A 1,153,433-nucleotide genomic window follows, 5' to 3' on the forward strand; every position below is an offset into this window, starting at 1 on the left:
AGAGCGTGGGTACGAGTCGTACCACGCCCACACCTACATCATCCCAACAATGGCGGGAAGGCTGTACCCACGTGGCAAAGGCCTGGGTACGGCCCGCACAAGCATCACATAGCGTGGGTACGGATATGTACGGACCGTACCCCCACCCCCGTATGCATGGAGCGTACCCCCAACCCCAACAGTGTAAGTACGACCCGTACCCTCACCCGCGTACGTATGGAGCGTACCCCCACCCCAACAGTGTAAGTACGACCCGTACCCTCACCCGCATACGTATGGAGCGTACCCCCACCCCAACAGTGTAAGTATGACCCGTACCCTCACCCGCGTACGTATGGAGCGTACCCCCCACCCCAACAGTGTAAGTACGACCCGTACCCTCACACGTGTATGTGTGGAGCGTACTCCCACTGCAACAGTGTATGTACGACCCGTACCCTCACCCGCGTACGAATGGAGCGTACCCCCACCCCAACCATGTATGTACGGACCGTACCCCCACCCCTACAGTGTAACTACGACCCGTACCCTCACCCGCATACGTATGGAGCATACCCCCACCCCAACCGTGTATGTACGGACCGTACCCCCACCCCAACAGTGTAAGTACGACTCGTACCCTCACCCGCGGACGTACGGACCGTACCCCCACCCCAACAGTGTAAGTATGACCCGTACCCTCACCCGCGTACGTATGGAGCGTACCCCCACCCCAACCACGTATGTATGACCCGTACCCTCACCCACGTACGTATGGAGCGTACCCCCACCGCAACAGTGTATGTACGACCCGTACCCTCACCCCCGTACGTATGGAGCATACCCCCCACCCCAACAGTGTAAGTACGACCCGTACCCTCACCCGCATACGTATGGAGCGTACCCCCACCCCAACCGTGTATGTACGACGCGTACCCTCACCCGCGTACGTATGGAGCGTACCCCCACCCCAACAGTGTAAGTACGACGCGTACCCTCACCCGCGTACGTATGGAGCGTACCCCCCACCCCAACAGTGTAAGTACGACCCGTACCCTCACCCGCGTATACGTCCCACCCCAACAGTGTAAGTACGACCCGTACCCTCACCCGCGTATGCATGGAGCGTACCCCCACCGCAACAGTGTAAGTACGACACGTACCCCCACCTCGTATGCATGAAGCTAACCCACACCCGTGTATGTCCTAAGCGTACATATCGTGAAATAGGAGGGGTGGGTGCAGAGTCCACCCAGCAGTGCCCAGAGACAGGAGGGGTGGGTGCAGAGTCCTCCCAGCAGTGCCCAGACATAGGAGGGGTGGGTGCAGAGTCCCCCCAGCAGTGCACAGACATAGGAGGGGTGGGTGCAGAGTCCACCCAGCAGTGCCCAGACACAGGAGGGGTGGGTGCAGAGTCCTCCCAGCAGTGCCCAGACACAGGAGGGGTGGGTGCCTAACACTCCCAGCAGTGCCCAGACACAGGAGGGGTGGGTGCAGAGTCCTCCCAGCAGTGCCCAGACACAGGAGGGGTGGGTGCAGAGTCCTCCCAGCAGTGCCCAGACATAGGAGGGGTGGGTGCAGAGTCCACCCAGCAGTGCCCAGACATAGGAGGGGTGGGTGCAGAGTCCTCCCAGCAGTGCCCAGACACAGGAGGGGTGGGTGCCTATCACTCCCAGCAGTGCCCAGACACAGGAGGGGTGTGTGCAGAGTCCACCCAGCAGTGCCCAGACATATGAGGGGTGGGTGCCTAACACTCCCAGCAGTGCCCAGACATATGAGGGGTGGGTGCAGAGGCCTCCCAGCAGTGCCCAGACATATGAGGGGTGGGTGCATATCACTCCCAGCAGTGCCCAGACATCTGAGGGGTGGGTGCAGAGTCCACCCAGCAGTGCCCAGACACAGGAGGGGTGGGTGCAGAGTCCTCCCAGCAGTGCCCAGACACAGGAGGGGTGAGTGCAGAGTCCTCCCAGCAGTGCCCAGACATATGAGGGGTGGGTGCAGAGTCCACCCAGCAGTGCCCAGACACAGGAGGGGTGGGTGCAGAGTCCTCCCAGCAGTGCCCAGACACAGGAGGGGTGGGTGCAGAGTCCTCCCAGCAGTGCCCAGACATAGGAGGGGTGGGTGCAGAGTCCCCCCAGCAGTGCCCAGTCACAAGAGTGGTGGGTGCCTAACACTCACAGCAGTGCCCCTGCAAAGAAAAGGGTGGAGCACCCACAGATCCAATGCCCACAAATGTCAGTCAGGTGCACAAAGATCCTGCAGTACATGTACCACATGTGTGTGAGGCTGGGAGTATACACATGCATAGCGCCGAAAAGAAAACATGTCCACATGAAGTCATGTCAACTGTCTACATACACAAGTACAGTGACCACCAAGGATGCCACGAATGATGCAGGTGGAGACATCGCTCTGCATGCCTGTACAAAGTTGAAGGAGTCCGTCACACCCCCAGCTGATGTAGACACAGCTCTGCACCACATAGTGGAAACACCCTGCAGGGAAGATGTCAGGGTACACAGAGGAAGGAACACAGCTTGGGACAATTTCACCATGCAGTAACTGCTTACATGAGCAAAGACACTTAGCTAACACCTTGTGATGGCACACAGATACCAGGGTCCCCACTATGACCCGCACACTACTAAATTTCCCACACACCCAACACATGTTCACCACCCAAAATCATGTAGCAGCCCCACCAACAGCAATACCACAAAAGCAGTAGTGATCTAAGGAAAAAAAATTTGGCTTTATTCAGCATTACGAAAAAATTTGTGAGTGGATAAAGTTCAATATTTACAAAGCCCATAGGGCAGTCCATGAGTCACAGCTGGATGGGGGACACAGTGGGACGCGTGTCCCCTAGCTTGCCTGCACAGTCAGACTCCTTCGTCTTCCACAGCGGGGAGGGCATCATGTGGGGGGGAAGTACCGCAGGGACATGAGGGCGAAGGGTAGGTGTCGTGGGTGCAGGGATGGAGGACTCCACCACAGGGGGTGGGGCAGGGCCAAAGGCGGAGGCCAGGATCTCGCTGCACACCTTAGCAAGGTCCTCCAGCGTCTCCCCTGCACCCGATGGAACCACAGGCCCCAAGGAGGGAGGGGGGCGGAGGGATGGGTCGCAGCGCCACTGGGGGAGGGTGTGGACAGGGGGGGGGACACAACCACCCTGACCGGGGACTCCCTTGACCGCTTGCGGGATGGTGTCACAGTGGGGCTCAGGGACAGAGCGGCCATGAAGGAGTCCTTGCCAGATATGTGGCCAGGAGAGCTGAGGGGAGGGGATTTGGAGGGAGTGGATTGGGTGGAATGCGGACTTCCACTCTGGCTGCATGACTTGCATTTGCCCCCCGACCCAGTGGGTGTGCCTACCTCACCCTGTGTGTGCGTGCCAGGAGGTGTGCGTATGACCTTCCCTGCTGGTGTGGTGCCTGTGTCTGCTGTGGTGTGTGCATGCGTACGTCTGGGTGTACGTGGGACAGGCATGGGAGTGGGAAGTGTGGATGGGGCAGGGGTAGGGGGAGGGACGTAGTGCTGCAGGAGACCCACTGCTGCAGTCAATGTTGAGTCTATGGACCTCAGCAACTGGCGTTGGTCAGCCTGCGATGAAAAAATGCCCTCCAAGTATGCCTCCATGTTGTGCAGCACTTGGCTGAGTTCATGGCGGACATTAAGGATCGCAGCATGACCAACCCACAACTGGCGCTGGATGTCCACAGACTCAGCATTGGCGGCAGCAGTGGAGACAGGGGCAGGGGGTGCGGTGCCTGGCAGGAAGGAGACATGTGGTGACCGGGCACGCTGGGAAGGGACACGAGCAAGTGGGAGGCGGCTGATGGCAATGGAGGAGGCGGGGTGCGATGTTGTGCCGCTGTCAGCTGGTGGTGCAGCCTCCGCCCACTCGATCATCCTCGGACCCGTCAGCTTCATATTCAGTCGTGCCAGTGGACAGGTCCTCGGCCTCACTCTCCTCCGCCTCAGTACCACTCAATGTGCCAGGCACGAAGTCAACGCTGGCACTGGTGCTCGGTCCCTCCGCTCCGTCTGTGCTCATGTCTCCCTCCGTGTCCCCCGACGATGCTGTGGGCAAGGTGAAGAGACAGCAATTAATCACACACCTGTATACATATGTCACATGAGTCCAATCTACATAGGTTACAGTGCATAGCCTGAAAAGAAAGATCAGTAACATCTACAAAACAAGGTACAGATGTAGGGCATGCAACACACAGTTGGTAGACCCACCATGCCACTGAAAATCCATGGAGAGCATGACACAATTGCAAATGACATGAAATGGAGTCTGACATAGGAGCCAGGCCCTGGGGACAATCCAGCACTGCATCTGCACCACACAGCGTTGCCGAAAATAGGGATGAGCAGGGACCATATCCATGAACTTGAGGCGCATGCAGCATAGGTAATACTGAAAACATGGCCAACATGACTGTCTCACTGCACCTTGAGTGTATGTCCAGACAAATATCACACACTGGCCAGACCTAGCAAGGAGATTTCAGGTTTTGACATGTAGGCCTTGCCCGCACCAACCACCCCCTACATGAGACAATTTGTTGAGACACAGGAAGCACTTACATCTCTTAGTCTGGGTGAAATACACAGGGGCAGCATAAATGCAAGATTGGACGCCAAATTCCCAAGGTGCGCCTGTCCTAAGAATCATGTACTAATGGCCATCATCAGATGATTGTAACAAGACACACAGGCACTGGCCACTGTGACTATGAACAAGGGAAATCAGGTCAGGCTGTCCAGTGGACACTTGTACTACATTTCACGTCAATATACATGGTGCCAGGGGACAATGGCACAGAGCACAACCTATGCTGTGGACACTGAGAGTGTCCACGTTTTGTGATGACACACATGACACCTAGGAAAATATGCTGCCCCAGGGGACAGTAGTGGCCACACAACTCCATGGTCCTGATTGGGAATGACTGCAACACACGCCACCATCCCTGCACTATGCGTATCGCACACTCATGCACATCATTCATGTCACAGGCCACAACATAGGACATGCGCGCTGTAAGGCATGACACTTGAGAGACTAACTCCCATGTCTGGACTCAGCATCAGTGCCAACTGACATGGAACCCACATGTACTGAACTGGACAGGGCACAGGCAAGGTCCCAAAACCTGTTACACACCACCCCCACACATGATGCTACAGGCATAGTTCACGTGGAGAAAGTGCCAGCCTAGATAACCTTGTGAAGGAGTGACTACACACAGACCAGGGAACACATTGCAAGGAGGGGAAGGGAGGCAGGAGAGCACAGCTATACTGTGGGTAACTGGATCTGCACAGCACCTTTAAAACCTGGCAGTGAATCCATGCAACTGTGCACTTACAAATGCTGGTGACACACAACAAACACACATGTACCTACCCCCTTCCTGCTGCTGCTTCTCCTGTAAGCGCCTCTCCAAGTCTGGAAATACCACCGCCAGCACACGCTTGTGGATGGGGGTCAGACGGCGGCGCCCCCGGTTCTTATGGATCTCAGGTGAGTCCCCCAGCAGGACCCGTGCGATCCTCCGCGTCCTGCACCGGATATCCTGCCAGCGTTTCCTCACCTGGGACAGGTGCCGCTTCCGACCATCCGCACTCCTCACGGCACTGACGGCGGTCAGCCATATCTGCTCCTTGGCAGAGACGCCCACCTGTGAGGATGAACAAGTGACACTACATCAATACACCAGGCACATGTCACAGAGAGACATATTAGAACAAATGCGCTGTGTACAACAAGGCATAGTATGCATCCAACACATTGCACCTTTGTCATAGGGACATCATCCTCTGGGGAAGGGCAAAAGCAGTACGTGCCATTGAAAGTACACTGGTGGAATGAGGGCAACTACACAATCAATGATCCAGGCTCACACTGTGCATCACAAGCTACACCATGATAATGTGCAGCACCTCTAAGCAGTCACATGCCACAGGCCACAGACGCTACTGCAGCAGAGTACACAGACACACACAGGCACAGGACATTCACCTTCCATTGCCACATGCTGCGACAAAACTCACTCTGCACATGTGCCACTAGACGGGGGGGGCTCACAGGTGTGGGGCTGGCTCTGCACGTCAGACATACAGCACTGCTCCCTGCTCACATCACATGGGCAGGGTATATCCATCCCTCATGCAGCCCGGGTGCCACACCCCACATATGCACCCACCCACATGACAGGGGACTTACACACACACCGATGTCCAGGGTACGAACACATCATGTGGACACTCTCAGCACAGGTAAAAAAGAACTAACACACATCTGTGGGTATAGTCACCTGTCACACTGGGCTGACCACATAATCACATGAGGACTGTAGAGGCTACATTCCCAGGAGGGTAAGACAGGCAGAATGTGGCATGCACCATGCAGTGATTGCCACAGTAAACACAATGCAAGTGAGGATGGCAGACATGCACCACAGCATGCTCTGGCTGGGAGACATCAGGCATTCCCCCCCGGGACCCCCCCTACAGTACATAGCATGTGTGCCACACCTGGACACAATGCCAGAAGTCACAGTCACAAAAAAGGGACACAGTCTGTGCCAGTGGACTCTGCACTCACCTGATACCCTGGTCACCCATACAGCATGGGGTACTGTGGGAGGATCACATCCAGCAAAGCCAGGTTCTCCTCCAGGGTGAAGGGCTGTGACCTCTCCACAGACCTTGACATGGTTCCAGGGAATCAGTAGCAGCAGCTGGGTCGTGGAATCCAGAGATGTGCAGGCAAGTGCTCCCTCATGGGACCTGGCTGCCTTATATCTGCCTTGCTGGCCTGTTTCATGCACAGGAGTACAGAGTGATTGGTCCCTCACATTTGCATCCTATGTTTCCTCCAATCCCTTCAAACCTAGCACAGTCAGTGGGTTCTCATTGTGGTTTTTTTCTTCAGCATGATGTCAACTCCTGAAGCACATTGCAACAAAGTGGATTCATTCAAACTGACTACTGCTGTGCACCTGCTTCCAAATATTCAAACTTTAAACTTGGTCTCCATGACAACCAGCATGCATGTAGGCCTGCATACTTGTCCCTCATGTGTCCCCTATGTAATTTTGAGCTTCACACACAGGTACGGTGCGGTCCGGGGCCCTAGGGCACCCCAAATGCATAGCAACGGCCCGCACAGGCGTGTGTACGTTCCGTATCACTATGGGTGTCCTCGCGTATGCGTACTCGTAGTGTTACGGCCTGTACACACGCCTGTACACTCACTATCACTATGAGTATGCATATGCGAGAACACCCATAGTGAAAGTGAGCGTACAGGCGTGTGTACGGGCCGTACCACTATGGGTGTTCTCGCGTATGCGTACTCGTAGTGGTACGGCCCGTACACACGCCTGTACGCTCACTATCACTATGAGTACGCATACGCGAGAACACCCATAGTGAAAGTGAGCGTACAGGCGTGTGTACGGGCCGTACCACTATGGGTGTTCTCGCATATGCGTACTCGTAGTGGTACGGCCCATACACACGCCTGTACGCTCACTATCACTATGAGTACGCATACGCGAGAACACCCATAGTGAAAATGAGGGTACAGGCGTGTGTACGGGCCGTACCACTATGGGTGTTCTCGCGTATGCGTACTCGTAGTGGTACGGCCCGTACACACGCCTGTACGCTCACTATCACTATGAGTACGCATACGCGAGAACACCCATAGTGATAGTGAGCATACAGGCGTGTGTATGGGCCGTACCACTACGAGTACGCATACGCGAGAACACCCATAGTGGTATGGCCCGTACACACGCCGGTATGCTCACTTTCACTATGGGTGTTCTCGCGTATGTGTACTCATAGTGGTACGGACCGTACACCCGTGCGTACGCTCACTTTCACTATGGGTGTCCTCGCGTATGCGTACTCATAGTGGTACGGACCGTACACCCGTGCGTACGCTCACTTTCACTATGGGTGTCCTCGCGTATGCGTACTCATAGTGGTACGGACCGTACACCCGTGCGTACGCTCACTTTCACTATGGGTGTCCTCGCGTATGCGTACTCATAGTGGTACGGCAGCACTCCCATAGTGATAGGGAACGGACACAGGCCCTCTTAGCGAAAGTACGGTGCCTTTCACACATCACAGTGGTGACAGGCAGCTCACAGGAGGAATAGGGCTGACATACTTGTCCATGGATGGACATCAAGGCATTGTCTGGCCAGTACTACATGTGTGGGGCACAGGTGTGAAAGGCTGTGATGTGGCACATTACTCCTGAGTGGAGAAGGCACCAGATGTATAATGAGATGTGTACAGATGTTATGTGTGACGGTGCAATGTGTGCCAGGCATGCCCTTAACTCCTTTGACATCTGTGCATGTCGTACTGCACACTTGGGATGAGCGTCACTGGCATGGCACGGTCCACAACACACGCAAGTGTCCCCTGATGCCCAGTACAGGGGTTACCACACCAGACATGTCACTACCCACGGTGCACGATGTGTCTATGTCATGTATGTGTGGTGTGTTCCCATTAGCTTGATGTTGGAGCTCCCTCAAAAGCATCAGCTGTTGCAGCAACCAACATGTGTCTGTGTGTAGATGGACATGGCACACAGTTACGCACACCAGGCCACATGTGGTATCGGATGTGAGGTGCGTATGTATGCATGGGACACGGAGTAGCGTAACAAGGACATGTCTGCATCCTCTCTATGAATGTGTGGTGAGTCATCACATGTACACCTTATTGGCAAGGTGTGTGGGCTGTCCTAGTGTAATGTCATGTGACCTGTGGCTCCAGTGTTCCGCTACCAGTCTCTGCAATCGACATCCTACTTCTACTGATGTGTGGATGTATGTTACTCCTGTGTTGCGTCTGGCTGTTCACTTACACTGGGACACAGCTAATCCAATGCCATGGCATGTGGAGGTTCACAATCTCCGTGTGTAGCTGGGTCGTGGTAGGAGTGTCACCTGGCAGCCATACGTGTCCAGGGCATGTGGCACATACCTGACTCCGTATGTCGCATATGTGTAGTGACAGATTAACATGTGCTCAGTACCAAAACATTGTTGTTGTAGTGCACTCACTCTTCCTTGTCACTTCCAAATTACTGCAGAGCGCCGCCTCTTCCCCGACCAATTCCGGACTTGGCTGCCATGCGGGAAAATGACTGGATCCGGTGCTACCGCTTCCCCCAACGGTTGATTCTGGAGTTGACGGCGAGACTGGCACCACACCTGCAACCGCTGCACAGGTATCCTACGGCACTGACACCCAAGCTGAAGGTAATGGCAGCCCTACATTTTCTGGCCACGGGTACCTTCCAAAATACCATAGCTCATGTTGGTGGCATGTCCCAGAGCATGTTCTGCCGTGTGCTGCATGATTTCTTAGAGGCCATGTTGCTTCACCTGGATGACTTCATCCATTTCCCAACCCATGAAATGTTGACTGGGGTCAAGCGTGGATTCTATGCCCTGGGAGGGATGCCCCATGTCATTGGGTCCATAGATGGGACACATGTGGCTTTGGTACCACCACAGGCACAGGAGGTAGCGTACAGGAATCGCAAGCACTACCACTCCATCAATGCCCTTGTGGTGTGTCTATCCAACATGGTGATTTCACATGTCTGTGCTCGTTTTCCAGGATCAGCACACGATGCCTACATCATGAGGCGTAGCAGGGTGCCTGAAATGATGACGCAGCTGCGCAACGAACGAGCATGTGTTGTTGGTGGGTACACTCTGTCTGTCCTGCATTTTGCGTAGACTTCCAGCACGACCGCTTCTCCTGTCCTACTTATGTCCATGTGCTTTCCATGTAGGGGACGCTGGCTATCCAAACATGCCATGGCTGATCACACCTCTCCGCAACCCCATCACGCCAGCCCACCTCCGCTACAACACCGCCCATGGCCGGACAAGGCGAGTGATAGAGAGGACATTTGGCCTCCTGAAGAGCCGATTCCGATGCCTCCACAAGACCGGCGGCGCCCTCCCATATGCCCCGGCGAAGGTCTGCAAAATCTTCATGGTCTGCTGCATGCTGCACAACATGGCGGTTGAGAAAGCTGTGCCACTCATCCTGGATCAAGATGATCAGGACCATCCACCCATGGAGGACGAAGGGCTTGGCAATGGGGCTAGTGATGTGGAGGATGTGGAGCCGCAAGAGGACATCCGGACTCGGCTCATACGCGACTTCTTTGCTTAGTGGTGAGTACCAGTGTCTGAGTGTGCACGCATTGGTCCCCGTGTGGCATGTGTTGCGATGTGTGTGTCCATCTGCATGTATGCCACGTGAGTCAGAGGTGTGTGTGGATGTGTCACTGGAGTGATGGTGCCAGTGATGAGTGTATTTCCCCAGTCATAATTGTGACCTAGCATGTTGTCATCCATACATGTGTCGAGTACATGCACATGCAAGTGGCTGTGCTTTTTGTGGCTGACTTCTTGTGTGTCTCTCTTCCCCAGGTACTTGCGCATGCCGTCTGCTGGTTGCATTGTTGTGGCACTGCTATTCCTCATGGACACGTCATCGTGTGCTGACGCACGGACAAGTTTGGAAGTCTCCTTAGGGTAAGGGATGCATCAGGGGTGTATTGGGTGTGGCAGTTGTTCACGATGTATGCAAACTGCCCCTGTCGATGTTTGGTTCCTCTGCAGACATGTCGCATCACCATGGTACACATGACATGCAGATGGGTACACCTGAATAGATGGTCAGACTTGTTGTCAGTCATCAGTGATGGGATTGTGGAATGTGATGATGGCATCAATGTGTGTTACACTCCCCCCGGACACATACGGTTTGCATTGCCTTGACATGGTGTGGGACTTCCACATCAGCGGTTCAATGGTGTATGGCAGGCTCTCCGTGAGCAGCAGGGGGTGTTTAGCTGTTAGCCGACACTTGTGTGCCAGTTCCATGGATATCACGCATTTGTGGTGCAGAAGGGGGGTGCCAGTGTTGGACCCACATGTTACTCCACATGACCTGTTCATGTGTACTCCGAGTTGCCTCTGCAATCCCAAATACATGACTAATAAAGGTGTCCCTATGCCTCCAAGGTGCCTCTTCTCAGTCAATGCTGGTGTGTTGCCATGGGGCATACGCCATGTCTGGCATGGTTTACCGTGATAGTGGCTATGTGTCTATGTGTAGAGTAGCAAGATGCAAGCTGTTTGTGTGGGATTAGACTCTGTATTGTGCATTATGTCCATGACTGTGTGGGTATTGTGACATGTGCCATCCCCATGCATCCAACGTTGGCCAGGCCACCATTCTCTGCATCCACCTGACTCAAGCTTGCAGGACATGGTTCTGCCACCTGTCCACACATACCTGGGTGCCCCCCAGGACACTCCACATGATCCCTGACCTCTGCGCATGGCTGTCGCTGTACTCAATATGTCTGTCGGCACGGTTGTGCGGCCCCCCCCTCAGCTGGTTGGGCCCATCACGGGTGTGTATGGTGCTCCATGTCTGTCTTGCCTAATACACTGTGACCCGTGTGTCCTGTGCCAGACTCAGGCCCCAGGGTGTGGATGGTTGCAGTCAAATGAGAACTCAGGCATGGTTAGACTTTACAAGACACATGTAAGGTAATAATGCAACCAGTAGGCATCTTCTCTTCATGGTGTGACTTTTTATTTTAGTGGGGGGGGGGGGGTTGACATGAGGGGCTTTCCGGGTGTGTGGAATCCAAAGTTCACTAGGGGAGTTGGTGTCCTTGCCATTTGAAATCCTCAGAGTCCATGCCACAGTCTTTGTCAACATTGGTCAGACAGTGACCAGCAAGGCCATGTGGCAGAGAATGTCTTTTGATGCTGTGCTGCTGTTGCTCCAGTGGGCCAGGTGCCAGGCCAGGTGTCCTGGGAGATGGTGCTGTAGCGCCGACCCTCACGGTCTTTTACGTGGACGACCCGCTCTCCTGCGGGGACCCTCAGAAGCAGGCCTTGACGATGTTTGGGATGCTCCATCGGATGTTTCCTCCTCCTCCTCCTGTTCCCTCCCTGTGGGTGGTGATGTTCTACGCCTGATGGCACAGGGAGGGTTGCCCATGTTGTCGGCCATCCGACGGAGGGTACTGTGAATTCCCGTGAACACCGTCACGAGCTCAGCCTGTCTGTCCTCCATCCGCCGTTGGTGTTGCTGTAGACAGGCCTTTTGCTCCGCATGTTGCTGGGCCTGCTGGGTCTTGATCTCCTCGAGGATGGACACAACCTGGGCCATGCCCGTGGTGTCCTGCCGGTATGTGTCCAGGATGTTTCGGACATGGGAATATACCGGTTCCCCAGCCAACTGGTCAGGCTGGCGCCTCCGCCGTCCTCCACTCCCACCACCCCTGCCCACTTGCACCTGGCCTGCCCTTGTGGGCACATCGGGTCTCCGGGACCCCTGAGGGGTGGCATTGGCGTTGTCGCCTGCCTCCTCCTTGGTGCCCGGGACACCGTGTCCCTCCTGGCCGGCCTGGCTGCTTTGTGGTGGTGGGGCAGGGCTCCTGGGTGTCTCCTGGGATGTGGCAGGAGTGGGGGTGGTGGTTGGCCCGGTTGTACCTGACGCAGGTGCTGCAGGTCGTTGGACACCAGAGGGGCCAGGTTGGTCGGGATCGGGTTCGTCCACAGAGTGGCGAGAGTCATCGTTGCCGGTGGCTCCTTCATCCCGCCGAGCCGGGTCCTGTGAATCTTCCCCCCCAGTGTTGGGGGGTGATCCACGACGTTGACCTGTGTGTGAGAGAGACAATGTTAATTTTGTTCCATGCAACATCCATGTTTTATTCGTTTCAAAGTTGGAACATTTCCTCTGGGAATTTGGTTATGTCTTGCATTCCACTCACAGTGCACTTGTGCATGGGTATGTCCCTTGGGCACAGCTTTGGCGACTTTACCTATGTGTGGCACAGTCTTACTTGCTGCGTCAAGTGTGACTGCAGTCAGCAGTGGAGTGGGCAGGTGTGGCGAGCCGTGCATTGGCGCCTTCCGTGTAGCACTGTACGTGGGCACATGGAGTTGTTCCACACACTTATATGATGCAGGTAGCTGTCGTTGTGCTCGTGCACAGGTTGTGACATGGCCCTGTGTTTTGCCATGGAGGAGAGGGGGGGTTCTGGCACTGGCCACCCTTGTCTACATGCATGCAGTCCACCTGCTGATGAGCAGACATTCCGACACCCCCCAAGGCTGAATTGGGCTCCCTGTGTGTCCCTTTCTCACTCCCTCTCTGTCCCCCTCTCCCTCCCTCTGTGTGTCAGCCTCCTCCCTCTGTCCGTCTCCCTGTGTCTCCCTCCCTCTCTGTCCCCCTCTCCCTCCCTCTGTGTGTCAGCCTCCTCCCTCTGTCCGTCTCCCTGTGTCTCCCTCCCTCTCTGTCCCCCTCTCCCTCCCTCTGTGTGTCACCCTCTGTCACCTCAGCCCAGCTTCCTGGGCACACACTTTTAGCAGATCTTTGAATGGCCCTTGGATTGTTGATGTGAGTTTGTTTCTGATCTCCAGGCACCCATTGGGTGTAGTGTCTGTGTCTGCGCTGCTGCTGTGGTGGTGTGTGCAGCCACTCTTTCACAGTGTTGGCTGTTCATTAGCTGCTGTCATGTGCAAGAACGTGCCGTCACCCCCATGTGTTGATGCAAGGCGTCCGCCATTTGCTGGCATGTCTTTCCTGTGTTGGGACACACTGTTTGTCTGGCTGTGAACTAGGCCATATGGGCAGGGGGCATTGTTGTCTGCTTCTGAGTTGCACTATGTGATTTTTTGGGCCCACCCTCCCGCCATCCGGCTTACCGTGTCATGTGTTGGTGTCTTCTGTGGCCTGTGACTTGACATTGTCCAGCTGGGTGCATGGGGCATGGTGGCGCCAGTGGCATGTGCGTGTTCATGGAGTGTGGTTGAGTCATGCGATAGCTTGGGGTGGTTGCATGCCTGTTTGTGAGTTTGGTTGTGGATGACGTTCCCCCCATGTGAGGTGAGTTGTTTGTGTACTCACCCGGCTCTCGGAGTCCATCTACTCCGTCCACTGCCACCACCGGCAGTATGGCCATCACCCTCTCCTCCCAGGGATGGTAGTGTACGGGTCTGCGGGCCGGCCCTCCTCCAGTGATGTTGGCCTGGTTGTGTATATCGGTCATCTTGGCTCAGACCCTCCTCCGCAGATCGTACCACCTGGCTTGGCATTCCTGCTTGTTCCTTCTGGTGTCCGCTACAGCATTCACAGCATCGACGATCGTCTGCCACATGGCTGTTTTTGCTGAAGTGCTGGTCTGTCTCACCAATGTTCCAAAGAGGTGTGGCTCGACTCTGAGGATTTCATCGACAAGGACCTCCAACTCTCGGCTAGTGAACTTTGGATTCTTGTTAGTGGGCATGGTGAGGGGTGTGGGTGTGGATGGTGGGGGGGTGGATGGTTGTGGGTGTGTGGGTATGGTTGTGCAGGTGTGTGTGAATGTGATGAGGGGGTGTTTGTGAAGGTGTGTGTGTGAAGGTGTGCAAGTGTAAGGTGTGGTAAAGCTTCTAGTATGGTGCTGTAGGTTGTCTGTGGGGTCTGGCAGCAGTGTGTCTGTTGCAAAGGCTCATGGTTTGTGTGTGTGGGCCCTTTTTATTGGTCCATTGGTGGGTGTGGCTGTGTTTGAACTTTGGACTTTGGGTGGGTGTGTATAAAGAGTGGTTGTGTTTTTGGCCTCTGTTTTTGTTTTTGGCAGTTGCAGGTCAGTGAATGTGTTGTTTTAGTGGTTGTTGGACATGTTTTGTGGCTTTGTGCCATTCGATGGTGTATTCTTGTGTCGTTTTGGTTTGTCCTGGTTGTGTACATGCGTTTTTGGCGTGTGTACGGTGTGTACATGGGCCATTTTGTTGTACAGTGCTGTCCTTGTGTGTGGCTTGGTACGACTCGTACATGCGCAATGTTGTGTGAAGGTGGTGATGTTGGGGCCTGGGGTGCGCTCCGTACTTAGAATGTTGGGGTGGGGGTACGCTCCATGCATACGCGGGTGGGGGTACGACTCTAACGTAAACGGGTGTACATGCACGGGGGGTACGACACGTACACGGGTGTACATACACGGGGGGTACGACACGTACACGGGTGTACATACAGGGGGGTACGACACGAACGTACACGGGTGTAAATACCGGGGGGGTAGGACACGAACGTACACGGGGGGTACGACACGTACACGGGTGTACATAGAGGGGGGGTACGACACGTACACAGGTGTACATACAGGGGGGGTACGACACGTACATGGGTGTACATACACGGGGGTACAACACGTACACTGGTGTACATACACGGGGGTACGACACGTACACGGGTGTACATACAGGGGGGGTACGACACGTACACAGGTGTACATACACGGGGGTACGACACGTACAAGGGTGTACATACACGGGGGTACGACACGTACACGGGTGTACATACACGGGGGTACGACACGAACGTACATGGGTGTAAATACCGGGGGGGTACGACACGAACGTACACGGGGGGGTACGACACGTACACGGGTGTACATACAGGGGTGGGTATGACACGTGCACGGGTGTACATACGGGGGGGGTACGACACGTACACGGGTGTACATACACGGGGGTACGACACGTACATGGGTGTACATACACGGGGGGTACGACACGTACACGGGTGTACATACAGGGGGGGTACGACCCGTACACGGGTGTACATACACGGGGGTACGACACGTACATGGGTGTACCTACACGGGGGGTACGACACGTACATGGGTGTACATACAGGGGGGGGTATGACACGTACACGGGTGTACATACACGGGGGGTACGACACGTACACGGGTGTACATACACGGGGGGTACGACGCGTACACGGGTGTACATACACGGGGGTACGACACGTACACGGGTGTACATACAGGGGGGTACGACACGAACGTACACGGGTGTAAATACCGGGGGGGTAGGACACGAACGTACACGGGGGGGTACGACACGTACACGGGTGTACATAGTGGGGGGGGGTATGACACGTACACGGGTGTACATACAGGGGGGGTACGACACGTACACGGGTGTACATACACGGGGGTACAACACGTACACGGGTGTACATACACGGGGGTATGACACGTACACGGGTGTACATACAGGGGGGTACGACACGTACATGGGTGTACATACACGGGGGGTACGACACGTACAAGGGTGTACATACACGGGGGGTACGACACGTACACGGTGTACATACACGGGGGTACGACATGAACGTACATGGGTGTAAATACCGGGGGGGGTTCGACACGAACGTACACGGGGGGTACGACACGTACACGGGTGTACATACAGGGGGGTACGACACGTGCACGGGTGTACATACGGGGGGGTACGACACGTACACGGGTGTACATACACGGGGGTACGACACGTACATGGGTGTACATACACGGGGGTACGACACGTACACGGGTGTACATACAGGGGGGGTACGACACGTACACGGGTGTACATACACGGGGGGTACGACACGTACACGGGTGTACATACACGGGGGTACGACATGTACACGGGTGTACATACACGGGGGTATGACACGAACGTACACGGGTGTAAATACCGGGGGGGGTACGACACGAACGTACACGGGGGGGGTACGACACGTACACGGGTGTACATACAGGGGGGGGTATGACACGTACACGGGTGTACATATAGGGGGGGGTACGACACGTACACGGGAGTACATACACGGGGGTACGACACATACACGGGTGTACAAACACGGGGGGTACAACACGAACGTACACGGGTGTACATACACGGGGGGTATGACACGTACACGGGTGTACATACATGGGGGATACGACACGTACACGGGTGTACATACATGGGGGTACGACATGTACACGGGTGTACATACACGGGGGTACGACACGAACGTACACGGGTGTAAATACCGGGGGGGTACGACACGAACGTACACGGGGGGGTACGACACGTACACGGGTGTACATACAGGGGGGGTACGACACGTACACGGGTGTACATACAGGGGGGGGTACGACACGTACACGGGGGGTACGACACATACACGGGTGTACATACACGGAGGGTACAACACGAACGTACACGGGTGTACATACACGGGGGGTACGACAAGTACACGGGTGTACATACACGGGGGTACGACACGTACACGGGTGTACATACAGGGGGGGTACGACACGTACACGGGTGTGCATACACGGGGGGTACGACACGTACACAGGTGTACATACACGGGGTACGACACGTACACGGGTGTACATACACGGGGGTACGACACGAACGTACACGGGTGTAAATTCCGGGGGGGTACGACACAAACGTACACGGGGGGTACGACACGGACACGGGTATACATACAGGGGGGGTATGACACGTACACGGGTGTACATACACGGGTGGTATGACACGTACACGGGTGTACATACACCGGGGGTACGACACGTACACGGGTGTACATACAGGGGGGGTACGACACGTACACGGGTGTACATACACGGGGGGTACGACACGTACAAGGGTGTACATACACGGGGGGTACGACACGTACACGGGTGTACATACACAGGGGTACGACACATACGTACATGGGTGTAAATACCGGGGGGGTACGACACGAACGTACACGGAGGGGTACGACACGTACACGGGTGTACATACAGGGGTGGGTACGACACGTGCACGGGTGTACATACGGGGGGGGTACGACACGTACACGGGTGTACATACACGGGGGTACGACACGTACATGGGTGTACATACACGGGGGTACGACACGTACACGGGTGTACATACACGGGGGGTACGACACGTACACGGGTGTACATACACGGGGGGTACGACACGTACACGGGTGTACATACAGGGGGGTACGACACGAACGTACACGGGTGTAAATACCGGGGGGGTAGGACACGAACGTACACGGGGGGGTACGACACGTACACGGGTGTACATAGTGGGGGGGGTATGACACGTACACGGGTGTACATACAGGGGGGGTACGACACGTACACGGGTGTAAATACCGGGGGGGTAGGACACGAACGTACACGGGGGGTACGACACGTACACGGGTGTAAATACCGGGGGGGTAGGACACGAACGTACACGGGGGGGTACGACACGTACACGGGTGTACATAGTGGGGGGGTATGACACGTACACGGGTGTACATACAGGGGGGGTACGACACGTACACGGGTGTACATACACGGGGGGTATGACACGTACACGGGTGTACATACAGGGGGGGTACGACACGTACACGGGTGTACATACACGGGGGGTACGACACGTACACGGGTGTACATACACGGGGGGTACAACACGAACGTACACGGGTGTACATACACGGGGGGTACGACACGTACACGGGTGTACATACACGGGGGATACGACACGTACACGGGTGTACATACACGGGGGTACGACATGTACACGGGTGTACATACACGGGGGTACGACACGAACGTACACGGGTGTAAATACCGGGGGGGTACGACACGAACGTACACGGGGGGTACGACACGTACACGGGTGTACATACAGGGGGGGTACGACACGTACACGGGGGGTACGACACATACACGGGTGTACATACACGGGGGTACAACACGAACGTACACGGGTGTACATACACGGGGGGTACGACACATACACGGGTGTACATACACGGGGGTACGACACGTACACGGGTGTACATACAGGGGGGGTACGACACGTACTCGGGTGTGCATACACGGGGGGTACAACACGTACACGGGTGTACATACACGGGGGTACGACATGTACACGGGTGTACATACACGGGGGTACGACACGAACGTACACGGGTGTAAATACCGGGGGGGTACGACACGAACGTACACGGGGGGGTACGACACGTACACGGGTATACATACAGGGGGGGTACGACATGTACACAGGTGTACATACAAGGGTGGTACGACACGTACACGGGTGTACATACACCGGGGGTACGACACGTACACGGGTGTACATACAGGGGGGGTACGACACGAACGTACACGGGTGTAAATACCGGGGGGGTACGACACGAACGTACACGGGGGGGGTACGACACGTACACGGGTGTACATACAGGGGGGATACGACACGTATACGGGTGTACATACACGGGGGGTACGACACGTACATGGGTGTACATACACGGGGGGTACGACACGTACACGGGTGTACATACACGGGGGGTACGACACGTACACGGGTGTACATACACGGGGGGTACGACACAAACGTACACGGGTGTAAATACCGGGGGGTACGACACGAACGTACACGGGGGGTACGACACGTACACGGGTGTACATACAGGGGGGGTACGACACGTACACGGGTGTACATACAGGGGGGTACGACACGTACACGGGTGTACATACAGGGGGGGTACGACACGGGTACGACACGTACACGGGTGTACATACAGGGGGGGTACGACACGTACACGGGTGTACATACAGGGGGGTACGACAAGTACACGGGTGTACATACACGGGGGTACAACATGTACACCACGGGTGTACATACACGGGTGGGGGTGTACATACACGGGGGTACGACTCGAACGTACGGGGGCTGGGGGGGTCAGCGCGTATGCGGGCACATGTCTCCATGGTAGCTATGGGAGTTCGGTGCGGACGGTGTTTTTTCCATACGGTTGTAACATCGGACGCACGGGATGGATCGTGATTCCGCGGTCGGACTTCACTTTTCACATTTGTACGGTAAATCGTCCGAGGACGTGTCGGACACATTTTCCGACCCGAGGACGTGTGGGGAATAATTCCCAATGCGATTCGTATGGTCTTTTTCCCATGCGAATCGTAATTGGCAGTTTGTACGGCACTTGTACGATTCGTACGGTAAAAAGACCGGATTCGAGTCGTACGGGGAATTTTTTTACCGGATCGTAATCGGCACCATAGTGTATGATTCGTATTACTGTGTGCAGTCCTTTAATGATAATTTACATTATTGGCATCATAATGGATTCAAAGATTCAAAAGGCAACTCATTCAAACATACAACGCTTTGGGTTAAAGGGGCAGAACTCAAAGATAGGTTGCCACAGGCTTATGTTATTCATACCTTGAGTCAACGGCGTGTGGGAGCACATGTTGTAGGGAATTCTCTTGCTCGTGAAACTGCCAAATCTGCAGATATCTTGGCTGCCATTAATGCTAACAAGGAAGGCATCTCTTTTCCTAAGAGCTTCCCCTCAAGATACACCTACCACTTAAGTGAACAAAACATTATTTGTGTAACTATTACACTAGTTGGTGATTATTTGATTCCCAACTAAGACCGCAGACAAGCTACAGTGATAGCTGTTCATGAAGGTGTTGCTTCTGCACATGCCGGTGTGGTGGCCACAATTTCCCTGCTACAGGAACGTTATTGGTGGCATGGCTTAAATCAACAGGGCAAGAAATATATCCTTTGTTGGGATATTTTACAACAAATTAAGGCTTACACTGTGGCTCATCTGCCGCAGACACACCTCTTAATTTCCAACAAGCCTTTCAGCTACATTTGTTTGGACCACTGTGGTCCTCCTATTTTGGATACTGCCTTTAAATTTTTTTGTTGCAGTTGATTCTTACACAGCAACAAATATGGGACCCCCTTAAGATTTACTTCAGGTCAGGGAAAAAGGGGAAGAAAAACAATCATATCAGAGAATTTCCCTCACGACCTCTATTAATGGAAAACAAATTAATTGTGAAAGGGAAACACAAGGGCCTACACGGTAGTGATACAAAACACAAAAAATTTACAATTTTTTACTTTTTTATTTTTTATCAATTACCATTTTATATTTTTCATGAGAAAGTTCAATATATTTCTTTTTCTTGTCACAAAAATAGGATTTAAACTTTTAAGTTTCACTGACTAAATGCATTACAGTGAATGTACATCATATTGATTAATAACAAGCAGTAGTCCCTGGGACAACCTAATATATATCACAAAGGATCTGTATCATCCCACAATCACATCTACACACATACCACATCGTTCCACATTCATACACATTTCATAAAAGCATAGAAAACAAGGCATAATTTTTTAATATCGTCTATTGAATATTGGAGGTACAAGATACATAATAACCTCCTGTGACTAACAAAACAACTGCAGGAGCAGAATAGTAATGTCAGGTCAATGGTCGACGCGTTTCGATGGCGTAGGTGCCACCTTCATCAGGACCACAGATGTATTCAGAAACGATAAAGCCCAGGGAATACCTGAAACAACATATACATAAAAAAGATTTTTTTATTTGGTGGCCCAAAATTCCCTATAAATTTAAGAAATCCTCACAAGTTAGGTGATCACTAAGTGTGAAAATAGAAGAAGAATTTTTACAAACAAGAAAAAAAGCGGAAAAGGGAAAGTATACAACAGAGAGAGTCTTATTAGGGTGAAATAACTATCACCACTACAACGTTGGACACTCTACTTTTTAAGCCCATATGTTTAGACTACGTAGAGGTAACAGTTTGTTCAAGGACATGTCTCCAAAGGAGAACAACTCATCTCAGAGCAGGATACAATACCACCACCAATAGGAACGTGAAACACCACGTGCACCACCAGCATGACAGTCCTCTGTGCAATACCTAAACTCCACTTTTACAAATAAAAGCAGGGGAACAGGAAGCTTACTTGTTTTTAAAAGATATTCTGTTCAAGATGCCTCGTCTTTTACTCGATAGGAGGAGTTCATAAGTCTGTCAACAAAGTACATAAACTCATAACTTGACAATTTTTGGCAAGGTCGCAGTCTCTAAAAGTGTATATCCAGATATGATTCTCTGGAAGGCCAGGGGAACTAAATGTAGTATTATTTTTCTACTTGCACTAAAAGGTGGCAAACACTATCAAAATTAGAGAATCTGCCATTCCGTTAATGTAATACCACTTCTAAATTAATTTCTACAGGATTTGTGTTTCCGGTGGAAACACAACTAACGTATTTAGCAAGTGAGTATATCACAAATAGTATTCCTGTAGAAGTATGTCCACACTTTAATAACCTTGCCACCATCTACTATTTCTGTCTAAACAGATTTATTGATATAGATCAATATGTACATATCCAACCTAATAAGGGAACTAACTGTATTCCCAATCGTATGTTCGATGGTTAATACTTTTATCCTACTCTAAGAAACGGTACTGTAGATAGGGCGGTGTTTATTCTAAAGAATTTATCTAATGATTAGATGCTGACCTTTTAATCAAGGTTCGGTCCCGGAGTCGTATTCATGACCAATTATTCACCAGAATTTGTGGCCGTTATCCTGTCACATCTAGCAACACCTGAACATTAGATAGAATTAAAAGTGAAGTAACCATTTATTTGTCGGAACGAATTGCAAAAAGAATTTGCAGGGATGTAATGAATACTACCACCTCGTCATAGGCAGAATAGGCGCCAAAAAGGCTTACCTTTTATACTAAAAATCCTTTTCATCCAAAAACCGTATAGGTATACCAGAAATAGCGGTGCGGTGATACGCCCTCAAGTCGCCAGTCCCAGCCAAATGTATTCGGAACTATGTTGTTAAACTTTCACTCGGGGACACGTTACATCTAAAAAATGTCCCAACATAAAAGGGATTAATTACAGTGATCTAGTTTACTTTGTGCCAAATAATATTAACTAATCAAAAATACAAAGAGATGTGGTGACACGAGCACCTCCCTGTCGGTAGGTTATATGTCTAACGGCTTACCTTCTCTTTGGAATCCCTTCACCGTCAAGTATTTCTCAGCCCCGTGGCCTTCCGGGTAGACCACCGATAGCAGTACGGCAATACGCGATGACGTCGAGGACTCCAAGCTAATATATTCATTGCTGGCCAATCACAACGGCACAGCCAACGAGTAGGCGGAGTATGATTAGAACATCAAGTAGAAGAAAGAGGACTGTCTTACATCGTATGTCAGCACCATTTTGGAACGGGTGTTATGTGACCATTCATTGGCGCTTGTTAAAGCACAACTTTATTGTACCATACTGGTTGACAAGAGACATATTAGTATTTATGAGTTTAATTTGAATCGGATTGGTACGTATCACACATACGACTCGTACGAAGTGGGCATGTGGTATATAATACCAATGCAGAGAGGTTATATACTTTGCAATGTTACGAGGGACAAGAGAGCGGGTTAAGAAGGACCCGCATAGTGCACAATAGTGTCAGTAATTATTCACAAAAAGGAGAGTTCTACTAGAGAGACACTCATAAAAGAGGAGAAGGTCAGACAGTGTTACAACACTGCAAAATCAACGTGTAACACCGTGGAAATAACTATCTCATAAAGGGTCATTGCTGATTTAAAAGTTAGAGTCATAAGGGAGTAGCGAAGGAGCTTATTTACGCTACCTAAATAATTTTACTAGGACAAGAATTGGTGGATAAGAGATAGTCCATACTACTTATCATTATCTTCATATCACTACCATACTTGTAAGATACAAGTTCTCCCAGTATACTGTACAGAGCCTATCAGAGTTGACTGAACATCTTCAGTGAAAGTGGACCAGCGAGCCAAGTAACACGTACGCTTCTGATATATTAACAACCTCACCAAGAGTGAGTCACAAGCCATTGTATATCCAGGTTCAAACCTTTTCTAACACTATTAAAAGTAAAGATCCAGAAAGTTTCACGTTGTTTGCGGATAGTCTCCATTGGTATCCCTGCTTTACTCTGTATTTTTTCCAGAATCAGCCATTTAAATTCACTTTCTGAATGGTCTTTGTCGATACAGTGTTGTACAAGCGGAGCTGTGGTTTTCTTCGTACGTATAGCCGATTTGTGCTCACTATATCGGATACGAAATTCTCGTGCGGTTTCTCCGATATATGCTAAGCCGCAGGGGCAGAATAGCATATATACAATGTTGTGACTTCTACAGTTGGTTAAGCATCGCAACTTGACACATTTTCCTTCATATTGTATGGTGTCTGTGACCATAGCACTATCGCAAGCATGACAAGAGCCACACTTGTGATTTCCTAGAATCAAAGGCAGGCCTGTTATGGTTAGTTGACGTGCTGCGATCGGTTGGATTGGTCTAGTGTGCACTAGAAGATCGCGTAGGTTGCGGTTTCTGCGATACGCTACCAATGGTGGTTCCAGCTGGGTTTCATTTTCATCACTGTTTAAAATTTTCCAATTTTTCATAATGATGTTTCTGATCTTATAATTCAATGAAGAATGGTTGATGACACATACCACTTGATCTTTAGATGTACGAGCAGTGCCTGCTAATAACGCCTCTCTGTCATAATATTTAGCCCTTTTATAGGCATGTCTTATCAACCTATGTGGGTAGCCTCTAGCCAGAAGTCGTACCCGAAGGGCATCTCCATGTCTATGGAACTCACGCATGTCAGTGCAGTTACGCCTGATGCGCAGAAATTCTCCAAAAGGGATTGCATCTCTTTGGCTCGTTGGGTGAAAACTATGGTAGTGTAATATGGTGTTCTTTGCAGTCGGCTTTCTATATAGACTTACCTCAATGATGTTGTTTGACCCTGAAATGAGAATGTCCAAAAATTCCACTTGGTAGGCACTACTTTTAGCTGTAAACTTTAGATTACAGTCACTTGCGTTAAGCCAAAGTATAAATTCATTCAGGGATTCATTTGTGCCCGACCAGATGAAAAAAATATCATCGATGAAACGTCTCCAGCCGATGACATTATCAGAGAAGGGAGCAGCCTCATTAAAGATGTTCTTAAGTTCCCATTCTCCCATGTAAATGTTGGCCACACTTGGAGCACAAGATGCTCCCATGCTGGTGCCCTTGATTTGTTTGTATGTGGAACCTTCAAACTCAAAGAAATTGTTCATGAGCACCACTTCCAAGCATTCCAAAATGAACGCATCTGGTCTTACACCTGGTGTTCTAAGTAGCAGGGCTGCAACAGATTGTAGCGCTTGATACTGAGGGATGTTGGTATACAAAGCCTCAATATCAAGCGTCACTAATATATGTTGATTGCAATTAAATGGCATGCCCTCAATCTTGTTGATCATGTCCCCTGTATCGCGAATAAATGAGGCATAGTTCTGTGTAAGGGGACAGAGATAAGAATCCACAAATTTGGATAAGGGCTCAGTACTGGAGCCAATGGTGGAAAAATTGGGGCGCATGGGCGGATCCACTATATTCTTATGGGTTTTAGGTAATCCATACAAAGCTGGGGTTTTAGGGCAAGATTTATTCAGAAAGTTATACTCCTCTTGGCATATATCACCACGGTTCAAAGCTTTGCTCGTGATGTCTAAGATGATCCCCTTAAGTTTAGATAATTCCTTGGGGTGAGATTTAGTATAGTGCTCGGGTACAGCCAACATATTGGATATTTTTTCACAATATTGATTTTTGTTCATAATTACTATACCACCACCTTTATCGCAAGGCTTTATTACTAGATCTTTATTCGACTTAATACCACATAATGCGGTATTTTCTGAAGGGGTGAGATTGTTGTATGCAAACGGTGGCTTTTTAGTAACACGTTCTATTTCTTTAAGGACATTCTGTTCAAAGATGTTGACCTCAGGGCCTACCATATCAAGGGTGGGGGGAAACTGTGATGGAGGTTTACATCTAGATTGATTATCAGTGTCTTCGGTAGGAGGACGGTCTAGAAAAAACTTTTTTAACCTAACTTTTCTGAAAAAAGAGAATAGGTCTTCATGCAATTTGAACAAATTCGGGCGAGTGTAGGGAACAAAGGATAAACCCTTACTCAGCACAGCGCGTTCGTCATCTTCGAGGGTGGTAGAAGAGAGGTTAAAGATAGGCATGGTGTCATCACCTCCCAGTCCCACCTTTTCACCTCCTAGCGCCAGTACTGTTGGTTGCGAGTCTTTAAGTAGGGTTGTTGATTTTGATGTTGAGGGGCCATCGATTGAGAATCCTCTCTGTTCGGTGCCCACCTCCTGTTCCTGCCTCTGAATCGGCCTCTCGATAAAAAAGGGGACTGGCCACGGAATGATTGTTGTGCCATCCGTCTGCCTCTATATGAGCCATACTGTCCACCTGGTGTCTCCTGTCCATTATCAATATCCGAGTCTGAGGAATATGTGTCCGAAAAGTTCACTATTCTTCTTCTAGGGTTGTAGTTATTATACCCTTGGCGATCTTGATTTTGGTTCCAATCTTTGTAGTATGTTGCATTGAGGTAGGGGTATGCTTTTTCCTCTGTATACCATCTGATGTCCTTTTTTAATTTTTCTGTTTTTTTATTTGTAAGGTAGATGTCAAAATCTTTCAGTTCGGAGTCTACCTTTTCAAGTTTTGCCTTGGCATCATCCAATGCAGTAGAGGTTTTTAGTTTGTCTTCTAAGGTTAGTATTTCTTGATTTAACACGGCCATAACCTCTCTGGCGGTCTCTATTATAAGGATCATCCAGTCCCTGGAGCAGCGGTTAGCAATAAGTGACCACCGCTCCAGGAACTTACGGATTTCTACAAAGAGGGCTGGAATATTGCGTACCCTTAAACCTGATGGTATAACGCCTGCACGGAGATATTCAAGCATATAGTTTGCGTGGGATTCCATACGCTTGAATTTCTTTTTTAAATTCAATAGATTGTTCCATTCCGCATTATCATGCAGTTGTAGGGAAGTTGGATTATCACTTGATGTTATTTGTCCTAAAAGGGTATTAAAGTCATCGTCAGTAAAGCCAAAAGTTTTAAGTCCCTCCATCTCTGGTACCAAGTCAAAAATACGATTATATTATCGTGTGTCAACCAAGTCTATGTAGCAGTTCTATTTATCCCAGTGCTATTACTCTCATACGGTCCACAGCATGCACCCAAATGTAAGACAGCAGAAGATTGACAGAAAGGCGTGTCAGTCATAAATGTAGCAAGCAGAGTCACATAAGATGCAAATAGTTGATTCTTACTCAAGGTTCCTCTGGGTTTGGCCACAGCATTCGGCTGATACTCACACTGTTATTAAAGACATGCAAATCTTTATCGGGACAGATACAGGCAGTACATTCCACACAAACCAAGGCCTGGCCTTCACTTCTAAAGCGTACATATACTATGGCTTCCTTGGGTATACAGGTGCATTATTCCTCTCCATATCGGCCCGAAGCAAGTCTGTTGTGGAGAGAATGAACAATGACTTAAAGCAGTCCTTTACAGCTAGAGTATTAGGCACATGACCCAGTTGGATCCACAACCTATATGGGGTTCAACAAGCACTTATCAATCTTCCTAAAAGATTTCTGGGTGGCCACACCCCATACAAAGTACTCTTTGACATCAAAATGTACATTCCCGACCGTGATGGTCCAGATACTGTGGCAGTAGCCACGCCCTTTGACGTAGATGATCGCTGTGCTGTCTTACAGGATCAACAAAACTTTTGTGACACTCAATTCAATGACCAGTTGAAGACGTATGCCTCTGCTTGAATCAAGGAGAAACCAGAACTTTCCGGCTGGAATCCACAAATTGGGGATCTTGTTCGTGAGAAGGTGGCAGTAAAGAAGGAGTATGACCCATCATATTGAGCACCAGTGCCAGCCCTTGGCATTCAAGGTACAAAAACAGTAATCTTCCCACCACTTCCTGGTTCTAAAGACAATCATTTTGTCTCTATTGATGACATCAAAATACATGTGGTTGATTCTAAACAGTCGGCCATAAGGAGTCCTCGGTAGTTCACTAACTCCTCTTGCTCCCACACAGGGAATTCCTCTACAGCTCATGAGCACCACTGAAGCTGTTTCTCCCCAGTTGGGGCAGTATGCACCACAGTTAATTCCTGCATCCGCTACAACTTCCAGCAACACAACTGAAGTGAATATTGTTCTTACTACTTCATCTTCTGCAGTTGGTGTGATTTATACAAACACCTTTTATGGATCCACTTCTGGATTTTTCTGGTCCTGTTGCAGTACCTGAGGCACCAGTTTTTTGACGAACTGCTTCTTGGTATTATGTTAGACGAGATGCTTTTTCTTCTGACTCTTTGAACAGTTCATCTGTTTTTCACACTCCTCCTACATTGATCAGTGTTTTCTTTTCATGGCAGAAGCGCACTAATCTGGTCCCACCTTGGCTATATGTTTGGATAACACTTTTCTTGGTTTTCTATTCCTTTGGATTGGATTTGTGACTTTTTACTTGCTGATTAATGGGCATTATCGTCCAGAATGCTCTGCTACAGAACTGTCGATGAGGTGTTGACTCCTCACTCATCTTCACATAAGCTAAAAAGAGACTTGTCCCTCATGAACATTTCAACTGTTCCAGTAACTGAACCATTGAAATTCACTGAAAAACCCAAGGGTTACAGGGATATTATAGTTAGACTCACGTTTCAATCGTTCATTTGAGATGTCATCAGTGATGTCATAGGACCATGTCAGGAGCGATGTAATATGTGAGGGCATTGCGGAGCATAAGATATAGTTAGCTCAGCAAAATATAACTGCTGCATTTCTCTGGCTCTGTATGAGTGAAACATGAGCCTAATTATAACGCCCCTGTAATCTTAGTTTTTTTCTGCGAATAGTAAAGTAAGGCAAAGTTCTTCTATTCCAGCAGGTACCGGCAGAAGCATTACACATTTCGACCGCATGGTCTTAATCATATGCAAAAATGAGGAACAGTTGCTCGTTAGTTTAAATACTTAAATGCCAAAAACAGAGAGGAAGGAGTGACATGCTCGTTCACAGTGAATGTATAGTTCAACACAATCCATTTTATATATGTGGGTAATCAGTTGTGGTATGAAATCTCTACTCTTAAACAATATGTCCTGAATGCTATTAATAATGAAATGTTCGAGTTGGTCACTGATCACATTCTTTACACCTTCTTGGAACTACTCAGTCCACAATGCATTGCAATGGATTCTTAAGCACTGTCATGTCCTTCCATTTTTCCAGCCATATATAATGTGTCTTCATCACAAAAATCACTCACACTGCCGTACTGTTGTAGCCTCAAAAGGAATAATTCCATGTAGGGCTTTAGTAACATTTCAAATGCGTGTTTTTGTAAAAAATGTTTGTCCTCATATTTTTGGAAGCAAATCCATTATGAGGGTACCTGCGAGTAATGAATCTTCACTCCTCCATCCAGTCATATATATTGACTAAAAAAAACAAAGGTTACAGGGGCATTATACTTAGCCTCATGTTTCACTCGTATAAAACCAGAGAAATGAAGCATGTTATATCCATTTTAACCTAAGGGACTGTTCCTTTGGAACCCCCCCACCACGGGTTTTGGGTTTAGGTCTGCTCAACCTTGCCCTAGATGTGCCCTTTCTTATTTTTTCCTCTTTCATTATCCAATTGCCGTCTTCCTCTCTCCTGCTCTCTCTCAAAGTCCAATGATAAAAAATGTGTCCAAGTCCCCAAAAATGAATGCCGGTTTCCACCATCTCCCCAAATTCAGCACTGCACATTTCCCTTTGAGAATTTGCAATAAATGCCATATATTCTTCACACATTTATTGGTAGCGCTTTGCCCGGTTGCCATGTATCACTGATACAAACAATAAAAATGCTCTGAACATCTCTTTACGTCTGGAAAATACTGATAGATTTCAAGTAAACCTTGTGTATTAACAGAGGCATCACTGTCTGACCTTTACATTTATTTATGACAGTTTATGTTTCTTTTGTTGAAGATAGTAATGGCCTCTAGAGGGATTTCTGTTTTTTCTTCTACTAGACCTGCCTCACCTCACACACAAGCAAAATACCAAAGGCAAAATGGACCTGCTGACTCCAGCATCATGCCTGTCAAACGCTCGTTCATGCAGCTTTGTGCTCCACAGTTCAGAATTACTAAAACAAATAACCTCTTTAACGTAAGGCTCATTGTATACTGTGTGAACATTAGGTTTTCAAAAAGTAGATCTCAAGATCAATTCCATAATTATACAAGGTAGATGATATTCTGTCTCCAGAGGTCAAAATAAAATATTGTACATGTGCAAGTGCACATTTTACACACCGAAAAGGAGTGACTGTATAGTTCAGTGAAGATCTCCATGAATGGGAACATTGCAAGCCAAATAGCTCAACAATGTACATTTCAGCTGACTTTTCAATATCAGTGAAGAGGCTATCACTAAAATATATTTTGAAATAAATTAACAATGTTTTTGTTTTTTGCTGAATAATATTAATAATTTATGTCCACATTTTGTTTAAAAGCACACGTTTTAATATCAATCATTTCTGTATTTCTGACCTACAGTTCAGCTTTGTAATCATCTTTCCCAGCTTTTCCTATCCCTTGTTTGTTTGCGATCCACAATGATGTCCTCATAACTTACCAGTAATCTTCATTACTCTGTATTGAGGTCTTCCTTGTCACAGTTCTCAGATACCCTGAGCTTCCTAAAAGACAGTTGTAGCCTCTCACACATTAGATAATGATTGATAGTGATCAGGATGTCTGATTTGTCCTGGCAGCCTTTACAAGAACAAGAAGCAGAGGAACCAATTTGTAAGAAAAAAATCATTTTTGGTAGAGCATTTTCCTTCTTGTGCTCTGAATTTACTGCACATCTGTTGCCAGACAATTATGTGAGCATCTCCGGAGATGGGATTTAGCTCTGCCCACATGTTGGGAGACAGGGCTACTTGTTTTGACAGGCCAGAAGTTGTGTGCTTCCGCGAAATAGTGCTTGCCCTCCACACAGCTGGGATCATTTGGTTTAATTATCCAGCTGCCTGAGCTTGAACTTTCAGGGACACACACATAACATTGTAATACTATTAAAGTGTGTTAGATAACTCGATCATTTATGCTGTTTTTCTCTGGCAGCAGCACAGATGAGAGGAGGGCTGTCATTAACCTACATGGATGTTTAGGTCTTGCTTGACCGTGTAACTGTCACTTGACCTTTTATCCTTCACCAATAGTATTCTACAGTTCTTTGCTTCCACACAAATGCATATTCATTCTTATGCTAGTTACTAGTAATGCTTCACATTACCATTCAACATTCTTGTGAAGCCAGACCTATTGGCATTGCCAATGTTTGTTTTTAAGAAGGGAAGAAGGCTGCCTGTCTTCTGGATAAGGGCTCACCTTATTAAGTACAGAGTGTAACACAGAGGATCACTGAGGATGCAATGGATATTGCAATATATACTCATTTACTCATTAGTAATTCTGATTTTTATTTCCTTTCTGTTTCCTTCATCAGGGGTTTTGGACTGCTAATAGGTAGGAAAGAGCTTGCTTGTTATTGATTCTTTCCTGCTTCTTTCCTAGAAATGCTTCTTGTGCTCCATGGAGTTTACCATTGAATATTTCAGAGCTGACTCCCAAACATATGTTTGACGCCTCTGTGAAAAGTACTTGACTCTCATTTAAAGGTGGCTGTAAATTATAAAATTTCATACAAACCGGATGTACATACAGGTTGCCATTTGCACTCCTCACATCTTTAGTGGTAGAACTGTTGAGTGTCTTGGGTGATGACATGGGCATGAGGTAAAATAGCTCTACGCAGCACAAAAATGATGTCCATTACCACCAGCAAAAAGATCTGTGAAACTGTACTTTGAAAAATGCTCAAAAAATGGATCGAATCTCAATTAACGTCTGTTATGTTTCATTTTTAAGGCAAAATGATAAATTAGAAGAGACATCACAGTACAATCTGAAATTAGGCTGGGGTTCAATGGCTCCTAATTTAGCAATCAGCTCTAAACAAGGGGCTATAAATGAATTTGGGGTTTCAAGAAGTTGCAATTTCCCTTACCCTGCATAATCTACCGGCACCTCTACTCACCTCCTTTTGTGCCTAAATGCCTTAACTCCAATCCAAATGAGGACAAAAACTGGCCAGATCTCCTTCATTTTCTGCAGAAAATTTAAAGGTGTCTACAAAGACTCTTCCCTGATTTCTTTTAGAGTTGACTTCATCTTAATTTTTATTTTATTACTTTGAGACCATTGAGCTTCCTCTCAGTGATAACCAACACTGCTGACATTGCTTTCAATTCCCTCATTGTATTGTGACCCAAGATGGCAGTGAAACTATCTTGTAAACTCTGCTGGTCTCTCTTCAGAAGAAGAAGCACATAGTAATAATTGGTTTGGGGTTGGAAGGCTGAGCTATACTTGTAGGTTTTCAAACTCAAAACCAGCAGTTCATAGCAGAGCTTGGCAGTAATCACTTAAGTCGCTGAGCCATCCACTTTCCTAACCTCTGTGTGCTCTATTCAGCTTCAACCCCATGTTACAAACCACGCTCGAGGTGTAGGGCAGCCCTTACTTAGTATAAGATCTAAACAGGAACAAACAATGTCTAAAAATTACCAACAAGTTGACATTTATTAATATTGTTTATTAACACATACAATTATTGAAGAAGCAGTTCAGTTTACTTTAGCAAATAAAATATATCCACTCCTGAACATGATTTAGTACATTTTGAATGACAATATTTTTTTTAATCAAAACACGAGGCAAGGTGGCATCAAATGATTGCCCTGGCTCCATGTTTACCAACATCCAAATTACCGAATTTGTGATTTATTCAATGGAAAATAGTATAAGAATGTCACTAAATAACTCTGCAGATAAAGAAAATGTATCCCTGCAAAATGTAATGTAAAAGAGGTTCTATGTTATGATATTACACATGAAAAGTACTAAACATAGGCCAGATGTACAAGCCTTTTTTGCGGCTGCAAACAGAGATCCTCCCGTTTGCGGCCGCAAAAAAGGGTAATAGCATGTACAAATGCTATTTTGCGAGTCACTGACTCGCAAATTAGCATTTGCGAGTCACTGACTTGCAAACTAGCATTTGCGACTCCCGCTATTAGAAAGGGGCGTCCCTTCCTAATAGTGCATCAACATGCTATGTACTGATGTTTTACGACCGCATTTGCGGCCGCAAAACTCTCACAGTTTACCACCTACTTCAAGTTAGTGGTAAACCACTCACAAAGAGCAAGGGGTCCCCAGGGGACCCCTTCCTCTTTTGAGTATGTGGGGAAATATTTTTAAGAGTAGGCAGTGGTCCCAGAGACCACTGCCTGCCCTTCAAAAAAATCAACCTGAAAAGTTTCATCTTTCTTTTTCACATGCATCCCGTTTTCCTTTGAGGAAAATGGGCTGCAATAAAAAAAACTGCTTTATTAAAAAAGCCCTCACAGACATGGTGGTCTGCTGACGCCAGCAGGCCACCATCCCTGTGAATGCTAGCCATTCCTAAAGGGGTCACAAATTGCACCTGCCTCATTAATATTAATGAGGCATGAAATTAGCAACCCCATTAGGAATCGCAAACAGTGTCTGAGACACTGTTGTGCATTCCAATTAGCGAGTCGCAAATTGCGAGTCGCAATTTGCGAGTCACAAAAGCGACGCAATTTGCAACTTGCTAATTGGCGGGTCGTACATCTGGCCCATAGAATGTTAATTAAACCATATTGTCCTTAACCATATTTAAAAAAAATACAAAAAGTGATTGTTACCAGAGCAGTGGACTGCAACCTTTTCTATAACAAGAGCTACCTCTGATCAATGATAACAGTCTCAAGCGATTAATGACTTGGACAATTGTTGCAGTAGTGAATACATTGGACACGACCACTATAGTGACCATACATTGCAGGATTACTTGTAGTGACCACCCAGATGTATGTCACAATACTGAGTAATGCTAAAATATCATATGCCAAATACTGACTAATACAAAGACATAAAGGTACATATATATAATGAAGTATAGATGTACTAGTATAAACTGCACATCTACATATCTTGGAGATAAAAAAAAGCATAAAAATAAATTGTTGCGCAATTAAGAATGTAAATAAAACTACACTTACCTTTATATACTTAACATCATGATGTTGTAGTAATTTATATTCTGGATACAATAGTTTGGCTGGGCTATATTTAAAGTCTGAGACTGTGGTAGAACACCAACCAACCCAATACATAAGACAGAGTTACTAACAGCACTGTCAGGAAAAGCTTTACCGTAATAAAATACATCCACATGACTAATTAAAAAACAGCCAAAGCAGAAACTATCCTCTGGCACAAAGGAAATATTAAACGCTGTAAATGTCCCTTACCTGGAATGAACTATTGCCCAAAGAGCAACTTAAATATGTTTTGGATTTTCAAACATCAGCATGTAGTTTCTCAAAATATATGATATTCTATCAAATATGCGCTTTCCTGTTTAACATTACACAAACAAAATCTTTGCTTTTTCTGAAAAAGGTATGGTCTTTAAGCATCAGCTTGTGGTTTCCCTTGAACAAATGCATCACAGATTCAGCCCCCACCTACCCAGGTTCTACCCTCACGTGCCAGGGATGTGCCACCATATTGCCAAAGCTACCTTCATTATGCCAAGGATGCCCATCCTTATGTCACGGCCACAACTGAGCCCTTGTTACACACCATAATGCTAAGAACCTCCACATCATGTCAGACATGGACATTATTATTCCTAGGATGGGCACAATTATGGGACAGATGGCCAAAATTAGACCAAGCATACTCACAAGATGGCAAGGACAGCTGTCATTATGCTATGATTAGTCCAAAGATGCTCAGCATATATGTTAAGATTTAACTTTTTGCCACTTCTGCATTATGACAGAAAATAAATTATTCTTCCAGAAATTAACCCTTTAGATTGGGGGTGACGAGATATATTTGGGTTCCCTGACACCACAAAAGGCTTCAAGGAAGAGGCAATGTCTTTCAAGGCTGTACACAATGCCAGACACATAGACAACACATGCATAAATGTACACAGATGAATACAAATTCACACAGAAACATTTAAACAAATACACATACATACCTGCACACACCACTCCGACTGTCTAAAAAATGACATTCATTACCTGTCTCCACTCTCAATTTAACCTTTTCTTTCTTTGGCTACAGGGTTACTAACTTAAGGTTCTCAAACATTTCAACTTTTTTCTTGCAGTCCCACATCGTTGCAACTCCTCTCTGGCTATTGGTGTCATTTTTTTTCTGGCCCAGTTTTCACACTCACTGTATGTCTAATACAATGGGGCTTGCAAAATGACAATTTTTCATGAGTCTTTGCTCAATTAAAAGTGGAGATATGTGGGCACATTGCAGGCTATATGCTGTCAAAGTGTTTGTTTTTGTGTAAGCATGTCACCCGATTATTGGGTTGGGTGAATGCCACTCCAATAATATAAAGATGTGTAGAGCTACTGCTTCAGTATGGCTTGACCCTCTAAATGTACTATGCCACTCTGCACTTCAAGGATCTACTTCCAGGGTACTGGAGAGCTACCATTAGCTACACAGCTACCCATTGGTGACCCCTGCAGCACTGTAACTAGACCAATCCATAGTACAGAAATCTTCTGCACTCACAAACTTTCAATATTGCAAATTATCTAGGTGATGGCATTGTGATTAGTTTTGTTCAAATTTATTAACTCCAGCATTTAAAATGTAAACTATGTTCATAAAAGAAGTGCAAAACCTCCTAAGGAAGACCGCATATCTACAAATACAACTCAAAAGAATTACCACTGAGCTAGAAAAGTCTTATAATTCTATGCAATCTTGCTCTTCGTTTAGCATTTCCCTTTAGCTTGCCTAGTCATATCACTTGTCTTCTACATCCTCCAATATTACATCACTAATGAGAATCAGGAATGACCCCTTAAAAACCTATCAAAAAAAGAACTACAATCCGCTATACCGTTCAATCATTGCCCTATAAGCAATTTCTTAGCAAAAAATGAATTGCGTATGTTAATAGCATCTTAATATTGGGAATATTATTGTATCCACGTTCTAATATCTAATTTCCTTACCAACTGGAATGCCCAGTTCACTGAAATGCTTGCAAAAGAAAAAATTTAATTAGAGAAATGGAAATATTTGGAGAGAGGATAAATAACTGACGAATATGACTCAATAAAATGTGAGTCTTCACAACGCGTGCCATTACAACGCAGTTGTTACAACGACCGCGTTGTTACCACACAAAGCCATTACTATGCAAGTCATTACATCGACTTGCAGTAGATGGCGCGCTGACATTAGAAATGTTTAATTTACTATTTCAACTCCAGCCTACGTAACAGTAGGGAAGGTGTAGGAATAGTAAACTATACTATTTCTAATGTTAGCACTCCATCTACTGCAAGTCAATGACTTTTATGACTTGCGTAGTAATGGCATCGCGTGGTAACAATGCGGTCATTGTAATGACCGCGTTGCAATGGCATCGCGATGTGATGCCGGCATTGTTAAGGTTGTTTCCCCTAACTGACTTTCTTTTGTCCCTTCATGCGGCCAGGATGACATACATGAACACAGTGTGCCTGACTCACAGAGACTCTACTGCGAGTAGGTGTGAGTTAATTTTGAAGTACTAGTGGCTAAATACTGAATTTTAGTAGTTGGGCAGGAGTACTCAAAAGTCACAACAAATTCTTTGTAAATCGGATCCAGTTTGTCAAATTAAAGAATCCTTACTTCACACAGGAAGTATGAAGGCCAATGTCTGTATTAGAATGTTGTTCCATTTGGTATAAGAAGACACACACCCATAATTTCACCCTTCTGCTCTCCCATCCTCTGTACAAAAATCTACTGAACTACAGAATAACATGCCAACTGGTCTCTACTGAGTTCAACGGGAACTATACTTTCTACCAGTCTGTCTGTAACAACTTAAGAATAGTAAGAGTAAGCTTAGATGCACCTGCTATTAAAGTGCCGTTCTTCTGGCCAAATCTTACTGCGGCTTCCGCATCTTTATATGTCCCTATTATCAAACAGCTTTTCCATGCTATAGCTTTCTGGGATGTGCTTAAAATCTACTATATTATTCCCTGCTTAAGGAAATTCTGTTTGGACATTGACTCTCTCAATAAGTGCTGGCATATCATATGTCTATCACTTTTGTGCACACCTCATCATTGACAATAATCTTCTGACTTCACATCATTTACTTTTCAGGTATGATACGTTTACATATTTATACTGGGGATAGAAAAGTGCATCTTGGAAAGGAATGTTATATTGGCTGGGTTTAAACTGGAATGGCATGGAGAGCAAAACAAACATGGATTTAGGCCTAGATCTCTGTACTGGGGTGAATGTTTCACATTGTTCAGGATTCTGTCCATCAATTATTCTTTTTGCATTTGTCACCCCAAGTGGGACGGGTATGCCTAGATGTGGGTCCCGTGCTCTCCATGCCACTGAGCCAAGCTAGCTTGGTTGATGTGGGGGTAATACCCCAAAACCGGTATCAGGATGCTTGTTTCCGGTCCAGGGAGGACCTGGCCTGGCAGTTCGGGCTGGACTATTCCCATGGGGAGCAGGGTGAAGACGGATTTTCATATGGCTGGGCTTAAATTGGAATGGCATGGAGAGAACAAAAACGATGGACTTAGGCCGAGATCTCATTACTGGGGTAGATGTTTGACATCGTTCAGTATTATGTCCATCAATTGTTCTTTTTGCATTTGTCACTCCATGTGGGGCGGGTATGCCTAGATGTAAGTCCCATGCTCTCCATGCCACTGGAGTCAAGCTATCCTGGCTGATGTGGGGTGATACTCGAAACCGGTCCCAGCATGCTTGTTTCTGATCCAGGGAGGACCTAGCCTGGCAGTTCAGGCTGGACTGTTCCCATGGGGAGCAGGGTCAAGGCTGATTTGCACATGGCTGGGTTTAAACTAGTATGGCATGTAGAGCAAAACAAATGATGGATCTAGGCCCAGATCTTTGTTCTGCTGTGAATGTTTGACATTGTTCAGCATTCTGTCCATCAATTGTTAGTTTTTGCATTTGTCACCTCAAGTGGGATGGGTATGCCTTGACGTGGGTCCCGTGCTCTCCATGCCATTGGAGTCAAGCTAGCCTGGCTAATGTGGGGTAATACCCTGATATCTGTCTCAGGATGCTTGTTTCCGGTCCAGGGAGGACTTGGCCTGGTAGTTTGGGCTGGACTGTTCCCATGGAGATCAGGGTCCAGACTGATTTGCATATGGCTGGGTTTAAACTAGAATGGCATGGGGAACAAAACAATGATGGATTTAGGTCCAGATCTCTGTACTTGGGTGAATGTTTGACATTGTTCAGCACTCTGTCCATCAATTGTTCTTTTTGCATATTCTTTAATATATCATAGCAGGCAATAAGGTATTAGCAGATAAATAGTAACATAAAAAATGGTGACAAAATTGATTAATTATGAATGCGACATGATACTAATATTATAACATATATAATATTGTAGATTGCAAAGTTACATTATATTGCAAGAACTGTGAGTCGAGGGGAAGGGGGTCGTGTTTAGGCATAAATCCATCTGAGTGGAAACTCAAAAAAGATGAGATGGTATTTCATAGTTAAGTCCTAGAAGGGAGCTTTGGTCTCAAAGTTCACTGTGTAGGGACTTTTAATGGAAGGGTCCAAGTAGATCAAAGGATGGAACCCGTATGAGCTGAAGATTTGTTACGGAACACATAGGTGTGGCTGAGGTTAGCAGGTCTCTGTGCTTGTGCTGAGATATATCAAGAGAGTTTTGAGGGAGTTTATAAAGTGACATGCTGTGTGCATCCTGAAATACCAAAGTGAGAAATGTAAATAGACCCCTGTATGTCAATTAGATCCAGCCTGTAAGGAGTCATTAGGCGATTGTGGTGAGTGCTCGAAAAGGGTTTATTAGTGCTAAGGTAGCAACACTGTTGATTTTGTCAAGACAAAAGGACTACTGAGTAAGATCATCTAGGAGCCAGTCCAATAATTGCATGGCTTGATGAGCACTGATTTTGCCAGGGACTAAAAATAATAGAGCAGCACATAAGAGTAGTTCTAGGTGAATTTCTCAAACAAATAGCTGTATCCTGACTGCAATAGTGATGGAGTTGAAGAAGGACACCTCTTGTATGCTGAAGTGGAACAGCAAAGGAAGGTGTTTTGGTGTCACTGGGAGATGTGTGTTATTAGGGATATATAGTCAGTGGGGGCTTACGGGTGTAAGAGTATAACTGTGACAGAGATCAGAGAGACACCCAAAGTCTTATGGCCTTGTGCCACATAGAAATGCATTTGTCGAGCTGTAAAATGAGGGATGGGAAGGAGATGAATATAGGAGAAGAAAAGGAAAGGTGATACAGAGGAATGGATCATGAGAGTTTTCAACTATATTAAATAGGGCAGACAGCTTGAAGACTATAAAGTAGAGGTGGTTATGGTGGGCAGAGGTGAGAAAGATGAACATGTGTAAGAGGGAGCCCTCTGTGGAACACAGTTGGTAGAAACCTGAATGTAGGGGACTAACTAGGTAGTAGGAGTAAAGGAAGTGGGTGAGCTGAAACACCACCAGAAACATTAGGGTGGTGGAATAAAAATTAGATTGAGAGACAAGGCAATAGTTACACAGTGAGGATGGCCCGGTTTCTTGAGCACAGGCATGACCACATTGAATATGAGGAGTCAATATATCCCTGTGCACACAGTGTAAACAATGTTCAAACATTCATTTCGGCGCCCCTTGTGACACACGGAGTCCGACCGTGACGAGAAATTGTAGAGAATGTGGTGGGGAGTGTCACCTTCCCACTGAAACAAGTGCGCTCTGTAAACAATGAAACACTACGGTTTCTTCTCAGTTCGATAAATTTATTTGAGCAAGGAGATTTGATCAATGAATTATGTTTCAAATACTCATTAAACACTTCGAAATCGTGTCCATAATCCACTTAGTGTAGAACAAGCGTTATATTCAAATTAATATATCCACCCAATGCATTTCGGGTCACATAACTGACCCTTCTTTAGGGGTCTAAAATGAAATGAAAAAGGGACCATTAAGTTCACAGCACTTAATAGAACTGAATTACCAATAAACGCACAAGTAGAATACAAGATCGAAAATCATCAAAGGAAGAATGCTAAACAGATATATACATCACGTGATGTGTGAAAATACAGTTCATGCACATTTAAGTTGAAGAAAATGGAAGAAAATACCAGAAAATGCAAAAACGGAATCGAAAAGGAATGATAATGTCAGGCAGTACATGATTGCGTGTGGGGGAAACAACCTCGGATAACTAAAAGCAAGCAGCGCAAAATGAGCGCGGGGTAATACATTGTCTAAACTATGAAAGATGAAATTGATGTCATGCGCTTATAGGCAAAACGTTACACTTACTACGGACCGGCGGGTCTCGTTTGCCGTTGAAGTTCTGCGGTCAAAGTTGAATTTCGCGCTAGCGGTTGTAGCGAAGGATATGACAGGTCTAATAGTTTCGTGAGATCATGATCACCTGATGTAGGAGGAGGAACGTAATCATGACGTGTGGATGGAAGACCAATGAAAGTGTATCCTATGTGAACGTGAGAGTCACATGATCGGGAAGAGAAGAGCTACGAGAAATGTTACCGTGGTGAATTAAATAAAGAGTTGAAAAAAGGGTTGAAAGAATAAAGGGTAGGAACGAAAGTGAGAAAGTTGAATGGTGCATGCTGTGGTGCGAAGTCAAGGAAAAATACAAAACATTATAATAACAACAGGTTAAATTTGAATGTTCAGGCCAGAATATTCCTCATTACCAATGTCATATTATAAAAAACATGATAACTCTATACGATCATTCATCCCATACGGATGGGAACTGTTCAGTTTTTTAATCCAAAAGTATTCCGCTCTCAGTCTTTGTTTAAGGGGATCCAAGTCTCGGCGTTGTGTGATCGTTTCAATGATGGTAAAACGAAGTTGGGAAATTTGATGTTTGGCCTCAATCCAGTGGTTTGCTACAGAAGACTTCGAGTTCATAAGTCTGATGTTACTCTTATGTTCTGTAATACGGATTTTAATTTTTCTTTCTGTTTGACCCACATATACTTTGCCACATGGGCATTTGATGACGTAAATACAATTGGCCGTGTCACAAGTGCTGGTATGATTGAGAGTTATGGGGTAGCCTTTGGTTGGATGATTGAGTTTATTACCAACGATGACATTACTGCAGTGTATACAGTTATGGCACTGTAACATCCCATGCCATTGCTTCATGATTTTTTGTGGAGAATTCAATATTTCTTTCAAGTTTTTGGATCTTTGGAATGCGAAGGTGACACTCTCTTGATATAGATCTTTCAGATCAGGTTCCAATTGTATCATCCGCCAATGCTTGTTGATTATCTTTTTGATCTTAGATGACTCCGTTGCGTATTTCAGAACACATACAGTTTTGTTCTTAGGATTGGTCGTTTTTCCTTTTAGTAGATCATCTCGTGCAAGTCTTGACACTTTGTCTAGAGACGTCTTTAATACATTCTCAGGGTAGCCTCTTTGGCGATACTTCTCAGTTTGTTCGTCGAGAGTTCTCTGTAAATCTTCTTGCTTAGATGAAATGCGTTTCATTCTGATGTATTGAGACGTTGGTAGGTGTTTCTTCAAAGCCTCAGGATGAAAACTTTGGAATAACAGGCAAGAATTTTTATCAGTTTTTTTGGTGTAGACTTGAGTGATGATTTGATTATGATCAAATTTCACTTTCACATCTAGAAAAGCAATGGATTTCTCTTCAATTGTATGGGTAAATTTTATGCGGTCATTGTAAGTGTTTAAAGTGCAAATGTTATTTTCAAGTTCTTGACGAGATCCTTTCCATATTACAAATAGATCATCAATGTATCGTTTGTACATAACAATTATTTTTGTCCATATAGGATTCTCAAGGATATGGTCCATCTCAAATTTGTTCATGAAAATATTAGCGTACGAAGGAGCTCCTCCGAATCCCATGGATGTACCACTAGCTTGGTTGTAGAACTTTCCTTGCCACTCAAAGTAGCTGTGGTATAATGCGAATTGCATGAGTTCCATGATGAGTCTTTTTTGTGACTCCTCCAAGTCGCTTTTCAGTAGGATCCATTCAAGTGCTTCCAACCCCTCGTTATGGGGGATCGATGTATATAACGCTGTTACATCTATGGTGCACAGCGTATAGGTCTCATCCGTTTCAAGTGCAATCAATTTCAATGAGTTCAAAAATGCAGTTGTGTCTTTGATGTATGTTACGGTTTGTTGAACAATAGGTTGTAAAAATGTATCCACAAATTGTCCGATGGGTTCAGAAATCGACCCACAGGCCGACACAATGGGTCTGAATGGAGGGTTGGTGATGTTTTTGTGAATTTTTGGCAGCATGTATAGCTGCGGTCTTCTGGGAAATTTAGTAACGAAAAACTGTTTGGTTTTGTCATCAATCCAGTTCATTTCAAATGCATGTTCAATGATTTTATGTAAAATTTCTTGATATGCATGAGTTGGATCAGAATCCAGGGGAAGATAAATATCTTGGTTCGAGACGTGATCGTTCACACACTTTACATAGAATTCAGTATCCATCACAATGAGAGCTCCACCTTTATCTGCTTTTTGAAAGGTGAGCTGTTTGTTGTTGCTTAAATTTTTCAAAGTATGCCATTCTTTAACTGATAAGTTCATCTTCTTTGGTTTAATGAACGGAATTTCATGGACATCAGCTAGCACTGATCTTTCGAAGGCTTCAATGGTCTTATGTGAAAATGGCGCACAGAAGGTGCTCTTCGGTTTGAAAACTTTATCCCAAGTTTCCTCGCAATGAGGTTTTTGTATGTCTTTGAAGAAGAATTTAAGTTTTAACGATCTGAAAAATTTAAAGAGCGCAATCTCAGTTTCAGCCAAGTGCGAGTGATAAGTCGGGACAAAGGTGGTACCTTTACTTAATAAGTTGATTTCGGATTTGGTGAGAGTCTTAGATGAAATGTTAACTATGAGGTCACTTTCGACAGTTGGCTCCTGGTCCTTACCGCTATGTTTTGGTCGGTTTCTTTTACCCCTTCTTGTTGCTCTGCTGCGCTTGGTGGAGAGTTTGCTGCCGGACTGATATCTAAAAAAGCAGATTGTTGAGTAGTGCTTGTAGATGGTTTGGCAGTGGGTATGGTGGTCTTGTTTATGGGGCCTCTTGATGCGGAAATATCCGAATCGGATACAATGCTTTCTTGAGATGAAGATGACGGTGCCTTTTGTGACTGTTGTTGTGGTTGCCATTTTCTTTGGTTGTAGACTTCTGCCCAAGAGTACACTTCTTCCAATTTATAATCCAATGTGTCTCTTCGATATTTGCGGACTTTTCTCTCATTGAAACCGTAGTGTTTCATTGTTTACAGAGCGCACTTGTTTCAGTGGGAAGGTGACACTCCCCACCACATTCTCTACACATTGAATATGAAGCACTGGGCTTAGTTGGAGGGTAAGAGCCAAGACATATGGATTATTAAATAAGTGAGGAATAGGGTATCAAGTTGGTGAGACTCAATTGAGTACAAGGATGTTCCTGATGAGCCTACTGTAAAAGCAAAGCTAGAAACTAAAATTAGATTGTGTTATAATCATGTGTTTGTAGGGAAAAGAGTTTAGTGTGAAGGACACTTGTTAGGAGAGGGGCTGAATTATCACTTGCAATATAAGCCTTTTATAAACTTTGTGAAACTTGCATCCCAAGGGATACTTCAGGGTTTTGCAGCATAGTCCCAGCACACTGATCGAATACTTCATCAAAACCTGTCTACATAGAAGGCTAATCTGGTGCCTAAAGCTCCCTAGAAGGTAAGGGCTTCGGTTCCTTTACGGCTATGAAATAGTGCTTATCTGTCTAAGCCAATCACCTAGTTCATTCCAGAGTTTAGCAACATAAAGCCTCAAGGTTTGTCTCTTGCCAGAAATGACTTTCTTATATGTTCATCGGCGGATCATAGATGTGCATTTTGACCTCTGACATCGTACAAAGTTATGTTGTGGTAAAATAATCTTAAAATACTTGTATCCACGGCTCTGGGTGGCTTAATAATGTCTTGAAAAATGAGCACAGTTACAAGATTGAGGGGCAAAGTGCTAATAACCTGATTACTGACTGGTAATTTTCATTACAATGGGCATTACATACCTTCAACACAGTCTGTCTTCATTCCTTTCCACCAGTCAGTGAGCGGCATTGATGTGCTTTTTGGCCTGCCATTCAGGATTAGTACTTGATGGTGACCTAACATAATATTTAAGAAAACAGAGAAAATGAGATATGAAGCAATAAATGACCTATCTCTAGAGGTTGGTCAGTCTCAAAGATAAGGACTGTGATGAGAACGGCCAGGCCTCTGTGTAATGAAAACCTCTTACTGATCAGGCTGGTGTTACCTGTGTGTTAGTTAGAAGAATGCTTTGTTCTGTTTTTGGGGATGCATTTATTTGGCTATAAGGTGTATTGTTGCATATGTGGTGTGATAATTTTGTGGATTAGGGGGCATATTATCAAGAAACGGCGTTAAAATGAGAATTCCCATAGAAGCCCATGTTCTGGTGTCAAAATGGGCTTCTATTGGAATTCTCTGCGGCATATTATTAAGCCCATTATCGCCGCCTTAGGGGCAGTTTTCTGCCGCTAAAGCGAAGATAATTTTAACGCTGTGCTTGATAATATGCCCCTTGGTTAGTTGTGGTTGTTTCTGTGAAACGCTATTCCGCTCAGTGAGTGGTGCAGCTGTCTTGGCAGATATACCCTGGCAGAAGATAGCCCTATGTAGTTTTTTGGTGTGTATGGTTACATAACATACAAACTGCATGCATTTGTTTCCTGCTGTTGTGCAGCGTTATCGCTCATGATTTATTGGAGACGACCATTTGCATAATGTGCCTAAGCTGTCTGTGCATATATGTCACAAGGCAAATTGTGCTATGCTGTTTTAATGCATTTGAGTGTTTTTTTGTGCAGGCACTTGGATTGTGAACACAGTGTGCATGTGTTGTTTTGCCCATATTAGTAATTGTGATTTTGTATTGCATATGTAAAACCATTCTGTGTTTTACGTGTTGTTTGCAAGTTTTTTAAACCAACTTAATTTTTGTCATTTAAATAGGAAATTTCGAACCAATTATTTAAAATGTTTATTGGTCAATGATTAAATTGTAATTCAACTATCCCAATCATTTTTTTGAAAGTGGATAACATATAAGGCCAAAATCTCAGTTTGTCTTGCCACAGAGCTCCCGTAATTTTTTCTTATTTTGATACGAGTGACTTCAGCAATGAACAAATAATTTAATTTCTGATTATAATGAGCGCTCCCCATTTTATGGTATTCATTTTGATGTTATTTCCGTCTGTATATATCCATATTTATTTTTTGTCAACTTTATCTGTATTTATCCATATTTATTATGGGTTTTGTGAAAAAAGTAAACCTGATACTGGTATATTTCCACATTTATTCAACCAATAAATATGCAGTCATGCTTGAATGCCTACTGGGTTTCAGTAATATGAACACCCGCTGAAGATAAATCAACCCACTTATATGAAAATATGCACACTTCAGTATCAGCATTGTGCATAGCTACTGCTTTTTAAGCCTCTTTACTAAAATTCCTTTCTTTTTTAACCCCCTTACGTATCAAACCACACAGTTATTGGCCTGGCAGTCATGGCAAAGTGTATTTATAATCACTCAAAAAGCACCCAATTGCTGTTTTTATCCACATTTAAAAATAAATACAGAGAAGAAAGTAAATGGTTTTCTGTCTGTATTTATCTGTAAAAATCAGTAAAAACAGAAAACAGGGAGGCTTAATTATAATACTGATTCCTCATCTGAGATCTTTAGTTCCGAACATAACATCAGCAGTTTCGGAACATTGCCTCTGTGGGTGTGAAGGGTTCAGGTGAATTTCTGGAACAGTGGGCTTGTGTGTGGTGCTTTACCTCCAACTCTTCACCAGGATATAGGTGGAATCGTTTACTGCCACATTACTGCCACCCACTTATCTGTACTACAGTCTCATAATCTGAACCAGTTGTACGTGGAGAGCGATAGTGCCTGGCAGAGAAATAGCGTGTTGATGTAGCTTCTTTAGAACAGGGATGCTATATAATCTTAAGGTAATTTACATGTTCACATAAGAAAGCAGTAAAGCTTCCCTTAGGCTGTGATCACTATTTCTTTTCCAAGGTCTACTTTCCCTGTGGTTTGACAGGAAGAAAATGGACCAATGAGATTTGTGTGATATTAATGTGAAAATAAATGATATGTACCATTTGGTTTCATCGACACAAAAAATGAGTAAGAATAATAATAAACAATGTCACACCAAAATCTGTCATGCAATGATTTAGTGAAGAACAGATGAAATCTGAGCTGCTCATGAACGTTCAGTAAGATATAGACTGAACCATACTCATTACCATACTGATCTTTGGCAACAGCATCAACACATGGAATGACTCCTGATGGCCATCAGACATAGGACCCGCACCGCTCACTCCAGCCACGCCAGTAACCTCAGAATCATCACTGGCCGGTGTGTGCTTTGGCACACTGAAACGCCTTAAAAAGTTTCTTCCACTTTTGCCTAGAATGGCTAAAGAAATGGTGACCCGTGCCCTCATTCTCTCACGCCTGGACTACGCTAATGCCTTATACATCGGTCTACCGGCATATCAGTTAAGAAAACTGCAGATTGTCCAGAATGCGGTGGCCAGAGCCTTACTGGTTATGCCGGGAAGGTCCAGTGCGAGCCAGCTTCTTCAGGATCTGCACTGGCTTCCGGTCGACCAATGCATACTGTTTAAGGCTCTCACATTGGTCCAGGGTGCACTTTACAAGTCTGGACCTCAGTATCTTAGAAGTCGGTTCACGTTTTATGTGCCGCCCCGACTGCTACGTTCTACTGGCCAATGCCTTGCCCTGGTTCCCAGGTATCGCCTGGCTAGAATGGGAGGCAGCTGCCTCTCTGTTAGAGCAGCTGTGGCCTGGAATGCACTGCCCTTTGAACTGCGGAACACCAGCGACCTCAGGCTGTTCAAAAAACACTTGAAAACGTTGCTGTTCAAGTAAGCTCCCAGTCTGGTCTGTCCATCCCTCCCTCTTCCATTTGGCTTCTGCGCCGGGACACTTCAGAGTAGCCGTGCGCGCTATAAATGGTGGATAACATAACATAACATAACATTGAAAACAAGATCACCATGAAAAATCACAGATCAAAGCCGTCTCCTTCACCTGCTTCCTCACTCTGCACATGCTGCATGAGATCTTCAAGTGGCTACCCATACACACGAGATGCACCATGACACAAGCCCTCATCACCAGCAGTCTGGACTACAGCAATGCCCTCTACATAGGAATCACTGCACACCTTCTACAGAGACTTCAGACCATACAGAAAACCACAGCCAATGTCATCATCGGCCTTCCCCAACGAACCCACATCACAGCCCAACTCAGGAAAATCCACTGGCTCCCCACACAGAAGAGATATCAATTCAAGCTGCTGACCCACCCACACAAGGCTCTTCACAACCAAGGACCTGCCTACATTAACCACCACTTGAACTGCCACCAACTATCGAGAAGACTACACTCCGCCCCCCCTTTCACTTGCCCATTCTCTCCGCATCTACCGAAGCAGAAGTGGAGGTCACTCCTCCCACATCGCAACAAAGACCTGAAACAGCCTCCCCACGCACCTCCAGACCATCACCTCACTTCCAGAATTCTGAATGGCTCTCAACACCTGGCTGTTTGAATTAGCCTTCGGGGCCTGCAAGCACCTGGATACCGTATCGGGAGGTTAGCTACACTTTATAAATCCTGATTGATTGATTAACTGATTAAGGCTGCAAGGACACAGAAAAAGTTTTGGAAACAGAAGGTTCTGGTATGAAAGGATCACCATCATCAAACGGTAAACGATTTATTTATGCGAAATCAGAAGAAACATTTTAAATGTTCCACATCCTTATGGCTGGGCAGGCATTTTATTCCACCTGGGACTAGTGGAGGTCAGTATTGAACGCCTCAGGGCACCCCTTCTGCCTCTGTCACTTTCCCGGGCTGCCCAACGTTAAATGCACCAGGCACAGCTTCAAGAGAGAGAAGAGGGGTCGGAGGTAGATAGAAAGTGAACAGAGAGGGAGAAGAGTGAGAGCAGAGAAGGAGAGATAAAACGAATGGATGGAAAGAGAGGGATTTCACGATGGGTCCGAAGGGAGCGGGGCAGGTTCGACCATTTTCGTAAGGGCTGCTTTTAGTTTCTCAATCCAGCCCTGCACATGCATTGATTGGCATGAATTCAAGAAATAGAAAAGACATCAAACAAAAACATATAAAACAACTACGAGAAAGGAAGGAGAGTAGGCAAATACGTAGTACGTATATCATACAACATAGGGGATTTCGAAGATGTGTGGATGAGGGACTTCGCAAAGGGGTCGGAATTAATACTGACGCAACGTGTATTTTACTCCATAGGAGAGAAATAATGATCCCGTACAAAATTTCGACGGGTAGTTGCTTGGAATTTGAATTTGCTACGAATATTAATAGGGTCATTGCTATTGCTGTACTGTTCTCACAGTGCCCTTCTTCTGTATTTCGAGGAGTGTCTTGATATTTCTTGCAGCTACATACACACACTTTGTGCTTCTAACTCCTCATTCCTGCTTCTATTTATTTCGCAGTCATCGCTGCTCAATAGTGACCTCTTATTTTGAAGGGATTACAGATTCTCGGGCTGAGCTTCAAATCGAGGGACGCAAGCAATTCATACAGTGGAATCCAGAGGGCAGCCATGGCGCGCAAATCAACAACACCAACCCCGTCCAGCTGCTCGAAGAAGCACGCGGACGATCAGCAAGCACTGAACTGCGCAGTGGGTTTAATATGCGCGAGGACTCTGCCAGGGATAGCTTGTACTGCGCATTTTTTGACTGGGTTAATACTGACGCAACTGCAGGTGATTACATTTGCTTCAATACGTGCTGAGCCAGGTATATAATGCATCTGCTTTTCAGAAGAGAGGCGCGTTTTTGACCAAATGGTCTGTTTCTCTGTGGGGGTAGCGTGATTGGTAATATAATACATACAAATATTTGAACAGTACTTCCTGCAGTGCAAGAGCACTGGTGACCTGACGACATATATATTTTGGAGAGAGAAAAAGAGGTCGTCATAAAGGGCAAGCGTGTAATATGGTCCTATTATTTCGGATAAAAAAGATATTCATAAAACGTACATAATAAAAAGCATATTTAAAATATCTCATATTCATTTCCCAAATGTCTCCCACCAAGTAGACAATGATTTAAAAAAAAAATTTTAAAGTGATAAAATGTTCTAAAATATTTTTTTTACCACAAGGGCCTACCTCTCCTATTATGCTATTTGCTTCCTCTTCACTTAAGACCACTAGTTATTCAAGGACTAATATCCTAGGGGCCTAAATACAGGACTCATTAGTAAGAGCTACCTCCTAATCCTTACCCTTAGGGCCATTAAATATTTGTTCAGAGTTTACATAAACCCCAAATACATTCTTAGGTTCTAGCTCCTCGTCTTTACAGTTAAGGGGCCGCCATGCATTTTTCATGGATTCACCATGCAGACTGCAAACATGTTGCTATGCTAACCACTATCACCTCCCTCATGTCAGATTTCAGGATGCGAAGCGCAATTTCGTATCTTCTCACCTCAATGTGATGGCAAACTGGAATTATCCATCCTTTGCGAGGGACCCTTTAGGATATGCAAAGAAAAAGAAGTGAGAGATTGGTTCAGATGATTGAAAGCATAACGGTCATGTATCATTGGAACTGTTCCCCACGCTCCATCTTGAGGTAAACCCAAGGATCGGAAGAATGCAACACCTACATTTCAAATAAAGCTGTCTGCCTTGAGAACCTTGAATAGCTTCAAGGGATTTTTCATACAATGGAAAATTTTTGTGATCTAAGAACTGATCACTCAGACTACCTGGATTACAATTCTTAATCATCCCCCACCCCCAAAACAATCTTTGCACTTCTCTTTTATCTGTTGTCTTGATAGCTTAATGGCTGCATCCACATTGGCCCAAAGAAAGTCAAGATAAAGATAGCGGATCATGTTCTTTATGTTAGCTAGCCATGAAATTCTTAAATGATCCCTCTGACCTAATAGTTCTTTAATAGGACATCTATAGGGTTACAGCTCGGGAATGGACCAAAGCCTTCACCAACACAGCTAGGGTCTCATTGAGGCTGTAATTATGGTGATGAAACCTATATTTCAAAGGGATGCTAGAAATGTTCCCATGGGTCCCTGTGAAATGGGGGTGATTATACCTCTTTGGATATCGTGCAACAAAAGCACCCAAACATTTAATGTGTCTATTGAATTATAGATGGTTATGTGTGAATAACTGGGATGTTTAGCACTGAGGGTTCTTAGTGACATCAAATAGATAATAACAAAGAAGCAAAAGTTGCCAATGATATCTCATAGAACCCCCAAGGCTAAAAATGCCCCCATTATTCACAGTTACCCGACTATAATTCTATGTAAATCCAGTTACCCAGCTACAATTGTAGGTTATGTAGAGCCTCCCCACACCCTCTTCAGCTGCCCAGAATCGCAGTGGAGAGATAGAGAAGTAATTTAGATTCTATGCAAAATCTAGTGTTTCAGCCACTTACGCCATCCTCTAAATCAGTCTTCCCTCCCCTAAGAGATGACCTGGTGTCTTGGCACCCTTTCTCACAACCCTATGCATTACCCTTCCTTCCTGCACTCAAATATTAAAAAGGTGCCTTGTGTGCTACCATCAACCCCCACTGCATTCTGCATTAATCCCCACCTCACCAAAAAAAAAAAAAAATCTGGTGCCCAGGCCTGGGTAAAATTAAAATTAAGCGGTTTGTAATTTTCATAATTTGGGAAATTTGGCATTAAACCTGTTATGTAAAAGTCCTGAAACTTGACCATTATGCCACGTCTCATAACTAAGCCATCATTTGCAGAAAAACTATAATGCAGGAGCACAGGATTGATAAGAATAATCAGAATGTGAGCAGCTGTTGTCCATGGTAATTGTGTTTTTGCACAATTTATTTTTATACAAAATGTACCCTTGCATCAAATATAGAGGAAAGGATACATTTCAAGCTAAACTATAGTGCTTTATGGCAATTTTTTTCTTCTTCATAGTTGTATATAATTTTGCTAAAAAAATGTCCTATAAGTGTTCATAATTATGCAAAAGCACAGCACGTGAATTTTGCACACCCTTACTGGTTATCTGCCACCCAACCCCACCGAGCTTTGATGTACCCCCAAATATGTGTCAAAATGCCACTACCTGGCATTATAGCACCTTCCATTAACTCTCCACAATCCCCTCTGCACAATCCATCCACCTACCATACCGAAGCTGCACCCTCTGTTCTCCCATTGGAGCAGAGAGCAAGAGCCATGCTAGCAGCAACTCTATGAGAGTTGCTGATCAAAGCAGCCTTTTCTGTCTATATAATATACAAATACACAGCACAGTGGCCTAAAGATTAAGCCGATTTTAGAAATACACACATAGAAATAAACTGAGGTATGATTAAACAGAATATTTGCAGTATATATTCAAACTTTGTTCAAAAGCCAATTAAGATATAAAAAATCTGAGATGTTAGAGTTGAGTGGGTGTGGCCTAGTGGCTAGAGCTGCTGACTTTAGAACTGTGAAATCGAGTGCAAATTCCAACTTTGACTCCACGTTCTGTGATTCGGGGCAAGCCATACCTCTAACAGCTCATATTATCACTATCTTAATTACTTTTCTAACAAAGTTCGAATATGTGCTGCAAATATTACGTATACTCACACCTCAATTTATTTCTTATTCTCCCTCTGCCTGAGAAACAAAAACGTAATGTGTAGCTCAATCTGTTTTTCTTGTAAAGGGCACTAATGCCATCAGGACAAGTTCACGTTATAGAAATATGCAAAAAAGAGTGGTCCATAAATACTTTTCATTAGTTTATTGAGCACTTCTATAAAATAGCCAGCTGTTTCATTAAAATGCAGCAGTGGCCTGTCCTTAAGGGTGGGGGGCATGCCCCCGCTCCTTTTTGTACATAAAGAGTGTCTGTCAGCCTGAGCAAAGGTCAGCCTGACAGACACTGTTTATTTTCAGGTCAGGCAGCCTGAAGCTAGACATTGCCTAACTGTGCAGGTTTCCTGGCTGCCTGAGCTGAACTTTGCTGGGCTGAGGATGTCACATCTCCTGTGGGCGTGAGCTCCTCAGCATGGCAAAGGGCCTCAAAGCCCTCCCCCTTGTGACGATGGGAGTGTCAGTGATAGCCTCGTATCTGGGTGCTTCACTTTTAAGCCCTGAAGTGCCCAGGACTGAGTGTCTATCACTGACACCTTGTCACAGAGTGAGTGGGGTCAGCAGTCTCTCTGACCCCATCCTTCGCTTTGACGAGGGGAGGCAGCAGTCCCAACCCATCTGGCACCTCCGAGGCTTCCCTCCCCGGGACCTGCAGCAGGTAAGTGTTGTGTTTCTATTGACTGTACGGTGAGTGCATGTATGTATGAATGTATGTGTATTTGTGAATGGGTGTGTGCGCGCCTGCATATGAATACATGGGTGTGAGTGTGAATGTGTGTGTGTGGGGGGGCCCCCAACCCCTCTAAGTTGTACTTATCAGCCACCACTTTTGAAGTGTAGCGCAAGAAGGAAGCCGACCCAACCTCCTGAAGAAATCTTCATTCACTCAAATGTGCATGTCACTGGTACCAATAATGTGAGCATGGTTTGCATTCGATATCTGTGTGGAAAGATGGCAACTGGACTTTGCAGAAACACTTGAATATATTCAGTGATTTTTCACGCTGATTGAGAATGAGTCCTTCCACATGCGATGATCAGTCCTTCGTCCAGATGAGAACCTGAAAATAACGTTTGGAAGAAAGGCGTCAACTATTTGGGTTTTAGGTTGAAGCACATAAAAGCTTAATTGGAGGACTTGCCCAGGGGTCTTTTAAAGACAAAGTTACACAGTGCTTCATTTATCATTAGTGCCCCATCCAATTGGATTCTATCAACTCGACCCTATAATCCTGATAGCACTTGAAATGACTCCACTGAATTACCCCTAGTGCTCATTGAAATGGACTGACTTTAAAATGAGATATTTTGCATACTTCAGTGTGCTGTTGTTGCGTAATTACTTATGGTGTTTAATCTCGTGTAGTGTTGGAACCATGCACAATGCACAACGCATGCCATGTTTTAATGAAACAGTTGGATGTAATATAGAAGATGAAAAGTATTCATAAACCTCTTGAAGCTCATGGTTTTTCATATCATATTTGCTTTATGAGCACAGTTTGACTATGTACTGTAATATTCTGTTTCATCACACCTAAATGTATTTATTTTTCTACATATTTAAAATCGGCTGTGGATTACTGATGGGTGTTCCGAAGGAATTATTAATGCTAAATGGAACCCCTCGTCGGCCCAGTGTGTGTGTTCTCAGGAAGGTGTACAACAAATTAAAAACATTAGAAAAAAAGGGAAGGTGCACTTTATCAATAGTCAAAAGCAACCCACACTTGTATTTCAGAAAGTTTTTCTTCTTTTTATTTGAAGACGCTTGATAAAACACAGGCACACAGCCAACGCGTTTCGTTCCCTAGTGCCTTGGGAACTTCGTCAGGGGAATACAGTTTCAAATAGTATTCGTAGAAAAGAACCCTCAGAACATATAATGAAGATCCCAGCCGGTACAATCGCTGTTTTCAAAATTAAATATCGGTGAAAACAGCGATTGTACCGGCTGGGTGACACGTGTCTAAATATAGATACCTATTGGGGACGGTTCCCATACGCTCGGGACTACCAAATCACCGAAGTGTTTATACATTGGATGTTTGCTTTTATACCTATTAAGGTCTTGATTGTGGGTTCGAACTATACCCCAGAACTTTGGAATATAAGGATCTTCATTATATGTTCTGAGTGTTCTTTTATACGAATACTATTTGAAACTGTATTGCCCTGACGAAGTTCCCAAGGCACTAGGGAATGAAACGCGTTGGCTGTGTGCCTGTGTTTTATCAAGCGTCTTCAAATTAAAAGAAGAAAAACTTTCTGAAATACAAGTGTGGGTTGCTTTTGACTATTGATAGAGTGCACCTTCCCTTTTTTTCTTATGGATCTTTATGTTTAATTAGCATCTTTCAACAGCAGATGCTGGAAAACGTTGCACTCATCCTAAAACGTATGATTAATGGAATTTAAGTGCTTGACCAAGGTTGGCTGTTGGTTGCTTTATTGTCAAATTAAAAACATTGTTAGGTGATCCCTCACACTCCAAACTAGACTCATGCTTCATCAAGATTGAAGTATAACTGATGTGTGAGTGGGAATGAATGTTAAATCACAGAAGGCTCCTGGTTCTAATGTAAGTCAGGGACTGCATTGGGGCCAATCCATGGCAGAAATATGTCGACCTTTTGATGCAGGAGGAATTGCACTCCTGGGCATCGCACCATTGATTATAACCACCTCCTGGTTTCTCAATTATTAAAGCAGTTCTCTTCAGAAACGCCTGGATATTTTAAGCCCAATATTTTCGATCCCCACACGATCACCACTTCCAGAAGTACTCCCTACAATCACAGAGAGCCCATTCATTACCATGATCATTTCTGATGAATGAGGGAACCCCATGATGAAGCATGACACCTAGATTGGCATGTGAGGGCTTGCCTAACATTTATTTTTAATTTGTTGTGCACCTTCACGAGAACACACGTACCAGGCAGGTGATGGATTCCATGTACCATGGATACATTTCTTTTGAACACCTACTAGTAGACTGGGATTGTTTGTGCTGAATAGCATAGTTACTTGGAGCTGCATGCTGACGTAGTTGTTACACTTCTTTCTCCATCTCTCATATTTCTCTGGTATGGCAACTGTGGTGTGGCAATGGTGAGTTTCCAACTTGCTGCTGCAGGAGAGTGTCTATTATTAACCAGCCAAACAACATGGACGCTGGTGTGTATTTGGTGGATGAATGCGCAGTGCTCAGATGCTTCCTCAAAAGGTAAGAATGGCAACTCAATTTTGATACCCTGTGCTGCACATATGATCTATTCTTTTGTGTTCCCATTAAGCATACCAAGGCTTGAAGAATTTGGAGTGTGAAGTCCTGTGCTTGACATTTAGCTTGTAAAGAAAGCACTGAAATATTTAGCACCTTGAAATAGGACTTGATTGTCAGTTTAGATCTCCTCCAGCAATCAATATTTTTAACATAAAGTCAGCCACTGGATACTAAGTATGGGCATCAATGTGTGCCAAAGGATTCTGGACTTACAATTCATGCTAAAGAAAATGGAACTTACTTTTGATCAGGGAATCTTTCTTGTCTCTTCTATTAGAGCAAGAGGTTCTGCATTTATTGATGAGCGACAGATTTGACATCCAGGCAGGACATCATTTAGAAGACTGACTAGGTTGGGAAATTAAATAATTTTAATCGCAAGCCATTGTGACCCATATGAACGAGATTCGTTGCTCCCGTGATTAGTGTGGTCAATAGGATGTTTCTGTAACCCAGCAGTGCATCTTCCCAATTCATGTTCAGGCGAAAGGGAATGATAAGACATGCATTGTTGTCCTGGTGGCTGACTGTCAGTGTTGTTGCCCTTGTAGGAATGTCTTCCATTTGTTATACTTTGTTTCTGCAATGGCAGCCTGTAAGCGTTTAATTGTTCTTGTAGTGTCATATATATTTATCAGTAAGATGTGTGTGGGCCATGCTGCTTGTGCTACTTGTGTCATCTGAGCCTCTGTATTGTCTTCCTGAGGCAGTCCCGTTTTCCTCTGCTGGTTTGGATGTCTCGAGAGGTGGACATCAGGCTTGTTGACTCCAGTCTGTAACTCAAACTCATTTTCTGGTAAATGCAATGCACATTTTATGAACTGAGAAAGTGGTTGGGTGGCTAACCCCTAAATCATCGGATTCAGTGGCTTTAGAAACACTATTTCCATGAATCATTGTCGAAAATATTAGAGACAAAACTAGCCACAGCCCCATTGATGGCTGTCTCCTCAGTTTGTGAACAGCGTTTGTCCCTCTCAGTCAAAAGTCTTCTGGGAAGCAGAGTACGGCACACATGTGCTTTCTTTCAAAGCAGGGCAGCTCTCGGCCTACAGGAGTGGTGTCCGCTACCAGCCCCTGTGGCAGTGGAGTGTACAAATGTATTTGCTTCATTCGTGGCTTATTGTGTAGCAAATCTGTAGTAAAGTCCAGTAGAGTGGCCAGATAGTCTTTAAATTCGAATGTAAGGATTTAATTTTAGAATTACTAATTTTAGGCACATCATGTATTCATGTATTTACATTTTATTGCAATGGTTTTAACTTAGCAATTATTTAAATAAAATTCGAAATTCTTTAAAGATAGAGCATTCTATGTTACAAATCAGGCTGAACTGGGACTATGTCTTTGTAGCAGGAAGTGAATCGTCATAGTGAGAGTCTCTGCGGTGGCCAGGCAAGGGGCACTCATCAAGGTTCTGCACAGGCTCTCTGAGCAGTCACCTGTTAAATCCAAGTGAGAACTGAGAACACAGACGGACAGGCGCCATCTCCTCTACAGGAAATAGGCTTTTTCTTATATTGACTCGTATGGTCTAATCTACTTGGATATTTGACGGCCTTCCTCCACAGCTCCAAACCTCATGGCTGTGTACTTTTTCCACTGTAACTCTGCTTCTCACAGTTGCATGCAATGGAGTCTGTCGCTCCCTTCAGTTTTTCACATTGACTCTCCAAGTGGACATAGAAATACAGGGAAATACAGGCTGTATACTCTGAGGCAATACAAACACAAGGAGGTGATGGACAGAGCACTGAAACTTTTCAGACACTCACCCACAGTCACTATTTGATCTGAGTTGAATCCATCATCGTTCTTTAGATCACTTCGCCACCCCAGTTCAGACCCAGCCATATGCAAATCAGTCTTGACCCTGTTCCTCGTGGGAACTCTTCGGCAATAGCCAGTCCCTTCATACCGCTGCTATTGTACTATAAAACATACATACCGTTTGATCACAATGTATCTTGCACCCTTGCCAATATCCATCAAAGCTACAATACAACATTACCTACATGAACTCTGGGAGTTTAGGGATCCTGTCTTCCAAACATGAATCCACATTGACATTACTACTCTTGGGATAGTCCAGCAAAATTATTTTTCCCTTTATTTGTTGTACTTGTGCTTCATAATCTCTTTAAATATAATATTCCTCAATGTTTCATCGTTGTTACAAAGATAATCCAAAGTGTATCAATTTATCTTTTGTATTTTCTGATGCTTTTCAAAGTTTCCTCTTCTTCATTGAGGAATGTCCTTTTTTTTTTTTTTTTTAAACCTTTATTACAATTTCAGAGAAATACAAGTATGGGCCTACAACCAACAGGCCGGCCGCTAAAATGTAGTGTAACCCTAGGCACAGCTGAACATTCACATCGATGAAGCAACAAAAAAAGGGGTCACTGGAGAGTTAATCATCGCAGTCGGCTGCAACCGCAGTCCATAAACAAACAAGAAAGGTTTCATATTTTTAGGAAACGAAAAACAACAAACACACAAGGCAGAGGAAATTAATAGCAGTAGCATGTGCCCCTCGTATCGAGGGAGTAATCCAACCCGGGTAGACAGAGGGGGGGGGGCAAGGCCGAAGAAACCAAATTTGCATGTCGCAGGAGCATACAGGAATGCGCGGGCTAGGGAGACAGAGCGGCATCTATCTCACACATCTGAGGCGGGGCGCATATACCTCCACGATAGGAGTTCCAGGGACCCCACACCTTAATCCACTTCCCAGGCTTGCCTCTCGCCACATACACCGTTTTCTCTCTGAACATACACCAGTCCATGTGTTCTTTCCACTCGGAGACCGTGGGTGGCCTCTGGGAGCCCCACAATTGTGCAATGTCACGCTTCGCTACCATATAGCCCAGAGTCACCCATTGATTCTGCGTCACATTGTAATCAGTCGGCTCCCAAACATTCAGCAAACATCTTCGTGCCTCCGGCAACAAGGCAACATGCGTGACTTCTTCTAACACCGCATGCACTCTGCACCAAAACCGAGTCACCTCCGGACACTCCCACAGGATATGGAGGAAACTCCCCAGGAGTCCACAGCCTCGCTTACACAAACCATCCACCGAATACCCCATACGCATTCGAGCAGGCCCCGTGACGTACACTCTATGGAGTATTTTAAGCTGGACGAACCGCAACCGGGCCGGGATAGCAACCTCTTTCGGGGAGGCCACCGCCGACACCCAATCCTCGTCGTCCAGTTCTAAACCGTCGGCAATCCATGTCTCCCGCAATGAAGCCAGCAAACCCATCCGATCATTAATAAGCTTCTTATAAATCAGCGAAATGGTGCTATCCGGCACATAGCCGTCCAATATCCTGTCCTCCAACGGGGAATGCTCCGGAATAGCCGCCACGTCCGAAAACACGGAACACAAGGCATGATGGATCTGAGCATACCGATAGTATTCCCTATCATTCAACTGGTATTCAGTTTTCAGCATGTCGAACGTCTTAAATTTCCCTTTCGTCCAGAGATCCCCTACCGTGCTGATACCGATCGTATCCCACTTATCAAAGCCTTTTGTAGTATACAGATAACCCAAACGCTGGGACGCATACAATGGCGTAGCCCGAGTCAAACGATCCCTCCACCCCATCGCCGCATTTGCTGCATGCCACACCTGTACCGCGACCCGCGTCGGGCCCGTCAACCGCGCATCAAGGGACCCCGAGTATAGCGCTCGATTATAGTCTCCGCCCGGCAATAGCAATTTGTCCATCTCAAAGGCCGGGTTCAAAGCAGGGCCATACATCCCGTGATTGACGGCAGCCAACTGGGAGGCCCAGTAGTATCGCTTAAGAGGAATGTCTTTTAATGCCTTAATAATTATTAAAGCTAAAGGTCAACGGAAAACAAACAATTAATCAATAAAAACGAATCAGCATTAGTAAATACTTTGATAAATAATTAGACCAGCAGAGAATACATGTAATTGTATTTACCGAAACATTTTTAAGTCATGAATGCGCACCTCTCTCTATTCTGTATCGTCATGGAGTCCGAAACAACCCTCCCATTTTTGCTTACGACTCTCAAACATATCCATGGCATTATTTCCTAGCCAGTAGTATATCCCAGAGATTCTGCCTCGGTCCGGGTTCCCCATCAATAACTTGGCCTCCAGTGAATTATAATTTATATTCTGGCAGGTCAGAGAGCTCAGAGCAGTGACTTGATAGTGTATGTCGGGGATGTAAATATATGTTGACTTGTGTGTGTGACAGGTTAAAGACAAGTTTTAAATTGTGGAATGATTTCATACATGATCATTGAAAATGTCCCCAAGGGTAGTGATCCCTATTTTGTTCCATCTTCCTAATCCTTCCAGTTGAGTTGTGTGGCTAAGCTATTGTCCGTGCCACAGAGGAGTATGTTGGGTCAGTTTTTTATCCCACCTTATGAATCTGTGTGTGCTGTGCCAGTTTAACAAAACGGTGTTTGTAATTTCTGGGTAATGAACTGGAATGGGTCTACCATTTATAAGCCTCTTCACATTTTCTGGATCCATCACGGTCAATTCTGATCAATAGGCTGGGTCACTCCAGCCCCCTGTCAGCCAATCGTAAATAACTATGAGTTGTGAGGCCAAGTAACAGATCCTGACATCCGCCATGCCCATCCCACCCTCATATACCGAGTGTCGGCACATGTCAAGGGCAATGCTTAGGAGACGACCCTCCCCCCATAAGAGGGAGCGAATTAGGGCTGTGACACCAGCAAACCAAATAATTGGAATCAGCAGTGGGAAATTTTGGAGCATGCACAAATAACATAGGATTACCATCATTTTGAAGAGGGCTGCTCCTTCAAGTATATGAAGCGGACATTTAACCCATTAGTGGATAACTGTTTTTTTTTTTTAGTTACCAGGGGAATGAAGTTCAAAACTCTGATATGCAAATACCTAAAAATGTGAAACTTAATTGCTATACCACTATGTTTGCTTGCCAAATCACAGTACCACTATCTCCCAGCAGTGAGACCAAGAGAACCAAAGGCAACTTTGTTTTTTTGTATGCAATATCTGTTTCCATGTGATTTTAGGGTTAATTTCCGCTCATTGGAAGCTGTTGATTTCTCCTGCTGAGGTTCCCTAATAAATGTACATGGTTTTACATAAATAAAGAAGCATAAATATAATACATTTTTTGACTATGCTGACTAGGTTTATTCTACCCATAATGGAAACTGAAAAAATATGCCACCAAGCAATTTTGCTTTTAGCGCATTGAGAAAAGGACAGAAATTTCCTTTGAACATGCTTTCCTCTTTCAACCAGTAATCATACCCAGATATCTGGACAATAGAGTGGGATATGCTACAGCCCCACAATTCCCAAATCAATTTTATATTCAACCACCAGCTCAAAAACCTGAAATATTCCCTTGGATGTCTGATGGTTCTAAGTAGAAAAATAATATCAGTTGCAAAAAGCACACTATGCACCCGTGGTCTCCATATGTAATTCACCTTAGGCAGTTATGGTTGTGATATGCAGCTACTCACGGTTCTATGCCCAACACACAAAGGAAGTCCTATTTGAAAAAACTTTAATAGCACCCCATTACTAAATATCTTAGCATGAGGAGATATATACAGGTTTCTTCGAGTTTTTTAAAGTTTTGTTTGAAATTAGTATTTTGACAGGGTCCACTGAACAATCCCCAGCAGCTTCTGTCAAATTCTTTCTGAGAAACAATACTAGATATATTAGGGGTAGATTGTCATATTATGTTACATTTGCCACTATGTATTTGTAAGCCGTTAAGTTGAAGTTGTGTTTTTTATCGATCAAAGCAAGATGTATACATAGTTACAAGTGCTGCTATATTTTTAGAATTATAATGATGTATTGAGGGACCTGCTATTTTCACAAGCCACCCAGTCAAAAATACAATATGAAAACTACAAAAGATTACAAGGGTGTGTCACTACTCTTTCAATACTCACGATGGTAAAAATTGGAAACTGTTATACACTAACCCAGGATACCAGGGGCTTGCGTAGGGAGATTCTTTGTGAAGCAATCTGCTATTTCACTCACAACCTTTTTGGTGGAGATTTTAATATTTTTTTATTCACAAATGCAATCAATATCCTACAAGGAAATTTATTTATTTATTTATTTATTCATTTATAGAGGGCATGCTTACACCTATCGGTGTGTCCCCGCGCTGAGACATTCAAAGGGTAGACCATATAGTGCTATGCGCCGATCAAAGATCTGTTTTAAGAAATAGCCATGTCTTCAGTGATCTGCGAAAGGTATTTTCGCTAGGTTCGGTTCTCATGGTCATTGGCAGAGTGTTCCATAATTTGGCCGCCATGTACCTAAAGGAGCGAGCTCCCATTCTGGCTCTAAATATTCTAGGGACAGTCAGTAAGGCCATATCTCTGGACCGTAGATTACAACCAGGGATGTATCTTGACAAAAGTGATTGAATATAGAGGGGGCTTTTGTCTGTCAGTATGCGATGAGCATAGCACATTGCTTTAAATAGAATCCTCTTTTCTATGGGCAGCCAATGAAGGGTAACCAGGGCCCTTCTAGTATTCGCTCTCCTAGGGAGACTGGGGACTAGGCGGGCAGCAGCATTCTGCACTCTTTGCAGTTTGATAAGTCCTCTCTTAGAGGCACCCAGATACAAAACGTTGCCATAGTCGAGTTGAGATGTGATTATTGCATGGACTATGGTTCTCCTGGCCTTTAGTGGAAGCAGGTCTATAACCTTCCTCAAGGTTTTCATTGCTCCATAGCACTTTCCTGCAACCTTGCGTATCTGGCTGTCGAAAGACAGTTTGGAATCAACCCAGATCCCCAAATTCTTTACTTCAGTTTTAGGGAGGGGGACTTGTCCTAGTGTTTCAGGCCACCATGCAGAAGACCAGATGGTAGGTGTTTTTCCTACTACCAATACCTCTGTCTTATTTCCATTAAGTTTAAGACAGTGGTCAGACATCCAACCTGCCACTTCTTCAAGGCATTTTGTAAAGCGGATCGCAGCCTGTTCTCTCTTTTGGGATAGCATAACGATTAGTTGGGTATCGTCAGCATATGATACGATCGATATCTCATGCTTTTGTACACATTCAGCTAGTGGTCCCACATATATGTTAAATAGGGTGGGGCTTAGAGTAGATCCCTGAGGGACTCCCTGCATTAATGGGTGACTGTCTGATAAATGTGAGAGTTGGGCTACTTGAAAGCTCCGTTGGGATAGAAAAGAGGTCAGCCATTTGAGGGCATTGTTCCGGATGCCACAAACTTCTAATCTCTGTAGTAGTAGGGGGGGTGATACCGTGTCAAAAGCTGCGCTCAGATCTAAAAGGATCAGCGCAGCTGTCATCCCTTCATCTGCATATTTCCTTAATGTCTCAGTTGCCATTAGTAAGGCTGATTCCGTGGAGTGCGCTTTCCTGAAACCTGATTGAGAGGGATGAAGGATATTATTAGCGTTGATGTGTTCCACTAATTGTTTATTGGTGATTTTTTCTGCAATCTTTGCCATCAAAGGTAGTAATGAGATGGGACGTAAGTTCTATAGTACAGTAAAATCCAGAGAAAGTTTCTTCCTCAGAGGTTTTACAATGGCCTGTTTCCAACTTATAGGAACTATCCCAGACCTAAAAGAACGTTGGACAAGTTCAAATACGTATGGTAGGATTATGTTAATCCCCACCAGTACTCTTTCAGGTCGTGCTGGGTCGCGGGGAGATCCCGATTTTATTACCTTAATAGTGACTATAAGTTCCTCCCTCTCCTGTATTATGAATTCATTTAATGTCACTCCAGTAAACTCCCCCTGACTGCCTGTGGGCTGATTGCAGCCCAGTTGGGCCTCTGTCGCAAAAGACGAGTAAATCTTCGTGACTTTGTTGGCAAAGAAATCCGCCACTTCATTGCAGATCTCTTTGGAGGAGGTAGTAACTCTTTCCTCTTCATTGTTTTTGAGGAATTTTAGAATAGTAAATAGCTTCTTGTGGGAATTATCGGCCTTATCAATTTTATCCGTGTAGAAATCCCGTCTCGTTTTTTTTATCAACGCATGATAAGCTTTTAAATCCCTATTGTATTTTTCTTTGGATCTGGTACAATAGGTTTTCCTCCAAGTTCGCTCTGCTTTTTTACATCCTTTTTTGCCATACGTAGTTCCTCGTTGAACCATTGTGCTGTAACTTTTTCTCTCTGCGGGATTCTAGTGCACCAAGGTGCAACTTTATCTAAAGCCTTGGAGATCCAGGCCTCGAACTGCTTATTCGCTATGTCAATGTTGTTATCTAGCGTAGGTTTCTGCTCCCTCAATGCATGTTCGAAGGAAGAGGTGTTAAATTTGTTCCACTTTCTTTTTTTTTTTAAAACCTTTATTTTTGTGCAGGCATGGAACAAAATTACGAATGTGGCACTACCATATCATCATGTCAAACTTACATCCTGTTATAGGTGTACCACCGACATGCCCGCCACCCTGCGGCCGGGCCGCACACCTAGGGATGTCCAATAGCGTGCAAGTGTGTCCAGCGTTGCGCGTTGCACATGGAACCCCGCGAACCTGCTTTTATATGTTTTCTCCCACAACACCCCCCCCCGTCCCCTCCCACTCCCTACAAAACTAATAGCACGTCTCCCTCCAGGTTCGACAGACAGCTCCCATGCCCAGCCAGCTATGTGCCCCCCAGTCCGCCGGTGGTATTCGGGTATAGTGCAATCGTGTCTGTCCCCCCTCCCATAACACAGTATCGCATCTCGCCTGTGCAGCGTGTCTAAATGAATCAGTGTCACTTGCTTGTACAAGTACTCATCGTATTCAGGTGATCCCTCCCGCTCGTCCCCGCCATCTACCCCTCTATGGGCGACCTCCTATGGTCCCACCTCTAGGCCATGGTATTGTCTCCATTTGCTCCATATCTTTCGGAATTTTTTGGGACAGCCTCTCGCTTTGTATGTCACTCGCTCTGCTGCCATATAAAGGTCCAGTCCTCTCCTCCATTCCTCTATCCCCGGCCGCTCCGCCACCCCCCAATATTTCGCAATGTCCCTTTTTGCCACTACCAGCGCTAACCCCAGGAAAATAATCTGTGGGCGTGGCAGGTCTACTTCGGTCACCATTCCCAGTAGTGCCAGTTTCGGGTCTAGTGCGAGCTCCATTCCCAGGACCTCCCCCAGTTCTGTGAAAATGTGAGACCAATATGTTTGAATTTCCTCGCAGGACCAGAGAGTGTGATAGAAATCTCCCTGTTCAGTTTTGCATCGGAGACATGTGGCGTCTGCTATCCTACCCATCTTGTGGAGACGTCTCCGGTCAAAGTATGTCCTGTGTAATATATTTAATTGGATCAACCTCAGCCGTGATTTAATGGCGACTTCTCGGGGGTGCATCAATATCAGCTCCCAATCTAAGTCCTCTAGCTGCCCTACTTCTGCCTCCCATGTGCCTCTGAGTTTCGCCAGATTTCCCAACATGTTGTTTGTGAGGGTTTTGTATGTAAGTGAAACCGCCTGGTGTACCATCTGCCCCTGCAGGAGTCTCCCCTCCAACGGGGAATATTCCGGTATGCCCTGCAGTGATATCTGCTGTGCCTTCCAAGCATGTACTAGCTGCAGGTGCTTGTATCGTTGTGTATGGTGTAATCCGAACTCTGCCTGCAGCATCGTGAATGTCTTCAACTCCCCTTTACTAATCACGTCCCCGATGGTGGAGATCCCTATGTCATCCCACCTTTGGAAGCCTTTCAGGTTATGTAGCTCCTTTAACCATTTGCAATGCCACAGTGGCGTCTGACGTGTTGGCTTCTCCTCCCATCCCGTGGATCTGGAGGCTCGGGACCATGCTCTAATCGAAATCAAAGTCGCTGGCAGGAGCGTTCTCTCCGCCTTCCCCCCATACAGGTAGTGGAGTATATTGTGTGTGGACAGTTTATACCTCTCTAAAGCGTATGTTGGGTGGTCCGCTGGAGCATGCAGCCAGTCATTTATGGGGGTCAGGTGTTCCGCCCAGTAGTATGCCTCTAGGTTTGGTAATGAGATCCCTCCACTATATTGATGGCGTTGGAGTGTCTGGAGCGCAATGCGTGGTTGTTTGTCCAGCCATATGAATGCCCGCAGGTCAGCGTGTATTCTGGTAAGGGTGTTAGGCGGAAGCGGATAGTACTCATTTTGAAGCGCGTAGAGGAATTTGGGTAGGCTAATCATTTTATACATCGCCGCCCTCCCCAAGAGGGTGAGCGGCAACTGTCTCCATCTTGTCATATCCTCTACGGCCTCCTTCAATATTCGTTCCACGTTTCTCCGGAACGAGAGCCTTTTGTCCAGGGTGACATATACCCCAAGGTACTGGAACCCCTCCGCGGTAGTGAGTAGACGGTCCGGTAACGTTACTCCCTGTACCGCTCCTCGTGGCATGTATAAGACCGATTTATGCCAGTTGATGGTGTGGCCTGCCATTCCCCCAAAATCTTCCAGCTCTCTAAACAACTGCCCTATGGACACCTCGGGGTGCGTGATATACAGCAGTACATCGTCAGCATATAACGAAACCTTCTCCTGGGTATCCCCCGACTCTGAACACCTGAAGCCATGGATCTCTGAGTTCTGCCGAATTTTGGCCGCCAGTATTTCTATGGTGAGAGTGAAAAGGAGAGGTGACAGCGGGCATCCTTGTCTGGTGCCCCGCTCAACCCGGAAATCGCGCGACAGGCACCCATTCACTCGCACCCTTGCCTTCGGCGCCGCGTATAGCAGCGCTACCCATTTCTGAAAACAGGGGCCAAAGCCGAACCGACTCAATACTGCCCTGAGAAAGGGCCAGTGGACCGCATCGAACGCTTTTTCCGCGTCCAAGGACAGGAACCAGTGCGGCTCCGTTCTATCTTGTATTTCTTGGAGCCAGTTGTGGGTCCGGCGGAGGTTGTGTTTTGTCGCCCTATCCGGCAAAAAGCCGGATTGGTCTGCGTGTATCAGGTCTGGGATCACCGTCCGCATGCGCGCCGCTAAAATTGTAGCCAATACTTTGACCTCTATATTCAGGAGGGAGATGGGGCGGTATGATGCACATTCCTCCCTCGGCTTGTCCTGTTTGTATATCGGCACTATGGTTGCTAATTCTAGATCTCGTGGGAGTCTCCCTATTCCGTATGCTTCTATATAGAGCGCCAACAGGTGAGGCGTCAATAGGTCAGCTGTCTTTTTAAAGAATTCCGCCGGGAACCCGTTTGGCCCCGGTGTCTTCCCCGGTTTTAATTTATTGATGGCTACGGAGATCTCTTCCAGTGTGATCGCCGCCTCCAAAGGAGCGCTAAGTTCCTCATCCAATACCGGGATAGCCAGGGTATCCATATAAAGTAGGGCCTCGTCTACGGACCCGAGGTCCCGGCCCCTATAAAAGTTTTCATAGTGCCGTGCGAAGGCTTCTGCTATGTCCCTGTCCGTAGTTTCCAGACCTCCCCCATCTTCTCTGATACGATCCACCCACCTCGCGGCTTGTTCTTTCCTGCTGAGCCAGGCCATGAGTTTGCCCGACTTGTCCCCTACATCGTACAGGCGGTGTAGCGTTGCCAGCGCTTGCGTCTTAGCCTCATTAGAGACCAGTTCCCTATACTCCTTCTGCTTGTCTTGCAGTTGCCGTAGTGTCCCTTCCCCTCGGTTTATAAGGTATTGTCTTTCTAGGGTCAGGATTCCGGCTTCTAACTCTGTTGCCTCCCTGTGCTGTTTGCTGCGCTCATCCCGTAGTCTCCCTCGGAGTCTATCTCGCACCACAGGCTTCATGGCTTCCCAGAATACAATGTTAGATTCCACTGAGCCCTTGTTTTCCGCTACATACACTTTTATATCTGCTCTCAGACCCCTCACTATTTCAGGGGATTGCAGATCCCAGGCTGCCAAACGCCACTCCGTCTCGCGTCTTTCGGTGCTTTTCCCTAGGAGCGCAAATAGGGGAGAGTGGTCTGAAATTCCCCGAGCCTTGTACATGATCTCATCTCCCGCTGACAAATACTGTCTCGCAACAAAAATATAATCCAGCCTGGAGAAGGTTTTGTGGGCCCCGGAGTAAAAGGAGAACGCCTCTCGTGTCGGGTGTCGCCAGCGCCATGCGTCGGTGAGTCCCATCTCCGCCACATATTTCGCAAGAGCTGTTTGTGTCCCCCCTCCACGTGTTGCCCCCGAGCGGTCTAATTCTTCCGACATGACAGCATTGAAATCCCCCCCCACTATTTGCATCGTATCCGCCGTTTCCAGCAAGATGGCCGCTACCTCCCTGAGCGTGCGTGGTTGGAGTTTCGGTGGGGCATATACGGAGATGACTGTAATGCGTTGTCTGTGCCACACTCCCTGTACTCCCACATATGTACCCTGTGGATCGCACCACGCGCGCGCTACGGTAAAGGGGTGTGTTTTGTTCACTAGTATTGCGGCTCCCCTGGCGCCAGACGTGTAGCCCGCATGGTGCAGAACTGTGTATCTCCCCCTCGCTATAAACGTGCATTTCCCCGCCCTAAGGTGAGTCTCCTGCAGGAGGACGAAGTCCGGGGCGGTCCTCTTTATGTAGGAATTCACTAAGCCCCTCTTTATTTTGGAGCCCAGACCATTAACATTCCAAGTCATGATGGAGATCCCCTTGTGTGGACCGTCTGTGTTTGTTAGTGTACCTGCCATACTGCGTAGGTCTTCTGGAGGTCGTTAGGCGACCATAGTGGCTGCGTGTGACTGTGTTGACTCCCCCTCCTCAGCTAGCGACTCCTCGTGCTACCCCTTGTCCAACTCCCTTCCCTACTACCCCAACTTGTTAACGGTCCCCTGTGCCCTCTCCCGCCCCCCACCCCACCTCTCTCCCCTTCCAGCTTCGTCCCCATCACGGTCTAAGCTGTTAGTAGAAGTCGGTCTGTCACCCCCCTCTCACCCTCCCTCTACAGAACTGTTGCCCCTACCAAATAAACCGTAACTGTAAACACAAAAAGGGGATTTAACAGAAGGAATCAAAAGAGGAGAAAGAAGAAACAGAAACAACAACTGAAAGGGTGTTGGCCACTTGCGTGTCCTGGCCGCGTCCCGGCCGACAGTCCAATCATTCCCATCCTCCAGGGTCACGATTGTGAGTCTTGCGTTGTCGGTACTGTGCTGCAGTGTTTGTCGGAAACGTCCTGCTCCAGCATCCGGATCTCTGTTTCCAGTGGGTGTAAGGAGTGCTGGTCTATGTCTGACACCTCACCCTCCGCATCTGAGTCCCCGCGGCGTTCTCCTTCTCCTTCTGAGCCTGCCGGGCCCCGTGTCCCTTCCTGCGGTCTGTGTGCCGTCCTCGACGTTCCGGGTGATTCCGATCTCCCCCTCCTGGAGCCTGCCGATGTACGGGGATGGTATGGGGTGCCTGTGTACCTCGAGTAAAGTCTCCGTGATCTCCTCCTCTGCTGTTTTGGCGTGCCCCCCCGCGTCTCGACCTGCGCCGCCCTCGCCATTTCCTCTCTCCCCGCCGTTTCCCGACCATTGAAGATCGGTCTCTCCTCCAGCCAGTGCCATGCATCCTCCGGATGGCTGAAGAAGTGCGCCTTATCCATGTAGATGACTTTAAGTTTTGCTGGGAAGAGCAGCATGTACGTAATGTTCAGCGATCTCAATTTCACTTTCACCGAGTCAAAGGAGTGCCGCTGCTTCTGGACCTCCTGACTATAGTCCGGAAAAATCATTATATGGGTGTTCTCAACTCGAATTTCGCCCATTTTCCTCGCTTCCCGCAATATTAAGTCTCTATCAGCGAAGTTAAGGAATCTTGCGATCACTGGCCGGGGTCTCGCACCCTCTGGAGGTTTCGCCAGGAGCGCCCTGTGTGCTCTTTCGACCACGAAGCAAGAGGAGAAACGGGCCCCAGGGAAGGTGTCCATAAGCCATTTGTGCAGGAAGGCTGCCATATTGTTCCCCTCGATTCCTTCTCTAAAACCTACGAACCGAAGGTTGTTCCTTCGTGCCCTATTTTCGGCGTCATCCACCTTCCACAGCAACTGTCTGTGCGACGCCTGGAGCTCCGCCATGTCTCTTCGAAGGGTAGTTATCGAGTCCTCAGCCTCTCCAATGCGTGTTTCGGTCTCAGACACCCTGGCGGAGAGGTTCTTGAAATCTTGTTGCAGGAGCGTGACCTCAGCGCCCACTTCCCCAATTTTGCCCTCCAGTGCGGATCGGGATTCCTGGATATCCGCTCTCGATGCCTGGATTGCCGCCAGTAACCTGTCCGTGTCAGTAGCCCCCTCCAACGCCGCGCCCGCGGTGTCTTTAGAGGACCTCGACGCCGCGAAGAGATCCAGGGTGCCCTGTTTGGGGGGCCTGGGTGGGGGGTCCCTCTTCCCCATCCTGACTGATTCCGTGGTGAGCCCAGCTGGGGGGGATCTGGGTGGTGTGGGTCAGCGGTTCCCTCGTCGTGTGTCCCACCGGGATCCAGGGTGCGCCTGCACGGCCCGTCGCACGTCAAAGATCCAGCGCCAAACCTGTACGAGACGGACCCCCCGGCACTACCCCACACAGATCGACCACGGTGGTGTACCGGGGCCGGCGCTCCACCGCCTCCCCGCCGATCTACTTGCGGGTATTCCGGCCGTGGGTCCCCCGGCGACTCTCAGCTCCGTCCGGCCCACCACACCACCGCGTCCCACAGTGCGGTATCAGCTGCGCCCTTCCGCGGTTTCTGTGGTGGGCCCACCTCATGCAGCGGCACGTCTCGCAGGATACGGACTGGCCCCCAGTCTACGCCGCCGCTGGTGCGAATCTCAGTCCTCCCTCAGGGCCCTTCGACAGTGTGGCTATCCGACCCCCCGCAGCACTACTCCTGTTTCACAACACGGCCACTGGGCTCCACCGTAGTGCCTCCCCGGGGCGGCCAGGGGGGGGCTGTTAGCGCAGGGTTAGCCGTCACAGAAATTCCACGCGTCCAGAGACCCCCACTACCGGCCGCCGTGTGGCAAGGCGCGCAGGGCCGCCTTCTCCCGCTCTGCTCCCCCACCTGGGGCATCCGAGGTCGTGGCCGCCATCTTGGTAAAGGTGTGCTCCCGGCGTCTGCTGCTCCCCTGCGCTTAGCCTTGCCCCACGTACCTCCTCCTCCTCCGTGTCCTCGCTACCGCCGGTATGGGCAGAGGGGTCCCAATCTCCTGCCGCGGAGACCGCAGGGTTCTTCGCTGGTCCTCAGGCCGGTGTAGTGGCCGCCATGTTGGGTCGGTGTGCCTCACGCCTCCGTGTCTCCCGCTGCCCCCGGTCCGCTCGGCGTATGGCCCGGTGTCCCCCCTCTGGCCCCGGCGAGGAAGCCGAACTGCATGCCCCTCTAGGTTCCGGCTCCTCCGCAATCAGCTCTCGTGCGGGTTCCGTCCCCTGGGCGCCTTCGCTATGCACCGGCTCTTCGCCCGGCGGGCAGACCTGCAGGCCCCCGGGCTCGTACAGCACTCCGGGCGCGGCTGATGTCCGTGGTCGATAGCGCTTCGTCGCTCACAGGCATCTCCTGTCCCTGATGGGCTGCGGCGCTCTGCCCCGGGCTGTCCGCCGCGCCGCCATCTTGTCCGGCCGTTACCCCTCCATCACGGGCGCCGCGTCAAGGCCGGCCAAACTCCCTCTGGAGGCGTCAGTTTTGGGTTGTATCTCTCTCGCCCCTCTCCAAGCAGCCACCGATAGCCAGTGTGTGGTTTGTGTCGAGTGGAGATGAGTAGTTAGTCGGATTTTTAGACGTCGGCCGGGAGCTCCCGGGAGACACGTCTAGCCCTGCATGCTGCTGGCCACGCCCCCCAAAATTTGTTCCACTTTCTAGTGGTAATTACCTCCTTGGAGGGTGGCACCCTCCTTCTGTGTGCTGGGACTGTAAACGGGACTAAAAAATGATCTGACCATGGGACTGGCCAGGGGGGTCCTATTTCCACCTCCTCTGAGTTGGCAAAGTTGGGATCTAATATGTGCCCTCCTTGGTGCGTTTGCGTTTCTACTCTCTGTGTTAAATTGAGTGAGAGCATATCTTTGCAAATAGCATCTACTTCTAGATGGTCAGTATCATCAAAGTGTATGTTTAGATCTCCTAGTATCAGCAGTTTATTGTGTCTCAGAGCTGGGAGTACTATTTTATCCTCAAAACTGGCCACAAACCGAGCTATCTGGCCCAGAGGGCGGTATATGAGGAATCCGGTCATGGTATTGCCCTCTACCGTAGACAGGGTGAAAAAGAAAGCCTCACACTTCTCCAAACCTGCTTGTTTGATCTCACATGACATGTCCTCTTTATAGATTATAGCGATACCCCCGCCTCTTTGGCCCTCTCTATCCTGCCGTACTATACGGTATTGCTTCGGAACTGCGTTTTTTATATCAGGTGTTGAGTGTTCGTTGAGCCATGTCCCTGTCAGAAAAAGGACATCAATACGTTTTTCAATAACAATATCACATATCTCATGTTTGTGTTTGGCCAATGACCTACGGTTTAAAAGAGCGAGTTGAGTTTTTGATTCCGTCAGAGTAGGCGCTCTATGTAACAGTACAGTTTTACAGTATACGCATGCAGGCTCCATGTTCTCCACATTCGTATTATGTCTGCAAACAGTGCTGACAGCTGTCCGTAGGTCCAGTAATGCATTTTTAGAGTAGTGGATCCTTGTGTCCGGCCTTAAGGTTCCAAGGTCACTGGCCCTAGGTCCCAGTCGGGCGCGGACGGGCGCAGACGGGCTTGCCTCAGGCGCGCCTTTGGCGCGCCCGCAGCGCGCGTCCGCTGCACGGTCGCAAGCACATTGGTTATTTGTAGGCAGTCCGGCGGAAACTCCGCCTCTGCCGACCAGACCGGAAGTGGTGTGTCCTAACATGCTCTGCCCCGCCCTCCACACAAACGGCACACAGCCGGGATGGACCGGGGCGGGCAGAAAGAACGGTAAGCTTGCTAATTCCACATAAAAAGCTCAACTGTGCAAATCACGCAAGGTTTAAATGAACACAATATTTTAAAAACACTTAAAAAATGTAAAAACAGTATGCTCGCTTCTTTGTAGTATTTTCTAAAATCACGCAGATCAAAATAACATTTCGCTATCAAGCGCACACTCTGTGGTCTCACCTAGAGTGTCTCTAGAAATCTAATATGAAAGGAACATTAAAGGGACGTAAACATTGTATGGGTTAGTAAATGACTAGTGTGTGGCTAAAACTTACCTATTTTAAAACGATACATCTGATATAAATTGTTACATTTTTCAAAGTTTAGAATAGAGATTGAAATCTTGTTTGAAATAGATCATTCACCTGTGATCACCAAATTCAATTAATGTCTATATCTGAATGTGCAGTTGTGAGAAGATGGATGGTAGCTTAGTCTTTGTCCAATTACTTGATTTTCATTGACTATGGCCCAAAAAATGTAGGGATTAGAGCAAGGAATTATAAAAGCCTAGACAGCTGTCCAATAATTTACAGATCTTAAAGACAGGTGTAAGACAGGACTAAGGCCAACCAAACAACCCGATAAGACTTTCTAGAGGAAGCGGTTGTGAATGTAATAGCGATAAGTTAGAATTAACTATAATATAGCCCAATAGCCAACTGCAAAGGGCTATACTGGTTGTTAAAGACCCTGAACCCGAATTGGACCAGAGCTGCAGGAGAGGGCATATAAAAAAGGAGACACCCTTTAACAATGGTATAGCCGGAGGCAGACGGGCAAATCAGGCTATAGAACATTCCACTCACTAAGGGTAGAATGTTCTAAATTAAAAAAGCCAAAACATAAAGACAAACATTTTAATGTTGGAGCAGAAGGCTTATTTCAGCCATTATAAACCGGAGCTAATCCAGTGTCTTCAATGGAGATCTCAACATTCCAATGTTCTAATAAAGCCTTATAGCCCGCCGTAGTGGGCTATACAGGACTTTAATAGCCGGTATAGCCCAGCTACGATGGGCTATAAGGCTATTAGAAAATTCTGCCACTAGAGGGCAGAATGTTCTAACAAATAAAACAAAGGCTTCAGGGAACACGGGGGGATTGAAATCCCCTCCAACTCCCTGAAGCCTTTGTTCACAGCTACAGCTGTAAACAAAGAAACATTGGAATGTTGGAGCTCCGGGCTTATACCAGCCATTAATAAGGCAGGAGCACTCCATTGTTTTCAATGGAGTTCCCAATATTCAAAATTGAAATACGATGGTTAAATTCCTTGCACAGCGTGCAAAAGAGAAATAAATTACGAGCTGGTAGCAGACATTATTTCCTAAGGCAGGAGAATATTAAAGATAGATGAAGAAGCACAAGGTAAATTTGCAGATTTTTATAGGCAGGAACCAATCTATAGAGGCTGAGACATTTACACAGTATTTACATGCTTTTTAACAGCAAATAGAAAATTTAAGGTGCAGAGCTTAATTTGTGCCAGTGTTGCAGGTGATTGGTACCTGCCCCCATGTTTGAGGATCAGGATGTATTTTTCATCATCAGGCTTTTACCCAGAGTCAGAGAGAGAAAGTTAAATAAAGATATGAAAACAGTGTTAGAGGGAGAAAGCACAGACGAGAAAAGAACCAGCATGACTGAGACAAGTGAGGAAAACAGTGTTAGAGAGAGAAAGCACAGACGAAAAAAGAACCAGCATGACTGACACTAGTGTAGGGTGGTGGAAGAGAGAGCCAAAGTGAATCAAGACTAGGCAGTCTTCAGCCTGAGCAACCCCAGCATCCGTCAACATCAGCAGCTAGCACCTAAGAGAAATTTTAGGCCCCTGCACCTAATTGTTCCAAATTAAAACTGGAAATGGAGCAAACAATGTTTCTGCGTTTAACTATGCATTTTTTGTGTGCATTCTTCCACTGTGTCAGTCTAAAAGAGAACTGTGTATGTTGTGTGGAATCTTTGTGTTACGATTGTGAGAAGATCAAAAATTTTGTTTGACAATTTCTATCAGAGCATTGACTGTTGTTAGGGGCGGTGTGGAGAGAATGAGTCACTTTGGTTAACTTGTATGAAGGATGATGGCTTAAAGACATATTGTTGGATGGGTAAGTGTTTATTATTCATGATTTTCGATTTGTCCACTTCATGTGATTTTAAATGCTCCAGATCCTTAGAATAGCTTATTTTGTTACATAAAGGAGTAATATTTGAATAATCTAAACTGTGGTCTACCTGTGTTAAAACATTCAGCAATATTTGGTTTGTTGACCTGTAGAACTCCAATTTCCCATGCTGTCAGTTATTTCTTCCTTGCCCAAGTTTTATTTGAACAAAGTGCATTTGCCTACAATGTACAATTGGTTTATTTATTAGAATTAGTTCATGATGGAATTTTACATTAAGTAGCTCACTCAACTTAATGTTATTTAACTCAGGGAAGTGTCACAGTAGCTTTAATATATTATGCCAATTTAGGACATTATGCCTTCTTTCAGACTGACACATTGGGCCAAAGTCCAGTTTAGTAGTTTGGACATCAGTGTTGGTTGTTGTGAAGTCATTATTGATATTGAACCTAAGCTTTAAGGAGATGAATTGCTCACTTCATTATGTTCCCTTGGAAGTCCAGGTATAATATTGATTCTGGCAAGAAATCCGTTGTCATGACCCGTGATTTCAATATGGTCATTATGATAATTTATGGCAGCAACTGGTTGTAGCATAAATGTTTCACTTGAAACAAGTGGTCAACTTTAGTTCGAAGTCGAAAGAATTTCAACGAGTAAAGAAAATCCTTTAGTTATTTTGTTTATAATTTGAGTTGGAGAAGATGGAGAATATTCAGGTATGTCTTTGATGGGGTGTTGTACATCAACAATAATTGGAATACATGGTTCATTAAGGACCACTTGACTATAAGTGTGCGCCTGCTTATATAAGGTGATACCAGAATTGTGGTGGAGGAATTGCCTCCTTCTATCCCTCCATTACGAGTTATGGTTAAGAGTAACATGCTTTAATGGTAGTTCATTCAACTCACATGGTTCATTATGATTAGATATGAGGGAGAGTTTGTGGGTGTTTATTTTTTTTGCACATGGTGTTTCAATTGCTCTACTTGATGCAAGATTTTTATTAAAGCTCCTAAGTTTGCTCTACTGACAGATACATATATGAGGTTGGAATCCTTAATTAATTTCCTAATTTTCTATGTCAGATGTGGTACAGCCTTTTGTTTTTGTGCTAATTGCCAGTTCTGCTTGTAGACAGAAGACCCCTTTGTGAGAAATAATCAATGAATATTGAAAACTCCTCATTAATTATTTTCACTTCTGATATGTTAGTGGGTTCACTAATAAGTTGATGAATAATATCTGAATTAACATTAACGATATCCATAGTGTTTTGTTTTGGGATCAAAGCCTTTGATCTCATTATAATTGTGGTAAATTTATTTGGAAGTAGCTGTACCAGGTCAATGCTGTCATCAATCCAAGATACATTAGTAAATCTGGGTGTAAGTGTTTTTAGAACTTGTTCAATTGTTATTATTGATTTTGAATTTTTATGAAGTGTTTTCAGTTCTGGATTTATATTTTTTAAGTGATACTTGTTCCAATAACTGTACAGATTGATTTACCAATGTGTTTCTGACATTTTTTGTTAATGATGAGCTTTGTGTTTAGAACTGAATATTTAGAGGGCGTATGATATTTTACACATTTGGTCCATACTGCATCGCTCCTTACAAGATGTGGAAATATTAGTTCCAAATAATGATGGAAAATGTTCTAGGATTTTTGGTGTGGAGAGCATATCCAGTTCTGCCAACAAATCTGAGTAATCAGGAGATTTGGAAAGAACAATTTTTTTTACTTCAGTCACAATTGTCGCAGTCATTGTGGTAATGTTTATGATATTGCTGTTTCCTAACCCCAACATTATTTGGATAATTTGGAACACACTTGAAGTATTTGTGTTGAATACCCTTGTGTGAAGACAAATGAAAAATAACTTTCCCAGAGGCTCCTGCTGATTGAAAGCATTCCATTATTGACTATTGTTTTGCAGATTTATAGGTTTTTAACAAGATTTCTTATTTGTAACAACAGGCTCATCTTTGGTTTTACTTATGGGCTCTCTGAGACCCCAGATATAGTATTTAAGGGAGTCAATTCACTGCTGTCCTTAGATGGTGAGGGGTTTTGTGCTGCAATTGTGTGTCTCGTAGGTAAAGCTGGTTTCTTTGAACAAGTCTTCATTTTTATAGGCTCTTTGATGGTTACTTAATGGTATTTGCAATCTACTTTTCTTTTATTAGTAAGCTTATTTCAAGAGTAGAGTTAGGCCTGAAAAAAACGGTTGGTGTGGTTGAGTCCCGGTAATCCCTCTGATAATTGTATATGGTCCATATAAGTAATTACAAACAAATCATCAAGGCCTTGCTTACTTCTCGGGTACAGGTATCAAAACAAGAATTAAAGGCAGTTTAAGTGCATAAAAGTCTAAAAACTACTATGAGGTTTTACACCCTTGAGTGCTAGATTAGAGTAAGGCAGTATCTACGTGGGCCTTATATCATGGTTTCAAGGCCAATGGAGGGTCGAAGCCTGGATAAAACAACATGCACAGAACGTTTCACCAGTTGACCGGAGCCACATCATGCAGGCTCTTTAAATGCCATAGATTGCCTTTATATTACTCCAGGGTTACACTGAACCTTGTATTAAAATGTCAACAATTCTGCCTTATTGCTATGTGCTGAATGTTACTGTCTCTTTGCAAAAAAGCAAACTCTGCCAGCAATCCTTGGCCCTTCTGCTGTATTCAACAGGCTCCTGGTTCTTTGGCAAATTTAAATGGCAAACCTTGGTCCTTACTCCACCGCTTAGTCTACCCCACTCAATCTGTAGGTTGCAACTTCAGTGTCAATTTCAGTGTTGGCCCTGTGCTAGGCCCCGTTTATGTAGGGCAGAGCTTGGGGTTTCCAATGTATCTAAAGTACTGTTACTTTGTTTTAGGTGTTGCAGTATGTTTCTGGTTTGAGGCCACACAGTTTTGCGTGGTGTGTGTCCTGGGCAAGTTTGCTGCCTGATGACAGTGTTTCAGTAGTATTTCCCAATGGTTGGTGTTTCTTGCAGTGTCTCTGTAACACTGCAGTGATTGAAGATTAGAGTTTAATAATTTAGAAATCCATGCCAGATTTTCTTCTTTTAGTTAAAGTCTCTTCTTAGAAGTATTTAGTATTTGAATTGCCAAAGGTAAGCTGGCTGCATGCATTTCCTGTTTCTTTCCACAGATTACTTTCTGTTTAAGGCTATAAAAAGGTTGCTTCAGGAAGTGTTCAGCCCTTTTTTCACCTCAAGAAGAAGATTCAGACATCGCCTAAGAGATCTGCCCTTGACAAGGCCTTGAAAAGGGAGCACGTTGAACAACGGTTGGCAGTGGTCAATAGTTTAAATTTACAAGTTTAGACCTCAAGTAATGAAAATGCCTCCCTTCATCAGTCACTGGCAGGTCTAGAGCCAGGTTTTCTTGATCCACCTTTAGTGGGACCGGCGAAACAGACACTTGATGGACACCCATATAAGCCAAAGAAGTTTTTTAGCGATCAAGCAAAGATGGGATTCATCATTAGCAATATTGCTGGTATTTAGGGGAGGGTGTAAGTCGCATAATTACGTGCAGTGTAATCATGTGGATTTACCTAAGATTCCAGTGAGATTATGCTTGAATTTATGCGTGAAGAGTAATTCTGTATTTAGCACAATTTCTCAGTGCAAAAATGCCCCCTTGCATTCAAAATGAATGGAAGGATGCATTTCGTACTAAAAAATAGCGCAATAGTGCTAAATGCAAAAGGAATAGCACAAAGGAGCATTGCTCGCACAAGTTAAATGTTGTCTTGAGTTAAGATTTTACCCCAATTTACTACCAGCATTTAGTGCTATTCAGTGAGATTATGCTTGAATTACACAAGAAGAGTAATTTGTCATTTAGAGCTATTTCTTAGCCCAAATTAGGGCCATATTATCAAGGAGCGGCGATAACATTATCACTGCTTTAGCGGCAGAAAACTGCAGCTAAAGCGGCGATAATGGGTTTGATAATATGCCCTTGTGAATTCCCATAAAAGCCCAGGTTCTGGTGTGACCTGGGCTTTTATGGCAATTCACAAGGGCAATATAATACTCTTTTTTATGGGAGCAGAAGTAATCATGTAATTATCAGTGATTCTGTGTCAAGAAGTAATCAAAAATTACCAAAGTTACTCCAATTACGCTGCTATAATTGAAGTTCTGCTCAGGCTTACTGGTAACACCTTAGCTTGGGTTATACCCTTGAATATTTAAGCCTAACCACTCCTGAATACCCTTTCAGTCTTTCTTACTGAATTTATGAAAACATTTATTCATCAAGACAATCAGTACTTGGCACAAAAAGAAATTCTAAATTAATCAAGGTAACTTATATTTCCATTTTTAAAGCTGTTTCCAGGGACGTTCAGTGGCCAGATTCAGATTTTTTTTTTCCTCATTTGCAAAGGAGTGAAGTAAGAATTAAAAGATGAGTGTGAGATATTGGGTCATTGGCTGACTTGGGTGTGAGCCCTAGTCAAGCCAAAACCACAATCATTGTCAGGGTAAATCACACGCAAACCCCAAATTATCCTGTGCTCAATCCCCTGGTAGCTTGGCACAGAGAGGTCAGGCTTAATGAAGAGGCAATGTGTAAAATATTTGTACATCACTTCAAACAGTAAAACAGTGTAAAGATCACACAAACAGATCCCACATCAAGTTAGAAAAATAGATATGAAATTAAAAAATAAAACAAGATACAAATGACAGAAATCCAATCAGTAGAACCTGATTTTTTAAAAATGCAGTTTAAAATAGCACCTAAAACCAGAATGCCCTAACTGAAACTATCTGGTCACACTGAACCTTGTCAAAGTCAAAAGTTCATGCCAACTGCGCTAGAGCTCAGGTTGGCCAGAGTCCCAAATTAGTCTTGTTGCAGGTTTACCTCCTCAAGTTTTGTGCCAAGAATCCCATTTGCATTGGAGAGAGCAGTGAGTAACAAGGAGAGTGTCACAGGAGACTGTCGGCGCGGCGTGAAGAGTAGGCAGGGCATTGTCTGTGGGCAGGCTGGAGCTTTCCGTTGGTGATCCCTTGCGGGTGATCTATGCTGCTGTGCAAAGAGACAGGCTGATGGCGCTTTACACTGGATTACGGTGCAAACGGTCTGGTCTCAGTGCATTCGGGACACTTCACAAAGTTTGATTCAAGAGAGCTTGAGTCACACCAACGGTCCGGGGCCTGAGAGGCACAATATGGGGGTCAGTAACTTGCTGCAGCTGTGTCCAGGAGCTCCTTAGGAAGCCTTTTATGTTCTGGAGGCTCTGATCAAGAGGCCAGCATACTACCCTTGGATTAATTCAGGGGCCCAGGCTTCAAGGTGAAGTTGCAGTCCAGTTCTTCTTCCCCAGGTAGGGCAGCAGCACAGCAGTCCTTCTTCTTGGCAGAGTATCCACAGGTCAAGAAGTGTAATGTAGTGTTTATGTTTATGTTTTGGCATTTATTGAGCGTGCAGCTACTCAAAGAGTGTCCCAGTGCTATGCAGTACTGAGCACATGAGAAAGAGTGGAAGCTGGCTACTGAACAAAAAGCCAAGTCTTAAATTTTTCCTAAAAGGTCCATCAAAATCTATCCGGCACAGTTCCAAAGGAAGATTGTTCCAACCCACGGGCCCCAAAAATGAAAAGGAACATCCACCTGCTTTAACAAGATGAATCCTTGGGATCGTGGTAAAATGTTTATTGGCAGACACAAAGCTCTCGCCGGATTGTAAAAAGAGATCCCGGGGGATAATTTGGGCCAGAGTTATGCAAAGCTCTGTGCATTAACAGAGAAGTCTTGAATAAAATCTGATTGTTTACGGGAAGCCAGTGTAAAGTGTCCAGAAAGACTGATGGCAAGCCTGGTGGCAGCATTTTGATCCATCTGCAAGCACCTCAACAGATAGACCCACCAGTAGAATTTAAATTACAGGCCCTTGGCACATGTAGTGCCACATTACTAGGGACTTACAAGTAAATTAAGTATGCCAATTCAGTATAAGCCCATCTAACATGTTTAAATATGTTATGTTATGTTAATTTAACTTATAATGTGCACAAATCACCCCGGGAGGAGTATCTCAGTGCAGCATTGCGGCAAAGTTGGAACACTTAGACGAGATACAGCTTAGTCTTCAGATATTTTCTGAATTTAAGGTTAACAGTACATTCGCAAATGTGTGTGGGCAACTGGTTCCAATACAAGGGGGCAAGGTATGAGAAGGATCTACCTCTTGAGTGAGATTTCCTGATCCGAGGGACTGTAAGTAGTGCTTTGTCAGCAAATCTTAAGGTTCTTCCTTGCTGGTAAAGTGTAAGCTTCACGGAAAGATAACTTTTGCCATTCAGAGATTTGTGGGGTAAACAGCAGATTTTAAAAGTAATACTTTTGTGGACAGGAAGCCAGTAAAGCGAGCGCAGAAGGGGAAAAGAGACAGTCCCGGGTGGGAGATTTTAAATGAGGTGAGATGCTGTACTTTTGACCACTTGAAGTTTAGTTAGAAGCATCTCATTGGTAGCGGCTATTAGAGCATTAAAGTAATTCAGGTGGCTGATAACCAATGCTTGGACCTCTGCAGTAGTCGCATCATATAAAAGCAGGTGCCAGTCGTAACCACAACCTGTTCTTTCATGGTCAGCAACTGATCAAGGCGAACACCCAAGTTTTAAACTGCCACTTTCGGAATTGGCACTGAGCTTCATTCAGGGGTCCAGAACTGTTGGGCACTGACAAATAGCATAATCTCTGTTTTGATGGTAATCAGCTAGAGACAGTTTTCTGTCATCTGAGTTGTGATGGCTTTCATCCTGGCTGCTCATCGTGCTTTCTCATTATTCAGATCTTTATCAAAAATGATTATAAGCTGGGTATCATCAGCATACCGGAGAGATTCAAATCCAAATGCTCTGATGGTCTTGGCAAGGGGGCAACATAGATATTAAATGGTGGTGTGGGGCTAAGGCAAGAGCCCTGGGGCACCCGCTTGTCAAACTATTTTGTGAACATTTGAAAAGGGCCCAAGTTGATAGTCTGGGTCCTGTTAGACGGAAAATCAGCAAACCACTGTAGAGCCGTACCATGGATTCCTATGGTCTGCAGCCTCTGAAGCAACCTAGGATGAGACACAGTATCAAATGCTGTGGACAAGTCCAACAGCACAAGCAGTGATGGCTTATCATCATCTTGAGAGCATCGTATATGGTCAGTGCCTGCAATAAGAGTTCTTTCAGTGCTATGCATGGGGCTGAACTCATATTGGGATAGTGTTGGCTGTTTATTTGCTCTACCAACAGCATACTCAATAAGGGAAGCACAGAGATTGGATGATAGTTGGAAAGGTCCATGGATGGAATATTAGCTTTCTTTTGAATGGGTATGACCTGGACTGCTTTCCAAGCTAAGGGGATTTTACTAGAACTTACTGGTGATAAGTTAAGTAAAGAGCGAGCTGCTTTGACAATTTTGCTGAGATCCTGGCAGGAGCAATGTCCGAGGGAGATCCTGATTTGGCAGATGTCAATCCTTTCTGAATGGATTCCAGTCTAAATGGTTTGAAATTGCCTAAGGCGCAAGCACAGTTGGCTGCAGGGCTGAACTGGAACCCAAGGCAGCCCTGGCAATTTTGTCAGACTGGCCACCTAAGCCTGGGAGGGGGGCGCAAGCGTGAAGCACTGCTGCTTAACAAACTTAACAAAACTGGCCCCTAGGACTGCTGCTTTTGTTACTGGGGGGCTGATATTGCAACATCCCTGAAAAACCAGCCCCTACCGCTCCAGCCTCCCAGACAAATGCCCAATACCTGCTACGGCCATTCCTGCGGTGGTTGGCAGAGGCCAGACTGACATAAGACTCTGACCACATTTGGTCATCTGCTCTGGGAAAGGTTTTGTAAATCATTTTTATTTTCACTTGAAAGTGATTTGCAATGGAATCACACAGAGCTTGTGATGGCTGAATGTCAGAGGAGCAGGCACAGGTACGTTAGCACTGGTTTGCAGGGATAAGGAGTCATAAAGCCAACAAAAACAAATGCAATACAAAATGGAGGGCAAAGTCAAAACGTTTGAGGATGACCCTGCAGAAATGGTCAACTCCAAGAATGAGACAGGTTATATCTTTATACCTGAACGTGTGTGTGATCTAATTCATCTTACTATTTAAATAGATCACTGAATTCAAGTATGGTGTCTTAAGAGTAAGAAACAAATAGAAACTAGATTTATTTATAAGCCTCAGTCTAATCCTACTGTGTACCTCAGGATTTAAATAAAGAACCCATGCAGGTGGACTCTACTCATGGTCCTTTGACAGAGAAAAAAGATTCAGAAGAAGGAAATTAAGTATCTTCTTTTATTTGTGTGCTTCATGGACACCTGATCAGGGACTGACCAACTCATCCAAGACAATCTTACAAACCATCAGAAAACTTGGAAACTTTCCTCTTTAGTAGGGATTAGTGGCAAGTTCTAAGGATGTTTTGGATTTAGACTTTTTGAAGAGAGGTTTTTCATGTCTTCCATCTTTCATTTAGTTCCTGTGCTTATGGATCTTTCAATAATTATATGGACAGCCATTGGACTAATGAACATTCTGTTCCACATAGAACTAAGGACATTCCAGTTTAAGTTGAAACTATATATGGAACTTTGGTTACATCTGGTCTCTTAACTGATAAAACTGAACCCTTGGTCTTCTAACGTGTAGCTTTGATCTTATTCCAACATCCATCATCCTTTAGTTTTAGGTACCAGTTGGTTAATTAAATGCAATCCATTTATCGATTGGACTGGAAGGACTTTATTTCTTGGTTCAGAGTTTGTGTGAATTACTGCAGGATTTCCTAGCCCATGACAGTCTAGTTCTTAAGAAGATTCTCATGTTCAGTGTAAGTCAAATTGTCATGAACATCCAGACGGACAGGGAAGAAGCAGCGCGCAATCTAGCAACGGACGTAGAACAAACACTACATTGCCCAGAAAGCAACGCGCCAAGTTCCCGCCAGGTACAAGGGAGCAAACAACATAAAAGACGACCGTCTGCAACGGGGCGGTGCCAATGATTCCGAAAACTACCTGAGTTTCCAGTCAACGGCCGGTGGCAGCTCCGTGTTCGTCTCTGCTACGAAAACCCCAGCGTTCCTCTGCCCGAGCTTCTGTCCGGGAAATCTGCACGCCAACCTTCCGAACCCCTCCCAGATCGTCGTCGAAGGCAGCGGTCCGGGTGAGTGAAACGTCACGCCCTCCTTCCTCAAGACCCGCTGGTTTACAGGTGATAAGTCCCTGGAGGGTCTCTCCCTTTCATCACCTTCTACCTCCGTTATACTTGCTCCTTCGGAACCGGTACCGCAGCGCTCCCCAGCCCCAAGGATTCCTGGGCTTGGAGTAGAAGCGCGGGCACCGGTTACTCTCCTTCCGTTACTGTGCTACAAAAACCGCCTTCCCGCGCTCCCCAGCCCCACGGATACCTGGGCTCGGAGTCGAAGCGCTGGTGGTTATTCTTTGCTATCAGTACCAGTTCTTCCAGATCTCATCCCTACGTGGTGCGCCCAGGCCCCAAGGATTCCTGGGTCTGGAGCGTTCTACCATTCCGACTAGGGCGCAGCTTCAATAAACTCATTGGGCTGGAAGCGCTCGTAGCCGGTGTTCGCGGCCCCATCAATCTCTCTGGCCAAGAAGGAGATCGGACTTCGCGGCCCTGCCAGGCAACGAAGAAACAGACACCCCCTACCTCGTCTAGGGAGGAGAAAGAGACAGGTGATTAGAGGAAGCTCCGTGGAACGTATTCCAGCTCAGAGAGAGACAGTATCGTTCCTAACCCTCTCCTTCTCTCGTTTCAGGACCCTTTCCCTGCGGTCTCCTCCCTTCCTTCCCTCACCCACCTGTCTCCCAAACCCGAGGGTCTGTTATACGAAACCGGGTTGGGGACGGATGGGAGGGGGACCCCCTATAGCATCAGCGTCATCCTGAGGAGCAGTCTCGAGGAGCCACGCGACAGAATCATTGGCCCACGAATTACTCTCCTCCTGATCACGCTGATACAGAAATGACCACGTTAGAGGACGTGATGGCCGCCCTAGCCCAGATGCAGGTAGAACTGGCCGCGTCTAGGGCAGAAACAGCGGCCTTGCACACCCGCATGGACCGCCTCCAGAAAAATCCCTTTGATGCCGGGAGTGTATTCCCATCAACCTCCCCTCAAGTGGTAGTGGAGATGCCATCCCACGTACCTTTAGCCCCTCCGGAAAGATACCATGGGGAGATCCAAAAAGTGCAGGTATTTATGACGCAAATATTGTTGCACTTCCAATGCAAACCCAAATTGTTTACAACCAACCAAGCCAGGGTCGCGTTCCTCATTTCCTACCTGGCGGGAGAAGCCGCACAATGGGCTGTCCCCATCATCAGGAGAGACGATGCCCTCCTATATGACTGGGACTCCTTTAGGGTGGAGTTTGAAAAAACCTTTGATCGCCGTGCGGAAACCTTCTCAGCCGACAGCGACCTCCTTGACCTTCGCCAAAACTCCAACGACTTCATTGGGTACATCAACAGTTTCCGACGGTTGGTGGCCGAAACCGACTGGCCGGAATCTAAGCAGACGGCGATATTCTATCGAGGACTAACGGACGACCTCAAAGACGTTATCGCCCAAATAGACCCACAACCCCGTACCTGTACGGCGATGATTGAATTGGCGTCCCGTCTCGAGTACCGCTTGAGGGACCGTAAAGGAGATCACAAGCGAAAAGAAAAGACCTCGGGTTCATTCGAAACCCCCCGCACCGTGGAGCCCAGGCCATCCCACGCCGAACCCATGGAAATAGGAACTGTCAGAGCATCGCTGACACTCAGTGAACGTGACCACCGATGGAAGCAGGGTCTCTGCCTTTACTGTGGTAAGAAGGGCCACTTCCTCCGAGAATGCCCGGTACGTCCCAAGACCGGCCGCAACCGCGGCGGACAAGCCGCAGTGGTGTCGCAAGATGAACCGGCGGGAAACCCACGAGCTTGAGGGTCCAGGAAGGGGCATCCCCAAGCTACCACTCCATCCCTTCGACCGAAGCCAACCTCACCACGGAACCCAAACACTTCTTCATTTCCGTTTCTGTGATTGTAAACCATCGTCCCCAACCCGTTCGCGCCATGATCGACTCCGGCGCCACTGGGTGTTTTATTGACAAACAGGAGGCCGAGCGACTTCAAGTTCCACTACGACTCATGGACAAACCTGAACTCGTCTACGCAGTGGATGGGAAAGAGCTGGACTCCGGTCCCATTACTCATCAAACCCCTCCCCTATGGGTTACCATCGGGGAAGACCATGGCGAGTGGCTCACGTTGAATGTCATCAAGGCTCCAAGATGTAACCTCATATTGGGGTTACCCTGGCTGAGAATGCACGAACCTCACATAACGTGGGCGAACAATACGATAAAGTTCAACTCCGCGTTCTGCCACCTACGGTGCCATCAGCCATCTTGGCCAAGGGACACTAACCAACCCCCACATCAGCACGTGGCCACGGCAGCCGAGAAGGAGGTCGCACTCCCGCCCTGGTACTCCGCTTACTCTGAAGTCTTCGATAAACAACGAGCCGAAGAACTACCACCACACCGGCAGTACGATTGCCGTATAGACTTGATCCCGGGAGCCACCGTTCCATGTAGCAGGATTTATGCCCTCACGGGTCCCGAAACCCAGCATCTTCGGGAGTACTTAGACGAATTTCTGAAATTAGGCTTCATTCGTCCATCCAGGTCTCCAGCGGCTTCACCCCTTTTTTTTGTTCCGAAGGCCAACGGCGAGCTCCGTTGCTGCATTGACTACCGGGCACTGAACGCCCTAACCATAAAAAACCAATACCCGCTTCCACTGATCCCGGTGCTCCTGGAACAGGTACGGGAAGCCAACATTTACACCAGGTTGGATCTTCGGGGGGCATACCACTTGGTTCGCATAAGACAAGGGGACGAATGGAAAACCGCTTTCAAAACTAGGTTTGGTTTATTCGAGTACCTGGTCATGCCCTTCGGGCTTTGTAATGCCCCGGCCTCATTCCAGTTTTTCCTCAACGAGGTGTTGAGGGACTTCCTAGACAAATACGTCGTGGTGTATATTGATGACATTTTAATCTTTTCATCAACTGTACAGGACCATATACACCACGTGCAAAACGTGCTGCAAGCCCTGAAAAACCATCAGTTGTTTTGTAAACTCACGAAATGTGAATTCCATGTCACAACCGTGGAGTTCCTAGGGGTCCTATTAACACCCACAGGGCAGATCATGGCCAACAGGAAGGTACAAGCAGTGGTGGAGTGGCCCCAACCTAGAACAGTGAAAGAGGTCCAGAGCTTCCTAGGTTTCTCGAACTTTTATAGGAGGTTCATCCACCACTTTTCACAACTGGTAACCCCTCTCACCAGGCTAACAAGAAAAGGGGTTCCTTTCGTCTGGTCTCCTGAGGCCCAAACGGCTTTCGACCAACTTAAGAAAGCATTTACCACCGCGCCCATCCTACGCCACGCCAAACCCGACCTACCATTCATCGTAGAAGCCGACGCCTCCGATGTGGCGGTTGGGGCCGTCTTGTCCCAAAAACAACCTGAGACCGGACTACTTCACCCAGTCGCCTTCATGTCCAGGAAGCTGTGCCCGGCCGAACAGAATTACACCATCTCAGAAAAAGAGCTGCTGGCCATCAAGGAAGCCTTCCTGGAGTGGCGACACTGGCTAATGGGCGCGCAACACCAGGTGACGGTGTTTACCGACCACCGCAACCTTCAGTTCCTCCGCTCGGCTAGACACCTCTCGCCCCGTCAAAAAAGATGGATGCTCTTTTTTGCGGAGTACCATTTCTTAGTCACCTATCGACCAGGAGCCCAAAACAAGAAGGCAGATGCCTTATCCCGTCAGGACCTTCGAGACACTCCAGCACAGTCCATCGACCAACCCATCCTGTCGCCCAGTCAAGTAGTGGGTGGCCTCCAAACCACAACGTTCTTGCAGGAGATAAAGAAGGGGATACGCACGTTTGCCTGGGCAGCTTGGCTGAAGAGGCACAAAGAATGGCGAATGCGCAGCGGCCTTCCCATGTGCGGTTCTCGAGTGTTGCTCCCTACTCAGCGGCTCCGCAAACTCGTATTCACCTGGTGTCACAAGGCACCGAGTGCAGGGCATATGGGAGGGACGAAAACCCTAGAACTAGTGTTGAGACAATGCTGGTGGCCCACGGTCCGTCCCGATATACTGCTTTGGGTGAAAAGCTGTCCAGTATGTGCCCAAATGAAAGCAGATCGCCAAAAAGAACAAGGCCTCCTCATGCCTTTGCCGACCCCGACGCAACCGTGGGAAAAAATCTCTGTTGATTTCATCGTCGGTCTACCTACGGACCAGGGCTGCTCCGCGATAATCGTAGTCGTCGACTACTTAACGAAAATGGCCCATTTTATCCCGTGCAAACAGGTGCCCACAGCAGGGGCCCTGGCGAAAGAACTTCTGATACACATCGTGAGGCTCCATGGGCTCCCCCTAGGAATCGTATCAGACAGGGGATCACAATTCACTGCACGCTTTTGGAAGGTTTGGTGTGAAGAACTCGGCATCCAATCCTCACTCTCAACCAGCTTTCACCCACAAACGGACGGTCAGACAGAAAGACTGAACCAGACCCTGAAACAATACCTCCGTTGTTACGTTGATCAAGCCGCAGGTACTTGGGTGCATTGGCTCTGGATAGCCGAAATCGCCTACAACAACTCCGTGCACTCCTCCACGCGCTTCTCGCCCTTCTTTCTTGCTTACGGGCATCACCCCCGATTCCTCCCGTTTTTCTTACCGCTCGCAGAGAATAAACTGCCCGAGGTACAAGACAGAATAAGGCACATTCGCGTTGCAATCAAAAAGGCCAGGGACAATCTGAACCGTGCTAAAGCACGCTACAAAGACCAAGCCGACAAACACCGGCGAGCCCCTCCAGTATACCACAAAGGCGACAAGGTGTGGTTATCAACGAAGCACATCCGGTTCCGTAAACCTAGCATTTTCAACCCGAAGTTCATCGGACCTTATCCGGTAGTTCGACACGTGAACCCGGTGGCGGTGCAGCTGCGACTGCCCAAAATGATGAGGATTCACCCTGTGTTCCACGTCTCCCTGCTGAAACCCTCCTTCTGTCCGGTTCGGAAGGTTACGGCCCCTGTCTGGGTCCATCATGAACAGGAGTACGTGGTTCACCGAGTGCTTGACTCCAAGTGGTCTCGCGGCAAGCTGTGGTACCTTCTGGCCTGGAAAGGCTATGGTCCAGAGGAAAACTCCTGGGAGCCCGCTTCGGCGGTGCATGCTGACCGTCTGGTGGCTGCCTTCCACCGTCGCTGTCCGGATAAGCCCTCTCCTTCTCTCGCCGCGGGACGCGGTGTGAAGGGGGATGTGCTGTCATGAACATCCAAACGGACAGGGAAGAAGCAGCGCGCAATCTAGCAACGGACGTAGAACAAACACTACATTGCCCAGAAAGCAACGCGCCAAGTTCCCGCCAGGTACAAGGGAGCAAACAACATAAAAGACGACCGTCTGCAACGGGGCGGTGCCAATGATTCCGAAAACTACCTGAGTTTCCAGTCAACGGCCGGCGGCAGCTCCGTGTTCGTCTCTGCTACGAAAACCCCAGCGTTCCTCTGCCCGAGCTTCTGTCCGGGAAATCTGCACGCCAACCTTCCGAACCCCTCCCAGATCGTCGTCGAAGGCAGCGGTCCGGGTGAGTGAAACGTCACGCCCTCCTTCCTCAAGACCCGCTGGTTTACAGGTGATAAGTCCCTGGAGGGTCTCTCCCTTTCATCACCTTCTACCTCCGTTATACTTGCTCCTTCGGAACCGGTACCGCAGCGCTCCCCAGCCCCAAGGATTCCTGGGCTTGGAGTAGAAGCGCGGGCACCGGTTACTCTCCTTCCGTTACTGTGCTACAAAAACCGCCTTCCCGCGCTCCCCAGCCCCACGGATACCTGGGCTCGGAGTCGAAGCGCTGGTGGTTATTCTTTGCTATCAGTACCAGTTCTTCCAGATCTCATCCCTACGTGGTGCGCCCAGGCCCCAAGGATTCCTGGGTCTGGAGCGTTCTACCATTCCGACTAGGGCGCAGCTTCAATAAACTCATTGGGCTGGAAGCGCTCGTAGCCGGTGTTCGCGGCCCCATCAATCTCTCTGGCCAAGAAGGAGATCGGACTTCGCGGCCCTGCCAGGCAACGAAGAAACAGACACCCCCTACCTCGTCTAGGGAGGAGAAAGAGACAGGTGATTAGAGGAAGCTCCGTGGAACGTATTCCAGCTCAGAGAGAGACAGTATCGTTCCTAACCCTCTCCTTCTCTCGTTTCAGGACCCTTTCCCTGCGGTCTCCTCCCTTCCTTCCCTCACCCACCTGTCTCCCAAACCCGAGGGTCTGTTATACGAAACCGGGTTGGGGACGGATGGGAGGGGGACCCCCTATAGCATCAGCGTCATCCTGAGGAGCAGTCTCGAGGAGCCACGCGACACAAATTGACTTCTATTAATGAAGTTTTTCAACATTATCTGCATGTATTTTGTTTTTTTAAATCAAGGCCAAGGAATTACATTCTCATAGCTCTTTTGCTTAACTGATTTATTAGTAGATGCTGTGGTTTCTTTTGGTCAAATAGTTTCTCTTTTGCCTCTTGAAGAGGTTGCCCTTAAGGAATAAATTGATGACAATCAGAAGAATGCTTTGATTGCTCATCCAAGTTCCATGCTGAAGCCCCTTTGTATTTTGTTTCTAAAAATGATTCAAAGGAGCTTAGGTGCTGTATTGATTATCGAACCTTGATCAAGTCACTGTAAAAGATAATTACCCCTTACCTTTAATTTCAGATTTCTAAAGCGGTATAAGGGGAACATTTTCATTAAAATGGTTCTTAGATGGGCCTACCATCTTATCAGGATTAAAGCCAGGGATTAATAGAAGACTGCATTTAGTACCAGTTTTGGACATTATGAATATCTTGTAATGCCCGTTGGGCTTTGCAATGCACCTGCTGTCTTTCAGCATTTCATTAATTTTATATTTTCAGATGTAATTCTCTATTCGGTAGTTGCCCTTTTAGATGACATACTGTTATATTGCAAGAATCCCCAAAAATGTTTAAGCATGTTAAAGAGGTTTTGAAGCTCTTGAATCAACAGAACGTATTGGCCATACTTGAGAACTGTGTCTTTGATACTGATTCTGTGCAATATCTGGGATACATAATTTTCACAGAAGGTTTGAGCCTGGATAATTGGAATGTGAAAGCAATTTTACTGTTGCCTTTTCCAACTTCAGTAAAAGGGACTCAAAGCTTGCTAATCCTATAAATTATCATATTAAAATGAGTAACAATTTGGAACCAGGAGGCCACACAGGCATCTAACAAGCTAACTGAAAAATTCATAAAGGTTCCTACCCTTCAACAGCCAGATATTGCCACAGCAGAACTCCGCAAACACCTCCCAGGCTTAGTCATCAATTATTAATCTCTGGCCAGTGGGGAATAAAAACCACAGAAGAGCTGCTAAAGAGGAAAATCCAGTGGCCTAGTCTCTGACAAAATGGGTACAAGTATATCACCTCATGTGAAACTTGCTTTCAGAGTAATACAGACAACCAGAAGAAGGCTGGCTTCCTTTTAAACTCTGAGATAATATTTAAATATTTTATTGTGGACTTACCAAGATTAGAAGGTTGTACCACTAGAATGGTAATGGTTAATTCATTTACCAAGATAGGAAATAGCTTTGCTGAGAATTTTTTCTGCATTGGAAGTGGCTAACTCATTTTACGTGGATATTTTTAAGCTTCATGGTCTTCCTCTTAAGATCACGTCTGATCACAGATCTAAAAACGTTTCCAAATTTTTAATGTCACTTTTGTAAAAGGCTTGACTTGAAACCCATAGAGCTTTTACATCTGTATATCATCCACATGCAAATGGACAGACTGAAAGAATGAACAGAAGTTAAAATATTTCTGCTTCTCAGAATGATTGGAAATCCTTGCTTCTTGTTGCAGCATTCGTTAACATAATTCATCAAAATGTTCTCTGTTTTTTAAGTTTTTTAAGTTTTTGGCCACACTAAACGTGGGGTCTGAAGACTTGAGGTTTATGTAGGAGTGCCATAGGGAAATCATCAGTGCCCTCCCACATCTACCACTAGAATCCAATTTGAAGTAGGCAATGGACCCACAACAAACTAGGAGACAGATGTCTAGTGAAACAAAGCAGAGCCCTTCAGTGCCTAGACAGAAGATACACAATAACTGTTCTCTTGTCCTGCTTGATCACTTTCAGAGCACAGTGTTTTACATTTGCCTTAGACAGACATGTCTGACAAGATTTGACATGTTTCTGCCAACTGGATGCCAACTGCCCCAACCTTGAATGTTCTGCTGTGCTCAGAGGAGTCATCCCTGCCCATTCAGTTTGACCTATCAATCAAGCCCATCTATTGTGTAGCTCCTGGGGGGAATTTTACACCTCATTCACACCTCATTTAGGCCTTATACAGGCAGGGATGTGCTGGAGAGTTAATGCAGATTAGCCTCCAGGAGCTTCATGTAGGTTAAAGGTACCTTTCTAAAGCCACTTTTTCTTAATATTTATAAAAAATCAGACTTTATCATAGAATCGAATCTTTAATAACTATTATAAATATTGCTTTAATTATTTGTCTAGCAGGTCACATTCCTGAAAGATAGAATTATTATTTTAATGTGTGCTCTGGTTTATTACATAGGAGAGCTAAAACTGAGCGCCAAGAAGAGTTCAGCTCCTTAAATTCAGATTATAATAAACAAGACTCACTCCATTTATTAGTCTCATTGAAAAGCATATGAGGGATGGTGGGTATGGATAGAATACCCAGAGTGAGTCAAGTTGGCTAACGTGTTCTTGCAGAACAAATTAATATCTAAATGACAACAATATCATAAACTAAAATAAAGAAATTACAAATATTGCCTACACAAAAAATGTAATGGAACATATCAACAATCATGAAAAACAAAATATCAAACACCGAAAATCACATAATTTTAAATAAAGCACATAATGTAATATTAAACTTGTGCATTATTTAAACTATGTCAAAATATAATTATATACTTTAAATAAATAACAAAAACACTAATTCATGTTTAACATGTTTGGTACAAAAAAGATTTCAAACTAGTCTCCAATCAACAAACCAGTTAAACTTAAAAAAAGTTAACACATAGAAACAATTTCCAATTAACAAACAGTGTAAAAAGATCACAAAAGCACACAACAAAAATGCTTACTAAACAGAATTCCAGCAGGGCAGCTTTACTCTGCCGGGTTGGAAAAATTAGAAGGAAGATTGCAACATTTCAATGAACCTCTAAATACTACAATCAAAGCAAGTTTGACAATCAATGAAAGTTAACACAATTAGTAAATACCTATAAGTATGTTAAGATAACAAAAAATTAAAACAGTGCTGCATGTTTAGTTTTCAAACTAAGCAAACACAAGGAGATGATGGACGGAGTGCTGAAACTTTTCAAACACTCACTCCCAGATCTGGGTTGAATCAATCATCATTCTTTAGCTCAATTTGCCACTCCAGTTCAAACACCGCTATATGCAAATCAGTCTTGACCCTGTGCCTCATGGGAACAGTCCAGCCCGAACTGCCAAGCTATGTCTTCCCTGGACCGGAAACAAGCATCCTGCCAACTTAGGGCGAACAAAGCAAACACAAGAAGATGATGGACGGGGTGATATTGATTGATTTGAGATTTATAAAGTGCAGCAGTCACCCAAAGGCATCAAGGCGCTAGAAACCAGACGTCCATATTGCGGAACATAGAAAGAGACAGATGCCCCAGCTAGATGCTAGAGATAATAGGACGTCCATGCAATTCACCCGTAATGGGGCTACAGAAGCAGAGTGGCAAATATCGCATAGTTCAAGATTTGAGGAAAATTAATGCGATTGGGATTCCAAGTAATTTGAATTTTTCAATAATTCGTTCTCAATTCACTTTATTGAGTCCATGCGGTATTCATTTGGTTAATATCAACCATGATACAAACAATAGAGTGATCCTCACTTAGGGGCAGATTCACAGAACTAACTTAAGATAAAATCCTAAGCTTACTACTTTTGGTATTCACAGAAGTTAGGATTTTTTCTTAAGTTTGTCTTAAGACAAACTTAAGACAGACTTAAGAAAGACTTAAGACAGACTTAAGACAAAATCCTAACTTAAGTCTGTCTTAAGTCTGTCTTAAGTCTTTCTTAAGTTTGTCCTAAGTCTGTCTTAAGTTTGTCTTAAGACAAACTTAAGACAAAATCCTAACTTCTGTGAATACCAAAAGTAGTAAGTTTAGGATTTTGTCTTAAGTTAGTTCTGTGAATCGGGCCCTTAGTATCAAACATTTCATTGAACAAATTTTCGAGTGTGCCCAATGTATTTCGGGCAATGGCCCTTCGTCAGGGGCTTCACTCTGCAATATAGAAGAAACTCAAGCTCAGTACCCAAAATTAGCATGCATGTCATTATGTGAAATATGACAAAGATACGATAGGAGTCGTATGCGACAGTAAAGTGTGAACATATAACATTTGATAGTCACTGATAATAGTGAACAGTAGTCGAGTGATGGGCTGGACCAAAGTATAGAAAAAAGTTCCCTCAGGAGTGCAAGAGAACAAATTACGGCATGCCCGAAATTCGAAATTCCAACAAGTGATATGGTGCTCGTGCATTAATAAAGTTTAATTGAAAAGTGCGATCAAGCCAAAGGAGAATAGCTATGGAGTTAAGTAGGTATGATACGTGACAATGGTGGAGTAAATACGAGTGTCAAGAAGCAGTACCTGAAATTCCTTGTTCCGCAGGAGCCGTACAGCTGAGGATCGACCTAGAAGATAATTTCCCAGCTCCCCTACACCTCTAACCCCAGTCTAAGCTGGCCTCAGAGATGAGGGGGAAAGGGGAATGGGATGAAAAACAAGAGAGACTGCCACACTGGTGTCCTCCTTCTACTCGTTGGGGATGAAGGGAACCAACTGTAACAGAGAGCAAAGATTATCACCTTTCTATCTTCCCAGAATTCAAAATACCATCCCGCCTCCCTTCCAGACTCTGTGTTACCAGTAAGTGTGTGGATTGAGCCTCTCTCTATAAATACAATGTGTGTGGACTAGCTACTCCTTTACATTGAACTTGGAGGGTAACTAGTAATTGAAGAGTCAAAGTACTCCTGCTCTTCCTGCTGTAGTACTACTTGTAAATTGGAGCGAGGATGCAGATACGTTGGTAAGTACGAATATATATGCATATATATCTATATCTACATGAACATGAAACTGTAGTCTCTTCAATTTATCTCGTTCAATTCTGCGCCATAGAAAAGTGGAGATCCGCTCAGTACAGCATCTACTGAAGAGTTTCCACAGTCTGAGCTGAACAGTCAAATCAACAAGGCAGGAATAATCCCAATAGGAAAAAAAAACTCCTCTCTCACACTGCATGATAGATTAAGAGTTTGTCCCCAACACTGGAGACAAAAGTTTGTTCGCTGCTGTAAAAACTGGCTGGTTCAGATATCACATGAAAGTCTTTAAATACACTGCAACCCAGGAACCATGAAGAGCAAAAATGAGCTTACCCAAACTGAAGTAACTGGTAGCCTGGGAACTCAAAAAGGGGACTGGAGGACATGAAGAGGAAAAAATCAATACCTGACCCCAGGTATACAAACGGAGCTCTTCCTCGCACAAACTAGACTCTGTATGCGAGCGAAGGAACTCGGCAAGCGAATGCGGGTGACTGAAAATAATTCTGTAGATCTCTGTAGAGTCCCTGAGGAGCTGACAGGAAACGCTGCTGATTCCGCTGAAGCGACGGTTAAAATGCGCAGCATTCAAATTGCTCGCGCACGATGTAGCGGAACCCTCAGGATGGGAAAAAAGACTAGAACGCTAACCTGAAATGGAGCGCTCTTCCCGATGGAAGTCTTCAGTCAGGAAATGGTAATGGAAGTACTTGGCCACCCTTTGCGACCAACCCAGGGGGGAATGTAGGACAGTGTAGCCTCTATTAATCTTGAAGGTGGGGGCAGGAGATTGTACCTTAGCACCTATCTGACCAGCCCTGACAGTACCCCCCACCAAAACCCCCTCTCTAGGTCTCAGTGGATGTGTCTTGTGAAATTCTTTCACCAATCTAGGAGCATGAACCTTAGAGCTGGGTTCCCAGGACCTTTCTTCCGGACCAAAACCCTTCCAATCAATCAAATAGAACAACCTCCCACCCTTCTTCTTGGAATCTAAAATTCTTTTAACTTCAAACTCTTCTTCTGAATGAACTTGAATGGGTGCTGGAGGCAAAACTCGTCTGAGATTGGGAGGGTTACGTTTTACCAAAGAGACATGGAATGTAGGATGGATTCTACATTTCTTTGGAAGATCCACTCTGACTGTCACCGGATTCACAATCCTAACCACTGAATAGGGAGCCACAAATTTAGGTTGAAACTTTTGATTCCCTTTCAATCGCATGAAATGAGTCGAAAGCCAGACTTGATCTCCGGGCTCAAAGACTGGACTAGCTCTACGACTCTTGTCAGCTTGAATCTTGTACATTTCTTTAGCTTTAGTGAGATTCTCTGTGGCTAACTGATAAGTCTTTTGCAAATTCTGTATTACTTCCTCAGCCGCAGGAACCTCTACCTCAACCTGACCGAAAATCATATTTGGGTGCCTACCTGAATTCAAATAGAAAGGTGAAAACCCAGTGGCAGAATGAACTGAATTATTATAAGCAAACTCTGCGGTACTGAGCAAGGAATACCACTCTCCCTCTTTATCCATTAAGTATAAGCGCAGATACTGTTCCAAATCCTGATTCACTCTTTCGGTCTGCCCATCAGTCTCAGGATGATAACTGGTGGACAAACGGGAATCTACTCCTAACCCCTTCAAAAATGATCTCCAAAAACGAGACACGAATTGCGGGCCTCGGTCTGAAATCACCACCTTTGGTATTGCATGTAATTTCACAATATTCTGGATGAACAATGTAGCCAATTGAGTTGCATTTGGGAGGCTCTTTAAAGGGATAAAATGACTCATCTTAGTGAATTGATCTACCACCACCCAAATTACTGAATACCCCTGACTAGAAGGCATTTCTACAATGAAGTCCATGGACACAGTGTGCCAAGGATAAGGGCTCCCGGAAGGGGCATCAGGAGACCCTGTGGTGACTGCCGAACGACTTTCCCTTTAACACATTGTTCACAAGTGGCTACATACTGCCTCACCTGAGTTTCCATGCCCGGCCAGCAACATTTTCTCTTCAGAAGGTTTAGTGTCTTCATCACACCTTTGTGTCCAGCCAAATAATTGTCATGAAATAAATGAATGACTTCTTTTCTCAGTTCCTCACTTGACAAAAAAAGTTTTCCTTGAAAATAAGGCAACCCATCTTGTATTACCCGATCTGGGCCTTCTGCATACCATTCCAGAAATGTTTCTTTCTGGAACTCTTCTCTGATCTTATCTTCCACTTCATTTATAACTGCAGTCCCAATGATCTTTTCTTCAGGAATGATATGCCCTAAGATTGGTGATTCTTGATTTGTACCAGATGTCAAACGAGAAAGAGCATCGGCCTTCCCATTAGCTGAACCTGGCTTGTAGGTCAAAACAAAATCATAATCTGCAAAAAACAGTGACCACCTAAGCTGTCTGGGCGTAAGAGTTCGAGCAGATTTCAAGAACTGCTAATTTCGATGATCTGTAAAGACTGTGATGACATGCTTCGCCCCAATCAGATAATGCCTCCACTCTTGAAAGGCATCTTTAACGGCTAACAATTCTTTGTCGGCAATGGAATAATTGATCTCGGCAGCCGATAATTTTCTGGAACGATAAGCCACCGGATGAAGCTGACCTGTGTCCTTGTGCCGTTGGGAAAGGATCCCTCCAATTGCCAAATTTGAAGCATCCGCTTCAACATAAAAAGGTTCCCTAGGATCTGGGTGCTGCAGTACTGGAGCTGTCATGAACGTTTCCTTTAGTTGTTGAAAGGCTTCTTCAGTTACTTTGTTCCAATCGAATTTTTCATTCTTCTTGAGCAAGCGTGTGATGGGGCTCACCTTTTCCGAAAAATGTTGGATGAAACGTCTGTAAAAATTGGCAAAGCCCAAAAAACTTTGAATTTCCTTTACAGATTTTGGAGCTGGCCATTCCTTGATCGCTCTCACCTTGGAATCATCCATCGCCACTCCGTCACGGGAGAGTATAAAACCCAGAAATTCAACTTGTGTCGAATGAAACACACATTTTTCAAGCTTGACATACAGCTGATTTTCAAGTAAACGTTCCAGTATCATTCTGACATGTTGAATATGCTCTTCCTTATTCTGAGAAAAAATAAGAATGTCGTCGATGTATACGACAGCAAAACGATCCAAAAATTCACGAAGAATGTAATTCACAAAGTGCTGAAATGCTGCCGGGGCATTACATAAGCCAAAGGGCATGACTTGATATTCGAACAGGCCGAACCTAGTTCGAAACGCCGTCTTCCACTCATCTCCTTCGGCCATGCGCACCAGATGATAGGCCCCTCTCAAATCCAATTTTGTGTAAATACTAGCATCTTTGACTTGATCCAAAAGTTCAGAAATGAGTGGCAACGGATATCAATTTTTCTTTGTGACTTGGTTCAAGGCTCGATAATCAATGCACGTTCTCAGACTCCCATCCTTCTTGGAAATAAAAAAAAGAGGAGAGGAGACGGGGGACTGGGAAGGACGAATAAACCCATTAGCCAAATGTAAATCCAGGTATTCCTTCAAATGCTGATTCTCTGATTCTGAGAGGGCATAAATGCGACTGCACGGTAATGAAGCTCCAGGTTCCAATTCGATTTTACAGTCGTATTCACGATGAGGAGGAAGTCTCTGAGCTTCTCTTTCATTGAATACTGATTCCAAATCCTTGTACTCTTCCGGTATACTTGGAACTTCCATGGTGCAAATACTCCGGGACTGTTCTGCCAGACAAGAAGATGGAGATAACTGTTTCTCCTTCTGGTCACAATGAAAACAGTGCTCCTGGCAATAGATGGAATTCATTTCTACGGATCGTCTTGCCCAATCGATTCTTGGGTTATGTTCCAAGAGCCAGGGCAATCCCAGGATTAATTGAAACTGCGGGGCATCGATTAAACTGAAACTTACGTAGCTACGATGTTTCCCAGGACCCAACAGAGTAATTACTTCTGTGTCATAGGTGATGGGGCCAGAAGATAGATTAGTACCATCCACAGCTCGCACTGGTTCAGGTCTTTCCTTCTTGATGAATTGCACCCCCAAGTTCTTGGCAAACTGAATGTCACAAAAATTCCCAGTCGCCCCGGAATCAATCATGACCGCGACTTCTTCCAATCTGTCCTTTCCAAAAGACATCAGACAAAAAATATTTAGATGCGGGGCTGAAGATTGTAAAGTGTTTGCCAACATTTGAGGATTTGGAGTTGTCTCCTTAGCAGCTCCCACCAGGGCAACTCCGTCTACTGGTGGAGCTTGTCTTTTACCCACTGATTGGTCTTTGGCTTCTTTGGGCATTCTTTTACGAAATGTCCGGAACCTCCGCAGCACATACACAATTTGCCGGAACGTCTTCTTTCTCTTTCTTCTTTACTAAGAGGTCCCCGAACTGTGCCAATTTGCATGGGTTCTTCATTGCTGAGTCCTTCAATACTCTTCCCTACTTCTGTTCGGATCCGGTCAAATCTAGGTGGAATTTGCCTTGTTTCCTTTCGACGCTCGCTTCTTCTTTCCGATTGACGCTGGTCAATTTGAAGAGCTAAATCAATTAATTCTGAAACATCGGTGGGTCTTTTAGGAATCTGAGCCAGGCCATCTTTCAATTCATCCCTCAGGCCTCTGTAAAAAAGTGCTGCTCTCTTTGCCTCTGGCCATTTAGTTTCCACTATTAATTTATTGAATTGCGCTAAATAAGCCACCAACTCTCTGTTCCCCTGTTTCAGATCGAGTAACTCATTATCAGTGGTTTGAGAAACGGTTCTTCGATCGAAGATTCGCAAAAACTCTGTCTTGAACTCCTCAAAATTGTATAATACTGGATCATTGGTAGAAACTAATGGCATCGACCAAGCCGCTGCATCTCCACTCAGGTAAGACAGCATGAAAGCCACTTTAAATTGATCTTCCTTAAAAATAATGGGTTTGCACAAAAAATGCAACAAACACTGTGTAATAAAGACCTGAGCCTTATGCGGGTCTCCCTGAAATCTCTCTGGGGGGGCCAAAGGAATAGTGGGAGACATGGCATGAACAACTTGAGTTGTCATTGCAGTTGAAGATGGTGAGGGAGTGAATGTTTGGGTTTTCTGTTCCCCAAAATTGGGACTAGGACTAACTGAGAGTTCATCTAACCTGCTTCGCAAATAACTGGCCTCCTGGTTTGACTTCCTAACCTCCTCCCTAGTCTCACTTAATTGCTTTTTTAAACCTTCCAAAATAGCTGCCAAAGCCTTTACATCAAAACCCTCAGCCATACTGCCCAGGCGGAAATAATTGAAGGCACTTCAATCTGTCAAGAAGCTGCACCTGAAATTCCTTGTTCCGCAGGAGCCGTACAGCTGAGGATCGACCTAGAAGATAATTTCCCAGCTCCCCTACACCTCTAACCCCAGTCTAAGCTGGCCTCAGAGATGAGGGGGAAAGGGGAATGGGATGACAAACAAGAGAGACTGCCACACTGGTGTCCTCCTTCTACTCGTTGGGGATGAAGGGAACCACCTGTAACAGAGAGCAAAGATTATCACCTTTCTATCTTCCCAGAATTCAAAATACCATCCCGCCTCCCTTCCAGACTCTGTGTTACCTGTAAGTGTGCGGATTGAGCCTCTCTCTATAAATACACTGTGTGTGGACTAGCTACTCCTTTACATTGAACTTGGAGGGTAACTAGTAATTGAAGAGTCAAAGTACTCCTGCTCTTCCTGCTGTAGTACTACTTGTAAATTGGAGTGAGGATGCAGATACGTTGGTAAGTACAAATATATATGCATATATATCTATATCTACATGAACATGAAACTGTAGTCTCTTCAATTTATCTCGTTCAATTCTGCGCCATAGAAATGTGGAGATCCGCTCAGTACAGCATCTACTGAAGAGTTTCCACAGTCTGAGCTGAACAGTCAAATCAACAAGGCAGGAATAATCCCAATAGGAAAAAAAACTCCTCTCTCACACTGCCTGATAGATTAAGAGTTTGTCCCCAACACTGGAGACAAAAGTTTGTTCGCTGCTGTAAAAACTGGCTGGTTCAGATATCACATGAAAGTCTTTAAATACACTGCAACCCAGGAACCATGAAGAGCAAAAATGAGCTTACCCAAACTGAAGTAACTGGTAGCCTGGGAACTCAAAAAGGGGACTGGAGGACATGAAGAGGAACAAATCAATACCTGACCCCAGGTATACAAACGGAGCTCTTCCTCGCACAAAGTAGACTCTGTATGCGAGCGAAGGAACTCGGCAAGCGAATGCGGGTGACTGAAAAGAATTCTGTAGATCTCTGTAGAGTCCCTGAGGAGCTGACAGGAAACGCTGCTGATTCCGCTGAAGCGACGGTTGAAGTGCGCAGCATTCAAATTGCTCGCGCACGATGTAGCGGAACCCTCAGGATGGGAAAAAAGACTAGAACGCTAACCTGAAATGGAGCGCTCTTCCCGATGGAAGTCTTCAGTCAGGAAATGGTAATGGAAGTACTTGGCCACCCTTTGCGACCAACCCAGGGGGGAATGTAGGACAGTGTAGCCTCTATTAATCTTGAAGGTGGGGGCAGGAGATTGTACCTTAGCACCTATCTGACCAGCCCTGACAACGAGTACGAAACCCTGAGAAGTAAAACCCAGAACATGATAAAATTAAGCAGTATACGTGACCCATGCAAACTTACAAAACACCGTTTATTCACTGGTGTTCTATTTTACGGTATGTCATTCACTGTAGGTATAGCTGGAAAAGATAGAAAAATTATTCAGACATGCGTGTTTAAACACATTTGAATCTGAGTACTCAATGTTAAAGAGACAAAAACTTACCAGAGCTGAAATCATATCGTGGTGAACGGCCATTCCCTGTGTAAACGCGAGTGAAAAACGGAAGTCGCGTAAGCTTTACAAGGGTAAAACCCAGAAGAGAAAGGTGAAAGAGTGAGTGCCCGTAGTACCAAACTACCGTGGTGAAAAAAACAGAAAATGGACGTCAGACAGAATTCCGAGTAAATAGGAAAGTAAAAAAATGCAATGAAACAAGGGGAAATATGAAATAAACGGAAAGTGAAATGACATCAATCAGAAAGTTAGAGAATATATGTTCACAAAACAGTGAAGGTCATTAAAGATTTGAATAAAATAACTAGTTACACTGAGAAATGTGTTGTGCTAGTTATATGACCAGTATCAGTAGATCTGATACGATATTCAAGCATTTAAACCTTTTAGGGACTGATAGAACAGTGGTCATCTTGACCCATATTAAAAGTATACAAAAAGTATATGAAGACTGAAATGAGCACGCAAGGTGTGAGTTATATGACAAGTATCAGTATATCTGGAACAATACCCAAGTATTTAACCACCCTTTAGGGACTGGTATCACAGTGGTCGTCTTGACCCATATTAGAAAATAGACAACAAAGTACATAAAAACTAGAATGGACAAGCAAGGTATAATTTTTTCAAAGGCATCCTGCATAATTTTCAAGAAAATATTTTGTAAACAATTTAAGTACCCCATTGAAATAAAGATCAATCGACTAAAAGCAACTAAGGTCCATCCGTTCATTTAGCCCTTTCGGGTGCACAGAGTCCAAAAAGCTTATCCAGTATGTTTCTCTCTGTAAAAGAAATTGCGTGTTGTCTCTACCTTGACTGATTGGTACCTGTTCAAGAACTAAAAATCTCAATTAGCTGATGTTATGGTGCGTGAGGGTAGCGCTTTCAGATTATACCACCAGATATAGCCACAGTGTATTGAAAGGAACCTGTGGCCAGAAAATGCAAAACTGACATAGTGTTGCAGGGATTCTGCTCATGCACAGAACTATGCGCAGGAAACAAGGACCTCAGTGAATTGCGGTCTACCAAAAACTCACCTCAGTACCCAGAACCCCTATCCGACCAGCATCAGCGTCTCATTCGCACTTCATACCATATAGAAGCTACCAATGATTAGACAACCCAGAACATGCGACTTAGTGTACTCTCAGGAATGGTGGGAATCAGAGATACCTGTTCGTTATTATTCTCATATCAGTCCACAACAAGAGTATTCAGAGACACAGTAAAGTTTAAATGTTTATTTTATAAACTACGTGTCCGAAGATGCAGTACTTTGGCTAACATAAGCAGACAAATGATTAAAATTAAAACCATCAGCATTGTTACAATACCATAGAAAATGAAGGGAGAAATCATATTACAAATGACAGTGGAATACAACCACCCTCCCTTCGCTAGTAAACTAGTATTATTATACTGATTGAAGGTCTCTAGGTTTGAATGGGGAACCCCATACCATAAATATCAGCTTAGGTGAATCACATCACAGGATCAGCTTTGCTCTGCACCTGGAAAAGTTCTTCTCCAGAATGTTTGTCTAGTGCATGCAAACCGCAATATTAAAAGCTCTCGACTTTCAGATATTTGCAGCTGTGTGCGTGTTATGGCTAGAGTGTGGGCTGATCAACCTGAACTTAAAAACATACATTGTTTGGTGCCTCAGACTGTTTCTGCACACAATGTTCTCATGTGAAGAAAAAGCAAGCGTTCTGTTTTCAAATAATAACATCTATCTGCAGTGTCGTGTGCAAAAGCAGCAAAAGTAGCAAGATGGCGTTTCTAACATCTAAGACGCTTATGCTAACATAGCAATGTGTGTCATCTAAAATTCCGCCTCCACTACACCCTCCCTTGATCGGACAACAAACCATTAGTGATACAATTAAGGAACGCAGAGTTCAAGTTCGACAGAGCAGAACCAAGTGCGTGTATTGGAAATCCATATAAAGGGGAGTGAATGAAGAAGAAAAAAGCGAAGAAAAAAAAAACGCGTACAAAATGAAGGAAATGGAGGGAAAAAAAATGTGTAGTTCGTATAAGGAAAGTTGGATGACATCCAAGTTAATCCATCAACGTGTAAGCACAGTAAGTAGCGACAGCCTCCAAGAGGAAGTCATTAGAATGTTCTGCAAAAGTTTCCACCATCCAGTCTAATTAGGTAAACGAACATACATGTTCCTCGACAACTGGAGCCTCTAGCACAATCAGAGGACAACTGGCGTGTTCTTCAAGATAACTTCTTGCCAAGAAGTCATACGTGGCTGTACCGATGTCTCAATTCCCCAGGACTCCATGTGCCGCTCCACAGGCCATAATCCTGACACCAGAACAGTCCAACTCATGAGCCACTAAGGGACTCATCAGTCGATCATAATCCGGGGCAGGAGACGCCGAGTTTGACAAGCACAAATCCAGAGCCCATTCGAAAGGACAATCTAGGCAATGAAAAACAGGTTGTACGCAAGTAAAGTATGAAAACCGGAAGGACAATCCATAGGCTATGCTTAAGGTGGCCAGTGGCAATGTTCCATAATATTCAAGCATCCGGTTACGAATATGGAGCAACCGTGACAGGCTGTCGTGTGAGACAAATTGTGCAGCCATTGCGCAGTAAGCAGACCGACAGCAGCACACCAGCCATGAGGGCGAGAATCAACGGGAGCCCGCCAAAGACGCTGGAAAAAATAGAATGAAAAAATGCCGGTATCACACCAAAGATAGTTTGGAAAGAGGACACGAGGCCGGAGCCCACAACTTTAAAAAAATGTACCAAGCCAGTTGTTGACGAGGCATTGAATATAGTGTGAATCAGAGCACCGAAATGAAGGGGCAGATCAGTATTTAAAAGCGCATGCACCTCGGTGCGGGTGTTAGCCACGTGAAGGACAAATGTTTCACGGGAGGAAGTCAGAGCGACTTCTTTTTGAGACAATAGAGCCCTTATTCTGCTCATCTTGTTGAACATTGCTTTCAAGGTTGGGATGGAAGGCCAGATGGAGACATTCAGCCGCCCATGCGGGGGTGGGAAAAGGAAATTTTTACAGCTAACTGCTCGTTGTGATACAGTCAGAATGTAGGGAATTCCAACTAGCATCCCGCAGCAAGCCTCATTATTTAAAAGCAAATAACTACAGTTAGCTAATAATGTAAAAGAGGGCGTAATAGCTGGCACTGGAACCCCTTTCAGGACGCAAGCTAAATTCGGTGCCTGAATGTTACATGCACCATGCAATTGGATGTGCCTACAGACTACTGAGTGATCAGGTGTGGAAGTGCATTCCTCACCCTTCAAATAAACTTCTTTTCCTTCTCTCATGCATCTGTATGTAAATGGGAGTGACCAAACTTCATGCAATAAAGCCGTACCCAACGGTTCATATCTGCCTAGGGCATAATGTTTCATGCACAAACTGAACTTAAACAAAGGGAATGGCAATGCGATTAACCCGTGGATAAGCCACACAGCGGAGTTCAATTCGGCCACAGAGAAAGGCAAAGGTTCTAACTTTTCAATATGTAGTAATGAGTATGTTGCATCTTTCATGGACATGAATTGTTGTTTCGCGGTCAGATTAAATGTAAGGAATAAAGACGATGTATTCATGTAGTCCCAGGGAACTTTCCCAGCCTTCAACGTTTGCAAAGTCCATGCAAACTGCATTATAGAACGCAACTGATTTTGACCATGATATAAAACAGACATATCATCCTGCACAATATCAACAACAGATGAAACAATATTATCTAATGTGTAAATTCTAGAAGAAAGGGTGTTAATGCTATTATCGATAACAGCTAGTACTTTTTCCAAATTGGCTTGATCAATTGCTCGCAATCTGGAAGGCGCTTCAATTTGCGATAATATCCAAACTTCGTTATAAACAGCACACACCCATCTTTTGGACCTGTCACCTACAGAACCCTTAACAAAATCATTCAAGTCTATTTTGTCATGTAATTTAGATAAATGAAGTTTAACAGATGCCAAGGTGGAATGTTGCAGCCAAGATTGGCATAACTTCCCCAAAGAGTAGGTAGTAACAGAATGAGAAGATTCAAAGCGTGGGTCTACGCAAACCTGCGTATACCCAGGTTGCAGACCCAGAAAACGATGTTGACAGGAATCGGGGCTCGTCTGCCAATTTAACCATCCTTCCGGATTTAATTTGGAAATATTGAAGGATGCATTAGTAATGTATGATTGCAACGCATCAAGGGACAGATCTGTATGATTATCCCAATTAGGATAAGAATCCAGATCAGGAATAGAGTGGGAATTTAGCTTTTTAGAAGTAGCCAATCCAAAGCAGGTGGTTTGATAAACAGTAGAATCCAAAACCAACATGTGGTTTGGGATGAGGCAGGCACGATGCAGAGCTTCTGTTCCCCGTACCTGCCACGTCTTAGAACCCCAAACAGATTTAAGATCAATAGTAGCTTTCCACAGGTCATAACCCCCGATAGCCAATTCATCCATAAAGGATTTGGAATACAATAATTTAGTGTGTGTCAGCCTAACCTTCGAGGCAGACTCAGCTGCCATTTTAAAATAAAAGGTGGCAGGGTTTGAGACACTAAAATCAGTAAAATATGCTAATTTGTTCACCAGTATTTTGGAGCTGCCTGGTAGGGGCGTTGGACAATGTTCCCATTGTGTATAATTCATAAAATTTCGAAAAGTATTGGCTTTATGTAGGAAATGATTGCTATAATGTTGATAGCAAAACGTTCCCCATAATTAGCAGTGTCTAAATACAAATCTTCAGCAGAAAACAGTGCTTCTATGGCCTGAACGTCCCAATCATCAGAGTGGACGTTTTGTTTCACAACGTCACCCATAGAAACACGAAGAACATTCGGAACATTAATAACCTCAGTGGGTCCATGAATTTGAAATTTAACAGCATCCCACACAATCCCATCTAACACAGGCCAGGCAGTAATATTCACAAAAGTCTGGTCCCTCTTCATGATGTGTGATGAGGAGTGGGGGGGCCAAAGTACCATCAATTAGTCTAATTGTAGATCTTTCCTTCAGGTAGTGTCCATTTACAAGACGAAAAAATACTACCACAAATCCAATCGACATAAACAAAAATATACATATGAGCACCTGCCAAATGTAAGTCCAAGGGGGAATTAAAAAATGTCTTTTAAACCAGACAGCAAAAATAGAAATCTTCGATGGAGCACTGGAAGTCATAGAATTAGTGTCAAAGGAGAAACGTGACTGGTTAACTGCGGTTGATTGTAAAACAGGCAATGAAACATCTGTGGGATAAGCATACTCAGTATCTTCAAGCGGACCACCAGCCGGTGGTGTCAACAAAGGATTAGTAACTGTATGCATCTCGATGGCAATATCAGGCATGTTGGTAGAAGCCGGAGCCAAAACAGAATTTCTCAGCATCGCAGGGCAAGAGACCGCTGGAGTCATACTAAGAAGAATCGGCCACTCACTGTAGTTTGACATTGTCAATCGAGATGTACCTGTTATCCTTGTGACCAGGAAGTGGAGGCAAAATTACTGTTCTTGTACCCTGCATGCCAAGCACTGGAACCGGTGCACGATAAGAGGGGCCAAACTCCTTCTTGTTCTCCACCTTCTCACGGACCAGGTCACCAACTCGAGGTAGCCAGCCGACTACCAGAATCTGAAGCACAGCATCAGATGTGGAGGGCAAGTGTTCCTTTGCAAGACTGTCTCTAGTATCTTGTAGATTCTGTAATACAGCACAGTGATCATCTACGTCAAAGGGAGCGGCTGACGCCGCCATGTCTGGACCAACAAGGTCCGGGAAAACCATTTTTATGCCAAAGAGCATCATGTATGGGGTCCGCCCACCCAGAGACCTTCTAGGGAGATTATTAAGTGCACGTTGTACGTTATACAGATGGGCTAACCAATTCCTGCCAGTGCCTAAAACCGTTGCTGTCAGTGATTGCTTTAAGTCACGGTTCGTTCGCTCCACCACACTATTACCCTCAGGTCGGTATGGAGACGAAAATTTGACTTGGACCCCCAAAGATCTCATGGCTTCTTTGTACGCCTTAGAGGTGAACGCAGGGCCCTGATCAGAATGAAGGGTACCACATGCAAAAATTCCCAACAAAGACACGCAAATCCCTTATGACTGTTCGAGCATCAGCACTCCTTTGTGGCCATACCCATAGAAAACGTGTGCACGAATCCACTGCAACTAAGATATACTTGTACGCAGTATCAGAGGAGAAAGGACCGCAGTGATCTAAATAAATGCACCCAAGTGGTTTATTAGATATGTACAACTGAGTTTGTGGTGGGCGCGCAGCAGTTGAAGGTTTAATCTGCTGGCAAATGTCACAATCAAGAACATAAGTGTGAGTCTGTTTATACTACAAGCGCCACCAGAAACGGTGTTGTAACAGAGTAACAGTAGCTGAAACGCCGGCGTGGGCAGAGGCCATACCTTCGTGAGCTGCTGTTATCAAAGAAGGTCTGCAGTCCGCGTTGGGAATCAATCTGTCACCAACGTCGTTAATTCTCACATAGGGGACTTTATCAGGACTTAAATGATAAGAGTACAGAGAAGGGAAACCTCTCGGGTAATTACTTCCCTTCTCTGTTGCAGCAATAGCTGCCAAGATGTCATCATCGATTTTACTTTTGGATCTTGTAACTGCTGCCACTAGATATGTTGCCACTGCTGTTTTCGCTGCTTCGTCAGCTAAGCTGTTGCCGACAGCGTGGACACCAAATCGTTGGTGACCAAGAGTGTGAATTACATTCACGAGAGGCAGATTCTGTTTAAGTTCTGCCACCCGAACCCAAAGCATTTTATGCTTGATTGTGCTACATTTGGAATCGCGATATTCATTCTGAGACCAAAAGAACAGATGGTCGTTAAAGGACTGAACACAGTAAAACAAGTCACTCACTATAAGAGTAGTAACCCGAGGATCAGTAAACTCCAGTGCAAGTACCATAGCACGGAGCTCTGCCAACTGTGCGGTACAATCACCCAATGACTGCGTATGCACGACATCAGAGTTGAATTCGCCATTTACGACAGTACCCGCTACAATTGCGCAGGCCGCTGAATAGGCATGCTTCGATTCCGTCGCCGGTTGCGACGAACCGCCAGTGTAAATGACACAATGGTAATCTTCAAGTGGGCGTAAAGACAGAGGAGCTGGATGAACGAATTCATACTGCAAGAACTCCTGAGTCTGCAATGATGCATCAAAGATATAGGTGACATCTGGCGATGTCAAAGAAGTAGCCCATTGTATCCAACGTGGATGCAAAGCTTTAGAATTTAGTCACAGCCTCTAGAGCAGGATATGGTGTAACCACCAACATGCGTTTTCCTTGTGACAGCGCTCGTTCTTTAAGAATCGCCATCAGCACCGCAGTCAAAACTTTCTCAAGTGTGGAAAAGCACAGTTCAGCCGAAGTGTACAGGTGTGATTTGTAGGCAATGGGGACTGTATCGCCCTCATTGAACATTAAGTACGTGAAACCCACTGCGCCCGGCACAATTCTTATTACCAGTTTAGTGTGGTTATCACGTGTCAGTAAGTATTTCGAAGCAAGAAGATCAGCCTGCAAAGATTGCAAGATAGCTGAATGCTCTGGCAGCCAGCTCGATTTGGAAAAAGTTGGTTGTACCAAGGCATATAGCGGCTTGATACGCTGGGCATAATCGGGAATATAGGTATTCCCGAAATTTAGAAAACCCAGCAAAGACTGTAATTTTTTCAGCGTTGTCAGAGCATGCAAACATGCGCACTTCTCCAGGAAGTGAGGAGCTAATCCTCGACCTTCATTGTTGAGCTCGTAGCCCAAAAACAACACTGTATACTCTGCAATGTGGGACTTTGCAAAGTTGAATTTGTAACCGAAGTCCGCAAACATAACAATGATGCGATCAACGTGACACAGATGCGGCCATAATTCGTCGGCTGTGAGATAGATATCATCAACATACGAGTACGCATCAGGGTCAATTCTCTCCAATAGAGAGACAACACGTGCGGCAAAGATGCTAGGGCTGTTTTTATAGCCCATGGCTAATCTCTTAAACTGTTTTTGTTTGCTGCCAGAAGTAAACACTGTCCACTGACTACTAATAGAGGACAGGTTATGGCTGTAAAAGCCATTTGGATATGTCAAGTGTGGTCTTAAACCTTTTTCTCACGAGACTATCAACAAGGGCAGAACTGTGGGTATTCTGTACAGCACACGTCCGACAAGGAGAGTTCAAATGCCGGTAATCCAAAACTAGGTGGTACGACCCATCAGGCTTCGTTACAGTGAATAAAGGATTATTCATTGGTGACACACATGTTTCAGTAACACCCTGATATTCCAATTGCTCAAGGATTTCCGCAACGTGAGATCTAGCTTCGCTGCGCATGGGATATTGGGGCTGCGGCTGGGGTATAGACCGTAAAGGAATCTCATGGCTTGGAGACAATTTATCCCACCCAACCTGAGTACAGTACAATGCCGGAGCAAGCACCTGAGCCCACTCTTCGGCAAACCTTTCAGCGTGCTCCTTTGGCACTGTGTGCACAAAGGACAGGAGGATTACCTCCTCCCCTCTAGGAGCATCCAAAATGAAAGCCAGGGGCCACTCCGCCTCCGCTAAGAGAATATCATATGAAGAGGTCAGATTATCCCCAAAAATCCCTTGTATTGTACGCTGTATGTCACCTTCAATTAAGAGGACTATGTCATATAGTCTGTCAGGGGAGCCACTCTAGTATCAGCAGTTTCTACAGTTATGAATGTATCAGTTGCTGTCGCCTCCAGATATGGACGCAGTGCTTGCCGCACTACTGTAACCTCCGCTGCGCTGTCGAGCAGTGTTAGCGCTCGACAGCTGCGTTCTCCCTAACTGTGGCATACCTCGCTGTTAGTGCAGCAACGTTCTTCTTCTGAAACGAGGGACGTTGACGTGCAAACTCGTCCTGCTTGCCTTTACCATCAGACTGACGGGGTTGCTCACGTCCTTGTTGGGCACCCCGACCTTTGCCACGTTCTCCGCCACCGGACTGTGAGGCCGATGTTTCCTGTGAAGAACGAGGAGAACGTTGTTCAGTAACCTGAAATCTATCAGGTGACCTAATACTAGTGCGATCATGCAAATCATATGTGCGTTCACCAGTCGCCTGTACCGGTGATGCAGGATGAGACCCCTGTTTCTGTTGCTGCTTTCCCTGTTTCTTTGTTCTCCAATTTTGTTTAGGAAAACTTGGACGATCGTCTTTGACAGACGAACTCACCTTAGTTTGCTGTTGTACATCAGGAATGACAATAGTAGGCTTAATCCCCAAACTACTGCGGCCAATAGTTCTATAAGCCTCCGCAATAATTTTAGGCAACTCTCGGGGCTTATCGAGTTCGTCGATGGGGGCTAAACCATTCGCCACTAGAAAGTGTACCGCATCTCAATTGAGGTTACCAAGGATGAGGGAGGCCACTATGTCGAACACAGCAACAAGCCGCATCCCCAACTCGACCGCCGCCTCCGGACCGTGTTGATCTTGAACACGCTTGATGACGGAGGGAAGCACTGCCATTGATGGGGTGCCGAAGCACTTCGAGTAGACCGCTGCAAAAACCTTACCCCAGTTGTCACAGTCTGACACCTCTGGGACTAAGTCCTTCTGCAAACTAATGGTGAGGATCCTGTGTTTCTCCACAGGAGTAGAGTGCGGAAATACTGCGTCCAGCTGGTCAAATTTCTCAGCAAGCCAATAAGGTAAATCATCCTTATTCTGGGGGCATTTGCCCATTACTGAATTAACCATGATGGGACTAATGACAATCCCGGCCGGGCCAGCTGGCTGTCCCGCAACAACAGGTGCCCCCACCTGCACGTTGCGTGAGACGTATTGCACTAAAGCCCGATATACAGTAATCAGGGCTGTGTGGAGGACACGCAACTCATCCACCGCAACATTCAAATAACGAGGATGAGGTGTAAATCCGGCTAGTACCGGCCAAGTGGCCCCTGGAATTGATAAAGGGCCCATTCGAACCGGTGTAACCGTATGGGGAAGGGCGCTCACCACATAAATAACAGCCATCCCATCGTCCGGCACCCCAAACTGCGTCAAATGACGTCGCAGAGGTGCCCGACTATGTGCTGCAATATCGACTGCCATATGGACACAGAGAATGACAACAATATGTAGTAGCACAAGGGTTCAAAAAAATATAAAACCTTTTTAATTAACAAGCTTGATTGAACCTATCGGACTAATAGGTAGGTTAAAACCGTCACTCCCGCTATCCAGAAACAAGAGTGAGAGTGTTAAGGACCAATAGAAGCACTACTAAGGCGTCTCAAATCAGAAGACCAAATGTTAGGTGCGCCATGTTGCAGGGATTCTGCTCATGCACAGGACTATGCGCAGCAAACCAGGACCTCAGTGAATTGCGGTGTACCAAAAACTCACCTCAGTACCCAGAACCCCTATCCGACCAGCTTCAGTGTCTCATTCGCTCTTCATACCATATAGAAGCTACCAATGATTAGACAACCCAGAACATGCAACTTAGTGTACTCTCAGGAATGGTGGGAATCAGAGATACCTGTTCGTTATTATTCTCATATCAGTCCACAACAAGAGTAGTCAGAGACACAGTAAAGTTTAAAATGTTTATTTTATAAACTACGTGTCCGAAGATGCAGTACTTTGGCTAACATAAGCAGACAAATGATTACATTTAAAACCATCAGCATTGTTACAATACCATAGAAAATGAAGGGAGAAATCATATTACAAATGACAGTGGAATACAACTACCCTCCCTTCGCTAGTAAACTAGTATTATTATACTAATAGAAGGTCTCTAGGTTTTAATGGGGAACCCCATACCGTAAAGATCAGCTTAGGTGAATCAGTATTGCTCTGCGCCTGGAAAAGTTCTTCTCCAGAATGTGTGTCTAGTGCATGCAAACAGCAATATTAAAAGCTCTCGACTTTCAGATATTTGCAGCTGTGTGCGTGTTATGGCTAGAGCGTGGGCCGATCAACGTGAACTTAAAAACATACCTTGTTTGGTGGCTCTGACTGTTTCTGCACACAGTGTTCAGACCAAGGTTGCAATGCACGTCTAGGGATGGGAACAACAGACAGTTCTCATGTGAAGAAAAGGCAAGCAAGCAGTTTTCAAATAATAACATCTATCTGCAGTATCGTGTGCAAAAGCAGCAAAAGTGGCAAGATGGCGTTTCTAACATTTAACTCGCTTATGCTAACATAGCAATGTGTGCCATCTAAAACTCCGCCTCCACTACAATAGGTTTTACAATTGGTGGGATACATGTAGGATAAGTGATTTGAGGAAGAAAATCAGGATCCAACTTATGACATAAATCCTGTATTGTTTGTCTATTTAAACAAAATTTCTTGATGAGATACCTTTCTTCCATTGGCTGATGGTCTGGAAATGGGCGGTACACTGAAGGCTGTCATCTCCTGTCCCTCCCACGGAACCTATGTGAGGAGTGAAAACAATTTTGAACATTGGTCACAGTGTCCAGAATAACATATATGAAGAGCAAGTCAAACGTCATGTGACAAAACATAACTGCTTCATAAAGCATTACACATAATTCACATAATCATTGACTACTGTCCAGCATCCACCAATAATCCCCATTGTGGCCTTCACGTGTGTCTGTAACAGAAATGTGCACATTATCCATTCAGAAGTGTTACATTTACACTACAATGATACATTTATGAAATTTCTGGACAAAAACGGTGAACCTTGGTGTACAGTGCACTGCACACATTTTACCTTTTGGCACATTAATGCTCTACACAGATGCTTTGTGTGTTTGAAATTATATGGCAATGGAGTACTTCAAATGTAAACATGTTAGCTCTCATTTGTAGTGGTGGTTGCACACTTAACAGTACCCAATACTGTAGTTCAAATAGTTAAAATGGTGGTTGCCTGACCTCGCATATAGGACATTTGGGGCGACCGCCTGCAGCTAAAGTTGGACGTGTGGTGGGCAGTTTCATCCATGGCAGACACAGCCATAGGCTAACACTGGTGACTGTGATGGTCGCAGCGTAATGACTATGTCCGTCTATGCTGATGACCGTGCATGTGATGTACATGTATGCTGTGGTTTGAAAAATACTTACTTGCCTTTTGGCATTGTTGCTATCCACGCCTCCTCCACTTTAGCTGCTGTTTGCCACCTCTGGGCGCAATCATGCCAGGCCAAGCAGATGAGAGGACTTGTCTCTTCTCTCCAGAGGAGCTGAAGACCCAGGTTGGAAAGGTCCTTCCTCTTTATGGCCAGCTCTATGGCTCATCAGAGGAACAGGTAACTATCTCAAATATTTTTTTTATTCTATTCAACTTCATCCTTTCCATAGGCTACAATGTGCCACTGAATCCCAGAGTGAAATCAGAATTGTTATTGTGAAAGTGTGAGGTCCCTACTTAGGACTATCTTGTAATAGATTATGGGACACTGTATTTTGTGGACTCAACATCACCATTGTGGTGTGTGATAAGCCCTATATCCTATTTGTGTTGCATGCACACATCTATGCATGTATACATTTCATGGTACCTATGATATATTTGCTAATCAGATCAAGGTAAGTGTGGAGATACATGTATAGGCTTTACAGCATGAGCTGTGTCTGTAAACTGTAAGAAGCGGTTGAGGATGATGTTAGTAATGTGTACAGTCCAACATATCACTCAGCTCACATCAAGCTTCTCCAAACTGTTGTCTAGAAGCTAGCCATACCTCACAGACCCCTTCAGAGTAGAGTACCACACAACATTGAGGTCACATATTTGATGACCAGATAATTTACATTTATATATTGAATTGGTGGAAATAAGATGTTCATGTGGAATCAGCATGTTTAGCCTGCAGAGATCAAGGCCTGAAAATGAGTTGTGCCCATTATGGGCCAAGGCCCAGTATGGGGCAGAATTACTTCGACAATACAACTGATGTACAGAGCAATCTCCCTGTAGACCTGCAGATCCTTGGATGTTCCCAAAATGAGTTTTCTGAACCAATAGTGGTCCTGATTGCTTTTACATGAACTACATGTGGAATGGTGACTGAGGTAACCCCCTGACCTGATGCTTTTTTCCACTTACCCACATTGTCAATGTGTGTCATTTACTTATGACAGGCCCCTTACTCCCACAGGTCTGTTGTCACTTTTCCTTCGGCCATGCTTGCACTGCATAGGCCTGTTGCACATTTAACACATTACCAGTGTATATAGTTGGTTACTTTCGAAGAGATTTTGATATGTGAATCACCAACTTTGTTACATTCAATCCATTCATGCAAGACATACAATGTTATGTTAATTGTTATCCCTGTAACATAGCCACATATGGCAAAAGGGGTCTCCTTTGATGGCAGTACATACCACACAAACTCAATCAGATGCAGTATGATATCCATATAAGTAGACCACATGCCCTCACATCACCAGAGAGGAAGCTCTCAGTGACACACATACCAGCCCTTTCATTGTGACCGTAGTCACATGATGTACCCTATTCTGTGGTACCAGGCTCGATGGACCGTATGCATCCAGTCAATCAGCCTGGATGTAAAAGTGTCTGTACAGTCATGCACAAGTAGCTTACCCTTCAGAAGGTCAAAATGGTGTGTTGTGTGTCACAGTATTTCATATCACTGTACTTGTAGGATGGCCCTGGGCTACATGATGTTAGTGGGCTGGCATAGTCAGTGTAGGTCATAACCAGGGTTGAGGATAGTCAGCAGATGACAATAAAAGTGTGTATTCATGTTTTTGTGGTGTTAGCATGTGATATTTACACATGTAGTTTGGTGCCTATTGATTAATGCTTGTGCTAGGTGTAAATAAAATGTGTATCAACCAAACAGATTTCCCAAAAACTTGCAGTTATAATCTGTTTCTTCTTCTATTGTATCCATACAGGTCAACGCCCATCAAAAGAAAGCCATTTGGAGAGCCATCGCCCGGAAGGTGCGGACCTTGAGCGTCTTTCAGCATCGCAGCGTCAATTGCAGAAAGAGGTGGGAGGACCCGAGGCGCTGGGCCAGGAAGATCGTGGAGTTCCAGTTGATGAAGTCCTCCAAATATGGATGGGGTGAGCACGGACTCTGACCCCGCCAATGACCCATATACTGGGGGTGGCCTCTCGGGAGCTTGATGGGAAGTTGAGAGCCCGACAGCAGCTACAAGAGGGGGAGCCCTGGCCAGAGTCATACATTTTTACATTGCCAACTTTTTGGGTTACAAGCTGGCATTTCCCCATCATGATTGGGGTGGCCCTTGTGCAACGCACAAGAAGAGCTACTGTTTGTGTGGGGCTGGTAGTAGGTGCATGCTGATGCGCTGTGCCTATTATTTTTATGACGAGGTGTACCCATATATAGCTCTCTCACTGCTCATGATATGATGTACAGCAATAAACAAGATGGTGGTACTGCGGAAGAGGCGGATGCACAATGAATCAGTTCGCAAATAGTGGTAGAAAAATGTGGATCCACATTTTGCAATCTAACCTATGTGCTAATAGGTCACCTTGCGAAATCACCGTTCAGAGTGGGCTGCAATTTGGCCTATCTTATCAATATTCATGAAGAAGGTCACAAATAGTGAATCACTTCATGATTGCATTTTAATAGGCTATATTTATTTTGAAATGCAACTCATTTTCCTTTGAGGAAACGTGGCTGCATTTAAAAACCAATGTTCATCTCTTGTGTGTTTTGTGGTAAATATTTTAATTACCTGTACTATTTTTGATGCGGTAAAATACAATAAGAATAACTCAGTAAAATAAGAGGCAGAATCCGTGGTATTAGAGGTTCTGAAAGGACTTTATTCCTTACAAAGGAATTATGATTCGAATCATGGCAATCTAATTCCATCACCACGAAGGTTCAGGAAGGATAGGCAATACATTATTGACAAGTAACAATATATATATGAAAATCATTTACATTAAGACAGATGCAGGAGGCGTAACAGCTGATAATACAGATAAGAATACACATACGTAATGAAAAGAGGCGTAAATACAGGCGTATACTAGAAACGTCATTAAACATGATGTCACAAGTGGGTGGATCCATAAGAGAATCCTGCAATGTCAGCAGAAATACTTGGCAGAGATGCGCACGCAGCCGCATGACGTGTGATTGACGTGCAACTAGAGGGTGAAGGGGACTTGACATTTAGCTCTACATGTGGAGACAGAAGTCTGGGGGGTCAGGTCAACCTAATCCCAAATCATATCTAATATCTTATGTTTTAGGAACTGTATTATCCAAAAGGAAAGGTCTCTCGGGTAGAATCTATTCTATACTGACTGTTAGTGCATGTACAAGCGTCTAAGTGTCTACGTGAGATGCGAGGGGGCAGGAATCTTCCATGGTAACAAGGGCTATGAATTACTTGCATGGAGACAGCAAGGCCGGGCCCTTCGCTCGGTAGCTGGAAGAATGTTTACCTAAACTACTAGACAGGAATGCATTGGATGAGGAGCGGAGCAGATAACTTGAAGGTGAAATACAGTTTTTTGGCAGGCAACAGGCCGAGTCAGGCACCGTTAGCCGTGCAGGGAGTAGGACAAAGTTCATGGATACAGATGCAAGCTCAGACTGGAGCTTTCAGAGACAGAAGGCAGAAAAAGGCTTGATGACAGGATTCAGGGCCTACTCGCCTGAACTGTAAAACGTGGAAAGTGAACCACATAAAGTCGGTGGCCTTTCATACTTAGGAACGGAATATCTGACCCATTCATGGCGGATCTGAAAGAGGACATGTTGACGTTGGACGCACATGTATTTGCGTCTTCATAGCTAGAACTGGAGGGAACATACATGTACTTGTAGCCAGTACATGGAGCCGTTGGGGTCTAAGATAGGGGACATAACTGATCATAAAATTCATATTTCCTCATTCCCTCCTTGTCCCCTACGGACCCTTCATGAAATATCGATCTTCAGTAATCCATCAATCTGTTCATATAACATCATCTGTTCTTCTTTCTTCTTCCGGGATTTTGAATGAAAACTTGAACGTGGAATACACGATGTGGCACACAGGCCGCAAATCGCTGGTCCACATTGTAGACATAAGCAGCAACTGAATAGTATGAGAAAGCCAATATCTAGGAAGGATAGTATTCTCCATCCCCAGGCTGACAACACGCTCCAGAACCAACCGGACCATGTCCAGGTGCCTGGATTCTGGTGTATCTGGCTTACAATTTTATGAAGGCGAGTTATGGCTTTATATACTGACGGCGCGTTTTCTGGAATGAAAACACAGCAACTTGATCCGATGACCCTACAAGCTCCGCCCCTATCGGCCAGGATGACGTCAAGGACAAGACGATTTTGGAGAACAACAATCTGCATCGCAGACTGCTCCTCTGTTAAGTTGCCTAGGGCAGAGGTAGTTTCATTCACTACTGCTTCAAGTGTTCTGGTTAATCTACGTATCAGCTTACTATTAGTGACAACACCTAAGTAGGGGAAGAAACCTTTGTTGAAATCTGTGTATTGTTCCCATGCCGTTTCAGTGTAGTCGACAATCGGGATATCCCTTTGGGGTCTATTGTGTACTAGATGGATATTCCTATGATAATCAGGAGGGGCTAGGAAAACAGGTGGCAGAAGGAATGCAATGTAACAGGTACCATCCCAATCTAGAGGTAAACGTATATATGCGGTATGACCACATATGAAGTAGGAATGACGAGAAGCTCTAAATGTCGACTTGCTTTGATCACTGAATTCTATTACAGTGGTACATTTACTATGGCCCATGTGTATTGAACCATTCTTTCTTACACATAATTCACCTTTAACTGGAAATACTGACATGGCAGGCAAGACTAGTGTAGCTTCGGATTCAACATTCAGAATCATGAGATTAATGGTAAAGTTACCTAATCCATATACTTCATTTTCTAGATCAGTTCCTGTTCTTCTGGGAAGTCCCTCCTTGTTAGGGTAGCAGACTTTAAGCAAAACTAAGTTCAGGTTTCCCCATACCCAGTTGTCTTGATAAACTACTGAATTTGAATCTAGGGAATTGATCAAACTAAACCATGCTCCACAGGAGCCATTGTGTGTGAATGGATACGGAAAAAGAGGCAAAACTCCCTTGTATTTCTGATAGGGAGGGAGTCGGCCACATATCCAACAATTTGTAGCATTGCTGGTCTGATGGGAATGATGTAACATACTAATGAAAGTGTTGTTGCGCAGCGCAAATCTATAGGACAATTCATGCGGGGGTAATTCGCTAAAAGAGTGTTCAGCAGTAACATTGGAAGCACGCTTGGAAATAGGATAGTATATGTGTAACAGTATACTTGCGGAAATAATCAGAATATATAGAAAATACATAATCAATAACGTCACTATACAGTGACTACGAAGTGATTTACAGTACGCATGTTGTTTAAGCTGTCTCTGTCTACTTCTCTCTCTATTTCGGTCCAGAGGATACATGTCAGAGACAAATTCAACCGATTCACCTTGGAGAGGACTTAAACAATCAAATTGTCTGACTTGCTAGACCTTAGTTTCAGTTTATAGTTCTCCTTTTCTGATTTTTCAACCAGGGGGAGTTTTGAATCAGTCTGTGAGGGAATACAGGGCTGAAAGTTCACGTCGGCTGGTAGTCCATGAAATTTTTTGATATGGCTCGAGTGCAACCATCCTTTACGTCCCTCAATCTTCACGGCTGTCCTTGTTGTCAATAAGACGAGTTTAGGCGACTGCCAGCGAGGCTCCAGCGGACTCCTCCTGTCGAAGTTTCTCACAAGTACCAGGTCACCTGGAACCACTTCATGGGGCTTCACCTCAGTGTTATCGGGAAAAGCTGCAGCTACCTGTGAACGACAAGATTGTAGTGCAGACATCAAGGAAGCCAGGTAATCTGTCAGCATATTACAATCAACATCAGTGATTTTACGAGGTATAGGCGTCCCCCACATATTTGGTGGTCTACCGAAGATCACCTCATACGGGGATAGCCCTGTTCGAGAATGTGCTACCATTCTCATGTAAAAGAGCGCAACTGGTAAAGCTACTATCCAGTCGACACCTTTTTCTCTACATACTTTGGACAATCTAATTTTCAGAGTTTGATTATGGCGTTCCACGAGACCTGCTGCCTCGGGATGTCGGACACAGTGAAATTTCCATTGATAGCCTAATAAGAGTGAAACGTGTTTCATTAGCTCAGATGAGAATGGCTGGCCGTTATCTGAGTACACAACACGTGGCAAGCCATACCGTGGGAAGAATTCTCGAACTAACTGTTTGGCAGTAGTCGGGGCAGTGTAATCTGAGACGGGATATGCCTCTGTCCAACGGGAAAGAGCGCATACAACTACGAGGACATATTTGAATCCTCGACAACGTTCCATCTGGATATAATCCATCTGGAGGACTTCAAAAGGGTGATCGGGAGGTTGAAATCCACCTTGCTCTACGGGAATGCTTTTACCTGGATTAAACTGACAACAAATCATACAGGTACGTACTTTTTGTTTAGCTGCTGCTCGCAAGTGTTTGTTGAACCAAATGTGTTGAATGCTATCTAGCATAGCTTTCTCTCCTAGGTGCGCTGGACTATGTATTGCGTTAATGATGACTTGAACCATGGAGTCGGGGAGAAACCATATAGATTTTCCCTTCGTCATCCATCCTTGATCCGTTTGGATCCCTCCTAATTCAGTCCATTTCTTTATTTCATCTGGTGTAGCATGTGTCTGTATGTCAATTACATCAAGAGCGGGATCCTTAATTGTCATGCAATGTGTTAATATCGGAACTATTGTCTTTGTCGTGTCAGTTGCATGAGTCTGATTCTGAGCAGTCTGTTTAGCTGTTCTGTCAGCTAGGTCGTTACCCTGAGAAATGATATCGGTGACTTTTGTATGGGCCTTGCACTTCATGATAGATATTGCAGTAGGCAGATGTATTGCATCTAATAGAGCTTGAATGAGGGGACCGTGTTGAATGTTAGCACCATGAGAAGTTAAATAACCTCTCTCTTGCCAAAGGACTCCGAAGTCGTGTACAACTCCGAATGCATAACGTGAATCTGTGTATATGTTAACTTTCTTATGTTTGGCTTGAATACAGGCTTGTGTCAGAGCGATGAGCTCTGCTGCTTGAGCTGACAAAGTGTTAATACAATTTGTTTCAATGACTTCAGTGTCTGTTGTGACTGCATAAGCGGCCACTAACTCTCCTGTACTTGTTCTCATGCATGAACCATCTACATACAATGTCATGTCTGGATCTAGTAATGGAATATCTGTCAAGTCTTGTCTGGGTTTCGTCGTGATAGTAATGACTTCAATACAATCATGTGCTAATGGGTCTGTTCCACTTACTGGCAAAAGTGTGGCAGGATTTAATGTACTACAACGTCTGATTTCTATGTGTGGCTGGAACAGCGTCAATTCATAACCCGTCAGTCTTGCTATAGTCAAGTGTTGTGTTTGTGTTCGGTTCAAGAGAACCTCTACTGCGTGTGGTACTTGTACTGTCAATTGATGTCCTAATACTATGGCATCGCTTTGTCTGATTGCTAAAGCTGTCGCTGCCACTGATTTCAGGCACGCAGGAAGAGCTTGAGCTACGGGATCTAATGTGCTAGAAAAATAGGCACATGGTTTGTGTGATCCTGCTTGTTCCTGGGTGAGTACTGACAAGGCAGTACCTTCACGTTCTGTAACAAAAAGTGTAAAAGGCTTACTATAACATGGTGTCGCTAAAACAGGTGCTTGACATAAAGCTTTCTTTAGGTCTTCAAAAGCTTGTGTATGTTCTTGAGTCCAAGGGAGGACAGTCGATGTCGCTGCCTCCTGGGTTGTCAACTGAATGAGTGGTTTTGCTAGAAATGCGTATTGAGGGATCCACTGTCTACAGTATGAAGTGAGACCTATGAAGGTCCGTACCTCCTTTTGTGTCTTGGGTGGTGGCATGTTAGCAATTAACTGGATGCGGTCGGGTGTAAGCTGTCTTCCCTCCTTGGACAGCAAGTGCCCAAGGTAAACAACTTGCTGGACACAGAATTGCAGCTTAGAAGGGGACACTTTGTGCCCCTTGTCGGCTAGAAATTGTAAAACCGTCAGTGATGCTTTTTCACATTCAGGTTCGCTTCGGGCGGTGATCAGCAGATCATCGACATACTGAAGCAGGGCAGTGTTAACAGGCATGTGGATACTGTCAAGTTGTCTTTTCAGTGCTTGGCTATAGATGCTGGGGCTTTCTGTGAATCCTTGAGGTGCGCGTGCGAATTTAAAGCTTCGTCCGTTTAAACTAAATCCGAACAAATATTGGCTTTCCGGATCTATTGGAACGCTAAAGAAGGCGTTCTTGAATCAATGGCTGTTAGTAATGAAGAGATATCTGGGACCACGGGATATTGTGGTACAATGCATTTATTTAATTCGCGCAGATCAATAACTAATCGATAAACTGGAGGTGCTTTTGGATCCGTTCTTTTAAGAATTGGAATGATCGGAGAGTTACATATATTGGAGTCAGTTTCCACAACCACTCCTTGTGCAATGAGCTCGTCAATGATTTGCAGCAAAGCCACTACAGCATCTGGAGGTAACTTGTATTGTCGTATTCGTGGTAATACCACTCCTGTTTTAAGTGTGACTCGATATGGTGTAATGTGCATACAACCTACATCAGTGGGGCCTTGTGCCCATAACTGTGTCGGTAAATTCTGTAACCGGTGATCCATGTCTCTGGACACGTAGTGACCTTTAAAGTCACGTAAAAATAATCGTACTCCTTCCGGAGAACAACATATTATAGCTCCTAGAGCTTTCAATGTTTTTATACCTAACAAGTTTTCTGTAGTGATTCTATCCTATCAAAAAAGTGTAAAAAAAGTGATACTAAATAGTTAGTTAATTACTTGATTTTATATATTTTTTGTTTTACATTAATTAGTACAGTGAGATAGAAGTGATCCGTGGAGTGCCACGGAAAGCACTAAGTGTTTTTAAAATACCCCTCACACACTATGAGTCCCATAGTGTCATGCTTCATCATGGGGGTCTTCCCGTCCCTCTACGGGGCGGGGCGTGCTACTACCAACGACTGCGGGGGAGCACTGTTGTTGTGATAGTAAGGCTTATGTGTAGTGCAAGGGATGTGAGTGATTAGGGATACGTGAAAATAAAAGTAAAATTAAAAAGACCCTGGCTAGTAGAAAAAACAATTTTATTCTGTTCTCTAGCTGGGACCATTAAAAATGGGGAAAAGGAGTAGGAAATCTCAATTTTGTGGTTACCTACTGGGTCGACATGTTTCGTGAGCAGTCCCCACTGCTATACTCATCAGGACCAGAAAATAATAATCCCTTAAGCACTAGAGAAAATTTCTAGAGTCATATGCCTATTCGTCTCTGTTGGCAGACTTAAATGAAAGCTGCATCATAGGGTACACTGACCCTAATTGAAAAATAGGACCAAATTGGTATCCGAAAAAAAGAAAAGAGGATGAAGATAACACCAGAAATACATGGCTGTTTTGTCATTTGTCGGGTATGAGCACATCACCGTACTTATAATATATCTTGCTGCAATTGATCTGTGATATATTTTTCTCGATATATATATTTTTCATTCTATATCTATGCGGGTATGGTAAATTGTACACAGCACCCGTTTTTTAGGAAGGCTGGAAAAGAAAGTTGGACATAGAAAACAGACTATACGAAACGTTACTACACAAAGGCACACAATAGTATATACATATACGAAATACGAAAATTAGACATAATGGTACACAATCATACATACAAAAAGACGTAGTGTACATACTTTGGTTAGTTGTACTGTTCAGGCTTCATGAGCACGCACTGGAGGGGAGGACGCCTGGTAATAGTCACTACAGAATAGTAAGTATCGTAATAGTTAGTGAAGCGGTAGCTGTTGGTGATAAGCGAGCTTACCAAACTCCTGACCTGTTTTTAAGGACCTGGCCCGGTCACAACTTACAGTTTTCAGGATCATGCCTCGCTTCCGTCTGCCTCCGTGCCGCTCCGTCGATGTAAACACTGAGGTGTACAGCAGTGTTTTTATTGGCCGGGAGCACGTAGGAAGCGAGCGCGCTGCTAGAGCGTGAAAGGCTAAAAAATGGCCGCCCAGCATGGACTTATTGAGACACCAATCCCTCACTTCCTGGTTGTTATGGTAACGTCTGGATTTAAGGAAGCAAGCGCGCTATTGGCGCGTGACAAGCTAAAGATGCCCCACATGGATTCTTTGTCAAATAACACTCCCTCACTTCCTTGTTGCGGCATTAGAATTGCGATTTTCTGCAGAACACCAGATAAAATCATCGATCGATCGCGTTGTTCATTGGTCGTTAGTTTCAAGAAACATTTATTCATAGTCTGACTTCATCTAATGACTCCCCGTCGTTTATATGGAAATTGAAGCACGAAAGACACAAAAGAGCACACTGTTCCGTGGCGCGTGCTCCTAGAACGGAATCAGATTGGTCATTTCATTCATTATTACTCATTGGAGGCGCTGCGTGCTGTACAGATGAAATGACAGAACCATCTACTACAGTGTATATAACAAAATGTGAGGCGCTCCTCAAGGTATGTCAAAGGTTTCACAGTCTGCCCGAAGGTGAGTTAGATAGATAGAATGCAGCGGGCGTTTGAGGAGTAAAGTAATTATAGCTGACTCCAAGGAATATCATCGTTCAGACCTTTGATATTGGTCTTAATGCGATGGACCCATCTTTGTTCTTTTTCGAACAGGTGTTTGTCATTAGGTACATGTTCTATGACTGTCCATGATATTTCTTCTGGTGAGTGTGCGAAGTCAATGAAATGTGCTGCCATTTTCGTTGCTCCTTTTTTGCACTTGATGTTGCTTTTGTGCTCGCCGATTCTCACTTTTACACATCTCGTGGTCATTCCTATATATTCCAATTGGCAGGGGCATCTGATCAAGTACACAACGTTCTGGCTGTTGCAGGTGGTGAATCTTCTCTGTTCCCATTCTGTGCCATCAGAAAAAGTGATACTTGTAGTTTTTTTGGTAAGACTGCAGACTTTGCATCTTCCACAAGGATGGTGTCCCTGGATTTTGGCCATGGCGGTTGATAAACCTGTGGGATCCTTGTTGCTGGGTCTAGTATGGACCAACATATCACGTATGCTTTTGCCTCTTCTGTGTGCGAAGATGGGTTTTGGGAGGTTGAGTCCACCACTGTTCAAAATGCGCCAATGTTTATTTACGATTTTCGTAATTCTATTGGAGTTGGTGTTATAAGTGGTAATGCAAAAAGGACGTTCTTCCTTTACTTTTGGTGTGGTTGGTTCAAGAAGGCTTTCTCTGCAATTGTTGCGTGCTCTTTTGTATGCTTTCTCAATAATACGTTTGGGAAATTGTCTTTTTGCTAATTTCACTTTTAGTTCTTCTGATTGGTTTTTGAAATCTGCAACCTCGGTGCAGTTGCGTCGTAGGCGCAAAAATTGACCATAGGGAAGGTTATCCCGTAAGTGTTTTGGGTGGAAACTTTGATACAATAAAAGGCAATTTTTCGCTGTGGTTTTAAAGTGAGTGGTAGTCACAAGTCTGCCATCTTTAGGTGATATGTTTAGGTCGAGAAAGGTCAGCTCCTTATTGGATATTGTGCTGGTGAACCTCAGAAACTCATCTTGATAGTTTAGCCAGGTCATAAAGTGATTGGCAGTGGTTTCATCGCCATTCCATATGATCAAAATGTCATCAATGTATCTTTTCCAGATACCAATGTGGCCCTGGAAAGGATTATTTGGATGTAATATCCTCGTAGTCTCTAGATGGTGCACGTAGAGACCAGCTACACTAGGAGCGAAGGTGCTCCCCATGCTGGTCCCGTGCTTCTGAAGGTAAATGGTATCTTCGTATTTAAAGAAATTTTCCTTCAATGCTAAGCTGCAGCATTCCATGATGACGTTTCTGGGGGTTTGGTACACCCAGTCAATACTGAATAGAACCTCCTCAATTATGTTGAGAGTCTCTGTGTGTGGTAAGCTGGTATAAAGACTCTCAACATCACAGCTAATGAGCAGTTGGTGTCTAGGATCGAAAGGAAGGTCTTCTAGTAGTACGAGGACATCTTTGGTGTCTCGCAAGTACGTGGATGTTTTTTGAACCATGGGTTTTAAAAAGGCGTCTGCAAATTTAGAAATTGGTTCTAAAATTGAGCCTATGCCAGACACAATAGGACGACCTGGAGGATCTTTTAGTTTTTTATGTATCTTCGGGAGTGTGTATAGATACGGTGTTCTCGGTGATTCTTGGATAAGAAAGTCTCCTTCTTTCTTAGTTATCCATCCATGTGTGAGGGCCTCTTCCACCATGCTCATAATCTTGATCATTACCCTTTCAGTTGGGTCATTCTCCAGAATTTCGTAGTTTCTAGGGTCTTGGAGTAGACGCTTACATTCCTTGTCATACTGTTCTTTTGATTGTATGACTATGGCCCCTCCTTTATCGGCTGGTTTTATTACCAAGTTTTGATTGCTATTCAGTTCTTGTATTGCTTGTTTTTCGCTTCTCGTTAGATTTTGAAAGACATGGTTGGTAGTAGGGTGGAGATTCTCCAGATCCTTCATCACAGCCTTCTCAAAGGTAAGTAGCTCTATGGGGAGGGTGATGTCAGGTGGAATGAAGGTGGATTTTGGTTTCAGACCGGAGTCTCCCTCTTGTGTTTCCACAGGTTCTTTGTCTGTAAAAAAGACTTGTAGCTTCAGTCTCCTCATGAAGTCTTGAATTTCTTTGCATAACAGGAACCTATCCATGTTTGCTGTAGGTACAAAACCTAGTCCTTTCTCCAGGACTGAAACCTGTGCAGTGGACAGTGGTTCATCAGTTAGGTTGACTACTAGACTCATTTCTTGCTGGTCGATGCCTTCGTCATGCTCCTGGTCGATATTCTCTCCTGTTCTTCTTCTCTCGGTGTCCAATGGACGTTGGTGCCCCTTCGATTCCTTCCCCTGTTTCTTCCTTGGCGCGTCCCTAAAAAAGGAGTTTGGTCAAAATATGAGTATTCTTGGGGTGGGTACTGCCATGGTGGATATGCTCCTTGAGGGTGTGGGAATGGGGGTGGACCATAGAATTGTGGAGGATACATAGGGGGTCCCTGAAAATTGCCCCATCCTCTCGGTCTTTGTTGACTTGGGCGTCTGTAGTTGTTCCTCATGTTGGAATATCTTGGACTTTTCCCATAGTTGGATCCTGAGCTGTTTGAACCAGTGTCAGATGAATCATCGTCTGTTGTCGCTTCTTGTTGTGGTTTGTAATCCTCTCTGATATAAGGATATACCCTCTCATGGCTGAATTTGCTGGTATCCTTTTTAAGTTTATTGTATTTACTCTGTTTAAGAGTAGCTTCAAAGTCATTCAGTGTCTTGTTAAGTTCCTCTAGATGTTTCTTCAAACTACTGGTCATCTCATAACTTTTCAGTCGTATTTCGATGGTTTGGATTTCAGTTTTTAGTTCAGATGCCAATCTACTTGCTGTTTTTATGATTAGAACTATCCAATCCCTCGTGCAATGCCACGATATCTGTGACCAATCTTTTTTGAACCTCATATCGTGTAAAAATATATATGGTTCGTTGCGAACGATCAAACCCTGTGGTGCAGCGTTCGCTTTCAGGTATTCTGACATAAGTAACCCATGAAGGGCTGTTCTTATTTGGGTACGTCTTAGTTCCTCTAACTCATCCCAGTCGTTATTTCCAATTGAGGATTCTGTAGTGTTAAGTCCTTCAAAAGTGCCCAGTGACGACAGGATGTTCTCTATTTCTTCGTCAGTGAACGTTAGGCCTGTGTTTTCTGCCATCGTATGTATAGTGATAACCGAATGATGTTGCAAAAGTATCGTCCAAAAACTACTCCAACTAACAGATAGAACTCAGAAAAGTGACTGAGAACAAAAGGAGACCAAATAATGGTCAGATATAGGGAAAATAAACTCCCACAGCTGCACGCTGTCTAGATGCAAAGAGGTAATCAAAGAGAGGGAGGGAAGAGGTATAAGGATAGAACCTACCTCCTATCTGATATTTAATAAACAAAAGTGATTCTATCCTATCAAAAAAGTGTAAAAAAAGTAATACTAAATAGTTAGTTAATTACTTGATTTTATATATTTTTTGTTTTACATTAATTAGTACAGTGAGATAGAAGTGATCCGTGGAGTGCCACGGAAAGCACTAAGTGTTTTTAAAATACCCCTCACACACTATGAGTCCCATAGTGTCATGCTTCATCATGGGGGTCTTCCCGTCCCTCTACGGGGCGGGGCGTGCTACTACCAACGACTGCGCGGGAGCACTGTTGTTGTGATAGTAAGGCTTATGTGTAGTGCAAGGGATGTGAGTGATTAGGGATACGTGAAAATAAAAGTAAAATTAAAAAGACCCTGGCTAGTAGAAAAAACAATTTTATTCTGTTCTCTAGCTGGGACCATTAAAAATGGGGAAAAGGAGTAGGAAATCTCAATTTTGTGGTTACCTACTGGGTCGACATGTTTCGTGAGCAGTCCCCACTGCTATACTCATCAGGACCAGAAAATAATAATCCCTTAAGCACTAGAGAAAATTTCTAGAGTCATATGCCTATTCGTCTCTGTTGGCAGACTTAAATGAAAGCTGCATCATAGGGTACACTGACCCTAATTGAAAAATAGGACCAAATTGGTATCTGAAAAAAAGAAAAGAGGATGAAGATAACACCAGAAATACATGGCTGTTTTGTCATTTGTCGGGTATGAGCACATCACCGTACTTATAATATATCTTGCTGCAATTGATCTGTGATATATTTTTCTCGATATATATATTTTTCATTCTATATCTATGCGGGTATGGTAAATTGTACACAGCACCCGTTTTTTAGGAAGGCTGGAAAAGAAAGTTGGACATAGAAAACAGACTATACGAAACGTTACTACACAAAGGCACACAATAGTATATACATATACGAAATACGAAAATTAGACATAATGGTACACAATCATACATACAAAAAGACGTAGTGTACATACTTTGGTTAGTTGTACTGTTCAGGCTTCATGAGCACGCACTGGAGGGGAGGACGCCTGGTAATAGTCACTACAGAATAGTAAGTATCGTAATAGTTAGTGAAGCGGTAGCTGTTGGTGATAAGCGAGCTTACCAAACTCCTGACCTGTTTTTAAGGACCTGGCCCGGTCACAACTTACAGTTTTCAGGATCATGCCTCGCTTCCGTCTGCCTCCGTGCCGCTCCGTCGATGTAAACACTGAGGTGTACAGCAGTGTTTTTATTGGCCGGGAGCACGTAGGAAGCGAGCGCGCTGCTAGAGCGTGAAAGGCTAAAAAATGGCCGCCCAGCATGGACTTATTGAGACACCAATCCCTCACTTCCTGGTTGTTATGGTAACGTCTGGATTTAAGGAAGCAAGCGCGCTATTGGCGCGTGACAAGCTAAAGATGCCCCACATGGATTCTTTGTCAAATAACACTCCCTCACTTCCTTGTTGCGGCATTAGAATTGCGATTTTCTGCAGAACACCAGATAAAATCATCGATCGATCGCGTTGTTCATTGGTCGTTAGTTTCAAGAAACATTTATTCATAGTCTGACTTCATCTAATGACTCCCCGTCGTTTATATGGAAATTGAAGCACGAAAGACACAAAAGAGCACACTGTTCCGTGGCGCGTGCTCCTAGAACGGAATCAGATTGGTCATTTCATTCATTATTACTCATTGGAGGCGCTGCGTGCTGTACAGATGAAATGACAGAACCATCTACTACAGTGTATATAACAAAATGTGAGGCGCTCCTCAAGGTATGTCAAAGGTTTCACAGTCTGCCCGGTTTCAGTCCTGGAGAAAGGACTAGGTTTTGTACCTACAGCAAACATGGATAGGTTCCTGTTATGCAAAGAAATTCAAGACTTCATGAGGAGACTGAAGCTACAAGTCTTTTTTACAGACAAAGAACCTGTGGAAACACAAGAGGGAGACTCCGGTCTGAAACCAAAATCCACCTTCATTCCACCTGACATCACCCTCCCCATAGAGCTACTTACCTTTGAGAAGGCTGTGATGAAGGATCTGGAGAATCTCCACCCTACTACCAACCATGTCTTTCAAAATCTAACGAGAAGCGAAAAACAAGCAATACAAGAACTGAATAGCAATCAAAACTTGGTAATAAAACCAGCCGATAAAGGAGGGGCCATAGTCATACAATCAAAAGAACAGTATGACAAGGAATGTAAGCGTCTACTCCAAGACCCTAGAAACTACGAAATTCTGGAGAATGACCCAACTGAAAGGGTAATGATCAAGATTATGAGCATGGTGGAAGAGGCCCTCACACATGGATGGATAACTAAGAAAGAAGGAGACTTTCTTATCCAAGAATCACCGAGAACACCGTATCTATACACACTCCCGAAGATACATAAAAAACTAAAAGATCCTCCAGGTCGTCCTATTGTGTCTGGCATAGGCTCAATTTTAGAACCAATTTCTAAATTTGCAGACGCCTTTTTAAAACCCATGGTTCAAAAAACATCCACGTACTTGCGAGACACCAAAGATGTCCTCGTACTACTAGAAGACCTTCCTTTCGATCCTAGACACCAACTGCTCATTAGCTGTGATGTTGAGAGTCTTTATACCAGCTTACCACACACAGAGACTCTCAACATAATTGAGGAGGTTCTATTCAGTATTGACTGGGTGTACCAAACCCCCAGAAACGTCATCATGGAATGCTGCAGCTTAGCATTGAAGGAAAATTTCTTTAAATACGAAGATACCATTTACCTTCAGAAGCACGGGACCAGCATGGGGAGCACCTTCGCTCCTAGTGTAGCTGGTCTCTACGTGCACCATCTAGAGACTACGAGGATATTACATCCAAATAATCCTTTCCAGGGCCACATTGGTATCTGGAAAAGATACATTGATGACATTTTGATCATATGGAATGGCGATGAAACCACTGCCAATCACTTTATGACCTGGCTAAACTATCAAGATGAGTTTCTGAGGTTCACCAGCACAATATCCAATAAGGAGCTGACCTTTCTCGACCTAAACATATCACCTAAAGATGGCAGACTTGTGACTACCACTCACTTTAAAACCACAGCGAAAAATTGCCTTTTATTGTATCAAAGTTTCCACCCAAAACACTTACGGGATAACCTTCCCTATGGTCAATTTTTGCGCCTACGACGCAACTGCACCGAGGTTGCAGATTTCAAAAACCAATCAGAAGAACTAAAAGTGAAATTAGCAAAAAGACAATATCCCAAACGTATTATTGAGAAAGCATACAAAAGAGCACGCAACAATTGCAGAGAAAGCCTTCTTGAACCAACCACACCAAAAGTAAAGGAAGAACGTCCTTTTTGCATTACCACTTATAACACCAACTCCAATAGAATTACGAAAATCGTAAATAAACATTGGCGCATTTTGAACAGTGGTGGACTCAACCTCCCAAAACCCATCTTCGCACACAGAAGAGGCAAAAGCATACGTGATATGTTGGTCCATACTAGACCCAGCAACAAGGATCCCACAGGTTTATCAACCGCCATGGCCAAAATCCAGGGACACCATCCTTGTGGAAGATGCAAAGTCTGCAGTCTTACCAAAAAAACTACAAGTATCACTTTTTCTGATGGCACAGAATGGGAACAGAGAAGATTCACCACCTGCAACAGCCAGAACGTTGTGTACTTGATCAGATGCCCCTGCCAATTGGAATATATAGGAATGACCACGAGATGTGTAAAAGTGAGAATCGGCGAGCACAAAAGCAACATCAAGTCCAAAAAAGGAGCAACGAAAATGGCAGCACATTTCATTGACTTCGCACACTCACCAGAAGAAATATCATGGACAGTCATAGAACATGTACCTAATGACAAACACCTGTTCGAAAAAGAACAAAGATGGGTCCATCGCATTAAGACCAATATCAAAGGTCTGAACGATGATATTCCTTGGAGTCAGCTATAATTACTTTACTCCTCAAACGCCCGCTGCATTCTATCTATCTAACTCACCTTCGGGCAGACTGTGAAACCTTTGACATACCTTGAGGAGCGCCTCACATTTTGTTATATACACTGTAGTAGATGGTTCTGTCATTTCATCTGTACAGCACGCAGCGCCTCCAATGAGTAATAATGAATGAAATGACCAATCTGATTCCGTTCTAGGAGCACGCGCCACGGAACAGTGTGCTCTTTTGTGTCTTTCGTGCTTCAATTTCCATATAAACGACGGGGAGTCATTAGATGAAGTCAGACTATGAATAAATGTTTCTTGAAACTAACGACCAATGAACAACGCGATCGATCGATGATTTTATCTGGTGTTCTGCAGAAAATCGCAATTCTAATGCCGCAACAAGGAAGTGAGGGAGTGTTATTTGACAAAGAATCCATGTGGGGCATCTTTAGCTTGTCACGCGCCAATAGCGCGCTTGCTTCCTTAAATCCAGACGTTACCATAACAACCAGGAAGTGAGGGATTGGTGTCTCAATAAGTCCATGCTGGGCGGCCATTTTTTAGCCTTTCACGCTCTAGCAGCGCGCTCGCTTCCTACGTGCTCCCGGCCAATAAAAACACTGCTGTACACCTCAGTGTTTACATCGACGGAGCGGCACGGAGGCAGACGGAAGCGAGGCATGATCCTGAAAACTGTAAGTTGTGACCGGGCCAGGTCCTTAAAAACAGGTCAGGAGTTTGGTAAGCTCGCTTATCACCAACAGCTACCGCTTCACTAATTATTACGATACTTACTATTCTGTAGTGACTATTACCAGGCGTCCTCCCCTCCAGTGCGTGCTCATGAAGCCTGAACAGTACAACTAACCAAAGTATGTACACTACGTCTTTTTGTATGTATGATTGTGTACCATTATGTCTAATTTTCGTATTTCGTATATGTATATACTATTGTGTGCCTTTGTGTAGTAACGTTTCGTATAGTCTGTTTTCTATGTCCAACTTTCTTTTCCAGCCTTCCTAAAAAACGGGTGCTGTGTACAATTTACCATACCCGCATAGATATAGAATGAAAAATATATATATCGAGAAAAATATATCACAGATCAATTGCAGCAAGATATATTATAAGTACGGTGATGTGCTCATACCCGACAAATGACAAAACAGCCATGTATTTCTGGTGTTATCTTCATCCTCTTTTCTTTTTTTCAGATACCAATTTGGTCCTATTTTTCAATTAGGGTCAGTGTACCCTATGATGCAGCTTTCATTTAAGTCTGCCAACAGAGACGAATAGGCATATGACTCTAGAAATTTTCTCTAGTGCTTAAGGGATTATTATTTTCTGGTCCTGATGAGTATAGCAGTGGGGACTGCTCACGAAACATGTCGACCCAGTAGGTAACCACAAAATTGAGATTTCCTACTCCTTTTCCCCATTTTTAATGGTCCCAGCTAGAGAACAGAATAAAATTGTTTTTTCTACTAGCCAGGGTCTTTTTAATTTTACTTTTATTTTCACGTATCCCTAATCACTCACATCCCTTGCACTACACATAAGCCTTACTATCACAACAACAGTGCTCCCGCGCAGTCGTTGGTAGTAGCACGCCCCGCCCCGTAGAGGGACGGGAAGACCCCCATGATGAAGCATGACACTATGGGACTCATAGTGTGTGAGGGGTATTTTAAAAACACTTAGTGCTTTCCGTGGCACTCCACGGATCACTTCTATCTCACTGTACTAATTAATGTAAAACAAAAAATATATAAAATCAAGTAATTAACTAACTATTTAGTATCACTTTTTTTACACTTTTTTGATAGGATAGAATCACTTTTGTTTATTAAATATCAGATAGGAGGTAGGTTCTATCCTTATACCTCTTCCCTCCCTCTCTTTGATTACCTCTTTGCATCTAGACAGCGTGCAGCTGTGGGAGTTTATTTTCCCTATATCTGACCATTATTTGGTCTCCTTTTGTTCTCAGTCACTTTTCTGAGTTCTATCTGTTAGTTGGAGTAGTTTTTGGACGATACTTTTGCAACATCATTCGGTTATCACTATACATACGATGGCAGAAAACACAGGCCTAACGTTCACTGACGAAGAAATAGAGAACATCCTGTCGTCACTGGGCACTTTTGAAGGACTTAACACTACAGAATCCTCAATTGGAAATAACGACTGGGATGAGTTAGAGGAACTAAGACGTACCCAAATAAGAACAGCCCTTCATGGGTTACTTATGTCAGAATACCTGAAAGCGAACGCTGCACCACAGGGTTTGATCGTTCGCAACGAACCATATATATTTTTACACGATATGAGGTTCAAAAAAGATTGGTCACAGATATCGTGGCATTGCACGAGGGATTGGATAGTTCTAATCATAAAAACAGCAAGTAGATTGGCATCTGAACTAAAAACTGAAATCCAAACCATCGAAATACGACTGAAAAGTTATGAGACGACCAGTAGTTTGAAGAAACATCTAGAGGAACTTAACAAGACACTGAATGACTTTGAAGCTACTCTTAAACAGAGTAAATACAATAAACTTAAAAAGGATACCAGCAAATTCAGCCATGAGAGGGTATATCCTTATATCAGAGAGGATTACAAACCACAACAAGAAGCGACAACAGACGATGATTCATCTGACACTGGTTCAAACAGCTCAGGATCCAACTATGGGAAAAGTCCAAGATATTCCAACATGAGGAACAACTACAGACGCCCAAGTCAACAAAGACCGAGAGGATGGGGCAATTTTCAGGGACCCCCTATGTATCCTCCACAATTCTATGGTCCACCCCCATTCCCACACCCTCAAGGAGCATATCCACCATGGCAGTACCCACCCCAAGAATACTCATATTTTGACCAAACTCCTTTTTTAGGGACGCGCCAAGGAAGAAACAGGGGAAGGAATCGAAGGGGCACCAACGTCCATTGGACACCGAGAGAAGAAGAACAGGAGAGAATATCGACCAGGAGCATGACGAAGGCATCGACCAGCAAGAAATGAGTCTAGTAGTCAACCTAACTGATGAACCACTGTCCACTGCACAGGTTTCAGTCCTGGAGAAAGGACTAGGTTTTGTACCTACAGCAAACATGGATAGGTTCCTGTTATGCAAAGAAATTCAAGACTTCATGAGGAGACTGAAGCTACAAGTCTTTTTTACAGACAAAGAACCTGTGGAAACACAAGAGGGAGACTCCGGTCTGAAACCAAAATCCACCTTCATTCCACCTGACATCACCCTCCCCATAGAGCTACTTACCTTTGAGAAGGCTGTGATGAAGGATCTGGAGAATCTCCACCCTACTACCAACCATGTCTTTCAAAATCTAACGAGAAGCGAAAAACAAGCAATACAAGAACTGAATAGCAATCAAAACTTGGTAATAAAACCAGCCGATAAAGGAGGGGCCATAGTCATACAATCAAAAGAACAGTATGACAAGGAATGTAAGCGTCTACTCCAAGACCCTAGAAACTACGAAATTCTGGAGAATGACCCAACTGAAAGGGTAATGATCAAGATTATGAGCATGGTGGAAGAGGCCCTCACACATGGATGGATAACTAAGAAAGAAGGAGACTTTCTTATCCAAGAATCACCGAGAACACCGTATCTATACACACTCCCGAAGATACATAAAAAACTAAAAGATCCTCCAGGTCGTCCTATTGTGTCTGGCATAGGCTCAATTTTAGAACCAATTTCTAAATTTGCAGACGCCTTTTTAAAACCCATGGTTCAAAAAACATCCACGTACTTGCGAGACACCAAAGATGTCCTCGTACTACTAGAAGACCTTCCTTTCGATCCTAGACACCAACTGCTCATTAGCTGTGATGTTGAGAGTCTTTATACCAGCTTACCACACACAGAGACTCTCAACATAATTGAGGAGGTTTTATTCAGTATTGACTGGGTGTACCAAACCCCCAGAAACGTCATCATGGAATGCTGCAGCTTAGCATTGAAGGAAAATTTCTTTAAATACGAAGATACCATTTACCTTCAGAAGCACGGGACCAGCATGGGGAGCACCTTCGCTCCTAGTGTAGCTGGTCTCTACGTGCACCATCTAGAGACTACGAGGATATTACATCCAAATAATCCTTTCCAGGGCCACATTGGTATCTGGAAAAGATACATTGATGACATTTTGATCATATGGAATGGCGATGAAACCACTGCCAATCACTTTATGACCTGGCTAAACTATCAAGATGAGTTTCTGAGGTTCACCAGCACAATATCCAATAAGGAGCTGACCTTTCTCGACCTAAACATATCACCTAAAGATGGCAGACTTGTGACTACCACTCACTTTAAAACCACAGCGAAAAATTGCCTTTTATTGTATCAAAGTTTCCACCCAAAACACTTACGGGATAACCTTCCCTATGGTCAATTTTTGCGCCTACGACGCAACTGCACCGAGGTTGCAGATTTCAAAAACCAATCAGAAGAACTAAAAGTGAAATTAGCAAAAAGACAATATCCCAAACGTATTATTGAGAAAGCATACAAAAGAGCACGCAACAATTGCAGAGAAAGCCTTCTTGAACCAACCACACCAAAAGTAAAGGAAGAACGTCCTTTTTGCATTACCACTTATAACACCAACTCCAATAGAATTACGAAAATCGTAAATAAACATTGGCGCATTTTGAACAGTGGTGGACTCAACCTCCCAAAACCCATCTTCGCACACAGAAGAGGCAAAAGCATACGTGATATGTTGGTCCATACTAGACCCAGCAACAAGGATCCCACAGGTTTATCAACCGCCATGGCCAAAATCCAGGGACACCATCCTTGTGGAAGATGCAAAGTCTGCAGTCTTACCAAAAAAACTACAAGTATCACTTTTTCTGATGGCACAGAATGGGAACAGAGAAGATTCACCACCTGCAACAGCCAGAACGTTGTGTACTTGATCAGATGCCCCTGCCAATTGGAATATATAGGAATGACCACGAGATGTGTAAAAGTGAGAATCGGCGAGCACAAAAGCAACATCAAGTGCAAAAAAGGAGCAACGAAAATGGCAGCACATTTCATTGACTTCGCACACTCACCAGAAGAAATATCATGGACAGTCATAGAACATGTACCTAATGACAAACACCTGTTCGAAAAAGAACAAAGATGGGTCCATCGCATTAAGACCAATATCAAAGGTCTGAACGATGATATTCCTTGGAGTCAGCTATAATTACTTTACTCCTCAAACGCCCGCTGCATTCTATCTATCTAACTCACCTTCGGGCAGACTGTGAAACCTTTGACATACCTTGAGGAGCGCCTCACATTTTGTTATATACACTGTAGTAGATGGTTCTGTCATTTCATCTGTACAGCACGCAGCGCCTCCAATGAGTAATAATGAATGAAATGACCAATCTGATTCCGTTCTAGGAGCACGCGCCACGGAACAGTGTGCTCTTTTGTGTCTTTCGTGCTTCAATTTCCATATAAACGACGGGGAGTCATTAGATGAAGTCAGACTATGAATAAATGTTTCTTGAAACTAACGACCAATGAACAACGCGATCGATCGATGATTTTATCTGGTGTTCTGCAGAAAATCGCAATTCTAATGCCGCAACAAGGAAGTGAGGGAGTGTTATTTGACAAAGAATCCATGTGGGGCATCTTTAGCTTGTCACGCGCCAATAGCGCGCTTGCTTCCTTAAATCCAGACGTTACCATAACAACCAGGAAGTGAGGGATTGGTGTCTCAATAAGTCCATGCTGGGCGGCCATTTTTTAGCCTTTCACGCTCTAGCAGCGCGCTCGCTTCCTACGTGCTCCCGGCCAATAAAAACACTGCTGTACACCTCAGTGTTTACATCGACGGAGCGGCACGGAGGCAGACGGAAGCGAGGCATGATCCTGAAAACTGTAAGTTGTGACCGGGCCAGGTCCTTAAAAACAGGTCAGGAGTTTGGTAAGCTCGCTTATCACCAACAGCTACCGCTTCACTAACTATTACGATACTTACTATTCTGTAGTGACTATTACCAGGCGTCCTCCCCTCCAGTGCGTGCTCATGAAGCCTGAACAGTACAACTAACCAAAGTATGTACACTACGTCTTTTTGTATGTATGATTGTGTACCATTATGTCTAATTTTCGTATTTCGTATATGTATATACTATTGTGTGCCTTTGTGTAGTAACGTTTCGTATAGTCTGTTTTCTATGTCCAACTTTCTTTTCCAGCCTTCCTAAAAAACGGGTGCTGTGTACAATTTACCATACCCGCATAGATATAGAATGAAAAATATATATATCGAGAAAAATATATCACAGATCAATTGCAGCAAGATATATTATAAGTACGGTGATGTGCTCATACCCGACAAATGACAAAACAGCCATGTATTTCTGGTGTTATCTTCATCCTCTTTTCTTTTTTTCAGATACCAATTTGGTCCTATTTTTCAATTAGGGTCAGTGTACCCTATGATGCAGCTTTCATTTAAGTCTGCCAACAGAGACGAATAGGCATATGACTCTAGAAATTTTCTCTAGTGCTTAAGGGATTATTATTTTCTGGTCCTGATGAGTATAGCAGTGGGGACTGCTCACGAAACATGTCGACCCAGTAGGTAACCACAAAATTGAGATTTCCTACTCCTTTTCCCCATTTTTAATGGTCCCAGCTAGAGAACAGAATAAAATTGTTTTTTCTACTAGCCAGGGTCTTTTTAATTTTACTTTTATTTTCACGTATCCCTAATCACTCACATCCCTTGCACTACACATAAGCCTTACTATCACAACAACAGTGCTCCCGCGCAGTCGTTGGTAGTAGCACGCCCCGCCCCGTAGAGGGACGGGAAGACCCCCATGATGAAGCATGACACTATGGGACTCATAGTGTGTGAGGGGTATTTTAAAAACACTTAGTGCTTTCCGTGGCACTCCACGGATCACTTCTATCTCACTGTACTAATTAATGTAAAACAAAAAATATATAAAATCAAGTAATTAACTAACTATTTAGTATCACTTTTTTTACACTTTTTTGATAGGATAGAATCACTTTTGTTTATTAAATATCAGATAGGAGGTAGGTTCTATCCTTATACCTCTTCCCTCCCTCTCTTTGATTACCTCTTAACAAGTTTTCTGGACAGGATTTAGTAAGCAATAAATCTGTAGTTCGTGTCAATGGACCAACCGTAAGTGGAAGAGGTAGTGATACTTCATTAATAATAGGCTTTCCTGAGAATCCAAGGGAAATATTCTGTGAGCCTGAGAGGGGTGCCCCTGGAACTTCGCTGTGACTTATAGTTGTTCTGCTTGCCCCTGTATCAAGTAAAAACTTTCTGTCTTTCCCTAATATTTCACTATGTACATAAGGACCTTCCTGATCTACAGGAACCTCAATAAGGGGTAAGCCAACTTCCCTCTCTAGGCTATTTCATGTGTATCGCTGATAATCGGGATAGTCAGCTTGTGCATACTGGTACATCTGTTGTGTCGTTGCTTGTGTTGCAGCAATAGGCTGCGCCTGTGAAGTTGCTACGGTCTGTTGTGGAGCTGGCATAGGCTGTACATTCTGAGGTACTTGTGGTTGGATCTGATCCTGTCTAGGTGGACGTGGTCTCTCCTGAGTTTTTCCAATAGAGATATTATATTTCAGGACTGCACAATCATGTATATAATGACCTGGCTTTTTACAATAGTTGCATGTCCCTTTAACAGGAATCGCTGAGTTACTGGACTGCGTCGCACCCTTTTTATGGCTGTCAGCTGGAACTGACTGGGCAACGAGCATTTTCATTTTCGTGTCTTTCATACGTCTATGTTCATGTTCTTGTTCCTCTCTAATTCTATTGTGGTGATATTGTAACATTTGTAACATCTGTGACGGGGTGTTACCTTGCCAGGTACTCTCGAATTTCAATACTCGATTCTTAACTTGGGGCAGGGAATTTTCAACTAATTTTGTCACAAACAGATGTGGATACGACTCGCTATTTGCTTTTATGCCACTATTAATACCAAAACATTTTTCAAATCGAGAATAAAAATCACTAGTGTCTTCATCTGGCTTTTGTTTACAGGCTGAAATTGCACCCCAGTCTTCCTTTTTCGTAGTTAATAAACGTGGCAGTACTTGCACTAGTAATCCTGGTAGTGCTGTAGTCTTTTCCCCGAGCCCTGATCCTGCAGCCCGGGCCTTTTCTTCGTTTTCTAACGCTGTCCAATCTATCTTTTGGTCTCCCACCTCCCATTCCTTTTCTTTGAGTTTCTCGTAAATACCGGCAGGCATTAATACTTTCAATATTTTCATAATGTCAGGGTAGGTGTACTCTCCCATGAGTAACATGTCTTTTATCTCACGGTGGAAACCTGCTGGGTCTTTGTCATGGCTAGGTACTACTTTCTTCATTTCTAATAATTCAATTTTAGTTATGGGCGTGTACACAAACACGCGTTTAAAATTATTGTCATCTCCTTTAATTGGGTGCACTTCGCGTAAGGGATTCTGTCTATCTATGTGATACATTTTTCTTCCCATAGTGGGAACTGAGACATGTTCTGGGTATACGAAAACAATGTACTGGTTCCGATATTCTAGAATTTCTTTAATTAAATCAGTACCTGAACCTCTCCATTTATTCGTGAGTAATTCTATTAATATGTCTGGGAGGGGTCCAGGATCGGAATGTTGGCTTTTATATAATATAAGGAGATGTTGAATCATGTATATACCAGCTAATCGCTGTTCGTCTGGGTTGAGTTCATAAACGTGTGTGCTAGCGCATCATCACTGTATTTTTCAGAACTGTCAGCCCATTGTACTGCTGACCTGGCTAATTCTTGTTCATCCATAGAATCGAGCATATGATACCCCCTTCGGTCTCGGAGTAATTTATCAGCAGCTTGGAATAGGTGTTCAGGAGACCTTGTATTTAACATAGGGGCTTGAAAATTTCTGTTACATTCTGGGCGTATCGGACGTATTGGATCATTAAAGCATCTGGTATTATTAAAAGATCTTCCCTTACCTACATAAGCCATCGTTTCTAATTGTTCTGTGGGCATTTCTGATTCTTCCTCCTCCTCTCCCTCTGATTCAGTTTTGTCTGCCTCTAATCTTTCTTTATGTATCCGTTCTACTTCTTTGCGGATCTTTCGGCACATAACTACTATACACTTCTGTTTATCATGTTTTTCTTCTGATATATTCTGACCCCATCGGGTAAGTACTTGCATTTCATCCTGATCTACCCCAGGCCGATCTCTGTTTCTGATCACGCAGTTTATGAGGAAGCGTAGCAGTTGTCTCTGTATATCTACTTTCTGGTATTCCATGGCTTCGTCAATACTTTCAGGGCCTCGCCCTGATTGGACAAAGTGATATATTTTGTCTAAATGTGCCATCATTCCTGGTAGCGTCGTTAAATATATTGAAGCTCGTCGTATACGTAGTGATGACAGCAGCATTCTGTCCTGTTTACCGGGCACTGGATCATATCTACAATCCACTAGATGTTCCTTGAACATGTCGGAAGTTGCTAGTTGGGGTGTACGTTGGTATGCTAAATCTCTGAAAGATAATTTATTTCCTCGCGGTGGCGTGGCAAAAATTTCTGTAGTACCTCCTGTAGCACCGTCTGAGGTGCTGGGTACAAAAGGATTTGTTGGATGTAAGGTAGAAACTGCAGATGCAGGAAAAGCGGTAGAAACAGACGGGCCTATTGGAATGTGCGTAGGAGTTTGTTGTTGCGGAGGTGGGGGCGGATAATCTTGGCGTTGAGCCCCATCGACAGGCGGTGTGTGTGGCGGGGCATTAACATATTCGGGAGCTACATCGTCTAAATAGGAGGAAAGAAAAATATCTTTAGCGGTCTTGGGATGTGCTTTAATCGGGAGTAATGAAGGTGTCAAGTCTTTCGGTATTTCCGGGGTAGCCTTGGGTAAACCCTCGGCCAGAAGAGGATACATACCATTCATAAGAGCGTTTCTTTGTCTGTCTACTTGTTCTGTTTTTACTCGGGTACCTTCCTCAATTAATATACTTTCTCGGGCTTTATTTGAATTCTCCCTACTTTTCTCTTCTTGTCTGAGCGCTTTCTCTGTGCGCCTATGCGATTCTTTACGCCATAATTCAATGGCATCTTTCTGTGACTGTCTGGCTTTCCTTTTCCATAATTCTTCTTCTACTCTCATGATGCAATCAGCATCCCATGTCCCAGCTGCGGGCCATCTCTGACTTTCTGCTAAATCCTTGGTGTAGTCTACCCATAAATCAAGATATAATACGGCATCTAGGCCATGCTTATGGTACATAAAGTACCCTGGAGTGTCCCTAGGTGGAATGGGAACAGCTTCTTCGAGTACCCCCTTTCTAGTTTTTATCTGTCTTAATTTTGAAAAGAGCGGCATCTTTAAACCTTGCTACTTGATTCTTACTCTTGATACCTAGACTTGAACACAATTAAATACGATAAACATAATAATGAACACTCATTCATACCACAATTTTTAAAACATATTAAAACATTTAACATTTAACATTTAACGAACAATGATGATTAGAAGAAAACCAGTTACTGACATAATACTTAATACTAGATAATACTGGATTATATACGAGACATACTAGATATACTGCTAAACAGTACAGATACACTGCTGAAACAGTGCAGACCGGATCTGTGTACCCAAACCCGTCTTGACCGGCACGAACTATGTGCACGTCTAAACGCCTCCCCGGCAACGGTACTCACCGGGTAGCTCGGAACGGAACAGAAGGCCTCGGAACTGAACTGGACTGGACCGGACTGGACTCGACTCGACTTGGAACTTCGGAACCTGGTGGGCCTCTGTATACCTCGGATCTTGCTCTCTCAGCTAGGCTCTGGTCGGGATACTTCGCACTTCTCACCGCCTCGTCTGGGTGTTGATCGCAGCCTCAGTCACCCCCGCTTGGCCGGAGGGAGATACAGGAAATCCTGCGGGTACGCGTAGTTGTCCGTCCAGCTGTGGCAGGAGGCCGGGTCTGCAACGCACCTCCGGCGCGTGAGATGAGAAAGTGTCCCTATTCGGGCGCCAATTTATGTGGTAAATATTTTAATTACCTGTACTATTTTTGATGCGGTAAAATACAATAAGAATAACTCAGTAAAATAAGAGGCAGAATCCGTGGTATTAGAGGTTCTGAAAGGACTTTATTCCTTACAAAGGAATTATGATTCGAATCATGGCAATCTAATTCCATCACCACGAAGGTTCAGGAAGGATAGGCAATACATTATTGACAAGTAACAATATATATATGAAAAGCATTTACATTAAGACAGATGCAGGAGGCGTAACAGCTGATAATACAGATAAGAATACACATACGTAATGAAAAGAGGTGTAAATACAGGCGTATACTAGAAACGTCATTAAACATGATGTCACAAGTGGGTGGATCCATAAGAGAATCCTGCAATGTCAGCAGAAATACTTGGCAGAGATGCGCACGCAGCCGCATGACGTGTGATTGACGTGCAACTAGAGGGTGAAGGGGACTTGACATTTAGCTCTACATGTGGAGACAGAAGTCTGGGGGGTCAGGTCAACCTAATCCCAAATCATATCTAATATCTTATGTTTTAGGAACTGTATTATCCAAAAGGAAAGGTCTCTCGGGTAGAATCTATTCTATACTGACTGTTAGTGCATGTACAAGCGTCTAAGTGTCTACGTGAGATGCGAGGGGGCAGGAATCTTCCATGGTAACAAGGGCTATGAATTACTTGCATGGAGACAGCAAGGCCGGGCCCTTCGCTCGGTAGCTGGAAGAATGTTTACCTAAACTACTAGACAGGAATGCATTGGATGAGGAGCGGAGCAGATAACTTGAAGGTGAAATACAGTTTTTTGGCAGGCAACAGGCCGAGTCAGGCACCGTTAGCCGTGCAGGGAGTAGGACAAAGTTCATGGATACAGATGCAAGCTCAGACTGGAGCTTTCAGAGACAGAAGGCAGAAAAAGGCTTGATGACAGGATTCAGGGCCTACTCGCCTGAACTGTAAAACGTGGAAAGTGAACCACATAAAGTCGGTGGCCTTTCATACTTAGGAACGGAATATCTGACCCATTCATGGCGGATCTGAAAGAGGACATGTTGACGTTGGACGCACATGTATTTGCGTCTTCATAGCTAGAACTGGAGGGAACATACATGTACTTGTAGCCAGTACATGGAGCCGTTGGGGTCTAAGATAGGGGACATAACTGATCATAAAATTCATATTTCCTCAGTTTGATAGTTCGCACTGGCCCAAGGTCCACTGCCTACTCCCTCACAAACAAACCCAGGGAAATCCCTTCCTGTTGTGTTTGAGATGTCAGTAAAATTTCAATGTTTTATGACCTGAATCTGGTTACAATACATTGATCTATACCTTAATAAATCGCTATTTGGAAGGGATACCCTAACTGCGAGCCTTTGTGTCTCCTATGTTCCTTTGCCTATGTGTCTGCAAAGTTCCTTTGCCTGTTCATCAACATACTGATACATCTGAGCCACCAATTTAATGCAACCATAAAACCATGTTATTGAAGCTAATATGGGCAGAGCGACTGGTTAGGTCACAATGGGAAATACTCACAATCTCCCCATGCAAGAGAGAACTTGGGATAGCATACTTTGATACATATTCTATTTCTTCACAGCACAAGTGCAATATACTATTCTTTGGTTCCATTCAGATCCACATTTTATAACACTTGATGACAGAGAGAAGACTGCCACTGATACACGTTACCAAATATCACTCATCCAATCTGACCTTGTTTGAATTTGCTACAGTGAACTTGCTGAATCGCAGCTGGTGCAAACCCCGAATATGAGGAAAGAGGGGGTAGCAAGAGGGTGAACTAGCACCTGAGTGTGCTCTGCCCAGTGATGCATCTCCTATTAACTTCCACCTCCAGCCCCCAACGTATGTGCAGTGTAGCTGCTGCAGCAGCAGAAAGTTGTGTTTGCAAATAGGAGAGGGAATCAATTATGGGTGGTGTGCACAACACTGCCAGCGCCCCTTGATCCTAGCATCTTAGCATGCTGCCAAACCGATGACCCTTGATCTACCCATATTAGCATGCTGCCACACTGATGACCCTTGATGGCTTCCCATCTTAACATGCTGCCCTAGCACATTTGTCTTTTGCTTCTGCAGTTGGTGCATTGAGCCAGCATGCACTGTTTTCATGCTGGAACTTGTCTCAATGAGTTTATCTTTATCCTGAACTGACAATATGTTACACAGCTTTTCTCCAAATTGGACAGAGGTTAAAGTCTAAGGTCCTTAATATGAGAGCCCCAGGGTTATATCTGATAATCTCTTTGTTATGGCGTTACCGATACTGGTGGCATTGTAAACTCTGTGAGTGGTCAAGCTTCCAGATAAAGGATCACCTTAGAAATGAGGAACTTCCAGAGAATCAATAATGCAGGTCCTGAGTCCCCTGAATGTTCGTCATTATACACCGGATATTTCATACAAGGAGTCCACATGCTTTCAAGAAGCATGTGGATGTTAGCATCTTCAAGGAGGATACCTTGTTCAAAGTGCAACATCTTGCAGCATATGATATTTCCTACCCTCAAATACCCACATATTAGTCATGAGCACACCCATCATCTCAAAGCTTCATTCCAGAGTGCTTTCTTAGTTGGCCTTCTGGCATCACAGCTATTGCGAATATGGAAGTTACTGAAAAGAGATTAATGTAAATATCAGGATGAACATTGATTTTCAGTACTTGGCCCCAAGCTCTGAATAACACGGTTTTCCATCCAGGTGGAGGGCTCTTTATTAACCCTACAGAAAGTTAAGAACTAGCTTTTCAGATGACCATTTGTAATGGCTGCTCCCAATTTAACTGATTAAAACAAGTTAGATGCGGCTATGTTTGGTGTCTGCATATCCATCAATTGTATTTGGCGGTGATATCTATAACTAAGGGGCATATTATCAGGAAACTGCGTTAAAATTATCGCCGCTTTAGCGGCAGAAAAGTGCAGCTAAAGCGGTAATAATGGGCTTGATAATATGCCCTTGAGAATTCCAATAGAAGCCCATGTTCTGGTGTCAACATGGGCTTCTATTGGAATTCTCTGCGGCATATTATCAAGCCCATTATCGCCGCATTAGCGGCAGTTTTCTGCCGCTAAAGCGGCGATAATTTTAACCCCGTGCTTGATAATATGCCCCTGATTTCATAAACAAGGCAAACATAAGTTCTTTATAGTGGTGCTGATGTGGTGACAGCACCCAGCATCCTTGGGTGCACTTCGCTGTACTGCAGAGCAGCCTGGACTGTTTATAGACAAGCAACGGCACGAAAGCACACTCACTGTTCCTCTATGATCCTTGATATTAAAGTCCAATTTAGCCGTTGATGATGATAAATTTTTCCTTTTTAATTCATAGACAGTCTCGGTACATGTTATACTCCAACAAGAAGCAGCTGACACGTGTTTCGTCCACCCTGACTTTTTCCCGGCAAAATGTGTATCCGATCAGTAGTATGCAACTCGAAAGTCGTCAACCTGATAAGTTCAGTTCCCACTGCGTAAGCGCTTGGTAAAATGTAGTATGTCTGTGCGAAATTTTACTGATTATACTTCCTAGATGCAGGTTTTTCTGCAGTAAGCAATCTTTATAGATATAAATAAATAAATAAATAAATAAATAAATAATTGTAATTTGCTTGCATGGCACACTTTGAGACATGGACAATATTTTCTCCTGTGACCCTATTTGTTTTATGCTGTGCATGGATTACTTCATAATTTTGATTAGCACATACATGCATTTCATTTTGCAGAGGAATAATAGTCCATGCTGTAGCAGATCTTGAAGAACAGGATCGTTTTATTAACACCCCTTAAAATGATCTGTACAATGTAAGTTCAAAGTTTGTTCTGATTACACGATTATTTAAATTCAAGATATAGGAGCACAACAATATAAAAGAACTGGACCATACAAATAAAAAAAAAACACAAGGAATAAAAGGCCTTCTTTCGAAAGGTATAAGCATTGTCTCATGATTAAAAGTGAAAGCATAGCAGCAAAGAACACCCATTCATTCTAACAGCAACTAAAAAGTCACAAGCTTAAACAACTAAAATAAAGTGCAAAGCATATCAGTGCCTTCCACAAAAAGAACAGACCCTTGTCCTACATTTAACATAATCAGTGCAAAAAGTACTAATAACAATTAGCCACAGGATCAATCCCTAGTATTAAAAATGTAAATATTGAATTTTACATTTTTCATTCCAAGGCTCATGTTTGAAGCATTGATGAAGCAATGCCTCAAACTTTATAAATCTTGCAGTCAATTGGCACGAGTGACCTTTCAAATATTCTATACCAGCAATGTTACAGGCCCTGATGCTCAATTGCCTGAAAATTGGAAAGAGATAATAGCGTCTAAGCAGAGATAAAAAAAGGCCACAGACATACAATGTTTGGAAGTTATTCCTGACTAAAACCACAGCTCCTGCATGAAACATGCTGGGTACCAGTCAGATGACCATACTTATATGTTGTGAGTGGTATTAAGCCGAATCTCAAGAGGAACAGTTGAAGCTATACTTTCAAATGTATAGGAATAATACACTGGATGTGTCACTGGTTGTTATAAAGGAATTTTCAAATCAGCTGTCTTTTTCGAGTGAATTATGCTTAAATCCTCTTGAGCTGACAAAAACCTTGATTGTTTCATCAATAACTTAGAGACACATGTTCTGGGGGCAGTGCAGATTGCAACAGGTCTCTGACATCCAGTCAATCAGTGGCTACTTGGAGGAGCTTGTAGACATCTGATTTGTCCCACAAGAGTCTTTTTTAACAAACCCTTTTCGGCTGTGGCAAGTTTGGAGTAAAACGTGTTTGACAAGCCAGATTAAACTCCAAATGTATCTGTGCCTGTACTGTACAGGCCGGTAGCTTAAATAACCACCTGTAGCATTGACATTGGGCCTGATCATGCTTGTTATATGGTTTAAGGAAACAAATGCTCCTTATGCAAGTGTGGGCATCAATTTGCTTTTGATGACTTTGCGAATTGCTGTCAGGTCCGAACCACAATGATTCTTAAGAAGGCGCTGGAACGTAAAGGTAAGGGCCTTGTTCGATGTAGCCAAGGCCTCAATATGTGTAGTTCTTTTATCCAGACTCCTAAGTCCTTGATACTAGGTGCTCTTTCAGCCTTCTGGCCGTTTACAAACCATGCTCCTTTTTTGATTCTCTTATTACTGAAAAATACGATCTTAGTTTTGTTGTATTTATTACTGAGGGGCTTATTTACATGCATCTTGCGACACCGGTGTGTCACTTTTGATGGCACTCCAGCAGCGCAGACCCATATCTACAAGGCTACGCAAAGCCACTTTGCGTGGCTTTTCATGGTTTCGTAGATATGGTGTAAAACAATGCATCGCAAGTCACTGTGTTGTCTTACATTGCGTCAGGGGGGAGTTCTATGGGCATTGCAGTGGGTTTTAGAATACAACACCCATGGGTTTTGTCATATTCACAGATTTACAAGGATCTGTAAACCTGGGCATGCGCCAAAACTGTACACCTCCCCAGGGGAGATATAACAAGGAGAAATATCTTTATTTCTCCCCATTTTTTCCTCTTTCTATGTGTGCTGCATAGAAAGAGGAAAAAGCCTCTATGGATTGTTTTTGTGCAGGAAGGTGCCTCTTCCTGCACACAAACAATCCTGCCAACAATGCAGACACCCTTGCTGCATGCTGCAAGAGTGCATGTGTTGGCGCTAGGCACCAAATTGTGCACCGACGCAGGCAGAAAGGTCAGAAATACAGTGCATTCCTGCCCAAAAAGACTTGCGGTTCTGCCCTACACCAATTCATTGTAAATGAGGCCTCAGGTTTATTAATGTTGCAATATTCGGCTAGGCTTGCCAGGGCTCTTTTGAGACCAATTGCAGTTTGATCCAAAAGTATTGTGCCATCAGCATATTGAAGTAAATGCATCTTCTCTCCCAAGGCTGTTATTCACGTCCATGAGGTACAAATTAAAGATTAGATGGGCTAAAATATAGCCTTGCTTAAGGTCTTAGTTGGTATGAATCTTAACTGATTAGGCCCATTTACCGAACATTCGTACTTTGACCCATGTATTTGTATAAAGACTCATAATAGCTATCAGTAGATGTGATAGAATAACCCATGCTGTCAGTTTGACCCACAGCAAGTTTCTGCCTACTTTTTCAAAGGCCGTTAAAAATCAACAAATACACTATAGAGCTGTTCAAACCCTCTTTTTGTTGCATTATTGATTAAGACTGGTATACATGATAGATTAATTTTAGTGTCCTGCCCCTTTTGAAATCCAGACTGTGAAGCAAGAATATTTTATTGTGTTGTGCCAGGCCTCCAATTCCTTATTGAGATTTTTTGCATTCAAAACGACTCTGAGTTTGAAATTTTCCAGCTTATCCAGGTCCCCCTTCTTATGAATCAGGACTAGGAGGGATCAATGCTACGTCTCTGGTACCAAATCGTTCTGTAAACAGATGTTAAACAGGGAGGTCAAATAGGTAGCGCAATTGTAAATTGATACCTTAAAAATGTGTGCCGGAAGGCCGTGGAACCCGGGCACCTGCAGTGTGGATCATTGCCAATTCATTCTGGACTGCGAGCAGTGGAATTTCAGCATGTCGTGCTGCTCGGGCTAATTTTTTTAGGCCCAAGCTTGTTCTGTTTTATAAAATCAGCACAAACATGACCAGGAACCGCACCAGAGGGTGCTGCTTCTTTTTTCTGCTCGAATACATTTTCTACTTGGCCCGCAGCATTCTCAATGCGAATGGTAGTGATCTTTCGTGACCACTCGCGTTGAGAAATCGTGCCAGGGCTTGTCTGAGAGCTCAATTTTTCTCGCTCATGCTCACCAACTTGGGGGGCCATTAGGATGGAGAGCGGATATCATCCGCCGGGTGGGCGGTAGCAACCGCCGGACCGGCGGCGGACATCTGCCCGCCATCGAAGTCCTGAACACCGCCAGTCCGATTAGCATTGCGGTCGTGACCGCAGTGGTGTGATTTTCCGCCTGCCACTTTTACGCCGGTTGCAGTCCGCCCGTTTGCCTGGCGTGCGGAGCTGGACCCCTACAATTGTGGCGGATCAGGGCCAAGCATCGACTGCACGATTATGATGCAGGCGGTAGCCAGCTTTCCGCGGCGTTGGAACCGCCATGGAAAGGCATGCAGAGAATGTCTCCGGGAGTCCATTGCGGACCCCAATGTGTTGAGGGGGTGTGTGGGTGCACTGGGGGGTACCCATGTACCCCCCATGTATACCTAGGTACGACAGAAAATAACTCAATTTGAAGCATTGTTAAACTGCCTCTATAGTATTATACAGCGTCTACTCAGGAGTGACAGAGAAGAAATCCATTGAAGGCACTGTCAAACGACCACAGATTCTTAATATGGAGTATATGCAGAAACGACAGAGGAGAAATTTATTGGGACCATTGTTAAACCACCAAGGAGCATTGTAGAGTCTACCCAGGAGATGTAAAGTGTGGTAAATAAAATATTACGCTCTCATAATTTCATAATATCAATAAGATCATGCATAAAGCAAGAGGCTGAGTCTGTGGTATCAGGTTCATAAAGGGCTTTATTCCAATAACTCGAGTCAAAGGGAGAATATTACCATCACCAAAAAGGATCTGGAAGGGACTCAAAAGTATTCTCAATATTCTCAAAACATTATTCACAGAGTACAGTATATATACATTTCTCAATTGTACGTAAGCAAAAGAGCAAGAGAGAATGAGATAAGAGCATGTGGGCGTGTAAGTAGGCGTGAAGGTGGGCGTCCATGTGGGCGTCCACTTGATGATAATAGGTAATTTGTCATAGGTGGGTGGATACCTGGAGGGGGTTGTGTGATCAGCTGGAATTGTACTGGAACTTTGCCTTACTTGTGCTCAACTCGAGCATGACGTGTAACTGACGTGGGGAGGGTTGCTATGCAACCTGACAAGTCTGGAAGTGAGGCCTTCAGTGAGTGAGGCCTTCAGTGTCAGAACGACCAGCACATCTTGTATTATCTGATATCCGATGTCTGGAGCAGGGACTGATTTGTGACATAGGTTGCTCATCACCAAGAGCCAATGTGGCATTTATTTCTTCGTTTACTGCTGAAGTCTTGCACGGGGGCTATGGGCTTTTCACTGACGTGAGCTTTGTAATCACACAAAAAGAGACAGAAAGGCTAGGCTTTCTCCTTTGCAGATGGGTCATGTTTAAATTCCTCCTTCTCCAGGCAGGAATGTATTTCTCGAGGAGCGGAACAGATAACTTGAAGGCTGAATACAGTTTTGGCAGGCAACAAGCCGGGCCAGGCACCGTTAGCCGCGCAGGAAGTAAGACAAAGGTCATGGATACAGATGCAGGTCCAGGCTGGAGCATTCAGAGGCAGAAGGCAGGAAAAGGCTCGATGGCAGAATTCAGGGCCTAACTTGCCAGAGCTGAAAAACGTGAAAAGTACACCATATAAAGACGGTGGCAAGGCATACTTAGGAACGGAATATTCGACCCATTCAGGGCGGATCTGAAAGAGGACATGTTGACGTTGGACACAATTGTATTTGCGTCTTCATAGCTTGAAGTGGAGGGAACATACATGTACTTGTAGCATGTACATGGAGCCGTTGGGGTCTAAGATAGGGGACACAATTGATCATAAAAATTCATATTTCCTCATTCCCTCCTTGTCCCCTACGGACCCTTCATGAGATATCGATCCTCAGGAATCCATCAATCTGTTCATGTAACATCATTTGCTCTTCTTTCTTCTTCCGGGATTTTGAATGAGAACTTGAACGTGGAATACATGATGTGGCACACAGGCCGCAAATCGCTGGCCCACATTGTAGACACAGGCAGCAACTGAATATTATTAATAGTATCAACCCACAGACGGTCAACACTTTCCATCCCCAAGCCGATATTAATCCCCAGAGCCAACCGGACCATGTCCACGTGCCTGGGTCTTGATGTATGCTTTGGGTAATCTTGTGGAGCCTTGTTATTGCTTTGTATACAGACGGTGCGTTATTAGGAATGAAAGAAATGATATGTAGCACGTCCCACCCCAGTCTAAGGGCAGTTGCACATAGGCTGTCTGGCCACAAATAAAGTAGGTGTGTCGTGATGCTCTGAAATAGGACTTTCCTTTGTCTTTGAATACTATTATAGTATCACACTCACTGTGCCCCAAATGTACTGAGCCTTCTTTTCTGACACACAAGTTCCCTTTTACTGGCAGAACAGTAATTGAAGGCAGACCTGACATGTGTTGGGGCTTTACGTTCAACACTATAAAATCGAGGGTCACATTTCCTTGCAGATACTCTTCATTTTCTAGATCTGTACCTTTCATTTGGGGAAGACCCTCTTCATCTGGGAAACATGCTTTGTTCATGACTTTATTCAAGTTACCCCATACCCACTCGCCCCTACACTCCTTGTCTTGACATTCTTTGGCATCACCGTTGATGGATGTCATTAAGGCAAACCATGCTCCGCAAGAACCATTATGGGAGAACGGAAAAGGAAAAAGAGGCAACACTCCCTTTACCTTCTGATACGGGGGAAATCGGCCACGGACCCAGCAGTCTGTAGCATTGCTAACCTGATGTGAATGGTGCAGCATCTGAATAAAGGTATTGCTGCGTAAGGCAAGTCGATATGATAACTCATGGGATGGCAGATCACTAAATGTGTGCTTTATGGTATCATTAGTGGAGGAGTATAAGAGTGAGGCAGTAGGAGGAAAAATAGCATGTAGTATTAAGCTGATACATATTATCGTGATGCACAGAAGAGATAGAAAAATCACAGTCACTATACATCTACCACGTAATATTTTACAGTATTTGCTTCTTATCTTGCTCTTTTTTTTTTATGTTATTGTCCAAGATCTTATGCAAGCCAGAATACATGTTCAACCGCTTCACCACCTAGTGGACTTAATTGATCAAACGGGTTCTGACTTTTTAGATCTAAGTTTAGCCTTGAGGAAACTGCTGTGGAGTCTCCTCTAGAAAATGGTGTTCAAAGTCCAAGCAGTCAGTGTTCTTTTGGAAAGTACAGTTATTCCCAAAGTAACGTTTGCAATGATGTATCCATCCTTTCCGTCCCTCGACTTTAACGGCGGTCCTTGTGGTTAGCAACACCAATTTCGGCGTCTTCCACCTCGGCTCAAGAGGGCTTGATCTATCAAAGTTCCGGATCAGCGATGGAGTGTCCCTTGACCTGGGTGTTGTCAGGGAAGGCGGCAGCAACCTGCGAACAACAAGAGAGTAGCGCAGACATCAAGGAAGCCAGGTAATCTGTCAGCATGTTACTATCAACATCAGTAATCTTTTTAGGCATTGGAGTGCCCCACATATTCGGTGGTCTACCAAAGACCACTTCATAGGGAGATAAGCCTGTTCTAGAATGGGCTATCATTTGCATGTAAAAGAGGGCAACCGGTAGGGCTACCATCCAATCTACACCTTTGTCTGCGCAAATCTTTGCTAGTCTAATTTTCAATGTCTGATTATGTCTTTCTACAAGGCCTGCTGCTTCAGGATGTCGCACACAATGGAATTTCCAGGTATACCCTAACAGAAGGGACACCTGCTTCATTAGTACCAGGACATATTTGTAACCTCTACATCTGTTTATTTGGATATAATCCATTTGGAGCACTTCAAAAGGGTGGTCAGGTGGATGGAATCCACCTTGTTCCATCGGAATGCCTTTACCTGGATTGAATTGGCAACAGATCATACATGTTCTGACCTTTTGTTTCGCTGCTGCACGCAGGTGCTTGTTTAACCATATATTCTGTAAGCTGTCTAGCATTGCTTTCTCTCCTAAGTGTGCAGGACTATGTGCGGAATTTATAATCACTTGTACCATCGAATCAGGAAGAAACCATGTGGATTTGCCCTTATTCATCCAACCCTGATCAGTCAGTACCCCTCCTTGTTCCCACCATTTCTTTAATTCGTCCATAGTAGCATGTGTCTGTATGTCTTGTACATCCTTGGAATGATCCCTAACTGTCATGGCGTTGGACACTGATTGAACCTGTAACTTTGTCATGTCTAGTGGGGTCTGAGCTGTCTGTTTAGCAGTTCGGTCTGCCAGATCATTGCCTTGGGAAATGGTATCTGTGGCTCTAGTATGTGCTTTACATTTTAGGATAGCTATGGCTGTTGGTAAATGTATTGCTTCCAGTAGGGCTTGAATAAGGGGGCCATGCTGTATCTTGGCCCCATGAGAGGTCAAGAAACCTCTTTCTCGCCACAGAATCGGTGTAAATGTTTACTCTCAGGTGCTTAGCTCTTATGCACGCTTGTGTCAGGGCGATGAGCTCTGCTGCTTGTGCTGACAATATGTCTATTCTTTTAGTCTCTATTATTACAGTATCAGTAGTCACTGCATATGCTGCCACTAATTCTCCCGCCCCTGTCCTCATGCATGAGCCGTCAACATATAGTGTTAGGTCGGGGTCTGGGAGTGCAACGTCTGTCAAGTCTTGTCTTGGTTTAGTCACAGTCGTGTGGTGAAACGCTTTCTGTACTGGAGGGCAAAAGGGTAGCGGGATTCAGTATGTTGCATCGTCTGATCTCTATGTGTGGTTGAAATAACGTTAGCTCATAGCCTGTCAGTCTAGCTACAGTCAGGTGTTGTGTTTGTGTCCTGTTCAAGAGAACCTCTACTGCGTGTGGTACTTGTACTGTCAGAGGGTGTCCCAGCACTATTGAGTCACTTTGTCTTATGGCTAAGGCTGTTGCTGCAACTGATTTTAGGCATGCAGACAAAGCCTGTGCTACTGGGTCTAATGTACTAGAAAAATAAGCACAGGGCTTGTGTTTTCCTGCATGATCTTGTGTTAGGACAGATAGTGCTGTTCCATCCCGCTCTGTCACAAAAAGCATAAACGATTTGTTGTAATCAGGGTTTGCTAAAACTGGTGCTTGACATAAAGCTCTCTTTAATTCTTCAAATGCCACAGTGTGTTCTTGTGTCCAAGGGAGGACTTTAGTAGAAACTGCCTCCTGTGTCGTCAACTGTATTAGGGGCTTGGCTATGTAAGCATACTGGGGAATCCACTGCCTGCAATATGAAGTGAGGCCAATGAATGCACGTACCTCCTTTTGTGTCTTGGGCTGTGAAAAACCAGAAATCAATTGAATACGTTCCGGTGCCCACAACTAATTCCCCTGAAAGATCACAATAAAACATGAGAAAAAGGGGAAAGCACCATACCTATTTCCTTGGCTTAATTTCTAAGGGGGCTAATTTCTAAGGGGCTTAATTTCTTAAGGGGCTAGCGGGAAGCGAACCTCCTCAGGGTCCAGCAGGAAGCCAATAGTCTCCTCCTTACCCCCTTTTTGACAGGAGGAAATCTGAAACAGATTCCACTGCTGTCAAACACTATCAAACCCTGTGTGTAGCAACTGGGCGTAAGCAAAATTATAGGAGATGCACAGCGTATTTGAAATGGCGAGAAATCCTTCAAATTAATGTACAAACCACATTGTGTTAGCTCATAAGCTGGCCAAATGACATCTCATATGCAAATGTCCCTATTACATGAACCTACACCAACCTGAAGTCAATATTAATGCTAGGAGGCCCTAATAGGAATGCTAAATTACCTAAATATTCGGAAAACCAAGTTTAAGAACAGTTGTTAATGTTGATAATTAATAATTTATCTGCTAAAGAAATCAGTCATTTTGCAATAATTTCCACCTATACAATAAATAGCCTAATTTAAAAACAAGTCAACTTTTGGGGCCACCACTTACAAGAATGAGCTTACTAAAGCAAACTTTAAAAAGGAAATCCTGTCAGATATTTTCTCATTACCCTAAATACCGAGCCTCATTTGTCACTCTGGGGTGGCAGTCCTTATTTAAAACAGGCTCTTCAAGAGCTAAGATGCGAGTGTACAGATCATAATTGTTCCTTAACGTCCAATCTGGAAACATATGACCGAGGCTGCCTGTCTATAAGAGAAAGGCAGTCATGTGAAAAATATTTTAGTCTTGCATAACTTTTTCTTTTATTTCATTCATCTCCAACACCAATTAGACATACACTGATAACGTGTTGTCTGCTATTTTGACAGCATGATAAAGGTAATATCATGTCTGTGAAATTTAGTAATTGTGAACAAGTTCCAGCCAAGCGCTGTGCAAAGATCGCCGTCGTCACGACTATCTCCGTACTGCACAGGAGAACTTTGTATTAAACGCTAAACAGACTGGTCAATACAACACAAAAACAAAACATATACAAAATACATATGCCAAGCCATCAGTATACCAAGCACAGAAAGCATAAACAAATTGCGTTAACATATATAAATGAGCAGTGACGCCCAATTTCTGTACCTACAGCTCAGAGGCGAACATTCTGGCCTGCTTAATTTGTCAGGCTTATAATCAATAACTGATTTACCTGCCCTATACACCCCCATCTGAAATCACCGTGTCAAGTCTGACACACAGAATCAGCAAGAATAATCAAAAACGAAGAACACACGAACCTGTTTGTTTTTTCATAAAAATGAGCTATGCATCTTCGTCAACACAATGTACCCTAATGTCCCAGATGAAGACGCACCTCTCATCTCTCCTCACAGACTTTTAACCACCGGATCATTTATCCAATGCAACTGGTGGCAGCTTGTGGCCACAATTCAAAAATGTCTGAATTTGAAAATCGTTTTTATATAGGCATATAGCCCTTAAAATTCCAAGCAAGAGTAACATTTTACTTTCTGGCCAGAAGCAATGTAACATTTGCTAAAAAATAAAACAAATCTTCACCATAGACATTTCCTCGGGGCACTGGTTTTGCACAGAATAGAACAAGGGAATCTTTCTCGACTTACATTTCTCAGCTGCCCTGTCTTATCAGAGAAGCTAAAAATAGCCCCTCAGCGCGGCTTGAGCCTGGGCTGCCAGCCATCTTTTTTGTTTTTCCTACTCCTGGCCCCCAAGGCTCTCCGGCTGCAGGCATTACACAGATGCGATGTCAGAGAAGCTTTCTAAGCAGTGCCTCTGTTCTGCTCCTCTCACCGGCCCCCACCTACACTGGCTACAAGGTCAGAATCTGTCTCCGATTTCTGTATCACATTCTGCTCTACACAGCCCCCACCTTCTCCTCACTCTGAAGCTGTCAAAGACAAAAAGACTACTCAATTCCATAAAAACTGCAATAATTCGCCCAATTGAAAAATTATTTTTACATACAATTTGCACTCAGGGGGTCATAATCTTACCGACTTGACCCAGCACATTGGCTCACTGGACCACCAAGAACACAAACCTGTATTCTTGAACAATTTGCAAAACCGAAATACCCACAATTCTTTTTTCAAGCTAAACTTTTCACTAATTATTTTTCGTTAACACTTTGTACATTAGGGGTGTCATCAAATCACAGGTGTTGCTCCTTCTCTAGCTACACCCCTCTCAATTTCCTATCGACAACGTAGTCAAATGTTGGACCATGTAAACACCAGCTATGCGCTGTTCGTTTGGTGGGAGGCTCAAGAACCTTTGGGCTACTATATCATTATTATATGTATCGGGGTACTTGCGGTGGCACTCCAACTGGTCTTTCTACTGGGGCCACTCTTGCTAGGTCCTCTGAAAGGACGGGATAAATGCCAGCAACGTCAGTATTTCTTTCTCTGTCAGCCTGCGCTCATTTTACCTGCTCCACTTCCTCCTGTAACATCTTTTCCTTGGCTTTTCCAGACTCCAGTCTACTTCTCTCTGCTTCGTGAAACACTTACTCTGTCCTCCTATGTGACTCCTTGCGCCAAAACTCAATGGCATCCTTCCAAGCTGGTCTACATTTTCTCTTTCATAAGAGTGTTTCGTTGTCTGTCTACTTGTTCTGCTTTTACTCGGATACCTTCCTCAACTAATACGTTTTCTCGGGCTTTGTCTGAATCCTCCCTACTTTTCTCTTCTTTTCTGAGCGCTTTCTCTGTGCGTCTATGCCATTCTTTACGCCATAATTCAATGGCATTTTTCTGTGACTGTCTGGCTTTCTTTTTCCATAATGCTTCTTCTACTCTCATGATGCAACTGCATCCCATGTCCCAACAGCGGGCCATCTCTGACTCTCTGCTAAATCCTTGGTGTAGTCCACCCATAAATCAAGATATAATACGGCATCTAGGCCATGTTTGTGGTACATAAAGTACCCTGGAGTGTCCCTAGGTGGAATGGGAACAGCTTCTTCGAGTACCCCCTTTCTAGTTTTGATCTGTCTTAATTTTGAAAAGAGCGGCATCTTTAAACCTTGCTACTTGATTCTTACTCTTAATACCTGGACTTGAACACAATTAAATACGATAAACATAATTATGAACACTCATTCATACCACAATTTTTAAAACATATTAAAACATTTAACATTTAACATTTAACGAACAATGATGATTAGAAGAAAACCAGTTACTGACATAATACTTAATACTAGATAATACTGGATTATATACAAGACATACTAGATATACTGCTAAACAGTACAGATACACTGCTGAAACAGTGCAGACCGGATCTGTGTACCCAAACCCGTCTTGACCGGCATGAACTAATGTGCACGTCTAAACGCCTCCCCGGCAACGGTACTCACCGGGTAGCACGGAACGGAAGGCCTCGGAACTGAACTGGACTGGACCGGACTGGACTCGACTCGACTTGGAACTTCGGGACTTCGGAATCTGGTGGGCCTCTGTATACCTCGGACACAGCTCTCTCGCAGGTGGGCTCTGGGTAGGACAATCTGCGTTCCTCACCGCCTCGTCTGGATGCCTGGTCGCAGTCCGTCCCCTTCGTTGGCCTGAGGGAGTTGGCGGGAAGACCCGCGACGTGCGCGCTTGAAGTCCGTCACGGCTATGGAAGGGGGCAAAACTGGACCTTCATCTCCGGCGTGTGGGGAAAGAGATGAAACTGTTCGGGCGCCATTATGTGGTAAATAAAATATTACGCTCTCATAATTTCATAATATCAATAAGATCATGCATAAAGCAAGAGGCTGAGTCTGTGGTATCAGGTTCATAAAGGGCTTTATTCCAATAACTCGAGTCAAAGGGAGAATATTACCATCACCAAAAAGGATCTGGAAGGGACTCAAAAGTATTCTCAATATTCTCAAAACATTATTCACAGAGTACAGTATATATACATTTCTCAATTGTACGTAAGCAAAAGAGCAAGAGAGAATGAGATAAGAGCATGTGGGCGTGTAAGTAGGCGTGAAGGTGGGCGTCCATGTGGGCGTCCACTTGATGATAATAGGTAATTTGTCATAGGTGGGTGGATACCTGGAGGGGGTTGCGTGATCAGCTGGAATTGTACTGGAACTTTGCCTTACTTGTGCTCAACTCGAGCATGACGTGTAACTGACGTGGGGAGGGTTGCTATGCAACCTGACAAGTCTGGAAGTGAGGCCTTCAGTGAGTGAGGCCTTCAGTGTCAGAACGACCAGCACATCTTGTATTATCTGATATCCGATGTCTGGAGCAGGGACTGATTTGTGACATAGGTTGCTCATCACCAAGAGCCAATGTGGCATTTATTTCTTCGTTTACTGCTGAAGTCTTGCACGGGGGCTATGGGCTTTTCACTGACGTGAGCTTTGTAATCACACAAAAAGAGACAGAAAGGCTAGGCTTTCTCCTTTGCAGATGGGTCATGTTTAAATTCCTCCTTCTCCAGGCAGGAATGTATTTCTCGAGGAGCGGAACAGATAACTTGAAGGCTGAATACAGTTTTGGCAGGCAACAAGCCGGGCCAGGCACCGTTAGCCGCGCAGGAAGTAAGTCAAAGGTCATGGATACAGATGTAGGTCCAGGCTGGAGCATTCAGAGGCAGAAGGCAGGAAAAGGCTCGATGGCAGAATTCAGGGCCTAACTTGCCAGAGCTGAAAAACGTGAAAAGTACACCATATAAAGACGGTGGCAAGGCATACTTAGGAACGGAATATTCGACCCATTCAGGGCGGATCTGAAAGAGGACATGTTGACGTTGGACACAATTGTATTTGCGTCTTCATAGCTTGAAGTGGAGGGAACATACATGTACTTGTAGCATGTACATGGAGCCGTTGGGGTCTAAGATAGGGGACACAATTGATCATAAAAATTCATATTTCCTCAAAAGGAGCAACCAATGTTAAACCAGTATAGAGAATGATATTCAGTATATTCTGGGGCAGCAGAGGAGAAATCCATTAGAGACTTTGTTAAACCATCTCTATAGTATTATTCAGAGTGTACCCTAGAGTGACAGAGTAGAAATCCATTGGAGCTACTGTTAAACCTCCAAGGATAATTACATAAATTATCACTAGGAGCTACAGATGAGCAACCTGTTGGAGGCACTGTTAAACTACCAAGGAGTATTATATAAGTTCTACTCAGGAATGAGAGAGAAGTCATCCAGTGGTGGCACTATCAAACCACCAAAGAGCATTGTAGAGACTCGAGCCATGAGAGAGAGATGAGCCTCCCTTTGGAGTCACTGTTAAACCACCATGATGCATTATATGGAATTTAGAGGGGAACAAAAGAGGAGAAATGTGTTGGGGGAATCGTGGATTCACAACAGGGCAATACATGGAGTCTACCCTGGAGCAACTCATTGAAGGCACTGTTAAACTACCATAGAGCATTATATGGAGTGTTCCGAGGTGCGACGGATGCACAATCCATTGGATGCCTTGCTAAACCACCATAGCATATGTAGTGTCCTCCTCAGCCCGGTAGCATGCATTTCACTACGACACACATGGAGCTCTGTGGTGCACGTCTTTATTCTTCAGAGCACAACTGTTAACTGATTCGTAATACAACACCAACTTCATTTAACCAGACCTACACACACCCCAATGCTTACGTCATTCCTACAGAGTCCTTCAGGGGTCCCGCAATGCAACTATATACAGGACAATACAGCATAGTATATGGAATCTACCCAAGCGTGACAGAGGAACCATCCATTCAAGGCAATGTTCAGTCACAGAGGAGCTTTACATAGTGTTTATCCAGGAGCCAAGGAGAGCAGCAGAGCATCAACCTATTAAAGGCATTGTTTAGCGACCAGGTGAAAACAACTCCACCATTTTCTTACCCAGAACAATTGTGTGCCTAAAATAATGGAGGAGGGCTTCCTTAAACAGTAAAACTGTGTATTAAATAAAGGAAGCTTGCTAAAAGATCTATGTATTTTTTTTTTTTTAAAGATGTTCATTTTGAAGCCTCACAGTCAAGCGCTTGTCGATGAAAAACCACCAATTTCAATTACAGTCAACGTGCATGTCACAAACACCACCACATCCTCTCCTCTGACCTTAGACCTGCGAATTTGCTGAGCTGGTGGTCTAGCAAGGGTTAATATTTATATTTCTCTATCGTGCCCCCGAAAGTAGCTGGATTACGAATGCCTGTAATTACATAGCCATAAGAAAAACATGGAGTATGGAATGAAAGTTATTTTTCTCTTCCTGCGTGGCGGATATTTCAAACTGTCACCAGGAAGCCCGTCAGCCGGGTGATTTCTACTCATTAAAAGTGCCGGTTTCCCCGCCTTCGGATGCGTCTGCAGTATGTCACTGACACGTATTTGTTCTGCAGCCATCAGAGAAGATTAAAATTAACAGCACTCATCACATGAGGGGAGAATGACCGTTCTCAGACACCAAGATAGTTATACACTCACAGCAGGAAACTTGCAATCAAATTCTAACTAAAGGTCACATTTGCAATGAGTAACGGGAAATGCGGGTAATTGGTCGTGGAGACTGGCTAATACCTTTGCGAGCTTTGAAAAGGCGTCTGATGGATGGGAAACTGTTTGTTCTTCAGGTAATTAAAGATGAAATTTCATCATATTATTAAAGCAAAAAAAGAGGAAAGTGCTTTAATAGGGCTCTGCTCACCTAATGTGCTAATGCACGCCAGGAGAAAGGCTAAACAAAATAATTCTGTAATAGACGAGGATCTGGGCAAACTATTTGAAGGGCATGTTCTAGGCAATAAAACAAGATGGGAAAAAAGGATTGGGGGTTGCTAGATTGGGATAAAAAAAAACCTGGGGGCATATTTACAAGCTCTTTGCAACACTTTTGCATCGCCGTTGCGTCACTTTTGTGATGGAGCGATGGCGTAAACAATGCGGCCAATTTACAACATGACGCATCTAGGGAGATGCGTCACGTTGTAAAGCCCTGCATCACATTAAACCTGCGTCAGATATAATGTGTGCAGGGTGGGTGTTCCCACGCAGGAAAGCCTCGTAAAAGTGACGCAGTGAAATCTACAAGATTTTCCTGCGTCACTTCGCGGACGCCACTGCGTCAAAACCTTATGCCTGCTTGAAGCACGCGTAAGGAGTGACACAGTGTAGTAGGAATAGGCCTCAAAATGCATTGCTGGAGTTGCGTTGTGCTTGTGACACGACTGCAGCAATGCATGACTTTTGTCCCAACAGATGCTTCAGAATTTCTGACGCATCTGACAATCCTTGCGCCATGGTATGCCGTATTGTAAATACGGCGTATCCATGGTGGTGCAAGGGTTTCTCAGAATGGCGCAGGAAAAGTGACGCATCTCTACAGATGAGTCACTTTCTTGTAAATCTGCCCCGTGTTCTAATCCCGTTTTGATCTCTTGGTGGATTTAATTGCACTTGTAGGAATCCATAACACATGAAAATTCCAGATGATCAGTTGCAAGTGGCTTCTGCGCACTTCTACTATACATTATAATAGTGGCATCCCGGTTCTTTGATATTTGTTGAACAGTTTTGAAGAACCTATCCATCATTTCAGTTTCCGCCTTGCTTCTCATAATGTATAACCAAATTGGTGCATAGCAAGTCTCTGGTCTCACATTGAACTGTGTATTTATAGAACTTAACCTCCATAACCACTTGCTACAGGTTTTCCATAAGTTCAGGAGACATGTGAACGTTGCTATTTGAGGTGGGTCTCTCCTGCTGCCTTTTTCACTCTTTTCGCTCCTCTTCCTCCCTCTCCCTTGCTCCTTCTTTCTTTCAACTTTCTCTTTTTGCTGTATCACTTTCTCAGTTTCATTCTCCTCATTTTCATCTCTCCTAATCATTTTTGTCCTTACTTCTCGGCCCCCAGTTCTATGCCTTTTCTATTTTCTGTCTCAGGAGGCCTCTCAGGCCTTTCTCTTTTTCTTCCTCTCTGTCTGCAACTTTCACGTACTCTTGTTCTCTTTTGAGTCTTTTTACTGCAAGCTATCTCCAGCATATTTCCACTCACCAGTTCTTCACCCTTTCTATTTCTGAATCACTAAGAATTTCTGCCCTTTCTCTTAGCCATCCTCCTCTTTCTCATAACCCATTCTGCTCAATTGTTGTCTCTGATTCTTCATTTCTGCTTCTTTCCTATCTTTGTAACTTTGATAATGTGCTATCTCACATTTTGCAACCTCTATTAGGTAATGCAGCTGCAGAGGTCTGCAACCAGAAAGCCAAATAATTGAATCCTGGTTGGTGGAGTGGAAAACAGTGATTTGTGTATGCATAGGGCTGTGAGGGCCCATTACGCGACAGAAAGCACTGTGACTATGTAGGGCATTATTTTAAACTTGCATAAAACACAGAATAAGATTGGCTGCTACAAAATGCGCAAAAAAGTTTAAGATAAAAAAGGGCCTTCAAAATATAGGATCCAATTGACAAAGGGCCTCTGTGCTTGTGACGGAGGACACTCAGTCGTGGGGCTGTCTTTGCACTTGGGCAGAATGTCCACGAGGAGAATTCTCATTGCACATATTACCCCACCTCCCCAAAGTGGGGAGACTCCCCCACGACTGCGGGTCCTCCGCCGTGAGTGCGGAGGCCCTTTGTGAATCAAGTATGGCTTGATAAATCTCACTTAGGTAGCGTCAATGCAGGAACTCTTTTGTCATGGTGCATGGATTCCTGCGTTGTAGGCAGGATTATCCTTTGTGGTCCCCTCCATATCATCAACACATTGTCGATGCATCTTTACCATCTGCACAAAAGCAATCCTGGCTACAACACAGGCACCCATGCACCATGACACAAGAGTGCCTGCATTGGCTAGAGGCAGCCAAAAGTGTGCTAGCACAAGAAAAAGACAAGAATGCACTGTTTAATGGTAAATATGGCGCATCCCTGCCCTTTCACACAGCACAACCAGGCAATGTGGCTTGCTGTAGTGCGCTGAGTGAATGAATGATAAATCTGGCCCATACTTTATACACACAATGATTATGAATAGAATATTACCACGCATTGGCAAAGATAATTGGTTGCGTCTATGGGCAAGCTATTGGCTTTGGCTAACGGGTGGGGGTGATGAACCAGAGGGTGGGAGAGGGTGGTAAACGGGAACGCGGGTGGGTAGGATAACAGGACTGGTAAAAAATCATTCATAACGCTTTTTTCATTTTGTCTGTTGGGGTATAGAAGAAACAGGGACAGGAGTAAGAGGGGAGAAAGAAACTGTTGGACTTGGCCCTTTTTGCAGGTTTATCACCAGACATGTTGCCTTTTACCTCCAATTTTTCTGACACTCTTTGCGTTGGCTTAGGACTCTGGGCACTTTACCACTGCTGATCAGTGCTAGAGTGCATATGTTCTCTGTATAATTTGCATTGGTGATTGGTTTATTCATGATTGGCATATTTGATTTACTCGCAAGACCTTAGTAAAGTGATCTGTGTGTGCCTACGGCCTATAAATCAAATGCTACTAGTGGGCCTGCAGCACTGGTTGTGTCACCCACATGAGTAGCCCTGTAAACTTTTCCGTGTCCTGCCATTGCAGTGTCTGTGTGTCCAGTTTAAAATGCCATGTCAACATGACAAGTGCACCCACTTGCTAGACCCAAACCATCCCTTTACATGTAAGGCACCCCTAAGGTATGCCCAAGATAGCCTCATGGGCAGTGTGCAGTGTGTGTGAAAGGTAGGACATATGCTGGTGTGTATTACATATCTTGCTAGTGAAATACTGCCAATTTCGTTTTTCACTGTAGAGAGGCCTGTCTCCCCCATAGGTTATCATTGGAGCTGCCATGTAACATCTTACAAGTGTAACTTACAATTGGGAAGAGTTAGGGATTTGGAGTTTGGGCTCCCTGAGCAAAAAATTTAAAAATATATATTTTAGTGAAGTTGGTTTTTAAATTGTGTGATTGAAAATGGCACTTTTAGGATGCATGCATTTTCTTGCCTTATCATTCTGTGTCTCTGTCTTCCTATGGAATCAAAGTCTGGTTCAGACTGACAGGGCTGTTTGTGCATTCCCTCTAGACACTCACACAAAGGGAGCTAAGGTGCGCTCCCCATATCCTGATGGCCTATCACCAGGTTGATTGGTCCTCCTGAGCTAGAGTGGTGGGAGAAGTTGTCACTGACACCTGTATAGGACTGTGCCTTTCCTCTCACCATGCTGTCTCTACCCTCCTGGAGTGTATTTGGAGCCAAGGCAGGGCAAGGCAGGTACTTGTGAACTACAAAGACTTTTCTTTGCAAGATGTCTACTTCAATGGCCAAATTGGGTATAAGTATAGGACCTGTAACCCCACATTTTTAGAACACTTCTGGATCAAGAGGAGACTCTGCCAAGGAGAAGAGCTGAATAGCTGCAAGGAGGAGTACTGTCCCTTTGCTGCATGTTGCTTTACTGGGTTGGCCTGCAGCTGATGCTTCTGCTTTGGGAAGGAAAGGGGCTGGACTTTGCTGTGTATCCCTCTTCAGAAGTTTCTCCAAGGGCTTATGTGTGCTTTCCTCCTGTTAAGAAGTATCAGGGCCCTCAAAGACTTCATCTTCAGCATCCCTGAACTCCACTGCTGGGAGTTCTGGACTGCCTTGTGATGGCAATTCCAGATCAGGGCCCTTGGAGGCTGTTTTGCAGCTTGAAACCGTCCAAATCGACACATTGCCCTTCCAGCAACTGTTTTTCCACTGCAGCACTGCTGTGTGTGAGAAGTTTCCATGCACCGCCGCCGTGCTGCCGAAGATATGGACGCAGTGCCTGCCTGTAGCCAAAGAAACTGCCACGGTCCAAGTTCAGTGTACCGTATCCCTGAAGTCCGAGACCACCACACTGACTCCGACGCAGGCCCTGCTGTGTGGGTGAAATAATTGATGAATCATTGGACTGAGGCCGAAGAAATCGACGTAGCGCCTGTTCACCACCGCCACATCGACCTTCAGCACACCCAAATTTCCACGCATCGCACTTGTGTGCCAAGTTTTGCAACGCATCACCAGCAGACCAGAACTGTCTTGAATTTACATTCATCGCTTCTCCTTACAGTCCAGATTCGACACAACACTACTAAGTGCAGCAGAACGCATCACCTCCGCAGGGGCTCTGGAACAGAAGCATCTCTGCGTTTTCTGAAGCTTCCCTCCTCTGTGGCTGCTTCCATGTGAATTTTGAGGCAACTAAAGGTACTTTGTGTAAAATCACTGCATCCATAGGATTCTATGCACAGAATAGCTAAAACCTAAAAGTGATATTTTGAGTTGTGTATGTTGGATATTTGTCCTTTTGGTGTTGTTTGGTTTCGATAAAGATACTTTCTTTTATCTAAACTGGTGTGGTGTCCATTTGTACTGTTTTCACTGTGTTACTGTGTGTGTTATGTACAAATACTTTACACATTGCCTCTGAGATAGGCCTGACTACTCCTGCCATGCTACCATGGGAGTGAGCTGGGGTTATTGTGGGGGTGTAATCCCTTACCCTGACTAGAAGGAAGTGCCCCTACTTGGAGAGGGTGCAAGCCACTGCCAACTAAAGACCCCCAATTCTTTCAGAAACATGGATAGGACATGGATGGGAGGAGAGAGAAGAAACAGGGGTTGGAGGGGAATAAAAAACAGGGACGGAGTGACTGGAGGGAGAAGAAGAAAGAGAGGGATGGGAATAGATTCACATTCAAGCGTTCCAGTGCAAAAATAGATTACGTTTCTTGGAGTGAGACTCGTGAAATTAGACTTCACCAGCACAGGGCTGCATTAATCAGTGTAAACACGGTTTTTGCATCTGATCCCTACAAGCAATCCCGGGGAAAGGATGTGGCCTAACGGCCAAAGTAGTGCTTTGGTAGTCACACCTCATTAGCAATAATAATATTTTTACATAGTGCTACTGCCCTTTGCAAATTCTGTAAAAAGTAGGTGTTATTACCTAATTTATTGGTCCTCAATTTGTCATTCTAGGATAGAAACTGGTGAACACAAAATCACCCAATTTTTTGGGGTGAGCTTTCAGCTCACTGAGCTACTGTGACAGAGACAAGAGCGCCTCTCAGACCCGAATGACCAGCTTGCTTTAGATTTACTTTGAGCCATTTCACACTAGTCCCAGGGTATTTGAATAGGACAAAAGCACTCCGTGATCACGGTGACTTTTCACATCTGAACAAACGCAGAGATGCCTGAGGCGATTCAGGAGAGGTGCAGAGCTTCTTCAGAGAACACTTGAGTAGACCAGCCTGCAAGGTGAAGTCACTTGAGCATGTGTAAAACGCTGCAGGCATCTCCAGGGTGCACCAGGAAAAACCTTTGAGAGTGTTAATTGCTAAAACCCTCAAGAAAACTGTGCTTCCTTGGGTCTTTTTAGGTACGAGGTGCCAGATTTTCAAAAACAGATTTTTAAAAGCAAAGAAACGGACATGCCAAAATCACAAAAATAGGACTACAATTTGAAGGGCACAGGATTAAAACTCAAAAGCGCCTATCAACATAGAAAACAAACAGGATGAGGTATTAAGAGGAAATAAATGCTACGTTTGCACATTACATCATTTGTTTTAAATAAACTGATTTTGATAAGGGCTTCTCACTAATCCTGCACTTTGAGCACATAAAAACTCACGTCTTTGTGTTCAGTTGGCCTTCTCTGAAAGCCAGGTTATTTTGTTTGTTTTTCTGAAATTTGCCAGGACAGAAACGTTTTTGTACCCGCAAATTCCGGAGGTCTAGTCATAGACACCCTACTTTTAAGGTAGCATTTGGAACAAGATCTGTATGAACACCCCCACCTCCACCTTATCACATTCAAAGGGCCTCATTTTTTTTTTTTGCCATAGGGTAGCACAGCGGGCCTTAGTGCTGCGCTGCACTACAGCAACAGAAAAGGGCAGGATGGCACCATATCTTTTAGATACGGCGCATTCCTGTCCTTTTCCCCTGCACCAGCACACAATGGGCTGCCGTGCCAACAAAGCCGGAGATGTTGCTGGGAACGCCCTCAGCAACACCCATGGAAGCCCGTTTCACACAATCTTCTGTATGAAAGGGGCACATATTTATAAGGCCATGAAAATCCATGTAACGTGGCTTTGTGCGGCCTTTATGTGTTGGCGGTGCAATTGTGCCGGTAGGCTCATAAATGAGGCCCAGAGTATTTAGCGGAACAAATCGCTAGCTTGTTTCTGATCGAAGACCCCGTTCTGACTCTGCATTTGTACACACAGTATAGGCTGGAGCACAGGAAATCACACACCTATGCCCCACAGCGCTAATCAGATATATTGGGGATACATTCCCCCATACCATGCCAGACACCCTGCACTGGGATCATATGCACCATAGCCTCATTTTGGAGCCGCACAAATGTCTGTGCCATGTGATGGGGATGATGTGCAGGAGTCTCTGCTATGTGACTGCCTAAAACTAAAGTTCTCTCACTTCAGATCTCTGACAAAAACCATCTACAGTGCAAAGTAAATCCAGTTTCTGCATGGGTGGTAGGTGGGGGTCTCTCGAACCAAGTGCTTGGCAAACTGTGGACCTGGATTCTCTTGTGACAGATGTCTGAAAGGCGGTATGACAAATAGTAATTCATCATTGTCTGGTGTCCTGCATTGACAGCACTGACAGGGGCTGCACACCAGGCTTTGTTATGCTTAGTGTCTGGTGGTCTGTGAATTACTGGTGCCATGAATCAGTCTCCCTTTCGCCCAGTGTCTTGCAGGGGCTGTGGACAGTTCTCACTGAATGCTTGTGTCCAAAAGGGACTGTGCTCTGCTTTATTCACATGCTGTGTCGTGCCTGAACCAGATGTGACTAGCTGTCCTCGTGTTTCATGTCTGACTGATTGTGAATCGAGCTCTTTCGTGGTCAGTGTCTGAAGGAGGCTGTGCTAACTTCTGGATCTGTCATCTGTTTGTAAGGTTCTCTGCCTGACGCTCATACATGCCGGGTGTCTGGTAGAAGCAGTGCGCAACTCTACTCATTCATGCTCAATGTCTGACAGTGAATGGCCAGTGCCGCCAACTTTGGATCTTGAGCAACCAGGTTCAAGTCTCAGTGATGGGCTCAACATCCTGTGATTCTGGGTAAATCCCGTATTCCTCCTGTGCCAACAAAAAATGAATGTGTCCCTGTGGAATGTAACTGGTGCTCGTGTAAAGAGCTACAATACCTTCAAGTTGAGTCGGGCTATGGAAAACCAGCAGCAATCTCAGCTTTCATGAAACACGATGGGACAAAGCATGTAGACTCCAAATTCATTTATTGTGCCTCTCTATTTACTTTGTGTTATGTTACCATCTCTCACCCACAGACCACGCAACAGGATTTAGAAAAAACAGTACAGAGGGAACAAGTTGGTGGGAGGGAGCTGACTACAGAGCCTGCTACAAAAGATGCACTCTATTGAGTGGCTCAAAAAGAAAAAGAAAAAAATGGTCGCCAAAAGCATGAGCAGTGTAAGGATCCATGGAAGGGTCACACGCAGGAAGTGCTGGCTGCGGAGCTGATCAGCAGGAAGCAAGCAATTGGGAGTAGCTTTGAAGCTAACCAATGGTAAGTAATGGGCAGCCTCCAAGCCGAGTAACAGTATATGAAATGTCTTGAAGGTGAGTCCTAAAAAGGATAAAGAAAGGAAAAAAACATTGGCAAATCATTATGCTAGCATTCTTGGCACTGAAGTGTACTTCTTTTGGGTGGATGTGCATTTGATGAGGCAACATGCTGTCACTCACATTGCAACAGATCCAGGGACAGAAGTGAGTTGATCCATTGCCCCGTGACCCATGCTGTATGCAACCCTAAGTGGAAGCAAAATGTGAATGATAGTTGACCAGGCCAATGGATGAAGAGAGCTGACATGTTTTTTAATACATCCGAAGAGAAAACAGATAAAGGTGCTTCTAGGCCAGATTTAAAAATGATGAGCATGCACCAGCAGGATGTATGTCGTTACAACGCACACTTTTACAACGCATGCACTTACAACGCATTTTTTACAACGCATAATCCATTACAACGCATGACATTACAACGCATGACACTACAACGCATTTTTAAAAACTACCTTTACAACGCATTTCCATTACAACGCATACTACCTTTACAACGCATACCATTACAACGCATAATATTAAATTGCATTTAAGGTAAGTATTAGATAGTATAGGGGTAAAAGTTACTTTTCTAACTCCAGGGGGTGCAACAGTAGGGTAAGTGTTGGATAGTATAGGGGTAAAAATTACTATTCTAACTCCAGGGGGTGCAACAGTAGGGTAAGTGTTGGATAGTATAGGGGTTAAAATTACTATTCTAACTCCAGGGGGTGCAACAGTAGGGTAAGTGTTGGATAGTATAGGGGTAAAAATTACTATTCTAACTCCAGGGGGTGCAACAGTAGGGTAAGTGTTGGATAGTATAGGGGTAAAAATTACTATTCTAACTCCAGGGGGTGCAACAGTAGGGTAAGTGTTGGATAGTATAGGGGTAAAAATTACTATTCTAACTCCAGGGGGTGCAACAGTAGGGTGAGTGTTGGATAGTATAGGGGTAAAAATTACTATTCTAACTCCAGGGGGTGCAACAGTAGGGTAAGTGTTGGATAGTATAGGGGTAAAAATTACTATTCTAACTCCAGGGGGTGCAACAGTAGGGTAAGTGTTGGATAGTATAGGGGTAAAAATTACTATTCTAACTCCAGGGGGTGCAACAGTAGGGTAAGTGTTGGATAGTATAGGGGTAAAAATTACTATTCTAACTCCAGGGGGTGCAACAGTAGGGTAAGTGTTGGATAGTATAGGGGTTAAAATTACTATTCTAACTCCAGGGGGTGCAACAGTAGGGTAAGTGTTGGATAGTGTAGTGTAATATTATGCGTTGTAATGGTATGCGTTGTAATGGTAGTATGCGTTGTAATGGAATGCGTTGTAAAGGTAGTTTTTAAAAATGCGTTGTAGTGTCATGCGTTGTAATGTCATGCGTTGTAATGGATTATGCGTTGTAAAAAATGCGTTGTAAAGGTAGTGCGTTGTAAAAGTTGCGTTGTAAAGGTTGTTCCCCGCACCAGCAATGTCAATTTGGGTACTTCACTGGTATCTCAGGTGTCAGATTAGAAATAGGTGGAATAAAGGAAGCCTGCTACATTTTATTATTTTTAAAGCTAGAATTATGCAAGAGAGCATCAAAATTGTGCTTGCTCCTGTTTCTAGCAAACCAACCCACTCTGTTGTTGTCTTGGTCAATTCATTTTCCTGTCCTCTAAATATAACACATTAAGGGTTATTTGGACATAGTCACAAATAAATAAGGGTGCTCAAGAAATACACAGGACAAATTAGAGCATTTACATATAAAGTGTAAAGAATCCCTTGCTCTTCACCAATTTTAAACAATTATCATAGCGCTATCTCTTCAAGTGATGAAAAATTGTCATTAGTCTGAATAAATAGGTTTATTTGAGACAAAGTCCCTTAAACTGCAAATCAATTCAACATAAGGTTAAAATACCTTTAGAAATAAAAATGTTAATACATTATAAAATCTGCAAATAGTTATGAATCACCGATTACAGGCATTACATTTTTTAAAACCATTAGGAATCTAGCCAAAGCATAAGTTGTATCCAACTGTTGCATATAAAACTAAAAAATCTCTTGCTGTCGATCTTAACCTTATATTATATTTTAAAAGTACCAGTTTTAAAATTTTCCAACGCAGATTTAAAAACTAAAGAGAATCCTATACACTATGTAGGATCATTAGAAATATTTAACCCACAACTACACAAACCATTAGAATTTTTAAAAGAGGCTATCCTGGCCGGGTGAGAATGGAGCGGGTGAAAACCAACTCTAAACCGATAGATTGCATTACGCATTGCATGGTTGGGCAACTTGCGCAGATAGGCCAAGGAAATCAACCTAAGTCATAAGTCACCAGGGTGTTGTGGAACTGACAGTGAAGATACCAAGAGCTTTCCTGTGGCTTCTAGTGCCATAGCCACCTTTGTCCATGCATGTGATACAAATCTACATTAGTGTTAATGTTTATCCAAGTTCCAGAAACTTGTTTTACGAACTCAGCCGTGGACAGGGGCATTAGCCACATGACCTCCCCATTGAACCATTCAAGTGGGTGAGTTGCTGCTTGGCAATAGGACATGTCTCAGCTAATTCGTTCTGCCTCCTTGTGGCTACCTATGAATGACAATTCACCATTAGGCCAGGGGTAGTGAAAGTGACATCATACAACCTTTGACCTCCTCTTTTGCTCACTCACACACATGCTTACACATGCACACACTTACACGCACACTCTCACATAAACACTCACTCACCCGCAATCACGCACACAACATACATTTAACAGCATTTTTTACTTACCTCAGCTGCCAGGTAGGATCGTATTTCCATTAATTGAACTCAATTTTTATGACACTAATAGTAAGAAAGAAAACAAAAATACATATATATGTGTGTGTATATATATATATATATATATATTACCTACTGGCGTAGTCAGTAGGTAGTTATAGTTAGGACCCTGTTTCCATAGGAAAACCGCAACATTCTATTTTGAATAACTTTGGCGCCGGTCGACGAATCCTCGCGAAATTTTCAAAACTAATGGGGCGCTACGCTCCGCTCCTACCCTGAAAGTCTCGGGGGGATTCGTCAAGCGGGGGCTGAGAAAAAAGGGGGGTCCCAAAACGCGTTTTCCCCATGCATTTTTCCATAGGACCTTTAGACACAGCTACAGCCCGAACGGCTGAACAGAGTTACTTGAAATTTGGCAGAGAGGTAGTCTACAGGTCAAGGAAGTGCCTTTTGTAGGTCTGGTGTAAATCTGTTCAGTAGTTCCTGAGAAAATAGCATTTAAATCAATATATATATCTGTGGCAGCTTACCGTGCGCTTACCGTGCGCTTCCGGTAAGCTTACCGTACGCGTACGGTGCCGTGCGCGAGCGCGATTCTGATTGGCTGTTAGATCTTAGTAAACATTCGAATCGGTCGAAACCAGGAAGTGTCGGCCGCCATTTTCTCTCTCGCACTCTGAGGGGGTGGAGGAAAAACAAAGTCGGATAACATGAAAAGGGGCAGGCTAGACAGCTCCTAAGCACCTAGTCATGGTTAGGGTGTCCCAAAAGAACCCACAAGACCAAAAATTTTAATTTTTTTTTTTTCGAAAAATCGCCGATTGCGCTTACCGTACGCGTACGGTACAAAAAAAATTAAAAATAAAAATAATATCCACGTTTTCCAGACCCCGTGTCCAAAAGGTGCCCGATGGGCCCCTTTTGTGCATGGCATATATACAAACTGAACAATTAATAGATAACCTTTCACAACGAAGCGCATAATATGTCCTCCGTGTGCGGACGGTGCGCGAAGCGCATCGTGCGTACATGGCCCATCCAGCGTAACGTGCACCGCGCACCGCGTAACGTGCACCGCGCACCGCGTGCCCACCGTGCGTGCACGGCACTAACTGCGTAAAGTGGGCGCGCGGTGCGCGAAGCGCACCGCGTGCTCACTGTGCGCGCACGGTGCGAACTGCGTGAAGTGGGCGCGCACGCCACGAACGGCGTAAAGTAACTTAGCATTTAAAAAACCGTACAAATTCACTGAAAAAACCATAGGTTTCACACACGTTATAGTTAGGAATTAGCATTTAAAAAACCTTGCAAATTCACTGAAAAAACCATAGGTTTCACACATGTTATACTTAGCTGGACATTTCACTCGTAAAAAACCATTGAAATTCCCCCGTTATAGTTAGTGCAGGCAACTACAACTCACGCGAACGCAATCCTCTGCTGATGACATATGTGTCTTTATGAAAAAAAAATATTTGTAATATATGTATAGCTAAAATTTAATGGAAGAAGACATGGGCAAATAAGTGTCTAAATACAGTATTAGCATCAGCAGAGGATTGCGGTCGCGTGAGTTATAGTTGCCTGCACTAACTATAACGGGGGAATTTCAATGGTTTTTTACAACTACCCCTCCTATTACCTTCATTAAGTCCCACACAGAAGCATTGGTAAGTACTCGTAGCAGGCCACGTCCCCTTTGCCCACCACTCTCCAAACACACTCCCTGGGTGCTCTTGGATGGGGATTCAAGTCCCCTTTTCTGCTGGGGGTCCTTTAGGGGCCAACTAGCCTACCTCTTACCTCCAGTAAGCCCCGCACAGTGGGATTGCTGGGAGGTAGAAAAAGGCCACTCTCCCTTTCTCCACCACTCTGCAAACGCGCCCCCTGGCGCATTGTTAGCTGGGGAATTAATTCCCCTTGAATACTTTGGGGCCCTGGGGGCAAACTAGCCCACCAGGTAGCTCCAGTAAACTCCACACAGCTGGATTGCAGAGAGGTGGTCTGAGGCCACGCCCCTTTTTACACCACGCTACAAACGCGGCTTCTGGCGCACTGCTGCTTGGAGGATGAAGTACACTTGTGTCCTGAGGTGCTCAGGACAAAAGAGGACCTCATCGCCCCACCAGCAGTGCACCAGAAGCAGTGTTTGCAGAGTGGTGAAAAAGGGGTGTGGCCTTGGACAACTTCTCTGCAATACAGCTCTGTGGCGCTTACTGGTGGTACTTGGTGGGCTAGCTGGCCCCCAGGAACCCTCGGGATTGAAGGGGACTTAATCCCCCAATTTACAACGTGCAAGGGGGTGCGTGACTTACAGTATAAGTGAGTGATTAAATGTGTCTTACTGAATACATGGGTTAGTGACTAAACTGTGTGAATGTCTTTATTAGTCTGTTAGTTGGTGCATAAGTGGCTGCAAGGCTTGGTGAGTAGCTACATGAGTGTCTATATGGGTTATTTATTGCTTGTCTGAATATCTTTATGGGTGCCTGAGTGTCTTTGTGGGTGGGTGGGGGTGTGTGTGACTCCGTACATAGATATGTGAGTGGTTGTTTCACTGTGTGTATGGGTTCAAGAGTGCATATGGAAACAGCTGTATGGGTGGGTGAGTGTGTGTATGGGTGTGTTGGTGAGTGAATGGATGTCTCAGTGGTGCATGTGTGAGTAACTACATATGTTTGAAAGCAGTATATGTGAATGTTGGAGTATATAAATGACTATATGTGAGAGTTAGTAATTGCAAGTGTATCTGTATGGATGAGTGTGTGTTTCTATGAGTGATTGTTTAAGAGAGTAAGTATGTGTTAGTATCTGTATAAATAAGTGTGGTTGTTAGAACCGGCCCTCGTAACATAGCTAGACCTGGACCCTGCACCTCACACCAGCCCCCAAACCCACGGCCTAGCCGATCCTTCCCACCAGAACTCACACACACCCAACCCGGACTTCCCCGTCCGTGGCCTTCCTCCCTTCGGCCACACCGGGCCCGCATGCCCACTTCATGCACCAAGATGGCCGCCCGGCCCCAGCGCGACCCTGGCCTAGAGGCGCCACTCCGGCTGGAGGACATCACGCTCCCCTTGGGATGAGAGAGGGAGGACCAGTTTCTATCACACCTCTGCGCTTCCCTGGGACGGTGGGTTTCGATCGACCTGCCGGCCTCCCCGAGGGCTGGCTCCACGCCTGCTGGGTGTCTGGGACTCCTCCCGACCCAGCCCTGAAAGGATCAAAAGACAATGGCAGGAAACCCCAACAAGCGACCCCCAGGTGACAAGACCCCTGCCTGCACAGACTCCGGACATCAAAGAGGAGTCGCCCTATAACAAGGGGTGCTCTGGGACTGTCCGGCAGATTCGCCTTGGAACACCTGAGCCCTGCTGAGTGACTCGCGGCTCCCTGAAAATCGTAAGACCTCCGAACTTGTACCTGAGCCCTGCTGAGTGACTCGCGGCTCCCTGAAGATCGTAAGACCTCCGAACTTGTGCTTGAGCCCTGCTGAGTGACTCGCGGCTTCCTGAAGATCGTAAGACCTCCGAACTTGTGCTTGAGCCCTGCTGAGTGACTCGCGGCTCCCTGAAGATCGTAAGACCTCCGAACTTGTGCTTGAGCCCTGCTGAGTGACTCGCGGCTCCTCGAAGATCGTAAGACCACCGAACTTGTAACCGAGCCCTGCTGAGTGACTCGCGGCTCCCACCGACTCCCTTGGTCCCGCCGGACCCCACGACGACAAGCGTATCCCCCAGCTCGAGGATTGTGAGCTGTGCGCCGGGTACGCTCCTGCATTTGATCCATATCCCCAAAGACTGTCCCGCTACCTCCTAACCCCCTCCAAGACTCTGTGAGCCCACGCTCTGCTTGTATATATTTGCCTGGCTGATCATAAAGATCCTACCACTTCGATCTGATAAAGATTTGCTCTTAAGAACTCCTCGTGTGGTGTCTCTCTGTCGTGTGGTGCCGAGTGTGCGATCCTAGATACGAGGTTCCTCCCCTGAGGAGTCTCCCGCCAGTGCCCGGCTACGATACCTCGAGGGTGGGTCTCAGGGCAGTCAGGGCCCCCTCCGGGCCCCTCTGAGGCGGCCTTCTAACATTGGTGGCAAGCGACGGGATTCGGGCCCATAATCTAGAGATCGTACCGTGAACGGCTGACGCACTACCGACAAAGATGGCAGAAGGAAACGCCGTGGTTCTCATAGAAAACGACGCCAGTACCGTGTTCCAGGTGGAACAGCTGGAAGAGTACACTCACAAGGAACTAAAACAATTCTGTAAGGAACTCAGAATCGCTACCACTGGTCTCAACACCAAAGAAGATATGCAAAAGGCACTGAAAGCTTGGGTGGATTCTGGAGCCTCCCGCCCAGAAGGAGCGGGGGAGCCCCACGACGAAGCGGGACCCTCCCAAGGAGAACGCAGCAGCAACCAGGTGCGAGGCTTCGTACCAGACGGGGGCCTATCCCCGGAGGAACTCGCAGACAGAGAAAAAAGTCGCCATCACAAGCTCGAATTAGCCAAACTCAAAATTGAGGGCGAGTTGAAATTAGCCGAGAAAAAGCTAGCAGTAGAACAGTTGCGAGTACAAGGAGAACTAGAAGAGAAGAAACTCCAACGAGAACACGAGGGAAGGAGACTTCAACTGGAACATGAACGCAGCATGAAGGAAATAGAATTGAAAGCAAGAAGCGAAGAAACGCGGCCCCCGGGGAACCGGGAGGCGGCCGCCCCGACGGAGCAGAAGGTCCACATCCCCAAGGATGTGGTCAAAGAATATTACAAAAATGATGACATTCAGCAGTGGTTCCGGGCCTACGAGGTCGCCATGACCTCCCATCGGGTCCCGCAGAAGGATTGGGGGGCTGGGTTATGGGGACGATTCTTGAGCGAAGGAAGAGACACCCTGCTCGACCTACCCACCTCCATGCAAACCTCCTATGAACACATGAAAGCGGCCCTCCTCACAAGGTACGGCCTCACCCCGGAGATGTACCGCCAGCGGTTCCGGGACTGCAGGAAGATCCTGGGTACCACCTGGGTGGAATATGTGAATTTCTTCAGCCGCGCCTTCGATGGGTGGATCAAGGGCAGCAAGGTAACCACCATGGAAGAACTAACCGACCTTATGTTGTGGGGACACCTGGCGGCCAACTGCTTTGTGGAACTACGCCAGCATCTGCTCGACAGCAAGCTCACGGACCCAAGAAAGCTGGCTGTCGAGGCGGATCGCTGGACCAACACCCGGGTCTCCCTGGGCCCTGTAGGAGAGTACCCCCGAGCCAGTCAGGGACCACCCCGCCAGAGAGGGGGGGAAACCAGGGAGGGCAGAGAGAGTCCCAAGCTAGTCCACTGAAGTCCCAACCTCCACCTTTCCCGGCGACCCCACCAGCTGTATCCGGCCCCCCCTTAGACGGGGGTACCGGGTAACCATCACTTGTTTCCGTTGCCAGAAGCCCGGGCATTACGCCAACAACTCTGAATGCCCCATGGACCCACGCACCACGCAGGCAGCACTCCCTGCTAGACAGATAGCCAATGTAGCCCTGGGGGAGGAGGTTGAGGAGGCCGAGGAGTGGGAACCCGCAGCTATGGCCCTAGTATCCTTAGGAGATAGGGAGATGGTCCCTGGGAGCCTCCTGCCCTCTAACACAAAGAAATATGGGCAGCTCGTAACGATCAATGGCCACCAAGTAGAAGCCCTCCGTGACACCGGGGCCAGCATCACCGGTGTCCTCAGCCATTTAGTACACGAAGACCAGGTCCTCCCCAACGTCTTTTGACCTGACAACACAGAAAGCCTATGTAAGGTAGCCCTGGTGCCCTTTGAGTGGGGAGGGGTGGTCGGTAAACTAAAGGTTGCAGTGAGAACCTCCCAGCCCGTCGACTGTCTCCTGGGGAACGACCTGGAAAGTTCCCCCTGGGGACAAGTTGAGCGCAAGACCCACCTAGGGATGATGGGCCTCCCTGAGTGGGTGTGCGCCACCACTCGATCCATGGCGGCTCGACTGACCCCCCTGAGGGAAGTCGACGACGCCCCGATCCCTGAAGATAGGATGGTCCCAGCCGAGGGTCCCCCCATTCCCCCACCAGAAGAGCCGATCGCCAGTGACGAACCCCCGCCTTCCGACTCCACCCCAGTCACCGAGGTAGGCGACCTGCCCGAATTAGCCCATTGGCGCCATGAGGGGTGCCCCTCCCGAGAAGAGTTCTGCCGAGAATAGGCTACCTGTCCCTCCCTGGTCGGGCCCCGGCAACAGGCAGAGGCCCAGGCCGCAGGCGACCAGACGGGGACGCACCGGGTGTATTGGGAGAATGACCTTCTGTACAGCGAACAGAAGTCGGTGGAGCTAGGGTCCGGCCGGGTGCTGGTGGTACCCCTACGCTTCCGAAACCTCGTCCTGGGCTTGGCCCACGATGTTCCCCTCGCAGGCCACTTGGGCCAGGACAAAACGTACAGTCGCCTCGTGACCCACTTCTACTGGCCCAGAATGAAAGCAGATGTAGGAGCCCACTGCAAGTCCTGTCCCACGTGCCAGGCCAGTGGGAAGAGCGGAGGGAAGAGCAAGGCTCCCCTCGAACCCTTCCCTGTCGTCAGTACCCCTTTTGAGCGGGTCGGGATCGACATTGTAGGGCCTCTGGACCCCCCAACTTCCCAAGGGCACCGGTTCATCCTCGTCCTGGTGGACCATGCCACCCGTTACCCTGAGGCCATCCCCCTGTGCACCGTCACGGCCCCCGTGGTGGGCCGGGCGTTGATGGGAATCTTCTCCCGCATGGGTTTCCCCCGCGAGGTCGTGAGCGATCGCGGTCCCAACTTTATCTCCCGATACATGAAGTCCTTATGGCAACAATGCGGGGTGTCCTATAAGTTCACCACCCCGTACCACCCCCAAGGAAACGGCCTGGTAGAGCGGTTTAACCGGACTCTGAAGGGGATGATCGCGGGCCTGGAAGAGCCCCTCCGGCGTAAGTGGGACATCCTGCTCCCCTGCCTCCTATTCGCATACCGCGAAGTTCCCCAGAAATTCTTGGGGTTCAGCCCCTTTGAGTTACTCTACGGGCACCCCGTCAGGGGGCCCCTCAGCCTGGTCAAGGAAGGCTGGGAGGCGGCACCCCAAGGCCCCCCCCGAGATGTGTTCCGTTACGTCCTGACCCTCCGAAACCAGACTAGAAGGTTCCGAGAGATGGCCGAGGCCAACCTGGAGGCGAGTCAGGAGGAGATGAAGCGCTGGTATGACCAGAACGCCACTCTGGTCGAGTTTCAGCCGGGCCAGCAGGTATGGGTCATGGCCCCCGTGAAACCCTGCGCCCTCCAGGATAAATGGACCGGGCCCTTCAAGGTGGTTGAGCGGAAGAGCCAGGTCACGTACTTGGTGGACGTCCAGTCCCCCCGGGACCCCCTCCGGGTCCTCCACGTGAACCGCCTCAAGCCCCACTTTGTGCGAACGGAGCTGAGCCTCCTCCTGGCCACTGATGATGGGTCCGAGGAGGAGTCAGATCCTCTCCTGGATCACCTGTGCACCAAAGAGAAGGACGGCTCCGTAGAGGGAGTGAACCTCTCCCCGTCTCTCACTCCCCAGCAACGTGAAGATTGCCGCTAGCTCCTAGGGCAGTTTTCGGACCTCTTCTCCCTGGTCCCTAAGGTCACCGACTGGTGTGTCCATGACGTGGATACCGGGGACAGTCCGCCAGTGAGACACCGGGCCTACCGAGTCCCTGATCGGGTCCGTTCCTGCATCCAAGCCGAAGTCTCGAAAATGTTGACCCTAGGCGTGATCGAACCCTCAGACAGCCCCTGGGCCAGCCCCGTGGTCCTGGTCCCAAAAGCAGCTGCCCCCGGGGTCGCACCAGAACTCCGCTTCTGCGTGGACTACCGGGGACTCAATGAAGTCACCCGAGCCGATGCCCACCCCATTCCCCGAGCCGACGAGCTCATTGACCGGCTCAGGGCTGCTCGGTTCCTCAGCACCTTCGATCTCACCTGCGGCTACTGGCAAATTGCGCTCACAGAAGGAGCCAAGGAGCGGTCCGCCTTCTCCACCCCGGATGGGCACTATCGCTTTCGCGTGATGCCCTTCGGGATGAAAAATGCCCCGGCCACCTTCCAGCGACTGGTAAATAGAGTCCTGGCCGGGCTGGAAAAATTCAGTGCCGCATATCTCGACGATATCGCAGTTTTTAGCTCCGAGTGGAGTGAGCACCTCCAGCACCTTCGGAGGGTGCTGACTGCCCTGCGCCAGGCAGGCCTCACCGTGAAAGCCAGTAAGTGCCAGATTGGGCAAGGTTCGGTAACCTACCTGGGGCACCAGGTCGGAAGCGGGCAGGTCGCCCCTCTACAGCCCAAAATTGACGCCATCCTAGCCTGGGAACACCCCACTACCCAAACGGAGGTCCGAGCCTTTCTGGGCCTCACGGGCTACTACCGGAGATTCATCCGGAATTACGGCAGCCTGGTCGGTCCCCTCACGGGACTCACGTCCAAAAAGCAGCCCAAGAAGGTGCAATGGTCCCCTGCCTGCCAAGAGGCGTTCGAGGCCCTGAAAGCGGCCATGTGTACTGCCCCCGTCCTCCAGGCCCCCGACTACTCCAAAGAGTTTGTGGTACAAACTGATGCTTCCGAGCATGGTATCGGGGCAGTCCTCTCCCAGGTAAATGACCAAGGCCTAGACCAGCCCGTAGCCTTCCTCAGCCGAAGACTATTGCCCAGGGAACAGAGATGGAGCACCATCGAGCGAGAGGCATTCGCCGTAGTCTGGGCCCTCAAGAAACTACGCCCTTACCTGTTCGGCACCCATTTCAAGGTCCAAACCGACCATCGCCCCTTGCGGTGGCTCATGCAGATGCAAGGGGAAAACCCCAAGCTACTGTGGTGGTCAATCTCCCTCCAGGGGATGGATTTCACCGTGGAGCATCGCCCTGGGGCTGACCACGCCAACGCCGATGGCCTCTCCCGGTTCTTCCGCCTCAGCGAAGAGAACTCCCAAGAAGATGGGTAGTTCTCTCCGGCTTTCAGCTGGGGGGGACGCGTGTTAGACCCAGCCCTCGTAACATAGCTAGACCTGGCCCCTGCACCTCACACCAGCCCCCAAACCCACGGCCTAGCCGATCCTTCCCACCAGAACTCACACGCACCCAACCCGGACTTCCCCGTCCGTGGCCTTCCTCCCTTCGGCCACACCGGGCCCGCGTGCCCACTTCATGCACCAAGATGGCCGCCCGGCCCCAGCCCGACCCTGGCCTAGAGGCGCCACTCCGGCTGGAGGACATCACGCTCCCCTTGGGATGAGAGAGGGAGGAGCAGTTTCTATCACACCTCTGCGCTTCCCTGGGACGGTGGGTTTCGATCGACCTGCCGGCCTCCCCGAGGGCTGGCTCCACGCCTGCTGGGTGTCTGGGACTCCTCCCGACCCAGCCCTGAAAGGATCAAAAGTCAATGGCAGGAAACCCCAACAAGCGACCCCCAGGTGACAAGACCCCTGCCTGCACAGACTCCGGACATCAAAGAGGAGTCGCCCTATAACAAGGGGTGCTCTGGGACTGTCCGGCAGATTCGCCTTGGAACATCTGAGCCCTGCAGAGTGACTCGCGGCTCCCTGAAAATCGTAAGACCTCCGAACTTGTACCTGAGCCCTGCTGAGTGACTCGCGGCTCCCTGAAGATCGTAAGACCTCCGAACTTGTGCTTGAGCCCTGCTGAGTGACTCGCGGCTTCCTGAAGATCGTAAGACCTCCGAACTTGTGCTTGAGCCCTGCTGAGTGACTCGCGGCTCCCTGAAGATCGTAAGACCTCCGAACTTGTGCTTGAGCCCTGCTGAGTGACTCGCGGCTCCTCGAAGATCGTAAGACCACCGAACTTGTAACCGAGCCCTGCTGAGTGACTCGCGGCTCCCACCGACTCTCTTGGTCCCGCCGGACCCCATGACGTTAAGCGTATCCCCCAGCTCGAGGATTGTGAGCTGTGCGCCGGGTACGCTCCTGCATTTGATCCATATCCCCAAAGACTGTCCCGCTACCTCCTAACCCCCTCCAAGACTCTGTGAGCCCACGCTCTGCTTGTATATATTTGCCTGGCTGATCATAAAGATCCTACCACTTCGATCTGATAAAGATTTGCTCTTAAGAACTCCTCGTGTGGTGTCTCTCTGTCGTGTGGTGCCGAGTGTGCGATCCTAGATACGAGGTTCCTCCCCTGAGGAGTCTCCCGACAGTGCCCGGCTACGATACCTCGAGGGTGGGTCTCAGGGCAGTCAGGGCCCCCTCCGGGCCCCTCTGAGGCGGCCTTCTAACAGTGGTGGTGTGTGTATGACTGTATGAGCAAGGAAATGGATGTGTGATAGTTTCTTTGCATGACTGACCAGGTGTATGAGTAACTCTTTGGGTGAGTGGCAGTGTGTGAGTGTCTATATGTGTGTATGAGTGGATATATCAGTGGCTGTATAGATGAATGACTGTGTGTATGAGTGACTGTATGGGTTAGTCGGTGGATGTGTGTGTAGACATATGAATCACTGAGCTGGTATGTACTAACTGCAATTGGTCTGTCTATGTTTTCGATTTTGGTGGTCTGTATTTTAGAGTGGGTGTATGAAAGGTCTTATTAGAGTATGAGGAGGTGCATCAGATGATCACGTGGATGATGTCATCAGTGATGTCATGAGTGATGCCATTTGAGATGTCATCAGTGATGTCACTGAGCATGTCATTAGTGATGTAATATGTGACGTCATCAGCAGTGCATTGCGGGGGGGGTGCGAGTTATGGTTAGGTCTACTAACTATGCCGGCCTAATTTCTATGGTTTTGTATGGGTGACATCTCCAACTAACTATAACGTCCCTGAAACCTATGGTTTTTTCAGTGAATTTCTAAGGTTTTTTAAATGCTAATTTATAACTATAATGTCCCTGAAACCTATGGTTTTTTCAGTGAATTTCAAAGGTTTTTTAAATGAAAATTTCTAACTATAACGTCCTTGAAACCTATGTTTTTTTTCAGTGAATTTCAAAGGTTTTTTAATGGTAATTTCTAACTTTGCCTACAAAGGTAGGACATGTGAAGAAAGAGGAAGAAAAGCGCAGAAAGAAGCAAGACAAATGCAGAAAGTGGCAACAGAAGGCCAGAAAGATGAAGAAAATTGCAGGAAGAAGAAGAGATGTACAGAAAGAACCAACAGAGGAGCAGACAGTCCTCCTGTGCCCCCAACATTTTTCTGATGGGTACTGGTGGTAACTGACTCAGACTAACCAGGTCTAGAGCCAGTGCTATGCTAAAAGACACTTAGAATAGAGTGAAGAATAGAGTGAAAACACCTACATACACTAGGGAACACTATGCGTTGGGGTACCCCTGTGATTAGCATGATCTCCTCTGTATTTGCAATGAGATAATTCCTGGGTCATTGCATGAGTACATGAGTAGTGACTGGAGGATTAGAGTGCTGCAAAGACAGTGCCTGGTTATTTTATAACTGCTTGGGTTTTGGCGGAGTGATTGGATAAGTACATAGTGCTGGCTGGGTGATTGGAGGAGTGCATGGGTAGTGACAGAGGGATTTCTGAAGTGCATGGGTACTACCTGGGTAAATGGAGGAGTGAATCAGTAGTGTGTAGGTGGTTAGACGTCTGCATGGGAAGTGCTTAGGGGATTGTAGCAGTGCATGTGTTAGTGCCTGGGCCATTCCATAAGTACATAGGTACTGACTGGAAGATTAGAGTACTGCAAGGAGAGTGCATGGCGAATTTATAAGTGCTTGGGTTTTGGTGGAGTGATTGGATAAGTACATGGTGCTGGCTGGGTGATTGAGGAGTGCATGGGTACTGACAGGGCGATGGCTGAACTGCATGGGCAGTGCTCAGGGTATTGTAGCAGGGCATGTGTTAGTGCATGGGTCATTGCATGAGTACATGGGTACTGACTGGATGAATAGAGTACTGCAAGGAGAGTGCATGGTGAATTTATAAGTGCTTGGGTTTTGGCGGAGTGATTGGATAAGTACACACATGTCACATCAGTCCTGCCCCCTCCCTTCACCACTGTTCAAACGCGCCACGTGGCTCGTTTTAGGTTGGGGATTAAGTCCCCTTAAATCCTGAAGGTTCCTTGGGTCCAACTAGCCCACCAGGTACCTCCAGTAATCGCCACAGAGCTATGTTGCAGAGAGGTGTAAAAAGGGGCATGGCCTCGGACCACCCCTCTGCAACGCAGCCCTGTGGTGCTTACTGGAGGTACCTGGTGGGCTAGTTGGCCCCCACTGACCCTCAGGATTGAAGGGGAGTTAATTCCCCAACTTAAAACGCACCACAGGGCATGTTTGCACACATGTCACATCAGGCTCTGTCCCCTCCCTTCCCCACTATGCAAAGGCGCCACATGACTCGGTTTATGTTGGGGGATTAGGTCCCCTTGAGTCCTGAGGGTCCCTGCGGGCCAACTAGCCCAACAGCTACCTCCAGTTGGCGCCACAGAGCTGCCTTGCAGAGTGGTGTAAAAAGAGGGCGTGGCCTTGGACCACCTCTCTGCAACGCAGCTCCCTGGCACTTACTGGAGGTACCTGGTGGGCTAGTTGGCCCCCAGGGACCCCCAGTATTTAAGGAGAATTAATTTCCCAACTTACAACACGCCACGGGAGCGTTTGCAGAGTGATGCAGGAAGGGGGCGGGGCCTCCAGCGCGATGCCTTTTTTTTTTTTTCAGAAGGGGGACTGTGTGGCCCCCCTTCTTTTCCCATTTTTGAGGCCCTGGGGAGCCCATCCCCCAGGGCCTGACCCCTATTTTTTCTTAAATAAACAGGAAGGGGGTCGCGTGGCCCTCCTCCCGAGGCCAATTTTGGCCCCGGGTACCCCATCCCCCTGGGCACGGCCATACATTTATTTTTTTATATAAAAAAATTAGGTGGGGGGCTGCGTGGCCCCCCTCCTGAGGCCTCTATTGGCCCCGGGGGCCCCATCCCCTGGGGCTGTGCCTCTTTTTTAAATTTTTTGTTATTGAGGGAGGGGGGCTGCATGGCCCCCCTCCTGTGCCACTTCTGGCCCCAGGGACCCCATCCCCTGGGGCCGGCCCTTTCCATTGGGGATTGTCGGGGAAGCCCCAATGCCCCCACGGTCCCACCGGCTCCTCGCCTCCTGCGGGAGCTGGCATTGCTTTTCCGCGAGGGGAGCTGTTAACATGCAGCTCCTCTTGTGGAAAAGCAATCTGGTTTGGATTTTGTAAGTGAGAGCAGGAAGCCTGCTCTCACTTACAAAATCCAAACCAGTGTTTGCTATGACAGGGCAGGAGCCGCCCAGCTCCCGCCCTGACAAAGCAAACAGCAGTGTCCCGGGGGTGAGCACCCTGGGACACTGCAGGAGCTGGCCCTGGGGGGTGGCGGTCCCCAGGGCCATAAAGGGCTCCTACGAGTGCAAAGCCCCAGGGAGGTGGTGGTCCCCGGGGTTTGGGGTCCATAATGGACCCCCAAATTTAAATATACCGTGCCCTGGGGTGATGGTGGTTCCCGGGGCATGTGGGGGGGCTCGTGCCCTCCCCACACATTTTTTTTAAAAATTATTAAATTGAGCCCCGGGGAGGTGGTGGTCCCCGGGGCTGTGTGCCCCCCACAATTTATAAATCTTGCCCCGGGAGGGGGTGTGCCCGGGGCAGCGTGGGGGGAATTGGAGCCCCCACCATTTTTTTTATTATTATTAAACTGAGCCCCGGGGAGGTGGGGGTCCTCGGGGCTGCGGGGGGGCTCCTTGCCCCCTGCAAATCATAAATCTTGCCCCGGGGAGGTGGCGGTCTCCAGGGCAGCGCGGGTGGATTGGGGCCCCCCACTCATTTTTATTTATTTATTATTAAACTGAGCCCCAGGGAGGTGGCGGTCCCCGGGCTGCGTGGCCCCCCGAAACTCATACATTTTGCCCCAGGAGGTGGCAGTCCCCGGGGAAGCATGGGGGAATTGGGCCCCCCACGCATTTTTTTCAGTGCCCCCAGGACCTGGCCCACCCAGGGGCTTAAATACAATGAAGCGCGGGAGGCCGCGCTTCTTTTTTTTATTTTCACGCTGGATTCGCAACCCCAGCGCAAATTCAGCGGATTATTTTTATAAAAAATGCTTTTTTTGGCCCTGGGGTCCTTGTGGGACTCTGAGCAGTCCTAGGGGTTCTACTGAGTCACAAGATGGCTGCCAACACTTCCTGGTTTGGAGTGTTGACAGCCAATTTGAATAAAGCTCATGGTCGGGAGGGTTTGCGAACCCTCCTCGGCCATAGATATCGAACCAAGCACTACCTTTTTGCCAAATTTGGGGTAATTCTGTTCAGCAGTTCGGGCTGTAGCCTGTCTCAAAATTTCCTATGGAAATTAACACATGAAAAACGCGTTTTGGGACCCCCCTTTTTTCTCAGCCCCCGCTTGACAAATCACTCCCAAACTTTCATGATAGGAGCTGACCTGGATAGACTTTGTTTTGGCAAAATTTCGCGAGAATTCGTCAAACGACGCCAAAGTTATTAGCAAATCAAAAAACGCTTTTCCTATTGAAAGTAGGTTCTAACTATAACGACCTCCTGGCAACCGCCAGTAGGTAATTATCTACTGGCGGTCGCCAGTAAATAGTTATAGTTAGGACCGATTTTCCATAGGAAATCTGCAACATTCTATTCCCAATAAGTCTGGCGCCGGTTGACGAATCTTCTCAAAATTTTCCAAACTTTTGGCCAGCTCCGCTCCGCTCCTACCCTGAAAGGTTCGTGGTGATTCATCAAGCGGGCACCGAGAAAAAAGGGGGGTCCCAAAATGCGTTTTCCCCATGCAATTTCCCATAGGATCTGTTGTTGCAGCTACAGCCAGAACCGCTGAACGGAATGGCACCAGATTTGGCAAAGACGTAGTCCTCAGTTCAGACTTGTGCCTTTTGCATAAATGGTGTGAATCCGTTCAGTAGTTCCTGAGAAAATTAGAGTTAAAAGTACATATATATCTATGGCTGGGGAGGATCTGCGCACCCTACATGCACCGTCATCGCACCTTCCCCGAACCGAGCGCGCACCCTCCCGATCGCGTGCTGAATGCTAATTGGCTGTCGAGTGTCTGTCTACATTCGAAACCAGGAACTGTTGGTGGCCATTTTCTGCCTCGGTAGAAGCGAAGCTGAAGAAGCAAGGGGAATAAGTGTGTAAAACATATAAAGGGGGCAGAGTGGAAATACTCTGACCCTCTAGAGGTGCTTAGGGGGTCCCAGAAGGACCCCCTGGGGCCCCCTTTTTAAAAAAAAATAAAACTGCGAAATGCGCGCAGGGTGTACGCATCCTATCTTGTTTGGTGCACGGATCCTCTCGCGTTGGGTGCGCGGATCCAAGGAAAAAAAATTGAAAAAAGACAAGAATTCATTGGTTGTATGAAAACTTTCTACACTGAAAGGTAGGGTGTATATTTCTGTTTTTTAAATGCATGATTCTTATTGGTTAACAAAAACTGATTGTAAGGAACATTATAAATGATAAGCTGATATGTTGAAAAGTCAAGCACACTTGCTGTCTTGTTTAGCAACATTGTGTGCTAAACTTGTGACCTGTGTGCTCAGTACAGTGTTCCATGACCTGTTTCTATGGTAACAGGCAGAAGGCAGATTGGGGGAAGGGTTGAAATGTATTTCATTTGGAAAGGGTTGAAATGTTTAACCAATAGAAATGTGTGTTTGCTTTTGAATTTATGTGTGAAGGATTGTGATTTGATGTATACATGTATATGTGTGGAAAATGAAAGGGAAACTTTGCCATTCTTTGTTTTTGCTGAGAGGTGCACAGTGCAGAGATTCTGTATAAGAAAATCTGGTGTGTGACTGATATCTGGTGTGTGACTGATATACTTCTTAATCTACAAAATAACTTGAAAGGTGAGTTATTTAATTGTGAGGGGATGTATGTAGACTATTTTGATTTTAATCAGACTAATGTATTTCTCCTGCTAAAGTGTAGGGAGTACTTTTTTTCTCTACAATCTTATTGACAGTGTGTGTGCATGTAGAAACCATTCTGTGATAAGCATTTGTGTTTTTAATGTGTTTGCAGACAGATAACTGTGCTGTTTTTATATTTTGGTAGAATTAGAAACCAGTCATTGTTTATGAATTTGTGAAATGAGTTATGTTTCTATACGAAAATGTAGTCTTCCTTCTAGATGAAGAAATGTGTTTTGGTATAGTGCAAGGGATAGTGTTGTTTGTCTAGAATCACACAGTGAGTATGTGTGCATTTGGGAACCACTGTGAGAGAAGCATTTGGTAACATCGTGTATTTGCTGACAGATAACTGTTTTAAAACCTGTCTTGTTGTCAGGTTTTAGTAGCTTTAGAAGCCAGTCTTTGCTTATGCATTGATAAACTAAGTCATGCTTTGACAGTAATGTGCTGTACTTTAATAGATTGTGTGTAGTCTCCTTACCACTTGCACAGTAGTGAATGAGTTTTTGTAAGCTGCTAGGGATAGTGTTGCTGGTCTAGAGTCACACTGTGAGTCTGTGTGCATTTGGGAACCACTGTGAGAGAAGTATTTGGTGACATTGTGTATTTGCTGACAGATAACTGTTTTAAAACCTGTCTTGTTGTCAAGTTTTAGTAGCATTAGAAGGCAGTTTTTGCTTATGCTTTGATTAAATGAGTCAGGCTTTGACACAAAAGTGCAGTCCTGAAATATTTAGATTGTGTGCAGTTCCATTATCACTTCCACTGTAGTGAATGAATTTTGGTAAACTCCTAGGGATAGTGGTGCATGTCTAGAATCACACGGTGAGTCTGTGTGCATTTGGGAACCACTGTGAGAGAAGCATTTGGTAACATCGTGTATTTTCTGACAGATACCTTTTTTAAAACCTGTCATGTTGTCAAGTTTTAGTAGCATTAGAAGCCAGTCTTTGCTTATGCGTTGAATAGATGAGTTAGGCTTTGAAACAAAAGTGCAGTCCTGAAATATGTAGATTGTGTGCAGTTCCCTTACCACTGCCACAGTAGTGAATGATTTTTGGTAAACTCCTAGGTATAGTGGTTGTTGTCTAGAATCACACTGTGAGTCTGTGTGCATTTGGGAACCACTGTGAGAGAAGCATTTGGTAACATCGTGTATTTTCTGGCAGATAACTCTTTTAAAACCTGTCATGTTGTCAAGTTTTAGTAGCATTAGAAGCCAGTCTTTGCTTATGCGTTGATTAAATGAGTCATGCTTTGACACTAATGTGCTGTACTTAAATATGTAGATTGTGTGCAGTACCCTTACCTCTTCTAGACTAGTGAATGAGTTTTGGTAAACTCCTAGGATAGTGTTGCTTGTCTAAAATCACACTGTGAGTCTGTGTGCATTTGGGTAAGGATTGTGATAGAAGCATTTGGTAACATTGTGTATTTGCTGACAGATAACTGTTTTAAAACCGGTCATGTTGTCAAGTTTTAGTAGCTTTAGAAGCTATTCTTTGCTTATGCATTGATAAAACGAGTCAGGGTTTGACACTAAAGTGCAGTACCATGTACTATTCTCTTCACTGTGCCAGAACTGAAAATTTAAAAGTTTTACCCAGGCACTGTCCTAGCAGTAGTCTGATGATTTAGTCAGTTTCCAAGTACTCATGTTGTGAACCATACATTACCACATAGACTGCTTCAAATGTCTATGCAGTATGCATGCAGTCTTCTAACATACTATACACTTGTCTTTCATACCTTCAATTCCCTAGTCAGTATCCATACAGTCCAGCAAACATCCTGTCACTCCCTTTGCTCTCCTCTATTGACCCATTCAGTACCAAGTACTAATCCATTCACTGTGTTAAAAGCCAACCACTTATAAATTCACCCAGGCATTCTCCTTGCTGTACTCTAATCATTCCGTCAGTACCCAAGTACTCATGCAGTGAGCCAGGCCTTAGCACATAGACTGCTTCAAGTGCCTATTCACTATGGATGCAGTCCTCTAATCACCTACATAGTTGTCTTTCACACCTTCAATTCCCCAATCAGTATTCATACACTTCTAGCAAACACCCTGTCACTCACCCAGTGTGTCTCCCTATAGTACTGTAATCATTCAGTCAGTTAGCATGTAGTCTTTTAGTGAGGTAGGCTTTAGGGCATGAACTGCTTCAAAGTAGTATGCACTATGCATGTAGTGTTTTAACCATCGTCACACTTGTGGTTCAGGGCTATAGTTTCTTAGTCAGTTTTTATATAAAATGTGTTTGTACAGTAATGGAATAGTATAAATTTGAAAGTTATTAATATACATTTATTTGTGATTCTTTTTTACAGATACTGTTTTTCAACGTAAAAATAAAGAAATCATGCCAGAAAAAAAAAGAAACTCAGAAAGGTGCAGCAGCAGGAGTGTTTCTCATCCGTTTGCACTCTCTCATGCAAGATTGTTTGGATGAAGGCTCCTTAGGTGTTTCATCATACTTGCCGTGCCGTACGAGTATTTCTTGTTAGGATCCCCTCGTGACAGAACTCTTTTGCAAATCTTGCACGTGACCAAGGTGGCATTGGTCTTTGTTTGCCCCTCGGGAAAAGTATAAAATGTCCACACCACTGAAGAAAAACGTTGTGGGCGTGGTGCCATCTCCAAAAATGTATCCTCAGATTCGGTGAATATTTTAAAGCGGCAACATTTACAATTTTTGTAAGTTAAACTTTTAAAATTTTGTTAGCCGTAAGCATTTTATATATCTGTGATTTGTATCTTGTGGTATTTTGATGAGAATAGCATGTTGGGTTTTTTTAACAATCTTTCTGATTGTTTTTTTTTGCCCACTGTTAAGTGATGAGTATGATTGAAATCACTATTTTTAGTGAAATTCAATATATTCTGAGAACAGCAAAAAAGGCAAACAAATTACTTTGTGGAAATTATGCTGTGTTGCAAAAAATGTATCATTACATGTTATAATTTTCTTTTTTTTTCTTTAACAGATCCAAATTTTAAAATAAGCAATTTATATGAATTTAGATTGCAATGAAAATCTGAAAAAAATGCATACCATTTTTTATTCCTATTACTGTGAAGGTAAGTTTAACTAAGTCTCAATATGCAGAATGAGGAGGTCTGCAAGAAGCTACAAAGTTGAAACACGTTTCTAAAAACACTCTGTTTATACCTATGTAGTTTTGAAATCTGACCATAATCAGATATCATGTGACCTGCAAAAAAAGACATTTGAGGGGTTCATAATATTTCCCATTGTACCTATTGAAGGACCACAATCATTTCAATCATTCTTCTTTGAACATCTTTGCAGACAAAACTCTCTGCTTACCTTCTATCATTCGCAAGGAATTTTAAAACCGGAAATATGTCACTTTTTGTAACATAGTTATTGTGCAAGACACTCTTTCATATTTACAAAGAGAGGATAAGGCACTCTGTGTACTTTTTATACTCCATGTAAATACAACCTCATTATGCAGAACACTTTGCGTTGAAAGGGTGTTCTATAAGTGTTGTTGTGCATGATTGCACTGAATACTCATAGAACAAGACATGTCTAGATTTATCAGAAATCATAAATCTCGATATGTGTGTGAATGCTGCACCATTCTAAAATTGGTGTAGGAAAGCACAACAAGGAGAATTGTTTTCATTTCTCCACATTTTTATATCTTCAGTGCATGCTACAATGCTCAGCATACATTGAAGGAGAAAAATGCCTTTACTGATTGTTTTTGTGCAGGAAGGTGTGTCTTCCTGCACAAAACCAAACAGCACATGACACAGATATCCTTGCACTATGGTGCAAGGGTGCCTGTGTCACCACATGGCTGCAGTTTAAGCAGCCGTGCAGAGAGAAGCATAGATTTGCAACATATTTATGTACATATGTTGCATCCATGTGCTTTGGAAGTACTACAGCACACTGCAGTTAAATAGGTTACTGTGTGATGCTGCAGCACTTCCTCATAGTTCTGCACTTATACATTCACCATACGCTACTAATGCATTCATTCAGTCAATTACATACTACACATACATTCATCTAAACTTTCACACACTAACAAAGAAATGTAGCTCTTTTTTTAAACCAGGAAAGTTAGTTCTTAGAAGAACTTTTTTTTTCTTCTTTTATATTTTTTTTTTTGGTTTTTCTAACAATTTTGTGATTTTTTTGGTTTTTCTGGAAAAAAAACCCAAAAAACAGAACAGGAGGAACCAAACAATGAACTTCAGGGAACAAAAAAACTAAACAAAAAAAACTAGAAAATGTGACTTTCTTGCCGGCGGCAGATCAGATCGATCGACTGCTCACCGTAGCACAAAGTCGCATTGCACTTAGTGCAGAACACTTTTAAATATTGAAATTGAGGACGGATGTCCAAGTTTTTGGCTAATGGATGCACTCTTGAAGTGCTCGGCTGCGATGAGGTGGAAGGTGCAGGAGCAGGAGTGTTTCTCATCTGTTTGCACTCTTCTCGTGCAAGATTGTTCGGATGAAGGGTCCTTAGGTGCTTCATCATACTAGCCGTGCTGCACAAGTATTTCTTGTTAGGATCCCCTCGCGACAGCACTCTTTTGCAAATCTTGCATGTGACCAAGGTGGCATTGGTCTTATTCTGCCCCTCGGGAAAAGTAAAAAATTTCCACACCACTGAAGAAAAACGTGGTGTGGGTGAAGCCTCCTCCAAAAATTCATCCTCAGGTGTATGAGGAGATGCAGGTGATGCCTGCTGCCCTAAAGCCATTGTTAGGACAAAAAAGTTAGAGCTAAGTGTCATCTTAGTCCCAAAAATCTTCTTGTCTGCAAAGAGATGCTCCTCCAAAGAAGGTGAATGAAGAATGATTGAATTGGGTGGGGTCTTTCAATAGTTAGAACAGGAAGTGTAATGAACCAATCAAATCTCTTTTTTTGCAGGTCACATGGGATCCGCGCACCCTGTGTTTACGCAGCACGCACCCAGCGCGCATCCGTGAAATTGAATTAAAAAGAAATATAGGATTAGATGTAAAAATATATTACTTTTAAGACTAGTTTAGAGTTTGTCTTCAATTAATATTCACATGAAATACATATTTATGTTTTTTTAAATGTTAAATATTTCGCGGGATCCGCGCACCTACCGCGTCATAGACGCAGATGACGCATCGCAGAAGCGCGTAAACATCGCATTACGTACATCGAATGTGTCGCGTATAGGCTGGGAATCGCGTACCGGTCGCATTGCGATCGCGCCCTAAACACGTACCCAATGCATACCATGTGCGGATGCTATCGCGTAGGAATCGAGAATGGTGCACATAGGGTGCGCGGATCCAAAAACATGGGAAAAAATATATAAAATAAAGTTTTGAACATATAGTTAAAAAAATATCTTTAAAAATATAAAAAAATAGGTTTGAAAAACTCAATAAAAACAAATATTATTTTTTAATTTTGAAAAAATTTAAATGAACAAATAGGTTAAAATAATAGTGTTAAAAAAGAATTTCAAAAAAACATAATTAATATAATTGACACACTGAATTTAAAAAATATAGAAATCCCATGAAAATCATTAAACATGATATCTTTAGAGATAAGTTATAGATAGGAATTAGCATTTAAAAAACCTTTGAAATTCACTGAAAAAACCATAGGTTTCATGCACGTTATAGTTAGGAATTGGCATTTAAAAAACCTTTGAAATTCACTGAAAAAACCAAAGGTTTCAGGGGCGTTATAGTTAGGAATTGGCAATTAAAAACTTTAGAAATTCACTGAAAAAACCAAAGGTTTCAGGGGCGTTGTAGTTAGCTGGACATTTCCCTCGTACAAAACCCTATAAATTCCCCTGTTATAGTTAGTTCAGCTAACTATAACTCGCGCCCCCGCAATGCACTGCTGATGACGTCACATATTACATCACTCATGACATGGTCAGTGACATCACTGATGACATCACTGATGACATCTCAAATGACATCACTGATGACATCACTCATGACATCATCCAGTGAGTATGTGTTTCTGTAAATTTTAAATATGTTTAATATATATATAGGGAAAAACCTATGGAAGAATGAGTGGGTGTATAAGTGTGTGAAAGGATGATTTAGTAGGTGGGTGACTGACTCTATAAGTGAGTCATTAAATGTATCTTACTGCAGACTAGTGACTAAACTGTGTGAATGTCTGTATGTGTCTGTGTGTTGGTGTATAAGTGGCTGCATGGTTTTGTGAATAGCTATATGAGTGTCTATATGGGTTATTGATTGGTTGTCTGAGTATCTGTATGGGTGCCTGAGTGTTTGTGTGAGTAGGGTGTGTGTGACTCTGTGCATAGATGTGTGAGTGGGCCATTCTATGGGTGCATGGTTTTAAGAGTGCAACTGTGATGGACTGTATGGTTGGGTGAGTGTATGTATGGGTGTGTTAGTGATTGAATGTATATCTCAGTTGTACATGTATCATTAACTACATATGTGAAACGCAGTATATATATGTGTAAGAGTATATAACTATCTATATGTGAGAGTGTGTGATTGTGGGAGTGGCTGTATGGATGAGTGTGTGCTTGTATTAGTAATTGTATAAGAGCGTCACAATTTGTTAGTATTTTTATGAGTAAATGAACTTGAGTGTGTTTAACTGTATAGGTGAGTAAATTGGACTGTGTTTAATTATTTGCACGACTGACTAGGTGTGTCAGTACCTCAATGGATGATTGGCAGTGTATGAGTGTCTATATAGGTGTATAAATGCATATGACAGTCTTGTACGGAGTGACTGTAAGTATGAGTGACTGTACAGGTGAGTGAGTGGAGGTGTATGTAGACCTAAGAGTTAATGAGTGGGTATGTAGTTATTGGTATTGGAGAAGATGCACTAATTGATCACATGGATGACGTCATCAGAGATGTCGTCAGTGGTGTCATTTGAGATGTCATCAGTGATGTCATGAGTGATGTCACTGACCATGTCATGAGTGATGTAATATGTGACGTCATCAGCAGTGCATTGCGGGGGTGCGAGTTATAGTTAGCTGAACTAACTATAACAGGGGAATTTCTAGGGTTTTGTATGAGGGAAATGTCCAGCTAACTATAACGCCCCTGAAACCTATGGTTTTTTGAATCTATATATATATGTAGGTGTTTGTGGTGTGATTAAAAAGCTTTGAAGACCAATCTTCTGGAGTGCGACATAATTCTTTGGTGATGTTTATATATATATACATATATATATATATGTTTTTTCCCCGATAAATCCAAGTAAGCGCATACTCAGGGGATCGTTTCTTTAGCCCAAGATTTTAATTTCCACTATGTATATGTATATAGATATATATTATCCACTACTAGTGTAATAAAATAATTGATACAATACAAAGAGAGTGCAGCCCCAACTGACGTCCATAAGGATGAGCTGCCACTGTGTTCCTGGCACTGATTTTGCCACCTCTGAGAGCAGGGGTCGCAAAGGCAGTGTCAGGGGCTGCAGGGGGCAAGCGAGGGGTTGCAGCTACAATCCCTGGTGATCCCTAAATGACATCCATGTCCCTACCTGGTACCTACCCATCTAGGGCTTGTGACTTTGCAAATCCGGCAGATAACACTGAATGCTAGGGACTTTTTGCTTAGGTCATGGAAACCATGGAGCCTGATTTGGAGTTCGATGGACGGAATACTCGCCACAAACGTGAGGGATATCCCATCTGCTATGTTCCAAGTGCCTATGGGATATAATGCACTTGTAATATGGAGGAAAGGCTATATGTCTCATTTGTGAAAGAGTAATCCGTCTGCCGAACTCTAAATCAGTCCCCTGTGTTCTAGGGCATCCTGTGGTACAAAGGTGAAAGGAATTATGCAACACTTTCACTAACCAAGTGAAGAAATTAAGTAACATTTTGGCTAAGTCCCTAAAGCATCCCCCAGGAGCCAAAATATTAAATACAGAAGCCACTGATCTACGAAAAGCAGAAATCCTTCCACATTTTTGTGTATCAATATAAAATGTCATTCAAAATGTAAAGTTCAAATATGAGGAATACAATGTGCAAGCTAAGCAAAGCAAAAAGTAATCTTGTGTAATAGATTTTCTTTCTATATCCAAGGAGGCAAGAAAGCTCTTGTTATGGTTATCTCACCATGACATATTTTTTTTTAATGCTGTTAAAGTTCAGATTAAGTTGTACAAACAGATGAAAATATGCGGAAAGTGAGCCAGTGTCAATAGATGATTATTACAAACTATATCAGTATAGAATTTGAAAGGAATGATTGCATGAACAATGCCTCCTCTGCGGAGAGCCTCCTTACATGATGGCACTCCCTGTAAAAGATATTTACTCTATCAGAACAAGGTGGCTTATCAGATCCAGTGGAAAATATGTTCACTAACACATTTGACCTGAATTTCTTCTGAACCTTAAAAAAAACTCAATTTCACGATGTCTGATGTGATGCAAATTATTTGTGAACTGCGGATGATCCCATGACAGAACCAGGTTTGGCCCCGCCATAAACCAAGTCAGGTTGCTGAAATTAGGGAACCATACATAGGCAGTGTCAAACTACAGTAAAAAGGAATCAACAATTGCCTCTTTTGTCCATGGACGGGGTATGCTGTAGCAGCAAAATGATATTTTCCTTGCAGTGCCAAATAACCTGACTGGACATCAGCAAGAAAAAAGGCCAAAGTCTGCAATGCCAATGAGATGGACAACTGCACTTGCATCCCAAAAATAGCTGACAGTTCTTTTATTCTATTAGGACTACACATACCATTATTCCATCCTATCAAACCCAGTCTCAGAAATCGACTTCTTCCTGTTATCATATGTACATAAAATGATATCCAACTTGGAGTTGCTAACACTGAAAGCCAAAGATGGGGCTTATCTAATTTATTTAAGATTGGGGGAACAGGAGTGGGATGGGGGTGAATCTGGGATTTTATAATGGTCATGATGATTGTAATGATGCCATTATTGTACTTCATGAAAGCTTTATAGCTGACAGTCACAAGCATGAAGCTCCCTCGCCTGCTCTTTCCCAATTGTCAACCTAGGCTTCCTGGAATCTCATTCAACACCAATATTCCACTATGCACTACTGCAACTGCATAGGGCATGATGGCCAGCCATCAAGATTACAACATATCTCCTTTCGTTACCCACACAAACAACGTTTGCATTTGTAACTAAGGCAGAGTATGCCAACATACATATTATTACACCTATATACAACTGCCTAGATACTGGTGCTTTTCATTCAGTGCCCTATAAAACGTTTTGCTGAACCCAAGCCTCCTTCAGACTGGAAATGTATTATTAATGACAGCTGAGTTTAACACTTCCTTAAAGCACCTTAAGGCGAACACATAATTCATTTAAATACATAATCATGAAACCTAACCGGCATACAATGTTGTCTACTCGTTGCTTGAATACACTCCATCCCCCTTCAGCCTCGTCTTCCTCATGACTCACCTCTCGCTCTGCTTTAACATCTTCTTTCCACTCCTCTTCTCCTTCTCATCTCCACATCATCCATCATCATATATTCACTACCACTCTGCTCAATTCCTTCATTGCCTTCCCATTACCTGCTGCATTGTTCACCCGTCTTGCATTACAATGCAACCCTTCTTTTGTTCCACCTCTGCCCATTTGTCCAAATAATGTGCCAATCACATGCATCTTGCGCTTTACAAAATCCCCTCAATCAATTCTCCTACTATTCACTTCTCTTCTCTCTTCTCTCACTGTTCCACTCTCCCTCAACCACTGAGGTGATAACTTTGTCTTCACTTCTCTTCCTTTCATTCTCTTGAAGGGCGTGTCCCCTGTAGCCCCGTTATCTGTGACATTGTACGCCCACACCAAAGTCTCCACCACTCTTCTCACATCCTTCCCACCACTCACTGCCATCTGTATGGTTCCCTTGACCATGCAAATTCACCAACTCAACCATAACATTCTCTTTGGGATTGTACAATGATCTGTGTACATGTTTTATTCCATGTTTTTACAAAACTATTTGCATAACATTAGATGTAAGTTGTGTCCCATTGTCCATAACCAATATACCAGGACACCCATCTCTCATGAACATTCATTCCAGTAATCTAATGGCACTTTCCATTGTTCTATTTCTCATGAATTCCTCCATCAATCACCTTGGAAAAACATTCACCACCACCATGGCAAATGTATTACACCTGCCTAAATGCTCCATAGGACCTATGAAATCCAAATGCACCTTAGACCACATACCACTTGCCTCACTCACTGAACCCATACCTTCCACTCCCACCTTCAAACGCTTCTAACTTTCTTTTATCAACATGCACTCTTCCACTCAAGCCTTTACATCATTATCCATTCCGGGCCACCAAAATTTCTCCTTCAAACTTTTTTTGTCAGTGACTGTCCCAAATGGCATTCATGCGCTAGCATGATCAACTTCTTTCTTACATCCTACAGAGGCACATACTTCTCCATTCTCAATACCAAAGTCTCAGTCGCCCCACTACTCAATTCTTCTTGTTTTTTCACAAAACATCTCAAAGAAGGTATTACATCCCCTTCACGTTTCCAACCCTCTCAAATGTTTCTCACCAACTCTTTGAAAATCCCATCCTTTTGTGCAGCTGCTTCCCACTCTTCTTGGCTGGTTGACTCAAATTCTCCTTCTAACACATCTTCCACATTTGCTATCACACAAATCATCTCTTCCTCCATCCTGTTTTCATCCAGAACTCCCAACAGCAACCTAGATAAACAATCAGCCTGCACGTTTTTCCACCCAGCCACATACTCTAGATCATATCTATATTCTTGCAACCTTGATGCAAAGCATGCTAACCTGATCGAAACTTTATTTGCACCTCCTGGTCTCAATACCCTCACTAATGGTGTATGATCAGTCTGTAACGTAAAATGCAGACCCTACAAATATGTGCATAAGCACTCAACTCTCCATGCGGCTGCCAGAGCTTCTTTCTCAATTGCAGCATAGTTTTTCAGTTTGAGTAAGAGACCTTGATGCAAAAGCCACAGCTTTGTCCACACCGTTCTTTATCTTAGTTAAAACAGCCCAATCCTGTGAGCACTGGCATCAACGGTCAAAATGTTTTTGTTCTTTGGTTCAAATGGGGTTAAAATTTCCACATTGGCTATTTTATTTTTTATTTTCACAAATACTTTCTCATGCCTCTCTTGCCATTCAAACTCTCTGCCTTTCCTCAACAGTTCCCTCAAAACTTCTGTTGACTCTGCAAAATCCTCTAAACATTTTGCATAGTACTCTATGAACCCCATGAATGCACGAAATTGACCTTTTCCTTCAGGGGTAGGAGCCAGTTGTATGGACTTCACCAAATCTTCCTTGGGCTTAACCCCATGCTCTGAAATGGTATATCCTAAATACTCCATTTCTTTCAACATGAACTGACAATTTTTCTTATGCATTGTTAATCCAGCTTCACTCAAAACTTTAAATGCTTTTACTAATGCTCTATAGTGATCCTCTTTCGATTCTCTGGTTGATAGAATGTCGACATGAAAGAAACAAACATTAGGAACTTCACCAAAAAATGTATGCATCATACGTTGAAAAACACATGTAGCTGATGCCAGGCCAAACATAAGTCTCTTAAATTGAAGCACCCTCTTCATTGAAATAAATGCTGTGAATGCTTTGGATATGGAATGTAGTTTGATTTGGTGGTAAGCTGAATTTAAATCCAGTCTTGTGAAGAATTGTGCATTATTCAGCATTAACACCATTTCTGAATTATTCAGTAAAGGAAAACTATCCATCAAAATGCACTGATTTAAAGACCTTAAATCTATGCAAAATCTCAATCTACCATCCCTTTTTTTTGTAATTGCCACTGAAGATAGCCATTCTGATGCTTCCACCATTTCGATGACACCCTCTCTTTGCATGTCTTTCATCATTTGTTTTACCTCCCCTCGTACAGCAACGGGGATTCCTCTGACTCCATCTCTAACAGGTTCTGCACCCTGTTTCAATTTTATTTAGTGAACATAACCCTTTAACATGCCTATCGGATCCCTGAATACATGTGAACGTTTCTCTAGAATCACATCCAAACCTTCATGGGCTTGTACGTCCAACACCTGTTCATTTGATCTGGATTCTAAAACGATATGCAAATCATATTGCTGTACCCAGCCTAAGATAGCTGGCCCCCTCTTAACACATACAGTCTACCTGACACTCTCCTACCCTTGAATTCGAAATCAGTCTGCATGCATCCTTCAATGTTTATGCTCTCTCCACTATAGACTTTTGGATGGACTGCACTCTGTTGTTATTCTGCACCAGGCCTCTTTTTTTCAAAAGGTTTTCTAGATACAATAGTGTACATTGATCCTGGATCAACCATCAAAACTGTCTGAACACCATTCCCCATAAATTCTGCCTTGGTTTATGCATCCTAACTCCTTCTTTCTCCTCAATACAAAGTACAATATCCTGTGTACTGTCATCCTCCACAAGACACGCCACACAATTCCTGGATAAATCCTTACATACTCTTGGCTAGATGACCCTTCCTCCCACACTTCCAACAATCTTTGTCCCGGGCGAAACAGCCTTTAAAATCTGCAGCATGGCCAAGATTCCACATCTGTAACACCCTCTAAATCCTGTTCTTACACCACTATTCACCTTTTCCCTAGGCTTCGCCACCAACTGTCTACCATCCAGAGCCTATTTGCATTTGACATAACCCTTTGTAGAACCCTCCTTCTTATTCACTAAATGAACTCCTTCATCCCATTTAGTTTCCCACTATTGCATTTCGTTCATTCACATATCAGACTCCTTCATATTTTTACAATCTTTTTTGCTTCCTGTAACGTTGGATTCCTTGCCGCCCACAATCTTTCTAGCATCCTCTTGTTTTTGCATGGCACTATCAATTGATGTCAATCATCTGATCAGTAATTGTGGCAAAATCACACTTTATTGCTAACTCTCTCAACCTTGATACTAATTGTTCTACTGACTCCTGTGCTTTTTGTGGTTGAGAATAATATGTATGGCGCTGCAACACTATATTCACCTGTTTCCCATAGTATTTCCCTAATCTTAATTTTGCTTCCATATAAGTGTTTTCCATTGCCGCCTCATCAGGACACATCATTTCTGGCAAAAACTAAAAAACATGCTGTGCCTCCTTACCTAATACGTGGAGCAATAATGCCTTTTTTCTAGTTGCTAAGAACCTTAGACCATCAATAACCTCACCCTGCTTGAGATAAAAAACATTGGGGGAGCAGCTACCATTTGGCTGCTTGCCATGGCCACAATGAGTGTATCCTAAATTCATCAGGATGCCCTGTAAATGTATGCTTATGGATTCTTCCTGCAATGTCACTTTCTTGAATGAAACAAATTCACCCTATTGAACGAATTCTAAATTCACAATAACTCACTGTAAATATATGCTTATGGATTCTAACTTTAATATCACTTCCTAAAATGAAATAAATTACACTAATGCCCTGAATGAACATATGCACTAATAGTTTTTTCTTATATTTATTTAGATGCTGCATTTCTTTACTCCTTCCTCTGTGTTAGTCGCTTAGGTTCCTTCTTGCCAAGTTCAAGAGGCATTCAGTTGCTGTATTATTTGGTCACTCCTTTGTGGTCACAAATCACGCTCCTCCTGCCGATAGCAGTTTGCAGCAGATCTCCCCCTCGACTGAAGAAATCGGAGAGCCCAGTTGGACCATCTCTGAGCTGCCTCCACCCAGCAAATACAAGCCACACTCCCTCAGACACAACGCGCAGGCGGAAGGTTCATGTGTAGGAGATACAACACCTGAGCAAATGCTGACTCGCAATACACTGACTAAATTGAATAACATACGTGTGGCGCTTGAATAAATGCTGGCTCGAGCAGCACCTTTAGGCCACACTGACAGAATATAGGGTCACTCGCTGGGACCTTTGATGCTGTATCAGGCTGCTCAAAATGACACAAACTGCCACTCGCACAGGACCTTTAGGCCATCCTGACACAATACAGGGTCACACACCGGGATCTTAGATGGTGTATCATGAGGGTCAAAATGGCACACACTGCCCCTCAAAAGTGATGATGCCGACGTTAAATCACCACACAGCTTGGTGCATATGCTTTACAACAGTACTCACACATGGCTCGGACCAATGCCTCTCGACTGTTGTAGCTCCTGCTGCTCTCGCTCCCATTCCCTCATATATGTTGGAGGAGACGTTTCCTTATTGCCGGTCACCGGCTCCGGATACAGTTCTTCTTTGATATCCTCGCACAGCATCGAGGGGCGGATGGTTCCAGTAATTCCACACTGGATCCAACCTCATTGTGGCTGAAATAGGTCAGAACAGGTGTTCATTGCCAAACTCCATTTATGTTGTTATTGTACTTCATGAAAGCTTTATTGCTGACAGCCACAAGCGTGAGGCTCCCTTGCCTTCTCATGCCTGTCACCCTAAGCTTCCTGGAATCTCATTCAACACCAGGATTCCACCGGGCAATACAGCAACCTCATTTGGCATGGCAGCCAACCATCAATATTAGAACAATGATCATCAGACCAAACAAGCATTGGCAAAGGTTACAGGTCTGACTTTGTCAGGGGAAGTAGTGTCTGTTACTACTTGACCAACTTTGCTTATGTCTAAGAAAGCAAATCACATAGTGAAGCAACATCTCAGGCTTCAATAGTATGGAAGCTTAGATTAGGGCCCCTTTGCTGAGCAGAGTGTAATAGCAGAGTTAGAATATGCCTTCAATGAAGGGCATTATGAAAAGGGGAGGAGGAGGTTTCCTTAGTAAATGATAAACTGAAAAGGAAAAAACAGCTAAATATTGCATACTTATGACAATGGGCCAGTATTTTTGTTGCGTCTATAAGAAAGCCTAAGTGAGTCCATGTCTTTACTTTGTGAACTAAAAAGGAGCAAATCCAAGATCACGTTATCAAGACAGAGTAAAACTAACATTGGCAAAGCTATTAGATCTTTCTAACATTTTAGTTATGACTAGATCATTAAAGACAGCCTGTTGCAGTAAAAAGACAACAAAAGTGATTTCATTTTGCTGTACTCTGCATCTATGAGATAAATAATTCAATTTGAGATGGTTCAGAGCACTTTTAAAGTATAAAATTTTCACTCAAGAATTGTAATGGAAGCGCTGCGTAGGAGTAAGTATGATGGGGCATATCATCAAGGCGAGGCGATAGAATTATTGCCGCTTTAGCGTCCGTTTTCGGATGAAAAGCAGAGATAATTTTATCACTTTATTAGCAAGGTCACGCTATCGTGTGAATCCTTGCCTTAGGGCCCACCTTTGCATCTCTAATGAGATGCAAAGTGGGCGTTCCTTCCCAAAATAACTGGAGAAATGTCGCTAACCGACGTTTCTCCAATTATCAATGGGCACGCTAACAAGCATAGCGATAAGAAAAGTAGCGCTAACCTTGGTTATCGCTACTTTCCTTACGCCTGCTTTTAGTTTGACTTAGCCATGATATCCAATGGAAGGTGGATATCATGGTTAAGTATGTCCTGCCCTATCAACAAGCTATCGCCAAACGTTGTGCGATTATTGCTGGATTTCCAGTGATAATCGCACATTTGGCAGCATGCGCCTGCAATTTTATCGCTATTGAGATAAGCGTTGCTGATAGCACGCTATCTCAGTGATTGCCGGCGATAATTATTCTAGCGCTAAGTGCGCTTAGCGATAATTATCGCTGGTTGTTGCTGATATGCCCCGATATTTTAAACTGCCAATAGCATATGGCGAGAGTGGAATACTTCTCCAGGAGGAGCCAGAGCCCTAAGTGTTTCGAACAATTGGTAATAAGAGATTGTGCATACAGCTGTGCTGTTAAGCCAGACCTTACACATGAACAGGCAAAGACAAATAATGAATAACTGTATAATATACTATGAAAACTAAACTTTAAGCACTATGTAAATAGAAAAGCCATAAATAAGCAATTAATGTTTTGTGAACTCAGTAAATACAACAAAGAGAACACGTGTTCTAGTCTAACAAATGGACTGTTTGAGCCTAAACACCAAAACCTAATGGAAACACAAATGGGACAATGCAGCCATCTATGAAATGATATGACCTTAGTTGGCAGCCTATCCAAGAAAAGGCAAAGCATGAAAAGCAAATGAAAAACAATGACTGAATGGGGCTGACTGAAAGCCCACCTTCTCGCTGTGCTTCTTATTGTCCGTTTTGAAGACTTGATTACATGAGGTTTCCAGAGCAACTGTTATCTGTTCTAAACAATTGGTGCGACAAGTGCTGTGGGGAGGGAGGGTGTTCACTGAGGTGTAAACGAAGTTAGGTATTTTAGGGACGAAGCCAGCGGGAGAAAGAATGATACTGGGAAAAGTAAGAAACAATTTTGTTTGATGGCCTTCAGATCTATCCACACATAGAGACGTGTTGTAGCAAAGACTTTGACACAAGCTGCAAACAGACAGGTGAGTTTAGCACATTCCTAAAAGTGTCACCCCCAATTTTCGAGCTGCAATCCCAATGAGAGGCTTAGAAGCTTCAGTGTCAGCTGCTAGATGGTCGTACAACAAACAGTTCACAGGCCCCAGTTAAAAAATATTGCTTAGTGGGTTGATGTTGCGGCTGCACAAATATATGTCTGTGTGTTTGTTTGTTTGTGCATAACCACAAGATCATTTTTATTTAGATCAGGCATTTGATACAGTGGGAACTAAACTCCAAGGAATAGCAAAATACTTTATAGGTAACGCTTTAAGGTCAGAGGGAACATCTCAAACTTGAGGCCCTGCACATAAAATAGTATTGTGCATGTCAGGCCCACTTGAAAACAGATTCCAAACCTCAGCATTAGGGGATAGGACACAGAATCCTCTTGGCACTTCACCATGCTACCTGCCCCACTCCATCACTCTCCAACAGTAGAAAAGGGTGGCTTCAATATATGTAGAATGGTCATTTTAGAAGAAAAAAGAACTAAGATATATACACATTTGGAAACACAGATTTAAATGTCAGGACCGTTTTGTTAAAAAGGGGCAGTTGGAATGCAGGTAATGAGATATACAGTATGAAGGGTCCTAGTACATTCCTGACCACTCTCCAAATAAACCATAAAAATACAAGGGTTGATGTTATGTATTTTGTCCTGTTCTCCCTTCCTTCCAACTTCTAAAAACAGGAGGTATACTGAACAAGGGACCATTAGCATTTGACACTGCTCCGAGTCTATCCATCATAGCAAAGATATGTTGATATTGTTTGCCTGTGTTTCCCCAATCACCTGATTAAAAACAGTCATGAAAATTCTCTTATGGCAGAAAGAGAAAGAAGCATTGTTTTAAGGTGAACGGCCTCTCATCATCAATTATTGACCAGAGATTAAAATGGAACCAAGCTATGCCTGATGAGCCCTAATAAGGGTAAAAGTGGTCATGGGGGGGCTTGTGTTTCGGTTCAGGGAGGACTTAGCCTGGCAGTTTTAACTGGACGTTTGCCAGTGGAGTAGGATCAAGACTGATTTGCATATGGCTGGGTCCAAACTGAAGTGTCATGGTGTGCAAAATAACAATGCTCTAGGATGTGGCCCAAGTAATTATCAGTGGCTGAGATATTCAAGCATTCCATTCAATACTTTTATTATGCTTCAGTTCCACACCCTAAATGGAACAGGTCTGCCTAGATGTGGTCCCGTGCAGGCTGTGCCACTGGAACCAAGCAATACTTGACTGACGAGCCCTGATTGGGTTGCTTGTGTTCCTGTTCAGGTAGAACCTGGCCTGGCAGTTCGAGCTAAACTGTTCATGGTGAAGACTGATGTGCATACGGCTGGTTCAGAACTGAGGTGGCATGGTGTGGAAAATAGCGATGGACTGAGATGCGGCCGCGAGTAATTACCACTGGCTGAGATTATTTCAAGCATTCCATCCATCACTTTTTTTAAACTTCAAGATCATTAGGTTGGCAGAAGCACAAAGGCTTTACTCAGATACATTGAATGTGTTATATGTAACAATTAACAAAGACAAATATAAGGAGTATAAGCAAATAAAGTTAAGAAAACTGGATGTAGGTTTAAAGAATTTCAGTAAAAACAAAAAAGTCCACAAAAGTAAATAGGAAACCAAAAATATAATGTTGGTCTGTGGAGTTACAATATTCTAGGTCTAGGTATCTTTTACAAGAGATCAATATTTGGCATGGCAAAAGCAGGTAATTTGTTGAAGCCAAACATTTTATCTTCAGATATAGACGTTTTTTCTGAAATTGGAAATCTTCAATGGTGCAAGGATGTAGATGGTGAAGCTGCAGTGCTTTGATGCATTTCTTTTGGAGTAGTGTGGTAGCATCAAACCTCAGCCAAAAGCTGTTAAAATACAGGGGTTTGGTGGTGGCTGTATCCTTTGAAGTACATTAGGAGCAACTGGTCAATCATAGAGAGAAGTTAGGCGATTGAGAGAGCTCAGCATAAGGGAACAAAGGGCACATCATTTTAGATTACTTTTATGCTTGCAACCTCGGAATAGCTTTTTGCCTCAAGGCATATTCCTAAATCAGAAACTTGGATCATACTACTGCAAATGGTGAGAGTAGCAAGCCAAGGAATGTTAGACCTATTTAGCGAATGGTCAGCACAATAGCTAATGGATTCTACCCTTTTATATGCATTGCTTGAACCACTCCCAGGAGAGAAATGCCAAGACTAGGTGACGATAAGAAAACATCCCTCATTTCAGTGAGCCAGAGAGAGTACTGTGAAATGAATTGTATCCAGCACTGACTTGAATTTCTTGTTTTTATTTTTACTCCGATCATTAGTGGAAGCCATTGCTTGCTGGCTCACAAAGATATACATGTCCAGGTCCTGCCAGAATAGCCCGTTTTTCCATATGAAAATTCTGTCCTGAGGGTGAAAAGATCACTAGATTCTGGAGAGGGGAAAGCTGTATGAATATCTGTGAAAGTGAGTCCAGAATAAATATGTTCTACTTTGTGTACTATGTACATATAAAAAGAGGATACGTTAATACAGAACAGTTTCAAATGGACACCATCTGGTATGGTGTGAAAAGCGGCAGTCAGATGAACAAAGAACTCTCCAAAAGGAATTTACAGCAGCATTTGCAGAAGACAGAAACTGATCAAGCTGGAATGTGCACTAAGCAGGAACAGATGTTAGAAATAGCTTTGCTATCACATCAGCACTAAATTAATAAAGTAAAAACAAAAACATTGGCACTGAAGAGAACTACCTTGTGTGCAGATGTGCTCCTTGTGAGACAGCAGAATGCAGTCAGTCAAAGTGAAGTTGACCAGTGCTAAATAGGCGGACCCATTGCTTCAGCCTGTATGCTGCAGTAGGCAAAAGCAAAATATAAATGACATAACGACAGACCAATGGATGCCCTATTAAGTAAGTATATTATACGTATAACATTAGTAAAATCAAAAGGTCTTGGCTAATGCCAGACCTAAAAATGCTGTCCTTGTAAATGCAGCGCAAGTGGTAAAACAACTCCAGATGTCCAGAGCAAAACAGGTAGAGGGATTTGGTAAACAAAAAAAATGTTCTCACAGCCATTGTACCACCACATCTAAAAAACAGTAATTGCTAATCAGACCAATAACCTTCCTGCCAACCAGTGTAAAAATCCTCAAAACTATGAGCAATTCTCAATTATCTGCCTATTTATAATAAAACTCTCTCCTGAGTGATTTTCTGTCCAAATGCACATTATCTAGAATGAAAAGTTCTGATTAGTAATAGGAATAAACTACCCACTGCTAGCTATCAGGTCCACGTCTGTGCACTAAGCTGCCTCAACTTCTCCTTGTCTTTTGATACAGTGGATCAAAATACACACCTCACATGGTATTAGGCAACCTGCACTATTGAGGTTTCAGCTCTTGACAGGTTCTGATCATTCCTATCAAATCATACACAACAGGTTATGCTAGGGTTATTCTGTTTGAATCACAGTGGTTAATTTTAGCACCCCAACCAGAGGTGTTCCCCTGCGCAAAGTTTTTTGGTATATAAATGCACCAAATACCATCCTGAACACTCACATCAGCTTTTATTGTTACCACAACGATGCACAAATTCATGTCAAGCTACTGAATGGCCAAATAAACTGATGTGCCTTTATTAGCTGCATCTTACATGCATAATGATAGATCAGCCAGAACTGTCTTTGGCTCAGAGATGCAAAAACTGTGAACCAGTTATTCCCTGCAGTAGATACTACATTTAGCTAGTATTAGTATTAGTTTAGCTAGTATTAGTGTAATTTTGAAATTTTCACGTAACAAATTGTACACAAAATTACTGAATTACGCCATTATGCCACATCGCATTATTTTGGGGGGATATTTTAACACAAAACCCCTTTACCCTGCTGCTGCCACTGCTGGCAGGACTCCCAGTCCCAGGCACCATTGTGGCTCACTGACACCACCACCGATGCCCGCATTCCATGCCAGGAGGCACAATAAAAACAACAGTGGTCTCCCGCAGTGCGAGAAGCCCGTTACCCTGCTGCTGCCATTGCTGACAGGACTACCAGTCCCAGGCACCATTGAGGCTCACTGACGCCTCCACAGATGCCCGCATTCTGCTCCATGAGGCGCAATAAAAACAACAGCAGGCTCACGCAGCACAGGACATGTGTGGGCATGCCCGGGCCACGCCTGGGTCAAGGGCGGGCCCATTCATGCCAGTCGGAGTCCAAAGGAGGCTGGGTTGGGCAATCCCTAACAACGGAAGTACGGGATACCAGATCTTGATTCCACAATCTTCAGGTACTGTGGTGTTTCACGTCACTTGCTATTTTTTAATTGTGCTTCGTGGCGCTGTCCATCTTTGATTTTACAATGAACAAACGCAAGGGAGTTGTGGGCACTTTGGACGTTTTTATTGTCAGGGCTGAATCAATACTTAGCAATGAGATCGAACTGATGGAGAAGCGACTTTCTTTTGAACCTCCATCCCTGCAGAGGCGCTCTTCCTTAGGTTCCTTAGGTCCTATCGCCCTGGGCGATGCCCCCCCAACTTGTTCATCTCCTACCACACAAGGCCAGCCTCGGTCCTCCCCCGTAATTTACTTGGAAGTATCCTCCATGGACACTTTAAACGGGCCAAGCATAGCCACAAGGTCTCGGATTTTTAAACCTCACACCGAGGATAAGCTGAGAGAGCCACCAGGGAAGTGGAGGAGTGGTGCCGGCACCCAAAAACCTAAACAATAGAAATGGCCTTGGCGAGTCAATCTTGAGGTGTCACAAACCTGCACCATCAGTACACAAACCGACACTGCTCCACCTGTATCCACATGTAGTGCTCCTGGGTATGCTGCGCCGGATATTGCTCGGGAGACTGCTTTGGACATTGTCTTTGCATGACTTAAAGAACTTATTGACAGCAGCTGTGCCTTACTCCGGGGTCATCCAGAACACCTGGACACTGTAATAAGTAAAATGATCAGCCAAAATGGGTCATCCCAGACCGCTGCTACTACAGGGGAGGGTTTGGGTTTAGAAGCGCCTCATAATTTAGTCACAGCCCCTTTATAAAAAGTGTTGGCTAAATTAACAGTTATTGAGGATCTATTAAGAAAAGGCTATGGAGCATGTTCCACCAAACCCTCATATTACCCCTGAGAATTTGTATTGGATGATGGTATTGTGGTTCCTTCTTCCCAGGTTAATTCCTTGCACACTTTAGACAAAGCTTCTGTAGGGCCCAAGAGTACTATTAGCTTAAAACATAACGATGCTTTAGTCCATAATAACCCTAGAGAAAACCAACCTCAATTTATTCCCTGTGCAATTCCCATGGACAGGGAGGAGGCGAGACTGAATCCAGGTCTAGCCTAACAAATATTCTTTTTTGGAATGTGGCAGATTTAACTACTAAATTGTCTAACCCTGCTTGGCTTGAATTTATTTATGACTTTGATATATTATGGATTCAAGAAACCTGGGTAGATGCTATACAACATATCAATGGGTTTAAAACATTTATTACCCCGGCCGTTTCCTCCAGTCATGGGAGGAAAAAGGGTGGTCCATGTACCTACATATCCCATATGATGACTGTAAGAAGGGTGGCCCTACTGGAATCTAACACCTATTATCAGGTCTTAAAAATGCATATTGATAAATCCCATTGTACCGTTCTTCTAAACTTTTACAATAATATTCCCGCCCTGCAAACGGAGGAAGTTTCGAGGCAGCTTCAGAAGGACTTGGATAATATCCATGGGAATACAAACAAAAATCTTTGTATAATTTGGGGAGGGGACTTCAACACGGTACCTTGTATTCACATTGAAGGAGGAAATTGCGGTTTGTTATCTGATGACAAGATAGATATCTCTCATTTTTCTCATTCCCCCTTCGGGAATCAATTAAACCTGCTAAATTACACCATGGACTTGAGATTCTCCAATGACCATTGCTCACCACCCATACCATTTAGTACTACTTTTAACGGTCGTGGGTTGTGCTCAACCAAAGACTTTCTTTTAATATCAAATAGATACGCGGATAGAATATCTAATTTTAAAACTCACACTGTCGCCTTTAGTGATCACTTTTCCATTTGTATTACCCTAGATCTGCCGACCACAGTGTTATCCAAAAGACATATGGCCACCGAGCCTTTACAAGATATTGCCATCAATAGATCCAACGGATACACGATTAGATGGGCTGGAGTAGATACTTTACAATTAACCAAGTCACTCTTAACCAGTTACAAAACAGACTTCTCGGTCTGTCTTGATGAGACTGCTGCGGATCCTAATGTTTTTAACTCTTTTTGTAAAATCTCACAGATCATTCAAAATAATTCAATAACAGAATCCAAAAAAACCATAATAGCAAGCCAGTCTGGTTTGACTCCAAGTGTAGCAAATCGCATGCAGCCTTGAAAACCGCCCTACACAAGCCTTCAGTGAGATCAGGAAGCTACAAAAAGGGCTAGGGCAGCGTACAAAACATCCCTTAAAGAACGAAAAGAGGCCATAAGATCTGAACTGTGGCTGGCCCTTAAGCAAGCGTCTGTTTCAAAGGACATAAAGGGCTTTTGGAAGGCTGTGAACGCCCCGTTCTTGGCCCCTAAAAGCTCACCCAGCATTGAAATCACGGTCGGGGAGTATCAATGGGTGACCCGCTTTTCCAGATTATATTGTAACAACGTAGACTCCCACATTGGTGAGTATCTTAACTTAGGCTCCTTAAGTTACCTTCCAATCGGCATTGATTTTAAAGGGGATGAGGTGATCTTGGCCATTAACGCAAGCATAGGTGGAAAAGCACCTTGACCAGACAGCATACCAGTAGATCTATATAAATCCTGTACTCTGCTCTGGGGCCCACTTCTAACTTTGGTTTTAAGGGCCTTTTGTACACGAGGTTTCACTCCGACTTGGACGGAGTCCATTCTTGTCCCCATTTTTAAGAAAGGCGACCGCAACGACCCGGCCTGCTGCAGACCTATATCACTACTGGACTCCTTTGTGAAAGTGGCCGGGCGCGTTATTTTAAATAGACTGCAGTTGTGGGCAGAGGATACATATGTCATCTCTGTGTTACAGTATGGATTCCGTCAAGGTTTAGGTACTGTGGAACAGAGTTTGAACCTGAGTCTTTTACTGGGAAAATATACTCAGGCAAAAAAGGGGAGCCTTTATTTGTGTTTCGTCGACCTGAGCTCGGCTTTTGACTGTGTCAACCACCAGAAGCTGTGGCGAATTATGGGGGTCATGGGAGTGGAAATGCAACTTATCAGTTTTTTAAAACAGTCTTACCTAGATGCTCGGACTAGGGTCCGCTATGGGAGAACTGGTGAATATAGTCACAACTTTCCTGTCAAGAAGGGGGTAAGGCAGAGGTGTGTGCTAGCTCCACTCCTCTTTACCCTCTACATAAATAGTTTGGGTGACACTTTATCGAGGGAATGCCAAGATCTACCTAGTATAGGCAACCGGCCAATTGGTGCACTGTTATACGCCGATGATGCGGTCTTGTTAGCCCACACTCCGATTGGCTCGCAGAAAATTGAGTCGAGCTTTGCATCTTACATGTCAAACTTAGACCCTAATGTAAATATTACCAAAATATTCACCATGAAATGTAGCAAGCCCAGCGTCAAGTGCCCTAACATCTTTATAAACAAAAAAACCTTGAATTTGCTAACTACTTTTCATATTTGCGAATTGTTTTCGATATAAGGGGTTCATGGGTAAAAGCCATCAATTCTAGAAAATTGCTGTTTGCCAAAGCCAATAAGAGCCTTGATCAACTTTGCCAGGAAGTTAGGAAAGCGTCCTATTAACGATTTGCTGACAATTTACAAAGCAAAATGTACTTCATTTGCTCTGTATGGAGCTGGTATTTGGGGTCATGCAAACGTAGAGCAAGTTGAGAATAGGTTTTTAAAATATCTTCTAGCTTTCCCGAAGAGTACGGCTACGTATATTTGTCAAACCGAACTGGGACTGTCATACCTGTCCGATGTAATTAAAATCCAGCCGATTCTATTTTGGCATAAGGTTTGGACTGGTGTAACTACTGGTCTCAATCGGGACGTGATAAAAGACTGCTTGAACTTGCAACGGGTACAATGTATTCCTTGGCTCGCATATGTTAAAAACTTTATGCATGGGGAGACGCACGAGCACACGATCCAAGATGGCTGCCGCCTGAGGGTCTTTGCCTGTTTTTAGCCCGTTTTTTATCTACAAATGCTGAATTTCATCAGATAAATGCCCTGGAGGAGGTCGCTGCATTTTTAAAACACTTACCAGCATTGTGGTGCAATTTCACTGGATTCTACATAGTGGAAGTGGGTTATTTCTCCGCCTGGTTCCTGCTCCCTGCCCAGCATTCAGGTACAGCCAGCCTTTCTGTCAAGGGGGCGGAGCGAACTTTCAGGAAAGGGCCTGACTTGGGGCTAGCCACTCCCCCAGCCCATTTTAGCTGCAGCACCAATCATTTCTTGGTAATTTTCACAGCTTTCACTTTTTCATGCATTATTTTGCTTCTGCAATTATAATTCTGACTCTTTTCACTTGAAAATGGAAAATAAAAGTGCTATTAATAAAAGGAGGCAACAAGTTTCTCCTCCTCCTGCTAAATCTAAAGTAGTGGAGTCTTCTGAAGCCTCGCTATCTTTAATATTGAAGGAAATTCAAGCACTTCGTGTCAATACAGACACTATTGCATCTGAAGTAAATAATGTACGTAAAGATATGGCTAGCCTGTCAATGAAAATATCGGATAATTCCATCAAAATACAGGATAACAAGGTCAAAATTGACGGATTTAACAGACAATATAATCTACACATATTTAATTTACCTGAAAATGTTGAGGGAAATAACTGTAGATTATATTTGGAAAATGTATTACCTGGTCTTTTACAAATTACATTTTCAGAAAAGTTTGAAATTGATAAGGCTCATAGGACTCCTTCACATAGGAACCCTCAACACACAAAACCGCGACAAATGATTTTTAAAGTTCTTCGACATCACCATTTGGTTCTAATCAGAAAAGCAACAAGAGAAATACCTTCATTGATGGTAAATGGAAATAGAATATTTATTCATCAAGACTTCGCCAAAGAAACTGTCTCAATTCACAAAGATTTCACTGCTCTTCATCGATGCGCATTTCGAGGATAATTTCTCGAAATCTTTTCAGCATCCAGATGATTTGAGAAATTTTTTGGATCATCAATCACAGCACTCTATGGATACCAATGATTCTGCTACTTGATTTTTGCCAGTTATGCCTTTTCTGACATAGTACTGAAATTTCTCTATAATGGGCTCCAGCAGTTCCGGTCATGCTTGTACAGCGTGTGTGCGTTTCACATGTTATATTTATGTCTTCTGTTTATCATTTTTTCCATGTTTTTTCATTTTTCCTCTCCTTCTTCCTTATCTGGAGCTACCTTTTTCTCAATCTTTTGATCTTCCTTTATCTTCCTCTTCTTTAACTCTTTTCTCTTTTCTTCTATTATGGCTAATATACATAATATTAAAGTAGTTTCATTAAATGTTAAAGGATTGCGCCATCCAGTTAAACGTACAAAAATTCTAGATTATCTAAGCAGTTGCAAAGCTGATGTTTGTTTTATACAAGGCACTCATATAGATAATAAAATTTTAGATCATATGAAGAAGAAGTGGGTAGATGCTATTGTCTCTTCTCCTGCTAAAGGTAAAAAAATGGTGGTAGCTGTTTTCTTTGCGAAAAAATTACACTGTCAAATTTTGAGTAAAACTTCTGATAAGGATGGTAGATATATACTTTTTTTAAATTAAAGTTCATGACTCATTTCTATTTTTATTAAATGTTTATGGTCCTACAGCAGATGACCCAGTTTTTTGGAGTAATCTTACAACAGAGGTTCTACAGGTTGGTAATGCCCCCTTAATTGTTGGGGGTGATTTTAATGTTATCTTTGACCCTTTTCTAGATAGATTATCTCATACTAAGTTTCAGCCTTCTAAAGTTTATTCTGCTTACAAATCATTTCTTCAAGCCACTAAATTAGTTGATATTTGGAGATTACATTTTCCTACAGAAAAATGTTTTACATTCTTCTCAAATCCTCATAATTCCCATTCTAGAATTGATTGTTTATTGGTCTCTAGGCAACTAATTAGTTCAATAACTGCTCCTAATATTGGTAACATTGACATTTCAGATCATGCTATGATTTCTTTAGTTTTGAATTTGGAATCAACTTATTCTAAACAATCTAGATGGCGAATGAATTCTGGTATAATTTTAAATGAGCATAACAAGCCTAAACTTTTAGCCGCCATTCAAGACTATTTTATACTCAATCCTGAAGGTTCTACTTCTATGATTAATAGATGGGATGCTTTCAAAGCTTATGTTAGGGGTGTAACGATATCTATTATGGCTCACAAAAATAAAACCTTTCATGCTAATGCTAAAAACCTACAAAAACAGATTGCGAAATTTGAGTGACTTTTTATTACATCCAACAATCCTCAATATAAATTTAAACTGCAAAAATTACGTTATGAATTTAAATTCAATCCTTAGTAAAAGAGCAGGTATTCAAATCTCTAATGCAAAAGCCAGATTTAGTTTCAATGCTAATAGATCCGGAAGACTATTAGCTAATTATTTACGCATAAAAAAAAGATAAAACTCAAATCAATTCAATTTGTGGTCCACATGGTAAAATCGCTCTCTCTCACAATGAAATTCTTAATGCATTTTTGAATTATGTAATAAACCTAATTTTCAGGATGTTTCCTTAGTTGATTCCTTTTTAATCTCCTGTAAGTTACCCAAGATATCTCAATCAGATAAAATTAGTCTTGATGCACCTATTACTAAAGATGAAATCTTATCAGCTATAAAATCTCTTAAAAAGAACAAAGCTCCTGGTCCTGATGGGATTCCAGCAGAATTCTACAAAGAATTTCAGTCACACCTTTTGCCTTTTTTACACTATTTACGTTTTTTGGATCCACAGGATCTACTTCTGGTTCTTTTACAGAAGCTTTAATTATTGTACTTCCGAAACCAGATAAAGATCCCTCCCTTGTGTCTAATTATCGTCCTATATCCTTAATTAATCAAGATTGTAAATTATATGCTAAAATATTTGCTACTTGATTGGGCCCCATATTAGATTCTATTATACACCCGGACCAATCTGGTTTTAAGAAGAATAGATATTCTGCTAATAATACAAGAACTTTGCTACATATTATTGAACAAAGTCCTACTTTAACGGTGCCACCTGGTATTTTAGCCTTAGATGCTGAAAAGGCATTTGATAAAATTCCTTGGCAATTTTTATTTCATACATTATCCTCATTTAATTTTGGTGATACTTTTATTCGCATGATTTCAGCTCTATATTTTGCCTCTACTGCTTGTTTATTTATTAATGGCCAAGTCTCAACTCAATTTTCGCTTTTTAGAGGTACAAGACAAGGATGTCCTCTTTCACCTCTCTTATTTTTAATTGGCATTGAACCTTTTCTTACCTTAATCAGAAAATGTGATAATATATGGGGAATCATTATTAAGGATGTTACTGTTAAAACCCTTGCTTAGGCGGATGATGTGCTTTTATTTATTAGTGACCCTATATCTTCGTTCCCCTCATTAATGGATATTATAACAAAGTATTCTACAGCTTCTGGATACACTTTAAATACCAACAAAACTGAATTTTTCCCCTTAAATGTATATTGCACTCCTGATATGCTTCCCATGCATGAAAATATTTGGCAAAAGAATAAGTTAAAATATCTTGGAATTTTATTTTCCTCATCTATAAAATCGACAATAAATTTAAATTGTGATTTCATCCTAAATTATGTTAAAGATAAAATATCTAAAAGGTGATCATTACATCTTTCATGGTGGGGTAGGATGGATTCTATTAAAATGACTATAGCTCCCAAAATCTTTTATACCCTTGCCATGGTTCCTACTCAATTTCCATTAAAGTTGTAGAAAGATGTTGATACATTTTTGTCAAAGTTTTTATGGAAAAACAAATCTCCTCGTATTAATTATAAAAAATGTAAAGTTCCTAAAAGTAATGCTGGATTCGGTATCCCAGACTTTTTTCTTTTTCATAAACCTTTTATTTTAAAACAAAGTTCATTATGGTTTGATCGCTCCTTTTTAAATAATCATCCTGCATGACTCTGTATTGAGAAATCAATAGTAAGTCCATTTCCATTACCTACTTTGGTGTCCATGCATAACAATGCTCCATTTAAAAAAAAAATCTGTGATTATTAAATCTACTAAAATGTTATTTAATGATCTTGACTTAATTTTTTTTTTCCCCTTGAACAATAATGATGAGTTATCACTATGGTATAGTAATGTTATTAAATTAAACAGAAATATTAATTTCTGGTTTTCATGGATTAAGGCAGGTATTTTTTATCTCAAAGATGTTTATTCCAATAAAACTTTTATTTCTTTTGAATTGTTGCAAGCAAGATTTGGTTTAATTAAATCTGACCTTATTAAGTATCAATATTTGTGCAATTCAATTTTAGACTCCTTCCCCACTGCCATTCCTTCTAATGTTACAGCTGATTTATCAATTTATATTCTAACAGTTTTTAAACCATCCCATGGGGTTTCTATTTTATATAAAAAATTATCAGATACTCTAGGTAGCAATATAGAGATGATCTCCACCTTCTGGAACAATGAACTTTCACTTTCTTTATCTAATGACAAGTGGAAAGATATTTGGCTTAGTAGTATATCTGGGTGGCTACCGATTTCAATCTACCAAACTAATTATTTTATCCTCTACAATCGTTTATGGACCCCATCACGTTTATTCCAAGCTAAACTTCTTCCCTCTGCAGATTGTTGGCATTGTAAATTACATCCAGGTACATTACAGCATATGCTTTTTGATTGTCCTTTGGTTTTTAAGTTTTGGTCTGAAGTCTGGGATATCATTAAAAAAAAAAATCAAACTTCAAATTGATGTTTCCTATCAATTAATAATATGTAAATCTGCTATTATATCACAAAATTTACCTGATTTAGAGAGCAAACTTTTCAATTTCCTAATCTCAGCAGCTTTAAAATCCATTACATTTTGTTGGAAAGATATTTCTATATTATCTGTTAATGCTTGGTGGTCATGGGTTATTTTTTCTAAAAGAGGTGCTCAATTATCCATCAATGGGATTAGTCACACTTCATTCTCTTATCATTCTTTTTGGTTACCTGTTGATGTATATTTATCCGTTTAATACTGTATTAATAATTTTAATTTAGATTTTTACCCAACTAGACTATTCTTATTAGGAAATATAGTAGCTATGTGTGTATCTTATACATTACTTGTTATATTTGTCCCCTCTCTTTCCCTCCTTCCTTTTTCCCCTTTTATGTATCTTTTGAATTTGTAATATCTCATCACCTATTGTAATTTTTTAATGACTTTAGTACAGTATGCATTGTTATTTAAGTATTTTTGCTAAATATTAATATTTTTTGTATTGTCTTTATTAGTTGTATATTAACAAAATTCAATAAAATAGTTTGAACTCAACACTTTATGCATGATTTAGATCATTACGAATACTTTGTCAACCCCAACAGTTTGTCTCTTATTAAGAGGAAGGAATTAAAGTTATTATGTATCAACCACTTGGAGATGATTAGATTGTCCTCTAACATTATGAAAACATCAGTCAGAGCCAATAAATTGTTCTTGACCTAACTGGGGATACAACCTTATCTATTATTCACTCCAGGAGACTATGACAGGTTGTTATTGACGCGCATACATTTCAGGTAGATTTATTTAATCGAGCAGACCAAATTCTGAACATGAGTGGCAGAGTTTTGAATGCGAACACCTGGAAATCAATTCCAAATTACATTTTTGAGTTTAATTTTTAACCAAGCGGACTGTTTAGGTAATTTTTTGAGTGTGAGATGCATTTCACATAATTATGCATAATCTGGTGTAAATAAGCTGCAGCAAATTACTCAAGTTTCACACTCCGATGATGGTCCCCCACTAAACATCCCAATGACATTTGCTACTTTTGTCAAATCTAGCTGCCAATAAATCTCATCCTAGCAGTGGCAATATAAATCATTGATAACACCAATGATACCCTTGCAATTGTTTGTGCGAAATCGATTTTTCAGGGTCAAAGAACCCAATCCTATGCTACCTGTTTGAACCTAGGTCTGTAAGAGATCGAATTATATCCCTCCTGCATTGATGTCACTGTTTGGGTGCCAAATAAGGAGAGGATTGCCATTAAAGCCCTTTTCCTCATTCATAAATCCCACCCAAATGCTGATTCCCTACCCTCCAACCTGATGACATAGATAGGGCTAGAACATGGGTTTACTACACTTTAAATTTACAACGTGGCCATTACCACACAGCTAAATACCACTCATGCCATTTTCTGGCAATTTGCAACACATGACTTTACCAAACAGCAAACAGTTTTTCCAATTATATAAAATAGGGAAATTAATTATAATTTTAATTGTAATTGTATATATTAAGTACTTACTACCCCTGACGAGGCATTGAAGTACTTTTTGGCAGTGGTGTAGCAAGGGGGGGGGGGGGCGTGCCCTCTTACCTGCGGCCATCACGGGGTGGCAAACGCAGGGACCGTCACCCACCCCTGCTCTCACCTGCGGCTGTCGTGGGACGGCAAACACCCTGACCACCACGGGCAGCAACAGGTCTAGCTACCCCACTGCTTTTTGGCAAGTAGCATGCTACTCTGGATCCCAAAGGCAGATTAGTGGTGAATTAGTAGAGGGGATTATAAATTGTTATTGGGATTGGTGGAAATGGTAGACATGTGAGTCTGTTAGTTGGATGAATAGGTTAAAGGATGGCTAGAGGAGGGAAGAATTCAGAAAGGATTATTCGGGAGTTCATAGTAGTAAGAGAGGTTTGGGATAAGTCAGAGAGTGGACGTAGAGGATATTTTGGAAGAGCAACAGGATGAGTCATAGAGTGGTGGTTTGATGAGGTTTGGGGAGATTAGTTAACTTTATATTTCTCTGCACTGGGAGGAAAATATATAAATATGTGGATACATAGATACATAACCACACATAAGAGATATGCATGCATAGAGATTTTAACATGATACGCATATGGAAAATAATCGGGAGATATAAAATTGTACTAGGTAAAGTCCATAAGTATATTTATGGATAAATATTTGCAAACTCAGTCTTTTCCGTATTGTTTGTAAATTAAGGTTCATTTTACTTGTATTCATTGTCATGTGTTTTTAAAAAAAATATATATTTGTCCCCCAATATTGAAATAGTCAACTATTTACAGAAAGAATTGTTATAATCATATTTACATATTGCGACAGATATGTATATAAACCCATAAGCATACACTCATCATCTTATATGTTATTGATGTGTTGATTCACTTATATATGGATATAAAGACAAAGATATATATATATATATATATTTATATATTTATATTTATTTATGTTCTTTGAAATATATGTTCTTTAAAATATGTTTGTTTGTCATTCCTCTAATGATTATAAATATACACACACACACACACACAGATACATACCCCTATTATTTTTTTTTTTTTTTTTTCCCATTAATTAATTAATTAATTAGTATAATTTGTTTTCATTATTTGATTTGTTGATTTTTTTTTTAAAGTAATACGTGTATTGAATTGTTAACTTTTCAACATATTTTCTGTATAATCATGTTTAAATGTTGTGATATGAGTGATCATAATAAATAGAGATCCATAAACGTGTAGTCAAATACTTCTATGTTATTTTTCTATTGATCCATATACATGTTAAGCGTAAATATAAAGAGCACATATATTTTAGCCATGTGATATATACTTTGTATATGTGTTATATAAGAAAGAATCTATATTTTTATTCATAAGTATTATGTGCATTTGTATAAAGAGATGGCTATATCTGAATATTTACATGGGCCTATATCCATTGTTTTTTTGCTCACCACAGCATTACAGTTTATTCCCAGTCATATGCAAATCAGTCTTCACCCTGCTCCCTATGGGAATAGTCCAGCCTGAAGTGCCAGGCCAGGTCCTCCCCGGATCGGAAACAAGCATCTTAGGACCCATTTCAGGATATCACCCCTCATCAGCCAGGATAGCTTGACTCCAGTGGCATGGTGAGCACGGGACCCACGTCTTGTCATACCTGTCCAGGGAGGACCCAGCCTGGCATTTCGGGCTGGACTGTTCCCATTGGGCACAGGGTCAAGACTGATTTGCATATGGCGGGGTTCAAACTGGAATGGCATGGTGAGCAAAAAACGATGTATTGAGGCCCAGATCTCTGTACTGGGGTGAATCAGTAATCGAAGTGGGCAGGATCAGCAGGGCACGGCGTGCCCCTACTTCTTTTATTGAAAAGATTCTGTTCCTTTTCAATACCGTGTCCCAGGATGGCAGTAATAGACAAGGCCTTCAGATAAGGCTCGGCTTTCATGGCCGTTCGGGGACAGGCGGGACTGGCAGAGAAGGAAAAGCACTCTGTCTCCTTCCTGCCCAGAGAAGACACTGACAATATCCACTTCTGCTCTGCGCTGGCAGCTGCCCTCCTCCCCATCTCTCGTCCTCTTATCCCTTCTCTTTCTGTCTAGCAGCCCCTCTTCACTTACTGAAAACCGTGACTTGAAGAAACGGTTCACAACCTCTCTTTCCATCTTTCATTTATTTGCCTCCTTGTGAAATGGATCCCAGAAAGAAAAAACACTTTTGATGGAAATGCCTTCTTTTTCTCACATTTTACTATTCCAAAGTGCAGCCTTGGGACGGAGAGAAATAAAAGGTTTAAAATATGAAAATAAATACATGACTAAAGAAATCAAGACAGAGTGGTTGCGAAGTGCCCAGATTAATTTTATTCATGCCCAAACACATCAGCCATACTTTTAAGAGCTTGCCAGTGAAGCGCTACTTTTGTTTTCTTTTTGTCTTTCTTTGAAAAACATTGTTTTCCCCGGGTGGGGAAGTGCACCATTACTGGAGGTACTGCAATACCTGGTTGATGGGTGGATTGGAAAACAAAATGTGTACCACAGCTCTGTGTTTATAGAAGTGGTCTTTTAAAACCAGACTGTTTACGTTTTGTAGGATATAAGCAATGGACATTGAAACGCGTCCTTTCTGGGCCCTGTTGTCATGTCCTTATCTTTTCAGGTAAACGCACTCACTGATTTCTAAATAGTGAGTGAGAAAGCGTTAAGGTAACCATGTTGTTTCTGCTTACATTTCACATGCTTTACTTAATCTTGCATTCCCTATGAGTGTTTGCATTTTACAGGATGTTTTCTTTTTTTTGGCAGCATATTACTCTTGTCTAGTGCGTAATTTGAATTGAGCCATATCCAGGTGTTTATAGCGGTTGCAATTGGGTTGTAGCTGAAGGCAGTGCGAGTTTCTCTCAGTGGGGCAGTATGGTGTTCAGTGGGGGAGAGAATGTGGCACTATGGCCAGAGCTGCTGAATTTGGAACTGGGGACCCAGGCTCACCCTTCATGACAAGTTCACCAGACCACTGTCCTGAAGGAGCACTTTCCCATGCTAGACCTTAGAAGGCCCTGCTAGACCTTAGAAGCCCTGGTGTCTTAGCACCAGCAAGTGGACACTCGTGGTGGCAATTGTGGGTTAACCTTGAAGGCTTGTCCACCACAATCAATACTGAAGTTCATCTCCTGTCTTGCGGGCAGGCCTACGAAGCAGCACACCTTAGAGCAACAGTGATTCAATCACTGTGACTCTGTCACTGAGGTCACAGGAACCTTGAGTAGGCTAGGGCGGTGCGAACGGTATGACTGCACCCAGCACCTTTTTCGGGTGGGGGCGTAGAGTTTGCAAGTATATTTTGGTTTTAAAAGGACTTGCTGCCTCCTTCCTGGCCTCCAGCAATTTTCATCAACAATAAAAATGTCATGATAACTCCGGTGATTAATGTTCTTCCTAGAGAGAGATCGGAGTTTAGTCTAGTGGAAGGGTTGACTCCTGGAAAGGTAGCACAGAGGGTTAATGTGCCTGCTGTAAAGAACATGTACCATGCAGATCACAAAGTGCTCATAATGTTTACTAGGTGAGTGGGTGCTTTTGTCAGAGATCCTTTTGTTACTTGCAGTTTATAAGTTAAAATCCTAACATAGAACAGTGAGCTATTAAACTATACTGCCTACTAGTATGGTTGTCATGTGACTTCTACACCTTGTAGTTCTTTGTCTCATGTAACATTTCATATACAGGGATTTGCACATGTATAAATGATTGTCTCTGTGTAGTGTGTGTGATGTAAAGTGCTCTGGCACCGTACACTGGTAGGAGTGGTGCTGTAAATCAAATTAAATGCATTTGAGAAAGAGTCTGGTTATGGAGACTTGAGGGGAACTCTTAAAGCATGGCAGTGAGGGAGTCTGAGGTTTAGGTGGTCATTGGGGGGCAACAACAAACATTGTTGCACAGGGCGCCACCAGCACTAAAGCCGGCACTGCCCTCTAGGCCATTCCGTCTCACCCACTGGTACCTCCATTGGCCTTATTTCAGCAGTAGTAGCTGCAACTCACCATTGATCGGCAATGCAGGATTTGCACGGACACCAAACTAAGTTTGCAAACTTCACAGTCTCTCTGCTTCATGCACAAGCGCTTTTAACATGTGCTACCTGCACTGGGGCCACTGGAATTATGCAGCAGTGTTGACTAAATTATGCAGCAAAAAAAGGCTGCAGCATAATGCAATATATTTTCTTATACTTTATTATTTTGACATTTTTACACATGTTAAGTCTCTGCAAAGATTCTGCCTCATTAGTACCAGTGTAATATACAAATGCTGCAGTGAGAAAGGTGATCAGTCAACCTTTGCAAAGGCCCGTCCACTTTGCAGCACCACAAGTCACATTTTTAGTAACTTTTTATCCGTTTGAGCTACCAAAATGATTAGTTAAAACTATAGGATTATGCAGTGGATAGAAAACATTTGCAAACTAGGATATTTTACCATTCATGTTTGAACTGCTCTTGTGGAAGAAGGGAGGAGAAGTGCTGATGACAGAAACTGTATGGCTCGGATACAAATGGCCTGTGATTCCACTTTTAAGCGTATTTGGGACATTGTGTGATTGGAAATATATCACACTTTGTGAATGTATTTAAATGCCAATAACTCATGACTGTATGACATTGTTCTGCATTCTGTACATCAATTGTTCTTTTTGCAATGAAGCATGTACTGCATGCCAAAAACGTGCAATTTTAAGGCAGGACCCGAGCATGTGCCGGACATCAGCAACCTGGGTGAAACATCTAGGACAAGACAAATTGGCTGCGGGTGAACATATGATTTAGTCATAAGGGTATAAGATAAGTCCTGTGATAGAACATATATTGGATTTTTTTTAAAGAATCCTTCTCGGAAACAGACTTAGGAGACCCCAGATTTCTAAATCACTCAGGTGCCGATCACGATCCGGTAAAAAAATTCCCCGTACGACTCGTATCCGGTCTTTTTACCGTACGAATCGTACAAGTGCCGCACAAACTGCCAATTAGAATTCGCATGGGAAAAAGACCATACGAATCGCATTGGGAATTATTCCCCACATGTCCTCGGGTCGGAAAATGTGTCCGACACGTCCTCGGACGATTTACCGTACAAATGTGAAAAGTGAAGTCCGACCGAGGAATCACGATCCATCCCGTGCGTCCGATGTTACAACCGTATGGAAAAAACACCGTCCGCACCGAACACCCATAGCAACCGTGTCGTACCCCCCGTGTATGTACACCCCTGTACGTGTTGTACCCCCCATGTATGTACACCCGTGTACGTGTCCTACCCCCCGTGTATGTACACCCCTGTACGTGTCGTACCCCTGTGTATGTACACCCCTGTACGTGTCGTACCCCCGTGTATGTACACCCGTGTACGTGTCCTACCCCCGTGTATGTACACCCCCACCCGTGTATGTACACCCGTGTACGTGTCGTACCCCCGTGTATGTACACCCGTGTATGTGTCCTACACCCGTGTATGTACACCCCCACCCGTGTATGTACACCCGTGTACGTGTCGTACCCCCCGTGTATGTACACCCCTGTACGTGTCGTACCCCCCGTGTATGTACACCCGTGTACGTGTCCTACCCCCGTGTATGTACACCCCTGTACGTGTCGTACCCCCCGTGTATGTACACCCCTGTACGTGTCGTACCCCCCGTGTATGTACACCCGTGTACGTGTCCTACCCCCCGTGTATGTACACCCGTGTATGTGTCCTACCCCCGTGTATGTACACCCCTGTACGTGTCGTACCCCCGTGTATGTACACCCCTGTATGTGTCGTACCCCCCGTGTATGTACACCCGTGTACGTGTCCTACCCCCGTGTATGTACACCCCTGTACGTGTCGTACCCCCCATGTATGTACACCCCTGTACGTGTCGTACCCCCCCCTGTATGTACACCCCTGTACGTGTCGTACCCCCCCCTGTATGTACACCTGTGTACGTGTCGTACCCCCCGTGTATGTACACCCGTGTACGTGTCGTACCCCCCGTGTATGTACACCCCTGTACATGTCATACCCCCCGTGTATGTACACCCCTGTACGTGCCATACCCCCCGTGTATGTACACCCCTGTACGTGTCGTACCCCCGTGTATGTACACCCCTGTACGTGTCGTACCCCCGTGTATGTACACCCCTGTACGTGTCGTACCCCCCCTGTATGTACACCCGTGTACGTGTCGTACCCCCGTGTATGTACACTCGTGTACGTGTCGTACCCCCCGTGTATGTACACCCCTGTACGTGTCGTACCCCCATGTATGTACACCCCTGTACGTGTCGTACCCCCCCTGTATGTACACCCGTGTACGTGTCGTACCCCCGTGTATGTACACCCGTGTACGTGTCGTACCCCCCGTGTATGTACACCCCTGTACGTGTCATACCCCCGTGTATGTACACCCCTGTACGTGTCGTACCCCCGTGTATGTACACCCCTGTACGTGTCATACCCCCCCTGTATGTACACCCGTGTACGTGTCCTACCCCCCGTGTATGTACACCCGTGTACGTGTCATACCCCCCGTGTATGTACACCCCTGTACGTGTCATACCCCCGTGTATGTACACCCCTGTACGTGTCGTACCTCCCGTGTATGTACACCCCTGTACGTGTCGTACCCCCGTGTATGTACAACCCTGTACGTGTCGTACCCCCACCCGTGTATGTGCACCCGTGTACATTAAAGTCGTACCCCCACCCGTGTATGTACACCCGTGTACGTCAGAGTCGCACCCCCACCACAACCTCCTAAGTACGGAGCGCACCCCAGGCCCCAACATCACAACTGCATGTACGAGTCGTACCAAGCCACACACAAGGACAGCACTGTACAACAAAATGGCCCATGTACACCCCGTACACACGCTAAAAACGCGCATACACAACCAGAACAAAACAAAACAACACAAGAATACACCATTCGAATGGCACAAAGCCACTAAACATGTCCAACAACCACTAAAACAACACATTCACTGACCTGCAACTGCCAAAAACAAACAGAGGGCCCAAACACCACCACTCCTTATAACACACCCACCCAAACTTCAAACACAGCCACACCCACCAATGGACCAATAAAAAGGGCCCACACACACAAACCATGAGCCTTTGCAACAGACTCACTGCTGCCAGACCCCAAAGACAACCTACAGCACCAAACTTGAAGCTTTACCACACCTTACACTTGCACACCTTCACACAACCACCTTCACAAACACCCCCTCATCACATTCACACACACACCTGCACAACCACACCCACACCCACACACCCACAACCATCCACACCCCCCCCACCATCCAAACCCACACCCCTCACCATGCCCACTAACAAGAATCCAAAGTTCAGTAACCGAGAGTTGGAGGTCCTTGTCGATGAAATCCTCAGAGTCGAGCCACACCTCTTTGGAACATTGGTCAGACAGACCAGCATGTCAGAAAAAACAGCCATGTGGCAGACCATCGTCGATGCTGTGAATGCTGTTGCGGACACCAGAAGGAACAAGCAGGAATGCCAAGCCAGGTGGTACGATCTGCGGAGGAGGGTCCGAGCCAAGATGACGGATGAACACAACCAGGCCAACGTCACTGGAGGAGGGCCATCCCGCAGACCCGTACACTACCATCCCTGGGAGGAGAGGGTGATGGCCATACTGCCGGTGGAGACAGTGGAGGGATTAGGAGGACTCCGAGACCCGGGTGAGTACACAAACAACGCACCTCACATGGGGGGAACGTCATCCACAACCAAACTCACAAACAGGCACGCAACCACCCCAAGCTATCGCATGACTCAACCACACTCCATGAACACGCACATGCCACTGGCACCACCATGCCCCATGCACCCAGCTGGACAATGTCAAGTCACAGGCCACAGAAGACACCAACACATGACACGGTAACCCGGATGGCGGGAGGGTGGGCCCCAAAAATCACATAGTGCAACTCAGAAGCAGACAACAATGCCCTCTGCCCATATGGCCTAGGTCACAGCCAGACAAACAGTGTGTTCCCACACAGGAAAGACTTGCCAGCAAATGGCGGATGCCTTGCATTAACACATGGGGGTGAAGGCACGTTTTTGCACATGACAGCAGCTAATGAACAGCCAACACTGTGAAAGAGTGGCAGCACACACCACCACAGCAGCAGCGCAGACACAGACACTACACCCAATGGGTGCCTGGAGATCAGAAACAAACTCACAGCAACAATCCAAGGGCCATTCAAAAAACTGCTAACAGTGTGTGCCCAGGAAGCTGGGCTGAGGTGACAGAGGGTGACACACAGAGGGAGGGAGAGGGGGACAGAGAGGGAGGGAGACACAGGGAGACGGACAGAGGGAGGAGGCCGACACACAGAGGGAGGGAGAGGGGGACACAGAGGGAGGGAGAGGGGGACACAGAGGGAGGGAGACACAGGAAGACAGACAGAAGGAGGAGGCTGACACACAGAGGGAGGGAGAGGGGGACACAGAGGGAGGGAGAGGGGGACACAGAGGGAGGGAGATACAGGGAGACGGACAGAGGGAGGAGACTGACACACAGAGGGAGGGAGAGGGGGACACAGAGGGAGGGAGAGGGGGACACAGAGGGAGGGAGAGGGGGACAGAGAGGGAGGGAGACACAGGGAGAGCAAATCAGCCTTGTGGTGTGTGGGAATGTCAGCTCGTCAGCAGGTGGACTGCGTGCATGTAGACAAGGGTGGCCAGTGCCAGCACCCCCCCTCTCCTCCATGGCAAGACACAGGGCCATGTCACAACCTGTGCACGAGCACAACGACAGCTACCTGCATCATTGAAGTGTGTGGAACAACTTTATGTGCCCACGTACAGTGCAACACGGAAGGTGCCAATGCACGGCTCGCCACACCTGCCCACTCCACTGCTGACTGCAGTCACACTTGATGCAGCAAGTAAGACTGTGCCACACATAGTTAAAGGCGCCAAAGTGGTGCCCAAGGGACACACCCATGCACAAGTGCACTGTGAGTGGAATGCAAGACAGATCCAAATTCCCAGAGGAAATGTTCCAACTTTGAAACTGATGAAACATGGATGTTGCATGGACCAAAATTAACATTGTCTCTCTCACACACAGGTCAACCTCGTGGTTCACCCCCCAACACTGGGGGGGAAGACTCACAGGACCCGGCTCTGCGGGAGGCCGATCCCACCGGCAGCGACGACTCTCACCACTCTGTGGACGACCCCGACCAACCTGGCCCCTCTGGTGTCCAATGACCTGCAGCACCTGCGTCAGGTACAACGGGGCCAACCACCACCCCCACTCCTGCCACATCCCAGGAGACACCCAGGATCCCTGCCCCACCACCACAAAGCAGCCAGGCTGGCCAGGAGGGACACGGTGTCCCGGGCACCCAGGAGGAGGCAGGCGACAACGCCAATGCCACCCCTCAGGGGTCCCGGAGACCCGATGTGCCCACAAGGGCAGGCCAGGTGCAAGTGGGCAGGGGTGGTGGGAGTGGAGGACGGCGGAGGCGCCAGCCTGACCAGTTGGCTGGGGATCCGGTATATTCCCATGTCCGAAACATCCTGGACACATACCGGCAGGACACCACGGGCATGGCCCAGGTTGTGTCCGTCCTCGAGGGGATCAAGACCCAGCAACATGCGGAGCTACATGCCTGTCTACTGCAACACCAACGGAGGATGGAGGACGGACAGGCTGAGCTCGTGACGGTGTACACGGGAATTCACAATACACTCCGTCGGATGGCCGACAACATGGGCAACCCTCCCTGTGCCAGAAGGCGTAGAAAATCACCACCCACAGGGAGGGATCAGGAGGAGGAGGATGAAACATCCGATGGAGCATCCCAAACATCGTCATGGCCTGCTTCTGAGGGTCCCCACAGGAGGCCGGGTTGTCCACGGAAAGGACCGTGAGGGTCGGCGCTACAGCACCATCTCCCAGGACACCTGGCCTGGCACCTGGCCCACTGGAGCAACAGCAGCACAGCATCAAAAGACATTCTCTGCCACATGGCCTTGCTGGTCACTGTCTGACCAATGTTGACAAAGACTGTGGCATGGACTCTGAGGATTTCAAATGGCAACTCCCCTACTGAACTTTGGATTCCAAGCACCCGGAAAGCCCCTCATGTCATACCCCCCCCCCCCCACACTGAAATAAAAAGTCACACCATGAAGAGAAGATGCCTGCTGGTTGCATTATTACCTTACATGTGTCTTGTAAAGTCTAAACATGCCTGAGTTCTCTTTTGACTTCAACCATCCACACCTTGGGGCCTGAGTCTGGCACAGGACACACGGGTCACAGTGTATTAGGCAAGACAGACATGGAGCACCATACACACCCGTGATGGGCCCAACCAGCTGAGGGGGTGGCCGCACAACCGTGCTGACAGACATATTGAGTACAGCAACAGTCATGCGCAGAGGTCAGGGATCCTGTCCAGTGTCCTGGGGGGCACCCAGGTATGTGTAGACAGGTGGCAGAACCATGTCCTGCAAGCATGAGTCCGGTGGATGCAGATAATGGGGGCCTGGCCAACGTTGGATGCATGGGGATGGCACATGTCACAATACCCACACAGTCATGGACATCATGCACAATACACACTCTCATCCCACACACACAGCTTGCATCTTGCTACTCGACACATAGACACATAGCCACTATCAGGGAAAACCATGCCAGACATGCTGGATGCACCGTGGCAACACACCAGCATTGACTGAGAAGAGGCACCTTGGAGGCATAGGGACACCTTTATTAGTCATGTTTTCGGGATTGCAGAGGCAACTTGAAGTACACATGAACACTTCATGTGGAGTAACATGTGGGTCCAACACTGGCACCCCCCTTCTGCAGCACAAATGCGTGATAGCCATGGAAGTGGCACACAAGTGTCGGCTAACAGCTAAACACCCACAGCTGCTCACGGAGAGACTGCCATACACCATTGATCCGCTGATGTGGAAGTCCCACACCATGTCAAGCCAATGCAAACCGTATGTGTCCGAGGGCAGTGTTACACACATTGATGCCATCATCACAATCCACTATCCCATCACTGATGACTGTCAACAAGTCTGACCATCTATTCAGGTGTACCCAGCTGCATGTCATGTGTACCATGGTGATTCAACATGGCTGCAGAGGAACCAAACATTGACAGGGGCAGTGTGCATACATCGTGAACAACTGCCACACCCAATACACCCCTGATGCATCCCTTACCCCAAGGAGACTTCCAAACATGTCCGTGCCTGTAACGCTGAGTCAGCACACGATGACGTGTCCATGAGGAATAGCAGTGCCACAACAATGCAAGCAGCAGACGGCATGCGCAAGTACCTGGGGAAGAGAGACACACAAGAAGTCAGCCACAAAAAGCACAGCCACTTGCATGTGCATTTACTCGACACATGTATGGATGACAACATGCTAGGTCACAATTATGACTGGGGAAATACAACCATCACTGGCACCATCACTCCAGTGACACACCCACACACACCTCTGACTCACGTGCCATACATGCAGGTGGAGACACACATCACAACACATGCCACACGGGGACCAATGCGTGCACACTCAGACACTGGTACTCACCACTAAGCAAAGAAGTCGCGTATGAGCCGACTCTGGATGTCCTCTTGCAGCTCCACATCCTCCACATCACTAGCCCCATTGCCAAGCCCTTCGTCCTCCACGGGTGGATGGTCCTCGTCATCTTGATCCAGGATGAGTGGCACAGCTTTCTCAACTGCCATGTTGTGCAGCATGCAGCAGACCATGAAGATTTTGCAGACCTTCGCCGGGGCATATGGGAGCGCGCCGCCGGTCTTGTGTAGGCACCTGAATCGGCTCTTCAGCAGGCCAAACGTCCTCTCTATCACTCGCCTTGTCCGGCCATGGGCGGTGTTGTAGCGGAGCTGGGCCAGCGTGATGGGGTTGTGGAGAGGTGTGATCAGCCATGGCATGTTGGGATAGCCAGCGTCCCCTACATGGGAAGCACATGGACATCGTTAGAACAGGAGAAGCGGTCGTGCTGGTAGTCTATGCAAAATACAGGACAGACAGACTGTACCCACCAACAACACATGCTCGTTCGTTGCGCAGCTGCGTCATCATTTCAGGCACCCTGCTACGCCTCATGATGTAGGCATCGTGTGCTGATCCTGGAAAACGAGCACAGACATGTGAAATCACCATGTTGGACAGACACACCACAAGGGCATTGATGGAGTGGTAGTGCTTGCGATTCCGGTACGCTACCTCCTGTGCCTGTGGTGGTACCAAAGCAACATGTGTCCCATCTATGGACCCAATGACATGGGGCATCCCTCCCAGGGCATAGAATCCACGCTTGACCCCAGTCAACATTTCTGGGGTAGGAAAATGTATGAAGTCATCCAGGTGAATCAACATGGCCTCTAAGAAATCATGCAGCACACGGCAGAACATGCTCTGCGACATGCCACCAACATGAGCTATGGTATTTTGAAAGGTACCCGTGGCTAGAAAATGTAGGGCTGCCATTACCTTCAGCTTGGGTGTCAGTGCCGTAGGATACCTGTGCAGCAGTTGCAGGTGTGGTGCCAGTCTCGCCGTCAACTCCAGAATCAACCGTTGGGGAAAGCGGTAGCACCGGATACGATCATTCTCCCGCATGGCAGCCAAGTCCGGAATTGCTCGGGGAAGAGGCGGCGCTCTGCAGTAATTTGGAAGAGACAAGGAAGAGTGAGTGCACCACAACAACAAATAATTTGTACTGAGCACATGTTAATCTGTCTATACACATATGCTACATACGGAGTCAGGTATGTGCCACATGCCCTGGACACGTATGGCTGGCAGGTGACACTCCTACCAAGACCCAGCTACACACGGAGATTGAGAACCTCCACATGCCATGGCATGGGATTAGCTGTGTCCCAGTGCAATTGAACAGCCAGACGCAAGACAGGAGTGACATACACCCACACATCAGCAGAAGTAGGATGTCCATTGCAGAGACTGGTAGCAGAACACTCGAGCCACAGGTCACATGACATTACACTAGGACAGCCCACACACCTTGCCATGAAGGTGCACATGTCATGACTCACCATACATTCATAGAGAGGATGCAGACATGTCCTTGTTACGCTACTCCGTGTCCCATGCATACATATGCACCTCACATCCGATACCACATGTGGCATGGTGTGCGGAACAGTGTGCAATGTCAATCTACACACAGACACATGTTGGTTGCTGCAACAGCTGCAGCTTTTGAGGGTGCTCCAACATCAACCTAATGGGAAACCCCCACACATACATGACATAGTCACATCATGCACCGTGGGTAGTGACAAGTCAGGTGTGGTAACCCCTGTACCGGGCATCAGGGGACACTTCCGTGTGTTGGTGTCCGTGTCATGCCAGTGTCGGTCATCCCAAGTGTGCAGTACGACATGCACACATGTCAAAGGAGTCAAGGGCATGCCTGGCACACATTGCACTGTCACACATTACATCTGTACACATCTCATCATACATCTGGTGCCTTCTCGACTCAGGAGTAATGTGCCACATCACAGCCTGTCACACCTGTGCCCCACACATGTAGTACTGCCCAGACAATGCCTTGATGTCCATCCATGGACAAGTATGTCCGCCCTATTCCTTCCTGTGTGCTGCCTGTCACCACTGTGATGTGTGAAAACCGCCGTACTGCTGCTAAGAGGGCCTGTGTACTTTCCCATATCACTATGGGAGTGCTGCCGTATGTGTACCCATAGTGATGGTGAGCGTACAGGCATGTGTACGGTCAGTAAGTACGCATACGCGAGAACACCCATAGTGGTACGGCCCGTACACACGCCTGTACGTTCACTATCACTATGGGTGCCCTCGCGTATGCGTACTCGTACTGGTACGGCCCGTACACACGCCTGTACGCTCACTATCACTACGAGTACGCATACGTGAGGACACCCATAGTGATAGTGAACGTACAGGCGTGTGTACGGGCCGTACCAGTACGAGTACGCATACGCGAGAACACCCATAGTGGTACGGCCCGTACACACGCCGGTACGTTCACTATCACTATGGGTGTACTCGTAGTGATAGTGAGCGTACAGGCGTGTGTACGGGCCGTACCAGTACGAGTACGCATACGCGAGGACACCCATGGTGATAGTGAACGTACGCACGCGTGTACGGGCCGTTGCTATGCATTTGGGGTGCCCTAGGGGCCCGGAACGCACCGTACCTGTGGGTGAAGCTCTAGTTTACATAGGGGACACATGAGGGACAAGTATTAAGGCCTACATGCATGCTGGTTGTCATGGAGACCAAGTTAAAAGTTTGAATTTGTTCTGGAAGGTGCACAGCAGAAGTCAGTTGGAATGAATCTACTTTGTTGCAATGTGTTTGTGGGGTTGACATCATGCTGAAGAAAAAAACACAATGAGAACCCACTGACTGTGCTAGGTTTGAAGGGATTGGAGGAAACATAGGATGCAAATGTGAGTGACCAATCACTCTGTACTCCTGTGCATGAAACAGGACAGCAAGGCAGATATAAGACAGCCAGGTCCCATGAGGGAGCACTTGCCTGCACATATTTCCAATCTACCACACTGCTGCTGCTCGTGATTCCCTGGAACCATGTCAAGGTCTGTGGAGAGGTCACAGCCATTCACCCTGGAGGAGAACCTGGCATTGCTGGATGTGATCCTCCCACAGTACCCCCTGCTGTATGGGCGACCAGGGTATCAGGTGAGTGCAGAGCTACTAGCACAGACTGTGTCCCTTTTTTTGTGACTGTGACTTCTGCCATTGTGTCCAGGTGTGACACACATGCTATGTACTGTAGGGGGGGTCCCGGGGGGGATGCCTGATGTCTGCCAGCAGTGCCCAGAGACAGGAGGGGTGTGTGCAGAGGCCTCCCAGCAGTGCCCAGAGACAGGAGGGGTGGGTGCCTATCACTCCCAGCAGTGCCCAGAGACAGGAGGGGTGGGTGCCTATCACTCCCAGCAGTGCCCAGAGACTGGAGGGGTGGGTGCCTATCACTCCCAGCAGTGCCCAGAGGCAGGAGGGGTGGGTGCAGAGGCCTCCCAGCAGTGCCCAGAGACAGGAGGGGTGGGTGCCTATCACTCCCAGCAGTGCCCAGAGGCAGGAGGGGTGTGTGCAGAGGCCTCCCAGCAGTGCCCAGAGTCAGGAGGGGTGTGTGCAGAGTCCTCCCAGCAGTGCCCAGAGACAGGAGGGGTGGGTGTGATGCACAGTGTGAGCCTTGATAATTGATTGTGTCTTTGCCCTCATTCCACCTGTGTACTTTCACTGGCACGTACTGCTTTTGCCCTTCCCCAGAGGAGTGTGTCCCTATGGCAAAGGTGCAATGCGTTGGCTGCATGACATGCCTTGTTGTAACCAGCTAATTTGTTCCCATATGTGTCTCTGTGACATGTTGCAGGTGTATTGATGTAGTGTCACTTGTTCATCCTCACAGGTAGGCGCCTCTGCCAAGGAGCAGATCTGGCTGACCGCCGTCAGTGCCGTGAGGAGTGCGGATAGTCGGAGGCGGAGCCTGTCCCAGGTGAGGAAACGCTGGCAGGATATCCGGTGCTGGACGCGGAGGATCGCACGGGTCCTGCTGGGGGACTCACCTGAGAGCCATAAGAACCGCGGGCGCCTCCGTCTCTCCCACATCCACAAGCGTGTGCTGGCGGTGGTATTTCCAGACTTGGACAGGCGCTTACAGGAGATGCAGCAGCAGGAAGGGGGTAGGTACATGTGTGTTTGTTGTGTTTCACCAGCATTTGTAAGTGCACTGTTCCATGGATGCACTGCCAGGGTTTAATGGTGCTGTGCAGATCCTGTTACCCACAGTATTGCAGTGCTCTCCTGCCTCCCTTTCCCTCCTTGCAATGTGTTCCCTGGTCTGTGTGAAGTCACTCTGTCACAAGGTTATGTAGCCTGGCACCTTCTCCACGTGTACAATGCCTGCAGCATCATGTGTGGGGGTGGTGTGTAACATGTTTTGGGACCTTGCCTGTGCCCTGTCCAGTTCTGGTCTTGTGGATTCAATGTCAGTTGGCACTAATGCTGAGTCCAGACATGGGAGTTAGTCTCTCAAGTGTGAGGCCTTACAGCACGCATGTCCTATGTGGTGGCCTGTGACATGATGTGCATGAGTGTGCGGTACGCATAGTGCGGGGATGGTAGCGTGTGTTGGAGTCATTCCCATTCAGGAGCATGGAGTTGTGTGGCCACCACTGTCCCCAGGGGCATATTTTCCTAGGTATCATGTGTGTAATCTGAATATGTTGACAATCTCTGTGTCTACAGCATAGGTTGTGCTCTGTGCCATTGTCCCCTGGCCAAATGTATATTGACGTGAAATGTAGTACAAGTGTCCACTGTACAGACTGACCTGATTTTCCTTGTTCATACTCACGGTGGAGATTGCCTGTGTGTCTTGTTACAATCATCTGATGATGCCCATTTGTACATGATTATTTGGACAGGCGCACCTTGGGTATTTTGTGTGCAACCTTGATTTGTTGCATCCCATGTGTATTTCACCCAGACTAAGGGATGTAAGTGCTTTCTGTGTCTCCAAATAATAATCTCATGTAGGGGGTGGGTGGTGCGGCCATGGCCTTCATGTCACAACCTGATATCTCCTTGCTAGGACTGGCCAGTGTGTGATGTTTGTCTGGACATGCACTCAAGGTGCAGTGGGCCAGTCATGGTGGGCATGTTTTCAGTTTAACCTATGCTGCATGTGCCTCTTGTTCCTGGATCTGGTCCCTGCTCATCCCTATTTCCTGCCATGCTGTGTGGTGCAGATGCAGTGCTGGATTGTCCCCAGGGCCGTGCTCCTCAGTCAAGAATTCCATTCCATCTCCTTTGCTATTGTGTCATGCTCTCCATAGTTTTTCGGTGGCATGGTGGGTCAAAAAACTGTGTATTGCATGCCCTACATATGTACCTTGTTTTGTAGATGTAACTCTTCTTTTGTTTCAGGCTATGCACTGTGACCTATGTAGATTGGACTCATGTGACATATGTATACAGGTGTATGATTAATTTCTGTCTCTTCACCCTGCCCACAGCATCGTCGGGGGACACGGAGGGAGACATGGGCACAGACGGAGCAGAGGGACCGAGCACCAGTGCCAGCGGTGACATCGGGGCTGGCACATCAAGTGGGACTGAGGCGGAGGAGAGTGAAGCCGGGGACCTGTCGACTGGCACAACAGAGTATGAAGCTGACGGGTCCGAGGATGATCTCTCCGAGTGGGCGGCGGCTGCACCAGCAGCTGACAGCGGCACTACATCTCGCCCCGCCCACTCCATTGCCATCAGCCGCCTCCCACTTGCTCGTGTCCCTTCCCAACGTCCCCAGTCACCACATGTCTCCTTCCTGCCAGGCACCGCACCCCCTGCCCCTGTCTCCACTGCTGCCGCCAATACCGAGTCTGTGGACATCCAGCGGCAGTTGCAGGTTGGTCAGGCTGCGATCCTTAATGTCCTCCATGGCCACAGCCAGGTCCTCAACAACATGGAGGCATACTTGGAGGGCATTCATTCATCGCAGGCTGACCAACGCAGCTTGCTGAGGTCGATAGACTCGACACTGACTGCAGCAGTGGGTCTCCTGCAGCGCTACGTCCCACCCCCTACCCCTGCCCCATCCACACTTCCCACTCCCATGCCTGTCCCACGTACACCCAGACATCAGCATGCGCCCACCACAACACACACAGGCACCACACCAGCAGGGAAGGTCCACCGCACACCTCCTGACACGCACACACAGGGTGAAGTAGGCACACCAACTGGGTCGGGGGGCAAACGTGTGACACGCAGCCAGAGTGGGAGTCCACATTCCACCCAATCCACTCCCTCCAAATCCCCTCCCCTCAGCTCTCCTGGCCACATCTCCCCCAAAGACTCCTTCATGGCCACTCTGTCCCTGAGCCCCACAGTGACGCCACCACGCAAGCGGTCAAGGAAGTCCTCGGTCAGGGTGGTTGATTCCCCCCCCCTGTCTACACCCTCCCCCAGTGGCGCTGCGACCTATCCCTCTGACCCCCCCCCCTCCTTGGGGCCTGTGGTTCGTTCGGGTGCAGGGGATTCCCTGGCGGACCTGGCTGAGGTGTGCAGCGAGCTCCTGGCCTCCACCTTTGGCCCTGCCCCACCCCCTGTGGTGGAGTCCTCCATCCCTGCACCCACGACGCCTACCCTTCACCCTCCTGTCCCTGCGGTGCCTGTTTCTCCCCCCCCACATGATGCCCTCACCCCTGTGGAAGACAACGGAATGTAACTGTGCAGGCAAGCTAGGGGACACGCATCCCACTGTGTCCCCCATCCAGCTGTGACTTCTGGACTGCCCTATGGGCTTTGTAAATATTGAACTTTCTACGAACATACAATTTTTGATCTTGCTGATTAAAGCCATTTTTGTTTCCTTTGAACACTACTGCTTTTCTGATATTGCTGTTGGTGGGGCTGCTACATGATTTTGGGTGGTGATCATGTGTTGGTTGTGTGGGAAATGTAGTAGTGTGCTGGTCATAGGGGGGACCCTGGGATCTGTGTGCCATCACACGGTGTTAGCTAGGTTTCTGTGTTCATGTAAGCAGTTGCTGCATGATGAAATTGTCCAAAGGTGTATTCCTTCCTCTGTGTACCCTGCCATCTTCCCTGCAGGGTGTTCCCAATATTTAGCGCAGAGCTGTGTGTACATTAGCTGGGTGTGTGACGGACTCCTTCTACTTTGCACATGCATGCTGAGCGATGTCTCCACCTGCATCATTCGTGGCATTCTTGGTAGTCATTGTACTTGTGTATGTGGACTATTGACATGACTTCATGTGTACATGTTTACTTTTCTGCGCTATGCATGCGTATACTCCCAGCCTCGCACACATGTGGTACATGTACTGCAGGGTCTTTGTGCACCTGACTGAAATTTGTGGGCATGGTATCTGTGGCTACTCCACCCTTTGCGTTTCGTGGGCACTGCTGTGTGTGTTCGGCACACACCCCTCCTGTCTCTGGGCATTGCTGGGAGGACTCTGCACACACCCCTCCTGACTCTGGGCACTGGTGGGAGGACTCTGCACACACCCCTCCTGACTCTGGGCACTGCTGGGCGGCCTCTGCACCCACCCCTCCTGTCTCTGGGCACTGCTGGGAGGACTCTGCACACACCCCTCCTGACTCTGGGCACTGGTGGGAGGACTCTGCACACACCCCTCCTGACTCTGGGCACTGCTGGGCGGCCTCTCCACCCACCCCTCCTGTCTCTAGGCACTTCTGGGAGGACTCTGCACACACCCCTCCTGACTCTGGGCACTGCTGGGAGGCCTCTGCACACACCCCTCCTGCCTCTGGGCACTGCTGGGAGTGATAGGCACACACCCCTCCTGTCTCTGGGCACTGCTGGGAGGACTCTGCACACACCCCTCCTGACTCTGGGCACTGCTGGGAGGCCTCTGCACACACCCCTCCTGTCTCTGGGCACTGCTGGGAGGACTCTGCACCCACCCCTCCTGACTCTGGGCACTGCTGGGAGGCCTCTGCACACACCCCTCATGCCTCTGGGCACTGCTGGGAGTGATAGGCACACACCCCTCCTGTCTCTGGGCACTGCTGGGAGGACTCTGCACACACCCCTCCTGACTCTGGGCACTGCTGGGAGGCCTCTGCACACACCCCTCCTGACTCTGGGCACTGCTGGGAGTGATTGGCACACACCCCTCCTATTTAACAATATGTACGCTTAGTCCATACACGTGTGTGGGTTCGCTCCATGGGGGTACGGGTCGTACTTACACTGTTGGGGTGGGGGGTACGCTCCATACGTCTGCGGGTGAGGGTACGGGTCGTACTTACACTGTTGGGGTGGGGGTACGCTCCATACGTACGCGGGTGAGGGTATGGGTCGTACTTACACTGTTGGGGTGGGGGGTACGCTCCATGCATACGCGGGTGGGGGGACGCGTCGTACGTACAATGTTGGCATGGGGGGTACGCTCCTTGCATACGCGGGTGGGGGTACGTGTCGTACTTACACTGTTGGGGTGGGGGTACGCTCCATACGTATGCGGGTGAGGGTACGGGTCATACATACACGGTTGGGGTGGGGGTACGATCCGTACATACACTGTTGGGGTGGGGGTACGCTCCATACGTACGCGGGTGAGGGTACGGGTCGTACATACATGGTTGGGGTGGGGGTACGGTCCGTACATACACTGTTGGGGTGGGGGTACGCTCCATACGTACGCGGGTGAGGGTACGGGTCGTACATACACGGTTGGGGTGGGGGTACGGTCCGTACATACACTGTTGGGGTGGGGGGTACGCTCCTTGCATACGCGGGTGGGGGTACGTGTCGTACTTACACTGTTGGCATGGGGGGTACGCTCCTTGCATACGCGGGTGGGGGTACGTGTCGTACTTACACTGTTGGGGTGGGGGGTACGCTCCTTGCATACGCGGGTGGGGGTACGTGTCGTGCGTACAATGTTGGCATGGGGGGTACGCTCCTTGCATACGCGGGTGGGGGCACGGGTCATACTTACACTGTTGGGGTGGGGGGTATGCTCCATACGTACGCGGGTGGGAGTACGTGTCGTACTTACACTGTTGGCATGGGGGGTACGCTCCTTGCATACGCGGGTGGGGGTACGTGTCGTACTTACACTGTTGGGGTGGGGGGTACGCTCCTTGCATACGCGGGTGGGGGTACGTGTCGTACTTACACTGTTGGGGTGGGGGGTACGCTCCTTGCATACGCGGGTGGGGGTACGTGTCGTACTTACACTGTTGGGGTTGGGGGTATGCTCCATGCATACGGGGTGGGGGTACGGTCCGTACATATCCGTCCCCACGCTATGTGATGCTTGTGCGGGCCGTACCCAGGCCTTTGCCACGTGGGTACGAGCCGTCCCGCCATTGTTGGGGTGACGTAGGTGTGGGCGTGGTACGACTCGTACCCACGCTCTTAAGGCGTGGGTACGGGACGTACCTGTCTGGTTGTGTTGCCGGTTTGCGTCGTCAAGAACTTCCGTTGTGGCGGTCGCTGGCTTAGCTGCACACGCCCCCACCTCCTCGTTGTGACCAGGGCCTGAGGGTCAGGTATGTCCAGGGCATGTGTGCTGTGTGACTTTGGTGGGGGTTTTGTGGCCTGCCCTGGTCCTGCCACCCCCCCCCCTTTCCCCCCTCCCTTTGTTGTTCTGACCTTCTGCGGCGTCTGCGTCGGAACCTGTAGAGGAGGTCGACTGCTATGAGGGCCGGGATGACACGTAGGTTCGGGTTCATGTCTGTCCGTCGCGTACGGGTACTCCTTGTTCGCATCGTCCTGTCTGTCCGTCGCGTACCGGTACTCCTTATTCGCGTCGTCCTGATTTCCCGGCAGTTTTTGGCAGCCGGAAAATATTCACCGTGCGGGATGACGTCGGTGCGAATCGTAATTCCTGGTTCGTGAATGGCAGGCTGCGTGCATCCCGACGTCACGTCGGCGCTTTCCCGGATCGCATTTGTACGTTTATTTTCGTCGGTCGGGGTTTTGTATGATTCGTACGGAAATGGTGTTTCCGTGCGAATCGTAATTCCATGTTTGTATATTTTGACGACTGGGGACGCGTCGGACGGAGAATATGCTCCGTCCGACGGTTCGTACCCGGTTTTTACAGGATCGTGATCGGCACCTCAGTGTTGTGACGAGGTCTTGCTAAGTCATCCTCCCAGAGGTGGCAAAGATGAACCAAAGAGATGTCTGCCTGTTCCCTAATAGCTTTGTATAGCCATGTGATGAGATTTCGACCTCCCCCCATGAAGTATAGAGTATGTATCACTGCATGGGTAGGCAGGTCTTCATCCAGTGCTCCCCATAATGATCTGAGTGCCACCGGCAATTGCCCATATGATTTGACTTTATAAACTGCAACAGTACTTCATAGTACTGAATGTACTGCTATAGTACGTACAGCAGGTGTTATTTCTAGGTTTGCAAGTACACATCCACAGTGGGGTGATGTGCACACGACCTTTTTCAATGGTGTTGTGAAATGGTAATTACAGGTATTGGGATGTCCTTAAATGTTGCAGTGCTCCAAAGGCTGCTTGTAAAGGAGTCCCAATAAGCAGCCGGATTTATTTTTTGGTGAGGCAAGTATCTGCCACATCTTAAGTATCTGCAATCACTTTGAAAGTTAAAGTGCTCTAGAAAAACTTTAATGCCACATTCCTTTAGAGTACAACTGAAAACTTGTTTCTTTCTACAGGTTTACATCCACAGATTGCATGCTAATGCAAAAAAGAAATTTTCACCTCCTATATTCCAAAAACGTTACATGAAAAATTGATATTGACTTAAACTTTCACATTTTTCTTCCCTTATTTATTTTGAATCCTTCTACCTTCTGCATGCCTCTTCTGTATATAGACTACTCTAAATCACATGCCTGTCTTATTCTCTCTTTTTTGAAATCATATCCCTGCAACCTAACAAGATATATTAATTCCATCAACCATTTCCTTCTCACACAACTCCATCAAATGATCAGACCTAAATCATTAATGTAAAAAAAGGAAACTAGAGTTAATGCATGGAATGTTTGTTTTGAGGGCACAAGACTAATTCCAATAACCAATGGATTAACCACTAACTTTGGGCTCCTGGGTAGTGCTCTACTCACTGTAAAGTTCTTCAATGTCTTGTCAGGAGTAGCAAGTGCTATATAAATACAATTTCAATTCAATTCAATTTCAATACAACAACATGCTACAGTACAGAGAGCCTCTCTTTAAACACAAAGCATCTATAATCAATATGCAAAGAATCCCTTTTTAATTGTTTTCATAGTATGCAGATATCTTTCCATTCCATGCAGAGGTCGCCTCTTTGAAAAGAGTACTTCTCTTTTGTAATAAATGTAGCTCGCCTCTTTTTACCTGAGACTGTTTATTTAGAAACGCCTCTGAACTTGATAGTGGGGCTCTTATGGTGATGATCTAACCCCCTGTGCATGGCCAGCTCTTTCCTCCTGATTTACGGATTGTGGGTGGCCCACCGCTCTGCAGAAGCTTTGTACTGGAAAGATGGGTTCACAGGTGGGATGGGAACAAGCTGATGAAACGTGTTTGTTGGGAATAGGAAGGGCACCAGTGCCATGAGTTGGGATTTGTCTTATGGCAAAGCATGTTGTGCCTCTCTATTTATACTAAGATCTGAAGGAAGTAAAGATTATAATTTGACTTAATTTAAACTGTTTATTAGAGCTGTGAAAAGCACAAACTACATGTAATCAAAGGCATATCTCTCCACAGCCCCCACATCTCCCCACTATCCCATTTCTCCTTTCTCTCAAAATGTTTTGATAGTTCCTATTTATTTTTCCACATCTGTTGCCGTATCTAATGTCATAGATGTCACAAATGTGCACAGCCCCTCTCTCAACAGCAGCCTGAGTATCTCTCCAAAGTCCCTGCATCTCTTCACTTCCCCATCGCTCCTCAACTCTTTCATCTCTTCACTGTCTCCTTTCTCCACATCTCTTCTCTGCCCCATGTCATCTCTTCACTGCCTTCTCTCGTACTGGCATCTCTTCACTTCCCAATCCCTCCACAACCCCTGCATCACTTTGCTGCCTTGATTCTGCACGGCAATTGCAACTTTACACTGTTTTGTCCCTCTGCAGCCTCTGCACCTCTTCACTGCATACTGCCTCCATAACTACTGCAATCCTTGCTGTCCCATCTCTCCATAGGCTCTACATCTCTTTGTACCCTGATTTCTCTACAGGCCCTGCATCTCTTCACTTACATATTCTGCACAACCTCTCCAGATCGTGGCTGTCCTTTCTATCCTCATCTTCTTCTTCTCTTCACTGCCATATCTCTCCGCTGCCCCAGCTTCTTTCTATAAGACCCATTAATTGCTCCACAGTCTACCCATCTCTTCACTTGCCTATTGCTACCAAAGACCCTGCTTCTCTTCACTGATTCTTTTCACCATAGCCCTTGCATCTCTACACTGTCACATCTCTCTACAACATAACAACAATTCACTGCCTTGTCTCTCCATAGCTTATGCATCGCTGTTGGAAACAGGGTTACTGGTTGAGGGGGTTGAAACCCTACTCAAGCAGCAACCACAATTTCTGTTAGGTTGAAGTTACAAGCACAAATTAACCTGTGCTTAACCCTGTGATAATGTGGCATGAAGCTGTTAGGCTTAACTTAAAGACAATGTGTAAAGTCAGGTATTTGTCACGCTGCAGCGGTTCAGAAGTGGATATGCGAGGAGCTGCATCTCCCTGTGTTGGTTTTGCCCACAAGACCACAGCTGTGGTGGCACAGCACCTTCTGGCCCACTTCCAAGAGTCTGGTACTGGGGTGGCACAGCAGACAGAGTCCAGGTGGTTGGAGCCTTTTCTGTCCCTGAGGCTCTGATCATGAGGCCAGCCAGCTAGCCCCCGGAGTCACGCCAGTGGTCCTGGAATCAAGATGGAGGTCCAGTCCTTACACTCAGACAGCAGGGCACTGGGGCAACAGAGTAGCAGTCCTTCTTGCAGAGCAGCACAGCAGTCATTCTGAGTCTTCCACAGGTTCAGAGGTGTACTGAGGAGTTGGGTCTGAAGGTCCTCTATTTATACCTGGTGCCCACTTTGAAGTAGGAGGAAGTTTCTGAGGTTTTCAACCCCAGATGGTTTGGAAATTCCTGCTACTGTGCCTTGGCCCCAGCATGTCTTGTGTCAAACTCTTTGTGAGTGTGCTCAGGCAGAGCCTTTGTGATGTGCATGTGGGGTAGGGGACAGCTCCTCCCCCTCACCAAGCCAGGGATGGCCCATCCTGCCGACACCTAGGCTCCTTTGGCTTACTGTGTTGGAGCAATACACAAAGACCAACTACCATCTACACCAAGTCATGTGACCCAGGATACAGGCTGCAGATACTAAATGGGTGGGCCAAAAAAAATGGCATATTTCTAAAAATGCCATTTTCAGATGTGTGACTTAAAATTCAACTTTACCATTAAAGAAGATTTTAACTTACATTTCTTTAGACACCAAACTCAACTGTCCTACCTGCTTGAAAGTTATCACTTATTAAATGTAATGAGCTAAGCCAATGTTATCCTATGGGAGAGGCAGGCCTTGCAGTAGTGAAAAACGAATTTTAAAGTTTTTCACTACCATAACACATAAAAGTTAAAAGTACATGTCCAGCTTTTTAAATACACTGTGCCGTGTCCTATGAACTATTTATTGTAGGCCATGGTGGAAATTTCACTCCACTTGTGGAACTGGTGGAATCTGGTGTCTCCACATTACTCTTTTAATACAGAGTTCTAGCCAAATTCTGCCAATTGCCGTGTGGAGGATATGATTCCTACTGCAAGACTGCAGAAATGTGAGCTGGAGAGAGTGAGTGTTATTTGGCATCCCCTAGCTCAATTTCCGGTTGCTAGAAGAACTTCCAGTGAGATTTTCTGATGCGAGCCGTCACAGGTGTGGCCGGAGGGCTGCTTATCGAGTACATTTTTTTTACGTGAGCGGCAGCATAATCATCTCAAATAGACGCACACTCTTGAGCACCGTATGGTTCAGTTTCCACTGATTTTCAGCAGGAACGCCATACCAGCATAAATTGCACACACAGGCTGACATAGCAGGCCTGTGACACATTTAAAAGGCTACTTAAATGGGTGGCACGATGAGTGCTGGAGGTCCACTGGTAGCATGTTCGTTTACTGGCCCTAGGCACTGGTAGCACCACTTTACTAGAGACTTACAAGTAAATTAAATATGCCAATTGGGTGTAGACCAATTTTACCATGTTTAAAGGAGAGGTCATATGCATGTTAGCACTGATTAGCAGTCTACAGTACATATAGTCCTAAGGCAAACAAAAACGGGTTCAGAAAACAGGAGGGTGAAGGCCAAAAAAATGAGGATGACCCTGCAAAAGGGCCAAGTCCAACATGCGCTTATGCATTTCTATACAAAATCTGAAACTCTTAACTGTCTTATCTCTCCACAGCTCCTACATCTGTTAACTACCCCATCGTTCTACAACAGTCTCTGTATCACATTGCTACCCCATTTCTCCACACTCCAAGCATATCTCCATAGTCCCCATAACTTTCTCAGAGCCCCTGCCTCCTTCACTGTCACATCCCTCCACAGCCCCTGCATCTCTTCACTGCTCCGTCTCATGGGTCATCAGCTGTAGTATTAGTATTCGAATAAGGTGGTGCGGTGCAGTTATCAACATGCTTAAAATATGTAAACAATATCACTAATATGTTTATTCATTGTATTTCTAAAGCATTACATAGGTGGGGCATCTCTCTCTCTATATATATATATATATTTTTTATTAGGAATTTAATATAATTCCTAATAAAAATAGAAACAGATGAAGCGTCTTCATCAATTCCTTCGAAAATCACCCGTAAACGTACTATGATGACAAGATCATGTTTAACATGGGTGCTACTTTTCATAGTATTTGTCAATGATTACTTAAATATATGAAAACAAATAATCTATACAAATCTGATATAAAATGTCAAAAAAAGGCAAATTCAATTGTAAATTTAAGTTTATCACCAAATGTGCATATTTGAATCCTGCCAGATATTCAAGGGCGTGGTTTGCCTTAAAGGTATTGGAATGCCAAAAAAGCGCATGTTGATCAGCACTCCCAACCTCCTCTTTATCCCTTTTCCACCGCGGAAAGGGTAGGAGATAGATACCTTGCAGGGTGGAAAGGGGAATAGACCACTCACAGATATGGTGGGGCTGCCAGAAATGGGCTTCCTCAATTACGTAAATATGTTCGCCCAGCAGAGAAAAAAAGTGCACTTGCACAAGATACTCAATTCCCCCTCTGCTGAGTTCTTGTCTAAGGAAGTCACATGGCATGCCCAGAAGTGTGCCTGGAAACCTGCGCCTGGTGCAGATTTACTGCTGGGAATGTTTGTCACTTTGGGGGGGGGCGGGGGAGGGGGGGGGGAGAAAACTATAAATACACTCCAATGGAGCCATAGGTCTCCGTCCTCATTTTTACAACACAAGAACTAGTTGGAGCAAAAGGATGGTATCAGCATCAAGGGAACAGGTACTTCCGGTGTCAATGCAATGTTAACAACTACTAATGAAATGCAATAAGTACTACATATATTATTCAACCTCAACGATGGTGAAAATTGTACATAGATCAGTTCACAAAATAAAATAGTGGTCATAACAAGCTGGCACTCAATGTGCGACCACTTGTTGGGACCACTATTATACTATGAACTGGCCTTCAGACTTTCAGTTTTCCCTGTCTCTTCCTCCTTTATTCTTCCTCCTTTGGAGTTACTCCCCTACTCCGTTAGCAGGATGTAGCATCTTTTTATTCTACTGCCTTATCCAGAAGCAGAGTTCAAAGGACAAATTATTGAATTCAGTGTCTCTCCTCTGGCCCTCAGCCTGACCAAACGTCTTGACCCCACATCAGAGAAGATATGGTATATTGCACAATGCACATGTGTGTGTTGGGCCTAACAATGACAAACTGTGCCTTTCACAAACATAAAAAATGGTTCTGCAATGGCAATGGGCTCAGATTGGCTTAAAGTTGTACCCGCCATCACATTTCCATGTTGAGAAGAAACCGGGAAACATCATTTACAACGCGGGGATTATATCGCGATGCCATTACATCGCGGTTTTTACAACGCAAGTCGCTACAACGACTTGCGCTAGATGGCGCTCTAGGACAAGGAATAGTATAATTTACTATCCAACACCTTCCCTACTGTATGTAGACTGGAGTTGGAATAGTAAATTATACTACTCCTTGTCCTATTCCTTGTCCTAGAGCGCCATCTAGCGCAAGTCGTTGTAACGACTTGCGTTGTCAAAACCGCGATGTAATGTACCGCGATGTAAATGTATGCGTTGTAACGTCATACATCCAAACCCTTAGCAAGCACCATTCTGACAGCCTTGCTTCTTGAGTCTTCAAAATATTCGATTGGATATCAATCTTCCTGACTCTGATTTTGACAGATCGTTACTGAAACGAGGATAATCATAGCACACTTCCCCCAAAATATATGAACAGCCATACATTTCTAGGAAAATGTAAAAATACAGTTAAAGGCGAATTTAATGTAATCCAAATGAGCGAAATAGAAAATAAGAATGAAAAAGCCAAAATGGTTTCGGTTTTGTAGCAATTATATTTCTCTTCTCCCTGCATTTGCGGCAAGATTTGTTTTTTTTCTCCCTAAATATCCTTTTCCTTTCAATCAATCATAAATGAATTTGGTTAAATTAAAATGGAACTAGAGAAAGTTACTCTTGCCTGGTTAAATTGTCTAAAATTTTCTGCGCTACTGTCCCTAAGATAATATTTCCAAACTTAGGCGGTATGGGCACCCCAGTGTTTCGTTTTAATGGTTGAACATTCCTCTCTGTGTACATTAGGCAATTCCCCTCGGTTCAATTTGTGCTGGAAAGGTTTTGCGAGAACGATTCCACACAAGCCCTGAGCGGGAAGCGTCAAGGGGGGAGGTTAAATAGATGCCACAGAAATGACAGTCAGCTATTAATATTATGGCATCAACGTCAACTCTCTCATTTAGCAACTGTTTTCTGAGGGAGCACAGTGAAGAGGCCGCATATATCCATGGGACCAGTGCATACGCATCACGCGGTTCAGAGCTTCCTAAACTGGGACTGCTCATTTCAGGATTTCAAGACATTTCGCAGAGTATGCAAATATAGCCAGGGCTTTCATGATGCTTATTTTTCATCCTGATCCTGCATATGTTTACTAACGGGATATCAAGCCTACCGAACATCAGCTGCAGACATGCATGATTCCATGGGGCTGTGACCTCGCTAGCAGCCATTACAGAACCAGGCGCACCTTTTTTAAGGGGTAAACACTTGTGCATGTGACCTGAAATTTCAGCTAAAGCTAACTTGCCAATTTTTCCATTTCCGCACTGGTATCAGACTGGGTGCTGCATTTCTTATTATGGTTTCATAGAGTGAACTGCGATCAGGAGGTATTATTTATGAGCCCTTGCGTCACATTTACACCACCGTTGCGTCACTTTTTGTGACACTGCTGCGGCGTAACTAAGGCGCCGCATTGCTCCATATTTACGAAGTGATGCATCTAGGTAGATGTGCCACCTTGTAAAGCCCTGAGCTACATTATAACTGCGTCAGGTATAATGTATGCAGGGGCTTATTTATGAGCCCTTGCGTCACATTTACACCACAGTTGCGTCACTTTTTGTGACACTGCTGCGGCGTAACTAATGCGCCACCTTGCTCCATATTTACGAAGTGACGCATCTAGGTAGATGTGACACTTTGTAAAGCCCTGCGCTACATTATACCTGCGTCAGGTATTATGTATGCAGGGGCTTATTTATGAGCACTTGCGTCACATTTACGCCTCCGTTGCGTCACTTTTTGTGATGATGCGGCAGCGTAAATAATGCACCAAGTTGCTCCCTATTTATGAAGTGACACATCTAGGCAGTAACGTCACTTTGTATAGGCCTGCGCTACATTAGACCTGTGTCAGGTATAATGTATGCAGGGTGGGCGTACCCCGCATAAAAGCCTTGTAAAAGTCACGCATTGAAATCTGTTAGATTTCAGTGCGCCAAATCCTTACACCTGCCGCATAGCAGCTGTGAGGGTGATGCAGTGCTATAATCATAGCCCTTGCCCCTGCATTGCTAGAGCTGCGTCATGCTTTCGACACAATTCCAGCAATGCATCAGTTTTGCGCCGACAGGTATCTGTCATTCCTTGCGACATGATGCGTCATACAGTAAATATGACGCATCAATGGTGTTGCAAGGAGGGCGCATTGAGAAGTGCCACATTGCTGCTTTGTCGCAGCGATGCAACACTTCTCATAAATAAGGTCCATAAGATTTAGTACATATATGTCCTGCATAATTCGCAAGAGCCGAAACCATGCCAAAACTTCAAACTATTTTCATGAGATAAATATATATACAATTCATCTAAAACTCATTTACAGGTTACCCTCATAATCTGGCAAAGATCCAGTCCAACTGGACCAACATTGGACACCCGTGCATGTAATGCAATCCTTGTCCAAGCCTTTGTGCGCAGATCACAGAATCTAATGCAAAAATCTAAATTTTGAATGGGACTGGATGGTCGATCCAAATTTATGAAATATAGAAAATGTGAATTCTAGAAATTTCTAGATTAGGATGTTTTTAATCACACAAGTGCTATATTCAAAATAGTCTGATCAAATCACCTTCTGTTCTTTTCAGTATCTAGAACAAACTACATGAAGTTGGGATGATGCATACCACAAATTTGCTAGGGCAGTTTCTGCGGTCAACTCATTTTCACGCTTAGTTACTCATTACGAGTTTGCTGGATATATTGTCCGAAAATGTTGCCCTGGGTTTGGTCGGAAATCCCACTATTTGGTTTTATCTGGCAACATTACAGTGCTGTTACATTTTAATGAAGTTTGAATGAGTTTGCACACCAGATTTCCATAGATTTTTATAGTTGTCTCCTTGTAAAATCTGCATGAGGAAACACCTTAAAATGCAGAATAGATGCAAATCTTTTAATATTGTGATAGTGCACAAACAGTGTTTGCGCCAGATCCCGGTATTTCCTGCTAATTCTTTCATTTAGTAAGTGTACACGCACTCGTCTTGCAAGCGAATCACATTTTTCCCCCAAAACCTATCAACAGGATTGACTTTTGTTGTTGCTTTTGAGGCAATAAAGTGTATTGTATGCATAAGGCAAGGTAAACAAATTATCCTCCAACTATTGGTGATCAAAAAGGTATGTAGAAGTTAAAATGTGAGTAGTAAGGCAATTCTTTTCCCATACTCCTCATTGGAGTAGACTGAAACCTTGGGCTATGTTTTCCAAGTAATTGGCCCACGCAGTGAAACTTAGGGCCAGATTTACTAACATTTTGTGCAATGGTTGCACCATTTTTGTGATGCATCGATGATGCAAAATGCTAGTAGATATTTGCAAAGTCACACAAGGGGCAGTTTGCTCTTTGTAAAAAAAATAAGGCAATGCTGTGATTTGAGCTGCATTGCTTTACATTTCACTCTGGGAAGCATTCCATGGGTAGAACATGGGCGTTTCCATGCATCCACCCATGGATTTCACATGAACCCCAATTTACAAAGGTTTGTAAACATGAGATTGTGTAAAATTGCAAGATCTCCCAGAGTATGGCGCAACAAGGAAACAAATATTTTTTTCTCCTCGTTATTTCCTCTTTCTGTGTGTGATGCAATCTGCAGCACACATAGAGGAAAATGCTTGAGAGATTGTTCCTGTGCGGGAAGGTATCCCTTCCTGCACAGAAACAATTCTGCTTGTAAACTAGGCACCCTTGACCTGTGGTGCAACGGGGCCTGCGTTGGCACTAGGTTGCCTAAGAGAGAGCAAACATGCACCATATTTTAGTAGATATGGCACATTTTTGCTTTCTCCCTTCCACGCAACGCAGCACAGCAGGTTGCCTTTCTGCACTGTGTTGCGTGAAAGGTTGATAAATCTGACCCTTAATATTGGGGCCCAGCTGCTCTGCACCATTGTTTGGCCCACCTAAAGTGCCTTTGGCCACAGAAATGGTTGGTAGCTCAGGAGTGTGCTTTTTAAATAACTTTTCAGTCTTTATTCTATTGCCATTCATCTCGTTGAGAATACGGCATGCAGCCAAAGTGCTAGACCTGTTCTACACTGTAAACAATTCCGAAAACATTTGTTTTATTGTAAAGCTTCCCTGGAGTCAGAAGAGCTGCTTATACATGGCTACCTGTCAAAATAAGGACCTATGGAGAGATGGACATGAACGACAATAATAATGCGGCATCAAACAGAGCAATGACGCATCAGTGAATAGTATGTCACTGGTGACCTCTCCGTTTTAGGTCTGGAATAGGGCAAGACCTTTCGTTGTTCTAAAAATATAATAGATGGATAGTGGGGTTTGGGTCATGCTCCTTCATCAACTTGCTATCTTTGGTTCAGAACCTTTCAGCTGTTAGCTTGAGACATTGTCAATCACATCTTTGATCAACCCACATCCGTCTTTTGCTATCACCAGTTTACTATTGAATGTTTGGTTGTATAAAGATGCATTTTATATCTAATAATAACAGTCAGTGCCTGATTACAATCTGCGCGGATGGTATACTCCATCATAAACGTGACGGATATCCGGTCCTCTGTATTACAAGTGCCATAGGATATAATGGAATTGTAATGCGGCGGACGGGATATCCGTCACGTTTATAAAAGACTATCCAATTCACCACAATCGTAATCAGGCCCTCAGTCACCACACATTCAATTATTTTTATAAAACAGGCCTTGGGTACAGATAATATTTTTATTTAGCTACAATAGACTATTTTTAATATTGTAGTCAGAACCAGTGTGCAAGCCTGACTTTGAAATGGCAACCCTTTACAATTGTTACTTTTGACTGGCTATCTTGAGGTCAACTGTCTGAGCTTCATAGTTTCTGTTCTAGGTAGGCACACTTTTGCTTGCTTATGAGGTATTATACTGGAATTTTGAGTCTTGAACTATTGTGATAAAACAAAGATCATAGCAAAAAATATTGATGGGTCAAAATGTCAACAAGGTAAGTATGCGTTCACTATACTTAACACCACATTTATGAACCATAACAATGTGTATACATCTTTAAGATACATAGGTGTGAAGTTAGAAATCATAACTCTAACATTTGTGACGGCTGTATTATGACTGTTTAATGATGTGCTTTATTTTATATAAAAGTGGCAGGATCACATATAATTTTTGACTGAACTATTAAGGTATTTGTTGCAAATGGGTTCCGCCTTTCCAGTTCTCTAGAATATTTGCTTTTGGTCATCTGGTTTTTGGACCTTTGATGTGGGTGAGTCTTCCTACCTGAGTCTCACTCACGGTAATTGAATGAAAATTGGACTGTGCGTGTTTACCGCAGTGTCTGCCTTTTAAGGTAAGGTCGTAGTGACATGGCTTGAGTAGCCTGGTAGCTGCACACAGGTAATACGCCTGCGACAGTTTTAAACTGTAAATTCCACCTTTCATAATAACCCAATTTCATAGGCCTAAACCTTGCTTTTAAGTATTAATAAGCCACTCCTAGGCAGGTCCTATTGCCCATAAAGGCAAGATGCACTATATTTAAAAGTAGGACATGTACAATATAGACACGTCCTTAGAGTGAAATATCCCCAAAAGCTATTATCACTGTAGCAAGGCTGGCTGCTTCCATAGGGAAACACTGGGCCACGTTGTTACATTTATTAAATGCTAAATTCGGATTGGTAACAGCTAGGGAAACAATTCAAGAACTCATTTTAATAGAAACTTAAAATCCAACCAATTGGTTAAAACAGATTTTAATCTACTATTTTGGAAGTTACACTTTGAGAGAGTCGTCATTTTCCTGTACAAAAACAAAAGCCCTTTCTGCCAGTGTTCAGTGTCACATGAGTGCTGATGGCTTCCCTGTAGTGAGATGTGTGCTGCTCTCAGACAGTGGACAAAGGGCCGTGGGTGGTGGGACAGGAGTTTTCCTTGACCGGATGGCCTGGGGTTGTGCTCAGTAATTTGATTAACTTCAATGGAACCTACCTGTCACAGGTAGATGTAGCTGACACCTGTGAATGCCCCTCTCTCCCACTCTATTGTTCTGCTAGTCAGCTTGGCACCAAACCCATTGTGAGGGGGAGTAGCCCCATTGCTGGTTTAGAGTGACCAAAGAAGATGGTTTCTCATTTCCTTGGCCACAGGTCTAGTTGGGCAGATACACTCTCACAGGGGGATGATGTGTTTTGCCATACTGTAATGTCCCAGAATCCTGTGCAAGAACATTTGGACAGGAGTGGAGGGATGAGGTGTCATCCTAGGATTGGCCAGGGTTGCCTAGCATCTAGAACTTTCTAACCATCCCTGAACAAGGGAGAGACAGAGAGCAAGACTCTTGACGTGGACGGCAATGACACCAGAATCATTGACAGCTGGACATAGAAGCCACCTGATACTCCTGATGGACTAGGGACTGTGCCTATAACTGATCTCCAGGTCCACATCTGTCTCTCCAAGGCTTGTGGTGCTGGCCCTCTTATGCCCCCTAAAGAACCAGATGGGAGAAGACCTGGACTCCACTTCCACTCTTGGTGCCCTGCAAGACAGCTGGGAGGCCATGGGAACTGGGGAGCGCAAGTAGTGGGGAGTCAGGCGCAGAGAGCTATTAAAGCCAGCTCCCCACAAAGTGTGCCCTTTGGAGGACAAGGGGCATGCTAAAATGCTCCTGGTACTAAAGCTAACCAACAGGAGAACAATGAGCCTATGATGGTCAGAATTGGCCCAATGGGGCCTGAGATATTCATTGTTAAAGATTATGAGCTTTGACCCCTGCTTGAGAAAACGAGCGCTGGAGTGCATGGAGCGCCACAGCAATTTTGAAGGATACATCTGTGATGGGCCACAGTCTGGGATTTGATGCATCTTTATTGACCATTTAGTTAGGGGGAGAGGATATTCCTGGTGTCCCTCCCCCAAATTTGGAGTTGCCCCCAGGGGACTTATTTCCCTGGTGGCTGATGCAACATTGGAGATGGCCCGATGCCTGAATGAGGTGCCACCTCTCTGCTCCCGTGCCTATCACTATGGGGTGCGGGGGTGGCCCTGCGCTGCAGAGACCTACCCATGTAATAGAGCTCACTCACTACCATGCTGACATTAGAAAATGGTGGCCTGACGGATAGCTAGCTGCTGTAGCAAAAAGTGGGCTTCTTGTGCTGTCCCACTGCCTTACCTTGCACCTGGGTGCCTGGTGGCCAATGGCAACCGGGAGTTTAAAAGGGAATCAGATACAAAGACACAGGCTGCAAGGACACCTTGAAAGAGAAGGTAGCGGGAGACCTGCTACTAACATATTCACTACTCAGGCAGAAGGAGCACTGCATAATCCCCTGCAAGGGATTTGTTTGTGTTGCCTGTTTCTTCGTGATGCTCTAAGTAGAGGAAGGGGCACAACCAACATATTTTTAAAGGGCTGTGGTAGACTGCGGGAGATGTTGCAGCCCTCCACAACTGATTTAGGAAATGAATCCTATGTCTTTCAGGTCCTGGGACGCATGACCTGAGAAGTTTCACCATATTTTAGGTATTCATACAGTTGGTGCTTGGTGCCCCTCAGCTGGGCATTGCAGGGACCTCTAGTGGTTGGTTCTATGGTTGGATTATGTGGTCTGGATTGGTAACAAATATGATTCTAACACTTCTTTAATGTTATTTTAATTGTAAATACTTTATTGACAATTTCGGTAATGAACATTACAACACATATATTTTTAATGCTGCATTGAAATGTCATTATTCAGTCCATTGGGTAAATTGGCAATTCCTAATATGTGATTATTGTTTTCATTGATGTGGTGACCCCTTGCCAAAGTTAATAGGCTTGCCTTACATATTGCTGTGGTGACCCCTTGGCAAAGCCAATAGGCCTACTTTATTTAAAATGACACCCTTTTATATTGTGATGTTGCATCTGGCATAGGTGGAGGGGTATTGTGATTATGTGGGTCATGACTCACTAGGGGTCAAATGTGGTTTGAGAATGTCACCCAAGGTATTGCCTTCTTCCTGATGTATACATTTGTAAATTAATGTGTGGTGTTTAATAGCATGTGTAATAACAATAATTTTCCCTTTCAAAGAAAAGGAATGACTGTTAATTTATTGACTGTTTTTGTGTGCCAGTGAATTGGAATTACTCACCCACACCACCTCCCCTGAGTAGGCCCTGGACTGGTCTGCTTTGCTACCCTGAGAAGTCAAGTGCTACAACAAGGTACGTGGTTCCCAATACAGAGACAATTATGGGAATGCTACTTGTGCAGACCTCACATACTGCCGAACTAATAACCCAAATTTCAACAGTAGTGCTAGCTTCATAAAATCCTATTTTGAAAACATGATTCTGGAGGTGGTAATGTGTGAAAAGAATGTTTGTGCATTTTTGTTGAGAGGCATTTTGTAGTGATGATGTGCTGCATTGTTGCAATGTGATTTTGGTTTTCTTGTACTGCAGTTGTGTTGTGTTTTTGACTCTCTTGTTATTTTGTGTTTTTTTATACTGTAATTTGTAATTTCTTTATTTTTATTTATTTGGAAAGTTTTATATAGCGCTGGCTAGTCCTGGAGGTATCAGAGCGCTTTACATGAGGATCAGCGAGTTACAGGTTACAAAATTACATAGCCAAGTGTGGACATAGGAGAAAAACATGAGATTACACAATAATATGAGTTATTAGCGCGTACACACTTCTTAAGGAGAGTGAAAGGTAGAGGCGGAATGGTAAGCAGGGGTAAGGAATGCAGGAGGAAGACACAACGGGGAGACAAGGAAGACTATGTCTGATGTCAGGCTGGGTAGGTGTTGGCCAAGGTAAGAACCAGAGCCAATCTCCTCTAAAGCTGCATAGGGCAGCTCCACAGGGCATCAGCCAAAGTTGCCCGGCACCGCGGCAAGTACAGACAGTGTTGAATTCCGCCCAGGGGGCATTGTCAAAGTTCCATCGAGAGCGCTGTTCACTGTGTTACTGGGAAGCGCCGTCTGCCTCATCCTCCAGCTCACACCAGGTCAGGAGTGGTGAAAAGGAGAGGTGGAAGGAACAGTTCCAAAGTCTGCAGATCTTCCCCATTCCCAGTAGCAGTAGTGAGTGTTGGGTATTAGAGTAGGATACCAGTGGTAACATTTTATGCTCATCTCTAGTAGCGCTGATGGTTATAACAATTGGTGAATGGTGACAAATTGGTATTTTTCACTGTGGAATGGTAATAAGTAATTTTCAGAAGGCACCACGATTTTAGTTTTATGAAAGGTGGAACTGCAGATTTTTCTCACGGAGCTCCTGCATACACGATGGTCCGACTGAGTATTCTTTCTCATCTCATGGCTTCCCCATTCCCCACTTCCCCTCAGGTTGTTTTCCCACCGAGAGTGTTGCTGTGAGCACAGAAGTGGAGGTAGGCAGAGACACGGGCTGGAGGATGGTTACAGGAGGCAAAAGAAGAAACCAGCCTTAATCAAACTACTTAAAAAATCCCTCGACTGATAAGCAGCGGGCGCCATATTGAGGCCAGGCAAGTCCTGCCTGGGCACACACGTTGAGATCAGGCAGTTCTTATCTGGGTGCCCCTGCTGCACATCTCAGCCCCCCAGTCCCCTAAGCTTCATTTATAAGCTTTATTGCCCCGCAGGCTGACCTCTTCGCTGAAAGGGGGCCGCTCGTGCTGGCAATCTGTGAATTTTTGCTGACAGTGATCACGAGGCTTCAGGCGGCCGCAAACCGCAGCACAGTTAATCTGCCTCTTGCTCTCCCAGTTCCTCAATTTCTCCTTGCAGTTCACCTCCGCTATTCTCGATCAGCAGGGGAGGTCCATATTGCAGGTTGGGGGAAACTGCGGGTGCCACGGCAAATAACAAAGGGCGTCACAGGCTCCGCCGCCATTTGGTAGGTCGCGCAGCTCCTCTGCTTGCGCTCCAGGTTTGCTGGATGACCTAATTCTGGCACCGCTCGCCTTCCCCAACTGGTACCTCTTTCGCCGCATGGTTCCCCTCAAATTACGCTCCCATTTGGAGACGATAACTATCAATATAAGCACTACAAGCAGCTCTTGGGCTCCGGAACCGAGGTGACTACCGTCCACCGGCTGTCTGGCCCGCTCTTTTTGACGCACCCAGGCTGTCGCTGCTCAACTGCGGACGTTCGTGTTAGAAATGTAGTTCCCCATTGAACTTGAAAAAGGCACCAGATTGAAAACTATTTTGGAGCGCCACAACGAGCAGTTAGCAGCGAGCACCGCAGCCTGCCAGCGAGCATGCAGTGGATCCGCGAGTGAGGGCCATGTGCGAGGGCGGGGGCACATGGTAATGTTATTTTGCTGTGTGTGTCTTATTGTGTTATATTCTGTTGATTAATTTAAAAATGTCAATAAATGCTACTACATTTCCAGCAAAAAACACCCAATGTCTGGAAAATTTCTGTGACAAGCAACCATGTGACACGATCTAAGGTTGTAAAATAGTGCTTCTCCAGCTCTTCAATTATTTGGCACACAGGTAAGCACAATACTGTGGCAGAAATGCAGTCTTAATTTAGGCCTCCCAGTACTTGCTTTATTCGCTATGGCCCTACAAGTGTAACTTCATTCTTCATATTGATTTTGCTCTGAATATGCCATTCCATTAGTCCTTAATGTTTTGCCTGCAGGCTGTACTCAGTTACTGCCCAAGCATATTCCACCATTTATTTCCATTTCTACGTGTCACATCTGTCCTTGATAACAAAGTTGGCTTACTGGGACTGTAAAAAGCCTGAGTCTGTTTTATATGGCTACGCATAACTTGCATAATTCGGTGTAACTTAATCACATGAAATTGCCCAAACATTTAGTGAGATTACACAGAATTGCATGAGAAGAGTGATTCTGTATTTGGTGTTATTTTCTTAGTTCACTAATACCCCCAACGCCCTAAATGGATGCAAAGATTCATTTCATTTTGGTACAAGAAATAGATGTAAATGCAACAGAACCTGATTAGCAGGTGCGAGAAGCTGCTCACACTCAATAAATGTGCACTTGGGGTAGGATTTTCCACAAAATTATTTTCATCATTTAGTGCTAACTTCCTAGCACAACATGCATTCTTGTGTCCACAGTGGACACGAGTATGCATTTTGCACTAAGAAAATAATGCTAAATGCAACAGAACATAAACAACAACGCTCGCTAAATGAGCTCTTGAGGTATGATTTTTTTTCCTGCAAAATTACTTTTAATTATGTGAGTGGTTTTAATCACATTATTATTGACATTTCTGCATCAAAGAATAATGCAGGGTTACCAAAATTACTCAAACTATTCCAGCATTATTGAAGTTGTGCCCTGGCCTACTATTTTCCTAGAATACTGTCATCCCTTGTCATTTGTCTCCACCCATTTGGATGTGTATTGTTGTTTACATTGGTTGTTCTCAGTACCCCAACATCAGTCATTATGTTGTTACTCTGAGTTAGCTCACCACAAAGACATTTTAAGACCCATCCCATCACCAATTTTAGATCTGGAGACAATTTTTGATAGATGGCAAGGATACCTTCGTTAAAGTTCACTGTTTGTTTAGATGTGATTAAAACACACAAGAGAGCTCCTTTGCCATTTAAAATCTTTTTTCTCATAAAAACAAAATCAAGAATATATTTTCATATTTGTCCTGTTTTGTTTTCTTTAGGAAATGGAGATCAGTTGCAAAAACATATTCATTATAGTCTTGTGTATTTTTCTATTCAATAGAATTAATCACAACATTTTAAAGAAGTCTCAGCATGCATATTACTGTGCTAGTCCAATGCTTAAAGACTTTGTGTGGAAATGGCGAAAGACTTTGTCCCTTTCTATCTCCGCGTGGATGACACTGTGCTAATCCTATGCTTAAAGACTTTGATAGAAAAGCAGACATTTGAAGTGAGCAGATTTAGAGTGTTGCTGGTGTTGATTGAGAGTACTCTATACAGGAGCTGCTTTCAACCTAAGCTTGAGAACTACCCACAGTTCCCTGCTTCTTTTTGCATAATTTATGCGTCACTTTATGCCTGAAATGGTATTATTTTGACTTATATTGGGTGCTCCCTTGTGTCTGGACAACGCTATACCTCTCTGAAGTGCTTTAAGTGGAGCAAAACATGTATCAGGGTTTGCTTTTATTCATTTCAGGTTGGCTTGGTTGGTATTTTACCAATTCAAAGCTGTAATACTGTGCCTGGAGTGGTAAAAGAATTTTGTCATTTCACAGCTCTGCATGGACAGCACTGTGCTAGTCCTATGCTTTAAGACTTTGCTGTGGAAATGGCAAAAGACTTTGCCCCTTTCTATCTTGGCATGGATGGCACTGTGCTAATCCTATGCTTAAAGACTTTGATAGAAAAGCAGACATTTGAGGTGAGCGGATCTAGAGTGTCGCCGGTGTTGAGAGTGCTCTATACAGGAGCTACTTTTCACTTAAATTTAAGAACTGCCCAGAGTTCGAAGCAGAGAATTCTGGGTAGATATATATATATATATATATACACACACACGCACACACACACACACACTTGCCAGAGTAATACCCAAGTCTCCTACCACTTTGTTATGGTGTTCGTGGCTCGGGGTGTGAACCCGATTATAATCCCATCAAAAGGTCTTTAACACAAATGTGTTGCCAAGCACTTGCAGAGGAAAGAGGGATTTTCTTGTCCAACTGAACTTAAGAAGTACAGTATTTAAGCCATGTTAGCAAAACTTGGGACTGTAGAAAGACAATATGTTTAAGATTATGCTTCAGCGGTGCTTGGAATATGAAACCTTGTTTAAAAGCCCACCGGGGCACACCAAGTATGAATGGATATGATTTAAGAGTCATAAGGAGAGCAACGTTATCTGTGTACAGTACCTTAACTCTTTCCTTATTTATATTATAATTATTATTACATTATATTCAATTTAATCTAATTTGTTTATTTGAACTGCAAAATCATATTTGCCTTATCAGCACAATGCATTTTTCGAATGTATATTAGTATCACATAGCCTTTAAGTCAAAGCAATTTGAGTTTAATAGTATAACACAGCCATTAATTGACTGAGATTGAATGAGAGTGGATGCGGGCAGCATGCTATTTATTTTATTACCAGTTCTTATGAAGCCCACTGCCTAACATGAAATAGTGAAATGCGTCATGATCATGTATACTTGTAAATGGAAAACGTATTGAATGTGGTAAACCCATACAATATAGAATATCCTCTCCCCAATATAGAAAGGGGAGAGGATGTAGCCTTAGGGCTAGAGCAGTCAACCTCAAAGCTGGGGAACCGGGTTCGAGTCTCGGCAACAACGCTCAACATCCTGTGATTCTGGGCAAATCACTGTTTCTGTTCATATTGCGCTTTCCACTTAGTCCTTCTTGGACTGGGTTCCAGACCTTTCAGGGTCAAAACAGGTAACATCAATTACTGTCCCTATATAACCATGCAATATCAACATACAAGTCCATATCGACAATAGTTTATCTTACACATATTGAGGCAGCCTTTTTGGATAACAGCATGTCAGTTGGAACTAAATCAATTGTCATCCACATATTATCATGCAATGTACCAGTGCAGATCAATTTAGATAATGGTCATGTATATACATCACAAAGTGGCTGGTTATAATAGCAACATTTCAATTCAAATATTCACTTGCCTATTTTCACAGCAGCAATTAGCAGCAATTGAGTGCTATAAAGTGTCATGGTGCAAAATACATTATTAGTCACAATTCTTCATGCACAATTCAGATTCCATAATTTTATAAAGTGTCAGATTGCAATGTAATTCCAGCTACATTTTACTTCAGAATCCTCATGCCACAGATTGTATAATGTTCTGAAGAACAAGGGAACCCAAATAAGGTTGGTCAGGGACATTGGGTAATCAATTATTTCTAAAGACAGTGGTCCCTAGACAAGGATTAATGAGAGCAAACAATAAATATAGACCCAATCAGTACTATATTTTACAGCTGTCCAGCCGGACATGTGTTTTTAATATAGAGTTGCTTAAATATACACAAAATTCAGCAAGAAACAAATAAAGTGGGACACAAGCCTGTATCCAACTTAGTGGGAAGGACGTACAACATGAAACAAAATGGCTCAGGCAGAGTAAATTGTTTGTATGAGACACATTTTGGTACGACAAACAAATTATAGTGGAGACACCATTACACATAACAAGTATTAAATAAAGAGGTGTATATGGCGTACAACAAGTCAACAGCATTTGATCCTTACAAAAGATATAGGATCATCATCAGGACATTAGCAGTGGTATGCCTGTAATAAATAAAACCATAGGAGGGAATAAAGGATGAAAAAACAAAAAGAGACATATGAAAGTTCAGGCAGAAAACAATTTTAAAACAATTTGGGTGCTGGTGAGGGCAGTGTATGTCAGACCAAAATAAGAAGATCGCATGTGAGTACAATGATACCGGAGCAGAACGTATAAAATCGCTAAGGAAGACTAAAAGAATTACACAATAACGAGCAATGTATGCTAAAAGTCATAGTCATACGCGTGCGGTGATAAAACGCACAATGCAGTAGACACACACAGCTCCTCAACAAGGAGGAACTCTAGTGGATTTTACGAACTTGCAGCATACACACTGGCCTCAATAGTCTTGAGGATTGGACTAAGTTAATTTAACCTGTCATACTGTGCCGATATTTCACCTCTCTCTGATAACTCCAAACTCTCTGTATAATGTCAGTAATTGTTCTGTAACCCCCTGGTGATTAATTATTTTTCCTCTATCTTTCTTACATCTCTTTCTGACTGTTTTATGTAGTGTCTCTCAGAAATCTAAGCGTAATTATCACTTCCTTAACATTCACGCTATACTAGTTCCTTCTTTCATTCACCACTACAAAATGGCTGCCTCCTTTATGTAACCTTGTCTGTCCTTTATTTTCCTTATTTTCTTGATTCTGTCACATGACCTCATCATCCAATTAGCTCCCTGCCCATTTAAACTGCCTCCTCACCGGCACCTAGTTCCTTCATATCCCCAATCCAAACAGGCAGGACATGCACTAACAGAGGTTGTTCACAGGTAAGCGCGCCCTGCCCCCAATTCCCCTTGCTTCACCTCCTTACTACCTTAATACTAAATCTCCACAAACTTTTATTTAGATAGGCCTCGACCCCATTCCTTGTCACTAGAGCCCGCAGCACACAGCTTACTGGCTTGTTGTCCCTGATATACAGCAGCCCACTGCAATAGGTTAGCCCGGCTGCGCCTACATTTGCTACTGTCCCGCCCACCTTTATATAAACCTTCTTAATTGGCCACTCTCCTTCATTTAGGCCACTCCTATTTCGAGACCGCTCTGCGGCACGAACATTTCAAATGTCTCCTTTAAGCTGTTAAGCTGTTACAGCCTTTATTAGGTAAGCTCCTTTCCTCCTTCGGCGCCCCACCAATATCTACGATCTTCTCTTAGATCTACATCATTTGTCATTTTTCATGTAGAACGACTCTGACCTAACATTCAAGTGCACAGACCGCAGCCGCGACTGTCTGCATCCTTTACTCTCCTTGTACTTGGCCTGGACTTCCATCTCTTGACTGGGGGAGAATGTATGCATTGTCAGCATTCCGTCCATCATTTGTTTGTTGTAACGCTTTTCGCCCTAAGTGGGATGGGTATTCCCAGACGTGGGACCCGTGCTCACTACGCCACTGGAGTCAAGCTATCCTGGCTGATGACGGCTGATAGCCAGAAACCGGTCCTAGGATGCTTGATTCCGGTCCAGGGAAGACATGGCTTGGCAGTTCGGGCTGGACTGTTCCCATGAGGCACAGGGTCAAGACTGATTTGCATATGGCCATGTCTAAACTGGGGTGGTGTAGTGGGCAAAAGAACGATGGATTTAACCCAGATCTCTTGACTGGGGGAGAATGTATGCATTGTCAGCATTCCGTCCATCATTTGTTTGTTGTAACGCTTTTCGCCCTAAGTGGGATGGGTATTCCCAGACGTGGGACCCGTGCTCACTACGCCACTGGAGTCAAGCTATCCTGGCTGATGACGGCTGATAGCCAGAAACCGGTCCTAGGATGCTTGATTCCGGTCCAGGGAAGACATGGCTTGGCAGTTCGGGCTGGACTGTTCCCATGAGGCACAGGGTCAAGACTGATTTGCATATGGCCATGTCTAAACTGGGGTGGTGTAGTGGGCAAAAGAACGATGGATTTAACCCAGATCTCTTGACTGGGGGAGAATGTATGCATTGTCAGCATTCCGTCCATCATTTGTTTGTTGTAACGCTTTTCGCCCTAAGTGGGATGGGTATTCCCAGACGTGGGACCCGTGCTCACTACGCCACTGGAGTCAAGCTATCCTGGCTGATGATGGCTGATAGCCAGAAACCGGTCCTAGGATGCTTGATTCCGGTCCAGGGAAGACATGGCTTGGCAGTTCGGGCTGGACTGTTCCCATGAGGCACAGGGTCAAGACTGATTTGCATATGGCCATGTCTAAACTGGGGTGGTGTAGTGGGCAAAAGAACGATGGATTTAACCCAGATCTCTTGACTGGGGGAGAATGTATGCATTGTCAGCATTCCGTCCATCATTTGTTTGTTGTAACGCTTTTCGCCCTAAGTGGGATGGGTATTCCCAGACGTGGGACCCGTGCTCACTACGCCACTGGAGTCAAGCTATCCTGGCTGATGACGGCTGATAGCCAGAAACCGGTCCTAGGATGCTTGATTCCGGTCCAGGGAAGACATGGCTTGGCAGTTCGGGCTGGACTGTTCCCATGAGGCACAGGGTCAAGACTGATTTGCATATGGCCATGTCTAAACTGGGGTGGTGTAGTGGGCAAAAGAACGATGGATTTAACCCAGATCTCTTGACTGGGGGAGAATGTATGCATTGTCAGCATTCCGTCCATCATTTGTTTGTTGTAACGCTTTTCGCCCTAAGTGGGATGGGTATTCCCAGACGTGGGACCCGTGCTCACTACGCCACTGGAGTCAAGCTATCCTGGCTGATGACGGCTGATAGCCAGAAACCGGTCCTAGGATGCTTGATTCCGGTCCAGGGAAGACATGGCTTGGCAGTTCGGGCTGGACTGTTCCCATGAGGCACAGGGTCAAGACTGATTTGCATATGGCCATGTCTAAACTGGGGTGGTGTAGTGGGCAAAAGAACGATGGATTTAACCCAGATCTCTTGACTGGGGGAGAATGTATGCATTGTCAGCATTCCGTCCATCATTTGTTTGTTGTAACGCTGGACTTCCACTCGGCCTTTGCCTGAAGCAAACCTCCTCCAAGTCACTCTGACCTGGATCTAGGTATTACTTTAACTATCTTTCACCACTCACCAAGCTCTCTACCATATTGCGTGTTTTATCACTAGGACTTTTAGCAAACATTGCTTGTTATTGCGTAATTCTTTAACTCTTGCTTAGCAATTTTATACATTCTGCTCACTTCTCTGGTATCATTGTACTCACGTGCGATCCTCTTATGTTGGTCTGACATACACTGCCCTCACCAGCACCCAAGTTGTTTTCAAATTGTTTTCCGCCTGAGCTAACTTTCATATGTCTCTTTTTCTTTTTTCATCCCTTATTCCTTCCTACTGTTTTATTTATTACAGGCAAAATGTATACAGGCATACCATTGTTAATGTCCTGATGATAATCCTATATCTTTTGTAAGGATCGAAACGCTGTCAACTTGTTTTACGCCATATACACCTCTTTATTTTTAACTTATTATGTGTAATGATGTCTCCACTATAATTTGTTTGTCCTACCAAAATGTGTCTCATACAAACAGTATACTCTGCCCGAGCCTTTTTGTTTCATGTTGTACGTCCTTCCCACTAAGTTGGATACAGGCTTGTGTCCCACTTCATTTGTTTCTTGCTGAATTTTGTGTATATTTAAGCAACTATATATTAAAAACACCTGTCCGGCTGGACAGCTGTAAGTGTAAAATATAGTACTGATTGGGTTCTACATTTACTGTTTGCACTCATTAATCCTTGTCTAGGGACCACTGTCTTTAGAAATAACAGATTGTATAATGGCACATAAAGTTGTACAGGAATGGCTTTTTATGTGGTCTCTTCTCCTCAATTTCCTTATGTAGTCCAATAGCAATTGCCCACAGTACACAAATGTCAATGTTCTCGCCTGTTTCGTTCTTATTCATTGGTCTATATTCACGGCAACAATTATCAGCAATTGAGTTATATAAAGTGTTGTAGTGCAAAATGCTTGCTAGTCACAATAATTCATACACATTCCATAATGTTATAAGTGTCATAGTGCAATATAATTCCAGCCACATTTATACAGAATTTTCATGCCTACTGATTGTATAATGGCACATAAAGCTATGTAGGATCGGCTTTGTATGTGGCCCCTTCTTGTGTGGAATATAGTCATTATCAGAACACATTTACAGATTGATACTGTCTCACGATGGATGTGTAGTAGTATATGTATTGTCAAAAACTCTAACATTGCTACTTGCCCTGCTGAGGATATGGTTTATCCCAAGGTATTGTATATATATGGACCAATCTATTCACATATAGATGACAATAACCCTGTTGTGTCTTGAGCTGTTGTGTTTTTCAACATGAGATGAATATAGTACGAGGGGTCATTACGTGCATGTTCATCAAAAATTTATTTATTCTCTAATTGATGTTTGGCATTATTATGTAGTTGTGTAAATAGCTATCTAAAGTTTCATTGTGGGCTAGAAAGTAAAATTCATGGTGGTAGTAGCCAATCTGTCACTGACGGACTGCCAAACTCAAGTATTTCTTAGAAACTCATCAACGTATGGACATTCAAAATGGTACTTCTAAAGTACAGAAATGTGTTCAGTCCTTCAAGCATTTTAATTCATTCACATATTGATTGAATGATGATAGGGCACCTCTGATGTTCATATATATGTCCCTATTATGTGTCACATGGCCATTAAGCTTTTATGTCCCCCATGGAGTTCATTCAGGGCCCTCTCTCACCAATGGCCCTGTAAGACCGTTACTGGTAGGGGCGGGCAAGTCAGTGTTACGTATTTAAAAATAACACACTGGGGAGATTTCTTTCTTGCGGTCTCCTATGAGGAGGCTTTTTTGTTTTATTTTAAGGTGATATAAGTAATACAAATGTAAGTAATACAAAAAGAAACAATAGCATCCTGCTTAGTGCCCTCCTGGTCCGGGGACAGGGCTGAATTGGGGCATAGTGTAAAGTATAGGGTAAAGCACAGTTCAAGTCCTGTTGGGATTTTTTTTCTTCTCTTGTTACAGAGACGTTGTCTGGTTTCACTGGGCATCCTCGGGAGGTGCCAGGAGACGGGGCTTGTCAGTGGATGTCACGGGGATGATGTGGAGAGAAACAAAGAAAGAAAGAAAACAAGAATCAGATCTCTGATCTAGGGTTTACAAAAACATTGGGGGGGAAAGTGCACCCTTCACCGTTGTCCCTGTCGTGCTGTGCCTAAGTGCAAGGGGGAGGCTTAGTGTAGGAAGGGGTTGTGAGCCTTAACTCCTGCCCACCAGCAACGCAGAGAAAAGAACCCAACCTCGAGTACTTGCCTTAACCCACGACCCTCCTGGGCCGTGGGGGAGGGAGTCACAGCTTCTTCTCCAACCATTGGAGGGCTGGACTCAAGCGTGTTGCTCCTGGAGCGGCCGTCGGTGTACTGCTTCTCCTTGTTTGGGTGCTGTTCGTCCCCGGATACCGTCTCCTTCGTCGCCTCTTCCTCGTTGGTTCCTTTGATGTTCGTCTCTCTCTCCGTGTTCGCGTCTTCTTCTTTTGCTTCGCTTCCTGGTGTTCCCCGCTCCACCTTCATATCCCCCATATCTCTGCCCGGGTCGATTCCGATTGGTGCCTCGTCAGGTTGGTCTACAAGACTGCTAACCCGACTTCCTGTTTGCCGTATCGCGGCCACCATCATATACTCCTCGGGTGCTGCGGTGTGTAGAGGAGACTCCTCAGAGGCCCCTTACTTTGCATTATTCCATAGGACACCTATTGTCCAGGCAGCCATTGATTCGCAATTATATATGTACATGGGGTTCCACATCTAAATTGTGAACCCATGGTCTTTCAGAGCCCAACAGAATGATCATCCTGGATTCACATCTCCGTATTTCTAATTCACGGTCTTCATTCCATGGAAGTGCCTTAATACGTTTGATCCCATAGTATTGGAGGCTGCTTGGATTTCCATTGTGAACCTCCCAAAAGTGCTTTGCCACTGGGTAGTTTATATCTTGAATTCTAATGGCTCTCATATGTTATAGGATGTGGACTCTCCTTCATCGATATTGCTGCCTATGTATTTCATTTGACAGCCATATTCTGGCACATAGACCACAAACTCAGTATTACATGTGATCCTTTCATTATTCTTCTGTGGTCTTCCTTCAAATGTCTCATACTCCCTTTTTTTGATTCCATGTGAGCATGCTTTACACCTTCCAGACTTCCAGAAACCCAGGTTTTTGTTTGCCAACTAGTTTCAATTTTATACACTGATATACATACTTCTTGTGAGTATGTCATCCAATTACCTGGCATTTCGATATGTAATTCGTGGGTGCTAGTCCACTTTCTCTTGTATATGCTCATCATGTTGGAGAATGTGTCAATTTTGTTTCAGTATGGATTTAATGTATACTCATTGTACTCCATGAAGAACCTAATATGGGATTCAATCTGAACTGTTCTTCCCATTGGATGAGTTTCGTTATGATCACTCTGCTTCCTGTTACACAGTATCTCCTCTCTTTTCCGTATACATACTCGCTAGTATGCTTCAGCCAGGATTTTCTTTGAGTATCTTCATTCCAGGAACCACCCGATCATCATGTTCACTTCCTGCCGGAAGACATTGTCAGAAGAGCAGATTCTACAAGCTCTCAACAGTTGGTTGTAAGGGATGCTCCCCTTTAGTGCCTTGGGGTGCCCACTGTTTCCATGTAAAATAGAAGTACACACAGTCTCCTTACAATAGATGTAAGAGTTCAACTTATCATCATTGACATCCAGTAGAACATCCAGGACTTCTATGCTGGTTTTGCTCCATGTGGTGGTCATGTATGTTGAAGATGTTCTGGTTTAACCTTTTGAGGTATTCTAATTAGAGTTATTCCTCTCTGTGCCATATTGTGAACAGGTCATTGATAAAGTGCACCCACAGTATGACTCTCTCCATGAATATTGGGCTGTCATCCGACCATGTGACCTCCTTTTCCTACCACCCCATGTATAGATTAGTGTATATGGACGTACAGGAGGTCTCCATGCTGGTTCCTTGCTTCTGCAGATAGATCCTGTTATCAAATAGTAACACATTATGGGTGAGGCAATATCAAAGCATCGTCATGATCATCAGTGTGTAATTTATTGGGCAGGCTCTCAGAAAGTAGTTCCATGCATCTATTCCACATTCGTTTTTTATGGTCGTGTAGAAGGAAGTCACATCCATCGCCACCATTATGTATGTCTCCTTCCAGGGGATATCATTGATTTTGCACAGGAAATCATTAGTGTCCTTAACATAAGAGAACAGTCTGGTGACATATTCACAGAGAAATATGTCCAAGTACCCAGACATGTTCTCCAGAAGTGATCGAATAATACTGACAATAGGTCCACCTGGAGGATTTTCTTTATCCTTGTGGATTTTTGGTAAGAAGTATATGATGACATTCTTTGGGTAGTCGAATCAGAGGTTACATGTACCTCTGATTCGACTACCCAAAGAATGTCCTCAAATTGTAGAAGCCCCTGATCCAGCCATTCCTTTGACATCTCATGATATTCCTGTTGGTGTTCCATGGTTGGATTACTTCTCAGATTCTCATAATGACCCCTTCTGTTTAACTGTCTGTACGCTGCTGTTAATTATTTGTTTTTGTCCATAAGAATTCTGTTACCACAAATATCTGAGGATTTAATAATGACAGATTCATTATCCCTGAGTTGATTTTGTTCCTTCCAAACTTTGGGTGAGAAGTTACTGTTTCTCTGATGTCTGGATATTTTCCTTAGTACGTTAATGTTGTCCACCACCAGTAGTGGCCCGTGGAGGGAGTGCTGTGGGGGGGGCGGGGGGGGCGGGGGGGGGGGATGTAAACTCCGGCTCACGGCCGACCTGAGTAATGTAATTAAATAAATCAATAAAACGAATTTCATTGCGCGCTGAAACGCATTTGGCGTTTCCGCGCACGCAATGACATTCATTTTATTTATTTGTTCACTTACATTACTCCGGTTGACCTTGAGCCAGAGTTTACTACCCCCCCACCCGACCCTCCCCCGCCCTACTGTCCCACCGCCCCGTGGCACTCCCTCCACGGGCTGCTACTGTCCACCACTAATACAAAGAAGACATCAATTATATTGCTAGGCAGTTGAGGACAGAACTCACTTTGTGGTTTTAAGCCACTTTCAAAGTGTGCGTCAGTCTGAAATCCAATCCTTTCCAGGTGATCAATGTATGTATTCCCTTCACTCAGTGTCATGGATGTTGTGCCTTTATTTTCCATTTCTACTTCACTCAGTGACACTAATTCAGACTTGCGTGTTGTATATCCCTCACCACTCCTTAATGGATGTGAGGTTTCATTACATAGTATTTACATAGCTTCAATATCCTTATGAATTCATAGGTTTGAATGCGTAGGTTTACAAAGACAGGGCTGGAGGTAGGACAAAAGCTTAATCCATATTTTGAGCTCGTCTCTTGAGTTGGTATTAAAATTGTGTCAGAAATATTGATGACTCGTGAATTCATCTTGGATTCCATTCTTGCATTGCGGTTATTACCTATGTGTTGTCAGTTCTTCCTCTTGTCCTTCTCGTCCTGTGCCACGTGTGCCCGGCCTCTTCCTCTGCCTCTTCCTTGTTGTGGCGTTGCCATTCTCAACAGCCTGATCTCCACATAAAAACTCATTGTTTCTTTTTAGGTCTACATCAGCAGAGGAGCCCACATCTGAGCTCACTTCCATTTCACTAGCTCTAATATTTTCAGATCCAGATTAATTTATCCTCTCGTTGGCTCTCAAGTGTTCAAATTTTTTTCTATAGGTATACGTCCAACTTGCCTCTATTGAATTTATGTGCTTTCCTCATTCTTGTTTCTTCCTAATTTCTGGCAATTAGTTCTTCCATTTACCACAACCTAATTTTCATGTCATTTTCATAAATTAAACAAAAACAATATTACCAAATCCACTGCAAAACATTAAATAGATTACCATATTAATTAAATATAAAAAAGAACTATAAAATCCCCCAAAAATCTTCTACAAAAAATGACATAACATAAAAAAATATATGTATATATAAACAAATAATATCAAATTAAAAAATAACAAATAATTATCATAGATATATATTTAAACAATATTCCCATTCCTGTATATGTAACAGTAGTCAAAGCTTAGGCTTTCAGAGGGGTTACAGTTACTATTCCCACTCCAAACAGGTCAAAAGTAGGGAACGTATTGGACTTAGGAGCAGCAAGACTTACTATTCGACCTCCAGTCTCTGCAACAGTAGGGAAAGCATTGAACATCAGAGGGGTAAGATTTACTATTCCCACTCCAGTCTGTGCAACAGTAGGAAAAGCGTTGGACTTTGGAGGGGTTACATTTATTATCCCCACTTCAGTCTGTTCAACAGTAGGGAAAGCGCTGGACTTCCCAGGGGTAAAATTTACTATTCCCACTAAAGTCTGTGCAACAGTAGGGAAAGCGTTAGACTTTGGATTGGTTAATTTCCCATTCTCACTCCAGTCTGTGCAACAGTATGGAAATAAGGAAAGCGTTGGACTTCAGAAGGGTAAGATTTTTTATTCCCACTCCAGTCTGTGCAACAGTGGGGAAATTAAGTCACCTCAAACTAATTGCATATTTGCATAACCCTATTACTTTAAAACAAATATAACAATCTTAATATGAACATTATTAATTAACCTCCAAAAACTATTTATAAAAAATTACAAACTTTGCATGATTATTGAACAATGTAATAATTAATCATCAGTGTATTTTTAAAAATGTATTTATTACTTAATTAACTGCCAACACTATTCCTCAAAACCTAACACCTCAAATTTAAAATATAACTAATATAAATAAGTATAACTCAATTTATTTAATTGATAATCAATTAAATAATTAAGTAACATTTAAAAATTATTTGTTAATTCAACATTACTTAATTAACATCCCACCGTATACCCCTACAAACTGAGCAACCCCCAACTAGAATATAACTAAAACAAATCAATATTACATAATTTATATAATGAAGTATTAATTAAATAATTAATAAACAAAAATTGATAATTAACTATTACTTAATTACCTTCCCACCCTATAGCCCTACAAACCCAACAGCCCAGACCTAAAAAATAATGCATAAATAAAGTTATTACGCAATTTACATAATGAATAATCAATTAAATAATTAATAATCAAATAATAATTAATTGTTACTAGAATAACTTTACACCCTATGCCCCTACAAACCTAGAAACTTGCAATGACACTGTAAAATACTATTAGCAATTACATTAAAAATTATAAATCACTTAAAATTACAAATATTTTAAAATATTATTAACAATTGTACAAACAATAACACATAAAATTAATGTGTGAACTAAAACACATTAACATACTTAAAAACAATATTTGTACAACTATATTATTAAAATCGATATTAACAACAATGATATTCTTAACAAGTATATTACTGAGCTATAGAAATCGATGTCCTTGCATCACACTATTTTTGTTTCTCAATATTTTTTTCCAATATTTTTGTTTCCTGATATTTACAACTCAATATTTTGTCCTCCTGATATTTACAACTCAATATTTTGACTTAATGCCGCACTGACTCTAGGACATTGAATTTGAGACTTTGACGACTTAGATGCTGACTCAGGGCCACTGAATTTTACTGGGGATCATTAACAAAATGAATTAGAACCTGATATTAGAACATTGACTCTGAGGCACAGGGAAAGGTTACATGCGTTCACTGAAACCTACCACAAAGGCAAAAAAACAGGAATGCAGACACAAAAACGTTTAAAAATGATATGGGAACCCGACATGAAAAAACACCAACAAAGACAATGAAAAACTGACAGTAGGATACTGTCAAACTTACAAGCCGACAAAGAAACAGATATGGGGATACTGACATTGAAAGTGGGACACTACTGCAAGGTCACAGATAGTTGAAGATTGACATACAAGAATGGACACAGGGACACTGACCTGAGGAACTTGACACTGAGATAATGACTTACAATGGGACACTGATGTAGGTGCACTGACATAAATGTACTGATATTGGGGCACTGACATTAGGGTTCTGACCCTGGGAAACTGGCATGGGGACACTGATACTACGATACCAATATTGATGCACTAGAACTGAGACATGGTGACACAATGACATTGCTAATAAGACACAAAAAGTAGGGTATTGCTACTGGAACATAGGAGAACAATCTGACATGTGGACACAGGCATTGATACATTCACCTTCAGTGACAAGTGGCGGACTGCGATAGCTACCGTGACCCTGGGATATCGACAGTAGCTCAAGCGGCCATGGGGGTCTGAGGGCACTGACACAGGACAATAGCATAGTCCACAGAGACTGACATGCATATGCTGTGACAAAGTGAGGCTCACACTAACAGGCAGACACTAATGCAGGGCCACTGACAAGGGATGGTGTCACTAGACACTGGTGCTGTGCAGTTGACATGGGGAAACTGAGTGGGTGTCTAATGTATGCATTGCTCAGCTCAAACAATATATGCCCTTCTACAGGCTCTTTTACGCAAGTGGAAAACATTTGCTGAATATAGGCTGAGCTTTCAAAATTGCGACTGCTGCCCTAGAGCGAATAAGCAGCCACTCCATTTCACCCTCAACAGCCAACTGACCCCATGTCTGGAGGATATTGTCATGTCCTTTTGGATAGGCCTGTCAGGTATACCTAATTTTCATACATTGTCACATCCACACGACAATAACAATTCTAAACAGGTGACCTTTTACCTAGTAGCCTGCTCCTGTCTCTTCAACACCAGGCTCTCAGTACTCTATCATAATCCCTATACCTGATGTACATAAACATGTCCCCAGGCACAGCAGAATTATTCTGGATAAGGGTCACCACTTTTTTTATCCTTGGCTAACAGCCAGCTGTGAATGATCACATTTGTTTAGAAAAGCATTGGTGATTGTTTTCAAAACATTTATGATTATTTTCAAAGCATCCATAAAACAAATTAATTTGAGAAAAAACCCTGGAGTTACCACTTTCGTATAAAAGACCCTCTTTCCCCCCTACAAATCAGAGGAGAGTTCCTTCCAAGCTGACATGGGGTCCTGCATACTAAATCTTCGACACGCAGAGGTCTGACATCCCTTGCGGTGTGTCATCCTCGACGCAGAGACAGGGTCCTTCCTTCTAAACCATCAAGTGAGGGGGCTGGTTCTTCCCTAGGAGATTCTTGGCTACATACATGCATATACATGCTACACACCCATATCTAGGCTATGTACATTTAGGCAAATTTCTTAGGGCGCACATTTTAGGAATATGCAAGTGCTACTGTTTGTGTCTGAACTACTTATGTTCATTTTATTAGCATTATGGTAGATATGTATCTACTATTTACTATATTGGTATTAGCAATCTCTTTCATGTGCTTCTGTCTCCTGATTGTCGCAGCACATATGTTTTATACCAGATTGTCGCAGGACCAATAAATACTTTTTGAAATGTCCTAATCGACATCCTGTGTGTTTTCTGAGAATAAGTAAGCACGAGTAACTGAGCGCAAAGTACTGTACTGTTTTCCACGATCCCTAAGGAATCAGGGTTGTCATGTTCAGTGGTTGCCAGAAACTACCTGCACCACTGTAGTATACAGAGGGGTGGTAGTGGCACTGTAGAGCTAGCTGGTCTAACGGCTGACATATCCTGTGGGGGTTTCCAGAAGTGGTTGGGACACCAAGCCCTCGGTTTAGGTCATCCAAAATGCGCAGGCCCTGGAGGACTCCTAGGAACTACACAAAAGTATATTTCACCATGTCTAGTTTCTTAGCCAATAGCCCTGTAAATGCTATGACGTAGGCTGACAAAATAAAACAAAAATGTCAAGGATATGGCCCACAATCCCATGTATTGGTGGCTCAAAAGTCCACTATTGCCTAAAGGGAACCTCGTGATATAGCCTTAGCTGGCGCAGCAGCAGCTGCTGCCTGAGAGTGTTGGGGTCCCGCCCACCCACTTTGTGGGCCTTTTACTTCATGTATTCTGTGATAAATAAAGTCAAACATTGTAAATGTACCTCATGTCTGACTGCTTTGCTTTAAGATAGACAGACAGGTCTTAGTCTCTGCCTAATGCATGTGGTAGCATGCTGCTTCGGATCCCATATGAGGTTGCTCCACATTATCTTCCTCTTTCTGGCAGTTCCGTAGAATTAACCTCAGGTGTTTCACTCTTCAGCTCAGTCTGTAGGAGGATGAACATCATTCAAGAACAATTTCCCCACCCTTTCCCATTTTGTCTCAGGGTGGATTAGGATTAGGAATCACAGTCAACTGCATCCTACCCTGGTATCAATGGAAAGGGAAGAGTTTAGTAGAGTGCAAAATGCTGCTACTCCTTGTTCTCTGATGCCAGGTGGTATCCAGTTTCAGTTTCTCATGTAAGCATACCTGTTTTTCTCCCAAAATGTTGCTCCTTTTTCTGTGGCTTTTGTTTGGTAAAACAATCAGCTTTTTTCTCTTATTTCAAGTGGGTGTTTGGAAAGGCAGCCAGCCAAGATTGCATTTGAAAAGTAGAAACTATTTGTGTTCATGGTAAGAATTGTTCAGCTATGGAAATATTATATATGCACTTGTCACATTGTTTTATGTCCTTGGATCACCCTTTTCAGCCCTGAAGTTTCCTTTAACAAAATCATTGTTATCATGAGTATAAGAAGAATAATGCATAGACTACAAATCCCAAAATGCACTTTTTTGTTAAATTAAAGCCTATATTATGTCCTGTTTCCATGAGTGTGCAGATAACCTTGAAAGTGTGCAGCACTCTCACGTTTCCCAGTATCATTTCTTTTGTGTTTGTATTTTGGGACTTGTCATCCTGGATCACATGTATGAACCTTTTTGGGTGAATGTTTTGTTACTGAAATGCGGTTGCAAAAGATTCAAATACACTGCCAATTTCAAATTGGTAGGAACCCATTTGCAAATAGGAAGGGGTCCATAAGAGACCCCTACCCCTTTGTGAATGTTTGCTAAAGCATTTTTTAAGCACGGGCAGTGGTTTCGCCAATGCCTACTATTAAAAAATTAAAAGAAAACTTTTCGTTATTTTTCTTTGAAAGCATCCTGTTTTCCTTTAAGGAAAACGGGCTGCATTTAAAAAAAAGATTGCTTTATTTAAAAGCAATCACAGACATAGTGGTCTGCTGACCCCTGCAGGCCACCATCCGTGTGATTTTAGCGATTCCCAAAGGGTCGAAAACCAAGACCTACCTCATTAATACTCACCTAATGAAGAGTGCCAGTGGTTTAATCACCAGGGTGAATGATAAAACAGATAAAGGGAAACCCTATTGGGTGCCCTTACGGATAGAAAATGAAGGTGATAAAAAAAAGGCATTAACTCAGACTTAAACCATCGAGTGAGCATAGAGTAAACCGGTGAGAGCGAGAAGGCAGGGTCCCAACCCAGTCTTCTCCAGTACCACATTTAAGAAGGACCAGTCCACGGTGTCAAAAGCCTTCTCAAAGTCAACCAAAAGCAATGCTGCGCACCCATGAAGGCGATGAGCCCGGGAGAGAGCTACCTGGGATTTACAAACACAATCTCTCATACTGCAGGCTGGTATGAAGCCACATTGGTCCAGGTGAACCAAAACGGGAAGGGCAGGATGCATCCGGTTAGCCAAAACTTTGGCAAATACTTTCACTTCAGAATTGATGAGAGAAATTGGCCAGTATGAGGGACACCTATCTAGAGGCTGGCCTGGTTTAAGGAGAACCACAATTGTGGCTGTGTCTAGTCCTTTAGGAAATGTCCCTTGTGCCACAGCCTTGTTATACAATGCTAACAGGTGGTGGAGTAGGAGATTCCAAAAACTCTGCTAGTACTCCATGGGGAACCCATCGGGCCCAGAGTCTTGCCCGTCGGCAAATCCGAGAATGCCCCTCTGATCTTCTCCACCATAAGCGATTGATCCAGGTCCTTAACCAGTGACTGAGGGATCCAGGGCAGCAGAATGTCCCTAAGCACCAGGAGTTTGATTTTGTGAGTGGACCGTGGTGCCTCCACATACAAGGCATGATAATAGTCTGCAAACCCCTGTGCTACAGCTAGAACCTCCAATCACAGTTGCCCAATGCCCGTAGACCCTTTGTGACAATGCCTTTCTACTTTTTTGAGCTTCCTCCAGCAAGACCTGTTGTAGGAGAAAGCCAAGCCCAAACCAGTTGGTGATAGAGGGCTGCAGAAGGTCACCCCTTTACCCTCCTCTCTAAGGAGAATATCTGGCCTCCAGAGACTTTGTCTGCTCCAGTTGTTGTGCATCCTTGATCCGCACATATCCTTTAACCCCTTCTGTGCCCATGACGAGCTGGACTCGTCATGGGCCGCGGTTGCGCTGTGCCCATGACGAGTCCAGCTCGTCATGAACCCCGCCCGCTAATGCAACACCCGGCACAGGGCGGGGAAAGGGCGTGGCACACAAGGGGTTAATCAAACCATGAAGGGGAGGTTTACTGGCCACCCACAGTTTACCCACCGACTCCACAGAGCCCTCATTCACCACAACGTGAGAATGGAGCTTGATTTCAATAGAACACTACTGATCCGTAAGGTGCCACGCATTAATCCGCCACATGGGTCTTGGTGCCCCGCCTGGGGGCGCAATCTGGAAAATAAGGAGGGCATGATCTGAGATCCCTCTAGAGAGGGCCTCAATCTCCAGGAGCTGGAGAGCATCCACAGCCAAGAGCCAGACCAGGTCAATGGGAGATGAGGTGTTATGAGCCACTGATATATGGGGGGAGGTGTGGTTATTGGGTGCCATGTTATCCAAGCATCCCACAAACCCAGGGAGTCTGTCTCAACCAAAAGGTGGGAGGACCTTGTCCGATGTTACGGCGACATGTAGTACTAGGTCAGGGACTGCATTAAAGTCTTACCCCACCACTGGGGTACCCGGTGAGAGAAACAGCAGGAGGGCGCCCAGAGAGTACAAAGTGGCCTGGCACAGGTTCTGCAGGACATAGACCAATAGAAAGTTATAGTCATATACCTCCAACTGGCCTTCAATCCCCACATAGAACTCTTGGGAATCCACGTGGGAAACAGACACTGCAAGCGGGAGCCCCCTGTGCAGCAATATGGCAACCCCTCTGGAGCCACGGGAAAACCCTGCATGGTAAACCCTATCATAGCCAAAGTGTCTGAGAAAGAGCAAAGTACGACTAGCAAGTGAGTTTCTTAGAACTTAAGAACAGTCGGCTGGAATTGTTTAGCCTATCAGAGGAACGTAGATCTTTCAATACGATCCAGCAGGCTGTTCATGTTCCAGGACAATATCTTTCCTGCCACCTTCTAAGTGGGGTGTTACTTTAATCAGATCCAGATACCACCCAATGTAGGTGCATGTAAGGGCTGGGACAATAACATCTTCAATGTGGACAGTACATACTAGAGAGTGACTAAGAATTTGTGTGGACTGCAAAATTAAACAACTCAAAACAGACATGACAGGACCTCCTCCCAATTCTCTGCCACCCCATACTTCTATCCAGAAGCATCTGTAGTCCCAACTCCACACATAACAGTCTCAAACAGTGCCATTGGCTAACATTCCCCACCCCTCCATGAGCACCCGTTGTCCTGAGGATCACAGCACCTCACAACAACACAAACATATCTGCACAGCACTCCCATTTGGGGCAGCCCAGATATTGGGCACAATCATCACTCAGCCAAGGTCCCATGTACCCTCCCACTCCAAAACATACAATACCAGGAGTAGTCCAATTGTTCGGTAAGGGCCTCATGATTGCCCACCAGGAACCTGCTCCTCAGACCTGAAGAGGTCTGGCATGCCCCTCTGTATTATATCTTGAACAGCGTCTTCAATCCCCTCAGTCACCTAATCTGAGTTGGGAGAACCGCAGGTGAGTTCCCCCGGGATCGAGTCCACTTTCATCCTGGCTGACTTGGGGGAAGATAAGAAGAAGAAGTGCCCCCCTCTGATGGGGGGGGCAGATCCTCCAAGCTCCCCTGTACGTCAAAGTTCTCTCCGCTCTGTTGCCCACTCCCAGGCCTGTTCTGGAGTGTCAAAGAAGCAGGAGATGCAGTTGAAAATCACCTTCAGCCGAGCCTGGAAAAGGAAAATGTTGTGCAGGTTGAGGGCCCAGAGCTTCTGCTTGACCTCCTCATAGGTATGTGGACGCTGTTGTATCATCCAGGTGTAATCAGGGAAAACCAAGATCTTCACGTTCTGAAAGCGGAGGTCCTGGTGTGCCCTGGCCACCTGGAGGATGGCATCCCTGTCACAGTGGTTAAGGATGCAGGTTATCAAGGGGATAGGTTAGGGCCCTGACAGGGGCCCCTGGGCCAAAGACCTGTGTGTGCGTTCCACCAAAAAACAAGCTGATATTTTGTCGGCATGGACCCTGGACTGCAACCAGTCCTCCAGGAGCCGCTCCTCTCCAGAGGTCTCAACCACCTCCAGAAAGCCAATAAAATAGTGGTTTCTCCTATAGGAATGGTTTTTGTCTCATCCTTCGAGCACCACCATTGTAGAGAGCAACTTGGAGACCTGGAACTTAAGGTTGGCCACCTCGTCCACAACCGATGACACCCTAGTCTCTGCCCAGGTCACCCGACTAACAACATTCCAAAGGTCTTGATGCAACAGAGAAATATCCACCTGCACTTCGCCCACCTTTGTCTCAACTACCTCCCTCGAGTCCTGGATCGCCTTCAGAACAGTAGGAAGGTCTGAATGTGCAGAGGGCTGCTGTGGAACTTGAGAGCCACTAGCCGCCCCTGATGCTGGCATGGCAAACTAGTCAATCTTTGTCTGGGCACGTGCTGAGCGGCATTATGTGACACCCCATGTTCATTGCCCAGTGAGGGAGGGGGGCCTCCATTGCGCTAAAACCTATGGGCTGCTTTCCCCAGGTAGGGCAGCACAAGCAACTAGGGCCACAGCAACCCCATGGAAATGTCTGACACCACTAGTCTCTGCAATCCAAGCAGGTTGTAAGCTTCCACCAGTCAGTATGGGCTCTCCGTTCTGGGCAGTTCTCCGAAGCAGGGTTCACTGACAAAATATCAAAACCACAAATATTGTGGGACATAAATATTGTGACAAAATTATTGAGTAGAAAAATATTGTCATCTCATACTTATACTATCAATAACAAAAATATCGAACCAAATATCGTTATACACTAATATCGAAAACAAAAATATCTTTTTTTAATATAAACATAGTTAAACATAGTAAACATTAAAAATATTAACATTACACAGTAATATAATGTACATTAAATATATTTAAATAATGTAACATTATATATAAATGTTATACTTATTTAAAACAAACTCATTTATCTGTGTATGTTTATTTAAACATATATGATTGAAAAGAATTATTAAAATAATAATTAAAATGTATGTTACATTTCACTAATTTTTTTTAAACTTTCAAAAAATAACAAACCTATATGTGTACATACATATACACAATAAATCACAAACTGTAACAAAAACATTGAAAATAATTATAAAAAAATATACCAATTTAATTACGAACAAAAAAGGAAACACAAAAGAAAATTACATTTTACTAAAAAGATATTACATATTACAAACATTAATAAATAAATAAATATAATGTTAAATACACAGAAACATCATTATGATATAAATTCAAACAATATAAACAAAACCATAAAATTGTAGGAATAATACCATTCCCACTTAAATTTCTTCAACAGTAGTGAAACTGTTGGACTCAGGAGGGGTAAAATTTACTATTCCCACTCCACTCTGTGCAATAGTAGGGAAAGCTTAGGACTCAGGAGGGGTACAAATTACTTTTCCCACTCCAGTCACTGCAACGGTAGTGAAAGTGTTGAATTGCGGAGGGGTAATATTTACTATTCCCACCCTAGTCACTGCAACAGCAGGGAAAGTCTTAGACTTAGGAGGGGTACAAATTACTATTGCCACTTCAGTCAGTGCAACTGTAGGGAAAGTGTTGGACTCAGGAGGGGTAAAATGTACTATTTCCACTCTACTCTGATCAACAGTAGGGAAATTCTTGGATTGCTGAAGGGTAAAATTTACTATTCCTACTCCAGTCAGTACAGCAATAGGGAAAGCATTGGACTCAGGAGGAGTAATAATGTACTATTCCCACTCCAGTCGGTGCAACAGTAGGGAAAGTGCTGGATTGGAGAGGGGTAAAATCTTCTATTCCCAATTCAGTCTGCGCAACAGTAAATTAAGTGTTGGATTGCAGAGGGGCAAAATGCACTGTTCCCACTCCAGTCTGTGCAACTGAGAAAGAGTAGTTCACTTCAAACAAATTCAATATTTTAACAACTATATTAAATAATAACACATATAGATATATAAATGTAAAATATACAAATACATTTTTGAATTAAAAAAGTACATATTTATTACAATATTTAATAAATATTTTAAATTATAGCAAATAATAATAATAATATAGTTAAAATACCACATTATATTTCACAATTATAACAACCCAAAAATATAATGTTTTAAAATGTTTAAAAAGCATAATACAAATAAAACATAACATAATAAACATTTATTAAACAATAAATAACAATGTTTACATTTATTATTACTTAAATACCTTCCTACCCTATACCGCCACAAAGTAAAAAACACACCAAAAATATATCCTGAAATAATATTAATTAACAAAACTACATAATTATCAATTAAATAATTAACTAATAATATATATATAAACAGATATCTCAATACATAATTTACATAATTAATTATCAACTAAACAACTATTAACAATTAACCCTCTTAGTGGACATTGAAAATCCTTCATTGCCAAACCATTTCATGACTCTTTTGAGTGCTTTGCTTTAAGATGCTGTAGTTTGTCTAATTATGATTATAATGTTGGGAAACTATATATTTTTGGTTTCAGTTCTTCTTGTACTATCAATTGATATATAAAACATACATTTATGAAACACCCTGAAGTGACATGACACAATTCAAGATGCACGACAGGTGACAGTGAGAATGAAAAGTGTAAATGACCGCGCTAGTAGGGTAATAAAAGAGAGTGCTTTCCAAATTCAGATGCACGAAACTATGTATTATTCTTTTAGCTCACCAGGTAAAAATGCAGGTTTTGATTTTCTTTTAGTTTTTTGTGTTTTTTATGGCTATCTATCATACTATGACATAGATATAAGGCACGTACATTTTTCACATGTTTCTATTGTTGAGCAGAATCTAAAGCTCTAAACCTAGCAGATTTGGTTCACAGTGGTAAAATTGATGTTTCAGAGATGCCTGTTAATAAAGACATGAAAATTCATATTTTTCTGCTTTGGACAGCACTTTACATACTACGAAATGGCCGACATGCTGTTTCGTCTGTTGTTGTTTTTCATATAATGGTCTCAATCTTGTTATTGGTGATGTGTTCAACATCTCAAAATGTATTTTCTGATGTTTATGCAAAGCAGTGATGCAAATTTTGTGAATAGGAGGCATATGATTTCATGCATAGTCTGTTGAAGGTCACACTCCTTGACCTGTGACCCCAAATGGTAGCTCCTGGAAGTGTGCGAAGGATGTATCTTTGTAACAGTGAAATTGTTTATGCAAAGTGAGGTATCATTGGAAAGGTCATTGTCTGATCTCAAAGGTCAACTAGTCAAATTTTTTATGAGGTTAAAAAACCGTGACCTTGGACCCCTAAATACACATTTTTTAATCTTTTTTAGTTTTTACTCTGTTACACTTGGATCAATTTCAGCAAATGTGGTATTATAGGGCTTGGCAAGAAAAGTAAAAAAAACATTTGTTCATATTGTTGGAGAGGTCATAATATTTGACCTTTGACCTCTATTTGCGCCTATTGTAAGTGTTTCAAGGTGTTTATTCCATTATGGCTAGATAATTGTTTATAAGTATTGAAGTGTTTGAATTGTCATGATAAAGACTTACATTTTTCTTGGTTAAATTGGTATGGGGGTATGGATCTCTATTTCACTGTTCTAAGTGTTTCATGGTCATTAATCCAATACTGTTAGATCATTTGTTACAAGTGAGTCATTATTGGAATTGTCATGACAAGTACTTAATTCCTATTTAGTTACTGTTTTGGAGGTGGTTATGCTTTTTGATCTTTGGCCTCTAATTATACTTGTTTAGGTGTTTCAAGGTCATTTTTGCACTACCCTTGGATCATTTGTTAATAGTGTTGCATTGTAATTGTCTTAAAAAATGCTTGCATTTTCATTGGTTTAATTGGTGTTGAAGGGGTCATGAGTGTTGACTTTTGACCTCAACTTTCACTATTTTAAGTCTGTTAAGGTTATTAATCCATTACGGTTGGATCTTTCCTGCCCCTACGGCTCCCTACACCTCTACTTACCTCTGCTGTCATTGGTCTCCCTCCTGCAACCTCGGAACGATGCCTGCAGCCGGTTTGTCAAAAGAAGAAACTCCATTGAGAAGCATTAGGTGTCCTATGCTGAAGTGGTACCCTGTGCTGCTGGGGGGGGGGTGTTTGGTGCTGCTTTGTTCCCCCATGCTAACCCCCAAAGTTAGGCTCCTGCAATGGGTCTACTTACCTGTAAGCAGTGTGGCACCAGGCACCATTTAAACGCATTGGGCCAAAGTCCAACTTTGACCTCTGCACCCAGCTGTCCATGTGCCGCTGGTGGTGCAGTTTGGGCACTCTCCTGATTCATTGGCCTTGCTGACCTTTGGCCCGAAGACTAGAACTGTAAGTGTGGTACTTATCTGTTTAACCGCCATATTGTTTTCCCTATAGGATAACACTGAACTGTTGTGAAAATATTCTAAGTGTCGACTTTTGAAAGTGAAAAGTATTTTTATTTATAAAATCTGATTGTGAAGATCTAAGTCTTAAAATAAAATACAAACAATGTGTATGTTTCTAAATTGGTGTGGATCTCCTTTTTGAGTCATATGTCTATTATTGATCAAGGTTGAGCAATAAATGTCCAACACTCCTCTGTGTTAGGCCTAAGGCTCCTCACCCACACTACCACTAATAGAGCATTTTGGGATTTACATTGAGCCCTGTACACTTTTGGGGAACCCCTGGACTTTGTGTACGGTATTACCACCTAGTGGCAATATCATATACAGAGCCAGCTTCCTACCCTTTTTCACATTATTCACTTTAAAAACTCCTCTTACTTTGCAGTTAGAGAAAGAAAAGTGAACACCAATGCTGCAGCTATTTGTCAGAAGACATAGCCAGATATTTGACCTCGGTCTGTGAAGCACCTTCAAATGTGAAAAGTTAAACACAGAACTTAAAGCCATCTTTATTTTTTTTTAGGACTTTCCCAACCCACAAAAAAGGTCACAAAGTGTGATTGAGGATGCCACCTTTTCATTGCGCCATTCACCTATGCCTACAATCAAACACCAATGTGCACAGACACCCATAGATCCCACTGCTTTAGACATACCTACAAGTTGATTATTGTTGACAAATGGATTGCTTGATTTATTCCTACAGAAAACCCTTTCTTTGTGATACTGTTAAATGCCCAGGTTTTAGACAGGTTATTCACCCTCCCCCCCTTATTTGGTTACTAGCAACCATTGTAGTCGTCAGGTATGCAACTCCCTGCAGGTGTCAAAAGGCACTCCCACCAGGCAACATGCAACAATTCCCATAAAAACATGACACAGACAGATTAAACATTACCCTGGGTATGCTTGGTACCGTAGTTTGCTTCTGGTACATAAGAGTTCACAGGTGACTCGATCGCCTGACATAGCCTTCAGGTGCAGAGACAGGAATAGTCTTGCTTTCTGAAGGAAGGGCGTTGTAGTTTGTACAACACAATCCCTATGTCCTTTCAATACTACCTGTCTACAAGGCATGTGATGACGAGTTTCAAACATTGTCAGTCATGTCCAGATACGAATCAAGCAAAGGTAGCTATAGTGTTTCCAAAAATACCTTTCAAGCATTCTTAACACAACAAGTCACAAAAAATCTTTTCACAATTGCTTCAGGTTTTCTACATCTTCTGAAGGCTGCAGAACAGAGTTCAAAAAGTACTTGTGCCAGGATCATGTTTATTTAGGTCAGGTAAAGCTGAGTGCACTAACTCAGAGCACGGAACCATGATTGACTCTTTACTCCACTAGATACCACTCTGTCATGCGATCTTGTTCAAACATGTCTCCCTTCATGACCTACTCTCCACTTTCAAACCTGTCTCTTTTAGCACACACCATATTTGCCTCCACCTTTAACTCATCTCTCCTGCAGCTCCACCTTGTCTTTTTGTACTCACACTCTACAATTTCACCTCTCATGCAGCTCTTTATACAATCTCCTGTATCTCTTCGACTCTCCTTTTCCTGCACATATCTTCACATTCTAACCTCTCCTACAACTCAGTTATGTCTACTCTTTCAACACTTTAAAGTATCTAACCCTTTGTAAAGCTTTTTCTCATTTGTCCTGTGTGTTAGTGAGCAAGGATGCCATAAGCCCTGGTGCAAACAAGGAAATGGCTCCTTTGACTACTGTTGGGGGGGGGTAGTAAAATCAGCATAGTCAGGGTTCACTTGGCTGGGTGCCACTGCACTTACTGCACTAGTGCATTTTTTTTCGGCCTCTCACCTCTCAAGTAGCCGACTCTCTGTATCCACTCTCTTTAATTTCTTTTTTTTTTAGTATTACAATATCTCTTTGCGGTACATTGTTTTTCTTAGTGATTGGCCTCAATCTTATTATTACAAAACATTAAACTTTGCAAAGAATATTGAAATGATGGAATAGCGTCAAAAACAGTTATATTTAGATGACTTAAGATTCTCTACATTTGTCAATTTAGCATCCCGAAGCTGTATTTTATGGAGTCTAGATTAAATTATGAGATGGACAGAGTACTGTAATTTGGTGAATTAAAATTGCTTCCTGAATCTTTAGACACTGTCATAATAAGGGAAGGACACTCTATTTCAATATACAGTACAAGGCCAACCCCTTCGGCTTGGATATACACCCATCATAGGGAACTCCCTGCTGATAATGTTGTCGATTAAGACTCCCACTGCTTTGTGCAGAAAGAGCTCAATCCAGGCCACATTGGATTTTGTTCAGCCAGTGGTAATGTAGATTTTTCTTTGGACACTTGACAGAAAAAAGTCATGGATGATATTATATACTTAGACACTGGTATCTCCTTCGAGGCACTGATGGAAAAGGGGGGCCAAGTAAGGCCTCCTCCAGCCTCTGGTGTGTCACAGACAGCTCAACCTTGGTCTGATCTTTGCTCAGGCGTGGCCTTAGTCTCAAAAGAAAAGCCCTGCCTATTTCTAGTATGAAGATGTGAGGGGAGCTAATGACTGTGGCAGTAGTGGCACCCCATCATTATAGTCCCAAACATCCTGTGACTGGAACCCTCTTCCTATTCATCCACTATATCAAACACATGATAAGAGTGAGTGGGAAGGGACATGGGGGGATGAAACAGCAGGTCTCCAGAAGATCAAGACATGACAAAGTGTGCCAGCAGCCTGTCTAGGTTTGAAAAACTAAGTACTGCCCTAGCTGGAATTAGAGCGTGGGGCAGGAGCCCGGGTTCCTGGACATTGTAGTTCCAACCCATTTTTGACAGCAAGCTCTCTAGCCATGCACCTCCAGCACACAGCAAGTGGTAAGCATGAAGGGCATGGGTTGGGACAAAGGAGTACACATTAAAGGGTCTCTTATTGACAAAGGGAGATAATACCTGTGCCTATTCTTTTAAAGAGCTTACATATGTTTTGGCTTTAGAAGCAAGCAGTAGTCAGATGTCTAGGTCAAAAAAGGGGAAATAGATGAAAAGGGACAGGTTTACTTACACTTAGGGGCTTATTTCCATATCAAACAGACTAGCGTCCCCCCATCGCGAAAATGGGACCGACCAGCCTCTGGTCAGCGGTCCCAACTGCCTAATCATGATGCGACCACACCTGTGGGGTCACATACTCCCATTCCTCTATAGGAGCTCATGTTACGGTCATAAACCGGTTGCAACACATGCGCCCATAGAGGAATGGGAGTCTGTGTTCATCCCTGCTCCACTTGGCAGGCACCTCAAGGTGCCTACCACAAGGTGCAGGGATCAACAAGGGGCACCTATGTCAACCTCTCGGCCCTCAACTGGAGGCCAGAAACAGAAGGGGGCCCTGATAGAGGCCCCCAAACACACTTTCCGACCGACAGGGTTTCCATGTCAGAAAGGCTGGCATAGAAACCCTGACGGAAACAGTGCATCATAATCCAGAAGGCAGAAAAACCTTCCATTTGGATTACGGGCCAGTTTCTGACTGGCAGACAGGCTTCTGGAGCCCATCGGAAACCAGCTGGAAAGACTAGCCGGTTTCAATTTCGATGGGCTGTATCCTAATCAGCCGATCAGAATTGAAACCAACAATGGGGCCCGTAAAGCCTCCAACCGCAGGTCGAAGGCTTTATGGGCCTCATCGTAATTGGCCCCTTAGTCTTGCTGTCACAGAACCAGAAGCTTAATTTAATTATTGCTTTTGTGCAGCTGGGGCAAATCTTAGGATGAATTTGGATGTAGGACTTGATTGAAGCTAATGTTAGCACTATACAAAGCCTTATTTCTTTGAGAGCTCAGTTACCATTCTCATACTTGTTTACTACAGATTAAAAAGAATGTCAGTTGGCAACATTTCTTTCAGCTTTATCATTCAATTTTCTGATGATGCAACAATTATAATGGTAAATGCAAATGTCTCTGAAGGTTTGAGAGAGTGTGGGCTGCTCATTGCATCAAATGTCTCTACTCCCCTCTCAAACAAGCTTTGTCAAGGAGACAAATGACATAAGGGTCAGGAAGAGGAAGTGCTTCTGCAGAGCGAATAGCCAGCTCATCTACAGAATATTGCAGATGAACGAGTTAAGGGTGTAATGAAAAGTAATCCCATGAATGAGAAAACAAAAATTCAGTGACGTTTATGGCAATATTAACATCTGTAATGTATCCTGGTGTTTAATAACTTCTGAATAAGCTTGAGCACTCTAACATGTGTGACAGATTTTGGGAGGACATGCAGTGAATAAATCTAAATTGCGCCAAAATTAAACAACCATTGGCAAAGTCGATCAGTCTGGAGTTGACACCCTGCTTTTAGGCTTTGTCAATGCTTGTTTTGGCATGGTTTTTATAATTCATTATTGTGGCTCTTTCCAATATTAATTTTTTTGTAAACGTAATCATAACTGACACAATGCCACCATGTCACACATGGTTTTATCACTTATGAAGTGAAGAGCCACTGTCTGGAAACAGATGAGCTGAAAACCCTTGCACGGAATACATTTCCAGCTCAGGTGCGAATGCCATACACAGCTGGGCTCCATTAGTAGATCTCTAGGGCAGTGGTAGCTGATGAGTTTCCTCTTGCTGTAGCCGAGGGCAGGTGTGGGGTGTTTATGTACTACATGGGATCTAAAGCCCAACTCTCCATTGCCCCATCCCTACTCCAAGGCCCCACACCCTTCACCCTGTACAATCACAAAGTGGAAATGATTCCCAGGTTGGCAGCTCTGTCAGTGGTCAGTGTATGTGATAGAGCCCTGAGGGCCGGATCAAGAGTTTTGTGGATGAGATACTCCTTCACAAAAGCCATGAATGTATCTCCGCTATATTACAAGCGGCATTATATCCTATGACACATGTAATACGGTGATGGATGTCATGGAGTATCCCACCCGCCAAAGTCTAAATCAGGCCCTTAATCTTAGGCTCATACACTTAATGATTTATGACACAAACTATTCCATAGGAAATATCATCACAGAGTCCACACTGCCACTGGATGACTTGATGCTGCACTACACTCTTCCCAACCTTCTAACAGAAAACACAAATCTGTTGTTAAAATAAGCTTAAAAGTGCAAACTTTAAAATGTATCAAAATAAATCAAAATCGAAGTAATGAACTCATGACATTAGATCCTGTAGAAATGTAAACTGTACATTTTTGAGGAAATACTATACATATGCTGTAAGCAGGACTGTGAATTATATTTCAAAAGGTTCCGCGCATAGGTTTGTACAGCTCAATAAAAACCACTGGTTTATGCAACAGCTTTATAAAACAATAACATTAAAAGTATTAGCTTTTGCAATATAGTTTCTAATTTTAATTTGTAATCAATGAAGTATCATCAGTCTTTAAAGCTGTTTGAATAAACTGGGCATTTCCCAATACATATAAAGTGAAATGTACCTTTCTGCTAAAAGAATAATCATGTTTTCTCTTCCTTTAGATTTGTTCACAGTACATGGCCCTTAGTTCTCCTGAATCTCACATACAATATATCATTCCCTTTAATCAGTCTGACACTGTAACACCAGAGGGAGAGCTTGTCTGTGATTCTTTGACCTTTAGAAATCTGTGGTAACCTATCAGCAAACATTGCATAACCCCAGCAAGGGCACAGGGGAACAAGCAAGCTTTTGTTTTTAAACCTGGCTCACCCACTTTGCTCACTTTAAGGGTCTCAATGGCTCTGATTGTCTTTTAAAACATTTTGGGAGCTTAATTGTAGCTTTGGCATACCCTGTGGGTTTTGTTAACCTGATCAAAATGTGAACAAGGATGACCCTTCACGTGGTTTGTAGCAAAAATTAATTTGTATTCAGTTCTTCAGTTATTTCACTTTCCCGTTTTAAGGGACAGTATTGGAGATGTGTTTTTTAACAACTAAGTACACCGGCGGATTTTGACACTTTTGTTATGCATTAAAATGGAGAATGCGGTTTTCTTTAGCATTATAGGCCACTACTGAGGCTTATACCAGTTGTAAAGGCCTTCTGTTTAAGTGACAGGCCCATGCTGCATGCTATAAGCACAGGTAAAAGTACATAGAAGAGGAGATAATGTGCCACTACATTTCCATTCAGAACAAATAGGTCGGGAAAATGTAGGTGCCTCTTAAAATAACCGCTAAAGCTTAAAAACGGTAAAGAGAATACGCAAGGTAAGGAGTGGCTGTTACAGCTACTCGAACCACAGCGACAAGATCATCATCACCTAGGTCAACCAGTTGTCTTACAATGCAGCGTTTACCACACAGGAACTTTACCATGCAGGTAAGAACCACACAGGAAGTATTTTTAACTTTTACCATCTGGTAATTTACAGTGCAAGTAAGGTTTTTTCTTTTAAATAACATAATTTTGATGCAATTTTCTTTTTAAACGGGTAAAGATCTGGTAGAGGTAAAGGGACGTATTGGTGATTTTTAGGGTTTAGGGGTGGGTAGTGGTTAACAGCAGTTATGGGTTTAGGGTTTAGGGGCGGAGTAGAGATAAAGGGAAGTAAGTGTGATTTTTGTGTTTAGAGGTAGTTAGAGGCAAAAGGAGGTAAGTGCAATATTTAGGTTCAGGTAATGGGTGATAAGGGTAATTTTAGGGTTAAGGTGGCAGTAGAAGTGAAGGGTGGCAAGGGTAATTTTAGTGTTTAGGGGTGGCTAGTAGTAAAGGGAGGTAAGGGTAATTTTAAGGTTTGGGGGTAGATCGAGGTAAAAGGAGGTTAGGGTAATTTTATGGTTAAGGGAAATAAGTGTGATTTTAGGGTCTGGGGTAGTTAGAGGGAAAGGAAGGTTAGAGTAATTTTAGGGTTTGTGGGGGAAGAGGTCAAGGGAGGCTAGGAGAAAAAAGGGGTGGTTTAGGGTGGGTTTCCTCAAAAATTAAATATTTTTTTTTACATATAAGTGTGTATGCCCAATCACGTAAACACATATTTATGTGTATACACATATATGTGTGTGTGTGTGCATATACCTACACATGTGTGTGTGTGTGTGTGTGTGTGTGTGTGTGTATATATATATATATATATATATATATATATATATATATATATATATATTCACTGAAAAAACCATAGGTTTCACACATGTTATAGTTAGCTGGACATTTTACTGATAAAAAACCAATGAAATTCCCCCGTTATAGTTACTGTAGGCAACTATAACTCACGCGACCGTAATCCTCTGCTGATGCTAATACTGTATTTAGACACTTATTTGCCCATGTCTTCTTCCATTAAATTTTAGCTATACATATATTACAAATATTTTTTTTTCATAAAGACACATATGTCATCAGCAGAGGATTACGGTCGCGTGAGTTATAGTTGCCTACAGTAACTATAACGGGGGAATTTCATTGGTTTTTTATCAGTAAAATGTCCAGCTAACTATAACATGTGTGAAACCTATGGTTTTTTCAGTGAATTTGCAAGGTTTTTTAAATGCTAATTCCTAACTATAACGTGTGTGAAACCTTGTAGGTACCACTAAAAAAATGACTTCATAAACACAACAGCTCTTTTTAGAGCTCCCTAATATCTAAACTCTTAAATCTGCTTTTCATTTTTTTTTTTTTTTTTTTTTTACCGTACGCTTACCGCAAGCTTACCGTACGCGTACCCCGTGATTTTTTTAAAAATCAATAAATGTTTTTTTTGTACTTTTCTGTCCTTCTTTGACCCCCTTACAAATGTTAGGGGCTCTGTAACTCTCCTCATTGCCCCCTTTCCTTGTTTTCACTCTTTTTTTTCAGAGTGAAATACACAAAATGGCGGCCGCCGCTTCCTGGTTTCGACCGATTCGAATGTTTACTAAGATCTAAGAGCCAATCAGAATCGCGCTCGCGCACGCCACCGTACGCTTACCGTAAGCGTACGGTAAGCGTACCGTAAGCGGGCTCAGATATATATATTGATTTAAAGGCTATTTTCTCAGAATCTACTGAACAGATTTACACCAAACCTACAAAAGGCACTTCCTTGACCTAGGGACTACCTCTCTGACAAATTTTGAGTAATTCTGTTCAGCCGTTCGGGCTGTAGCTCGTTCTAAAGGTCCTATGGAAAAATGCATGGGAAAAACGCGTTTTGGGACCCCCCTTTTATCTCAGCCCCTGCTTGACGGATCCCCCCGAGACTTTCAGGGTAGGAGCGGAGCGTAGCGCCCCACCTATTTTGAGAAATTCGCGAGGATTCGTCGACCGGCGCCAAAGTTATTCAAAATAGAATGTTGAGGTTTTCCTATGGAAACGTGGTCCTAACTATAACTACCTACTGGCGACCGCCAGTAGGTAATATATATATATATACAGCCATTTTAAGACTCCCAGGGGATTATTTACCAACCACTTGCACCGCTGGTATGTTATTTTTCCCATGTTGAGATGTATAAAAAAATATAGGTCATCAGAGATACCCTGACCACTAGGCCTGGTGGGTGTGTGCCAGAGGGACCCTCACCCCCCCGGCCAAAATCTGGTTTCGACCATGGTAGTACCACAGTATCACAATATTCTTTTTTTTTAAAAGGCTGGCCACCGCCCATTTCAATTGGAATCCCCAGGGTTGACTAGGGACCAGGAAGCCGTGCATTGTTTTATTTTTTTTAAATATGGGAGTGTGGTGTTCATGAGCCCCCTTCCCGAGCCTGTTACTGGCCCCAGGAACCCCATTCCACAGAGCCCTGAGCATATATATATTTTTAATTTATATATATTTTGAGAAGGGGGACCTCAATGTGGCCCCCCTCTCTGAGCCAGATATTGGTCCAGGGACCCCATTTACAGGGCTGAGGCAGCAAACATTGAGAAAACAAAGGCTTCCACTAGATGGGAACAGAAATCAACATGGCTTCCTGCCAGAATACAGGCAGTGAACAGTGTATGTGCTCCTGCCACACATGCAGAAGTTAAGCAAATTTAGTATTGCCGACTCACATCAGCACTCATGATGGGTTCTGGCTGGGGAGCCCCAGGTGGCTGCAGGGTCCGTGGTTATCTCCCCTCCCCACCAATGTTTACAGGAGTTATGGGTGCCCAAAATTGGGCCTGGGCACCAAACAAAAAATAGCGAGTGAGCAAGGAGATGACAGGGCCTTAGGTGCCTTGGATGTCCCCCATAGCCCCCAACATGCCAGATACTTGCTGGCTGCCCCAGGAGGGACCGGGGGGGCCCACTCGCAGCCCAGAAAGGGTGTCCAAGTGAGTGGGGATCCAGTGGGCCTGAGGGGGCCTAGGGCCTCCTCCCTGCAAGGCCCACAATATGGTATATACCTGCTGGGAAACCCAGGTGGGATTCAGTCATCCACATATAAACATTAAAACAAATGGGAGAAATATGAAATGAGTGGAGTAACCGCTCATTTCATATTTACTGCTCCTACTGGGAGCACCCCATAATCCCCTGCGAGGGCTTTTGAAAGTATTTTTTTATTCCTCATGGTGCGCCAAGAAGGGACGTGGCACCACCCCTCTAAAAGCATGTTGAGAAACTCCCAGTAAGTCTCCTGGGTCAATGAATACATGACCCCAGGAGAGTGTACCATCTTTTTTAAAGCACTCTGAGTTTGAGTTGAATGGTCTTGAGCTTGACTGCGGTAACCCCTTCTGGTAAATCCTGGGGCTGCATTTTGTGGCTTGAAGAATTTCAAAGATAGACTCAAAGATATGTTTGTGGGTGTTTTGATTACAAATGTTTTGTGACAATGATTATTTTTAACCATTGTCACATATGTACATGGGAATACATTAGATTATAGTTAGTGATAATTTATGTTGGTGGTTTATTGACAAAGCCAATAGGTCTGCTTTATATATGATGAGTTGCAGATCCCCTAGTAAAGCCAATAGGCTTATCTTTTATAGTTTAGTGTTCTGAACATTTGACAAAGCCAGTAATTCTGACATGCATAAAATGAAACCCCTTTATATTGCTACTTTATGTTTATATGAACTTTAGAAAGTGACTGAAAATGACAAAAGTTAAGGTGATGTTATAGCTAGGTGAACATGTCAGTTAAATTGTAACATTGTGAACTAAAAAAAACACTGAAATTTATCATTGATAGTTTACTGAAGTAACTATAACTCACACCCTCACCATGTACTGCTTATGACCTCACATTTTACATCACTCATGACATGTTCTATGACATAATTGATAATCTCAGTGCAACATCTGAAATTACATAATTGATGACAACACTGTGTGTGGTGATGATAGTCAATATTCCGGAGTCAATATTTTACCAAGATGATACAAAAAGCGAGTATTGTATTAGAAAACATGCATTAAGACATTGCTGTGAAATAATTGAGTCAAGTGTGGAAGTGGGGTAGGACCCTATGAGAAAAGCGGTTTAATACATGGTTGTGTGGTCTCACCATGTAGTGAACTCACAAGCCAATCATGGCTCTAGTCAGGTTTGTTTGAAAAACCTTAGCTCAACCCTGGGTAGCTGTGTCTCTGAGCAGAAATGAACAAGTGCACAGCATTTAAAAACAACAAAACAGTTGCATACGCAGAAAATGCAACACAATAAACATCCAACACTAATTTATAAAAATAAGTTGTGCTTTCATCTTTGGATAGAGGGGGTTAGTGGTGGTCAGGCATTCTTGCCTACTAAATCACCAAGGAAGGCTTGGTCTGCATTTGTGGCCCATAGCTGTAACAGGAAGTCAACCAACTGACTCTTGGAGTCACCTACTCTGTCTGTGGCTCCTAACAAGTTTTCCTCAAGCAGAAAACTGCCTTTTCCTTTGCTAGCCCAAGGTGCAGCAGATGCAGTCCAGCCCTTGGTGCAGCCTCTTTTTGTCGGTCCTGGGAACAGCAGAACAGACCTTCTTCAGTCCCCTCACTAGTATAGATGTAATCTGAGGTCTGAGTGTCAGGGATGCCACCTTTATGAATCCAAAGAATGGGTTACTGTTACTATGAGGACACGACTAGCGTCCAGAGAGAAGTAAAGAAAAGTGGGGAAAGGAGTTTCTAGGTTCTATTCTCTCCAAATGAGACAATCACAGAATTTGTCTCTTCTTACCCTCACACATCCCAAAGGATGTCATGCTTCATCATTGGGCATTGCTCCTAGTAGGGCCGGTACTGCAATGCTCTATGGATCCCCCGAAGGGTCTCTTTAGTGGAGATCTTTTTATTACGATGATGAGTGAGGGTGCAATATTTATTTGAAGAAGGGTTGTGAAAGGTGAGTAAGTGAGTGAGTATATTAGAACTTAGCAATGCTGCTGTGTGGGACTTACTGGAGGTAATAGGAAGGGTAGTTGGCCCTCAAGGTCGTCCTTGGGGGCCAACAACCTCTCCTGTTACTTCCACTAAGTCCCACAAAGTGGGATTGCTAAGAGGTCTTCGGCGGCACACCCCTTTCTCCACTACTGAGCAAACGTGCCTCCTGGCAGAGTACTGGTTGGGGGATGAAGTGCACTTTACTCCTGAGAGACTTTGAGGCCAAGAAGCCCTCCTGGTACCTCCTATTAGTCCTACGCAGTGTAATTCCTGAGTGCTGGTTGGAGGCCCAGCCCCCTTATTCCACCACTCTGCAAACGCGACTCCCAGTTAAAGAAGCATTTGTAATGTAATAGGCCTCGCATTTGCAAGAGTTAGAGCTATTGGCGTTGTAAATCGAAAAGTTTTTTACTAATGTTTGTGAAGTGGATGTACTTTGTGTGTAGTGGAATTATGTGGTATGTTGTGCAGTGAAATTATGTGGATAGAAAGTATGTGGTATTTAGTGTATAGGAATTATGTAGAGTGGGATTATGTGTTATGTAGAGTAATTATGTGGTATGCTAGTCCGTGTTGTGGAGTGGTACCCTCAGGTTTAGTCTTCCTCGTTTCCATTGAAGCTAAATTATGAACTCAATGAGACAAAAAAAAAATAAGGAATCACTGAGGAGCACTTCTGGACCTAGTCAGAGGTTTGAGCAGGGCCACTGGAATTTTGCGACTGTTTAGCTGCACCAACTTTCACACAATTAACAATTTTCTTCATTAGCCACATAATCAATCATCTGCTGCCTAATCTGCAGATTTGAAAAAAAAAGCCTTGTTTCTAGCTCAAACAGCTCAAACATTACCAAAAATGCAGCGACAAGTGTTACAGCTTGGTGGAAGGTCCTTTGCAAACCTAGGATGGTCACCTGTTACTTATTGCTAAATGTGGGTGTTAAATTGGTACTAATAGGGTGCAAGCCAACCTTTCTTCTTTCTGCGCCTCACTTGCCTCTTTCTGCATTTCTGTTGCTTCTTTCTGCACCTTTCTTTCTTTTTCTGCACTTCTCTTGCCTCTTTCTGAAAATCATATCTACTTTCTGAACCTCTTTTGCCTTTTTCTGCACCTCTGTTGCCTCTTTCTGCAGCTCACTTGCTTCTTTGGTACGGGCTGCATAGCCCATTGACTGCTCCTGAGGCATCTTACTTACGGTTTTTGCCAGGTGTGCGAGTCTGATACACCTACCCCCGCATGCGTATCTGGATGTTGGCTGGGAGGTTTGCCGGTTCCCATAAAATAGTGTTTCTCTTGTTGCCTGACGTCTGGCTGCCTGGCTGCCAGTGGGCATTCCCCTGCTCCAAAGCGATGCGCCGGCGCAATCTTGGAGTGTGATAATTTGCAGAGTGCTTTATGAGGCATGCATTCAAGCTTTGAAGCTTTTGGGGAGACATCTTGGAGTGTGATATAGTGCAGGGTGCCTTATTGAGCCTGCATCTAAGCTTGTTATGTTGATGGGGACAAGTATGCTAATACTGTTGCGCATATGTGGGCATCTAAAAGGAGTGTAATACATACCGGGAGGAGTCATGAAGTGCACAGTTTATAACACTAAATGTGTATCAACATGCAGAGCAGTGGCAGACTGCGGACTGTTGGAGCATATTTAGACATATCATGTCAAATGCATTTTCAAACAAAAGCACAGGTGCACCACATAACATGATTTAATCAATAAGGATAGATATAAAGTTCATTTCCAGAGCAGAAAGTTCTTCAATTTTTTCTTTTTATTCCAATTTCATTTTGCATAGATAAAAAAACGAGTCCAGTTCTAATAACTCAACACACAGTACAGCCGACTCATTTCGTCCTAGTGCAGGACTTCTTCAGGGCACTAGATGAAGGTGGAGTCAAATACTTCCATGAACTGCAAGGACATCGGAGTCTCTGCTAGTAATCTGTTTCCCTTCCGGTACGTATAAGCATATATCTTCAAAGTGTGAAGCGAAGGTCTAGAAAGCAGAGGAGAGAGCGAGATGACACCACATGATAAGGGGTAGACCTATGCAGTAACAAGCACAACTAGACCTTTAACGCGTCCAAGTAAAGTGGACGTGCCAGCGCCCAAGGATTTTTAGATAGCAAATCAATTAGGCAGAAAAACGGCGACCGCAATACAATGGTTGCAGTTAAAGGGCGCGCTGGGAAACGTAACTTCAGGGGAAGTCCGTGTGGTTTTTCTGCTTTCTAGACCTTCGCGTCACATTTTGAAGATATATGCTTATAGGATTTGTTCTGCAATCCATCGCAACACAACCTGGCGTTTTTGGGAATTCCTCATTGTGGAACATGCCGTGTAGTTATCTTTTGGTCGTGGCCTCTATATAGACGGCTCCAAATTTTTGATACAATAACGCACCTGTGCATTTGTTTGAAATTGTTAGGTTCCTGATGGAACAAGCACTGTGACTGTGGGTGCTATTCGGTGTGCACACAGACCCCTGGAATTATAGAAGGGACAATACTGTTGGAGTGACATTAGGTTAGGTGCTGGCAGCTAGAAGGTCCGACTGTTAGGTCTCATTGTTTATGCATATCATGTCAAATGATGTTGTTAAGAGTGGAGAGTAATGAGTATTGAGTCAGGTGCCCCTGTCAGACAGACAAGCATGGTGTGAGTGCACATGTCTCTGTGCTAGTCACATGTGTGCTCACCCTTTGGTGGTGAATAGAGACAGATGAATATCTTATATTCTGTGTCCCACAGGGCACATGGGGGAAAAACTCATGTTTTTTCTGGTTTTCTGACGTTAGAGAGATACTAAGACATATATCTAGAGGAAACTGAAAATCATGCTTCACAAGGTCTGGTAGGGATGGGCCCTGAGCCCAGGGTCCTAATGGGTGAGTCATAGTTTGATCCACAGGATGTTCTCATTTAGTCCCTTTTTGTGAGTTTGAAGATGACACCTTTATGCCCAGTTCTTGCCCTCAAGGGAAGCAGTGACTACTAATCAATGGGCTACCAGGTCCCCTCCTGACTTGTGACACTTCCTGCGAAGTGTGGCATCTAGTTAGCCCAAAATGCACCATTCTGCGCACTTCCAACATGACCGAACCCCTCTCTTGGCATGTGGAGGTGTGGCTACCTATGGGGCTACATGCCTGTGGAAAAGCTGCTTTGGCACCAGCTTCCCCCTCTCTGTCCCCAATGCCAGCCTGTCTGCAAAAACAGAAGACCAGCCCCTATTGTGTGTAACCACCATTTGCCCTTCAATAAAGGCTTCCCCTTTGAAGCTCAACTTCCGGGCTCACACCCTGTTTGGCCTACCTGCTAGGGAGAGATTATACCTCTTCCAATGACACACACTTTGTGCCCCTTCCTCAAAGTCGTTCACACCTCCCCCCAGTAGGCCAGAAGGCTGTCTTGTAGCCAGCAACTGTGAACGGGCACTGGAAAACTTTGGACAACAATGTGTACATTTTCTAAAGTTTCCATTCCTGCATGAGTTACATTAAATTCGAAGTAAGCATCATGTCGGGTTTAATGCAATTATTCTTTTGAAACCTTGAATTATCATATTTAATATGCAGAGTTATCAGAATATAACTAATGAAGGTTTGGGCTTTGCCATTACTTAAAATGGCAAAGCCGAAGTAGCAGTTTGAAAACTGCTCTGCCAGCCAGCTGTGAGTGATTCTTTGACTTGCCACACTCGTGATACATTAAGTGCTGTGGTCCACGTGGAACACTTTAACTTACCAGCACTGGGGAATCCTGGTACCTTATACTAGGGACTTGTAGTAAGTTAGCTAATGCCAATTATGGGTGAGCCAGTCAGGCATATATTTTGTAAGGGTCATCGCAATGCCATTGAAACCCGTTTGGCAGAACTCAGTGCACCTATAGAGTCGAAAAACCAGCCACATCAATCCAAAAGGTAGGTGATCATGCAAAAAGAGCCATTCCCTTAAAGAGCTCCAGTCCAATCTTTCCATAGTCCAAACTCATTGTGCGTTATTGCATTTCAAAGCATTGTTTGAATATATGAGATTTCTGAAGTTTCTGGAGAATTTAGTTCTGGGGAATGTAGTTAGGTTGTGCCCCCAAAGATGGGTCAATAGCTTAGCAAATGTGGTGATCTGACACTCAACCACTTGAACGATGCTGAGCATTTTTTCAATATGTGACTAGATCTGAGTCTCCTAGTCAAAATGTAGTGGGCTGAGGAGAAGATATTTAGTTAGCTCTCACACTACTCCAGAATGAAACATGCATAGAACATATTGTTTTTATGTTCATCCTCTACTCCAGTGGGAATCAATTAAGTCATGAATGCGCATTCTGACTGTCTGAATTTGTACCCTTTGTAGTTTCTAAATTAGTTTTGTTAGAATGGTATATATTATAATGCACTAATCCAATTGTACTAAGCTTAGATTTCTGGTCTGCTCTTCCCTCTGGTAGTTTGAAAGAGAAGGTGTATTTTGAAGTGTGAATAGTTTAAAGTCTCTTTCCTTGACAACAGTGTTCGCTCACTACCAGGGTATTAGATTGAAAATCGATAGCACCCAGAAAGTTTTTAAACACGTTTTCATCTGATATTCTCACCTGGATTGGCCAGCACTGGAAACTCTACTTTAGCTGCATTGGGACACTGCCCACTTTTTGTCTTCTCAAAGAAGACATACTACAGCCATTTTGTGATCCAACTTGTATAGGCTAACTGGTTTAGAGGAGGCCCTGTGTGTCACCGGTGCCACTTTGTATTGCAAATGGCGCAATTAGACCACCTACACCAGGTAGCATATGCATGCAGTGACAATAAATGTTGAAAACAGCAATTCCTTTGGTGCCTCATAAACTATTCCATCAGAGAACTGAAAGGTTCTATTACTGATTGGTTGACTGTATTTTTATTAAAAGACTGGATCTACTTTCTGGTGAGTCTTCTTATTCCCATCCACAATCAACAGAGTTTAAGGATGTTATTAACCATTATTTCATAAGTTGGGCAATGCTTGACGTGAAGAATATCAATGGTTTAAGAGGTTCCTCCTCTGTGATAATGCTGCAGCCCTCTTTGCCTTTCAGGTCCATTTATGTGTCTCCAGTCGGATGTGTAATGTTACACATAACTAAAACTATTATTAAACATTATTCTCCATGCTGTTTGTTTGATATTGTTGATTTTTGATGGAGCATTTGTAATGTTAAGTTCTTTGGACCTCTTAGGATAGTAGTAAAATCTGGCCATTCCATGTATTTTGATTAAGGAGCCTTAAAGAAGGAAACATTGAAAAATTCTTAAATAAGCAAGTGTCAGGAAGAATTATTTGATGCATGCTGCTGGGCAAGGGTCTGCCAGACGTCTGGAGGTTTTTGTTTGCAGTGCTCAGGAATTTTCTTGGGTCCATAGGTAAGAAGGTCGGCAGAAAGGAATTCAGAAACTTGGGTAAAAAAAGTACAGCAGCCGATGTGACCACAGACATTTAGTTCACTGATTTCTATATTTTTGATTTTTATATTTTCACTCCAACAATTTGTATCATGGCTCCTCAGTATTCTCACAAGACATAAACAGGGTATCAGGTCTTTATTTTAAACTACTTTTGTGATTTCCTGAAAAATAATAAATACTAATTTAAATTGTTATACATCGAAATAACCAATGAAGCATAAGGCCTTGTAATTGCTTACCCTTAAACAGTTTCTGCAGAATATCTCATGCTCATTACAGTTGTGTCATGTTATTGGTATTCCATGTGATAATCTTTGTAAATTGACTGTAACATTACTTGGATGCATTAATATCTGATATTTGCTTTTTCTATTGGAAAGGTACTACCATATCTAAAGAATTTCAGTTTGAATGCGCAGTAGCCAGAAAACCTTCTAAAAAGTTTGGGAATTGGTATTATTTGCATTTTTGAGAAGATGCACAAATATTGATCTAATATCGGACTTGGTGTGAGAGGTTGGACAGTATTTTATTCTGGGGTGCTGGACATTATCATTACCATTATCCTTGCAAATCGTATAAATTGATTGCTTACGTTTTAGTGGAGAAGATTGGGTTAATGGTACAGTTGACTTTATGAATGGTTAATGCTACTAGCTGCTTGAATCTTAGTGTGTGGTACCTTTGTTCTCTGTTGTAATAAGTTAATATTCCTGCCTTGCAAGTCAGAATTTCATAGTTTATTGTTTGGAACCAGATAACTCTATGAAAGGTTTCTTTAAGAAAAGTAATGTCATAACATTGGTTACAGCAAATAATCACTGTGATAAAACATTTATTTGCATCGAAGTGAATAGTCTGTCCATACATTTAAATAAATTGGTAGTAGTGTTGAATATTTAGCTGTATATAAACTTTTAAGAGTAGATTACCAGCTCTCTGCTACCATTCCTGGTTTCTCTGTCTTAACTGATGTTTTTAATAATCAACAAAGATATTTTTTGAAATGATGAAACAGGTTTCCTGGAAAACCTTATATCAGTGACGTCCAGAATATCACATTTTATTTGTGGAGTAACTCAAGAGCTTTGAAGGCGTTAAGGGTAGCAAAGCCATTCATGTTTATGACAGAGGGTTGGTTTCAAACTGCTGCACTAGCATGAAGTGAAAAATGTCTTCATCAAGTTACAAGGAATGATTACATTGATGCTGATGTGCACCGTTTTGCTAAAAAGCATTATAGACACAATCTGCTCCTTTGTGATTCGCAAAGAAAAGCAATACAGCCATTACAATGTTCCATTTTTGAGGGGGCAGATCAAGTCCCTTTGTGTAGTGCAAGATTTTTGCACAAAAGCCACATATGCCTGTGGCATTAGATCCAAATGTACCATAAAAGTCCTTAAAAGTGCTCCAAATTACTGCAGTCCCTATTTTTTGTGTGTTACAATAAGTGGAAGCACGTTTGGTAATTGTGAATAGCATGCCAGTCCAGCATCTTCAAGGCACCCATTAATTTGAAAATACACTTTAGGTCTCATTGAACTACGATGCAAATAAAATGCCAGGAGTGACTCTTGCCCATCACTTTTGAGTTTTTGCTTTTGTAGTGTATTTTGATTTCACAGCACATAATGGTAGCAACCTTCTTTTTAAACAAAATCCAATACAACTGAATCCTGATCAGAAAAGCAAGTGAACCAGTCTACCTCGTAGCTGGGATGAAGTTTAATTTCAATTTAGTGCTACAAAAAGACCAAATTTAGTGGGGAACAGTTTATGAGTTTGACAATAGCAGCTAAGAACATATGGGTACTGTTCTTTGTCATAAAGATGGTGCAAGGATCACCTCTACATTGCTTGGAGTTTATACTTATTATAATAGCCATGACCTCTGCAGGTGCAACTGTTACTGAAATTCTGATGATGTTTGACAACCCTCTTTGTCACTTCCATGGATGCTTACAAACCAGAAGTGCAACTAACCCTGGGAGGAGTTCGCGTAGTCGCGCTACGCGGACTTCCACGAAGTGGTAAAAAAACTCTGTGAGCTACGCGGTATTCCGCAAGCACACGGAGCTGCTTGTTCCGCCTGTTCGCGATGCGTTTTTCCTGTTCGGGAACCCGTATTGCTTGTTTGGGACGGTGTTTGCGTGTTCAGGGGGAAATATCTCACAAACTTGCCCATGTGGTCGCCAATGGACACGGCCATCTTGTTTTTCACTTGTCCGATGGCGCGTCCGAATGACGTGTTCGCAATCGCACACTCTCGCATGGTCGCGCGGCCGGCTACCAAAATCTTGTGACGCATGCGAACGGATAGGAAAACTCGTCGACGAATGCAGGTATCCCGGTAAGTCGCTACCGCACGTGCGAAAACACATTTTTAAAGTGAGAACAAGGGAAAAACTCCACTACGCCGCGGATAACAGAGTTTTCGGTAACTCCGCATTCTACGCGGAATGCGGAGCTGCCAAAAATCCGCAAACTCCGCGAGCGGAACAGATTTTACCGCCCAGGGTTAAGTACAACACGCAGAAAATGGTTGACTGTTCTCGAAGATAGAATTATTTAGCTTCTTAATTTTATTGTAAAACATTGTTTAAATGAATACGGTTCTCTTTAGAAGACTCCCAAGGGTTTTGGGAAATTTACTAGATAAACATTAGTTACGATTCTGAGGAGCCGAATCGTATAATCCTCAGCTTTTGATATACTATTGACTGCATATTGGTTTTTTAAATTCAAAAGCCTGCCATTTTCTGTTTCTTATCCCAGTCACCTCTTCTTTGCCAGCTCATTTTCCAGATTTATGTCATTCCAATCTAGCAGTATGGAGATTGGCATTGAGATTATTGGTCTCTATAGTAGTATATCATTTCTGTGGTGTTCTTGCATTCTCCAAGACCAAACATTTGCCAAAAGTGGCTTTCATGATTTCAATCAGGTAGTCATTATGAAACTTGGCCAGCCCTTTCACTCCATTAAAGTGTGTTAAATTGTTTCTAGCAATGATGTTACTTTCAAATACTCAAGTCTCCAGTTATCATATTTATCTAGTAATGTGAGAGGTGGCCCATGCTTACACAGGGATTCTTTGCAAACTGCAATGCTAGTTAACAAGCATGGTAAGATTATGGGGCCTGTATAATTTTAACTCCCTCAGTTCTCAGTGCAACTGAGCTGAGTTCCAAACTTGAGCAAGTTCATATGTTCTAGAAGTAATCTATTTTCAGAAGCTGAAGTCACAACAAAATGCTTCCTGAATAACAACTACAACAGGACACCATCATCTGTTGGACGGCAACTTTACAAAAGCAATTATTAACACCTCAAAGAACCACAAAAACTAAACTAAAATTGCTATAAATACTAAAATGCTAAAACTATTTAGAAATAACTAATAAATAAAGCTATACTATATATATTATTCCCTCAACATACTGTTGCATTCACTAAAGGAGAAAAAACACTGAAAGGAAATGAAATAAAAGCGCAGACACCAAAATAACAAGAATTGTAAAAAGACCACCTCGAAAGTAAGTTTTGGAACTAAAGCTAGAAACTGCCATTTAAAGTTTAAAAAAACACTCAGACTTAACATAATTTTAAAAAGAATAAAAACTAACCAATTCTAAAATACCATTTAAAAATAAATTCACTCAACTAACAAATCTTTGCAAAAAATGTAAAATGTGTCAAAAACAACATCAAACAGGCCAACAAAACAACAGTCTACAAATATAACGAAGGAAAGACAACATCCAAAACATGCGTACAAATGTTCAGCTGAATGTAAAAAATTAAAAATAAATAAAATAACATATTATATGTTTAAATAATTAATATTGATTTTTATACTCTAAAACTCAAAGATAAATTGCCAGCAACAACAAAATACACCAGCTCCCAAAAAAGAAAGCTGTTATTTAGCTATACAATATATAATTTTAGAACGGAGAGCCCCACCAGTGGAGAAACACACTAGAAATGCACATTTTATTATGCTTACTCATGCTATGGGAGGGCAAATATTGAAACTGAAACAGTCAAAAGTGTTAGGGAACATAACCATTCCCCTAATATTATAGAAATAGAAGTGAGAGATATTTTACAAGACTTAAAAGACTTAAAAGAGGCCAATATGAGCTCAGAGAGCCAACAGAAACAAGATTTGAAAGTATTATACCTGACGTTCCTCAACAGGCCGACTCTCTGGCCTGCAAACACAAAAACATGAATTGCCAGAATGTGTAAATAGTGACGGGAGCACCGGTAGCACCTAAAAATATGAATAAATAGACATACCCCAACAATTACTAACTACACATAAAGAAGAAACCTTTTCATCACATGACAACCACAGTAATAATAACAAATATGTAATTTATACTACAAACAACAAATTAATATCCTAATGCAATGTACCACAATGATTGTGGATGGCTCATGCCTTCCACTATTCAATCAAATATACACAAAACATGGTCAGTATCAAAATACAGACATCCCGTTAATATCTGCACTGTTACCTAGCATAGAAAGTGCATCTTATAATTTATTTTTTCATTTATTTTGAAAGTCTTATATAGTGCGAACAAGATCCTTGCGGATATCAGAGCGCTTTACATAACGACAACTGTTAGTTGGAACAAACAATAGTGTGCAGATAACAGTCATATAAAAACAACATTGGGAGCAGGAAATAGTAGGAGGATTAGTCAAGTAGTGTATTTTAACCAGGCTCTAAAGAGCTCGGGCATGGATGGCAATTGTTCATGTAAATTTTTGACATGAGCAAAGCTTTAACTTCTTTTTTGAACGATGCGGAAGAGTCATTCAGTCTGGTTACAGGGGGAAGAGAGTTCCATATTTTGGGCGCCATCCCTGAGAGGGATAGTTTATAGGTTTTCTTCTTGTTGAACCTTTGTGGTTTCAGTAGGAGTTTTCCAGCATTTCTAGAGGACCACCAGAGATAGTAAGTTTCTTCGTGAAATAGCTGGGAGTGTTGTGATGTAGGGCTTTATGAGTCATGATGGATTCTAGCTTCAAATGGTAACCAGTTCAGGGCTTTAAGGTCCGGGGAAATGTGAGCACTTCTTTTCGAGCCAGTGATGAGTCTAGCTGCCGCGTTGATAGTTGCTCGTAGTGGGGCTGTAGCAACTTTTGGGAGGCCACATAAGGAGACACTTCCGTACTCGACATGAGGGATAACTAGAGCTTGAACTGCCAGTTTGAAGTCCTCAAAAGGCAGGAAGGGTTTCAGCTTCCTCAATGTGTTTATCTGGAAGTTAGCTCCCTTTGTAGCGTTACTGATGTGTTTTTGCATCAAAAGGTTGCTGTTGAGGGTAATTCCCAAGGATTTTGCAGAATCCACGATGGTTGGTTGTACGTTGAAGGCGGTAAGCTGTTTGATCAGGTCGTGCATTAAAGGGACTTTGACCTGTGGTGCAATGAGGAGGAATTCTGTTTTTAGCTCGTTCAGTTTGAGATGATTATCTGAAAGCCAGGACTGGGTGGTCCTGAGAGTGGAGTTAAGCATATTAATGTCTTCTAGGGAGTTAATCTTGAGATATAGTTGTGTGTCATCCGCGTACATATGGAATTGTACGTTAGATGCCTGCAGAATTTTGGTGAGAGGTTCCATGAACAAGTTGAATAAGGTCGGCGAGAGTGAGGACCCTTGCGGAACCCCAAGTGTTACAGGAGAGGAATTGGAGAGCGTGTTGTTAACCTTGAATTTTTGTGTGCGGTTATGTAGGAAGGAGGTAAACCAGTTTAACACTGTGCCTGACATACCCATTCTATGCTCCAGAAGATCAATTAGTTTCTTGTGTTTGACCGTGTCAAAGGCTGAGGACAGGTCTAGCAGGATGAGTAGGCACGAACCGTTCTGGTCCAGGATTTGTAGCGCGTCATCAATAATGTGTGTCATGGCTGATTCTGTGCTGTGACCTGCTCTGAAACCTGATTGGTGTATATTTAGGAGATCAAAGTGAACTATGTGGTTAGTTAGTTGTCGGTGAACACATTTTTCCAGCAGTTTGGCGAGAGTGGGAATATTGGATATGGGTCGGTAGTTGTTAAGGTCTGTAGGGTCAGCAGTGGGTTTCTTTAGAATAGGTGAGACTTGACCTACTTTGAGGGAGTCCGGGATGCAGCCTTGTTGAAGTGAGCTGTTAATGATTTTGGTACAAAGTGGAAGAAGCCAGGGGGCAAGGTCTTTGACTGCATTGGCAGGGAGGGGGTCAATGATGTGATTGGCCGGTTTCAGGGAACTTAGGATTTTGCCTAGGGCGTGTTCAGTATACAAGTCAAAGGAGGACCATGCTGCCTCGTTTTTAGGGCCCGGCTTATGGTGGAGTTGGCCAGACGTGGTTGGAAAAGAGGTGGGGATTTCTGTATTAGGAGCAGAGTGTGGTGGTTGGTTATTGAGGAGATCCTTAGAGATGTTGTGGGACTTTAGATTAAAGAAGGTAGAGAATTCTTCACAGTTAGGTAGAGGGCGAGCTAGGTCTTGTATCCGATGGGGTGCATCCTTAGATTGATTTTTGATTAATTCAAAAAGTTTTTTGGGGCGTTTTTTTGCTTGGTTTAGTTGATGGCTGAAGAAATCCGCTTTAGTGCGCTTAATCTTTTTGTAGTAAGCATTTCTTTTTTTCCTTAGAAGTTTAAGGTGGATAGCTGAAGGGACTGATCTCCAGTTGCGTTCAAAGGACATGAGGGCCCGTCTGTCCTCATTAAGCAACGTGTTATACTAAGGCTTGGAATCGTTAATGGGAGCTCTCTTAAGTTGCAGAGGGGCTACCTCATTAATTATCGTAGTCATAGCATTGAGATAATGGTTGGTGAGAGAATGAACATCAGAGGTGGCTGAAGGGGCCTGGAGCAGATTGTAGCTAGAAGGGGGTAGTGAGTTGGGATTGAGTTTTTTCAGGTCTCTTTTCCAGATCTTTGGTTTTGTGGATTGCGCTGAACTGGGTTTGGTGGTTCCCTTGATATAGAATGCAATGATATGATGGTCCGACCAGTCACAAGGTTGGATCGAATCCAACTGGATGATGTCAGATTTGGCGATTATAAGATCAATGGTTGAGCCTTTGTTGTGTGTGGGGCCGTTGCAAGATTGGATGAGGGTAAGATCCTCCAAGAAGTTTTTGAAGCTCTTGACCACTGAGTCATTGTTGTCGTTCCAGTGGAGATTGAAGTCGCCAAGGAATATTTGGGTATTCGGCAGACCCGTGTTGGAGGCGATCAAGTCCATGAGGTGTTCAATGAAGAGGAGGTTGTCTCCTGGGGGATGATACATGATGTGGGATGAACATACTGGTTTGCCATTGCAACTAATGTCCAAACACAAGTATTCGCATGATGTGAAAGTCGGTGATAAGGCTCTGTTTATGGTGATGCTGCTGCGATGTATACAGGCTATGCCACCCCCTATTTTGTCCGTTCTGTCTAGTCTCATGATGTCCTAGTCAGATGGAACAAGGATGTCGAGGAGAGGGGTGGATGATTCTGTTAACCAGGTTTCAGTTAGAAATAAAATGTCCAGCTCTTGTGAGATGATGAGGTCAGCTATGTCGGCTGCGTGTCTGGTGGCTGATCAACAGTTTAGCAAAGTGCATTTCAGATGGGGTGAAATGAGGGAAGAGGATGGATCCTGAGTGATAGAGATTCTTCTTAGGTTGTTATCAATGACTCCTGCTCAATGAAAAGCTAAATTATATTTAACAGCAATGTAACAACCATATTAGATTTTGAACAGGTAATGATTTCCACTATACTTAAAATCACACTCACTGAAATTCAGGCATGCTGCTGATCCAGCGGAAAGGGCCAGGATGAATATTTCACAATCAACAAATCTTCAAAATAGGCCCATATACACACTCACATTTTCCTGGCCGACTTCCGCTGGGTGGTCAAGTTTTATATTCACTTTTATCTTGATTAGTCAATGCCTAACTAATCTTCACAGATCAACACTCTTCCTTTGGTCAATGGACCATTAGTCGAGTAGTTGATGGTGATATTAACAAATTAAATAATTTAACTTATAACTCTCAATTAAAATAATCACAGACTCTGGGCTAGATTCATTAAATTTTTTCTAACTACTCAGTCAGGAATGAACGCTCATTTGTACAGATTCACAGTGCAAACTCCATCAACTTTCATGGGAGATAAAAATTCATTTATCAAATACATTTAATTCATAGACTCATTCAACTTATTCAATGCATTAGGAGTGGATAGATGAAGAGACAAAAGACATAATAAATCATACATTTACAAAAGATATGCAAATTTAAGACAGAAATATATTTACCCGATGGTGAAATGGGAAAACACAACCCTCTGGCCTAAGGACTGGTGGAGGTCACCTGATTAGGAGTCAGGAGACAAAGACTATAGGACAGGATCAGGACAGGAAAATGCTTACTACACTTCTCTAGAACCCCGACGCACCAGAATGCATCCCTTCTGCCGCCATCTTTATCTTTGGCTTAGCACATTAGGCCCAATCATACACTATTAATAAAGGAAACATAAATAGATGTTATTTTCTCAAATATGTCATTGCCACTGTTCACCACCCTCTATGCCATGTTAAATTCTCTTTCTTTAAGAAAAAACATTAGCATCAACATCTTCTTTAAAGTTCAGGCAAGCATATGCCAGGCACACGGTGCCTCGAGACTAAGGTTAGTAATCCTTATGCATGCTTGAGAGTTTTCCCTCTCAATCAAGTTAGTCACATGGTTATTTGCATAGGTTCTGGTTTGCACATGCGCAGAAGCATTTTTCGGTTTTAAGCGGGATTTTATCGCAATGCAAATTATTCTTTGTTATTTCACTTGCATAAAGCTATCTTTCCCATATGTAAGTTTTGTGCGCATTCTAATTTCGTTTTTAATTTCTATTTCTAGTGATTAGTACTTGTTAATGATGAATTGGTCCGAGCATGTTTCGTTTTCTTGAATCCTTACTTCATCACTACTATAATTTTAACCAGAATATATGGAGGCACACCTAAAAATGCTCCCTGAGTAAAGGAAACACTACTAACCTACAATTTGTACACCAGATTTAAAAAAAACTAATAGCTTTATTATTATTATTATAAATATTATTATTAATAACAGATTTATACAGCACACAGCTGCCCTAACGACGGGGCGTCCCAGTGCTACCAAGAGTGCCCGTAAGTAAAGACATTAGCATATGCCCCTGTAACAGTAGTCACTTTGGACCTTTTTTTGACTTTGGTGTATTTACAAGGAAGTCTATAATTTATCCTGTATAGCTCCCGTTGATTTGCGTATTTTGCACATCTATTATGTACTGTTAGTAACTTTTCATGTACTACAAACCCTGAGCTCTTTTCTAGATGCATATTGCACTTTAATATCATTTCTTTCTGCCTCTTTGCACTTTACATGTACAGTTTTTTGCACACTTGTCACTTTATGCGAAATTTGCACTTTATCTCTGAAGGCTTTTTTGCTATGTATGGAAAATGGTTAAATCCATATATAAAAATATAGTGTGCATTTTGAAGAAGGCTTTCTCACATGCTATGTAATTCTATTTAATGTTTTTTATTGTTTGTTTGCTTATATGGTTGTATTTTACCAACCGAATAAAAGCTTTTGAATTTGATTTGACTTTGGTGGTCTCGGAGCGGGGCTGCCACACATTCGCCCATGCTCCGAGACGCCAAAGCCAAAATACACTGCCCGCCAGAGTACAGCTTTTAAAGTCTCTAGCGGGCAATTCTTTGCCAATCCCACAATGGTGCCTTTGAAACAGGCACCGCAATGGGAGCGTCTAAGGCAGTTCCTGTGGGGCATGGACTGTTAGGTCCATGCCCTACAGGAACTGGGGTGCATGCATACAGGGGGGGCATTACATGTAGGGCCCCCTTTGTTTCCTCGCCGCCACATTTTTTTATGGTGAGCTCACCGCCATGAAAACTGTAGTGGTGAGGAAACCAGTAATATGCACTAGCATATTACCAGCGTTGCACTGATGATAGACCGCCAGGGATCACTGATCCCTGGTGGCAGCAGTTGGTCTGTTGCAGTCCGACCACCATAGTCAGAATATGCCGAGTGGATGTCCAGTCTGGTGGTCCACGGAATGCCACCACAACTCCAATGGACCTCTGTAGTTATAATAAGGCCCTAGGGGGGGAGATAACTTGTTTAGAGCTGGAAATAACGTAAAAGTAATGCAAAGCAGTGCGCTTCTTTGCGCCATGGGAGCATAACAAGGGTGGTGCATGGGCATTCCCATGCAACCACCCAAGGTTTCTCACGCTAAACCCAATTTACTAAATATAGTAGATTCGGTTTAGCGTGAGAAAACTGCACACTTTTCATCTAGGCGTAAGGAAGGAGAAATGCTTTCATTTCTCCTTCCTTTTCTGACTTTGCATGCATGCTGCACTGTGCAGCACACATACACAGTGGGAAAAGCTTTCCCTTGTGTCTGGTATAGTATTTTGTACAGGAAGGGTACCCTTCCTGTACAGAACCTATGCTGGACTCATGCACACACCCTAGCGCTGCGGCGCTAAGGTGTGTACATGGTGCAGCTGTAATCAGTGCCAGTGCAAGGAAAAGGAGAGTAGATAGCCATATCTTTGAAGATAGGGCGCTCTCCTGCTCCCTCCCGGTCACTCAGCGCAGCGCAGCCTCGTGGGGGCTGCGATGCGTGACTTTTTCTTAAATCTCCCCCTAAGTATTGTCATACTATTGAAACGCCCTATTAACAAAAAAAATGAAAACAAACCAGCCCAAGTTATTTTGAAGATACTGGGGCTGGTTACCTGCATTGATTCGTCCAACCATGGTTGAATGTCTACAACAGCACCATGCCCCAAGAAGCAAAGACAAATATTGCTATGGAAGGGTCCCACATTTCCTTCCTACTCTTAAAAGAAGCCACTCTATGCTCTACCAATCTTTAAAAATATTTTAAAAAGAACATAGCTAGTAGGAAGTAAAAATTAAACAATCCCAACTCAAGCAAAACAAACTAAAGAAATGCATGAAATCATATCATGGAAAATAAACCTCTTTTGCTAACAAGCAAGGACTAAAATATCTAGGCTCAATAGCAAGAACTCAACTTTAAAAACACCAAGCTAAACAACAACACTTTTTATCCTCCTGAAAGCCAAACACTAAAACTTTAGAAATATTCATTTCTACCAATTTCAATAAATAAATAAATGAATTAATAGGCAAATATTCAGATTGCTAATTACAAAATGCAAAAATATAATTAAAATACATAACTATACAAGCCAAAATAAACTACATTATTTTAAATAACCAAACATTGTTCTATCATCTATAGATATATTCTAATACTATAAACAGTCATAGATATACATAATAAATCAACATACATAACATCAATAAAATAACATTGCCCACCCGATAACAAAAAATGAATTACAAATATTTAACATTTGATGGTAAGTTAAAGGACGACCCAAAAAATAAAAGCCTGAAAATGTATTGCTAAAAAAGAACACAAAAAAATGAAAAAATAAATCAGACAAAAATAGAGCATGCAACACAACTCTGATAATCAATTGAATCCACCCATGAGACAAAAATGCTCCAGGAAAACCTAAAAAATTGCGGAAAAAGTAAAAAATAACTTTGATTAAAAAAGTCCAACATCTGAAAACAAACCTGCAAAGTAAAACTGTATAAACCCATCCAAACAACATTTAGAACCCTCATATTAAACTCATCGCAGAACCATTAAAGCATTAAAAAAATATTAAATAAATATATAACACATATAAAATTACATCTGCACATTGCATTTTACAATGAGGCCTACCTCGCTACCCTAAACTAACACATGCTAAACAAACAAACTACAAATTACAAAAGCATTCACTAGCAAACACTAGCCCAACTCTCAACACTCTTCCCCACTACGAACTAATAAAATAAGTCTTATGTAAACCAGAGACCAGCAATGAGAAACCTCAACTGCAAACTCTATGAACAGTCCAAAATGACAAAGAAGGACTACAAAATCTTAGACTAGACACATGGCAGAAATTAAAATAAAAACAAAAAATGTGTTTTCCATAGGAATCAATACAATTAAAAATGTTTTTTTTGTATAAGCACATTTTTATTGATTTTAACATATTGAAAGAATACACCAGCCATACAGTATGAGGCCATGAAAATCTGTTACCAAGAAAAGGAGTTGGCACCACCCGATTCACAGACATTGATAAAGACATAAGAATATGAAATTGGACATTCCCTTCATAACTAAACCACACCCCCCAACCATTTCCCCCAGACCCTACCGTATTTCTTGGCACATCCACGTGCCTCATCCATATCCTTCTCTTGCGTGGCGCACCAGTCCACCCCAGCCCTCCATCGTCCAACACTTGGAGGTTCAAAGAGCTTCCAGGAGGCCGCAATGTCTCTTTTGGCAACCACCATTGCTGTAGTAAAAACAACTTCTCATTCCGAGACCCATCCAACCCATCAGTGATGCCCAGGATAGTGTGCTTTGGGTCATGAGGGACCTCCCACCCCAAAACCTCAGTGAGTTCCTCCTCAATCTCCCCCCAGTACCGCTCCAGGCGGGGACACGCCCACACCACGTGAAGGAAGTCAGCGGGGTCGTGGCCACATCTAATACAAGTGGAGGTTGGACTTAGTCCAGCTCGGTGAAGGCACATAGGGGTGAGATATGAAGCATGTAGATAATATAGTTGCACCAAACATAATCTACTGGATGCGGTGACCGTCCTAGGAGCCATAAAGGCGTCGCGCCAGTCCTCCTCATCCAAGGTGCCCAACCAACCCTCCCACTGAGCCCGCAATCAGTCCAGAGAGGTGGGGGTGTTGTTGATCAGTAAGCGGTAAATGCGGGAAATGCCACCCTTCCCCAGGCCTCCAATCATAGTCTGGGCTTCAGGCGGGCTGTGGTCAGGAAGACGTGTACCTGTTGCAAGGTGTGTGTGGAGTGCGTGGGGAAGCTACAAGTACCTATGGAATTGTGATTAATGCAAGGAATATCTGTTTTGAAGGTCTTCAAAGGACCACATGTGATCCCCCACCCACTCATCGCCCAGCTGTGAAATGCCTATAAGATCCCAAGCCCTGAAACCCTGCAATACGTTAACTTTTTTGAGCCTGGTCCCCTGCCACAGGGGTGTGCATTGGGTCAGTGTGTGTGTGTCCATTTGGTGTGCCGCAATGCAGCCCACCAGGCCAGCAACACAGAGCGCGTCACCTCCGGTAGGCGTGAAGGAATAGGGCCCCCGTACAACATAGCTTGAATCCCGGCGAGCCCAACTCCCGGACCTCAAGCCTATAAGCCGGGCCTGACCATCCCCCATTGAACCAATCATGTATGGAGAGAAGTCGCGTGGCCAGGTAATACAAGTAGAGGTGGGTCATCCCCAGGCCTCCCATCAAATGAGTGGATCCTACAGACATTGAGTGGCAGTTGGGCCCTACCTTTCCGCCACAAAAACCTGTTGGCCATGCTGTCCAGTTCACGAAACCAAGCCCTGGGAAAGCTCACGGGGCTGTTTTGCAGAACGTACAGGAAGCGGGGGAGCACCATCATTTTGAATAGGGCGACCCTCCCCATAGGGTTCAAGGGCAATGATTGCCACTTCTGAAGGTCCACCTTGACCCGTTTCATCAGGGGAGAGACATTGAGGGCCCAGCTGAGCTCAGGGTCATCCATATCCCCAGATATTTGAAGGATTGATGGTGAAGAGGAATATTGGATTGCCAATCGAAACATTCCCGGGACAGGTGGAGGGGAACCAGAAACGACTTGTCAGGGTTCAGCCAGAGGCCGGAGGCCTGTTCAAAGGAATGCAGAATGTGGAGACAGTGGGGGCCTGACTGGGCGGGATCTGCGAAGTAGATAAGGACATCATCTGCATAGAGCGCAATTTTGCCTGGTTCAGTGCTGAACCACTCCCAACCCCGCACGACCGCACCATGGATGCCAAGGGCTCCATTACGAAGGCAAAGAGCCCCTGCAAACCGAGAAGGGCTCTGAGAGAACCCCGTTTTCCAGGACACGAGCCCGAGGGAAAGCATAGAGAACCTTAACCATGGCACGAAAGCGGGGACCGAGTCCCATCTTGTCAAGGACATCCTCCAAAAACCTCCAATCCACCGACTCAAAGGCCTTCTCAAAATCCACCAGGAGAATCGGCAGATAGAGTGAGGAGGTGTCTGTGCGCCAAGGCTGTTTGCAATCTACGGAGGCAGTGCCTAGTGCCACGTGAGGGCATGAACCTGCACTGGTCGGGATGGACCAGCGTGGCCAAGTGGGGTATGAGTCGTTGGGCGAGGATCGTGGTGAACAATTTGACCTCGGTATTAATGAGGGAGATAGGGCAGTAGTCTGCACATTGCGGCAAGGGTGGCTGGGACTTAGGAAGAACCACAATGGTGGCCATGTCAGTCTCCCGCGGGAAGGAGCCCTTTTCAACAGCCTCCCGAAACAGCTCTGCCAAATGGGGGGTGAGAATATCCCGATACGGCATGTAGTAGTCTTGAAGAAGGCCGTCCGGGCCCAGTGTCTTGCCAGAGGAAACAAGGGCAATTGCTCCCTCTATCTCCTCACGTGTGATGGGGCGATCAAGATCCCCTTGACTAACGTGATCCAAGCTGGGGAGGAGGCCGCCCCGACCTCCAGCATGTCTGCGAGAGAAAGGGATGGAGGTCTGGCCTCATATAGTTGACGATAATAGGAGGCGAAGACGCGGGTCATCTCCTCTGGGGAACGGTACATCGAGCCATCCTGCGCCATGATCTCGGCAATTATACGGTTCGCCCTAGGGTATGTGGCAAGGCGATGAAGGAGCGAGCCATTTTTGTCACCCCAGCAATACACCCTGGCCACGGATGAACGCCAAAGGAGTTTGGCCACCTCCAGCGACAACTGCTTGATTTCTGACCGGAGCTGGGCAAGAAGCCTGGAATCAGGGGCCTCTGAGGATTGGGCAGAAGCACGCTCGAGGCGCAGAGCCTGCGCCTCCCGAGTGGTGATTTGTTCTAGTTGGGCTTGCCGCTGGAGCTTAAGTTGGCCCTTGGCAACCCCCCTAATCGTGGCCTTGCCGCCTCCCACAGAACGCCCGGAGAGGAGACAGATCCATCGTTAGAGAGGAAATATTGTCTAAGTTCCCATCCCACCACATTTCGAAACTCCTTGTCTTGAAGGAACCAGGCATTGAATCTCCATGTTTGCCGCATAGAGGCGGGGGGTGCCCGTGTGAATCGTTACCAGGGAGTGGTCCGAGATACCGTGGAGAAGGATAGCAACATCTTGAATCACGAGGCAGTCTGTTGAAGGAACAAAAATGGCATCAATGCGCGCCTGCGTGTGATGTGCCGCCGAAGTGTGTGTAAACTGTTTAGAGTGTGGGTGCCATATGCGCCATGCATAACACAGACCCAGCGACTCGGACCAGGTCCTCAGCTGCTTCGCCTGCGTGATTCTACTAGGGGAAGGGGGACCGGTTGTGTCAAGGTCAGTTGAGGAGACTGCATTAAAATTGCCCCCAAGGAAGGGGGGACCCAGAAGTAGAGATGCCAAGTGGTCTACGGATTTGACTAGTGTCACCGTTAACATTGAGGGAAGAGAGTAGAGCGACACGAGATTGATGGGGCATCCGTTTAGTTTGCCACTGAGGGCCACAAATGTGCCCTTAGCATCAAGGGCTGTCTGCACAGGTACGAGAGGAAGGGAGCATTTCACCAGGATCGCCACCCCTCGGGATTCCTGAGTGAATCCCGAATGCCAAATTCTATCGTATCTGTAGCGCGCTAGAAAAGGGCAGTGCTCACCCACCAGATGTGTCTCTTGTAACAGCAGTATGTCCGCCCCAAGGCATTGTGCGTGGCGCAAGACAGCCATACGCTTAAAACGGTCCAGGAGGCCATTAATGTTCCAGGACATAATGCACAGAGAAGTGTTTAGTAGAGGTGTGTCAGGCATGGTGACATGGTGGGATGGCGTGACAATAGAGTCCCGTAGGGGGGCCCTGCATCAAGAAGGGGTGCCAGAGGGCATTGTACAGTGTCCCGAAGGAAGTCTATGTTTCCCGCTGGGTACAAATCTTGGTGCCATGTGAGTGCTGGTGTGACAAAACTAAGGAATAACAAAAACACACTAAACACGAAACAACGGTCCAAAACCCCCGTCCCCACCCTACACTTCAGGAACTGAAGAATCTATTGCCCTAACAATAAACAATTGAAACAGGACCAAGCTAAAATGATTGGGATAGTGGAAGCGTGGAGGACCCCTCCTCATGACAGGATGTACATAACATAAACAAGTCCATCAGGAAGAAGAAAATAATGTGAATCTGAACGCAGTCTCTGGCTGCGGAGCCAGGCCCGGCAGGCAGGGATGGGATCAAGCAGGGTCTCTCAGGAGCGTCGGGCTACGCGAGAGGTCCGTATCTGGAAGATCAATAAGAGAAGGGCAAAGCACCTCAGCATTCCAGGTGTCCGGAAGAGTCAGAGAGCCTCTCGGCCGAAGACTCCCCAGAGAGTAGTATTGGTTGTCGGGAGTGGCTAGGCAGGGAGCCCGACCGGGCCCGTCTCGGCCCACGGCACCTGCGGGAGGGGTTGCGCGGTGGCTGGGGGGTGAATGGCGTGGGAAGAATGGACCCACAGCTCGCCCCCCTGGAGGCGAAGTCTGACCACGGGTCCGCAGGGGGCGGTCCTCTTTTGCCCAGGCCCAGGCCTCAGTAGGAGAATCAAAAAACAAGGTTTTGTTAGCGCACACCACTCTCAAGCGTGCCGGAAAGAGGAGCCGATATTGAATGTTGAGCGCCCTCAGTTTTTGCTTAATCTCGCCAAAGGATCGGCGTTGACCCTGGACCTCACGGGTATAGTCGGGAAGATCATGATTGCATGGTTTTCATAGTGGAGCCGCTGCTGCTTGTGAGCTTCAGCTAAGATGACGTCACGATCTAAGAATCCGTTTTATGACTGGTTGGGGAGGAGCACCCGGCAGTGGTTTAGGGGCAAGGGATCTGTGGGCCCGCTCAATCATGAACCATGGGGAGAGGGAGCCCTCAGAGATCGATGATTGTATCCACTTGTCCAGGAAGTCTTCCGTGCGGCCCCGCTGCGCTCCCTCCGGAAAGCCCACCAGGCGGAGATTGTTGCGCCGGGACCTGTTTTCGGCATCCTCCTCACGGCGATATAACTCTTGGGTATGCGACTGGAGATGGGCCACCTGTCCCTTAAGTTGCTGGACGTCGTCCTCTACAGTGGAGATTTGGGTCTTAGTCTCCTTGATCCGATCTGTGGCATTTCGGAGGTCCTGTCAGATGAGAGTCATGCCCACTCGCACCTCCGCGATCTTGCCCTCCACCGAGGTTTGCAAGGCATGGATGGCTTGTAGAATAGTGGTTAAATCTGTGGACGGTGGAGGCTCTTGTTCAGTGGGACCTCCAGTCGCCCCCACATCCGAGGTGGTGAAACGGTTCATTTTGGTTTGGATGGCAGGGGCCTTCGCCGACCTGTCAGTTCTGCCCCTGTTAACACTCCCTGGAGATGCAGGATCCCAGCCTCCTCGCCAATAGTCCTTGCAGCAGGGTGTATTTGTCCCTCACAGATAGGCAAAAGTCAGGTGGAGGAAATAGCCAAAACAAAGGAGAGGCACAATTAGACCCGCCGCCACTCAACTCGGCCCCAGAATGCCAGGATAAGCCAGGAGCAGAGAAGCCAACAGCCGACCCCGCTCCCACGGATTGCAGTTTCAGTGAGCGATGATGTGGGGAGGGGGGACGTTCCTGAACCCCAGCCTCAGAACGATAACCAGGAGACCCAGGGCACACAGTGTGGAGGCCCCCTGTTGGAGGCCCTCATTCTTTGTCGGGCGCCGCTCGATGAGCGCGGCCGAGTGCCCATAATGTCAAGGTCGTGGCCATAAAAAGATCGAAGTTGCGGTCTCAGATAGGGGCGGAGCAGCATCCAGATGTGGGGCGAGACCGGAAGTGGCTCCCCCCTCCACCCATGCCGTAGAAGCAGCGGTAAGCCAGGGGGCCAGGCAAATGGTTGACAGGCCCAATCACGGGCCCTCCGCCGCTTGAGTTAAGCGGCTGATGCCCTCCCCAGAGCCGGCCCCAGCCCAGTGATCGCTGCGTGGCACGATGCGTCCCCAGGGATTGTCTATGGGGCCAGGGGGAGCCGATTTAAATAATGCGCAGTCCAGAGGGGGGAAGGGAAGGATCCAGACTGGCCATACGGTGAGCAGGGCAGCTCCAAACTGGCCCCCACCTCAGCCTGCCAGCCACGTGCATGGGGGGCCCCCCAGCAAATGTCCCCGGACACCCTCCATCGCTGGGATTCACCCACCCGCAGATCCGCCGCTCTTCAATCCCGGGGTCATTGGGCACCTCGTGTATGTGGCAGACGCTGTCCGTCAGTCCCTGCTGCCTGAAGCGACAGCCAATTTCGCAGCCGCGTGGCCAGGAGAGATCGGGGCGTAAACGGGAACCAGGCCAGAGGGCTGGCCGCCAGAGAGGCCAGGGGGCAGGAGGAGGGAGGCAAAAGATCTCCACAGGCTGCCAATCCCTGGGCAAATCCCCCGCCAGGAGGCCTCTTCCTCGGCCTTGATTTCCGATATCAGGCTCCCTGCTGTTCGCGGGCTGCGCGTCATGCAGGGGGTGACAAGCACCATCCTTCAGCCTCCCAAGGGAGGCAAGGGCACAAAGGGAAACCACAACCTGGCAGAAGGCTGCGGCCCTCCGACACACCGGGCCCGCTCCTCCCAGCGCCAACAGAGAGGACCAGGGGGCAAGAATAAGGGAGATGTGCACCGTCGCGGGCCAAGTCTACGGATCCTCAAAGGCCGCACAGTACATATGAGATGGCGGCCGCCCCCCTCCAGCCCCCTCCGCTGTCTGACACGACAGCCGCAGCCGCACCACAGGGGAACGGCCAGGACACAGGCGGGGAACACTATCCTCGGAACAGGCCGCCAGGACACCTCACACCAGATCTGCCTACTTCTGCACCAGCCGGGAGACCAGGAGACATGAAGGAAGAGGCGAAAACTCGAGGTCCTGGACATTCAAAATACAGCCGGAGATGCAGCGCTGAGTGGACAGCAGCATTCAGACCTAGATGGCTTGTTTAGGAGTAGGATTACGGGCAGATGGCGGAGGGGTCCGGGAGCACTCTTAAAGTGCGTCCACCATCTTAGCTCGCCAGACCACGCCCCCTCAATTAAAAATGTATTTAATATAATAATGTTTAGAAACCAACAAATTACACCTTAATTTATTTATTTTTTAATCTATGCTCAAAACAAAATTATCAAAAATGTTATTTATGCATATAAATGAAAAAAATACTGCTAAATAAATACCATGTTTTTTGTCTTTTTAAATATATTTTAATGTTTAGAAACATTAATGAGGTGAAAACATTATTTTGTGTTAAAATTACTATAAAGTGTATAACTACAAAGAAATATGTATATAAACTACAACTATATCATATGTGTAATGTTAATTATTTTGAATTTAATCATTTTTGATGTTAATAAAAATATTACCGAAAATGTGTTGCAATTATTGCAAAATAGTGTACAATACAAAATGGTATGTATTAAAAGACGTTTAAAAACATACAAAATAAAAATATTAAAAACTTATACTAAGCAAAAAATATTTATAAAAGAACAAACAATTTATACTTTAAATTACTGAAACTTTTAAGGTATCAATGAAGAAATACAAACAAATGCTAACAAGTTACTGATAACACTAACTATTCCCACTAAAAACGTAGCAGCATTGAAGAAGAAAGGGATGCACATTGGAGATGGTTCAATGTACTATTCCCACCCAACATATAAACACATTGGGGCAAGCGCTGGACTTGGGGGGGCAGATTTATTATTCCTACCCCAAATGCCCCTGAGTCTTCCAGCTAGTGATATGGTGGAATAAAATGTGTCCAGTTGCTCAATGCATTATTATAGGTCACACAGCCATGTTTTGATAGTGAGTGTTCGGTTGCTGCCCCAGATACAAGCAATACACCTTTTTACTAGCAGTAATGCCAGTGACGTATACTTAAGTACAGCACTAAGAATGTTTACTATTGCACCCTGAGGGAGCTATTTTCGGATTGTGCTCCATGTCAAAGTCAGTAATGTTTGATTGTATTCTAAATACTTTACACCAGTAGTCTGCCACCGGTGCACATCACAATGCTGTGTGAATGAAGTGTGCATCAGAGGCAAATGATCATGTAATTTCCATTTATGTAGTTTGATGGGGGTGTGATAGATTTGATGCAAAAACTTGAAGTGGATGTGCCACAATTGACTGTTTGGCGCTGGAGCTCGTGGTTGCTGGCAGCAATATGTCCTCTCCTTATCGGTCATTGAGCCTCCCAGGTCTTCCTCCCTTTGCGCTCTCACTTTAGTCCTCACGCTTGGGACCTCTGCTTGCATTGTCAGGTACAGTATAGCTGTCAGTCTCCTACTTGTCAGGGCTGTGATGAGAACTGTCAATGTTTAAGATGTGGTAGTTTCCTGGAAGAAGGCCGGATATGTAGCGTTGCATAGTGCTCATATCCGATAAAAGAGGAACATATTGAGCACAGAGGTGTTTGAGTTATCTGTGACCGGCATGGCAGACCCGAACTTGGAGCTCAGAGATAATATTCCACACTCTTGATCCCCCATCTTGCAAGGCAACAGTACACCTGCCTCGTGGATAAGGTGTACCAGAGGGAAGTGTGTCAGAGATTGTTCAGGGGAGTATATCATAGGGTGCCCCTATCGGCGTCAAATGCCTTCCCAGGCACTCTGTATGCAGATGACTGTGTTGAGTTCTGTTCTATGATGAGTGGGGCTGGAGGCACAGCCAATAGTGCTTAAAATGTGCCTTTGTGCAATAATAGAGATGGAGTCAAAAGCCCTGGATTTGTCTAGGAAGATGGCTGCTGCTGCTTGGTCTGGTTGTAGCTAATGAAGAAGTGGAAAAAGCATCTTCATGTTATGGAATGCTGATCTTTCTGGAATAAAGCCCAACTGGTCTGGAAGGTCCAGCTTGGGAAGTAGCAGTAGTAGTCTATTATCTAGTACTTTGGCGAAAATATCGGTGTCAGTGTTTATTAAAGAAAGCGGCCAGTAGGAGTTGGGCTGGGTGGGTGGCTTGCCAGGTTTCAGGAGTGTGACTATTATTGCCTCCCTGAAAGATGGAGCAAGAGAGCCCTGTTGCAGGGCTGCTTCATAAACCTTCTTTTGTTATATTCCATATAGGTACACTGATATAGGCCTGGGTAACATCCCAACCTTTTACCTATATTCGTCCCTAAATTAAATACATACCAGGCATTTAGGGCTGACCCTCTGCCTAGTTATGGTACTGCTTACAGAACGTGGGGTTTTTCCTGAACAATGGCCTCATACATTATGCATGAGGATTCTTGGGAACTCAGCAGGAGTTTGTCGGGCGCCGCTCGATGAGCGCGGCCGAGTGCCCATAATGTCAAGGTCGTGGCCATAAAAAGATCGAAGTTGCGGTCTCAGATAGGGGCGGAGCAGCATCCAGATGTGGGGCGAGACCGGAAGTGGCTCCCCCCTCCACCCATGCCGAAGAAGCAGCGGTAAGCCAGGGGGCCAGGCAAATGGTTGACAGGCCCAATCACGGGCCCTCCGCCGCTTGAGTTAAGCGGCTGATGCCCTCCCCAGAGCCGGCCCCAGCCCAGTGATCGCTGCGTGGCACGATGCGTCCCCAGGGATTGTCTATGGGGCCAGGGGGAGCCGATTTAAATAATGCGCAGTCCAGAGGGGGGAAATGAAGGATCCAGACTGGCCATACGGTGAGCAGGGCAGCTCCAAACTGGCCCCCACCTCAGCCTGCCAGCCACGTGCATGGGGGGCCCCCCAGCAAATGTCCCCGGACACCCTCCATCGCTGGGATTCACCCACCCGCAGATCCGCCGCTCTTCAATCCCGGGGTCATTGGGCACCTCGTGTATGTGGCAGACGCTGTCCGTCAGTCCCTGCTGCCTGAAGCGACAGCCAATTTCGCAGCCGCGTGGCCAGGAGAGATCGGGGCGTAAACGGGAACCAGGCCAGAGGGCTGGCCGCCAGAGAGGCCAGGGGGCAGGAGGAGGGAGGCAAAAGATCTCCACAGGCTGCCAATCCCTGGGCAAATCCCCCGCCAGGAGGCCCCTTCCTCGGCCTTGATTTCCGATATCAGGCTCCCTGCTGTTCGCGGGCTGCGCGTCATGCAGGGGGTGACAAGCACCATCCTTCAGCCTCCCAAGGGAGGCAAGGGCACAAAGGGAAACCACAACCTGGCAGAAGGCTGCGGCCCTCCGACACACCGGGCCCGCTCCTCCCAGCGCCAACAGAGAGGACCAGGGGGCAAGAATAAGGGAGATGTGCACCGTCGCGGGCCAAGTCTACGGATCCTCAAAGGCCGCACAGTACATATGAGACGGCGGCCGCCCCCCTCCAGCCCCCTCCGCTGTCTGACACGACAGCCGCAGCCGCACCACAGGGGAACGGCCAGGACACAGGCGGGGAACACTATCCTCGGAACAGGCCGCCAGGACACCTCACACCAGATCTGCCTACTTCTGCACCAGCCGGGAGACCAGGAGACATGAAGGAAGAGGCGAAAACTCGAGGTCCTGGACATTCAAAATACAGCCGGAGATGCAGCGCTGAGTGGACAGCAGCATTCAGACCTAGATGGCTTGTTTAGGAGTAGGATTACGGGCAGATGGCGGAGGGGTCCGGGAGCACTCTTAAAGTGCGTCCACCATCTTAGCTCGCCAGACCACGCCCCCTCAATTAAAAATGTATTTAATATAATAATGTTTAGAAACCAACAAATTACACCTTAATTTATTTATTTTTTAATCTATGCTCAAAACAAAATTATCAAAAATGTTATTTATGCATATAAATGAAAAAAATACTGCTAAATAAATACCATGTTTTTTGTCTTTTTAAATATATTTTAATGTTTAGAAACATTAATGAGGTGAAAACATTATTTTGTGTTAAAATTACTATAAAGTGTATAACTACAAAGAAATATGTATATAAACTACAACTATATCATATGTGTAATGTTAATTATTTTGAATTTAATCATTTTTGATGTTAATAAAAATATTACCGAAAATGTGTTGCAATTATTGCAAAATAGTGTACAATACAAAATGGTATGTATTAAAAGACGTTTAAAAACATACAAAATAAAAATATTAAAAACTTATACTAAGCAAAAAATATTTATAAAAGAACAAACAATTTATACTTTAAATTACTGAAACTTTTAAGGTATCAATGAAGAAATACAAACAAATGCTAACAAGTTACTGATAACACTAACTATTCCCACTAAAAACGTAGCAGCATTGAAGAAGAAAGGGATGCACATTGGAGATGGTTCAATGTACTATTCCCACCCAACATATAAACACATTGGGGCAAGCGCTGGACTTGGGGGGGCAGATTTATTATTCCTACCCCAAATGCCCCTGAGTCTTCCAGCTAGTGATATGGTGGAATAAAATGTGTCCAGTTGCTCAATGCATTATTATAGGTCACACAGCCATGTTTTGATAGTGAGTGTTCGGTTGCTGCCCCAGATACAAGCAATACACCTTTTTACTAGCAGTAATGCCAGTGACGTATACTTAAGTACAGCACTAAGAATGTTTACTATTGCACCCTGAGGGAGCTATTTTCGGATTGTGCTCCATGTCAAAGTCAGTAATGTTTGATTGTATTCTAAATACTTTACACCAGTAGTCTGCCACCGGTGCACATCACAATGCTGTGTGAATGAAGTGTGCATCAGAGGCAAATGATCATGTAATTTCCATTTATGTAGTTTGATGGGGGTGTGATAGATTTGATGCAAAAACTTGAAGTGGATGTGCCACAATTGACTGTTTGGCGCTGGAGCTCGTGGTTGCTGGCAGCAATATGTCCTCTCCTTATCGGTCATTGAGCCTCCCAGGTCTTCCTCCCTTTGCGCTCTCACTTTAGTCCTCACGCTTGGGACCTCTGCTTGCATTGTCAGGTACAGTATAGCTGTCAGTCTCCTACTTGTCAGGGCTGTGATGAGAACTGTCAATGTTTAAGATGTGGTAGTTTCCTGGAAGAAGGCCGGATATGTAGCGTTGCATAGTGCTCATATCCGATAAAAGAGGAACATATTGAGCACAGAGGTGTTTGAGTTATCTGTGACCGGCATGGCAGACCCGAACTTGGAGCTCAGAGATAATATTCCACACTCTTGATCCCCCATCTTGCAAGGCAACAGTACACCTGCCTCGTGGATAAGGTGTACCAGAGGGAAGTGTGTCAGAGATTGTTCAGGGGAGTATATCATAGGGTGCCCCTATCGCCGTCAAATGCCTTCCCAGGCACTCTGTATGCAGATGACTGTGTTGAGTTCTGTTCTATGATGAGTGGGGCTGGAGGCGCAGCCAATAGTGCTTAAAATGTGCCTTTGTGCAATAATAGAGATGGAGTCAAAAGCCCTGGATTTGTCTAGGAAGATGGCTGCTGCTGCTTGGTCTGGTTGTAGCTAATGAAGAAGTGGAAAAAGCATCTTCATGTTATGGAATGCTGATCTTTCTGGAATAAAGCCCAACTGGTCTGGAAGGTCCAGCTTGGGAAGTAGCAGTAGTAGTCTATTATCTAGTACTTTGGCGAAAATATCGGTGTCAGTGTTTATTAAAGAAAGCGGCCAGTAGGAGTTGGGCTGGGTGGGTGGCTTGCCAGGTTTCAGGAGTGTGACTATTATTGCCTCCCTGAAAGATGGAGCAAGAGAGCCCTGTTGCAGGGCTGCTTCATAAACCTTCTTTTGTTATATTCCATATAGGTACACTGATATAGGCCTGGGTAACATCCCAACCTTTTACCTATATTCGTCCCTAAATTAAATACATACCAGGCATTTAGGGCTGACCCTCTGCCTAGTTATGGTACTGCTTACAGAACGTGGGGTTTTTCCTGAACAATGGCCTCATACATTATGCATGAGGATTCTTGGGAACTCAGCAGGAGTTTGTCGGGCGCCGCTCGATGAGCGCGGCCGAGTGCCCATAATGTCAAGGTCGTGGCCATAAAAAGATCGAAGTTGCGGTCTCAGATAGGGGCGGAGCAGCATCCAGATGTGGGGCGAGACCGGAAGTGGCTCCCCCCTCCACCCATGCCGAAGAAGCAGCGGTAAGCCAGGGGGCCAGGCAAATGGTTGACAGGCCCAATCACGGGCCCTCCGCCGCTTGAGTTAAGCGGCTGATGCCCTCCCCAGAGCCGGCCCCAGCCCAGTGATCGCTGCGTGGCACGATGCGTCCCCAGGGATTGTCTATGGGGCCAGGGGGAGCCGATTTAAATAATGCGCAGTCCAGAGGGGGGAAGGGAAGGATCCAGACTGGCCATACGGTGAGCAGGGCAGCTCCAAACTGGCCCCCACCTCAGCCTGCCAGCCACGTGCATGGGGGGCCCCCCAGCAAATGTCCCCGGACACCCTCCATCGCTGGGATTCACCCACCCGCAGATCCGCCGCTCTTCAATCCCGGGGTCATTGGGCACCTCGTGTATGTGGCAGACGCTGTCCGTCAGTCCCTGCTGCCTGAAGCGACAGCCAATTTCGCAGCCGCGTGGCCAGGAGAGATCGGGGCGTAAACGGGAACCAGGCCAGAGGGCTGGCCGCCAGAGAGGCCAGGGGGCAGGAGGAGGGAGGCAAAAGATCTCCACAGGCTGCCAATCCCTGGGCAAATCCCCCGCCAGGAGGCCCCTTCCTCGGCCTTGATTTCCGATATCAGGCTCCCTGCTGTTCGCGGGCTGCGCGTCATGCAGGGGGTGACAAGCACCATCCTTCAGCCTCCCAAGGGAGGCAAGGGCACAAAGGGAAACCACAACCTGGCAGAAGGCTGCGGCCCTCCGACACACCGGGCCCGCTCCTCCCAGCGCCAACAGAGAGGACCAGGGGGCAAGAATAAGGGAGATGTGCACCGTCGCGGGCCAAGTCTACGGATCCTCAAAGGCCGCACAGTACATATGAGACGGCGGCCGCCCCCCTCCAGCCCCCTCCGCTGTCTGACACGACAGCCGCAGCCGCACCACAGGGGAACGGCCAGGACACAGGCGGGGAACACTATCCTCGGAACAGGCCGCCAGGACACCTCACACCAGATCTGCCTACTTCTGCACCAGCCGGGAGACCAGGAGACATGAAGGAAGAGGCGAAAACTCGAGGTCCTGGACATTCAAAATACAGCCGGAGATGCAGCGCTGAGTGGACAGCAGCATTCAGACCTAGATGGCTTGTTTAGGAGTAGGATTACGGGCAGATGGCGGAGGGGTCCGGGAGCACTCTTAAAGTGCGTCCACCATCTTAGCTCGCCAGACCACGCCCCCTCAATTAAAAATGTATTTAATATAATAATGTTTAGAAACCAACAAATTACACCTTAATTTATTTATTTTTTAATCTATGCTCAAAACAAAATTATCAAAAATGTTATTTATGCATATAAATGAAAAAAATACTGCTAAATAAATACCATGTTTTTTGTCTTTTTAAATATATTTTAATGTTTAGAAACATTAATGAGGTGAAAACATTATTTTGTGTTAAAATTACTATAAAGTGTATAACTACAAAGAAATATGTATATAAACTACAACTATATCATATGTGTAATGTTAATTATTTTGAATTTAATCATTTTTGATGTTAATAAAAATATTACCGAAAATGTGTTGCAATTATTGCAAAATAGTGTACAATACAAAATGGTATGTATTAAAAGACGTTTAAAAACATACAAAATAAAAATATTAAAAACTTATACTAAGCAAAAAATATTTATAAAAGAACAAACAATTTATACTTTAAATTACTGAAACTTTTAAGGTATCAATGAAGAAATACAAACAAATGCTAACAAGTTACTGATAACACTAACTATTCCCACTAAAAACGTAGCAGCATTGAAGAAGAAAGGGATGCACATTGGAGATGGTTCAATGTACTATTCCCACCCAACATATAAACACATTGGGGCAAGCACTGGACTTGGGGGGGCAGATTTATTATTCCTACCCCAAATGCCCCTGAGTCTTCCAGCTAGTGATATGGTGGAATAAAATGTGTCCAGTTGCTCAATGCATTATTATAGGTCACACAGCCATGTTTTGATAGTGAGTGTTCGGTTGCTGCCCCAGATACAAGCAATACACCTTTTTACTAGCAGTAATGCCAGTGACGTATACTTAAGTACAGCACTAAGAATGTTTACTATTGCACCCTGAGGGAGCTATTTTCGGATTGTGCTCCATGTCAAAGTCAGTAATGTTTGATTGTATTCTAAATACTTTACACCAGTAGTCTGCCACCGGTGCACATCACAATGCTGTGTGAATGAAGTGTGCATCAGAGGCAAATGATCATGTAATTTCCATTTATGTAGTTTGATGGGGGTGTGATAGATTTGATGCAAAAACTTGAAGTGGATGTGCCACAATTGACTGTTTGGCGCTGGAGCTCGTGGTTGCTGGCAGCAATATGTCCTCTCCTTATCGGTCATTGAGCCTCCCAGGTCTTCCTCCCTTTGCGCTCTCACTTTAGTCCTCACGCTTGGGACCTCTGCTTGCATTGTCAGGTACAGTATAGCTGTCAGTCTCCTACTTGTCAGGGCTGTGATGAGAACTGTCAATGTTTAAGATGTGGTAGTTTCCTGGAAGAAGGCCGGATATGTAGCGTTGCATAGTGCTCATATCCGATAAAAGAGGAACATATTGAGCACAGAGGTGTTTGAGTTATCTGTGACCGGCATGGCAGACCCGAACTTGGAGCTCAGAGATAATATTCCACACTCTTGATCCCCCATCTTGCAAGGCAACAGTACACCTGCCTCGTGGATAAGGTGTACCAGAGGGAAGTGTGTCAGAGATTGTTCAGGGGAGTATATCATAGGGTGCCCCTATCGCCGTCAAATGCCTTCCCAGGCACTCTGTATGCAGATGACTGTGTTGAGTTCTGTTCTATGATGAGTGGGGCTGGAGGCGCAGCCAATAGTGCTTAAAATGTGCCTTTGTGCAATAATAGAGATGGAGTCAAAAGCCCTGGATTTGTCTAGGAAGATGGCTGCTGCTGCTTGGTCTGGTTGTAGCTAATGAAGAAGTGGAAAAAGCATCTTCATGTTATGGAATGCTGATCTTTCTGGAATAAAGCCCAACTGGTCTGGAAGGTCCAGCTTGGGAAGTAGCAGTAGTAGTCTATTATCTAGTACTTTGGCGAAAATATCGGTGTCAGTGTTTATTAAAGAAAGCGGCCAGTAGGAGTTGGGCTGGGTGGGTGGCTTGCCAGGTTTCAGGAGTGTGACTATTATTGCCTCCCTGAAAGATGGAGCAAGAGAGCCCTGTTGCAGGGCTGCTTCATAAACCTTCTTTTGTTATATTCCATATAGGTACACTGATATAGGCCTGGGTAACATCCCAACCTTTTACCTATATTCGTCCCTAAATTAAATACATACCAGGCATTTAGGGCTGACCCTCTGCCTAGTTATGGTACTGCTTACAGAACGTGGGGTTTTTCCTGAACAATGGCCTCATACATTATGCATGAGGATTCTTGGGAACTCAGCAGGACTACCATTTCCTGCATAATAACTAGGTTCAAGGTTCATTCCTGTCGTCATCCTAAGTCCGACAATGGCACAGCAAGGTAGAACCCTTGAGGTTACCTTTTGGTATCACATCTTGCTGAGATAGTCTGAGGAGAACTAGGACTTCCATGCCGACACACTGACGTGAGACACTGAGGCTCCTGCATGCAGATACTCCAGCTCGCAGTGGTCTAACATCCCTTGCGGGGTGTCTAACTCGCAACGAAGATGGAGTCCCACAGTCTCTCACTTGAGGTAATGGGGTTGACTTTCCCCTAGAGGGATTCTTGGCTTAACACCTACACACATGCTAGATACACTTAGGTACATCTAGTTAGGGTTGCATTGTAGGAGTACACATTTTTATTGTCATGTATTTTATATACTTGCCTGTATTTATGGTTTTGGCAAGATGGTAGAAATCTACCATCCTTTTACATTTTTAGTGCTTCTAATCATTTATATCTGTTTCTCTCTAATGGTTGTTTCAGCACACCTACTTTACACTAGAATAACAACTGTTCAATAAATACGTATTGCAACTACCGTTTATTCTGTGTATCTCTCTGAGACAAAGTGAGGATGAGTGGCTGAATGAAAAGTATTGCACTTTTTCCACAGTCCTGAGGGATCAGGGTTGGCATGTTCGATAGTTGCCAAGACCTATTCTCTCCTTGGTAAGAGGGGTTTCTAGTGGCACTGCGAGTTGGCTGGTATACAGACTAACATACCCGGTGGGGGTGTCTAGAAACAGTCTGGACAGCAATCCTGCAGTGTATGTTGTCTAAATGCGCAGATCCTATATAGGTTTTATAGGAACTACACAACCCTTTTCATGAATCTTCAAAGATACATGAATATCGAATTACAGATAGCAAAAAATTCAGAATGTCGATTTACTTAGTTTTTGTGAGTTGTGCTCACCTTGCGTCACTATAACCTTTGTCGTTCATTGTGGGGCCTATTCACAAACTGCATTTTGTAGTACTTTTTGTAATACTACAAAATGTGCTACACATTGCTATTCACAAACATACATGTCAAGTTTATGCTTCTCCCTCTCCTATCTTTTACTTTGCAGAGCTCTCCACTCTAAGTGCAGAGTCTGCGAACAAATAATTACCCTTTTTAATAGTAATGTGGGAGTGACAGAGGGAACTGTCTTGAAAATGGGGAATCCTTACTACTAAAAGGGATGGGAATAGGGAGAAGTAAAGAGAGATTGAGGTGTAAAGTGGTTTAGGAAGGGCATGTACCCGCCCACAAAAAAGTAAGCTCATTGCAATTCACAAACTGCACTTCTAAAATTACTTCAGCCAAATACTGACTCAAAACGGTAGTAAACTACTTCAGGGCAGAGAGCTCCACATGGCAAAGTATAAGGAAAAGTAAATGAGTTTATTAGACTTGGAAACATTTCATAAAAATGTGTTTATGTTAAATATTATTTAAATTATTTGCATTCATTTATTCTACATGTAGAACTAAAGAAAAAAATGTTACAGCACTATTATGAAATACATCTTTAATTAGTGTAAATATAGTAAATTACATTAAAATGATTTTCCTCAAGCTCAAATTAAGAGATCCCAACTAACCAAAATGTATTATTATACAATAATAATGATTAAATGTGTTGTATAGAAATAATTACGTAATTTAAGTATATTTAATAAAGCCTAATGGTATTTTAATTTTACAATGCAAAAAAAATTCATTAACATATTTTATAATTAAATAAAAAACATGTACTAATTATATGTATGTTTTAACACCACATTACATGTATTTATATTTGTTACTATTTTAAATAATGTAATTTTAAATAATTCCTTATTGGGGTTACATTTACAACCCTGCCTCAATTATTTTATTTAGAAGGCATTGTGGTACCAGGGGTTGGCCATGTGTAGTGCTAGAATAAATGCTTAGTAGTAACTTACACTTGTAAGATAGACTCTACCCTTTTTTAAGGGGGTGGAGATACATAAGTTTACACTTTTGAGTAACTTTAGCCTCTGATCTTCTGAATAGCCGTAAGTAATAAAGTCACTCAAAAGTGTACTTCTAAACATACACGTGTAAATTGCTCACAAGTGTAACTTATCTTTCTGAATAGCCCCATCAGTAATTTAGCTCTCTTCTGATCTGTTGGGAAACCAATAATGTTTAAAAATACTGACAGGCTTCATAAGCAGCTTGTAGTGTTAGACTTCCCCTTGAACTGTAGGCTGGCGGATTAGAGGGAAATCAAGACATACCTACCCTGTTTTTTTAGGACTGCCTTGCGGTGCACACATGGAAGCAGCCATACAGGGGCAGGTACACAGCCAGCTTCAGGTCTGTGTGTGTGTGCTGAGATTTGTTGAGGTCAGTCCCACAAGCTCTGCAGTCTCTTGCCCTTGTTCCTGAAGGGTTTTGATCCCTTAAATTAACAACCATTATTTCCTTCTCAGAACCAGCTCCTGACTGGGAAGTGCAGGACGCCTGTGATGCCCAAGATGGCAGAGTAGGAATAGCACAGAGCAACAGCAATAGCTGGCTATTACTGAATGCGGCTAGCCATGGTTTGGGGGTAAGACTGTGTGCGAGTATAGAGGTGCAGTAAGGTCACTGTTGCTTTTATTGCTGACTGTTGATGCATATATTCAATTGCAGTGGTGATTTACTGGTGTTGTTCACACAGTGGCCAAGGTATCCCTGTTAATCCTGTGAGTGAGCTCAGCAAGCATTTAAAACTGTTTGACTGTTGCATATTGAATGCCAATAACAGTGGACCTGCCTCAGGAAATTGCAAACTGTAAACCATGCCTCTCCTACCTTTTGTTCTGTCTTCCTTTGCCTTTTATCCTGCCACCAGCCCACCCCTTCCAGACCTCCACAAAGCAGCAGTGATGGCCGGCTGAGTGAGACAAACTGTAAAGTTTTGTAAAGACTCATCCTTTATAATTTATCATCTGTCCTTTATCCCTTGCTCTCTTCCCTGACCCTACCCTCTTTTTGTCAAACAACATATGCAATCCTCTATGCAATTGCCCAACATCTCGATACCCTCAGGGGTGACAAGCCGCTCTCTAAAAAATCCACCTTACATTTCTTACACAATTACTTTGGCTCTGCTGGGTACTGTTCTAGTCAGCTAGTCATCTTTACGCTTTGTAACATCCTGTTTTGCTGCCAATAGATTTGCATATGAGCCAACAGGCCCCTGGTACTGCCTCTTCGTCCTCTACATTGTGTGTTACTCTCATGTAGACTTTTCTCAGATCATGTGCCTTGTTGTGAGCTGCGCTTACAGTCTAACATATCTTAGTCACTGCAGCTGCTACAGCTATTATTGTGGCTACTTCTGCATAACTGCCTTACTGCACAAAGCAAGAAAAGATCTGAGGTGGCAAACTCCATTGAAATCCCTCCCAACCTATTTGATCCCAACTAAAATGCTGATGAAAAGTAGGGGCCCTAAGATTCAGAGAGATTCTGAAGAACAATAGAGGGGGTCTAAAAGACTGACGATCTGATAAGAACTATAGAGGGGTCCTATTAGTGTCATGTACTTGGAGAGGGGCCCTCTCCCAGCGGACAGAGTGTGGTAGATGCGATGGAGGGGGAGAATCCTGTGGTAGTAAATGGCTTATAGGGCAAGGAGTCCTGTCACAACCTATGCCACAAACCCTGCACCAGCCCGCATCAGAGGTCCCTAAACTGAGCTGAGCCTAGGTCCGCGCACAGAGAGGCCCCCCCTCAACCTGGAGGCATTACTGTGTTTAATTATGTTTATGCTAACACACTGTCTAGATGCCATGGAGAGGCACAACACAGGAAAATGTCTACAAAACTACTACAGACAAACACCAGTAAGAAAGGGGTTAACATTGGAGACCCTAAGTGAAATAGAAGACGAGACAAATGGTTCTCTCGCCCAAGTGCCTACTCATTGACCCCACTTATGTGCTCAGCCATATGTCCATGAAATAACAGGAATAGTTTCAGAATATGCCCCCACACGTGAATTAGAGACCTCATATGTCAGGCATCCGATAGGGCCAAACAGTGAAAGAAGTGGCAAGAAGTAGAGTGGAACTACCATCTGTGGTTGACTACCCATTAGATCATTGAATCTCCCAATTTCAACCATTTGAGGCCATTACTTCTAACTTACAGCTTGAAAAGAGAAGCTCTATTATTCTATGGTGCTATCAAGACTATACAGAACTGGATTGCTAACCTCGAGATGTGATTAGAGATGAAAGAAAAGACTACAAATTCAAATAAGGCAAATCAAAACGATATTTCTAACTGTGCTAGATCACAAAAGGGACAGGAGGATGAAGCTACCTCCATAGCAAATATTCTACGGGAACATAGGAAAACCACCCCTCTTGTTGGGTAGTGGAAAAGGAAAAATCTGATACAATTACCCTGCTGCAGGAGATCCTGACACATCCACAAATAATGAAAAACATACCCCACAGTCAAGAGGTACTCCACGTGCTGGAAATGTTCCCTCTTATGCATCCATCAACAAGCCAAATCAACAGCAATAAACAAGGAGAACGGGAAAATAAACAAGTGTCAACACTTTTACTGGAATAAGCAAGGTATTTAACCATGAAACGGTCAGCACAGTGGAAATACAACTTAATTAACAGAACAAACCAGGAAAAAGGGGAAGGAGGGTGACTCCCTCCATGACATAGATGGCAGCAACAAGGATATGCTAGCGTAGAAGAAACACAACAGTTCTTTCATACCTCTGTAAACTGAAACTTCTATTTACAAGACTGCGTAAAACTAACTCCTTAGGAGGCCATGTTCTTCAACTAAAAGAAGACATTTTAGCAATGAAAGTTGCAGTAAACACTTAAATGTCTAAACAGATTCAGAATAAAGGTAGCAAAAGCCAAATCCGTAAGAGGATAAAAAATCAGGAGAACCAACAGCCACTTAAACTTTTTTCAAGAAATTCATTCTCCCCATCCAAGGCAGGAGAAAAATAACAAAGAAAAACGCACTCAAAAAGAAATAGAGGGAAGAGGGAGATTGCAAATTCCAAAGTGGCCACCCAGTAGCCAATAGTGAAACACTACTAATTAGCGAAAAGGCAAGAAACAGCAAATGAAAGCCTACTGTAACAACGCCAACTGATGCAAAATTCAAAGGGCAATAACTTTTAACATTAGACTTGTGTAGAGAATTAGGCTGGGGTGGAGAGTTAGTAAATAAAGACTTACAATGTGGCAGGCCAGAACTAGGAAAAGAAGCAGAGTCAACAAAATGATGTGCTAAATGTAAGGACCTAAAGAAATTAAGCCCGAAAACCGCAGAAACATCTTCATGAGCAATGCAGTGATGACTTCTGAGCCAAGAACCATTTGCTTTCCTCAGAAACAAAATGTTATGCTAACTGTCAAGAAAAAAGGTATACGGAAAGTCAAAAGCAATGACCTGAAATTGTTTAAAATAATTAACTTGTAAAGAAAGGTCCAAATATGTGAAGTCCTTTGTGGGAATAGTAGGAAGCTTTCATAAATGTCATCCTTAAATGAAATCCACTGCCAGCTTAGGAGAACAACTTAAAATGATTTTACCTCCACTTGAACGTGCAATGCAAGAGCTAGGAAATAGACATTTCCTGTCAGACAGGGAAGACCCAAGGTTAGGAACAGGAATAACCAAATCTGCCAGAGAAAACATTAGAAAACGGCTCAACCTCCATGTGCCCTACCAGAAGAAGAAGCAAATGCAATATTTGTTAATACAGCTGAAACTAAATTGATTCCAAGACAAGATCACATCTTTTTTTTTATTTTTTTAAATTTTTTTTAAGTCCTCATCTCACCAATAAACACCTGTGGGTCTTATGAAGCCGCTTGAACGATCTGTGGGGGGTAACACACCCGGCTTACCACATATGTTTCCGTTGGCCGACCAGTCCCTTGTTTAGTATGGGTATCTGGTGTAATCATTGGACCAAAGTATTCAATCGTAAGTTGTGGCCCCAGCTCATGAAAGGATGCCAAAGATTGGTAGATTTTTCCTCTACTCCATCATATTCCAGATGGGCCATAGCAAAGGAAACCTTGAGCCAGTCTTCTCTGTTAGGTGGTTGGGGGTCCTTCCACCTCTTACATATCTCTCTTCGTGCAAGCAGAACCAAGTATAACAAAAGACCTCTATGCTGTTGTAATGCCTTCATACAAAATAATCCATCATCTCCAAAGAAAATCAGTGACATATTAACCTCGATGTTAGATTTAAACACATCTTTGAGGATGTCTCCGATTTCTTTCCAGAAGATCTTGATTTCTGGGCACTCAAAGAAAATGTGGAGGTCATTGGCTAGAGGAAGCTTGCATCTTGGACATTTCGGGGTTGGTGCTGAGGCGAATTTTGCAATTCTTGCTGGGGTGTAGTAAAGCCTATTAATGATGAAGAAATGATTCTTTTTTAAGGCCGCAGATTTAATATATTTGTACAGCAGCTTCAGTGAAGGCTCAAACAGTGCTTCTATTGTAGGTCCAAGGGGGGACTGTTCCCAAATTTTAATCGATGGGGGGGTCATCGGATCTACAGCTTCTAAAGCTAGATTGTACCACACCGATACCTCTTTTTTTATACCCAGGGTGGAGTGACACAGCCTTTCTATCTCCCAGTTTCCTCTTGTTTGCTCTTTCTCTGCCTCAAACCACGAAGTCAGCTGTAGAAATTTAAACCTGGAGAATCCGGTACCTATCCTGGACCTCAAAACCTCCCAGGGCAGGATCCCCTCTGAGTCTACCAATTCTGACCAGATTTTGATTCCAGCCCTCTTGATGGGTAAAGCCAGCCCGTCCTTTAGACAATGAGGTGTCCCGGGGGAATCCCAAATGGGAGCATAGTGTGAATAATACCCTATCCCCCATGTAGTTCTAACTTTATGCCAAAGAGCTAGGGCTGCCCTTAGGACCTTTAGGCAAACTTTTTTGAAGTACTTAGGAGCGCCAAACTTGTGGAGAAAAGCCTCTTCACTTCCTCCCCCTCCTTCCTCTCTTGCCATTTCACCCAGCAGCCTCCCCCAGGCCGATTCTTCAGGTCTCATCAACAGTGTGCGGATAGCTTTAAACTGAAAGGCTACTGCGTACCAGCTGATGTCCGGGAGTGCCAATCCCCCCTTGAGAAGTCTACGCCTCAGTTTTTTCCAAGACAATCTGGTACCCTTATCTCCCCAAATGAAACTCCCAATTTTACTCTGGATTTTGCTTATTAGATTTTGGGGAAATGAGAGAGGGATAGCAGAGAAAACGTAAGAGAGCTTAGGGAGAATGATCATCTTTACCAGATTTACTTTCCCGTATATAGTCAGAGGGAGGTTCCTCCATCTAGAGAAAAGGCGCTCAATTTCCTTGGTTACTCTGGTCAGATTTATGAGGGGAACTTGTGCCAAGTCTTTAACTATATAGATACCCAAGTATCTTAATTCTAAAGAATCGGCTCCTCCCCATTGCTCAACATTCCAGCCCATCACCTCCGTCTTAGATTTATTTACCAAATACCCTGACAGTGCCCCAAATTCCTCCGTAATTGACTCTAAACAGGAAAGAGCCTCTCTAGGATTACTTGTGTATACAGTCAGGTCATCAGCATACAGAGCTAATTTGCTACTGTAGAGTTGAGATTTAAAGGGATAAATGTCGTTGTTTAATCTGATGGCTTGAGCTAGTGGTTCAATGTAGATATTGAACAAGAGTGGAGAGATCGGGCAACCCTGCCGGGTTCCTCTCTGGATGCTGAAGCTTGAGGTGAGCATCCCATTCAGTAGGATACGAGCCGATGCACCTTGATAGCAGTTTTTCAGGGTTTGGATAAAAATTGGGCCAAACCCTAGTGCTGTCAATACCTCCCATAGGTAGACCCAGCAAACTCTATCAAATGCCTTGGCCGCGTCCAAGGCTATTATAGCCAAGGGGTCAGATCTCGTAATGGCCAGGTCGATGTTCCCTATCATTAGCTGAGTTTGCTCTTGAATCTGCCTGCCTTCAACAAAGCCCTTTTGGTCACAATGCACCAACTTAGGGACCAACTTCGCCAATCTCCCTGCCAATATGCCCATAAAGATCTTGTAGTCAGCATTAAGCAGGGAGATTGGACGATATGAATCAGCTCGTAGTGGGTCTTTACCAGGTTTAAGAATCAAGACTATGGTTGCCTCTTTCCAAGACTCCGGTACCTTACCAGCAAGACAATAGACCGAATTAAACAGAGAAGTCAAGGCGGGGGTCAGTTCTTCGGCCAGAAGTTTATATACTTCATTAGGGAGTGAGTCCATGCCGGCTGCCTTTTTGTTCTTACAATTTTTAATTTGTGCACTTATCTCTTCCATGGTGATAGGGGCCTCTAATCTATTTCTGCATTCCTCTGTAATAGAGGAAAGAGACTTTGTGCTTAGCCAAGCTTGAACTGAGCAGAGGGAGGGCTCCAAGTCCTCTTTATATAGATCTGAAAAAAGGGAAAGTAGACAGGTTTGCAGATCTTCAAATCTACTTGAAGTCTCCCCCGTGGTGTTTATTATCAGTCTATTAATGTTATTTTTCGCTCTATCTACTCTAGATTTCCAGGCAAGGAGAGCCCCTGCTTTCTCCCCATACTCAAAATTCTGCATGTTTTTTGCGTGCCACTGTGCTCTGCATTTTGCTTCTAGCTTTCCTCTAAACTCCCGTCTTACATCTTCTAGGTCTTTTAGAATTTGTGGTAGCTGATCTAAGTCTCCTGGGGGTAGTCTGTTCCTTTCCCACTCCAACTGTCTTATATTCTCCTCAGCGGCTTTTAAGGCGCTTGCTTCAAATCTGTTTTTAAAACAGATGAGGCTATGGAAACTGCCTCTCAAATTAGCCTTATAGGCGTCCCATATGTAGTCCATTGACGTGGATCCCTTATTTGACTCAAAGAATTCAATAGAGGAAAGCTTAACAGCCTTGATAATCTCGGGGGCGGCTAGCATTGTTCTGTTTAATGTCCATCTTCCTTGTAGTGCCGATCTCTTGGCCCTATATACAAACTGAATTGGCGCGTGGTCTGAAAGATGACTAGGCTTAACTAATATTTCCTCGATGTCATTAAGGGATGGTGTATCTGTTAAAACATAATCAATCCGGGAGGAATGGCCATACTTTTTACTATAAAACGTAAATTCCTGTATCTCTCCTTTCTTTGCCCTCCAGACATCTGCCAAATCTAAGTCCTGCAGCATATTAATAAGGGCTCTACGGGATTTTGGAGCGCCAATATGGTAACTCAGGTTAGATCTATCTCTAACCGGATCAAGGAGAAGATTAAAATCACCTCCGATAACAAATGGGGGAATTGCCAATGTTAAAATCGACTGAAGTTTACAAATATATGTAGGGTCGTCTATATTTGGGCCATAATATGACACACAGGTTAAGTTGGTACAATCAACCGTCAAGTTTGCCACTAACCACCTCCCGGAGGTGTCTGTCAGGCAGTTTTTTATAGAGCAATGTAAACCTTTTTTCACCAAAATCGCTACCCCTCTATTATGGGATGACTGCTGGGAGATACAAAAGCAATCTATCCAGGGGACCTTGGAGAAAAGGAGGGAACTTTCTATTTGACTCAAATGGGTCTCCTGTAATATACAAACCTGGGCCGAGGAGAGCTCAAGGTATTTCAGAATCAACCTTTGTCTGCGGGGGCACCTTAGCCCGTTGACGTTCCAGGAGGTGAAAACAATCCTCCTACCCCCCATATTTTGGTTTAAGGCCATTTACTTTGTACCCAACCCCCAGATCGGAGACTCCCAGAGCTTGTACTTAATGTGAGATGAGGTTCATTTTTTTGTTTTTTTACCCATTGCTCCCCACCCGTGCCCTCCCCCCCACCCTCACCCCACCCTCCCAAGTGCCCCCTTCTACCGTAAGGAACCCTCCCTTCCAATAGGCATGCCTATTCGACCCCCCCCCCTGGACTAATAAATCAAAAAAAAAAAAAAAAACATATATCAGCTGATTGGTTCTGGCTTAGAATCCCTTACAGATAATTATTAACTTTCATACCCTACTCCTTCTGAAGTTACTCTAGATTGGACTCCGAACCTATTTCTCTTTGCTACTTTGCTGAGGGAGGAACATGGCGGCCGCTAGCTAAACGGTCGTGGCTCCTCTCCTCCTCCTGGACAGCGTAGACGTAGACGCTATGCTAAGATGAGTATATCGGCAATATCGGCAATACTGGGAACATCGTAGTTTTTCGGTAGTACTTCCCCTGGCCGAGTTAAAAACGCCGTTAAAACCGGACCCCTTAACCCTCCCTGATTACATCTTGGAATGCCCCCGGAACTTACTTGGATCAAAGACGCGGGTCACTCCGGGCTTCCCGGGCTCGCGCAGAATACACGGACAGAGCCTCGACAGAAGAAGGCATGGGTGCTGGAGCCATGGCTTAGAGCTCAGCAACACTGGCGCTGGGAGGAGGCCGCCCGATCGTGCCGGAGAAGGGATCTCGTCAGTTTCCAGTTCCGGGTTGCAGGAGGCAGAGACAGCGGAGGCATCATCCCAAACAGCAGCGCCCCTGTCCTCCGTCAGGTCTCCTCCGAGTCAGGGACTGGTGGGAATCTTGGACGTAAAATTTCTGCACAGGTAGGAAGTCGGCGCTTTTCTCTCTTCTCCATCCGAGGTAAGGTTTGCGCCAAGCTCCATAAAGTGGTTATTAATTCCCTCGATCATAACTCAAGCAAGGCTACTCTCTTAAACCAAAACTCTATTGACGATTGTATGGAAGCAGGACTAAAGTCTGTGTCAGGCTCAGGGGAAATTAAGAAGCTTGAGGCTAGAAAAGGGGACATACCCAAAGCAAACAGGTACACCCTTCGGACAAGAGTAATTAGCGCCTCCAATATTGACAAACCTGGGTATCCCTCCCGCACCCCCCCAGTAGTATCTGAAGTGAAACGGAGGGGGGCTACGGAGGGGGGAGCGGAGATTAAAAATAAAGGGGCAGACAACAGTAAGAGAGGAGCAAAAGGCAAAAAGAGTTCTTCCTCAAGGATTAAAATCACCCCCTCCCTTAAAACTTTTTACAAGGTTATGTCTTCTTCTTCAAGTGCGAGTACCTCAGCCTATGTACCTTCCCCTCATGCAACTCTAACTAGCACCTGCCCAGACACGATTAAATCTGCCTCTGCATCAGCTGCTCAATTGTCAATAGCTTCAGCGCCAGTGTCAGTTGAGGTGTGCTCCGCCATACCTCTATCCAACAGATATTCCCCCCTAGCCTCATGCGGAGGTCGGTCAGGGGGTGAAGAGTCATCCCGAACTGGGGATAATAGCGCCGCGGCCTCTACCTTGATAGGTATGAAACCCTTACCAGACAGTCTAGATAGCTTGGGTATGGCCATTGGCGCTGCAACAGTGACTGCCGATTCAGCTCCAAACTTAGCAACTTTAGGAGCAGAGCCACATTCCCTGGCTGACATTCTGTTTGGAATTAAAGAGGAATTGTCTAATAGGTTCAAGGTGTCGGAGCTGAACCAAGCAGAACTATCAAAAAGATTTACCATCTCCGAGACAAACCAGGCGGCCATCCAAGCTTCTTGTGAGGTTCTTTCTAATAGACTGGATGAGGTTTCCCTAAGGACAGACGCAATAGAGGCAGAGATCCCAAAAATCAAGGATACTATTAATTCAACAGCAGGGGAGCTCGCCAAGATATCAGCCCAAAATGAGGACCTTAGGGATGATGTAGAACGCCTGGAAAATTATTCTCGTCGGAACAATTTAAGATTCCTGAATGTTCCAGAAGCTCTGGAGGGCGCGGACTTAAAGGGTTTTATCATCTCCCTCTTAAAGGAAACTGTCCTGACGGGTGCTTCAGAGATCGACCTTGATCACGATATCCAGAGAGTCCATCGAGACCCTTTCAGGAGAAACCCAGCTAAATCAAAGCCGAGGAAAATACTGGTTAATTTTTTGACATACTCAGTAAAAGAATTGGTTCTATCCTCCGCTCTCAAACAGGGCTCCATCAATTTCAGAGGTTCTACCCCCTTTTCCTTCCAAATTAGATCTGACATTTCCCATGTGACCGCTTCAAGGCAATGGGAGCTGGGGAAAAGATTGGAAGAGTTAAAAAGTATAGGAGCTAAAGCCCAGTTGAAGTTTCCCGCTATTCTCCGAGTGATGTGGAACAACCAAATGTACCAAATAAAAACTGGGGAAGAAGCGGACGCCCTAATAGAGAGGATTAAAAGTAGCAAAGAGAAATAAGATCACATCTTTTGTAACCTTACTTGAGCAAAAACAAAATACAGACAGACTATGCCTTATCTCCCCAGGGCATCCTCAGTTGAAACTTTTGAATCTGAGGCAAGCAGCTAGCAGAGTTCAAACGAAGCACAACACAGTAAAGTCAATCAGAATGCCTATTCATGCCAAGATGACCAGATTACCAGCGGAGATGTTAGGTCTTAAAGTAGAATATTGATTAGGACATCACATAAACCACACAATACACATAAACTCTAGGAATATAGCTTGGCTTGGGGAGAAAGACTCAGGCCCTGAATAAATAATGAATCCTTGATGATAGTGATATCATCTTACTACAGGAAAATTCTTGTATAATCCATGGGAGTTAAAAGGATGTAAATCAACTGAGCTTCCAGTGCCAAGCCATTATAGCAGTGCACTGCATTGCCAAGCTGTGAAAATGGGGGAGGAGGGGGGTGAAGAAGAACTCATGAAAGCTAGACAAGCTTTTGGAACTCCAGTTCTCAGCACTCCTTTTTCATGAAAAGATCAACAAGTAATTGCATTGAAAACTTCTACTCTGGAACAAGCATGATTTCTGCCCCTCACACAGTAGCTCAGTAGGTTTCGACCACACCCTCATTTTGTAATGGTTAAGCACCCTCCCTCATTGACTACCTCCTAATCCCATTGGCTGACTGAACTCAGTTGCATGATGCAAGACTGAAAGGGAAAAGTCAAAAGTGATCACAATCCTAATATAATGATGGGTTAAAAGTTCCTACACAAAGAATCCATATTGGATAACTGCAAGGGAGAAATTCAAGAGAGGACAAAACTAAAATGGGGAAGCGTTGGAACAGAAACCTTAGAGGAGTAACTAAACTTACCAGACACTGTACTTCTGAGACAAAGGGCCGGATGTACTAATATTAGGAATACCGATTTCCTAATTGTGATTAACACCGAATCGCAGTTATGAAATTGGTATTCCTAATGTATGAAACTCTTCTGAGTTTCATTAGAAATTCCTAGTGGGTCGTAAAAAAACCTGCCTCATGCGTTTTAATTTGGTAGGTCGTATTTGCGACCCAATAGGAATCGCAGCCATTTCAGGGATGGTTGCTTGCTGCGGTCAGTAGACCACCATGCCTGATTCCTTATTTATAAAATAATCTTTTTGTTTAAATGCAGCCTGTTTTCCTTAATGGAAAACGAGATGTATTTAAAAAGAAAAAAATTTAACTTTTAAGCATCCTTTTTTAGGAGTAGGCAGTGGTTCATGGGACCTTTGCCTGCACTTAAAAAGTATTTTTTCAACATTCTCTAAGACGAAGGGCTCCCAAGGTGACCCCTTCCCATTTGCAAATAGGTTACCACTACTTTTTGAATGGTGGTAAAATATTACTGTTTTGAGATCATAATTCGGTCACACAACAGTAATACATACCATACCGAGTCGGTATTTGGAAAGGGCGCCCAAAGCGCACCCCATCCAAATACAGAATTACAAATGAAAATTGGGATTTGGTAACAAGTTACTTTATCCCATTTTGCATTTTATAGATCAGAAAAAAAAAATCTGGTTACAAAAGGCTCAATTCTGTGATTCAGACCATTTGCGACTGGAAAAATGATTAGTACATCTAGCCCAAAAAGTCCTAATAGAACCCGAAGGCATCAAACTCTTGCTAGCCTCTCCTAGCGTCGTCCTCCTGGGTGCCCAGTATATCTTCCGCTGCTAGGGGTTCAAAGGTACAATTGAAATCCCCAGCAAGCATGACAAACGAGTCAGCACCACAAGATCTAAGTTCGTCATCAACGCCCGTAAGGGACAATGTCGGCATACCACTCCTAGTTCCTCTAACATAAATGCAAATCCAGGGACTTAGTATCTATGCACCGAATGGAATAGCCTAAGGAAATGTTTACCCAGATTAGTAGGCCACCGGAGGGATGACCTCTCCCTCCGGGCGAAGGGATAGCCGGTACAAAATAACTAGTATAGCCCACTTTATGTCGGGGCTCCAAGCACCAGGTTTCCTGGAACACACATATCCCGAATGATTCAATAAATGAGTTCCATTCCGGTATGTCGATGTTATGTGCCAAACCAGCTATGTTCCAGCTAACAACCTTCAAGGCCCAGTTGCCATCTACGGCCTGCTCCGGTGAAGACCCTTTTACAAAAGAGCTATCCCGAGGGCCAGAGTTAGATATCACTCCTGTAACTAGGCCCTCCACTGCTAGGGACCACCGGGATGGGCGTAGCAGGCTCAGGATGTTCAGTACACTCCCATTCTGAAAGGCCAACATTAATATCAGGAGGTGAAAGATGGTAAGTAAATGGCCTCACTACTTCCATTCTTGTGGCTAGACTGGTGCAATCGTCCTCCCCAAGCGCTGAGATTGGCTTCGCTATTGACTGGCAGACAGTGTGTCAGTAGCCATGCCATGACCAAATGGGCGGTGGACATGGATATTCACGAAACAGGCTAAATTGTGACAGGTTTTGGTGGGCTTGTCTGCCGGCCCGACCCTCCCAAATGGGGGTTTTGGCTGGCCTAGCAAAGGTTTTTCGGGGATTAAAGTAGCTGAGGTCATACATGCCAATACCTCCGTTACCTCCAGTTAAACTGCCCTCTCTAGTAGAAAAACTACACACATAGCTGGCAACCCTAGGATCATCAAAGTTAATTATAATACAATCCCCCCTTATATCTTTCGGCCTAGTGCCAATCCAACTGACCCTCCTTACGTGAATGACCCGGCCACTTATTGAGCTAGGCAAGGGTCTATTTTCCTTTAGCCAGAAAACTGTTTTGTTCTTAAGTTCGGCATAGGTCTCATATTTACCTGGCTTAAGGACTGGCACACCAGTAAGAACTGCCACAAAAGGCTGTCAGTCAGGGGGTAAATTGACAGTAAGGGCCGGCCCTGCGTCAGAATCCATTCCTGGCTGTAGGGTAGGGACTATCATCGGATTGTCTATACTAGCGTTATCCGTCTCAGGGCCATTGCTATTCTTTAAATTGGCTGGACAACTGCTACCAGAGTCCTTTGGCCGTGCGGTCCTTTTAGTAGGGATGGTACTGGCCTTAGGTGTCTTGGATCGCACTGTGCCATCCGTTTTGGCCAACCCTGACTTCCGGGCAACCCCAGAGGAAGCCACAGGATGTACAACGGGAGCATTTACCACGACCACCCTGGGTGCTGATACGGCTACAGTGGTGGGGCCTTGTGGGGTTGTAGGAGTCACCCGGGGTACAGGTTCCCCCCCTAGACCTTCTTCCCTGATTCTTGAATGTAATTTAATAAGGGATTTTATGGAGAAAAAATTGTCCAGGGTTGCCTGTTCAAACCTATCGAACCGATCTGTGAGCCCCTTAACTCTCTCCAGAACCGGAATCAATAATGAATTCATCATTTTCTCTAAGTTGGCAATCGGGAGAGATTCGTAACATGGAGCCTCAGCAGAACCAGCCGTCAGGTCAACGCAGGCATTTTCTGCTATGACACCTTGGGGTTCCTCCCCCTTCTCCCCCTGGGGGCAACTAACACCCTGCCCTACTCTCCTATGGGTCCCTCCCCCCTAGCACCTGACCTCCTAGGCTTCTTGCAGGGTTTGGCATGACTCCCTTTGCGTGGGCTAGCAGTTCTTTTTCTTTTGCTAAAGGCTAAATTGTTGACTGCCAGCGATGCCAATACTGTCTGAGGGAGGGAAATCCCTTTGCTGGAAGGGATAACAAGAGGGAGCATGGGAACTAGGGTCTCACTAGGGAGTGGATCTGATGCAACATTATCATCGTTGTGCTGTACTATAGCTGTTAAATTCTCCAACCTGTCCAAACTGGCCCTTAGGGCTGCAACCCGTGGATGATCTAAAGGGGGTGAAGCAGCCACCAAGGGATCAAGTGGACGTACTGGGGATGGCACTAGAGCCAGCGGACCCAGCGATGACCGTTTGTCGACAAGATGTTCCCGAGAAAGACGCCGCTCTGTCATTGCGATTTCCTTCTCGATAACTGTGACAACACGGGTAATAAACTGGTCCATGGTACCCGTTACAGAACCTGGGCCTCCCCCACCACCCCCTCTCAAACTCTTACCCGAGCGGGTAGACATTGGCTTGGCACTCTGAGCAGTATGTATGGAATGTGCCTATAGTAAGGACCTCCTGGCTAGAAGACAACAAAGCACGGGAAATCACTAACTGAACATACAGCTGCTGACAACTTATCAGGGGGGAGGCCCAGCCCAGCCTTGGCCAGCCCCGGACGGCCACAGATGGCCCGCCCTTTGCCCGGGCTTAGCCCGGCGCGTCCCGCACGCGTCCTCGCGGGACGAGGGACCGAGTCCGCCTTTAAGCACCTCCTGGCGTGTGACTGTGAGGCGTCCTGCCCCTAAGGATGATGGGGGTTGTGGTCTGGCGGAGCCAAGCCCGGCCGACCAAGTCCGATAATCGAGGAAGCCCCGGTAAGTTCAGAGCAGCGAGTGTAAGGGGCGGAGCCAAGCCCGGCCCCGGGAGAACAGGGACACCAAGTTCAATGCCGGCAACAGGAAACCAACAGCACACCGAGGGACTCAGCACCGAGCCCGCCTTTAAGCGCCACCTGGCGCGTGACTGTGAGGCGTCCTGCCCCTAAGGATGATGGGGTTGTGGTCCGGCGGAGCCAAGCCCGGCCGACCAAGTCCGATAATCGAGGAAGCCCCGGTAAGTTCAGAGCAGCAAGTGTAAGGGGCGGAGCCAAGCCCGGCCCCGGGAGAACAGGGACACCAAGTTCAATGCCGGCAACAGGAAACCAACAGCACACCGAGGGACTCAGCACCGAGCCCGCCTTTAAGCGCCTCCTGGTGCGTGACTGTGAGGCGTCCTGCCCCTAAGGATGATGGGGGTTGTGGTCTGGCGGAGCCAAGCCCGGCCGACCAAGTCCGATAATCGAGGAAGCCCCGGTAAGTTCAGAGCAGCGAGTGTAAGGGGCGGAGCCAAGCCCGGCCCCGGGAGAACAGGGACACTAAGTTCAATGCCACCAACAGGAAACCAACAGCACCCAAGTTACATGTCTCCACCCCTGAAGTATAGCAATTGTCTTACTCTTGTGTGGGTGGGTTGCGTCCCTCACATACACCTCCCTGGCACACCTTAGACCTATCTATCTCCTCCCTAATCCCTTCCCATTATGGAGTAAGTCTGCCTCATTTAAAAGTCACTCCCCTGAATCCAGCCACATTTACTTCTAAAACATATACTTAAGTTTACGGAGACTCCACAGTCGGGAAGGAGAACTCTGCACACATAAGTATAAGTAATTGAAGAGGTATAAACTCCACACGTAGTTTGTGAATAGCACTTTGTAGTACATTTTGTAGTAATACAAAACGTACTACAAAGTGAAGTTTGTGAATCAGGCACTTGGTGACAAAAAATGTGAAACAAAAAAATAGAATGCCTATATATAAGTTTATTCTACTCATCCATATTTGTATTGATCAAAACAAACTATGGACAAATCAGGAAAAAACATCCCTGAACCCATGCCTGATCTTAATGATCAAGTAGCTTCATACAAACACAAGTGCGCTGGAAGGGTATGGAGCAAAGGGAGATCTGACAACTAAATTCAGTGCAAAAACTGGAGTATAGCTAGGATGCTTGACAGACCTCTTTCTCTTTGGCATCTATATGAATGGCTCTGCAGAGGAACTTTCAAGACATGCCTCTGTGGCACCGAAAATCCAAAACATCCCAGTCCCTATGCTACTTTCTGATTCTGAGCTACTGTCCTGAACGCTGACACCATCCAGCAATTGCTCTTGAATACTAAAAACCGGTGTAAGGAGTTCAACATTTTAATCAATAAAGGAAATAGGAAGATCGTCATGTGGAGCTTAGAAATAAACAAATCAAGATCAAAACAGTTTTACCTTGATGGGAAGGTACTAGAAAAAGTTGTGGGGGCATATTATCAAGGGCATTATCACCGCTTTAGCGGCAATTTTTACCTATAAAGCGGCAATATTTCTATCGCCCTATTAGCAAGCCTGCGCTAACATGCGTTAGCCCAAACTTTCCGGCGTTAGCTGACGCTTTTTTAATCACTTTGCATGCCAGCGATATGTATCGCTAATGACATGCAATGTAGGCGTTACTTACCTAAATTTCACGGTAAAAATCGCGAACAGCACTTCGCTGTATTATCAAAGATGACCAAAGATTTTTTAAAAACGATGTACGCAGGTTTTTACCACCTGAAAAAAACCTGACTAAACATGGTCATACAAGGGAGACTAGCCCTGATCTCCGCCACAGACAGCAAAGAGGTAGACCTCATGCTGCATTATTAGCTCTTACCATGTACAGAGGTGCCGTTGTCTTGTAAAGGGGGTACATTGCAGTTCATCACATCATCATCCGGCCTGTCACCTAACATTAAGAATATTGATTATAAATTATCAATGATTAGTTCTATATTAATACCTTTGATGTTAGCATTCACTGTTACCCAATTCATAGTTTGTCAACCTTCATGCTGCAGAGTGCGAGGCGCCTGTCAAACCGGGTTTTCAGGCTGCATGGCACGTTAGCTGAAATATTATTTCCGCTAACTCACCGCTAACGTGCTGACTACATGCTATCGCGTGTTTGTCTATCGCGTGCTACCGGGAGTTTTCGCTTCCTTTCCCGTACACCATCGCATGTTATCGACGTCTTAATAATACGTCAATAAAAATGAGGAATGTGTCCAGGAAAGGAAGCGATAAATAAAATGTCGATGACTTTCACTGGCGATCATTATCGCCTTTTCTAGATAATATGCCCCGTGACCTTTACTTATCTGAGTTAACCTTTGCTGCATCAACCTCCTGGATGCCACATATTGCAAAATCCTTGAAAAGGATGGAAGCCATTGCACAGGGAATTTTCTGTTTTAAATTACACTTCAGAGGAAGAATTTGTTACATTCCATCAATATCAAAAGCAATATTAGACTCAGTCACCACCAGTGGTGCAGAGGTATGGTCAGATATGAAGAAAAACTCAAGTCAGCAATTGTCACAAAGGAAGTTGTTGAATTATTTCCTAGAGATGCTGCGGTGAACACAAACTCCTGCCACCGACACCTACTCCTTAAACTGGCTGTGCTTATACTTTGGTCGAACTGCAATGTTAGATAACGGTAACAAAATATTCTGCCAAACACAGCACAGCATATACATCTGGTCTGATTGCTGGGAAAAATTAATTAACCCTGATAATAAAGATATCAAGAAAGGCCAGGTGATGCATGAAGTAAGAAAACTGAAATTACCTCCACAGACGTTCCTTTGTCTCCTCAAAACTGTACTTAAGAAGGGATCTACCCTACGTAACCTTAAAGAATTGGAGGAGAATGTAAAAATTATTAAATATATTCTATGGATAGAGAATTGTGAGCTGCATCGCCAACATCAACCCTATCTCTCAACTCTCCAAGACACAGATGATAGCAGGAACATCACCCTGGCAAGAGGTAACCTGCTTGACTCCTATGAATGGAGCCATAAATAGAACAAGATGTCTCAACCGAAATGCCTTTGTAATGGGAATTATATCGAAATGCCTCTCACATTCTTGTTCACTGTGAAGTTTTTTTGTTTTTGTTAATGAAATCCTGAATTCCGATCAATCCACAGATCTCTCCAGGACACTTCAACTACTTTTGCAAGACTATTTTCCATAAAATCGGACAGAAAGTAGCATATTTTCTAAATTAAGCCAGGAAAACAGTGCAAAAATCACTGCCTGGCTGCAACTCCAAACACTCTATATAGATGCAATAATCCTAAATTGGCACTTCAGAGACTAGCTGACCAAATGAAGCACTTTTAGAGCAGCCCTTAAAATGAGCACACGACAACCTTTTATTAGGGCTGTGGTTACTCTTCGTTCGTTTTCCTTTTCCTAGGCACTCATCCTCAGTTGGGATTAATCATTACATTCAAATTCCTGAAGTATAGTTTAATCCATTAATGCTCATGAACTGAAACGATTCGACAGTCAGGAAGGCAATGGCACAAAAATCTGAATTCTAAAACGACTATTGGCATTATTTGAATTTTTGACAGAGAGTTCTCACATCCCCTTAAGTCACACCCGCTTTCTATACCACATCCTACTTATTACAGATTGTTTGGCATCTGGTGCCCCCAATTTTTCTTTTTATCTAATTTATTTGGCTCTGATAGAAATGTAATGAGTTGTGTATGCAAAGGGTTGAAAAACAAAATGTCTCATAAGGTAAAGCGAATGTCCCTGGATCATCCAGAAGCGTGCGGGCACTCTTGGCTTTTATGCATTACTTTTGCAAATAAAGGTATTTGAGATTATATTATATCCCGAAAACAACACAAAGTAATGACGCATCCACATGAGTACGCCATTTTGATCTTAGTGTGTGCTTAAAACAGTGGGCTCGCGCTCCCAGGTTTGAGAGGCTGCGTTTAGTGCAACAAAGAATACAATTTCCATTTCCAGTTCAAACGTCCTGGAACCTATAACCCTAATGAGCCACTGCAGTTAGTTTGTATCAGAATAACTTCTGATTTCTGTGGTAAAAAAATAACATTTACTGACATGTTCTCCCCTGAAGCAAACGCAACCTTGAAAAAAAGGTAACTCGGAACATTTTGTCACACCAACAAATGTAATAAAAGGAAAATGTAATACGATACCATGGTCCACAGCACTTGGAGGAGAAAACATCAGCCAGAGGCAAAGCTGTCTATAAAATAAACCTTTATTGTGACATTAACATTGCCCGCGCAGGACCAAAATGCTTTAGCTGAGACCGGCCTCGAATACTTATCTCTGTGTGACTGACTCACCGCTGGGAATTACCACAGACCCGAAATATGGTGACTAATGCACAAATGATACACATTATCACTAGGGAAATAAAATGATTGGCATACCGATATGTGGAAAATAATTGATGGTTGTCAGTGAAATATGACATTCGTATGCGCGGCTGACTGAGGCGCAGATGAGAGACAGAGCTCGGCCTGAATTCCCACCTGTCCCGTCACAGTGGACGTGACTAACAAACGTCATCGCCCGCTCACACGTTACGTCCAACAATGGCGGACATTTACAGCATTCATAAAAAAAGTAATATATCCGGTCGTAGGCTTGCATTCTCCAAAAAGAATGCACTGTTTTTGTACTGTGCCCTACTCTTGTGTGTATTTGAATGTATTTTCCAACATTTGTGCGCGGACGAACTGACAAGCTTCCATTTGATTGTATCTTTGTCTTTGACGCTGTACAGCATTCTGCTACCTTTTGGCCAGGTTTGCACTATACAGATACCACATACATTCACACATACGTCCATTCACTAATTAACTTTTGTAGAGAAAAAAGCATTTTTGGTAGGAAAACGGGTTATTTAAGGGATCTGTGAATTTACATAAGTAAATCTCTCTTGACCAGGAGAAAGAGTTGCCAAGAAGGTAATTAAAACATTACAGTAGATATTTCGGTACAATGTAGGGCAGAGGTCTTCAAACTTTTTTAGGTTGTGCCCCCCCAGCTCAATATTTTTTAGATGTCGGGCCCCCCACCACCTGATAGAAATTTCTGGAATCTGGTGTACATAATTGACCGCCATCCGCATATCCCAGGCCATATCCAACAATTTATGTCACCCCGCCTGCTACAGCACAAGCACTGTCCCCAGCCGTAATGCTGCCAATGCCTGTGAGACGTGAGTATGGCTGTTGCCACTACTGAACTCACGTACACTCAGCAATTAGCATGCTGGGAGGCAGAGCACTGATACTGCAGGTGGCTCCATAGCGCACAAAAGTTGCGGTGGCCACAGCTGCACCGGGCAGATTGAGTATCTTACCAATGCACGGCTGCAGGCTATACTACTCTGGCTATGCAGCATGTGGAAAGTTCACACTTACTTTTGTTTATTCTTCCGCACGAGCCCTCACTCCCAAGCTCGAAATGCACTCTTGCAGCTTCCTTGCCTTAACTCGGTCATAAGCCAGCCCCCAGCTACAATTATCCAATGGGAGGCTTAGGCTCAGGCAATGGCAGGGTGCAGCAGACTTGGAGAATAGAATGCAAGCCATTCATTGATGATGACTTCTTGGATTCAGGACAGGTGTGATGACATCATCACTAACGTGGTAATATACAAGCATGCCTGCCTGGACAGACCTACGTCTGCCTATGAAAACATACCACAAAAAGTACAATGGTTCTGTCGGGTATGAACACAATATTTCTTATAAATACAATTCAATTTGGCCCCAGACCGACGGAATGCTGTTGACCGGCAGGAGTCATTACTGCCAGCACGCCTAAATCACACACTTGGAATTGACTCTTCAGACGTTTACATGCAAATCCAACCGGTTTTGGCTCTCTGATCAGCACGAGTGCCCTGACCCACGATCGACCTCGCAATCAATATGATGGGCCTTCCTCAACATTGACTTGAGCTTAACCAGGAGTCTCTCTGGTTATTGTTAGTCTGCCATTCCTTGCCCCCACTTCAGTCCTGATGAAGACCCGCTTTGACCATTAACTATCGCGCATATAGGGTTGAAACGTCGACGATACCTCCCGGTCCAGTACAAGGCCCGCTTTCAAAAATACTGAAAGTGAATAGTGCAGCAAGGCCATTGTGTATCTGTTTACCCTGGCTTCTTCCATATCTGTATATATGTAATTTTCACCTTGCACATATCACGCACTTGTTGAGTCACTAAGCACAAGATGTCGCTTTATCACAATTCACCTTGATTCTCACCCAGTTGGCAGCCGTGTATATAACAACATTTCTCATATGTGGGTATATATAAATGATTTAATTTACATAAAATACCGTAATACCCAGAAATTCTCTTTTGTGTTTATTGTGTGTTCCTTGGAAAACGCTTCCACTTCTGACAGGTGCATAAAATGATTTGTCCCCAAATTGAACTGTATTTATAAGAAATATTGTGTTCATACCCGACAGAACCATTGTACTTTTTGCATTACGATACCCAGGTTCTGAGGGACACAGGGTCACCCCATTGTTTATTGAATATGAAAACATACCAGCCCGTCACCATGCAAGGTACGTTGTTCTTTTTATTTTGAAGTTGAGCAATTACTATTGAGACCACCACGTGCAGGGTCAGAAATCGTAGCCCCGGTCCTGTAAAATAAGTGCCGGTGCTGAGTACCGGAACCACTGGCTCAAATTAAGCACTGCTTGAACCGTATCCACACCCCATCTTGCCAAACACAGAACTGCTAATGTACTATTAAACGACCGTGAGTATCCCCAAAGTATTTGACTCATCCTACATGACATGAAACTAAACAGAATACGATACCGCATTACGTGCCCCTTCTCAAACCCATAAAACATATAAATATGCAAACATTTCTCCTCACCAAGGGCCATATGTAGCTGGGCTAATACCGGTCGGTAACGGCCGAAAATCGGTACATTTTCCGTTACCGACCGGTATTTAGCCCTTTGAGATGTAGGAGGCTGGATTGAAGGATTCGGTAATTTACCGATTCGGTATTTTAAGAAATCGTTAAAATACAGAATCGGTAAATTACTGAATCCTTAAATCCTATGTAGGGGGTGAGTGAGTGCATTTTTGGTTTAAGGATTCGTTATTTACCACCAACTACAAGTTGATGGTAAATACCGAATACCTTTTCAAAAGCAAGTTTGTGCTTTTTTAAAAGTGCCATGTGGCAGACATACATGGCCTTAGGGCATGTATGTGCCCCACATGTGCACACATGCACGATTCAGGGGTGCAACAGGGTGTCAATGTGACACCCTGCCACCCTTGAATATGCTCCCCCTATTACCGATTCGGTATTTACCGAATCGGTAATAGTGAATGGCTTCCCATTCATTCCTATGGGCCTCCAGGCCCATAGGAATGAATGGGAAGGTATGCCTAATTACCGATTCGGTAAATACCGAATCGGTAATAACGAATATTACCGAATCGATACAATTTACCGATTTTTTACCTACATTCTATTTACCGATTCTTAAATACCGAATCGGTAAAATTTGGTATTTAGGAATCAGTAAATAGAAATTACCTACATATGGCCCCAAACGTTTTGTTTAAAAAACAATCATTGACACAGAATCAAAATTGCTTTAAAACTCAAACTAATGATAAATTTGTCAGTGTACAATGTGTCTTTATGTTGCCAACTCAGTAAATGTCCACACTATCTTCATGAAATCGTTGCATAATTGAAACTGCAGGGAAAGCCAGCTGAAGGTTTTTAGCACAGTCAATTAGGTGCGCATTCTACAATTTATGAAGAATTGACATGCCCATACTTATGTAATTTAAAGAGAAACTTTTCCTCCTTCCTGTGAAGAACTAACCTTCCCGGGACGGTTCATTCCGAGAGCTGAAAAGCTTCAGCTGCAGTGGGAGGCAGTCTCCTGTGCTGTGAAACCGAAAGCGGACTGCTTTCACGGTTTGCTTTCAAAATGACAAAAGTATTGGCAGGTCGTGCCCCATCGATTAGGAAAGTGGGGAACAATGAGATGCTAGGGTGGAGTGCGCGCACCCCCTAAGATGGTGTCGCGCCCCACAGTTTGAAGAACTGTGATGTAGGGTGACCAGAATTTTGAAGCCAAAAACCGGGACATTTCTCAAAAATAGAAGAAGGACTACAATTTTATTTCAACTCAGTGCAAAGAATGACAATGCTCCTTAGCAGAGAATTACAGAAAAGGCAGTAAGAACATATATACAATGCCGTTTTTTAAAGCCAGTAACATGCCTGTTAATTAAATTGCTTTCTTATGACAGCTGCTAACTATCCCTTCTTTGCAAAACATAAAAAGATACCTCTTAGCATTTTCAGCCCACCCTCTGTAAAAACCGAGACATGGGCTTAATTTCCTGTAATCTGCCCGGACAGCTGGCGAAAAACTGGGACTGTCCGGGCAAATCCAGGACACCTGGTCACCCTAGTAAAATGGGCATCTTTCACACTAAATGTAATGTTTTAAACTACATGTTCACCGCTTTTTTACTCAAATGCTGTGGCCAACAGCCATATCCACCCTCTATCCCAAATAAAGGAAGCCATTAGTCATTAACCTCCCCCTCACAATGTGAACACACAAAAGGACTTGTCTGACCTACAACCACACTGCTTCCTCTTCTACTCAAAGACATAGATCTCACTCAGTCAACTATTTACTAGGTACAAAATAACGTGCACCTACTTATGTAAATGGTTTGAAAGGATGAACAATTCCAGTTGCCACGTTTTCGTGCTCATTCTGACCGTGTTCTAGCCACCGGGAGCACTGCAGAGAGCGAGAGAGCGGGAGGCGCACTGCTGTGGCGAGCTTTTATCGGCACCTGACGATTCTGGTGCTTTTGTCATTCGTCTCCCCGTCTCCTTGCGTCCTTGCGGACCACCCTTCTTAACATCTTCATTGGGGATCGATCGCCGCCGATTTGCCTGACTGCATCCTCCCACATCTATCCGCCCGCGTCCAGCCACACTTAGCAGCAGCGGGCGGATTAAAGCACCACTGGTTTAAAGCACCAGCGGTGAGCCTAAAGGCAAAAGGCAAAGGAAACGGGGGAAGGGGTGCAGAGATGCTGTGCTGAGCTGTGAGAAACGCCTGCCCGCTGTGACTGCCCGCTGAGATTGCTTTCGGGCCGGCCAGCGGTCTGTGAGAGTGCAGACTGCCTGCCTGCTGCCTGCTGAGCCAGCGCCGGTCCCTGAGGGGTGCTGGAGGCTGGTGTGCGGTGCGCGGTGGGTGGCTTGCCGGAGGCCAAAACATTCTAGGTGAAGCAAGGCTTTCCGAGTGTGCAGGCTGATGGCGTAGTGGAGCTGCGGGACCTGCAGAGCAAGCGGGGACCTGCAGAATGGAGTGGACAGTGAAGGTGAACGGCGATCGGCGGGACAGAAACTGAGCGGTGAGGTGGATAAAGTGGCAGAGAGGCGGAGAGGGGCTGGCGTACCCGGGCAGGCACAGGGCATAGGCGAGGAGGACCTGCGGAGCTTGCTGCCCCATTCCCCTCCTCAAGGCTCGACTCTGTTCTGCTCTAAGCCACCAAGTCCCTGCCAGGATCCTGCTTAACCCTGCCAAAACCCCGTCAAAATCACAACCGCAAATCTGTCCTTAGCCGTCCAGCCTGAAGAGAGAAAGATCTGTTAGAGGTTTGCTGGAGACAGAGGGTGTCGGTAGTGCCTATAGTGAATACTGGAGACAAGCGCGGCTGCCCTTCAGCACCCTTGGAGTCTAGCGGAGGCGGCCTGTAACACAGCCTCGTGAGCCTTGGGAGCCCCGCTCGTTCTCATCCAAGTCCTCACTCCTGCTTCAGCCCCTCACCATCTTACCATAAAACAAAATATCCACCATTTGCCCAGTTGTATTTCCACTGCCACTGATCCGGACCTACTCTAGCTTTAACTCTGCTGTCTTACAGCCCATAGCCTATGATCACCAGTACTAATTTTTCTATAGCTGCCCGAGCCGGTGAGACTGCGAGCGAAGCTGTACGTTGGAGTGTGGAAAGCTTGGTGCTCGGTTTTGCATGAGTGGCACACCAGTGCATTGGCGCATTGGAGCTATACCTCTCTGGTTGTGCTGGCTGGCCTGCTAAGGGTTCTTCTGCATAAGGACTAAGATATGACCGCAAAGAAATTGTGCTCTGGTAGATTAGTGTATACAAGAGCATGCAAAAAAACATGAGCTAATCCTTTAAGGAACAACTCACTACAATTAAACATCTTGAAAAGTTTCAATACCATCAGTTCCTTCTTTTCAAAAAAAGAACTAAGCTTAAATTCAGCAGGAACATGGGAGTCCACTCGAATGTAGAGGCTAAAGTAGTCCCTGGAAAATCATTGTAAGTAGCACCCACTAAATTATCTCCCAAAACTGGAGGAACTTGGTCTATAGATCCCCAACACTTGGAATCTAGGGTGGCTGACTATTTGCTGGCAAACTTAACCATCCACCCCCTAGCAAATGGAGTCTCCGAACTCGAGGGGGTATCTCATCTAGTGCCAAAAGAGGGGGAACCCATAATGGAAGACTTTACTCTCCCTGACATTAATTTAAATCAGTCTCCTAAGATTTTTCACGCACCTAATATAGAGTCGTCCAGGATACATGTTCGTGCTACTTAACTTTCCTCCAAGAATCGTCCAGTTAAAATGCAGCTGTTCAGTAGTACACCCAGCGGAATAAGCATATTAGATTCACGGGGCTCATCTACTCCTGATCTATCCCCGAATTTTCTTCCCTTAATTAATAATCCAGAGCCAAAAATACTGATGTAGGAATCATTACTTTGGCTGGAAAGAGTGCTGTCTTCTATCTTAGCCTTAATGGAGAAATCAGTAAGTAACTCCGACTATATTCAGGATTCTCTTTTGGCCCTGACTAAGTTCATAGCCTCTGAGCAAAGACTATTGCCCGGTAAAGCCGGCCTACTTCCTTCCCGTAAGCCTAATCCAGGGAAGAGGTCCTCTTCTCCTCTATTTTTGGAGGATAATCCCAATCAGCTCTATCCTACTCAAACAGGGTCTCTTCCCCATGCTAAAGGGTGGGAATTTGGCATTCATGCTGGTAAGCCTTTTTCTAGAAGGAAAAACAAAATCAAATTGAAAGAAAATGAAGATATACTTGATAAATTACACTGCTCCGCTTTACAGCAGCTCTTTGATCCCAAGACTTTAGCTTCAGTGGCTGTATCTACGTCCCGCCTACAAGCTAAGAAGGAAAATTCAAATTCAAGTACAATTCAAAAGGTTTTTCCCATCTTCCTAAAAACAGGTTCAAAATCTCCTTAGCATCCTATAGAGGAGGGACTAAAAGTTGGTTGCTCACCCACTAAGGAAAAGTATACTAAGAATAAAAGTAACAGCGGTTGTAAGAAGAAGAAGAAGGAGAAAAGGGAAAAATGTTGCATGGATAAATAAAAAAATGATAAAATGGCTACGCTTCGACCCTAACCTAATCAGCAATATACCATCAATTCCCGAATCAAACGTTTTGAAGAAGGAAGATGGTCAAGCAGAATTCAATCTATCGGGACCTTGTTCTTCTTTTTTGAACCCAAGTGCCCAATTCAATCCACCCAAGATGCATGTGTATTAGATATAAGCGTTCCCCCTACTGCTCAGAGTATCTTGAACCCTAATGCGTCTCTATTTGCTTCCTCCTTTGGCAATATTGTCATTTATAATCCTACTGAAAATATTCCTGAGGTAACCCGCCTAGTCAACCATTCACCTTTTGCCCCTTTCACACTGGATTTCTCGTTTATTTTTTACCATGAACCATTTATGAATAGGACTTTTCTGTTAGGTTGCTTTGCTGAAATCCCAGGTCTTCAAATGATTCGAAGCAATGACATTGCTCTGGTTGAGGTTCAAAAGTATAATAACCCTAGGGGAGCAAGAGTAACGTTTGCATCCAAAGCTAACTCCCAACTGATAATGTCACACAGTGATAAATTGCGTTGTTGTGGCATTGACTTTCTAATACCTGAAGAGGAGCTAGCCTTAAAAAGGTGGTCCAAATAAGCAGTCTTAACACCTATCCAGAAATCGTCACAAGGGGTAAACCCTTCTCGGAGAAAGAGAGTATATTGCAGGTCTTCCTTGGTATTGAAGGCAGGAGGGTTTCGTTTCTCACAGAGAAAAATACCCAATAATAATTTCTGCAGATGAGGAAGATAAGAAATGGAGTTGGGTAGCAGGCGCTCTTAATACAAATAGATCCTTAGGATTAAAATGTGAGAATTCTTCCTAGCAAGGATATTAATGTGATACATTGGAACACAGCCGGCTTAAGCACTAACAAAAACAAACTCTTATTATTGAAATAGCAGAGTGCTGATATAATATATCTACAAGAGACTTGGATCACAAAGGACTGCCGGTCTTTGCTCCCTGAGAATAGAGGACATGCTAAAGGAGGTATTGCTGTTATGCTAAGTACAAGTCAAACTGGCACATGCATCAACAATGCTATTTGCGATTCCTTATTAGCGAAAAATAAGGATTCGCTAATAAGAAATAGCAAAAGGCTATGCATGTAGAAATCGCTTACAAAATAGCGATTTCTAAACATTCTTTAATTGCGACTCGCAAATTGCGAGTCACAATTAAGGAAAACCTCCCCATTTATTCCTATGGGCCTAGAGGCCCATAGGAATGAATGGGAAGACTTTCTCAATTTGCGATTCTCGATTAGAGAATTGCAAATTGCTCATACAATTTAAGGGGGCCAGGGTGTCAAAAGGACACCCTGTTGCACCCCTGAAATCTGCATATGAGTACATCTTGCACACACACATGACCCAAGGGCATGTGTGTGTGTGAAATGGAACTTTGAAAAATGCACTTTAGTGCATTTTTCAAAGTTTTAGCAAATTACCATGAAGTTCAACTTCATGGTAATTTGCTCCCCCTATTAGCGAAATCGCTAATATTTTTACTTTAATGCATTGCATTTAAGGAATCTCAATTTGAGATTCCTTAAATGCAATCGCAATTTAAGTAATCGCAATTTAGAGATTACTTAAATTGCGATTTTTGCATTTGGGATGATGCATCCCAAATGCAAAAATACCGGTCGTAAAGGGGCAGATTCTGAGAATCTGCCCGTTTGCGACCGGTTTTGGCTTTGATGCATGTGGGCCTTAGTTGGTTATATAAAGCATTTTTTCATGCCTCTAAATTAATTCAGGTGATTAAGCTAGATCGCAAGGATGCCCAGGATTATTTGAATTCCCTGTTGATCGTAAATGCATATTTACCTCCGAATGCATCTTACTCTCACCTATTAAAAGACCTATTTGTTTTGATCTCCTCTACCTTGGAAAGTGAAGACTGCAGGTTCCTAATGTTAGTTGGAGATTTGGGGCCATATCTATAAAAATCCTTTTTTGCGATTCTCAAAATGCGATTTTTCGCGAATCACATTTTGAGAATCGGAAAATCCGATGTAAATAAAATATCGCAAATTTTTAGCGATTCCCCAAAATTTGCAGAATATAAATGCAAATACCTATAATTCCTTATTTGTGAATTCGCAAATAAGGAATCGCTAATCTGAGAATCGGCAATTCAGGTGCAGAATGATGACATCACAACCAGGAAGTGTGACTGCCCATGTTGCACCTGATTGCCAGAAGCTGAGTGAGAGGCTGTGAGGAGAGCTGAGACACTTGTGCTCTGCAACTGAGAGAGGGAGAAATGGAGTCCCAGGGAGCAGAGAAGCAGCAGGAGGAAAATATCAGAAAGAGGAAACAGAAATTCAGTGAGAGGGAGCTGCAGGTCCTCATCCAGGAAATGTCCATCAGTCATGAGCTCCTGTTTGGGAAAAAATCCCTATGTGTCCCAGAGGCATGCAAAAGGAAGATATGGAGTGACATACAAGAGAAAGTTAATGCCATCGGCGTCACCCACCGCACTGTTGAAGACCTCAGGAAAAGGTAGTATGACATGCGGCAAAGATCCACGGAGAAGGTGGCATTAAGATTGGCAGAGGCAAAGAAGACAGGTGGTGGGACGTCCACTGCAAGTGATTCGAAACCCCTGGAGGAGTTGGTGGAGGGCATCCTTCTGTCCGAGAGTGTGAGTGGCGTGGCTGACCTGGACAACTCCGAACCCCCAGACCCTAGACAAGGTAAGATGCATGCCATAACCCCCCTAATACATCCCCAACCCACTCACACACTCAGGAAACCCCCTGAAACCAAACATGATTGCAACTCCAGCACATGTTAACAAGCACACCCAGCAATGCATTATGGGAGATGTAGTCACATGCACCAAAACCTGGAGCATTGAGACACAGCAAGGTGGAAAAGGGATAAGTCATCCAGGAAAGGCAAAAAACAGACAGTTACATGACAGTTACTCATGTAACTCAAAATATGTCAACTGTATTGCATTACCAGTGCGAGGCAGGACACAACATTTATGTGTGCATTTACATTCACAGCACCACCTGAAACACAGGAATCCATTGCAGGAGGGGATGACACATCAGAAAATGAGTATGAGGCAGGGCAGGAGGAGCAAGGTGAAGTCAGACTAGAAATTTCTGTGCCTGGCAGACAGTGCCTCATAGTGCCACCACTACCACTGCTGGAGGCAGGGCCAACAGACACAGCAGGAGAGGCACAGCAAGTCCCGAGCCAGCGTGCAGGTCAGCACACACCACAGTCCCTTGTCTACACCGGTGAAGGGAGTGGGTCGAGACGCAGGGCACGGCCGTCCACCAGCACTGCTTCTGTCAGCGAAGACACAGTTTTCTCCGGGCTTGAAGGCAGCATGCTCAAAGTCCAGCACCTGCAAGTGAAGGCAATGAAGTCAATCAAGCGCCAGTTTGCTGCACACAATAATAACATGACTGAGATGCGGGATGGTGTAATGGGCATGACAGGTTTACTGGAAGGACTGTGCAGTGAGATATGGAGAGACCGGGCAGTCAGGCGCAGGGAGAGACAGCGTCTCCACTGCAGGCTGGACGTGTACACAAGAGCTGTTAACCACCTGTCGACTGCCACGTCCCTGCTGGCACGTCGGTGTGTGGGTATGCAGAATGAAATGACCCACTGCTGCTAGGATGTGGTAAGGGGCCTGGTGCAGGTCACTCATGCCATGGACCAGATGCAGCCATCTGCCACAGGTGGCATAGGAAATCTGAGCACCTTGGACACTGATGAGCAGTCCAGCAGGAGCAGCATCACTCCACCAATTCCAGCGGACAGACGCCGGAGTGCGTGGCAGGGGAGACTAGCTGATGATTCCATGTAGGGCAGTGGGCACCCTGAGCGAGGGGCAACAGGCCATGCTCGCATGAGGTAAAGTGACTTCAGGGGCATGTGACAATGTGTGAAGCAACACATTGCATCTTGACTGAGTGGATGATGCCCATCCTTGCACTGTGGCATGAACATGTGCAAGCAATTGTAATAAATTCAGGCTGTGTGACAGTTATATTCTTGCACCAAAGGAAGTAAATAACACAGTTTAGCACCAATCTGTAGCATTGTGTCCTCATTACTCACCTAGAAATAGTTCTGTGTGATCTCATCTCGTCTCTGGCGCCCGGCAGCCACCCTGGCACCACCTGATGTTCTGCGACATTGCTCTGTATCTGTGAGCTCCATTGGGGTGCCTTTCTCGGTAGCGATGTTGTGTAGCATGGCACAGGCGACCACGATTTTGCAGCATGTCTCGGGGCTGTACTGTAGCACTCCTCCACTCTTATGGAGGCAGCGGGAATGGCTCTTAAGGATTCCAAATGTTCTCTCAATGGTACAGCGTGTGGCTCTGTGGGCGCTGTTGTACCTCCGCTCCCCTGCAGTGGCTGGATTCTGGTACAGAATCAGGATGTAGTCACATACAACAAATGCACTGTCACCTGCAGGTGGACAAGAATTGTGTTACACGCTCTCCAGACACTCCTGGCCTTTACTGAATGTGTGTTTGGAAGCCATGCATTTACCTAGCAGGTAGCCCTCACCAAACTCGACAGCTGTGAGTCGGCGGTTTATTCCACGGTAGCGAAAGATGCATGAGTCGTGTGTACTGCCTGGGTATTTTGTCAGTAACTATGTCAGTGATGATATGTTTGGCATTGACCACTATCTGTATGTTCAGGGAATAATAGGACTTGCGGTTCCTGAACACATACTCATTCTGTAAGGGTGGGGATACTGCGACATGGGTCCCATCTATGCAGCCGATTACCTGAGGGAATTGGGCTATCTGGTAGAATTCCTGTTTGGTCTGATCTAGTACCTGTTGTGTGCTGGGGAATTGGATGTGGTGATGCATCCTCTGTACCATTGGATCAAGAAAAGCGTGGAAGAAGCGCGACAGTGCACTCTGTGAGACCCCTCCTGCTGTGGCTATCACCCCCTCAAAACTCCCTGATGCCAGTAAGTGCAGTGAGCACAGAACCTGTACATGGGTGGGAATGATGTGTGCCCTGCGTGTGGGGTGTTCTAGTAAGGGTTTGAGCTCCTCTATTAAGTCTAGGATGCTGTCTGCGTCCAGCCTGTAGTTCACATGGGTCTACTCCTCGGTCCACTGGAACAGTGTAATGCACGCTCCGAAGATCCTTTCCTGGCATCTCCTTCTCTGTGCAGCAGTTCTGATTCATAGCCTCCTGGCTATCACATTGTGGAACACCCTGTGGCATTGTGGGCCAGTTTTAATGGGTTGCATCTGGTTACCACCTGCTCTGATTTGGTGGTAATTGCGATGAGCAAAATAGCTAATTTTGCAAAATCGCAAATTGTGATTTTTTTGTCCATTTCGTTTTGCGAATTAGCAAATTGCGAGAAGGTTATTTGCAATTATCGCAAATAACATCTCGCAGATTGCGGGTTCGCATTTTTATTCGCAGAATCCTTGAATCACAGAATTGGTACTCGCAAAATTTGCGATTCCCATATTTGCGCGATGGATCCCCTTCTTACATGGGGAGACTGTTTTGCAATCACAAAGGCTGTTTTTTTGCGATTTGCAGTGTTTGTGTTCGCAAAACAGCTTCATACATATGGCCCTTGAGCTCTAAAGTCTCTTCTCATAGTATAAGGGTATTCTCTAACACTGCAAAAAACGAAGCCCTAAACATCCCCAATGCCCAATTTCCGAGTAAAAGCAGACAAAGAGGAGCCTCATTACTCGAAGGTCTGAGAAGCTTAGACCTCATAATTGCTAATGGGAGGTTAGAAAAGGATATTCCAGCAAATGATACTCCTAAAGCGCCAACTTTGAGATCTATTATAGATTATCTAATTGTATCTGAAGAGTACTGTCAATTTTGAGAATGTGCCAATTTTTATGAAACATCTGCACTATTTTTAAGGATTGTGTATTGTAGCGTGTAATCATGGGTACTGATTATGTTTTTTCAGATGTAACTTTTCCTGTGATAGCTTTAGGAACTAAAAGCTCTGCTCTAGGAATCTTTTTCACTTTCTCTTCTGCTGTACGGAGGAAATTACTGGAATAACCACTAACTTTGAATCGATTACACGCTTCATTCTTGGCTTTAATATAATCCCTTACAGTGGCGCAGTTTCGCCTCATGCGCAGAAGTTCCCCATAGGGGATGTTATGGATCATACTTCTGGGATGAAAACTTTTAGCATGAAGCAAAGCGTTACCTGCTGTGGGTTTTCTGTATAATCGAGTTAGGATCTCAGTGCCCTCCACATAGACCTCCAGATCTAAATAGAAGACCTGAGTACTGCTTATATGTCCGCTGAATACAAGTTTAAGGTTCATTACAATTGAGAAATTTTATATAGTCTTCAGCCGAGGAGTATGAACCCTTCCATACGGCGAAGAGGTCATCAATGTAACGGGTCCATAATAGGACCTTATCCAACCACATTTCAGGCACCTCCCTCCAGGCCACGTGCTCCTCCCACCAGCCAATGAAAAGATTTGCGTAGCTGGGGCGAAGCACGTGCCCATGGGGGTACCACGTTGTTGCCTGTATAACTGAGCTGCAAAGATAAATATGTTATTTTCTAAGCAGAAAGATAACATTGTGACAAGCATCTCATTGTGTTTTTAAAATTTAAGTGAATGCTTATCTAAAAACCATTTAACAGAAGAAATCCCCTGATTATGGTTAATACAAGTGTACATGCTAGAAATATCCAGCGTGGTAAGCAGCAAGTCAGGTTCCCAATTAACTCCTTCGAACAGCCTCAAACAATCTTGTGTATCTCGAATATAACACTTAAGGATTTTTACCCAGGGTGCCAAGAAAAAATCCAAGTAAGTAGAACAATTTTCAAGAAGACTGTTTATAGAGGCAACTATTGGTCTTCCTGGAGGCCAGTGGATGTCCTTATGCACCTTGGGGAGGTGATAGAAGGTTGGCAACATGGGGTACTCACATAACAGAAAATTGAATTCATCATTGTCCAACATTCCTTCATCTCTCCAGTTCTGCAAGTTTTGATGAAAAGTCTCAATACATTTAGAGTATTCTTTCCTCGTTGTAGGTAGATAGCAGGTTCGATCTTCAAGCTGATTCTAAGCCTCTCTCAGGTATTGCTCTTTTGGAAAGACCACAATATTTCCCCCTGTATCGGAGGGCTTCACTACTATCGAGTCATCCTGTTTGAGACTTAAAATTGCCTGCCATTGCTTCTTTGGGATATTAAAATTTTTAACAGAATTTGTTTTATGTTGGAGATTCTTTAGATCTTGAATCACAGAATCATTAAAGACGTCTATGGCATCATACGGCATCTGAGGGCAAGTTCTTGATTTCCTTTTGAAACCGCTGTTTCCACTCTCTTGCTCAATTCCAGCATACTGAGGGCTCGATGCAGCTCCTTCGGTGTGATTAAAATCATTCAAATGTCCAGATGTTTCTAAATTCTGCAGTGTCATTAAAGTGTCTCAATCATTGCCAGTAAGGATATCTGTATCACTGATTGTCCTAGTCGTCTCAATGTTTCTGCCTTTTTCTGGATGCATAAGGTGTACCTTCTGAAGCTTTAGCTTTCGGATAAATTTGAACAGGTCTTCCCTTGTTTTCACTTAATTGAAATCTGTTGTTGGACAAAAAGTAAGTCCCAATTGGAGTACTTTCAGTTCATTATCATTCAAGCTCCTGTTAGATAAGTTGATGAAATTTTTCTCGCTCATCGTTTGCCTTTGTTGCCCTTGCTGCGTGTCACCCTGGGTGTAGGTGTTTCGTCGCCATCTTTTGCCGCGTCTTGTCTTGCGTATCTTCTTTTTTGATTCAGAGGGTGTGTTCTTTGCGCTGCTCTCTGGCGGTTCTCGCGGATCAACTTGAATTCTTGAAAAAATGTGGGTTCCACGTCATTGTCTCTTATCTCCTCCCCTGTTGCTTGCTCACTTCCAGAGGTTTCCACTTCAGATTCAGAGGTCTCTTTGCTGAAGGACATGCCTGTCCTCTTTTGCTTCATTTGTTTTATTGGCAAACCATATTTCAGAGCGAAGGTTAAAATATGCCCTGATAAATAGTCTTGTTCGTCACATTGGAATTTGGTATGTTTGCGACGTCGTATTCCATTCTCATATTCCTTAAGCCTGTTTTTCATTGCTAGTCTAAGTTCCTCACTTTGCTTAACATCTTTGTCTTTACTTATTAGTTCCTCCAAGTTCTGTATCTCCTCCAGGAGCTTATTTTGATCGCTCCATGCATATTTAACAAGAATTCTCACCATCCCTCTTGCTGACTCTGTCATAAAGTCAGACCAGTCTTGCAATAACTGGGGGTCAGGATTCTCGTAAGAGGGCACGGTGAAAATGCGAAGATCCCGTGGGATATGTCCCACCTCCAGGTATTTCTCCAATTATGTTCCTTGCCACCATTTTCAAATTTCATTTTCCATCGATTTTTACAGAGTCTGATAGAGGATTTTCAGATTTTATATATATATATATATTCACTGAAAAAACCATAGGTTTCACACACGTTATAGTTAGAATTTAGCATTTAAAAAACCTTGCAAATTCAGAGAAAAAAACCATAGGTTTCACACACGTTATAGTTAGCGGACATTTTAATCATAAAAAACCATTGAAATTCCCCCGTTATAGTTAGTTAAGCTAACTATAACTCGCGCACCCGCAATCCACTGCTGATGACGTCACATATTACATCACTCATGACATGGTCAGTGACATCACTCATGACATCACTGATGACATCTCAAATGACATCACTGATAACATCATCCTGTGAATGTGTGTTTTTTTGAAAATTAAATATGTTTTATATATGTATATCTCAAGGTCGATGGAAGAATAAATGGGTATATAAGTGTCTAAAAGGATGATTTGTTTTTGAAAAATTGATTGTGTAACTGACTGATTAAGTGTTTCTTAGTGAATACATGGCTTAATGAGTAATGTTTAAATATGTAATTTTCTGTATCAGTCTCTCACTTTGTGTATAAGTGTCTGCATGGGTTGGTAAGTAGCTATATGGGTGTTTATATTGGATTTTAGGTTGTTTTTTGAGTATCATTCTGAGTGTCTGCATGGTTCGGTGGGGGGTATTACGTAGTGCATAGGTGCATGAATGATTGTCTGTCTGGTTGTATGTTTGGAAGACAGCATGTGTGCATGACTGTATGGTTTGATGAGTGTGTGTATGGGTGTGTTAGTGAGTGAATGACTGTCTCAATAGTGTCTATATGAGTTACTACATAGGTTTATAAGAAGTATATTTGACTATTGTTGTAGTATATAAGTGAGTATTTGTGAGAGTGAGAGATTGAAATAGTTCCTGTATGAATAAGTATGTGTTTTTATTAGTGATTATTTAAAAGAGTAAGTATGTTTAAGTTTCTGTAGAAGTACGTGTTAAGGTGTGTGTATAACTGAATATGCAAGCAAATGGATGTTTGATTCTTTATTGGCATGAGTGACTATGTGTATGAGTAACTCTATGGATGAGTGGCAATGTGTAACAGGATGTTTTGTTGTATGAGTACATATGATGAGTGAGTACATGTATGACTGACTGTACAGGACTGTTGGTGAATGAGTGGATGTGTATGTGGATCTAAGAATTACTGAATAGGTTAAAGTAACTGGTATTGGTATGTCCTTTGTTCTGATCTTTGCAGTCTTTATTTTTGAATGTGTGTATCAAAGGTTATATTAGGGTGAGAGGAGGTCTACCACTCTGTCACAAGGATGATGTTATCAGTGATGTCATTTGAGATGTCATCAGTGATGTCATGAGTGATGTCACTGACCATGTCATGAGTGATGTAATATGTGACGTCATCAGCAGTGGATTGCGGGTGCGCGAGTTATAGTTAGCTTAACTAACTATAACGGGGGAATTTCAATGGTTTTTTATGATTAAAATGTCCGCAAACTATAACGTGTGTGAAACCTATGGTTTTTTCTCTGAATTTGCAAGGTTTTTTAAATGCTAAATTCTAACTATAACGTGTGTGAAACCTATGTTTTTTTCAGTGAATTTGTACGGGTTTTTAAATGCTAATTCCTAACTATAATGTGTGTGAAACCTTTGGTTTTTTCAGTGAATTTGCAAGGTTTTTTAAATGCTAATTCCTAACTGTAACGTTTTTTAAACCCATGGTTTTTTCAGTGAATTTTTTATGGTTTTTTAAATGCTAATTCTTACCTATAACATGTGTGATTTCCATGGTTTTTTCTTTGTTTTTGTATGATTTTTTAATTATAAATTCTTTTATTAAATGTGTTTTTTTAAAAAAAAAATCACGTTTTTTTTTTTTTAACTTTATATTCTCTTAAAACACTATGTTTTTTTGTTAAAAAAAAATCTGCAATATATCAATTTTTCTCTTTTTTTTTTTTAACAAACAGGTAAGATATATTAGTATAACATAGAAAATCTTTTTTTTTTTTTTTTTTTTTTTAGTGCGCGTACGGTAAGCGTACGGTGTACGTAATGTTCGTAATTTATCTACTCTTTTTGCGTATAGTTACGCAATTTGCGTAGCCGTCCGTACTACGCATGGGGCGCGTAAGCGTGTGCGCCACACGCGCACGTTACGCGGAAGTGTTGGGGAGTGACTGTTAAGCGCATGCGCGCGAGCGCGTGTCTTATTTACGCGCATGCGTACTTTTACCGTAAGCGCACCGTAAGCGCTCCGTAAGCGTAACGTAAGCGTAACGTACGCGCACGGTGGGTCATGTGATCATCAAACACAACTTTTGATTGGTTGAAACTACTTTCAGTTCTAGAACTCTCCTACACCACACCCATTCCCCTCATTTCTGCTTGTGATCCCTTAGGAGAAGGAGCTGACTTGTCTTTGTGATACGATGGCAGACCAGCACTCTTCTGCTGAGAGTGAGGCTAGCAGCACCACCATCAGGCAGAGAAAGAGGAAACAGAAGAGCTCTTTTATATGGGAGTATTTTACGTTTCCAGAGGGTGAGAAAAAAGTCAATGCTGCTTTGGTGACTTGCAAGCTGTGCCAGCGTGTACTTTCAAGAGGAAATCCCAACAAGAAGTATTCCTTCGGGAATCACACTATGTTGAGACACCTTGAGGATGTGCATCCTAGGACACATGCACGACATACTAGAGGCAACCCTTCAGTAAGTCGAGCAAGCACATCCACAGCAGCTCAGCCGAGTCCTTCTTCGGAAGCTCAGCAGAGCCCTTCATCTGTGGGGGCAGAATCACCTTTTTCTAATCCTGTGGAAACGAACCATCGGTTTGCGAGGGTTACTATGCGGTGTTCATTTTGCTATGGTCTAATTGTTCATAGGGAGACCAGTCTTCCTCTCATTAACAACAAAATAGACCAGCACATTTGTCCTACCAGCTAATGTTCCCATTCTTCCTTTCCTCTGTCCCTGCATGAACACAACGGCTCTTTTAAGAGCCAACCTTACCTTTCAACTTTTTTTTTTTTTTTTTCTTTAAAACTTTTTTTTTTTTTTTTTACCGTACGCGTACGGTAAGCGTATTTTTTTTTTTTTTTTTAAAAACAGTAAAAATCAATTACCACATCTCAAGATCCTTGAGGAATTAATAACTAAATACTAAAAATCTGTTTGAGGAGAAGTGGAAGAAAGGGACCATCTAATTTCTGACTTACCTGACCCACCCAACATTTTAATTTTAATTAAAATTTAATTGAAATTACTTGAAAAAATGGTTGGTTTTTTTCGACAATTTTCTTTTACAATCTGAAAAAAAAGAAAAAAGTATTAATATTTAATAAATCATTATAATACACAGTACACGTATTTACATATTTTTTTCCAAAAAATGTTTTGCCTTTTTTTTGCTGTTTTCAGAATATATTGCATTTCACTATAAATCGTGAAAGCAATTGCATTCATCACTTAACAGCGGGCAAAAAAAAATTAACAATCCCAAAGATTGTTTTAAAAAAGCCCAGAATCTCTTCTCTCTTAAACATAACATTATAGAAATGCATAATATTCTAAAAAAATATTATCTAATAACATTAACTATTTCTAAAAAATACCGTCTGACAATTTTGTTACAGAAGCATAATCTCAAAAATAATATATCTCAAATAACTCCACAATACATCTGGTTACATTTCCTTTAGGCCAAATATTAATTTTAAAATTCTTTTTTGATTAAATTTCCAATGGTAATCTATTTAAATTCCCAAATTTAAATTGTACAGATGTTACCGATTCTCTCTAAAATTTTGGTTTCTGAAAGATTAATTAATAATTAAATAAGTCCACAATACAATTGGTTACCTTTCCTTATGGCCAAATAGTAATTTTAAAAATCTTTTTTGAAGAAATTTCAAATGGTAATCCAATAAAATTCCAAAATTTAAATTGTACAGATGTTACCGATTTTCTCTAAATTTTTGGTTTCCGAAAGATTCAATAGGAATTAAATAAGTCCACATTGCAATTGTTTACCTTTCCATTAGGCCAAATGGTAATTTGAAAAATCTTTTTTGATGAAAATTCCAATGGTAATCCAATAAAATGGAAAAAAAGATTTTGTACAGATCTTGCCAAGTCTCTCTAAAATTTTGGTTTCAGGAAGATTAGATATGAATTTGTTAAATCAAAAGGCAAACGTTGCTTGAAAATCAATTGGGAATCATTACACAGTGTCCAGCCTTTTTCACATTTAAGATAAACTGTGTAATGTCCAGAAGTTACAGTAGGTCCTTCATGGAAAATTATTGCAACTGTGACAAAAGTTTTTCCTGAAATTGATAATTGCTGTCCTGTAAACTTCTTTATTAAAGTATCCAATTTTGTTCCATCGGCTCTACAACGTTGCATCATTAAAATTACATACTGTCCATATTTCTTTAAAAGTAAGGTTGAAAACATGTCAGATTTACATTCACAACATTCCATGCTATGATTAGCATCTTTCACTAATTTAGCAAAAGTGACTGTTTTACTGTCTGGCATTGTTAAATAAATAAACCTTTCAGAATCAACATTAGAGCCACATGTATTGTAACAGTTTTCACAACTATGTTCCCATTTATAAGAGACACCAAACATATTTTCAATTGGCACCCCTTCTTCTTCCAGTACCTGAAGAAAATACATCAAGAATTCCTGTGCGTCTTGCTGTACATTTTGAGAAAACTGTGTTCGTCCTGAACATACATCTAAAAGTTTTCTAATTTCAGTTGCACTTTCTATTTGAGTTTTATCATTACTCAGCTTTTGAAAAAGGAGACTCAACTCAGAACAGAATCTTTTTCTCTGATTTACTATTATCTGCTCTTGCAAACTTTCCAGATAAAATGCAACATTCAGCACTACATTAGCGTAGCAGTTGACACCAGAGCTATTTTCAAAATGACATCCTACAACCTCTTCTTCATTTTCCTTTTTCTTTTTGCTTGCAATTACATCACTCCTCTTTTTTTTCCTCCTCTCTACATCCTTATTACAGATATTCTCAATACTCCTTTTACGAGAAACTGCACGTTTCTCTAACACAGGATACTGACCTAAATGAGGAGCATAGGTTCTTCTTAATCTATTATACTCCTTTACACATTTTGTATCAGCACTAACTTTTGATTCATCAAAGTCTATCATGAATAAACCAGATAATGTTTTCACTCGTGACAAAGCAACATAAGCCATACCTTCTTTGAACACAGTTGAACCAATGTTTACAAATGCACAATCTACAGTTAATCCTTGAGACTTGTGAATAGTTACAGCATATGCTAGAGAAAACGGAAACTGTTTCCTTTGTACATATAAGTCTTTCACAAGCATGAAACGAACTGTACAACGACAAATGTCTATAACTTCTTCTATCTGATCAAATTTTATTTTTAAACATTCAATACCATCTTTTTTCTGATAATTAATAAAACCCACAACTCTTCCCATAGCTCCATTAACTAAACCTTTTTCAACATCCAAATTTCTCCTTAAAAATACTCTACAATTCATGCAAACAAATAGATTTTTTTCTAATCCAGCAGTTTTAGAAATGTTCTTCTCTAGTGAATCCAATTTATTTTTCAGTTTGCCTGTTAATGTGATAGTAATTCTTCCATCCTGTATTTTGTCCACTGCTTCCAATTTCCTGATCTCTTCCTTTTCCAATTTCAAAAGCTCCTCATTGAATATTGAGCATTCACGTAGAGTTGGCATTAAGCAGATGACACTTTTCTTTTCTGCAATGTTCTTGTATATCTTCTCTGCAACTATTTCTTCCTTTGGGAATAAATTATGTAGCAACCGACTCTGTAATGCTTTCGTGCCAGCTTCAGTGAGTAGTCCAATTCTGATATCTTTCAGAATACTTCCATATTCTTCATCGTTTGCTTGCCTCATATTAGTAGTAAGTTCCTTGTACTCAAAGAAGAACCAAATATTTGCATTACCAATGCTTCCCAATGACTTCTTTGTGTATTCATGTGTCACAGTATTAAACACTGGTTGTCCTTTAACTGGAGTAAGCTGGAGAAGATCCCCAAAAACTATGACATGTTTTCCACCAAATAACACGTCATAGTCTGTCCTTAGAATTTGCTGCATTCGTAAATGCACAAAGGCAAGCATTAAGTTTGATACCATGCTCACCTCATCAATAATGAGAACTTGCATCTTCTTCAATACTCTTGAAACTTCCAAGCATGCTTCTCCAGTTAGCTTGTGGTATTGTATTTTGTTGTCATGCTCCACTGGTAACATTAGCAAACGATGTAAGGTGATTCCTTTTATGTTATATGCTGCTAACCCAGTTGGAGCAGTAACCACACAAGACAAAGTTGATTCCGTTTTTTGCTGTAGGTAGCTTCTGATGACTTTTATTAAGAAACTTTTTCCAGTTCCAGCTTGTCCGCTTACATACATCCTGATTGGAAGAAATGATGTGCATGAGCACTCTTTTTTTTCATGTAGTAATCCGTGATCAATTTTGTTTCTGATCTCTTCATAAATTTGTTGCTGCTCTTCATTCAGTTGTCTTTCCAAATTTGGTAAGTCTATAAATTCTTCTTGAGCTTGATTCATAGCCGTTTCCACTTCATTCATGGCTATTGCAGCTTCATTTTCAACGATTGGTTGTCCTAGGGGATCTTGACTGAGTGTTCCAGAACTTTGGCTGTCTTGAGAACTGTCTCTAGCTACTTCAGCTGCAATTGTAGTTTCCTGTTCAATTTCTTCATTTAACATTTGCACATAATTTGTGAAAGTACTGCATTGTATGGTGTCTTTGCAAGCATTAAATGAATCTTCATAGCTTTGAAATTCTCCCAGTAGTTCATCCTCTGTACGCCATGGTTTAAACAGCTGTAAAAGAGCCAAGTAGTAAAATTCCTTTTTGTCAGTAGTGTCGCAACTCAGCTTCCTGTGATTTATCAAACTTCCTTTTGTTTGCTTCACCAAACATCCTTCCTCTTCAATGACTTTATATTTTCCACTGTTGATGTCTTCTGTGGCTTTCCGTGAATAAATGTAGTTCTGCAGCACTTCATAGAGACACATGTTCTCTAGATGATGACTTCTCTTGGGATAATATGTGTCCAACATGTTTGATTTCAAAATATCTGTACTTTCAGGGTCATTCTCGGCCAAATATTCAATTTCTCCACCAGATTTCAGTACCCGATTTCTCATTGCTGCAAGGCCTAAACTTGCCCAAATTATTCTTCTTGATTTCGAGTAGAGACTTGCAGAAGATAACCTATCTGCACATTCGTAGGATCCAATTTCTCGATGCGATAACATCTTTAAACTGAAACTGTACAGCTTCTTACTGACAGTCTTTTCGTGAGAAATCTCTTCCCACATTTCTTTCAATTCAGTTTTTTCTGATTTAGTGATGTAAGACGTTACATATCGAGCAACAGCAATGGAATTGTCAGCTACATACTGTATATCCATGTTAGCATTCCACATGGATAAAATGACTGGGTTGTAGTCATTTATATTTTTAGATTCTTCTTTTCTTTTAAGGTTGTAGGTATTCTTAGGTGATTTTCTTGTAATAGTATGTCTCACAGCTGACATAAAACTGTTTACTCTTCCATTTGAAAGAACAGGTCTAGGAAATCCAAATCGACATTTAGTGTAGTATTTATCTTTGCTCTTGTATTTCCGTCGACAGTATTTTCCACACCGATGACTTTGGAAACGTAAAACTTGCTCCTTTAACTTTTTCTCTTCTGTGCTTTTTGGTATAGCACATGTAGCATATTCTTCAATGAAAGATAACACTGCTTCATCAGTATCTGTTCCAAACTTTGGGCCATCCTTGATCCACAACAGCATATGAATATGAGGAGCACCTCTTGCCTGGTACTCTTTTCTCCAAAAGAAATCCACTACTTCTTCAAGAGGTGGATTTTTTTTATTGCAGATGAAGGACATCATAGCCTCAAATCTATGATTGAAATATCTGCAAACATTAACCGGATCCAATGAGCACAGTTCTCCTGCTGTCTTGTATTCGATGTTTTTAATGTTTGAATTTGCCTCTCGTAGAAAATCCAGTAAATCATCCCAAGCGTACTCAGCACAGCTTAGGGTAAGGAACCATGTGGGTGTTCCTAAATTCCGTAACATGCATTTTAATTCACCATGGCGTCGGTACCAATATTCATTTGTCCCATGCTGACAAGCCATCAGATTGATCAGTTGTGTTTCCAAATGATCATCTCGGTGCTGCACTTTCTCCATAAAATCCTTAGCAGACACATTTTGTAAATGTACTCCACTTTTTAAAATGTGATTTACTGCATATGATAATGCAGACAAGTCGCTTTCAAATAAAAGATGGAACAAATAAGAAATACTTTGTCGCAATCTGGGATCTTCTGCATATAGTCTTGTAGTTCGATACTCAGAAGCTGGAATCTGTTCTGGGTGTTCATCGTATCGTCCTCCTTTTCCAGTAGGAAACAGCTGGGGAAAACATCGAGCTTCCAAGCTCTCCTCCCATACACTCACAGGAGTTCCTTTTGCTTTCTTCATCTGAAACAGATCAATATTGTCTCCCATAACTTCTTTTTAATGAAGAGGATGTATGCTAAAATGTTCATAAATTTCTTCTTCCTTTGACTTGTCCACTTTTTCAATTTGTCCAGTTGGTGTTTCTGTGTCTTCTTGTAAATCTTCTTCTTCTTCTTCTATATAAATTGATTCATACCATTTGTTATTCCTTTTCAAATACAAATTTGCTCTTTGTACTTTCCGTACATCTACCAGCTCCTGCCAAATCTTCTTATTCTTTGTAGGTACACCATTAACCAGAATAACTAATGGTTCAGTTTCCAAAGTATCTGCATCAATAGTTTCCATATTTTTCTTCAAATCCAATGGCAAATACACCACTCTTCCTTTTAAACCTCTCAGTAAATCTGAAGGAGGTAATTTTCCAGTTTTGGGCTCCATACGTACTATGGTCTGGAACGGATGAACACATTGAATAAGTATAGACTCATATGTATTTAATTCAGAAAGTTCTGCAGGAATAGCATCCAATTCTAAATTATTATGTACAGCTCTGGTCGGCATTCTATTTTCCTCTAACTTATTGTAACAGTATTTACAAATACGCTGATCTTCACCCAATTCAAAACAATTTTCTAGAAATATATAAGTGGCAAAATCCTTCCACTTATAATTATCTTCATTTTCACTTTTTCTGTAGAGATCTACATTCCTTGTTTGTTTTCTATAATGAGTTCTGCGGCAACAAATACAAGTAATATTTGGTCTTTCATTAGAGATTATTGCAAATTTTGTTATGTGATCATTAAATGCCTTACTTACAGAGGGTTCTACATTCTCTTCCACTTCTTCCTCATTTACTGTGTCCTTTTCTGCACTTTCTTGTTCTGGACCAAAGTAACAAAACTGAATTTCATCAGTAACCTTCTCTAAATCTGATACCGATCCACGGAACAGAGCCCTATTTAATTCATCTAACTTTATTGCTGGACTTTTTGCAAAATACAACCGTCTCACAAATTTTCTCATTTCAGTATGATGAACAGCCAGCATCCTAAAATGATGAAAAACACTTTTACACACTTTTCTAGATAGACAAGCCAGAGAATGTCCCTGCAAACCAGTATTCTCTCTCACTCTACATGGATCTAGACTTTGAAGCACCTTAATCTTCTGTTTAACACTTTTTTTACTATATTCTCTAATAAACTCACGAAATTTATCAATAGATTCCTGACGCACAGTGCAAATACTACTACAATTCCAAGTGTACACTGGGGCTTTAGGACGTCTCCCCATAGCCTCATCCGCCATCACTTGTACCTCATCTCTTGGAACCATTTTCTCCTTCTCCATCATACAACCATTTTTCACTTCATAAGCACGACCTCTGGTGTCAACTGCATGCAGCAAACTATTACTTTGAAAATAACTCTCTTCATTAAAAAAAGGTTCACTACTTGAACTATGCATCCATTCTCCTAAAAACACTTTACAAAAGTTTGTTCTTTTCACTACTCTTTTCCTTTTGCTTTGTGATTTCAGTACATTAACCATTTTATCTAATGTACGCATCCTATTCAAAATTAAAATGAATAGTTTCCTTTTTAATTCTAAAGCCTTTGCTGCAATGGCTTCAATTTCTTTTTTTCTCTTATAAAATTTTGCTTTTTTCTTATATTTCTTCACATCCTTTATCAAATTGGACATAACTCTTCTCTGAAACATTTTTCTACGTATCTCTTTAAACGCTGTTTTTCTTTTTAAGTTAATCTTTATTGTTTCTGAAGGTATATTTGCATTAACTAAATGCTCAATTTTTTCCTGTTGTTTTTTATTTAAAACATTCTTTCCAGTACAGACATTTTGTACATTTTTCCTTTTTTTGAAGATGTTCTTTAAAAAATATTTTGTCTGCTTACCAGAGGACTTTCTCTTTTTCCCAACATGAGCATCTCCAACTATCTTAGGTCCTCCAGTTGTCTTCAAATATAGTTTTTTTTGTGGTTTTTCCTTAGTCTGGATTTTGTAGGCATCTTAAATTTTGTTCACTGCTCTTCAGCAATACCTGAAAAAAACTAAAAAAAAAATCCTTTATTTTATTTAAATATATTACTACATTTTTTATGATCTTTTCAAATCTTAAAATACTATGTACCCCTTTCCAGCAAGTGAAAAACACCATTTCACCTTCACAAATTAAATATGTAAAAACAATTCCTGTGTGCACACAGAGTCATGGTTTGAAATTAGGCAGAAGACTAAATTTCTTTGCCAATTTGAAAGCACACTTACAACTGCTTTTTTGGACAAGTGATAAGTACTTTTACAGTCTGACACATTTTGAATCCTCTTTTCAGATTCTTTTAAAAGCACATGTCCAAACAGCTTTTTGAGACCAGCAACATGTGTAACCTGGATGACTGACTACACTCCAGCAAGGGCAACCAGCCTTAGTGATGCTGAATGTATTTGCATTACTGACTGCAACCTCAAACCCCACTCGGTTGTGAATACTGTGCATGATTCCACAGGATAAGCAGCTGGGTGTTTGCTAAGAGTCTGGTTCTGCAGAAAAAAATAGCTCCCCCTTTCCATCTAATGCAACTGTAAAATTACCATAGTTATACGCAATAAATCTCTGTCTATAATTCCTCTTTGCACACAGAGTCATGGTTTCATATTAGTCAGAAAATGAAATTTCTTTGCCAATTTGAAAGCACACTTACAACTGCTTTTTTGGACAAGTGATAAGTACTTTTACAGTCTGACACATTTTGAATCCTCTTTTCAGATTCTTTTAAAAGCACATGTCCAAACAGCTTTTTGAGACCAGCAACATGTGTAACCTGGATGACTGACTACACTCCAGCAAGGGCAACCAGCCTTAGTGATGCTGAATGTATTTCCATTACTGACTGCAACCTCAAACCCCACTCGGTTGTGAATACTGTGCATGATTCCACAGGATAAGCGGCTGGGTGTGTGCTAAGAGTCTGCTTCTGTAGAAAAAATAGCTCCCCCTTTCCATCTAATTCAACTGTAAAATTACCAGAGTAATACGCAATAAATCTCTGTCTATAATTCCTCTTTGCACACAGAGTCATGGTTTCATATTAGTCAGAAAACGAAATTTCTTTGCCAATTTGAAAGCACACTTACAACTGCTTTTTTGCAAGTGATAAGTACTTTTACAGTCTGACACATTTTGAATCCACTTTTCAGATTCTTTTAAAAGCACATGTCCAAACAGCTTTTTCAGACCAGCAACATGTGTAACCTGGGTGACTGACTACACTCCAGCAAGGGCAACCAGCCTTAGTGATACTGAATGTATTTGCATTACTGACTGCAACCTCAAACCCCACTCGGTTGTGAATACTGTGCATGATTCCACAGGATAAGCAGCTGGGTGTTTGCTAAGAGTCTGGTTCTGCAGAAAAAAATAGCTCCCCCTTTCCATCTAATGCAACTGTAAAATTACCATAGTTATACGCAATAAATCTCTGTCTATAATTCCTCTTTGCACACAGAGTCATGGTTTCATATTAGTCAGAAAATGAAATTTCTTTGCCAATTTGAAAGCACACTTACAACTGCTTTTTTGGACAAGTGATAAGTACTTTTACAGTCTGACACATTTTGAATCCACTTTTCAGATTCTTTTAAAAGCACATGTCCAAACAGCTTTTTGAGACCAGCAACATGTGTAACCTGGATGACTAACTACACTCCAGCAAGGGCAACCAGCCTTAGTGATGCTGAATGTATTTCCATTACTGACTGCAACCTCAAACCCCACTCGGTTGTGGAAACTGTGCATGATTCCACAGGATAAGCAGCTGGGTGTGTGCTAAGAGTCTGCTTCTGCTGAAAAAATAGATCCCCCTTTCCATCTAATGCAACTGTAAAATTACCAGAGTAATACCCAATAAATCTCTGTCTATAATTCCTCTTTGCACACAGAGTCATGGTTTCATATTAGTCAGAAAACGAAATTTCTTTGCCAATTTGAAAGCACACTTACAACTGCTTTTTTTGACAAGTGATAAGTACTTTTACAGTCTGACACATTTTGAATCCACTTTTCTGATTCTTTTAAAAGCACATGTCCAAACAGCTTTTTCAGACCAGCAACATGTGTAACCTGGGTGACTGACTACACTCCAGCAAGGGCAACCAGCCTTAGTGATGCTGAATGTATTTGCATTACTGACTGCAACCACAAACCCCACTCGGTTGTGAATACTGTGAATGATTCCACAGGATAAGCAGCTGGGTGTGTGCTAAGAGTCTGCTTCTGCAGAAAAAAAAGCTCCCCCTTTCCATCTAATGCAACTGTAAAATTACCAGAGTAATACGCAATAAATCTCTGTCTATAATTCCTCTTTGCACACAGAGTCATGGTTTCATATTAGTCAGAAAACGAAATTTCTTTGCCAATTTGAAAGCACACTTACTACTCTTTTTTTTTGCAAGTGAAAAGTACTTTTACAGTCTGACACATTTTGAATCCACTTTTCAGATTCTTTTAAAAGCACATGTCCAAACAACTTTTTGAGACTAGCAACATGTGTAACCTGGATGACTGACTACACTCCAGCAAGGGCAACCAGCCTTAGTGATGCTGAATGTATTTCCATTACTGACTGCAACCTCAAACCCCACTCGGTTGTGAATACTGTGCATGATTCCACAGGATAAGCAGCTAGGTGTGTGCTAAGAGTCTGCTTCTGCTGAAAAAATAGCTCCCCCTTTTCAACTAATGCACCTGTAAAATTACCAGAGTAATACGCAATAAATCTCTGTCTATAATTCCTCTTTGCACACAGAATCATGGTTTCATATTAGTCAGAAAACGAAATTTCTTTGCCAATTTGAAAGCACACTTACTACTCTTTTTTTTTGCAAGTGATAAGTACTTTTACAATCTGACACATTTTTAATCCACTTTTCAGATTCTTTTAAAAGCACATGTCCAAACAGCTTTTTCAGACCAGCAACATGTGTAACTTGGGTGACTGACTACACTCCAGCAAGGGCAACCAGCCTTAGTGATGCAGAATGTATTTCCATTACTGACTGCAACCTCAAACCCCACTCGGTTGTGAATACTGTGCATGATTCCACAGGATAAGCAGCCGGGTGTGTGCTAAGAGTCTGCTTCTGCTGAAAAAATAGCTCCCCCTTTCCAACTAATGCAACTGTAAAATTACCAGAGTAATACGCAATAAATCTCTGTCTATAATTCCTCTTTGCACACAGAATCATGGTTTCATATTAGTCAGAAAACGAAATTTCTTTGCCAATTTGAAAGCACACTTACTACTCTTTTTTTTTGCAAGTGATAAGTACTTTTACAATCTGACACATTTTTAATCCACTTTTCAGATTCTTTTAAAAGCACATGTCCAAACAGCTTTTTCAGGCCAGCAACATGTGTAACCTGGGTGACTGACTACACTCCAGCAAGGGCAACCAGCCTTAGTGATGCTGAATGTATTTCCATTACTGACTGCAACCTCAAACCCCACTCGGTTGTGAATACTGTGCATGATTCCACAGGATAAGCAGCTGGGTGTGTGCTAAGAGTCTGCTTCTGCTGAAAAAATAGCTCCCCCTTTTCAACTAATGCAACTGTAAAATTACCAGAGTAAAACGCAATAAATCTCTGTCTATAATTCCTCTTTGCACACAGAATCATGGTTTCATATTAGTCAGAAAACGAAATTTCTTTGCCAATTTGAAAGCACACTTACTACTCTTTTTTTTTGCAAGTGATAAGTACTTTTACAATCTGACACATTTTTAATCCACTTTTCAGATTCTTTTAAAAGCACATGTCCAAACAGCTTTTTCAGACCAGCAACATGTGTAACCTGGGTGACTGACTACACTCCAGCAAGGGCAACCAGCCTTAGTGAGGCTGAATGTATTTCCATTACTGACTGCAACCTCAAACCCCGCTCGCTTGTGAATACTGTGCATGATTCCACAGGATAAGCAGCTGGGTGTGTGCTAAGAGTCTGCTTCTGCTGAAAAAATAGCTCCCCCTTTCCAACTAATGCAACTGTAAAATTACCAGAGTAATACGCAATAAATCTCTGTCTATAATTCCTCTTTGCACACAGAATCATGGTTTCATATTAGTCAGAAAACGAAATTTCTTTGCCAATTTGAAAGCACACTTACTACTCTTTTTTTTTGCAAGTGATAAGTACTTTTACAATCTGACACATTTTTAATCCACTTTTCAGATTCTTTTAAAAGCACATGTCCAAACAGCTTTTTCAGACCAGCAACATGTGTAACCTGGGTGACTGACTACACTCCAGCAAGGGCAACCAGCCTTAGTGATGCTGAATGTATTTGCATTACTGACTGCAACCACAAACCCCACTCGGTTGTGAATACTGTGCATGATTCCACAGGATAAGCGGCTGGGTGTGTGCTAAGAGTCTGCTTCTGCAGAAAAAATAGCTCCCCCTTTCCATCTAATGCAACTGTAAAATTACCAGAGTAATACGCAATAAATCTCTGTCTATAATTCCTCTTTGCACACAGAGTCATGGTTTCATATTAGTCAGAAAACGAAATTTCTTTGCCAATTTGAAAGCACACTTACAACTGCTTTTTTGCAAGTGATAAGTACTTTTACAGTCTGACACATTTTGAATCCACTTTTCAGATTCTTTTAAAAGCACATGTCCAAACAGCTTTTTCAGACCAGCAACATGTGTAACCTGGGTGACTGACTACACTCCAGCAAGGGCAACCAGCCTTAGTGATACTGAATGTATTTGCATTACTGACTGCAACCTCAAACCCCACTCGGTTGTGAATACTGTGCATGATTGCACAGGATAAGCAGCTGGGTGTTTGCTAAGAGTCTGGTTCTGCAGAAAAAAATAGCTCCCCCTTTCCATCTAATGCAACTGTAAAATTACCATAGTTATACGCAATAAATCTCTGTCTATAATTCCTCTTTGCACACAGAGTCATGGTTTCATATTATTCAGAAAATGAAATTTCTTTGCCAATTTGAAAGCACACTTACAACTGCTTTTTTGGACAAGTGATAAGTACTTTTACAGTCTGACACATTTTGAATCCACTTTTCAGATTCTTTTAAAAGCACATGTCCAAACAGCTTTTTGAGACCAGCAACATGTGTAACCTGGATGACTAACTACACTCCAGCAAGGGCAACCAGCCTTAGTGATGCTGAATGTATTTCCATTACTGACTGCAACCTCAAACCCCACTCGGTTGTGAATACTGTGCATGATTCCACAGGATAAGCAGCTGGGTGTGTGCTAAGAGTCTGCTTCTGCTGAAAAAATAGATCCCCCTTTCCATCTAATGCAACTGTAAAATTACCAGAGTAATACGCAATAAATCTCTGTCTATAATTCCTCTTTGCACACAGAGTCATGGTTTCATATTAGTCAGAAAACGAAATTTCTTTGCCAATTTGAAAGCACACTTACAACTGCTTTTTTTGACAAATGATAAGTACTTTTACAGTCTGACACATTTTGAATCCACTTTTCTGATTCTTTTAAAAGCACATGTCCAAACAGCTTTTTCAGACCAGCAACATGTGTAACCTGGATGACTGACTACACTCCAGCAAGGGCAACCAGCCTTAGTGATGCTGAATGTATTTGCATTACTGACTGCAACCACAAACCCCACTCGGTTGTGAATACTGTGCATGATTCCACAGGATAAGCAGCTGGGTGTGTGCTAAGAGTCTGCTTCTGCAGAAAAAATAGCTCCCCCTTTCCATCTAATGCAACTGTAAAATTACCAGAGTAATACGCAATAAATCTCTGTCTATAATTCCTCTTTGCACACAGAGTCATGGTTTCATATTAGTCAGAAAACGAAATTTCTTTGCCAATTTGAAAGCACACTTACTACTCTTTTTTTTTGCAAGTGATAAGTACTTTTACAATCTGACACATTTTTAATCCACTTTTCAGATTCTTTTAAAAGCACATGTCCAAACAGCTTTTTCAGACCAGCAACATGTGTAACCTGGGTGACTGACTACACTCCAGCAAGGGCAACCAGCCTTAGTGATGCTGAATGTATTTCCATTACTGACTGCAACCTCAAACCCCACTCGGTTGTGAATACTGTGCATGATTCCACAGGATAAGCAGCTGGGTGTGTGCTAAGAGTCTGCTTCTGCTGAAAAAATAGCTCCCCCTTTTCAACTAATGCAACTGTAAAATTACCAGAGTAATACGCAATAAATCTCTGTCTATAATTCCTCTTTGCACACAGAATCATGGTTTCATATTAGTCAGAAAACGAAATTTCTTTGCCAATTTGAAAGCACACTTACTACTCTTTTTTTTTGCAAGTGATAAGTACTTTTACAATCTGACACATTTTTAATCCACTTTTCAGATTCTTTTAAAAGCACATGTCCAAAAAGCTTTTTCAGACCAGCAACATGTGTAACCTGGGTGACTGACTACACTCCAGCAAGGGCAACCAGCCTTAGTGATGCAGAATGTATTTCCATTACTGACTGCAATCTCAAACCCCACTCGGTTGTGAATACTGTGCATGATTCCACAGGATAAGCAGCTGGGTGTGTGCTAAGAGTCTGCTTCTGCTGAAAAAATAGCTCCCCCTTTCCAACTAATGCAACTGTAAAATTACCAGAGTAATACGCAATAAATCTCTGTCTATAATTCCTCTTTGCACACAGAATCATGGTTTCATATTAGTCAGAAAACGAAATTTCTTTGCCAATTTGAAAGCACACTTACTACTCTTTTTTTTGCAAGTGATAAGTACTTTTACAATCTGACACATTTTTAATCCACTTTTCAGATTCTTTTAAAAGCACATGTCCAAACAGCTTTTTCAGACCAGCAACATGTGTAACCTGGGTGACTGACTACACTCCAGCAAGGGCAACCAGCCTTAGTGATGCTGAATGTATTTGCATTACTGACTGCAACCACAAACCCCACTCGGTTGTGAATACTGTGCATGATTCCACAGGATAAGCGGCTGGGTGTGTGCTAAGAGTCTGCTTCTGCAGAAAAAATAGCTCCCCCTTTCCATCTAATGCAACTGTAAAATTACCAGAGTAATACGCAATAAATCTCTGTCTATAATTCCTCTTTGCACACAGAGTCATGGTTTCATATTAGTCAGAAAACGAAATTTCTTTGCCAATTTGAAAGCACACTTACAACTGCTTTTTTGCAAGTGATAAGTACTTTTACAGTCTGACACATTTTGAATCCACTTTTCAGATTCTTTTAAAAGCACATGTCCAAACAGCTTTTTCAGACCAGCAACATGTGTAACCTGGGTGACTGACTACACTCCAGCAAGGGCAACCAGCCTTAGTGATACTGAATGTATTTGCATTACTGACTGCAACCTCAAACCCCACTCGGTTGTGAATACTGTGCATGATTCCACAGGATAAGCAGCTGGGTGTTTGCTAAGAGTCTGGTTCTGCAGAAAAAAATAGCTCCCCCTTTCCATCTAATGCAACTGTAAAATTACCATAGTTATACGCAATAAATCTCTGTCTATAATTCCTCTTTGCACACAGAGTCATGGTTTCATATTAGTCAGAAAATGAAATTTCTTTGCCAATTTGAAAGCACACTTACAACTGCTTTTTTGGACAAGTGATAAGTACTTTTACAGTCTGACACATTTTGAATCCACTTTTCAGATTCTTTTAAAAGCACATGTCCAAACAGCTTTTTGAGACCAGCAACATGTGTAACCTGGATGACTAACTACACTCCAGCAAGGGCAACCAGCCTTAGTGATGCTGAATGTATTTCCATTACTGACTGCAACCTCAAACCCCACTCGGTTGTGGAAACTGTGCATGATTCCACAGGATAAGCAGCTGGGTGTGTGCTAAGAGTCTGCTTCTGCTGAAAAAATAGATCCCCCTTTCCATCTAATGCAACTGTAAAATTACCAGAGTAATACCCAATAAATCTCTGTCTATAATTCCTCTTTGCACACAGAGTCATGGTTTCATATTAGTCAGAAAACGAAATTTCTTTGCCAATTTGAAAGCACACTTACAACTGCTTTTTTTGACAAGTGATAAGTACTTTTACAGTCTGACACATTTTGAATCCACTTTTCTGATTCTTTTAAAAGCACATGTCCAAACAGCTTTTTCAGACCAGCAACATGTGTAACCTGGGTGACTGACTACACTCCAGCAAGGGCAACCAGCCTTAGTGATGCTGAATGTATTTGCATTACTGACTGCAACCACAAACCCCACTCGGTTGTGAATACTGTGAATGATTCCACAGGATAAGCAGCTGGGTGTGTGCTAAGAGTCTGCTTCTGCAGAAAAAAAAGCTCCCCCTTTCCATCTAATGCAACTGTAAAATTACCAGAGTAATACGCAATAAATCTCTGTCTATAATTCCTCTTTGCACACAGAGTCATGGTTTCATATTAGTCAGAAAACGAAATTTCTTTGCCAATTTGAAAGCACACTTACTACTCTTTTTTTTTGCAAGTGAAAAGTACTTTTACAGTCTGACACATTTTGAATCCACTTTTCAGATTCTTTTAAAAGCACATGTCCAAACAACTTTTTGAGACTAGCAACATGTGTAACCTGGATGACTGACTACACTCCAGCAAGGGCAACCAGCCTTAGTGATGCTGAATGTATTTCCATTACTGACTGCAACCTCAAACCCCACTCGGTTGTGAATACTGTGCATGATTCCACAGGATAAGCAGCTGGGTGTGTGCTAAGAGTCTGCTTCTGCTGAAAAAATAGCTCCCCCTTTTCAACTAATGCACCTGTAAAATTACCAGAGTAATACGCAATAAATCTCTGTCTATAATTCCTCTTTGCACACAGAATCATGGTTTCATATTAGTCAGAAAACGAAATTTCTTTGCCAATTTGAAAGCACACTTACTACTCTTTTTTTTTGCAAGTGATAAGTACTTTTACAATCTGACACATTTTTAATCCACTTTTCAGATTCTTTTAAAAGCACATGTCCAAACAGCTTTTTCAGACCAGCAACATGTGTAACTTGGGTGACTGACTACACTCCAGCAAGGGCAACCAGCCTTAGTGATGCAGAATGTATTTCCATTACTGACTGCAACCTCAAACCCCACTCGGTTGTGAATACTGTGCATGATTCCACAGGATAAGCAGCCGGGTGTGTGCTAAGAGTCTGCTTCTGCTGAAAAAATAGCTCCCCCTTTCCAACTAATGCAACTGTAAAATTACCAGAGTAATACGCAATAAATCTCTGTCTATAATTCCTCTTTGCACACAGAATCATGGTTTCATATTAGTCAGAAAACGAAATTTCTTTGCCAATTTGAAAGCACACTTACTACTCTTTTTTTTTGCAAGTGATAAGTACTTTTACAATCTGACACATTTTTAATCCACTTTTCAGATTCTTTTAAAAGCACATGTCCAAACAGCTTTTTCAGGCCAGCAACATGTGTAACCTGGGTGACTGACTACACTCCAGCAAGGGCAACCAGCCTTAGTGATGCTGAATGTATTTCCATTACTGACTGCAACCTCAAACCCCACTCGGTTGTGAATACTGTGCATGATTCCACAGGATAAGCAGCTGGGTGTGTGCTAAGAGTCTGCTTCTGCTGAAAAAATAGCTCCCCCTTTTCAACTAATGCAACTGTAAAATTACCAGAGTAAAACGCAATAAATCTCTGTCTATAATTCCTCTTTGCACACAGAATCATGGTTTCATATTAGTCAGAAAACGAAATTTCTTTGCCAATTTGAAAGCACACTTACTACTCTTTTTTTTTGCAAGTGATAAGTACTTTTACAATCTGACACATTTTTAATCCACTTTTCAGATTCTTTTAAAAGCACATGTCCAAACAGCTTTTTCAGACCAGCAACATGTGTAACCTGGGTGACTGACTACACTCCAGCAAGGGCAACCAGCCTTAGTGAGGCTGAATGTATTTCCATTACTGACTGCAACCTCAAACCCCGCTCGCTTGTGAATACTGTGCATGATTCCACAGGATAAGCAGCTGGGTGTGTGCTAAGAGTCTGCTTCTGCTGAAAAAATAGCTCCCCCTTTCCAACTAATGCAACTGTAAAATTACCAGAGTAATACGCAATAAATCTCTGTCTATAATTCCTCTTTGCACACAGAATCATGGTTTCATATTAGTCAGAAAACGAAATTTCTTTGCCAATTTGAAAGCACACTTACTACTCTTTTTTTTTGCAAGTGATAAGTACTTTTACAATCTGACACATTTTTAATCCACTTTTCAGATTCTTTTAAAAGCACATGTCCAAACAGCTTTTTCAGACCAGCAACATGTGTAACCTGGGTGACTGACTACACTCCAGCAAGGGCAACCAGCCTTAGTGATGCTGAATGTATTTGCATTACTGACTGCAACCACAAACCCCACTCGGTTGTGAATACTGTGCATGATTCCACAGGATAAGCGGCTGGGTGTGTGCTAAGAGTCTGCTTCTGCAGAAAAAATAGCTCCCCCTTTCCATCTAATGCAACTGTAAAATTACCAGAGTAATACGCAATAAATCTCTGTCTATAATTCCTCTTTGCACACAGAGTCATGGTTTCATATTAGTCAGAAAACGAAATTTCTTTGCCAATTTGAAAGCACACTTACAACTGCTTTTTTGCAAGTGATAAGTACTTTTACAGTCTGACACATTTTGAATCCACTTTTCAGATTCTTTTAAAAGCACATGTCCAAACAGCTTTTTCAGACCAGCAACATGTGTAACCTGGGTGACTGACTACACTCCAGCAAGGGCAACCAGCCTTAGTGATACTGAATGTATTTGCATTACTGACTGCAACCTCAAACCCCACTCGGTTGTGAATACTGTGCATGATTGCACAGGATAAGCAGCTGGGTGTTTGCTAAGAGTCTGGTTCTGCAGAAAAAAATAGCTCCCCCTTTCCATCTAATGCAACTGTAAAATTACCATAGTTATACGCAATAAATCTCTGTCTATAATTCCTCTTTGCACACAGAGTCATGGTTTCATATTATTCAGAAAATGAAATTTCTTTGCCAATTTGAAAGCACACTTACAACTGCTTTTTTGGACAAGTGATAAGTACTTTTACAGTCTGACACATTTTGAATCCACTTTTCAGATTCTTTTAAAAGCACATGTCCAAACAGCTTTTTGAGACCAGCAACATGTGTAACCTGGATGACTAACTACACTCCAGCAAGGGCAACCAGCCTTAGTGATGCTGAATGTATTTCCATTACTGACTGCAACCTCAAACCCCACTCGGTTGTGAATACTGTGCATGATTCCACAGGATAAGCAGCTGGGTGTGTGCTAAGAGTCTGCTTCTGCTGAAAAAATAGATCCCCCTTTCCATCTAATGCAACTGTAAAATTACCAGAGTAATACGCAATAAATCTCTGTCTATAATTCCTCTTTGCACACAGAGTCATGGTTTCATATTAGTCAGAAAACGAAATTTCTTTGCCAATTTGAAAGCACACTTACAACTGCTTTTTTTGACAAATGATAAGTACTTTTACAGTCTGACACATTTTGAATCCACTTTTCTGATTCTTTTAAAAGCACATGTCCAAACAGCTTTTTCAGACCAGCAACATGTGTAACCTGGATGACTGACTACACTCCAGCAAGGGCAACCAGCCTTAGTGATGCTGAATGTATTTGCATTACTGACTGCAACCACAAACCCCACTCGGTTGTGAATACTGTGCATGATTCCACAGGATAAGCAGCTGGGTGTGTGCTAAGAGTCTGCTTCTGCAGAAAAAATAGCTCCCCCTTTCCATCTAATGCAACTGTAAAATTACCAGAGTAATACGCAATAAATCTCTGTCTATAATTCCTCTTTGCACACAGAGTCATGGTTTCATATTAGTCAGAAAACGAAATTTCTTTGCCAATTTGAAAGCACACTTACTACTCTTTTTTTTTGCAAGTGATAAGTACTTTTACAATCTGACACATTTTTAATCCACTTTTCAGATTCTTTTAAAAGCACATGTCCAAACAGCTTTTTCAGACCAGCAACATGTGTAACCTGGGTGACTGACTACACTCCAGCAAGGGCAACCAGCCTTAGTGATGCTGAATGTATTTCCATTACTGACTGCAACCTCAAACCCCACTCGGTTGTGAATACTGTGCATGATTCCACAGGATAAGCAGCTGGGTGTGTGCTAAGAGTCTGCTTCTGCTGAAAAAATAGCTCCCCCTTTTCAACTAATGCAACTGTAAAATTACCAGAGTAATACGCAATAAATCTCTGTCTATAATTCCTCTTTGCACACAGAATCATGGTTTCATATTAGTCAGAAAACGAAATTTCTTTGCCAATTTGAAAGCACACTTACTACTCTTTTTTTTTGCAAGTGATAAGTACTTTTACAATCTGACACATTTTTAATCCACTTTTCAGATTCTTTTAAAAGCACATGTCCAAAAAGCTTTTTCAGACCAGCAACATGTGTAACCTGGGTGACTGACTACACTCCAGCAAGGGCAACCAGCCTTAGTGATGCAGAATGTATTTCCATTACTGACTGCAATCTCAAACCCCACTCGGTTGTGAATACTGTGCATGATTCCACAGGATAAGCAGCTGGGTGTGTGCTAAGAGTCTGCTTCTGCTGAAAAAATAGCTCCCCCTTTCCAACTAATGCAACTGTAAAATTACCAGAGTAATACGCAATAAATCTCTGTCTATAATTCCTCTTTGCACACAGAATCATGGTTTCATATTAGTCAGAAAACGAAATTTCTTTGCCAATTTGAAAGCACACTTACTACTCTTTTTTTTGCAAGTGATAAGTACTTTTACAATCTGACACATTTTTAATCCACTTTTCAGATTCTTTTAAAAGCACATGTCCAAACAGCTTTTTCAGACCAGCAACATGTGTAACCTGGGTGACTGACTACACTCCAGCAAGGGCAACCAGCCTTAGTGATGCTGAATGTATTTGCATTACTGACTGCAACCACAAACCCCACTCGGTTGTGAATACTGTGCATGATTCCACAGGATAAGCGGCTGGGTGTGTGCTAAGAGTCTGCTTCTGCAGAAAAAATAGCTCCCCCTTTCCATCTAATGCAACTGTAAAATTACCAGAGTAATACGCAATAAATCTCTGTCTATAATTCCTCTTTGCACACAGAGTCATGGTTTCATATTAGTCAGAAAACGAAATTTCTTTGCCAATTTGAAAGCACACTTACAACTGCTTTTTTGCAAGTGATAAGTACTTTTACAGTCTGACACATTTTGAATCCACTTTTCAGATTCTTTTAAAAGCACATGTCCAAACAGCTTTTTCAGACCAGCAACATGTGTAACCTGGGTGACTGACTACACTCCAGCAAGGGCAACCAGCCTTAGTGATACTGAATGTATTTGCATTACTGACTGCAACCTCAAACCCCACTCGGTTGTGAATACTGTGCATGATTCCACAGGATAAGCAGCTGGGTGTTTGCTAAGAGTCTGGTTCTGCAGAAAAAAATAGCTCCCCCTTTCCATCTAATGCAACTGTAAAATTACCATAGTTATACGCAATAAATCTCTGTCTATAATTCCTCTTTGCACACAGAGTCATGGTTTCATATTAGTCAGAAAATGAAATTTCTTTGCCAATTTGAAAGCACACTTACAACTGCTTTTTTGGACAAGTGATAAGTACTTTTACAGTCTGACACATTTTGAATCCACTTTTCAGATTATTTTAAAAGCACATGTCCAAACAGCTTTTTGAGACCAGCAACATGTGTAACCTGGATGACTAACTACACTCCAGCAAGGGCAACCAGCCTTAGTGATGCTGAATGTATTTCCATTACTGACTGCAACCTCAAACCCCACTCGGTTGTGAATACTGTGCATGATTCCACAGGATAAGCAGCTGGGTGTGTGCTAAGAGTCTGCTTCTGCTGAAAAAATAGATCCCCCTTTCCATCTAATGAAACTGTAAAATTACCAGAGTAATAAGCAATAAATCTCTGTCTATAATTCCTCTTTGCACACAGAGTCATGGTTTCATATTAGTCAGAAAACGAAATTTCTTTGCCAATTTGAAAGCACACTTACAACTGCTTTTTTTGACAAGTGATAAGTACTTTTACAGTCTGACACATTTTGAATCCACTTTTCTGATTCTTTTAAAAGCACATGTCCAAACAGCTTTTTCAGACCAGCAACATGTGTAACCTGGGTGACTGACTACACTCCAGCAAGGGCAACCAGCCTTAGTGATGCTGAATGTATTTGCATTACTGACTGCAACCACAAACCCAACTCGGTTGTGAATACTGTGCATGATTCCACAGGATAAGCAGCTGGGTGTGTGCTAAGAGTCTGCTTCTGCAGAAAAAATAGCTCCCCCTTTCCATCTAATGCAACTGTAAAATTACCAGAGTAATACGCAATAAATCTCTGTCTATAATTCCTCTTTGCACACAGAGTCATGGTTTCATATTAGTCAGAAAACGAAATTTCTTTGCCAATTTGAAAGCACACTTACAACTGCTTTTTTTGACAAGTGATAAGTACTTTTACAGTCTGACACATTTTGAATCCACTTTTCAGATTCTTTTAAAAGCACATGTCCAAACAACTTTTTGAGACCAGCAACATGTGTAACCTGGATGACTGACTACACTCCAGCAAGGGCAACCAGCCTTAGTGATGCTGAATGTATTTCCATTACTGACTGCAACCTCAAACCCCACTCGGTTGTGAATACTGTGCATGATTCCACAGGATAAGCAGCTGGGTGTGTGCTAAGAGTCTGCTTCTGCTGAAAAAATAGCTCCCCCTTTTCAACTAATGCAACTGTAAAATTACCAGAGTAATACGCAATAAATCTCTGTCTATAATTCCTCTTTGCACACAGAATCATGGTTTCATATTAGTCAGAAAACGAAATTTCTTTGCCAATTTGAAAGCACACTTACTACTCTTTTTTTTTTGCAAGTGATAAGTACTTTTACAATCTGACACATTTTTAATCCACTTTTCAGATTCTTTTAAAAGCACATGTCCAAACAGCTTTTTCAGACCAGCAACATGTGTAACCTGGGTGACTGACTACACTCCAGCAAGGGCAACCAGCCTTAGTGATGCAGAATGTATTTCCTTTACTGACTGCAACCTCAAACCCCACTCGGTTGTGAATACTGTGCATGATTCCACAGGATAAGCAGCCGGGTGTGTGCTAAGAGTCTGCTTCTGCTGAAAAAATAGCTCCCCCTTTCCAACTAATGCAACTGTAAAATTACCAGAGTAATACGCAATAAATCTCTGTCTATAATTCCTCTTTGCACACAGAATCATGGTTTCATATTAGTCAGAAAACGAAATTTCTTTGCCAATTTGAAAGCACACTTACTACTCTTTTTTTTTGCAAGTGATAAGTACTTTTACAATCTGACACATTTTTAATCCACTTTTCAGATTCTTTTAAAAGCACATGTCCAAACAGCTTTTTCAGACCAGCAACATGTGTAACCTGGGTGACTGACTACACTCCAGCAAGGGCAATCAGCCTTAGTGATGCTGAATGTATTTCCATTACTGACTGCAACCTCAAACCCCACTCGGTTGTGAATACTGTGCATGATTCCACAGGATAAGCAGCTGGGTGTGTGCTAAGAGTCTGCTTCTGCTGAAAAAATAGCTCCCCCTTTTCAACTAATGCAACTGTAAAATTACCAGAGTAATACGCAATAAATCTCTGTCTATAATTCCTCTTTGCACACAGAATCATGGTTTCATATTAGTCAGAAAACGAAATTTCTTTGCCAATTTGAAAGCACACTTACTACTCTTTTTTTTTTGCAAGTGATAAGTACTTTTACAATCTGACACATTTTTAATCCACTTTTCAGATTCTTTTAAAAGCACATGTCCAAACAGCTTTTTCAGACCAGCAACATGTGTAACCTGGGTGACTGACTACACTCCAGCAAGGGCAACCAGCCTTAGTGATGCAGAATGTATTTCCTTTACTGACTGCAACCTCAAACCCCACTCGGTTGTGAATACTGTGCATGATTCCACAGGATAAGCAGCCGGGTGTGTGCTAAGAGTCTGCTTCTGCTGAAAAAATAGCTCCCCCTTTCCAACTAATGCAACTGTAAAATTACCAGAGTAATACGCAATAAATCTCTGTCTATAATTCCTCTTTGCACACAGAATCATGGTTTCATATTAGTCAGAAAACGAAATTTCTTTGCCAATTTGAAAGCACACTTACTACTCTTTTTTTTTGCAAGTGATAAGTACTTTTACAATCTGACACATTTTAATCCACTTTTCAGATTCTTTTAAAAGCACATGTCCAAACAGCTTTTTCAGACCAGCAACATGTGTAACCTGGGTGACTGACTACACTCCAGCAAGGGCAACCAGCCTTAGTGATGCAGAATGTATTTCCATTACTGACTGCAACCTCAAACCCCACTCGGTTGTGAATACTGTGCATGATTCCACAGGATAAGCAGCTGGGTGTGTGCTAAGAGGCTGCTTCTGCTGAAAAAATAGCTCCCCCTTTCCAACTAATGCAACTGTAAAATTACCAGAGTAATACGCAATAAATCTCTGTCTATAATTCCTCTTTGCACACAGAATCATGGTTTCATATTAGTCAGAAAACGAAATTTCTTTGCCAATTTGAAAGCACACTTACTACTCTTTTTTTTGCAAGTGATAAGTACTTTTACAATCTGACACATTTTTAATCCACTTTTCAGATTCTTTTAAAAGCACATGTCCAAACAGCTTTTTCAGACCAGCAACATGTGTAACCTGGGTGACTGACTACACTCCAGCAAGGGCAACCAGCCTTAGTGATGCTGAATGTATTTGCATTACTGACTGCAACCACAAACCCCACTCGGTTGTGAATACTGTGCATGATTCCACAGGATAAGCGGCTGGGTGTGTGCTAAGAGTCTGCTTCTGCAGAAAAAATAGCTCCCCCTTTCCATCTAATGCAACTGTAAAATTACCAGAGTAATACGCAATAAATCTCTGTCTATAATTCCTCTTTGCACACAGAGTCATGGTTTCATATTAGTCAGAAAACGAAATTTCTTTGCCAATTTGAAAGCACACTTACTACTCTTTTTTTTTGCAAGTGATAAGTACTTTTACAATCTGACACATTTTTAATCCACTTTTCAGATTCTTTTAAAAGCACATGTCCAAACAGCTTTTTCAGACCAGCAACATGTGTAACCTGGGTGACTGACTACACTCCAGCAAGGGCAATCAGCCTTAGTGATGCTGAATGTATTTCCATTACTGACTGCAACCTCAAACCCCACTCGGTTGTGAATACTGTGCATGATTCCACAGGATAAGCAGCTGGGTGTGTGCTAAGAGTCTGCTTCTGCTGAAAAAATAGCTCCCCCTTTTCAACTAATGCAACTGTAAAATTACCAGAGTAATACGCAATAAATCTCTGTCTATAATTCCTCTTTGCACACAGAATCATGGTTTCATATTAGTCAGAAAACGAAATTTCTTTGCCAATTTGAAAGCACACTTACTACTCTTTTTTTTTTGCAAGTGATAAGTACTTTTACAATCTGACACATTTTAATCCACTTTTCAGATTCTTTTAAAAGCACATGTCCAAACAGCTTTTTCAGACCAGCAACATGTGTAACCTGGGTGACTGACTACACTCCAGCAAGGGCAACCAGCCTTAGTGATGCAGAATGTATTTCCATTACTGACTGCAACCTCAAACCCCACTCGGTTGTGAATACTGTGCATGATTCCACAGGATAAGCAGCTGGGTGTGTGCTAAGAGGCTGCTTCTGCTGAAAAAATAGCTCCCCCTTTCCAACTAATGCAACTGTAAAATTACCAGAGTAATACGCAATAAATCTCTGTCTATAATTCCTCTTTGCACACAGAATCATGGTTTCATATTAGTCAGAAAACGAAATTTCTTTGCCAATTTGAAAGCACACTTACTACTCTTTTTTTTGCAAGTGATAAGTACTTTTACAATCTGACACATTTTTAATCCACTTTTCAGATTCTTTTAAAAGCACATGTCCAAACAGCTTTTTCAGACCAGCAACATGTGTAACCTGGGTGACTGACTACACTCCAGCAAGGGCAACCAGCCTTAGTGATGCTGAATGTATTTGCATTACTGACTGCAACCACAAACCCCACTCGGTTGTGAATACTGTGCATGATTCCACAGGATAAGCGGCTGGGTGTGTGCTAAGAGTCTGCTTCTGCAGAAAAAATAGCTCCCCCTTTCCATCTAATGCAACTGTAAAATTACCAGAGTAATACGCAATAAATCTCTGTCTATAATTCCTCTTTGCACACAGAGTCATGGTTTCATATTAGTCAGAAAACGAAATTTCTTTGCCAATTTGAAAGCACACTTACAACTGCTTTTTTGCAAGTGATAAGTACTTTTACAGTCTGACACATTTTGAATCCACTTTTCAGATTCTTTTAAAAGCACATGTCCAAACAGCTTTTTCAGACCAGCAACATGTGTAACCTGGGTGACTGACTACACTCCAGCAAGGGCAACCAGCCTTAGTGATACTGAATGTATTTGCATTACTGACTGCAACCTCAAACCCCACTCGGTTGTGAATACTGTGCATGATTCCACAGGATAAGCAGCTGGGTGTTTGCTAAGAGTCTGGTTCTGCAGAAAAAAATAGCTCCCCCTTTCCATCTAATGCAACTGTAAAATTACCATAGTTATACGCAATAAATCTCTGTCTATAATTCCTCTTTGCACACAGAGTCATGGTTTCATATTAGTCAGAAAATGAAATTTCTTTGCCAATTTGAAAGCACACTTACAACTGCTTTTTTGGACAAGTGATAAGTACTTTTACAGTCTGACACATTTTGAATCCACTTTTCTGATTCTTTTAAAAGCACATGTCCAAACAGCTTTTTCAGACCAGCAACATGTGTAACCTGGGTGACTGACTACACTCCAGCAAGGGCAACCAGCCTTAGTGATGCTGAATGTATTTGCATTACTGACTGCAACCACAAACCCCACTCGGTTGTGAATACTGTGCATGATTCCACAGGATAAGCAGCTGGGTGTGTGCTAAGAGTCTGCTTCTGCAGAAAAAATAGCTCCCCCTTTCCATCTAATGCAACTGTAAAATTACCAGAGTAATACGCAATAAATCTCTGTCTATAATTCCTCTTTGCACACAGAGTCATGGTTTCATATTAGTCAGAAAACGAAATTTCTTTGCCAATTTGAAAGCACACTTACAACTGCTTTTTTTGACAAGTGATAAGTACTTTTACAGTCTGACACATTTTGAATCCACTTTTCAGATTCTTTTAAAAGCACATGTCCAAACAACTTTTTGAGACCAGCAACATGTGTAACCTGGATGACTGACTACACTCCAGCAAGGGCAACCAGCCTTAGTGATGCTGAATGTATTTGCATTACTGACTGCAACCACAAACCCCACTCGGTTGTGAATACTGTGCATGATTCCACAGGATAAGCAGCTGGGTGTGTGCTAAGAGTCTGCTTCTGCAGAAAAAATAGCTCCCCCTTTCCATCTAATGCAACTGTAAAATTACCAGAGTAATACGCAATAAATCTCTGTCTATAATTCCTCTTTGCACACAGAGTCGTGGTTTCATATTAGTCAGAAAACAAAATTTCTTTGCCAATTTGAAAGCACACTTACAACTGCTTTTTTTGACAAGTGATAAGTACTTTTACAGTCTGACACATTTTGAATCCACTTTTCAGATTCTTTTAAAAGCACATGTCCAAACAACTTTTTGAGACCAGCAACATGTGTAACCTGGATGACTGACTACACTCCAGCAAGGGCAACCAGCCTTAGTGATGCTGAATGTATTTCCATTACTGACTGCAACCTCAAACCCCACTCGGTTGTGAATACTGTGCATGATTCCACAGGATAAGCAGCCGGGTGTGTGCTAAGAGTCTGCTTCTGCTGAAAAAATAGCTCCCCCTTTCCAACTAATGCAACTGTAAAATTACCAGAGAAATACGCAATAAATCTCTGTCTATAATTCCTCTTTGCACACAGAATCATGGTTTCATATTAGTCAGAAAACGAAATTTCTTTGCCAATTTGAAAGCACACTTACTACTCTTTTTTTTTGCAAGTGATAAGTACTTTTACAATCTGACACATTTTTAATCCACTTTTCAGATTCTTTTAAAAGCACATGTCCAAACAGCTTTTTCAGACCAGCAACATGTGTAACCTGGGTGACTGACTACACTCCAGCAAGGGCAACCAGCCTTAGTGATGCTGAATGTATTTCCATTACTGACTGCAACCTCAAACCCCACTCGGTTGTGAATACTGTGCATGATTCCACAGGATAAGCAGCTGGGTGTGTGCTAAGAGTCTGCTTCTGCTGAAAAAATAGCTCCCCCTTTTCAACTAATGCAACTGTAAAATTACCAGAGTAATACACAATAAATCTCTGTCTATAATTCCTCTTTGCACACAGAATCATGGTTTCATATTAGTCAGAAAACGAAATTTCTTTGCCAATTTGAAAGCACACTTACTACTCTTTTTTTTTGCAAGTGATAAGTACTTTTACAATCTGACACATTTTAATCCACTTTTCAGATTCTTTTAAAAGCACATGTCCAAACAGCTTTTTCAGACCAGCAACATGTGTAACCTGGGTGACTGACTACACTCCAGCAAGGGCAACCAGCCTTAGTGATGCAGAATGTATTTCCATTACTGACTGCAACCTCAAACCCCACTCGGTTGTGAATACTGTGCATGATTCCACAGGATAAGCAGCTGGGTGTGTGCTAAGAGTCTGCTTCTGCTGAAAAAATAGCTCCCCCTTTCCAACTAATGCAACTGTAAAATTACCAGAGTAATACGCAATAAATCTCTGTCTATAATTCCTCTTTGCACACAGAATCATGGTTTCATATTAGTCAGAAAACGAAATTTCTTTGCCAATTTGAAAGCACACTTACTACTCTTTTTTTTGCAAGTGATAAGTACTTTTACAATCTGACACATTTTTAATCCACTTTTCAGATTCTTTTAAAAGCACATGTCCAAACAGCTTTTTCAGACCAGCAACATGTGTAACCTGGGTGACTGACTACACTCCAGCAAGGGCAACCAGCCTTAGTGATACTGAATGTATTTGCATTACTGACTGCAACCTCAAACCCCACTCGGTTGTGAATACTGTGCATGATTCCACAGGATAAGCAGCTGGGTGTTTGCTAAGAGTCTGGTTCTGCAGAAAAAAATAGCTCCCCCTTTCCATCTAATGCAACTGTAAAATTACCATAGTTATACGCAATAAATCTCTGTCTATAATTCCTCTTTGCACACAGAGTCATGGTTTCATATTAGTCAGAAAATGAAATTTCTTTGCCAATTTGAAAGCACACTTACAACTGCTTTTTTGGACAAGTGATAAGTACTTTTACAGTCTGACACATTTTGAATCCACTTTTCAGATTCTTTTAAAAGCACATGTCCAAACAGCTTTTTGAGACCAGCAACATGTGTAACCTGGATTTCTAACTACACTCCAGCAAGGGCAACCAGCCTTAGTGATGCTGAATGTATTTCCATTACTGACTGCAACCTCAAACCCCACTCGGTTGTGAATACTGTGCATGATTCCACAGGATAAGCAGCTGGGTGTGTGCTAAGAGTCTGCTTCTGCTGAAAAAATAGATCCCCCTTTCCATCTAATGCAACTGTAAAATTACCAGAGTAATAAGCAATAAATCTCTGTCTATAATTCCTCTTTGCACACAGAGTCATGGTTTCATATTAGTCAGAAAACGAAATTTCTTTGTCAATTTGAAAGCACACTTACAACTGCTTTTTTTGACAAGTGATAAGTACTTTTACAGTCTGACACATTTTGAATCCACTTTTCTGATTCTTTTAAAAGCACATGTCCAAACAGCTTTTTGAGACCAGCAACATGTGTAACCTGGATGACTAACTACACTCCAGCAAGGGCAACCAGCCTTAGTGATGCTGAATGTATTTCCATTACTGACTGCAACCTCAAACCCCACTCGGTTGTGAATACTGTGCATGATTCCACAGGATAAGCAGCTGGGTGTGTGCTAAGAGTCTGCTTCTGCTGAAAAAATAGATCCCCCTTTCCATCTAATGCAACTGTAAAATTACCAGAGTAATACGCAATAAATCTCTGTCTATAATTCCTCTTTGCACACAGAATCATGGTTTCATATTAGTCAGAAAACGAAATTTCTTTGCCAATTTGAAAGCACACTTACTACTCTTTTTTTTTGCAAGTGATAAGTACTTTTACAATCTGACACATTTTTAATCCACTTTTCAGATTCTTTTAAAAGCACATGTCCAAACAGCTTTTTCAGACCAGCAACATGTGTAACCTGGGTGACTGACTACACTCCAGCAAGGGCAATCAGCCTTAGTGATGCTGAATGTATTTCCATTACTGACTGCAACCTCAAACCCCACTCGGTTGTGAATACTGTGCATGATTCCACAGGATAAGCAGCTGGGTGTGTGCTAAGAGTCTGCTTCTGCAGAAAAAATAGCTCCCCCTTTCCATCTAATGCAACTGTAAAATTACCAGAGTAATACGCAATAAATCTCTGTCTATAATTCCTCTTTGCACACAGAGTCATGGTTTCATATTAGTCAGAAAACAAAATTTCTTTGCCAATTTGAAAGCACACTTACTACTCTTTTTTTTTGCAAGTGATAAGTACTTTTACAATCTGACACATTTTTAATCCACTTTTCAGATTCTTTTAAAAGCACATGTCCAAACAGCTTTTTCAGACCAGCAACATGTGTAACCTGGGTGACTGACTACACTCCAGCAAGGGCAACCAGCCTTAGTGATGCTGAATGTATTTCCATTACTGACTGCAACCTCAAACCCCACTCGGTTGTGAATACTGTGCATGATTCCACAGGATAAGCAGCTGGGTGTGTGCTAAGAGTCTGCTTCTGCTGAAAAAATAGCCCCCCCTTTTCAACTAATGCAACTGTAAAATTACCAGAGTAATACGCAATAAATCTCTGTCTATAATTCCTCTTTGCACACAGAATCATGGTTTCATATTAGTCAGAAAACGAAATTTCTTTGCCAATTTGAAAGCACACTTACTACTCTTTTTTTTTGCAAGTGATAAGTACTTTTACAATCTGACACATTTTTAATCCACTTTTCAGATTCTTTTAAAAGCACATGTCCAAAAAGCTTTTTCAGACCAGCAACATGTGTAACCTGGGTGACTGACTACACTCCAGCAAGGGCAACCAGCCTTAGTGATGCAGAATGTATTTCCATTACTGACTGCAATCTCAAACCCCACTCGGTTGTGAATACTGTGCATGATTCCACAGGATAAGCAGCTGGGTGTGTGCTAAGAGTCTGCTTCTGCTGAAAAAATAGCTCCCCCTTTCCAACTAATGCAACTGTAAAATTACCAGAGTAATACGCAATAAATCACTGACTGTAATTCCTCTTTGCACACAGAATCATGGTTTCATATTAGTCAGAAAACGAAATTTCTTTGCCAATTTGAAAGCACACTTACTACTCTTTTTTTTGCAAGTGATAAGTACTTTTACAATCTGACACATTTTTAATCCACTTTTCAGATTCTTTTAAAAGCACATGTCCAAACAGCTTTTTCAGACCAGCAACATGTGTAACCTGGGTGACTGACTACACTCCAGCAAGGGCAACCAGCCTTAGTGATGCTGAATGTATTTGCATTACTGACTGCAACCACAAACCCCACTCGGTTGTGAATACTGTGCATGATTCCACAGGATAAGCGGCTGGGTGTGTGCTAAGAGTCTGCTTCTGCAGAAAAAATAGCTCCCCCTTTCCATCTAATGCAACTGTAAAATTACCAGAGTAATACGCAATAAATCTCTGTCTATAATTCCTCTTTGCACACAGAGTCATGGTTTCATATTAGTCAGAAAACGAAATTTCTTTGCCAATTTGAAAGCACACTTACAACTGCTTTTTTGCAAGTGATAAGTACTTTTACAGTCTGACACATTTTGAATCCACTTTTCAGATTCTTTTAAAAGCACATGTCCAAACAGCTTTTTCAGACCAGCAACATGTGTAACCTGGGTGACTGACTACACTCCAGCAAGGGCAACCAGCCTTAGTGATACTGAATGTATTTGCATTACTGACTGCAACCTCAAACCCCACTCGGTTGTGAATACTGTGCATGATTCCACAGGATAAGCAGCTGGGTGTTTGCTAAGAGTCTGGTTCTGCAGAAAAAAATAGCTCCCCCTTTCCATCTAATGCAACTGTAAAATTACCATAGTTATACGCAATAAATCTCTGTCTATAATTCCTCTTTGCACACAGAGTCATGGTTTCATATTAGTCAGAAAATGAAATTTCTTTGCCAATTTGAAAGCACACTTACAACTGCTTTTTTGGACAAGTGATAAGTACTTTTACAGTCTGACACATTTTGAATCCACTTTTCAGATTCTTTTAAAAGCACATGTCCAAACAGCTTTTTGAGACCAGCAACATGTGTAACCTGGATGACTAACTACACTCCAGCAAGGGCAACCAGCCTTAGTGATGCTGAATGTATTTCCATTACTGACTGCAACCTCAAACCCCACTCGGTTGTGAATACTGTGCATGATTCCACAGGATAAGCAGCTGGGTGTGTGCTAAGAGTCTGCTTCTGCTGAAAAAATAGATCCCCCTTTCCATCTAATGAAACTGTAAAATTACCAGAGTAATAAGCAATAAATCTCTGTCTATAATTCCTCTTTGCACACAGAGTCATGGTTTCATATTAGTCAGAAAACGAAATTTCTTTGCCAATTTGAAAGCACACTTACAACTGCTTTTTTTGACAAGTGATAAGTACTTTTACAGTCTGACACATTTTGAATCCACTTTTCTGATTCTTTTAAAAGCACATGTCCAAACAGCTTTTTCAGACCAGCAACATGTGTAACCTGGGTGACTGACTACACTCCAGCAAGGGCAACCAGCCTTAGTGATGCTGAATGTATTTGCATTACTGACTGCAACCACAAACCCAACTCGGTTGTGAATACTGTGCATGATTCCACAGGATAAGCAGCTGGGTGTGTGCTAAGAGTCTGCTTCTGCAGAAAAAATAGCTCCCCCTTTCCATCTAATGCAACTGTAAAATTACCAGAGTAATACGCAATAAATCTCTGTCTATAATTCCTCTTTGCACACAGAGTCATGGTTTCATATTAGTCAGAAAACGAAATTTCTTTGCCAATTTGAAAGCACACTTACAACTGCTTTTTTTGACAAGTGATAAGTACTTTTACAGTCTGACACATTTTGAATCCACTTTTCAGATTCTTTTAAAAGCACATGTCCAAACAACTTTTTGAGACCAGCAACATGTGTAACCTGGATGACTGACTACACTCCAGCAAGGGCAACCAGCCTTAGTGATGCTGAATGTATTTCCATTACTGACTGCAACCTCAAACCCCACTCGGTTGTGAATACTGTGCATGATTCCACAGGATAAGCAGCTGGGTGTGTGCTAAGAGTCTGCTTCTGCTGAAAAAATAGCTCCCCCTTTTCAACTAATGCAACTGTAAAATTACCAGAGTAATACGCAATAAATCTCTGTCTATAATTCCTCTTTGCACACAGAATCATGGTTTCATATTAGTCAGAAAACGAAATTTCTTTGCCAATTTGAAAGCACACTTACTACTCTTTTTTTTTTGCAAGTGATAAGTACTTTTACAATCTGACACATTTTTAATCCACTTTTCAGATTCTTTTAAAAGCACATGTCCAAACAGCTTTTTCAGACCAGCAACATGTGTAACCTGGGTGACTGACTACACTCCAGCAAGGGCAACCAGCCTTAGTGATGCAGAATGTATTTCCTTTACTGACTGCAACCTCAAACCCCACTCGGTTGTGAATACTGTGCATGATTCCACAGGATAAGCAGCCGGGTGTGTGCTAAGAGTCTGCTTCTGCTGAAAAAATAGCTCCCCCTTTCCAACTAATGCAACTGTAAAATTACCAGAGTAATACGCAATAAATCTCTGTCTATAATTCCTCTTTGCACACAGAATCATGGTTTCATATTAGTCAGAAAACGAAATTTCTTTGCCAATTTGAAAGCACACTTACTACTCTTTTTTTTTGCAAGTGATAAGTACTTTTACAATCTGACACATTTTTAATCCACTTTTCAGATTCTTTTAAAAGCACATGTCCAAACAGCTTTTTCAGACCAGCAACATGTGTAACCTGGGTGACTGACTACACTCCAGCAAGGGCAATCAGCCTTAGTGATGCTGAATGTATTTCCATTACTGACTGCAACCTCAAACCCCACTCGGTTGTGAATACTGTGCATGATTCCACAGGATAAGCAGCTGGGTGTGTGCTAAGAGTCTGCTTCTGCTGAAAAAATAGCTCCCCCTTTTCAACTAATGCAACTGTAAAATTACCAGAGTAATACGCAATAAATCTCTGTCTATAATTCCTCTTTGCACACAGAATCATGGTTTCATATTAGTCAGAAAACGAAATTTCTTTGCCAATTTGAAAGCACACTTACTACTCTTTTTTTTTTGCAAGTGATAAGTACTTTTACAATCTGACACATTTTTAATCCACTTTTCAGATTCTTTTAAAAGCACATGTCCAAACAGCTTTTTCAGACCAGCAACATGTGTAACCTGGGTGACTGACTACACTCCAGCAAGGGCAACCAGCCTTAGTGATGCAGAATGTATTTCCTTTACTGACTGCAACCTCAAACCCCACTCGGTTGTGAATACTGTGCATGATTCCACAGGATAAGCAGCCGGGTGTGTGCTAAGAGTCTGCTTCTGCTGAAAAAATAGCTCCCCCTTTCCAACTAATGCAACTGTAAAATTACCAGAGTAATACGCAATAAATCTCTGTCTATAATTCCTCTTTGCACACAGAATCATGGTTTCATATTAGTCAGAAAACGAAATTTCTTTGCCAATTTGAAAGCACACTTACTACTCTTTTTTTTTGCAAGTGATAAGTACTTTTACAATCTGACACATTTTAATCCACTTTTCAGATTCTTTTAAAAGCACATGTCCAAACAGCTTTTTCAGACCAGCAACATGTGTAACCTGGGTGACTGACTACACTCCAGCAAGGGCAACCAGCCTTAGTGATGCAGAATGTATTTCCATTACTGACTGCAACCTCAAACCCCACTCGGTTGTGAATACTGTGCATGATTCCACAGGATAAGCAGCTGGGTGTATGCTAAGAGGCTGCTTCTGCTGAAAAAATAGCTCCCCCTTTCCAACTAATGCAACTGTAAAATTACCAGAGTAATACGCAATAAATCTCTGTCTATAATTCCTCTTTGCACACAGAATCATGGTTTCATATTAGTCAGAAAACGAAATTTCTTTGCCAATTTGAAAGCACACTTACTACTCTTTTTTTTGCAAGTGATAAGTACTTTTACAATCTGACACATTTTTAATCCACTTTTCAGATTCTTTTAAAAGCACATGTCCAAACAGCTTTTTCAGACCAGCAACATGTGTAACCTGGGTGACTGACTACACTCCAGCAAGGGCAACCAGCCTTAGTGATGCTGAATGTATTTGCATTACTGACTGCAACCACAAACCCCACTCGGTTGTGAATACTGTGCATGATTCCACAGGATAAGCGGCTGGGTGTGTGCTAAGAGTCTGCTTCTGCAGAAAAAATAGCTCCCCCTTTCCATCTAATGCAACTGTAAAATTACCAGAGTAATACGCAATAAATCTCTGTCTATAATTCCTCTTTGCACACAGAGTCATGGTTTCATATTAGTCAGAAAACGAAATTTCTTTGCCAATTTGAAAGCACACTTACAACTGCTTTTTTGCAAGTGATAAGTACTTTTACAGTCTGACACATTTTGAATCCACTTTTCAGATTCTTTTAAAAGCACATGTCCAAACAGCTTTTTCAGACCAGCAACATGTGTAACCTGGGTGACTGACTACACTCCAGCAAAGGCAACCAGCCTTAGTGATACTGAATGTATTGGCATTACTGACTGCAACCTCAAACCCCACTCGGTTGTGAATACTGTGCATGATTCCACAGGATAAGCAGCTGGGTGTTTGCTAAGAGTCTGGTTCTGCAGAAAAAAATAGCTCCCCCTTTCCATCTAATGCAACTGTAAAATTACCATAGTTATACGCAATAAATCTCTGTCTATAATTCCTCTTTGCACACAGAGTCATGGTTTCATATTAGTCAGAAAATGAAATTTCTTTGCCAATTTGAAAGCACACTTACAACTGCTTTTTTGGACAAGTGATAAGTACTTTTACAGTCTGACACATTTTGAATCCACTTTTCAGATTCTTTTAAAAGCACATGTCCAAACAGCTTTTTGAGACCAGCAACATGTGTAACCTGGATTTCTAACTACACTCCAGCAAGGGCAACCAGCCTTAGTGATGCTGAATGTATTTCCATTACTGACTGCAACCTCAAACCCCACTCGGTTGTGAATACTGTGCATGATTCCACAGGATAAGCAGCTGGGTGTGTGCTAAGAGTCTGCTTCTGCTGAAAAAATAGATCCCCCTTTCCATCTAATGCAACTGTAAAATTACCAGAGTAATAAGCAATAAATCTCTGTCTATAATTCCTCTTTGCACACAGAGTCATGGTTTCATATTAGTCAGAAAACGAAATTTCTTTGTCAATTTGAAAGCACACTTACAACTGCTTTTTTTGACAAGTGATAAGTACTTTTACAGTCTGACACATTTTGAATCCACTTTTCTGATTCTTTTAAAAGCACATGTCCAAACAGCTTTTTCAGACCAGCAACATGTGTAACCTGGGTGACTGACTACACTCCAGCAAGGGCAACCAGCCTTAGTGATGCTGAATGTATTTGCATTACTGACTGCAACCACAAACCCCACTCGGTTGTGAATACTGTGCATGATTCCACAGGATAAGCAGCTGGGTGTGTGCTAAGAGTCTGCTTCTGCAGAAAAAATAGCTCCCCCTTTCCATCTAATGCAACTGTAAAATTACCAGAGTAATACGCAATAAATCTCTGTCTATAATTCCTCTTTGCACACAGAGTCATGGTTTCATATTAGTCAGAAAACGAAATTTCTTTGCCAATTTGAAAGCACACTTACAACTGCTTTTTTTGACAAGTGATAAGTACTTTTACAGTCTGACACATTTTGAATCCACTTTTCAGATTCTTTTAAAAGCACATGTCCAAACAACTTTTTGAGACCAGCAACATGTGTAACCTGGATGACTGACTACACTCCAGCAAGGGCAACCAGCCTTAGTGATGCTGAATGTATTTGCATTACTGACTGCAACCACAAACCCCACTCGGTTGTGAATACTGTGCATGATTCCACAGGATAAGCAGCTGGGTGTGTGCTAAGAGTCTGCTTCTGCAGAAAAAATAGCTCCCCCTTTCCATCTAATGCAACTGTAAAATTACCAGAGTAATACGCAATAAATCTCTGTCTATAATTCCTCTTTGCACACAGAGTCGTGGTTTCATATTAGTCAGAAAACGAAATTTCTTTGCCAATTTGAAAGCACACTTACAACTGCTTTTTTTGACAAGTGATAAGTACTTTTACAGTCTGACACATTTTGAATCCACTTTTCAGATTCTTTTAAAAGCACATGTCCAAACAACTTTTTGAGACCAGCAACATGTGTAACCTGGATGACTGACTACACTCCAGCAAGGGCAACCAGCCTTAGTGATGCTGAATGTATTTCCATTACTGACTGCAACCTCAAACCCCACTCGGTTGTGAATACTGTGCATGATTCCACAGGATAAGCAGCCGGGTGTGTGCTAAGAGTCTGCTTCTGCTGAAAAAATAGCTCCCCCTTTCCAACTAATGCAACTGTAAAATTACCAGAGAAATACGCAATAAATCTCTGTCTATAATTCCTCTTTGCACACAGAATCATGGTTTCATATTAGTCAGAAAACGAAATTTCTTTGCCAATTTGAAAGCACACTTACTACTCTTTTTTTTTGCAAGTGATAAGTACTTTTACAATCTGACACATTTTTAATCCACTTTTCAGATTCTTTTAAAAGCACATGTCCAAACAGCTTTTTCAGACCAGCAACATGTGTAACCTGGGTGACTGACTACACTCCAGCAAGGGCAACCAGCCTTAGTGATGCTGAATGTATTTCCATTACTGACTGCAACCTCAAACCCCACTCGGTTGTGAATACTGTGCATGATTCCACAGGATAAGCAGCTGGGTGTGTGCTAAGAGTCTGCTTCTGCTGAAAAAATAGCTCCCCCTTTTCAACTAATGCAACTGTAAAATTACCAGAGTAATACACAATAAATCTCTGTCTATAATTCCTCTTTGCACACAGAATCATGGTTTCATATTAGTCAGAAAACGAAATTTCTTTGCCAATTTGAAAGCACACTTACTACTCTTTTTTTTTGCAAGTGATAAGTACTTTTACAATCTGACACATTTTAATCCACTTTTCAGATTCTTTTAAAAGCACATGTCCAAACAGCTTTTTCAGACCAGCAACATGTGTAACCTGGGTGACTGACTACACTCCAGCAAGGGCAACCAGCCTTAGTGATGCAGAATGTATTTCCATTACTGACTGCAACCTCAAACCCCACTCGGTTGTGAATACTGTGCATGATTCCACAGGATAAGCAGCTGGGTGTGTGCTAAGAGTCTGCTTCTGCTGAAAAAATAGCTCCCCCTTTCCAACTAATGCAACTGTAAAATTACCAGAGTAATACGCAATAAATCTCTGTCTATAATTCCTCTTTGCACACAGAATCATGGTTTCATATTAGTCAGAAAACGAAATTTCTTTGCCAATTTGAAAGCACACTTACTACTCTTTTTTTTGCAAGTGATAAGTACTTTTACAATCTGACACATTTTTAATCCACTTTTCAGATTCTTTTAAAAGCACATGTCCAAACAGCTTTTTCAGACCAGCAACATGTGTAACCTGGGTGACTGACTACACTCCAGCAAGGGCAACCAGCCTTAGTGATACTGAATGTATTTGCATTACTGACTGCAACCTCAAACCCCACTCGGTTGTGAATACTGTGCATGATTCCACAGGATAAGCAGCTGGGTGTTTGCTAAGAGTCTGGTTCTGCAGAAAAAAATAGCTCCCCCTTTCCATCTAATGCAACTGTAAAATTACCATAGTTATACGCAATAAATCTCTGTCTATAATTCCTCTTTGCACACAGAGTCATGGTTTCATATTAGTCAGAAAATGAAATTTCTTTGCCAATTTGAAAGCACACTTACAACTGCTTTTTTGGACAAGTGATAAGTACTTTTACAGTCTGACACATTTTGAATCCACTTTTCAGATTCTTTTAAAAGCACATGTCCAAACAGCTTTTTGAGACCAGCAACATGTGTAACCTGGATTTCTAACTACACTCCAGCAAGGGCAACCAGCCTTAGTGATGCTGAATGTATTTCCATTACTGACTGCAACCTCAAACCCCACTCGGTTGTGAATACTGTGCATGATTCCACAGGATAAGCAGCTGGGTGTGTGCTAAGAGTCTGCTTCTGCTGAAAAAATAGATCCCCCTTTCCATCTAATGCAACTGTAAAATTACCAGAGTAATAAGCAATAAATCTCTGTCTATAATTCCTCTTTGCACACAGAGTCATGGTTTCATATTAGTCAGAAAACGAAATTTCTTTGTCAATTTGAAAGCACACTTACAACTGCTTTTTTTGACAAGTGATAAGTACTTTTACAGTCTGACACATTTTGAATCCACTTTTCTGATTCTTTTAAAAGCACATGTCCAAACAGCTTTTTCAGACCAGCAACATGTGTAACCTGGGTGACTGACTACACTCCAGCAAGGGCAACCAGCCTTAGTGATGCTGAATGTATTTGCATTACTGACTGCAACCACAAACCCCACTCGGTTGTGAATACTGTGCATGATTCCACAGGATAAGCAGCTGGGTGTGTGCTAAGAGTCTGCTTCTGCAGAAAAAATAGCTCCCCCTTTCCATCTAATGCAACTGTAAAATTACCAGAGTAATACGCAATAAATCTCTGTCTATAATTCCTCTTTGCACACAGAGTCATGGTTTCATATTAGTCAGAAAACTAAATTTCTTTGCCAATTTGAAAGCACACTTACAACTGCTTTTTTTGACAAGTGATAAGTACTTTTACAGTCTGACACATTTTGAATCCACTTTTCAGATTCTTTTAAAAGCACATGTCCAAACAACTTTTTGAGACCAGCAACATGTGTAACCTGGATGACTGACTACACTCCAGGAAGGGCAACCAGCCTTAGTGATGCTGAATGTATTTCCATTACTGACTGCAACCTAAAACCCCACTCGGTTGTGAATACTGTGCATGATTCCACAGGATAAGCAGCTGGGTGTGTGCTAAGAGTCTGCTTCTGCTGAAAAAATAGCTCCCCCTTTTCAACTAATGCAACTGTAAAATTACCAGAGTAATACGCAATAAATCTCTGTCTATAATTCCTCTTTGCACACAGAATCATGGTTTCATATTAGTCAGAAAACGAAATTTCTTTGCCAATTTGAAAGCACACTTACTACTCTTTTTTTTTGCAAGTGATAAGTACTTTTACAATCTGACACATTTTTAATCCACTTTTCAGATTCTTTTAAAAGCACATGTCCAAACAGCTTTTTGAGACCAGCAACATGTGTAACCTGGATGACTGACTACACTCCAGCAAGGGCAACCAGCCTTAGTGATGCTGAATGTATTTGCATTACTGACTGCAACCACAAACCCCACTCGGTTGTGAATACTGTGCATGATTCCACAGGATAAGCAGCTGGGTGTGTGCTAAGAGTCTGCTTCTGCAGAAAAAATAGCTCCCCCTTTCCATCTAATGCAACTGTAAAATTACCAGAGTAATACGCAATAAATCTCTGTCTATAATTCCTCTTTGCACAGAGTCATGGTTTCATATTAGTCAGAAAACGAAATTTCTTTGCCAATTTGAAAGCACACTTACAACTGCTTTTTTTGACAAGTGATAAGTACTTTTACAGTCTGACACATTTTGAATCCACTTTTCAGATTCTTTTAAAAGCACATGTCCAAACAACTTTTTGAGACCAGCAACATGTGTAACCTGGATGACTGACTACACTCCAGCAAGGGCAACCAGCCTTAGTGATGCTGAATGTATTTCCATTACTGACTGCAACCTCAAACCCCACTCGGTTGTGAATACTGTGCATGATTCCACAGGATAAGCAGCCGGGTGAGTGCTAAGAGTCTGCTTCTGCTGAAAAAATAGCTCCCCCTTTCCAATCTAATGCAACTGTAAAATTACCAGAGTAATACGCAATAAATCTCTGTCTATAATTCCTCTTTGCACACAGAATCATGGTTTCATATTAGTCAGAAAACGAAATTTCTTTGCCAATTTGAAAGCACACTTACTACTCTTTTTTTTTGCAAGTGATAAGTACTTTTACAATCTGACACATTTTTAATCCACTTTTCAGATTCTTTTAAAAGCACATGTCCAAACAGCTTTTTCAGACCAGCAACATGTGTAACCTGGGTGACTGACTACACTCCAGCAAGGGCAACCAGCCTTAGTGATGCTGAATGTATTTCCATTACTGACTGCAACCTCAAACCCCACTCGGTTGTGAATACTGTGCATGATTCCACAGGATAAGCAGCTGGGTGTGTGCTAAGAGTCTGCTTCTGCTGAAAAAATAGCTCCCCCTTTTCAACTAATGCAACTGTAAAATTACCAGAGTAATACGCAATAAATCTCTGTCTATAATTCCTCTTTGCACACAGAATCATGGTTTCATATTAGTCAGAAAACGAAATTTCTTTGCCAATTTGAAAGCACACTTACTACTCTTTTTTTTTGCAAGTGATAAGTACTTTTACAATCTGACACATTTTAATCCACTTTTCAGATTCTTTTAAAAGCACATGTCCAAACAGCTTTTTCAGACCAGCAACATGTGTAACCTGGGTGACTGACTACACTCCAGCAAGGGCAACCAGCCTTAGTGATGCAGAATGTATTTCCATTACTGACTGCAACCTCAAACCCCACTCGGTTGTGAATACTGTGCATGATTCCACAGGATAAGCAGCTGGGTGTGTGCTAAGAGTCTGCTTCTGCTGAAAAAATAGCTCCCCCTTTCCAACTAATGCAACTGTAAAATTACCAGAGTAATACGCAATAAATCTCTGTCTATAATTCCTCTTTGCACACAGAATCATGGTTTCATATTAGTCAGAAAACGAAATTTCTTTGCCAATTTGAAAGCACACTTACTACTCTTTTTTTTGCAAGTGATAAGTACTTTTACAATCTGACACATTTTTAATCCACTTTTCAGATTCTTTTAAAAGCACATGTCCAAACAGCTTTTTCAGACCAGCAACATGTGTAACCTGGGTGACTGACTACACTCCAGCAAGGGCAACCAGCCTTAGTGATGCTGAATGTATTTGCATTACTGACTGCAACCACAAACCCCACTCGGTTGTGAATACTGTGCATGATTCCACAGGATAAGCGGCTGGGTGTGTGCTAAGAGTCTGCTTCTTCAGAAAAAATAGCTCCCCCTTTCCATCTAATGCAACTGTAAAATTACCAGAGTAATACGCGATAAATCTCTGTCTATAATTCCTCTTTGCACACAGAGTCATGGTTTCATATTAGTCAGAAAACGAAATTTCTTTGCCAATTTGAAAGCACACTTACAACTGCTTTTTTGCAAGTGATAAGTACTTTTACAGTCTGACACATTTTGAATCCACTTTTCAGATTCTTTTAAAAGCACATGTCCAAACAGCTTTTTCAGACCAGCAACATGTGTAACCTGGGTGACTGACTACACTCCAGCAAGGGCAACCAGCCTTAGTGATACTGAATGTATTTGCATTACTGACTGCAACCTCAAACCCCACTCGGTTGTGAATACTGTGCATGATTCCACAGGATAAGCAGCTGGGTGTTTGCTAAGAGTCTGGTTCTGCAGAAAAAAATAGCTCCCCCTTTCCATCTAATGCAACTGTAAAATTACCATAGTTATACGCAATAAATCTCTGTCTATAATTCCTCTTTGCACACAGAGTCATGGTTTCATATTAGTCAGAAAATGAAATTTCTTTGCCAATTTGAAAGCACACTTACAACTGCTTTTTTGGACAAGTGATAAGTACTTTTACAGTCTGACACATTTTGAATCCACTTTTCAGATTCTTTTAAAAGCACATGTCCAAACAGCTTTTTGAGACCAGCAACATGTGTAACCTGGATGACTAACTACACTCCAGCAAGGGCAACCAGCCTTAGTGATGCTGAATGTATTTCCATTACTGACTGCAACCTCAAACCCCACTCGGTTGTGAATACTGTGCATGATTCCACAGGATAATCAGCTGGGTGTGTGCTAAGAGTCTGCTTCTGCTGAAAAAATAGATCCCCCTTTCCATCTAATGCAACTGTAAAATTACCAGAGTAATAAGCAATAAATCTCTGTCTATAATTCCTCTTTGCACACAGAGTCATGGTTTCATATTAGTCAGAAAACGAAATTTCTTTGTCAATTTGAAAGCACACTTACAACTGCTTTTTTTGACAAGTGATAAGTACTTTTACAGTCTGACACATTTTGAATCCACTTTTCTGATTCTTTTAAAAGCACATGTCCAAACAGCTTTTTCAGACCAGCAACATGTGTAACCTGGGTGACTGACTACACTCCAGCAAGGGCAACCAGCCTTAGTGATGCTGAATGTATTTGCATTACTGACTGCAACCACAAACCCCACTCGGTTGTGAATACTGTGCATGATTCCACAGGATAAGCAGCTGGGTGTGTGCTAAGAGTCTGCTTCTGCAGAAAAAATAGCTCCCCCTTTCCATCTAATGCAACTGTAAAATTACCAGAGTAATACGCAATAAATCTCTGTCTATAATTCCTCTTTGCACACAGAGTCATGGTTTCATATTAGTCAGAAAACGAAATTTCTTTGCCAATTTGAAAGCACACTTACAACTGCTTTTTTTGACAAGTGATAAGTACTTTTACAGTCTGACACATTTTGAATCCACTTTTCAGATTCTTTTAAAAGCACATGTCCAAACAACTTTTTGAGACCAGCAACATGTGTAACCTGGATGACTGACTACACTCCAGCAAGGGCAACCAGCCTTAGTGATGCTGAATGTATTTCCATTACTGACTGCAACCTAAAACCCCACTCGGTTGTGAATACTGTGCATGATTCCACAGGATAAGCAGCTGGGTGTGTGCTAAGAGTCTGCTTCTGCTGAAAAAATAGCTCCCCCTTTTCAACTAATGCAACTGTAAAATTACCAGAGTAATACGCAATAAATCTCTGTCTATAATTCCTCTTTGCACACAGAATCATGGTTTCATATTAGTCAGAAAACGAAATTTCTTTGCCAATTTGAAAGCACACTTACTACTCTTTTTTTTTGCAAGTGATAAGTACTTTTACAATCTGACACATTTTTAATCCACTTTTCAGATTCTTTTAAAAGCACATGTCCAAACAGCTTTTTCAGACCAGCAACATGTGTAACCTGGGTGACTGACTACACTCCAGCAAGGGCAACCAGCCTTAGTGATGCAGAATGTATTTCCATTACTGACTGCAACCTCAAACCCCACTCGGTTGTGAATACTGTGCATGATTCCACAGGATAAGCAGCCGGGTGTGTGCTAAGAGTCTGCTTCTGCTGAAAAAATAGCTCCCCCTTTCCAACTAATGCAACTGTAAAATTACCAGAGTAATACGCAATAAATCTCTGTCTATAATTCCTCTTTGCACACAGAATCATGGTTTCATATTAGTCAGAAAACGAAATTTCTTTGCCAATTTGAAAGCACACTTACTACTCTTTTTTTTTGCAAGTGATAAGTACTTTTACAATCTGACACATTTTTAATCCACTTTTCAGATTCTTTTAAAAGCACATGTCCAAACAGCTTTTTCAGACCAGCAACATGTGTAACCTGGGTGACTGACTACACTCCAGCAAGGGCAACCAGCCTTAGTGATGCTGAATGTATTTCCATTACTGACTGCAACCTCAAACCCCACTCGGTTGTGAATACTGTGCATGATTCCACAGGATAAGCAGCTGGGTGTGTGCTAAGAGTCTGCTTCTGCTGAAAAAATAGCTCCCCCTTTTCAACTAATGCAACTGTAAAATTACCAGAGTAATACGCAATAAATCTCTGTCTATAATTCCTCTTTGCACACAGAATCATGGTTTCATATTAGTCAGAAAACGAAATTTCTTTGCCAATTTGAAAGCACACTTACTACTCTTTTTTTTTGCAAGTGATAAGTACTTTTACAATCTGACACATTTTTAATCCACTTTTCAGATTCTTTTAAAAGCACATGTCCAAACAGCTTTTTCAGACCAGCAACATGTGTAACCTGGGTGACTGACTACACTCCAGCAAGGGCAACCAGCCTTAGTGATGCTGAATGTATTTCCATTACTGACTGCAACCTCAAACCCCACTCGGTTGTGAATACTGTGCATGATTCCACAGGATAAGCAGCTGGGTGTGTGCTAAGAGTCTGCTTCTGCTGAAAAAATAGCTCCCCCTTTTCAACTAATGCAACTGTAAAATTACCAGAGTAATACGCAATAAATCTCTGGCTATAATTCCTCTTTGCACACAGAATCATGGTTTCATATTAGTCAGAAAACGAAATTTCTTTGCCAATTTGAAAGCACACTTACTACTCTTTTTTTTTGCAAGTGATAAGTACTTTTACAATCTGACACATTTTTAATCCACTTTTCAGATTCTTTTAAAAGCACATGTCCAAACAGCTTTTTCAGACCAGCAACATGTGTAACCTGGGTGACTGACTACACTCCAGCAAGGGCAACCAGCCTTAGTGATGCAGAATGTATTTCCATTACTGACTGCAACCTCAAACCCCACTCGGTTGTGAATACTGTGCATGATTCCACAGGATAAGCAGCCGGGTGTGTGCTAAGAGTCTGCTTCTGCTGAAAAAATAGCTCCCCCTTTCCAACTAATGCAACTGTAAAATTACCAGAGTAATACGCAATAAATCTCTGTCTATAATTCCTCTTTGCACACAGAATCATGGTTTCATATTAGTCAGAAAACGAAATTTCTTTGCCAATTTGAAAGCACACTTACTACTCTTTTTTTTTGCAAGTGATAAGTACTTTTACAATCTGACACATTTTTAATCCACTTTTCAGATTCTTTTAAAAGCACATGTCCAAACAGCTTTTTCAGACCAGCAACATGTGTAACCTGGGTGACTGACTACACTCCAGCAAGGGCAACCAGCCTTAGTGATGCTGAATGTATTTCCATTACTGACTGCAACCTCAAACCCCACTCGGTTGTGAATACTGTGCATGATTCCAAAGGATAAGCAGCTGGGTGTGTGCTAAGAGTCTGCTTCTGCTGAAAAAATAGCTCCCCCTTTTCAACTAATGCAACTGTAAAATTACCAGAGTAATACGCAATAAATCTCTGTCTATAATTCCTCTTTGCACACAGAATCATGGTTTCATATTAATCAGAAAACGAAATTTCTTTGCCAATTTGAAAGCACACTTACTACTCTTTTTTTTGCAAGAGATAAGTACTTTTACAATCTGACACATTTTTAATCCACTTTTCAGATTCTTTTAAAAGCACATGTCCTAACAGCTTTTTCAGACCAGCAACATGTGTAACCTGGGTGACTGACTACACTCCAGCAAGGGCAACCAGCCTTATTGATGCTGAATGTATTTCCATTACTGACTGCAACCTCAAACCCCACTCGGTTGTGAATACTGTGCATGATTCCACAGGATAAGCAGCTGGGTGTGTGCTAAGAGTCTGCTTCTGCTGAAAAAATAGCTCCCCCTTTCCAACTAATGCAACTGTAAAATTACCAGAGTAATACGCAATAAATCTCTGTCTATAATTCCTCTTTGCACACAGAATCATGGTTTCATATTAGTCAGAAAGCGAAATTTCTTTGCCAATTTGAAAGCACACTTACTACTCTTTTTTTTTGCAAGTGATAAGTACTTTTACAATCTGACACATTTTTAATCCACTTTTCAGATTCTTTTAAAAGCACATGTCCAAACAGCTTTTTCAGACCAGCAACATGTGTAACCTGGGTGACTGACTACACTCCAGCAAGGGCAACCAGCCTTAGTGATGCTGAATGTATTTGCATTACTGACTGCAACCTCAAACCCTAAAAGTATTCCTCATTTATACCAGTACACCTTAATTTATGGTGAAAACATAGTCCATATTATTTTACTTGTTCCTCACATTTTAATTTCTCCCATATCACAAAACGATAAACACAACTTCAACAAAAGGAATTCCAATTCTATTATTCATTTCTTATTTCACCATATACATCCCCTCTCAAACTCATAACTCACCTTTAAAATTAGTTAGTTGTGAAAGAAATGTGGCACTCAAACAGCAGATTATCAGAGCCAGGATCTCTGTTCTGTACACCTCTCTCCTCTCAGCAGAACCAGATAATGGCAATGTTTCCCTCTCTTTTTCCACACATATACATGTTAATTTCAAATCTCAGTGCTTCCCCCTTTTTTTCAAATGTAATCACACATTTCTATTGGTTGTAAACCAACCCTTTTCCAAAAGTACCCTTCCCCCAACTTGACTTCAGCCTAGTACCCTTCCCCCAACTTGACTTCTGCCTGCTACCATAGCAACAGCTCTTGAAACACTGCTGTGTAGAGTTAGGTCAGAAGTTCACCACACAATGTTTCATTTCCAAAGAGCAGGAGTGCTTGACTTTTCAAACCTAACAGCAAATCCATAGTACTGTTCTTTGGTAACACATTTTTCTGTACCAATACAAAACATGCTTCTATAAATTGACACATACAGCCTAGTTTTTAGTGTAGAATGGTATGAAACAGCCAATCAGTTCTTTTTTTTTAAAAAAAATATGTATGCCTCCATTTCCAAACTGTCTTTCATTTCTTTTTCCCATTCTACTGAAATACACCTCCTGAGTGCATCCAGATCTCCTTGGAAGATGTTCACAGTGTGGATTGTAGGCACAGCTATGTCTTCTGGAGTGAAAAGTATGCAGAGAAAACAGGTATGGTGAGAGACCTTGCTTTGCCAAATGTAGACATTAAATGGATTGGTCAGAGAGGGTTAAAGTGGCACCAGTTGATGCCATTGGTGAAATCCTTCATGCAAATCCAACACCCTGACCTCATAATTGTGCACTGTGGTGGCAATGACCTAGGCACTTTGACTGGGGTAGGTCTGGAAATGCTTATGAAGGAGACCTTTGCACAACTTTTTTCACTTTTCTCTAAAACTGCCTTTGCGTATTCTAACATATGCCAAAGGCAAAAATGGAACTGGTCCAATCATTTTTGTCCGCAGATTGACAAAGCAAGAAAGCACGTCAACAAATCTGTTTCTGCTTTCCTCCGAGACTATAGTATGGGTTCCATTTACCACAACAACTTGCGTTACGACATGCAAGACATTTATAGAGGAGATGGTGTACACTTCACTGATGAAGGGAACAGAGTCTTCCTCTTGAACCTTAGACTCTGCATCGGTACTTACTTGTAGGTACCACTAAAAAATCAAATCACTTCATAAACACAACGGCTCTTTTTAGAGCCCCCTAATATCTAAACACTTTAATCTGAATTTTATTTCTCTTTTTTTTTTTTTTCTACCGTACGCGTACGGTAAGCTCACCGTAAGCTTACCGTACGCGTACCCCGCGATTTTTTTTAAAAATTAATAAATGTTTTTTTTGTACTTTTCTGTCCTTCTTTGACCCCCTTTCAAATGTTAGGGGGTCTTTATCTCTCTTCCTTGCCCCCTCTTTAAGTTATCACCCTTTTTTTTTCTGAGTGAAACACACGAAATGGCGGCCGCCGCTTCCTGGTTTCGACCGATTCGAATGTTTACTAAGATCTAACAGCCAATCAGAATCGCGCTCGCGCACGTCACCGTACGCGTACGGTAAGCTCACCGTAAGCTTACCGTACGCGTACCCCGCGCTTTTTTTTAAAATTTAAAAAATGTTTTTTTTGTACTTTTCTGTCCTTCTTTGACCCCCTTTCAAATGTTAGGGGGTCTGTAACTCTCTTCCTTGCCCCCTTTTCAAGTTATCACCCTTTTTTTTTCTGAGTGAAACACACGAAATGGCGGCCGCCGCTTCCTGGTTTCGACCGATTCGAATGTTTACTAAGATCTAACAGCCAATCAGAATCGCGCTCGCGCACGTCACCGTACGCGTACGGTAAGCTCACCGTAAGCGCACGGTAAGCGCACCGTAAGCTGCCACAGATATATATTGATTTAAATGCTATTTTCTCAGGAACTACTGAACAGATTTACACCAGACCTACAAAAGGCACTTCCTTGACCTGAGGACTACCTCTCTGCCAAATTTCAAGTAACTCTGTTCAGCCGTTCGGGCTGTAGCTGTGTCTAAAGGTCCTATGGAAAAATGCATGGGAAAAACGCATTTTGGGACCCCCCTTTTTTCTCAGCCCCCGCTTGACGAAGCCCCCCGAGACTTTCAGGGTAGGAGCGGACCGTAGCGCCCCACCTATTTTGAAAATTTCGCGAGGATTTGTCGACCGGCGCCAAAGTTATTCCAAATAGAATGTTGCGGATTTCCTATGGTAAGAGGGTCCTAACTATAACTACCTACTGGCGACCGCCAGTAGGTAATATAAATATATATATATATACACACATACACACAAGCAACCAACTCCCACAGAATGAACCATGGAAGGAGACACGGACTCCAGGCAGTTAGGATACGGCATCTGTTTTATTTAATCAGATCAGCCTCAATCCCATGGTAAAAAACAGAGACGCGTTTCGCCTGTGCAGCAGGCTTTGTCAATCTAAGTGGCGCCATAAAATAGTGAATATATATAGCCCTCCCCTTCCATAAAATCTGGTTAGACATAGAAGATAGACTGTACATTTTAAAGGCTTAGCTGGTAAGTTCTGCTTATTATAACATATGTTGACTGTGCAAATGCAAAAAATAAATAAATAAGTACAACTAACAGCATAGTGCGCAAATTTTCCGAAATATGCGTGCACAGAAAATGTATGTATCGTCCACCCTTGGATGAAGCATGTCCTAGTGACAACTAGTAGAGCACTGATATGTTTTTCTGATATGATGCCAAATCTCTCAAAACATGCTGCCCTGCATGAAATGCAAACCGATGTGTGTACATTTAAAAGAATCATGCTTGTAAATATCCCCTCCAAAGTCCCTTGGCAGAACATACGATACTGTTGATATGAAAAACACCAGAAACCGCTCTGTCAGCAAATCACCTCTGACCTGTATTTTGAGAGCAAGAGTTCACATCAGCTCAGGTCCTGTGATCTCCGATCAGAATAGTTTTAAACGCTAGGCAAGGGGATAGGATATGAGGCAGCAGCTTTCCCAGGAATGCAATGAGACACATGGTGTGAACATTGCTTGGTAAATCAGCTTCCCAGAGCGTGCTTTGACCTCAACCAAACTGCAAATCCCATAATGCAACATGTCGACAAAATGAAATAACGGAGACACACTAGGCAGAGCATAGAAAGATTGAAAATTAAACCGGGTGTTAAGATTCAAATTCATGCCAAAAGTTTGTTTGATGGAAGGGACTAAAAAGTCTCAATGTCCAAATTGATTTAACAGCATAAAGAATTCAGTTCAAACTGGGCACAGATTAGGTATTGAGGGAGACTGGTGAACAAAAGTTGAATTCGCCAAACATACACCCACCACATCGGCATAGGCCATCTGCAGTGCCCAGTCACCAGGAGGCACCGGTCTTCTGGGCAAGGCATTTCTTGCTTGGGAAACACAGATCCTGCGCTGGTAGTCGCGAAAATCGCCCCGCTGCGGGCCCTGGGCTATGTCTGCAGTCATCCTTGTTCCTCTTTCCGGTTACCATAATATATATATATATATATATATATATATATATATTACCTACTGGCGGTCGCCAGTAGGTAGTTATAGTTAGGACCACGTTTCCATAGGAAAACCTCAACATTCTATTTTGAATAACTTTGGCGCCGGTCGACGAATCCTCGCGAATTTCTCAAAATAGGTGGGGCGCTACGCTCCGCTCCTACCCTGAAAGTCTCGGGGGGATCCGTCAAGCGGGGGCTGAGATAAAAGGGGGGTCCCAAAATGCGTTTTTCCCATGCATTTTTCCATAGGACCTTTAGAACGAGCTACAGCCCGAACGGCTGAACAGAATTACTCAAAATTTGGCAGAGAGGTAGTCCCTAGGTCAAGGAAGTGCCTTTTGTAGGTTTGGTGTAAATCTGTTCAGTAGATTCTGAGAAAATAGCCTTTAAATCAATATATATATCTGAGCCCGCTTACGGTACGCTTACCGTACGCTTACGGTAAGCGTACGGTGGCGTGCGCGAGCGCGATTCTGATTGGCTCTTAGATCTTAGTAAACATTCGAATCGGTCGAAACCAGGAAGCGGCGGCCGCCATTTTGTGTATTTCACTCTGAAAAAAAAGAGTGAAAACAAGGAAAGGGGGCAATGAGGAGAGTTACAGACCCCCTAACATTTGTAAGGGGGTCAAAGAAGGACAGAAAAGTACAAAAAAAACATTTATTGATTTTAAAAAAAATCACGGGGTACGCGTACGGTAAGCTTACGGTAAGCGTACGGTAAAAAAAAATAAAAAAAAATAAATGAAAAGCAGATTTAAGAGTTTAGATATTAGGGAGCTCTAAAAAGAGCTGTTGTGTTTATGAAGTCATTTTTTAAGTGGTACCTACAAGTAAGTACCGATGCAGAGTCTAAGGTTCAAGAGGAAGACTCTGTTCCCTTCATCATTGAAGTGCACACCATCTCCTCTATAAATGTCTTGCATGTCATAACGCAAGTTGTTGTGGTAAATGGCACCCATACCATAGTCACGGAGGAAAGCAGAAACAGATTTGTTGACGTGCTTTCTTGCTTTGTCAATCTGTGGACAGAAATGATTGGACCAGTTCCATTTTTGCCTTTGGCATATGTTGGAAAACACAAAGGCAGTTTTAGGGAAAAGTGTAAACAGTTGTGCAAAGGTGTCCTTCATAAGCATTTCCAGACCTACCCCAGTCAAAGTGCCTAGGTCATTGCCACCACAGTGCACTATTATGAGGTCAGGGTGTTGGATTTGAATGAAGGATTTCACCAATGGCATCAATTGGTGCCACTTTAACCCTCTCTGACCAATCCATTTAATGTCTACATTTGGCAAAGCAAGGTCTCTCACCATACCTGTTTTCTCTGCAAACTTTTCACTCCAGAAGACATAGCTGTGCCCTACAATCCACACTGTGAACATCTTCAAAGGAGAACTGGATGCACTCAGGAGGTGTCTTTCAGTAGAATGGCAATATGAAAAGAAAGACAGTTTGGAAATGGAGGCATACATATTTTTTACAAAACAAAAAGAACTGATTGGCTGTTTCATACCATTCTAGAATAAAAACTAGGCTGTATGTGTGAATTAATAGAAGCATGTTTTGTATTGGTAAAAAAAAATGTGTAACCAAAGAACAGTACTATGGATTTGCTGTTAGGTTTGAAAAGTCAAGCACTCTTGCTCTGTGGAATTGAAACATTGTTTGGTGAACTTCTGACCTAACTCAACACAGCAGTGTTCCATGAGCTGTTGCTATGGTAGCAGGCAGAAGTCAAGTTGGGGGAAGGGTACTAGGCAGAAGTCAAGTTGGGGGAAGGGTACTTTTGGAAAAGGGTTGGTTTTCAACCAATAGAAATGTGTGATTACATTTGAAAAAAAGGGGGAAGCACTGAGATTTGAAACTTACAAGTATATGTGTGGAAAAATAGAGGGAAAGTTTGCCATTATCTGGTTCTGCTGAGAGGAGAGAGGTGAACACAACAGAGATCCTGGCTCTGATAATCTGCTGTTTGAGTGTCACATTTCTTTCACAACTAACTAATTTTAAAGGTGAGTTTACAGTTTGAGAGGGGATGTATGTGGTAACTTAAGAAATGAATAATAGAAATGGAAATTGTTTTTGTTGTAGTTACACATGGTGGTTTCATAATGTGTCAGTCTGTAAAAGTGATTTTCACTTGCCCCCAAAAAAAAAAGAGCAGTAAGTGTGCTTTCAAATTGGCAAAGAAATTTCGTTTTGGGACTAATGTGAAAACATGACTCTGTGTGCAGAGAGGAATTATAGGCAGAGATTTATTGCGTCTTGCTCTGGTGATTTCACAGTTGCATTAGATGGAAAGGGGGAGCGAATTTTTGGGGGAAGAAGCAGAGTCTTAGCACACACCCATGTGCTTGCCATGTATAGTCATGCACAGTATTTACAAGCGAGTGGGGTTTTCAGGTTTCAGTCTGTAATGCAAATACATTCAGCATCACTAAGGCTGGTTGCCCTTGCTGGAGTGTAGGCAGTCACCGAGAATACACATGGTGGTGGTCTGAAAAAACAGTTTGGACATGTGCATTTAAATAAATCAAAAAAAGTGGTTTCATAATGTGTCAGTCTGTAAAAGTGATTTTCACTTGCCCCGAAAAAAAAAAGAGCAGTAAGTGTGCTTTCAAATTGGCAAAGAAATTTCGTTTTGGGACTAATGTGAAAACATGACTCTGTGTGCAGAGAGGAATTATAGGCAGAGATTTATTGCATCTTGCTCTGGTGATTTCATAGTTGCATTAGATGGAAAGGGGGAGCGAATTTTTGGGGGAAGAAGCAGAGTCTTAGCACACACCCATGTGCTTGCCATGTATAGTCATGCACAGTATTTACAAGCGAGTGGGGTTTTCAGGTTTCAGTCTGTAATGCAAATACATTCAGCATCACTAAGGCTGGTTGCCCTTGCTGGAGTGTAGGCAGTCACCGAGAATACACATGGTGGTGGTCTGAAAAAACAGTTTGGACATGTGCATTTAAATAAATCAAAAAAAGTGGTTTCATAATGTGTCAGTCTGTAAAAGTGATTTTCACTTGCCCCGAAAAAAAAAAGAGCAGTAAGTGTGCTTTCAAATTGGCAAAGAAATTTCGTTTTGGGACTAATGTGAAAACATGACTCTGTGTGCAGAGAGGAATTATAGGCAGAGATTTATTGCGTCTTGCTCTGGTGATTTCACAGTTGCATTAGATGGAAAGGGGGAGCGAATTTTTGGGGGAAGAAGCAGAGTCTTAGCACACACCCATGTGCTTGCCATGTATAGTCATGCACAGTATTTACAAGCGAGTGGGGTTTTCAGGTTTCAGTCTGTAATGCAAATACATTCAGCATCACTAAGGCTGGTTGCCCTTGCTGTAGTGTAGCAGTCTGGACATGGGCTTTTTAAAAAATCTGAAAAGTGGTTTCATAATGTGACAGTTTGTAAAAGTGATTTTCACTTGCCCAAAAAAAAGAGCAGTTAGTGTGCATTCAAATTGGCATAGAAATTTCGTTTTGTGACTATTGTGAAAAGAAATGTAGTAATATATTTAAATACAATAAAGGAATTGTTACAGAGAATCGGTGAGATCTGTACAAATAAAACTTTAGAATTTTATTGGATTACCATTGGAAATTTAATCAAAAAAGAATTTTAAAATTACTATTGGGTCTAAAGGAAATGAAATCAGATGTATTTTGGAGGTATTTGAGATATAATATTGTGATTATACTTCTGAAACAAACATATCAGACGGTATTTTAAAGAAATAAGTATTGGTATTAGATGATATTTTTATAGAATATTATGCATTTCTATAATGTTAAGTTTAAGTAAAAAAAGAATCAGGGCTTTTTTAATACAATCTTTGTGATTGTTATTTTTTTTTGCCCGCTGTAAAATGATGAATGCAATTGCTTTCACAATTTATAGTGAAATGCAATATATTCTGAAAACAGCAAAAATAAGGCAAAAATATTTTATGGAAAAAAATGTAAATATGTGTACTGTATTATAAAATGTTTTAAAAATATTAATACTTTTTTCTTTTTTTCCAGATAGATATAGAAAATTTTCGAAAACTACAAACATTTTTAAAACTATTTTTAAAAAAAACAAATGAATAAATATTTTTTCAGTGAGTATGGTAAGTCAATAATAATAATTGTAGTCTCTCAAGGACCTTGTAATGTGTTTATTGATTTTTAGTGTTTTTTTTAAAAAAAAAACAAAAAGTACGCGCACCGTACGCGTACGGTAAAAAAAAATAAAAAAAAGTTTTTAAAAACATATGTAAAAAAAAGATGAAAGATAAGGTTGGCTCTTAAAAGAACCGTTGTGTTCATGCAGGGACAGAGGAAAGGAAGCATGGGAAAATTATTCAAAGCGACAAATGTGTTGATCTATTTTGTTGTTCACTAGGGAAACACTGGTCTCCCTATGGCAAATTAGATCTTTACAAAATGTGCAATGAATATCAACCTTCCGAAATCGAGGGTTCATTTCCAGAGGGCCAGCAAAAGGAGATTCCCCCCCCACAGATGAAGGGCTCACCTGACCTGCAGAAGAAGGAGTAAGCCCTGCAGGTGATGGTCCAGGCTGAGCTGCTGTGGATGTACTGGCTCGTCTTTCTGAAGAGTTACCTCCAAAAAGATGACCATGTGTCCTTCTGTGTACATCCTGGAGGTGTCTCTTCATGGTGTGATTCCCAAAGGAATACTTCCTGTTAGGATTACCTCTAGAAAGTACACGCTGACACAGCTTGCAAGTAACTAAGGGTGCATTCACCTTTTGCTGGCCTTCTGGAAAAGTAAAATAATCCCAAACATAAGAAGGCTTTTGTTTCCTCGATCTCTGCCTCAAGACAGTGCTGCTAGTGCTAGCCTCACTCTCAGAAGAGCTCTGCTGTTCTGCCATCGTATCCCAAAGACAAACCAGCTCCTTCTCCCAAGGGATCACAAGCAGAAATGAGGGGAATGGGTGTGGTGTAGGAGAGTTCTAGAACTGAAAGTAGTTTCAACCAATCAAAAGTTGTGTTTCAAGATCACATGACCTACCGTACGCTTACGGTACGCTTACGGTACGCTTACGGCAAAAAGTACGCGTGCGCGTAAACAAGACACGCGCTTGCGCGCATGCGCATAACAGTCACTCCCCGGCACTTCCGCGTAACGTGCGCGTGTGGCGTAAGAGCGCACGCGTCCCACGCGCAGTACGCGCGGCTACGCAAAGTGCGTAACTATACGCAAGCAGCGTAGATAGATTACGGACGTTGCGTAAACCGTACGCTTACCGTGAGCTTACGGTACGCGTACCAAAAAAAAAGAAAAAAAAAAAAAAAGAACTGGAAATAAATTTTACATGTTTATTTTAAAAAATATATTAAAAAAAAATATTTAAGGATTTTAAAAATTAAAGCATAGTCTTTATAAAAGGTAAGAAAATTAAATAAAAAATATGTTTGAAAAAATTGAAGAATAAAAAAAAATTAGCATTTAAAAAACCTTGCAAATTCACTGAAAAAACCATGGGTTTCACACACGTTATAGTTAGGAATTAGCATTTAAAAAACCTTTGAAATTCAGTGAAAAAACCATAGGTTTCACACACGTTATAGTTAGGAATTAGCATTTAAAAAACCTTAGAAATTCAGTGAAAAAACCATAGGTTTCACACATGTTATAGTTAGCTGGACATTTTACTCGTAAAAAACCAATGAAATTGCCCCGTTATAGTTAGTTCAGCTAACTATAACTCGCGCGCCCGCAATGCACTGCTGATGACGTCACATATTACATCACTCATGACATGGTCAGTGACATCACTCATGACATCACTGATGACATCTCAAATGACATCACTGATGACATCACTGAGGACATCATCCTTGTGATAGAGTGGCAGACCTCCTCTTCCCCTAATATAACCTTTGACACACACATTCAAAAATAGAAACTACAATGTTCAAAACAATGGACATACCAATACCAGTTAAAACAACCTTTTCAGTAATTCTAAGATCCACATACACATCCACTCATTCACCAACAGTCCAATTCAGTCACTCATACATGTACTCACTCATCATATGTACTCATACACCTATACATCCTGTTACACAATGCCACTCATCCATAGAGTTACTCACACACATAGTCACTCATGCTAACAAAGAATCAAACATACATTTACTTGCATATACAGTTATACACACACCATCACACTTACTTCTACGGAAACTTACACATACTTAGTCTTTTAAACAATCACTTATAGAAACACATACTTATTCATACAAGAACTCTTTCAATCTCTCACTCTCACATATACTCACATATATACACCAATAGTCACATATACTAGTTTAAAACATATGTAGTTACTCATAAAGACACTATTGAGACAGTCATTCACTCAATAACACATCCATGCACACACTCATCCACCCATACAGTCCTGCACACATGCTGTGTTCAGCACATACAAACAGTGAGTCACTCATTCATACACCTATGCACTACGTAATACCCCCCACCGAACCATGCAGACACTCAGACTGATACTCAAAAAACCAACTAATAACCTATATAGACACCCATGTATCTACTCACCAACCCATGCAGCCACTTATACACAAAGTGAGAGACTGATACAGATATATACATATTTAAACATTACTCACTAAAACATGTATTCGCTATGATACACTTAATCAGTCAGTTAAACAATCAATTTTTCAAAAACAAATCATCCATTTAGACACTTATATACCCATTTATTCTTCCATTGACCTTGAGATATACATATATAAAACATATTTAATTTTCAGAAAAACACACATTCACTGGATGATGTCATCAGTGAGGTCATCAGTGATGTCATTTGAGATGTCATCAGTGATGTCATGAGTGATGTCACTGACCATGTCATGAGTGATGTAATATGTGACGTCATCAGCAGTGCATTGCGGGCGCGCGAGTTATAGTTAGCTGAACTAACTATAACGGGGCAATTTCATTGGTTTTTTACGAGTAAAATGTCCAGCTAACTATAACATGTGTGAAACCTATGGTTTTTTCACTGAATTTCTAAGGTTTTTTAAATGCTAATTCCTAACTATAACGTGTGTGAAACCTATGGTTTTTTCACTGAATATATATATAGTTATAGTTACAACCTAGTTTCCATAGGAAATCTATTTTGAAAAACTTTGCCGCCGGTTGACGAATCCTTGCGAAATTTTCAAAACGAATGGGGCGCTCCGTTCAGCTCCTACCCTGAAAGTCTCGGGGTGATTCGTCAAGCGGGGGCCGAGAAAAAGGGGGGGTCCCAAAACACGTTTTCCCCATGCATTTTTCCATAGGACCTTTAGTCGCAGCTACAGCCCGAACGGCTGAACAGAATTACGTGGAATTTGGCAGAGAGGTAGCCATAAGGTCAAGGAAGTGCCTTTTGCAGGTCTGGTGTAAATCTGTTCAGTATTTCCTGAGAAAATAGCATTTAAAAGCATATCAATATCTATACGCGCGCACCGTGCGTGCACTTTGTGCGCACCCTGCCGTGTGCGAGCGCAATTCTGATTGGTTGTTAGATGTCGGTAAACATTCGAATCGGTCGAAACCAGGAAGTGTCGGCCGCCATTTTCTCTCTCGCAGTCTGAGGGGGTGAAAAACAAAGGTGGAGAACGTGAAAAGGGGGCAGAGTGGACAGTTCCTGACCCCCTAGACCCCCTAGCCTTGGTCAGGGGGTCACAGAAGGACCCCCAAGGGCGAAAAAAACAATTTGTTTTTTTCTTAAAAATCGCAAGGTGCGCGCACCCTGCGCGCACTGCGAACCGTGGGCGCTCGGTGCGCGAAGCGCACCGAGCGCCCACAGAGCGCGCATGGTGAGCGAAGTGCACCGAGCGCCCACAGAGCGCGCACGGTGCGCGCACGGTAAAAAACCTGAAAAAAATAAATAATAAAAACATAAATTAGCATTTAAAAAACCGTACAAATTCACTGAAAAAACCATAGGTTTCACACACGGTATAGTTACGAATTAGCATTTAAAAAACCTTGCAAATTCACTTAAAAAACCATAGGTTTCACACATGCTATAGTTAGCTGGACATTTCACTCGTAAAAAACCAATGAAATTCCCCCGTTATAGTTACTGCAGGCAACTATAACTCACGCGACCGCAATCCTCTGCTGATGACGTCAGATATTACATCACTGATGACATATGTGTCTTTCTGATAAATAAATATTTGTAATATATGTATAGCTAAAGATTAATGGAAGAAGACATGGGTAAATAAGTGTCTAAATACAGTGATGTAATACCTAGTATGGACTCAAGACAGACAGATGGACACATGGAGTGGAATTATGTCCTAGTAGATGAACCACTCTCCCTTCCACACATTACAATTCACATGAACGCCTACCGCAAACCTCTCTTAACTCCCTAATTTAAGCCTACAGATAAGGATGGCTAGCCACCGTAGGCATGGCTGCCATAATTCCAAAACGGGAACAAACCAGAGCAGAAGATATGCAACTATGCACATATTTGTGCATGTTGTAAAGGGAGTCTTTGGGGTACTGACTTTGCACCTAATGTGTTGATGGAGCGCAAAAACCCTAGCAACGGGGAAAACAAACCCGTACCGGTATCCTCCCCTCGGCAGACCAGACGTCACACTAACTCATTCACACATGCAGTCATTGGTGGGGCCTATAACACTCATACGTCACTTCCACATCGGTCTGCACACACAGGAGGGATGAGCGGTTCAAGCGCTTGACATGTGAGGGGAACACCTTATAACCTATAGGGAAAGAAAGATTATTTTACAATAATGTACATCAATATCCCTTCCGCCTACAGATCTCAATCCCGATCATCAAAGCACTCCTCCCACAATGATCGATGAATCATTTAGTTGGATTGGTTGATGGTGATTTAGAACTAGCTAAAACACATTCAAGATTTAGATCTACGTTTCACAATAAACCACAAACTCATTATTATGTTAATCAATATCTGTTTATCTAATTTTCTAGAAGATTATATTCGCATTTGGAAATTTATATCAATATTTCAAAATATAGCACAGAATATCATATTTACCTAATCTGGCTATTCGAAGTCCTCTAAGTCATTGGTTCATATTGCAGTCAGTTGTCAAAGTTCTTTGCTCTGCACGCTACAGTCTCAAGGGATCCACAAAGACCAGAGACGTGCAAGCATCTGTCAGTGCCCATAGAATTAGGAAAAATTTTCAGTCATCAAATAATTGGGCAGCATCTGGACCATTCAGGAAAACGCAGCAAGCACCCTAAGTAGTAGAGTTCGCGTAGCGTCACCGTCGTCATCGTTGTCATCGGGAAAAGTGATTGCAATAAGGGATCTGCCTCTCTATTCTACCATGTATTTTATAATGAAATCATAGCAAGAGGATACATTTCGTTATTTTAATACGGTCGTGATTGGTTGGTTGAAATCGTCCGATGCTAAAGTCTGGGTTTTTGGTACAGTTCAAGGGGTGATGTCACGGAAGTCATCTAAAGTCAGTCCATTCTGGTTTACTGTGAAAGTCCATTGTCTTTCGTCTTGGCTGTCATCCCACGGTGTCCTTGCTTAGGAACACAGAGATCAGGGTTCAGGACAAGGTCTGGAAGACTTTGTCGCTTCTGCGCACTTCACTCCATGCCTCGTGGGACAGTGGCCACTTCGTCGTGTCACGCCGGTGGCCATTTTGAGTTTTAGGCTCAAACGCCAACTTAAGCGATACAAACACAAAGAGTAATTAATGTATAGAAATAATAAATCTAATGTTAACCCCTCTATGTGCTTGTATTTATCTAGCGTATAGCAACATTTAAAGCAATTATATTCACCCTTTTGGTCCTCTTCTCGGGCATCATTACAAAGACATCACAAAGCAACATATATCATGCAATATTTATTAATTACATATACTATTATTAGTATGCATATAGATTTTAGTCAATAAAGGTTATTTAGCCATGCAATATGCAAATCCCAAATATTAATAATGTTGAGTAATAAAAATGCACACTCATTTAATAAATTATAATTAATAGATTATTTAATTTGTATTTTCATACAGAATGGGGGAGGTATACAAAATGTTGTACTACCTGCTCCATCAATCCCCCCTTTGGTGATTTTATCATCACACCATTAACATTTTGTATCAATTTGTCATGAAAACTAAATGAATTCTTTAGTTTAGTTCACATTTCTGTTTCCCCAATTTCTTCTCTTCTTACTGTTTTATACATATTATCCTTCATCTCTTCTAATTCTTCTTCTTCAAATTCCCTCTCTTGTCTTTTATTCTGTCTTCTTTTCAAATTTTTTCTTTTTAACTTTTTCTGTATTCTATTTCTTTTATGGCATAAATATCCTAGTCTTAAAATTAACACTAGAAAAATCACACAAGTTAATGGAAATAGGATTCTACCTATAAATGTACTACCTAAGTTTAACAAGAAATTTTTAATAGAAGAAAGTTTCTTCTCAATCTTTTCCCAAACACTTTCAACCTCCAGTGGGGTGATTTCCTCATGCAATTCAGTTATGTTTTTAATGTAGATCTTCAGATCTTTGCTTTCGTCCGGAATGTAAGTACAACAATGTCGAACTTTCAGCATTCCACAGACTCCACCCTCTTTTGTCAATAATATATCATGGGCAAGTCGATTTTGCATTACCATGGCACGCATGGCAACCATTTCAGTATTTACCAATAAAAATCCTCCAGCGGCGCTTGTTGACAAGCGATCCACTACAGTTGATAGTTTTCTAATTTTGTGTGCATTCAGAGATATTCCCACTGCTGGTATCAATGCTCCAAATATGTCTCCTACAATTTCTGACCAAGATTCTCTTTTTCTACGTGTTAATAGACTACCTAACTTACGTACACCTTCTTCTCCTCTTCCCCTGTGGAATATCTTTGGGAAAACCAGACCTACATAACATGTGCCATACCAATGGTCTGGCAAACAATAATAAGCCTTGTTCCCGCAGATATAACATAATATAACCCAGGAAAAACTGGATCATTTCCTCCTTTAAATCCCCATCCACCCATGATTCGGTATGTATCATGGCACTCACTGTTACATACAAAATAATTATCATAAGCAGTTTGATTCCTCCTAATACACAACTTTCCTTTCTGAGGCCAATCTAAAGCCATAGTTGGACTAGCTTCTCCCTTCAAGTGTTTTTCCATTTCAACATCCCAGACTGTCTTTTCCTCCTTTCCCTCAGTTACTTTCTTTTGCATTTTTAATCTCCTTTCTTCAACCATATCCAAAAACGTCTTTTCTTCTTTCTTTAAACTGCAAGTCAGATTATTTCTAAATATATATTCTAATGTTAGTTTCTTAGTTTCTAAGAAAAATTCACCTAACACCTTTGCAGGCTTTACTTTATTCAACTTGTTAATTACAGGTACTTGTGAAAATATGTTATCTACATCTGAAAATAATATTCTAATTTCCCTATTTTGTAGAACAAACTTGCTATTACACTACATGTTATTCCATACGTTACTGAGAGGTGATGATCGGTCACTCCCTCCGATACAGATGCAGGTAACTGCATACAAACGTAGCAATCTCTCACATCCATTGTCTTTACATATTCGTATTAAAGTTTTGAAAACACATTGTTAGAGAAATCATTTATAGACCTGTCTTTATGTAGGTAAATTCTATCTATTTTAGTCGGATATACTTTCTAAATCTTTTCTATATTAGTCTTGTTTTCACTATGTCCTTCTATTGTAACCTTAAATGAAATCATCAAAACTAATACACTCCATAGAAGCATTAGTAATCCTGTACAACAACAACACATTTTAAACCATCGGTTTAAAAATACACATCTAGCTTTTCTACTTTCTATGTTTGCCATTTTCGCAAAATGATCACTTTCTTTTGACTTAACCTCTTTCTACTTCACAACTTAGTTTTGTCTAACCCAAGGCTCTAAGCACCTACTTGGTTCTATTGGTTATGTCTTTTCCAATATTCTATTTTCTTTCCATTAGCAGCATTTTTGTCTTTCATAATCTTTCTGAACATCCGTCTCTTCTCCAATATCTGACAAGATAACTCTCAGCATTTCCGATTCTTCGTCTTCCTCAACCACTTCTGGTACAGTCACCTCTGGATTTTCTTGGCTATCCGCCTCCTCTTTTATTTCAGGCAGGGCCACATACGACCATTCTGGCGACTTATACTTCTGGTTGGGCTTTCTCGTTCTTTTATTTTCCACTGCTGTAACTATTTTCTCATCTTTCGACTCTTCTTTACTGGATACTTCATTCACCTGCTCTGCTCTTGGTGAATTCAGTCGTGTCAGTCAATATCTTAATCTCTTTATCTTATTAGGCCAGATTTCATCTCTTGCTGGTCTTTTCTATTTATTTTCTTTGTCATTCTTTTCAGCTCTCCATGCTCTTTTTCTCAGGACTCGTCCTTCTGGTACTTCCTCATCACTTTCTTCTGATTCTGTTTCAACTTGCTTTTTGCTTTCAGCTGTTCTTTTCACCGCTTCTTTTATTTTCCCTACTTCTGTCCCTCCTCCTGGTTCTTGCACATAATCTTCCTGCTGACTAATTGTCCTTTCCTCTAACTGGATGTTGGAATTCCCTACAACTCCTCGGGGGTTTTACGCAAGAATCTTTCCCTCTCTTTCTGTATCTTGCACCTGTTCATCTACTTTTTTTTATTTCAGGTGGAATTTCTCTCAGCTTTCCATCGGGAATCTCCTTATCAATAACTTCTTTGATTGTTTCTTCACTGCTTTTCTCTTTTCCCGAGCATACCGGTATTTGTTCTGTCTCTGAGTCTGAGCTGGTATCAGAAATCTGTAATCTTCTCCTCAAGGGAATATTTTCTGGGGCAACGATCAAACTTGGTTCTGCTTCCCCCTTTCAGGATTTTCTCTTGTTCTTACTTCTTCAGCATCCGATTCAGAACTAGTATCTGACTCTTCAAAATATTCTCCTTCCTTGTTATCCACTGGATTTGGGATCCTCAGTGTGTGACTAGCATGTATCCAGTTCTTTATTCCAGCACACTTCACAGCTGTTGTTGTAGTCAAAATCACTTGTCGTGGTTTTCCCCAACGTGGGACCAGATAGTTCCTTCTTCTGTGTACTTTAATTCTCACCCAGTCTCCTGGGCTCAGATCATGAGCTTGCTTCTTTTCAAGGGTGGTGGCATCCGCTCCAACCTGATGAAACACAGAATGAGCTGCGTCAGCCAGCCCCTTACAGTAATCCAACACCAAGTCATCAGTTATAGGCAACAGCTTGTTGACTGGTATGAATACATGACGCATTGCTCTTCCCATGATAATTTCATGTGGACTCAAACCCGTGGTTCTATCTGGAATTGATCTAATAGTCATGAGTACCAAAGGCAAGACATCAGGTCATTTCAAACCTGTGGCTAAACACATTTTCCCAATCTGTTTTAAATGGTGCCATTCATTTGCTCCACCACACCAGAAGCCTCTGGGCAATAGGCACAATTTAGTTTTTGTTGTACATTCAATGCTTCACAAATCAATTGCATAATTTCATTATGGAAATGCTTTCCTCTATCTGATTCAATTGTAACTGGGAACCCGAATCTAGGGATGAATTCCCTCAAAAGCAGTTTTGCTACAGTAATTCCATCACTCCTTCTTGTGGGATATGCTTCTACCCACCTTGAAAACAAGCAGACCATCACTAGAACATACCTCAACCTATTACAGGGTGGCATTTCAATGAAATCAATATGCATTCTGGTGAAAGGCCCTCCTTTACGACCTATTGTTCCTAGACTTACCACTGTCTTTCTTCCAGGATTGAACTGCTGACATATAAGGCATCTTTGACAAAGGCTCTCAGCTACCAGTCTAAATTTTGCATTGTACCATGTTTGCTTGAAGGGCCGAATCATCGCATCCCTCCCTATGTGTCCCTGTCACATCCGTGCCATGGCAGACACCATGCTATCAGGCATGGCTGTCTTCCATCTCGATAAATCCATACATGGTCTGTTTCCCTTGGTGTATATCCTGCTTTTACCCACTGTCTCATTTCCTCATCTTCTGCTTCTTCCTGCAATTGCCTCACTTCCTCCCAAGTATTCACAACGTTAGTAAACATTAGAGGTAAATAATTCATCTCCTTCTCCTTAGCCCTGTTGACTGAGTTCTGGTTTCGTGCACAATATTGAGCCATATCATTGGCAAATCTGTTTCCGACCGCGATATAATCATCGGTTTGCACATGGGCAGCACACTTCACAACAGCCAATTGTTTAGGCAGCTGTATCGCCTCAAGCAACTTTCCAACCACTTCAGCATTCTTTATAGGAGTTCCACTTGAAGTCAGAAATCCTCTCTGCAGCCATATCTGGCCGAAATCATGCACAACACCAAAGCCATACTGACTATCAGTTTTCACAGTCACTCTCACATTTTTTCCAATCCTGCATGCTCTAGTTAAGGCTACTAGTTCAGCAACCTGGGCTGATTTTACTCCCTTCAGGTAAGATGCTTCCATTACTGCTGCAACTGTGAATACTGCATATGCTGCACTCAAATTTCCTTTGTCTGTTCTCAAACATGATCCATCTACAAACATCACAAAGTCACTCTCAGACAAAGGTACATCTTTTATATCCGGACGTGGTTTGGTACAGAAATCCAATACATCCAAACAATCATGATCCACTTCGTCCCTGACTACAACATTTTCAGCATCAGGCAATAGTGTTGAAGGATCCACATTCAGACCTCTCACAAGGCTCACATTCGTTGCACCTAATATGACTTTCTCATACTTAGTCAGCCGACTATGTGTCATAAATTGAGTGTGACTCCTTGTTAAAAGGATTGCCACATCATGAGGTACAAACACTCGCACAGGGTATCCCATCACAATTCCTTCACTCTGTTCCAGACTCTTACAAGTAGCAGCTACTGCTTTCAAACAACCTGGCAACGCTACAGCTACAGGGTCTAACATTGCCGAAACATATGCAATTGGTCTTCTCAATTTTCCATGTTTCTGTATTAATACAGAGAGTGCACATCCATTCCTCTCACTGCAGTACAGCTCGAACTCTCTTTCATAGTCAGGCATTCCTAATGCTGGCGCTTCACACAAACTGTCTCTCAATTTGCTAATTCTTCCCTACTTAAGTCAATAGGGTCTCTCACATCACTTCTTGTCAGGCGTACCAAAGGTTTTGCGATCAGGGAAAAGTTACTTATCCACTGACGACAATATCCAACCATTCCAAGAAACATTCTCACTTCTCTTTGTGTCATTGGGGCTCTCATTCCTTTTATTATCTTGATCCTGTCTGTAGTTATTTTTCTTAGTCCTTTTTCAATTTTATGACCTAAATATTGAACTTCTTTCTGACAAAATTGCAATTTCCATGGGGATACCTTAAGTCCTCCATCTGCCAAATGATTTAACAATGCTATGGTGTCCATTACACAGGCTTCCCAAGTTTTCGACGCCACAAGTAGGTCGTCAATATATTGAACTAACACTGAATTCTCAGACATTTCTAAGTCTTCCAAGGACTTTTTCAATATCTGATTAAAAATTGAGGGGCTTTCTGTATACCCCTGTGGGTTTCGGCACCAAGCCAAAATACGTTCGCCAAAACGAAACGCAAAAATTGGTTGGCTATCATGGTGCAACGGGATGGAAAAGAAAGCATGGCATAGATCAATCAATGTATACCATTCTGCATCATGGGGAATCTGATACAAAATTACAGATAGATTTGGTACAATAGGACAGCACGATACAACAATTTTGTTCATGTTTCTCAAATCCTGTACTATCCTGAAATTTCCATTAGGCTTTTTCAGTCCCATAATTGGTGAATTACATGGACTACTCATTATTTCTCTCAATATTCCTTGTTAAAATCATTTTCTCAATTATTGGGGTAACTCCTTCAATTATCTCGGGTGTCAATTTATATTGAGGAACATTTGGGTAGCTTATTCCTTCCTTCACTGTTACTTTTACGGGATCCACATTTCTCATCAATCCTACATCTTCTCTTGTAAAATCCCAAACCTCTGCTTTTACTGTTTGTTTCAATTCTTTTGGTAATTCATCAGGGTTGAATACAGCATAGGCTTCAGTAATTTCAGTTTCCATATTAGCCATAGTCATTTTATACAGTACGTCTTCATCAGGGGTCTCAAATGCTATGCCATCAGGGGTACAAAATATGGTGCAATTCATCTTGCACAGTAAGTCTCTGCCTAACAAATTTACAGGACTTGAATCACACACGATAAAGCGGTGCATTTCAGAAAATTTCCCTATATTGACTTTTACTGGTTCTGTGAGATATTTTTGATATGTCTGTTGGATACTCCAACCACTTGGATTGTTTCATCCGAGAGAGGAAGATTTCTAACATCAGCTGACCTAACAGTTGATCGAGTAGCACCAGTATCTACTAGGAAAGTAATATTTTCATTATTTACCTTTCCGTCCACAAAAGGGCCTGTCTGGTCTACTTCTAGAGTTGCGCCAAGTACGCACTCTTCTTCCTCCCTTCGGCACCGTCAATAACCTTCTTCTGATTCACTCTCATCGTGTTGTAGCCAATACTGCGAAACAGCGCTTGCGCTCGGCAGCTTAGTCACCTGTTCTTCGTTGTAGAATCCTGTCTCATTACTGTATTTCTGTGAATTTACGCTCTGTGGAATAGGCGGTTTTGGTGCCTGTTTCTGTTGGGTACAACCTGCTGCTGTCGCTGCAGTTGACCACTCACCTCTTTCTGCACCTGTGGATTCAATGATGCATTATCACCATTAGTATTTGGGGGAAATTTACACTCGGATTTCCAGTGCCCTATTCTTCCGCAATTGTGACATGGCCATTTCTTTTTGACTTCTATATTGAATTGTCCCTTTCCTTTTCCAGTATTAAATATAGGTTTTGGACCTGTACTATTTGCTTGTTCAATCAGCTGAGCTTCCTGTCTTTCTGCTACCTTTACTTGTGACCACATACCCTTTTCTTTTAATTTACGCTGCTTGGCCTCAATTTCATCACTAAAATATTTTGCATGTCTTAGTACTTCATCTATTTTCTTAATTTGCCAATCCACTGTATGCTGTTTAATCATCTCACTAATTTCAGGACGTAGACCATATACAAACCTGTATACAAAATGACCTAAATCCTTCTCACTCACATTTTCATCACCACTAAACTGTTTAAAGGCAGGTATTAACCTTTTGTAATAGGCATGTACCGACTCCTTTGCTTCTTGATGAGTTCGGTCAATTTTCACCCAATCAGTCTCTTTAGGGGGTACCTTGTTTTTCAGGAAAACAATTACTTGTTCATAATTTTTTATAACTTCTGGGTCAGGGGCTCCTGTTTTTGGATCCCTAGGGTATTCTTGTGTAGGCCAAATTATCATTAGCTTGCACTCTGTCCATGGATCTGCTGGTACTATTATGTCAAATAGACTATTTAGATCAATCCACAAAACTTTTGATAATTTTACAAATCTAACCACTTGCATATACCACTCGACTGCCTTTTCACGTAGTCGAGGAAAATCATTTGTAAATGACAAAATATCCTGCCTAGTCCAAGGAACATGTACATATCCTCCTCCTGGAATTTCTCTCATGGGGCATTCTGTCACTACTCTTTCTTTTTCTCATACAGGGAAAGCTGCAAATGTTTTATCTGAAGCATCATCTCGTTTTCTAAACCATCTACCTTTCTATTTATCTACATCTCCCGATTTCCTCAATAAAATGATTATATCTTTAATCTGAGTTATTCTTCCTGTGGTGTTCAGATTTTCAATATCCTTTTCAGAAAAATCTACTCTGTAGGGTTTTTGTAAGGCCTTTACTTTTTCCATATCCATACCCATTTCATTTGCCACTTCTTCTAGTCTCTCATGCAGACTCTTTGCTCTCCATGTTATGCTTTTGCATAAAAATAGTAATTCTTCATCCTGATAATTTTTCGGCTTTTCTGTGGGGATAGTCCCTACGATTAATTCTTCCAAAACCATCCTTAGCTTAGCCACATCTATAGATTGGGATTCTTTATCTTTTCTCTGTAAACTTCTTAACCATTCGCTTAATTCATCTGAAGTAGGACCTACTGGTTTCACTTCATTACCTCGTTCTGGGTCTCTTGGAGTTTCTGATACAGAATCTGTAGTCACTATCAGTTTTTCCACTAACCCTGGATCTGCTGTCAAATTTTTAAGCGTACTTTGTTTTGTCGTACTTACTGTTTGTCTCCATGGGTTCTCATCTGAATTTATCTTTGGCCTCTCTGTCTGTTTATTACTGTTATAAGGGACCGTTAAACAATGCTCATTATTTTTCTGTTTGTCAAAAATAGGCATTACAGGACCTATAGTTACAGGAACAGTTACGGCTTCTAAATTTTTAGTCACTTCTCTAAACTTTTCGGTTAACTCTAAAGTTGTTTTCGCTAATTCTGCCGAATTTTCATTACTCTTTTTACCATCCTGTTTCCTCTCTATTTCTCTGAAAGAATTATTTCTCCCTATTTATTGAGTTACTGGTTCAACTTCTATGTTTCGCAAAGTCTCTCTCATTGGGGCACTTGGTGTCAACATATCATCATCTGGTTGATACGGGGGTAGATTTTTATAAAACATGTCGTCAAGAACATCATGCTCCTATTCATGTACTCCATACCTTCCCGATTCTATATTATGTCTTTTTTCTGTATATTTTCTTCCACTAATTTCTTCAGCATGTCTTACTGTAAACAAACCATCAGCCATATTTGCACTTCGCCATCTCCTCATTCTATCATCATGATTCTCCTGTCCATGTGATCTACCAAACATGTATCTATACCTTCCGCCACTCCTCTGTCGTTCCCTGTCATGCATCTCATCTTCCCATTCAGTCAATGCTTCGAACTGTGTTGGTCTAGGTCTCGGTTCTAGATTCATCATTCTTTCTCTCAAATTTCTTAAAACCGCTAAATTAAAAGAACCATGTTCTGGAAATGCCAAAACTCCATTGTCTTTTGTATATTTTGCCCAATTGTCTAACCAAATACAAGTATGATATCCGTATTTCGCAACCATAAAGGATGCGGGCGGTTTCGGTGGAGGAAGCAACTGTCCCTCTCTAGTCTTAATCGGTATTTCCTTTTTAAATAAGTTCTTGATTTTTCCAAACCAGGACCTTTTCTCTTTTTCTGGTGGATCGTAATACATCATTTTGTCTTCCGTGTATCGCTAGTTTTTCCCTACGATTATTCTGTTGTTTTAAACAGTCGCAGCGTGACTCACACTAACGCACCAATCCGGAGGGTCTACGTCACCCTGCAATTCTCTACTCCTAGCACGATGTACACTAACGCACCAATCAGGAGAGCTTACGTTTCTTAATGACTAGCCAATCCCAGCGCGGTCTTTCTGACGTCAGTTTTTCTCGCTACTCCTGCTTCTGCTGACCCCTCCTTTACAAAATTTTCTCGGTAAGCTCCTTACGCTCTTTTAACTCACAAATCTGTTAGTAACGACATAAAAACGCCACCTTTATCTGTTTCGTTAACAAAAGTATAGTTAATAACCTTTTTCACAAGAATTCCGCCTTTCCCGAGAGTAGCGCTTACCTCTGCCCTACTACGGAATCGTTACTTTTGTTGATAAAGTAGCACATCCCTCTACCTTACCCTTCTAACAAGCATTAGCTAACCGTTTCTCCAGAATTAAGACACCTAGTTGGAGACCCAGTGCTCCTGAGAAATAAAACCAGAGTTTCACAATTAACCTGAATGCTATTTCATTCATGCACTTTCATACGGAAAATGTAGTACACTCACACAGAATTCTGTCTTTCCCTTGAACAGCGAACAATCTGTTCTACTACAGAATTATGACACACGTTAATAAAGTAGCACTTTATCCTTCTAGCAAGCTTAGGGAACACCTATTACCTTTCCAGTGATAAGCGTAATCAGAGTGCCTTCTGGACTCCTGGTACCTCAGACCAAAATTTCACAGGTGATCTTCGCTACCATATATTTCTCTCATACAGGAAATATCCCTAATGGCAACACACGACGATGTTACCGAATCGAACCCAGACAATGCGTCGTGCAACTCCAATCGTCACACCTTTTTCCCGTGTACTTACAGGGCAACAACAATACCGTCTTTCCCGAGAGCAGCGCTTACCTCTGCTCTACTACGGAACCGTTACAAACTTCCGACTTCCTACACCCCAGAAGCCGTCAAACAACATAGAACTCGACGCGACTCAACATAGAGTTTTATTACATAAACCAATACTTTCCCACAATCAATAAGCAATTTACAAGCAATAATCACCAAACCAAAACAATAAAAACCATCATCTTGCTACCAGAAAAACTGATGGAGCGCAAAAACCCTAGCAACGGGGAAAACAAACCCGGAGCGGTATCCTCCCCTCGGCAGACCAGACGTCACACTAACTCATTCACAATTGCAGTCATTGGTGGGGCCCATAACACCAACACTCATACGTCACTTCCACATCGGTCTGCACACACAGGAGGGATGAGCGGTTCAAGCGCTCGACATGTGAGGGGAACACCTTATAACCTATAGGGAAAGAAAAATTATTTTACAATAATGTACATCAATACCCCTTCCACCTACAGATCTCAATCCTGATCATGAAAGCACTCCTCCCACAATGATCGATGAATCATTTAGTTGGATTGGTTGACGGTGATTTAGAACCAGCTAAAATACATTCAAGATTTAGATCTACCTTTCACAATAAACCATAAACTCATTATTATGTTAATCAATATCTGTTTATCAAATTTTCTAGAAGATTTTATTCGCATTTGGAAATTTATATCAATATTTCAAAATATAGCACAGAATATCATATTTACCTAATCTGGCTATTTGAAGTCCTCGAAGTCATGGTTCATATTGCAGTCAGTTGTCAAAGTCAAAGTTCTTTGCTCAGCACGCTACAGTCTCAATGGATCGACAAACACCAGAGACGTGCAAGCATCTGTCAGTGCCCATAGAATTAGGAAACATTTTCAGTCATCAAATAATTGGGCAGCATCTGGACCATTCAGGAAACGCAGCAGTCACCCTAAGTAGTAGAGTTCGCGTAGCGTCACCGTCGTCGTCGTTGTCATCGGGAAAAGCGATTGCAATAAGGGATCTGCCTCTCTATTCTACCGTGTATTTTATATGAAATCATAGCAAGAGGATACGTTTCGTTATTTTAATACGGTCGTGATTGGTTGGTTGAAATCGTCCGATGCTAAAGTCTGGGTTTTTGGTACAGTTCAAGGGGTGATGTCACTGAAGTCATCTACAGTCAGTCCATTCTGGTTTACTGTGAAAGTCCATTGTCTTTCGTCTTGGCTGTCATCCCACGGTGTCCTTGCTTAGGAACACAGAGATCAGGGTTCAGGACGAGGTCTGGAAGACTTTGTCGCTTCTGCGCACTTCACTCCATGCCTCGTGGGACAGTGGCCACTTCGTCGTGTCACGTCGGCGGCCATTTTGAGTTTTAGGCCCAAACGCCAACTTAAGCGAAACAAACACAAAGAGTAATTAATGTATAGAAATAATAAATCTAATGTTAACCCCTTACTAATCCCTCTATGTGCTTGTATTTATTTAGCGTATAGCAACATTTAAAGCAATTATATTCACCGTTTTGGTCCTCTTCTCGGGCAACATTACAAAGCAACATATATCATGCAATATTTATTTATTACATATACTATTATTAGTATGCATATAAATTTTAGTCAATAAAGGTTATTTAGCCTTGCAATATGCAAATCCCACGTATAATTCAAATATTAATAATGTTGATTAATAAACATGCACACTCATTTAATAAATTATAATTAATAGATTATTTAATTAGAATTTTCAGACAGAATGGGGGAGGTATACCAAATTTTGTATACATTAAAATAAACATTTTGTTATACCCCTGTGGGATTCGGCATTATAATGAATTATACATTTTTATCTTCTAAATAAATAATCAACAAATACAACTAAATGATTAGTTGATCATTGTGGGAGGAGTGCTTTGATTATCAGGATTGAGATCTGTAGGTGGAAGGGGTATTGATGTACATTACTGTAAAATATTTTTTCTTTCCCTATAGGTTATAAGGTGCACCCCTCACATGTCGAGCGCTTGAACCACTCATCCCTCCTGTGTGTGCAGACCGATGTGGAAGTGACGTATGAGTGTTGGTGTTATGGGCCCCACCAATGACTGCATGTAATAATCATTACATTATAATTTATTTTTGTTTTGTTTTGTTTCTTTGGGGTACTGACTTTGCACCTAATATGTCGAATATCAGGAACTCAAAAAGTGAAATTAACACAATGAAGGTAGGAGAGCTGCTGCAGGTCTCCCCTACACTCAATACAGGTGCCATAAAAAGATGATATTCAAAACTGGATGACTACAGACATCCTCTGCCTGGTTTACTGCCACAAATAACTAGGCATAGTATGGTGTAGCAGTTTTCACAACACTTGTGTTCTCAAAGAGTTGGTGACCAGAGGATGGCTGCATGTGAATACTAAATGCATAGATGGTACCCAAACATGTAAGGAGTGCTGCTGCCATCAGGTCCATGATAGTACCTACAGACTATCACAGGGGCCATGTCATCTACAAGCAGTTCAATAAATTCACAATCATCTACTGAAACCAGCATAGGCATGGTCAGCATTGGATTGAGGGACACCAGAGCCCAGTGACCTTGATGAAGGACTGCTAAAACTGCCAGGAAGAGTCACTGCAGAAACTGGTGTGGGTAGATGAACAGCCTTGCGGGAAGACTAGAAATGTACTTGGTGAAATAAACAAGTGACTGGTGTGGACTTGTCACTATCACTGTTGTGAGTGTGTGCCTGCTAACTCAAAGCCTTAACAGTACTTGTGTGAACTCCGCATGCCATTCCAACATAATGTTGAAGCAGCATACTATCATGCATCTCCACCAACCTTACTAGACTTTCATACGGTTCTTCGTGTCAACCATGTCTGAACCCAACTCAATGGATTACAATCTACTCCTGCTGTGTCCCATCAACGGCACACTCAATGAAATCATGTAGAACAAATTGTCTGAATGTGAATGCACTTCAACACACATTTTTTTCTGTGACATTTTAGGCAACCTATTCCCATGGATGCCGTTTTATTTTTATTCGCTTGCCTTTCCACTATCAGTGACCATAACCTGGTCTATGTGTAAGTAGTCTAAAACCAGTATGGGGTACCTTTTCTTCCCATAAAGAGAGCACCAGGCCTGGCAGTTCAGGCTGGAGAGTTCTTATTGGAGTTTCACTAAGAAATATTTCCAAATGGTTGGTTTCTGTTTAGAGAGGCATAGTAGGTAAAGAGGGCAGACTGGGATGTGGCCCCAAGTGGCAACGACTGGCTGAGATTAATTCAATTAATACTATGGTTATCATGCATGGCTGGCTATCCTCCAACACACACTTCCTCATATTTCCAAATCATCCATTTTATCTGCCATCAGGAGATTTGGTGTCCTCAGTATACACTGTAGTCTCAGATCCCCGGAGGACACTTTGGAGGCCACCATATGTACTCAATTTTGTCATTTTGGAATGGACAGTTGGCCTATGTGATTAATTTCTCCTGTATGGAGAGACAGACATGTTCAAGAAGCTATTGCTGATAACTAGAAATATAGGAATCAATTTTAGAGATATGTGTGTTGTCATGCAATAGCTTGAGTCAGATGTACCCAAGGTATGCAATAAATATCAGTGGTTGTAGGAAAGTGCCAGTTTTTGCTTGGTCACCCCCCTTTTTTGGGGATTAGTGCTACTGGTTTCTTGACTCTGTGCACTAGGACACTTCTAAACAGGTACCAGTGAATGTGCTCTCACCACTAAAAACATGTTGAATAGCCTAACATCTAATTAACCTATTTGACTTTCCTATAAGTCTATAGAATAAGGTGTCCAAAGTACGCCTATGGCATGGAAAGTTGAATATTACCTACGGACTACAGCACTACTATGCCATCCACTAGTGTGACCAGGCAAACATGATTTCAGGTCTGCCACATCAGCCTGGCAACTGTAGCTTTTTTTACTGCAACCAGGCCTGCCAAAATAAACCCCTTTTGACAGAAGAAAACGTCCTTTTAAATATTAAGAAGTCACCCCTTATGTACCCAAGTAGCCTACAAGGCAGAGTGCATGGCATGTAAAAGTAGAACATGCATTAATTTAAAGTTAACATGTCCTTACGGTGACTAGTGCATTTACTAATTCGTGGGTGACTAGAAAAGGTGTCAATTCACGTCCTCTTACATCAAAACTATTTGATTCAGAAATGCCATCCGAGAACTTGCAGGTGAGAACCTTGACAAAACGTAGGGGTGAGGTGATTGAATGAAGTCTAGTGTTGAAATCTCCCCCTATACAAAAACCTGCAAACTGACCACTATCACAAACAGATTTCTGGAGTGAAGATATATGTTTGAATTGGGATAAAAATGTTGCATTAGGTGTACCAGTAAAACCGTTATTATAAAAGTTTGATAAATAAAGTGTTCTACCTCATTTGTATCTTACTGACAGGTAATTGGTGCCAGCTATCTCAAGGTCCTTCACACCACCTCCAGCTTTGATGTTCACCCAAGTTGCCAACCCCTTTTCACTCACCCAGACCTTGCTGGGGATGCTGGATTATAAAAACTTTGCAGGAACTGATTTGAAGGCATGCTAAAAAAAATGTAAGATCATTACTCAAGCATAAATTAGATATCTGAGGCCATTTAAATGACAATACTTGGTTTGGCAAGACATCTGGGTCCAAGATTGCCTTAGCCATAGCTGATGGATATTCTATTTTACATTTGGAATGGAATAACAGATTTGGGGGCGAGAGGGGGTGTGTGGAGGTGATTTACCGCTCTGAGTTTCTTTGCACAATAAAGAGTTTGGATGGTCTAAATGGGGCTGAGCAACTTACCTTCTTGCTTGAACTATCTGATAAATTCTCTTTCTCAGGAGCTAAGATATACCGCCCAGCAGAATATTCTTCCAATTTTGGGGAGTTACTTGTTAAGGCAGTTGCATTGTATATATGCAGTATGCTAATTTTACTTTGCTGAGCGATTTTAACATCCATATGGACGATCATAGATTTAAAGCGGATGGTTTGCGGAATGAGGTGATGGCAGATCTTAATCTTCAGCAAATGGTGATATGATCTACACATAAACAGAGGCATATGCTAGCTCTTATTTTTACTAATGTTCCATCACTTACTACCGATAATCCCGCCCAGGGATACAGTTAGACCATTTTTTAAATTTCTTTTTCCCTGCTAATACCGCAAATATCTTTAAATAGCCAGTAAGTCAGTTATAGCAGCATGGCCTGGCATAAAATGAGTCAAATTTAGCAGACACCCTGAAATCTCGCTGGGGGAAGTTTGGAAGAAGCAGAGAGTTCCTTCAATTCCTCATTCGTGCTGGCGGTTTATAAGTTGGGTCCCATGAAAAGTTACCCAGTAAAGAGGAAATTTCCTTTAGCTGTATGGCCTCTCCCCTGTTGCAGTCTGAAAAATATCCATGCAAAAATTTTGAAAGGAAATGGTGGGAAAACTGGCTTTTTGGAGAAAAAACTGATCTATAAATCAGCCCTTGGAGATATCCTAGAAAAACATCACAAAGGCACAACCATAAGCTTTCTCTAACCAAATTGCCAAAGCAGACAATTACACAAAGAAGATCTTTCAGATAGTGAGGTCCCTTCTAACTAAGGCATTGGGAAACAAAATATTAGAGTGACATAAGTATTATATGACAGTCTCTCAAAATATCTACAAGACAATGTGGAGGATATTTACTCAACTTTTCAAATTGTAGAGGAGTGTGATCTCTGATCATGACCCGGGGGATAGAGGGGGCATAATTGAATGCTTTTAAAAGGATTTCCCTAGCTGTCTCAGAATCAGCCATTCTCAATGCTTGGTCAGGATCTCTATTGGATCCTCCTAGCATTCTAAAACGTGCAGTTTCATCCATTAACAAACACATTAATGCACTGTTCAATCGATCGCTGGTATTAGGATCAGTCCCCATGCCTAGAAAAAAGCTTTAGTGCTGCCATAATTTTTTTTTAAAAAGCCCAATCAGATCCACTTTGTTTGAGAATTTACAGGCCCACCTCTGTACTTCCAGCTTTGAGGAAAAGGCTGGAGAATTGGCGAAGAAGCAACTTGCACAGTATACTGAAAGAAAGGGGATCTTACATCCCACACAATCAGGTTTTCAACCTGGCTTTAGCACGGTTGCACTTCTGGAGATGGCCAAATTTGTCAAAGTCAATCTTGACCCCAGGGAAAGAAAGCAGTGCTTATTTTTTTAGATCTCTCTACTTCTTTTGATACTGTGTACCATAGTAGATTGTTGGAGTGGCAGGAAGAATTTGGGATAGTGGGTAAAGCCAAGCTTTTTATAAAGTTCTTTTTTCAGCGAAGGAGTAAGCCATCTATTTCCCACCATTCACTTGAAGCTTCAAACATCTGAGACATGGTGGTCCGCAAAGATCAGCACCTAGCCCTACCTTTTTTAATGGAATTGCAGGGTTTTAATATCATCTCCAATGCTGATGTAGTACAACGGATGCTTGCTTTCCAGCAGGTTGAAGACTCTGTAGGGAGAAGTTTCAAGGCTGTCTCTCGGTGGTAGCAAGCTGGATGCTGCGTAAATGGCTTAAGTTGATCTTAGACAAATCGTAGGCTTGGTCTTTGGCAACTCCACTCCTTTGAACTTGATGGGGCTGTGGCCTGAACATCTTGGAGAATACCCAATCCCTGCATTGAGAGTGAGAAATTTAAGGGTAAAGTTTGATAGGGATCTCTCTTCAAAACCACAAGTGAGGGCAATTACAGCTACGTGTTTTGCTGTACTCAAGTCATTTAAAAAGACAATGGGATTTTTACCTGCTCACATTTGAAAAGACATTGTGCATTTTCTTGTGACCACCACACTGGATTATGGGAATGCTCTCTATCTGGGGGTCTCATCAGGGCTATTAAACAAGTTCCAGCTGATTTAGAATGAGGCAGCTTGTCTGATCCTGAACCACCCCAAGAGGTAGCCTATTTGAGTGCGCTCAAAGAATCAGCATTGACTAACAATCAACAAAGGATTGCATTTAAGGCCCTTTTGGTTGCGTTTTTGAACTCTGCACAGAAAGGGTCTCTATATCTGCAGTGAAGAGTTAGGAAATATACCCAGGGCAGAGAACTCTGTTCCTCTAGTCAGGGCTTAGTATGTATTCCCAGAGCTCATAAGGCAAGATCAGGAGGTAGATCTTTCGCCCTACTGGTGGTTAAAATGTGGGACGCCCTACTGAAAGTATAACAACAGATTGATTCAGAATCACTTTTTATAGGTTTGAAGATAATCTTTGTAGGAAGGTTTAGGATTAGACTGGCCCATTATGCTGGTTTGAGCACCTGGATGCTTCTGTTGGAAGCAGCTGTTTGCGCTGTACAAATGGCATTTCATCCATCCATTCATTAATTCATTCATTCTCCAGTCAGCATATATTGCCCTCTTAGTATGATGCTGAAATGCACAATGCAACTACATCAGGCAGACAACCTTATTTCTATTGCAAAGAAGCATAAAAAGATACGCATGATGTGTTGATCATTTGCAAATTGTGTTTATATATTGCAAAACTTCATGCCAGGATTAGCTGAAGAGAACTTGATGATACAATCTATAAGAATAATAATGAAGGCAGGAGACTGCTAGCAAGTGGTTCCATAAAATTATGAGTAGCTGGAAAATATTGTTCTCTCTGTGGAAAATGACTAGGTTATGTGTCTCTGCAGATAAGGTAAAGCCCCTAAGGTATGAATCCATTTTAAGTAGGCCTGGACTCCATTTTAGGTATTATGAGTTGCTATATTCTCATTTTTAGGTAATGAGAGTCACAATTTTCCTCAATTTATGCAAACTCATTGTCATGTATGCTATTGACTCGAATGTTGTCTGACCTTATCATTCCAAGAACTGTGAAAATGTTAAGCAATTTCAAACAATGATATAGATATCACACCTTATGCGACATCAGTCTGTGACAAGTGTCTAGTTATCACAATATCAGGGTAAAGTAAAAGCAAACAAAGACATATAACCAAAACAGTGTAGTCTGAATTGATGTCCATTTTCGTTATCTGTTCATAAAGATACGTCTGGGACGCACACCTTGATGCACATAATCTATGTTAGACATTCCTAAATGTATGTCAGAAATAGTAGATAGTATGAAAGGTCTGTAACTTGACCATTTGAGAGGAGAAGTGCTTTTACAAAGATTACTGCACAAGATACTGCCAGAAATTGTCTTAACTGCTTCCAGTGCACCAAGAAGATGCCACATCACACCTAATGCAGATAACAGGCTGAGTCCAGGTGAAATAATGCTGCTGTGTGTTTTCCCTTTTGCAGGGAACACTGACTTCATGCCTCTCTCTTAACCTCATCTTTTGCTGTCAACAAGGTATGCAAGAAGGTAGACTCATGACTAGACTTTATCACTCACGATGAACCCCCAGAACAACACCGTGTCCTCGGCCTGCTTCAACACCTTCCGCATTCACCAAAAGACTTTCAGATGGATCCCCCCCCGAATCCAGAAAAATGGTCATGCAAGCCCTCATCGGTAGCAAGCTGTACTGCGGCAACGCTCTCTATGACAAAATCAACAAGAAACTACTTCGCAAACTCAAGACTGTCAAAAACGCCACAGCCAGACTGATCCTGGACATTGCCCGTCCCAACCACATCACTCAACACCTCAGCGATCTCCACTGGCTCCTCCTCGAAAGAAGATTAACCTTCAAGCTCCACACTCATGCATACAAGGCCCTCCACAACATCGGACCAGCATATTTTAACAACCGCATCTTCTTTCCCGCACCCAATAAACACATCCGATCAGCTGACCTCTTTCTGGCCACCATCCCACACATCCACAAAACAGTAGGAAAGTCCTTCTTCTACCTCGCAGCCAAGGCCTGAAACGACCCCTCTCATCTCAGGCAAATCCCCACACTGCTCCAGTTCATGAAGGACCTCAAGACCTGCCTCTTCGGATGACCCCAGCACTCAATGGAGCCATCCCCCTCCCCCCAACACCTTGAGACCCTTGTGGGTTAGTAGGTGCACTTTACCAACCCCTGATTAATTGATTGATTGATTGATTGTGTTGCTTCTCCCTAAGAAAGTGTAGATTGCAAGTTCTACTTCACATGCTTTCCTAGTGTAGTGCATGGAAGTAGGTTATAGGGTGTCAGGTTTTAAATCACATTTTAACTATGTTAAACACGTTCATTTTATTGTTGTTCTCAACAAGCCTGTTTGCTGTTTGTATGATATTCTGTGTGGTTAATTTAGATGTGCTGAGAAACAGCTTCACCCTTTCGTTATAAATGCTGTTAATTTATAAGTGTCTATTGCTCTTAGTACCTTTTGTGTGTTTGATACTGTAAGGAACAAAGTAGGTTTGTTTCCAGTACCACAGTACCCCAGATCCCAGTTTAGGGATTGTTAGTAACCCAAAAGCAATGATTCCACCCTAACAGTGTAATGGGTGGGTTTTTTGCTGGGCTACAATAACCTGTCTTTTTCATTCAGTACTGGTGCATTGAATCAAGTTCACCTGTGTCACCCATTGGTTGGAAACAAAACCTTGTAGAAATATGCCAGAGCCATAGTTTATGCAACAGTGATCGGCCCAGTTGATGGAAATCCATAATCACTTTCCTGACTCACTGACCAAAGTGTTCATATATGTCTTCTGAAGCTCACTTTCCCGAAAGATTTCCAGAAAATTAAAAAGTGAACTGCTGTTGAACAAGACGTTTGGTCCAATGCAGCAATAAGAATTTTTCCTAAATGATGGGCCTCTAATTTGTGACTGTATCTGTGACCCTGGGAATTGGTACAATTCTAGATGGTTTTCAAACAAGACTGTAAATAGCAGCTTACTAATCATTGTTTTGTTGCAAGTATATGCTTGAGAAATAAAAAAGAGAATTCACACACTAATTTCAAACAATCAAGAATTTATAAGCCGCAAAGTGCTACTCATCAGAGTGCCCCGGTACTAAAAAAACTGCAGCCATTCACCCCATCCACCGAGTAAAGCCCTCAAGAGGTCAGATCAAATAGTCAAGTGATTTAGTAAGAAATAGAAAATGTAATGAGGAAAACACCATGGAAATTACACAAATTGGTTATGGACTCCATAAATATTCTTTTAGGAAATGGTAAAAAGCAATCCATAGAAAAGAATGGGAACTTAAAATCAAAGTTATCTTAAGTGATGTGGATGACTGCAATGGACTGGGATCAGGCAAAACCTAGAAGTTCACCCTGGTAAACAGTTTTATTTACTAACTTCAACTTCATAATGGAAGTCTAAAACCTCTAGTGGCCAAGCCACAATGCTGCACAGAGATTTATTTTATGGTCCCACTGAAACTTGGCAGTTTAGCAGCAAAAGCTACGTGCAGGACAAACGTGAAAACTTTAGCTGGTGAAGCTGTGTCATCAATGGTTACACTTGGATACATTTGTCACTCTCACTTTTTATGCCGTGACTTAGTCACTTTTTTGGGACCTCTAAATTTTTGAGTGAGGCAATGCTGAGTCACAGTTGTGGAGGGATCAATGCATTCTGTGCCCTGTTTACAATTATTCAGCAAGAACCTGAACCTGCGGTCCCACTGTGCCAGCTGTTCTGTCAAAGGAATGGTGGAACCAGGCAAAAGACAGATTTTCCTACAACAGTGAAACAAGTGCTTGCTTCTGTTATGTTAACATGGATTACATTGTGCCTGTGTTCTAAATGTTTAAGCTGTCTTGAGTGTTCCAAAGTGTAAAGAAAGTTCCTAGACATTGTTACCGCATTTTATTATATGCATGGAAGGGAAAGGGCTGTAATGTGCTGTACTTAACATAACGCAACGCATTCCTGTCCTTGCGCTGGTGCCCTTTTGGCTGTCTAGTGCCAATGCAGTTACACTTGCACCATGGAGCAAGGTTGCCTGCGTTGTAAGCAGAATTGTTTTTGTGCAGGAAGGAGCATCTGGCTGCACAATACCAATCCCCTGAGGCATTTTCCTCTTTCTATGTGTGCTGCAGGTTGCAGCACACATAGAAAGAGGAAGTAACAAGGAGAAATAAAGATATTTCTCCAAATTACGCCTCACCAGGGGAGGTGTAACATTTTGATGCATTCCCAGGTTTACCACTGATGGGAAATCTGAGAATGCACCAAAACCAGTGGGTGGATGGGTGGGAACACCCACGTTCCACCCATGGAATGCCTCCCCTGGACAGAGTAAGGCAACAGAGCAATTTGTGCTGCGTTGTGTTACTCTTGGAATTATAAAGCCAAGCAAGGAGAAGCAAGGTGGCCTTGTGTGTCTTGATAAAACAAACTTAAGAGTTGCATCACTCTCGTGCCCCATTGCATGTTGCAAGTGTGACACAAATCTTTAATAGATATGCCCATAAATGACTCTGGTTCAGAATAAGCAGAGTAAGTCCCTCATGGTTGTCTTTACAAGCTTGAATGTGAGTCTCTTCACAATTTGATGCAAGTTTACGAATTGTGCAGTGAACGTCTCATTTCTTAGGCAGGAATGTCATATTTCCATGGTTACGGTCTGTTTGGAGGACCATTTCAGTTTAAGCTGGGTGATTGGCAGATCACAAATAAGGTGTATTTGTTTCTACGTTGATAGACAGTTATAGAAACATGATAGGCCTTTAGGCCAGAAAGTGATGGATACTGGGACACCCTACCTTCATTGAATTCATAGATTCCTTATGCCATTTTTCTATTTTGCTGGATAACGTATAATGTTCCATTCTTAGCCTAGCGATTGTCATTGTTTCCTTGTTTCCAGAGAGTCTCTCACGGCAGAACAGTGGCGGTTTGATTTGTTTGTTTTGGGGCATTTGTGGGGGAAAATGTAACCTCGGGGTAATCTCGCTTAAATAGGAGCCATTGGATTCTGGTTGTAATTCCGAATTTGGGCGCAGTATAATGTAATTGTGTATTTCAAATGTTCAGCAGCTCCACTTGAGATGAAGAATCTTGAATGGTGTATCACCCTTTCTATTAAGTATTAATTTTAAATTTCTCAGTTGCCCTCCGTTGTACCTTACACATATATAAACATATATATTTTTGAAAATTAAGAAAGCTTTTACGTTGACCCCATTACCAAGAAATAATCATGTGTTTAATGTGTTTGTGAACCTTGCTCCTGTTATTTTCATAAGTCTTGCTTATCCATAACCTTTGCTCCCCTCGCCTCTTCATAGTTTTCATGGTCATTTCTTTCCACTCCATGGGTTTCCTGGTCATGAGAAAGACATTCTCAACCAATCCCTGTTTTCTACTGCAGGACATGGGCATGCTTTACTTTCATTTCAGCGCAGTGGTCTTTTCTATTTGTACAGCACTTGTAACAGTATAATATTTTTGCACAGCAATTATAGCACTCTTCTCTTAATGAGGTAGAGATTTTACCTATGTTTCTAATTGTTGGACATTAGTGATGTCATGTTCTTATTCCACAGTATTTTATGTTGGAGATCATTGCAGCTCTGTAGATCATTGCAGGTCATCTAAAATGTCGGAACACAACTGCAAGGCCTTCCAGCCACCACTTCCTTCAACAGGACATTTGTGTCCTCACATTTTCCCATGAATAAGTAGAATTAGAGTACAGCCGTAAACGTTGAAGAGGCAGATTCAAACTACTGCTCAGCCGATCACTGTTTGATGACCCTCTTGACTCTGAACAGTTTGATGACCCTCTTGACTCCCTGCACATTCCCTCTGGGGTGTTACCTGGGAGTCCCAGAGACCCCAAACACCCTCCCAAAAGGTGACACTTTCCAAGTGGCACAGAATATGTGTGCCTCTCGACAGATCTTCTGCCCCTGTCCTTGCAACAGTATACAGAAAGGGTGAAGGCGCAAATCATTTCCTCATTTGCGTAGATGCATGCCGCCATGCAAATGAAGACATTCCCCATTGACATTGGACAGATGCACAAGGGCCTTGTGATCACTGTTACAGAAGGGGCTGTGCCAATATGTCTGTGTTCCTGTCTGCCATTTGGATGTGTCCTGAGGTGAAAGTAGGTGTTAACAACCACAGACAAAACTTAAAGACTCACTTTTTTTAAAACCCAACAGCGCCCTTACAAAACCTTGCCACTAGCAGACCTAGCTAAATCTTAATCCCTGGCAGAAAATGTATTCACTAGGGAAGCAATTTAAGGGCAACACCAGAAGTAAAGTGCTTTTCTCTGCTTGGAACTTATCGAAAACTCCCCAAGCATGCTTCAAGTATCTCATCAATTAAATGCATGTTTCACGATCTATACCTATAGTCGGTCTTGGAGAGCGCTGATGAACAATTTTATTCTCTTTCATAGGTCTCAACATATTCAGAAATTTCAGATAGGACGAAACGTTAGAGTGGCCAGAGACTGTCAGGAAAAGTTTCAAGGACTTAGTTGGATCTAATCTTATATCTGAAACAGAGGCCATAGACAAAGTAATGAATAAGGGAAGCTAACATCTCCTGGATCAATCTTGACTCAAGTTGGCTGAGTGCAAGAGACCAAAGCACTTCCTAGATGATCTAGGAAATAATATAGCATTGTAGCCCACTGCTAAGGGCTATACCGTTTGTTAAAGGCCCTGAACCCGAATTATAGGCCTGAGCCACAGTCTATAACGAGGGAGAGGGCCCTTAATGACTGGCATAGTCTTAGGCAGAAGGGCCATAAGACTGTTAGAACATTCTACCCACTGAGGGTAGAAAGATTTAAATTAAAAAGGGAGAAACAGAAAGAAAAAATTGGAAAGTTGGAGCAGACAGTTTATACCAGCCACTATAATACCAGAGCTACTCCGTTGTCTTCAATTGAACTCTCAACCTACCTTCCAATATTCTGATTATAATTATCCAGCTCCAGCAGCTGATCCATCATTACTGGAGATTATATGGGGTATGCAGGACTTACTTAAAGAAATCAAAATGAAGTCCAGAATCACAGACAAAGTAACTAATGTTAAATTGCTATGAGATAGAAACCAAATTAACACTTGATTGACCCTGGGCGCCACTTTCATGACCCTTCTTAGTCAGAAAGGATCACAATTACCCTTTTACTTGTGGGGGAAAAAAATCGGTTTCTAAAAAGACTTTTGTGCATTAGGAAAAGCCTTTTTGCTTTCACTCTAGATGTTATTTTACCAATCGCGACCGCAAAAGAGCTTTGTACATTGGGCCCCTAGTGTTTTATCAAGTGATTGAAGGAACCGAAATAAAATAACAGTTGTGTGGTCAAAGCCTCAAAGAAGTTTGGGCTCCCAAATATAGAAAATGAAAAGCTGAACAAGAATAATTAATTATTTTGTAAGTTACACTCTTTAATGTGTGACCTTGAAGGATGCTCCTAGAAAGACCAGTTTTTTTTAATGACAAATGACACCGAGGTGCGGATTGCAAAAAGGGTTTACATTGATCAGCCTTAAAACATGTATGGCAATCTGCATTAAATTATGATTCCACCCTACATCAAGTGGTAAGCAGAGGCTGCACAAATTGAAAACTAAACAACCGTTCATTTAGGTTTCTGAGTGAAATTGAGACCTGAGATATATATTCGGGCGAAGCATTAGAACAAAAACATCATTTTCTAAATACATGGGGTTCTCGGTCGGAAAACTGTGCAGTTTATAAAGTCGTTTGTTATTTGGCTGTGATTTTATACACAACAGAAGGGTGAGGGAAAGGTCAGCAATAACTCTGCTGTTGCATTTTCGCTGAAAAAAACATATTATTGATCGATAAGAAAATGGAAAAAGCCACAACTATTAGCGTCTTCCTTGATCTTCTGTGACCTTTACCCTTCCATGTTGATTTTATTCTTAAATGTTAAGTGTGGTGTTTCTTAAAGGTTTGTCCCATTTAGTCTAGTATTTAATTACCTCGTGTATTTCTTTTCTTTCTGGTGTTGTGATCAAGCAATCCGGCCTCTTAAGAAGCGTTTTGAACCGCAGAGTTTGCACGAATCCTGCTTTGTGCCTGTTTCGGCTGATGATTGTGCGTGACTCTACAGGAAATAAACTAAGCCAAGCTGAGGTAAATATAGGCTTCTTTCCAACATTTATTTGATTGAGACCTCTGTTCCGGCTCTGTTGATTTCTTCCAGTTTAACTTTACATTTACCTTCGTCGTTCATGGGCTCCCAGGGCACTGCGGTTCTGCAGCTCCCTCCCCCATCTCCATCCTTGCCCCCCTGGGAGCCCTCATCTTGTGCTCGGAGCAAGTTTCTGCATGAGGAGCACAAGAAATCAGGGCATTCATTCTGCCTTAGTAGTTGATGGTAAATGTCTGAATATGTTTGTCCCTGCAAAGTCTGTCTAGCTGGTAGTTGTGTCTTGGTTGGTTTATTTCACTATACACTGAAGTTGTCCTCAGTAAAAAGGAAATAATATTTCTTGTCATTAAACAGTAAGTGAAGCAACACAGCTGAAAAGAAGCTGCTTTTGTGATCTATCATAGCTTTGAATGTAACAATTCAAACCATTGTCCTCCCATGGACTTTAATTCACCAAAATGCTGGGGACACCAGGAATGACATCACACACTCTTTGACCCTGATGACATCAACTCAATAAACCCTTGCACCACCCTACGCCCCTAAACTGGCTGGTATTTGCTGCAGAGAGGTAACATGGAAGGCAATGAGTGAAAAGTTCTCAAATTAGTAAACATTACCAAAGCCAATGGGTCTTGACTGAAAAAGGTCGAGTTATTGACTTTGCCAAACCTCGTTTGCATTGAGGTTAGCTAATGACCACCAGTTTATCACAGCACAGGCACACGCATGCACGTGTTGCCATCTTGGAATGGAATTTTATTAAATAATACCCATTCCATGATTGCAGCGACGTCATTTGAACCTTTGTTTGTTCCAGTGAATTTCTGATATTTTTTACATTGTAAAGTAAGATATTATTACCATACCTATCTATAATGTCACTTTGGCCTACCTACGGTCATTTCAGTGAATTTCTCGTTTTTTTTTTTTTTAAAGTAAAGTAATATCTTATTACCATACCCAACACCCCTCCGGAAGTTTCGGCCATGCACAGCAAGCTGTTGATACCAGGGCCTGGCATGTGGCCAGGTCCTGCATCCACCTCCCCTCCCCTGTGAATGGCCAACCCCCGCCATGCACAATTTTCCACCGTACACAGCATGGGTTTGGGCTCAGTTCCCCCCACTCATGCAGGTGCCCAAACCTGCCATGCACAGTCAGACTATGCACCCAACCTCCCGCTGGTGGCCAACCCCAAACAGACATCCCACCACATTTTTTGTTTTTGTAATTCATTTTCCTGGACCCTCAGGAGTCAGTTATTAATTTTGGACCCAGAGAAACCTCGCCACAAGGGCCGGGGAGTCAGTTTACCCCTACCCTGTCCCCTTACGAAGCACTGTTGCATCACTACAATATACCTAATGGTTGTCACTTTTCTACAAGAAACATCTGACAGAACCACTGAATCAATTTGGTCATAGATGGAAGGGGTGCATTTTAGTTGGCAAATTGCTGATCTTGGTACTGGAGACTGGGTCTCTCAGACCTAACTTCAGAACGAGGCAAAACATGGTTTGACTTTCATCTCTTCAATTTATCTGCCTGTGCTAGAAACTGAAAATATATGCAATGCAATGTAAAATACTGTATTAAATTAACCAATTTTAAATCGAACAGAAGCCCAGACCCGGTCCCACAGTTCTCTGCAGCGTAGCCATCGACCCACTGGCTGCAGTTCAAGACCCACAGTTCCCAATCTTGACCTCGTGGCTCCCCTGCAGCCCAACCCAGCATCCATGGAATTATGTTCCAGTGCAGCCCAAACATGGCACCAGGGCCCCCTGCAGCCCAACCCAGGCTCACGCGCTACGCCAGCCCCCCACCCCCCTCCCACATAACAATGTGGGAATTACCTTTTGGAGAGATCAAACAGTAGAATTACCAATAGCCAACACTTGAGCTTCTTTTGGAGGCAGCACTGCAGTCTTCATGTTCATCTCCACAAAGTGCTCCCGTCCAGCTTCATCCAGATGCCTTCAGCAGTTTGCCCTGCATGTCTCCTGTCCCGCTAAAGTAGCTCTGTACCACCCCCATTTCTGAATCAGCCATAAACCCTACAGCAAAAGAATATTTAGGTGCCTTTGCTGCCCTCCTCTGAATAGGCATCTCAGAGTGCCATCTGCCTTTCAGACCAGAAACCTGTCCATTCAGTACTGTAGTGCACTCCTCCTCACCCACAATGGCACCAAAGCAGACTGCCAAGCCAGGATCAATAAAAATAATACCTTGGATTCATATTGCACCTGACCTCCTCTCACAATTTGGGCACTTGCTGTTTCTCCCCCATTCAAGAATAAAAAAATAGAAGGGAAGGACATCATTCTCTTTTTTTATCCACTTCAATGAAGAGCAAAGAGGAGGGATGAAAAGAAGAGTAAAACTGTTTTGTTTGTGGTAGTCATAAGGTGAGGAAGTGGAGGACTGAGAGAGAGCGAGACGAAGGGAGAGAGAGAGAGAGAGAGAGAAAAGGAGGGTGAGCAGGTAGCTCCTTGTAACAAACCAGGAGAAGATGCCTGTCCTTTTTTATGTGTTTTACAAGGAAGTGAGGGCAGAGTTGGTGATCTGGTAGACAGGTGCATGTGTTGCCTGCATGTTAAAGTCTTAGCAAAGTAGTACAGTGCATTTCTCCTCAATATACAAGACTTGTAAAAGAAGTGCAACACCCACCATCTGCCTCTGTGGTCTCTAACAAGGCCCACAGAATAAAACAAGACGTCCTCGGCGGGCTAAAATGCATTGATGGTACGAATGTGATGACCCGAACAGTATGTTGGACAAGTGTGTTCTCCATTATAACTACACCTGTAACACCCTTCGTCTGCTTTTACTACCCTTTCTCATCATACCACCTCCTGTGCAGTGCCTACTCTCCCAACTATGGCACTTCATGTGAGCACTCATATTCACCGTATACCCAGTCCCGGTCACAAAAAGCGAGAAACATAAGACTTAATTCAAAACTGTGACAATTCTTGCAACTCCATCAACCTTAAATCTCATTTGCTCAACTTTGATTCCCTCCATGATGAAATAAAGAACCTGTCCTTTGATTTAAACTAACCCTATCCTTCCTCTGCCTCATCAAAGGCAGTGTCATAAAAACTTCACACGTGTGATGCCCTTAGCCCTCCTTCCAAATCCCCAACCACCAAATATCTTCTTCAGAACAAGCCTGAACCTTACATCAGCAGAATCTCCCCTACGCTGTCCTCCATGGACATTGAAGGACAACTTTTACACTAGTAAGCTCACAAAATCAAAATCTCTTCTTCAACTAACACGGCACCTTTAATAAGGTCCCTAACCCAAACTACCCCATTGAAATCCCAACTGTCTCAGCACCCATCTTTAACACTCTCATATCCTTCTTCACTGTTGTATTCACAACTGTCTTTTAGCTGCTAAACACACACTAAGAAATTTCCTACTTAATAGATTTGGGCTTTTATTCTTAACTGAAATCTGGCTAAACGACTCCTCCCAATCAGTACTAAACTTCTTCATGCCTCCACGCTATTTTATTCTTCACTTTGATCAGGAAGGTAAAACAGGAGGCAGTCTATTGATAATGTATTTATTTTATTTATTAAGAAACTTGTAGTGCACACAGCTACCCCAGGGGGTTTCCTGGCGCAGGGCAGAAGTAGGGGGAATACAGAGAGGCAATCTGAAATAGATAGTTAGAAGAGCCAGGTCTTTAAACCCCTACGAAACGCAAGACGGGATGTTGAGTTTCTCAAAGAGGCTGGAATAGAATTCCAAAGTTGAGATCCATAGAAAGACAATGCCATGTAAGCAACTGAAACGTGAACAGTATGAATGAATGAATAGTTTTTTTAATTTACATAATTACTTAAAATCCTTGCAGAGTTGCAGTACATTATCAAAATTATTATAAAATACGTGTCTCACACCATTATAATACAAATATCTAAACGTATGTAAAAAATTTAAAGTGTCAATTAAACCGCGGTGACAGACCATTTATAAAATGTGAGATACATTCTAAAATTCATTGGTTTAAAAATTGCGTATTAGAAAAAGTCTCTGTTCCTGTCTGTTCTTGAGACAGAATCACTTGGTACCTTGGGGGTCTTGTGAGGACCATGCGGTCCTTTCCTGGTAGGGGCTCTTCACCGCTCGTCTCCTTCTGTTACTCCCGGTGACACGATAATTGCAACCAGAGGATCTTCCTCTGTGATATTTTCATTTAGGGCCCTTTGTGTGATATTTATGAATTTGCCAAATTTGGCCAGGTCTGAGGGCTCCGTGCTGGACTGGAGCAGGGCCACTGCTTCCGCGTATTTTCTGATCCCATGCCTTAAGAACGTTGGTTTTAACAATCTACATCAGTGTTTCAGTAAAATAGGGCAGCAGCATAGTAAGTGTACCAATGATTCTGTTCTATAATTGCACAGCCTGCACCTGACTATGTTGCTCAGCGATTTCTAGCCTGGATTCAGTTCTTTTATTGGCAGAGGGACTAGGCGTGCCCATTGAATTTCTTTCAAGCACTTCTTTCCTAGGGCGTTGTTCATATATGGTTCTGTTTTGTGCGACCCATAGCCTTTAGTTAGGCCGGTCAGCTCTCTGATGGCCTTCAGTCTTGCTATATCTTCACTCCTTGATAACTGGGTGGTGTGATTATTTAGCGCCCTCTTTATTGCAGGATAATTTAGTTCTTCTTGGGACCAGGAAGCTATGGGTAGGTCCAGCGTCGCCACAGTCTCCAGACAGTACTTCTGCCATGGGTTTGGTTCTCCCTCAAATATAGTTCTCAATACCTCCTTAAAGGATCCTTTCTGGGCTTTTACTGTCTTGAACCAGAATTTTTACCAATGTGCTCCTGCATTCATATTTTTGTTGTGCCAGTCCAAACTCAAGCCGAATCACGGTGTTTCATATGTACTTGGGGAGCCTAAAAAGCCTTTTGAAACACTGGCACTGGGCTTTTTCCATCATCTTTTCTATCTTCCCTGGGAATGCATTTGAAGCATACCCAGCTAGAGCGAGGAGTTTAGACTTTGTTACTCTCATGATGGGTTTCGTGGTAGGGCTGTGTAGTTTATCTTGAAGTTTGCACAGAGCGTAGATGGTGGCTTGTATTTTGGCTTGCGTCTTGGCCAGGTGCAAGATTGCCTTGCCTTTCTCATTCAGCCATACTCCAAGGTAGTGATATGCTCTTTCTGTGGCTATGTTGTTACTGCCCAGTCTCCACTTTAGGCATGTTTTCTTCAGATATTTGCCAAATACCACAACTTTTGTTTTACTGGAGTTGGCCACAAGCTCGTTCTCCTGGTTATAGCTGTTTAAAGCATTCATCCCTCTTCGCAAATCTACTCTGGTGTGATCGAGAATCACCAGGTCATCAGCATACTGGAGTATGTTTAGCCACTGCTGTCCGATTTTCAGGATTGCCAGGCTTGCTTCTTGCATAGCTTTCCCCAAGTCTGCTGTGTAGAGATTGAAAAGTGTGGGTGCTAAAACACAGCCCTGCTTTAGACCTCGGTCAGTTGATAACTTGTGTGTGACCGTGTCCCCCCCCAGTTTGATTCTCACCCAAGTGTAGGTGTACAGTGACATTACTACACGGAATAGATGGCTGGGTAACAATTGCGCAGAGTTGTGAAGTAATAAAGTAATTCAGATTTTAAATAGCTCAAAGGATATGGCAACGGCCATCCACCATATACCAGATGGTATAGAAATTCTACACCATTTAAACACAAATAAATATGTCCTGAGCTTAATTCACAATCATTCAGAGTCCTTAATGAATCAACATCAAGAAGGTCTTCTTAATCTTCTTTTATTTCAAATCAACTTCTCCAACAACAGTCCTAGCCGCCAACATGTGTTTCGTCTTTTGTGGTGTGGGCCACAGACTTCCTCAGGGCTAGAAATTATAACATAAAAGAGGTCTGTGTTACAATTCTTATGATCTTAAAACTATTGTATATTACGACAATCAATCATAATATACAGTTTAAGAAACCCAATATTAAAGACAAAAGTTAGAAAAAACGTTAGAAAGAAACGTTAGAAAAAACGTTAGAAAAAAGCGAGGCAAAGGGTTTAAAGAAACCAAATGTCAAAAAGTATAATCTTTATAGATCGTGTAGATCTAACTATTTAATGATAAAAAACGTGTATAATAAGTAAGAAAGAAGTAGCCACCATAAGAGACCAAAAGAGAAAGGGGGAGTATATAGCTAGTCAGTAAAAAGCTGAAAACCCAATCCGTGATGAAAGAGTTTTGAAGGCTATACCGCTCCCAAAATTGGCAGTGAAGCACGAAAACATGCGCCGATGTTGAATATGAAGTAAGCCGTTTACGTGAAAGAAGCCAAAACTTGAGACTCACCTAATACTATCAAGTGTTCCAAATGACCGTCAGAGGTCAAAAGAGTAACAGCTATGTCAAATTCCAAAGATCTAAGGAACAAGAACCAGGACTATTGTGATAATTGTAAAATTATCCCACAGAAAAGGTAAAACTAATCATAAAAGTTACTCACTTATTGAGATCCTGTGCCAAGAGACAAAATGTATAGCCTCTCCACTTTTCTTATATTTCCTGAAAAACAACAGGTACCCCATTCGTAAAGATTAATGTATAAAATAACCATGATTACATCTAATTCATATGTCCTCAGAGTTGTATGTTAAGTAGTTAACGAAAATCATGTAAAATGATACGAGTCATGTAAAGTATTTCTCATAACACAAGAGGTCAATTGACACCTCGAGTATTAACGCTTGTAATGGACATAATAACAGTCCCGGAAATGTAGAGAGTAAAATCAACTCCGCATTTGAATACAAAAGCCTATACCTCATTAATGCCCTGGTTCTAAAAGAGGGAACGTAAGTCGGCATAAAGTTTCGATAAACTCCCACTTCCATCTGTATATGCCCGTAACATTCACATGAACTACACAAATTTGAAATTATATCGAAACGTATAATGGTGTGCTAATAAAAGTTCAAGGACAGTGAACAAGTTAAAAATCTCGATACAATCGTATTCAATATCCTATATGTTCGTAACATCAGTGTAACACATTTAAGTAGGTACTATAACCGTGAGTAACAGTACTTAATGCCTTCCATGTACGAGAAAAATTATTAATCAGAGTCTAAAACGGAAAGACTCGTCACAACAGCATTTATCGAAATAAACTTAAACTAAGACGATTGAATTGCTATCCGAGTTCTTAAGACTTGGGAGATTAAGGAGAAATGCAAGACAAAAATAGAGAATCTCAGTTCAATTAAACGAAGTATCTTAAATGCTTAAAAAACGAAACAACATAGTTATTGTCGTGACATTAAATGTCGAAAATCATTCAAAAAGCTACCCACTAAAACTCACCATGACTAACAGCGTCACGTCGCATACAGAAAGAGGCGTCTAGCATCGGTGTCATACTGGCTCTTACTTTAAATAGTGCATTGATCTTCCATCCTAAGAAGAAGGACTAAGTTACCTGTGTCCCAGTGTAGCGAGTGAGGCCGCCATCTTAGAGTAGAGAAAAGTGATGAAAAAACCCTTGTACTTATGAATAATCATCTGTGCACTTAATAGCCACAGAAAAAATGTAAATTTAAAGATCCTGCAAATTCTATTATGCTACGTGTCAATAAAAAAATAGATCTAAGAGAGAAATTTAACCCATAGTTGTTAGCATCCAGTAATGAGGAAAGCAATGCAGAAAAAGATCGAATTTAAAGAGTAGAGAGAATGTGAAGTAGTTAGTTATTCACAATGATCCAGTAATCACAATAATTAAATCATATACTTAACATTACTCATATTATCGCGACATCTAATTACATCATGAAAAGATTAATAGATCATCTATTTCTAAATTTCATATCAGCTTAATATATAATCATTATTTCGTCATTATCTAGCTGTAAGTAAGACATTCCAAATATTAAAAACCAGTGTCAAAGAAATGAGCGAACTTTCCATTAGCAGCACGACATGATCAAATCTGAATCACTTGTAAAAATTGAGTACATATAAAAACATATAACGAGCAGAGCACAGTATGAGCAGGACAAATTACAATCTGACAAGAAACCAATGGATTATAGCGGTATCACTTGTTGGTTACATGATATAAACATATTATTCTCAGAAAAAGATACATATTGGAAAATGCTCACAAACGCTAAATCAACAGAATTCTATATCTCTGTGTGTCAGGAAAAGAGGAAATTTATAGTGAGTAAACACCATATCTGTATAGAAACCCCAATTATGGTGGAGTAAACAAAAACAATAATTTCTTATATCACGTTGAAGATATTCTCCTAACTTGTGAAGGGATATAAGCAAAAGTTGGTGGTAATTTATTCCAATCATGCAAGAAACTGGCATGATATTGATTTGTGCCTTATAATAGTAAGGACAGTAGTCCCCACTGGCATAATACGATAATCCAAAAGTCTCATTAAAATACATGTATAGCCAGTGTAAATAGCAGCCTATTTCAATAATAATGGAAATTCACAGAGGTACATATTTTTAACAATACAAAATAGATAAAGGCATGAGTGTTAATTTCCTAACTACCTAGGAAGTACTGTAACTCATTATCGATATTCAAACCCTTATCCACTGCATGTAATTGCATAATCCAGCGTGCCTCCTTCTGCCTTAACCTCAATTCGCGATTGCCACCTCTTGGTTCTGGTAAAACAGTTTCAATCCCATGGAAAGCGAAGGACAGATGTTCCCCTTGTGCACTGCATTCTATCGCATGTATCGCTATGGTATATCCAATATCCCTATTCTTCAGAGCCCTGAAGTGTTCCGCGATATGTTTTCTAAGTCTCCTGATCGTGCTCCCGATATATATTTTGTCAAATTTACAGATAACCGCATATATAACATAAATAGTGTTACAATCTATATGTGTGTTTATCTGAAATCTCTTGGAGCCATTGTAACTGAAGTTCTGTATCCCATGTATGGTTAACTTACACAGGCTGCAGTTGCCACACTTAAAAGAACCCCTGTTAAGTCTATGCAGCCATGTGAGGTTTTGTGTCTGTGATTTTGGATAGCTAGGGCTAATCATATTTCTGATTGTCATGCCTCTACGGTATTTAATCGATGGGTGATTCTCTAGATATGGTTGTAACGTAGGGTCAGCAGTGAGCATAAACCAATATTTTTTCAGAATCTGGTATATTTTGGAAGACCAAGGGTGATAACCAGTTATCATTCTTATAGGATTCGTCTGCTCTTTGCTGGTCCTAGTCTTTGATTGTAGAGATTCCTTCCTAGCTAGTTTGAGTACTCTATCCTTGGCTCTAGTTACAATCTCTTGTCCATAACCTCGCGTTATGAATCTGTTCCCAATATCCCCTATACATGGAATAAAATCAGAATCCTCACTAAAATTGTGGCGGGCTCTGTATAATTCTCCCAAAGGTATTGCATTGACTTGTGATCTCGAATGAGCACTGTTTGAATGTAAAACCGAATTGCATGATGTTCCTTTTCTATATAGCTTGCTACAAAGCCTACCTTGATTAACATATAGTACCAGATCTAGAAATACTATACTCTCATGACTGTAGGTTATTGTGAAAGACATGTTGAAGGAATTATTGTTCAGATGTGCGAAGAATTTTAAAAGTTCAACCTCCCCTCCTGTCCAAATGAACAGAAGATCATCAATATACCTTCCATAGTAGCAGATGTATTGATTGCATTGTGCCCCGTCAGGACCCCAGATCTGCACCCCATAAAGAGGCAGGCAAACGACGGCGCAAATCTGGAACCCATGGCGGTCCCGCACGTCTGTTTGTACCATTGACCATTAAATAAAAAAACATTGTGCTCAAGAATTAGCCTGGACATAGTCAGTAGCATCTCCGTATGTTCCAACAATTCAACTGGTCTTCTATAGAGAAAGTATCGTAAAGCATTCAAACCATGTTCATGACTTATGTTTGTATATAAGGAAACAACGTCCATTGTTACTAACATCATTCTGGTTCCCAAAGAAAGTCATCTAAGATATTAAGAATATGTTTGGTGTCTTTTATGTTTGAAGGTAGATTTGTGACGTATGGCTGTAAAAACACATCTACAAAGTCTGCAAGTTTTTCCGTGGGGCCCCCTGTCCCCGATACAATGGGTCTCCCAGGCGGTGATGTGGCATCCTTATGAACCTTTGGTAAGGCATAAAGACAAGGAAAACGGGGTCAATTTACAGTAAAATATTTATATTCATCATCACTAATGATGCCTTCAGATTGCCATTTTTTAAGGTGTCGGTTGATGTTGTTAACAATTTAAAAAAGTGGATTATGTGGCTATTCTATATACTAGTCGGTATTGCTCAGTTGACTGAAAACATTAGCATCATACTTATCTTTATCAATTAAAACAACATTCCCTCCCTTATCAGCTTCTTTAATGATGAGGGAGTTGTCATCCCTCAAGTTCTTAAGTGCAATCCTTTCATTATGTGTCAAGTTATTTTTATAGTGTGACGGCTTAGTTTTCTTCAATTTCTCTTCCAAGATGTCTAACTCCCTATTTACCCTTTTGTAGAAGGCATCTATATTTTTACCACTTGATAACTGTGGTGTCCATCTGGACTTCTCTTTAAGTCCACTGCTCACACTTGTATCAGTACAGCAGTCTAAATCTTGCAGTACTTGGTGTAATGTAATTGGGTCACTTTCACTCTCTGTAATGGAGAGTAACATTTTAGTATCATGTATGTCTTGTATTGTAACATTACCACACACTTTGTGTGGAAATTGATCTTTATTAACATAAGTAGTGGCAAAGAATTTTCTTATCTTAAGTTGTCTTACAAACTTATAGACATCGATTCTCACATTATTAATATCACAATTCATAGTAGGACAAAAATGCATCCCTTTCTTAAGGACAGATGACATGTCATTAGTCAGACTCCTACTAGAAAGATTGATAATTTGTTTATCATTATTAGGGTCTATCTCTTTTGGTTGGCTTTCCATGAACGTGTGTGGGATCGTTAGGTGCACAGTGACATAATTGCCTTCAGTAGTTTGCCGGGGATCTTCCAGCCGGACAATTTGTGCCACAGCTTGCTTCGGTTTACCCTGTCGAAGGCTGCCGAATAGTCTACAAAGCATGCAAATACTGGCAGATTTTTACTGGTATTTGCCTGTAGTGCCAAGAACGAAAGAGCCATAATGTTGTCTATAGTAGAATAGCCTGTTCGAAAGCCAGTCTGGTAAAAAAATTGTATTTCATTGCCCTCGATCCAGGCTGTTAGTTCCTGTAGCAAAGTACAGGCATATGTTTTATCTTCGATGTTTAACAAGGCAATTGAGTCTGTAGTTTTTGGGTCAGTTTTTGCTCCCTTCTTTTGTATTGGCTGCAGTAGCGAGCCAAGCCAAGCGTCTGGCACGTCTCCCAAGGCTCTGCATTCCATGTACAGATGTGATAGCTACTCCGCTCATTCCTTGGGGTCCTGCTTGAACAATCCACGGGCTCCGTCCCTTTTTATCCTTTTTATGACCCCTAAAATTTCTTTCGAGTCCTGGGCTTGGCCCGCCTCATCTGCCTGGTCTTCTTCCTCCACTTCAGCCCCTTCTGATGTAGGGGATCCGGTGATGTTTTGGCCTCCCGGATTTGTTGTATATATTTCTGCCGTATGGTCCAACCAGTCTCCAGGCTTTGGTGAACAGTAACGTACCTTTGAAAATATGTCAGTAGAAATAAAAATGTCCAAGTCAAACCACACAGAATACCCTATCTATCATCCTCTGGATAATAGAGTCCTGTTGAATAGCTTATAGAACGCATTGTAGAAAATTCCACCAACTCTTCTGTCAACATCTTGGAAGACTTCAATCTCCATAGGCCAGATCCTATAGACTCTGGCATCTCTGAACCAGCACTCTTCCTGATCAAAACTGACCTCCTACAACTGTACAACCTTTACACTCACTTGAAGGGAGTCACCTTAGATCTTTGAATTGCTAACGCTGCCCTCTTAAAAACTACACCAGTTGAATGGTTGGTACACTTCCTTTTACCTTGTACATTTTTCTCTTTGTCTTTCAAAATCGTTATTATAATTAGAGGATACATGGGTACAGCTATATCTTCCTCCTGGAACCTATACATATCACATAAGGGTATAGCTGAGGATGTGAATGAATGAATGAATTAAAATATCATTGTGCAAATAATAAAAATCTTTACAATCTGCAACTTTATGACTGCTTCCAAATATTTAAGAAATCGACAGGTTAATTGTGCGTGTGATCCATTTAAACAGACTATTATTGCATCTTGTCATCCTTTAATATACAGTTTAATGAAAATTGGCCGGAGACAAAATCTTCTTAGTGGCATTAGAATAGAATAGAATAGAAAATATTTATGAAGGTTTCTTCTGTCATTCCGCAAAAGCATCAAGTTCAGTTAGCCTCGTCTTTGGGTCTCCCATAACAATGGTCCCAAAGTTGAATTAACTCAATCCTGAATCTTACCAGACCCCTCTTTAAATTTAGTGATAGAGGTAACTTCAGATAGTTTTGTTTTAATTGTATTTCATAAGATCTTACAACCATCCAGATGTGACTTCTAGCATCAACACATGACCTATAATCACAGCTAAGCAGGCTTTTGTGTCAAGTTTCCTATTTGAAAAATGGCAGCCCTTCATTCCAGATATCCTTGAGCTGTACAATTTTCAGATATCTTTTCAGGAAAACACTCCAAGGGCCGATTTCATTGATTATTATTTGCTATAATATTGCTTTCAATGAGTTTGGAGGAGCTTCTGTACATTTTTGCTCTGTAAGGTACAAATGCAGCTTCTAGCGCAAACGTTTGTTTTGTTTAATTTTGTATGGTATAGCTGAAGACATGATTCTTAAATGTTCGCTGATCTCTCTGTTTATAAAATTGTAAGAACCCACTTAGTATTTTGGACCATGACCGTCACCCAAAGTTTTGGGGCATGCTTCATCATCGGGTCCAATGCATGTCCCAGACAATTGTGTGAATCACCAGGAGCATGACAAAGGATTACCACCCATGAAAAAGCAAGACACAAACGTAGTTTTGAATCTTACTTATGGCATCTTATCAAGATCCAAATTGAAGTGACTTAATAAAGATTTAAGCTTTGTTCCTATTCCCCAACTGGATAACTTAACATTCCATTGTTAGTTCACTGAATTCTTCAGGAAAATTAAATTGAGGATATTTTAAATATAATCTGTCAAATGAGAAGCTGAGATAAACATTGGACTTCGCATACAATCTTTGTTTGCTCCACCTGCCAGCAGTACCCCACCAGAGGTAACAGCATTTGAGAAAAGCATTGACTTTTTAGACATAAATACGATATGTCAATTTCACAACTTCACTAGAGAAGAATGTCATGCATTGCAATTAGTATGTAGTGACATGGAATTTGTTATTAAACCAGGAGACAAATGTAGGGCAACAGTTCTACAGTCCATCAATAGTTAGTTACAGAGAAGAATGTCTGATCAAAGAAACTACCTGACTTTACAAACATATCAATCTGTTGATGTAAGCAAAGAAAAATAATTCCTATTTGATGAAGCTGAACTGTTCTTGGTGTCAAGGGATCAAAAAATACCCTTGTTTTATACACTACCCAAAATTCATAAATTAAATTAGCCTCTTCCCTGATGTCCAATTGTATCAGGGCTGGTTCAGAATTGATATCTCTGTTCATATCCTGTGACTGGTTCCTACAAGCATTAGTTCAAATAATGCCATTTCATCTGAAAGTCATAAAAAAACTTACTAATTTACAGATATGACATTTGATACAGCAAAACAATTACTGAGTGGTTTATTGATTAGCAGGAGTTAATGACACCATCACACTTCATACTTTGAATATGAGGGTGTGCCCTATTTACGACTTCATGAAACTTCAATTGGCATACCTTTTGAGCATATTGTGGAATACCTTTTCATCGGCCAATTTGAAAAAGACTTTATATTCAGTCAGAATGATCCCTTCAAGAGACATATACACCTTTGGTGCAGCTATATCAATTATATTCAGATTATTTGGATGAAATACAGACTCAGATATTGCTCTTACAGAATGAGTAAATACTTACAATAGTTTTTTAAATGTATCCACACCATAAACAATGTGGTGTTAGCGTATTACTTTTCAATACTTTCCATAGGCATCCACTTACAAAAAATCTGTCTTAGGGACAGTTCCTGCAATTGAAAAGGAATTGTTCTAGGGGAGTTGACTGTGAACAGCAGCCGGATATTTTATGAGAGAAACTAGAAGGGAGACTCTACCTATGACAATTTATGAAAAGCGCGTATCAAAAAAGAATTGAAGGTGCTGCTATAAACTTGCCAGAGGCCTCTGAGATACAAGACTCATATGTCCCCACATATAGCTTCATTTCAAACATGGTTAAACATATGTTACTAAGAACTGGCATATACTGAATTCTGTTAGTACATTTGAAAAACCTATGTTTTCTTTCAAGAGGGGCACCAGACTGGGTGAGTTACTGGTACACACCAGAACGATGAAATCTAATTTGGTCCCAAATAAAACTACAATGTGGGGTTTACATCTGGTCACGTCCATTTTTCTTGTGGCAGGTGCGTTGTCTGCTCCTTCACAAACTCTACTAAATTCATTGATTTAATCCTACGTTAACGTTGGGAAATGTATAGACATACTCATTGTTACTCAGAAAATGTAATATACATGTTCAAGTGCACATGCGCATGTGCTCTGTAGTATATAGGAATGACAACAAAGTATGTATCCGTATAAGTGAGCATAGGAGTAACATGAGATGTGGGTAAAATATCACATATATGACAAATCATTTTATTAATATGGGTTACAAGGACAAGTGCCTTGAATGGTTCATATTAGAGACAGTAGAGATGAAAGATTTTCCTAACCAAGTCAGGCAGGAATGTTTTGAAAAAAAGCAGAGATGGATATATTGTTTCCATACACATCAGAAAGGCATGAATGGTGATATTTCGTAGACTTCACTTGGCAAATAAATCATGACATTAATTTTAGACCTATTGTTTCACTCACCATTTGAGAGGTTAGCATTTTTCTCGAGGCAATATTGCCAAAATATTTTCTTGTTCCCAACATGATGCAAATGCGAGTAAGCACTGTCTACCATGTCTGCTTCTCTGGCACTCAACATCACCTTACAGAAAAATAATTGTAGGAGGAACCTGCTTCCTTTACAGCACCAACAATCTACTCCTTGAAAGTCCGAACTTAAAAAAAAAAACTTTCAACCAGGTCTTCTTTTGGAATGCATCAAAGGTATGGAAACTCATTTCTCTATCATCAGAACAAACCTTAACTTTAGAGCACTCTGAAATGTGCTGAAGTTCCTCCTATTTTAACACCACTGCCAAATTTAACTCCCAACATGAAGCCACTGGAGCAGAGTTTGCTCATCCATGTAATCTATCTTCATAATTCCACTTCTCATTACCTGCCAACCAGGCTTGATGGACCCTCAGAACATCTTTTAATATTCATCATATGCTTACGAGGGTACATTTTGTTCTCGGTCTGATCATTTTTCTTTTCTTATAGCTCATGTTTTCCTGCTATAGCTGTCACAAATCCTATTTGATACATGACACAGAAATCACTAATAAATAAATAAACAGTCGTTACTACTACCAAAATCACTGGTGCTCAAATTAAATTGACCTTGCCTGAATTTTATCTTGTGACTTGAAAATCACATGAAAGAACAGTGTCAAGTATGTAACTCTCTTAGCCACCTTAGTGGCTAAAGTAAATCGACAAGAGGCACCATATCTTTTCATAACCAAAGCCTTCATAACAGCTCCCACTGCACGATCAGTGAGCTGAAGGATTTTACAAATTTACTTCTATTTAATGTAAGAGAAAAGGAAGGAGGAAAAGAGCACTTTAAAATCAGTCTCAAAGAGAGAAATCATGGATGAAAAAAGGACCTGCAAAATGATGTAAAGGGATAGAAATTATAGGGTGAAGGAGGAAAGGCGCATGAGGTGGACTCAAAAACTAGGCACCCTTAGTGTTTACCAGCTCTGTCATCTTATGAAAAATGTAGGGCCTCTGCAATTACCTTTTTTTATTACTATTTGCAAATTAAGCTCCGAAGATAACCCTATTCAGAGAAGTGTGCTCAAAGTATGTTAATGAGGTTGTTTAAAGGTGTTGCTCACATGGATAGAGACAATCTCTGTTTTACTAGACCAATATCTAACAGGGAGATTGCAATTTTTAAGGTAATGAGAGTAATTAGGTGCCTGTTATAAATAAAGAGGAGTGCCTGCATTAGGTTTATACTTTGGTTGTTCTGTGTACCTTGTGAGTAATTGAGTTGTTGGTTGAATGAGCCCTGTTCAATCAACACACCACAATCCTTGTGAGGGTGAACCACAAAAGTCAGAAAATTAACCTGTGCTTAGCCCTCTGGTAGCTTGGTCCAAAAGCAATTCGGCTTTATTTAGAGGCAACGTGTAAAGTATTTCTGCACATACAAACAGTAATAAAGTGAAAACACAACACAAGAAAACTCCCACACCAAGAGTAAATTTTAATAAACTATCTGACACCAAAACAACAAATATCTGTTCAATAGAAGCGGAGTTATGAATTTTTAAAGTTTAAGGGAAAAAACAGTGCCTAAAAGATCAAAGCGGCAACTGCAGAAATCCAGTTGTATGAAACCGGGTCAAAGTAAAAAAAATATGGCTGACCGCTATGGAATATGAGTAGGATACTAGAAGTCGATTGGGCCAGGTCAGCGCTTACCTTCGAACTTAGAAAGAAATTTTGAAGAACATTTTCTGAGAAGGTAGATTTCAGCAGGACAACAATGCAGGTGGTGTCCGAGGAGGGAGCGTCATGGTCTGGGAACCACTGGATGCTCTCAAGATGAAGATTTCTCTGTTGGCACAAAGTCACTTTTTTGGAAGTTGGAAATCTCTAGTAGGATGAAGCTGAATGATGTAGCCAATGAGAGTTCCAGGAGGTTGAATATCCCTTTTCTGTAGGACTACTGGACAGGATTTGCTGCTGCGGAGAAAAATGTAGTGAGAGCTGCTGCAAAATCAGGCCAACCGGCAATGCACCTTTGGCGGATATTCGAGCATGTTGGTCCTAGTCTTCTCTTGGTTCTCAAAGCAGTTGTTATGCTAAAATATTCTAAGTCCCAAATTTTGGATTTTGGCTATCTGGACGCCATCAGAAGACTGAAGGGGCATCACTTGGTTGTTCAGGACTTACTCGGGCTGGGTCCCGGAGCGGGTTCAAGATGGTTGGAGTAATTTCTGTCTCTTAGGCTCTGACCAGGAGGTCAGCCAACTAACTGATGGAGTCCAGTATGTTAGTCCTGGGTTCAAGTGATGACACAGGCCTCAAGCAGCAGGGCAGGCCTCTGATGGTTCAAGGCAGTCTCCAGACAGCAAAGCAGTCTTCTGGAGTACACACCAGGCCTCAACAGCAGGCAGTCCTCTGAGAGTGCTTCCCAGGTCAAGAAAATGAACTGAAGAGTGGGTATGAGGGTCTGACTTGTATATGTGGTGCCTTCTATGCAGTAGGCGAAGTTTCCAGAGAATTCCCTTTGAAGTGTTTGAAGTTTCCTGCTTCTCCTGCCATGGCTCCAAGCTGGCTGCATGAACAATGAAGGGGTAACAAGTCCTTTGTGCAAAGGCAGAGCATAGCGTATTCAGTTGCAAGTGGGGCTGTGCCCTGCTCTTCCCCCCATCATGCCATCTAATGGCCCATCCAGGCACACCTAATTCCTCTTTGGTGTGGATATCTTAGAGGAGTAAAGAAAGCCCAACTGGCAACTACACCCAGTGATCTGATGCAGTAGCAGGCTGTAGGCACCAAATAGGGCAGAAAAAATGTCAACTTTCTAAAAGTGGCATTTTCAAAATTGTACCTCAAAATCTGCACTTCAGCATTAAAGAGGCATTTTAATTGCAATTTCTCAGACATCAAACACGAGATGCTTACCTGTTCCCAATCAAAAGTTAGCACATATTAACTGTAATAAGGCAACTCAATTTTATCCTGAGGGAGATGTAGGCCTAACAGTAGGTGAAAACAAATGTAGGAGTTTTTCACCACCGGGACATGTAAACTTAAAAGTACATGTCCAAGCATTTTATCACAGGGCTTCCTAGGGCCTACCTTAGGGGTGATTTATGTGCAATAAAAAAGGGAGTTTAAAGCTTGGCAAGGGGGTTATACAGATGAATCGAATTGGCAATTTAAATCTGCAGCCAGGCTGCAATTGCAGACCTGGGACATGTTTTAAGGGACTATGTAAGTGGGTGGCACAATAAGTGCTGCAGGCCCACTATTAGCATATAATTTACAGGCCCTGGGTATATGGTGTACCACTGTACAAGGGTCTTATGATTAAATTTAAAATGCCAATCAGGTGTAAGCCAATCAAACCATGTTTAGGGGAATGTGCACAAGCACTTTAGCACTGGTTAGCAGTGGTAAAGTGCACAGAATTCAAAGAACTCCACTCCTGAGGCGGAAGCCGGGAGTTAGCACGCTCATGTTTTAAAATTGTACTTCTTGTTTACTGCTTTTAAAAACTGCTAATTCCCACCTGATTCTAGCGCACTCGCTGCAGACCGCTCAGCCGATCCAGGGCTGACACGGCATACTGCTGCCAGGGCAACGCCGCCTCACAGCAGCGGACACGCCCAATCACGTGACCAATCACCTGACCACGCCCACTAGCTCTATTTGAGCGCGCGCTGACCAAGATCGCGCGTTCAAAGAACTCCACTCCTGAGGCGGAAGCCGGGAGTTAGCACGCTCATGTTTTAAAATTGTACTTCTTGTTTACTGCTTTTAAAAACTGCTAATTCCCACCTGATTCTAGCGCACTCGCTGCAGACCGCTCGGCCGATCCAGGGCTGACACGGCATACTGCTGCCAGGGCAACGCCGCCTCACAGCAGCGGACACGCCCAATCACGTGACCAATCACCTGACCACGCCCACTTCCTATGCCATCCTCGTAAACATAAAAATGTGCTGCAACCGGAAGCGCAGCGGACGAGCGCAGCGGGCACGACGAATGCGCGCCGAAGGCGCGCATAAGGCAAGCTGGTCTGCGCTCGTCCGCGCCGAGGACGGGCCAACGGCCACCCCCCCTGCAACTCCAGCATCACGGCCTCCTACACTCACGGTGAGATTAACCTATTCCACCGATGAATTACGACAACTGAGACACTTAGCGAATCAACCGCATATACTCCCTCATTTAAGCTACTCCAATCATATCGTAGGCCCACTCCTATGTCCAACTTGCATCAAAGGTTCCGGCAATCCTTCAATAAACAACATACCTTCAATACAAGCAGCACTAATAAATGCCAGATCCCTCCCCAAACACAAAACAGAAATCGCCGACTTGATCGATGCGCACAAACTTGACCTACTGTTTGTCACCGAGACATGGGGCGATGAGGCCTCAGGACCCGATTTTGCAGAAGCCACTCCCATCAACTACAATGTTTGCAGACTTGACAGACCAATAAAAAGAGGTGGCGGCATTGCCATAATTTATAAAAGCCACTTCAAACTCTCGACTAAACCACATATATGTTCAGAATATGAGTCTCTCACATTCACTCTAGGCTTATCAGCAAAATCATCCTTCAAGGGAATGCTGATTTACCGCCCTCCAGGCTCAAGAGCTAAGTTTTTAGCTAACATAGGTAGTCTAATCGAAGCAGTTGCTGATGCCCCCCATTTTACGCTACTAGGTGACTTCAATTTTCATCTTGAGACTTCAAATAACCATGATACCACGCAACTTATTGCAGACCTTGAAGCTGCAGGCCTAACACAACTCATTAATTCCCCGACTCATCGGGCTGGTCACACATTAGACGGAATATTTACAAACAGTCCTCTTGTAAATATCACCCAGATAATCCCTCTGATCTGGACAGACCATTCAGCTATTTGCTTCACAGTGCAAACAAACTCCATTAAATCGAACCCCGTTGCACCAGCTCGTTCAACATACAGAGACTGGAAAAATATTGATATATCACAATTAGCAGAGATGATACAGGACAAATTTATCCCCACTGAGCAGGACCCTACCATAGCATCTTCAAACTACCTGACCAACCTAGACATGGCCTGTAACAAACTAGCCCCACTTAAATCATCACACCGAAATAGAACAACACCTTCAGCCCCATGGTTCACTGAGGCTCTACGCATGCAGAAACAATACTGCAGGAACCTTGAAAGACAATGGCGTCGCAACTACAGCCCGGCAGACAAATCCAACTACAAAAATGCCCTCGCTATCTACAAAAGAGCGATAACCACCGAGAAAAGTCATTACTTTATCACTCAGATTAATCAGGCAAAAAACTCGTCAGGAGAACTATTCAGGGTAGTTACCACCCTATCCAACCCCCCGACGCCGCCCTTAGAGGCTTCTCAATCACTGACCGATGCCTTGGCCAGCTTCTTCGAGGAAAAAGTCAGTTCCATCTTCCAGACTTTTTCACGATCTACCCCCCTACCATCTTCGAGTCCTCCCCTTACTAGCACTTCGCCAACTCTATTATCTTTCAACCCCGTAGATAAAGATCTTATTCAACGTCTAGTAGCCAGTACTAAATCCGGCTCCCCCCTTGACCCATGTCCCCCTTCTATTATTAACCGCATACCGGAAGCAATTTCCCCTTCATTATCCACCATATGCAACGCTATGTTTGCAACAGGAATATATCCTTCAGTCTGGAAAGAAGCGATCATAAAGCCATTGCTGAAAAAACCTACGCTAGACCCTCTTCTCCCAGCAAGCTATAGACCTATCGCTTGTCTCCCATTTCCGGCAAAGATTTTTGAAAAGTCCATGAACCTGCAGCTGTCAAAATACATCAATGACAACAATCTGCTAGACGACACACAGTTCGGTTTTAGGCAGGGACACGGGACAGAGACGGCACTACTGAAAGCCGCGGACAAAATCAGAACAACCATGGACAAGGGAGGATCAGCCGTCTTGATACTCCTAGATCTCTCCGCTGCATTTGACACGGTCGATCATATTACCTTGATCGACCGTGTCGCAGCTCTGGGAATAGGAGAAACAGCTAAAGACCTGATTGCTTCGTTCCTCGCCAATCGGCCTCAGACTGTCAAAATGGGCAATTTCACCTCCCAGACCTTCTCTCTCCCCTGTGGCATTCCACAGGGCTCCTCGCTAAGTCCGACGCTTTTTAATATCTATGTATCGGACTTGGCGAGGGTGATAAAATCCTACGGTATTGCCCTGACCACATACGCCGACGACACGCAACTAGTGCTTTCGGTGTACAATAACGGAGCCAGCGTGGCAGCCAACTTCCAGGAAGGTATGAAGGCAATAAGCTCCTGGATGTCATCAAACTGCCTCAAGCTTAACTCTGATAAAACGGAGGTGATGACATTTGGGAGCTTGAGACCAGCATGGTCCCCACAATGGTGGCCACCGGAGCTGGGATCCCCCCCCCAACCGGTGACTAAGGTTCGTAACCTGGGAGTCACCTTCGACAATAAACTGACTTTCCACCACCACGCCAATGCCGTCGTATCATCTGCATTCTATACACTCAAAAAAATCAAGAAACTTCTTCCATATCTACCTCAGTCAGCCGGCAAAACACTTATCAGTACTTTAGTGTTTTCAAAAACGGACTATTGCAACTCTCTGCTTCTTAATGCGCAAGAAGGAGTCCTCAATAAATTCCAGACCGTTCAAAACGCGGCTGCCAGAATCTTACTTTCTATCCCCAAATTCACATCAGTATCCCATTACATCAAAAAGCTCCATTGGCTCCCAATCAGGAGCCGAATAAAATTCAAGGCTCTTTGCATAGCCTACAAGACCCTTAACTACCCAGGGCCTAAGTTCCTAAAAGTAGCTCTTCATCCATTGGAGCATCGCAGAACAATTCGATCCTCTACAGCCTGTATGCTGTCTGTCTGTAATAATTAAAGATGTCTCGTAGACAGGCCGCTTAGATCAGATTGTAGGTTTATTTGACAGGTAACAAAGTCCATATAAAGATCATCAGTAAGGCCTCAGATCTCCAGTGGAGCCCCACCAGGAGCAGCCTCCCTGCTGCTCAGCCCCATCTCTCCAACTGCCAACTCCCACAGTCCCTCACACCCAACATTCTAAGTGACATCACACACATGGCTGAGCAGCAAGGGACAGAGTAGCAATGAGGAAGATGCACATAACACAACAGGTTATAACACATCTCCCTTCCTTACGAAAACAAAGCATAAAGATACAAATGCATAAAATCAAGATGTAACCAAAATACCATTGCAAACATAAACAGAAAATTCATTATGCAAGTAAACATACAACAGATCAGAAAATACTTGCAAGACAATCCATAACGAACCCCATCCCCCTCCCTAGGGAAATAATTAGATGGTAAACACCACCAACAAACGAACAGCAATGGGGTAAACACACCACCCCATAGGGGAAAAACACCTCCCACAAACTTGGAAATAGGGAAAATAAACTTCCCTATGATACAAATTTCAGAAATAGGGGAACAACGTCACCCTATAGGGGAAAAAACACCTCCCTTAGACACAGAAATAGGGAAAATAAACCTCCCTATGATACAAATTTCAGAAATAGGGGAACAACGTCACCCTATAGGGGAAAAAACACCTCCCTTAGACACGGAAATAGGGAAAATAAACCTCCCTATGATACCAAACACAGAAATAGGGGGACCCTATAGGGGAAAAACACCTCCCTTAAACTCAGAAATAGGGGAACTACGTCACCCTATAGGGGAAAAACACCTCCCAAAAGACTCCGAAATAGGGAAAATAAACCTCCCTATGATACCAATCACAGAAATAGGGGAACCCTATAGGGGAAAAACACCTCCCTTAAACTCAGAAATAGGGGAACTACGTCACCCTATAGGGGAAAAACACCTCCCAAAAGACTCCGAAATAGGGAAAATAAACCTCCCTATGATACCAATCACAGAAATAGGGGAACCCTATAGGGGAAAAACACCTCCCTTAAACTCTGAAATAGGGGAACTACGTCACCCTATAGGGGAAAAACACCTCCCAAATAGCTTGCACTAATTTCCCAAATATACACGTATCTCCCACGCAGTAAAAATATCACAGCCAAATGCGCCACTATGTGCCCTTCTTAACTTAAAAAAAAAAAAAAAAAAAATACTCGACAGTCTCTTTGTTTTTCCGGTTAAACTGGCAAAATAATGAACAAATGTCTCACCCATTGTCACGACCAATCACGCACCTTGAAACTTGCAAAAATAGATCAGACTGATGATCCAACACGATCCACAACGTGCCCTCCTACAAGCTTCATAGATGATGTTAGTCACGCAAGCCAAGCACGAAGATTTATTTACCTCGTTGTCTCTTGTCAACAGACTTGCACTCTGACTTCACCTCGACCTTGAATGCAAGCGTGAAATTTGCCAAACACTTCACGGGACCAGACTCATGCCCCCCGATTTCAGAATGCTTATGCGATGTACTTTCCCAGCCAAAGTGAATGTTTCAACATCCGTGCACTTTAAAATCAGATTGCCAGATCGTTGTATTTCCAAGAGTGTAGGTTCACTTTAACGCGTGAGAATCTCTTGCACAGTACAGAAGAAAGAAACTGACACATACATATTAGGGCGACCGATGGATAGGTCACTGGTGGGGCTCTTGAGTGTCAGCTTCCAAAGGTTCACTTGTAATCTCACTTAAATTCCTTTTTCAGTTCCAGTTCCAATCACTTTACACACATCTTTACAGTTTCCTCTTTACTCACAGTTTCAGTACAGCAACCAGCTTGAAAGTTCTCTTGAAATTTTTCCTTTTCTCTTGAAAATCCTTTAAGCATCAGAAACCATAGTCCATTGAAATAGCAGGTTCTTTCCAGTCGTCGCCAGTGTAATAATTAAAGATGTCTCGTAGACAGGCCGCTTAGATCAGATTGTAGGTTTATTTGACAGGTAACAAAGTCCATATAAAGATCATCAGTAAGGCCTCAGATCTCCAGTGGAGCCCCACCAGGAGCAGCCTCCCTGCTGCTCAGCCCCATCTCTCCAACTGCCAACTCCCACAGTCCCTCACACCCAACATTCTAAGTGACATCACACACATGGCTGAGCAGCAAGGGACAGAGTAGCAATGAGGAAGATGCACATAACACAACAGGTTATAACACTGTCCCTCGGACAAAAAAGGCCACTTGGGGAGACAGGTGCTTCACTACAGCCACTGCTAAACTATGGAACACCCTCCCATTGCATATCAAATATGCCCCCACCCTCCTTAAATTCCGAAAGAGCCTCAAAACATGGCTTTTTTCCTCTGTTTAACCACCCTCAAGAGTAAGGAGTTCTCTGATCACTAGCGCCGAAACACCTGTATGGGTATTTGCGCGCTTTAAAAATAGCAAAAAAATAAAAATAAATAAAATAAAGAATTCTAAGGCCAACAAAAATGAATTTTAGCACAAAATGGAGGATGAAGGCAAAACATTTGGGGGTGACCCTACAGAGAGGGCCCTGTCTAATATACCTTCAAACACATTTTCACCTACATATAAAAGACCTTTGAAACCCTGCCACTATTAACTTTTCCTCACGGTTTTAGCTGCAGACTCAGAAAAATATATTTTATGGAGCACTTGAAAATCTAGGCCTATTTTTAAGTCTGCCATTAATGAAGAACTTTTGATTTTATTACAATTATATGAATAATATACTTATTTATACGGGGCTTTCATCGAACCCTCTTCACCCCTTTGTCTGTTATTGTGTTATTCACATTTTTCTTCTGCCTACGACAGCATACAGTATGGGGCAATAGGTCAGCACACTTCAGCCATTGGCTAACTTCACTGTTAATGAAAGCATTCTGCCCTTTCTTAAGAAGCATATCCAAACACAGAGCAACTCCATTAAGTGCCAGGACAACTATGAAAATGGATGCTGTTTGAGGCCCAAAAATATTTTGCTTTTAGCAAATGTTCATTTTTAGATTGATGAGGGTCTGGCAGCTTACACAACAATTATGTTTTGCAAAAACCATGACAAATCAAAACAAAAGCATTGATAAAACCCAAAGGATGCCGACCAATATCAGACCGTTTTGCTTTGCCAATGTTTGTTTTCTTAGTCATTGCCCATTTTCAAAATACTCTGAAATGAAGGGTGCTCTCTATCCAACTTACTTATAGCTAACATGAGTAAGTAATATTATTATTAGAATATTCTATCAGTCAACTCATATCTTCAGTCTGCAGAAGAAAGCATGTTGGTGAGGATAACCTATTCTCACCATGGATATCTAGGCCTCAGTGACAAGGAAAATCTCAGAGAAGGTCGTAACATGTTGGACAGAAATGTTCAACATAGGAGTGATGACAGTACATTGACCAGTGATGATGATATGGCTAAAATAATTAACATAATTTAGACTCACTCCCTCTCCAATTGTGTATTATAGTTGGTGAAGACATGCTAATGACTAATGCTGAAACAAATATATAACTAAAATACAATATATGTGCATACAATTTATATATTTAAAAGAGAGTGGAAGGGGTAGCAGTCACAATCTTCTTTTCATGTGCAGGAAGAGCCATTTCAGACTAGTTATGAATTTCTATGGAGAGGGGAAATCACATATTTCAAGTTGCAAAAACTTCCAATCTGGAAGGTACAGAAGGAAGAATTACTGGAACTTTGATGCATTACAGGGTTGCTTGGGAGTGACAGGATGTTGAGGTTGGTGGAACATAGATTTTGAACCAAAGCGCCCCCGATTGGGATGCCACAATGATATTTTGAGGCCAGAAGATTGAAACGTGTTTCTTAACGGTGAGACAGTTGACTTGGTGGCAGTATGCAGTTGTGGTGGTATGCTTGGCTAAGTTGCACAGGGTTTGGGTGCAGTTATTAACACATAAATATCACAGCAATACAGCAACACAGAGGAAGAGGTGTGGTGCCGCGGCCAGGGTGACTGACTCCGGAATCTGGGGATCACGGTTCGGTCGCCGGCGGCAGATTAGCCCAGCACCATGTGACTCTGGGCAATATCTTGCTTAATCTTCCTGACGGCCCCCAGTGCCTAGAGACCCTTACGGGTGATTGTTGGCGCTTTACAAATGTGGATTATTATTATTAATGAATAAAGAAATTCCATATCCATGATCAGATCAAATAAGAGTATTTGTCTTTCTTACCAAAATGAAGAAAACTGTAACAAACTGAAAAGGGTGGCAAATGCTTTGACAGAAAATAAATCAATAAACAACAGGAGAAATATAAACATTGTGGATGTGGAAATATGCAATATAAAGAATGTACTTAATTTGAATGATGAATAATCCATAATCCATTTGCCATTGAACAGTTAATTTCAAAATATAAAAAATTCAAAGACCACAGTAAAGGAAATCTTTCCAGTAAGATTTCCCAAAGACTTTCTTAAAAAGTAGGCTTGGGTGGTAAGCTCCGCTTCGCTCGTGGAGTTTTCCGAATTCAGGCACACCGCGCTCCATGGTGGAGTACCTGGATTCCCCCTTCTGAGGAAGAAGCAGAGTTTTTTTATATTCGTGCACTCATGATATGTTTTGGCGCTCGCGAGCACCACGATATTCTCGGGCTGCTAGTGAGTGTGTGTGAAACTTCACACCCGCTTGCATGACTTCTGGCCACAACGGCGCCAATGTACTGCAACTCGTGAGGTTTTCAAGTGGATTTTCATCTTCACCAGACCGTTGGAGTTGTTATAGTGTGAGAGGTCTTTTTTTTAAAAACTTTTTTTTCCAACAGGAAGGAAGTGCCCTAGAGACTCCAACTTCCTGTTCCTGTCCAACAGGCTCCTCCCAGTGCTTTGTCCATTTCTTGGTCACTTTTCCTTTGGATTTGAAGCTGGATCACTCTCCTTGTCTGCTGCATATATACCATTAGATTTAAGGACTTTGTATTTGAGATTTCACAAGTAAGTTAAAAAAAACTCTTATATAAGGGTGTTTGTATGATAGAGGGCATGCACCCGTATTTATTTGTACTTTTATTCGTTATTGTGGTGGATGGCTTGCATTTTCAGTAGGGGTCTAGTTATATTTTTGCATTTAATTTTTCTTCTTTTGCAAAGGAACAATGTTGCACAGTTCAGTGCATTTTCTCAGCTTTTGTCAAATTTGCAATATTTATTTATTTTCTATGTGGACTACTCTGCCAAAGGGCCTTCCAGTCAGTAGGCCCAGGCCAGTGCTAGTCATAGATGCATGAAACAACTGCTTATGTGGTATATGTTGTTTTTAAACATCATTTAGGACTGGGATAGCATTAGATTAAATTAAAAATGTGGTGTTTTTTTTTGTATTTCACATTTTTTTTGTGCAGAAAGTGCATATGTGGGATAATATGTGAAGCCTTGGGAGGATGGGTGTTGTAAAGTTTTTCGTTTTTGGCATTGCTGAATTAATGGTAGTGTTTAGTTCAGTGTTACCATGCCTCGTTTGTCTGTCCAGTATGTGTGTGTGCGTGTTTGCCATAGACCACCATTGATTTGTCTTTGTTCTCCATGCCATGTGGCTGGGGGCCATTTTGTGGAGTCTTTGTCCACAGGCCTGAATGTGTTCTTTTGGTTCCCCATGCCTCCTTGCTTGCTGTTGTTCTTTGGCCATGTGGCTGGCAGCAATTTTGTGCATCCAACCATTGTGCCTTTGCCAGAGGCTTTCATGTGTTCTTTGTTCCCCATACCTCTTTGCTTGCTGTTATTGTTTAACCATGTGGCACTGGATGGCAACCATTTTGTACATTCAGCAGTGTGCCTTTGCCATAGGCTTGCATTTGTTCTTTGTTCTCCATGGTGTTCTTTGTTCCCCATGCCTCCTTGCTTGCTATTATTGTTTGACTATGTAGCACTGACTGGAAGCCAGTTTTTTGCATTCAGCCAGTGTGCCTTTCCCATAGGCTTGCATGTGTTCTTCATTCACCATACCTCCTTGCTCGCTGTTGCTGTTAGACCCTGTTTCATTGGCTAGCAGCCATTTTGTGCATTCAGCCAGTGTGCCTTTGCCATAAGCTTGCAGGGATGGATGTGATATCAGTTTTATAATATGGTTGAGGATCATTGTAGTATGTATATTAAGAATATGATTTTGATGAACAGAGCTTATATATAACATGCTATTTTTCCATTTTATTTAATTTGCACCTCCTTGTCTCACAGTAGGTTTCTTCTCATCCTCCCATACAAACATGGGCAATTGTTTTTTTTTTTTAATGTTGTCCTCATATCACCATTGTCTGCAAAACCAGGCCATTTCTGCAATTACTGTCCCGACCTCAGGCCTGTTGCATACTTTCACTGACCCTGCCATACCAGTCAGACCGGTGACTTGGTTTCTGGCTTTGCCCAGGTGTAATCATTGGACCAATCTTTAAGTGTTGCCATGACGCTCATTCCGCTCCATCTTTGAAAGTCGACCCACTTCTTACTTCGATTGGCCCCCCAGGGTCTACAGCCGATATCCATTCAATATATGCATCTTACAGCCTGAATCCAGTCTATCGCTCTAGGGGGTAGTGGATCCATCCAGCGCTTACAGATTTCCCTCCTGGCTAAGAGCATCAGATAAAACAGCAGAGCGCGCCGTGGTCTTGTCAGAGGTTGGCTGGGTCAGGCTTCCACACCCATCAGAACTAGTGTAAAGCTTAGAATTATATTTGCCTCAAAGATATATTTAACCACATTCTCCACCTCTTGCCAGTAGGTCTTTATCTCTGGACACATGAAAAAAAAATGTTGGTCATCGGCTCTTAAAAGACTTCACCTATGGCATCTGGGAGTCGACTCTTGTACAAACTTTGCTATCTTTTGAGGCGTCAAATATAGCCTGTTGATGGTAAAAAAGTGGTTGTGCTTAACATTGGCTGGTTTTACCATGGAGTTCAGTAATTTTATGGAGGTTGGCCATACTGTTTGAAGTTCAATCCCCTGAATGACTCCTTCCAATACAGAGAACGGTGCCTTCAGTTTCCTGTCCTCTGTATCATGCAGCTTCCAATACCGAAAAGAGACCTCCTTATTCCTAGGGTAGCCATACTGCTATTCTGACTCGAATTCCCACATACCCCCAATATCCTGTGTGTTGGCTGCAACCCAAGAAGACAACTGGAGATACTTGAATCTGGAAAGGGAATTGCCAGTATTAGCCACTAGTACTTCCCAGGGCAATACACGCTGCACGGTTAGCAAATCCCCCCAGACTTCTATCCCAGCACTCCTAGTGGGAGACTCAACCCATCTTTAAGGCACTCTGGGGTGCCTGGCAAATCCCAGATTGGGCAGAAATCTGAGAAATAGCCCATACCCAAAATCCTACTGACTCCAAGCCAAAGGGTCAATGTTGCTTTTAAGATTTTCAGCCGGACCTTTTTAATAAATATTCCTTGCCCCGAACTTGTATGAAAAACCTTTGCAGTCCCACTCCTTTACCATCTCTTCCAACACGCCTCACCAAGTTGAGGGCCCTGGATTACCTAAGAGCACCCTACAGTTTTTAAACCGGAAAGCTAGGCAGTACAAATTTAAGTCTGGGAAATCTAAACTGCCCTTTTCAAGCCTATGCTTCAGGTTTTTCCACGCAAGATGAGCTCCTCTAGATGCCCAAATAGAGCTGACTAATTTCCCCTGGATTTTATCTATTGCAGTTCTCGGGAATGTCAATGGTATGCAATCAAAAAGATATGTCAGCTTGGGAAGTATCACCATTTTGATCATATGTATTCTCCTAAATATTGCCAGGGGAAGGTCGTTCCATCTGCCAAGCAGAGCTTCGACCTCCTTTGCTACCCTCCCCAAATTATACTGCGCTATTGCCTCTAATGAATTTAAAATAGTACAACCAAGGTACATAAACTCAGCTTGTAATTCTCCCTTCCAGTCTGATACATTCCATCACATCACCCTGACTTCAAATCATTTCCTGAATAACATGATAAAGCCCCGAATTCCTTCACTAACATTTCTTCCCTGGGAATAGTGCAGACTGGATTCGGGGTAAACCATCTGCATACAACACAATTTTATTTTTATAATGAGACGAACTGAAAGGGATAACCTGACAATCTCTCCACAAAAGCTGGGCAAGCGGCTCAATATAGATGTCAAACAGTAGTGGAGAAAGGGGACAACCCTGCCAGGTGCCCCTAGTGATAGCAAAACTCCTTGTGAGAGAACCATTAAGGAGTATCCTAGCTGTTGAATGCTCATACATCTTTAGTATTGCGATGAAAAAGGGACAAAAACTGAGTATCACCAACACCTCCCACAAATAAACCCAACTGACGCGGTCGATAGCCTTGGCTGCGTCTAACGTAGCAACAGCCAAAGGGATCGGCCGAGCTGTGACAATATCTTTACTACCAATCAGCTGCTGGGTAAGTGCATGGATATGTCTCCCTGGAACAAAGCCCTTCTGGTTTGGGTATATAAGCTGAGGGGCCAGTTTGGCCAATCTCCCTGCCAAAATGAGTGTGAATACTTTGTAATTTGCCTTTAGCAGGGATATTGGACAATATGATTCCGTCTTCCTGGGATCCTTTTCTGGTCTTAAGATCAAAACTATTGGGGCTTCCTTCCACGACCTGGGAATCCGTGTCTTTCCTAGATACACCAAGTTAAATAAGGTCTCTCAGACAGGGACAATTTCCTCCTTTAGGAGTTTATGCAATTCTGGGGGGTTAGCATCCAGACCAGCAGCCTTTCCACTCTTAACCCCTCAACTGCTAGGCCTTTCCCCCCCTGTGCTAAGCCTTTTTTTGGCTATTTGGGGTAGTTTGCGCCTAGGCCCCTGTAACTTTTTGACCACATAAGGTATCCACGCCAAATTTGCGTCCTTTTTTTCCAACATCATGGGGATTCTAAAGATACCCAGAGTTTTTGGATACCCCTGGAGGGGACCCACAAATTAGCCAAAATACAGCTAAATGTAGACTTTTTTTTTTTTAATGGGCGAAAAGGACTACAGATGAAAGCGTCTGTTTTTTTCGCTGCAAATGGCATCAAAAAAGGGGTTGTGGTGCTGAAATCACCATCTTCCCAGCTTTCAGGGACAAGCAGACTGTTGTCCGAAAACCAACATTTTTTACACAGTTTTGGCATTTTTCTGGGACATAGCCTATTTTTGCTATTTTTTGTGCTTTCAACCTCCTTCCAGTTAATGGTAGAAAGGGGAATGAAAGCAATAATGAATCCTAGCAAGCTATACATTTTATAAAAGTAGACACAATTTTGAATTTAGCAAGGGGTCATTTGTGTAGATCCTTCAAGGTTCCTTTATAGAAACTAACAGTTAAATATAGGAAAAATTGAAAATTAGTTGAAAAAAACAGACATTTGTGTCAACGTTTTCACCTGTAACTTCTTCTTATGACAGCTGTTTGAAAGCAATATAGCGTTACATCCGCGGGACCTTTCTGGTTGTGGGGAAATATAGGACTTGTAGGTTCACTAAGAACCCGACGAACCCAGAGCCAATAACTGAGCAGCGTCTTGCAATGATTTTTTATTATGTACCAGGTAAATAGCAATTATTTGGGGGAAATGTATACATGGAAAAATCGGTATGAAAGACACCTATGCATTTATGAAATGAGAACAAAATATAGAGTTTTGAAACAGTAGATATTTGCACATTTCCGAAATTGGGAGTACCCATACTAGCATGAGAATTATAAGTCATTTTTCAAAATGATTTCTTTTTTACACATTGTCTTTCATTTGGAAGGCAGAAATGCATCAAAAGTCAATAGGTAATAACAGTTGCTCTACAATTCTGTGTTACCCTAAGTCTCCCGATAAAAATGGTATCTAGTGAAACCTAGCAAACCTATACATTTTTGAAAACTAGACACCCAGGGGAATACAGGATGGTGTGACTTGACTGGCTCTCACCAGGTTCTGTTACACAGAATCCCTTGCAAACCTAAAAAATTGTCAGAAAAAACACATTTTCCTCACTTTTCAGTGGTGGAAAGTTCTGGAATCTGTGTGGATCCACAAAATTCCAACCACCCGCGTTCCCTAAAGCCTTCCAAGAAAAATGGTACCTCATTAGTGTGGGTAGTCCTAGTGCCCGTGACAGGAAACGGCCCAAAACGCAACGTGGACATACCACATTTTCACAGTGAAAAATGACCCTTTTTTTGCAAAGTGCCTAGCTGTAACTTTTTAACCCTAGCTCTGCCGGCACCTAGGGAAACCTAGCAAACCTATACATTTTTGAAAACTAGACATCCATGGGAATCCAGGATGTGGTGACTTGACTGGCTCTCACCAGGTTCTGTTACCCAGAATCCCTTGCAAACCTAAAAATATGCCCAAAAAAACAAATTTTCCTCACATTTCTGTGGTGGAAAGTTCTGGAATCTGCATGGATCCAAAAAACTCCACCCACTCCACATACCCCGAAGTCTTCCGAGAAAAATGGTACCTCACTCATGTGAGTAGGCCTAGTGCCCGAGACAGGAAACAACCCTAAACGCAACGTGGACACAACACATTTTCATGATGAAAACTGACCCTTTTTTTGTAAAGTACTTAGCTGTAGATTTTGAACCCTAGCTCTCCCGGCATCTAGGTAAACCTAGCAAACCTATACATTTTTTAAAACTAGACATCCAGGGGAATGGGGTGACTTAACTGACTCTCACCATGTTATGTTACCCAGAATCCCTTGCAAACCTAAATATGTGTCCAAAAAAACACATTTTCCTCACATTTCTGTGGTGGAAAGTTCTGGAATCTGCATGAATCCACAACATTCCACCCACCCCGTGTTCCCCAAAGTCTTCCGAGAAAAATGGTACCTCACTTGTGTGGGTAGGCCTAGTGCCCGTGACACGAAATGGCCCAAAACACAACATGAACACACCACATTTTCATAGTGAAAACCGACCCTTTTTTTGCAAAGTGCCTAGCTGTAGATTTTGAACCCTAACTCTGCCTGCACCTAGGAAAACCTATCAAACCTATACATTTTTGAAAACTAGACACCAATAGAAACATTGCTCCCTGAAGTATGGCTGCCCACTTTATCTGTATGTACATACGTTGGAGAGCTTAAAAACTGTTACCCGGCAAACTGTGTCATTTCCTTTCTCGGGACTAAAGACATCTATTAATTGCCGTAATTCTGAATAGAAGACATAAAAACAATATCGTACAGACTAGAAGAAAAATAAAATATGTGCTAATATTTCTCATCACTATGGTTTTAAATAAAAAAAATGCAAGCATTTGTAAAGCGTACAGCTACCCCCGGAGAGGTATCCAGGCGATCGGGGGCGTCGGGAAGATTAAGCAAGGTGTTGCCCACAGTGACATAGTGGTGAGCTAACCTGCCGCTGGAGCCAGGAATCGAACTGTGAACGCTGTTATTCAAAGTCAGGTATCATAGCTGCTGCGTCACACATTTTTCCACACTTATATGTTAATTAGTGCTAATTAAGTTTTAAACATTGGTGAATTATAACTTATAACAGACTACTGTTACAATTAGTTTTTCACTACAAAAAGTATGCACGTCTTTTTAAAATTTACTTAAAAACAATATAGCTTTCAGGGACATTGTAGTTAGAAATTAGCATTTATAAAACCTTTGAAATTCACTCAAAAAACCATAGGTTTTACAGACGTTATAGTTGGAAATTTGCATTTAAAAAACAATTGAAATTCACTGAAAAAAACATAGGTTTCAGGTATGTTATAGTCAGAAATTAGCATTTAAAAAACCTTAGAAATTCACTGAAAAAATCATAGGTTTCAGGGACGTTATAGTTAGCTGGACATTTCAGAAATTCTGGACAGAAATTCTACCGTTATAGTTAGTTCAGCTAACTATAACTTGCGCACCCGCAATGCACTACTCATGACGTCACATATTACATCATTCATGACATGGTCAGTGACATCACTGATGACATCACTGATGACATCTCAAATGACATCACTGATGACATCACTGACGACATCATCCAATGACTGTGTGTTTCTGTAAAGTTGAAATATGTTTTATATATGTTAATGCCAAGGTGTATTGAAGAATGAGTTGGTGTATAAGTGTCTGGGTGGGGGATTTAATAGGTGTGTGACTGACTGTATAAGTGAGAGATTAATTGTGTCTTACTGAATGCATGGGTTAGTGACTAAACAGTGTGAATGTCTGTATCAGTCTGTCTGTTGTTGTGTAAGCTGCTGCATAGGTTGGTGAATAGCTACATGAGTATCTGTATAGGTTAAATGTTTATTGGTTGCATGAGTATCTGTATGGGTGCCTCAGTGTTTGTGTGGGTGGGTGGGGGTGTGTTGACTTTGTGCATAGATGTGTGAGTGGGTGAGTGGGTGATTCACTAGGTGTATTGGTTCAAGAGTGCGTCTGTGAATGGCTGTATAGGTGGGTGAGTGTGTGTATGGGTGTGTTTGTGAGTGTTTAGATGTCTCAGTGGTACATGTGTGAGTAACTACATGAAAGGCAGTATATGTGAGTGTTGGAGTATATAAATGACTATATGTGAGTGAGTGATTGTGAGAGTGCCTATATGGATGAGTGTGTGCTTGTGTCAGTGATTGCATAAGAATGTAAGTAGGTGTTAGTATCTGTATAAATGAGTGAGGTGGTGTGTGTATAACTGTATAGGTGAGTAAATGGCAGTGTTATTGATTCTTCACATAACTAGCTAGGTGTGTCAATAACCCTCTGGATGAGTGACAGTGTGTGAGTGTCAGAATAGGTGTATGAGTGCATATGATAGTGCTGTATTGATGAGTGACTCCATATATGACTGACTGTATGGGTGAATGAATGGTTGTGTGTGTATACCTAGGAATTAGTCAGTGGGTATGTAGTAACTGCTATTGGTTTCTCTATGGTTTCAAAAATCGTAGTCTGTATTTTAGAGTGGGTGTATCAAAGGTGATATTAGGGTGTGAGGAGGTGCATAAAATGATTACATGGATGATGTCATCAGTAATGTCATCAGTGATGTCATTTGAGATGTCATCAGTGATGTCATGAGTGATGTCACTGACCATGTCATGAGTGATGTAATATGTGACGGCATCAGCAGTGCATTGCTGGGGCTCTACTAACTATAACGGCTGAATTTCTCTGGTTTTGTACGAGTGAAATGTCCAATTAACTATAACGTTAATGAAACCTATGGTTTTTTCAGTAACTATCTAAGGTTTTTTACATGCTAATTTCTAACTATAACATCCCTGAAACCTATGGTTTTTTGAGTGAATTTAAAAGGTTTTTTAAATGCTTATTTCTAACTATAACGTCTCTGAAACCTATGGTTTTTTCAGTGAATTTCTAAGGTTTTTTAAATGCTAATTTCTAATTATAATGTTCAATAAACTTATGGTTTTTTCAATGATTTTAAATTATTGTTCCATTCTCAACCTGGTGAAAACAGCCGATATCGCCAGTTTTCCAGCGATAGCTTCCGCAAAAAAGAATCGCCACAAATGAGAGTGACATCTAACACTAATGATATGCAGAGTAGGCATTCCCGTACAAAAATAACACGAAAACACCACTGCCCGATATTGTCAATGACCAGCGAAATCTGCGATGTGATCCAAAAACAGGCGATAAGCCTCGTTAGCAGTAGGGAATTTAACATCTGCCTTTTACTGGTGTAAAGCAGGACGACTACCTACAGGGTAAAAGGGAACCCAGCCCAGAACCATATCTGAAGACCAACACAGATCATAGAGCTACTGATCATGCAGCTCCAACACCCAAGAAGGCAACAACACCCACCGCCACCACCACCAGGACCTCCCCGTCAGACCCCCCCACTACCACCGAGGTAGCGCAGAACAGAACAGCGAACCTTCCCAAAATGGCATGGCCCCTCAGTCACTCAATAGCTGAATGTTGGTAAACATGGGAACGAAGCATGTGTGAAGGATGCAAGTCACCCATCAATAACAATGCACACAATGCCAAGTGTAGTGGTGATATGATGGACAGACCTCACTATGCAGAGCACAGACCTCTCCATGTGAACATATACTGCTGGTGCTTGTAGTGTTGTGGACAGTGCACACAACCATGTTACCTCAGGCAGTGGAGAAGGTCTTGGATATGAGGCTGTGTCGTTCCCCCCTGTAAGCGGAAACGGAAGCGGAGTGGGCTGGTCCAACATACGCCACTCCAGCGTAGAAGTGTGAATAAATAGGCCTGGGCTCTGGGCGTGGTTCACTTCTGGGAAGGTCAAAGCATCTGCCAGAGAAGAGGATGTCACCCTTTCACAAGGCCATGACCACGGGTCTCTTCGACACAGGCCCCCTGCGAACCCAGCGGCACAGCACCACAGAGTTATGCCTGTACAGACTACTGCCTATGATGTACACTGTGGACAGCAGGGCCCACAATTCAGATCAATTCGCGATTGCAGATTACGCAGCCTAGTAGGCAAGAGACATTGTTCCCAGTGCAGCCTGTCCGGACCATGCATCATCGCAAGCTGCACACACGCTGAGTGCTTGAGGGTACCACTAACTCTGTGCACCATAAGTCATCGCCACGTAGCCTTATTAAGGCAGAATTCATTAGACAAAAGACATTGCTACCTGTGCGGCCTGCCCGGACCATGCATCATCGCAGGCTGCGCACACGCTGAATTCTTCCTGTGCCACTAACTGTGCAGCTCAACTCTATGCCACGTGCCTGTGGGCCCTTGCTGACTGCTGCCTCCGGCCTACACGGCAGTGAGCGGTGCTCACAACTCAAATTCAGTCTTGATTCATTAATTTGAGAGTCCAGTAGGCAATTAACTATAACGTCCCCAAAACCTACACATTTTGACAATGTATTCCATACATCTTTTATCTTTTGTTACTTACACTGCGGTCAGCAGAGCTCACAATTTACATTGAGACATGATTTATTATTTGCAGAGAGAATTGTACTCTATGTCCTCGGATTTTGTCAAGAGGAAGTGACAAAAAGCATTCCTCGATGTCTGTGCTGACAACTGCCTTTGATCTACACTGTGGACAGCAGGGCTCACAATTCAGATCGAGTTGCGATTGCAGATGACGCAGTCCAGTAGGCAACAGATATTGCTACCAGTGCGGCCCTCCTGGAAAAAGCATCATCGCTGGCTGTGCACATGCTGAATGCTTCTGATGCCCCTATCTCAGTACACCACAACTCATGGATCCTTTATGATAGAATCTTTTGTGTATAATTTCAGATCTGCTGCCCCTACCTGAGTGCACCACAAGTCATAGACCCTTTACGATAGAATCTTTTGTGTATTGTTTTACATCTAGTGCCCCTACCTTAGTGCAGCACAAGTCATAGACCCTTTATGATTGCATCTCTGTGTGTGATCCGATAATTACTGTTGTACTTGTTGCCAGCACTAATCATTCCCGGAGGGCTGGCTTACACTCACCCCACACGCATCCAGCACAGACGTCACTGGACATGTGACCCTGGTAATAAAAAGGAGCCGAGCGCACGTGCCCGTACCCAGTTCCACTATCTATCTAACTGTGTCCGTGTGTTCATTTTGTATGCATGATGCTGCCCCTGGGCCCTACCACATTACATTGTGCTGTGGACAACACACACAACCATGTTACCTCTGGCAGTGGGGAAAACTTTGGTTATGTAACTTTGTCTAAGTACATAGGCAGAGACTATATCATTAGTGTACTGCAAGGAGAGTGTATAGTGAATTTATAAGTGCTTGGGGATTGGCGGAGTGATTGGATAAGTACATATGTTGGCGGAGCCTAACCCCCGAGCATGAGCTTGGCTCTAATTGGCTGCCCTCCATGTGCCAAAAACTGACATTTAGGCTTTGCATGGCCCTGTATTGCTACAGCTGCAACACTCCACTGAATATGCAATAAACATTTATATCCACACAGATGTGTCATCTGCACGATCTTTCATGTGTGGAAGTATGGATGAAAGTAGGGTCAGTGATTCCCCCTACCTTCCACGTTGGCCATGTTCTGGGACTTGGGTCACAAGGTGACACATTGGCGCTTGCAGCCTGGGTGGTGGCAGCACTACAACAGAGACACCTGCATCAGTTGATTCCTCATACAACCCAGGACGGAACCATGCCCGTAGCTCCAGAGTCACTGTTCACAGCCTCACGCAGGACTGGCATATGCCAGGGCAGCCCACTCTGCATACGCTTACAGCTAGGGACAACAACGCTACATGGGCCAGGTTTTCATTGTAGTGATCTGCTGGTCACAGATCTAGTTCTCGGTATGCCACAGCCAGTCCCTCACGGCTGCTTTACACCCACACCACACCCATCAAGCACAGGCATCACTGGACACGTGACCCTGCCAATAAAAAGGGCTTTGCGCATGTGCTGGAGGCCATTTCCATTCTCTCCCATGACTTGAAGTACACAGAGTTGGTGGCAGCCGAGGCACTTTGCCCGACAGGGGCCTCCCGCCACATGACGATAACTTTAGTTCCATTGAGTTAGTGCCACCATAGCTGAGCAGGTGTGCAGCCTGAGATGATGTGTGGCCTGGATACACCATCCGGGCAATAAAGACCCGATTTGAATTGTGAGCTTGGCTGGACCGCGTGTACGCCAAAGGCAGCTGGCTGTACAGACATGACTCCTCGGCGCAGTGCAGCAGGATGCGCTGGGGGCCTGTGCCACGGAATCCAGTGACAGCTGAGGAGATTGCTTCGGCACATGGTGGGCCCTCTTACACACTCACCAGCGGTGGAAGGTGAGCAGAGAGGCTTGTTTGCGCAGCGGCAGGCAGTTACCTCTGGGCGGTGGGAGTGGATGGGGTGTAGCAGCCTGGGTGCGCAGGGGCAGGCAGATACCTCTGGGTGGTGGGAGTGGATGGTGTGCAGTAGCCTGGGTGCGCTGGGGTGGGCAGACACCTCTGGGCGGTGGGAGTGGATGGGGTGCAGCAGCATGGTGTTCAGAGGCTGGACAGCGATGAAGGCATGTGCAGTCATATGTACTCTACCATTACTGATTCTATACTATGTTTCAGATGAGTGAGCTTGAGGCCTGCAGTATGTCCTGGCACATGGTTGAAGACACTTCCTTTCTCTCTCTCACACTCTTTCTCTCTCTCTTCCTCTCTCTCACACACTTTCTCTCTTTCTCTGTTTCTTTCTCACACGCTCTTTCTCTCTTTCTCTCTCTCTTCCTCTCTCTCACTCTTTCTCTTTTGGTCTCTCTTCCTCTGTCTCACTCTCTCTCTTTCTCTCTCTCTTCCTCTCTCTCTCACTCTTTCTCTCTTTCTTTTGACACACAATCTTATCTTACTTTTTGTCTTGCAGGCTGTGATTCAAAGATTGTCAATGGATGACACGCCATGGCTGTAACTACTTTTATTTTGTTGTTTTGTATAAATATTATAAAATGTTTTATATGTAAATCCATAGATGACTATGATTCTCATTTGTCCAACCTCACATGCATCTTGATTTTTATAATTGTGCGATCAGCCGATTTGTTACGTTCCAGATTTTGGAAGGTTGCTATCACATTTGTTTTTGGGGGGTGGAAGGGGAGGGACGCGACTCCAACCTTTTTGTTTTTTAAAACATTCATTTCATTAATTTTTTTTAAAGGGGAAGGGGACCGCGTGGCCCCCTCCCAGACAACTTCTGGCCATCCCCTAGGGCCTGACCTCTCTAATGGGGACCATGGGGGGAGCCCCAATGTCCCCACGGTCCCGCCGGCTCCCCGACTCCTGCGGAAGCCGGCATTGCTTTTGGGCAATGGGAGCCGCTAACATGCAGCTTCTCTTGCCCAAAAGCAATTCTCCTTCCTTTATTGAAGCAAGACAAGGTTTTCCTCCTCTCGCTTCAACAAAGCAAACCACGGTTTGCTATCACAGGGTGGAAGCCATGTTCCCGCCCTGTCATAGCAAATGGCAATGTCCCCAGTAGACAGTTATAGTTAGGACCGTGTTTCCATAGGAAATCTGAAAATTCTATTTTGAATAACTTTGGCGCCGGTTGACGAATCCTCGCGAATGTTTCAAAATAGGTGGGGCGCTTCGCTCCGCTCCTACCCTGAAAGTCTCGGGGTGATTAGTCAAGCGGGGGCTGACAAAAAGCGTTTTCCCCATGCATTTTTCCATAGGGACTTTTAGTCCAAGGTACAGCCCGAACGGCTGAACAGAATTACTTGAAATTTGGCAGAGAGGTAGTCCTCAGGTCAGGGATGTGCCTTTTGAATATCTGGAGTCAATCTGTTCAGTAGTTCCAGAGAACATTTCAGTTAAAAGTACATATATATCTACGGTGACGTGCGCGAGCGCAATTCTGATTGGTTGTTAGATGTCAGTAAACATTCGAATCGGTCGAAATCAGGAAGTGTCGGCCGCCATTTTGTCTCTCGCAGTCCGAGGCAGTGATAAACAAAGGTGGAGAACGTGAAAAGGGGGCAGGGTGGACAGTTCCTGACCCCCTAGCCTTTGTCAGGGTGTCACTGAAGGACCCCCAAGGGTGAAAAAAACATTTATTTTTTTGACGAAAAAGCGCGGGGTGCGCTTACCGTGCGCGCACGGCACGCACAAAGCATCGTGGGCGCTTGGTGCGTGAAGTGCACCGAGTGCCCAAAGCGCTAGCACGGTGCGCGCACGGTGAAAAACCTGAAAAAAAAAATTAATAAATACATAACTTAGCATTTAAAAAAACGTACAAATTCACTTAAAAAACCATAGGTTTCACACACGTTATAGTTAGAAATTAGCATTTAAAAAAACCTTGCAAATTCACTTAAAGAACCATAGGTTTCACACATGTTATAGTTAGCTGGACATTTCCCTCGTACAAAACCAATGAAATTCCCCCGTTATAGTAAGTGCAGGCAACTATACCTCACGCGACCGCAATCCTCTGCTGATGACGTCAGATATTACATCACTGTATTTAGGCACCATGTGTTCTTCCATTAATCTTTAGCTATACATATATTACAAATATTTATTTTTCAGAAAGACACATATGTAACCAGTGATGTAATATCTGACGTCATCAGCAGAGGATTGCGGTCGCGTGAGTTATAGTTGCCTGCACTAACTATAACGGGGCAATTTTATTGGTTTTTTATGAGGGAAATGTCCAGCTAACTATAACATGTGTGAAACCTATGGTTTTTTAAGTGAATATATATATAGTTGAACATTCCTCAAGTACCCCAGAAAGCAATAGAGATGCACTCGACTGTCAGTAATCTTGCTTTTATTTCTGCCAGAGCACATGCCTCCTCTACGCGTTTCAGTCTCCTGACCTTATTCATGGGTAAAAACGGCAATACATTGTATCCATTCAAACTGATGTCCTTTATACCATTGGCCCCTCCCTCACATAGGCCAACCAATTGGAATCATATAGATGTATTCTGGTCTCAGTAGTCCCTCAAAATAATAACGCTCTTCCGTGAGCAATCCAATTGGAAGCAGATACATTGATGTTTCAGGTAAGAATCCAAGCCCTAAATGGGTCCACATTGGTCGTGTTCCATTTTTCAATTACATCCATGCCTGACTGTCTCTGGTAAAGCCCATTATCAAAGGCGAACCGGGGCCCTCTACGCAGTGATAAAAGCAAGATTACTGACTGTCAAATGCGTCTCTATTCCTTTGTGGGGTACATGAGGAATGTTTAATGATTTATGGGCGGCATGCAGCCAGGAGAATTGGAGGCAGCACGTACAACCGCAAATCACTGCGTAGAGGGCATAGAATAACATTTTTGGGAAGATGTTGTGTGTATGGGCTCTTATAGAGATATTGATGGCAAGGTTCTCAATGACAAACATGGTGGATTGCTCATACACTGTATTAATCATGTATTACCATATTATGCACTCATATTACAGTGCAAAGTACATTCACAGCAGACTTATCTTTAAAACAATCTCTCTATATTAGGAGAATATTTAAAAATATTTGAGAATTGAAGTCATTCTAATGCTTGTATTGATATCAAGGCTGAATGCCTCTTCAAAGTAAATCTGGACATTAAAATGATTAGTAAAATTTCAGACAAGAATTAATATTGAATATCATTTGTGGGCATTCACTTGCCTTGCAGAGTGTCAGACAACAAATAAAAGTATGCCCTAAATGTGCCTTTGTGAGGTGAACCTAGTATGTGTGCCCTAAGATACATCAGATTTTAGATCTCTACGAAGGGATCAGAAAACTGTAGTTACAAGTGACATAGTAATTGATGTTCTAATCAATCAATCAATCAGTCAGGGAATTTTGAAGCTCGCTACTCACCTGTGAGGGTCTCAAAGTGCTAGGGGAGGGGAGCAGCTCCGGTCAGTCGAAGAGCCAGGTCTTGAGGGTCTTCCTGAAGATGTGCAGAGTGGGGGTTCATCTGATATCGATCGGCAGCTCGTTCCAGGTTTTAGCTGCGATGTAGGAGAAGATTCTTCCACCTGTTCTAGCTCTGCTGATGTGCGGGGTTTCAGCAAAGGCGAGGTCAGCAGATCCGAGGTTTCTCTTGGGTACGTGAAAGGTGATTCTTTCATTGAGATATTTGGGTCCGTTGTTCTGGAGGCATTTGTACGCATGGTGAGTATCTTGAAAGTTACTCTCTTCTCGACGGGGAGTCAGTGGAAGTTTTGCAAGTGTTGGGTGATGTGTTCGTGTTGAGGGATGCCGAGGATGAGTCTGGCTGTGGTGTTCTGGATGGTTTGGAGTTTGTGGAGCAGAGACTTGTTGATCCCAGCATAGAGAGCATTTCCATAGTACAGGCTGCTGGTTATGAAAATGTGAGTGAAGTTTTTTCTTGATTCGGGTGGGATCCATTTGAAGGTCTTCTGAAGGATGTGGAAGGTGTTGTAACAGGTGGAGGCGATGGTGTTGACCTGTCGTGTCATGAAGAGGGAGGATTCAGGTATGATGCTGAGGTTCTGGGTATGGTCCGTGGGGGTTGGGGGGCTGCCGAAGGGGATGGGCCACCAGGTGTTGTCCCATGCAGATGGGGAGGGTCCGAGGATGAGTACTTCTGTCTTCTCCGAGTTGAGCTTTAGGCAGCTGCTGCTCATCCAGGATGCGACGTCCTGCATTCCTTCCTGGAATCTGAGTCTGGTGGTGCTGGGGTCCTTGGTGACGGAGAGGATGAGCTCGGTGTTGTCAGCGTAGGATACTATGCTGAGTCTGTGCTGTCTGACGATAGCGGCGTGGGGGGCCATGTAGATGTTGAAGAGTGTGGGGCTAACCGATGATCCTTGAGGTACTCCACAGTTGATCTCTGTGGATCCAGAGAGGAAATCTGATTCTTTGGGTTCTGCCGGTGAGGAAGGATCAATGCCAGTCAAGGGCGGTTCCCTGTATGCCGGAGTTGTGGAGTCTGGCGGTGAGTGTGCATTGGAAGGTGGTGTCCAAGGCTGCAGAGAGGTTGAATAGGATCAGGGATGTGGTGTTGCCTTGATCGAGGAGTGTGCAGATGTTGTCTATGGCGGCGAGTAGCCCAGTCTCGGTGCTGTGGTTGCTGCAGAATTAAGATTGGGAGGGGTTGAGGATGGAGTTCTCTTCAATTAATTTTGTTAGTTGCATGTTGATGGTCTTCTATGTGACTTTGGCTACAAAGGGAGATGGGTCAGTAGTTCTTGAGGTTCGTTGGGACTGTTGAGGGTTTCTTCAGTAGGGGCTTGACTTCTGTGCATTTCCAGTCATCGGGGAAAGTGCCGGTTTCGAAGGTGGCATTGATGGTGCATCGTAGTTCAGGTGCGATAGCAGCGGCGGCTCTGTGGAAGATGTGAGGGGGCAGGAATCTGTGGGGGGCTGGCATTTCTGGAGGAGGGAGGGGTATTGGCGTCAGGTGTCTGTTCATTGAAGTTGTCATAGAGGGACTTGATTTTCAGATGGAAGTAGGAGCCGAGCTTGTTGCAGAGGTCCTGGCAGGGGGTGAAGTCCATGGTTTCACTGGTGGGCTTGGTGAATTTCTGGATGATGCTGCAGAGTTCCTTGGAGTTGCTGGAGTTGGTGAGGATCTTGTTCTGGATGAAAGTTCTCTTGGTGGATCTGATGAGTTGGTGGTATTCTGTCATGGCATTCTTGTATGTGGTGTGGTCTTCCGTGGATTTACTGTTTCTCCAGTTCTTCTCGAGACATCTGCAGGTGCGTCTGGATTCTTGGAGATCGGCGATGAACCAGGTGGCCTTTCTGGAGTGCTGTCTGTCGGGGTTGTGGAGGGGTGCGAGCTCATCTGCACAGTCAGTGGGCGATCCTGAGGGATAAAAAAGTAGATCTCCCTATATAAGGGGTATCGGACCTATATTATGTTAGCATGATGCATCTATACGTATACTCCCTGTTTGATATATAATATATACATATATATGTTTTTGCTTGGAGAGAATTTGTTTTTCTCTTCCCCATATATCTAATGCTAAAAGAGTAGGCCGAGAATCTTACAGACGCCATCTTCTGATCATATGCTCGAGCACGGGCCGAGATCACATGTTGATCACCTGCAACTGTCAGGCCCCAGCTCATCTGAGTTAATGGTAGCAGCTGAAGGTAGGCTGTATTACTCGACTGTTCTAAGACTCAAGGTCGCATCTGGCTTTGAGGGCGATAAGCGCATTCCTGGAGGCGCCGTGCCTACACTCCCAGGCACCAAGACGAAAGGGAGTCACCCTTCCTGACCTCCTGTGTAATAGATAGTCAAGCCTTTGTACTGATCTGATGCGTGCCGTATATGGTCCTTCCCTGGAGCTTGAGGGCCAACTGGTATATTTCCTTTTACCATGATTGTATGTGTTGAACCGAAAAGTATATAACCTCATGTTTGAATACGAGCCAACAGTCTCCTCGGCGCACCTGATGAGTGAGGTTCGGAGAGGCTCCTCTATAGAGTATTCTGTTTAATAAACGACTGAACCTTCTTCACTGCCAACTGACTGATTATTTGGTAATGATATTGGGACTTTTGGTAGGTATAGTCCTATAGTTTATTTTTATTGGTACATCAATCCATCAGTGAAGTTCTTTGGCTGCGAGGTTGGCGTTGGTCGGGGTGGTGGGGCATTGCGGTTGAGGGTGGAGTTGAGGTGTTCTTCGGTGACCTTGCTCCAGTTTCTTTGCGGAGGGTGGGTGCAGGTATGGGGCCAGTGGGTTTGTCTCTGTTGAAGTGTAAGCAGTGGTAGTCCGTCCAGAGGGTTGTGTGGTGTGGCTGAAGTGGATGTTGTTACCTCCTGCGAAGATGGGTTGAGGGTGTGTCCTGCCTTGTGGTTGGGGGTGTTGACAAGTTGTTTCAGTCCGAGGTTGGCGAGGTTGTCCAGGCGGGTGGTGGAGTTGGGGTTGCTGATGTTGTCGAGGTAGAAGTTTAGGTCTCTGAGCAGTGTAGTCCAGGGAGTTGATAGCTTGGGGTGCGATGCAATGGTGGTGGTGAACCTGGTTCGGGGTCCGGGAGGTCTGTAGGTGAAGGTGCCTCGTAGGGTCGTTCTGGGGCTGTGATGATGCACCATTGTTTTTGGTGTGGATTATGAGGTAATATCTCATGAACGTTGGCTAGATGCTTGCAAAGATGATGCATCCATTCAAGAGGTATTAAAACTCATTTATGATGGTTGGCATCATAAAGAACAGGGTGGTACTTCGGTGAAGGACTTTTGGTCTATGAGAGATCAACTCTCCTGTTGTGAGGGTTTATTGTTGAGGGGTTACAGATTAGTTCCACCCGTATCTCTAAGGAAAGAGTTACTAAATTTAGCTCATGAAGCACATTTAGGTATCTCTATGACTAAAGAAAGAGTACGCTCAAGTTATTGGTGGCCAGGTGTGGACATTCAAATTGAACATTTAGTTCGAGAATGTGTTCAATGTACCCTCAGTGAGAAAGACTAGAACTCAACCCATGGAGAAAAGATCTCGTCCTAGTGGTCCTTGGAAAGATATAGCCTTAGACATTTTGGGACCTGTTCATGGGGATGGTTCTGACACTTTTATTATTGTAGTCATGGACTTGTTTTCAAGGTGGCCTGAAATATTTTTTGTAAAGAATGTAAACACCACAAGTGTTATTGATTGCTTAAAGAAACTCATTGCTCAGGAGGGAATTCCTGAAACTATTTTCACTGATAATGGTGTTCAACTGGTCTCTGGGGACATGGAAAATGTTCTTAACAGTTGTGGAATTTTGCATAAAAAGTGTGCTCTGTATCATCCAGAGTCCAATGGCACAGTTGAAAGATTTAATAGAGTTCTTAAAGATACTGTCTCTTTAGCTAAGCAAAATGGCCTTAATTGGAAAGATGAAATATCAAAAAGGGTCTGTATATATCGTTTTGCTCCTCATACTACAATGGGGAAATCTCCTTTTCTTTTGTTTCGGGGAAGGAATCCTGATACCTTTTTAGAGCCTCCTTGGGTGTACAAATTTCTTTCAGTCAATGGTGGGGTTAAAGATTCTATCTCCTGGCAAGAGAAGGAAGATTCTAAGTGTCTCAAGAGTAAAGAAAACTATGATGTGCGACATGCTGTCAAATCGACAAAAGTTTTGGTTGGTGATATGGTCAGGATTAAAAAACCTGTGTTTTGTGTTTCTGGTTCTAAATTTTCGAAACCCATCAGAGTGATAAATGTTTTTGATAATGCAATAAGAACTGCTGATCACAGGGTGTGGAATTTAGGTTGTGGTGCTTTATGCAATAGAAATGATGTTTTATGTCCCTCTCAAGATTTGCTAAGAAAGAAAACTGTTCCTGAAGTTATAATGAGGCCTAGCAGGGTTTCGCGCACTCCCTCTTATTTGAATGATTATGTTGTATAAAGTTTTGTTTGCTTATTGTATTTGTTTTTACAATATGTAAAGGAGGGAGATATGTTGTAATGACTTTCATATGCTAATTTATGTTATGTCACTTCTGACATCTCAGTGAGGTGTTGGTGTTCTAGAGTGTCAACTCATCATGAGCTGGCTGGAAGAATGTTCAGGTGATATCTGGGGATGAGCCTGCTGACAGTTGGGTGGCTGAGTTGTATGACCTGTTACTTCAATTAAACCTCATTATATATCTACATATTGATTCTGGATCTTCATTCAAGTCCAAGAAGTGTACTTTTTAACAGGCTGGTCTGGATCTGGAAATGGAGGGTTTCGGTGGTGGGCGGGCTGTCGCTCGTGCTAGAGGTGGTGAGTCAGAGGGAGCTCTTGTGCGCGATGGCAAGTCCTCCTCCTGGGTAGTTGGGGTGGTCCTTCCTCTGGACCTTGTACCCGTCGGGGATGGTGGTGGTGATGTCAGGTGCAAAGGTGGGGTTGGTCCAGGTTTCCGTGAGGAAGTTGACGTCTGGCAAGAGGGTGTTGAGGAGGTTTCAGATCTCCATGGCATATCTGTGCAGGGAGTGTACGTTGAGGCTGATGCATCTCAGGGCTCCGGGGGTGCTGGCATCCGGTGTGGGTGCGGCAGACGAAGGGTTGCGGAGGATGGTGAAGGAATGTCAGCAGTGTCGGCAGGAGAACTGGCTGTGGGTGGTGTTTGGCATAGACAGCTGGCAGTTGTTGTTCCTTCTGGGGTTGAGTGCGAGGAATGCAGCTGAGTCATATTGGTGGGTGGCCGGAGAACCAGGGTCCCTGGTGCTGGTCGGGTCGTGGACGGGCGCAGAGGGTCTTGCCTTTGGCGCGCCATTGGCGCACCTGCGGTGGCCCACTGCACGGCCGTGCAGCGGCGGCCATTAAATAGGGAAGGGGGAAGTGCAGCTGGCAGGCGGAAGCGGGAACCAGTAGTAGGTAGGGGCCACGGGGACAGCAGCAGTAGGAAAAAAGATGGCGAGAAAACAGGCACAAGTACAGAGACAAGTACAGTACAGACAAGTGCAGAGATAAATATAAATAAAGGCACAAACACGAAGGCAGGAAATTACAAGGCACAGAAATTAAAAGGGCACAATAACTAAACAGGACAAAACAAAACAAAAGACAGACAATCAACAGAAACAGAAAAAACAGGCACAAACATGAAGCCAGACACCAGCAGACCAGCAGAAGAGCAAGGCTCTCCCACTGGACCACCGGGGAAGAAGCGCAGGCAGGAGCCTGCGGGTGAGGAGGACCTCGAACACCTACCTTCAACAGAGGTGAAAGGGGTAGCAGCATAACAGCGGAGCTGATGGGACGGGGAGCTAGGTCTCTGACCACTAGGTCATCGGTCTTGCTGGATATTATGACAAATGTCAAATATATTTGTATTTTGCTGACAATTTTTGTTCACCTGCGGATGTCTATTTTTAGTAACATTCCCTAAGTAATGTTAATTTGATTATAGCTTTTTTTTTATAAATCTTTTTATTTTAAACATATTGATGACACTACAATACAACAATGTGCATCACAGCAAATCAGAAACAGGAGATTGCATTCCATGACGTAGCCAGAATACTTTCCTTGACTGGAACAGATTTGGAGGATTCTACAGATGGAGGCCCAAGGGGAGGCTACATAAAGTAAAATATCATCTTCGTAAAGGGAGATTCTGTCCTCCCACTCATTTGCCCATTTCAGTCCCCATATCACTGGATCTCCACGTATCCAACAGGCAAGGGGCTGTATTATATTTGTCAATACATTTTTCACACAGTGACTTTTCTCTGCATTCAGAGAGAGTAGAAACATAGGCTGCCCCAGTCATGAACTTAATTGGAGAGTGCAGGGAGGGCAAGAATGGATATCAAAATCAGCCTTACAAAAATGTTCAAATCAGACTCAAGCTGCACAATTCTGCATCTAGAATGGAAACATGGTAGAATGGTTTGGTCATGACAGCCAATCATGATCGGATAGCAGCCCCCAAGCCTGAGGTCCGGTAGGAAATGCGAAAGTGGCTGAATGACCAGTCCTGGCCTGGTGTTATGATTGTAGATAATTGCAGGTGTACAGGTAGTATTATGTCTCTTGCAGGACACCGTACTAGTATTTAGCCACCAATTGTATTATGATGTATTCAGCTTTGCATTCTGGAATGTTGGAGAGAGGTACAGTTAACTGTGATATGCTGAGGGGAACTGTCAAGAGCAGATGCGCTGTGTCAGAGTGCCTCGTTACCCTCCCTAGAGTGTGTTGGAAAACTTTATCTTGAATAAATATAGAAGATTCTAGTCTATGAGTGTGGAAGTCATCTTTACAAAATTGGTAACGAATGCTGACACATTTGAACCTTTTGGCATGCAACTATGAATGAATATTCGGTGCTTGGAATCTTTGAACAACCCTTTATGTGGGCAAGTTCTTTTTATTCATAATCCGGTGGCAGTAATCCGAAATCGATTTAGTGACTGTAGCCTCCTAGCCAGTACAATTCATCAGGGTTGAGGTAATCTGGTGCCGAAGGAACACTTAATCATTCACCAATGGTTTCACTCAACATCTTCTCTGATGTCACTAGAGCACATGTAACCCTGCATATGCGTGCATTCCCTATGTGTGTGACGCCATCTTAGAATTAAAGCATGCAATGCAGCAGAGTTTCTTTCCGGCGTTCTACGTAGACACCAGTTCAAGTTTATTTGCTGCCATCTTTGAAATCTTGAATCACCATTTACGCATCCTTTGCATTCGACTTCTGGCTGCATTGGTTGCTGGTGAGAAAACCTTTGCGCACGTTTGTTTTTCACACAAGTGCGAGTTATCATTCATCCTTGCGATCAGAATGTTTCTACGCAGAGGTGATTCCTAGCTGCATGTACACTCTACACTGGTCTGTAATGATGCAGATTCAAGGCTGAACGGGCAGTGCAATCTTATTCAGACTGGGGAAATCATCTAACGTTATTTAAATATAATTCCCTTTGCATGAATTGCACACTTTGACTGATTTAGGTTGAATTTTATTCCTGATGTTGTGACACAGTAACTGTTTTACTACATTTGTCAGTAAGCATCTTACTACTTTTACCACTACATATTACACTGGGTAGTATATAATGACATCTGGAAATGTGGATAACCTTTCTCCACCACAAGCGTTTCCACTGGCTTCTGATAAACTTATGTTAAAATGGGAGGAATGGCGAGAGTATTTCACAAATTCTATCTCAACGTTTGATCATGATGATGAAGAATTAACAGCTGAAAAGAAAAAGAAAGATTTATTGCATTGTTTGGGCGCTGGTGGTCTAAATGTTTACAATCACATTAACAAAAAAATAAACCTGAAGGTCAAGGGGATAGATATTCCAATGCATTGGAAGATTTAGATAACTACTATAAACCCACCGTATGTGTCAGGTGGATCGCTATAAATATTTCCACAGTAAACAAGGAAAAGCAGAATCAATAGAGGAATACATTTATGCATTAAAAAATTAGCTTTTTATGAATTGTTTCAGAACTCTAGAAGATGAACTTATTAGGGACCAAATTGTAATGCGAATAAGCCAACCCAAGTATTCAAGATAATTGATGGGCAAAAGGTGAAAAACCATTTCAGAATGTTATCAACATTGTCAAAGGAGCTGAATTGATGGGAAGGTGCACTAAGGTGGTGTTATCTGAAAGCAAGAAGAAACAAGATGACTTTGTAGTATCTAAAATAAGTGGAACAAAAGAAGAATAAGGAGAAAACATATGTGGAGTGGAGAAATAATGTGAAAAGTTCAACAAAGCGAAAGTGTTATAGAAATGGAAGTACCAATCATTTAGAAAATGCCCGTCGTACATCAAGAAATGTGCTAATTGTGTTATTATAGGGTGCTCTCAGAAGGTTTGCTTGAAAAAGTAAGGCGGTACGGTAAAAATAGTTGAGCAAGAGGATGAGTGTCACACAAACTCATCTGACGATGCAGAAGTAAATTGTGCGTATTGACTGTGGAAGATGCAAAAATACTTAATATTGATACTGGTGTGAATGGAAGAGAATGAAACCGACAGGTCAAATGTCTAATGGTGGAATAGATATTACAATCATAGTGAATTCGGGCTCTCCTTACACAATAGTGAATAAGGATGTGTGGAGTGAGACATTTGAACATGCATTAGGGAAAGAGTTAGAACACCATGATATTTCACTCAAAATTTTTACAGGTGAAACTATGAAGATCGTTGAATATAGGAAACTTGAGCTCCTGTTCAAGAGAAGTGAGACAATAGGCAAATTGTATGTTTCTGTCACGGGTCCATCAGTACAAGGATGGGTGGATGAAAGTAATTTAGGAATAAACTTGAATCCAAACAGTAGAGAACCTGCACTTATAGTTCAACCTGGAGAAGAATTTGGATTGTACATTTCAAAACACTTTCCCACCGTATTCACAGGAAGCATAGGGAAACTCAAAGAGTTCCAACACAAGATACAATTAAAACAAGTCTAACCCTGTATACATAAAGTTAGAAACATACCTTTTTCTTTTAAGAACGAGGTGAGAATTCAACTGGAAGAATTACAGGGGGCTGAATCATTGAACAGGTGGAGTCGTCAGAGTGGATGCTAACCTTAATTGTGGCCAAAAAAGCAATGGGAAATTAAGATTATTTATTGATTTAAGTGGCCTTAACAAAAACATCCACGTTGATCGGTTCCCTTTACTGAAGACTAATGAGATGTTGGCTCTCACCAAGGATGCAAAATGGTTGTCAACAATAAACTGGACTGCTGCCTATCATCAGGTCTCCTTACATCCAGAGAGCAGGAACCTCACTACTTTCATTACACCACTTAAGTGCTACAGGTTTAAAAGAGTACCTTTTGGTCTGGCCTCGGCTGCATCCATGATCCATAGGTTTAGGTATGTACTATTTAAAGAAATAAAAAACCTATTAAGTTTCCAGGATGACATATTAGTGGTGGGAAAATCTAGAGAAGAGCATGATCATAAATTATTTCAGGTACTCAGCATATTGGAAAAAAGGTATGACAGCAGAAAATAGTAGGTGCAAGTTTGGCAATAGACAAATAAATATCTTGGACATGAAATTACAGATGAGGGGATTAAACCAAAAAAAACAACTGTTGGATGCAATAAGAGAGGCACTCACTCCCCAAAATAAGCGCAAAGTGAGGGCATTTTTGAGGTTGGTGGAATTCTATTCAAATTTTTAAAAAGATTTTTCATTGAAGACCTCCAAAATTAGACAACTACTTAAATTAAAAAACAAGTTTGAATGGTCCAGTCATTGTCAGGACACATTTATATCTCTTAAGAAGGCTATAAGCAATTACCCATCTTTACAAGGTTTTGACACAGAATTACCTAGTACAGTGATCATGGATGCTAGTGACAGAGGAACTGGTGCAGTCCTCACAAAAAAGAATAATGTTGGGAAGGAAGAAACCATTGTGTTTGCTTCCTGTTTGCTTATTCCAACTGAAGAAAATATTCAGTGATTGAGCGGGAAGCACTGGCGTGCGTGTGGGAACTGGAACATTACCGGGAATATATCTAGGGAAAGAAGGTTACCTGGAATAATGATCATAAAACATTCACAAAAGTGTTAACCACCGAGTGACTGTATGGTGCGTCACCAAGATTATCCCATATGCCATGTAGACTATTTGATTTTAATTATGATGTGTAATAAGTCCCGGGTGCAATGAATGTTGTTGCAGATTATTTGAGTCTTATGCTACTTTTTATGGGTTAAGTCAGTGAGGATACCTTGGCAGAATTTTGTGTAGCAAACATTTCCGAGTAATTTCCTTGCTTATCTGGTGATGAATGTAAAAGTGCACAAGAACAGGATGTCTATCTTCTGGAAGCGAGTAGGATGTTGTCAGGGAGTTGGCCAGATAAGATGTCATTCAGAAAAGTGTTATTGACATACTGGGTATTGATGCATGAGTTATCCTGTGAAGGGGGTTTGATTTTAAGAAAAGGAAAGGTTTTGCCTCCAGAAAAGTTGAGAGTTAAAGTCCTAGGAATTTGTCATGAGGGGCATTTGGGAGTAGGTTAAACTAAGAATAGAGTGAAGAATTTGCATTGTTGGCCAGGTTTGGATTGAGAAATAGAAAGGAAGGCTAGGAATTGTATATATTGTGAGAATTCAGATAAAACCCAGGTGATGCTCAGACCTCTTTTACATCCTTTAGCCAATCCAGAGATGCCTTAAGAAAGAGTTAGAGTACATATATTGGGGCCAATATGGGAACAAAAAGAACAAGTGTACACAATTGTTTTATTTGATCATTTTACAAAGGGACCTGAAATAGAAATAGTTCAAAGGGCTGATACCAGCAGTATTATTAAATGCTTAGACAAAGTATTTTTGAGAGAAGGGTTATTAAAGTATGTTCTGGGTGATAATGGTCCCCAGTTCATGTCGGAGTGTTTTAAGACCTATTTAAGGAGAAATGGGATCACTCACAAGACCACTTCGGTGTTCCCCTCAGCAGGAAAAAGGAGCTGTAGAATGGTTCAACAGTGTGATTAAAGGGGTTGCACAGTTAGCTAGTAACAACAGTCTTGTGTGGAGGAGAGAATTTCTCAACACCGTGTGGGCTTACAGAATTACTCCTAGTGAGAGTACTGGATCCAGTCCGTTTGTACTGATGAAGGAAAGACCTCCTATGTCTGAAAATAACATATGATTGTTGAAAGCAGAAAGAAGGCTTGATTGGTCACCGGATGTGATGAAAGAAGAATTGTCACAAGCAAAAAGTGAATGCAAAGGATACTATGACCTAAAGCACACGATTGCGGCAGTACATGTGAAATTTTGTGATTGAGTAAGGGTAGAAAGAAGTGTATTCATTGGAAAAAACCAAAGCCGTTTTTCTTAGCCTTTAGTAGTAGAAAATAATTTTTTGCAATTTAATACTACTAAGTGATGGTAAGGTATGGCATTTATTATCCATTTCTTTGTGTAAGAGAAAGGATGACAGATTCATATCTGGTGTAGAAATTGAGAGAGGTACTCAGAGAACAAAGAATATGGAGGATGGTCTCAGTTGGAAGTTGGTGTTGCAAAACAGAGGTTTGAGTGGTTGAATAAGGATGATGATATGCAAAGAGGGATGAACCAAAGCCATGTGCATAAGGAGCAGTCTGATGGTATGGAACATTCATTGGAGGAAACAAGGGACAGTTACTTAGAGGGTGATGAGGCACCATGTGACGATGAACAATTGGGCATCCAAAATTGAGGGAATCTAGAACAGCAATAGCAAATGGAAAACTCCCTTAAGGGTGCTGAGGTCTCACGTGATAAGGGTTAGCAATAAAATAAGTAGGACAGGTCATGCGGTGATTAAACAAAGGAGGTTGAAGGATTACTTACGTGAATAAGCTAGGATGTTGCAGGATTAAATTGATAAATATATTTTATAGTGCTTTTATAAAATATTTAAATGGTACTCTTGTTATTACATTTTTTAGCCAATAGTAATTATTTACTTAGGTATTTAGCAAAATCCTTTTTAAATAGTATTTGTATTATATCTATATCTATTGTGTAATCATTTACTTAGGTATTTAGCCACTTTGTAGACATACGTATAGTCTTCACTTAGATTTTAGATATTGTTGCATATTAGATTCTAACAGTATCTAGGTATTATTTCATTATAGTTTGATATATACTTTGGCATATAGTCCCTTCTTCTGGATGATCTTTGCGAATATTACTTATCAAATGAAATGTTGCATATTTACTAAAAAGGGGGGAGATGTGTGTGGTGATAAGTAATTACAGGTGTACATGTAGTATTATGTCTCTTGCAGGACACCGTACTATTAGTTAGGCACCACCTGTATTATGATGTATTCAACTGGGCATTTTGGAATGTTGTGGAGAGGTACTGTAGGAAAGCTGCGGCACACCAAAAAGGATTACTAGAAGACAGGAAAGGTAATCCAGTAAGCACTGTTTATTTCAGTTGACCGGTAAAGTCAAGAGTCTCAACGAATCACCGGCAATGGTCACCCACCGTCTTATATAACCCCCGCACCCTTCCAATCCATGCTCCCGTCATTTGAATAAATACCAGCGGCGGCACCTCTGCTATGACAGAGGAGCATTGCCTCCCTGCCAGCAGCCCCAAAAATTTAAACATAATAATATAGTAACATGAGTTTATTATAGTTGTCTTTTTCCTCCGAGAATCACTAAAAGCTTTGGGATTGGAAAACCTATGGAATGATCCAGCGGCCGCTGACTTTCCTACAAAAAAGCTTTTTAAAAAACTTTATTGGGACAAGGTAAATTACAGGGTGTGGGCAGCCTCTACTTCCCCTTCTATGACTAGCCGCTTTCTAGAGGCAAAGGCTACACCCCTTCTGGAACCCTATTGGGATTTGATAACATCACCAAAGGATAGGAAACTTTACTTTCAACTTAGAGCAGGCTCCCTCCCACTAAGGGCTCTAACTTCTGGGTGGTTTGGTGGAAGTATATGTACCTGTCCTGCTTGTGGAGCTAATAGAGAAACCATTGGCCATTTCCTGTTTGTGTGCCCTGCATATGCCGCACCTAGACGTCACTGGCTCTCCCCTTTATGCAAATTGTTGGGTACTAGGAGCTCTGTTGTAGCTATTCGAATTTTATGCACGAGCACCTTACCAGTCCATTCATTAGGCCTAGCTAAATATTTGGGGTGGGCATGGTCACTTAGATTAAAAACCCTTCATTCTATAGAGAATGTATCTGGGCAGGCTTAAAGCTTTTTAAATGTACTGCTGTTATTTTTGCCTTAATTACCCTTTTTAATTCATGTGTATTGCACATCATTTGTCTGTTGCATGTTTAATATTTTCTTATCAAAATGTTTTTATCTATTTATTGGAATGTATTTATTAAATTAGTGATCGTGATTTTTATATTTGTGATTTGTTGTGTCTTGTATGAATTATTTTTAATTCGAATAAAGACTTATGATGATGTTGTCTTTTTCAGCACATACGAATCTGGGGGGGCAAACGATGACAGGCTGTGAGGCTGGAGGGGAAGTGTTGCGCAGCACTGCTATCAGTGCACCTGTGGGTTTGACTGGCTATTTCAGGCTGGCCAAACACACATGCGCACTGCGCAGTATTCAACCTGATCTGCATTACCTGGTTGGAGACAGCAAAGCACAGGCTCCCAGTCTCCTGTGAGAACTGACTGCAGGGGAGCCTGTGCAGTGCAGCAGTACAAGAGCACCGAGTCAGGGATGCGGCGAGAGGCAGGTTAATGGGTTTTTTTTTCATTCCCAGCGCACGGCCACTCTGCCATGATACCGGCCGCCACTGATAAATACAGTGGACACAAGCACAACAACATGTCATGATCGTGTGTATTTTACAAATAGAACACGAGTGCAACACTAACCCATGTGGTGCTCGTGTTAACACGCTGCATATACACATATTTAACAGGTGCAGTTAACTGTGATATGCTGAGAGGAACAGTGAAGAGCAGATGCGAAAAACAGCCTTTAGATCGCATGCTTTACGTCGCATGCCTTTACAACATGGTCATTACAATGACTGCGTTGTTACAACGCAAACCATTACATCGCAAGTCGTTACAACGACTTGCTGTCGGGGGCAGATGGTGTTGGATTTACAATCCAACACCTTCCCTGCTGTTGCATAAACTGGAGTAGAATAGTAAATTTTACTATTTCTAAGTCCAGCGCGCCCCCTACAGCAAGTCGTTGAAATGGCTTGCGATGTAATGGTTTGCGTTGTAACAACAAGGTCGTTGTAACGACTGCATTGTAATTGCATGCGATGTAAAGCATGCATACTAAACGTATATATTCACAGATGCACTTTGTCAGAGCACCTCGTTATCCTCCCTAGAGTGTGTTGGAAAACCTTATCTTGAACAAATATAGAAGATTCCAGTCTACGAGTGTGGTAGTCACCTTTACACCTGGGTGTAGGGGATGTCTAAACAGTACATGAGCATGACTTTTGCACATTCTCGCCGTTCTTTGCATCGTCCCGTCATGTCTCACTTTGTTGTCATGGAAGTATGTCATTTATTTTAAATGGATCATCAGAAAATTGAGAAATTACATAAAGAACTGCAGTTTTTCAGTATATCCACAAATATATACAAACTTACCAATAAATTGTCGGGGCAAACACATAGACAGGTTTGCTGGAGCACAAAATAAAGATGATCCTTCAGATACAGAGTTTATTCTACGTTTGTTTTTATTCAGTTGTTATTTCATGAAATCACCTGTAAATCATGGCTATCATTTAGATGTTGCATGGGGTAGCATGTTTTACCCTTCACTTGTATTTTGACACTATAGCACTTACCTTGATGCCCCTAGTGTTAGGGTACAGAAAACGACTGGCAGAAACAGGTGGCAAACAGGACTCAGAAATTATTTTACTGTGTGTAGTTTTCAGACTATGCTATTACAACGACCCCTCAACAGGAGCCTGATGAAGGGAGCAATGAGACAAAGAATCAACCCTGGGATGTCATTGGGGGAGGGTGGAGGGGGTGGGGGTTATGATGTAAACTCTGCTACCCAAGGAAATAAATCAAATCACAGGTTCTTTCTAGCACTCTTAAATAATGCAATACTCTACCTGACCACTACGTGTCACTATTGCACAGATGTCTGTTTTTAGGTCTCTCCTACGCAGCGCACATGCGCTGCAGCATAGGAAAGAGACCTTTAGCAATCGGCACAGCTTTCCCGGCAAAAACGTGCACGCGTTGCATTGCTTCCAATGGCAACGCATGCACGTCTGGCAATTCACTTGCAGGAGCGAGCAGCTGGCGCCATATGTTATCAATTATTGCGCCTTGCTGCTCGCTCCTGCAAGGGAATCGCGCAGGCCCCCTCCTCTCTCCCCTCCCCCTGCTGCCGTGCGAGGCACGCGCGCATGCTTGTGCTTGTTTTTGTCTGTTTTCTGTTCTCAGCTTCTTCCTGCAGGCAAGGCAAGCTATGCTGATACCTGTGAGCATCCCTTGGAGCTGGATACGTCACTGGTAAGCTCCTGCTGAAATCTTCAGTTTCGGCCCAAAGCTCGGATAGGGACAGACTTGGAGTCTGCAGGCGCCAGGTGTGAATAGCTGCTGAGGTAATTTTGCCACTCTGCCTCTGGTTGCAAGTTTTATCTACAGCTTAAGCCACTTTCTTGGTTCTTTAAGTCTCCCAGCAAATGAAGGCTGAAAGTTGTACCAAGCAGGGTTCCACGAGCCTGGATGCCTTCTCTGAAGGCTGCACCCCGAGCCATCACCTTTCCTGGGGCAAACCCAGTGAAGATAAATCCTAGCCGCCAGAATAGGTGCAGCTGCCCACAGCTGGCAGCCACCAGCACGGAGTAAGTACTAGTGTTAAAGAAGATAGACCATGCAAGCCTGTGGTGTCTTTCCTTGGAAAGTGCCATGTGTGGCGAGTGGTCTGCGTGTGGCGATGACGGTGGAATGATGAATGGGCCATAGAAGGATTAATACACAGGTAGGGTTGGATTGGGATTCAAAATTGGCCCGAGCACGCTAAAAACAAGCATTGGCATAGCCAATAGGTCTCGCTTTTGGGACCTTATAAGTATTTAGTTTTGTAGCACAATATCCTTGGTGTAACTACATCAGCTGTTTCATGGCTAAACCGTGTACCTTATAAGTGTTTAGCCATGCAACAGTTGATGTTGTTGCACCAACGATATTGTGCTGCATAACTAAATACTTATAGGGTCCCAAAAGCGAGACCTATTGGCAATGCCAATGCTTGTTTCAGCATGCCAATGAAAACCGTCATATTTAGGAATAGTGTGTTGCCTGAATAGGCAGAAAGGAGGCTGTTGCAACTCTGAAACTGTTAAAAGTGGTACAAGGCAACTTTTGTTAAACCGGAGAGCCAGATAAATTACAAAGCAATGTTTTTAAATAAAGTAACGCTATTTTACAAAAGACAACACAATGTAAGAAACATGCATAAAACTGAATGCCACGAAAATTCCACTCCGTGGAATTTGGAAGCAGATTTTTTTTTAGGAGAGGTTCCTATAATTTAAGGTCAAAATTTCCACAAAGCCAAACTTTAAGATCACTGAAATGGTGCAATCTATACGAATACAAGAGTAGAAAGGCAGGGATGGAATTGACACCCTAGAGTAAGTGGTGCAGGAAGAATTGTCATTGGAATATGTCTATTTTTTATTTATCAAGGCTAATGAGTAAAAAAACTTGTATTGGTAATACCAACCATCTCATGGATGACTGCCCTGATACCTACAGTAGCTTCCCGAGTGTGTTGCATGAAATTACTCATTATATCTTTTTATTTTACTCCCTTATTTTTGATCAATTTGTTTTAGTATGTAGAGGTATCCCGATGTAAAGTAAAAACAATATCGAACACAACCCCAGGTTTACTAATATAGTCCCTAATTGTGGAAGGAAAAATGTTGCTTGGACACAAGTAGGATTTGCGTAAGTCACATTTCGAGTGAGTCATAAAGATCTTCAAAGAGCAGAAAAGTGGCCTGGGCAGAAAAAGGAATAAACAAAACGATGGCACTTATAGGTTACAGGGTCTTTGTTTTGTCTCAGGACCCAAATATAGAGGCTATGGGATGATCTGCAGAGGAGGGGTGTGGGCGATCAGTGATGTCATCAGGGACAGAGGGAAGGAGGTGAGGTGGTGGGTGACCAGCAAGGAGGAAAAAAGAAGAGCGAAATTGGTGCCTTCATGGTAGAGATGAAGAGTGAATTGGGTTGGGGGCAAGGCTGTGACCTGCAGCTATGACCGAAATTAGGGAATAAGCAATCTGCATGTGGTGATAGGCTGCGGCGCAGGTGGTGATTACCTGTCTGGGATGGAATGAAATAGAGTTAGACGTGTGAGGGACAGCTACTCAGTTTCTGTGAGCAACCCGCTGTGAGTATGTGCCCTAGAGTTGTTCTAAAGTTTTACAACATTCTAGCAAAGCCACTTTTTTCATGCGTTGGTACTAAAACAATATGCTCCCATTATTTTGATGCTGACCTATGCCCTGGATGTTGACAGTGAGCATTGCATCTGCTACTATAGCAGGTGTAGGCATTCTGCAAGGTGCACCCTTCTGGTGCATCCACTGTGTGTTTGTTGCATAAATGCAAACTATATATTGAACCACAAAAGACATTCAAAGCACAGGTGGTCCACATCTGGTGCACACAGCGACGATCCAATTGGTGCCCCCTGTAGAGCTATGTAGCTATTTGGTTTAAGTATCCTATGAGATTGAGGTGACCCTGCTCTGCTCCCATTTTAATCACCATCCTTCATGCACTCACCTTTCCGCCTCTAAAAAAATTAATAACTTAGTATACAATCTGTATGCATAAATGTCCTTGACACCACAGACAAACAATGTCACTAAAACACATGCAGTTATCTGTCTCTCCATTGCAGCTGACTTATAAGTAGGTGTGGGTGAAATTTTAATTACACCAGTGAAATGTACAAAATCCCCCCATTTTGGTGTCGCTCAAGACATTTGCACATCAGGTGTGCACTCGGGTAAAAAAAAGTGTTGAAAGATAAGAGCAATGCACATTTCCTTACAAAGGTACATTTTCATATAATTTTGCAAAATTTCAAGAGCAAAATGTATATCATTACTCGCAGCCCTACTACAGGGGCCATTGTTGAGAATTACTGCTACAGTGGTACCTAGAGGTCCTACCAGCCAATAAAATAGTAAAGCTACAAAAAACTCAACATTTTGCAGCTAATCTCATCCCTAGCTGAAGTGCACATAACTCATCTCTCTTGCATTGCTGTTGCTGATATGATCAAACAATGAGCTCAACCTAAGACATCTGTTCAGTAATGCCCGTTTGTGTCACAGTTCACCTTTAACTAGATGTGCCAGACACAAACAGGGAAAGTGCACCCTATTACAGGTAGGGTAGGGCCCCCAGTGAAGCTGTGACTCATGCCTGCCCTGGGGATATTGCATTAGTGAAAGGCAAACCCACTGTTCGAAACAGCCGGGTCCGCCTTTCACAGTGCAGGGATCACCCGACCTGATTTCGAAACAGCAAAAACAACAAGGTGATGGATGAAATGCTTGAATTAAAGTGATGGATGAAATGCTTGAATTAATCTCAGCCACTAGCAAAAACTCCGGCTGCTTCCCAATCTGTCATTTTTTGCTCACCAAGCCACCTAAGTTTGGACCCAGCCATATGCAAATCAGTCTTGACCCTGTTCCTCGTAGGAACAGTCCAGCCTGAACTGTCACGCTAGGTCCTCCCTGGACCAGAACATGAGCAACCCAGGACCAGTATCACCCTTGTTGTGGGCTCTTCAGCCAGGTATAGCTTGGTTCTAGTGACACAATGAGCCTGGGTCCCACGCCTGGGCATACCCGGTGCACTTAATGTATCAAACGCGGAGACAACAAGGTGATGGATGGAATGCTTGCATTAATCTCAGCCACTGGAAATCCCTCGGGCAGCATCCCAATCCATCCCTTTCCACCTATCATGCCAAGTCTGCATTTGATTTTGAAACAGGGCAGAGATCTCACTGCAAGCTGATGCAGTGAGTGACTGAAGTGGGCCTCAAGGGGGTGTCTGAGGATCCATTGGACCCTCGTGCGGTGGTCACCCTCAGGGGGTCATTATGTGTGCCACCTCTTTGTGGCACACAGTCAATGTGCCTGGAAATAATTTATTTGTCTCTTCGCCCGTGTCCATACTATGGAATGAAATCCGAGGAAAAATGCTTTGCTCATTGGCTTGGGACACCACCCTGATGCTAATGAGGTAACCCCCCCCCCCCCCCCCTAGAATTGCACCAGTGCTATACATGCTACATGTGTATTACAGAAGGAGCTGTTCAAACATCTGTAGTCCCTTCCAAACTAGGGCAATTTGTTTAATACAGTCCTTTGTGTACTAACATGCCTTACTGGGCAAGCACCCTTCCCTCTCCTGTCTGCTAGTATCCCATGAGATCATCAGATATGTAAGTCAGGTATCAAAGCACTCGGACATTTTTCCTGCATAAGCCGACACAGAGAAAACTTACACAAGAAACTTGCTGAGCGGACCTAACGAGCATCACACAATCACAAGAAATTCACCTTTCTGTCAGGTTTGATTCTTTTTTTTAAGTCAATGGTGCTAAGGTGAATGACAATCTACTGACATTAACTTTTTGCAGAGTGAGTCATGGACACTCCACCTGTTTTGTTTAATACCTCATCTCATCACCATGAGGGCAGTGCACTGAAGCGGTATCAGTGCACCGTGAGCACTATACAACACAATGAACAAAACAAAAATCATGAAAATCAAATTAAAGAATATTAAATCACAATATGCTGTTTCAATGGCAGACCTTTAGTTCTGCAATCAATCTAATTGAAAATAACTGAAGGGCTGTATTGAAACTACAAATATTATGTTATCATCTGAAAGCAAAGCTTCTGTACCAGCAAACACAGGGAAAGGGATATTGCATTATAATTAGTGAGTTTCCAGGGAATTTTGTGCACGATATTAACATTTTTTGTTTTTTTCAAATATATTCAGTTTCGTTGCATAACAATCCGCAGCGAATGTGTAATTAAATTGGAATTATAAATCTAAATGTATTTTATATCTGAGATACTCATAAGGACTATCTAATTTGGGAATTTACAATACAGTTGTTTCTCTTTCAGTTTTACATTATGTGCAATAATGTTTGAGCAACTAATTACAGCGACTCTGCAAATAGCAACTGAATTTCACCCTCTCAAAGCTGCCAAGCTGGTATTGCAGCTTGGTGCCGATGAAAGGAGTTAGGAGAGAGAAACGGTGATATGAAGTGATGTCAGAGACTTAAAGAAAAATTATCTTAATTGACCTTTAGAGAGACTTTCGGGGGAAGTGTTGTCACTCTGAGGAGATATGGAGGTCACGGCAGGCCCATGGCCGGCCAACAACTTTTGCCCGTTGTTGTCAGAGGCAGGGCGGCGCGAGGACAGGGTTGGCTTAATCCCTTAACCCAGGCTGTCAGAGACGCATCAAGTCAGCACCCGCGCATCTCCCGCCACCTCATAACTCGAAAAGGTATGCATGACCGCATTTGTGAATTTGCTTTCGAAAGGGAGCGGCGCTGTTGATATTCTGAGCATTATGGGATGTGAGCCGCGTCCCTGCCTATGCAAATGCAAAACGAAAGCTTCCACACTGAGCCCGCCGCCCACCAAATGCTTATTACAGAGGAATGTTAAACTAGATTACCGCAAACATACACATCAGTGGGTTCATCTGTTATTTGAGTTCGTGTTCAAATGCGGCCTCCGAAAGAAATTATTCTCTGTTGTCGTTCTGAAGCAAGCCCGCCAAAATGAGCTCACTGCGCCTTGCATTCCAAATGATTTGCAGCCAGCGCATCACGCACAAAGGGCACAGCTCCGTTAGAGCGGCCGTTATATTTTATGCAGCAAAATATTATTTGGTTATACATGGCTGGGCAACGGCTGGGACTTACACTTTGTTTTTCAAACGTCTCCTTCCGGTTTTGTCTTCTACTTGGGGCTCTTCCCATGACTTTATATTGCTTGCAGCGAAGGAATTTGAGTCCTCCAGTTAATTTTGCGTTATTGACCGTTCAGACTCTGTGTAAAGGAATACAAAAAATAATTATAAATGGGGAAGTATTAATGTGGGTATTGTTTGCATTCTAAACTTGAAAGCATTAGGATAAGATATTTATCCATACCCACTTTGATCAACAGTGATAAAAGTTTCAGAAAGCGCCTTTCAAAATATTTTTTCTCTCCCAACGCTCTCTTTTTTGAATTGAGTACATCGAACATACGTGAGGCTATATAAATAGCACTAAATGATGCAATACTTCAGAAAAGCAAAGCACGGCTGCCCATGGCGTGAAGGCTCTGCGGTGTTCCGAAAGAGGACACAAAGAGACTTCTACTCATTGGATAGTGTAATTATTAAACAGCAATACAAACATGTTCCGTATTGCTCAAAAAAATAAATATGTTGTTAACATTTTATTGCCGCTTATTGGAAGGACTCTTAAAACGTTGGGTATGAAATAAGAGAACGCTTCTACTCTGAAATTAAGCGAACGTAACACGAAACTTCAACTCCATGGTTGATTTGCAACCAAAAAAAAAGAAGAAATATGTGGAGGGGACAAAGTTTTTTTTAGGAGCCTGTCCCAGGTGTTGTCCTTTGCCAGGATTGCCAAACAAGGCCACCCAGTTTTGCTTCCACCTTAGGCTTCTTCCTCCCACCAGCTCACTCTTCCTGACTCTTAATATTACATTGCAGAATATTTTTCACCACTGCTTTCTCCTTTAGTCGCTGTTTTGCTTATTCGTCTCTCCCTCTTTCTTTTCTCCTTTCACCCTTTCTCTTTTTCACATTTGGTCAAAGTCTGATGATGAAAACTGAGCATCAGTCCCCCAGAATCCGCACCAGTGCCAACCATCTGCCACCACCTGCACAAATTAAGCACCACTGTCTCTGAACAAGAAATTGTGATTAGCTTTATTTGGTTGTCTTTTCATCTTTAGTTATAAAGCTGTAAACAGGGAGTAGGGAGGGAAAGTGGCTGCACGTTCATAAGGAGCTGATCAGATGAAGCTTTATTAAAAAAAAACAGCAAACTTTAGAAGGTGGCACTGAAAGCTTTGATATTTACGTGTTAGAATCCTGTTGGGAGTTCCCTACATGCTGAATCTATTATGTTCTAGTTTTTGCTCCTTATATTATCAGTGATTGTGATTAAATAGGGTGCACTGATAGTACAGAGAGAGCCATATTTGCTGGCAGGAGGACTGGTAGTCAGATTCTCTCCACTAGGACAATTCTGATCTGTTTCCCATGAGAGTGGATCACACTCAGTATACATGCGAACAGTTCACTACATACAGAATAGTCTTCGCAACATTTACAGTGATTGAGAAAATAATATTTGTATTGCAACGTAGGAACCCAGTATTACTATTTTTATGAATTGTATTTTATATGAACTTTTTTTAACATATAGTATGTCTTTTATGATGTTAATCGAATACAGACTTATTGACTGACTGACTGACTATTTTTATTTATTGCTGATACTTTTTGTTTAAAATTGTACTTATTTATTCTACTTTTTAATGTGCATATAGTTTAGGATAGTACGATGTTATTCTTTTTTAATCTTTATTTATGGAGTCTTATAATGGACAGTAAGTCAGTTACAGAACACCTGCTAAGATGCAAATATTATAACCATACAGTAGCATACAGGTCAGGTTGCAGACCAAGGGTCCCACCCCAAAATAACTGTCCATCTCAGATATCAGAACTGAGGCCAACAGTGGGCCCGTGGGTAAGCGTGGCAAAGTGAAACATGACTACATTCAATTACTAGAGATGACATTACCTGTATTTGTAAAGCACACTGATCACCCAGAAGGGTAATTTGTCACTGAATAATAGATGTTTATTGTTACCCAACTCAATGGTACTCATTTTATCAACCTCTGAAGGATGAAAGGCTGAGTGGACTCACCAAACACAGGCCCCTACAGTGGATGCATTAGTCCACCAGATGACAATGATTCAACATCCTACATGAGCCTATTGGGGACGACTGAATATCTCAATGGAGGAAAATATGGGAATGACACCAGGCCAACAAACCTATACAAACATTCAGCAGGCGTCAGCTCAAACCTGTCCCAGAGAGTTCTGTGCCAGCTCTTCAAACAGGAGACTGGTAACTGTGCTCAGGAACTGAAGGGGACTATAGACATTGCAAAATGTTCTTTTATAGCACAAGTAACAACTCTGCCTGGACATTACATTTACTCTCCTCCTTCACACCTCAACCTCTCTGAGCTAGGCCTTGATTGCTCCTCAATGCTACACCAGAGAACCAAGGAGGTGTTGAAGATTATAATTTCTTCTCAGAACAACTAATCCGCATCCTGACCTAGGGAAAACTTGCAAAATCGCATTTAATATCGATAGTGCGTGTTTGGATGTTTACGAGTCAGAGAAATATCACGGCAGTCTAAACTAATCGCAATCATAATTACTGGAGGGATTTATATTATTGATTTCACACTATTTAATGAAAGAACATGTTTCTAGAACTTAATATTTATATATCTTAAAAAAAATATTTTTCTTCTTTAATTCTTGTATCCTTTGATCCAACTTATAAACATTTCCATACTTAGATTAATAGTCAACCTCTTCTATACATGTTTGTTCCGACATGGCAAATAATGTTAACATCCCAAAAAATTGTAACGATATCATTTGTTACTTTTGCTAACTTTGCACAAAATGGTGTCTTGACAATCAGATCAACATAAACCAGGGTCTACAGTGCATCATTGTTTTGCTGTCCTTGCATTCTTACAGATTTTATGCCTCCATCTGTACCGACTAAAACAATCTAGTTCTTGATGGTTTTTTTCCTAATAAATCACTTAATGTGGAACAACTCAGGTCTGAGTGGCGACCGGAGTAATGTATGGGTGCGATTGACTGCAATGGGATGGAATGTGGAGCTGATTGGGTACTGAACTGAATGTGTGCCTGTCAGTGATGCCCACTATAACTGGTGCTCTCTCTACTTAGTGACTGCATGGAATAGAAGGCAACCACAGGCCACTCATTGGGTATCAGTCATTGGCTTGCAGGGGTCAGGCCAGGCGCGCAACACCCATTGGACTCAAAGGGCTTCAGCCCCCCCCCGTCGTGTGTGGCAGCCCGGGATGAGACAGCTTCCCGGGCAAAAAAGCAGCCGCACCCGAGCACTTCACAGGTCTTTAAACGACTATTTGGATGTTAATGAGGCCTCGCTGTTGTTTCACCCCTTCTACGAGCCCCTGCAGCTCCACTCTGCCTATTGCTTAAAGTTTCAGCCCCCCCCGAAATTTTTTCTTAGCCCCCCCGAAATTTGGCTCTAGTTGCGCCTCTGGGTCAGGCTGTGGGTTGATGGGAGAGTATGGCTGCCCTCTCAGATGCTTCTCAGTAACAGTAGAGCGACGCCTGGAATGTGCGACATGAGGACTTATATCTGCTGTATTGGGAATTAAAAGCCTCAGATATTTCTGGACACCGCTGCGTTAGGATTGCCACATGCTCCGCCGAATGGGAGTATACAGTGCATTGTGCAGTTGAAGTGAAGGCCAAATAAACTATAAATACAGTCCATTTCAACAAGGCAATATGTCACATCTTTGGTGCTCCCGTGTGTCCTTTCAAGAGAGGATCATGCATCTACACGGAAGGCTGACACTCAAAGAGGAGCAGGCAGCTGCTAGGCCCTTTCCAGAAGCAGTCCCAAATGCATTTTGCCTCATTTGGTGCAGTGCAGAAAGGGACTTAACTATCTAGTATCTCACCGCATACAGGGCATAAGAACTCATGCAGAATATAGCGGTGGTGAGGCTGATAATTAGTCTGAAGAGCTTTATGAGAGCCGGGCTTGGAGACCGACTTGATTCTGAGAGCCAAAGCACGAGCCCAGCAGGCAACAAAATCACCCCTTTCATCTTCTCCCACATTCTCTCAATCTCTCCTGCTTCTCTTGTCTTTCTTTCTCTTCCCTTCTCTTGCTATCTCTCTCCCTCTGTCCTTCCTCTCTTTCACTCACTGCTCTGTTTCCATTCTCTCCATTTGCTCTCATTTTTTCCAACCTCCATCTCTCACCTGCTATCTTTCTTCTGCTGTTCCTCCCTTTGTCCCACTATCTCGCTTATTCTCTGTCGTTCTTCCTCCTGCTCCTTCTGTCGGACTCACTTTCTTTCTCATTTTCTCTCCCTCCAGATAACAGCCCCTTGTGTTCAATAACAGGATGCCAAGTTGACTGGCTTGAGCCAGAGAAATAACCATGCAGGCTGAGTGCCTCGGGTTGTGTGTGCAGTCTGAAGGCGCATGGTCTCAAGTTAACCGAGCGCCTCGTGCTGTGTGTGCAGTCTGAAGGCGCATGGTCCGAAGTTAACCGAGCGCCTCGTGCTGTGTGTGCAGTCTGAAGGTGCATGGTCCGAAGTTAACCGAGCGCCTCGTGCTGTGTGTGCAGTCTGAAGGTGCATGGTCCGAAGTTAACCGAGCGCCTCGTGCTGTTTGTGCAATCTCAAGGCGCATGGTCTGAAGTTAACCGAGCGCCTCGTGCTGTGTTTGCAGTCTGAAGGCGCATGGTCTGAAGGTCTGCACACTCATACATGTGATGCCATTGAAAAGTGATGGATTGGTGCAATCAGTGGATCTCTCTTGATCTACATATTTACGAAAGGTCTAACTGGAGAAGGTAGTGTTGGGGAGGGTAGGGCCGGACTGGGAACGCAAACCGGCCCTGGCAATTTGGTCTGACCAACCGCGGGGGTGGGGTGGAGAGTTGCACGTGGAAAACACTGCAGCTGTTTTTGTTAAAGGGGGCGATATCGCAGCTATGCTGCAAAACCGGCCCCCGGTAACAAAAACGGCACCACAGGGATCGAAAACTGACCCCACCCTTGCGGCCTACCTGGGAAATGCCTGGGGCCTGCTACGGCCAGTCCGGCCCTGAGGGCAGGGACACCAGCTCTCCTGCAGGTTTCACACAGCATTCCCGCTGTGATATATATTCGTTTCACTAGTGCCTGGAGTTAGACTAATAACAAGCATTTGCAATGCAATAGGTCTCGCATTAGCAAGAGTTTAAGCTATTGGCATTGTAAATGACCTGGAGTCGGACTAAGAACACGCATTTGCAATGCTATAGGTCTCGCATTTGCAAGAATTTAAGCTATTGACATTGTAAATGACAATGCCTTTTATTTATCTGTTTTGATAATTAACCCATAAATAAGAGGCATTGTCATGTACAATGCCAATAGCTCAAACTATAGTAAATGCGAGACTTATTTCACTTCAAATAAGCGGCTGCCATTGTCCCGGGCTCCTTGGAATGTGAAAGCGCGCATGGCGGCTGACTGTTGAAGGATAGCATTTCGTGCCAACAGTAGGAGAAACTCATTAAAGAAAATAGTGCTTATAGACTAAATAAGACATACTGTGTAACAACAGAAGTAAAAGGGCCAGTCCTCACGGGAGGTTACAAATGAAGACAAAACGGTACTAAAGAGGACTAAGAAGCCGATTAACGGATCAAAAGCCAGCATTTACAAAGGACAATGACACAAGCCAACAACAAATATGGGTGGAGAGTGGGCGGGGCTTCAAGTCCATACTCAAATAAAGCATGCCTCGCAGAGCAGAGCATGCGCTGCCCAGGCTCGACCTAAAAATGGCTTCCAAAGTAACGAACTTCTGTCCTAATCTTGTTGTGATGTGTTTCATCCAAAACCTTGAGACCGAAATACATTCCACAATAATTAGGAAAAAAGTCTTATTTGGCAAAACCATCATATTCTCTTGTGACTGATTATCTCATGTAGGGGTCTGAGGTGCTATTTCGCGTCATGTTTGTTGTTTGCATAGAACCTTCCCTGCCCTTCTCTGTCTCGCAGTGCTAGGCAGACACATAAAAGGGGAATGGGTAGAAGGGCATCAAAGGAAAGAAGAACAGGAGGGATGGAAGTTACACCGACAAGTGAAGAAGGGAAGTAATGTTATACATGGCAGTTGCATCTATAGTGCCTAGCCACTTCAAAGCGCTTCATGAGAACAGACACGGGTAGAGTGGGATATAAGAGTAAACACATGCACTGAGAGCGAGAGAGGGAATGGAGATTGAAAATGAAGGTAAAGAATTCTTTGGGAAGTAAAAAATGAACAAAATCGTTTTAAACAGCAATATTTTCATGAAAGAAAAGGGAGGTTCTTTCGAGAAAGGAAGACTTAGGAAGGATACCCAGCATCGTAAAGCCCCTTAGATATTTTGTCACAGTTAGTCCGGTGCTGCAGATGGTAACAAAGGCCAGTTTCATTTCCCTTCCCCCACTGGACCCCACGCTTTCCCCCCTAGACACCCACCCTTTCTCTTCTCTATCCTAGGAATGCAAAAAATCACTGGCCAGGCCCCTCACAGGCAGTGCTTAATTTGAACCAGCGCTTTCCGGTGCTGAGCACCGGTACTTAATTGGTTTTCAGTGCTCGGCACCGGCACCTAATTGTTAACACCACACTTAGGGCAGTCTGCCACAAGGTGGCGCTGCTCATGTAATTTAGAGATGAGCAGTATAACAGTTGTTTAGGTTAGCCAAGATACATTAAAAAAATTGCTAATACCTGCCTCCCCAGCCATTCCTTTAGCTTTGGGGACCTGGAATAATTTGAACTGTCGCATTTACATGCGAGAGAGATGGCTAGAAGTTGTTTTGGCAGCGATGACAGTGGCGATGGGTGGTGCAAGCTGCAGTGGCCTCTTGGTCAGAGCCCTGGCACAAAATTTTACAAATTAAGCACTGCTCACAGTTAAAATAATAGCAGCAGCAGGGCAAGTTCGTCTTTTAGACACACAACGTCCCGCAGAGCACCGTCAGCAGCCGTCCGGCTTTACTTCACACTACCAGTATATGTCACACTTCTAGGCTCTGGAAACCAAAAGGAACTGTTGCTTGGATGCATCCAGTCCTTACACTGTGGATAGTAGAGAGCTATGTGTCCTGATTCGTAGGAAAAGCCTTGCTGACCCTGGCATGTGACACTACAGGGACACTTGGATTGGGGGTTGTCGTTCCTTCTGCTAGTTGTCCTGATCACTTTACTTGATATCACCTCGCTCTGCCAGTCGTTCCCAGCCCTGTCCTGCCAAGGCCATGCTATCAGCACACTAAAGGGGGGGGTGACAGTTTGTGGTAGTGTCACACATGTGGGCAAGCCGGCGGTTCATAGTGGCAGCAGTGCAATATGTTTCCCTCCAATACCGAATAGCTAATGCAGGGGCAGAATAAAGGGAACCTCTAAGTCGAATTGCAAATGCCCCAGAGCTTTGCACACTGAAATGCAGTGTTTGTTAGAACGTGATTGTCTGGTGTGTTGTTGAACAGGTGCAGCTCCCCAATCTCTACTGGAAAAGACGAATAGCAAAGTTTGCAAAATCTTTCCTGTCTTCCTCCTCTCCTTTTCGCAACTTTCACATCATTCTCTAAACCCCCTGCATGAAGCAGAGGGGACAATGCTAGGGATTTCGGGATTTTGATTATGTAAGTGTAGAATGCTTCTTCTTACATGCTGGCCAGTACCTCTGCTATTACGCCCCGAAAGAAGTGACAACTCACAAACGGGATGCAAAAGGCACACCAAGACTTGGCTCGTTTTAGGATGAAGACTCCAAGAGGACCTCGTGCTGAGCCAGAGCCAGGCATCTGACTCGAACCAAGCTGGAGAGAGTAAAAGATACACAGATGATGGATGGACTGCTGAGCAAATCAAACATTCACCCCAGTCAAGAGATTTGGGTTAAATCCATTGTTCTTTTTCTCACCATGCTACCCCAGTTTAGACCCAGCCATATGGAAATCAGTCTTGATCCTGTTCCTCATGGAAACAGTCAAGCCTGAACTGCCAAGCCAGGTCCTCCCTGGACCAGAAACAAGCATCTTGGGACCGATTTCAGGGCATCACCCCTGATCAGCCAGGCTAGCTTAAATCCAGTGATACAGAGAGCCCGGGCCCCACATCTGGGCATACTTGGCCTTTAGTGGTATGTCCATCTATAACAGAACCAGAGAGAACGTGTCACATTGCACATGTGTCATTAAACCTTTGCAATTGAATTGAATTGAAAAGTATTTAGAGAGCGCCTGGTTACCCATGGGCATCCCCGCGCAATGCATCACTTCTTACTATACTACTGTCACTTTATTAGAGAGGACCAGCCATTTGCAAGCCAGTCTGACCACATTCCATATGGCAAAGTAAAATTAGAAATTTAAATCCTTCTTTCATTATTTCTTGGGAAACAACACCGCATGAATGTCAACCGCAACAGATGTCTTCAGTAAAAGGTGTGGCATCCAAGTTAAACTCATACTCGGTGATACGTAATAACTAAAACATGAGTTTATTGGTATGCACCTCATCCATAGCCAGCCTGCGGCAACTGACAGGGAGCATTCCAGGAATAACTAAAATAAAACATTCTACCTCATGAAATTCTACATTATACCCATATGCATGTGATTCTAGGTTAAAACTCACATGCACAAGATACACACTCCTCCCTCCCTTAGTAGCCACTTATATACATAAGATATTTAAAGCAAAAAAATCATAAACCCATATAACCTATGTGTAATAAACACCCCAAACAAAAAAAATAGAACATAACATGGCTCATATACACAAATCCTACTACAATTAGTATCAGTCTTTCAGATAATTTGGGCACTCCCTTGTTATATAAATCACTCTAGTCCCACTGTTCCTATCGTCTTGACAATCATCTCTATGACTATTTTTTTTTTCATCAAAATAATCTTGTCATTTCTTGAACTTCCTGCAACTTCCAAAAAGCCTTTGTCATCCACCTCCTTCTTTTCCTTCTCTCATTTAAATTCATCAGAACCGCTCTATACTTGTTCCAAGTCCTCCCAGGAATTGTTTTTATCGCATTGAGAAATACCTTGATGACTTTTTGAGAATTAGTAAACGTAGACCACATAGCACACCCCATAAGTACTCTAATCTTGACAAAGTCACCTATTATGATTTTCACATCCTTAACCTTCCTTCTCAAATCAAAATCTTCCTTTAGTTGGCATAATAACCTTTCTTCACGATTCCTCCTTTCACCAGATTCATTAAATTTCACGTCCTTTTCCTAGTCCATCCAACCCAGATACAATATAGTATTAGACACTCTTTCTTTAAATAGTTCAAACTGAGTTTTCCCAGTTCAGGTATGTGGAGACATATGATATGCTGATATCATTTTTTGAACTTCTAACTTCCAATCTATACTATCAACATTTGCCAATTGCATACTTCCACATAGTTGTTAAAGCTCTCATTGGCACCATTGGTTTCAGGATGATAAATGGCACATTTCTTGTGGCGAATACCACACTAATCAAAATAATTACTTATCTCTTTTGAGCAAAATTGTGGACCATTAGCTGACAATATATATTTTGGAAAACTCTCCCTTTTAAATGTTCTCTCCAAGAACCTTATAATGCTAATGATAATATATCCCTCACATTTGTGTCCCCAACCTACCTAGACTAAAGGTCCATCAGTACCACTAAAGAAGGTGTCTGTTGTTCACCATACAAAGGGCCCACAATGTCTATCAACACTTCTTCACAAGGTTGATTTGGTAGATCTCTGCAGAACATGGGAATCTGAAGTGTTTTCACAATTTTCTCACTACAAGAACATTCCAGACATTTCCTAACAGCTCTTTCTATCTCCACATCCTTTCCTGGCCACCAACAGTTGGCTCAAACTCTCCTTAGTTTTTACAATTCCCAGATGTCCTACATGTACTTGTTTTATCAATTTCTTCTACAGACAACTAGGGGGAAATAACCTTGTCCATCTTAGCAACAAATGAGGATTTACAGACAATTCATCTTTCGTGAGTGACCACCTTTTTTCCAGATTATTAAACCTACCACGTCGAACAACATTCATCACTTCAACCAACAACAAATCTTTATTCAGCCAAGTTTCCATTCCCCCTCAGTTATTGCACAGAGTGTAATTTCACACACACCACCTTCTTCTTCTTCTCTCACTTCACCATGTTTAATCTCTAGATTATCTTCATCCACCAACCCTGGAGATAAAATCAACCGTAAAACATTTTACTCCTGGTAAGTACCCTACTCTAAAATGAAACTCTTGCAGCACTATTATCCATCTTCCTATCCTTGTTGAAATGAAATTGAAGCCTTTCTTTTTTGAAAACTTCTACTAAGGGTTTATGATCTGTATAAACACCAAATTCAATACCCCAAATATGATTCTTATATTTCCTAAGTACCCAAAAAACTGCTTTTGTCTTTCTTTTTATTACTGAGCAAATGTTCTCAGAAACATTCAATGAACTAGAGGTGCATGCAATCAACCTTTCCTGTCCTTTGTTCTTTTGCATCAAAAGGAGCTCCTAAACCTTAGGAGTTGGCGTCCATTATGATATATGTCTTTTCACCTGGAATGAATGCTTATAAGCAGGGAGCCTTTTTCCATTCTTCTTTTATAGTATCAAGTTCCATCTGACATGAATCATTCCACTCAAATTCTTTACCTTTCTTTAACAGAATTCTCAGATTTACAGATTTGTCTGCTAAATTCCTAAAATATCTTACATAATAGTCAACCATCCCTAAGAAAGAACTTATTTCCTCCTTAGATTTTGGTGCTTTCAATTTTCTAATGGTGTCTACAAGTTCTTGTTTTGGTTTTACACCCTTGCATGATATCATATTTCCTAAATACTCAACTTCAAGCATACCAAATTGACATTTATTCTTCTTTAATGTCAGTCCGCAATCTTTTCGCCTTTCCATAACTTCACACAACCAGGTTTTATGTTCTTCAATTGTGCTACCAAAAATCAGAACATCATCCTAGTACCACTTCACCCCTTTCAAAACTTTGCTCATTATATGTTGAAATAGAGACTCGGCTGACACAAGCCGAAACAGCATTCTTCTGAACTTAAAAGCTTCCATAAGAGTTGTAAATGCAGCTAGTTCTTATTATAAACCATCCAACTCTACCTAATGGTAGGCAGAGGCTAAATCTAGTGTGGTGAAAACTTTTGCTCCTCCCAATGGTGACATTATTTCCTCTATATTGGGAAGAGGAAATCTGTCAACCACCACCTCATGATTAAGTGCTGTAAGATCAACACATAGCCTTATATCACCATTACAGTTTTTGGATACAACAATAGGAGCCAACACTCCAAGGCCTCAATCACTTCTACATCACCTGCAGCCTCCAACCTTTTCAACTCAGTGCTGACCTGATCTTACAAACCCAACGGGATTCACTTCACCTTTGCAGCAACTTCCATAGCACCTTTTTTTGTCTAATGTGTTGTTTGTATCTTTTCAAAAATCCTATTTTTTCACTGAATACCTCAGAAAATTCGAAGGCAAAAATCAATGCTCTTTGGTTCAACTTCCTGAATTTGAACTTGGGGCTTCACATTGGGATTCAATATCACTCCTAAAAATCTTTGGCGTGGCCAGCTCAATACATTATCACCTTTGTTTGATACATAGATCTTCCCTAGCACATACTTTTCTCCCACCTCCAGACATACCTCAAAATAACCCAACAACTTAATAGGCTGGCCCCCATAACCTCCTGGGACCACATCCATGGCATGCAATTTTTTTCCAAAGAATTTCTCATAGGTGGTCTTAGATATATATAATTACACGTGAGCTCCACGGTGTCAGGAGAAGGGCACAAGAGGCGCGGCGTTCTAGGAGCTAGCAGCCTCCAACAATAAATGTTAACCCCAATAAGATGCTCCTAGTGTAGTGACCAAGGAAATACCACTGTGTGGGTGTGACCTGTGTCACTCTCCACAATTGGATGGCTTCTGAGTTCAAGCCCTAAGTACCAAAGCTACTTGCCCCATGGGAGGAGGGGCGGGGAAACCCCTGTTGTCAAACCTGCCTCAAGGAAAATTTCCCGCGTTGCTCCTAGATGACTGCTCCCGTTCCTCCCTGTTTCCCCTCCCCTCCTCCCATGAGGCAAGTAGCTTTGGTACTTAGGGCTTGAACTCAGAAGCCATCAAATTGTGGAGCGTGACACAGGTCACACCCACACAGTGGTATTTCCTTGCCACCAGTTGGTAAGAATGGAGCCCCCCCTTTTTTTACATTTAGGTCCTGATGAATGCCCTGGACCTACCTGGGCCAACACGGCAGAAACATGTCGACTGCTTACACTACGGTTAGGGGACAATAATTTCACCACACACCGTCTATAGATTTTAATATCATATAGTTACCTATCACATTAAAACATAATTAGATAACTATAATGATTTTTATTCACACTCACTTCCTCATGGGCCCCCACTTAGTTTAGAAGTGCATCGCTGTCGTCAGGTGTATGCCCGCCCTCTATCAAACCAAGGTTTTAGAGGGCGAGGACTGGTCAATGATGAAGCATGACACCAGGTGATGTGTGAGACCAGTCCGTCACATTTTGTGAGATGCCTTCACTCAAAATATAACGCAAACCCCACAGTGGTCACTACACTAGGAGCAGCTTATTGTGGTTCACAGGTTTTAGATATATGTCAAGTGCGATCAAGAATTAAATCTCATCAAAATTTTCACCCCATCTATCTCCAATTTCTCGCTAGGATGTTCATTTTAATTCAGTTTATCTACTTGGAATGCAATCTGTTGTAAAACTTCTTTCACTTATTTTTTCACATTCCTCCTGGTTTTATTTCAGCAGCATTTAAAGTAATGACCTTTTTTGCCACAACCACTACAACTTACTCCTAATGCCGGAAATTCACTTGAACTAGTTTTGTGACCACTTCTACCACACCTGATGCATTCACCCATAAAGTTTGCGTGAGTATCCTTTCCTTATTGTTAGACCTGGCATCCTTGGTGTGGTCTTCCCTGACCTTTTGCCTTCTGACTTTTTTGCTGGCTTTAGCATTCTGGGCACTTTACCACTGCTAACCAGTTCTAAAGTGCATATGCTTTGTACTAAAAACATTGTAACATTGGCTCATCCACAATAGGTATATTTAATTTACTTATAAGTCCCTAGTAAAGTGCACTGCATGTGCCCAGGGCCTCTAAATTAAATGATGCTAGTGGGCCTGCAGCACTGATTGTGCCACCCACTCAGTAGTCCTTTAAAAATGGTTCAGGCCTGCCACAGCAGAGGCTTTTTGTGATGTTAAAACTGACATTTCGAACTGGCAAGTTAACCTACCTTTTTTATAAGGCAGAATGCACACCAATCTTTACATACGTTCAAAGGCAAAAGTTTAACATTTAATCAAACGCTCATAGGCAGAGATTTTGGCGTGCAATCCTGGTTCATGTTTCATCCAGACACACAAACCTGAACAACAGCTGGTGCCCAAATGGTGTGTCAGGCTCAGGATGCACAGCCGTAACAACATCACTCCGTCATTTTCATTATTATTGTCAAATGGTGATGAAAATGATGGAATGATGTTGTTACGGCTGGGAATCCTGGAACTCTTTGGGTGTCAGCTGTTGTTCAAGTTAACGTACTTGCCGGGCCAAAACCTTCCCTGTTATTACATTTAAGACACCCCTAAGGTACACCTTAGACAGCCCTATGGGCAGAGTGCAATGCATTTAAAAGGTAGGACATGTACTTTTGAGTTTTACATCTCCTGGTGGTGACAAACTGCTACATTCGTTTTTCAATACTGCAAGGCCTGTCTCTCCCACAGGTTAATGTGGGATTGCCTTAACATTTCCAATTTCCAATTGGGAAACAATAAAGATTTGGACTTTGGTTTCTCTGAATTACAATTTAAAATCACAGTTTATGGCAAAGTCAGATTTTAAACTTGAAGTCTAAAAATGCCACTTTTAGAAAGTTGGCATTTTCTTATTTTAACCATTCTGTGCCTCTGCTTGTCTCTGAATATGCGCCTGGGTTGGGTGACAGCTGGGCTTTGTGCATTTCCTCTAGAGAGTCACACAAAGGGAGCTGGGCTGTGACATTTGCTTCCTGATGGCCCATCATCAGGCTGATGGGCCTTCCTAAGGTAGATTGGGAGAGGGGAGCTGGCACTTGCACCTAAATAGGGCTGTGCCTTGGGCCCACACAAAGAGCTGCATACCTCCTTGTAGTGATTCTGGAGGCCAAAGGCCTCTCTAATGTCTTCCCCACTTCAAAGGCACATTCCAGCATAAGCACTGAACCACTGACACCACCACATCAGAACTTTGCTGGAACCAAAGAGCTGCTGTTATATAGGAGGGACTACCTCTTTGCTTCCTGCATTGCAGTGTTGGCCTGCTGCCTGCTGCTTCTTGCCTGGGAGTAAGAGGGACTGGACCTGCTCCAAACATCCAGCAACCCAAGTTTCTCCTAGGGCTTGTTGGCTTGCCTCCTGTTCTCTGAAGTCTCAGGGTCACAAAAGACTTCTTGAAACTCTGTTGGTGTTGCTGGACTCTGCCATCTGTGAGTCCTACCCTGGTCTGAGGTTCCCCTCCAGTCCTGGACCTTAAAAGTGGGTTCTGCAGCTGCTTCTGCAGAAATGTACCCATTGTCACCACTGCACCAATTGGAACGAAGTCAGTGCCCTCTGACCCATTGCCAATCTGAAGATATCCCTGTAGGGCTCGATGATGATGCATTGACCTGACTGTGAGGTTCAATGACGATGCAGTGCCATCTGAAAACACCGCTGCCAGGCTCTGCTTTGACGCATCGATCCGACTGCGTAAATCGTAATCGACTCATCCAGTCTCTGATGTCAACACCTGCTCCATACAAATGTTCTTTTTCAGCTGGCCTTGCGTGGGTCCTGTAGCCAACCTGCCCTCTATCCCTCTCAACCTGAACTTTGGATTTGCACCAGCCCCTCATGACCTCATGTAACCTTTTGACCGCTAGTGGCTTCTAAGCACTGTTTTTGAATTTCATCTCTAAAATTCATATCCCACGTTCTACTGATTGGATTTATGTTGTTTTAGTCTTGGTTTACTCAGATAAATATTCTATATTCTTCTAAACTAGTGTTAAGTCTTTTTGAGGTGTTTTCATTGTGCAACTGCATTTAAAGTGTTGTACAAATTCTTTAAAAATTTCCTATCAAGTTAAGCCTGACTGCTCTGTGCCAAGCTACCAGAGGGTGAGCACAAGTTTCTTTATGGTGTGTATTTGAATTACCATGATTAGGATTGTGGTTCCTACTTGGATAGGGTGCATACCTCTGCCAACCTGAAACCTCAGTTTCTTATATTTAGCCACATCCTTCTTTTTTACTTCACACACCTTCTCCACCTTCGCAGAAATTGTATAATTTTTTATCTATTGTCGAACTTAGCCCTGAGACACATTTGACCATATGTTCTACTCTTTTAGCCACTAATATCACCTCCTCCAAAGGTGGCTCATCCTTCAACCATAACTCTTCCCTGATCTTGTCACTCCCACATCTTAGAACCAACTGATCATAAATTCTTTCTTTCAAGGTTGCACCAAATGTACATGTTTCTTCCACATTTCTGAGACTTTTGATATGCTCCTCTACTGTCTCATCTTTACACTGTTCTCTTTTACCAAAATAATATCTGTCCATTATCATGCTTAACCTTGGAAGAAAATACCTATCCATTTTTAACTAACACATTTCATATTCACTCTAGTTTCTTTGCACCTCTGCAGTTAATTCAGGTAGATTTTCCTAAATCTCTTGTCCCTCACCCCCTAAACAATACATCAACAAAGAATGCTTTCACTCACACTTATGTTGGGCCACATGCCCTTGTGTAATGGCTGTACATCTTCTTCCATTTACTCCACCGTACATGTGGTTCCCCTAGACAGCTTAAACAAAACAGTGATGGTGTTACACTCTGCATTTTTTTAAATGAAATATGCAGTCTCAATGCACATAAATGTAAATCCAAACAAAATAGAAAACAAATCAACCCATGAAATAAGTGTGCCTGTTACTGATAACAGGCTAAAGCTAAAATAAAAACTCCTCCACTTAACAGCAATTAAGTGTGCCTGTCACTGAAGACAGTCTACGTACAATATGTCTGCACTATTATTTGCCCAACAGGTGTGCCTGTTACAGATCTAAAACAATCAGCAAAATCCACTCACCGCAATTTAGTGTGCCTGTGATATTTGGAGTTCTGTAATGTAAATAATAGTTACCTAGTGTGCTTGTCACTAAGATACCAATAACAGGCAAAATCGTTGATATGTTATTATTCTAACCGCTCTTCACTTCAGTTGAAAATGCATAGACTTGACGATGTACAAACAGACTTGAAACAACACTCCCAAGATAGCCACTCCTGAAGTTGCATGCGTCAGTTTTCAAGTGCAGTTCCCCTTGTTTTCCCAAACACATTCCACATTTTCAAAAGTCAGTCAGCTTGCACTTTTGATGGAAGACGACTCTGCTTGTTTCAATGGTGAGCAGAGCTTGTTTTTATGAAGTAGCTGAAACGCAAGTGTGTTTTAGCTGATGCATTAGGGCCTCAATAGTCCCTTTGACCAAGAATCACAGTGCCATCTGCCAAACACTTATTCAACACACACCAGGCAAACCGTCTCACCGCTTGTCCCAGGTTAGTAGTGAAAGTAAATTCTGCCATTTTCTTTAGGCTGCAATCTCCTGACTGGGAAATCCAAACTCCCTCTCCTTATTCCTCAAACTCCATTTTGAGATGTATCCGATATTGCTGGGCTCGTCGTCACCAGTGTGGCCTCCAAATTAAACTCATACTTGGTGATATGTAAAAACAAAAGCATGAGCTTATTGGTTTACATCTCATCCTTATCCTCAAGGTTCCAAGAGGACGTTGTGCTGAACCAGGGCCAAGCATCTGGCTCAAACCAAGCTTGAGCCTTTAGTGGCTTGCCCATGTTCAACAGAATGAGAGAGAACATGTGGCACATTGCATGTGTGCCATTAAAGCTTTGCAATACATCACTTCATATTATGCCTCTGTCACTTTATTAAAGAGGACCAGCCATTTGCTAACCAGTCTGACCACATTCCATAAGGCAAAGTGAAACTAGAAAGCTAAACCCTTCTTTCTTTCTTAGACAACACCCCATGAATGTAAACCTCAACAGATGTCCCTAGTAAAAGGTAGCTTAAATTCCTATTCATTTCAAAGCCGACGACTTCTAAGCCTGGACTACCTAACGTACTTAAAGTGACTTAGAACATTAATTGCTATGGTATGTGCAACTTTCTATATATTCTATTGCAGCTTTAAAATATGTCACTTATAGTGTTTCATAATGCCTTTTATGAAAGTGTAAAAACCATAAACTTATCAGTTTGGCCAAACTCCAAAAGGAGCAATTTGGTACATCACACCCTCACTTTAGAGAACAGAAACAGCCCCAGATGTATTTGTGTCTCAGATTTCATTTGTGAGCTGCAAATATTTACTTGTTTAGATCAGTCTATGTTAAGAGAGGGATATGTTCCAACGTAATTCCCTATATCATGTTGATGCTCACTGTGACTTAAACCTACCAAACTTTATTTAAATAGATTTTCTGTTTATAGTGATCAATAGTCAATGTAGTATCAAATAATAACAATGCTGAGAGATATTTCTACTATTTAAAGAACTGATTAATTTAAATCTACACTAAATGACTGCCCGCATACATTTACCTTTAGTTCACATTCCAAGGGAACAAAATGTTCTGAACAAATACTTTTTTCTATAAATCAAGGATAAGCAACAGTGCCCTTATTGGGAATAATCAGTACTTAAAGCACAATTAATCTTACTGTTATCTTTAGAAAATACTGTTGTATGTCACAGATATATTACTTTAAAAGTCAGTACAATATGGGAGTTACTCATAGACTACACATATTATACTTATGGACAAAGGATTCCATAACAAAACCCCTGCCTCATAACTTGATTATTACACTTGTCTATTAAAGTCAAAACAAGGCATACTGATAGTACACAAGGAGTCACATTGAGTCTGAATTCTCTAATGGAGATTTCTCGGTTACCACTCAGCATATTTCTCATTCCATAACATTATTATTGACATTGAGAATGAGTGCTCTAAAGGTGAGGAGCTCAAAAATAATATATTTCAACAAATGTTACAGCTTAATGTCAGGTCACAACACACCGTTAGGTACAAGAGACCATAGTGCACCAAACGTGTAAGAGAAGGCACACAGGGCAATGGAAAATACACTGTGTTCTATTTAAAAGTTGTAAAAGTACATCTCACAAACTCAGAGGTCAAGCCCAGCCAATAGGGAACCAGTACACTCAGACATACTTCCGGGTCGTAAGTATTGAATGGTGCAAAAGCTGCGCCAAATCCTGCTGCATCACGCAGGAATTCATAAATGCAACTTAGGCATTCCTTAGCAAAATCTAACACAATAGTAACACAGTGGTATTTATAAGTGCAGCACTGCAGCACTGCAGCACTGCATCACCCATCATGTACAATCACCAGTGAGAATTGCTGCGCATAGGCAACCCAGGCACAGGAAATGACACACACTGTTTGTAGTGAAAATTACCCACCATCACAAAACACTTTGACAAGTTCAAATGCGCCCTGGAGGTTGTTATACTGCAACTGGGGGTAGCATGGAAACAACCACATAGGCAGCGAAGGAGGACGGAACCTTTTTTCCGCCAACACATATTCCTCAGAGAGGAGGAGCTTGTACAGTTTACCAGATGGAGAGGGAGTCCATCATGGAATTGCTGGAGATGATAGGGCCAAGTCTCCAGACAGCAACTACAAGGACCCATGCCATTCCAGCACACATCAAATTAATGTCTGAGGTACACATCTTAGCCTCTGCATCCTTCTAAACTACATTGGCAAGATTGGTAGGCATATCCCAAGGAGCATTATCTGCCTGTCTCCCTTCTGTGTTGGATGCCATAATAAAACTGACCCAAAAATACCTACTCTTCCCCAACACTAACCAACAACAATTGAATACTTAGAAAGGGTTCTACAATATTGCAGAATTCACCTATGTGCTTGGTGCCATAGATTGCACATGTGCAATTTGTGCCCCCTGCTGCAACTGCACACCTCTACAGGAACCAGAAACATAATTATTCCATAAATGTCCAAGCAAAAGTAGACCATCATAGACTCGTCATAAACCTTCTTGCAAAATGTACTGGAAGTGCCCATGATGCCTATGTTTTCCACCATAGTCTCATCAATGAGCAGTACGAGAATGGCAGATATGGGAAATACCTATTCATTGGTAAGGAAAGAATAACTACCAATACTTTGCCTAATTGGAAATGAATGTCTGAATATCCATCACTGTGTTTGTGTTTGGATCTCATGTAATGTGCACCTAGGGGTATTATGTCACTGAAAAGTGTAGCCAGTGATGTCCCATTGCGTGCTTACCTCACCAATTTAGAAATAGAAGTATGAAAAAATACATAGTGCTAGGTATTCTGACCTGTCATACTGTGTAAGCTGGCAAAATCACAAGTAGTGTGATTCAGTTGACAGCAAGTGGCAAACCATGTGGCCCACAATTGTTTTGAAGCTAAGATTAAAAGAAGAACCTCAAAAATGTGAGTTATGTGTGTGTCTGCTATGGTGTATAAAGGTGAAAATGTATGTTCATTCCCTTGATCTTCAAATGCTCTAGTAAAAATCTTCACATCCCAAATATCTGTTTCATACATGGCAGTATATCTATTGGCTGGTGGATTTTTTCAGGACCACAAATGTGAAAGGACAATCAATATCAATGACTTTCATGCACTGAAAGTGTTGGATCAAATAATGTAACAAATACGTACTGTAGGTACATAAGTCACAAAAGTAGAGCAAATAGCAGGTATACACCAGCCATTACAACATTCAAAGTCAAATAATGCACATTCATAATAAGGCACATTGACATTCTTCATCAATGTAATAGATGATTATATGCATGCTGCAAGTGGCCTACATTTGTTGCATCTCACTTAATCAAAGTAATTGTCTTCTGTTTGCGTCTGGCTATTATACCGGCTCAACCATTGGGACTGGAAAGAAGCCACCCATGTTAAATGATATCTTTCATTATGGATCATTCTAAATATGGTGGCACACGAAACAGTTGAGAATTATCAGCTTTTTGGAGATTATGGCTATTTTGTAACGGATGGTTGCTCCTAGTTTGAATTCTTTTATACGGATAATACAATTACCCTGTAAAAGTCCTAGCAGAGTAGGACGAAACGCGTTGGCTGAAGGTTGTTTTTTGAAAATAAAAGAAATTTTAAATCATCGGTTGGATCAAGTGACCTTTCTCGCATTAATTTGACCAAATTGGATTGATATGGGCACTTAAGAATTTCTTTATATGTATCAAGAAGGGTGGTGCGGTTCTGATTTAGTATTTTGCTACTAGATTTACCTGCCAAGGTCTGCAAAATCACATTAGACTGTTCAATAGTGCATAATATCTGCGTAAGGATAAAAGTCCCATGGGACTGTGAGGGGGCAATCTCACACGACCAGATGGAGCATGAAGACTCTGAGGAAGAGATTGTCCACACTACAGTCGGTCGTCAGAGACATGATGGAATTGTACAATTGTTTTTACTTAAAATAGAGAGAAAGAATGTACACTCATAAATGAGTTGTTACTCCTAAAAATAAATCATCATTGACTCTACAAATGGTCTTGATTGTTTCAGTTCATTCTATTTTGCAAATGCTTAGCTAATCACTGTGACGTTCATCCAAAAACACTTGATGACATATATGACAGAGGTGTTATACTAGATTATCTTGTACAACCAACCAATATCTGTAAGTGATGAAGTCGGTATGTGCAACATCAGATTAGGGGTGGGCGGAATTTGCGAAACCCACTTTCGCAAATTATCGCGAAAATGTTAAAAATGATCGCAAACACGCGGAAATATAGCGAAGATGCGGAAGTTTTTTTCCCGCATGTTCGTGAGATTTTCTGCATGGTTGCGGCTCGCCAACTTACCCATGTGGTTGCTCGCGGGCGCGGCCATCTTGTTTTCAGTTGTCTCGCGGTGCATGATCACGAGAAGAAAGACGTGATCGCGCGACGCATGACGTCACTGCGGGCACGAACTGTCGCGAGACAGCGCAAATGGCTAGAAACAATACAACATCTCATGGAGAACGCGACCGGATCAAGAAAACTTGTCGGCGAACGCAGGGATTCAGGTAAGGCGATCGCGCGCGCGAGAGAATGTATTATTTTACAGCGCGAGCAAGAACCAAATTATCGCTAAGCTGCGGAATGCGGAAATTTTGACAGTTTCGCGCTTTCCGCGGAACGCGAAAATGTCAAATTATCGTAATTTCCGCGAACGGAACGAAATTTGCGCCCAGGCCTACATCAGATACACAATACTCAAATATTTGTGAGAACGGCTATATATAAGAGCAAAAAATTAAAACATCACCCACAATGTATGGCTCACATCCAATATAATTTCATCACATCACCATGTTGTTTCAGCTTACAATGCTGCAACATACAAGTACCATTTACTTCACTGAACTTCACAATGGTAAGTGTCTGTGCAATGTGTGAGACTTCACCATAGGGTGACAAGTGTACAAAAAAGAAGTCCCCACGTACACTTTGAAATATATGACATCCATACAAAATGCAGTCTCATTCAGATTGAGAGATGAAACAATCAGCTGTGTACTGTAGTGGTTGTCTCAAAGATGGCAAATGCGGGACACTATCACCCAATTAGTAATGTGTGTGTTTTTCCATCCATCATAGTAATCTTCTGCCTAAACATAAAAGTTACCATGTTGATGTGTTGTATGATTCACACCATGGACAATATGTGCAATGACACTTATAAGTTGAACATTCATGTGTAAAGCAATGGTCAACAGTACCTAAGACATATCTGTTAAAAGTTAAAGATATGTTTACGAGTTTGCCTGTATACATAACACACATAGTTACGTTTAAATAACAATGTACCAAATCACTGACTGTTGATGTTTTCAAATTTTCAGGTGACAAAGGATATGGATTACAACCATGGCTCTTTTCCCAATTTTAAAATCCATAGACAGAGGGTCAAACTGAGTTTACTTCCGCTCTGACCCAACCAAGAAATGTAGTTGAATGAATGTTTGTGGTCCTAAAGTGCTGGTTCCGCTGCATGGATAAATCTGGGGGAAGACAACCATACTTACCCCCTATGGTTTACAAGATCATACTAGTATGTGCAATTTGTTTGCATACTAAAGTGCCATGGGCCAATGAGGCAGAAATCCCACATGAACTGGAAGAGGAGGATGAAAATTATACCGACACTGAGCACACAATGGCAGGTCGGTGGATACAGGACCAATTGGTGGCTAATGTTTTTTCTCAATAAAAAGGAAATTATGTCAATAATGGCAGAAACAATGTCAATGCATCATCCAATAAATATTAGTTTTGAACTTATCCATTGTGTAGTGTCTGTGTGAAAGTCAAGGTACCCAAATAGTCACTCACATCTTCTCAACTAGATGTAGGCCCCAACATGTATAATTTTGATTTCTGATCTGTTGATAAACATGGGGGCATATCTCCAACAAAGAACAAATCAACGCAGCAAGCCAATGTGATGCAGTGCACTGTATGAAAGTGAGAGGACAGGATTGCCCCATATACAGATAGATATGGGGTATTCCTCTCTTTACTATCTTAAGCAGTGGAGTGCAGCACAGCAAGCAGTATTGCTGTGTTCTGCTGCATCATGGTGTATTAAATGTGGCACTCAGTGTAAGAGTATGATGGATCAAAAGTCCCCTATAAGTCCTTCCTTGAGGCAATCTTCAAATTGATGTGTGTTTCCGATATGGATTAGCATGCAGAGTGTCAGCACAATGCTTGGACAAATGTTGCAGCAGATACCATCACAGATCATGGGAGACAAGGGATTACTCTCCGGTATAGATGTCTAAATGACATTTGCAAAGATTGTATTCATGCATGTGTAGGGATCCGCAAAACAGCACACATCTAACCCCTTTCCAGGGCTGCTTGATGTGAAGTCTACATTTGCTCACACATGATACAATACTCATTTGCCATGCTTTGCAGAGCAATGCAAGTAGACTCAAAGGCCCATATCAAAACATACTAAACTGCTGAAATAGCAATGTGTTGCATTTATCAGAAAAGTAAGACAAGGGAGATGTTTGCCAACCATCACATCACTTCAGGAAGAAAGAGATGGGTAGTGTGTGAAGCATGTATGTTAAAATGAGAGCACAAATGGTTATGGACATACACAGATTTATTAAATATGATGCAATGGTGGTGTTGTATTGGAAATTTCCCATTCATGGTATGAGTTGTATACCCTTGCTCTGAGTGCCCAGCTCTACTGATGTCTGGATCTCTAATACTGATATATTCCCATAAGGGAACATGGAATAGGCATGTGGCATTTTCCAGCACATATAGATAGAGGAAAATGCTTCAGAGGATTGTTTTTGTGCCGGAAGGAGTCCCTTCCTACACAACAACTATCCAATCTGCAACACAGGCACCCTTGCAACCCGGCGCAGGGATGCCAGTGTTGGCGTTAGGCAGCATATTGAGCGCCAGAGCAACGAAAGGACAGGAATGCGCTGTATCATGTTAAATACAACGGGCCTCATTTATGAAAAGTGACGCATCACTGCGTGAAAGCAGTGATGCGCCACTTTTCACTGCGCCCTCCCTGCGACTCCAGTGATGCGTCATATTTACAGTATGACGCATCATGTCGCAAGGAGTCACAGATACGTCAGTATTTCTGACGTATCTGTAGGCGCAAAAGTGACGCATCGCTGGAGTGTGTCACAAAAGTGACGCAACTCCAGCAATGTGTCCTTTCACATGGGGCAAGCCCCATGTGAAAGGGCCTGCGTCAGTCTTTCGCCTGCCTTGAGGCAGGCGCAAGAAATTGACGCATTTGCACCCTAGAAGTGGCGCAGTGAAATCTCGTAGATTTCACTGCGTCACTTCTACGACCCTTTGTTGCGTCAAAACGCCCCCCTTGCATACATTATACCTGGCGCAGGTATAATGTGGCGCAGGGGTTTACAAAGTGACGCATCTACCTAGATGCGTCACTTTGTAAATATGGCGCAACATGGCACATGTTTTACGCCACTGGTGCGTCACAAAAAGTGACGCACCGGCGGCGCAAAAGTGACGCAGGGGCTCATAAATGAGCCCTAACATATTTCTGCCCTTTCCCTTTCATGCAGTGCTACCTTGCTTGCTGCGCTGCATAAAATAATTTTAAATCTGCCCCTTGGTTTATTGGGTGTGTTCTTACAGGTGTAAAACTTGGAATCAGTTGAGGCTAAGTCTTGGCATTTTCACCACATTTGTGCATTATTTTCCTCACTAATTCTCTGACGTCTAACTAGGGTTGCCCACTTGCTAAAACTAATTTTAAAATTTTATGTGAATTGTTTATGCATGGGTGTGTATATTATGTATCACAAATCGTATGTGTTTATTCACTTTTCATGTTTTGTTGATCATGTGTTAGCTTGTCCAAGTTTTCCAGATGTAAGTTAAACTCATGCCAGGATAATGCATTGAGGATTCTCTCCATATCTGCCACAGGAACATGAACTCAATAAACTCTGGCTTGATTTACTGTGCCCTGACCTTGTAAGTCAGACATTTTACCCCACACGACTATTCATAGTTTTTGGACAAATTTTCAATTATAGGGGGATTCACAAAAAATCCTTTTATCACTCAAGCAAAACTGTGACTGTTAAACATTGGTTTCAGTATGACAATGCATAAACAGAGCTCTCAAAACACCCAGGGCCTCATTTACAACGAATTGACATAGGGAAGTGCTGCAAATCGTTTTGCTGTGCTGCCCTACACCAATTCATATGGTCAGGAATGCACCATATTTACAAGATACGGTGCTTTCCTGTCCTTTCTGCCTGTGCCGGCACAAAATTTGATGCTTACCACCAACGCAGTCCCCCATGCACCATAGTGCAAGGGTGCCTGTGTTGTTGGCTGGATTGCTTTTGTGCAGGAAGGGACAACTTCCTGCACAAAAACAATCATTGGAGGCTTTTTCCTCTTTCAATGTGTACTGGGGTATGCAGCACACATAGAAAGAGGAAAACACGAGGAGAAATAAAGATATTTTTCCTCGTTACGCCTCCCCTTGAGGCGTACAACTTTGACGCATTCCCAGGTTTACAGATCATTGTAAATCTGGGAATGTGTCAAAACCTGTGGGTCTTGTGTGGGAAAACCCCCTGCAATGCCTATGGAACGCCCCCCAATGCAGTGTAAGGCAACGCAGCAACTTGTGCTGCGCTGTCTTATGCCATATCTACAAGATCATGAAAAGCCATGCAAAGTGGTTTTGCTTGGTTCATAGATATGGGTCTACATGCTGCGTTACCAGAGTATCATAAAAAGTGATGCTTCAGCAGTGCAAAGGGTTTGTAAATAAGCCCCCTAGTTCCATTCTTGAATAGCTCATCCAGTACTGGTATTTTTCACTACATGTTGAGTAATATAGTGCTGCTAGTGCTACAAGTTCAAGAATTTAAAGAAAATTCCTGGAATCGCTGAGCTAGTTACGCATGGAACTGCACAACTTGAGAGTTCTAGATATAGTTAACAAAGGCAGGCGTTTTTAATGTGTGCAAAAAGTCTTCGAAATTAATCTATTGCAATGTGCAATAGGAGCTTAAAATGTTTTTTTCTCCAAGAAGCCCTTTCTCCACACCCAATTGCATAGATTAGTTTCCATCCCCACTTCAACTACGTAAATAGGCATCCCTTTGCCCTTGACAGGAGGAAACTAGCCACCTTTTGATGGGTGGGAAACTACCTGCAAGATGAAAATTAAAGTCCTTAAATCCGAATGGATTGTGGGTATTAATTAACTTTGGATGTGGACTTACATAGAAACATGCATAAAACTGCTCCTAATTCTAAATTTCAAATGTGCGAATTTAATCACATTTGCTTAATTTTCATTTTCACAAATGCATTTGGATTTATAATAATTTTGCCACCCCTAGTTTTGGCAATTAGTATTTTTAATTTATGAACATAAAATTAAGATTTTGCGCCATAGGTTCGGCTGAAGTGAACAGATAGCTTTGTGAAGCAGGCCGCCAGAATTTACTACCTACAGGAAATGTCTATTTTGCTATATTTTTAAATTGTCTTTCTTGTTTATTGTCTTCACTTATGTTACACTGGCAGCTTGAAAGCTACTCTGTACTATACCCGTTGCTAAACGTAGGTCTGTTTTGACCTTTCATTATAATTTTAAACCTCCTTATAGAACATCCTCAAATCCATGCAGTTGTGTAGGCAGACTTCTTCAAGTCTATTTACAGATACATTAGCTTGTCAAACAAATTACTTCCGTTTCCGAGCCCTTAAGTCAACACACTGCAATGGGCTCATGAATTGTTGAACATAGCAACTAAAAGTCTTGTAAAGAGGATCACACCACAAGTTTGTACAAAGAAAAAATAGAAAGCAAAGTAAACGTTTCTTCAGTAGCCCCCCAAAGGGACATAGCAGATACAGCATCTTAAGCAGGATTGTCTTTTTTTCATTTTCGGTCACACACGAGTATAAATATTGTTCTAAGAAAAATCTAAGTGTTCTCTTCAAAAACATTTGGAAACCAGTTTTTTTTTAAAGATAGTTAACAGGGATAAATAAAGCACACAGAAGTGAAAAGTGTGTGTTTTCCCTTATAACCATTCGAGTTTTGCTTCCTTTGTGAGTTTCTAGTTATTTTAACCTCTCAGTGCTCCTTTCCACATCTCAATCCCTCTACATTGAAACGTCCCTTATTTTGCCTGAGTCTGTTTCCTATATGTATGCCCTTCTCCATCCTGTACTTCTTCACTGACAGGTAGAAGGAATGAAACATCTTATTCCTTATACTGCTATAAAGGCTTAATGGTGAACAATCACTATCCCCAGTATGGTTTCTCCAAGAAGAGCCACTATTTGCGGTGTGGTAATCTGACAGTATACATTAGAGCTACACTATGAACTCAAAGTTTAAATGTATCAATGCACTAGTAGCCTGTTGCTGTGTGTTAATATGGAATATTTTTCTTAAGCAGTAGTCACCAACAAATAAAGGACATCCATCAGATGAAGCCACTCAACTTCCATTCCAGTGAATTACTGGCTAATAAATTGTTAACACTGTGATCATTATTGCTGTTATATAAAATTATTTTTAAAAAGGAAGGTAATTATATTGCCCCACACATTCAGCTTCAGAAAAAATACCAATTGGTGTGAAAGCAAAAAAATATATATATATTTAAATCTATTAAATCAAATATATTTGCAAATGAATATGCAAATTCAGTTTTCTGTCTATACCATCCCAGTTGCAATAGGAAAACTACTGCCTGGCCATGAGCGCAGTAAAACCCCTCAAGAAGAGTTGAAGAGGCAAAGACTACGTCAGGAATCAGCACACAGGAACAGCCAGCTCAAGAACAGGAGACGATTATTAAGAGACAGCTGTCTCTTAGAAGGTGAATCAATATAAATAGCCACAATATTACAATCAAGATTGGGTCTATTCGTGTACAATTGGACAGCTTTAGAAGTTTAATTAAACACAATTAGATCACGACAATACATAAACAAATAGTGAGCAGAGTGTGACAGGGTATTGAGAAATCAGACGATTTCCTTACCGCAGGCAGGTGACTCAAACATGACTCTTTAGGTAATTAAACTTCTAAAGCCATCCAATTGGACACAAATAGACCCAATCTTGATTGTAATATTGTGGCTATTTATATTGATTCACCTTGTAAGGGACCACTGTCTCTTAATAATCATCACTACCCTTGGTCCTTTCTGACTGTAAGGGTTCCCTTGTTTCTTTTTTTTTATAAATTGAGCGCAATCGCTGGATTGCAAGGGATTACTATATTCCTCCTACTAGTTGCTAGTGGTCCCCCAAACCTATTGCGAGGTATGTCACACCACGCTCCTCCGTATTCAGAAGAATACATTAAAAAGATTTTGGAGGGTCCAGCCCTCTTTTCGGAAACCCCAAAAACACCAAGCATAACTGAAAGTTCCATAATTGACCAGCTAGAAAAATCTACCCAAAAACTAATCAGGTTGCAACTGATAGTACGCATGTTAACTGAGTATTTGAAAACAGATACGATACTCATGGGCTTGCAAGTACGTAACATTCCTGGAGTTTTCACGGGTAGTAAAAAATATCTCTCTGGGTTCAGCAACATTGGGACAACCTGCTCAAGACACTGGATGGTCTTGGGCTTCGATATAGCAACAGAAGAAATCAGTAAACTTGAGGCAGAAATAAAAGACATTGAAAAACAGATAAAAGACAATAGCGGTATTACAGACGCAAAAACCCTTCTGAAGAAAATGGAAAAAAAGCGTATCTGAATTCTGTAGAATAGAACAAAACAAAAAACAATTTTGTAGACAAAGATCAGGGACGCCAACCGAGGTATGGCACGTCCCCCATGGTGGTACAGTGCACCAGGAGACAGACAGACACGGCAGAGATATTACCAATGGTAAGACGACCCACACATAACACAGACGTAACCCTGACCTCGAATACAGACAACATGCTTGAACCAGACTCTATATCGATCTTCAATCTATCCAATTACAAACTGTCTGAAAAGGAGATTGCATTACTAAGCAAGGGGCTATCCTTCATCCTGACCATCAAACCTAACTTCCATGAGTTGCAGATTGAACTTCTCAGGTTCTTCAGAAAGATACGCCTCCAAGCATTCTTCCTAGACAAACCTTATGGACCTTCAACAGCTTACACATCTTTACGCCCACCTTCTACCTTCTCCCCACCACAAAACAGCATACCCACTGAGATACAGACTTCCGAAAAATTAGTCCTCAAAGATATCATGGGCTTAGAAAAGGAACATAGATACATCCCATACAACCTTCCGCTGACAGAGAAAAATGCCCTACTTGGTTTAAAACTAATTGAAACTGTAGTTATCAAATCGGTGGACAAGGGAGGGTAGATTGTAGTCCAAGACACAGACACTTACACACGTGAAATTCAGAGGCAACTGTCCAGAACAGATCATTACTTAAGACTCACATCAGATCCCACTAAGGAGATTCAGACATTCATTCATGACATCACAGAGGATGGGAGAGCATAGGGGTTCCTGAGAAAGAATGAATTCCTATATCTTAACACCAAATCACCTCATACACTGGTGATATATACCCTGCCCATGGTGCATAAAAATGCCATGTTCCCTCCAGGTCGCCCGATCGTATCTGGTTGCGGCTCTAGCCTGGAACCCTTGGGGAGATATGTTGACCACTTTATTAAGGATTTTGTGCCCAATACTCTATGCTATGTTAAAGACACCATGGCTATGGTTAATATGGTTGAGGGACTCCCATTTGACCCTGAGCAGTGTATATTGTGTACACTGGACGTTGAGTTTCTATACACCAACATCCCCCAGGAGGAAGGTATTGAAGTTATCGGTATCACTCTCAACTCAAGACCTCACCCTCATCCTGTTCCGACTTCATTTATTCTCCACTAACTTAAAATATGCCACTCACGCAATTTCTTCCTTTTAAATGGCAGCTTTTACCAGCAGGTGAAGGGTACGTCCATGGGCGCAGTTTTTGCCCCCAACTTTGCCATACTATACATGGACTGGCTTGAAACTCAAAGAGTATTGTCCCCCTTAACACATTTCTCTCGAACATTCTTGAGTGGAAAAGGTACATAGACGACATTTTCCTGATTTGGAAGGGGACAGAAGAAACACTTTTTCATTTCCAGGACTGGCTGAACGCTCACTGCAATGGTCTGAATTTCACTTTGACTAAAAGCAGAAAGGAAGTGGCTTTTCTTGACAATCATAGCACACAACGAAACACTATACACAACGCTCTACCACAAACCCACAGAGAAAAACACTCTATTAGCATTCAACAGCCATCACCCACGAGCACTATGGGATTCCCTTCCTACTCGCAATTTTTTCGTATTCGCCAGAAATTGCTTTCGGAACGAGGACTACTTCAGTGAGGCTAAGATTTTGTCTAAAAAACTGACCAATAGAGGATACCCATGAAAGCTGGTCAAGAATTCCCTAAAACGAGCATGGCAATGCCCACGTGAAACACTCCTCAGTCCCAAAACAAGAAACAATGGGGACAAGGCTGTCTGTGTAGCCACATTTTCCCCTATTTCTAATGCAGTGAAAGAATGCATTTTGAAACATTGGCATGTACTGAATGCAGGTGAACTTAACTTAGAAAGTCCTCTATTCACTTTTAAGAAAAGCAAGAGTATCAAGGAGCATCTGGTAAGGGCAGCCCTCACAAGCAAAAAAAGCCCACAAACACTTACGGAGATGTGGGGCCTCCCTCCCACAAGGGGGAACTTCACATGCGGTATTTGTAGCATCAGTCATTTAAAAACTGATACCAAAAGATTTGTGTATGCCAACATAGATGTTACCCTGACTAATATTTCCAATTGTAACACTGCAAATGTAATATATGCAATCACTTGCCCCTGTAATTTGATCTATATTGGGCAATCTAGGCAAAAAATCAGAATCAAAATCTGTCAGCACATTAGCCGTGTACGGTGCAAAACACTCAATGCACCACTAGTTGAACATTTCACCTCTCACAACCATACTGAAGACGACCTACGGTGGCAAGTAATCAACGTGATTCAACAGCCACCGAGGAACTCCAGCATCACGGGCTTTCTCAACAAAGAGGAACTGAAATGGATCTTATGCACGGACAGCCTCCACACAGACCTAAATTGTATGGAGGACTGGATCAATCTTCTATAATAAGGACATTGATCGACCTGATCCTTCAACGTGTTTTGAGAACTGTTAACAACCATCCAGTGGCGGTCCTTCTGACCTTGGTTGCCCTTTTTGTCTGTACTGATTTAACCATGCACCTACTGTTAATGGGGTCAGCCTAAAATAGAGCATTAGCCCCGCTGATAATTAACACTGTGATACTCCATTACGACTCTGTGGGTAACTCTACTATTGCTAATTCACACCAGTCCTATTATTGTTTATGTGCTTTTTATTCTACTCACAAGAACATAACACTTCTTGACATTAATATGTATTACTCTGCTTGCATATTCTCCACTTACTGCAATACTGTTCTCTGTATTTCTCTATTATCGCTTCAACTCGCTTTTATCCCTTACCCTCCTGCGTGACCTCGCCTTCTACATTCAATTTTTACAATTACGGAGCCATTGCATGGTTTCCCTGACAGGACGTACACCATTACACTTGTGTGTTGGTGTTCTAGTTGCTACCGCTTGATGCATGCACAAACCCGTGCCACATCACCCCTATAAGCCACCGTCCAACCTTAGCAGCGCCGCAGCTTGTCTGGACTCCACTGGAACTTGCCAACGAGCATGGTATCCAGCGGCTCGCTATCCGGCACGTGACCGTCTCTGACCGCCCCCGCCGATTCCAAGGTAAGCGTCATGCCAACAACCTCTACCGAGTTGCGGTGAGTTCATCCTCCCCATTCCCCGCCTTACCCTTATGCTTCTCCCCTTATCCTGCATGCTCTGGTCCATATACCCTATCATACCGAGTTCGGACACCCTTGGTGCGACCCCTTCAGGCCCACACGGTCCCCCTGCACAAGGAGACCACCTTCAGACAATAATTAGTCCCTGACCGCACACCTTCTGGTAAGCTCCCACGCTCTCGGGCCCGTTTTCATCCCTCCGAGCCCCCCTGCTCCCACCCTTCCCTTCAGGTTCATTTAACCCATCCCTCTCTTCCCCCTGTTTAGGCTGCCCGGTAACTCACCGCCACCATACCACTGCCACTCCGTGGCCCCACGCATTCATGCTGGTACTTAGGACCGACTGTCCCAGGTTGCCTCAGAGTAAGCATATTCCTCGGTTTTGAGCACACTCTCACTTTATTAGTAGCCATCACGTACTGTCTACTATTTGGATACTGGCACACCCATGCCACGGTTAATTTCTCCAACCTTTAGACAGCAGCACACCGGCGCCCACACCAGGAATCCCACAGTAGGCTCTGCTGGCATGTGGAGACCACAACCCGGCCGCTACCGGCTGGTCTTGTGTCACACACCTTGATCGCCTAATTTACGTATAACATCACCAAGGCTCACGCTTACACGACCAAATTGGCTGATTATTCTGACTGCACTGCATCGTATTGATTTACTCATAGCATCACCAGGCAAGGGGCCCCAGCATGTGGTTCTCTCATTTGTTTGAATGGTAATTAACGCGTTCTTTAGCGCAGTTGTTCAATTGTGTGACTACCTTCTTGAATTTTAAATCTCCCCTCTTGTTTTTCCCTACTCCCTTTCCCACTCTACCTCTCCTAACATATCCTGGCAACTTCCCAGGCGTTTGCTTTATTGCTCAGTCCTGATGATGATTCCATAACCTTGTTGGGGATCGAAACGTTGTCGACACCTACATCTTAACTCTAAACTACAAATCAAGAATTATGTGGAGTATAAGATGTTTTTGTGATTGTGATTACTATTAATGTGTATTCTTTTACCTAAAGAGTCACGTTTAAGTCACCTGCCTGCGGTAAGGAAATCGGCTGATTTCCCAATACCTTGTCACGCTCTGCTCAATATTTGTTTATGTATTGTCGTGATCTAATTGTGTTTCATTAAACGTCTAGAGCTGTCCAATCGGACACGAATAGACACAATCTTGATTGTAATATTGTAGCTATTTATATTGATTCACCTTCTAAGAGACAGCTGTCTCTTAATAATCATCACTAGGCTTGGTCCCTTCTGACTGTAAGGGTTTACTTGTTTTTGTTTTTCAAGAACAGGAGACGGCAAACAAGGCCTCTCCTCCCACAGGTAGGAAAGCAAGCCACCATCTAACCTCGGACAAAAACAACCTAAAAAACCCCTCCCACCAGGAACCTCAATTATACCCTAAAACCCAAATGTCCAACCCACACCTGTGTCAGAACAGAAGGTTTCTCACTCGACACTTGATTGGTTAAGGAAGGGGGTGTACTGTCACACCACTCTCGTCATGTCCATTTCACTCAATGTCTTATTTTTATTTATGCATCACATCAGCTTCCACCCCAGGAAATACATATTTGAGCCACTATCATAATGTTCACTTCCTTCATGCCAGTTATGTAGTAAACTTTGTATAACATTTGTTCTTCAGTGCCGCATCCAAAGGAAATGTTCTTTTCCTCGATGAAGAAACAGTTTCTTGCTGCTGACTTTTGGCAGGCACACAGGACCCATGAAGGACACCCGTCTTCCACTTTCACCAATTCATTTAATTTTATTTTCTCTGAATGTATTTCTTATCTCATTAACCCCAAATGTTCTCTACAGAACAGAAAACCATGCTTCTACGGAAAACAAACACAGGCATTATTAATCACTTCTAATGCTTTCCATTACGCACCCTATCAATGCTGGATTTATCCAGGTGCATCCCAAATTAATTAATATTATTTTCCTAGCAAACGTTAATAAAGTGCACAAAAGCAGCATTAGTCCTTTTATTTTCGTTTGTCTAGAAGCATTTGCTGCCTAGTCCCTTGCTTTAGTACACGCTTGCGCATTAGTCTTTTCCCTCTTGTTAGGCACTTTTCCACATTCGTTTTCACCGCACACTGTTAATACATGTTAATGAGAGTTCAATTCGAGCAGGTTTTATTTAGGGAAAACCCCGCTCCATCAAACCCTCCTTTGATGGCGTTTTTGAGCCATCACCAAAATACCCACCAATACAAATGATCACTTTCAGAAAGCAGTTGTTCTCTCTCGTTTTACCATAATTCCATCTAAATCTTTTATTATTTGATAATTTCCTTTTCTGTCCTCTAATTCTATTTCTTCTCTCTTTCTCTTTCTTGCACCCTTTTCATCTCCCAGACAAGAACCATTAACAAACATCATACAATCTGATTCTGGCAACGATGTATCTTTTATGTCAGGCCTTGGTTGGTACACAACTCTGTCACATCCAAACAATCATGATCTGCTTCATCTTTTACTTCTTCACAACTTGAACTAGGCAACAAAGTCGCTGGGTTCAGTGTTGTGCATCTTGTTATTGTGAAAGGCACAATACTATCCCTATTATCACATAAACCTAGAGTATAGTTTAGAAGGAAAAAACATTATTCTTAAAATACTGCCCTCACACACTTTGCAGTGTCATGCTTCATCATTGGGCCGCGTCGAACGCCCCCGTGCAGACCAACACAGTGGGCGGAGCGCAATGTTTTTTGTAAGATGAAGAATAAAGTGGTGAGGAAACGGAACAGAAAAGGGGTTTGACAAAATAGAACAAATAGTGTCTAAAGAAAACAGAACAAGGACAATATTCCCTAAAGGAGGGACCACAAAAGTGCAGACATATATATTAAAACTGTCTAGGAGGGGACTTATTTAATTTTTATTCCTGTCACCCCCTGGCAGGGTTAAAAATAACTGGTCGGGATTTTATTAGGGGAGGTAAAAGCCCCTAAATCCCTGCTGCTATTACCAACATGTTTCTGCCCAAATCAAACGCTCATAAGAGTCGTGCAGGCATTCATCAGGGTGTTGGTCCCTTGGTTATTTATCTGGGTCTACCCCCAACTAGGGGATTCGTTACCTTCTATTGAGAAGCGGCCAGTCGCCTTTACTACTTCAGTACTCTGAATGGTTTCCGAGAGTGAACAATTATCTGAAAGAGAGTAGAACATATTTTATCGTTCCACTCATCTACACCCCCTTGCATTACTTTAAAAATAAGAATTACCCTCACATCTCTAATGCCACAGATCGTCATGTCTTCCCAAAAGTGTTCACCACATAACACCCCCCCGTGAGAACTGTTATTCATCACACAGGTCAAAGACCCCACGAATTCATTGTACACGTAACGTGATGGAAAACGATGTGAAGCCCCACACCACAACACCACGAGTGTACAAGTCTTTGTACACATTCAGTCCCCAACATCATGCTGTTAATTATTCGTACATGCTGGTTCTGCTAGATACGAACCAAAATAAAGAAGGACTTACAAGGGTTTATTGGAAAGTCTCCAAACCCGGGACCGGTGAGAGGCCGTGGTCCTATAGTCACACTCTATATACAAAGGAAGGAAGTCAAACTGCATGATATCATCAATTCCCTCGCATTAAGTCAAAAACGCTTCTCTTTCCTGCTCAGACCACTCGTCTCACTTACTACTCCAAGGACGCACGGCACTAATCGTCCCCACAACGGTCCTCCGTCGCCGAAGACAGAGACGAATTCTCTTCCATTTAAAGACATGATTATTCATTCCGGTGGGAGGGCTCTGAGTCCACGTGATACCGCATAGTTCAGGTCATCTGACACTACGCGAATGAAAAGAGAAGACGGACCAAATACGGACGGGAGTCTATTGAGTGAAAAAACCACCCGCCGACATCTTGGAGGTCCTGTATCACTCGTGAAATGTCGGGGCTCCTACATGGGTATCTGTATTCCCAATTGTGGGAGTAACCTCTCGATGATATCTTTCTTTAATAATGATATTCAGGCAACCTAAACCCATAATAAGTTACCTCACAAACGAAAAAATGAGAGGCCATAATTCGTGTATTACACACGCGTTAAGTGTCAAAAGTGACCAGAAAACGCTCTCGCATCCAAGCACAGTGGTAGTTGAATGAAGAGGACAATAAACGAAACCAACCTGCAGGTGCAAATCCCTTTCAAGATGATATTATTTACTCAGGTGATGAGCCACACTGTGTCAACCATACTCTCAATACAAACTGACTCCACTGAGAAAAATCATTTCTTACCCAACCCATATAAATGGAACCATGGGATGGAATCATTCAAACCCACTATACTGCTTTTGAGTCTGTCTACCCAACGTTGTTCCCTACAAAACAGGAAGTTAGCAATATCTACTGTATTGGGTGGTATAAAGGGTTTGTCCAGCACCGTCCACCTCAAGTCATGTTCACTATGTTTTTGTTGGTGAAAATGTGCAGTAAGTTTTGTGTTTGTTTTCCCGCATCGTATCGTACTCAGATGTTCAAGGATGCGTGTTTTTACTCTACGCGTAGTCATTCCCACATACAAAAGATTACACGGACAACGGATTAAGTAAATCACGTTCTCAGTGTTGCATGTGGTATGTTTTCTCTGCTCCCACGGTTTGGACGTCCCAATGTCAGCCTTTTTTCCATTTAAAGACAGAGGGCATGCCCTACAGGAGCCACAAGCATAGTGTCCCATCACAGGGGGCAGAAAGTGTTCCGGTTGGGGACCACTATTGCCAGACATGATAGCTCTCGGACGTGTATTGACAATAGTATCTTTTATACTTGCACTCTTTTTGAAAGAGAATAGTGGTTGAGGTTGTTCTAATCCATTAGAGTTCAAAATCCTCCAGTTCTTTTGGATTATCTTTTTTATATGGTTAGATGCTGTATTGAATGTCGTGACGCAAATGCTGCTCTCCACTCTTTCTTTTTCTTGTGTTTGTAGGAGCGTTTCCCTATTGCAGTTTCTCGCTCTTTTTTGTGCCTTGGATATGACTTTTACAGGGTAGTCTCTATGTTTAAGTTTCTCACTCAAAACATTGGCCTCATTTTTGTAATCCCCAATGTCGGAGCAGTTCCTGCGAAGACGCAAGAACTGACCGTAAGGCAAATTCTCTTTCAATGAACGGGGATGAAAACTCTGAAAGGAAAGCAGGTTATTCCTATCGGTAGGTTTGTGAAAAACACTACTCGCCAACCCTCCGTTTTCTGCCTTAATCCAGAGGTCCAAGAATGGTAACGCTTTATTGGTGATTGTACTGGTGAAAAACAAAAATGGGTTTTGATGGTTAAGCCAACCCAGGAAAGAGTTCGCCTGGTCACTATTGCCTCTCCAAATGATAAGTACATCGTCGATGTACCTACGCCATACCCTAATGTGTTCTAGAAAGGGGTTGGCTGCTGTGAACACTGTCTCATTCTCAAAATTCGAGACATAGAGACAGTGTTCACAGCAGCCAACCCCTTTCTAGAACACATTAGGGTATGGCGTAGGTACATCGACGATGTACTTATCATTTGGAGAGGCAATAGTGACCAGGCGAACTCTTTCCTGGGTTGGCTTAACCATCAAAACCCATTTTTGTTTTTCACCAGTACAATCACCAATAAAGCGTTACCATTCTTGGACCTCTGGATTAAGGCAGAAAACGGAGGGTTGGCGAGTAGTGTTTTTCACAAACCTACCGATAGGAATAACCTGCTTTCCTTTCAGAGTTTTCATCCCCGTTCATTGAAAGAGAATTTGCCTTACGGTCAGTTCTTGCGTCTTCGCAGGAACTGCTCCGACATTGGGGATTACAAAAATGAGGCCAATGTTTTGAGTGAGAAACTTAAACATAGAGACTACCCTGTAAAAGTCATATCCAAGGCACAAAAAAGAGCGAGAAACTGCAATAGGGAAACGCTCCTACAAACACAAGAAAAAGAAAGAGTGGAGAGCAGCATTTGCGTCACGACATTCAATACAGCATCTAACCATATAAAAAAGATAATCCAAAAGAACTGGAGGATTTTGAACTCTAATGGATTAGAACAACCTCAACCACTATTCTCTTTCAAAAAGAGTGCAAGTATAAAAGATACTATTGTCAATACACGTCCGAGAGCTATCATGTCTGGCAATAGTGGTCCCCAACCGGAACACTTTCTGCCCCCTGTGATGGGACACTATGCTTGTGGCTCCTGTAGGGCATGCCCTCTGTCTTTAAATGGAAAAAAGGCTGACATTGGGACGTCCAAACCGTGGGAGCAGAGAAAACATACCACATGCAACACTGAGAACGTGATTTACTTAATCCGTTGTCCGTGTAATCTTTTGTATGTGGGAATGACTACGCGTAGAGTAAAAACACGCATCCTTGAACATCTGAGTACGATACGATGCGGGAAAACAAACACAAAACTTACTGCACATTTTCACCAACAAAAACATAGTGAACATGACTTGAGGTGGACGGTGCTGGACAAACCCTTTATACCACCCAATACAGTAGATATTGCTAACTTCCTGTTTTGTAGGGAACAACGTTGGGTAGACAGACTCAAAAGCAGTATAGTGGGTTTGAATGATTCCATCCCATGGTTCCATTTATATGGGTTGGGTAAGAAATGATTTTTCTCAGTGGAGTCAGTTTGTATTGAGAGTATGGTTGACACAGTGTGGCTCATCACCTGAGTAAATAATATCATCTTGAAAGGGATTTGCACCTGCAGGTTGGTTTCGTTTATTGTCCTCTTCATTCAACTACCACTGTGCTTGGATGCGAGAGCGTTTTCTGGTCACTTTTGACACTTAACGCGTGTGTAATACACGAATTATGGCCTCTCATTTTTTCGTTTGTGAGGTAACTTATTATGGGTTTAGGTTGCCTGAATATCATTATTAAAGAAAGATATCATCGAGAGGTTACTCCCACAATTGGGAATACAGATACCCATGTAGGAGCCCCGACATTTCACGAGTGATACAGGACCTCCAAGATGTCGGCGGGTGGTTTTTTCACTCAATAGACTCCCGTCCGTATTTGGTCCGTCTTCTCTTTTCATTCGCGTAGTGTCAGATGACCTGAACTATGCGGTATCACGTGGACTCAGAGCCCTCCCACCGGAATGAATAATCATGTCTTTAAATGGAAGAGAATTCGTCTCTGTCTTCGGCGACGGAGGACCGTTGTGGGGACGATTAGTGCCGTGCGTCCTTGGAGTAGTAAGTGAGACGAGTGGTCTGAGCAGGAAAGAGAAGCGTTTTTGACTTAATGCGAGGGAATTGATGATATCATGCAGTTTGACTTCCTTCCTTTGTATATAGAGTGTGACTATAGGACCACGGCCTCTCACCGGTCCCGGGTTTGGAGACTTTCCAATAAACCCTTGTAAGTCCTTCTTTATTTTGGTTCGTATCTAGCAGAACCAGCATGTACGAATAATTAACAGCATGATGTTGGGGACTGAATGTGTACAAAGACTTGTACACTCGTGGTGTTGTGGTGTGGGGCTTCACATCGTTTTCCATCACGTTACGTGTACAATGAATTCGTGGGGTCTTTGACCTGTGTGATGAATAACAGTTCTCACGGGGGGGTGTTATGTGGTGAACACTTTTGGGAAGACATGACGATCTGTGGCATTAGAGATGTGAGGGTAATTCTTATTTTTAAAGTAATGCAAGGGGGTGTAGATGAGTGGAACGATAAAATATGTTCTACTCTCTTTCAGATAATTGTTCACTCTCGGAAACCATTCAGAGTACTGAAGTAGTAAAGGCGACTGGCCGCTTCTCAATAGAAGGTAACGAATCCCCTAGTTGGGGGTAGACCCAGATAAATAACCAAGGGACCAACACCCTGATGAATGCCTGCACGACTCTTATGAGCGTTTGATTTGGGCAGAAACATGTTGGTAATAGCAGCAGGGATTTAGGGGCTTTTACCTCCCCTAATAAAATCCCGACCAGTTATTTTTAACCCTGCCAGGGGGTGACAGGAATAAAAATTAAATAAGTCCCCTCCTAGACAGTTTTAATATATATGTCTGCACTTTTGTGGTCCCTCCTTTAGGGAATATTGTCCTTGTTCTGTTTTCTTTAGACACTATTTGTTCTATTTTGTCAAACCCCTTTTCTGTTCCGTTTCCTCACCACTTTATTCTTCATCTTACAAAAAACATTGCGCTCCGCCCACTGTGTTGGTCTGCACGGGGGCGTTCGACGCGGCCCAATGATGAAGCATGACACTGCAAAGTGTGTGAGGGCAGTATTTTAAGAATAATGTTTTTTTCCTTCTAAACTATACTCTAGGTTTATGTGATAATAGGGATAGTATTGTGCCTTTCACTATCATATTTAACTGTGAGGATTTAAGTTTGTGGAGCGTTTCTCTGTTTAGTGAGTATTAAACGTTAGCTAGGGGAGTCAGAGAAGGCTCAATTTTTCCCTTATTTCTCTCTTTTGTGATATTATTACATCTTGTTATTGTCACATTTTTAGCACCCAGGATCACTCTCTCATATCTAGTCAATCGACTTGTTGTCATATACTGAGTTCTCGTCCTTGTCAGCAAAATCTCAACAGAATGTGGCACATACACTTTTCACTGGATGCCCCATCACAATTGATTCACTCTGCTCCAAACTCACACAAGTAGCAGCCACTGCTTTCAAACAACCTGGCAATGCTGCAGCCACTGAGTTCAAAGTAGCAGAGAAATATGCCTCTGGACGATGCGCCATTCCATGTGCCTGCGTCAAGACTGAAAGTACACATCCATCCTTCTCACAACAGAACGATGCAAAATCTATACAATTACACGGCATTCCCAATGCAGGTGCTCAACAAAGATTATCTCGCAATTCAACAAAAGCCCTCATGCTTTCCTCATCCAGTTCCATCGGATTGACTACATCTTTGTGAGTCAATCTGTGTAATGGCTTGGCTATCAGTGAAAATCCACTGATCCACTGTCTGCAGTTTCAAACCATGCCCAGAAACATCCGAACTTCTTTCTGCGTTCTGGGAAGACACATTCGGAATATCGCAGCAATTCGATCTTGTGATACTTTCCTCAATTTTGTGTCCCAAATATTGAACCTCTTTTTGACAAGACTGTAATTTTGCTGATGACACTTTATGCCCACCTACTGCCAAATGGTTCAGTAGAGCAATTGTATCTGTCACACATGCTTCTCGTGTCTTTGATGCCACCAATAGGTCATCAATGTATTGCACCAATACTGAGTTTTCTAAATTTGATTGAAAATTGAAGGACTCTCTGTATACCCTTGAGGAACTTGGCACCATGCCAAAACACGGTCCCCGAACCAGAAAGCAAATAGATATTGGCTATCCTGATGCAAGAGTATCGAGAAAAATGCTTGGCACAAATCAATCACTGTGAACCATTCCGCATCAATGGGAATTTGTTAAAGAATAACTGCTGGGTTTGGCACTATAAGACAACAAGGTACTAGAATCTAATTAATTTTCCTCAAATCGTGCACAATTCTATATTTGTTGCTCGGTTTCTTAATTCCTATAATAGGTGAATTACAAGGACTCCCTAGTAGGTCTCTCAGATTACCTTGTTCAATCATTTGCTCAATTACAGGAGTAACTCCCGCAATGGTCTCAGGGCTCATTTTATACTGTAGTGTTTTCGGAAATTCTGCACCCTGTTTGACCAAAATTTGAATAGGATCAACACCCTTCATCAATCTGATGTCTTTCTCTGTAAAATGCCATACATCAGTTGTCACAGTATCTTTCAATTCAACTGGCAAATCCTAACATCACTTTTAAAGCAACATCCTCATCTGGTGTTTGAAAAGCAATACCATCTGATATACAGTAGATGGGGCAATTCATTTTACACAGTAAGTCCCTACCTAAAAGGTTCACTGGACTTGTATCGCGCACCACAAACCGATGCAAATCTTTAAACTCTTGGATATGAACCTCCATTGGTTTAGTCACTGGAGTTCTAATATACTTGTTTGAGACTCCTACAACTTGGATAGTTTCTCCCGAGAGGGGTAGGTTTGGAATTTCTGCTGTTGTCTCAGTAGAACGGGTAGCACCAGTGTCCACAAGGAATGTAGTATCATTACCTTTCACTTTCCCATCCACAAAAGTACCTGACTGATCTACCTCTAGAGATGCGCCAAGCATGCACTCTTACTCCCTCCCCCCTCAGGCACCATCATTGAGATGAGTCTGAATCACTCTGAGGACACTGCATCCAATATTGCGAAACCATGTGTGCATTTTGATTCTTACCAACTTGTTCACTCGCGTGAAATCCAGCATTCACACTGTATCTCTGTACCTCAACATTCACATTATTTGACATAGGAGCTTGAGGTACTTGTACCTGTTGTACCTGCTGTACCTCCGGTGTAACTACCTGTTGCTGTTGCAGGTGTTGTTGATTCACAACCACCTCATTCTGCATCTGTGGATTAAAATTTTGAACCATTCCATTATTTCCTAACAAAAATGTACACTTGTTCTTCCAATGATCTAACCTTCCGCACACCTTACAAGGACATTTCTTTTTCATCTCTTCTTTATTACCTTTACCTTTACCTTTTCCTGGTAATTGCACTTGAACACCACCATTTGGTACGACATTCATACTAGGTACCTGACCATTTTGAAAATTCTATTTCTGTAGTTATATCCATATCTATACTGTAATTTTAAAGCCACCAGGATCAACAAAATCACCAAGGCCCCCCAGCTATCTCTGTTCAGTAGCTTCAGCTTTCCATTTAGCCACAGCCAGACCTGTTTCCTTTTCATCTAGAAAGATGTAAGTATGGCTGCCTCTAAGGACTTTTAAACGTGCAGGCTCTTGTAAAAAAGCTTGAGCTCCGAGGGCCTTAATAGGATCTATGAATTGTCGTAATCTCCAGCGCCTATCCATTGTGGCCTTGCTAAGATCTGATCTAGTAAAGAAAGTAAATGAATCGACTGATACTGGCGTATTAGGCCGTGCTTTTGCTGCCACTGCCTGTCTTAGTAGGAAATTCCCAAAATAGATCAGTAATGGACGAGGATACTGCCCTCCCTTGCTTTTTTGGCTTAGTGGTAGCCTATGAACTCTTTGAAGTTGGGAATCCCAGTCCCAGTAGGAGAGATCCGGAAAAGCTTTTTGAAATAGTTTGACAATAAACCCCCTCGGATCCACTCCTTCTGCACCTTCGGGAATACCAAATACCCTCAGATTTTGTCGGCGTTGGCGATTTTCAATATCTTCCAGTTTAATCTGCATGCTTGAGATCTGTTCCTCATGTTTTTTAGTGGAAACATCCGAGCGCTCTGATAACTCTTCAGTAGCTAGTACTCTCTGCTGCAGTTCCGAGATGTCTCGAGTCAATCCACTAAGTTTATCCGCCATTTCTTGCAGAGACTGTCTCATTGTGCTATTGTCTTCTCGAGCCTGAGTATAGTGTATTTTTGCCTCTTGTCTTTGCTCATTTAATGACTGTAAGATCAGAGATAGTGATGATGTAGGTACGCTTTGACTGCTACTTACTCCCTCCGTGGAGACAGCCTTCGCCTGAGTAGTATGGACCTCAGCTGAAGAGTATACATCACCATTATTCATAGGTAAAAGTTGTGAACCTCCCGAGGATGCCTCCACCAGAATAACATCTTTTACTGTAGGCACAGGGTTGGGTTTCGCCATATTATCCTCAGAAGGGCTAGTACCCGAGAGTCGCAATGCCATACTCCTCACCCCCCCTTTTGCTTGCACCCATTTCCGAAGAGGACTGTTATCAGATATAGCTCTCCCCGAAGAAGACGCAGTATGTATAGGGGGTATATAATTTTTTGATTTTAGTTTGTTCTTATTTTTCCCTTTGCCTTTCTTGCCCATTAATGGTTTAGCCACCGTCTGATCTAACAGCTCCGTAGGCTCCGTAGACTCTTCGACATCGTCGAATGAACCTGAGTCATTGGCTTCGCTTTCTCCCTCTACTTCCTGCAGAGTACTGTCTGTTATAGTTTTAGCCTTTACCGCTAAGTGAGCCATATTCACACATGATTCTCCTTGATTTATGTTACTGTGGATATTAAGCGAATTTGCAGGCTCAGTTATGTCCAACGATTTCTCTCCAGCTCCCCTAAACGTGCCAGTAGGTTGTGCAGACACTATGGGTTCCACCAAGCAGCTCCTCTCTTCACCAGCGCCATTTGTGACACACCCACTGCTAGAGCCACCGTTGTTAGGTGACTTCAAGTCTGTGCTGCCAAAGAGAGCGCTCTCAGCTTCAATAGCAACTGTGCTGCAATCAGATACTGCCATCAATAGAGCTTCTGTAACATTGTTATCAGAAGGGTACTTGCCTGTGAGAAGCTCCGGCACTCTCCCGGTCTGTAGCAGGTGTGTAATCGGCTTACTAGTTGTGATACCTGTCTTCTCTTTTGCGTTCGTCACACCAGGTAAGCCTACCTCACCACCGGTAATATTTCGTCCCGTTCGGGTGTTCCTCAGGGTAGTCTTGGGTGGCGCCATCCTTCCACCACTGTCAGGTATCGATGTCCAAAGCACAGTTACTGACGAAAGACCTGACCGGCAGAGCACCGATCGACTGGGAAAGTTCCACGCAAAGATCCGATAATCCGCAGGCAGGCGTCCAGATGCCCCCCGTACTGGTTCCGTGAAGAGAAATCGCCATATTCGAAAAAGAAAATGAGAATGCCCTCTTTCTTTCTCCTTGCTGCCACTCTGAGTCGCTCGGGAATCGGGAATCGCATTCGCGCTCGGTGCTGTTAAGGGTGCGGGGAGACCATCAACTGCTGCTGCTCGATGTGGCGGCTTCAATCCGCCATCTTGGGTTCCTCGCTTCACAGATTCCAATCGCAGTATAGATATGGATATAACTACTGGTTAATAGTCTGGGGATCCAGGCAGTAGAATTCCTTTTTCTTTTCTCTTGGGGGGGGGGGGGGGAATACATTTTTAAGTTAGATTGAATTTGTGGAAAATGAGAGCGTTAAATAAACCATTAATGGACTATTAATTGGACTATTAACTGGGATGGAAATATATAAGAAACAAAACAAAAAAAAAAAAAAAAAAGAGGGGGGGATCGATGGGCCAAGGGTGTCTGAAATAAAAGGGGGTGGGGTGACCATATTCGTATGCTGCTGCTCTAAAGGGCTGCCCTTACAGCGGCAGTTGCTTCTAGGGGGGAGGGTTCTTCTAAGACACAGGGTCAATTTTGATAATAATGTTGTTCCAAAAAGGTGGGGATGGGGGTTGGGGTGGGTGGAGGGGGGTGATCTGGGGTGGAGGAAATTATCATCACTAGGGCATTTTGGTCTCAAAGTAAGGGGTAAGTTTTTTTTTCTAGCCTTCTTAACTTTCTTTGGTACTTTTTTTATACTGATAATGACGGAAGGAGGTGGGCTCATACAAAAGTTAGAAATTAAATATGAGTCTGGTATGTAATGTCGCGGGTCTCAATAATACATCTAAACGACAGCTAGTTCGAGAAGAGCTTCGAGTCTATCAACCTCAACTTGTGGTTTTAACAGAAACACACTTGGCATATAAGGACCGAAATTTATTGTCACATTTAGGGTTGGATACTATTATCTGTACTACCCAGACTGTATCTACAAAGGGTGTGGCTATTCTGAAAGATAAAAGGTTTAACTGTACAGTAATTAAAAAGCAGGCTGACAAACGAGGACGTTGGGCATTGGCTCAGCTTGATATATTGGGCCAAAAATATGTGATCTGTGCTGTATATGGTTGCAATGTGGACGACCCCTCTATTTTTGAGTTTCTTAACCTGGAAATGTTAAATTGGGAAGGGGAAAAATTGGTTATGGGGGATTTCAAGTGTGTTTTAGATTATAGCATAGACTCCACTGGGAAAAGCTCTAACTTAAGAATGCGTAAAACTCGAGGAGCAATATTACAAATAATAAGACTTCAATCTATTAAGGATGCTTGGAGATATAAATATCCTTTAATACCAGGTTATACTTATTACTCGGCTCCTCATAAATCATACTCTAGGATTGATATGGTCCTAGTGTCTGATAGTCTACTTCTAGTATCAAAAATGGAAATTTGTCCCCGAGTAACTTCTGACCACAATCCTATTATTTTTTCTTTTCAGGTTAAAATTGAGAAAAAAGAACTCAGGTTATTTTCCTTTCCTAGATACTTGCTGAAAGATAGCGAATATTTGGTTTACACTACTCAGCATTTGGAGGAGTTTTTCAAAATAAACATCGGAACTGCGTCCCCAGCTATGGTGTGGGAAACTATGAAAGCGTATGTTCGGGGCATCACACAAAAATATATATTTTTACAGAATAAAAAACGAAAAAGGGAGATGGAGATACTGGTAAACAACTTACGAGACATTGAAGGTCAGCATGTGGAAGCAGTTAAAAAAAAAGATTTAATAGCCCAGGAAAGGGCGATCTGCTTATTAATTGACGCAAGAATTTCAGTTAAACAGTCCTTAAGGGATAAAATGGCTGCTAATTATAGTAAGCAACGTCTAGAAAAATATGAATACGGGGAGCACATAGGTCACATATTGGCATATCAAACTGCTGAAACAAAGGCAAAAGTTAAGATTAATTCTATCAAGGGTGCAAATGGGTTAATACATACAGATTCCTCAGGTATTTTGGAGCAGTTTTTATTATATTATCAACAGCTTTACACTCTTACATGGCCCTCCAATCAAGATGAGATTCTATGCTATATTAATAATAGCGATCTTCCAGTATTAGATAGAGAGAGAAGTGCTATATTGGATGAAAAGTTTCTGATCAAAGAGGTTGAGACAGCATTACTAACATTGCCTACTGGGAAAGCTACTGGCACGGATTCATAACCGTTGGAATTCTATAGAACTTTTAAGAAGACTCTGCTTTTGCCACTTATTAGTGTGATACAATGTGTAGCTAGTAGTGGAGAGGTGCCGAAATCATGGAATCAGACACAGATCGTGTTTTTTCTAAAAAAGGATAAACCACCAACTGAATGTGGGTCTTACCGGCCAATCTCTCTTATCAATGCAGATGCAAAGATATTTTCAAAGATACTGGCAACCCGTTTAGCTCCGCTTATGCCGGATTTAGTTTCTGAAAGACAGCATGGATTCATACTGGGGAGGGACACCACTGCACACGTGAATATGGCTATTGGAGCATTTGATTACGCAGAACAAAGGAAAATAGATTTTGGAATGATTTTACTAGATGCCGAAAAAGCGTTTGACCGTGTCAGGTGGGAATTTTTATGGGCAGTATTACTTAAGATTGGTATAGGTATACAGTTTCAATCTTGTACAAAAGCCTTATATTGCAACCCACAAGCTAATCTCTCTTATATGGGATTACGATTAGCATCGTTTAGGATTTTATGTGGAACTAGACAGGGCTGCCCGTTATCTCCACTACTTTTTGCCTTATATATTGAGCCATTTCTACTCACACTACAATTCTGTGCATACATTAACCCGCTGGAATCAAGTATTTTCAACCTCAAAATTACGGCATATGCCGATGACATAGCGGTCTATGCAACTAACCCAAGTGAGGCTGTGAGTAAGATTAAGCAAGAAGCCGAGAAATATGGTAATGTTTCAGGCTATAAACTAAATGTTAATAAAACCCAAGTACTCACTACAGAGGGGATTTATAAATCTATTCCCGGTGCATTCACAATCGTGACATATTTAGGGGTAAAGATAACCGCTAAGGTTACTCAAATTATTGATCTTAATTATGTACCACTCTTACAGGCGGCTAGCAAGCTGTTTAAAATCTGGCATAGGCTTCCTTTGGGATTGCTTGGCAGATGCAACTTAATTAAAATGAAAATACTCCCCAAATTCTTATACTTATTTCGTTCAATTCCTTTGAAAATTCCTAATACTTTGTTTAAAAAACTCGAGGGTATCTGTAGTAGTTTCATATGGGGCTATAAGAAACCTAGGAGGGCAATTGAGCTACTTAAATCCTCATATGAACAGGGCGAACTAGGTTTCCCGGATTTCAAACTATATTTTTGGGCCTCATTTACCGGGCGTTTCCGTTGTTTGCTGGGTATGGACCAGACAGATTCACTTTTTAACCTCATTTTGGGTAATCAACGAGATATGTTCTTGTATGGAATAAATGACCCTAACTACTTCAAGAGAGTAAAGTTTAAGACTGTAAGGGACATGTTACATATTTGGAAAGATATGTCTTATAAATGTAAATTATCAATGTTCCACGACAAATGTCCATTATGGGGGAATCCTCTTTTCCCTGAGATTTTTCAGGATCAGGCTGGCAAATCTTGGGCTAAGTATGGAATTACATGTTTGGGTGAGATATATAATGGGAAGGAAATCCAATCATTTGAACATTTGTGTCAAAGATATAATCTACCATCACATTTTTTTTTTAAATATCTGCAAGTAAGGGACTATTTGATTTCAAACCTTGGGACAATTGAGTTTACGCAGTCAAATGTTTGGGAATGTATATATGGAAGAAAGACCAAATCTTTAATAGGATTAATGTATACACACTTACATGGTTTTAAATTGGATGGCAGTAAAAAATTAGCTGAACGCTGGAGTCAAATCTTGGGTACAATGGTCTCACCCAGCATGATCAAACAAGCATTAGGGAATTTGAAAGAGTCGGTCCATTCTGTCAATCTGCAACTCCAGCAGCTACGAACGGTCTGTATGTTGTATTATACGCCGGCTAAACTAGCTAAATGGGCCCAAGGAAATGTGATCGGCGATAAAAAATATTGCCCTAAATGTGGACTTTATGCAGCTAATTTACTACATATGTTCATATCATGCCCAGCATTGACGGTTTTTTGGCAGAAAATGGAACAATTGTTACAGTCTAAACTTGGGTTTGAACAACCACTTTCTGATTCAGAAATTATGTTGGGATATAAGGAGAATAATCCAAATATAGCACGTCTTTTTTCAGTTTTGATGGCTTCTGCTAGATTAACTATAGCCAGGGTATGGATTTCTCCCACACCTCCGTTGGTTGAAGATTGTTGGGTCATAATTAAAGAAACTTATGGTCTGGAGGCTGCCTTAGCCAAAGCAAGGGGAATTCGCTCTTTAGTTAAATTTGAATTATTGTGGCGACCTATGTCTTTTTGATAATATAATTTCATATCATTGTATTTATTGTATGAAATATTGTTTATATATTGTTGAATATAGGATTATTGCTCTCCTTCCTTCTGTAACTTCCCTTCTTTTCCTGGGATTTATTATTTATTACTATTATGTATTATCAAGAGGATATAAAACTTTTCTCTTATGTTTTTTTTTGTATCATAGTATCTAAGTGCCATTTGTGATGATGAAAATAAAAAAAAGTTAAAAAAAAAAAAAAAGAAAATTCTATTTCTGCCCTTTCATCTGAAAACCTGTTTGAGAAAAATCAACACAATTCCCATTTTTCTGCCGTGCCGCTTTTACCTGCTTGCTTTGTTCGCCCTAAGTTGGCAGGGTATGCCCAGATATGGGTACCTTGCTCAATTTGCCACTGGATTCAAGCTAGTCTGGCTGATGAAGGGTGTTACCCAGAAACCGGTCCCAGGATGGTTGTTTGTGGTTCAGGGAAGACCTGGCTTGGCAGTTTGGACTGGACTGTTCCCATGAGGCACAGGGTCAAGACTGATCTGCATACAGCTGGGTCTGAACTGAGGTGGCAAAGTGAGCTAAAGAATGATGATGGATTCAACCCAGATATGTGACTGGGGGTGAGTGTCTGAAAAGTTTCAGCGCTCCGTCCATCATCTCCTTGTGTTTGCTTTGTTCGCCGTAAGTTGGCAGGGTATGCCCAGACGTGGGTCCCTTCTCACTTTGCCACTGGATTCAAGCTAGCCTGGCTGATGAAGGATGTTACCCAGAAACTGGTCCCAGGATGCTTGTTTCCGGTTCAGGGAAGACCTGGCTTGGCAGTTCGGGCTGGACTGTTCCCATGAGGCACAGGGTCAAGACTGATTTGCATATAGCTGAGTCTGAACTGGGGTGTCGAAGTGAGCTAAAGAATGATGATGGATTCAACCCAGATCTGTGACTGGGGGTGTTTCTGAAAAATGTCAGTGCTCCGTCCATCATCTCCTTGTGTTTGCTTTGTTCGCCCTAAGTTGGCAGGGTATGTCCAGATGTGGGTCGCTTGCTCACTTTGCCACTGAATTCAATCTAGCCTGGCTGATGAAGGATGTTACCCAGAAACCGGTCCCAGGATGCTTGTTTCTGGTTGAGGGAAGACCTGGCTTGGCAGTTCAGGTTGGACAGTTCCCATGAGGCACAAGGTCAAGACTGATTTGCATATAGCTGGGTCTGAACTGAGGTGGCGAAGTGAGCTAAAGAATGATGATGGATTTAACCCAGATCTGTGACTGGGGGTGAGTGTCTGAAAAGTTTCAGCGCTCCATCCATCATCTCCTTGTGTTTGCTTTGTTCGCCCTAAGTTGGCAGGGTATGCCCAGATGTGGGTCGCTTGCTCACTTTGCCACTGAATTCAATCTAGCCTGGCTGATGAAGGATGCTACCCCGAAACCGGTCCCAGGATGCTTGCTTCTGGTTGAGGGAAGACCTGGCTTGGCAGTTCGGGCTGGACAGTTCCCATGAGGCACAAGGTCAAGACTGATTTGCATATAGCTGGGTCTGAACTGAGGTGGCAAAGTGAGCTAAAGAATGATGATGGATTTAACCCAGATCTGTGACTGGGGGTGAGTGTCTGAAAAGTTTCAGCGCTCCATCCATCATCTCCTTGTGTTTACTTTGTTCGCCCTAAGTTGGCAGGGTATGCCCAGACGTGGGTCCCTTGCTCACTTTGCCACTGGATTCAAGCTAGCCTGGCTGATGAAGGGTGTTACCCAGAAACCGGTCCCAGGATGCTTGTTTTCGGTTCAGAGAAGCCCTGGCTTGACAGTTCGGGCTGGACTGTTCTCATGAGGCACAGGGTAAAGACTGATTTGCATATAGCTGGGTCTTAACTGAGGTGGCGAAGTGAGCTAAAGAATGATGATGGATTCAATCCAGATCTGTGACTGGGGGTGAGTGTCTGAAAAATGTCAGCGCTCCATCCATCCTCTCCTTGTGTTTGCTTTCACCTGTGCACACATCATTTTTTCCTTCTACTTCTTATCTCAATATAATCGCTACAATATTTTGCGTACCCCAGTTTTTCATCCACTGTCTAGTTTTGTCAACAAATCAAATAGTGCTGAATCTTATTACTAATCTCAGGTTTCAATCCAAACACAAACTTATACACAAAATGTCCCATATCTTTGTCAGTTATACTTTCAAAACCACTATACTGTTTGAACACTTGTAAAAGTCTTTCGTAATAAGCATGTACTGTTTCTTTTGACTCCTGTGCAGTCCTGTCAGTCTTAACCCAATCTGTTTCTTTAGGGGAAAATTAACTAAGTAACCACTTTATTATATTTCTTCATTACCTCTTCTGAAGGCGCTCCAGTTTTAACATCTCTAGGATATTCCTCTTTCGGCCAATCAACTACAATTTTACATTCAGTCAATAATTCAGTTGGGACTACAATATCAAACAAACCATCCAAATCTTTTAATCAGACCTTTGAGACATTTACAAACCTCTCTACCTGTTGTACCACTTAACAGGCTTTTCTCTCAATCTGGGAAGCTCCATCGTAAAAGACAATATGTCCTGTCTTGACCAAGAAATATGAAAATATCCACCACCCGGAACTTCTCTCATTTGATTTATCATTTCAGCAGGTTCTGTTTCTCTTAACGGAAGCAAAGGAGATGCAGTCACACCCTTACTTGCAAGCATTTCTTCTTTCTTTTTTGCCCATCTACCTTTCCATCGTTCTAATTCACCCCATCTTTCAGAGTATTAATCAACTCCTTTAGTTAAAATTGTTTTCCAGATGCATTCAAACTCTCTAAGTCCTTATCACTAAATTCCAACCTATATGTCTTCAGTAAAGCTTTTGATTTTTCAATATCCACTCCATATTCCTGTGCTGCTTCTTCCAACCTCTGATGCAAATTTTTCGCTTTCAATGTAATATTCTTACACAAGAATAACAATTCATCATCCTGGTATTTACGCAATCTCTCCGGACTTGTTGTACTTATAATCATTTCTTCCAGTTCTACTCTTAACCTACCTATATCTATACTCCGTTTAGACTTACTAGGTGTCATTCCTCTAACCGAATCATCCAACTCTCTGGCAAAAGTCCCACTGACCCCCATGATACTGAAGTTGTTTCTCTCACATTTGACATTAATTTTCTCGGATCGATTTGTACACTCCTTTTTGGTGTTTCAATCACATTTCCATTTACTGGAATGTCAATCAGGGACGTATCCATCTCATTTGATTTTGATCAACTAACTAAAATATTCTGACCCTCACTATACAATGGAACTATAGGACCAATTGTCACTGGAACTGACAATGCTTCTGCATTTAAACTCATCTGATTAATTTTCTGAGTCAATTCTTCCTTTGTTCTATTTAATATCTCAATCTCCCTTTCCTGTGAAACTCGCGTATTTCGTAAAGACTGTAAAACTAACGGAACTTGTGAAGATTGTGGTGCCTGTGGAACCTGTGGAACTTCTATTGCAATTAATAGTGCACTTGGAGTAATCCCATCCGGACTCTCCTGATGTGGTGGAGGTTTCTTCAATAACATCTCATCTAGTATCTCATCATCAATTTCATTTGGATCCATATCTAGTTCTGAAGTCTCTACATTATTCTTTTTCTCCTTGCACTTTCCACTAGCTTGATCCTCAGCAACCATCACTGGGTATAATCCATCTATAATTACATCTCTTCTCCACCTTTTCATCTGAGCATCCCAATTAGCTTCTGAATACTATCTCATTGCATTCCTAAATTTTATCCCATTCCTATCTCTCTCCCTTCTGTATGCCTCATGTTCCAATTCCTCAAGCGCCTCATACTGCATAGGTCCAGGATTTGGTTTCAACAAATTAATTAGCCGCCTCAAATTTTCCAACGTTTTTACATTAAAGGTATCATACTCTGGGAAAGCTAAGACTCCATTGTCCTATGCATATCCCACCCAATTCTCTAACCATGTACAAGTATAATATCCACGCTCTAACATCATAAAAGAAGCAGGCGATCTTGCAGGAGGTACAGGAAATCCCTCTCTAGTAACTATTGGTTTATGTTTTTTAAATAAATCTTGTATCATTTTTGCCAGCTTTATTTTCAACTCTCTCTTTTCTCTATATATTTCAGAAATCAAGGATATCCTTCCATAATTCTGCTCACTCTCTTCGTTCACGCTTGTCCAATACCAGCTCGACTCACACTAACCAACCAATCACAGCACAATACACACCCGCTATTCTGACCAATGCCAGCACGGATTTTTGTGGCGTCAGTATAACTCCTACAACTGACCCCCCCCCCCCTTAAAAAATAATACGGCAATGTACTACAAAGTCTCTCTAAATAATTACTTATTAGAAACTACACAAAACGCTGCTACTTTGCCTGCTCCACTAATTAAAGAGATAGTTCGTTCACTCAAGAAATCCTTTCATAACCAGTTAAATAACGATCAGCGTCACTCTACTTCTCAATCACATGAAAAGAGGGTCTTGGTACTTCTTTGGGTGTGTTTCCCAAAGTTACGGAAGAGGACTTTCACGATTGCAGTCAAGTGAATTGAGGTCTTGGTACTCCTTTAGGTGTACTTTCTAAAGTTTCAGAAGAGGACTTCACTATTACATTCAACTTACTAACTTCGGAATAGGTCCCTTAGAATAATATCAACAGCCTTTCACTGTTCGATGTTACAACAACAGACAAAGTACTTCTCCAGTGCTATACTTTTCCACACTCTTCCTCTGCCCCTGAAGCTAAATCAACATCCCGGGATCTTAGGCAACTCCGTACCCGTACTTCCAAACTACATAAAACAAAGACGCTAACTTTTCATATTAGTAACCAAAATAAATAATTCAACCATTAATTTGCCAAAATAATCAATATAAACCATCAGTCTGCTACCAAGACTGATCCAGCGATCTGGGACTAATATTTTTCTACAGACTAGGCTCAATTTCATTACCCAACAAGTCCCTTCACACTGGGTTAGTGAATCAATACCAAACTTACTAATATCAAATTTGTATCTTCATTACTAATATACTAATTATCGCGATGTTATCTTTATATAGTTGACAGGGTTTGGCAAACTAATGCTTGCTTCTAAAAATACTCATAAAACTAGAATAACACCTCTAATAAAGACAGACTCATTTGTATATTTATAATGTTTATATAAAATAATGTGAATGAATGCTCATCAATACTAACATACAGTACAAAATCATAGATCATCACAGAGTAACAATATCTAAGAAATAATGACAAAAACACATCTCATCAGACGGTGTATAAAGGAGTGGAAAGGCGAAGAGATAAAAGGTTCAGACACAAATACATTTGCAAATGATTATGCAAATTCAGTTTTCTGTCCATACTAATCCAGTTGAAATAGGAAAACTACTGCCTGGCCATGAGAGCAGTAAAGCCCCTCAAGAAGAGTTGAAGAGGCAAAGACTAAGTCAGGAATCAGCACACAGGAACAGCCAGCTCAAGAATAGGAGACGGCAAACATGTCCTCTCCTCCCGCACCTAGGAAAGAAAGCCACCATCTAACCTCTGACAAAAACAACCTAAAAAACCTCTCCCAACAGGAACCTCAATCATACCCTAAAACCCAAATGTCCAACCTACACGTGTCAGAACAGAAGGTTTCTCTATACTTGATTGGTTAAGGAAGGGGGTGCACTGTCACACCACTCTCATCATGTCCATTTCACTCAATGTCTTATTGTTTATTTATTCATCAAGTCACCTTTCACCCCAGGAAATACATATTCGAGCCACTATCATAATGTTCACTTCCTTCGTGCTGGTTATGTAGCAAGCTTTGTATAACATTTGTCCTTCTGTGCCGCATCCAAAGGTTCTTTTACTCGATGAAGAAACAGTTTCTTGGTGCTGACTTTTGGCAGGCACACAGAACCCATGAAGGCCACTCGTCTTCTACTTTCACCAATTCATTTAATTTAATTTTCTCTGAATTTATTTCTTATTTCATTAACCCCAAATGTTCTCTGCAGAACAGAAAACCATGCTTCTACGGAAAACAAACACAGGCATTATTAATCACTTATAATTCTTTCCATTACGCAATATTATTTTCCTAGCAAATGTTAATGTGCACTTGCGGCCGAGTCCCTTGCTTTAGTACGTGCTTGTGCAGTAGCATTTTCCCTCTTGTTAGGCACTTTTCCACGTTAGTTTTCACCTCACACTGTTAATTCATGTTACCGAGGAGTCAATTCAAGTAGCTTTTATTTCGCGAAAACCCCGCTCCATCACAGCCAGTACCATTGGGGTATTTTTATAGACCCAGGCAAGACGTCTCTTTTGTTCTACCCCTTTTTCACCCTGCAAACACAAGGTTATTTACTATCCCAACAAGGAACCGTTTTGCTACCCTCCAAGAGGTGCACTGACTGGAGTATGTCAATGCAACGGTTAGATTGACTGTCGGGCTCTGTGGGTTATGCCACTCAGGGGTTGACCAGACTAAATTAAATCAGCCTCATAACAATAGAACCCCCAAATATTGTACAGGCATCTGTATCTACTAGAAAACGCAAACTATCATTTAACAAGTTTCCTTTCCCAGACCTTTTGGTGAGGCTAGAAACCCCAATACCAGTTCACAATACTGATCTTCCAGCAAGATATTTGGAGCCCCTGCATAATATTCCAACCCAGGAACAGTGCTGTCATGTGGAACAAGCAATGCTACTGCAGTTTCCAATTTAAATCTAGTATTCTGGAATGTTACTGGAATTGCTCGCAAATGTAATTACAATAACTGGAAAATCTTAATCGCCAACCACCAGATAGTGTGTTTAAAAGAGACATGGTCTTGGACAAATATAAATGCAAGTTATTTTTACTAGGTTTATACCGCTGGCACCACAGGGGTGGCCTATTAACTCTATTAAATGTCACCACACCAAATAAGATATCCAAAACTCATCTGGAGTCTGTCCATTTCCAGATAATTTGTGGGTCACTTGTTGGGTTGCCGCTTGTTGTCTTGAATAATTTTTATCACAACAATTTTGACAGCAAAAACGCTCTAATTATAGAGTCATTGGTTCATGCGCTTGGCAAGGCATTGGCAGGAGTGAATGAAGACTACATTAAATAATGGGGGGTGGCGATTTCAACTCAAGACTGTGCCCTGTTTCCAACAACTGTGGAAAAGGAGACAAGGAATTTCCAATTTATTCACACTTTGAACATCATTTTTGTGGGAATATGTTAAATGAATTGTTGTTGATCCATGATCTTATCCTTAGTCTAGACCTTGCCTGCAACAAGGATACTAGGCAGGCTACATTTACGGGAAGGGCTGCTGGGCCTTTGATTGATTACATTGCATTATTGAAGGTTTGGGCTAGGAGGGTGCCCAGGTTTTCAATCATAAAAAGCCACATAAGTGATCACAATCCATTGGTTTTAGTATACTTAGGACTATCAGCAATGGTCTGAAATTAGGTGGTTCTCCCAAATGTATACACCAGAAATGGTGGTGTACAGTGTAAATGGTGGGATATTGACTTTGAGGCACCCTTGTCCCTACTCTTTGAGGAAAAGAAGGAGAAATTTGAGCTTAGCTTAAGTTTTCAGTCTGACTCATTGGGGGTTATGGGGGCTTTTACTGAAATATGCAAAAGGGTAACTGAGCTGCTAGCAGCACTACAGGCGCTGCACTTCCCCAAGTTTGTTAGATTAGTTGACAAACCCTGCACACAAGCACATAGTAGTCTGATATGGGCAGTCAAAAAGTCACCTAGGGACACAACGGAAGTCAGAACCTGCAGGAAACTTTGCAAGGATGCTGTCAGGGTAAGAGAAGAGAAGAACAGAATGGACGTCTGGGAGCAACTTACTGCGGAGTAGCAAATGCACCTTTTTTTGTGTGCAAACATCTCTGCCACTGGTATAGATGTGATCATTCCAGAGCATGCTTGAGTTGAGTCTCTATTTTACCAATGTATGTGATTCTCACAACTCCACTCACTACAATGGCAGCTCACTGAATACCGTATATAGCCCAGGGGGCGACGATCAGATAACAGTAAAGCTCAAGATGTTATATTTGCTTTGGAAAGGTGGCCAAGCAATAAAGCTATGGGACCCAATGGGGTCCCGATTGATCTTTTTAAGAGTAAACTGGATTTTTGGGCTCCAATCCTGATGAACGTACTGCATAGTGCGATTTGTGTTGGCCCTCGCAAGTCCTGGTCCAGGGTCATTATTGTCCTCAACTTTAATCAAGGAAACAGAGGTGACCCACCGTGTTATCGCCCAATATCTTTAATAGATTTCACAGTTAAGGAGTTGTGCAGGTACTGTTAGACCAACTAGAAAACTAGACCATAGATAAGGTAATTCTGACAGAAGTCTAGTAGGGCTTCAGACAGGGATTGGTGACAACAGACCAATGCCTGATTATTATTAATTTATTAACTAGTAGATACATGCGCGCCAAAAGGGGTTGACTTTAGTTGGCATTTATGGACTTCGGAGGCAAACGTTTTGCAAATAGATATGGTTTTGATGTCAGAAGGTGGGGCATTGCTTTCTCTGTTTGTTTGTTTTTTGCCAATTAATTGCTGTATCAAGGTGATTTTGAAAATATGCTGCTTTTGAGGGTTGAATGTTCCTGCTGTAGGCGCTCAGTCTTTTTTAAAGAAGTTTGAGATTAGAATAGAGATGGGTGTGTCTCGGTGTTCTTTCAGCTACTCTGAGGCCTAGGCTTTCCTCGCTTATATTAAAGCTGAACCAGGGGTTTGATCTTTTGAACCGGGCTCTTTTTAGTTGTAAGGGGGCAATGGTTTCCATGATATTTGTGGTGGAGTTCAATTAGTGATCAGTCAGGTCATGAGTGTCGTGCATGTTGGAGGAGAGAATCAGGTTGCAGTTACTAATAGTCAACTGTAGTGAAGATCGTTATCTACATATGTACAATGCTATGTTAGCATAACCGCGTTAGATGTTAGAATGCCATCTTGCCGCTTTTGCTGCTTTTGCACATGACACTGTAGTCACATGTTATTAAATGGAGAAATGCTTACTCGACTTTGCTTCACATGAGAACTGTCTGTTGTTAACATCCCAAACAGTGAGCAGCGACCTTGATCTGTACACAGTGTAAAAGAAACAGTCTGGGTCGCTAGACGGTGCATGTTGTTGAGTTCGGGTTGATCGGCCCACTAGTTTAGCCATAACACGCACGCAGCTGCAAATTCCTGAAAGTCGAGTGCTTTTAATATTGCAGTGTTACATGTTTTCATTACATTCGGAAGAAGAGCGTTCCTAGGAGCAGAGCATAGCTGATCCTGTGATGTGAACTCTCTGAGCTGATCTTTACGGTATGGGGTTCCCCATTCAAGCCTAGAGACCTTTTATTAGTCTAATAATACTATTAGTGTGTTAGAGAAAGGAAGGTGGCTTAGATCCACTGTCATTTTAGTATGATTACTCCTTTCATTTTCTATGGTATTGTAACTATGCTGATGGTTTTGATTTTAATCGTTTGTCTGCTAATGTTAGCCAAACTGCTGCATCTTAGGACACGAGGTTTATAAAATAAACTCTTTAAACTTTTACTGTGTCTCTGTTTATTCTGTTGTGGACTGGTACGAGAATAATTACGAAAAGGTATTTCTGATTCCCACCATTCCTGAGAAATATACTAAGTCGCTTGTTCTGGGTTGTCTATACATTGGGACCGCCGAGCTAAACCTCGGATAATGAATGGGACACTGATGCTGGCCGGATAAGGGGTTCTGGGTTCTGAGGTGAGTTTTTGGTACACCACAATTCACTGAGGAACTGGGTTCCTGCGCATAGTTCTGCGCATAAGCAGAATCCCTGCAACATGGCGCACCTAACGTTTGGTCTATTGATTTGAGACGCCTTAGTAGTGCTTATATTAGTCCACAACACCCTCACTCTGGTTTCCGGATAACGGGAGTGACGGTTTAACCTACCTGTGTTTTGACTATATAGGTTCTTTCAAGCTTGATCATTAAAAAGGTTATTTAATCTGAACCCTAGTGCTACTGATATACTGTAGATTTACTGTTAGTGTCCTAATGGCGGTCGATATTCCGGCTCATAGCCAGGCACCCCTGAAACGTCATCTGGCGCAGTATGGGGTGCCGGACGATGGTATGGCTGTGATTTTTGTGGTAAGTGCCGATGCGTTGTTTCCGTTTGAGTTGTTCTACTCTTGGGTTACTTTGCCAGCGGTGAGTGAAGACGATGATACGTTCCACACCTATACTGCCACGCAACTACCAGCCAACTATACGCCATATAGGACTCAGGAAATTCCTATTTCTGCCTGGCAGCATAGCATTTGGTTTAATGGCGCCCTTCCCCATGCGGTTGTACTGGCGAGAATGGGCCCTTTGTCGATTGCAGGGGCCACATGGCCGGTAATGGCCGGATATACGCCTCATCCCCGCTACCTACAGGTGATGGTGGCTGAGTTGCGTGTACTGCACACTGCCCTTATTACAGTACATAGGGCTTTAGTGCAGTACGTGTCACGCAACGTGCAGGTGGTCGCTACTGTTGTTGCAGGACAACCGACGGACCACCACGCGGTGGTTATTAGTCCTGTTATGGTTAATTCGGTTGTGGGCAAGCGTCCCCAAAATAGGGATGATTTCCCTTATTGGCTTGCTGAGAAATTTGACCAGATAGAAGCAGTTTATCCACATACGACTCCTGTGGAGAAACACAGGATCCTTACCATCACTTTGCCGAAGGACCTAGTCCCAGACATGGCCGATTGTGAGAACTGGGGTAAGGTCTTTGCAGCGACATACTCGAAGTGCTTTGGCACTCCGTCTCTGTCGGTACTGCCCTCCGTTATAAAACGTGTTCAGGAGAATCATGGTGCAGAGGCTGCTGTTGAATTGGGAATGCGGCTTGTCGGTGTGTTCGATGTGGTTGCTACCATGATACTGGGCAACCTCAAAGGAGATGCTATGCAATTCCAAGTGCTTAATAAATTAGACGCAGTGAACGAAGACGACAAGCCGAGGGAATTCGCGAAAATTATCGCGAACGCCTATAAACAAGTTGGTCGTAGCGCCTTAGGTGTTAAACCAACTGTGAAGAATCCTGATTTAATACAGCAGACAAAGGCAAACTCGTCTGGTAAGGACGAACGCCCTAATTTTCCAAAACAAAGTTGGCGGGCGAAAAAACAGGAAAAGCAGCAACAGAAACAGGGGTCTCGTCCTGCCTCTCCAGTACAGTCAGGTAGTGAACGCACTTATGATCTGCGTGATCGTGCTACTATTAAGTCACCTGATCGATTTCAGGTTTCTGAACAACGTTCTCCTCTTTCTTCACAGGAAACATCGGCTTCACAGTCCGGTGGCGGAGGCGGTGGCAAAAGTCGGGGTGCACCGCAAGCACGTGAGCAATCCCGACAGACTGACGGCAAAGGCAAGCAAGAGGACTCTGCACGTCAACGACCCCCGTTTCAGAAGAAGAAAGTTGCTGCACTGACAGCGAGGTATGCCTCAGATGGTACGGACGCAGCTTCAGAACCTGACATGGGCGCTAACGCTGCTAGACAGCGCGGCGGAAGTTACAGTAGTGCGACAAGCACTGCGTCCATATCTGGTGGCGACAGCAACTGATATATTTGTGAATATTGAAACTGCTGACACTCGGGTGTCTCCCCCTGGTAGACTGTATAATATAGTCATTCAAATTGAAGGTGACATACAACGTACAATTCAAGGGGTTTTTGGGGATAATCTGACCACTACCTATGATATTCTGTTGGCGGAGGCAGATTGGTCCCCGGCTTTCGTTTTAGATGCTCCTAGAGGGGAGGAGGTAATCCTCCCGTCCTTTGCGCACACAGTGCCTAAGGCCCTAGCTAAAAAGTACGCAGAGGAATGGGCTCAGGTGCAAGCACCTGCGTTATATCGAAATCAGGTTGGCTGGGATAAAATGTCTCCCGGCCATGAGATTCCGTTGCGGACTACGCCCCAACCTCAACCCCAATACCCCATGCGTCGCGAAGCTAGACCTCACGTTGCGTCGATCCTTGAACAATTGGAATATCAAGGAGTTATAGAAACATGTGTGTCACCAATGAATAATCCCTTGTTCACTGTGACGAAGCCTGACGGGTCGTACCGCCTAGTTTTGGATTACCGGCACTTAAACTCTCATTGCCGGACCTGTGCAGTACAGAACACCCACAGTTCGGCTCTCGTCGATAGTCTCGTGAGAAAAAGGTTTAAAACCACACTTGACATTTCCAATGGCTTTTATAGCCATAACCTGTCCTCTCTTAGTAGTGAGTGGACGGCGTTCACCTCCAGTGGCAAACAAAAATAATTCAAAAGATTACCTATGGGCTATAAGAACAGCCCGGGAGTCTTTGCCGCGCGCATGGTCTCCCTCTTGGAGGGTATAGATCCTGATGCGTACTCGTATGTGGATGACATTTATCTCACAGATGACGAGTTGGACCGGCATCTCTGTCGCGTTGATCGCATTATTGTTTTGTTTGCAGACTTCGGTTACAAATTCAACTTTGCGAAGTCACACATTGCGGAATATACAGTGTTATTCTTGGGGTACGAACTCAACAATGAAGGTCGAGGATTGCCTCTGCACTTTCTAGAGAAGTGTGCATGCCTCCGTGCTCCTACTTCGCTGAAGAAATTACAATCCCTGCTGGGTTTTTTGAATTTCGGTCGAACTTACATCCTGGATTATGCCCAGCGTATCAAGCCGCTTTACGCCTTGGTACAACCTACTTTTTCCAAATCTTGTTGACTGCCAGAGCATTCAGCTATATTGCAGTTATTGCAGGCTGATCTTCTTGCTTCTAAGTACTTACTGACACGTGATAACCACACTAACCTGGTCATAAGAATAGTGCCCGGCGCAGTTGGTTTCACATACTTAACGTTCAATGAGGGCGACACCGTCCCCATTGCTTACAAATCTCACTTGTACACTTCAGCTGAACTGCGTTTTTCCGCTGTCGAGAAGGTTCTGACAGCAGTGCAGATTGCGATTCTGAAAGAACGAGCGCTGTCGCAAGGAAAGCGCATGTTGGTGGTAACAACCTATCCTGCCCTTGAGGCGGTGACAAAAGCGAGTGTACCAAATTCTAAAGCTTTGCATCCAAGGTGGATACAATGGGCCACTTCCTTGACCTCGCCGGACGTCACTTTTATCTTTGACCCGGCACTTCAGACTCAGGAGTTTTTGCAGTATGAATTTGTTCATCCGGCTCCTCTGTCTTTGCGCCCGCTCGAGGATTACCATTGTGTCATATACACTGACGGGTCTGCACAACCCGCAACGGGATCAAGGCACGCCTATTCAGCAGCTTGCGCAATTGTAGTCGGTACTTTCGCAAATGGAGAATTCCAGTCCGATGTCGTGCATACGCAGTCATTGGGTGATTGTACCGCGCAGTTGGCGGAGCTTCGTGCTCTGGTGCTAACGCTAGAGTTTGCTGATCCCCGAGTCACTACCCTTATAGTGAGTGACTCCTTTTATTGTGTTCAATCTTACAATAACAATCTACATTTTTGGTCTCAGAATGACTACCATGATTCCAAAGGTAGCACCATTCAGCATAAATTGCTTTGGGCTCGAGTGGCAGATCTTAAAGAACGTCTGCCTCTCGTGAATGTAATTCACACTCTTGGTCACCAACGAGTTGGTGTCCATGCTGTCGGCAACAGCCTAGCTGACGAGGCAGCAAAAACAGCAGTGGCGACATATTTAGTAGCAGCAGTTACAAGATCCAAAAGTAAGATCGATGATGACATCTTGGCAGCTATTGCTGCTACAGAGCAGGGAACGAAGCCACCGAGAGGTTTCCCTGCTCGTTAACATTATCGCTTAAGTCCTGATAAAGTCCCCTTAGTGAGGATTAATGACGTTGGTGACAGATTGATTCCCAACGCGGACTGCAGACCTTCTTTGATATTAGCGGCTCACGAGGGCATGGCGTCCGCGCATGCCGGCGTTGCAGCTACTGTATCTCTGCTACAACAACGTTACTGGTGGTGCGGTTTGTATAAACAAGCCAGAGCTTATGTTCTTAATTGTGACATCTGCCAGCAGATTAAACATTCGACTGCGGTGCGCCCACCACAAACTCAGTTGAACATATCTAATAAACCATTGGGTTGTGTTTATTTAGATCACTGCGGTCCTTTTACCTCTGATACTGCGTACAAATACATCTTGGTTGCAGTTGATTCGTGCACACGTTTTCTGTGGGTGTGGCCACAAAGGAGTGCTGATTCTCGCACTGTCATAAAAGATTTGCGTGTCTTTATTGGGAGTTTTGCATGTGGTACCTTTCATTCTGATCAGGGCCCGGCGTTCGCCTCTAAGGCGTACAAAGAGGCCATGAGAAATTTGGGGGTCCAAGTCAAATTTTCGTTTCCATACCGGCCTGAGGGTAATAGTGTAGTGGAGCGAATGAACCGTGACTTAAAGCAATCTTTGACAGCCAGAGTTTTGGGTACGGGCCGGAACTGGCTTGCCCACTTGTATGACGTGCAACATGCACTTAATAATCTCCCTAGAAGGTCTCTGGGTGGGCGGACCCCATACATGATGCTCTTTGGTGTTCAAATGTTTGTTCCAGACCTTGATGGTCTAGACATGGCGGCGTCAGCCGCACCCTTTGACGTAGATGAACACTGTGCTGTATTGCGGAATCTTCAAGAAGCCAGAAACAGTCTAGCGAAGGAACACGTACCCTCCTCATCTGAAGCTGAAATTCAGATTCCGGTAGTCGGCTGGCTACCTCGAGTTGGTGATCTGGTCCGTGAGAAGGTGGAGAACAAGAAGGAGTTTGGCCCCTCTTATTGTGCACCGGTTCCTGTGCTTGGAGTGCAGGGTACTAGAACAGTCATTTTATCTCCACTTCCTGGTCGAAAGGATAACAGGTACATTTCGATTGACAATGTCAAACTACAGCGAGTGGCCGATTCTTCTTAGTATGACTCCGGCAGTTTCCTGCCCTTCGATGCTGAGAAATTCTGTTGTGGCCCGGGCTTCTGACACAGTGCCTGATGTTGCCATTGAGATGCATGCCGTTACTGGTCCCTTGTTGCCACAAACGCCTAGTGGTGTGCTTGAAGAAGTTGAGTATGCTTATCCTGCGGATGTTACCTTGCCTGTTTTACAATCCACCACAGTTGCCCTCTCACAAGACTCTTTTGATTCTCGTTCAGTGACTTCCATTGCCCCGTCCAAAGTTTCAATTTTTGTGGCTTGGTTCAAAAGACATTTTTTAATACCCCCTTGTACTTACATTTGGCTGGTGCTCATATGTGTTTTTTTGTTTATGTCCATTGGTTTTGTGGTAGTGTTTTTTAGACTTATCAATGGACACTACCTGAATGAAAGGTCTATGATTCGACTAATTAATGGAACTTTGGCCCCCCACTCATCATCACACATTATGAAGAGGGACCAGACTTTTGTGAACATTACTGCCTGGCCTGTACGTGATGGGATCGCTTGGGATGCCGTTAAATTTCAAATTCATGGCCCCACTGAAGTGATTAATGTGCCAAATGTATTTCGTGTTTCTATGGGTGATGTCGTTAAGCAGAACATTCACTCAGATGATTGGGATGTTCAAGCCGTAGAAGCACTGTTTTCTGATTTGAAATATTATGCTGCATTTGATGCTGAGGATTTGTATTTAGATACTGCTAATTATGATGAGCAATTTTGTTATCAACATTATGGCACGCATTTCCTACACGAAGCAAATACGTTTAGAAATTTTGTGAATTATACACAATGGGAACACTGAGCCGCCCCTAGGATGGGCAGCTCTGCCACGTTAGTGGAAAAGTTCACTTATTTTTCTGATTTTAGTGTGTCCAATCCGGCCTCTTTTTATTTTAAAGTTGCGCCTGAGTCTGCTTCTAAAGTTAGGCTGACACACACCAAATTGTTGTATTCCAAGTCCTTTATGGACGAGTTGGCAATTGGCGGGTATGATCTGTGGAAAGCTACAGTCGATTTGGGGCTCCAAACGATGGCAAGTACAGGGTACAGAAGCTTTGCATCGTGCCTGTCTTATCCCGAATCATATGTTATTTTTAAATTCCTCGATTTTTCAGACAACCTGTTTTGGATTGGCTACATCTAAAAAATTTAATTTTCCCTCCGTTCCGGATCTGGGTGCTTATCCCAATTGGGGTAATCATACGGATTTATCTCTTGGTATGTTGCAGACACAGGTTTCCAACACGTCCTTCAATATTTCTGAATTGAATCCGGATGGGTGGTTGGTGTAGCAAACGAGTTCGGACTCCTGTCAACATAGGTTTCTGGATTTAAGGCAGGGGTATACACGGGTTCGTGTGGACCCCAGTTTTGAATCTTCTCACCCTGTAACTACCTACTCAGTAGGGAAGTTATGCCAGTCTTGGCTGCAACATTCCACTTTAGCGTCTGTTAAACTTCATTTAGCACGATTAAATGACAAAATAGATTTGAATGATTTTGTTAAGGGTCCTGCAGTTGGCAGGCCCAAACGATGGATGTATGTGGTTTATAATGAAGTTTGGAAGTTATCAGAAAGTGAGGCTGCATCCAGATTACGTGCTATTGATCAAGCCAATATGGAAAAAGTGTTGGCTGTAATAGATAATAGTATTAACACCCTATCTTCTAGAATTTATACCTTAGATAATATTGTATCATCTGTGGTAGACATTGTGCAGGATGATTTATCTGTATTGTATCATGGTCAAAATCAGTTGCGTTCTATTATGCAGTTTGCATGGACGTTGCAAACTTTAAAGGCAGGGAAAGTCCCTTGGGATTACATGAATACTTCATCTTTGTTCCTTCCTTTTAATTTAACTGCAAAACAGCAATTCATGTCCATGAAAGATGCTACGTATTCATTGCTACACATTGAGAAGTTAGAACATTTGCCTTTCTCTGTTGCCAAATTGAATTCTGCTGTGTGGCTTGTACATGGGTTGATCACATTACCGTTTCCCCTGTTTAAGTTTAGTTCGTGGATGAAACATTTTGCTCTAGGCAGATACGAACAATTGGGTACTGCCTTCCTGCATGAAGTTTGGTCGCTCCCTTTCACATACAGATGTGTGAGGGACGGCAAGGAGGTTTACTTGAAAGGTGAAGAGTGCACTTCCACTCCGGATCACTCTGTTGTGTGTAGGCACATTCAATTGCATGGTGCATGTAATGTGCACGCCCCTAATTTAGCTTGCGTCCTGAAAGGGATTCCTGTGCCAGTTATTACTCCAGCTTTTACGCTGCTTGCTAACGGTAGTTATTTGCTGTTAAATAATGAAGCTTGCTGTGGGTTGTTAGTGGGAATTCCCTACATAGTGACTGTATCACAGAGGGTAGTTTGCTGTAATAACGTCCTGTTCCCACCCCCGCATGGCCGGCTCGATGTATCCATCTGGTCTTCCATTCCAACCTTGAAAGCAGAGTTCAACAAGATGAGCAGAATAAGGGCTCTATTGTCTCAAAAAGAAGTCGCGTTGACTTCATCCCGGGAAACATTTGTCCTTCACGTTGCAAACACGCGCACTGAGGTGCAAGCGCTTTTGAATACTAATCTACCACTTAATTTTGGGACTCTGATTCAGACTATCTTTAATGCCTCGTCCACAAGTGGCATTGCTCATTTTTTTTAAATTGTGGGCTCCGGCCTCGTGACCTCTTTTCAAACTATTTTTGGAGTGTTCCCGGCCTTTTTTCATTCTATTTTTTCCAGCGTCTTCGGAGGTCTCCCTTTGCTTCTCGCCCTCATAGCTGGAATACTTTTGTTGATCTGCGCCCTGTGCTATGGATGCACGACTTGCGTCACACGACAACATGTCCCGGCTGCTCCATCTTCGGAACTGGATGCTTGAATACTATGGCACTTTGCCATTGGCGACTTTGAGCGTAGCCTATGGATTGTCCTTCCGGTTTGCCTACTTTACTTGTGTGCAGCCAGTCTTTCATTGCCTAGATTGTCCGTTCCAATGGGCTCTGGATTTGTGTCTGTCAAACTCGGTGTCTCCTGACCCGGATTATGATCGGCTAATGAGCCCCTTAGTGGCTCATGAGTTGGACTGTTCTGGTGTCGGGATTATGGCCTGTGCAGCAGCGCATGGAGTTCTTGGAAATTGGGACATCGGAACGGCTGCGATTGACTTCTTAGCAAGAAGTTATCTTGAAGAACACGCCAGTTGTCCTCGTCTGGTGCTGGAGGCTCCAGTGGTTCAGGAGCATGTATGTTCCTTCCCCGTCCTGAACTGGATGGCAGATAATTTTGCGGAACGTTCCAATGATTTCCTCTTGGAAGCTGTTGCAACTTATTGTGCCTATACATTGATGGATTGACTTTTTAATTTCTTTTTGTCCTACGTCCTTCAATGATGTTTTTTTTTATCCTCTACTTGGTTTTTTTTACTACGATTTAACCTTTTTTATTTTTTTTTTCTCTTCGAACTTTCTCACTGCCTTAACATCGACTCATAGTTCATGCCCTTGGTCCCGTTCTATCAAACTTGAACTCTGCGTTCTTGCAAGTGCGCCCCTACTGGTTAGTGGCCCGATCAAGGGGGGGGTGTAGTGAAGATCGTTATCTACATATGTACAATGCTAAGTTAGCATAACCGTGTTAGATGTTAGAATGCCATCTTGCCGCTTTTGCTGCTTTTGCACACGACACTGTAGTCACATGTTATTAAATTGAGAAATGTTTTCTCGACTTTGCTTCACATGAGAACTGTCTGTTGTTAACATCCCAAACAGTGAGCAGCGACCTTGGTCTGTACACAGTGTAAAAGAAACAGTCTGAGTCGCTAGACGGTGCATGTTGTTGAGTTCAGGTTGATCGGCCCACTAGTTTAGCCATAACACGCACGCAACTGCAAATACCTGAAAGTCGAGTGCTTTTAATATTGCAGTGTTACATGTTTTCATTACGTTCGGAAGAAGAGCGTTCCTAGGAGCAGAGCATAGCTGATCCTGTGATGTGAACTCTCTGAGCTGATCTTTACGGTATGGGGTTCCCCATTCAAGCCTAGAGACCTTTTATTAGTCTAATAATACTATTAGTGTGTTAGAGAAAGGAAGGTGGCTTAGATCCACTGTCATTTTAGTATGATTACTCCTTTCATTTTCTATGGTATTGAAACTATGCTGATGGTTTTGATTTTAATCGTTTGTCTGCTAATGTTAGCCAAACTGCTCCATCTTAGGACACGAGGTTTATAAAATAAACTCTTTAAACTTTTACCGTGTCTCTGTTTATTCTGTTGTGGACTGGTACGAGAATAATTACGAAAAGGTATTTCTGATTCCCACCATTCCTGAGAAATATACTAAGTCGCTTGTTCTGGGTTGTCTATACATTGGGACCGCCGAGCTAAACCTCGGATAACGAATGGGACACTGATGCTGGCCGGATAAGGGGTTCTGAGGTAAGTTTTTGGTACACCACAATTCACTGAGGGCCTGGGTTCCTGCGCATAGTTCTGCGCATAAGCAGAATCCCTGCAACACAACCGAGAGAGTGGGTTGATATTGCGGGTGTCTATGACCCATTTTTAGCCCTTGTGGATTGTGCCTTAAAGATAATTGCTCTTTCAGATATAAAGAGGGGAATGCACCGATGGTCGGTCCAGTCACTAGGTAGAGTAGATTCAATTTAAATGGTGTTTTCTTTTTCAATGATTTGATCTGTGGTTACCCTTTTGTTGTGAGTGGGGCTGTTGAAGGTTTGGATAAGGCTGAGGTCCTGGAGGAAGGATTTAAAACTGTTCACCAAAAGGGTCTCTGTTGCTGTACTAGTGTAATTTAAAGTCGGCGAGAAAAATCTGATTGCTACGCTCTTTATTATTGGAGCAGATGTTCTCCATGATCTGTTCGATAAATATGTGGTTGTTGCTGGGAGGGTGGTAAATCGTGTGCAAAGAGCACGTAGAGTTGTCAGTGGTGGTCATGTTGATCCTAAGGTATTTGCAAGAGGGAATAGCAATAGAGTGTGTTTGATTCATAGTTAACGTATACCTGTATTTACAGGCTAGGTCATCCCCGGAATGACCTGAACGGACCAGTCTGATGGTGTCATGAGTGGGAGGGACTAGTATGTTCAGAACGGAGGATGCAGAGTCATTCAATCAGGCTCCAGTGACTATAAGGATTTCAAGGTCGAGGTTAAGTATAAGATCAGAGGTGTCAGACGCATGGTTCACAGCAAAATGACAGTTGAGTGGCGCACATTTAAGGGATGCTTTGGTGGTAATAGTAGAAGCATGTGAGATGGGTACCTAGGTGAGGTTCTTGTTATTGATGTATCTGGAGTTAAGGTGGCATTCCCTGAGAGGGTGGGTAATGATAGTCTGATTTTTTTCAGCCGGTAGCACTTGGTCAATAGGAGCAAGATTGTATGTATTGAGAAGGGAGAGGATAGTGTTATTCAATAACTGTCTAACTAGCCTATTGGGTCGGGAGGAGTGGTCAAGATTCATTATGCAACTACAACTAGGTTGTGGGGCCCAGATATTGGCAAGTCTGGGAGCAGTGTGGCATTTGGAAATTGGGATGTTGAGATTCCGGAGGTAAGTCGTGTGTAGGGACAAATTGTGCTCCAGGTTCAAGGCATGATTCTATACAATTATATTGTGCTTATGCATAGAATTGGCTGAGAGTGCCATCCTCAGTGGCCTTCTATAGTGCCTTTTGGGCTCTTCCAGGATGACACTGCATCTTCATATGTGATATAAGGTTATTAACAAGAATTATCTACTCATCTTGGAGTAATTATGACACTTGGGAGTGATGGTATGTGCAGATGGAGCTGGTGCTAATGGTGGTACCCTTGTGGAGCTCTGTGTGTCTATGCCATAACATGTGGCTTCCTTGTGGATTATGGGGTGCTTCCATATCGCCTTGTATTTTGAGCCCCTCAGTGGATGAACTGGTGGCTTGAACAGGGAAAAGTGTGGCTGCTTTTGCATGGCAGAATTTACTTCATGTCAACGTTAATCATGGACACCAACTGACTGTTTTTTTTTTCATTGCAGTAGTCTATCTGGATTCTGTCAAGAAAATCTGGTTTGAATATTTTTTTATAATCAGTAGTGCTGGTGTGCACACTACCATCGCATGTGCAGTCCAAGGCCTTATTTACATTGTCTGTATGAGTAACATACTGCTGCCAGGTAGTAGCAGTGTCCCGTCTACATGATGTATTTGAACATTATTTTCTTTTCAGCGTGTGGTTGTATTTGCAGAGATGGCGTAATGTGTGTTGCAGATGATGTGAAGATTAATATCACAGGTGGCTTCCTCTGGACAAGTTGGATTCTGAGCTGGTCCATTTTTCTAGGATCAAGACTGCAGTCCCTGAGGTTGCATGCTCTCTCCAAAACGCTGCAGTTAAAATGGTATTATGGTAAAACTGGACAATATTGTTTTTTTTTACAGCTTCCTGTGCTCTTCTGCGCACTTTGAAATTATGGTGTCACAGAACTTATTTTGTAAAATTTTAGAATTCCATATTGTACTGCGGGCCAAACATCTTCATATACTTAAACAAACTGCAAAGGAAGTCAAGGGTCTCCTCTCTTTGACAGTTATGTGATGATGGCTTAGGTATCTTACTAGTTATCAGAAAGTGTATTATTAGTTGAGGTGGATGGTAGTCCACCACGATTGATAATGCCACTATCCTTGTTAGGTGCTGTAAAGGTTTCAGTCATTTAAAACTAACCTCAAACTCTGGTAGCTATGGTACAGAGCAGGCAGACTTTAACTTAAGAAAATGTGTAAAGTAATTAGAAGTATCAATCAGTTAAAAAGTGGAAACTTCAACACAATTAAGATCTCACTCCAATTTATAACAAATAGAGAATATTTTAATGAACAAAATGACGATAAAACAACAAAAATCGATCAGCTTCGGTTCAAAGTCACTCTCATTGAAGCCCTCTACGTTTGCACTCACAAACTTTTATGGAAGCCAGATTTACTTCAATAGGGCAGACCAGCACATTGGATCCGATAGGTGATTCGATTCCAATGGCTTCACTTGACAGAGGTCCCACCCTTCAGCTGGTTCTTCAGAGGAAAAGTTGGAAAAAAGTTTCTAAGTCCCAGCTTTTGCATTCTTGGTAGCAGGTGGTACACTAACACCATTCAATGGTTTCAGGACCTCATGAACCGCACTTGGGGGTCAGGACTCCTCACACAGAATCCACCAGCAGGGCTCATGACAGATCTAGTTGAAACTTCTCAGCTGGGCTCTTCAGGAAAGTGGGCTTCTTGCAGCTTTTGTGTCCCTGGTGCTTAACAGGAGGTCAGCCAAATGACCCTTGGAGTTCACGTCTTTATTCTGGGTAGAAGTGGAGGCAGGTCCAGTCCTTACGGTTTTCCCCACATGTCACAACAGCAGGTGCAGTCCTTCCTTTGTTTTCCACAGGTACAACAGTGTTCTGATGAGGGTGCTCAGAGGTGTCACATTTATGCCTAGCTCCAACCTGTGGGTGTGGATGACTCCTGGCCCCTCTCTGACCGATTGGGAAAAGGTTTTCCAGAGAACCTTGCCCTTTTTTGCAGCAGTTCTTGTGTGCCCTACTGTAAACATCCCCACAGTACCCCTCTCAAACTAAAATCAATATGACAGGGACTTTTTTCCAGTGAGCAGAGCTCCTGTACGCACACTAGAGATGTGGTCAGGGAAATGAGCAAACCCTCTTCTGTAGTCACCCAAAACTGGTTTTGGGGGCAGCTCCTCTCCTGCTAGAACTGCTGTTGGTTGGCTAGCAGGACACAAGAGGGGCAGGCCTCGTGCGAACTACATATGCCTGTGACAGGACATGTAGGGATGATAGGGAATAGGTTCCCCGGAGTAACTCTTCACACCTGTGTAGCAGTTCCTGTGTGCCCTACTGCAAACAATCCCCAGTACCCATCTCTAGCTAAAACAAAGATGGCAGGGCCTTTCTTCCTTTGAACAGAGCTCATGTGCCCACACCAGAGGTGTGGCCAGAGAAATTAACACCCACTCCTCTGTGGTCACTCAAAGTGGGTTTTGAGGGCAGCTCCTCTCCCGCTGGAATTGGTGCCTTGTTGGCCAGCATGACAATCGAGTAGATACAGATGACTGTGACAGGGCATTCCCCTTTGAAAATAATTAGGTTCCTGGAGGAACAAAATACCTCTCTATACCCAAGGCCTTTTATCTGAGCTCTAAGAGTCAATTCACACCTAAGGAAGGAGCTATCCAACACCTGGGAGACAGTTGAAAGCTCAGGCAGTTGGCCTTCTAAAGGGTTTTAGGCAGGCTAAAGGTACATTTTTAGAAGTACCTTCTGAAAAATATTTGTTACAAACCCGACTTTATCAATAAATTGGGTTTCTAATAAATATTTTAAAAAGACCAAGAATTAACTTTTTTACCTGGTTCCTAAGGAAAGATAACTCTATTAACTTTAATAAAGTATCCCAATGTTTTCCTATGGAACAGCTAACCCTGCTGCAGCAGAAATAGCTTTTAGGGCATTTTCTCTGTCAGGAGATGTTTATCATTAAACCTTCACATGATCTTCTTTCAAATATCATGCCCTTATGGGCACTTAAGCCATACTTAGGGATGACTTATTAATATTGAAAAGGAGGTGTTAGTCCTGTCACAAGTGGTTATTTTAGCAGGTCGAGTTTGAAGTTTAAATCTGCACAACCAGGCTACTGGTGCTAGGCCTGCAGTCATGTTTACCTTTGTGACTTTATTGGCGGCACAGTGTGTGCTGCAGCCCACTAGTGACATTCAACCTACAGGTCCTGGGTACATATTATACCATATACTAAGGACTTATAGGTAACTTAAATATGCCAATCAGCAATATAGCCAAATTCAACATGTTTTAGGGATCAGAGATTGTGCACGGGGCTTGGTTAGCAGAGTTCAAGTGCAGAGTCAGAGACCAGCAGCATCAATCCAAAAAATGGGGTTGATTATTACAAAAAGGGGGCTTCTTTCTAGTTTTCTAGATGTTCTAGTACAGGCAACTAGTGTTTTCCTCTAACATGAGTGCTCTAGTATAAGGATAAGCCTTTAAGAGAACATGTTTTGCAGCATTTACAAGGCTATAACATTCTCCTATATTTTGTGTTTTTATTTATAATTTAGGGGATTGACCTTTCTCTTTTGCACTTGCTATTATACCAAAGAAATGCACTACACATAATCTTGCTATGTGATTTTTAAGAAATGTTTGCTTCAACATTCACACCACATCCTGCTTGATTGAGCTATCTTGCAGTGTCAAGGAGGCAAAATTTCTGTTGCAGGCGGAATAGTTATCCTGATTAGTAGGCAACTCTGGTACTCTTCTCTTCATACTGCTTGTCAGTCTCTGTAGGTCCCAGGAACAAGGATAAAAGAACAAGTCTGATCCCTTCCCTGCTGAGCTCTGTGATTGTGATTTTTTGATAATGGAGCAGCACCTTTAGAGGTGATGCCAGGACACACAGTGTAAAACAGAATGGGGCGCATTTACAAACCTTTTCGCTGGGATTGCCTCACAAAGTGATTCAAACCTGCATAAAATGTTTTGTTGGCTTTATGTTTTCAACATAAAAGTTGTTTTGCTTTACTCTGCATCAAGGGGGTTGTGAGAAACTGAGTTCTTGTTGCAGTACCCCCCACACTTTTTGTCTGTTTTTTTATGCAACTTTGACTAAGGTGGACTGGGTCCCTGCTAACCAGGTTTGCAGTACCAGTGTTTTCCCTAAAACTGTACCACAATTGGCACAACTTCAGCAATCCTTGTAAGTCCGTATTAAATGATACCCCTGGTATCCAGGACATTGGGACTGGAGAGGGTCCACTAGGGCTGCAGCAAAAATTGTGCTACCCAGGGACCTTTGACCAAAACCATGCATACTGCCATTGCAGGCTGCGTGTCTTGGTGCAGAGGAAACTGAAGAGCCGCCATGGCACACATCCCTGTGTTTCATGTCCCTAGACACGCATGAGGTAAAGATAAGTCGCCCTTCCTGCAGGTCTTACAGACCTAAGGTAGGGTGCACTATATCACATGTGTGGTCCTATCTGCCTGAGCGGAAATTACCTTACAATATCTAAATCCATTAATGGATATTGTAAGTACACAGAGAAGCCATAGAGAGTACATGGGCTGGACACCCATCATTACGAGTTCCCCAGCACCATGATGGCTTCACTGTACCCAGGGATGTTTGGTTACAAACATCTCCTCTTAATAATCCACACTCATTCCAGTGTTGGATTATTTAATAAATGCGCACAGAGGGCACCTTAGAGGTGCCCCATGAAATCCTACCAAGCACTAGTATGGTCTCTGACTAGCCTTAGCCAGCCTGCCACCCCAGACATGTTTCTCACCTTATGGAATGAGAGCTTGTGCACTCAGAGGCCAGGATCAATGCCTGCTCTGGGCAGAGTGCTTCACACCTCTTCCAGGTCAGAATGGCATTTCAAGGCCGGAAGCTTCAAAAGCTATGCTGCCTCTGATATTCAACCCAGGCATCTCCAGATAGGGGAGGATGCCAACCCACTAGTACTGCTCCATATTTGGCGGGAGGCTAGGGAAAAAACATTTTTAGATTAAGAGGGGGGCCCAAATGCAGCAAGCACCACCCCTAAGATGGGGCAGATGATGTGGATCACACTTTTCAGTTTCCTCCATCTAGTTTGAGAGATAATCAGCCAATTAAGGTCAGTGTTGTGCCCACTTCCCAAAGGAAGTGGTCGCATAGAGGATGTAGACACCATAAAGGTAGGTAGACCATTTGCTACTATCGTAATGCCCTAACATTTTGTATTTAGGTGACACCCCTGGACCATGAACTTTAGATTTGATGGGCTTAAGAAAAGAAGTTGACCATTGTGGTGTGCTGTCACATCCTGCTGCCGTGAGGCCTCCAAGAAACCCAGAGCACCTGCAGCCCTTTGCCAATCACCAGAGAACTTCCTTGGAGTAGAGGAACTATTCCCCTGCAGCAGACGGGCACTCAACCTTCAGAATCTGGCTTACTGACTTGCAGCTCTCCAGCGACTCCAATACAGCATCCAAACCAAAGATCTGTCCCCCCCACCAACTACGAAGACACCAGAACCTACCGGAGCCATGTCATAGCAATACCTGAGGCACTGGACCACCTGCAACCGACACCAAGACAAAGAGTCCAATCCGTAGTCTAACTGCCCAGAAAGCAAGCCCCCATCAAGAGACATTGAGAACCTTGAGACCTACTCTCTGAGTGGCTTAGCTGTCTTAGAATCATCCCTAAAACCTGCGTCACCTTGATCGCAAAGACCAACTTGATGCACAGAGCCTGGTTGACCTATCTGCTCTGCATCCGCCCCACCCGTCCTGATTATTGATGAACCAGCTGTGCTCCCATGGTCCTGAGGCCCTTGTGACCCGATCCCTCCTTGAGGGTCCTCTGGACTTATCTGTAAGTCCCCTTGTGCAGCCTGTTTTGAGGTGACCCCCTTCTTAGTAGTGCACCAGCTACCAACGACCTCAGCACCCTGCTCCTGGCTGAATACAGGACGCTCCTGACGCTCCACCGATGGAACATTGGACCTTGGCCTGCTGCTACCCTAAACCCCGAAGGTGAATCCCTTAGAGCCAAGTGTACAATTTTATATGCATTTTTGTGTTTTTCTCCATAGTCTTTCATTGTGTGCAATTGCCCACAACAGTGAGTTATTTTCTGAACTTTGAAAAATCATAACTGAAAAAGTAGTTACTTGTGAACGAAGTTCTTGGTCTTAAAAATTATATCAAAATCAGTGTTATTTTTTAAAATTGATCTCGGATTTATTCTTGAGTGTGTGTGTCATTTATTGCTTCTGTGAGTACAGCAAATGCTTATCAGTACCCTCTGATAAGCCTTACTGCTGGCCCACAATGCCACAAATAGAATATTATCTACTTATGCCTCTGTATACCGAGCTGGGTCTCCCTGGGCTCTCTGCACAGTGTACTTCATTTTTGTGCCATATATAGAGAGCCAGCTCCCTACAGGGTTGTTTCATGGTTGATACATGGGAGTACCCATGCAACCATCAATGGTGAAACCCCCCACTCTTCCTATGGCTAGCACAGGGCGCAAATGCCCCGAACACCACAGGCAAAAAAAGGTCTAGCCACGCAACTGCTATTTACCTACAATAATAGACAGTTTTTTGCACCAAAAATTAACGCCACTATAAAGGAAGTGTTAAATAGGAGGAATGCTTTTATTTCTTTTAACTGTTATCATTTTGCATGTGTACAGCACCGCACAACACACACTGGAAGTGCAAAAGATTTTAAAACTAGTCTAAGCATAGATTTTGTACTGGAAGGATAACCTTTCAGTACAAAACCTGTGCTACACTCATGGAGACACCTTTACCCCATGGTGCAAAGGTGTGTGCGTGGCACTCGACTGTCTAATTGTGCGCCAGCGCTTGAGAAAGAGCAGAAAAGTGCCATATCTCTCTAGGTATGGTTGCTTTCCTGCTCTTTCCCTGTCATGCACACAGAACAGAAACTTTGGTTGTTGCACTGCGTCGTTTGACAGTTTGGTAAATCTGGGCCTGTGTCTGCTTACAAAACAGTGGAAAACAGTGGTATAGGTTCACATGAAGGAAAGTGTTAACAACCAAACAGCCTGTTTTATTATGGATGTTAAAGTTCTAAAACACAACAAAGTCCCAACACCGGGCTTCAACATGGCATCTAGGTTGTGATTGAGAAAAAGAAGATAAACAAACAAAAATTAGAGACAATCTACAGCCATACATGCCAACACATCCGATTCATGCAGCAGACTCCCGAATTTTTAAACCAAAAATGTCTTTATTTGACCTGTTTCCTGTCTAAAATGTCCTCTGTTTCAAAACGTTTGTTTCTAGAACTTGGGGGCATATTAACAAGCCCATTATCGCTGCTATAGGAGCTGTTTTCGGCCGAAAAGCGACGAAAATGGCATTGCAGTATCAGCAAGGACACACTAGCGTGTGTTTCCTTGTCATAGCACCGGTTTTGCTTATGCCTTGCATCGCATCTCTAATGAGATGCAAAGTAGGCGTTCCCGAGCAAAACCACAGGGAATAAGTCGCTAACCGCACATCGCGGTATTTACAAGGCCTGCCCTGACACCCATAGCGATGTCAAAAACCGCGCTAACCGCGGTTATCGCTGATAGCAAACGTCTGCAGAAAAACAGACTTAGCTATATGTGTAATGGGGGGTGGAATCTCAGGCTACAACCACCATGGGCTATTTACAAGTAAGTCCCTATTGCTGCAGGAATATCGCTGGATTTCCTGCGATATTCCCGCATTTCGCCGGCTATCGCTTGATTTGTATCGCCTGGGTGATAAGCGTTGTTAATAACGCGCTACCTGGGTGATAAAATCCAGCGATAGCCGGCGAGAAGTAAAATCGCACTATTTGCGCATAACGATATTTAGCGCCCATTGTTGGTAATATGCCCCAACGTTCCATAAGGAAATAATAGCAAAACAATGCTCTGGGAGCAAAACAAAAAATGGCCAGGAGTTACTACAATAAATATATAAACATCAATTTATTTTCAATCTACACACGTTAAATAAGGAAAATCAGGTATTTGCTGTGGCAGCTAACTATGAGGTTTAAATGAATGATACGGGGGAGTGATGATTGTTACTGATATTGATTCAGCAGATGGATAACTGGATAAGGGGTTAGTCTATACTAATGATTTGAATCATGATTTTTAGCTTTTGTATTGTTATGTATGTCATGCTATAAAATATATGAATAGTGTTGTTTTTGGAAAAGGTATTACATGTTGTTATTTTGAGGCACTTTGCTTCGAAATAAGCCTTGAAATTGAAAAATTGAATAAAACATTCGATTGAGTTTGCATCGACCTTTCAAGGAAAGGAATTTTCGCCCCCTCGATTGCAGTGAAACATTCTGAAGTCATTGTCTGAGGTTTAAGTTGTTTTTCAACCCTTTCTTTCCCCCAGGTGGACTCTTGTGAGAACTTTGCCTGTGTTTTGGGCCACCCTTCGTCGTTCTCCAGTGGCTGTTCAGGATCTCGTTGACTCCTGAAAACAATGCAGTTTTTGGAAAATACTGTTAGCTTTGTTTAAAATAATCTAACAAAAGCCCTTACCTGCACATATGGTGCTTTCATTTCATGCTTCAATACGGTGTTCCTTTTATTAGGAATCTCCACTGCTATTGATCAGGAAGGCAGAAAAATACACAGTCCCAAATTTACCAGCGTCAGGGTTGAGACCTATTGATCATTAACATTAACTCACAAAGCAACAGGTAATGTTTTCATAAAGCTGGCCAACAGCTGCCAGCGTGAAGATTCCGCATTACCGCTAGGCTTCCTTGTTAAACTATTGATCCGCCGATGGGAGAAAAATAACAAGGGGAAGTTCATTACCTATAGACCGTCTGTCCCAGAGGAAAGCCTGCCGTCTGAACTAGACACTTGCCGGATGTGGAGGGCAGACGGTCTGGCTTTGGGAAACTGTGTGCATTTATTGTCCCGTTGCGCGGTGAGAAACCAAATTCTGCCATCTGCTGTTGTGGTGGCCGACAAGAACGTCATTGGGACTACTTCTCTCTCAATGACGTCTTCAAATCAGAGCCATACTTGAACTTCGATACGCTTTTCAATTAAAGACAATTATTTCATTTTTAGTTTTTGTAGATCACAAAACAGACCCGTTCAGTTGTTGAATTGTACATGATTATAAACTTTTTCTTAAGAAGCATTGATAATGGAACATATTTTGCTTTTAAGATATTGGATTAGCTGCAAAAAGAAAATCAGTCATAATATGTCTTGGAAATGAAACAGACTGGGGATTAACGTGATAGATTTCATATTTAGATATTTAATAATCAGAATATATGTGGCTAGTCGGTATTCCATACAGTAAAGTTTAAGTGGTCATCGATGTATGTGCATAAGCTAACAACTGAAGCAATCTAACTGTTCACATAACTGACTCACTTAGCTTAATTATCTGCCTGGTTTAAGGAGCAATTTGGCATCATAGTTCCAATAATTATGTACAGGAAGAAAACGTGATAGTCACAAAGAATTCCAGGCGGTGTACAGAAAGCATCAACTGATTTGTGACCTAACCTTAGTACATCATGTCCCTAGCGCCTGATTCTTCCAAATGTTCTAAATCTCTAGATGCACATGCATTTAGCAATACCTTACAGTGATATACGATGAGCTACCTCTTTACAAAACTGTAAAATATATGTTATGAAATACATTACTTGGACTACTTCCATTATATATAGCTCTCTTTCCTAAGCCAGATTCACAAGGCTTTTTCTCGAGTGGCTGAGACTTTCCATGTGTTCATCCTACTTACCTAGTTTGCAACTGCTGTGTGAATCAATCCATAACTGTGCGTCTTCTCTGAAATGTACATCATCTACTTGGTGGGTAGGAACATTGTAGTATAACACAGATTTCTTTTTCTTTATTCTTCACATGGAAAAGATTATTCTCCACCTGCGGTCTCCTGCTCCCTCACACATTTTAGAAATATATACACTTCTTCACTCTTTCTATGGCACTTCTATATAATTCAGACTGTGGAAATTCAGAGGTACTGATAAGCAGCTGAAATACATATTAAATATTTGTGAATACCCACTAAGTAATGGTTAAGGAAACTCTGTCCCATATTTTGGGTTGAATCTGAAAAATGGTAATTACAAAAATTAGTAGTCTGTGAGTCACAGAATGCACCGAGGAGATCCCTTTGCATAAACCATGGAGGCAAGTCCCCTCATTGAAAACAAGATGAAAATGTGTACTGTACTACAAATTGGTTCTAGTATCTACCATATAACTACATTCTCACCAAGATTCCCAGCAGGTACATAAATGAACTCTGGAGTGAACTGGTACACACCCTTCATAAGTAACAAAAATGTAAACAAGTTTGACTGAGCAAGCTGGTTTGCAAAACATACAACTCGGATGCCAGGAAACATTTCACTTCACCTTACAGATAGGCACATCCAGAGATCAGAGTTTGCATGAGAAGAAAGCATGAGCTGGGCTGTGGGCTAATATAGGCAAGCATCAATATTTTCACTTTTGAAATTCCTCCCTTTACTACCATTTTACTATTTTATCTTCATCAAATCAAACACTTACTCTCCTTCTCCATCTTTGCTAGTGTTAGAACTGGAATCCTTGGTGTGGGGTTCCCCCTAACTTTTTACCTTCAGGTCTCCTGTTTTGCTGACTTCGTTTTTGCTTATTTTAGGACTCTGCACACTTTACCACAGCTAACCAGTGCTAAAGTGCTTGTGCTCTCTCCTTAAAATAAGGAAGAATTGGCTTATGCCCAATTGGCATATTTAATTTACTGGTAAATCCCTAGTAAAGTGTCATTACCTGTGCCCAGAGCTTGTAAATTAAATGCTAGAAGCAGTGTGAATGGAAGAAGGAGAAGCAAAGCATTGAGTCCGTCCTGACAAAGGAATACATCCAAGTCACAGAAGCCGCTTGAAAAGGCACACAGCCAACAACACCTGTCATGGAAGACATCCTTCCATGTAAAGGTAAGACCACAACTTAAGGATTCACATCCAACTCAACAAAGAATACGTGTCCCACTATAACGCTTGCCCTGAAGAAGACCTTCCACACAACTACAACCCAGGTCCACCCCAGAAGGTCGAAACGCGTCGTCGTATCCCACACTGAGGCCAAGAGCTAACATTTTCAGCAAATGTCAGTGCACCGGTGGCACAGCAAGGAAAACATAATTCAGGATGTTACATCAGCTTAATAACAAAATCTCTGACCTCCCAAGCGCCACAGAACAGTGTTAATATGTAAATAAGAGAGAGGACCCAAGGGAATCAGGTCCCCATAATAACCAGTAGAACGACACCAGTTACAACACTAGATGCTTGGTCACATTTAGGATTCATCCTCAAAAGCTTTGAGGTGTGAAGAACCTGTAAATATATGATGTATATATGTATTGTATAATTATTTGTCAAATCTGTGTAAAGGTAATATGTGTGTAAGTTACAGTGCCATACATTGTCTCAAATTATGTAAAGAACCCATGTATATGTGGAAATGTGTATAGAAAGCTTTAAAAAAAGATAAGATAAAGACCAATTCAGGAAACTCTCGGCAAAAGAGTGTTTTTTTAAAAAAAAGGTGTTTTGAAAAACAAGTACGGGGCATCATATCCCACTGAAAAATGAATACAAGACAAATAAGTTTATTACGTGAACCCGAATAGGAAGACTTATGTAGATTCTTGTTCCCAAACAAAATTCAAATCCATGGTCTGGGAGGCATATTGCTGATGACATTTTACTAGTGGGCCTGCAGCACTGAGTGTTTCACCCACTTAAGTAACATTTAAACATGTCTATGTCTGCCATCGCAAACAGTGTATGCAATTTTAAATTGCCAGTTTGACCTGGCAAAATACATCTTTTACCAGGCCCAAACCTTCCTTTTTAATTCATATATGTCACCTCTACAGTAGGCCCTAGACAGCCTCGAGAGCAGGGTGCAATGTATTTAAAAAGTAGGACATGTGAGTTTAAGTTTTACATGCTCTGGTAGTGAAACACTCTAAAATTCAATTTTCACTACTTCAATACCTACCTCGCCCAAAGGATAGTATTGGATATACCTTATTACATTTACTAAGTTGTGATTTCCAAATGTTAGAGGGTGACCAGTTAATATTTGGTGTCTTTGGAATTGTAATGAAAAATCCTAACTTATGGGGAACTCAGATTTTAAATTAAAATTTTAAAAATGCCACTTTTAGAAAGTTTGCATTTTCCTGTCTTAGCCATTGGGCGCCTGCAGCCTGTAACTGGGTTACATTACTGAATGCAGTTGACAGTTTGACTTTTTGTATTCCTCCTAGACACCCACACACAATAGTAAGCTTAGGTGTGCCTGGATGGACCATCACTGGCAGGATTGGAGGATGGTGCTATACACAGCCCCACTTACAATTGAATAGGCTCTGTCCTACCTCCTACCTCCGCACAAAGGGCCGTGTACCCCTGTAGTTATTCTAGAGCTGGGGCAAGGAGGGCAGGGAACCTGTGCACTTCAAAGGCAGGCCTCTAGAAGCTTCTCCCACTTCAAAGACACAACCGGGTATAAATACCGGATCTCAGACACCAACTCTTGAATACACTTCTGGACCTGTGGATACTCTGCCAGGAAGAAGGACTGCTGTGCTGCTGAAAAGGCAGCCACTCTGCCGTACTGCTGCTCTGAAGGAGTGTTGCCCTGCTGTGCTGACCTGCAACCTGCTGCCCTCTTGCCTGGATGAGAAGGACTGGACCTGCATCTCTTGAACCAAGAGCTCCAGAGTGACTGCAAGGGCCAGTTGGCTGGCCTTCTGATCTGAAGCTTCCAAAAACCCTGCACCTGGACTCTGCCATATGTGAGTCGACCCTGCCAAGTGGGGCTACCCCAGTCCTTTACCCTTGGAGGTGGGCCAAAGGTGCTCTACAAGGCTCTGTGGATCCAGTGGAACCAGCATATCTCATTTGCTGCATGCCACAACCCAAGCAGAACAGACGCATCTCCGCTGCTGTGTGGATTGGACTCCAAAGACCCGAATCACTTCTGCAGCCAGTTCAGAATGGCTGCTGCATGACAAATCCCTCGTTAACTGCAGCCTCGATGATGTCTCTGGATATTGCATCACAGCCTCACAGCTCCTCAGAACCGATGCACCATCCCGACAGATTGTCGCATCCTCAATACCGCACTTTGCATCACAAGCCCTCATCGTCAACGACAATGCAGGACCTCGCATCACAGTCTCGCTTTACCTCAGAACGGATGCATTGCTTCGGCTGCTCAATGCATCTTTGACGCAGATCCTTGCAACGCTCTGCAATCCAGGATTTCAAGCACTTTGCTCAGCAGGTATAATTGGGCCCCTGAGCCAGCCCACGCTCCATCGCAGTCAGCATGAATTTGGGACTTTGTCCCGGTCTGGTGTGCAAGATATCCACAATTGGTGCTTTTTCATTAAAATCTTCAAAATTGCACCTCTCCCGTTCTACTGATTGGAGTTTTGTCATTTTGGTCTTGTTTTATTTAATAAAAATAACTTTCTTTTTCTAACTTGGTGTGGGCTTCTTTTTTGTGGTGTTTACACTTTATTACTGTTTTGAAGTGTTGCAAAAATACTTTACACATTGCCTCTAAATTAAGCCTGACTGTTCTGTGCAAAGCTACCAGAGGTTTGAGCACAGGTTAATTTAAGGTTGGCTTGTGTCTCACCCTGATAAGGATTGTATTTGCTGTTTGACCAGGCCTCACACCCCAGTCAACCAACACCCCAATCTCTTACATTGGTTATAAGCGGTGAGGATTAGGACCTGTGTTTGTGCAGTGTCAGACATTGATTTTGTGTACACTACCATCCTATATCTGAGATCAATTCAAATTTTAAATTCTTCTGATTGGCCTTATTCTTTTTTCCTAAATTCCTTCTCATTCAACTGATCGTTGTGCTTCACCCCACCTCTACAAGTATGGAGTTTGAGCTAGTTAACATGGAAGTCTACACTGTGGCCCAGGTCAAGGAATTCCGCAAAGGAAGGGGACTTCCAGCAAAGAGCAACATCAGGAAGGTGAAGCTCCGAAAGGATGTGAGGGCCTGCGTGGAAGTCCACCATTCTCTGGCTGTAGCCACAGAAGGAGAGAATGAGGTGTAAGGGCAAGGAAAGGATCTGAATAACAGTCCTGAGAGGCAGCAGTCAGCTGAGAGGGAGGACGTACCTTCTGAGTTGGAAATCCCTGTTCGAGCAGAAAGCCGTGTGTCTTCCAAAGGCCTGTCACCAGAGAAGCTGGCAGACAGGAAGGTGGAAAGGGAGTTCAGTTGGAGATGACTAAACTCAGAATAGAAGAGAAGAAACTGGCCATGGAAGCAGAACAGAGAAAGCCTGAGAGAGCCTTGGAGGAGAGAACAATCTTGCTGGCTCACAAACTGAGCATGAAGGAGCTGGACCTGGAGGCTAAACAGGCAGGGTCCAGCAGTGATGGTGGCACCAATCTTACAGTGCCCTCTGAAGACAAAAGGTTCCATATTTCCAAAGGTCTGGTGCCTGACTTTGCTGTAGGGGGCGATATCAACAAGTTGTTTGAAGTATATGAGGTGGTTTTGCAAATGCATAGGACCCTAAGGAAGATTGGGGGGCTAGCCCCTGAAAACACTTCCTAGCAAGGGGAGGGACACCCTACTGGCCCTAAGTAAAAGAGACAGGATGAGGTATCACCCCATGGAATACACCCTTGTCAGAAAGTATGGTCTCACCCCAAAGAAGTACAGGCAAAAGTTTAGGGACAGCCAGAAGCTGCCCAAGCAGTTCTGGGTGGATTTTGTGGACTCTTTTGCAAAACACTGGATGATTGGGTGAAGGGCAGTGAAGTGAAGGATTATCAGGGGCTGCACAGTTTGAATGAGAGAGAGCATATGTTCAGTCTTTGTTTAGAGATCTGTGCCAGCACCTTATTGACAGTAAGCTCACAGACTCCAGGGACCTTGCTAAGAAGGCAGACAGCTGGATTAGCACCAGAGTCCACAAGAATGTATGGTGGGGCCACCCAAAGGATGGGCAGGTTCCCCCCAGAAGAAAGAGAGCGAAGGCAAACAGAAGAGACAAGGAGTTCTCTAAAGGTCTCCAAACTAGTTCAAAGGGTCAGGGATCCCAAACCCCATCTGAACATAAGAAGAAATGGATCCCTGATACTAAGTCTTCAGGGAAGGCATCACCTAAGTGCTATGATTGTTGGTAGGTTGGGCATTACAAGGGGATGTCCAGTGTCCAAAGCGGGCATAGCCCCCCACTGGTGGGCAGACACCGGGAGTTGGTTAGTGTTTCTCTTGGGGGGGGGATTGTCCCATATATTATGGGAGACAGCTTTGAGGTTGCCCTGGTGTCTCTGAGTGATGGAGAGATGGTGTAGAGAACTCCCACACCTAGTAACACTTGGAAATACAGGCAGCTGGTCACCATCCATGGGCAGAGGGTGGAGGCTCTGAGAGACACTAGAGCCGGCATGACAACAGTCAGATGGCATCTGGTGATATCGGAGCAGGTAGTCCTTTATGCATTCCACCAAGTTGTTTCAGCCAACAACCATTAGAGTCACTACCCAGTGGCTCTGATTCCATTTTAGTGGGGGGGGGGGGCTCTGAGGGTCCTTTAGGCCAGCTGTGAGTCCATCCATGTCTGTGGATTGTCTTCTTGCCAATGACCTAGAGCACACCATCTGGAAGGAGGTGGAGCTCAGTTCACACTTGGAGGTTTTAAGGCTGCCTGAGTGGGTGTCAGGAGGACCGGGAGCCTGGAAGAATGGCCCAGGTGCTTGGCAAAAGAACAAGGGACATGGGAAACCAGCTCCTGCAACTCCCACGGTCTAAGAGGAGGCTGAGCCTGACAGTGACAACCCGGAACCTACAGGGGAGGTCATTGCCACCCTGGGAACCTGAGCTGACCAACTGGCAGCAAGAAGAGGGTCCCACCAGGGTGGACTTCTGCAAGGCACAGATGGAGTGCCCTACTGTTAAGGGCCCTTGGAAGCAGGCTAAGGCCCAATCAGCTGGCAACACCTCTGGTGATCACCTGATTTACTGGGAGAATGGTCTCCTGTATACCGAGCCTAAGGTTTCTGAGCCTTGTGCAACCAGTGGGTTGGTAGTCCCCCAGTGGTTCAGGTCTTTCCTACTGGAGCTGGCTCATGATGTTCCCCTAGCAGGTCATCTTGGCAGGACAAGACCTTTGGAAGGTTGGTCACCCACTTTTATTGGCCCCGGACGAGAATGGTCTGAGATGCATTCTGCAGGTCATGCCCTAACTGCTAGGCCAGTTGCAAGTCAGGAGGGAATTGTAAGGCTCCCATGCAGACATTCCATGTCATTGGCACTCCATTTGAACAGGTGAGCATCAACATTGTTGGGCCTCTAAACCCCAAGACAGGCCCTGGCAACAGATTCATCCTGGTCTTGGTGGACCAAGCCACTCGGTGTCCAGAGGCTCTACCTCTGAGATCAATGACTGCGCCTGTAGTGGCAAGGACACTGATGGGGAACTTTACCTGATTGGTGTTCCCCAAGGAGGTGGTATCTGACCACGGTACCAACTTCGTGTCGGCACAAGGCCTATAAATAAATTGATAAGCAGTAGCTTCTTACTACCATAGCACCAAGAGACCTTTTTGGTGGACGTGTGCTCTATAAGTAAATATTAACATAACATAACAGAACAGAACATAACATAACATAACATGAAGTCTATGTGAAAGGAGTGTGGGGTAACCTACAAGTTCTCCCCTCCTTACTACCCCAAATCAACACACTTGTTGAGAGGTTCAGCAAGACCTAAAAGGCATAGTAATGGGCCTGTCAGAGCCTTTGAGGTGGAAGTGGCCATGCCTTTTGTTTGCCTACAGGGAGGTACCACAGATGGGGGTTGGCTTCAGCCCCTTTCAACTTCTGTATGGACACCCTGTGAGAGGACCTCTCAATCTGGTGAAGGATGGCTGGTAGCAAACTCCCAGGAAGGGGAAATCCGTACTCACATGAAGCAATTCTTGAAGAATACGCAGAAGAATTTAGAAGCCAGCCGGTAGGTCATGAAACGGAAGTATGACCAGAAGGCCACTTAGATTTTCTTACTGCCTGGCCAATAGGTATGTATGGAGGAGCCCGTGGATCCCAGGGCCCTGCAAGACTGCTGGTGTGGGCCCTTTGGGGTGAAAGAGTGAGGTTGCATACCTGGTGGACCATAAGACTCCCAGGAACGCTTCAAGGGTTCTGTACGTCAACCACCTCAAACCTTACTTTGAGAGCACCAAAGTAACCATGCTCCTGGTCATGGATCTTGGTGTGGCGGATGCGAGTGAACTTCTCTCTGACCTCCTTCCTCCAAGGAGTGGAATAGGTCAGTGGAGGGTGTCAGCCTTCTCCCTACACTGACCCTAGAACAACAGAGAGACTGCTGTTGGTTGTTTGGGCAGTTTGTCTCTCTATTCTCCCTTACTCCAGAACTCACTACATGGTGCACCCTTGATGTTGATACTGGGGACAGTATGTCTGTAAAGAGTCAAATCTACAGGTTATCTGATAAGGTGAGAACCAGCATTAAAGAAGAAGTCTCCAAACTGCTGGAATTATGCATTATTGAGCCCTCAAACAACCCTTGGTCCAGTCGAGTCACATAGGTCTCCAAAGCTGCTCCTCCAGGTGCCACCCCACAACCTAGGTTCTGTGTGGAATACTGGGGGCTCAATGCAGTCACCAAGACTGATGCACACCCTGTCCCCTGAGCTAATGAGCTCATAGATCAGTTTCTCACACGTTGGACTTAACTTCTGGGTACTGGCAGAATGCCTTAACCGAGGGGGCCAAAGAGAGGTCCACGTTCCCTACCCCAGAGGAGCACTTCCAGTTCCGGATGATGCCCTTTGGATAAAAGAACACCCCTGCTACCTTCCAGAGGTCGGTCAACTAGGTGCTGTCTGGGTTGGAGAACTTAAGTGCTGCCTATTTAGATGATATTGCAAATTTCAGTTCTAGCTGGAATGACCACCTGTCCTCTGGGAAGTGCTGCAGGTTCTGGAAAGGGCAGGCCTGACTATCAAGGCCTGTAAGAGCCAGATAGGGCAGGGTTCAGTGGTCTACTAGGGTCACCAAGTGGGAAGAGGCAGGGTGCAGCCCATCCAGGTCAAAATCCAAACCATCCTGGCATGGAAACACCCCAAAGACCCAGAAAGAGGTAACAGCCTTCTCAGGCCTCACTGTTTATTACAGGCAATTCGTAAAGGGGAATGGCACCATTGTTGTATTCTTGACACAGCTGACGTCTAAGAAGCAACCCAGACAGGTGATCTGGACAGTGGCATGCCAGAATGCTTTTGACACCCTGTGGGAGGCCATGTGCACAGCACCCATGCTCAAGGTCTCTTACTCCTTCAAGAAGTTCATTGTACAGACAGACACCTCATGGAATGACATAGGGGCTGTACTCTCACAGGTCCAATGAAGAGAACCTAGGTCAACCTGTAACCTTCATTTGTAGGAGGTTACTTCTCTGGGAACAGAGGTGGAGTGCAATAAAGAGGGGAGCCTTTGCAGTGGTCTGGAAGCTTAATAAGTTAAGACCATACCTGTTTGGTGCTCACTTCCGGGTTCAGACACACCACAGACCTTTCAGGTGACTAATGCAGATGAGGGATGAGAATCCCAAACTGTTGAGGTGGTCCAAATCCCTACCCTGAATGGACTTTACAGTAGAACACCGCCCTGACCACTCCAATAGTGATGGTCTTTCCAGATTCTTCTGCCATAGAGAAGAGAACTCTCAAGAGTTTGGGTAGGTCTCTCCACTTTCAGCTGGGGACACATGTTAGACCTGGCATCCTTGGTGTGGTTTCCCCCTTCAGGCCTCCTGTTTTGCTGATTTCGTTTTTGCTAGTCCTAGAGCTCTGCATACTTTAACACTACCAACCAGTGCTAAAGTGCTGGTGTTCTCTCCTTAAAATATAGTAGAATTGACTTATACTTGATTGGCATATTTAATTTACTTGTAAGTCCCCAGTAAAGTGGCACTACCTGTGCCCAGGGCTTATAAATTAAATGCTACACGTGGGCCTGCAGCTCTGATTGTACCACCCACTTAAGTAGCACTTTGAATATGTCTCATGCTACTATTGTAGCCTGCAAGTGCAATTTTAAACTTCCAGTTCAACCAGACATAATTAAGCTTTTGCTTGGCCCAAATATTCTTTTTTAAGAGGCTTGGGGGGAGTTCCACTACGCGGAATTCTGCGAAGTGACAAAAAAACTCCACCAATCTATGCAGAGTTCCGTGAGTGGTGGAGTGCGTTACCTCGCGCCGTTCGCACTGATTTTTAGAGCCAGGTGTTTGTTCCATGCTGTAAAATCAGAGGAAACGGCATCCCACGCAGAGCAAGAGGGTGCTGCTTCTTTCTGCCGCTCGAGAAGAACTCTACTTGAGGGCAACTTCCTCAACGCCAAAAGAAGGTTTCCCAACACGAGTGGTAGTGACCATCCACGACTACCCATGTTGAGAAATCTCACTGGGAAGTGGTCTAACGTTGGATTTACCTTGCTTGCCAACTTATCATTGGCAAGCGAGGAATAAACTCCACTCCGCAAGTTTTTCTGAACTCCGCGAGATCTGCATAGCGCAGAGTGCAAAAAACTCTGCAAACTCCATGAGCGGAGTGGAGTTCACCACCCAGGCCTACTTTTTAATACATATAAATCACCCCTAGAGTAGGCCCTGGACAGACCAGAGGGCAGGGTGCAATGTATTTAAAATGTAGGAAATGTTCTTTTAAGTTTTACATGTCCTGGTAGTGGAAACCTCTTTAATTAATGTTTACTGCTGCAAGGTCCACCTCTCCCTTAGGATAGCATTGGAGATATACTTCATTACATTTAGTAAGCTGTAATTTACAAATGAGAGTAGGTAACCAGTGTCATAATTTACATTTCAATTTTGAAAATGCCACTTTTAGAAAGTTGGCATTTTCCTTCCTTAGCCTACTGCTGTCTGCTGTCTGTCTCTCTGTTGCATGACTGATTGTAGTTGACAGTTGGGCTTTGTGTATTCCTCCTACACAGCCACACACAATAAGGAGCTCAGATTTGCCTGGATGGGCCATCATTGCCAGGATGGGAGGGAGGGGTTGGGTACAGCCCCACTTGAAATTGAATAGGCTGTGTCCTGCCTCTACACATTGGGCTGCATGCCCCCTGTATTTAGTCTGGAGCCAGGGCAGAGAGCGCAGGGCACCTTTACACTTCAAAGGCATGTCTCTAGAAGCTTTTCCCAACTTCAAAGACACAACCAAGTATAAATATTGAACCTCAGACATCCACCCTTCAGTACACTTGTGGATACTCTGCCTGGAAGAAGGACTGCTAGCTGCAGGAAGGACTATAGGAATAAGAGAGAGGGCCCCACAAAACAAGGGGACAGAGCACCGTTTTAAACAGTAGAAATCGAATCTCCCTTGGGGAAGTACAGAACTACATATATGTAATACATTCACTCTTAAACCAGCATATAGAGGCTGGTATGACTTTTGCTCTATTGACTCAAATGTAAGTACCACAACAGTAAAAAGAGACATTAGGCTAAAGTTGTATGTTCTCAAATACCTTTTTTAATTGTAGATTAAAGGTCCATGCAATGTATCAATTGATAATATAACAGTAGAAAATGATCATACCATTTCACATAATTAAAACATGTTACTATTTAAAAAATTCATACACTAAAAAAACAATTTTCCCTCACAATGTGGCGCAAAAGAAATTCATACCATAAAATTGAAACAGAATTGTAAACAACACAGAGAGAATGAATAAAAGACAAAACCAGTGGTCTATTCAGTTTTACTGATCTGTTCCAACATTATACATAGGAACCACCATCTATCATATCAGAAATGTACACAGATTCAGATGCAGAAAGGACTGCCACTCTGCTGGATTGATGCTCTAAAGGACTGCTGATCTGCTGTGCTAACCTGCTGCCCTCTTGCCTGGATGAGAAGGGCTGGACCTGCATCTCTTGAGCTCAGAACCCCAGAGTGACTCCAAGGACTAGTTAGCTGTCCTGCCGATCTATAAGTCTACCCTGCAAAGTAGTGACACCCCAGTCCTGGACCCTTGGAAGAGGGACTACGGTGCTCTACCAGCCTCTGTTGATTCCACAGAAGCAATTAATCTCCTCTGCTGCGCTGCACAACCCCAAGCAGAACCAACTCACCTCCACTGATGTATGTATTGGCCCCATCTCAAAGACCCACATCGCCTCCGCAGCTGCTTCAGAACCGCCAGTCAAATTCTCATCACAGGCCCTTGAATCCCTCATCGACAGCAGCATTGCTGACAGACTCAGCATCACAGACTCTCAGCTCCTCGAAACCAATGCATCACCCTGACTGAACGATGCATACTTGATGCTGGACTTTTCATTGCAAGCCCTCATCAGCGGTATGCTCGACGACAATGCAGGACCTCGCACCTCAGCCTCTTCCACCCTGGAACTGATGCACTGCTTCAGCTGCATGATGCATCTTCTGCACGGATTCTTACAACGCTCCTCAGACCAGGATTTAAGGTACTTCGTTCAGCCGGCCTAACTAGGTTGCTGTAGTCGGACTGTGCTCCATCGTGGTCGGCCTGAATTTGCAACTTTGTCTCGGTCTGGCATGAACAGATATCCACAATTGGCGCTTTGTGATTTTTGGTGCTTTTTTCACTAACATCTTCAAAATTGCCTTATCTCCTGTTCTGCTGGTTGTATTTTTGTTGATTTGGACATGTGTTTTAAAATTATCAATATATCTATTTTTCTAAGTTGGTGTGCATTCCTTTTTGTGTGGTGTTTGCACTTTATTACTGTTTTGAACACATTGCCTCTGCATTAAACCTGACTACTCTGTGCCATGCTACCAGACGGCTGAGCACAGGTTAATTTTGGGTTGGTTTGTGTCTTCCCTTGACAAGATTGTGGTTGCGGCTTGACCAGGGCTCACAACCCAGTCCACCAACAACCCAATTTCTTACAGCAAGGACGCCTTTATCAGACTCAGCATGGCTGTAAGACAATCATTGGTGAGCTTAGGCTATTCCTTTGTCTCTTGTGAGACCTTTGATAGAGGGGTTGCACATTTAGAAGAGAATGGTAATTCATAAGAAGATGTAAGTGAATTATCGAGACAGTCGTCAATATTTTCATACCCAAATACTCATTGTAATCTAGACAAAGATACATCACTGAACTTCGTTGTCAACAGTATGCAAGTCATTGCCACTTTGACATATATTGCTAATTTGTTTGTAAATTCTTGCCAAAGGAATGCCCAGACATGGGTCCTATGCTGACTGTGTCACTAAAACCAAGCTACACCCGACTGAAAAGCCACATTCAGGGAAAAACCAGTCTTGGGTTACTTGTATTCCGGTTCAGGGAGGACCTGGCCTGGCAGGTCAGTCTGGACTGTTCCTATTGGAGCAGGATCAAGACTGATTTGCATATGGCTGCGTACCAACTGAGATGGCATGGTGTGAAAAAGAATGATGGATTAGGATGTCACCAAATAATTACACAAATAATTACCAGTGGATGATATTAATACAAGCATTCTACCAATCACATTTTTGTATACTTTTGGAACTTAAGAACAGCATTCAACATGTATAGTGGCACAGACTCTACCCTTAGTTGTTAGACTGAGTTTAAGCCCTCCTGTTCTCTAAACTGACATTCTTTTTTGTAATTAATTGGTAGTTAAGAGCTCAAGAGAATTCACAGTTGAATTACTTACTCCATCAAACAATGTGGCAAATTGCTGGCTCTCTTTGATGGATAGACTCAGTTCAGTTCAAAAGCTTTATTCGGTTTGTAATAACAACCATATAAGCGATAAAGGAAAACACATTATACATTATAATAACCTCTGCAATCTTTCATAGGTAAAATACATAGTAGGATTTCTACAGATTTTACAAAAAGTGCCATGTGCTAACGGTAAACATTATGTGCAAATTACGCTTAAAATTATCTTGTGCCAACTATATTCCTATATTAGTTGATACCAGCATGAACATTATGGGCAAATTACGCTATAAAGTGTCATATGCCAACTATATTCCTAATCAATGAACAACCAAACCACAATGATAGCGGTAGCCCTCTAGAGCAGCACCGGATTTATAATAACTCAATATAAATGGTGGTGATATAGTCCATTCACCTTAAGTGTGCAGTTTGGTTGACACCCGCCAGCACAATGCCATTCCAGTGACTGGAAAATACATGTACAAAAACAACACCAAATGCACCACTAAAACAATGTCATTCAAATAAAGTCCAAGTTCTTAAGTTATTTTTCGTTTTTTCAAAAAAGCTCTTCTTTATTATACAGTGAGTATTGCAATTAAAAAACAATTTTCCAACACAGCCAAAGCAGCCGACGCGTTTCGTCCACCTCTGGACTTCTTCAGGGCAAGGAAAAATTGAGAGGGATTAATAATGTCTTCACGTTCTAGGTTTCTTGTTCAGTTCCCTCACAGTTTCAGATATCCAAATTGTGGCAGTTAGAGGTCAATGTTTTTAATGTCTTGTAGACAGCTAAAAATCAGAGTAGCGAAGTCTTAAGTTGGATAACCCAAATGAGGCTTGACAGAAATAATGGTGGTCAGTATCAAAATTTCATTCAAATTGCTGCTCGACAGGACAGGTGGATTTTGACCTCGTTTCTGAGATACGGACTCGGGTATCTCTACCGTGCTATAGCTGCCCTACAATTTGAATGAAATTTTGATACTGACCACCATTATTTCTGGCAAGCCTCATTTGGGTTATCCAACTTAAGACTTCGCTACTCTGATTTTTAGCTGTCTACAAGACATTAAAAACATTGACCTCTAACTGCCAAGAGCTTTTTTGAAAAAACGAAAAATAACTTAAGAACTTGGACTTTATTTGAATGACATTGTTTTAGTGGTGCATTTGGTGTTGTTTTTGTACATATATTCCTAATCAATTTCATTTTGAAAATGGCGCTTTATCAACTATTTTCGATTCTGTGCAAATTACTTAACCGCTATAAGCCAAGTACCCGGTCGTTTTATAAACAAACTTAAAAGATGATGGATTTCCTAGCAGCAATACTTTTTAAAATATACAACGCTACATAAAAGCAGACGTCCGGGCTTTCCATGGTAGAAACTAACCTCATAGCATTTTTAGTAGTCCGGACATTATATTTTAAAAACAGGGGTTTTAAATAAAATTTCCTTAATGGGGAATGAAATTTGCAAAACATAAAAAAATGACAACAACTTTGCTTAGACATATTATCGCAAGGACACGCAGAGCTGGTACTTTTTTTCATAATCGGGAAGGCCACAAGATGGTGGACAATTCCTAGCCTTAGTCGTGCCACAACAAAGCGATGAGTGGATTTTGTTACATTAATCAGATAGGCCTGGCAACCAACTTTAAGGTTTAGTTGTTGGTAGTAAATCAAAGTGGGTTGTTTCCCAATTAATCTCTCGCGGTCCATCTTTTTATATTCTAGGAAGGTTTCTTTAATCTCCCTTTTTGCAATTAAAGTCACGTTCTCTAGTTCTGAGTAGATATTACAATTAAACAAAAGACTGTACCAATAATCGATAAAGCTCAACCAGGGGATACAGGAGCAATAATCCAGCTTCAGGCAATCTTTAATTATACATTGTGTAAATACTGTTTCCTCTTTCGACCATATAGAGCGCCATAATAGAAGAGGGCGTAAAGCAGCTAGATCTGAAATGTATTTTAGTCCCACTTCCTGATGTATCAGGTCTGTAGAGGCCGAAGGGGGAACACTCAGGAAGCGTTTAAGAAAAGTGTTTTCGTCTTGCTGTAATGATTTCTCGGAATGGTGCTCCCAGATGCCAGCTCCATAAAGAGCAGAAGAGACGCATCTGGCATTATAAATAGTAACCGTATCTTTAATTCTTCTGGCTCCCACTTTGGTTGAAAATCTAAAAATACTATTGGTATTTCTACTCATTTTAAGTCGTATGTTATCAAATTCACGTAGCCATTTTCCATCTCCAGTAAAGGTTATGCCAAGATAGCAAAAGGATTTAACTGAATTCATTTTAGTGCCTTCCAGGAAAAAGGCCTTACTTAACTTAGATGTATTTTTACCGCATGACATAACAACTGTCTCGGATTTATTGATTAAAAGTTTCCTGTCCTTAGTAAACAGTATAAAATTATTAATAAGGCACTGAAGGCCTATTGGGGTACGTGACAATAAAACCGCGTCATCTGCATATAATAAAATTGGGGCAGCCTGACCTTCTATCAAAGGAGCATCTGCAGATGACTCTTTTAAGGTTTCATCCACTTGATTAATAAAAAGTGAAAACAAAAGTGGGGCCAGAACGCAACCCTGGCAAATGCCCCTTTTAACATTAAAAAATGGGGTGCATTTACCTGCTGTACCATAGCGCACTCTGCTGGAAAGACGTTCATAGAGTCTTGCCTCGAAATAAACAATTTCTTTGGGGGCACCAGTGTCCAGCAGTATGCGCCACAGAATAGAATGATCCACTAGATCAAACGCACTACTTAAATCAGCAAAACATAAAAACAAATTACCCCCTTTCGCTAAAGTATACTTACTAATAAGCAAGTCAAGGTTGACACACTGTTCCAGTGTGCCTAAGCCCTTCCTAAACCCATATTGGGCTTGTGAAAGGATTTTGTTGTCTAAGGCCCAAGATTCCAGCCTTTTCAACAGAATCCTACTCATTACCTTAATAGATGAATCTAATAATGATATTGGGCGATAGTTGCAAGCTTCCGATTTAGAACCTTTTTTAAAAAGGGGGATAATTAAAGAATGTCCCCAAGACGGTGGGAAATGATCTACTGCAGCTGCATTAAAAATCCTAGTTAAAATCGGGGCCCAAAGATTAATCTCATTCTTGTACAAAGCCCTGGGGCTTTGCCTCCTTTACTAACCACTAATCCTTCATATACTTCATCAATATTTATCCATAATTGTAAAACAGGCCAGATAGAATCAGTGAGAAAACCATCATCAATCCTGTCCGGGTTAAAAATATTAGTAAAATGATCGATCCAAGCATTGCAGTTTACATATGAGGTTAATTCTGGTTGGCAATCATCTTTTAAAAAAGGGCTATTTACTGTCTCCCAGAATAATTTACTATTATTAGTTGCTGCAGCCAGACTAAGGGCCCGATTCACAGAACAAACTTAAGACAAAATCCTAAACTTAGTACCATTTTGGTATTCACAGAATGCACTTACTACTTCTGGTATTCACAGAATTAACTTACTACTTTTTCGATTCACAGAATAAACTTACTACTTTTGCTAATCACAGAATGGATTTACGACTACTAAACTTACGTCCGCACTCGGGCGGGAGCTTCCGTCCCGGAGGCGGGGCTTCCGGGCCGGAGGCGGAGCTTCCGGCCCGAAGGTGGGGATTCCGGCCAGTGGCAGAGATTTAGCCATGGGCAAAATCTCCGCCTCCGGGCCGGAAGCTCCGCCTCCGGGCCAGAAGCTCCGCCTCCGGGCCGGAAGCTCCGCCTCCGGGTCGGAAACTCCGCCTCCAGTCCGGAATTTCCGGCCCGAGTGCGGACGTAAGTTTAGTAGTCGTAAATCTATTCTGTGAATAGCAAAAGTAGTAAGTTTATTCTGTGAATCGCAAAAGTAGTAAGTTCATTCTGTGAATACCAGAAGTAGTAAGTGCATTCTGGGAATACCAAAATGGTACTAAGTTTAGGATTTTGTCTTAAGTTTGTTCTGTGAATCGGCCCCTACGTTTCTCCCATGCTTCGCTTTGCAATTCTTTTATGCGTGCTTCAATAGTCCGTCTATAATTTAAACGTGATTCTTGTATGTTAATTTTATTACGTGGCTTAATTCCTAGCGCTAGCTTCAAATTATTTAAGGCCTGTGTGCAATTCCTATTGAACCATCCTGCGTGTAGTTACATTATAATTTCTGGTAAAAAGGTCCTCTATAATCTTGGTTATTTTAACCCTTTCGATGCGCATGACTGAGCGGTTCCGTCATACGCATCGGTCGCGCTGTGCGGATGACGGAACCGCTCCGTCACGGCCCCGCCCGTGCAACGAACCTTCAGCACGGCGCGGTAATCCGCGCCGCGCTGAAGGGGTTAAGGAAGCTAGGAATCAGGAGTGTTGGATTTAACTCTTCACTAAGGCAGTGATCTACTTCCTGTCTACATTTGGCAATCACTTCTTTTAGTATTTTCTGGGGGTCAACGCCGGACCATTTGATCCTCGTACCATTTACTCTTGTGGGAATAATATTAGTAATGCTCTTAGTGATATTTGATTGTCTTTTCCTCCAGCATAATAGTGTTAACGAAATGCTGCTGTGATCTCTAATAGCCTGTTCTGTAATCCACAAGTTGGCATGATCAGTATTACATGAAATCAAAACGTGGTCAATGCTAGTAGCGGCGTTCCTGCCTGTAAATGTAGAGCATTTGATGTTATCCTTATTCATGGTACAATTCAAGAGTTCGAGATCGAACTTAGCTATTAAGGAATTTAATGCTGTGCCATATTCACCATGTGGAAAATGTATAGAATCAACAACATCCTCCGCATTGAGGCCTTTCGAAAAACCACAAATTTGTGTTTGGGCCAGCGGACACACTTGAATGTTAAAATCGCCGACCCATAGGATAATAGCTTGAGTATCTGGTACTGACAATGTCCTCTCAATTTCTATTTCCAGTTTGTAAATTACACTCCCCCTATCTCCATTAAAAATGTTATTATAATAGTTAACTAGGAGCAAATCTCTGCCCTTATGGAATTGAAGCCTCATAAACTGACAGTGATAATCTATTGTTATACAGCTTATAATTTTACATTCCACAAGTTTGTTGGAAATGAGAATTAGCAGGCCGCCCTTAGCCCTTCCAGATCTGGAGTCAATAGCATTAATCCAATTCGAGGTATACCCCTCTACAAAAATTGGATCTCTAGGCCAAGTCTCTTGTAGACAGATTATATCATATTTGGAGGTAATAAAATCTTTCCAAAATGGCGTGTCCAATTTCTTTTTAAGACCTGCTATGTTCCATGTCACTATTGTTTATCCTTCATTTACTCCTGCCATTACAGGCTTATTCCTCAAGTGAATGTTATTAGAGCTGTCCACAGGTAAAGGCTCTAAAGTTGTAACACTTGCTGTCATCCCAATTTCAAACTGCCCTTCCCCGATAGTTTTTTGCAGTTCACTGCCTATATTTGCATCTGTATTTTGATAGGACTTATTATAAACTTCTTGAGCTGTGGGCGGAGGGAATAACAGCCCAGCCTTTATTGTTGCGCCTTGTGCTATGACATCATCGTTCCCAATTAAATTAGATGCCTGCCCTATTCCTTCAGCTAAAGCAAGTCAGTCGTTGTCTTCCAAAGAGTTTAGTACCTGACATCTGTTATATAAAGGAACATTTATACCAGATGATGGTTGCGCTAATGATAGTGCTTGGTTGGGGAAAAGGGGATTCTGAAATAAATTACCCTGATTCCTACTCAGCCTTAGATGCCTATAGAAATATCCCAGTGGCAAAAGAGTCATATTATAATCGAGGGGACGGTGGTGGAGCATTCCCTAAGCTATTTTTCGTCCAAGCAGGAGACTTGAAATTAATAATAATACAATCTCCTTCGAATTTTTTGTTAATCAAAGGGCCTATCCATCCTACCCGTTGTGTTAACAATATCTTGTTAGCCCCTGACAACGGAAAACCACAGTTGTTAGACAGCCAATGCAAGCTTTTATTTTTAAGTGCATCATGGTTTTCCCCCTGGTCTTTCCTTAACTTGGGTACATTCGCTAAAACTGCCACGTATGCCCCACATTCAGGGGTAAATCAATAAATGAAGGTGTTTCATTTGTTTCAGAAGGTAAAGAATTCGCATTAACTGTTCTATTAATATCTACTGCAGGTGAATTGCTAACCCCAGCCGGTAATTTCTCCCTTTGATCTTTGCCACAAATTAAAAAAGGGGGATGTTTTGTTTTGCTCTGCGTTAGATTTTCCTTCAGCACTTGACTATAAGTTTGGTTCTCTACAGAGGGTCTCTCTGTCTGGTTAATTACATTAACTGTTGGTGGATTACTACTTTCGTTGATCAAAATTGGATTTTCCATTCATGCATATATTTTCTCAAAGTTACCATGTAGTTTATGTATTTCCTTAGCTAAATTGTCTATTCTATCGTGAAGTGGCCTAAGTAGCTCAGTTATTTTATCTAGAATAACTTCTGTGGGTATTACATTCGACACATTATTAGGGGCTAAATCATTAATTGTATTGGCTAAAGCGCCCCGGGAAGGGTATCTCTTATCCTTCTTAGCCTTAGGGTTCCCTTTACCATATATTTTCTTTTTTTGGGCAGTAAGTTTTGGCAGGGGGGATGAGGGGACATTAGGAGAGGCAATCAATACAATGGGTATGTTAGTAGTACTAGAAATACGAGAATGCTCATCTGCAATATCGTTCGCATCCTCAACAGCAACAGACCCATCTCTTGTGGTTACAGGGGGTACAGAAATAGATAATCTGTCTTCATTGTCCAAAATTAGTTTGTCACTAGGCATAACACCAAGCATTGTACTAAACCCTGTAGACAGACGTCTCTCCGTACGATTGATCTCCTCTGATAAAGCGCTAACAGCCTTGACTAAATATGTGTCTATAGTGTTGCAAGTTTTATCCATCAGAGGTTTAATCGCCCGCCTCCTTGCCAGTTCGCGCTAAGATCAGTGCTCTGTCCTTCACTCAGGGTTAGAAGGTATCGATAACAGAGATTATACTCTTTAGACAATTTAACCAAGTCAGTACCTTTCAACAGAGTTATGTTGGGATGACCTAAAGCATGCTGACGTCAGAGAGATGGCCCAGCCCAGCCTTTTCTGGCCTTTGACGGCCTAAGACGGTCCCGCCCTTGTCCCGGGTTTCTCCCGGAACGTCCCGCACGCGTCCCGCAGGACGAGGTTCCAGGCAGACCTTTATGCGCCTCCTGGCGCTTGCAGATGACGTGCACAGCAACCTCACAGCAGACAGGGATGATGGGAATTGCAGTTCGGTATGGCGGAGCAAAGCCCGGCCAATGGAGACAGCGGAGCAAAGCCCGGCCTGGGATTCTGCTGAGGCAGGATACGACCAAGGATGGAGGCTCAACAAAGAGAGTCCCGGCCAAACAAGCGGCGGAGCTAAGCCCGGCCGACAGTTCAGCCCCCAGCAAAGAAAAGACTCATTCCATAGCTTGGGATTAAGATGGCAAAGAGTCATGCAGTATTAGAAATGCCTTTATTTTCTTCCCTACAGGGCAGAAGGGGATGTGGTATAACATAAAGCATTTCATGAAAGGTGCATAGAGATTATCCTGCAGCTAGTTTTCCTTCTTTATTTCTAAAACAAGAACCACCAGCATAATATACATCCTCACCAATAGGCAGAGGTGCATCAATGTGATCTATGTGAGATTTAGTGAGATGGGCAGTATTAATGAGATGGTTGGGTTCTCCAGCCAGTGATATAGAGAACAATGAGACCAATGTAATAAAGCACATCTTCCCAAAGTGATGTGAGAGGGTGAAAGCAGCATTATTTTATGTCTTGACAACCTGGAAATTGGAAGGGATAGTGTATTAGTGAGTCTGTAACAGAAAAACCACAGTGAGAGGTGAACCAAGGACAATATTTTGCAGACACTTGAACAAGATGGGCAGCCATCACCACAACACACAGGAATGGTAGAAGCTGAGTAGCTACATCATCAAGAGCATCAGAATAATTTGTGACCATGATCATGCATCAACTTTCTGAGGGTTTAGCCATCCCTCTCATTAGAGTACAGAGTGACAGCTTTTGTATAGTCAGACAAACCCAGAGTAGGGGCAGAAGATAACTAATTTTTCAGGGGCACAAAGGCTTGTTTTCCTTAAGTGGTTTACGGAATATAATTTTTCACAAGATCCTGTGAGAGCTGCTTCATAATGTCATCATAACCTAAAATCCATTTATGGAAGTAACATGCCATTTCCAAAAGAGTACTTGCAGAACAAACAAAGAATGGTCAAAGTGATTGGTGGATTTGGTGTGTTCAACAGGCTGGTGTTTCTCTCCTGCAGAAATATCATGACTTAGATACCAAACATCTGGTAAGCAAGATTTAGTTTCAAAGCTTTATGCCCACACTGTGCTGGTCCGGTCAGCAGATAGAGGGACCCACATTTGTAATTATCCACAGAATCAGATGCTACCAACACATGCCAATATACTTAACCAGGGTTAAATCACTTTGGAAGACCAAACTGTCTATATCTTTCAAACATTCTTTTGAAGATTTTGAACTGACTCGTTATTCCCTTGAGAAAGCCTCGTCTATATCAGTTGAGAGACACCAAATAAGAATGCAAAAGGAAACAGACTCTCAGAATATATAGTAAAAAAGAAGAAAGGAGGGTATAAATCAATAACAGTGAAACAGATGGCTGTGAGAGGAAAACATGGAAGAATAGTTCATAGGTTAGGTACAACAGGAAAACCGGGCAATTCACCAACATTAATGGCTCACAAGTCTTGTACAAATTGTGTTTCATTAGCATGCTCTTTTGAAGGGGATGATAACAGCATTGCACATGCTAACAGTGGAGATCAATACCTTTTGCTTTAACAAAACGGAAGTTACTGGGTGAATTCCTGCTTCCGCCTCAGGATGAAGGTGGTACTGTAGGATTCAGAAATGCTTCTGCATTGGGTTTAAACAAAGCTTGACAGGGTCAGCGTTTAAAATACAGCCTGAGTCGTTAGCATGCTCTGTGCTTAACAATGGAGGAACTGGCACTAAAAGATTCGACTTTTCTTGAGAAAACATATCTGCATGAGCATTCGGAATGGAAAAAGATGTATTTTCACTTAGCAAAGCTAAAACAGCATTTTTATTTTCAATTGTAACATCAAATAACAAGTCACTAGTGCAATACTTAGCACAGTTCAGTTTACACAACAGATCCCGGCGTATTAGTAATTAAAATGCATCCGTCTTTTTGCCATTAAGAGGAAGGGACCAGAACTCTGAGATTTTCAGTGTGAATCAAAAGGCACCAGTTTCAATAACGCATGAGGTACGCTTTCCTTTGATAACACATCATACTTATTGCTCTTTCTAACATTTAAAATGTATTACTTTGAAAATTATATGTATGTCATATATATATTTATATATATATTTATATATATATTATATGTATATATATATATATATATATATACATATATATTACATATACAGTAAAAGCATACAAATATTAACAATTAAATAACAGAAATAGATTAATTATTATAGACAATAAATTAACTATTACAAATATAAAACCCCCAAAAAACACATTTACTTAAAATACTACAAACAGTAGGGAAAGCGCTGGACTTCAAAGGGGTTCAATTTACTATTCCCACTCCAGTCTGTACAACAATAGGGAAAGCATTGGACTTAGGGGTTGAATGTACTATTCCCACTGCAGTCTGTGCAACAGTAGGAAAAGTGTAGAACTTCAAAGGGGTATGATTTACTATTCCAACTCCAGTCTGTGCAACAGTAGGGAACATGTGGGGTTTGAGAGGGGTTACATTTGCTACTCCCACTCCAGTCTGTACAACAGTAGGGAAAGTGTTGGGCTTAGGGGGCTATGATTTACTATTCCCACTCCAGTCTGGGCTGCAGTAGGGAAAGTGTTGGACTTCGGAGGGGTTACATTTACTCTTCCAATTGCAGTCTATCCAACAGAAGAGAAAAGTGCTGGACTTCGGAGGGTAAGATTTACTATTCCCACTCCAGTCTGTGAAGCAGAGGGGAAAGCATTGGACTTCAAAGGGGTAAGATTTACTATTCCTACTCCAGTCTATGCAACACAAGAGAAAATATTGGAATTCAGAAGGGTTAAATTTACTATTCCACTCCAGTCTGTACAACAAACAGTAGGGAAAGCATTGGACTTCAGAAGGGTAAGATTTACTATTCGCACTCCAGTCTGTGCTAGAGTATGGGAAGTGTTGGACTTCAGAGGGGTTAAATTAGCTATTCTCACTACAGTCTGTGAGACAATAGGGAAAGTGTTGGACTTTGAAGGAGTTACATTTACTATTCCGATTTCAGTCTATGCAACAGTAGGAAAAGCGTTGGACTTCGGAGGGTAAGATTTAATATTCTGACTCCTGTCTATACAACAGTAGGGAAACTGTTGGACTTTGAAGGGGGTGGATTTACTATTCCCACTCCAGTCTGTGCAGCAGTATGGAAAGTACTGGACTTCAGAGGGGCCTAATTTACTATTATCACTCAAGGGTGTACAACAGTAGGGAAAGCGTTGGTCTTCAGAGGGGTAAGATTTCCTATTCCGACTCTAGTCTGTACTACAGTAGGTAAAGTGTTGAATGTCAAAGTGGTTACATTTACTATACCCACTCTAGTCCATGCAACACTAGAGAGTATAATGGACTTCAGAGGGGTAAAATCTCCTATTCGCACTCCAGTGTATGCAAGAGTAGGGAAAGCGTGGGATTTTTGAGGGATTCAATTTACTATTCGCACTCCAGTCTGTGCAACAGTGGAAAAAGCACCTTCCTTCGGAGAGCTAAGATTTACTATTCCCACCCCAGTCTGTGCAAGTTTAGGCAAATCATAGGACTTCAGAGGGATTAAGGTTACCATTTTCGCTTCAGTCTGAGCAACAATAGACAAAGTAGTTCACTTCAAACACAGTACATATTTGAATAACCCTATTAATTTATATTAAAAAAATTAAACTGTTAACATAAACAATATTGATCAACATGAAAATATTTACATCGAAACATTTAAATAATGATTAAACAATGTACATAATTAATATACAAATTAATTATTTATAAATTGCAAATACTAATTTAATTATTACTTAATTAATATCCCTTCCTATGCCACTACAAACCTAGCAGCCAGCACATAAAATATAACTAAAATAATTAAGCATAATACAATTTGCATAATTAATAATCAATTAAATAATTAACAATTAATAATTAATTGTTAATTGATTTCTACTTAATTCACTTCCCACCCTATACCCCTACAAACCTGTCAGCCCACACATAAAATATAACTAAAATATATATAATTCTTACACAAGATACATAATTGTTAGTCACTTAAAATGTTAATGAAATTACTATCTAATTATAATGAATTATTACTTAATTAACTTCCTACCCTCTACCCCTACAGACCTAGGAACCCACACCTAAAATAAAACTAAAATAAATCAGTATATACATAATTATTTTCAATCACATATTCAAAAATTACGAATTAATAAATAAATAAATTATTATTATTTAATTACCTTGCCACACTCTCCCCACAAACCCAGCAACATGCTATGACACTATAAATTACTATTAGCAACTAAATCAAAAATCTAAATAACTTAAAATGACAAACTATATTTAAAAAAGAATAAGAATTATACAAAAAATAATACATTCAATTTCTATTTAAACTAAAACACATTAAAAAAAATAAAAAATATTTTCTACAACTATAATTTTGAAAATTATAATAACAACAGCGTCATTCTTAACAATTATATTACTTATCTAAAGAAACAATTTTCTTGACAACAATATTTTTGCATCATGATATTTTTGTATCACGATATTTATTTTCCTATATTTCTGTCTCCCAATATAAAAGTTCTATATTTTGTCCACTCACCCCCATTTCCAGTGTCCCAGCTGACTACAGTTGAAACAGGAAGTTTTATGCAGTGGAGGGAACTCTCCCCTTTCTCGTCACAGGACCTGCCTGCCCCACCCTACCACTGCCTTTCCCTCCTCTACCCCACCTCCTAACCATTAGCGGGAAAGACTACATTTGAAAATACTTAAATTTTAGTTTAGATTATCTATTTATTTTATGAATTGCTACACAATGATTATAATTTATGATTCTGAGTCAATTTTAGGTTGATAAATGTGTTTGCTACAAATCTGAAGCCAGTCAACTTGGGAGTTCAGATTTGTAACACACACCTTTCACAGGCAGTGCGGCTCACAGTAGGAAGTGTGCAGGCATAGCAAACTACATAGATGCCAGTTGTTGGTTCACACCACTTACCAGGCCGCTTTCAATGAGGGCCTAAGTAGGGTGACCATGTCTGTAGCATGGGCGACCAGCGCTACACATCTTCCCTCTTCAAATATTAGGACACAAAAAAACAATAAGTACACAAGGGTAAATCATGCTATAATAAATAAAAAGATGCAAAAGTTAGTTAAACAGGACACTGTCTGAAAACACATAGGAGGAAAAGCAAGGATCAGGACAATACAGACGCACAATCATTAAATTTTCAGGCACCACCCTTCCTCTCATACCTTATTTCCATACTGGGTGTGCACAACTAGTTTCTGCTATCTGACGTTTCACACACATCCTCCGTTCAATTCACTGATGTTGTATATTCATTTCTCAACTGAATCATTGTGCTTAGATCAGAAAAATATGTACCAGACAATCTCTCCTCATTTGAAAAACATTGCTTGACAGAAGTACATTAAAATGTCCTGGGCAAGCTTGCACTTTTCCAAAACAACATCACAATTTGACATAGTTTAATTTTTTTTAAAAGCAGATTGGTTTCTGAATTAGCCTTTGTTGGACCTGGCCCTTTTTATTACAGGGTTACTCCTATATTTTTCATCTTCCTCTTCCTACTTTTTGCTGAGTTCTTTTTTTTTGGTTTAGAACTCTGTGCACTTTACCACTGCTAACCAGTGATGAAGTGCGTGTGCCCTCTACTTTAAACGTGGTGGATTTGGCTTATAGCCAATTGGCATATTTAATTTACATATACGTCCATAGTAATATGGTACTACAAGAACCCAGGATCTGTAAATTAAATGCTACTACTGGGCCTGCAACACTGATTGTGCCACCCACTTAAGGAGCACCTTAAACATGTCTGAGATCTGCCATAGCATAGCCTGTGTGTGCAGTTTTAAACTGCCATTTCGACCTGGCAAAGTAAACCTTTTGTCAAGCTCAAACCTTTCTTTTCAATACATATGTCACATCTAGGGTAGGCTCTGAACTGCCCAGAGGCCAGGGTGCAAAGTATTTAAAAAGTAGGACATTTACTTTTAAGTTTTACATTCCCTGGTAGTTAAGAGCTTTTACATTTGTTTTTCACTACTGCAAGGTCGATCTCTGCCATAGAATAACATTGGAGTTTCCTTATTAAATTGTATACGTGACATTTTCTAATGGGAAGATAAAAGTAGTTTATTTTGGTGTCTGTGGAATCACAATTTCAAATCCTAACTTATGGTGAAGTCAGATTTTAAATTGTAGTTCTGAAAATGCCACTTTTAGAAAGCTGGTATTTTCTTGCAGTAGCCACCAGGTGCCTACAGCCTGTCTCTGGGTCACATGACTGGATATAGCTGACAATTGGGCTTTGTGCATTCCTCCTAGACAATCACACCCAATTGGGAGCTTCAGTGTGACTGGATGAGCGATTACTAGCAAGATGGGAGGGAGGATCTGGGCACGGTCTCACTTACTCCTGAATAGGCTTTGTCCTCCCTCCACACAAAAGGCTGCATACTCCCTGTAGTAAGTCCGAAGCAGAGTTCTCCAAAGGCAGTTTTGGAGGGTCGGACCCAGGCCTGGTTTTAAGATAACTACATTTATCTAAACGGGCATGTACTAAAAATCTGGCATTGATCCGGCCCTCCAGGAACGACTTTGAAGAACACTAGTCTGGAGCCAGGACAGGAAAGCAGGATACCTGCGACTTCAAATGGAACCCTCCATTTGCATCTCCCCCACCTCAAGGGCACAACTAGGTATAAATACTGGACCTCAGACACCTAACTCTTCAGTTCACTTTTTGACCTGTGGATACTCTGCCAAGAAGAAACATGCTGTGCTGCTACAAGGACTGCCACTCTGCTTGACTGCTGCTCTAAAGAAAATGCTGCCCTGATTTGCTGACCTGCTGCTTGCTGCCCTTTTGCCTGGGGAAAAAGAACTGGACCTGCAACTTCATCTTAAACCCAGGACATCAGAGTGACTCAAAGGACCAGTCAGCTGGCCTCCTGATCTGAGCCTCAGGGACACAAATGGCTCACCAACCAGAACCTGGACCCAGATGCAGGGAGTTCTGAACCCCAACTGGTGCCACTCAGGTCCTGGACCCTTGGTGTAGCTCACAGGCTCATAAAATTTAGATTTTGGGCTCTTTACCACCGCAAACGGGACATTAGGACAGAGTCCACCCTGCTCGCACCTATAGTCAGCCTCAGCCACAGCCAGCCCATCCCTTCCCACAGCAAGCATCGATCACCCGAGGCAGAACACCGAAGCAAAGCACCATCCCACCCATCCGCGACACCCAACCTGTCCTTCGCACCAAGCGATTCAATGCTCCTGATGCTCTACTTGCTTCTGCGACCCTCTCCAATGTGACTGGGACTCTTGGCACAAAATTTCAGCAGGACTAGTCTTGGACTGTATCTGACTCACACTCCATGGCGGTCAGCCTGAACTTTTTACTTTCAATCGATCCAGTGCAACCAGCGGTTGGTGCTTTGTGCTTTTAGGTGCTATTTTTCACTTTCTTCTTTAAAAATTAATACCTCCAGTTCTACTAATTGGATTTTTTTCAGTTTGGTCTTGATTTATTTATTAAATACAGCTTAATCTTTTTAACCTGGTGTGGGATTTTTTGTTTGGTGTTTTTACTGTTTTACTGTTTGAAGTGTTGCACACACAGCTGAACTGGGAACAGAAACCAGCCCTGGCAGTTCTGCTCGACCGGCCCCGGGGGGAGGCTACTGAGAAGCTCCGGCTGGGAGCGGATGCTAGTGTCAAGCACCGCTGCAACCTCTGTTACAAGGGCCAATATTGTAGCACTGCTGAAAAATCAGCCCCCAGTAACAAAAACAGCCCCCATGGGTCAAAAACCAGCCTTGACCCTTCTAGCCCACCGAAAATGTGCCCGGTGTCCGCTATGGCCCTGTTGCACAAATACATTTGGGGTTTGCTTGTGCCTTACACTGACTAGGATTGTGGTTGCTGCTTGCAGACTGTTTTATTTCACAGCACAGGCACAATCAAACTACCTCTTCATTTTTTATACAAAGGCACGATCTAGGGTAGGGGAGGAAGCGGTGGATGGATGGATGCTTATAGGCAGGTAGAGATAAATAGATTGATAGCTATTGCTGAAGAAATGTGAATCCTGATGTACACACAAATGAGTCGCAGCACAGTGGTATGTAAGCGCGGCACTGTGCTGCAGAATGTAGTAATGTGTAAATGACATTATGATGTTATTAGCTCTAAAAAGAATGTTGAGATTGAAGGAATGCTCAAGGGGCATTCAATTGATATGCTGGGATAAATGTGGAAGCTGATTTACAAGCTCCATTAAAGATTTTACTAAACTTCTTTGATTGTGTCTGGAAGACTCTTTTACATTGGCGACGAGGATGGACGAGGATGTCTTCACACACATGAAGAGTGAAGGTTTCTCTTCCAAAAGTAGAAGTTTTAAACTGATTACAGCTGACTGTTGTCAGTTTGAAGATTTCAGAGTACTGCAAGCTGAATCACATAATTACAGGAATCGCATGGACTACACAAGACTTATATTGGAAACATCATAATGTCATTTACACATTACTACATTCTCCAACTATCCTGACCTTTGTGCTATGCTGAATGTACTGACTGAGCATGCCATTTATAAGAATTCTCCAAGATCCTGCCACATCCATATTGAAAAGTCAAGGTCCATTCTGTGACTGTTTGCTGATGTCTGTGAATGCAGAGACTGAGGTTCTGCAAGGGACTGAAACCTCCATCTCTTGATGGTCTTTCCCACTGTGTCAGTACTGACTCCTTGAGACAGTGGTCGCAAAGCAAATGGAACATTGTGGCCGGGATATCGGTGGAAGCCTGCATTATTCCTTGAAATAGTAGTCTGCCCACCCCCTCCGTGCCTGATGTCACTCGCAAAGTAGAAGCGGTGACCGAATAACCAACTGTAACCGTTCAATGACTTGTCAGCGTTAAGAAATCACTGATGCATATTAGTGAGGGTTTCAAAGACATGGCGAATGCCCTTCGCCCCACTTGCAGTGGGATTTGCATAGACTGCCATTGTATCGCAGCTCGCCTTGCACTCTGATGCATTTTCATTTTCTGCTCATAGAAAGCCTACCACTTTGGCCAGTGCATGGTTCAAAAGAGCAAGAATTATTTGGCAGATTTGGCCACAGTCTAGTTTCTGAAATTAAGATCTTGGAACCAAAACGCGCGTTGTCTAATCTCGGATTTCCTCCTAGTGTTCTAGGTTAACTCAATGAATCTCTCATTTCAGTTCTTTTTCCACTATCTTTTAAGATAGGGAGTTCCTGAGGTGATTATACTTGCTGTGTGTGCTATACCAAAGCACTTACTAAAGGAGAGATAGAGGGAGAGAGAGAGAGAGGGAGAGAGAGAGAGAGAGGGGGAGAGAGGGAGAGAGAGAGAGAGAGATCAAGAGAGAGGGAGAGAGAGAGAGAGAGAGAGAAACAGAGAGATGTATGTATGCAGACATAGAGATGAGTAGGAGAGAGCGAGTGAGAGACAGATTCCCAGTGGGGCTCGCCTCATTATTTGCTGTGGGTATATTTAACTGCTCATCCAATAAAGTAAAAGTAAATAAATAACAATCTCCTCATCTATTTAGTTTCGCTGTGTTATGGCCTTAAACTACAGACAACGTCACATTCTGTATTTCCTTTTTCCAAGTTACTTCTTCAATTATTTGTCAGAAACATTCCATAATGTTCTATGCGACAAATAAGTGCTGTGTTTAGTCAATTAGCAAATAATACACAAGGAAATATTCTAGTAGAAAAAAATGAATTACAGCTAACAACAATCTAATCTTCAGTGGTTATCGCAGTATCTGGTTTCCCATGAGAGCCCTGCTTATTGTAGCGTATCCAGCAAATAAATAGGAATCTGTCAGTTAATTAGATTTGTGCAGCTAGAGACGTCTGCAACTTTCTATCAAATAGCAATATCTTCTGCGGTACTACTTGAGATACAGTTTTCTGAAAGGAAAAAGAAATAAAAGGTTGAAAATGTACTGATAACCTCCAGACTAATCAATAATTTCTTGCTGCGAAAGGTTAAGGAATGGCCTCAGGGAAGGAATCATGATAGAGATAACCTCCTCAGTTTCATGATAGAAAAAAAATATATATATATATACACACACACATACATATATATATAAATATATGGCACCAGCGTGTGGATAGCAAGCATGCTGCTTCCCGCCTTGTGATGTCGGTGCCAGCGACGGCTTGCAACTCCATCCTAGTATTCACTAAATGTTTACAGCTCCATGGATTAGTAAACAGTTGCACACCGAAGTCCGTACACTGGTTCTTTATTGAAACATCGAATGACGTGTTTTAGCTACCAACGTAGCCTTTGTGAAGTTCAAGTGAACCGCCCAACAGTAAGTTAAATAAATGATTCACAATTCATAAAAATAAACAACATACTTTCGCATTCGAGTGATTTCACCCTCAAACTGATTCTAAATCTCATTCATTTCTAATGCTTGGGATGGAGAAATTCTCCCATATTAAGTAAATACAACATGTGCCCAAATTTATGCAATGGATTCTATGGAATTAGAATGCAAAGTTTTCAAATCTTCACTGTCAAATAGTCATGGGCACCACAGATAGTGCTAATATTTCATATGAAATGTAACTGATCATACAATAATATTGTTTATGTTCCCAAGAAGCATAGTTAATCCCAATTATCGCATCATATAATGAGACAGCATCAAATATAAATGAATACATGATCATTACATTATAAACAACATCGGGTATTTCAACAACATACTGGTGTGGGCGAACAGGTGACATTTAAAGTCCAAAAAGAACAGTTTTTACATTATATGACCGGACAGATGTTAGTATTGTTAACGTCTCATTGATAGCACTCAATTCTCTAATGGTTCAAATGCTTCGAAAACATAAAGCAAAAAGAGAAACAATATGCAAAAGGGAGTGCATAGGAAGTCCAATACTTTTACTAAGAGTTTGCTTAATTCAATATTCATCCACGTTGATCAATCAAATAAACTCTCCTTATAGGTCCAATATAACGCAGGAGCCATAATATGATACCCCAAAAATTATTATTCTTCAAAACATCAAACTTCAGCCCAGCCAACTCGTTCTTTGTTTCAATAGCGAACCGGTGTACGGGCTTAGGTGTGCCACTGTTTACTAATCCATGGAACTGTAAACATTTGCTTGAAGTTTATATATATATATATATATATATATATATATATATATATATATATATATATATATATATAAATATTCACTTAAAAACCATAGGTTTCACACACGTTATAGTTAGCTGGACATTTCTCTCATAAAAAACCAATGAAATTCCCCCGTTATAGTTAGTACAGCTAACTATAACTTGCGCGACCGCAATCCACTGCTGATGATGTCACATATTACATCACTCATGACATGGTCAGTGACATCACTCATGACATCACTGATGACATCTCAAATGACATCACTGATGACGTCACTGATGATGTCATCCAGTGAACGTTTAATTTGCAAAAATGTTTATAAATATAGGGAAAGGCCTGTTAAAGAATGAGTGGGTGTACAAGTGTGTAAAGGGATGATTTTCTGTGTTGTGTAACTGACTCGACAAGTGAGTCCTTTAACTGCATCTTACTTCAGACTAGTGCATAAACTGTATAAATGTTTTGTATGTGTCTGTGTGTTGGTGTATAAGTGGTGGCATGGTTTTGTGAATAGCTATATAAGTGTCTATATGGGTTATTGATTGCTTGTCTCAGTATCTGTATGAATTCCTGCGTGTTTGTGTGGGTAAAGTGTGTGTGAGTGTGCATAGATGAGTGAGTGTGTGATTCTATGACTGGATGTTATTAAAAGTGCATCTCTGAAGGACTGTATGGTTGAGTGAGTGTATGTATGGCTGTGTTATGGTTTGAATGTATATCTCAGTGGTACATTTGTGAATAACTAAATATGTAAAAGGCATTATATATGTGTGTAAGAGTATATAAGTGGCTAGATGTGAGAGTGTGTGATTGTGACAGTGACTGTATGGATAAATGTGTGCTTGTGTCAATGATTCTAATTGAGCATAAGAATATGATACTATTTTTGTGAGTGAGTGAACTTGAGTGTGTATAACTGCATAGATGAGTAAATGGCAGTGTGATTATTTGTATGAATGACTAGGTGTGAGAGTACCTCTATGGATGATTGTTAGTGTGTGTGTGTATATAGATGTATGTATAAATTCATATGATACTTTTTTATGGACTGAATGTAACCATGAGTGACTGTACAGGTGAGTGTGTGGAGGTGAATGAAGACCTAAAAGTTATTTTTTGGGTATGCAGTTATTAGTATTACATTATTTATGGATTTGAGAATGGAACTGTGTAATTTTCAGTTGGTATATCAAAGGTTTTATAAGGGTGTGAGAAGATGTGGTAATTTATCACATTGATGTCTTCAACAGTGACATCATCAGTGATGTCATTTGAGATGTCATCAGTGATGTCATGAGTGATGTCACTGACCATGTCATGAGTGATGTAATATGTGACGTCATCAGCAGTGGATTGCGGTCGCGCAAGTTATAGTTAGCTGTACTAACTATAACGGGGGAATTTCATTGTTTTTTTATGAGAGAAATGTCCAGCTAACTATAACGTGTGTGAAACCTATGGTTTTTTAAGTGAATTTGCAAGGTTTTTTAAATGCTAATTCCTAACTATAACGTGTGTGAAACCTGTTTTTTTCAGTGAATTTGTATGGTTTTTTAAATGCTAATTTTTGAATTATTAAATTATATATATATTAAAAAAAAAAAAAAATCCTATGTATTCATTTATATATTATCTGTATCCTTTTATTTGTTTTGGCTCTTTTTTTTAACTTTCAATTAGGATAAAGTTGAACAGTTTATTTAATTTTTGCAATTAATTTTTCTCCACTTTTTTTTTTTTATATAAATTCTTGGGGTGCGCGCTCAGAGCACGCACCTAGTACTTTTTCGTAAGTTTTTTATGAATACCGTCGTACGTTATTTACGCACGCATACATACGTATTAGTATGCGCACCCAGTACGCATGCGTACGTACGTACGCATGCGTGCGTGCGTCGTACGCGCTCCATGCGGTTCACTTCCATATACGCTTAAATTACTCGTGTTTACGTTCGCGTATACGTGTGTGCAACGTATGCGCATTACGTACGCGCATATGACGTATGCACATGCGCTGCTACGCGTTCGCGCATGCGTAATCACAAGGTGCGCGCTCCGAGCTTGCTCAGTGCGCGCACCTCGGGTTATGTGCTTAATAAAACAACACTTTTAATTGGTTATCATTACTTTCAATTTCTGATTGTTTCAACACCACACCCAATCCCCTTATGGCAAGTCATGTGATCAAGAATCATCACTTTTGATTGGTTTGAAGTACTTTCAGTTCCAGATTCTTCCCAAACCACACCTACTCCCCTCATTGTTAGTTCTGATTCACTTGGAGAAGGAGCTATTCTGTTGTTGAGAGACAATGGCTGAACAGCAACCATCTTCAGACAGTGACCAGGACAATCTTGAGAGACAGAGGAACAGGAAGCAGAAAGACAGCTTTATATGGCAGTTTTTCACTTTTCCAGAGGGACAAAAAAAGGTAAATGCACCTAAAGTTACTTGTGTACTTTGTCAAAAAGTCTCGTCACGTGGGAATCCTAACAAGAAGTATTCTTTTAGCATTCACACTATGTTGAGGCATGTTGACAAAATGCATCCAGTGACTTTTCGTCGAGCTTCTGGAGCAAACCCTCCACCTGCTCAGCCGACGACATCTGCAGCAGCTCAGCCGAGCACATCTTCGGCAGCTCAGGCTAGCACTTCTACTGCGATGGTGCCTTCACCTTTTTCTACACCTCTTGTTGGACCACCTTGTTTGGCGAGGTTGTCCACACGCTGCACTGATTGCGGTCGACTTATTTCTGTGGGTGAGACCAGTCTTGATCTCATTCAGAGAAAATGTGATGCGCATGAGTGCAGTAAGCCATAGATGTTTTTTCTTTTTTTTCGTTTTTCTCTTCCTGCTTCCCTACATTAACTCAAGGGCTCTTTTAAGAGCCACTTAAAAACTAAACCCCCCAAAAATTTTTGGGGATTTATTTTTTTTTTTTTTTCGGGTGCGCGCACCCTGCGCGCACCCTAGGATGTTTTTAAAAAAAAAAAAAAAATTTTAATGTACAAAGAGAGGTGAAGAAATGGAAGCATGAAAAGGGAGGATTGAGAAATACAAATATTTTTCACTTATTTTTTTTAAAAAAATAACTTATTAAGAAAAATCTTTTTTTTAGTAATTTGCAAGGGAACACAATTTCATTTTTTTATTTTTCTTTCTAGTTCTGCAAAAAAAGAAAAAAAGTATTACTATACAATCAAACATTTTAAAAAGCATTACATGTTTTTTCATATTTAACAAAGCAATTTTTTGCCCTTTTTTTGCTGTTTTCAGAATTTTTTAATTTTCACTTAAAATAGTGAAAACAATTGTATTCATCATTTAACAGCGGGCAAAAAAAAAACAATCAGAAAGATTGTTTAAAAAAAGCCCCAAAACTATCCTCACTAAAATATACCTTGTTCGAAATATTACATATATATTACAAATACTTTTCTAGATGAATACAAATTTTCTAGATAAACCGTCTTTAAACCTTGTCGCAAAAGCACACATGCCAAAATAATTTCTGTCAAAGGAGTCCACAATTGTTTTTATTACTTTTCCTTTGGGCCAAATAGTAATTTCAAATTCCTTTTTAAGTGATATCTTCAATTATAATCCTTTAAAATGACAAAAAATGCTTTCTTCAGATGCAGTTTTTACTTTTCAAAATTTAGGTTTCAGAAAAATTAAGTAAGAATTGGGTAAATCATAAGGCAAACGTTGCTTGAAAATCAATTGGGAATCATTACACAGTGTCCAGCCTTTTTCACATTTAAGATAAACTGTGTAATGTCCAGAAGTTACAGTAGGTCCTTCATGAAAAATTATTGCAACTGTAACAAAAGTTTTTCCAGAAATTGATAATTGTTGTCCTATAAACGTCTTTATTAAAGTATCCAATTTTGAACCATCAGCTCTACAACGTTGCATCATTAAAATTACATACTGACCATATTTCTGTAAAAATAAAGTGGAAAACATGTCAGATTTACATTCAGAACATTCCATGTTGTGATTGGCATCTTTAACTAATTTACTAAAAGTCACTGATTTACTTTGTGGTAATGGTAAAAATATGAACCTTTCTGAATCAACATTACTACTGCATGTGTTCATACAGTTTTCACAGCAATGTTCCCATTTGTAAGAGACACCAAATAAGTTTTCTACTTCTACTCCTTCATCTTCAAGTACGCTCAGTATATATATCAAGAATTCCTGTGCATCTTGCTGGACATTTTCTTTAAACTGTGTAGATCCAGAACATACATCTAAAAGATTTCTAACATCAGAAGCACTTTCTATTTTAGTTTTATCATTACTTAGCTTCTCATAAAGGAGACTCAGCAGAGAACACAATCTTTTTCCATGATTTACTATTATCTGTTCTTGCAACTTTTCAAGATAAAATACAACATTCAGCACTACATTTGCATAGCAGTTGACACCAGAGCTATTTTCAAAATGGCAACCAACAACCTCTTCAACACTGTCCTTTTTCTTTTTCCTTGCTATCACATCACTGTCCTTTTTTTTTTGTTCTGTTCATCCACATTACAGATATTTTCAATTCTTCTTTTCCGAGAAACAACATGTTTTTCAATCACAGGATACTGACCTAAATGAGGAGCATAGGTTCTTCTTAATATATTATACTCCTTTACACAGTTTGTATCAGCACTAACTTTTGAGTCATCAAAGTCTATCATAAATAAACCAGATAATGTTTTTACTCGTGACAGAGCAACATATGCCATACCTTCTTTGAACACAGTAGAACCAATGTTTGCTTTGCTTTACCATGGCAGAATTCACTGGTTTATCTTTTAATGAAGATGTCTTACAGACTATTTTGAGCTCAAATCCGAGCATTATAGACACTTTACCTCTAGTCACTAATAACAGCCAGGATGATTGGCAAGCCCTACTCAGCCTGAAAAATTCCCATTCTCGCACCTTTATCCACGGTGCGATCATGACCGAATACCTTAGAAGCAACAGTGCTCCTATGGGTTTAATTGTAACTAACCATCCCAGATTATTCCTCACAGACAAAGCATTCCTCAAAGACTGGTCACTAATCGCGTGGCGGTGCACACGCGATTGGTTGATCTTGATTATCAACACGGCCAAAAGGGTGGCAGATGCCATACTTGTAGAAATACAAGTTTTGGAAGGGCAGATTAAGACCACTATTTCCAGCACTGTGTTTAAAAGAAATATGGAGGAAACAAACAAATCTAGTAAGGATCATAAAGACACTATCCTACTCACCAAAATTGAGAAATTCAAGAAGGATTTGTCACGCTTCTCCCTTGAAAAAGTATACCCATACACTAGTGAACAATACGTTCCACCAGAATTCAACAAAAGAGGAAAAAGATATGGTTCATCATATCCCTCGTCAGGATCAGACTCCACTTCAAATGACTCAGATACTCAGAACAACACGCAGCCACCCAGAAGAGGGTATGGACAACAATTCCGACCCAATTCTAGACGTGGCATGCCTAATCCTTATCACCAAGGAGGTTCATGGTGGCCCCCAGCCCCATGGGGCTATCCATTCCCCCCTCCTTACACTCAGCCTTTACCTCCCTTCGGTTCACAAGAACCCCCTATCTTTGGACAGCCGCCTTTTTTAGGAACAGGCCGCGGACGCAACAGGGGCAGAAGGAGAAGGCAGCCTCAAGTACACTGGCTGGCGGATCAACCACCACCCAACACCCGCAGCAGGAAGGGTCAACCTCAAGCAGGGACAAGCTCGGACACAACGAGCTAGTGGTGAATTTAAGCACAAGAACTTTTACACCTGATGAACTTTTAGTGCTTAACAAAGGCTTGGGTTTTGTCCCCACTAATGTTGTAGATCCTTTTCTACTGCGCTGTGAGCTAGCCAAATTTTTCCGTAAAATCCGTCTACACTTTTTCTTTAAAGATAGAGATCTGATATCCTCTGTTGACACTTCACCTGATAGGAATACAGGCCTTAAAAATCCATCCACCTTCAATCCTCCGGCTCATCTTACACCTGACCGAGTTAGAGTGTTTGAACAGGCAGTAATTCATGATATTACTAACATCACCACTAGACAAAACAAACCTTATCATAATTTGTCCTTTAGAGAGAAACAAGCCTTACAAACCCTCTCAAATGACGAGAGTATCACCATTAAACCCGCTGACAAGGGTGGTGCCATTGTCGTTCTGGACACGGATGCGTACCGCACTGAGTGTCTTAGACAACTCAATGACCGCACAGCATATGAACCCTTGTCTATGGACCCTACACCCAGACTCTCGAGGGAGATTAAGGCTCTTGTAGAAGATGCTAAGACTGCGGGTTGGATTACAGAACAAGAGTCGCAATTCCTAATAACCACACATCCAGTTATGCCATATTTTTATGTCTCGCCCAAAATCCACAAAACCCAAAGACCACCTCCGGGGCGACCTATTATCTCAGGTATCGGTTCCTTATTGGAACCCCTTTCCACCTTTGTGGATTTTTTCCTGAGACCACTTGTAAAAGAAATGCCCAGCTATTTGCAAGACACGAAGGATGTCCTCAGACTACTCCCGGACATCAGCTATGACACAGAGACAGACTTCCTGGTCAGTTTTGACGTAGAGTCTTTATACACCTGCATCCCACAAATTGAAACTCTAGAGGCGGTCAGAGGTCTTCTGGATGCAAGAGATTTGGACACCATCACCCAGGTCCATTTCATCATGGAATGTGCAAGACTGGCCATGATGGAAAACTTTTTCAAGCACGAAGAGACCATCTATTTACAAATCTCGGGTACATCTATGGGCAGCATTTTTGCGCCCAGTCTGGCGAATTTGTATGTCCACCTTTTCGAACAGAACAACGTACTCACCCAGACAAATCCTTTTAGAGACCACATTACCATCTGGAAAAGATATATCGATGACATCCTGGTTGTGTGGCGGGGATCTTTAACCTCACTTTTACAATTTCATGCATGGCTTAACCCTAAGAATACTTTTCTCCGGTTCACAGTAGCATTTGACAAACAACGACTTCCTTTTCTGGATATCCTTATTGTCCCTGATCGGGGTAAATTAGGCTGTGAACTTTACAAGAAACCATTATCTAAGAACTCTTTACTCAGCTTCAAAAGTCATCATCCAAAGTCCCTTCGCGAGAATTTACCTGTTGGTCAGTTCTTACGCATTCGTAGGAATTGCTCAGATGTGACTACCTTTAACCGATACGCCGGGGATCTGTCTAATCAACTACAAGACAGACAATACCCCAAACGTTTGGTCAAACAGGCTTGTAAAAGAGCACTGAACAACAACCGGGAGGCCCTTTTGGAACCGCCGATGCCCAAGCCACCTTTGTCTAGAATGACCTTTGTCAACACCTTTAGCACTTGGTCTAACCAGGTACAAAAGACGGTGCGCAGGCACTGGCGCATACTAAACACAGGAAATGAGGTTATTCCACCTCCCCTCTTTTCCTTCAAGAGAGGGTCCAACCTGCGCGATAGCCTCGTACATACCAGACCAAGACACAAAACCAGTGGGAAACCAAATACTCTTTGGAATTTGCCGCCAGTTCAAGGCCATTTTCCATGCGGCCACTGTTCAGTCTGTCCTCAAACCGAGGTGACCAAATCAGTAGATATAGGTACAGGCACACCTTGGTTACTTCGTAAACATACCAATTGTAACACTGACAAAGTGATTTACCTCATTTCTTGCCCTTGCTCTCTGCGTTATGTCGGCATGACAACACGCAAAATCAAAACACGCATCTCAGAACACAAAAGTACCATCAGGCGAAACAGACAAGCAACGAAACTTACCAATCACTTTCTAGAACTGAAACATACACCGGAGGATTTAAGATGGCTGGTCCTGGAACAGCCTTTCATCCCTACCCATGTGACTGACATTACACGTTTTCTGTTCATCAAGGAACAAAAATGGGTCTTCAAACTTAAGAGTGACCAACAGGGTTTAAATGATGATATCCCGTGGTCCTCTTTATAGAACCCCTTTTTATCATTGATCTTCCTTCAACTCAGAACACTGATTAATGGTATATTCATACATTGATTAATTTTCTTTGACCGGTACGCTTTGGCTCTACCCCTGATCTTACATATATACCTTAGTGTGCAGGACACTTGGATGCTCTTTTTGCATTATTTTCTTTTGAAAGATTTTGATTTTCCATCCCATTACACTCAGGGATCTTTGACAGCCTCCTCTATGCAGCGTCAATTCACACATATGCGATGATCACCATACTATCATCGGAAACTACATGTCCCAGCAAGCCTAGCATCTCAGGGAACACCATTTCGCTTTTTGAACGCTCGCACGCTCCGTAGTGTTGACACGGAAGCGCGCCTACGAACACTTCCAGACTCCATAAATCATTCTCCTGCCGCCCGCCGGTTACCTCCCCTTCCAGCTCTGACATTTGGAGCGGGGTACCGACGGACAGGTAAGCGTTGCTTTTAGCAAACTCACACTTATTTTCATTTTTTTTCGTAAGAGCACAAAACGGCATACAGGCAGACTCACGGGACCTATCTCCCTCCCTCCGAGTCTGCTCCGGTCATTTTAACTATTCTTTCACTCTGACTAAGATACACGACTCGAATGGTTTTCGATATCATGTATGCGAACCACTATATTATTTTAGATTCTACACTTTGGTGAACGGTGTTTCTGCCATGGTTTTAGCTTAGTTTTCACCAGCATAAGTTGAGGGAATTCCGTCTTTTGACCGTGCAGGCTGAAGGTGTTTCTCTACCCACGGTGGTAACATTATCCCTTTCTGGAATTCTTCCTCCTTAGAGCGGTGCCTCATAGTCCTGAGCGGATGCCAGGCGAGGCGAGGTGCGTACCCACATTGACTCGGGTAAGTGCACTTTAAAATTTCTGTCAATAACGAATTTTGATTTAATACAACATATGTCCTCCTTGCAAATTTCCATAATTTTGACAAATATTAAGAATTAAGGAGCTTCTAGTACATTGATTTATACATTAGTTTTGGATCAGCTATATATACTAGGGTGTCAATAGATTGGTAGAGTGTCCCACTTAGTATACCTGTTTGTTTGTTTCTATCTAGAGGCCAACCTCCAGACAATGCCTGTAACGTTTCCAATGTGACGCACAGGACTCTACCAGGTTGTATTGGGTACCAACCGTTGATTCAGTTTTTATTATTATTTTCTATCACGTTTTGCAGTAGCGTTTACATGGTCCTGACGAGAGCTCGGACTCCACTGTCCAACAGCCGAAACATGTAGACCTGTAATCTGACAGTTATTTGTTTAAGCTGTCAACATTTGGTTTTAATCTTGACACCAAGATAGCGCCAGAATAAAATTACACAGTGTCTTGGTAGTCATTTTTAACTTCACCATTTTTTTTATCACTTTCTCGCACTGCAATCATCACCCGCTGGTAACAATTTGGCACGGTTGCCTTGGACAACCAGGGTACCACCACAACCAACATAGTGACTGGTACTCCGGGGTTCGTCCTTAGTTCCAAAATGATGAAGAACCACCACCGGTGGGTGATGGGAACTTAAAACCTCAGTGGAGGTTTTTATACCCGCCACGGTTATTTGCGGACTCTCCTTCTCTTTCTTGCTCTAGCATTATATGCTCTGATCCTACACTCAAGACCCACAGTATTCTTTTGTATATTGCAAAAGCACACATGCCAAAATAATTTCTGTCAAAGGAGTCCACAATTGTTTTTATTACTTTTCCTTTGGGCCAAATAGTAATTTCAAATTCCTTTTTAAGTGATATCTTCAATTATAATCCTTTAAAATTACAAAAAATGCTTTCTTCAGATGCAGTTTTTACTTTTCAAAATTTAGGTTTCAGAAAAATTAAGTAAGAATTGGGTAAATCATAAGGCAAACGTTGCTTGAAAATCAATTGGGAATCATTACACAGTGTCCAGCCTTTTTCACATTTAAGATAAACTGTGTAATGTCCAGAAGTTACAGTAGGTCCTTCATGAAAAATTATTGCAACTGTAACAAAAGTTTTTCCAGAAATTGATAATTGTTGTCCTATAAACGTCTTTATTAAAGTATCCAATTTTGAACCATCAGCTCTACAACGTTGCATCATTAAAATTACATACTGACCATATTTCTGTAAAAATAACGTGGAAAACATGTCAGATTTACATTCAGAACATTCCATGTTGTGATTGGCATCTTTAACTAATTTACTAAAAGTCACTGATTTACTTTGTGGTAATGGTAAAAATATGAACCTTTCTGAATCAACATTACTACTGCATGTGTTCATACAGTTTTCACAGCAATGTTCCCATTTGTAAGAGACACCAAATAGGTTTTCTACTTCTACTCCTTCATCTTCAAGTACGCTCAGTATATATATCAAGAATTCCTGTGCATCTTGCTGGACATTTTCTTTAAACTGTGTAGATCCAGAACATACATCTAAAAGATTTCTAACATCAGAAGCACTTTCTATTTTAGTTTTATCATTACTTAGCTTCTCATAAAGGAGACTCAGCAGAGAACACAATCTTTTTCCATGATTTACTATTATCTGTTCTTGCAACTTTTCAAGATAAAATACAACATTCAGCACTACATTTGCATAGCAGTTGACACCAGAGCTATTTTCAAAATGGCAACCAACAACCTCTTCAACACTGTCCTTTTTCTTTTTCCTTGCTATCACATCACTGTCCTTTTTTTTTTGTTCTGTTCATCCACATTACAGATATTTTCAATTCTTCTTTTCCGAGAAACAACATGTTTTTCAATCACAGGATACTGACCTAAATGAGGAGCATAGGTTCTTCTTAATCTATTATACTCCTTTACACAGTTTGTATCAGCACTAACTTTTGAGTCATCAAAGTCTATCATAAATAAACCAGATAATGTTTTTACTCGTGACAGAGCAACATATGCCATACCTTCTTTGAACACAGTAGAACCAATGTTTGCTTTGCTTTACCATGGCAGAATTCACTGGTTTATCTTTTAATGAAGATGTCTTACAGACTATTTTGAGCTCAAATCCGAGCATTATAGACACTTTACCTCTAGTCACTAATAACAGCCAGGATGATTGGCAAGCCCTACTCAGCCTGAAAAATTCCCATTCTCGCACCTTTATCCACGGTGCGATCATGACCGAATACCTTAGAAGCAACAGTGCTCCTATGGGTTCAATTGTAACTAACCATCCCAGATTATTCCTCACAGACAAAGCATTCCTCAAAGACTGGTCACTAATCGCGTGGCGGTGCACACGCGATTGGTTGATCTTGATTATCAACACGGCCAAAAGGGTGGCAGATGCCATACTTGTAGAAATACAAGTTTTGGAAGGGCAGATTAAGACCACTATTTCCAGCACTGTGTTTAAAAGAAATATGGAGGAAACAAACAAATCTAGTAAGGATCATAAAGACACTATCCTACTCACCAAAATTGAGAAATTCAAGAAGGATTTGTCACGCTTCTCCCTTGAAAAAGTATACCCATACACTAGTTAACAATACGTTCCACCAGAATTCAACAAAAGAGAAAAAAGATATGGTTCATCATATCCCTCGTCAGGATCAGACTCCACTTCAAATGACTCAGATACTCAGAACAACACGCAGCCACCCAGAAGAGGGTATGGACAACAATTCCGACCCAATTCTAGACGTGGCATGCCTAATCCTTATCACCAAGGAGGTTCATGGTGGCCCCCAGCCCCATGGGGCTATCCATTCCCCCCTCCTTACACTCAGCCTTTACCTCCCTTCGGTTCACAAGAACCCCCTATCTTTGGACAGCCGCCTTTTTTAGGAACAGGCCGCGGACGCAACAGGGGCAGAAGGAGAAGGCAGCCTCAAGTACACTGGCTGGCGGATCAACCACCACCCAACACCCGCAGCAGGAAGGGTCAACCTCAAGCAGGGACAAGCTCGGACACAACGAGCTAGTGGTGAATTTAAGCACAAGAACTTTTACACCTGATGAACTTTTAGTGCTTAACAAAGGCTTGGGTTTTGTCCCCACTAATGTTGTAGATCCTTTTCTACTGCGCTGTGAGCTAGCCAAATTTTTCCGTAAAATCCGTCTACACTTTTTCTTTAAAGATAGAGATCTGATATCCTCTGTTGACACTTCACCTGATAGGAATACAGGCCTTAAAAATCCATCCACCTTCAATCCTCCGGCTCATCTTACACCTGACCGAGTTAGAGTGTTTGAACAGGCAGTAATTCATGATATTACTAACATCACCACTAGACAAAACAAACCTTATCATAATTTGTCCTTTAGAGAGAAACAAGCCTTACAAACCCTCTCAAATGACGAGAGTATCACCATTAAACCCGCTGACAAGGGTGGTGCCATTGTCGTTCTGGACACGGATGCGTACCGCACTGAGTGTCTTAGACAACTCAATGACCGCACAGCATATGAACCCTTGTCTATGGACCCTACACCCAGACTCTCGAGGGAGATTAAGGCTCTTGTAGAAGATGCTAAGACTGCGGGTTGGATTACAGAACAAGAGTCGCAATTCCTAATAACCACACATCCAGTTATGCCATATTTTTATGTCTCGCCCAAAATCCACAAAACCCAAAGACCACCTCCGGGGCGACCTATTATCTCAGGTATCGGTTCCTTATTGGAACCCCTTTCCACCTTTGTGGATTTTTTCCTGAGACCACTTGTAAAAGAAATGCCCAGCTATTTGCAAGACACGAAGGATGTCCTCAGACTACTCCCGGACATCAGCTATGACACAGAGACAGACTTCCTGGTCAGTTTTGACGTAGAGTCTTTATACACCTGCATCCCACAAATTGAAACTCTAGAGGCGGTCAGAGGTCTTCTGGATGCAAGAGATTTGGACACCATCACCCAGGTCCATTTCATCATGGAATGTGCAAGACTGGCCATGATGGAAAACTTTTTCAAGCACGAAGAGACCATCTATTTACAAATCTCGGGTACATCTATGGGCAGCATTTTTGCGCCCAGTCTGGCGAATTTGTATGTCCACCTTTTCGAACAGAACAACGTACTCACCCAGACAAATCCTTTTAGAGACCACATTACCATCTGGAAAAGATATATCGATGACATCCTGGTTGTGTGGCGGGGATCTTTAACCTCACTTTTACAATTTCATGCATGGCTTAACCCTAAGAATACTTTTCTCCGGTTCACAGTAGCATTTGACAAACAACGACTTCCTTTTCTGGATATCCTTATTGTCCCTGATCGGGGTAAATTAGGCTGTGAACTTTACAAGAAACCATTATCTAAGAACTCTTTACTCAGCTTCAAAAGTCATCATCCAAAGTCCCTTCGCGAGAATTTACCTGTTGGTCAGTTCTTACGCATTCGTAGGAATTGCTCAGATGTGACTACCTTTAACCGATACGCCGGGGATCTGTCTAATCAACTACAAGACAGACAATACCCCAAACGTTTGGTCAAACAGGCTTGTAAAAGAGCACTGAACAACAACCGGGAGGCCCTTTTGGAACCGCCGATGCCCAAGCCACCTTTGTCTAGAATGACCTTTGTCAACACCTTTAGCACTTGGTCTAACCAGGTACAAAAGACGGTGCGCAGGCACTGGCGCATACTAAACACAGGAAATGAGGTTATTCCACCTCCCCTCTTTTCCTTCAAGAGAGGGTCCAACCTGCGCGATAGCCTCGTACATACCAGACCAAGACACAAAACCAGTGGGAAACCAAATACTCTTTGGAATTTGCCGCCAGTTCAAGGCCATTTTCCATGCGGCCACTGTTCAGTCTGTCCTCAAACCGAGGTGACCAAATCAGTAGATATAGGTACAGGCACACCTTGGTTACTTCGTAAACATACCAATTGTAACACTGACAAAGTGATTTACCTCATTTCTTGCCCTTGCTCTCTGCGTTATGTCGGCATGACAACACGCAAAATCAAAACACGCATCTCAGAACACAAAAGTACCATCAGGCGAAACAGACAAGCAACGAAACTTACCAATCACTTTCTAGAACTGAAACATACACCGGAGGATTTAAGATGGCTGGTCCTGGAACAGCCTTTCATCCCTACCCATGTGACTGACATTACACGTTTTCTGTTCATCAAGGAACAAAAATGGGTCTTCAAACTTAAGAGTGACCAACAGGGTTTAAATGATGATATCCCGTGGTCCTCTTTATAGAACCCCTTTTTATCATTGATCTTCCTTCAACTCAGAACACTGATTAATGGTATATTCATACATTGATTAATTTTCTTTGACCGGTACGCTTTGGCTCTACCCCTGATCTTACATATATACCTTAGTGTGCAGGACACTTGGATGCTCTTTTTGCATTATTTTCTTTTGAAAGATTTTGATTTTCCATCCCATTACACTCAGGGATCTTTGACAGCCTCCTCTATGCAGCGTCAATTCACACATATGCGATGATCACCATACTATCATCGGAAACTACATGTCCCAGCAAGCCTAGCATCTCAGGGAACACCATTTCGCTTTTTGAACGCTCGCACGCTCCGTAGTGTTGACACGGAAGCGCGCCTACGAACACTTCCAGACTCCATAAATCATTCTCCTGCCGCCCGCCGGTTACCTCCCCTTCCAGCTCTGACATTTGGAGCGGGGTACCGACGGACAGGTAAGCGTTGCTTTTAGCAAACTCACACTTATTTTCATTTTTTTTCGTAAGAGCACAAAACGGCATACAGGCAGACTCACGGGACCTATCTCCCTCCCTCCGAGTCTGCTCCGGTCATTTTAACTATTCTTTCACTCTGACTAAGATACACGACTCGAATGGTTTTCGATATCATGTATGCGAACCACTATATTATTTTAGATTCTACACTTTGGTGAACGGTGTTTCTGCCATGGTTTTAGCTTAGTTTTCACCAGCATAAGTTGAGGGAATTCCGTCTTTTGACCATGCAGGCTGAAGGTGTTTCTCTACCCACGGTGGTAACATTATCCCTTTCTGGAATTCTTCCTCCTTAGAGCGGTGCCTCATAGTCCTGAGCGGATGCCAGGCGAGGCGAGGTGCGTACCCACATTGACTCGGGTAAGTGCACTTTAAAATTTCTGTCAATAACGAATTTTGATTTAATACAACATATGTCCTCCTTGCAAATTTCCATAATTTTGACAAATATTAAGAATTAAGGAGCTTCTAGTACATTGATTTATACATTAGTTTTGGATCAGCTATATATACTAGGGTGTCAATAGATTGGTAGAGTGTCCCACTTAGTATACCTGTTTGTTTGTTTCTATCTAGAGGCCAACCTCCAGACAATGCCTGTAACGTTTCCAATGTGACGCACAGGACTCTACCAGGTTGTATTGGGTACCAACCATTGATTCAGTTTTTATTATTATTTTCTATCACGTTTTGCAGTAGCGTTTACATGGTCCTGACGAGAGCTCGGACTCCACTGTCCAACAGCCGAAACATGTAGACCTGTAATCTGACAGTTATTTGTTTAAGCTGTCAACATTTGGTTTTAATCTTGACACCAAGATAGCGCCAGAATAAAATTACACAGTGTCTTGGTAGTCATTTTTAACTTCACCATTTTTTTTATCACTTTCTCGCACTGCAATCATCACCCGCTGGTAACAATTTGGCACGGTTGCCTTGGACAACCAGGGTACCACCACAACCAACATAGTGACTGGTACTCCGGGGTTCGTCCTTAGTTCCCAAATGATAAAGAACCACCACCGGTGGGTGATGGGAACTTAAAACCTCAGTGGAGGTTTTTATACCCGCCACGGTTATTTGCGGACTCTCCTTCTCTTTCTTGCTCTAGCATTATATGCTCTGATCCTACACTCAAGACCCACAGTATTCTTTTGTATATTGCAAAAGCACACATGCCAAAATAATTTCTGTCAAAGGAGTCCACAATTGTTTTTATTACTTTTCCTTTGGGCCAAATAGTAATTTCAAATTCCTTTTTAAGTGATATCTTCAATTATAATCCTTTAAAATTACAAAAAATGCTTTCTTCAGATGCAGTTTTTACTTTTCAAAATTTAGGTTTCAGAAAAATTAAGTAAGAATTGGGTAAATCATAAGGCAAACGTTGCTTGAAAATCAATTGGGAATCATTACACAGTGTCCAGCCTTTTTCACATTTAAGATAAACTGTGTAATGTCCAGAAGTTACAGTAGGTCCTTCATGAAAAATTATTGCAACTGTAACAAAAGTTTTTCCAGAAATTGATAATTGTTGTCCTATAAACGTCTTTATTAAAGTATCCAATTTTGAACCATCAGCTCTACAACGTTGCATCATTAAAATTACATACTGACCATATTTCTGTAAAAATAACGTGGAAAACATGTCAGATTTACATTCAGAACATTCCATGTTGTGATTGGCATCTTTAACTAATTTACTAAAAGTCACTGATTTACTTTGTGGTAATGGTAAAAATATGAACCTTTCTGAATCAACATTACTACTGCATGTGTTCATACAGTTTTCACAGCAATGTTCCCATTTGTAAGAGACACCAAATAAGTTTTCTACTTCTACTCCTTCATCTTCAAGTACGCTCAGTATATATATCAAGAATTCCTGTGCATCTTGCTGGACATTTTCTTTAAACTGTGTAGATCCAGAACATACATCTAAAAGATTTCTAACATCAGAAGCACTTTCTATTTTAGTTTTATCATTACTTAGCTTCTCATAAAGGAGACTCAGCAGAGAACACAATCTTTTTCCATGATTTACTATTTTCTGTTCTTGCAACTTTTCAAGATAAAATACAACATTCAGCACTACATTTGCATAGCAGTTGACACCAGAGCTATTTTCAAAATGGCAACCAACAACCTCTTCAACACTGTCCTTTTTCTTTTTCCTTGCTATCACATCACTGTCCTTTTTTTTTTTGTTCTGTTCATCCACATTACAGATATTTTCAATTCTTCTTTTCCGAGAAACAACATGTTTTTCAATCACAGGATACTGACCTAAATGAGGAGCATAGGTTCTTCTTAATCTATTATACTCCTTTACACAGTTTGTATCAGCACTAACTTTTGAGTCATCAAAGTCTATCATAAATAAACCAGATAATGTTTTTACTCGTGACAGAGCAACATATGCCATACCTTCTTTGAACACAGTAGAACCAATGTTTACAAAAGCACTATCTACAGTCAATCCTTGAGACTTGTGAATAGTTACAGCATATGCTAGAGAAAATGGAAACTGCTTTCTACGCACATATAAGTCTTTCACAAGCATGAAACGAACTGAACAACGACAAATGTCTTTAACTTCTTCTATCTGATCAAATTTTATTTTTAAACATTCAATTCCAACTTTTTTCTGGTAATTAATAAAACCCACAACTCTTCCCATAGCTCCATTCACTAAACCTTTTTCTACATCCAAATTTCTCCTTAAAATCACTCGACAATTCATGCAAACATATAGATTTTTTTCTAATCCAGCTGTTTTGGAAATGTTCTTCTCTAGTGAATCCAATTTATTTTTCAGTTTGCCTGTTAATGTAATAGTAATTCTTTCATGCTGAATTTTGTCCTCTGCTTCCATTTTCTTAATCTCTTCCTTTTCCAATTTCAAAAGTTCCTCATTGAATATTGAGCACTCACGTAGTGTTGGCATTAAGCAGATTATAGTATTTTTTTCAGCAATGTTCTTGTATATTTTCTCTGCAACTATTTCTTCATTTGGTAATAAATTATGTAGCATCCTACTCTGTAATGCTTTTTTGCCAACTTCTGTGAGTAGTCCAATTCTGATATCTTTCAGAATACTTGCATAATCTTCATCGTTTGCTTGTCTCATATTGGTAGTGAGTTCTTTGTACTCAAAGAATGACCAAATATTCGCATTACCAATGCTTCCTAATGACTTCTTCGTGTCTTCATGTGTGACAGTATTAAACACGGGTTGTCCTTTAACTGGAGTGAGCTGTAAAAGATCTCCAAAAACTATGACGTGTTTACCTCCAAATAACACGTCATAGTCTCTCTTAAGAATTTGTTGCATTCTTAAATGCACAAAGGCAAGCATTAAGTTTGATACCATGCTCACCTCATCAATAATGAGAACTTGCATCTTCTTCAACACTCTTGAAACTTCGAAGCATGCTTCTCCAGTTAGCTTGTGGTATTCTATTTTGTTCTCATGCTCCACTGGTAACATTAGCAAGCGATGTAAGGTAATTCCTTTTATGTTATAGGCTGCTAACCCAGTTGGAGCAGTTACCACACAAGACAAATTTGAAGCTGTTTTTTGCTGTAGGTAGCTTCTGATGACTTTTATTAAGAAACTTTTACCATCCTGATTGGTTCAAATGATGTGCATGAGCACTGGTTTTTTTCATGTAGTAATCCATGATAAATTTTTTTGGTGACTTCTTCATAAATTTGTTTTTGTTCTTCATTCAGTTGTTGTTCCAGATTTAGTAAGTCTATTGAATCTTCCTGTGCTTGATTCATAGCCGTTTCTACTTCAGTCATGGCTACTGCTGCTTCATTTTCTACGATTGGTTGTCCTAGGGGATCTTGACTAAGTGTTCCAGAACTTTGGCTGTCTTGAGAACTGTCTCTAGCTAATTCAGCTGCAATTTTTGCTTCCTGTTCATTTACTTCATTTAACATTTGGACATAAGCTGTGAAAGTACTGCATTCTATGCTGTCTTTGCTAGCATTAAAAGAATCTTCATAGCTTTGAAATTCTCCCAGTAGTTCATCCTCTGAACGCCATGGTTTAAACAGCTGTAAAAGAGCCAAGTAGTAAAATTCCTTTTTGTCAGTAGTGTCGCAACTCAGCTTCCTGTGATTTATCAAACTTCCTTTTGTTTGCTTCACCAAACGTCCTTCCTCACCAATGACTTTATATTTTCCATTGTTGATGTCTTCTGTGGCTTTTCGTGAAAAAATGTAGTTCTGCAGCACTTCATAGAGACACATGTTCTCAAGATGATGACTTCTTTTTGGGTAATATGTGTCCAACATGTTTGTTTTCAAAATATATGTACTTTCTGGGTCATTCTCAGCCAAATATTCAATTTCTCCAACAGATTTCAGTACCCGATTTCGCATTCCTGCAAGGCCTAAACTGACCCAAATTATTCTTCTGGATTTCGAGTAAAGACTTGCAGATGATAACCTATCTGAGCATTCGTAGGATCCAATTTCTCGATGCGATAACATCTTTAAACTGAAACTGTACAGCTTCTTACTGACAGTCTTCTCGTGAGAAATCTCTTCCCACATTTCCTTCAATTCTGTTTTCTCAGATTTAGTGATGTAAGATGTGACATACCGAGCAACAGCAATAGAATTGTCTGCCACATACTGAATATCCATGTTAGCATTCCACATGGTTAAAATGACTGGGTTATAGTCATTTATAAATTTTGACTCTTCTTTTCTTCTTAGGTTGTATGTATTTTTGGGAGATTTTCTGGTTATAGTATGTCGCACAGCTGACCTAAAACTGTTGACTCTTCCTTTTTGAAAGAACAGGTCTAGGAAATCCAAATCGACACTTTGTGTAGAATTTATCTTTGGTCTTGTACTTCCGTCGACAGTATTTTCCACACCGATGACTTTGGAAACGTAAAACTTGCTCTTTTAACTTTTTCTCTTCTGTGCTTTTAGGTATAGCACATGTTGCATATTCTTCAATGAAAGATAACACTGCTTCATCAGCATCTGTTGCAAATTTTGGGGCATCCTTGATCCACAACAGCATATGAATATGAGGAGCACCTCTTGCTTGGTACTCTTTTCTCCAAAAGAAATCCACTACTTCTCCAAGAGGTGGATTTTTTTTATTGCAGATGAAGGACATCATAGCCTCAAATCTATGATTGAAATATCTGCAAACATTAACCGGATCCAATGAGCACAGTTCTCCTGCTGTCTTGTATTCAATGTTTTTAATGTTTGAATTTGCCTCTCGTAGAAAATCCAATAAATCATCCCAAGCATACTCGGCACAGCTTAGGGTTACGAACCATGTAGGAGTTCCTAAATTCCGTAACATGCATTTTAATTCTCCATGGCGTCGGTACCAATATTCATTTGTCCCACGCTGACAAGCCATCAGATTGATCAATTGTGTTTCCAAATGATCATCTCGGTGCTGCACTTTCTCCATAAAATCCTTAGCAGACACATTATGTAGATGTACTCCACTTTTTAAAATGTGATTTACTGCATAAGATAATGCAGACAAGTCGCTTTCAAATAAAAGATGAAACAAATAAGGAATACTTTGACGAAATCTTGAATCTTCAGCATATAGTCTTGTAGTCCGATACTCAGAAGCTGGAATCTGTTCTGGGCGTTCATCGTATCGTCCACCTTTTCCTGTAGGAAACAGCTGAAGAAAACATCGAGCTTCCAAGCTCTTCTCCCATACACTCACGGGAGTTCCTTTTGCTTTCTTCATCTGAAACAGATCAATAGTGTCTCCCATAACTTCTTTTGAATGAAGAGGATGTATGCTAAAATGTTCATAAATTTCTTCTTCTTTTGACTTGTCCACTTTTTCAATTTGTCCAGTTGGTGTTTCTGTGTCTTTTTGTAAATCTTCTTCTTCTTCATCTAAATAAATTGATTCATACCATTTATTATTCCTTTTCAGATATAAATTTGCTCTTTGTACTTTCCGTACATCTACCAGCTCCTGCCAAATCCTCTTATTTTTTGTAGGTACACCATTAACCAGAATAACTAATGGTTCAGTTTCCAAAGTATCTGCATCAATAGTTTCCATATTTTTTTTCAAATCCAATGGCAAATACACCACTCTTCCTTTTAAACCTCTCAGTAAATCTGAAGGAGGTAATTTACCAGTTTTGGGCTCCATACGTACTATGGTCTGGAACGGATGAACACATTGAATGAGTATAGACTCATATGTATTTAAATCAGAAAGTTCGGCAGGAATAGCATCCAATTCTAAATTATTATGTACAGCTCTGGTCGGCATTCTATTTTCTTCTAACTTATTATAAAAGTATTTACAAATACGCTGATCTTCACCCAATTCAAAACAATTTTCCAGAAATATATATGTTGCAAAATCCTTCCACTTATAATTATCTTCATTTTCACTTTTTTTATACAGATCAACATTCCTTGTTTGAATTTTATAATGGCTTCTGCGGCAACAAATACAAGTAATATTTGGTCTTTCATTAGAGATGATAGTAAATTTTGTCATTTCATCCTCAAAATTTTTAGTAATATTGAGTTCTACATTCTGTTTCTCATTTTCCTCATTAACTGTGTCCTTTTCTGCACTTTCTTGTTCTGGACCAAAGTAACAAAACTGAATCTCATCGGTAACCTTCACTACATCTGATACAGATCCACGGAACAGAGCATTATTTAACTCATTTAACTTTACTGCTGGACTTTTAGCAAAATACAATGTTCTCACAAACTTTCTCATTTCAGTATGATGAACAGCCAGCATCCTAAAATGATGAAAAACACTTTTACACACTTTTCTAGAAAGACAAGCCAGAGAATGTCCTTGCAAACCAGTATTCTCTCTCACTCTGCATGGATCTAGTGTTTGAAGCACCTTCATCTTCTGTTTTACACTCTTTTTACTATATTCTCTTAGAAAGTCACGTAATTTATCAATAGATTCCTGACGCACAGTACAAATACTACTACAGTTCCAAGTGTACACTGGGGCTTTTGGACGTCTCCCCATAGCCTCCGCAGCCATTACTTCTTCCTCATTTCTTGGGACCATTTTCTCTTTTTCCATCACACAACCATCCTTAACTTCATATGCTCTACCATTGGTGTCAACTGCATGCAACAAACTATTACTTTGAAGATAACTCTCTTCATTAAAAAATGGTTCAGTACTTGAACTGTGCTTCCATTCTCCCAAGAACACTTTACAAAAGTTACTTTTTTTCACTTCTCTTTTCCTTTTGCTTTGTGACTTCATTGCATTGACTAATTTATCTAATCTACGCATCCTATTCTAAATTAGAATAAAAAGTTTTCTTTTTATTTCCAAAGCCTTACTTACAATATTTTCTATAAAAGAAATTTTCTTAATAAATTTTGATTTTTTCTTATATTTTTTCACATCCTTTAGCAAATTTACCATCACTCTTCTCTGAAACATTTTTCGACGAATGTTTTTAAAATCTAATTTTCGTGTTAAATCAGTTTTACTTACTTCTGATTGTACATTAGCTTTTGTTTTTTGCTGTTGACTCTGTTGTTGCTTTGTACATAAAACACTGTTTCTTTTACATTTATTTTTGCCATTTTCAGTTTTTTTGAAGATATTTTTAAAGAAAACTTTAGTTTTCTTACCAGTAGAGTTTTTCTTTTTTCCATCACAAGCTTTTCCTCCTATTTTTTTTTCCCGGTTTTGTCCAGATATACTTGTTGTTGCTTTTCTTTCCTCTTTCTTGTCCTTAAATGCATTTTTTTATTTTTTCACTGTTGCTCAGCAATACCTGCAAGAAACTTTAAAAAAATTCCTTTTTGTAATTATAATCCATTAAAATATTTTTTAAGCTTTTCATTAATTTCAAATGTTTTACCATTTGCCTCTCATTTGTGATTTACTGATTTGTGCAGAGTGCTAACCACCACAGTTGAAAAAAACAACCTGCCCCTTTCCTGCAAGTGCAAGTCTTTCAGAACAACTGCAACACACTTTAAATCTGTGCCCACAATTCCTGTGCGCACACAGCCTCATGGTGTGATTCTAGGCAGAAAACAATATTTGATTGGCAATTTAAATGCACATTTACTACTGTGGTACAGCAAGTGATAATTGCTGTTACAGCCTGACACATTTTCCTTGTAGATCACAGAGGCAGAAAAGAGCACATGTCCTATCAGCTACTTCATACCATGAGCATGTGCAATCTGGGTGAGTGACTACACTACAGCAAAGAAAATGAGGCCTTGATGATGTTTTTATATGTTTGCATTACACACTGCTATCTGAAACATCACACAGAGCTGAGTACTACGCATGGGAGTGTTGGAGAAGCTGCTGCATGTGTGCCAAGAGTGTGTTTCTGGAGACTGTGTATTCTCTGGTGCAAGAGAGATGAGCAAGGACACTTCCAGAACTGCATGAAGACTGCAGGGATGTATGTAACAGTGCATGTGTGCTAAGGGATAATTTGAGTTTAGAAAACAGGCTGCCCCTTTCCTGGGACTGCAATTCTTTCAGAACAACAACTTCATAAATTAAATCTCTGCCCACAATTCCTGTGCGCACACAGACTCATGGCGTCATTTTAGGCACATAACACAAGCTGCCCCTTTCCTGGGACTGCAATTCTTTTAGAACAACAACTTCACAAATTAAATCTCTGCCCACAATTCCTGTATACACACAGACTCATGCTGTGATTTTAGGCACAAAACAGTGTTCCTGGATAGTACCAAATTACTGTTACAGCCTGACACATTTTCCTTATCATTTAGAGAGGCAGATAAGAGCACATTTCCTAACAGCTACTTCATACCATGAGCATGTGCAACCTGGGTGAGTGATTAGACTACAGCAAAGGAAATAAGCCTTGGTGACGTTGAATGTGTTTGCGTTACACAGTGCTATCTGAAACATCACACAGAGCTGAGTACTACGCATGGGAGTGTTGAAGAAGCTGCTGCATGTGTGCCAAGAGTGTGTTTCTGGAGACTGTGTATTCTCTGATGCAAGAGAGATGAGCAAGGAGACTTCCAGAACTGCATGAAGACTGCAGGGATGTATGTAACAGTGCATGTGTGCTAAGGGATAATTTGAGTAAAGAAAACAGGCTGCCCCTTTCCTGGGACTGCAATTCTTACTGAACAACAACTTCACAAATTAAATCTCTGCCCACAATTCCTGTGCGCACACAGACTCATGCCGTCATTTTAGGCACATAACACAGGCTGCCCCTTTCCTGGGACTGCAATTCTTACTGAACAACAACTTCATAAATTAAATCTCTGCCCACAATTCCTGTGCGCACACAGACTCATGCCGTCATTTTAGGCACATAACACAGGCTGCCCCTTTCCTGGGACTGCAATTCTTTCAGAACAACAACTTCACAAATTAAATCTCTGCCCACAATTCCTGTATGCACACAGACTCCTGCTGTGTTTTTAGGCACAAAACAGTGTTCCTGAATAGTACCAAATTACTGTTACAGCCTGACACATTTTCCTTGTAGATTACAGAGGCAGAAAAGAGCACATGTCCTAACAGCTACTTCATACCATGAGCATGTGCAATCTGGGTGAGAGACTACATTAGAGCAAAGGAAATGTGTCTTGGTGACGTTGAATGTGTTTGCGTTACACAGTGCTATCTGAAACAGCACACAGAGCTGAATACTACACATGGGAGTGTTGGAGAAACTGCTGCGTGTGTGCCAAGAGTGTGTTTCTGGAGACTGTGTATTGTCTGGTGCAAGACAGATGAGCAAAGAGACTTCCAAAACTGCATGAAGACTGCTGGGCTGTATGTAACAGTGCATGTGTGCTAAGGGTTATTTTCAGTTTTGAACATATGGCAACTACCTGTGCCTTTGCTATTTTGAAAGGAATATCTACCCTGTTGGTTTCAAATGTTTTAGCTTTTGCCTCTCTTTTGCGATTTAGTGATTTCTGCTGACTGCTAACCACCACATTTGAAGAAAACAAGCTGTCCTTTTCCTGCAAGTGCATGTTTTACAGAACAACTGCAACACAAATTGCATCTCTGGCCACAATTCCTGTGCGCACACAGCCTCATGGTGTGCTTCTAAGCAGAAAACAGAATTTGATTGGCAATTTCAAAGCACATTTACTACTGTGGTAGAGCAAGTGATAATTACTGTTACAGCCTGACACATTTTCCTTGTAGATCACAGAGGCAGAAAAGAGCACATGTCCTATCAGCTACTTCATACCATGAGCATGTGCAATCTGGGTGAGTGACTACACTAGAGCAAAGGAAATGTGCCTTGGTGACGTTGACTGTGTTTGCGTTACACAGTGCTATCTGAAACAGCACACAGAGCTGAGTACTACGCATGGGAGTGTTGGAGAAGCTGCTGCGTGTGTGCCAAGAGTGTGTTTCTGGAGACTGTGTATTGTCTGGTGCAAGACAAATGAGCAAAGAGACTTCCAAAACTGCATGAAGACTGCTGGGATGTATGTAACAGTGCATGTGTGCTAAGGGTTATTTTCAGTTTTGAACATATGGCAACTACCTGTGCCTTTGCTATTTTGAAAGGAAAATCTACCCTGTTGGTTTCAAATGTTTTAGCTTTTGCCTCTCATTTGCGATTTAGTGATTTCTGCTGACTGCTAACCACCACATTTGAAGAAAACAAGCTGTCCCTTTCCTGCAAGTGCATGTTTTACAGAACAACTGCAACACAAATTACATCTCTGGCCACAATTCCTGTGCGCACACAGCCTCATGGTGTGCTTCTAAGCAGAAAACAGAATTTGATTGGCAATTTCAAAGCACATTTACTACTGTGGTAGAGCAAGTGATAATTACTGTTACAACCTGACACATTTTCCTTGTAGATCACAAAGGCAGAAAAGAGCACATGTCCTATCAGCTACTTCATACCATGAGCATGTGCAATCTGGGTGAGTGACTAAACTATAACAAAGAAAATGAGCCTTGGTGACGTTGAATGTGTTTGCGTTACACAGTGCTATCTGAAACAGCACACAGAGCTGAGTACTACGCATGGGAGTGTTGGAGAAGCTGCTGCGTGTGTGCCAAGAGTGTGTTTCTGGAGACTGTGTATTGTGTGGTGCAAGACAGATGAGCAAAGAGACTTCCAAAACTGCATGACGACTGCTGGGATGTATGTAACAGTGCATGTGTGCTAAGGGTTATTTTCAGTTTTGAACATATGGCAACTACCTGTGCCTTTGCTATTTTGAAAGGAAAATCTACCCTGTTGGTTTCAAATGTTTTAGCTTTTGCCTCTCTTTTGCGATTTAGTGATTTCTGCTGACTGCTAACCACCACATTTGAAGAAAACAAGCTGTCCCTTTCCTGCAAGTGCATGTTTTACAGAACAACTGCAACACAAATTACATCTTTGGCCACAACTCCTGTGCGCACACAGCCTCATGGTGTGCTTCTAATCAGAAAACAGAATTTGATTGGCAATTTCAAAGCACATTTACTACTGTGGTAGAGCAAGTGATAATTACTGTTACAGCCTGACACATTTTCCTTGTAGATCACAGAGGCAGAAAAGAGCATGTGTCCTAACAGCTACTTCATACCATGAGCATGTGCAATCTGGGTGAGTGACTACACTAGAGCAAAGTAAATGTGCCTTGGTGACGTTGAATGTGTTTGCGTTACACAGTGCTATCTGAAACAGCACACAGAGACTGTTTTTTGTCTGGTGCAAGAGAAATGCATGAAGACTGCTGGGATGTATGTAACAAGGCATAGTTTCAGCACACCTTTGATTCTGGGGAAGACATACTCCAAAATATCTAACATGTTCAAGACAGATACATATCTTCCACAACATAAAATGTAATTCACAACTTTTAATGTAGAACGAAAATCTACCATGCTAATTTCAAATGTGTTGGCATTTGCCTCTCATTTCTTTCAAAGTGATTTCTGGTAAATCCTAACCATCACAATTAAAAAGAAGCTTTCCTTTTCTTTCAGGTGCAAGTCTTACTTTTCAACAGCAACACAAATTAAATCTCTGTCAACAATTTCTCTCTGCACACAGACTCATGGTTTGATAGTAGGCACAAAATATTATTCCTCATTGTTACCAGTACACCTTAACTTATGGTGAAAACATACTCCATAATATTTTACATATTCAAGACAGTTAAATATCTCCCAAAACACAAAATGTAAATCACAACTTTAAACAAATAATCACAATTTTTTTTTTAATATCTAAATTATCCACAAACACCCCCTCTCAAACTCTTAACTCACCTTTAAAATTAGTTAGTTGTGAAAGAAATGTGGCAGTCACACAGCAGTTTATCAGACCAGAATCTCTGAGCTGAACACCTCTCTCCTCTCAGCAGAACCAGTTAATGGCACAGTTTCCCTCTCTTTTTTCACACATATACATGTTAATTCCAAATCACATTCCTTCCCACATTTTTTCAAATGGAATCACACTTTTTTATTGGTTGTCATTTTCAACCCTTTTCCAACTGAACCCTTCCCCCAACATAACTTCTGCCTGCTGCCATAGCAACAGGTCATGGAACACTGGTGTGTGCAGAGAGGTCAAAAGTTCAGCACACAATGTTTCAAAACCAAAGAACAAGAGTGCTTGACCTGTCAAACCTCTCAGCAAATCCAAAGTAATGTTCAGTTGCAACACATTTTTCATAACCAATACAAAACATGCTTCTAAAAATGTATACAGACAGCCTAGTTTTAACTTTAAAATCGTTTGAATCAGCCAATCAGTTCTTTTTGTTAAAAAAAATATGTATACCTCCTTTTTTCAACTGTCTTTCTTTTCATATTGCCATTCTGCTGAAATACACATCCTGACTGCATCCAGATCTCCTTGGAAGATGTTCACAGTGTGGATTGTAGGTCACAGCTATGTCTTCTGGAGTGAAAAGTATGCAGTAAAAAGAGGTATGATGAGAGACCTTGCTTTGCCAAATGTAGACATTAAATGGATTGGTCAGAGAGGGTTAAAGTGGCACCAATTAATGCCTTTGGTGAAAACCTTTCTACATCTCCCACAGCCTAACCTTATTATTGTGCACTGTGGTGGAAATGACCTAGGCACTTTAACTGGGGTAGGTCTGGAAATGCTTGTTAAGGACACCTTTGTGCAGTTGATGTCACTTTTTCCACAAACTGCCTTTGTATATTCTAATATATGCCAAAGGCAAAAGTGGAACTGGTCCAACCAACATTGTCCGCAGATTGACAAAGCAAGGAAGCACGTCAACAAATCTATTTCTGCTTTCCTCAGAGACTATGGTATGGGTTCTATATACCACAACAACTTGCGTTACAACATGCAAGACATTTATAGAGGAGATGGTGTACACTTCACTGATGAAGGCAACAGAGTCTTCCTCTTGAACTTAAGACTCTGCATCGGTACTTACTTGTAGGTACTACCAAAAAAAGCACTCAATGAACACAAGGGCTCTTTTTAGAGCCACCTAATATCTAAACACTTCACTGTGATTTTTTTTTATTTTTTTTGTTAAAAGTTTTTTTTGGGTGCGAGCTGGGTGCGCGTACTCGGCGATATTTTTTTAAATAATATAATTCTTTTTTTTTGCCCTACAAGGTCCTACTGTGACCCCCTGCCAATGCCTAGTGGGTCAATATCTCCCCACTCTTTCCCCTTTACACGTTCTCCCCCTTTGTTTTTTACTGCCTCAGACTGCGAGAGACAAAATGGCGGCCGCCGCTTCCTGATTTCCACCGATTCGAATGTTTACTGACATCTAACAACCAATCAAATGTGCGCTCGCGCACGGCAGGGTGCGCGCACAGGGCTTGCTCAGTGCGCGCACGCTGCGCGCGTATAGATATATATATTGATTTAAATGCTATTTTCTCAGGAAATACTGAACAGATTTACACCAAACCTGCAAAAGGCACTTCATGGACCTTATGGCTACCTCTCTGCCAAATTTCAAGTAATTCTGTTCAGCCGTTCGGGCTGTAGCTGCGACTAAAGTCCCTATGGAAAAATCCATGGGGAAAACGTGTTTTGGGACCCCCCCTTTTTCTCAGCCCCCGCTTGACGAATCTCCCCGAGACTTTCAGGATAGGAGCTGAGCGGAACGCCCCATTAGTTTTGAAAATTTTGCGAGGATTCGTCAACCGGCGCCAAAGTTATTCAAAATAGAATTTTGAGATTTCCTATGGAAACACGGTCCTAACTATAACTACCTACTGGCGACCGCCAGAAGGTAATATATATATATATATATATATATATATATATATATATATATATATATATATATATATATATATATATATATATCCAAACACAAGGTTGCCCTGAGTGAGTTGTGGTGAAGACAGCAGAGACATCCGCAAACCATTTCTTCACCAAATAGCAGGTTTCAGGCTTTACGCGTTTCAGATTTACATCCTTGTTCACAAGCCACCCAGCAAGAAAAGACAGCAAACTAGTGTAGAGAACACCTGTAATTTATTAACTGAGTCCAGCCCTTGTGGGCGTGTGCTCCAGCCCCAATGGGCGTAGGCTTCATTGCCTTCTGGTATTTGTAGTCTCTACTTGAAATAAATCCACAATGGGTGTTGCTGCATTTTCTATATAAATTGCAATAAAAATCCCCAGTAGGTTTGATGAAGTGGATGTCGAGTGTACTGCTATTACTGAAGTCGTACACGTTAGAGTTTCTCCGTTCCTTTACACAATTTATATAGAACATGCAGAAAGGTTTTTCTTTAACTAATAATTCTTTCTTTCTTAGATAGTTCTCTGTTCCTTTCTGGCCTTTTGATATTCCTTTCCCCTTCTTTCTGCACTCGTTGTTTGTTATTTATAGTTGAAATGATATTGAAGGTATTCATCTGATTATGATATGAGGACTAATGGTGTCAGTTTTATAATAATGTGTTTTTTCTAAATGTGTTTCAACTTTGTATTATAAAGACATCTATATATTGTGATGACGTGTAGGTGTATTTGTATGTTTTGTTGATCATGGTCTGTTTATATATTATTATGATTTTGTGATTAAGGATTTTGTGCCGTTAATGTGATATGTGTTAATTGTGTGTATGTTTTATTTTTATGTTTTATCTATGTGGGTATTTATATGTTGGTTTATGTTATTTGCAGCCCTGATGAAGTTCCACTAAATGGGACGAAACGCGTTGGCTGTTGTCTTATGTGTTCCCAAATGAAATATGAAGAAGAATAAAAAGGATTAATTTAGAATAAGTTGACGTATACGGATTTGTGACTTCTTTCCTGGTGCCACCTCCATTTTACTTCAAAAGTTTGTTCTTGGGGCTTCCCAGTGAGACCTATCCGCAGCATATCTCGGAGACAGTCTGGCACAGGAGTTTTACACTTATGGGACTTTTACATTGATGTGCTCAACGATAGTCGACTGTGGGGTCTTTTGTTTGTCAAACAGTAAGAAGGAGACTGTAGCCCTGCAGAGAGGGGAGCAGGCATTGTAGGAAAAAGTAGAACAATTGGAAAACAGCGCAAGAAAAAACAATCTGCGTATACTAAATGTCCCCGAAGGACAGGAGGGAGAAAACTTGAAATCTTTAGTGGCATCTTTGATAAAGGACTCCCTCCCAATAGAAGAAAGCAAAGCAGACATTGAACATGATATTCAGCGAATACACAGGGACCCATTTCGAAAAAACCAGAATAGAACCACGGAAAATTGTTTTAAACTTTCAAACGTATACTTTCAAAGAAAAAATTCTATTGAGTGCATTGAAATTGAAAACGCTAAAGGGGAAGGATTTCTCCTTTGAAATCAGGTCTGACCTGGCTCGGGTCACTCTGGATAGACAGTGGCAGCTTGGAAAAACGTCTCAAGGATTTTCGACAATTGGGTGTCTCGGCACAGCTGAAGTTCCCTGCTGCCTTCAGAGTTATGTACAACAATAAGATGTACTTCTTGAAAACTGCTAAAGAAGTTGATGAGCTCCTTGAAATAACTAAGAAGTAGGGGGGGGAGTACAGAAAGAATGACATATAATTGGCAATTAAAGTTTATGAGATCTGGTTATGGGGGTGTAGGTTAGTTGGGGGTTGTGTTTAAAATTATATTAACAGGTTGCGGAGCACTGTAACGGGGGCTAGGAAGAAAAGGGGACCTATGCTAGGTCCAGTAGGAAGTAGGGAAGGGTTCTCCAGGGTGGTGGTGGTGGTGGAATGCACAGGGTGGGGAGCATGTGGGAACAAATTACAAAATATCCTCAGAAACCTCAAATACACAGACCTCAGTTAAGTTGCAGCATGATAGTTTTCATACGGGAAAGATAGTGTAGAAGATGCTACAGATTTTATCATGGAACGTCAATGGGCTTCGTACAAAGGGTAGAAGGGATCGGATCTTGCATTACCTGAAAGATTCCCCAGCATAAATTTCAATTTTACAGGAAGCCCACCTGGTTAGAAATGAATGCATGCAGCTGTTTAAAAAACTAAGATGGGTTCAGCAGGTAGAATGCACAAAACAGACAGCTAATATAAGAGGAGTAGCAATTATTATTAAGAAACAGAGTTCTGGTATGAGGTTAGTGAATACCCATATGGATAAGTCTGGTAGATGGATTATAGTGGATTTAAAAGTAGAAGGTCATTCACTCACTTTAGTAGGATACTATGGCCCGAACCAAGATGACTGTGAACCACTAAAGTCTGTTTGTACAAACTTATTAGATTTCTCAGGCACAGTAATAATGTCGGGAGATTTTAATATTATTCTTGATCCTAAGGTGGATAAATCCTGTAGCAACAGGGCTATACCCACCCCAAAATCTCAGGCTTTTTTTAAATCTATGATGCGGCAGCATGCTCTTAGTGACATATGGAGAGAGAGGGTAGGAACTCGATTGGGTGTATCATTCCATAAGAACAAATATGGGCATAGTTCGAGAATTGATTATTTCCTGGTATTACTTTGGGCTTTATGCCCCAACAGTGGGATTTCAGCGATAAACGATTGCCCCGTACCACGTTAGCATTTTCTGCTTTAGTGTTGGTAGCGGGTGAGCGATATGTGGTGGAAGACATGTTCCATGTCTTTCCAGTACTTTTTGCTGTGTACGTTTGGGATTTCGTTTCAGCCGGTATTGTTGCCATTTTTCTTTGAGACTGTTGGTGGCGGGGTAACGATATTCTGTGGGACTTTTGTCTCGTGCTTTATTAATATGCTGTTATGCATATATATGATTGCATTTAAGAAAGCATTAACTGTCTCCAACTAGGAGCACTAGTTTAGGGTTCTTAATTTTTGTGCACAAGCCTTTCGGGGTTTAGGGGAGCATTTAGAACAAAATGCCAATTACATGCACTAATATAATTGCCGTTTATGGTTTACTTTCTGATACTAATTAGTAACTACATTTATTTAAAATAGGTTGAGATTATACTCCTTTATATAAATATATGATAACATTTTAGATTTTTAGTATATGGCTCTATAATTATTGGGTCATGTAGCTATATTGTGTTTTCCCATGTAGGACTCTCCCGCGGTGGGGAGAACCCACTATCATGTTGACCAAAGGACTGCAGTAATACGATTTTGATTCTGTTTCATCTTTTGTCTGGCTACTATACTGGATTAACTTTTCATTTTGTGGGACTGCAATGAAACCACCCATGCACAATTGATATTATCATCTGTGATTACCTTCAATATGGTAACAAGTGGAACAGCTGAGGTAGGCCAAATGCGATCTTGCTATATTATGACTTTTATAGGTCTTATATGGTGAACTGAAGTACTGGGTATTTTAAGCCCAGCGGTGCAGGGGAACACACCCTATGACTTCGGGTTCTTCCTGTTTCAGACCTACAGAAACACAGAGTCTTCTGGGTGAAGTCAAAGATCAGTTTATTGGCTGCAGACCAATTACAGGTATCCTAGAAGTACAACAGCGTGTATGTTCTCAGGAGACTGCTGAAAATCATAGAAACGGGCTTCTTCTTAAATACAGAATATCCTGCTTCAGGCATACATTCCTTAGTTTTATGGCATGGTCATTTGGATGTATACATTTCAAACAAAAAGGCAGAGTCATGATGACCATCCCACATTCCAGTCAAACCAGCCCGCAATTATTTACCCAGTAAGGCTCAGATCCCACATCAGATATCGATAGGCCCCAATAAACGTGAGCATCTCCTGTTTGGAAAACAAGCCATAAAGCAGGAACAGTCAGGTGCGAAAGAGATTAGCTGGAGGCTTGTGTAGGATGAAAAGACTTTATGGTGTGTCAAGCCCTGATACTAATCACAGGTGGCCAGAGGATGGGGAACTCGTGAGACCGGACTGACCTGGGGCAGCGGAGCCAAGCTGCCCAGGTCACAGAAAAGTCAAAGGAAAGGCACATGTGCTCTAAAAGGCCCGTATTTGCCCCATGCTATGTAGCCTATGTGAGGGCAACCATAAGATGGCCACCGCTTCTAAAATGGAACCCACGTAGTGATGTATAATAGCATATACACAGTGCATTCATAGCTAAAACGTTACAAAAAAGCACTTGTACATACCGCATTAACCATTCGCGGTTCACTAATACTGGGATAGACCGGGGTAGGGCCCTGCCTCCTACGCGGTCCCAAATTCTAAAGTACGACCGACCCTCCTTTTGCCCTTACATAGGCAATAACTATACTCATTTCAATCCGAGTCTAGGTCAATATTCATGAAGTCATGGAGATGTTGCTGTAGCATCATCCTATTACTTAGCTCGTCCCTCGATACAGGTTTCCTTACACATAATGTAGCACAGAGGCCACATATCGCAGGAGCACACTGTATGCACAGACAGAACAGGAAAAGTATGGCTAAGATCATTCCAATGACCATCAGAACTTTCCAACCCCAGGCAGATATCAGTTCCCAGAACCACCCCACCAGTGACCAATCTCCTTTATCCACGTGTATGGACTCAGATATCTTATATAGTTTGGAGATGGCTTGATAAACTGTTGGAGCGTTGTCTGGTATGAAAATGCAACAACTAGATTGGATAACCTTACATACCCCACCGCGGTCTGCAAGTATGACGTCTAGAACCATGCGGTTCTGCAAAGTCATGAGGCGATCCGCTTGGAGCTCAACTGTCAAATTACCAAGGGCACCAGCCGTAACATTAACAGTGGATTCAACCACTCGAGTCAGCTGTCTCAGGTTCCTACTATTAACCATAGGTCCCCAGAACGGCAGGAAACCCAAAAAGAAATCTCCCGCTTCCTGACCGGCAGTATCCTCCTTACTAATTACGCCTCTCACAACTCTGGTCTTGTGATAGTCAGAGGCGGCAGTAAATGTTGGCGGTAACAGATTTGCAATATAACATGTGCCCGAGAAGTCAGGGGGCAACCATGTATATGCTCGGTCATTGCAGATAAAATATGTACCCTTGGCAGCCAAAAACGCTGGGGAAAACTGTGACGGAAAAGTGTACGTTTCAGTACAGTCACTTCTTCCCAGTTGAGCTCTAGGATTCTGACCATTAACTTGCAAACAGAACCGACCTATGTGGGGTACGACCCAGATTGGGGATGAGATTTTTCACTGTCTTTCACCCAGACTAATACTATACCCCGTCGCGTTCCACCCTACGTAAGCTCTCAACTCTTCTTTGGGAATAGATGAGTATGCATCGATATCTCTGCTCATATCGGCAACTCCTTTCATTAAAGCTTTATTATTGGTGCTAGGTCTGATGGAACGCGGTTGTCGCGGGGAGTAGGCATCTAGTGCATAGAGAAACATGGTCTGGAATGCCCATGACGATCCATTGTAACTATACGGCAGCACTAGATAGGGAATACCCTTATTAATGGTATGTGGCATTAAACCACACACCCAACAATTGGTTGTATTCATAACTAGTTGGTGCTACTGCAGGAGCTGAATAAATGAGTTGTTTACAAATTCGGACCGTCTAGCTTGTTCGTGTTCAGGCAGAGGGTGAAAAGAGTGTGAGGAGACAGTAGGAGGAGGTATAGGCTGTACAGTGGGTGCAATGGGCTCTTGAGAGGAGAAGAATACAAATCCTACAGTAAACACTACCATACTACATAATACAAACAGACATAAAAATACAAAACGTTTGCGCTTCATTATTTTACACATACTTGTTTTAAAGTTCATTTCTTCAGCGAGTCTCTCCATCTTACAAAACTCCATCCTCTAATCGTGCCGCTCGCGGCGGGTGAGTTTCTTCTGCTAAGGAGTACGCCTGTCAGTCCAGGGAACGCCCTAGACCAACCAGAACCGTTGACCTAACGTCTTCAGCCTGTACCCCAAAGTCTTGGCACCGCGACCCTGCGGCTGAACCCGGATGGTGGTTCGAAAAACAAAAAATCAAGAAATTCCTTCAGATGGGAGAGCTCTGGTTATCAAAAAATAAAAAGGTAAAAGAAAAAGAATATTTATTTGTCCATAGGCCTTGGTCTTAGATTATAATGGAGACGGCCAGGTACTGTTTGATCTTGGAACAAGAGTTCAGGCTCTGTGGTGTCCAATCGAATTGACGGCGGCACAGCTTCTTGCAAAATATCGTCACTTTCCTGTGCTGAAGTTGTGCCTTTTATGTGTGCATCACTGAACGGCACAAAACGAGGTACAGTGTCTGTTTCAGAGTCAGCGATACCCTCCTGGACCCACTGGTCATACGGCAGAGGCAAAGGGATCCTCTTCACGTGGGCGCCGTGGATCCAGTTCTTTTTCCCCTTTACTCGAACAGCTGATCTTGTAGACAGTAGCACGAGATGAGGGCCAATCCAGCGGGGCTCATCGTTGCTTTTCCGCTGGAAGTTTTTCACGAGGACCCACGTGCCAGGTTCGATAGGGTGTCCAGGAGCTTCAGAGGCCGGGGGGAGAGTATCGTGCACCTGTTGGTGTAAAACACGCAGTTTAACCGTCAAATCATACAAGTAATCAAGCAGTACTGGGTGTTCGATTTCACTGAATTTCGCCGGTCTTGGCACACCCCATACATTGGCCGGGCGGCCAAAAACGACATCGTAGGGACTAAGTCCCACTCGTGAATGCACAGTCATTCTGGTGGACAGGAGTGCTAGAGGCAGAGCGTCAGGCCATTTAAGACCTGAGCTCGCTTGAATTTTGGCCAGTTTGAGTTTTAGAGCGCCATTGTAGCGCTCTACTAATCCAGCTGATTGGGGGTGATTTGCAGCGTGAAATTTCTGCTTTATACCTACTCCCTCACACACATTCTTCATCACTTGACCCACAAATTCACTCCCATTATCACTCCACACCATTCTTGGCATTCCAAACCTAGGGAAAAATTCCTTCACAAGGGCTTTGGCTGTGGACAGAGCAGTGTTATCCCTTAGGGGATAGGCCTCTATCCATTTTGAGAAAGCGCAAACAACCACCAATACATATTTCAGGTTGTTGCACCTTTCCATGTGGATAAAATCCAACTGCAAAACTTCAAATGGATATGATGGAGGCGCAAAATGACCGGCTGGAGTTGGGGTTCCCCTACCAGGGTTGTACTTCAAGCATACCATACAATTCTTGACCACATTCTCTGCACACTTAGGAATTCCAGCATTCTGCCATACTGGAGCCAACAACTTACAGATTCCTTTCGTACTGATATGTGCCATTCCATGTGCCATAGTAACCACTGGAAGCACATGTGCATCAGGTAACAACCATCGCCTATGTTCTGACAAATCAATCCAACAACCATTCTCATCCAACTTACGGAACGCGTTACTTACCTGTAACTGCGATTATCCAGTATTGGTATCTTTCATAGATTCACATACCTGAATCATTCCCCGTCGTCGGGATGGGAGTCACCGGTAAATAACAAAGCAATGTCTAGAAGACATATAGAGTAACAGGCCCCAAAGGGCCCTAGCTTAGAAAGCTATCCACGTCCTTTTGTAAAAAGGACCAAAGTTTGGCCAGTAGCCAATCAGCTAGCACCACCCTCTAGAACCCTCCTGGAAGGAGCTCTAGTCCCTCAGATTTTCGTAAGCACAGTGCTAAGTAGTTGTATCACTGAGAGATCCAAGAGAGCCCTTCCAGGGGAGGTGGGTGGGTTGCATGTGAATCTATGAAAGATACCAATACTGGATAACCGCAGTTACAGGTAAGTAACGCGTTCCTTATCCAGTATTAGGGTATCTTTCATAGATTCACATGCCTGAATCAGAATAGTAAGCAATACAAAGCACATTTCGGCAGGCACAGTAAATATACAGTCACTAGATAATAACATATCCATGTGAAAGATAAAGTATCAAAGAACCATAATCCAGGTAATGCCAACATAACAGTGTGAAATGTGCGTAAAGAGACCAGGATGGTGGGATGAAAAAGGAAAGGGCTCACCTCTATTGAAATAGATGACGGAGTACAGCTTGCCCCACTGCAGCATCCTTCATGATCTCCGTGTCCAGGCAGTAATGCCTGGTGAATGTATGCGGCGTCTTCCATGTGGCCGCTCTACAAATATCCACCATGGACACTCCTGCAAACAGTGCCATGGAAGTAGACATCGCCCTTGTAGAATGGGCACGAACTGCTGATTGCAGTGGACGTCCCGCCTGTTGGTGACAGAAGGTTATGGCTGAAGAGATCCAGCGGGAAATACTCTGTTTGGTGAGCGGTAGTCCTTTTCTAGGCCTACTGTATGCCACTAAGTTGGTTAGACTTCCGAAATGTTTTAGTCCTTTCAATGTAAAAATTGAGGCAGCGCTTAACATCTAATGAATGAAGAGCCTTTTCTGCCCCTGTGTGTGGATTCGGGAAGAATGAACGTAGTATGATAGGTTCATTGAGGTGGAACTGAGTCGGAACCTTAGGGATAAACTTCGGATTCGTCCGAAGAATGACCCTGTCTCGTCTGAACTGAATGAAAGGGTCCTGGATTGAGAACGCCTGTAGTTCTCCAACCCGTCTTGCCGAGGTAAGGGCCAGCAGGAGTGCAAGCTTCCAGGAGACATACTTAAGGTCTGCTCTGTGGATTGGCTCAAACGGGTGTTTCATGAGCTCAGCCAAAACCGTGTTAAGATGCCAAGCCGGTGGTACAGGCTTCACTGGAGGAAAAGTTCGAAACAGCCCTTTAAGAAATTGTTTGATAATCCTGTGAGACCACAAAGATGGACCTGTGAAGGACCTCCGAAAGCGAGATATCGCCGCTAGGTGTACTTTGATGGAGGCATGAGCTAGACCGGATTTTGCGAGATACAGGAGATAGGGTAAAATCTGCTCCGGGGTTGAAGAAAGAGGGTGCAACCCGTTTTGTTTGCACCATATGCAGAATCGTTTCCATTTCAGTGAATATGTCTTGTTGGTGCTATCCGCTCGAGCTCGAGCTAGGATTTGTCTGCAATCCGGAGGAATGTCTAAGCCCTGGAATTCTCTGTACTCAGGAGCCATGCCGATAACCTGAGAGACGCTGGATCCGGATGCTGAACCTGTTGATTGTGCAGCGTTAGCAGAGATGGAAACGGGTGCAGTTTGATTGGAGGTTCCAGGGAGAGGATGTGAAGCTCCGTGAACCAGTGCTGCCGTGGCCAAGCTGGGGCTATCAATATCAGAGTGCAGGGCTCCACTTTCATCTTCCGTAACACCCTGGGAATTAGGGGAAACGGCGGAAAGGCGTACGCAAAGACGTTGCATCATGCTATCGAAAAGGCATTCCCCAGAGACCCTTGTTGGGGATGCCAGCTTGCAAAGTGTTGGCATTTGGCGTTGATCTGGGTGGCGAATAGGTCCAGAGAAGGGGTGCCCCATTGATCGAAGATGCTGTTGAGGACTTGTTGGTCCAGTTCCCACTCGTAGCAAGTTGACTGCCGTCTGCTGAGGGAATCTGCCAACACGTTGTGGACGCCTGGCACATAATCTGCTCGCAGAGAGATGTTGTGAGTGAGTAGCCAACTCCAGATTTTTTGTGATTCTCGAGAGAGTGTGAGTGAGCGTGTTCCTCCCTGCTTGTTCAAATAGTGCATTGTCGTTGTGTTGTCTGTTCTGACAAGCACCATGGAGTTCTTGATTCTTGGGAGGAAAGCCACCAGAGCCAGGTAGACGGCGCGCAGCTCCAGGAGGTTGATATGAAGTGCCCTCTCTGTAGGGGACCATTTCCCGCTTATCTGAAGCTCCTGAAGGAAGGCTCCCCAGCCCTCCAGGGAAGCATCCGTGGTGATTATGTGAGGAGCTGCAGGAAGCAAGAAAGGCAAGCCTTTTGAAAGGTTCTGGGGAGACACCCACCATCGTAAGGCCTTCCTGATCACGAGTGTGACTTGGATGACGTTGTCGAAGGATCCTGTACACTGTACCCATTGATCCGACAGTTCTTCTTGAAGGGGTCGCATATGGAGACGACAATGCGGGACCAAGAGAATGCAAGAAGACATCATCCCGAGAAGGGATTTGAAGAGACGCACCGACAGCGTCCTTTCGGACATTATCCTGAGAGCTAAAGCCTGCAGCTTGTCCTTCCGTTCCTTCGATGGAAAAGCCTTCCGTAGTACAGTGTCCAGAGTAGCGCCCAGAAAGTTCATGCGCTGAGATGGCTGAAGGACGGACTTCTCTCGATTGAGCGTTAGGCCTAGTGAATCGAAGAGCGTTAGACAGGCGTTTGAAGACCTGGACGCGCCCTGAAGAGATGGAGACTTGACTAGCCAGTCATCTAGATAAGGAAAGACCTGATGATGGTGATGGCGTAGGTAGGCCGCCACTGGAGCTAGACATTTGGTAAAAATACGGGGTGCCGATTTGAGGCCAAACGGCAGCACCCGGAACTGATAATGTCTGCCGGCCACCACGAATCATAGGAATTTCTTGTGGTTGCGATGTATTGGAATATGGAAATAGGCGTCTTGCAGGTCTAACGACACCATATAGTCGTTCGCATTGAGTAGATGTAATACCTCCTGAATGGTGACCATACGAAACGACTGCTGTTTCAGATAGCTGTTCAGATTCCGTAAGTCCAATATCGGCCTCCATTTCTTCTCCTTTTTCCTGATAAGGAAGAAGCGGGAGTAGAACCCTTTTCCCCATTGATTTGTGGGAACTCGCTCTATAGCTCCTTTTTGGAGCATAGTCTTCCCCTCCAAGAGTAACAGACGTAGGTTTTTGTGAGTGTTGGGCGGGGAGGGGTGGGAGGAGGGATTTGTATAAATTCCAGGGAATGGCCGAATTGTACTAATTGTAGGACCCAACGGTCCGTAGTTATTCTTCGCCAATTTTGGAGAAAGTGGGAAATTTTGCTGCCAATCTTGGAGGGTGGCGAGAAGGTGGAGGCCGGCCGTAGTTGTAAGTCATTTGCGTCTGGAGGTTCCCTTTTGCCTTCCACCTTTACCACGAAAGGAGGACTTCGTGTATGTGGATTGTTGCCGCTGTTGATATTGCGGCCGGTATTGCTGGGAGGAGGAGAATGAAGAACGTTGGTGGAATTCTCCCCTACCAGAGGATTGACCTCTTCCCTTGGGGCCCCGAAAGGAAGGGGTCCGGAATTGCAAAGCACCCAACGCTCTGGCAGTATCCGTGTCTTTTTTAATCCCCTGTAACGCCTCATCAATGTGGGTGCCAAAAAGCAGTTGGCCATCGTAAGGCATGTCCAACACCTTAGTCTGGACCTCCGGTCTGAAGGAGGTTGCCTTTAGCCAAGCCTGGCGTCGGAGAACGGCTGCGCCCGCTAATTGCCGGAAGCCAGTAGAAGCAATATCCATTGCACAGTCAATTATTTCCGAGGCCGATCTTTCTCCCTCAAGCAAGATCTTTTTAGCATCTTCCTTGGACTCCTCTGGCAGGTCTGCCATGTATGGTGCAATGTCTGCCCACATATGGCGATTGTAACGCCCCAAAAGAGCCAGGGCGTTAGAGGCCCTCACCGTCAAGGCCGACATGGAGGAGAACCGCTTGCCAATGGTGTCTTAGCGCCTGCCCTCCTTATCAGGTGGAGCCATCAATAGAGCAGCCGGGTTGCTTGACCTCCTCTGTGCGGCCTGCGTAATGACCGAATCTGGCTTCGGGTGGCCCGTGAGACAGACCGGAGCTGTGTCCGGCGCTTTATATTTCTTGTCCAGGCGTGGTAACACTGGGGGAACAGAGGAAGGATGTTGCATAATTTTAACTCCCTGTTCCCAAATGTAGTCTATCATTGGTATTGCTCGCACGGACTTCTTAAAGGGTTCCTTAAAGTCATAAAGGAAGCAGTCTTGCTGATGCGAGGGCATCGGAATTTGAAAACGCTGGGCCGCTCTCTCTATAATGTTATGGAAGCCGCCAATATCCTCTGGAGGCGAGTCGGCCGTGGTGGGGGCAGGAGAAGTCGGACAGGGAAGGATATAATCATCCCATTCGTCCTGGGGAGAATGGATCTCCTGAAGTTCTCCCTCTAGCTGACGACGACGACTTTTTTATTTACAGCGTCGACGAGATCATTTTACCAGCCGTCGACGATGGTGTTGTCATCGTCGACGTGGCCATTGAGTGGGATATGACCGTAGATATCGTCGCCGTCGACGAAGTTACAACGACTGCTGTCGATGGATGTCTTTTCGTCGATGAAGCCACCGTCGACGAGATGGTCGTCGGCGACGGGGCAGAAACTGGCTTCTTAAAAGTAACCTGGACATCTGGAGGAGAGGTGATTCCTGGTATAGACGAGTCCAGAACCTTGGACGACCTTTTGTGTGGCTTCTTAGGAGGTGGTTGCGACGAAGGGCCCGGAGAGGACGCCCTTGGTCGCTTGCGTGAGGAGTGAGAAGATATAATAGAACTCTCACTCTCCTCAGAGGACACCACAGAGTCCTTGTTCTTCAGCCTTTGTAGCCAGATTAAAAGGCGCCCTTCTCTGTCCTTCAGGGTCTTGGATGAAAAGGTACGACACACCTTGCAATCCTTGGCACTGTGGCTGGGGTACAGACAATAAAGGCAGTCCTTATGCTGATCATCCACGTGGAGCCTTTTCTTCCCACAGGAAGCACAGGATCTGAAGAGTCCTTTCTTAGGAGTATCAGCCATGACAAAATCCGAAAGTTTTGAGTAGAAAGCACTGGAAAACCAGAAGCAATGAGCAGAGCTCAGTGGAGACTCCCTTAGCACGACGTGCGGTAGAAAATCTGAGGGACTAGAGCTCCTTCCAGGAGGGTTCTAGAGGGTGGTGCTAGCTGATTGGCTACTGGCCAAACTTTGGTCCTTTTTACATAAGGACGTGGATAGCTTTCTAAGCTAGGGCCCTTTGGGGCCTGTTACTCTATATGTCTTCTAGACATTGCTTTGTTATTTACCGGTGACTCCCATCCCGACGACGGGGAATGATTCAGGCATGTGAATCTATGAAAGATACCCTAATACTGGATAACCATACTTTCTCTCCACTTGCTCAACTCTTTCTCTGTGGCTTCAGCTTGAAGGGACTTTACACTTTCTATTGTGTTTTCACACATTCCAACATCACCAACCCATCTGGCAGGGCCTGCAACATACATTCGAGTCTTTACATCTTTTGCTGTTTCTTTTGCGACTTCATCAGCAAACGCGTTACCACGACCAACATCATCCGTGATTTTCTTGTGTGCACTGCATTTCATAATCGCAACTTGTAATGGTAGGGTCAGCGACTCAAGGAGATCATTCACCAACTTGCCATTCTGAATCTTAGTTCCATGCGAAGTCAGGAACCCACGTTCTTTCCACAATCGCCCAAAACTATGAGCCACGCCAAAGGCGTACTGGCTATCAGTATATATGTTCACTTTCATTCCTTCAGACAACACGCATGCTCAATTCTGCTGCTTCAGCCGAATTGTGTGGCACACGTGCAGTTTCCACAATCGTGTGCAAAGTTGTGATAGCATATGCAGCAGTCGTATCACCATTTGGAAGCTTGAAACATGAACCATCCACCCATAAGGTACCATCACACTCAGTCAAGGGAGTATCTTTAAGATCTACTCTCCCTTTCGTCTCTTCTTCTGTTCTGAAAAGACAATCATGTTGCTCTATCTCATCTAGGTCTGCTGGGATTGGTAATAGTGTAGCTGGATTCAACGTGTTGCATCTCTTTATGTGTATGTGATTTGCTAACAGTGTCAGCTCATAACCAGATAATCGCGCACTAGTTAAGTGCTGTGTCTTGGTCCTGTTTAACAATGTGTCCACAGCATGTGGAACCATAACAATCAATGTATTATCCATTACTAGTCCAGCAGACTGTCGAATAGACATAGCTGCAGCGGCAGTGGCTCTCAGACAACTTGGCAATGCCCTCGCTACCGGGTCCAAGGTTGACGAAAAATATGCGCATGGACACGGTCGGTCGCCAAAAGGCTGTGTTAACACTGACAATGCGCAACCATCTTTCTCATGAACATACAATGTAAAAGGCTTGCTGTAGTCAGGGGTACCAAACACAGGAGCTGAACACAATGCATTACGCAATTCCCAAAAACTTTTCTGACACTCTTCAGACCATGGGATAGGATTCGGTGTGTCTTTACATGTTAATGCTAACAAAGGTTTTGCCAACAAGGAAAAATTAGGAATCCAATGCCTACAGTATGAAGTAATGCCCAAGAAAGCACGCACTTCTCTCTGTGTTCTTGGCACACTCAACTGTGCAATGGCTTGAATTCTTTCTGGGGTCAGTTTCCTTCCCTCCTTCGATAAGAGATGACCTAAGTAGGTCACTTCTTGTCGACAATATTGCAGCTTTGAGAGAGACACTTTGTGATGAAAGGCAGACAAATGGCGCAACAAGGATAAGGTAGCGTTTTTGCAAATCTTTTCAGTATCCGCGGCGATTAGTAAATCGTCGACGTACTGAATGAGGATAGCGCCACTGGGTAAAACCAGTGCATCAAGCTGCGCTTTTAAAGCCTGACTGTATATTGATGGACTCTCACAGTAGCCCTGGGGAGCGCGTTTAAAGCGGAAGCTTCGGCCTCCTAAACTGAAGCCAAAAATGTCTCTGCTCTCCTCTGCAATTGGGATGCTAAAGAAGGCATTCTTCAGATCGATCACTGAGAACCATGCAGCGGATGCTGGAATCATGGTTAACAAGGCAGTTATATCAGGGACAACTGGAAACTGTGGCACAACAATCTTATTAACCTCTCTAAGATCAATCACAAATCTGTAAACAGGTGGCTGTGAAGGGTCCGTTCATTTTAGACAGGTAAAACAGGACTATTGCAAACGTTGCCTCTTGTCTCTTCAATTACACCCTTTTTAATCAAATCACTGACAATTGCTAACAATGCTTTCTGACCTTCATTGGAGATCTTGTACTGGGGAATACGTGGCAATCTGACATTGGCTTTTAAAGTTACCACATATGGCGGTATTTCCAAAAGACCCACATCATTGGGACCAGTAGCCCAAAGGACATCCGGAAGGGATGACAATTCAGGTGGCATTGCATTTTTAGACAAATACATTGGGGAAATCACTTTCTTGCCTAATGTAAGTTGTACTCCTGAGGGAGAACAATATAACGTTGTATGCAATCTTTTTACCAAATCTAATCCTAGTAAATTTTCACCACAACCTGTTGTTAGAATAAGGGGTGCTTTTAGCTCACAAGGTCCAACAGAAAGTGACATAGGACTAGAAATTGGGTTCCTAACTGGGGCGCCAGAAAAACCTACTGAAACATTAATTTCGCCAGACAAAGGCACGCCAGGAAGTTTTGAATGCATGATTGAACTCTTTGCAGCACCAGTATCCAGCAGAAAGGGCTCCGTTACATTTGCTGTAGTTACTTTAACATAGGGTCCACTCTGATCCACTGGCACTGAAACAACTCCCTCTCTCTGTCTACGGCGGTCCTAGTAATCATCATCTTCTACATTGTCGTCTTCTGCATAATAATCATTATTATAGTACTGAGCTGTATTACCAGTCGCGTTGGCTTGCTGATCAAAGCTATTTATGGTATTTTGAGGCGGAAGAGGACGCGCGTTCTGGGGAACATTTCCACGCCCTCTGCCTCTAGGAGCTTGCTGACCACCTCTACCTCTTGCGCCATACGCATTACTGTTACGCTGCATTAATTTAGGGCAACTATATTTAAAATGACCTTCCTCTTTGCAATATGAACATTGGTTGGGACCTACAGGGATACGTGGTTGATAATACCCGTTCATTTGCTGATTACTCTGAAACTGTTGGGGCTGCTGATAGATACCTTGTGTTTGCCTATAACTATTCTGTCCTCCACGTGGTGGATAAACCTGCTGCAAGAGGACCTTTGTCTTTAGTTCTTTCGTTTTCTTATCTGTTCTATCCTTCTCATCTTTGTCTCTGTTCTCATAATACTGTGCAGTAGCCAGTATTTGTGCTGAAGAGGAAACAGCCCACGAATTTTCTGAGTCTTTTAATTTCTTACACAACTCGGGAAGTAGATTCTGCACAAATTTATCAACAAATAACTGTTGGCCATCTTCAGTACTCATGTCTTGACCACTGTGGTCGATAAACGTTTCTTCAAACCTGGTAAAGAAATCAGACACTGTCTCATCTTTCTTCTGCTTACATGCGGATAGTTTATCCCCATTTACGCCCATCGCAGGCATTATAGTTTTCATGTAAGTAATAATTCGACCTGGGAGTTCTGCTACTAAAGGATCAGGTTTCGCGCCACCAACTTGGCCAGCATCTGCAGCAATGATATTAGCCCATGTGTTACCCAATTCTGCAGCGTGATCTACATTACGAATGGATCCCCATAAAGGCTGTGGAACAACATTCCCAAACAACATATCTATGTCAGCCAAATTCATTACACATGATTCTGCAGTTTGTGATAACTCCTTATAATAACCGGTAGGGTTTTTACGGGGGTCAGGTAATGTCTGCTTAAGTGCTAACACCTCAGATCTCTTCCATGGGACATGCACCCAAACACGCTGAAAATATGGCTGAACAGGTGGGTTAGCAGCTAAATCACCAGGTCTCCAAACTGGAGGAACCTCACGCATCGGATATTGGCGCGCTTTTACCTTTTTCCCCACAGGGAGTTCCTGTTCGAACAATGATTGCTGACAATCGCCATTTCTGAGGGACAGTAAAGTCGGAACTGCTTTATCTACCTTGGGGCCCACAATTACACCTGTTTCGAAATCAAATCGCACCCGACACAATTCCTGTGGGTTTGGGTTTGCACCATTATCCTCCAATTCCTCACAGAGGAATTCACACATTTTATCAAAGACATACCTCTGTTTTGGGGCATCCCATTGGTGAAAAACGTTAACAACCGATTCCACATCATAGAGTGAAGGGAAACCAATCCACCTACGCGCCAGATGATCTAACACCTCTTTCTCTTCGGGACCAGGTAGCTGACTGCGCAATTGCTTACGCTGTAAACCAGGAGTCGTACTAGATGACCCAAAGAGAGGTGACATTAAACTAGTAACTACATTAGCTAGTCGTTGTCGTGCTAAAGGAGAAGTGGAGGCGAAAACGGGGGGATAGACAGAGGGAAGAAAAACAGATTCAGATACAGGTACCTGGGTAGTGTAAGAAGCAGCGCCAGGGGAAACCGCTGGCGTGCTAGGCAAAGTCGCAGGAAGCGCGGGGGTAACAGGCAACAAAACTGGCGACCCTTGAGAGGGCTGCACTGCAGGGATAGGAGCCAGCTGAGGAGGAGCTGGCGGCTGTAGGAAAGCTTGCGGCATATTTACTGGAGGCTGCGTATTTACAAGCTGTGGAGGTGCGGTGGCATTTTGCGCATATGGGGGTGGCAAACTTAACAAATGGGACATTAGGGAATCTTTCTCTTTCTCTTTTGTCTCATCTTGCACAAGGGGTGACAAAACAGGGTAACATTTATCAATCCCTAGTTTGCCCTGTCTATGTAACTGTTCCTTCATTTGTTCCTCCTCATTATCTTTAAATTGCACAGCTGCTTGCATCACTGACATACCTCTCTCTCTCTTATTTCTTTTCGCTAGCTTAATTTCCTTCTGTTTGGCTTCCTTTCGCCATAGGCGGAAAGAATCAAACATCGCCGGCCGGGCTTTCTTTTTAAACAATTTTACTTCCAAATTATCTAAGATATCTGTATCGAAACTACCATTTTGGGGCCATTTTTAAAACACCGTCCTTTCTGGTGTATCGGATCCATACTTCATTATATGCAATGGGGCCCACGCCATGTTTTACATAAAGCTCATAAGTTGGAGTTCCAATTGGAGGGTCCGGACATGAATCCTCTAACTGGAAATCCCTTCCACAACTCAAACAAAACCAATTACCAAATACACTAGCACCAGGCATCCTCGCTCACTAGTCTAGTTCCAAACTTCAAAGGATTATCGATTACGATAGTCTCGTGAATACACGAGTCCTCTGGCTTTGGGGTTTGCAAACTCCAAATAAACCAAAATTATCCCGAAGGATACCAAATTCAAACTGGGAGACGCTCCACTTATACTTAACTGAATATCGATGATCAATGGCGTCACCAGAAGACTCTCTCGATTGTTTCGCTCTACCAAAATCGTCAAGGGTCCAAAACAGGGCGATTAATCAGGGCAGCAGTCCTTCGTAGCCGTCGGGACGCGGAGAACCTCGCAGAAAAGACTTTCGGACCACGTCGACATGCAGGGGTCGATGAAGTGGCGGCCTTCCTCCAGAATTTCCACACGAAGCTCCTCACGAACCTCTGGCTTGGACCGGTACCGCTGAAATCGCGCCGAGTTGGGCGCCAACTGAAGTACTGGGTATTTTAAGCCCAGCGGTGCAGGGGAACACACCCTATGACTTCGGGTTCTTCCTGTTTCAGACCTACAGAAACACAGAGTCTTCTGGGTGAAGTCAAAGATCAGTTTATTGGCTGCAGACCAATTACAGGTATCCTAGAAGTACAACAGCGTGTATGTTCTCAGGAGACTGCTGAAAATCATAGAAACGGGCTTCTTCTTAAATACAGAATATCCTGTTTCAGGCATACATTCCTTAGTTTTATGGCATGGTCATTTGGATGTATACATTTCAAACGAAAAGGCAGAGTCATGATGACCATCCCACATTCCAGTCAAACCAGCCCGTAATTATTTACCCAGCAAGGCTCAGATCCCACATCAGATATCGATAGGCCCCAATAAACGTGAGCATCTCCTGTTTGGAAAACAAGCCATAAAGCAGGAACAGTCAGTTGCGAAAGAGATTAGCTGGAGGCTTGTGTAGGATGAAAAGACTTTATGGTGTGTCAAGCCCTGATACTAATCACAGGTGGCCAGAGGACGGGGAACTCGTGAGACCGGACTGACCTGGGGCAGCGGAGCCAAGCTGCCCAGGTCACAGAAAAGTCAAAGGAAAGGCACATGTGCTCTAAAAGGCCCGTATTTGCCCCATGCTATGTAGCCTATGTGAGGGCAACCATAAGATGGCCACCGCTTCTAAAATGGAACCCACGTAGTGATGTATAATAGCATATACACAGTGCATTCATAGCTAAAACGTTACAAAAAAGCACTTGTACATACCGCATTAACCATTCGCGGTTCACTAATACCGGGATAGACAGGGGTAGGGCCCTGCCTCCTACGCGGTCCCAAATTATAAAGTACGACAGAACCACAGAATAGGTGCCTGATTCTGTTAAATTGGTTATTGATTACAGAAGCACAATTTCGTTGAAGACCTTTGATCACGTCGTATGGGATTTTTCCTGTTATTATTGAAAACCCGTTGCATAGATCATTTGTTTGGTATGTAACATGTTGTTCTGTAAAGCATGGGTCTTCTATTAAATTAAGTGTATGCACTGTACGAACACACTTTCGGTGAATTTGGATGGTTTGGGGCTTTTTACTTTGGATATGCCCTTCCTACTTTGAGTTCACAATGTGTCTTTTCCTCTCTCCTTTTGGTAAAAGTCTAATTATGAGTCTCCACTATTTCTAGACTTGTCTCTCTTAGTGTAAAAATGGGGGGGGGGGGGCTTTGTTATCTGTACTATTCTCTCTTTGGATATATCCTGTAATCCCTTGCTAGTCACAGGGAGACTGTGGTTTTGTGTAGGATTATCCTTATTTTGATATTTGTAAGAAAAAGAGCACCCTGTGACTAATGTTGCTCCATGTTAGAGTCACCTTGGAGTTGGTGAATTATCTGAATGGTAGTAATAATGAGCTATGCATTTTATGTATACAGAGTGCAATGTAAGAGAAAAATTGCTTTTTAATGAGTCTGTGGTTAAGTTTTGTATTTGCATTTGTATTTGTATGTAATGTATTGTGTATGAAATGGTTTTTCTTAAACTCAGATTGGATGTCATATCTTGTAAATAAGATAAGTCACTTATGTGGTGCCCCCTTTTTTGTAAATTTCAGCCCTGAAGAAGTCCTAGCAGAGTAGGACGAAATGCGTTGGCTGAAGGATTGTTTGGATAATAAAAGTCATCGATTGGATCAAGTGGCCTCTCTTACATTTACTTGATTTGGTGAGAATTTATGGACATTAAAATTTTGCATGGAAGGGTGGTGCGGTTCTGATTTAGCAGAAAGTTGTTTGTTTCCTCTTGTAGGTAGCACCTTTTGGACAGAGGGTGTTTTCAGAATCCGCACACATTTTAGATATCTGCGTCAAAATACTGTTGGTATTACCTTCCATATTTGTGCTGCATTAGTGCTTTAAACCCAACTGTCCTTTGCTTTTTGTGTAAATAATTCTTTTTTGGGATTGAGTGGCACATTTGGAACCAAAGTTAATTGAAGTGAATAGAGAAATAACACCAACTGTGGTTATTATTTGAAATGTCTAAATTTAATGACAAAAGAGAAGAGATGGCCTTAGGTCTATTTTCAAACATGCAAATAGGTAGATCAGCCGCACCAGAGGCTAGGGTAGGAGAAGGTCTTAAAGCTAAATTCCAGAAATTGGAAAGATTAAAAAAGCGAGAGATGTCCCGCTGGTGGGACAGTATTACCCTCCAGAAATACATAGACAATGGAAAAATTCCAAGAGGTTTAAGAATCCTTATATTTTCTACATTTGAAGACCTCGATGGGGACTCATTAAAGGATTGGGAGGAGAATCTTCATGGTGCCTCCAACACCACGATGCGTATCCTGATTAAACATGCGGATAAAAAAGTGATTAAACTTAGGGAGGATATAGTTACTCTAGAGAGGGAAATTGAATGTTTTGAACTTAAAGAAGTGATTACAAACAATTATGAAATTTATGACAGGATTATTGAAAATCATCAAATTTATTTGAGAGATAAAAAACTAAGGAAGATAAAGAGGGATGACAACGATTACAAGGAAGGTAGAATCTATACTTTTGCCAAAAAATTTGACAATGTTAAGCCATTGGGTGAAGGAAAAAGATCTAGAGAGGATACCACAGAATCAATTGCCATAGACAGTAGTTCCATTCCCTCAATTGACAGTAATCGGTCTGGAAATGGGGGTGCATCTTCATTAACATCTCCAAGACAACCCAATTTTTTTATTGGAAATAGAGAGAGTGAGGTTGGGCAACAGAAAGACAAAACAAGACCAAAAACAAGGAGGGGAGGAAAGAGGTGGAAAGAAAAAGGACAGAATAAAAGAAACATCTGTAGGAATGACAACACGGTCCAAAACCACATAGTGGGTGGTATGGACAATACAACATCTAAGGAAGTGACTATTGTTAACTTATCCTGTCGCAGTCTATCAGAAGTTGAAAATAATGTGTTACAAAAAGGTTTGGGTTTTTGCCCATCACAGTGGGGTGATCCCATTGATGTTTTGGTTGATTTATTTAAATGTACTCGTCTTTTGAAATTAAAAGATTTTTTCGCTTCACACCAATTGGTTAAATGTCCTATTACTGTACTGATATCGAATGTTACACACACTGTCGCTGACCTGCATGATCTGCAAATGGTTCTTGCTATTCCTGATAACACACAATTTTCCTTGCAGGAGCTTAGGGAGGATCTTGACATCACTGAGGACACTCAAATTAATAGTGGGCTCAAAACGTGATCGAAATTCATACCAAGTAATACACATGCCAACATAGATCTCTTTAAGGATAGAGTCACTAGTGATTTTTACTCGATAATAGACAATCCGAGCAAATATGGTAATCATAAACAGAATCTATCAAAAGCTGAAAGGATTGCATTGAATACAGTAATGAAGGATGATCCCATTGTTATCAGGGAAGCTGACAAGGGGGGCAATGTGGTGGTCATGATCTCAATAGATTATACGAGTGAAATTGACAGACAACTTGCAGACCCTATCTGCTATGAACGAATAGGTACCAATCCCTGTGCCCCCTCTTGCCATTTATATAAATGCAAGGCTGCATTATTGGCATGAGAATGGCCTTCTATCTGGAGAAGAGTTTAGGTATCTCACAGCTAGCCATCCTGTAGCCCCCTGTATATACATCCTGCCTAAGATCCATAAAGGGGGTACAGTCCCAGCTGGAAGACCTATCATTTTGGGCATAGATTCGCCTACAGAGCGATTATCACAATATGTAGATGGATTTCTCCAACCTTTTGTTAACAACTTACCATCTTACATACAGGATACCAGGGACATCCTCCAGAAATTTGAGGGTCTCACCTGGTCAGATGACCTTATGTTTGTCACGATGGATGTTACTAGTCTCTATGCCTGTATTCAGAAACAATTTGGCAACATGGCAATACAGTCGTTTTTGAAAACAAGAACAGCTGACCATATGGAACATAATATGATGCTTATGGATATGATTGACATCATCCTCTCGAAGAATTACTTTTTGCATAATGGTACATGGCATCACCAGTTGCAGAGCACTGCGATGGGATCCAGGTTTGCTCCTTCGTACGCCTACCTCTTTATGGGCTGGTGGGAGAGGGATCATGCCTGGGGCAAATATGCCTCCCCCTGGATGGACATGATTGTCTTCTGGGGGAGGTGTATTGATGATGTTATATTACTGTGGAAGGGCTCTGTAAGTCAATTTACTGAATTTCATACATTTTTTAATGATAACCCTTACAATGTCCATTTGACTATGCAATATAGCACTATCGAGATTGAATTTCTCGATATAAAATTCTATGTGGAGAATGGTAGCATTCATAGCACTATCTTTCGCAAACCGTCATCCTGCAATAGCGTTTTACATGCGACCAGCGCACATCCTAACTCTGTGATTAGAAACATTCCATATGGAGAGATGGTACGGGTTCGCCGTAATTGCAGTACTGAGGGCGAATTTGAAAGGAACATCACAGAAGTTAAAAATAGATTCAGAACAAGAGGCTATAACGAGAGAATCCTTGCAAAAGCTGATGCTAGGATTCGTAATACACCAAGAACCAATGTGTTGTTTAACCCCTTCGACGCGCATGACGGAGCGGTTCCGTCATGCACGCCGGTTGCGCTGTGCGCATGACGGAACCACTCCGTCATGGCCCCGCCCGCGCACGGAACCTTCAGCGTGGCGCGGAAATCCGCGCCGCGCTGAAGGGGTTAAGAGACCCAATATACAATTGACTAAGGAATCAAACACTCATTTGGCTCTTATTACACAATATACTACTAGTAGTAGCAAAATATTTACCATTTAAAAAAAACATTGGGGACTTTTGTATGCTATACCTAGCCTCAAAGATCATCTGACTATCAACCCTAGGGTTACTTTCCCTAGGGGTAAAACTTTGAGAAACATGTTATGCCCTAGTTATTTGAAGAGAATTACTATCAGCTCTTGGTTGCCAACGGCCCCGGTTGGTTTTTTCAAATGTCATATGTGTAATGTATGTGCCCTAGCCAAGGATAAAATGAAGAGTTTCTCTTATAATACTAATAAGGAATACACTATCAATCATTTCATAAATTGCAATACTAAATATGTCATATACATATTGGGCTGTGAGTGTAACAAAATCAATGTCGGAAGCACGGTGAGGCCCTTGAAAATACGTATTCAAGAACATATATGGGCACTGAAACACAATGATCTCAAATATCCCATGACATACCATATGGGGGAACATCATAAGGGTCATTTTAGAATGTGGTTCCATGGGATTGACCACGTCCCGATGCCAGCACGGGGTGGGAACTGTGAATTGGCCTTGAGACGCGGGGAAGCAAAATGGATTTTCCGACTTAGATGTATTGAACTGGGGCATAATACGGATGATGAGATGCATTATCATTTATAAATAGCTACGTACGGAGGGCTCTTCGTATGACTTTATCCCCTGTTTCTGAAATTTTGATTTGCAATCAATATTCATTTGGAAAATCTTCTACTCACATTTTAATTGGATTATATGCGGTAAAGACTTATGAGGGATGATTAAGGATATATACTTATTGAAATACACTATAAGAAAACATCTTTAGTCAATATAAATGTGGTTAAAAAAACATTTAAAAACTGCTTAATATTTTTTGACATTCTGAAATCCAATTTGATGTGTAACCAATATCCAGTTAGAAAATTTCTAATTATATTTCTAATTGGATTATATGCATTAATGATACCTGATAGATGGTTAAGGACATATATTTATCGAAATATGTTGTAAGCAAACATCTCTTTGTTAATGCAAATGTTCTAAATAGATTTGTAGGATGTCCACATTGAAGAGCTCTTCTGGGTGGATACATTTTTGCTATTTCTGATTAAAATGGATATATAATATGTTGTCGCTAGCTCTGTCCTTGCTCTTCTTCTCTTTTTTTCTTTCGTTTTGTCTTTATTCTTTTCTTGATATTCACATATTATGGTAATGTTCGTATATATATAAATATTTTTGTATTTATGTATTATTTTTTGGATCTCTTATCTTTATGGGAATATATACCCAGTGATTGGCTTTCCAGTTATTTTTTAGTTACTTCGAAGAACATCATCAGGTTGATCTTGTTTGTATTTTATTGTGTTGTTTTATTTACTAAAACTTAATATTGAGATTATCGGGAAACTTTTGTTCCATTTGGCCATCCTTTAAGAATTTTATGTATACAATATGGCCATTAGGATATTAACTTGGTTGGCATATTGGAGCTTTTTTCCGTGGCGGATAAGATTCTTTGAGCTCCCCTGTGGCTCGCTTCAATTTCGTACTTCTTTAGGAAGAAACAACAATAGGTATGCCTGGCGCGGGATTTCGTACATTCCTTTAATTTATGGCGCCTATATTTATTGCACCGTATAAGTTACACGCTGCCTGCCACGGCAATATAATTTTCCAAAAACTGTATAGTATCATAGGTAATGATTTATTATTATTTTAAGAAGATATACAATCCTAAAAATATCAATTAATACATCTAAATAGGTATGTTTGGTGCGGGAGTTCGCACATACCTATTATCTATGGCGCTTATATTCATTGCACCGTATAAATTACATGCTGCCTGTTGAACACGGTAATATCTTTTTCCAAAAATTGTATATTAGCATAGGTAATGATTTATTATTATCTTAAGAAGGAATACAATTAAAAATACAAATTATTATATTTAATTATGGTCCCCCATATAGTGAGGGAATCCGTATGTTGATACAATTACTTTGCATATACAATCTTTGCATTGTAAAGCTATTTATTAACCATTGTATACGGCGTTTATTATAAACTTGTAAGAGATTTGAATAACGATTTTAAATATAGAAAGCAAACACTTTGTTTTACAGTAATAGTTAGTGCAATGCACGTTTTTAATGCATTGGGACACCCCTCTAAGATGGCGCTTTGCTGTCGTTGGAGACATATGGTAGATACAATGCATTCCTGACGTCATCACGCTTATACGCTTTGCGTTTGTTACATTAAAATGGCAGTGCGTTTTGAAATTTTCTGCATTCATTTCGGAAGTACCGGGCAAGGATAGGAGGATTCCTTATATCGGTGAGCCTAGTAATTACATTCTTTAAATATTTTTGGTATTACTTTGGGCTTTATGCCCCAACAGTGGGATTTCGGTGATAAACGATTGCCCCGTACCACGTTAGCATTTTCTGCTTTAGTGTTGGTAGCGGGTGAGCAATATCTGGTAGAAGACATGTTCCATGTCTTTCCAGTACTTTTTGCTGTGTACATTTGGGATTTGGTTTTAGCCAGTATTGTTGGCATTTCTCTTTGAGACTGTTGGTGGCGGGGTAACGATATTCTGTGGGACTTTTGTCTCGTGCTTTATTAATATTCTGTTATGCATATATATGATTGCATTTAAGAAGGCATTAACTGTCTCCAACTAGAAGCACTATATTATGGTTCTTAATTTTTGTGCGCGAGCCTTTCGGGGTTTAGGGGAGCATTTAGAACAAAATGCCAATTACATGCACTAATATAATCGCCGTTTATGGTTAACTTTCTGATACTAATTAGTAACTAAATTTATTTAAAATAGGTTGAGATTATACTCCTTTATATTAATATATGATAACATTTTAGATTTTTAGTATATGGCTCTATAATTATTGGGTCATGTGGCTATATTGTGTTTTCCCATGTAGGACTCTCCCGCGGTGGGGAGAACCCACTATCATGTTGACCAAAGGACTGCAGTAATACGATTTTGATTCTGTTTCATCTTTTGTCTGGCTACTATACTGGATTAACTTTTCATTTTGTGGGACTGGAATGAAACCACCCATGCACAATTGATATTATCATTGGTGTTTACCTTCAATATGGTAACAAGTGGAACAGCTGAGGTAGGCCATATGCGATCTTGCTATATTATCACTTTTATAGGTCTTATAGGGTGAACCACAGAATAGGTGCCTGATTCTTTTAAATTGGTTATTGATTACAGAAGCACAATTTCGTTGAAGACCTTTGATCATGTCGTATGGGATTTTTCCTGTTATTATTGAGACCCATCGCATAGATCATTTGTTTGTTATGTAACATGTTGTTCTGTAAAGCATGGGTCTTCCATTAAATTAAGTGTATGCACTGTACGAACACACTTTCGGTGAATTTGGATGGTTTCGGGATTTTTACTTTGGATATGCCCTTCCTACTTTGAGTTCACACTGTGTCTTTTCCTCTCTCCTTTTGGTAAAAGTCTAATTATGAGTCTCCACTATTTCTAGACTTGTCTCTCTTAGTGTAAAAACGGGGGGGGGGGCTTTGTTATCTGTACTATTCTCTCTTTGGATATACCCTGTAATCCCTTGCTAGTCACAGGGAGACTGTGGTTTTGTGTAGGATTATCCTTATTTTGATATTTGCCATAAAAAGAGCACCCTCTGACTAATGTTGCTCCATGTTAGAGTCGCCTTGGAGTTGGTGAATTATCTGAATGGTAGTAATAATGAGCTATGCATTTTATGTATAAAGAGTGCAATGTAAGAGAAAAATTGCTTTTTATTGAGTCTGTGGTTAGGTTTTGTATTTGCATTTGTATTTTTATGTAATGTATTGTGTATGAAATGGTTTTTCTTAAACTCAGATTGGATGTCATATCTTTTAAATAAGATAAATCACTTATGTGGTGCCCCCTTTTTTGTAAATTTCAGCCCTGAAGAAGTCCTAGCAGAGTAGGATGAAACGCTTTGGCTGAAGGATTGTTTGGATAATAAAAGTCCTCGATTGGATCAAGTGGCCTCTTACATTTACTTGATTTTATGAGAATTTATGGACATTTAAATTATGCATGGAAGGGTGGTGCGGTTCTGATTAGCAGAAAGTTTTCCATAAGGCATTCAGGATTTCCTATAATTAATCAACAAGAACTGGTCCCCAGAGATAACACGGAAAGGTATGTGTACGTAAATACTGATTAGTTCAGTGAAAAACCATTACAAAAAAAAAACTGCTCCGCTGTAGTTCAGGTGTCGCAGCACACCTGGGGTACACTCAGTGCCTCAGGTTGTGGCCGATGATGAAGCATGCCACCAACTAGGTTGGTGGGTGAGGCCTTTCCTAAAAAACCTAATGGTTTTTCACTGAACTAATCAGTATTTATGCACACATACCTTTCCCTGTTATCTCTGGGGACCAGTTCTTGTTGATTAATTATACTTATACCTAGGGGAATTGAACTGTTTCTCTTTTTTCTTCCTCGCTCTCTTATTGATTCTTAGAATATTCAGGATTTCCTGTCAGGCCAAGACTGCTTCATGTTGGAGAACATGGTGGCCGTTGCTCTCACCGGTCCTGGTGAAGTGCTCCGCAACCGTCATTAGAGGGACATAACCCCCACAACCCCCTCCGTACCTAAGTCAGATGTGCCTTCCAGAGCCGCTAGCTTTGGCCTCGATTTCGGGGACAAGATCGGCATTTTTTTTGCTGTTTGGTCTGAGCGGAGGGTGCGGAGGGAGTCACTGGTCTCGTGCCGCCCTGGAGCTCTAGAAGAGCCGCAAAGCTATGGTGCGGGGGCTCCACAGGAACAGCGTGGGCAGCGTCAGAACAAGCGCTGTCCCCTCCAGCGGTAGTTCGTGAGTCAGTTTCGGTGGAGGAGACTGTGATTCCTGGAGCAGTTACAGCAAGGGAGGGAAAGGCATCCGAGGAAGAAAGGTGACTGGGGTGAAAGCCGGTAAGGCTGTCAATAAGGAGGCCAGTTTAGAGGCAAACTCGGATTTGGTGGAGTTTGGGGGGCAAGGAAAAAAACAAGTGGAAAGCAAAAAGTTAGAGGAAGGGTTTGTTAATAATGCTACCAAGAGTTTGGAATTAAGCACCCCATTGCAGATAACAACCATACTCCATCCTTTTTCCTCATAGCTAGTATACGTGATTCCAGAATCAAGGGAGAAAGGGAATACATCCTCCCGAAAGCACATAGGGATAATAAAAAGAACAGGGAAGATATCTTGCATAAAAAATGTAAAGTAACCCCTTCCCTACTGACTTTTTTTAAGGTTCTCCCACCAGTTGTTATTCTAAATAAGAATAGTGAGATGACGGAACAAAGGGCAACCGCGTACGTAGTAGGGCCAGCAATAGAAGGTGCATCAGGAAGAGTGGCAGAGGATGAAAGAGAGATAGATGTAAGAGAGAAAACAGTATTCCGCAATGATCTCAACCTGCCCAATAGTAACAAGGGGGCCTCTGTCTTAATAGCGTTACCCGAGCATGCAAGTAAGGGAAAAGAGCATGGTTTGGAGACTGATACTTCTACTGTTAGGGCCAGTGTGGGCTCAATAGAACAAATGTTCACCTCATTGTCTGGAGAAATAAGAAAAGGATTTATGGTATCAGAAGCAAATTAGAGCGAGATACGTAGTGCCTTTGAAGTACTAGAAAAGAAAATCGACTCTCTGACAGTAAGAACCCAACTACTTGAAACTAACATTTTGGAATTAAGGGCGGACTTAAACAACGGTAAGAAGGAGACTGTAGCCCTGCAGAGAGGGGAGCAGGCATTGTAGGAAAAAGTAGAACAATTGGAAAACAGCGCAAGAAAAAACAATCTGCGTATACTGAATGTCCCCGAAGGACAGGAGGGAGAAAACTTGAAATCTTTAGTGGCATCTTTGATAAAGGACTCTCTCCCGATAGAAGAAAGCAAAGCAGACATTGAACATGATATTCAGCGAATACACAGGGATCCATTTAGAAAAAACCAGAATAGAACAAAACCACCGAAAATTGTTTTAAACTTTCAAACGTATAGTTTGAAAGAAAAAATTCTATTGAGTGCATTGAAATTAAAAACGCTAAAGGGGAAGGATTTCTCCTTTGAAATCAGGTCTGACCTGGCTCGGGTCACTCTGGATAGACAGTGGGAGCTTGGAAAAACGTCTCAAGGATTTTCAAAAATTGGGTGCCTCGGCACAGCTGAAGTTCCCTGCTGCCCTCAGAGTTATGTACAACAATAAGATGTACTTCTTGAAAACTGCTAATGAAGTTGATGAGCTCCTTGAAATAATTAAGAAGGAGGGGGGGGGGAGTACAGAAAGAATGACATGTAATTGACAAATAAAGTTTATGAGATCTGGTTATGGGGGTGTAGGTTAGTTGGGGGTTGTGTTTAAAATTATATTAACAGGTTGCGGAGCACTGTAACGGGGGCTAGGAAGAAAAGGGGACCTATGCTAGGTCCAGTAGGAAGTAGGGAAGGGTTCTCCAGGGGGGTGGTGGTGGTGGAATGCACAGGGTGGGGAGCATGTGGGAACAAATTGCAAAACATCCTCAGAAACCTCAAATACACAGACCTCAGTTACGTTGCAGCATGATAGTTTTCATACGGGAAAGATAGTGTAGAAGATGCTACAGATTTTATCATGGAACGTCAATGGGCTCCGTACAAAGGGTAGAAGGGATCGGATCTTGCATTACCTTAAAGATTCCCCAGCACAAATTTCAATTTTACAGGAAACACACCTGGTTAGAAATGAATGCATGCAGCTGTTTAAAAAACTAACATGGGTTCAGCAGGTAGAATGCACAAAACAGACAGCTTATATAAGAGGAGTAGCAATTATTATTAAGAAACAGGGTTCTGGTATGAGGTTAGTGAATACCCGTATGGATAAGTCTGGTAGATGGATTATAGTGGATTTAAAAGTAGAAGGTCATTCACTCACTTTAGTAGGATACTATGGCCCGAACCAAGATGACTGTGAACCCCTAAAGTCTGTTTGTACAAACTTATTAGATTTCTCAGGCACAGTAATAATGCCGGGAGATTTTAATATTATTCTTGATCCTAAGGTGGATAAATCCTGTAGCAACAGGGCTATACCCACCCCAAAATCTCAGGCTTTTTTTAAATCTATGATGCGGCAGCATGCTCTTAGTGACATATGGAGAGAGAGGGTAGGAACTCGATTGGGTGTATCATTCCATAAGAACAAATATGGGCATAGTTCGAGAATTGATTATTTCCTGGTATTACTTTGGGCTTTATGCCCCAACAGTGGGATTTCAGCGATAAACGATTGCCCCGTACCACGTTAGCATTTTCTGCTTTAGTGTTGGTAGCGGGTGAGCGATATGTGGTGGAAGACATGTTCCATGTCTTTCCAGTACTTTTTGCTGTGTACGTTTGGGATTTCGTTTCAGCCGGTATTGTTGCCATTTTTCTTTGAGACTGTTGGTGGCGGGGTAACGATATTCTGTGGGACTTTTGTCTCGTGCTTTATTAATATGCTGTTATGCATATATATGATTGCATTTAAGAAAGCATTAACTGTCTCCAACTAGGAGCACTAGTTTAGGGTTCTTAATTTTTGTGCACAAGCCTTTCGGGGTTTAGGGGAGCATTTAGAACAAAATGCCAATTACATGCACTAATATAATTGCCGTTTATGGTTAACTTTCTGATACTAATTAGTAAATTTGGGCTTACCACATCGCTTTAATTTGCCAGAGCTAATCTCCAAATGAGATTTTGTAGGAGTTAAGAGAGCATTTAAGGTGTATACCCAAGAAGCTAGAATTTTAGACTCACAGCGCAAAGATTACAATACACATTATGCATGGTGAAATCTATAGATAAAATGGAAATGTATTTAACATTGGATATGCCGGCTACTCATAGAAGACTTTTAACATATTTTCATTTGAATATGTTCCATCAACTAGTAGCAGGATGGCATAAGCCATTAGACCCTCCCATTTGCATGTGATGCGTTCCCTGCATTTGACACTTTACATATTGTTTTATTTGGCCCCAAATCTGCGACATAAGTACTTTCGCAGAATACTTGTACCTTTGAATTTTAAGCAAGCATGGCCAGCTCGCTTATATCTTCAATTTCTAGGTACTTTTTCTGTTTGCTGGAATTTATCTAGATTTTTATTAGGCGTCCTGGGACCCGTTTCAGGCTAACAGCCCTCATCAGCCAGGCTAGCTTGAGTTCAGTGGCAAAGAGAGCAAGGGACAAAATTGAGGTGGTACGCGCTACTACCTACCTGAAGTTTAATATAAGGTTGGTTGGTGCAAGAAATTCTGTTGTGCTCATTGGGCAACGTTCACCGGTCAAGGGCGTTCAACGTAATATGAATGGCTGCACATCACAATGTGGATGTGTCCCCCTGGGCACTATCTGTGTCCTCTGAACCGAGGTTTCTATTTTGTCGACCACATTTTCAATATGAAGTTTATTGACGTGTATTTTATTTCTTTGCAAAAGTGTTATTCACTTTTCCATAGATATTCATTAATTTTCATTGCAATGTTGTCTCATTTTTTTGTTCCTTCCAATGCATTTCGGGTTATAAACCCTTCATCAGGGAAAAATCTGGAATAGCAATAATACTATGAGGGGACGAATTGAGCATATCTTGTGGGTTAATGGATGTGTATCGTGCCAGCATGCGGTGATTTCAAAGCGATAGTGGTTTGTGAACTGTGAAATTGATGGTGATTATGAAAAGGTATATTAGCAGGGGTGGTATTATGAAAGCCAGCATGGCTTCAAAAAATATGGGTTCAAAAAATAATACCAAGAGTGCACATTCAATAGAATTGAAATTATAAGGCAGGGTGCGAATTTTAACCGAAGTGCGTGAGGTTGTGAAGCCAGTGTGAAATAACACTTACCAGACGCTGTATTGCTTTATCGGAGGATCTGGGTAAACCGTGCATCCAATCTAAAAGTAAACGAGGTGCTACTATAATCATCGGAGTAAACAAGTAGCGTTTACTGCGAGCGGAGTCAAAATGCAAAAAGTAATGAGGATGGTAACACTTACGCGGCTAAGTTCATCGCGTTCTGCGGTGTTTTTGTTAATCCGTGTCGGTTTAGTAAAACGAGTAGATGCACTGTATATTTAGCATGTTGGTACGGGCTGTCGGGAATGTTTTGGGTGTAAACATTAACAACGGACTTAGATGATAGATGACGGGTATAGCGGCCATCTTAAAATGGTGTATTTGCGATAATACGAACGTGAGTGTTAAAGTATTCATGCTATGTGAATTGAATTACTAGGGAACAAAAGAGATTAGATGTCTCTAACAAATATAAGCAGATGAACATTTTTGGGCAAAAACATTATATAGCAGGTGAACATGATTACAGGAAAAAATATAAGCAAATCATCATGTTTAAAGCAACAATGTCACAATTTGTCAATGATGTTATAGGTAACATTGGTACTCAATTCGATCATTCATTCCATGAGGCTTGAGTGAGTCCATTCGTTTAATCCAATAATTCTCTCTTTGGAGAAGATATTTGTGATTGTCTCTACCTTCATTCTTGTGGACTGTCTCCAGTATTAGGAATTTAAGCTGACTGATTTTATGGTGGTATTCTTGAAAGTGGGTGGCCACTACTGACTTTGTATTCTTGGTACGTATGTTCGATTTATGTTCATTGATTCTGATTTTTATCTTGCGTTCAGTTTTTACAATATAGACTTGTCCACAAGGGCATTTTAATAGGTATATCACATTGGTGGTGTTGCATGTGGCTGTCACTTGTAACTTGATTTGATGTCCTTTTCGTGGATGTGTGATGGTTGGTCCTTGGAATATATTGTGGCAGTTATTGAAGTTGTGACATGCCAAGGTTCCTTTATAAGTGCTTTCATGAATTTTCCTTGGTTGTTTCAATAGTTCACCTAAGTTTTTGCTCCAGGTGTAAGCGAAAATCGGGAATTCTTTAAACAGATTGTTGAAGTCAGGGGCGTGGCTTGCGCGCCGCTATGAGATGGCGGGTTGCGCTTGAGCTCTGTGCTGAGCGAGGACGTCGGAGGATTATTTACCACTTCACATTGCCCCTTAACTGCTACAAAGATGGCCTCATATCCCTAATGCTGCCGTGTGCGACCTGAGAGGGATTCCTGCTTTCTGAAGCTGCCGGTGCTTGCATTTCTGCCGTTCTGAGGTGGCGCTCGGTGTTTTCACGAGCGGCCGCCATTTTGTTTTCCTAATCGACGGAGATGCGTTTTCTCCACAACACGACGGCGCTATTTCCACGGTCATGCCAGGAATGCTGATAAACAGGTGCTGGTGACTATTTCCATATTGCTGGAAGTCTATATTGGTTTTCTCTCCTTACTCACGTTACATTGATACCTATGGTGAGACTATTTTGGGATTTCATTGTACTATACCTCTCTTCAGAGTGCCTCCAATGCCTTTATTTGGTGCTTTTTTGCTCTATGACACCCTGCTTCTTGGTTTTTTTGATTTCAGAAGGCGTTTCATTTGATACCTGCAGGGCATGGTATTTTTGTCATGAGATTCCTCTCCTTGGTCATGTAAGCCCACCGTTATTATTATCCTGTTTTGGTTGCTGAAAGTGCGCTTTCCACTTTTTTCCTCATTTCTTTTTTGTATACTAATATACTAGTATCCTTTGGCTTTTTCCTTCCCTTCATTTCTCTGCGGTGCTGTATTTTGCCCCCGCTGTGGCTGCGTGCTCTATGGCTGCAAATATGGGCTTGTCACCAAATGCTAAAGACGCAAAGGACTCTAAAGCTTCTCTTAAGAGGTTCAAACAAGTGTCTCCTACACCTGACACTGGTCACAAAGACATCAATTCCACGCTTGAGACTATTCTAACGCGCCTTAATGATGTTCATGACATTGCGCAGTCTACCAAGACTAACACAGATTTGCTGCAAGTGGAGGTGGCAGCCATTAGGAATGATTTTAAGGCTCTTTCCCTTCGTGTTTCAGCCACAGAAACTCGTATTAGTGGTGCAGAGGATACTATGCAAAAACAATCTAGGTCTCTTGGTCAGTTGGAACGCTCAATGGCGGCATTGCGGAGGGATCTCACTGAACAAGAAGATCGTTACCGCAGATCCAATCTGCGCATTTTTGGTCTTTCGGAGGAGGTTGAGAAGGATGCACCTTCTATGATTGAGTTCTTATATCAGTGGCTTCCTTCCACGCTGCAAATTTCTTTCCGAAGAGACTTTGAGTTGGAACGAGCACACCGTGTTCCCGCATTTCGCTCTAAATCTGCCACGCAACCAAGAGCGATAATTTTTAAGCCACTGCGCCATCAACATACGGAACAGATTCTGGCTCATATGCGGAAGGTTAAGGTTGTCTCATGGAATGGCCATCGCATTTCAATTTCTCAGGACTTTGCCAGGGACACGGTAATAAGGAGGAAGGGCTTTCTTAATCTTCGGAAGCGTCTCTCTGAGATGAACATTCCCTTCTCTTTTTCTGGTCCTTCAAAATTCTGCATTACCTTCGAAGGTCGTTCCAGAAGTTTTGATGAACCTGCTGATTTGGTCTTGTTTTTGGATAATCAGATGGAGCTGCAGATGGACCTTCAAGTGGAAGCGTCGCTTGCCCCTGGTTCCTCTGGCACCTGATGGGGTTACATATAACTGCAATGAGTTTTCTCCTATTCAGATCTATTAAGTTTATCTTTTTTAGGTCTGTGTGGTGGTCTTATTGTCCATTGTGGTTGGTGTGTTGTTGCTGGTTTTCTTGTGCGTGACGGGGTAAGCTCAGTGTGGGCTGTGTTTTCTCTCCGTTTCTTTATCTGGTATATCGTCGTATCTCTATGATGAAGTGACCTTTGTCTCCGGTGTGTCTACTTTATGTATTTTCTAATATTTTGTAGTATTGTTTCTTGATAGGTCAATCTTTTTCCTCTTTGCTTGCTTTTTATCCGTGTCAGGTTCCGGTTCATTCTTGTTCTTCCTTTCTCCCTGACTTCCATTAATGTTATTTCCATTGTCGTATTTTTAATTTGGTCTTCTCGCGTGTTGTTCTTCCTGTTGTTGTTTTTGTCTCTATAGAGTATGTTATTGATTACTATCTGTACTGTTTTATGGTTTGTTTGCATTAATTGCTTCATAGATGCCTATTAATTGCTTTATATAGAGTTACATTTAAGTTCTGTATAGCCAATTTTTATATTTTATTTCATTGCTATATCACTGATTGGTCTGTTTCCTTATTATTATTATTATTTTTTTTTTTTTTTTATTGATTCCCACAATAATTTCGGTGACAGTACAAATTATATTACATCATTACATATTATATATAGACCTTATGAACAGACTCTGAAGATTTTAGATTTTGAAACACAAGCATTGGACATTATATAGCATCATTACAAATTATACATAGACCTGATAATCAGCCACTAACAATTTTAAATTTTGAAGCACAAACAAAATATAAAAAATGACTAGATACCATGGAATACTTCATATCGTAAGATAATCTGACAGAACACCCCAAGTTAATGATCCAATACGTTTTTTTCCTTATTATTATTAACTGCTTATCTCTATTAGGTCCAATTTACCATATTTATATTGCATTTCATTGTCTCATTTTTTTTTACTTATATAGTTATATATTTAGATACTCTTGCCTCTTTAAATTAAATTAAGTATAACAAGTGTTATATATTTGTGGATAGTTAACTAGATGCCTCTCTTTAAATGTTACATTTTATAGTGTATACTTGCTTCTTCTATTTATCTTCCATAGGGCTTCACTGATTGTTTTCCTGATCAGCTATTTCATCCTTTACTTTATTATGTTTCATTTATTCTCTTCATACTATACCTTATAGTCTTCTGTGGAAATGTATTTCTTTTTCTTTATTCTTTCCTGCTCTTCACGAGGTGTGTGTCGGTTTTGTTGCTACCTCATATTAGAGATAGTTATTAGCTTATTTTTCATCATTTCCTCATTTGTAACATTAGATCTCCTTCTTTCTTCTGCTTTCTCCATTCTTTTTGACATAATGTATTTGTTCCTATTTATCAAGTTGTTATATACATGTCGCCGGTTTAGACTTACATGATGATTTGTTTTTGGAATACTCTAATGAATTCTAGTTCATATTTCAGATATTTCTTTTTCTTAGTTAAGTATAATCAGCTATGTACTGTATTGGGGCTGTTTATGCTGATTGTATTTATTCCTCGTGATGGTCCCCTTGCTCATCTTCCCATGTTCCCCCTAGTATGAATTTGGTCTTTTTCAGACCTTCCTTCTTGGTTCTTCTCACTCTTCTTCTGTTTCCTTTCCTGCTTTCTTCTTCCTCTTCTTTCTCCTTTTCTCTTCGGATTTCCTCCTTGGATTCTCCCTGTTCTGTGTTGTTGTCTGGTGTCTGGGCTCGAATTTGGTTGGTTGTGTTATATCCTCTATCAATTATAAAATATCATTTTTCCCTATTATTGGCTCTATGTCTGGACTGAATATACTTTCCTTTAATGTGAAAGGATTAAATCACCCAGTTAAAAGGTCAAAAATATTAGATTACTGCAAATCCCTTTCTTCGGATCTAGTCCTTTTTCAAGAGACAAAGGTCTCTGCCAGAGAGGCGCTATTTTTGAAGAAAGAATGGGTTTCTGATGTTGCTTGTTCAGATGCTTGTGGCAAAAGAAAAGGAGTAATTACTTTGGTTTCCAAACATTCTGGTTTATCTATTGTTTCCTCTGAACAGGATACAGAGGGACGTTGGTTATTATCTAAGTTGACTGATGGTAATGCTGATCTCTTTGTCATGAATATTTATGCCCCTAACAAGGATGATCCGTCTTTTTGGAGAGTAATCACCAAAAAGCTAAATGACACACCTCATTCTGGTAATCTTATTGTAGGTGGAGATTTTAATTTACCAATGGATCCTATCCTAGATAGGAATTCTGCCTTTAATTTTCGTCCCCCTAAATCACATAAACAAATGATTAATATGTGCTCTCTTATCCATCTTCAGGTTGTATGGCGTCTTCATAATCCCACTGGCTGTGATTCCTCCTTTTTTTTCGTCCCCCCATTCTTCTTTTTCACATATTGATTATCTTTTGGTTCACTCCTCTCTTGTTCAATCTTCCTCATCTCCGCTTATTCATCCTATTTTGATTTCAGACCATGCCGCGGTGACGTTCACACTCTTGTCTTTTACCCCTAGAGCGAGGCCTTGATCTTGGAGGCTAAACACGGAAATCTTACATGATGATTCCCAAGTTCGGGAGTTCTCCAATGCTATTGAGACGTTTTTCCGTGAGAATGTTGGTTCAGTTGATTCCCATGTTGTTCTTTGGGACTCTTTTAAATGCACTTTCCGTGGCCAGGTCATCAAATGTATGGCAAGGAGAAAAGCTGCCATTAAAAAGGAACTCACGGACTTAGCAGCTGAGATTAAAACTCAGGAATCTCTTTTTCGACAATCTAAAGATAAATCTTGCCTTCAATCTATTAAGAATTTAAAATATACATACAATACTATAGTCACTAAGAGAGCTCATATAGGTTTTCAGGCTCAGAAATCTAAGAAGTTGTTGTTGAAAAACCGTGCTGGCAAGATGCTGGTGGCTACATTAAAGTTGCAGGAATCTTCTTATAAATCTTCCCAAATCTCTTCTATTGATGATCATCTTGGTAAGAAAAAATTTCAGACTGAAGAAATTCTTGAGGTCTTTCGAGATTTTTATAATAAATTATATACCCCCTCTAATCAATCTTTTTTGGAAAAATGTCAAGAGTTCTTAAAGACAGTTCCTGTGAAAACTGTATCGGAGGAAGATAATCATTCTTTGAATGGCCCGATTACTTCTGATGAAATTATTTCTGCAATTAAAGCTACTCGTTCCGGTAAAGCTCCAGGTCCTGATGGATATCCTATTTTGTTTTATAAAACCTTTATATCTGAGATTGTGCCGCAGCTTCAATCCGTCTTTGATGCTTTTATTAAAGATGGGTCTGTGTCTGGTTCTGCTGCTGATGCTACTATTGCAGTAATTCCCAAAGAAGGAAAAGATCATTCGGATCCCAAAAAATGTCGTCCTATTTCTCTTCTTAACATGGAAGCTAAGATTTTTGCTAAAATCTTAGCTAAACGTCTAGAATCTCTTATTCCTCAATTGGTTCATCCTTCTCAAACAGGTTTTGTAAAGGGTCATCTTGCACATGATAATATCCGTACTTTTTGTTACATTCTTGGTTCTGCTAAGCGTTCCAATCTTCCGGCGGTGGCCTTGGCCCTTGATGCTGAAAAGGCCTTTGATAAGGTCTCTTGGCCTTTTCTACGAGCTGTTTTATGTGCACACAATCTTGGTGACTCCTTTATCCATATGGTTATGTCTCTTTACTCCTGACCTAGAGCTAACATCAGAGTAAATGGAGCTACGTCGTCCTTTTTTAACCTTCGCCAGGGTACTAGGCAAGGATGTCCCTTGTCTCCTCTTTTATTTTTGTTATCCATTGATCCTCTTCTTAGAATGATTGACTTACATCCAGACATTAAGGGATTCTCTTTTGGGTCTCATCAGATAAAATCAGCTGCATATGCGGAAGATGTTCTTATTTTTTCTGACGATATTGCACTGGCCATCCCTGCTATTTCTAATACGATTTCTCTTTTCTCAAAGGTTTCAGGATATACCCTGAACAAAGATAAGACAGAGATGTTCCCCTTAAATGCTTATTGTTTCTCTTCTCATATGGGTTCGGCGGGTTTTAAGTGGCAATCCAAGCAACTAAAATATTTGGGTATCTATTTTTGTTCCACTCTCTATGCTACGGTTACTTATAATAAATCTCAAACTATTCTTAAGGTGCGACGCCTTTTAGAAACTTGGTCTCCGAAACATATTTCCTGGTGGGGTCGATTGCAGACTCTTAAAATGATGATAACACCTATTATTAATTTTGCTTCCTCTATGCTTCCAGTAAGGCTTTCTGATTCCTTCTTTCATGAACTTGATTTACTTACTTCCAAATTCTTATGGAATAACAGAAGGGCTAGAATTGCCTATAAATTCTTACGGAAATCTTATGATATGGGAGGATGTAATTTTCCTGATTGGGGGAAGTATCAAACTGCCTTTCTGGCGTCCCAGGGTGCTCTTTGGTTTTCTTCTCCCTCTATTCATGTTCCATCCTGGTTGCTAATAGAACAAGCACTGGCCTCCCCGTTGCCGACTGCCTCTCTTTTAACCACAAATACTCTTTCTATTCCATTCTCTCGATCTATTATTTTAGATACTATTGCTGCGGTCTGCAAAGTGGATAAGAAAGTGGCAATTCCACTGCATAAAACTAGATGGTCGTCTATTTGGCGGAATTCTAAAATCAAAATCAATATTGATCCAGAGTTAATGTCTTATTGGGCTGCGAAAGGTATCTCACTTGTTAAACATCTCTATGACTCTAACAATGATCCTTTCCCTTTCTCATTCCTAGCTCAACAATTTTCTTTATCTAACTTAGACTTTTATACCTTTCTTAGGATAAAGGTAGCACTTGCTAAAGTACACCTTCATCCTTCCTCCCCTACGATTACGCTTTTTCAATTATGGATCAGGACTGGTCATGAAGCGTCTAGGATTTACAAATTCTTGTCGTCCTCTACACTTCCTTCCCAAACTGTTGCACAGCAAAAATGGTTACATCATTTTGATCATAGTGTTACCGATCATATCTCTTCAGACACATGGCAAGGTATTGGTAAACTTTCTCTTCGTAACAAAATCGCCCCCTCCTTAATGCAGTCTAAGTTTTTCTCTATTAATCTTCTTCATTGGACTCCCATTCGTTTGTATTCACTAAATCTTAAAGAAGACAACCTGTGTTGGAGTTGTGGCCTTTTACCAGGCAATTTTCAACATATGTTCTTTGACTGCTCCCTTCTCCAACCCTTTTGGGATTTAATTCACAAACATCTCATGCTAATCTTTAATATTGACATCCAACTGTCTTTTCCATTAATCCTTTTAGGTCCGTTGGCGGCCCCAGTCCCTCTGCCTTTAGATTCCATGGAATTACAATTGTTGGATCTCTTATTGACTATTGCAGTCAAAGTAATTCTCATGGAGTGGAAATCCTTCTCTTCAGTTTCTTACCATACTTGGTGGGCTTGGGTTTCCTTTTTACGAAGTGCGCATACGTCAGTTGCCCACGCTCATCTTTCTCCCTCTATATCTACTGGTGTTTGGAAAGCCTTAGATACGTACATGGACCTGGTCTCCGAGGGGTTGGTGGATCAATATCCTTTTGTTTTGTCTGGTTAATGTTGTCTTGTATGTCGGGTGATTCCTTTGGAAATCCTCTCCTCTTCCTTCACTCCTCCCTGTCTTTCTTTCTCTTTTTTCATCTCTTTTCCACTTTTTCCGTCTTTTCTTCCTTCCTTTCTTTTTTCCTCTCATCCCTAATTTGCTATCTGATGGTGATACTTTTCATAATTACTTCTGCCGGATATCAACTTGTTTCTTTTCTCCTTAATTAATCTATCTATCTGATATCTGCAGATTAATGAATGACAATGATGTGTTTGCTTATTATTTAATTTTAATCTAACATATTTATTGTCTTTGTCTGATATTAATTGTATCACTTTTGCTTGTATCTTATGTCCCTATTTGCTTCTTTAAAACAATAAAATTCTTTTGAAATGAAAAAAAAACCAGATTGTTGAAGTCCTGTTCTTGTGTTAGGATCGGCCAATGCTTTTTGATGATATTCTTGTATGCGCTACTGACTGTTGAAAATTTGGACACCAAAACATTGCGCTTGCTTTCTTTCAATTTAGGTTTCAAAAATAATTCATCACGTGTCTTCGATTGACTGCGTTGGATCGCTTGATCTAGGATAGCTTTCGGGTATCCTCTTTGTTTGAATCTAATAGCCATTTCTTCTATTCATTATTGTGCTGTATGTGACTGTGATGTTATTCGTTTAGCTCTTATCATTTGTGAATATGGTAAGTGAGTTTGTAAGGATTCTTGATGGAAGTTTCTGTAATGTAGGGAGTTGTTACGATCCGTAGGTTTTCTATGTAAGTCTGTCTCTAGTGAAAAACCTGTGTTGGTGATTGCCACGTCTAGGAAGGTGATGCATTCTTTTTGTATCTCATACGAGAATTGTATGCATTCGTTGATGAGATTTAGCTGATCCAATGCTTGCGACAACATGTCTATTGAGCCGTTCCATATGAAGAAAATATCATCAATGTAGCGTATGAATAGTTTGCTGTGTGTGTTCCATGGAGTTTTTGATATTATGTTCTCCTCTTCTAATCTTTCCATGAATAAATTAGCATACACCGGCGCAGCGCAATTGCCCATTGATGTTCCAGTCATTTGTAGGTACCAGCCCTCTTTCCATTTGAAATAACTCTGAAACAAGGTAAAGTGGAGTAGTTCCATTAGGAAGATTTGCATATTTGGATTAAGTTCAGAACGCACTAAAGCATGTTCTATGGCTTCAATGCCTAGGTTGTGCAGTATTGAGGTGTATAGTGTATAAACGTCTACTGTGCACAGTAGAATGGACTCATCTGGATTGATACAAACCTTATTTAATTTTGAAAGGAAATCCGTGGTGTCTTTGATAAATTTTTTCATTTTTGTTTCACTCGGTTGACGGTATTTGTCTAAGTATTGACCTATTGGCTTGTGGAAACGAACACGGGTGGATACTATGGGCCTAAATGGTGGATGTTGCAGATCTTTATGCATTTTGGGGACCATGTATATGGTGGGGCTTCTCGGATGGCTTTAGAATTTCTTTGTCCTCTCATTGATTGTACCGTTTTCGTAAGCTTTTTGGACAATGGATTTAAGTAAGGTTATGAAGGATTCAGTAGGATTGGTTTCCAGTCTGATGTAGATGGATTGATCCGTAACATGTTTGAAAACTTCACTTTCATAATGTGTAGTATTTAAGACTACAATTGCTCCTCCTTTATCAGCCTTTTTGTCAAATTATGTTGGGATTATTTGCTAGTTTCTTGAGTATGCCAAACTCTTTTTGAGTGAGGTTATTTCGTCTCTTCTTTTTGGAATAGTTCAATTTGGTAAGGTCTAGTTTTACTAGGTTCTCAAATGTGTCTAGCAATTTATGGGTGACTGGAGCCATATACGTGCTGTGAGGTTGTAACCCCAGTAGTTGGTCTTGTTCCCTTGTGCGCTGGTCTTGGAGCACATTATCATAAAAATGTCTTAATTAAGTCAAATCTAGTATAAACATTTCAGATAAAAGGCTGGATCAAAACAAGCTGAAATTACTTCAAAAGGGCACCTCATACGTTCCCACAGCACACACCAATTTGTTGGAACTTGAAATAAGTTTCTTTAAATTCATGAGAAAACTGAGATTCTGTCTTAAGTGTTAATGGGCCTGTCTGCAAAAGTAACAGGTGATGATAGTTTCATTTCTGGACAAAACCTAAGTGCTAATGATGTTACAGTAAATTCGCATGAAGTGAAATGTGGCTCAAAATAGCTTAATATGTATGTGTGCGTTGAAAACTATGTTCATTCACAAGCAAGTGCATCCATTTGTAGGATGGACGTTTTGTTAAAAAAAGATGAAAATGTCCATAGATTTAGAGATCACAGAGATATTTTTTTCAGATGGGAAATTATGTTAATAGATGTAAATGGAGAAAGTGAAAAGACTAGTTAACCCTATATCTTAGTGGCAAGTGACCATGGGCCACTTGAGTATTAACAATGTCCTTGATTATATTTCCAATACCTAATGCTATTGGCCTTTGAGGGCCAACAGAGGTGTACACTCCTCTTCAGCAGTTAAAACCCCTGGGCTAATGCAGCCAAGCACTCATTTTCAGCAGTTACAACCATCAAGCTGATGCAGACAGTCACTCGTTTCTGGCAGGTGCCTTGTCCAGGCCTATATGTCGCTCTTTTAGTAACAGTTCAGCACAACACCTTTGGGCTTAGTGGTGGGAACACAAGCAGAACGATGTTGGGTTGAGACTCAACTTCTTACAAAACTCATGGCAGGAACTGCACCTTAAGACTGTGAAAACCCCTCACACGTTTGTTTCTATGTGCTTTATGCAAACTCTTAGCTTTTACCAACCATGGTAGTTCTTTGAGTACTCTGCGACCGCTTACCTCCTTGATCAAGAATAACTTGGAACTGGAACAAAGAGGGTGGCTTAGATCCCACCTCCAATACTTATTTGAATGAGGATCCAGTGTCTAAGGCTGGAGAACTGGTTTAAGATAGTTTTCTTTCAAATGTAATTTCTGGCTGTACCTCAGACACAGTCTTTGAGCACATTGAAGACTCTCACAGCAGGTAGAAATGGTGCTGGCAAGGAGGAGTATCCAAAACAAGGGCACAATAAGAACAACAGAGACTGCCGTCCACCCATCACCTCAACCATCTTCCAAATGGCAGTGCTGAAGAAGAACTAATCACTAGGCATTTGATAATAAGATCCTCAATTAATTTCTAAAGGAAGTGGTGTATCCATCCTCCTTCACTTCAGTGAGTGGCTCTCTACCCTCCAACTACTTGAATGTAGACAATACATTTCTACTGCCTAGGAAAGCTGTAACCTTCCTGTTAAACCTGGCATCCATGGTGTGGTTTCCCCTGCCTTTTTAGCCTCTGCCTCCTGTATTTTTGCTATGTGCTGGATTTAGTTTTTGCTAGTCTAGATGCTTTGGGGACTTTCCCACTGCTGATCAGTGCCAATGTGCAAGTGTTCCCTATATAAATTGTGTTGATGGTGATTCCATGGCTGGCTTATTTGTTTTCTACTAAGTCCCTAGTACAGTGCACTGTGTGTGCCCAGGACCTGTAAATCAAAGGCAGCTAGTGGGCCGACAGCACTGGTTGTACCACCCACACAAGCATCCCTTCAAAGGGTTTTCTGACCTGCCACTGCAGTGTCTGTGCGCAGTTTTTACTGCCATGTTGACTGGGCGAGTGCACCCACTTGCCAGGCCTTAACCATCCCTTTTCCCACATATAAGACATTTCTAAGGTAGGCGCAAGGTACTCCTGTGGGCAGGGTGCAGTGTGGGGGAAAGGTAGGACATGTACTGGTGTCTGTGACATGACATGATACTGAAATACAGAGCATTTTATTTTTCACTTTTGAAAGGCTATCTGTCCCAAAGGGTAACATGGGAGTTTATTTGTAACATCTTACAAGTATAACTTTTCATTGGGACAAGATAGAGAAATGGAGTTTCGGCTCACTAAACTCAGAATTTAATAACACATCTTTTAGCAAAGGGGTTTTTTAAATTGTGTGCTTGAAAATGCCACTTTAAGAAAGTGAAATAGAACAGAGGGAGATGCCAATGCTGCACTACACTTTCAGACAAATTTCAACAAGAGGACCGGTCCTCTTGCACGGTGCAGCTGGGATCCAAGGGCGCCTTTCAAAGAAGAAGAATAAAAAGTTTTCGAACAAACACCGACTCGCTGCTCTCGACTGCCCCAAGACAGAACTAGCCGTTTTCGCCCAGGCTGAGTGAGGAACCACGGACGTTTATATATGAGAGACCTCAGACAACCACCTATGCGTTCTCTCGAAGGCTAACCACCATTCATTTGAACTCGTGGGTATGCTACCGCAAAGTGTAGAAAGTTTTTGGTCCTGACGAGAATCCCCGGTGAAGGGATTCGAAACGCGTAGACCTATCTCTGACTTGTCTTCGCCTTCAACATAAAAAACTCTTTAAAATAGGTTTTTCAAACAGTACAAGTGTTACTTATTGATGTTTTGCTTTTTGTATATAAATGTAAATTGCCAATTGAATGTTGTCTATTGTCTGATTGCTTGAGGTATGTTAGTTGTGTGGACATCTTATGTGTTTATGTAATGTAAATATTTGAAATGTATTTTTGTATGTGTTTCCTCTGAATTTTTGTGTATATTACTGAACCATTCTAAATACAACCGTGCAAAATAATAAAAAAATTGCATAAAATATTTTTGATTAAAATCAACCATAAAATGGACAAAATGGATCTGTTTAAGTCAGTTCATTTGTTGAAATTTGTCTGAAAGTGTAGTGCAGCATTGGCATCTCCCTCTGTTCTATTTCTGATTACTTTGACTTGGCCTTGCTGCTTTTTGAGTCAAAACCCAAGCTTGTCTTGCTAACTTTAAGAAAGTGGGCTTTTTCTTACTTAGCCATCCTATGTGCCTCTGCTGGGTTGTGTATTGACTGTCTGGTTTTTGGAGTGAAAGGAACTTGGGTTGTGCATTCACTATAGACAGCCACTGGGGAGGGTTGAGGTGTGTCCTGCCTTTCCAGGATGACTCACAGCTGAGCTGAATAGACTTGGGCTGCATTTTGAGTAGTGGGAGAAGTTTTCATTGCGCATGGAAAGGTCCAGTCTCCTGCGCACCAATGCTTTTTCCACCTCCTGTCAAGAAGCTGGAACAGAGAGGACAGAACTGGTTGGGACTGAGCTGAGAGACATTTTGCCACAAGAGAACAAAGGAAAATGTGGTATACATTTTGGGGCCCAGGCCCAAGAACTTAAGAATACTTCTGGAATCAAGAGGAACCTCTGCCAAGGAGAAGAGCTGGAGAACCTGGAAGGAGAATTACTTCCCCATTGCTGTGTGGATGCTTTGCTAGGTTGGCCTACAGTGGCTACTTCTGCCAAGAAAATGACAAAGACTGAACTGTGCTGTGTATCCCGCATGAAGAAGATCTCCAAGAGCTTGATGTAGAGCTTGCCTCCTGTTCTGAAGTCTCAAGGACAAAAAGACTTTGTTTTCTCTGTCATCTTGCACCTGGAACTGCTGTTTCAGCTGCCACAGAGGGAAAAAGCAACTTCGATACCGGCAAGCGACACCACGACCTGCAACAAAGCCGTGGGCACCACTCTTGAAGTGCATGATAAACTGCACTGACTAAACCACAGCCCCAATGCCTGCTGACGTCCCCCGTATCAACTCTTACATCATCCCCGGGGCCGCTGCCTGCATTGGAGCCGAGGGCACCACTCATGACAATCACGACGCACCGCCCCAGCTCGCACCAAAGCCTCAACCTCACTGACGCCAGTGCTTCATCATCGTGGAGCTGATACCTGACATGGGTGACCTCCCGAATCCATTGACACGGCACCGTCGTAAGGAACTGCTGCCTCGCCTACAACATGACATCACCTCCCTGGCAGCAGTAAGGAACCAGCGCCTCACCTCCCTGGCAAAAGTAGGGAACCAATGCCTCACCTCCCCTGCCTAGCAGTAACAAACCAATGCCTCACCTCCCCTGTGGTCATAAGGAACCACCAGCTCACGTCCCTGTGGTCGTAAGGAACCTATGCCACCCGGCAATGACGCATCAATGTCACTATAAATTTACTCCAACTGACCAATAACCGGTCAACATCAATATACGTTGATGGAATATTATGACGAAGCTATTGTGGGAAAATGTTAACTTCACCAATAGGTGAGCAAGGAAGCAATTCCTTTTGGTTTAGGTACCCTCACACACCCTAGTGGTGTCATGCTTCATCATCGGGTCACCCCGACGCCTAAAAGTCGGGGTGGGCTCAACCACAATGTTGGGAGCTCTTTTGTGAGGGTACCTAAACCAAAAGGAATTGCTTCCTTGCTCACCTATTGGTGAAGTTAACATTTTCCCACAAAAGCTTTGTCATAATATTCCATCAACGTATATTGATGTTGACCGGTTATTGGTCAGTTGGAGTAAATTTATAGTGACATTGATTATATAGGGAGGTATTACTCTGACCTAGAATCCTCTCCACCCTTTTGGCAAATGAAAAACGTTTTTCAATAGCCTTTTGTGTATACATCACTAGCGCAGCGCGCAGCTGTAGGGATTACTCACAGGAAGTACCTGAACAAAACACATCATTGTATTTTAACTCTCCTTGACCTATCACTCTCTAGTGACATTGTCTCACCATCTACAAAGCATCCATTTTACCTCTCACGAGTAACGGTAACAATGGCGGAATCATACGGAATTGGCTACTCTGACGAGGAGGCATGCACCATATTAGCAGGTCCATCCCTCCTAACTGACACAAACATCAACCAGTCCCTCACACAGGCCCAAAACTGGGACGAACTTAAGGAACTGAAACGGAATCAAATGAAAATACTTCTACATGGGGCAATCATGACAGAATATCTCCGTGGCAACGTTGCACCAACAGGACTATTAGTGACAAACGCACCAAGGATATTTCTTGATGATCCACAATTCAAGAAGGAATGGTCCTTAATCGCCTGGAGATGTTCACGAGATTGGCTGATTCTAATAATAAATACAGCTAAACGTCTTTCAGAGGCCTTACTGATAAAAATTAAAATAAGTGAGGACGAATACGATGACTGGTCGAGTGATGGATCGAACAAAAGATGGCGAGGGAAAGCAAGGAGACCACGCAGAGGAAATTATAATCAAAGATATGGACATCAACAGATGTATCCCTGGCCGGGACCTTTTGGCCCAGTTCAGTATCATGGACCCCCTCAGTTTCCAACAGGCCCATACTTCCAGCCTGACTTTAACCAACATTTTTTAGGTCAGGGCGGAAGACGAGGGAGACGTGGAAGAAGAGGCAAAAAAAGAATCCAGTGGGAAGAAGACAGGAGTACGATGAACACAAGGAGCAACAACAGGGACCAGCAGCCCAGCACGAGCAAGACGAGGGACTAGTGGTTAACCTTACTGATGTTATCCTAACCACAGATGAACAAAGTGTCTTGAACAAGGGATTGGGATTCGTCCCAATGACTTATTTGGACAAATTCCGTCTCCGCTGTGAACTGGGCGAATTTTTCAGAAAGATACGGTTGAAAACCTTCTTTTTGGAAAAAGAGAGACCCACGGAAAATGGTACCTACACCGATCTAAGACTGAAGTCTACCTTTTTTCCACCTACAAATATGATGCCCCCAGAAGTACTGGCGTTTGAAGAGGCTCTCACCAAGGAGGTTGAGTCCCTACAACCTAAGAGAAATGGGTTTAACAACCTAAGTAACAAAGAACGTAAGGCGTTGACATCCCTTCAAACCAGGTTGGATATAGTCATAAAACCGGCTGACAAGGGAGGAGCTACCGTTATTCAAAGCACTAACGCATACAGAACGGCGTGTTTGAATCTACTGGCGGATACCAGATATTACAAACAGATTAACAGGGATCCAACACAACGTTTAAAAACATCTATCTTGGCACTTACAACAGATGCTCTCACTCAAGAGTGGATCACTAAGAAGGAGCATGCCTTTTTGAATCAGGAAGATCCCAGAACTCCCTTGTTTTATACCATTCCCAAGATACACAAGGGAAAGATTCCTCCCCCGGGCAGACCCATTGTCTCCGGTATTGGCTCCATTTTGGAGCCGTTATCTAAATACACGGACTGGTTCCTACGTCCCTTGGTGAAGAAGATCAAATCGTACGTCCAAGACACTAAGCATCTTTTTAACCTTCTCACACAGGTGGAATACAGCCCTATGGCAAATTTTCTGGTATGTTTGGACTTGGAAGCTCTATATACAAACATACCTCAGACAGAAAGTATTAGAGCAGTCCAAGAGATTTTGGTACAAGAGGATTGGGAATGGGCAGCTCCGATTGAATGGGTGATCACCCTTATACATCTAGCCCTGACTGAAAACTTATTTACTTTTGAGGATCAAATGTATTTACAAGTACACGGTACTTCAATGGGCAGCACATTCGCCCCTAGTCTGGCATGTCTGTATGTTAGCGGCTTCGAAGATCAACATATATGGACACACAATCCATTTAGTGAGAATATCCACAAATGGTACAGATACATAGACGATGTCTTTATGATCTGGAAGGGTGACCTAACGAGCCTCAACAAGTTCAAAACGTGGATTAACTCCCTGAACCCCCACCTTCAATTTACAATGACTATGCACAGGGAGAGAATTTCTTTTCTGGATGTTACATTTGCAGCAAAAGATGGGACTCTTGAAAGTTCCTTGTATACCAAACCAACTGATAGGAATAGTCTATTAAGATTTGACAGCTCTCATCCACACTCCCTAAGAGAAAACCTTCCAGTTGGTCAGTTTCTGAGAGTCCGCAGAAATTGCTCCAACCTTCAAACTTACAAAAAAGAAGCAGCAATTTTGACAAGCAAACTTAAACAGAAGAAGTACCCAAATAAGATCGTGGACAGGGCTAACAAAAGAGCACGAAACACTCCACGAGAGGCTCTTTTGGAAACACATGCGAGAAATCAGCCGGACCAGTTGATTTGTGTAACTACGTACAACTCATCATCAAACGAATTGAAAAAAATAATAAACAAGAAATGGCCCATTTTAACATCAAACAGATTAGCTTTTGAAAAACCTATGTTTTCATTCAGAAAGAACTGCAGTTTAAAAGATGCCCTAGTACACACCAACACTTTTACATCTAGAAGTGTGAATCAGACGACCCTCTGGGGTACATCCCCTGTCATAGGACATTACCCTTGCGGCTCATGTGTGGCATGCCCATTCACAGAACACACTAAGACCCTAGACCTAGGCCTACAATCACCATGGGAGCAAAGGTCACACACCAATTGCAATTCCGAATCGGTCATTTACATGATAAAATGCCCATGCGGATTGATATATATTGGGATGACTAGTCGAAAAGTCAAAGTCCGCATTAGCGAACACAGGAGCACCATACGGAGAGCGATTACAGCTACTAAACTAACAGCACATTACAACGAAAAGAATCATAAGGATACAGAATTAAAATGGACTGTACTTGAGAAAATTAAAAACACAGGCAATCAGCAAAGAAAACTCTTAGAAAGGGAGCAGCGAGGGGTCTATTGGTTGAAAACCCATGAAACGGGTCTCAACGATTCCATACCCTGGAATCAACTTAACAAGTAGAGTTCTCATGTTCACATTAAGGATTATCTAATATAACTAAAACTATAGGGTACACCTTAGATCTAAGACCTATCGAACTGATAAAAACTAGATGTAACAACATCAACCGTGGTATCCCTTGTGTTATGGAACATGTAATTCCTAAATGTAGAAACATGAATTTGTGAGACACAAAAAAAACCCCAAGATAGGCCCACAAAACCATACGACCAAACCCTATCATTTTGAAATACAAATATACCTGTATGGTGCACTTGACGATATTTCTGTACTATAAAACATTGTATTTCTGCACCCCTCCCAAAAACTGTCTCTGAGTCTCTATAGCCGATTACGGAACCTCAAGGAACATGGTTTAAATATAAACAGGAAATTCAGCCTTCGCAATCATCACGACCCGAAGGGATTAAACTACATCTCCCTTTGTTCATTAGCTTTAGAACTACGAATTTCGTCAAAACCTGATTGGACGAGGTATCCGATCACGTGTCTCACATACACGAGAAAAATAAATGCATACTGTTCCCCTTAGAAATAAGATTGGGGTCATATATTTTAAGTTGGAGATAATATTAGGACAAGTGTGTGCCTCCTTCCGTATTTAGCCAACTTAATAACATAAATTGTCAAAACCTTACTACCGCCTTAGACGGGATCATACGCTGACGTGAAACATCACGTGACATAACTGACCAATCCCGTCAGCTTACACCAAACGCGGAAGTATAAACCTACCGTCCAAACGATACACGGCGCGAAACGCCGGGGATCGAGACCAAGTAGGGGGACAGTCGGGGCAGGACTCTTGACGAAGTAAGTGGGGAGATAGAGCGGGATATAATATTTTCGCCTGTAGAGATTATCATCCTCACAGGGAGAGATGTTTATCCATAGAGTATCTCTACATTTCTATAAAGACTGCTTCCATATATTTCCTCTCTCCCTCACACTCGGGGGTTCCTACGAAAGAGTGTGACTACAGAGCTACCCCCAAATAGCCCTACGATCCCCTGAGAAACGGATCCCATTCGAAAATCGGGTAAGAGAGAGTGCATGTGTGTAAAATGTCACAGCAACAGCACACAGTGCTCTTTTAGTAATCACGCATGGTTAAGACAGTACCATGTTGAATCACAGATATGGTGAGAATGTTGAGTGTGAGTGGTACATAGGAGAGTGTTTTTATGTTGATAGTGAACACTAACTGGCATGAAAATACAGTTAGGATGCGAGCGATTTCGCCACCGCACAATATATCTGGCACGCTGACTAAGTGTACAGATACAGGTATGATTGGCACATGGATGGAGATAGTTGTACACCACCTGGCCTTATGATCACCTGACACATGTAGGTGTTATATATCGTAAACACGAATATGGGAACGACTACTAAGAAAACCCACAAGTACAAGTTGTTTGTTGTTTGTTTTCTTTTGTTTCTCTTTTTCAGATGGAATACAAAGCATGACAGATTAATTAATCAGTCACTTTTTCAAGGAGCAGCTACTCTGCCCTTGCGTTAATAAACAGGTTAGGGAATCCCTTCCTCTGTTATCCAGGGTGGCCTTCTGTTTGCCCTGAAGAAAGTCCTGGACCTTTACGGCCGCACACGGACTGAAACATGTTGGCACTAGGGTCAAAGGACCATAATTATCCTACAAAGACCCTAATTGAGATATTTTAGTATCCCAGACAGACCCGTAAATAAAGGGATACTGGGGATCTGTCTGAGGTTTTTTAATTTTCTAGCCCCCCTGGTCTATAACATCTTCAAAGAGCTCCCAACATTGTGGTTAAGCCCACCCCGACTTTTAGGCGTCGGGGTGACCCGATGATGAAGCATGACACCACTAGGGTGTGTGAGGGTACCTAAACCAAAAGGAATTGCTTCCTTGCTCACCTATTGGTGAAGTTAAAATTTTCCCACAATAGCTTCGTCATAATATTCCATCAACGTATATTGATGTTGACCGGTTATTGGTCAGTTGGAGTAAATTTATAGTGACATTGATTATATAGGGAGGTATCACTCTGACCTAGAATCCTCTCCACCCTTTTGGCAAATGAAAAACGTTTTTCAATAGCCTTTTGTGTATACGGCAATGACGCATCACCTCTCTGACGCTGTGCACCATCTTTGTTTCTATCGTTTGCCAAGGTACTGTTCTTGGGGCTCCATGCGACTCCATGCCCGGCTTGCGCACCACTTGGTCGGTGCCATGCTTCGAGATTTTCATCTGTTACAACGTCGTAATAGTCCCAGGCTGAGCTGTTGCTACAAGCTTTATTTTTGTGAATAACCTAAAAATCTCCTCTTTTTCTAAACTGGCGTGGTGTCCATTTGTAGTGGTTTCACTGTGTTATTGTATGTGTACACGAATGCTTTAAACATTGCCTCTGAGATAAGCCTGACTACTCATGCCAAGCTACCAAGGGGGTGAGCAGGTGTTGTCTATGGGCGTAACTCCCTTATCCTGACTAGAAGCAAGAGTCTCTACTTGGATAAAGGTGCAAACCTTTGCCAAGTAGAGACCCCCATTTGTAACAATTCCTCTATTGTGTGCCATGCAAAACCAGAGGCCATCCAAAATGGATCCCATTGGTCTTAGACCTCAGTCTCTTATCACTCACAGAGTCCTACTAACTAAGCATCTTAGACACCTGTTACATATACATCCACCCACCATTCTGACATTCAAAAAAAGGCTCAGATAAATCTTTTTCATGTCGACCTTAACTCCTCTTACCTGGATCTCAACTAGCAGGAGCACTCTTTACAGCCATGTTTCATTAACTTTTATAACCAATTGTTTTTCTTCTAGATGAACCCACTTCCACATTTTATGCTGTTGTATTTCTTGGTCACTTGTAAAACACTCTAATGCTTCATGATAATGGAGCTGTATACAAACGGGAAAAATAAGATGAATATAGGCATTAATGTCACCCCTCAGATCAAGAAGACTTCTGCTCTCTGATAGGGTCCTGCATGGATATTTATGTGAATGGAGCTAACCTTCCCTTTTATTATTACATCACTCATACATTGTTTCTTGCCCTCAGGGCATAACTTCCGAATGTTACTCTCCTTGACCCTGAAAATCTCCGTTCTCCATGTCCTGAAATGAATCTGAAATGCCGCTACAGGTTATTGCTATCAAACCCTTACAGCAGGCCTGGACGTTTTTGAGGGAAACTGAGAGCATCTGTCCTCACCACTTGAACCTTACACTACCCTCAACACAAATAGGAAGAATCACAAACCAATCAGTGTGCATTCTGGAAGTTTCAAAACACCACTTCACAGGTAAATGAATCCTGCAGATCAACAGCTGGTATGTCTGGAGGAGTTTCTTAACAGTTGCCTACCAGACAGCTTCTTGCTATTTGGTTATGAAAGACCTCTTATTTACCACACCAGAAATTTACAGTGGGCTCAAAGGCTGTTAATTGCTTACCATTGGTTGGCTGTATTGTTATTCTCATTTGCTCACTTCTTATTTGATGGCTTGCCCTTCTCCTATTGTGTTTGTCCCTCCCATGAAGCATAGCCTCCAGTAGCGGCTCCTGGCGGGAGTGTTGCGGGGAGGTTGGGCGGGGCGGGAGACGGGTAGTAAACTCCAGCTCACGGCCAACCGGAGTAATGTAAATAAATAAATAAATAAAACGAATTTCATTGCGTGCGCTGAAACGCCAAATGGCGATGCAGCTCGCGCAATGAAATTTGTTTTATTTATTTATTGATTGATTTACATTACTCCGGTCGGCCGTGAGCCGGAGTTTACTACCCCCACCCTACCCCTCCCCCTCCCCGCCCCACTGCCCGCAGCACTACCTCCAGGAGCCGCTACTGATAGCCTCTTTACCATACTTTTGACTGGTTGGCTTGTATTCTTGCACTGTCCACATTCACGTAACTACATTTATTTATGACTTTCAGCACTCCATGAGAGTGCTTGTGTTTTCTAGATTTCTCCCTTATGTGTTGTTGCTCCCTCAAACGCCTTCTCCACCCTGCTCTAATTGTTGATCCCCACCCCTCCCAGCTCACCTGTAGAAGCACAGCACCAGCTTTGTTTTTGCCAGTGTATAACTATGAGCAGGCATTAAGAGTGTTTTTGTTGTATCCTTTGCATTGCACATATTGCATGAACGCATAAGCCTTGGCACGCAGGCATTTATGGCGCTGGGGGAGAGACTAGATGATGCATTCACTCTGCTGAAGTGTGAGGCAGACGGTGTACTTAGCATGATGGACATGGTAATGTTTCATCTCCTAAACATCCATAAACCTTTACCCGGGGTTACAGCAATAAAACCAAATGGCTCTTGCATCTATTTCAATTGGGAGTCTTGTGGAAAGTAAATTAGGCCTTGATAATACTTTCCTTTAAATTCTGATCCGTATTTATTATTTTTTAAGTTCTGTTCAAGGTCTTCTGAGTGAAAAGTATATGAAAGGTAAACCATTATTCATAAATATTAAATATTGAATTCAATGTACAGTTCAGAGATGCTAGGAAATGGGTGTGTTGTAAGTCCAGTATCTTCATTGGTTTTATCTTTAACTTTTCTTAAAACCATGCTATACAAAAAAAAACTGGTTGGCACTCTCATTATAAAGACAAGACCTAGTATTGATCTCCCCAATGTTTTTGTAGAATATGTTGGGAAGCAGTCAATGTATACAGAATTTTGCTTTCCATGATCTGAGAAAAATGGGGGCGTGATTGGAGAAATGTTCAAAAGCCATGTGATAAAACACTAAATTTCATTAATGCTTTTGTGGAGATTGACATGGTTTGCGAACTGCCAAAATGTTTGATGAGTCCCCCTTATATTGGAGAAATGCTCCAGAAACAGTGAAACCATTTTTTTGTGAGGCAGACCAGTTTCATGAAACATGCACAAAATCTGTTCTGTGGATATTTTTCCCTTTTCGCGTTTTGGATAAATGTTTCACCCAACACTTAGCAAGACAGTATTCCTTAACAGTTTGTCAACCCAACCAACCATATGCATGGGAAGAGGGACCTGCCAACTACCAACCAGTTGTGCTTATCCCAATCCGTAGGGCAACCCAGCAAAGATTCCAGCCAGTACTGAGTTGTCATAGAGACCCTTTGCGAGGAGCAATGACTTTGACACAACTCTGCTGCAGAAACAAACAAATGTTGTAAACACAGTGCTATCAAATAAAAGATGATTAATGAAACATACCAGTGGGTGAAAAATAAAATATGACAGGCTCCCATCAGGACTAGGAGAATTGGAAAGACTGAAAAAGAGATCCCAAATAACTCACTGCACTTGATATTGTGTATGAAAGGTTTGCGTAGCTAGGGGTTTTGTAGGGCTGGGCCTCCCTAGATCTGCAGGTAGGTTGTTGCAAAGACACCAAAGAAATCTTGCAGAGGAGCCTGTTTTGCTTACAAGGTGTACCCTTTGCTTCATTGTTATAGTTATTAACTGCTGAATGCAAAAAAAGAAGTATTGCAAGATATTGGCCAGGCTCAAGGAAAATTGGGGGAAATATTTGACATTAGCGATGGAACCCTTCAGGCATCGAAATTGCATGTGAGTGTAAAATCAAGTGCTGATTCACAAAGATTTTGCTGTGCGTAGGTGTGACTTACTCTTGCATTTCTGCTGGCTTTTGAATCACTGTGAGGGTCTATGCAGACAGAGGGACAACTGGCACATTTCAAATCCTTTTTCAAGAGCCTTCAACAACTTGTGTGTTTTAGTTGCTTTTATTAGGCCAAAATACATCTTTTCCTTGCCGACCCGAACTCCTCTGACCTGGATCTCAAACAGCATGATAACTTGTTACAGCCATGCTTCATGAACTCTTCTAACCTACTGTTTTTCTCCTAGATGAACCCACGTCCATGTTGTCATGCTATTGTGTGTCTTGTGAAGCACCCTAATGCTCATGGTAATGGAACAGAATGTAAACCTGAAAAATAAGATAAATACAAGAATTAAAATCCCCACTTAGACAAGAAGCCTTCTCGCCTCTGATTCAATTATGCTTGGATATTTAAGAGAATGGCGCTAACCCTCCCTTTTACCGTTCCATCACTCTTACATTAGTTCTTGACCTCCGGGCATGCCTTCCATACCCTTCCATCCCTGACCTGAAAAACTCTGTTCTCCGTGTCCTGAAACCAATCTGAAATGTTACTGCAGATTTTTAACCTGCCTTGAGTGGTAGAAGGTCTAATTTACTCTATGTATTGGAAGGCAGGGCACTGACTCGGGCACGCCGCCATTATGGTGGTCGCGCTGGTCCCCCACATCGGTGGGAGACAGGGTGTGCCGCACACAGTAGTGACGCGGCGCCCCCGGCCTCCCTTTGATTGGCTGGAGGCCCGCGTGAACCAGAAGCACTTATTAGTGCTTCTGGTCCGCGCGCTCGGGCAAGCCGGTCGTGACTGGTTTTGCTGGATCACTGACATAATATCGACTACAAAAATATAGACTTACAAAAATATCGATGCCAAAATATAGAATACCAAAATATCGACTCCCTATCTCCAAACAGGAAACTACAAAAATATAGAATCCAAAATATCGTTGTAAATAATATAGTTAGTCAAAATATCGAATTTTTTAAATGTTTTAAAAGTAATGTAAAATTAATGAAATAATACATATAATTAACTGACACATACTTAAAAATACTTAAATAACATTAAAATTAATAATTAATTAATGTAAGTAAAAAAAAAATTTCATGCATATATATTAACGTAATATTTATTTAAAATTATTCAATATTTTCTGCGTAGGATAGCGGGCGGGTAAAATTTACTATTACCACTCCAGTAAGTGCAATAGTAGGGAAAGCGTTGGATAGCGGGAGGGTAAAAATTACTATTCCCACTCCAGATAATGCAACAGTAGGGAAAGCGTTGGATAGCGGGAGAGTAAAAATTACTATTCTCACTCCAAAGAGTGCAACAGTAGGGAAAGCGTTGGATAGCGTAGGGGTAAAAATTACTATTCCCACTCCAGAGAGTGCAAACGTAAGGAAAGCATTGGATAGCGGGAGGATAACATTTACTATTCCCACTCCAGTGAGTGCAATAGTAGGGAATGCGTTGGATAGCGTAGGGGTAAAAATTACTATTCCCACTCCAGTGAGTGCAACAGTAGGGAAAGCATTGGATAGCGTAGGGGTAAAAATTACTATTCCCACTCCAGAGAGTGCAACAGTAGGGAAAGCGTTGGATAGCGTAGGGATGAACATTACTATTCCCACTCCAGAGAGTGCAACAGTAGGGAAAGCGTTGGATAGCGGGAGGGTAAAAATTACTATTCCCACTCCAGAGAGTGCAACAGTAGAGAAAGCATTGAATAGCGTAGGGATTAAAATTACTATTCCCACTCCAGAGAGTGCAACAGTAGGGAAAGCGTTGGATAGCGAGAGGGTAAAATTTACTATTCCCACTCCAGTGAGTGCAACAGTAGGGAAAGCGTTGGATAGCGTAGGGGTAAAAATTACTATTCCCACTCCAGTGAGTGCAACAGTAGGGAAAGCATTGGATAGCGTAGGGGTAAAAATTACTATTCCCACTCCAGAGAGTGCAACAGTAGGGAAAGCGTTGGATAGCGTAGGGATAAAAATTACTATTCCCACTCCAGAGAGTGCAACAGTAGGGAAAGCGTTGGATAGCGGGAGGGTAAAATTTACTATTCCCACTCCAGCGAGTGCAACAGTAGGGAAAGCGTTGGATAGCGTAGGGGTAAAAATTACTATTCCCACTCCAGAGAGTGCAACAGTAGGGAAAGCATTGGATAGCGTAGGGATACAAATTACTATTCCCACTCCAGAGAGTGCAACAGTAGGGAAAGCGTTGCAAAGCAGTAGAGTAAAAATTACTATTCCCACTCAAGTAAGTGCAAAAGTAGGGAAAATAATAAATTAATATTTATTTAACAATTAATTAATTATTAATACCAAAACAAGTATTACAATTAATTACCAATCACACAAGATTTAATAATTGATTATTTATAAATACCAATATATTTTTGTTTAATTAATTACCTATTAATAATTAATTAACAACCAATTGTTTTTCAATAACAAACATTAATAAATGCTAATAATACCAATTAATCATTAATTAATAATATATTGATTAACGATGTACACAAATTATTTAAATAATTAATTTTTTACAATTATATTACTTCCCACTATATTCCCCTATAAACACACTACCCACTACAAATATTAAATAAATACAATTAATATAATTATCAATTAAACAATTAATACAAATTAATTACCAATTAATACAAATTATTTACCAATTAATAATTAATCAACCACCAATTAATTTTCAATACCAATTAATAATTAACTAATAACAATTAAATTACTTCCCACCCTATTCCCCTAGAAACCCACAACCCGCTACAGAAGTAAAACGCTAAATTAAATTAAAGATATATTAATTAACAATATACACACATCAATTAAATAATTAATTATTTACAATTATATTACTTCCCACCATATTCCCCTATAAACACACTACCCACTACAAATATTAAATAAATACAATTAACATAATTATCAATTAAACAATTAATACAAATTAATTACCAATTAATACTAATTATTTACCAATTAATAATTAATCAACAACCAATTAATTTTCAATACCAATTAATAATTAACTAATAACAATTAAATTACTTCCCACCCTATTCCCCTATAAACCCATAACCCGCTACAGAAGTAAAACGCAAAATTAAATTAAAAATTATTAATAATTCCAATAAATTATTATTTAATGTATTATAATTAAATTACTTCCCACCCTACTCCCCTATAAACCCACAACCCGCTACGGAATTAAATTACACAAAAATAAAATAACATAAAATTCATTACTTTAAAAATATTCTAACATACATTACAATATTAATACATACTTTTAACACATATACTAACACTTAAACCACTATAAAAAATTCGATATTTTTAACAACTATATTATGACTGTCGATATTATTTACTTCTATATTATTGCAATCGATATTTCTTACCTGTTTTTCGATATTTTTCACCACTATATTTTGGTAATTCGATATTCTGTCCATTCTATATTTAAAACTCGATATTCTGTCCACTCGATATTTTTTTTTCGATATTATGTCTATTTACCGGTTTTGCTCTCCACTACACTAGGGTATAAGAAGGCTGGGGAGCAGAGAGGACGGCTTCTCTCTTTCACCGCTCCCCAGCTTGGGAACCGCCCTCGATGGGTCCGGGCCTCCGGCGGAGGCCCTTAACTATACTTTTTCCCTTTTCTTTTCCTGCAGAGTCTGGCGGAGCCCCCGGCCTGAAGAAGGGATGGAGTCGGTTGTGGGAAAGGAGTCGTGCACCCCGCTGGTGCTGGCGAGGGATTCCGGACGCTGCTTATCGATGGCGGTGAACAGACCAACAGGAGTGGCGCAACAAGCTATGGATCCGATGAACGCCGTATGTGCCCTGTGTGTGCTACGGTCACCAAGCTGGACCCCTTGCGCCCTGCCATCGGAGTTCACCCGCAGTCGGATTGGAGGATTCGTGTTCCCAGGGATGATCGCCCTGCTCTTCCCCTGAAGGGTGAGTGTAGTCGCCCTTTGCTAGGCGTTACAGAGTCTGGGTTGCGTGTCGTGCACGGCGAGGGAACATGCAGTGTCTGCATTGAGGTCAGCTCGCATGCGGTGTCGGCATTGCGGTCAACTCCTGAGGGTTTGGTAAACCTATTTAGGCATCGTGTGAGATGTGGCCGATGTAATGTAGTGCGCGGACTGTGTTGTCTTGCAGGGTGCACCTTGAAAGAAACCTGGTGTTGTACTTCCCTGTGTGATGTGGGGACAACAGAGGGGGCATCAGTTTGAATAATGAGCGGAACGCGCTATTCTGAAAGTCGAGGTGGGCGGCAAGCATTAGGATGCTATTACCTGTGTGCTGCTAACTCAAGCATACATTATGCCAGAACAATGCTAAATTATGGATTAAACTTTAACAGGGTTCCTCAGGAACAATTGAAATATGTTTTGCCAAGGACCCCAAATTTCTTAATATGGCTCTGGCTAGGGTGACTGAGTTGAAGGTGGAGGTAGGCAGAGAGGTTTGGATCTAAAGATCTGCTATTTCTGGTTCTTTTCCTAGCAGCGGTCTGGTTTGCTTGGATTCAGTCATTATTGCTTGGCTCTGGGGCAGTCAGAGCACGATAGAATGAACTCTGAATTTGGTCATATTTCTCCCGTAGTCTATGCTCCTAAACGGGGGAGGTGGTACCGCCTCGAACCCTCCCCAGGGCCCACATCTCTCTTTTGACTGCACAGCAGGTATGCGCGGGAGAGGGTTATCTGCATGATGCAGGTGTCTGATCCCCTGCCCTCGGCTGACATACAAATAGAACACGGTAACCAGTAAGGGGTTGTTTGCTCTCATTACCGCATGCTCTGATTCCATGCTTGGCTAGCGCTTGCCTGCAAATTTCCTCTCTTCTGGCTTCACTGCAGTTTCTTCCCCGGATCGGGGACTCTGTGATTGTGTTGACGGACTCAATCTAAACGAAGTGTCCGCTTCAAACAGAGGCCTGGCGAGCTGGCTAAGCTCGCTGTACTTCGGGTGTGCGCAAGAGCAGGCCGCTACTGAGGTAAATCAGGTGAGCCATTATAATGAGTAAATACAACGTTTAGAGAGCAAATGGTGAGCTATAATGACTAAATATGTGTACAATAGAACTAAGAGTGTTGCGGTATGCCTTCTTGCAGTGCCATCCAAGTGGGTAAGAGCTGGAGACAACCCGTCTAAAGCACGGAGCCACAGTTCCATGTAGATGTTTATATCTATGCAAGAAGGACAAAAGGGTCGAGTCCTACTGAATGAGGAAGCCTCATCCACTTTTGTGGCATGCTTCTTCATCGGTCCACCGTGTTAAGATACTGCTACCAGGGCGGACTTGACTTAGTTTGAAGGTAGTTATTGATAATGCTGCAACTCGATAAAGCTGTATCCAGATATCCAAGAATACCTTGGGGTGAACCTCAAAGAAATAAATGTAGTCACATTTACCCCAGGTATGGTGCAAATAATGCTTGAAATGAATATGAGTACTATGCCCCGTTCATCTACAAATGAGCCAAGATCTTTCTGCCGACATAGTGCCTGTGATCCTGAGCATTTGTTAGGACTTGAAAAGGACCCTACTACAATTCTTGTTTTCATTCACTGGTGTTAAGTGCATTATGGTCCCTTCACAATGTTCAATTGAGACCCCTGAGGTTGAAGCTGTAGAACTGGGTACCTCAGCACGGATGCTGAGCAAAAGTATTTGATCTCCCGCGCAAAGTGGAAGGTGTCCTCATGTAGGGCAACTGGTTCTTTGCTAAGCGCTTTCATTTTGAAAAGCTAATTTTAATGTTCCTCAGGTAATGCAACTGGTGCTATGCTAAGCGCTCTCATGTAAAATTTGATTTCAATGTTCCTGTTGTAATGCAACTGGTGGCTATGCTAAGCACTCGCAATTGAAAGCCTGATTTCACTGTTCCTCAGGTAATGTAACTGATGCTATGCTCAGCGGTCTCATTTGAAAGCCTGATTTCACTGTTCCTCAGGTAATGTAACTGATGCTATGCTAAGCGATCTCATTTGAAAGTCTCATTTCAATGTTCCTCAGTTAATGCAATGTGTGCTATGCTAGGCACTCTCCATTGAAGGTCTGATTGCAATATAAGTTTTAAAAAGCCCAGCATAGGGTCAGCCAGCCATCGCAGGCTGAAGTACAATTATGCTTAAAGTAAGCCTGGGATGGTTCACTAGAAACGCACGGTATATATTTGGTATGTTACTTGTTGCTCTTATTTGTTGTTCCATGCACATATCCTTGCTAGAACGAACATATCCCTGATGGCTAGAGAGTTATGACAGCATGGCTAGCTTGCCCAAATTTTTTGTGTTTTTTTTATTACTCGTGGGGCTACGATTAGCGTGGGAGTATGTCTGAGGAGGTAGAGTGCGAAGAACTCAATGTTATGCTGTCTTGGTGGTTTATAACGTTCACATTTTATGTGTGCCAGCCGCATGTCTTTCGTACAAAATGTGTGGCCATGACAATTTGTTGCCACCGGAATGGACAAACCATTGATGTTTTTAGGTTGAAGCAGGTCTGACCGACTGTGGGCTTCTGTAAAAATAAGGGATAATAGTGTCAAGGATCTTCCTTTTTTACAACACTATTTATAGTGCTGCACACTGCTGGGGGGCTCAGGGCAGAATGCTGCTTGTGTCAGGGCACTCTCTCAAATGGTTTGCGACTAATTCCTGCAAAATGCCAAGCATGGACAAACTGGGGGGGGGGGGGAGGCGGCAAGTGTTAAGGTTACACAAAGACGCGTGTACAAGTGAGTGACCACGGGCCTTCCGAATTTGATTTCAAGTGACATACAGCGTGCGTAGGGTCACAAGTGAAACTGGGTCTAACATGTGGCCTTTCTTTTAGGCTCTCAAAAGGCTGAGAGTAAGTATAAGGGCCTACTGCTGTGACTAGCATGAGTTAAAGGCATGTATCGCGAAGCCACAATTTAACGTGAGATCTTCAGAACAAACTTTAGTGGAAATACTAGACGCCACTTTCCATGTGTCCTTGCACCTCCCTTCACCTCTAGGTAATGAACGCAACATGGCACATGAACTGCAGGGTAACGTCCCAGCCGCCAGTATTGCTGCACACCGGCTTCTCATACGGTAGCTAGCTTTTGGGGCTACATCACTGGATATGAGTACCACCTGCTTTTCACTGTTAGTAGCCTTCTTTGTGAGAATAGGGCTGGAGTTGCTAAGAGTGGGAGTCGTAAGGGGGGTTACAATCTCATGACGTAATCGAAGGGGCAGGCATGTAAACTGTATCTCTTATCCAACGGCTAAGAGCACTAATCATCTGTGTTTTGTGTTCCTTTATGTATGGCTGGACCCCTGACTCTGATGCCTGGGAGGTGATCCACACCACAAGGACGGCAAGATGCCTAGGAGGTGATCCACACCGCAATATCGGCAAGATATTGACAGGAAGTGGGACCGGAAGATCCGGAACGGGTGTGGCAAGCGGAGGCATCAAGTGTGATGAGCAATCAAGAAAAGGGCTTGGAGGTGCTAGCATGCATGGGTAAGATGGGGAGGCCCATGCACTGTCTTGGTTGCGTATAGTTATAGACAGCCAGACTTTGCCACCAGCAGGGGTATTTAGCAGTCCGCTGCGTTACAAGTGCATATGTCTTGTCAGCTTGACCAAAACCAGGGGTACCGGACAGATGCAACACTTCAACACCCTCTGTAAGAAGCTGCAGCCCATGCACTGTCTGCTTTGCGGATAGGTATAGACAGCCAGAATTTGCCGCCAGCAGGGGTGTTTAGCAGTCCGTTGCGTTCCAAGTGCGTATGTCCTGCCAGCTTGACCAAAACCAGGGGTAACGGAATGATACAACACCTCCACGCCCTCTGTTTTGCAATAGCATTCGGCTAATAAGCAACATCTTGCGGCGCTTGTACACGCAGGTGCCATCTTAGCGGGTACTGCGCGGCATTGGGATGCTCCGTAGTAGGGGAATTTTTCCCGCTGAAGGGTCAAGGAGGCAAGCAGATAGTTAGCAGGGGGAGAGGTCCATTCAGAGCCTATCCCAGAACCTAGTGGCCAGGCGTGTGTTGTTTGCACATTCCTTGGATATCCTTATGGAAGATATTAGGGTCTGTGGGGCACTCCCTGTGTAGTCTTTCCCACAAAAAATTTGATTTTATGGATTAGCCGACTATTCTGATATGGCACCAACCCCGTTGGTATGGGTGCGGTTACATGAGCAATGAGTCCCATGTCTGGAAATGAGGTTGTGGCCTAATGGTCAATGCTGCCAACTATAGTACTGTGGAGCCGGGCTTTGACTCCCGGCGTCGCTCGACATTCTAAATAATGCAACATGTCTGCAGGGCGCATCGCGCTTCTATCAATTTGAGGCTATTTATTGGCTCCCAGATGGTATGTTATTATCCTCTTAGTTCAGCCCAAGTTTAAGGGGACGGGTGCATGGCGGGTACCAAAGTCTCTTAAGGTCACCTGCACAGCCAAGAACCAGGCAAGATGCCTGTCCCTAGAATTCAATAGAGGCACCCTGAGCAAACCTTGAACCATGTTGGTTACGGGAGCATCAGCCACCGTGGATAGGGGGCGAGATAAGATCTCCACCCACGTCAGGGTACCTACAAGTATCTACGGGCCTTGCTATGATTTTGCGCAAGGCAACCTGTTTCCTAGAAGCGTCTGGGGTTACGGGTGCTATACAGCACCCGGAACAGTGTTTGGGTCAGGTTTTTTATACCACATAAATTTGGGCAAGTCCTCCTGCCAGTGACGAGGAGGACTATTACCACACAAAGCAAGTCAGCACAGAGGGTGCATTAGTTAAGGCTCACTGGGGCCGGGCATCGGAAGCAATGGTAAGGTCCAATATCCTACGGGAGACACCTAGGAATGCTTTTGCCTTTGGCATGATCTGATACATACACCGCTCTAGACTGGGTAAGGGCGTAGTTCTGAAAAACCTATGGGTACGGTTCAATAGGGCAAGGAGCGCAACATGACCTTTCTAGGAGGAGGAAGGGGGCTGCCAGATAGTCGGTCAACTACACTGGCCTGTGGCGGTAAGGTCATGAATGGTGAGCATAGTTTACGGTACTTAATGGGCATAACCATGGTCAAAAATGGGGACACCCGAGGGTAAGACAGAGGGTCTCTCATGGAACTCCAAGGGCAGTTACAGTCAGTAGGCTGGAAGGGTGCGGGGGGTAGGGAGATCACGCTTCCAGTAGGCTGGTTAACCATTCCCCGTCCGTGCATGTGCTCAAGGGTGCCAGGACGCATAACTGCAGCGGCCCCCTTCTATGGAGTTGTATCTTTAAGGGCGTAGGGGGGTCCGGTGGAGGTAACCATCCGGTAAGCTGGACCCCCTACGCAAAGTCACTCTGGTTGGGATCTACCTTTAACTTGACCTTGACCTAGGGCCGCCAGTCATTGACCTTGCCGTAGGCTCTAAACAGGGATACGCAGGAAGAGAATCTCTTCATTGCTTAGCTTATGATAGGAACCGATATGTATTAGAAACATGTTAAGGTTAGCCAATTGACAGCTTGTGCCTGTCAATGTATTGGAATTTCTCCGTATTGTGAGCATAATGAGAATAATAATAACATTTTTAATGTTTGTTTATATTATATAATAAAATACGGCCGGGGTTTACTACCCCTAAAATCCAAAGCAGTGTGGTGCTTGAATTGTTTGCCTTGGGGGTAAAGGGGGGGGGAGCCCCTATGGGAGCCAGGAGACTGCCCACCCCAAGGGCTGCGGGTGAAGAGGAAGGGGACTTTAGGCAAGTACCAGGCCATATTGTCCATCATCTCCTGGTTCCAATTATTTAAAGAACAGAAAACGCTAAAAACAGATAAAACAGTGCATAGCACAGCCAGTGGCAACTGGCAACAAAAAGAAGAAAGCATGCCATTGTGGGGAATACATTTTCATCGCGTTCTGTTCTGTTCAGTGTCCAAATAATTTCACACAGAAACAGTTTACCCGCACCTCCCTAATCACCCCTGGTGCTTTAGTGGCGTCACTGGAGGGGGAGGGAGAGGGGTTGAAACGGGGAGTTTGATGTCTCCTATGGTTCACTTCATACCTTCAAGAGTCTGGGCTCCATGCGCGGGGTGTGTGGGTTCTTCTCATTTTCCGCTACGTCACATGTCGCAACTCACGTTCCCAGTACTCGACGGATCGAAGGGTGCTGCCTACAGCGCCACCGCCTGGTGGTACTGATATTTATTATTAAATGGTGGTACTGCAGTCGTGTTGTCTCCTTACTTTGCTCAGAGTTCATTTAGCAACCATGCTGTGTTCCTCGGTGCCACTGACTTACGCCAAAACACGCGTGCAAAGTAGCACACGCAAATTACAGACGTGCACACGAACACCCACAACATGCCTACTGAACCCACTCAAACTCCCACACAAGTGCACACGAACAAGCACACACAAACACACACAATCTCTCTCTCGCGCTCCATCTAGCTTCCTCGTTCCCTCTCTAATATTCTCCCTTCCCTTCCTCTCTTTAGCTCTCTCCCTCCCATCCGCCTCACCCCTCTTCAGGTTCTCTCTCACGCCACCCCTCTCCACTTACACACACTCTAGCTCCCTTCTGTTCACTATCTCTCTCCCTAGGCCCCTCTCTTTCTCCACCCCAGTCCCTCACTTTCTCCCCCTCTTCTCATCTCCTTTTCTCTGGCGCTCTCTTGCCTCTCTCCCTTTCTCCTGAGATTTTTATTTCTCTCCAAGTCTCTCTTTCCTTCTATTTCTTTTCAGTGTGGTTGCACTGACAACAGTTGTGCATTTGTTTTACCAGAACACAATTGCCGTTTTATTTCCTTGCGCGCACCACGAGCAGCAGCGGCGACAGTCTAGCATCGGACCCCGAGATGTTCAAGTGAAGTGGTGGAAAATGCACGCGCGGAGTTGGTTACATCCATCACGTGCACAATCTCAGGAGAATAACCCCTTTAAATCTTAATTGGCTGCCTTTTAAATATCATTTAAAATCTCGTTGCCGCTCACTTTTTTCCTACCCGAGAAGGCGTTGTGTCAAAGTCTATTACCTTTCGCTGGACGGCTCTCCCCCTAAATTACAAAAAAAAAAAAAAAGAAAGAAAAGGAAATCAAGAAAAAAAATAGACCCATCAGCGGAGGTTTGAGAGGTCGATAAAGCTTTTAGATTTGGAGATGTTTTCATGGAGCCCATTTCCTGCGGCTAAGAGTTGTTAATGGAGCTTAAGGAATTATCTTATGACTCCGGCTCGCGGAGCAGTTTATTCCTGGGCTGCTTGCTCCCCTGTCGAAGCTGAATATGGGGCTGTCAAACTCGCTTAATGAAAAGTAACGCGCCGCTGATTACAGTTTTATTTGGGCTCTATGTAAAAGGCGCTGTTAATTTTGCGTCCCCTCCTTTGTGTGTTCGGATTTGCCACGGCTGAACGGTTCGGTCTCTCACTTTCAGACTACATCCCCCCCCCACCCCCAACTCACTCCATTCCCTTTTATCTATTTTCTGAATCTCCTTTGTATTTGTTTCTCGCTCTCGCAGACCTGTCCCTTTTTCTGTTGTTTGTGTTTTGTATTTTTCTCTCTGCACCTATTCCATCAATTACCCGCAGTAGTGTCGTGTAAAAATGCCTTGTATTTATTATTTATATTTATACACGCAGTAAAATATTCCTTTGGTTTGCTATATAGTTTGCTTCTTTGAAATGTATATAATTGAAAAAACTATTTTTTGAGCTAAATTTGGAGCAGGAATATGTGTGCCCAACTCCACCCACGAATGTCGCCATGTTCCTTAAGATGTGTATTTGCCACAACCGTAGTAAAAAAACCGATATATTGTGTTAACATAATTTTCGTGTGGGGTTCTGCATCTATTTTACATTAATTCGTGCGGAATATTAATCGTTTGAACCAGGGAACGCAAAACGGGTGTACGTTAGAATCATATATATTCATTTAATTAAAGCCCACTAGCCCATTTTCTTTACATTGGTGAATTAAGTTGTTTTTATATGTAACCTCTGCTGGAATGCGGGTGAGTTCCACCTTGGCTGTTTGACAAGGTTTCCAGAAAAAGAACGTGCCCAATGCACTTCACGGTCATCAAGTGTGCAGTCTTTATCCCAACACTGTCCAAATACCCTTATCCCGGGGCAGGGGGCGGACGCAGCCGTTCATTGAGACTTGTTGATGCATCTGATGATAGGCGGGGCACGGAGGCGACGCCATTTTGTTCCGGGTTGTCACATCCCGCAGAACCTTGACGTCTCACATGAGAAGTGAAAAATCTTATTTGGCAAGTGTGTCTGCGATGTTTTATGTATTTTATTTCTAAACACACTATATTGGAGACGTGGAATCCGTCCAGCTCACCCATGTTTATGTATTCAGCCAAAAACATCAGTACCTGTTAAGAGCTTCCAGAGGGACATCCTAAAACGTTATTACACATTCCAATAATTGATTATTTGTAACTGCGAGTAATTTAAGTTTTACATGACCACTGCATGTGATTCGATATGATTACATCCATTATTTCACGTGGAACATGTGCTCCCACGATTTTTTTAAATCTTTTTAGATCCTGAGCGAAGTGTGACCAATGACTTCGGGTGCGCGTCTTAAACGAGGACGGAGTGCATAAGGCGCCAAAAGGACGTCATCCTCTGATTTTCTTTCAGCAAATCATTTTTACGGTTATTTGTCAGTGTGCTAAGCATGTTTTGGCCACACATAACCTACGGTTGAAAACTGTTCCTATGATTGTGTTTGGAACTAGCGCCTAGAGGCGGTTGAATTGGACCTTGTGTTCTAACAACCGGTCTTGTGAGGATCTTAAATGCGCACTTGACTTGCGGGGACACAGGCGTGTGTCCAAAGTGCCCGCCTCTGCCTTCAGCTCCCACAGACAGATAGCTCTGCTGTCCGGTGCCCATGCGCCATAGGAGGGCGTGGGATTATTTGTTTTGTGCAAATAGGGGCTGCTGGTCCGAACTGCCGCCGTTATATTTACATTGCTCCTCCGGCTTGAGAGCCCCTCTTCCTCTGCTGTCATCGACAGGCACACCCGCAGGTCCCAGTCATGCCCTTTTATCATCTATTACAACTAATTCTAACTCCTCGTGCCCTTTTCAGCAGCAGACGCTCCGTACCCAAAGCCCCCACCGCTCACCCCACACTCATCCGGAAGAGCCCTTTTTCCCAAACGGAAGGGGGGTGGGAGGGTACTGTCAGCAGGAAATGTTGGCTTCACATTATCTTGGCTGGTGTACATTTTTCGCCTCTCCCCCTCCCCCCAGGCCGGGGGCTCGCCTGTCTCAGCCCTTCTGACAGCCAGAGAGGGTCGGCCATCTCTATAATATCATCCCGGGGAGCGAAAGTCAATACAGTGACAGCAGATATGACTGCCGACAATCCAATTACAGCACCTCTCTCTCCTACATGCAGAGAGGGGTGCTCCGACCTGCCCCCCAATTCACCCCTGGAATTAATTGCCGTGAAGGGTTTTTATAACGGGGAGTCGTGAGTATTCGCGAACCTCTGTTCTGGGCTAGCAGCTCGAAGCTGCATGCAGCCACATGCAGCACTGTAGCATCAAGAAAACATGCGCATGTTATACTTGGTTTCCTTCAGAAATCTTCGAGTAATAGTGCACATTTGTAGGGTTGCCTGCCAATATAAGAGGGGTTGCCGAAGATCGTTTTGATGTCGTGGGACGGAACAAATAAAAGGCTCTATAGCCCAGTGGGTTGAGCGTTCACTGATCAGATGTTTATGAAATCTGCAAAGTAGCGCGTGAAAGACGATCTCAAGCCTTGGTTGCAAGGAGTCAGAAATGATGTCTTTGAGTTTAGTTATTATAACAATGACTTCTTCGCAAATAGTCAATCTTCAGTGTTTTTGGCGCTACGTAATCAGTCAGTAGAACACTGTCCCACCCCCCTCCACCCAAGGAGATGTGCTTTTCGTTGTTTTTTCTTTTTTACTGCTCATTGGTGAGAATGTTCTCTTTTCGGAGATTCTATTCTAGCGCCTAAAAGCCCATCCGCTCCACGGAAAGAACGGGGCCGAAGGAGTGGTGAAAAGTAAAAAAAACATCAAAGTTTGTAATGGAGTGTGAGCTTGGCTGATGCCTAACGACTAAATGACGCGTTTTGCTGCTGGTCCTCGGATGGCGGGTGATAAGACGCACTCTCTCCCTTGACTGCACTCTCGTTTTAATGTCAAAAGCGGTAAAGCGTCTATCCTGAAATGTTGAAATATTAATCCCGCCGAACCGAGGCCGCTGCACTGGGGAGACGGAGAGAGGCTCGGGCTCGAGGGGTGGGTAAAGCGGCCCTGGTGGAGGGGGCGACAGGCTCATCGCGAACGCGGAACTACCCCTCCATGAGTGTTCAGACTCCATCACTGACACTAATGACACCGAGGGACACCCCCAGCGCAGAGGCGCCCGACCCTCTTCATACCAAATTACACTGCGGTCTCGAAGGTTCCAGATCCTCCGGCCAAAGAGCACAGAACCATTTAGTGATAATTTCTTTGCACTCGTAATACTGTTCAGACACATCAAGGCGCGTCATCTTAAAAAAAAAAATGGGGTAACAAGAAATATATACATTAATTGCATGTGTGACTTTGTTTTCGTTTGCAGTCTGTGTACTCCGCCTACGGGCTTTTAAATGTAGCGAAATTCACTTTTATTTCCCGGAATACAGTTCAAGAATAAAGCATACAGCAGATAATGTGCTGGTGGGCCTTCAGATTGCACGGTGACCCCTGCGCCCCAAACTGGGCTCCAATCAAAACTGGGGCAGCCTCTGAAAACAGACAATTTATTGGAGCGAACATCAACATATTTGTCTCCATCCACGTGTGTGCAATAGTGTGAACTCGGTAGAAGTGCTTCTCGTGAAATAAATACGAACAAATAAATTGGGACAGAACAAAAACGCCAAGAATGGGGTTGGGACAGGTAGGTTCTTCATAAACTGGCATGCTTTTAAAAAGTCAGATTCCTGAATGAAATCGTCCTGCTGTTGTAAACTCTTGGCTGCCACGTTTCTGCAGTCCTGCAATTAGACATGGACTTAAATATATGTATGATAGATTTCACGACTGCAGGCAAGTGAAAATGTCTAAACACGGGAAACGATCTGCCAGTCCCTTTGACCCACAAGAAATGTACTATTAACGTTCCAATTATAACCAACCCACTAACAATCTGAGACGGAGGTTTTAATATAAAATGGACCGTGGCCTCCGTGAGCAGAGTTCCTTGGCAGCAGTATAGTAGGCCGTGGCCTCTCGTGGGCAGAGTTCCTTGGCAGCAGGATAGTAGGCCGTGGCCTCTCGTGGGCAGAATTCCTTGGCAGCAGGATAGTAGTCGGGGCCTCTCGTGGGCAGAGTTCCTTGGCAGCAGTACAACAGGCCGTGGCCTCTTGTGGGCAGAGTTCCTTGGCAGCAGTACAACAGGCCGTGGCCTCTTGTGGGCAGAGTTCCTTGGCAGCAGTACAACAGGCCGTGGCCTCTTGTGGGCAGAGCTCATTGGCAGATGTGCAATAGGCCGTGGCCTCTTGAGGGCAGAGTTCCTTGGCATGGGTGGGAGTGCTGTTAGGAGCAGTACATCTTTCCCCCGGGCTTGGGGAAGGCCAGATAATCCTTGCCCGTGTCTGGGTGGCCTAGGCCTGTGAGCTGTCCTTTGATGGCCGGGCCCGACAGGGGCCTCCCCGTGGTTCCTGGCTCCAAGAGGCCCCCCTTGGATGCCACCCAGGACACCGTGCCACTGCCCAAGGCCTGGCTCAGAGTACTGTGCCGGAAGAGGGGGTCGTGGAAAACTCCGTCCACCCAGTTTCTGAGGCTGGTGACCGGGGAGTCCTGGCGCCGGTCCGTCGTGGGCACTGGGGTGGAAACTGCTGAGGAGGAAGAGGACGAGGACGACGAGGAGGTGGACGACGCGCCCTGGCGCTTCAGCATGCAGGACGGGTACTCGGCCTGGTTCAGGGAGGTGGCTGTGTGCGCCAGGGACCAGATGCGGGGTTTGCTGTCCAGTGTCTGCGGGTCCTGCTGCTGGAAGCACAGTTTGGACTCGCAGGGCCTGGGCCGGGGGCCCAGCATCTCCTGCTCGCAGTCCTCGCCCTTCAGGCAGTGTTTGGCGCGTGCCAGCTCGGGCTCCATGATGGCGGCCATGCTCAGGGCTCCCTCCTTGCAGTGCTCGCCGGCGCAGTCTGCGGACCTCATGGGCGCCCCTTCCAAGTGCTGCTGGTGGTGGAAGGGTTGCTTGAGTTCGCACTCGGAGCTCTCCGACTCCATGGCGTCAAAGTCGTCCAGGTCACTCAGCTCCAGCTCCTTGTCTTCGTGGCTGTTGTTCTCATCTGTTGGGGAAAGAAGAAGCAACCATTTACGTTAACCTGGCTGTAGCTTTTACATGAAAACGAGGATAGCCCATAACAGTTGGCTAACTGCTGCATTATAACTTCCCCTTCCACTCCTAAAATACCACTCAACTTAAGGTAAAGCTACTGGAATTACTCGCTCTATCTTCCTGCTCCCCAAATGTACTCACTGCTGTCCCCAAATGTTGGCATTTGTGCTTCAGGGGATCACAAAGTGTGACCAGTGCTGAAACAAACGCAAAGACGCCTTTCAAAGACTGCACACACCGTAGAGAAGAGTTTCATATTAATATGTATGAGAAACAATTCTGCTGTGATAGCTATTGCAGTCTCCTCAAGCCCACAGACTCTCTTTCAATACATGTCCACTGGTAAAAATGCTTCTGAATGTTTCTAAAGTATTTTAGATATATGTCGATCAGATAGTCCCAGCCTCTCTAATTCGTAGGATGTACCAAGCAATTTCGGTGTTAATACAAGTAAACTTATGAAATACAATTAGGAATGCCACAACAGCTATACCGAAACCTGTAGATATCTTTGCACTAAACGTATACAAATCTGTCTCTTACTTTCTTTTTACACATTGGTAGTGACATCAGATCACTATCCACCGGTAGTAAGAAAACAATGTTAATACTCTTCTGTACTATGTTATTTCAGTTGAGATGAGATGTAACAATGCCTGCTGCCAGTGTGGAAGACAGACATAAAGGAGGAGATGGGAAGAATGCTTGCAAATAGTCTAAATCACTGGTAATCACTTTGGGTAGCATTGCAACCCATTGTTTGTTACCCTCTGAGCACCGTAGACCTAGACGTGCCTTATGCAAGTCAGTGCTGACCTTGCACCCCTTGTGAATAGTCCATTCCAAACAGCCAGCTCAGGCCCCCTCCAGAAGGGAGCAGGAGATGCCCAGACCAGTTTCGGCCTTGTTAGTGAGCTCGTCAGTGCTGTAGAACTTGAATACTAGGGCACTGGGAGCGCAGGACCCAAGTCTGGGCCATAGCTGGTCCTGGGCTGATTGTGGTTCATTCTGGAAGGGCCCACAAGTAAAAAAACACATTTAATGAAATCTGAGAAAAGTGTTCAAAATTAATCTACATACTGCACCTTAAACATGGCGTTCCTTCACTCTTGACTATCTCTACATTACAGTGGGGGTGGAGGGGGAGGGGGTGGGAGAGCAATGCTGTAATTTGTAAACAGGCTTTATAAGGCATAAATTACCACCTAGCAAGTATAAAAAAGTTCCTGGAAGCCGACTGGAAGTTGGTCATCAGACCTCTTCCTCTGTTTGTCCAGAACACTCCACATTAACTTGCGAAATCCCTATAAAGCCCCTCAAGGGGGAACTGTATTCCATACAAAATGTGAAGAACAAAATAAACATCCCCGTGATAACATACACAGAAACCTCTTTCCTGCATCTATTCATCCAAGGAGTCTTCTTCACCCCAGAATTATGCCTTTTAGGTGGACGAGATAGGCAATGCTTGAGCCTGGATATGCAATGCCTTAGTCTATTTTAGATTGAATATCTGACCCTGACCATGCGACCTGGCATATCAAGAAACAGCCAGCCAGGTATCCCAGACATTGTGCTTTTCAGTGCCTAAGTAAGGCAGTGCTTTTTAAACACAAACATTGCCAAGTGGAAAGTCTCAAAAGGGTGAGGTTGAGTGTAAATGTTTTGGTACTTCAAACTCAGAACTTTGTATGAGAAAGCATCTGCAACTGAACTTTCCACTTCCACGTGTCAGACTGAAGTCTTGTAGGAACAAGGCAGCCAACTCTTTGAGGGATCCTCTTTTTTTATATGTGTAATTGCCTTCACTGAGATGTTGAACCACTCCTGAAATCTTTCTCTTTGTAAAGTCAGAGGAAGACTATGACATTAACATAGAAATAGTGCCCAGCTACCATTAATTTTGTTATTTTATTTAGAAAGAACCCAGAGCAGATTTAGAAAGTCTTTGCACTGGTGCAAAGCTATGCAAATTGATGTCAATAGGTGGAACATCTTGATAAAGTATTTATTCCCAGTGCAACTTTTTTGTGTGCTGGAGAAATAAATAAATAAAGCGAATTTCATTGCGCGCACTGCATTGCCAATTGCGATGCAGCGCACGCAATGAATTTCTTTTTTTTCATTTATTTGTTTACTTACCTCTGTTCGGCCGTATGCAGTAGTTTACTACCCCCCACCCTGCTCCTTCCCCTCCTGGCCCCACCACCCGCACAACTCCCTCCAGGAGGTGCTACTGTTGGTTGTTGCATCGTGTTGTGCTATTTGTTTTTTTAGTTAATATGCCAATTTTTGTTTCAGAATGATTTAAGATTCATCAGTGTGTTTGTTTAACACACTACACTATTTAGCTCCTGATAGAATCAGACTAAAAGCAACTGTCCACTGTTGCTCAACGGAAATGGACAGGATATAGCAATTCACAGACTAAATTGCACAATGGAGAACAAAGAAACCTAGGGTTCAAACCCTGGCTTCCATGTTTAACCACTTTGTTTGATCTTGGTCAAATCACTGTAAATTATTTTCCTCGATTATCACATCTGAGAACGCCTTGAAATAATTCAGCTCAGGATGTGCCTATACAAAAACTTCGAAAATGTTTAATTGACCAAGATGTTCCTCCATCCAGAAATATTGGACATAGGCAATGGCCATTTGACAATTAATGTCTCTTGACTCTCTCATGGCATCCTTGTCAGGAATGTGGGAGTTCATCAAGGATTTCTTTAGAAGCTCAGGTTTAATAAATGTCACTCCATGTAGTGAGTGACACAATCTGATAAACATTCCAATTCCTAGTGTTAAAGAACACACATTTTATTTTATTTTTGAAAGTGTATATCATATTTTTACACAATGTTTTTTGCGTTGTTTCCATACTAAATATTTGATGGCTCCTGCTTTCGCTATCATGAGCAAGACATACCCCTGGCTCTCCCTTTTCACTTCCTGGCTTGCCCACCTCTCTCATGACCCATGCAAATGGTCTATATACGAAATTGTCCACTGAGATATTGTTACTCAAAGGACGTTTTCAAGTCCTCATCATGTACAGGAAGGGCAAGGATGTTTGCCAGCATTACTATTTAAAGATCATATTCATAATCCACACCGGTAAATGCTGTTATTAGAGGTGTGGAGGGTGACTTACCGTTGTGCATTTTCTCATTCTTTATGGTATCTTCCTGGGAGTCATCCTCGTCTTCCTCGTAGGGCCTCTTCTCATCTGAGCATTTGTTTCGCGGGGGCCAGGTCATCTTGTTCTCCTTCTTGAGCCGCCGCCGGGCGTTGGCGAACCAGGTGGAGACCTGGGTGAGGGTCATCTTGGTGATGATGGCCAGCATGATCTTCTCGCCCTTGGTGGGGTAGGGGTTCTTGCGGTGCTCCTGCAGCCAGGCCTTCAGGGTGCTGGTGGTTTCTCGGGTGGCGTTCTTTCTCCTTGTACTTCCATCCATGCTGCCATACCTCAGGTGGAGAGAATAAGACATGCCTATCACACAACGAACAGTCACACAAGGCCAGATCGACAAGAAGAAATCTGTGATTTCATGCATACATGATTAAGCATGTGAAATCAATCCAGCTGAACACAGACATAAGACACTCAAAAACAGATTTAATAGATGTTAAAGTATTACACATGAGTGAACCACACAACAACACCTGTGTTTCAATCAACAACAAATCTACTAGGGCAGGAATTTCTTTGCCAAAAAAGATAAAATGCATTATTCCATAAAGAACCAAAAATAAATAAATAACGAAGACACTATTTTTTGCGCTAGGGAACGTGGAGGATGTTGGATGTAATATACTTTGTTGCATGCAAGGTTAACATGAAGCCAAATGTAAAAAAATCTCTGTTTTTCTACCATTTCAAAACATTTTTTTCATCAACAGAAGGTTTGAGGGGCCTCGGGGTATGACTGGTAATATAAATATTTTCCTGCTGTCCCTTTATTAGACATCTTTCACCCTACTGCTGATGAAATTGTATGAAGGTAGCGCTGGAGACACCGGCTCTGCTTGAATATTTAATGCGCATCAACAGAGGAAAGGTCAGCTGCGCCCAGTGGGCTTAAAAGGTTGAAACGGCTTAAGTGGTTTCTGCGCAGTTTTTGAAACTAATAAACATAGCAAAGGTAAAAGGCCCTTTCAGGTCTGACACGAGGAGAGGAGGCCCCTTCACGCAGAGTTTGGAAAAAAATATGTGGATGTGGCTTGGAGGGCCCTGTTCGTAGTCAGAGCCACAACGTAACTAGTTGGTTGATTTCAGGAGAAGTATGCTATATTAAACTACTGAGATTTGTACACCTCTGCATGGCCTTGCAGCGCTGTCCAAATTGTATACTTTGTGCCCTGTTCATCAGGATTCTGTCCCAGATGAAGTCTGTTTTCTGATTTTATAAAAATGAGATTAGCTCTAGTTTCTGAATGGCAATGTGACTTCAGGAATCCCCTAAATTATGCCATTACAGCACAATGTACAATGATGTGCCATTCACAGTAAAAAATTACTGCAAACGCATGTGAGCAACAGAATGAGAGTGGATTTTCCTCAGTGCTTTTGTCTTTTTGCAATATTATTTAGAAGAAAATGCAGAATACTGTTAAAAATGATCAAAATGATGTATTTTGCACTAGAAAACAGTAGTAAAGTATGGATATGCATTTCACGTAATTATGCGTAATAGTGCTGTAAATTTACATGATTAAGCAAACTTCGCACATCCCTACCCCACAGGTCATTGTCTAAACCCTAATATTGCATACAATATATGTGAAAATGCCAATTGAGGTGAGCAGCCTATTTGTTAAATTAAAAGCCAGGTAGAGTTTCATAATTCTTTTTATGAGGTGTCCCCCAAAAATAATTAATTTCTTACAAAGGCTAAGTTTTATCATCTGGGATTTGCCTGAAATTTGCCAACATGTGTTGTGCGACTTTATTCTTTGGATTGTCACTTTGTCAGGGTGAAGCATTGCTCAGGTTAAAAAGAAATATACATCTCCATTCATAGTAGCTGAATCCTAAGCTTCGAACTCCTCTTATAAGTCATAGTCTAAAATACCAAAAGATCATCATACCTATGATCTTGGTTCAATTGGAAACTTTCTGCATAAAGTATTAACAATATCCTGCAGAACTAAAACCCATTTTGCATGATCATCATAAAAAAGATAGTGCTTATGAATGCACATCCTCCATTCAATTAATCTTCAGCAAATCAGTATTATGATTGTTTGAGTTGAATTATCAGTAGTCTTTGCTTGTAAGTATTTTGAATGGCTAGCTTTGTTTCCTATGTGTGGGTGGAGACCTGTCTTTACCAGAGGGTTAACGTTGGCACTGCAAACAAGAGAAACATAAAGCAAATATCGCGTAACATCGGCAAAATAAATATATATATATATATATATATATATATATATATATATATAAATTACCTACTGGCGGTCGCCAGTAGGTAGTTATAGTTAGGACCACGTTTCCATAGGAAATCCGCAACATTCTATTTTGAATAACTTTGGCGCCGGTCGACAAATCCTCGCGAATTTTTCAAAATAGGTGGGGCGCTACGCTCCGCTCCTACCCTGAAAGTCTCGGGGGGATTCGTCAAGCGGGGGCTGAGATAAAAGGGGGGTCCCAAAACGCGTTTTTCCCATGCATTTTTCCATAGGACCTTTAGACAGGGCTACAGCCCGAACGGCTGAACAGAATTTAATGAAACTTGGCAGAGAGGTAGTCCCCAGGTCAAGGAAGTGCCTTTTGTAGGTTTGGTGTAAATCTGTTCAGTAGATTCTGAGAAAATAGCCTTTAAATCAATATATATATCTGTGGCAGCTTACGGTGCGCTTACCGTGCGCTTACCGTAAGCTTACCGTACGCGTACGGTGGCGTGCGCGAGCGCGATTCTGATTGGCTCTTAGATCTTAGTAAACATTCGAATCGGTCGAAACCAGGAAGCGGCGGCCGCCATTTTCTCTCTCGCTTCCTGAGTTGGGCAGCAAAAACGAACCCCAAAAATGTGTAAAGAGGCAGTTTCATGAGATCCTAACCACCCAGCATTGATACAGGGGTCCCCAAACCACCCCCAAGCCCAAAAAAAATAAATAATTTTTTTCGGAAAATCGCCGATTACGCTTACCGTACGCGTATGGTAAAAAATTGTAAAAAAAAAAAAATATCCACATTCTCCCCACCCCGTGTGCAAATGGTGCCCGAAGGGCACCATTTGTGCATGGCATAAAACATATAAGAAGTTAACAAAGAATACATTTCACAAAGATGCGCAAAATATGTCCCCCATGTGCGCACGGTGCGCGAAGCGCATCGTGCGTACATGGCCCATCCCGCTTAACGTGGGCACGCGGTGCGCACAGCGCACCGCATGACCACTGTGCGTGCACGGCACTAACTGCATAAAGTGGGCGCGCGGTGCGCGAAGCGCACCGTGCGCGCACGGAACGAACTGCGTTAACTGGGCGCGCACGCCACGAATGGCGTAAAGTAACTTAGCATTTAAAAAACCTTGCAAATTCACTGAAAAAACCATAGGTTTCACACATGTTATAGTTAGCTGGACATTTTACTGATAAAAAACCAATGAAATTCCCCCGTTATAGTTACTGCAGGCAACTATAACTCACGCGACCGCAATCTTCTGCTGATGACATATGTGTCTTTATGAAAAAAAAATATTTGTAATATATGTAAAGCTAAAATTTAATGGAAGAAGACATGGGCAAATAAGTGTCTAAATACAGTATTAGCATCAGCAGAGGATTGCGGTCGCGTGAGTTATAGTTGCCTGCAGTAACTATAACGGGGGAATTTCATTGGTTTTTAATCAGTAAAATGTCCAGCTAACTATAACATGTGTGAAACCTATGGTTTTTTCAGTGAATATATATATATATATATATATATATATATATATATATATATATATATATATATATATATATATATATATCCACTGAAAAAAGACAGCTTTCAGGGACAGTATAGTTTGAAATTAGCATTTATTAAAACCTTAGATATTCACTGAAAACACCACAGGTTTCAGGGACGTTATAGTTAGGAATTAGTATTAGGAAACCTTAGAAATTCACAGAAAAAAACAAAGGATAGTGGGACGTTATAGTTAGCCTGACATGTTGCTCGTACAAAACCAGAGAAATTCAGCAGTTATATTTAGCTGAGCTAGCTATAACTTGTGCCCCCGCAATGCACTGCCTATGACCTCACATATTACATCACTTATGACATGGTCAGCAGTGTTCCAAGAGGTGCATTTGCAAAGTGGTGAAGAAAGAGGGTGAGGCCTCTGACCACCTCTCAGCAATCCCACTGTGTGGGGCTTACTGAAGGTAACAGGAGGCATTGTTGGCCCCTAGGACCCTCAACAGCGAAAGGGACTTCATCCCCCAACCAGAAGGCACATTTGCAAAGCAGTGCAGAAAGGGGGCAGGCCGCTGGCGAGTTGCTAGCTTTTTTCCTTTCTATTTTTCAGGAAGGGGGCCTAGTAGGACCCCCTTCCCTGCACTGTTTTTGGCCAGGGGGACCCCTTCCCCAGGGGCATGCCCTGTTTTAAAATTATTTTGTTATATTTGTATAAAAAAGGGAGGGTGTCACATGGCCCCCCTCCTTGGACAATTTGAGCCTCATAGACTCCATCCCCCAGGGCCTGCCCTTTACCTTCATCTTTTTTTTTTTTTTAAATCATGAAAGGGGGCCCTTCCCTGGGCCCAATTATTGCCCCGGGGACTCCTTTTCCGGGACCCGCTCTTTATTTTATTTTTCTGTCTTTGCATGAGAGGGGGGCCGCGCGGCCCCCCTCCTGAGGCCAATTTTGGCCCCAGAGACCCCATCCCCCAAGGCCAGGCATTTATTTATGTCATAAACAAAGGAGAGGGGGCCATACAGCACCCCTCCCCAGGCCGATTTCGGCCCCGGGGACCCCATCCCCAGGGGTCAGGCCTTCACATTCTTTTTAAAAATGCAGAGAGGGCTGTGCAGACCCCTTCCCATGCTGATATTGCCCCAGGGACCGTATCCCCCAGAGCCCGCCTTTTTCCTTTTCTTTTTTTTTACATAAAGAAATTGGGGCCGCGTGGCCAATTTTGACCACAGGACCCCATCCCCGCGGCCTGCTCTTTATTTTATTTTTTCGTTTTTACATGGGAGGGGGGCCATCAGATATCTAACTTAAGAAAATATAGATATCTAGGGACGCGAGTCTTTGCAGTGGGCTTGCAGATCCTACTATACTAGCCACCTCCCCGGGGCCCGGGGCAAGGATAGTAAAAAGCAGGGGACCAAGCGCCCCCGCTGCCCTGGGGACCATCACCTCCCCGGAACTAATTTAGAAATGGGAGGGGGGCCACGTGACCCCCCTCCTGGAGGCATAAGGAGTCGGGTACTGGCTGGGACTGTGGGGGCCTTCAGGCCCCCCCATGGCCCCAAAGGAGATGGCCATGCCCCGGGGATGGGGTCTCCGGGGCCAAAAAACCTCTGGCGGGGGCCACACACCCCCCTCCCTTTTTATTTTAGTTAAAAAAGTGTCAGACCCCAGGGAATTGGGTCCCAAGGCTTCAAAAGGGCCAAAGGAAGGGTGGCCACACAGCCCGTCTTCGCAAAATAAAAAGAAAGGAAGCGGGTAACTCGCCGGAGGCCTTGCCCCCATTCTCCACTACGCTGCAAAGGCCTCCTGGCGTGCTCTTGGTTGGGGGATGAAGTCCCCTTTGCTGCTGCCCTTTAGGGGACAACTAGCTCACCTGTTACCTCCAGTAAACCCCACATAGTGGGATTACTGAGAGGTGGTCAGACGCCATTCCCCTTTTTGCAGCACTCTGAAAACGCACCTCTTAGTGCACTGATGGTTGGGTGATGAGGTCCCCTGAGGGCCTCAGGACTAAAGTGGACTTTATCCCCCATCAGTGATGTCATCTGAGATGTCATCAGTGGTGTCACTCACCATGTCATGAGTAATGTAACATGTGAGGTCATAAGCAGTGCAATGCGGGGGTGGATGTTATAGTTAACTCAGGTAACTCAAACGGCTGAATTTCTCTTGTTTTGTACAAGTGAAATGTCAGCCTAACTATAACATCCCTGTAACCTTTGTTCTGAAAAAAATAATATATATATATATATATATATATATATATATATATATATATATATATATATATATATCTTCATTTGGAAAGTAGTTGTTACTAATATATTTTCGTTAACAATACTATAAGGATATTTTATGCAATCACGTATTAATGGCAATTAGAAACCTAAGAAACTTTTAAATGCATAATCTTGCTTTTCTTGAGTAACAAAATATTGGACTGTAAGAACTTCGATATTTGCCAGACACTGGGTGAAATTACAACTAAACTAAAACTCCAAGAATGGACTTTCAATATAGCTAAAACACCAGCCTACACAAAATAAAACAAACTTCATTGAAAATATAAAAATAAATACGATGTATCTTAATCTGAGATTGTTATAAAAATTCTAAATATTTTAAATACTGCATATTATTCAATTTCCAAATAGTAGCAATGCTTTCTCTTCCTCATGTAAGCCACAATACATTAATCAGTAGTTTTTAGTTTAGAACCCAATTAGCTTTTACGCCAGAAAATCCCCTTGATTTTACGAAATATTTATATTTTATTGAAATCATGCATAGGTTCCGCAAATTAGAAAATGCACGAAGAGCAAGTTCAAAATAACTTTAAATGAGTGGCATCACCTTTCCATGGTGGATGACATCTCTCAGGACTTCCTGAAACAGCTACATTTTGAAATCAATGATGTCAAAAGAAATGATTTCAAAAAGATATAAACAGGTGCATATGGCAATTCTCAGATCAATTTGATAAAAACATGCCAAAATGCCATAATTAAGAAATATATCGGAATATCTCGTTGTTGTAGCTCAACAGTTCACCTCTCGTTCCTGCAGCAACTCCGCATTGGATGTAGTACGCTGTGCCTGCTGTTTATAGAGTCGATGATGTTCGACAGCACCAGTACTGGGCTCGGATACTGACGTCATTATTGAAAATATTGGTGATATCCCCCTACATGCCTCACACCAAGACATTTACCATTACATTCATCTGTGATGTCAGACTTGAGGGCATGAGCAGTGCATGCAGAGATTTAAGTTAGGGTGGCTTCCTTAGCTACCTACCATACATACCGTATTTCATAATTTGCATTGCAAATTTATCATTAGCACACCCAAAGACTGTTTTGTTACAGAGATGTATTTCTGAAAGCTGGGTTGCAGTTTATACACCATAGTTCCATGGTGGTTTCAATGTTGCTCCAGCTGCTTATAACTTTTCTCCACTTTCATCAATGAAAATGAAAATCTTTTTTCAATCCTCTTTGCCTCTCGTCATTTTGAACAAGAAGGATAACGTTTAAAAATGCAATATGCTTTCAATATATATATATATATTTTTGGGCACATATTTATTGACACGCGAATGATTCAATTTACAGCACACAAGATGTACACATAGTCTAGTTGGGCAGCAAAGGATTTTGTCAGGTTGGTGAAAGTTGGTATAATCACTGTAGATGGTATTATGGTTTTTGCTTAAATTGCGTTTTAAAACTGTCTGCCAAACATCTACAATACTTTTTGAACAAAATGTTCGAATAATTGTGATGAAAAATGTCAATCTTTCTTTCTGTGCAAATTGTCATGCATTACATAGCTTTTACTCAATCATTTGGGGTACACATGCAAATAATTGTCAGTTTAGAGGATGCTCTAAGGCCCCCTTCCACAGTGCCCCCTTCCTTACAAGTCGGTTTATGGCCAAGAGCCTCCTAATGTCCGCAGCCCCGCATCCCCACATCCTTATGGGCAGTGGGACACAATGCATGATTACGTTTCTGGAATTAGGCAGATACTTGGTTAGGCACTAGGATATGGCAGCACAGCATACAGGGCCCAATTTGTGGATATGGGACTTGCCTCTTATGGAACACTAGTCACAGCTCTCTAATTCACATGTCCTTCCATGTTTGAGACAGACACTTCAGAAATTGACTAAATAGTGTTGATTTTACTTGAGTGCTTGAGTGTGTACACAGTACTTAAAATAATACATTGACTCAACCAAGCTAATTGACCCAGAGGATAGGGATCAGATTTCCAAAGTAGATGTTAACCTACAACGGCAAAAAACATCTTTTGTGGCCTAGGCACATGGTCTAAAACATAAAATGAGTTTGCACTTATTAAAAATGTGCTATAGGCGTAGAAAAGACATTTAACACAGAGAAAAAAGCCAAGCACATCTTTTGCGCAAGAGTACATGGTCAGCGTATGGTACCCATTTACATCATTCTTTCGCAGACTTTTGAACATTTTCCTTTTCTTCATCAGTGACAGGTCGGACCCCTATTAGGAAAAAATAGGAAACACTCGTTGCATACAGAGGTGAATATGTCCCATGTGTCCTGTTTGTACTGCACAGCCCCATAGAACCAAGCGTTATTGTAAGAGTTTCATTTGCACTCTTTTAAAAGGGGAGTGAGGAAAAGCCTTTCCAAATCAAAAGTGTGAGGTCAATACCTACTTGTTTCAGTAGGACTCCGTCGCTACACCATGTAATTCACAGAAGGCAAAATAAAATATTGGGAGAAGGTGAAATACTTTATTAAATAGCTGGATCAAGGCTGAACAACATTTGAACCGTCAGTTCTCCTTTTGGCCCAAGTATTTCTTTATGATTAAAATTTCAGTGTGTGGGGGAGGGGTACGGGAGAGGTCAGTCGCATGGCTGGGATTACTAAAATGCTCTTTAAAGGCATGTGACTACCCCATTCGAAGTCAGGAAACGTGTACCCAACTCAAACATTGTTGCTGACATAAGTTCAATTTAGCTGTGACAAAAAATGATACACTGAATTTGGCATTCATAAATGGCATCACAAATGCGTAATTCAGAATGGCAGATTTGTTGAATTTGCAAGTTTAGAGGTAGGTGTAAGGCTGTGGGCAGTCTAAATGCTTTGACCCTGCAAAATGAAGTGAACATACACAAACTCAATGTTTTGTAGGTATGCACAACAATGTTATCGTTTGTTCTCATCCTCAATGAACATGCATAACTACTACTTCTGAGGGCTAGACAAAAAGTGTTTCCAGGATTTTCTTGAAAGATGAAAACCTGACAAATCAAATATTATAGCACCTTTACATATTTACGTGGTTCTTCAAGAAATCTTTTATCACATTGCACTGCATTAAGTTGGATAGCTTCTCTCCAAGATGGCTTCTGCTCTCCACTCAACTAATAGTTCCTGCCAACTGTTGCTGGTCTAGAAATAAATGCGCCTAATACATTGCAATGGTAGCATAGCATGGGAAGTGGAATAAAAAACCCAATAGCATGATGATGAGGCATAACAACCCCCCTTTTACTGATCCTTGATGGTGCTTACCCCGTTTCAAAGCAGTGTTAGGGTCTGACCCAAAGCAACCAACAGATGAAGCGGTTCCAAAACACACACTCTGGGCCTGATTACGATGTCAGTCAGACCGACTGCCCGACTGCCGCAGCCGTGATCCGATTCCGACCACCGAGGCCAGGAAAGTACCCCGCCGTATTACGACACAACCACTGCTACTGTGGTAGTCTCATCTATGGTTGTACACATACCCTCGAATATGTTGCTGCCAGTGCGTGCAAAATCACAGGAAACGTGAATTGTACACACATGCGTAACATATGAGGTAATATGCCTCATGCACCATGTGCCCCATTGCTGGAGTGTGGCGATCTTTGCACAGTCCAGTCAATGTGGCTACATGCCACCTACATACTTACCTGTATTCTGGTGCATGCAGGGTCGTAGTCTTCGGAGTTCAGCTGCTGCAGTGTAGGTGGAGAAAGGGATCCACATGTGAAACTGGCAGAGAGAAACTGATTTGGGTGAGTTTGCACCCCAAATCTAATGTTTCCAATGACTTGAGGCAGGCTGCCGGACCGTCACGTTCAGGTCATCGGAAACCCACATCGTAATCTGGACGTCGGTCGGACATCCCTGTACTGCCCTTCAGATGCTGTTTTCTCCAACCGCCATCTTGGCGGTCGGAGAAAGGATGTCTGAGTCAGTGGTCTTTCAACAGTCGGTCAAAGTACAGGAGGAATGCATCGTAATCCGGCAGCCAGACTGACTACTTTCAACGAGACCACGTGGTCAGGCCACCTCTGACAGGACTGTGGAAGCCGGTCCGACCGGCATCATAATCAGGCCCCCTGTGTTTTATTTACACGCGGTCTAGCAGACAGCTGATAAAAACTTTCAAGGCAGGCATAAAAAAGTGACAGATTGTTTTTTAGATTCTTAAGAGGGAATGGTGGGAGGGTGTTGAAAATGATAAAATGCCTATGTACTAGAGGTACAAGAATCAGCATTAAAGTAGCTTTATCTTATCCTTAATCCATCCACACTCCCATTCTCTAATTAAACATAGAGTCTACTACACAAAAGTTAAAGGGACAAGGAGAAGATTGTATCCTCAGTCTGTCTATACCTTGGCAAACAGCTGCTGCAGAACCACTGAAGTAAATTGTGCTATACCTTGGTCACTAGCCACTAGTGCCAACAGACTGAATGTGAGGCAGTGCTGGAATGAAGGGAGAACCCACTGAATCCAAAATCTGGCATCTATTGTTGAGCCAGATCGGGGTCTCTCTGGACCCAGTGAAATATGCTGGATTGGTCCAAGTGTAATTTGCCAATGCCAGTACACAATTCAGCAGTGTCCACTTTCTGCTCTCAGTAGAAAAGTACAGACAGCAATGGGGCTTTCTTACTTCAGATTCCAGCTAGGCCTAAAACTACAGCTGAATTTAAAGGGCCAACGACCCTCCCTTTTTACATAAAATTAGGGCTGGGAGCTAACTGGAGCCCAACACCTATACACCATGGAAGGGCTAAAAAGGAATACAGCTTATTATCCCTTCCTTCACAACTACTCAAAAGAACTTCAATATAAAGGCAATATTTTGTCTTTGTTCAGTCCCTTTATGCATGATATACACATGCACTGTAAGAATGTCAGCGGAATCAATCTGTATGAGTATTTACCCAAATAACAATTTATATAGCACTGACTCATTTTTTTATGTAGTGCTACTCATTCCAATGTAGGTTGTTCAAGTGCTTTACACCACATGCACCCATTATACAATAATCTATACCTTGCATCATGGACCTCGGTGCAGCCTTTGATAATGCCATCAGAGGTAGGCTGTGGAGGATGCTGCTGGCAAAGGAAGTTGACCTTAAGATCGTTCCTCTGCTTTCCAAACTCCACGAGGACATAGAGGGCTCATGGGGTTTGGTCCCAAAGGATAATGCACTCCCCCAATCAAGTTCAGTAGGGGTGTCAGACTGGGGTGCCTCCTGGCTCCCTTCATATGTCATTTTTATATAAATGATCTTGACACAAATTTGCTGGACATTGAGGCTGATCCACCAAGGGTGGGAGCCAAGAGGCTCCCAGTTCTGATTTACACTGATGATTGGGTTCTTATGTCAAGAACTATGTTGGGCCTCCAGAGGCTGTTGGACAGATTTGTTGTGTTCATGGATGACCTGAGACTGTCCGTCAACAAAACAAAACTATTCTCCATGGTGTGTGGTTGCCCGTTAAGTGCGAATAGTTCCCTCCTTGTTAGTGGCACCGACTACAGTGCTTTCCCACCTTTATGACTTAGGGATCCCATTTGATGACAGCTCCTGGAAACATCTGTGCAACTTGAGCAGACTATTGCCTTCTTGTATAAGATTGTCTTGAAATTGGGATCATCACCACTGGAGGTAACAATTAAAATCTACAAGCCGAGATGCATTTCGATTGCCTCCTTTGGTGCACAAATCTGAAGATACTGTGATTTTACACAGTTGCAAATAAGTGAAAATTATTTTCTACACATTTTGTTTTTATTATCAGCTAGCGCCCCAGACTAAATATGCTACGAAGAATTAGGCCTCCAATATCTAGGTGATCTTATAAAGGTAGCACCAACTTTGCTATGGCTTTCAGTTTGGTCTAGGCCTGAAGAGGTACTCAGTAAAATTGTAATAGCTGACTGTTTGAATTTAGCCATAGTCCAAAACATCAATTGGCTGGCCTGTGTAAAAGCACAATTTTGTTCAATTGGAAGGCTAGACTTGTATGATAACCCACAGAATGCCAGCTAATCTAGCGGATCTTTAATCAAGAAGGAATTATTGGGCCTATTAGCAAGGGAAAGAGTGGCAACTGATCTTGGAAAGAGGTCAGTGACAGCATCTTTTCTGCTGATCATGACCATCAGCATGGAACCATACCTATATCAGGTACCAAGGCACCAGCGGTTCTAGCTGGTAAGATTCAGACTTAACATGGCCTATTTGTGGGTAACCTACCCCTATGAGGCCTATCATAGTAGATATCTTATTCACTGCCTGTGCAGTTCAGCAATGCCCCAGTTGCACTGTTTTCTTTTCTATAACTTATACTGGGATCAGAGGAAGAACATATTAATGCCCTTGCTAAGAAGCCTCAATATTTGGGCATGTAGAGCAGCGTTGTATCATCTTCAGCTGCTGCAATCTGAAATGGTGTGCCATACATTCTACAGATTCATTGCAGCTGCAGCTAAACTGCGCAAGCTAGAGGGCAAGTAAAAGTCACCTGGCATTAGCATTGTGCATTGGTAAACACTGAAAGTTGGATGCCTCTTCATCTGTAGATAATATGTTTTAGTACATTTGGGCTAATAGTGATGAATCGACTGGGTGTATGTCTTGTCAATCTGTTTGAAACCATATTAGGAAATGTATGCAAATAAACTGCTAGAATTGTTGCCTATTATCCAAGCAGAATTGTCTATTTAGCATTGTTTTTAGTTGTTTTTTTTTTTTTTAGTAGTATATGTGAAAGCAGTTTGGGGGTATGGATCCCATTTTAAGTATGATGATTTTATTCATGATTTTATATTTGTTATTTGAAATTAATTTTGAATGTACTCTTTTATGGTGTTTTTTTTTACTGAATAAAGATTTTCTTGACCTGACCTGATACTAACAATAAATCATATATAGTGTGTAAATCAGTGTACAGAATCTTACATAAGACAATTAGGGTTTCAAGGTGCAGGTGTCGTTCTTCATCTTTACTGGTAGGGATTATATGTTAAGAGTGCATGGACGGAAAGAAACAGAAAGTCAGGATTTAAAATATAATGCAGTGCTTGAGGTTGTCTGTACTAATAAGAATTTGGGCCTCATTACGATGGCCGAAGGACCGTCACCGTCAGGTTGTCGGTGGCGGTCTTATGGCCATCTCACCAGGAATCCCTGTCCGCCATATAACAATGTTATTTAACGGGTGGCGTTCGGAAACACCGACCACCATGGTCCCTGTAATGCCAAAATTGCAGAGGTGCCTGTCAGACACCGCCGTAGGGATTACAATATCCCTTTCTGCCGGTCGTTCTAAGGCAGTCAGCCCACAGCAAAACAGCAGGCAGAAATGGATTTGGGGGACTGTAGCGGGCCCCCCTAAGCCCCTGAGCGAGGGACAGGTGCCCCCCTACATATCCCTACACCATGTGGTAGGCACCACATGCGGCCTGCCACATAGTGCAGGGATATGGCTACAGACTGAGAGAATACCTCTGTTGTGTCAGTTCCTATAGCAAAGTGAAAAATAATTGGAACACACAAGGGCTCTGATTAACATTGTGCCCTTATGTATGGCTAAGGCATCCAAACAACAGCACTTCCTAAACAAAAATGCCATAAAACATCAATTAACATGTTGTTGCTGCAGCAAATTAAATACACCAAAGAACACTCCGGCTAACAATTCCAAGCTACAATATGTTGCATATGCAGCCTAACAAAATGACTTTGTATAGCCACATCAGCGAAACGTAACTGTACACAAAGGGGACAATGTAAAGATCCACAAAATGCCATGGTCCTGATGGACAACCCATCCAAGTAATGGGAAAACATGAAAACACATGAAAGCAATTTTCTGAAAAGGTTGTCCCAAAGCCCACTCTCTCTGTACTTGTTCTTATTATATATTTTTGAACAATTTCTGTGATGAGGCATCCAGACAGCTAACATGGCCTGTGGCGAAATCTAAACAGCAGCTTCAGAAATTTGACAGACATACTGGGATATATATTACTTTGGTCAGCAATATTTGAGAACCTGGATTGCTTGAAACCACTCAGCTTGTACTGTTCATGCAAAATATCAAACTTAATTCCTTAGCCCATTTTGGAAATATTAGAATCCTGGTCAGTGAAACTGCCTGGTCAATCGTCCTGTCAAGGTTCCTTACTTTTCTTGCACCTTTTATTCCAGAAGCCACACAATACATTCTCGCAGGGGATATCTTCCAAAACCAAGCTCATTAAATCACCCTGACTTGAATTACATAAGCTCATGGAACACACAGAATGATCTAGTCAATAACTCAGTTAATTTTTCAAATGCTTGAAAAAGCTTAGAAGTACTCTTCCGACCACAGTTTTCATGTTGCACGTAAAACGGGCATTCCGTTTGACTCAATGATAGGTTAATTGTATGTTTCCACAAATATAGAAGATGTCCAATGAAGATTTAACCAGACCTGCCACCATAATGAGTGAATGCATAAAAAATAATTTCGGATGCCACTGCACACTTCCTCTAAAATTGGTGATCAGTCGAGTTGTGGAAGGCACTTGGGATAAGTATTTGGTTACTGGATTCAACTCATAAATTGAAAAGTTTAGGTGATTTTGTCTTCTCAGTCCAACTGAGACCCTCATGGCTTAGAGCATTTCCCCCCAAGAAGTAGGTGTGTATAAAATTAGCAAACATTGTTTGCAAAATATGTATATATTTTTAATGCTATTATGCTTATTGCACGAAATACATTTTACCACTACCTTGAATAACTTCTCTGCTGGGATATACCTTGGGAAAAATCCACGAGATACAGGCAGGATGCTGGCTTGAGGAGAACATGTTTCTTATGAGGAGACAATGACTCTCAGCTAGATATTTTCTACTCAAACCAGTCTTATAACCTTACATGAGATGGCAACAATTTAACTCATTCCTAACTATGTGGTTGAATTCTATATGTAAAAGTGACAAATTAAAATTACATTATCTGGTGTCAGTGTAAGAATCATGCTCTTTGATAGATTTTGAAATAAGATAAATCCTTTGCATTTTGACCTTTTTCTTTTTTACAAGTGCCATGAAGTACAGCATATTGGAGAAATAAGGTAGGTTTAACATTGATTATGGAGTTGTCATTGCTTAAGCACTTTTATAAGCTGATGTTACTGAAAGTGATAATGGAAGCTGCCATTATAGTCATTGAAAAACACAAATTATTATACTGGATATTGTTTTCAAAACAGAGCAGTTGTTATTAAAAAAAATACATATTTAGCATGTGTAAAGGCTCGATTGTGCACTGAGATTTCATCCCATTGAACAAAGTTCACCTCTGCCACTCTGATTTTACTTTTTAATGATGCCACAGAACCGCTGTATGTGGCCTCAAGGTGGAGTGATATTTTTAAATAAACACTCTAGGACGTCTTGTCTGGGATAACAAGTATGTGCATCACAATTGAGGAGGAGAGAAGCTATGAAACCTTCTCTGTTGTGATCTCCCTACTACGAAAGATCATTAGTGGGATCCTGACATATCTTGGATAATTTTGTAGGATCCTAACCCACAGGTACCACCTGTGGCATGCTTCATCATTGAATCCTCACCCACTGCACATAGTGTGAGTGGATGAGCCGACACAGTTTGTTAGCAGCGTGCTTTACTAAGAAGAAGTGTTAAGATTTAAATTGCCTTCTGGATTCTCTATGTTTTAATCTGAGGTCCTTTCGCAAGGTTAAAGACAAAAGGCTATGTCTGGGTATAATGGCCCAAAACATCTGTGGGTCGACAAGTTTCAGCCTTCTACATGCAGGGTCAGCAGGTTTTCTACAGGACCTATGTGACTTTAATACCTAAAAGAAAGAAATTGGTATTGCCAAAAGTCTCAATTCATTAGTGATGGGACTATTTCACACATAGAAATATGAAGCATGCATGCTAATACAGACCACTGCGTACTTTTTCCTCTGTATTATCTAGAATTAGAGAAGAGGATAAAATGTATAACTTCACGGGGTACATATACTCTTGCCCCTTATTCATTGTCACATCATATTTTGTGTGTGCATCAAGGCATGCACACGCGTGAGATCACCCCACTTTCATGCTCACAGGTCATCACACTGCATTTTTGCAAAATGTAAAAACAAAACATTTAAAAAGGCTCACACAATAAGAAAATAAATGAGACAACAGTGGTTTCAAACACACACAAATGCCCTATAAAGGTCTGTCCTGTGACCTACATATTGCAAGGACTATTTGGGCTCCATTAGGCAATGGGGAAGGTTGATCCCTTAAGTCACACATCAAGGAGATAAATATAATGCTGGTTACACTAGTAATTCTCTGGATACCTGTGCCATCCAGAGAGCATTAAAATATGCTCCTGAGACTTACTTCATCAAGGAAAGTCATCCTGCCATTGACCTACTAGGTTTCCCCGAGCCTTGTATGTTTCTGACTCCGATTCAAAACTGCTTTTAAATAGGATTTAAGTTGATAAAGTCTGCATCGCAACGTGCTTCCACCACGTGTGGTGAGGGGCATGGTGTTTCCTTGGGCTGCCGGTAAATGTAATGCAGCGCTGAGAAACATTGTGGAAAGTTAAGGTCTTAGCCCTGTCTCGCTTTGAGACCTTTTGTCGCGAACATGAGTTGGAAATTAATGTGGGGAAAACCAAGTTTATGGTCTTCCGTGGATCTCGTCGTATCAAGGCGCAGGTGTGCCTGGATGGAGTCAGTCTGGATCAAACGGCTGTGTTTTCTTATTTAGGGGTTACCTTCAGCGAGACATGCAGCTGGTCCCACCAGCTGGATCTTCTCGCTCTCAAACATGCCCAAATTAGGTGGAGCCCTGTTGAAAAAGCATAAACTTTCTCTCACCAAACCCTTAGCCCCCCTAATGAAGATCTATGGCTCTAAGATTCTGCCTGCCATCTTGTATGGCGCTGAGATCTGGGGTTTCAGTAACCTATCTAAGTTGACAACAGCCCAGAATAAATTTCTGCGCCTAGCTATTGGTCTCCCACAATCCACTCCGCGGATCCCCTTATTATATGATTTGGGAATCCAGCCTATAGAGGATTTGGCAGGTTATAGACCCCTGGCATTTTGGCGTCGTTTGTGGACCACACCTGAATTATCAATCTATGCTAATGCCCTCCTGGAGGTCAAAGGGTTGGTGGGTTCGCATAGGATTCCCTGGTTGTCAGGCATTAAATCCCTGTTGATAGATCTTGGGATGGGTGACTTATGGGCCCACCCTGATACTGCGGCATTTCCGTCAAAAAATGCCCTAAAGGTGGCCTATTGGGGTTTTATCAAGAATAAGAGATATGCTTCCCCCCTAGGGTCTTCAATGACTGCTTCATTTTTATCCTTCAAGGATGAGTCTGTATATGAAAGCTACTGGGATACCATCATGAAGCACTTTGATCGCAAATTGTATCACCAGTTTAGAGTGGGTGCCCTACCACTGCGAGGTCTCACTAAAAGCTGGAGCCCTCTTGGTAGTGACAAGTGCCCCTTTTGCGTAGATATGATTGAATCCTTGGATCATTTTCTTTTTTGTTGTCCTACCTATTTTCTCCCTCGTCGTGTTTGGCTTCGACCTGTTTGCAGACTAATGAGCACTCGTTCTGCACAGGTCGCTGGTAGGATCTTGAAAACTGACACAACAGAACCCATAGTAATAGGAGTTGCCAAATTTATTAGTTGGGCATGGGTTCTTAGGGCACGGAAACTTAAATCAGGACTTGTGGTATAAGACCTTACTTGTTCTCAATAAGCACTTTATTTGGTTAATGATGTTAAACGGTGTGTCCCTTATTGAATTTTATTATGTTGTGATTATTTTAATCCATTAACTCACACTATTTTGACCCAAGTTTTTAGAAGTTTTACCTTGTATTGTAAAATGAATTCTTTTATACATGAATTGTCTTTTTAATATGTGTACTATGTCTTTTATGATGTGAATCGAATAAAGACTTATTGACTGACTGACTGGCTCCTGAGACTTACTTCATCAAGGAAAGTCATCCTGCCATTGACCTACTAGGTTTCCCCGAGCCTTGTATGTTTCTGACTCCGATTCAAAACTGCTTTTAAATAGGATTTAAGTTGATAAAGTCTGCATCGCAACGTGCTTCCACCACGTGTGGTGAGGGGCATGGTGTTTCCTTGGGCTGCCGGTAAATGTAATGCAGCGCTGAGAAACATTGTGGAAAGTTAAGGTCTTAGCCACGGTGGCTGTACCTCTTTATGTATGTGTATTATGTTGCACACTCATATTGGGAGCACATTATATTCTTAGGAATTGCTCTAAAAAAATCATTCCTACCTCAGAATGAGGACCCTGGCATCAGCATGTGCAGAGGGGTATTGTGTTTCTTTAGGTGGCCGGGAAATGAAGTTCTGAGCCGCGATACAATGTGGAAATGCAGTCCTGAACCTCAGTTGTGTAATGTCGCTCTGTACCCTCATATTGGTTGCATCTTATGTTGTATCCTCATATTGGGAGAGTGTAATGCTATCAAAATAATTTTTAGCTAAAAAAATGAGGTCCCGGTGCATATTTGCGCTCTGTCATCAGATTGTGGCTTGCTGGGGATGTAGTTCCAGCATAGTCACAATGTTTTGTTCCATGCCCTGAGTGTACCCATCTGCCCTGGGTTAATCTTACTATATTGCTGCTGGCTGGGAAATGTAGTCACAGTTAAGTTATTGCATCTCATTACCTATGTGCACCCATCTAGCATGAGTCAATTTGCTTTTTTTATTAGAATTAAATTTATCATCAGCTGGCAGATATTACTGCGTGCACTGTCAGGATTTGTCAGTGCATTTTTGAAGAAGTGCACGTATATTAGAACAATTATGTGTGGATAACAAATAATGCCATACTAGTTTGCTCTCAATAAAAGGGGGAAGGGGGTTGTGTTTCGATGCAGTGCAATTGTGAATTAAGAATATCTCACAAAACAGTATTCTTCTTAGTCTTATAGTTAAGGTGGAATACGATTACAGTATGTTTCACCATGGAATCTCATCGTTCAGCACTTGGTTGTGTGTGGATAATTTATATATCCACTGTTGCCATTTCTCAAAGAGAATTTTCCCAATGTGCCTGTACTCCCCTAATATTTGTTCCACAACCACCCATTTGAAGTCATTGATAATTTGCTTTGATAATGAAGTGTTCCTCCATTTTTGTGGTGTTGTGCTTGCATTGGATATTGTTTCTATGTTCGCACATCCTGGTCATGGACCTTTCTGGTTGTCAACCCTATATATTTGAGGTTACACGGGCAGGTGATCATATATATGACCTGGTTTGTGTTGCAGTTGGTGTGTCTTCTCAATTGCCAGGGAAATCGTAAACCCAGATCTTGTTCCTTTGTTGGTGATTTTAGATGGCAGATGCAACACTGACCACATTGGTAGTGTCCTACTACTCTGGGAGGCCTAAGGCACTATGTATAGTGTTGGTGACCCTTGATATCTGTTTGGGTCTTGTGTGTATAAGGGTTTCCTTAAGGCTTTTTGCTCTTTTGGGTGAAAAGAGGGGATATTCCCATTTCCTGGTTCTTGTATTCAAGATACACCAATTCCTTTTTATGAACTTATTTACACTGTCAGAGGCAATATTGTATGTTCTCACACATACTAGAGAAGGTTCCCGATTCTCTCTTCCCAGTGTGTCAAGTAATAAATCTCAGTTGTGATTTCTGTCCCTATTCTTAGTCTTTTGGATGATCTATTCTGGGTAATCCCAGGGTCTCAGTTTCTCCCCTAAATTCTCTGGTTGTCTTTTGAAGTTATTAAGCTGACTACAGTTCCACCGCAAGTGGAGGAACTGCCTGTAAGGCAGGTTTTCTCTCAACGGGCGAGGATGGAAACTGTCAAATCTGAGCAGGCCCTACCCCTACAATGATAGGTCACAGGACATACTTTTATAGGGCAATTGTGTGTGCATGAAACCACTGCTAGGCACATTTATTTATTGTGTGAGCCTTTTTAAATGTTTGCAAATGCTGCCAAAATGCTGTGTGACAACATCCACGTGTGACAGTGGAGTGATCTCATGTGTGTGCATGCCTTAACGCACACACAAAGCATGATGTGACATTGTAAAAGGGGCAAGAGGATATGCTCCTCATCTTCAACTCTAATTCTAAATAATACAGAGGAAAATATCTGCAATGGTCAGTATTAGCATGCATGCTTCGTACTTGTACTTGTATGTGTGAAAGAGTCACACCACTAATGAATTGAGACTTTTGTTAAGGCCAAGTTACTTACTGTAGGGATTCAATTCACATGGGTCCTGAAGAATGTCTGCTGACCCCTAGAGGCATATAGAAGGCTGAAACATGCGAACCCACGGATGTTTCTGGACTTTATACCCAGATACATCATTTTGTTCTTAACCCTGACAAAGGACCACAGATTAAATTATTATAGGATCCAGAAGAAAATTTAAATTTTATCACAAATCCCTCATTCTTAGTAAAGTGCTCCGCTAGGAAACTGTGTCAAACCCACCCACTCACACTAGGTACAGGGAGTGAGGATCCAATAATGAAGCATGTCACTGGTCATACCTGTCGATGGGGATCCTACAAAAAATATCTAAGACATGCCAGGATCCCACTAGTGATCTTTCATGTCAGAGAGATCACAGCAGAAAAGGTTAACCCCACTTGATTGTAGTGATTTGGAATAACAAGTAACCATGCTCCGGAATTACATTAAAATAGCCTACATCCTTGTCGGAAATAATTATTGCGATTTATTCCTGTATTGAATCTTTTACTGTCAATCACTTTGAAACTTGAACAAACGCTATTCCATTTTTACTGAGACATTTTATTGTCCATAGAAACTACATCACCTACACCAAGTATCGATCATAGACCAGAAGAAGATGTATCTAACAGACCATACGCAAATCTTCCCACAATCAATAAGAAACAACTTTCCTTTCAGCAAAATAAACACTCATGTTTAAAAAGCAGTTGTCAACATATGGAGATTTGATCAAAGATAGCATTCGAAAGTTTACAATTCCTCAATGTATGTGAGAATTTGGAATACCAGTTCCCATGACATTCAAATTTAAATGATATAATTCATCAACCTTATAACATTTGACTCTGTTCACATCCTGAAGCTCATCATTTCAAGTAGCTTCTGGGAGTTACTAGCCCAAACATTGCTTATAATTCTGATACCTGTTTGGTGCCAATTTTTCCAAACAAGATTCAGTTGACACATTTATTGCAGGTTTGTTTCATAATGGTACTTTCTTGTGCAAATAGACATTTCACCCTTACACAAAACACACCTTCCACATTATTAGTTTGCATAATACTGGTGTAAAATTGACGTTCTAATCTAACATCTTAACTAGTAAAAGTAAATTTACAATATTCAGTCAGCGGGTAAATTGTTGCCAAGAAGAAGACACCTGATCACTTTTCCATACCTATAAATGTACTGCTTGAAAACAAAATGAATAATATGTTCCAATAAGGGCAACATGAAGCACCCATTTTGTCCTCGATTTAAAAGACATCCCAGGAAAGGTTAACTTTTTAAAATCCCCCCACCAATAATTTATTTCACAAGTACCATTATTAGGAAAATAAATAATCACCGTACTTTGAACATACACAATATTGCCCTCCACAATCACATTTATATACCTCCAGCACTCACAATCAATCAATCATGACTCCAGTATCAAATCCAAATCAGATGACAGTAACTTTTAAGATGCTCAATTATTTTTACAATGGAGATACAACGCGCTTCCAATTAGAGCCCTCACCAGCAAATGGCACCCGCCTACTCTAAAAAATTGTCCTGCTTGCTCTAATGAGCTAGAGGACAATATTCATTTAATGTTTTTTTGTCCTGTATATACTAAATCTAGGAAAAAGTGGATTATTCCCATCTGCAGGAATTGGGGCTTCAGGCATTACTTAGACGCCTATAGGCTGCTGAAAAGTGATTTATCTTTTCCTACTGTATTTGCCATTAGTAAGTATCTAGCAGCGGTATGGAATATTAGAAGAATCCATTTGCCGAAATGAAATTCAAAATTGCTTACTATGTGGTTTTTGGTTTATGCTGAAGCATTCCTGTAATTGCTGCTGTATCCACTCTTGACTATAGATGTTTTTTATTTTAAATTCTGTTTTTTCTGTTTTTTATGATTGCAACTGTATGATTCTTTTATGATTCTCTGAGTCGAAATAAAGATTTAAGTAAGAAAGAAAGATGCTCAATAGGTTAGAATATGCTAGAATCTCAAACCATTGGAGGATCCCTTCACTTCTTGAAAGCTTCACAATGAAATTTGTATGTCATATGAGAAAGACAAACATTTTTCCAAAAAATCTTTACATATCTAATATGTTTCCTATATATGAGCTCACTTAACTTCCAAGGTATGAGATAAAAAGCTAAATATCATCAATGGTTAAAAAGATTTTTGTTCTATTGCGGGCCCATATTACACCATTAATCTCTCAAATCCTGACAGATTTCTGCAACCAGTTTTTTAATAGACAAGCTGAAAACATGGACAGCTCTTTGTGGCATCCTGCCTGAAGAATAAGAACAATGGATTGGGTAAAAAAGTAAGCGCTTACCCTAAAACAATAAGTAAAATTATTAGCATATCCAAATCTTATATGAAGCATATAAATTCAGTGGTAATGGACAATGACGGAGCTCATAACAAGTTGACACTGAAGCAACATATTCCTGATTTCATCAGCATGGTGTCCATTGAATGTTGAAAAAAGTGTGAATGATAATTAATGTCCTTAATAAAAATATGAAAGCAAAGAACTCCTTGATTGCTTCAAACACCAAGAGGTATAATTTGAACTATAATAACTTGGTTCATTGCAAGAACTCCCACACATAGTCAGATTTATGGAGGCTGTTAATTACATCAGATTTTTGGATGACTTCCAGTTCAAGTAACTCTTGGAAAGCACCATTGTTGAAGCCCATATATGCCCCTGATATCACCCCTCCAAGAAGGATTTGTGAATGCAAGGCATTTCTTTTTCTGAGGCAGAAATCCGACTGACACCAAACTGATAGCTAAAAGGCCCATTTACAGCATCCTTTTCAAATTTAAAGCCATGAAATGTACAGTTTCCATTGAAATGCAACCCTTTCTGGAAATTCACAATCTCAATGAACTACAGAGCCTCTAGAGGTGCTGAATCCCCACTTCATAAGCATATAGCATGATCATTCAATGTCTTAATTATTTTGAATACTTTATTTGGAGGGGGGGCACTCAAAGCATTCACGGTTTACTAGGCCTCAACTGTTTTAACTGAGGATGGTTACCAGTGGGGTCGTGGGGTCCAAGTACTATTGTCCCCCCAAATTCAAAATCAAGAACACCCTTTCAGGACTTGAATCTAATGAAAGCCATGGCAGAGAAACCCAGGCTCCCTCACAGAGGTTACATCAGTTGGAAAGTCAAAACTATCTAATGCAGATAATATCTCTCAATAAATAATTCTCCAATCAATTCTAAAAAAAACCCACAAGAAGTACTTTAATGAAAATATAGTTAAATACATTCACAAATACTTAACAATACCCAGTTGGCACAATAGTATACCAAAACATCACAACCGCAGAACAGTATTTTAAATTTTCTCCTAAAAAGTGCTTTCAAAGATAGCCAATGGAATGTAAGGCCTAAAGACTTTGGCAGGTTAGCTCATAATCAATAATGAAGGCCCACTGTCTAACACATAAACCTGATGGCTTTTCCCAAACAATATATGCCATGTGTTATTAAAAGCAAGATCTATTGGCGTTAACACACTTTTAATAAACATCAAAGTGCAATGAACATTTCACATTCAAGCATATTTCTGTGTTTTATTGTGAGAAAGTGACCCTTTTTACGTGGTCACCCCCATTTTATTTTGACTGATGCTGCTGCTGTGTGATTTTGCCTCTTTGCACTGGGACACTGCTAATTAGACCCAGGGCACCTTGCTCTGACGTTTAACATCTCATAACATTAGCTAACTCCTAGCTGGCATATGTAACTTTCCTATAAGACCATAGTACATGGGGCAGAAATAACCAGAGGAAAGTTAAACATCACTGTGAACTGCAGCATCTATCCACTAGTGTGACAAAGGAAAACATGGCTTCAGGCCTGCCACTGTAGCCTGACTGCTGCAGTTCAGACCTGCAACCCGACCAGTAAAATTAACCCCTTTGACAGGGGAACCTTAATACGTCACCCCTATGTAGCCCACAAGGTAGGGTGCATGGTATTTAAAAGTGGGATATGTAGTAATTGAATGCCGCAAAGTCCCTACAGTGATGCACCCCCAAAAGCCATTTTCACTGTGGAACCCTCTGGCTGTTCTATGAGGATAACTGGGTGGCGATTAACATATACATTTTACTATATCAGAACTGCAACAAGCTAGATAAATTGTTTAATCACTATTTTCAATATTTATTAGAATAACAATTCGATGGTGAAGTCTGGTGACAGGATGCGTGGGTGTTTGGTTCATAACACCTTTTATTATCAGGAAGGGCAGCTGAGGAGGTTCTAGGAACTTCATTGACTTGAAAGGAGCAGAGGTGAGGACTCCCCACTCATAGGTTTGTTTATGGATAGACCCCAAAGGGGGATTCCCTTTGATCTTAGAACACATGGTAGACATTCTGGCTGTTTCCCAGTGGCAGTGGGAAATGAAGCTGGTTCCAGAACCAGTTTGGTGTAGGGAACTGCTCATTTTTCTCAAAACACCTCTTACTTGCCCACAAGCTCTGGACAAGGTCAGAAAGCCTGTGCCATCTTGGATTTCCCTTAGAATTGTGCACTCTGTGATAGTTTGTGATAAGGAATACAGGATGTGCTCTAAAAGTCAAGAGGGTTACCCTAAGCAATAGGGGGGAAAAGGTTTGTACGGGTGTGTCCAAGCGTCACCCCCATATACTGGCAACTAAACTGTACAACAATGGACCTCACCACCAGCTCCTCAGAACACCTCTGTACCCGTGGAAGAACAAAATAAGGTCTGCACCTGCTGTTTGAAACCAGTGAGGACACCTGAAGGGCTGGAACTACTCCCACTTGCAGTCAGAACAAAGAAGTGGACTTTGCAGACCAGTTGATTGACTTCCTTTCTGGCTACAGGGCTACAACAAGCTGCAAGAGAACCTTTTTGTGAAAGGTCCACCTGACAGAGTGCAACTGGGCTTGGACTGGACCCTGCTGCTGGCTTCTGGTATTGTAAGGTCTAACACCTAAGTGCTGTCCTTGAGGTCATAGGACATTTGCTCATGGCCAGCTCGACTGCCAACCATTTCTGAAAGCTGGGGCTTGGAAAAAGTTTGGGCTTCTAGACTTCAGGAGGTCCGTGATCTACCACCCATGTCAATCTGACCAAGGTGCATCCTTGGCCGGTGAAGATCTCACATTGGTCCCACTACGCCGACGACACCCAGCTGATCCTCTCCCTCACCAACGACCCCGCCACCGCCAGAGCCAACCTTCACGAAGGGATGAAAGAGGTAGCCGAATGGATGAAGAACAGCCGCCTGAAACTGAACTCGGACAAGACGGAAGTCCTCATCCTGGGATCTTCACCCTCCGCCTGGGCCGACTCCTGGCGCCCCCCGCCCTAGGCAGCGCACCTAAACCAACAGACCAGGCACGCAACCTGGGCTTCATCCTGGACTCCTCCCTCTCCATGACCAGACAAGTCAACGCCGTCTCCTCGTCGTGCTTCAACATCCTGCGCATGCTACGTAAGATCTTCCGGTGGATCCCCACCGAGACCAGGAAGACGGTCACCCAGGCCCTCGTCACCAGCCGTCTGGACTACGTCAACTCCCTCTACGCCGGAACCACCGCCAAACTCCAGAAGAGACTCCAGCGGATCCAGAACGCCTCAGCACGACTCATCCTGGACATCCCCCGTCGCAGCCACATCTCCGGACACCTGAGAGACCTGCACTGGCTCCCGGTCAACAAGAGAATCACCTTCCGTCTCCTCACCCACGCACACAAAGCCCTACACAACCAAGGCCCAGGGTACCTCAACAGCCGCCTCACCTTCTACGCTCCCAAACACCAGCTTCGATCGACCGGCCACGCCCTCGCCGCCGTCCCCCGCATCCGAAGAGCCACCACAGGGGGACGGTCCTTCTCCTACCTCGCTGCCAAGACTTGGAACTCCCTCCCGACTCACCTCCGCCTGACCGAGGACCACCTCGCCTTCAGGAAGCAACTCAAGACCTGGCTGTTCGAGCAGTAGCGGATGCCCCCCCCTAGCGCCTTGAGACCCTCTGGGTGAGTAGTGCGCTATATAAATGCTTTGATTGATTGATTGATTGATTGATTGACTCACAGCATTTTGTCACTCAAAAAATCTGTTTAGGGGCCAATCCCAGAAAGCCTATCTGATTTTGGTGCAACTTTCCTAGACACAGCCTGCAGCTCTGCCCTGCTGGAGGATTCTGTGCCCCAAACATGAGACTAACTTTGAATGAAGAAATCCTGACTGGGAGAAGGCATGGAAAGTATCCGGCTGACGAGAGGACTTCTTTTGCAATGAAATTTGAATTTTTCCTGCAAAAACCAATGGCTATTGCAGAGCATTGTCCAACAGTCAGCTGGCTTCAAGAAGGCTTCCTCAGATACAGTCTGCAACCTTGGCCCACTGCAGGATTACGACTTGAATTTTTAGAGACCAATACAGAGGTTAAAATCTTTGACCGTGACAAATGTGCTTTTTATCAATAATGTCAGGCCTACCGTGGTCCATCAGGGTAGTCTTAAAGTTGTGCCTAAGTTTTCTGGTACATGCTTACAGTAACTTCTCTTGGTGCTTTACTCATTTCTTTGTTTTATTTCTCTTAAATCTTTAAAGTTCATATCGCCATTTGTCCTTATTGAATTTTTGTCATTTTGGCATCAGCTTGTTTTTTAAATTATTCTCTAATTCTATACATTGGAGTGTTTTTTTTAATTGTATTGTTTTTTGACATTGTAACTGTTTTGGTACATCTAAATGCTTTACACTTTTTCTCTAAATTAAGCCTACATGTGGCATGCCATAGCTTCCAGAGTTGAGCTCAGGTTTAAATTATTGAAACCTTTGCCTGGACCTAACAGGTTAGTGACTTTATTACTAGTGGTAGACAACCATCCACACCAATTAATATTTTTTTTTTACATTTACCACGATGACCAACAACTTACCAGGACCTAAATCATCAAGGGTCAAGCACTTTACAAGGCTTCCAACAAGGAAAGAAACTTGGAGATCCTTATACAGCATATCTTATTGTGGGCTCTATAAACCCTTTAGCGAGGAGACTAAGGGGCATATTCACAAGAAACTATCGCCGAGTCAACTGTACTTTATCGCAGCCAAAGTTGCGATAAAAATACCTCCCCATTTACAAGCCAGTGTAAACAGCCCACAGCACCAGTTTACCCGCGATAGCAGCCGCAAAAAACATCGCCACAGAGGCCCCCCGCAACTATCGCTGATGAGATGCAGAGTGGGCGTTCCCGTGCCAAAAGCCGCTACAACATCACGTCTCAACATTCTCAACGACCAGACAAAACTGCAATAAAAACACAAAACAGGCGATAAGGCGCGTTAGCACCAGGAAATCTACACCTGCTCTGACCTGGTGTAAAGTCGGATGGCAGCCTGCACCACAAAAGGGAAACCAGCCCAGGGACACATTGGAAGGGCAACAGATGCCATGGAGCCACCCATCATGCGGCCCGGACACCCATGAGGGCCACAACACCCACTGACACAACCCAGGGACCACAAACCACACCCAGAACACGCCCCCCTGACCACCACAGACGCAGCGCAGACAAAGACAGCGGATCCCCAGGAAGCGTACCAGCTGCACAGACCCAACCTCTAACAATGCCACTGTCCACCACAGGCTGAAAGGCACAACCACCCCACGCATCCCGACCATCATCGCCCAACAGGCCTACGGCACCAACACAGTGGACAACCAAGATCCCACACCAAGCTGCTGGCTTGGCTGCACCTGTTGGCCCCTGGCACCCCCCCAACCAACACCCGCCAGAGTCAGAGGAGTCCCACTGCCAGCCACATCCAAGTCCCTCACAGCTGTCCTGGACATCACCAACACCTCGGTACCCCAGTCCCCATACGTCCAACACAATGCGCAGGTCACGCTGGAGACCAAGCAAGGATCATATGCCATAGCAGGATGCCTGCACGTGTTGGGGGCAATCCACAGCACACATGTCCCACCTGTGCCCCCTGGTGACACAGCACACAATCACCGCAACAGAAAGCACACGTCTCACCCCAATGTGCAGGCAACAACAGAACACTGTGGAACCGCCAACAATGTCGCCTTCAAATACATAGCCAGTGTGCATGATTCCTCCATCCTCTGACAGTCCATCAGCAACCAGATTTCCCAGGATGGTACCAAGGGAAATGTACAACCCCTTGGGAAGTTCCAAATGAACGCCCCACTCACCTCAACTCCACAACCATGTAAATCACAACTCTGGCAATGCACACGTCACAAAATCACAACCAACATGCACAACAACATGTCCACCCACCAGACACGACAGAACAACTCACAATGGTCACCTGGCCAAGCAGTGAACATGAGCCATCAACAGCATGGCACCTCAGCCACACAACAGCCGAATGTGGGGAGAGGTGGCAAACAGGCATGTGTGAAGGATGCAGTAGTACCATGATTGGGAAAGTACACAATGCCAAGAGTGGCAGAGATGTGCTGAACAAACCGGAGTATGCAGCACACACTCATATCCATGGCAACATACACCTCTGGTGTATGGAGTTTAGTGGACAGTGGATGCAACCATGTCACCACAGCCAGTCGGGGACCTTGTGGAAATCTTGCCTGTTATGCCCACCCCTAAGCGTGACCGCAGTGGGATGGCCCGGCGTACGCCACGCCAGCGTAGCACGTAGCCCTGGGCGTGGTCCTCTTCCGGAAAGCCCATTGTCTCTGCCAGGGTGGCGCCTCTCACCACGCCACAGCCGGACCACAAACCCGTCAGGCCTGCCCCTGCGCAGCCAGGCCTCGCTGGTCACTTGCCAACACCGTTGTGTGTCAAGGAGGGCCCACCACGTTCCGGCTTAATATCCAGGCCCGAGTCCCGTGACCATGGCAGCCTCCTCAGACCATCACAGCCTCCACGACATGGGCCCGCTTTAGTCCTTTTTCGTTTACACACTCTACTGACGCCTCAGGCCTACTCCTCGGCCCAGTAGGTCCCATGTGTGAAACTGTGTCCTGAGTCATGAATGGTAGTGACCCGAAATCCAGGTCACCGGCAACAGCACCAGACTCCCTTGGATCAGTGAGGCTTCTTGCCACACGTGGTGCCACTAACCCTGTTCAAAGCCAGCCGGCGACACGTGGTGCCACTAACCCTGTTCAACGCCAGCCGGCGATACGTGGATGAGGGACCAGGACTACCCTGCAGATCAGTAGGTCCCACATCCAGCAACTAGGCGCAGATCATGAATGGCAGAGTCCACACCAGTGGTCGCACGGAGAGGAGTAAGAGGAAGATGCAGCTCAGTCTGGACAAAACCCGGGTCACATACACAGTGGTGTCCCAACACGTGGTGCCACTGAACCTGAACTACGCAGGCCAGTGGGGCCATCCAACCTATGCCGGCGACACTCGGTGAATGGGCCGTGCTGACCGCTGCCTCAGGCCTACACCACGGTCAGGTAGGTCACACATTTGGAACTGTGTCTTGATTACACCATGGCAGTGAACACCATTTAAGAAATAGGACAAGTCACTATACTCACTTCGATGTGGTGCCAACAAGTTTGGACATGGCATCACAACCACACGTGTCTGTGGCCCTACGCGGACTACTGCCCTCGGCCTATGCTGCGCATGAGTGGGTCACAGATTTGGAACTGAACATCGGTTATTCAAAAGGCAGAATACATGTCATCGCACACACGGAGAGGCGTAAGAGGATGACACATTGCAGTCCGGATTGATCAAGATCATCATTACGGAGGTGATCAAACACTACCGACAACTGCCCTTGTGTCACTAACTCTGTGCCTCGCCAGCCAACGACACGTGGCTGTGCGCCACTGCTGACCGCTGCCTCCGGCCTACACTGCAGTCCAGTAGGTCACAGACTTCATTTTGCAATGGCTGAGTTCATATCAGCGTAGCATCATCATCGCAGACAGCATTCCCTCTCCGCCCCGGTGCCACTAAATCTGTTACCCGACAATCATGGACACTCTCTGGTCGAACTTTGGTGGCATCTGAGTCCATGGACTAGGGGGCAGTTTTCATCCTCATGTAGCTGATACCGAATTGGTGGTGGCAACGAGGCTGCCAGACTCCACTCCTCCATTTGCTGCTTCCAGATAAAATCAAACCTTTCGCCGTCATGCCCTGGAGGACACCTTCCACTGTCCCCCAATACCCTCTGCAACATACAACTCGGACATTGATGGTGACCCTCTCAGGTCGCATGGACCATCTAACTTCAACGCGAGTCACCTTTCCGTGGCTGGGTACCTGTGTCGGCCGTGGTGCATCTGGGGCCACTAACTCTGTGCTGGTTTTCGCTACTTTTTGTACCGCGGTTGGCCTCATCACATTTTTTTTGCGTTCGCGTATCGCATTTATGCGGCGTGGCATTGATTTTCATGCAGAGATTTGGCGGGTTATCTGGTGACTATCGCATGCTACCGCCTTGTTGTGAATTCCACGTTGGCACAGGGTTATTTTCCCGCGATAGGCTGCGATTTTGAAAGTTGCGTTACGCTACTCTTGCGGTAGTTATCATACGTTCTTGTGAATATACCCCTAAGAGTGTCATTCTTCTCCAGCAATAGGGATATTTGAGGCCTGAACCTGCTCTTGGAAGCACCCTCCCACAAGAAATTAAAAAACACATTGTGGTTCACCCGCCATCTGGAGTACCACAGCAAAGAATATGAAAATTATGAAAATGCGTCATTGCCTTATGTAAGGTATCTTTATCCTGCATGCCTAGTCCTTTGATGTGATCCTCCCCCCCCACCCCCACCGGCCATGAAAACTCTCTATTCCCCTTTTAATTTTCCTGAGTAAATAATTCAAGGCAAATTACACAATTAGCTTGAGGCAACTGCGCATTCTTCAGTCATGTGGCTTCTGCCTGTCACTGGCTTCTAGAGGATGGGTGGTGAAGGTCACATTTCCTCTTTGCTCACACCTGTTCACATTCTAGTGCAGGAGCAGTCAAGGTTAGTGTGGCGATGCTCTCAGTTCCCAGGGAGCTTCCCACTTCACAGGATCACACTGACAGGCACCAGTGCTCCACGGACAAGTTAACTGTGAAGTCCCCAGCATCTACGTAAGTGGGCAATTAGCAACAATGTGCAGTTGAGCTTCAGGTACTTCGAGGGGGCTCACTACCACAGGGCTCAGGCAATGTGTGAAGTAATTTCTGCTTGGGATTCAGTGATGCAGTAGGTGAATCGGACTTCCTGGGCACCAACAGCAGTAGTAACACATGCCACACTTGAGTGATTGTTTATTTTTGGACCAAATCTGCCCCTCCCCTGTGCATGGATTTGCACTGGGCTTTCAGTCTCTTGCTCTTGGTGTCAGGCTTCAACTACCTTCCAGGAACTTCCTGACTCACAAAATTGATGGTGTTTAGGTATTTTTCTTTTCTGAACAGAAGGACCCTCCTCAGCTAGGGAGTGTCCTCCTACATGGCAAAGTGGCAGCCCTATTTTTCACAGCAAGTTGTCTTCTTTTCTTTAGGCAGATGTAGATTTTCCAGTACAGTTAGGACTGAAGACTCTAGCACAGCTGCTTAGTCATGGAGCAGTTCAGTTGACTACACAAGGCAGGCATCTCCTCTGTGGGATGCAATCCAGCAATCCCCTTTCTCTAGCAGGCAGTTCATGCTTTTGTTTAAGTTCTGGTACCATTGGTGTCACCCAGGTTGTCTCCAACTGAAAGGAAGGCAAAAATCAGAGATCCTGGCTTGAGTGCTCAAGTCCACCCTGACAGGCAAGGACAGTCCTTCTACTATGAAAGTGTCCTCTCTCTTATGTTCTCCCACACCCTAGAGTTTGGTCCATTTTGAAGGACCTTAGGAATGCTTTTGGGAGCCCTCAAATGCACATTCATGTCTGACAGACTCTTTAGATCTTCCATCTCATGTACCACTCACATTCAGGGTACCAAAATGGATTCCTGTCACCATACAGCATAGCAATAGAGATGTGCTTAGTGATCTGCACATGCACACAAAGAGGGCACACACACTACACCCAACATGTCCCCAGCGATCTACATAGTGCATTTACTCTAGAAGTCCACAGGTAGCTGGCCTTATATTAAAAGGTGGGAACTACGTGTTCTAGCTCATACTACAATTTAAACAGAGTTACACCACTGGACTCTTTATTAGGACAGTTTATAATACAAAAAAGTTCTAAATAACAAATTTCAGAAAGTAAGAAGCTGGAAGTTTTCATCAGTTAGAACTCATTTTTCTAATAAACAGTCATCTTTGTACAGCTGATGGAAGTCTGTGGCATAGCACATGAGCATGATCTCACATTAGAAGTCAGAAAGATTTCAGATACTGTAACTCCTATCTTACTTCTCGAATCCACGTCCACTCTACTATACTGTGTGATCTGACAAGACTCCACAATATATGCTCTCCTATTTAATGCTAACTCTTACTCACTATTCTGTCATTTAATATTTTGGACACATTTGCCACACTCTACACCACTGACAGCTAACAAATTAATGCTGAAATAAAACATCTTCAATGATGCAAAAATCTCAGATACCTCCATTACGTTGACAATTGGAGGGCTCTTACTGATCAGAGACACATCAGGGACAAAGTAGGCATATACCTTGCAACCAAACAGTTATGCTGGCCCCTTTCTCTAGCAGAATTACCCTTTCCTTATTTCTCAATGTCTAGGTTTTCAGATGGATCTGAGATAATTCACACAAAACAGATAAACTCTTCAGCAAACACCATCATTTTTGTTCAGAACATGGAGGCAAATCTTCACTGTATTGTTTCCCTCAAAACATCCTCCCACTAATAGCCTTCAACCACTGCAGTTTCAAAGCTGATAAGACTTAGGATCTCTTCTTCTGTCAGCTTTTCAGAAATGACAAAATACCATCGGACCACTGAAACAGTTCAAACCAAATGACCGCACTACATCTGCTAAATGTACTATGTCACATAGAAGATTGCCTTCAAAGAATTATGCATATTTCACACCAGTACATGTTGAATTATTTACTTCTGAATCCTGCAAGTCAATTTGATAGGATGTGTATCTTAAATCCTACTTCACACTTCTGACCAGTTTCCCCATTATAATAATGCCTGATGAGGTACAATATTCTTCTTTATCAAGAAACCAAATTATGTACAAAGCTACCCACATACATATGCAACACCACTGAACCCAAGACATTCCAGAACGTTCTAAATACATAGCAATTCTTGCCCTAAGAGATTGCAACTCCCAAAAACTAAGACGCTGTGATCAACCATAAAATACAGCATGATAACACAAGGGCATACACTTTCTGCAATTGTCCATACTGATGTGTAAATATTCACACCAAGCTCACAGCCTTCAGGTAAATAATGAAATCCGCCTTTTTTCATTGGTCCCCTAACCTTAAAACACTGTTACTGAAGGATAACACAGAAAGCGAGCCACGGACAACCAAAAATAACCAGGTGACACATGGTCTCCATTCACCCTACAGTCTCCTTAAGCATGCAAAATGTTTAGTTCTACAAGTTTTTTGACAAACCATGTAAAACTATGGCACAATCTATGGCCACTGCCTGTAGCTTAAATCCATTGTACATCGTCATGACACAAACAGAACCAAGCTCAAGATTTTCTCACACAATCCACTTTCACAATGTCAAACAGAATGCCAATGGACTCCCAAACACCTACATTGTCCTCATACTGGCAAACCCTCCAAACAGATAACACATTTCTGATACAGTAAGCTTGTCTTGTCATGCTCCATCTCTCTCTACTGAAACACTCGTCAATTCTTCAGTACATCACTCCAACAACCCTTCTCCTCCATTCCATGCCAATGCTCATTTCAACATCAATTGTTTGCAGCATTCTTCATAAAATCAGACTGCAGTCTTCATGAACACTGAGTGTTGTGCACTCATTGCATGTCCAAGGTAGCCCACAGTAACCTCAAGAAACATAAAGTAGCAAATATCCAAGCTAATATTATACTCCTCACTTAAGGCAAGTCCATTATGAGCTACCCCATGGACTGTTAACAAATTCTGCTCAGTACAGTGATGTGAATATAAGATCAGCATGAGAAAGCCAACCAGTCTCTTGAGTGAATGTTTCACCTTCAACCTTTCAAGCATTACAAATCTGTAAAGGGGGTTACAAATACCACCAAAGGTTGGCTGACCAGCATCAACAGCAAGAGAAATCATGTGCTTGATAAGTTTAGAGATGCTAATGATCCACACCATCCCGGAATCACAGCCATCAGCTCATAGATCCAGAAAGCAGATGGAGGCCTAAAACTCTTTATCTTTTTCATACAGCTCCTGGGATAGATCCTCTAGTAAAAACCAAAGGAAATGATGGACGGAGTGTTGAACATTGCAAGCACTCACCCCCAGTCAACTGATCTGGGTTTAATCCATCACCGTTCTTTAGCCCACTCTGCCACCCCAGTTCAGACATGGCCATATGCAAATCAGTCTGACCCTGCGCCTCATGGGAACAGTCCAGCCCGAACTGCCAAGCCATGTCTTCCCTGGACCGGAAACAAGCTTCCTAGGACCGGTTTCTGGCATTTCAGCCGTCTTCAGCCAGGCTTGCTTGAATCCAGTGGCAAAGTGAGCAAGGGACTCACGTCTGAGCATACCCTGCCAACTTATGGCGAACAAAGCAAAAACCAAAGGAAATGATGGACGGAGTGTTGAACATTGCAAGCACTCACCCCCAGTCAACTGATCTGGGTTTAATCCATCACCGTTCTTTAGCCCACTCTGCCACCCCAGTTCAGACATGGCCATATGCAAATCAGTCTGACCCTGCGCCTCATGGGAACAGTCCACCCGAACTGCCAAGCCATGTCTTCCCTGGACCGGAAACAAGCTTCCTAGGACCGGTTTCTGGCATTTCAGCCGTCTTCAGCCAGGCTTGCTTGAATCCAGTGGCAAAGTGAGCAAGGGACTCACGTCTGAGCATACCCTGCCAACTTATGGCGAACAAAGCAAAAACCAAAGGAAATGATGGACGGAGTGTTGAACATTGCAAGCACTCACCCCCAGTCAACTGATCTGGGTTTAATCCATCACCGTTCTTTAGCCCACTCTGCCACCCCAGTTCAGACATGGCCATATGCAAATCAGTCTGACCCTGCGCCTCATGGGAACAGTCCAGCCCGAACTGCCAAGCCATGTCTTCCCTGGACCGGAAACAAGCTTCCTAGGACCGGTTTCTGGCATTTCAGCCGTCTTCAGCCAGGCTTGCTTGAATCCAGTGGCAAAGTGAGCAAGGGACTCACGTCTGAGCATACCCTGCCAACTTATGGCGAACAAAGCAAAAACCAAAGGAAATGATGGACGGAGTGTTGAACATTGCAAGCATTCACCCCCAGTCAACTGATCTGGGTTTAATCCATCACCGTTCTTTAGCCCACTCTGCCACCCCAGTTCAGACATGGCCATATGCAAATCAGTCTGACCCTGCGCCTCATGGGAACAGTCCAGCCCGAACTGCCAAGCCATGTCTTCCCTGGACCGGAAACAAGCTTCCTAGGACCGGTTTCTGGCATTTCAGCCGTCTTCAACCAGGCTTGCTTGAATTCAGTGGCAAAGTGAGCAAGGGACTCACGTCTGAGCATACCCTGCCAACTTATGGCGAACAAAGCAAAAACCAAAGGAAATGATGGACGGAGTGTTGAACATTGCAAGCACTCACCCCCAGTCAACTGATCTGGGTTTAATCCATCACCGTTCTTTAGCCCACTCTGCCACCCCAGTTCAGACATGGCCATATGCAAATCAGTCTGACCCTGCGCCTCATGGGAACAGTCCAGCCCGAACTGCCAAGCCATGTCTTCCCTGGACCGGAAACAAGCTTCCTAGGACCGGTTTCTGGCATTTCAGCCGTCTTCAGCCAGGCTTGCTTGAATCCAGTGGCAAAGTGAGCAAGGGACTCACGTCTGAGCATACCCTGCCAACTTATGGCGAACAAAGCAAAAACCAAAGGAAATGATGGACGGAGTGTTGAACATTGCAAGCACTCACCCCCAGTCAACTGATCTGGGTTTAATCCATCACCGTTCTTTAGCCCACTCTGCCACCCCAGTTCAGACATGGCCATATGCAAATCAGTCTGACCCTGCGCCTCATGGGAACAGTCCAGCCCGAACTGCCAAGCCATGTCTTCCCTGGACCGGAAACAAGCTTCCTAGGACCGGTTTCTGGCATTTCAGCCGTCTTCAGCCAGGCTTGCTTGAATCCAGTGGCAAAGTGAGCAAGGGACTCACGTCTGAGGATACCCTGCCAACTTATGGCGAACAAAGCAAAAACCAAAGGAAATGATGGACGGAGTGTTGAACATTGCAAGCACTCACCCCCAGTCAACTGATCTGGGTTTAATCCATCACCGTTCTTTAGCCCACTCTGCCACCCCAGTTCAGACATGGCCATATGCAAATCAGTCTGCCCCTGCGCCTCATGGGAACAGTCCAGCCCGAACTGCCAAGCCATGTCTTCCCTGGACCGGAAACAAGCTTCCTAGGACCGGTTTCTGGCATTTCAGCCGTCTTCAGCCAGGCTTGCTTGAATCCAGTGGCAAAGTGAGCAAGGGACTCACGTCTGAGCATACCCTGCCAACTTATGGCGAACAAAGCAAAAACCAAAGGAAATGATGGACGGAGTGTTGAACATTGCAAGCACTCACCCCCTGTCAACTGATCTGGGTTTAATCCATCACCGTTCTTTAGCCCACTCTGCCACCCCAGTTCAGACATGGCCATATGCAAATCAGTCTGACCCTGCGCCTCATGGGAACAGTCCAGCCCGAACTGCCAAGCCTCTAGTATCTCTTCTCGGTAAACATTATACAAATCACGGAAGAGGCACTTCACAAGGAAAATACTTTAAAAAGCAGCACCTTAGTGATGAAATAATGGTGTATAAAATCCCCAAACGATCACCCACACATCTGAAAGACCCAGATTTATTGGTAGATGAAGGGGGTAGATCTACAACACTGCAACATAAATATCAATGAAATGGATAAGTGTCACTTTCTCCTGGGAACAGTCACAAAAATAATATGTGATCCACAGATGTCTTTCACTACTACTTTAAAACCTACACCATTAAATATTATAATCAGCAGCAGAAACCACAATAATTGTGGTGGTAGTGCAGGTATACATTTTCTGAGTGTACCTGATGTGATATGTTATTATACTGTGCATGTCAAGAATGAGAATAATTGATTTATTTAACAAATAGCTAATTGCATTGTTTGGACACCATTGTTAATAGGTATTAGACCTGTCTGCCTTAGGGTGGTCTTCCCCAAACCTTTTGCCTTTACCCTCCACTTTTGCTAAAATTAGTTTTTGTTGACTCTAGGACTCTGTGCAGTTTACTACTGATAGTGCTAACCAGTGCTTAAGTGTTTTGCTCTGCCCTTTAAACATGGTAAAATTGGCTTGCATCTGATTTGCCTATTTAATCTATAAGTCTCTTTTATCATATACCCCAGGCCTGCAAATTAAATGCTGTTATTGTGCCACTCACTTTGGTAGCCCTATGTCTTCCATTGCAGCCTAAATGCAGTTTTAAATTGTCAATTTGACTTGCCAAGATAACCCTCTTGCCAAACCTTAACTTCCCTTTTAGCGCATCGCAAGGGGTTTCCAGTAACCTTGCTAGCTTGCCAGCACCTACGGAGGGACTCCAACCCTCAGTATCCAGCGGGGCACAGACACGAACAGAGGCCACTCCCCCAACCAGCGGGGGTTATTTCAACAACTCGCGCCTCCCGCTTTGCGGGAGACGCATCGCAAGGGGTTTCCAGCATATATTTCACCCTAAGTTAAGGTCTAAGTAGCCCTTAGGGCAGAGTGCATTGTAATTAAAAGATTGGCCGTGTAAATTTAAGTTTGATATGTTCTGGTAGTGAAAATCTCCTAAATTAATTTTTCACTACTGTGAGAACTACCTCTCCCAAAGAATAACATTGGGTTGCCATATTACATATATAATATGTGCCAAAGTATGATGGTGAACAGGTGAGAATTTTGTGTTTGGTGTCTGAGAAATTGCAATTAAATCCTCTTTATAGGTAAAAATGGATTTTAAGTTACAATTTTGAATATAACACTTTTAGATAGTTGGCATATTCATGTCCTATTTTGTGTTTGCTGCCTGTTTCTGGGTCACATGACTGGGCGTAGTTGACCGATGGACTTTGCATATTTGTCTCAGACAGCCACACAATAGAGGGATTAGGTGTGCCTGGATGGGCCATCAACTGGCAGGATGGGAGGGCAGAGTCAAGCACAGCCCCACTTTCAACTGAATAGGCTGTGCTCTGCCTTCACACAGCGGACCATTCACCCCTGCATTGTTTATGCAGCAAGCTTGGAGCCAGGACAGGGGAGTCAAGAAACTTCAAGCGCTTTAAAGGGAATTTTCTAGAAACTTCTCCAACTTCAAAGGTGGTACCAAGTATAAACATAGGACCTCAGACCCACTCCTCAGTTCACTTTCCGGACTGGTGGAAGGTATCTCAAAGGACTGCCTGCTGCTGTAGCCTGATGGGTACTCTACAAGTCTGGTTTTTGCACTTGAAAGGACTGCTTTGCTGTCTGGAGCCTTCCTCGAACCTACAGCGGCCTGCAGTGCTGCTTGAGCTGGTTTCATCACTTGAACCCAGGATTACCAGAGTGAATCCAAGGGCTAATTGGCTGGCCTGCAGATCAGAACCTGAGAGCCAGAATAGGATCCAACCATCCAACCCCCCCAAGTGGTGCCCCTCCAGTTCTTGGCCCTTGCTGGTGGTGTAAAAGGTGCCCAGATAGCCAAAATCCAAAACATGGAACTTTGACATTTTTTGACTAAAAACTGCTCTGAGAACTGTGATGAGACCAAGCCATCCTTTTCATCTATCCATCCAAGGTACATTGCAGGTCGGTCTGATATTGTGGGAGATACCGTTGAGTTCTTCTCCACAGCAGCAAATCCTGTTCATTGGTCCTTCAACAAAGGTCTATCCAAACTCGTGGAACTCTCATTGGCTACATGTTCCAGCCACATCCTGCTGGAGGTTTTTGACTTCCAAAAAAGAGACTAAGTCAGAAAAAAGAGATCTTCACTGTAAATTCGTCCAGCAGCTCCCTGATGATGATGATCACTCCTCGGACACCACCCGCAGTCTTGCCTGCTGAACTTTAGCTTCTCAGAACATTTTTCCTCCAACTTTCTTCTGAGTCCCAAGCTAAGCACCAAACAAACCCAATCCACTCTTTGTATCCGACTTGCACTCCCTCGCGGTCGGCCATATTCTTCGGCTTTGACCCGGTATCGCGTGGCTAGATGTCCGTGGTTAACGCTTTGTCTTTTAAGCACTTACTTATTACCCAAAACTTTAAAAATTCATAACTACGGTTCTACTGATTGGATTTTTTTATTGTTTTGGTGTCAAATAATTTATAAAAATGTACTCTATTTCCTAAATTGAAGTGGGATTTTTCTTGTGTTGTGTTTTCACTTTATTGCTGTTTGTGTGTTGCATAAATACTCTACACATTGCCTCTAAGTTAAGCCTGACTGCTTTTGTGCTAAGCTGCCAGAGGGTTAAGCACTAGTTAGTTTACTGACTTTTGTGGTTCACCCTGACAGGGACTGTGGCCGTTGCTTGAACATGGTTAGCACCCCATTCAACCAACAACCCAATTTCTCACAAAAGGCCTTTTGACACATTATAAACATATGAGAACTTTTGGCACTGTATGAAAATATGTCTCCTTAACACAATATCTTACGCCAGGAGCTTAATGACCACAGTCAATCATATCACATCATTGAACTTCTGCCCAGAGTACGTATTGTGCTGTATTGTTTTCCACATTCAAGTACCACTGATTTCTGCATCACTCATACTGTGTATAATTGGGCCATGTGTATTTCTTTTTTTTTTTTCAAAACTGGTTTTATTTTTATTTTAGCCCATGTGTATTTCTCATTGGGTCCAAGCTAACCGTATTTCATAGGAGGAATTCCTGAGGTAAATTTGGTGTCATGTTACATAAATCTGGACCAATGCAAGGAAAATAGTGCACCAGTATTTTTCAACCACCAACTGGAAGTGAAACTCACAATATTTACCCAGGCAAGTATGTATAAATCTTTTTCTTATGGACAGTCAGTCTAAATGTTATTTTTGTCTGGTTGATGTGAATCTCTATGAAACCTATTCCTGCACCAGTATAAATATATTCGGCCACATATTTCTGTGGATTCTTAGAACAGCATGTCATAATAGAAATATACTACCTCAAAAGTGTATGTAGTCTCACCTCCATGGCCAAAAGAGCTTCTATCCTCAAATAAAGATGTACAAACTCTCAAACACGTAAGTACAATTCAGGAGAACCTGAAGCAAATGTTTTATGAATGTGCTCTATTGAAAATGTAACCAAACGCTGGACAAAGAGAATGTATGCAATAGTTTTGGCACTGTTGAAAACAAGAGTACCCACACAAACGCACACTCACTCGATATCACAATCTATGCCCCTGACAAAAACTGTTATTTGATTTGTCAGAAACGTTCTGAATAAAATGCCTGATAATATTTAAGTGAACCACTATCAAAGAATAAACATGGATATTATGAAGGAATCGGCACAACAAGAAACGAATACTGCACCTAAGAAATTTCCAAATCAATATGTAGCCTTATGAACTGTTAAAAAATCTCTCAGATTATGCAGACTTGCTAATTGCACCCTCTTGTCTACCCATACAAGGCATGGTGCAGCAAACTATGAAATTACTTGATTTTTAAAATCAGCAAAATCCCTAATTAACTTTAGCAGAATCTGAAAGTTTTGTTAAGCACAGCTGCCTCGAGCTGGCCAATTAATGATTCAAAGATTCTACCCACAGTTTGTCTCTTCCAACAGCAGAAAAGATGTACTCAAAATCCTTCGCAATTGCACCTCACTCAGAAATATCATACCAATCTAACTTCTCCATGGGTCCGCACGTACCTTAGATCTAGCTCACCTGATAAATCATTGATTAAAATGTTAACTGTCCAACTACCACCCCCTTAAACATACAAAATGTCACCACATTGCTTCTGAAAACACACTCTCAAACCCCTTGTCAGCAACTACTATCCCTGCCAAACTCTGAACAATATCAGAACTACTAGCACATACTATAGCCAAATAGCTGTAAATGTACGTATCCACAGCTTCTTAGCCAACTGAAATTTGGTTTCCACTTTGGCAGACTAGCAAATGTTGTCCTTAGAATCAAGGATGATGCCATTGAAGCTTCCCAAAAACAAAGCAAGCATGTACCGCTTCAGCTTGTCCCTTGTGTTAGATTAATTTCTCACTTGGCTTATCTTCCTAGTGACCAGAAGCTAAAAACACCTTTTGACTCTTGCTAGGTCACTTACAGAGTCTGACAAGAGCCCATAGTTTTTCTTGGCCAATTCAACTCTTATGCAAGCAAAGGTCATCATGTACATCAAAAGCAAGCATGTTCAGTAGCAGGCCATGGATTCTTCCTGCTGTTAGAATTGAATCACTGCAAGCTTCCTCAAACAGAAGCTCAAAATCAACACCATAGTAGGAATACTCAACTCACTTTTGTGGACGGATGCTTAGGTTTGATTTGTTGTCAGTGCTTCAAATGAACTCTTCTGGCCCTTCTGATAATTTGATGTTAGTGCCTAGAAAGAGAAGCTGGTAGTATTGGAAACCTTCATACACATCTGACTTTACTATCCCGGTTTACTCTATCACGTTTAGAATGTTTCAAGGAGTCTTACTGATGGGAATAAACTATGGTACATAAATACCCCCACCTTGAGAACACTATGGGATCGTCTCGCTGCTATGATAGTTTGAGCAGTCATTAAGACCATAGGTATCATGCACAAATGCACCCATAAACAAAACAAAAACCTTAGCAGCTACAGGGAGCAGTATCCTTCTCTGCCCACACAACAAACCAAAATCTACTCCACATCCACAGACACAATGCTGTCTATCCTTCTTCTCAGTTTAGAGCTCCAGACCTTGGAAGCTTGAGCAATGACCTATTAGAAAATGCTAAAACCTTTACATTTTAAGTAGACGCACTAGTGATGGAATATTTGCCAATTTATGAAATTGTTTGCCTTAAGCGACAAAAAAAGAGATACGGGAAGAGTGTGACCGTTTAAATCTGAAAAGTACCCACAGCACCATTAGGACACATTACTCAAGATGTCTGCATTGCTTTACCAGACCTTTCTCTATATGTGCAAGAATACACATATATGACAAGCAATCCAACGAGCGTCACACAACATAATAAACCAGATAATAGACTACAGCTGAAGAAATAACGTTTCCTCAAAGGAGGAAGTAAGAATTAAAACTGTAAGTACATGAGACAAAATAAATGTTGGATAATCTATTGCTACGTTAATGACTTCAACATCAGTGTAACGGTTTTATCTCACTGACTTCAAGACGTTGCATCGATAACCATTACTCTGAGCCACATAAATAAAATAACCCATCCTACCATTAACTGATTAAGTATTCTTAAAACAAACATTTCAGTGTCTCCTCTAGAGTAGATGGGATTTTACTTTTTGTGGAAGAAGCGCAGGTTCCAGTTGAGTCTGAGGTCCTATTATGGGAGGTTCTATGGTAGTCGTGATTGACAGGTGATGTGCATACGGCTGCAGCTAGTGGCATCAGCGCTCATTGTCTTGGGGAATGTGACTTATTTTTCATCGCCAGACTTTGACCCAAGGCAAGAGATGGGAAGGCACAAAAGGTTGGTAAGTAGTAGTGGGGTGATGAAAACAGAAAAACAGTGACATGACCCGGATGGATGTATGAAAAAGAAGCTGCAAGAATGAGATAAAGAAACAGGCAGCTTAGAGTTGTGGATCAAAGAGGCATTGGACGGAATTAGAACTAAACAGCTTTGGTATTTGGTAAGAGGAGCAGTCAGTCGTGCTAGTGGGAGTTGGCCCCTGCACTTATATTTTCACATAGTAAGCACTGTGTGCAGGTGAGGATGGCATTGCATGAGCGTATTTCATTGTCGTTCAGGGGTGCCTGAAAGCCAGGTGTACAGTTAATTATGGGAGATTCCCTGGAACCCTGCACCATGATGAAACCTTGATAACACCTGTGCACTTGTCATGCCTCATTTGGTCCCACTGGTACTACTGGTTGCTCAAGACCTTAATTGTCAGATGACAACATGGGCGTAAATATACATATATACAAGTACAAGAAAAAACAGGAATTGCCACCTTTTAATGGAAGCTACATTATGCTACTCTCAAATCCAATATGTTGTATCTGATAACCCTTTTGTTCTTAATTCACACCTCTGAAAGAATATGCTTGCCTTACCTGCTTCATATGAAACCATAACCTAAACATTTCCACAATTTGCAGAGATTCACATCATTGCATCCTTCTTTAGTTTACTTTTGTAAACAATCCAACATGTTGGCAGCTGTGTTATGAACTGCCTCTATTCTGCCACACATCTTTCTGTTGCATGGCTTCCAGAATCTGACACAATGTTCTTAGTGAAATCTCAGCTGTAATGTTCATAGAAAAGGCATCACATCTTATGTTCTGCTAGTTAATCTACATCCTAAGGCATCCCAACATGTGTCTAGCAAATTGTATTCCCTTCGAACATTGTGTGGAAACTCTAAGTCAACTGGACACAATCTGTTTTAAGGATTCCCACACGATTGCCCTGCAACATGTACTTGTGCTTGTATTTGTTCAATATTAATAACTATCTTTTCTAGTAATCTACAAGCTGCTGATCAAACTATTATCCTACGAATAATGTCTTCCCTATTTATGCAATTGGATTTTGTATTAGAATTGAGCGAGACAAATTTGTTTGGTGCATCCTTGGACCATCTCTCTCTCCTCTTCACTGTATGTGCCCAGATCTGTATGTGGGCCAACCCATGCAATATTGGGAAGACTAAACAAGAATCTCAAGATAGTATTACAACGGAGTGCACAAAATAGCAGCTATGGTGTTAAATATTTTGTTATAATTGATCTTATTCAACCTTGCGGTGTCAACTATTTAGGCCTACAAAGCAAGATTTGAAAGATAGGATTTTGGCCCCGATATGTCATTACCTCATAGACAGCAGTGCAAGGATAATCCATCTTTGCCACTTTGCAGATGACTTCAATCAGTTGAAATGTTAGAAACAGAGGGACTGATTCACAAAGGTAAAAAGTACACTTTAGTGTAAGTTTATGTTTTTTTAATTTTCACAAAGGAATTTTACGATTACTATCTTTGCAAGTGCTGAGCCTCCACACTTGTAGAGGAGACTCCACATATAAAATACTACACGTAAAATTCCTTGTACATTGCAATAAATCGTAAACTTACACTAAAGTGTAAGTTTACTTTAGTGAGTGAGGCCCTGAGATTGTGGAAGGAATAACGACTAAGCAACTGATTGATTGAGGAATTTACACAAAGCTAAATGTATGCATAATGTATGCATCTTGTATGCTACCCAGAACGGGTTTCGTTCTGGGCACAGCACGGAGACAGCCCTTCTCGCGATGGTTGAACATCTGCGGTCGGTGCTAGATGGGGGACAGACGGCGGCGCTAGTACTATTAGATCTGAGCGCCGCCTTCGATACTGTCTCACATCGCATCCTTTTGCATCGCCTTGAGGAGACAGGTATTGGGGGGTTAGCCCTACAGTGGTTTCGGTCCTTTCTCGACGACCGGTCCTTCTGCGTTGCCATGCCACCGTATCAGTCCAAATTCCATCATCTGGGCCTCGGGATGCCTCAGGGATCCTCACTGAGCCCCACGTTATTCAATCTTTACGTGAAACCGCTGGCTGATGTCGTCAAGCAGTGGGGCATGAATATGGTCTCATATGCGGACGACACTCAGTTGGCGGTGACCATCAGCGGGGATGCTGGTGTGGATGCCCCTAGGTTCCAGAATGGACTGAGGGCAGTGGCGAGCTGGATGAGTGCCAACTGTCTCCAGCTCAACGCTAAGAAGACAGAGGTCATGGTTGTCGGGAAGGGTAAGGAACTTTGGGGGGACAGATGGTGGCCTTCAGAACTAGGGCCATCTCCAACTCCGGTCTCGGTAGTGAGAAACCTAGGAGTATGGTTGGACTCTACTTTGAGTTTTGTTGGGCACACCAAGAAAACCGCAGCTTGCTGTTTTGGGGTCCTTCGGGGCTTAAGATCTGTCCTGAAGTTTTTTGACCCTCCCATCAGGCAGCTGGTGGTTCAGGCAACTGTAATATCCCGTCTGGACTATGCCAGCTCGCTCCTGATAGGGGCAAATCAGGCAGAGATCATCCGCCTTCAACGTGTCCAAAATGCCGCAGCAAGAGCCATAGTTGGCTTGCCTAGGTCCTGCTCGGTCTCAAGTACTTTACGATCCTTACACTGGTTACCGATCAAGTCGAGAATTCATTTTAAAGTACTATGCTTGGCTTTTAAGATCATGAAAGGAGTAGCTCCTCAGATCCTCTCGAATCTCTTATCTAGCTATGTTCCGACTCGCCCTTTAAGATCACTGGGCCAGGCACTCGCTGTGGTGCCGAGGTTTAAGCTCAGCCGAATAGGTGGTCGGTCTTTTCGGGTAAAAGCAGCAGCACTTTGGAACTCGCTTCCGCTCGAGATTCGTGTGATGGACGATCTTTTTCTTTTCCGTAAAGCCTTAAAAACTCTTTTGTTTTAATTTTCCCTATTTAGCTGTTCCCTCTCTTGGAATTTCATTTCAGTGTTTGTTGTGTTTTTACTGGTCATGCGCCAGGACGCCCCTTAGCTGGGGCAGCTGTGCGCAATACAAATAATCATAACATAACATAACATAAGCCATTTGTGTACTTCCTAAAACAACGCAGTAAAGAGATGGCTCTAACACCAAGAGTACCACTTTGACATCCACAATTTAACCTCTGGCCTTCAGACATCCTTACATGGGCGAATTCGACTTCACCTACGGCCCCACAATGAAGAAGTTGCTGCTTCTTCTGCATATAATAATGGTGAAGATGAAACATCTGCCAAATGTCTCAAACAGATATTCAGTCCATACAGTGCTCCTGGAAACCGAATATATGATCATTGTGAGTGCTTTGGGAGAGTTGTTAATGCTTTTGTTAAAAAGTGATATCCTGATTTATACCCCTCCAACCCCCAGCCGCACACTGTCAGAAGAGCAATGATCAGGAATGATATTTTGCCCCATTATTTCTAAAAGGCAAAAGAGCAATCTGGTGACAGAGATATGTTATGTCTGGAAGAACATACAATATAGGTTAATGTTAATAAAAATGTATAGAGCGCACGTACACCGGGTGGCTTCTTGGCGCTAAAAGGCTCCAAATGCTGTCAAATAGGGACATAATATAGGTACAGTGGATTACTATAGTACTGTTTACATATTAATTATAAATGATATTGTGTCTGTAATTCAGGACAATGTATGAACAGGATCCACTTGTTCTATCTGAACCATCTCCAGTGCGGCCTGACTGCACTTGTTTAGGTGAGCCACAGCATTCATATCAATGCCTTGGCTCTGATACACAAAGCCATTTATTGACCAAGCCTAGCCTAACAGGAGAGTCAATTGACAAGCTATTGCAAAGAGCAAATTGATATTGGGCTGTGGACCAAAGACTAATTTCCATTTAATTTTTACAAAGGATGGGAAATTATAGCTAAGACGATAAATTCAATGGAAGTTGATGTTAGCAAAACAGAGTTATACACTTAGTCTAAAGACCTTCAGAACATAGACAACACATGGAAATGCCACATATAAATAAGATAAATAGCTAAATCGTTTAGGTGTGTTGTCCTTTTTGCTTCTGTTTTTCTAGTAATAAAGCACAGATAATATTTGGAAGCACAAGTAATTTCGATACTTTGGGGCCCATTACGATGTCGGGTGGAAAGCCTCTGCCCGACAGTCAGAAGCTTTCCGACCACGTCAGAGCCCTCCCGACCAACTCAGTCGGTTTACAGTTAGATTTCCAGATTACGATGTTCGCGGTCTGAACGTAAACCGGCTGATCATTCCAACTCGGTTCCGACTGACACGTAGATTATTCCTGTCGGTCAGAACTAAACTGTAATCCCCTATGGACAGTGTTTCGCCGTCAGGATTATGATAATAGTTTCCAACACCCTTTCTGTGCCAGTCATTTAGACATGGAAAGGCTGTCAGAAAGTGACTTTGGTGGCCCTGCCCATGCGGCCTAAGGTTGGTGGCCGAGGGGGTACCTATGGAATCCCCCAGTAAAATCTTTCACTGTGTAGCAGGCACCATGGGGTGCCTGCAACAGGGTGCAGGGTTTTACACACACTCCATTTTCCCATAGGAGCATTCTCGGGCATAACATGAGCTCCCAAAGGAAACAATGGGAATCTGACCGAACAGTGTTCAGTCGCATAGTAATTCGACGGTCGGAACAGCTGACCGTAAGTCGGTCAGTCCCGAGTCTGAGACGGTGTCGGAAAGAGGCTTTCCGACCAGCATCATAATAAGCTCCAAAGTTCTCATAAGGCTCTAGCTGGCTTAACAGTCTTAGTCATGCAGCAGAAGGTGACAGACTGGCTACTTTGTGTTTATGTGATTTGAAATTAAGTTAAGACCTATGTCACACAGTAGCAGTAGAAGTTGATTTTCATACATATTGTTCAAGGTGGAAATGTATCTGCCGCAGCTGAGGAGGAATTGATGACAGCATACCCAGAGAGTAAGACTAAACAATTACTCTTAGAGTTTTGGAGAACAATTTTGGGGCATGTTGTACAATCACTAATATACAATGACAAGTTGTGAAAAAAAACCTTAGATTTATATTAGGAGAGATTGGAATGGTATAGAATCCAATCAAAATCGAATGTCAGAGAAAATCCACTACAGGGTTAAAATAGAAGTGTGCATGTTGAATAAGATCTCCTTAGGTTTTCTGAAATGTCATGCTCTACTAAATTCGTTTTTCAAATCTAAGTGTAGCAGTAATAAACACAATAAGAAATTAATTTCAACATTATATACGTACTCCCTCTTCTAAAATTTGTCTGTTTTTGTCATTTACATCAACAAGCATTTGCAATGCAATAGGTCTCGCAGTTACACAAGTTAAAGCTATTGCCATTGTAAATGACAATGCCAATAGGCATTGTTATTTGCAATGTCAATAGCTCAAACTTGCGTAAATGCGAGACCTAATGCATTGCAAATGCTTGTTTTATTTTTTATTTTTTATTACAGAGTTTTATATAGCGCGAACTTGACCCGAATTGGGTATCTGAGCGCTTTACATAGCACCAGTTACGTTACATGAGGACACACATTGATTTTTGTCGGGCACGGGGATGTTAAGGGATTTGCCCAGAATCACAGGATGTTCAGCGTCATTGCCGAGACTCGAAACCAGCTCCCCAGATTCGAGGTAGACCGCCCTAGCCGTTAGGCCAACTCCTCTCCTTATGGTGGTATTTGTGTATTTTTCTGGGGCTTCAGTCCAATTTTCTTCTCATACATTTACAGCCATATATCACCTTGATTCCAAGTGCTTATAATTATTTGCACAACGCTGGAGCAGAGGAATAGTTTGAAAAACGAGATTACACAATTTGGTTGCTTGGCCAGTCATGGATTAAAAGCCACATCTCCTGGTTCCACAGTTTGACTTTCCGCTACAACACAAGTGGGTGGTTCTCTGGAGAGGCCCAGCGCTGCCTGCCAACGCCCAGACAAGATTTTTAATGCAGTATTTTTTGCCAGCCAATATATTCTTTTAGTGGTAAAGCTGGGATTAGATGTAATAACTGATTAAAAAAAAATATCCTACAGATCACATATACTAGTGGCGGTAGCTCTGTCCGCTCACCCTCATAAATGACCTACCTTGTTGAGTAATCTGTTTTTTTTTTTTGTTTTAATAGTGCGCGGTTTCTGAATTGAGCAAGTTTCCAAGTTCTCCTGTACTTGCAGATAAGGAAATAAAGGCAGAGGGCGGTTGTGAAAACCTCTTTATTTCCTGCAGTGTAGAGTACAAGGGCTACCGGAGTTGCACTCTGAGAACTTTAGGTTCAGGTGCCATATAAATGGATTTGTGGTGGCATGGTCGTCCCCCCGCCTTAAGACACAACGCGTGCATTTCTAGTTACATGGAGGCAGAATCCTGGCTTGTAGTGTGTGCCCGTTGCCGTAGGCTGCCGCGTCTCGGTCACTGCGCTGTAACTAGAAGGGGAAAGAGAAAGCGAGAGCTTCTCTTCCACCGTACGGTAGAAGAAGGGCAGAGAGACGGAGAAGACTGCCCCTTTCACTGTGCGGTGAAAGCGATGGAAGAACGCGAGACAGGCGAGCGCCGCTTCACTGGCTTGGGACGTTAGAAGCGGGGGGAGAGCCCGAGAAGCTAGCCCTTCCTGTCACTGTTCGGGAGGAGCGCCGGAGAAGGTGCCAGTCCGCTACCACTGTGTTGTTGAAATAGAATAGAGAGTGGGAGAAGTAGGTGTTAGGCAGTCCTCTTTCTCTTCCCATGCTTGCAGGTGTGAGGAGCGTGCGTGCGTGCACTACAGCTGTCACCATTTGCCTTGTAACTAACTACCCCACAAGCAAAACCTAATTGCAGGTTATGTATTTGCTATTTTACAATGACCAGCTTTGACTCGTCGACTAGATTATTTCCCCCGCGCGGAAGCCCCTCTCTAGGAGGCCCTGCTAGCCGCAGAGAGGTGTGATATTGTAGACGTGAACAGCTCCGTTCGGTTTCTCAACCGCCGGGGGCGGGTGAGGGTGTGAAACTAATGTGAAGGGAAGAACTTTTTCAAGTTACGCAATTATGGCCTTTCTTCAGTTTTAGTACATACAAATAAAACAAGCATTGGCCGCACGCACGCCTCGCGCTTAAAGTTAAAAAAAAAAAAACCAGACAAGTTGGGGTCAAGGTAGGGAGGAAGGAAATTCCAAACCCCCTGAAAACCTCTAGAACCTTCTCCTACTTCGAAGTTCAAACAAAGGCTAAATAATAGACTCTCAGACCCAAATCGTCAGTAAACCTATGGATCCGTGGAAACCTCAGAAGGACTGGTGTGCTGCTCGGCAAAAAGGACTACTACTTTGCTGCCCTGTTGCCCTGCAGCCTGAGAGAGAAGGACTGGTCCTGCATCTTAAAGGGTCACCAAAGTGACTCCAAGGACTGGTTGGCTGGCCTCCTGATTAGAGCCTCAGGGCCAGAAAAGGCTCCAACCACCATGAACCTCGTACCTGGATTCTTTCTGCTGTGAGTATGGCCCTCCAAGCGGTGCCACTGTAGACCTGGACCAGCCCAGATGTGGTATTGTAAGTAAAACTGATGCAGCATGACACATCTCCATGTAGTTGCATAGGAACCACCGCTGCACGACGCATCCCTGACACAGAAACTCGCATCACAGCTTGCAGCTTCACCCGAACACCGCTGCACAGAGCATCCTCCACACAGGCTTTTGCATCACAAGCCCCAAATCGATGGCATCCTCGACAATAACGTAGGACTCTGGTCTCAAATAATTTATTACATTTTACTCTGTGTTTCAAAATTGGTGTGGGATTTTTCGTGTGTTGTGTTTTCACTTTACCCCTGTTTGAAGTTCTGCATAAATACTTTACACATTACCTCTAAGTTAAGCCTGACTTCTTGTGACAAGCAATCAGAGGGCTAAGCATAGGTTAATTTGGTGTTTGTTTGTGCCTTCACCTAGACAGAAATTGCGGTTGCGGCTTGAGTATAGTTTCAGCCCTCTCAACCAGCAGTAACCCAATTTCCAGTAATAGCAAATATCCAAAATGCTAGTCCTCCCTCAATGGAATGCAGTTTATCCTCCAACATATAGATCTCCTTTTTCCTAATTTTACTATGTGACAGACAACGTACTCTTTTTTTGTAACATGAGCTACGTTTATGTGTGATTTTGTTAATTTTATTTACATGAGTTTTGATCCTCTTTGCCCTTTTTCTGCAACATTGCAAAAGCTTTTTCTTATCATTGCATCACAGACCTCCCTCATTTCTGCTTATTAAACCATTTTTTTAGGTAAAAACTTTGAGGCTGTATTTAAGACATTTTGCACTAATGCAAAAAAAAGTCTATTCCATTGAGCTTAATGTTTGCTGCTTGTGTGGCTCAGCCTAGAGAAAACAAATTTGCTCTAGGTTATGTCACAGAAATTTTGCACTAGGACAAGAGTGGACAAATTTGATACTGATAACATATAAAACACAAAAGCTTCTTATAAACAATTTTAAGTGAGTCATAGAGATGTTATTTAAAATATCAAAGTGCATGACTAACTTTAAAAACATAAAGCAAACTGATTTAGGACTATTTGTGCTACTTCTGCATTAAAATAAATGGAACGCTTGGACGTGTCCTTAAACATAGAACCGTATTTTGCAATTTAAATGCATAATTGCCTTTTATTTATTTCTTATTGGATTAAATACAAAATAGTGTAAACATTATTTGCTCCATGTTTCATTCTTCTAGAAAAATTTATTTTTATTTAATTTAACAAAAGAGGCAAGGTTCACATGGATCTCCTTTGCTTTTTTCACAGTATATAACATAAGGTCGCAGTAGCGTACTTATTTAAAGCAAAGTTAGTTAATAGTAGCAAAACACAAAACTTAATTCGTTCTGGTATAAATCCCAAAGATTAAATTTTTGAAAAGAGGGAACGAATTAAGTTTTGTGTTTTGCTACTATTAACTAACTCTGCTTTAAATAAGTACGCTACCGCGACCTTATGTTATATACTGCACTCATTGACCCAGGTCAGGTAGTATTTATGGGTTACCCCCTTTATACTCAACATTGCTTTTTTCACAAGCACAAAGTTTCTGTGTATAGACCCAGCACGTTTATTTCCGAAGAAATTGATCTAGTCATCATGACACACTCCAAAGTAGCCTATAAAACCACGTTTGGTTAAGAAATGTCATTTCAAAATTGTTAATGAAACTTCTTTCATTCCATAATGTTCCCTTTAAACTTAACACTCTACCTTCGATTTTATTCCTTAAAGTGGCTGAAAGGGATGGAATGTTGAATATGCATCTCACGTAAATATGGAAATTCTAATGCCTATATAGAGCCCCTCCGTCCTTAAATATGTTTCCCACATTGCTTCATTATGTTAAGTGATGTGCCCATGCTGTACCTCTCCTGATCTCACGCAACATCCCCTATTTCTTTTTGTTTTAATCTGTATTTATTAATTTTTCAAAAACACAAGTACAGGAATTCGGTTCACTGACGTATGAGTTACCCTGTTGAAACAGCATTATATAGCGCACATGATAGGAACATAGTTGGGTCGCAGCATGGAAACTCCACCCAGTTGTACGGAACCCCTAAGGAAGTACAGATCTTAAACATTGGTATGTGCGGCCCATTATTCCCATACATGAGCACGTCAGGATATCCCGTTGAGTCCCTCAGCCGAATCCATATCTACTTTCAAGAAACAATAATGAAACAAACATATAAAACCTCAATCACCTCAAAATTCTCACGCAACATCCCCCATCTCTGAAACCCCCACATTGAATTCCTTTTTCCTCTTCTCACTCCAGCACAATCTCAAATACCACCTCGCCCTTTTAGCACCAGCAAGTTACACCCTAGAAAATAACATGTACTACAGATGTAGTTTCTCAAACCCATACTGTTCGTAACATAGGTCAGCAGGCTAAACCATAGGTGCAGCACGAATATAGCCAGTCTTTCTCGCTCTCTCACTCTTTCTAACATGCACAAGCAGAGACTCTCTTTGTGAAGCAACACATCAAATAGAACACTTTGCTCTTGAAATGTTGTTCTGAATGCTTTAAATCATAAGGAGTCCAATGGTGAAATTAAGTGGTCGGTGCCATACAACAAAAAGTGTCCAACTGTGACAGAAAGTATAGTGGCGGATGCTATAAAACATTAAGCAAAAAACTGTGATAGAAAGCAATATGTACCATAAGTGAAAGTTGCATTTCCTGATAAGGAAGTCTACCACAGAGTGACCAGCATTTCATTACAGATTGTTCCATTTTTATGTCTGGCTTGCAAGCATAGCAGTCTGCAGGATCTACTGATACCAGTTCTTTAACAATACGTAGGCTGGTCTTTGGCTCACCCAGAGTACTGTTCTCTTACCTCATCACAAAGCATGAAGGACTATTTTACATTTTAAACGTACTCAAAATAATCGTGTTTAATTATTTATCTCACCGGTGCATTATATACACAAAGCAGTAGTTTTTTCTCTGATCTGGCTTTATAAATATTTTTAGCATGACTCAAAATGAAACGCCGATCTATTGACTTTGTCAATTCTTGGTTTTTGTTGTAACTACATATATCTATATTTACAACCATGTTGCCATCTGACTATTAAGGGCTAGCTCTACAGTTGTAGTCCACTGACATGCCACTGTGTTATGTATGGTGCCATTATTGTTACCTAAACAACATTTGTTTACAGTGAAATTGCAGTGTCAACAAAGGAAAATATATTTCAGCTTTTCTGTTGTACATCAAAACACAACATTAACTATTCAAGTCAAAGTCAAGTCAAGTCAAAATCCACTTTATTCGATTAGTTAAAATCATAAAAGTATTCTACAATAAATAACTTACAATTCATATAAAACAGTATTAAACAATTGGCAGATTTAAAAAGCAGGTTAAAAAAAAAAAAACATTTATACACAAAATTCATTACAGATTGCTCTCAACATAGCGATAAACGTGGAATCAGGTATCTGTCCTCATCTGTGCTTCCGATCTTAACCTTGTTCTCTTACATCTGACAGATGCGGCCAGAAAACTAGCAGTACAGTACATGATTATAGGGGAAAGCAACATCTGTAGGTAAAACAACGCAGGTTTGTACTGAATAAAACCCAGCTCCTTCAAAATTGGTTTAAGATATCTGGTACGAGGTTCATGATAAAAGGAACAAAAGAACAGAAAATGGGCATTATCCTGGATAGAGAAACCATCGCATTTACATGGAGACGATTCCTCAAGCTTGCACCAATCTTTCTCGTCCCACAGTACCATATACATTTGGTTAAACCGAAATTTGGATAGTAACCATCTATGAAAAGAATTGGTAACCACTGTTAGATAAGGAGCCAGCCCACAAAATGGGGTAATCAATACATGAGCCCTCACAGAGGGTTTACATAAATCATCCGATTCACGCTCGACCATACGTATTCTATAAAAATTGGTCTTCACCCACAGCAAGTCAGCTTTACACAGAGTTTCTGGGCTAGTAAAAATTTCAGGACGCCCCAGAAGTGCGGCCGTAGATTCAATATAAGACAGCCACTGAATTTCCCTCCTGTGATCTAGTGCAAGACAATCTTTAATGATCCGATGGTTAAGGCTAAGGTTCGGGTTAAGCCAGAGCTTAATCCACATCAAAAGTGGAGCTAAATTGATTACATCTAGAATGTAGCCCATACCCAACTCAAGATGTACAGAATAGGTGGCAGTAGACTGGGGTAGACCCAACAAGGAACGGAGAAATTTATTTTCCTCTATCTGGATGTTTTTAGAATTAACATAACCCCAGACGGCTGCCCCATATCTAGCGATCGCGACTGTCTTGGCTTTGTAGACAGCCAGGATAGCCTCCATGGGTTTCCCCCCCAATCTTTTGGAAAACCCCAGGATTGCAGAATATGAGCTTCTCACCGCATTCACTTTAGATGTTAGCTGTGGTATCCACGTTCCCCTTTGATCAAAAATCACACCCAGGTATGTAAAGACTTTCACGCTTTTAATCACCTCTCCCTCGCAAAAGAAAGTTTTTTCTTTACGGTTACCATATCCTACTGACATGGTGTGTGATTTATTTTTATTGATCACCAGATCGAGACTAGACATAAAATTACCAAAGGAGTCGAGTAACTTTTGTAGGGCGACTGGAGTCCTGGCTATTAGCACCGCATCATCGGCGTATAGGAGCACCGGAATTGGTGCACCCCCCATACTTGGGATATCCTTAGTTGCAGCCGTTAGGTCACCCTCCAAAGAGTTCACGTAAAGCGTGAACAACATTGGCGCCAGGATGCATCCCTGACGGACGCCTCTAGTTGATCTAAAGCTCTCGGTACACTTTCCGTCGGTGGACATTCTAATGCGGGCCCTCAGATCTTTGTGGAGCTCCGCCAGAAAGTGTACCAAGGAACTGTCGAGGCCCATCTTCAGGAGCATTGCCCACAGCTTGGACCTGTTGACAAGATCAAAAGCTGTGGACAGGTCCATGAAGCCAAGGAATAAACTACCCTCTTTTGCTCTGGTGTATTTAGAGAGTATGAGGTGGAGATTGAGGCATTGGTCCTCAGTACTCCTTCCTGACCTAAATCCAAATTGTGCCTCGGACAGGATGTTATTCCCCTTTGCCCACGTGGAAATTCTCGCCAGGACAGCTTTTCCTAGGATTTTTACCGAGGAGTCCAGCAGCGATATTGGTCTATAGCATTTTGGATCCCCTCTCTGCCCTTTTTTGAATATTGGCACAATTGTGGCTAAAGACCAGGTCTGAGGAAAACCCACTACAGCAGCGGCATTGAAAACTCTTGTTAGAATATTGGCCCAAAACAGCGGATTAGCCCTGAACATATCCGCTGGCACTCCGTCGGGGCCCGGGGCCTTGCGTCCTGCTGTCGCCTCTATAGCTCTAAGTACCTCACAAGTGTCAAATCTCACAGGCTCCAGGGGAATCTCATTAGTAGGGATAGTGAAGGGTTCCGGCTCCCTATTACTGTCATAGATTTTTCCAAAATGTTGAAGCCAGTCTTCCTCTGGTATGTTTAATTCCAGCACTGAGTTTTGGACACCTGAAAGTAATGGGGAATTAATTATTCTCCAAAACTCGGCACTGTTTTTTAGGGTGGCTTTGTCCCTTAAATCCTCCCAGGCTTTACTTTTTAATTCATTTTTACGCTGAGAGGTGGCCATATTAAAATCTTTTCTACATCGCGCCACTAACGCCTTGTCTCTTGGTCGAATATTGAGGGCTTTTTTAAGGCGGTTATGAGCTTTACTACAATTTTTGTCGAACCAGCCTTTAGCCGGTTTATGTTTACACCCCTGCCCTTTGGCTGTAAGACTAATAGACGCGAACCGGCAAATATCTTCGAACGAGGATATAACCTCCTTACACCCAGCTGACGGATTGGCACACACGTTTAGCTCTTCAGCGACTGAGGAGGATAAAGTTAGGAAGAAATTGTCCGGTACGACCATCTCCCATTTAATTCTTCTCCCCTGATTCTTATCCTTGACAGGCAATATAATCCGGTGGGAAACAACTGATTTAGACAAGAAGGAGCTATTCGCTAGCTCCAAACCCACAGGATTATGGTCACTCATAGGCATAGCAATTGCATTATATGAAATCACATAATTGAGAAAACCTCTTGAAACAAAGATGAAATCAATTATCGAATCGCTAGCCCTTCCCGTATAAGTGGCGACCCGTGTGCTTATATCATAAAATTCTGATTCATATAGCTCGTGTTCCCGCAATACATTTTCAAGCACCCGGCCCTTCTGTGTATGTTCTAAGTGAGGGGGGGACACGCTATCTGGCCCGTCTTCTTCCACTAAAACACAATGTGAGCACAGATGAACATTAAAATCACCCATTAAAACAAAACGACACAAAGTGGATTGCTTGTCTCTATAGAGATTTAAAAAGTCTGAAAGCCATGTAAAATGCATAGATTCTGGATGGCTGTTTGGGGCATTGTAACAGTTAACCAAAAGCAATTTACAACCATCCTCTAATGTTAGCTCCAGAATAATAAAACTATGGGAGGCACAGTCTATCTGGATAGTTTTGCCCTTTATGTTTACCGATACCAGCGTCATAAGACCTCCTTTGTTCCGGCCTGCGGGGGAAGGCAAAGCAGGTACAAAGTAAGATGAAAAACCATCTAACCAGTAATCACACTCCACATCCCAAGTCTCTTGCATAGCGATGATGTCGTAGCCCTTTATAAATTTTTCCCAAATAGGGTCTCCCTTCTTGGACCGCAACCCAGCAATGTTCCAGGATAACAATCTAACCATGTCCCCTTTTTCAGTTATGATCTCTGTTAAACTGTTATTGATCACCTCAGAAGAAGGTACAAGGACCGTTGATGTTTGGTCCACTACGATATTGTCCATTGTACCCTCTCCCTCACCCCGTCAATCGCAGAGGTCGAGGCCTGAGAGCGCATTAAATCTGTTGTAAGTTGAAATGGGGGGACCAAAGGTAAAGAGGTTATCACGACCCTGCGCCGAACTATGATGAGCCATTCTGGGCCCAACCGGGGTAAATGGATATAATCTTTGTCTGGGCAAAGGGGGTAAATTAAGATGGTTGTAGAAATACCCAAGCGGGCGCACTCGAATACCATTACTATCCTCCATCAAGGAAGCTGCCCGTAGGAGGACTGTGGCCACGTGATGAGGGTATTTAAAATTCACAACCACACAATCCCCTCTACATGTTTTCCTCGAGGGGCCAATCCAATACACTCTCCTCGTCGTGATAATGTCTCCAGCATGTTTAGTGGGGAAACCGCATTTAGCACCTAACCAAGCCACCACTTTATTTTTGAGGGAATCATGCGCTTCCTCTTGTGGCTCGGAAGTGCCTGGGTTATACATTGGAACATTGGCTAACACAACGACGTAGGGGGCGCAATCAGGGGGCAGATTAATAGAATTATTTCGCCTACCTTGTATGGCATTAATATTATATAAGTGATCAGATCTCTGATGGCACCCAACCTGATCGACATCCGAGGCTACTGCTGGGGGGCGGATGACTGGGGGGACAGTAAGGTTATTTACCGTACAATTTACCTGAGGAATCAAATGAGGTGGGTTGGGGGCTGTTGAGGTATTTGTCCCTATAACATCAGTACTCACTGAGCTAGTTGGAGGGAGTGGGGGGTTCGCCTTAGGTAGTGTGGCCAACTGTTGATCCAATAGACCTCCTAGTCTTTTGAGCTCCGCATTCGCGGTATCCAATTTGACTGCAAGACAGTCAATGGAAGCCTTAAGTTTTAGGTCAAAAGCTGCCTCTATACGTTTAATTAGCAAACCAAACTGCTCGGAGCTCAGTGTTATACTGGATTCCTTTGTATTTGCTACTTTAGCTTTGGTTTTAGGGGAAATGTGACTATCAGGCAAGTGGCTATCCCCTCTTCTCTTGTGGATGATCTTACCCCCTCTCTTGCTTTGCTGCTGCTTTCTGCAAGTTCTTACTGGTCTCTTTCCTATACTTTCTTCGGATGCATCTACCTCTTCCTCAGAATCAGAACATACTTTATCAAGCATTGTAGGAACGGTCGTTATAATATCAGGGTCCCGATGGATCGAAGCTACTATTACGCTGGGTGAGTGGCTAGCATCCTGATCTCCTAACCTACCAGCAACGCTATTTACGCCCTCTTGTGAAGCCTCCAAAGTAGCTGCTCTTGCTGGAAGGGGGTCATGGTCTAGAGAATCTACTTTGCCCAAGGATGCCCTTCTATCGTCATTAATTTTATTCACCCTTTTGACAAGGAAATTGTTCATGGAGCCTGCCCCCGTGACCACCTTGTCTTTCTTAGAGCCTGACATAGTAGAAAATTGAACGTAGTTGGTTATCAACTTTGACTAATACCTAGCTGCCAACAGAATCAGATTACCAAGTTACCAGGGTTTAAGCCTGTAAAGTCTCGCAGCCTTTAGCCAACACTACTCCGGGTCATGAGGCACGGATTATCACTTACAGAGTCTTGGTTCACTTGGCGTCACTGAGCATATATGGGAATTAACAACAGTCGGGACAAATGGAAATCCCAACCGCCGGCAGACGAAAGGTGTGTCGTGGCAACCGCCAAACAGCATCCAGATTACGACCAATATACACCAACACCGACCGAATCCACAGCAACACGCATGGAACAATATGAATAAATCAGCGACAGTACCTGGTATGGGGCAGATACCCTGGTGCCAGCTTTCAGAGGGGGGGCCCAGCCCTGCCTCCTCCTGCCCCAGACGGCCACAGACGGCCCGCCCTTTGCCCGGGCTTAGCCCGGCGCCCGCCCGCGCGCGTCCCGCGAAGCGGGAGGCGCGAGTTGCTTTTAAACAGCTGCCCGGTCACAGGGGGCGGTGACGCTGCTGCTGGGCCGGGCGCTTGGACTTCTGGAGCTAGTAGTGTGCTCCTGGCGGCTCCTGGCGGCTCCTTGTCGTCCCCGGTAATGGCGCTGCGTCTCCCCCTGCTCCTGGCGGCTCCTGGCGGCTCCTTGTCGTCCCCGGTAATGGCGCTGCGTCTCATTAACTATTTTGGTTAACAATGACCTAACCAGAAATCTAACTCTCAAAAAGCACGCGGGTTGACTCAAATATCTGCACGTTTTTTTTTATGCAACAATGCTGAAAAATAGATAACATAACATACATTTTATTTGTAAGAAAGGATGCTTGGGCACTATTCCCTGATAACATATGCTTGTTTGTACTCAAATCAATGTCACACCTTGTATCAACTTATAAAAGAAGGGAAGGGTGAGTGCATCTACAAGGATTTAAAAGGTGTGACCCTGGGCTCAAACAGAGAGCCCTGGCGTGGCTAGATTCGTTTACTGAGCCACAAGACCCAATATAACATTTAAAAACGATTGCTTTCTTTAATCAACGATTTAGTGTAACGAATAAATAACAATTATACATAAAAAGTGCTATGAAAGAAGCGTAACTTGAAAAAATACATAATCAATCCCAACTTCCATATGTTATCAATTTACGTAATTCTAGGCACATTACGCTTGTCTCTATGCCTCAGTTCCGTTAGCAGCCAAAATAAAATAGGAGTGTATAGAAGCAATTCAGCTTTCATCGCGCACTATGCAAGATAGTATTTATTTTATTCATATTGGAGCAATGAGAATTTCCTCCTGCCACCTGTTTACGGGTGGGAGGAAGAGGGGAACCTCTCTCGCAATAACCTCTACCCGTTAGAGCTCCGAGTATTACACCCGCAGTCACGATCTGGACAAATAAACATACTGTTGCACCACGTGCCTCTTGTAAAAAAATCTACTACACAAGGATGAAAAGAAGGTCTGGTCACAGCCACGGCCATAAATACATGCTTCAGTTCATCTGCGTAGTCCAGTTTCTAATTAGCACATTCATATAAACCAGTAATTTACATCATACTCTGGGATGTAACAGGCAGGAGAGCAAAGACACAGAAGCCCTCAGTGGTGGATAGGGGTGGGATGCCAATTAAGTTTTGGGCTGGGTTTTGGGAGGCACTTTAATTCTTCACCAATCATCTCTTGTGATCCCCATTTAAACTGGCCAACTAGCATTTTACTATGAACCACAAAATGTCTTCTCAGACCAGTTATAAGTTCAAACAGAATGATTTTCGGAATGAGATGAAAGGACCTCCTTAAAACTTTGAAAAAGTGAAAGCATAGTAGCATGCAGTGACACATGAGAAGAGGTGGGTGAGTGGAATGGATGCGGTTATTCGGTCTTGTGCTAGTGATAGTTACCCAGAGAAACCTACGCAAGTTCTAGAATGTCTAGAACACCTCAACTAGACTGATCCTCGACCTCCCCCAGCAAAGACACATCACTCAACATCTCCACGAACTCCACTGGCTCACGGCAGACAGAAGAATAAGCTTCAACCTCCTCACCCACACTTACAAGTCCCTCCACAATGCCGGACCAGTATGCCTAAACAGCCGCCCCTCCTTCCATGCACCCAGAAGACATCACCGCTACGCCATGCTCGCCCTTGCCACCGTCCTGCGGACCAGCAAGACCAGAACTGTAGGAAAGTCCTTCTCCTTCCTTGCTGCCAAGACCTGGAACAGCCTACCCTCCACCTCAGAGTACCTCCCACGCTACCTCAGTTCAGGAAGGACCTCAAAACCTGGCTCTTCAAATGATCCCATCACTTAGATGAATTTGCTCCCCACCTCCTCCAGAGGATTGAGACCCTCAAGGGTGAGTAGATGCACTATACCAACCCTTGATTGATTACAGTAGAGTGACATGCAAGAAATGGGAATTCTGCATGTACCATGTCACATATGTCATTGTTAAAGGTCACAGTATATATGTTAAATACATGATATTGTTGATTACAGAGACACTGGCATAGGGTGGTATTTAAATACTTCTTTAGAAAACACACACAAATACATTCCCATTAATGTCAGGTCATGTTTACTTACGTATAGCATTGCTAGGCTCATCCGAAGGGATGTTCTGGTGAGATAAAGTCAGCTGGTAACTCTATTCAAGCTCCTCAGGCCAACCCCAAAATAAATATTCGTCTGTGGCCACTTGGAGCCCCATTTGTTACCCTTCGGGTCGTGTACTATTGAGAAGTGAACTTCCCTGAATGAAGCAGCAGAAATGAGGTTGTGTGATATTGAGAGGACGCAGTGAGAACAACTCCCCATACAATAACGTTGAAGGTGTTTGACACCAGCCACTGTGAGAGGAGGTATCATCCTGGTGGGTACTGTTGGCATTGGCAGTGGGTCACAGTCTTTGCTTATGCAATGGGCATGAAAGCTACCAAAGCTTGTGAGCTTGCCACGGGATCATCACATACTCCATTTTTTGCTTGCTGCTGGAACGTGGTTTCTTTTCACATATTTTTTTAACACCCAATCTATTTGGATTGTTTAGTATGGTAGAACATTTGAGACCTGAGTGTTGAGAGTCATATAATTTGTTAATCTGTTACATAGTATGTGAATAGTTTTATTTCTTTCAATGCTTGAAAGGCTAATCAGTACTGAAATTGAGTAAGTGGCAACAGTATTTTACTTGGGTTATGCGCTAGGGGTTGGTTTTGTGGCAGGTGAGCCTTCTCTGGTACTCATTTTTAGGTCTCGCCTGACCCAGCGCATGCGCTGGTCTGGCGAGACTTTTTGAGAGGGCTCCAAAAAGTGCTACCAGGCCAGCCTAGAGCTACAGTGCATGTGCGTGGGCGCGCGCGCAGCGCTTGACCGCGATTACTTTCACTTTCGCGGCCGCTTTGATGTTTGATCGCGCTCGCGATCACTTTTGCGTCTGCACGGCCGCTTGGCATAGCTAATAGGTTTCGCTTTTGGGACCTTATAAGTATTTAGTTATGCAACTGTTGCATGGCTAAACACTTATAAGGTCCCAAAGGCGAGACCTATTGGCTATGCCAATGCTTGTTGTACTTGGTCTCATTGTAGGCTTGAAGGCAGCAGAGGCTCAGGATGGACAGCAGGTCTTTGTTTGACGTGAATCATCCCTTACATATGTGCATGAGTGCAGAAGAGACGTGCGAGCCTTGTTGCGAATTGTTCTTAATTATTATACATTTATACATTCTGTTCAATATAGAACTTCGCCAATATTGTTAAAGGCTGTCAGACAGGGCGTATGAAGAACATCTTTTTATAAGAATATGACCAGGGATCTCAAAAATTCTATTAGCGTCAGCACTGGCTCCAGGGGAAAGTACATTTTGGGTGAGATAAGCCAGTCCATTTTGGACATTTTTGTAACTTACTATTATCTCCCATTCCATTTTTAGCAAACATAAGCATGGCTGCAGTGATGAAAGACAAGGGGAGACTTCATGAGCCACTGCCACCACCCATTCTCTTGTAGTTGGATGGAACAACTTGTTATTAAGTCATCGGCCACAGCATGGAAACTGTGAGCTTACCTCTAGAGCAGCTGTCACACCAATTTCCTACAGCCCTTACTCTCTGTTTGCATGCCTCTGCTTCTGACCCACCTGTGCCGGGAGTTCAATATGTACCCAACATTGCAGAATACGGGTGTGGGAGGAGAGTCGCTGATTTTTTTATTTAATCAATGTCCATCATTTTGACAAAAAGTACATGTATAACATAAAATATGTTTGGCCTGGGCTGACATGAAAACTGAAGTTAAGGTGTGACCTTTCATGGAAATTCACCTTCTCGGTTTATTTTCCATTGCGTTTCTAAAGTCATGTGGTGAAGATGTTAGGGTGGTCCATGAGATTGCAACAAACATCAAGTTTCTCAATTCTAAAACATATTCTACTCGAACCATGTTTTACAGGCAAAAAATATGTGAATAGGTATTAGTAAAGCAACAAAAAAGTGATGTAAAATATCCAAAATCCAGTAGTGCGATTTTATGTCAGACTACGCTCTGTTAAAAAGAATGCCCTGGCATACAGAAGAGTTTGAAAAATAACTATTTTCCTACTAAATAGAGCGTTGCAGTTTTTACATTCGAATTATGTATGCATTCACTTGCATAATACATGCAATACTTAAGAAGGTTCAATCAACCCACACATTGCTTGAGGGCATGAGCTGTGAATATGCAGCGTGCTAAAAGGCTCCTCTTGCATTTAGGATTTAAAGCACCATTCCCAGGGGGGCATTGGAATGAAGAGATATTATCTGCCACAGAACTTTAAATGCTACGCTCCAGTCTTTCCTCGTTTTGAATGTTGCGACAGTGCACAGTGCACGCTGTGATTCCACGTCCAGGAACCACGATCATTTTTTTACTTTGGTGAAGATAAAGTTCATATTGTGCTTTCTTTGTTTATCGATTCGCCTTTGTCAGTTTTAGCATCAGTAACAAACCCTGTTGGTATAACTTTGAAGCTGCACTGTTGCTACAACTTTTCCAAGAAGAAAACTGAAAAAGATCATGCTTAATAAACACTTCAGAATTTCTCCTCAAAAAAGAGTCCCGAGTGAGCTGGGAACTCGTAGTCCAGGCAATATAGGCCTTTGTCCCTCTTATCCCAGCGAAGATAGACGACGCTCTTCAGAAACCGATGGAAGCCCTATTAAGCTATGTCAGTATTTAGCACTAATATCGAAAAATGTTGGGCATAAATTAATTTGTTTGTATGTACTTCTGGAGGAGTCAGTGAAAGGCCATGCTGTTCCTAAAATTATTATTTTTCTACTGAACTGGAATTTTGAATATTTTGTTATTCCAGGACGCCATAAAGTGTACATTCTAATGTCTAAATTCCCCCCTTATTGCTTAAAAAGGTGCAGTCGATTTCACATCTGTAACGACCGAGTCGGCGTAAAATAAATCAAAGAATAAATATATAAACCTAAAAATCTTGACCACTACTCTGTGTGAAAAAACGTAAACGATATGCCTGCATTCAATTAGAAATGTAAACAACCAGTGAAACAATTAATCAGTAACTACTTTACTATCTCATACTGTCATATAAATACGTAAAATATATCTGTAAAATAATTTAGTGGTTCATCAATACCTGATCGATATGCTCAAAAGTTCCTCACTCCTACCTGCAAATTCGTAGCAAATATGGTATACGAAAACCTTGAATCTGCATTTCACCGTAAGCGGTGTCCACAATGCTTGACACTCAATGCAGTGAGCTGGTAAGCTCAGCTGACAACGAATGTCTATAGTGTCTATGTAGGTGTGCTCATTGTCATCTGCTATTTATTACCCCTGTGAAGTGTGGGGCGGGCTATTTTTAAAAAAAGGCAGAGCCTTGACTGGGTTATGATTCCCCTCTTCTCTACTAACAATGTTGATAAATGGGTTACTGCTGTCTGTGTCTCTTAATGTATGCTTTAAGGCCGGTGTATTTGTGCATACACAGAAGTAAAAAAAAAAAGAAGATACACCACTATGATCCGAGCACAACTGATGCAATATGTGTAGTGGGCTGAACGCTGAAATTCCATTAACTTGGCTTTTTGAAAATGGGCCCAACTTAGTAAATGCATTTTCCTGTTGCTAATAAATTGGCACCGTTTGACAAACCTCCATGAACCTCTCCGAAAAAGTGCTCTAATTTGCCTAGTTTGCACTTTGAAAGTTTCGGGGTGATCTGTCAAGCGAGGGCAGAGAAAAAAAGGGGGGGGGGTATCACAGTACACTTTCTCCATTCAGTTTTCCATAGGAATGGATTTGCAGCAAATTTGGCAGAAGGCTAGATCTAGGTCCAGAAAGAGTGTTTTTTTCTGTTTTGATGCAAGTCCGGTCAGTAGTTTTTGAGCACTTATTAATGCTCAGAAACGTTGTATGTCTATGGACGCAGAGGCTCTGCGGATTCCAAGATCTCTCAACCTCATTAGGCCTTGGGGACACCATCCCCCAGGGCTGTTTAAAAAGGGGAGGGTGTGTGTGGCTCCCCTCCCTGAGCCTTCATAGCTCCAAGAGCTCCCATCCAGCGGGTTGTATTTTATTGAAAAAGGAAGTAATCTGGGGCCCTGCGGACCCCATCTCCTAGGGCTTTTCTTTATGATAGGTGGGTGCCCTGGTGCACTCCCAGTGCACCCAATAAGCACATGTTTGGAGCTGCAAGGGAACCCCTGAGTTCTGCTGCCCCATCCAGCTCCCTGTATGGTGCGGGAGACGGCATTGCTCCTGCCTGGAGTGAGCAGTTGCATTTGGGCTTAGGGAGGGGGGAGCTGCACGGCACCCCTCCCTTTTAAAATGTGTCAGGGCCCCGGGGATGGGGTTCCTGGGGACTCTTTAAGGCTTAGGGAGCGGGCTGTGTGTCCTACATTTCAGATGAGGTCCCCAGGAAATAATTAGGCTCCAGGAGGGGGGCCATGTGCCCCTCCCTTATTTTTTGCCTCGGGCCCCGGGGGATGAGTGCCTGGGGTCTCTCAGAGGCTCCAGGAGGAGGGCCACACCCCTCCTTCTGCCCCAATAATAATATGCATTGCCCCGGACCAAGGCTACTCCTGGGAGGTTTTAATAAACATATATTGGTTGTTTTTTTAATTTTGCTGCAGAGTTTTGTGCAAAATTTTAAACAAAATGGTTTTGGTCTGAGACGGGGTCACTCTGGAACCCTACCACAATATCTAGGGGGTAAGGGAACCCTGGATGGCTATCACCACCTCCTTGTTTTTTTGTTGTTGCAGATTTATATAGCGAGAACTCGACCCGAAGATATTGGAGTGCTGTACATGAGCACCGGTTACATTACACAAGGACACATTCCTTTTTTTTTTTGGTAGGCATGGGGAGATTACGTGATTTGCCCAGAATCACAGGATGTGGACGCGACCCCAAGGCTCGAACCTTGCTTTCCCAGCTTCAAAGTCAGCAATCTAGCTGTCAGACCTCATCCTCTTCCCACTTGCTGATGTAGTGGCAGCCAAACAGATCTCAGCAGGAATTCTGTCAGATTAGTGGTGGCTTCACTTCCCTAGATATACAAAATACTGAGCAATAATTACTTAAAAACTATTGAACGTGCTTGCAACAAATCACAAAAGGAGTCTTTCTGGACCAACATCTAAGGTTTTGCCAAGTTTGGTGTAAATCCGTTTAGCAGTTTGGGCTGTAGTAGCATCTAAAGTTCTTATGGAAAAATTATTTAGAAAAATGCATTTTAGGATCCTCATTTTTGCTCGCCCCCGCTTGATGGATCACATCAAATCTTTCCATCCACAAACTAGTCAAAACATAGCACTTTTTATAAAGTTTTGTGGAGATTCGTCCAACGGCGTCAAAGTTATTAGCAACACAGAGTAACATAGATGTAGGTTAAAGTGATGTTATAGTTAGGCATGGTAATGCCTTCCTTTAAATTATATCTGTACATCTATAGCTATATATCTATATATATCTATCTCTTGCGCTCTGTCTCCTTCTGTATCTATATAGCTATTTCTTTATCTATCTATCTATCTATCTATCTATCTATCTATCTATCTATCTATCTATCTATCTATCTATCTATCTATCTATCTATCTATCTATCTATCTATCTATCTATCTATCTATCTATCTATCTATCTATCTATATATATATATATATATATATTCACTTAAAAAACCATAGGTTTCACACATTTTATAGTTAGCTGGACATTTCCCTCGTAAAAAACCAATGAAATTCCCCCGTTATAGTTAGTGCAGGCAACTATAACTCACGCGACCGCAATCCTCTGCTGATGACGTCAGATATTACATCACTGTATTTAGACACCTATTTACCCATGTCTTCTTCCATTAATCTTTAGCTATACATATATCACAAATATTTATTTTTCAGAAAGACACATATGTAATCAGTGATGTAATATCTGACGTCATCAGCAGAGGATTGCGGTCACGTGAGTTATAGTTGCCTGCACTAACTATAATTGGGGAATTTCATTGTTTTTTTACGAGGGAAATGTCCAGCTAACTATAACATGTGTGAAACCTATGGTTTTTGAAGTGAATTTGCAAGGTTTTTTAAATGCTAATTCCTAACTATAACGTGTGTGAAACCTATGGTTTTTTTAGTGAATTTGTACGTTTTTTTAAATGCTAAGTTATGTATTTATTAATATATTTTTTTTCAGGTTCTTCACCGTGCGCGCACCGTGCGCGCGCTGTGGGCGCACGGTGCGCTTCGCGCACCGAGCGCCCACGATGCGTGGTGCGTGCCGTGCACGCACAGTGCGCGCACACCGCGCTTTTTTGAAATTTTTTTTATTTTTTTTCATCCTTGAGGGTCCTTCAGTGACCCCCTGACAAAGGCTAGGGGGTCAGGAACTATCCACCCTGCCCCCTTTTCATGTTCTCCACCTTTGTTTTTCACTGCCTCAGACTGCGAGAGACAAAATGGCGGCCGACACTTCCTGATTTCGACCGATTCGAATGTTTACTGACATCTAACAACCAATCAGAATTGCGCTCGTGCACGTCACCACATCGCGCACGGTGCGCGCCTATAGATATGTATGTACTTTTAACTGCAATTTTCTCAGGAACTACTGAACAGATTGACTCCAGATATGCAAAAGGCACATCCCTGACCTGAGGACTACCTCTTTGCCAAATTTAAAGTAATTCTGTTCAGCCGATTGGGCTGTACCTTGGACTAAAGGTCCCTATGGAAAAATGCATGGGAAAAACGTTTTTTGGGACCCCCCTTTTTTCTCAGGCCCCGCTTGACGAATCCCCCCGAGACTTTCAGGGTAGGAGCGGAGCGGAGCGCCCCACCTATTTTGAAAATTTTGCGAGGATTCATCAATCGGCGCCAAAGTTATTCCAAATAGAAAGTTGCGGATTTGCTATGGAAACACGGTCCTAACTATAACTATCTACTGGCGACCGCCAGTAGATTATATATATATATATATATATATATATATATATATATATATATATATATATATGATAAATATATAATTATTATTTTTTTAATGATAAAAAAACAAAGGTTAAAAGGACGTTATAGTTAGGTAAAAATGTCAGTTAAAACCTACTTTTTTAAATCAACAAAACCACTGAAATTCCCCAGTTATAGTTATCTCAAGTAACCATAACTCCTGCTCTAAAGTTTTCATAACTCGCACCCCACCATGTACAGAGTTGTCATCAATGATGTCATTTCAGATGTTGCAGTCATGTTAACAATGATGTCATAGAACATGTCATGAGTATGTAATATGAGAGCTGATGAGAAGTGCATGGCAAGGGTGCAAATTAGTTATTGTAGGACAGTAATTATAGTTACTTGAGATAACTATAATGGTTGAATTTCTGTGGTTTTGTTTTGTTTAAATGGTATGGTTTAACTGACATTGTCACCTAAGTATAACGTCCCTTTAACCTTAGTTTTTTTTCTGATAATTGTAAGTAAACTATAAGGTCTCTTTAACCTTTGTGTTTTCATTGAATTTCTATTACTTTTATAATGTAAAGTACCGGTCCATCGGTGTGCACGGCATGGGGTTGGTAGCATGGCCTGGCCTGTGACCAGGTCCTGTGCAAAACCCTCCACATGCAGCCCCAGGCCATGCACAGCATGAGGTTGGATGCCCTATCCCCCTGTGATGTGGGGCTGGGCGCATGGCCTGCACCAAATCACCCACAGGCTCGCAGGGCTGACTTTGCAATGAAATGATATAAATCATGTTATTTATTGTCAGGAAGACCTACTGACTTTGTCTTAGAAGGGTCAGAACACCAAAATATAAAAAGCGTGCCTATTGGCTTTATCAAGGGATCTGCACATTAACATATATAAGCAGACTCATTGTGTTCGTCAAAATGTCACGGGCAAATACATTCAAAAGCATGTTTAATATATATCTACAGATTGAAATGTATAATGAAAATGATTGCCATAAAATCATTTTTAATAAAGCCTTTCTTAAAAACTTGCCTTTGAGTCTTTTTAAACATTTTTCAGGCCACAAAATTCAACACTAGAATGTACCTAAGGGGTCCAGCTTTAGAGTATACAGCTCCTGCTCGAAGTGGTCTAAAATATATGCTAAGCTCTCCTGGGGTCATGGATTCAGTGACCCAGGAGACTTTATGTTTTGTTTAAATGTTGCATGTGGGCTGTTAAGCTCCCTGCAGCCGCAACAATTTTAATAAATGGCTGGTGGTAGAGCCCCTTCTAGGGTTATCACCATTAAGAAAAAACATATTTTTCAAATGCCCTAGGTCAGTATAGGATGCTCCTTGCAGGAGCAGTGAATAATAAATTAGAAACTGAGTTATTGGTTTAGGGGGTGGAAGCCCCAGTCAGACAACAACCACAATCCTTTTCAGGGTGAACCACAAAAGTTACTGAATTATCCTGTGCTTAACTCTGTGGTAGCTTCACAGAAACACAGTCAGGCTTACCTTAAAGGCAATGTGTAAAGTAATTTTGCAGCAAACAAACAGTAATAAAGTGATAATAGAACACAAGAAAACTCCTAAACCTATTTAGAAAAATAGAGTATAATATAATGAATAAAATTACACAAAAACTAATTGAATCCACCAGTAGAACTGGAGTTCTGAATTGAAAAATATTTAGAGCAAAATAGCTCCTAAAAGATCAAAGTGCCAGCCACAGGTATTTGGTTGCGCAAAACTGGGAAAAAATCCAAAGCTAAGGCTGACCGCAATGGAGCACTGATCGGATAGACGAGGTGGATCGGGCCCTGTCATGGCTTACTTTCAGGTTTGGAAAATGTCTACCTACTCAGGGCACCCATAACGTATCCAAATGTTGGGAGTTACAAGGGGAGCCCCAAGGTCCCCGTGGCCCCTGCTGGATCCCCTGCCACACCCATTCAGGGTAAAGGTGAGAGAAGATTTTTCTTTTTTGAAAGTGGATACCTTGGAGCCCACCCAGGGCATCCACAATAGTCTTATTGGTTGGGAGAAATGGAGAGGCCCCAAGTCCCTCACAGCTCCTGCTGCCCCCCCAAGCAACACCCATACCAGATGCTGGCAGGAGCTGGCACTTAAGTGGGTGCCTCATGCTAACCCAGGTTACCCATGACATCCTTAATCATTGGGGGCTGCAAGGGAGCCCCAATGCCTCTATGGTCCCAGCCAGCTAATCAGCCAGAAGCCATTGTTCTGATGAGAGCCAGCAGATTTACTTTTCCCCAGTCCAGGCAAGAGCAGCAATTTTCACTGGTCCCACCCAGGCAGCAGCAAATTTGTATTCCCTGCCCTGGGTGAGTGTGCTCACGCAATAACGTTTCTGTTCACTGCAAGCACAGCACAGTGGATGGCTTCCTGGGACATGAGGAAATCTGATTTTCGATCACGATCGTATTGAGCCTCCATTTTGTGCTCCGCCGCCATTTTTGTGTTGCCCTCACTCAGGCAGCACGACGAACAAAGTCTTTTCTGCTTTTCCTGCAATATCGTGTCAAAATAGCCTTGTGCCTCTGTTTACAAAGCTGGTGTTAGAGACTGGCTGAGTACACTAATCCCTGTCTGGTTTTTCTAATCCCTGTCTTAACTATCTGTTGGTTCACACTATTCTCTTCTGACTTTATCTTATCTTCTGGCCTTCGCTGTCCTCTGCTCATATTCTCTCGTTTCACAACTGTCCTCCAAAACACACAAACGTATCTCGTCACCTACAAGTCAGTTGCGGGCACGTTAATACCTTAACCTGTGGGAGGGATGGCAAACACAGTTAGAGGAGAGGCTTCTTCGGGTTACCCGATACTTTTGTTTTCCAATTCTTTCTATTGGCTCTGACTTATTTTCAGACTATTCTTATTGATTTTTCCATGTATGTTTTAGGTGTGTCCTTCGTTAATGTATATGTCACCTATGTACTATAAAAGATTGTGCGCCACGGAGTGAAGTGGCAGTCTCCTGAGAACATACCGTGTGTACTTCTAGGACAACTGTACTAGCTGCAGCTAATAAAATCTGATCTTTTACGCCGACAGAGTGTCCCCGTGTCTCTGTTAGCTGAAGCAGGAGAACCCAGGAGATTAAGGCGTACCCTGCGCCGCCAGGCCCATAAGGTTTCTGGTTCTTCAGACACTGGAGCTGTATCAGGGCCCAGGAGATAGGGAAATCTGGCCCAATTTATGGCTCGGAGAGGGTAGCATGCCCACCACAACAAAATTAAAAGCTCAGCCCTGGAGGACAGGGTTCCTGGGGCCTCAAGAAGTCTCAGGGAGAGAGGGCCCATTTCCCCTTCCCAAAAATAAACGTATCTACCTTGGGAGATGTGGTCCCTGGGGCGTCAGGAAGGCTGGGGGGGGGAATTCAGCCACATGCCCCCCTGCCCAATAGAATTAATGCACTAACACTCAGGCCCGGGCCCACCCATCTATAGTGTTGATTATAAAAAGCTCAAGTTTTTGGTAGGGGGTCCCCTCTTGGAACCCCCACCAGGACTGTGGGGTCAGGGTATCCTTAAGCTGCTCACAAAATGTTTTTTTTAATTTTTCAATAGAACAGGAGACTGAAGTAACAGGTCATAAATTGGCTACTTCTACATCTTTGTTGATATGATAGCAGGCAATCAGATCTAATTTTATGATCTGTCAGCTCTGCAGATCCTCAGCAGGGTGAAATACACAAAGTTTTTTAACCTTCATTTTTCAGAAACTAATGAATGGATTTACACAAAATCACAAACATCACATTTGGTGTAATTCCGTTTTGCAACTTCTGCGGTAACGCTGTTTAATTTTCCTATGGAATATTTCATGAGGAAGACACTTTTTGAGACATTTTCCCCCCCACGCTTAACAGATCTCCCTAAATCTTCTCGAGAAGGTGATAAGGTGGATGAAGAGTTTTTGGGAAAGTTTTAAGAAGATTCATCAAATGGTGGCAAAGTTATATGCAATACATGTTTTCATATGGAAATGTGGTCCTAGTTATAGTTACACAGTGGTACTCTCCACTGGGTAAAATATATATATATATGTATATATACATGTAAACATCCACGACTAGCTCCAACATGCACAATCACACAGCCAGATACCGACACTGCAACTCCAGTTTTTAGGTAAAGTTGTTGTTTATTTACGGACTGTGACACGTTTCGGCAGGGTCCCCTACCTTGTTCACACAAACAGCTCCATTACTGCATTTTACTTATATTCGTGGACACCGTCACATGGTATAATAGACATAAACAGCACACTTAAAGGTTTCAATGTTGCTATTTTATTTCAAAGGTTTGACACTTATTTCCTTATTCTTTACAATTACACAAACTATTAATTGCACATTTATAAATATTATCAACTATTAATATATAAATATATATATTCACTGAAAAAACCATAGGTTTCACACACGTTATAGTTAGGAATTAGCATTTAAAAAACCTTGCAAATTCACTGAAAAAACCATAGGTTTCACACAAGTTATAGTTAGCGGACATTTTACTGATAAAAAACCATTGAAATTCCCCCGTTATAGTTAGTGCAGGCACCTATAACTCACGCGACCGCAATCCTCTGCTGATGACATATGTGTCTTTATGAAAAAAAAATATTTGTAATATATGTATAGCTAAAAATGTATGGAAGAATACATGGGTAAATAAGTGTCTAAATACAGTATTAGCATCAGCAGAGGATTGCGGTCGCGTGAGTTATAGTTGCCTGCACTAACTATAACGGGGGAATTTCAATGGTTTTTTATCAGTAAAATGTCCGCTAACTATAACTTGTGTGAAACCTATGGTTTTTTCAGTGAATTTGCAAGGTTTTTTAAATGCTAATTCCTAACTATAACGTGTGTGAAACCTATGGTTTTTTCAGTGAATTTGTACGTTTTTTTAAATGCTAAGTTACTTTACGCCATTCGTGGCGTGCGCGCCCACTTAACGCAGTTTTTTCAGTGAATTTGTACGGTTTTTTAAATGCTAAGTTACTTTACGCCATTCGTGGCGTGCGTGCCCACTTAACGCAGTTCGTTCCGTGCGCGCACGGTGCGCTTTGCGCACCGTGCGCGCACAGTGAGCACGCGGTGCGCTTCGCGCACAGTGAGCACGCGGTGCGCTTCGCGCACCGCGCGCCCACTTTACGCAGTTAGTGCCATGCACGCACGGTGGGCACGCGGTGCGCTACGCGCACCGCGTGCCCACGTTACGCTGGATGGGCCATGTATGCACGATGCGCTTCGCGCACCGTGCGCACATGGAGGACATATTATGCGCTTCGTTGTGAAAGGTAATGTGGGATTATTTATGCTATTAAATATGCCATGCACAAATAGTGCCTTCGGGCACCATTTGCACACGGGGTATGGAGAGTGTGGATATTTTTTTTTTTTTACTTTTTTTTACCGTACGCGTACGGTAAGCGTAAACGGCGATTTTAAAAAAAAAAAAAAAATTGAATTTTTGGCCGTGGGGGTTCTTTGGGGACACCATCATCAAGGCTAGGTGGTTGGGAGCAGTCTAAACAGCCCCTTTACATGTTTTTTGCCTTTGTATTTCCTCCCCCCCTCAGAGTGCGAGATAGAAAATGGCGGCCGCCGCTTCCTGGTTTCGACCGATTCGAATGTTTACTAAGATCTAACAGCCAATCAGAATCGCGCTCGCGCACGGCACCGTACGCGTACGGTAAGCTTACCGTAAGCGCACGGTAAGCGCACCGTAAGCTGCCACAGATATATATATTGATTTAAAGGCTATTTTCTCAGGATCTACTGAACAGATTTACACCAAACCTACAAAAGGCACTTCCTTGACCTGTAGACTACCTCTCTGCCAAATTTCAAGTAACTCTGTTCAGCCGTTCGGTCTGTAGCTGTGTCTAAAGGTCCTATGGAAAAATGCATGGGAAAAACGCGTTTTGGGACCCCCCTTTTTTCTCAGCCCCCGCTTGACGAATCCCCCCGAGACTTTCAGGGTAGGAGCGGAGCATAGCGCCCCACCTATTTTGAACATTTCGCGAGGATTCGTCGACCGGCGCCAAAGTTATTCTAAATAGAATGTTGCAGATTTCCTATGGAAACATGGTCCTAACTATAACTATCTACTGGCGACCGCCAGTAGATAATATATACATATATATATATATATTCACAGAAAAAACCATAGGTTTCAGGCACGTTATAGTTAGGAATTAGCATTTAAAAAACCTCAGAAATTCACTGAAAAAACCATAGGTTTCAGGGGTTTTATAGTTAGCTGGACTTTTCACTTGTACAAAACCATTGAAATTCCCCCGTTATAGTTAGTTCAGCTAACTATAACTCGCGCGCCCGCAATGCACTGCTGATGATGTCACATATTACATCACTCATGACATGGTCAGTGACATCACTCATGACATCACTGATGACATCTCAAATGACATCACTCATGACATCACTGATGACATCATCCAGTGAATGTGTGTTTTTCTGAAAATTAAATATGTTTTATATATGTATAACTCAAGGTCGATGGAAGAATAAATGGGTATATAAGTGTCTAAATGGATGATTTGTTTTTGAAAAATTGATTGTGTAACTGACTGATTAAGTGTATCATAGTGAATACATGGCTTAGTGAGTAATGTTTAAATATGTAAATATCTGTATCAGTCTCTCACTTTGTGTATAAGTGGCTGCATGGGTTGGTGAGTAGCTACATGGGTGTCTATATAGGCTATTAGTTGTTTTTTTGAGTATCAGTCTGAGTGTCTGCATGGTTCTGTGGGGGATATTACGTAGCGCATAGATGCATGAATGAGTGACTCACTGTTTGTATGTGTTGAAGACAGCATGTGTGCAGGACTGTATGGGTGGATGAGTGTGTGTATGGGTGTGTTAGTGAGTGAATGACTGTCTCAATAGTGTCTTTATGAGTAACTACATATATTTTAAACTAGTATATGTGACTATTGGTGTATATAAGTGAGTATATGTGAGAGTGAGAGATTGAAAGAGTTCCTGTATGAATAAGTATGTGTTTCTATAAGTGATTGTTTAAAAGACTAAGTATGTGTAAGTTTCCGTAGAAGTAAGTGTGGTGGTGTGTGTATAACTGTATATGCAAGTAAATGTATGTTTGATTCTTTATTAGCATGAGTGACTATGTGTGTGAGTAACTCTATGGATGAGTGGCATTGTGTAACAGAATGTATAGGTGTATGAGTACATATGATGAGTGAGTACATGTATGAGTGACTGTATAGGACTCTTGGTGAATGAGTGGATGTGTATGTGGATCTTAGAATTACTGAAGAGGTTGTTGTAACTGGTATTGGTATGTCCATTGTTTTGAAAATTTTAGTCTCTATTTTTGAATGTGTGTATCAAAGGTTATATTAGGGTGAGAGGAGGTCTGCCACTCTATCACAAGGATGATGTCATCAGTGATGTCATCAGTGATGTCATTTGAGATGTCATCAGTGATGTCATGAGTGATGTCACTGACCATGTCATGAGTGATGTAATATGTGACGTCATCAGCAGTGCATTGCGGGCGCGCGAGTTATAGTTAGCTGAACTAACTATAACGGGGGAATTTCAGTGGTTTTGTACAAGTGAAAAGTCCAGCTAACTATAAAACCCCTGAAACCTATGGTTTTTTCAGTGAATTTCTGAGGTTTTTTAAATGCTAATTCCTAACTATAACGTGCCTGAAACCTATGGTTTTTTCTGTGAATTTCAAAGGTTTTTTAAATGCTAATTTCTAACTATGCCTACAGAGATAGGACATGTGAAGAAAGAAGAAAAAATGCACAGAAAGAAAAAAAAGAAGTGCAGAAAGAAGCAACAGAAGTCCTCAAAGACGAAGAAAAGTGCAGGAAGAAGCATAACGTGCAGAAAGAACAAAAAGAAGAGCAGAAAGAAGCCTTGTTGCAAAATCATTCTGTACCCTCAACTTTTTCAGACGGATACTGGTGGTAACTGAGTCTGACTAACCAGTCCTAGAGCCAGTGCTATGTTAAAAGACACTTAGAATACAGTGAAAACACCTACATACACTAGGGAACATTATGCGTTGGGGTCCCCCTGTGATTAGCATGACCTCCTTTGTAAGCCCCTAGTATACAATAGGGCAGGGGGATTAAAACTACCTCTTAAAACAGGCCGCAGGGCGTTTTTGCACACGTCACCTCAGGCCCCGTCCCCTCCCTTCACCACTGTGTAAACGCGCCCTGTGGCTGTTCTAAGTTGAGAGATTAAGTCCCCTTGAATCCTAAGGGTCCCTAGGGTCAATCTAGACCACTAGGTACCTCCAATAAGCGCCACAGAGCTGCGTTGCAGAGAGGTGTAAAAAGGGGCTTGGCCTCAGAACACCTGTCTGCAGCGCAGCTCCCTGGCGCATACTGGAGATGCCTGTTGGGCTAGTTGGCCCTCAGGGACCCTCAGTATTGAAGAGGAATTAATTCCCCAACTTACAACTCGCCAGGGGGCGCGTTTGCAGAGTGCTGCAAGTAGGGGGCGTGGCCTCCGGCACGATGCCAGTCTTTTATTTATTTTAATTTTTTAAGAAGGGGGGCTGTGTGGTTCCCCTTCTTATTCTAATTTATTGGCCCTGATGACCCCATCCCCCAGGGCCCGTCTCCTAATTATATTTTTTTGACCCCAATCCCCAGGGCCGGCCACTGTTTTTTATTATTTTTAAAAAATATATATTTATTGACACACCTAGGACATGCTGGACAAACCGTACGTACCTATCACCATGACGGTTTGCGTGATATTCATTAAAAGGCGACTATGCATACAATGAATCCACGTGGAATGTATTTACACCACTAGTGAAGCTCTGACATGTCTGATGCCCTACCGTGCCTAATCCCGGTAGACACCCTTGTCGTTTATTTATACAAACATGGGTAGCTATTGACGGGCACATTTAATACACATGCACACCAAGCCATTCAAAGGGGATTCGACAAAATTTCGACCAAAACTATGCAAGAAACCCCCCTCACGGTTAATAAAACACACATCCACTGCCGGATCTGTAATACTTTTTAATTTACTCTCTGGAAAGGGGACGAACATCACTTGAGAGTCACAGCGCGCTCCTGGCAGAGCCCAATGCTGTGTTACACCCACCATGGCCTGCTGAGTGCCACACACCTCTGTGTTGTATTCCACCAGCTAGTGCATATGCTATGACACTCTCTAGCCCATGTGCACTGTAACACCACCCCGTGAATATGTCATGCCACACTTGTCTTTGCACGGGTTATATTGCCCCATCTAACGTGCCTTCCTCGATGCCTATGTTATAATGCACAGTGCTACGCCATACATATTACAATCTGGGATCCATATCTTTGTCACAGTGCATATGCAACGTTACACTCCCCAGCACATATTTTATATTACAACTTTAGAGACTAGTTAGGTTACACAACACTGCCCTGTGCATATTACACTCCAAGGCGCATATCGCATAGCACGCGCTAGTGCCTGTGCTATCTCGCGCTCTCCAATGAATCTGTCATTGCGCACAATGTATTGCATATTATATTTCACTCCCGGTTCATCTTATATCACACTTTTTGGTGCATAGTTTATACCATACACTATATCTAGTTTTCATTTTCAATCGTGCTCTCAGGACTATGTTCTATATAACACTGTGTTCACCTACCCTTTTCACGGGCATTACATTTTGCGATAGGGGTGGAGGGTCAGGGGGTGTTTCTGCCAAGTGAGCCCGGAGTCACAGTCACAAACGTCCTCTTCTTCCTGAATAAAAGTGAGATTATGCTGCATACTTGTTCATATTTTAAGCAGTTCGCACAGACACACGTTTTAAAAACAATAAAGTTCCTAATACCCGCCTGAACAGTTAGCTTGCTGCCCCATTCCCCTCCTCCCTATCCTCTGTTGTGTGAATCCATGGACTAGCCTCCTCCCTCCTGCCATGCATGGTCTGATGTGCTGCCACTGCCCTCAATTTAGTATGATGTACCAGTCCACTCCTCCTGCCCTCCATTGCCCAATTCTATGCCCCATCATTGACCTCCTGCTTAAACTCTGTGCTTAGCTTGCTGCCCCTATTCTCCTTCCCCCTGCCCTCCAATGTCTTTGTGCATGCCCCTGCTCCATCCTTTTTGCCCACCATGTTCCATGGACCTGCTCCTCCTATCTACTCTGAGTGTTCTGTTGAGCTGCCACTCCCCTCCCACCTGCCTAGCATTGTCAAATGACTGTAACCTATCCCTGCCACCTCCACCCTGCCTGTCCACATGCCATGCCCCTATCCTTTTCCTCCTGTCCTACATGGTCCATTGTACTGCCACACCCTTCTGCCCTCCCTGGTCTGTTGTGCTGCAACTGCTCCTCCTGCCTGCCCCGTGCGGTCTGTTGTGAGGCCCCTTCCCCTGAACTTTCTTGTCTGTGCACACGTCCTGACCCTCCCTTCTATCCTCCATCGTCCTTTGTGCATGCCCCTGCACCCTCCTTCTTGCCCATCATAGCCATTGTGCTGCCACTAACCCTCCCACTTGTCATGCATGGTCTTCTGTGCTGCCATGGCCCCTCCCACCTTCCCTGTGTGGTCAGTTAGCTGCCCCTGACCCCCTCCCACCTTCCCTCCATGGTCTGTGTGTATTCCATCACAGTCTCACTGTTGCTCTTCATGGTGTGTCTTGCTTCTAGTGCCCACCCTGCCTGACCTCCATGGCTATCTTGCTGCTCCTGCCCGGCCCCCTTGCCCCCAGCCCTCTGTTTACATGTGTAGACCCCTACTCCCTCCCTCCTGGCTTGTCTGTTCCATTGTAATGCCCCTGATCCGTCCCTCCTACACTTTATGGTCTGTTATGCTGCAGCTTTCTCTCCTGTCTGTCCATTATGGTCAGCTAGCTACCATTGCCTCTTGCCCCTCTGTTCTCTGTTGTCCATGTGCATGGTCCTGTCCCCTCCCTCTTGCTTTCTATGGATTGTTGTGCTGCACTCCCGTCCCGCATGCCCTGTGTGGTGTATTGTGCTGCTGCAAACCCTGATGCCTGCCCTGCAGGGTCAGTTTGGTGCACCTCTCCATGTCCCTCCTGTCCTCTGTTATCCAAATCCATGTCCCTACCCCATTTCCATCCATGATCCAATGTACCATACTTGCGAACATTTTGAACTTGGTAAGAGGGAGATTTTGAAAAAAAACTGGGGTATTGATTTTCCCCTTTGAGTTACATTGAAAAATAGGAGATTGTAGACAGGAGACAGATCAAATAAAGCCCATTTGAGTCTAAAAACATTGGACGTTTCCTGGCTGAATCGGGTCTGTTGGCATGTATGGTTGTACTACCATTGCCTCTTCCTTCTGCCCACAATGGTCTATTACATTGCCACATCCTCTCTTGCAAGTCCTGTATTGTTGGTTTGTTGCCCCTGCCCCCCTTTCCACTGCCCTCCATAGTCTCTGTGCGGCCACGGCCCTTCCTGCCTGCTCAGTGTGGTTAAATTGTTGCCTTTGCACCCTCCTACCTGCCTTCAATTTTCAGAGTCCGTGCCCCTGGCCTCTGCCTCTCAACAGTATCCTAATGAACAACTAGACTGCTAACATTCTATATTTATTACAAAAGTGTGGAACGCCTGAAGTCATCTTGATGTAATCAAAACTGTAATACCTAGAGCATTTCCTTTAGAAGTTACATATATGAGAGCGTCTTATTGGCATCAAAATGATGGTTAGTGCTCTAAAAAACTAAAATGAGGACATATTTTCTGAGTTTTCAAATAGCGACAAAGAACTTTTAAATTATTTGTAATCTTTATGTTTTTTTTATCCAATTGACCACTTAATTAAATGTTGCACCTAGGGGAGAGGATGTGGTGTTACTTCCAGAGCTGCAGACTTTGCAACTGGGGATCCAGGTTGGAGTTCTGCCTCAGCTCAACATTCTGTGATTCTGGTCAAATCACTTAATCTCCCCATGTCTACAACCAAAATAAATGTGATCTTGTGTGATGTAACCAATGCTCATGTAAAGCACTCCAATACCTGACAAGTCTGCACTATATAAAACTGCAAAAACACACAAAATAAAAAGTGTTTTGCACACTTCTGTCATTGGGCTATATTTGGGCTACATCTGGGTGATTTTGGGCTACATTTGGGCTCTTTTGTCTCTGGTGGCCATCTTGGGAGATTTATTTGTTATGAAGTTTCCTAATTTCCTCATGTACTGCAGTCTCCTCAGTAGGAAATGCTTTCAGTTTTTTACTTTGATTCCATCATGAAGGTATTCAGATATGTCACACATTTGCCATAAATTCTGAATGTTAGCACTCTAGTTGCTCATTAGATCACTGTAGTAAAACTACTGTTCACCATGGAAGTCTGCTCCTGATATTAAAAGTGCATGTTTCAGTCTGCATGTCAGAATTTTTTAATGAAATAGAAGAGGATTTGAGAAGTCACTCAAAATGTGCCCTCATCTAATTTCTTCAGCATTAATCATAATTTCTATGGCAAAATGAACCCCCTCATTATGTTCCTTTTTAAATTACATGTTTTAAGTGTTACCAGTTTATTCCAATCAAGATGGCTTCAGGTGTGCCATACTTTTGTCATAATGAAGACAGTAAGCGCTCTAGTTGTTTTTAAGAACACTCTGGGACATTCTGTCATTGGGCTATACTTGGGCTACATATTGGTGATATTTGGGCTACATTTGGGCTCTTTTGTCTCTGGTGGCCATCTTGGGAGACTTATTTGTTATGAAGTTTCCTAATTTTCTCATTTACTGCAGTCTCTTCAGTAGGAAATACTTTCAGTTTTTTACTTTGATTCCATCAAGAAGGCATTCAGATGTGTCACACATTTGCCATAAATTCAGAATGTTAGCACTCTTTTTGCTCATTAGATCACTGTAGTAAAGCTACTGCTCACCAGGGAAAACTGCTGTTGGTATTGAAAGTGCATGTTTCAGTCTGCATGTCAGAATTTTTTAATGAAATAGAAGAGGATTTGAGAAGTGCCCTAATTTTTCTTTCTGCAGCACTAATCATACTTTTTATGGAAAAATGAACCCCCTCACTTTGTTCCTTTTTAAATTAAATGTTTTAAGAGTTACCACTTTAATCCAAACAAGATGGCTTCAGGTGTGCCATACGTTTATCATAAGTAGGACTGTTAGCGCTCTAGTTGTTCTTTGGAACACTTTGGGAAGCTGCAGTAGAACACAAAGGAATCAACTGACAGTCTCTGCCCTTGTTGGAGGTACATGTTTTACTGAGAATGTCAGACTTCATTCTCACATGACTGAGAAAGATAATGTGAATTTACAGAAAATAAGCTCTCAGTTTAGCTTATAGATCACCTTCCAAACCTCTGTGGGAAAAGCATGAGAAAATATTTTTCTCTCAATCATGATATCCCGGCAGAAGGCTTTTTCACATGGTGAAATCACCTTAGAACATACCACAATTCCAAAAATGAGTATGGTACCATCAACAAATGATTTATAATTAGGGCTCCCGGTTTTATGGTATTTATTTTTTTCACATTTCCGTCTGTATTTATCCATATTTATTTTTGGTCAATATCATCTGTATTTATCCATATTTATTATGGGTTTGGTGAAAAAAATAAAGCTGAAACTGGTGTATTTCCGCATTTATTTAACCAATAAATATGCAATCACGCTTGAATGCCTGCCAGGTTTCAGGGTAATGAACACCTACAGAGATAAATTAATACACTTATATGAAAATATGCACATTTCAGTATCAGCCTAGTGCATATCTACTGCTGTTTAAACCTCTTTACTAAAATTCGTTTTATTTTTAACCCCCTTACCTATCATTCCACACAGTTATTGGCCTGGCAGTCATGGCAAAGTGTATTTAGAATCACTCAAAAAGCACCCAATTTCCGTTTTTATCCACATTTAAAAATAAATACAGACTAGAAATTAAATGGTTTTCTGTCTGTATTTATCGGTAAAAATCAGTAAAAACGGAAAACTGGGAGCCTTATTTATAATGTAACTAATGTCTTAAAACCTTCTATTAACTGCAATGCTTTTTAATGAGGTGCTATCATGTATATTGGTCCCAAGATGGCTGCCAACACTTCTTGGATGAAGTGCTGACAGCCAATCAGATCTCAGGATGAGATGTGTGGTTAGGCTCCGCCCACATATATATATGATTTTACTTGTGATTTTCTCAGGAACTACTGAACAGATTGACACCAGACCTGCAAAAGGCACATCCCTGAGCTGAGGACTACCTCTCTGCCAAATTTCAAGTAATTCTGTTCAGCCGTTCGGGCTGTACCTTGGACTAAAGGTCCCTATGGAAAATTGCATGGGGAAAACGCGTTTTGGGACCCCCCTTTTTTCTCAGCCCCCGCTTGACGAATCCCCCCCGAGACTTTCAGGGTACGAGCGGAGCGGAGCGCCCCACCTATTTTGAAAAGTTCGCGAGGATTCGTCAACCGGCGCCAAAGTTATTCCAAATAGAATGTTGCGGATTTCCTATGGAAACACGGTCCTAACTATAACTATCTACTGGCGACCGCCAGTAGATAATATATATATATATATGAAATTTCTGATTTCAATGTTGATCATTCTCAAAATATTCTCTCACGTTTTACATGCTTCTTAAATTTCATTTGCTTAACATGCAACGTTACTGATCTCTAATTTTTATGTTTTTATATAACCATTTTATTGTTTTTCTTTTTCTTTTATATTTATTCATTTTGCATGCTATGTGCATAAATGTGAAAATTGCTAATTACTGTGCCCCCTTATTGTCAAACCCACATGTGTTTTACTAATCTCTTATTGTGCATCAACTTAATGCCCCTTGGAGATGCTTTGTTTCATTGCACTCACGTTGAGATGTGTCGGCAAGGGTTAGGAGTTGTTATGTCTCAATGGATTATTGAAACATTGTAATTGTATGGTCCTGAGTATTAAGATGTCGCCTACTTAGTTGCGGCATTCGCCGTGTGTGTCCATAGGCAATAGTTTGTAAAATTCTTAGTGCGTGATGAACGGCATACTCCTCTATACTTTGTTCTGAGGCGATAAAAATATAATTTTCCAAGTGGTATATGCACGTATCTAATTGATATAGTGTTGCATTAGCATGCAAGTGCAAGTCTCACTAAATTCAATTGAATTTCCCCTGAGGGCAATTTCACATTTAAAGTGCAAATACAGTCATGGAGACACACACACCCACAGTAGATTGGATTTTTCTATTGCGTTCACTCTTGATTCCTACATGCCAGGGCATCTGTACAAAACATCGTTTGTTATGTAAAGTGAAAGTGCCTTAGATACCGTCATTATTGGAATATCAATATACAGTGTAAATGCCTACATGTTGAATTGTTCGGCTATTAGATCATAACTGCCTGAACACAAACACTCTATACATACTATAACACTCCAATAAAAGTATAACTATGCGAAATATAAAGGCTCACCATAAATATTAGGGATCCTAATAGATGCAACTTCGCATAAATGTGCAAATGCAGTTTAGTATAATTATAAAAACCCACAATAGTTTTAATCTCATTACTCATTCTTCTGGTAATGTGCTATCATGTAGTCTCAGATGTTTCAAAGTGCAAGTGCATCAGTGCAAATCGCTACTCATGTAAAGTACAAATGCATTAGTTAAAAAAACACTGTTCGAGTGTCAACATAAAGTGTGAGTGCCTATATAAAGCTTATTCCAAAGTGTAAGTGCAGTGTAGGCAACATCAATCATTCAGGTAATACCCAAATGCATACCTATAAGTTTATCAAGTGATCTCATTGCCTAATTACGTTAACTTGTCAATGGTCAAATATTGGGGATTAGTCCTAAAAACTATGGGGCTGATTACGATGGCGGATGAACTGGAGTCCGTTCGCCATCGTGGTGGTGACCGGGACCATCCACAATAGATGCGGCAGTTCCGCACATCACATTACGATGCGACCGCCACCATGGCTGTTGTATCTTGCATTTTTAACATTGCGGCGGGTACTTCTGACAGCAGCACCCGCCGCAATGTTGAACATGCATGTTGTGCATTTCAGTGCACTACGTGGCAGGCACCTGACGGTACCTGCCACTTGGTGCACTGAAAAGTAGGGGGTACCATGGGTACCCCCAGTGCACATATACCCCACCCCCATTCGGGGCCTGCAATGGGCCCCGGAACAGGATCTCCACCAGCCTTTTCATGACGGTGTTACCCGTCATGCAAAGGCTGGCTCATGAATGTCATGAATGATGTAATATGTGACTTTATCAGCAGTGCATTGCATTCTATGGTTTTGTACGAGTGAAATGTCCAACTAACTATAATGTCCCTGAAACCTATGATTTTTTCAGTGAATTTGTAAGGTTTTTTAAATGCTAATTTCTAACTATAACGTGCCTGAAATCTATGTTTTTTTTCAGTGAATTTCAATGGTATTTTAAATGCTAATTTCTTACTATAACGTGCCTGAAACCTATGTTTTTTTCCGTGAATTTCAATGGTTTTTTAAATGCTAATTTCTAACTACAGCATCCCTATTAAGTCCCCTTGAATCCTGAAGGTCCCTGGTGGCCAAGTAGCCCACCAGGAACATCCAGTAAGCTCCACAGAGCTATGTTGCAAAGAGGTGTTCTGAGGCCACGCCCCTTTTCCCCCATGCTGCAAACGCGGCTTCTGGCGCACTGCTGCTCAGAGGATGAAGTCCACTTGTGTCCTGAGGTCCTCAGGACACAAGAGGGCCTCATCGCCCAACCAGCAGTGCAAAAGAAGCCGCGTTTGCAGAGTGGTGTAAAAAGGGGCGTGGCCTCGGACCACCTCTCTTCAACGCAGCTCTGTGGCACTTACTGGAGGTACCTGGTGGGCTAGTTGGCCCCCAGGGATCTCAGGATTCAAGGGGACTTAATCCCAGAATTTACAACATGCCAGGGGGTGTGTTGCACACTTGTAATAACAGGCCCCGCCCCCTCCCTGCACCACTGTGCAAATGCACCCCCTGGCGCATTGTAAATTGGGGGATTAAGTCCCCTTGAATCATGAGGGTCCCTGGGGGTCAACTAGCCCACCATGTACCTCCAGTAAGTGACACAGAGATGTGTTGCAGAGTGGTGTAAAAGAGGGCATGGCCTTGGACAACCTCTCTGCAACGCAGCTCCCTGGTGCATACTGGAGGTACCTGGTGGGCTAGTTGTCCCCCAGGAACCCTCAGTATTCAAGGGGAATTAGTTCCCCAACTTACAACGTGTCAGGGGGCGCATTTACAGAGTGCTGCAGGGAAGGGGCGGGGCCTCTGGCGCGACGCCAGCTTTTTTGTTGTTGTTGTTTTTCAAATGGGGGGCTGTGTGGTCCCCTTCTTGTCCCTTTTTTGTGGCCCTGGTGACCCCATCCCAAGGGCCTGACCTCTATTTAAAAAAGAAAAAACGGGAACGGGGCTGCGTGGCACCCCCTTCCGTAGCCAATTTCGGCCCCGGAGACCACATCCCCCAGGGTATGGCAATATATATATTTTTTTACTATCCTTTAAGGAGGGGGGCTGTGTGCCCCCCCTCCCTTCTGAGGCCTCTATTAGTCCCAGGGACCCCATCCCCCAGGGCTCTGCCTCCTTTTTTGTTAGTTTATTATTTTTTTATTGAGGTAGGGGGGCTGCGTGACCCTCCTCCCAGGCCTTTTCTGGCCCTGGGGACCCCATCCCCCGGGGCCAACCCTACCCTTTGGGGACCGTGGGGGGAGCCCCAATGCCCCCACAGTCCCGCTGGCTCCCCGCCTCCTGCGGGAGCCGGCATTACTTTTCCACAAGGGGAGCTGCAGCTCCCCTTGTCAAAAAGCAATCCCGCTTTGCTTCATTGAAGCAAGAGCAGATTTCCCTGCTCTCGCTTCAATGAAGCAAAGCAACGTTTACAATGACAGGGCGGGAGCTGCACGGCTCCTGCCCTGTCATTGCATACAGCAGTGTACCAGAGGTGGGCACCCCGGGACACCGCAGAAGCCAGCCCTGGGGGTTGGTGGTCCCCATGGCCATCAAGGGCTCCAGGAGTGTCCGCTACAGACCCCCAAATTTAAATAAGTATGCGCCCCGGGTAGAGGGTGGTCCCACGGGCGGGATGGGGGGCTATTGCCCCCTACACATCTATTTTTTTTTTAAACAAGAGCCCTGGGGAGGTGGGAGTCCCTAGGGTTGCAGGAGGGCAGCGTACCCCCACATCCAATTAACAATGCCCCAGGGAGGTGGTGGTCCCCGGGGCTCTATGGGGGGATTGGGACCCCACACGCATTCATTTAGCAAAGAGCCCCGGGGAGGTGGTGGTCCATAGAGCTGCGGGGGAACCGCGTGCCCCCGCACATAATTTGCATAGCCCTGGGAAGGTGGCAGTCCCTAGGGCTGTGGGGGCCCCAGCAGGCCCCCGCTATTATTTCTTAACAATGCCCCCAGGACCTGGCCAACCCGGGGGCCTCATTAAAATGATGCATTCTTTTTTTATATATTCATCGGGATTCGCGACCCCAACACGAATTCCACCGAAATTATAAAAAGAAAAAATGCTTTTTGGGGCTCTGGGGGTCCTTGTGGGACCCCCTGAGCAGGTCTAGGTGTCAGGGTGTTTATACCCTGCCTCCTTTTCTTGTTTTTTTATATTTGTTTTACTGTTTTCTTGTGACTCGGTTTTACCTAGTCACAAGATGGCTGCCAACACTTCCTGGTTTTGGAATGTTGGCAGCCAATCAGAATTGAGCTCGTGCTCTGGAGGTTACGCGAACTCTCCTCGGTGGTCAGATTTCGATATTTTTATTTTTTTAATTTCTCAGGAACTACTGAACGGATTTACACCATTTAGAAAAAAAGGACACTTTCTGAATAAAGAGCTACCTATTTGCCAAATTTGGTGTAATTCCATTCAGCAGTTCGGCCTGTAGCCTGTTCCAATTTTTCCTATGGAAATTAACATGGGGAAAACGCGTTTTGGGACCCCCTTTTTTCTCGGCCCCCGCTTGATGCATCACCCCGAAACTTTCAAGACAGGAGCTGACCTGAGCGGGCCATTAGTTTTGAAAAATTTTGCGAAGATTCGTCAAACGACGCTAAAGATATTGGCAAAAGAAAAAACACTTTTTGAATAGAAACGAGATCCTAACTATAACTACCTACTGGCGACCGCCAGTAGGTTATATATATATATATATATATCATCCCAACTCTCTCCTTCTCAGAAAGAAAGCCGCACTCACAACAGTGAAGGTAAATACATTTTATTCGTTCCTTGGCAATCCTTGCGCATTTCGGTCGTCTTCGACCTTTATGAAAGGTTAAGCCTTGGCATCTTAGTCTGCACAATTTCAATTATTTCCTTTATTTAGTAGGTTTTTGCCCCCTGGTGGACACCCTTCGGTGAGTCCTAGCAATGAATCCTGGGACTTGTGGTACTTAATTAAACCCTCCAGTGGGTGATGCCGCAGATTTGCTTGATTTTATCGCAAAATAAAGTCTATTTTCACGCCGCTCTATAGCACAACCATTTTCAAGGTTGCAAGGAGGCCATGCCGAAGCCAGTCTTCAGTGGCACACAACTGACCCTTGCGTTTTCACGGTCAATCAGGAACTGTTCAATATATGGCAGTGACGGCGCTCTCGCTGGCGGTGCGTTACTCGCAGCTGAACCACGCCGCTTAGACATCATCCCAACTCTCTCCTTCTCGGAAAGAAACGAGCCTCACTCCCAATAGTGAAGGTAAATACATTTTATTAGTTCCTCGTCAATCCTGACGCATTTCAGTCATCTTCGACCTTTATAAAAGGTTAAGCCTTGGCATCTTACAGTCTGCACAATTTCAATTATTTCCTTTATTTATTAGGTTTTTGCCCCCTGGTGGACACCCTTGGGTGGGTCTTAGCAATGAATCCTGGGACTTGTGGTACTTAATTAAACCCTCCAGTGGGTGATGCCGCACATTTGCTTGATTTTAACACAAAATAAAGTGTATTTTCACTCACTGTTGCTCCATAGCACACCCATTTTCAAGGTTGCAAGGAGGCCATGCAGAAGCCAGTCTTCGGCGGCGCACCACTGACCATTGCCGTTTTCACGGTGAATCAGGAATGGTTGAATTTCGGGCAGTGACGGTACTCTCGCTGGAGGTGTGTTACCCGTGGCTGAACCACGCCGCTTAGACATCATCCCAACTCTCTCCTTCTCGGAAAGAAATGAGCCGCACTCTCAACAGTGAAGGTAAATACATTTTATTACTTCCTGACGCATTTCGGTCGTCTTCGACCTTTATCAAAGGTTAAGCCTAGGCATCTTACAGTCTCCATAATTTCAATTATTTCCTTTATGTATTGGGTTTTTGCACCCTGGTGGACACCCTTCGGTGTTTCTCACACCCACTTTGTAGCACGTTTTGTACTACTAGAAAATGTACTACAAAATGTAGGGTTGCCTTTACTTATTTCAATGGAGTTCTTTGACTGTTAAGACTACGCAAATATATCTTTCGAAATTGGTAGTAAATGTTGAAGGGTCACAGAGGAGAGGGTGGGAAAAGGGACAGACATACTACCAAAGGGATGGGATTAGGGTGCAATAAGAGGGGTTTAAAAGAACTTCAGTAAGGGACTTAGGTAGGGATGCCATCCACCAACAGAAGAGAAAACCAACTGCATTATTCTGGGGTTCAGTATGTAACTTACACTTTTTTTGAAATTTTACACTCAGATTTTGTGAATACCGTTGTAAACATACTACAAAGTGTAACTTACCTTTGTGAATCAGGCCCACTGTGTTTACACAGTGGGACACTTATTTAAAGGAATGAAGAAAAAGGTTTTGGGTCAAGCTTTTCTTTGTTTAAAACAGTGACTAAATATGAAACGTCCACAGTGCCTTTAACAAGATGAAATTTAAGTCATACGTCACAGGCACCATTAGGTATCTGTTACTGCAGTCATGATGAAATTTAGCTATAGTGATAACGTAATTTCTTCTTTGCGTAAGTTGAAGAAAAATCATACCCAACTACTAATATCAAGGCATTCTATTTTAAATAGTTTATACATATATAGTAGCATAAAAAGAAGGACTTTCAGCCGAAGAATTTGTTAATTGTCAGGTCTAACCTGGTTCTAAAAACATCAGTGTAATATATTTAATTTTCCTTAAAATTATGTGGTATTCTCATATATCTATTCTGCATATTTAGAGTGATAACTAAATTGCTTCACAATAAATATGGTTCTGGCCACTAAAGAAGCTCTACTGGGTATTTGATGGTCCTAAAAAACAGTAAATCTGCAATTCCTCTTCCAACAATCCACAAAAAGAAAACAGTAATTTGAATTTTTCAATAATGATTTAATAGTCCAACCTTTATCTGAATTCACTTCTTAGATCATATTATGGTGAAATGCAGTAGGCCCTCTATTACTAATAAGCAATGTAAGTCTGCATTGATATTGAGAAATAAGACACACACTTTTCAGTGAGTCTCCAATTTTCCAATGACTTTTATGGAGCAATCCAATTATACGAGCACTCCTCAAGGATGGAATCTTAAAGAACTTAAAGAAAAATCTATTTTTGACCCACACGTACAAGGCTCTGCACAACGAAGGGCCAGCATACATCAAAAAACGCATGGCTTTCCACCAACAGACCATACATCTACGTTCTGCCTCCCTCTTCCTCGCAGAACCCCCAGATCCACCGAGTCAACCTCAGTCGACCCTCCTTCTCACACCTGGAGCCCAAAGCTTGGAACAACCCTTCCCTGCACTACAGGACCACCTCATCGCTTCAGGATTTCAGGAAAGGACTCAACACCTGGCTGTTTGAATGAACAGAGCACCACAAAGCAGCAAGCAACTCCAGTGCCTTGAGACCCTCATGGGTGATGTGCCACTCTCTATAAATCCTGATTGATATTTTACTCAAATATGACCAGTCACTCGAATGCACAAGGCATGAAAATACTATCGAATATTTCCAGGATTTGTAAGACCGGGCATCTGCTAGTGTTCCTGAGTTTACATTTTCTCTTCTAGATTCACTCACAGAAGAGCTATGTGATGAACAGCATGTTAGATCTGAGAAATGCTGACCATAAAAGCAGCCTGGAAAAGCTGCGGGCATCCGTCCAGTTCTGCCATCTCCTACTAACATCACAAACACCACATAACAGGCTTGTACGGAAAATAGTAATAACCATATGTGTCTGTTTCTTTGTCTGATTAATTTACAATTGGTATAAGTGGATGTTTCATGCATTATCCTGTTGCTGAATTAATATTTGAATAAATATTGAACTCCTCAGCAAAAGGTGAGGATAATTCAAGCGGGGAATAATAACTTTACACTCGTATAAGTACTCCTCATAAATCTTGCCATTAACATTTCCTGAAACCTACACCACAAACAGATTTTCAAGCATATTACTACCCCAGTCATGCAGCATTTTTATATGACGTTTTTTTTTCCCCATAGAAGAATTTTGCTTGCGGCACAATTCCATGTCGGGGATGCACAGCCCCAGTAAAAGTAAGCAGGTTTACTACAGCAGGGTATTCTTTTGTGGACACCTTACAGGTGTAATCCATTAACTTTTAGTATATCATTTTACATTTATGGCCTAAAATGCTGTTGTGAATAGGGCCCAAGTTCTCCAGCAATAGTATCATGTTTATTACAGCAGCAAATTAGTGGTGAAAATGGCTCATTCAATGAATTTATTTAGTCCATACAGGTATAGATATGATTATGAAAGTCTCTACATCACTTCTCCAGTTTACACAGATTTAGGACCAAATGTACTAAAGTTGAGTGTTGTTGAAAAGCTGTGGAGCTGAAAAGCTGCAGACTTTCATTGGGCATTAACATGCTATTCTTGAGCAAACATGTTTATAATTATAAAGAAAAGTGCAAGTGAGAAACAAGTGTTGATACAAAAATCTTTGTGCAAAGGTTAACGAGTTATTTACCTGCCAACGTGTATGCAGTTCCTAGAGGTGGCCAGCTAATGGAAAAGAAGGAATTCTCTAATTGCTGACCCTGCTGTGACTTTTCAAGGCGAGGGGAGTTAGACGATTAGGGAGAAACAGCTTCTTGGGCGAAGGTCTCTACCAGTACTCAGTAGCTGCTCTCAAGCTTGCATAATATTGTTTGTAGAGCAATGTTTGCTGAGGCCATCCTGACCTCGGATTTCTACATTTCATCCCTTCTGGACAAGTTTGCATTCTCATTGCCACTGACTGAATTTGGCTTCAATGATCAATTAAAAAATCTAATTTTTTTGTAAATGGTAATTCGATGCGATTGCTGTATGTATAACCGCCTGTTCATGCAAATTACCCTGCAAAATGACACCATCCCTGGTGCAAAACCGTCGTCACTGGTAAAACCTATGCAATGCAGACCCTGAACCTCTCCGATGGAAGCGGTGGGACATTCATAGGAAGTATGCGACTAATGGGAAGGCAAAAACACTGATTGCTAAACAACACCTTCTTCAGTGCTGGACCAGAGCAGCTCTCGAATAACTCCGGGTTTATTTATATGTTTATTCACAAAATATGGAGCACCTGGACAGGAAATACTGTACAAAACCACAGGAGGTAGATAGGGCACCTAGCAGATGGGTGGACGCAGAGAGAAAGGGATGGGCTGTAAGGGACGCTGAGTGATGAACAGAGCATCACATTACATACATTTATTACTTATACAGATTTAAATGACTGAGTTTTATGAAGAGGCGCTTCATTAGTCATGACTTGCGGGCTGGGAATATGAACCCATACCAAAAAATTAAGATTATGAGAATGTATTGATGATGACTTCCATCTCAATAGTTGACTCAACACATTTCGGTGAGTTTGTAGGCGTAAGAAAAGTGTTTAGAAGTTTAAACTAGAATCGCTCATCCCGGTGTATTTCAGATTCAGTGCTTAATAAAGGCTGCTTGTAAATGTGTGTGCTATTGTTATGGGTGTTCCTTTACAAGGAGGGTCACAAATATGTTTTCAACGTTAATACACGTGAGTTTCAATAATTCCAAGTTCAGTAGAAATGGTATGTTTTTCTTTCTCAAACTGACAAAAACATTTTAAAAAAGACTTTACACAATCAGACCCCACCCCCATACAAAATATTGTAAAATCCTAACATACATTTTTACACAGCCATATGTATAGAATATTTTCTTTTTTACTCAGTTGTCATTATGTTCAATCTAAGGGGGTCATTTTGACTTTAAGATATGGGACATATGGATTAAACGGGAAGATGCTCCACCCACAAGACTTGTAGTTATATTGCTCCACTTGGAGATGTTGAAGCAGAGCATGGGTTGGCCCTTTTATCCGAACTTTTATCCGAAACCTTTAACCAGACAGACTGGGCCACGAGGTGATATTCATGGTCTCAAGGCCCTATTCAGAGCAATGTGAGCGTCACTGGGTTTCCCTGCTAGGGCTGTCATTTAAAGCATAGCAGCACGAGCAGGAAAATCAATCAATTGCATGCAGAGGGAAGACTCCCTGATCATCAGGGTTTGCTGATTATTTTGTTTTTATAAAACAAACTCCCACTTTAGTGGTTTGTTTAATGGGGACATAAAATGCTCCTATTTGGGAAGTGCTGAGCCCACAATGCATCTGCCATCTCAGGGCGTGCATTATAGGCCAATAGATCCTCGGTAAGCAGGCAGGGTTCGCGTAGTACAGCCAGTGGTCCTCCTCAACGGGCGGAAGGCCGTTCCTCATGGGCTGGTGGGCTACCTGCTTAGGGCTAGTTTACTTTTAAAGAATCTGTTTGTTTGATTGAATCAAACTTCAATAAATTCAATTGGCAGAAGTCATGTGCCATAAAAATGCTCTTGTAGCACTAAAGTTTGACAGCCATTCATTGCACTATTTTTTTGGGCGGGGGCCTGGGGGGGCTGGTTTGCTTCCAAGGCAGCCAAACCAGGTTTCTCTCACTATTGCTAACAATAGCTCTAACCACTACACAGAGCGAGCCTTGTTTTGCGTCATTCACTTCACCTTGAGACACAAGAGTCAATGCTGAGACAATTCTGAAAGTAGCTATTGGAATCAGTTCCGGCCCAATGGCCTCCACAAGGACAGAAGAAGAACTCGGCCTTCACAGTGGAGCTGCGCTTTCCAGTGGGGGAAGAGAGGGTGTGTCATAGCTCAAATCAGGGAACATCGTGGACATTAATACTTTACTGATTCCCAAAGCAGGGAGACCTCTAAAACTGCCATTACAGGCCTTCACAGTGTTCCTTGCCATTCCCTTTTAGGAATGTGTCATCATTCCCCAAATGAGCAACCATCGGGGGCCAATCCTGAACAATGGTAACTAAAAACTGCTTTGTGTTTAACAGCCCAGATGCCACTGGGCATTAGATCCTGTGTGCCCTGTGGTCATTACACAAGATCTTACATGATAATCAGGACACAAGTCCTAAGAACTTCAAAAATGAGCTCCAAGCCTACCATGGTGTTATCACACGGCTCTATACATCAATGTAAAAAAGCGTGTATGTGATCTCCATCTAATCTAGGGGGAAAGAGTGAGTGAGTTCTCTCAAATTCAGTAAAGGAAAATTGAAGTGTACAGTAGAAAATGGGTGCAGGTGTGAATCACTTCTAAACACCCTTGTTATGCTAAACTGATATAGATTGCACCCTTGCTTAATGTTGCTCCACCTTGCCTATTTCGCAAAACTGACAGGGGTCATCAATTAATGCAAACCCGTGCCTGCCTGGTCCTCATAACTGGACTGGAACAAATGTATTACTCGATTCACTCAGGACCTAAACTTGCTGGGCATGCCCGTGGTTGCCAAGAGACTGTATTAAGGGTACAGGTAGCACTTTAAAAATAACTCCATATAATTGCATTTTTCGTGATGCTCCGTTACAAATTTTCACAACATCAATTCTTATCTCTGTTTTTCTATACACTCATCGCATGGTACAGTCAGTGCTCATATAACCCTGACTTGTCCGAAATCTCGCACAGGCCTCAGCCACTTGGCACGTGCAGGTAAGAGGGGTGGGGTTGGGTGGGGGATTGAGATTTGACAGTCGACGACGATGGAAAACAAATTATTTCTCTAATTTTCCCTCGTGGTCGTCTGTCGAATCCCCTGCCCCAACCCGGCCTCACCTCTCTTACCTGCAGGGGCCGCTCCTGACAGGTCTCCACTCCTCAATTCGTGCTCCATTCCACATAGTTCATGCACTGCCATGAAGCCCTGCAACCTTTCTCTGAACTTTAGAAGCCACGCTCCTGCCTTGAGCACCTGAACACCAGTCACGTGAACAGAAGGGCAGACTCCATGCATACAGACAGTGATCGATGGATAGATGGGTGGGTGGGTGGATGGGTGGGTAGGTAGATGGGTACATAATTATGAGGTGAAGAAAAGAAAGATGAAATATAGAGGGAAAAGAGTAAAGAACAAAAAGAAAGGAGCAAGATATGGAAAAAAGACTGGATCAAGGAGTAAGAAGGAGGGAGAGGGCAAAGAGAAGTAAATATGAAATGAATTAAGTAAAGAATGAAAATTGTGTGGAAACGATGAAGAAAGAGGAGTAAAGATATACTAAAGAAGTACAGGAAAGTGGAAGTGATTAAAGACATAGAAAGATGGAAAGAAAAAGAGAAGAAAAATGTAAAGGACGTAAGAAGTAAGAAGCAAACAGATGGCCATAAGTCAAGATGAAAAGAAAAACGGAAACATGGACAGAAGCAAGGAAAGAAATAAGCAAGGAAAGAAAGATGAAAAAAGATGCAAGGTAGGAAAATGAAAGGAAATGTAGAATTAAAGGTTGAAGAGAAAAGTTTAAAAATGCGAAGAAGGAGAAACGTGGAAATAAATACGAGAGAAATACGTAAAGAAGGAAAGATAGTTTAGGAGAACTCTTCATGCTCGATATCACCAGGGTGGCTAAGCCTTGTCTTACACAAAAGTGCCACATTATAAATGCCTTAACAACTGCAGATGTTTTATCCAGTGTATTTGAGATATGTTCTGTGAAATGCACAAGTTACGTTCATTTTTCTTTTCTCAAAATGTTCTTTGGACGGAGGGTCCCTTTCAACATACCTAATGAAGTTCAGCTTCAGTAGACATTACCTGTTGATGAATACATCGATTAGTTCAAGAGTACCCATCCAGAACATCCCGGAAAGCCTCGACTTTTTGGTAAAATTATTTGAAAATTAAAGTGTGAAGGGTCCCATTGCAGGGATGGAGTAGGAACCAAAAACAGCCCTATCATATTTTGTCAGACCAGCCCCATACCACATGTAGCGAGCCAGCCAGCCAAAACAATGCAAGAGTGGTTTGGGAGGGAGTCCCCCCGCCCAAGAAAATGTTAAATACAGTTGCAAATATGGTGCATTTTACAACAATTTTTCTGTATAGATTCTTGCCCAATTTATTGAATGGATGGACAGATATTGGGGACAGGGCTGCATGGCACGAAAAATATTAATTGGATGGTGAGGAATGGTCGGATTAATTGATTCAAGAAAGAATGACAATGAATAGAGACTTTTAACTACATGGAGCAAAGGATATCAATGCACTGATTAAGGGTGGATTCTGTGAAATTCATTTTGGCTTCTGCTCTAAAACATCGCCCACTTGTGAAACACAGTGCACTGATTTAGCACCTACAGGAATTAAACACAAAGCATAGCTTTTGATCCAACCCGAAAGAAAGCGATAAACAAGTAGTGCCCAAATTGCACAATGCAAAACCAGAAAATCGTGCCTCTGTCCTGGCTTCCACTTGACCACACTACTTTTTACACAGTGCCTCCTTTACCTCACGTGAGTGACCCTCGAAATACAAGTGCTTATTCCTGAGCATCAATGCAGGAGTATAGAACTCTGCGCCAATTCAACATCACTGCAGAGAGAATGAGTTGGATACACCCTTACTCCTAAAATGGAGGGTCAGAAGATGAAGCAAGCTCTGTGGATTCCAGGCACAGAGTCAGCTCAAGCTCAGAAGCAGAGAGGATCAATGAATAGCTAAGAGGCCTGTCACATGTGTCTGCCACCAAATTAAGCAAGTTCCAAAAGTGGGAATTTCTCTGAATAATTATTAATTGTATCCAAGCAGTGATTTAGAAGAAAGAGAACAATTACACTCTGATTATTTCCAGGCACCCGTTTTGAGGATGGTGAGAGGTCCACTGGCCCCACCATGAAAAGGTTAGCCTGTGCGGAGCACTTTATTGATGTTTTGATGCAAGTGCTGATATTAGTGCACTAATTGGTCCACTAATGTGGAGTTTCACAACATACCCATGTTAGTGCTAGTGCTAATGCCTTTCATGCTTGTGTAATAGAACTTGGCAAAAAGGTGTGCTCATTCACACCCTTCTGCCATATGGCCCCAGAAAGAGCAGAATGCTGTAAAGGTGAAAAGGAGGTATGAGGCCAAGACAGGATTGTGCTAATAGCCTTCAAAATCTAGAGTAAACATTGCATCCAGCAGTTGATTTAAAACCCCGAGGCAGTAACAGATACAAAGCACTGTGAGGCAATTCACCCTAGTATTGGTATGTTGTTGAACTAATGCATGAACTCCTGGTTAAATCATGGGGAATGGCGTCAGCAAACTGCATTTGAACCAAGCGCTGGAAGTGAGGTGGATCCATATGGATTCCACATCTGGCAGCTATTATTGAGCAGAACTGATGCTGGACTCAGTGAAATGTGATGATCTTGCGCCAATGCAATTTTCCTACACGCGGACACTCTCACAGTGCCTGCACCTCGTCTGCTTTGATCAGCAAGAGCGGAGGGAGGACTCTTACTTTCAGTTACAGATGGGACCAACACATACACCTCAAAGGGCCATCAAAACGCCCCTTGTTCGAGAGTCACCCTTTAGGGAGCTTTTTGGAGCCTAACAGCTTCATGCATTGGAAACAAAGGCACACAGATTGACACATCACAAATTACTGACAGATCAACTTTGATTTGGGAGCAGGGTTTTGAGTTTTGCATGGTCTGTACGTAAACAATATTCATACATTGTAAAAAGATCAGATATATCTGTCTATATGATTAATTACCCTACTAAGTTCTTTCCAACTAACGCTTTTTCGCCACCTTGAAATAATGAAAGACTGAGGAGAAACAGTAAGGTTCTGCGCTTAGCCTTGCAGTTTGCATGCAGCTCTTTCATGCTGGTTCATACCTCGCTGAGGTACATTGCAGGGATTGCATCTTGTGACCTGTAAGTAGGTAACACAAGGACCTCTGCTTTAAAAGCAGTAACACACTCTTCTGACTTCATAAAACACATACCTGTGACTTACATGTTGCACACGATGCTTTGCAGCAGGCACGCTAACGTCCCGTGCTATTTTATCATGAATCAAAGACGTGACTAGGTTTCATGCAGACTTCTGTAGCAGTGTATTTAGCACCAGAGATATCTTGCTGTTGTTATACCTTGGAAATCACTGGACCCACAATGATCTCTACAAAAGGTGCTTCAACCCATAAGATATTTTAAAATGCAGTCTGTTTGTGACCAAGTAAGTCAGAATAGATTTACTTTCACATTTGTCCTTCTTGTAAATTACCTTTGGACAGAGATTTTAAAATATAAATGTTTAACTTTAATGTCAGACTCTCCTCCTCATGACTCCACCCTTCATGACTTGATCCACTTTCTGGTGCCACCCACTAACCCCCAACAGATGACATCCCATAGAAATTGTTCTCATTCAAAGCACCATTTGAACCCATGTACTATTCTTAATGATTCTCCCATGCACATTATTTTGCACTGGCATTTAAGCACAAGCTGCAGGCTGCAGGCTCGTGGTAGCTCTGTATGAAAAAACTGCAGCAAGTGCAATAGGCGCCTGATCTAGCAGGAGCTCCAGTGGAATCGAAGGATTCTGTGGCTCTGACTCAAAGGTCTCGATGAGCCTGTCAGTGGTGGACACTAAAAATTGGGCATGTCCCCACTACACATCTGACATGAGACAGGTAGTGCCTTCTCACCTGGGGTGTAAGTTCCCATGATGTTTGATCTGTGCCTTCCCTCATTCATCAATCCATGTATTCATTCATTGTGTTAGGAGAGGAACAGGCATGTCCCATCGCTCATTTACTAGTTCCAACAATTAAACATTTCCGTTTCTAAATCCATTTCCCTGTCTATATATGCTAAAAATGCATCCTTCTTTTAAATCCTCCATGCATCTACTGCTCAATCTGAAATATATTTCTCAAGCAAGTGCAGTTGCCTACCCTTTCCTCCACACCCTGTGTGCACATGTCCTATCTGTTGTACTCGGTCCACCTGCATGTTGTTGTGTTCAATGGCAGGAGACAGTGCTTAATGTGTGCTGGTGGTTGCAGGCGGTCAGCAACAGCTCTCATTATATGTTGTGCCTGCGACAGCACATGTACTTCATGCCCTCTCACTTGGAAGAGAGGTTGTATACAACAAGGATCTTGCAGCTGCCTTATATCTCAACATTTGTTGGCTAGCCACTCTTACTTGTTACCTTCTAGTTTACCAGTGCATGCTGGCTTAACTCCTGTTCTTTACGCTGGAGCATAGACCTTGTACCGATTGCTTCAGCTTGATTGCTCTGCTTCTGCCGATCACGCTGTGAATGAGGACCTACTTTTATTTTCCCTTCTTCCCTGTTGCCCTTGTTAGACATCTTGCCATTTGCGACTGTTTTATTATGCCACACACACTTCGGAGGACCCATTTCTCCTTTGAAATAGATGTTTATTGTGACAAAAGATGTTATCGGTTTTTTGTGACAACAGATCTTATCTGCTTCCAAATGTATCTTCACTAAGACATGGACATGGGTGCAATTGCTTTCTTAATAGGATAGGACTGTTATGACAAATTTGTTTATTTTTTAGGCATGTAAATATTAACTGATTAGCTAAAAATCATAGGGGTGTTGTGCTAAGACCTAACAAGCATTGGCAAAGCCTATAGGTGTCACATTTGAGACTATTGGCTCTGCTGTTGCCATTTGTTCATGCTATGCACCATGGGCATAGCCAACTTTGGCAATGATGCTGTATATCAGTGTGGTTGCTGTGCAGCTGGCTAATAATAATAATAATAATAATAAAAGGATTATGATGCATCCAGTGCTAATGCACTTTTAAAAACAAAAGCACATTACTGGTTCTTGTGTCATAGAACGTCTTGAAATTAGTTTTAGCCATACTGCATTGGCGACAAAACATTGCCAAAGGCAATAGCTCTCGGCAATTGCATGAGCAAGACCTATTGGCTTTGCCATTGCTTGTTAGGGACTTGGATTTATCATCCTTCATCAGGCTAGTTGGCCTTGGTATTCGGCAACACTGATCTCTGCCCCTAAGAAAGCCATCGCACCCTTGCCCGTATGCTTGTAGAATGGAAGCTTCGCCCCACGCCTCTTACCTGTCATACTGGTACTGGCTCAGCGTGTGGTCGTAGGGGTAGTAGGCCGCCGCCGCCTGGGTGATGCCCGCGTGTGCTGAACCGCCACCGTCCTTAGAATCGAAGGTGTTCTGCAAACACAGAGAGCGAGGCGCGTTTTAAAGGAATCTCTCAGCAAAGGCCCTTACAAGCAACGGAAACAAAAGCACCAACAGAAGCAGAGCCCGCACTGGCGCCCAGGGGAGGAACTTGGACAGGATGCCGCCGAGCAGGAACTAAATGCTCTGACGTGTTTTTGAAGGGTTTTGGGGGGCTTGAACCTGGGCCGAGGGAGTTTGAGCGCTTTACAACAGAACCAGTGAACGTTAAAAAAACATGTGGTGGGCGCTTAGACATTAAGTGATGTGTCCAGAATCACAGTGTTGAGTCGAAGTCGGATTCGGACCTACTTCCCTATGTTCCAGGGTCGGCAGCTCTAGGCACTAGGGCACATCTCCTCCGCCTTCAAAGTTACACAGATTTACCGATTGTTTAGCTACATGTAGGTTAAAAATCAAGCAAAAGTAATATTAAACAAAGTACAACTAGACGACGTATAATGAATTTGACTTTATACATGTGCCCAAACAGCTGAAATCAGTGGCTTACGTCAACAGAAAATAAAAAGGCTTAGACAACAACTCCCCCCCCCCCTTCCCGAACACCGCCCCACCCCGCAACCCCTGCATCTAAGTTCGCGCCATATTACATCTGTCAATTAAACTTCGTGTATTAGTTCGCAGCATTTGTTTTGGTCGTGTGTGGGAAACAGTGTGTTTTTCTTTGACTACTCGCCCCTCAGCAGGAAGGTCATTACTTCGCAGTCCCATCTTTATCTATTTTCTGCACACTGCGCTTTAGAAATGACCGTCCGCCCCGAACCTTTCCCCCATGACAAGCTCGCGCTACACTTTCAGCACCTTGAACAGCGTCCGCACGGACGTCATACGGCGGGGCCTTTAAAGGAACACACGGATTGAATGAAAGATGGCGGATGTTGTATAGTTTAAGGGACCTCGGAGTTCAGGCGGGTATTCTACAAGCTAAGTTCCTTCGTGGGACCAGTGTGTGGGGGAGAAAAACAATAACTAGTAATACAAGAATAACACATGACGAACCACCACAAAAAGTGACATGCTGAATACCGGGGCCCTCCTCGTGCAGTCCAGATCAGACAGGGGGTGAATGTCTTGAAGGCCCCCACGCCCCCTACATGCAGTGTGTGACCTCAGCGCACGCTGCGGGTGGGGTACTCCTTGTGCAGCTGATTTGGCAGTGGGTGAATCTCTTGCAGTGGCCCTACTCAGTCAGTGTGTGTGTGTCGCCTCTTGCAGTTCTGATCTGGCGCCGTGTGTCACTCTCTTGCAGTGGCTGTCTTATCGCATGTACGGAGTGAGCCTGGCCTCCCCATCATGCTGCAGGGTATTTTCCAGCCTCACCGCCCTGCAGGGTGCTGCTCCTGAGCCTCCAGTCTCATACGTTCAGTGAAAGGGTCGCTATTGGTTCCTACTGTAAGCATGCAGTGAGTCTGCGGCCTCATCTCACTCACTCGGTTGCAGCTGGTACCCCTGTCTGCATGCACTGAAGTCCCTACCTCGGCCCTCCCTGCAGGGCTGTGCTGACAGCTCCATTCTAACTCTCTGTGAAAGTGTCACAGTTCGTGCCCTCTGTCGCCATGCAGTGTGTGTCGGGGGTCAGATCTGACACACCCAGCGAGTGTGTCGCAGTTGATGCCCCCTGTCTGCATGCAACGAGTGTCGGGGTTCATATATGGCACACTCTGTGAAAGTGTGGCATATGATGCCCCTGTATGCATGGAGTGATGCGCACGGCCTCTGCCAGCCCCGCAGGCCTGTACTGGAGACTCAGAGTTGGCACACTGTGGCTCTCTCTCGACCGTGCCCGGCCTCCTCACACCCTGTGGCGCTCGCCAGCAGCGGCGCACGCACCCCACACTTACCAGAGAGTAGAAGGCGGGCGCCTCGGCGCCGTAGGTCACGTAGTTGCCGTAGCCCTGCGCCGAGGGGTAGGGGCTGCCGTAGACCCCCAGGGCGGCCGCCGAGGTCAGCTCGTGGCGCGCCGTGGCCAGCAGACGGCTCTCATACACCGGGCAGTAGACGGGGGTCTGCGCCGAGGCCCCGGTCCCGGCCTCGGACAGGCCCCGGCCGCCGGACTCGCAGCAGGTGGTCAGGGAGTTGGTGGTCATCAGGAACTGGAGGGGAAGAGAGAGAGAGAGGGGCGTGAGGCGAGAGCGGAGACATGGCCTGAGCGAGAGACCACCCTACTGACACACTCAGGGAGGAGAGACGGGTGCTAGAACCGGGGCAGGCCTCAGATAGCTGGAACTGTCAGGCTGGGGGGTTCCGAGGGGGGAGCAGAGGTGAGACAGGAGGGGGGGGGGGGGGGTTGCAGGGTGAGATCAGAGTGGTGCATTCAGCGAGAGCACACTGGCACACTTGGGCATGAGGGGGGGGGGGGGCTAAGACCAGAGAGCGCCATGGAGCAGATCTCGGGTGTGTCACACTCGGACAGCAGAGGAGGGCAGGGAGAGGGTGAGAGAGAAAGTAAGCGCGGCAGCCACTAAGAGACTGCCAGAGAGAGGGGCCCAGGTGGCAGAGAAAGAGAGAGGGAAGAGAGAGGGTGAGTGGCTGCACTGAGAACACACCGGCCACGGCAAACTCGGATAAGAGGAGGGGCAGAGAGGGGTCCGAGGTATGCAGCAGTGGCGGTGTCACACTGGGGCGGCAGAAGAGGGCGGAGAGAGAGGTTGGGAACAGAGGTGTGACACCCACTGGAAGATTGCCAGAGATGGTGAGAGAGGGGTGCGAGTGACGGCGGCAGAGAGGGGTTAAAGCAGCAACACACGGCAGGTCGGTGGCACTGACACACCTGGACAGGTGATGAAGGGCGAGGCAGAGAACTGGGGTGCAGAGGGGTGGTGGTGCGGATTTCATGAGAGAGAGGGTTAAAGCAGAGGTGTTGTCCGAGACACAGCGGGAGCTCCCTAGCACCGAAACACTCGGGCAGAAGAAGAGGGCAGAGGAGAGGAGAAAACCAGGTGTGGTTTGCACCAAGAGGTCACTGTCAGCACACACTCGTGAGCACAGGGCACCCAGGGTGTACACAAAGGTGTTAAGAAGCCTGCAAAATAGGCTCACTGGTACTGACAGACTAGGACAGGAGGGGCAGAGAGAGGGTGAGAGGAGATGTGTGGTCTGACGCACAGTGGGGGCTTTCTAGCACACTCGTGCAGCAGAGAGCACCAGGGGTTAGAGAGAGGGTCTAGAGAAGAGGGTGCAGGATAAGCTGACCAGCACCGGCGGGCAGTGGTGGGGCAGAGAAGCCGTTAGGACTGACACGCACGTCCTGCAGGGAGGGGGCACGAGGCAGAGGGGGATGGGGGAGCAGCGGGGTTGCCCGCAGGGAGGACTCAGGGGGAGGAGACAGGAGAGAGTGCCAGGGCGAATAGATGACCCTGAGGTTACTGCCAGCGACATACTAGGGAAACAGAGAGGGGTGAAGGGGGCTGAGAGTGAGGCCTAGAGCAGAGTTCAGTGGTGCTAACACTCTAGGCAGACTAAAGATGGGGGCACTGATGTCAGACTGAAGATGGGGGCGCTGATGTCAGACTGAAGATGGGGGCACTGATGTCAGACTAAAGATGGGGGCGCTGATGTCAGACTAAAGATGGGGGCACTGATGTCAGACTGATGATGGGGGCGCTGATGTCAGACTAAAGATGGGGGCACTGATGTCAGACTGAAGATGGGGGCACTGATGTCAGACTGAAGATGGGGGCGCTGATGTCAGACTGAAGATGGGGGCACTGATGTCAGACTGAAGATGGGGGCGCTGATGTCAGACTGAAGATGGGGGCACTGATGTCAGACTGAAGATGGGGGCGCTGATGTCAGACTGAAGATGGGGGCACTGATGTCAGACTGAAGATGGGGGCACTGATGTCAGACTGAAGATGGGGGCGCTGATGTCAGACTGAAGATGGGGGCGCTGATGTCAGACTGAAGATGGGGGCACAGAGGTCTGCGCTCACAGACCTGGCATAAAGGGGGGGGGGGGCAGTGAGACTAACACACTTCGACAGTTGGGAATGGCACAGAGAGGGTGCGACCAGATTCGTGGCCTTCAGTGAGAGAGCTGGCAGGTACAAAGGGAAGTGCTTGGAAGTAACTGAGCGGCTAGAAGCAGGCAACGAGAGGTCATTGGCACAGTACACAGAGACAGGGGTAGAGGTAGAGGATAACATGAGCTCACTGGTACTGACAGTGGGACGCGGGTTCAAGGCGCCCACAGCAGGAGCTCACTGACACACTGGGAGAGCAGAGAGGGGTCCTGGTGGCGGCAGCTTCAATGCTGCTGATACACGGGACAGCAGAAAGAAACACGGGAGAGGTGCGGAGGGTAGAGGCAGCCATGCACGGAGAGCTCATTCGCACTGATACAAAAAGAAGGAAGGGGCTTGAGAGAGAAGGTTGGATCGTTATAATAGTATCATTAAATATAGTGGGGAAATATGGCAGAAGATGTGTAGGTTAGAATCAAAAAGTGTTTGCAAGATTCACAGAAAATGTTCAGGTAGCCAGAAAAGCGTGTATGCTGGTGGGTGTGCTATGTAACTCTATGTTTGTACCTGCTGCTTTGAGTATCAGTGTGCATCATTGTATATGAACTGCAGTATTTAAATATCTGTGTGTATCTATTGGCTTGTTCGTGTGAGTGCCTGCATTTGTGAATATGTTTATATTTGTATAAGAATGTGTGTTTTGCGTCAAAGATACTGTTTTAGTGTGTGTTTTATAGCTGTATCTCTTTATGGGTAGCTTTTTGTTTCTTTCCGTGAGCGAGTCTGTAGCTATGTGGTTTTCTACTAATGTGTGCTGTCTCTGAGTATGTGTGTTTCTGAGCCAGAATGTGGTGTTTGTGGGACAAGAGCTGTTTCTGTCTGTGGCACAGTCATTGTGTGCTTGTGGGTGTCTCGAAGTGTCTCTAGCTCTGTATTTAGTGCTGTATGCGCTTATCTGAGTGAATATCTATGTGCAATTGTGTGTTACTTTAAGTGGGTCTCTATCGGTGTTTGTACCTGTGCATGTTTAATGCATGCAACCACACACATGCACTCATGCACGCTGTCAGCTTTATGAGTTATACACCGAATCCATAGACACACACGCTTCTCAGTGACATATAATTACGGTATGCACTTTCAGCTCTTTTAGGTCCCAGGACTTAAATTGCAATAAATAACCCATTAAAAAAAAGAATTACTTCAAATTGCACCCTTAGGCTACTACAGGCCACCCCACCCAGACAAATCTGGATTGTCTCTCCGAATTCAATTGTTTGTGTTACCTATGAACAAAAAACAAAGCATGCAGGGCTGGGGGCTCACCCAGTCCTCCTCATGTACCCTCTCCCTCCTTCTGACTCACCCAGTCCTCCTCAGGCACCCTCTCCCTCCTTCCTACTCACCCACTCTTTCCCAGGCACCCTCTCCCTCCTTCCTACTCACCCACTCTTTCCCAGGCACCCTCTCCCTCCTTCCTACTCACTCACTCTTTCCCAGGCACCCTCTCCCTCCTTCCTACTCACCCACTCTTTCCCAGGCACCCTCTCCCTCTTTCTGACTCACACACTCATTCCCAGGCACCCTCTCCCTCCTTCTGACTCACCCACTCCTTCCCAGGTACCCTCTCCCTCCTTCTGACTCACACACTCATTCCCAGGCACCCTCTCCCTCCGGCTCACCCAGTCCTCCTCGGGTACCCTCTCCCTCCCTCTGGCTCACCCAGTCCTCCTCAAGCACCCTCTCCCACCTTCCTACTCACACACTCCTTCCCAGGTACCCTCTCCCTCCTTCTGGCTCACCCAGTCCTCCCCAGGTACCCTCTCCCTCCCTCTGGCTCACCCAGACCTCCCCAGGTACCCTCTCCTTCCTTCTGGCTCACCCGGTCCTCCCCAGGTACCCTCTCCCTCCCTCTGGCTCACCCACTCTTTCCCAGGCACCCTCTCCCTCCGGCTCACCCAGTCCTCCTCGGATACCCTCTCCCTCCCTCTGGCTCACCCGGTCCTCCCCAGGTACCCTCTCCTTCCTTCTGGCTCACCCGGTCCTCCCCAGGTACCGTCTCCCTCCCTCTGGCTCAGACAGTCCTCCTCAGGCACCCTCTCCCACCTTCCTACTCAGCCACTCCTTCCCAGGTACCCTCTCCCTCCCTCTGGCTCACCCAGTCCTCCCCAGGTACTCTCTCCTTCCTTCTAACTCGCCCAGCCCTCCTCAGCCTCCACCCAACCCTGCGATCAGCCCCCGCGGCCGCCTTACCTGCGGTGCCGAGGAGTAGGGGTATCCGAACTGGGGGTATGACATGGTCCGGCGCCGGGATCCGAGGAGAAGCGTCTGTTGTGCGCCACCGCTGCCGGCTCTGTGCGGAGGCCACTGGAGCGCGCACCGAGGCCTCCCGGCCGCTTATAGGAGGAAGCAGAACACCATCTTTAATTTATTTACACGCAGCCCAAACTTTTTTTCCCCAAAGACAGAGCGAGGGAGGGAGGGGGAGGCCGGTGCGCGCGTTCCTGTGCTTTATACAATGAGAAAGCGCCAGGGATACAGACGGGTTGCAGAAATGAAGCATAGCAATGGGAACACATAAAAACACACATTAAAGTTTGCAGAAGATGACCGAATAAACACTCCCAGCCCCGCCTCGGAGGCACCTACTTTGAAACAACACCTTCTCTTTCGTAACCTGCGCCCTCTTCGGTGTGTTAAGCCTTTCACAACTATATTTTAATATGTTTGGGGTGGAAAGCTCAATTTTGGTACACGACACGAACTGGCGCCCCGGGGTGTCATGGGACAGAGCATGTGGCCCCCGTTATTGGCGCCAAAGTGACTGCGGACCGCTTATTTTATTTCTTAGCCTCTCCCTCGACCCAACTAATGATTTTCTCCTTTACTCACTGAAGGATGGAGAGCGCTTTTAATTAGAAATTAATTAATGAGCAGCCGCCTCTTCACTCCCCGCTGCTATAATTAGTCTCAATTACAAATGAGACATGTGAAGGGGACACGCGAGTGAGTGCGTTTAAGACTTAATCAGGAGTACAAACGTGGCACTGACGGGGCGATGAACTACGAGGTGTGGAGCGGGGAGACCCCGGTACCTGCAGCAGGCGCCGCGCCTCTAGGCGCACATCGGGAAACAGCGACCGGTGAGGAAACGGACCTTTCACAGTTCGAGCACGAGGGGAAGCCGCCCTGGTGGGAATACCTATGCTAATTCCAATATGCACTTTAAAACGAATGGTTTGCACTCTGTTACACATTTCAGTCAACCAGTTACTAATGGTTTCTCAGGGATGCAGCCGAGGAATACAGCTTTTTGCACCTTGTATTACATATGTCCACAGGTGCAAAAAAGTAACCTACTCGTTTTGATTTAGTCATTGAATTCCATGCACCGCTTTAGACAAACATTAAGAGGAGGTAACTCACAAAACATATACATGCATTACTGCACAAATTCACTTAATACCACGAAATCCGTTTCACAGCTGATGGGCCACGTACAAATCATTTGTAACTTGGCATCTGGAATCTCCAACAGGACACTGCAAAATGCAACATCTCAGTATTTTAACTGCATCCAGGTGATGACTGCGTCGCTGTCGGGGTTTGCATCGCCAAGTGCCAAACAGTTCATCCCAAATACTCCTTGTAATAAAAAGTACCCGACTTCCGCAGAATGGCCAGCCACCTGAACGCTTTAAGGTGTCGGTTTTTTTTTACTGTTAGTAAACGGATTCCAGAGAGAAGCTATAAATATTTAGTGTTCTCGGCGCCGGGCAGAGGGAGCGCTTATCCTGTCAGCAGACAATTATAAACAGGGGATTTAATGATAGATATGTATATATAAAAAAAAGATGCAGGGGGTCAGGTGTGAATGGGAAGGCCCGGGAAGCTCGGTGTAGAGGTACTGTTTAAATGATAAACAGACACCTCTAACAACTACACACCGAGGTGCTTTCGGGAAAGAAAACACACAAGATGAACAAACATCACCTTTCTGCACTTTACCCCGAGCTTATAGTACATTAGACCCTGTGCGCCGGGAAAAGGAAAATACAGACAGAGAAGAATCAGCCTTGCCTTCACAAATCACCTGCGGTTCGCATTAATGTTTTCCATTCAATTGAATTTCCTGGGATTGTAGTTTCCGCTAAAACCCAACAATATTTAATTTAACTTGTTCTTTGTATACTGTGCATTAGCAACTGTGGAAACTGGACACCAACAGTCACGTTTGCTAAAAGTCACTTGAAGCAGAATATGTACAGATCCATATAAATATATTCTATTTGCACACACACGCACGCACCCCCCCCCCCCACACACCATTTGCATTGCCTACTTTTCTGAAGCCTCTTCGTTCGGAAGGCACCTCGGTGGGTTGCGCACTGGCTGCCCAACACCCATGTCCAATGGACAGTTTCAGGACAAATCCCAAAGAGCCAAGAGACCATTTATTTGTTCGGAAGCCAAAGAACTGACTAGTTTTTAAATGGATGACAAGAACCTCTGCTGTGTTCAGTGCCTCGAGGCCACACGGCATCTCGCAAGCGCTGCAACTACCGACCATTTGTTTTCTGCAGTACTCTATTATTGCCCTTCCGAAGTGAATACAACGTGACCCGTTTTCTCGTACTAAAACTTGTAACTAAGGCGGCAAGAAGCCTCAGCCTTTAATGTGCACAAGAGCTTTACTGTCGCAAATACACAAATATTTTGAACGCCATGAAGCTTCTTAACTGCATTGTGCAACTTTATTTTGGGGGGGGGGGGGGTGCAGGAGGACACTGGACACTGCACACCGGAGCCTCGGCCCTGGGCGCCTCACGGGAGGCGCGTGGCGCCGCATTCTTCGGCACGCGCGTCCCCCGGGGGATGGGTCGGTACACCCCGCGTGCAGACTGGCTCTGAGGAGGGGAGGTGCGCGCGCACGTGCAGCGCCCGGGGGCATTCTCTAATTAATGATGAGGACCCCCCACTCCTGCCCCAGCTGCGGGGCTCGGCCCCCTCGGGGCCGCCTCCCTCCGCTGACAGCTCGGTTGAGGGTGATTGATGACTGCCCCGAGACCACGCAGCACACCGGAGAGTGTCCGCGCCGTAATTGCTTTAATTTACAGATGCGCAGCGCACGTGTCCCTGATTGAGTCACCGCGCGGCAGGCGGCCGACCAGGGCGCGCGCCCCCGGAAACAAGTGCGGGTACAACATGTGTAGGGACTGTGCAGTTGGGGCGGGCTACATAAAAATGCGTCCCCTAGGCTCGCCGTTTTATTCTGTGATGGCTTAGACCAGGAAACCGCTTCTGTTACTGCTTCCCCCATTGCCTTCATCTGTACCAAGATAGGACCCCAAACTAGAGAGCGGCTCTAGAAGCTCCTGGGTGCTTAAGACGTTGTAGGAGACAAGACGCCCCAGACACGGGCCTAAAAGGCTCTTTCTACATTCGAAAGCAGATCTCTCGTGTGTTTTTTTTAAAGAAAAGGGTGGCTTTGCATTCCTCCCTGGGATAAACTCGAATTATGATTGTGTGCTGCGTCAGTGCCAGTTCACAAACTGACTGACTGCATTCTTGGGTTACCACTGGGTGGCAGATGTCCTGTGGGCACAAGCGGCTGGGCATTAAGTCACGCCTGCAAGGCCGATTCCACACCAGTACATCCATCTCCACGCAACTTCTTGTGTCTCGCTGTGCTAGTGAACACTGACAACCTGCGGCATCGTGCAAGTAAATTCTCAAACCATAAACACTGTTTGTGAACAGACACCCTGCGCCCTCCTTCCTAATGTTAGTGAACTCTAACACGTTGCCCCCCTCCTGACCAGTGTGGCCTAGTTGTACTCGTAAACACTCACAGTGGGGGCAACTCTTCTAATGGCCTTGTACTCGTGAACACACTTTGTGGCCTTGTAGTACTTGTGAACACACTTCGTGGCCTTCTTACACCAGTAAACACTGGCACGTGTGGACTTGTTGTACAAGTAAACAATCACACCCCGTGGTCTCTTTTTACTAGTGAATACTCACACCTTGTGGACACATTGAAACAGATTGTGGTCTATTTGTACTTGTGAACACCTACATCTTCATTTGATGGCTATTTTCGCGGTATGCATACTTTGCCCACTGAACATAACCGACCAGGCCGCACTGGTCTCCCATTCAGTGGCTTAGCTCCCATTTGGTGCAGCAGGTTCAGTGGCACCGGGATCAGAAGCCCGAGGGGGCACCTGTACCATGGACATTGCTGCATTTCACAGTTCAAACAGGGGGGCATTTTCTTCCCTGCACATGGGCCCTTGACACACTGGCTACGCCTATGCTTCGTGTCGCACTAAACAGCGCTGGAGTTTGCTAAGTATTCAAAAACACATGGAACAAGTCATGTGAGGCCCTTCTCACGTTCAACTACTATTATCTGTGCACTCTGCTTGAACGATGAGACCTAAAAAAGAACCGTCGAGGACATTTTAACAACATGTATCTCTCGTGAAATTTTAGATTTTACTATCTATGAGCGCACTTATTCGTGGAAACGGGACACACTGTATTGGGATTTTACTCATAAAATACAAAGTAATGAATAGTTTCTCATTGTATTTAAAAAGTGGCAGATTATTTAACCGAATATTGGCAATGTTTTCACAAAGAAACGTTCTGCGGATCTGCCTCACTACCCACTTTGAAATGTAAATATCTTTTAAATAGAAAAGTTGATACGTTTAGTGTGTCTAGGTGCGACATTTTTACTTCACGCGAAGTACAATTCGAGCATGCCGAGATAGTAAGAGTAACAATTAAAAACAAGACTGGCTCGTGACCGACGAACTGGCAACTTCGGGAAGTTTTGAAGAGCGTCGCCGGTCACACTAATTTTGCATCGAGCTCATTTCATATGAATTTAAAACATACCAGAAGACACGTAATTAGTACGAGTGAGGCATAGTTAAGTCAGCAGAGTGAGTTAAAAATTCACACTACACCGCAGTCTTTTTCGCACTTTATATTTAGCTTGTAAATACGTAACGCTATGTATAGTGCATCAGACATGGGTTTTACCCAAATACTTTTGGCACCAAAACTTGTCCTTCTAAAGTGAGGCCTCGGTGATTTCAACATTTACAGCTGCAGACAGCACAAGTTGCTGTTCTAAACATGTATTCGACGCCCAGGGCAGTCTAAACATGCAGGAACAACTCAGACACCTGGGGTTTTGATAGCGCAATAAAGTGCACACACATCTTTGTGCCTCGAGGTGCACACTCGCCCTTTTGTCCCCTGCGCCATAGAAGCGATCAGAGACCCCGTGGGGTCACAAAGTAGTACATGCTAAGGTGCACGCAGAGCGGCTTACATGCAGAGAACACAACCACCCGGCATTCCACCCCTGGTAGGTAGGTAAGAAACTCTTAACTAGTGCAGGCAAAGCTCTCTGATGCTCTAGTTTAGGGCCATGTAGGCGCTATATTAAATACATAAATACAAAAATCGTTAAATAAATAAACAACAAACACATTCGCGCTGCGTCCACAAAAGTTTTTTAAAAGTAGTGCTGAGGTGTGAATTAATGAATCCGCATTTGCTTTGGTCAGACCATCTCCTATCAACGCTGGCCCGTTGGAGTCTGTCATAGAGCCCAGGAAGGGGTTTTGCACTCTCTGCGTCGATGCGCTTACAGACTCGGTGATCCTCCAATAATATCTATTTCATAAGCAAACATACTTAGGGCAGCCAATACACTATCTAGGGTCGAGACCCTGCCCCAGACTGACCAATGAATAGCAGTCCTTTTACTCTGTGCAAGAAGGGCTTACAGGTCACTGACACGGCCCCCCCCCCCCCCTCACCCCAGACCGTCCCCATGACTGGCTATCAAGTGGTATCCCCAGCCTTAACTGCAGGGTTTGCAATCTCTTGGAAAGGCCCTTACTGAACCCCTAACACTGTAACAACCCCCACCGCTGACCCTATACAGGACTGACCGGTCAGTAATCGCCACACACTCTGGAAGAAATGCTTAGAGACCCCCGACTCCGCGACAGTCCGCAGACCATATGCTGGGCTGACCATGGGACTGCAGGGCGTTACTTTCTAAAAGCGGTACCTGCAGAAACATTCGACCCACAAATCCCCCATCTGATCCACCGAAGAAGGGTGGGCTCTTCCTCTCAGAGACAAAGCCCCTCGCCCTCCCATCCTCCTCTCCACTTTCTCCTGAAACTCCATTTACCACAGTCACCTCGTCCCTCACCCGGGGAACACCAAATCTCCCCTTACCTTGGGTCCGCAGACGTGCTCAGCTACTCCCTGTCGACACAGGACTGCCCATGGCCGGACTCCGGAGCTGCTGGCGAGGGGCGGCTCAGGAGCGCTGCCGGAGACATGGCGCAGAGCACCTGAGAGCAGGGGTAGTGCCACGAGTCCCCCGGCGCAGCGCACGGTGACGTCGGACGGCGCAGCCCAGCGCGCGGCGCTGCCTCTCCCGGACGCCTGGCAGCAGCGGCAGGCGCGCGCGTCAAACTTTGTGTCTCTCCAGGAGCAGACGCGCCTCAGAAGAAGCTCTTCTAATGACCAGAGAATAGGTGGGAGATGGAGGGGGAGGGGGCAGTGCGCGGCGCGCTCACCGCCAGCGCTCTGGCTGCAAACAATAACTTTTATCGATCTCCAAAGGACGCAAATGACCTCCGTTTAACCTAATGATCTACGCGTTCATTAGAATTAACACTCATAATAAATAACAACACTTCAGTGGGGATTTCCAGCTTCGAGAACACAACCCGCGCCAAGTCTGCCCGACTGTGCAGTCATTTATAGGTTTGCCATCCTGACTTTATGGCTCTTTTCTGTCTACCTTCCTGTCTGTTAATCTGTCTCGTCTCTCTGTATGTCTCTCTTGTCTGTCTGTTTTTGAATCTGCAGGTACCTGTCTCAGTTCCTGTTTACTAAACTTTATCCATTTGTTTATGTTTGTCTGTCCATCATTCTATCTGTTCACCTATGCCCGCTCCACTAGTCTGTCTCTTCATCTGTCCTTCTGTCCGCCCATCGAATCCTGCCTTTTCATATTCTTCGTCCCTTACCACGCAAGCACCCCCAAAAATACTTTCATGTCCATGCCTCTGTTGTGGCTAACTCTACAAAGAATATTTTCCAAATCTACTGTGAATTGGCCAACAATCTTCCTCAATCATCCTTCCATCCCATCGCGAACCTCATCTGTGACCAAGTGGATCCACTTATGACCATTATCACTTCCACGAATCTGCCTCAGTCCTTTAGTGATGGGTAACCACAATAGGTGTCCAGGCCTCTTGCTTTTCAAATGCTCGCTAAGGTCGCAAAGATTCTAAACTCTCTGAAACTAACTACCCACCAGCATTGTTTCCTACACTTCAGTCTGTCCTCTGCGTGCAGCACTCGTCACCAGAGTACTTTAGCCTACCATCACCTGAGATAAGAAGATCCCTAGATGCTGATTCACACCAACATTCCCTCTGCTAAAGACATCCACAGCAGATTACAGAGACACTTGCTAAACATAGGTTTATCAAGTGAATGCCCTACAACATTATTAAAACAACACCACTCTTCCCACCTTGAATGAAAGACCCCTCACTGACTCAATCTGGTTTCATCCTTCCTTGACGTGCTGTAAACACACTCATGAATTTTACAGAAGAGCTGTTCACCTTCAGAGACAAGGATTAAACTAGTTCATTGATCGTTCTTAATATCTCTGCAAACTTTTTCCACCTTGAGCAGAAAACTCATCTCTAGCCAGGACAGCCAAGTTCTTTAAGGTCTGGTTACAAACAGCGTAAGCTTTGGCTTTCTGAAGGACCTAATGATCCTTTCTCCAAAAATTACAATAAGGAGTGTAACATGATAGCAGTTTTGGGTCAGTCCCAGTCAGCGTTGACTTTCAAGTTTTTTTTCAGAGCCTGCGATCGTTTAAATGGGCTGTCCATGAAGGCCTTGGCATTTTGATGATGGTTGCATTATCTCATTTGAATTTCCATTACGTTTTGGTGATGGGACGTTGATTAGTCCTTTAGGCGGGCTGAAAGTGCAACATGTAGCTTGTACTTGAGAACAGTGTGTCTTCTTTGACATTGATGTATTTACTTTGGTGACCAATGAGGTTTAAATTGCTGATTTATGGATTTCTTAGACATACATCTTGTTCGAAAGATTTGGTCTGCCAAATGTACAGTGCTTTCCAATGTGTTGTGCTTTCTATTGATTCACTTCACTATTGTGACAATATGTTGATGGATTAATAAGTTCTTATTTCTACAAAGAAAATATGTCCATGCACATATACTTCCATAAAGATGCACCAAAAATACCGGCCTTTGGTCAACAGTATCTAGCATGCAACATTTTGCTGTTGAAGCTGTTTAAGTTTTCACCACCTGCAGCAGAAACCTCATCCTCTGATTTTTTTCATAAAACTATTAGTTGAGAATGCATCTTTTTTCTGCTAAAGCAGTCTGTTCTACAGAGATGCCCTGCTCATATTTTCCATTTTGTTGTAGGCCAAGATGTTGTTGCAGTATCTGATTTTCATTCTGTGACAGCTGCAATGCACAGATACACACACACACACACACACACCACGCACGCACGCACACACAGTGGTAACAACTAATTCTCCTAACAAAAATCCAATCTATTGACTTTCCCAATGCTTGTTGGATTTTTATGGGGGTCTAGGAAGTATTAAAAGATACATGTTATCCATGGTAACTTTACAGGTAGTGACACCTCATTAAATGGGCAGGAGAGTTACCATTGAGGTGGGTAATAGTAGCACCTGTTATTTACAGACCTAGGAATCTTTCTTTCCCTTAGACATACAGCACCCTCTCTCTCAAACACATCCACGTCTCACACTTCTCTCCTCACCTGTTTTGTGAATTCTCAGTCTACTCTGTCTCTCTCATTCTTTTCTATCATATTTTATAGTTCTCTCTCTCCTGTCTCACCTTCCTCTCACTCTGCTCCTGTGTTACCCTCGACATGCTCCCTGCACTGATACACACCCAGCACTCTTTCTAACCCACCTCTGCACACCCCCCTCACTTACCCTTTTCGCACACACTTTCCTGTCCCGAATCTTACTTTAACAAACTTTACTCTTTCATACTTACTTTAGTCTCAGCTTCTTCTCTCGCAACTACTGCTTTACATCCTTTTATCTCTCACATTCCCTTCCTCACACACTCTCCCTCATTCTCCACTTTAATCTTCCTCTCATACTTTGATTTGTTTTTAAATATGTCGACCCTTTCTCACACCAGACTCTCACCCATCCTGCTTTCATACCTTCCTCTGTCACGTCAGTCTCTTTCCCACAATCTCCTTGCTTTCACTCTCTTAACTCAAACACAGTTCATCCCCTTATCCTCCTCACATTACTTTGCTTGGACACTTGTCTCTATCACCCTCCTCTCTGCCACCCTTTTCTCTTATAACAGCCTTTTCTGTACCACCATTATCTGACACAATCCTTCTCTCACCCTCTTTTGATCAAAAGTACGTGTATTTACTATTTTAGGCTCCAAGTGCAAGTGGATTGATTTCTCACAAAGGCTGTGTAATCAATGTAAGTACATGTTTCTGCATTAAATTTTGGAAAACAAACAATTTTAAATTAATAAACACGTTCAAGTACTAGCAGTACTGTGGTCCTCAATCTGCATTCAGTCCTCACATAGATGGTATTTTTTTCAACTCATTTGCACAAAGCTGCACTATGGGCACCAAAATTGACCCCAGATTCAGGATTATGGATGCACCTGTGCATGAACCATACGGGTTTCTCATCCTGGTTTACACATTTACATGACCAATGTCTACGTCTTACAACGAGAGGGATCTCCTGAACCATGCAGGAGTTCAAAAGATTTTTGGAGGGATTGCCTCACCCACAAATTGTTGTGGCATGCTTCTTCATGGGTGATCTATCCACACTAAGGCAGGTGAATAGTAAATACCTCCTTGGTGGGCTCAATTGTGGGAGTTCTTAGATAAATTGGTACTGGATTATAGCAGGGATCCAGATGTGTCAAAAAATATAGTACGGTATAACCTAGAGACTATCGTTTTTCTTGTCAGGTAACCTATTTATGATTAAAAATCACAAGGTTAGGATATCTGATGAAGATCAATAAACCATCTATTCGGAAAATTGTGCCAACATGTTTCGGCTGCATTAATAAACCATGGCGGTAGCCAACATTCATCAGGGCTCCTACAATCCTGGCCTGTCTATACATTAGTCCCATGCACGAACATAAAGCTTAATGCTCTCATACCTGTTTCTTTCTTCCTCAAAAGCACTCCAACCCTGGCCAGGTTCAGGGTTCCCGGCCAGAATGAGGAGGCATTCCCCTGCAGTCAAACAGTCATCAAGGTTAATGTTCCACTGTCAAACCCATCGCATACCTCCCCTTCCAGTTACAGAACATCATCTTCGTCTCTTTCTGTTTCTCTTTCAGAATTTCTCATACGTTCCCTTGTAGCAAATTCTTAGTTTGAGTCGGTACTTGCAGGCCGTGAGCACCACAATTAATTTATTGGCAAAAGGAGTTATTTTTCATCATCAAAGAGTAAGACAGCAAAAAATAAAACAGCATAAAGAAAGGGTAGGAAAAAGATAGAAAACAGTGCGACAGAGAAAGCAAATCTTTTAAAGTCTACCTCTGAAAATCTTGTATCCTAAAATTGCAGTAACCTAAGCCATCTAGAAGCCCACTCAAAGCTGTATTGTCAACACAGCTCGGCCAGGCACTTGGACACACATGATTCTTTAACATATGCCAGAAGAATATAGCAGGATGCATTGTTTAGTTGACACGTAATCTTTTGTACAGCAGCCCAGGTAGCCGCCATAGTTTGTATTTGTATTTTTGCGAATTTATAGAGCACATTATACCCAAGGGTGTCAACACACTAGCAAAGAGGAAGATGAACTACAAGGGAGGAGACCAGACCCATCGATCATGGAAGGGAGAAAAGCCAGGTTTTCAACTGCTTGCGAAAGGCAGCATGGGAGGTAAGACTTGCAATGTGAGTAGGTAGCATATTCTACAGCTTGGAAGCGGCGATCTGAAAGGAATGACCCCCCCACCCCCGCCTGGCTTTTTGAAATCTAGGTATTTTCACCTTCCTAAAAGAGGCAAACCTCAGCTGTCTATTGGTGGAATGGCGAGTGTTGATGGAGTGCAGTGTGAACTACACAGAGAGCTTTGACAGTCACACGCTTCCTGACGGGCAGCGAATGAATGGACCGAATGCCCTCGCTGACTGACAGACATTTTAGAATGTCAAGGACTTGACGAGCAGCAGCATTCTAAATAGTCTGAAGTCTATTTAGGGTGGATTTATTAACATTTAAGTACGGAGCATAGCAATAGTCAAGGCTCGATGTAATAAGTGCAATGACCACTGCAACTCTGAGCTCGGCTGGAATGAGAGGAAATACCATTTCTAAAGTTATGATAATGAAGAACAGGAGCTCACAGTCCTCTTGGCTTGAATATCAAAGGAAAGGGAGGTGTCAAAAATCATTCCCAAATTTGTAACCTCCGTGACCGGAAGAGGTAGGGGTCGGCAAAACTCTGGCCACCACAGTTCAGATCATACAGAAGTTTGTGCTCCAAAAATCAGGATCTCTGCCTTGTCGGCATTCAGTTTCAACCAATTCTCTTCCATCCAGTTCTTCAAATGAAGTATACAGCATTTGATCCTTTACACCACCTCCAGGATGTCAACTGATATTGAGACAATGATTTGGCTATCATCCGTATAAGATAGTACCTAGAAGCAGAAGGACATAATCAGCTTGGTCAAGGGGGCAATATGTAGATTAAACAGAGTTGAATAACATCTAATTGAAGGATGTACTTCCTGGTGCTTTAGGTCACAGGAGTTATGCATGCTAATTTAAGTATATAAAACATGACAAACTCAACTGGGGGGACATGAGCCTGAATGCAGGGAAAACATGCAGGCATTGATGTGGAAACAGATAAGTAATCGGTAGCTTGTAATCGGGAGGAATTCCTGCACCTCAGAATCACTGATCTGTACAGCATTAGTAAGATCCACAGTGAGACAATATCAGCTCAATTAATATGTCACTTATAGTTGGGCACATTTTCAGCATAATACAGAGTTTGATTTATATTACCTTCCAATTTATTACAGTCAGCATTTGTAATCCCTAGAGCCAGGACTAAATCAGTAATGTATACAGACAAGAGTAAAACTACAACCTGTAGAAACCCGCTCTCACATGTAATTTTGTTAGGAACCTTCTTTTGGTGGTACTATTACACCTAAGTAGAATTTCCAATTACATCGGTCAGTAGTGATATTAACCAGCAAGCCCAATAAACATAATCTTAAAATCTTTGTACAGAACTGAGAATGCTGTATAAAAGTCAATGATTTCACAATCCATTGAGGGGGTGTGGAGTGGCATGGTTGTGGCATAAGTTTAGAATTTGTCATACCAATCAAACATCATGGTATTGTGGTTTGTCAACATCTTATTCCAAATTTCTTATTTGTGAAGGTTTCCTTAGGTAGACAGCATTGTTAATTCTATAGTTCTCTGGTTGCCTTATGATGCCCTTTATAGAGACTGGTACAAAGTATGCACCATTCCAGGTTCTAGGATTAGTCTGTTGACAGCATTATTTGAAGCAAACTGCAGAATATTACTGGCTGCCACCATATATGGGATAAAATCTCTTAATCTGAAAGGAAATCCAACCCTAATGACACCAGAATGAAGAACAAATTCACTAAGGAAAGATGGTCTACAATGCATGCACACACTGGCCCTATAGATACAGCATCATAGTGTCATTGGAAACTGACAATCCCAGACACAGCACAGTCCCACTCTGAACTGCCTTAGTTTTAAGGGGCTGTCAGCACTTGCTACAGCAGCTTCTTGCTCCACCAACTGCTAAAATGGCCCTCAAGTGCAGTTCCAGTATTTGTCACGGCTCTTACAATACTTTTCAGGGAATAGGTTTCTGGGAAACTGGATCCAGCCAATGCCCTGCAGAGCTGGCACACCTTTCGTCTTCATATCTCTACAGCACCCAGAAGTATTGAATATGTGCTGCTATTGTTTGCATCGTTCTTGAGTAATATGACCTACCACAAAAAACTGCACCATCTTCTCAGCAGCCGCAACATATCCTGTGCTCTATCAGGAGGCTCGGGCCTATTGTTGATCCTCTTCAATATATACATGATACTTGAATGGTTACCCTCACGAGAATCCTTAACGCATTTCCACCTCGAATACAAGCAATACCCATATACACTTTAGAATGGAAAGTAGGTGGGTGCTTTCAGTAGGTTGAAAGTCGCTACCTACATCCCTCACATCCAAATAGGATTCAAATATTTTTTTTCTGCTAAAGTGGGACAAGGTCAGATAATCTGTTTTGTTACTGGAGTCAGCCAAGCCCACTATCCTGCCATTTGCCTGCCTACCTTCTAGTACCTCTACCATCAACATTCACTTATGCATAAACACTGCTCATATTGATGGCTATTCTCCCTTTGGTCATGAAATAATATACTCATTTAGAACACCAGAATGGATGAGAGTGATGGCCAAAAAGTAAACACTCATATTCCATGCTGTCCCTGCATCTATCACCAAAAACGCTAATGTCTCATTTAAAGGTTGGTGGATGTAGAGGATCCGTTAATAAAAGCCAGTGCAAACTCTACTAGATGCTACATCTGTCACTGGGCTATCAGGTCAGAGTGGTCACTGTGGTAGTCATCCAATCACTGGGTTACCCTGCTGAAACTGCTATCCTAAGAATGTCCATTCCAGGTAGGGAAAAGGATACATGGCCCTGAGATAAAGAGAGAAATTTCTCTATCTGTCAGGTTAATTGTATTTTTGTTTTTCTGAAACAAAATTCTACTTTGAAATGTAACAAAATCTAAAATGAACGCTAAGCGGGTAAATCAAAAAATGCTGTTTTGCCTTGAGTGCAGACACAAAACTGCAAATTGAAATGTGGATGATCCTCAGGGAACAGGGGAACTCAATTGATGTTGCAGTGCACTCCTACACAGCTTCACCAGTGCGGGGAGAAATGAAATACCCTTAACCTTTCAAGAGAAAGAGCATGGATGCTATAGAAGCGGCAGCAGCTCCTTTGTTTGAGCAGAGGGTTGTCGCCCCACAGGCCAGAGCTGAAAAATAAAATGGTACTAAGGTTTATTCATTAGCATTTTATTCTTGAGCAACTGACCCATCCTAAACTGAGTGACAGGACGGGGTGGGGCCAGTGCTGCAGTGTCGAGTGGCAGCAGCAGGGAGCTGTGATCTTTAAAATGCGCATGTATGTTTGGCCGGCCATCTTGCGATGGCCAGCCAGACATGAGCATACTAAAGTTCTCTAACCTAGCTGTCTTACACAGCTGGGTTAGAGAAAGCGCAGGACTTCAGAACTCTTAGGAGAGCTGAGAGAGGCCCCTCCAACCAATCCTGGCGCTGCTCTTGGGCTGTAAGAGCAGCGCCAGAATTGTCTAGCGCAGTTTCCTTATCATACGTTGGAGCCTTCCTGGAAAGAAGACGACCGGCAGAGGAGAAGGTCGCATCATGCCTCAAGGTAAGTTTTAAAAAAAAATTCTCCCCCTACCTCACCACCCTAGGAACATGGCGGGCGCCACTGTATTGAAGGGCTCACAGCATCTAAGCCCACAGGGGCCTGAATTTGGACTGTCAGGGAAGATGACCCTTTTTGTTGTGGGGTTAGGAGTGGTTACTAAGCACCCTGGTAACCAAACGTAGAAGTGTTTCAGAATTCCCTAAGAGGAGACCTCTTGTTAGGCTCAATCCAATAGGCTTGATTTTTGCATGAGGAAATGTAATGTTGTTCTTGTCATAGTCCAGAAAATAGCATTACATTTTGGAATGGGCAATTAATTGTCATAGGCAATAGGCTTTACTTATTGAGTGTACAAATCCTGACAATGTTAGTAGGCATGGCATTTGAGTGGTAAATACCCACACATCATTTTGAAGTAGGCCTATTAGGGTATTGCTATTTTTATGGGCAGGGCCTGCTGGTGCTTACATTGTTGCATGGTACCTCACATATAATCACAATAAACTATATTTATAGTGTTGGAATCGCCTTGTGACATTTCTTTAGGGTATGCAATTTGCTCCCTTGTTATTATGCAAGCCTCCCTTTAAGGAGATTCAAATTTGCAATTCCACCTGACAACTTGTACACATATATAATTTTGCTATGTTCATTTGGGTATGCATTAAGGTTTCTAGCCCACATCTCCTCTCAGACTTGGACTGCTCTACCTTGTTACCCTGAGAGTCAATTGTCAAAATAGTACTTGGTCCAGTTTGTAGGCCAAGGTACAGAGGTCCCAGAACAACAGAGGTGAAAGACACCCGTTTACCTAATGGAGGCCTTGCAAATTCTGATTGTCCTGGGATCTCCCAAACTGCTTTTCTCACAACCTGAATATGCACAAATTATTTTTTCTCTCTATGAACCAATGTTCTTTTCTTGGAATCCCCTATAATACTCCTCACACCACAGAGGAAATGTTCACTAAAGAATTTCTGGGCAACACTAACAATATACAACAGCAATAAAAACAATACATTAAATACAAATTAAACTGACTTATCATTCAGCCTGTTTGCTTAACTTACCAACCACATTTGACCACCTCTGACCAAACACATTTGACCACATCTGACCAAACACATTTACCTATTCAACCTGTTGTTCCGTTTCGTCACTGTCTTTCTATATAGCTGTCTGTCCAACTAATTTTATATATCTTTATATGACAGTCTGCCCATCCACTCTCTTGAGAACTAGAATCAGTCCATGCACAGCTACAAGTCTTTCAATCTGAGCTGTAGTTTTATTCCCTGTAAAATGTTTTTATCTTTCTCAAACCAAATATCAGACATAATCAAATGTCCCTTACACTAATGTGTATTTTACTCTTATTTGGGAGAGAGAAAGTGGCTTGAAGATGTCAAACATACTAGTGTCATATGCAATGACACTAGAAATATGCTGCGATAGAGGACCAGGTTTATGTGTCATGATTGACTGGATTATGTGGCATGGTAAAGACAAAATATGATACTTAATATGGTATTAAAGACAAATTATGCTGCACACGTTGTAACATTTATAGCTAGCAAATATGATATTTTAACACAGAAAGTCCCTGGTTCAAAGATAATGGATACATTCAGTACAAACCAGTTTGTGCAGGAATCAGAAAACTGAGTTTGTCAGTAGTGTCTGTGTTCCTGCACTTTTCCCCTCATTGATTTTGCCAGGTAAATTTGGTTAATTTTATCATGGAAAAAATCCTGTTCAAGAGAATATGAGGTATTTACTGCACCTGATAAATACCCCACCATGTGGTATTGGTGTTTACGAGGGGCAGTAAATACTCCACCCTATTCTGCCCTACTGACAATCAGGGCAATAGTCGTCCATACAAAACGAATCCCAGCACCTTAGAAAATGTAGCAGTCTCTTAAGAAACAATGCTATATATAGTAAATTTATACTATTATTCATTACCAAGTAATGATTTTGGGCTTGATTTAGACGTGACCGTCTGCTGTACTACAAGTGCCATAGGACAAAATGTACTTGTAATATCGTTACATTCTCCCGTCCATTCTATGGCACTAGTAATTGGATGGAGTATCCTGCACCCAGGCCCTTCGTGTTGTGTGAAACCACAGAGACACCACTGTTGTTTGTAAAACCCAGGGTAAAGAAGTCTCTGTACAACATATAAAATGCTGAGCTCAGCAGAGAACAATACTCCGTGTTCCCATGGTCTGGGCAGAATCTTTTATTGAAATCCCCAAAAGATCCCTTCTTCCACTCTCCTCACGGGCTGCCACTCGCCCCCGCCTGAGAGGGCTGACTAAGAGGGCTTCAAAGAGCTAGGGCTTCATAAAGCATAAACAGGTGTTGATGTCTATCTAATTCCATGCCAGTGTGGGCCTTGTGGTCTTAATGCTTCAAAACATGCCACCAAACTCATTATGTTCGCACACTAGTCTATTATGGTTGCATGCCCATTGCCCCCCCTTGTTCGGAAAATGCTCCGCTATTATAGCTTGAAAAATCGTGAATCCTTTTACCCAATTCAGTAACGTCTCCTCTACCCTCTTTTTGAAAGGCTAATGACCACAATTCTTAGGATGGTAGCACTCTTTGCACCACTTGCCCACTTCCCTTTCAGGCCTATCCTCAATCACTTCACACAATGTCAACATAACTCCCCTTCCAAATGTTTTCTTTTATATCTAATGGCATATGCCCACCCAACTGATCATGTTCAGAACGGACCTCCCCTAGCCCAATGCTCAGCAATGATACCCCTGTACCTGTTATAGCCACTTCATGATATGGTAGTGGAGCCCCTGCTGGTACCATGGGGTTCATGAAGCTCGTGAGTGAGGCCCACTGGCCCCCATCAAAGGAGCGATGCCCGTCTGAGCCTTTACACCCTGTCCCCCTAAACCATCAAGGTGGGCCACTAATCTCCAGGGCAGCACCAGCAAAAGCGCAACCCATCATAGGAGAGGACAGCATCCCAACCTTAGAGAGCCAAGGCAAAACACTTGCTAAGTTAGCAACCAAATCAGGCTGACTAAAGTTCCCTGCCAGAGTAACCTGAACCGCCATGCAAGTGTATGCATTTTGGACAATGCGACCTCACGCCGCTGGCAGCATCACAGTAGAAACCCACCCTTGCGCACATTGTCCGTGTTGGCTACTGGCAGCACCTACAAGGGGACCCAGGACTCACACTTCCATCCCTAGTGGGTCGCTGACTTCTACCCCACTTCTTAACTGGTGTAAATGCCGCTCAGGGTGCAACCCCCGGTCTCCTAGGCCTCTCCACTGGAGCCACTGGTTAGGTAGAATGGCCTCCAGGGGCCTGCTTGCACAAAAGGACAAAATTCATGTCCATTGCATCCATCCGGCTCATCAAAGTCTTCATATCGACCTCCGCTCATGTGCTCCTGGAACCCTATTTTGCGCCACCTGGCATCCTTCAGCTGGGCCTAGACTTACAGCAGACAAAAAAGCACACCACAAAACCTTTTCCTTAGCTTGTGGAGCAAAATCACTCTATGGCAAACCACAAAAGCCCAACAACAGCCTGTCTGCAAGAATCAGTCTAACATTAAAGTCCCAACTTGACCAAATACAAATCTGCTGGAGCTAGGAAGAATGCGCAGAAACTGGTGTGAAAAACGCAATTCCTAGAACCAAGTTCAATCCCTAAAATGAAGCGCACCACAAGGAAATTGGCCCCTTAATATTGTTGTTAAGAAAAAAGTACCAAAAATCCCTGTGCCCAACTTGGCCCTACACCAAATGTCAGGCAAAACAATACGCTTCACCAGTTCCCAACCCTGCATGAGCAGGCCACCCCTTCATCATTCTTTAGCCCCAAAAACAACATATTCTCAACGCCTCCCTATGCCCCCTCACCTCCACAGTTCAGCACACCACCATACACACCACATAGTGCAGAGCAACATCAATCGCACCTCGGGTATGGCGAGAAGCTCTCAAGCCCGTGTGGCTCCTGGAGGCACCTGCTGGGAGCTGTGGCTGCAGAGGAGCATGCCGGACCTGCAATCAAAAAGGGACAAAAGAAAGACAAACACAAAACAATAGGTGTGGGGTTCGCAAGGAGTCAGAGTTCCTGGACTTGCGTCCTTCCTGCAACGTGGCGAGCGGAAGAAGGAGGCCTGCTCGCAGCATAATGGCGTCTTTTAAGGGCAGGGCTGCTGCACACCTGAAATTACCCCGGACGAACTAAAGTGCTTCCGGGGTCGCACCCTTGCCAGCAGTCCCTCCGTGACCTCAACCAAGGGTCGCGGCAGCTTGTGCTGTGCCCCTGGTTTGAGCCACTGCTTGCCCCCATATGTATGGTTCCCTCGAGTTGGGGGAGCCTCCGTGATTTTACATGTTCCTAGTTCTTTTAATACAATTTGCACCTCTTTCTTTTTCTGGCATGTATTTCAGAACCTATATTCCCTATATTCTTGAGTCCAGTGAGAGGTAAATACTGCGTTCTCACGGAGGACCTCCTTAGGGCACACCGCTCCAATAGGAAATAAACCATCACAACAATTTTACATATTAGATATTTATTATGTAGATGTCTCATAGAACTTAAAATAGATGACCGTGTTAAGGAGTTTTTCAATGTCCAATACACTCGTTAAATAAAGTCCTACTTTGTGAACATTGCAGTTTTAACATGAATTGGTGTCAACACTGAAGGCAAACGCTTTCAGGACAAATATTTAATGATACTTTCCGTGTTGTTTGAAATATATGTACATCCTTATTGTCATGTTTGCAAACCCATTTCCCCCCAGTACTTAATCCGTGGATACATGAAATGTTTACATTTATCATTTGAATACAGCCATCGATTATTCAACGAAAGGTGACCAGTTAATGTATGCCAAGTGTAAGGATTGTGCCATTCCATTTGCAGTATACACATATACTTTTAACCAGGTTGAGCTAGAAAATGTTTTTGTAGACCTCTGTAAATTATGCAACACTTGACTAAATTTGTGGCAAATCTATAATTCTACCTAAAACAAGCAGTAACTCATGCATATAATTTTAAAGGCCATCTTCATAATAGAGCAATCAGGGCCGGACCTAAATCAAAAGCAGGCTTGTCAAAAATGTTCACACCAGCCCATTCTTTCTCGCTGTCTCTCTCTCTCTCTCTGTCTCTCTCTGTCTCTCTCTCTCTCTCTTTCTCTGTCTCCCCCCCTCCTTCACCCTCTCCCTCTCTCCCTTTGTGCCTTCTTTGCCTGCCGCCATAAACCATGGGGGATGAGAAACGGTGGCAGAGACTATTGACCTACAAAAATCAGCCTCCAATGGCCTCATCCCACTGGCGAAATGCCTGATGGTATAAATGGCCCTGATAGCAATAAGCTGTGTGTGGCCTCTCTTGGGAAAATTGTAGTGACAATGATAAAGTTTACACCATTTTAAAAAGGCAGCAATAAATAGGGACTTGTGAGCCAATTTTACAGGTGGAGTCTAGCATCTATGGGGAGGAGAGGGCGGTCACACAAGCTCAAATGTTTAAAAAAATAAATCTTACCTGAACCGATGTCCTCCGCCCTGGACCTCTTCTGAACTGGATGCTGCAGTGTGGCACCAATCCTGGCGCTGGTCTCATTATGTGAGAGAGTAGCACCCTGATTGGACAGAGCAACCTCACTTGGCTCTCCCCAGCGCCCTGGAAGCCTGCACTTACCCTAACCCAGCTGTTTTAAGACAGCTGGATTAGAGGTTTCAAAGTGCACATGTCTGGTTGGCCATTTTAAGATGGCTGGCCAAATAGGCATGCACACTTTGAAAAGTGAACAAACAGCCACCCTCCTCCGTGCTGCTGTCATTCTGCAGCGGTCCGCCCACATCCTGATGCTCAGTTCAGGACGGGAGGATGAAAATTAAAGTGGTAATGTATTATCGCTTTTACCATTTTATTTTTCATCTTTGGGGGTAACTCAAGTCAAGTCAAATAAACTTTATTTCGGAGAATATCTCCATAAAAGATGCATAGAATTATACTATTATAAAAATATTTAAAACATGCATAGAATTAGTTAAAAAGTGGTTTAAAATATTTAAAACATTTAGAACACCAGGACATCTATATGGCCGCTCGTTACAACAGTCATATACAGTTTAAACCAGTACAAATTGAATCAGGTGAGCGTTTTCAGGTACCGTCTCCTTGTATGCCAGAAAGCCCCCAGAAATTTGGCCACAGCAAACACAATATGGGCAGCCATTTCACTCTTGAGGATTCTAAAGGCTTCATGACACCTAGTAAAACCCAAGTTCCTGCAAATGGGGATGATCCATTTTCTCCGCGCCTCACTATAGCCCGGACAAAAGAATTTTATATGCAGTTCAGTTTCGTCACTTACTCTGCATGCCGGGCAAGTGCTAGGTGCGGACTCAATCCAGTGACTAGTGAGTGCACGGATTGGCAGGGACCCATGCCTCCATTGCAGATACAGCTTCCTTATTAGTACTGGGTGTATATTGTCCAGGGCTGGTTCCAGGCTATAAGCATTTTTAATATAAATAAATTGCTCCGTGAGGGTCCCAGGGGTTGTGCAGGGGTGCAATGTGGGAGCCTTGGAGTCGTAGTACATTTTAGTGAGGGCCTTTTTTGGAAGCCTGGGGCAAGCATCTAGAGGATCATTCCATAGGGTGTCAAGGCCTAGACCCACCAGACTACTCCTTACAAATTTGAGCCAACCAATGTTCCCCGAATTCGGAAGGCTAAGGACTTCCTGCAAGCCCTGCCTATAATGGATCAATTCGGGCACCGCCCACAATCTACGCCAGTAGATCAGAGGGCGGAGCGCCAGATCTTCTTCCAGGGGTCTAATACCTAAGTCGAGTCTTAGTGGCACTAAAGGTGTACTTGGAGGGAGGGCTACTAAGCACCTGAGAAACCTGTTCTCCTCCTTTGCCAAGCAAGACGAGACTTTGTGGCCCCATAATTCACTGCCATAAATAACGGCTCCTCTGGCTTGCGCCCTATAAATGTGGAGCGGAGGGCCTATAGGTTTAAGAGTTGACCTATTCTTCCTCAACAGCCTTAATATCCCACCCACATGTTGTACTAGTTTTAGCTTTGCTTTCTCCTGATGCGGACCCCACCCCATTTTCTCATTGAGGGTTACACCAAGATATTCAAAGGTGTTAACCCGTTCTAGCGTATTGTTCCCTATACGGGAAATGCAGTGGAACCTAGGCGGGGGATTGAAGGCCATAAATTTGGTCTTCGTGGTATTAATCTCCAGTCCGTGCTCTCTACAGAAGTCCACAAAGCCATCCAGAACACGCTGGATTCCAACCGGCGACTTGGAGAGGAGGAGGGTATCATCCGCAAACATAATTGCCGGAACCCTCCTTCCTGCCAGCTTTGGGACGTCAGAATTAGGGACCCCGTTGAGGTGGTCAATGACCCCATTGACAAAGAGGCAGAACAGGGTCGGTGCAAGTACGCACCCCTGTCTTACCCCTCTGCCAACGGGAAACTTGTTGGATAGGGCGCCCTGCTTACCACACCTCACTTGAGCATAGGTGTTGGTGTGAAGTCGAATAATCATCGACAATAGATCACTTGGTACCCCCACTCTAGCCAGCACTTCCCACAGCTTACCACGTGGAACCAGGTCAAAGGCCGCCCTCAGGTCCACAAATACAGTATAGAGGCTGCCACCCTCCAATTGTATTGTTTTCCAATATATGAGGGACAGCCTGAAGACCTGGTCTATGGTAGAGACCTTTTGTCGAAACCCAGCCTGGAGGGGGCTCAAGATTTCCCTATCTTCGATCCAGTCCGAAAGTCGATCCAACAGAAGCCTTGCGAAAAGCTTCTGGGGGACGTCTATCAGACTGATCGGTCTGTAGTTGGCTGGAAGCAGAGGTGAACCCCTTTTAAATATAGGGACAATCTCTGCCCCCAGCCAAGTAGAGGGAACCGCCATACCGAGGACAATGGCATTAAAAAGTACGAGGAAGTAGGGGGTCCAGATTCTAACCTCATGTTTTAAGAGGTCGCCTGGGAGCTTGTCAAGTCCTGGCGCTTTTCCCGAGGAAAGGCGAGCAATCGCCATTTCCAGATCCTCCAAGTTAAAATCTTCCATCATGGAAGAATTACCAGTGGTTAGGGACACTATCTCTCCAGCCTCAGTTCCCAGGTGATCCAGCCCAGCTACACTATAGAGGGATGAAAAATGTTCCTCCCACGCTTCGGGCGCAATATTTGCCTCTATAGCCAGAGCAGGCTCAGGAGAGCCATGTTTCACTATTTGCCAGAACTTCCTGGGATCTCTGACTTTGAGAGCAGATGTCATTTCTGACCAGTTCTCCCAGTCCCAATCTATTTTGGCATTTTCAAGGAGGAGCTTATAAGCGGCCCGCTTTTCCCTAATAACCAGATGGGCCTCCCTGTTTTTGAGTGTCTGGAGAAGGTCTGCCTTGGCTTTCCTGCAGCTGGCATTGAACCAGGAGGCTCTTTCTCTCCTCGCTTTCCTCTCCCGAACCACCGGGTTCAATACCTCAGCAAGGTTATTACACAGGGTCAGATGAATATCCCCCAAAGAACGGCATCCATCAGGTGAAGGCAATTGTGGGAGAAGCCTTCCCACCTTTTCGAGGGCTGGGGCCACTAACTCATAAATCGCCCGGATACGATTTGGTTTTTCCAAGAGTTTTTCCCACCTTATTCTTCGCCTATTACTGGATATAGTTAATCTTGTCACCAATGCTCTGTTTTCTACCACAACAGCATTGAGGAATCCGTCGGCTGCTAAGGAGAGGGACAGGCCATTATGATCACTATCCGGCCTGGGGACTATTTTAAATTCTTTGACTAGTTTCCAATCCTGTAATCTAGTTAGTATATAATCTATCCGGGACTCATGGCCTAGTCTATTAAAAGTTGGTCGTGGAGGTATGTCCCCTTTAAACCTGCCGTTGCAAGCTCTGAGTGAGTTTGCAAGGGTCATAGTTGTTATTTGGGATACAAGTGGTGAGCATGCCCTGACCGGGGGACCCGCAATAGTTGGAATATCCCAGAGATCATCCTCCTCACTACTGACCCCGTCTAGATAAGCCAGGAGTGGTTCGTACTGAGTGTTAAAATCGCCTCCGTCAAAGAGTGTTACTGAGCTAGAGACAGAGTCGAGAAATGTAGCCAGGTCCTCCATTGTCCCTGAAATGCCCGCTACTCCAACCGGTCTGGAATATACATTTACCAGTGTTAGACCCATCCCGGTGGGCCAACACAAGGCCACACTCAAAATATCCAGAGAGTTGGTTTCTACAATCTCGGCCTTGCAGCCAAGATGAGAACCAACCCATATTGACAGACCACCGGACGGGCGTCCCTTCCCTCCCCATGTGGCTAAAACATTAAAAGTTGCAAACCCAGCATAGCAGTGGCTCTCTCTGGCCCATGTCTCCTGGAACATACATATATAGTATTTTTTAATGAAGTCCGCCCATTCACTACAGTCTAATTTATTGGGTAACCCCGCTATGTTCCAAGATAAGATTTCTAATGACCTCAGATCCTTATCTGTATTTGTAGCAATCTCGGCAGGAATACTTTGATCTGACCCCGGGAGGGCCCAATCCCCAGTGACAGAGCGTTCACTGCCTAGGATAGCCCGTGGCGAAGAGACCTTTCTTGGTGAGCACCCACCCACCCCAGTATTCCTCTCCCCTCCAAATGTTGGACAGACAGTGTGCTCCCCTTTGGAATTATATCGTCAATCCACACATCAAGGCAGTCAAATCTGTTAGAGTGAGTAAATGGGACCCCATTCAGACCCAAGGCTGGCTGGTTCCATCTATTCATACCCCGGGGTTCCCCTTGGGGATAGACTCTTCTCCCCTGGTACAACTTTCTCGGGCCCACCCATGACCAACCCTCGTCGCCTCCCTCCGCAAACCGCTCTAATTTGTCGGGGTAGAAAGCCGATAAGGGAAGTGTCTGTATGGTGGTATGTGGTGAGCCCCCAATCCAATTACAGATGTAGGCAACTGTTCTTGGGTCTCTGAAATTAACCAGGACGCAGTCCCCTGTGCCTCTTTTGATTGACTCTCCTACCCACGGAACCCGCCTTGCCAAAATAACCTCATTATGCATGCCCGGGGGTAGGGGCCTAAATTTATTGAGCCAATCTATGGTCTTATTTTTAATAGAAGTGGGAGTCTCATTGGAGCCCTCAGCAAGCTCAGGGACACCACTAAGCACTACCACATAAGGAGCGGCACCTGGAGGTAGATGGGCTGGTCTCCTGGCGGAATTGGAATCAGGGATCTTCATTGAAGGTTGCATAGCTTGCTCCCTAGGATATGGATTGGGTCCCTTTGGCAGATTTACCGGGAGATTAGGTCCCTGTATCTGGGTAACAGGGGTAGCTATTACAGGGATTTTGTTGGTAATGTCCCCCCTGAGAGGTATAGATGGGGGGTGGTGGTGGGGAAGGGTTTGGAATGCCCCGTGGTGTGTCATTACTTGGGACTAGATTGTTGGTACCAGGTGTAGTAGGTAGAGTAGTGGCTGAATAGAATGGATTCATTGGGTGGGTGGATGATGTTACGGGAGCTACATCTCCCCTTGCTGCGCACTTTGAACAGATACCACTGCTGTTTTGCGGTACCTTCAGTGTCCCTACACCCTTTACCAGATCTTTCATTAAATCCTCCATTCTAGTCAACCTGCCCTCTACTTTCCCTAGCCCCTGGGTAGATTCCATAAGGGTTTGCTGAGTAGCGTTTATACCCTCCTCAATACCACTTAGTCTAGCCTCTAGCCGTGTTAATCTAGCTTCGAGGAAGTCTATCAGGCATTCTATAGTGGAGCTCAAGTCTCTATCCCCCAATTGCACTTCCCCGTCAGCGTTGGAAATTGCAGAGAGACTGCTTGAGAGTGGGGGAGTAGCTTCTACCCTTGGGTTGGTGTTAAATACCTGGGGGTTCCTCCCTTGTCCCTTGCTCATATTCCGTGAGGATTGGAGGTTATCATGTTTTGGGATTTTAGATTTTTTCCCCCCCAGACCCTCGGTGCACTGTTTCCTTTTCTTGATTGCACCTTCAGGTTGGCCTACCTCTAGGGTCTTATTCCTAAATACAGGGTCCTGTGGGGGTTGGGTAGAGGGGACAAGGAGGGGGCTTTGGGAATCACCTTGTGTGTCAGGGATAACAATGTTAGTTGAGGGTTGAACATCACCAACTAACCCTAGTAATGGAGGTGTTAAACTCAAATCCCTGGCATTCACCGGAAGCCCCTGCTGAATGGGCGATAGAGCCCTAGCAATAGCCCCCAGAGAGGAGCGTTTCGATGCAGCTAAGCCCTGTGAAAGTCTCCTCTCTAGCGTGGTGATTTCTTTGTCCAGTACAGAGTTGGCCCTTATGATGAAGTTGTCCATAGTCCCCAAAGTAGAAAGTGTTTGGGCTCCAGACCTTGCAGCGGTACTCCTAGTTTCCCTTGCAGCCATGGCCACCTATTCGTGTCAGAGATGATGTGCACAACTCAGACCTATCCCCTGGCGATTCCTTTGCCTGGTGTGAGTTCAAAAAGGGGGGCCCAGTCGGCCCAGTCCGATCTCTAACTGGCCACAACAGGCCCGGTCTTGGCCCGGTCATCACGCGCGTCCCACGTTGCGGGAAGAGAAGACTGAAGTTATGCCTCTCAGGCAGGAGGCGTGGCCACAGAGGGGTGGAGCGGGAAGAGGACCCAGGTGCAGCCGGTGACAATGTTACTTGGCCCCCTGGTCCTCGTAGTCCCGCAGAACACCCAGGCAAGCCTCAGATCAGCTGAGGAGTTGTAAAAGTCCGGGAGGCTTTCTCCTAGCGGGTCCCGTGCGTGTAGCAGCAGCGTCCAAGAAACCACAAAGACTAGAGCCTTGAGCGGCACCCCAATCCTTCCCGTGGCTCCCTTCCCACCACCGGTACTCCCTGCACGTGCAGCCCGCTTTACTTCCTATCGCCGTCCAGCCCCACTCAGCGCCGTCCACACAACTCTGCTTGCCTGAACATAGATAGGACTGCAAATCGCCAGGTGCAGCTGTTCCAATGGACGAAAACCACTGAGTCTCAAGTGAACCAGTGACCTCTCCAACACCGTTCCGCAAAACCACCTGCAAACCACACCACACCACGGCTGCAAACGCGAAATCGAGGGTGGAAAGAGGGGTGGAAAGAGCGGCTCTGGTCAAACTTGCACTTCAGATCGCTGGGAAGCCGTACAATCAGAAAAACGCCGTCCGCCGGCCGCCATCAACCTCTGCCTCAGCGGTGCAGCCCGGGAAAGAGGAGGGGCTTACTTAACTTAATTAGGGTGATGCTCCTCCGCTAACGCTGAATCTTACTATAGTTAAAGTAATCTATTGACAAAAAATCAGGTCGTTGTGAAAATGTAAGTAATGTCCTGAGTTGCTGGGAACAGGATAGAATGCTTACTGGGAAAGCCAAATAAAGTGAAATAACGAGGGTCATTTCCAGTAGCAATTTCATGCATTTCAAAAGAACAGCATAGACACATATTAAGTGCATTGTTATTGTATTGTAATGATGACGTGCCTGGCTCTTGTTCCGGTTTCTCTGGGAAGAGGATGGCGGCTGGGGATTGGTGTAGATGCTTTGCATTGCATGATTTCTGTGCATATATTACCTCAACTTTAAGACAGCTCTATATAATTCCTGTTTCACAGAGTACAACAGTAGGGGAAGACACAGAGCTATGACCTGTCCACCTACACTATGAATATAAAATATGCATATCCTATAGCTATCAATATGATGGAAAGAGTCAAGAGCAGAGAAATGGGATATGTGTTGCTGAAGAACTTGGTAAGTATGACATTAAGGATTTCTTTTAAAGAATGCAACGGTATTTATTTCCCGTTGCAGTTTTGAGCTTTAAAAAATTGGTATCAATATTAACCCTGGGCGTAGTTTGCGAAGTAGCGCTACGCGTAGCTACGCAAAGTGCACTTTGCACTACACGAGCTACGCGTAGCTACGCAAACTGCATAGTGACTGCGCAAAATGCTGTTCGCACTGATTGCAGAGTGCCGGATGCTTGTCCGCACTGTGCAGTCAGTGCAAACTGCATCTCGCACAGTGCAAGCGGTTGTTTTCTGCCGCTCGAATAGATTTCTACTCGAGCGGCTGCTTTCTCAACGTGGACTGGTAGTTTGTCATGGCGAGCGGTCGCGCGCCTACACGAGCACTCGCAATGAGAAACCTGACCCCCCGCGTTGAGAAGCTCGCCGGGAGGTTTATTTTCCACGCTCGCGATTGGCAACTTGATGTTGCTGATCGCGAACGAGGAAAAAGTCTCGCCGGGATGTCATTTTGCTTGCTCGCGGTCGCCAACTTGACGTTGAGGACCCCGAGCAAGCAAAAAATGACCGCTGCACTACGCTACGCATGTTTGCACTGTGCTACGTGCAATTTGCGTAGTGCGAAGAAGCGCAAACTTCGCAGACTACGCGAGCATAGCGTAGTGCTTTGCCCAGGCTTAATCAATATTGTAACCTGACGAAGAATTTATATGGATGCGTTCTAAAATGTAATGGAGAAATCTGTTGACTAAGCTTCAAACTGAACTGAACTTCCATGTTACTGACACAAATGAAAAGAAGATTAAAAATCCTGCATTTGACCAGTAATAGTTTTCAAAATAATTTTTTCCCTTCTGATCATTTTCCTTGCAACCAGGCATCCAGAGACTTCTCCGGAGTCATCAGCGATGCATCACTTCACCCATATGTATGTGAACTCCACCAGGTTTAGTAGTTGCTTGGCCAGTTAACACGTGCCAGTCACCAAGTAATTTCACTATGATATGAGCTTTTTCATCAAAGTAATTTGTCCAAAGGCACTCTTCTAGATTTCCTGCTAACATTCCTCCCATGCTTCAATAATGTACCCAAATATATGCTTTACTATCTTGCTTTCATGGGATCCTACGACTACTGGTAGATTACTCTCATCCTTGGTGTTACCTCATCACACATAGATTCCGCCCAATGCACTTTATGTAGATCTCACTCAAATATCGTGCAACAAGTTTCAAAGACTGCTTAAGTAGCTGTCTAGCTAATACTTGCACTTAGAAGATCAGGGCAAATGTTTTCTGTAACAATGTTCTTCCACTGGGCACTATTAAGCACAGGATCGAATTCACATTTCAGAATCAGAAATACTTTATTTCCAAGAAATATATTCTTATAGAAATATTACACCCATTTCTCATTCATAAAAAGAAAAAACAAGGATAACAGACAATTTTAGTTAACTAAAACAACAATTCCTGATTATATTCTTCCACCACAACTATTTGGATGGGCATCAGTCCATGAATAAGAGTGGTCCCAGTACCTTTCCAAATGGTTTCTCCAATACCACTCTATCAGATTGTAGTAATAAAGCAGGAACAGAGGTATGTAGAAGCAATTTTTTAGTAAGGCTACATGGTAGACAGGAGCCTTCTCAGCCCAATCCAAGTGTTCTCTGAATGCAACCAAACATTCAAAACTGGCCCATTCCACTAAATGACACCGATGCCTAGAAACATAAGAATCTCTGGGAGAGAATGCTGTAAGAGAAACAACAAACACATTCTACTCTCAGTTCTACATATCCCCCTTTATCCTCAAACAAAATGTATAAAAATAATATAAAGAGAATATAAATGAAATAAAAAAAATAAAAGTTAAACAATATTTACCAAAATTGCAATACATAATAAAACACAACTTTACTCACAAAACCTACTAGGAGTGACCCTGGTCCTGGAGCTTCTCCTGAGAACATCTCCTTTGAACACTAGACTTCTCTCAGCATCTTTGCTGTGAATGGGTACTGAACCACCCATAGCGCCACCACACTCACGATCTTTCCTGATCATTACTTTGACAATTTTACTAAGATTTCACCAATGCCCTCCTTCCACCTGAATGGCATTACTCCCCACCTTTATAACGGTGGTCGGTGCACCAAATTTGTTTTGACCTTTCCTCACATGAACAGGAGATTTGACACAAACCAGGTCACCCACTGTGAAAGGAACAGCTTTAGCACCTTTTTTTTTTATCATACCAGGATTTCTGTTTGACTTGAGTTCTTGACACATTCTCCCTCACAATCTCCATAAGACTCAAGACATCAGAATCCGATTTGAGCCACTTATTCATCCACCATGGCCTAAAACTAGTATTCGCTCTCCTAACTCCCAACAATTCAAAAGGAGAGATCTTGGTGGTAAAGTGTGGCGTAGTTCTGTAAAACCACAGCATGCTGTCCAAAGACTTACCAACATCATGGCTCCTTGACTTAACCCACCTAACACACTCACCCCCAACTCTGTTCATCCTCTCCATAAGGCAAATTGTGTGCGGGTGGTACATGAAACTCCTCACAAGCTTTACGACATACTCATCAAGAAAACTGTAGCTCTCTACTCACAAATTGAGTTCCATTATCAGAGACAAGAACTTCTGGGAATGCTTCCCTAATACACTCTTCTTTCAAAAACAACACCACACTTGACCAACTTGACCTCTGGCCACTTGGATGCATAGTCCCTCAAAGCTAAAATATACCTTAAACCACCTGGCAGGGAATAAATGGGTCCCCTAACATCGATCCCTAATTTGACCCATGGACCAGAGAGAAATTAAATGGTAAGTAGGGGAGGAGTCATTATTTTCAAGCGTTTATATGCAAATCCACACACCACACAATTCTTACTACCACATTGATGTCATCCAGGCCACCAAAATGCCTCACGAATGTGATGTTTAGTGAGCTTCGCACCCATATGACCCACGTAAGCTTTGGTCATGATGAATTGCCTAATGGAATGAGGGGGAATAAGTTTGTCAGAACGCAACAACATTCCATCTTCCAAGGAATTCTCTGTTTCAACTTTGCAAAAAGGTTTTTAAGGGAGGGGATACCACCCTCTCTCTGGGCCAACCCTTTTTGACCAAATCACAAACTTGTTGCAACAATGCATCATCCTTCAAGGCATTCCTCCAGTCTTCCTCTGACCCCACTTTGAGGACAGGTATTGCCAAAGCAGCCGCTAAACAATCTTCAGTGTCCTCATCACACAACTCATGAAAGTCCAAACCTTCACTTTCATCACATCCCAATGGGAAGCGGGAAAGGATATTGGCCCTACTATTCTTTCCACCACTAATGTCCGACACATCAAATTGATACTGCATCAACCCAGAGACCATCCTCAATATCCCTGAGTGCAGCATTTGCTAAAACCAGCAACAAGGATGTTAACTAAAGGCTTGTGATATGTCAGTAAGCAGAACCATCTACCCCATACATATGGGCAAAACATTTCCACTGCCCACAGGCACGCTATAAGCTCCTTCTCAGTGACAGAGTACTGCAGTTCAGCATCGTTGAGTACTCTCGAAGTAAAACCGACAGTGTGCAAGCATGGTGGCAGGGTGTATGATGCTGCACCAACTACCAGCGTTTGTTATAGTCGCGCCGGGACACTTACGAGTAGCCGAGCGCGTTACAACTGGATATAACATATAACATAACATAACATAGTCAATTCACACAATGCTTCGTGTGATACCTAACGACCAATGCCTACCTTCCGAAACCTGCCACCAACTAAGGTTTCAAATACATCCATAAAACACACAATATGAGAGAGGCATTGTTATTGACAAAAAGTTTCTTCGGGTTCATATTCTACAAATAATGGCCCAATTTGGTCAGCACTTATGAACTTGTTAAATTTCGGTCTTTGAGTCTTAAAAAGTGTATCCAATATATGTTGGTCCATAATAACTTGTCCCCTTCAGGGACTTAGGAGTGTTGCGCGTTTAATCGCTAGCCTCTTCATGTGGCCATATAGGAGACTCGTGACGCTTCCGGAGTTGCAGGAAAAGGAACTCGTGAACTCCCACAACTCTGGAAGCGTCATGAGTCTCCCATATGGCCATATGAAAAGGCTGGCGATTAAACGCGCAGCACACCTAAGTCCCTGAAGGGGACAAGTTACGGACCAACATAAATTGGATGCACTTTTTAAGACTTGTGGTAAATAATTTAATTACCGGTACTTAATTTGATGCGGAAAATCTATAATAATAGCTCAGTAAAATAAGAGGCAGAATCCGTGGTATTAGAGGTTCGGAACGGGCTTTATTCCAAAATCAATTCGAATTGAGGACTCCATATTCCATCACCACGAAGGTTCAGGAAGTGAAGGACAATACTTTATTGACAGATAATCATATTTATAGAAGAGGCATTATAGTGAAACAAATGTAGGAGGCGTAACAGTTGATAACAGAGATAAAAACATACATGCGTAACTAAAATGGGTGTAACTAGGCGTAACTAAAGAACGTCATTAGGTATGATGTCACAAATGGGTGGTTCCATGAAAGAATTTCGCAATGTCAGCAAAAATACTTGGCAGAGATGCGCGCGCAGCAGCATGACGTGTGATTGACGTGCAACTAGGGGGTGGATGGGACTTGACATTTAGCTCTACATGTGGAGACAGAAGTCTGGGGTTATGTCAACCTAATCCTAAATCATATCTTACATCCTATGTTTAAAGAACTGTGTTATCCAAAAAGAGAGGTCTCTTAGGATAGAATCTTATTCTATACTGACTATACTGACTGTGAGTGCGTGTACAAGCGTCTAAGTGTCTACACTAGATGTGAGGGGGTAGGAATATTCCATGGTAACAGGGCTATGAATTACTTGCATAAAGACAGAGAAGCCGGGCCCTTTGCTCGGTAGCTGGAAGAATGTTTACTTAAACTACTAGACAGGAATGCATTGGATGGGGAGCGGAGCAGATAATCTCGAAGGTGAAATACAGTTTTTGGCAAGCAGACAGGTCGAGTCAGGCACCGTTAGCCGCGCAGGGAGTAGGACAAAGTTCATGGATACAGATGCGAGCTCAGACTGGAGCTTTCAGAGGCAGAAGGCAGGAAAAGGCTTAATGGCAGAACCAGGGCCTACTCGCCTGGACTGTAAAATGGGATAAATGAACCATATAAAGCCGGTGGCCTTTCATACTTAGGAATAGAATATCCGACCCATTCATGGCGGATCTGAAAGAGGACATGTTGACGGTGGACGCACATGTGTTTGCGTCTTCATAACTGAAACTGGAGGAAACATACATGTACTTGTGATTTATACATGAAACCGTTGGGGTCCAAGATAGGGGACATAACTGATCATAAAAATCCATATTTCCACATTCCCTCCTTGTCCCCTACTTGCCCTTAAGAGATATCAATCTTCATCAATCCGTTGATCTGTTCATATAACATCATTTGTTCTTCTTTCTTCTTCCGGGATCTCGAACGAAAACTTGGATGTGGGATACACGAGGTGGCACACAGACCACAAATCGCTGGCCCACATTGTAGACATAAGCAGCAACTGAATAATATGAGAAAGCCAATACCTAGGAAGGAGAACATTCTCCATCCCCAGGCTGACAACACGCCCCAGAACCAACCGGACCAAGTCCAGGTGCCTGGATTCTGGTGTATCTGGCTTACAATCTTATGAAGGCGAGTTATGGCTTTATATACAGACGGCGAATTTTCTGGTATGAAAATGCAACAACTTGATCCGATGACCCTACAAGCTCCGCCCCTATCGGCCAGGATGACGTCAAGGACAAGACGATTTTGAAGCATAACAATCCGCATAGCAGACTGCTCTTCTGTTAAATTGCCTAAGGCGGAAATAGTTTCGTTCACTACTGCTTCAAGGGTTCTGGTTAATCTACGTATCAACTTACTATTAGTGACTGTACCTATATAGGGGAAGAAACCTTTATTGAAATCTGTGTATTTTTCCCATGCTGTTTCAGTATAATCGACGATTGGGAGATCTCTCTGCTGTCTATTGTGTACTAAATGAGTATTTCTATGATAATCAGGAGGAGCTAGGAAAACAGGTGGCAAAAGGAATCCGATGTAACAGGTACCATCCCAATCTAGAGGCAAACGTGTATATGCAGTCTGACCACATACGAAGTAGGAATGGCGAGAAGCTTTAAATGTAGACTTGCCTTGATCACTGAATTCTATTACAGTGGTGCATCTACTATGGCCCATATGTATGGAACCATTCTTTCTTACACACAATTCACCTTTAACTGGAAATACTGATATAGCGGGCAAAATTGGTGCAGCTTCGGATTCAACATTCAGGATCATGAGATTAAGCGTGAAATTACCTAATCCGTATACTTCATTTTCTAGATCAGTTCCTGTTCTTTTGGGAAGTCCCTCCTTGTTAGGGTAGCAGACTTTAAGCAAAACTAAGTTCAGGTTTCCCCATACCCAGTTGTCTTGATAAACTGCGGAATTCGAATCTAGGGAATTAATTAAACTAAACCATGCTCCACAGGAGCCATTGTGCGTGAACGGATATGGAAAGAGAGGCAGAATTCCCTTATAGTTCTGATAGGGAGGGAGTCGGCCACATATCCAACAATTTGTAGCATTGCTAGTCTGATGGGAATGATGTAACATACTAATAAAAGTGTTATTGCGCAGCGCAAATCTATAGGACAACTCATGCGGGGGTAATTCACTAAAATAAATGTTCAGCAGTAACATTGTAAACATGTTTAGAAATAGGATAATATATGTGCAACAATATACTTGCAGCGATTATTAAAAGATTTAAGAAAAACAAAATTAATAACGTCACTGTGCAATGACTACGCAGTGATTTACAGTACGCATGTTGTTTCAACTGCATCCTTCGGTTTCTTTCTCTATTCAGGTCTAGGGGATACATGTCAGAGACAAATTCGACCGATTCACCTTGAAGAGGACTTAAACAATCAAATTGTCTGACTTGTTAGACCGTAGTTTTAGTTTATATAGTTCCTTATCACTCCGTTCAACCAAAGGAAGCTTTGAGTCAATCGGTGAAGACACGCGAGGTGTATCGTTTACATCAGACGGTAGTCCATGAAATTTCTTGATATGACTTGAATGTATCCAACCTTTGCGACCTTCGATCTTCACGGCTGTCCTCGTGGTGAGCAGTACAAGTTGAGGCGATTTCCACCTAGGATCCAGCTGAGTCTTCCGGTCAAAATTCCTCACTAACACCAGGTCCCCGGGAACTACGTCATGGGGTTTCACCTCGGTGTTGTCGGGAAAGGCTGCAGCTACCTGTGAACGACAAGATTGTAGTGCAGACATCAAGGAAGCCAAGTAATCTGTCAGCATATTACAGTCAACATCAGTTATTTTGCGTGGTATAGGCGTCCCCCACATATTTGGTGGTCTACCGAAGATCACCTCATAAGGGGATAGCCCTGTTCGAGAGTGCGCTACCATTCTCATGTAAAAGAGTGCAACTGGTAAGGCTACTACCCAATCGACGCCTTTCTCTCTACATATTTTGGACAATCTAATTTTCAGAGTTTGATTATGTCGTTCCACGAGACCTGCTGCCTCGGGGTGTCGGACACAGTGAAATCTCCATTGATAGCCTAACAAAAGTGAAACGTGTTTCATTAGTTCGGATGAGAACGGCTGGCCGTTATCTGAGTAGACAACACGTGGTAAACCGTACCGTGGGAAGAATTCTCGAACCAACTGTTTGGCAGTAGTCGGGGCAGTGTAATCTGAAACCGGGTATGCTTCTGTCCAACGGGAAAGAGCACAGACAACTACAAGAACATATTTGAATCCTCGACATCGTTCCATCTGGATGTAATCCATCTGGAGGACTTCAAAAGGGTGCTCAGGAGGCTGAAATCCACCCTGTTCTACGGGAATGCTTTTACCTGGGTTAAACTGACAACAGATCATACAGGTACGAACTTTTTGTTTAGCTGCTGCTCGTAAATGTTTGTTAAACCAAATGTGTTGAATGCTGTCTAGCATAGCTTTTTCTCCTAAGTGTGCTGGGCTATGTATTGTATTAATGATAACTTGAACCATAGAATCAGGAAGGAACCATACAGATTTTTCCTTCGTCATCCATCCTTGATCCGTTTGGATCCCTCCTAATTCAGTCCATTTCTTTATTTCATCTGGTGTAGCATGTGTCTGTATGTCAATTACGTCAAGAGCGGGATCCTTAACCATCATGCAATGTGTTGGTGTCGGAACTATTGTCTTTGTCATGTCAGATGTGTGAGTTTGAGCAGTCTGTTTAGCTGTTCTGTCAGCTAGATCATTGCCTTGGGAAATGATATCAGTAACTTTCGTATGAGCTTTACATTTCATAATTGATATTGCAGTGGGTAGATGTATTGCATCTAATAAGGCATGAATGAGGGGTCCGTGCTGAATGTGGGCACCGTGAGAAGTTAAATAACCTCTCTCTCGCCACAGCACGCCGAAGTCATGTACAACTCCGAATGCATAACGTGAATCAGTGTATATGTTGACTTTCTTATTCGTAGCTTGAATACAGGCTTGTGTCAGAGCGATGAGCTCTGCTGCTTGAGCTGACAAGGTATTTATGCAATTTGTTTCAATGACTTCAGTGTCTGTTGTGACTGCATACGCGGCCACTAACTCTCCTGTACTTGTTCTCATACATGAACCATCTACATACAACGTCAGGTCTGGATCTGACAATGGGACGTCTGTCAAGTCTTGTCTAGGTTTCGTCGTGATAGTAATAACTTCAATACAATCATGTGCTAGTGGGTCTGTTCCGTTTACTGGCAAAAGTGTGGCAGGATTCAATGTACTACAACGTCTGATTTCTATGTGTGGCTGAAACAATGTTAATTCGTAACCGGTGAGTCTTGCTATAGTCAAGTGTTGTGTTTGGGTGCGGTTCAAGAGAACCTCTACTGCATGTGGCACTTGTACTGTCAATTGGTGTCCTAACACTATGGCATCGCTTTGTCGGATTGCTAAAGCTGTCGCTGCCACTGATTTCAGGCACGCAGGCAGAGCCTGAGCTACGGGATCTAATGTACTAGAAAAATAAGCACATGGTTTGTGTGATCCTGCTTGTTCCTGAGTGAGTACTGACAAGGCAGTACCTTCGCGTTCTGTAACAAAGAGTGTAAACTGTTTATTATAACATGGTGTTGCTAAAACAGGTGCTTGACATAAAGCTTTCTTTAGGCTTTCAAAAGCTTGTGTATGTTCCTGAGTCCAAGGGAGAACAGTCGATGTGGCTGCCTCCTGCGTTGTCAACTGAATGAGTGGTTTTGCTAGAAATGCATACTGAGGGATCCACTGCCTACAATATGAAGTGAGGCCTATAAAAGCCCGCACCTCCTTTTGTGTCTTGGGTATTGGCATGTTAGGAATTAACTGGATGCGGTCGGGTGTAAGCTGCCTTCCCTCCTTGGACAGCGAGTGCCCAAGGTAAACAACTCGCTGGACACAGAATTGCAGCTTAGAAGGGGACACCTTGTGCCCCTTTTCGGCCAAGAATTGTAAAACCGTCAGTGAGGCTTTTTCACATTCAGGTTCGCTTCTAGCGGTGATCAGCAGATCATCGACATATTGAAGCAGGGCAGTGTTGACTGGCATGTGGATACTGTCAAGTTCTCGTTTCAGTGCTTGGCTATAGATGCTGGGGCTTTCTGTGAATCCTTGAGGTGCGCGTGTGAATTTAAAGCTTCGTCCATTTAAACTAAATCCGAACAAGTATTGGCTTTCCGGATCTATTGGGACGCTGAAAAAGGCATTCTTGAGATCAATTACAGTAAAGAATGTTGCTTCGGAATCAATGGCTGTCAGTAATGAAGAAATATCTGGGACTACGGGGTATTGTGGTACAATACATTTATTTAATTCGCGCAGATCAATAACCAATCGATATACTGGCAGGGCTTTTGGATCAGTTCGTTTAAGAATCGGAATTATCGGGGAATTACATACATTGGAGTCGGTTTCCACAACCACTCCTTGGGTAATAAGCTCGTCAATGATTTGCAGTAAAGCCACTACAGCATCTGGGGGTAACTTGTATTGTCGCATTCGTGGTAGTACCACTCCTGTCTTTAGTGTGACTCGATATGGTGTAATGTTCATGCAACCAACATCTGTAGGGCCTTGTGCCCATAAATGTGTGGGTAAAGTCTGCAGTCGGTGATCCATGTCTCGGGACACGTAGTGCCCTTTGAAATCACGTAAAAACAATCTTACTCCTTCCGGAGAACAACATATTATAGCTCCTAGAGCTTTCAATGTTTTTATACCTAACAAGTTTTCTGGACATGATTTAGTAAGCAAAAAATCTGTAGTTCGTGTCAAGGGACCAATCGTAAGGGGAAGAGGCTGTGATACTTCGTTAATGATAGGTTTTCCTGAAAAACCAAGGGAAATATTCTGTGAGCCTGAGAGGGGTGCCCCTGGAACTTCACTACGTTTTATGGTTGTTCGGCTTGCCCCTGTATCAAGTAAAAATTTTCTATCTTGGCCTAATAGTTCACTGTGTACATAAGGTCCTTCTTGATCTACAGGGACCTCGATAAGGGGTAAGCCAACTTCCCTCTCTAGGCTGTTTCATGAGTATCGTTGATAATCAGGATAGTCATACTGTGCGGTCTGGTACATCTGTTGTGTCGTTGTTTGTGTGGCAGCAATAGGCTGCGGTGGTGGAGCTGGCATAGATTGTTGCGGAGCCGCCATGGACTGTGCATGCTGCGGGGCTCCTTGTTGGTTCTGATCCTGTCTAAGTGGCCGTGGTCTTTCTTTTGTATTACCTATGGCGATATTATGTTTTAAAACTGGACAATCGTGTACATAATGACCTGGCTGTTTACAATAGTTGCATGTCCCTTTTACAGAACCCACTGAAACACTGGACTGTGTCATACCCTTTTTATGACCGTCAGCTGGAACTGTCTGGGAAACTAGCATTTTCATTTTCGTGTCTTTCATGCGTCTTTGTTCATGTTCTTGTTCCTCTCTAATTCTATTGTGATGGTACTGTAGCATTTGTAACATTTGTGACGGAGTGTTACCTTGCCAGGTACTCTCGAATTTCAATACTCTATTCTTAACTTGGGGCAAGGAATTTTCAACTAATTTTGTCACAAACAGATGTGGATACGATTCGCTACTTGCTTTTATTCCACTATTTATACCAAAACATTTTTCGAATCGGGCATAGAAATCACTAGTGTCCTCATCTTGCTTTTGTTTACAGGCTGAGATTGCACCCCAGTCTTCCTTTTTCGTAGTTAATAAACGTGGCAGTACCTGTACTAGTAAACCTGGTAGTGTTTTGGTCTTATCCCCAAGCCCTGAACCTGGACCTCGAGCTTTTTCTTCGTTTTCTAATGCTGTCCAATCTATCTTCTGGTCTCCCACCTCCCAATCCTTTTCCTTGAGTTTTTCGTAAATGCCCGCAGGCATTAATACCTTCAATATTTTCATAATGTCGGGATAGGTATATTCTCCCATGAGCAACATGTCTTTAATTTCACGGTGGAAACCCGCTGGGTCTTTGTCATGACTGGGTACCACTTTCTTCATTTCTAATAGTTCCATTTTAGATATGGGTGTGTATACAAACACACGTTTAAACTGATTGTCATCACCTTTTATCGGGTGGACTTCGCGTAAGGGATTCTGTCTATCCATATAATACGTCGTTCTTTCCTTGATGGGCAGTGAGACATGTTCGGGGCATACAAAAAGAAAGTACTGCTTTCTGGATTCCAGTATTTCTCTAATTAACTCAGTACCTGAACCTCTCCATTTATTCGTGAGTAATTCAGTCAATATATCAGGTAAGGGACCAGGATCGGAGTGTTGGCTTTTATATAATATAAGGAGTTGTTGAATCATATAGATACCAGCTAAACGCTGTTCATCTGGGGTGAGGTTCAAAAACGTGTGCGCTAGTGTATCATCACTATATTTTCCGGGACTATCAACCCAGTGAACGGCTGACCTGGCTAATTCTTGTTCGTCCATAGAATCGAGTATATGATAACCCCTTCGTTCTCGGAGTAATTTGTCAGCGGCTTGGAACGAATGTTCGGGGGACCTTATATTTATTATAGGGGTTTGGAAATTTCGGCTATTATCTGGACGTATCGGACGTATTGGATCAGTAAAGCATCTAGTATTATTGCAAGATCTTCCTCTACCTACATAGGCCATTGTTTCTAACTGTCCTGTGGGCAGTTCTAATTCTTCCTCCTCTTCGGTTTGTTCAGGCTGGTCTACTGCTAATCTTTCTTCGTGTATTCGTTCTACTTCTTTGCGGATTTTTCGGCACATAGCTATTATACTTAATCGTTTATCATGTCTCCCCTCTGATATATTCCGACTCCATGTGGTAAGAATTTGCATTTCTTCCGGATTTACCCCTGGTCGGTCTTGATTTCTGATCACACAATTTATGAGGAAACGTAACAGTTCCCCCTGTATTTCCACTTTCTGGTACTCCATGGCTCTATTAATACTTTCAGAATCTCGCCCTGACTGGACAAAGTGATATATATTTTCTAAATGTGTAGTCATTCCTGGTAGCCTCCCTAAATATATTGCAGCTCCTCGGATACGTAATGATGCCAGCAGCATTTCGTCCTCTTTGCCGGGCACAGGGTCATATCTACAATCTATTAGAAGTTCCTTAAGCATGTCGGGAGTTACTAGTTTGGGCGTACGTTGGTGGGCTAATTCTTGATAGGAAAGTTTATTTACTCTGGGTGGCGTGGAAAAAATGTTTGCTGTACCTCCTGTAGCACCACCTGGGGTGCTGGATGTGAAAGGATTCGTTGAACGTGATATAGCAACCATAGGTGTGGATACAGCTGTAGAAACAGATGTGCTTGCCGGAACTTGTGTCGGAGTTTGTTGTTGCGGAGGTACAGATGGAGGAGGGTCTTGGCGTTGAACCCCCTCGGCAGGCGGTCTATGTGGCGCAGTATTAGCATACTCGGGAGCTGCGTCGTCTAAATAAGAGGAAAGGAAAACATCTTCTGCGGTTCTGGGATGCCCTTTGGGATGTGCTTTTATCGGAAACAATGGGGGTGGCAAGTCTTTTGGTATCTCTGGAGTAGCCTTAGGTAACCCTTCGGCCAGAAGAGGATACATACCATTCATAAGGGCATTTCTTTGTCTGTCTACTTGTTCTGATTTTACTCGAGTACCTTCTTCAATTAATAGATTTTCTCGGACTTTATTTGAATTCTCCTTACTTTTCTCTTCCTGTCTGAGCGCTTTTTCTGTACGTCTATATGATTCTTTACGCCATAATTCAATGGCATCTTTCTGTGACTGTCTAGCTTTCTTTTTCCATAATTCTTCCTCTACTTTCATGATGCAATCTGCATCCCAGGTCCCAGCTGCGGGCCACCTCTGACTTTCGGGTAATTCCTTGGTGTAGTCTACCCATAAATCAAGAAATAATATGGCGTCTAGGCCATGTTTATGATACATGAAGTACCCTGGAGTGTCCCTAGGAGGAATGGGAACAGCTTCTTCGAGTACCCCTTTTCTAGTTTTTATCTGTCTTAATTTCGAAAAGAGCGGCATATTGAGAACTGATCTGATACCTAATTTTGAACACGTTTATACAACAAAACACAATAATGAACAGTCATTCACACCACAATATGCAGAACGTATTTAAAAACATTTTAACATTTAACATTTAATGAACAACAATGATGGCCATTTAGGGAACTAGTCACTAAGCATAATACTCGGCACTAACTAGGTAATTCTGAATTATATACTAGACATACTTGATATACTGCTAAACAGTACAGATACACTGCTGAAACAGTGCAGACCGGATTTGTGTACCCAAACCCGTCTTGACCGGCACAACCTATGTGCACGTCAGAACGCCTCCCCGGCAATGGTACTCACCGGGTAGCTCGGAACGGAAGGCCTCGGAACTGAACTGAACTGGACTCGGACCAGACTGGACTCGACTCGAAACTTCGGAACTTCGGAACCTGGTGGGCCTCTGTATACCTCGGATCTTGCTCTCTCAGCTAGGCTCTGGTCGGGATACTTCGCACTTCTCACCGCCTCGTCTGGGTGTTGATCGCAGCCTCAGTTCCCCCCGCTCGGCAGGAGGGAGATACAGGAAATCCTGTGGGTACGCGTTGTTGTCCGTCCAGCTGTGGCAGGAGACCGGGCCTGCAACGCACCTCCGGCGCGTGAGATGAGAAAGTGTCCCTATTCGGGCGCCATATATGTGGTAAATAATTTAATTACCGGTACTTAATTTGATGCGGAAAATCTATAATAATAGCTCAGTAAAATAAGAGGCAGAATCTGTGGTATTAGAGGTTCGGAACGGGCTTTATTCCAAAATCAATTCGAATTGAGGACTCCATATTCCATCACCACGAAGGTTCAGGAAGTGAAGGACAATACTTTATTGACAGATAATCATATTTATAGAAGAGGCATTATAGTGAAACAGATGTAGGAGGCGTAACAGTTGATAACAGAGATAAAAACATACATGCGTAACTAAAATGGGTGTAACTAGGCGTAACTAAAGAACGTCATTAGGTATGATGTCACAAATGGGTGGTTCCATGAAAGAATTTCGCAATGTCAGCAAAAATACTTGGCAGAGATGCGCGCGCAGCAGCATGACGTGTGATTGACGTGCAACTAGGGGGTGGATGGGACTTGACATTTAGCTCTACATGTGGAGACAGAAGTCTGGGGTTATGTCAACCTAATCCTAAATCATATCTTACATCCTATGTTTAAAGAACTGTGTTATCCAAAAAGAGAGGTCTCTTAGGATAGAATCTTATTCTATACTGACTATACTGACTGTGAGTGCGTGTACAAGCGTCTAAGTGTCTACACTAGATGTGAGGGGGTAGGAATATTCCATGGTAACAGGGCTATGAATTACTTGCATAAAGACAGAGAAGCCGGGCCCTTTGCTCGGTAGCTGGAAGAATGTTTACTTAAACTACTAGACAGGAATGCATTGGATGGGGAGCGGAGCAGATAATCTCGAAGGTGAAATACAGTTTTTGGCAAGCAGACAGGTCGAGTCAGGCACCGTTAGCCGCGCAGGGAGTAGGACAAAGTTCATGGATACAGATGCGAGCTCAGACTGGAGCTTTCAGAGGCAGAAGGCAGGAAAAGGCTTAATGGCAGAACCAGGGCCTACTCGCCTGGACTGTAAAATGGGATAAATGAACCATATAAAGCCGGTGGCCTTTCATACTTAGGAATAGAATATCCGACCCATTCATGGCGGATCTGAAAGAGGACATGTTGACGGTGGACGCACATGTGTTTGCGTCTTCATAACTGAAACTGGAGGAAACATACATGTACTTGTGATTTATACATGAAACCGTTGGGGTCCAAGATAGGGGACATAACTGATCATAAAAATCCATATTTCCACAGACTCAACGACCGAAATTTAACAAGTGCCGACCGAATTGGGCCATTAATTTTAGGAGATCTTTGTCAACGGTGTGAACATAATTGCTTGCCCTGAAGAAGCCTGCAAGGGTGAAACGCGTTGGCTGCTGTGTAGTTAATTGTGAATAAAAGAATCTTCAGAATCAACTAGTTGAAAGACTGGCCTTTTCGGTCATCACTGTCCTCCATTATTTGTGGGATTTGAACCCGAAATAAACTTTTTGTCAATAGAGATGCCTCTCTCATATTGTATGTTTTCTAAAACTGACAGTGGCTTCTTTGTCGCCGGATACTTGAGTTACAATGGCACCCAGACCAACCTGGTTGGCATCTACAGTAATGCAACTTATGAACACTACTCTTGCTTAGACACAACTTGACTTGCTCAAAAGCAGATGCGCAGTCACTAGACCACTTAAATTTCACCCCTTTTTTGGGCAAATTACTAATGGGTCATACAATAGTGGTAAAATCAGGAACTAAGTGCGAATAATACCCTCAAAGCCCCAACACGGTTTGACACCTGTCATATCACAGGGTGTGGCAGCACCAACAAAGGCTTCAATGAGCCTTTGTCTGGGCTTGATTCCCTCTCGCAAAATAAGAAGACCCAGATATTCTACTTCCTCATACAGGAATTTACATTTCTCGGTCTTGATAACTACTCTGTGCTTCTCAAAAAAACTCAACACATTGTGCAAGATAGTGTCATTAGATTGAACATCTTTAGCATAGATTAAAACATCATCTTGAAAGACTAATGTGCTCTCCACTGCACTTAACAAGTTCTGCATGACCTTCTGGAACACTGACGCAGCAGATGCCACCCAACAGGCATGCGTTTCTACTGGAAAGTTCTTAGAGGGGAAACAAATGCTGTCAATGGACGCAAATCAGATTGTAATTCAATTTGATGATAGGCACTGGCCAAATCAAGTTTGACACAAGCAAACAGCTCACTAATTTGGGGTACTCAGTACTTTTACTGCTTTACCAAGTGTTAAAGGTAAATATCTCAATCATTAAACAATTGTCGGATATCAAATTGTAAATAGCAAGATAAGAATAGTTAAAGCTTAAACCGAGTTAAAAACATAACACAAGAAGATAGTGCTTTATCGACAAGAACATTTTTAGAAAATTGAGGTAAAATAGTAACTTTCAAATCACATTAATCAAGTAGAATTTGCATAAACTTGAACATTTAAAACCACCATATGGGGATTTGATAGGGGCTGATAAAGATATTGGAAGGGACATTTTAAGGAACATTGGGAAAGTGACTGATGCAAACTTGATATGGGTTGAAGAGCACTTCACATGATGTTTTTTTGGTTATTTCCAAGGGTTTTTAGGAAATGTAGTTGCAAATAGCACCACTTTAAAACAAACTGTCTCAAGGCGATTGGTCAGAGCTTGATAGTGTTTATGGAACACTCGACAGGTGGAATCTCAGGTGCCTTCCACTGAACGTTTGTGGCAGGGGCTAACGATACACCATGAATTGGGCTATGTAACTTTGAAGATTTCGTAATACCTCAGTACATGGATATTGCTGTTTCTACAAATTGCGAATTACCACATTAGCAGTTCCCTCAATGCCCTATTCATATCTTAATTCACGCCATTTCCTCTCACCGGCTTCCCTAACCTCCTGCTGCCCTCTTTCTCTCTCACCTATCTGCCTTTATCCATAATACTGCTCTCCATTTCAACCCCTATCTCTCTCTCTCTCTCTGCTCTGGTTTCATTTTCCACTTTGTCTCTTTCTTTCCCTATTCCTTCTTATTCCGCCATTTTGTAACTTTTTACTTCCCTCTTTTCCTTTTTTCAAGCCCCTCTTCCTTCTTGCCCTCCTCTTTTATTTTCAATCACGTCCCCTCGTTTCCCTTTGTATCTCTTTTATATGTATCTTTTCTTATCGCACTCACTCCACTTTGCCCATAGTCTCTGCTCTTTCCCATCTCTCCCCATTTTCCTTTTTTCTCACCTTTTCTTCCCCTTGCGTTCACATTTTCCTGCTCTTGCTTTTTTCTTTCCTCTATTGCACACCACCTCCTTTAACACAACATCTCTCCATGATTTTCCTTCTCTGTCCTTCATTTCCCACTTCTCTCGTTTTGCCACTCCACACCTATGTCCATCTTTCCTCACTCTAGTCTGTCTTGCCATATTGTGGGGCCTGCCCAGCATTTTGTCTCGGTTTATGTCCACTTTGGTCCTGATGCTGGAGGAGAGAGCGATGCTCACTGACCAGGTCCTCAGGCCGGCTGACTCACCTCGCTTGTAGCAGCCCCTGCCCTGCCAAAATTTCCAAGGCATTTTCTAAGGGAGATCTGTTTATACCCGTGGCCTTTCTTTGAAAATTGTTGGCAGTAAATCCAGCCTGGGTCGAACGCCAGGTCTGCACATTATTCCTCACTGCAGCCACTCGCAAGGCCTGCTACTTGTTTACATTTCTTCACGGCCCGGCGACCTTTCTTGGTGGCCTTTTCATCAATACAGAGGCACAAGCTGGAATGATAGACAGGAGAAATCAATACCACTTCCAGTGTCTGGAGAAACGCTCCGAACAAAGTCTTTGTTTAACCGCCGTGAATAAGCGTTTTCAAGGAATGCCGATATAGGGGACGTCGTTCCGTGTTTTCTGTTTGAGCTGGCACGCCTTTCACACGCGGTTCGATTTACTTGATGCCCTTTTTGAGGCAAGATGGTTTGGTGCCACCTTGTGCCGTGCTATCTGCACGAGGACACATCACCCAGCAGTAATGCAGAGAGGGAAAAATGCCTCATAGCGAGTGTGAATAGGAGAGATATATTCCACCCCCTTTGATTATCCGAACTTTTTTATTTCCCATTGTGTCTTTCTGTCACATATTGTCCCTGGCTAAACAAATTCTGTATATTCTCTTCTCTTTCGTTGGTTATTATTCTACTAGACAAGTCAGTTTTTTTTCAAGACCTTCTCATTCTTTATCCAAATCTCTATATTTTCCTCTATCTCTCTGTCTCTCTCTCTCTGTGGTTTAATCCCTCTTTCTTTCTCTCTCTCCTTCTGCCTCCTTCTTCCTTTATATGAGTTCAATTGCATGCATCATTAACACTTTAACTTCTTTTCTCTTTCTTCCTCTCCATTCCTATCTCTTTCTGCCATTTCTCTTACTAAAACTCTCCTTAGATGTACTACCCCTTTCTGTGTATCTCTTCTTTCTCTCACCATCTTTCCCTCTCTCACTTTTCCTCCCTGCTCTCTCTCACTCTCTATCCCTCCCTCACTCTCTTTAAACTCTTTCTCATTTCTTTATCACAAAGCATGTGACTGGGTTGATACAAGAAAGATGAGCCAAATGGCTAACATGCTATTATCCTTTTGTTCTACTCCCCAGGCTAATTTCTACTCCGCACCTTATTTGGAGACATGGACCTAAGTGTAAGCTCTGAGTTTGTCACAAGACTACCCTAACCATTCATGGTGGACTGCTGTGACAAGGCCAGATGAATGCCCAGGGCATGATATCCGAATCATTAAAATGGTGGGAGGTAATGAGACACACGTCTATCATTTTGATCTGCTGGGAAGAGCTTCACTGGACCCGGTGGCGTCACACCACAGGCTTTAATGAAGGGGGGTGTCAAAGTCTGGGGCTGTGTGCAAAGTGATGCTGGCCAGAAACGGCCACGTAAAGGATGCAGAGAGCTGCGAGCTGGCTAGCCAATGTACTGTATTGTACTGTAACTGCATTTATATTGTACTTACTACAGTGATGCGGTGGTGAAGCGCTTTATGATGGGGAGCATAATACTCCACAACTCAAGGTTAGCGGTTAATCGAGTGGTTATTAACTATTGTATATGTTGGTTATTGGGGTTGGTCGTGTGCGCTCAGGAAAACGTGTGGTGCTTTTCCTACAGTTTCTTGTGGTAAATTAATTTATGTGAGTTCATACAAGTGAAAACATGTGATAAACTGCTAGACTAGAGGAGGGTTAGATCTTAATAGACTTGCAAAGGAGAGGTTACATGGAGGGAGACAATTTATGAATGAAAGTGGGATTATTAGAGAGGCCAGAAGAGTTAAGATATTGCTGGACTACAAGGAATGGTTAAATAGAAGGAGTGTCATTTGTGGTGAATAGTATTGTTAGTTTACAGAGATATAGTTGAGAGTGAGACAGTCAGGCGTGCAACAGAGTGAGCTGCACTCAGATGCATCCGATTGAGTGTAAAGAGGTGATCATTCAATAGAAAGGTAGGTGAGGGAAACATCACTAGCTGCAAATCATGGTTAGTTTTCATTCAGGGATTTAGTAATATGATGGGGGAAGGCTGTTTGAGATAGTATGCAATTTGAGGATAGATAAATGGTGGTAAATAAAGGTTAATGGCTGTTACACACGGGAAGGTCATATTTGTTTTTGCATCCTTGTTTAGTCAGTTGGCTGTAAATAGAGTTGAAACAGACTGGCCGTTTTTGGGTTACATGGATGTAAAATATTATTTAGATTCGTTTGACTTCATACTATCTTTTTTTATTAGATTCCAAATGATGTGGTATGTCTAGATACTAGGTTCTTTAGGTTTATTTGTTAAGATTTGAAGGGGAAGACTCTGGGATTTGCATCAGTCATTCTGTTACTTGTTTGAGACCAACATATGGGTAGGATGCGTCTAGGGCAGCGGTTTCAAACAGTGGGGCGCGCCCCCCTGGGGGTGGCGTGGTGTCATACGAAGGGGGAGGGGTGCCAGTTCTTGCCCCCCAGTGGCAAGCAGAAGCCCCAGAATGCACTCACTAGTGGTTCTCATTAGTGCATTTTGTAGCCTGATTCTGTCATTGTGGATTGTTGGCCTTATTTTTGAAGGCAGATGGGCTTGTACTGAGAATGGCATGGCCACGTGTAAGGAAGAGCAGGATCAGCCTCTGAAACTCGTAAGGTAGTGAAGGGTGAACAGGGAGACTGAGCATTGTGCACATAAAATTATTTTTTCAAGTGTCTGGATGGGAGTCAGAAGATGGGGACTGGTTGTGGTTTTAAAAAAGACCCACCAGCGGTGGATTTGCAGAAGTGTTTTGGATGGGTATTTGGAGAGGAGTTTTAGAATGAGTTTTTACTATGTTTGGTGGTGCTATAAAAAGGGGTACTGAATTATGTCTTACAAAGTGGGTGCTGGATGGGGCTTGGTAAAGGATGTCTGAATTGTGCTTTCTAGAATGGGGCCTAAGTTCTGTGTTTACAGTGGGATCTGTGTGGTGCTTTTCAGAGAAGGTCGAGGTTGGGCTTTGCAGAGGGGGTCCATAATGGGCTTTCTGGAGGACATCTCGTTGAGAACTCGGGAAAATTAGTCTGGTTGCCCTGTCAAATGCCACGCATCATTGGTTAGACTAAAGCATTTTAGTGCTGGTGTCTGCATCAGAGCGCTAAAATGCATTAGTCACTCAATTTATTGTATTGGTCGGGTCATTAAGGAATAGTAGGTTAGTGACCTTCCATTGCAGATGTTTTTCACAGTTTCAAGCTTTCTAAGGCTTCTTATTGCTTAAAAGTATGCAATTTCTGAGATCTAGCTCTTTCCATGCACTTCATTGCTTGTTTTTTTCTCATGGTAAAGTCTCTAAGTGTCGCACATTTGGTCATTAAATGTCACTCCTAAGCACCAGCGGCGGCAAGCGTCGCCTCACTACTTTGCAGCAGTGAAATAAAGGAAACATAAAATGACGATAACTCAAAGTTATTATTATTTTATGTTTTCCTGCTGTCACAGGTTTGTGGACGGGGCGGGGCTGCTCCGATGACGGAGGAGGAGTTGTTTGCCCACTCCAAGTGTGCATAAATGTTTGGCCAGCCCTCTCGAGCTGGACAAACCGTGATGCACACTTTGCATGTTCTCCACTCCGGCTGTATCACAGCTTGGGTGGAGAACATGCCCAGACTCCCACTCCCTGGCTGAGCACCAAACCCCGGCACTCAGACAAATCCCTACGCTGCATTGCAGTCTTGTGATTGGCTCAGGCAGCCTAGGTGCTTCCTGTTCTGGCCCCAGGGTAGAGACAGTGATGGAGAGACGGAGAAGATACTCAGTGATTAGGTGTTTTTTTTGCTTTTTTACACCCCCTTAACCCCCTACCTGCTCTCCGCCCCAATCCGTGCCGGCCGCCACTGCTTAGCACATTGAAACCATGGTTATGTGACACATAAGAAATTAGAAATCTTGACAGATATGGTCTGGGTGCGAATTTGCATGGTTTTCAGGACAGGACATTGTAAGTAAAGATCAGTATGGTGCTTTACAGAGAAGATCAGAATGAGACTTTGGTAAGAGGACCTGGATGGGGCTTTTGCCAAGTGGAATTTCCAATATACTAACAATTTAGTTAACCTTCTTACCCTTGTCTCGGTCTGACCTTTCGTATATTTGAGGGGGGGCCAAATCCCCCAAACATTTTGCTTAGGGAGTCGGGGTTGGCAAAACAAAGTTTGAAGACCACTGTTCTAGGGGGATGTGGTTCTCCATGATGTTAGTTGCTTTTAGAGGAATTCTGCTGATTTGTTTCTTCCTTGATCTACGATGCCCAGGAAGGCATCTATTTATGTGCAGGGAGCCCAGAAGTTGAGTTCAAGTAGTTTCTCTGTTGGATCAGATTGAGAATAAGAAAGTATTAACCATTATCCTGAACTCTTAGTGATTCTCAGTGGCCCAGACCTTTGCGGGTAGAGAATCTCATCGTTTTTCCATCCTGAATGTAGAAAATAGTGCCACCAATGGTTTTCTTCCTGTAAGCAGGGATTATTATGCACAGTGCTAGCCTAAAATGTAAGTTCCTCAGTTGGAATATTCAAAGGTAAACCTTCATGCATTTGAACCTATTTAGGTAGCATATCACCTCCAGAGACATGGAGCATTTACATAAACGTCATGCAAGACCAACAGCAGTTGGCAGCAGTAGTGGGCCAGGTATATACTTACCAAGCCACTTTTTTTTACTCTGCCAGGCTAAATAGCTGGGTGCAGAAGTGTTAGCTCTTATCTTTACCCATGTAATTAGGTTTGTAACAGAGGGCCAATGTTGCTAGCAGACTTAGGAAGCATACCCAAAGATGAGCTAGTGTAACAATTTATCAGCAAAGTACAAAACCTAAGGGAAAAAAAATAGAGTTTGGAGAGATAATATTCACCTGGCAAAAAAGTAAAAATAAACCACCAAACAGCAGCCAAAAAATCTGTCAGCCATTTGCCAAGCATTTTAAATGTGAAGACAAGAAAACGTCAGCACAAAAATAACATTAAAGATGTCTAGGTTATTCTAGGGGACATTAGGGAACCAAGATTCCCAGACAAGTGGGGTGGAATAGTGAGATGTCAGATAGCAAGAGTCTGGGTCTGCTTGAACAGTTACTGAATGCACATTCAGTGAAGCAGTACTTTCTCCTTTGATCCTACTTCAACCCACCCATCCCCTTTGACACCTAATTTATGAACTATGGCATTCACCTAGAGGCACACCCGGTGACGGCCAGACACGGGTAGGTCCCGTGCCTTGGAGAACCTCGAATAGAGTACCTCTCTCCTTGCCATTCAGCGAGTACCCTGGACGTCACGCTTGGGTCAAATAATCCCCCCCAAGTGTATTTCCAGGAGGTATACATCTCTTTACCTCATTTTAATTTATCTCTTTCTTTTCACTTTCACTGCAGGACTACTGAACGGCTCCAGACTGTAGGGGACGTGACTTCTCTCATACAAACCCATTCCGTCCCCTCAGAGTAGATGAGGATCCACCAGTCCTGACGAAATGTCTAGATCCGTCTGGGTGACATAGGGCATGAACCATGCCGACCTCCTGCACACCTTATACATCACCCTGAGCTCAGGCGGATATCATTTTCCCTCTTCAGCTATGACTCTTTAGTTAGTTTTTTACTCATAGCACAGGAACCCCACAAATCAAATATTTTTGAAGATTCTGGTAGCTATTTTTAAACAGCACTCACATTCTCACACCTCTACTCATTACACATACGCCCCACTATTATCTTTGAGCTTCACGTCGGCAACCAGAGAGGACCTCAGGCACAGACCCCCCTGCATGGCCAGTTGCGTTGGGCATTGCAGCACCGGCCCAACAAGAAGCTGCCCAATGATGAAGCATGACACCCTCTGGGGTGTGTGAGGGCCCTTGCTCCTAATTGGAGCTATTCCGTTTTCACCCTTTCTTCTCCTTATGAACACCTGGCTTCATCAAATAGACTCCCCCTCCCCTTCCTCCCCCCTTTTTTCACTTAGGAACGGCATGCCCTTCTTCCTTCAGGACACTAGGATTACCAAAGTACAAACCCTACACACATTCCCAGCCCTAAGAGCCCAAATTTAGTGTGGCTGAAGACTTTCACAATCTTGAAAATGATCTGACACATGGCATTTTGGTCCTGTTGCAGGGTATTAAAGCAGACAGGAACTACTGCTAATGTAGGCAGTTCAAGGCCTGGGAACCTTTACCTCATTGGTCAGAGTGGAACTTGGAGTGCCTTAGGGTTTCTACCACCCACATGCTGGTAAACTGGACCTGGACTGAACTTTACTATTCCCCTCTGCCTGACACTCTTGGAATCTATGTTTGGACACACAAACACGTTTGGGAACTTTTTCAAATTGTTTTGCTCAACAGCTCAAGAGCTTCAATGGGACCAACTGTGAAGAGTATTCAACTTGCAGTTCCACAGCGTCAACTTGAATTTCATGTGTCCCTCACATGGAGAAGTCTATTTTCAGATTGGTACTTAAAAATGTTTTCGAACTTCCATTCTCCATGCCCTAGTGGGGTCAATCTACGTATTGTACCTGGCCAGGACATCACCTCGCACACCTTCAAATCATGTCTATGTACTAGTCTACCATGACAATTGACCACAATTGGCACTTTGCTCGTTGTGGCTCTATTTTCACTTAAATCTTTAAACATTGAGGTAATAAATTTTGTTTCTGGTCAGCAGAGGTATGCACCCTGTCCAAGCACGAACCACAACTCTAAGTCAGATACACACTAAAATATAATCTGTGCTCTAGGCCTGGCCGGTGAACTTTGCTCCGTTTGCTGAGTTTGCGGAGTTTTTTGCACTTCGCACTCCGCAGTGTTTGCCGAGTGCAGAAAACTCCGCTTCACGATGTGCAGCGGAGTTTTATCCCCACTCGCGATCGCAAACGGTAAGTTCACGAGCGCAAGCTGCCACTTGGGTAGAATTTCTACCCGACTGGCAGGAATACCAGCACAAACTGGAGTTCGCACTGCACTCCGCCACTCGTGGAACTTCGCGGAGTTTCGCGTAACAAAACTCCACAAACTACTCCCAGGCTTGCCATGCTCACCCTCTGGTAGCTTTGCACAGAGCAGGAGGCTTATTTAAAGAGGCAATGTGTAAAGCATTTATGCAATGCAACACACAGTAACACAATGAAAACACCACAAAAAGACTCCAAACTGGTTTAGAAACATAGAAAATAAATTTATATATCAAGACCAAACAGACAAAATCCAATGAAAAGAGTTCTTACGCTTAAAAGCAATAACCGCCAATTGGGGTTATCTGGTCACGCTGGACCAGGACAAAGTCAACAGTTCAGGCTAACCGCAATAGATTGCAAGCTGAGGACAGGAGCCAGATTACCTTGATCCTGGTTGCAACAGAAAGTGGTGGGTACAGATGAGCGATGTGTCGATGTCAATCCCACATTGGAGGTGATGCATCAATTTTCTCCACGCAGTAGTGGCGATGCATCAGTTCCATAGATGAATCACTGAGATGCGTTGGTTCTAACGTGCGGTGCACCATGTTTCTTAGCGCAGTCGAGGGGCTACGTCAATCCCTTCACATTGCTGCAGCAGTGGTGCGCAGTTCCAATGCGTCTGAATCTCACGGCGATGTGTTTGTTCCGAAAGCGATGCACCAAATTTACTCCAGCAACAGGTTCAATGCACCAGTACAGCTACACACAGACTGGAGATGCTTTGATTTCTCTGGGTTAACTTCCAGTAAACCAGGCACCGGGGCAGGTGTAGAGACTTCGAGAGCCCTGAGTCTCAAGCAACAGGCAGCAAGCCAACAAGCCCTTGGAGATCCCTTTAGTTGCAAGGCAGAATCCAGCTGTCCCTCAGCAGTGTCAAAGAGCAGCAGGCAGTAGGGCAGCACAGCAGACAAATAGGTCTTCCAGGTGAAAAGTGCAGTAGAGTTTCAATCCTTGATGAAGCACAGCAGGTCTTCTGACAGTTTAGTTTCAGGTCCAGAAGTGTCTGATATGGTTGGGTCAGAACCCCAGTAATTATACCTAGTTGTACCTTTGAAGTAGGTGTGACTCCAAAGAAGGGTCTTTAAGGTACACAGAAGCCCTTTCTTCCCAGCCCTGGTGCAAGACTAGCCCTTTGTGTGGGGACAGGACACTGCCTTTTCAGGTGTAAGTGTCAGCTCCTCCCTCCTTTCCTGCCAAGGAAGAGCCATCAGAATGCAGATGAGTACTCAGACACTCCTAACCTTCCTGTGTTTGTGACTGTATAGAAGGTAGCTGTCACCTTCCCCAGACGAGTATTGGAACCCAGCTGCAGGCACACAGAGATGTAAAAGCAGAGAAATGTCCACTTTCTAAAAGTGGTATTTCTAAAGTAGTAATGTCAAACCAACTTTACCAGTAAAGAGAATTTGTCATTACCATTCCAAAGATATAAAACATGAAACAGCTACTCCTTTTTAATTGGAAATTACAGCTTAAAAGTGTATTAAGGAATTCCAAACATTAACCTGTGAGAGGAGTAGGCCTCACAGTAGTGAAAAACAAAAGTAGGTGTTTTTCACTACCAGGACAGGCAAAACTTACAAGTACATATCCTACCTTTTACTTACACAGCACCATGCCATATGGGCTACCTAGGGCCTACCTTAGCTTTGACATATATGTAATAAAAGGGGAGTTTCAGGTTTGGCAAAGGGTTTTAAATGCCGAGTTGAAGTGGCCGGAAAACTACACACACAGGCTCTGCAGTGGCAGGTCTAAGACGTGTTTAAAGTGCTGCTTGTGTAGGTGGCAGAATCAGTGCTGCAGGACCACTAGTAGCATTTAATTTACAGGCCCTGGGTCTATGGTATACCACTTTACAAGGGATTTACAAGTAAATTGAACGTGCCAATTCTGTATACACCAATGTTACCATGTTCAGGGGAGAAGCACCTTCACTTGAGCACTGGTCAGCAGTGATAAATTGCTCAGAGTCCAAAGGCGAACCAAAATAATCAGCAAAAGGAGGAGGTAAGCAGGCAAACAGTTTGGGGGAAGACCATCTTAAGAGTGACAGGTTTAACAATTCATATCTCCAGTTGCCTTATTGGATCTTTGTTATTTTTGTGCCATTTTGATGATTACATTCTTCTAAATTTCTAGAAAGTAAAGTGATATTTTTTATTGTTCCGGGGGTTTCAACTTAGTAACTTGTAAGCGGGATGCAATGAGGACGCTACAGAAGGGGTGTAGGTAGAGGCGTTTATTAAATTGACACGGCGATTGTCACTGTCTCTGTTCCCCCGTTGAGGACTGTCCTGGCTTTTGGAACTGGGGTCTGGCTCTCGTAGGGCGGAAGTCCGTCTTGCTCCCAGGCTCCTGTGCGGGCTGGCCGAGGACTCTCCGGACCATGCCAAACAAAGAGAGAGGCTAGCGTTAGTTCAGAGGTCTTACTTCCTACTGCTTTAAAGGATGGGGAGTGAGGGATACACACTGGTGCAGCGGTGGTCTCGACGAGCGGTAGTGTGAGGAGTGAGTGAATAAGGGGGGGTGAATCAACTCTATACGAGGCGGTGAGCGGCGGCGTTTAGTGGCGCGCTCCCTTCTCCCGCCTCCCGACCCAACCCGTGAAACGATCCCGTACCTGGGATAGCCACGCACCTCCTCCTTGGGCGTGGCTCGGCGGAACGTGAGTCCTGAGGTCCGCTGTCTCCGGCTTCCAGTCCTCGGTTCGGTCTCGGCTCTTCCTCCACTCTTCTTGTCGCTCAGTCTCGTCTGCTTCCTCCAGTTCACCGTCGTGCTCCTTCTCCGTTCTCCCTCCGGTGTCGTCACACACCCTGGTTCTCCCCTCCCAGCCTCTTATTGGTGGATGTCCGTCTACGTTGGAGTAGAGGGCGGGGCTATCAGCAAAGGCTTCCCAGTTAAAGGTGCAGGGTCCCCTTTTTGCCGTGTCTGTAGATGCAGGAGTCCACGGATCGTCCTGAGGGACACAAAGCATAGGACCGGTCAGTTCTTGAGGAGTCCACCAATCTCCCCCTTCGAGGTCGTAGTCCCGGCTGTCCCCGTGACATAACTGTTTTAGAATTTCAAATGCTTAACACCTTTGCTCTAAGTTAAACCTGTGTGCTCTGTACCACAGCTACATGGGGTTGAGCTCAGGTTTAAATTACTGAAACCTCTGACTGGACCTAACACAATAGTGACGTTATTACTTGAGGTGGACACCAAGCTGGAGACAGAGAAAATGGGAGGCACAGAGAAGGAAGGACATAGTGATGTATTTTTTTTATTTCAAAGTATTTTATTAAATTTTATAAACAGGTACATTCGCTTTACCGTTACAGGGTACTAGTCAAACTTGGCTGGTGTTGACATGATTACAGGTAGATGGTATACATTTTAGGCTGTACCCCTTTCAAGTGTCTTGCTAGAAGATTAAGGGCAGCTGAGAGAGAAAGAAAGAGAGTAGAGGAGGAAGGGAGGAGATAGTTACAAGAAGAGTACTTTGGTAGCGGGCCTAGTCTGGGGCTTGCATCGCTTTGTTTGCGGACAGCCGTCACCCTCAAGTGATCTCACGGGGGTTCATAGGGGTCCAGATAGTCGTCCAGTCGTTTCCACATCCCCCCTAGTAGCTGGCCTCCAGGGTGAATTTTGCAGTGCGGTGCTGTCTGCGCCCCTGAGGTACGTTACCCAATTGAACCAGACCTTGTATGACATCTTAGCTGTATATTTCCAGTTGGACAGGACCATTTTCACTGCTGAGGTCTGTAGGAGGTCTAGTAGATCCCTGTCATGTTGTGACTCAAGTGTTGTGGTCATAAATGCGGTGGTAAGGGTAGAAAACTCTGATTTCAGAGTGCACCCCAGCGCTTTTTTTATGAAAACGAAGATTGTTTCTCAGAAAGTTTTAATTGTGGGGCAGGTGAAGATGAGGTGAGCTAGATCCCCCTTTTCGTTATCGCAGTTCCAGCAAAGGTCGTTTTCCCTGAGGCCTAGCGCGGCTAGCCGGGTCGGGGTCCAGTACGTCTTGTGGAGTAGCCAAAATTTTGTTTGGGATAGTACTGGGGAGATTTTGTTACGTGAAGGGGAGGCCCAGAGTAGGGCCAGGTCTTGTTCACTTAGCGGGGTGCTGAGTTGTTTTGCCCAGTAATTTGATGGTTTATCGTTAATTTTGGTGGTGTTTGGTCGTAGAAGTTAGTACAGGTGCGATACCTGATGGCCTACTCTGTTGAGTTTTGTCATATATTGCATAATTGATGGAGTGTGTTGTGTTAGTTAGAATTTTTTTAACGCCGTTCTGATATTTAGGAAATTGTAGAACTCGATGTCTGGTAGCCCATGTCTATCTTTTAGCGTAGCAAATGTGTTGGGGCTGCCTTCCTCCTCCAGTTCAGCTGGGTAGGAGATGCCTTTCATTTTCCATGCGTCCAAGTCTAGGCACTTCCCCCTGTATTTAATCTTGCTGTTGGCCCACAGGGACTCCCATTTCGAGGTCTTAACACTGTCCTCCGTTTTCTTGTCTATTTTGAGTAGGGAAATGTTTGTATTTTTGAATATTGGGCTGGAGGCGTGTGTGTGCTTGTTAGCTGTTAGAAGTACCATTGGGTTTAGGTTGTTTATAATGGCTTGCTCGATTGTTAACCATACTGGCGTGTACCCTTGGGGGCTGCCAACCAGTAGGCACCTTGCTTGGCTAAGAAAGCTGTTTGAAAGGTTCTGTAGTCTGCTAAATTTAGTCCCCACAGATTTTTGTCTATCCTTAGTTTTTTAATACTTAAATGCGCTTTTTCCCCGCGCCATAGAAATTTATTAATCTGGTTATCCATTTTGCAGTGGAAATCGTCAGTGAGGGAAAGTGGTAGCATGCTCAGCAGTTAATTAATCATTGGGGTAATCATCATCTTGATCGTTTTTATTCTGCCCCACCAGGTTATAAATTTGGGGGACCAGGACTCCAAGAGAGTCTTTTTTTTCCCTAACAGTAGCTTCTCATTCTGGTCTAGTGTGGACCTAAGGTCGTTGCCGAATTGGATCCCTAGGTATTTGATGAATCCTCTTTGCCAGGACAGGCCCGACCCCTCTGGGATATGAAACACTTTATGGGCTTCCGGGCCGGAGGCGGAGCTTCCGGCCCGGAGGTGGGGATTCCGGCCAGTGGCGGTGATTTAGCCATGGCCAAAATCTCAACCTCTGGGCCGGAAGCTCCGCCTCCGGCCCGGAAGCTCCGCCTCTGGGCCGGAATTTCCAGCCCGAGTGCGGACGTAAAGTTAGTAGTCGTAAATCCATTCTGTGAATACCAAAAGTAGTAAGTGCATTCTGTGAATACCAAAAACAGTAAGTGCATTCTGTGAATACCAAAATGGTAGTAAGTTTAGGATTTTGTCTTAAGTTAGTTCTGTGAATAGGGCCCGATGTTTTTCTTCCTCATTTTGTCGCGTAGGGCCAGGAAGCCCTTCCTGATGTCCACTGTGGGCTTGAAGTAGTCCTGCTTGAGGATTATCCTTTGTCCATTCCACGCGATATGTTGGTGTTTCCGCGAAAAACTGAAAATGGCATCTGTATGTTGTTATCTTAGTGGTTTGCAGATTATTGGGCGGGCCCCTGACTTTGCTGCCGACCTGAATGCAGACACATAGTGAGGTGTAATGAAATAAACAGGGACTTAGATCGAGAGTGAGAAGATGCAAGAGGAGTATGAAAGGAAGCAGGCAGAGAGAGAGAAGCAAAGAGAGAAAGACAGAGACAGATAGCTATGTAGAGCGAGAGAGGCGGAGACACATTAGAAGGATATAAAGATCATATATACATGATATATATCATGACAGAATGAGAGAGGGAGAGAGTAATAGATAGATAGATAGATAGATAGATAGATAGATAGATAGATAGATAGATAGATAGATAGATAGATAGATAGATAGATAGATAGATAGATAGATAGATAGATAGATAAATAGATAGATAGATATGGGAGGTAAACCAGAATGCAAATGGAGTTATGTTAAGGTTTTCTTTTTTCTTACAGCAGTTTCTAGTGAGTAAGGAAAGATGACCAAGAGTCACAATTCTCATGATGCTTCCAAACCTAGAATTTAGAAGTGGTCATTTTGACTATGCTTCTGCTTGGCTTCTTAAGTAGGGCTTATGATCAAACTATTTAAATCCAGTAAGTTATTGTAATGCATAAAAGCAGCCCTTGAAGAAGATCAACCAAACCTGTGCCTGGGTATCTAAAATGGCAATAAAATCAGTAACGCTGTTTTGGGTGGAAGAATGTTATATCAGATGTATACAGATTCAGAAGAGCTTAAAAGAATTAAACCATAATAATTAATAATAATTCTGAAGCTTAATGAATAGGATTCAGCTCATTCACTATAGAAGAGAAAAAAGATACATTAAATTTGGTTTCATTGCAGGAACTTATCATCCAAATGATGAGAGTATAATAACATGACAATGAACCTTGATGAACTGAGTAAGCAATACACAAATTAATCAATTTCTGAGAAAGTGTGGAGTTAATGCATAGTTAGAGCATTCTAACTACTGAAAATAAGTCTTTACTTGAAAAAACGCTAAGGTACTGAATATGGGAAATCAATAGTGACCACAACCAAATATAAAAGGGAATATTGTCTTGTTTTTTGGAGTACTTGGATTCCAGTAAGAGATGGGCATGAGGCAAATAACTTCCTTTGTGCTTTTGACATCTGTGTAATTGGGCAGCATTCTATATTGTATCTACCCATCAGCCATTAATTGATTGGCATATGATTTCAAAACAAGACTGTCAGCCATTTATATTTTGGAGAGGTATATTGTGTTACATTTTGTACTTTCTTTTGTTTAGTCGAAACCTATACTCAAGGTTTGTGAATAAATACATCTTAGTAACCTTACTCAAAAGTGTAAGTTACCTTTGTGAATCAGGCACACAATTGGTTTAAATAATCAAGTGAGGAGTAGGGTGAACAATGCACTTCTTAAACAAACGTAACATTGTCACATACATTATGATATACAACATTAAGTTTGATGGAATGAGGTGAGATTTGAGCTCCAGGCATCAGAAAGTGTAATGACGTTAAGAAACAGTGCACATGCATGAATGGAGCCTCTGTTAATCCTTGCGACTACAGCACCAATTCTTCTTTCTTACTCCAGGTGAATGGTAGGGTGTTTGGAGGGAGAAGAATGCCTGTAATGGTTTTCAATATCTTATTTACCAAGTTTTCCGCCAAGATCAGAAGATGCATTTCGTGCATGAAAATGTCAGTATTGTCTAACCTGTGTTTGCTAGTGAATCTGAGTTATGCAAGGAGGCATCCAGAAGAGAACTTTGAATCCTATATATTGGACCTGGGATGGGGAGCAGGGAAAATTGGAAGATTTTGCTGTGCTCATGCTTCTCAATGGGATGAAAATCCTGTGAAAATCTGTTAACTGTGACAGTAGAAATGTGAGCACTTGAGGATGGTGGCTTGGCTGGAATTTCAACTGGAGAGGACCTGAAAGTCCTCTTTAAGGGAGGTTTAGTTCTCTCTTAAGGCACATGGGCTAGAATGGAAAAGGATAAAAGTCACTTTCTATCCACAGGTTCATAGTTGCATCTACCTACTATGGATATTGTTGAGGACGGCTTTTCAGGAAAAACACAATGGAATGCATAGTCATGAATGATTGCATAGTTTTGGTGTTTTGGTTCATGAGTGATATGTAAAGATGAGTTCATAGAAAAGCTACCTCTGACAGTCATTGCCCTGTTTTGTGGAGGAGAAGACCAATATATCTGTTGACTTAATTTTATCACTGAATGCATTTAATGTTAGCCGCTCATGTTTTAGCCATTCACTTTATTAAGATGCGCTCGCTGTAAAGGTTTGCAGTGAATGATGTGTAATTGCTCAACATGGTGTCATGGGGTAATTTCTGGAATTTCATGTAGCTAACATTAAGAAAGATTGCTAAAATTACAATAATTACACTGGCATAATATATATTTCATCTGGGTCTAGACCGGGGGTGGTTCTCAAGATGTCAATATTCAACTGGCCCACAATTCCAGTCCCTCTTCTATTTTGCCATGGAAAGTCAAAAACGTGAGACTAATTTTCAATGCAAATCATATGCATGTAAAGCATCCCAATGCTGTGGGTGTAGGAAAATGAGTTAATATTTGAGAGGTGGTGAGAACCAACTCAAGTAATGCAATCTTTTCAGGGTGAACTAATAAAGTCACTAGTAAGTAAAAGTTTTTTTTTTGCGAAAATTGATTCCATAAAACTTACAGACAATAAAATAATCTTTAAATACAGTATTTCAAAAGTGTTATGGCCAAATCAAGTCTCTTCAAGCCTATCATAAAAACACTCTAAACGGTATAAAAAGAGTTCTCATAACACAGCAAGAAGTAAAAACACGTACATGTGCAACATAGCAACCAGAGCATGCAGCAAATTTCTCCAGTCCAGAATTTAAGACCATTGCCTTTCCTTATAAGCTCTGTCATGAATAGGAACTTGCTTACAGCAAAGCCAGTGATTTTCAAAACCTTCAATTATCGCTGAAAGCTATAATACTTGCACAGCGAACATATCAATTTTCCTCTAGGCTCCGCATATACTGGACAGAAAAATAGCACATGGTGTATAGTTTCATTTGCAGCCACTGGACACATACTAGATACAGATAACGAACAGCACTCCTGTTAGAGCTCCATAGTGCTGTGAATGACCACAATTGTGGTGCATCATAGAGAAATTTCAAATGTAAAGTTTTTGTTAATTGTTGGAGTTCAAGGAAGGTTCCATAAAAGAGATGATCCTTAGTAAGCAGGAATTGGTTTGTCAACCTACTAAGGAGGAACTACAAGAGAAACTGATTTGAATATGCTCCCAATAATGGACTTTTAGCTGCAGCTTAGAAGTAGCCACCAGCGAGGCAGGTTCTGACCACAAGGATCCAAGGTCCAATCTTTCGAAACAAAGACAGGTGTGTTTGAACCACGGGATGGTGAGGCCTTTGTCAAGACCTAACAATTCCCTGACTGCCATCCGATATGGCCTAAACTCTTCAGTGGTACAATACCTCATCCAATATAGGAGGGGCCTTAATCCTGCTACTTCTCCCACTCTTTTTAAGTCAACATCATAAAACATTGGTATTAGAGGAGTGCTCATATGGAGATGGAGTAATGAGTGAACAAACTTGTTTTCTCTTGTGGTAAGAGAATCTAGGTTGGCGCATCCCCAAATTTCAGCCCCGTACAAGGCAGCAGATTGGGACTTTAGTTTGAATAATTCAAGAGCAGAGAGTAAGGCTTTCGAAGCTGATCACTGGAACCACTTATAAATCACTGAGGCTTGATGTTGGATCACAACTCTTCTCTTCTCAATATGTGGAGACCATAAAATCTGCTATGAAGCATTATTCCCAGACAATCAAACCTGGAGACACGACCTAGTTTTTCATTTGCCAGGGATAAGGCATGTGTAAATGTTTTATGTGGTCTGACTGTCATAAATGTAGTTTTCGAGGTATTAATCTCAAGGCCCTTAGATGAACAGAAAGAATTAAAACTGATCAAAATCTGCTGAAGTCACATGAAGGGTATCGTTAGTGAATAAAAGTGCAAGCACTTTGGCCCCATCCTGTTTAGGTGTATCTATATATTTCCTTGTAAAAGAGCCTTCACTACATTGTTGACATACAGGGAAAAGAGGGTAGGGGCCAGGACGCATTCTTGCCTCACTCCCCTGCCTATTGGGATTCTATTTGTCAATTGCCCTCTGAGTCCCCAGTGAACATGGACATAATTACTCTGGTGGAGTCTAATTATGTGGATAAGGAGGACGTTCGGGACCCCGCGTTCCTTTAAGAATACCCAGAGCATCCCCCTGGGGACCAAGAGAAAGGCTGCTCTGAGGTAAACGAATGCAATATATTTATGTCCCTCTCTGAGTCTAGTATATTTCCAGAGGATAATCAGCAGCCTTAATACTTGGTCAATGGTACTAACCTTTGGTCTAAACCCTGCTTGGTATGTGGACAAGATTTCAAGGCCCTCAATCCAACTGTTAAGTTTACTTAATAGTTGTCTAGATTGCGCATTTTGGAGGGCATCTAAGAGGCTAATTGGTCGATAATTAGCAGTTTCTCCAGTTCCCCTTTTTAAAAACAGGGATGGTTTCTGCCCCTTTCCATGTGGTTGGGATTGGAACTCCTGCAGCTATGTCATTAATCAAATAATTGACATAGGGGACCCATGCAGACAAGTCATGGCGAAACAATTCATCCCGTTAGCTTATCTGGACCTTTGGCCTTGCCCTCTTTGGCTGAGGTGATGGCTAGCCTAACCTCCTCGGGTGAAAAATATATATTTAACGGAATGTGGTTAGAAAATGTAAAGGGTTATACTTGGGTGTCTATCAGGGAAGTCACTAAATAAACCTGAGCTCAACCCTTCCACTGTCTGGCAACACTTTCCAAGGCTTGGGCAAGGAAACACACTTTGGAAAAAACTAAAGATCAAGGGCAGGTGCAATTCCCAATGCATTTTTATAAGAAATAGGGTCACACACACAAATTCATCCCATTTGTTCCTCTCCCACCTAAAAACACAGTGTGAGCAACTGGAGTGTTAATTGAAGGGATGAGAACCCAACTCAAGTTAGAACCACAAGCCTTGTCAGGGTGAACCCTTAAAGTCATTAAATTAACCTGAGGTCTACCTCCCTGGTAGCTATGGCACAGAGTAGACAGACTTAACTTAGAGGCATTGTACAAAGTATGTATGCAGTACTAAAACAGGAATAAAAGTTAAAATGCAAAACAATATCCCAAAGTTAAAACTGGAGTAAAATTTAACAAACAAAATGGCACCAAAATTACAAAAACCAAATAAGGGGAATTGAAGTTATGATTTTTAAAGTTGTAAGTAGAGATAGTACCAAGAAGCACAAAGTGCCAATGATAGTCAATTGTCATGGTAGAACAGGACTTAGGCCCAATTTGATGCTGTCTGTGATGGAGCATGGGACAGATACACTAACCAGGATCGACCTGGTCAAAGATTTTACCTTCTGACTTTAGTCTTTAACCAGTTGTGTGATAAGGACGTGATGGTCTCTTCCTCAGAACCGTTGGGGCTGGCTGCACGGAGGGCGGGGCCATCTTGTCCTCAGCACTTAAGTAGTTAAGCGTTGCTCTACCACAGCAAAGCACTTCTAAAGCCCCCCTTGACCACTAGAGAGTCACTTAGAGACTCACAGGGTGGAAAGCAGAGGCAAACAGGACGGTCCAGTCAAGGCCTCTTGTAGCTTGTAGCGTTCCTTTAGCTTTAAAAGGAGGTCAGTCTTTTGACCCTTCAAGTCTACTTACTTATCCTGTGAACAAGATAGAGAGCAGGTCTAGTCTTCTAGGCGATTTTCAGTTCCCAGACAACAGGTTCAGTCCTCTTCTGATCTTCTACAGTTACAGAAGTCGGTGCCTCAAGAGACCACATTTATGCCTGGCACAAGCTTGTGGATGGAAATGTCCACTGGGTATGCCGTAAACAATAGGGTACCTACTTTTGGCTTTTTTAAGATGGCCGACGTCTTCAGCCACACAAAACTAGGGCTCTGAAAACTGTGGGATGCATGCGGTGTGTACCATGGTAAACCGTCTGGTAGGACAAAGCTGAGCTTTCAACAACCAGACAGTGGATACACACACATTTTTTGCCATTCTGCTTCTTTTTTTAACAGAGTTTTTTATAGCGCGAACGTGACGCGGCATTGGGTATCAGAGCGCTTTACATAGCACCCGTCGCATTACATGAGGACACATTCATTTTTGTTAGGCACGGGGAGATTAAGTAATTTGCCCAGAATCACAGGATGTTCAGCGTCATTGCCGAGACTCGAACCCGGTACCCCAGATTTTATGTCGACCGCCCTAGCCGTTAGGCCAACTCCTCTCTTTGAAGTGAGCCCCAAATGTCATATGTCAAGCAGGTCTAGACACTCCAACAGGATCTGGCCCTGTGATGTTAACAAGAGCCCCCCCCTGTGATAGAGGCCAGGGCGAAAGGGGACAATCAAAGGGTGTAAGCTTGGGTGTTAGCTGCATCTGCTTGTGACAAGGTAGGTCTCTTTGAAGTTAATCGACACCTTGAGCCCAGTCCAGAGGCCATCCTTTCAAGGGCACTAAAGCACCCTCCACATCCAACACCTTTTGTCCTTGTCCTCTGAGCAAGTCCACACTTCATTCAAGTCCGTTGACAGGATAATTACTGGCGAGCAAAAAGGGAGAAAGCAAAATGCAGAGTTATCTTTCAGGGACTTCAGGCTAGTCAAAGGTGACTTTTTAAAGGTTATTTATTCAGAATATTTATTACAAATCAGGATTCACCAGTGAATTGGGCTTTTAGTAAATATTTCAAAAAGTCCAAAAATTAAATGTATAGCTGTTGCCTAGATGGAGATAACATTTATAACACTTAACATTGTACCCCAATGCTTTCCCATGTAATAGCTAACCCTGCTTTAGTGAAAATGTTTTTTAGGGCTTTTCCTCTGTACGGCCGTAGTTAAAATTACAACTTTGCATGTCCTACTTTAAATACCAGGCAAACTGCCTTGTTGGGCAGGAAGGATTACTTAGGGGTGGCTTTTTAATATATAAAAGGAGGGTTTAGGTCTCTCAAAAGAAGTTATTTTGACAGGTCAAATTTGCAGTTAAAACCTGCACAGAAGTGCTACTGATGGCAGGCCTGCAGTCAAGTTAGCATATCTCTGCAGTGGGTGGCATAAAGACTGTTGCAGCCCACTTGTGACTTTTAACTTACCGGTGCTGGGTACACTTTAAGCACCATAAACTAGGTACTTATAGGGGAGGTTAATATGCCATGAAGGGGCATGACAATTACATCATGGTCAAAGGAGGAGCAGAAGCACATTACCACTAGGAAGCAGGGGTAAGGTAAAGTCCACAGAGTTCTATAGCTAGCAAAGGTAGGGGTCAGAAATAAGAAGGGAAAAACTCTTGGGTGACCATTCAGAAAGGGCAAATTTCCAACAGTGGGCAAGGGTGTCAATGTGCAACTGACCAACCATTACATTAGGACTGTGAATGATTAGGGTATGCATCTCTTTTTCAATTCAACATTAAAATCGACGCTCCATTTGCCTACGATCTGCTTGCTGCCCTGACCACTTACCTGCCGTGAGGGGAACGGCTTCTTTAGCGATTCCAGCGGGGACATCTTGGTTTCTCCCTCGCTTTGTTTGCGGACGTTTCCGCCACCGCTACCGCCGTGAGGGGAACGGCCCACCGGAACTCTATCTCCCGGCATTCTTGGAGAGCGGCGCTGCAGTGACGACACCTGGCAGCGCCGGAGCACTACAAAGGCCGCCAGGTGTCACCGCAGCGCGGGACGCTCCATTTGCCTACGATCTGCTTGCTGCCCTGACCACTTACCTGCTGTGAGGGGAACGGCTTCTTTAGTGATTCCAGCGGGGACATCTTGGTTTCTCCCTCACTTTGTTTGCGGACGTTTCCGCCACCGCTACCGCCGTGAGGGGAACGGCCCACCGGAACTCTATCTCCCGGCATTCTTGGAGAGCGGCGCTGCAGTGACGACACCTGGCAGCGCCGGAGCACTACAAAGGCCGCCAGGTGTCACCGCAGCGCGGGACGCGCGCGGGCGGCGCCCGGGCAAAGCCCGGGCCAAGGGCGGGCCCGTCCTTGCCCGTCCCTGACCGGATCTGACTGGACTGGGCCACATCTCTAACGTTGCTGCTGTGGCAGCATACTCAAGGTAGAAGGGCGCACTCACTGTGATTGGAATTGCAAGTGTTTATAGTATCTCTTCATTTTTGCTTTTCAGGCCCTTGATTAATATCAGGCTTTGGTGGTATAAAACATTACCTTCTAACTGATCCCACCAAGGCTACGAGGTATATTCGCATAGTACTGTGTATATAGCCCATGATGGCGGCTAAAGGGAAACGTACCAGGGGGTGCGGGTCTGTCACCGGTACTCTCGATCACTTTATTACTCGAGCTGTATCAGTTCTGGAGCACGAACTTGCTATAACTGAGCGACGTCTGTCCACGGAGCTAGTGCAAGCCAGACGTTCATCTCTGGGAATTCTGGCACTGGCAAAATCTCCTTTGAATTTAGCAGGTCAAGATAAGGGTCAAGATAGGGGTGATTTAGTTCTACGGGAGAACCCTGGGGATAGTACTCCTATATCACAGATCTGTAGTGAAGTGTGTGATATTCCTGGTGATTCAGGTGACACTGCCATAACAACAGACAGCACCCCCGTTATTACTAAATCTGCTCTAACTTACCCGCAGACTAGGGCTAGCGGGAAAACTGCAATCCCCCCCAACCATAAGAGGAAAAGAGTGGGGATGTCCCAGGGAGGGAGAAAGGCCAAACACCTTAATGTCACGGAAAATCCTCCAACGGGGGAGATTCAGATCAATGACCATCCATCTTCAGGTGATAATGCTACTAGGCATATAGAGCAGCTCCAATCAAGCAATATGATTCCCCAGTTAGAGAAAATGGTCCGTTCTCTGATACTTCCACTGTTGGAAAGGGTTAAGCTGGTTAGTGATAAGGTCGATAGACTAGAACAAACTGTCCTAGATAATTTCTGCTCTCTCAAAAATGTCATCAAGCTAGCTACCAAGGAAAGGGCTAAGCTTCTAGGGGAGCCCGCGAGCCTCCCCACTCTCCCGCTGGTATCCTCTGATTATGAAGTAACGCCTGGGGTTTCTCCTGAGGCTGCTCTTCCCAAGGCACAGGTTATTGACAATTTTACAAGACAAAGTGTTGAAAATGAGAGGGATAATCCTACAAGTGTGTGTAGTACCAATGCCAGGAAAAAGCGCGAGAACAAGAGAAGGTCTCTGGAACCTGGGGTTAGAAATAGTACATTGACTAGGGCTCATATACATTTGCCCCCTGCTTCTACTCCCTATGTAGCCGTACTGACAGGAGTCCCGTAACTAAAAGAAGGTGCATCAGAATCATATCAGCAATTGAAAAACAAAGTCACCTTCTGGCTAAATAGGAATAGACCGCTCCCGAATTATCTGGACGGAAAGATCCTCTTTGTCAGAAGGGTTAGCTGGGTAGGTTTAAGACCCAAAGATGTTCCTGGGGACTCCATTATTGTTAACTTTGGTGATAGTCGAATAGTGCATTATATATGCGACTCTCGACTGGTTTGCGATCAGTTAAAAATTGGGGTGCATGACTTAGGGTTTTTCTACAATTTTAATCCCAACGTTCCTGAAGGATTTAGTTCAGCTCAGAATAATTGGGAAGCAAACGACCTGTGCGACCCAGTCACTCTTGCCTGACCGGTATCTGGGACGCAGTTCCCTATTGCACCCCCCAATCTAAGCATTACAGCCGGAGATTCTAAGTCTAATGTAAATACATACTATTCCCCCGTTAAAAGGGACGGCTGAGATAGTGGATGTATTAACCCCTGAGTTGTCCAGGGAAAAGAGATGTATATGCGAGCAGCTTTGTGCTGATCCCGCATATGTCCATGGTCAAGGAAGGGAGGGGGGATCAATGGTTTCTTGGAACATTGCAGGCTTAAAGTCAAAAATGTACTCCCCGGAATGGTTAGCCTATATAGGCGACTTTGATGTCTGCCTTTTCCAGGAAATCTGGTCCTGTGAGCCCCTGTTTTTGCAGGGCTTTTTGAATTTTCATGCACCAGCAACCCAGGGCCATGGGGGCGTCCAAAGGGGGGCCTGGTAACCTGGGTACGTCAGGATGTATTTCCAGAGGCATTTGTAATATCAACTGGGTCTGAGGATATCCAGTTAGTCAGGGTATCATTAGGGATCCTGGGCGACTTGGATATTTACAACTTGTATTTGAGAGACCCCAATGGGACGGGCTCCCAGGTTTTGGCTCACTTAGTCTCCCTTATAGACCAGTACTCGGGTGAGAGGCGAGTGCTCGTCGCTGGGGATTTGAACATCACCTTTGAACCACTTCTAGACCCTGACTCTGGGTGGGGTGTTGACCCTGTGGAAGATCAACTGTGGGGGGTACCTGTGCTTGATCTCAGTCCAGTAAAAAGGTGGACTGCGATTATTGTCCAGGTTAATGCTCTCTGCTATGAGTATGGTTTGAGGGCCTTGAATTGGAGGACGCCAGGTGATAAGCAAGGGGCGAAGACATTTGATAACGGTCGCCACTCCAGCAGGATTGATTATGTTTTATGTAGCTTGAAATTATGGCAATCTGTTCTAGATATGGTTGTTGAGGCTAGAGCTGAGAGTGACCATAACCCCATCTGTGTAACCCACGGATGGTGGTCTAGTAATCACCTATTATCCGGGGAGCCGGTTTCGAGCGTGCCTGAGGTACTTTCAACAAATGATATGCGTAGACTTAGGTGGGGTGAGCTCGAGCATAACATCCTGGCTATCGCCGACATAGATAAGAAACTAACTGATACCATTGTCGAGCTTGAGGATACGATAAATTATGTGCCAAGTTGTGCTGTAGCCACTGTATCCCATGACAAGTTGTTTTCTGAAATAGGCTCGTATTTTATGAAGCCTATGAGGAACAAGAATAAGGCTCCAACTAAGAGAAATAGATGGTATGACGGCGCCTGCAAAGAATCTAGGGCCAACCTGGTGGTAGCTTTGTCTAATGGAGGAAAGGATTGTGTCCGCTCCGCCAGATTAACATATAAAAAAGCTGTAAGAATGGCCAAAAAAAACTGGGATGAACAACGATGGCTTGATCTAAAAAGTGCTTGTCGTATCAGAGATTCCCGGTTATTTTGGAACATTCTTAAGTGGGACAGAGGTGGGCGGCCTGACAGTCCATCCAATTATGTCTCACAGGTGGAGTGGGTCCATTATTTTAAACCTCAATACGCTTGTAACCCCTCGTTTAACTTTGCATGGGTGCCAAACTACGCTTTTTTTTCCCAGGGTCCCTTTTGCATCCAAGACGCTAAAAGTGCCTTGGGTTCAGTCACTAGTGGACGTGCCCCTGGCCAGGATAGGGTTCCTTCGGATGTCTTTCTCCATGACAAAGATAAGTGGAGCAAGTACATAGCCCTACTGGCTAATGCTGTGGCTGTAGGCGCTCCAGTTCCAAAATCATGGAGGGGGGCTGTTATCATCCCTGTATTTAAGAAAGGTGATCGGTCGCTCCCAGGAAACTACAGGCCAATTAGCCTTATTGATTCTATCCAGAAGGTGGTAGGGAGGATGGTCCTGATCCAAATTCAAGAGTGGATCGATGATAATAATATTCTGTCACCCTTCCAAGCAGGTTTTCGAAAATTAACCAGCACGGTGGACCAAGTCTTTTGCTTTGTACAGCTCCATTGGAGGGTGGTGACATTGGGAAAGGGCAGTCTCTATGCAGCTTTTGTTGATTTAAGAGCTGCCTTCGACCTTGTTCCCCGTCATCGGTTGTGGGCTGTTCTTGAGAGGCTAGGTCTTCCCAAAGAAATTTTGACAATGGTTATTCGATTGCATGAGTCCAACTATGCTAGGATTCAGTGGGGTGGGGCAGGTGAGGACACCCCTGAGTTCCCGGTCGAGCGTGGTGTGCGACAAGGCTGTACTATGGCACCCACGCTCTTTTCTCTTTATATAAATGGGATTGTAGATCTTATGCTCTCTGTCAATACTGATGCCCCAAGGCTGGCTGGTGTCTCTATCCCCATACTAATGTTTGCAGATGATACGCTTATCGTATCTAGAACATCTAATGGCCTGCAAAAAGCCCTCCGCCTGTTTGATGATTTCTGCCTGGATTATGGTCTGGAGGTCAACGTGGCAAAAACAAAATTTATGGCCTTCAACCCTCATAGTAGTTTCCGAGGGAAAAGTGTGTCCATGAACAGGCAATCTCTAGAAATGGTAACTAATTTTACGTATCTTGGTATGCAAATTTCAAGTAGCAATAACTGGCGTAAACATCTTGAAATGGCTTCCCTGCGATTTAAACAGCTAACTGGTGCCCTGAGTAGGGAATTTAATAGGTCATTCACGAAACCAATAAGCCCGGTATTGCAAGTTTATGAAGCGAAGGCCCTAAACTCTGTGCTTTATGGGGCGGAGCTTTGGGGATTTGATCAGTTGGCGACTCTGACCAGTGTGGAGCATAAATTCTTTCGAAGTATAACTGGTCTTCCCCAGAGCACTCCTCTGATACCACTTAGGTATGACCTGGGCAGGAGGTCCATTAAGAATATTGCAAGGCTCCGTCCGGTTTTATACTGGCGGAGGCTTTGGACTACTCCTGAACTTTCCCACTATGCCAATGGCCTTTTGGACATTATAAAAACTGATGTCTTTCATAAAATTGAGTGGCTGAAGAACTTACATGCGACTCTAAAAGACATGGGTATGGAAGGGATATGGAATGATCCAATGACTGCCCAGTTCCCATCGAAAAGGTCTCTTAAAATAGCATACTGGGAAAGAATAGATTCCCAGGTATTGAGTAGAGCTATGGGGATGTCCAGTAATTTTCTTGAGTTTATAGACTCCCCTAGCCTTGAACTATACTGGGATCTGGTCACTAATGTGGGGGATAGGAAGCTTTACTTCCAGTTTAGAGCTGGCTCTTTGCCTCTTAGATTTCTAACTGGAAGGTGAGTTGGAAAATCGGAATTGCAGTGCCCTGCATGCGGGGCTGTAATAGAATCAATTCCCCACTTTCTGTTTGCCTGTCCGGCATTTACTATCCCAAGACGTGTATGGCTTTCCCCTATGTGCAAGACTCTTGGCACAAGGAGCAGCGCTGTGGCATTACGTATTCTGCGCACTAGCTCCTTGACAATAGTCTCTGTCGCACTGGCAAAATATCTGGGATGGGCATGGGCATTGCGAAGAAAAGCAATTAAGCGTACCCTTGATGGTCTTCAATGAATTAGCGTCTGGGCTTTCCCTTTTAACTTTTGAACTGAGGATTATTTAAATGTGTTCTTAACTATTACATGTCAGTCTATTGATGTGTTTAATGTATTTTAAAGTATTTATTGAAATTCATGTTCTATGTACTATGTTTGTGTCTTTTATGATTGTTTTAAATCGAATAAAGACTGATGATGATGATGATGATTAAAATCACCCTAGATTTTGGTGTACAGACATTTTATTACCCATTATGTTCTTGCATAACCATAGCTGTTGCAGATTCTGGAAAATCATGATCTGAAAGCGTCTCTTCGTATGCACACCTTTATGAGGAATGTTTGCTTTGGAAATGACACTGGTGGTCCCTGATCTAGAGATGTATTTCAAACATGTAAAGTGCACAAAATGCAATGTGGTCATTGTGCTTTTCAATGAGAAAATAATCCTAATCAAGAGAGGTGTGCTCTCTGCAATGTGAAAAATTTAGGAACTATATATTTTGTTCTGATGGTGGCACTGCCTGATTTATTATTAATGGAACTCCATGGCCTTAGGTAGTCTGTCAGTCAGATGTATTTTGTTGCTAGAGTTGCTGGTCTGTTGTGTGCAATGCTGCAGAGGGGACTCAGCGTGGCCATAGGTAGTCTGTCAGTCAGATGCATTTTGTTGCTAGAGTTGCTGGTCTGTTGTGTGCAATGCTGCGGAAGGGACTCAGCGTCCCAGAAATCCTGAAAAGGAGGAAAGGCTGTGACGTACATCCAGCGCCGTGCTCTGAAAAGCGACTCATGACCAACCGTCGACGGAACATTTTTGTTGCTGGAATTGCTCGTCTATTGTGTGCGGTGCTGCGGAGGGGGCTCAGTGTCCCAGAAATCCTGTGCCTGAGGCGGAGGGGGGGCTGTGACCTGCATCCTGCATAGTGTGCTGAAAAATGCCCAACCCCCTACCATGGCGCTGGATGACTTTTTTCTGGAGTTGCCGGTCTGTTGTGTGTGGTGCTGCGGATGGGATCAGTGTCCCAGAAATCCTGTGCCTGAGGAGGAGGAGATGTGATCTGCATCCCGCGACATGTGCTGAATAGTGCCCCATCACCTACCGCAGCATAGGACGTGGGTGGGCCGTGCCTGGGCGAAGTCCAGGCCAAGTGTGGGCCCCTCTGTGCCCGTCAGAGACTGGAGGAGGTTGGGCTGGCCCCCCCCTCTTGCTCCCATGACTCTGTGGCTGCTTTTGCTTACACTTTTTGGACAGTTACAAGTGCAACCAAGAAGAGGATATCCGCATAGTGGGGGCTGCTTTGTCTTGCTTTCTTGCGTCCTTTTTGTCACACCAAATCTCGACATATAACAATATACCATTGTGTTGCTTGGTTTTCACGCTTCCTCTCTCTACAAGGAGGGTTGCTGACAGAGGCCTACATAATCTTGGATTCCACTGTGTGGTCCTTTATGGTACTTGTCAGTCAGATCTACCGCTATGTTATGCTGATTAAACACCAGCTAACTAGTATTAATAGTGTGTTGATAAAGTGTTTACTCATCATTCTGCAAAGCCGTTGGGACAGCTCAGTGGATTGTACCTCAGGATCTCCTGTGACACTCTACTCCTGGGTTTCTAATGAGAAAACGTAAGTCAATAGCGGTTGCCCGTAAGGTCCCCATGAACACAGAAGCCACTATGGACGCTTTATTTCAACAATCTGATGGTATTTTAGTTTAAAATATAGAGCTGGTTAATCTTCATCTGCACAGCTCTCCTCTGTATCATTTGCCTTCTGGTTCCCCAAAGCACACTACCACCAATGCATTAAGTGCAGGACTCAGGACCAACCACCCTGCCCATAGTCCAGGTGAAGGGCGGGAGACAGCATAACTGTTCCAGCTAATCTGTCTGATTCATTCCGCTCTTGTCTACAGGGTCATGGCACCCAATCGTTACCGGATACCCAGGTAGCTCCGGTATTTCCAGCAGAGGACTCTAGAGTTGGAACAGGAGCTAAAACGAAGTATCCATTGACTGGTGGTAAACCCAAGCACTGTAAAGTTGACGCCCACAGCCTTGCCTGCATGATCCACAAATTTTGGAAAAATCCAACCTGGTTATTAGGTTGGACCAGCCTAAAGTCTCCCTGCTAGCTATGGATGCCAAACTGGATCCAATTAAGCAACATTTAACAGCAATGGAAAAGGAGCTTATTAACCTTAATCAGTTTAACTCACCTGGTCCAACAGTAGTACATACTCATAACCTTGTTTCAACTGGTTCATCTGTCACTGAGAGTCGCAGTGAGCGGTAACGTGGCAAAAAAGGTAAAGAGCCACTGTTTCCACAAAAGCCTGAGGGTGTCACTCATTTGTCATGCCTGCTCATGCGGCCTGCCAGACCCTCCTTGTTGATGAACAAGGGGGGATCCTTAATAGAGAGACCTAGGTCCAACAACAGCCCTGAAGTTGTTAGTATAAAACTAGCCGATGTGCCCAAAGGAAGGGTAAATAGACCACGTTTTGGTACATGTCGTAACCCCAGCCAGAGTCCAATCGCTCTACATTTACCATCTGCAGCAACTCCATAAGTAGTGGTCTTGGGAAACGTATTCCCAATTTTACCAGATATCACAGAGGACTTTGGTCAACTTAATAACAAAGTTTTGCACTGGTTGAACCTCAATACCATCATAGGCATACGGGTAGAAAGACACATCAACATGGTGTATTAGTCAATTGGGTAGGGAGAGCTAAGAAGAACTGTGAGGGTGACTGTTTCATCATTAGCCTCAACAGACCCCGTGAGGTGGAAAGAATTTTAGCAGCTGCCAACCAGTCTACCTCTAGTGGCTTTACTTCCTCCAACGTGGGTCTTCCTTTGGGATATTTTCAAAGATCAATAAATTCTGGCTACAAGAACCACATGAGGTCTTCTGACTCTTTTCAGACTGGCAGGTAGGAGGTTGCCCTCGACATAGCTCTTTCTAATAGCTTTGCACCACTAGCGTTGTTGGATAGATGAGACAAACTGTTGGCAGTAGTCCCTTTGGAGCCACTGATTTTTACAGAGTAGACTTTTTCTAGCATTTCTGGTTCCGTGTCACTTGACTGCAAGGAATGTAACTGTATATAGTGGATCATCACTGGCTTGGCGAGCAAGTGTACTGACCCTATATGGTTGGCTTTATAATAAGGTTTGACATGATTTGCCTTCAGGAAACTTAGGCCACTGAGAATTGTTATTACCAGGAGGGATGAAAAAAACTTTTTTTGTGCCCACCTCACTGTCGCAAGTGGGCAGATCAAAGGGGGGTTTGATTCTCTTTGTTTCCTTAGCTGTTCAATGTTTCCTTGTTGTGTTGCCAACCGAAACTTCCACCTTACAGGCACTGTTATTTTCCAGTGGGTCTTGGGAGTTGTTGCTTTTTAATTTTTATAACGCTACATCTTCTTTGCTGGATGATTACAATATCTCCCTATTGGGCTCTTTTTAGGGCCGTTTCAAAAGTTAGCTGGATGTTGTCAAACAGGAAAGTGAACTTAAGCAAAATTGTCATCTTTACAAGATTGACCCGCTCATAAATCGTCAGAGGTAGGAACTGTCATTTATCCATCAACTTATCCACTTTTTTCCTCTCTCTCTCCAGGTTTCTTTCCGCAAGTCTATCAAGATATTGGACTATACTTAGTCCCAGGTACCTAATGGTTTCCTTGATGACTCCTACTTACCACTCCAAAATCCAAAGCATGACCTTAGTCTTGGTCTCATTAACTTTGTAACCTGAGAAACTCCCCATAAGAGTGAGTTCCTGTTCTATATGAGAAACTGTTTGTGTAATATCTGATGTATATATCATTAGGTCATCCGCATAGAGCTCTACCTTTCTGCTTATTTCCCCACACCTGACCAAAATTATGTCTGTGTTCTGTCTTAAACTTTGCGCTGTTGGGTCTGTATACAATGTGAACAGAAGTGGGGATAGGGGCAACCCTGCCTACTTCCTCTCATGATTTGAGACCCTGCAGATAAGGAGTCATTAACCAGAAATCGCATCATAGGAAAGCCATGCATTTTTCGTAGTACCTCTCCTATTGCACCTCCAACCTCAAAGTGTGTAAGGAGCAATCTAAGATATTACTAGTTAACCCTGTCAAATGCTTTGGCAGCGGGCAGCATCGAAAGTGAAAATGGCCAAAGGTATTGAACGCACCATAGCTAAATTAATAGTGCCAATCAAGCTGTGTGGTATCTCTCTCAGTTGTCTACCTGGCAAGAAACCTTTTGGTCCTGATGTAACACACTGCCTGCGACTTTACTCAGGTGGTTAGCAAGAATATTTGTAAAGTAACACCTTGTAGTCACAGTTTAATAGGGATATAGGTTAGTATGACTGACACTCTCTGTGATTTTTGCCTGGCTTTGAAATCAAAGATATTGTTATTTCATTCTAGAGTAGGGGAAGGGGAGAGCCTTCCAACAATATTGAATTTAACAGATTTATCCAGAAAGGGACTATCCTGTCAGCTATGGTAATATAATTTTCATTTGGAATTCCATCTGGGCCAGCTGACTTGACCCTCTATAGCATTTTGATTGCTGCAAACACCTATGAATCACTGATCTCTTGATTCAAAAACTCCTGATGCTCTAAAGATAGAGAAGGTAGCCCTTTAATTTCCAGCCATTCTCTTACTTGGTTCAAGTCTAGAGTAGTGAGTTTTGATTATAACTCATGGAAGAAATTCACAAATGCCCCTTCAGTCTCTGGGTTGTCCTCTGATAATATCTTTGTTCCGTCATCATATTCAAAACTCCGTACTCTACTGACTTCCTATTGCTGTTTCTCCTTGTTTTCTTTTCTTGCCATAAACTCTGCTTGCAATTGATATAGCTCTTGTTCTATTTTCGTCTTATTCCTTGCCACTACTCCTACTTACTTCGACCTTCCTTCCAACTCGGCCAATTCTTCCTCTAACTGAGTCATCTCTCTTCTGTCTTTTCTATTATTGGACACCACTAGACTTTGCAATAGTCCCCCTTAGGTAAGCTTTATATGTGTCCCACACAACTTCTATCCTTGCTGTTCCCTTCTTATATTCAAAGAACTCTGCTGTTCTCATCAGAATCTCCAAGACATTATCTTAAGGGAGAAGGAGCTTCTTGTCTAATGTCCATCTTATTGCTTTTTAATAGCTCAACAGAGCAACATGCATAATTATATCGGCTTGGTCAGAGAAATGGAAGAGGAAAGTGCTCCTGCCTCCCTATTGTACTCATCTCTCCGCTTTCTAGAAGAAAGAAGTCAACCCTCAAACATTAACCATATTTTTTACTTAGAAAGGTGTAGTCCCTATGATTTCCCTCCATCTTCCGCCAAGCATCACAAAGGTTCAGATATTTCATCAAGGAGAGGAGCAGAGCTTTCTTTCTTGGAGAGTTGACCTGAGATTGCACTGATGACCTGTCTAGAACATTATCAAAAATAATGTTGAAATCCCCTCCTTTGACTATTGGAGAATGGAAATCCAATAGTGCTGCAAAGAATTGTATTAGAGTTGTTTTATCATCAACAGTGGGCCCATAAGAGTGGCGTGGCCAGGCCAGTGACCAAGATGGCTGCATGGCACAGAAGCTCTGCGGACGGGTCTCCCTGAATGGCAGGATAGCTACTGGTCGTAGGACCTCTGGCTGATTGGAGACCGGCGGGCGCAATAGAGGGTGCTGCTGCACACCCTAGCTAAAGAATTTGTTCCAGGGGCTGTGGCCTCAGTGACACCATATGGAGGGGTGTGCGGGGACCAGGCATGCCTTTGACGCCTAGTAGCAACAGGGCCCACGAGTAAGTCTGAGACCGGGGCTACTGAGTCCCGCCTGGTTCCTCTCTGATTCCGACCCTCACCTGTGCCCATATCAGTTTGCGGCACCCGCCTGGAGAATTGTCTGCCCAATTCATGGCCTACGGCCTACCTGGCTGGGATTGTGCAGACTTGTCCCCACACCATTGTGGTGCCCACCCATGGACTGGCTGGTTACAAGACTGGTGCAGGCGCTCTGAGTCCGATCCTGGGGCCTGGAGTGGCAATGCCTGGACTGCTGCCATCTGCTGAGGGCTGGGGCCTGAACTTTGTGCTCATGAATGATGGTGGGAGTTGTGTGCCATGGCAATAGGTGGTGAGAGACAGTGCGGTCTAGCATCTCTTCCGCTGCTGTGACACTAGCTCCCATCCTAGGACCTTGTCTTCAGGTGACCGTCTCTCTCTGCCTCCTCTCTCTTCTTCTTTGCATACTTATGGGCACTGGCTGATGGGGGCTGGAGGCCGGCCCTCTGCCCCCCTAACTGGATCCCTGTGCACAGGCCCACACTGCTACTGCCTCACGGACCCTGGTTCTCCGTGGGGACTGCTCCACTGGGACCCCTCCACCTCGTTGCGGCGCCATGGTTTAGCTAAACTACCTGCAGTGTTGGTGCTTGGCTTCCTCTGTCCCGGCACCTTCCCTCCAGCTACTGTACCATGGGCGGTACAGACCCGAAGTAACATAGGGACCAGGAGTACCCTGTGATCCCAGAATGGAGGAGGCGACCGGGTGGCCCTCCAGGTCTGGCCCAACCCGCTACCATTGAGGCCTTGATGTCTGAAATCTGCTATGGATGCAAGAGTCAACGCTATATCAGGCAGACTAGATGGCATGGCTGAACACCTGGACCATCAGCAGACCAGGATTTTGAAGGCCAAGGAGCGTGTTTCGTCATCTGAAGATGAGGCCACCATCATGAACAAATGGGTGGATTGAAAATTTGGAGGACCGTTCATGTCACAATAATTTGGACACAACTAGGATTGCAGAGTCCACGGCCACATGACAAATGGACACTTGCATGGAGCAATTGCTGATGGATTTGATTGACCGTGATGCCTTTTCCACGGTCTTTATGGTGAAGAACGTTCATAGATCTCTGAGGCCCGACTGCCACCTGGAGAAACGCCATGTCTCATAATTGCCAGACTGCTGAATTTTAGGGACAGATACACTGCACTGCACATGGCATGGGAGCAGGGCCAGATCCAGTATCAGGGTTCTGCCATCTCGCTATACCCTGACTTCTCTCTGTTGGTCTAAGAGTCCCACTGTAAATGCATTGAGGCAAAGGCATCCTTCAGAGAAATGGGCCTGCGCTATGGTATGCTATTCCCAGCACGCCTCTGTACAACGCTTTAGCCTTTTGCAAGAAGCACGCCAAAGAACAGAACAAACCCAGTGGATCGCCGTGGCGTTCTCCTCCTGACTCCCAGCCCATGGCTTGCTCAGGTCTCACTGCAGTAGAATAATTGATGCCCTTGCCTGTTGCTGTCTCAGAAGTTGTTGCTATGCCCTCACTTTCTCTGTTTTGTTTCTCTTCCCACTATGGATTTGGGGGGTGCTACTGCCTTCCAGGGGGTGGCAGGCCACCAGGAGAATTGGTGTGTTTTTGGTAACGATGTGCCACTTGGCTGCCTCCCTCCTTACGCCGTCCATGGCCTAGAGGGAACATAAACTCTAAGCCTTGAGATTTTCTGTGGCCTGGCCTGGTTTTGGGGGCCTGCCTTGTTTGGTGCTTCTCTTTACATTGTGATATCCTGCCTTTTATTTATCATCATGATACTGCAGATGGAGACTGGTCTTCCGGGCGTTGCTCGCCCTCATGGTGTACACCTCCATGTAATTTTTTGTTCTTGGTGTATTTTCTTTTTCTTGATCTATTGTGGGATCTCACTGGGCTTTGTGCTTCCTGGGATGGGTGGGGGAGGGGGTATTCTTGGGGTTGTTCTATGTTTGATTGTTTATGAACCACGCTCTGAGAATTATCGGCAAGATACAGTATGCATGCCCAACATGCCATTTTTAGTCTATGCCCCCAACGCACATTGCAGAAGCTAGCAGACTCGAGTTCCCCTTTATGACATGGAACATATGGAGCACAAATAATCCCAGGAAAGGCAAGCAGTTCCTACAGTATGTGGTCAGGAACGGGATCAAGATTACATTCCTGCAAGAGACTCACCTGTCCCGAACTCCCTTCTAACTTATGCCATGGCCTGGGGCTCCCATGGGTACTTTTACTCCTATAGTACGTACACCCGGGGTCATGCATTTTGATACATTGCCCGCTTCTCTTCTTTCCCAATGACAGCATCTCTGACACAGACTGTAGATATGTAGCCGTTACACACCACTTAGCAGATCAGTCCATTTTATTACTCAACATATATGCACCCAACGTAGACTTGCCGTACTTTTTCACTGCCTTGGCCAGGATTCTTGACAGGGCTGACGTTGATCACATAGCGATAGCGGGTGCTTTTAATTTATCTATTGACCTGGTGCTGGCAATTCAACCTGCCTGAGTACTAAGTTCCGTGCCATACAATTTCTGCATGACATGTGTGAGTCTCACTTGCTCAGGGATGCATGGTGCTATTGGCATGCAGACACCTCTGTCATTCCTTCTACTCCACACCACATGGCACCTGGCCGTGCATTGACTACTGGCTTCTTTCCCTCTATACGCTCTCCTGGATAGTGGAGGTGCAATGCCTACCTCACAGGCTGTCAGACCATGCACCAGTCCGCATAACCCTGTGCCTCCCATTTCTGGGCGGTGTGTTGAGACAGTGGCGCTTCCCCTCATTGGCCCTAACAGACCCAGTGTTTTAAGACAAACTGCTCTGAACTCGGGGTCTATCTCTACGCAGGCCACCTTGTGGGAGGCCTTCAAGGCATACATCTGGGTAATAGTAATGGCCTAGAAATGCAGGATATTTTGAGACATTTGTTGCTTCTTGGAGCGAGTGGAGCCCACCCTACATCACCTAGACTCAGCTCCATCAGGTACCTCTGAAGCCGATGATTTGCATCAGTAAGCAGTGGCTATTGAGGAGTTTCATTAAGTCACTGACCGCGAGATACGCATTCCTCAAGCCTATCCAAATAATCCGAGAGAGGCTCACCATGATTCTGCTTGCAACTATAAATTGTATTCCTGGTGATTTTTGCTGGACATATCTGTGGGATCACATTCAGCAATGCATCCTTCGCTGCACTCAACTCTCCATAATTTCCTTGGTTCATTCTCGGCTATGGCACTTTCTTCACCAATGTCTGTTTCACCTGAGTTGGCACTAGATAAATTGAAACAATTGATTCACATCAGCCCAGCTAGGTTAGTACACTTCCAACACACTCTGTAATTCTTCTCAAAACTGAGTTGGGTTTACTCGAATGTTGCATAATTGTTTCTTTTTACTCAATAAGTCAGGGCGGATCCAGGGTACGTGGACCACCAGTCTTCTCCCGCTGATAAATAGTCCCTCAAATGCAGAAGTATGAAAGTGAATGGACGTTCATCATCCGTGTCACTTGGATGGTGAGAGAGAGACTAGGAACCATGTAACAGTTTGCCTCAAGCTTTTGAAAGTAATTGTAGGACTTTGTTCTCATCGGTCCCTGCACCCCGAGGCAGACCGTGCATTTGCTCAAGCCCATATTAATGGAATCAGCCTCTAATCTGGTTGCTTTACTGTAGGCCATTTGCATCACAGCACGCACTTGTGGATTACCTCCTTGTGCTCCAGCCACCAGCGTTCACACAGGCACTGCTCCATTTACAGGTGTATTTCCAGCTATACCCCTGGCACCATCAGCCAATATGAGCAATTTGTCCAACAAATTCTCCTCCCTCAAATCGTCACTCTCTTCTTCTCTTGTCAAAAAAGGGTGTCAAACAATCCTGGTTCTATGACACCTGCCGTAAGGACAAGAGAGCCCTCCTAGATGCCATCAAACATAAGGACAGGCATTTAATTAAACACATGAGGGAATGCATTATCTTGACAGTATCCAACAAGCAAAGAAGAACTGGGAGATGGATAGATGTGATGATCTTAAAATCGCCCTATCTAACAGGGACATAAAGTCATTCTGGTCAATAGTGTGTACAGATAGTAGTGACGGGAAGCCATAGAGCCTAGCATTGTAGCAGCTGTATGGAAGACCCATTTCCAAGCTCTATACACCCCTGAGGAAGTTTCAGACCTAAAGGACGAAACATCCTTAATAATCCCAGGGACTGTTCTTGAAGAGGCCCATGGGATTACTCTAAGAGAAGTTTTAAACGCAATAAGGAAGCTTCCTCTCGGCAACGCTCCGGGACTAGATAAGCTACCAAAAATCTGGGGACCCTACTTTTGGGCAATATTTAATGTTATCTTGAGAGGTATGGTGATCTCAGAAACTTGGGCAGGGGCAGCAATCTTTCAAGTTTTTAAAAAGGTCTCACCTCTCCTGCCGACCAACTATAGGCCGATCTTTTTGATCGATGTCACCCAGAAACTGTTTGCGAGGATCCTCTTTGATCGCCTTCATGTGTGGATGGACGAGCATGAAATCTTGAGTTCATACCAAGCGGGTTTTAGAAAAAATATCTCTACCATTGACCAAATCTTTAGACTCCAACTATTATACTGGAATACGGTGTTAATAGAGGGCGGCAGCCCCTATTTGATATTTGTAGATCTGAAAATGGCCTTTAATTTGGTCCCTAGAGACAAACTGTAGGAGGTACTTAAACACCTGGGAATCCCCCCTACCTTTTGACCTTGATCAGGAGACTGCACGAGGCCAACTTTGCCCAAGTAAGGTACTGGAAATTTGGGGAACTAACCTCCCGCTTCAGAGGAGTAAGGCAGGGATGTGTGCTCGCCCCTACCCTGTTTTGCCTTTTTTTCCTACGCTCTCGTTGCCTAACTAAATGAGGTAAAGGACAACGATGCCCCAAGGCTGGTGCATAGTAAGGGGCCAGCAATGATGTTCGCGGACTACACTTTGCTACTATCTAAGTTGCCCATGGGAATCCAGAGGGTTTTTGAAAGCTTTGTTACATTCTGCAAAAACATGGGGCTGGAGATCAACACATTGAAGACCAAATTCATTGTCTTCAATCCAGCCAACACATCCCGCCCAAATCCCTCTCTAACTGGTACCTTGCTCGAGAGGGTGACAGTCTTTGACTATCTAGGTGTCACGCTGTCCAAAACGTTTGAGTGGGACCCACAACTAGCCAAAGCAAGTCTCAAGCTCACCCAGACTTTGGGGGGAAATGCAAAAATATGTAGGAGCTCCTCCCACAAACCGGTCGGGTCTATAGCTGAGATCTATAAAGTGAAAGCTAGGGGTACCACAATGTATGGGGCCAAATTATGGGGCCATCGTCCCTCTGGCAGACTGACTAAAATAGAGAATAACTTTATGAGACAGTTGTTAGGTCTCCCGCCAAGTACCCCCCTCATCCCCCTACGCCTGGACTTAGGAATCAGACCAATTGCAGAGGAGATTGGACTTAGGCAACTAATCTTCTGGCGTAGACTGTGGGTGACTCCGGAACTAGCAGTCTACCTGTCAGAGCTAAAGGAGTTACTGGGTCTCCCAGGCTTGGGTAAATTACCAGGGCTTTCATATATAAAGGATGTATGCTGTAGGCTGGGCAATCCAAGCTTATGGAGCAACCCTGAGGAAGCGTGCCTGGCAATTTTATGCTCAGAACTTGTAAGAGCCTACAGGTCGCTCAAACTAGCAGACATCCAGGGGAACTCTGGACTTGGTCACCTAACGGTTGATTTTTTAAGTATTAAAGCCGAGTATTTGATTGAGTCTTTTCTGGATGATATCCAACCCACCATGGCAAGGAAATTATATATCTAGTTCAGAATAGGAACCATGCCGTTCCGTGCCTTCACCAACAAATGGCTAAAAGCCACTCCACTTGGGTGCCCTGCTTGCAATTGTGTCGATGAGTCAGAGCTTCATGTTTTTTTATTTTTGACCTGGCCATAAAATAGCCAGACAGTGCTGGCTAGACCCACTTTTCAGGAATTTGGGGTGTATGCACTGTATGGAGGCATTTAGAATGTTGAAATTTGATAGTCACCCACCCATTGTTTTTGCCGTATCCCGATTTTTAAACTCAATGTGGCGTAGTTGTAGGGCTGCTGATAAACTCTCCGCCGCAATTACAAATCTCCCATAGTGCATACATTGATAAATTTAACCTTTGAACTCACTTTAAACCCCATCCATATTTTAAAAATCAATATTAATGATGAACTGAAATCTGATAACAGCAAAATGGTATGTGTATATTTTCATGATAGTTGTGGCTTTACACAGGGTATTTGACTTGGTAGCTGGCTGAGGACGAGATAAAGCCTTGGATCCCACAAACCTCTCACCATGTGATGCACTCTAAATATGCAACTTGTGTTTTTACCTTATCTATAATCTATTGGTTTATGTTATGTTTTTTTATCGTAACTGATTTTACCATCTACTTTTTATGGTCTATACTGACCAAAATAAAGTTTGTTGGAATGGAATGGCTAATCCATTTGACAATACATTAGCCACAAACAATGTGAGCCATGCAAGCTAGCAACAAACTGTAACAGACTTCTACCAAAAATATATTGGTTCTTTCTGTACCTGTTTTTCAGCCAATTATCAGGTTCAGCGCTAGGCCATTCTCCACCCCAGTTTTCCTCAAGAAACCTCTTGTGTTACCTGGGGTCCTCTTGTGGAGTCTGGTCTAGGACTCCCCTACTTCTTTTACATGGAAGCAGTTCCATGCCAATACACCATCTATTAAAAATGAAACAACACGCCAGAAAGCCTAAAGTCCAGCTAGCCTTTAATAGAAACTAGCAGGGTGCAAAGCCAACTTGTCGTGTAGTTCCTATGGTACCAATGCAGGACCCGCGCGTTTGGATAATATAAACTGGGGGATTGGTGGCAGACTGGTTCTGCACACGCCCACTGAGAAATGTTAGCCTGTTTGCATTAGCTAGCTCACAGTGCCACTAGAATCTCCTCTTATCAGGGAGAGATTAGTTTCTGGCAACCTTAGAACATGCAACCCTGATCCTTCAGGATCGTGGAAACAATTTACTACTTTTCGCTCAGTCATTCGTGCTCATTTAGTTTATCTCAGAGAAACACAAAATAAACAGGCTGGGAGTTTCAATAAGGGTTTATTGAACAGATGTTATTCTCGTGTAAAATACATGAGTTGCAACAACCATTAGACAGGAGCAGAGATATATGATTAGCAGTGCAGTGAATATAAAAGGATAGTACAGTTCTACTACCATGTAATAAGCATGAATAAATACATGAATATCAAATGCATGATAATAGTGTGCGTACTCCTAAGATGCCTATCTAGATGTACCTAAGTGTACCTAGCATGTGGGTAGGTGTTAAGCCAAGAATCCCTCTAGGATTTAGTCAAACCCATTACCTGATGTGTGGGAATGTAGAAGCCCTTCTTGGTCTCGACTTGGACACCCCACGAGGGATGTTCAGACTACTTTCAGCTGCAGCATCTGCATGCAGGAGCCTCAGCGTCTCTGGTCAGTGTGTTGGCCTGGAAGTGTCGGTTCCCTCTGTCTAACACTAGCAAGAGGTGCTATATTTATTCATAAAGTATCTAGGGCTCCTTTCTCCCTTGTTGCTTGTATTAGCCATTGTTGGATTTGAGGATGATGGAGGGGATGAACAGTGTACGTAGATATGGGCAGGAAGGTGGTGTTATCCCAGCCTGGTTTCTAAGAACCCTTATGAATATTCATTCATACTGTGTGAGTCTATAGATAGAGTTATAGGACTCTATTGTTTAGGAGAAACCCTCATTCTGCATCCAGGACTAGAACTAGGTAAAGTTTCAATCCTAAAAGGCTCGTTACTGTGTAGTGTAGGAGAGGTAATGTAGGTGAATGGGTATGATGTTATCTGGGCCTACATTAGGGTTCCTATATGAAACATAAAACCCACTCCTCTTCCGAACAGTCAACAATGATAAAAATGCTAGTGAACCATTCTCTTTACTAGATAGTAGTGCATAAAATATTTATCAATGAGCTTTGTGAAAACCTTGTTTTAAAATCATTTTAAAAACAGTTTACAAAAGGGGGGATTTTTTGTTTTTACTACCAAAATCAGTTGTTTGGAATTGTCATTTAAGCCACAGTCCTAATTCAGTTTGTTTATATACGTTGAATTTCTACAAGCGTCAAAAGGCCATGCTTTTCAGCGAGAAAGTTTCAATTTTAGGAAATGTTCTAAATTTAGTTAAGTTTAGAAGAAAAGGAAAATCTGAATTCTTTCCCAGCACACAACAAGCCAATTATAGATTAAATGTCCTGGCTGGGAGACACAACATCATCGCTGCTTGCTGCTGAAGGGGATGGTCCTTGTAACACCTTGCAGAGTACATAAATGGAGCACAGATGATATTCAGTACTGCCAATAGCTGGTGTAGAGGCAGCTGGTGCTGAAGTCGATACCTGGGTGCTAGTGGTGCTGGTGGTAGAGCTGATGCTCAACCCCATTGTAAAAGGCACCTGTGGGTTCTCGAGGAATGCAGCCATCAGTATAGGAATACGCTGGGGACATTGCCAAGCATGAGACCTCAAGGGTTCCAGCCTGGTATTCAAGTCCGCAAGCGTGTCCGTTGCAAGTGTCAGACAGAGGTCCATCACACATTCGTCACCGCAAAACAGGCATCGGAGAACAGGTAAGATGCAGTCCATCCAGACTGGTCTAAACTATAGGAACCAAGAGGGGCTCAGTTCCCATAAGCGAGGTGTGCCCAGATGTTGTACCATGCATTCACGGTATTTCCGTTCCAGGAGCACTTTTGACATCTCGTTGATGATTGGGCCGTCCATTGCGTAGCAGATAAATGACAACCAGGATTACCCCTATTGATAGTAGGATCAGAGGTAGATCTCCAAAAATGCTTCCAAATACGGAGTGTATAAAGTTTGGAATAACTCAGAGGATTGTCTGAAAGGTGCTAAGAAATCCTGACCCTATGGTCTTAAATAGGTGTACAATACCACTCATATCAGACATATTAAAGATACGACTCACCATTTCTGCAAAATGAATGGGGCAGTTTGTACGTATACGTGCCTGTATCTCAGTTGGGGTCCTCGTGATTTGAAGATCAAAGGTCTATCGAGCGGAGGTTAAGGGTATGGTTTGCTATAAAAACATAGCTTTCAGTCTGCTCAAAGTATCAACTTGTATAAAAGAAACATTCAACAAAGGCCATAACGGCGCCTTCCTGACTGTACTTGTTGGGGGAAACACATACTCCTACGATGCCTATCTAGATGTACCTAAGTGTACCTAGCATGTGGGTAGGTGTAAAGCCAAGAATCCCTCTAGGATTTAGTCAAACCCCTTTACCTGAAGTGTGAGAATGTAGAAGCCCTTCTTGGTCTTGAGTTGGACACCCCACAAGGGATGTTCAGAGCACTGTCAGCTGGAGCGTCTGCATGCAGGAGCCTCAGCATCTCTGGCCAGTGTGTCGTCCGAGAAGTCTGGTTCCCGCTGTTAAACACTAGCAAGAGGTACTATATTTTACAGAAAGTATCTAGGGCTCCTTTGTCCCTTGTTGCTTGTATTAGCCATTGTTGGATGTGAGGATGACGTAGGGGATGAACCGTGTATGTAGATATGGGGAGGAAGGTGGTGTAGCCCCAGCCTGGTTTCTAAGAACCCTTATGAATATTCATTCATACTGTGTGAGTCGATTGATAGAGTTATTGGACTCTATTGTTTAGGAGAAACCCTCCTTCTGCACCCAGGACTAGGACTAGGTAAAGGTTCAATCCTAAAATGCTTGTTACAGTGTAGTGTAGGGGAGGTAATGTAGGTGAAGGTGTATGATATTACCCGGGCCTATATTAGGGTACCTATATGAAACATAACAATCTCAAAAGACAATTTTTGTTTCAACTGGCTAAGGTGCCAGCTAGATAATGGTCAGTTGAAGCTAAAAACTAAAAGCAATGTAAGATTGACTTTGTATATATTCAACATTCACTCAGTACAAGTCAGTGTAAATGACCACATGACAGAAACTTGTTATTCAATGCAAAATCTAGGTTAGAAGGAACTAATGTTCAAGGAAGAGGAGGACAGTCATGAAAGGAAGATACCATGCTTATACACAATAATAGCATCAATATTGTCACAAAATCCCACTTCCCTTGCCAGGTTTGATAATGAGGTTATGCTACTGGAAAATTGGCAAAGTATACCATGGAGCGGTATAGCTTCCAGGCCTACCAACACCACAAAAGGTGTGTGATTAATACAATGCAGTGGGAAGCTAGAAACAAATAGAAAACAACATTCACATCTGATTAACAGTGGATACATTTGTGATTACATCTATAGTTGTTAACAATCCTCTTTAGAGATGTGTATGAACATAATGCAACAGATTTATGTATGTTTCCACACTACCTAGCATTTACCCCACTTTTAGTCCCTTACCACCCACCCCATCACCCTTTTCTCTCATTCTATCTCTGTTTCCTTTCCTTCACCTCTCCAAATATCTTACTGCTTTTTGGTTACCCCTATTTATCTACCTCTACCCCTTTGTCTCCGTCATAAACTCCTCGGCCTCTTTTTCTTTATGTCTCTGTCTCTCTCTCTCACACACACACACACAAACACACACATACAAATATTTATCTCTATTTGGAACCCTTCATCATTTCAACTATCCCCCTACACCTAACTATCTGTCAACCTCTTTCTTTATAGATCTGTCTACCTTACTATCTCTTCTACTTTTTCTATCTTAGAACTATCTACTGCTGTATAAACCTCAATTTATTTCTCTATTTCACGTCTCTCAACTTTCTCTTTTCACTCTATGCTACATTTCTTTTTCTACCCTTAACACATCTATCTTTCTCTCTTCCCTAATATTGTCTATACCTTGCTAGTTTTTCTATACCTCTTCACATTTTGCTCTTTCTCGACATTGCATCTCTTTATTTTTCTTCAAGTATCTCTGACTACATCTACCTCTCATTCCCTTTACCTTTCTCTATATCTCTTTTTTTTCTACATTTCCTTTATCTCTATCTCACCTCTTGTAATATTGTACTTATCTGCCGCTCTCTACATTTTCTCCTCCCTAGTCACTATCTCTATCTCTCTCTACCTCTCTACAGAACTCTAAAACCTTATCTATTCACCTCCTCTATCTATATTTTCCTATCTAACTAATCTTATCCTTTCTTCTGCTAGTGCACCTTTCTCTATTCACATTACTTCTCTCCCAACTTCACATATTTTTCCACCTCATCTCTGTCTTTACCCCCCTGTCCCTCTACTTTATGTTTCTCACTAAACGGTTCTCTTTATGTCTCTAGCTCCTGTATCCTGCCCATCCAATTTCTCTTACTCAGCAAGGTCACAGGTAACTGTCTAGTCAGATAAGTGCACACCAATAAAGAGAAGAAGGACAAGGCAGGGAAAGGGAAATTAGAATAAATGTATTAGCAGTGGCGTAGCCTGCTTTTGCCACCCTTAGTGGCGAATAGAAGAGCAGGGTGGGTGTTGGAACTTCCTGCCTCAGGTAAGAGGGTGGGGGCGGTGGGGTTGGAGGCCACCCCCACTTTCTACGCCACTCATTAGAGTTTAATCAATTTAATGGTGAAAATTCTCAGGGCAACTCTTTGATTTGCACGGTTGCAGCAAGAACGCTAGTAGCTAAAAGGGATATATTGAGCAAATATTCAGCAACTAAAGCTACAATTTAATCACTATGCACATATGTCCTGATTGAATATATAGCACTAGTCCACTAAACATCTAACAAGCCAACCTTGGCATGTTTTTCCAACAATGAGAGGAACAAGTTGGATATGTGTTGAATTTCATATTACATTGTTGTCGCAAGTAAAAAAATCTAGATCCACACTCAACTAGAAATGGATTTATCAATGCATTTTCATGCTTTCTTTGGATACTATTTAGCTGGTGAACATTAAGCTGCTTTAGCTTGTGTCTGGTTTCACTTCTCCCGTTTCTGAAGGTCTACATATAATTCAATATTGTTTGGCATCACAAGAGTTTGAATGAGCCGGAAAGGATTAATAAATTTAAAGTTCCTCCAAACAGGAGGCTTCAAAATACATCTTGCCTGGGTCCCCAAAAATCCTTAAATATCAATGCCTGTGCATCATTCATCAACAAAAAGCAAGTATCACTAAGAGTGCTAAGAAGAATTTTACCTATAGTGATATATTTACTAACATTTTGCATCAGCTTTCTGCCACAAAAGTGAAGCAAATCAGTGCAAAATGCTTATATGTCATTTATTTTACATCACAAAACTTGTTTTGCACTGAAACGTCGCCTTTGAGTAATGCAAAGTAGCGCCTTGCACTGCTTTGCATTATGTTGCGTCAAGGGGTGTTCCATGGGTGGTATATGGCTGGTTCCAATTCAACTACCCATGGGTTATGATGCAAAACCCAATTTACTTAAGAAATTAGACAGGGGTCTGCATCAAAAATAATACTGTTTTGACACTGGCTTTAAAGAGGAGAAATGCTTGTATTTTTCCAATCTTTTCTGACATTGCATGTGCTGACAGTACAGCATACATCCAAAGGGAAGAAAGTTTCAAAGTTAGTCTGAGCATAGTATTTTGTACTGGAAGATTACCCTTCCAGAACAAAATCTATGCTAGAGATGACACAGACAGATTGGCAACATGGTGCAAAGGTGTGAGTGTGGCACTAGCAGCCTGATAGATATGGTGATTTCCTTCTCTCTCCCACTCATGCAACTCATTGCAACAACTTTGATTGCTATGCTCCGCTGTGAGACATTTTATTATATAATGGTGGCCTTGTAGAGGGACAATCGTCACCTTTCACTCGAATACTAGGTGCAGGGAGGCACTGTGGCAACGAGGAGGAAGTGCCCATTCCTCTGGCAATCAAAGTGAAAAGTTAAGAGACATTGGCAGTGATTAGCCCTTGCCATATCCTAAGGGTATTTTTGTCTGGGTGTCTGAAAAACAGGCCAAAAAGGTTTAGACGAGCAGGCATTGGTGACCCTCATATGACTTTAGAAAACCCCATGACATAAACCTCTGCACCAGAGTCCCTGCCATTCCTACCCCAATCAACACCCAGAGAAAACTAGGGGCCAGATCAATGTGTTAGCTTAGAATATGAAGAACTGGAATTAGAATCACCTCTACTGGGTAGGGGTGCTACTTATCGTGATTCTTAAGCTACAATGTTGGCAATGTGACATGGGTACATTGCTGTTACTGAGGAAATAAAGCCAATCAATGTAGAGAGAGGAAAACACTGACACAGGTGTACCAAACCTCATCACACACATACAAAACACACATTATACCTCTAATCTACATCCTGTAGTCTGAATCAAACTGGCCTATACCATCCCAAAAGAATACTATATCATATCACACTGTTCCACATAATACATCACCGCAGCAATGCAACTACACAAACCCGTACAACATAATTTTACACATTAAAACATATCTAACCATAATACACCACATTATTTCCATCCTTATCATCCTAAACAATACCACAGTCCATCCCTTCATATTAGATCACACCGCAAAATAACATACAACAGCACAAAACTCCATATCACTGTGTCCTCCCCCAATGGTATCACTGTAGGAATATAAATTTACCAACATATCAAATACACAATATATATTACCATACTGGCTCTATATTGTCAAATTAATTGTGGGTAAGAATAGTAAATATAAACATTACATAGGTGGTGAAAGCTCCTCTGTAGTTATTTTCGGACTTTGCATTTAAAAGGCTTTTTTGTTTTCTTTATAAATTTGTTGTGGTTTAGTGTTTATTAATATTTGATTGAGCCAAGCAAGTTTCATGCAGATCTGTCAAGCAAGAGGTGGTGGTGAGGGGGAAAAAGCAGGTGCCCAAATAATGTACATTTTCCTTGTTAATGCCCATAGGTTTCTTTGTATACCGTACATAACAAATGCTTGAAAAGAATAACACCAAACTTTGCATGAACGTATAACGTTATTCAAAGAAGTGCCCTTGCTTAGTTTGGTGTAAATCTGTACAGTAGGTTTCAAGAAATTGGCATTTCAAAAATGTTTGTATAGGCAACACATTGCACCATATCATATCTCCTTCCCAGTTCATATAATAACTCACCCCACCACGCCAAAGATTGCAGAGTAGGTTCACTTAATACCTGCGTTCAGCATATACCAGAGCAATTTAATTAAAAACAGGTATGTGAACATAACCCTTTGGAAAACGTCATATTAGACCATACTTTACCAAGCTTTACTGCAGCACACATACAACACGATGCAATATTACACCAAAGAAGTGCTGCACATGATATAAATCAACATACCGAACCATAGCATGCTGGGCTTCAACAATATAGCAACTCACAATTTACAATAGTTCACTTTACAATTATATCCCCCACATATACCATTCTAAATCACCAAACATTGCACTTTATCTCACCACTCAAGACCAAAACAAACTACAGCATCCTTCCTCACACTAAATTAGACTGGTTATATCGTATCATATCACAGCATGCAACACTATATCACAACTCAGTATAGCACACCCTGTCACAGCATAACACAACACACAAAATAACACTTTACAACACTTCTCACAATGCCACACCAAATGACAACAATCCATGCCACATCACTTTACTCCATATGAAACCTTCAAAACCAGAGCAATATCACAATACACTAAACTTCATAACTACAAATCACTTTATTCTACACTGCACATTACACCACATCACATGAATTTGTATGGCACCATAGTGCATCTTAATGCACTGTGTCATACTGTATCAATCCTTTCCATACCTCACCATACTACATCATTTAAAACGTAACAACAACTCATATCACAGAGAAGAACTTCAGACCATCAATTCTGAATTTTTGCACCACAACATATCACACATTATCACAGTTTACAAATCTGTACCATGACACATCACGCCTCACACCACCACACTATACAACACCACATCACCTGCCACCATGTACTCTTTCCTGCTCCACACATCTCATCACATACCACACTTTTCTACACCACAGCATGCAATATAACAACAAAACCAATGACCACCAAATCTAACCATACAACACGACACCTAACAGTACTATACCACACCATTCAACACATAATCATATCACATTAATCCAAACCATACCACAAAATACCACACCATCCGGCATGTCATTGTAATACATCACAAAGTTCTAGACCATACATCAAAACACATTATAACATAACACAACACAACTCTGCAATACACTCCACCACATCTTGCAACCACAGCATACAACACAAAACCACACCAGACAGTCCAACAAACACCTTCGTTTATGACATCCCTCCTTATCACACTACATTACTGATCACACAGCACTACACTATGCCCCATGACTACATAGCACATTGCACACCACTATGCCATACCGTGCTATGCCACCCTAACCATAATATAGCACATTATGTCACCCAAATTCAATTCATACCATACCGCATCATATCATATCAGACCACCTCATATCACACCATCAAAAACCATACGATCCCAACCATATTACCACATCACACTATCTAAAACCACATCAATCCCTCCATGCAACACCTCAAAGCATCACCTTGAACACTATGTCTCACAGACATCTATTCTAGGAAACTGAAAAAAGAATTCCAATAAGCCATTGGTCAAAGTCTCAATAGAAAATTAAGAGACAATATGTCATCAACCAACCCTGCTAGTACACAGACCGATGCCGTTTTACCAGCATCAATGAAAGATATTACTGGGGATGCCGTATGTGCCACTGCTGTTGAGGGCATTCTGGAAAAAGTATTGGGGAAAGCATTAGCCCACTTTAAAGAACTGCTTAATAGAAATCCTACCCCCCTTTGGGAAAAGGTAGAATATCTGGTCACTGCCATGGACATTTTAAATAGCTGTGGTATCAATGAGACCCCAAAACTGGATGATATTGTGGGGGCAGGTTTTCCAACTTCGGTAGATGTCAACTCCAGATCCAATTTGTCAATTTCAAACATGCATGAAGTACCCACATCTGCCAACCCTCGCACCATCTGCCACAAACCCAAAGTACCCCTTGCGCTGAAATCCAGCACTGAGTATGGAAACTTACAGGACCCACATGGGGAGCATATTACAAGAACTCTGGGCCTATGCAGCAGTCAGTCTGAACGTTCAGCTTCTGACAACATACCATCCACACCATCTGTTCTTAGTCGGAATATAACAGACAGTACGAGGAGGAAACGCCCAAGACCAACGTAGACGTTTTAAACCTACCCCCAGCCACCTGCCCTTATGTATTGGTTCTGGCCAGTGTTCCTGCTCTACTAGAGGGTCAGAGGGAATCTTGGGCTGATCTTTGTAACAAGACTCTGGACTGGCTTACTAATCACAAAAAGTTCCACCCATCCTGCATGAATGAGATCCTAATGGTCCGCTGAGTTGGGTAGGTTGGTCAATCTCCCAAAAACATCGATGGGGACTGTATTGTGATCAACTTCCACAGGCCTCTTTTGGTTCGCTGCATTTTAAGCTTTTGTGAACAAACATTCATTCAAAGTTCAAGAATTTGTGTGCTCCATTTGGGTTATTTTTACAAACCACAATTTAGGCCCACAGACCATGTGTTCAATTTAATTCCTGTATCCAATAGATTTCAAGCATGGTCAGATAAGGACACACAGGATTGACAAATACCCCCAGTGGAATATTGTCCTTGCCCCTTGGAAAATCTTAAGGATCTTGTCCCCTCCCCCTCTATTGATAAGCCAGACAATCAGCCAACTACACTTAAAGTTAAGACCGATACAGACTTAAGCATTTTGAGCAGGAACGTAGCCGGCCTTCAACAGAGGCTTGGTGACCCGGACTGGCTACACCTGATAAAGGATCAGGGCATAGTTATGTTTCAGGAGACCTGGGCTACCCAAGATCTATACATGAATGGGTTTCACTGTCAAAATGATTTAGCCCCAACATCCAAATTTGGTCGCCCCTCAGGGGCTTATTTATTGAGATAAACTTTGCTGCTGGGGGCAATATCAAGGTTCTGCCTACTAATAGTCACAACTTTCAAGTTCTATTATATATAAGAAGAGTCTCTTTTTATTTGATTCATTTTTATAACAATGATTTTAACTCTATCCATAATGAGAATTTTATCATGCTTTTTGATTTCATCTCCCACCTTGATTCCCAGCAAGAATCAGCAAAAATTACTGGAATTCTTTAGGGGGGTGATTTTAATGCGAAACTAATGGACAGACCAAACAGCTCAGGGTTTCACTACTCTAGTTCTACCTGCCGTAGGGGCACTGAGTTTTTGATCTTACATAATCTCACTGATATCATGAACATCATTGGAGCAAATCACGTAAACAACCACCCTGTGCCAACATTTAGAGGAAGGGGGTGTTCTTCCACCAAAGATGTTTTCTTTATATCCCCCCACCTCACCGACCATGTAATGGAAGCCAAAGTTATTGCCATGAGCCAGGGGGACCACAATCCCATTAGAATAGGGCTGAGTCTAGCCCCATGGCCCATGTTCACTTCTGAATGAGGGGCCAGGAACCTAATACCTTCCTCTGATAGCCTGAGATTAATATGGAGGGGCGTAGATAATAATGATTTGTTCCAGACGGTGGTAAAGGAAAACATACATCTTATAAACTCATGTTTATCAGCCCAAGACCCACTCCCTGATGCTGTTCATGATTTTAATAAACTTTCCTCAGCCATAAAAATTATTTTGTCAAAACCCATTTCTCGTGTGAAGCATGACCCTAGATGGTTCGATCACGAGTGCTCCGGGGCCAACAAACAATTGCACAGAGCCTTATCATCTGATCCAAGGTGTATTTCTGAAGTGAGATCGGCTAGGCAGAGGTACAAAACTGCGATTTCCATTGGAAAGGGGAAATTTTAAAAAAACGTTTGGAGGCATTAGTGATAGCGGCAATGATAAATTTTGGTCAGCTGTGAGAGACTTGCGATCTATGGGGCAGCTTCTTAACCCCATCAGCTTTACCATTGCGAGCGAGTCCTGGGAAAAAGCACTTTACAGAAATGTATGCTGTACCTGCACAAGAGGCAGTTCATTTTGAGCCGGGGCCATTAACCAGAATACAGATGACCCTATCTGAGGTGGAAGAAGCGATCCATCAGAGCGTGGGTAATAAAGCCCCTGACCCAGATGGTCTACCCATTGATTTAATCAAATACAAGCCAGACTTCTGGGCGCCCCTATTTTTAAATGTTTTAATAACCTAATGTATGCTCCCCGCTACCCAGCTCCTGGTCCACATGAATTTTTGTCCCAATTTTTAAAAAAGGGGATCGTTCCCAACCTAATTGTTATAGGCATATTTCCCTAATTGATAACACTTTTAAAAAAATTAGGTAGAGTCCTATATAATACGATTTTAGAGTGGTCTGAGGAAAATGGAATTTTAGATCCTTGTCAGTTGGGCTTCCGAAGTAAGGTGGGCACCAATGAACAATGTCTTAATATTAATTTGATCATGGGCAAATACACCATTGCGCGGGCTTCCCCAATCTATTTGGCCTTTATGGATTTGACCTCAGCTTTTGACCTTGTTAATAGGTCAAAGCTCTGTTCTATCCTTCTGACCTATGGATTGGATGAGAACCTGGTGTATAACTTGGCACACCTGCACAAAGATCTAAAAACCCAGGTGAGGATTGGTTGCGGGAGCGAGGTTACGGAAGCCATTGATGTGGACAGGGGGGTCAGGCAGGGTTGCGTTCTGACCCCCCTTCTTTTCATTATCTACATTAATGGACTGAATAAAACCTTAAAATCACTAACCCACGACGTTCCAAAAATCAATGGCAAACCACTCCCCGTACTACTCTACGCAGCTGATGCGGTCCTTATGGGCCGCACTCCGAATTCCCTACGTACGCTAGTGCAGGGCTTTTTTAATTATATGGGCAGATCAGACCTACGCACTAATTTAAAAAAGTCTTTTATAATGTTGTGTGGTCCAATGAAACGCCAACTTAGCTCTATATCTGTGGACAACCAGAAGCTGATGAGCACCAGCACCTTCCCTTATCTTGGGTTGGTCTTTGCTGCGAAAGGCTCCTGGAGTGAGCATATGACTCACTCCAGGAGCAAGTTCTTAAAGGCCTCCAACTCAATGCTTAGCCTCCCATGCCCAAAGCGAACATGTACCATTTTAGCCATCTTAACTTTTTTAAGCCCCAATGTGTGCCAACAGCTACGTATGGTGCTGAGGTGTGGGGCTTCGCCAATAGCACCTGCATCCAACAGGAAGAGAATAGATTTTGCAGGAAATTATTGGGCGTCCCAATCTCCACACCTCAATACACCTGTTACAAGGAACTTAACCTACATTTTATTGAAGATTTCATTAGGGCCCGCCCTGCCCTTTTCTGGTTATCGGTCTGGAAAAACTCGGCCGCATCCTAACAAGAGAGATCATTAGTGACTGCATAGGATGTGCGAAAGGGAAAGACATACCATGGCTCTCAGGGGTGTATCGGAGTCTTTGTAGCATTAATAAGGGAAGAATCTATTCAGATCCTAGCACAGCTATGGCCGCAAACAAAAGTGAGCTTAGGAGTGCGCTCTTTTCGCTATACAGAGCAGAAAGGTTTGAAAAGGAATACAAAAAATCCCTTGTTCTTAGCTACATGGCCATTGAAAATACCCCACACCCGCTGGCTAACTATATCACCCTGCCAATGGGAGAGGAGCCTTTTGTTTCGTCTAAGGGCTGGCACCATTAAGTTTGTATTATGTTTTCCCCTTGGTTACCACTCTAACCTTGATTGTATTCCTAGTCCGCACGACAGCCAGAGTGGCCAATCTATTTTGCACTTTCTTTTTTGTGCAAATACTATCTAAAGTATATTAAGAGGCTTTTAACTCAGTATTTTAAAAAGCATATGCCCATTAGCTTGGAAAACGCATATTTAAAATTACTTACCCTGGACGATGAAGAGTTGGTTTTTCGCACAGGCCCCTTTTTGAGAATTGCAGTTCGAGCACATCAAACGATATCTAACACTTGAGCTCTTACACTACCTACTAATGAATTTTTATTAATTTAATCATTATTGTATGTTGCTACGGTTTTATTATGACTCCCTAATTTGTACATTTTTAACTTGTCTGTTGTGTTTTTGTGCTTTTATGGATACGATATTATCCAAATAAAGTGTCTTTGAACCTTGAACCTTTGAAGAGACAATATGGAATAATTTCTCGAAGTTTGCTGGATCTTAGAGTCTTTCAGTGACATAACTTGAACATGAATGTGTGCCAAAATGAGAGTATCCATGGAAAAGCTCCACTAATCCTCAGATAGGACACCAAATGTATTACACTACAGCACTTATTACTTTGCCTGGGGAGCAGCTATTAATGCCACTGGGGACTGCGAGTCCCAAGAACCCCGCACCTCGCCACACCTCTACAGATACTCTATATCGCGGCGACACAGTTCTACTGCTTGGGGACACTTTCTGCTCTGCCTGGGGAGCCACTGTTATCGCAGCTAGGAACTATGAGTCAAAAGAACCCCCCACCTCTCCATGCTGCTTCAAACATGCTATATAGCGCAGAGTTCTGCTGTGCGGGACATGCCAGGGTGAAGACCGGGCCAAGGAGGGCCTGTCTTGCACCCATCAGCACTAGGAAGAGACAGTCACCACCCTTGGTCTTATGGCAAATGTACTAGACTAACCGGGTTCTGATGGTCCTTGGGGGAGATCTACATGTGGGTTGTCTACTCTTTTGATTGTTTTCAGGCACTGCACAATGTTCAGCCCTAATTAGATAATTGCTGCTCTTAGATTATTTAATACTCTTACATTTTATTTCAGGTTTGAATCTTGGCAAGTCCTTTTTCGCAGGGCCAGACAACTCACTGCCTTGTTCGGATCGGACGTACTGCAAGGGCCATGGCAATTGGGTATTGTGGCTTGATTGTTTATGCAATCCTTTATTGCTAATTAGGATCATTTTCATTTACTCCCACTTCTCTCTTGCTCTGGGTCAACTATGGGCAAGCGAAAAGCTACTGAACCAGCACAAGGAGCCACAAAACATAGTCAGCACTTAAGAAGTCCAACAATTGAACTCTTAGCGAGTTTGACCTGCTGACTGAAAAATTCGAATCCATTATAGGCTCAAACAGCTAACATAATGATGAGTGGGTCCCTATTGGGAAATCAAAGCATCCTTTCAAACTTTTTCATACAGAAATCTGCTAGGAAGACATTACAGAGGACTTACCCAGTGGCAGGTCTCATTCAGCCTACTTGTACAGCTAATTCAGCAATCCCAGACTCTCTTACATAATGCCCCTAAATGCTATATTTTCCATGTGGCAACCGTTTCTTGCCCTTACTTAACACAATAAAAACCCAACTGTCTTGAGACCCCAGTTGAGGAGGCTGACCCAATAGCCATGCAGGTAACTCCATTTGAAACCGATGATCATATGCTACAAATTAAGGAGCCGAGGGCAGATATAGGGGCACTTAAGTCCTTGATAAAGCACCCAATGATCATGGTCTAACAACTGCTTACTGACAAGGTGGAAACTGATAGAAACAACCCTGACAAATTAAAAAGTCCTATGGCAAGTGCACCGGGGTCTTCTAGCTCGTGACATTCATTTCCCTGAGGAGGCCCAAATGAATTTGGGTAAGGCAAGACATAAGAACTGCCCTGGATATCCTGAGTCAAGTATCTATTCGGGAATACAAACCTTTGAGGAATCCAGGTGCCTGATACCCACCAAATGCAGGCAATGTTTTAAGAAAAGAAGGAGGGACACCAGATAATAATAATTGACAACAGAACACAAGCATGCTTCAAAAATATATATGGTAAATCTACCCAAGTTCTATTCCCATGTAAGTTATGAAGGGGCAGATTCACTAAAGAATAAGGTCATACACTGTATACAACATGTGAGAGGTTGCAGGTCAATCATTAGGGAAGACATACTCAGGGCCAAAAGATGCGCAAACTCATAACCAAGATCCAGGCTGCATCAAACTAAACATAGCTGACTGAAGTTAGTGGTGGCGCTTGACACCAGGACCAGTTGCCCACTTGACTCTAATATCCAATTTAAATATCAATGGACAGGCATTTGGAGGGCAGGTGTGTTACAAAATCTCCAACACTCTGTAGCAGGTGATTCCATACTGTGGGAAATTGATTGACTATGTAGATCAAGTACTTCACTTTTATCTGTTTGTCCAAGTCTACCAGAATCTATTAGCAGCATGCCTTGGGTTAGTCTGTGGAGGCAGCCAGTAATATCAACATGTCTTACTACTGGTGCAGCAATTGATAAAGGCTTGAATATAATTTCTCCAAGTGTTCAAGGAATAAATGATTCATGTAATATCCAGGGCATTGCTTCTAACACAAATGAACAAGTTATTTTTGTTGAAGTTTGCGCAAACCCACCCACCCCTTTGACGGACCCTTGACCAACCATAGTTGCACCCTTACTCGAAACTCCTGCAGAGGTATCGTCCATTTCCTGGAAGATGGCTGGCTTAAAGTCTAAAATTGTTTCACCCGACTCGATCAATTTTATTAATAAATTGGAAATCTGCCTGTTTCAGGAAACATGGAGTTTAGAACCCATTTATAGAGCCTGGTATATACATTACTATATTTCTGCCAACACTAACCATTGTGGAAGGCCCTTTGGAGGGTTACTAATGCAGGTTAGAGCCTCCTTCAATTATACAACTAAGCAGTTAGCCATAGATTGCCCTGAAATCCTAGGAGTCCGAGTCAGGAACCACAAGAATATCATCGTAGATATATAGAACATTTATGCAAGAGGTGCCAAGGGAGGCAAACTGTCAAAAACATTGCAAATCATCGAGGAACATCTTGACAAGATGGAGTGTCATTTCCATCTTATCTTAGCGGGTGATTTTAAAACTACCTTTGAACCTCTGTAAAGGGAAGACATTAGTCTAATAAGAGAGACAGATAATCTATGAGCTATCCCGCAATTGGACACAGCCCCAATAAAAAAGTGGTCCTAAGTAACCCTTCAAATGAAGGCTTTTACAATAGAACTGAGGCTAAGGGCAGCCAATGGCAGAACTAAGTCAGACAAAAATTGAGAATCAACTTAGAATCGATCTAATTGTGTGAGCCAGATTGATTGTGTTCTGGTTGACATGGGACTGTGGCATAATGTTGAGGACATGGCAGTTAGGGAAAGAATCGAGAGCAACCATAACCCCCTCTGCCTTATTATGTCATCACTTTATTAAAGGCGGCCATTTGATTCACTTCCATGCCATACCACACTGTATTTGGAATTATAAAATGACAAGCTTCACCTCAAATGGCATTATCTTGTGGCACAACATGATACTCTATCCCGTATGAACCTTGACCTACAATCCAAATTAGATGTTATCCGATCAGTGGGAGGTGATCTAGTGGAATTAGACTAAATGAAATTCTATGTGCCCATTTCATGTTATATTATGTTACATTATGTTTTGTTACGTTCTTGTTTTTGCATAGCGTTGCATTCGCCAATTACTTAGTGCTTTTCTATTTCCAGTTGACAGACTGTAGTCTGCAGTTTATTTGTTTAGCCCCACAGGCTTAGGATGTGCCTTTCTGTTGAGGCAACTGAGGTGGGATATCTCCAAACTCGGGTTGGCGGAAACAAGGAATAAGAGGTATGATAAAGAGGTATGATAACGTACCATTTTTTGAGTTTCCACTTCCATTTCCGTCTTTTACCCCATTGTCCAGGTCCCTCCTGTGATGCTGCTACTTGCCCATTATGCTCAGCAACCCCATTGTTACCAAAATGTAAGGTAGGCTTAAATAAAAAAAAATAAAGAAATATATATATATATATATATATATATATTACCTACTGGCGGTCGCCAGTAGGTAGTTATAGTTAGGACCACGTTTCCATAGGAAAACCTCAACATTCTATTTTGAATAACTTTGGCGCCGGTCGACGAATCCTCGCGAATTTCTCAAAATAGGTGGGGCGCTACGCTCCGCTCCTACCCTGAAAGTCTTGGGGGGATCCGTCAAGCGGGGGCTGAGATAAAAGGGGGGTCCCAAAACGCATTTTTCCCATGCATTTTTCCATAGGACCTTTAGAACGAGCTACAGCCCGAACGGCTGAACAGAATTACTCAAAATTTGGCAGAGAGGTAGTCCCTAGGTCAAGGAAGTGCCTTTTGTAGGTTTGGTGTAAATCTGTTCAGTAGATTCTGAGAAAATAGCCTTTAAATCAATATATATATCTGAGCCCGCTTACGGTACGCTTACCGTACGCTTACGGTAAGCGTACGGTGGCGTGCGCGAGCGCGATTCTGATTGGCTCTTAGATCTTAGTAAACATTCGAATCGGCCGAAACCAGGAAGCGGCGGCCGCCATTTTGTGTATTTCACTCTGAAAAAAAAGAGTGAAAACAAGGAAAGGGGGCAATGAGGAGAGTTACAGACCCCCTAACATTTGTAAGGGGGTCAAAGAAGGACAGAAAAGTACAAAGAAAACATTTATTGATTTTAAAAAAAATCACGGGGTACGCGTACGGTAAGCTTACGGTAAGCGTACGGTAGGAAAAAAAAAAAAAAAAAATGAAAATCAGATTTAAGTGTTTAGATATTAGGGGGCTCTAAAAAGAGCCGTTGTGTTTATGAAATGATTTTTTAGTGGTACCTACAAGTAAGTACCGATGCAGAGTCTAAGGTTCAAGAGGAAGACTCTGTTCCCTTCATCATTGAAGTGCACACCATCTCCTCTATAAATGTCTTGCATGTCATAACGCAAGTTGTTGTGGTAAATGGCACCCATACCATAGTCACGGAGGAAAGCAGAAACAGATTTGTTGACGTGCTTTCTTGCTTTGTCATCGCACTGCGTGCCCACCGTGCGTGCATGGCACTAACTGCGTAAAGTGGGCGCGCACGCCACGAATGGCGTAAAGTAACTTAGCATTTAAAAAACCATACAAATTCACTGAAAAAACCATAGGTTTCACACACGTTATAGTTAGGAATTAGCATTTAAAAAACCTTGCAAATTCACTGAAAAAACCATAGGTTTCACACATGTTATAGTTAGCGGAAATTTTACTGATAAAAAACCAATGAAATTCCCCCGTTATAGTTAGTGCAGGCAACTATAACTCACGCGACCGCAATCTTCTGCTGATGACATATGTGTCTTTATGAAAAAAAAATATTTGTAATATATGTATAGCTAAAAATGTATGGAAGAAGACATGGGCAAATAAGTGTCTAAATACAGTATTAGCATCAGCAGAGGATTGCGGTCGCGTGAGTTATAGTTGCCTGCACTAACTATAACGGGGGAATTTCATTGGTTTTTTTATCAGTAAAATTTCCGCTAACTATAACATGTGTGAAACCTATGGTTTTTTCAGTGAATATATATATATATATATTACCTACTGGCGGTCGCCAGTAGGTAGTTATAGTTAGGACCACGTTTCCATAGGAAATCCGCAACATTCTATTTTGAATAACTTTGGCGCCGGTCGACGAATCCTCGTGAATTTTTCAAAATAGGTGGGGCGCTACGCTCCGCTCCTACCCTGAAAGTCTCGGGGGGATTCGTCAAGCGGGGGCTGAGATAAAAGGGGGTCCCAAAACGCGTTTTTCCCATGCATTTTTCCATAGGACCTTTAGACAGGGCTACAGCCCGAACGGCTGAACAGAATTTAATGAAATTTGGCAGAGAGGTAGTCCCCAGGTCAAGGAAGTGCCTTTTGTAGGTTTGGTGTAAATCTGTTCAGTAGATTCTGAGAAAATAGCCTTTAAATCAATATATATATCTGAGCCAGCTTACGGTGCGCTTACGGTGCGCTTACCGTACGCGTACGGTGACGTGCGCGAGCGCGATTCTGATTGGCCGTTAGATCTTAGTAAACATTCGAATCGGTCTAAACCAGGAAGCGGCGCCGCCATTTTCTCTCTCGCACTCTGACAGGGGGTTGAAAAACAAAGTGAAAAAACATGTAAAGGGGCTGTTTAGACAGCTCCCAAGCACCTAGCCATGTCGAGGGAGTCCCCAACGACCCCCCAAGTGAAAAAAAGCAATTTTAATTTTTTCGAAAATTTCGCCGATTACGCTTACCGTACGCGTACGGTAGCCAATATTAAAAAAAAAAAAAATATCCACATTCTCCCCACCCCGTGTGCAACTGGTGCCCGAAGGGCACCAGTTTTGCATGGCTATAGACATTACAAAACATATATTTTACCTGTCACAACGATGCTCATCATAGGTTTCCTCCATGTGCGCACGGTGCGCGAAGCGCATCGTGCGTTCAGGGCCCATCTAGCGTAACGTGGACACGCGGTGCGCGAAGCGCACCGCGTGCTCACTGTGCGCGCACGGTGCGCGAAGCGCACCGTGCGCGCACGGTACGAACTGCGTTAAGTGGGCGCGCACGCCACAAATGGCGTAAAGTAACTTAGCATTTAAAAAAACGTACAAATTCACTGAAAAAACCATAGGTTTCACACACGTTATAGTTAGGAATTAGCATTTAAAAAACCTTGCAAATTCACTGAAAAAGCCATAGGTTTCACACATGTTATAGTTAGCTGGACATTTTACTGATAAAAAACCAATGAAATTCCCCCGTTATAGTTACTGTAGGCAACTATAACTCACGCGACCGTAATCCTCTGCTGATGACATATGTGTCTTTATGAAAAAAAAATATTTGTAATATATGTATAGCTAAAATTTAATGGAAGAAGACATGGGCAAATAAGTGTCTAAATACAGTATTAGCATCAGCAGAGGATTACGAGGAAGAGGCCGCGGACGGTATCAGAAGCGCGGACGAGGAAGGGGAGAGAATGCCTCGCAAGCACCAGAAAAACCAGACGCGCAAAGCGCAAAAAGGCAATATCCACTACGAAGCCGAAAATGAATAATGTAAATCTAATCATCAATCTTTCAAAGCACATACTGACACCGGAAGAAGAATCCGCTTTAAACAATGATTATCTTTTTGCCCAGAGAGCCACTTTGATCACACACAAGTGAGAATAGACCTATATAAATATATCCGCAAGCTCAAACTAGCTAAAGTCCATGCCAACCAAACCTCCAAAAAACCTACAAATGCTCATGCACAAAATAATGAGCACACATCCAATTCGGATTTAATGCTTAACATTGATCAAGCTACCGATTTAAAAACTATTTTTGACCTCCTATACGACCTAGAGGATGACGACATGACAGAAGAACAAGTTTTGGAACATCTGTCAATTGAAACGGATAAGAGAACAGACAGTGGGTTAAAGAAAAAATCTAAGTACTGTCCCATTTTACCACCTGGAAACCGCTTTGACCAATTCAGTGTAGCTGTAATTGAAGAATTAAATAAAATCAAAAACACCAGGAACAACACCAACAGAGAAAATTTAAGTAAAAAAGAACGGGAAGCAATTAAACATCTGATGCAAGATAAAACCTTGACTATAAAACCTGCAGATAAAGGTGGCAACACCGTACTTCTAAACACCACGGATTACCTGGATGAAGCTTACAGGCAATTAAATGACACAACAAATTATAGCAGGATTACCACCAACCCGATGAACAAAATGATACATGAACTAGAGAATAAACTAACGGGATGGTACAAGGAAAACCTAATCAATGAAGAAGAACTTAAATTCCTGACGAATGAATTTCCGGTCACACCGACCATTTATTTTTTACCTAAAATTCATAAAACCCTGAATCATCCACCGGGTAGACCAATTGTCTCTTCATGCAAGTCATTGTATGAAAATATCTCAGAATATGTGGATCACTTTCTTGCTCCCATAGCTCAGAGTATGAGCTCCTACATCAGGGATACTGGTGACTTCTTACGTATCCTGGATGGTATTTCCTGGAACAACCAATACCTTCTAATCACTATAGACGTTGTGTCACTTTATACGTCAATACGACATGAGGTGGGGCTGCAAGCATGTACCTATTTTTTTAAAACAAAGGAAAATCACTGAAATGAAACACACACAAATGTTACTTAGTATGATTGAGATATGCCTTACAAATAACATTTTTTGCTTCAACAAAGAACTCTTTAAACAAATGTGTGGAACGGCAATGGGCATTTCTTTTTCCGTGAACTACGCCAACATCACCATGGGATGGTGGGAAAAGACTGTAGCCTGGAACTCAGACAATCAAGAAGAGATGGACAAGATCATTTTATGGGTCCGTTACATCGACGACCTGTTCCTCATCTGGAATGGCACAGATGGGGACTTCCAAACTTACTTTAACAAATTGAATAACAATGAGATCGGTCCATCCTTTACATATGAGATGAGCAGATCGAAAATTCCATTCCTTGATACTCTAATTTACATTGAAAATGACCAGATCTACTCAACACTCTACAGGAAGAAAACGGCTACCAACAGCATCCTGCACGGAACCAGTTTTCACCCCAAACCATTGTTGGACAGTATTCCCTTTGGGGAATTCATACGACTCAAGCGTAACTGCTCAAAACCAGAAGACGCGGAGGAACAAATACATGAATCCATGGAAAGACTTAAACAAAGAGGATATACTGAGTCCATTTTAAAGCGGAACAAAAAGAAAATTGATGCCAAAACTCGAGCAGACACTCTCATGCCCAAAACTAAACCAACTTTTGAAGATGAGAAACAAGTCCCAAGGTTTATCACTACTTACAGCAAAGAGAGTGGGCTTATTATGAGCAAAATCAAGAAACACTGGCATTTGATCACAAAAGATCCTGTTATTGGAAAATTAGTTGGGATAAGACCGACAGTAACATACAAAAAAACGACATCTCTGAAGGACATGCTTGTCAAGAGCCACTTCGTTCAGGAAGAAAAAACCAGCTGGCTAACAGAACAACGGAATGGGTTTACCAAATGCAACTCTTGCAAGGCTTGCAAAATTGGAAAAAATGTGAGATACATCGCTGAGCCAAATGGAAATGTAATAAATATAAGAAAAAGAATAACCTGTAACACCAAATTCGCTATTTACATCATCGAGTGCACCTGCGGACACAAATACGTAGGCAGTACTATTTGCCCACTTAAAAAGCGCATTTTGGAGCACATCCGAGCAGTTAAAAATAAAGACACTACATACGCAACTGCCAAACACATGATATCATGCCAAAAGGGATATTGGCGAGCAATGTGCTACTATGGAATCGATACCATCATGCCTAATGAACGCGGTGGCGATAGAACTAAAAAACTGCGGCAGTTGGAATCCCGCTATATCATTAGATTACAAACCAAGACACCGAAAGGGATGAACAATGATGAAGAGCTTTACGTGCACTTGGAATAACGAATTAATAACTCTGATTTCCATAGCCACCAATGACAATTTGAAATACCAGCATCTTTCCCCTCTCTTCTATCTCCCTTCCTGTTTCTTTCTTCTTTTTCACACACTTTAGGTATTGAAACCCTTTTGATCTGACACCAACCTGTGCCTTTTTCCACCCCTTTTCTATTTCCACTTTTTGACTACTGACCTTCCGCTGCTTGTGCAATAATGTACTATACAGAGACACTAGGCTGAACCAGTTTTTTGAAAAGTTTCTTGGAAACCTTTGTGAATAAATGAAATTATTTTGCAAAAATCATTTTTTGTACTATACAATGACTAAGTCAAAATATGATATCATGTATATCTTAGGTACTATACCATGACGTGCTGATGCTAATTCATTTTCCTGTTAATAACAGTATGAGATTTAATTTAATTTCCTTTGGTTAAAAAAGTACAACATTGTATTGACTGCACTACAACTCCCACAATGCCACATTGAGGCTAGCTGGGCGTATATATAGTGCCATAGAAGAAGGACTTACTGACCGTGAGCAAGGCCGTGTAGGCTGAAACGCGTTGGTTGAGCTGTGTTACTAATAAATACGTTTTTTGGAAATATCTCCTTTCCGAGTGCCGCATCTTTGGAATGATATATATATATATATATATTCAGTGAAAAAACAATAGGTTTCACACATGTTATAGTTAGCTGTACATTTCACTCGTAAAAAACCAATGAAATTCCACGTTATAGTTAGTGCAGGCAACTATAACTCACGCGACCGCAATCCTCTGCTGATGATGTCAGATATTACATCACTGATGACATATGTGTCTTTATGAAAATTAAATATTTGTAATATATGTATAGCTAAAGATACAGTATTAGCATCAACAGAGGATTGCGGTCGCGTGAGTTATAGTTGCCTGCACTAACTATAACGTGGAATTTCATTGGTTTTTTACGAGTGAAATGTACAGCTAACTATAACATGTGTGAAACCTATGGTTTTTTCACTGAATTTGCAAGGTTTTTTAAATGCTAATTCCTAACTATAACGTGTGTGAAACCTATGGTTTTTTCAGTGAATTTGTACGTTTTTTTAAATGCTAAGTTATGTATTTATTTTTAATTTTTGCGCGCACTGTGCGCTTCGCGCACCGAGCGCCCACATTGCGCATTTCGTACCGTGCACGCCTCGCCATTTTTTTCAAAATATCAATTGTTTTTTTCTCCCTTGGGGGTCCTTAGATTTATATATTAAATGTGATTGTTAATTTTTTTTATTTTTTTTTACCGTACGCGTACGGTAAGCTTACCGTACGCGTACGGTAAGCTTACCGTACGCGTACGGTAAGCTTACCGTACGCGCACCCCGCGATTTTTTTTAAAAATTATTAAATTTATTTTTCATACTTTTTGGCCCTTCATGAACCCCCTGACGAACGCTAGGGGGTCTGCAACTCTCTTCGTTGCCCCCTTTTCATGTTATCTACCTTTTTTTTTTTCAGTGCGACAGACAGAAAATGGCGGCCGATACTTCCTGGTTTCGACCGATTCGAATGTTTACTTTGATCTAACAACCAATCAGAAACGCGCTCGCGCACGGCACCGTACGCGTACGGTAAGCTTACCGTAAGCGCACGGTAAGCGCACGGAGCGCTGCCACAGATATATATATTGATTTAAATGCTATTTTCTCAGGAACTACTGAACAGATTTACACCAGACCTACAAAAGGCACTTCCTTGACCTTATGGCTACCTCTCTGCCAAATTACAAGTAATTCTGTTCAGCCGTTCGGGCTGTAGCTGTGTCTAAAGGTCCTATGGAAAAATGCATGGGGAAAACGCGTTTTGGAACCCCCCTTTTTTCTCAGCCCCCGCTTGACGAATCACCCCGAGACTTTCAGGGTAGGAGCGGAGCGTAGCGCCCCATTAGTTTTGAAAATTTCGCGAGGATTCGTCAACCGGTGCCAAAGTTATTCAAAATAGAATTTTCAGATTTCCTATGGAAACATGGTCCTAACTGTAACTATCTACTGGCGACCGCCAGTAGATAATATATATATATATATATATATATATATAAACCACTGGCGGACGCAAGGAGGTAGTTATAGCTAGGACCTAGTTACCAAAGGCAGAGTATTTTTTCGCTTTGCCAATAACTTTGGCCCCGTTTCACGAAACTTCACAAAATGTTCAAAACGTATACTTTTATTGGTTCAGCTGCTGTGTTGGAAGTTTCAGGGTGATCTGTCAAGAGGGAGCTGAGAAAAAAAGAAAGGAACTATACCAAATTGGCCCAAAAGCTAGATGTTGGTCCAGAAAGCGTGCTTTTTGTGATTTAGTGTATATCCATTCAGTAGTTTTAGAGATAATCAAGGTAAGACAACATAGATATCTAGGAACTCGCAGATCCACAGTCCCTGTGCTGAAATTTGATTGGCTGCCAACACTTCAACCAGGAAGTGTTGGCAGCCATCTTGGGACTCGGCTTGAAGCCGAGTCCCACAAAAAAAAAAAGAAAGAAAGAAAAGGAGGCAGGGTAGGAATACCCCCTAGGTGGTGGCAGGGTCTTGGGTTAAAAGCGATTTTTATAATTAGATTTTGCTGCCAATGTGCGGGCGGATCTATGGTAAAATTGAAAATCAAAAAAGACATGCAGGCTCCTGTGCGTCTTATTCAGAAAGCCCTCAGGTGGGCTAAATCCTGGGGGCATGTAAAGAATAAAAGTGGGGTGCAAGAGGCCCCCCTCCTAGGGTTTATAAAACCCTGGGGAACATCACCTCCCCGGGGTATTACTTATAAATTATGCAGGGGTGCACTGCCCTCCCCACAGCCTAGAATATTGCCATCTCTCCAAGACCAATTATGAACTGAGTGCAGGGGATGCCTGTAAGGCCTTCACCGCACCCCGGGGATCACCACCTCCCCGGGGCTAATCTAAAAGAAAAAGGGGGCCTCAAGGATTCCCGTCCCCCAGGGAGCAACACCTCCCTGGGGCTGTTTATTTTGGAATGGGGGCCTCAGGGAACCCCCTGGACCCCGGGGACCACCTCCTCCCCAGCTCCAAAATAAGTTTTTTAAATGAGAGTCTAAACAGTCCCACCACCTGGGCCGTTCTCAGCCCCAGCGACCATCATCTCCAAAGGGCAGGTGCTAAACAGAAGAAAGGAGGTGGACATAGTAATGCAAAGCCATAGCAAACGCTTCACTTCCAGCAAGGGAGAGCATTAAAATGTACTTGCTTGCTGAAAGCAATGAGGCTCCCCCATGGTCTGCAATGAGGCTCCCCCATGGTCCCAACAAAGTGGGGGCCCTGGGTGGAAACCAGGGCACCCACAATAGAGGTCAGTCCCCAGGGATTGGATCCCCGGGGCCCAAATCAGCCCCGTCCTCCATGTTAAATATGGCAGGCCCTGGAGGATGTGGTCCTCGAGGTGGGCCGACCAGCCACCCTAATCTTTATTAAAAAAAAATTACAAAGGCTGGGCACCGGAGGATGGGGTCTCCAGGGCTGAAATCAGAATGGGGAGGGGGCCACACATCCCCCCTTCCAGAAAGTCCTGGCCCAGGGGGATGAGGTCCCTGGGGCCTAAAGCATCCCAGGAAAAGGGGGCCACGTGGGACCCTTTTCCTAAAAGTAAATGATTTTTTTTTTTAAATGGCCCACCAAGTTATTGGAGGCCCCGCCCCATTTCACCACCACACTGGAAACATGCGTTATGGCTCATTACTAGTTCCAAGTCCCCTTGGATGCTGAAGGTCCATGGGGGCCAACAAGTCCTCCTGTAACCTCCAGTAAGTCCCAAAGAGCAGAATTGCTCAGAGGTAATTGAATGCCTGCCCCATTCTCCACCACTCTGCAAACGCACCTCCTGGCACACTATTGGTTGAGAAATGAAGTCCCCTTGGATGCTGAGTGTCCTTGAGGGCCAAGAACCCCTCCTGGTACCTTCAGTAAATCCGACACAGCAGGATTGCTGTGAGCTGATCGGACGTCCGGCCCCTTTTCTCCACCACTCTGCAAACGCACTTCCTGGTGCACTACTGGTTACTACTGGTTAGGGGCTGATGTCTTCTTGGATGCAGAGGGTCATAAAAAACCCTCCTGTCACCTCCAGTACATCCCCCAACTACATATCCATGACATTACTAATCTATATATCACAAGGATGCTTTCTATTATAAATACTGAGCATGCCTAAAGATTAGCAGGGGAGGCACTTCAGCTGACACCGAGGGTCCCTGCATGCTGAGACTTCACCATGCAGCAGTCTGACATCTCACTGAGGAGGTGTCCAGTTTGTGACCAAGACGGGCTCCTATATTCCCTCCCACCGGGAAATGGGGTTGGATTATTCCTTGGGGGATTCTTGGATTTACACCTGCACACACTCTAGGTATACACAGAGTAGGGTACGCATCAGAGGAGTATGCCTGATTACTTCCTTGTATCATATGCCTGCATATATACACTGTTTTAGTACCATGGTAGAACTATATCTACTATTTACTCATTTGGTGCTTGTAATCCCTTACATCTGCTTCTGTCTACTGATTATCACAGTGCATGTGTTTTATACAAGAATAACGTTGGTTCAATAAATATATTGAAAACGTCTCACTGTATATTCTCTTTATATTTCTATGAGCTTAAGTAAGCACGAGTGACAGAGCAAAACATTCTGATCATTTACCACGACCCCTGAGGGGTCAGGGTTGTCATGTTGAGTGGTTGCCAGAAACCATTGCTCCCTGGTGAGGTTAAGGGGGCTAATGGTGGCACTGTGAGCTAGCTGGTCTCTAGGCCAAGATATCTTGTGTGGGTGTTCAGAATCAGTCTACACATCTCCCCCAAAGTTTATGTTGTCCAACAAACCCACAGGCCCCATGGATTAGTGGGAACTACATGACAATTCAATCAAAAAACAATGGATACAGGGATGCTAGGCTCACATTTCACTGGTACAAAACCAGTCAAATTCAGCAGGTATAGTTACCCGAGCTAACTATACCTTAGGCACCAGCAATGCACTGTTTATGACCTCACATATTACATCACACATGACATTATTAGTGACATCACTGATGACATCTCAAATGATACTGATGTCACTGACCATGCAGGATTTTTTTTGTGAATTTCAAAGTTTTTTTAATGTTATTTCCTAACTATAATGTCCCTGTACCTTTGTTTTTGTTAGTGAATTTCTAGGGTTTTTAATATTTTCCCTAACTATAACATCCATGTAACCTTTAGTTTTCACTGTACATTTTGAAGATTTTTTTAATTGAATTTCCTAACTGTAACCTGTAATCTTTGAGAGTGTGTGTGTGTGAGGGGCTGTATAAGTCAGTGACTAGGTGTGTGAGCAACTGTATGGGTCTTTGAGTGGCTGTATAGGTAGGTGAGTGGGTGTGTGAGTGGTTTTGTGGGTATGTGAGTAGAGTAGGTGTGTGAGTAAGTGGCTGTATGGGTCAGAGAATGAGTTTGTAAGGTCTGTGAGTACATGTGGCATTTGTAGAATGGGCGTGAGAGTGGATGTCTGAGTGTCTGTATGGGTGTATCAGTAGCTATGCTAATGACTGCCACAGAACAGAGCCTCACCTACCCCTTTATCAAACAAGAGTCCACAGATTTGCACAAAATGTCTACCCAACTGGAGAACGTTCTACTTTCTTGATTAGTAAGTGCTACCTGTTTGGTTAAATATCTACTGCATATTCTACACTACTGCTGTGTAATGGACCATGAGGAAATGTGTCCACTGACCTTGTGTATGTTTTGGCAATGGGATTGTTTCTCATGTGTCTGCATCCAGAAATCTGGGATAATATGAATCCTTCTATAGAGAAGGCAACAAGACTACAAAGAGGTACATCTCCACCAAACAAGGGAACTTCATCTTAACTATATGAAGTAAGTGCTTTTTTTTTAGGTGAAGATGTCCTGATATTCCTCTGCATCAAGAACGTGTTAACAAAATTGGCAGGAAACATGCTGGGGGGCATTTTGTTAAGCTGTCCATCGTCTAGACAAAAGACGGTAAGACCAATGTATAATACTAAGGTGAACAGGACGGGGCCAAATGGGTGGAGCTTCCGGTGATTTTAAAAATGTGTATACTTGCAGTAGTTTAAAGGGAGAACCGTGAAATCTTCTCTCACCTGGTAAGGAGAAGAAAGACCCACTCATCACAGTCACTACAGATTGCTCTCCAATAGATCAATGATGCATTCACCTCCATGAAGCATTTCAGATCATATTTCAATGTGGAACTGCCAAGAAAACACACTTGCTTTGCCACCAAGCCCAAGAAGTCAGGATCATTTGTCCTTTACAGAAGTGGAGCTTCAACGTGGGCACCTGCTTTGTTTATATTTGTAAGTGCTTCCCGTTGAGATGTAATTTCTGTGAAATGAACATCTGGGCCAGAAAGGAACATCACCTGCCCGTTTATCCAACAAGAGTCCAGAGTTTTGCACAAAATGTCTACCCACCTGGAGTAGTTTATACTGGGCAATTAGTAAGTGTTATCTTTGTTGGTAAATGCCAGGTGTGTATTCTACACTATAGCTTCATAATGAATCATGAGGAGATGTCTCCTTCAACCTTTTCTGCATTTCAGCAATGTAATTGTTCCTCATGTGTCTTCATTCAGTAATCTGTCATAATATGAATCCTGCTATGGAGAAGCCAACAAGACTACAAAGAGGTGAATCTCCACCAAACAAGGGTACTTTCTCCTAACTATATCATGCAAGAGCTTGTTTGTTTGGTGGAGATGTCCTGATTTTATTGCCAGTCAAGAACATGTCATCATTTTCTTCAGCATCAAGAAACATAGGTGCACAAAATCCTTTTCTTTTTTTTCAATTTTATTTTTATTTTCGGTGATTCTTCATGAAAAGTTGTGCTACGTATATTGTAGTATTGTGAATATTTGTGATTTTTAGAAAATGTTTATAACATATAGACACATATTGTAATTAATGTTTGAGGTCAGAAGTTCACTAATATAACATGTAAAGTGAGAGTTTCATAAGTAATTTTATGGTTCAAAACCATTTTATTCCATTTCCTATTTTCACGACTACATCGGCATTTGCGGAGACGTCGGCATTCGTGAATATCATGACAATAAAAGAAAGGGGTTTTTATAGGGAAAAGCAATTTTTAATATTCGAGAGAGAAACTCCCACCCAGTTTCTTTTCTTCGCACTTGTGCTCAGATTGGAAGTATTTCTTGCAGTACCTACTAAATCCAATATTAGGATGTCATTTTGCACTTTTTGGGGAAAAATGTTAAAAATAAAATGCCATCTGGTGGCAGTGGAAAGCAGGAGGTGACCCCTGAGGAGCACAACTCATCCGATGAGGAAAACCCAGTGAAGCAGCAGTCCTTCGCCTGCAAAGTTTTTACAGTTCCCTCTGGGGAAAAGAAGACAGTGGTGAAGCACTTGAAGTGCTCATCATGCGAGAAGATCCCGTCCAGGGGAACATCAAATAAATACTCTGCAGCACAACAAGTATGTTGACTTGTCTTCAAACATACCATAATAAGCACTTGATCAGAGCCCAGAAAGATTGAGCTGAAGAAGATGCATCAACTTCAGGTGCAACACCAATTCTGCCAGGGAAGCCTATTCCTGCAGAAGTTGAGCAGTGTCTCCCAGGGAAGTCTCCGGAGCTCTGAAGAATATGCACATTTTGTTTGGATTGTAAAAAAGTGCTACTGGTTGGGGAACAATCAGTTGCTGTAGTTCTAAAGGAAGCTAAGAACCACAAGCCTGAATTTATTTTTCGATAAATTGCATTTGTGACCCCAGTTCAAGTTTTTTCTGTTAATATTTGTTCCAGTTGCCATTTTAATTTACAAAAAATACAAAATATTCAAAAACAAAAAAAGTTGTGAAAACCACCTCTCTTCATTTAAAAAAGGATAAACCTTGTGTGTGTATCTCTAAGTAAAAATATAAATGACTGAGTTTCTGTGTTAGTGAGTAAGTGGGTGCATGAGTGAGTGAGTGGATGTGTAAGTGTTTCAGTGAGTGGGTATGTGGGTGAGTGAGTGGGTGTGACAGTGGGTGCATGGGTTGGTGAATGACTGAGTTTAAATGGGGATGTGAATGGGTTCATCAGTGACTGTGTTGGTGAGTGACTGTGTGAATGGGTGTATATGTGTGTGAATAGGTGTGTGAGAAGCTGTTTGTGTGAGTGAGTGGATGCACAAATGCTTTCATGTGTGAGTCAGTGTATGTGTTAGTAGCTGCATGGGAGAGTGAGTGGTTATAGCAATGAATGTATGGGTGTGTGAGTGGGTGAGTTATGGGCTGTATGGGTAACAGACTGCATGTGTCAGTGACTGTATGGGTGAGTGAGTGGGTCTGTCAGTGACTGTATGGGTGTGGCAAACTACAATTTTGTGAGTGCATGTGTTAGTAGCTGTATAAGTGACTGAGTAGGTGGGTGAGTTAGTGAGTGTGTGAGTGGATGTATATGTGTGTGAGTGGTTGTGTTAGCTATAGAGTTAAGTGGCTGAATGAGTCAGTATGTCAGTAACACTATGGGGGGTAAGTGGGTGTGTCAGTTACTCTATTGGTGAGTGAGTGTGTGATAGGTTGTATGGTTGAGTAAGTGCATGCGTTAGTGGCTGTATGGTTAACTGAGTGGGTGTGTCAGTGACTGTATAGTTGTGAGACTGGGTGTGTGCGTGGCTGTATAGGTAAGTGAATGGATGTGCTAGTACCTGTATAGGTGGGTAAGTGGCTGTGCTAGGTTATGTATAAGTGAGTGAGTGGCTGTATTATTGACTGTATGGCTGAGTGAGTAAGTGTGTCAGTGACTGAATGGCTGAGTGAGTGAATGAGTATACTATTCCATGACAAACGTTTAGTTTCTGCAATGCATAAGTTTTAATCAAACACTAGACATTTCTTATGCTGTAATAGTATTTCACATTTTGAACACAGTTCTTTGGAGGAGCAACCCCAGCAAAACAGCAATTAATTACATGGGAGTTTTTTACCATTCCCTCCAGGCAAAAGAAAGTGGTGAGTGGTGGCAAAGCATGTGAAATGCTCTTTATGTGACAAAACCGTCTGCAAGGGTACGTCTTGCAAATATTCATGCGGCACAATGAGTATGTTGAAAGACCTAAAGACGTACCACTCAAAGCACTGTTGAAAAAGAAAAAGAACATAAACATAAGTTAGTATTACATTTACAAAAGTCAAGAATACAAATAGTACACATTGCATATGCTGCAATAGTATATCACATGATAGTAAAATATTTCATTTTCCCTTTTTCTGTTCTCAGCTTTTTACTTGTACACCATAAACATTCTTACCTCTTAAGCAAATAGCACCTTGATCCTATGGCTAACACACACACTACCTTAGGAGTGAGTTCTATGTAGTACAAGGGAAGTTTAAAGCTTGGAAAAGAATTTAAAATGCCAACTCATAATAGCAGGAAAACTGCCCACACAGGTTCTGTATTAGCAGGTTCAACACATATTTTTGGGGATACTTATCTGCATGGGTGATTAGAAGTGTCACTACTTCAGTACAAATCTAAAGAAGTAGATCAGTCCCTCTCTGGGTGTGTCACTAGATGTGTAAGTGACTATGTCGCTATATGACTAGCTGGTATATGTGTATGTAACTGCCTGTATATATTACTTATTGGCTCTATTACTGAGTGTTGTGACATATTACTGTGTGTGCAAGTGGCTCTGTTACTGCTTTACTCATATGGGCATGCGACTGAATGTGCAAGTGCTTCTGTCTCTGACTGGGTGGGTGAGTGCATCTATGCTTTTGTCAATAGGTATGCAAGTCACAGTATGGGTGGTAAGCAGTTTAAAATACCAACTGAACCGGACAGTCAAACTGCTGGACAGCCTCTGCATTTGCAAGCAGGCCACCTATTTAAAGGTCTTCTATCTGCATGAGTAACTAGGTGTATCGCTACTTCAGTACACATCTGAATAAATGTTTCACTACCCCTCTGTCTGTGTCACTAGATGTGAAAGTAACAATATCACAATCGCTTTATATCAATAGAAGTGGCTGTATATATTACTTACTTGCCTCTATTACTGACTGTTGGTTTTATAAATGTGTATGCAACTGCCTCTGTTACTGCTGCATACAAAAGTGCTGTATGGGTATGTCACTGAATACTTACATGCCTCTGTCTCTCTCTTGCAGCCAAGGTAAGTAACCCTGCTTTTCTAAATATGCATATAACTTGCACTATGGGTGAAATACTGCATATTTAACTATGTCTTTGGGTCTCAAACTACACATATAAGTCAGAGAGACTTTATAGTGCACGTCTAACTCTCTAAGCACATACCACCCTGCCCTATGACTTACCTACACCCTACCTTAAGGGCAACTAACATATAATGAAACAGAAGTTTAAAGCTGTATAGAGTAAAACAAAAGATAAAAGCTCAGCAAGGAGTTTGTAATACAAACTTAACCATGCAGTAAAACTACACACTCCACATTTCCAGGACGACGCATGATTAACGGACTTCTCGCACACCTACTCTCAGTCCCAGACAGACACTCACATACTCACTCACAAACCCATAGAGACACTCACACATATAAATAGACACACAAAACACTCACACACACTCTGATTCTCTCATACACTCACAAAATTAAATATTTCCTACACACTTTTTATTAACCACTACTATATTCATACCCATAGCCACATATTTTTCAAAACAACAGTGTAATTCACATACCTGAAAATTGAGTTGGTTGATCATGTTTTTTTATGCCCTCAGTTACACTGTAGGCTCAGTATGAATGTGGAAACTAAGCATAAGAATAGTATACCATGTTCATGCATAGTAGCAATTAATAACTATCTTTGCAACTTTATTCTCAGTAATACTGGCGAAGATAGCAAATCAAACAATCCCTTTTATATTTTACTTTTCTTTACCCACTTCTAAATATTTCAGTGTTTCTTAACCCTTTCTTGAACTCCAGTAAAGAAGCTCAATGTCTTATACTTTTTGGGGAGATATTCGCAAATTTGTCACAGTGTTATACGGAGGGGGTGCTGAGCACTGTTACTTATTCTCAAAAATTGCATGTGGGGAAAAAACTGTTTTTGACATGCTGTACACACAAGGAGTCCCTCAATGACCCCTTTATCGCACCCATAGGGTCAGGGTTCCTCTACCCTCACCACTTATATATCTACCCATCTTCATTTTGAGCCCCCCGGGACAGTGTACCATTATATAAAATGGCCAGCTCAACTTTCAACACAGGCTGCGGCCACCCAATCACAGCATTTCTGTTGATGCGTACATTCGTAAAGCATCGCAAACTATTCACAAATTTGTTGTGACCCTAGATATACAAATATGAATTTCCTTTAATAACTCAAAACTACTGAATGGATTTACACCAAATATCAAAAGTGTGCTTTTTGGACCAAAAGCTACCTTTCTGCCAAATTTGGTGTAAATCAGTTCAGAGGTTCAGATTGTAGCTGTGTTCAAAATACCTATGGAAATTAACTTGTCAAACACACTTTTTTTGACCACCACCCTTTTTTCTCAGCCCCCGCATAATGGTTCACTCAAAAACATTCCATTTATGAATAGAATTACGATCATATATTTTGTGAAGATTCATCAAAAGGCACCAAAGATATAACCAAGTCAAAAAACGCTTTACTATGGAAAGTAGGCCCTACCCATATAACTACCTACTGGCGAATATATAAAACACAACGAAGACCACTCAGTAAAAGATATCAGAGGACACAGCGGGGAATTGCACGGAATCCCTTTAATTGATCACTCTCTGCATAATGCATTTCGGCGTAACAAGCCTTCCTCAGATGCCATTAACACCGGGGTTACGCCCCCGCCCTGCTATGTATGTCCAGTAGCACTCCCATTGGTGAGAGTTCAACTGACTCCACCTCGTTGTTTAAAGCCCCAGCTGTAGTCCAAGTCCATCTACTACATTTCACAGCATCCAGTTCGGCCGGGTAAGTGCTTGTGCTGGGGCCCAATAGTCCCTAACTGGGCGCTGTTTGTTCTGGGCAAAGTAGGGCTTCGTGTTGATGGTAAAGCCCGGTTGAAGGAGTGACCTGGAATTCCTTGGGTACCTAACGTCCTGCCCCAAATATGAGAGACAGCCGGGCCATGAAACTCTGATGCAATGAAATCGTTTCTCCGTGCAGTCACGGGCTGCTCCTGGCAGTGGCCGCTTGCTTGGCCCAAACTGAAGGCGGTCTGTGGCTGTTCCAATACCTTGGAGAAAGAAAAAAAAACGCAGTTTTAGCCAGCAATGCCATGGACACTTGAAGGATGGGTCCTCTGAACCCGCTCCTGGCATGCGAGTGAAATATCACAACGAAGACCACTCAGTAAAAGTAATCAGAGGACACAGCAGGGAATTGGACGGAATCCCTTCAATTGATCACTCTCTGCATAATGCATATATATATTTTTTACTCCCAGGTAAATACCCATGACATTAAATTAGAAACAGGCTCTGACACTGCTCAGGTTCACAGTGCATGAGCAGTTTATTGTCAGGGTGTGACTTCTCAGTAACACGTTTCAGCCCGTCATGGGTCCCAGTAAGGCCTTTCTACATATATACAGATCTTTTATAAAGTTACCTTCACTTTTTCACATCGACTTTTGACACATATTTGCATTTGTGACACTTGGCGTAGTTCCTTCGAACCACCAACATTACTTACACAGATAAACTTTGGGCGACTATCTTGACATTGTGTACAAGGTCTACACGTACTTTGTGCAAATGTGTTTGTTATTTACGTCCATATGGCAACACAGCCATCTGTAGAATACAAACAATGGTAGCCTGATCACAATCTAAGTCCAAGGCAAGGATGCCTATTTCTATATATAAATATCTATTTCCGGGTATAGTCAGATGTTGCACTTCTGCTGACTTTGAGAGGTATCTACATGCTGAAGCTGTCGCCCAGCAGCTGACTGACTCTTCTGTGAGGGGTGTCCAGCTTGTGAAGAAGACAGAGTTCTGCATTCTTACACACCAGGTAAAAAGGTTGGATCATCCAGTAAGGGGTCTCTTGGCAGAACGTACACATACACCATAGACACATAGGTTAGGGTTTTGCATCATAGGAGTATGCCAGATTGGTATATTATTTCATATGCATGTATATATATGTTGTTTCAGCACAATGCTGGAATTTTTGGTTCTGTTTACTGTCCTATAACGTTTGTCTGCTTCTGTCTATGGATCATTGCAGCACATATTTTCTATACAAGAATCACTTTGGTTCAATAAACATTTAAAATGTCCCTTTGGTGTATTCTTTGTAAATTTCATTGAGCAAACAAGAGGACGAGTGTATGAGCAAAAGGTTATCGGTCTGTCACCAGGATTCCTGAGGGAACAAAGTTGTCATGTTCAGTGGTTGCCAGAACTGTTGGCTCCCTTTCTAGGTTAGGGGGGGGATTATGGTGGCACTTTGAGCTAGCTGGTCTAAGGGACAACATACTCTGCAGGGTGCACAGAATCAGTCTGGCACCATCCCAAAGTATATATCATCCACAAATGTGTAGTTCCCAATGATTAGTGGAATTTACATGACAGACTGAGGAAGCGACCATTTTCACAACAGCAGATGCCATCTTGTGCACGCTATTTACATCACAACATGAATTGAAAAAGTGACGTGTGCAATAAAAACGGTGAAAAAACTAACAGGAGTGCAAATATACATCATTGCTTTCGCTCTACTGCGACCTATTGTTAAACTCCTATTAGATCCGGTTTATAAAGGGGAAGGCACAGCGTCTGGCAACAAATTATTTCAAAGTGAAAATTGATTAAGAAAATAAATTAAGCAGCTAGAATATATGAGTCATGCAATGCAGTTCACTAATTACATGCTAGTGCATACAGATTTCATTGCAGGGTGTCAACAATGAGCTTTTTGGACAACATGATTCATAAACGGGTGCTGCTTGGAAGTACGTGCAATACCATCAGACGCTCCAAAAATAAAATTTTAATATATGCAGTCAATGGTACTTGATCACCTTACAGACTGCCTAAACATGAGTGTACGGGTGACAAGCACAATTCTGTTGACAATTAGTATGTGTACCAGAATCCTGTGAAGCCCTAGTGGGCTGACTTCATTGCTGCTTGTGCCCAAAAATGAAACTAATATATCAGCTCCTACCCCCTTGCCCTCTCACGAGTCGCCACTGCACGTTTTCATGTCAGTACAGTATTGGTAACCTTCCGTAATGTGCAGTGTAGATAAACCTATATTTCCTAAAGGTTTCAATCTCCTTTGTGTTGAAACTAGTGAAACTGCTAATGCCACTTGTAGTGGGCACATTATCTTAAGTCTTCAAAGGAGGACCAAATATATCTATCACATAACTGCACAATGTGCCGAAATGTCATATCCATATGAATAGACCTTCGAGATTCTAAAAACTCAATCATATGTGTGTGCCTACAGATGTACATACAAATCTTCTTCATTGTTAACCCAGTGGGCATTTTAGTGTTCAGGTTGAGGATATACAAAGACTCCAGTCTCCTTAGTCGCTGTAACATTTCCTCCCCTCATGTTGATTGGTACTGCATCAAGGGCAAAATAATTCAAGTCTTTGTCTCTACACCTGTGACCCTCTTCAAGATGTTGCACCACAGGATAGATGTAGTCTTTATTCTTTATTGCTCTGATGTGTTGTAAGACACACGCATGCATTTTAAGAATTGTGCTCCCCACATACATCTTGGGGCATGTACAACTTAGTACATATACTGCAATGTCACTTTTGCAATGTAAGGGTTTACTAATGCTCACGGGAGTGCTGGAAAGAGGTGACATGACCTGCGTGGTGTTAACTCCATACCTGCAAGCCTTCCACTTAACGGCATTTCCCAAAACCTGGGCTTCCAGTAACCCACCCATCTGCTATTGTCATTTCTAGACTGCTTACCACTAAATGTTGCCTCTTGGATCTGGCTTTTTGAAATGTCATCAGGGGCTTATCCTGCATAACGTTCTCTATGGTAGGGTCACTCTTTAGAAGGTGCCAATGCTTAATAAGTACACGCCTAACTTCTTGATGTTGTGTACAGAAGCCCATGATCATTTTATATCATGTTCCCCTGTCTGCCTTGTAGCTTTTTTGAAGAACATCAGTTCATCCCCATTCCTGCTATTGGCCTCAAACGAAGCAACCTGTATTACCTCTTGGGTATATCCCCTTTCTAGAAACCTATTGTGTATTCCAATCTGTGCATCCCTCAATTGTTGCTGATTGCTGCCTGCAGTTTCTATGCTTGTGCAGATTTTCGGCATAGGGGATACAATGCTTACGTTTATTGAGGTGAAAACTACGTGCGTGGAGTAGTGTTGCCCGCTGTAGGTTTTCTTTAGGGTTTTGTGTAGATTCTGCCTCACTGAACATGAACTGTGAGATCCAGAAATTGCACTTGCTGTTTGCTAATATTAGTTGTGAAGTGCAGATTAAGGTTTTATTATTGAGTTTCTCAGAGAAGGACCGCCCAGAGTGTTCTGTTCCCTTCCAAATGCCGCATAAATTATAAATGAAGCATGTCCACAGTATTCTGTTTTCTGTGCACTCTTAAGCAAACTCTTGCACGAGCACCTGCGCATCCAACCAGCCCATATCTAAATTTGCATAGCTGCGGGCAAAGCATGTACCCATGGCTGTCCCCCTCACATGTTTGTAGATGTCTTCCCCAAATAGGAAAAAGGTTGTAATAAAGACACCAGTGCACCATTGCCAACAGCATCTGTGTATGTCTGTATAGGGAAAACGGTATAGTACTCAAGACATACTCTACAGATTTCAAGCCATCTTCATGTAAAATGCTTGTATGGAGGGATGCTTCCTCCATCGTGATGAGAATGTGCCCCTCATTCCATGCAATGTCATACACCCTTCTCAAGAAATCTCCAGTATCCTAGATCTAAGAGGATAAGTTCTGGACATAACTTTGTAGAAAAAAATTAATATACCTGGAGGTACTTTCAAAAAGGCACCAACTGTCTAAAAGTAATGGCCTACAGGGGATTCATTCGCATCTTTGTGGACCTTAGGTATAAGGGTAAATATGGGTACTGCGGGGAGTCTGTTCTCAAGTTCTGATATTCTACTTGACTGACTAACTCTTATCCCTGCCACTGTGACACTTCTACATGGTATGTCACCCTTACACTCACCACTTCTGTTCAATCAATTTTACAATAACAATCCAAATAACTCAATTGTTTGAGTGCCTCCATGGTGTACATCACCAGCGACCACAGGACAATGTTTCTACACTTGTCAGATTGCCATATAGCAACATCTTTCCTACTGCTCAATTTGTCCATCAATTTAACATATTTGGTCATGTGGGAGTTCATAGAGGTCTTGGTCCTCCGATCGACAGTTGTTTGAAGGCACTTCAAGTCTCTCACAACTAGTTCTGAGAAGACATCTATCAAGTCCCTGGATTTCACTGGGACAAATGTAGAAATGGGTTTAAATGGTGAAACAGGGCTATCATACATATCAAGACCATTTTCTGATATCAAGCTCCTCCTCAGAGACAGTTTCTCCCATTCCTGTGCCTTCTCTCTTGGGTGTCTCCAATTCCAACAGCAGTCCAATGTCCGATACTTGTAGGTTACCCATTTCTCTCCATGGACCCATTCTTGACTTTCATCAGGTTGGTGGTTTATTCAGGTGCCATTTACATAGCTTGAGTTTTGTAATATATTTTAACAAATCAATCCGTGTCTGCCCATAATCTGGTTTGGCAGGTGAGTAGAAAGTGAGACGAATGATAAAATCTGTTTTTCTTCTTCCAAAAGTTCGTTATCAGAAAGGCTCAAAATACTCAAAGCAATACTCATTGTCATTTCTTTGTTGGTTTTCTCTGTTTGGACTTGTAGGTTTGTTGTCTGTTGCCTTCTGTTTTTTCTTTGATGCCCCTTTTGTGTTTGTTTCTTGAATGGGGAACATTCTGAGGTTGATTGTCCAATCCAAACATAAAAAACACAGCTCCTTTTCAACAGAGGGAATTGTTTTACCTGATTTTCCCTTGTCCGTATCCGTTTCAACCTCTGAGCTAAACCTTAAGATGGTTTCTTTGTGTTTAGCCTGAGTTCCACTATGACCTCTCTCTACATTTTCTGTTTCCTTATATTATCGAAGCATCTAGAGGAGGTAAATATTTGGCCTCTTTGATAGTCAAACTTGTTGTGTTTGCATTTGATCGCCTTTCTGTCTTTGACTGTTCATACTTGGTTAAGCATCCTCTTATTTCACTCTCAGTTTTACTGATCAGATCCTGTTCAGGATTCTCCTTTAGCTCCTGCCTGAGTTTGTCCATCTCTATTAATAGAGCATTGGGGTCGATGTCTGCATAATTAATGAAAATTTACATGATTCTCCTGGACAATTCCGAGTTGTTTTCAGACCATTCTCTGAGCATGCTGGAATTGGGCTTCTCATACGTCGATGCTATAAGAATATGCAGCACCCTTGGAACAAGTTCTGCTTCCATATACCTTTGGAGGGACTTGCTCTCCCACCATTTTGAGTTGTCATTCCTTTGCATCTTTTCCGGTCTCCTCATCTTCTCTCTCATGTCACCAGGCTTATCATTCCCTCCATGCGCTACTCGCAAGCCTGCATTATCAGGTAACTCCTCCTCACTGAACATCCGCTCAGCTACACTTTCTATCTCTCTGATCCATTCTACAGCCATCGCTGCTGACCACTACTGAATGCTAAAAGTGTCCTGTTGCACAAGATAGATAGATAGATAGATAGATAGATAGATAGATAGATAGATAGATAGATAGATAGATAGATAGATAGATAGATAGATAGATAGATAGATAGATAGATAGATAGATAGATAGATAGATAGATAGATAGATAGATAGATAGATAGATAGATAGATAGATAGATCTCACTTAATGGCATTCGCCAGTAGGTAGGTATTATTAGGCTGTAGTTACCATAGGAAGAACATTTTTTGTTTTGCCATTAACTTTTGCACTGTTTCACCAATCTTTGTGACATTTTTAATACTAGTTTGACACTCACTTCAGCTGCGGTCTTAAAAGTTTCAGGGTGATCTGTCAAGCAAGGGCCGAGAAACAGGGGGTCCAAAAATGTGTTTTCCCCATGTTAATTTCGATAGGAAACTTTAGACAAGGCTACAATTCGAAGTGCTGAACGGAATTACATCAAATGTGGCAGAATGGTAGCTGTTGGTCCGGAAAGTGACCTTTTTGTGAATTGGTGCAAATCCGTTCAGAAATAGAGGGGTTGTTTAAAGGTTTTTCAGATACACAACTGGGGACGTGGGGAATCAGAGATCCCCACCGGAGATCTCATGCTGAGATTTGACAAGCTGCCAACACTTCAAACCAGGAAATGGTGGCAGCCATATTGTAACTTGGTTGAACCGAGTCACATAAAAAACATTTTTAAAACAGAAAAGGGGCCAGTGTGACCTCCTAGCCCGCTTGGTGATGTCCCACAGGGCCAAAGCAGCCAAGGTTTTTAAGCTGGATTTTGCTGGATCCGTGACTCCTCCTGCCAAACTTTTTTTTTTTTTTTTTTTTAAACAGAGTGCAGGCTGCTGTGCTTTGTTTGTAATCAACCTCCGGGTTGGTCTGGTCCCGGGGGAATGTGTAAAATATATAAGAGGGCGGTGCACGGGCCCCCCTTCTTGGAGCCTTAAAGCCCCAAGGACCTCCATCTCCCTGGGGCATTTTAATTAAATTATAAGGGGGTTGCCCTAGGCAGCCCCCGTGCCCTAAGGACTGCCACCTCCCCAGGGCAATTGATGATTGAATGCAGGGGGCCTGTGCAGCCCACACAGCCCTGGGTACTGGCACCTCCCTGGGGCTAATTATGAGAAATGAGGGGGAGTTCCGATTGTTGAGATGACATCGGAGGCCATGCCCCCTTTCTCCACCACTGTGCAAATGCACCTCCTGGCACACTGCTGGTTGGAATTGAAGTCTCCTTGGCTCTAGATTGTCTGTGGGGGCAAACAAGCCCTCTAGTTACCTGCAGTCAGTCCTACACTTGAAATTGCTGAGAGGTGTTCTGAGTCCACGCTCCCTTTCTCCACCACTCTGCAAACGCACCTAATTAAGGCTGGGAGGAGGGAGCTCTAATACAATGGGGAAGCATCTAAAAATGGTTAACATGATGGGCAATCCGGATACTGCAGTGGCCCTTAAAGCTAAAACCAGAACTGCCCAAATGAATAGTGCAGCATCAGCAGTAGCAAGAACAAGAGCAGAGCACAGTCTAAAATTACGTCAAGGCTCTGCAATAGTATCTTTGAGCACAGAGAACAATATATTGGATAATGCAGCAGAGGCGGGATTTGCAGAGGTTGCCCTGGAAACTGTCTCACAAGTGTTGCTGGGATCAGAGGGAGGTTTAGGGGTGGAAACCTGATAACAAATCTCACTGCCGAGAATAATCAGGCAGCAATGAATACAGAAAACGGAGAAAGTAAAAAGGACAGCAATGGGTAAAATAAATTGTTGATGGATATTAATAAAGCAAGCACCAGCTCGATCCCAGATAATTTAAATAACTGCCCACTCTTTGTAAAAGGGAAAACCCAATCTAGTGCATCTCAGGGACCCCTCCTTAAAATCAGCCCAGGGCTTCCCATCAATACGCAACCTCTCATTCAGAGCCCAGCTCAGAAAGATGAAGGCATCCCTGACTAGAGTAAACCGTTGATGACAGTACAGTGTCATGTCCAGTTTCCCATAGCAGCCTCAGACATGCAAGATCAGCAAGATCAGATGCATCTAGACCCAGGTGGACCCCAAAGGATGCAACTTTAAAAACAACTTCAAGGAGAGGAGACTGCTGTGCAGTGGTAAATTAGGACTATGCTGAACCTCATCCTGGAGGTATTTAGAGATTTAAAAGCTACAGAAACAAGTAAAATAGCATCCCTGCACCAGTGATCGTCTAAAATAGAGGCAGTAGGTAGTTTTCCAGCAAGAATGCAAGAGGCGGAGTCAAGGATTTCACAGTTGGAGGACCAGATGAATGTCATGAAGTAACAAGTCTCCCTAGCAAAGAAGGAAAAATCTTCATTGGAAAATAAGCTCAACTAGTTGGAAAACCATTCGTGCCACTCCAATTTATGCCTAGTAGTGGTCCTGGAAGGTTGTGAAGGGATGCAAGTCCTTCAGTGGGTTGAGACATTCATGAAGAAAAATGTACTGCCAGAGTACTATTCAGGAGATCTCACAATTATGCCTGCACACCGGGTCCTGGGTCAATCATACCCAAATTCAAAACTGCCACAGACAATCTTGGCAGATTTTGCTGACTTTTGCATAAAGGAATGGATTTTACCCAGAGCTATTCAGAAGAAACAGTTCTGTACTGACAAAGTATCTTGTTGCCATATATTTTCAGATATGTCGGCAGCAGCAGCACATTGCAGAAAGGAATTCGTAAAGCTGTTATATCTGTTTGAAGCACAGGGTACATAGGCAGCAATTGCCCACAAGTCTAAATTTAGGGTGTTGGTGAAAGGCAAATTTCATATGTTCGCTAATTTGGATGAAGCCCTGGAATTGCTACAAAACATCTCTAGCTAAATATTGATTATTTCCGCGAGGAGAGGAAGAGGAGAGAAAAAAAAAAGATACAGAGAGAGAAAGGTCATGGAGACTGATCGTCATCTAAATAATTTTTTGTTTTTGATTGGGATAAGGGGCTGGGCAGCTCACCCGGGGGAAATACCATGGAACCCAGAAGGGGCATCTATTATCACAAGAGGGGTGTTTTGGGCAATTCCACTCTCACATGGGATTGTGGGGTGGTGGGTGTTGTTTTGGGGGGCACAGCGAGGAAAAATAAGCAGAGTCATAGGGGTAATGTAATCGTGAGAAGAACTGTTTCTATAAATAAGGTTTTTGTGAAGGATGGCTATGGGGCGATGGGTCTTAATATTCGAATAATGTCATGTAGTGTCAATAGTATATCTAACAAGCAAAGTACGGGGCTCAATTAGGTGGCTAGCTTCTTTTTCTCCACAAATTTTGTTGCTCCAGGAGACCCATCTTAAAACCAAGACAGCAAAGCTTTTTATCCCTAAATACTATTCCTAAACATATTTTGCTTCAGCCGGATTGGCGGTGAGGGGGTAAAGGTGTATCTTGGACATGGGATAGAGTGGGAGGATATACAAATTTGTAGTGACCCTAATGGTATATGGATATGGATTACAGCCCAGGTAAATGGAAATCCATTTAATCTAGTGAACTATTATGCCCCAATAGTGGATAACCCCAAAGCAATCATGCAAATGAACGGGGTGGCCATGGGAGAAGTGAGCCCTATAATCATGGGAGGTGATTTTAATTGTATCCAGTACTTGGCAAGGGACACTTCAAACAGTTAAAGCCATGTACTAGGAAAGTATTAGCTATAATGAAACAGGATTATCAATTAATAGACCCATGGAGGAGAGCTCATCCATAATTCTCGCAATATACTTGCTTTTCCCAATTGAAATCAGCTTCTCGTATAGATTTTTTTCTTATGTCCCACTCTCTTAATTGTGTGACCTCATCCCTGGGATCTGGCTTGTAGTCTGGGTGCCCTGGTCCCACCCAGGGCACCCAGACACTTTATTGGGGACCGCAGGGGAGCGTAAAGTCCCCTGCAGTCCCTGCCAGCTCCCCCCCATCCTGGGGGAGCCAGCATTGCTGTTGGACACAGAGAGCTGCTGAACATGCAGATCCCTCTGTCCAAGATCAATTCTGCTCTGCTTCTAGTAAGCAAGAGCATTTTGTCTGCTCTCGCTTACTAGAAGCGGAGCTGAGTTTGCTATGGCTTGGCAGAGCGGTAATGCTCCCGCCAAGCTATAACAAACTACAATGTCCCAGGGGTTGGAACCCCAGGACATTGCAAGGCCTAGCCTGGGGGGTTGGTGGCTCCCAGGGCCATTATTGGCTCTTGGAAGCTAGCCACGTGCCCCCCCTGCATAACAGGACACAACCCCGGGAAGGTGGGGGTCCCTGGGACCAGGAGGCAGCAACAGATCTTCTGCATTATATTATTCGTTTCCCCAGGAAGGGGGTGGTCCTTGGTTCTGCGGGGGGGAGGTCTAGTGGGCCCCCACATTCATTGACCTGGGGAGGAGGTGGACCCCATGGTATGGGTGTGGGGTGGCTGTGTGACTTGCTGTTTGGGTGAGTGAGTGAATGGGTGAGTGAGTTGCTGTGTGAGTGGCTGTATGGGTGAGTAGGTGGGTGTGTGAGTGGCTCTATGGATGAGTGAGTGGGTGTGAGAATGTCTGTATTGGTGAGCGAGTAGGTGTATGGGTTGCTGTATGTGTGAGTGAGTAGCTGTGTAAGTGGTTGTATAGGTCTCTGAGTGGATATGTGAGTGGCTGTATCAGTGACTAAGTGGCTGTGTGAGTTGCTGTATGGGTGAGTGACAATGTGTAAGTGGCAGTAGGGGTGACTGAGTGGCTGTTTGAGTGGGTGTTTAACTGATTAGTTGTGTGAGTGGATATACTGGGAGAGTGAGTGCCTAGGTGAGTAGCTGTATGGGTGAGTGACTACAAGTGTGAATGCTTGGATGTGTGTGTGTGGGGGTGTTTGGGTGGTTACATGGGTGAATGAGTGGCTCTATTGAGAGGATATATTGGTGAGTGACTGGGTAAGTGAGAGGTTGTATGAGTGGATAAATGGGTATGTGAGTAGCTTTATGGGTAAGTGGCTGTGTGCATGACTGTATGAGTGAGTAGCTGTGTGAGTAGATGTATGAGAAATGAGTAACTGTGTGAGTGGTTGTATGGGTGAGTGAGTTGGGGTTTGAGTAGCTCTATGGGTCAGAGAGCGAGTGTGTGAGTGGTTGTATGGGTGTGAGTGGGTGTATGAGTGGTTGTGCAGGTGTGTGAGTGGTTCTGTGGATGATGCCATCAGTGATGTCATGAGTGATATCACTGAACATGTCATAAGTGATGTAATATGTGAGGTTATAAGCAGTGCACTGCAGGGGTATAAGTTATAGCTAGCTCGGGTAACTATAACTGCTGAATTTCACTGGTTTTGTGGGAGTGAAATTTGAGCCTAACTATCCCTCCAATTTTTGTTTTTTTTAGTGAATTTCTTAGTTTTTTAAATTCTTTTTCCTTACTATAATGTCCTTGTAACCCTTGGTTTTTCAGTGAATTCCAATGTTTTTTAATGTTATTTCCTAACTGTAACCTGTAACCCTTGAGAGTGAGTGTGTGACTGAGTGTGCGAGTGTCTCAATGGGTATGTGAGTGAGTGTGTGAATGTCTCAGTGGACCTGGGAGTAGCTGCATAAGTGTCTCACTGGGTGTGTAAGGGTGTGTGTGAATGTGTGAGTGGGTATGTGAGTTAGTGTCTGAGTGGGTGCATGAGCATCTAAGTGAGTGTCTGAGTGGGTCTGTGAGTGAGTATAAGAGTGTGAGGGGATCATGAGTGTGTCCATGTGTGTGTGTCAGTCTGTGAGTACATGAATTTTTGAGTGGGTCTGTGAGTGGGTGTGTGAGTCTGAGGGGGTGTCTGAGTTGGTGCATGAGTGTTATGTTAGTGTCTCAGTGGGTCTGTGAGTAGGTGCAAGAGTGTCTTAGTGGATTTGTGAGTGCCTCCATGAGTGTGTGAGCCAGTTTGTGAGTAGGTGCATGAGTATCTGTGTTGGCCTGTGAGTGGGTGGAAAAATTTGAGTGGGTTTGTGAGTGGGTGCATCTGTCTCTGAGTGGGTCTGTAAGTGGAAGTGTCTGAGTGGGTCTATGAATGAGTCCATGATTTGAGTGGGTCTCTCTGTGGGTGTAAGTATCTGAATGGGTATGTGAGTAGGTGCATCAGTGTATGAGTGGGTACGTATGCATCTCAGTGGGTCTGGGAGTGGGTATTTAAGTGTCTGAGTGGGTCTTTGAGTGGATGTGTAAGTGTATGAGTGGGCTCTTAGTGGGTTAGTGACTGTCTAAGTGGGTCTATGATTGGGTGAATTAGTGACTGACTAGGTCTGTGTGTGAGCGCATGAGTCTGTCAGTGACCCTAGGAGTGTGTGTGTATAAGACTGAGTGGGTGTGTGAGTGGGTCTGTGACTAGGTGAGTAAGTGTCTAAGTGGGTGTGTGAATGGATGCATGAGTTTCTGAGTGGATCTGTGAGTGGATGCATGAGTGACTGAGTAGGTCTGTGAGTAGGTATGTAAATATATCAGTGGTTCTGTGTGTGAGTGCATGAGTCTGTGAGTGGTGTGTAAGTGTATCAGTTGTTCCATAAGAGGGTGCATGACTGTGAGTAGGTCTGTGAGTAGATTCCTGAGTGGTTTTGTGAGTGGGTGTATCTTTGTCTGAGTGGGTCTGTCAGTGAGTATATGAGTCTCTGAGTAGGTCTCTGACTGGGTGCCTAACTATCAGTGGGTCCGTCAGTGGGTGCATGAGTTTGTAAGTGGGTCTGTGAGTGAGTGTATGGGTCTCTGACTGAGTCTGTGAGTGGATGCATCATTGTCTGAGTGGGTCTGTGAATGTTTTTTTGCAGCGATATTCTCAAATATGGTGTCACGTTACAAGGGGCAGTGCTGACGGTCACAACATATTTGTGAATACTGCTCATGTGAAAAAAAGTTTTTGAGGTGTTGTAAACATGAGGGTCCCACAAATACCCCTATATTCCACCCATGGGGTCACGGTACCTCCACCCTGACCACTCCCCTTATACCTCCTTTCACTTTTACTTTAAGCCCACAGGGACCATCTCTCAATAGATAAAATGGCAGTCACAACTCCTCAGGTTTCAGTTGGCTAATCACGGCATTCCTGTTGGTGCATTAATCAGCAAATAATTGTGAGATCATCACAGTGAATTGTGAAATCATCGTGAAATATCTGTGGCCACAGATATTACTATCTTGAGTCTCTTAAATATCTCAACATCTACTGAATGGATGTACACCGAATAACTAAAAGTGTGATCAGTGAACCAAAATCTACCTTCCTGCCAAATTTTGTGTAGTTCCATCCAGCAGACTAGGCTGCAGGCGTATCTAAAAGTCCTATGGGAATTAATAAGGGAAACATACTTTTTCACACCCCCCCCTTTTCTCAGCCATGCTTGATGAATCATCACAAAACTTTCCATGCACAAGTCTCACCATGACACTTTTTGAGGAATATTTTGTGAAAATTCGTCAAATGATTCCAAAGTTATAGGGAAGTCAATAATGCTTTCCTATGGAAACAAGGTCCTAACTATAACTGCCTACTAGTGCCCCCCCCCCCACAAAAAATAAAATAAGAATAAAAGGCTGGGAAATGGGGTCCCTCGGGCCAAAATCGGCCTGGGGAGGGGGACATGTGGCCCCCCATTTCAAAATGTCCTGGCCCTGGGGGATGGGGTCCCCAGGTGCAAATCAGCTGAGGAAAGGGAGGGCTACGCTGCCCCCTTCTTCACATAAAAGGAAACATTTTTAAAAAGCTGTTGCAAGTCACCATAGGTCATGCCCCTTTTCACCACCACTCTGCAAACACGCTTCCTTGTGCACTACTAGTTAGAAAATAAAGTCCCCTTGACTCCAAAGGCTCCTTTGACAACTACCCTCCTGGTACACTGCTAGCTTGGGGATAAAATCTCCTTGGCTCTGGAGGGTCCTTGGGGCCAACGTACCCTCCTGTTACCTCCAGTAAGTCCACAAAGCAAGTTTGTTGAGAGGTTGTCAGAGAACATGCCCCCTTTCTCCACCACTCTGCAAACACGCCTTCTGGGGAAAAAATGGCTGGGGGGGATGAAGTCCCCTTGGCTGCTTAGGGTCCATGGAGGCCAGCTGCCCCCTCCTGTTACTTCCAGTAAGTCCCACACAGCGGGATTGCTGATAGGTCTTCGGAAGCCCCGCCCCTTTCTCCACCTGTCTGCAACCATGACTACTAGTTAAAAATCCATAGAAATTCACTGAAAAAACCAAAGGTTACTGGGATTTCATAGTTAGAAAATTGAATTTGAAAAAACATGGAAATTCACTAAGGAAGAAAGAAAGGTCACAGGGATGTTATAGTTAGGAAATAGAATTTTAAAAAAACCTTAGAAATTCATTGAAAAAAACAAAGGTTACAGGAACGTTATAGTTAGGCTCAAAGTTCACTCACAAAACAAGTTAAATTCAGCAGTTATAGTTACCAGAGCAAACTATAACTCAGCCCACGCAATGCGCGGTTTATGACCTCACAGATTTCATCACTCATGACATGGTCAGTGTCATATTGTTCTTTCTGTTCTTTGTCCCTTTGACCTCTTCTACTTCTTTTGCAGTTTTTCGTCTTTGAGATGCCTTTCCTTCCCAAACAACAGACCTTCCAAATCATATGTTGCCAAATTGTAGTGTACTTTCGTCACCCCGAGGAGGGCTGATATCACACTGAATTGAAAGGTGAGTTGAAACACCCACTCACAGAGGTTTCCACCTTGTGAATGGAGGGATTGCACAGCTGATGGCCCTTATGTGTTTTGAATCCTCTTCAGGAATTAAGCAGCAGCCTCAAAAGATCTTTTTTTGTGGAGGCTGGGAACAGGGGGCGGGACGAAGGGCTTAGTACTCAATAATTGATACAAAGCTCAACCCCCTCCAGGCCCTCATCTTCCCCTCGCAGGATGAACAGTTGCTAGAAATTGGCAAGTCTTATACAAGTATCATTCATTTCCTAGCTTTCAGGGTGATTTGTGATGCTGTTCCAAGATAGCTTCCAATTCCTCACTATTTGCCCTGTCCTATTTGGGTCATTCGAAGCCAAGGAGCTCTCGTGCACTTAATCTCCCACCTTCTGTTTTACCACCATTATCATAATGGCTGCGAGTGGGCCAGTCTGAGTAGCTCTGCACCTGCTGAACAACAACTTGCCAGCCCCCACTGCCTCACTGTGGCTGTCACAAACCCCCCATCACTGAGATCATTGCAACAGTTTCTCCTTTTAAGAAGTTTAGATAAGCAAGTTGTAAATAAGGACCAGATGCCATGTGCGAATCTCTGGTAGACATCTTGGAATCTCGCTAGTGCCTCCTTAACCTCTGTCTTAATGAATCGTCTCAGAGTGCCAGTGGGTATTTTTCTCATTTTCCTCCTCCTCATTATCTTACGGATTAAGGGGAGAGTGGGGAATTATAGTTGGGCTTACAAGCTTTTCAACTTATCTGTATGTTTCGATTTCTGGCTTTTGTGTGGAGGACTGGGGCTGGTTTCAATGGATTTTGTTTGCTTTCTACTTTGGCAAACATATTCTGAAGCACTTTGTGGCAAAGCCAGTGACTACTATTGTGCCATCTCTTTATGATTCCTGATCCCATGTTCTGCTTCTTTGGTTAGCGGGTCTGATCTAAGAAAAGAGATGGGTTTCAGAAGAACGAATCTTGTGTACCCCGAATGGAAGAACTCTCTCTGGGCCACACATAATTAATATACACTTCTTACTGGTGTGTCAAAACACCAAAAGTCTATACTTCACATTCGTTTTGATGCATTCTACACATTTACATCCAATTCTAGTGCTTAAATGGCAAATTCAAGGATGTGTAGGTATAGCAAACCAATGACAGGTTGACAAAAAGGATACACAGGAGCCTGGTCTTGACTTAAGATCATTATTTCCAGCATAAGACTGTTTTCAATAGTCATTGGTAGGTGTGAGCGGAAGATTCTGTACAAAAGAAGGTGAAAAATCCATGGGAGTGCATCGTATTCCATCTTCTGAATTTTGCTACTGCCATGTTTGTTTCATATAATGTGGTTGATAAAAACACTGATCAACAGGGAAATACTGCAATGTAGTAGGAGGAACATAATGCTTTGGTGGGTAAAGAGAGAAACCTCTGCTCAAAGGTCTCAACTCAAGTTCAGAGTTATTAATTTGGCCTAGATAAATATCTAGGCTCAATTGTGAGAAATGAAAAGTCTCAAAAGTCAACTTAATGCTGCAGTCCCGTTTAAAGGTAATACACTGTACTGCACTAGCCAACCCATCAGTGGAGCAGCACTCCTCAAGACGGCCAGCACCAAAGAGGTGTATTTCTCCCATGCACTACTGAAGATCATAGGTCTCATAATCCATAGTATGATTCCTTTCACTTGCACTTGAGAACTCACAATGACATGCAATCTGTGGAAGTCAGCGCACTACTAAATTTTCAAAAGAGTGTAATTAATCACCAATAATAAATCGTACTAAAACATGAACTGCGTGCTAATCGGAAAAAGGTGGCCACCCTCGTACAACATGAAGAAAACAGGTGCCGAAGCAACTGTATACCGATTGCACAGCTAAATGTGCCTCTGTATGTAATCCACTAAACCTGTGATTGTTGTTGATAGATAAAGTAAACCGTGGTATAAGCAATTGGTGTACTGGATTCAACTCATTTTAATTCATGAGCTTTCAAACCCACAAAGAAAACAAACTGTTTGCATCAACGATCTGATAAATATACAATTGTGTGAATAAACAATTGTTTTAAATTTCTTATGAATGCACATTAAACAATGTGAATACAAAATTACAAGTTATTGTACAGCATGACAGTAGGTATTGTTGGTAGCCCAATGCATTTCGGGATTTACAGCAATCCCTTCTTCAGGGGCCAGTATATAAAAGAGAAACAGAAAAAAAATTTGCTACATATAATTCAGTATTACAATGTCAGCCTGAATTTCATTTTTGGAAAAACTGTTACATCGTCTAACTGCCCAGAAAGGTCTGACCGTGCCTGTACTTGTCCTACACGTACATAGAAGTGTGATATAAGTAGAAAAATAGTCCTGTGCATAGTTGTGTTAGCATAAAGAGCCAGATATAAGAAACATCCTTAAATCCAATGATGAACCCCTGTGCACCACCATAAATAATTGTGATCCCGTGAATCGTGAAAAATCTCCTAAAGCCAAATGAAAATAACATGTGAAAAAAATCCTTACGTGAAAACTGTCATGTTTCCATTCAGCATGAATGGCCTCAATGTTCTCCCAAACGGAGGAAAAGGAGAAAAAATGCGTAGCAGTACTAACGGCTACTTCTGAACTGTTCAAATGCCTGTGTACAGAAATGACAATGTAGTGTAATTGACTCGCTGTATCCTAATTAACTCCGTCTAATAACACCCTCCTATCGAAAGAAATCACAATGTTTACCTAAGTGTTTAACCGAGGACAACTGGGTGATCGGTGTTGGAATGGTAATCACAAGAAGCACAACCTCCGTTGGACGTGTCAAAACAGCCTGTTGGAAGGAGACATCAGGAGTACGAGGAGCAGAAAAGTCTTGTAATCAATATTTCTTCTATTCAACTCACATCTAGCCAATTGACAGTTCTCAACAAAGGCACATCTTTTGTACCAGTATACCAGACTAGTTCCTTTGAACTTGAGGTCGCAGTGTTCAAATTTATGAGGAACATACGTTTGAGACATTTTTTTACTAATGTTGTCTCTAGTACACCAACTCAAGGTGTCACTGATGAAGATTACGATTCTGAATTGAGCAAGTTTAGACCTAAAAGTGTGTTCATGGCACCTGTCACTCACAAGACACTAGACACTTTCGAGACACTAATCCGCAAGGACATGTCTCAACTGAAATTTCATGCACCCACTACTACCAATTTCAAAAAACATGAGATCGCTATCATACGTCACCTTGCTAAAGACAACAGATTAGTATTTCAGATGGCTGATAAAGGGGGTGCACTAGTGATCATGGATAAAATCTTTTACGACCACAAAGTAGAGTTACAGTTACAAGATTCAAACACGTATTCAAAACTAGAACAGGATCCCACCACCAAGATCATGAATACTTTGACACACATATTAGATCACGCGGAGGAAATGTCGTGGATCTCTCCCAAAATTCGAAGTTTCCTATCAGTAACACATCCTAGAAGACCATCATTGTACATGTTGCCCAAAGTACACAAAAATTTACAGGATCCTCCATTCCGCCCCATAGTCTCGGGGTGTGAGTCCCTATTCACACCAGCAGGACAATTCATTGATTACTTTCTCCAAAAATTCGTACAATCTTGGAGAAGCTATGTCAAGGACACCACACACTTTTTAAACCTTCTGAACAAAGTAATGGAGCGCTTTTCTTCATCTTGGCTTTTGTGCACCATAGATGTCACATCTCTATACACATCCATACCTCTTTCTGAGGGTATTGACGCATGCGAATGGGCTCTTCTACAATTGCCAGAGTTGGCAACCGATAAGGTATTCATTCTCGAATTGTTAACATTCTGTCTCCAACACAGCTATTTCCAATGGCATGATGAGTACTACCTTCAAATCAACGGCACCAGTATGGGTTTTTCTGGGGCACCAGCGTATGCAAACACATTCATGTCCAAATTCGAGCAGGATCACATTTTTAACAACAATGAATGGCATACGAACCTAGCATTCTACGTGCGGTTCATTGACGATATATTTTTGATTTGGACTGATTCACGAGCCAACCTTGAATCAAATATCCAAGAACTTAATGAAAAAAACAGTCGGATCAAATTCACACACAACATCAGCACAGAATCATTGTCATTTCTCGATGTCCTCATTACCAAGACAAGCAATTCTTTCACAACTTCAGTATTCTCCAAGCCTACAGATAGGAACAATTTGCTTCTGTATTCGAGCTTCCATCCTCCCTCCTTGTTACAGAATTTGCCTTTTTCACAATTGCTACGCAACAAAAGAATTACATCAGACCCAAATCAGCTAGAGAAAGCTCTTTCTCAGCAAAACTTGAAGTTTCGCGAACGGGGTTATCCCGAACAAGTTCTCAAAAAAGCAGTGGGTAAAACTAATCTCAAAGATCGTAGTGAGTTACTTAGATCCCAGCCCACGAGCAGCCAAAACAGACAAGTTTTTGTCTCCAAATATTCCATTATGTCTCCCGCAATAAGCAAAATCATCAAAAAGAGGTGGGAAATACTTCAACAAGAACCAGACTTCAATGGTCTATTTCAACAGCAACCTTTGTTTGCATACAAGCGTAGCAGAAATATTGTTGAAACAACCAGCAGCAACAGTTACTACACCATTTTCAGGGATGCAAAAATGCGTGAATTGCAATAATGTGATGCAAGGTAATATCATCAATCACCCACACACTGGGAAACCCATTAAACTCAAATACAGTGGAGACTGTAATAGTTTGAATGTTATCTACACCATTAAGTGTCCTTGCGGATTGTTATATGTGGGCAAAACATCGCGCAAAACAAAAATCCGAATTTCAGAACACAAAAGTACGATTCGCACAAAGAATCAAAAATCACACCTAGCATTACATTGGATGGAACATCAACATACCATAGCCCAACTGAAGTTCACAATTCTTGAAATGGTACCTCTTAACACTCATTTAGACACAGCCAAATTACTGGCCCAAAGAGAGGTATGGTGGGTCAAATTTCTACACACACTAGTACCAGCAGGATTGAACGACAAATTAGAACTTGTGTGCTTTTTGTAATTTGTATAGATCGTGAGTACTTTTTTCACGATGCTTACAGTGAATTTGTATAGATTGTAAGTACTGTCCTCATGTTTTCTTGGTTTTGGTATCTATTTTCATCTCACACTTTTATAACAATTTTAGGAACACCATGTTTTCTTGTCATTTCGTATTTTCATATTTTATCCAATATTCTCATTTCGTCACAATCACCACTTTGGGCCTAGCACCATCTTATAGGTTTTTTGACAATTTACCAATAAGATTCGGATTATTTAGGATCCATTTTCCACTGGGTTGTTTCTTTTGAACATCCAGCACGCCATCTTGGATTGGGCATACCACCCTTCCATTGATAACAACATCAGTCACTCTTCTCACCTGATTAAATAGGAGGTCCTCACTTATTTACCTTTAGGCTCAGCCAGTGTTCATTAGTATAATTTTTAAGGATACAGAGCGGTATTAATCCGGTGTTAGCTTAGGTCACTTACTATTGTTAACACGGAGCTTTAGCGCGCCATTTTCGTATGGGCTTATCTAGATGAGAAAGACATTTACTTTAGTCCTTCTTCAATTACCACTGGTCTGCGCATGTCTTGCACTTCCGATATAAAGTTTCGGTGGTGTTTGAAAACGGGATAGGCGAGAGCGTTTCCTGACGGAGTTCGTCTTCACTCTCTTGAGCTTCCAAGGGTTTTGAAGGGCCACTTGAGGTAAGGCACACAGACATTTTAGTCAGCGTGTACGCTTAGTGAGTTAATGAACAGACTCGTCGCTTTATGTGGAGTGAGCAGGAATCACTAGCCACATTGTTGTTTTACCTCCAACAGGCTGTTTTGACACGTCCAACGGAGGTTGTGCTTCTTGTGATTACCATTCCAACACCGATCACCCAGTTGTCCTCGGTTAAACACTTAGGTAAACATTGTGATTTCTTTCGATAGGAGGGTGTTATTAGACGGAGTTAATTAGGATACAGCGAGTCAATTACACTACATTGTCATTTCTGTACACAGGCATTTGAACAGTTCAGAAGTAGCCATTAGTACTGCTACGCATTTTTTCTCCTTTTCCTCCGTTTGGGAGAACATTGAGGCCATTCATGCTGAATGGAAACATGACAGTTTTCACGTAAGGATTTTTTTCACATGTTATTTTCATTTGGCTTTAGGAGATTTTTCACGATTCACGGGATCACAATTATTTATGGTGGTGCACAGGGGTTCATCATTGGATTTAAGGATGTTTCTTATATCTGGCTCTTTATGCTAACACAACTATGCACAGGACTATTTTTCTACTTATATCACACTTCTATGTACGTGTAGGACAAGTACAGGCACGGTCAGACCTTTCTGGGCAGTTAGACGATGTAACAGTTTTTCCAAAAATGAAATTCAGGCTGACATTGTAATACTGAATTATATGTAGCAAAATTTTTTTCTGTTTCTCTTTTATATACAGGCCCCTGAAGAAGGGATTGCTGTAAATCCCGAAATGCATTGGGCTACCAACAATACCTACTGTCATGCTGTACAATAACTTGTAATTTTGTATTCACATTGTTTAATGTGCATTCATAAGAAATTTAAAACAATTGTTTATTCACACAATTGTATATTTATCAGATCGTTGATGCAAACAGTTGGTTTTCTTTGTGGGTTTGAAAGCTCATGAATTAAAATGAGTTGAATCCAGTACACCAATAGCTTATACCACGGTTTACTTTATCTATCAACAACAATCACAGGTTTAGTGGATTACATACAGAGGCACATTTAGCTGTGCAATCGGTATACAGTTGCTTCGGCACCTGTTTTCTTCACAACTCACAATGACAACCATATGAGATGATCATAACAAAGACCATCCCCGATCTGACTACCTCTCAATTCAGTCTGCTCAAGACCATAAACGTAAACTAAAATATCAGAATGAACAACTCAGTGCAGTAACCAGCTTAGTGGAATGCAATCATACCAAATACCATAAGGAAACCTGCAGAGCCCATCAATGCTGCCGGCTTACTGAAAATCATAACTTTCATACCTGTCTCTCAGGCTTCTTCAAAAGTACAAATAGGGTCCCTTACTGACTAGATACATTTGGAGACGGAAGCAGGGAATAGGAACATAGCAGGTAAACAAAACAACTCCTCCCAAAAAATTATTATAAAAAAGACAATATGTTCTAATATATAAAACTCATGAACTAGACCAATAGTTTTGTGATTTATTCATTTTATCGGATGCTCGGCCAGGAGGAGGTGCGATTCGACTCCGGTTAGTCCTTATGAGAGCATTTATTGCCTCCGTTAACCACAGTATCCTTGGGTGGTTCCCTTTACCGGCCCCTTGAGCCATGCTGCTCACTCTTACCCCTTGTAGGGTCCTTTATTCATTGTGAGACATACATTTATTGTGCCCACATCCTCCCCACTCTTGTGAAATCGACTTTGGATGTGCCTTCCCACCACTCACGCTGGGCTCAGTGTTACGATTATTCTCTAAGGAAGAAATATTTTAGATAATCATTTGTTATGAAGATTGTGAGGCCCCTGCTTAGTGCACACCTCCATTGATTTTATCTCAAACTGGATGGTGCCTGCCACAATCTTGATCCGAACAGTCAGTGCCCTGATGAAGGTTGTTCTCAAATGTTGTTAACTTCCGAAATGCACATTGGCGCATTGCCTGACAACACTCTTTACATTAGAAAAGTTACCAGAATGAGCAACACTTTCTTTTTTGATTTTGATTTTTTTGTTCTCTTGATGTCTGTTATGTAAATACAGTGATGTACAATTGTAGGATGTATATTGTCTTTATCACTGTATTGTAATTGGTGACATGTTTATTGTTTCTTGTTTTGCACTGGACTGAATATTTGTATTGTTTGCTCGTTACTGTGGGTGCTTACGAATCATGTACATTTAATTATATGATTATGTATATTATGATCTTCATTTAAAAAATCTATATATAAAAATAGTTTTGCATCTAAAATGAATAAATCACAAAAATGATTGGTCTGGTTCATGATTTTTATATATTGGAACATATTGTCATTTTTAAAATAATTTTTTGGGAGGAGTTGTTCTGTCTCTGGCTTCTTCATCCATCATACTACTAAGGGGCCGATTATGATCTTGCTCGTAAAACCCTATGGCCGACCCGGTCCCTTAGAGATTTTCAAGTGACTCTCGCTCCGAGGCTCTGAGCAACCGAGTACGATGCAATTGAGCGTTGAAGGACTTGGGTCGCTTGGAGTCCCATTGAAGTGTATGGGAGCCTGTTGTACATAGCACACATAGGATAGGCTCTCATAGAGAATAAAGGTAGGTCACAGAAAAAGATGCCCCCTGTCTCGGGGACACCTCGATGTCAGCTGCCCCGTGCATGCATGTGAACCGAGTCGTAGGGGCACGGGTGAAGGGGGGCTTGCTACGGCCCCCCTGACGTCCGCTTCCCAACTCTGTCTCGAGTCGGAGGCTCCGACCTGATCCAGCTGCTCGACGCGCGCATCATACTTGGTTGCTCGGAAATTGGCCCCATTGCGCTGTGCGCGTCGGACATGTAGTAGTTGCCCTGAGGGCCTCGCTAACGGGTACGAGCTTTTCGGAGCGCGAGGCTATATGCGCATCATACTTGCTCGCTCGTACGGCGGTACACGTTGCCCGGAAATCTTGCTTACGACTTGAACTCACTCCTGACGGATGCCGTCAGAAGCCCATCTGAGCCAGATCGTAATCAGCCCCTAAGTGTCACATCCAACAACACAATAACTGCACCTCAGTGGTCATCATGTGCTACATAGAAACAGAAACACTTCCCAGATAGGATAAAAACAAAGACAACACCCCTTCAGTCATACATCTTGCATGGTGTAGTGTGCTTACCATATAGTCAAACACTTCAATGCTCCAACCAGGGATATTAGGAGGGATGGAAATGCTAGAGTGCCAAAAAATACTTAAGAAGATCCTAATATTAATACACGTGCCCGAACTCTTCACACTGCTGCTCGAGACATGTTTTAATGAACATAACGGTGTGCCACTTGACAGGTCTCAGAAGTATTTGGGTATGCTAGATCCGTAAACTCGCAACCCACCCACCAGCACCAACCCAACCATACACACAGACAAAGGACCTCACTCAGTAAGCTACAAAATGGCAGCCTGGCTCATGGAAATGTGTTTATGAGTTTTTTCACTGGCGTGGAAAAAAAATACAAAAACGTTACATCACTACAGCCATGGGCACATGAAAACAGAGAACCAAGCAGAAATAAAAGACGATGTAATGAGTGAATAAATTACTGTCGGAGGAAAGTTGAAAACATTAAATACAAGGTCCACTCTGCACAAGTGAGACGAAATTTGATTCTATATAAACACTGTTTAAATTTGTAATTTACCTAGTGGCAATTTAAGACAGGCAGTTACAAATGGTTTCGTCTCGACCCAGTTAAGTAAGTGAGTGTGTGTGTTTTTTTGGTGGTGGTGGTAGGGGTGAACACCTTATTAACGGCTATGAAGAAAGCAAGTGCCAGAGAATGCAATTGCCTTTCCTGCACTCTTTTCAGTGTTTGTTGCTTTTAGTTGCGTTTTTTTTAACGATAACGTATTTTCTATAGAGCTCATGTGATGAAAATGCCATGTGCCACATACACAAAAATCCAATAGAAACCATTTGAGACCAGTCAACTGGAATTCCTTGTTCCCCAGTTTAGCAAATACATGCACAGATAATCTTAACTGCAACTTTTACTACAACTGCAACTTATTTTTCTGGAACATTCCGACTGTTTCAATAGAGGTAAAACTCACCTAACACAACAACCTGCTCACAAAGCGTTGGCTTTTTAGGACCCGGATACTCCCAGACTGGCCCGCGCCTCTCCTCAACCCAAACGAAGGAACGAAAGGGCAAGCAGAGGTTGGTGGGAAAAGTGATATTTATGTCTCGCGAGACATCTTCGTGCAGTAACAACATTTATTTATCTGGAACATTCGGAGGTGTCCAGAAGAGGTAAAACTTACCTACAAAATCGACCTGTAAACAACGCGTTGGCTTTTAATGCCTTCTCTAAGTATGTACCGCGAGACATCCTCAATGCAGATTCAATGTTAGTGAACCCCCTTGTAAAGGATATATTAATGAAGTATGCATACGTTGCTCAGTCGGCAGCGAAGTGCTTGGAGGCCGCTTTTTTCCCCTGTCTGCACATATCTCCCAAGCTCACCCAATATAAATATCCAGTATTTTGACACACACTAAAACATGGCCACGGGCAAACTGGAGTTCCAGCAGTGACCATTGTAAGTCGTCGGTGCTTTTAATTACTGGAACAATAAATCACTCAGCGATGTCCTGCAGCAACCAAACGATTTAAAAAAAAAAAAGAAGCAGAATACTTTTGAAATTCAATTAATTGAAAAGAGCAGATAAAAGGTGCACATTCTTAATGGCTGTAAAGCAACCCCGAGGGATGTAATCGAGCTGCAAACGCAGACTTCAAAGTCTGACAGGAATACTTACTGTACTCCTTTAAAAAGTATCCAGATCAGTGAATCAGTTAAAATTACTTCTCTGTTAAGCTTTCTTTTCATTTTCTTCGCTGGATATGAGATGGAGAATTGCTCTCATTCCCGTGATACAAAAAGAGCCGTTGAGACCTGCTCAAATGTAATTACAGCTAGTCTTCACTCAAAATTGCTTTTATGTATTTCTGACTGGGGCTAGATTAAGAGGTATAGCGCAGCATATAAGCGAAACGATAACAACTGCGTGTGCCCCCGCCCCTCAAGTTCAGCTGGGTGATGGCGTATGTTATGCAGGCGGGAGGGGCGTGGCTATCACTGCTGCAGCCGGTGCAGTTGCACCGCGGGCCAGAGGTAGGAATGGGCTCAGCCTGTCCTGCATTGTTTACAGATTTTTAAGTGGCCTCACGCTCCAATTTTATAAACACAGAGCCTGTCTGGGGCTTGGGGCCAGGGGCCCGTGCTTACTCTTGTCGGAGTTTGTGCGGGGTACGGGGGAGAAGATGAGTAAAGGGAAATAGGGAGGAGAGTGAGAAAGGGGGTGAAACGAGAGGGTAAAGACAGAAAGGGGAGGATAGAAAAATTAAAGTAAAGAAATATTGATGAGAGAGAAACAAGATAAGGACGAGCAAAAGAGGCAAGGCAAGTGGAAAAGAAAGAGGCCAGAAAGGGCCGAGATAAGTACCAATGAGAGACAGAAAGGAGAAAGTAAATGGAAGGAAAGAGATGAGTGGAGGGGGCGGTGCGAAGGAAAGACTGGTAGAAGAAAGAACTCAGAGACCCATATGCAGGAACACAGCTATCATTAGTGCAGAGAGTGCAGTGACAGCAAAGTCCACGGTGTGAGGGGCCATCTGCACCCTAAATATGTCTGTATTTTTGTATTACTAACTCCGGACAAGGGCATATTTTCCTTCATTGCATTAGGGCCCATGATATCCAGGATACACCACTGGAAAGGGTTTATTTGAAAGGTAAACGATGGGCCAGAATAATTTCGGGGCAGGACAGGCCTAATCTGTTTCTCAAGCTTGACCATTGTTGACATGCTTAAAAAGAACGCCAGTCTGAGGACAGACCCTCTTCACAGTGAGCGTTCCAAAAGTAGAAAGCGGTTGGGCTTGTTGATTTGACTTGATACCCGAAAGAGTTAATGGAAGAGAACACCCATCATAGTCCTGATTCACAAGAAAATTAAGTACAACTCCGCCTGCAGGTATATACCTTTACATTGGCAGACGTTTTAGAAAGGGTTTCCACACAATTGTTACCATGCAGATGCATTTCAGCATGAGAAATTCATGAGCATGGGGTTATTGCATAAATCTTTTGCAATGCCATTTTCCTTCAGGGGAAAATATTCAACGTTTTCAAGAAACCTCTTCCTGTATACCTCCACCTCCACTTCCTTTCCCTTCTCGCCCTGTCAAAAATTAACTTATGCACTAGGAAGTCAATTTCCACTATTTACAGGCTGGGCATGGCTCAGAGAAAAGCTTTAAAATATTCAAATTTTTGAATTTGTGGGTGTTGATAAACTTTTCATTGAAACCCCACAGTCAATGCCTCACCACTTCTTGAGATCCACTCAGACGCAATATTACTTTATCATTAGGTAATACTCTGATAAGTTAAAAGGCTCAACGGTGAATGCCATCTTTCGCAAGTTGTTGCACACAAAAATGGACCCATTTACGCTTGCAAGTTGCTCTTATGCATTTTGGCTTTGTGAATTGGAACCTTTGCAATGAAGAAGCAGTAAAAGGGTGGCCATGCGAACCTAAAAAAGAAGCGAATAGGTCTGGCTTATCACTGAAAATCAGAACCAAACCTATTGCAATTACAGGCCACATTGACAAATAGCAATGGCAATAGAACACATGCTAAAGCTCAGTTGTCTTTGTCTTTTTTAATAAAGCTTATTTTTGAAGATCTTTGCTTTGTGAATAAAAAAATAAACATAATTCCAATAACATGATGACAGCAAAGTAAAACAAATGAATTCATAGGTTGATTAAAGACTAACTCTGGTTAAGGCATCCAAACAGCACCCACTCTCTAAACAAAATTGTTGTAAATCAGCAGTCAAAGAATTCTTATGCCACCAATGTAAACACAACAGAGAACACGTGCTGGTTCTGCAGCTCCAAGTAATGATGCAGCTGCAGTCTAGAAAATGAACTACTTGATCTCCAAGCACCAAATCCTAGTGGGAACATATATGTGGCGACGTAATCATGAACAAAATGCTATGGCCTGGATAGAGAGCCCACGCACTGGCAGACAACAAAAAACACAAAAAACCAAGCTTGAAAGAAACTGACCCAAATCTAAATGTCTATTTGTACTTATTAATCTTATTGTAATATTTTTGTAGAATTGATGACATGAACTCCCCTTGGTGGGTAAAGCTGTCTGTAGACATATCTAAAAAGTGGCAATCTTCGATGTACGTGGAAAGTGATTAAAGCATATTACAGTAACAACAATTATTTCCCCCCATCATTTTAAGATTTTATTAAAGGTACATATGTAATTATTGCAAGTAAATTAATTCTGAAAAACTCAGAGCTAAGATAATTATAAGGTTTCCGGTTGGTATAAGGTTATCAGAAAATAGAGTAATATTAATCAATCACATGTTTTAATCAAAGAAAACATAAATACCAGGACATATATAAAAAACACTCGTCTCCTTCTTTGATTTCTCTCAGTAAATGTAACTTCCTCTAAAGGGTCAGATTTCAAGATTCTCCCAGGATGCTTTCATCTTAGCCGTATCTCATCCAGTATCTACTTTGTACAATTACAACTTGAAACAGTTAGTCATATAAGAAATATGTCTTTAAAATCACCCAGAGTAGCTACCTTAACATAAGCTAGCACAGTCCTTATTGTACAAAAAGACTCTCATTATATGCAAGAGAATGAGGGAGAGGAGTGTGTACTAGCCAAGCTAACACTAAAACTTTGATAACCATATTAGATGTATTTATCCTGCAGTACAAATCTGTTGAGAGGCTGGACTTTTCCTCTTAACCAATGGGTTTCTTTTAGAGGAAAGAGGTTACTGCATAGCTAAACCTACTGTCGAGGACAAGAATTAGAGGTGACCCCAGTGACTATCTCAGCAGGTTCAAAGCTGATAGCTCCTATGATTGCACACATAGGTAGAATTGACTAACTAGATCAGTACATTCCCAATTGCTATGGTTAGAATTTGGCACAAGTTTAGAAGGATAAGACTGGTATGAAATCCCATCTGCCCATTTGGTCAACTCCAGATTTTATGCTGTATTAAAACTCTTACTATTGTCAACTAGTACTGCACACCTCTACAAACATCAAATAAAACTAACAATCAAGGGTGGACAGATGGTCTTTATAATAAACTCCAAGCACAATATAAACTTGATTGAAGCACAGATATTGAATGTTCTCTAAAGGATTCCCCAGGTTAAAAACATTCACAACACTATTTTTACTGAACAGCAGAATAGGGAAATGTATATTTCGTGTTTGAGCATATTCACATCAAAAAGTTGTACATTTTCAAAATGTGATATATTTTTGATAAATTGCATTTGACCAGTGATGGCTCCTCTGTTATGGCGGAGGAGCGTCGCCCTCCCTGCTTGAGTGCCAGGCAGCAGACAGAAATGGAATAATAAAAGGATAATAAAACCTTTTTATTATCATTTTAATTTTCTTTCTGTCTACAGGCAGCCAAGTCTGGGCAGGGCAAGGCCATGAGGAGTTCAGGGCGAGTAGTACACACTGTAAAGTGCGCATGAGGCTGTTTAATGCCGTCCAAAACCGTCATGCGCACTTTGATCTCTCTCCACCTGAGCTGTGTTATAAAGCTGGGTGGAGTAGAGGCACAGGCTCCAAGGACCTAAGTGTGCATTAAACAAGCCCGCTCAGGCCAATCATGGTGCTGCTTCCATGAGAGCAGCTTCTTGATTAGCGTCTAGGAGCCTGCGCAGTGTGCACGGACCCCGAGAGGAAGAATCCCGAGACAGCAGCCGGCAGCGCAGCAGCAAGTCAGTATTTTTTAATATATCTATTATATTTCCCTTACCACCAGTCCTCCCCTTCATCCCACACCCTACCACTTGTTTAGAAAGCGAGCCACTACTGCATTTGACTCTCGCATTTGTTTCCTGCCTGCACATAATTTGTGCTTGGGGGAAGTCAGGTAGTGTTACAACCGCAGGTCAGTGTGCAATCATCATTCACAGAGGAATGAATAGAACCATGCACCTGTTGCACCACCTCTTCACCTACTTGAGTCCTGACCTAGACTAAGAATCTTTCAGGGGCACTAGCTCCAGTTTAATGCATTTCTTACCAATCATAATTCAAGGGTAGAACTGTAATATTTTCTATTTTCCAAAATGAGCATTTCAGTAATATGTAGGCGTATTTGATTCATAACAAACATGGGGCTCTTCTCATCACGTGGTTGTTGTAAGCAACATGTGCACACCCATTGTATTAGTGTTCAGCGATGGCCATAACAAAAGGGGGGCAGCACATGCCAATATGGCCCTTCTCTTAGCAAATAGGTCGCATTTCAGTCTGAACTAGCTAGTACTAGACCTGCGCGCACACACATGTTTGCAATTTGAAGACAGGTTGTGAAATCCGTACTCTCTCTTTCATGAATTAGATTTGTTGAGTACATGCCTATCTTTGGGAAAAGAAACGAGGAAGGTTTATAAAAAGCATCGCTTGATAATCACACATTCTAGTACAGGAAGTTTTAAGTGCTAGAAATGCTGCACCCAATTTGGCTGGCTGAAATGTATATCAAATTAAGAATGGGGGAGAAAGAAGGAACTGTTATCCTTTCAGCTTCCTTACTTATACATCAAATATCAAATGGGGAATGGATCAATTGACCTGAGTAACCAGGGTTTGTACATTTTCGTGTAGTATACCGATAAAAAACCCTCATTCACGTACAGAGGTTGGATTGGCGGTATATCTTGATTCTCCGCCTAGCTCTTACAAATGTGACAGCATCATCATAGGGTTAGTTCTTATGCCTCCTCCACCTGGAGGTAAATCACTGGTTAGTACAGTTGTGATCAGGGAAAAACAAATTGAGTTTTCTAGCGCAGTGAGTTTCAAAAAAGTGATGTTAAAAAGCTTTTATAACCAGATTTGTAATTTTATGAAACCTGGGTTCGAGATGTTTTAAAAATTATTTCGTGCATGGGAAGATTAGTTAGGAATCTAACGCACTTGAGCTGTGCATAAAAATGTTCGACATATTTCAGCCCTCGTGGTTGCCCGTACGGGTCAAGTGGGCTTTCTTCAGGACCTAAAAAGAAGAAAAGTGATGGAGACCGTGTGTGTAAGGGTCTCTGTGAGTAAAGACCGGATATTTGTTGGGGTCTTTATGAATCAAGGTATATTAACCTGATTCTAATGAGGTCAAATGGTACCTTTAGTCTTATTGTCTATGCTTCATCGGGCGGCCAGGGAGTTCATTACCTGCTGTTGCGCTGGTTGTGCACGACTTGTGCTGACTCATGAATTAGATTTGTTGAGTACATGCCTATCTTTGGGAAAAGAAACGAGGAAGGTTTATAAAAAGCATCGCTTGATAATCACACATTATAGTACAGGAAGTTTTAAGTGCAAGAAATGCTGCACCCAATTTGGCTGGCTGAAATGTATGCCATAGTTTACTTTTCAGCTGAAAAGAAGACAATTTAACAGCAGGCGTGGCCGGTTCAGGTAAGAGCAGTGGGACGGAGGGGCGGGCGGAGCACGGGAAAAGTCGACAGACGACGGAAGTTATTTATTTATTTATTTATTTCATTTTCCCTATTCCGCCCCTCCGCTCTCACCTGAACCGGCCTCGCTTGTGCAACAAGCAGGGCCGGGGCTAAATAGGATTGACCGGGACAGTGCCCTGGCTGGAAAAAATAATTTGGTGCTTGTTGTGGGGGTAGGGGTCCTTGCAGTGTGAAGGAAGGAGCTGGGAGGGAGATGGGAGGAGGGCAGGGGGTTGATGGGGTGTGAACAAATAAGCTGAGGTGCATTAAGTGCTGATTACAAATTCTTTTATAGGACCCGATTGAGACCAAGGGGCATGTTTACAATGGGATTGGGCCACTGCAATATCACTTTTACGACGTTCCGGTAGCGCAATACCATGCTCCATATTTACAAAGTGGCGTTGAGCCACTTAACGTGGCTTAACGCATCTTTGTAAATATGGTACTCTTTCACTCAGATATCTGCATGAAAGGGGTCTGCAATGCATGTTTCTGTGGGCGTTCCACGGCACCACCCTTTGCTTTTTGATGCTGCCCCAGATTTACAAGGATGTGAAAATCTGAGGCAGCACCAAAAACTAACACCATTCAAAAGCAGGTATTAGATTGGCACAATGAGGAGAAATACTTTTATTTCCTCTTGTTTTTGCTCTAGCACACGGAGAAAGAGCAAAATGCCTTTAAAGATTGTGTATGTGCAGAAAGTGCCACCCTTGCACATAAACAATCATTTCGCGCAATACAGACGCCGTTGAACCATAGTGCAAGGGTACCTGTGTTGCAGGGATCATTCCCTACAACACAGGCACCCTTCCACTATGATGCAAGGGTGCCTGTGTTGCAGGAAATCATCCATGTAATGCTGGCTCCCTTGCAATATGGCGCATGGATGTCTGTGTTGGCTCTAGGCAACTGTTTTTTAGTGCCAGCACAAGGGAAAACACAGGGGTCCACTATATTCTTTTACATACAGCACCTACCTGCATTTTTTTAAATGGCGCTGCAAAAAACTGCTCGCAGCGCCGCGCCATTTCCTTGTAAATATACCCCTAAGCGGGATGGACGAGGTGCTGTTTGCATGACATTAAGTCAGACAGCTCCCTGTTGTACCCCTTCGATTATTAGCGCCCAAGGACTGTACCCAGATCACCCATGCCTTGGCCCGCCCTGGCAACAGGGCATTTTATGGTTGTATGTCAACATAGCAACCATTTTGTTTATCAATCTGCAATAATATTGTGTTCAGGATTTTGGTTACCAAAGTATCGCCAATGAAAATATATATAGAAAATGTGCTCTTGATAAGTGTTTATTTAATTCCAGTGGGCCCCATTATGAAAGTTACCAGGCCCATCGGCATTATAATATATAGTGTGCGTTTCACACAGACGTTTCAGCTGCTGAAAACAGCTGAAATCTTTGTGTGAGACTCTGGAGCAAAACATTTGTAAATCTGAGTCCAGAACACAGATTCCTAAATTTTTGTCCCTACAAACCTGTAATCCCTGTGATTTCCTCTCTCTCCGAATTACTGGTACTGCAATGGTAATTCCGTCGGTGAAGAAATAACGAAGATTACTCCGGTCACTTGTAATAAGGGCCAAGTCATAGATTTGCTATTTTTAACATCGGTTCTACATAACTTGAAGCTGGGCACATTGTCAAGTTAGCTAGATGAGGAGATAATAATAGTAATTCCACACTCAATCATATATTCTTGCCTTGACGATATTGTGGTCGGAAATATTCCGGAGAGGATATTTCTGCAGGCCGGATAAAAAAAGACAAATAAAAAAGCCTCCTTGGTAAAAAATAAATAAAAAAAAATAAGTACCAGTAAGCACGTTTGACTCCGTTGTGAGTGCTGAGCAATACATCCCCTGGCACATATAAGAGTTGCACCCTGTGGGTGCAGAAGGGGCACTGGGGCCCAGAGGCCTGGGGTGGCCACAGAACCCTGATTATTGCTGTATTTCACAGCAGAAACATAGGCCAGGGGCCCACTTCCTTCCCTGCACTAGGATCCCAGACCCTCTAGCTTTGCCACTGATCCTGCCTTGGACCCGGCAGAGTTCTAATGCCAGTGAACATGAGCAGAAAGGGAGGGCCTGGGTGAAAGCTCATTATATTTTGTGATGGTGGCATTTATCTTTCAATCCTGCGTGCTGTGAGCTATGACTGTGCCTCCCCTGTGACTTCAGGTGCAGCACATCTCTGCCACGCACCTGAATTAACTGAAAGGCAATAGCTATTATGAATAACAACACCATTAATATGAAAGCATGGTTACAGATTTTGCCACGGGATGCAATGAATCCTTAGGGCTGCGGTGGGGGTGGAGGGTCGATGAAGGGAATAACGGAGGCATGTAAGCGGAGCTAATTAGAACAGAACACGGAAGTCTCCTGCACTGTTATAAGTTGCCGCTGTTGAAATAAGCAGAGAAACTGAAAGAAATGAAAAATGTGCACAGATAAATGAGAAGCAAAATGTGTTTATTGAAGAAATCCAATATATATATACATATATATATACACACACACACATATTTATACACACACACACACAGACGCACACATATATGTATCTCTTTATTTATTTATTTATTTATTGTCCATGCACAGCAAGTGGTTGGCTTTGCTTATGGTAATAAAATATTACTTTACATTCGAAAAAAATGAAATGTACTGAAAAAACAAAGCTTACAATCAGATTATAGCAAAGAATTGTAAATATATCTTTACGTTGAAAAAAACACAGACATTTTCTGAAAAATCAAAGGTTAAAGTAACTTTATAATTAGGTGAAAATGTCATTGAAAATGTAACGTTTTAAAAGAAAAAGAAAGCCCTACTGAAATTCATCAGTTGTAGTTACCACAAGTAACTAAAACCCGTACCCTAAGGCAACTATACCTCACGCCTTCATGGACTGAGAATTACCCCATATATTGCATCACTCATGACATGATCAATGACATCATTGATAGCTTGACTGCAACATCTGAAATGTCATCATTGATGACAACATGTGCACGTCGAAGGTGGGAGTTACCGTAGGGCACAAGTTACAGCTACTTGAGATAACTATAACTGGTAAATTTCAGTGGCTTCTGAAGTTTAAAACGTTAGCTTATCACTGAAATTTCCACCTTATTATAAAGTTACTTTAACCTTTGTTTTTTTCAGTGAATATAGATCTCACTGTGTACTAGAACCCTCTCTGCTTCCACAACTATTTCCAAATATCAATGAGACTATTCACAGCCCACCCGCTTTTTACTACTTTATCGTGTTTCTCTTGATTTTCACTTGGTTAAGTGCTTTGACACCTTGCTAGGTCTGGTGTGTGCTACGCTACATGATGCTACTAAATAAATGTAGATCTGCATCTGTTGATTTTATTTAGTGCATGCATAATTATGGCTGAGGCTGGTGTGAGAGTTATTAGTTAGAATAAGGCTCTGTAGTGACTTGCTTTTCTTTGTGGTTTTCGGTGGATTATTATAATACTCGTGTCACAAATACATTGCACATAGGTGTTAATTTTGTTCAAAGTGAGAAACAAAGAAAATGTAATTTAGAAATTAGAAAAAAATTGCATCATTAGCATATTCCAAACAAAAGAAACGATAGGGAGTGTCCCTCAAAAAATGAGTAAATCTCCTGCTGGCTTTTATAACCCTTACTAGTTTGTAAATTTGTTCACTTTTGGGGGTGGGTGTTCAAATCAAAACTCAGGGTTATGCCAGTAAATTTATAAAAAATTAAGATTTCAATTTGTGCACATGTGTCCCCTAACACTTGCAGATTGTCTATAAGTGGAAACTCCTTTCATTTTGGGGTAAGAGAGAATGTGTTTGCACAATTATTTACCTCTTTTTTTCTACACAGAATACATTTTTCCTGTGTCGACATCCCTTTCCTTACTCTACAGAACATATGATGTTGTCTGAGGTACTTTATCGCAAAAAATATCTTTTATTTCAGTATTTTATTGGAAAATTTGGAAGTGCAGTTTTTAGGTGAGCCTTCCTGGGGATTATTTATGAGTGAATAAAAAGTTTCAACTTGCAGAGTGTTCCTAATTGTGAGAAAAGTGGTGGTGGGACTCCACCTTATATTAAAGACACAATTCTATATCGAGTCCAGTCAGGTTTGTTTGTAAAACCATAGCTCAGTCCTCGGTAGCTGTGGCTCAGAGCAGTTATGCTTTATCAAGAAACAAGTTTAAAGCATCAAGAAGTACCAACATGTCTGAATAACAAGGAAATGCAACACAATAAAAATCCATTATGCATTTAAAAAACGAGTTGTATTTTTTTCTTTAAGTAGACACCTTAATGATAAAAATCCACCAGATGATTCAGGAGATATGAATTTTAAAAGACACAATTAATCTCTGCTTTTCACTAACAGCATTAAATCTTTGTAATCGGCCACGACTCGCAGTTTAGGGTTAGCCATAAAAAGTAACTTGAAAACGTCTAGAAGGGTACTCTTCTGGGGTCCAACTCTGTTAGGAAGCCAGTCACTGGGACCAGTCGGCTACAGTTGGACAGTTACCTCTCAGCTTAAGCAGTCTCCATTCCATTTCCAAGTTCTATGGGTGAACGGCTATAGAAGTCAATGGAGTGTTCCTGATAGAAGGGATTCAAGATTCTTGAGATGCTCAAGGATGCTTTCAATGATGAGCCAGTGTAGGGGTTTTTCCTGTGGTGACCCCTTGGTCCTTCAGCATGGAGGGGGTTGACTTTGGCCTAGAGGTCTATGTCCCACAAAATTGTGGTGAAGCCCAGCTCAAAACCAGTTCCGATTGGTATACTGGTCTCCGGTTACCACAAAACTAGTGGTTCCCTTTAACTTGCAGTAATTTGATACTGGGTGACCAAAATGCACTCTGAGGACTCTCCCGGGTCCTGCAGACTCAGTTGTAGCTTTTGAGGGTCAGGACTCAGTCTTCCCAGTTACACCTTGCTGGCTAGCAGCTGTCAGGCTTCTTGGCGCTAGGCTCTCAAGAGTTCAGGCTACTAATCTTTTATGGCCCTGTGGCTGTTACAGGGAGTCAGCAACTGACTCTTGGAGCCACATTCTCTGTCCAGGGCTCATAGGTAGCATTTCCATGATTGGGGCACCATAGGCACACAGTCCATTCTTTGCCAGCCCAAGGTGCAGTAGGTGCAGTCCAGTCTTTGGTGCAGCCTCTCTTTGCTGGGGTCAAAGGAAAATCAGGGCAGTCCTTCTTTGGCCCTCTGCCCAGTACAGATGTGAACAGAGGTCTCAAACCCAGGGGTGCCACTTTAATACCCACTACAAGCCTAGGGGGAAGTGGTGACTAACTAGCCAATGGGCTACCAGGTCTCCTCCTGCCTGATGACACCTTTCTGCGTAGTGTTGCATCTAGTTAGCAGAGAATGCACTGTTCTGCCCCCTCCCAACATGACAGAACCCTACTCTAGGTGTGTTGAGCTCCCTATCCCAAACCAGAGGTGTGGCTACCTGGGGGCTACGGTCCCCTCAATAAAACAGTTTGACAACGGCTTCCCCCTCTCTGCCTAAAGTGCCTAAGAGTGATGGTCACCCTCAAAAGACTTCAATATAAACACCAGGCCTTGTTGGAAGAGGACCTAAAAAAAAAACCAGAAAAGGCACTTACGGCTAATCCATCTAAAACACTTCAGAGACAGGTCACACAATTAAGGAGCAAAAGCAATGCTATTTTTATTAACAAGGTGGAACACAAGCTGCCATGTATTAAACAACAACCTATGATCAGGGTGGAAAGGTGGGTACCCACTTAGTGCAACAGCTTAATCAGAAACGAGAGAATAACTATATTTGAGATATATCCCAAGGTAAAAATCACCAAGTTAGGAGGAAAAGCTGTTGGACTTCCGAAACTTTTACCACTCTCTTTACCCATCAGGTGTTCTGAGGGAGGCTGAACAGGAGAGATATTTGGACTCTACACCTATCCCTCAGCTACAATTAAATTATAGGGAATAGCTGGACACCCCCATCTCTAAAGAAGAGGTTCTAGCAGCAATTAAAGACACATAAATCCATGGCAGCTGATGGGTTCATAGAAATAGTCTATAAAACCTCTGCTTCTCTCCTGACCCCTCACCACACAGTCCTATTGAGTTTTATAGTAACTAAGGGGAGGGTGGCAACCTCAGTTGGGGAAGCCTTCATTACTCAAATGTATACAAAAGAAGCAGGGATTATGTCATTGGTGATGTCATCAATCATATCATCAATTATGTGATTTGAGTTGTCATCAGTGATCTCGTAAATGATGTCCTAGAACATCTTATGTGATGCAATACGTGATATCATGAGCAGTGCATGGCGTGGCACAATTTATAGTTAGCTCTGTTAATTATAACTAACAAACTTTGGTATTTAATCTTTTCCCTTTGAAATTCTAAGCTTTTTTTAAAAAGATTGTTTATCAAACCTAACTGTAACGTTACTTTCACCTTTGCTTTTTAAAGTATATTTTTAAGGTGTTTATAGAGTAATATTTTTTACCACATGTAAAGCCAGCCCCCACCGCTCACTCAGCTGAAACGTCCTGAGGCAAACACCTATTTGTGGCCCCCCCTCCCCAAGCCTTCATAGGCCCCAGGGACCCCATACCAGTTGCCATTTTGTGTTTAAAAGGAGAAGGGTGATGCACACCCCCCCTCCATGAGCCTCATTAGGCCACAGGGCCCCCATGCCACAGGTATATTTATTTTAAAGTGGAGGGAAGCCGCATGGCTCCCTCTCAAAGTCTCATTAGGCTCCAGGGACCCATCCTTCAAGACAGTATTTTTTTTAAAAGGCAAGGGGGTCCACCTGGCCCCCTGCCCGAGCCTCATTAGGCACTGAGGGCCCCATTCCTCAAGGCTGTATTTTTATAAAGGTGAGGGGGCCACTTAGCTCTCCTCCCCAAACCACATTAGGCCCTGGGGACCCCATCCTTCAGGGCCATATTGTATATATATTTAAATGGGAAGGGATGTATAGTTCCCTCCCGAGCCTCATCAAGCCCTGGGGATCCCATCCCCTGGGCTGTGTGTATATATATTTAAATGTGAGGGTGGTTACGCTGCCCCCCACCCCATCACCCAGGGCTTTATGTAATTGAAAAGGGAGGGGGTTGTGTACCTGCCTCCCAAGCCTTTTTTGGCACAGGGACCCCATCCCCCGGTGCCCAATCTTTTTAATAAGGGGTGGGGAGGTGCATGGCCCCCATCCCTGATGCATTTTTGCACCTGGGTCCAATGAGTTAATTAAGGGGAGGAGGCTGGGCAGAGCTCCTCCCTGAGACTTAAAAAAGCCCTGGTACCCCATCCTCCAGGGCTGTGATTTGCAAAGGGGATGGGGACTGTGCAAGGAACAGACTTTGCGTTTGCTCTGGTTTGGTGAGTGTTTTGAAAATGCTTATGCAAAGTGGGAACAAACACAAATTTCCCTGCCCGTGCTGGTGCGGGTAGGGAAACTGCTCAGTCCTACGGGTGGGCTCCCTGGGACTCAGCAAGTAAACCCGCCCTGGATGGATAGGGTCCTCGGGCCATTAAAGGGTCTGGGTAAGTGGCCGTGCGGCCCACATTCCTTAATTAAAACAATCAGCCCTGGGGGATGGAGTCTCCGGGGTCTTTGAAGGCTCAGGAAGGTGCCTGCTCCCTTTTTGTGAACATTGTGGCCCTGCGGTGACCTCGCCTGTGCCTAAAATAGGCCAGGGAGGGTGATGGACTCTCTTCTCCCCCTATGGAATGCAGCCCGTGGGTAGGCTCCCCAGGGCCCATATTGAAGAGTGCAGTCCTGCAACCCTCTTGTTTTTCTTTTAACCGTATCCCACAGGAGTCCCGCATGATGGGGGCAAAAATCACTGATGTCTTATGCATTTTTGCCGAGGTTGTCCATGGCGATTAAGAGACAGGGTAGGGATACATTATGTTACATTATTTTCTTTTTAAATTCAGGAAAGGAGACTAAGGTCTCGAGTCCTGTAATGGCTGGCAGCAGCACTTTTTTCATGTTGCTGGCTGCCAGTCAGAGCACTCGCTTCCGCAGTAGTTTGACTCCCATTTGAGTGAGATAGCCCAAAGGAAAAAAAAGCACAATGGGCAAATCAGAGCACTCTCATTTTAAATTGGCTCTCCAGCGAGACTCTCTTAAGCCTCTTACGGTCCCAACCACCCAGATATACAATTCTTTTTAAACCTTAATTTCTCAAAAACTACTGAACGGATTTACACCAAATCATAAAAAACACAATCTGTAGACCAAGATCTACTTTCTGCCAAATTTGGTTTAATTCTGTTCAGCAGTGTTTGCTGTAGCATTTCTTTAAGAAGTCTACGAAAAGTGAATGAGGATTGTCAAAGTCAAGTCAAATAATCTTTATTAGGATAAAAATATCCATAAAAGCACAGTTCATCACTACCAATAGCAAATACAATACAAGTTTTAAAATGTATAAATATACAGTATCATCCAATACAAATACAAAGTTACAGTAGTAAAATCACAGTAAAAAGGTTGGACGAACCTGCAAAATCTAGCAGCATTAATAACAAAGTATGAGGTTTGGACCAATGTGCAAAGTCAGCAGTATTTTACAAATAAAGTGCGATAACGTGCAATAAATCAGACAATGATAGGCATCAAGGTACAGATATAATTTAACAAAAAACCCATTTTCAATTCTACCAATACTAGCAGCATTATCAAAATATTTAGTTACAGGCAATATTAATGACTATTATAAGTGCAAAGATAAAAGATGAATTTCACTAGGCAGTGTTAAAAATAAATTTGTGGCACATTAGGGTTCGTTCATAGAAGCAAGTGAGCGTACCGCAGCTTGTAAGAACGTGCTTACTTGGAAAATCAAATCATCACTTCCTAGCCGTAAAATTTCAAAATATGCTAATTTAAAATCAAAGATAGCCCATGCCTTAAAAAGGAATTAAATGCTGTTTTGTAGAAATGGCTTAAAATTTACAAAAAAGTAAAAAATGTAACAATGTTTGTTTACTACCAATACCGCATGGGCATCACAACTGCTCAAGGTTGCTATTAAATCCTATCGGGAAGAAAAGTGAATATTTTATACTACCATCCCTAAGGCGGAAAAGTAAGCTCCTTTTCCATCTCCATATATTCTTTCTGAGGTATTTCTGTGGCATATGATGTTGAGTGCTCGGTGCCTCCAGAAAGGGCAAATACCTAACAATCGATGATTTATGATGCTCGATGTTCTGTCTTTCTTTATGATACAGGTCATACAGCGCCCCCCTAAGTGATTTTGTACTCATGCCTTCCAATGCTAATGGACATAAGAAAATATGCTCCAACTTCACACTGGCTAAACTGTTTTTAACTGCAACAAGCCAAGGTATACTACCACCCTTATCGCATTTAAGGCAATCTATAATTATCTCTCTTGTTAAAATCGCAGCGAAGTTCTGCCATATTTTTAGCCAGAATATAGCTGGACGAGACCTAATAAAATCCTCCACATAATGTACTTTCAATTCCTTGTGGCATATGTAAGTTTGAGATGAAATTTGAGCCCTGAGAATTTTTCTACAAAATCTATTCTCTTCAATTTGGATCCCGCTACAATTTACATACCCCCAGACTTCAGCACCATAGGTGGCCGTCGATACACATTGCAATTTATATACTGGGTTAAAGGTAACACCACTTCTGCTTGTTTTGGCTGCCGAAGGCTAATTATAGAATTAACCGCTTTGGAAAGTTTGCTTCTGCTGTGGGCTACATGGACTTGCCAAGAGCCTGGTTCTGAAAAACTAAGCCCAGATAAGGAAAAGTGTTTGTGCGTGTTAGGGATTCGCTACCAGATGTTATGGAATTAATGCAGTGTTTTTTCAGCCCACACATCATTATATAAGATTTTTTTAAATTAGTGCAAAGGTCCAATTCGGCCATAAAAGACACGAACCCCGTAACTAAAATGCAAAGTGCGTTGGGGGTGCGGCCCATGAGGACCACATCGTCTGCATATAAAAGCACGGGGAATAATTTGCCATTAATTTTCGGTACATCATTGGTCAGTTTAGACAGGGAATTATGTAATTCATTTATATGAAGAATAAAAAGTTGAGGGGCTAGAACACAGCCTTGTCTAACCCCTCTACCAATGACAATATCCCCAGAAACCTCCGCATCATTGCTTATCCTCACCCGTGCCTTTAAATCCCTGTGCAAATACACCAAAAATTGGACCAAGGCCTCATCCAACCGATAATTTAAAAGATTCTCCCATAAACGTGATCTACTAACAAAATCAAAGGCTGAGGTTAAATCCATAAAACCCAAATAAAGTGGAACTTTTTGAGCGATCGTATATTTGCCCAGAATAAGATTTAAGTTCAAACACTGTTCGACAGTTCCGACATTACCTCTAAACCCAGCTGACAACAGTTTAAAATTTGGTTGTCTTCAGCCCATTTCCTGATCTTATTAAAGACAACTCTGCCCAAGATCTTCAAAGTATTGCCTATCAAGGAAATTGGGCGGTAACAGCTGGGATTGGATCTGTCACCTTTTTTAAAAATGGGCACAATGATACTGGTCGACCAAGTGCTCAGAATAGCCGTATTGGTCAGGTTAATAAAAACATTGCATAAAAAGGGAGCCCAAAAATCTGGTTCATGTTTTATAAGGTCGATTGGTAGCCCATCCGAGCCTGGGGCTTTATTCCCTGTACTTTGTTTTATGGCATCCTCAACTTCAATTACAGTTATAGCAACCTTTAAAACTGGGGGGCAGGTATGACTATTAGAGATCTTTTTGGAAGCTGTGTAGATTCTGGCAAAATGCTCCTCCCATAATTCGCTAGTTATATTACAGCTTAAGGGAGTAATATTTGAGCCCATAGACCTCATGGCTTTAACTTCTTTCCAGAATACAGTTACATCCTTAAGTGGGGCAGCACTAGCAAGGTTATCCCAACGTTCTCTCAATATCTCGTCTGAGCGTAGTTTAGTTGCTTTCTTATAGCAGGCTCTTAATAATCTAACTCGGGTTATATCCCTGGGTATGGCCGCTAGTGCTTCACGCAGTTCTCGGTTAGCCCGCGAGCATATGCCATCGAACCATCTGGGATTCTTGCTTGAGTTGGTAACAGGTCTTGAAATTATATGTTTGATACCAACACATAAACCACTAAAGGCCTCAATGATCACTGCACCCAGGGTGCTGCTTGATAAGCACGTCTCTACGAGTAGGGGATACGATTTTATCATGCGTGCGAATAGGGCTTTACTATCTATGCCTTTCCAAATCACTCTAAGTTTGTCCGTTGATGCCTCCAAATGTTTAGCCCCTATTTCCCTTTGGGTAATAAGTTTAGAAAAAAGTCTAATGGTTGTTAAAATTGGGTTATGGTCACCTTGGCTAGTACATAAAACCTCAGCCTTTACTAAAAAGTTTACCAATGAAGATGATATAAAAACATAATCTATAATAGATGAACAGCCACGTCTTCTGTAGGTAGGCAGTGGACCCTTATTTGAGTCAACGCCTGCCTTTTCCATTACAATAATTAAATTACGGGAAGAAATATAATTGCAGAGTTCCTCCCCTCTTTTACATAGGTTGACCCTAACCGGGGCAATGGTTGTATTGTCAATACCACTATGCAATCGTACGTTAAAGTCACCGCCAAGGCAGATTCCGTCCAATTTGCCATACCTCTGCTCATCTTCTAATTTATCAATAAAATAAAACAGATTAATAAAATTCCTATTTGGTAGTGATGTAAAATCATTATTATAAAAATTAATTAAACATATCGAGGCCCCCTGTGAATAAACCGTGGCTTGAAAGTTCTCGTTATTTGTCACCAGAGGTTTTATACTACCCCCAGCTGAGATCTTTATCCATGTTGATAACCCCCCACGTGGGCGACCTGTTTTGGGGCTGGGTACAATGCTATTATAACATGCGTATCCTTCAAGGAACAATTCATTTGTGCACCATGTCTCCTGGAACATCAGAATGTCATAATTACTAATCAGATCAACCCACTCCATGGAATTCAGTTTGGATCTTAATCCTGCAATGTTGCAGCTTAGCACATTTAAGTTAGAATCTAGGGATCTGAGTTCAGTAACAACCGGACAGACTATTAAGGGTTCCACTAACTCTGGTGCAGTAATCAATAGTTGACTTGATAGTCAGTCCTGGCTCTCCAGACTAGACAGAACGGTAAACCGATTCTGTGTGATGTGTGTCGGGACAGTAAGATTACGTATGCCCAGAGAAGGTTTGTAGAAAAAGCCCAGAGGTAGTGAATTTGGTTGGGTTGGGGCAATATTGTGGTGCATTTGTACTCTTAGTAAGAATGAGGATTGTGTATATATACATATACACAATAGTTACAATTTAACACATATTTCAATTTTAAATATGAACAGAAAAATAAACATAATAAAATAAATGTTATTTATTTACACTGTAAGCTAGATTTACAAACAGAAACAATATATATATATATATATATTACCTACTGGCGGTCGCCAGTAGGTAGTTATAGTTAGGACCACGTTTCCATAGGAAAACCTCAACATTCTATTTTGAATAACTTTGGCGCCGGTCGACGAATCCTCGCGAATTTCTCAAAATAGGTGGGGCGCTACGCTCCGCTCCTACCCTGAAAGTCTCGGGGGGATCCGTCAAGCGGGGGCTGAGATAAAAGGGGGGTCCCAAAACGCGTTTTTCCCATGCATTTTTCCATAGGACCTTTAGAACGAGCTACAGCCCGAACGGCTGAACAGAATTACTCAAAATTTGGCAGAGAGGTAGTCCCTAGGTCAAGGAAGTGCCTTTTGTAGGTCTGGTGTAAATCTGTTCAGTATTTCCGGAGAAAATAGCATTTAAAAGCATATATATATATATATGCGCGCAGGGTGCGCGCACCGTGCGAGCACCGTGCGAGCACCCTAACGTGCGCGAGCGTAATTCTGATTGGTGGTTACATGTTAGTCAACGTTCGAATCGGTCGAAATCAGGAAGTGTCGGCCGCCATTTTGTTTGTTTTCAGTGCGAGAGTGAAAAAGGAAGGTGGCGAACGTGAAAAGGGGGCAGGGTAGAGAGTTCCTGACCCCCTAGCCTTTGTCAGGGGGTCCCTGAAGGACCCCGAAGGCAAAAAAAAAAATTTTTTTTTTTAAAAATCGCGGGGGTGCGCGCACAGTGCGCGCACCCTGAAAAACACAAAAAAAAATTTTTTTTTTTTGCAAAAAAAAAATAATAATTTGCAGGGTGAAAACCAAAAAAAAAAATAATAATAATTTTTAATACGTAGTTTATTGTAAAATAAATATATAAAAAATAATACATAAATAAATTAGCATTTAAAAAACCGTACAAATTCACTGAAAAAACCATAGGTTTCACACACGTTATAGTTAGGAATTAGCATTTAAAAAACCTTGCTAATTCACTGAAAAAACCATAGGTTTCACACATGTTATAGTTAGCTGGACATTTTACTGATAAAAAACCAATGAAATTCCCCCGTTATAGTTACTGTAGGCAACTATAACTCACGCGACCGTAATCCTCTGCTGATGACATATGTGTCTTTATGAAAAAAAAATATTTGTAATATATGTATAGCTAAAATTTAATGGAAGAAGACATGGGCAAATAAGTGTCTAAATACAGTATTAGCATCAGCAGAGGATTGCGGTCGCGTGAGTTATAGTTGCCTACAGTAACTATAACGGGGGAATTTCATTGGTTTTTTATCAGTAAAATGTCCAGCTAACTATAACATGTGTGAAACCTATGGTTTTTTCAGTGAATATATATATGTATGTATGTATGTATATATATATATATATATATATATATATATTCACTTAAAAAACCATAGGTTTCACACATGTTATAGTTAGGTGGACATTTCCCTCGTAAATAACCAATGAAATTCCCCCGTTATAGTTAGTTCAGATAACTATAACTCGCGCGCCCGCAATCCACTGCTGATGACTTCACATATTACATCACTCATAACATGGTCAGTGGCATCACTCATGACATCACTGATGACATCATCCTTGTGATAGAGTGGCGGTTGCGCGAGTTATAGTTATCTGAACTAACTATAACGGGGGAATTTCATTGGTTTTTTACGAGTGAAATGTCCACCTAACTATAACATGTGTGAAACCTATGGTTTTTTAAGTGAATATATATATATCCAAACACTCCGTTGCAGTAATATGCAAAAACGACAACGATTCAAGGCTCCCAATTGCTTCAAGGCAGAGTTTATTCGGCAAACAACTCTACGCTTTTCGGAAACAAACTTTCCTTGTTCACGAGTAGAACCGTGGCACAACAAAACAAAAAAAAAGTCACAAAACGCAAAAAGGGGGCAGGGTAGAAACACCCTGACTCCCTAGGCCTGCTCAGGGGGTCCCACAAGGACCCCCAAGGCCCAAAAAAATAAAAAAAATTTAAAAAAACGGGAGGATGCGCGCTGGATGCGCGCATCCTGCCGATAGAAAAATAAATTCAGTGCGGGCTCCCGCGCTACATATGGTAGTTTGCCCCCGGTGGGGCCAAATCCCAGGGGCATATTGAAAAATTAAGTGTGGGGGTCCCAATCCCCCCCACACTGCCCCAGGGACCACCACCCCCCCCGGGGCAGTAACATAAAATAGGCGGGGGGCTCATGGCCCCCGCAGCCCTGGGGACCGCCACCCCTGGGGCTTCTTAAAAATGGGTGGGGGGCTCTCAGGCCCCCCAGCCCCAGGGACCACCACCCCCAGGGCTTCTTTACAATGGGTGGGAGGCTCTCAGGCCCCCCCAGCCCCGGGGACCACCACCCCCTGGGGCCGGCTCCTGCAGTGTCCCGGGGTGCCCACCCCCGGGAAACTGCTGTTTGCAATGGCAAGGCGGGAGCCTTGCGGCTCCCACCCTGCCATCGCAAACTGCTTTGCTTCATTGAAGCGAGAGCAGGGAAACCTGCTCTCGCTTCAATGAAGCAAAGCAGATTGCTTTTCCATATGGGGAGCAGCATGTTAGCTGCTCTCCATGTGGAAAAGCAATGCCGGCTCCCGCAGGAGGTGGGGAGCCGGCTCTGACCGTGGGGGTTTGGGGACCCACCCACAGTCCCCAACAAGAGCCAGGCCCCGGGGATGGGGTCCCCGGGGCCATAAATGGCCTGGGAGGGGGGCCACGCGGCCCCCCTCCCTATTAATGAAAAAAATTATAATAAATTAATCACTGGCCAGCCCCGGGGATGGGGTCCCCGGGGCCTTAAGTGGCCAGAGGAAAGGAGCTACGCAGCCCCCCTCCATAAAAAGATTAAAAAAGTTGGCCATGCCCCTGGGGTCCCCAGGACCACAAAAAAGGAAAAGGAAGGGAGCCACAGCCCCTTTCAAAAAACGCGATCGTACCTAGGCACCGCCCCCTCACAAGCACACTCTGCAAACGCGCCCTGTGGCGCGTTTTAAATTTGGGGAATTAATTCCCCTTCAATACTGGGGGTCCCTGGGGGCCAACTAGCCCACCAGGTACCTCCAGTAAGCGCCACAGGGCTGCGTTGCAGAGAGGTGCTCCAGGGACTTAATCCCCCAACTTAAAACGCACCACGGGGCGCATTTGCACAATGATGAAGGTAGGGGGCGGGGCCTGAGGTGATATGTGTGCAAACTCGCCCTGTGGCCCGTTTTAAGTTGGGGAATTAATTCCTCTTCATACCTGAGGTCCCCTGGGGCCATCTAGCCCACCAGGTGCCTCCAGTAAGCGCCACGGAGCTGCGTTGCAGAGTGTTGTAAAAAGGGGCGTGGCCTCTGAACACTTCTCTGCAACCCAGCTCCCTGGCGCATACTGGAGGTACCTGGTGGACTAGTTGGCCCCCAGGGGACCTCAGGATTGGGGAGGAATTAATTCCCCAATTTAAAACGCACCACAGGGCGTGTTTGCACACATATCACCTCAGGCCCCGCCCCCTTCCTTCACCATTGTGCACCATTGTGCAAATATTTCTCTAAAATCAGCCGAACTACGAATTCCGATTTACTCACCTGTTATCAGGAGAGAACCCAGTGCTGCATCTTTTAGCCCAGCACTGACCCTGGAAAGTAATTCTAAGCGTACTTACCAGTAACTTGTATTTCCTTCCATAGGAATCCATTGTGTGATTTTCAGCAGAAGTTTCTAAGTGTCCATTTTTGAAACGTACAAATATTCCTCTAAGATCAGCCGAACTACGAATTCCGATTTACTCACATGTTATCAGGAGAGAACCCAGTGCTGCATCTTCTAGCCCAGCACTGACCCTGGAAAGTAATTCTAAGCGTACTTAGAACTTGTATTTCCTTCTATAGGAATCCATTGTGTGATTTTCACCAGAAATGTTTCTAAGTGACATCTCAAATGACATCACTGATGATATCATCCACGTGACAATCAGATACACCTCATCATACACTAGTATAACCTTTCATCACTCACTGTAAAATACAGAGTGCCAGATTTAAAACCATTGACACACCAATACAAGTTTCTAAACACCCACTCAGTGATTCCTAGATCTATACACACATTTAATCACTTACCTATAGATTCACTCATACATGCTGTCAATGATCAATAGAACACTATCATATATACTTATACACCTATATCGACATTACACACCAGCACACATCCTAATCACTTATGAAGTCACCCTACTCACTTATGCAAACAATGGATCATACTTACTTTTACTTAGCTATACACTTATCAAAACACCACTTCATCTATTCATATAGATAATAACTCATACTTAGTGTGTTATAAAAACACTATTACAAGTATACAGTTATCCATACGGTCACTCATACAATCACTGAGTCTTATGTATACTTATTTATATACAACAACTGACACATACACTGGATTTTATTTTTCTAGTATGTTAGACATGTACCATTGAGACATATAGTGGCTCATCACCACACCCATAAAGATATTCACTCACCCAAACAACTGTTATAACATGTAGTTTTAACTTCATTTACCTACTGAATCAACTATTCACACATCTTTGGGCAGTCACACACCCCCCACCGAACCACACACACATTCACTCTCCCATAAAAATACTCAGTTAACTAATCAATAAATAATATAGACTTTCACGTAGCTCGTAACCAACTGGTGCAGCAGTTTACACAACAACTGACAAAGTGATACAGATATTCACACAGTTTAGTCACTATCCAATATATTTAGTGAGACACTATAAATTAGTCAAGTAAACAGTCAATCACACTGCTACTAAATCCTCCATCCAGATATTTATATTTATATATCCACTCATTCTTCAATGCAAATCGATATATATATATAATACATATTTAAATAACGAACCAAACCACATTCACTGGGTGATGTCATCAGTGATGTCATTTGAGATGTCATCAGTGATGTCACTGACCATGTCATGAATGATGTAATATGTGACATCATCAGCAGTGGATTGCGGGCGCGCGAGATGTAGTTAGTACAGCTAACTATATTGGAGGAATTTCAATGGTTTTGTTCGTGTGAAATGTCCAGCTAACTATAACACCCCTAAAACCTATTGTTTTTTCAGTGAATTTTCTAAGGTTTTTTAAATGCTAACTCCTAACTATATCAGGCCTGAATCCTATGGTTTTTTCAGTGAATATATATATATTATCTACTGGCAATCGCCAGTAGATAGTTATAGTTAGGACCTATTTTCCATAGGAAAGCCGCAACATTGTATTCCTGTTAAGTCTGGCGCCGATTGAAGAATCTTCGCGAAATTTTCCAAACGTTTGGCCACCTCTGCTTCGCTCCTACCCTGAAAGTTTTGTGGTGATTCGTCAAGCGGGGGCTGAGAAAAAAGGGGGGTCCCAAAACAGGTTTTCCCCATGCAATTTCCCATAGGATCTGTTGTCGCAGCTACAGCCCGAACCGCTGAACGGAATGACACAAAATTTGGCAAAGAGGTAGTCCTCAGTTCAGACTCGTGCCTTTTCCATAAATGGTGTGAATCTGTTCATTAGTTCCTGAGAAAATGAGGGTAAAAAAGTTAGTGATATCTATGGCCGGGGAGGATCCGCGGACCCTACCCGCACCGTAAGCGCACCCTCCCCGAACCGAGCGCGCACCCTCCCGATTGCGCGCTGAATGCTAATTGGCTGTCGAGTGTCTCTCTACATTCGAAACCAGGAACTGTTGGCGGCCATTTTCTGCCTCGGTAGAAGCGAGGCTGAAGAAGCAAGGGGAATAAGTGTGTAAAACATATAAAGGGGGCAGAGTGGAAATACTCTGACCCTCTAGAGGTGCTTAGGGGGTCCCAGAAGGACCCCCTGAGGCCCCCTTTTAAAAAAAATAAAAAAACCAGCAAAATACGCGCACGGTGCGCGCATCCTAACGCGTTGGGTGCACAGATTCTCACGCGTTGGGTGTGCGGATCCACGGCAATGTTTTTTGAAAAAAGACAAGAAATCATTGGTTGTATGACTACTTTCTACACTGAAAGGTAGGGTGTATATTTCTATTTTTTAAAGATATGATTCTTTTTTTAATTTTTTTTTATTTGAAGTACTTTAGTGACATTAAAGGATTGCTGATCAACAATACATAGGATCAAATTCAACGAAAACAGGTTCAACCTAGAATACAGCCAAATAATGAAGTTTAACATCGTCAACCAAATAGAAATCAATCAGAATCAAAATAAGGTCCCCAAATTTTATCAAATTTTCTTACTCCTCCCACCCGCATGGCATAGATTTGTTCACTTTTCCTAACTCTCCTCATTTTCTGTATCCACTCTACTTTAGATGGGATCTGTTCTGACCGCCAGTTCTGCAATAACAAAGATCGTGCCACTGCCATTGCTATATACAGTAATTTAACAAAATGGACAGGGATTTTAAGATCCGGATCAAAACCATAAAGCATCAATTTTTCATTAAAAGGGACCGTAATTTTATAATAGGCTTGAAAAAAACAAAAATATCATCCCAAAATACCCTAATTTTAGTACACTGGACCATTACATGAGACCAATTGGCGTAAGTGTGCTGTATACATCTAAAACAGTTCGATGAATATTTTGAATACATTTTGGAAATAGCCGCAGGAGTACAATATAATAGCCATTTCCCAAAGAATAACATTCTACGCCAATTGGCTCCTCGAAGTGTATTAAAATTAAAATGATTAATGGTCCTTCAAGTATTCATAGATAATACATGATTTTCCTGTTCCTGCCATTTTTTAATTGCTTTTTTACATAAATCCATTTCCTTACTATCCGCTAAGCAACGCTTCCACTCCCCAGGTCTCCTTACACATTCATTCATAAAGAGGTCTTTAACCAATTGAGTTGGTTGATTAAGCTGTTCAATATCAAGTTGTCCCAAAAATTTAAAGAAAGTATTGTAAGACCAAACCAACAAAAAGTTCCTCTGAATAAGACATGCCATCTCTATTGGAGTTATCCATACTCCATTTTTAAAAAAATCGACTACTTTAATAAATCCTGCTCTGGCCCAGTTATCTACTATCTTAGATCTAATTTTAACGCCTATCAGTCGAAAAATTCTGGACAGCAGGGTTGTTGCATTAATCAATGGGAGTGAATATCTTTTAAACATAGCAGTACGTTTTTTAAGACACCATAACAGGATCTTGTAACGGACTAATTTGGGAGATTTGAAAATCTGCGGGGGGTGGTATCTCATTTTCTAAACAAATTAGGTCAAAAAAGAAATGTATAAATGAGGTTTGACCTTGAGTTTGATTCCTAAACCTCGACAAATATTGTATAAAATATGCGTTGTAGTAATCTCTAATATTTGGCAGAGAAAGTCCTCCTTGATCTAAATAAAATTCTATTTTAGTACCTCCTCGATTTCTTTATCAAGATGAGCATTTGGTAACATTGTGCATTTGCTGACAGATAACTATTTTAAAACCTGTCATGTTGTCAAGTTTTAGTAGAATTAGTAGCTAGTCATTGCTTATGCGTTGATTAAATGAGTCAGGCATTGACACTAAAGTGCAGTCGTGAAATATGTAGATGTGTGCAGTTCCCTTACCACTTCCACTGTAGTGAATGAGTTTTGGTAATCTGCTGGGGATAGTGTTGTTTGCGTAGACTCACACTGTGAGTCTGTGTGCATTTGGGAACCACTGTGAGAGAAGTGTTTGGTAACATTGTGTATTTGCTGACAGATAACTGTTTTAAAACATGTCATGTTGTCAGGTTTTAGTAGCATTAAAAGACAGTTATGGCTTATGCTTTCATTATATGAGTCAGGCATCGACAGTAAATTGCAGTTGTGAAATATGTAGATTGTGTGCAGTGCCCTTACCACTTGCACTGTAGTGAATGAGTTTTGGTAAACTCATAGGGATAGTGGTGCTTGTCTAGAATCACACTGTGAGTTAGTGTGTATTTGGGATCATTGTGAGAGAAGCATTTGGTAACATCATGTATTTGCTGACAGATAACTGTTTTAAAACCTGTCATGTTGTGAAGTTTTAGTAGCATTAGAATCCAGTCTTTGCTTATGCGTTGATTAAATGAGTCATGCTTTGCCACTGATGTGGTGTACTTAAATATGTAGATTGTGTGCAGTACCTATGTAGATTGTGTGCAGTACCATTAACTCTTCCAGACTAGTGAATGAGTTTTTGTAAACTCCTAGGATAGTGTTGCTTGTCTAAAATCACACTGTGAGTCTGTGTGCATTTGGGTAAGGATTGTGAGAGAAGCATTTGGTAACATCGTGTATTTGCTGACAGATAACTCTTTTAAAACCGGTCATGTTGACAAGTTTTAGTAGCATTAGAAGACAGTTATGGCTTATGCTTTCATTAAATGAGTCAGGCATTGACAGTAAATTGCAGTCGTGAAATATGTAGATTGTGTGCAGTTCCCTTACCACTTGCACTGTAGTGAATGAGTTTTGGTAAACTCCTAGGGATAGTGGCGCTTGTCTAGAATCACACTGTGAGTTAGTGTGTATTTGGGATCAGTGTGAGAGAAGCATTTGGTAACATCATGTATTTGCTGACAGATAACTGTTTTAAAACCTGTCATGTTGTGAAGTTTTAGTAGCATTAGAATCCAGTCTTTGCTTATGCGTTGATTAAATGAGTCATGCTTTGACACTGATGTGCTGTACTTAAATATGTAGATTGTGTGCAGTACCATTAACTCTTCCAGACTAGTGAATGAGTTTTGGTAAACTCCTAGGATAGTGTTGCTTGTCTAAAATCACACTGTGAGTCTGTGTGCATTTGGGTAAGGATTGTGAGAGAAGCATTTGGTAACATCGTGTATTTGCTGACAGATAACTGTTTTAGAACCGGTCATGTTGTCAAGTTTTAGTAGCATTAGAAGCCAGTCTTTGCTTATGCTTTGATTAAATGAGTCAGGCTTTGACACAAAAGTGCAGTCCTGAAATATGAAGATTGTGTGCAGTTCCCTTACTACTTCCACAGTAGTGAATGATTTTTGGTAAACTCCTGGGTATAGTGGTTGTTGTCTAGAATCACACTGTGAGTGTGTGTGCATTTGGGAACCACTGTGAGAGAAGCATTTGGTAACATCGTGTATTTGCTGACAGATAACTATTTTAAAACCTGTCATGTTGTCAAGTTTTAGTAGCATTAGAAGCTAGTCATTGCTTATGCGTTGATTAAATGAGTCAGGCATTGACACTAAAGTGCAGTCGTGAAATATGTAGATTGTGTGCAGTTCCTTTACCACTTCCACTATAGTGATTGAGTTTTGGTAATCTGCTAGGGATAGTGTTGTTTGTCTAGAATCACACTGTGAGTCTGTGTGCATTTGGGAACCACTGTGAGAGAAGTGTTTGGTAACATTGTGTATTTGCTGACAGATAACTGTTTTAAAACCGGTCATGTTGTCAAGTTTTAGTAGCATTAGAAGCCAGTCTTTGCTTATGCTTTGATTATATGAGTCAGGCTTTGACATAAAAGTGCAGTCCTGAAATATGAAGATTGTGTGCAGTTCCCTTACCACTTCCACAGTAGTTAATGATTTTTGGTAAACTCCTAGGTATAGTGGTTGTTGTCTAGAATCACACTGTGAGTCTGTGTGCATTTGGGAACCACTGTGAGAGAAGCATTTGGTAACATCGTGTATTTGCTGACAGATAACTAATTTAAAACCTCTCATGTTGTCAAGTTTTAGTAGCATTAGAAGCTAGTCTTTGCTTATGCGTTGATAAAAATGAGTCAGGGTTTGACACTAAGGTGCAGTACCATGTACTATTCTGTTCACTGTGGCAAAACTGAAAATTTAAAAGTTTTCCCTAAGCACTGTTCTAGAAGTAGTCTGATTATTTAGTCAGTTTCTAAGTACCAAATAGATTGCTTCAAATGTCTATGCAGTATGCATGTAGTGTTCTAACATACTATACACTTGTCTTTTACACCTTCAATTCCCTAGTCAGTATCCATACGCTTCCAGGAAACATCCTGTCACTTCCTTTGCAGTCCTCTAGAGACCCATTCAACAGCATGTACTAATCCATTCACTGTGCCAAAACCCAAACACTTATAAATTCGCCAAGACACTCTCTTTCCAGTACTCTAATGATTCAGTCAATGCCTAAGTATTCCTGCACTGAGCCAGGTCTTAGCACATGGACTTCTTCAAACCCCTATCCACTATGCATGCAGTCCTCTAACCACCTACACACTTGTCTTTCACACCTTCAATTCCCCAGTCAGTATCTGTTCACTTCCAGCAAACACCCTGTCACTGCCTTTGCACTCTTCTAGTGACCCATTCAGCATCATGTACTAATCCATTCACTGCAACAAACCCTAATAAATTCACCCAGGCACTCTCCTTGCAGTACTGTAATCATTCAGTCAGTACCCATGTACTCATCCAGTGACCCAGGCCTTAGTATATGGACTGCTTCAAACCCTTATCCACTATGCATGCAGTCCTCTAACCACCTACACAATTGTCTTTCACACCTTCAATTCCCTAGTCAGTATCCATACACTTCCAGGAAATACCCTGTCACTCCCTTTGCAGTCCTCTAGTGACCCATTTAGCACCATGTACTAATCCATTCACTGTGCTAAAACCCAAACACTTATAAATTCACCAAGATACTATATTTGCAGTACTCTAATCATTCAGTCAGTGCCTAAGTATTCATACACTGAGCCAGGCCTTAGCACATGGACTGCTTCAAACCCCTATGCACTATGCATGCAGTCTTCTAACCACCTAGACACTTGTCTTTCACACTTTCAATTTCCTAGTCAGTATCCATACAGTCCAGCACTTGTCACTGCCTTTGCACTCCTCTAGTGACCCATTCAGTACCAAGTACTAATCCATTCCCTGTGCGAAAAGCCTAGCACTTATAAATTAACCTAGGCATAGGCACTCTCCTTGCTGTACTCTAATCATTCAGTCAGTACCCAAGTAGTCAAGCAGTCAGCCAGGCCTTAGCACATGGACTGCTTTAAATGCCTATGCAGTATGGATGCAGTCCTCTAATCACCTACACAGTTGTGTTTCACACCTTCTATTCCCTAGTAAGTATTCATACTCTTCTAGCAAACACCCTGTCACTCACCCAGTGTGTCTCCTTATAGTACTGTAATCATTTAGTCAGTTAGCATGTAGTCTTTTAGTGAGGTAGGCTTTAGGGCATGAACTGCTTCAAAGTAGTATGCACTATGCATGTAGTGTTTTAACGATCGTCACACTTGTGGTTCAGGGCTATAGTTTCTTAGTCAGTTTTTATATAAAATGTGTTTGTAGAGTAATGGAATAGTATAGATTTGAAAGTTATTAATATACATTTATTTGTGATTCTTTTTTACAGATACAGAACAGGAGTGTTTCTCATCTGTTTGCACTCTTCTCGTGCAAGATTGTTTGGATGAAGGGTCCTTAGGTGTTTCATCATACTTGCTGTGCTGCATGAGTATTTTTTGTTAGGATCCCCTTGTACCAGAACTCTTTGGCAAATCTTGAGAGTGACGAAGGTGGCATTGGTCTTTGTTTGCCCCTTGGGAAAAGTAAAAAATGTCCTCACCACTGAAGAAAAACGTTGTGGGCGTGGTGCCTTCTGCAAAAAAATTTCCTCAGAATCGGTAAATATTTTAAAGCGGCAACATTTACAGTTTTTGTAAGTTAAACTTATACAATTTTGTTAGCTGTATGTATTTTATATATCTGATTTGTTTCTTGTGGTATTTTGTCGAGAATACCATGTTGTTTTTTTTTTAACAATCTTTCTGATTTTCCAGGTCTGTCGTCGACATCTATGGTCCCCACAGGAGTGTTCCGCCTTGTTGTTTTGTATTATTGTTGTTACATTTTGTTTATTAGTTTATTGTTCATATATATGTTAATAAAAAAATAAAGTTTGAAAATAGTTTATTGTTTATATATTTATTATTATAAAAAATAGTTTGAAAAAAAAATTAATAACGTTTTTGGTTGTTCTCTTAACTGCTGTGTGACTCTTTCTTGTTCTTATTACTGTTATTTGATGGAGTCCACCATGGTGTTAAATTTTGGGGCACTTATCGCTGGAATACTGGTGATATCTGCAGTTTGCACCAACTTCTGAATAGTGTGTTAGATTTATCTCAACTTTACTTTCGTTAAAGTGCTGATAATGAAATGGAGAGTAGCCGATCCCGTGCAAAAAGACACGAGGTGCACCTTTCCGATTTATTCTAAATACTAAAAACCTGTATTGAATTGCACTGAGTTATTGGCTGCACTTACAGTGTACACACAAAATCTATTAAGAAATCTCATTGTTTTATATTGATTGGGAATAGTGCGTCAGGTGCTGGATCTTGACGAGATACACTGCTCAGTTCGTATATTGTTCTGCACACGAAAAAAATCACATCATAACTTTCACACCAATTGCAATGCGAAATAAATTCCGGCGATAAGACACGTTAGCACCAGGGATTTTACACCTGCTTTCTGCTGGTGTTAAGCAGGACAACAACCTGCACCATGAAAGGGAGCACAGCCAAGAGCCACACCAGAACACCAACAGATACCGTTGTTACAGATTGTACCACGACATGGGCAATCCCAAAGCAACCAATCTGCTCCGCCATTCACTGCCGCCAAATCAGTTTGAAGAGCCTCATGCTACTACCAAGGTGATGATCTCGGGCATTCCTCTCAGTCACATGGTTCCGTGATGCACAGCGCAGAGGTCGGTGAATATCCGATACCCCACAGGTTTGTGGGATTGCCCATGTCGTGGTACAATCTGTAACAACGGTATCTGTCATCTAGACTGTTTGATTACTGACATTTTCATTCCCGGAGCAATTTACAAGAGGTCTCCCAAATGAACAACGGAGGGGGAATGTGATAGGTGGAGGATGGACCATTTTTCTGCACCCGTCACAAGAGTGCTGCGAGCGCCTAGGTGGACATTGGAGCGGAGTATTGCAAGGCGCCTTGCACCGCCACGCAGGCTATCGTGGTGTCAGCGTCGACTTTGTCGCCAACCATACAGGTTTGTGGGGTATCGGATATTCACCGACCTCTGCGCTGTGCATCACAGAACCATGTGGCTGACGAGGGATGCCCGAGATCATCACCTTGGCAGTAGCACGCGGCTCTTCAAACTGATTTGGCGGCAGTGAATGGAGGAGCAGATTGGTTGCTTTGGGATTGCCCATGTTGTGGTACAATCTGTAACAACGGTGTCTGTCATCTAGACTGTTTGATTACTGACATTTTCATTCCCGGAACAATTTACAAGAGGTCTCCCAAATGAACAACGGAGGGGGAATGTGATAGGTGGAGGATGGACCTATCCCTTCTCTCCTTTCACCTGCTGCGCCCAATGGGATTCTATCTACTAGTTTAAAGAACAATCATGCATATGCTGTTTACTGTTTGCCTAAAGCGAGCAGAAGAAGGCAGAACGCCGAAACGCGTCCTCGCTAAATTAAAGAGTGCAATTTACCCCGTGAGTGCAGCGTTTTCTTATGAAGACTAGAGCTTGATATATATATATATATATATATATATATCAAAACAGTACCCTTTCATGCATAGAGTGATGAATAAATTATGCAAAAAAGAAGCAGAGAGCTCTGGGTAGTTCTCAAGTTTAGGTGAAAAGAAGTTCCTGTATAGAGCACCCTCAACACCAGCGACACTCTAGATCTGCTCACTTCAAATGTCTGCTTTCTATCAAAATCTTTAAGCATAGAATTAGCCCAGTGCCACCCACGCCGAGAAAGAAAGGGACAAAGTCCTTTGCCATTTCTTCAGCAAAGTCTTTAAGCATAGGACTAGCACAGTGCTGTCCATGCTGAGCTGTAAAATGACAAAAGCCATTTATCACTCCAGGCACAGTATTACAGCTTTGGATTGGTAAAATACCAAACAAGCCAATCTGAAATGAAAAAAAGCAACCCCTGACACAGTGTTTTGCTCTACTTAGAGCTCTTCAGAGTGGTATAGCTTTGTCCAGACACAAGGGAGCACCCAGTATAAGTCAAAACAATACCCTTTCAGGAATTGAGTGACGTCAATGACGTATTTTATCAATTCAAGAAAATGTTTTTTTTCCATGGCGTGGCCCTCTGGAACCCCACAACCACATATAAGGGGTCATGGTATTCCTACCCTGCCCCCTTTTCTTTTTTTAAAGTTTTTATGTGGGACTCGGCTGAAGCTGAGTCACAAGATGGCTGCCAACACTTCCTGGTTTGAAGTGTTGGCAGACAATCAGATTTGAGCATGGGGATGATTGAATCCTTTGAGGATCTACGTCCCTATATATACAAATTTTTACTTTCCATAATAGTTCCAAAACTACTGAACGGATGAATGCCAATCTACCAAAATTTTGTTTTCCAGACCAACGGCTACCTTTCTGCCAAATTTGCAATTCCTTTCAGCAGTTCGGTCTGTAGTCGTGTTTAGAATCTCTATGGGAATTAACTTGGGGAAACGCGGTTTGGATCACCTCTATTTTCTTGGCCCCCGTTTGACAGATCACCACAAAACTTTTAAGACAGCAGCTAAAGTGAGAATCATACTAGTTTGGAAAATTTCATGAGGATTTGACTGCAAAATTATTGGCAAATGAAAAAACGCTCTTCTTATGGAAAGTAGGTCCTAACCAGGGGCTGCTCCTCTTTAAGGGCATTGGAATGTTGGCCCCTACATATTTAGGCCCTACATCCCCACAACTAATGAAGTAAAGGCTTAATAAAAAATATTCTGGCTGCAGCAGTCTGCTTTATTCAGCCAGAGGACAGTTACATAAAGTAATTAAGTTCCGTTGGTCTGAAATTCCTGCATCCAATCCTGAGGGAGTTGGTTGGGGTGGGGCTTACATGCACATAGTTAAGTAAACAAAAAGTGCTTGTCACTGACTCACACAAGCGCGCATGTCAGGCTGGCGTAGAAAGGCGCTGTCCCAACCCCAACATGCGCACTTGAGGCCTTTCCCACCTGCTCAATTAGTGAGCCAGTGGGCTCAAAGCTGAAGCCTCGAGGCCTCCTAATGAGCGCTAACTTCGCCTGCTCAAGCAAATCCTGGCACTGCTCTCATGCTGTGCCGTGCACAGCAAGACAGCAGTGTTGTGATTGGCTCAAGAGACGCATTATCAGGCCTCTCTGGTGCACAGGAGGCAGTGCAGGGATGGGAAAGTTCATTTCAGGCTTATGGAGTTCATGCCCAATCACTCTTTGGCTTTGTTATGAAGCTGTGCAGTGATTGGCCCTTACTCCTGCTGCTGTGCTGGAGTCTGAATCTACTTCCAGTTCCTGTGCATTTACCTTCATGATGACGAAGAAATGAAGTGTGGTCTATGTAGTCGAGATGAGTAGTGAGTGAGGTGGCATTTATTGCTCCTTCCTTCTTTTTGACCCCCACTATCTTGCTCGTCACCTCTCTGGCTGACTAACTACATGCCATGCTCAGGCCCGGGCCTATCCATCTGCAAGCTCGTAAGGCAGCACTGTCTCGGAGGAGTCGTCCTCATTGACGCTGAAGCCGGCAGCAGTGTAAAAAAATATAAGGTAAAAAAAAACGTTCGAAAATGTGCTGCTTGCCGTTTCCATTTCTTTGTTGGGTGTGAATGTGTTGTAATACTATTTACTTTGCCATGAAATAAATTGCTGTTCTAAGGGTATATGTGTACTATAGCTGGGCCGAAGTTCAAACTGTCTAGTCCGATTCCTTCGTTCATGACAGCAGTACCTTCTGTTTCTCCTTGTATACCTCTTGCTTTGTCTCACATTCTCTTGGTATATCTTTATCTCTCTATCACTCCTTTATCCTATTTCTCCCTCTCCTTCTCTCTCATCATAAGCACTTTCTGTATCACAGACTCATGTTTCTTTTTCCATGTCTCTCTTCTCCTTTCTCATCACATGTGCTTTCTTCTTCATTCCTTCCCCTCCCCTCGCATATATAACATACACAGGCATAGCAAGCCTTTTTGTCCCCTTACTTGTGCAGCTATGTCTTGTTGCACTACCTTCTTACGGCTTACTAACAAACACATCTGGGGCCAGACCATGAAGAAAGCACACATTTGCAAAATGGGGTTTGCATTCCTCTGGTGCCACAATTGCAGTGGAGTTTCTGTGATTTATTCCCCGGCTATTCATCCATTAGTGCACATTTTATGATTGTTTTTCCTTGCTGAGAATATGACTGAAAACAGGTCTTGCTATTTTTAAATTATATTCTCAGTTATGAACTGTTTCAAATGTCCACTAACTGATGAAAAATGTAATCTGCACATCAGCGCTGATCACAGAAAAGGGCTTGTGATTAGGAGTATAAATCACATAAATGCACCTGCAGAAACCAATTTTTACACAGGCACGCATTGTTCATGATACAACCCTTACTTGCTCTCTCTCTGCTTCTAATATCTCGTTCTCTTGCACATACACACATGCTTTAAACCATCATTGGGTACAGGAGCTATGCTGATGCACTGAGATGCTCTGTGTCTGTGTATGACAGTCAACGTTGAGACACATGCTAGGCTGGTGAATAATTGAGAAGTTGAACAGGCCACTGATAAAGTAGTTAGCAGCCTGCATGCTTCAGTCAGCTAGCTAGCTGCATGCCTGACGTGCAGCAGAGTATAGACACCATTAGGCTGGAATGGGGGAAGCTTTCAGCATATAGCCTGTAATAACCATGAGATGAGCAGTGTCAGAGCCCCTTCACCTCGTTTGTCCAGGGGACCAACCAATTTACATGAAGCGAAGCAGATTGCTTTTGGACAAGGGGAGCTGCATGTCAGCAGCTCCCCTTGTCCAATAGCAATGCCGGCCCATCTTCTAAGGAAGGTACATCTACTTTTGCTACTTTCTATGTTTGCCATCTTTCTAAAATGAGCCGTGTCTTTTGACTTAGCCTCTTCAACTTCACAATGAGTTTCTACCCCTAGGCTTCTAAGCACCTACGTGGTTCTATCAGTTTTTATTCTTTTTCAGTGTCTTATTGTTTTGCCATCAGTAACTTCCTTGTCTTATTCAATTTGGCATCTCATCATCTTTCACCTTCCCTTCATTTTCAACATACAGGTTGTCCTGAACATCCGCGTCTTCTCCAATATCGGACAAGATAACTCTCAGGATTTCCGATTCTTCGTCGTCCTCAACCACTTCCGGTACAACCACCTCTGGATTTCCTTGGCTATCCGCCTCTTCCTTCACTTCAGGCAGGGCCACACATGTCCATTCCGGTGATTTATATTTCTGGTTAGGCTTTCTTGTTCATTTGTTTTCTTTGACTACTGTCTGTTCTTCTTCTTTCGATCTTTCCTGACTCGTTACTTCATTCACCTGTTCAGCTCTTGGCAAATTTACACGTGTCAGCCGATATCTCAGTCTCTTTATTTTGTTTGGCCACACTTCATCTTTGGCCACTCTTTTCAGTTTACTCCCTTTATCATTCTTTTCAGTTCTCCAAGCTCTCTTTCTCAGAACTCGCCCTTCTGGTATTTCCTCCTCACTTTCCCCAGACTCTGTTTCAACTTGCTTTTTACCTTCAACAAGTTCTTTCTCCACCTCTTTTGTCCCTCCTCGAATCTCTGTCACGCAATCTTCCTGCTGACTGCTTGTCCCTGCTTCTAACTGGATGTTGGAGCTCCCTACACCTCCTCGGGGGTCTTCCGCAATAATCTTTTCCTCTCTCTCTGTATCTGGCACCTGTCCATCTAAAGGTGTTGTTTCAGGTGGAATTTCTCTCAATCTTTCATCTGGCACTTCCTTCTCACAGATTTCTTTTATTGTCTCTCCACTGTCCTTTTCTTTGTTCTTCCTTTGTTCTTTCTTGGATGAATGGGCTCTTTGTTCGGTCTCTGAGTCTGAACTGGATTCAGAAATCTGCAATCTTTTCCTCAGGGAGTTACTTCTGGGGACCAAAGTTAATCTTGGCTCTGTCTCCCCCCTTTCAGAGTTTTCTCCTTCCTTATCCTTTGGCTCTCCGTCATCTGACTCAGTACTGGATTCTGACTCATCAACATACTCTTTCTCTTTACAATCCACTGAATTTGGAATTCTCAAGGTATGACTTGCATGGATCCAGTTCTTCAATCCAGCACACTTCACAGCTGTTGTCGTAGTCAAGATGACTTGCCTTGGTTTTCCCCACCTGGGAACCAAACAGTTTCTTCTTCTGTGTACTTTTATCCTTACCCAGACCCCTGGGCTCAGATCATGAGCTGGCTTCTTTTCAAGAGTGGTGGCATCCGCTCCAACCTGATGAAACACAGAATGAACTGCGTCAGCCAGGCTTTTACAGGATTCCAATACCATGTCATCAGTTATTGTCATCAGCTTGTGGACTGGTATAAATACATGTCTCATTGCGTGTCCCATGAGGATTTCATGAGGACTCAAACCAGTAGTTCTGTCTTGTATTGATCTAATAGTCATGAGTACTAGAGGCAAGACATCGGGCCATTTCATACCTGTGGCTAAACACATTTTCCCTATCCTGTTTTTGATAGTACCATTCATTTGTTCTACTACACCAGAAGCCTCTGGTCGGTAGGCACAATGCAGTTGTTGTTGTACATTCAATGCTTCACAAATCAGTTTTATGATCTCATTATGAAAATGTCCTCCTCTGTCTGATTCAATTGTTACTGGGAACCCAAATCTAGGTATAAATTCCCTCGACAATAATTTTGCCACCGTCATTCCATCATTTCTTCTTGTTGGGAACGCCTCTACCCACCTAGAGAATAGGCATACCATTACCAAAACATACCTCAATCTGTTACAAGGAGGCATCTCAGTGAAATATACTTGCTTTCTGGTAAAAGGCTCTCCCTCTCGGTCTATTGTTCCTAGACTCACCACTGTCTTTCTTCCTGGATTGTATTGCTGACAAATTAGACATCTTTGACAGATACTTTCTGCCACAAGCCTAAACTTGGCATTATACCAAGTTTGTTTAAAGGACCGAATCATGGCATTTCTCCCTATATGTCCCTGTCCATGATACATCCGTGCCATGGCAGACATCATGCTATCAGGCATTACTGGTCTTCCATCTCGATAGACCCACACATGATCTTTCTCTCTTGGTGCACATCCTGCTTTTACCCACTGTTTTACCTCTTCCTCTCCTGCTTCTTCCTGCAATTGTCTTACCTCATCCCAGGTTCTCACAGTGTTCGTAAACATTGGGAAACACAAAACCAATTCTTTTTCCTTTGCCCGATTGATTGAATTCTGATTTCGTGCACAATACCGTGCCATGTCATTGGCAAACTTGTTTCCAGTGGCAATGTAATCACCACTGCGGCTATGAGCAGCACATTTTACCACAGCCAATTGTCTGGGCAGCTGTATTGCCTCAAGCAACCTTCCAACCACTTCAGCATTCTTAATGGGAGTCCCACTTGAGGTCAAAAAACCTCTTTGCAGCCAAATTTGGCCGAAATCATGGACCACCCCGTAGCCATACTGGCTATCAGTTATCACAGTCCCTCTCACACTTTTCTCAATCTTACATGCTCTGGTCAGGGCGATAAGTTCAGCTACTTGGGCCGACCTTACTCCTTTCAAATAGGATGCTTCCATCACTGCTGCAACTGTACATACTGCATATGCTACACTTAGCACTCCATCATCTGTTCTTAAACAGGATCCATCAACAAACATAACATAATCACTTTCTGGTAAAGGGTCATCTTTTATGTCAGGCCTTGGTTTTGTACAAAAATCAAGTACATCCAAACAATCATGATCTGCTTCATCTCTTACCTCCACATGCTCCACATCAGGCAACAATGTTGAAGGATTCACACTCACGCATCTCACAAGACTCACATTTGTTGCGTCCACAATGACCTTTTCATACTTAGTCAGTCGGCTGTGCGTCATATACTGAGTACGACTCCTTGTTAAAAGAATCGCCACATCATGAGGCACAAACACTTTCACAGGATACCCCATCACAATTCCTTCACTCTGTTCCAAACTTCGACATGTAGCAGCTACTGCTTTCAGACACCCAGGAAGGGATACAGCTACTGGGTCCAACATGGATGAAAAATATGCAATTGGTTTCCTCAGTTTCCCATGCTTCTGTACTAGAACAGAGAGTGCACATCCATTTCTCTCACTGCAATACAACTCAAACTCCTTATCATAATCAGGCATTCCCAATGCAGGCGCTTCACACAATCCTTCTCTTAATTTCTTGAATGCTGCCAACTCTTCTTTGTTCAAATCAATTGGATCTTTCACATCACTTCTTGTAAGTCGTACCAAAGGTTTTGCAATCAAGGAAAAATTTCCTATCCATTGACGACAATATCCAACCATTCCCAGAAACATTCTCACTTCTCTTTGGGTCATTGGTGGACTCATTCTTTTTATGATCCTGATTCTATCTACAGTTATTTTCCTGTGTCCTTTCTCAATGCCGAGTCCCAAATATTGGACTTCTCTTTTGCAAAATTGTAATTTTGATGGTGACACTTTTAGCCCTCCATCTGCCAAATGATTTAACAAAGCTACCGTGTCTACCTCACAAGCTTCACGAGTTTTCGATGCCACAAGTAGGTCATCGATATACAGGCATTTCCAGACTCTCCAAAGACTTCTTCAATAGCTGATTAAATATTGAGGGGCTCTCTGTATACCCCTGTGGAATTCGGCACCACGCCAAAATACGCTCACCGAAACAAAATGCAAAAATTTGCTGGCTGTCATGGTGTAATGGGATGGAAAAGAATGCATGGCACAAATCAATCACTGTGTACCATTCTGCGTCATGAGGAATCTGATATAAAATCACAGATGGATTCGGTACAATAGGACAACATGGTACAATCTTTTATTTGGTGCAACAAAAACCCAAGGATAGCTTGGAAAAAGATAAGGCGTCGAAGAGAGAAGGGGGGCTTGGCAGGGTCCGACTTACAGGTTTATGCTTGGGCATTTCAGCTTTCCCACTCACGTATGCTCTTAAAAACACCTTCTGGCGTCGGGACTGGCAATTTGTTTGCCACCCTGTTGAAGTGCGAAGGTGCTGGGCAGTCTGTTTTTTTGTTTAAATTCGGAGACCCCAAATTTTTCAAAAAGGTCAAGTTGAAGATCTTACAGGGCCTGGCAAGAACTTGGGCAAAAATAAAATCCTGTACTAAATTAGGGTATTACTCCAGTAGAGCTCCTCTATGGGACCTTCCAGAGGCGCCAACCTGGCTAAATGATGCACTTGTTACACCACTTAGGGAATCTGGGATGGCTGTCTGGGGGGATCTCTTTGTGGAAGGGACTTTGCTCCCCTGGGAAGACTTAGTTCGTAAAGTTGGGCCCAATCTTTCATGATTTAAATATGTACAAATAGTAAGTTGGGCCCAAGCAGTAACAACACGACCTACACGACTTAATAAGTTCATTCTAGGGGGAGGAAGTCACTTGGAAACCCTCTTAGTTGACCAGCCTTCTGTAAAAAAAGAGGTCTCGCTATGGTATTCCCTAATAATGGATGAAATGGATGGCGATTTTGTTCTCCCAGAACAGCTGTGGAGTTCCTTGATACCGACCTCCAACGTCATAGATCTCTGGTTGTTCTCCTGTAAACTGTTGTGGGAATTAGTGAAACCAGCTCGGCTACGTAGGAATCACTTGTTTACACTACATAGGGCTTACTATTCCCCACAAAGACTTTCGAAATTCGCGGCTGGAGGTCCGGTGGCTTGCCCGAGATGTGGACTTATGGAGGCTGCTGATTCACACATGTTTCTCAAGTGTCCTCACTTAACTCCATTTTGGGACGCAATCAGTAGCAAACTCTCGGCCAAGCTGGGTCGTCCGATATTAATAGCCCTTAAGCTAGTAATCTATTATTCTATGCAATGCTGGTGGCTCGTAGAGAAATCTGCAAACGCTGGAAAGAACCCACTGTACCATCTTTTTATGATTGGCGTAGATCTCTGCTCCAGTTCTCTGTATTAGACATAGCTAGGGCTGGTAACTGTGACAGGAGAAACTTTTGGAAGTTGTTGGACGGGCTTTTTTGAACTTTTGAACCAGCTGGGGGTTTTTTTTTCCTTTTTTTTTTTTTTTTTTTCTTCTTTTTTTTTTTTTCCCCCAGCTCCGATGATTATTCTGCCATAGTACTGTCTTGCTGTTTCTTTAACTTTTCCGATGGTCTCCTCTTTTCTCGTCCAGGTCGCATATTTCATCGGCAATGGCATGTATAACCTTAAAGTTGGTTAACTTCTGTCAGCTGGCTAGTAAGGGTTGAGCTGCTGGGGTGGCCGCGGCAGCTGTAGGGCTCTTGTATTTGACTTTTCATCTACTTCCCTTCCAGCATCGGCTGTGTCAGCGCAACGGTACACTCGCAACTCTTGTTACCCATGCGGTTGGCTCTCAGCAGTCTAGAACCATGGCAGTAAATGAGGAACAAAAAAAAAAAAAAAAAAAAACATGGTGCAACAATTTTGTTTATCTTTCTCAGATCTTGCACTATTCTGAACTTCCCACTAGGCTTTTTCAGTCCCATTATCGGTGAATTACATGGGCTACTCATTATTTCTCTCAATATTCCTTGCCTTATCATTTTCTCAATCACAGGAATAACTCCTTCGATTATTTCAGGAGTCAATTTATATTGTGGGACATTTGGATAACTTACTCTATATTCCTCATCAATCCTACATCTTCTCCTGTGAAGTCCCAAACTTCTGCTTTTACTGATTGTTTCAATTCTTTTGGTGGTTCGTCAGGGTTGAATACAGCATATGTTCCTGTAACCTCTTTCTCTCTGTTTGCCAGTGTCATTTTATACAACACATCATCATCTGGCGTTTCAAAGGCTATTCCATCTGGAGGACAAAATCTAGTGCAATTCACGCACAGAATTGGGAGTCACATACTGGAAAAGGTGCAGACCTTCTCCTATTTGGGCCTACTGTTTGACGAGATGTTAAAATTCACCCCCTTGGTAGAGGAGCGATGTGGGAAATTAATATCATCAAATGGTGCAATAACTAGTTATGGGCGGAGGCTAGGGCGATGGTCTCCAGAACAAGCAATGAATTTGTACAGCTCCATTTGTTGTTCTAAAGCCATGTACGGCGCTGAAGTCTGGGGATTTGTAGATATAGAACAATTGCAGCGGGAGGAAAATAAAATTGTACGGTCAGTATTAAAAAATCCCCCAGAGTATTCCAGCTGTTATCGCCCACAGAAAGCTGGGGAGGCCATATATTGAAGATATGGTCAAGTACAGACCTATTCTATCGTGGCTTAAGATCTGGACAAATCCAGAAGCAGCTATAAGTAGGCAAATATTGAGAGACTGCTTAGGAAGAGAAAGAAGCATGAACATACCTTGGCTCAAGTATGTTAAGACCAATTTGGAGAACCTGGGCTATAAAGATCTTTTTGTTAATCCATCAGAAATTAGAGCCCAGGATAAACCCATGTTAAAAAGATTGTTCCTGGCCCAAAGAAATATAAGTAGAATGATAAAAGAAGGGACCAAGGGAACAGTGAATGCCCATAGCTCCGTTAAGACCACCGAGGGAATGCAACCTTATCTCTACCTCATGCATAATGCACAGGATAGATTTTTAATATCCCGTTTTAGGCTCAATCTTTTACCACATTTATTAGCTGACCCATTAGGTTACACTGTTTCGATTGAGCAGAAGGGTGCCTGCGGCTGCGACAACAGGTCTCCGCAGGACACCCTTCATTTTGTACTTTTATGTCCTTTTTATTCAATATCGAGGCAGAGTTTTTTAATTGATATCATTAAAAGGGCCAAACTGACTCAAACTAAACCCGCGCTGCTTTTCTTACAAAGGACGGCTGATCCTCTGACTCTGTGTTGTATATTGAATTTTTATTAAAGTCGCACTGAGATTAAGAGCAACTAGAGGACAGGAGTAAATTGTGATTATTATGAATTTTATGTACCTCTCCTGTGAATATGTATTCTTTTCTACCAGAGTTCTCATGAAAAAGTATTGTGTATATATATCTTCTTATGGTGTTTTTAACAACCGAATAAAGAACTACTGAACTGAACTGAACTAGTGCAATTCATCTTGCACAATAAATCCCTACCTAACAAGTTCACAGGACTAGTGTCACACACTACATGTGCATTTCAGAAAATTTCCCTATACTAACTTTCACTGGTTCTGTTAGGTAAGTTTTAATCTGTCTGTTGGAGACCCCAACTACTTGGATCGTTTCATCCGAGAGAGGAAGATTCTTAACATCAGCTGATCTAGCAGTTGATCGAGTAGCACCAGTATCAACTAGGAAAGTAATATTTTAATTATTAACTTTTCCATCTACAAATGGGTCTGTTTGCTCTACTTCTAGAGTTGCGCCAAGTACGCACTCTTCTTCCCCCTTCGGCACCGTCAATAACCCTCTTCTGAATCGCTTTCATCGCGTTGCAGCCAATACTGCGAAGCAGCGCTAGCGCGTTGTGGCTTATTTACCTGTTCTTCGTTGTAGAATCCATTCTCCTTACTATACTTCTGGCAATTTTTGTTCTGTGGAAAAGGTGGCTTTGGTACCTGATTCTGTTGTGTTACACCCTGCTGCTGTCGTTGCTGTTGACCACTCACCTCATTCTGCACCTGTGGATTCAAGGATGAATCTTCATTATTAGTACTTGGTGGATTTTTACACTCGGATTTCCAATGCCCTATCCTACCGCAATTATGACACGGAAATTTCTTTTTAGCTTCCTCAATATTCCCTTTATTTTTCCCAGGATTAAATCTCGGTTTTGACTCTGCTTGTTCCACTAATTGTGCTTCTTGTCTCTCTGCTACTTTTACCTGTGCCGACATTGCCTTCTCTTTTAGTTTTCGCTGTTTTGCTTCAATTTCATCACTGAAATATTTAGCATGTCTCAATACTTCGTCTATTTTCTTGTTTTGCCAATCTACCGTATGCTGTTTTATCATTTCACTAATTTCTGGACGAAGACCATATACAAACCTGTATACGAAATGACTCAAATCCTTGTCACTCAAATTCTCATCTCCACTGAATTGTTTAAAGGCTAAAATTAACCTCTCATAATAGGCATGTACTGATTCTTTGCTTTCCTGATGTGTTCTGTCAATTTTCACCCAATCTGTCTCCTTAAGGGGTACTTTGTTCTTCAAAAATGCCATAACCTGTTCGTATTTCTTCATCACCTCAGGGTCTGGAGCTCCTGTCTTAGGGTACCTTGGGTATTCCTGGGTTGGCCAATCTATTACTATTTTGCATTCTGTCCATAAATCAGCTAGTACAATTATGTCAAACAGGCTATTCAAATCAATCCACAATACTTTGGATAATTTCACAAATCTGTCTACCTGTCTATACCACTCGACGGGCTTTTCACGCAGTCGAGGGTAATGACAAAATATCCTGTCTAGTCCATGGAACATGAACATATCCTCCTCCTGGAATCTCTCTCATAGGGCATACTGTCACAACTTTCTCTTTTTCTCTCAACGGATAGGCTGAAAATGTTTGTCTGAAACTTCGTCTCGCTTACGATACCATCTGCTCTTCCACTTGTCCACGTCTTCCCATTTTCTCAATAAAATAATTATATCCTTAATCTGACCTATTCGTCCTGTAGTGTTCATGTTTTCAATGTCTTTTTCAGTGAAATCTACTTGATAGGGTTTCTGTAAGGCTTTTACCTTTTCAATATCAATACCCATTTCATTTTCCACTTCTCCTAATCTTTCATGAAGATTTTTCGCCCTCCATGTTACGCTTTTGCACAGAAATAACAATTCCTTATCTTGGTACGTTTTTAACTTCTCTGTCGGAATAGTTCCTACTATTAATTCTTCCAGTACCATTCGTATTTTAGCTACATCTATTGACTGAGATTCCTTGTCTTTCTTTTGCAAGCTTCTCAACCATTCACTCAACTCCTCTGTAGATGGTCCTACTGGCTTCTCTACATTTCCTTGTACAAAATCTTTTTGTGTTTCTGACATGGTCTCTATCATTGTCATTCGTTTCTCTGCACAGTTCTGACTTACAAACGGTTTGTTTTAAAAATTTGGTTCAATCATACTCATAGACTGTCTCCGTGGATTCTCACTCTGACTCACTCTTGGTTGTTCAACTGATTTATTACTTTTGTAAGGGACTGTCAAACAATGCTCACTGTCCTTTTGCTTGTCAAAAATAGGCATTACTGGACCTATCGTTACTGGTACGGTTACTGCTTCCAGATTCTTAGTTAATTCTCTTATTTTCTCCGTTAGTTCTAGGGTTGTTTGGGCTAATTCTGCTGAATTTTCTCCATCCAATTTTCCTCCAGACTTCTTTTCTACCTCTCTAGTAGGATTGTTTCTTCCTAAATCTTGGAACTCTGGTTCCGATTTTAGGATTCATACTGTTTCTTTCATTGGGGCACTTGGAGTTAATATTTCTGGTTCTGGTCGGTATGGGGGTGGATTCTTATAGAACATATCATCAAGAACATCATCCTCTTATTCATTCACTCCATACCCTCTCGATTCCACATTATGCCTCTTTTCTACACACTTTCGTCCTTCATGCTCTCCTGCAGTTCTCACGGGAAACAAACCCTCAGTCATACTTGCATTCCGCCACCTTCTCATTCGATCATCATGTGTCTCATGTCCGTACAATCTGCCAAACAAGTACCTATATCCTCTACCATTTCTCTGTCTTTCTCGGTCATGCATTTCGTCTTCCCATTCCGTCAAAGCTTCAAATTGAGTCGGTCTAGGTCTCGGTTCTAAATTCAACATTTTCTCTCTCAAATTTCTCAAAACGGCCAAATTAAATGAACCATGTCCTGGAAAAGCTAACACTCCGTCCTCCTTTGTATACTTAACCCAGTTGTCTAACCAAATACAGGTGTGATATCCATATTTTGCAATCATTAAGGATGCTGGGGTTTTCGGCGGAGGAAGTAACTGTCCTTCCCTAGTTTTGACCGGTTTGTCTTTCTTAAACCACTTCTTAATTTTTCCGAACCATGACTTTTTCTGGTGGATCGTAATACATTTTCCTTTCTTTTCGTGTCTCACTAGTTTCTCCTTACAACTGTACCGCTATTCTATCCAATCACAGCGCGACTCACACTAACGCACCAATCCGCAGCGTCTACGTCACTGTCACAATTATCAAATCCAAGCGCAACTCACACTAATGCACCAATAGTGAGCGTTTTACGTCACCCTGTATTTCTCCACTCCTAGCGCGGCGCACACTAACGCACCAATCCAGAGCGTTTTACGTTTCTGACCGACTGTCCAATCCCAGTGCGGTCGTTCTGACATCAGCAGCCGCTGCGGCAGCTCCTGCTTCTGTCTACCCCTCCTTTACAAATATGCTCAGTAAGTTTTTGTTTCAATTTCTACAATTCTGTTAGTAGCAACATGAAAACGTCTCCATTGTCCGCTTCGCTAACCAAAGAATAGCAATAGACCATTCCCACGAGAATTTTGTCTTTCCCGAGAGCAGCGCTTACCTCTGCCCTACTACGGAATCGTTACTTCCGTTGATAAAGTAGCACATCCCTCTACTTCACCCTTCTAACAAGCATTAGCTAACTGTTTCTCTAGTATTTAATACACATAGTTGGAAACAAAATGCTCCTGAGAAATAAACCCAAAGTTTCGCAATTAACCCAAATGCTATTTCGTTCACGCACTTTCACACTATAAAATTTAGTACATTCACACAGAATCCTGTCTTTCCAGAGAACAGAGAACAGTCTGTTCTACTACAGAATTATAACACACGTTAACAAAGCAGCGCTTACCTCTCCTTTGTCCTTCTAACAAGCTCAGTGAATACCTATTACCTTTCCAATGATAAGTGTTATCGGAATGCCAGTTGGATCCCTGGTACCTAAGACCAGAATTTCACAGGTAACCTTCGCTATCATACACACCTCTCTCACACAGAAAATGTCTCTAATGGCAACACACGGCGATGTCACCGAATCAAACCCAGACAATGCGTCGTGCAACTTCAATCGTCACAAGTTTTCTCCTGTGTACCTACAGAATAACAACAATTCCGTCTTTCCCGAGAACAGCGCTTACCTCTGCTCTACTACGGAACCGTTACAAACTTCCGACTTCCTACATCCCAGAAGCCGTGCAAACAACATAAAATTCAACACGACTCACCTTAGAGTGTTAGTACATAAACCAATATCAATAACCAATAATCAATAAGCTTTTTACAAGCAATATTCACCAAACCATAACAATAAAAACCATCATCTTGCTACCAGAAAACTGATCCAGCGCAGAACGTCAAATTCCCCTTTCGGCACAGACCAACTACCTCATCATTCAATTTACTCACATACATTCATTGGTGGGGCCCATAACACCAATATAATTACACTCGGTTGATCTGTTTTCTGGGGGAAAATACGTTTCCCAACGTTGACATGAGAGTAATACCTTTACCTTACCCTTAAACACATTGCCCTCAGGCTTCTGAGATATCCCTCTCATAAGGAGATGGATCATTTAGTTGTTATACTTGGTTTTAATGAATAATGCTCATCTATCTATACATTACTTCCTTACCACATTTATTTTATTCAAATAACTGACACAACACATTTGTCAATTAATCAAATACTCTTTATCTAAATTATTGTGCAAGAAGATTAGAAATCATCATCATCAGCATTTCAGAGCATTATATTTACCTATTCTTGCTAAAGTCGTCCTCTCAGTCAATCAGTCAAAGAAGAATTTTATTCAAAGTTTAGGCCGCAATTCAGTCTCTCATAGATTCAGGATAACAGCTGTCCAGCAGTGTCACCGTCCTCTTAACGTGAGGAAATTAAGTTTGTCAAAGAAGAGCGAGCCGGTCGTAGCTTCGAGATAGAGCAAGCAATCGAGCGTGCGATCCTACCCTAATTTCCCTACCTACTTTTATAATGAAAATACTAACACAATTGTAGCAAGATTGGGTTTAGAGAGTTCTAATTGGTCAATTTCGACTGGCGATGAGCGGTTCTCAGCGTGTCGATGCTGAAGTCATCAAACTTGCTTGTTCCGGCTTTTTAATTGGGCATTGTCTCTTAGCCTTGGACGGGTTCCCGGAATGACCTTGGAGTGTACATGTTCACCCAGGGTCAGGTCCAGGCCACTGTTGCTGACGGTGACACATGCGCACTCCACCCAGAACCTCGTGTTGTCAAGGCAGTCACGTTTACCGTCCCGTTCAGCCATCTTGTATAGGCCGAAATGGTCAACTTAAGCAAAAGAAACACAAAAACGTAATTAAAAGATGGAAATGACTAATAAAATGTTATCCCCTTACTAATACCCATATGTGTGTGTATTTATCTAGCAGAAGCAACACTCAGAGCGATTTATACTCATTAAATAAAGCACAAATCACAAATACATCACTTAAAGCAACATATAACATATAACATTCTAATTTTCTACTAATAATATGCGTACACAAGTTAATTCACAATTAATATAGCCATGCAAAGTGCAATTCCCACGTATATTTCTCTTGTTGATATAGTTGGTGAGTTTACACTTCAAACAGATTAATAATATTACAATTAATTGATTATTCGGATTAATATAAACATGCAGAATGGGGGTATACAAAATTTTGTACTACCCGCTCCAGCACCCCCACCTCACCAAAGGCCGTATCACTCGGTGGTTACTCATTAATCGGGGTGCACTCTGCCAATATTTGTCTCTGCGGGTACGTCCACGAGCAACGGCCCTGGTCTGAGCTCCTCAACGCATGCCACCTTTTCGCGCATGTACTCTCACTGGGCCACGCTCTTTCCCCCGGTCACAGCTGCGGGTCCGCCCGATGAATCGATGCACCTCTGGGCTTCACGGACTCCTCTCCACCTTATCACATCAGTCCTGTCCGTTGCATACACCAATGGTAACACTTAAGGATTTTTGACGGATAATCAGGGGATCCTGGCCGGAGCGCTAAAGACTCGCGTCCGCCAAGTTGGCTGCCTAACCACGGCCCACTTAATGGTTTGAACTAATACATCATAGTAGCCAAAGATAACACACCCACAGGCTTCCGATAAGAAACTGAGAAATAAATCCCAGGACTGGGATTTTATGGAACCAAGGGTGATTAACTGGTCTTTGAGGTGCCAGACCAGTCTAATCCCATCTCTAAAATTCTGGGTAGGTATGATAATACTAGTCGGTTTAAGCCTCCTCACGGGAAGCAACCCTTTGATTGACAATGCATTTTAGTCCTCCCATTCAGTTTGCACGTCCTCCCCTTTGAAAAAAATAATTCATCAAATTCCTAGTTACAAAATATAGTCAATGGTTGATTGGCAGATGTGACCCCTATAAGGTATCAAAAGGCACTTATCCTCATTTAAATAATCACCTAAATCAATAAGATCATGTGAAGCCAAGTATTTTAACAGCTCGATACCCCTAGCTCACCTGAGCTCACCTGTTGATCTCCCCTCATCATAAGCCTCATAGATCCCAAACTGTATGTATTGCTGCCGCTTTCCTTGATACCATGATACAAACGTAACACTAGCATACACTCCCTTGAATTAGCTCTTAGTCTTTTATAGAAGCTTTCAACCAGGAACGTTCTAGCTTTTTTTGAAGTTTTTTGTTTTTTCATTAGTTTTGACTGGGGAAACCTAGGGCTCATATGCTTCTTGGACATCCCATCGCTAGAAAACTGACATTTATTCAAGCACTTCCTACGTACAATAACAGTTATGTTGCTGAAGGGACCTGTGGAGAGGGTTGTGGCATCCTCAGTGTTACTGATTTTTCTTTTTCTTTCTTGAAGCCTGACTCATGCTGTAATCTATCGCAGTTCTTCAGCATTCAGCTAACCACTCTGTCCTCTGTCTATTATTGGTTTATTTCTCCTCGTCAATTCCTCTTTCCTTGTGTGCTGCATTCTGCAACACATATAAAGGGGAATGCACCTCTAAGGACTGTTGTTTTGTGCTGAAAGGTACCCCCCCTTTCCTGAGTAAAAAAAACAATCCTGTCCTTAACACAGGGACCCTTGCACCATGGCTCAAGGGCACCTGCTTTGCTAGGCAGTCTCGAGAGCTCCAGTGCAGGAAGAGAGCTGGAAATACCATATCTTAGTGGATAACTTTTCAGCTCTCCCATTAACGCAATGCAGCACAACAACTTGCCTTGCTGCACTGTGTTGCATGAATTCTAAGTAGATCTGCCACTTAGTGTATTTGACACAATTCTGCTACACAATTTGCAGATTTCAGAAAAATGCTGTTAATAGCTCAAATGGGTGTAAATCATACTGTAAGAGAATGTTTCACCAGTGGCGTAGCTAGGGTGGGGCGGTGGGGGCGGTCCGCCCCAGGCGGCACTATTTTTGGGGCGGACAAAGGCATTCAGATAAGGCTTGGCTTGCTTACGTGGACGTTCGGGATGGGCAGAGAAGGAATAGTACTCGGGCAATGTCCTCTTATTTTTTGTGCTGGCAGCTTTCCTCCCCTCTCTTCCTATTATTCCCTCTCTTTTTGTCTTGCTCCTCATTTACTGAAAACCGTGACTTGAAGAAACGGTTCACAACCTCTCTTTCCTTCTTTCATTTAGTTGCTTCCCTGTGAAATGGATCCAAAAAAGAAAAACACTCTTACGAGAAATGCCCTTTTTCTGACATTTTTCTATTCCTAAGTGCAGCAGGATGGAGAGAAATAGTTTTTAAATATGAAAAGTAAATACATAACTAAATAAAGCAAGACAGAGTGGTTGCAAAATGGCCAGATTGGTTTTATTTACATCCAAATACATCAGCATCACTTTACAGAGTTTGCCAGTGAAGCGCTACTTTTGTTTTCTCGTCTTTCTTTGAACAGCATTGTTGTCCCCAGGTGGGGAAGTGCACCATTCCTGGAGGTACTGCAATACCTGGTTGATGGGTGGATTGGAAAACAAAATGCGTACAATGGCTCTGTGTTTATGGATGTGGTCTTTTTAAACCATACTGCTTACGTTTTGTAAGGATGTAAGCAATGGACATTGAAACGTTTCCCTTCAGGGCCCTCTAGTCATGTCCTTAACTTTTCAGGTAAAACCACTCGCTGATTTCTGATTAGTGAGTGATAGATCGTTAAGGTAACCATGTTGTTTCTGCTTACATTTCACATGCTTTACTTAACCTTGCATTACCTATGAGTGGTTGCTTTTACTTTTTTTTTTAGGCAGGATATTACTCTTATCAAGTGCATAATTTGAATTGAGCCACATCCAAGTGTTTATAGCGGGCACAATTAGGTTATAGCTGAAGGCAGTGCGAGTTTCTCTCAGTGGAAAAGTATGGTGTTCAGTGGGGGAGAGGATGTGGCACTATGGCCAGAGCTGTCGAATTTGGAACTGGGGAACCGGGTTCAGCCTTCTTGACCAGTCCACCAGACCACTCTACTGAGGGAGCACATTCCCATGCTAGACCTTAGAAGGCCCCACTAGACCTTAGAAGGCTTGATGTCTTAGCACAAGCAGGTGTACCCTAGTGGTGTCAATTGTGGGTTAACCTTGAAGGCCTGTCCACCACAATCCATACTGAAGTTCATCTCCAGTCTTGCGGGCAGGCCTACGAAGCAGCACACCCTAGAGCAACAGTGATCCAGTCGCTGTGACTCTGTCACTGAGGTCACATGAACCTTGAGCAGGTTAGGGTGATGCGAACGGTGTGACCACACTGGGTACCTATTTCGGGTGGGTGCGTAGTATTTGCAAGTATATAATGGTTTAAAAAAAACTTGCTGCCTCCTTCCTGGCCTCCAGCAATTTTCAGAAAACAATAAAAATGTCATGATAACTTTGGTGATTAATGTTCTTCCTAGAGAGAGATCGGATGTTTTGTCTAGTGGAAGGGTTGACTCCTGGAAAGGTAGCACAGAGGGTTAATGTGCCTGCTGCAAAGAACATGTACCATGCAGATCACAAAGTGCTTTAATGGGGGGACCATGATGAATGGTCATTTAATGTCAGCTGTAGATGATGGATCCCTGAACAGTGTCATGTATGTGCATGTTTGCATTGTGCTGAAGGGATTACCAGGTAATTATTCACGCAGCTCTCTGATGAATGTCACATGCGGTTTTTGTGAGACCCCAGATAGATCATGCAGTCTGTTTGTTCTCTTTTGTACTGCCAGTCACTGCCAGTCACTGGTGTATTCAACTGTGTAGACTTGGACCGTGTCATGTATGTGCATGTAACTTGCATGATTGAGGTAACTATTACTATACTACGTGTCTCTCGGACCTCTTTCAAGTGCTCGCTGTCCTTTTTCCCCAGCAACCCCCCCTCCCCAGGGAGGCAATCTGAGGGATAGCCCCGGGCACCACAAGCTCTAGCTACGCCTCTGTGTTTCACATAATATACAGTTTGTGCCACACAATATAGAAAGCCTGCCTCATAATGTGTCCCCCATGCTGCATCATCCTAGGAGCCCTGACAATTGTAAAGCTCTGCAGAGTGGTCATGGGGTTTTCGTTATTTTCCATATTTCACAGTTCCGGTGAAATATGTTTGATTTTACACCACTGCTTCAGTAAAGGCAATCAAACGTAAAATACATATGGTATTGCTTTTCATTAGACAAACAAACAATTTTTTTAATTAAGTGAATGTACCATGCAGTACAGCCCTTCGCCTTTCAATCAGGCATATTTAATATTGTGGCAATAATAAATGTTAATGCTACTATATACGCAGGCATGAATGAAAAGAATGAAAATTGTAATCCGATGATCAATGATGTTTGATGGTATGTATGCATCAGTCACTTTTTCCTGATTTACTCACTGTGTGTTAGTGTGCCTAAGGTGTTACATTAAACAGGAAGTTTGCCTGGAGCGTAAATTGGAAAACCAGCATTTCTGTTTATCTAGACACATGCATTATTACCATTGAACGCATTGAAAAATGATGCCAATGATGTATTGGACTATAACAAAAAGTTATTTATCATCTTAAAAGTGATAATTTTTATTGTATTTTCAAGAAGACATCCTCAGAACGACTCTTTATTGGAATGCAAAATGTAGCATTTTGATTGTATTCATAACAGCTCATATCCATTTTTCGTGAATGCTGTATTGATCATTTTACATGACAGCTGGGTAATGTCCCCCACACGAGACTATTCACTAGAGTATGTGTTTAATACTGAGTATGTAATTATGAATATAAAATGTTTCATGTCTATTTATTGAGGCGATAAATTTGACCCAGGTTCAAAAGAGGAGGCTGGCATCCCTGCATTGCAAAATTTGGCCTCAGCAAAAATGTATTTAATGCAGCGGCTGCCAAAATACCGTTAACAAAATGTTTTAAATAGAAGAGGTATAAATTCAGGCTTCAGTGTGCCATTGGATTCAACAGTCATTGTCATGGATGAAAGTATTAACGGTCAAAATGTGACCAAACAACTGGTCCAGGCTCCTGTATATGTAAAAAGTCCTGGCAGAATTGGTATAAAAGTCAATAATATTCATTGATGAATCTCACAACACTGGACCTACAATAATAAAGAAAATACAAAACAAATATTTGTTATAGTGACTACGGTTAATTTCCTTCCAACGTATTAATTTATTTATTAAGGAGTTTTATATAGCGCTGGCCAGACCCGAGGGTATCGGAGCACTTTACAACAGTTATAATGCAGGAATCCCAAAATAAGGCATAGGTATACATGTTGGTTCAGAAATCCCGGTGTATGGTGCAACATTGAGGCATAGAAGTCCTGAGAACCTCGCAGAGTGCACGTTGTCTTCGGCAGAACTATTTTCCAGGAGGGGGGGAGCGGGGAGTGGCGTTGGTGCGCTTCGAAGAGGTAGATTTTGGTGACAAAGTGTCATGGTGCTGCGGAATGCAGGCATGTGCCCTTCAGCAATGGTGAACTGTTCGGGAAAAAGAGAAAGGACAGGGGAACCCTACTCACTAACGGAACCAGGGTAATGGTTATATAAGGGGAAACAACGGTTCCTGTGGACTCATAAAAAATGATTCAAGCAATATAATTTGCACAATCGCAATAAAAAGAGGGTAGAATAATGTCAGAGGGCAAGGAACCACCAACACATTTGTACAATTATGACTTGTTTTATAAACACAACAGACTTATTATATACATTGTTTAAATTTACAATAGAACAGATATTTGTGCACTGTGTCCCAAAGTGAAAAATAGAACCTAATCGGAAGTGACAGGGTGTATATTTATATACAAGGTTACCATAAATCTTAAAAGGGGACCATTCTTGTATAATTTCTTTGTAAACAGCAACTGTATATAATAATACGTGCTGGGCAATGGTTCGCTCTTTCAGCTTGTCGACGGCGTTTCGACCCTCTATCAGTACGGGGTCTCCTCAGGACTAGTGATGCAGGATTGCTTAATGCACAGCCTTGTGAACTAGTGATGAGCCACAAGTGAGAAGTGAAAGGGTATTACTCACAAGAGGACCCATCCGGGTACTCAGTGTGAGGAAAGGCTGGCAGTCAGGGGTACGGTTTGGCCAACCGGCTATTTACATCAACTCGCTATAGCCACAGGAGGAGACCCTGTACTGATAGAGGGTCGAAACGCCGTCGACAAGCTGAAAGAGCGAACCATTGCCCAGCGCGTATTATTATATACAGTTGCTGTTTACAAAGAAATTATACAAGAATGGTCGCCTTTTAAGATTTATGGAAACCTTGTATATAAATATACACCCTGTCACTTACGATTAGATTCCATTTTTCACTTTGGGAGACAGTGCACAAATATCTGTTCTATTGTAAATTTAAACAATGTATATAATAAGTCTGTTGTGTTTATAAAACAAGTTATAATTGTACAAATGTGTTGGTGGTTTCTTGCCCTCTGACATTATTCTACCCTCTTTTTATTGCGATTATGCTAATTATATTGCTTGAATAATTTTTTATGAGTCCACAGTTACCGTTGTTTCCCCTTATATAACTGTTCGGGAAGGCACGGTTGAGGAAGAGGTCTTTTAGGAGTTTTTGTAATTTTACAAAGCACGGGGTGGTCCTAATGTCTGCTGGGATAGAGTTCCAGATTTTTGGTGCGTTTCCAGTGAAGGATCGTGCAGCAGTTTTTTGTTTGCGTGTTTTCATCGGGATGAGCAGTAGGAAGTTGGAGTTCCTGAGGTTCCTTATCTGGCCAGCCTTTTTGAGTTTGGAGGCCAGGTATTCAGGTTTCCCTGTGTGGAGGGCTTTGTGCATGCAGGCAGGCAGTTCTGAAGCTGGCACGCATCTCTACTGGGAGCCGTTTTAGTTCTTTCAGTGCGGGTGCAATGTGCTCAAATTTCCTGACTCCGGTGACCATTCTGGCTGCTGCATTTAGAGTTCTTTTGAGGGGGGCTAGGTGGGATTTCGCTGTACCGGTGAGGATAGCATTTCCATAGTCGAGTCTTATTATCACCAGGGATTGGGTGGCTTGCTTGAGGTATTTTGGCGGGATGAAGGGTTTTAATTTTGTTAAAAAGCTTCAGATTGAGGAAGGTACTCTTTGCGGAGTTCTTGATGTGTCTGACCATGTCAAGTTTGGGGTCTAGGGTAATTCCTAATGATTTTATGGAGTTGGCCGGTTTGAGATTACCGTAGAGAGCATCGATTGCTTTAAGCAATTCCATGATTTGGGGGTTTTCTTCTTTGTTGGTGAAAAGGAGGATTTCGGGTTTTGTCTTGGTTGAGTTTGAGGTGGTTTATGGATAGCCAATGTTGGACTTCTTTGAGACTGTTATTTAGTCTCTGAATATCTTCAAAGGAGGAGGTTTCCAGATAAATGTGGGTGTCGTCTGCATAGAGGTGGAAGGTGATGTTGGCTTTTTTGAGTAGGAAGGTGAGAGGTTCCATATAAATGTTTAACAGTTAAGGGATAGTACTGATCCTTGGGGGACGCCTCTTTTGACGGAGTGTGGGTCGGACATGATGGTTTTGATTTTTATCCTTTGGGAGCGGTTGTGTAAGAAGAAGGAGAACCACTGTATGACTACCTCATCTGCACCTACCCTGTCTTGAAGAGCCTCGATGAGTAGATAGTGATCCACCGTGTCAAAGGCTGCCGATAAGTCCAGGAGGATGAGTAGGCAGCATTTGTCAGTATCTAGAGACTTGTGAATGTCATCCACGATGTTAAGGATCGCGGTCTCGGTGCTACAGCCTTTTCTGAATCCCGATAGGTTGGGATCTAGAAGGTTGATGCTGTCCATGTGCTGAGTCAGTTGTAGCAGAACACACTTTTCAAGGATTTTGGCAAGGAGGGGGAGATTGGAAACGGGTCTGAAGTTGTTCAGATCGTTGGTGTCAAGGCCTGGTTTTTTCGGGAGTGGTGTGACTTGGCCGACTTTGAGGCAGTCAGCTATGATGCCGGTTCTCAAGGAGCTGTTTATGATCTTGCACCAAAATGGAGCTATGGAGAGTTTCAGCTTTTTTGTCAATTGGGTGGGTATAGGATCTAGTGCGTGAGATGCGGGTTTGGAGATGGCGATCAATATGAGAATCTCGGTTTCGGGTATGGGGTTGAAGGATTTCCAGGCTTTCATGGAGTGCTTGCGTGTGTTGGCTTCGGTTTCTTGGGGTGGGTTTATGCATGAGGGGTTGGGGTTGATGTCTAGTGAGAGCTCAATCTTGGTGATTTTGTCTTAGAAGAAGTTGGCGAAGTTGTTGCACAGGTCTTTGCAGGCCTGACCTGGGGTAGCAGAGGGCTTGGATGTTTGTTGTCTGATGATGTTAAATAGTTCTTTAGGTCTGTTTTTCGCGTTGTCCAGGGCGGTGCAGAAAAAGGTGGATTTTTCGTAGTTATTGCGTTTTTTGTATTTCCTTCGGGTTGCTTTGAGCTGCTCGTGGAGGCTTGTAGAGCGGTTGCTCCTCCATAGTCGTTCTGCCGCTCTTAGTTGTCTTCTTTCAGCGTTGATGTCTGAATTGAACCAGGATCTGGATGGAATGTTCCTGGGTTTTTTTTAGTCTCAGGGGGGGCTAATTGATCTAGGATGGAAGTCTTAGTTGAGTTATAGTGAGTGGTGAGTTCCGTTGTAGAGAGATCATCAGTGGAGGTAGGCAGGAGTGAGTATACCCTTTTTTCAAGGTCGGCCATGGAGATCTGTCTAAGATTTCTCATCCATTTGGGGAGGTCTTGGGTGGTGGGGTTGATATGTGATTGGTTGAGTGATGTGGAATAGGATAAGGTGGTGGTCAGACCAGTCAACTGGTAGGATATGATCGATTTTGATAGTGTCCCGTTGGGAGACGATGGCAACAAGGATCGCTCCTTTGTTATTGGTAACTTCTGAACAGTGCTGGGTAAGGTTGTTGCTGTATAGCACCTCATTTAGGTTCTGGATTACCGAGTTGTATCGTTCCAGTGTAGATTCAGGTCTCCCTGAATTAGGTTGTTGGCGTCTCAGAGTGAGCAATGAGCAATCAGGTCGGACAGATGTTCGGTGAATGCAGTGGTAGCTATTGCCTTCATTAGTCAGCGGTTACGTTTTGATACCTATGCAAGCATTGCAACATCTATATTTTTTTGCTGAGAGATTTTGAAAGGTCAAACCTGCCAAAATTCAGCTGGGTACAAAGGCTTGAAAAGAAACCAAAATGCACACAATTTGGTGCTTTAAATATTGATTCTGCCTGCAATACCTCGTTTCCAAATGAAAAACGTGGGCATTGAGCATTTACAACACTAAGTAAATATTTCACTCCAAGGTAATGGCATTGGCTATGTGTGGTGAATCCCTCACTTCCTCCTGGCCTAGTTGGAGTTAGGGCACTATGTGCCTTCTACTTCATTAATAGTTTGACTTCCTGTTCTCTAACAACCCAGGACAAATGCACATTGCATCCTTGTCCTTCTTCTTCGTCCTAGTCCTTACATCATGGGTTTTGCCTCATTAGACAGACAGAATTTGTCTAGTCAAGCTCCAACTAACCTTTAAATACAACAGTTACACCAAGCACGTTGCAGCCTGTGGGCAATCCCACCCGGGAAGAGATAAGGGATAACCAGGACTGTAAAGTTAAAGACTGGGACTTAGGGTAATAAAGACGACTAGTAATTGATATGGGCATTACCTCCTTGTCTGCCCTACTTATCCAAGTCCTCCCATCATGAGGAAGTACCAAAGCAGAGAACCCTGACCACAGGGATTTTGGGGTGAAAAACTCAGAAAGGCTGAGAAGCATAACTGCTCTCACAAAGATGATTAAGAAAAATCTTGCGCAAATACCAACCAGCTGCCCCGAGAGGACAGGAATTGAAAACCTGTCACAAGATAGATACTCCAGTCACTTCTTCACGCTCTAGAATGATACATTAAGAGGAAAGTAGACTCCTAGGAGTTTGTATTGCCCTTGATCCTGGCAGTCCTCTGGTAAACTGATCTCGGAAAAAGAAGGCAGTGAAGGCAAGAGAATGATGTACCAGAACCACAATCATTGCAAGAAGTCATTGACCTTAACCCCAGGTCAAAGGACAGAAACATATGGATGAAGCCCTGAGTGCAAATAAAAAAGCAATAGATATTAAGTGCCACTGAATCCAGTGATTCCTTGGATGCCTCTATAAATAAATAAAATGGGGAACCTAGGAAGAGCAACAGGAACCAGGTGAAGATTTACACTGCAAAAGACAGGTATTAGTCAAGCCCTTGTCACTAAGGAAGATTGAAGGGTAGCACTACCAGGTAATAATGGTCAGACATCATCAGAACAATCCACAGAAATTCCAACAGGCCCTTGAGTATTGATAAGGAAAAAAACAGCAACTAAGAGCAAATTTAGTCCACTTGTGACCCAAAATCCTCCTGACATCCAGGTGAAGAGGTAGGAGGAAAAAAAAACTTACTTAAGCCAGGGACCTTTAGAAGATTGGACATGAAGGAAAACATTTAAAACTAGGAGTTTATAAAATCTAGCCTGTCATTCCTTAACTGACCAGAATACATACCCGCAGCAGATTGGTTGAATGATTTCCAGAAGTTCTGAGGCCAAGGAGACACAGCATCTCTATACTTCAGCCTAATAAATGACAGAGTGGTGAAACAGAATGACAGGAAGCTGGACCCACCATAGCTGAAAGGAAGCTGAAACAAAATTTGACATAGGCAAAGGTGAACAAGAAAAGAACAGGAGTGAAAGGGAATCAGTAACACGCAAAGAACCACAAGTATTCGGGCCAGAAGATAAATGGCCAACTTTGGAGGGAATGCAGATGGTTAAAACAGGGATGGGAAAGAAAGAAAGGAAGAACCTTGAGCTGAGTGTCCAACCCAACCCTGAATGTTCCTATAAATCTGAGCTGAGCCTGCTACACAGAAGAGGATGGGCCATGTATAAGAGGTTGAGGTAGACCTGAGTGCCATTAGAATGCAGGCCACAGAAATCTGTTCTGCATCCATAACCATAATCTTGCTGAAACAATGGAGCCACTCAGCAAGAGTGCAACCAATGTTCTGGAAACAGGAACTCCAGAGCCAAAAATCCCAGTAATGCAGGACAAAGCTGGTCCAAAAATGTATTAGCAAAACATTTATAGGGCTCAAAAAGATGACAAGTGAACAGATAAAAAAAAAACTCTCCCTCCCTCCAAAAACTAAAGCAGAGTCCTATGAATGATCTGGAATCAAGACAGTAGCATAGTTGATAATCCACATAATGGAGGTACCCCTCTTTGTCAAGAGACATGAGCAGAAACAACAGAAAGCTGCTCCCAGCAAATTTAAAGTAAGCACCCTAGAAGAAAGAAGGCTAGGGAGGGCATATGGAATTCAACCCTAAAAACAAGGAAACCTTTTTCAACAACTGTAGAAAAGGCTTCCCTGAAACAGAGCAGGACATGGCTGTGAGTCAAGATCCTGAAAACACTTGGATATTAGCACAATGAACACACCAGCAGTACAGACACTGCTGTTGGCAAAACTAAATATCTGGACGAATAACACTTGACACAGTGGAGAAATCCTTTAAACACTATGTAATTAAGAACCTTCCGAGAAGATACAAGATCCTGGTGACAATAGGTCTTGACTCCTGAACATCTAAACTTCAAACTGATAGTCAGAGCCATAAACAATAGTTCACAATGAAGTACCCAGTAATGTGCCGAGGGAGAGCAGGGCTTGGCATATGAAGATTACTAGTAATCAGGGCCTTATTTGCTCCATCGAATCATGAGCTTGAGCATATGTGTTGACATTATAAATCTCAACCCAATGAAGACTAGAAATAGGTGCATACCTAAACTCACAACCTTAGAATACCATGTACAATGTATAATGTATGCCGGCATTCAAACATTGCTGCTCTGCAGCTGGAAATGTTAATGAAAGATACAACATACTTAGCCACTTTGAGACACACTTGGCGAGAGCCTAGGCTAGGGCTGGTGGTCGAATCTGGGATTTAAAGTATTGCTTTATCTGAGTGAATACAGTAAACAACAATGTGATCTGTCATATTTTGAAAAAAGCAAGTGAATTTGTACTTAAGTTCTCCAACTTCACAGTGCACACACTGCATTTAAATTGTGAGAAACTCTATGTGTATCGAAATAGTTGTTTAGAACTCTATGTTTAATTGAAATATGACATCATTAGAGGTTCATAGCATTGAAGTTATCATCCAAAATGTTTTCCTTCCCTTGCTGATTTTGTAATTCTATTTCAAATCGCATTGTTGCTAGGCAGCTATAAATAAGAGAACTTTCCTGATTCCTTAGGGCAATTCTGGTCATAAAAGTATACTTTCACAACCGTGAATAGCTGGATTTGTGCCTACAAAGCCTTCAAAAAGCAACCTTGCAAGTGAAGACTCATTTACCTCGCATAATATTATTCAGCCTGGGTGAAATGTTCTTTTCGTCTGCGTAGTGTGTTAATTTGCAGCATTTTCATTTTTGGACGTGACACATTATACTGATTTTAAAGCCATTGCACCATGTCGTGTACATTAGATTTTGGTCAGGTAAAGAATCTATCACAGGAAGATGATAACAATGCTAGAAGGATTTATTCCATGCAAGTAACTGTCGTCTTTGATTGGGCTAATCAAGTCAAAATACATTTTGAGTCAATTTGTTTCCCAAACATGCCATTTAGGTTACATGCTCACAAAAAATGATGTTTTAAATATTTAATATTTTGTTTCTGGGGAAGTGCCATAGAGAGTGAGGGTCACATCAACTTCCTTTTCCTGTCCCGAATAACGTTCTCTTTCACATGTTTAGTCCTTGGTCATTTTGGATTTGAATGTAGGCAGGCGCGGCCAGTACAAGTAAGAGTGGTAGGGCTGGGTGAGGGTAAGTCGACAGACGACAATGTAGGAAAAATAAAATAAATAAATAAACAATCTTACCTTGCGCTCGTCGCTTCGCCGAGTCAGCAATGCGGCAAGCCCAAGTAAATGGTTTTTATTTATTTTCCATCTCCCGTCATCTGTCAACTTCCCCCCTGCCCTGCCCCTGCCCCACTGCCCCACCACTCTTACCTGCACCAGCTGTGCCAAAATTCAGGAAGGAGAGCATCACTCATCCCTGCAGTCTTGACTTTTACATATTTTGGAAGTCAAGTAAGTTTGGGGCAGTACTTTGTAAAATATTTGATGTTTGAGGGTAAGAAGGCGCCCTTTTTTGATTTTTTTCAGTTTTGTTGTTACATAATAGCATGGAGTTTAGAGTAGCAGTTGCAGGGCAGGGTCAGGTCATGTAGGGAATAAAATAGAAGAACATAAGGACAATGCGCATTATTGAGCAGTGAAAATCTGGGGTAATACTTCCTCTTTTTGTTTGTTTTTTGTTTAGAATTGTGTTTTCTTTGTGTGTTTTGTTGTATAGTATCTAGTCTGCTGGAAGTCATAGAAGTTTATTCTCAACTATTTTAATGGACTGTGCATATTCTCACTGCTACTTTGCTAGATATGATATAGGAGTCTGTGGATGGCCTTGAATTAATGGGCAAACAAAGCAAATACAAGGAGATGATGGATGCAGTGCCGGAACTTTTCAGACACTGACCCCTGGTCACAGATCTGGGTTGAATCCATCATTGTTCTTTAGCTCACTTTGCCACCTCAGTTCAGACCCAGCTATATGCAAATCAGTCTTGACCCTGTGCCTCATGGGAACAGTCCAGCCCGAATTGCCATGCCAGGTCTTCCCTGAACTGGAAACAAGCATCCTGGGAAATGTTTCAGGGTACCGACTGTCATCAGCCAGGCTAGCTTGAATCCAGTGGCGAAGTGAGCAAGGGACACACGTGTGGGCATACCCTGCCAACTTAGGGCAAACAAAGCAAACACAAGGAGATGATGGACAGAGCATTGAAACCTTTCAGACACGCACCCACAGTCACAGATCTGGGTTGAATCCATCATCGTTCTTCAGCTCACTTCACAACCTCAGTTCAGACCCAGTTATATGCAAATCAGTCTACCCTGTGCCTCATGGGAACAGTCCAGCCTGAAATTCCAAGCCAGATCTTCCCTGAACCGGAAACAAGCATCCTGGGACTGGTTTCGTGGTAACACCCCTCATCAGCCAGGCTAGCTTGAATCCAGTGGCAAAGTGAGCAAGGGACCCATGTCTGGCCCATGTCTGGGCATACCCTGCTAACTTAGGGTAAACAAAGCAAACACAAGGAGATGATAGACGGAGCGCTGAAACTTTTCAGACACTCACCCCCAGTCACCGATCTGGGTTGAACCCATCATCGTTCTTTAGCTCACTTCGCCACCTTAGTTCAGACCCAGCTATATGCAAATCAGTCTTGACCCTGTGCCTCATGGGAACAGTCCAGCCCACACTGCCAAGCCAGGTCTTCCCTGAACCAGAAACAAGCGTCCTGACACCGGTATTTTGTGGCCTTGAATTAATGCAAAATGTACGTTTTATTTTTGTCTGCATGTTGCTGTTGGTGGTGGGTGGAATGAGGGTAACTACAGGAGTCCAAGCCCATGTAGCTAGACATTTTTCTTTATTCCCAGCCATCACCTTGCCCATATGCTTGCCCACCATTTCTGAGAGTTGGGTGTGTGTGATGTGCCAAGACTTGTCTTAGGTGCTTACTCTCTTCTACTTCTTGCCACGCCAATTATTGGCCGTCTCTTCCACCTCTTGCTCATAGCATTGCGACTCAGGAGGCAAATTTACTCATTTCTAATGCAACACAGCACAGCAACTCAAGTCGCTGCTCTGATAAGACACTGCTGTTCTCTACCCAGTGCTGGCGCACAGTTAGGCTTTCTTGCACCACACACACACACACCTTTTCACAATAGTGCAAAGGTGTTTGTGATGAGTAGAATAGTATTTGTACTGGAGGGGTAACCATCTAGTACAAAATACTATTCTGAGACAAAGATTAAAACTTTAATACCTAGGATATGTGCTTTGCAGTATAGCAAACTTGCAGTGTTCGAAAATATAAGAGAAATAACGTATTTTTTCTTGTTAGTGCCTGCCCCGAAGAAGCATTATATTTTGGTGCAATGCAGTGTCTAGCATTGTTAGAGGATAGGACTTTGTGAAACAACCGTGGGTGGTAGTTAGGGAACATTTAATCCCCACGGGCGAGTCAAGAGGGAAAAGAACATCAGAAAACAAGCCAATCGTGTCCTAAATATAAGGGTCTTAGACCACAGGGCCATAAAAAGATATTTGGCATGCTTCATCATAGGCGACCTCTCACACTGGAGTAGGAAAGTGCCAGTCCAGATAATTTTACAGGACAAATTCACCGTTCCAGATCAAGAGCTAAAAATAACCAGTGGTATACCCAAAGGAGATCCCTTTATTAATGGGTACCCCTGGTATAGGTTGAAATCAGAACTGTGGTATAATGGTAGAACATAATGTTTCACCTAACCACTCAAGAATACCAACATGTTTTGACCAAACAATAGTATCAACAATGTTCAAAGGTATTTGTCAGGGTCAAAGAACTCACTACCTACATAGCACATGCATTACATGCAGAAATACAGACTATGCTGCTCTCATACCAAAGGGGTGTCCATCATGCCATAACCCTTTAGGGGCACACAAGACCCAATTGTCATTCATTAGTTAAGTCCAAAAAGATATCACAAAACATTATACACATGCATATAGTATATCCTATTGATGAACATGCATTCACCAACATAATATACATCTATACGTGATACCAAATGTGAGCATCTGTTCATGCTTAATACTCACCAAGTGGTGAACACTGCAAACTCTATAGGGAGTGAGGGATACTCATGCGGAAACCAATAGTAAAAAAGTGAAACAACATGTATTCACATGCTGTTAGTGAGTTCAATCAAATCCCTGTTCAACTGCACTTACCCGATTTGGGGAAACTAATGGCTCCATGGATCAAAATGAGGGGTGTCTCCTCTGTAGTCACACACTAATCACATGTTGCCTGATTACGAGTTTGGTGGTGCAGGAGCAGGAACACCACACCGGCGGCCTGCTCCTACACTGCCAAATCTGTGTGCGAACCACCCACCAGATTACAACAATTTTTTGGCACTGGCAGGGGGTTCTATGAAAAAGGCACTGCAGTCGGAACATCAAAGACAATACCTGCACATCATGAACTGGTGCAGACCATGCCCTGCAGGTACTGGGGTGCATGCACACAGGCAATATGTGCCCCACTGCATGCACTCCATGGCCCTGAGGCACAAAGGGACCCTGTAGGGCCCCCTTTGTTTTCTCTCCGCCACAGGTTTCATGGAGTAGGAACCGTTATGAAAACAATGGTGGAGAGGAAAGTCGTAATATGCTTGACAGGACTGCGACAGTCCCGCCAAGCATATTGGAGCCTCAAAACTGCCATGTCACGGCTGGCTAGGGATCTAGGATCCCTGGCAGGATGTAGTGGTGCATTGGCGGTCCAACCGCCCTACTTGTAATAAGGCTGTCAGACTTCTGGTGCAACGGTGGCTGGACTGCCACCGCTGAGGCCCCGCGAGTCTGGCGGTCCTCTGACTGCCAGATAAGTAATCAGGCTCATAGTGGATAATCAACATGTTAAACATTAAAGACTATACCATCCCATGCTGATAGGAAAGTGAAAAACAAGGCCAGTCAAGCTCAATGGCGATGTCTGATTAGGTAGTGGTTATATGAGACCATCGTAGACTTTTGGTACAGGTGATCAAATTATCTCAGATACACATGTATCAGCAGGCGTAAACACACTTATCAATCCATGAGAAGGAAGAGGACACTTTGAAATATAAAGCCAGACAAACACAAAACTGTGATGGGCTCCGATAAGGGAGCTATGTAAGTGGCTCACACAAGCAACTAGGCAAAAGGTTTACGCATAGTAAGTCTGATGCGGGTTATTGATGAAACTACATGCTGTGAGAGCAAAAGATCACAGAGTTGCGTGTATCCAACAAGAAATTATTAAAGAGACTTACATCTGCAAGAGGTAGACGCAGACTATTAGACCTATTTCGCTCCCATCCTGCCGTATATCAGAGGAGCATCAGCATGTGCAACGCTATTAGGAGCGGCTAGCACTCCCAGGGATGGTGGCCTACTGGGGTCAGCAGACCACCTGTCTGTGACTGCTTTTGAAATAAAGCAGTTTTTTTAAATGCAGTCCATTTTCCTTAAAGGAAAATGGGATGCATTTAAAAAATAGAAAAATGAAACATTACTGTTTCATTTTTTAAGAGTAGGCAGTGGTCCGTGGGACCACTGCCTGCTCTTAAAAATTATTTTGAATGCCAGTCACAAAGGGGAAGGGGTCCCCTTGAGACCCCTTCGCGTTTGCGATTGGCTTACCATCTACTTGAAGTAGGTGGTAAACTGTGAGTGTTTTGCAACCGCAATTGTGGGTGCAAAACAATGATACATACCTTTGGGACTCGCTATTAGGAAGGGAGCCCTTGGCACGCCCCTTCCTAATAGCGAGTCGCAAACCTTATTTTGCGAGTTGGTAATAGGTTACTGACTCACAAAATAGCATTTGTACATGAGCCAGACCTATTTTACCGTAGCAAACCGGCCGATTTACAGTTTGCGACCGGAAAAATTGTTCGTACATCCAGCCCTAAGTGGGTTAAGTGAGGCTGTCAAAGATGTGTGCATGATGCTTTCTGACTTTTGTCAGAAGGAAATAGTTTGTTAGTGTGTTTTTACAGACCCACTAATTAGAAAAGGGAGAGCAGGTACCAGTGCAGCACTTTTTAGAGCCCTATGTATTATAATTCTTCCTACGTATGTAATCAGTTACATATGACTTGTGATAGACCACGAGTATGGAAACCAAAGGGAACGACCCGATAGGGCAGATAGTAGACCACAATCTGCTCTTATGGTAACAGCATAGCGTGGACTCACAGTAAATATAATAGTAGAGAATGGAAACCAGAATTGTTATAGATATATATATGGTCCACACACATAAACCGCCCAACATTCGTCTCTGTGCGGATGCAGCAGCTCACGAAGGCTGTCCCGCAATAATACTTTCCAATGCCAATGTCTCCAAACAAGAAACAGAATGCTGCGCACTCGGGCTCAATATACTTAAATTAGTTTATTCAAGCTCACTCCAGGAATAAGGAAGCTAACACACTCGTTCTGGCCACCTGGCCTTCGTCGGTGTTAGTTGACACATGTATGTATATATCTGTTATTCTACAGCCTTAAAGAAGTCCATTGTATTGGACAAAACACGTTTGCTCGTCTACCCTACATGCTACTTGATATGTTTTTCCAATAAAAAGAGAACTTGAAGAACAACATTGTTAGGTCCAGTAGGACTGCACCTTGACAGTGGGTGCTAGATTGTGTGCACACATCTTAGGGGATTTCCCTCTTTTTGATAATCTTGTGGGTAATAGGTTAGGTCCTAGCTGCTAAAAGGTTTCACTGTCAATATTTGTATGATTATCATATACATCACATTCACTGAGTCACAGTTGATAAATTGTCTCAGAGTCCATGGTGTTTACATTCCTTAGTCTTGTTGTTTTACCCATTTACTGAACTTGCACACATTGCAATGTCCACACTGCAAGTGTCCTACCAGTGGTGGCAGATTCCAGGAAGTGTCCAGGTTGCTCTTAAAATACATTATTAGAGAAATCAGTTATTGACCTGTCTTTATGCTAATAGTCTCTTTTGGGCCATTTGTATATCAGTTCATCTTTGATGGATTTTCCCTGCTTGAAGTAGAACAAGTTTTTGTTAACAATCCTCTGTACAGTAATACAACACCCATTTACATCCTATGGGATGTAAATCTTGATGTAAAGTAGCACAAAGCGCTGTTTGCATGACTGCACGTTCTAAATTCAAGTGGGAATTTAGTTTTGCACTGGAAAGTAAAAACACACTGGGCCAACTCGTCTCCCTTTTGTGGATTTGTACCAGTGCAAAGTATTGATAAATCTGCCACAGAATGTCATCCAAACTGTGTGTCATGAGTCATCCTGTCTAGGATTGTGTTGTAACATGTGTTCTGCTCAGCTGATACCCTTCATCACCAGCAGTCAATCCTGTCTCCATGCGGGCACCCCAAAAGTTTTGACCCTATGTCACATCTGAGTGGCAGACTCCAGCTGAATCGAGTATCTGCTGCAGGATTCGAGGATCCCAGGGTTCAAACATCTATCACAGGATTCAGGATCCTGGGATTTGAGGATTCACTGCTGGTTTAGAGGATTGCACAGTCTAGAAAAACCACAACCAGAATGTGGCTAGGTGCTTCACTTTCCTTCCTGTTGATGAGAGGAAACCTCAGCTTGGGCTCCACCTGTTCTCCTCCGCTAGGGCTCAGCTGTTAACATGTACACCTGGCTCTCCCTTTAAGATTATCTTCAAATCAAATATTAAGAAAATCATCCCTTAAGTTTTCTGTTTGCGGCGCTTCTTGAAATTCATTCTGTAGCATTGCTCCAAAGACTTTACTTGCATCCTTGGAACTATTCAACCTCTTTCAGTGCTGTTTTCAGAGTCCCTTAGTTAAGAACAGCTTGAGAGAGTTAAATATTACCTGTTTGGATTGCAGGACTCCTCTTGGACCCCTGTACTGTCACCTACACATATGTACTGGTATTCTGTCATGCCCGTAAAGGTGGCCTGTAACAACTGTCTCTTGGGCCTCTGCAGTGTTATATACAGATCATTTGTGAACCTTTGTTTCTGATTGGTGTCTGAAGTTGTGAAATATTACCAACTGCAATAGGACATTTGAACATGACCATTCTCATGACGATTCCTTTGGCTTTAAAAAGACTAAGCTATTATGCAATTGAAAATTTGAATGTTTACCATACTGCATCACTTACTAGAGTAAATATTTTGTATGTCTTGTTTCTTGTAGAACGTTACCATTCATGGAAAAATCCATAGAAATGAAACAAATGCATAACGTTGGTGTAAGAGCAGAGAGCAATATTAATCATATATTCTGTTTAGTAGAAGGCATCACTTGAGAGAGATTGCAGAAAGTCAGAGAGAACCTCAATCTGATGAGTTCTCTGCCCAAAATCCAATGACGTCTCTTATGTGCCTTCTCTCATATCCCTGTCCCACTTTTCCCTTACTTTCTGTCAGCAACGACAACAGTATTGGACGTGCTCGGTGATGTTGATGGGAAAGTAGAGTGATGGGTTCCAAGTCATTCATGCAGTAAGATTCAGATCTACAAGTTAGTGATAATTTGAGATTGACATGAGATAGTTGATTAATGTGCATTTTCTGCAAATGTTATGTGTTTTGCTGGGTAAGTGGTGCCTATGGCTGTTTGCGGTTGGGGCATTTTTAAAGTTTATTTAAAATGTTTTTTGTTGGTTGCAGTGCCATGCTGCAATTGATTTTTCGCAGCCACTGCTGCTTTACTAGTGGTTTTGTGGGCTTTTGAAATGTCCCAGGAACCTTTTGGGTATGTGTTTGTGCAATAGTTTCCCGACAATGCTGCTAGTGTTTGTGTGTACATGGTTGTGGGGAGCTTGAAGGCACTCCTTCCAGGACTGGCAGCCACATTCTATTTGTCCTAATTCCTCCACCTTTCTTGCCATGTGTTCATCCAACATTTTGTGAAACCTATGTATGCCTCCTAGGTGCCCATCTTGTCATTGTTATTCATACCTTAGCCTTGCCAGGCCATGTGAACATCTCCCATTTTGATAAAACAACGTATTGTGGATGATTTTATTTTCCATTCCTTTTGCCTTACGAAGCCATGTGATCATCCACCCCTTTGTGAATCCTTGGTGCTGGAAATCGGGTTATTGGTTAAGGGGGGTGGAAGCCCCACTCAGGCAACAACCACAATCCTTGTCAGGGTGGACCATGAAAGTCACTAAATTAGCCTGTTCTTATCCCTCTGGTACTTTAGCACAAAGCAGTCAGGCTTAACTTAAAGGCAAAGTGTAAAGTACTTATTCAGCATACAAACACAGCACAAGAAACATATAAAACATTTTAGAAACATAGCGTAATTTTAATAAATAGAATGATACCTGAACGACAAAACTCCAATCATTGGAACCGGAGCTATGCAATTTCCAAGTTTTAAATAGATATAGCCAAAAAGCACAAAGCAACAAATGTGGTTAACTGGTCACACTGGACCGAGACAAAGTCACAAGTTCAGGCCAACCGCAAGGGAGCATGGGCCGGATACAAGGGTCAGGTTAGTCTCACTTAGTGTTTTACCTTGTGTGTTCGATGCAAGGTCGAGTTGCATCAACCGGCATCAGTTCCAGTCGGGAGCTGCACGGTGAAGTCCAGTGCTGTGTCAACTTTGATGAGGCTGCTGAGTAGGAGCTGTGATACATGGTTCCAGATCAAGCTGTATCACGCTGTGTTGGTGCCGATGAAACCACCGATCAGGAGCGGCAATGTGAGGTCTGGCATCTGTTGCATCAGTTTTAACAAAGTGCATCATCACAGTTGGCCTTAACTTTTGACTTTGACCTGGTCTAGTGCGACCAGATACTTTGTGCTTTTAGGTGCAAGAAACAACTGAAAATATGTAAAATCATCTCTGATTCCCTATATCTGATTTTTGTCATTTTGTTGTCTTTTTGCTCATTACAAATGTCTCTATGTTTTTGAATTAGGGTGGGATTATTACTGTGTTATGTTTTCTGCTTTTTAATTGTTTTGGTACTGATAAATGCTTTACACATTTCTCACATGATAAGCCTATCTGGACCTAGTCAGGAATAGTGCCATTCATTCTTGAAGACGACTACAGTCCAATTCAACTAATATTCCATTTTCTCACAATGTTTGTGTGCAGAAGCAAATTGAAGTGTAAAATCACCCTTAATACAATTCACGAGAAGTGTGGAAAGACTTTTAGGAACACAAGTCACATTTAGGAGTTAAAACTGACTTAGGGGAATAATTATACTTAGGAGTAAAAGTCAACCTTGCAGCAACATCAGCAGTAGTGTAAAAACACTTCTAGGAGCAAAAATCACATCTAGGGGTCGATTACAATGTCGTTCAGAAAGGCTCAGAATCAGACTCGGGTCTGCCGTATCCGATTTAGAACCCTTCTTTCCGACCGATTCAGAAAGCTTTCCGAACGACCCATTATGATGTTCGGAAAGCGTTCGGACTGTCCGAGTTGGTGCCAGATGGCATTCGGAGGAAGCGAGTCATTCGGAGCTGACACGTACAGGTCTACCGACCGCGGTTCCAAACGAGCGATTACGATGTTGGATTCAGACAGCCTTTCCAATTTGGTTGTTCCAACTCAGATCGGCAGTCGGAATATGAATTTGGGGGCCGGTAGCAGACCCCCTTTCACCTGGAGCCTTCCGAATGGGGCCCATGGGGGTACCCAAGGGACCCCCCTTACAGACCATGCACAGTGTGGCAGGCACCAAGGGGTGCCCGCCACAAAGTGCACGATTTTCCCCAGCCACCCCTTCTTCAAAGGGAGCCTGTGTATTCGGTCAGAACATAGGCTCCCATTGAAGTCAATGGGAGTCCGAATGGTATCCGGAATCATCACAGTCGGTCGGTCGGACTCCCCATCTCCGATTCGGTATGTAACCCTTCCGAGACCAATTTGGTCGGAATGCTTTCTGAACTATATCGTAATCGAGCCCTATTTGCAAAACATGCTTTCGTGCAATAAATAAAGCAAAAACAAAGGGGATGATGGTGTTGCAGCACGGAAGCCTGGGTAACGGGAATCAGGACAAAACCCCGTACCTAATATCCTCCCTTCGTCACAGACCAAATATCACATTAACACCTTCACTCCTAGAATCATTGGTGGGGCCCATAACACCAACATTCACCCTTCTCTTCTCACTGGCCTGCACTTACAGGAGAGATAAATGTTCCAAGTGCTGACATGAAAGGAATACCTTATAACCTATAGAGAGAAAATTATTTACACTTTTATGCACTAATACCCTTATCCCTACACATCATAAACCTAAACATTAAGATACTCCTCCCACGTGATCAATGGATCATTTAGTTGATTTGATATTGATGATTTAGTCCAGCTAAAGCATACTCAAAGATCCTGATCTACCCCCTTTTCAATAAACAACCAAACACATTTTCTTGTTAATCAATAATTTTGTTTATCAAAATAATGTAAGAAATTTAGTTGCATCTAGCAAATTTATTAATCATTACGCAAATCACAGAATACCATATTTACCTATTCGGTCGTCCTCTAAGTCATCAAATTTAGTCGTCAGCACGCTACAGTCCCAAAGATCGGGTCAGAGACCAGAGACGTGCAAGTATCGATCAGTGCCCATAGATTTCGGAAGTCTTTAGTTCATCAAGAAATTGGGCAGCAATTCAGTCTATCAAAGATTCAGGAGCACCGCCGTCACGTAGCGTCATCGTCGTCTCCGTCAGCAAAGGGAAAGTACGAGATAGAGCTAGCCATCCTTCTCTATTCTAACGTCATTTATATAATAGAAATAAGGTCTAAAAGATACAATTTAGAGAATTTGGGCTCATCCCATTGGTCGGTTGGGGTCGTCCGTGAGGTTTCACACAGTTCGGGATGTTAGGTCATTCTACATGTTCCATCCGGTTTTTATAAAAGTCTATTGTCAAAACACTTGGCAGGCATCCCGTTGTGACCTTGCTTGGGTACATCGAGTCTGGGGTCATGTCGAGGCCACTGGTACGTGTGGTTGGCGTAGGCGCCCTTTGTCTGAAACCTCGTGGAATGGTGGCCGTCGCGTCGAGTATGTCAGGCGGCCATCTTGATTTTAGGCCCAAAGGACAACTTAAGCGTAACAAACACAAAAAGTAATAAAAAAACATAGAAAAACTAATAAAATGTTAACCCTCACTAATTCCCCTATGTGCTTGTAATTATCTAGCATATGGCGACATCTAAAGCGGTCATACTCACCCATTGATGTCATCTGGTGCAACATACGATAACGTCACAAAGCAACATATATCATGCAGTATTCTATTTTTCTAATGTTAATATGAGTACATATGTTAATAATAACAATTATTTAGCCATGCAAAATGCAAACCCCACGTGTATTTCATACATTAGTAATTGTTGATTAGATTTCAAGCAAACACATTAATAGCATTATAATTAATAGATTATTCTAATTAGTATAAACATGCAGAATAGGAGGGGTATACAAAATGTTGTACTACCCGCTCCATCAATCCCCCCCTTGCTGATTATATCACCACACCATTAAAATTTTGTGTTTCTTTTTACGGAGTCGAAGTGAGTTCTTGCTTTTATTCACAACTCAGTCTCCCCAGTCTCTTCTCTCTTTACTGTCTTATACATATTTTCCTTAACTTCTTCTAATTCTATTTCTTCAAATTCCCTCTCTTGTTTCTTATCTTTTCTCCTTAAATTGTCTCTTTTTAACTTTTTCTGAATTTTCTTCTTTTTATGACAAAGACATCCTAATCTTAATATTAATACTAGGAAAATCACACATGTTAATGGAAATAAGATTTTACCTATAAAGGTACTACCTAGGTTTACTAAGAAATTCTTAATAGCAGATATTTTCTTTCCAATCGTTTCCCAAACACCTTCAACCTCCAGTGGTGCAATTTCGTCATGTAGTTCAGTTATATTTTTAATATACATTTTCAAATCTTTACTTTCGTCTGGAATGTAAGTACAACAATGTTGAACTTTCAGCATTCCACAGACTTCACCCTTTTTTGCCAATAATATATCAAGGGCAAGTCGATTTTGCATTACCATGGCACGCATGGCAACCATTTCAAAAATCCTCCAGCGGTACTTGTTGACAAACGATCCACTACTGTTGATAGCGTTCTAATTTTGTTTGCATTCAGAGATATTCCCACTGCTGGTATCAATGCTCCAAAGATATCACCCACAATTTCTGACCAAGATTCTCTCTTCCTACATGCTAAATAACTACCTAAGTTATGTACACCATCTTCTCCTCTTCCCATATGAAAAATCTTCGGAAAAACCAGGCCTACATAACATGTGCCATACCAATGGTCTGGCAAATGATAATACGCCTTGTTCCTGCAAATAAAGTATAATCCAGGAAAAACTGGATCATTTACTCCTTTAAATCCCCATCCACCCATGATTCGGTATGTATCATGACACTCACTGTTACCTACAAAGTAATTATCATATGCCGTCTGATTCCTTCTAATGCACAATTTTCCCTTCTGCGGCCAATCTAAAGCCATAGTTGGACTAGCTTCTCCTTTCAAGTGTTTTTCCATTTCTACATCCCAGACTGTCTTCTCCACCTTTCCTTCAGATGCCTTCCTTTGCATTTTCAATCTCCTTTCTTCAACCATATCCAAAAAAGTATTTTCTTCTTTCTTTAAACTGCAAGTCAAATTGTTCCTAAATATATATTCTAATGTTAGTACTTTAGTCTCTAAGAAAAAATCACCTAATACCTTTGCAGGTTTTACCTTATTTAACTTGTTAATTGATGGTACTTGTGAAAATATGATATCTACATCTGAAAAATAATACTCTAACTTCCCTGTTTGATCAAATAAACTAGCTATTACACTACATGTTATTCCATAAATTACAGGAAGGTGGTGATAAGTCACTCCCTCCGATACAGATGCAGGTAACTGCATACAAACGTAGCAGTCCCTTACGTCCATTGTCTTTACATATTCATACAATAATTTCGAAAATACATTATTAGAGAAATCAGTTATTGACCTGTCTTTATGCTAATAGTTTCTATCTATTCTAGTTGGAACTACCTTTTGAATCTTTTGCATATTAGTTTTGTTTTCACTATGTCTTTCTATTGTATCTATAGTAACCTTAAAAGAGATCATCAGAGCTAGTATACTCCACAGAAGCATTAGTAATCCTGTACAAGAACAACACATTTTACACCATCTTTTCAAAAATATACATCTACCTTTTCTACTATCTGTGTTTGCCATTTTTTAATTAAAATGAACTGTTAATTAAAATGAACTGTGTCTTTTGACTTAGAAAATTCTACTTCACAACTAGTTTGTCTAACCCAAGGCTCTAAGCACCTACTTGGTTCTACCAGTTTTTGTCTCTTTCCCGTGTTTTATTGTCTTTCAATTAGCAGCTTTCTTGTCTCATTCAGTTTGGCATCTCATCATCTTTCACTTTTCCTTCATGATCTGAGTACAGAATGTCCTGACCATCCGCTTCTTCTCCAATATCGGACAAGATAACTCTCAGAATTTCTGATTCTTCGTTCTCCTCAACCACTTCGGTACAGTCACCTCTGGATTTCCTTGGCTATCCGCCTCCTCCTTTACTTCAGCAAAGCCACATACGTCCATTCTGGCGACTTATACTTCTGGTTAGGTTTCCTCGTTCTTTTGCTTTCTTTAATTACAACTATTTCTTCATCTTTTGATTTATCTTGACTCGTTACTTCATTCACCTGTTCAGCTCTTGGTGAATTCACTCGTGTCAGTCGATATCTCAGTCTTTTTATCTTATTCGGCCAAACTTCGTCTTTTGCTGCTCTTTTCAGTTTACTTCCTTTATCATTCTTTTCAGTTCTCCAAGCTCTCTTTCTTAGAACTCGACCTTCAGGTACCTCGTTTTCGCTTTCCTCGGACTCTGTTCAACTTGCTTTTTACTCTCAACAGCTTTTATTTCCACCACTTCTTTCATTTTCCCTACTTCTGTCCCTCCTCGAATCTCCGGCACGCAATCTTCCTGCTGACTACTTGTCCCTACTTCTGACTGGATGTTGGAGTTCCCTACACCTCCTAGGGGGTCTTCCGCAGAAATCTTTCCCTCTCTCTCTGTATCTGGCACCTGTCCATCTAAATTGGTTATCTCAGGTGGAATTTCTCTCAATCTTTCATCTGGAACTTCTCTCTCAGTAATTTCTTTAATTGCCTTTTCACTGCCTTTTCCTTTTCTCAAACATTGAGTTCCTTGTTCAGTCTCTGAGTCTGAACTGGTATCAGAAATCTGTAGCCTTCTTCTCAAGGAATTACTTCTGGGAATGAAAGTTAGATCTGACTCTGATTCCCCCCTTTCAAGGTTTTCTTTGGTTCTTGTCTCTTCGTCATCTGATTCAGTACTAGTTTCTGATTCGTCAAAATATTCCTTTTCTGTGCTATCCACTGGATTTGGAATTCTCAATGTGTGACTTGCATGAATCCAGTTTTTCAGTCCAGCACACTTCACAGCTGTTGTGGTGGTCAAAATTACTTGACGTGGTTTTCCCCACCTTGGGACCAGACAGTTTCTTCTTCTGTGTACTTTGATTCTTACCCAGTTCCCTGGGCTCAAATCATGGGCTTGCTTCTTTTCAAGGGTGGTGGCATCCGCTCCAACCTGATGAAACACAGAATGAACTGTGCCAGCCAGGCTTTTACAGTAATCCAACACCATGTTATCAGTTATAGGCATCAGCTTGTTGACTGGAATGAACACATGACGCATTGCTCAACCCATGATGATTTCATGGGGGCTCAACCCTGTAGTTCTGTATGGAATTGATCTAATAGTCATGAGTACTAGAGGCAAGACATCAGGCCATTTCATACCTGTGGCTAAACACATTTTCCCTATCCTGTTTTTGATAATACCATTCATCTGTTCCACCACACCAGAAGCCTCTGGGCGATAGGCACAATGTAGTTTTTGTTGTACATTCAATGCTTCACAAATAAATGTTATGATCTCATTATGGAAATGTCTCCCTCGGTCTGATTCAATTGTTACTGGGAACCCGAATCTAGGGATAAATTCCCTCCAAAATAATTTTGCCACTGTGATTCCATCATTTCTTCTTGTTGGGAATGCTTCCACCCATCTAGAGAACAAACAGACCATAACTAGAACATACCTCAACCTGTTACAGGGAGGCATCTCAATGAAATCCACTTGCATTCTGGTAAAAGGCCCTCCTTCTCGACCTATTGTTCCTAGGCTCACCACTATCTTTCTTCCAGGGTTGTATTGCTGACATATCAGGCATCTCTGACAAAGACTCTCTGCTACAAGTCTGAATTTCGCATTGTGCCAGGTCTGCTTAAATGACCTGATCATGGCATCTCTCCCTATGTGTCCCTGACCATGATACATCCATGCAGACATCATGCTATCAGGCATAACTGGTCTTCCATCCCGATGGACCCACACATGATCCTTTTCCCTTGGTGCACATCCTGCTTTTACCCACTGTTTTACTTCTTCCTCTCCTGCTTCTTCCTGCAATTGCCTTACTTCTTCCCAGGTACCTACAGTGTTAGTAAACATCAAGGTGCAAAAAATCACTTCCTTCTCCTTCGCCCTGTTTATCGAATTCTGATTACCTGCACAGTATTGAGCCATGTCATTGGCATACTTGCGCCGATGGCGATGTAATCGCCAGACTGACTGTGGGCAGCACAGTTCACAACAGCCAATTGCCTAGGCAGCTGTATCGCCTCAAGCAATTTTCCAACCACCTCAGCATTCTTAATGGGAGTTCCACTTGATGTCAAAAACCCTCTCTGCAGCCATATTTGGCCAAAATCGTGCACCACACCGAATCCGTACTGGCTGTCAGTTATCACGGTCACTCTCACACTCTTCCCAATCTTACATGCTCTAGTCAAAGCAACAAGTTCAGCTACTTGGGCCGATTTTACTCCTTTCAGGTAGGATGCTTCCATTACTGCTGCAACTGTGCAAACTGCATATGCTGCACTCAGCATTCCATCATCTGTTCTCAAGCAAGACCCATCTACAAACATCACGAAATCACTTTCTGGTAATGGTACATCTTTTATGTCAGGACGTGGTTTGGTACAGAAATCGAGTACATCCAGACAATCATGATCTGCTTCATCTCTGACTTCCACATTCCCAGCATCAGGCAGCAACGTTGAAGGATTCACATTCAAGCATCTCACAAGACTTACATTTGTTGCACCTAATATGACTTTCTCATACTTAGTCAGCCGACTATGTGTCATGTACTGAGTGCGACTCCTTGTTAAAAGGATTGCCACATCATGAGGTACAAACACTTTCACAGGATATCCCATCACAACTCCTTCACTCTGTTCCAAACTCCGACAGGTAGCAGCCACTGCTTTCAAGCACCCAGGTAAGGCTACAGCCACTGGGTCTAGCATAGATGAGAAGTATGCAATTGGTCTCCTCAGTTTTCCATGCTTCTGTATTAGTACAGGATGCGCACATCCATTTCTCTCACTGCAATACAACTCAAACTCCTTCTCATAATCGGGCATTCCCAATGCTGGCGCTTCACACAAACCATCTCTCAACCGCTTAAAAGCTGCCAATTCCTCTTTGATCAAATCAATGGGATCTCTCACATCACTTCTTGTCAAGCATACCAAAGGCTTTGAAATCAGGGAGAAATTGCTAATCCACTGGCGACAGTATCCAACCATTCCAAGACACATTCTCACCTCTCTTTGAGTCATGGGAGCTCTCATTCCTTTTATAATCCTGATTCTGTCTATTGTTATCTTTCTGGTCCCAGGATACTTATTTCTGGTCCAGGGAAGACATGATTTGGCAGTTCGGGCTGGACTGTTCCCATGAGGCACAGGGTCATTCTGATTTGCATATGGCCATATCTGAACTGGGGTGGCGGAGTGAGCTAAAGAATGATGATGGATTTGTTAAATGGTAGCGGCAGTCGTAGTCGATAACCTTTCAAGTATTGCCCTGCGGTAATCGCCTCTTATACCATTCGATGCTAAACCAACAAAGAGGCAGGCGCCGGAGACTGGAAGGCAGGAAACAAAGTTTTATTCCATCGGAGTGGAACACATCAGATCAGACAGCAAGGTATCGTCACGAGGTGCTCTAACTGCATCTCTGAGGCCTGGCCTCTTATACACAGGTTTATGACTTTATTGCAGGTTTATCATACATGGCACATTCTTGAGATCGCTTTGATACATGAAAGAACATCCTCAGAATCCCCACTTCAAGCTCGTTCCCACACATATCTACAGTGGAAGTCCCCACCCTACCCACAGTAGGAGATGGCTATCACACAGCTGGACATTCCGCCAATTCCCGGGGGTGTGTGCGACCGTTCGGGTCTCAGGGGGTGGGGGGCCTTGATCTACTGTAATCCTTTTGATGTGGGGTGTTTCCCTTACAGTAGGGGCAATAAACTGCATCCGCAGGGCTAGGTGATGGCCTGGGATCGGTTCGGACAATGGGGCGCAGAGGAAGGGGGTTATCAAAGAGATGCATGACCATGTATGGGATGTCGGACAGGCGTGGGATGTGGTTCCATGGCAGGGTCGCGCAGAAGGAGAGGGTTTATGGCCCGTGTATGAGAGAGCGGGGGTGGCCGGCGCGCGGGTGAATGCTCGCAGCGCCAGGGGGACGCGCTGGCGATCGGCAATGAGCAGGGAGAGACCAGGGTGCCTTAAATGGCTGCCGTGCGCTTTCCTGTGTGTCGCGCTGGGGAGAGACAAGATGGCGCAGATAATGTTCAGTTCGCAAGCTAAATTTCCACAGTCCTCCCTTTTAACATATCTCGCCAGCTTGTTTAGTTCGGATCTATCCCCATAATACTATGAACTTCCACCTCATACAAAGCTTTCATTCGCTCCGCTTCAAAGTTCAAAGTCTTAGGGCAGATGCAGTTCATAAAAAGCGAACATAAAGGTGGCGGACACTGAATCCCCAAACAACATCCACATAGTATCACAATTGGTATTAGGATAAATGAAAACAGCCTCCATCCCCAACTTCTAATAGTGTCCCAAAACCAACTTCCCAGTGACCATTCTTCTTGCTCCTGATGAACCTCTGCGGAAAGTCTGTGGAGGTGTTCAATTGCTTTGTAGACTGAGGGTGAGTTATCCGGTACGTAGGTACAACAGCTGGACCCAATGATGCGGCATGCTCCTCCACGATCAGCCAGAACCACATCTAGAACGAGGCGGTTCTGAAGAGCCACCAGGCGGACGGCCTGAAGCTCGGCGGTGTTGTTGGCGAGGATGCCAGCCGTAATGTTCATCGCCGTTTCGACTGCCTGAGTTAAGTGGCGGATGGCACGGCTGTTTGCCATTGGACCCCTGAGTGGAACAAGTCCTTTTACTGCGTCCATGAACTGTGCTCCGGTGGAGGCGGCTTGCGCAATGTCTTTGGCACGTTTCTGTCGGTGATGGTTTGCTGGAGCCACATATGTCGGAGGAAGGACAAAAGCGATGTAGCAGGTGCCTCCCCAACCTTTCGGAAGCCAGGTGTAGGCCTTAGTACCACAGACGAAGTACATATTCGGGGAGGCAACAAAGGAGGGTGGATCAACTGAGTCCAATGTTCGGGTGATGAGGCAGGAGCTGTGGCCCACCAGCTGTGCCCCCAGGCCTTCGAGGCACACAAGTCCAGTGATGTTGATGACGGATAGGGCCACTGTTAGGGTGGCGGCCGTTCGTTTCCGGAGGTAAGAGAAGGTGGGTCTGGCTGGGTTGTTAAACACCTGCATTTCAACTCGTTCTTTGGCAGGGATGTCCATGTGAAAGGAAGTGTTTGATCTCAGAGGACAGAAGGGGGCAGAAGTTTTTCCAGTTTTGTTCAGCCAGAACCCATGGTAGAAGTGTGACACAGTTTTGCCGGAAGTGGCATTGTCCTTGTAGCTTTCCTGCAGGAGGATTAGCCAGGCGAGGCAGGAACCATGGACCGAAAAAGGTGAAGGGATGAAAGGGATAGAGTGTCCGGTGGCATGTGGTAGCAATCCACAGATCCAGCAATTAGTGGCATTGGAGGCAAGATTGTGTTGGTGGAGCAACTGCACAAAAGAGTTATTCCAGAACTCCTTACGCATTTCTCGGAGTTGGGGTGAAAGTGAGATCAGATGGTGTTCTTTCATGGTGGTAGGTGGGACGGTGGTCAGCAATGTCTTATGGACGGGTGCGCTCTCCTCCATGATCCAGAAGGTGACCATGAGGAGAAGGCAAAAGAGAAGGGTAATGAAAAGTGCAATAGTCTTTGAGCTGTGCATTTTGTCAGTCTTTGGGATTTTGTAGTGGATCTTTGGGCGTCCGGTTGCTTCCATCATCTTCATGTCGGATGCTTCCATCACCTTCAAGGGACTCGGTAGCGGGCAGAACCACAGACTTTGTTTAGTTTCTCTCCTGGTGGCCTTTGAGGTGGCTAGGCAACCGCTCTTGAGATTTCAACTTAGTTTGTGGTCTGCTTAGCCGAAGTTCCCTCCTTTCGTCGTAGGTTATACCCTTCTTTGGATGGCACAGTGGGATCGGGATATTTCGTTAATTCAAGTGTCTCTGTATCCGGGCAGTGGCTCAGGGATGGTCGGTCTTTGTCCAGAAGTTCCTCTTGGGCGGTGATGTTGTCCGTGGTCGTCAGGGTCGATGATACCTTCTTGCAGTGGTGTGCATGCAGCCAATTGCGCTTCCCCTCCACTCGAACAGCTGTTCGGGTGGTGATCAGGACTTGCAGAGGGCCCGTCCACCGGGGCTCCAGACTCTTGGTGCGCTGGAAGTTACGCACTAAGACAAAGTCACCCGGTTGGATGTCGTGCCCAGGGCCTCTGGAAACGTCGGGAATGGCTTGCAGCACCTGCTGATGGATAACAGACAACGTTTTAGTTAGGTTGTACAAATAGTCAGACATGAGGACGTCCGGGACGTCGTGGATGGATGTTGGTTTCGGTGCAGTCCAAAGGTTCATGGGCCGCCCGAAGACGACCTCGTAGGGGGTTAAGTGGTGTTTGGTGGGGGTGGAACGCATTGATAGCACTGCTAGCGGGAGAGCGTCTGGCCATTTCAGTCCTGTGGTGGCAACTATTTTTGCTATCTTAAGCTTCAATGTGGCATTATGTCGCTCAACCAAGCCTGCAGATTGGGGATGGAAGACCGCATGGAACTTCTGTTTTACACCCAGCCCCTTTAAGATGAGTTGGATAACCTCGGCTACAAAGTGGGGGCCGTTGTCGCTCCACAAAATTCGACAAAGGCCGTACCGGGGGAAGAATTCTTTCAGTAGTACTTTTGCGGTAGTCATAGCGGTGTTGTCGCGGGTTGAGTAGGCTTCCACCCACTTGCTGAAGGCGCACAAAACGACAAGTACGTACTTCAAACCTTGGCACCTTTCTAACTGGACGTAGTCCATTTGTAGGACTTCAAAGAGGTGATTGGGAACCCCAAACCCTCCCCGGGGTACAGCAGTTCCTTTCCCAGGGTTGTGTTGGAGGCAGACCAGGCATTGTTGGACCAGACGTTTGGCTGAGTCTGAGATTTTGTCGTTGTGCCAGACTTTGGAGATGAGTTCGATCATGGGAGCAGACCCTATGTGTGCGGGGGAGTGTGCCATGGTCAGCATGGGGATCAAGTATGAGTCAGGTAGCAACCATTTGTTCGAGTCTTTAGTTCGCCAGCAACCGTCATCGTCCTTCAATCCCACCCGTGCCCATTCAGTTAATTCGTGTGGTGAGCTGGCTAATTGGATGTCCCTAATCGTTTCCCTAGCATCCTTCCATTTCTCAGTTTGTGACCTGGTTACGTACATACGGGTCGTGGACCTATTCTCGGCTGTGGTTCGGGCAGTAATGTCAGCTAGTGCATTTCCCTGTCCTATAATGTCCGTCACTTTCTTGTGTGCCTGGCATTTGATCACAGCCAGCCGTGTGGGGAGGAGGACTGCTTCGGTCAGGGCAGAGACTAGATCTCCATGCAGGATGGGTGTGCCATGGGAAGTCAAGAATCCCCTCTCCTTCCAAAGGAGCCCAAAGTGGTGAACTACCCCGAAGGCGAATTGGCTGTCTGTGTAAATGTTTGCGGTTGTCCCTGCTGCCAGGATGCATGCTCGTGTGAAAGCAATCAGTTCAGCCGCCTGTGCGGATCGCTGTGTGATGCGGGCTGTCTCAACAACTGTTCGGGCTGTGGTGACTGCATAGGCAGCGGAAGTGGTGCCATCGGGGAGCTTGATGCATGAGCCATCCACCCATAGTTCTCCGTCAGGGTCCGGGAAGGCAGTATCTCGAAGGTCAACCCTACTCTTGGTCTGTTCGTCGGTGAGAGTCACGCAGTCATGTATGGGGGGCGCATTGGGGTCAGTGTCAGGGAGAGGTAGTAGAGTGGCTGGATTCAGAGTGGTGCATCGTTTCAATGTGATGTGGGGTGCAAGCAGAGTCAGTTCATAGCCAGTCAGTCGTGCGCTAGTCAGGTGTTGAGTCTTGGTCTGGTTCAGGAGGGTGTCAACCGCATGGGGTACCAATACAGTGAGGGGGTTCGAGAGCACGATCCCCTCACTTTGCCGGATAGAGACAGCAGCGGCGGCTACTGCTCAAAGGCAGGCGGGCAAAGCTCTGGCTACAGGGTCAAGAGTGGCAGAGAAGTAGGCACAAGGGCGTGGTTTAGGACCTATGGACTGGGTTAGGACAGACAACGCGCATCCCTCCCTTTCGTGGGTGTAGAGGGAGAAAGGTTTAGTGTAGTCTGGGGTTCCTAGGACTGGGGCCGAGCAGAGGGCGTCTCGTAATTCTTTGAAGGAGGATTGGCATTCGGGTGTCCAGGGGAGGGGGAAGGGGACATCTTTAGCCAACAGGGAAAGCAGAGGTTTTACAATAAGACTGAAGTTTGGCAACCACTGTCGACAAAAGGAGGTGAGGCCTACTAGAGACCGCACTTGCTTCTGAGTTTTGGGAACAGGGGTTTCTAGGATGGTCTGAATTCGGTCAGGGGTAAGTTTCCTCCCATCCTTGGATAGGAGGTGGCCTAGGTATGTCACTTGGGGTTGGCAGAACTGTAACTTCTTCCTGGAGACCTTGTGACCGTTCTCCGCGAGGAAGTGGAGGAGGTGAAGGGTGGCCGTGACAGCAAGTGGGGTGGTGTCGGCCGCCAAAAGAATGTCGTCGACGTACTGTATTAACACCACTCCATCGGGTAATTGGACTGCATCTAGTTGTCTCTTGAGGGCTTGGCTATAAATGCTGGGACTCTCAGTGTAGCCTTGGGGTGCCCTACAGAATCTGTACGACCGGGCTTTTAAAGTGAAGCCGAACAGGTAGCGGCTGTCTGGGTGGATGGGGATGGAGAAGAATGCGTTCTTGAGATCAATAACAGTAAAGGTGGTGGCAGTGGACGGAATTAGGGTGAGGATGGTGGTGATGTCTGAGACCACGGGGTACTGAGGTATGACTACTTTGTTAACTTCTCGTAAGTCAACAATGAAGCGGTATGCTTTCTCATCTCCCTCGCCTTGCTTCTTTACAATGGGTAGGATAGGGCTGTTGCAAACATTACTGACTACTTCTTCTACTACTCCTGCATTGACTAGGGACTGGATGATTTCCACCAATGCCTTCTCACCTTCGGGCGATATTCGATACTGTGGAAGCTTTGGTAGCACTGCGTCCGGTCGGACGGTTATGTGTACTGGGTCGATCACCATGCGCCCTACATCTGAGTCGGTTTTAGCCCATAGATGTGAGGGTAACGTGTCGAGTAGGGACAGGTCAGCATCAGTTATAGAGAGCATACGTCGTGTGTGACAAGGTCTGAACAGATCTGGGTTATCGTGCAGGATGACTCGAACTCCGTCTGGGGAACATCTGATGGGAGCTCGGAAATGTTTTAGCAAATCGAGTCCCATAATAGCATCGGGGGTGTTGGAGGAGAGCAGAAAGGTCGTGTCAGTGGCGTTATCTTCTAAGTCAAAGGAGATTGGTGCTGATAAGGGGTTAGTGGAGGGCGTTCCATCGAAGCCTATTGAGGTTACGTGTGAGCCAGACAAGGGTGCCCTAGGAATCAGTCGTTTAGATAACGCACTACGTGTCGCCCCAGTATCTACCAGGAATGGAGACTTTGTGCCCAAGACCTTAGCGGTGACGTAAGGACCTTGCTGGTCAACACGGAGTTCGACTGGATCCCTCCCTTGCCCCTGGCGGTCCTATGCGAAGTCATGGGTGCTTTCGTAGTCGGACTGCTGACACTGGTTTTGTCGGGGGCGATCAAAGGTGTTTGGTCTGCCTGGCCTGTCGTTGATGGCGTCGTTCGTGTACCCTCGTCCCTGTCCTCTATTTCTGGGGTCATATGCTATGTCTCTGGGGTCCCTATTTTTGTTCATTTCCAGAAGGACCGGGCACTGGGATTTCCAGTGTCCGAACCCTCTACAGAACGCACATTGGTTCCCATCTAAGTCTCTCCGTCCGTTGTAGGGTGCAGGTGTATGGTCTCTAGGGGGTAGCTTTCTAGAGGCGGTTGGTTGGTAATTCCCTTTTGGGGGTTCCCTTCCTATGGTCACCCCTTGCAACTGTGCTATCATTACCCTCTCCTTCAGCTCCTTTTTCTTCCTCTCGGACGCCCTATCGTTCTCATTCTTTTGGTTTTCGTAGTATTGGGCCATCTGGAGGATTGCTGCGGGTTTGGAGGCTGCCCAACTACTCTCGCTGGTCTGTAGCTTCTGGGAGACTTCTTGTGACAGACCCTTCACATAATTCTGGACAAAGAGGTGATGTCCGGTTGCAGTGGTCATGTCCTGGCCACTATAATCGGAAAACACGGTCTCGAATCGAGAGAAGTATTCAGACACATCCTCCTGGGGTTTCTGGCGATAAGCCGTCACTATCGACCAGTCTACCTTTCTTTCTGGGATTAGAGTCTTCAACTTCTGTACAATCTTGTCTGGGAGCTCCAATATGGCTTTCGGGGGTTTCTGTCCCGGTTCTCGCTGTTTGTCTATGGTATCAAGTTGTACCCAAGTATATCCGAACGGCTCAGCGTGGTCAACTTTCCGGATTTGCTTCCACACATCAGCCGGCAGACATAACCCGAAGAACAAGTCGATATCTGCTAAGGTCATTATTGTTGAACCTAAGGCTGTACCTAGTTCGCTGTAGAAGGCAGTCGGGTTCTTTCTTAAGTCGGGTAGGGTTTTTCTAAAGGTCAAAATGTTTTGTCGGTCCCATGGCTGGTAGACCCAATCATATACAACCCTTCCCTTCGCATCTTGGTGGTTGATGTCGTCATGTGTTCCCTGACCTCGTGGGGGGACCCAGTAGGGGGCGGCCTCTTTGATGGGCATCATGGTATCAGCCCTTCCTGTCTGGGGCTTAGTCGCTATGGGGGTTTCTGCTTTGGTTGTCTGTCTGTGCTCTTTAAGGTGCCGGTAGACCTCGAGTGTACGAGTGAAGAGGTCCGTCACATCGCCCTCTCCTTCTTCCCAATGTCTACCTTCCTATATAGGGCCGCTAAGCCTTCGGGACCTTTATCGTGGTACCTATCCTCATATGTATTCAGGGCGTGATAACAAAGTCGTACGACAAAGTGTCATCTGCGGTTGTCGGCATACGAGTTATATACGTCTGTTATATACTCCTCACTTTCCTTTCGCTCCACCAGTGTCCTTACTATCTTGTCGATTCCTGCTCATTCATCCTTTGTTAGTCGATTCATTCTGGTGGAATCTTTCTTTCTCATCTCAGGGTCATCCAACGTTATCGCCAACGTTGTGTTCAGTACAAGAGGCTCGGCCGGCGCGGAGGCCGTGAGGACCGAGGCCCCTGTACTGCTTTCGCTTGTGTTTGGGGGTTGTGGGTGTTGCACTACCGGTTGGGAGGGTGCGTATGGAGGGGGCATGTAAATGATCGGGGGACCTAATAGCAATTCGTCATTCGTTCGTTGCTTAGAAGACAACTCAGGGTAGAGCATAGAGGGGGTCCTAACAAGGTACTGGCCTGATGTTTCAGGCTCTTGTCTTAGTTTAACTTCCCTTCTCTCCTTTATTTCTTCTTCTAACTTTCTAGCGGCAAGGTGAGCTTCCTTTCGTAATTCCTTTTCTGCTTTTACTTCTTCCCTCTTTTTCCGTTGTGTTGCTTCTTTGCGCCACGTGCCGATACTGTCAAGCATAGTAGGCGTCGTTTTATTACTACGCAGAGCTATTTCTAGCATTTCTATTTTATGGTCGTCGAAGGATCCCATCAGTGGCCACTGACTCTCGGGGTCCTTCTTTGTATATTTATGCCATAGCTTGCTATAAGCTACGGCGACTAGTCCATATTTAGTGAACATGTCCTTATTAGCGGTGCCCTCCAGTGGAGCCGGGTGGTCCACCTCTAATAAGCGGTCCGGGCAGAACCAACTACCAATCAGTGGGGAGAAGATAGGCATGACGGGTTACAACGGGGACAAAAGTCAGCACTACCTATCTTTTCACTATCTCTATTCCTCGTTATTTGTAAGCAGAGAATACCTCCAAAGAACCAATATCGAACAACTAGTGTTCGGACAATCAATCAATCAATGGTGAGAAAGAGATAGGCACGACGGGTTACAATGGGGACAAATGTCTGCGTTACCTACCCTTCACTATTTGCAAAGACTAGACAGAATATTTATATTCTACGTTATTTGCAAACAGAGAATATCTCAAAGAGCACTAACCTTCAAAACAATCAATATTCGGACAATCAATCAGTGGGGAGATAAAAATAGGCACGGCGGGTTACAATGGGGACAAAAGTCTGCGTTACCTACCCTTCACTATCTGCAAAGGGAGAGAGAGAGTATTTCTACTCCTCCCCGTTTGTAGACAGCGAATATCTCAAAGAGAACAGTCAATAAGCAATACTAGTATTTTCAATCAATCAATCGTTTCGCAATTTGTCGTGTTTCACGACCTTACCCGGACCGCATGGACAGTTTCTCGTCTTCCGCCTCCAGCGCCCGATCGTCCTCTACTCTCCGTATTTGCCGCGGCACTCCTGATGGTTCCCAGTCAGGACCGTAGATCACTCGAGAGAGGTCTGCTCGGAACCAGTGAAGTTCGGATGATCGGCTGCCAGACGAGGGTCTATCGGGCAGGAGCTCTCCCGATCGTTGCAGTCGTTCACTCTGTCGTCGGGACCTCTCCCACTGGATCCACGTGTCGCTGATGGGCCCCACGCTTGGGACGCCAATTGTTAAATGGTAGCGGCAGTCGTAGTCGATAACCTTTCAAGTATTGCCCGGCGGTAATCGCCTCTTATACCATTCGATGCTAAACCAACAAAGAGGCAGGCGCCGGAGACTGGAAGGCAGGAAACAAAGTTTTATTCCGTCGGAGTGGAACACATCAGATCAGACAGCAAGGTATCGTCACGAGGTGCTCTAACTGCATCTCTGAGGCCTGGCCTCTTATACACAGGTTTATGACTTTATTGCAGGTTTATCATACATGGCACATTCTTGAGATCGCTTTGATACATGAAAGAACATCCTCAGAATCCCCACTTCAAGCTCGTTCCCACACATATCTACAGTGGAAGTCCCCACCCTACCCACAGTAGGAGATGGCTATCACACAGCTGGACATTCCGCCAATTCCCGGGGGTGTGTGCGACCGGTCGGGTCTCAGGGGGTGGGGGGCCTTGATCTACTGTAATCCTTTTGATGTGGGGTGTTTCCCTTACAGTAGGGGCAATAAACTGCATCCGCAGGGCTAGGTGATGGCCTGGGATCGGTTCGGACAATGGGGCGCAGAGGAAGGGGGTTATCAAAGAGATGCATGACCATGTATGGGATGTCGGTCAGGCGTGGGATGTGGTTCCATGGCAGGGTCGCGCAGAAGGAGAGGGTTTATGGCCCGTGTATGAGAGAGCGGGGGTGGCCGGCGCGCGGGGGAATGCTCGCAGTTCCAGGGGGACGCGCTGGCGATCGGCAATGAGCAGGGAGAGACCAGGGTGCCTAAAATGGCTGCCGTGCGCTTTCCTGTGTGTCGCGCTGGGGAGAGACAAGATGGCGCAGATAATGTTCAGTTCGCAAGCTAAATTTCCACAGATTAAACCCAGATCAGTTGACTGGGAGGGAGTGCTTGCAATGTTCAACACTTCGTCCATCATCCCCTTTGGTTTTGCTTTGGTGCAATAAATAACAGCTGCTGCAACATCAGTGGGTGCGTTGAAATAAATTTAGTTGCAAACCTATATTTAAGTATACAGTAGCATTTAGGTGTAAAATCACACATGGTGCATCATACTCCAGAGTGTGGAAACTCTTCCAGGTAAAAAAAAAACAGATCCAGAAGCAATATTTCATTTAGATTAGCCTGTGCAAAATGTTTAATTCTACTGGTGGAATCTGAGTGATTTGGTAATTTTATGTTACTCTAATAACACAGAATTACTGATACATTCTCTGTCACTGCCTGCGGAATTAATCTCCAGTGGTTTGGTTTCTATACAGTGCAGGAATAGGGAGCAGTCTCTCTATGTTTAAAAATCACTGCAGATGAAAGTTTAATCTGCAGATTAAAGGTTAATGTGAAGTGTTTTTAAACATAGAAAGACTGCTCCCTCTTTCCGACCTGTTTAGAAACCACTGCACCACACTGCATCCCCTCAGCGCCCTTACATACTCAGCAGTAATTAATGCAGAGTATGTGAGGGTGAACAGGGGTATGCACTGCAGTGCATGCCCCTTGGCACCCTTATATACACTGCAGTGATTGCTGCAGAGTATGTGAGGGCGAACAGGGGTATGCACTGCAGTGCATGCCCCTCGGCATCCTTACATACACTGCAGTGATTACTGCAGAGTATGTGAGGGCGATCAGGGGTATGCACTGCAGTGCATGCCCCTCGGCACCCTTACATACACTGCAGTGATTACTGCAGAGTATGTGAGGGCGATCAGGGGTATGCACTGCAGTGCATGCCCCTCGGCACCCTTACATACACTGCAGTGATTACTGCAGAGTATGTGAGGGCGATCAGGGGTATGCACTGCAGTGCATGCCCCTCGGCACCCTTCCATACACTGCAGTGATTACTGCAGAGTGTGTAAGGGCGATCAGGGGTATGCACTGCAGTGCATGCCCCTGACATACTTACAAACGCTGCAGTGATTACTATAAAGTATGTAAGTGAGCCGAGGGGTATGCACTGCAGTGATTTCTAAACAGGGAAGGAAGAGGGAACAGTCCCTCTATGTTTAAAAACTACTGCAGATTAAAGTTTAATCTTCAGTGGTGTTTAAACATAGAGATACTGCTCCCTCTTCCCTCTCTGTTTAGAAAGCATGTAGAGCTGCAGAGGGTACAGTGTCTAAATGTAGAGGGGCTGCTCTCTCTTCCTGCCGTGTGCAATCCCTCTCTGTTTAAAAACGACATAGTTACCACTCGGTGCTCTTACATACGTGCTGTTTTGTTAGGCAAAGGGCATCCTCCCATCGATTTTTGGGCATGAGGGTACATTGTGTGCTAAGAAAATGGTGCTAAATGCCAACTTTGACCCATAGCGCAATTCAGCGCATTATGGTGGAATATTTATGTAAACCGAATGATTCCACTGAGTCAAAATCAGCAGAATTCTGTTCAAAACTTAATTTAGCTGCACATACTCAAATAGCTGCAGGATTACGCTTGGTGCAAGGGCAACAGAAGTGGGGTATCACATTCCCACTTCAGTCAGTTTAAACAATTGTTGAACTACCCATTTGTTTATTTCAAAATATTTTATTGGTTTTCAGGGTACATAAATAAAAAAAAATGAAAGAGAAGCATTCATGGTGTATACAATGCTCACAACACATGTAACATGAGGTGGTAAAACTCACAGGTGTGGCAAAGGGACTGCTGTCTGGAGCAAGACATTGTTGATTATAATCACAAGGTGAAAGAATGAAGTATGGAAAAGAAGCAGGGGAGAGGGCAAGGGAAGGAGATAAAGCCCCAAAAGGCAAGAGGGGGGTAGGAGAGGAGCTGAGTCAGTAGGCTGAGCAATCTGTAAATTAAGTAGAGTGTTGGTCCTACTCTGTAAAATGCATGTATGTGCTTTGTTGTATGCTTAGGTAGTTTGTATACCTCAGTGAACATATTGTGGTATAATTGAAGAGATATTGAGATATGTCCCAACTACCCATTTTTAAGTTAATACTGCGTCCCCAGATTTAGAGGAATACACATTTGTAGTTCAAATGTGAATCTTTGGACATTCACAATGCACATGGGATTCAGATCCACGTTTACATGTGCAGGTTAGCATGATCATATTGAAATTACCATAATTTCTTACATTGAATTTCAGAGATAATCCAAAAGCTTTACCTGTTTCCTTTTTATTTTTTTTTTATAACAGATCAATGTCCACTGCAATAAATTATCAAGCAATGAATAACCATCCTAATTTATGGTGGTTACTGCTACTTGGCTAGAATTTAATGCCCGGCATTTATTTTCAGTGACATCAAATTGTTTTATTCCTCTAGTCACCCAACAGACTTCACAGATGTATGCAGTGCTGAATTTTTAAAAGAATAAGATCTGTGGCCCAAATCTTTGCTCAGAATACTGTGGTCGGCACTATTGATGGCCTAGTGCTGAATACCAACACTGCATATTTTGATACCACCTTGTATAGTGCATCCCAGACTTCGCTACTTAAATGTGTCCTTCACTCACAGTCGTTGATATCATTTTCGTGCTCCATTAGATTACAGCTGTTTTTAATGTCTCATTTGCACACTTTCAGATATATTTTTTACTTTCTTTTTCCTTCTTTGTTGTTGAACCCTTTCTCTTCCTTGCTTCCTGTCTTACCTAGCTATACACCAAGTTCTCCACCATTTGCTATAGTTGCCCACAATGTTAATGGACACATCTGACGATCTTTGTGTTGCTTCTCGTAGTTTTTTGTGTATTTTTCTTCATGTTGCCTTTTATACCACCTCCAAAGTTTTCAGCTCCACTTTGGCATCCCTTGCAGTTATGTCTAGCGTGGATAGTTTGCAAATAGAATCCGTAACAGAAATTGTGGGTGAGGAATTTAGTGAGTATCAGCTTAATCACATGGCACTCCTTTTGATGTTCCCCACATCCCGCCTCTGTATTAATCTGGATTCTTACAGAGTGTGCTAATCATCTGTTAGTGCCTTAAGATGCTGCGTATGGGGGGTCTCCGCAGTTCAGTCGAAGAGCCAGGACTTGAGGTCCCTCCTGAATTGAGGCAGTGAGGGTGATTGCCTGAGATGTAAAGGAAGAGAGTTCCTATGACAATTATATTTCTGCAGCCATTATCAGATTTTCCACCATTTATACATTTCTATAAGCTTATGAAGTGCAGCTATGGATCACGTTTATTTTCCTTGTGTAGCCAAAATGATCTTGGTTGCCTAATATATGTTGTAGCACAAGTTTCAAGTGCTCCACTTAGGTTGGTAAACGTACATTTTTCAGGTCTATGTGGAGACAAGATCTTATATTGTCAGATGTATGATGTTTCCGTTTATTAAAGCCATGGCTATTGTGTCTCTGTTTGAACAGTACTGTGGTTCCAGGTGATATTTCATATCATGAGTCAGTGTTAGAACGGTCAAAATGAGATTTACTTTTTCCAGATTTTCAGTAAAGCCTGTACCGACTGTCAATCAAGCAGATGTTCTCTGAAATCTGTAAATCTGTATCATACTAATATTTTGTAACAACTCTTTCTCAAGAATATTTTTCTGAGTCCTCAAAGTCCTGCAAATTATTGAGAAGCAAAACATGTCTGACAGCCTCATTCTCATATGCACGCACATCCCTTTAGTCCTCGTCTTAAAAATATACATATTCCTCATGAGTCTCTTGATGGGGAATGTTGGCTTGAACTACATAATCTTTCTTCATGTCCACTTCCTTTGCCATTCATACTGGTTCTGTGCACACATCTATGTCTTCACTGGAGAGGGTTTTTTGCTCAAATCAAAACTGATATGCTGGTAAAAAGCAAAGATAGATGGGGCAGTCCTGAATGGGTGCTAACATTGCTGCTTTATGCTTATGCCCCTATCCATACTCATGTTTTCTGGTCCATTGGATCTCTGTGAAGCCACCACAACTGTGGACTAACAGACAGAATGCCCAGTTTCTGCACTAGACCTGTGCCCCAAGATCTGCAGCAGCAAAAGAAGTCATGCTTGAGGCCAACCATGCTTCTCCAGTGAGGGCTCCTGTGGCACACTCTCACATCAGTCTATGGGGATGATTAGGCTGGATCCCCAAGTAAGAGAAGGGAGGATGGTTCGGGGGCATCCTGCAAAGGAACTGAAAGAACAATTGTCTGGCAAGAGGCTTGTGAAGTTGCAGCATAACTAGAGATGCAACAGGAAATATAGGCCCATGGCAAGCCATGGTTGGGCCAGGAAGCAAGCCAAAGGAGAGCGACATAGCCCTCCAAGTGACTATAGGGTCCTTACCTGGTCCAGTGAACAGCGGACGCAGCAGCAGGCAGAACCGGGACCCTGACGTTGTTTGTTCCCTCGCCGCCACTTTCCATACTGGCCGCAGCAGAGGGGAACTACAACTCCCGCCATTCCCTGCCTTCCACCGGACTTCCTGCCGGACACCAGCGCGCCCGGAGGCGCTATTTAATCTGAGGCTCCCTCGGCAGAGCGGGGGGTCCTTACCTGGTCCAGTGAACAGCGGACGCAGCAGCAGGCAGAACCGGGACCCTGACGTTGTTTGTTCCCTCGCCGCCACTTTCCATACTGGCCGCAGCAGAGGGGAACTACAACTCCCGCCATTCCCTGCCTTCCACCGGACTTCCTGCCGGACACCAGCGCGCCCGGAGGCGCTATTTAATCTGAGGCTCCCTCGGCAGAGCGGGGGGTCCTTACCTGGTCCAGTGAACAGCGGACGCAGCAGCAGGCAGAACCGGGACCCTGACGTTGTTTGTTCCCTCGCCGCCACTTTCCATACTGGCCGCAGCAGAGGGGAACTACAACTCCCGCCATTCCCTGCCTTCCACCGGACTTCCTGCCGGACACCAGCGCGCCCGGAGGCGCTATTTAATCTGAGGCTCCCTCGGCAGAGCGGGGGGTCCTTACCTGGTCCAGTGAACAGCGGACGCAGCAGCAGGCAGAACCGGGACCCTGACGTTGTTTGTTCCCTCGCCGCCACTTTCCATACTGGCCGCAGCAGAGGGGAACTACAACTCCCGCCATTCCCTGCCTTCCACCGGACTTCCTGCCGGACACCAGCGCGCCCGGAGGCGCTATTTAATCTGAGGCTCCCTCGGCAGAGCGGGGGGTCCTTACCTGGTCCAGTGAACAGCGGACGCAGCAGCAGGCAGAACCGGGACCCTGACGTTGTTTGTTCCCTCGCCGCCACTTTCCATACTGGCCGCAGCAGAGGGGAACTACAACTCCCGCCATTCCCTGCCTTCCACCGGACTTCCTGCCGGACACCAGCGCGCCCGGAGGCGCTATTTAATCTGAGGCTCCCTCGGCAGAGCGGGGGGTCCTTACCTGGTCCAGTGAACAGCGGACGCAGCAGCAGGCAGAACCGGGACCCTGACGTTGTTTGTTCCCTCGCCGCCACTTTCCATACTGGCCGCAGCAGAGGGGAACTACAACTCCCGCCATTCCCTGCCTTCCACCGGACTTCCTGCCGGACACCAGCGCGCCCGGAGGCGCTATTTAATTTGAGGCTCCCTCCCCGTCGCGGGACGCGCGCGGGCGACGCCGGGCTGAGCCCGGGCAGAGGGCGGGCCGTCTGTGGCCGTCCGGGGCCGGAAGCGGCCGGGCTGGGCCACCCCTCTGACTTGCGAGCTGGTACACCAAGGTACTGTATTGCTGAGATTCTTCCATCCCCAGAACAAACCTGGGCCCATAATATACTATACAACACTGCCACCTGTGTGAACTTGAACTAAGTACTGTCGTTGTATACTGCTCCTTGATTTTACACTGTTCCCAGGTTTGTGGCGTTGCTGTTATCCTCCATTTCCCTTGTGTTTTTACCATGGCTAAAAGGAAATCCATGGAAGGAGGTGGGGGTAATGCTTCCAAAAAGGGGAAGAAAGCAAAAAAAGTTAACCATGCTGCTGGCAACTGTATTCTAGATAGGCTTGAAGCTATTGTGGACGATTGTCAAGTCATACTAGAGGATTCTAGCTCTGCTCCCCTTAGCATTGGGGACTTGACCAATGATTTGCCATCTAGTCTCTCCATTCGCAAGATCCCTAGCATGTTTACCAAAGCCAGGGAAGCCCCTTCCAACGCGCCCGCTTCCCGTACACCTACAGTCCATAATCATGAGTCCTATCAGGAAGACAAACAGGCTACACAGGGTCTTACACCAGATACCGAATCTCTCTCCTCCATCACTCAGCTTGACCTCACCTGCTCTAATAGGTTTGCTATCCTGGAAGATCTAGAGGAGGATACAGCTGCTTGTCAAGCGGCTGGTCCCTCGCTCCCTAATGAAGCTCAGACCCCTGTCTTGCATGGGGTCTCGATGGAACAAAAAATCGACCAGTTATTGTCAGAGATAGTATCCCTGAAGAAGATAGTCATGGAATTGAGCAAGAGGGTCTTATTAACTCCTATGCAGCCTGCAACGTCTAGTAGCCCCGCGGAGCCAACATCACTTGCACTTCAAACCACCGCCCAAACAGGCCCTTTGTCAGTTACTCGTAAGGCTAAAGATCAATCCCATGCCACAACTAACTTCACTAGCCAGATTATTCTGCCCCCTCCTAGCCGGAGTATACCACCAAATAGGGATACTGCAAACAATCTGAGAACTAACAAAGTTACTACTCCTATCCCACCTTTAGCTGTAGGAATTGGACCAGTGAGACCCAATAGCCAGAGGTCTGTGCCATGCCCTGGAGACAATATCGCACCCAATACTACTCTCGCTAGTTCACTGTCCAACCCAACTGTAGTATACATGACTGGGGTATCAAGTCTTACTAATAATCAATCTCACGAAAATGCGGACTCCCTTACAAACAAAGCCATACACTGGGTTAGGCATGTCAGGGGCTGTAGGTCCATTATTCGAGAAGATATTACCAAGGCCAGGAGACTATCTCATTATACTAGCCAATTTGATTGCATTGAGCTTACTCTCTCTAACAGTACCCTGGCCGAGAATTTGGTACTCCTCGAATATCGTACCTCGGCCCCGGAACACTCTGGTATCCAGATAAGGCGTATTCCGCCTTGGATCTCAAGCAACGCTTTCCCAGCGGGTAGACAGAGGATTTTCAGCAACGATTCCAACTTGAATAGGGTTGACTGACTGGCCCTAAATCCTCCTCTCGAGGGTTGTCCTATGGAGCAGATTACTGTTGTTCGTAACGACATCACCACAGCCCCTGAAAGCTTGTCCCCCTCTTTTCTGCCCTCCCCGTCCTGTGAGATGCCCCCTGTCACACAGTCTACCATCCCACCTGCAAAGCCTATGCCTCTTTTTAATCTTGTGTCATGGAACGTTGCGGGGCTCACCAAAAAGCTTTTGATCCCGGAATGGCACGATTTTATTGGCACATTCGACGTATGTGCATTCCAAGAGACATGGAGTACAACCCCGCTATACAAATCAGGGTATTCCACATATTTCTTACCGGCCATAAGCTCAGGGAAAGGTCGCCCTTCCGGGGGTCTCCTTGTGTGGATAAACATTAAGCTCAACTGGCAGGTTCAGTGCCATAACAATGTTTCCCCGGATCTGTTACATCTGACAATAAAAGGCACGTATGGCGGCCCCACCCTAGATCTCTTCAACATTTATGCTAGAGGTTCTCTGGGTGGCCAGATCTCTCAGACAGTGGTTGCTCTGGAACATGAACTTACACATATTGACCGGAACTCCACTATTATTATCTGCGGAGATTTTAACTGCACTTTCGAACCTCTAGCCTCAGAAGATTTACTCGGGCTTAGTGATTCAGACCTCACTTGGGGAATTCCGCCTTTGGAACTTGCTCCGATTAAGAAATGGTCACAAAGGGCCATCCAACTGAACGCACTCACACAAGAATTTAATCTACGTGCAGTGAATGGCAGATCTATATCTGACAAGGGTGGCGCCCTTACCTTCAACAGATTATCCTCGCCATCACGCATCGATTACATCCTTGTCGATATCCACTCATGGGGGCTCATTATAGATATGGTCGTCAAAAATACAATAGATAGCGACCACAATCCACTATGTCTACAAGCCAAAGACCCTTGGAGGATAACACCCAATGTGGCCAACGAATCCCCACTAATGGCAACCAAGGAGGTGTCATTGGCAGGGTGCTGTCGACGCCTTAAATGGCACGGGATCTCCCAACATGAGGAGAAGCTTGTTCTGATCAAAGAGCTCCTAGCCAGGAAACTTACCGAACTCCATGAAGCTAGTACTAAAATGGATGATCCCCACCTAATAGCCTCTGTCTATTATGACACCATTAGCAAAATAGGGGACTTCTTTATTGTGGGGGAGAAAGCTCGCCCCAAGGCGGACTCCTCAAGGAGCGGGAACCCTTGGTACTCCAAAGATTGCAGAAGGGCCAGAATTACTCTGTCCCTAGCCTTAAGGAAACAGGACAGAAACCTAATCAGTAAGGCAAGACAAGACTATGCAAGATCATTGAAAGATGCCAAACGGGATTGGGAAGAAAGTCATTGGCAGGAACTCAAGGAGGCGGCTCTAAACCGGAATTCTACAACTTTCTGGGATATTCTGAACAAAGCCAAAAGGGCCAAAACAATAAGCATCCCTAATCACATAGCGGAGCTGCAATGGTTCGACCATTTCTCTGCTATATATGAGGGGGTGACTGCCTCGGATACACCGGTGGCGGAGGATTCGCCACCCATTGTTGAGTTCCCAGCGGAGACCAATTTTGGGATCCACGAAACCATCTTGGCCATCAAAAGTATTGCCCCAGGTAAGGCGGCTGGGCCCGATGGCATACCAGGTGACCTTCTTCTACATGACCCAATCCCCTGGGCCTCATTCATTGTTGTTGTCATGAATGCCATAGCTAAGGGCTGCATAGTACCTGCGTCCTGGAAAGCCGCGGTGGTTGTGCCAATTTTTAAAAAGGGCAATAAGGAGGACCCTGCTAACTATAGACCTATCAGTCTAATTGATGTAATACAGAAGGTAGTTGGCAGGGTTCTCCTAATGAGACTGAGATGCTGGATTGGGAATGGGGATGTTTTATCACATTTTCAAGCAGGTTTTAGACAAAAGGTAGGCACCATGGATCAAGTTTTTAGATTTTTTATGATATATTGGAAAACGGTAGTCTTAGGCAAGGGAACCCTATATTTAGCTTTTATTGATTTAAAGTCGGCTTTCGACCTAATTCCCCGCCAACGTTTGTGGCAGGTTTTATTTCAACTAGGTGTTCCCCATGAGATTCTTGCCTTTTTAAAGCTTTTACATGAAAATAACCATGCGAATATCAGATGGGGGGCCCAAGGCCAGCTTACAGGGAGTGTCGCGGTGAATAGGGGGGTACGCCAGGGCTGTGTGCTGGCTCCCACCCTGTTTTCTCTATACATTAATGGGGTGGTGGACTTCCTTAGAGAGGTCCCTGCCGATGCGCCAGCCCTGGCTGGTGAAAAGATCCCCACCCTCCTGTTCGCCGACGACACTCTCCTGATTTCAAAATCCCCGGCTGGCCTACAAAGAAATCTAGATAGATTTGCTCTCTTTTGCAAATCCTATGGGCTCATTATCAATACTGAAAAAACCAAATTAATGGTTATAAACCCTCCGAGACGTTTTAGTTATACTTTTACCCTTGATGGCACTCCCCTAGACATTGTAGATTCTTTTGATTATCTAGGGATACGCATTGCAAAAGGGATGAAGTGGAGTCCTCACTTGACCAAGATGCTTCTGTGCCACAAGAGGGTTTCCGGTGCCATCATAAGAGAACAACACCTCTCTACTAGCCGACCTGTGGCACCGGCTCTTGTGGTATATGAGGCCCAGGCATTGTCTAGCTCCATGTATGGGGCTGAAATTTGGGGTTACGAAAACATTCATGATTTGGTAGTCTCAGAGAACAATTTTATGAGGAACCTCATCTCCGTCCCAGTATCATCCCCGTTAAAACCTTTGTTGCATGACCTGGGGAGACACTCAATCCAGGACATTGCACGCCTACGCCCTTTACTATTCTGGGCTAGACTGCGGAGGACCCCTGAACTTGCTAAATATGCGGCAGGTCTAGATGATCTCCTATTAGCAGACACTGGGCGGAGGTTAAAATGGTTCACCCACATAAAGCAAACACTGAAATCCATTGGCTACGAAGACTCCTGGGTATCTCAGGTACCCCCTCAGAAACAGGATCTTAAGGAAGCATATTGGAGTTGGGTAAATATAAGAGATCTGAATAATCCCAAATTGGGGAAGTTGAGTGTGGCTTTCTTAGAACATAAGCCCGTTTGTAAACTTGAGGCATATCTTGACTTCATCCAGTCCCCTCTGGACAGATCCCTGTATGTACGATTTAGATTAGGGTCCCTCCCCCTTAATTGTGTGACTGCTGGTTGGAAGGGATCCCCACCGTCATCTGCTGGTTGTCCGAGTTGCACAGCACCTAGTGAGTCTATTCCTCACTTCCTATTTGCTTGCCATCATTATCGAAGGCCAAGAGCTAAATGGCTCCGTCCGATCTGCAGAATGTTGGGATGTCGTGACTACTGTACTGCGCTACGCATTCTGCAGACGGATACTTCGTCCCTTACTATTGTCTGCGGCATTGCCAAGTACTTGGGTTGTGCGTGGCTATTGCGTAAGAAAAACATTCCATCCCAACTGCACTGACCCATTTATGAGATCGACGGCCACCATGTATTTTAACGAACTCCAAATAACCAAGCACTTTATTCTCTGTCTCTTATATGATGCTTTTAACTGTTTTTATAACTTTTTAAGACGTTCGCGACTACTGATGTTTTTTATGTACACTTGATCCTCTTTTTTATCATTGTATGTTGTGCTTTTATGATATTTTATATCGAATAAAGCTTTACCTACCTACCTACCGACTATAGGCCCAATTACAGTAGAGCCACAAGGTTTACCTGACACAGCATTTTGAAGTTGTCTTCCCATGGGCGGCTCCCGTATGGGGCAAATATATACAGCTACCTGCAGCACATGAGGCCCGCAATCCTGCTTCCCTCCCATTAGTGCTAGGGCAGAAGATAGGCTTGGTTGGTATCACTCTCTGTTACGCTCATACTTTTTGAGGAGCACAGTAAGCTAAGTGGGGAGATAAAGAGGACATTTTGAGTTCCAAGGGGCAGTATCAAAACGTGGCAGGTATAATGCTTACCCTTTGCCTGGTGAGGATGAGCGATTCTTGAATCCATGGGAGAAAGCTTTGTTCAAATCCATAAGTGCCCTGTGCAGCGACATTAAGGGCTAGAGATGTAGAATCAAGATGCCCCTGAAGGAAGTGGAAGGGAAACTGGAAGAGCAGTCAAGAAGGCTACTGGTTTTGGAACAAAGAGTGGAAAATGCAGAAAGCAAGATACATACCCTGGATGATCACTTGAAAGATTTAGATGTGTGCCTAAATGAAGATCAAATCTTTTGATTTCAGTTCCAGAATTAATAGACCACTCATGATTGCCTAAAGTAGCTCGTGATGGCTATTTCAATGCAAAACGAACAATTGATGGACATAGTGCAAAACAATGTCCTACATTCACCCCAGTACAGAGATATGGGCCTAGATCCATCGTTTTTTTGCTCCCCATGCCATTCCAGTTTGACCCTGCCCACAATGGGAACAGTCCAGCCTGAACTGCCAAGCCAGCTCCTCCCTGGACTGGAAACAAGCATCCTATGACCGGTTTTGGGGTTTCACCCCTCATCAGCCAGGATAGTTTGACTCTAGTGGCATGGAGGGCACGGGACCCACGTCTAGGCATACCCTTCCCACTCAGGGTGACAGACGCAAAAAGAACAATTGATGGACAGAATGCAGAACAATCTCATACATTCACCCCAGTACAGAGATCTGGGCCTACATTGATCGTTTTTTTAATGGCTCACGCCTGGTAAACTGTGAAGGAGCCAATATGGAGCCTCAAGGAACACCACAAATGGTAATTTCAAGTAGAAGCCATCTAGCCTGACCAACTGATTATAGTTGATGTAAAAGGAAGACTAATGTCTTCTTACACTTGGTGAGATGTCATTTTTATAATATTTTTTCCCTTGACTTGACCTTTATTTATTTTCATTATTTGATATTGTATGAATCTAGCAAAAATGAGCAGGAGAACCCTATATAGAAAATATTATATTGCAACAGAAGCATTTCAAATCAAAAGTGCTGCACCTTAACCAGTGCAGTGCGAGGGGATTAGCTGAAACCAGAATGTGAAAGAGAGGGAAGTAGGAACACATAACGGAGGCAGAAGATTGTAATTAACGTTTACATCATACACATTGAAATTGCAAGGCGCAGAAAGAAAACTTATTTTCCCCAAATCCCACAATTTTACTTAGTTGGGAAGTCAGGGATAGAAGCAAGTTTTTGAGGCTTCCCTGGGAGTAACTACACCACTAATTCACAGCACCCTGTAAAGAGAATGCATATTCCCTCTTTTTTAGACTGATTGTTTTTTCTCAGACTGAGCTTTATATTGTTTTTTTTTCATTCAATTTGTTTTAGAACGTTCTTTTCATTTTTGAAAATATGCTGTATATTCAGAGTAGGTTGGCTTCAGGTCTTATTTTTTTTTCACTTTCTAGGTGCTACGTTTTTCTTACATTTCCATTGTTCTTCAATTTTTGATTCTGCATTTAAAGAACAGAAAACTCAGTTTCCAACAGGCCATATGAAAACAGCAGCATCATTATTTGCGTTAGCCACATTATTCCGATGCAAATGCTGGGTTTACAGCGTATCTCTGATTTTAGTATGAAGGGGATACTTTACTAATGATCTGCATAGCAGATACTGACCATGTAAGCAGATGTTGGTGCTGATGTGCAGGGATCGTAATTATTGGATGCCACCCTGGGATTAGGAACTTCATGTAAAAGTCTTATGTGTGGGAGCACAAAGGGTTCAAGCCAATTAGGCCCAGATATCACATATCCACCAGCTTTTTCCTTGCTGATTCAGGGGATAACCGTGCCCTTGATCTTTTGGCACCCCACCACTGAAAAGTTGTGACGAAGTCCAGTTAATTCTTAGATATAGCTACCTGAACATCTGTGCCATCTTAAGTGGATATTTTTGTGTACATGTTTTATGATCAGCTTTTGATCCTAACGAGTTAGCCCATTGACTATTAGAATGCCAGTGGGCTGTGTCCCTCCAATGGGACACTGGATATATTTTCCGTTCTTTATTAAGGATTCTTTGTGTTTGCCAAGATCAGATGCCCACTTCATTCTTTAGGTGTAGGGCCTACAGGTTGTCCCTTCATACAAGAAAGGATTCAGGAGGGTTCATTATAACCCCATTGACATTCCATCATCGGCATCTGAAAGTAAAATCACAGTGGTGTAAGAAGCCAATCTATTTCCCCTTAACTGTAGCACGATAAACTCCAGCACTTTTAAGTGCTGCACTTAGAGACTGAAATGTAGAGGTTAATTCACAAAGGTAACTTAAACATTTGAGTAATTTACACTTTTAAATTCACTACTTTTTGCCTGTTCACAAAATCTGTTACTATTTATTATACACAAAATAAGCTACTTCTGCCAAAGTAGTAGTAAGTCCAGCACCACATATGGCCAAATACTTGAACATTAACACCATCCCACTGAAAATAATGGATGTAGGGACTCTAAATAAAATTCCATAGGACAGAATGTTAAATTAAATTTCTTGCATACTTAACGATAAAAATACATTTAATATAATTTTAAAAAAGATACAAAATTAGTATGCATTTATTATTTAATGTTAAAATATATAACAACCGTTGAAACATTTGAGAAAGATATAAATAAATTACTTATAATTAATTTTTCACATCACGATTAATCGTTTTTAAAGCATATTAAAATATGTTTTCTTTATAGAGGATTTATTTATTTAATTTACGCTTCTGATAAAATAATTTAAATTGAATTTAATAAAGTGAAATGAATTTAAAAATGAATTCAAAATAAAGGTAATAGTGTTGTAGAATTTTTATAAAAAAAATATTTACCATTGAAGTAAATATGTACAATTGTTTTACATAAAATATTTTGAATATTTGTTTTGTTAAAAAAAAACTTTTATTCTTCCCTATACTTACCCTACGCGGCACATAGTGATACTGTGGAGTCTCACTATGGTAAAGTATAGGGAAAAGGAAAAAAAAAAAGATTTTGTGAGAGGGTGCATCTCTGCTGAGTCTTTCAATCATTGGGACAAATGTCTTCCGATTTTGTTTTATGGCTCACCGGTGAGTTATAGGTGTATTACTGTTAGGAAGTAGTTTCAAGAGAAAATAAATGCCTTCCGATGTAAACTGAACTTTCAAGGTATTTGAGAGAGTATGAATTTCAGCAGGGGCAAAGTGTGTGCAGCCGCATGAGAAACTGTTGCAGCCCCAATATTGTCCGCCTCGTCGGTATGCATTGAACGATAATACTTGTTGAACACAGTGATTTCATGCGACATGACTTATTTTTGCCACTGGCTTTAATTAATAGAATTCCCTGTATTCTGTAATGCTCTATATGTTTTCGTATTTTATCACGCCACTTTTTTGTCTATCTCCCTGTATTTGACATGACGTGTAGATTTTCTCATAATGTAATATCTATATCCTGTACAACTGTTACGCTTATGAATGGAGATGTATACAATATATGATTCCTAATTACTACATTGAATGTTTTTCAGATTATGCTTGGAAAGGCAATCAAGTGACTTGTAAAGCGCAACTACTCACCAGTAAGGGTCTCAATGTGCTGGGGGGGTGGCTGCTGATCTGTTGCAGGCACTGTGGTCTAGTCAAAGAGCCAGGTCTTGTGGACATTTCTGAATTGGGCAGTGACAGTGATTGTCTTAGGTGGAGAGGCAGTGTGTTCCAGGTCTTTGCGCGTGAGGTAGGAGAAGGAACTTCCCCCAGCCATGGTGTTGCAGATATGTGGGTTGGAGGCCAGAGCCAGTTGGGCGGAGCGGAGGTCTCTGGTGGGTGCATGGAATGCGAGGCGGTGGTTGAGGTATACAGGTCCCATGTCGTGTAGAGCTTTGTAGGCGTGTGTGAGGAGGTTGAAGGTGATTATTTTGTTGACTGGGAGCCCATGGAGGTCTCTCAGGTGGCTGGTGATGTGTCTGCGGTGGGGGATATTGAAGATGAGTCTGGTGGAGGCGTTCTGGATTCATTGCAGTTTCTTGATGAGTTTCTAGGTGATGCTGGCTTAGAGTGTGTTGCCGTAGACGAGTCTGCTGCTGATGAGTGCGTGGATGACCGTCTTTCTGGACTCGGTGAGGATCCACTTGAAGTTCTTTCAGAGCAGGCGTAGCGTGTGGAAGCAAGATGATGAGACAGCATCGATCTAGTGGTTCATGGTAAGCGAGGAGTACAAGATGATGCCGAGATTTCGTTCGTGGTCTGTGGGTGTAGGGGGTATCCAAGATCTGTGGGTCACCAGGAGGCTTAAGGGTTGGAGCCCAGGATGAGGACTTCGGTCTTCTCTGAGTTTAGCTCGAGGCAGCTTTCCTTCATCCAGATGGTGACAGACTTAATCCCAGTGTGGAAGTTGTTCTTGGTGACTATGGGTTCGTTGGTGAGGGAGAGGATCAGCTGGGTGTTATTGGCATAGGAGACGATGTTGAGGCCATGGTTCCTGATGATGGCTGCAAGCGGACCATGTAGATGTTGAAGGGAGTGGGGCTCAGGGAGGAGCTCTGAGGCACTCCACAGCTGATCTCTCTGGGTTCAGAGTTAATGGTGGTAGACTGACTCTCTGTGTTTGGCCGGTGAGGAAGAAGCAGATCCCTTCCAGGGCTTTTTCACAGATGTCAGCATTGTGGAGTCTTGTGCATAGGGTCCAGTGGGAGACAGTGTTGAAGGTAGCCGAGAGGTCCAGGAGGATGAGGGTTGCAGTTTCGCCTAGGTTGAGGAGGGAGTGGATGTCATCTGTGGTGGCGACCGGGTCAGTCTTGGTACTGTGATTGCTTCAACAGCTGGATTGGGAGAGGTCCAGGATGCAGTTTGCTTCGATGAACTTGGAAAGTTGGGCGTTAATGGCCTTCTCGATGACCTTGGTTGGAAAGGGGAGGGCAGAGTAGTATGTAATCTCATATAATTCCTAGATTTCCATATGCTTATGGATAACACTTGATCAAGTAAGAGTCTTTGATACAAGGCCTTTTGTAAGTCAATAGATGTTCCTATCCTCCATAAATGTTATAGTAGAATGGTTTAAGTATTGAGTATGATGACTAAGTTACAATGTACATACTATTTCAACTGAAGTTTTCTACTGCCAGTGAATCCTGCTGCCTTCCAAGTATTATAATATAATTAACTACTTGAATAACCTTATTCAGTCTTTTCCTACATCTGAAGTCTGTAGTATCTAATTGGAAATACATAATGCAATAGAAATCACAGCTGGGAATTGAGTATTGTTTCTTAAGAACTGTATTCCAATAATAGGCGGTTAAATGTAAACCTCTGTAATTCTGATGTTCAGGAGTACTAGGTAGGTGCTTTTAGTGGTCTAAGTTTACAATGAAAAAGAGAGTCTACACGAAGAAAGACATTAGCACATATTTTGTTTTTGACAGTAGCAGCCATCAGCAGTTAGTGGTTCTGAGTTATGATCAAGGTAAGGTTGCATTTCTTATTTCCAGCACTAGTTAATAAAGGTGATTAAGAGCTTACCTGCCAGGGTGCGCAGACTCTAGTTGCTATGGTTGCTGGTGATATAAAGAAGGCAGTGAGAGGCCTTAGTACTGTCGTTGGTATGGTGGTCTTTCTTGTCTCATCTTCATAGTTATTTCTCCTACCTAACCAATATATGATTGATTGTTCAGCCATACAGACAGAGCTGGCCTTTGCTCTAATAGCGCCCTGGGCAAAGCCAAATTTGGTACCCCCCTACCCACTCTCTTTAATTCTCTGTGTGTCAGAGGGTTTGGGATGAGTGGGAGGAAGGTGAGAGGGCAAGACTAAGTGGTGCCATGAGAAGAAGCATAGATCTAATACAGACATGGGTGGCAGCAGCCTTCTGAAACAGTGTTTAGACACACTTTTCTGTGGACACACACCGCAGGGAGACTGTAGTCGGCAGCTACTGTGCACCTCTAGAGGTCGACACCCTGGGCGTAAACCCAGCTTGCAGATCCTAAAGGCCAGCCCTGCAGCCATGACATGGAGGAAGGGGAGATATTCTGGAGAGTTCCATGAATGCTGATGTGCGCTGAAGTGGGAATGGCAGTCTAAAGGGCCGACTGCAGCTGTGGAGACCTGCAGGTGTCAACATTCTATCTGATACTGAGCCGGTGCTGAATGCCTCTGCAACTCGTTGCTGTAAGCCTCCCAGGGAACATTCTAACTAACAACATGAATTAGATTTGTGTGGTAATAGAACTCCTCCAATTTCTGGGGCGATTGCAAAATGCGGAGGAGAATACACTAGAAGAATTGCCTTCATGATATCAGCCAAATAAGCTTTGGGAAATTTCACATTTAATTCTCCTTGGAACTTTTCACTTCCTCTGCAAGCCAGAGGACTTTCTATTACCATTCAACTCTAAATCAGGCGATTGGCATTGATGCCCCTATATTACGCTTTACTATTCTTCCTACGTCAGTGGGCCTTCGATTAGCTTCGAGTCCGCGTTTAGGATAGACTTTCTTTCTTTTTCTTTTTTTGGTTTGTCTTTCCTAGTAATTCATTTTTTCTGTGTGCTTAGGTGTCTGAATTCCTGCTTATCTGTACGTATATTTATCTGTATTACTTTGGTGGTTTATTTTTAAATATGCAACATTTTGTTGCAAATAAGTAACAATAGTTACAGGTATTGAGCTATAAAAACTTATTTTAGTTGATGGATGGTTTGTGCTAAACAATTTATCTTTAATGTTATCCTCGGCGATTTGAATTGAATGAATATAAATATGAAATATGTATATGTAATGTTGTCTGCAACTGTAAGTGTCAGTGAGTGCAATACACTGCACTGTAATAGGGATGGAATGGGCAGTTCTATACAGAGAAGCGACGTCTAGCTCAAACCTGCCAGAGTTACTTGAATTTTACCGACTTGTCATTCTGGGACTAAACTAGAAAGCATGAAGATGAACCTAATGTTAAATGCACATTATACCTGTAATTGTAATATTTCCAGACCGGAGAGGTAGTAGAATGATTTCTAAGTGTTTTTGATTGAAAGAATGTGTAATTGGATTTCAAAACCCGCTGCTCATATCTTGGCGTTCGCTACCTGCACTTTGATATTAACATGACTATGTCATTAGAAGGAAGCACATTTACCGGCTTCAGCATAAAGTGAGCCACGACATGCGACAATAAAATGCTTTCCAACATAATGCACCCTATTTTGCATTGTATTGAATAGGTCTGTTATGAATAAGTAATTCTAAAGTACATCAGCAACAGAGATTACTTCACCAACGGAAGTAATAGCTTTTTGACTTTTACCATCACTAAAACAGAGCCATTTTACAACTATTTCTTCAAGTACTCTGCAATTTGTGGGGATTGCATATTTGGATCAAAATGGGATTACAGCCCTTTGGACCTGGTTACAATTGCCTTGCAGTCGCGGGTGCAAATTGTGCACATTTTGAAAACGGTTCTCATTTGCAGACCCCGTTATGCACCCACGTTGGAACCTTGATGCCCATGCAAGGCCGGATTTCCCACCCACGTGCAATCAGGAAGTGTGTTGTTTTTTGTAAATATGGTAAATTTAGAGATATTTGAATTACAAAGCAATCTCAGTTTTCCAAGTCATTTCAGCTACATAGATAACCCCAAACTTTGATTGTAATTTCACCCATCTTTTTCTCTGCCACTTGCTGTGCTCTCTCCATGGACGGTGTTGAGTCAGCAGCCTTGTCACTTGATTGTGGTACCAAACTACTGCTAAAACCTGAAAACTTTTGTTTCAACGATGTCTGAGGTGCCTTCAACCTGCACCACCAGCCTTTGCACCAGAAATCCTTATAAGGTGTCTGGTGCAGTGTCAGATCAAGTTTTTTAGTGCTCTAGGGAGACGTATTTTGAGGCCTGCTGTTTGGAACAAATTTGAATTTTACAGCCATTTACTGAAAATTCAAACCCGCATGATGCCAAATAATATTGCTATACATTGATCTTTCCGAAATGGTGTCACCCAAAAACAGCTCTCGCCACAGGGCTTCAAATATCCATTGAATGACAGAGGGTAGAGAGAGACAGAGTAAGAGATAGGCAGAGAGCTGGGGAGCGTTCAAGACAGAGGAATAGAGGTGAGAAAGGAAGAGACAAAAATATCACAAAAAGACCTCTTTTGCAGGAGGCCCTCAACAAGATGGGGGCTCTTGCCAAGTGCCCACTTTGCCCATGCATTAAAGAACTCCGGCCTAGCATGCTTTAGAGATTTGCTTCAGCCACAAGATAAGTATCCCTGGATCAATGCGTGGTTCACAAATATGGGTGACTTGTGTGACAATGGCATAATAAGCTCATTCAATAATATCAGAGAAATATTTGGTATCACCATAGGTCATTATGTATTCAATCAATACTCCATGATAAGTTGCTGACTATACATGGGGAAATGACACATATGAGCCTCAAAATTTCAGCACATTTTTCCTCCCTCTGATGACCCATGGAGTTTGCAAGGGTAGTGGCCTTCTGTGCCGATTACCATAAGAGGTATTCAAGACTGACATCACAAAATTGAAAAATAATGAAGTTTGAAGATTGTATGGATCTAACGGCTATTGAGTGAGCATCAACACTAGAACACACCATAAGATATATAAAATTCAAGGTTTGAATATGTCCAGTACAAGAATCTCTACCCACTGTAGGAAATCAACCTGTTCTGCGAGGTCACACTGTATTTTCTGCCTTTTGCCGAACCCTATATCATTTCTGGCATTAGAACCCTGTGCAATATACCCCTGCAAACCAGGGGTAAAGTGCCTTTTCTTCCTCTTTAAACATGGTCGAATTGGCATAGTCCTAATTGGCATATTTAACTTACCTATACGTCCATAGTATTTGGTATCAAGATGTACCCAGAGTGTGAATATTAAATACCACTAGCGGACAGCAGTGTCTATTATGCAAGCCACCACAGTGGTAGTGCAAACATGGCTTCAGCTGTAGCCGTGTAAAAATTCCAATTCAACCTGCTAAATAAAACATTTAGCCTGGCCAAAACATCCCTTTTAAATATTTATGAGTCACGCTTATGTAGGCCCTGCCATCCACAAGGCACGGTGCATTGTGTTTAAAAGTAGGACATTATTTTTTTTTTATTGTTAACATGTCCTTTCAGTGACTGGTATCAAAATGAATTTTTCAATGTGGCAGGCATTACTGTAATATGTGGAAAACCAGAGTACAGTTTAAAAATCCTAATGCTGCATATTGGTAATGGCCCTATTTAGAAAAATAATTAATCAACTATTTTAATAGTTATTCAAATTCAAATTCAATGATGACATCAAATATGTAATAAACTTTATGAAAAAGTAACTTCTAGAAAGTTACCTTTTCCCTGCCTGAAGTGCCTGGTGGCTACATTTGCGGTTGCTATCCCACTTCTGCCAGCCAGTAATTAGAAATTGAATGTGGTTGAAAAAGGCCACAATCATAAAACACTTTAACTTGGGATGTCAGGACCTGACTAAAGCCCAACTTTAACTGCCACATAGTCGCAATATAAAATGACTTGTGTAGTGATTTAAAAAATGTTGACTAGCTTCATAGTCAAAGGAGGAGGAGCCCCAGCATCAAGTAGTCAGAGATTAACAAAGTGCTACAAAAAATCCTAATACATGTTAGACTTCCAGTGTACGACCCAGTCAAGACTCATAGCTTAAAAGGCATAATGTACATCTTAAGAAGGTATATACTTTAGCCAACAGTGTAAGATTGTTATAGTACATACGTTCTTAAGACTCCCATATAGCAATAATAAAGTGACAATATCAAGAGAGTAAAGCACTGTTCCCCCCTGGAATGCAGACCTCACATTGGTTGTAAGTAGTTCCCGAGTAGAGTTTTAAACAAAATAGGTCATGCTACTTCAAGCTTTTTGCTTCTAAATTCCAGGCCCAATTAACATTTTTCAAAAGTTCACAAATTACTGGTTTGTGTGTCTTAGATCCAAGCAAGCACAGCACGTGGCACCTAAAAGTCAACAGATCGGTATAATCCACTTTGTGCGGGGAACCATTTATTTCAGACAAAAGAATAAAAACAGTGCTTTGTAATTCATTAACTGATGTACAGAAAGGGAACTTGCCTCCCTTCCATTTGGCAATCCGTGTGATAAGGGAAGCATGCCAATTCTAAATTCTAAAATGGAAGTACAGGCACTTGACTGAGTGGCAAGTAATCCTATCCATAAATCTCTCAAACTTTGGCACGCACTTGTGAGCCAAGAACCTGTTTATCTGTCCCTCTGGGCGTGACTTGCACCAGGATTCCCAAGTAATTTGCTCCCAATATAAGCTCTTGGTCTGAATGCCCATGCTACTACTCAGATTTTCTGGCTTTTCCCACAGATTGGGAAGATCTTTAATTGGCTTGAGCCAGGGCATGGAACAATTTGTATCAAGAGTGATCAGCTCCTTCAGAGCCATTCTAAATGGGGCAAACTCAGGGGTGGACCATAATCTTATCCAGTACTTCTGCATCCTTAGTTGAACAATGTAGTCAACTCTCTGGATATGCAAGTCCCATCCATCTTAAGGGTAACATTGGAAAGCTGCTGGGTTAGCTACGGTTTACCATAGTATACACTCCACACACACCCCCAACCAACAGAACCCAAGTTTGTTTGAGGCCGAATACTTTTGTCATCTTGAAAATGTCCAAAGTGGGTAGGGCTGGCCCAAGAACGTTTACCCCATTAGTGAGAATCAGCTCAGAAGTCATTTCCATCCACTAGATCATGCCAGGCGTAAATGTCGCACCTCAAGGCATCTAATTCGGAACTCTTCTGGACCTGTGGAAGATCAGAGGACTGAGACTGCTTTCTAAGACCTGAGAGGAGCCCTAAAGGAGTGGACCTGCACCCGCTCTTGTACCCAGGAATGAGAAGTGGACTCCAAGGTTCATAAGGCTGACCTCCTGTTAAAGCTCCAGAGACTCCACAAGCTGCAAGAGGTCATCTCGTGAGGCTACCCAGCTGACTAGCAGCAACTGGACCTGTACTGTGCCCTGTTGTTGGGCCCCTTCCAGACACCCTGGTAGTCTCTAAAGGGCTTATTTACATGCCCAGTGTGCCACCAGAAAATAATTTTTTGACATTCCGGCAGTGCACAGTGCAGACCCATTTCTATGAGGCCACTGAAAGCCACCCTGTGTGTTTTTTTTCTGGCCTCATAGATATGGTGTAATGCAAAGCAGGGCAAGCTGCTGTGTTGCCCACACTGCTTCAGGGAGACATGCCATGGGCATTGCGGTGGGTGTGTCCACTCATCCCCCATTGTTTTTGACATATTCTCAGACTTACAACATAGTGGCCAATTACAATGCCGGTTGGAAAGCATTCTGAACGAATCGGTCTCAGAATGATTTCCTACCGAATCGGATTTGGGAAGTCCGACCGACCGATTACGATGCTTCTGAATGTCTTTCTGTCGGACTCCCATTGACTTCAATGGAAGCCTGTGTTCAGACTGACCACACAGGCTCCCATTGTAGAAAGGAGTGGCTGGGGAAAATCGTGAACCCTGTGGTGGGCACCCCTTTGTGCCTGCCACACTGTGCATGGTTGGAAAAGGGGGTCCCTTGGGTACCCCCACGGGGCCCATTCAGAAGGCTCCGGGTGAACGGGGGCCTGCTATGAGCCCCCAAATTCAGATTCCGACAGCTGACCCATGTCTGAACAACCAATGCGGAAAGCCTGTCCGAATCAGACATTGTAATACGTTGGTTAGAAATTCTCTCCATAGACCTATACGAGTCGTCTCCGACCGACTCGGTTCCTCTGAATGCCATTCGGAACCGAGTCAAAACCGGCTTGGAAAGTCTGAACGCTTTCCGACCATCATAATCCCTCTGTCAGAAAGCTTTCCAAATCGGGTTCCGAGTCGGATGTGGCAGACCCGAATCCCATTCGGAGCCTTTCCGACCGACATTGCAATCGGCCCCCTAGTGTAAAAATGAGAATGCATCAAAACCCTGTGCCTCCCCAGAGGTGGCGTAACAGTTGTTTGTGTGAAGGAAGGTGTTACTTCCTGCACAAAAACAACTTGATTTCATCACAGGCACCTTTGCGCCATGGTGCAAGGGTGCCTGCAGTGGCTCTAGGCTGCTACTTATGCACCAGCACATTGTAAGATGACAGGAAAATACCATATCTCATAGATGCTGTGCATTCCTGCCCTTTTCTTTTGACAAAGGGCAGCGCAGCAAAGGGACGTTGAGCACTACCCTGCATCAGATTGTTGTAAATCAGGCCCTAAGTGCCTCCCCTGTATGTCCTCAGTGGCTTAAAAGTGTAATCCTGTAGTGGATTGTTACTAAAAGACACAAATCAGGTTATAACATCTTTGAAAAGGAGGAACCTGGTTATTGAGTTACAAACTCATTGCATCTAGGTCCCAGTCTACTGCGACCATTGACTATTATTGCCACTTTGGCCTTCTTGGAGTTATCCCTACTTAAAATTTATAAAATTCATATCTCTTCTCCTGCTTACTGGATTTTTGTCATTTTGATGTTGTTTTGTTTGTTAAATGATACTTTATTTTCTAAGACTTTTTATTGTTTTGCATATCAACTTTATTACGTTTTTTTACTGCAAAAGTGTTTTACACATTGCCCTAAGTTAAGCCTTTCTGCTCCATGCCATAGCTACCGGGGGTGAGTTTGGGTTAATTTAGTGGCTTTGAAGGTTCACAATGACAAGGGCTGTGAATTATTTCTTGATGTGGTTAGTTGCCCAGCCCAAATTTTAATCTAATTTCTTACACCAACCTTATCTATCATCTAAATGTATTGCTAGGATATTCACTGGTGCAGACGATTCATGCCCTTGATCTAGGACCCCCTAGTCTACAATGTATGGGAATATCCCACAATCACAGATAACTGTGTCAAAACAGTGCATGGAGTCAGATGTTACTGAAACACTTCACATCTAGACCGGTTTCCTGCCTGCTTGGATATCTACTCAGCTGTAAAACACATGGGTCCATGAGTAAATGTGATTACCGAGCAAATATGCATACCAAAGGGAGAACTGAAAAGGCCAGGAAGTTGCCAGCTGTACCTCCTATATCTTTATGAGTGAGGGATCTACTAAGATGAGTTGCAGCATAAAACAATTCCCTTTTCAAATTACAACGATGACAAAGAGGTAGAGTGCTTTGCAGCATTGGGATATGATCCTGTTAGTTTTGGCCAGATAAACAGATGATCTGCTGCGATAAACAACAAATGTAATTGCATTGGTTATATACAGAGTTTCTATTGAACAACTGATGCTATAATATGGTGGCTGAACTTGGAAACAGATAGGTAAAACTGTCACACAATGAAGCACAGCAACCAAAGATGCTGCGTTGTGCGTGAAGGATAAAGGAGAAAGGCGCCAAATCTTCAAATATGGCACTATTCTGCTCTCTCCCTAGCTCTGGCACAGAATAAGGCAGCTAAGTGATGCACACACCTTTGCACCATACTGCAATGGTGTGTGCATGAGTCCTGCATAGGTTTTTGTGCTGGAAGGACACCCTTACAGTACAAAATACTATGCTTAGTCTAACTTTAAAACATCTCCCACTTGTGATGTGTGCTGTACAGTCCTAACTGCTCACACGCTAGTGAGACCTAACGGGGACTGCTGACTGTGGCTCCATTACTTTAACCCCTTCCATGCTGCGCAAATTCCGCCGCTGTGCTGACGGTTTCTTGCGCGGGCGTGGTCATGACGGAACGGTTCCGTCATGAGCACAGCTCAACCGTGGCTCATGACGGAACCGTTCCGTCATGAGCACCGAAGGGGTTAAATAACGATACCAGTTGAATTTTGTGTATTATGGGATGCCTCTCATTTGGCGCTCATATTCCACAATTTATTTCTTGAATCTCTTACAGTTTTTTGCCGTAAGGGGTCTTGGATCTTCATATGAAACGTCTTGTCCTGATGATGGTCTCATAGATTCACCTCATAAGAGACTGAAACATCGACACTAAAACCCATATTCTTTAAGTTTCTGTTAAGGATTAAAATTTGGAGGATTTTGTTCCTATGTCTTACTACATTCTCCAATCTAAATGTTCATGGAATGGGCTGTTGGACATTGGTAACTAGTAAAATCTAACTGTTAAGAATTTTCTTTCCTGTGATGTTATCAATGTTACTGAAGCATTTTTTCATGTTGAACCCCTAGTGATACTACTTTTCAATGATTGAAATACAAAGATTTAAGAGCTACACCCGGTTGTATTGATTTATTTCTCTACTATTTGTGTTGAATTGGTTTCTTTATGTCATGATTAGACGTCCAATAAGTAATTTGAGATTTAAAAAAAAAAAGATTTCTTTTACAGCCCTTGTAGGCACCGTTACTGAATCTTATTTACCCGAGCGCATAAGCGTATACTGGGTGTCCCATTTCTGTGTTAATACATCTACAGATATGGCACTATCCTGCTCTCTCCCTCCCATTGGTGCAGAATCAGGCAACGAAGTGACACTCACACTCCTTTGCACCATACTGCAAGGGTGTTTTGATGAGTCTTGCATAGGTATTTGTACTGGAAGGATACTCTTCCAGTACAAAATACTATGCTTAGAATAACTTTAAAACATTCCCAACTTCAGATGTGTGCTGTATAGCGCAGCACACATGAAAAGTGAGAAGAGTCAAGGGAAATAAAAACATTTCTCCTTTTTACTGCATGCTTCAAAGTGGTCTTATTCTTTGGTGCAAGACTCTCTCTACTATAGCTAGTATGGGTGGTTGCATGGGAACATCAATGTACCACCCATAGAACATCCCTTTAAGGGGGAGTAGCGCAAAGCAGCATCAAGGGCTGCTTTGTCTTACTTTGGGGGAATTTTCCAGCACAAAACAAGTTTCCCAGAGGTCCCAGCGTCCCTTCCACCACATAATCGATGCAGGTCTCTAAAACTAATGGAAGGGACCCGTGGAGTTCTGTATGAGTTTTACTTCCTGTTCCAAGTCCTGCAGGAGTAACACAGGACCTGAGAAAATAAAAAAAAAATAGTTTTAGTATGAAGTAGTACGTTTCATTTCAGTTTAAGCCTAAAGGTTTTCTAATTTGATCAATTCATGAGGATCCCTTGAGCTGTTTTTTTGAAAATTTACCTTCTTTTAATTTTTTACGGGATTTACTTTAACATTTTCTCCTAAACGATCATTATCAGGGGGCCTCATATATAGACCACCCAGTACAGCGGTTGGCTTTCTTGAGGCTCTCTGTGATAAAGTTTCACCTTTGGTCCTGAGGTACGGACATTGTGTTTTATTGGGGAACTTTAATCTACTCATGGATAGTGATCAACTAACTGATAGCCATATTCTGATGAAGAGCTGTGCTTCTATGGGCCTTATGCCATCTATTTATGCCAGACTCATCTGGCCCTTCACACGCTGGACCAAATATTCACCTCTAAGTCCCTTGCTGTCGACCCTCCTGTACATTTGGTCTGGTCCGACCATCTTCTCCTTAGATTTAGATGGCCAACATTTTAGTAAGGTCCTTCGCAAAGAGAGCATACCTCCCCATACAGTCAAGGCTTCTGGCAACTTTGAAGCAGATTTGTTGATTAATATGCTGGAGGCATTGAGTCCCTCTTTGACTGGCAAGTTTAATACCGATGGAGGCCTAGTCGAGGACTGGATTGAGTCCGCCTATCATTCTTTGGTTGCGGAAAGTAGCACTAAACAGTCCCGGTTCAAAGTGCCGTGTCCTTGGTTTTCTCCATCTTTAAAAAATGTAAGGTGGCATGCAAACGCAAGGAAAGACTATGGCAGACTAAATATTGTCCATCAGCTAAAGCAGGCTATAAGGCAGAGTTAGGCAACTACTACAAGAATTCAGAATAGCAAGAAAGTCCTACTTTGAAGCCAGAATCTTGAAGGCAGGCAATCACTCGCAAGAGATTTTTAAAATCGTGAGGTCTGTCTCTACGCCGGAGGTAGGCTCAAATATAGAGGCTCCCACTACGGAATGGTGTGAGACACTGGCCTCCTTTTTTCAAGAAAAAATTGCGTTCATCCAAGCCAGTCTCCCTCTACCTGTGATGGACTCTGGTACTTTGAGGCCGTCGTTAGAGGGGACCAGTAGTCAAGAAGTTCTCAAAGATACTGGATCCTCCTCTTGGGAAGTAAATCCTCTGGACTCTTTCGACCCCATTTCTTTGGAAACTTCTTTAAGGGCAATAAAAGGCTTTAAGTCGGGCTCCCCCTTGGATCCAGCACCCGCCTCCATTCTGGCACTGGGAGCAGAGGCAATCAACCCTCACATTAATCAGCTACTAAATGACTACCTCCTTGAGGCCATAGTCCCCATGAATTGGAATTTGGCCAAAGTTATCCCTCTGCTAAAAAATCACTCAGGCCAATCCCTCTGACCCGGCTAATTACAGGCCGATCTCCCTGCTTCCAGCATTTCCGAAGATATTAGAAAAGAACGTGAACCAGCAGCAATCTTCCTTTATGGAAAAGAATGGCCTGCTCCACCCTAGCCAGTCGGGCTTTTGCCCGAATCACAGTACGGAAACAGTGCTGTTAGAAGTGGTGGACTCTATCTGAATGAGTCAAGAGGCAGGTGAGAAGGCGCTGCTGATATTGTTAGATTTGTCGGCCGCCTTCGAAACGGTGTCACATCAGATGCTCTTGACACGGCCTCATGCGATTGGCATGAGGGGTTTGGCCTGGAAGTGACTGGCTTCTTTTATAGAAGGGAGGGGGCAGGAGGTCTGGTGTAACCCTTTTTCAGCTTCCTCACGCTCATTGGAGGTGGGGGTCCCACAGGGTTCGGCTCTGAGCCCAACCTTGTTTAACTACCTCACTCCTTTAGCTGAGGTGGCTGAATCATGGGGGACCAAAATTGTGTATTAAGCAGACAACACTAAGCTGTTGTTTACATGGAAGGCTAACGATCCCTGCCCAGGTGTCCTAATCAGTTCCTGCTTCACAGCTGTTTTTGGGTGTCGGGCCTCCAACCAGTTGAAATGTAACGCTGCTAAAACAGAACTACTCTTCTTTGGTAAAGCGGCGGAGACCCCTCTACATGTTTTCTGGCCTGCAGACACTCCGGCCCCTCAGCGAATTGCCTGATGGTGAAAAATCTGGGGTTCAAACTAGACAACCAGCTGCTCTTTTGCGCTCAGGTGAACACAGTAGTTGGCACCTGTTTTTCTCTGCTGCGTCTTTTACGGAAATTTCTGTTTTTTCTATCTAAAGAGGCCAGACAACAGGTGATCCAGGCTTTGTTTATATCAAGGCTGGATTATGGCAACATACTTTATCTGGGGATTCCTGGCTTTCTGCTGGACAGGCTTCAACTGGTCCAGAATGCAGCAGCCCGTACCATTTTTGAGCTCCCCGGAAATTCACGTGTGTCACATGCCCCTGTAAGGAAAAGAATAATCTTTAAAACCCTGCTTATCACACAGAAAGCTCTCTACGGGGAAGGACCTAGCTACCTTAACCGTTGAATATCTTTCTATTCGATCCGCCGACGTGTTGTTGGCCAATGTCCCTCGCTTTAAAAAATCTAGATCAGGAGGTAAGTCTCTCTCCGTCCTGGGACCATGTCATTGGAATAATATGCCACTTCAGCTGAGAAGCATTGAATCCATTCCCCTGTTTCGGAAAAAGCTGAAAACATGGCTGTTTTCCTGCCCCTAAGCTTACTCTCCCGAGTTGCTACCAGTCAGTCAGCGCCAGGACATGCTTTGGAGTAACAGTGCACTTTATAAATAATCCCACCTAGACATAGACGGTCCAGTGGGAGTACTACCGTAGTACCACGGACTACTGCAAGACCTTTGACACAGACTTGAAAGGCATCTGATTGTTTGCAATCCCTGTCTGCCTGCATTTACAGGACCTTCCCACCCTTTTAACCTCATTTCTGATTACCACATTTGTGATATCAGAGCTTCTGCTGTGGTATACACCATTTTTAGCATTTTTAATTATTTTTTAATCGGTCTACTATAGCTTCAGACGAGGCAACCCAGGAGAAGATGGAGGAACAAGAACAGCCACCATGACCCCCAAGGAGGTGTCCTTGTTTTCAAGCCTGCCTGAAGGAGAGAAACAGGTCTCCTCAACAAAACGTTTTTTGCAATATCTGCAAGAAGCTGCTCTTTTGAGGGACATCAAAGAAGTACTTGCACAGTATTTCTGATATGTGGTGGTATGCACTATCTAGAAACCCCAAGCAACTTGCTAGAGAAGAGATGGAACAAGATGCACAGGGGACATCCACTTCAAGTACAGGATCCTCGGTTGCACCTGTCCATCAAGTGCCCACTCAAGTGCTGTAAGGCCAATCAGAGGTGGATCCTGCATACTAGGAGATGGTGACCTACTGAAGGGGCTGCATTAAGATTGTCTGCACTAGAGTAGTAAGCACATTTGTGAGGGGCAACTAATTGTCCGAACACCAATATCTAAAAAATAATTCATTTTTTCTATCTCCTAGTTCATCTGTCTTACTTCTGTTTTACAAGTAGAACCCCAAATAAATATTTACAAGTACAAACAAATTTAAAACTTAAAAAAAGGGTATTATTTTACAACTGCCTTTTTTAGTTAAAAAATAGAAAGGTTTAATGTTCTTTTTCTTATGGGTCTCTTAATGTTTGTGTGTCCTAATAGTCTTCACTAACTGTCTGTACATAATAATAAAAGATAAAGTTATTGTTATAAGTGCAAAGAAAATCCAACAATTTATATGTTTTAGATTTATACAGATTTTGCTTCAGATTTGTGTTACCTTTTTAATGCAGACTCAACACAAAATTTAGATTTGTATTTATAAGGTAACAGAAGGTACTTTTTTGTTAGTTTATAACCAAAAATAATTCAGTGCAGTGCAATGTGCTGCCTTGCATTACTTTGCATCATGGGGGTGTTCCATGGGTAGTGAATGGGCGTTCCTTCTCATCCACCTATAGATTTGCCTCATATCCATATCTGCAAACACTTGTAGATAAAGATTTGTGTCAAACTCCTGAACCTCCCTGAGGTAGTGTAACAAGAAGAAATATTTTTATTTCTCTTTGTTTTTTCTTCTCTGAATGTGTGCTGCATTCTATAGTACCCATATGCAGAGGATATAGCCTTAAAGGATAGTTTATGTGGATGAAGGGACTGGTTCACGAACAACAACTATCCAGAGCAAAACGGAGACACCCTTGCACTATAGCACAAAGGTGCCTATGTTGGCAAAGCCTGTAGAAAGTGTGCCAGTGCATTGAGAGAGCACAACTGGTAAAAGAACTAGGATGTCTGTAGGCGAAGGTGTGTGTAGTAGGAGCATATTCATCCAATGGGGCTGGGCTCCCTGAAGGGAGTACACTTTCCATGAAGACTTCTGTATAAGGTGAAAGGTGTGCTTAGTAGGGGCATGGCCACCTAGTGGGGCTTGGGTGTCTGAAGGGAGTGGACTCTCAGTGAAGACTACTACAAGGTGAAGGGCATGTGAAATCCATTAAGATATTTTCAAGAAATTTGCTTTAAAGGAGGTGCTCATAGTGGTCATGAAGGTGGTCATGAAGAGGCTAAAAAGTTAGTGATATCTAGACTGCTTATCTTTCGGCAGTCCCACCAGGCCTTCTTTAAAAAACAATTGAACTTCTGATAAGTCCAGGGACCTTTTTCTTCCTTGAGCCTTTTTGGAACTGCAGGATGGGGCCGAGTTCATTGGTACCAAGTGATTTGATTGTCTGATTTGATTGGCTCTCACCAGCTCTTCAAAAAATTGCAGTAGTCATGGATGTGTCTCTGAATTCTGAAATATCTTTGTAAATAGCCCATAAGGAGGCAGGGTAGGCACATCCTGACCCACAGGGCCATATAGTGAGTCCCAAATACATCACTTCTGGTAAAAAGATTAAAAGATGGGGTGACAACGGAGATCAGTGGCAGTACAGAGGCAATAACAGCACAATGGACTGGGATGGAGGAGGCAGGGATACACACACACACACTAAGAACAAGGGGGAGTGGCAGGGACTACAATGGAGCACAGAGGCTTCACAGGGAACCAGGGTGGGATGGTGTAGGGGCTCACACATGGAGAACAAGGGCAGGAGCAGCACGGAGGGCAGTGACAACATAAGGGCAGTGACAGCACAACTGACCAGGGAGGGAGGGGGCAGGGCATGCATACGGCAAACAGGGTGCATGGGGAGGGTCAGAGGTAGGGGAAGCAATGGAGGGCACTGGCAGCACATAGACAATGACAGCACAATGGACCAAGGAAAGGGAGCAGGAGCATACACACAGAGCACGAGGAGGTAGGGGGCAACAGCAGGAATGGATAGTAATGGCAGCACAGGGATAGTAGCAGTAGAATTGCCCAGGGAGGGTGTGGAGCAATGCACACAAAGAACACGGTAGAGGGGCACAGGGTGAAGGGCAGGGACAGCAACAGGGGACAGTGGCAGCATGGGGCAGTAGTAGCACAGCGGACAGGGAGGGAAGGCCCAGGGTCACACACATGAAGCATGGGGCAAAGAGGGAAGGGGCAGTGGTAGGGGCAGCAACAGATGACAGAGGCAGCACATGGGCAGTGGCAGCACAATGTACCAGAGAAGTTGTTTGGATAAATGACTAATGTCAATATTAGTTATTTTCTGCCTACTTTCCAAAATCTAATTCAATGGTAAAAATAGATTTTGATAACTGTAAGAAAGTGAATCACCAGTTGGGGTGAATGGTAGTCCAATGCAAGTAGTAAAGTCACATACCTGGTAGGTCAAGGCAAATGTTTCAGTAAGTTAAACCTGAGCTTAACCCCTGGTATCTATGGCATAAAGCAGACAGGCTTAACTTAGCAAAAATATGTAAAATGTTTAGAAGTACAAAACCAGTTAAAAGTTTTCAAAAACAACACAATAAAAATATCACTTGAGTTTATAAAAACAGAGTACATTTTAATAAACAAAATGACTCCAAAAGAATACAAATACCATATAGGAAATCAAAAATATGATTTATTAAAAAAGATTTAAAGCAAAAGATCCATGAATTAAAAGTGCCAATAGAAGGTGCTGTTAGCACAATTTCAGACCAACCACAATGAAGCATGGGTCTGATACACCATGCAGGTTCATACCAATCAAAGGTTTTACCTTCTGATTTATTCTCTGAAATGGAACTGGAAATCCTCAGCGGGGCAAGGTTGCAGGCGGTATTCGATGATATCCATGAGCCGGATACCTTCTTGCAGACTGCCGACTGAAACCAATTTGCTGCTGCTGAGAAGTTCCCTGTGGGAGAATTTTTTTTTTCAGCCTAGCAAAGTTGTACCTTGGCCCGATTGGTTTGGGTGGTTGGCCCCTGTCCTCTGGCACCTGTAAGTCAGAATTTGTTTAATTCCTGCAGCTTTTCAGAGTGCAGGAGAAGTCCAGTTAAACACAGTCAACAGTCCCAGAATCTCAACTGACCCTTGGACTCCACGTCTTTGTCCTTGGTACAAGTGGGAGCAGGCCCAGCCCAGTCCTTTACATCTCCTCATTGGTCTCAAACAGCAGATGCTGTCCAAATTCTGTTCTTCCACAAACACAGGTCCAAAACATTTTCTGAGAACGGTCCCTCTGGGTGCTCCAATTATTGTTAGCACTAGCTAGAGGGTGAGATGACCTGGCTCCTCCCAAATCAATGGGGTAAAAGTTCCCAGGAGCAACCCTAGCCACTTTTTCCTCAATTCCTGTTCACCTTACTGCAAACAATTTCACAGTGCACCTCACTCTTAAAAAGCAAAATGGAAAAGCAATTTCTTGTTTGTGCAGTGTCTGTGTGCTCACCCACAGATGAGCCCAAGGAAATCAGTAGCCCCTCTCTTTTCGATCACTAAAAATTGGCTCAGGAGTAACTTCCCTCTCCCTAAGGTTTGGAGCTAGCCTGGCTGGCGGAGCACAGGTTTCCCTCCCCCACGAATCACCTTATAATTACTTGTCAAAGTGCAGGTCCCTTTTGCAAGGTAATGAAGTTTCTGGGTCTACTCTCACTGGTCTTCCGGCAAAGGGGAAAAAACACCTTCCATACTCTGGCCTATGCCTCTGCTCTGGGAGTAGTTTTCACTCCTCACTAAGGCCAAGCACTGGCTAGGCAGATGCTGGGGAGCTAACACAAATTACCCTCCAGGAATTAGAGCCACGGAAAAGGTAACTTTCTAAAAGTTAGTTTACCTAAATATTTATTAAAATCTAAATTCACAATTGAAATGTGCCTTCAAGGAATGATAAAAATAATGGATAAATCATTGTTCTAGCGGGTCCAAAACCAGAGATAGCAAAATTAATATTTGAATCTGTACTCTAAAATAAATAAATCTTTATTCAGGAGTAATCAAAACCATAAAAGATACAATTATGCAGTAGAAAAAACATAATTACAAATCCAATTAAAAGTTCAGATAAAACACTGCAAATCCAATTTAAAAATTAAGATAAAACGCCACTATAAGTTACGGGTAAATAAAGGTAAGAAAAACAGAGCTAAAACACAGATGGCCATTCAATTGTCAATCAGGTCGAGATAATATGGAATTGTAGGCGGCCCGCAGGAAACTTGTCATTGCGCTGAGTGTAAGTCCATTAGGCATCACCTGTAGATACATAAGGACCACTCTGGCTTGCCTTAAATTCAAGCTCTTTAAAAGGGGCTGAAGAAACCGCCTTCTTGGGAGGGTAAAATATTTACACAGGACAAAATGTAATGTGCCCTGTGGAGACCTAGAGTGACAGCCACAGGGTCCTCTCGTGTTTGGTGGGACAAAACCAGTCAGAGATGCCAAAGGGTGGTAAAGAAGGTTAGCCTAAAAATGGTGACTAAAAACCTGTCAGTTGCACTTGTAAGGGTAGAGAGGTAATTTTCCTGCCCTAACTGTCTTTAACAAGGCATGCGCCCTCACTGTTAGTTTCCTCAGCTCAGTGTTTTCACAGATCGCAGAGGTATATTTAAAATATAAATATTTTATAATGTTAAGGTCCTGAGGCCTTACAGTGTCACGTGAGAGGAAAATATCTGACCTACCTAGAGCAAAAAAAGACTCCTTTACATATCATAGCCAGGGAATTTTAGAAGCATGCTCTAATGACAGCCAGGATATTTAGGTCCTTATTCTCCCTAGACCATATTTCTACCCAGCACAATAGAGGCTTAACTGCCACCTGGTCGGCTAAACAATTAACACCCAGCTCTGTGTGTACTACATAGGTGAAGGTACTTTGAGGGACCCGCAAGATCCGATTCAAAAACTTGTTTTGGGCCACCTATAACTTGTGTGCTGCAATGTACCTCATCATTTACTACCATATAGCATCTGTAATCTGTACTATAGTTTTTTCATAGACCAGCCAGAGCCTCCTACAGTAAAAAATAAACTTTAGTGGCTTGTCACTGCAGGTACACAGTAACATTACATTTTTACATATCCCACTTTTACGTACCATGCACCCTTCCTTGTAGGCTACAGGGCCTACATCGGGGTGACTTCTCAATAATTAAAAGGAAGGGTTTTCCCTTGACAAAAGGATTATTTTGCCAGGTCAGCCTGCATCTTTAAACTGCAGCAGTCAGGTTACATTGGTTGACCTCAAGTCATTTTTACCTTATCACATTATTGCATGGCACAATAAGTGTTGCAGTCCACAGGTGGCATTTAACTTTCCATGCCATGGGTTTAGTTTCTAGGCCATGAACTAGGGCTTTTAGGTGAGTTAAACATGCCAATAAGGGTTTAGCCAATTTCAACAAGTTTTAGGGGTCAGGGCACATACACTGAGTACTGAACAGCAGTGACCCATTAAGCACAGTCTAAACCCCAACAATAACATTCTGCAAAAATTAGGGGTGAACACATACAAAGGGGCATTTTCTCACAATATCATTAGAGGGAATGCACTTAATGACAATACACCATGTGCTGCCAGAGAGTAAACTTGTTTACAGCTTGCTTGGTGCTTAGCATTACTTCAAAGACTGAATACACATCCCAGCTGGTTGTTAATAACGCTCCTCTAAGAAAACAATGGCCTTTCCTATGGCAGAAAGAAGGTAGGAGAAGTATTATGAATGTAACAATGGCCCACTAGGAGGTATTAGCCATCCGGGAGCTGGACAAGAACAGCCTGCACACATGATTAGAGCTTTCACAGCTCTTCCTTTCAAGTGGAACTCCCAAATGGAGCCGTCAAAAACTGGCACCATTGATCCTTAGAGTCATCCATGATGTTCTGTCTGTGTGTCACCATGATGTTCTGTCTGTGTGTCAAAAGGAGCAAAAATGGTTCTACCACTGATAGTAGGTGGGCTCCTCAATTTAATTAGGAAATGGCTTGAGGGAATGACTAGGATCCTGCTGAAGAGATGATGCAAGGCCATTTTTGTTGTGAGATTTTAGGAGGTTTTGCATTAAATTAATTGAGGAAGTGACGAAGAAGGAAGAGTGAAGTTTATGAGAAAGTAGCCAGGATTTATTGTATGGAACTATTCAATCACGGGTAAATGCATAGGATAATACTGGGCACCTCACCACCATCTCCTCAGAACATTTCTAGACCTGAAGAAACATTTTGAAGACTGTGGCTAGATGCTGCAAAAAAATAAATCTAAGGACTCCTGACTCCTACTGGCACCCAGTGACTGGAACTCCTCTTAAAGAGCTAAGTATTTGTCCTACTGTTAACTGGTGCAAGACGTTACAGCTGCCCACTGTGGATTGGACCCTCAGGAGCCCTGGCTTCTGAGAGACCTGGAAGCATATGTACAAGAAGCTAACGCCGCTGTAGCATCAATGTTTTGATGTTGTGGCGGCTTTTTTTTTATCGCCTTTTTAAGTTGACGCTAACCTCACTTAGCAGCAGTTTTCTGGCAAAAAAGTAATTTTTTAGGATCGCCACTTCTGTTGGCGAGTGTTAATGAAAATGAGATGCAAGGTAGGCATTCCCGCGAAAAAAAATTGCCGCTAACCCCACTTTGCGATATTTACAAGGGATTCATTGTATGATACAAAACCCAAAAACTGCCTCTAACTTAAGTTAGAGGCAGTTTTTTAAGACCAGAAAATAGCTGGTTTTAAAAATGGTGCAGCAATTGAGGCCTCATTTCAGAAGGTTTTGGTACTGGACAGCACTGCAAGGAATGTTGCTGCGCTGCCCTGCAACAAAACTACAGGGCAGGAATGTGGACCATCAATAAGATAGGGGGCATTCCTGGGCCTCATTCATGAAATGGGTTGCATCGCTGTGACAAAACAGCGTTGCACCACTTTTCACTACGCCCTTCTTGCGACACCATAGATGGGCTGTATTCACTGCACGGCGCTGCATGTCGCAATAATGACAGACACGTCTGGAATCCTAATGTATCTGTCAGTGCTAAAGTCATGCATTGCTGCAGTTGTGTCACAAGCATGGCACAACTCCAGCAATGCATGGGGCCAGCCTATCCCTGTGGCACTGGGTCACCCTTACGCTTGCCATGAGACAGGCGTAAGGTACTGACGCAGTGACATCCTACAATTGTTGCAGAGAAATCTGATGGATTTCACGGTCCCACTACTGTGAGACTTTGTTGCATGGGAACACCCACCCTGCATACATCATACCTGATGCAAGTAAAATGTGGCACAGGGCTCCACAAGGTCATGCCTAGATGAATCACTTTGTAAATACGGCGCAACGTGGTGCAAGAATCATGTTGCAAGTACATCAAGGAAATGACACACTGGCGGGGTGAAACTGTCAGAAGGGGCTCATGAATAAGCCCCCTGTCTTTTTCTCCTACGCTGGCGCACAATGGCTGCCATGCTCCAACACAGGCACTGTTGCGCCATGGTGCAAGGGTGACTGTGTTGCAGAGTTGATTGATGTTGTGGCTCCATCACTTCTCGAGATGTCTGTAGGTGCGTCTGGATTAGTGAAGGGTGTAAGTGAACCAGTTGGCCTTCTTGGAGCTTTTTCTGCCTGGTCTTTTTTCTTGAGGGGTGCTAGTGTGTTGGGGCAGTTGGAGATTCATCGGTGGAGGTTGGGCACTGCAGTGTTGTTGTCTGTAAGCGTTGTTGGAGTGGTGGTGCTGAGGGACTTAACAAGAAGTTCTTCGGTGGCCTTGATCCAGCTGCGAGGGAGTAGAGGGATGATGGCGGTGGTGTACGAGATGTATAAAATGATGGTCAGTCCATAGAGTACGTTGGTGTGGCTGTAGTTGAAGTTCCCGCTCACGGCGAATACGTACTCGAGCTTGTGTCCGGCTATAAATGTAAATGTAAATGTCAAGGTACTTATAGAGCGCACTGTCACCAGACGGCCACCTTGCGGTGTCGCCTTTTGCGGTTTCCTGGCGCTGATACTCCTACCGCTGTGGAACCCCTCCTGGCTTTCCCTGTGAAGTGTCCACTCCTGGGCACCCCCAGGGTGAAGCCAGGCATCCTTAGCGCTGTTGGGGCCGGTGTGGAGGCTAAGCAAGCTATTGCCCAGAGTTGCAGCGTGGGGCCCGTGATTAGAATAGGCACCGAGGCGAGAATAGACAGGTCCGAGGAAATTGAGCCCGAGCCCCGCCGAGGCGGGAATCGAACCCATGTCCCTGGCCAGAACTCTGCTTCAGGGTCTGCCGCTCTAACCATTGAGCCACACTCCTCCACACTATATGCTATACGCTATATGGTTTGGTGCGGTGACTAGCTGCTTGAGTGCAATGTTGGCGAAGTTCCCCAGGAGGGGGGTGGTGTTCTGGTCACTGGGGTTGTCCAGGTGGAATTTGAGGTCTCTGAGTAGGGTGTAGTCGGTGGATGGGAGAGCCTGGGGTGCACTGAGGCCTACAATGGCATTGGTGAATGGTGGGCCATAGCCTGGGGGACCTGTAGATGATCTTGCCACAGAGGATGGTGTTGGGATTGGTCCAGATCTGGAAGTGGAGGTGTTCCATGGTCACCGCTGGGTGACCATTCATCGCTAACAGGGCGATAGTTTTTGGAAATAGGCCGTGTTAAGAAAACTGCAGCTAACTAGCATTAGCATTAGTTAGCTGCAGTTCTTGTACATATGCCCCCTGGTGTCTAGAAACATGCCTTAAGGACTTGAGGTCTGAATGAGTTACCAGGAGCATTTGCAGAAGTTGTAGAATTTGGAACTTTTTCTGTTTTTTCCTACCACTGGAGGATTAGGACAGGATGGTGAGGCTTCCTCCAAGGAGGGAAGATATTGATATTTGTTTTTCGGGGAGATGATCGTTGCAAACAAAAATCCTTTTGCAGGATCTTGTGGTTAACGTGCCTGGCATTGTGGATCCTCACCTGAATAATGTTGGAGGATTTCAAGAACCAAAAAAGTGACAAAAAGGCTTATTTAGGGTTTGTTGGGGAGGGAAGTGCACTGAAAAACAGTATTCCTCTTGCTATACCAAAACCACAGTTTGTACAATCTATTTAGAATCCGTTAAACTGCTGGATAACTACCAGCAGATCCTTTGCTGGCTCTGCCAGTAATAACCCTTGACCCAGTAGTCCATCTGTCCCAGGACAACTAGGTCACAGTGACGGTCATACCACCATATTTAGGGTGTGACAACCATCACTCGTTTTCCTTGCCTGTGTCTGCCATGCACAGGTAGGGAAAATAATTAATTCACTTCCTCACGCATAAAGAAAAAGTGCTCTGTATGTCTGAACCATTGATATTTTTCATTTTTTAAGAAACAAACCCTTCCTTTGGGGGTTTCTTTCTCAAATTAAAAAAAGTTTACAGAGCAGGTTCTTCAAACACAGTGCTTGCTCTGCAAACGTCACTGCTGTGAAGGGAGCCACTGTTGTGACCACTCAATTCACAGCAGTGAGTTCCATACCAGGCAGACAAGGGTCTCTAAATGTGGCTGGGGGAGGTCATAACCTCTTCCCCCCAGGTGGGAAGGCAGGCCACCCGTCAAGGACTAGAAAAGTCTCAAAGTCCGAAGATAAGACTTTGGACAAATCTAACCCAGCAGCAAAATGACTTTGTCAGCTGTGGGATTTGGCTTTGTACACCTGAGAACTTTTGGCCCCACATTTGAAGGTATCAGGGCTGTCCTCAAAGATTATGTATTGCCTTAAATAGATGCACGGTTTCTATAGCTTCTTGCCATGCCCCATTAGAGGAATTAAAGCCTCAAAAGGTAGACTAAGTCAGAAGGTAAAAACTACAATCAGTGCGACCCGCTTAGCCTATTTAACCTCTGCTCCACCGATGTCAGCATGAAATTGAGCCTAGCTCTCAGTCAATTACAAACGGTTACATCTTAGTGGTACTTTGTATTCTCCTAGCACTTGTTGACTCAACATTTTAAATATTTATATCTCAGGTTCCCCTTAGCAGATTTTGACAATTTAGGATTTTTGCACTTATTAAATCCTTTGCTATTTGGCCAAAATTGATTTGGGAATTGTATTGTGTTGTTTACTTGACTATAACATGGTTTGGTAAAGATTGAACTTAAACAGGCATTAATCTGGGGAATTGACTCCTGGTTTTGCCATTGTCGAGGTTGAGCACAAGTTTTCTTGGAACTGTATTGTGACCTAACCATATTAGGTTTACTAAGTAGGTAGGGGTACTGCATCCAAAATGAATAAGCCACATTTTAGACAAATGTATAGATAACTGATTGCTAGAAAGAAATTAGAATTGCATTAGAGGATTTTTGACAAACTGCACTCAGCTCAACAGTGGGACACTAAGGGATTCTGCAATATAGGTGTATATTGACATGGGGAAAGGGGTGGTTGGCCCCAAACGTTTAGCTGTTATTTTTTATGTAATTGTAGCTTGCCATCTTTCCAGTATGGATTCTAATTTGGGCCTCTTGACCTGAGAGGTTACTTACCAATTAATCTCTTTAAAATGAATCTGTAGCTTAGTTTTTGTTTAATCTTGTGCCAGAAAATAGGGTAGTAGGTGTTGATTTTGTACTGCATTTTTCAAAGGAGCTATAATCATACTTGTTCACACAAAGGGCTCTTAATCCAATCCTGGAAATTATCACCCAAAGTGTTTATTGAAAGTTATGGGGGGATTATTGGGTGAAATTAATTTTAGAAAGATTGGAATCAGTCTTGGAGGCCCTGGGTATCTTGTGCAGTACCCGACTAATCTTCCAAAAAGTGTCAGCGAATATAATCAGGCTTTTCATTTTGAGTGCAATGTGTGGATGACCTTGTACCAGTTCTCTCTTTTAAAGAAAGTCAAAACATTTCTTCTAACAAATAGCATCAGAACTGCTGTTCATGCCCTTGTATTCTCACACGATAAAAGTCTCAGACTTGGACATTTTTTAAAGCATTTTGCCAGCAAAGAAAACTATTTTAAATTCATAAGGGCCAACAACAACTTTGTTTAATTTTTTCTATTCACAGTTGTTGTCAGTTGTAGAGCCAGGTTAAACAGATGCAAGATATTGCATAGATGCAAGCTTCAAAACCTTTATATGAAGATATTAGATTTAAAACAAAATTATTTTCTGAAGTTCATTATCATTAGTAATTTTCAAAATGACTTTAGAGTTTGTTATATGGCAGTTATTTGGCACTACAATATATTAGAAAAGTTATACATGAAAGCTATTTTCCATTAACTCTTCATAAATGGCCTTCTTGTCATCACTTTATGCAGATCAACTCAACCTTCTTTATCAAAAGCCTTTAGTTATAGTTGGTGATCCCTTCAAATTTCTGTTAATTGCATTAATTACATATTTCATGCTCAAGTAAGGCACCAAATGCCAGTTTTGCCAACTGCATACTTAGGCATAATTTCACATAATGTTAGAGAAATTTCATGTAATTATGCAGGAGAAAATTAGATGAAGTTCAGACACACCCCGAATAGTGACAATAATTGAAGACATTATTAAAAATTACCTGGGATATATTACCAAAACCTCCTGGTTTTTGTTGATTGCATGATGGCTGTTATCTGTTACAGTGGCAGTAAACTGTGTCCTTTCATCTGTGACTTTGGGGGACTATTCAGAACAGACACTAGTGCCAGTCTGCCATCCATCTGGTAGTGGACGATTGTGATTCAGCGGAAGCAGTGTAAAATTGTGGGATCAGTCATAGGTTTCCCACCACACCATAAACTCACTCCTTACCAAACACAATTCACAACACAGAGTTTGGCCTATAGAAACACCACTTACAAACACAAACCATAAGGGTCCTCCGATAGATCTTTTTATGAGCTAATAGGGACTCAGATAATTACAGATAGAAAGCCACTTCTTCATGAGGATCTGTAATAAAGAAGTGATTGTCTAACAGATCATATTCACATAATGTCAATGAAATTCATCAATAAGTAAGTCAAAAGCAATGAAAGTTATCAAGATACTTTTATCTAAACTTCAATATGAATGGACAGGACACAAAAAGTACATTAGAATTATTTACTAATGGTTATTCTTTAGCAACACAGGTAAAATCACAAAACTTCACAGTTTAGAGCAAAAACTTCATCAATAAACACCTGATAAATGCAAGAGAGAGAGAAAAAACACTTTGTAGATAAACAATATGCAATTCAAGAATCGTACAAACCAAAATTTGGTTGTAGATCTAACAGAACCAGGACACGAGATAGATCCAGAAGAGGGCTATGGCACAGCGTGCAAAAGCCAAAGTCGTGAACCTTTCAGCCGAAAGGTTTGGCCTGCTCCACTTCACCAGCCGGTAAAGCAAAGGAGGAGTCAGGAGTGTTCAGTTCAGAGGGAATCAGAGTTCAAACTGACAGCATGTCAGGCCCAAAGATTTCGAGAAAATAGCCGCACAAGTCCTTTTCCCACAAGGCAATTATACCTCCAAAAGTTCACAGTTCCTGCCCACAAAGTATCTTTTGCACCTTTAGCATGATTCTCATTGGTCAAAATCCGTGGTCCGTTGATGGTGTGATCTCTCTCTAGCCCAAAATTCATCCGGAACCATACGCAATTCCATTGTTCAGTGTTCACTGTTTTCTGAGGAACATGGAAATATCACTCCTTCGAAATAGGAAAATATATTTGTAACATAGCATGTCCAAATGTATGATGTTACAACGCAAACATTTACAATGCATGCCTTTACAACGCCGTTTTTACATTGCAACATCCTTTACAATGCATTCTTTTACATCGCATGCCATTATATCGCATTTTCAGAAACTACCTTTACAACGCATTCCATTACATCGCATTATACCTTCACAACGCATACCATTACAATGCATACCATTACATCGCATTTAAGGTAAGTGTTGGATAGTATAGGGGTAATAATTACTATTCTATCTCCAGTGAGTGCAACAGTAGGGTAAGTGTTGGATAGTGTAGGGGTAACAAATTACTATCCTAACTCCAGTGAGTGCAACAGTAGGGTAAGTGTTGGATATTGTAAGGGTACTATGCGTTGTAATGGTATGCATTGTAATGACTTGCGATGTAATGCCTGCGTTGTAGTGACATGTGTTGTAATGACATGCGTTGTAGTGACATGCGATGTAATGGCTGCATTATAATGACATGTGATGTAAAGGATGTTGCGATGTAATGACTGCTATGTAAAGGTAGTGCGATGTAATGACTGCGTTGTAAAGGTTGTTTCCCAGCATGTCCACTCCACATGCTCTTTTCAGAGCTTGCAACAAGGTTGACACAAATTTTACACAAATAGAGAGGATTTCCTTTATTAAAGCTGTGGAAAAGAAACTTCAGTGATAATACTTGCAGCTACAGTGCAATCAGGTCAGCACATTTTAGTCTCCCCAAAGGAAATAGCAAAGGATAAATTACATTCTGAGGCCTAGATGACAAAACTGCTAAATCATCATTATTAAGGAAAAATGTTCTAACATAGAAAACATTAGAGAAACAAAGGTGCAATAAAGAAATAATATAAGAGCACTGTCTCAATATACTTGTAAGCTTAGTCTGGATCACATTTCATTAATACCCGAATAAAAAAAATTCTCTTTCAGATCTATATGTCAAGACAAGAAACATAAACAAAAATTATTACACAAGTATTTTTATATTCGTATTTTTCAACAAACTACAGACCTCATTATTATGTTTCACACTAGTGTCATAACTTATTAGTAGGATTCTCTCTCGTCATGAGCAACTGTACTCAAACCGCATTGCAACCCTTGTGCATGCTTTACATTGCAGTTTACATCTTTTTACAAGCCATCTTGTTAATCATGTTTCTTAAGAAACGTATTAGTAACACACTCAATGAGCAGGATTTGATGGTGCAAAACAACACCAAAATAATCACGCTCTATCAACTGCTCCTCCGCCACTTTTGTAGACGCACGCTTTGGAACCTTTATATGAAGACATTAGATTTGAACAAAATTATTTTCTGAAGTTCATTCTCTTTAGTAAATTAAAAAAAAAAATTGAGTTCGTTATATGCCAATTATTTGTCACTACAAAATAATTACAAAAGTTGTATATGAAGGCTATCTTTCATTAACGCTTCTTAAAAGTCATTCTTGTTAACACTTTATGCAGAAAGACTAAACATAAATTATCAAAGCCTTTAGTTGTAGTTGGTAATCCCTTTAAATTTCATTTAAGTGTATAACTTGTCTAATAATATTTTCTCAATTATATTTTAATACACCCTGGCTCTGATTCATAATGGAAAACATATACTTTTGTGTAAGTTTACTATTATTTTTGGTATTCTTTCACTTGGAGTTAATAGTAAGTTTGATTTTACTAATAGTAATTTCATGACTGTTGAGGCTCCACACTCTTGACCTGTTCTATATTTTTGTGAATCTCCACAGCCATAAAATTACAATTAGTAAAATTAAACTTGTAGCATGTGAAAAGTGTATGTTTACCTTTGTGACTAAGGCTCCATGCTTGATAACTTGTCAATTAATTATTAAATTACTGATCAAACCTGGATGCTCAGAATTTTGTAAGTAACTTAGCTTACATGCTAAGCAATATTTCTGCCTGTAACTGAAATACCTATGGAGGTCATCGCCTCCGCCACCCAAACCAGACTGCTTTGCACCAGATTACGAGACAACTGCTGACCCTGCAGTCATCTCTGTGACTTCACCTGTTAAGGCACAAAAAGTTTGGTGCATGGCCCTTGGGTTGGAAAACATGGCGCCCGCGTGTTGAGCGGCAGCGCGCGTCCTTGGAGAAACTCTCCACCCCTCTCTCTCTCCCGCTAGCGGCAGCTCGCTGGTTGCGGAAAAAACATGGCGCCCGCGTGTTGAGCGGTAGCGCATCCCCGGAGGAGCTCTCTTTCTCTCCCCCTGCAAACGAGTTGGGTATACGGCGTGTAGGGAACGGCAGTCTCTGAGCAGGAGGGTTCTTTACCTCTTCCGAATTGATTGCTGGATCAGCGGATGTGCCTCGGAGTTTTAGATCGGGCTCCTGCCCCCACTTTCACCTCTGTTCCCGGGCTCTCCCTGCCGCAGGGCTGGGAGGCAGCAGCTGTGGAGCTTAGACGCGGCCGCAGTGCAGCGGCTCGAGGACTCCTTCGGGGGAGAATAGTGCAGGGAGGTAGCAGCAATGAAGTACGCGGTAAGGTGACGGGGGTAAAGGGATTGGCACATATTTTTCTCAGGTAAGCCCCTTGTTGGAGCACCCCAAAGTTACGGTGGCGTGTGAAGGTGATTTGGTCAATGCTGCAGGACTCGGACAGACCATTTGTGGGGGAGGTTTAGGTGGGGTCGAGTCTGTAGGTTCTCAGAGATCATGGCCTGGAATTCCCCCAATACTCAGGTAGAGGTTGTGTCCTCCATGCAGTATCTTGGTATAAGAATAACTCAAGACATAAGTAATATCACCACTCATAATCTCGAGCGAGTACACAAAGAATGCCAGAAACAACTAAAGGCATGGAATAATCTCCCTTTTAAAAATGTCTATCCTACCTAAATATACCTTTTTGTTTAATTCTATCCCTATGGCCTTTGATACCAAACAATTACTTAAATGTCAACAAGGATTTAATTCTTTTATTTGGAAGAACGGAGCCACAAGATTGGCTTGGAAAAAGTTGAGGAGAAGGAGAGAGAAAGGAGGCTTAACGTCTCCAGACATACAATATTATGCTTGGGCATTCCAATTATCTTACTCGAGAATGCTCCTAAAATCACCAGTGGATAACCTTAGAGGAAGGATGTTCCGAGCTATGTTGGAGGGGTCCAATCTTCCATCTGACGGCTTTCTTTTTAAGTTTGGAGACCAGAAATTCTTTAAAAAAATAAAATTATAAATTCTTCAATCATTGGCTAGAAGTTGGTCCACAATCAGAAATAGAATAGGGTTGTGCTATTTTTCTAACTTAGCACCCATGTGGGATTCGCCAGGCACTCCCTTGTGTCTTAAAGACAGGTTGGCAGGTACAATCAAGGAAGCCGGAATTATAAACTGGGGAGAGTTGACGGTAGGTGGGTCAATAATACCTTGGGAGGCTTTGCGGGAGAAAGTCGGGCCAGGATTATCTGTCTTCAAGTATATGCAGTTGAATAGCTGGGCACAGGCTTTGATAAGAAAGGGAGTCCCCCTGGGGATTTACAGCAATTTAGAAAATCTTTTGGTGACAAGGCCATGGGGGGGGAAAGGAAGTCGCTTGTTGGTATTGGGCGATCTTGGAGGAGATAGACGACGACTCCAATCTCCCTGAGGTGTTATGGGGTAGTAATGTAGGCGAACAGTGCCAGCAGTTGTGGCTGAACTCATTTAGTCTCCTGTATAAAATTGTGAAGCCAGCCTGGCTGAGGCGAAACCACCTTTTTACTTTAAATCGTGCATATCTGTCCCCTCAAAAGTTAGCCAAATTCCAACATGGGAAAAAATGCAATAAATGCGATCTAGTAGAGGCCTCGGACGTGCACATGTTTAAAGAGTGCCCAGTTATTGGTCGCTTTTGGGAAGAGGTGATGGAAGCACTATCCTCTATTCTAAACATCACTCTTAGCAGTACTCTCCCCTTGATCATCTTTGGGATTGATGAAAATATCTTAGGGCCTGCCAGATCCTTCCTGTTTTTTGCAATTTTAATGGCTAGGAGACAGATCTGCAGATTCTGGGTGGATACAGCTCCTCCAACATATATGGGATGGTTATCGTCCCTATATGAAGTTTCTAAAGTAGACCTGGCTAGACCCTGCAGTATAAAAAAGAAGAAAACTGTTTTCTGGGATTATTTGATACAGTGGAAGTAGGTTTTTCCGGGGTTTTTTTTTTTTTTTTTTTTTCCCCCGGTCCTATGATTATGCCAGTTTCCCTACTCCATGGATCTACAACAAGGGTCTTTTCCGAATTTCTGGTCCAAACAGGCTGAAATATGCCTAGATGGAGTTCTTAAAGGCCGCCCTTTTTGTGTGCTGCTCTCTCCTTCCGCCAATTTGTTATCCGCTTTTTCTTGTGCAATTGTCCAAATCACACTAATGGTTTCTAGGTGGGTAGGACAAGATAGCACAAAATGGTGGTTGGCGGTTTTCTTTCTTCACACATAAGGGCTTGGCAAATGAGGACTCAAAAAAAAAAGAAAAAAAAAGTTTGGTGCATGTCTGCCATGTTATGAACAGTCACGTAACAAGCTTTACCAAATACAAACATGGCCCCTAAACCATGGGAGCTTTATTGCAGGGTGTGTGGGTCATTATTTCTTTTCCTGTTCTATTTTGGTAGTGATGGACAGAAAACAATGCCATCAGAGAGTCCACTATAAATGGGGCAGGCTGTTGCCCTTATTTTGACAGGCCCTTCTGTGTTAGGCTGTCAGTGTAAGCTGTCCATCAACCAAGTCTGAGTGGGCATTAGATTTGGAACACTGATGATCCAAGACGTAAGGTTTGGTGGACAGGGTACTCCATAAACTTTATGATGGAGAACCCCGTCTGCCAAACTCTAAATCAGGACCCATATTCTATATTATAAATCACTTTCAGTAATTATCATATTCATATTAATAATAAATTGACTGTAAATTGAGCCATATTAATGCGCTGCAGTCTGAGAGAGTTAATGTGTGTTCATTCATACATGCGAGATATGATTATCATTGAATTGGAAAGCTAGTGTCCGAAATTCCTGAAAACAGCTCCTTATACTTACCAAAAAGGTTTACAATGTAAACAACTTAATGAAGCTGCATGGTAATCCAGGCCTTTAGTAGATGTAAGTCACAAATGTAACTTTCCCATTTGAGTAAATTTACACTCGGAAATAAGTTTACTACTTTACAGCAGTCACAAACTTCGAGAGTATGTTACTGCTAAAGAAAAAGAAAGTAGTCATTCCAACACTGCACATGACCAACAACTGGTCATTAATAATTTTTAAAGTAATCAATTAAAATAAATGAATTAATTTTCTACTAACATACAGTATTCTTTAAATTGAAAATAGGTTATTCAAATATTGTCTAATTAAATAATAAATATGTACTTTTTAAATATATTTTTAACATTTATTTATATGTATTTCTATTTTTCAACAGTTTTAAATTATTTAATGTATTCTAACATTATTTCCTAAGGGGTTTTGTTTTAAGTCTCTACCTCCACTATTTTCTATGGGAGGGTGTTGCAGTAGCAGTGGTTGGCCTTGTGTAGTGCTTGACTTAATACAAAAGTGTAAGCTACTATAAAAGTGTAAGTTACTACAAAAGTGTAATTTGTGAATCAGGCCGAGTGTATTTAAATCAAGACTATGTTGCTTTATGCTACTCTGACAAACCAGGAGACAGAGTTTAGACCAGCTAGAAAAATTAGACTGTATTAACCTTATATTTTGACAGGCAATTTGACACCTAAAACTGCTAATAGAATCACTCTGGGACTGATTCACAAAGGCAAATTATACTTTTCGTAAGTTTACACTTTGTAGTAAGCTTACTACTTTCGGTATTAACAAACTCCAAGTGTCAACTCACTTCAAAAGTGTAAGTTACATGTTTCCACCCCCTGAGTAATGCATTCAAATTGTTCTTGTGTGGGTGGGTGATGTCCCTTCCAAAGCACTGCCTGAATTCCACGTACTCTTCCCTAATCGTATCCCATTTAGTAGTAATTATGCACCTTTTCTCACCCACTCCCTCCAGTTTCTCCCATATTTATTCTATTCTATTCTATTCTTGGAGCACCTGCAAAGTGCATGGCTACCCATAGGCATCCCAGCGCTGTTAGTGCCGCACAAAAGGAATCACAAGGAAATACCACAGGGATTACAGGGACATTTTCTGTAAGAGATAGGTTTTTAATGGTTTGCTGAAGAAAAGTTCCTTATCAACAGCATGAAGAGAGGAGGGGAACCTATTCCACAATTTTGACTGTCTTCAAGGAAAAGGATCTTCCTCCAAATTTTTCTCTCCAGGTGATAGGGTTTGTAGCCAAATGGGCATTATTAGAGGAGTGCAGAGATCTGCCCAGTCTATAAGGGGAAAGCAGTGACTGACAGATCAGTGGCCCATTATCAAGAAAAACCCTACAGCCGATGCAGAGAGATTTAAATGTAATCCTCTCTGATACCGGGCAACAATGATGGATGCGAAGGGTTTGTTATGCAGATTTTTTCTTTGAATATCATCAGCAGCGTTTTCTTCGCTTGGGCGGGGGAACTTCACTTGAGCTGGGAAGTGTCACCCTCCCTCCCCACTTGTTGCAAGCTGCGCTGAAAACAATAAACTGGCAATGAACAGATTTCAGTGCATTTTTATTTTTTACCATTGTGCGCTCTGCAGCAGCCAACCTGCCCTGACACCAGAGACATAAGGGGCATGTCCTCTGCTGTCAATCGGACAGGAGCAGTGGCCGGCTGGATGCTCCAGAGTGTGCATGTCACCTTGACCAGCTGTCTTGTGCCGGCCAAAGTGACATGCGCACTCTGAAGCTCTCCACCTAGCTGTCTTAGGCAGCTGGGTGGAGATCAAGCCCAGGCTTAAAGGGCCTGAAGGAGTGTCCAGCCAGGACGCATTATACATTCCTGGAGCTGCTCTCACGTTATGAGAGCAGTGCCAGGATTGGTTAAGGGAGTCAGCTGGGCCCATGTTACAGGAAAGAAGAAGAAGATTGGACCGGAGCGAGGAGTGCAGTTATATAAGTGGCTTTTTTTCTCTTTTTGTGTGATGTATTTGTTTTGTGTATGCATTGTTTTCAGAGCAGCGGTTTTCTGCCCCTTCACTCCCATAGCTGGCAGCTGCCACTGAATGTTATACAGGATTCATGTGGCAGAGTTCTAAACCACCTGGAATTTCTTTACAGTAGGTTTAGGCACACACCCTAATACAGATAATGACCATAGTACATGCGAGAGAGGATGACTACCAATAGTTTTAAGGTAAAGCGGAGGAGGGGAAGAACTTTGCGCAGTATCCTCAATATGCCATAGCAAGTGGCAGCTAATTTAAGCACTTGGGAGTCGAATTCAAAAGAGTCATCCAGTCACATCCCTAGGCTCTTAATGATTGGTTTTGGTAGGAGGAGGACCCAAGTGGCTTGGCCAGCCCCGGTGTAAAAATGTGTCAGAGTTATTGCCCAAAATCATCAGCTCTGCCTTCTCCCCATTTATTTTGAGACATGAGCTCTCCATCCATTTAGCAACCTTCTCTGGACAAAGATCTAGAGAAGGGGAGGTGAGACCATTGTTGTGTGACAGCAAAAAGACAAGCATTGTGTCGTCTGCACACTAAACCAATAAAATCCCCAAAGAGAGAACAATGTCTGCCAGTGGTCTCATATAAATTAAAAAAGGTGGAGCTCAATGATGAGCGCTGGGGAGCTGCACATTTGAGGGGTAGGCTACCTGAGGAACACACTCATTCAAAAACCTGTAACGTTCTATCTTTTAGGAAACACTTAAGCAGGCCTAAAGATTATCCACCAATTCCAGCACTCTGTAATCTCTCCACAAGAGTATTATGGCTTATGGTGTTGAAGACTGAGCTAAGATCTAGAAGGATGGTTGCAGCTGACGCTCTCCAATCTATCAGCCTTTTGGCCTCTTCCACCACTGCCAAAGGGCTGTCTCAGTTCCATGAAATGGACAAAACCCTGTCTGTGTAGGGTGCAAAGTACAATGGTTCTCATGGAATTTTGAAAGCGCCTGATTAGTATGTCTTTCCAATATTTTACCTGTCCTTGGCAGAAGAGATATTGGGAGATAATTTGCTGAATCAAGTGGATCCAGGTTTGGCCTGAAAATAAGGAGGGACCACATTCATGGGAGAGCCTGATTTTATTTCACTCAAGATATCTGTGAGGCTCGCCATAGTTAAGGATGGAAACGGTCTCAGCATGGGCAAATTGTTGTCTGACTGAGGGGCAGGCTGAAAAGTGGTTCAGAATTTTCCTCGTGAAGAATTCTTCCAAGTCATTCCATCAGGTAGAAGAAGTTTCAAGGGGGGGGGGGGTGTTGTTAATGAGGGCTCTAGGAGATGTTTCACAACGCAAAACATTTTGAGCGGAGCATTGATAGCACTATTAATTTTCTCCTTGAAACAGGTGGCTTGAGCCTTTTTAATCTCTGTTTGATAGGCTCTAATGGTGTCCCAATATTTCATTTTAGTGACTTCTCCATAATCTCTTCTCCAGGCTCAATCTGCTTTTCTTAGACTAGTTTAAGTTTTCGGAGATGTGGGGAGTACCAAGGTGCCGCTGTATCCTTGCCTCTGTCAGTGTGGAACTTTAGAGGGATTGCTTTGTTCAATGTTGATTCTAACCTCTCAGAAAATCTGTCATTGGTTAAGGATGGGTCAGACCCAAGGGAAGGTTTAAAATGTTCTAATGCCTGTTTCCATGTTTCCAAGAGCAGTTTAGACCAGGCTTGGTCTTTCAGGGTAACTGGTACTCTATTTAGGGGCAGTTTACAGAAGTCCAAAGAAAACGAAAGCAAAAAGTGGTCAGACACTCTTAACTATTTATCTGTAGAAGAAACAGGGTAAAGTAGATGGCCTTTATCTTGGATGGGGCCAGACCCCCCTTGGGATAGTTAAATGGCCATCATATCCTGTAAGAGGCCTGAGGTGTGGACACTTGCTGGATATTCTAGATGAAGATTAAAATATCCTAAAATCGAGAAATTAGCTCTACAGCTTGCCAGGTTTGCTGTAACTCCGGCAAGGATTGGAGGAATTCACCACTGGTCCAGAGGACTATACAACAACATCCCAGAGAACATAGTAGTGGGAGAGAATGTGATGAAAAAGGAAACACTTTCACATTGAGGATGTGTGCAGGTTCCAACAGGCCCCTAACTTCCTCCTTTAAAATAATCACTAATCCTCCACCATTCTTGTTCTCATGGTCTTTCTGTAGGATATAATATCCTGGGGGCAGAGCCTGCACCACATCAGGTCCCCACTCTGTATGGAGCCAGGTTTCTGTCAGAAATACTGCCTCAGGTTTCCTCTCCTCAATAAGGGCAAAAAGTTCCAGCTTGTGAGCTGGGAGCTATCTGTAATTAATCGCAAGCATAAACCTGCTGTCTCTGTCCTTAGTAACTTTCTCAGAATCCCTCACCGCATCATAGATAAGGGAGCACTTGTTGCAAACAGCTTCTACAGTGCTGAGGTTAATGGAATGGAGGCGACAGTCTCTAAGGTTCCCTTGTAAAGCTAATATTTGAGACACAGAATAAATTAGCTTACCTCCTGAGGATGGGTCAGGAATCCTGGCCCCTGGTCCTGCTCGGCGTGGACGGGCACAGATGGACTTGCTTTTCTTTGGCGTGCTAACGGCGCGACTGCTGTGTGCGTCTACTGTGCATCAGCGCACTGCCTCTCACCTTATAGAGTTCTCAGCCCAAACACTAGAGCGCTAACCAAAATGATGCTTCCAGTTGAGAAAAGTGTAAAAGTGCTGTAAGATATGATTACTAGCAGTGTATTTTAAAAATGTATTAAAATTCAGTCAATTGTGGAAATATGGATTTTTCTGGTCAGTTATGTCCCCTATCTTGGACCCCAACGGTTTCATGTATAAATCACAAGTACATGTATGTTCCCTCCAGTTCCAGTTATGAAGACGCAAACACATGTGCGTCCACCGCCAACATGTCCTCTTTCAGATCCGCCATGAATGGGCCGGATATTCCATTCCTGAGTACGAAAGGCCACCGGCTTTATATGGTTCACTTATGACATTTTACAGTCCAGGCAAGTAGGCCCTGATTCTGCCATCAAGCTTTTCCTGCCTTCTGCCTCTGAAAGCTTCAGTCTGAGCTCGCATCTGTATCCATGAACTTTGTCCTACTCTCTGCGCGGCTAACGGTGCCTGACATCAGCCTGTTGCCTGCCAAAAACTGTATTTCACCTTCGAAATTATCTGCTCCGCTCTCTACCCAATGCATTCCTGTCTAGTAGTTTAAGTAAACATTCTTCCAGCTACCGAGCAAAAGGCCCGGCTTCTCTGTCTTTATGCAAGTAATTCATAGCCCTGTTACTATGGAAGATTTCTGCCCCCGCATATTGTGTAGACACTTAGACGCTTGTACACGCACTCATAGTCAGTATAGAATAAGATTCTACTCTAAGAGACCTCTCTTTTGGATAACATAGTTCTTTAAACATAGGATGTTAGATATGATATGGGATTAGGTTGACTTGACCCTCCAGACTTCTGTCGCCACATGTAGAGCTAAATGTCAAGTCCCCTTCACCCCCTAGTTGCACGTCAATCACACGTCATGCTGCTGCGCGCGCATTTCTGCCAAGTATTTCTGCTGACATTGCGAAATTCTTTCATGGAACCACCCTATTATGACATCATACCTGATGACGTTCTTTAGTTACGCCCAGTTACACCCACTCTAGCTACGCATGTATGTTTTATCTTTACTATCAATTGTTACGCCTCCTGCATTTGCTTCACTGTAATGCCTAATGTATAAAAATGATTACTTGTCAATAAAGTAACGTCTTCACTTCCTGAACCTTCGTGGTGATGGAATATGGAGCGCCAATTTAAATTGATTCTGGAATAAAGCCCGTTCCGAACCTCTAATACCACGGATTCTGCCTCTTATTTTACTGAGCTATTGTTATAGATTTTCCGCATCAAATTAAGTCCCGGTAATTAAATTATTTACCACATAAATGGCGCCCGAATAGGGACACTTTCTCATCTCACGCGCCGGCGGTGCGTTGCAGGCCCGGTGTCCTGTCACAGCTGGACGGACAACAACGCGTACCCACAGGATTTCCTGTATCTCCCTCCTGCCGAGCGGGGGTAACTGAGGCTGCGATCAACACCCAGACGAGGCGGTGAGAAGTGCGAAGTATCCCGACCAGAGCCTAGCTGAGAGAGCAAGATCCGAGGTATACAGAGGCCCACCAGTTTCCGAAGTTTCCGAAGTTCCGAGTCGAGTCCAGTCCGGTTCAAGTTCAGTTCAGTTCCGAGGCCTTCCGTTCCGAGCTACCCGGTGAGTACCATTATCGGGGAGGCGTTCTGACGTGCACATAGGTTGTGCCGGTCAAGACGGGTTTGGGTACACAAATCCGGTCTGCACTGTTTCAGCAGTGTATCTGTACTGTTTAGCAGTATATCAAGTATGTCTAGTATATAATTCAGATTTACCTAGTTAGTATCGAGTATTATGCTTAGTGACTAGTTCCCTAAATGACCATCATTGTTTATTCATTAAATGTTAAATGTTAAAATGTTTTAAATACGTTCTGTATATTGTGGTGTGAATGACTGTTCATTATTGTGTTTTATGGTATTAAACGTGTTCAAAATTAGGTATCAGATCAGTTCTCAATATGCCGCTCTTTTCGAAATTAAGACAGATCAAAACCAGAAAAGGGGTACTCGAAGAAGCTGTTCCCATTCCTCCTAGGGACACTCCAGGGTACTTCATGTATCATAAACATGGCCTAGACGCCATATTATTTCTTGATCTATGGGTAGACTACACCAAGGAATTACCAGAAAGTCAGAGGTGGCCCGCAGCTGGGACCTGGGATGCAGATTGCATTATGAAAGTAGAAGAAGAATTGTGGAAAAAGAAAGCTAGACAGTCACAGAAAGATGCCATTGAATTATGGCGTAAAGAATCATATAGACGTACAGAAAAAGCGCTCAGACAGGAAGAGAAAAGTAAGGAGAATTCAAATAAAGTTCGAGAAAGTGTATTAATTGAAGAAGGTACTCGAGTAAAGTCAGAACAAACAGACAGACAAAGAAATGCCCTTGTGAATGGTATGTATCCTCTTCTGGCCGAAGGACTACCTAAGGCTACCCCGGAGATACCAAGAGACTTGCCACCCCCATTGTTTCCGATAAAAGCACATCCCAAAGGGCATCCCAGAACCGCAGAAGATGTTTTTCTTTCCTCTTATTTAGACGACGCAGCTCCCGCGTATGCTAATGCTGCGCCACATAGACCGCCTGCCGAGGGGGTTCAACGCCAAGACCCTCCTTCGTCTGTACCTCTGCAACAGCAAACTCCGACACAAGTTCCGGCAAGCACATCTGTTTCTACATCCGCATCCACACCTATGGTTGCTATATCCCGTTCAACGAATCCTTTCACATCCAGCACCCCAGGTGGTGCTACCGGAGGTACATCAAGCATTTTTTCTACGCCACCGAGAACAAATAAACTTTCCTTTCAAGAATTAGCCCACCAACGTACACCCAAACTAGTAACTCCCAACACGCTCAAGGAACTTCTAATAGACTGTAGATATGACCCTGTGCCCGGAAAAGGGGACGAAATGATGCTGGCATCATTACGTATCCGACGAGCTGCAATATACTTAGGGAAGCTACCAGGAATGACTGCACATTTAGAAAATATATATCATTTTGTTCAGTCAGGGCGAGACCCTGAGAGTATTAACAGAGCCATGGAGTACCAAAAAGTGGAAATCCAGGGGGAACTGTTACGTTTCCTCATAAACTGCGTGATCAGAAATCAAGATCAACCAAGGGTAAATCCGGAAGAAATGCAGATTCTCACCACATGGGGTAAGAATATATCAGAGGGGAGACACGATAAACGATCATGTATAGTAGCTATGAGCCGAAAGATCCGCAAAGAAATAGAACGAATACACGAGGAAAGATTAGCAGTAGACGAACCAGAACAAACCGAGGATGAGGAAGAATTAGAACTGCCCACAGGACAGTTAGAAACAATGGCCTATGTAGGTAGAGGAAGATCTTGCAATAATACTAGATGCTTTACTGATCCGATATGTCCGATACGTCCAGATAATAACAGAAAATTCCAAACTCCTATAATAAATATAAGGTCCCCCGAACATTCATTCCAAGCCGCTGACAAATTACTCCGAGAACGAAGGGGTTATCATATACTCGATTCTATGGACGAACAAGAATTAGCCAGGTCAGCCGTTCACTGGGTTGATAGTCCTGGAAAATATGGTGATGATACACTAGCACATACGTTTTTGAACCTCGCCCCAGATGAACAGCGTTTAGCTGGTATCTATATGATTCAACAACTCCTTATATTATATAAAAGCCAACACTCCGATCCTGGTCCCTTACCTGATATATTGACTGAATTACTCACGAATAAATGGAGAGGTTCCGGTACTAAGTTAATTAGAGAAATACTAGAATCCAGAAAGCAGTACATCCTTTTTGTATGTCCTGAACATGTCTCACTGCCCATCAAGGAAAGAACGACGTATTACATGGATAGACAGAATCCCTTACGCGAAGTGCACCCGATAAAGGGTGATGACAATGAGTTTAAACGTGTGTTTGTATACACACCCATATCTAAAATAGAACTATTAGAAATGAAGAAAGTGGTACCCAGTCATGATAAAGACCCAGCAGGTTTCCATCGTGAAATTAAAGATATGTTACTCATGGGAGAATATACCTACCCCGACATTATGACAATATTGAAGGTATTAATGCCTGCGGGCATTTACGAAAAACTCAAGGAAAAGGATTGGGAGGTGAGAGACCAGAAGATAGATTGGACAGCATTAGAAAACGAAGAAACAGCTCGAGGTCCAGGTTCAGGGCTCGGGGACAAGATCAAAGCACTACCAGGTCTACTAGTACAGGTACTGCCACGTTTATTAACTACGAAAAAGGAAGACTGGGGTGCAATCTCAGCCTGTAAACAGAAATCAGATGAAGACACTAGTGATTTCTATTCCCGATTTGAGAAATGTTTTGGTATAAATAGTGGAATAAAAGCAAGTAGCGAGTCGTATCCACATCTGTTTGTGACAAAATTGGTTGAAAATGCCTTGCCCCAAGTTAAGAATAGAGTATTGAAGTTCGAGAGTACCTGGCAAGGTAACACTCCGTCACAAATGTTACAAATGCTACAGTACCATCACAATAGAATTAGAGAAGAACAAGAACATGAACATAGACGCATGAAAGACACGAAAATGAAAATGCTAGTTTCCCAGACAGTGCCAGTTGACGGTCATAAGAAGGGTATAACACAGTCCAGTGTTTCAGCAGGCCCTGTAAAAGGGACATGTAACTATTGTAAACAGCCAGGTCATTATGTACACGATTGTCCTGTTTTAAAACATAATATCGCCATAGGTAACACAAAAGAAAGACCACGGCCACTTAGACAGGATCAGAATCAACAAGGAACTCCGCAGCATGCACAGTCCATGCCAGCTCCGCAACAGTCTATGCCAGCTCCACCACCGCAGCCTATTGCTGCCACACAAACAACGACCCGACAGATGTATCAGACCGCACAGTATGACTATCCTGATTATCAACGATACTCATGAAACAGCCTAGAGAGGGAAGTTGGCTTACCCCTTATTGAGGTCCCTGTAGATCAAGAAGGACCTTATGTACACAGTGAACTATTAGGTCAAGATAGAAAATTCTTACTTGATACAGGGGCAAGCCGAACAACAATAAAACGTAGTGAAGTTCCAGGGGCACCCCTCTCAGGCACACAGAATATTTCCCTTGGCTTTTCAGGAAAACCTATCATTAACGAAGTAACACAGCCTCTTCCACTTACGATTGGTCCCTTGACACGAACTACAGATTTATTACTTACTAAATCATGTCCAGAAAACTTGTTAGGCATAAAAACTTTGAAAGCTCTAGGAGCTATTATATGTTGTTCTCCAGAAGGAGTAAGATTATTTTTACGTGATTTCAAAGGGCACTACGTGTCCCGAGACATGGATCACCGACTACAGACTTTACCGACACATTTATGGGCACAAGGCCCTACAGATGTTGGTTGCATGAACATTACACCATATCGAGTCACACTAAAGGCAGGAGTGGTACTTCCACGAATGCGACAATACAAGTTACCCCCAGATGCTGTAGTGGCTTTACTACAAATCATTGACGAGCTTATTACCCAAGGAGTGGTTGTGGAAACTGACTCCAATGTATGTAATTCACCGATAATTCCGATTCTTAAACGAACAGATCCAACAGCCCCGCCAGTATATCGATTGGTTATTGATCTGCGCGAATTAAATAAATGCATAGTACCACAATACCCCGTAGTCCCAGACATTTCTTCATTACTGACAGCCATTGATTCCGAAGCAACATTCTTTACTGTAATTGATCTCAAGAATGCCTTCTTCAGCGTCCCAATAGATCCGGAAAGCCAATACTTGTTCGGATTTAGTTTAAATGGACGAAGCTTTAAATTCACACGCGCACCTCAAGGATTTACAGAAAGCCCCAGCATTTATAGCCAAGCACTGAAACGAGAACTCGACAGTATCCACATGCCAGTCAACACTGCCCTGCTTCAATATGTCGATGATCTGCTGATCACCGCTAGAAGCGAACCTGAATGTGAGAAAGCCTCACTGACGGTATTACAATTTTTGGCCGAAAAGGGGCACAAGGTGTCCCCTTCTAAGCTGCAATTCTGTGTCCAGCGAGTTGTTTACCTTGGTCACTCGCTGTCCAAGGAGGGAAGGCAGCTTACACCAGATCGCATCCAGCTAATTGCAAATATGCCGATACCCAAGACACAAAAGGAGGTGCGGGCTTTCATAGGCCTCACTTCATATTGTAGGCAGTGGATCCCTCAGTATGCATTTCTAGCAAAACCCCTCATTCAATTGACAACACAGGAGGCAGCCACATCGACTGTTCTCCCTTGGACTCAGGAACATACACAAGCTTTTGAAAGCCTAAAGAAAGCCTTATGCCAAGCACCTGTTTTAGCAACACCATGTTACAATAAACAGTTTACACTCTTCGTTACAGAACGCGAAGGTACTGCCTTGTCAGTACTCACACAGGAACAAGCAGGATCACACAAACCATGTGCTTATTTTTCTAGTACATTAGATCCCGTAGCTCAGGCTTTGCCTGCGTGCCTGAAATCAGTGGCAGCAACAGCTTTAGCAATCAGACAAAGCGATGCCATAGTATTAGGACATCCATTAACAGTACAAGTACCACATGCAGTAGAGGTTCTCTTGAACCGCACACAAACACAACACTTGACTATAGCACGACTTACTGGTTACGAATTAACATTGTTTCAGCCACATATAGAAATCAGACGTTGTAGTACATTGAATCCTGCCACACTGTTACCTATAAATGGAACAGACCCACTTGCACATGATTGTATTGAAGTTATCACTATCATGACGAAACCCAGACAAGATTTAACAGACGTCCCATTGTTAGACCCAGACCTGACATTGTATGTAGATGGTTCATGTATGAGAACAGGTACAGGAGAGCTAGTGGCCGCTTATGCAGTCACAACAGACACTGAAATCATTGAAACAAATTGCATAAATACCTTGTCCGCTCAAGCAGCAGAGCTCATCGCTCTGACACAAGCCTGTATTCAAGCCACAAATAAAAAAGTCAACATATACACTGATTCACGTTATGCATTCGGAGTTGTACATGACTTCGGCGTGCTGTGGCGAGAGAGAGGTTATTTAACTTCTCACGGTGCCCACATTCAGCACGGACCCCTTATTCATGCCTTATTAGATGCAATACATCTACCCACTGCAATATCAATTATGAAATGTAAAGCTCATACGAAAGTTACTGATATCATTTCTCAAGGCAATGATCTAGCTGACAGAACAGCTAAACAGACTGCTCAAACTCAAACATCCGACATGACAAAGACAATAGTCCCGACACCAACACATTGCATGATGGTTAAGGATCCCGCTCTTGACGTTACCGACATACAGACACATGCCACACCAGACGAAATAAAGAAATGGACTGAGTTAGGAGGGATCCAAACGGATCAAGGATGGATGACGAAGGAAAAATCTGTGTGGTTCCTTCCTGATTCAATGGTCCAAGTCGTTATTAACACTGTACATAGTCCAGCACATCTAGGAGAAAAAGCTATGCTAGACAGCATTCAACACATTTGGTTCAACAAACATTTACGAGCAGCAGCTAAACAAAAAGTTCGTACCTGTATGATCTGTTGTCAGTTTAACCCAGGTAAAAGCATTCCCGTAGAACAGGGTGGATTTCAGCCTCCTGATCACCCTTTTGAAGTCCTCCAGATGGATTATATCCAGATGGAACGATGTCGAGGATTCAAATATGTTCTCGTAGTTGTCTGTGCTCTTTCCCGTTGGACAGAGGCATACCCGGTTTCAGATTACACTGCCCCGACTACTGCCAAACAGTTAGTTCGAGAATTCTTCCCACGGTACGGTTTACCACGTGCTGTCTACTCAGATAACGGCCAGCCGTTCGCATCCGAATTAATGAAACACGTTTCACTTTTGTTAGGCTATCAGTGGAAATTTCACTGTGTCCGACACCCCGAGGCAGCAGGTCTCGTGGAAAGACATAACCAGACCCTGAAAATTAGATTGTCCAAAATATGCAGAGAGAAAGGTGTCGACTGGGTAGTAGCCTTACCCGTTGCACTCTTTTACATGAGAATGGTAGCACACTCTCGAACAGGGCTATCCCCGTATGAGGTGATCTTCGGTAGACCACCAAATATGTGGGGGACGCCTATACCACGCAAAATAACTGATGTTGACTGTAATATGCTGACAGATTACTTGGCTTCCTTGATGTCTGCACTACAATCTTGTCGTTCACAGGTAGCTGCAGCCTTTCCCGACAACACCGAGGTGAAACCCCATGACGTAATTCCAGGAGATTTGGTTTTAGTAAGGAACTTTGACCGGAAGTCTCAGCTGGATCCTAGGTGGAAGTCGCCTCAACTCGTATTGCTAACGACGAGGACAGCCGTAAAGATCGAAGGACGAAAAGGCTGGATACATTCAAGTCATATCAAGAAATTTCATGGACTACCGTCAGACGTAAACGACACACCTTGCGTGTCTTCCCCGAGTGACTCTAAACTTCCTTTGGTTGAACTGAATAACCATGAACAATACAAACTAAAACTTAGGTCTAACAAGTCAGGCAATTTGATTGTTTAAGTCCTCTCCAAGGTGAAGCGGTCGAATTTGTCTCTGACATGTACCCCTTAGACCTGTATAGAGAAAGAAACAGAAGGATAAAGTTGAAACGACATGCGTACTGTAAATCACTGCGTAGTCATTGCACAGTGACGTTATTAATTTTGTTTTTCCTAAGTCTTTTAATAATTACTGCAAGTATATTGTTGCACACATATTATCCTATTTCTAGACATGTTTACAATATTACTGCTGAACATTCTTTTAGTGAATTACCTCCGCATGAATTGTCCTATAGATTTGCGCTGCGCAATAACACTTTTATTAGTATGTTACATCATTCCCATCAGGTTAGCAATGCTACAAATTGTTGGATATGTGGCCGACTCCCTCCCTATCAGAACTATAAAGGAATTCTACCTCTCTTTCCATACCCGTTCACACACAACGGCTCCTGTGGAGCATGGTTTAGTTTAATTAATTCCCTAGATTCGAATTCTGCAGTTTACCAGGATAACTGGGTATGGGGAAATCTGAACTTAGTTTTACTCAAAGTCTGTCACCCTAACAAGGAGGGACTTCCCAAAAGAACAGGAACTGATCTAGAAAATGAAGTGTATGGATTAGGTAATTTTACGCTTAATCTCATGATCCTGAATGTCGAATCCGAAGCTACTCCAATTTTGCCCGCCATGTCAGTATTTCCAGTAAAAGGTGAATTATGTGTAAGAAAGAATGGTTCCATACATATGGGCCATAGTAGATGCACCACTGTAATAGAATTTAGTGATCAAGGCAAGTCTACATTTAGAGCTTCCCGCCATTCCTACTTCATATGTGGTCAGACGGCATACATACGTTTGCCACTAGATTGGGATGGTACCTGCTACATCGGATTCCTTTTGCCACCTGTTTTCCTAGCTCCTCCTGATTATCACAGAAATACTCATTTAGTACACAATAGAGAAAGGAGAGATCTCCCAATAGTCGATTACACTGAGACAGCATGGGAAAAATACACAGATTTCAATAAAGGTCTCTTTCCCTATATAGGTACAGTTACCAATAGTAAGCTGATACGTAGATTAACCAGAACCCTTGAAGCAGTAGTGAATGAAACTATTTCCGCTTTAGGCAATTTAACAGAAGAGCAGTCTGCTATGCGGATTGTTGTGCTTCAAAATCGTCTTGTCCTTGACGTCATCCTGGCCGATAGGGGCGGAGCTTGTAGGGTCATCGGATCAAGTTGTTGCATTTTCATACCAGAAAATTCGCCATCTGTATATAAAGCCATAACTCGCCTTCATAAGATTGTAAGCCAGATACACCAGAATCCAGGCACCTGGACTTGGAGTGTATTATCTACCTTTGGATGGAAGGTCCTATCCTTCCTAGGTATTGGCTTTCTCATACTATTCAGTTGCTGTCTATGTCTACAATGTGGACCAGCGATCTGTGGTCTGTGTGCCACATCGTGTATTCCACCACCAAGATTTCATTCATCACGGAAGAAGAAAGAAGAACAAATGATGCTATATGAACAGATCGATGGATTAATGAAGATTGATATCTCTTGACGGGCAAGTAGGGGACAAGGAGGGAATGTGGAAATATGGATTTTTCTGGTCAGTTATGTCCCCTATCTTGGACCCCAACGGTTTCATGTATAAATCACAAGTACATGTATGTTCCCTCCAGTTCCAGTTATGAAGACGCAAACACATGTGCGTCCACCGCCAACATGTCCTCTTTCAGATCCGCCATGAATGGGCCGGATATTCCATTCCTGAGTACGAAAGTCCACCGGCTTTATATGGTTCACTTATGACATTTTACAGTCCAGGCAAGTAGGCCCTGATTCTGCCATCAAGCTTTTCCTGCCTTCTGCCTCTGAAAGCTTCAGTCTGAGCTCGCATCTGTATCCATGAACTTTGTCCTACTCTCTGCGCGGCTAACGGTGCCTGACATCAGCCTGTTGCCTGCCAAAAACTGTATTTCACCTTCGAAATTATCTGCTCCGCTCCCTACCCAATGCATTCCTGTCTAGTAGTTTAAGTAAACATTCTTCCAGCTACCGAGCAAAAGGCCCGGCTTCTCTGTCTTTATGCAAGTAATTCATAGCCCTGTTACTATGGAAGATTTCTGCCCCCGCATATTGTGTAGACACTTAGACGCTTGTACACGCACTCATAGTCAGTATAGAATAAGATTCTACTCTAAGAGACCTCTCTTTTGGATAACATAGTTCTTTAAACATAGGATGTTAGATATGATTTGGGATTAGGTTGACTTGACCCTCCAGACTTCTGTCGCCACATGTAGAGCTAAATGTCAAGTCCCCTTCACCCCCTAGTTGCACGTCAATCACACGTCATGCTGCTGCGCGCGCATTTCTGCCAAGTATTTCTGCTGACATTGCGAAATTCTTTCATGGAACCACCCTATTATGACATCATACCTGATGACGTTCTTTAGTTACGCCCAGTTACACCCACTCTAGCTACGCATGTATGTTTTATCTTTACTATCAATTGTTACGCCTCCTGCATTTGCTTCACTGTAATGCCTAATGTATAAAAATGATTACTTGTCAATAAAGTAACGTCTTCACTTCCTGAACCTTCGTGGTGATGGAATATGGAGCGCCAATTTAAATTGATTCTGGAATAAAGCCCGTTCCGAACCTCTAATACCACGGATTCTGCCTCTTATTTTACTGAGCTATTGTTATAGATTTTCCGCATCAAATTAAGTCCCGGTAATTAAATTATTTACCACACAATGCACACTCAAGCGATTCCATTCCCCTTAATTAGCAGCAGCAAATATTTCCCCAAGTGTGTCACTACTAAAATGTATACTTACATGTGCTGAGACTCCGCAGTCCGGTGAAGGATCTCCGCTCATATAAGTATGAGCAGTGCAGAGTCGTAAAACTCCATACAGCGTTTGTGCATAGAACTTTGTATTACTAAAAAACGTACTATTAAGTGCACTTTCAGGATCAGGCCTTTTGAACCTTTATCTGCATCATCATGCTCACCATTACACTGTTGGAGTACATCTCCCACCATCACTCATCACCCCCAAAATTCCCACACAGAATAACTCTCCCACTCACCTCTCATAACTAACATAAGCCAATGTACCCATTCCGTCAACACCTCTTTGGATACACTAGGATAAATGGACATGGCAAGAAACTACAGCAACGCTATAACTGTACATCTTCTGGCTTTCACAAAACATAACTAACATTTCCTGCAACAGACACCCTGCACCCACACGTTGAGACTCACTTACAAAGGTTAATTACACTTTTGAGCAAGTTTATACTTTGGAGTAAGTTTACTACTTTCAGTATTTACAAACTCATAGTGTAAACATACTACAAAAGTGTGAGTGACAAGTCTTAACCTCCGCAGTAATGCAATTGGAAATGTTAACAGCAAACCACTTAGCAGGGTTCCTTATCTGGGAATGGACAGAAGCAAGTGGCAGAACAAAGTACACGCTTGGCACTAGCTCTTATGACTTGACATGGCAGGGAGGGCTTCTACACAGCCAGATTCTGGTCACAGTTGGGAAGGGAACCAGTTTCTACCCTGTCACGTGGGAGGAGAGCTCATCCTAGTAGGGGAGTGGCCAGGGAGTTGTAGACAGGCCTGTCTGATGGTTTGCAGTCAGGCAAAAAGAAAGTGTTGCAAAAGAACATGAGAGACTGCAAGAACATAGTTTGAAATAAGTGGCAGAGTTTCACCAATCACCTCTTCAGAACATTCCTGGAGCTGGGAAGACTACAACTGAACAAGATGGCCCTTCTGAAAGAAAGGAACTCAAGGACTCCTGGCTCAGTTGAAAGAAAAGGGCTCAAAGAACTTCAAATTCTTTCTCAATGAGGAAGACTACTAACTTCTGACCTCTGCTGACTCCCAAAGGCTAGAACTGCTCTCCAAGGGTCAGGAGGCTGTCCCCACAGAAGACTGGACTCTAAAGGAGTCTTGACTGGAGAGTGCTCTAGTGCCCAGAAACCTGCCGTGAGGCATTAAGGACTGAAGGACTGACTAGAAAGAACTTTTTCAACTGTTGGCAAAAGAGAGATTTTTGGGGCAGGTTTTGTCATGGGTGCTTCCTGCTTCTCGGTGGCTCCTGCATGGTCTTAGGAATCATGGAGGGTGGTTCCCTTTGATATGGGTACGATGCAGGAGGTACCCATGTTGGATTTTGTTGAATGGAGTCTGCCTCATGTAGCACTGTGGGATAGCCTGCTATGAATGCGTTACGCCTCTTGAATAACGACGATGTTGAAGTGGCATTCAAGGCAAGGGAGACGCCCATAGAGGCGAGCCATTTTTATTTTTTATTAACTTTTTTTTGCGGACTGCTGTAGCATTCGCGTGTTCCATGTTTTTAGGGTTTTATCCCTCCCACCGCTCCTACGCTGGGAGATTCGGAGCAGCGGTTATTGTTTTGGGCATTGGAGGAAGGTAGGATCCATCTGCATGGTTACCCCCACTTTTTGCCTGGTGCTATGCTGTTTCTGACTAGTCTGACTGGGATCCTGCTAATCAGGACACCAGTTTCTGTGCTTTCTTCCCTAAATTGGTTTGGCAAGTACTTACAAGATAGGACACTGGTGTAACCTTATCAGTCCCCAGTATATGGTACTAAGGTACCCAGGGCATACGTACACCAAGGGTCCCCCATGGGCTGAAGCATGTATTATGTCACCCATGGGAGACCCCCAAAACTGTAGCTACGGGCCTGCCATTGCAGCCTATGTAAGCTGGTGCTAGCACTACTTACAAAAGATATAGATTTCCCTATATCTAAGGTCGGTACACTTATAACCTATCAGTCACCCCTAAAGTAGGCCTTCAATCAATCAATTAGGGATTTGTGAAGCACACTACTCACTGTCGTCAGTGGATAAGTAACTTTTCCCTGATAGCAAAGCCACTGATTAAATTGACCAAAAGTGAAGTGAAAGACCCATTGGAACTGAATGCAGAACAAATGGCAGCATTCGAAGAATTAAAGAGCAGATTATATGAAGCTCCTGCTCTAGGAATGCCAGACTATGAGAAGGAGTTTGAAATGTACTGTAGTGAGAGGAATGGGTGTGCACTTTCAGTGTTAATCCAGAAACATGGGCGTCTGAGGAGGCCAATTGCGTACTTCTCATCAACACTTGACCCAGTAGCTGTGGGTTTACCAGGTTGCCTGAAAGCAGTAGCTGCTACATGCAGAAGCTTGGAACAGAGTGAGGGTATAATAATGGGATATCCTGTAAGGGTATTCGTACCTCATGATGTGGCAATTCTTTTGACAAGAAGCAGAACTCAATATATGTCACATAGTCGGCTGACTAAATATGAGAAAATCATTCTTGGAGCATCAAATGTGACTCTTGAGAGATGTGTGAATGTGAATCCAGCGACATTGTTGCCAGATGCTGAAAATGTGAGTGTGAGAGATGATGTTGATCATGATTGTTTGGATGTGCTTGATTACTGTACAAAACCGAGACCAGATATAAGAGATCTGACACTACCTGAGAGTGATCATGTGCTGTTTGTGGATGGATCGTGTCTGAGAACAGAAGAAGGTGTGCTGAGTGCAGCATATGCGGTATGTAAAGTTTCAGAAGTTATGGAAGCTTCACCTTTGAAAGGAGTTAAATCTGCTCAAGTGGCTGAATTGGTGGCATTGACAAAGGCATGCAAGATTGGGAAAAATGTGAGAGTGACTGTAATGACTGATAGTCAGTACGGATTTGGAGTGGTTCATGATTTTGGCCAGCTTTGGCTACAGAGAGGTTTCTTGACTTCGAGTGGAACTCCTATAAAGAATGCTGAAGTGATTGGGAAATTGCTTGAGGCAATACAGCTGCCTAAAGAACTAGCAGTTGTAAAATGTGCAGCTCATGGACAGGGAAATGATTTTGTTACCCTTGGTAATCGCTTCGCAAATGACATAGCACAGTATTGTGCAAAGAATAATCATTCGATTAACAGGGGAAAAGAGAAGGAGATGTCTTTTTGTTCTGTGATGTTTACTAATGTCCTGGAAACATGGGATGAGGTGAAACAGTTGCAGGATGAAGGTTCATGATTTTGGCCAGCTTTGGCTACAGAGAGGTTTCTTGACTTCGAGTGGAACTCCTATAAAGAATGCTGAAGTGATTGGGAAATTGCTTGAGGCAATACAGCTGCCTAAAGAACTAGCAGTTGTAAAATGTGCTGCTCATGGACAGGGAAATGATTTTGTTACCCTTGGTAATCGCTTCGCAAATGACATAGCACAGTATTGTGCAAAGAATAATCATTCGATTAACAGGGGAAAAGAGAAGGAGATGTCTTTTTGTTCTGTGATGTTTACTAATGTCCTGGAAACATGGGATGAGGTGAAACAGTTGCAGGATGAAGCAGGAGATGAGGAAATGAGAAATTGGATCAAAGCAGGTTGTGCACCAAGGGAAAAAGATCATGTTTGGATCTATAGAGATGGAAGACCAGTAATGCCAAATTCCATGTTGTCAACAATGGCAAGAATGTATCATGGCCAGGGACACCTGGGGAGGGATGCTATGATTAGGTCCTTTAAACAAACCTGGTACAATGCAAAGTTCAGGCTGATTGCAGAGAGCATCTGTCAAAGATGTTTGATTTGTCAGCAATTCAATACTGGAAAGAAGACAGTGGTGAGCCTAGGAACAATAGGCAGAGAAGGAGGTCCTTTTACCAGAATGCAAATAGATTTCATTGAAATGCCCCAAGTCAATAGATTGAGGTATGCTCTAGTGGTAGTCTGTTTGTTTTCAAGGTGGGTGGAAGCATATCCGACTAGGAGAAATGATGGAATAACAGTGGCCAAGCTGCTGTTAAGAGAGTTGATTCGTAGGTACGGGTTCCCAGTGACAATTGAGTCAGACAGCGGGGGACACTTCTACAATGAGCTCATGAGTTTAATTTGTGAAGCATTGAGCATACAGCAGAAGCTACATTGTGCATACAGGCCAGAGGCTTCTGGCGTTGTTGAACAGATGAATGGCACAATAAAGAACAGAATTGGCAAGATGTGCTTAGCTACTGGAATGAAATGGCCTGATGTCTTGCCTCTAGTGCTAATGACTATTAGATCTACTCCAGATAGAACTACGGGGTTGAGTCCACATGAAATATTGATGGGACGTGCAATGAGACATGCATTCGTGCCTGTCAACAAGCTGATGACAATAATTGATTACATGATTTTGGATTACTGTAAAGGCCTTGCTGACGCAGTTCATTCTGTGTTTCACCAGGTTGGAGAAGACGCGACTACACTTGAAAAGAAGCAAGCCCATGATCTGATCCCAGGGGACTGGGTGAGAATAAAAGTGCACAGAAGAAGAAATTGTTTGGTTCCAAGGTGGGGAAGACCAAGACCAGTCATTCTGACTACGACGACTGCTGTAAAGTGTGCTGGAGTGAAGAACTGGGTTCATGCAAGTCATACTCTGAGAGTTCCAAACCCAAAGGATGGGACTGGGAAGGAGTACTTTGAAGAGTCAGATTCCAGTGATTATGCAGACACTGAAACAGTGAGAAGAAAAAAGAATCCTGAAAGGGGGGAAAGAGAGTCAGAAAGAGAGTCAGGTGATTCTTTTTTCTTACCAAGAGAGGCTTCAAGAGGAACTTTGAGAACCTCAGAAGAGAGTTCAGATTCTGGAAAAGTGCCTGAAGTTCCAACGAGTAGAGAAAAAGGAAAAGAGAAAGAAAGAAAGAAAAGAAAAGAGCGATTCCACAGAGACTACACCTGAGTCAGATGAAGAGATTGAGAATCCACCTGAGATTACTTCTGAAGAAGTAGGGTCAGAAGAGGATAGAGAGGGACAGATTGCGGAAGACCCCCGAGGAGGTGTAGGGAACATTCCTGATAAGCTAGGTGAAGGGACAAGTAGACAGCAAGACGATTGCGTGTCGGAGACCCGAGGAGGGACAGTAGTAGGGAAATCTCAATCGGTGGAAAAGAAGACTGTGGAAAAAGAGAAAATTGTTGATGAACAAGAGGCAAATGAGACAGAATCTGATGTGAGTGAGAATGAGATACCAGAGGGTCGAGTTCTGAGAAAGAGAACTTGGATTGGAGAAAGAAACAACAGAGAAGTGATACAGAAAAGAAGTGTAAAGGGAGATCTTTGGCCTAACAAGATAAAGAGGCTAAGGTATCGGCTGACACGAGTGAATTCATCAAAAGCTGAACAGGTGAACGAGGTGTCAAGTCAAAATCAAGCGAAAGAAGAAGAACGAAAAGAACCAAAGGAACCAGAAGAGATCAAGAGAATCAGAAAGCCTAACCAGAAGTATAGGTCACCGGAATGGACGTATGTGGCACTGTCTGAAGAAGAAGAAGAGACAGAGAGTCAAGGAAATCCAGAGGGGACCTTACGGAGAGTGGTTGAGGAGGAGAAAATTGTTGGAATCCTGAAAGTTATCTTGACTGACATTGGAGAAGAGTCAGATGCTCAGGATATTGAGGATTTGATACAATTTGATGTTGCTGAAGAAGAAGTGAAAAGTGATGAAAATCCAAATTGAGTGAACTAAAGGAGTCACTTGGAGAAGAGTGAAGAAGAAGAGATCTAAGAATTAACGGATTGAAATAATTTAGTGTTCTAGAGATTCAGTAGTGGAGTAGTAGAGGCTAAGTCAAAAGACACTGCCAAAGTAATAAGATGGCTAACACAGAAAATAATCAAAGTAGATGTACCTTCTTGAAAAGATGGTGCAGAATGTGCTGCTGCTGTACAGGATTATTAATGCTACTATGGAGTGTGCTTGCTTTATTAGTTACTTTTAGAGTTACAATAGACACTTTTGGAATACATACCGAGAATATGACTAACATAGGGAAGAGTTCACAGAAAGTAGTACCAACTAGAATTAGTAATATATACATACATAAGGATAGATCAATTAATGATTTTTCTAGTAATGTTTTTTCAAAATTGTTGTATGAATACGTAAAGACAATGGAGGTAAGGGATTGCTACGTCTGTATGCAATTACCTGCGTCTGTTTCAGAGGGAGTTACTTATCATCATCTTCCAGCTACGTATGGAATTTCATGTAGTGTGTTAGTTAGTATTTTTTATTTGTTAGGGAAAATAGATTATGAGATGTCTAATAAGGATAACATTTTTGGGCAATTGCCTATGAATAGAAAACTGAATCCTGCTAAAGAAGCTAACATTTTTGGTGAGATATTTATTGAAACAGAAGAATTAACATTAGATTACATTTTTAGAAACAATTTAACTTGTAGTTTGAAGGAAGAAGAAAAAGCTTTCCTAGACATGGTAGAGAAAAGGAGAATGAGCATGCATGAAAAGGCAGGAGGATATAAAATGAGTGAGACAGTGTGGGACATTGAGATGGGAAAAGAGTTGAAGAATGGGGCCAGTCCAACTTTGGCTTTAGATGCACCACAGAAGGGTAAACTATGCATTACCAGAAGGAAATCCCAATATGATAATCATTTTGTTGGGACTAGTGAGTGTCATGATACATACTTTATTGCAACAGGATGGGGATTCAAAGGAGGAGAAGATCCAGTTTTCCCGGGAGTGTATTATATTTGTGGGAATAAGGCTTATTACAGGTTGCCTGACCATTGGTATGGCACATGTTATGTTGGCCTGGTCTTTCCAAAGATTTTCCATATGGATAGAATAGAAGATGCAGAACAAATTAATCTACTAACGCGCTTTAAGAGAGAAACTTGGTCAGAAATAGTAGGAGATATTTTTGGAGCTTTGATACCAGCAGTGGGAATTTCATTAAATGCATATGGAATTCAGAAACTGTCAACAGTGGTGGATCGCTTATCGACAAGCACCGCTGGAGGGTTTCTATTGGTGAATACAGAGATGGTTGCCTTACGTGCCATGTCTATGCAAAATCGACTTGCCCTTGATATCCTATTGGCAAAGGAGGGTGGAGTCTGTGGAATGCTGAAAGTTCAACATTGTTGCACTTACATTCCTGATGAAAGTAAAGATCTGAAGGTCTATATCAAAAATATTACTGATTTGCATGAAGAATTAGTACCACTGGAAGCTGAAAGTATCTGGACTAAAATGGCTAATAAGATGATTGCTGTTAAGAATTTTATTGCTAAGATAGGTAGTACCATTTTTGGTAAGATATTATTTCCGTTGACATGTGTGATTGTTGCTTTATTGATTCTTAGATTAGGGTGTTTATGCTGTAGATATAGGAGGAATAAAAAGAAAATAGTAAAAGAAAATGTTGAAAAGAGACAAAAGAGATCAAGAAGAGATCCACAAGAAATAGAATTGGAAGAATTTAGAGAGAGCATGTATTTAGAAACTAAAAGAGATGATGAAAAAGAAACTGGTGTTTAGTAAAAGCAAAAAGACATTTGATTTTCTCCTAAGAAAAGGGGACTACATTTCTTGGGTTGGATTTTTGTGGTGATCATATATCACCAAAGGGGGGATTGCTGGAGCAGGGTTTTCTATTTAAACTCAAACTTCTGTTTTTATTTTTATTTGTCATAATTAAAATTACTAAGAACTAATTATTAAGTATTAATTTTTGTTGAGTGTTTTGACTAATCAACCTTACTAATGAAAAAATTATACGTGGGAATGCAATTGCATGGCTTAATTAATAAGTGAACTAAGATGGTGAGCAAATTAATTAAATAAGTGTGGCTAATGTGCTATTTGTTATGTGTTTGCGCTTTAAAATAATATGCTTTAACGCTTCTATATGTCGCAAATGGCTAGATAAATACATACACATAAGGGTATTAGTGGGAATTAACACTGTATAATCAATACGATGTAGTAACGTTGTTTTGTGTTTCTTTTAATTAAGATTGTCCATTTTGGCCTATTGAGAAATGGCCGACATCTACAGCCTGCATTTGAGTAGATGAAATTGAAGAGAGGCCTCGCTGAATATGGTTGAAAACATGACCTCGGCCTCTGTCTGAGCTAAAAGTTACGAAAGGACAGCAGCTCTGGGCCTGTCGCCAGATATCCTTGGAGGAGAACATTTGTCACAAATGAACATTTTTGATAAACTTGCGGTGGCTTCTCTATAATTCCAGAGAAGAGCATCGATGGATGTTGCGGATTTAGTTTGTGCTTCCTTTTTCCGTGTTTTTATTTTTGAGATATTCGAGAGCGGAGATTTTTCTAAATGTTGCGAGTCAACATCCTTTCCTGCTCGCTCTGCTCAATGGACGTTTAGAGCTTGTTTGTAACTTTTAATGTGTAAGTTTTGGTATAAATATTAGTAGACTAGAGAGGGTCTAAGGCCACTTCTTCCTGAACTTATGCTCAAGAGGATCGATGCTGATTGAGAGGACGGCGACTCGGGAGACTTTACTGAGAGACCTGTCCTGACCTAAAATACGACATTTAGCTAGAATAGGTAACTATGAGAATAATGATTTTGCTATTGAATGACTTTTCATTTGAACTAATTTAGATAAAATAACTTTTGTTTGAATTTCAGTGTCGGGTGGTTATTTCTTTGTCATTTTATTGAGATCTCAAATGTGTTCTTATTGTTCAAAATCATGACTCGAGACAAATCAATTAGGTTGCATTGACCTCAGTTTAGATGCAGATTGATTTAGGAGTTCTCTCGTATATTCAGCATGGATAGAGTGATAGAATGAATGTTGGTGTGATGGGCCCCAGCGTATGATGAGTGTATGTGCGTATAACTGTGAAATTACTCTGTCCGTGGAAGTAGGGAGAATTTATAAGCTCTGATCTGCAGCACTAGCACCACTTACAAAAGATATAGATTTCCCTATATCTAAGGTCAGTACACTTATAACCTATAAGTCACCCCTAAAGTAGGCCTTCAATCAATCAATTAGGGATTTGTGAAGCACACTACTCACCTGTGAGGGTCTAAAGGCACTGGGGGGGAATATCAGGCAGCTCTGAGTCATCTGAAGAGCCAGGTCTTGAGGTTCTTCCTGAAAGCTTTCAGTGTGGGGGTTCATCAGTTGCCAAGGCTTGTTGGTGCTCCATCGGACACCGACCCCTCAACTCACGACATCTGATATGGGACAGCTCGTGCATGGCTCCTGGTCTTCCACAGCGTGGCCTGGTCCACACAGCTGCAGTTAGGAGATATCTGGATGTGTTAGTGAGTATATTATAATAAATACATATTTTTATAAATATACGGTGTGGTTCTTTTTCATTTAATCTATACCTATAAGATTATGTTCTGGTAAAACAAGCTGCTTTACACTCCTTCTGGACTAAGCCTGAAGGCTGCTCTCCGCAGCTTCCATTTAGAGAACTTTCTAAGGTCGTCAAAGACCACTAAAAACCCTATAAGGGTTGTCTGGATATGTGCAAGGTGCCCACTTGCATAAGTGTGCATCATATACCAAGCTAGCTTCTCAAAGGTATTTTTTCCAGCCTGTTCTAGTGGCTTGGGGTTGTGCTTCTCTCACTGCCGCTCATACGCTGAGAGATTAAGAGTGGCGGGTGCTAATTGTTTGTTGCATTGTATCCGCTTATCACATAACATGGCATGTGTGGGGTGCATGTTCACACAAGGGTGTCTTGGCGCTGGGTGACGGATGTTTATTGTTGCCCAACTTGTCACCCTGTGACGGATGTGGGGCTGCCAGGATTTGGTCCGGTGACCATGGGGTCAAGCACAGGCCTCTGCAGAAAATGCATTGGTTCACTGAGCCACCTGGTTTCTCTTTGTGCACCGCACCTCCTGTGCTGGACATTCAGAGTGGCGGGTGCTTTTGGCAGCATTCTCAAAGGCCTTCTTTAGTCGCCACTGTTGAGGCATGCCGCGGCTCCCACGCTAAGCGCCTCAGTGCAGAGACCGGGATTCCCTGAGTGCGCAACCCACTTCGGCTGCTAGGGGGGATTCCTTTTGATCTGTGTGAGCAACCGGGTGATTTGGTTGACAGGTGCCGAGGGGAGTTTTTGCAGTATTCCAGGTCATTCGTGTCTGTTGCTTGGCAACAGTGAATGCAGCATGTTGGCAATGTTTGGAAGATTTCCGACATGGTGGGTTAGTGTTCTGGCTAACAAAGTAATTCTTCTGAGTCTGTCTCACTTTGGCCTTGCTTCTGCCCCTTGAGTTTTCATGATATCCTTGGTGCTTCTGGGGGGTCTTTTTATAATCCGTTCCCGTAACTAGATGATTGGCTTTTCCTTCCTCATTTTTTCTTGAGGCCCTGTTAGTCATGGGGTTAGTGCTTGGTTACATATGGAACAATGGGTTCATTGTGCTTCTCAACAAGTCCTGTCTCACCCCATATCGGGAGCTCCAGTTCATGGGGGCACTTTTTCATTACGAAGTTGGGATGGGTGTTTCTTTCACTGATGCGCATGCCTTGTCTCGGGTCTTGCCTTGCAAATCTCCTGGCACTGGAGGGAGTTGATAGCAGTTTGGCAGGTGCTTCTTTGGTTCGCTCTTCTCCTTCCATTCCAGGCTGTCTGTGTTAGGACATACAGCCAGGTCGTGTGTGTCTCTGTCACCAGGCAAGGGGAGGATGCATCAGGCTCTGTATCTCCTGTCCCGAAGGTTTTGCCTGTGGGCCGAGAGGTATCTCCTCTCTCTCTCTGAAGTTTCTCTGAAAAGATGGAGGATGGGCCTGCAGAGTGCTTGGCCAAGGTATTTCCCTCATCCATGACCATGTGTCGGTCGCCCCATATTTTCCAGCAGATTCGCTCCTAGTTCAGCCTTCCTTGGCTGGATTTTTTTGCCTCAGGAGTCAGCCCTTGGTATTGTAGCCTGATTTCCTCAAGGTCAACCTGGGGGATAGTTCCTTTCTCCATCCCGGAGGTTCCGATTTGCTTTTACCCCAATTCTTTTAATTTCCAGAGTCCTCAGAAAAATTGGGATGGGTCAGGTGGAGGTTCCTCACTGCATCCCATATTGTTTCCAGTGGCCTTGGTTTCCCCTTCTTCAGTGCTGGGCTGCCTGTTTCCATTGGGGGGGTTTCCATAACCCATCTCCACTGGGTGTTCCTCTTCACCATGTGTCCTCTCATGCACCAGGGGCTGGGGGTATGGCAGTTGAAGAGCTTGCCCTTGTTGTGTAAGGGTTGGTCACTTGTGCTGGCTCTGGGCATCCAGTTGTTTCATCAGCGTCCCCCCCACCATCTTGTAGTCATGATTATTTGTACCTTTGACTTTTGTTGTGAGGAGTAGGGCCTGTCTCCAGTTTTCAGGGCATTGGACTTTTTGAGAGATGATTGTGTTGAGGCTGGTGGTCTCGACTCTTCGCGACCAGTGGGCTGCCATTCTGGCCTTCAGCGGCTTGGATTTGTCCCCCGTCTATCCCTTGGTGGCATGCCTCTTGTGGATTTTTTTGTTTTTTGCTTCGGTGTTCTTTTTTCCCACTCTCCTGTCTCATCTCTGGGATTTTCCAGTGGTCATTCCGGCATGGACCGGTCCTCCATTTGACCCCTTCCTTTGGTTTAACTTTAGTTCCTTTCTGCTATTTTTCTTTTTTTTGTGCAGTTTCTTCTGGTCGCAAGGTTGGTGGACAATGGCGTAGCAAGGGGGCGGGGTGGCCGTCTGCCCCGGGTGGCACGAGTTTTGGGGGATGCAGCCTCCCCAACTTTTACCTGCGGCTGTCATGGGGCGGCCACCACAGAAATCGCCAATCCCCCCTCTTACATATGGCCACCGCAGGGCAGTAAATGCAGGGGCCACCTTGGGCTGCTAAAGGTCTAGCTACGCCACTGTTGGGGCTTTGCTGTATTCTCCCCCTTTTTTGTGTTTCAGTCCCGACAAGGTGATCTTGCGTCCTGGGCAATTTTTTTGCCATGGTCTTCTCAGATATTTACTGTAAGGGAGATGTTCTTTCGTTTTGTTGTCCGGGCTCATTTTCTTTGGCTCTTTTGGCACCCTTCACATCTGCCTTGACAAAGCTAGTGCCTTTGGACAGGTGGATTCATTGTTTGTTTCCTAAGGTCTCTGTGGGAAGGGTCTAGGACATTATTTGTCTACTTTGCCTTTGTGAGTGATGTGTGCTTTTGTTTTGTCTTATGAGGCTGCTCGCTGTCCTTTTCCGTCTTCTGTCTTGGGGTAGCTTACTCGGTGTGTTTCTTCATTCTGGGCAGTTTTACAGAGGTGCATCTTCATGACATTTATGTTGCTGCAACATGGGCCTGTTGGACTTGGCCCTTTTTGCAGGGTTATCCCTGAACTTTTTGCCTTCCTCCTATATTTTGTCTGAGCTGTTGTTGGCTGTTTTATGACTCTGGGCACTTTACCACTGCTGACCAGTGCTAAAGTGCATATGCTCTCCCTATTGTAAATTGATATATGAATTAGTGATTCCATGATTGGCTGGTTTGGTTTACCTGTCAGACCCTAGTACAGTGCACCAGGTGTGCCCAGGGCTGGTAATCCAAATGCTGCTGGTGGGCTTGCAGCACTGGTTGTGCCACCCACAGACGCAGCATGTAAAAGTGTGTCTAAGACCTGCCATTGCAGAGCCTGTGTGCAGTCTTGTACTGCCATGCTGACTGGGCAAGTGCACCCACTTGCCAATCCCTAAACCTTCCCTTTTCTTCATATTAGACACCCCTATGGTAGGCCCAAGGGCAGGGTGCATTGCAATTATAAGTTAGGACAAGCCCTGGTGTGTGTGGCATGTCCTAATAGTGAATTACAGCTATTTTCGTTTTTCACTATTGCAAGGCTACCTGTTCCCCATAGGCCAGAATGGGCAGTTTCATTATCAAATCTTATAATCCTAACTGACTCAGGGAACATGGTAGAAATTCGAATTTAGTATGCCTGAACTCAGAAAGATAAAATACATCTTTTAGTGAAGTTGGTTTTAATTTTCTGTGTTTGAAAATACCACTTTTAGAAAGTAGGTATTTTCTTGTCTAACCATCCAAACCTGCCTCTGCTAGGCTGTGTATTCCTTGCCTGGAGTTTGAGTGACAGGGGCTAGGGGATTCCAGGAGACAGGGTGAGTCAGCACAGGGCTGAATAGAGAGAGCTGCATCTAGATGGGTGGGAGGAGTTGCACCTGGGACCTGAATAGGGCTGTGCCTTCCCTCCACAATGCTGGCTCCACCTCCTGTGATGCGTCTGATGTCTCTGCCCTGCACTCAGAAAGGAAAGAAGGAGTCAGGTAAACAAAGTGCTCCAGGACTGACCGGAACTGGTTTGGACTAGGCAAAGGCCTCTCTGCCTTCAGAGAACAAAGATAAACTTGGTATAAATATTGGGACCCAAACCCAAGAACTTTAGAACACTTTGGGAAACAAGAAGAAACCTTTGCTGAGGAGTGGAACCAGAAGAAACTGAGGAGAGACTATCCCTAAGCTGAAGTGTTGCTTGGGCGATTGGCCTGCAGTGGTTGCCTGACTGCCAAAGAGAGGAGAACCATGTTGAGGGAAGTATTTTAACCTCAGCTAGGTGATAGGTTCTGTGGAGCAGGTAAACTGCTGTCGTATAAGGAATTGAACCGAAAAGACCTTGACTCAGAGTAATGAAGATTACCAGTAAGTCACCAGGCAATATTTAGTGAGAGAGAAAAGAGCCTGCCTTACAACAGGAATGCTTGAATGGTGTGGATCTGTGCACATAGTTTTGTTTGAAGGTAAGAGATTAACTAACAAAGAGGCCCTAAACAGTCTACTATTAATGGTTGATCTAGCAAGTTAATGAGCCTGTTGGATCTAAGAGGGGGAGAGGAGTTGGCCTACAGGCTAGGATGGTCGTCCTCGAATCTGGGGAACTGGGTTCGAGTCTCGGTATCGACGCTGAACATCATGTGATTCTGGGCAAATCACTTAATCTCCCGTGCCTAACAAAAAAATAATGAATGTGTCCTCATGTAAAGCAACTGAGGCCATGTAAAGCGCTCTGATACCAAATACCTTCACGTCCAGTTTGCGCTATTTAAAACTACGTAAAAAAAAAAAAATAAGAGCACCTGAAGTGTGCTTACAAATCAAAAGAGGTTTTCCTTTAACTTGTAGAACTGTTTAAACATAAACAAAAACATTTGATTCAGAAGACGTACACAGTACAAAAAATACAGAACTGGTGTGGTGCCTAAAAGCTTAATAATTTGTTTTCCCTGAGCCCCGCTGCAATGTCATCATCAGTGTAAGCGAGGTCGGGGGCTGCGTATCCTGGTAACATATCACACCGTTGTGGCGTGGTGAGCAAAATAACGATGGATTAAACCCAGATCTGTGACTGGGGGTGAATGTTTTGCCAATGTGCAACATTCTGTCCATCATCTTGTGTGTTTTGCTGTTCGCCCTATGTGGGTAGGGTATGCCCAGACGTGGGTCCCGTGCTCACTACGCCACTGGAGTCAAGCTATCCTGGCTGAAGAGGGGTGAAACACCGAAACTGGTCCTAGGATGCTTGATTCCGGTCCAGGGAAGACATGGCTTGGCAGTTCGGGCTGGTCTCTTCCCATGAGGCACAGGGTCAAGACTGATTTGCATATGGCCATGTCTGAACTGGCGTGGTGAGCAAAATAACAATGGATTAAACCCAGATCTGTGACTGGGGGTGAATGTTTTGCCAATGTGCAACATTCCGTCCATCATCTTGTGTGTTTTGCTGTTTGTCCTATGTGGAAAGGGTATGCCCAGACGTGGGTCCCGTGCTCACTACGCCACTGGAGTCAAGCTATCCTGGCTGAAGAGGGGTGAAACACCGAAACTGGTCCTAGGATGCTTGATTCCGGTCCAGGTAAGACATGGCTTGGCAGTTCGGGCTGGTCTCTTCCCATGAGGCACAGGGTCAAGACTGATTTGCATATGGCCATGTCTGAACTGGCGTGGTGAGCAAAATAACGATGGATTAAACCCAGATCTGTGACTGGGGGTGAATGTTTTGCCAATGTGCAACATTCCGTCCATCATCTTGTGTGTTTAACATATCACACCGTGTCAGACAACAGCGAGTTACATTGAAAAACATACCGCTTGATTTCTGGGGCTTTCTGTGCACAAAGACACTACTGCTCGTATACACACACACATTCATTCACTTGATGTCCTCGTTAAAAATGATAGTTTTCGTACATGAATTTGGAAACATTCCTGCGTCCCTGCGCTAACAACATTGATATTACTGAACTAAGAGGCACGTCCGCACTGTCCAGTGGCCTAGTTTCTTTCGATACATAAAGCAACTTTATTTTCTATTAAATATAAGATGCTCTAGTATAAAGCATATCCTGAACTTGTGTAATTTAGGATCCACTCATACGTGATAATGACGTAAAAGGAAGCTTGGCGATATTAAAAATATTTGCCTAGGATGACACATTTTGGGCAAGCAGTGAAACTAGGAATGGACCCAGGATTTACGCTTTCACATTGCACTGTTCAGACCTTGGGACCATATGGATATATGTCCCATGTTGTGAAAATTGGAAAGAACCTTTATGCCTCACCACTTTAAAAAATCACCAGCCACCACTGGTTTGATTATTGTGACTGATAATCGTCCCCCAAGGCTTTTATGGAGATGTTGGTATCAGTAGTTATTTTTTTTTTTTGTATTACACTCCAATTTTTTTTATTATATGCGAAACCATGAACTATAAACGAATTAAAATCATTATTAAAAATGGCTTAAACACATTTTCAAAATGTTGTGCGAGTGGAATCAAAATGTCCAATGGTAAAAAGCCATTCAACCTGACAGTGAAGACAGACGAATTAAAAATGCAGAAGGCACCGCAGCATTATATTTTCCATCAAGTGACTGATATGGAGAAATAATAAATAATGTGATCTTTCGTGTGCAGATTCTGCCATTATTGATTCATGAATTGTCTGGAAACGGGTAATACGTTGATAATGGTTCTCTCTGGTATTCCTCCTAATGCGAAAGTTGTGTCAAGTTTCAGAAAAATAATGCATCGGAATGATTCACGCATCAGACATCAGCCTGCATGAGGGCATCCAAAGTTATTTTGCTATGTGAAGGAAGTCTTTGGGACAGATTCTCAAACACCTGGTCGGCAACCTAGCTTGTGGAGTATTAAAACATCGAAACTGAGGTAATGGATGATGCCAGAGAAGAGGGTATCGAGGGCTCACTGTCAGTTTTGAACATTTCAAATGTTTAACAACAAAAAAGGGACACAATGCTTTTATGGTTTGAAGATCTCCCTAGATGTGAGTTGACAGTTGTTAGCCTGTTGTTCGATTACCATAGGTGAGCCTGCAGCAGCTGCTTGGGTTTTAAATGCTGGTGTGTGTGCGTGCGAGCGTGCATGCGTGCGTGGGTGCGTATGTGTTTATAAGACATTCACGACACTGAACCACTCAATATATGTCTTGATTGCTGTAACTCATTCATTTAGTTTGTGTGCAAGATATTCCTAGGTTGAGCATTCCTTCAATTGCAACCATGCCCGACAGCAGTGGCAGGCCTGGACAACGAACATTATCAATAAACAGCGTTAAAATTATCGCCACTCTAGCGGCAGAAAAATGACGCTAAAGCGGCGATAATGGGCTTGATAATATGCCCTGGAGAATTCCCATAGAAGCCCATGTTGACACCAGAACATGGGCTTCTATTGGAATTCTCTAGGGCATATTATCAAGCCCATTATCGCCGCTTTAGCGGCAGTTTTCTGCCGCTAAAGCGGCGATAATTTTAACGCCGTGCTTGATAATATGCCCCTAAGTGGCATATTAACAAGTCAGGCGATAAAATTATCGCCGCTCTAGCGGCAGAAAACTGCCGCGAAAGCGGCGATAATGGGCTTGATAATATGCTCTATGGAATTCCAATTGAAGCCCATGTTAGACGTCCTTCACATTTAACATGGGCTTCAATTGGAATTCCATAGAGCATATTATCAAGCCCATTATCGCCGTTTTAGCGGCAGTTTTCTGCCGCTAAAGCTGCGATAATTTTATCGCCTGGCTTGATAAAATGCCCCTAAAAGCAGCCCTGGCAAATGTGTTCATACTAGTTCCCTCGTGTGCTGTGCTTTTGTAGTTAGTGAGTCTGATCCTGTGCAAGAGGATTTGGGGTGCTAGTTACGTGCCTACACGAACATTGTATGCATTCCCTCAGGGATAGTTAATGGCCAATCCGTCTTTTCACACAAAACGGCATACTTTTTGTCCTCAGCCTACCATGGTGTTTCCCTGTGCCCTGCCCTTCAATGCACAAGATACAAATGGATTGGTTGTGTTTATATTTAGTACTTAATGTGAACTTTGCGTTCAAGTCACCCACTTTGGTCTATGGAAGGTGCCTTTGAATTTGGGGTATTTAGCATTCATGCCATGAGGATACGAAACTCTATGGTGCTTTCTTGTTTGAAATGATGGTTGCCAATTAGTGTGTTATATACGTGTTCATACATCTGGTATTGTGCAGAATGTAGAGTGCAATATTTTAAGTTTGAGTATGTATGGACTGTAGTCATTTTTAGGTCTCGCCTGACCCAGCGCATGCGCTGGTCTGGCAAGACTTATTGAGAGGGCTCCAAAAAGTGCTACAAGGCCAGCATAGAGCTACAGTGCATGTGCGCGGGCGCGCGCGCCGCGTTTTACCGCAATTACTTTCACTTTTGCGGCCGCAAGGCCGCTTTGATGTTGATCACGATCGCAATCACGATCACTTTCACTTTCGCGGCCGCAAGGCCACTTGGCATAGCCAATAGGTCTCGCTTTTGGGACCTTATAAGTATTTAGTTACGCAACTGTTGCATGGCTAAACACTGATAAGGTCCCAAAGGCGAGACCTATTGGTTATGCCAATGCTTGTTACCTTTTGGTATGGATATGCGGTTAGTGCTATTGTATGTGGATGTTATATGCGCATCTTTATTTCTGTCTTTGTTTTTAAATTTAGGAGTATTATAGCCTGCCCAGTGGCATGCTTCTTGTATGCCTATGCAGTGTGTGTGCCTTGCAAGTCTCCCTCCTCTGTCATGAGCTAGAGTGTCATGGCAGCCAAGGTTCCACTAGTGTCAGGTAGGTCAGAGTCAGCTTGAACCAAGCTGGATCTAACACATAAGCGTTTGGTGGGGAATTATATAGTGTAATTCCCTTAACCTAAGTGTAATAGAAATAAATAAGATGGAGACTGTTCTTGAAAGTTCTCCTCATCATAAATGTTCACAATCTGGTTTCTTCCACTTATAATTCCTCTTTAAGAAAATTAGAACTTTTGTGAGTTCGTAAACACTTAGGGGTCGCCTCTAATCTCGATCGGAAGGGCTCCGAATCGGATTCGGCTTTGCCTAAACTGATCCAGAACCATTGATTCTGACTAACTTGTTCCCAATTCCGAAATACCAAGTACGATGCTTGGAAACCCTTAGCGCTGACCGAATCGGTTCCGAAAGGCATCCAGAGGGATAGAGCCTTTCCGGAACCAATTCGTACAGCTCTATGGACATGGTTTCTGAGGGAGCAAGTACGATGAACGATTCGGACAGCCTTTCCAATTAGGTT

The 1,153,433-nt window shown here is 43.1% G+C and overlaps 2 protein-coding genes across 2 annotated transcripts; one reads left to right on the forward strand and one right to left on the reverse strand.

The window, feature by feature from the left end:
* Nucleotides 1-54,907: 54,907 nt before the first annotated feature.
* On the forward strand, nucleotides 54,908-540,443 carry LOC146832731 (myb-related transcription factor, partner of profilin-like). Its single transcript, XM_085604175.1, has 6 exons — nucleotides 54,908-55,029; nucleotides 113,504-113,645; nucleotides 115,267-115,438; nucleotides 255,155-255,245; nucleotides 454,310-454,426; nucleotides 540,128-540,443. The coding sequence occupies exons 1-5, from the start codon at nucleotides 54,971-54,973 to the stop codon at nucleotides 454,323-454,325; spliced, it is 480 nt and encodes a 159-aa protein (XP_085460301.1). The 5' UTR covers nucleotides 54,908-54,970; the 3' UTR covers nucleotides 454,326-454,426; nucleotides 540,128-540,443.
* Nucleotides 540,444-728,814: 188,371 nt separating this feature from the next.
* IRX4 (iroquois homeobox 4) lies at nucleotides 728,815-846,574 on the reverse strand. The gene is made up of 6 exons (XM_085606083.1): nucleotides 846,141-846,574; nucleotides 840,120-840,262; nucleotides 835,746-835,997; nucleotides 833,768-833,877; nucleotides 733,572-733,885; nucleotides 728,815-730,367 (listed from the first exon to the last, which is right to left on the reverse strand). Exons 2-6 carry the CDS (start codon nucleotides 840,162-840,164, stop codon nucleotides 729,607-729,609), a joined length of 1,482 nt encoding a protein of 493 aa, XP_085462209.1. The 5' UTR covers nucleotides 840,165-840,262; nucleotides 846,141-846,574; the 3' UTR covers nucleotides 728,815-729,606.
* Between the last annotated feature and the right edge of the window lie 306,859 nt (nucleotides 846,575-1,153,433).

This window comes from Triturus cristatus, chromosome 5_1 (genome assembly GCF_964204655.1).
Source record: "Triturus cristatus chromosome 5_1, aTriCri1.1, whole genome shotgun sequence".
Taxonomy (NCBI): Eukaryota; Metazoa; Chordata; class Amphibia; order Caudata; family Salamandridae; genus Triturus; species Triturus cristatus.

Bases quoted from the DNA above. Each gene is read 5' to 3' on its own strand.
- LOC146832731 (XM_085604175.1), top strand. From the start codon at position 54,971: ATGGACGCTGGTGTGTATTTGGTGGATGAATGCGCAGTGCTCAGATGC. The intron at 55,030-113,503 runs GTAAGAATGGCA...CCTCCACTTTAG, and splicing joins CTCAGATGCTTCCTCAAAAG to CTGCTGTTTGCCACCTCTGG. The intron at 115,439-255,154 runs GTGAGCACGGAC...TTTGTGTGCCAG, and splicing joins GTCCTCCAAATATGGATGGG to TGAATTGGAATTACTCACCC.
- IRX4 (XM_085606083.1), bottom strand. From the start codon at position 840,164: ATGTCATACCCCCAGTTCGGATACCCCTACTCCTCGGCACCGCAG. The intron at 733,886-833,767 runs GTAAGAGGCGTG...TCTCCACCTGAG, and splicing joins AGCCAGTACCAGTATGACAG to GTATGGCAGCATGGATGGAA. The intron at 730,368-733,571 runs GTAAGTCACCCT...TTTCCCCAACAG, and splicing joins GAATGAGAAAATGCACAACG to ATGAGAACAACAGCCACGAA.